Source organism: Hemitrygon akajei, chromosome 20 (genome assembly GCF_048418815.1).
Source record: "Hemitrygon akajei chromosome 20, sHemAka1.3, whole genome shotgun sequence".
Lineage (NCBI taxonomy): Eukaryota > Metazoa > Chordata > Chondrichthyes > Myliobatiformes > Dasyatidae > Hemitrygon > Hemitrygon akajei.
Genome location: NC_133143.1, coordinates 33,823,460 through 34,976,892, shown reverse-complemented (window position 1 = coordinate 34,976,892; position 1,153,433 = coordinate 33,823,460). Strand labels below are relative to the sequence as shown.

The following is a 1,153,433-nucleotide window of genomic DNA, read 5'->3' as shown; positions in this document are numbered from 1 at the left end:
GCAGCAGAAGCCAGGATTATGGCTGCATGCTTGGCTCTGGTGCTGCCCAGAGCTTTTGGAGTGGTAGGGGATTTGTTTCTGAGGGGAATGGGCAAATGCTTTGTTGTTAGGAATGAAATGCCAGAATGTTATGTTGCCTCCCTGACTGTCAAGGTTAAGTATGTCTCAAATCATGGATAGAACATTCTGAAGGGGTCAGCAGTTGTAGTACACACTGGTGCCATTGACACTGGTAGAAAGAGAAGATAAGTTCCTGCAAAGTGAGTCTATGGAATCAGGCAGAATGTTAAAAAGAAGAACCTTTAGAGTCATAATTGCAGGATTATTCCCTGTACTAGGTTCTAGAGAGGGAAGAAATAGGCAGATGATGCAGGAGAGGGGACCATTGGTATTTCAATCTTTGAGATCACTTCTTGGTTAGGTGACACCTGTACGAGAAGGATGGGTTGCTTCTAACTTGGGGGGGGGGGGGGCGTTTATCAATATCCTTGCATGGAGTTTTGCTCACCTGACTGAAGAAAGTCCAGTGGACAGAGCAGACAGGGGTAGGTTAGGGAGCATGGGAGGACTGGCAGACTCAACCGCTTTTACTTCCATACAAAGAACCTCACTGATACGATCTTAGGATATGTATCTGCACTTGGAATTAAGATGTGGTTGAGAGAGGGGCATGACTGGGCCATAGAGGTTTCAGACATGACAGAGGACAATTTTGAAGGAGGAAGGGGAGTTGCACAGCTGATTAGGGAGGACATAGTGACAATACTTGGAGAGTATATCCTAGAGGGACATCCAATAAGACAACATTGGTAGCACCTAGGAATAAGATCACTTTGGCAGGGCTATACTATCAGTCTCTCAGTAGTTGCAGGAATCAGAGAAATAGAAATGTAAACAAGTGGCAGAAAGGTATAAAAGCAATACGAGAGTGATGCATTTTTCCCTGCATTTTATTGGGATTGTCTTGGTACAAAGGGCTTAGACTTTCAAAAAAGAAATGATGTGCTTGAAGGGAAAAGGATTGTAAAATGAAGGGTCCAGGTCAAGGCCTTTCAAAGAGCTGATACAGATCCAATAAGCCAGCGCTCTCACTGTACTGCACGATTCTGCATTATGGCAAACCCTGACTTTCTGGTGCATTCGTGTATGTCAAAGTGATGGCCAAAATAGTGGAAATTACTCAGTGGTACATAATCCCATTGGTGTCTCTGGGGGAAAATTTGCAGTTAATAAATCAATAGGATGTGCTAGAGAATGCTTCATGTCTTGTAATAATCACAGAAGTACAACTGCTTACACAATACCACGTGAACTCATTGTCACCATCTTGCACAGAGACATACTGGTTTCACAGAAATCAACAAGCCACTCAGAGAAAACTAATATTATTGTTTGAGCCAGTGACTCTCAGCTGAAATTTGAATTTCTCAGCATTTACCTTTGACTCATACTAAAATAAAATCAGTTAATTCAAATTCTGCTGTAGAGGATAATGGAAAAAAAACATAATTTAAATCGTAGAGCAGAAAGGATACTCATTAAAGCTAAACAGGATGGCTATGTTTAGAGAAAATAATTTTGCATCTACAGTATATTATTGGGATTGAACCTTCTGGTTTTGCTAATATGTATCCATGTCACAAGAAGACTGTAACCTTGCTAAAATTTGCCATCACTTACCTTAGGGCAGGGGTGTCAAACTCATTTTAGGTCACGGGCCGGATTGAGCAAAATGCAGCTTCATGCGGGCCGGATCAGTCGGACGCATGCGAACGCAGCTTTCGTTGCCTCCATTTTTTCAGCCTGCTCTCATGTGTCTCAGTCTCTGCTATAACTACAAAGTGTTTCACTTTACAAATTCCGTTTCTTATGAAGAAGACTGCTGAGCAAGACTGCCGAATAAACACTAAAAACCCTGAAAACCTGGTACCTGAATAAACTCAGCATTAGCCATATCATACGCCATAGGCGCTTCAATTACTGGGGCTAGCTTTAATAGTAATTAGATATTATCTCGCGGGCCAAAGATAATTCCACCGCGGGCCGAAATTGGCCCGCGGGCCTTGAGTTTGACATATATGCCTTAGGGAATCTGTCTTCAGAACTCCATCTATGGTTAAAGTAAATGTGCTCAGGGATTTTTAAAGCATTTCATAATTGTGAAAATAGCTTAATCATTTCATTGTTAGTGCCCTTTGAATGTTTCTGAGCACGAAGTACACTGCAGATGTTGAGGTCAAAACAACACTTGCGACATACTGGAGGAACTCAGCAGGTCGGGCAGCATCCGTGGAAACGAGCAGTCAACGTTACTGTTCGTTTCCACGTATGCTGCCTGACCTGCTGAGTTCCTCCAGCGTGTTGTACGTGAATGTTTCTGAGACCTGGGTTACCTACGGCAGCAACTTCACGTCACTGGAAAAACATCATCAGTGCAAAATCATCCCAGTTCACTGGCGGGATTGGGGAACCAAATCCGAAGCACTAAGACAGCTCATGGGTTTGCATTCCCGACACTGGACTCGCTAAGTAAATACACTATTCCAAACTCCGTTGTGGGAAGTAATTGCTGAGTGGACCTGGGGGGAAAATGTACTCATACCTTCCTTGAAGAAATGCAATAACTCCAACAACATCTGAGAACCTTTGGCCTACAACTATTCAAAGACAGAGTAGCATTTGGGATGAATCGGTGGCACACAGAAACCCTGACTATCTTCAAGTGACTTGGTCATCTTATGACCTACCTACATGACATTTAATACAGTTACTAAAACTAGAGTGTATCGTCCTTGTGCAGAAATAGAAGAACAACTATGCTGTTAAGTAAGAATTAATGTAAGACTCATTTGAAACATTCATATTCCTAAAATATTTGGTTTTTCCAAAGAATCTATGTAAAATGATTTTGTGTAGGTAACACTATTAGGCAGAGGAAATTAACTAGAAAGTCATAGAGTGCAGAAGAGTATCGAAAATAAATGATCTCTGCATTCTGTTATAAAATTTAAAATGTTGAGTTTTTAGAAAAATTTTTTTTATTCATCAATGTGTTAGTAGGAATCTTTTATGGGCCCCAGTGGATGGTCCATTTTAAAGATCTGGCAATACAACGAGCTTTCATCTAACTTTGCTCAGACTCTCTGCCTTTAATAGAGTTATGTTTTAATGTGGCCAGCCTGGTTTTAATTTGTACATTCAGAAGTAACTCCAAAGTGGCTTTCTACCAGGCAAAGGTGAGGTGTTTGAACCGGTGAACTGGATATCTGATTGCCAGTACTGTGGAATTATTGGCTTCGAGATCAGAGAGGTTTGCTTTCAGGTCTGATTGAACTGATGATATCAAATCATTTATGTGGGAGTCTTGAGCGGTTTCAAAAATCTCTGAAGTCACTGCTCAATGGAACTTCTTCAAATTAAAGTTGTAAGAACTAAACAACACTGGGTGATATTTAAAACTGCTTTCACAGAAATAAAGGCATTGAGGAAAGATTTTAACCTCCCTTGCCTGGCAGAACGGAGGAAGAGTTAAAGTGGAGGTCCTGCACTTGCCTCCATTGTGACTCTACTGCTGTTTTTTAACCAAAGCCTAGTCCTGTGCCTGTGTTCAACTCAATAGGTGGGCTTCTCATTAACTCATGCAACTCTGACCCCGTACCCCTGGCACAGCTGACAGGAGTTATTTTTGCCGGCTTTTGATGTGGAACCCACTGCCTGAAAAGGTGGTGGAAAGGGCGCGGAGAGTGGGACTAATCTTAAAATACTTTCAGCGCTGTGATTGTGCAATGAGTTCTTTCCTTGTGGTAGGATTCTATCACATAGATAAGACTGCAGATTAATTTAACTGCCTTGTGGGAACTTGTGTGTTCAGGCAGAACAGGACTAGATAGGCAGCAGCAATTAAACACTCCAGTCTCATTCATTTAGCAGGCATTACACAGTTTGCAATATTTTTAACTGAGACACAAAAAAAAATCACACATTAGTCGAAAAATCATTATCATTCAAAACTAAAATTCTCTGTCAATGGTCTTGATGTGCTGGATAGTTTGTTGTAAGCATTTTAACACAAAAATTGCATACCATTTTGATTCAGTTTCTCCTCAGTGTTGGTAATTGTTAACCATTTCTAATTGCCATGATTTGAAGAGGAACTTAAGAGTCAACCACATTTCCTGGAATCGCATTTAGAAAAGATCAGGAAAGTATTTCTTCCCTGAAGGATATTAATGGACCAAATAGTTCTTTTTCCTTCCCAACAATCCAGTAATTTCATGATTACTGTTACTGAGATTAGCTTTTCTTCTTTTTGTAACTTCAGATTTAATTATTTGAATTCAAATTTTGCAGTTGCCATCTTGGTGTTCAGAATCATTGGCTCAGAAGCCTGGCAAATGGTTTGGCAAATTAACTCCAGTGCAATCATGGCTCAATGAATATTTTTGGTGGTGCCCCTGCAAGTTATTGTTGTTTATATTCAGCACAGATTTAACCAGTGGTTGTGGTTTAAATCCATGGAGAACAAATTAACTTGCATTTACAGAGTAGCTTCAGGTTTATAAATGGCGTTTCATAGGAGTGTCAAAATAAAAATTTACCTGAAAACATATTTTGAAAAGGATCTGATGGTTTTTGTCGATATTCTATCAAAAATTACCCCTCAAATCAAGAAATAAAACAGATTCTTATCATTTACCTCATAATCCTATCTAAAGTATTCTTAAGTAAATCACCACATTTCTTATATTAAAATAGAAATAGCTAACTGTATACAGTAAATGTTCTTCAACTATGGTGTACCATAATACCCAGGAGTGTATAATCATAAATAAGAGCTTGGCCAGCCAAAAGTGAAGTCAAGATATTTGAGATGGAAGAGTGATTCAGTATTGGGAACACAGGAGACACTCTGATTTGCAGACGCTGGGATCTGGAGCAGTAAAACAACCTGTGGAGGAACTTGGGTCAAGCAACATCTGTGGGGACAAAAGATTTGGTGATGTGTTGGGTCAATATCAGGACCTACATTTAACATGGGGATCATTGATAAAGCACACGTGATCGTAGAATTTAGGAAAAGGGCATGTGAACTTTAAAAATCGAAGCCAGTCAGGAGCATCTTTTCGCACAATGAAGGGTGGATCTCTTAAAAAAGACTGAGTACTAAGACTGGGACTGGTAGAATTTTGTTAGATTATGTGATCACAGAATATGATATAATGATAAGTAGTCAGTTGTAATATAAATTATGGAACTAGATCAAATAATTCAAATATTTTTTATTATACATTTCTGTAGAAATGTGTAGACTGAAGAAAGGTGGTAGCTGGGTGAGATTTAAGTTAGCCTGTGTTAAAATATCAATATTGACATCATGTAGAAATTTAATTGGCAGCAATGGAAATTGCTCGAGTTAGATCTATCCCGTTGCACTTCAGGTATTGTTTTCTTTTCCCAGATCTATTCCAGGCTTTACAGCAGAAGAAATTTTGTTTGTGTGCTCTTCTGAATTTTAACTATAAGTAAACTTCATCCATTTGGATTAGGCTACATCTTTGGATATGGTTTTCCAACCTCAGTTTAAAACAGTAGGAAATCTATTTAAAACATGCTCCCAAGGTTCTCATGTGTGCTTTCAGAGGATAAGGATCTTTTGCTGAAATTAAATTATAAACTTTTTTTATATAATAGGCAAATTATGCACCAAATCTGTAATATCAATTTAAAGGGAATCAACCTCAACCTTATACAGTTTACATTTAAAAAACTGGGAGTTTAATTCCTCAACATCACCTTTTGTAAAGAAATATCTTCATGTTCAGTTTTGTAAGGGGATGTTAACACTTTAACATTTATTGTCTAAAGTAAAGGGATAAACATTTACATTTCCTGACATATGTTCAAACAAAATCAAAGGGAAAATATACTTTGTTCTTTATCCAAAACAGGAAGTGAGCAGAAGTTCTTTTGAATGAAAAAGAATGGCACAAACAAGTTTTCAACAAGCACACAATAGAGACTTGAGGAAGCAGAAGGTATATGGGAATTCCGGACACAATATTCTCAAAGGAAGTCCAGCAGAACTGAACATTTGTGTCCCAAGCTCACCTTCATGTAAATGGACAGCATGGGCGAATAGGGAAGGTACAAAATACACGTTTGGAGAAACCTGTGCAAAATACAACAATAAATGTGGATGTATAAATACTATTGACACTGTTACATTGAATGACTTCACACTTTATCTCCATCTCCTACTTTTACTCATGGTTGCACGATATATCCATTATCACGACTCTCTAAGCAAACAGATGCTTCCTTGCCTCTTTGCATGATTCTTGATTGCCACTGAAAGTGATATTTTCTCATAGTTGTACAACATTTCTTCAAGGTTGCTGCAGTTGTGTCTGAGAGAATATTCATTAATTCCTGAAGCGCCAGGAATCTTTTGGGAAGATTGTCGACATAACATGAATATAACTTAAATTAAGAGGCATAAGAGTAAAATTTCATTGAGTTGTACAGCATGGAATCAGGCGTCTTGGAACACCATTTCTATCCCAACCAACATGCCTATCTGTACTCTGCAATTGTCCCGCATTAGTTCCATATTCCTCTATGCCCTGCTCATACAAGATTCCGTCCAGATGTAGCTTAAATGTTGCTACTGCTCCTGCCTCCACCAGCACCACGTCTGGCATTTTATTCCTGATGCCAGCTACTCTGCCTGAAATATTTACCTGCATTCTCTAATCTCAAACCTTCGCCCTTAGTTTTAGACACCCCTATCATTCTCTGGTTATTTACCTCATCTGTACCTCACATAACTTTATATACTTGCATCATGTCACCCCTCAGCTTCCTCATCTCCAGAGAAAACAGGTACATTCTCTCCTGGTAATTCAAGCCCTCCAATCCTGGCAGCACCCTTGTGAATCCTTTATGCACCCTCTTTAGCTCCATCACAAATGTTCCTGTAGCTATACACAATTCTCCAAGAGTAGCCTAACCAAAATTTAGTTCAACTGTCTAAGCACTTGTACTTAATGCCAAAAAAGCCAAACACACCATATGCCTTCTTAACCACCCTGTCTACCAGTGTTCCCATTTTCATAAAAGCATGCTATGTACCTCTGGTCATTGTGTAACAACACAGCCCTGTCCCAGCTATTCATGATGTAGCTTCATAAAATTCATCACTTTGCACCTATACGGGTTAAAATCAATCACCCATACCTTTGCCCAATTACCCAGTTGATTAATATCCTGATGTAAATTTTGACAACCTTCTTAACTGTACACAATGCCATCAATTTGGATATTGTCTACAAAATAATTACACTATCAACTGAATCATTAATGTATATGACAAAAACAAAGGACTCAGAAGTGATCCATTAAGTATATCACTGGTCACAATCTACAGTCTGAAACTCAACCCTCCCTTTTCACCAATCTAATTACATATCCAGTTTGTTAGTTCACCCTGATCCCATCTGCTCTGCTCAGCCTCTCAGGTAGAACCTTGTTAAGAGCTTTGCTGAAGTCTACATAGGCAATGTTTATCACCCTGTCCTTGACAATCCTTTCGGTCACCTCTTCAAGAGACTTGGTCAAATTTATGAGACATGATTTCTCACACACAAAGCCCTGTTGGTTATCCCTAGTCAGTCCTTGACTTTCCTAATGCAGGTAAATCCTGTCTCTCAGAATCACTTCCAACAATTTTCCCTGCACTGGTATATGGCCCACTGCCTTTTAGTTCCCTGGTTTAGTAAATTAGTAGAACTATTCACCCTCTAAGAGGACCACAACCTGGTTGTGCTTTTAATGTTTCCATACCTCAATGACCTTAGGACCTATGTTGGCTGGAATCAGAGCTTTATGCTTTGGCTCTTGGTAGGGTCACCCATGCCAAACAGATCAAAGGGTAGAGGCCAGACTACGAGTGATCTACTGGTCCTACAGGTTCAGGGTTTCAGCCTCAGGGCTAACAACACTGACTGGTAAAACAGAATTGTTTAGGAAACGGCAATGAAGAATCCTTCTACATCTGATTGGCCAAGGACAGACAGATGATGGAGGACCTTCATTGCTGCTCTAAATGCCAGAAGGCATAACAGGCAGAGAGTAAACTGTTCACATAAGTATGAGAACCAAGATGACTTAAATAGATCAGGGAACCAGATCATTAATATCATTAATATTCGAGGTGTGATTGATAAGTTTGTGGCCTGAGATAGAAAGAGTCAATTTTGGAAAACCTAGCACATTTATTTTTCAGCATAGTCCCCTCTTACATTTACACACTTAGTCCAGCGGGCATGGATCACATGGATCTTGGACCTCTAGAAAGGGTCCACAGATGGGTGGTTGATAAGTTCATGGCCTAAGGTAGAAGGAGATGAGTTATACAGCTCTTGTTACATGCACATGCAGGTCAACTCTTTGAGTGATTATGCAGAAAGTTTGAAGTTAATAACATCAGTTAATAACTCATCAGGGTGATTGATAAGTTTGTGGCCTAAGGTAGAATGAGATGTTATTAACTTCAAACTTTCTGCATAATCACTCAAAGAGTTGACCTGCATGTGCATGTGACAAGAGCTGTATAACTCATTTCCTTCTACCTTAGGCCACAAACTTATCAATCACCCATGTTGTGGACACTTTCTGGAGGTCCAAGATCCGTATGCTCCATGACCGCTGGACTAAGTGTGTAAATGTAGGAGGGGACTATGTTGAAAAATAAGTGTGTTCAGTTTTCTGAAATTGACTCCTTCTACCTTAGGCCATGAACTTATCAATCACCCCTCATAGGTTTGTCCTTTTTATTGAAAAATATCAAACATGTTTAGAAATATTTTATACTTATCAACAAATGTATATTTCATTGAAATATTTAACTCCATGAGAAAGATGATTCATCCATGGTTTGCTACAAAATAATGGAGTTGTACTAGATTAGGGGCAACACAGTGGTACAGCCAGTAGATTTATTGTATCACAGCTCTAACCACCTGAGATCACGCTGGATCTCCAATGCTACCTGTGTGGAGATCTTCCTGTAAATCTGTTGGTCTCTTCTGGGCACTCCAATTTCCCCCCACAGTCCAAAGATGTGCAGATGGTAGGTTAATTGGTCATTGCACTGGACAACAAATTTTTTCCAAAGTGTTGCTTCCTCGAATTTTCTTTTCGTTCATGATAGACCTCTTGAAGCTGAATACAAATATAATTTCAGACTGCTTGTATCGCTTAGGAATGTGGCTGAACAAGAAATTAACTTTTATTGAATATAATGCATTTACTTGCATAATTATTATAGTTCAACTAAGCTAAAAATGTTTTGTTGATGATTTTCATTTGTACTCAGTGTCTGAAGCTTTTTGTTAAATGTCCAACGATAATCAGCCAGCATTGATGGATTCCAACTGCCCTGATACCGTTTCTCCATGACCACAATGTCCTGGTGAAACCTTCCACCATGCTGTTCACTGACAGCACCAAGATTTGTAGGGAGTACGTCTAAATGGGAATGCAGAGAACGAATATTTAATGACGTGTTGCACTTCATAGTTTTGTATGCCTGAAGCATGTTGTCAACCAGCTGCACGTAGTTTGGTGCTCGGTAATTCAACAACATCCTTGAATGCCTTCCATGCGATTTTCTCTGGTCCCACTAGAAGTTCTTCAAATTGCCTATCATTGATGACCTGTTCGATTTGTGGACCAACAAAAAATGCCTTCCTTAATATTGGCATCAGTTATTCTCGACACCGAGGGGAAAATATCACTGCTGTATGTCTCAATGCCATCAATTAAGAAAGGAGGCTCATAATGTTAGAATAAAAAAAGCTGAGATTAGAAATCAGTAGTGAATGATAAGAAAACAATTAATATGGAGAAGGAAAAGAGAGTGCAAGACAAAGCAGGAAATGTGAAAAACGTTTATAAGAACTTCCAATATATATAAAGAAAGGAAGAAAGCAGTGAAAGGAGATATGGATTCCTTACAAGTTGAACAAAGGTACAAAAACCTAATCGGAACATGACTGAGAGTAGAAGCAATTAGTATTCATGGTAAAGGATGCAAATGACCTTCAACAAATTAGTCAGAATCAAAGAAATTAATATTTTTGTAGTTTACTAGATTACCTTGAAAATTAATGTAATTAAAACATAATGATTTATATTTTAGGATTCAATAAGAGGTGGCTGCAAATCAAGTGTATGGGATCGAGAGTGACTTTTCACAAAGCTCTAAATTCTCAGCAGTCTGAAAGATGTCAATGTCAAAACATAAAGAGCCAGCTAGCCCGTTTGGTTAATAGCAGAGTTTTCTAATGTGGCCTGAAACAATGGCAAACTTCAATGATTAGAACATTTTTAAAAAGCAACGGAACATTAACAAAAGAGAGGGAGAGATGACTAGAGTACCAAAGTAAATAGGCAATTTGGGAATGAAGTGGGATCTTCCATTAATTTCAATATGTTCTACATTACAAAAGTGGGCCTATCTTCAGTTGTAAAGTCATTTGAAGCAACAGAATCAGAAAATACACTGCATGCATCTATATTTTCTTTACAACTTGATCTAAAAAGGAAGGCTCTCATGAAATTGATTATAGTAAGAAATCAGCGCTGAAAGACCAGCAAAGTACAAAAACATTTTGACTCCTAACGGACTGGATAGTTGCTGATGTTGAGCAAAAAGTCAGCTTACTATTGTATTTCCTCTTTTATATTGTGAAAAGCTCTTCCAACTCGTTTGAAATATATTGACTTTTTGGGCCAAAAGCAACATTCCATTCCTTCTTCTTTAATGGCACTTCAAAGACTATTGTGAAACAAGACCACCTCCTTCTCCCACTGTTTGTTCTGTCAGCTGCCAGAAAGCTTGCATGGCAGGCTGAAGAGTGGGTGTACAAGTTGGATTGACAATATCCTCCCCAGAGAGATGCCTGATATAAGGACCATGGAATGACAAAAACAGGCTGACACATGAATCACTAGAAGTAGCAATACAAGAGAAAAGACCATACAGAAAGGAAACAAAACACTCAGCGCATTTCAAGTGGAATTGAAAGCAGGAGCAAGGAGGCAGTACTCCTTTTGTTGGGAACTTTAGATGGACCACACTTGCAGCCAGTGTACAGTTCCAGACATCATTCCACTTTATAGAAGGGCTGTTGAAAAAGTGGGGAAGTGTACAAAATAAACAATGTTCCTAGAATCAAAAGGATGTTATTGTCAGGAAAGATTTTACAGTTTAGGTCTGCTTTTTCTGGAAAAGAGACAAATAATGGGCTTTAAAATTATGATGGAATTCAATGGCGAGGATGTGGAATATGAGCTTCCACTTGTGATAGAATCCAGAACAAGGTGTTATCGAAATTAAAATAGGTGTGAGGTAAATTTATGACGAAGTTCTTTTTACAGAGTGTATTAAGTATGTGAAAAGTATTACCACACAGAGTGGTTAAAGCAAATGGCAAATACGCATTTAAAAGGAGTTGCTGCAGAAAAGACACAAAGTGGAGTATGAGGGAAGGTGTGTAAAGAAGTAATCACAGCGGGAAATGGTCGATTATGAGGACTGCACCAACATTCACCAGTTGTACTGTATATTTTATATAATCAGAGAAGATGGGAACAAGCAATGTTAAATAGCTAGCTGTGGGGATAAACATTCACTGATTGCCTGTCAAAGGACCCTGAGTTAACTGTGCAGCCTTAATCCTCTTCTAACATTAATGAAGCTTATCCCAAAAGTTTCTCTCATTTGTTTACTAATTGATGGATGTATTCGTTAGGGATTGAAGAACAACTGCAGTAATTAATAGGAACATTCATGGTCACGCAGGTGACGTTGTTTATCAGAGACGCAGATATTTTTCCAGGATGGAGTCAACACATTTTTGCTTTGCTTCTAATCAGTCTGGTGATGGATCTGTCTGATGTGGGTGCTGCACTGGAAAAGGAGAGCTAGCTGCCACTGAGGCAATGCTGTTTTATATAGCGGACAGCCAGAGACATCCCCCCCACAATGACGATGGCTAATGAGAAAAGGCATAATTTTAAGGTGATTGGAGGCAAGTACAGTGGGGCTGCGGGATGTCAGAGGCAGGGTTTTACTCAGAGAGTGAGTGGTAAGTGTGTGGAATGCAATGCCTGGAGTAGGGTAGAGGCAGATACATTGGGGACACTTAACAAACTCTTAGGTACAAGAATGAAAGAAAAGTGGAGGGCTATGTGGAGGGTTAGGTTGATCTTGGAGTAGTTTAAAAGCCTGGCATAATATCATGGACAATGTTCTCCAGTATAAAATGTCCCATCTACATCAAAGTAGCTCCAAGACGTGAAGAGCCTGCAAGCTGCACTCTTTGCCTCTGAATCCTCCATGATCATCCAGCAGTACAAAACCCACTTTGTGGAGCAGAATGGGCTGTGCTCATTTTTCTTCTTCTAAAAGGCTCAGTACAGGAGCTCTGTGATTCCCCAGACTTAAGAAAGATGATGGCTCAATAACACCCTCACAGGCAGACACACTAAGGATCGGCAGATCCTTCCCCCAAGAGATTTTGCAGATGCTGGAAATCCATAGTAACACATACATACAAAAAGCAGGAGGAACTGAGCAGGTCAGAAAGCATCTATGGAAAAGAAGAAACAGTCAATGTTTTGGGCTGGGATCCTTCATCAGGACTCATTTAGTCTCTGCTTGAAGTATTGGCTGTTTATTCTTTTCCATAGATGTTGCCTGACTCTTGGAGTTCCTCCAGCATTTTGTTTGTGTTATTCTACACATTCTTCTATGGTTATCTGAATACACAAAGGCTATAGACAACACAGCCTCCCAGAACTTCCTATACTCTATCTTAGAGGTGCTAGATGTGGATGTGGTGAGGACCTACAAGTACCTGGGGTGCACCTGAATGACAGATTTGAGTGGAGCACCAACACAGAGGCTGTGTACAAGAAAGGCCAGAGTCACCTCTACTTCCTGAGAAGACTGAGGTTATTTGGAGTATGCAGGCCTCTCCTTCACATATTCTACCGGTCTGTTGTCGCCAATACAATCTTCTATATGGTGGTGTGCTGGGGCAATGGCATCAATACGGGTGATGCCAACAGACTCAGTGAACTGATTAGAAAGGCTGGCTCCGTTATAGGAGTCAAACTGGACACGCTGGAGGCAGTGGTAGAACAAATGACCCTATGACAATTCTGGACAATGTTTCTCACCCTCTGCACGCCACCTTGGCTGAACAGAGGAGCACTTTCAGTAATAGACTAAGACAACTGTGTTGCTCTAAAGAGTGCTGTATGAGGTCATTCTTACCCTTGGTCACCTCTATAATGAATCAACCTATAGCCAGGAGTGATGACCCCCTCCTGTAAGACTGTCTAAGATAACTTATTTTTATTTTTTCTTCTTACTTCTTTTCTAATATTGCATATTTGAGAACTTGTAATGCTACTGTGGCACTGTAATTTCCTCTGGGATCAATATATTATCTATCTATCTAGACAATGCAAGTATGAGAGTCTGGATCTGCCACTGATGCTGGAGGTGCTGACTGGCTGCATCCATTCCCATGGTACAAATAAATCTCCTGGTAATGAAGGCTCACCAGCAGAGTTGTACCCAGCTCTTTAGAAATGGATAGGCCCCAACCTGCTGGAAGTGTATAATGATATGCTTCTGGCTGACTGCATCAAACTCCATGAGGAAATACATAACTACCTTCAATAACAAGCAGAAGGGGAAGAGCAGGGGCATCAGGAATCAGACATCCATTTCACTGTTGATCCTGTCTAAGGCTATTGCACTCTGGGTCAAGCCTGCTGTGGGACAGATGATCCACCCAAATCAGATCTGCAGTGTTGCAAGCAGGAAAATGTCTGACAGCTTTGCACTATCATCGTCCATGTGCGGGAGGTGTGGAGACCTGCTTGGTTAGCTTGGACTCGGAAAAAGCCTTCAAAGGGCCTATCACTCAGATACATGATGGACACACTTTCCAAAGTGGGTTTTGGAGAGGGAATGAGAAGTTAGTTCCAACTGCTCTACACGGATATCTGTAGTGCAGTCTGAATTAATGGGGGGGAAGAAAGACCATTTCCCCACCAAGTCTGGAGAAAAAATTAATTCAAGATACAAGAATTATTATTGTTTAGTGACATTTCCAGTACACAAGTTCAAAGGAGGACAAAATAATTGTTACTCCGAATCCTATACAGCACAAAAAAAGATAAAGAACACAATAATTTAAAAAACACAACAAATACAAATACATATGATTTTATATATGTGTATAATTAAAGAAATAATAAAGGCCAGGAATGTAATTTTTTTCATATTTAATAAATACTGTTTGCTTTTGCCTCCAAATTCAGATGTTTGGAATCCCTGGTGAAATAATAAGACCTTCAATCCGTCGATGGGTCTACCTGAAGTTTCTGAGTGCAACTGCAAACTCTAATCAGGAAAGCTGGATAGAGGGAGTGAGAGAGATTGATAGTGCAGTTTACACTACTGAATACTGGTACAAGATTTTCTGCACTGCTTCTTCCTTTCTATATAATTCTTATGAGTAAAGTCTATTTTTGAAAGTTAAAGGTCAAACTATCTTTAACAGACAAAGCATGTTACCAAACCATAGAAGAGGCTTATGGACGTGAGATAAAACTTTATCCAGGAGCCTGCACTATCAGAATCAACTTAAAGAGGAGAGACAGCTGGAGCTCATGCAGCCAGGAGAATGCCCAGCAGAAGAAATGGTGGTAACACAAAAATGAATGGATTGGAGGAACCAGTGATATTGGAAGGTTAGTGTAGAACCTAGTTGTAATGACAGGGAGAAACACATAGCTTCCTATCATCAACTATTGGCATCTATATCCGAACAGATCTATTGCTTTCAAATGGAAATCAAATTCTTTGAATTTTGATTAGTTGGTTTTCTTACTTACATGACTGTTATGCACATTTTTGGTGATCTATTCACATTAACTGAATATTGGAATAGTGCCTGCAGAATCTAAATACTAAATGGCTAAAGATGATCCAAGTACACAAGGCTTTACTCAACATACGTAAACTGAAGAGAACTTGACATCTTATTATGCACCATACTAATGTCAAGAGTTTAAAAATGGTCACTGCGATTTCGTCAACAGGTTGACCACAAGACCTCTGGTCTCCAAATCACCAGTCAATTTATCTAGACACATCCTCAAGAAAATGTCTTCCTTTATATCTACACTGTCAAATCATGTTGAGTTGAGGGCTGCCTGACATACTGAGTTTATTCTCTTGTCAGGTGACTACAATTAAACCTTTACCGTTGATTGTCCACTTGATTAACTCACATGGTCTGAATTGAAAGGGAATTTTAACATTTCCCTGTTCACTCCATGATGAGCATATGAGGAACAGTGTTGACAAGCGAGGATCTGTCAGACATGTGAGCATCGAACAGGTGCAGTGGGGGACTGCCAGGCGGTGTTTCATGCATTTTATTGGTGTGTATTTCAGTAAAATGCTAACAATGGCAATTGAGGACAATACTGAGAATTGTTTAGTTGTCTGAAGCATAATCAGATTACATAAAGACTGGGTGAGTGGGGTGGTGGAAGTACATGAAAGTGGATATATGGGTGGTGCTGAAACTTAATTCACTGCGAGGACTCAACTGCAGTCACCTTTCCTGGTCATTGAACTGTTTCTTGTTTTATGTTCATATTCAGTGCACTACTGCCCACTACCGACCCCCTGCTCCATCTATTCCCTCAAGCTATAAACACAAGCGTTTCTGCAGATGCTGGGAATCTAGGAGTTTCACCTATTACTTACCTTCCAACTACCCCACTGACCTATCTTCCCCCTCGCCTGGTCTCACCTATCACCTTCCAGTATTCCTTCCCCTTGCCCACACCAACATCCTTATTTTGGCTTCTTCTCCCTTCCTTTCCAGTTCAGACGAAGGGTCTCAGCCTGAAATTTCTGCTTCTTTATTCTTCTCCATAGATGCTGCTTGAACTGTCAAGTTCCTTCAGCATTTTGTGTGTGCTACCTTGTTACCAACAACTGCAGATTTTCTCTTGATCATTATCAAACTTAACTGGATATCAAAGGATACCTTATGAAACTGTGATGAAACCATTGCCTTTTTGGTTCCATTATTAAATTTTCCTTCTCTTATGCTACGTATCCAGTCCCTGCAAATTCTCTCTTTGCATTAGTCTGTTAAATGCCACATAGCTCTTAATGTTCCTTCAAAATTGACTCTGAGGGTTTTTTGGTGAAACAGTGAAGGACATGGGAAATATGAACTGCTTTACTTCGCTGTAGGCAGTTGACTCTTGTTTAAACTCAAGACTTTTGGTGTATCCAGGCCTTGGGCATGCAGTGAGGAAGACGCTAGCCAGGGTCCATCCACATAAAGCTGCGGAGTGCAATAACATACCTGGTCGAATGCTGAGAGACTGTGCAGTCCAGTTAACCGAGGCTCCAAAAGGCATTTTCAACATCTCTTTGGAACAGTCCACTTTCTCTCCAGGCTTCAAGGTGGGCGCTATCATCCCAGTGCCCAAGATGCCGACAGTAACCTGCCTGAATGACTGCTGTCCAGTGGCACTGACCTCAAAAATAATGAAGTACTTTGAGAGGCTAGTTATGGATTGCATTAAATCCCATCTTCCTGTTACATTGTACCCTTTCCAGTTTTTTTATCACTCAAATCAGCCCTCTGGTGATGCCATAGCCTCTGCACACCACTCTATCCTATCCCACCTCATATGGTAGGATGCTCTTTTATTGACTTCAGCTCAGCGTTCACTATTATTGTACCTCAGAAACTGGTAGGTAAGCTGGCCTTGTTGGGTCTCAACACCTCTAACTGGATCCTGGACTTCTAGACAAAAAGGCCACAAGACAGGTTGACTCTGTGGTTAAGGAGGCATATGGTGCGTTGGCCTTCATCAATCGTGGGATTGAGTTTAAGAGCTGAAAGGTAATGTTGCAGCTATAAAAGACCCTGGTCAGACCCCACTTGGAGTACTGTGCTCAGTTCTGGTCACCTCACTACAGGAAGGATGTGGAAACCATAGAAAGGGTGCAGAGGAGATTTACAAGGATGTTGCCTGGATTGGGGAGCATGCCCTATGAGAATAGGTTGACTGAACTCGGCCCTTTTTCATTGGAGAGATGGAGGATGAGAGGTGACCTGATAGAGGTGTATAAGATGATGAGAGGTATTGATAGTGTGGATAATCAGAGGCTTTTTCCCCGGGGCTGAAATGGCTAGCACGAGAGAGCACAGTTTTAAGGTGCTCAGAAGTAGGTACAGAGGAGATGTCAGTGGTAAGTTTTTTTAATGCAGAGGGCGGTGAGTGTGTGGAATGGGCTGCTGGCAACAGTGGTGGAGGCGGATACGTTGGGGTCTTTTAAGAGACTCCTGGACAGGTACATGGAGCTCAGATAAATAGAGGGCTATGGGTAACCCTAGGTAATTTCTAAGGTAAGGACATGTTCTGCACAGCTTTCTGGGCCAAGGGGCCTGTATTGTGCTGTAGGTTTTCTATGCTTCTCATCGGTCACCGTTGGCAGAAAGATCTCTAGCTCCATCACGCTGAACACCGGCGCTTCGAGGGCTGTGCGCTCAGCCCACTGCTATTCATGCTGCTGGAGCATGGCTGCATTACTAGATCCCATTCAAAATGAATCAGCAAGTTTGCTGATGGTTGTCCTCATGGAGACCACGTACAGGCACGAGGTAGAATGACTTGAGTCTCAACGTGGACAAGACCAAAGGGATGTTTGTGGACTTTAGGACGGTGCAGGCTGACCACTCCTCACTGCACACATGGCTCCTCCGTAGAGAGAGTTAGGAGCACCAGGTTTCTGGGAGTGTGAATAACTGATGATCTCACCTCCCCCACCACCATTTTAGCCAATTTTTAGAGGAACACCATTGAGTATGCTGCTTGAAACCTATAGAATATTAAAAGAGTGGATATGGAGAGGATGTCTCCTATTGTGGATGAGTCTAGACCAGAGGGCATAACCTCAGAGTAGAGGTACTTCCATTTAGAACAGAGATGAGAAGGAATTTCTTTAGCAAGAGGGTAGTAAATCTGTGAAATTCATTGGCATAGATGGCCGTGGAGGCCAAATTACTGACTATATTTAAAGCATTTAGGTTCTTGGTTAGTCGGGGTGTCAAAGATTATGGGGAGAAGCGAGGAGAATGGGGTTGAGAGAGATGATAAATATGCCATGGAATGGTAGAGTAGAGTCGATAGGCCGAGCAGCCTAACTCTGCACATATGGACTTGTGGACGTATGGAGTGTCCTGACCAGCTCCATCATGATCTGGTACGAGAATTGCAAGGCATCTGACCGCGAGTCCCTACAAAGGATTGGGAGGACTGCTGAGAGGATCATCGGGGTTTCCCTTCCACCCATTAGAGATATTTATCAGGAGCTCTGCTTGTGCAGGGCCCTTAGCAATGTCAATGATCCCTCCCATCCATCCACCAATCTATTTGACCTCTCCACTGTCAGGCTGGAATTACTGTAGTGTTAAGACAAGAACTGTTAGGATGAGAAACAGCTTCGTCCCCCCGGCTATGAGACTACTGAACTCCCTGTCACTACCCAGGTCTTATCATGTATGAAGTGCTAGTAGCGTTATACAGCTTACTTTTTAATTTTTATTGTATATGCAACTTATTAGTTGTTAATTTATTTGTGATAATGATACTTCATGTGTTATGAGTATGAGTTATATGTACTGCATTGTGCCCTTGGTCTGGAGGAATGCAGCCTCGGTTGGTGGAACATGTGTAAGGTTGAATGACAATAAATTTTAACTTGAAGTTGAAATCCTGCAAGGGAATGATTCTAAATCCATAGTGTATTAGTGAAATAAAGCTAAAACTTCAGCAAAAGTTACGTCTGAAGTCTAGATAGCTCTAAAACAATTAATACAAATAATTCTTTCCTCCTTTTCCAAGACTTACTGCGACCCTGTTGATCATGGTGATTAACTCATAGGGTCACTTTTATCTCCGCTCTGGAAGGATGCGCTGGTGACGCAGAGATCAGTTCTCAAATGGGGTTATTGTTTGAGGGACTGAACAGCAGTCTTTGTGTAGTAATTCGCCGGTTTATATGAAAGGCATTGGAGTTTGGCTGAGGTCAACAGAAATCACCTGCACTTGGTTTAAAATAATGATGGTCTTTGTTGCAGGGATAATTGGCAAAGTATGGAAGGGACCTGACTGGACAGGAAGAAACTTCAAGCTGATATATCTCTTCAGGTCAACGTTTAGCTGGAAAATGACATGCACATCTGAGTGAAAGGAATAGAAAAGACAATCGGAGTACAACAGCAAAAGAACTCTTGATTGTTTAAATACAGATGGTAGGTATCGTTACAGCTGTGTTACTCATCAGTGGGAATAAAATGAATCTATCAGTATGAGAAAACATGGGAACAAGTGTGGTCATTCAACCTCATTTGAGCATGTTCTGCCAATCAGTCATATCACGATAGATTCATTTTGCAACTCTAATATTATTATGATATAAAATGAGCAGAAGAATATCAATATGGTGTATACTATAAAAGACAATATTTACTGTAATACTGTAGGTACTGTAGTCATCGGGATCACACTTCAATACTGCCACTAAATTAAATTTAACTACATTCCCCTGAAGAATCTCCACCATTTTTGATTTCACCTCTATTAAAACTCAGCTGTCTATATTCAAATAAGCACTAGGTCTCGTACATTCATCTAACCTCCCTTATAGAACTGTTTCTCCTTAAATTCCTGCACTCCTTTTAATTGTAATCTCCTCCAGCCTTCCCTACCTCACTAGTAACCTGCACAGTTCTCCATTAACCCTGAACTTTGCCTTCTGCGTATCCCTCATGCCCCACAACTGCAGGCAGATTCCTTCATCTTACCTCTAGTAGATGTGCTTTCCTAAATTCTGGAGTCTTCTTTCTTCTTTATTCTTCTTTGGGATATGTGTGTTTTTGGTGTCCATGGTTAACTACCTTGTTGAACCACTGCTCTTTTGATGAAGGCGGACCTTCAGTGCTATTGGTGAAGGAGTTCCAGGCTTCTGACCCACTAACAATGAAGGAATGGTGATACAGTATATTTCCAAGTCAGAATATCTGCAGGAGGTAGTATCCCCACATAGCTGCTACCCTTGTTTTTCATGATGACAGAAATCACAAAATTGGAGGCTGGGGGGTCGTGCTCAGGGACCCATTACAATCTAAGGCGATCAACAGTCACAGATGACCCAGTAAACTACAGGAAATATAGATTGATCTGACATTATTGAGACAAACATCCTAGAAGCAACTTTTAAAAAAATGTTTCACTCCTCCCTTTTGTTTTTATTTAAGCATTGATAATAGGGAGTGAAGACTATTTGACAAGAAGCAGTTATACTTTGTGAGGTAAAAACAAAAAATGATAGAACTACTCAGTAGGTCAGGCAGCATCTGTGGAAATACAAAGTTAATGTTTCAGGCCAAGGACTTTTCATCAGAAATTTGTTTCTCTCTCCATAGACATTGCCTGGACCCCTATGTGTTTCCAGGTTTTTGTTCTTCAGATTTCCATATTTTTTGTTTTATTTCAATATATTTTATGAGTCATGCCATGTGGCTATGTTTCAGACACTTAAATATTCACATGATCCTGATTATCCTTATTAGCTTTTAAGGTTTCAAAGGTACATTTAATGTCAGAGAAATTTATACAATATACGAGGGGTGATTGATAAGTTCGTGGCTTAAGGTAGAAGGAGTCAATTTTAGAAAACCTAGCTCACTTATTTTTCACCCTCCCCTAGTGTTGCCACCATGCCCTCATGGACCTCCTTGGGTGATAAGCCCTTGAGACGAAGGTAGCGGACTACTGCATGAAGGCCGATGTTGTCCATTTTCTCAGACAGTGTTTACTTGCAATTTTCAATTATCTGAAACAGAAATACCACAAAAATTATTAACTTCAAACTTTCTGCATAATGACTCAAAGAGCTGAACTGTACGTGCATGTAACTTACCAATCACCACTGCTGTGGACCACTTTCTGGAGGTCCAGGACACCGACTTCTACAAAGAAGGGATCCGTGTGCTCCACGACCGCTGGACTAAGTGTGTAAATGTAGGAGGGGACTATGTTGAAAAATAAATGCGCTAGGTTTTCTAAAATTGACTCCTTCTACCTTAGGCCATGAACTTATCAATCACCCCTCGTACATCCTGAAATGCTTTTTCTTCGCAACCATCCATGAAAGCCGAGGAGTACCCCCGAAGAATGATTAACAGTTAAATGTTAGAACCACAAAATCCCCCTCCTAGCTCCCCAATTAGGACCCTAATTTGCCATTGCTCATGTGATCTACATTTGACTAACATCAGGCAGTAGTTACTGCTGGAGAAAAACTGAAAGGCATATTTTATGTGACCAAGGTAAATGCCCCCCTTCCCAGTTTTTGCCTCTATTGCTCCCGTAATTCCCATAAGGCCATAAGATATAGGAGCAGAATTAGGCCATTCTGCCGATCGACTGCCACTCTACAATTAAATTAAATTAAATTCAGTTTTGTTAATCGTCGGGAAAAGGAAATGGGCATCAGTAAAAGTGTCCAGGAATTAATTAAAGAATTTTATTTTATTTCGAGATATGTTGTGGAATAGGCCTTTCTAGCCTAATGAGCACAGCACCCAGCAACGGCACCTACTTTATATCTAACACTAACCTAATCACAGGACAATTTACCATGACCAATTACCCTGCTAACTGGTACGTCTGTGGACTGTGGGGAAAAACCGGAGCACCCGGAGGAAACCTATACTGTTCACAGGCAGAACATACAAGCTCCCTAATGACAGTGCAGGAATTGAAAATAAGGCTCGAAGGTTCAAAGGCTCATTTATTATCGAAGTATACAACTCTGAAATTCTTCTTCTCCAGATAATAAAACCAAGAAAGAAAAGAACAGCAGCACGATCATCAACCCCCAAGTCCCTCCTCCCCACACAAAAAAATGAACAAAAAAGGAACAGGCACATTGACCCCAAAATCCCCCTCCCCCCATAAAAAACAAGAAAGATGGGGTGAAAAACGCAGAATATAAAAAACCTATAAGGCTGAAAAAAAGTCTATAGAACAAGTCCATATCCAAAACGTAGAAAAGTTGGGTAACATTCTCCGGGCATAGCGGCAGGCCTTTCCTTCTCAGGCAGCAATTGATCCCACCAGCGACAAAAAGGCAGTTTCCCCTCTCCATAGCAGAGCATCTCACCAGCGATGAAAAGGCAGTTTCCCCTCTCTGCTTACTGAGTGATTTTACCAGCGAAAAAAAGACAGGCAGCCAGCACTGACCTTTTGCATTTGCCTAAATGTTTCAATCTCCCTCGTTGCTTTAACTGGCAAACAATGGAAGCTTTAATTGGAGAAATGGAGTCGAACATCGGCTTGCAGCCTTCTTGCCACAAGGTTTCCACACGCTGCCTCTGCTTCCCAGAATCCTCTCGGAGCCTGTAGAGCTCTGAAATACCTAAACAATCCCCAAACTGCAAATCACTGGCTCCAGCAGTTCAGAATCACATTCAAAATGAAAACTAAACATAAAAGACATAAAAGAAGTGGAATATATGATTTCATGGTCTATCCAGAAGATGTCAACTGAAGGCACCATCTTGACCAAATTGAACTCTGAACTCTGGCATGCTCATAGCTGTAATAGTGTTGCACTAACCATTTTGTTACCGATTCTATGGAGCAGCACAAACACTGACCACTTGGCTCAACACATCTAGATCAGTGCTAATGCCTCCCACAGAATTCCTTCCACCTTTGTTTCATCCAACCCTTACTGCAGTTATTTCCATTCTTTTCTCCCAAGCAATTCTAAAGGAAGGGAGGAATTTTGTGAGAGGCATTAGCACTGATCGAGGATGTGTTGAGCCAAGTAGCTTTTCCTGACTATTTACAAAACTATATTAGTTAACTGCACAGCTATAATATCTGGAGCAATGGAGGCAAAAATCAGAGGGGGGCACTCCACCTGGGCAATGAGGTAACAAAAATCTCAACAAAATATGTCTTTCAGTTTTTGTTCAGCAGAAACTACTGCCTGATGTTTGTTGAATGTAGATCACATGAGCAATGGCAAGTTGAGGTCCTAAAAGCTAATAAAGCTAATCAGGATCCTATGAATCTTTTAGAATCCGAAACAAGGTTACGTCACATGACTGATAAAATATATTGAAATAAGACGAAAAATGGAAAGGAGAAAAACAGAAATAAGCTGAATTGTCATTGAAAACATAACTGCTTCATCAATGTGCCTTACAGAAGGAACTTCAGTAGTTTATAATGAAAGCCCATCAGTATCTCTTCAGGATGACTAAGGTTGGGCAATAAGTTCACAATGATGTCCACCTCCAGAAAAAGGCTCAAACTGAGGAACAGTTTCATGGGCAAAGAACCAAACACTGAGAGTTCCTTGCACAAATCACTCCACAGAGGGCAAAATAGGAAGATAAGAGAAAAAGGTTGAAGTCAAATTTAGTCCCTCATGAAAGTAAGTTTAAACATTTGACTGAAAAAGCTGATGAGCTGGTTTATGACTTTGCCTCGGGGATGATATTTGGCAAAAGATATAAAGATCTCTTGGTGCCACAATGAATGAGTAGTTAATAATTCAATCGCATAGCTGCAGTAAATATGAAAGAGATTCAAAATGACTGGCTCTGGTATGTTAGGAAACAAAAGCCTGTCTTTAGGATATTTGGCTCAGTATTTGTAAGAATAGCACAATACATTAGTATAGGACAATTATAATTAGGAAAGCGGGGGCACTTTTCTGCAGCACATGTTATGGAAAATTAAGTGAAAACCAGTAACAGCCTCAGGACATTTCCATTGCTTTAAAATCTAATTGCCAGTGTAGCCCATTCCAACTCTTTAACAATGAACAGCACATAAAACTTCCAGTGCTCAGAGCACAACAGCACCTTTTGTATCTCCACTCCGAACATAAATCCTAACTATTCAAAACCCTCAACGTCTTAATACTAGACATTTTAAGAAGTTCCAAAAGATACCGACTTCTTTGATTGCTGTCTTACTGATGCCTCTTCCAAAAGCCAAGAGATTTGTAAAGCTGATTCTTTGAAGATCTTTAACATTTGGAAAGCAATGCAGTATTCATAAAAGAATTTTGAAGTTCTTTATTAATGGAGTTTGAATGGGGAGTTTTTGTTCTGAAGGATCTGAAGTCCAGAAAGGCAGAAAGCTGTAAACATTAAAGAGGCAATAGTTTTCCAACAGCAGTGTAGTTCATCTGTGGAACACAGGGACGAGTATAGACCACTCAGCCCTTTGAATATTTTATTATTCAAGCTGATTATGGCTAATATGCATCTTCTCTCCGTTGTTAGCTTTTGCTTCACACCTCATAATAATGTCCAAAAATAAAATTTTATCAAATTCTATTCTGCAAAGAAGATCCCAATTTTCATTACCACTTGTGAAATTATTTTATTACTAATCCAGGAAGAACGACTGACCGATGAACAGAAGATGTAAAACGGACTTCTAATAAAATACGCTGACCTAAAAATTCAGAATCCGAATCAGAATCAGATGTAATCAGATACAATGTAATCAGATGTATTAACACCAACACATGACGTGAAGTTTGTTGCTTTACAAGCACAGTACAGTGCAAAGATTCTCTCAGAAAATGGCTGTCATGGACTTTATAAAAACAGCTATGGATGAATGTGTCCTCACAAAATTATTCAGAGTCTTCCCCAGCCAGAAGCCCTGGATGAACCAGGGGATCCACAATTTGTTGAGGGCCAGATCAGAGGTATTTAGGTCTGGCGAACAAGAAAGTTACAAGAGGTCCAGGTACGACCTCTGGAAAGCTGTCTGGTGGGCAAAGTAGCAATTCTGGACCAATCAAAGGATACTCGACAGTTGTGATAGGGCTTGAATGCTATCTCCTCTTAAAAAGTAAGATCAGATGATATAAGTGACAACAGGGCTTCATTTCCAGATGAGCTCAATGCCTTCTATGTTCACTTTGACCATCAGAATATGGAGGAACCATTGTGAACTCCCGCTGCCCCTGATGACCCTGTGATTTCAGTCTCTGAGACCAACATGTGGGCATCCATCGGGAGGGTGAGCCCACAGAAAGTATCCGGCCCAGATGGGGTACCTGGCCAAAAACTAAAGACCTGAGCTGATTATTATTATGATTATCTGTTCTTTCCTTTTGTATTTGCACACTTTGTTGCCTTTTGCACACAGGTTCCATGCCCGGCTGGTGCGGTCTTTGATGGATTCTATTATGGTTATTGGATTTATTGAATACGCCTGTAAGAAAGTGAATCTCATGCTTGTATATGATGATGTATGTGCACTTTGATAATAAATTACACTGAATTTTACTGTGAACTTTGAACATCAACATCAAAATTTATAAATTAGAAAAATAAATAAATAGCGCAAAAAAGGGATAACGAGGTAGTGTTCATGGGCTTATAGAGAGTTCAGAGATCTGATGGTGAGGGGAAAAAATATTCCTAAATCATTGAGTGAGGGTTTTCAGACAGCTGTACCTTCTCCCAGATGGTGATAGTCCATAATGATGTGTGCTATCTTTTTGAGGCACTGCTTCCTGAATATGTGCTCGAGGGTGGGGATGGCTGTGCTCATGATGGAACTGACTAAGTCTAAAACCTCTGCAGCCTCCAGCGATCATCTTCATTGGAGTCTTCATATCAGGTGTGATGTAACCAGTCAGAATGCTCTTCCTTTTACATCCATAGAAATGTGCATGTCAAAGAGATATACCGAATCTCCTCAATCTAACAAAGTAGACCTGCTGGTGTGTGTCCTTCATGATTGCATCAATGTGTTTGTTCCGGGATAGACTCTCTGAGATGCTGAAGCCCAGGAGCTTGAAGCTGCTAACCTTTTTCACCACTGACTCTGCAATGAGAAATGGTCTGGATTCTCCCAAGTTTCCCTTCCTGAAATCCAGAATCATTCCCTTGGTCTTGCTACGTTGAGTATGAGGTGGTTTTTGAGACACCACTCAACTTGTTGAGTAGTGTCAAAAGCAGGCCATGAGGTCATTGCAGGAAAGTCATTAACCATTCTGTCCATGAGATCATCAAGGGAAACTTATTGCAAGGCCTTGTGCACTTTGGAACATGTATGGAAAATGCACAATCTGGAACCAAGTTCTCTCTGAAGGATACTGAAGGGATAAGAGGATCAGTGGTCAGAGGGAGAGTTGAGTTAAGTATCTAATAATCAAGGTCTAGAGAACTGGGCAATGTTTGGTCACCTATTAGAGCACTGGAGTGGGGATGGGGGTGGCTGGGATGTGGAAACCAGGAGATCAGAACCTCCAAGTGATTGGTTGGTCAGATACATTAGGCCGTAAGTGAGCCTAGTCATCAGGAGTGCGTTGAACAATCAGGAAGTCGGGAGTGCATGGATTGGTAGTAGTAATGTGCATGTGGGGAGGAGAGTGGATTAAAATACTGAAGGTGGAACTATTAATTCTAGGTCTTAGTCCAGCAATATACCTTAAAAATAATTATCCTGTAAATAACAAAGAATGGTCATTCCAGGGATAAAGTGATCCAAATGCCACTAGCAACATTCTTAAAGGAGCAATGTGTGACATCATTAAGTGCACATCCAATCCAAATGTTGTATCTGATGAATGTGCTTGACTTAAGCAGAGCAAATTTCCAGGGTAATGGGAAAGGAAATGGTCTTTATTGTATTTAATTTCATTCAAAATGCTCTTCCAGTCACAATGTTGAAAGAGAAATCATTTTCCAGTTTTATTTCTGGGTGCACAGATTCAACTCAAAGTCAAGTTCATTGTCATATGCACAAGTACATTGAAAACTTACTTGCAATAGCATCTCAGGCATATGGCATCAGACATGCAATGTTCACAAGGAACATAAATTAAACATAAATAATTCATAATGTTTACAAAAAACATGATTAGAACAACAAAAGATAGTCCACTGTAGTGCAAAATAGTCAATACTCAAGAAAGAATACTCTATTAGAGAGGTGACAGAACGCAGAACATAAAAGCATACAGAGCAGTGTAGGCCATTCAGCCCACAATGTCATGCTGACCTGTGTAAATCTACTCCATGATCAATCTAAAAATTCCCTCCTACACAGTCCATAGCCCTCCAATTTTCTTAAATCCACGTGCCTATCTAAGAGTCTCTAAAATGTTCCTATTATATCAGCCGCCACCACCACCACCACCCCCGACAGTGCATGCAACACCTTCTGTGTGAAAAAACAGCCAAAATTTTCCTCCGCTCATATTAAATGAATGTCCTCTGTTGTTGGCCATTGCCACCCTGGAGAAAAAAAAGTGCTGGCTTTAAGTCAAAGTCAAGTTTATTGTCATATGCACTTTCTAATCTTTCATAATCTTGTACACCTCTATCAAGTTAATTCTCAGCTTCCTTCACTTCCTCCTTCCCTCTTCGAGTTGAAAAATCAGGAGAATTGCTGTGTGTTTTTATTGGATATTTACACCAAAAGACTCCTCGTGACCCTTGAATAGGCTTGAATGATGACTGCCTTACATCATATATGGTTAATGCAATAAAATAAACATTAATAGTTCATATCTATATATAAAATTATTGTCATGTTTGTCAATGTATCAAAGCATCGCTTTCTCCCACTGGCTAAAATTACATTTGAGACCTGACCTACACATTTGAAAAGGGGATCTGCTACCCTCTGGCAGACATTGTCTGCTTAAGGGATGATTGGGAAATCATAAGGGTTAGTTGTTGCTGTTTTTAAGCTGTTTTATCTGCCCAGGTAGCCAGACACTTAAAATCACCCCAAGACTTGCCATTGTCTCTTGTTCACAGCTGGGAGTTTTGATCAACAAGACCCTGGGTCAGTAACTGACTGACTTAGAAAAAGTTACTTCCAAACAGAAACAACAGCTTGGAAGTTATTCCCAGGTCCTGTGCCCCATAACAAGAAAGCTCTCTTTTATGGTTTAATTCAAATCTGATTTCTGGTTTGGATGAATATTTTCTTCCATATTTCGAACTTGAACATCACAGATTGCTAAGTTATAAAACATGTTTATTTGGAGAAGAAGTATTTGAGCCACGTGTCGTCTTGGGGCAATGAATATCTTTTGTACTGTTTGTACTTTTCAGTTGCAATAAGATTTTGTTTTAAATAATTGACTGGGATTTTCCAGTGGGCATGGGATTCTTGTAGACACAAAACAGTCACGGTCTTCACCACAGCTATCACAGTCTGGCTGTGGTAAACCCATAACATCAAAGAGTGACTTTTTATTTTCTGAGAAGGAAATCTATGTCAAATGCTTAGAGGAAGAGATGATCAGCCTACTTATTCATGCAGTCTAGATATCCATCAAGAGCCTTACAGTCCACATTTAAAAATACCTTTAGAAAGGATAACTTCGATTCTGTAAAAGAGGAAAATAAACTAGTACGGTTCATAAGAACATGAGAATATCAGAAATTGCAGCAGGAGTAGGCTCCTTCATTCAGTTAGACTGATCTGGCCATGGACTCAGCTCCCCTTAACTGCCTTTCACCTATAACCCTTAATCCATTGCTTTGCAAACTCTGTCTAACTCTGTCTTAAGTGTATTTAATGAGCTAGTCTCTACTGCTTCCCTGGAGAGAAATCCACAGATTCACTCCTCTCTGAGAGCTGCAGTTTCTCCTCATCTCGGTCCTAAATCGATTTCCCTGAATCTTGAGGCGTTGTCCTCTAGTTCAAAGTGCTTCAGCAAATTTTTTTGAAATAAAGTTATTGTTGCGATACAGAAATCAATTTGAGCACAGCAAGTTCTTTAATGTGGCTAGCACGACACTGTTACAACGTTGGATTTAGGAGTTCATTTCCAATACTGTCTGTAAGAAGTTTGTACGTCCTTCCCGGGAGCAACTGGTTTTCCTCGGGGTGTTCTGGTTTCTTCCTGGTTAATTGGTAATTATAAATTGTCCTTTGATTAGGCTAGGATTAAGTAGCTGGGTTGCTAGATGATGTGGCTTGTTGGGTTGGAAGGGCCTGTTCCGTACTGTATCTCTAAATAAAAATTAACAGAATATATAATACTAAGCTCAGTCAGCCCGTCAAATTGATTACTTCAATCAATGGCTAATGTAAATCAACTCCATGAACCGATTTGTTAGAGTATCCCATGGATTTTCTCGCTTTCTACATATCTGTTCATCTTAGTCATGAAAATTTCAGTAACTGTTGGATGAGATTTTTGGAAAAGAAAATTCCAGGTTTTCTGATGTTACTCCTATTTTCTGATTTTCCAATGTCCTCTTGCCCTGTATTTCCCCAGAGAGGAAGATGAACTGTCTCTTTGATATTTGTTGAGGAATATACAGCATAATCCCCAAGACCTGTGGAAAACTTCCCTGCTCGTCTTTGAAACAATGCCATGCATCTTTTATTTGCACTTGAGAGGGCAAACAGGCTCTCGACGCAATACCTAATCCAAAATTATCACACAACACTTTCGAGAATGTAATTCTCTCCATGCTGGACCATCAGCTAGAATCTGTCCTTAAAGTCCTGGATTTTATCTAAAAGATTTAAGTGCCAAGCCTGAGCAGGACGCACACCATGAGGATGCAGAAACAAAACTGAAGGACATTGAACCATTTGTCCTTAACTGTGCTAATCCCCTGTAGATTCTGTTCTACGCAGGTATACCTGATGTCCTTGCTTTTCTACAGTGAGTTAAAAGCAGATGCCACATGTAAGCTGTGCTCCCCCTTTCTCCCTGGGCATCTCAGGAAATGGCTCACTAGCCGTCGCTGGCAGTCTCCCAACTCAGCACCAAGAAACCCACCATTCCCCGGCCTCATCTGTGTAGGGTTTGCACACCCGGATCCGCCACATCCGTGAGGCTGGGATGTCTCTCCCTGCCAAGCCATGGTTTGTGTGATTTGCTGCCCTGATACAACTCACCGGCAGGAAAGAGCAGACCTTACACTGCATACAATTAAAGGAAGTATATTTATGAGTATTAACTAAAGAGTTAGTAAAGAGAAAAAAATAAAAAGGAGCCATTATAATTAAACAGTTAAATGGGCACAGGTTGGGGCTCAGGTCTTCCAAAACTCACATTCACCAATTCTTAGTAGACTCCCACAAATCACAGTCCCCGCCAGATCGAATCCTACCACAGGTTCTCCCCAGCATCCTCTCTCTTCATCTCCTGCTGAACAAACACAAAGGCTCACACCCATGTCAGGCAGAAAACCCCTTCTTCCCCAGCCTCCTCTCCTGATTGGATGACCCACACTCCTAAGCACCCATTATCTCTAACAATAACCCATACACAGCTTCTACTGAAATACCCTACAACATTAGCAGTGAAACTTTTACCAGGGCGTTACAACTGCACAGAAAAATAAAGTTTAAATTTAATCAGCTTGTGATAGAGGAAAGAAGCCAACCTCTGCCAACCTGCCATTTATGGGTTGCAATGTCATAGTGCGCCTTGTTTGTAATAAGTCATAAATAAAACCTCATGGCATTCCTTTGTCAAGGTGCCACTTGGTCCTATGTGGCAGACTGATTTGGAAGATCTGGTCTCACGGGATTCAGGGAGAGCTAACGAGGTGGAGTCAGAATTGGAAGCTAAGAGTGATGGCTGAAGGTCACTTCTTCAACTGAAGACCTGTGAGTAGTGACTTCCATTCAATAAGCAAGCTGCTGATGGTACCACGTGAAGGGCTCTTGTCGATAGTGAAGTGAATCAAGATACAATGAACTGCAAAGAGATCTTGATCAGTTAGAGAGACGGGCTGAGAAATGGCAATGGATTTCAACTTAGATAAATGTCAGGTGGTGGATTTTGGACAAACAAACCAGGGTAGGACCTATACAGCAAATAAATGATAGGGCACTGATGAGTGCTTTGGAACAGAGAGACCTGGGAGTACAAAAGCACAGTTCACTTAAAGCGGTGATGAAGAAGGTATTTAATGTGCTCCCCTTAATCAATCGAAGTATCGTGTTTCAGAGTAGGGGCATTGTGGTGAACTACATATACCTGTCTGGACATGCCCCCCCGCTGACTGCTCCTGTGGCACCTCCCACTGACCATGGCTCCTCCCACAGACCCCGGTATAAAGGCGATTGGAGCCTGAGTGCTGGCCTCAGTCTCCAGGATGTAGTGTGGTGGTCAATTGCTGCTTGTTCTTTCTTCCAGCCAATAAAAGCCTATATCTCGCCTCACGTCTCCGAGAGTTATTGATGGTGCATTAGGCATGATGCTGCAGTTATGCAAATTATTGGTGAGGCCACACTTGGTCAACCTATTATAGGAAAGTCATTGTCAAGTCGGATAGGGTGCAGAAGAGGTTTACGAGGATACTGCCTTGACTAGAGGGCCTCAGTTCGAGGGAGAAGTTGGTCGTGCTGCACCTTCACTTCTTGAAGCGTAGGTGACCTCGGAGGTTTATAGAATTATGAGGGATAAGGTTAAGTTTGATGGTCAAAGTCTTTTCTCCAGGTTTGGGCAGTGCAAAACTAGAGGACACAGATACAAGATAAAACGGGATAAGTTTGAAAGAGATCTGAGAGGTAACTTATTTAGTCAAGGATAGATGCCATCTCGTGCCCCAGCCAGAAGCCCCAGCTGAGCGCAGACGTGCACTCCCTATTAAAAGCCCGGGCTGCTGCCTTCAAATCTGGGTTCAGAACGGATCTCAGAGAAGCTGGGAGAAGCCTTATTTTAGTCATCAGGAGGGCAAAGGCCACCTTTGGACAAAAATTCAGGAATGATTGCCTGATAATGATCCCCTGTATATGTGGCTGGGCACCAAGGATGTTACAGACCGCACAGGAAAAACAGCATTGACTGTGCCAGTGACGTCTCCTTCCTGATGCTCCAGACAACTTGTGTGCACGCTTTGCGCCGTGCAGCGCGCTGCCAGCCACGAAAGCTACCCTCTCCCAGGTGAGCAGTCAGCGTCTGCAGCAGCAGGTGTGAGAAGGACTCGGCAGAGAGTCAATCGCAGTTGGGCGGCTGACCCAGACAACATCCCAGGGGACGTGCTCAGGAGGTGTGCACAGCAGCTCGTTGACGTCAACACGGGCATCTTCAACACTTCACCCATCCAGGATGGTGTCCCCACATGCTTGAAATCAGACCCCATCATCCCTGTTCCGAAGAACTCTAGACTTTCAGAACTAAACAGCTATCACCCAGTGGCACTGATGCCAATGCTCATGAAGTGCTTTGAATGGCTGCCATTGGCCCATAGCAACAACTCCATTCCAGCCACACTGGACAGTCTTCAAAATGCTTACCGACAGAACCACTCCACTACAGAATAGAATGCCATTTTCTGACATTCTCCAGATATGGCTTGGAAGATGGCGCCTCTGCGGTGTGGTCCAGTGGACGACCGATTCCAGGTCAGTGTAGCCAACTGAAGCTTCGCGGGACATGAAATATCCTGGCGGATGGGCGGATGGAGTCTCTGTAGCCTCTCTTTCTCTCGATGGTGGGGGAGAGTTTGCTGCAGATTATCGAGTCGGACAATCTCGGAATAAAAAGTGATGTGGCAGACTGACGCTGTAACAGCAACTGTTAATCTCCTGTTTTGCTGTGAAATGGGTGACATCTCTGTCTCTTGAGAGAGAGAGAGAGAGATTTGCTGTTGCTTGGTGGGTGGTTGGTGATGATGCTTTTTTGCTGAAATACGTGAGGGGGAGGTGGGGGAGGTTGATGCATTGATGCTTGCTGCTGCTGGTGCAGGGGAGAGGGGAGAGAGGGCTTCGGGGTTCTAGCATTCTTCTGTCGTTCATCCTACTGGGGTTCTTCTGTTTTCATGAATGTCTGTGAAGTCTAAGTGTTTTAGGTTGTATACTGCACACATTCTCTGATAATAAACAGAACCATATGAAGATACAATACAGTCCGTTGCTGCAAAAAAAGACAAACAATTCAGAGAACGACTATTCCTATACCCAAGCGGTCGGATCAAAGATCTGCAGGCTTGTTACATCCCTCAGGAATGGTGGTGGCAAAGAATTAAAAACATCGGTGGGGTGGGGGCTTCAGGGTGTGGGGCAGAGGTCCATAAACATCTGTCAAAGCAGAGCTCCGTATATGAGTGGAAAAGGGAAAGGCTGAAAATGTCAGAACTATCTTCAGCCAGCTGTGCAGGAGAGGCAGAGTACCTCAACTTCCCTTGCTGGTACTGGGCATCATAGAAATCAGGCTGCAGATCTTTCCATTCACTACAAAAAGAAGAGGAAATTGCTGAGATCCCTGGATACAGCAAAAGGTATGGCACCAGGCAGTATCCTAGCTGCAGTACTGAAGATTTATTCTCCATAGTTAGCCATACTTCTCAGTGAACAACTGCAGTGGAGGACAAAGTAAATATCTTCTCGACAGTGTAGACAGTTGCTCAGCTATGTTCTGCGTACAGCAAAAGAATAGATCCAGTCAAAAGCAATTACCGCATTATGTACTTGTAATTGTCTGCAAAGTTTCAGCAGACAATGCTGCCTACCAGAACTGACCATTTCAGGATGAAGAGATCATTACTCCCCAATGCCATTCGGCTTTACAATTCAACCGCCAGGGGAAAGATATGTTAAAGTGCCGGGGTTATGACTGAGCTTAAGTGAGCTTAAGTCAATGTATTTTAGTAAACTATTTAGGAACTTTTTAAAAGCTATTTATTAATGCTTTTTTTGAGAGGGTGATTTTAGATGCATATCATATTTATACTGAGTTAAGTATTGTATGTAATTAGTTTTTGATACAATAAGTGTATGGGACATTGGAAAAATGTTGAATTTCCCCATGGGGATGAATAAAGTATCTATCTATCTATCTATCTACTTAAAAGACAAAGACAAAGTCAGGAATCAAAAGGCTGAAGATGGTGGGAGTAATGTTCTGAGTTGCATATATTTCAATGCAAAAAGTATTGTAGGAAAGGCATGGATCAACACATTAAATTATGATATTGTAGCCATTAGTGAGACTTGGTTGCAGGAGTGGCAGCTCAGTATTCTGGAGCTCTCGGTTTAGATGCCAAAGAGAGGGAGAGATTAAGGGGGTAGAGGTGGTGTAACTAGTCATGGAAAATGCCTGGCAGTGCTCAGTCAGGATAGACTGGAAAATTTGTCTAGTAAGGCTTTATATGTAGAACTGAGGAATAAGAAAGTCATGACCACATTAATGAGGCTATATTATAGACCAAACAACAGTCCAAAGGATTTAGAGGGACAGATTTGTAGAGAGATCACAGACTGTTACAAGGAACCTAATGTTGTGATTTTAACTTTCCACATATTGACTGGGATCCCATACTGTAAAAGGACTAGATGGGATAGAGTTTGTCAAATGTGTTCAGGAGAGTTTCCTTAATCAGTACATTGAACTCCCAATGAGAGAGTGTGCAATACCTGATCTCCTGTTAGGGATTGAGACAGGGCAGGTGTCAGAAGTTTGTGTAGGGGAAAACTACGCACCTAGAGATCATTTTGCCACTCGTTTCAAGGCAGTTATGAAAAAGAATATGTCTGGTCCTTGGGTTGAGATTCTAAACGGGAGAAAGGCCAGTTTTGATGATATCAGGAAGGACTTGGCAAGAGTGGATTAGGACAGGTTGTTTTCTGGCAAAGGTGGGAGGTCTTCAAAAATGAAATTTTGAGAGTTTAAAGCTTGCATGTGGCTGTCAGAATAAAAAACAAGATTTATGGAACTTGGTTTCAACAGGTATTGAGGCCATGGCTAAGAAAATAAAGGGAGATGCTTTGCAGGTATAGACAGGAGGAAACAAATGAGGTATTTGAGCAGTGTAAGAACTGCAAGGGAACATTTAAGAAAGAATCACGAAGGCAAAAAGAAGACATGTCTGCTATAGTAATCTCAAGCTGAAGGAGAATCCTAAGCAGTTCTACAGGTATGTTAACGGTAAAAGAATTGCAAGGGACAAAATTGGTCCTCGGGAAGATTAGAATGGTAATCTATGTGTGGAGCCAAAAGAGATGGGGAAGATATTAAATAGATTTTTTGCATCAATATTTGCTTGAGAGACAGATACAGTCTGTAGAAGTGAGGCAAAGCAATGGTGAGGTCATAGACCCTATACAGATTTCAGAGGTGGAGGAGTTTGCGGCAAACCTTGAGGCAAATCAGGTTGGACAAATGCCCAGGGCCTGACAAGGTGTTCCCTCAGACTCTATGGGAGACAAGTGCTGAAATTGCAGGGACCCTAGCAGAGATATTTAAATTATTCTTAGTGACAGGTGAGGTACCAGAGGATTGGAGGATAGCTAAAGTTGTTCCACTATTTAAAAAAGGCACTAAGAATAAATCAAGAAATTATAGGCTGGTGGGCCTGACATTAGTAGTAGGAAAGTGTTGGAAGATTCAAAGATTAAAATTACATTTAACATCAAAGGTATTCTAAGGGACCGGTTATATGAGTACTCGGATAGACGTGGACTGATAAGGGATAGTCAGCATGGCTTTGTGTGTGGTAGGTCATGTCCAAGAGCTTTTTGAGGAAGTTACCAGGAAGGTTGATGAAGCCCTTATCTCTACTAGTTGTTTCTCCACTATGCTCATGCTCTTGGGGTGGGGGTAGGGAGTTCACCTACATGCAGGGGTTCTAGAAGCATTGCTGATGAGGTTCCTGCAGCCTGAAATGGTTCTGGGAATGGAACTGGATTCCATTCTGGCTGATGATCTGAAGGGCCATTCCTTAAGACACTTGTCAATTCACAAGGACAGACTGATGAGGCTTTTGCAGTCCGAGGGCACCTCCTGGTTGGACAGCTCATCTTTCATGCACTCCGAGAGGCTATGACAGGCCAACAGCACTTCTGCACTCCAGCTGCACTTTGCTGCAAGGGTGCTGAATTCCACGGTGTAATCCAGCACCCAGTGTGAACCTTGACACAGACAAAGTATCTGATCCTCTGCCTTCTTTCCACTTCCTAGATGGTTGAAAGCCCGGTGCATCGCTGCAGGGAAGTCCTCACATTTGTTGCAAATGGTGGTTTTATTGTCCCAGTTCAAAACTTAACCAGTCAGGACATAGGTGACGAAGGGAATTTTGGCTCGGTCTATGGAGCACGGAGCGTAAGATGCCCTGGGACAGGAAGACGCAGCATCAAGTTGGGGATCCATCAAAGCATTTAGTCACCAGGATCCAGGGCTGTGGGGGAGGAGGTTGACTGGCATGGGGTTGCTGTATCAAGACGGAGAGTTGGTTCAGAGTGGCAGGCAGATGGTCAATGGTGTCTAGCTGTTTTGGGATTGTGTCGACAGACAACTTCAGTTAGGCGAGCATTCCCTGCTGGGTGAATTGTTAGTTCACCCATCATATCAGGAAATGTAGAGGAGGCTTGACCCAAAAGCCGATTGGCAGAGATGAATTAGTAGTAAACAATATTTTACAAACAAGCCATGGGGACCCACAAAACAAGAGAGAACAGATGCTCAACACGACAAGGCAACAAGGTAACTGAAAACTAGGATCATTTGGTTGAGGCTGGCTAGTTGAATGGGTGAATAAAGGATGAGGGCTGGGTTTAAATAGGCTGTAGGTGGTGAGTTAGAAGTGAGTGGCAGGTAACTCCTGTTAGCTGGGCGGAGTGTCCGGGATGTGCCTGCTTGTGAAGGCCTGGCATGTGCGGTTGGCTGTCAGTCATGAATAACATTTTGGCAATCAGTAAAAGGCTAATAATACTTACACAATAAGTCACAGGCAGATAAGAGGTTATTGAAGTGTGTTTAGGTGTGTGGGAAAGTTAAGCACCAATTGTGACTGAAGTGGACAGTATAAGGATTGAAAATTGGCAGTGTGCCAACAGAGAAAGAGAAGGACAACTTAATGCCAAGAAACATATTATGTTCATAAATAGAATCCTCCCAAAATGTAAGAGTCAGCTGATTTATATTAATGCTGCTGGAAGCTGAGGACAGTTTGTTCATTCGGATTCTTTTATCCCTTTCTTGGTGTTCCAGCATATAGTTCATTGTAAGGAAGAGAAATAATGGCCAATAACCAAGCCTAAAAGAGTCCAGCAATATTTCAAGTATCTATTTGCATTAAAGGATCCTTAATAGATAGCTTTAATTAAATGAATATAAAAGGTTCATTAGGAACGTTGAAATTATATCTCAGCCTTGGAAGGAATACAAAACTGATTTACCAGAATCATACCATGATTTGGAGTGTTAAATAATGAAGTCAAGTTGAATAACTTTGGCTTCTTTTACCCTGAATTTAAAAGACTAATGGGGGCAATCTATTTGTAGACTTCAAAATGTTAAAACATTTAACATACGCAGCAAACATTTCCTGCAGTGGGGACACTGAGAAGAAGAGGATACGATTTCATTATTAGAGTTTGTGGGTTTTCAGAGTCAAAGCAGGAAACACATGAATGAAATTCTGGAACTCTGTTCTATAAAGGGGTGTGGATGCAAAGACAATTGATATTTTCAAGAAGGAGTTCCTTAAATCTGACTATTCCAAAGTTCTCATCCCTTGTTTCTCGAAACTTCAGAACATCTCAAGTATTCTTGTGTATTCTTGTTCCAATTTGCAAATCTATCCATTCAACCCACCGAAGGGGGCAAGAATTTGCCCGAATAGACTTCCCAAACAGGCTCGAAAACTCATTATCTTTCCCCTTTTCCTCAAATTCTCTGAATTAATGTTCATTATATCTCCTTCTTGGATTCATTAAATCTGGCATAATTTTTCTAAATGGTGCATCTGTGAAATGCTTAGGGTTGCTTTTCCTATGTCAAATCACTGTCAAGTTTTAAGTTATAGGCTTAATCTGTAATGGTGACAGAATTAAAACCATGTAAAACTGGTGTCAAGTAGTAAAATAATTTAGGAACTCAGTCTCCTCTCTTCTTTGATCTTGTAATTGAGCTTGGCCTTCTGTTTTTTTAAAGAGCATTCCTAAAAAAATAAATCTCACAAGAGTAAATATTTAAACATAAATGAGAGGGAAAAAAATCTTCACAAGATCACAGTGCTAATTATTTATTCCTCTCCTTCTAATCTAAGATGTATTTAAATGATTAGTTCTTGCTGGACCAACTCCAACTGTAAGGCAAGAATGATGAAGTCAATCCCCAAGTGGGAGTGATTGAGTTTTAAAGAACATGTTTCCACAGGGTAATTTTCAGGCTGGAAGCAATTTGGATTTCAGTTCTGGAGCCAAGTGCTGAAGGAACTGTGAGGAAACAATCAAGCAGAAAAGTTTACTGATGCAACATAAAGCCACAAGAAGTAATGAATAAGTGCCTTTTGGTTACAAGCTGTTGCAGGTATTATTCTTCAATGGAAAAACTTTAAGGGAGAACAACTTTAAACTGCTACACTAAAAGATGTGCATAATTTAGGCAGGAAATGTGATGCAGTATTGAAAGCAGCACCCTTTTTTTTTGAGGAAGCTTAGGAATACATATACAAGAGTGATACATTTAGTCTCTTAAGGCTGTCCTACCATTCAGTTAGATCATGGATGGATCTGTGTCGTAACTCCAGCCACTCACCTTGGCTCTGGAATCCATCGTACGCTCACCCATTAATAAATGATCACAACTGCTGCTTTATCAATTCCCTCACCAATAATATCTTTAAACTAAGGCCACAGCTTTCCTGTCAGATGGATGCACTGTAACACTGTGGTTCCTATTTGTGGGCGGTCAGATGAATTCACCATGAATTAATGGCTATACGTTAACATACTGCATCAGGACTTTGATTCCATTGATTGGCAAGCTCTTTGTCCCGTGGTGGATGCTTTGAAAGGAAGGTAAACAGAAGGCTGTAGAGTCAATCATGGGCACAATTATCCCCACCACTGAGAGCTTCTTTAAGAGTTGATAGCTCAAGAAGTCGGCATCCATCATTAAAGATGCTCACCGTTCTGGGCATGTCCTCTTCATATTACTACCACTAGGGAGGAGGGACAGGAGCCTTAAGGCTCACATTCAGTACTTGAAGTATAGCTTCTTCCCCTCTGCCGTCAGACTTTGGAATGATTCATGAACCTCTGAACACTATCCCACTTTTTGTCTTTTGCACTTTTTTAAATTCTGTAGCTTATAGTAATTTTCATGCCTTGTACTGTAACACTGCTGCAAAACAACAAGTTTTATGACATACACCAGCGAGAATATATCTGATTCTGATCCAGCGATGACACTCTCCTGAAGTGGTTTCTCTGCAACCTTGCCGGAGATTAGATTGCCATACTGTTATGAGACCATGCACTTTGTAAGCTGCAACATGAAAGGAGCTCTCAGAGTTGGCAGCTTTACATCAATGTCCCTTTACAAGCCGTCTGGCTCATTAGGTGGTCCTGAGCAAGTCAGTGAGCCTTGTTGATGGAGAGGAGGTGAAGTTATAAACTCTAAAGTGAGTTCAGTGAGGTATCAGAATTGGGGGATGATGGGGGTCAGTCTCTGGAAGCAAACAGAAAAAGAAATACAGCGGACACATGGGAAAGAATGACTGAAGACAATAGTTTCCATTTATTGGATATTTAATTGGAAAAACACTGTATTTGCTCATCAAAACCTGCATGTTGGTTAGGCAACAGGATGAATCAGAAGGCGAAAAGTTGAGAACAATGATTGAGATGATTAGATTGTTGACTGTTTAATTTCGCTTTTTTTAATCTTTGAGCTCCTTTACTATCTGCAAAATATGTGCGATGTTTTTTCTCCCCCTTGCTTCCCCAAAGGAATGAATTAAACACTTAGAAACCAGAAGCCTCTTGAAATAAGAATCAAACAATCGTATCAAAAACATCTGAACATTTGTTCTTTAACCACCACATTTTTAGAAAACTAAGAAAAGTGCTTACAAATGGGTTTCACTTCTTAAAAATACTTGCACTAGCAAGTTGATGCAAAATCAAGTAATTGCCTTGCTCTGGCACACATTCCCTTAGCTTTAGACTTAAGATTTTGAGTGAAAGCCTTCTTTAGATGTACTATTTTGGCTTCTTTGACTGAAGGGGCGGGAGTGGACTTTATGCAAAAATAAACAAACATGTTTTAACTGATCACATTTACTTCACTTTATTTATAATTTGGGTGCTTTCTGTTGGTGGTCCTTAAAATAAAGAACACTTTTAATTGATGGACTACAGGAAATCCAGTGTGATCCAAATTGACAATTAAGAGTGAAATTTGAACTTCAAATATCTGCATGGACTTCGAGAAAATGAATAAAGGCATAAACTATTTTCTAAATGGGGAGTGAATTCAGAAATCAGAGGTACAAAGGGACATGGAAGTCCTCATGCAGGACTCCCAAAAGGTTAACATGTGGGATGAGGGAAGGCAAACTCAACGTTTGCATTCATTTTGAGAGGACTAGAATATAAAAGCAAGGATGTACAGCTGCGCTTTATAAAGTGTTGGTTAGACTACACTTGGAGTATTGTGAGCAGATTTGAGCCCCTTATCTAAGAAAGGATGTGCTGGTATTGGAGAGGGTCCAGAGGAGGTTCACAAGAATGATCCTGGGAGTGAAAGGGTTAATGTATGACGAGGCATTTGAAAGGTCTAGGCCTATACTCACTTGAGTTTAGAAGAATGAGGGGAGATCTTATTGAAAGCTATCATATATAGGTGGACTGGACTGTATTCAGGGATTCATCTTCGAACCTGGATGAGTATGCTGCAGTTGTTACCGACTTCATTAAAACCTGTGTGGATGAGTGTGTGTCCACAAAGACTTACTGTACATTCACAAACCAAAAGCTGTGGATGAACCAGGTCTGCTGAAGGCTAGATCTGTGGCATTCTAGTCTGGTGACCCAGGCCTATACCAGAAAACCAGGTATGATTTGAGGAAGGGCTATTTCAAGGGCGAAGAGCAATTTTGAACGAGGTTGGAGGCAACATCGGATGCACAATGACTCTAGTAGGGTCTGCAAGACATTACTTCATACAAAACAAAACCCAGTAGCGTGAATGGCAGCAATGCTTCACTACCAAATGAACTCAATGACTTCTATGCACGCTTTGAGAGGGAGAACACAACCACAGCTGTGAAGATCCCTGCTGCACTCGGTGACCCTGTGATCTCTGTCTCAGAGGCTGATGTTAGGCTGTCTTTAAAGAGAGTGAACCCTCGCAAAGCGGAAGGTCCTTATGGAGTACCTGGTAAGTCTCTGAAAACCTGTGCCAACCAACTAGTGGGAGTAGTCAGGGATATTTTCAACCTCTCACTGCTACGGGTGGAAGTTCCCACTTGCTTCAGAAAGGCAATGATTATACCAGTGCCTAAGAAGAATAATGTGGGCTGCCTTAATGACTATTGCCCGGTAGCACTCACATCAACAGTGATGAAATGCTTTGAGAGGTTGGTCATGATTAGACTGAACTCTTGCCTCAGCAAGGACCTGGATCCATTGAAATTTGCCTATCGCCACAGTAGGTCAATGGCAGATGCAATCTCAATGGCTCTTTACATGGCATTAGATCACCTAGACAACACAAACACCTACATCACGATGTTGTTCATTGACTATAGCTCAGCATTTAATACCATCATTCCCACAATCCTGATTGAGAAATTGCAGAACCTGGGCCTCTGTATCTCCCTCTGCAATTGGATCCTTGACTTCCTAACCGGAAGACCACAATCTGTGCGGATTGATGTAACATATCCTCCTCGCTGACGATCAACACTGGTGCACCTCAGAAGTGTGTGCTTAGCCCACTGCTCTACTCTCTATATTAACATGACTGTGTGGCTAGGCATAGCTCAAATGCCATCTATAAATTTACCGACGATACAACCATTGTTGGTAGAATCTCAGGTGATGACGAGAGGGTGTACAGGAGAGAGATATGCCAACTAGTGGAGTGGTGCCGCAGCAACAACCTGGCACTCAACGTCAGTAAGACGGAAGAGCTGACTCTGGACTTCAGGAAAGGTAAGACGAAGGAACACATACCAATCCTCATAGAGGGATCAGAAGAGGAGAGAGTGAGCAGTTTCAAGTTCCTAGGTGTCAAGATCTCTGAGGATCTAACCTGGTCCCATCATATCGATGCAGTTATAAAGAAGGCAAGACAGCAGCTATACTGTATTAGGAATTTGAAAAGATTTGGCATGTCAACAAATACACTCCAAAATTTCTATAATTGTACCATGGAGAGATTTCTGACAAGCTGCATCACTGTCTGGTATGGAGGGGCTACTGCACAGGACTGAAAAAAGCTGCAGAAGGTTGTAAATCTAGTCAGCTCCATCTTGGGTATTAGCCTACAAAGTACCCAGGACGTCTTTAGGGAGCGGTGTCTCAGAAAGGCAGCGTCCATTATTAAGGCCTCCAGCACCCAGGGCATGCCCTTTTCTCACTGTTACCATCAGGTAGGAGGTACAGGAGCCTGAAGACACACACTCAGCGATTCAGGAACAGCTTCTTCCCCTCTGCCATCCCATTCCTAAATGGACATTGAAGCTTTGGACACTACCTCACTTTTTTTAATATACAGCATTTCTGTTTTTGCACATTTAAAAAAATCTAATCAATATAATTAATTTATTATTATTATTATTATTTTTAAAAATTATTATTATTTTTCTCTCTGCTAGATTATGTGTTGCATTGAAATGCTGTTGCTAAGCTAACAAATTTCACATCACATGCCAGTGATAATAAACCTGATTCCGATTCTGATATATTGAAAGGCCAAGATAGAGTGGACAGGGAGAGAATGCTTGCTATAGTGGGGGAGTCTAGACTAGAGGGCTCAGACTCAGTATAGAAGATACCCTTTTGGAACAGAGATGAGGAGGAATTTTTTAGCCGGAGAGTGGTAAATTGGTGGAATTTATTGCCACAGATGTCCATCGAGGCCAAGTCATTGGGTTTATTTAAAGTGGAGGTTAATCAATACTTTATTCATAAGGACATCAAAGGTTATGGGGAGAAGGTCAGAGAATGGGGTTGAGAGGGCTAATAATTCTGCCTTGATGGAATGGCAGAGCAGACTCAATGAGCCATTCGCCCTAATTTTGCGCCTGTGTCTTATGGTCTTAAGACCTGTTCATTGTTCAGAACATAGATGCAAATCAATCTTACTTCTATCCTCGAATCATGAAGAAGGCTTGTCATGGACCTGCCAATTTTACACGCTTTATTCTTTTCACTTTACCATCAATCTTTTATGGATGCAAGTTCCTGTTTCTACTTGCCTCTCTCCCCACTTGCATTATTGTTGAATTAATGTAGCAGTAAGCTGCTTTGTCTGTGTCATGTGCTGTTGATGTTGCTCGGTCTACATGATGTTGTACTTGGCCTACTGGGATATGCCTAACTGAACAGATAAATAAAAAGGTGAAAAGGGATGGCTGGTAAAAATGTCCAATCATGATACCAACAAAAAGAAAGAGCGATTTACTGTATATTAAGGCAGAAAATTCAATTTGAGTCCTTCAGGTTGCAATATGCCCCCCCCAAAAAAAAAATTGTGGTTCCTGAAGGCTGCTTTGGGCCTCATTGCAACAGTGCAGGAGGTCACAGACCAACAGGTCAGAGTGGAAGTAGGATGGCGAATTACAGTAGCAGGTAACCAAAAGCTCTGGCTCACTCCTATGGATGATCACAGCTGTCTCCTCAGATTTCTTCTTTCCAGGATCATCTTCGGGGAGACCAGAATTTACTGTCCCTCCCTAATTGCCCTTGAGAAGCTCTTTTGAGGAGCTGTTTTCTTAAACCACTCGAGTATGTGTACAACAAAGTTGGTGTAAGGAATTGTACAGTGCTCTCAAAGGACAGGCAATAAGTTTCCAAGCTGATTCACGTTGGGACATCCTGGAATGAACCTACCAAGATAAGTAGCAAATCAGTAATAGACGGTAGGGGTATGGTGGGCTATGATCCCAGCGCAGGTCGATTGGAGTAGGCCGTTTAAATAGTTTGGCACATACTAGATGAGCCAAATGGCCTGTTTCTGTGTTGTGCTTTTCTATGACTCCGACTAATACTTCTGAACCCAATGTAGAGCATGTTTGTCCAGCTATTGTTTCACAAATGCTAAAATACATTACATCATTACATTTCACAGACTCTGGACGTCCTTGAAATGTGATCATCATTACTCATCAATGAAATTTGACTTTTCTGCCAATTGGAAATGGAAGCTACAGGCAGCAAAATCATTTATGCAAAGCTGGCAGGTTCCCTTTTTAAAAATAAGATCAGGAACGTGGGTCCTTGTGACACCATTGGGGTACAACAGCAATATTAACATCTGAGGCAGGCTGCTTCTCTGCCAGTGCAAGCCATACCAGAATAGCTGCTCAGACCAAGAAGAGTTGTCACAAAAGTTCAGTGACCATCCTCTGCTTTGGGCGTAATTCACATCTGGACATCGATTTCCCAATTCCCCTCTTACCCCATCGTGTTCTCTTACCTCCAGCAGACCTCCTATCTTTCATTCAGGGTGCAGGACCCTTGCTACATGTGGTTTACTTATCTGAAACTCAACTCCCAGATGCAGGCGAGTGTCTTTCCTGCAAGAACATAATAAGAAGTTTCACTCATTCAAAGATTCAAAGATTTAAAGTAAAATTATTATCAAATTATTTATACAGAGTATAACTCTGACATTTGTCCTCCCACAGGCAGCCATGGAACAAAGGAATGCCATGGAACCCGTTCAAGAAAACCTCAACACCCAACACATGAAAAAAGAGCACAAACTGAGCAATTGGCCAAAAGCAAGCGAATTACACAGTGAATATCAAAGATCAAACCAGATCCCAATAGTATTCAGTTGAGTTCAGTTCAGCGCCATGCCACTAGCCAATGCAGACCGCAGGGCTGTTCTTCATCAAAGTGCCCCAGTCCACATCAATTGCCCCGATCAAGCTGCTCACTAAAAGAAAGAGTAACCAAAATCCAGGAATAAATGCAATATGAACCCCAAAGTCCCCCGAAATGAATCCACAGCCTTGTTGATCAATCCTGGCAATGGGGATCCCAAGACTCCTGCACTTTCCTCTGACAGCAGCTCGCAAAAGAACGGTCAAATGCAGGTGGATGGCACTGAACACCCACTCATCCTCCACTCTTGTCCTCGTCAACTTCAACCTTGCTCGACGCCTCAATCGGAGAGAAGCAATGGGGTCAATCGTGAGCTCGTTCCCTCGACACCTTAATTGGAGAGAAGCAACAGAGTTGATCATGGGCTCACACCCTCAGTGCCTCAATTGGAGAGAAGCAATGGAGTTGATCATGGGCTCACACCCTCAGTGCCTCAATTGGAGAGAAGCAATGGAGTTGATCATGGGCTCACACCCTCAATGCCTCAATCGGAGAGAAGCAATGGAGTTGATCATGGGCTCACACCCTCAGTGTCTCAATCACAGAGAAGCAATGGAGTTGATCATGGGCTCACACCCTCAGTGCCTCAATCAGAGAGAAGCAATGGAGTTGATCATGGGCTCACACCCTCAATGCCTCAATTAGAGAGAAGCAATGGAGTTGATCATGGGCTCACACCCTCAATGCCTCAATCGGAGAGAAGCAATGGAGTTGATCATGGGCTCACACCCTCAATGCCTCAATCAGAGAGAAGCAATGGAGTTGATCATGGGCTCACACCCTCAATGCCTCAATTGGAGAGGAGCAATGGAGTTGATCATGGGCTCACACCCTCAATGCCTCAATTGGAGAGAAGCAATGGAGTTGATCATGGGCTCACACCATCAATGCCTCAATTAGAGACAAACAATGGAGTTGATCATGGGTTTCCAGGCCTCTAGTCCGTACTGCCAGCACCAAACCACACCAAAGTTCCTTGGAGAGAATAAAGTCCTGGATCATGCAGCGAGCCCCAAAACACACCAGCAAAATGTGAATCATAGTTTCCAACTGCATGCAGCTTAGGAGTAGAATCATATTTGAAGGCTGTCATTATTGGTCACTTTCTTCATTGGCACCATCATGATCTTTAAATCAAAATCAGTTTGGCCTCCAAGACATTATTCTGAATAGTTGATAGCTTGCTATCTCTTTTCTATCTTAAAGTACACGTCAGCCCAAACTGTAAGATCTTCATTTTTCATTTTGCCAACAAGCCAAGCTTCATTGCACAATTAGAAGACTTTTTCTAATCAGGCAGAGTAAATTCTGAAATTCTTCATACAGATTTATGTAGAAAATGTACAGTACTGTGCAAAAGTCTCAGGCACATATATATTGCTAGGATGCTAAAGAATTTTGCACAGCCCTGTAGTAATTTTATATATTACTCTGTACTGCTGCTGTGGAAAAAACAACATATTTCTTGACATATGAGAGTGATGACAAACCTGTTTCTGATACGTGCTTCTATTGTGGACTGAGAAGGGGAAGGGGGCAAGGAGAGGGGAATCATGATTGAGAAAAGAGGAAGGGAGAGGGGAGGAAACAGAAAGACCCAGACAGACATTTTGTAATGATCAATAAACCAATTGTTTGGAATCAAATGACCTTGCCTGGTGTCTCAATGCTGGGCATGCCAGAGCCTGCTCCACCCCCCACCCCTGGCCACCTGTCCCACATCCTTCCTGTCGCGCTCCACCCTCATTATTCCCAACATCCTTTGCTCCTGCCAGATTCACAAACTCGTTCTCTGCTCCATGTTGGCAAATACAGTATTGTGTACAAGTCTTAGGCACCCTAGCTATATATACAGTATGTGCCGAAAGCTTTTGCACAGTACTGTATATTACAAAAGCTCATTAAAGCACATTTGCAATTTAGGCAGACAATAAAATAGACAAGGCATAGAAGAATACAGAACTAGTGCAGGCAAATGGGATTAGTTTTGATGGGCTTATAGGCCAGTGTGATTATGGTGAGCTATAGGACACATTCCCATGATATGCAGCTCTATGATTCTATAATATTCTGTTCAAATATTTGTAAACATTTCTTATTTTGTCATAGAAAAATCAGTGGTGTTTGAAATATTGAACCATGCACGTGTTAAATGGTAACAGACTGCACTTGCCAAAGGATATTTAGTAATCATGAAATTGTTGCAAGCATTCAAATTAGTGGCAATCTTGGCTCCTGTTAGGTTTGTTCTTTGTCTGAATTTATACAGTAATTAGTAATAAGCCTAGCATTGCTGCTGGTATAGCTATGGCTTATAATTGAAAGATTTGATTTAAGTTTTAAATTGTTATTACAGTGTTTAAGCAGATAAATGCAAACAATCTCTGTGTGGTGGGCACTTTCCTTAGGAATTTCAACCTCACCAGAATGGTAGACTCAGAACTAATGCATGAAGATTCAAATCCCATGAAAGGCAAATATTGCCACTTAAAAAAAGATGTATTTACTGTCTTCAAGTATTTGGAAAAAATGCATGGAAAGGGCATTCCATCCAGAGCAATTATTTGATTCATTTTGAAAGCACTTAAGGTTATATTTAACCTCTCTTTGGAGTCTTTCATTATGATGAATGTGGACAATTGCAGAAAAAAACTAACATTAAAAAGCAGTCGTATTTCAGATTTAAACATTTTTAGGGTCGTATCTGGCAGGCCACATGCAGATGAGGAGTGGACAACACTGCTGTATTTTGAGAACTAATATAGAACTTAGGAAGAGGAAATGAGTGGGTTCTGAGTATCATAATGGGTTTAGCCTCCTTAACATTCAAGAAATAAGAGGCAAAAGTTGTTACGATTTATTTGTTTATGTGCTTAAAACCTCAGATCAGTAAGACTGCAAATGAACCATGTCAGTATAAAATATGATATGGGTAAGGCAGGAATCAAATGTGCTGTTTATTTTCTTTTAATTGTTTGTTGCTTTTGCAAAGCAGGATCTGAGCTAGGCCAAGTCAAATCAATATAGTACAAATTTCTCAGGCCCAGAAGAGGGACAGGCATTTTCAGTTTTTAGAAAGCGGAAACCACTACTCCAAAATCAAGACTAGGAAATCCCTCGCAGTTACTCCTGATGCATAAACGAGGCTTTTGGCTGCACTCCTGGTAAAGTAATGTTGGTGAGCTGGGAACAGCTGTGAGGAGTTTATTGGCCTGATATATATATATTCCCTAATATCATTCATAGGCTTGGTTCAGGTTGGCAAATTCATTTTGAATTTCCTGCAATCAGCAATCCCTGCCTCCAGCAACTTCACAACATGGACTTGCAGAAATTTAAGAAACGTGGCTCACCTGTAACTTATTCAATGGCAAATAAAGTTAGTCAAGAACTGACAGCTCTGACAGAAATGTCCACGTCCCAAGTTTTAACAAGGATCACAGCCTTGTACATTTTAATTTGCAAAGCACATGTGTTTCCTCGGATAACATATTAATTACACAAACTATATAGAGATTTTTTTTTTCCACTTTGGGCTATCCATTCCAGTAGAGGAGACAATAATTCATTACTTGTATCCAGTTGACAACTAGCTTCAAAGTATTTCCTTAATTATTCATCTGAAGAAGAACAATCTTACCTGAGTATTAAATGTCTATAGAACATCATTTTGACCCTGTATCATTCTGTGTTACAGCACAGTTTACTTTGAAGTACATTTTAGAAGTAGCACAAACAAGTTTTGCATTCATATTCTCTGCAATCTTTATTCCACAATTATATAGCTTAAAACAGATGTGCCTTGGAATTGGATTGTACCCATTTCTGTTGCTCTAAACATGGCTTGTTTTGTACTTGTGTGTACTCAATTAGGTTCCCTGCAACAACATCACTAAATTAGCCAAAATTCAATTTGAAATGGCACTATGATGGAATGCACCCTGTTGGGCTTGAAATTCTGCCCTGTATTCTTTTAGGAAGAGAGACAACCAACACCGGAATATAGCAACACGTGGCTTTATTGGCTGGAATCGTAACTGGTACAGCGAGTCAAGGAAATCGCTGGAGAAGGCGCGCTTTCTGGCCTCTCCTTACAATCTGCTCTTATTTATATCCCTTTTTCCCCCCACTACAATACCCCGTTACATATTAGGTAATATCAGGCACTCGTGTCCATCTATTGGCCCATAGCCAGATGCTCACGAGTTTCTTTTGTTTACTGTATCGCGTGACACTAATAGTATCGGTGTAGCGGGGTCCCCAGTTTCGCTCCCCCTCGCTCGCATTCCAGCTTCCTAACATGATGTGCGTTACGTGAGCCACTCCTGACCTGTAATGGCGGTCCCGAATTAACCCCAACACGAATTAACCCTGACACAAATTAACCCCACTACTAATTAACCCCAATACTAATTAACCCCAATACTAATTAACCCCAACAACCCTGAAACAAGTGTTAACATAGGACCTACAAGAGTTACAAAGGGGCCTTAGCCAATTTCATGTATCTCCCTGCATTCTGCTGTGTAATAACCAAAGCAGGACATTATCCTTCAAAGACAGCTACTCAGGAGCAACATGCACTTTGTCATGGAGGAGACAGGAGCTACAGGGGAAAGGGATATTGCTTCCACATACACTATAGGCTCTCTGGCTGATTGCTGGTACACTCTGCAGTTGTTAAGGAATGTCTCACTTGGTTTGCATTATGTGATCCATAATTTGCAGGATTCTTTAAAAATATGTAATTATTAGAGAATTTATATTCTGTGTTGCCAGGGTCTGCCTCTTCTTCTCAGTTGGGATGTGAGGTATTCCATAATGAAAAGGGTCACTCCCTTCTTCTGCCTCTTGCTTTGCATATTCCTATTAGTATAGGGATTCACTGGTAAGGGGAACAAAGAAGAGGTTCCATGGACAAGTCTGAGATTTCTAGATGCTATGTTACCTTCCAGGTGCCAGGGTCAGGGACATCCCAGATCGAGTCCACAGCATTCTTAAGCGAGATGGTGAGCAGCCAGAGGTCATGGTCCATGTTAGTACCAGTGGCACAGACAGGAACAGGTCATGCAAAGTGAGTTCAGCGAGTTAGGTGCTAAGTTAAAGGACAGGGCCATATATGTTTGGATTATTGGGCTCCCTTCCAGGGAAGGTGGACCTGTGCAAGCAGGCTGGTTTGCAGCTGAACTAGAGGGCAAATTATATCCTTGAATGCAAGTTGGCTAGTGTTGCTCTGGGAAGTTTAGACAGGAATTGCAGAGGGTTGAGAATCTGAGAACCACAGTGCTGGGCAGTGAGTAGAGTGGTTATGGAGAAAGAAGATCTTAAGCCTACATAAAAAGACAAAGGCAGGAACTGAAATGTTGAGCATGGTGGGATTAATGTTCTGGGTAGCATCTATTTCAATGAAAAGAGTATTGTAGGTGAGGCAGATAAACTTAGAGCATGGATCAACACAAGGAATTATGATATTGTAGCCATTAGTGAGACTCAGTGGCAGGAATGGTAGCTCAAATTTCTGGAGTTTGGTGGGTTTACACATGATAGAGGCTTTATTCATCAGGAAAAAAGTCACTACAGATCCTAAATAGGTCAGACTTGCCTATTGAGGCTATATGGATGGAATTGAGGAATAAGAAAAGCATGACCACACTAATGAGATTATATTATAGACCTCCCAATAGTCAGTGGGATTTAGAGGAGCAAATTTTTAGAGAGGTAGACTGTTACAAGACAAATAAGGTTGTGATTGGAGGAGATTTTGACTTTCCATATATTGACTGGGAATTCTATAGCGTAAAATGACTGGATGAGATGGAGTTAATCAAATGTGTTCAGGAAAGTTTCCTTAATCAATATACCGAGTTCCCAATTAGAGAGAATGTGATACTGGAAACCACTGTCAAGGAAGGAGACAGGGCAGGTGACAGAAGTGTGTCTAGGGGAACACTTTGGATCTAGTGATGATAATTTCATTATTTTCAAGATAATTATGGAGAAGGATAGGATTTGTCCTCAGGCTGAGCTTTTAAATTGAAGAAAGGCCAATTTTGATGCCATCAGAAAGGATCTGGCAGGTGGGGGATTGGATAGGTTGTTTTCTGGCAAAGGTGTACTTGGTAAGTGGGACCCTTCAAAAGTGAAATATTGAGAGCACAGACTGTAGACATTCCTGTTAGAATAAAATGCAAGGCTAATAGATTCAGGGATCCTTGATTTTTGAGGGATATTAAGACCGTAGTTAAGAAGAAGGAGGCGCAGGGAAAGTGTAGGCAGAAAGGAACAAATAAGGTGCTGGGGGAGTATAAGAAATGCAAGAAAACATTAAGAGGTATATCAGAGGCTGTAAGAATGTATGAGGTTGCTCTGGTAGACAAGATGAAGGAGAACCCCAAAGGCTTCTACAGATATATGTATTAAGAGGAAATGGATAGCAAGGGGTTAAATTGGTCCACTTGAAGATCAGTGATGTCATCTATGCATGGATCCGAAAGAGATAGGGGAGATCTTAAACTGATGTTTTACATCTATATTTACTTGGGGGTCAGACACAGAGTCTATAGAACTGGGGCAACCATTTCCAGGTTACAGAAAAGGAGGTGCTAGATGTCTTGAGGCAAATTAGGGTGGGTAAGTCCTCAGGACCTGACAAGGTGCTCCCTTGGACATTGTGGAAGGCTAGTGCAGCAATTGCAGGAGCCTTGGAAGGGCTATTAAAATATCCTTTGCCACAGGTGACGTACAATAGGACTGGGAGATAGCTGATGTCATTCTATTGTTCAAGAAAAGCTTTGAGATTAAATCAGGAACTTACAGGCAGGAGAGCCCAATGTAAGCAGTGATTTAATTTTTGGAAGATATTCAAAGGGATAGGATATATGAGTATTTGGATAGATAAGGCCAGAATAGGGATAGTCAACATGGCTTTGTGCTTGACAGATCATGTCTAACCAATCTCATAGTGCTGTTTGAAGTGGTTACCAGGGAAGTTGATGAAGGAAATGCAGTGGGCATGTCTACCTGGACTTTAGCAAGGTCTTTGACAAAGACTTACGTGGGAGCCAGTATTCAGGGTGAAGTAGTAAATTGGATTCAACATTGACTTATCAAGAGAAGCCAGAGAGTGTTAGTAGATTGGATCGGAGGCCTGTGACAAGTGATGTGCTGCAGGGATCATTGTTGGGTCCATTGTTGTTTGTCATCTATATTAATGATTGGATGATAATGTGGTAAACAGGATCAGGAAGTTTGTGGATGACACCGGGATTGGCGGTTGACAGTGAGGATGGCTATCAAAGCTTGGAGTGGGTTTTGGACCAGCTGGAAAAATCAACAGAGAAATGGTAGATGGAATTTAATGCAGCCAAGTACTTTAGAAGGACAAACCAGGGTAGGACTTACACAATTAATGGCAGGCCACTGGGGAGTGTGGAAGTACAAATACATCTGGAAACACAGATCCATAATTCCTCGTAAATGGCATCACATGTAGGGTCATAAAGGAAACTTTTGGCACATTAGCCTTAGTAAATCAAAGTATTGAGCGCAGGAGTAGGGAATGTTATGTTGAAGCTGTATAAGATGTCAGTGATTTGCTACATTGTGTTCAGTTTTGGTCACCTGCTTACAAGAAAGATTGAATGAGTACAGGGAAAACTTACAAGGATGTTACTGGGACTTGAGGACCAGAGTTATAGGGAAATGTTGAATAGGTTAGGACTTTACTTCTGGAGTGTAGGAGAATGAGGAGTGATTTCATAGAGGTATTCAGAATTATGAGGGACATGGTAAATGCATGCAGACACCTCCCTCTGAAGTTGAGTGAGACTAGAACCAGAGATCATGGGTTAGGGGGCAAAGGTGAAATATTTAAGGGGAACTTCTTCAGATCCAAGGGCGGTGAGTGTGTGGAACCACCGGCCAGCAGAATTGGTGGATGTGGGCTTGACTGCAATATTTAACAGAAGTTAGGATAAATACATCAATGGGTGTGGTCTGGAGGGCTATAGATGAGGTGCAGGTCAATGGGACTAGGTAGAATAACAGGTCTATACAGATAGATGGGCCAAAGGGCCTGTTTCTGTGCTGTAATGCACCGTAACTATTGCTGTTTTAGCTCAGTCTCACAGTCATCAGGTCTTGGACCCTTTACTCTTCAGTAATGGTTGGCAATGCTGGACAAGATGCAAAAAATAATTATTAAATCTTCATGTCTGCAGGTAAAGAAGTCTCACCTTCAATAGGCCTAAGTGTTTTCTTCTGCTCTGCTGTTACTTAGGTGACAGCATTCATCTGGAGTATGCGCAGGGCACATTGGCGTGAAGAGCCAGGAGAGAAGTCCAGTGGGCAGTACCAATCTCAAAACATGCCCAGGATGGGGAGGTTATGTGTGTGCTTCCTGGAACTGTGACATACATCTTGAGGAAATTCTTCTTGTGACCTCAGTGACTTGTATGTTGTGAGATTGCAAAACATTACTGGAAGTTGTGATGGGAACATGAGTGCAGAGAATGTCTATTTGCAATACTGAGCAGTCACAGTGCCAGCGAAACTCAGTTTCTGAGATGTCATCTGACCCTCATTGAAATAAAAGTCGATGAAATCATTTATCCGCGAATATATGACCTCAAATAGGGAGCAGAAAATTAGAAGACAAGACAAAGATCTCCTGCAGCTGCTTGAGATAATCATGTGGTGAGAAGGCTGAGAATCAACGCAAACTTGACCTCCAAAGAGAGAGCAGTGCTCTCACCACATGATTCTTCCCATAAATTGTCACATATCTTGGTGATGGCAGCTGTGAAAAATCTGAATCCAGCAAATAGTTGAATAGATCCAAATAGGATGCTTTGTCTCTGAAACGAGTCAATCCAGTTCTGTATACTCTGGGTGAAGTCAAAATTGTTTACCAATTGTTGTACAAATTGCCAAAATACAACTGTGATTTCTATACAGAGTCTTCTTTGATACCAAGCATTTTGAGTCATCATATGTAACTTACATAGTCTTTCTCACACAGTATCTGTTTCCCAAGTCATCCCTTCACTGGTCCAAGAGCATTTATTAATTTGACACATGAAATTACATTTTCATGACCATTTTCAAAGTGTTCATTGCATGTCTTTTTTCATTCAGCTCACAAGATAACAGCCTTCAGGATGTAATCAAATATGCAAAAATCAAACATGTTCTCTTAAGTTGTTCAGCATTTAGTTGTACTGAATACGACCTACAATAATGAACTTGATTTATTATGAAGAGGCTACTTAAATTGGAAATATATGTAATTCATTTTAAAACTCTACCACTGTTCTTCCTGTCTTGTTAAATGTCCATTTTTCTATTTAATTTTCAATGCAATGTATTTGATTGGTAGATACCTTTGGCTGATGTGTCAATCATAGAAAGCCTAGTGACATGTTGTCACGACGACAACCTTTTCCTCCATGTCAGCAAAACAAAAGAGATGATCATTGATTTCAAGAATAAGGCACTACACACGCTCTTGTTCATATATCAACGGTGCTGAGGTCAAGATGGTTGAAAGCTTCAAATTCCTGGGAGTGAACATTACCAATAGCCTGTCCTGGTCTAACCACATTAACATCACAGTCAAGAGAGCCCAACAGTGTCTCTACTTCCACAGAAGAATATAGAGATTTATCATGTCCCCTTTGACCCTTACAAATTTTTATCAATACATCATAGAAACCATCCTATCTAGATACCTCTCAGCTTTTGTGTGTTTACTGCTTTACTGGTGTCTGCAAGAAACCGAAGGGAGTTGTGGATACAGCTCAGCACATCACAGAAGCCGGCCTTCTCTCCATGGACTCTGCCTTCCCTCCATGACACTTCTTGCTGCCTCGGTCAAGATCCCATCCACCCCAGACATTCTCTCTTCTCTTCCCTGCCATTGGGCAGAAGATACAAAACCTTGAATGCATGTACTAATATGCTCAGACAATTTCTTCCCCTCTGTTATAAGAATACTGAATGGTTCCCTGCGATGATTGGATGGAATCTTGATCTCAAAATCTACCTCATTGTTTCCTTGCACCTTACCATCTACCAGCATGGTGTTTTCATCTTTATTTTGCATTCTGTTATTGCTTTACCTTGCTTCACCTCAATGTACTGTTTTCATTAATTGATCTACACAGTTTATTAGGTACACCAGTACACCTGCTCGCTGATGCTAATATCTAATCAGTCAATCACATGGAGGCAATTCAATGCATAAGAACACACAAACATTAAAGATCCTGATGGACATTAAGAACTTAAAGTACTGCAGGTCTACCCCATCAGTGAGTTGCTCATTGGCGGAGAGACTGAAGGAGCTGGACTTGGTGTGGGTTGTGCTGCTGTTTGCGACAGAGAGGCATCGGTGCTCGAAGGTGGTGTGCAGTCCAGTTTCAGTCACTTTTCTTGTGATTGCAAGGCTCTGTTGGATTCTCTGTTTTATTGGTGAGCAACGGGGATGGACAGTAGGGGAGCTGCGTGTTCTCAGTCGTGGCGAGGACTAGGCCTCAAACCACGGTGTTGCCTGTTTGCAGCTGCCCAGGAGAGAGGTATTGGAGTTAGTGTACTCCAACAGATTGCTGGAGGCAGTGTGGCACAGTGCCCATGCTGGAGTTGGTGCTGCCCTCCAGTGTTAGCTTGGCAGGAGATAAGATGTATCGTGTTCAACTGCAGACTGCTGCCACATTCAGGGACTCAGGGACTACATTTTTTGTGTGTCACTGTGTTTTATTGCTGTCTTATATGTGTGCCTTGTGCTGTAAATGACTGTTGGTACTGTGTTTTGGACCTTGGCCCCCGATTAATGCTGTTTTGTTCGGCTGTATTCAGATATTGGTTGAATGACAATTAAACTTGAACTTGAGGTCCAGTTGTTCTTCAGACCAATAAGACTGGGAAATAAATGTGATCTAAGTGACTATGACCATGGAATGATTGTTGGTGCCAGATGGGATGGTCTGAGTATCTCAGAAACCACTGATCTCCTGGGATTTTCACACACAACAGTCTCTAATATTTATAAAGGATACAGTGAAAAACAAAATAAAAATCCAGTGAGTGGCAGTTCCATGGGTGAAAGTGAGACAGATCTGAAGAAGATGGCCAGATTTGTTCAAGCAGGCAGGAAGGAAATAGTAACTGAAATAACCGCACCTTACAACAGTGTGCGCAGAAGTGCATCTCTGAATGCACAATACATCGAACCTTGAAGTGGATGGGCTACAGCAGCAGAAGTCCATGAACGTACACTCAGTGGCCAGTTTATTAGGTACAGGAATTACCTAATAAAGTGGTCACTGAGCATATAAGGACGGTATGCAAGAGAAGTTTTTTTTACAGTATCTTGGTATATGTGTCAATAATTAATTAATTTAATAGCAGTTTACCAACAATGATATAAACTGCATGGCGATAACAAGCCCATAGCATATGGTATACTCAATAAGCTTTTCTCATTGTCCCCTGAAAGTCATTGCGAACACAATGCAAAGATCACAGGATCGTGTCACTTCAGAGTCTTAGCAGCATGATCTTTTGAGCCCTGTATAAAAAAAGAAATGGAGAAATAAAGATCCTGCTGGCAGAGAGCCTTAAGAGAGAGAACAACGTTTGATCTCTGCTATTCAAAGGCCTGTTCCTGGAAGACGCTGCCACAAGTGATACAAAGCAGAACAGTTATGTACAGTGCCTCATTACAAAGTTGAATTTCAGTCTCTGCTCACGCCGACTTGCTGTGGATGCTTCTAATTGGAAAACATCTGAAGAATCTTTTTTAAGTCTTACTTTTAACTTGTTGGCTCTGCAGCTCACAGACTCCGTGTGCTTGATGCTCAAGTTCACAGAGTGTCAGAGAAAATTAATGCAATCATAAATAAATCATTGGACCATCGCTCCCTAAAGTTCAATATAATCCTATTTAGAATGATGAGCTTGCAATTATTCTGGGTAGATCCAACGGCTGTTGATAAAGTTTCCTTCATACACTGTCAACATATACATAACATTTATTTGTACTTCTTTCACAGGCCTAATGTAATGAACAGATCAGGGACCATTAGCTTAAATGATAGAACAGAGATGAGAAGCTGCATGGTCTTCTCATACAAATTTTCCCTGCTTGCCAACCCTCAAATTTCTAGATTTATGTAATAATACTTTACAGTTCACCATAGTGGCATTTGAACAGATGATTTTTAGTTTAACAATCCAGTTCCGCAACCCTGTGTCAAACTCCTCAACTGGTCTACATTGATGTATATCAAAAATGATTTTTAAAAAGATAATCAATAAGGCAACATCTCTGATATACTAACTTTTCATGGGGCTTAAAGTTCTGGCAAAATTAAGTTAGCTCTTGATACTATATGGATTTTATTTCAGTTCCCTGGAACTGTACCATGTGCAAAATAAATTTTTAAAAGAACGGCAGACACCAGCCACTGTCAAAAAAAGCACATTAATAGTGCCTCAAAGATAAGGTGATGGCATGATACAGTTCAGAGGAAAGCCCTGGCTCACAGCTCATCAAAGCGACTTCACATAGTTGTGGCCTAGACTTGTGCTATTATAAAAATACACTGAACCTTTTATCAACCGTGGAATTTGCAGTTTATCAGGTGAAGAAGTCAACTGAAAAGATTTAAATCACTGATCTTTCTGTGCACTCAATCCAAAACTAACTTTCAGCTTAAGAAATGTCACATGGATTTTTTTTTGTTTTTTTTTTTACGACTACTGCCATGGAAACAGGCATCAAGAAATAGCACGCAAAGAGAAAGCTGAGAAGTCCAAAAAGAAACAGAACGACTCGCCATCGTCCCTCCCTGACTTTCCCTTGCAAACAGCCCCTCCACTGAGTCAGTGACTTCCAGGACTATTTCCATAGGTTTTCAGATGCACCCTCTTCCTTAAATCCCATGAGCCAGCCCGAGCCATTGATACTGGGCTGAGACAGCAGTTGAGATGGATGTGAGGGCTTGGGGTTAAATAGACCAGGCCTCAGGCTGGCATGTTCAGTGCTCTCCTGCTAAACCCTGAGGTAAAATTGGGTGAGTTACATCACACAGCAAAGGAGCATAAGTGAATCTTATACTGAGAACTTAAACATGTACAAGGGTAGCTTGTACGTGGTACTATGGTAGTTCAATATCCCAATGGCCTCTGATGAGAGTTATGAGATAAAATTTAACTCAAAGGAAATATGGACTTTTAACAAAGTAAAATGCCATAGATTGATGAAACTTGGAATGAAACAGTAAACACCGTAGTATTTTGTGTATTTTGTCACCACACTATAGGAAAGATAATAGAATCATAGAAATATATGCCACAGAAATAAGCTCTTTCAGTGCACCTTACCTAGTCTAACTGTGATCCCTGCCTACACTAATCCCATTAGCTTGTATTAGGTCCGTAAGCCTCTGTGCCTTTCTTATCCAACTAAAGTGATCAATATGGAGACCATCCAGAGGAGTTTCACCAGGATATTGGGAGGATTGGAGCATTGCAACTATAAGGAGAGATTGGATAGACTATGTTTGTTTTCTCCGGAGCAGAGAATGGCCTGATTAAATATACTGTACCGCATTTAGAATTATGAGGGAGACAGAGTAGAGCATTAGCTCAAAGGAAGAAGTAGGATATGGGGGGAAATTTATTTCCCACACAGAGGGTGGTTGAAGAGTGGAATACACTGACTGAAGAGGTGATGGTGGGAGTTTGTTACTTGGACTGGAGGCCCATGACTAATGGTGTGCATTAGGGGCTGGTGTTTTTGATCTATGTCAACAACTTGAATACAAGGTAGGTTCAATCACAAACATGAGAAAATCTGCAGATGCTGGAAATCCGAGCCACACGCAAAATGCTGGAGGAACTCAGCAGGCCAGGCAGCATCTACGGAAAAGAGTACAGTCAACGTTTCAGGCCGAGACCCTTCGGCAGGACTTAGAAAAAAATAAGATTTTTTTTTCTCCAAGGTAGGTTAGTAAGTTTGCAGATGGCAGTATAGTGGACAAAGAAGAAGGTTAACAAATATTACAAGGGAATCTTAACCGAATGAGTAAATGGGCTGAGCAATGGCAAATGGAATTTTAATTTGCTTAAGTGTTATTTGTTGCATTTTGTAAAGTCAAATCCAGATAGGAGTTATAAAGAGTTCTGAAGAGTGTTGTAGAACAGAGGTTCTTTGGAGTACAAGTAGCATCTCCCTGAATGTGGAGTCAGAGATAGACTGGATGATGAAGAAGGCCTTTGAAATGCGCCCTGCATGAGTCAGAGTATAAATATTGGGAGATCATGGTGCAGTTGTACCACATCCTTGGACTATTGTGTCCAGTTTTGGTCTTCCCGCTATAGGAGAGATGCTATTAAACTGGAAAGAATGCAGAAAAGATTTACAAGTATCTTGCCAGGACTTGAGGTACTGAGTTACAGAGAGAGACTGGATAGATTAGGTCTCTATTCCATTGAGTGTAGGATACTGAGAGATGATCTTTAAGCGGTGCAGAGATAGATTGATGTACACAGACTTTAGCTGCACTCTCTCACTTATTTTTCTATTATCTACTCTCTCTCTCACTTGCTCTGCCACCCACAAACATCAGGGTCAATTTACAGTAAAAGCAATGAACCAACCAAACACTGAGAAATTAATCAACCATAAAGAAACCCTAAAGGTCAACTGGTAAATGTTCAAGCTCCATTTAGACAGGATAGGAGGTCAGGGTTAAACCTGGGTTGGAGGGGATAAAGCATTAAATGCTGCACCACTGTCCATCCTTATTTCATTGTAGCCTTGCAACTTCTTGTTTTCAAAAGCCCACCAACTCCCCTTTGAATCTTCCGAACACTAGGGGATAATTTACTGTAGCTAATCAACTGGACACCATGCCTTTGGAATTTGAGAGAACACCAGTCTTCCATGGGACGGGAGAACATGCAAAGTCTACAAGGACATCATCTAAAGTCGAGATCAACTGAGGGTTCCTAGAGCTGTGAGTTGCTTACATTAACTGCTGCACCACTGTTTCCATCCACCTGCCTAACAGATTGACTCAGTATAACTTTTGAAACATCCATGCTGAACACCTTTTTCCAATCCACCAGAATGATTCCAGGAATGAAAGGGTTACCGCATGAGGAACGTCTGGCAGCTCTTTGACTATATTCCCTGGAGATCAGGAGAATGAGGGGGGATCCCATAGATATATTCCAAATGTTAAAAGGCCTGAACAGATTAGATATGGCAAAGTTATTTCCCATGGTAGGGGATTCTAGGACAAGAGGGTACGACTTCAGGATTAAAGGACGTCCCTTTAGAACTGAGATGCAGAGAAATTACTTCAGTCAGAGGGTGATAAATCTGTGGAATTTGTTGCCATGAGTGGCTGTGGAGGCCAAGTCATTGGGTGTATTTAAGGCAGAGATAGATAGGTTTTCAATTTGCCAGGGCATCAAAGGGTATGGGGTGAATGCAGAGGATTGGGGATGACAGGAAGAATTGGATCAGTCCATGATTGATTGGCGGAGCAGACTCGATGGGCTGAATACTCTACTTTTGCTCCTATATCTTAACATCCTTTAACATCTGCCGGACGATGCTGAGGATGTTCTACGAGGCTGTGGTGGCCAGTGCTATCATGTTTGCTGTTGTGTGCTGGGGCGGTAGGCTGAGGGGAGCAGATAACAACAGAATCAACAAACTCATTCGTAAGGCCAGTGATGTTGTGTGGGTGGAACTGGACTCTCTGATGGTGGTGTCTGAAAAGAGGATGCTGTCCAAGTTGCATGCCATCTTGGACAATGACTCCCATCCTCTCCATAATGTATTGGTTGGGCACAGGAGTACATTCAGCCGGAGACTCATTCCACTGAGGTGTAACACTGAGCGTCATAGGAAGTCATTCCTGCCTGTGGCCATCAAACTTTACAACTCCTCCCTTGGAGGAGACACCCTGAGCCAATAGGCTGGTCCTGGACTTATTTCCACGTGGCATGATTAACATTATTATCTAATTATTTATGGTTTTATATTGCTATATTTCTTCACTGTTCTTGGTTGGTGCGGCAGTACGAAACCCAATTTCTCTCGGGATCAATAAAGTATGTCTGTCTGTCTGTCTGTTATGGTCTTATGGTCTATAGAAGGAGAAAGTATGGTGCAGAATCATTGCTATGCAGTTGTATTATGATGAACTCTTTTCATTAATTTAAACAAAAAATTAATATGTAATTCACCATTGAAATGCATTTCATTAGCTTGACATTTGGTGAGCCATTGAGTTTCTGAATAGTAACAATCTTCATGGGAGTTGCCCTGACACTTGCGATGAAGCAATTATTTTGCTTTTAATGTGCTAAGAAGAATGCTGAGCAAAGAATATTGGTAAAAAGCAACTTTACATCAGTCACAAAGCCCGCACTACAATCACTGTCGTGCTAAGGCAGGGTGAGAGTGACAGAAGAGCATGTAATTGATTTTCCTCTGAAAGAAATGCTGCTCCAGTGCCTTGGTTTATCTTGAAGGATGGCTTTGAAAGATCTGAGGTCTGTCGAGAGGCATTTGCCTCCTATAAGCTGCCACATTCAAAGTCATCTCACTGCATGAAATCGGAGTGGGCTGCTTGTGGGTGAGCGCTGAATTTGAATGATCCTTCTATGTTGGGGGGGGGGGGTCATCGATTATATCTCGTGGTCCTGGTTTAGTCTCCTCTACATCAATGAGATCCGATGAAGATTGAGAACCACTTTGTTGAGCAATTAGTTCCCCACGAAAGGCATGATCTCCTGGTGACTATTTCCTATTTCAATTCAACTTCTCAGGCACACTCTGATAGTTCTGTCCATGACCTCCTTTACTGCCATGATGAAAATGATCTCAGATTGGACAAGGACTACCTCCTACTCTGTCTGAGTAATCTCCAACCTGATGGCATGAGCATTGATTTCTCTAACCTCCGGATATATCTCCCCCCCCCCCCCCCCACCACCCCTTTTTCTCTCTTTTCCTATTTCCTATTCTGGTTACCATCTCACCTCTTCTCTTCTCACCTCCATCTGGTTCTCTCCTCCTTCCCATTATTCCATGATCCACTGCCTTCTCCTATTAGATTCCTTCTTCCTCAGCCCTATAACTCTTTCAGTTATCACCTCTGAGCATCTTATGTCATGTTCCCTTTCCTCCCATCATCCCCCACTCCTCACATGGTCCACCTATCACCTGCCAGCTTCTACTCCACCTGCCCTGGACATACCGCTGTCCTTTTCTATCAAGCAGAAGATACAAAATCCTCTAAGTATGTACCACCAGGTTCAAAGACAGCTTCTACCCCACTGTCATAAGACATTTGAGTATTTTTTTCTGGTATGATAAGATGGGCCCTTGACCTCATAATCTATCTCATTCTGCATTGTTACTGTTTTACATGGTTCTACCTCAATACGCTGTGTTATGATCCGATCTGTATGAACAGTATGCAAGACAACAATTTACTGTATCTTGATGCATGTAGCAATGATAGACTGATTCCTATCCCAATTCCATCTGCCTGTTAAAGATCCTACTCCATTCTTTGAATGAAGAGGAGGTGAGTTCTCTTGATGTCCAAACTAACAATTTTTGGAATCAGAATCAGATTTATTATCACTGGCATTTGACATGAAAGGTGTTGTTATACGGCAGCAGTACAGGGCAAAGAGATAAAATCAATAAATTACAAAACTGAATGACTAGTGCAAAAATCCACCTCCATCTCAATTACTGGCTAATGGGTATCACTGGCAAAATTAATAATGGATGAAGAAAACTTAACACATCATCTTCTCCGCTGAGCTCAGTGACAGCTAATTACATTTGTTCAACTACTCAGATGAATAAATGAATAAATTCTATAGCTGTCTTGGTGGGGTAGATCATGCTCAGATTTCCAAGGTGAAGTAGCAGCTATATCTTTGAAGTTCTATCTGCCAATTTCCTTTCTGTCCCCAAGGCAATAGTTCTGCACTAGTTAAAATATGTTTCAGAGTACTCTGCACATTAGTGTTCGAGTGCTTAGTGAGAGCCTTTAGACATGATTAGATCTTGTCTTCAGACGTGCCAATGGTTCAGTGACATACTTGCTTTGTGATATCCCTTTCTAATTTGGGAACAGAGATGAGAGAAACTGCATGTAAAGATAAATCTTTTTTCACACAGAGGACTCTTTCTAACGCCAGGTCAGAGTAACTTCAGAGAAGTTCTGGCATTCAGAACTGATGATGAATGAAACACAGGGACAATCAGCAGCTGCAGCTCATCATAACCTGCAATGTCATGGCTCTGCACACGCCCCACTGTATAATTTTAATCAAACCATGACATCAGTTCACGTTCAATGGAGAATGGAGCATTCTGGAAGTACACACGATTGCTTCTTCTTTCTTCTTTGGCAGCCCCTCCAAACTCGGTACTTCTTTCCACTCTAATTTTGTAAGTTCTGAGCTGGCTGGTGTCTTTAATGTAGGATCCACAGTCACTGCTGGAAGTGGGGCAGAAGATGCTTGGTGGTGTGAGCAGAGGGTAATTTTTGAACACTTGCTCTTCTTCCATTGTTTCTACTGGGCTCTCATGTGTTTTTGACAAGTAACGCAAGATTCTCAACAATATCCTAAATTCTCTGTCAGATTAGAGAGCAGAATTGTTATTTTTCTTGTAGTTAATTTTCCAATGTTTGTTTTTAATTTTTATATAACCACCTGCGTGTGTGTAAAAGTTCAGTGAATTTTCACTACTTGTACTATAGCTGATTTTGTTTTTTTTTAGAAGTTCCTTGGCAGGCTATGTGACACATTGAACAAGATTATTTAATAGATTAATCCTTATCAGTGAAATGTCTTGTTATCTCTCTTGTCTGAGCTAGTTTTTTGTATAAGATGACCATGACTTTGTTTTCTTCTTTCTTTTTTTGTTCTTCGCTTGTGCAACATTTCATAAACGGCCGTACCACCAAGTCATAGGCCTCATTCTTTACTTCTGACGAGCCCCTGGATCACAATATTACCAGATCCAACTTCTCCTTCTCCCATTTTGACCAGTCATGGGCAAGAGATTCTCATGAGATTGTAGTAATGTTACACCTTATTAACAATGTTTTGAGAACTTGGAATCTTTTCCTCTGTCCACTTGGCAATTTCTTGCTGTGACAGATTTCAGGATAGAGTATCTAATTTGGGAATATGGTACTACCCTTCGGACTTGTCTGGGATGTTGGCCTGTGATAGGACAGGGATTTGCTTACATTGTCATTGGTGTTGGAGAATTGTCTGAAGACAGCATGGGTGATACCTCTCCAGTCAATGACTGCCTTTGCTGAGACATGGCTCCATATATAAAGAAAGTGGTCCATATTTTCCAAGCCATCGTGGTGGAATTTTATTATTGGAATATGGAGTTGTGAAGAGGGTGCTACTAGATCGAGGCATTCAATTTGTGACTTAACAAAATAATGGTGTTTCTCCAGCATTTTGTGTATGTAGATGATGGTGTTACTAATGTTCTCTCTACCATTTATGCCAAAAGTTGCAGAAATTTCAGATGATAGGGAGATGAAAAAATGCTTAAACACAAATATCAAAGAGTCTGTCAAACTTATTCACCCCTTCTAGCCCAATTGAAATGCCAATTTGCCTCATCATTGGAATGCATTTATTGGCGAGAATCTGCTTTTGGTCAATGGTGGAAATGAGTTAAACTTGTTTCTGAAGGTCATGCTTTTCCCATTCCATAGTGAGTGTCTTTTAACGATGTGATCATAGTTAATTTTTCCTATCTATGTATTTTTAAACTTTCCTCACAACTTAGAAGGAGAGTAATAACAACCAGCCTTCCTGCTAGTAAAAATGTGCTACTAACAAATATGGAAATCTTGCATCAGATTTGAAATGATCTTCAGAAATTTTTGAATGTAATTTTTATCTTTTAAAAATATTTTTACATTTCCCTTTTGATTTTCCTTACTATTTTTATCCAAACATCTGTTCCTTCTCAATTTTTATTTTTCAGAACATAATTTAACATTAAATGCACCCATTCAGACTTGTAACTACCTCTCAGGTCTATGCTCCTAACGGTAAAATCTGATGAAGTAGTGAGAATAATGTCGTCATATTCCATATACCTGACATTCTATATCCTAAACGAGCTAGCTGCAGTGAAAGTGGACAGAATGATTTTGATCTTTCAGAATCCTCTTCATTGTAGATTGTGGAATGGAAGATAATAGAAACATACACCCACAATACTGTGCTGAGCATGTACAAACGTACTTACGGTACTTTAAAAATTACCTAGGGTTACCCATAGCCCTCAATTTTTCTAAACTCTATGTACCTATCCAGGAGTCTCTTAAAAGACCCTATCGTATCCGTCACCACCATTTTTGCTGGCAGCCCATTACACACACTCACCACTCTCTGCGTAAAAAACTTACCTCTGACATCTCCTCTGTACCTATTTCCAAGCACCTTAAAATGGTGCATCCATGTTAGTCATTTCAGCCCTGGGAAAAAACCTCTGACTATCCACACGATCAATGCCCCTCATCATCTTTTACACCTCTATCAGGTCACCTCTCATCCTCCGTCGCTTCAAGAAGAAAAGGCCAAGTTCACTCAACCTGTTTTCATAAGGCATGCTCCGCAATCCAGGCAACATCCTTGTAAATCTTCTCTGCACCCTTTCTATAGTTTCCACATCCTTCCTGTAGTTAGGCGACCAGAACTGAGCACAGTACTCCAACTGGGGTCTGACTAGGGTCCTATATTGCTGTAACATTACCTCTCAGCTCTTGAACTCAATCCCATGGTTGATGAAGGCCAATGCACCGTATGCCTTCTTAACGATAGAGTCAACCTGCGCAGCAGATTTGAGTGTCCTACGGACTTGGATCCCAAGATCCCTCTGATCCTCCACACTGTTAAGAGTCTTAACATTAATACTATATTCTACCATCATTTTTGACCTACCAAAATGAACCACTTCACACTTATCTGAGTTGAACTATATCTGCCACTTCTCAGCCTAGTTTTGCATCTGATCAACATCCCATTGTAACCTCTGACAGCCCTCCACACTATCCACAACACCCCCAACCTTTGTGTCATCAGCAAAATTACTAATCCATCCCTCCACTTCCTCATCCAGGTCATTTATAAAAATCATGAAGAGTAAGGGTCCCAGAACAGATCCCTGAGGCACACCACTGGTCAGCGGCCCCCATGCAGAATACAACCCATCTACAACCACTCTTTGCCTTCAGTGGGCAAGCCAGTTCTGGATCCACAAAGCAATGTCCCCTTGGATCCCATGCCTCCTCACTTTCTCAATAAGCCTGGCATGGGGTACCTTATCAAATGCCTTGCTGAAATCCATATACACTACATCTACTGCTCTTCCTTCATCAATGTGTTTACTCACATCCTCAAAAAATTCAATCAGGCTCGTAAGGCATGACTTGCCTTTGACAAAGCCATGCTGGTATTCCTAATCATATTATGCCTCTCCAAATGTTCATAAATCCTGCCTCTCAGGATCTTTTCCATCAACTTACCAACTACTAAAGTAAGACTCATTGGTCTATAATTTTCTGGGCTATCTCTACTCCCTTTCTTGAATAAGGGAACATCTGCAACCTTCCAATCCTCTGGAACCTCTCCTGTTCCCACTGATGATGCAAAGGTCATTGCCAGAGGCTCAGTGATCTCCTCCCTCACCTCCCACAGTAGCCAAGGGTACATCTCATTTGGTCCCGTAGACTTATCCAACTTGATGCTTTCCAAAAGCTCCAGCACATCCTCTTTTTTAATGTCTATATGCTCAAGCTTATCAATCCATTGTAAGTCATCCCTACAATCAACAAGATCCTTTCCCGTAGTGAATACTAAAGCAAAGTATTCAAAGTATCTCTGCTATTTCCTCCGGTTCCAAATGCACTTTTTCACTGTCACACTTGATTGGTCCTATTTTCTCACATCTTATCCTCTTGCTCTTCACATACTTGTAGAATGCCTTGGGGTTTTCCTTAATCCTGCTCTGCAAGGCCTTCTCATGGCCCCTTCTTGCTCCGCTAATTTCATTCTTAAGCTCCTTCCTGCTAGCCTTATAATCTTCTAGATCTCTATCATAACCTAGTTTTTTTGAACCTTTCATATGCTTTTCTTTTCTTCTTGACTAGATTTTCAACAGCCTTTGTACACCATGGTTTCTGTACACAACCATCCTTTTCCTGTCTCATTTGAACGTACCTATGCAGAACTCCACACAAATATCCCCTGAGCATTTGGCACATTTCTGCCGTACGTTTCCCTGAGAACATCTGATCCCAATTTTAGTGTTCCTTCTAAGTTCCTACCTGATAGCTTCATATTTCTCTTTACTCCAATTAAACACTTTCCTAACTTGTCTGTTCCTATCTCTCTCTAATGCGATGGTAAAGGAGATAGAATTGTGATCACTATCTCCAAAATGCTCTCCCACTGAGAGACCTGACACTTGACCATTTCCCAATACCAGATCAAGTACAGCCTCTCCTCTTGTAGGCTTATCTACATATTGTGTCAGGAAACCTTCCTGAACACACCTAACAAACTCCTCCCCATCTAAACCCCTCGCTCTAGGGAGATTCCAATCGATAGTTGGGAAATTAAAATCTCCCACCACAACAACCCTGTTATTATTGCATTTTTCCAGAATCTGTCTCCCTATCTGCTCCTCAATGTCCCTGTTACTATTGGGTAATCATATAAACCACCCAGTAGAGTTATTGACCCCTTTCTGTTTCCACCCACAGAGACTCCATAGACAATCCCTCCATGACTTCCTCCTTTTCTGCATCCTGGACACTATCTCTGATCAGCAGTGCCACGCCCCCACCTCTTTTGCCTCCCTCCCTGTCCTTTCTGAAACATTTAAAGCCTGGCACTCCAAGTAACCATTCCTGCCCCTGAGCCATCCAAATCTCTGTAATGACCTCAACATCATACCTCCTAGTACTGATCCACGCTCTAAGCTCATCCGTCTTGTTCAAGATGCTTTTTGCATTAAAATAGACACATTACAAACCATTGGTCTGAGCGCATCTCTTCTCTGTCACCTGCCTATCCTCCCTCTCGTACTGTCTCCAAGCTTTCTCTATTTGTGAGCCAACAGCCCCTTTCTCTGTCTCCTTAGTTTGGTTCCCACTCCCCAGCAATTCTAGTTTAAATTCTCTCCAATAGCCTTAGTAAACCTCCCTGCCAGGATATTGGTCCCCCTTGGATTCAAATGCAATCTTTCCTTTTTGAACAGGTCACACCTACCCCAAAAGAGGTCTCAATGATCCAGAAATCTGAATCCTTGTCCCCTGCTCCAATCCCTCAGCCACTCATTTATCCTCCACCTCATTCTATTCCTATACTCACTGTCGCGTGGCACAGGCAGTAATCCAGAGATTACTGCCTTTGAGGTCCTGCTTCTCAACTTCCTTCCCAACTCCTTGTAGTCTGTTTTCCGGACCGCCTCCCTTTTCCTTCCTATATCGTTGGTACCAATATGTACCACAACCTCTGGCTGTTCTCCTTCCCACTTCAAGATATCATGGACACGATCAGAAACGTCCCGGACCCTGGCACCTGGGAGGCAAACTACTATCCACATTTATTTTCTGCATCTACAGGATCGCCTGTCTGACCCCCTAACTATAGAGTCCCCTATCACTGCTGCCTTCTTCCTTTCCCTGCCCTTCTGAGCCACAGGGCCAGACTCTGTGCCAGAGGCGCAGCCACTGTTGCTTCCCCCAGTTAGGTTGTTTCCCCTCCAACAGTACTCAAGCAGGACTACTTATTGTTAAGGGGGACAGACACAGGGGTACTCTCTAGTATCTGACTCTTGTCCTTCCCTTTCCTGACCAATACCCACTTACCTGTCTCTCAAGGCCCCAGTGTGACTACTTGCCTATGGCTCCTCTCCATTACCTCCCCTCTTTCCCTAATAACAAGTACCTTGTTGTTTAAGAAAGGAGGAAAAGAAAAATCAGGAAATATTTGGCCAGTCATAAGTAATAGATGAAACACTAGAATCTATTATTAGGGACAGTAACATATATTTAGCACTCATAATTTAAAACTTGAGGTGCAGGGGGACGGGAGCCGGAGTGCCAGAACAGTTACTGGAGAGGTTCTGGAGGCAGATGTTGTTAAGACCTCAAACAAACTTAGGAATTGAAAGGCTGAGCATGGTGCAACTAGTGTTCTGAGCTGCATATAATTCAATGCAAGATGCATTGTAGAAAAGGTGGATAATAGCGCTAAAGATGGTTTACAAACAGAGGCAATGGGTAGTGAGCAGAGGCTGTTGATAGGGCAAAATTGCAGTCAACCGGATGAGTTGCAACGTAAGAGGCAGACAAAATTGAAAAGGGTGAATACAGGACTGAAGGTGTTATATTTGAATGCACACAGTATACGGAATAAGGTAAACTTGCAGCACAGTTGCATATTGGCAGGTATGATGTTGTAGGCACCACCGAATCATGGCTGAAACTTTATGGCTGGGAGCTTAATGTCTAAGGAAACACATTGTATCAAAAGGATAGGCAGGAAGGCAGAGGGGGTGGTGTGGCTCTGTTGGCAATGAACAAAATCAAATCATTAGAAAGAGGTGGCATAAGGTCGAAAGGTGTTGAATCATTGCAAAGGAGCTGCAAGGGTTTAAAAATCCTGATGGGAGTTGTACGCTGACCCCAGCAGTAGTAAGCACGTTACAAAGGTAGATAGAAAATGCATACCAAAAGGATGACATTACAATAATCATTGGGGACTTCAACATGCAGGTAGATTGGGAAAATCAGGTTGGTGCTGGATTCCCACAGGAGGGGGGTGGGTTTCGAGAGTGCCTATGAGATGGCTTTTTAGAGCAACTAATGGTGAGCCCACTAGGGGATCAGCTATTCTGGATTAGGTGTTGAGCAATGAAACAGAATAGATTAGTGAGCTTAAAGTAAAAGAACCCTAAGGGGTGAGTGATCATAATATGATCAAATTCACCCTGGGATTTGAGAAAGAGAAGCTAAAGTCAGATGTGTTGGTATTACAGTGGAGTAAATGGAATTACAGAGGCATGAGAGAGAGGAATTAGCCAGAATTGATTGGAAAAGAACACTGGCAGGGATGATGGCAGAGCAGCAATAGCTGGAATTCCTGGAAGCAATTTAAAAGGCACAGGCTATATACATCCCAAATAGGAAGAAGGATTCTAAAGGAAAGATGACACAACTGTGGCTAACAAGAGAAGTCAAAGCTAACATAAAAGCCAAAGAGAGGGCATATAATAGAGCAAAAATTAGTGGGAAGTAAGTTAGAACGATTGGGAATCTTTTAAAAACTAACAAAAGGCTGCTAAAAAGTCATTAAGAGGGTAAAGATGGAATGCAAAAGTAAGCTACTCTATAATATTAAAGAGAATACCAAAAGTTTCTTCAGATACATAAAGTGTAAAAGAGAGGTGACTGCTAGGAAACAATGCTGGAGAGGTAGTAATGGGGGACAATGTTATGGCAGATGAACTGAATAAGTATTTTGCGTAAGACTTCACTAGCAGTATGGTGGAAGTTCTAGGTGTCAGGGGTCATGAAGTGTGCGAAGTTACCATAACTAGAGAGAAGGTTCTTGGGAAACTGAAAGGTCTGAAGGTAGATTGAGTCACCTGGATGAGATGGTATACACCCTAGGTTTCTGAAAGAGGTGGCTGAAGAGATTGTGGAGGTATTAGGCATTAGTAATGAGCTTTCAAGAATCACTGGATTCTGGAATGGTTTCAGAAGACTGGAAAATTGCAAATGTCACTGCACTCTTCAAAAAGGGAGAGAGGAAGGAACTGGAAACTATAGGCCAGTTAGTCTGACCTCAGTGGTTGGGAAGATATTGGAGTCAGTTATTCAGGATAAAGTCCCAGTTTACTTGGAGGCACTACTTAGTCAGCAGGGTTTCCTCAAGGGAAAATCTTTCCTGACAAATCTGCTGGAATTCTTTGAAGAAATAACAAGCTGGATAGACAAAAGAGAATCAGTTGGTGTTGTGTACTTGGGTTTTCAGAAGGACTTTGACAAGGTGCCACACATGTGGCTGCTTAACAAGCTATGAGCCCATGGTATTACAGGAAAGATTCTAATGTGGATAAAGCTGATTGGAAAGAGGCAAAGAGTGGGAATAAAAGGAGCCTTTCTGATTGGTTGTCAGTGACTAGCAGTGTTCCACAGGGGCCTGTGGTGGGACTGATTCTTTTTACACTATATGTCAATGATCTGGATGATGGAATTGATGGCTTTGTTGCAAGGTTTGCAGACATTATGAAGATAAATGGAGGGACAGGTAGGATTGAGGAAATAGAGAGGCTCAGAAGAACTTGGGAGAATGGGCAAAGAAATGGCAGATGGAATACAACATTGGGAATTGTATGGTCATGCACTTTGGTAGAAGAAATAAAAGGGTTGACTATTCGTTAAGTGCAGAAAAAATACAAAAAATATTGAGGCGCAAGGGGACTTGGGAGTCCTTGTGCAGGATTTGCAGCTTGAGTTTGTGGTGAGGAAGGCAAATGCAATGTTAGCATTCATTTCAAGGGGACTGGAATATAAAAGCAAAGGTGTAATCTTGAAACTTTATAATGCACTAGTGAAGCCTCACTTGGAGTATTGTGAACAGTTTTGGGCGCCTTATCTTAGAAAGGATGTGCTGAAACTGGAGAGGGTTCAAAGGAGGTTTACAAAATTGATTCTAGGAATGAATGGCTTGTCATATGAAGAGGGTTTGATGGCTCTGGGCCGCTTATTCACTAGAATTCAGAAGAATGAGAGGATCTAATTGAAACCTATCGAAAGGCCTAGATAGAGTGGATGTAGAGAGGATGCTTCCTATGGTGGGAGAGGATACAGCCTTAGAATTGAGGGACATCCTTTTATAATGGAGCTAAGGAGGAAACTTTTTAGGCAGAGAGTGGTGAATTAGTGGAATTCTTTGCCACAGGCAGCTGTGGAGGCCAAGTCTTCATGTATGTTTATGGCAGAGGTTGATAGATTCTTGATTGGTCAGGGCATGAAGGGATACGGGGAGAAGGCAAGAGACTGGGGGTGAGAGGAAAATTGGATCAGTAACAATGAAATTGCAGAGTAGACTTGATGGGCCAAATAGCCTAATTCTACTCCTATATCTTATGGTCTTTTGGTCTATAATGCAAGAACAAAAAGTTGCAGAGGCTAGAAAGCAGAAATAAAAATAGGAACTGCTGGAAACATTCAATGGGTCAACCAGAAAAGTAACGCTAATGTTTCAGGTTGATAACAGTTCACTGGAACTGGGAAATTCTTGAGATCAAAGTTGTTTTATGCTTCAAGGAAAATGGGGATGAGCAATGAATAAAATAGGAAAGGTCTGTGATAAGATGGAGCTAACAGAGATATTGAAAGGTATACACAGTCATGGATACATACCTTTATCATCTAACCATCCTTCTCCACATTCAGTGGGTCATCCTATGGAATTTTCACACAGTTAATGTAATGCTACTGTTGTGTATTTAATATTTCAATAATCTTTCAGTAATCTTGTGTGTGTTTGTGTGTGTGTGTATAATAGTTTGATTGCATATTCATGTTTGTTTAAATAATTAATTACAGTTTATATATAACAATACATTAATTACATATGTCATCACATTACCACATGATATGTGCACGCCTTGCTTAAAGTAAATCTGAAGTTAGATTCACATTTTGGACTCCCATGTCATCCTTTGAATTAATTTGATGTTTTGAAGTTACAACACGTAACAGCTACCATCAGACTTCAACTTCCTTCCACCTCTGCTTCATTGCTCAATTTGCAAACAAACAAACTTTCCTCTTTTAACCACCTTACCATACCATAAAAAAACCCTAAGATTTCTACCACTTCTCTTCCTATTGCCCAGAGTGTGAGCCCTGGGACATCAAACATTATTTACCGTACTCCCCACAATTCAAATCCTTCTTCCAGTGCTTACAATGCAGTCTCCTTTCCATTGGAAAAACCAAATGGGAACTGGGTCACCACTTTGCAGAACATCTCCATTCGGCCCACGAGCATCTGATAGTCGTCTGTTACTTTAAATTCTCATCCTACTTTTGCTCTAGTTTCTTCTTTCATACTTCATTGAAGCTGAACATCTCAAGGTACAGCTCTTCAACTTTCAATTGCAGGTAATGCATCCTTCATGATCATTCATTCAGCAATAGCAGATAAGCAGCTATTCCAGGCTTTTGTGACATTTTTCCCCTCAACACTGCCAGTAATTTTAGAGCTCATTCAATTTATGACATCCTTTTAGTTATTTGGTTTACTTTTCATGCCGCTTCATTTATCAAGCAGTCTCTCCTGTCCACCCCCTTCACTCCCTCCAAAACCTAGTGAAGACTTTTCTTTGTCCCCCACCCTCGATCATCCCCTATTTCTGTGCAGCTTAGAACTAGTCTTAACTCTATATTTTTCCCAGCTCTGAAAGATTAACTCTGATGTTGCCTGACCTGCTAAGCATTCACTGTGATTATTTCAGCTCATAATGAGACGTTTGCATATACACAGCTACCAGTTAGTGAGGCAGAGCAGTTCTCTTTTTAAAAAGACGTGACATTTCATTGATCTGTAAAGTTCTTTAAAACTGGAGAAAAACACATCTTAATAAGTCATTTTAGATGTGTCCAAAATATGCCCCTTTTAATTTATTTCACTTCTGACAGTGATCATTGGCAGTACCTTCATCCCAACAGGGAAAAAATGACTTGGCAATAAAACAGAATAATTAAACGCTTAGAAAACTTTAATGCATTCAGCCCATGTAAGTGGCAAATGCTCATTAATTAAATATTTGACAGCCTATTATAATGAAAACTTCCCCATTTACTGATGAAGACCTTCTGTTGGGGATCAGAATGAGGAGTGGCCCATTCTAATCCTCGTATCTGCTCAAACATTCAATGAGAGAACCAGTGCCAATTTCCTGTAGGAACCACCCAATCCTTAAAGTCCAAGATATTTGGATCCTTGTGCCTATTCAGCTCCCGAACCTCTACATTTGCCTGGATTTATTATATTCCTTGTGAAGACCTTTCCTTTTAGCTCCGTGCCGATTGGTTGGCCCCATATTTTCAGACCATGACTACTGAACATCTCCCAGCTAGGAGTCATGTTTTCCTTACATTTAAGCTGTCAAACCTCATTAGAATTATGGATGTTTCAGTGTGATCTGCTCTGAGATGGTAAGATGGGAGGAAAGATTAAGCAGACCCTGCCTGCTTATTCATTCCTCCCATCCTCCCATCTTGGAGTCAATCTGATAAACCTACACTGCACTTCCTCCTTTGCAAATATATCCTTCCTTAGACGTAATGTATACTGTACCATTTATACTCTCACCATGATCTGATTGCAGTACAACTTCTTTACTCTTGCACTCAAATCTTTTGCAATTAAAACCAACGTATCATTCCTTTCCTAATTGCCCAGGAACTCCCAGCTCCTTCTTTGCATCATATTCTTCATTCTTTCACCACATATAAAAAAAATACTCTGCTGTTCTAATACTCCTGCCGAAGGAGATAATGTTACATTTTCCAAACTATAACCAATCTACCATTTCCTCAACCAATCACTTAACCTGCCCAAGTCCCTGAAACAGCCTCACAACGCACACTACTGCACAGTACTAGGTCCACATATCCATATAGATTGTGAATTGCTTGGGTCCTGTCACTGATCCCTGTAGCACCTCCCAGTCACAACCTCCCAACCAGAAACTGGGTTTTTATCTTCTTAATTCTAATTTCTAAAATGATAATTTTCATTAGGATTTCCATTTCATAAACCTACATTGACCTGGCTCATCCGAATTGTCCCATTACTGTGCCCTAACAGATTCTCACATTTTTCCAGCGAACACATTGATGTCCAGCTAATAGGTCTATAGTTCTTTACCCTTTCTTAAATAATGGAATTATATTTGCCAGTTCTTTCAGCTCCTCACTTATTCTAGGCTTCTGGCTTTCCATTGTTTCCTGAAAGCCCTTTATGCTTTCTTCTGGGAGGATTGACACAAAATATTTCTTTAAATTCACTACATATTCTATAGCTTTTGACTAAGTCTATAAAGGATCTGAGTTATAGAGAACAGGCCAGGGCTTTATTCCCAGGAGCATGGGAATATGAGCGGAGATTTGATAGAGGTATAGATAGGGCAAATGCAAGCAGGCCTTCCCACTGAGGTTCGGTGAGATGAGAACTAGAGATCATAGGTTGAGGGTGAAAGGTGAAATGTTTACGGGGAACCTGAGGGAGAATGTCTTCACTCAGAAGAAGGTGTGAGGGTGGAACAAGTGGCCAGTGGAAACGGAGGGTGCGGGTTCAATTGCACACCTAAGAGAAGTTTGGATAAGTACATGGATGGGAGGGGTACAGAAGGCTATGGTCCAGGTATGGGTTGAGGAGAATAGGTAGAATAACTGTTCAACACAGACTAGATGGGCCAATAGGCCTGTTTCTGTACTGTAGTGCTCTACGACTCTATGATCTACATCTTCATTAACTCTAAATTGTGGAATTGCACCACTGGAGTTCCAGCTTCCTAAAGAGTCGTTAGAGAAGGGCAGCAAGTGCTGGTCCAGCCTGTGATGTCCAGATGCTGAAAAGCAATAAATTGAAAAAAAACCCACCTTTTTCAAATAATGTGCAGAAGCTTTTAGAATCTATTTTTGATTCTTGCTTTCTTACTCTCCAATTCTACATTACATTTCCTTTACAGGTTTATTGTTCTTTTGCCGAATTCTGAAAAATTTCCAATCCTCTGGTTCACTGTTCTCTTTGGCAACATTGAAAGCCTTTCCTTTTGACCTACCACTGTTTTTTAACTTCACTTGTTAGCCATGGTTGGAATAGGTCTTTTGTTGTTTATTTTTTGCCTTAAGGGATATATATTTTCTGTAAACTATATATTAACTTGTTAAGCTATTGTATGCTCACTATCATATATTTTAATGAAATTTCCCAAAATATTGTGGCCAACAAATAGCCATATCTTCATATTTTATCTTGTTTGGGTTTAAGACCCTCGTTTCAGATTGAATGAAATTACTCTCAATTATTATGTAAATATTTTTACATTATCTTTCCTCTAAAGGCCCTTTATCTACAAGTTTTAATTAACCCCTTCTCATTAGATGTAAAGTAGCCTTACTCTCTAACTGGTCCTTCAACATACTGATTAAGGAAAACATCTATGGATTAATCTGCCATACTTTTACAGTTAATTAAGTTTGTCTAGTCCTTGTGTAGATCAGATCATTATATTATCATTGCTACAAGTGCCTCTAATTCTCTGACCTATGCATTAACACTACTGTCTGAGAGCTGTAGACAGCTCCACCCAAACTGATTTTCCGTTCTGATTATTTTAAATAAGCTCCTCGCTCTACTGACTTTATCCCATCCTTTATTTCAGAAAGGCGTCCCTGCTCCTCAGAGATACAAGAGTCTGCAGATGTTGGAATCTGCAGCAGAAATCAGTCCGCTGGAGGAACTCAGTGGGCCGGACACGATCTGTGGAGGCAAAGCGATAGTTAATGCATCAGAATTCAGAGTCTCGAGCCAAAGCCATGTCTATCCCTTTGCCTTTACAGATGCTGTCTGACCTGCTGAGTACCTCTAACAGTTTTTTTTAATGCTCCAGATCCCAGCATCTGTAGTCTCTTGTGCCACTAGTTTCTTCTCCAATGTGAAGTCCACTTTGAAGAGTTTTTCCTTCCCTCTTCAAGTCCTGAAGCAGGGTCTCAATCCAATGTATTGAATATCCTTTTCCCTCACAGAAGCTGCCTGACCTGTTGATTTCCTCCAGCAATTTGTTTTATTAGGCCTTTCTCTTTGCCAATTTGGCTCTTAGCTAAATGTTAAGTATCCTGGAATATTTAATCCCTAGCCCTGGTCGTTTTGCAGAAAAGTTTTAATAATGTCTCTTGTATCGTACCCTTTCATTTGAAGATATACTATTAATTTAATTTCTTGTCACAAATGGTGTATGTATTCAGATAAAGGAGCATTCTTTCTTTTCTTTTTACTATTTTTCACTCCTCTGATTCTATTTGGAAGTGTCCTTTTTTATATACTGACACACTCTGATTATCATTATCTATACCTCTGTTTTTTGATTTTTCTTCAACTTTCTAAACTTCTGCACAATAGAACCATCTTTCTCACTCACAACTCCAACGCCATTAAATTTAAAGCTTTGTACTGTATATAGACATTTGATTTACTAGGACACTATTTGATTCAAATACAGTAAAGCGCACCCCATTACAACAGCTCTCCTTTTCTCCAGTACTACTATTATTTGGTTGGATAAAAAGGAAAGAGAGGAGACTGTATAGTTATTGGAATGTATACTGAGCTCTACAGTCACCTGCCAGCCTGTTATCAGTATTAAGAACATTAATTCGGGCCCACTTAGGAACTTGGAACTGGATAGGAAAGATACCCATCTTCATGGTCTGTGTAGGAAGCAATGATAGGCATTGGACGAAGGATCTGCTGAACCGAAACCCATTTCTCTCACATGATCCCATGGTTCTTTGAGCTACAGAGTCAACTCCTGTGTCAGTTTGTGTTTGCCCAGATGGAAATAAAGGGATTTCTAGCTGTGTGGATAGGATATTCATTTTGAAACCCAGCTGCCCATTCTACTTCAGCAGGCTTATGGTCCTATCTCTGTCACTGGTTTCCACGTGAATTGTCCCCTCCTACTCTAGCTGCTCTCTAGACCTGAGCACGTCTACTCCTAGCGTTGGGCAGGCAACTCAGCCTTCAGCACTCATACTCTAGGTTACAGAGGTCTTTGTCCATCAACATAATTATACTGTCAGCTGACATTGCTCCATTTATTTCCACTTCATCAGCTTGAATGGTGGATCACCTGTACAGCAGTGAGTACTGATTTTGTTCATCCTTGCTGCAGGCTCTGCTCCCTTCAATGCAGACAGAACCTCCTCTAATGCTACCTCCTGGAAACACTTACCACTCTTATCTGTAGCCATGCCTTCTTGTAATTCTTGACCTGCCAATTAGCAGTAACATTGATAGTTGTATGGACATGATGGACATTAGGGATGTTTCTGTGATGTGTAACTGTGGCTCCAAGAGCGCGGCTGCCTCTTGGAATAAAATGATCAGATGATCTTTCCCCTCTCAGACTCCAGCACATCAGCTCTGAGCCAAAGCTCTTTGAGCTGTCACCAATTATTCTTGATGAGATCACTGACCCCATCACTTCCCTCACCTTCCACATATTATCACTGCAATGTATCAACTGTCTCTACCTGTTCTCATTTCATTAATTTACTTAGTTAATAAGCTTTCAGGTGACTATTTGCTATCTGTCTCCAGCGTTCTGATTTTAGCATTGTGGATTGAATAGCAGTTAACATGAAGAGCAGTGGAAGACCAGAAGTTTTTCATTCATTTAGTTAAAATGCATTAGCAAGCAGATAGTAGTTTCTAAATTATGCTCACTCTCCGCCCCTCAGTCTTCTACACAACAAACAACACAATAAATGCTCAGTAAGGTAGCAGAATATAGTGGGAGCTGAGGGACCACTTCAGTCCTGTGCCAAACAATATTGGCAATGATGCCCATGGATAAGGGTGCAGACATGCCCATGTCAATGTAACTAAACTTGAAGGAACCAATGGTAGGAAAGTTTTGAAGAGAAACAAATCCTCTATTTTGCATCTAGTGATACTGAAATGAAAGTATTTCCATCTATATCATATTTTTCACAACTTCAAGATGTCTCAAACCACCCCAGAATCAAAGTTCATTGGCTCAAGTGATGCAGTGCCTGCTTTTTAATGTAATTTTGCTGATGAAAACTCAAACTCAGAGCTGAGCACAACATGACTGTTAATTCCAGCGGGTTTGAAGATTCTTCTGATTGCCTCTATACATAACTGCTGTTACTCAGAGAGTCACCATTCTCTTAACAAGCCTCAATCTTCTTTTAACAGCTGATACAAAATACACTCAATTGTGGAAAAGATTAAAGACCTAAGGGAACATTTCCAAATCAGATCTCATCAGGATTATTTTTCTAATCAAATGGCCTACCATACTAATTTTCAGACTGGAGGGGGTGAACCCAATGTGGTCGGAGGAAGGGGGAGACAGGAGAGGAGGTCAGGGTATCACTTGATTCATAATAGTACGGGGGGGGGGGGGTGGAATGTAAAAACACGAAAAATATCTCTTGAAACTGGGGCTAACTGGAATAGACATGTAGACATGACGTTTGTAGTACAGCTTTGTGAATCATGATTTTCTTCAGCTGATCTTTTTCAAAAATCAGGAAGTCTACAACACAAATTCAGTAATCTCCAAATTGGAGGCATAATCATCCAATTCCAAAACTTTTGATAAGTGCTCATCCTCCATCCCTTTACCTCAGGTTTCCTTTTTTTTTGCTTCTACTTTAATTTTTTATTCCTCCAAATGACCACCATCACCTTCTTCCCTTTCCACTTCCCACCTCCTGCTTCTAATTCCAGGCTCTAATTCCTCTCCCATTGTATCCCGTTATCTTCAGCCTACCTATCACCTCCCAGCTTTTGGCATCATCCCAGCCCTCACTTCCTATCATTCACCTTCAACTTGGATCCACCTATCACCTCCCAGCTCTTGTTCCACCCCTTCTCTTCACCTTTTTATGCAGCCTATCTTCCACTTTTGTTCCAGTAAGATGAAGGGGCTCAAGCCAAAACATCAACTATTTATTTCCCTCCATTGAAGCTACCTGACTTGTTGAGTTCCTTCAATTTGTTTAGTGTTGCTCTTGATTCCAACATACATGGCCAAAATTACAATGTATTTTCATCTGTTGCTCAATCTTCCAACAAAGATGGTTGCTATCTGGCCCATCAAGTCATTGCCAGTTTTCTGAGGCATCCTGTTCTCTCACATAAGATCAGTGATATATCTCCTACCAGCCATCTACACTAGGGGTAATTTACATAGGACATTTAATCTACCAACTCACACAGCTTTTAGATGATGGAAGAAGCCAGGTCACGTGGGAAAAATACACTGAAATTCCACATTGGGACAAGATGGGAGCTGGATTGCTGGGACTGTGTAATAATGTATACAACATGCTGTTTGCTGTTGAATACCTCTAACAGCAATAACGACTAAATAGGAAGATGATGGACAGACAGAATCAGATTTGGGAAGGGTTCTGAGAGGGTGAAAGGATTGTAAGCTATATGAGCAACCAAATGGGGAGAAGATGATTGACATATGGAATCAGGTGGGAGAGGATGAGAGGGAAGAGGAAAAGGAAAACACAGTAGGTGGGGAGAAGGGGGAAGTGTGTCAGAGGAGGGCACTGGGGGTGGGGGTTACTTGAAACTGGAAAAGTCAATATTCATACCACTGGGTTGTAAGCTGCATACACACGATATGAGATGTTGTTCTTCAAATTTACTTTTGGCTTCTCTGTGACAATGGAGAATTCCAGTAACAGACAGGCTGGTAAGGACGTGGGAGGGAGTGTTAAAATGACACTTATTTCTTATTGTAATTGATAATATTTTTTATGTATTACACTGCACTGCTGCTACAAAACAACAAATTTCACACAAAGTCAGTGCTAACAAACCTGATTCTGACATGCAACAGGTAGCTTGAGAAGGGCGTTGTGGTCAGAGTGCAGGCATTCTGCAAAACCATATGCACTGGTTCATGAATTTTGAGTTAAAAAGGTCAAGCTTTCTCTCAAATGTGTTTTGATTAGGGTCACTGAAGTGCTTCTGAGTTAGAATGTTAAGGGTAGTTGTCAAGTGTGAAAACATGGATGAGTGGAGAGCAGTGAAATAGGTTGTTATCAGATTGTCAGCTGGTGCTGCCCTCAAACAAGAGCAATAATTCCAAGTCCTGTGTGCGATCAAAGGAGAGCTACAGTCAGCAATCAGAGATATCTTACCCTGCTGAACAAAATAATGGATTTCAAGTCGACCCAAAATAAACCTGAGAAGGACCCATCTTATGAATTCTGGAAAGCGGGAAACCGATGTTTTCTGCTAATTTCTTTTTTTCACTTTATGCAGTATACAAGAAGAACAACTTGTATCTACATAGTGTCTTTACAGTGGTTTCAGTGCATTTCATGTGAGTATGACCAATGAAAACTTGACACTGAACTATGTTTTTGAACAGCTAATGAAAAGACACTGAACCATGTTTTTGAAAAGCTAATGAAAAGTTTGATCAAAGAGTTAGGTTTCATGGAGAATTTTCAAAGGTAAGAAAGAAGATGGAGAGGTTTAGAAAGGGAATATCAGTGCTCAGAGCCATTTAAGATGAAGGAGTGGACACCAGTGGTGGAGTAATTAGCCTTGGCAGTGATTATAGGATCATAAGACCATAAGATATAGGAGCAGAATTAGGCCATTTGGCCCATCGAGTCTGCTCCGCCATTCAATCATGGGCTGATCCAATTCTTCCAGTCATCCCCACTCCCCTGCTTTCACCCCATACCCTTTGCTGCCCTGGCTAATCAAGAATCTATCTATCTCTGCCTTAAATACACCCGATGACTTGGCCTCCACAACTGCTTGTGGCAACAAATTCCACAGATTTACCACCCTCTGACTAAAGTAATTTCTTTAAGACATTAGAGCACAACTAGGCCATTAAGTCTGCTCCTCCATTTCATCATGGCTGATCAATTTCCCTCTCAACCCCATTCTCCTGCTTCCTCTCTGTAATCTTTCACTGCCTGACTAATCAGGAACCTATCAAACTCTGCCTTAAATAAACCCAATGACCTGGTTTCCACTGCTGCCTGTGGCAAAGAATTTCACAGATTCACCACTCTCTGGCTAAAGAAATTCTTCCTCACCTACATTCTAGAGCACACCCCTCTATTCTGAGATAGTGCCCTCTGGTCTGACCATAGGAGACATCCCCTCCACGTCCACGTTATCTAGGCATTTCACCACTTGATGGGCTTCAGTGAGATCCCCTTCATTCCTTTAAGTTCCAGCGAATAAAACCCCTGAGTGATCAATTGCTCCTCATATGAAAAGTCTTTCATTCTTGGAATCATTCTCAATAACCTCCTCTGAACCCTCTCCAACGTAAGCATATCCTTTCTTAAATAGGGGGCTCAAAACTGCCCACAATACTCTAAATGAGGCTTCACCAGTGCCTTATAAAACCTCAGCATTACAACCTGGCTTTTCTATTCCAGTCCTCACAAAATGAAAGTTAACATTGCATTTGCCTTCCTCACCCCCGACTCAACCTGCAAATTAACCTTTAGGGAATCCTGCATGAGGACTCCCTAGTCCCTTTGCACCTTCAATGTTCTCTCTGCTTAGAAAATAGTCTGCTTTTATTCCTTCTACCAAAGTACATGACCATACATTTCCCAACACTATATTCCATTTGCAAACTCTTTGCCTATTCTCTATCTACATCTTCCAATCCTATGTCATCTAAAAATTAGATTTCATTTTTTGCTACACCCTCTGCTTACCTGTCTGTCCTTCCAATACAATATGTATCCTTGGATACTAAACTCTAAACTATAAACTTCTTTCATCCATGATTCAGTGATGTCAACAACATTATACCTGCCAATCTCTAACTGTGCTACAAGATCATCCACCTTATTCCGTATACTGAGTGGTCTTCGAATATAACGCCTTCAGTCTTGTATCCATCACTCTTTTTAATTCTGTTCCCTTTGAACACTGCAACTCATCCCCCTGAATAGTCCAGGTAGCTGCGAGAGTCTGTAGGCTTATAGTAGATATCAGTAGATAAGCCGGCTCCAGAAATGGAGACAGAAAGGTCAAGAAAGGGGAGTGAGGTGTGGGAAATGGACCAGGTAAATTTGAGGGCAGGGTGAAAGTTGGAGGCAAAGTTAATGAAGTCAACGAGCTCAGCATGCGTGCAGGAGGCAGCGCCAATGCAGTCATCGATGTAGCGAAGGAAAAGAGGGGGACGGATACCCGTATACATGGACTGTTCCACAAAGCCAACAAAAAGGCAGGCATAACTGGAACCCATACGGGTGCCCATTGCTACACCCTTGGTTTGGAGGAAGTGGGAGGAGCCAAAGGAGAAATTATTGAGAGTAAGAACTAATTTCGCTAGATGGAGGAGAGTGGTGGTAGAGGGGAATTGGTTAGGTCTGGAATCCAAAAAGAAGCGAAGAGCTTTGAGACCGTCCGGGTGGGGGATGGAGGTATATAGGGACTGGACGTCCATGGTGAAAAAACGACGGTGGGGGCCAGGGAACTTAAAATCATTGAAAAAATTCAAAGCATGAGAAGTGTCACGAACATAGATGGGAAGAGATTGAACAAGGGGGATAAGACAGTGTCAAGGTATGCAGAAATGAGTTCGGTGGGGCAGAAGCAAGCTGAGACAATAGGTCTACCTGGACAGGCAGCTTTGTGGATCTTGGGTAGGAGGTAGAAATGGGAAGTGCGGGGTGTGGGAACTATGAGGTTGGTGGCAGTGGATGGGAGATCCCCAGAGCTGATAAGGTTGGCGATGGTATAGGAGACAGTGGCCTGGTGCTCCTTAGTGGGGTCATGATCAAGGGGTAAATAAGAGGAGGTATCAGAGAGTTGTCGCTGTGCCTCGGCCAGGTAGAGGTCAGTACGTCAGACAACAACAGCTCCCCCCTTATCAGCGGGTTTTATAGTGAGGTTGGGATTGGTGTGGAGGGAGCAGAGAGCAGAGCGTTCGGAAGGAGTGAGGTTGGAATTGGAACAGGGTGTGGTGAAGTCAAGATGGTTGATATCCCATTGGCAATTAGCAATAAAGAGATCCAGAGCAGGCAGAGTTCCAGAGCGGGGTGTCCATGAAGAGGAGGAGGGTTGAAGATGGGAGAAGGGGTCATCGGTGGGGGTAGGAGAGTCCTTGCCAAAGAACTACTACCTCCTCAGTTTCCCATATGGGCTGAAGATCATCAAGTTGCAGGTCCCGTTGCGGGGTGCGTTCTCTGTGGAGCTGCCGCTCCATGCACCTGATGCAAATCGTGGTATTCCAGGAGGCTGGAGGTCTTCCAGAACTCCCACATCTCACACAAAGAGCACAACGCAGCCCCGGCGCCATCCTTGCTGCTCTAACGAGGCACTAACAGATGAAGAATGAAGAAGAAGAAACTTACCAGATACATGCCTTCCCAGGCTTGTTCTCGCTGAGGCAAACCCTCTCCAATCTACACTGGTCCGCTCACACAATGGCCGCTCCAACAACGCCCACACTGCTTGTCCCTACCTTATTTTTATTTGCCCTTGCAAATGAATCATGACTGCGCCACTGAAAAAAAGACAAAACCCTGCAAAATGTCTTCTTTCAAATCTCTCACTCCTGGACCTGCGTGAGGCCTCCCTGCGCCAATTCAACTGTGGCTGTGCCGCTAGGAAAAAAAACCATGGGGCCGCAATCCAAGTTACATAGAAATCTCTCGAGGTTTGTAGGGATTGAAGAGATCAGAGAGATAAGGTGGGGTGAAGCCATAAATGCAAATTGTTGTTTTTGCTATTTTTGTCCTTTGTTCTTGTACATGTTGAGTCTATTTCATTGACCAGTGATAAAAGCAGCTAACTGTGCCAAATAAGGAATTAGTCACAATAATAAACAAGTACCCATCAGTTTGCGTTACAGTGCTGAAACATTGATTGTTTTTTAGAATAATTCATCCAAAATCAGCAAAACTGCTTAAAAAGATTGGATAACTTCAAGTAATCCAGCCTAAATTGAAGTACCCCTGCAATCATTTCCACTAGTTTATAAACCGCTAAATTGGAATCAGTCTCCACAACACCCAGCAAAACTGACTGCGCCCTTCCCTCGAGTGAATTAATCACTATCAGCTAATTGCAGCTGGACTTTTCTTCATTAGCCCAGTTTATTTTGTTGCAAAGTTGTTAAAAGGAATATTTAATTTTTTTTTAAAAGTGCTTGTAAGTACTTTTTGATATTTTCTAAACAATGTGTCGCGGAAGAGAGGCCTGGATGGCCTTTTGCTTTCGAGGTGACAGGTTCAATGATACCTCTGAGTGGCTACAGAAAATTCTCGAGGGGTGGGTGAGTAGCCAGAAAGGGCATTGTACACATTGGTACAAATTACCTAGGTAGAGCAAGAGATGAGGTCCTACAGAAATTTGAAAGTAGTTATCTTTGAATTACTTCCAGTGCCATGTGCCCACGAGCACAGGAGCAGAAAAACAGGCCTGTTGATTACATGGCTGAAGAGCCGGTGCAGGGCACAGGGATCCAGGTGCTTGGATCATTGGAATCTCTTAAGACCATAAGACATAGGAACAGAATTAGGCCACTCAGTCCTTTGAGTGATTTATTGCCCCTCTCAACTACATTCTTCTGCTTTCTCCCCATAACCTCTTACTAATCAGGAAGCTATCAACCTCTGCTTTGACTACACCCAACGATCTGGCCACCACAGCCATCTGCACCAATGCATTTCATCGATTCACCACCCTCTGGCTAAAGAAATACCTCCTCTTCTCTATCCTAAAGGGATGTTCTTCTATTCTGAGGCTGTGCCCTCTAGTTCATTCGGGCTCAAGTGGTGCCCATTAACTTCGGGCAGCATGATACAGGGTGGGGAAGGGAGGGTTGGGAGAGAGCAGTCATTGTCTAGGCAATGGTGGGTTCAGGAGCCCCAGGGTACTACATGTAGATGGATGGCTAGTGTTCACCCTTTTCTCTTCACATTCTTACACACGAAGACTTCACACCCCACTGCCCCCCCACATGCACACAAAGTACTGGCACTCAAGCTCAGTGATACACATTTACTTGAGCATCTAAGGCAGTGTTCTAAATTAGACAAATTAATAGACAGCTATTCCCATAATGTATTTAACTGTTCTTGAATGCCTGAGTACTTCACAGATGATAAGGTGCAGTTATTGTTGTGAAGATTATAGAAAATAGTTACGAATTGAGGTGAAACGCTTAACAAACTCCAGAGCAGCTCAGTCTACAGGAACTTCCAATTGCCTTCCCACTTTAATCAATCTGTGGCCACAGTCACATCATCTCATCTTCTTTCTGGTTGCATTACAGCCTTCCAAATTAAATACCAGTTTCTTCAACCTTTGAAAACCTGTTGTAATACTGGAGTGTCTCAATTTGGTGACTTCTGTAAGTTATCAAACTGTGATTCTTTTTTAAAACTCTTTTTTTCTGTCTCCACTAGCTGGCTCAGTCCTATGCAGGGCTTCGACCTGAAATATTGGCAGTTCCTTTACTCCTACAGCTGCTGCTGAACCCACTGATTCCCTCCAGTTTGTTGTTTGTTGTTCCAGTATCTGCAGACTGTTTTGATTTTCATTTTTTGATGACATATCGAATGACAAAGGGCATGCCTGCTTCTAATTTTTGGGTTAATGGGAAAATAAGCCTGTTTGTTTCTAAAATAGACTCTGAGTACTTGACCATATGTCCAGTCTTATGGAGAGATTCAATCTAAGGATTAAGTGTACAGTGTATTTTTTTCTAGAGCAAAGAGATTTAAAGAAATGATTGAAATCCACTTCTGCGTAGGGCAAAACTTAGCAATGTTGGTAAGAGATCTTAGTGGATAACACCATCATCCCATGATTCAGCAGGTTGTATGTGCAAGAGGTCCAAAAGACACTTATCAAGGGAGCGTTTCAGTGCCGCTCTGTGGCAGTTTTGCTGTCTTTTCTATGTGCTTAGAATCGTGTAACAGATGAATACCTAATAGAATGGCCATTTTGAAAATCACAATGTTGTCCATGGACAAACAATCACTAATTAACACACAATCCATTGAAGATTTGTCTGCTGGGTTCATGTAAAGCAGAACAAGTACTTTTGCTGCATAATATTTTGATCTACAGATAAATGCAAACATAAATAAAACTGAAAAGCGATTTTCCACATGTATTACAATTGATAATCTGGAATCCATTACTCCTTTGCAGCAAAGGGACCAAAGCTGAGAATTAAATTCTTCCAAAGAAGGGGAAAAATAGGAAATGTGGTGTGGTAATCCTGATTTTAAAGGAGGGGAGAAAGATGTAATGGAGGAAAAAATTTTGTTCAGAAAAATCAAGAAGCAGAACCAGTTTATGCGGAGCTAAGGAACAGCAAGTAATTGAAACTCCAATGGTTGTATAGGGCATTGTATCAACTGAAAATGGGCAACTAATGTGCAAAAGACAGACTGGAAGTTAATGGTGCATGTAGCAAGGGTAGTACAACAATTTTGGGGACTTTACTGTATATATACACTGAGCAGATGCTTAAGCAGGCCAAACTATACTAGTCCTGATTAACTGCTATCCACCATATTGTCTATTTTCTGATAAGCAGCATAGAATGAATAGCATGCCTTGGTGTTGGGATCTCAATAACCTGGATAAGGGAAGACATGTGTGCTAATTTTGCAGAGAACACAAAGCTAAGCAGAAAGTAAGAGGGATATAGAATATGGATATAGATGAGTCAAGGGAATGGACAAAGGCCTGGCACTTGGAGTATGATGTAAAACTGGCCAGTTCAGCAGTAAAAAAAATGTTCCTTTAGTGGTAAGAGGTTACTTTAGAACTCTGGGATAAGTGGGATGCAGGTATCCTAGGGAACTTGGAACGATTCCAAGTGGGATGCCTTGTTGTGTTTAGTATCTGTTCTCTCTTCTTTTGTGGCTTGTTATTTTATTAGAAAAAATGTAATTTGCCATTAAGTCATCTTTGCTACTCTGCTTTTGTGTCAAGCCTCCTCTACGTTTCCTGATATATGGCATTGGAGCTGTACTTAGACTCACTATCATAATATAAAGCAAGGAGAGCAGGGGGCTAAAACAAAGCCTTGTGGAGCATATGTGCTGATGGAGATTGTGGAGGAGATGCTATTACCAATCCAAACTGAGTGGAGTCTGCACGTAAGGAAATGGAGGATCTAGATGTGCAATCAGGTATTGAGTCCTAGGTCTTGGAGCTTATTGATTAGTTTTTTTTTCAAGGGGATGATAGTATTGAATACCAAGCTGTAGTTGATAAAGAGCATCCTGTTGTATGCATCTTCACTGTCCAGACGTTCCAGAGCTGAGTGGAGAGATAATGAAATGGCATCTGACTTGTTGTGAAGTTAGGAAAATTGGAGTGGATCCAAGTTGCTCCTCAGACAGGAGTTCCTATGCTTCATCACTGTGGATGTAAGTGCTGTTGGATGATAGTCACTGAGACATGCTACCTTGTTCTTCTTGGGCACTGGTATAATTGAAGCCTGCTTGAAGCAAGTGGGTTACCTCAGCTTGGAGAGGTGAGAGGTTAAAAGATATCAGTGAATACTCCAGCCAGTTGAATAGAATAGGTCTTCAGTATTTGGCCAGGTACCCTGTTTGGGCTGGATGTTTTCCATGGGTTCACCCTCCTGAAGAATGCTCTCACGTCAGCCACAGTCTGAAATCATAGAGTCATTGGGGGTGTGGGATTTTGTGAAGCTCCCTCCATGTCTGAACTAGAAGAGTACCAATATCTTAATGGGGAATCTTTGCTCTTGCCACCAGGGAAGATTTCAATTAGACTGGCAGGGGATGGTACTCGAGATAGAAAAGTCAGTGAAAAGACAGGGGTATGTGCTGCAACCAAGAGGGTAAACAATATAAACATGGCTCTCCTGATCACTGTGAAAGGGCTGATAGAACCACTGTTTTAAATTGCATCTACAGTATATCAATGCATGAAGCATATCAGGTAAGGAGATGAACTTAGTGTAGGAACTGGGATATTATGGCCATAACAGTAAAGTGTCTGAGAGTCTTACAGGACTGACAGCTCAAGGTTTTGGGATATTGATGCTTTAGGCATCACAGAAAAATAGTGAAGAGTAGAGCGGGTGTTGCCTTTTTGATAATAGAGGACATAGGGAGGATATTCTTGAGGGATTTTTCTAATGTGAGCATGAAGGTAGAAATGAAAACTAAGAAGGAAGAGGTCATTTTATTTGGTCTATATTATAGACTCCCCCCCCCCCTCCAATAATCAACAGGAACTTGAGAAGTAAGTGGGTCAAGAAACTGCACATAGCTTTGAGAATTGGAAGATTACAGTAGTAGGTGAATTCAATTTTCCCAGTTTCAGAGTACAAAGGGTTTAGATGGGGCAGAACTTGTGCCTTACGTCCAAGACAGTTTCCTCATGCAACATATACAGAAACCTACTCAAAAAGGGGAAGGGGGGCTTTGGAGGGTTATTGGCTGAACCAATGGGGATGAAGGGCCTAGTTGTGTGCTGCATTACCTTGTGATTCTACAACACTATTATACCCTGGTTTAGCAAAGAAATAATTCTGTACACATCTTAAATATCATTTACCATCAGTTGAAACATGGTTACATTGCAATACAACATGCTCATTTTTTTGTGCTAAACCAATTTCCAGCTATATTAATTACAATGCACCATTATTGACCTTCGAGGATATTTCATAATATAATGGATCATTTATATATATATAAGATATAGTTCAAACATTTTTAAAATGTAAGGCTTTTTAAAAGATTAATAAATTTTTGAGCAGGTTTTCCAAAATGCTTCATTTATTTCAACACACACAAAATGCTGGTGGAACGCAGCAGGTCAGGCAGCATCTATAGGGAGAAGCACTGTCGACGTTTTGGGCTGAGACCCTTCGTCAGGACCTAACCTGTGAGAAAATCCTTTAAAAAGTTATCACCAATTTGAGCACATGCTCTCTAAAAGATCACCACCCTGCTCTGGACTGAGCATCGATGAAGAATTCATTGATAAATTTCCAGGTTAAGGTGGTGAGCAAAATGGAGGGAAACCACGAGGTTTGGTTATTCCCATACACCTGCTGCCTTTACCCTTTTAGTCACGAATCAGAATTCTTATCACTGACTTATATGAAGAGAAATTTGTTGTTTTGTGCAGCTGTAAAATGCAAAGACATAAAATTATTATAAACTGCAAAAACAAATGAATGATGAACAAAATGAACAATGAGATGGTGCTCAAGGGCTATTCAGAGATTTGATGGCAAAGTGGAAGAAGTTGTTCCTAAATCATTAACTGTGGGTCTTCAGGCTCAGGGGTCTCCTCCCTATGGTAATGACCAGAAGTGAGCATGTCTCGGATATTCAGGGTTTTAAGTGATGGTTGTCGCTTTCTTGAGGTACCAGCACTTGAAAGTGTCTTTGATGGTGGTGAGTGATGGGGGCTACAGAGTCTATAACAATCTGTAGTCTTATGCAGTCCTATGCATTGGAGTTGCCGTACCAGGCCGTAGAGCAGCCATTCAGAATGCTCTCCGCAGTATACGTATAGAAATTTGTAAGAGCCTAGGTGACGTTCCAAATCTTCTAACGCTCCTAACAAAATAGTTCTGCTGGTGTGTCTTCTTTGTGATTGTTCTGAGATGTTGATGTCCGGGAACTTAAAGCTGGTCACTCTTTCCACCACTGACCCTTCTCCCAATCTGCCCTTCCTGAAGTGCACAATCAATTCCGTGAGTTTGGCAGTACTAACTGGGTGAGTAACTACTGTGCATTTTTTTGGATGGTACACATGGTACAATGGTGGAGAGAATCATGTGGAAGTTGGTTGATGGGTTGCCAGTCAAGTGGGCTGCTTTATTCTGAATGGTGTCAGCATTCCATTTTGTTCCTGATTTATGCCTCGTAGATGGTGGAAAGGCCTTGTGGCCACAGAGTGCCACAAATGAGGTCCTTCATTTCCCAGGAAGTAACAAAAGTAATTAAACATTGTACAATTATAGAAACATAAAACATAGATAATCCACAGCACAATACAGGCCCTTTGGCCCACAAAGCTGTGCCAAACATGTCCTTACCTTAGAAATTACCTAGGGTTACCCATAGCCCTCTATTTTTCTAAGCTCCATGTACCTGTCCAGGAGTCTCTTAAAGGACGCTACCATATCTGCCACCACCACTGTCGCCAGCAGCCCATTCCAAGCATTCACCGCTCTCTGTGTAAAGAAAACTTACCCCTGACATCTCCTCTGTACCTTCATCCAATCACCTTAAAACTGTGCCCTCTTGTGCAAGCCATTTCCACCCCTGGGAAAAAGCCTCTGATTATCCACATGGTCAATGCCTCTCATCATCTTATCAAGTCTATCAAGTCACCTCTCATCCTCCGTCACACCAAGGAGAAAAGGCCGAGTTCACTCAACCTATAAGACGTGCTCCCCAATCCTGGCAACATCCTTGTAAATCTGCTCTGCACCCTTTCTATGGTTTCCACATCCTCCCTATAGTGAGGCGACCAGAACTGAGCACAGTACTCCAAGTGGGGTCTGACCTGGGTCCTATACAGCTGCAACATCAGCTCTCATCTCCTAAACTCAATCCTAGAGTTGATGAAGGCCAATGCACCATACGCCTTTTTAACCACAGAGTCAACCTGCGCAGCAACTTTGAGTGTCCTATGAATTCAAACCCCAAGATCCCTCTGATCCTCCACACTGCCAAGAGTCTTCCCATTAATACTATATTTTGTCATCATTTTTGACCTACCAGTAATACTTATCAGCAAGGAAGGTCATTGATGAAGCAGCTGAAGACAGCTGGGCTGGAGGTATCTCCATGAGAAACTCCTGCAGTGATGTTCCAGACCTCCCACAAACATAACCATCTCCCTTAGTGCAGTGTATGACTCCAGCCACCATAGCATTTTCCACTTAATAGCCATTTGCATTACCTTGATGCCACACTCAATCAAATGCTGCCTTGATATCAAGGGCAATTACTTCCACGTTTCTCAAGAACTTAGCTTTTCATTCCATGTTTAGGACCAATGCTGTGATTATGTGATCCTGGTGAAAGTGAAACCAAGCAGCCTCAGTGAGTGAGTTTTAAGTGAGGAAGTGTCACTTGACAGCACTGTTGACACCATCTTCTATCAGTTTGCTAATAATTGACAAATGACTGATAGGGCAGTTATTAGCCTAATTAGTTCTGTCCTACTGTTGTGAATGAGACACACCTGGTCAATTTTCCGTATTGTTGCATAGATGCTTGTATGAAAGCTGTAGTGGAACAGCGTGATCAAGGAGGCAGCTGGTTCTTCTGCATAGGTCTTCAGTATTACTGTTGGGATGCATCTTGTCCTATCACTGTTACTGTATCTTGTGCTGTCAACCATTTTGTGACAGGGAAGTTAAGGGTGAAGGGGAAAAGGCACGTAGATGGAGATGAGTCCATGGTTAGATCAGCCATGATCTTATTGAATGGTGGAGCAGGCTCGATGGGCCAGATGGCCTACTCCTGCTCCTATTTCTTATGTTCTTATGATATCACATGGAGTGAATTGGCTTTGTTGGAGACTGGCTTCTGTAAAGATGGGAATAATTGAATCCTTTATTCAGTATCCTGGCTGAATGGGTTTGTGGTTCTTTCAGCCTTTTTCTTTTAGCAGTGAGGATGGGAACTTTCCTGGTGACCTCTCCTCCAGCAGGCTGTCTAATTGTCCACTTTGAAAAGCCTTTGCTGTCAAATCTGTACCCTATCGATTTGAACAACCACATTATTTCTGAAGTGTGGTCATTGCTGTAACACAAGATACAAAATAACCAACCTGCATACACAAGATGCTGAAGGAAATCAGCAGGCCAAGCAGCAGCTATGGAAAAGAGTAAACACTCAACATTTCAGACTGAGGCCCTTCTTCTCATGTTGGTGAACCAAACTGCACAAATAAGTTCTTGTAAGTAGCAATGTGGTAATTAATAACCCTGTTCAAGGTATTAGCTAAGGGAAAAATCCTTGAACAGTGCCATAGTACCTTTAATATTCATCTGGCACACATTTCAATTAAGGATCACATCTCATAAGTGTTAGCTCTGATAGTGCATCTCTCCCTCTTTAATGGCACTGGTGGGTAAATATTCATGTACTTTTCTCAAGATGTTGTTGAAAGAAGTGACATTCTCCTATCAGTTTCAACAATACACTCAGTGGCCACTTTATTAAGTACACCTGCACACCCGTTCATTATTGCCATCAATCATACGACAGCAACTCAATGCATAAAAGCATGCAGACATGGTCAAGAGGTTCTGTTGTTGTCAGAATTGGAAACATCAGAATGGGGAAGATATGTGACTTTTCTAAGTGACTTTGATCGTTAAATGATCGTTGTTGCCAGACGGGGTGGTTTGAGTATCTCGGAATCTGCTGACTTCCTGGGATTTTTATGCACAACAGTCTCTAGAGTTTACAGAGAATGGTGTGAGAAACAAAAACTTCCAGTGAGTGGCAGTTTTGTGAGGCAAAAATGCTGTGTTAATGAGAGAGGTCAGAGGAGAATGGTCAGACTGTTTTCAGTGTACAAGGAAGTGACAATAACACAAACAACCACATGTTACAGTGATGATGAGCAGAGGATCATCTCTGGACACATAACATGTCAAACCTTGAAATGCCTGGGCTACAGCAACAGAAGACCATGAGTATATTGTGCACTCAGAGGCCAGTTTATTAGGTACAGGAGGTAATTAATAAGGTGGCCATTGAGTGTATACTGGGACTTGTATATAGCTCTCCAACTGAGAAATCATTTGGTAGACTTTGACCTGGCAATGATTTGTACGTGGATATCAATGTAATAAAAATTTGCAGAATATTTGGTAGCCTTGAAATTCATTTGAGTACTTGTATGTTTTTATGCACTGTACTGTTCAATGCTAATACCTATGTCAGGATGCTGTTTTTTGATTATAGCTCAGCATTTAACACATCATTCCTACAGTCCTGATCGATAAGCTACAGAACCCGAGCCTCTGTATCTCCCTCTGCAACTGGATCTTCAACATCCTAACCGGAAGACAACAATCTTGTGATCATTGTGTAATACAAGGTACAGCAAAACTTTGGAAAGCGATATCCATCACTAAGGACCCCCACCATCCAGGATGAGCCTTCTTCACACTGTTACCATCGGGAAGGAGGTACAGAATCACTCAGTGATTCCAGAACAGCTTCTTCCCCTCAGCCATCCGACTTTTAAATGGACATTGAACCCGTAAACACTACCTCACTACTTTTTTATTTCTGTTTTCTTTCACGCTACTTATTTTAACTGTTTAATAGATATCTATATACTTAATATAACTCGGTTTTCTTCTCTATGTACATTTATCATGTATTTCATTGTACTGCTGCGGTAAAGTTAACAACTTTCATGACATACACCCATGATGTTAAACCTGATTCTGAATAGAAAATTGAGATGTAAAGTTGCTTGTAAAATGCAATTGTATGTACACAGAGTACATAGTATATATGGCAACGTTCAATCACACATTTATGTGTGGGAGGCACGTCCACCTTCTGTTCCATCTTGTCGTTTTCCAAAGAACTGTTTGTTAATTATATCTCTACACTCGTCTGTGGTTCATTCTGCATTGGTCCATTCTTCCAGATTCCATGCCACATGCTTCCCGAACATTGTAACATGTATTTGGTGAAGAATATATTTTAACAGTGAATGAGGCAGTACGGCGTCTACAAACCAATATACAGTACTTACACTTAACAATATAGTTTCTTCTCAATCTTGCAATAACACATATTATCTTAAATGTTACTTAACTGTTTTGTTCCCTGTAACTTTAAGCTGTATAATTTTGCTGATTAGTTGTAATCATTCCACCCTGCGATGAGCTAGTGTTATGCTTTGGAGATGGAATGCTAGTTCTTCCTGTTGCTATCACTTCTGCTGCTGAAGATGTAGTTACTGTTGGCTTTGCTGTAAATGTCTCCCGTTCTAGTGGTTTTCAGAAGGATTAAGTTCCTCTTCATGTGTTGGCCTGTCTCAGTCTCACTTATGTATGATGTTAGGGTATAAGCATTACTGATGATTTTAATTTGGTTCCAGGATTTACAAACTGGGTCTTCAGCCATAACTTTGCTACCATTATATCTGATTACCCCCTTCTATCCAGGCAAGCTTCCATATTTCTACCCTTGTAAAAGTCACTCTTTCAATGCTCAGCTCTGGATATCTCATTCATACTGAACTTGTTCACCTTGACTTCATGGATCTATATCTAGGAACATCAAGTCCTCAAACTTATATTGTACCCCACTGGGGAGAACTTTGAACCCAGTGACCACAATTCCATTAGTTTTTAAATTGTTATGGAAAAAGATAGAACAAAAATAAAAGGGATAGAAGATTAGCTATATGTACATTGAAACATACAATGACGTTTGTCATTGGCATCAAATCAAATCAGCGAGGCTTGTGCTTGGCAGCCCAAAAGTGTCACTATGCCCAAAACTCATTGACACTAACTATACATCTTTGGAATGTGGGAGAAAATGGGAGCACCTGGACGAAACCCATGTGGTCACAGGGAGAACATACAATCATCTTACAGATAGTGGTGGGAATTGAACCCTAATCTTACAGCTGGTGCTGTAATATCATTACAGTAACTGCTCTGCTATCATGCTGCAAGAAGTACAAAGTCCTAAACTGGAACAGGGTCAACTTTGATGCCACTAGACAAGATCTGTCTGCTGTTGACAGAGTGACTCATTTAAAGGCACAGGAATATTTGGCTCTTAAAAAGGTCAATTCATGAGTCCAGGGCTGCAATTCCTGTTAGTGCAAAGGGTAAACATAACAAATTCAAGGAACCCTGGCTGATAAGAGATATCTGAACTCTTTCAGGAAAAAAAAGGAAGCCTACATTTCATTTAGGTACCTGAATATATCAGAGTTCTTTGACAGACATAAAAAGTTTAAGACCAAGCTTAAGAGGAAAATCAGAAGGGCAAAATAGTATCTGAGATGGATTTAGCAGGCAGGGTTAAAGAAAACTCCAAGAAGTTCTTTAGATATATTAACAGTAAAAGAGTGACTAGGGAAAGACTAGATCCTCTTAAAAGATCATCAGAGCTGGCAATATATGGAACTGCAGGGAATGTCTGAGATTTTTAATGTCTATCTCGCTTAGACTTTCATGGTTAAATCATCTATCGTTTCAATCTTGCCAGTCTCCCTAATTTCTCCTGGCCTACAGTCAAATAACCTACAAATTTTAACACTGTGGTTGCAAGTATTTCATATGTGGTCACTTTTTTTTGAGAATCATACAGTCCCCCACATTCACATGGGCTGGTATTTACTATAACAGTTTTGCTGTGCGATGAGCAGCAATTGATTGTGCTCATTTAGAATGGTCACATTTTTCTCATCAGAGATGAAAAGTATTCGTTCTGTGAGCTTTGTGTGTGGTACACAGGATGTCCAAGGTAAATGGGGGCGGGGGGGGGGTCCACAAAGAGCTTTGAAAGATGCCCCAAGTTTATTCAAGACCACCTTGGACTGCCACATGTGCATATCTGAACAAATATGTTACAAGTTACATCACACATGTTTGTAGATAATATATTGCTACTCCTTTTCAAAGAATTCAATTGCATACTCAACCATTTCACTGGTCTTTCAACTGTTCAACCTTCCCACTCATACTGGTGTTGCTTATGTCAAACTTGGAGACTCAACAGATGTTGATAATGCAGCATGCGTCTCTGGACTAATTGAAGGTGCTTTTGACTCTCTTCAGTCATGTTCTGGATTGATCCCTGCCGTTATAGATCACTTCAGAACAGAGTCAAACTCACAATCTTCATAATATTCTCTGGGGCGTTTTGAGCTGATTACAGATGAAGCATATGTACCTTTCTAAAACTCTACAGGGTAATTGTGTCAGCAGCCTCACCTATCCATCTCTAACCTGCCTTACGGTTTCAGCACATAATGTAAACGTGCTCTCTTTACAGCATACGTCATGATGTTTGCTCTATTTCAACCTCCTTTCTTTCACATTCCCTTCCAAGTTTGCTTGCAACAGGCTGAATGCTGTCCTGAGACTGCTGTGCTTCAGTAATTCTACAGCAGTGTACCTTGTAGAGAAATTCTTCCGTTGATTTACAACTCTGAAGAAAATTCATAAGTGAATTCTTTATAGTGATTTCTAATCTGCCTCCAAGGAGTTACCTTTATCACTGCCCCCTTGGCAGTGTCTACAGACCACTCAACTTCCCTACTGAATGCTAGTAGGCAATCCTCTCACACTGAAACGATCAGGATTGCGAACCGTGATCCAACAAATCTCTTTGAATTTGTGAATTGAATGCACTGAATTTGTGGTAAACAATCAACTTGCTTTAATACTTTGAAGACCTTAATATTTTGAAGACTACCACTAAGCTTCTAGAACAATAATCAAAGGACACCAGAAATATTTAACAAATACTACAAGAAATGTACCCAATGTAGGTATTCGTTGGGCACGTTCATTGATCTAGCTGTTTATCTATCCAGAGAAACAGCATGGTAACAGGTTCTTCTAGTGCAACCTGCCTGCACCTCCCAATTACACCCATGTGGCTAATTAACCTACTAAAAATGTGGGAGGAAACTGGAGCAGCCGGAGGAGACCCACATGAGCATGGTGAGAATGAGCAAACTCCTTACAGACAGCAGTAAAATTGCACCCGTGTCACTGGCAACGTAATAGTGCTATACAAGTCACAATGCTGCCGTGCTGCCCCCACAGCAGCAGAGAGAGCAGTTTCTGTCATTTTAATGTATTGCCCGTCACTAAGAATGCTGATCATGAAGTATTCATAACGTGACTGCAGCACTTCCAATCACAGCAGGGATATGGGTCATTATTGGAGAATATTTAAAGGTCTGAAGCACTGAGATCAGTTTGAAATCAATGAACCTACAGGTACATAACATTGGTAATGAAAGGAAAGAGAACACGGCAAAACAAAATGAAACGTTGCTCCTTTTAAAGTGCGTAACTGCACTTACACTGTGATTTTAATCGAACATTGTGTCAAAAGTGCTGCAGCACCAGCAAAGGATTGCTTAATTTGCATTAGAATGCTGTTAGCTCTGTTCTTTCAGTACTGAAGAATTTATAGGGCAATGCTCAGAATTTATTTTCTAAATCTCTCAGCATTTCTGGTTCACTGTCACTATTTACAAATGCCTTATAAACTACTTTGTTCACTAAGGTGCCAGCCACCTCTCGCAAAATAGTCTTCAGTTTTGTCTGAATACTGAGAAGCAACTTGGGAGATTTTTCTTTGATAACTTTGCTGGAAAAATACATGATGTTTTGACCTTATACAATAACTGTCAGGAGAAGTGGAGGGGGCTTGCTCCACGTGCAGAGCAGTGAAGACAAATCAGTGGTGAAGGGTGATTTTAATAATAAACTGCTAATTCACAAGTCACAGGGGGCCAGATAACAAGCAAGAACAGATACTAAACTCACAGGCAACAAGGTAACTGAAGCCTAGGAGCAACGGGTTGAGGCTGGCTGGTTCAAAGAGTGAAGAAGGACTGTGATTGAGAGCTAGATTTAAATCGATGGTAGGTGATGAGTTGGAAACAAGTGGCGGGTGATTCCTGTTAGCTTGGTGGAGACCGGGGTTGCCTGCCTGTGCAGGACTGACAATAATCATTTTTCAGATTTCTTATATCAGAGACTACACTTCAAAAGTAACCTGTTGGCTGTAAATAGCTGTGCAGTAGACAGAAAGTGTGAAAGCGACCAATTAAATGCAAATTCTGTCTTGACTAATTTGCAATCTTCTTTTAGAAATGTCAATGTATTGTTTTTCACAAGAATAAATTGATTCCCATCAGCAGCAGAGAGCTGATCAACTTTATCCTCTGCATATATGCATTCCAGAACAGCAATGGCTGGTGGCATAGTGGCATTAGCACCAGACTTTGAGGTAAATGGTCCTGAGTTCAAATCCTGCCAGATCCTTGCATGCTTTCCATCCATGCTGGGTTCAGCATCAAGCTAGTAACTCGGCATCGTCAAAAAGAACAGTCAAATGCTACAGAAATGGCAAAAAATAATGTTGCCTAGTGCACACACAATGTGTGGAGATTAACAATGAGACAGAGCAATGACCTGAGCACAATCTACAGGAGATGCTTTGGATATATTAATAAATTAATTCTTCATCTGCTACCAGGTTTTGCATTAGAAAATGAAATAAAATTGTTTTTCTTAGCACTGAGCAAAGTCCATTCCATCTAGATTTTCTGCCTAGCAGAAGAGTACATGGGAAATGGCTACACAGCTCTGATTTACATTCCGATGGTATGTTTGATCGCAAATGTTGGAGCCCAGTTGAAAGCACACACCATAGTTTACTTCAGAAGTGGGTGGGGACAAGCTGGGAGTAATTAACGTTCTCATTTATACTTCAGGCTTGAATGACCATTTGTTTGTATGTCGTATTTTGCCATGTAAATTAGGTGAATAATGAACTACTTAGGGAGCACTTAAGGAAAATTATTTCAATTTTAAGAAAATCAGCAAAATAGTAGGTTTGCTTTGGGCAGAAAACAGAAGCAGAACAGCAGAACATATTTTAAATACATAGGTATTTAAAATGCCTTTGATGAAGATATACTAGGAGCCTAAGTGCCCATTCCAAAGGCAAAAGATGGCAGTATGTTATGGGACTGAAACTTGGGACATGAGATTGCCTTTGGTTCTAATATAGGACCACTACGTAATTGTGTTAAGAACCTAAATAAGTAATGCCCCATAATTAGTGGCATTCCATGCCAAACTACAGTAAATCCCCTCATAAATAAGTTCGACCAAGTTTGGGATCTCTTCATGAATGGCTATTCTTTGCTAGGAACTTTCTTACTCAGTTCCTTTTCTCCCAGCTGGATTGAAATTGGAATAGGTTTATTATTGTTGCATGTACTGAGATACAGTGAAAACTTGTCTTGTACTCTTTATACTGATCAAACCATTGAGGAAAAGTGAGGTATAAAAGTGAAATGAAGTGTAACCACTACAGAAAAAGTGCAGTGCAGATGAACAATGAGGCGCAAGATCATAATGAAGTGAGGTCAAGAGTCCATCTTATTGTGCCAGCTATTCAATAGTCTTATAACAGTGGGGTAGAAGCTGTCCAATTTTTAGTGTGCTAAATGTTGCTGCATGAAATACTAGTGCTATTCAGCTTCATTACATAAAAGTGTGAAATTGGCCAGAACGTTCTTTGAATAGCTTCAAGGTAGTTTACACCCTGAAATGTGCTACAACAGGATTTGTGTATTTCCTAATGAAACCACACTCATTTTGGCACAGCTTACAACTATTTGTTGCACAATGGTCTGAACAGAATATCACCTATAAAGGTGTACTCCCTATGACATAATCTCATGAATGACTTGATCATCGCCGAGTGATCAGCTATGATTGCCCATATATTTTTTTTTAAAGGATCATAATGAGCATCCATGGAGTAAGAACCCTCTATCAAACAGCCAAGTGATTGAAAGTGCCTTCCAACAGAAAAATCAATCCTGAGATCATGGCAGGTGTGGATCACATTCTGTATCTTAGAAACCACCTCAATGTGACAGCATCATCTTCAGCAAGTCTATACAGCTTTTGGTCAGCTGAGGAAAGGAGTCCTTGAATATCAGGATCTTCAACTCCTGGTTTTATCAGGTAGCAGTGATCACTGTCCTTGAACTCCACTCAGCTGGCACCTTGGAGTACCGGACAGCAAGCACAAATGCGCCTTCTTTAAAGCTCTCCAAGCCATTGGCAGGATATCAAAATCCTCTCCTAGCCTACCTCCCAAAATTGAGGCTCTAATAATACTCCATCAATTGATCATGCTTTTTGAATGTCCAATACTTGCCATCTGAAACAAATACTCTGTTCTGAGTTTTGTCACAGGAAGAGATTACCTGGAAGGCAGATGAAAAGGATCTCAAAACTCACATGGAAAAAGTGCAACATCTCGTAGATCCCTGCCCATGACTGTTCAAGATGGAGAAAGAAAATTGAGAACATGCATTGGGACATTTGGGGGTACCAAGGAGTGTACCATCCAATAAACTGCCCATACACCAGTCCCACCAAACACTTTCCAGCTGAACTGTTACACGATCTGTAAGTCCCACATTGATTTCAACAGTTAGCTCAGAATCCATTAGTACTGACATAGGTAAAAAGAGAGATAAGATCTTGCAACATGAATTTAGATCCCATGTTAAAGAGAGGATCTCTAAGTATGTAGTCCCTGGATTACTTCCAGAGGTGAGCATAGGAATAGGGAAAGAAATACTGTATAACCAAAGCAATAGTGAAGGCAGGAGGGCTTTATGTTTCTGGATCATTGAGACTGTTTCCAAGGGAGTGGACCTGTATACTTTCTTGAAAAGCCTTTATTTTATTTTTTATTTTTTTTATTTATTTACAGATACAGCACGGAACTGGCCCAATGAGCCACTCCACCAAGCAACACCCCTATTTAACACTCACCTAATCAGAGGACAACTTAAAATGACCAATTATCCTACTAACTAAATGTGGAATGTGTTCATGGGGAGGACATACAGTACAAGCTCCTTGCAGACGGCATCATAATTGAACTCCAAAGCCTGACACTCTGAGCTACAACAGTGTCACGCTAACTACTACACTACCATGGTGCCCCCCAAAGTCAGAGAGCACTATAATACAGAAATAGGCCCTTTGGCCCATCTAGTTCATGCAGAATTATGATGTCATCTCAAATGTCCTCTTTCTTTAAGAATCGTGGTTTCCCTTCTGCCGTCATCAATGATGCCCTCACCCGCATCTCCTCCATTTCCCGCACTTCGGCCCTCACCCCATCCTCCCGTCACCACAACAGGGACCGTGTTCCCCTTGTCCTCACCTATCACCCCACCAGCCTCCGGATCCAGCATATTATCCTCTGCAACTTCTGCCACCTTCAACAGGACCCCACCACTAAGGACATCTTTCCCTCTCTACCCTCTCTGCTTTTCGTATGGATTATTCCCTCCGCGACTGCCTGGTCCACACGTCCTTCCCCACAGATCACCCACCTGGTACTTCTCCCTGCAAAAGTAAGTGCTACACCTGTCCCTACACCTCATCTCTTACCACCATTCAAGGCCCCAAACAGTCCTTCCAGGTGAGGCAACACTTCACTTGTGAGTCTGTTGGGGTAATCTATTGCATCCGGTGCTCCCAGTGCGGCCTCCTCTACATCGGCGAAACCCGACGCAGATTGGGGGACCGCTTCGTCGAGCACCTACGCTCTGTCCGCCACAACAGACAGGATCTCCCGGTTGCAACCCACTTCAACTCTGTTTCACATTCCCATTTGGATATGTACGTACATGGCCTCCTCTACTGCTATGATGAGGCCAAACTCAGGTTGGAGGAGCAACACCTCATATACCGTCTGGGTAGTCTCCAGCCCCTTGGTATGAACATCGAATTCTCCAACTTCCAGTAATTCCCTCCCTCTCCCTTTCCCCCATCCCACTTTCACTCTGCCTCTTCTTCTAGCTGCCTATCACCTCTCTCATGATTCTGCCTTCTTCTACTACCCATAGTGATTTCCCCTTACATTCCTTCTTCACCTCTCCTGCCTATCCCCTCCCTGCTTCCCCTCCCCCACCCCTTGATCTGATTGGTTTTTCACCTGGCACCTTCCACCCTCCCCCACCTTCTTTATAGGACCCCTGCCCCCTCCTTCTTCAGCCCTGACGAAGGGTCTCAGCCCGAAACATTGACTGCTCGTTTCAACGGATGCTGCCTGACCTGCTGAGTTCCTCCAGCTTGTTTGTACGTGTTGATTTGACCACAGCATCTGCAGTGTACTTTGTGTTTACCAGTGACATTGTGGCCGGCTCTGAGGCTCAGCAGGGTAATATAAAGTCAGGTAGAATGGTAGACTCGAGAGTTAGGGAGACAGGCAGAAGATACGGTGGCCGTGAAAGAGAAGACAGGGTGACATGTTGCCTCCCAGGTGCAGGATCCAGGTCGTCGCAGAATGGCTGCAGAAGATTCTAAAGAGGGAGGATATGCAGCCAGAGGTCACGGTGCACACTGACACCAATGACTACCAGCACAACAGGTCCACAGCAAGTGCCATCTCATTTGCTCTTCACTCAACTCTGGAACATGCTGGACGGCAAAGGCGCGTACTTCAGGATGCTCTTTATCGACTACAGCTTGGCATTCAATACCACCATTCTCTCAGAACTAACTGATAAGCTTCAATACCTTGGCCTCAATACCTCCTTGTGCAATAGGATCCTTGATTTTCTCACTTGGAGCCCAGTCAGTTAGGTTTGGCAACAACATCTCCTCCACAATCTCCATCAGCACAGGGGCACCACAGGCTGTGTGCTTAGCCCCCTGCTCTACTCACTTTACACTTACACAGCCAGTGTTAAGCAAGTAGAGCAGAGGGTTAACCACACGGCCTTGTGACTAAGCACAACTCCAATACCATATAGAGGTTTGCTGATGACACCACTGTCATAGACTGAATCAAAGGCTGATGAATCAGTACTTAGGAGGGAGATTGAAAATCTTGCTGAGTGGTACCACAACAAGAGGCTCTAACTCAGTGTCAGCAAGACCAAGGAGCTGATTATTGATGTCAGGAGAAGGAAAACAGAAATCCATGAGCAGGTTCTCATCAGGGAATCAGGGGTAGAAAGAGTCAGCAACTTTACATTCCTTGGTATTGTCATTTCAGAGGACCTGTCCTGGGCCCAGCATGTAAGTTCAATTACAAAGAAAGAACGACAGCATCTCTACTTCCTTAGGAGTTTGCAAGGATTCGGCATGATGTCCAAAACTTTGACAGACTTCCACAGATGTGTAATGGAGAGTATATTGACTTGTATGGAAACACTAATACCTTTGAACAGAAAATCAAACAAAAAGAAAGGGATACGACCCAATCCATCATGGTAAAGCACTCCCCACCATTGAATGGTCGGATGATTAAAGGGAGGATGAGGCAACTGTGGGTGAGAAGTGAAGTCAAAGACAGCTCAAAAGCAAAAAAGGGGGCATATAATACAGCAAAACTTAGAGGAAGTGAGAGGATTGGGAAGCTTTTAAAAACCAATAGAAAGATACTAAAAAAATAAAAAGAGAAAAGATGAAATATGAAGATAAGCTAGCCAAACATAATGAAGAGGATACCAAAAGATTTTTCAGATATATAAAGAGTAGAAGAGAGGCAAGAGTGGATACTGGATCACTGGAAAATGATCCTGGAGAGGTAGTAATAGGTGGCAAAGAAATGGTAGGCAAACTTAATAAGTATTTTGCATCAGTGGGGAGAACACTAGCAATATGCCAGAAATTCAAGACTGTCAGGGGCAGAAGTGAATGTAGTTGCTGTTACTAAGGAGAAGGTGCCTGGGAAGCTGAAAAGTCTGAAGGTAAATAAGTTACCTGGGCCAGAGGGACTACTCCCCAGAATTCTGAAAGAGGTAGCTGAAGAGATTGAGAAGGCCTTAGTAATGATCTTTCAAGAATCATTAGAATCTGGAATTGTTCCAGAGGACTGGAAAATTGTAAATGTCATTCCATTCTTTAAGAAGGGAGGGAGGAAGAAGAAAGGAAATCATTGGCCAGTTACCCTGACTTTAGTAGTCGGAAAGAAGTTGGAGTCCATTATTAAGGATGAACTTTCAGGGCATTTGGAAGCACATGATAAAGAAGGTTTACTTGAGGGAAGAGCTTTTCCTGATAAATCTGTTGTAACTTTTTGAGGAAATAACAGACATAATAGACAAAGGAGAGTGAGTGGATGACATTTACTTGGATTGTCAGAAAGCTTTTGACAATGTGGCACACATGAAGCAGTTTAACAATATAAGAGCCCATGGTATTACAGGAAAGATACTGGCATGGACAGAAGATTGGCTGATTGGCAGGAAGCAACAAGTCAGAATAATGGGGGCCTATTCTGGTTGGCTGCCAGTGGCAAGTGATGTTCCACAGGGGTCGGTATTGTGACTGCTTCTTTTCCCGTTATATGTCAATGATTTGGATAACAGAATTGTGGACAATTTGCAGACGATGTAAAGATAGATGGAGGGGTGGATAGTGTTGAGGAAACAGGGTGTCTGCAGAAAGACTTGGACAGCTTGGAAGAATAGGCAAATAAGTGGAAGATAGAATATAGTGTAGGGAAGTGTATGACCATGTACTTTGGTAGAAGGAATAAAGGTGCTGACTATTTTCTAAATGGGGAGAAAATTAAAAATATCGCAGGTGCAAAAAGATTTGGGAGTCCTTCTCTAGGATTCCCTAATGATTAATTTGCAAGTTGAGTCAGTGTTAAGGATGGCAAATGCAGTGTTAGCATTCATTTCAAGAGGACTGGAACATAAGAGCAAAGATGTGATGCTGAGGCTTTTTAAGACGTTTCTCAGATTGCACTTGGGATAATGTGAGCAGTTGTTAACTCCTTATCTAAGAAAAGATGTGCTGGCATTGGAGAGGGTCTAGGAGATGTGCATAAGGATGATTTCAGGATTGTAAGAGTTAACACGTGAGGAGTGTTTGATGGATCTGGCCCTGTACTCAATGGTGTTTAGAAGAATGAAGGTGGATCTCATTGAAACCTATTGATTATTGAAAGGCCTAGAAATTGAGGATGTGGAGAAGATGTTTCCTATAATGGATGAGTCTAGGACCAGAGTGCATAGCCTTAGAATAGAAGACACTAAATACTCTGCAGTTGCTGGGGTCAAGGATGTCCATTTAGAACAGATATGGGATTGATTTTTTTTTTAGCCAGAGGATAGCTAATCTGTGGAATTCATTGATACAGATGGCTATGGAGGCCAAGTCACTGAGTATATATAAAACAGAGGTTGATACATTCTTGGTTAGTTAGGACGTCGAAGGTTATGGGGAGAATGCAAAAGATTGGGGCTGAAAGGGATAATAAATCAGCCACATTGGAAAATGGAGCAGACGATGGGCTGAGTGGCCTAATTCTGCTCCTATGTCTTATGGACTTATGGTATTATGTAGGTGAAGTCTTAAAAAATACCTCTCCCTGTATTCATTGAGAAGAAGGACGCTGTATTTGGAGAGTTTAGGGAAGACCATAAAACAAGAAGACCATATGACATAGGAGAAGAATTAGGCCATTCAGCCCATCAAGTCTGCTCCAACATTCCATCTTGGATGGTCCTGTATCCTGGTCCTGGATACACCTGCCTTCTTGCCACATCTTTTGATGCTCTGACCGATCAGGAAATGATCAACTTCCACCTTAAATATACCCAAGGACTTGGCCTCCACCACAGTCTGCGGCAAAGCATTCCACATATTCACTACTCTTTGGCTAAAAAAAAATTCCTTCTTACCTCTGTTCTGAAAGGTCACCCCTCAATTTTGAGGCTGTGCCCTCTATTTCTGGATACCCCCACCAGAGGAAACATCCTCTCCACATCCACCCTATCTAGTCCTTTCAATTTTAGATGTTTTTCAATGAGATCCCCCACATTCTTCTAAATTTCAGTGAGTACAATCACGAAGCTGCCTGTGTACATATATCTACTGATGCCTCCTGACACCTCTTCAGTGATGTTCCTGGAATCATCGGGTGTTTCGGGTCTTTCAGCATCATACACCCTCCTCCAGGTGACTCAGCCGGGGTTGACCAGACCCCAGCTTGTGTCAGTTGGCTCCCCTCTTTTGAGCCACAGCCATCTTGAGGCCCTCTCTGTCGCATTGGTAGTATTGTGGATGGCTCTCCTCTTCCTCTCTCCCTCGATGCCCAAATTGCTGAAGGCTCTGGCTAAGGAACGGGCTGTGAATCTCCTACAACCAAACTCCACTGGGAGACACCTCGCTCTCCATCCAGCCTGCTGGCAGTTGCTGACCAGTCCTGCGTACTTGGAGAGCTTCCTTTCAAAGGCCTCTTCCAAGCCATCTTCCCATGTGATGCTGAGGCTTTATGAGGCACTGGTGAGGCCTCACCTTGAGTATTGCAAATAGTTCTGGGCTCCGCCTCTAAGAAAAGATGTGCTGGCATTGGAGAGGGTTCGGAGGAGGTTCACAAGGATGATTCTGGGAAAGAAAGGGTTATCTCTCAAGGAATGTTTGATAGCTCTGGGTCTGTACTCACTGGTATTTAAAAGGATGGGGGGATGTCTTTGAAACCTTTCAGATGTTGAAAGGTCTAGACAGAATAGACGTGGAAAGGATGTTCCCACGGTTGGATAGTTTCGGACAACGGGGCACAGCCTCAGGATAGAGGAGCGTTCCTTTAAAACAGAGATGCAGAGAAATTTCTTAAGCCAGAGGGTTGTGGATTTGTGGAATTTATTACAATAGGCAGCTGTGGAGGCCAGGTTATTGGGTGTATTTAAGACAGAGCTTGATAGGTTCTTGATTGGACATCTTTCAAAGATTATGGGGAGAAGGCCGGGTAGTGGGGCTGAAGAGGGAGAAAAAAGGATCAGCCATGATTAAATGGTGGAGCAAAATTGATGGGCCAACTGGCCTAATTCTACTCCTATGTCTTATGATCTTATCAGAAATCATTCCACTTACTTCACTGGTATATTCCCTGACCTCAACTCAGGTAAGGACAGGCTTCTTAACACACCTTCCTGGTCACATGGTTTAGGATATATGTGCACCACTGACATTTTAAAGTAGTAACACTGAACAAACTTTTGAAGCTAAATATACGGTATATATGAATTTAGGTTTACAGCAGCCTCAATGTGCAAACAAGCAATAGATATGGAGCACTGTATCACAGAGTATCACTCAAAAATGCCAGTCACTGACAGCAATCAATTTTTCATCTCTAAAGTACCATGTTGTGAATAAAAATGTTGTACTACTGCATAGTATGTACGTATTTTGGATGAGACAGTAAACTGGGGACTTGCATTTCGAACATGGGTTGGGATGTTATGTTCATATTGGTGAGGCATAATATGGAGCATTGTGTTTAGTTCTAGTCACCAAACTACAGGAAGGATAAAAATAATTTTGAAAGAGTACTAAGAAAATTTACAAGGATGTTGTTTTAATTTGAGGCCCTGAGCTATAAGGAAATGTTGAATAGGTTGTGACTTTATTCCCTGGTGTGTAGGAAAATGAGAGGAGATTTGATAGAGGTATACAAAATTATGAGGTATATCGATAGAGTAAAAGCAAGCAAGATTTTTTCACCCAGTAACACATACATCAACCCCAGTTCTGATAAAGACTATCAGCTTGAAATGTCTACAGTTTATTCCTTTCCATAGATGCTGCCTGACCTGCTGAGTTCCTCCAGTATTTTTTATGTGCTACTCTGGATTTCTAACATCTGCAGAACCTCTTGTGTTTCTCCACTGAAGGTGAGACTAGAATTAGAGGTCATGAGTCAAAGTCGAAGGTGAAGTTAAGGGGAACATGAGGGGTAGTTTCTTCATTTAGAGGATAATGGGAGTGTGAGGTGAGCTGACAGTGGAAGTGGTGAATGCAGGTTCAGTTTCAACATTTAAGAGAAGTTTGGATAAGTTCACAGATATGACAGTTGTGGAGGGCTCTGGTCTGGTCTTGATAGGACTAGGTAGAATAATAGCTTGGCAGAGACTAGATGGGCCAAAGAGCCTCTTTCTGTGTTGTAGTATTGTGTGACCCTATGCTCAGAAAATCATTTCACTACTTCAAAAAAGAGCAAGGAAGATATCCTTGGATCCCTTGCCAATATTTGTCCCTCAATGCCTCTAGCAAAGATCATCTGGTTATCATTACACTGCCATTTGCGAGTCCTTACTGTATGCAAAGAAGTAGCTTCATTTACTTTGTTAGACAATGTCAGCATTTAAAGAGCATTTCAATGTTTGTAGAACACATTGAATTAGCACTTCCCTTATAATCCTCAGAAAAGAGAAAAATTGTATTAAAAAAGCAAGAGTTTGACCCTCAAATCATCAGCATTTTTCAACACTTTGTTGTATTTTCCAATCTTTTTTCTTTAATTATTTGCCCGTTCTAAAGTCTTGTAATACCTGCAAAACAAATCCAACTTTATGTAAGCCATGGAAAGGATACAGAAGCATAGGTAACGGGAATCCATGGGAAATCAATTTCATAGAAAAGAAAAATCCAAGATACATAAATTCATAGCTTAAAGTAATCCACAAGGTATGAACATCCATAGAATAGATATTAAAATCTGTAGGATATGGAGATGAATATGATACAGATACTTCTGGTAGAGTTCATTCCATAGGGTGCAGAATTCCATAAAAAAATGTGAACATGCATAGAAAACATGGAAGTTGATGACTGAGAGGACTAAAACAGCACTTTAAGGCTCTGGGCTCCTTGTCCATGAAGTGGAAGCAGATGTGTGGCCTCTGATCAGGCAAAACAAAGTCTGAGTGACTGCTGGATCTGAGCCTGGTAGTCCACCATGCAACTGAACCTAATCACCAGCCACCAAGATCAGGTGCCTCCAAATGCATATCATCTTAAGTTACCATGCATTATGTGTATTGTGCTTTACAGCCTGGTTTGGAGAAACGTCTCGTTTCTATATACATTATAAGGTTGTGCATGTTTTATATATATATATACATATGGTTATCTTGTTAAATGACAACAAACTTGACTTGACTTGAAATTCCTTTTGTGAAACAGTCTTCCATTAGATTGATCGATCCTTGGATATGCAAAGGAAGGAATGAGGCAAAGCCATTAAGCCAGTTGCAATGTAAGTGTGAGTAAAAGTGTTCAAAGATTCAACAGTCCTACTTAGATTGGCTAGTTTGAGTTTTAATGGAGTACAGATGATTGGAGGTGATCAATTTAGAGAAGTTGACAGGTAGAGAGATGAAGTTATGTCCAAGACAATGACACATCAGTTTATAATGAGAACTGCGTCTTTCATGGGTGAAGGTTGGAAATAGTTAAAGTGACATAACTGACACAATCTGGAACCTTCGCTACCAAAGCTGTTGAGACAGAGTGCCTGTTGGAAATATAAGAATTGGAATTGATAGATAAGCAAAGGGCATTAAAGGTTACAGAACCAAATGGAATCAACATATGGATCAGCCATAATATAATTGAATAGTGGACAGGCTGAAAAGCTGAGAGGCTTACAATGCTCTTACATTCCTCTCTAATATACTTGTGTGCCTTAAACTATGCTGTTCAGGGAGCTGATTTATTCCATCTCCACGTAAATTCACAAATTTATATGCAATTGTGTCTCCCATACTTGTGGAACGAAGTGTGTATCTATTGGCTCTCACTTTTTAGCCTTGCTATGTATTTCTTTGTCTTCAAAGCAAGGACATTCAGTACCCAAAGGGTTACTTAGTAACTGGTTCTAATTATATTCACAACTCATTCCAGTTTTATGAAAACATACTGGCTTTGACCATGAGTCAAGCTCATTCATAATCCTCATAAAAGTGGTCACCCCAGTGCCATTGACTCTAAAGATAAAATTTATAACACTGTCTCGGTGAAAAAGGACTACAGATATTTTGTGCTTAGATGATTAATCCCACTTTCACCACTCTCCACATTACCAACAAAGAAAAGAAAACAGAAGTTGAAATTCATTGAACTCTACATTACTTTCCCACTGTCATCGTAAGAGTCAGACTTTTTGATGCTTGTAGTTTGAAATTGTCCATTTTATCACACCCCGAGCTAAATGGATGCTTGAGTGCTAATTCAATCAGTCTAGTTGTAAAATTCAACTATTAAGAATCACATCAAAATAATTTCATAGTCATTAAAAGTTAATGTACCAGTGGCTGGGGTTCAATTCCCCACTGCTGCCTGTAAGGTTATACATTCTCCCTGTGACTGTGTGGATTTCCTCCAGGTGCTCCGGTTTCCTCACACAGTTCAAAGATGTACCAGTCGGTAGGATAACAGATCATTGTAAATTGTCCCATGATTAGACTAGGATTAAACTGGGGAATTGCTGGGCGGAATGTCTCGAAGGGCCAGAAGGGCCTATTCCACACTGAATCTCAATAAGTAAATAAACAAACAAAATATCACCCCTCACTTTAGAACATTTCAAAACTCCTTACCACTACTGAATTGCCATTAGTATTGTGTTGCAAGAAGTGCCAAAACTGATTTGCTCAGAATGAGGCCTTAGAAAATGGGTAATGCTGAAACAGCTATTTTGGTAATGCTGGTCAAGTGTTTCTAGAGCTTTCTAAATAATGGCCAAGACATTGGGAAGTGTTACAACCTCCCCACCTCTTCACTTTAAAGGGCGCTATTGAATCTTTAACTGCCTATATTGGAAGCCAGGCAAAGCCTTAGGTTAAAATTCCATTCTAAAGGTAACACCTTCAACAACGCAAGATGCACCCAAAAGTGCAAATGGCTTCTCAGTCTGGATTATAAACTTAACATAATAGGATGTGTGATAAATCAGTCGAATTTATCATACACCCTATTGGTTTTATGGCACTAATAATATGTTGACATATCAGGTTTTGCTGTGGCTGTTAGACCTGTATCTAAATGATAAGCTTTCGTAAATCTTAATTAATTTTTGAAAATAAAAGATCTTGTTTTTGTCTCAGACTCAGTCACCATGTTATTAAAAGCTGCTGGGGTGGAAGCAGTGTTCTTGGCCAGGGAATGAAGGGATATGTTGAGAAAGCAGGAGATTGGGCTGAGGTGAAAAATGAATCAGCCATGATAAACTGGCAGAGCAGTCTCAATGGGTCAGGCGGCCTAATTCTGTTCCTATATCAAGTCAAGTCAAGTGAAGTTTATTGTCATTTAACTACATACATGTATATAACTTATAACCATATAATGCATATAGAAACGAAACAACATTTCCTCATCTTATGGTCTGTTGAACTATATCTTGGCTTCTAGTGCTGTTGGTGACCAATTAGGCCTCTACTGATCTGGCAGCAGGAAAGATCCTGCCAGCACTGGTTTTATCAAGTGATTGATCCAGCAGGATGGTTACCCAATGGGATTTTTTCCCCATCGGATGCTTGCTTCTCTTGCACAGAATCAGAATCTGGTTTAATATAAAAATACAATTTGCAGTAAGAAAAATTTATACAAATAAGTAATGCAAAAAGAGAGCAAAAATAGTGAGGTAATGTACATGAGTTCATTATTCGTTCAGAAATCTGATGACAGTGGGGAAGAAACTTCCAGAAATGTTGAGGGTGTGTGTGTGTCTTCAGCTCCTGTACCTCTTCCTTGATGGTATCGATGAGAAGAGGGCACGTCCTGGGTGATGGGGGTTCTTAATGATGACTGCAGCCTTTCTGAAGCATCAAAAATTCAAGGACGTCACTCCTGCCATGCAAGAATCCAGCTCCAAATGCAACCACGATCATTAGAAAGCTACTGAATGAAATTCCTCTCAGAGTTCAGGGGAACAAGACAAATGCCAGGTAGTGTGGAAAGAGAACTGGACTTTCCAGGTCAGGACTACGGATAGGTTGCCCTCCCTAGCTCAAATCTCCAGAACAGGATTTGATCTTAATATTTCTTGACTCAGAATTTAAACTCGGGAGTGCTACCATTCCAGTTACATTTATATACAACATGCGCAGAAGCAAGGAACTAAACAAATATACTCTTAAAGTGTGACATAAACTGAAGCGTACTTTGTTGTGATATTCAGCTGGTGCTAAAGAATCACATTCTTAAAGGCCATTACATCTGCCAAATGTTTCAACTCTCCAAACACTTAAGGATGTAAGCCAAATTGAAAAAAACATGGTTGTTAAAATGGATGAAACAAAACCCTAACACATATGTGCTGTAACAACAAAGAACAGGCTGTTTCTCTAGTTTTACTTATCCTAGTCTAATTCCTCAGGAAACGAACACAGCAGGATTCCAGACTGTGTCTTAGGTGTCTTGCCAGCGTAAAACAGCATGAAACTAGATGGAGAATTTTCACCCTTTCAGAAGGCCCCCTATCATTAAAGGAGGGCTTGCTCATAGCTGAGAAAGCTGTTGGTAGTAAAGATAAAACTACCTGAGCCCTTCTTTCTCTTTCAGTGTTAGAAAAGTACTAAAACCAGAACAATGTTCATCTCTGGTTGATACCTTTATCTCTTTCTCTACTGAGCCACTACCTGTAGCAGTTAAAACTCAAAATGAAATTGTGTAACTTTAGGTGTCACTTTGTTGGCACACAGTTAAAACTAGAAATGTATGTCAGTTTGAAATAAAATCCGATGTGGAACGTATAAAAATCAGACTGACTAATTTTGGTATGAGGGTTAAATTAATGTGGATTTAACTTCCTTCAAAAGTAGTGATGAAGACAAAAGGTAACATGTCTGGCAAAATCCAGTTCTTAGATCATCAATGAATTGCAGAGAAGGTGAACTGTGAATAAAGAACATATTCTTAAACGAAAAGAATAAGGTATTTTTATTGTGCAGTGAGACTGCCTCAGTAACAAAATGGTACCAATACTATAACGCTTTGCAAGTAATTAACTCCAAAAGGAGGAGATTGGAACATGGGGTTTGCACCCCGATCGGTAAAAACACAGAGCTATGGAAACACCAACAGAAGTTCCAAAGGGAGAGGAAGGATCTTCACTTTGAAGACATAGAAGATGGGCTACTCCTGGGGACAACTTGAAAGAACGGCCCAGGATAGAGGGTTCTGGTGAGCCACTGCCGGAAGCCTATGCTGCACTAGGAGTGATGGCCTGAGAGAAGTAAGTAGGCTTGAGGTAATTGAAAGAACAATGGAAGTCAAGTTGCAGTCTGTGAGGAGGTCTGGTCTCCCCATTAAAAGAAAAATATCTAAAAAGTGGAGAAGGAGCAAAGGTGACTCGCAAGTGTAGTAGAGGAAATGATAAATCAAGTGCATTGAGGAAGGTGATACTCTTTTAGTTAGCAGCTGCTCTGCTAGAGGTGTTTAAAACAATGAAGAGTTTCATGATATCGACATGGAAAGGATGATTCCAATTGTGAGGAACAGCAGAACTAGAGGCCCTGCATTTCAAACCATTGCTAATAAACCTAATGAAGAATTCAGGAGAGGCCGATTAACCCACAGTAGGTGCGATGCATGCCACATACCACTTTAAGGGAAAGTTGGATACATACTTGCAGGGGAAAGATCTCTAGATGGGTGAACTGTAGATAGCTGTATGTCCTGCTTTAGTTCTGATAGTTCTAACCAAGCTGAACTGGACAGAGGTTAGCTGCAATGGTCGCTGGTAAGACAATAATACAAGACTGAAATTGAAAAACTTAAAATGGCTCATTTGAATTTCAGTTCTTTTTTTGAGCAATTATGTAGTATTGTATTATTATACAATTTTCTAATAATCATTACATCATTACTTGCTTTTTTTTTATCATTCTGGTGATGTGTGCATAGCCAGAAGGGCCTTCATTTATACATACCCCTAAATGCCCATGAGAATATGATGATGAGTCACCTATCACACATTTATCATTTCATGTGTCAGCTGGAGCAAGACATGTTTGTATGCTTTTGCAACAATGGTTACTATAATTCTCATCTTAATTGCTTGCCTTACTTGCATATTAACCTTAAGAGACAATGTCAAAGAAATTTTATGAAGTTGTGGAATGCCTTGGGAAACCATGCATACTGCAGGTTATTCAGCCTCTGATCTCTTCCAACCTTATTTATATGGCTATTCGTTAAGTTTATAATCAATGGTGTATGCTAGTATATTGATGATGAGTGGATCATCAATAGTAATGCTGCTGAATGTTAAGGATGGATGGTTGGTTCTTTCTTAGGGGAAGTAGTCATTATCATCCAGCACCTGTGTGCAATTTATGTCATATGGATTCACTGCTGAATGTTAACCTTTAATCAGTTGCACTTCTTGTGTTGCCACTGGAATGTGATATTCTATCTCAACCTGCCTGTAAGGAGTTGTATGTTCTCCCTGTGACTGCATGGGTTTCCTTTGGGTGCTCTGGTTTCCTCCCACAGTCCAAAGACGTACCAGTAGGTAGGCTAATTGGTGATTGTAAATTGTCCCTTGATTAGGCAAGGATTACATTGGGGATTGCTGGGCTATGCAGCGCAAAGGACTGGAAGGGCCTATTCTGCGTTGTATCTCAATATTTAACTAAATAAAACAATCATTAGCACACGCCTCACTATTGAATTTACCTTGGAATATGTCATGAGGAAGTTTTGCACTGAGGTTCCGCAGTTGAGCAGATTACTCCCAATTTTTATTGGTGCACCATAGAAAACATTCTATCTGGATGCACAACAGCTTGGTATGACAACTGCTCTGCACGTGAACTTAAGGAACTGCAGAGAGTTGTGGACACAGCACAGCACACTAAAGGAACCTGTCTCCTCTCTTTCACAGGACACAGAATGTACCAGCAGGCTCAAGGAGAGCTTTTATCCCAGTTATCAGACTTGTGTGGACAGACCTCCTGTACAACATGGTAGACTCTTGACCTCACTATCTACCTTGATATGATCTTATACCTTATTGTTTACCTGCACTGCATTTCCTCTGTAAGTGTTACGGTTTAGTCAGCATTGTTACTGTTTTCTTTTGTTCTACTTCAATGGACTGTGTGATAGTCTGATCTATAAACACACGCTTTGTGCCATACAGAATCTTGGTACATGTGACAATAATAAACCAATACCAATTACACCTTGCTTCACTGAGTTAAATGCTACCTTGATGACAAGGCAGCCGCTCATGCCTCACTCCATAAATTAACCCATGTTTGAACCAAAACAATAATCAGGGCTGGTTTTGGATGATCTGGGCATAGCACAGACTGAGCAGGTTGTTGCAGTAAGTGCAACACATTTAGGATTCTAATTTTTGTGTCATGCACTATTTCAGACCAACGGAGATAAGAGGAAATTAGAATGGCAATGGTTTGTAATGGTGAGATGGAGTATGTTTACATTCCAGTTCTGTGACAACCCTGAAGAGACACCCGCTCTCATGTCACCTACTCAGCTAAATTTTGGACATCTACTCAGACCTGGAAGGAATCAAGACCTGCCTAGGGGCTAGCGTGGGTATTCTCCCAGCAAGGGGCCAATGTCAGGAATCCAACATTATGTTGAAAACCATTAAGAACAGTTACTTGGAAGGAAAGATGCCTCGAGTAGATGTGGTGGAGGATTATGTGGTGTGAGGTATGAAAACCATCAGAGAAAGGGCTAATCGCCCCCCACACACATACAACTAGGGAAAAGTGGAGTTATTCCTGCCCAACAAGAATAATGTAATAGTGTCAGAAAGGTTAACAACATTATTACATTATTACTATCCCATTCATACAAGGGTTAATAATGTTGTTAGCCTATAATTAAATGGTCAGGATATGATATCCACAAAAGAAACCAACGCTCTCTTGATTTCTATGCTAGATGTATTAACGTATTGCCCTACAATATACATAATATAAAATGATTTATTACCTCATTTTAAACAGCTTTTTTGTATCCATCTTATTGAAGCCTTTAAAAATCTGATGAACCCAATCGCCTTTCTCTTTTCTAGAGAAAGGAAACTTAAATATTTCAGCCTTGATAATTAAAACCTCCTCTTTTCATTAAAATTAGCCTCCAGCACTTTGGAATTTACTTTAGAATGTGTTTTTATCAAACTTTCAGGCTGGATATACTTATCATTGTAACTGTGTTTTGTATTTAGCTAATTTGCCAGTTGTCTTGAATCTGTGCTCTTTTAATTGCTGCCAATAAGAATCTTATTTACTTTATTAAAATAACCTATTTTTGAATGAATCTTTTATGTATCTACTTCTGCTCCCCTCGATCACTGCTTTCCTAATCTCTCCATAGCTGTCACCAACTGCAGTTCTTCTCATTTCAGCTTCTCCAAAAGAAAATCACTTCAAAGACAAATCATTATTCCAATTGTCAGCTGGGAACCTTATGATCCTAATGATCCAACCAACTACTTTTCTTTAAAGTGTATGAAATCTAGCACATGAACTGTGTGATTGCAAGATCTAAGAAGGATTATTCAGCACAGGCTACCCGCAACCAGGACGGTACTAAACATTACCTTCACAAATTTATCTTAGTCTCCCTTCAAATTATTATTGGATGAAAGATGTTAAGAGCAGTTAGAAGGGAATGGTAAATTGCCTGATTCATGGCATACAATAAGGACAACCTGTGCAACATTTTGTAGCAAATAGCATAGCTAGCAGTCATAAATTTCCATTTTTCTGATACTTCTGAAGCATGGAATTTAAGCTTACGTGAGTCTAGTCGTCACAGTTTAATAATAGGTTGGGGCATGGGATGGGGATCGAGGGACCAGTAGTAGTGAGTAGAAAATAAAAAAATGTAATTTTTAAAATAGTCAATTTCACTCAAAAAGTGGTGTATGTCATTTCCTTTACATCAGAATTTTTATTCCTTGTTATCCAAGTCCACCTTTTCATTTGTTTGCAACCTCCCTAAGATCCACATGCTTAGCTAATTCTATCCTTTTGTGCATTCCCAATTTCCATCCCAAACTCACAGCCAGGCCTCCAACCCTCCAGACTGTGAGATTTTAAATTTCCTCCTCAAAACTCCCCTTTCTTTTCAACTTTAAGATAAAGTTCCTTGGCATACACGTCACTGAGGATCTCACGTGCTCTGTACATACCAGCTGTGTGATGAAAAAAGCACAACAGCGTCTTTTTCACCTCAGATAGTTGAAGAAGTTTGGTATGGGCTCCCAAATCCTAAGAACTTCCTAAAGGAGCATGATTGAGAGCGTCCTAACTGGCTGAATCACTGCCTGGTATGGGAACTGTACTTCCCTCAATCTTTTTCTTCTCTGGCTGTCCATCGATTTCAATGTTGACTGAGGCCTGGGCAAGGTTGTATGGAAGACCAGCAGTTGCCTGTGCTGCAAGGCTTTCCTTCTCCACGCCACCGATGTTGTCCAAGGGAAGGGCACTAGGCCGATACAGCTTGGCACCGGTGTCGTTGCAGAGCATGTGTGGTTAAGTGCCTTGCTCAAGGACACACACGCTGCCTCAGCTGATGCTCAAAGTAGCGACCTTCAGATCACTAGACCAATGCCTTAGCCTCTTGGCCATATGCCAACACTTCCCTCAGTCACAGGACTCTATAGAGAGTGGTGTGGACAGCCAGCTCATCTGTAGATGCGAACTTCCCACTATTCAGGACGTTTACAAAGACAGGTGTGTAAATGGGGCCTGAAGGATGACTGGGGACCAGAGTCACCCCAACCACAAACTGTCCCAGTTGTTATCATCCGGGAAACAGTACTGAAGCATAAAAGCCAGAACCAGCAAGCTCTGGGACAGCTTCTTCCACCAGGCCATCAGACTGATTAATTCATGTTGATACAATTGTATTTCTATGTTATATTGACCGTCCTATTGTACAAACTATTTATTATAAATTACTATAAATCGCACATTTAGGCGGAGACATAATGTAGAGATTTTTACTCCTCCTGTATGCAAAGCATGCAAATAATGAAGTCAATCCAATTCAATTCAATTCAAAATCTATCACCATATCCTGTGGTAATATTTCCTAATGCAGCACAAGATCAAGTTTAAAATCCATTTGTGAAGAGCCTTGCTATAATTTGTATTGTTGACACATCATTTAAATGCCAGCTGTTGTTATTGTAAACATTGGGTTGACTTGAAATAAAATTAGCTGAGCGGGTCATTAGCAACAATTAGCCTCCTCTCTTCTTTGTCTTTTCTCCAAGTCCTGATACTTCTCTTATCTGTGACTTGCTTCACAACTGTTCTATCTTAGATGGATAATTTCCAATCAGTGTTGAAAAGCAGTTGAACAGTAATTTGCTCCTCAGTGCATTTGGCGCGTAGCATTACTCCACAAATGAAAATGCTATTTATTCACTATTATTGGTTCAATTTTTAACCATAGGCTATCATAAAAATGAATGACATATAGCCTCAGAAAATTCAGATCTTGGCAAACACAACCAATTCTACAATTTTACTGAAACCTGGATTTTCCTTTCACTTATTCATTCCCAGAATGAGGATGTTCCTTGTAATGTTGGCATTTAATACCCATCCCTATTGCCCCGGCTGTCCAGATGCAACAACATTGGAAAGCATCAAGTCACACTCAAGCCAAACTAGCTAGATTTCCATCTTGAAGGAAGTTGGACAAATTGTGTAAGAAACCACGAAGTGAAGGTCTAATGTAGGGGTAAGTGTCACCAAACTACTCATCCTGCTCCTACCATATTAATAAATAAAAATAAAGGAAAGAAAGATGAAATGATCAATTCTGATGAAGGTCTTGGAGCAGAAATGTTAATTATTTCTCTCTCCATACTACCTGATCTCCTGAATGATTTAATTTTATATTGGGGAGGAGTAAAACAACTGATCTATCAAACCAGAGTAAGAAACCTGGAGTAATCAGCAAAGAAATTATTTACTCATTAGCTTCATGCTCACCTACACTTCAATGCAAAGCAAATGGAAGCAGATAAATAACACAAGAATATCCAAAGATGCCAAAGCCATCTTCATGTTCTTGTTCATGTTCTTCAGGCTTTTGCCTATTAGAACATAAGAAATATGAGCTGGAACTGTTAATTTGACCCATTGAGAGACCTCCACAATTCAAGAAGATAATGGCTGATCTAGTAACTCACCAACATTTTCCTGCCTGATCTCTCTCATATTATGGTACCCAGAAGAACAGAAATCTATTGATCTCTCAATTCAATCCAACTTCTGCAGGCCTCCAGGGTTCATAATTCCAAAGATTCACCAGCTTTCGAGTGAAGAAATTTTAGTCGTAAATGTACTACCCCTTATTTTGAAACTGTGGCTTCTAGTTCTAGACTCCTCAGCCAAGAGAAACATCCTCCTTGTATCCACCCTTTTGAGCCCTGAAAGAACTATGTATGGTTCAGTGAAGTCATCTCTCATTTCCTAAACTTCAAAAAATAGAGGCCTAACCTATTCAATCTCTTTTAGTATGACACATCAGCCATCCCGGGAACTAGTCTGGTGAATCTATATTGCATTCCCTCAGAATCAGAATCAGGCTTATAATTTCATGTAGGTCATGAAATGTGTTGTTCTGTGACAGCAGTACAATGTGAGACATTAAAAGGTTACCTTAAGTCACATACATAAATAAATACATAAATAAACAGGGTGAATGAAGTATAGTAAGTAATGTTCATGGACAGTTCAAAATCTGATGGCTGTTCCTAAAACATTGAGTATGCATCTTCAGGTTCCTACACCTCCTCCTTGATGGTATTAATGAGAACATGGACAATGAGAGTCCTAAATGATGTATGCCGCCTTCTCGAGGCACTATCTTTTGAAAATCTCCTCAAAGGTGGGGAGGCTTGTGCCTGTGAGTGCTGGCTGAGTCTGATCCTCTACACCCATCCACACAAACCAATTTATCAATTTGTCTTCACAGTCCAATCAAAATGCACCCGCCACAATAGCCAATTAAACCACAATCTTTGAGATATTGGAGTAGACCAAAGAACCCAGGGGAAACTCCCACAGTCACGGGGAGGATGTACAAACTACACACATACAGCATCAAAGGTCAAGATCAATTGGGGTCCTTTTAGCTGTGAGGCAGGAGCACTAACTGCTCTTACCAGTGCCCTGCCCACCTATCCAGCTAAAGGCTTTTGAAGCTCTGTAAGCCTCATATTGATTTAGCAATTTAGCAGAGAAGGAGGAACAGAGATTTTTTCTTATGGCTCCACACTTCACCACCACTCTCTTTTGCCATACTCTCCTCTCAGAACAGAAAAAAAACACCCAGATAATTTAGCTCTTGCTTCATGTTCTATTAAGTTCTTTTATTTTAGTGGCAAGAAATATTAATAGCACCTCTAGTTAAGTAGCAAATATTTATACATTTTGATACAAATAAATTCCAGTTCATTATAACCCTGAGTTCCTTCACATCTGCTCCATTAAGTGGACCATGAAGGTGCAATCACACAGGGCACCCATGTGATTCATTTGATTTTGGTGTAGAAACCCTATATAAAATATTCTCAAATAACATTTTCAGCCTGATCATTGCCGAAAAACTTTATCCAACAAACATTTTGGGAGACACAAGCAAGAGAAAATCTGCACATGCTGGAAATCAAAGTGACACACACAAAATGCTGGAAGAACTCGGCAGGCCAGGCAGTATCTGTGTAAAAGATTAAACAGTCGACGTTTCAGGCTGAGACGCTCCAGTCCTAATGAAAGGTCTCAGCCCGAAACGTTGACTGTTTAATCTTTTCCACAAATGCTGCCTGGCCCAATGAGATCCTCCAGTATTTTGTGTGTATTACAAACATTTTGGAAGCATCAATCAAGAGTGTGAAAAATTGTATATTATGCTTTGTTTAAAACCCTTGATGTGATAGACAGTAAACTCCGTGCTTTTGCAAATTCCAGAATCTTTTCCACATCTTTTTTTTTTTAAATATAACATGAATTCCATGTAGGGAATGAGATTCATTTTGATCTTTCTTATGTCATGAGGCCACCAAATGACAAGTGTAGTGCAGGTGAAAGTCAGTGGGGATAAATGAACATATGATAGATGTGGGAAAGCCCCAGTCTCCGCTTGGAAATTGTGCAAGGTATAAATCATGGGGTAGTTAATAGAATGTTGGTGAAGTCAGGTCTTGAAATAAATAATAAAAACCTTGCATTTTTTCGTACTCATTTCTGGTGATGTCTTGATCATGGACGTGCTTCTCACCTTTTATGTGGGAAATTATCATAGAAGTAACACCCAGCAAGGTTCCTGAAGCAGTGATGTAATAATTACCAGATAAGCAGTATTCCTTCATAAAGATAGATGAGGAAACAGATATTGTCAGGGGTATGAGGGAGAATTTTAAATTGCCGTTACATCTGTAGCAGTAAATTTACTCAAGAAGAAAAGAAGAGCTTATGAAAGGTTCAAAAAACTAGGTAATGTTAGAGATCCAGACGGTTATAAGGCTAGCAGGAAGGAGCTTAAGAAAAAAATTAGGAGAGCCAGAAGGGGCCATGAGAAGGCCTTTGCGGACAGGATTAAGAAAAACCCCAAGGCATTCTACAAGTATGTGAAGAGCAAGAGGATAAGATGTGAGAGAATAGGACCAATCTAGTGTGACAGTGGAAAGGTGTGCTTGGAAGCAGAGGAGAGAGCAGAAGTACTTATTGAGTACTTTGCTTCAGTATTCACTACGAAAAAGGATCTTGGCCATTGTAGAGATGAATTACAGTGGACTGAAAAGCTTGAGGCATATAGACATTAAGAAAGAGAATGTGCTGGAACTTTTGGAAAGCATCAAGTTGGATAAATCACCGGGACTGGACAAGATGTACCATGGGCTACTGTGGGAAGTGAGGGAGGAGATTGCTGAGCCTCTGGTGATGATCTTTGCAGCATCAATGGGGCCGGGAGAGGTTCTGAAGGATTGGAGGGTTGTGGATGTTGTTCCATTATTCAAGAAAGTGAGTAGACATAGCCCAGGAAATTACAGCTCGGTGAGTCTTACTTCAGTGGTTGGTAAGTTGATGGAGAAAATCCTGGGAGGCAGGATTTATGAACATTTGGAGAGGCATAATATGATTAGAAACAGTCAGCATGGCTTTGTGAAAGGCAGGTCATGCCTTACAAGCCTGATTGAATTTCTTGAGGATGTGACTAAACACATTGATGAGGGTACAGCAGTAGGTGTAGTGTATATGGATTTCAGCAAGGCATTTGATAAGGTACACATGCAAGGCTTATTGAAAAAGGAAGAAGGCATGGGATCCAAGGGGTCATTGCTTTGTGGATCCAGAACTGGCTTGCCCACAAAAGGCAGAGTGGTTGTAGACAGGTCATATTTTCCATGGAGGTCGGTGACCAGTGGTGTGTCTCAGGGATCTGTTCTGGGACCCCCTACGCTTTGTGATTTTCATAAATGACCTATATGAAGAAGTGGAGGGATGGGTTAGTAAATTTGCTGATGACATGAAGGTTGGAGGTGTTGTGGATAGTGTGGAGGGCTGTCAGAGGTTACAACGGGATGTTGATCAGATGCAAAACTAGGCTGAGAAGTGGCAGATGGAGTTCAACCCAGATAAGTGTGAGGTGGTTAATTTTGGTAGGTCAAATATGAGGGCAGAATATAGCATTAATGGTAAGACTCTTGGCAGTGTGGAGGATCAGCGGGATCTTGGGGTCCGAGTCCATAGGACACTCAAAGCTACTGCACAGGTTGACTGTGATTAAGAAAGCATATGATACATTGGACTTCTTCAATCATGGGATTGAGTTTAGGTGCTGAGAGGTAATGTTACAGCTATATAGGACCCTGGTCAGACCCCACTTGGAGTACTGTGCTCAGTTCTGGTCGCCTCACTATAGGAAAGATGTGGAAACCATAGAAAGGGTGCAGAGGAGATTTACAAGGATGTTGCCTGGATTGGGGAGCATGCCTTATGAGAATAGGTTCAGTGAACTTGGCCTTGGAGCAACGGAGGGTGAGAGGTGACCTGATAGAAGTGTATAAGATGATGAGAGGCACTGATTGTGTGGATAGTCAGAGGTTTTTACTCAGGGCTGAAATAGCTAGCACAAGAGGGCACAGTTTTAACGTGCTTGGAAGCAGAGGAGATATCAGGGATGTTTGTTACGCAGAGAGTGGTGAGTGCGTGGAATGGGCTGCTGGCGACAGTGGTGGAGGCGGATACAAAAGGGTCTTTTAAGAGACTCCTGGACAGGTACATGGAGCTCAGAAAAATAGAGGGCTATGGGTAACCCTAAGTAATTTCTAAGGTAAGGACATGTTCGGCACAGCTTTGTTGCCTGAAGGGCCTGTATTGTGTGGTAGGTTTTCTATTGTTCTATGTTTCTGTCTGAGGGGCAGTCAGGGCCACTGTTTGACATCTTTTCTGAAAGGCTACACTTCTGCAAGTGCAGCAGTCCTCCATGACTGCACTGGACCATCAACAGCGATCGTGCGATCCAGTCTGAGGAACGTAACTAATCTGTTGACTTAAGCTTGGAAGTGCCGCCAGCTGAAGCAGAGCTGACACCTCGTGTGAATAATGTGGAAGCGAGCCAACGACAGAGGAGGGCAAAGTTGCCAGAATGCATTCATTAAGAATGAAGCAGTCCGTGTCTGCATGTAACACAACCTGGACAACATTTTGGCATGAGCTGATAAATAACAAATAACATTCAAAGGAATGAAGTTTTTACATACCACTAATATTTTGAATGAGCCATTAATGTGATTGTCACTGTCCAGACAGAATTTCTTCATTCTGAATTTCTAAGTAAGATCGACTTACCCTTACTCTTTCTTTCACAGAGCTTCAATCCTTGATAAAAACACTTCTACTAATACAGTGAGTTTGTGCCTTTTATGTGGCACCTTATAACATATCTTCTGGAAATCCAAATAGACCACAACAAGAAGTTCCCTTCTATCAGTTTTGCTTATTATAATCTCAAAGGACTCTTCCCTTTTAGAAAACAATGTTGACTTAGCTTGATTACAATACAGTATGCTTTTCTAAAAGTCTAGTTATTTCCTTCTTGATTATAGATTCCAGCATCCTCCTAACAACAGATATTAAGCTAGCTAGTCTATAGTTTTTCAATTTCTGCCTCCCCCTTTTTTGAACAAGATCATGTATGTTTATACCTGCAACTCTGAGTTTTAAGAAACTTCCATCAATGGCTCTATCATTCATTCACTTCCGAGTGCTTTTTCTGCCTTTAACCTGTTTGTTTTTTCAGTATTTTTGTCTTTCTTGGTAATAATTTTTACACTTTCTTTCTCATATTTGGAAATAGCTTACCTGTTTTCCTTGGGATATTTGCAGTGCCCTGCACCATGAAGGACAGCTGTGGTTCAAGAAGACATAAGGGACATTTAAGAGATTCTTATATCGGCACACGGATGAGAGAAAAATGGAAGGCTATGAGGTTGTGAATGGTTAGATTGACCTTAGAGTAGGTTAAAAGGTCAGCACAACATTCTGGGTCCAAGGGCCTGTTCTGTACTGTTGTTGTGGTGAACTACATATACCTGTCTGGACACGCCCCCTGCTGACTGCTCCTGTGGCTCCTCCCACAGACCCCTGTATAAAGGCGATGGAGATCTGAGCCCGGCCTCTCTGTCTCCAGGATGTAGTATGGTGGTCAACCACTGCTTGTTCCTTCTTCCAGTCAATAAAAGCCGATATCTCGCCTTTACGTCTCAGAGAGAGTTATTGATGGTGCATCAGTTGTATATTCTTTAAGATGGTTCACCACCACCTTATCAAAGGCAATTAGAGATTGGCAATCACTTGTGAATTGGCAGCAATAAATAAATACAAGAAAAGGGTTTTTGCTTAAATTAGCTAGTATAAATTTCATCCAGCAATCAGTTTTCAAAGTCGTCCTGATTTCCTTACAATAAATCATTATATTGTTTGGTTTAGGAGTTGAATTTAAAGAAGGTTCAGTTTCTTTTTTCAGGCTTGCTTGGAGTTAATACTTCACTTCCTGAGCTCTGCACTGGACACAATTCAGACAATAATTCATGATTGAGTATTTCACCATCCAGACTTGTTTTATCTCTAGAGGCGATCATATGATTCTACATGTAGACTTTGGATCTTGCCATTAAATTCAACCAAATAACTTTTGGATTTGCAAGCTACTCCATTTCCCATTTCCTACTGTTATGTATTTGCCTAGCAGGGGGGCTTACAGCACAAATGAACATTTTGTTTGAAAATGCATTCTTACTGATTTATGTCACAATGACATTTTGGATTCAATTGCTTTTGTTCCATTCTTGAATGCAAGTTCAGTTGGAACAAGTCTCAAGCATGTTCTTACTCTCTTCACTAAGAATTCTACAGATGCATACCCATGGTAGCGTGTGGCGCTGCTTTTGTATTTCAGCAAGAAACTGGACAAGCAACGTTGCATGCTGAGATTTGATTATTTCTTCAGTACTCGTTTCTTGTGAGTTTCTTTAACAGTTCTGAATAATCTCCCTGCTACTCTATTTGAAGACAGATATGAAGGAAAAGTAGTTTGCTTGATTTCTTTCTATTACATGAATTTTGCAAACTGATTAGACCAAACGTGGAGGCCACTGTCAGAAAGAGCTTTTCAAGTGAATGATGATATAGGCATTCAGGCTTCGACTCATCTATAGTACGTTTAGTGGCATTACACAAAACCAAGTGTTCCACTTCAATTCACTTGATCAGTTCTGGGAAATTGTCAATCCTTATTTCACATTAGTTCAGATGATCTAGTTTGCCTTTCAGAGACTAAAGGTCCATGGCTCCATGGGGGTTTCGGACTGCTTGCTCCTACAATTTAGGCAAATAGTGCATGAACTTACCAATGATTCAAGGGATGGTAAACTAAGCTGCTTGTAATTGCTTGTGCACTAATTATTCTTTTATGTTCATTAAGAAATTTGATCCAAACTTTTCTATCAATGACCCCACTAGTTGTTCATATGACAACTCATAAGACCATAAGACCATAAAATATAGGAGCAGAATTAGGCTATTTGGCCCATTGAGTTTGCTCCACCATTTCATCATGGCTGATCAAATTTTCCTCTGAGTCCCAGTCTTCTGCTATCCTGCTGTATCCCCACACACACTGACCAATCAGGAATCCAACTCATTGTGTTGTTAGAATAGTTTCAGTTTCTTATCTGTACATTGGCAATTATCTGTCCACCCTTGTGTATCTATTCATAGACCCTTCTCAATACAGGCTCTTTCTTGTCTATGATTCTGGATACAACTTCCATAAAGTCCTCATTGACTGTACATTTTCATTTTTTATGTAAGAGTTCACAGAGATGACCTCAACAGATCACCTACAATGGTTTCTGCTTGGAACTTGTATAGTTGTAATGCTTATCTAGATAGATAGATAGATAGATAGATACTTTATTCATCCCCATGGGGAAATTCAACTTTTTTCCAATGTCCCATACACTTGGTGTAGCAAAACTAATTACATACAATACTTAACTCAGTAAAAAAAATATGATATGCATCTAAATCACCATCTCAAAAAGCATTAATAATAGCTTTAAAAAGTTCTGAACACCCTGACAAGTCTATTCATGGCCTTTCCTAATACCAGGTTGAGGCTAGGCACAGATTAGAGGAACAACACTGCATTTTCTGTGTTGGTAGTGTCCAACCTGATAGCATCAATGTCAATACCTCTACCTTCCGATTAATACGTCCCTCATGCCTCCCCTCTCTGTTGCTTTCCATTATTCCTCTGGCCTCTTCACCTCTTCTCTTTCCCCTCCACCGTCCTCATGACCTGCCCATCACCCACACCTTGGGTTTGGGTTTGGCTATTTGATCTTCCACAATATTCCGCATGGGAATTTAAAATGGAGGTGGCAGAGTTTATTTTTTTGCGAGTTCGAGTTGCGAGTTCGAGTTGCGAGTTCGACATCAACCTGGCACGGATGGAGAGTGTGCTCGGGAGTGGTCTGTCACTGGATCGAACTTGGGAACCTCCATTCTTGAGCCCGGCGCTGAACTCACTGAGCTACCTCCCTTCCTTTCTTCCATGGTCAACCGTCCTCTCCTATCAGATTTTATGTTGTGCATCCCTTTTCCTCTTCCACCTATCGCCATCCTGCTTTTTGCATCATGCCAATTACCCCCTCCCCCACCTGCCTATCAGGAGAGGAGATGTTGGAGGTGCAATGGTGCAGCATCCATGCTGGATGGGGAGCATGACCCTCTCATCGGTGCTGCGCCCCAGTGTTCGTTTGGTGTAAGATAAGGTGGAATGTGCACATGTATGTGTGCTTAATGTTGAGAGCTTGTTCTTTTCTACATTCATCCATGCACTGTCAATTTGCATGAGATGTCACTCAGGGACTTGGGTCATGGGACAGGGACTCATGTATTTTTTGTGTGATTGTATGTTTACTGCTATCTTATATGTCCCTTGTGCTGTGTATAATTGTTGATGCTGTGTTTTGCACCTTGGCCCTGGAGGAACACTGTTTCGTCTGGTTGAGATGAGTTATACAGCTCTCGTTGCATGCACATGCATTTCAACTCTTTGAGTGATTATGTAAAAAGTTTGAAGTTAATAACTCATCAGTTAATAACTCATCGGGGTGATTGATAAGTTCATGGCTTAAGGTAGAAGGAGATGAGTTATTAACTTCAAACTTTCTGCATAAGAGTTGACCTGCATGTGCATGTAATGAGAGCTGTATAACTCATCTCCTTCTACCTTAGGCCACGAACTTATCAATCACCCATGCTGTGGACACTTTCTGGAGGTCCAAGATCCGTATGCTCCATGACTGCTGGACTAAGTGTGTAAATGTAGGAGGGGACTTTGGTGACAAAATAAATGTGCTAGGTTTTCTAAAATTGACTCCTTCCACCTTAGGCCACAAACTTATCAATCACCCCTCGTAGGTATTTATGTGTGATTGAATGATAATTAAACTTGAATTTGAACTTGTCATGTACATTGCTCCAGATTTGCAGTATCTGCAATCTCTCTTGGGTGCCTCCATGATAGATGCCATTAATCAGAGAAGTAATATTGTGGGTAGTTAGTTGTGATCTGTTACCAGGGAGTGAAGTTTGATGGTGGTAAATGATGGGATCCCCTGACTCTGGATACTATTGCAAGTACTTCCTTCTTGATTTCTGATACGTATAAACCCCCAAAAAGATGAGTTTTATTTTGCCTGTCACTGCACCCATTACATAACTTGACTCATCACATGTCATCTTCAGCTTGTGGGGGTGGGGGGAGGCATAATGAATAAGGAGAGTTTCATTTGCCAACCTTTTGCTGCATTCATTAAATTCAACCGGTTCCTTCGCTGTCCATATTGATTTCCACACATTTTTTAACAAGTGACTGTCACCAGATCTGGAAGGAATCACACATAAGGCTCTAATACCCCTGGGAGTGATCGTAAGTCTGCTATATTTTCAGAAGATGTCGCACTGCGATGACCTCTACTTTTTCCTTTACTGACTGTCAGCCATTGGCATCAATCTTCAAACAAAGATGTAATCCTTGTTGCAAAAATATGCATTTGGTAGCTTCAACTTCACTTTGTACTCATGCAGTCTCCCGCATACTTCCTCTAATATCAGAATATGCCCTTCTATTGCCATGTTAATTGACAATCATCCCAGCTTTATGATCAGAGATCCACTCATTACAAGATTTTATCATATCAATCTATGGAAAATTTTGAATGAAGTTTTTGCTCCATAGGATAAAATTGCCTATGTGTGGAGACTCCTGAGTTGATTGGTGGTCAGGAATTGCATATTATCTCCCTTAAACTCAATTATGCAGATAATCTTGTGAAAACTTTGATACTGTTAACTATGCACACAAGCCAAGCAAATTAAATTGCAGCTTGATTTAGTCTGGCTCTCTACAGCACTATTTAATTTTGTCTGCCTAAGGCACAATCCATTGATGTGGCCCATCTACTCTACACATTTTATCATAACCACACCATTTTGATCTTTGAAGTAAACTGGACCAGTGTGGAGTTGCGAAAGAATGATTCTGTAAGTCTGATGTAAATATATAAAACTTTGAACATATCCTTAAAGCTTTCCAATCAAGCTTCAAGATAAGATTTTGAAGAGTCAGTGATGAAATCCTGCCTCCAGTCAAGCTTGAATTACCACTCATTTCCCATTAAATTTGGACTGCAATAATGATGGATAGCTGAAATCATTGTCTATTATAGTGCATCTAGAAATCCATTTGAGTAAAAATGTCTGTATAACCTTACCAGACTTGGGTTTCATTTTGGCAGTGCTTTACATCAATATATTAGAACATGGAACATAGAACATTACAGCAGAGTCCAGACCCTTTAGCCCCCAATGTAGTGCCAACATTTAAACCTACTCTAAGATCAGCCTAACCCTTCAGTCCCATGTAGCCCTCCATTTTCATATCATCCATGTGCCTAACTAAGAGTCTCTTTCACAGTATGTCCATCTCTGTGTAAAAAACCTACCTTACACATCCCCCTACATTTCCCTCCAATCACCTTACTTTCCATTTCCATTTTGCCATTGCCACCCTGCGGAAAAGTCTCTGGCTGTCCATTCGATCTATGCCTCTTATCACCTTATACACCTCCATCAAGCCACCTGTATTCCTCCTTTGCTCCAAGGAGGAAAGCCCTATCTCACTCAACCTATCCTCATAAGAAATGTTCTCCAGTCTAGGCAGCATCCTGGTCAATCTTCTCTGCATCCTGCCTAAAGCTTCCACATCCATCCAATAATGAGGCAACCAGAACTGAACGTTATATTCCAGTTATGTTTTTATAGAGCTGTAACATTACCTCATGGTTCTTGAACTCAATCCCCTGACTAATAAAGGCCAACACACCTTACACCTTCAAGTTCAAGTTCATATTTGTTATTCAACCATACACGTGTATACAGCTAAATGAAACAATGGTCCTCTGGGGCTGAGGTGCAAAACACTGTACACACAGCACATATAGTAATGATAGCATATAGTTACAAAAAAATTAGCTTAAGTCCCTGAGTGGTATGACCTGATGGAGCATGGATATTGACCTGGAGCCGTGTTTCTGCAAAAACAAGTACGCAGCAGTGCGTCATCTAACGCTGACCCAGCAGACAAAAGCAAATAATCCTGCCTCGTGTTGGGTCAGCTGCAGGTGATCCAGTTTATCTTCCAGGGAGTAAGCTCTGGACAGGAGCACCGACAGGAGTGGCCAGCCCCAATGCCAGCACACCTACCACTCCTTTGTACTCTCTCACTCCTGCCTGGAATGGTTGTAACAGGCGATGCTCTGGCAGGAAGGCCATGCAGCTCCCCTGCCATTGGTCTCGCCAATGAGCCAATGAACTGGACTTGCAATATTTTACATTACCTATGTCCAACAGGGTCTTGTGATCACAAGACACACATTTGCACCATTTGTTGGATCGTGAGAGGATGCTGCAACCAAGTCACCACCAACTTACCGGAAGCTGACAATTCTTAACAATTGACAACACCACTGGTCTCGGACCTCCAGGCAGAATATGCTCCATCTAATACCATCCTCTACTGCTATGGATAAACCAATTCTGAATCAACACAGTCAAGTTTCCCTGGATCCCATGCCTTCTGACTTTCTAAATGAGCCCATGATGGGAAACCTTATCAAACACCTTACTAATATCCATATACACTACATCCACTGCTCACACATTACTGCCCATTACATCACTGGTGTTTAGGGCAACAATGCAGGTACTCCATCTGTGGTGGTGTTCAGAGCTCCCTTCATTGTGTCAGTAGCTTCCTCTCGGTTTTCACTACTGTCAGTCATGCAAGTCCCGGGTGGAGAATCAGGAGTACCAGTGCACGTGTAGAAAGATACTTCATTGCTGTTCCCGTAACAGTTTTGTTTTAACAGTCAGGGTTGTTGGCACTGAGCTGAACCCACGAACCTGGAGGACCGCTGGACCACTCTTAATCTGGCCTCTACTCTTTGACCTGTTTGGCATGGGTGACCCTACCAACAGCCAAAGCATAATGCCTTGACTCCAGCCAATATAGCTCTCTGGGTCATTGAGGCACACAACCTGACATGGTTGTGGTCCTCCTGGAGGGTTTTGTCACATCCTCAAAGAAATCAATCTAAATTGGGAAGTATGACCTGCCCCTTACAAAGCCAAACTGACTATCCCTAATCAGACTATGCCTCTACAACTGCTTAAAACCTGTCTTTAAGAATCCTCTCCAATAATATGCACAACAGTGGTCTATAATTCCCAGAGTTACCTGAACTCCCTTTTGTAAACGAAGAAATAACATTTGCCACCTTCCAATCTTTTGGGACTTCTGTGGCCAGTTAGGATACAAAGATCATCAAAGAAGCCACAATCTTTTCCTTTGCTTCCTGTAATAATCTGAAATTTATTCTATCCTAACCCAGGAACTTATCTGTCCTAATGTTTTCAGAAGTTCCAACACATCCTCTTTCTTAATGTCAACATATTCTAATATAATAGCCTGCTTTGCACTGTTCTCACAAACGTTCTCTCTTACTGGAGAATTTTGAAGCAAAGTATTCATGAAGGACAACCCCTACCTCCTCCAAATCCAGGCACATGTTTCCTCTTCTATCCCTGATTAGTCCTATCCTCACTGTAGTCACCCTCCTGTCCTTCACATAGCTGTAGAATACCTTGGGATTTTCCTTAATCATACTCACCAAGGCTTTCTCATGTCCCTTCTTATTCTCCTAAATCCATTCTTATGCTCCGCCATGGCTACCTTGCAAATCTCTAGAGCCCTGATTACTCCTTGCTTCTTAACCCTTAAGTAAGCTGATTTCTTCTTCTTGAGTAGACATTCCACATCTCTTGTCAACCATGGGGCCTTCACCCTACCATTTTTTCCTGCCTCAATGGGACAAACATATCGAGAACTCCATACAAGTATTCCCTAAACAATCTCCACATTTCCCTTGTGCATTTTCATGACTATTTCTGTTCCCAATTTACACTCCCAAGTTCCAGCCTAAAAGCATCATAATTTCCACTCCCCCAATTAAATACTTCCCCATGCTGTCTGCTCCTATCCCTTCTTCAAAGCTTTGATAAAGGTCAGGGAGTGGTGGGCACTGTCTCTGAAATGCCCTTCCACTAAGTGGTTTAACACCTGACCTGTTTCATGGCCTCACACAAGATCCAGAATGTCCTCACTGTCTACGTATAGTGTCAGGAATCCTTCCTGGACACTCCTGACAAATTCCACCCCACCTTAACCTTTTGTGCTAAGAAAGTGTCAGTCAATATTAGGGAAGTTCAAATCACCCATGTCAACAACCCTATTATTTTTGCAACTTTCTAAAATCTGCATCCCAATATGTTCCTCTGTGATGCTCTTGCTATTCTGGCTCAACTTGCTTGATAAAGGGTCTTCACCCCTTATGACTGGACACTGTGATAATAACAGTGCACACACCAATGTGCTGGTTGTTGGTCAACATTGTTGTTCAAAAGTCTGTTTGTTTATTGTCATTGCTGCTTGCAGCATAAATCCTATATAATTGCATTTCCTCATTGCCTGAATAAACTTCAATCTATGAAGTCCATCTGTCATTTTGAATGGCACTAAAATTCCTTTCATTGTGTATCTTGGCCTTGAATCTGCAGGTTTTCAAAATGTGACCTTAATTTTGGCAACCGAGAAGCATTTGGCTGTGAGTGGTGCTTGTTACAATGGTAGTAACTGACTGAACTCATCTCACTAGATGCTTTGGGGTTTGGTTTCATAGCCTTGGACTTTGTTACATGTTCACACTGTGGACTACAGATATGGCTTGTGGTGAACAAAAATTTCTGACATTCTTAGATGTTCTTTTCATCAATACAGCAATTTCACAGATAAATACAAATGTCAGCTGTTGCATGCTCAGCAGCTTTGACCAAGTGTATTCATCTACAAGCTCAGGAAGAAGGTATCAAGAAATTGCAATGCAAGGACAAGTCCCATGATGAAGCAATGTAATCTGTTTCTTCTTCTCATCCCAGGCTTTCAGATTTCAGCTGTTTCTAATGGCTTCAGGCTGAGGTAATCTTCCAGCTTCTACATAGCATCATTAAGCAAGACATTGTTTGCCTTAGAGTGATGTGAACTTCAACAGCATGTTATATATTTCTGCAAATTGATTTGTTCTTGTCACATGTACTGAGGTAATGTGAAAAACTTTCTTACGTACCATTCAAATGGATCAATTCATTCCGATAGTGTATTGAAGTAATATGAGGTAAAACAATATCAATGCAGAATATGCCCATAAGACCATAAGACCATAAGTCATGGGAGCAGAATTAGGCCATCTGCAATTCAACCACATCTTCCAGGCATATTGATCTGACATGTGCACATGATGAGACATGTGAATATCACATTATCTTGGGCTCTCACAAAATCACTTATCATCCAACCTCCACAATATTGTACAGTTTTGCTCAGTCTCACATGCTATGGCTCCTGAAACAGCTAATTCGAACAGCCATGTTGTCCTATTCCTATCCAACATGTAATGCTGCCAGTCAATATACCCTCCAATACTTACAGTATATAGATGTCTGGTGGAGATTATATTGAATGGCTTTAATCACATCCTGGTCTGGACATTAACAAAGCCTCTGAATGGAAAATCTGACAAAATTAGTGGATACGGCCCAATCCGTCACAGATAAAGCCCTCCCCTCCACTGAGCAGATCTAGATGAAGCATTGTCAGAAGAAAGCAGCATCCATGACCAGGGACCCCCAGTGAAAAGGTCTTTCTTTCTTTTCGCTGCTGCCATCAGGAAGAAGGAGCCTCAAGCCTCACACCACCAGGTTCAGGAACAGTTGTTACTCCATAATCATCAGGCTCTTAAACCAAAGGAGATATCTTCACTTGCCCCATCATTGAAATGTTCCCACAACCTATAGACTCCCTTTCAAGGATACTTCACCTCATGTTCTCAAAATTTATTGCTTGCTTGCTTATTTATTTATTTATTTGTTTGTTTGTTTGTTTGTTTGTTTATGGATTTGCACAGTTTGTTGTCTTTTGCACACTGATTGAACACCCAGGTTGGTACAGTTTTTCATTGATTCCTTTATGGTTACGGTATTATTCTATTCTGGATTTATTGAGTATTCCAACAAAAAAAATTCTCAGGGTTGTATATGGTGACAAATTTCTACATTGAAAATAAGTTTAATTTGAACGTTGACCTTTGAGCCTGGTGCACGTAATAGTACAGTTACCATTTAACATCATGGAAGCATAAATTGGGAAGAGATGTTCTCAGGGAAATGTACGGCAGAAATGTAGCAGATGTTCAGGGGATACTTGTGTGGTGTTCTGCATAGGTACGTTCCAATGAGACAGGGAAAGGATGGTAAGGTGCAGGAACTGTGAGGTACAAATGCTGTTGAAAATCTAGTCAAGAAGAAAAGAAAAGCATACGAAAGGTTCAAAAAACTAGGTCATGATAGAGATCTAGAAGATTATAAGGCTAGCAGGAAGGAGTTTAGGAATGAAATTAGGAGAGTCAGAAGGGGCCATGAGAAGGCCTTGGTGAACAGGATTAAGGAAAACCCCAAGGCATTCTACAAGTATGTGAAGAGCAAGAGGATAAGATGTGAGAGAATAGGACCAATCAAGTGTGTCACTGTAAAAGTGTGTACGTATGGAACTGGAGGAGATATTAGAGGTACTTAATGAATACTTTGCTTCAGTAGTCACTGCAGAAAAGGATCTTGGTGATTGTAGGGATGACTTAGAGCAGAGTGAAAAGCTTGAGCATATAGACATTAAGAAAGGGGATGTGCTGGAGCTTTTGAAAAGCATCAAGTTGGATGAGTCTCCGTGACCGGATGTGATGTACCCCAGGCTACAGTGGGAGGCAAGGGAGGAGATTGCTGAGCCTCTGCAATTATCTTTGCATCATCAATGCGGACAGGAGAGGTTCCAGAGGATTGGTGGGTTGCAGATGTTGTTCCCTTATTCAAGAAAGGGAGTAGAAATAGTCCAGGAAATTATAGACCAGTAAGTCTTAGTTCAGTGGTTGGTAACTTGATGGAAAAGATCCTGAGAGGCAGGATTTATGAACATTGGGAGAGGCATGATATGATTAGGAATAGACAGCATGGCTTTGCAAGGGCAGGTCGTCCCTTACGAGCCTGATTGAATTTTTTGAGGATGTGATTAAAAACGTTGATGAAGGTAGAGCAGTAGATGTAGTGTATATGGATTTCAGTAAGGCACTTGATAAGATACCCCATGCAAGGCTTATTGAGAAAGAAGGGAGGCATGGGATCCAAGGGAACCTTGTTTTGTGGATAGTGTGGAGGGCTGTCAGAAGTTACAGCAGGACATCGATAGGATGCAAAACTGGGCTGAGAAGTGGCACATGGAGTTCAACCCAGATAAGTGTGAGGCGGTTCATTTTGGTAGGTCAAATATGATGGCAGAATATAGTATTAATGGTAAGATTCTTGACAGTGTGGAGGATCAGAGGGATCTTGGGGTCCAAGTCCAAAGGACTCTCAAAGCTGCTGGACAGGTTGACTGTGGTTAAGAAAGCATATGGTACATTGGCCTTCATCAACTGTGAGATTGAGTTTAAGACCCGAGAGGTAATGTTACAGCTATATAGAACCCTGGTCAGGCCCCACTAGGAGTACTGTGCTCAGTTCTAGTCACCTCACTACAGGAAGGACATGGAAACTATAGAAAGGGTGCAGAGATTTACAAGTATGTTGTCTGGATTGGGGAGCATGCCTTTTGAGAATAGGTTGAGTGAACTCGGCCTTTTTTCCTTGGAGTGACAGAGGCTGAGAGGTGACCTGACAGAGGTATATAAGATGATGAGAGGCATTGATCGTGTGGATAGTCAGAGGTTTTTTCCCCAGTGCTAAAATGGCTAACACGAGAGGGCACAGTTTTAAGGTGCTTGGAAGTAGGTACAGAGGGGATGTCAGGGATAATTTTTTTACGCAGAGAGTGGTGAGTGTGTGGAATGGGCTGCCAGCAATGGTGGTGGAGGCAGATACAATATGGTCTTTTAAGAGACTCCTGGAATATCTTCAAGAAATAGAGGGCTATGGGTAACCTTAGGTAATTTCTAAGTAAGTATATGTCCAGCACAGCATTGTGGGCCAAAGGGCCTCTATTGTGCTGTAGGTTTTCTATGTTTCTATGACTGTTCCTTTTGTACTGTGACATGCAGTGCAACATGTTTTTGTTGATAAAGGTATTGGCCTTAAACCGATATGATTGCATGTAAGAGATGGTCTTGTAACCACTGAAACATTTGACTGTTCTAAACTGACAGAACTGTGGAGATTGGTAACTATAGTAACGAGAGCAACTGACTGAATTGGTCTCAAAACTTACCAAGCAAGTGTCAGAATCAGAAGCAGGATTAATATCACTGGCTTATATTGTGAAACTTGTTGTTTTGCTGCAGCAGTACATTACTATACATACTAACAAAAACAATAACTTACAATAAGAAATAGATATAAAAATTAAATTAAATAATTAGTGCAAAGGGAAAAATACTGAGGGAATGTTCAAGGATTCATTGTCCAATCAGAAATCTGATCATGAAGGGGAAGAAGCTGCCCCTGAAATGGTGAGTATGTGTCTTTCGGCTCCTGTACTTCCTACTTGATGGTAGCAATGAGAAGAAGGCACGTCCTGGGCGAGGGGCGTCCTTAGTGATAGATGCCACCTTACAGAGGTATTATCTTTTGAAGGTGTCCTCGATGCTGGGCAGGCTAGTGCTCATGGTGAAGCTGCCTGAGTTTACAACTTTCTGCAGCATTTTCTGATCCTGTGTAGTGACTCCTCCATACCAAACCAGTTAGGATGGTCTCCATGGTACATATGTAGAAATTTGAGAGAGTCTTTGGTGACATAACAATCCTCTTTACACTCCTAATGAAATAGAGCCTCTGTTGTACTTTCTTTGTAACTGCATCTACATGTTGGACATAGAACAGATCCTCAGCGATGGTGACACCCAGGAATTTGAAGCTACTCACCCCTTCCTCTTCTGATCCCTTGATGAGGACTGGTGTGAGTTCACTTTCCTGAAGTCCACAAGCAATTCCTTGATCTTACTAACGTTGAGTGCAAGTTTGTTGCTGCAACACAACTCATCTATCTTGCTCCTACACGTCTCCTCATCACCATCTGAAATTCTGCCAACAACAGTTGTGTCTGCAAATTTATAGATGTTGTTTCAATTGTGCTTAGCCTCACGGTCATGGGTGTAGAGAGAGTAGAGCAGTGGACTAAGCACGCATCCTTGATTTGTGCTAGTGTTGACTGTCAGTGAGGAAGAATATTATTTCCAATCTGCACAAATTATAGTCTCCCGGTGAGGAAGTCAAAGATCCAATTGCAGAGGGAGGTACAGGGGCTCAGGATATGGAGAGTTTTGATTAGAACTGAGGGGATGATTGTGTTGAACACTGAGCTGTAGTCAAAAAGCAGCAGGCAGATTACATATTTCTACTGTCTAGATGACTCAAGGCTTAGTGGAGAGGCAGAGAGATTGCATCCACTGTGGATCTATTGTGGTGATGGGCAAATTGCAACGGGTCCAGGTCATTGCTTAGGAAGGAGTTGATTCTAGCCATGACCAAACTCTCAAAGTACTTCATCACTGTAGATGCGAGTGCCATTGAGGCAGTTCACCCTGTTCTTCTTGGGCACTGGTTTGGTTGTCGTCCCTCTGAAGCAGGTTGGAGCCTCCATCTGTAGCATTGGGTGATTGAAGCCCCCCTTGAACACTCTCGCTATTTGGTTGACACGGGTCTTCAGAGCCCGACCACATAACGCCTTGTGAGGGTTCACCCTCTTGAAAGATGTTCCGATGTCAGCCTCTGAGACAGAGATCACAGGGTCACCAGATGCTGCGGCGATTTGCACAGGTGTACTGTTATTCTCCTTTTCAAAGCGTGCATAAAAAGTTCTGAGCTCACCTGGGAGTGAAGCATTGCAGCCATTCGTGATGTTAGGTTTCACTTTGTGGAAAGTAATGACCTGCAAACCCTGCCACAGTTGATGTGCGTCTGATTCCGTCCCTGGCCTCAATTGGAGTCGTTTTTTTAACTCTTGAATGTCATGGATTTGGGGTAAGAGTGCAAGCATTTCAGATTCTATCCAACAACCCCGAAGTAAAACCGTCTGGTCATCCGCCTATCAAATGCAACTTCAAGAAAATATTTTCACCAGCGCATGATTTTTTTCCAAGTGAAAACACGACCTATGAACACATTGAACTTCCAGACTACAGACTGTACATTCCAGTCTGTCATTGGTTACGTTAGAAAGCAGACAACTCCCCTTTCCAACTGTGTATCCACGCACGTCCATGCATATGGATAAGAATTGAAAGGTGTAAAGTATACAAACTGTGGAGAATGGATAAGGAGCTGAGACTGACTGGATAGCCTTTTCAAAGCCTCCTCCAGCTATGATGTCTGAGCGTACTTCTTTAAGAAAACGCGAAGCGTGGCCTCTTGCACGGTATTTTGAACGTGCGCTGCATGTCTACTTTGAAGCAGTTGGTTCGGGCTCAGCATTCGATTGATCGCGTCTGCGAGAGCTGAAGTGGTTGGAGCTTTGGATTCAAAGGGGAGGCTCTTCTCCCACTTTAAAGTGCCGCTGAGTGTAAACTGCAGGTTTTTAATGTGGTATGAGTGAGAGGGGAGAGCAATGTATTCGAGCACGCCTTGCTTCTCTGTCCCAGTTGGTCTCTGACAGCTCTCCTGGAAACTCTTTGAAGAAGATATTCCTTTCGTTGGGGAGAGCTTTATTTGTACTTGTGGGATTATTGTTTGTTTTCCTTTTTGTTCTTCTCTCTTTTTCTCTTCGGCAAAGGAAGAATTACAATAAAACTCCAAATGCTTTTCTCGGCGAGGAAGCGAAGGAGAGACTGTTGAGCAGCTGCTGAAAATGGGCAAGCTTCAATCAAAACCTGGTAGGGAAATTAAAACTCATCCCACTGCCGCGCACACGTGGGGTCTGTTCGCATTTTCACGGGGTGCTTTTCTTTTAAGATTAGTTAATTTAAAAAGGAAACTGGCCAGCATTGCTAACTTTAATTTTTTTTTAAACATGGCTCGATTGAAACTGGCAGCATGCAAGCGAAGAGAAAATCCTGAAGGTGAGATACTTTCTTTAAATGGCTTTATCGACTAACAGGGATTAATCTAGATAGAAGTATACCTTTTTTGTATTAAATTGAATTTAATTTGATTTCCCCATCACTCTTCAACTTGTACTCTTATCCTTCGTATTTATTAGTTTCCGTGCAACAATTTCACCAGTTTTAACCCTGCTTTTGCCCCCTCTCTGTACGTTTGGGTTGTAGGAGACAGCTTCGTGGTGAATGCCTATCTGAATCGCCAGGGTCTGGAAGAGTATGAGCGGCAAAGGGCTTCGAACGTGGTCCCGGAGCCAGCGAAGCAGCGCGGATACCGACCTCTCTCTACGGTAATAGACATGGCCCTAGCTAGGGAGCTTTAAAACACATCTACTGTGTATACCCAAATATATCCGAGGGGTATACAGCACAAGAGGCAACAGCCTCGTATTTTTTTAAATCGCTTTCCATCTCAGCTTTTTTGACTGCAAATATTTAATTCTCAAGTCTCCTCTCTGCTCTTACGTTGTAATTGGGATTCAGTTCATCTCCATAAATTGCAAACTGCCCGTTTCTGCAGCGCAGCCGTCCGCCTCGGATTCCAGTTTGCCTCACTCGTTGCCTGTGATTTCGAGTGCTTGCCGGCTTTTCTCTCTCTCTCTCTTCAGTTCAATTCTTGGACTGGAATTGTGCGGGTGCAGAAGAGAGGAGCCCTGAGATGACATGTTCTACCACCATCTATTCTAGATCAAACTGATTTTCTTTTTTTTAATATTCTGCCTTCCAGGCAGGTTTTCAGATGCAAACATTCTTTGGAACATGGATCCTGTTCGAGGGAAAGAATTCTCCCAATGAGAATTATGATTTTGGTCGATTAACAACCAAATCTGAACGATTTAGACATTTACCCAAGCTGATGAACTATTAACTTGCTGTGATTCCAAAATCACCTGAATTGTAGGGGTTCATTTTAACCAAATATAGATTTTATTTAAGTAGTGTAGTGGTTACATTATTGGACTTGCAACCAGTGTTCTGGATTATTGATTCAAAGACACAGTTCAAACACTACCAGAATGGCTAGGGAACTTGTTCAAATAAAGTTTGTCTTACCTAGTGTAATGGTGAAACTTCCAGACTAGCTACATGATTCCACAAGGATGCAAGAAATTACAGATGCTGGAATCAGAGGCAACACACAAGATACTGGAGGAACTCAGTGGCTCAGGCAGCATCTGTGGATGAAAATGGACAGCTGATTTCTCCAGAATGAGACCAGTCATCTGGACTGATAAGAGTTCACCTGAAGGCTTTGACCCAAAATGTCAGCAGTCCATTTCCCTCCATATTTGTTGCCTACCTTGGCAAGTTTCTTCAGAGATCTGTCACTAATTGGTTCACTAATGTTCTCCAGGGAAGGAAACCTGCCATTCTTAATCTGGTCATGCAAAATGATCGATTCCTAATTGGCCCTTCAGTTCAACAGTAACATAGGCATAGATAATCAATGTTGGCATTGCCAGTGATGCCCGTATCCCATGGACACATAAAAACCTTGCTTGCAACAGATTTGACCTGTCCTGTTTCCATACCAAAGTAGCATTCCAGTTGTAAAGCTTGGTCTCTGAACATTAATTATTCTTTCAGAATACATTTTGCTCTTTTCATGTGTACAAACGGATTGAGCTGATATTTTCTTATGCTCTTTCAGAACTGAGGAATTTAGCAATGTTTTTGAGCTAATTATGACATTAATTTCATTGCTATGGGGAGCTGCAGAGAGACAAGGTGAATGGAGGCTTGGCTTCAAATGTGTGCCTAGCCACCCAAACAATTGTCTTCAATTTGTCTCTGTTTTCTTCTTTCCACCCACCCCTCTGAGCCATTGACCTGAGAAATACAAAAATGAAAAAGAAGCCTAAATATCCCCCCAAAAAAGTAAAACTTGAAAGTGCTGGAAATACACAGCAGGTCAGTCAGCATCTGTTGGAAGAGAAACAGAGTTAATGTTTCAGGTTGAATGTGCCCTGAATTTCAGAATTTATTTTGGATTTCCAACATCTGCAGATTTTTTAAAAATGTATTCTGATCCCCGAAGGAAGGCTGTGTGGAAGGGGAAGCACTCGAGGAAATGGGGGCTGGGGACAGGGTGAGCAGGCTTCAGCAGAGTAGTCACAATGCAATTGCTGCTCATGTAACTGGGTTGTTCCAGCAACAATCGAAGGTCCAAAACCTTGTGATAATAATGTTACCAAACATTCTTAAAGTGACTTAAAGGTCCTCTGCAGGTTACGGCAGGTTCTTTTCCCGTGAGCTTCTTGCAAACTGAACAGCTCCAAATCAGAAATGCAGTTGTGAATGAAGTTTCCCCCATGGCATGATATGCCTGCAGTCCCACAGAGAGCAATCTCCCAAATGCACATTTGTACATGTGGGCTGTACTGAATTATAGCTGGTATATGTTGTGAAATTTCTTGTTTTGTGTCAGCAGTACAGTCCGACACAAAGATTTACTATAAAAATAAGTCATTGTGCAAAAAGAGTAGAATGGTGAGGTATTGTTCATGGACTGTTCAGAAATCTGATGAAGGGCAAGAAGCTGTTCCTAAAACATTGAGTGTGTGTCTTCAGGCTTCTGTACCACTTTCCTGACGGCGGTATTGAGGAGGGAATATTCCGGATGGTGAGGGCCTCCAATGATGGATGCTGCCTTGAGGCTCTCGCTTTTGAAGATGTCCTCAGTCGTGGGGAGACTTGTGCCCATGATGGAGCCACAAACCTGTGCAGCTTTGCTTGATTCTGCATTGCAGTCTCCATACCAGGCACTGATGCAGCCACAGAATGCATCTGCAGAAATGTCCTGGAGTCTTAGTTGACATAATGTAGTGTAGCTGCTGGCGATCTTTCTGTGTGATTGCATCAATATGTTGGGCCTAGGATAGACCTTTGGAGATATTGGCACTCAGGAACTTGAAACTGCTAATCCCTGGAGGAGGGCTGGTGTGTGTGTGTGTGTGTGTGTGTGTTCTCCAACTTCTCCTTCCTGAAGTTAGCAATCTCTTCCTTGGTCTTATCGATGCTGAGTGAAAGATTGTTGTCCAACACCACTCTACCAGTTGATCTGTCTCACTCCTGCATGTATAAGATGATGAGAGGCATTGATCACGTGGATAGTCAGAGGCTTTTGCCCAGGGCTGAAGTGGATAACATGAGAGGGCACAGTTTTAAGGTGCTTGGAAGTAGGTACAGAGGCGATGTCAGGGGTAGGTTTTTTACGCAGAGAGTGGTGAGTGCATGGAATGGGCTGCTGGCGGTGGTGGTGGAGGTGGATATGATAGGGCTTTTTAAGAGACTCCTGGAAGTACATAGAACTTAGAAAAATAGAGGGCTGTGGGTAACCCTAGGTAATTACTAAAGTTCGGCACAGCATTGTGGGCCGAAGGGCCTGTAACTAAGGTGGGCCAAGAAGTAGCCATGTCCAGAGGTTTTCTGAAAAAGATGAGCAAGGATTTATTTAGCAGAAGAATTTGGTGATAATGTGTTGCTGCATCTGTGCTTTGAGGCTCCTCTCTGCATCGTATTTGCAATAGCTTGACATTTGTGAAGGAGAAGAGTGGTGATGGTGTTAAAGGAAGTGATCAGTGTAAGATGCACTTGACCATTCTATCTTCTACTTTTTGGATGCAAGCTGTCTGAAGGTTAGGAGACAGGAGTTGTCAAGAGAAAGTGAACGAGAGATGTGCAACCTGACACTCTGCATTGAATCAATAGCACGAAGGGTCTGAAATTCAGAGTTCAGAAATGAGCAGGCTAAGCACCATGGCAAGGTCATGTGGGAATACTTTGGAACTGTTGCACGTGGTTAACTAGGTAGAGTGGAAATGGATGAGCATCGTCTCTCTTTGCAAGATGATACTGAAGGAGAATGTGGCTGGTTGTCAATGGCCAGGAGGTCACAAATGAGAAACGACTTTAATTTACCTTTTGTTAAAGTCAGATTTGATGCTGTTCATGGTCTTGATGGGAGAAATTTCTGTATTGTTACATGCATGGAAACCTCATGAGTGGGATTAAAATGAGTTGTTGTTTCTGGAACAGTTGAGATGACCTTAAGAAGCAACTGTCTTGAGGTGTTGAGCACCAGTCCATCTTTTATCAGAGGCTGTTTTGTTAAACAGCTTTCAGCATTCAACACCTCGAATGAGAGATTGGTACTCAATGTGTCCATTTCACTATTTTCCTTACCCAGGCACTTTTGCATTGATAATGTAATAGACTGTATCTACTTGCACTCAGCGGAGTCTGCTTGTTGACCAATGATCTTGGAGGGTTGAGTGCAATTTGGCAGCATTCAGGCTATCTGTATGAGGGAGTGACATTTGTGGCTGTAATAGTTTCTGATGTAGCAGTATTATCTGAAATCGGGACACTGAATGCACCAAAACGCACATCATTGCACAAGTTTGAATGGCACTTTAAATGGGATGTATTGTCAGAAATTATATTTTTCTTGTGACTCATGAATTAAATTAGTACTAACTGCACCCTGCTATGTACTTTTGAGAGAACATTATCCCTATGAAAAGATTTCTAAATTGTCACCATTTTCATTTGAGTTATAGGATCTGTCTCCTTTTCCATCTTTCATACTATACTACATTGAAAATGTATGTGGTATGGAGTTTGTCGATGTAAAACTAAAGCGACTTGGATAGCTGATTGTAGTGATTTAATAATTTTGACTTTGAATTTTTCTGTTATCATTCTGGGTCTGGAGACGTGTCTCACTTTTTTTGTTTATGTACAAATTAATTACATTCAAAGTTCAAAGTACATCGTTTTCAAAGTATGTAACCAGTATGTTACCTGGAGGTTCATTGCAGTCATGTATAAGAAATAAGTAGAATAGAATTTTAGAGTACTGTACTGACAGACTAATAAAAACCAATATGCTGAGTGCAAACAAATTAATACTGAGAGCATGAGTTGTAAAGTCTTCAGGATGGGGTCAGTGAGCAATGCAACCGGCAATTAAGTCCTGCAGATAGTACACGAATCTACTTCTTTCAAATGTGATTCTACTACTGATCTGCAAGCGGTTGGAACCTGTGACTTAACACCTTGGTGTGTTTTTGAGTGATCTGGTGCTTTGCTGTCCCTGAGGGAGTTTGGTGAGGTTTGGAGTGGAGTGTGTGGCCTGGAGACGGGGTGTGAGCCCATGATCGATGCCATTGCTTCTCTCCAATTGGGGCGTTGAGTGAGGTTGAAGTCAACACGGACAACAGTGGGAGATGGGCCGGTGTTCAGTGCCGTCTGCTTGCAGTTGGCGGCTCTTCCTCTCCCCTTCGCCAGCTGCTGTCTGAGGAGAATGCAGGAGTCTTGGGATCCGCGTTACTGACCAGCGAGGCTGTGGTCTTGCTTTTGGGGGACTTTGAGGTTCATGTTGCACGTTTCTGGATTCTGGTTACTTTTGCCATTTTTGAGCAGTGCGATTGGGCCAATCGATGTGGATGGGATGCTTTGGTGAAGAATGGCTCTGCAGCCCGCTAACACGTGGTGCTGAACTGAACGAAGTGGAATACTACTAGACACCTGGTTTGATCTTCAATATTCTGTAGTGTTTGCTTACTTTTTGCCGGCTATGCAATTAGTGTTTTGTTTTGACACATTGGGTGATCGATGTTTTTGTTTTGTGGCTGCTTGTGGGAGGTAGAATCTCAGTTGTATACTGTATACGTACTTTGATAATAAAGGTATTTTGACTCATAAAGAGCCTTTAAAGTGTATCAGTTAATCTAGAATCATTATAGAATATTGGTGCATGCAGTTCAGGAGCTTGATTGGTTGTAGGGTGATAACTTTTCCTGAACTTGGTGGCGTGGGACGTAAAGCTTCCCATGCCTCCTGCCTGAAGGAAGTAGCAAAAAGGCTGTGGCCTGCATGGTAGGGTCTTTTATGGGTACTCGTTTCTTGTGACAGTACTCTGTGTAAATCTACTCTGTGGCAGGTTGGGCTTTGCCTGTGATGGCCCGGGCTGCATCCGCCAAGTTCTGTACCGTTTTCTATTCCTGGGCATTGGTGTTTCCATCTCAGTCATGATGCCAACAGTTAGGATGCTCTCCACTGTGTACCTGTAGAAGTTTGTCATGTCATGCTGAATCTACTCAAACATAAACGAACGTAGGGGACCAGTGGTGTACCCGTGCTGACGGTGAGTGTGGAGGAGCTGTCGTTGCTAATGTATATTAATCTGATCTGCAGTGAGGAAATCTGAGGATCCAGTTGCACAAGCAGGTACCAAGGCCCAGGTCTTGGAGCTCTGTGATGAGACTGAGCATTTTGTGAGTTTCAGGGTGGGGTGGGAAGTTTCATTTTCCACACACCTTTTCAGCTGATGAAAAGGAACATACTTAAATATGAAGATCAATACTTTTATGAGTTAAATAATCTGTCTTGAGCTTTTTTTTAAAAAAAAAAGGTCATTTCTGAAGGTCTGCTTAAGCGCTCTGTTGGTCTGAGGAAGCAGAGAAAACCAATGTAGGACCATCAGACTCTGCCACAAATGGAGGTGGGCAGAGGTCTATTACCATCCACCTTATCTATGTGTCTCATCATTTTAAACATTGCTTTAAGGTTGCCCCTCACTCTACCTAAGCTCTAATGATAAAAGAGTAGCCTGGTAAACCTCTCCCTACAAGTCGGGCCTTCTTCTGGCACAACCCTCAAATCTTCTCTGCACTCTTCCTGATTTTTTAACCATGTCTTTTCTATAACAAGGTGACCAAATCTGTACGTAGTACTCCAAGTGCAACCTCACCAGTCAATTGTACATTAGCAAATTTATGTCCCAACTCCTCAACTCAGTGCCTGAACTGGTAAGGCCAGCGTGCTGTATGCCTTTCACCACCCTCTCTCCCTGTGATGCTGATGTAGCGTTCAGAGGTTCACTTCAGTGCCCTGGCCAATTCTTGTATTTCAAAAATGCCAGTAAAGCTTGATTCTCCGGCCATTATCACACGATTATATGTGAGATCTCATTTTAGAGTTAGTAAAGCACTTGTAAAATGTAATCATAATGATGTGGTAAGCAATTTGCAGGTTTTTTTTCCCCACACAAAAAAAAAATGATGTGATAACATCAGATAATCTGCTTTGTGATGATTGGGAATTAAATAAGGACCAGGATATTGGAGGTTTATTCACTGTAATGTCAGTTCTATTAATTTCTAAATGATAAGGTGGCAGCTTGAGTCTGTAAAATGGGGGAGGAAGTAGATGCATAAATAAGAAATAAGAGAAAAGAAGGAAATGCCAACAAAATGATTGTTATCCTTGGAACAGGCAGATTTAAAGAGATTAAAAACAAATTTCATCATAAGAATTCTGCAAGCAATTGGAACACATCAAGTGAAACCTTGCTGAACATGAGCTGATATGGTATATGCAGGCCAATTAGTGTATACAAAGGCAAGATCTTATCTATTCCTCCTGACTAGGGTCCAGAAGCAAGATAACTTGCACATTCAGCTTCAGATTTGACTTTGAATTTGGATTATTTTCCAAGTCTCAAGCTGTTCCTCATTTAAAAGAAAATCTTGGTCTAAATGATATGACTTGACTGAACTATAATTTCATTTTGAAGATTAAGATTTCTCATGTTCTGATGGTCATTTTAAACAGGCTGAATGGAAAGTTTAATTTGTTTCCTGCCAGTAGGCAAACCACTTATGATTAAATCTATTATTCTTTGCCTTTTAATCAAGCTCTACTTTCTGGCTATCTTTACTTTCTTTGAGGCTACCATTACCATCTGTTCTCATTAACTAGATGATAAATGTAGAATAGTATATTGGTAGGAAGAAGCCATTCAGCCCATTGGGTTGTACACCAGTTTGTTCAAAGAGCACTCTAGTCGGTCCTAATCATCTGCCCTTTTCTCCAATGTTGTGAATAATTTTTTTTAATAATCCCTTCATGATACAGAATAACTCCTATCAGGTTCATACTTTAGCCTCCTTAGTTCTAAGGAGATAATCCTGGCTTCATCCTAATCGATTAATCATTTTTCGCCATCTAGTACATCACCTTCAAAACATTCACATCCTTTTTAAAATATGGTGCCCAGGCTTGGACACTAGAATGCAACTATCCTGGCCATTACTTGATATGAATATAGCATAACTTACTAGCTTTTGTACTTAATGTATCTGTTCATAAAGTCCAGGGACAATCTTACTTTACATTGAAAGATTTGCAACCCTCCCCTCTTTCTCATTTGGTACCACCTAATTTCTATGGTGAATTAGATTATGACCAGCACTAATGTAATTTCCCACACTGAATTGACCCAACAACCAAAGATAAATCCAGTGTACCAGTTGGCATGCACGTATGGGCGCTGCCTGCCTTTCTAATACTTCTTTGTATTTCCTCTAATTCCGGCAACCTGACGTGAATTAGTTTTTATTAGCTGTCCTCCAATAAATATTCTAATCTATTGAATGAGTATTAGAATTTTTATCTTCATCTCACTGTGGTTATTCTCCTGTCCCATTCAAGGGGCTCAAGAGTAATTCATTCTTTATTTGTAATTGCTATCTTTGAACAATTTTGATGAGGTATTCCTTTACTATAGAGATGGATATACTCACTGAATTAAATGTTCTTGGCATTTTCTCTGTAATACTCGATAAAGCCATGAACTCTGGGGTGGGGGGGGGGGGTGAGGAGGGTGGTGAGCAAAGCCTAGCGAATAAGAAATTGGAAGTTCTACAAGAATTGTTTGTCCTGTAAGCAATCTAGTAATCTGTTTTTTGAAGTTAAACATTATTAGCTAAACTTGCAAGGCTGACATTCAAATTTTCTGAAAAACCCAAATAGTTGACTAGGTGAACATTTTTTACTACTGCTAACTTCTGGCAATTCTGATGTATGACCCTACTCTTAACTGAAGAATCAAGGATTCACTTTGGATGAGAGTATCAGTAATCCTTGATCACCACAGAAATCTTACAGTACAGGAAGGGCTATTTGGTGCACTGTGTCCATGTTGTTGGAAAAGAAGCACCTAATCTCATCCCATCTTGGTCCATAGCTGTTCAGGTCGTAACAGTTCAAGTGCACCTCCAGCTATTTAAAATTATGTTTAGAGTTCATACTATACTACTCTTAAAGCAGCAAGTTCTAAACTCTGACCTTACAATGAATGAAAAAAGCCTTTTTTACTTACCCCCACCCCCCCCCCCCCATCTAATTCTGCCTGAATCTAGAGCCACCAACTTAGAATTTCATTGATAAGGGAAATGCTTTCCTTCTGTGTAGTGCATCTGGGTCTAGATTTGCCCTCCCCAAGAAAACAACTTTAGATTATCTAATCTTTCCTCATACCTATAACTTCCAATCTTTGTAGCATAATTGTAAATCTCCACTGCAGCCTTGGCAATACATTCACGTTTTCAAATGGAGTGCCCAGAACAGAAAGAACTGTTCAATCCATATCCTAACTAGCATAATCTCTCTGCTCTTTTTAAAAAAAAAAATCATTTGTAATGATAAAATATAACCAGGACAAAGATGAAATGCATAAATAGGTTTCTGAGAAAGGGAAAGAAGAGAATAATAAAAGGAATGATTTGAGAGGTGTTCAGGGACACAAATGATGGGATTCACTGTGAAAGAATAAAGGCTTAGTTGCAGCTGATACGGAGGTGTAAATAGGAGAAGAACAGAGAGAAGATAAAAATCAATGTGAGAGCTGAGACGCAAAGAAGCACAGTTGCTAGAACCTGAAATGAAAGAGAATGCTTTTCTTCCAGCTGGCTTGTTGCAGCTCTCAGCTCTGAATTCAACAGTGTCAGATAATTGGCCTTTCCAGTTCATAGTAGAAATGACCAATTTTGATGAAGGGTCATCAACCTATAATTTTGACTTTTTTTTTGTTTCCTTGTGGTGATGCTGTTAGACCTCCTGGGCTTTTCCCTACTTTTAATTTGGATTTCTGGTAACTGTAATGTTCTGGATTTCTCAACTCCAGTATTGTTTACTGGCGTCTGTCCTCATTCCTCCTGCACTCTTTACTCCTCTGATCAGGTCAGACACAATCCTCTCTTAGCAGTCACTACCATTTATCTGTCTTGATTTCTACCTCCCATACACATTCCCTCTCTTCATTCCATCCCTCCCTCTTCTCTAAAACTGTTTTCTACCTTCCCTTGGTTCTATGAAAGGTCATCAACGTGAGATGCTACCTCTGCTTCTCTATTCACAGGTGATGCCTCACTTGAGTATGATAACCAATGTAGAACATGCTACAATAGAAATGATTTGATTAAAAGGTGAATGTCTGAGGATTACAAGAAGCAATGCTCGTATGCACTTGAACTTGGACTCTGGGACTTTTGGCATCATCTGAGAAATAGGTGAAGCATCGGTTGTTCACTTAAGTGCAGCTTGCTGTATTGCCAATAAGATTTGGGACTCTCATGAATGGGCCTTGACCCAACGACCTTGTGATCTGGAAAATATTGTCAGCCATGTTTCAGTTGTGAATTATTGTTCATCTCCTTATAACCTGTAGAAAAGTCATGCAATGCAGGGTACATTTGCCTAATACCAACTTGTAAGACAATTGGCAAATAAAGATCATTGATTACATGGGAGATATCACAATCTGGTCAGGATTTGGGTTTTGTGGAGAATCTAGAGTTAGAGAGATGGAAAAGCTTAAGGGTGGTGTTCCAAACCTTAGGATATTAGTGTTTGAAAGCCCATCTGATAGTGTTGAAGATGCTTGTGTGCTTAGAATTGGTAGTTTATAAATTGCTATATGTTTTGGGTTGGAACAGACTAACTTAAACTGAAAATTCTGTTAATAAGTATTAAGGTTCTAGATGAATTGAACAATTTGGGTAAATGACGATGAAAACCTCATTGGTATTTTCTATGTACTGCTCTTGCATGTCAGTGCCAACGAAGAGTTTGTTCTCTCAGTATGTACTTGTCAATTCTTATTTAGAACTAAGGGCTTATTTATTTCTGTTCATCAGTAAGAAAGCCAGTCTCGTTAGGCAGAAAAAACTTTATCTGCAGTTTTTTTTTCAACCTTTCTCCGAATTGTTGATCTGCACAATCTTTGGCATTGTACTATGCAACTTGTATACATCGTAGTAAAAAAACTAATTTAATTACTATCTAATCAAATCTACCCATAGCTGAAAACCACTTCCATTGTATTTTCTTTTATCTCATGCAATTATGCATTCTGCTTGTACACCATCAACCACTTAAGTGCCACTGTCATCTATGTTTGTGTCTCATTACTTCATATTTATATCATTAAATAGCATGTACTGACCTCCAGGTGTAAAGGTATGTCAATAAATAAATGTGAAAACATAACTTTTCATATCTCCACCAGTTTGTCTCAGCTCCTTTTTAGCTTTTAGCTTTATGGAAAGGAAATGTGCTCTAACCCCCCCAAACGTTAATGTATAAGTGGTGTTAATACTACGAACGGATACTAGTACAGTGACTCCGTTAAGATACATTTGAGAAGGGGATGAGGACGTTTTTTTCGAGCAGCTTGGGTAATTGGATTCCACAGCTGCTCCACATAAACATCAAAGTGCCTTGAGAGGAGAATTATTCCGGGTTATTCCATCACTTGAATGGCAGTGTCCAGCCAGAACCATCTGCTCCACCTTCTCATCCAGAAAGTTTAAATAGAGGCTTCAACTTGAGTGGAGAAGAGACTTGTGTATATATCACTGTTAGGATTAGTTTTCTTCTGATAAGCTTTTATAGTTTAAGGGATTTCTGTATTTGGAGACTGCTTAACTCGGTTGTGATTGCATAAAATTTTCACTGACCTTGTATTTAGACCATAAGGCAAAGGAGCAGAAGTCGGCCATTTGGCCCATCGAGTCTGCTCTGCCATTTCATCATGAGCTGATCCATTCTCCCATTTAGTCCCACTCCCCCGCCTTCTCACCATAAACATTTGATGCCCTGGCTACTCAGATACCTACCAATCTGCCTTAAATACACCCAATGACTTGACCTCCACTGCCGCCCGTGGCAACAAATTCCACAGATTCCCCAACCTCTGGCTAAAAAAATTTCTTCGCATCTCTGTTCTGAATGGGCGCCCTTCAATCCTTAAGTCATGCGCTCTCGTACTAGACTCCCCCACCATGGGAAACAACTTTGCCACATCCACTCTGTCCATCCCTTTCAACATTCGAAATGTGTCTGAGGTACCCCCCCTCGTTTTTTTAAACTCCAAGGAGTACAGTCCAAGAGCGGTCAAACATTCCTCATATTAACCCCCTCATTCCCAGAATCATTCTAGTGAATCTTCTCTGAACCCTCTCCAACGTCAGCACATCCTTTCTTAAATAAGGAGCCCAAAACTGCATGCAGTATTCCAAGTGAGGTCTTACCAGTGCCTTATAGATCCTCAACATCACATCCCTGCTCCTATATTACTCTAGAAATGAATGCCAACATTGCATTTGCCACCTTCACCACTGACTCAAACTGGAGGTTAACCTTAACGATATCTTGCACGAGGACTCCCAAGTCCCATTGCATCTCAGATCTTTGAATTCTCTCCCCATTTAAATAGTAGTCTGCCCATTTATTTCTTCTACCAAAGTGCATGACTATACACTTTCTAACATTGTATTTCATTTGCCACTTCTTTGCTCATTCTCCTAATCTATCCAAGTCTTTCTGCATTACTGTTTCCTCAGCACTACTAGCCCCTCCACCTATATTTGTATCATGAGCAAACTTAGCCATAAAACCACCTATTCCATAATCCAAATCGTGGATATACAATGTAAAAAGAAGCGGCCCCAACTCGAACCCCTGTGGAACACCACTGGTAACCGGCAGCCAACCAGAATGGGATCCCTTTATTCCCATTCTCTGTTTCCTGCCAATCAGCCAATGCTCTATCCACGTATGTAACTTTCCGTAATTCCATGGGCTCTTATCTTGTTTAGCAGCCTCATGTGCGGCACCTTGTCAAAGGCCTTCTGAAAATCCAAATGCACAATATCCACTGCATCTCCCTTGTCTACCCTACTTGTAATTTCCTCAAAAAATTGCAATAGGTTTGTCAGACAGGATTTTCCTTTAAGGAAACCATGCTGAGTTCTGCCTATCTTGTCATATACCTCCAGGTATTCCGTAACCTCATCCTTGACAATCGACTCCAACTTCCCAACCACCGATGTCAAGCTAACAGGTCTATGATTTCCCTTTTGCTTCCTTGCCCCCTACTTAAATAGCGGAGTGACATTTGCAGTCTTCCAGTCCTCTGGAACCACGCCAGAATCTATTGACTTTTGAAAGATCATTGCTAATGCCTCCTCAATCTCCACAGCTACTTCCTTCAGAACATGAGGGTGCATTCCATCTGCTCCGGGAGATTTATCTGTCCTTAGACGATTCAGCTTCCTGAGTACTTTCTCTGTCGTAATTGTGACTGCCCACACTTTGCTTCCCTGACACCCTTGAGTGTCTGGTATACTGCTAAAGTCTTCCTCAGTGAAGACTGATGCAAAATACTTGTTCAGTTCCTCTGCCATCTCCTTTATCTTCCATTACAGTTTCTCTAGCATCATTTTCTATCGGTCCTATATCTACTCTCACCTGTCTTTTACTCTTTATATACTTGAAAAAGCTTTTGGTATCCTCTTTGATATTATTTGCTAGCTTCCTTTCATAGTTCATCTTTTCCCCCTTAAGGACCTTCATAGTTTCCTTTTGTAAGCTTTTTAAAAACTTCCCAATCCTCTGTCTTCCCACTAGTTTTTGCTTCCTTGTATGCCCTCGCCTTTGCTTTTATTTTGGCTTTGACTTCTCTTGTCAGCCACGGTTGCATCCTTTTTCCAAGAGCATTGCTTGGAAATGTAGCTTTATTTTCAAAGTATCAATTTGGAGTGTAAATTAGACTACGCATCCAAAAATTATGTCCCGTCCCCCCCCCCCCCCCCCCCGAAGTGTGTATCAAAACCTGCAGCTGTTGGGTCTTCCCATTGGTAAACACGTTTGCAAATACTGCATAATGGGTGTGTTACTCAGACTGGAGTCCAGAAATCTGGACTAGTAATCCAGAGAATGCTAGTTCAAATCCCACCATGCTGAATTGAGAATTTAAATATAGTTTACTTTCATTTGGTTCAGAGAATGCAGACATTATTGGAAAGGCTTGCATTTATTTTTTGTCCTAATAGTCCTTGAGCATTTCAGAGGGTTGTGAATATATTTGACCACTGTATTGTTACCATATACCCATTTTATTCAGTAGCACTTTTTCTCATCTTGTATGGCCTAAGCTGAAGTTTTGAACTGGGGTTACTGTTGTCATGTATGAAATGGTAGACGGTAATTGTTTTATTCAAAGTTTATTTAATGATATGAACATATCCACTATGGGATTTGATCAAGCTTTTCCTGGGTATTTTAGAAATTGGCTTTTCTCCTTTCTGAATTAATGGCAGATGTTACCCAATGCTCTTCTAAAGAATATTGGCACTTGAATATTCTGGTTATTCGGAATTCACTTGCTCCTCAATCTTTTTTCGAAACCAAGCTAGTTTCAAAAGAATTCAGGTGTGAATCAATCAGCAGTATTCAGATTAGAGATGATGGTGATCAATTAATGGGCTAGTCATGTAATTGCAAACCCTTTACATCAGCAAAGTGTTAAAGCTTAAATGGATGTCACTTTCAGTTTGGACATTGGCTTTGGAAGGAAAGGCAAAGTGTCTATCTTCAACTGTACAGGTTCTAACAAAGATGATTATGGTCCTCCAGTATTAAACATTTTAATAGCATGATATATTCTCATCATTTAAATGTGCTCTGAAATGCTACCTCAGTGTATTTTTTTGTTAAAACTCTTCTTCCCTAAGTGTTGGAATAATGTTATAATTGTATGAAACTTGTTAGTGAATTTGCATACATCCAGATCTCATATAACTGCAATGAGATGAATGAAGAAATAACCTTTTGGGAAGTTTAGAAGTTAAATATTATCAGATACTTGTCCTTTTAAGAAATGTTTCATTGATTTCATCTCAAAGACATTACCTCACTCAATGCTGCAAGAATGCTTTGACATGCATGTTACACTCAAATATTTTGAATGCACAACTTTCTGACTCCAACTGGAGCAATCCCTCTGCACTGAAGCTGGAACCAATGTTCATTAAAAGTATCACCAGAAGTAATCAGGTGTAATAATGAATTAGATTTGGCTTAATAACAAAAGAAACTACCCAAGAAAATCTTGGAAAGCATAAACCTTTATTGGGGACTATACCATGGAAACTAAGACTCTCAAAGATGAACTTTTCTCCAAATTGGAGACAAATTTCTCCAGGTTGTAGGCTTGCTGGTTTCAGGCACAAACATCTTCAATTTCAAAAAGTTATCAGATGAAGGATTGTTGGGAATTTGATTGCAATATAAATTCTGAGCAAGTTAGATATTCTGTGAATTGTAAAAAGATGCTGCTTGTTACAGAATTGTTACCATGTCGTACAGTCACGTACCAATGTGGTGTCACAAGAGAATGAGATATGATGTGGAAGAAAACCTTTAGCCTTTTATGCCATTCAATAAGATCTCAATTCATTGCTTCTTTCCTGCATCAATCCCTTGATTCCCTTAAAATCTAAAAATCTGACCTTCACATCTATCTTGTGAAGATCGTCCAAAGATTTAGAGTGAAAGGTAATTCACTATCCTCTGGTTGAAGAAATTTCTTTTTGCCTTGGTCCTGAACGCTTAACTACGTATACTGTAAAGCACCATATGAATCTTGTATGTTTTGATGAGATCACTTCTTATTCATCTAAGTTCAAGACAGTAAAGACTGAATCTCTCCTTGTATGACAAATCCAGTGTCCCAGAGATCAAGCTGCTGGAACCTTGCTGCACTTCTGTTGCAGCTCTATGCGGTTCTGTTGGTAGAGTGAGATCACACCTATACAGAATATTCCAAATGAAATCTTGCCAGGAGGTGTAATTAGAACAAGATGTACTGCGCTTGTATTTAAATCCTTTCAATAAAAACCACCGTACCATTTGCCTTCCTAATTGCTTGCTGTACTCTTATTGGTTGCTGTTATTCATTTGTTCTGCTCATGGACCGCCTTTGCTGAATTCTGGAATTTTCCCAACTTCCGATTTTTATGTTGCCACAATAATAAGACTTTTCCTTTGATCTAATGCTGCCTTAACTGGATGGCCAAAGCTGGACCACTTTTCCTGTTGGGTTATTTTGAACAATATATTAATTCTTTTAACAGACATGAACAATGTGTTATTTCCTATCCATATCTAAATTATGTGGTGTAATATTCTCAGGGCCTAAAGTTAAAATTGCCTTGCATGATGATAGAAATCTTGAACTATTCATTCCTGTTGCTAGTTATGTACTAGAACAGAACTAATGTTGGTTCTACTCCAAATAAAGTAGACCTGGTGGATTATTACTTGAAAATTTCCACTTCCATTGGGTTACCTTCCCTCTTGGGCCTTGTTTGTGTGTTGTAACTGGAAACTTTTTATAGTTGGATGTTGTATTTGTTTAGTACCTGAAATATGACATTTTGTGAGGCTGTTTGGGGCTTGGAGCAGTGGTGGTGATGAAGTGAGTCTTCCCTGCATGCAGCTTAGAACTTTTATTATAGAGTGGAACACCAAACAAAGTCAAAATCTCCACCATTACTCTCCCCCCCCCCCCCCCCACCACTTGCCAATTTCACTGCCGACTCCGTTGTTGGGTAACAATCCAGTTGATCGACATGTTGGTCTCCGCTTATCAGGACTGTCCAGAACGGATGGAGTCCAGCCCAACCTCTGTGTAGGAAAACTATTCCTGAAGTGGTAGTTGGTTTGTGTGGGCTTGAGGCTCCTGTTAGATGTCAGTCCAGTATTTGTAGACTATGTTTTGGTGTATCCTTCTTAGAACTTCCTGGAATAGAACTTGAATCCAGCTGTTTGTGACTCAAAGGCAAGAATTCAGTCCCTGACCCCAAAGATTAATGTGGTGAAATGTATACCACTTGAACTCTCTGCCCTACGCTGCTACAGATCTTCCTGTGTGGAATTATAAGCGTGTTTTAAGTCTTGAAGTTGTGCAGTAGGACATCACCTGGCATGGGACCATATCTCTGCGCAGATTTGACTTTGAAAATATTGGAAAATGTACCTTTGCCAAATTCTGAGCTGCAGCTTTTCCTTTCATGTGTTCCAGGGATTCCTTTTAACATTTTGCTTTTGAAAGCTATGCATTTCTAAGTTCTATCTTGTTCAAAGCAAGAACCGAATCAAAATTGAGGTCAGAAATCCAATCTGATTCGATTTAATTACGTTTAACAGAATTAAAGTGACCAGTCATGGCAATAAAATGGTGTGAAATGTGAGCTGCCCCAAGAAATAGAAGCAACTTCAGTTGGAACTTAGAATTGGGTAAATGTTTGAAGCACAAGTAATATCTGGGCCATAGGTAAGCACTGGGAAATAAGACTAATCAGATAACTTTCAAAGAGTTGGCACAAATGCAAAGGACTTGAAAGCCTGGATTATTCTACAACACTCTCCCATCAAAATACTAATATCTAACTCCCAGATGTTGCAATTACAACTCTGTGCATTCTTGTCCTGTTTAAGAGGCCCTGCATTATTTTGCTTTTTGTCTCCATTTTATTTTAAACCTTCAGTTGCCCCACCACTTTCATTTCCATTATGAATGACTGATTTGGAGGATGTAATTCAGATGTAAATGGAACCAAATTTCAAGCCAAGGCCATTCCTGAGACCAGTCTTTATGTGATGGTGCATGCACACGTGGATAATCAGGCAAAGTGCATTCATGTCTTGATATTGAACACTATCGGGTTTGAAGCATCATAGATTATAGGGCAGTACAGTGAATGAACTGGCCCTTCGGCCCACAGTGACTGCACTGAACTTGATGCCAAATTGAACTAAAATTTCTTCTGCCTGCACGTTATCTATATTCTGCCATTCCTCGTATTATTAATTATTGTGTCCATCTGGAAAGTCCATTAAACACCACTATTCTGTTTGTACAATCACCCCTGACAACCCATTTCAGTTGATTACTACTCTGTGCTTTCTAAAAATAAAACACGGCCCTCGCCTCTCCTTTAAACTTTCTCCTCTCGGCATAAGTGCATGTATAAGCTCTTCCATTTCTTCCAGACAGATGCACACAATCATTTGAGACAAAAAAAAACTGTTCCAAGAAAGACAGGATCATATTGCACCGAACTGCTTCCCAGACTTTTAAAAATAAATAAATAAATAAATAATTGCACCACCTCTCCCCGGATATATCCACCCCCTCATTGCCTTGCCCCCTCTCCAACCTCCTGGAGCATCCACTTGCTGGATGCAGTGACCCTTCACACTCGAGAATCATCTACCGAGATGGAACTAGCTCTGAGAGACGTGCCGTTTTCCAGTGTGGTATCCAGACACCAGTGGAGCAACTGGGCATAAACGTCACCTGGACTGCCAGACAGTGCTCCGGCACTGAGCTGAATGATGACACTGTTGAAGAAGAGGAGGTCAGATGAATCAACATCTGACCTCAGATTGTTTTGGAACCAGTGGTGGACTGTCATCTTGATTTCACCCAATATCTGAAAACTCCCACTGTCCTCTTTGCTCGAACAATCCAGAAGGCTGCTTATGCAAACTATAAATTTGTTTAACATCTCCCAGCTAAGCAGCTGTACATTTCTGTTTAAAAGGAGTGCAGAGTGGCATTATCGCACTATTCAGCAAACCATTTCAGAACTTTGCTGCTATGGGAAAACAATAGCTTAACATCTGCCTATTCGGTATGTCAGTAATGCTTAAATAAATGACCCAAATGGCAATCAGCATCAAATAAATGAACCCAATTGTAAACAACATTCTGTATGTTTAAACTGAAGCAAGATCTTTGACAGAGGGGAAATTAGAGGAAACTGTTGCCTCCTGATGATTAGATATAGCAAATCTGTTTTGAATGTTGTTTAGGACAGAGTTCTGCCTTACTTTTGATTGAAAGGTGTGCACCTTTTTTAATTTAAAGAAAATCCGGTGCGGGGTGGGGGTTGCGTGGTTGATATTCTAGGTTGCATGGATAACTCCGCCACAGTGTGTACCGGAAAATCGGCAGGATTTATTTCCAGGCATGTGGCTGGCTCTCTCGATTTGCTCGTTTTTTATTACACTTGGCTGATCGAGTGCAGCTGTGGCAGGCTTAAAGAATTTTTTTCATTCTCAACAGCATAAACTGTACGTTCTCCAAAATGCAAGTGCTTCCACACTTTTCAGGCAGTGCTTCAACCAGCAGTTGACATTTCATGATGCCTCCTTAGTCTTCAGAGGGAGTAGTAGTGAATGCCCTTTTGTGCATTTTTTTTTTGGTACAAGTATGAGGAGTTCTTGGGAAGAGTGAACACTTGACTGTTGTTACGGGGCAAATCTGAAAGATCAGTACATAAGAAGCATACCGAGTTGCATAAGTGCCAAGTGAGATCAAACCCAGCATGAAGAGGCTTTATTAGTTTTGATCATGCCATTCTTAGCTTGGTTGTCTTTTTAGAGTTGGACCTTGGTTCACACCACCCTAGGAGTAGTTAGAATTCTGTCCTTTTGAATAGACTGTGAGGGTAAAGTGAGTGCTGGGGAAAAGCTGAGTTTATTAAGTGGGGTTGGCTTTTGAAGTTATCAGCATCTCTCTGAGGATTTAGCAACTAATTGAATATGAAGGAAAGACATTTGTGTCCCAGCACTTAATATTTGTAGCCCTCCACGGCTCCATGCTTTAGTAGGGCTTTTTGAGCCTGTTGGGTTTGGTCCAAATCTAGCCCTATAAGTTCTGTCATTCAAGTAGGCAATCTCAAAAGTTCAAAGCAAGTTCATTATCAAAGAGCATTTACTGTGACATGCGTATACTATCTTGAGATTCTCTAGTAAATACAGAGACAGAGTTAATGAAAAACTGCATACAAACAGGCATTAGTTGCAGAGTTGTGAGTCAATAGGTTGTGGAATCAGTGCAGTGTTGGGGTGAGTGAAGTTATCCACTCTGGCTCAGGAACCTGGTGGTTGAAGGGCGATAACTGCTCCTGAACTTGGTGCTGTGGTACCTATGACTGCTGTGGCTTGTTCCTGATGGGAACAGCGAGAAGGGAGCGTGGCCTGGAAGGTGCTTCCCCTCTCTTCCCTCCCCGCCCACCCCTGGCCCCAAAAAGCTGCTTGCCATAAGTTGGCTGAGCACTCCAGGGTCTCCACTAAATCCATTCCTGAACTGCCATTGCCAAATGCAAAATGAATTTTTCTTCATTGCATTGAATTATCTAAACACTAACAACTTCCACCTCCCCCACCCCCCCCCCACCCCCAGCATGCATCTTTTGATCATTTAGACTTCCATGGAGATGCAAAACCAATCAATGAACCGCCAAAATATTTGGGTGTGCCAACCCTCTTAGCACTATCTATGTATTTCCACTTGCCAGGAACCTCTCCTTCTTCCTGCCTCTTGCTTACAGGTGATGCCTTTCTGATCAATAATTTAAAAAAAATCAGTGAAGACTTTTTTCTTCCCGCATTCTTTGTAATGCCGAGGGAATAAACCTATGCCACCTGCAGACTGAGTTTTGCAGCTGATCAAGATTACAGCATATCTTTCTGTAGCTGTGAAGGTCGCGACATTATTAAGCGTCTGTGGAACAAGATCTATCCAGACCACGCTGGAGATGTGCCAGATAAGCCTGTCTCCAATTCGTATTCTAAACAAAGCAACTGGCTGCTGCCACGTTTGCTGGGGAAATGCCTTTTAACGGTTTCCCAGTGGAAATGTAACACCAACCAATCTGGGTTCACAATTTATCCCACCTGGCAGGCTTCCCAAATATCCACGTCATTTTCAAAAGAATAACAAGCTTGCATTTATATATCATCTTTCATGCCCTCTGCATGTCCAACTTTGCAGCACTTCTGAAGAGTAGCCACCATTTTGCTCAGTAGGCATACACTGCATGGATTTGTATAAGTTTTGACAGCAGGAGGTAAATGAGCAGATTACCAGTTCTGATGAAATCCAGGGCGTGAAAGGATCCAACCTTCCACCCCCTATCCACTGTCAAGCTCTGAATAAGACCACTCAATATTTACTCTTTGCTCAAGCAAGCAGAGCAGCTGTTTTAAGTTCTCTGTGGAAGGTGATGCCCCTCTCGAGCACAATGCTAAAACATTGCTGGCCTAGCTTGTGGCGTACAATGATGCCGGTCTGCTCTGAATGATTTGGTCGACCTGCGTCAATGCCTGTTTGTTGACCTAAGAACAGGACCATTAACAGGTGCTCCTTATTCAAGATGGAGTTTTGTGACTTGTGCTATTGCATGCTTCACTGCAGACATATTGAGATCAGATTATGCGTGCACGTGGTCTAATTTCTTTTTTTTATGAATCAAGTAAAAATGGAGAGTAACAGACATAGTGAATTCCAGAGCTCAACCTTGTGCTCTCCTCAAGGAAATTATAAGCCTGTTTTATGAGCTTTCCTCTTCCTTTTTGGCTTGCTGTTCTTTCCTGCTTCTGAAAGTTAAAATCTAATTGCCCACCTTCTCTATTTTCATATTGAGGCCATAAAATTTCAATTCTAGTTGCTTATATTTTCACAAGAAACCCCCGCAACCGGGTGAGAGAATTGCCACTTGCCTCTGTTGCTGCTCGTCCAATACCTGCTCTTTCCTTTTCTGATAGATCTTTTCTCCCCCAAGTGTTGTTACTACAAGGGCTGTGACTCTGACTTTCTAGACAATGATTCATCAAAAGGCTGGTCAGTAATCCTTTCCTCTCTGTGTTTAGGTGTAGTTTCTTTTTTTTAAAAAAAAAACATCTGCTCTCAAGATGACTGGGGGCCATCCTGATTGATGGGCCAGGGATGATTCAAGTGACCCTGTCAGTTTCAGCTCCACAAGCTAGCCCGCCTGGCTTTAATAAACCTCCTCAGTAGGTTTGCAGCCCGCTGCCTTTTTAAAATATAAAACCTGTGTGAATTTGCCCATTGTTAGCACGCAGCACTTAAGCACACTCCCTCCCTAGATTCATTCTGCAAAGGCCAAGTAAAATGATAAAAAATCCTGAAATGTAACACCATGCAACAGCTGAAGCCACATCTGGTGGCACGGTCTTTGCTCCCTGGCACTACTTTATCCCTATGGAAGGTCCGATTAGTGTGGGAGGACACGGTGAAACTCTGAGAAGTGACTGCTTCTTTAAGCTGTTCTGGTATTGGACGTCCCACTTGGTGAAGCAAGATTCTGAATGAGAGCTGTCCATACGATATTGAGCCAAATGGTGCTTGATACATTCCCGGCACCCAGACATTCCACACAGAGCCCGCACATTTTACCTAGACTGAGTACAAAGTAGTGACAGATCTGATCCACCACTCCTGGGCAGTGTAAACTGAGGCTTTCCAACACCCTAGCAGATTGAATGCTGAAACCCTCTCCCCTACGAGCCTCTAACAATCTTTGAAAGGAGACAAAGCTTTATCTCCTGTTTAAAACCTATGAGCTATCTCATATGTATAATAAATTAAAAAATCAATGTAATTACTTGCTCTGTTAAAGTCACTAAATATTTAATGAACAAAAACAAAGTTTTGCCTTTCTCATTAAAGTGAAAGGGGCCTGTAATCCAATGCCAGCTATGGTGCAGTGTGAGTTGTGCCAGGTACTGCTAATTAACATGCCTTTAACTTGCATTGGGACATTGCTTGCCTGTTTTGGAGCAGATGAACAGTTGAAATCCTTTTGGAATTGTTGGACAGGCAGCCCAAATTACTTCATTTCCAAAATGGTTGAAACCCATTGTTGCCATATTTCCAACCCGGGTAGAACATCTCACAGCAGACTGAGAAGATTTTATGGTGCTTGCATCCTTATTGTTGTTGGGGTTTCTTACAGCTGATTGCAATATTTTTCATAAATTATTTGCCTAGCCTTCTGCGTCTTGTCCACCATTTGGAGTAAGCTTTTGGTGATTAATGTAAAACATACTACTGCATTAGTTCCTATTTGAAGGCAACATTCATACCAGTCAGTTGTCTACAGAGCAGGCATATGTTATAGTCAGGACTTTCAATGATGAGTTCAGAACATGTGAAATTTGTTAACTTGACAGCAGAAGTACAATACAATGGGTGATAAATGAAGAAAAAAGTAGATCAATAACTGTGTGTGTGTCACACAGCAGGAAGAACCTCTTCTTCTTCGACAGATGTCTTTGCTAGAGGGGGCAGAAGAGGTTCCTAAACACAAAGTCTGCAGATGCTGGAAGCCTAAAGCAACACACAATATGTTGGAGGAACTTTCAGAAGCAGGAAGGAACAGCTAAAGATAAAAAGGAAGAGGTGAGCTTATAAAACGGGCTTATAATTTCCTTGAGAGCACAAGTTTTGCACTACAAGTTCACTGCTTCACTGTCCATTTAGAAATTGGATGGCAGAGGGGAAGAAGCTGTTCCTGAGTTGCTGTGTGTGTGCGTGCCTTCAGGCTTCTGTACCTCCTTCTCACAGTAACAATGAGAAGAGGGCATGGCCTGGGTGGTGGGGGTCCTTAATGGACGCTGCCTTTCTGAGGCACTGCTCCTTGAAGATGTCTTGGATAATATGGAGGCTAGTAACCATGATGGAGCCAACTAATCTTACAACTTACTGTAGCTGTTTTCGACCGTGTGCATTTACCCCCCCCCCTTTCCACCCCCCCCCATAGCAGACAGTGATGCAGCCTGTAAGAATGCTTGCCATGGTACATCTGTAGACTTTTCGAGTGCTTTAGGTGACAAACCAATCTCCTTAAACTCTTAATGAAATATAGCTGCTGTCTCCTCACCTTTTATAGCTACATCGATATGTTGGGACCAGGTTATATCCTCAGAAACATGGACACTTACAAACTTGAAATTGCTCACTCTCTTTTAACAGCAGTTGAGTTTATGGTGTAGTATTGACGATGGAGCAGTTCTTTTTCACATGTAGTGTTAAATAGGAAACGTTGACTGTTTATTCGTTCCCATAGATGCTTCCTGACTTGTTGAGTTCCTCCAACATTTTGTGTATGTTGCTTTGGAATTCCAGCATCTGCAGAATTGTTTAATAACCTCTTTGCCCCCCCCCCCCCCCAACAAAGATGTCTTGTGTAAAGACTAATAGAAGTTCTTCTGCATTGGTGTGTGTTCCTTTCACAACTAACAGCATCAAAAATGTAATACTTGATCATTCTATGTCACCTTTAATGCTGTATTAAAACAGATGTCTGGAAGCGCTTATGAAGTCAGCCAGTGTTAGTGTCATATAAAGGAATATACGTATGCACAAGTACAATGGAAAAACTTAATTGCAGCAGTATTGCAGGGTGAAGGTATCACAGAAGCAGCATTCACAAGAAAAACCTACACTATACACACGTCTTACCACAACACAGTTTATACCAGAAAAAGGCCATTTTCATGCTAAGTGGTCATAGTGTTACCAGACTGTAGTGATCAGGGTTTTGTTGGTTGGTTCAAGAACTGAATGGTTGAAGGGTAGTAGCTGTTCTAGAACCTGGTAGTTGGGACTTGAGGCTTCTGTACCTCCTGTGCAATGTCAGCTGTAAGAACACAGCAGTAACTGAGCGGTGGGCTTCTTTGATGAAGTGCCTTCTTGAGGCAGTGCCTCCTGTGCACTGGCCAAATAAATTTGTTATTTACTTTGTTTATTATTGACAAAAAAAACTATTGAAAATGGTCCAGGCTACAGATTTATCCACAGCACAATGTCAGGAGTATTTCGGATATTCAGATAGTACATTTGAAACATTCCTCGAATGCAATCAAGCTCCCTTTTTCACAATAATAAGGTGGTGAAAGGAAAAATCCTGATTTTTATAAATCGTTTGAAAAGCATCTTTTAAAAAAAAATATATATATATATATATATATATATTTATATTTTACAGAAATGGGAGGAAAAGAGATTCTATAATCTATTATGGATATTAATAATAGGAAATATTTTGCCTGGCAAATATATTGAAATTTAAATGATTGCCAATTGCTTAAAATTGAAGGGGAATAAAGCCTTGTATCTTAAAAGTCATACACAAATGCACTTTGTTTGCCTCTGTGCTGATAGCGGTAGGATTTTGCATAAAGATAAGAAATTAATTTGTATATTACATGTGAATTCTGGAACTTCTGTTCAAGCAGTAAGTTGGTAGTCTAAAAGCATTAAAGAAGTTGCTTCAGTGCCTTTCCATTTATAAAGCAGATAAGGATTTGGAGATGGGTCTATATGGCCTCCAGGTGAATCTAAAGGCCCAGGTTTAATTGGCACGACTGTGCAGGCGCGTGGACGTCAGTGAGTTAGACCGGCGAGAGGAATTTAGGAGGAGGACAGAGCGGGTGTAGTGGTAGAGGGAGTCAGAGTAGGAGGGCTTTGGCGATAAAGGGTCGAGGCAAGCTAAGTTACTTGTGTAGAATGGAAATGGGAAGTACGGCTGTGAGGCCGGTGTTCTGTACTGGGTGTCAGATGTGGGATGTCGGGGAGACTCCCAGCCAGGTGCTTCAAGCGGCAGCTCCTTGGAGACAGAGTTAGGGAACTGGAGATGCAGCTCAATGACCACCTTCTGGTCAGGGGAAAGTGAGGAGGTGATAGATAGGAGCTATAGGCAAGTAGACACACTGGAGCCTCAGGAGACAGATCAGTGGATAATAGTCAGGATAGGGTAGGGCAAGAGGCAGATGCTAGAGAGTACTCCTGTGGCTGCCCCCCTTAACAGGTATTCCTGTTTGAGTACTGTTGTGGATGATGGCCTACCTGGGGGAAGCAACAGTGGTCGCACCTCTGGCACAGAGTCTGGCCCTGTGGCTCAGAAGGATAGGGAAAGGAAGAGGATGGCAGCAGTGATAGGGGACTCTATAGTTAGGGGGTCAGACAGGTGATTCTGTGGATGCAGGAAAGAAGCACGGATGGTAGTTTGTCTCCCAGGTGCCAGGGTCTGGGATATTTCTGATCACGTTCTCTATATCCTGAAGTGGGAAGGCAAACAGCCAGAGGTTGTGGTACATATTGGTACCAACAATTTAGGTAGGAAAAGGGAGGAGGTCCTGAAAACAGACTACAGGGAATAAGGAAGGAAGTTGAAATGCAGGACCACAAAGGCAGTAATCTCAGGATTATTGCCTGAACCATGTGTCAGTGAGTATAGGAATAAAGTGAGGTGGAGGATAAATGCGTGACTGAGGGATTAGAGCAGGGGACAGGGATTCAGATTTCTGGATCATTGGGACCCCTTTTGGGGGCAGGAGTGACCTGTACAAAAAGGAAGGATTGCACTTGAATCTGAGGGGAACCAATATCCTGGCAGGGAAGTTTGCTAAGGCTATTGGGGAGAGTTTAAACTAGAATCACTGGGGGGTGTGAACCGAACTGAAGAGACAGAGGAAGGGGCACTTGGCTCACAAATAGAGAAAGCTTGTAGACGGTGTGAGAGGGAGGATAGGCAGGTGATAGAGAAGGGATACGCTCAGACTGATGATTTGAAATGTATCTATATTAATGCAAGGAGTATCATGAATAAAGGGGATGAGCTTAGAGCGTGGATCAGTACTTGGTGCTATGGTGTTGTGGCCATTACAAAGACTTGGATGGCTCAGGGACAGGAATGGCTAATTAGAGTACCAGGCCTTGATGTTTCGGAAAGGACAGGGAGGGAGGCAAAGGAGTTGGGGGCATGGCACGGCTGATCAGAGATAGTTTCATGGCTGCAGAAAAGGAGGAAGTCATGGAGGGACTGAGTCTCTGGGTGGAAGATAGAAACAGGAAGGGGTCAGTAACTCTACTGGGTGCTTTTTATAAACCACCTAGTAGTAACAGAGACATTGAGGAGCAGATAGGGAGACAGATTCTGGAAAGATGCAATAATAACAGGGTTGTTGTGGTGGGAGATTTTAATTTCCCCAATATTGATTGCCATCTCCCTAGAGCGAGGGGTTTAGATGGGGTGGAGTTAGTTAGGTGTGTTCAGGAAGGCTTCCTGACACAGTATGTAGATAAGCCTACAAAAGGAGAGGCTGTATTGGGAAATGAACCTGGTCAGTTGTCAGGTCTCACAGTGGGAGAGCATTTTGGACATAGTGATCACAATTCTACCTCCTTTACCATAGCATTGGAGAGGGATTGGATCAGATAAGTTAGAAAGTGTTTAATTAGAGTAAGGGGAAATGTGAAGCTATCGGGCAGGAACTTGGAAGCATAAATTGGGAACAGGTGTTCTCAGGGAAATATATGGCAGAAATGTGCCAAATGTTCAGGGGATATTTGTGTGGAGTTCTGCGTAGGTACATTCCAATGAGACAGGGAAAGGATGGTAGGTACAGGAACCATGGTGTACAAAGGCTGTTGAAACTCTCGTTGAGAAGAAAAGCTTATGAAAACTTTCCAAAAAAAAAACACTAGGTAATGATAGAGATCTAGGTAAATTATAAGGCTAGCAGGAAGGAGCTTAAGAGTGAAATTAGGAGAGCCAGAAGGGGCTATGAGAAGGCCATGGCGAGCAGGATTAAGGAAACCCACAGGCATTCTACAAATATGTGAAGAGCAACAGGATAAGACGTGAGAGAATCAGACCAAGCAAGTGTGACAGTGGAAAAGTGAGCATGGAAGCAGAGGAGATAGCGGAGATACTCAATGTATATTTTGCTTCAGTATTCTCTACTGAAAAGGACCTTGGCGATTGTAAGGATGACCTACAGCGGACAGAAAAGATTGAGGCATATAGATATTAAGAAAGAGGATGTGCTGGAGCTTTTGGAAAGCATCAAGTTGGATAAGTCAACGGTACAAGATGTATCCCAAGCTACTATTGGAGGCGAGAGAGGAGATCGCTGATCCTTTGGCAATGACCTTTGCATCATCAATAGGGACGGGAGAGGTTCTGGAGGTTTGGAGGGTTGCGGATGTTGTTCCTTTATTCAAGAAAGGGAGTAGAGCTAGCCCAGGAAATAATGTCAGTTGGTAAGTTGATGGAGAACATTCTGAGAGGCATAATATGATTAGGAATAGTCAGCATGGCTTTGTCAAAGGCGGGTCATGTCTTTGGTAGGTCAAATATGATGGCAGAATATTTATCTTGACTGTGGAGGATCGGGGGATCTTGGTCTGAGACTGTAGGGCACTCAAAACTGCAACACAGGTTGACTGTGTGGTTAAGAAGGCATATGGTGTATTGGCCTTCAGTAACCATGGGTTTCAGTTCAAGAGCCGAGTGGGAATGTTACAGCTCTAAGACCCTGGTCAGACCCCATTTGGAGTACTGTGCTCACTTCTGGTCACCTCACTACAGGAAGGATGTAAAAGCCATAGAAAGGGTGCAGAGGAGATTTACAAGGATGTTGCCTGGATTGGGGAGCATGCCTTATGAGAATAGGTTGAGTGAACTTGGCCTTTTCTTCTCCTTGGAGCGACGGAGGATGAGAGGTGACCTGATCGAGGTGTATAAGATGATGAGAGGCATTGATCGTGTGGATAGCCAGAGGCTTTTTCCCTGGGCTGAAATGGCTAACACGAGAGGGCACAGTTTTAAGGTACTTGGGAGTAGGTACAGAGGAGATGTCAGGGGTAAGTTTTTTCCACGCAGAGAGTGGTGAGTGCATGGAAATGGGCTGCTGGCGACGGTGGTGGAGGCAGATACAATAGGGCCTTATAAAAGACTCCTGGATGGGCACATGGAGCTTTGAAAAATAGAGGGCTATGGGTAACCATACGTAATTTCTAAAGTAAGTACATGTTCAGAACAGATTTGTGGGCCGAAGGGCCTGTATTGCACTGTAGGTTTCTATGTTTCTAACTTTCTGTGGAAATTTGGGAGAGGGATGAGTGCAGAATTTAAACAGCTGATTCCTAAAGTTACCTTGCAGGTTTCTGTGTGGATCCAAAAAACAGATTTAAAAGTGATCAAAGATTTTTTTTTTAATGCATTTTGACAAGGCGAGAGGGGTACTGAGATGAGCATACTAAAATGGAAACCTGCACGAAGGGTGACTTGAATGAATATAACTGATTATATATTTCAGGACCACTGCTGCAAAGACAGCACTTGGGGAGAGAGAGTCTGGGAATTTGGACAGGATTTTCTAGACAATATTCTCATATAATGAAGGCTTCCTTTTGTACTTTTTTTAAAATGTGACTCTCAAAACTTTCCCAGATCAATAGTTTTTCGACGTAGTTGCTGATGCAGGAAGTAACTTTGGTCAAATAATGCACAGTAGGTTTGGGTATTTGACAGTGAAATACTGACTGGCAGGTGCTTAAAAGTGAAGGAAGAATGGCTTGACACATCCTGGGAGATCTCTTGAGGGATTTGAAATCTGTTTTTGTTAGTGTCACAGAACATAGCAAGTGTCATGGGTTTGCTTAGAATCTTGGATCTTACTTATTTCAACATCTCATTTGTTTCTGCTTCAAGAGAAAACCTTGCATTGTGATTACTTTTATAACTGGTGGTACTATTTCAATAAAGGTTTTCTGTATTCTCTCCATGTTGGTATCTCCCCAAAACGTGGTGTTTAAACTTGAATGCGATTCTCTAAAACTGAGGTTAAAAAATATCCTTTAATTACTGTTTAACATATCTTCCTTCCATTTAGATGCTTTTTATAAAGCCACGGGTTTTCATTTTTTTTCCCAAAACTGTTTTCTCAGCTTGTCCCTCTGCCTTCAAAGATTTACATCTCTCTACCCCAAGGATCTCTGCACCCTATTAAGCTGCAGTTCTTGTATCTCCTCCTCGTATATCGTATTTGAAATGTGTTCCTTTTTACTTGTGCAGCAATTTCATGTCTCTGTAATTTCATTAGATAGCAGAGAGATCTGAATGAATGATTCATCCATAAGTCAGCACTTCAAACATTTCAGCACTCCTTTCAATGAATTGAAGTGTCAGTCTGCAGCGCTGTGCCTCAGCAGACTCTGTTTATAAGACACCAGTGATACTGTTGAGACGTGGGTTATTTTATTCCAAAAAACATTTCTTCAATTTTACTTGAGGAATTCCTACTAAAGTTCTTGCCAGGCTAAGTGGCATAAAGCAAACAAGGCTTCTTGGATGGGCTGCCTGAGTCAAAAGATAATGGGTGAGGGGCACTGACTGCCAGTGGACACCAATGATACTTAAAGACTACATACTGTATAGGTGTGATAAATGAGGGACAAATGTGAAATGAACAAGAAGAAAGATAATGGTCTTAAAATTATCTCTAAACGGCATTGAAGTCTGTATAAAATGGCCTTAAATTGCAATACAGAGAAGCCAGAACCAACCTGACCAACCATCTAATGATTTTGAAGAAATGACCACTCAGATGGAGGTGGGGGTGGGGCGGGGACATTGAATCAGTGTACTGTGATTTCCAAAAGCTCTGTACAGAAGGTTAAGGTGCATATTCGGAACAAAAACTGGAATGAGCTGTAGGGTAGAAATATCAAATCCTACCAAGCCTATTTTTATGAGACAAGAGAATCATAATGCCTGGGATGGAGTGTCGTGTTTAAGTTGTGAGGAAAAGACTGTATTTCTTTTCCTTGGAGCAGGGTGGCCCTGATGGAGGAATTGAGGGGCATTGGGTAGGGTAGATGGTAGAAAATTTCTCCCATGGTAGATGTATCTAAATCGAGAGGGCATAAGCTTAGAGTAAGGCTTAAGAGGTTTTGAGCAGTTCTGAGGAAGATGCTTTTGATTGGTCAGACGATGGTTTAGAAGTGCACAGCCTGAATGAGTGGCAGGTGCTCTTGTAGCGTTGTAAACCTATCTGGATGAGTACTTGACTCATCAAGCAACAGAAGCCTACAGGCCAAATCATAGTAAATGAGGTGAAGTGGTAGATAACAGATGGGTAGCCAAAAGTTAATATGGACGACCTAGGCCAAAGGGCTTGCTTATGACTTTAATTGTGTCAAAGGCAAAAAGCAAAGAATTCAGTGGGGTGCAAGTAATGGGGGATCAAATTGCATAACTGAATTTGGATGTCTGCAGCAAATCCACATATTTGTCGATGAGACTGAACTGGAGAGCAATGGAACTTCGAATGCAAGTGAGAGGGGAACATATTCTCACATCTGCAGAGGGTGCAGTCACGATTAAATTGTGGAAATTACTTGAATGCTGAAACAAGTGGAATGTGTGTGTGCATGGGTGAATGCAGATGGGCTGAATGGCCTTTTGTAGTGATCCTGTGAGAGAGTAGTGGGGACGTTTGAGGCAGTTGAGAGGGCAATATAGTGTAGCTGAAGCGCTCCATTTGCGTCATCCTGAGTGATCAATTTTGCAGCATCAAATAACACCCACACTTTCAGGAAAGCAGTAATTCTTTGGATGTTGGCTTCCAATTAACTTCACACAAAAAGCCCAAACTGCAAGCTGCAAACCAGCAGGTAATAAGCAAGTGGCTGAGGCTGGTAACTTGAGGATCAGAAGCTGATGACCCTAACCTCAGCCAGTTGTAGTTCCTTGACTCCTGAGAGTAAAAAGAAATATCAGTTTAAAATTGGCTGCCTGAACGTGCAGCCGAGCAAACACACAAGAGGTAAGTTTTTGAACAATGCGTACTGGGGGAAGAATTATCTACACAGGATATCGTGTGTTGCCAAGTGCACAAGCTTTTCTTGTGTAGAGTGTTTCTGTTGCGGGGGGGGGGGGGGTTGGAATTTTTGTTGGCTTTTGAGACTGTACTGTGGCTGAGAGGCATGTGGAACCTTTCATCTCTGAATGAGGAACGTATGGCTAGCATCCAGAACAGCAGGGTCTTTCATCATTACAGCAGTAAACATCTGCTATGGGTTTGTGCTTTTTTTCTCTAACAAATCCCACCAGAGGGTGGGGGTGGGGCATGGGGAAAGGAAGGCAGGTTGTAGTGGATGAGGACGGACGGACGGGGGGGGGGGGAGAAAGTGGGCACGAGGAGGGAGGCTAGGCAGAAGCAGCAAATGACGAAAGCTGTAGAGAATAACTCTTTGTTTGCTTAAAAAATGAATCTATTGTACGGTGTGGAGCACTTAAAAAAGCATCAGGCGTTAGTTCAATTAATCATTTTAAAACTGAGATCATTGGAATTTTGCTATTTTAAAAGTATGGAGGAGTAAGGAGCCAGGGAGGGTAATTGGAGACCGGATGCAAATCAACCATGATGTCATTCACTGGTGAGCTAGGTTCCCAGGGCTGAATGGCCTTTCCTGTTTCCTACTCCTCTCCCTTTCCTCAAAGGTGCTGGACAGTAACTGTTGTGTGTTTTCACATACATTGCAACATAGAAGGTGGCTATTTGACTCACTCCATCTACGCCAGTGCACAGAAGCATCCTGCCTCCTCCCTCCCCAGCTTTAGTTTTATCAATAGCACATTTTCCCTGTATTCCCATAATTCCCCTTGGATTATACCACCTATCAACAATCAATCTAAACCTCGGGCTTTTTCAGGTGGGAAGATGCCACAGCACACAGAGGAAACCCATGCAGGTCTGGGGAACAGGACACAGACTCCACTCAAGCAGAACCGGAGGTCAGAATTGAACCCTGGGTACTGCAGCTGTGAGGTAGCAAATCTACACACTGGGCCACCCGCAGTGCCTCACTCAAATGTCAAATTAGACTATGAATGATCAGGCTATTTGATTTCAGTGGGCATAGCAGATAAACTCAGTCCTGTCTTTATGCAGCAGGAATGGGTTGATGTTGTCCATTTCCCATTCTTGAAACATTTGGGTTAGCTGCTGTCCCTACCCCTCTGACTGACTAGAAGAAACTTGGGTAACTGCCATTCATCAAATGAAGTCCTTGTTGGATGAATAATAAATTGGCAATTTTTAGACCTACTTACCAAGTCCTGAATTTGTTGACTTGCAATTACCTCAGTTATGAAGTTGTCATCTTTTTGTTCAGATCTCTCCATTGTTTCATCCCTACTGCTCATAATCTCCTCCAACACAGAATTGTCTCCTTTTATCCAAGCCTGACCTCTTGTCCTTCCAAGTTTTTAATATTTCACTGGAAACACCTTATATTTGATCCCTTGCTCTTTATATATGCTCCTTTTAAACCTACCTTCTAAAATCCCCTTAATGCATCAAATTCTATCATACTTTTATTTTACAAGCACCTTTAAGCATCTCATCATGCTAAAAAATCTTACTATAAGTGTAATTTGTAGTTGTTGGCTGGGAAGGAGCTTTTGTATAGAGCTTCATTTTACCGTAACTGTGTTAAAAGTCTAGGAACTAAAAATGAGGTGGAAGAGAAACACCATCTGTAAATAATGCTTAAAAGGAAGGGAGTCATTAAATTTTATTTACAATGGCATTTCACTGCCAGATTTATACAAGTTATTTTTTGTGTTGTATGGTTTCCTTTTCTTGGAATGTATGTTTTCTTGGCAGCAGTATCAAATATGTCTTTGTGGAAACTAAAAACATCCAAATATTGTCTATAACATCCTGGGGAAGCTTATTGTAATTATAATTTACAAAAACTTCAGAATGTGTTTTTAAAAGGGTTGATATCTGTGGCTCTTTGAGCAATCACTTGTAATTGTATTGAATCATTGCACATCTTTGACAATACATTATTAGAGTCATAGAACACTTCAACATAGAAACAGGTCCTTTGGGTTATCTAGTCCGTGCCAAACAGTTAATCTGCACCTGGATCATTGCCCTCCATACCCCTCCCATCCATGCACCTATCCAAATTTCTCTAAGCGTTGAATTAGAGGAAGAGATTCATTTTCCCCTTAACATTTCCCCTTTCACCCTTAACCCATGGCCTCTAATTCTAGTCTCACTCAACCTGTGTGAAAAAAGCCTGCTTGCATTTTTACATCTATACCATACATTATTTTGTGTGCCTCTATGAAATCTCCACTCAATCTTCTAAATTATAGGGAATAAAGTCCTAACCTATTCGACCTTTCCCTGTAACTCAAGTTAATAATGCCCTTCCCTTGGACAACATTGGTGGCATGGAGAGGGGAGACTTGCAGCTGGGGAAACTGCTGGTCTTCCATTTTTTAAAAAAAAAACCTTGCCCAGGCTTGCACCCTGGAAACTTTCCAAAGTGCAAATCCATGGTCTATCGAGACTAACGGAGGCGTACACACTACATAACTCAAGTCCTCTATTCCTGGCAACATCTCGGCCCGAAACGTGGATTATACTTCCTATAGATGCTGCCTGGCTGGCTGCATTCCACCAGCATTTTGTGTGTGTTGCTTGAATTTCCAGCATCTGCAGATTTCCTCATGCTAACATCTTTGTAATTTTTTTTTGCACACTTTCAATCTTATTTATATCTTTGCAATAGGCAGGTGGCCAAAACAGCGCACAATATTCCAAAGTAGGCTTCATTAATATCTTGTACAATTTCAACATAACATCCCAATTCTTGTATTCAGTACATCGATTTATGAAAGCCGATGTTCCAAAACCTTTTGCGACCCTATCTACCTGTGATGCCACTTTCAAATAATTATGGACCTATATTCCCAGATCCCTTTGCTCGACCACACTCCTCAGTGCCCCACTGTTCACTGTGTAACACTTGCCCTGGTTGGTCCTCCCAAAATGCAATACCTTGCACTTGCCTGCATTAAATTCCATCTGCCATTTTTTTTAAATTTAGCCCATTTTTCGAGTTGTTCCAGGTCCTACTGCAAACCAGGATAGCTTTCCTCACTGTCCATGGCACACCAGTCTTGGTGTCATCTGCAAATTTGCTGATCCGGTTAACCACCAGATCATTGATTATAGATGGCAGACAACAGCGGACCCAGCACCGATCCCTGCAGCACACCAGTTAGTCACAGGCCTCCAGTCAGAGAGGCAGCCGTCTGTTACCACTCTCTGGCTTCTCCCACAAAGCCAATGTCTTATCCAATTTACTATTTCATCTTGAATGCCGAGCGACTGAAACTTCTTGACCAGCCTCCCATGCACGACCTTGTCAAATGCCCATTATTTGAAGTGAGCAAAAAGGTAATGGTATCTTTTAAATCTGAATTGCAGAGGTTTGGGAAAACGAGCATAAGAGAAATAGGAGCTCAAAGGCCATTTGATGCTTCAGGCCTGCTTCATCATTCAATGTGATTATGACTGATCTGCCAAGCCTTATTTCTTCTCTTGTGCCAGTTCCCTTATGACCCTCATTTCTCTGCCATTTCCTAAATGTACCAACATCTGGACAGTGAAGATGCATACAACAGGATGCTCTTCATTGACTACTGCTCAGCATTCAGTGCTATCATCCCCTCAAAACTAATCAATAAGCTCCGAACGAGGCCTCAATACTTACTTGCGCAAATGGACTCTTATTTCTTCACTTGCAAACCCCAGTGAGTTTTGATTGGCAACACCATCTCCACAATCGCCAGCACAGGTGCCCCTCAAGGCTGTGTACTTCTCCCCTGCTCTACTTGCTCTACACTTATGACTGTAAGGCTAGGCACACCTTCAGTGCCATATTTTAATTTGCAGAAGAGACCACTGTCATTGACTGAATCAAGGGTGGCTAATAATCAGCATATAGGAGGGAGACTGAAAATGTAGATGAATGGTACCACCACAATCTCTCACTCAATGCCAGGAAGAACAAGGGGCTGATTATTTACTACAGGAGGAAACTGGACATCCATGACCAGTCTTCATTTGGGAATCGGAGGCAGAGGGGGTGAGCAACTTTAAATTCCTGGGCGTTACCATTCCAGGGGATCGGTCCTAGGTCCAGCACTTCAGTGCCATTGGAAAGAAAGCATGGCAAGTGCCTCTACTTAAGGTTTATGAAGGTTTGGCACGTCATCTTGAAACTTCGACAGTTTTGTAGGTGTTCGATGGAGAATACACTGGTTGCAACATGGACTGGTATGGAAAAAGAAAGCCTCCAAAAAGTAATGACTACAGTCCATCAGAGGTAAAGCCACCCCACCCCACTGTTGAGCATATCTACATGAAGCACTGTCACAGGAAAGCAGCATCCATCATCAGGGACCCCCACCATCCAGGCTGTGATGGAAGGGTGTAAAAGCCAGAATAAGAAGCTAGAAAGGGGGAAGTAGAGGCTGGCAGGTGATGGGTGAGAACATGAAGGAGAAAATAGGTGGGTGAGGAGGGAGGTAAGAAGCTGGGAGGGGATAGGTGGAAGAGGTTAAAAGGCTGGAGGAATATGTACTAAAGATTTTCTTGCAGGCATTTACATGAAATAAAAGAAATGGGGTAGAATTTTACAAACATTAAACAGACGAAGACTGACAATCAATGTGCAAGACAAACTGCAAATGAGAAATATACTGAGAATGAGTTGTAAAGAGTTTTTTGAAAGTGAGTCTTGTACATTAAAACTTGTTCAGTATAGTGGAGAATAGTTATCCGTGCCGGTTCGGAAGCCAGATGGTTATGGGGTAAAACCTGTTCCTGAACCTGGTGATGTGGGGCCTAATTATTTATATATACTGACTGATTGCAACATGACCTGGTACGGAATCACCAATGCATTTGAATGGGAAATAAAGCCTCCAAGAATAAATAAATTTATGTATTTGAAGATTTAAAGACTATTTAAAGTGCAGAATAGGCCCTTCTGCCCCTTCAAGCAGCACTGCCAAGCAGCCATTGACAACTTTGATTTAACCCAAACCTAATCACGGGACAATTTATAAAGACCAATTAACATACCCAGTACGTCTGAGGAACCTGGAGAAAACCCACTCATTCCGTAAGGAGGACGTACAGATACTCCTTACAAAGGATGCCAGAATTCAACTCCAAACTGCAACCCCCTGAGCTGTAATAGTGTTGCGTTAACTGCTACACTACCGTGGCACCCCAGGGAGCTTCTATGCCTCCTGCCCATTGGTGGCAATGAGAAGAGGGCATGGCTTGGATGCTGGGTGTCTTTAAGAAGTGTTGCTTTGTGACAGTGCTCCATGTAAATGGACCTAGTGGTGGGTGGGCGGGCCGGACTGTATGCATCACTTTCTGTAGTCTTTTCCATTCATGTGTATTGATGTTTCCATATCAGGCCTTAATGTTCTACAGAAGCTTGATAGAGAGCATCCTATGGAGAAAATCAAGTTGCTTTTGGTGACATGGTAAGTCTACGCAAACTTCTAAGAAAGTAGTGATGCTTTTGTGTCGCCTGTGATGACACTGAAGTGATGATCCCAGAACACATCCCTAGATGTTAATGCCAAAGAATTTAAAGCCACTGAATCTCTCTATGCTCTTGATCTCCTCAGCAACCTTCAATTCCGTGGCCCTGATCATCTCATTTTGCACTGTGAATATCTCTTCCTTCTACATTTCTATTACACCCATCAAGAAGGCCTTCAAGCTCTTTTCCTCTTTCTCAACAGACCTGACCAGTTTCCCTCCACCACCACCCTCCTCCGTCTGGTGGAACTGGTCCTCAAACTCTACCTTTTCTCTTCTGGCTCCTCCCACCTTCTCCAAACTCCAGGTGTAGCCATGGGCACCAGCTATGCCGGCTTTTTGTTGGCTCTGTGGAACAGTGAATGTTCCAAACATTCCCTGGTAATGCTCCCCAACTCCTTCTGTGCTACATTGACAACTGCATTGGTGCTGCTCCATGCACCAATGCTGAGCTTGTCATTTTTATCAACTTTGCCACCAGCTTCCACAGTGCCCTTGAGTTGACTTGGTCCATTTCTGATACCTCGCTCCCCTTTCACGAGTTTTCTCTCTCCATCTCTGGAGACCAAATCTCTACTGGTGTCTATTATAAACCTACTAACTCCTGTGGTCATCTTGACTATACCTCTTCCCACTCTGTTTCCTGTAAAACTGATGCTCCCTTTTCTCAGTTCATTATTCTCCACCACATGGTTTCCCAGGATGAGACTTGGCAGAATGTCAATGAATGGGGTTTCCCCTCCTCCACCATTCTTGCTGCCTTCACCTGCATCTCATCCATTTCCCAGACATCTGCTCTCGCCCCATCTTCACAATGCCTTAACAGTGAAAGAGTTCCTCTTGTCCTCACCCACCACTCCATGTGCCTCTGCATCCAGCACATCTTTCACCACAACTTCCGCCATCTTCAATGGGATCCTACCACCAAATACATCTTTACCTCCCCCGACCCCGGCTCCTTTTTCCATGGGATCACTCCCTCCATGGTTCCCTTGTCTATTGGTCCACCCCCCCCCCCACTAATCTCCCTCCTGGCATTTATCCCTGCAAGCAGAAAGAAATGCTGCACCTGCCCAATCACCTTCTCCCACACCTCCATTCAGGGTCCCAGACAGCCCTTCCAGGTGAGGCAACACCTCACCTGTGAATCTGTTGTGGTCATGAATTGATCTGATGCTCCTGCTGCGGCTTCCTCGACAATGGTGAGGTCCGATGTTGATTCTGGGACTGCTTTGTCAAGGACCTTCACTCGATCTGCAAAAAGGCTGAATTTCAATCCCCAATCCCATTCTGACTTGTTAATCCATGGCCATCTCTACTGCCACTCTCAGGTTGGAGGAGCAACACCTCCACGTTCTGTCTGAGAAGCCTCCAACTTAATGCACAAACATTGAATTCGCCAACTTCCTGTAATTTTTCCCTCTCCCTGCTCCACTGCTTCTTCTCCCCATCTGCCGATCACTCTCCTGGTGCCCCTCCTCCTTCCCATTCTCCCATGACCCACTCTCACCTCCTATCATATCCTCTCCAGCATTTTACCTTTTTCCATCTATCACCTCCTCCTAACTTCATTTTCTACTTCCCCCACGCACCTGGCTTCACCTATCACCTTCCATTTTGTACTCCTTCCACTCCCTACCCCCCCCCCCCCCCCAACCACCTTATTCTGGTTTTGTCCCCCTTTCCTTTTCAGTTTTGATGAAGGGTCCCAGTCTGAAATGCCAACTGTTTACTCAGTTCCATAGATGCTGCCTGACCTGCTCGAGTTCACCTAGCATTCTGTGTGTGTTATGAACCTGTCTACCTCTGCTCCCCTAATGAGGACCGGCCTATGAACCTCTGGGTTCTTATTATCTGTAGTCGATGATCAGCCCTTTGGTTGTGCTGATGTTGTGAGGTTGTTGTACAGCAGTGCTATGAAACTGCTTTGCAGACATTTTTAGTCTCCTTTCTATCTCCCAGTTCATCACCACTTATGAATTGGCCCACAACAAGGCTGTCTCGGCACCTTAACTAGGCCATTGGAGCTGTACTTAGTCAAACGATATTAAGTATGAAGTGAGCAGAGCTGAGGGATGAGCCTGCTGCCCGTTGGCGCACCTGTGCTGATGGCGAGCGTGGAAGAGATTTTGTTGCACACTTACTAGCTAAGGTCTACCAGTGAGGAATTAGAGGATCCAGCGTGTTTGAGGTCAACTAGCAAACACGCAATTAATTTGATGGTGAGTTTTTAAAATAACTGTGGGGTTGGAATCACATGACAGCCTTCATATTTTAATGTGGGAAATTCAACAGTCAATTTGCATACATAAGCTTCCTCAACAGTAAATTCAGTTAATTTTAAATATGCTGCGAGGAAATAGTCATTGTGGAAATTGATAATTAAAGGCATTACTGTATGTTCTCCATACTGCGAGTTAAAGACAAAGGATTATCTTTGAATCCAAACTCTGTCTTTATTTGATAATTGTATTTGCACAATCTGTACCTTTTTACTGAGTTAACCTCAAAATTAGCACATCAAAAAGATTGCCTGAAGATTGCCAACTGTCTATAGAGTCTTGGATATATCATTACTGCTTATTGGAGCCTGTGTGTTTTCCTTTGATCTTTTGATGATCAAAAACACAGTTGAGAGTTGAGCAGCGGTAGTAACTGATGCACAGTGCCGCCTGTGAATGTGCTGCAAATTGGCACCACACTGTATTCAAGGGCAGTTGGGAACACAAGGCCTCAGTTGGAGTAGCATGAGGATGTTTGTATAACAAGAGAACTGGCAAATAGCTACATATTTTGCAAAATGTATTTCCCATGTCTTGGAGCTACACATGTAGGGTTGTTCGCTGTGCTTGGATGTGTTCCTGGTGGTAGTGACATGACTTCCTGCCTCAAACTGCCCTTCACCCATTCTTGCAATCAATGGGGTAAGATGACTTAAATTTAAGTATTGACTTGATATTTACACAATTAGTAGGATAATTAATCAGTACTGATGAAGGGTCTCATCCCAAAACATTGACTGTTCACTCTTTTTCCATAGATGTTGCCAGACCTGCTGAGTTCCTCCAGCATTTTGTACGTGTTGCTGGTGGTGTATGTTCTTTGCCCCCCCCCCTTCCTATATCTTAATAATATCTCCCCATATATTATCTGTAGGTTAAAATATGTCAGGGCATATTCTATAGCCTATAATTCTCTTAAGAGCTTGATTTAATTTTTAAACCCAAATAAAATTCCATAAAACCTACTTGTCTCTATAGAAGGTGCATAGACTTGCACATTGCAAAACTAATGTATTGACTTTTATGCAGCCATGCTACAGAAATCTTTTAACAATCATGAAGACTTGTCCATTCTTTTGAGAACAATGAGATATTTGCTATGATTAAATTGAAAGGGCAAGTGGCATTGGTCTGATGCTTTTCTTTAAAGCTTATCTGCGCTCCCATTGGTCCGGAACTGAAGATTTTATGCTGAATTCCTGGTGAGAGCCTTGAACTCTGGTATTGCTGACTATGCTGGAGCTTTAGCACTGAACCCAGGCCGCTGTAGGGAAACCAATGTTGGCAGGATAGAGTTCTTTCTCAGCATTTCAGTATAATCTTTCCATTGTTTCTCTTTTCAATCACAGTGTGATCTTTCATCTTGATGCAATGCAAAAATTAGTATTTATGCATTTGTTTTTAAAGATAACATCTTTAATCTTTGTACCTCTTGCATGCACTTCCTGTGTAATCATTTCTTTGATCTAAACTCTGATTTCAGTGCACCATTGCTGACAAAAGCTACTTTATCATAAGCTGAGGAGGCAATTTTTTGTTATTTATTTCTTTAAAGTTATACCATTTATAATTTTAAGAACTTTTTAAGTTTATCTAGTATGGATCTTAAATTTGATTTTTAGAATAGTCGCAGTCAAATCGATTTGAATGTTACTATATTTGCATGTGTTTTCCATATGGGTAGCTAAGTATTTAAAATGTCATGCCTAAGAAACATGTAAAGGCAAGGATGGTTGAAAGGACTGGTGTTTACAGTACGATAAGGTGCTCCCTTGTATTCTAGCTGGTTGCTTGAAGAAATTTCAAGAATGCATCTGGTCTTTCACAGACCTCTCCAGGTTTTCTGGTTCATTGCCAGCATGCAAGAACTGGGCAGTCTTGCTTTCTGGACTGTGTTACAATATGCATTAGTGGCGTTGACTTGCCCAGTTTCTTGCACTTCTAATTGCTCAGGCACAATGTTAAAGTTTCGAGCCAAATTCCGGATGCAGTACTTGGATGTTGATGTCATCAAGTTGGAGAAAATATTCATTTCTTTAACTCCTGGTGGCCACTCTCCTCGGTTTCCCACCTGCCCCTTTGTTTTCCCACATTTTGTTGAACCTTTCATTCCTTCTCCTTCCCCAACCATCGCTATCTTCTGGTTCTGCCTTCAGCCTCGCACTTGGACTCACTTATCACCTGCCAGCTGTACAAAGTTCAACTTTATGATCAAAGTATGCAAACCAAATACAACCCTGAGATTCATTTTCTTGCAGGCATCTGCAGAGTAAAGAAATCGAATATAATCCACAAAAGCACACGCACAATAAGGCTGACAAATATCCAATGTGCAAAAGTGGACAAATCATGACATAGTTTATTTTTTAAGAAAAAGTGAACAAATAATACACAGAACATGATCTGCAGACTCTCCGAAAGTGAGTGCACAGCCATGGAGCCAGTTCAGCAGTGAGGTGCGTGAAGCTGGTCCAAGAACCCAGTGATTGCAAGGCAACAACTGCTCCCAAATCTGGCAGCACGGGACCCATAGCTCCTGCACCTTGAGCCAGATTGTAGAAGGAAGACTGGCCAAGGCAGGCAGATGGTGCTGAACACCACCCCCTACTCCCACATTTTTATTCTGGCTTTGACCCCCCCCCCCCCCCCCCACCTTGCCAGTCCTGATGAAGTATTTCGGACAAATGAGCCTCCCTGTAGATGCTGCCTTACCTTCTGAGTTCCTCCAGCATTTTGTGCATTGTAGCTGTATATTAAAAAAGAATTTGATTTTGCACTTCAGGTTGTTCTGCGTCACCAAATCCAGATGGTTTTCTGCCCTTAACAAAGGCCTGCCAGTAATATCTGTGTTTCTTTTTCCCACTTGGACCACTGTCAGTAACTTCATCCTATCGGAGTGCATATGAATGAATAATGCACAACATTTTGGAAACTTTGAGCTTTAATTAAGGTCTGACTCCTGCCTACTCTCCTCTGTCAGATTCCTTCCTCTTTAGCCTTTGACCTTTTCCCACCTCAGCTTCACCTATCACCTACCAGCTAGCTTCCTTCCCCTTCTCCCACCCACCCTTCTATTCTGGCATTTTCCCCTTTCCTCCTCAGTCCCGAAGAACGGTCGTGGCCTGAAATGTTGATCATATTCATTACCACAGATGCTGAGTTCCATTCAGCATTTTGTGTGTGTTGCTTTGGTTTTCCCGCATCTACAGACTTCCTCGTGTTTATGCCTAATTATTGTTTTTTTTAATGTTAAGTCAAGAATTATTTTCTTGATTTGGTTCTGAAGTTGCTGGTAATTACTAGAGAGTAGTTTTCAGATGCTTGGGTTCAGAGACCACTGAGATTACCAAATAGTAAGCTTATTTATGCAGTGCAAGGCAGAACAACATTTTGTAAAACTGGGGCAATTATTTGGGAGTTGCGGAGACAGCTGTGCATTTTTTTGACTGACAGCCTTTTTGAATGTTTTCCAAAACCACCTCTATCAGCACTTCACAGGGGATTTTTGTGTGGGTTGCTCTGTAGCTGAGGTTTGGACTTGGACCAGCTTTGATTAACTGAGCATGGATTTCAACGGCTGGGTTGTTTGTGTCCGCCCCCCCACCCCGATGAAGAGCCCACGTCTAAGCAAGGGAACGCTGCTCTGCTTGTTTAATGCCACTGAATTGAGTGTAGAGTAGTGGATTGGGCTCCCAGTCTGTTCAGACTTCAGCTGATTAGCTTTCTAGTAAACAGTTGAAAGTAGCAGTGCCTCATCTTTTGTCCAAAACCCTACTGCGGATAGAGGAAAGGACTGGTGCATTTGACTTCCAGGAGGGAGTTTCCTCGTGCTTTGATGTGACGGCTGTCGGTGCACAGCGATACAATGGATAATGTTTTACCTCAGGACTTTCCAATAATTAGATGGCTGTGAAAATTAGATAATGAAACTTTCGAACTCTAATTGTTTGCTTTATTCAGTGCTCTGCAGGATGCAAAGTCATGGCACACAGGATTATAAATAATTTCCACTCGAGCTAAGAAAATTCCTTTTCTTTGGGAGAAAATCTAAAGAGATTATTTGCACTTGCATAGGAAGCCAGTTTGGTAAAAGGTCAGATTTTATAGGTAATAGGGCAAAGATTAGTCAGAGAGCGGAAGGGAACTCAAATACTGCTCCTCCTGGGATCTTCTAAGAGTCAACCGTGGTAATTGCTTCACCTGAAAAAGTGACCTCTGATTTAAACAGTATGCCTGATACTGTACAATAAGGATTGTAGTGGATAATATGCTCAAAATTATCTGGATGTATTTGAAGCCTGTCATTTGCTATGCCTTTTTGAGGTGAATAGTGCTCCCTGCGAAGGCTCTAGTGCTCGAGTTGTACATTGGGTCAAACCGTAAGGTTTTTGCATTTCACCTTGGTCAAGAAGTAAATGGGATAGTAAATGAGAATGTTGAGGTATTTTCATCTGGTGGCCCTGCTGCTCCAATAGTTTTGCAATGCAATTGTCTTGTTAAAGATTTCATAATTAAATGGCTGTAAGGCAGAGAAGTCTTTGGTGTGTTTGATTGAAGAAATCTACTGTTGCTTTCTCTGTTTGAGTCTGTTGTAGATCCATTGCAGAAGATGGTGCTCTTTATCAGTGTTTAAATAACATTACTATTCCAAAGCTTATGTAAGGTCTATGGGAATCTGTAAGTGAATGGTTGGTGGATGTCATTCATTCACTTTTGACCAAAAATCCAGGTCATTTAAAAAAAAAAATAAATGGAACCCCCTAGTACAACATGATTTTTTAAATTACTAATTAAGAGGAGAAGGAAAACTCTGATCTCAAACCTTGCGGCTATAAATGCTCATGGGGAAGGCTTCAGGAGTAAGCCCTGAGGTGAAAACTCCGGAGCTGGAGTCCCTAAGACAGTCCTACGTTCAACGCAACGCTGCTGGTACCAAACTGTATCTGTCTCCGCTGTTCCTTTCTGTTCATCAGATGTGTGGATAGGGGGAGCTTGCTACATTGACTAAAGCATGCTCTCCATATTGTACTGCCCGGGCATGTGCATCTAGACCTCTAGTGTGCAATATTCATGGCCAACTCCGACCTATAGAGGCCTCACACTAATTAAGAAAAATAAGTCTTCTGCTCTTTACTCCAAACTTGCATCATGCAGTCCATTAAATATTAAAGCAGAGGCTTTAAAATGCACTTATTATTTTGGAGTTCCACTCACTGCTATTTCATTCATAGCAAATTATACTATTCGTCACTATCTGCCCAGCCATCTCGACCCCTTTCAGCTTGGAAAGATGGCGAAATTCTGATGCTAATCATGATATGGCAATGCCTGCATGTTGCAACCTGTTGCTGGAATATGTCTTCAGTACAGTAACAGGTGTTGCAATTCGGTGCTGAAAATGGTGGCAAGATTACCGGGTATACTTCCATCTGTTAAATCAAGATGTGATTCATGGTAATGACCATACAAACCTTCTCTCATCAGGTAAGAGACTAGGCAGCAATGAGCAAAATGATGCCAATGGAGAAACTGATCACTAATCATTTTAAAATACTTTTTTTTAATATAATATGTGAATTGGGATGTCAATTCAGCTTTTTCCTCCAAGGAGATGAGAATTAAAAAACAATCTCTTCCATAAGTATCTTGTTCAATAGCAACACTGTAACCAACCTCCAAATTTCCTGGCCAGGAATGCACTTGCTGGCCAAGGGGAGGTTCATTGGTACCGTTCCACAGGCTAATCTGGCTTTCTAAAACCCTTTCCTGCCCATTCAGCGTTGGGCTCAATTGTCATAATCCCAATGTTGGCAGGGCAAAAATCAGGCGATTCAGAAAAGCCACAGTGCAGGATTTGTTAAAACAAAAGCACTGTTATTTCACGTCAAGGATCTTGTAAGGCGTAGTAGCTGCAGGCAACCCGGTTTAGTAAAAAAAAAATGACACAGTTGTATTCTTTCAAAATGTGCATTGTTTTATTTGTTGGCTGCTTTTCTGAGAGTATTCAACTGTACCCCTGGATGTAGTAAGAAAAAAAAATGTATAAATTCATTAGAGGCACACTTCTTTGTTCAGCCACAGTAATATTTTATAGCTACCCCAAATTCTTTACATAAGACTGTCTTTTAGCTGTTTGAATGAGTGAATTGAATACCATGGCTTGGAGAAAAGCTTATTGCACACGTTTTTTGGCTTAATTCCCTTGATTTTTATTCCCTGTTTGATCTCCAGCTAAGTCTAGCCAGTAACAACAGACTTATTAAAAGTTGAACGTGCATAGGAAGTTTTTTAATGTGTTGGCACAGTTCAGCTGTTAAAGTGATGGTCGTTCTATAAAAGTACTTCAACCTATGACAGCACATGTGAATGCGTTCTGAACAACTGTGCTTTCAACCTTTCTCTTTCAGCCATCAAGTTGTTTGGATTGTGAAGATTTGTTTTGAAACATTCTGATTGTAACTCGGCAACTCACTCCTCTAACAAGATTTTTTTGTGTTTTGCTTTCAGTCTTGGGAAGGTTAAGCGTGTTAGTTGTGTTGGAATACACTACTGCCCCTGACGTGGTATGTTTTCACCTTGAGCTCCTGGAGTCTGAAATAATGAAGATGCTCCTGTAGTCCTGTTATGAAGGTTTTTGTCACCGTTGATGGTGGAAAGGCACCTTGTCAGGGTGTGTGACTTGATGGTGACGGACATTTTGTTTGTCTTAAGGATGCAAGTTGCTTTGCCTGCCTTCCATATAGTCGTGATTTGACAAGGAAAGTTTGTCTTGATTCCTTCCTCCATGCACACGCACTCACAGATACATGTCCGCTCACATTCACGCATGCATGCGAGGTGCGAATTTCACCGTCATTTTTGTCAGTTGTTGTCTTTCAAAAACTAGCCTCTGTGAAATCTTAGAATTTCCCTCCTGAACCCATCCTCCTCAAAATGTTTGATGTACTTAAAATTTTCTGAAACCCTGTGTAATGATGGTTCTTGTGCAAGTACAAAGGGGATGGTAGATAGTAAACTAGTGGTTGGGTTTAGGATGGGCTAAGATCTGCCAGCAGCTGGATGTTGGTTGTTTTCACCAGCTTCTCATTTTATCCTGAATGCCTGTGAATAACATAATCAGCCAATGATGACCAGGGAAGGGTGTAGACCTGTGCTTGCAGCGAGCAGTCAAATGTATAGCTGTTAATGCAGTTTTACTTGGAATTTCTAATGTATACTGTAATGATAGGATGCAACTCAGGAAAGAAGCAACAACTTCTTCCAATCGAACCATTTTTTTTTGCCAAATATTTATTTATTTAGAGATGCAGTACAGAACAGGCCCTTCCGGCCCAGCGAACCACATTGCCCAGTAACTCGCCTATTCAACACTAGTTTAATCGCAGGACAATTTACAATGACCAGTTAACCTACTAACTGTGTGTGACTTTGGACTGTGCCAGAGCACTGGAGCACCCTGAGGAAACGTGGTCGCGGGAAGAACATACAAACGCCTTACAGGTGGCGCCGGATCTGAACCTTGCCCTGAGCTGTAATAGTGTCATGCTAACCGTTATGCTACTGTGGCGCCCCATTCAAGGAATGGAGAATGGTTGCATGTGAATTTGTTTTGAATTCTGCCTCTGTAATTGCAGCAATGTAGTCACCAGTGTTGATTGACAGGGAAGTTACCCAATCACATCTACTGTCTTGAACTAGCACCATTACTAAATATAGTCTTCTCTAAGGTGGTCCATGAACTTTGGTCGCTTCGTAACTATGAAATGCACCAGCTTATTAGTGTAAAGAACATTGCAAAAACAAAATTTTGCAGGTGGACAGGCAATTCTTTTTTTTAAAAAAAAAAGGTATTGAGAGAGCAGTACTGGCCAAGACACCAGGTGAAGTTTCCTGTTTGTACTTTTCTACCTTTGGCTGTGAAGGGGGAGTATCCATGCACCTGCTGGGGTAAATGGTGCCTCATTTTGGACCTCTGAAGTCTGTAGGAAGTTAAATCACTTTCAAGGACTCTTTACAACTCGTGTTCTCAGTACTTTTATTTGCATAGTTTGTCATTTTTGTACATTGGCTGTTTATCCTTTGTGTTTTTCATAAAATTCTGTTGTGTTTTTTCTCTATAAATACGTATCTGCAGAAATAAGAACCTCAAGGTAGCATTTGGTAAAGTATCTACTTAGGTGATAAATGAACGAGTTTTGATGCTCTGTGAAAGCAGACAAGTTTGGATTACAATGAAACCCTGAACTGTGTGCTTTCTGGTAAAGACTGAATCCACAATTTCTGTCACTTTGCTATTTACTTTTCAGTGTCATTGTATTGTGTGGTGATTCAGTTTGTACAGTTTGATATAATGTCAACTTGCTAATTGTTTTCATGAAGTATCCTGCTGAGGAAGATTTCTCAGACCAGACACTACAGATTGGGATCTGCTTGTGGAACATGCTCTGGAGCAGCAGGAGTTTCGTGTGAAAACTGCCAGATTAACATTAAGTCAACAGTGAGCATCTCTCGATAACTCATAACTCAGCCAGTTCACTAGGCACAAGAGTTTCTGCTGGAATCTGTGTGTAAACCATTCAGAAGTAAAGCTTTGCCCTCTTTATATTTTTTTGGAAACCCATCATCGCTTTCAAAGAACAATAAAGCCTTTCTGTGTTCAGGATGAAGGAGAACATGAGCCAGTGCAGGCTGGCTCGTTGCGGTTTGTGTGAACCACAACCCAATCTGTGATGTTCAGACTTGAGTTTATTTTGAAATAGTGGCCTCGCTTTTTTTCTCCTCCTTTGCCTAATTTTGGGCTTGTTGGTGGCGGTGATTGGTGTTATCACTATATAAACTTCCCGCCACTGTCTGTGTAAAATAAAAGTTTGTACCTGCTCTCTCTGACTGTGTGGGTTTTCTCCAGGTGCTCAGGTTTCCTCCCACAGTCCAAAGATGTATCAGTTGGTAAGTTGTCCCGTGATTAGGCTAGGATTAAATCGGGGGTTGCTGGGTGGTGCAGCTTAAAGTGCTGGAACAGCCTTTTCTGTGATGCATCTCATAAATAAATACTTAAATAAATAAAATATTCTTCACTTTATTTAATGATCAGTGGATATGCCAACTTTCTAGTCTTTCACAGAATGTGAATAACTTGCGGATGACTGTGAGCTGATGAAATGTGAACTTAAGCTGCAATGTTGAGCAAAAATGCCCATTAATCTGGTGTCTAGCTGTCAGTGTTTATTCCTACTTAAAGATATGTTTGTTCATTCTGCTGGCAATAAAACAAAATTCAGTTTTGGCATCTATTAGTTCTGAATTGGGAAGAAGTGCTGAAATGTTCTGATTTGTTGCCTTCAGAGTTGACAGCGGTAGAATGCTTTGAAGATAGTTCAGAAGAGTTTTAAAGGGGCGGGGGGGGGGGGGGGGGAGGAACCTGAAAATTGCATGTCTAAATTCAGGCTCTTGGGATAGATTGAAGACTAATCTGGTAACGTGTTGCACGATCTGCTAGGATAGTTATGGAGCAATTTCCTCAATAACAAGTATTAAAATTTAAAATTGGGTCATTTTGGAATGCAATTGGAGACCTCTTATAGATTTCTTCTGCACTTACATGGAACATTATCAAAAAGCTGTGAATCCTGTGTTGACAATGCTTCCAAGATAAATTAATAGCTTGAGAGTATAGAAATTGGATGGGTTTATAGGGTTGTGAAATCAGCAACAGCATAATTGGATTAGAGTACATCCTGAGTGACTGGTGATCTACAATCCATACATTTATCCAAATTCAATTTCCAATTAGAGAACTCAGATTTAATATTTCCTTTTTGAGGCTTGAAATGATTTCCCACACATCCAGTAAACTATTGCAAAATCTCTGAAAGTTGCCTCATAATATTTTTGTTTACTGTAGGGCTATTACTGTTCTGCAAAAGTACAATCAAATCCTTAATTACCGATGTAGGAGCTGAGAGGTAGATTGAGTCAATTTCAGGTATTTAATTTCAGGTCTGTGCCAACATTCAAATTCAGCTGTCTGTATCACAAGTGTATTTCTCCCATAAGTTTTCATATGAGATAATGGCTTAATTTTTTTTTTGCCTGTCTATTAATTGTTCTTTATTTTATTGAGAGACGGCATGGGATAGGCTCCTCTGGCCTTTCGAACTATGCCACACAGCAACCCACCAATTTAACCTCAGCTTATTTACAGGACAATTTATAATGACCGATTAACCTACCAACTGATAAGTCTTTAGACTGTCACAGGAAGCCATATGCGGTCACAGGGAGAACATACAAATTCCTTACAGTGGGAATGGAACCCGGGTTACCTGTACCGTAGAGCACTACTAATTGCTATGAATCTGTGCTGTCCCGATTTTATTTTTTTCACCCCCCCCCCCCACCTCCAAGAATCAACAAACTCATTCGTAAGGCCAGTGATGTTGTGGGGGTGGAACTGGACTCTCTGACTGTGGTGTCTGAAAAGAGGATGCTGTCCAAGTTGCATGCCATCTTGGACAATGACTCCCATCCACTCCATAATGTACTGGTTAGGTCCCTTTTAAAGTAGTCCATAATCAATTTACTTATCTTGGAATTACAGTCACAAGGAAGTTTAAAGATCTCTTTCGTGAAAACTTTGCCGATCTTTCATATACTATAAAACAGTCTGGTACAATGGTCACCTCTATCTATGTCTTTGGTAGGTCGTATTAATGTTTTTAAAATGTATGTTCTCCCCAAATTTTTATACTTATTTCAATCTATCCCAATTTTTATTCCTAAATCTTTTTTTGATTCCTTAGACTCTATTATTCTGTCATATCTGTGGAAGAATAAGCGCTCTAGAATTAACAAAATCCATCTCCAAAAATCTAAAAAAGAGGGTGGCATGGCTTTACCTAACTTTCGTTTATATTATTGGGCAGCTAATATATGTTGTGCTACCTTTTGGTCTTTCTTCCACGGCCAACCCGAGTGCCCTAATTGGGTGGCAATGGAGTTGAGCTCCACTAAAGAATTATCTATCTCTGCACTTCTTGGCACTCCCTAGTAGTCTGTCCAGATTAATAGCTAATCCTCTTGTTAGACACACTTTGCGTATATGGGCTCAGTTTAGGAAATGCTATGGTTTCTATGGTTTTTCCGTTTCCAGCCCTGTCGCACATAATCACCTTTTTTTTACCTACTACGTACGATTCAGCATTCCATGTTTGGTATAGGAAGGGCATTAGACATTTTGAAGATCTTTTCATTGATAATCGCTTTGCTTCTTTTCAGCAGCTCTCTGTTAAGTTCAATCTGCCCAATGCTCATTTTTTTTAGATATCTCCAAATTAGACAATTTATTGCTCCTTTAATTCCTAACTTTCCTGAAATGCCTGTGAAAAATGCTATGGACTTATTTCTTTCCATTAATCCACTAGGTAAAGGTTTAATATCAATTATTTGAGATAAATTAGCAGCCTTACGACGGGCCCCTGTGGATAAAATTAAAATGGCCTGGGAGCAGGATTTAAATATCTCCTTATCCGAGGAGAGCTGGGACTCGATTCTCAAATCGGTTAACTCAACCTCTCTTTGTGCTCGCCATTGCCTTTTACAGTTTAAGATTGTTCATAGAGCCCATATGTCTAAATCTAAACTATCTCGATTCTACCCTGGCATTAGTCCGCTCTGCGATAAATGCAAGAGGGGCGTGGCCTCTCTCATCCATATGTACTGGCTCTGTCCTAGCTTGGAGAAATTTTGGAAAGATGTCTTCACTACGTTATTGTGTATTCTGAATCAGCACCTAGAACCAAATCCCTTAATTGCTTTGTTCGGTTTCTGGGGTGAGACAGATTTATGTCTGAGTCCGACCAAATGCCGAATATTATCCTTTGCCTCTCTCCTGGCTAGACGCTTGATCCTCTTTAGATGGAGAGATGTTGCCCCGCCCACTCATGCTCAATGGCTTAACGACATTATGGCCTGCTTGGACCTCGAAAAAATTCATTATTCAGTTCTCAATTCGGATCTAAAGTTCCATAAGGTCTGGGGACCATTTATCAAGTACTTTCATAACCTTCCTCTTGACTAGGGTTTTTTTTTCTTTTCAGTCCCTTGCTTTCAGCTCCCTTTTTTCTGGTGGTAGACATTATTATCCTCTGTTGCTAAGTGTATTCACAGTCTGGGAGTTTGATTGTCCTGATTTATACTCTCTATATTGTGTTGTGGTTGGTCTGGAGTTGTTTTTTTTTTTGTGTGTTGTGGGGCTTGGGGAGGATACTAAGTTTACTTGTCTTCAATTAAAAATTTAAAAAATTTTTTTTAAAAATGTGCTGGTTAGGCACAGGAGTACATTCAGCCAGAGACTCATTCCACCGAGATGTAACACTGAGTGGCATGGGAAGTCATTCCTACCTGTGGCCATCAAACTTTACACCTCCTCCCTTGGAGTGTCAGACACCCTGAGCCAATAGGCTGGTCCTGGACTTATTTCCACTTGGCATGATTAACATTATTATTATTTATGGTTTTATATTGCTATATTTCTTCACTGTTCTTGGTGCGGCTGTAACGAAGCCCAATTTCCCTCGGGATCAATAAAGTATGTCTGTCTGTCTACAGCCGTATCCTCTAGCTCTACATCTTGTATCTGTACAGATTCCTTTCCATGTATTCCTTTTCTCGAAATGCCCTCATGCTTTGGCTTTAGAGTCATAGAACTTGAGCAACACAAATGTTTTCTTGGGTCCACCACATCCATGCCGATCTTTTGCCCATTTACACTAATCCCATTTGCCCACATTAGATCATCTTCCTTCTCTGCCTTACCGACTTGCGTGCCTGTTTTTAAAAGTCCCTTAAAAGGTTTCAGATACCATCTACTCTCTGCATAGAAGTCCCATTTAAAACTCCTTCCTCTCACCATAAACCTGTGCCCTGTTATTTTCTGATCCTGACTATAGGAAAAACACTCTATCTACCCAGTCTATGCCTCTTTTTGGCTGCATACACCTCTATCAGATCACCCCTTGGCCTCCTTCACTCTAATGAAATCTCTATTTCTGATCTCTTCCCATAATTAAAATCCTCCTTCAGGCAATATTCCAGTTCAGCATTAGACCTGGTCTAATTTGTATAATTGTTGGCACCTGTATTAAGACTTGGGGATGATTTCTCGGTACTGTTTTATCCAGATAAGCAACTGTTGATGCTGAGATGCATCGTAGGATGCACTGGGACACATCATCAGTGATGTAACATGGGGTGTTTTGGGTCTTTCAACCTTCATCACTATTACCTAGGTGACCCAGCCGAGGATGATCCGGCTTCATCTTGTGCCCCAGCAGAACTGGTCCATGGGTCACACTTCTTGATCCATAGCCATCTGGAGGCTTGTTCAACAGCCTCTGTGATGGTCCTGATGGCTCTTTTCTTTGCAACCCTGTAATACCAAGGCGACAATAGGTTCTGCAGAGAAAGCAGCCAACACACCTCTACACCCCATCTCCATTGGTGCCCTCCACCCTTGCCTCTGGCACTGCTCTACCAGCTGTAGGTATTTGCTTAATTTGCATGCCACCTCAATCCGGTCTTCCTAAGGCGCACTGTAAGCGCTATCATGAACAATTGCTTCAAAGTTTCTGACCGGATGACAATGTCAGGCCTCGGTGATGAAGAAACGATCAAGTCGGGAGACTTTAATTGCACTTGTACTTCAGTAGGAACAGCCAGTCCCGCTCTCCTCTGACTATTGCTGGAGGAAGAAGTTGCAATTAATGAAGGTCATTATCATCTTCAGGTCATGTAAACAAAATGATTTTAAAGTTCATACTATCAGTTTGATATTATTTATGAACACTGAGATATCCTACAATTCTTCATCTATAAAACATGGAATAATCTTTGGATTAGGTTGCATTACTGAACCCATGTAACTTTGTAATTTTGGTGTCTTAGCCTCCAGTTTATCCAGTGTCTGGTAATGATGCCTGGAATTTTTTTACAATTTTAATTTGATGTACTAGTTCAATCTCATTTTAATCTTTTTCTAGTTATTTCTTCAGCATTTTCATCTGACAACCTATTCTTACATGAAACTTGCACAATGTATATTCAGATTCAGTTTATTGTCATTTAGAAACCACAAATGCAATGCAGTTAAGAAATGAGACAACGTTCCTCCAGAATGATATCACAAAAGCATACGACAAAACAGACTACATCAGAAAATCCACATAACATTTGGCAATCCCCAATCCAGAGTCCGGAGAGGCTGCTGAGTATTAATATCGCGCTACCGTCTTAGCGCGTTCCCCAGAAAGGAGCTCCAAATCCACCAGACAAACAAGACCAAAAAATAAAGCTACAAGACCTGCACAAAACCGCATAATTACAACGTATAGTTACAACAGTGCAAACAATAGCATAATTGATATAACAACTGACCATGGGCACAGTAAAAATAGTCGAAAGATGTTAAAGGACTATAAGTTCAAAAGAAGTTACCACACAGTCTCCACAAGTCCCCAGGGTCCCGACAGACTCGCCATCCCACGCCGGCGGCAGAAGGGAATACCCCTGCTATGGACTTCCACAGCGCCGCCCAACTCCACCTCGCAGATGCAGCACACAATGAAAGCTCTGTCGAACCTAGTCTCGCAGACGCAGCGCACACCGACAGCGACCTGACCGCAGCGGACTCCAAGTCCGTTGAACCTCCAAGCCGACGACCACCCCCTCCGGCACAGCTTCTCCGAGCACCATCCTCTGCCGAGTGTATTAAGACGGCCCCGCCAACGGCCATCGGCAACGTGACCCCAAGGACTGGGGGCCTGTTCTTCCCAGCAGAGTCCCGGACCTCGCAGCAGCAACGAAGAAGTCTTCCTGGAGATTCCCCGATGTTCCTCTGTGCTCCCATGTCTGTTTTCAATTGATTATGATTGCGCACGGCACCCCACTTCATAAATAACAGATAATCAGCTCCGGAGTGGCCGCTGCAAGCTGCGTGGTGCTGCCATCTTGGATATGCTTTTTTTTTTGCACCTTGAGTCTTGATCTTTTGTACATTAAATAAAGGAATTAAATACATTGGACAGAGTTACTGTTTCAGGTCAATTATTTTTTTTTCAGTAGACCTCCTGTTGAAAGGATATAGTAACTGAAGTATTAACCTCGTTTGTCTTTCCACAGATTTCACCTGATCTACTGAACATTCTAGCATATCCCAGTTTAATTTCAGATTAACACCATCTATGGTTGCTTTCCTTTTGCTTTTCCAATTAAAATACTTAGTTGTTCTGGTGAAAGGATGAATGTTCTCATTTTCAGAGAAGGTTCTTATCACTGAAGGAGGAGCCCTTAATGTGAAAAATATCTAGAGTTATTTGATTTGTTCTCGCATATCAGTGTTTGGCTGGGCAATGAATATTTTCATATTCTTTGTTTATGTGCCAAGCCAAAATCATTTAGAAACCCAGAATCAACCACTATGAAAATGATAATTTATTAGATTTCCTTTTGGAGACTGTAAATTGTGTTTAAGCTTGACTTATGAGCATGACTTAATGAAGCCAGGCTGCAGGCGGTTGGCAGAAGTAAAAGGTTATTGAATACTGAAGTTAACTGTCTAGCTCCAAGGAATTTTCAAGGCTTTTGGGTTTTTTAAGATGTTTTTTTTAAATAATAATTTATAATATCCTTTAGCAATCTTTGTGCTTTTGTGAATCTGCACAGTGAATGTTCAGAAAACCTTAATGTCCAAGACAGATTTAAAACTGGTTTCTTATTTTGTTGCAGCAAAGCAAAGTACAGACAACATAATAGGTTTTAAAACTAGAGTGATTGGGCAGGATACATAAAAGTAGGAAGTATCCAGCATTAAGGCAGAGTGGGCAGTGACAGTAGATTAATATGCAAATGACTTGGAAAGGAAATCGAGTGAACCCGTTTTATTTTTTTTACACAGGGAAGTAAAACCATAGAATTAATTCCAAGGTTGGGAGGTGGGGGGTGTTGAACAAGGTTACACTCAGATGCAACTGAGTGTTATATATGGTAAACCCCTGGGAAAAAGTTGGTCAGCTGTCCAGCTTTGTAATTGGGAATTGAACAATTATTAACTGCATGATTAATCAATAGAGAGAATGATAGAGAAAACAGTATGTGGATTTGAAATGATAATACTTGTTAGGAATTAGAAAAATATGTTGTTTAATTTCACTAGCATTAATTAATATAAAGATGCAACATTAATAGAACTGGAGACCAACATTAAAAGGATCCTAAATGCATTGAACAAAATCTGATGTAAAGGATTAGGACACTGCAGATTGATAACTATTTAAATAAAGCATGAGAGTTAAAATTCATGGAGTGCATTTGACAGGCAGACATACTTTATTGATCCCGAGGGGAATTGGGGAAATTGGGAAATTGTTGCACCTTTTGGATACATCAGGGGATTTCATATACCCACAATAATTAAAGCCGCAGGAAATACTATGGGCTTCTCAAGATTAGAGAGTCTGAAAGGCAATAAACTGTAGATGCAAATATGAAAATACTGGAGATATTCAGCATGCCAGGCAATATATGTACTGTCAGAGTAGGCATTTCAGTTTGATGGCCTTTCATCAGAACTGGGAAAAGTTAGCAAGGATGAAGATGATTAAGAAGGCCCAGTGTTGAGAGAGTTTGAGAGACTGCAAGGCCCATGTGCTGGTGGCATTTGCTGAGGTAGGTGAAGTCTTGTTAATTGCAGCTGATCAGTTTGAACAGGATGTGATGCACCATCAATAACTCACTCTGAGACGTAAAAGCGAGGTATCGGCTTTTATTGACTGGAAGAAGGAACAAGCAGTGAGTGACCACCATACTACATCCTGGAGACTGAGAGGCTGGGCTCAGACCTCCACCACCTTTATACAGGGGTCTGTGGGAGGAGCCACAGGAGCAGTCATCGGGGCGTGTCCAGACAGGTATATGTAGTTCACCACAGGATGTGAACAGGAAGTGATGAATGAAAACAAAGAAGGGGCAATGCTGGAAATGAGATACAAAATATTTGCAGATGCTAGAAATCTGAAATAAAAACTGAAACTGGTAGAAATGGTAGGGCACACAGCATCTACAAGGAGAGGGGGGTCAGAGTTCATCTACCCTTTTATTAGAGTGAGCCAGTTTTCAAACAATTGTTGAATTTTTAGATTTCCAGTAGCTGCGGATTTTTGTATTGCACTGTTCTGTCTCGTGTTTCTCCAGTTTGCACCTGATACATCAGTTGCAGTTGACAAGTCATCTCCACCCTCCCCACAACCAGCACCATTTGTCATTCATTGCCTCTCAACAATCTAAAATACCTGAAATCCAGTTCTAATGAAAGGTCATTGACCTGATGTTTACCCTCTCTCTGCCTCTGGAGGATGAGGGGTTCTGACCTTGCAAGTTGACTGCACCCACTGGGGAGTAGAAACACCTTGGATCTTAGCCACTATTGTTCAAGGGGCCATTGGGTTGGGGCGATCCAGACGTTCAGTGTTCTGGGTTCGATCCTGACTTCTGGTAGTGACTATGAGCAAATCCGCTGTACCATGCGTCAGATGGCTTCACCAGGTTAACACGTGCAGATCTACCATATTGCTAGAACTAAGTATTCACAGGTTATACAAGTTCTGCAGCAACACACACAAGATTTTGGTCTGGGCCTTCCATCAGGACTGACTGTCTCCAGTTCCATTAAGTTCAAAGTTCAGGAATAACCTAGCCAAAATGACCACTCCAGGCTGCAGCGATTTAAGAAGGATACATTTCACCGCTATGAAGTCAAGTAGGTAAAGCAGATGGTGCCCATATTCACAGCGTCACCATTTAAGAAAAGTATCAAAGCATTTGTATAGGGATTAGAAGAGATCAATAAACTCTATCAAGGCTACAGTACCAATGTTTTATGAACAAGCTAAGCTGGTGTCACATTTTAGAATGGGTAGGATTAAAATGTTGGCCATGAAGGAATTGGAGTAGGGAAGAGAACATGTGACCCAAAAGTGTAAAAGATGGTGCAAATGGTCAAACCAATTGTCTTTGTTCTTACCAAGTGCTTGGAGGAATGGATGCTGCCATTTTCTGAAGCTGCTCTGTAACCTCCATTTTGTGAACTGGTTTTGCTTGGAAATAACTGGAACAAAGTGCTTTAAAGTGGACACAGTGATGCTCCTGATAATATGTTGAACTAGAAAGGTTGGTCCTTGCTGAGAACTCCTGTCTCAGCCAGGACCTGGACCCATTACAATTTGCCTATCGCCACAATAGGCCAATGGCAGACACAATCTCAATGGCTCTCCACGCAGCTTTAGCCCACCTGGACAACACAAGCACCTACGTCAAGATGCTGTTCATCGACTATAGCTCAGGATTTAATACCATCATTCCTACAATCCTGATTGAGAAGTTGCAGAACCTGGGCCTCTGTACCTCCCTCTGCAAATGGATCCTCGACTTCCTAACTGGAAGACCACAATTTGTGTGAATTGGTGATAACATCTCCTCGCTGATGGCCAATACTGGTGCTCCTCAGGTGTGTGCTCAGCCCTACTCTCTCTATATACCCACGACTGTGTGGCTAGACGTAGCTCAAATACCATCTATGAATTTACTGACTATACAACCATTGTTGGTAGAATCTCAGGTGGTGATGAGAGGGCGTACAAGAGTGAGATATGCCAACTAGTGGAGTGGTGCCACAGCAACAACTTGGCAGTCAACGTCAGTAAGAGGAAAGAGCTGATTGTGGACTTCCAGAAGTGTAAGATGAAGAAATACATACCAATCCTCAGAGGGATTAGAAGTGGAGAGTGTGAGCAGTTTCAAGTTCTTAGCTGTCAAGATCTGAGGATCTAACCTGGTCCCAACATATTGATGTAGTTATAAAGAAGACAAGACAGCGGCTATACTTCACTGGGAGTTTGAAGGGAGTTGGTATGTCAACAAATATACTCAAAAACCTCTATAGATGTACCATGGAGAGCATTCTGACAAGCTGCATCACTGTCTGGTATGGGGGAAGCTACTGCACAGGACTGAAAGAAACTGCAGAGGTTTGTAAATGTAGTCAGCTCCATCTTGGGTACTAGCGTACAAAGTACTCAGGACATCTTCAAAGAGCAGTGTCTCAGAAAGGCAATGTACATTATTAAGGACCTCCAGCACCCAGGGCATGGCCTTTTCTCACTGTTACCATCAGGTAGGAAGTACAGAAGCCTAAAGTCTCTCACTCAGCGATTCAAGAACAGCTTCTTCCCCTCTGCCATCCAGTTCCTAAATGGACACTACCTCATTTTTATATATAATTTCTGTTTTTTTGCAAGATTTTTAATCTATTCTAATAATAAACCTGATTCTGATTTATGAATGGGGGAGTCTGTGACTGGCCTGAGTAACTAGAGCCTAGTAACTGGCTGGTTTGTTCAGCTACAGAGCAAAGAGACATTAATTACAAGTTCTCACTGTAAGAAGCGCAATAAAATGATGCTGGCTTGGATCAGAGTCAATAGGAAGCTGACATGCATTAGCTAGATAGGCCAGAGCCAACCAAAATTGAAACACGACATTTGAACTGATCAAGAAGGTTATAAGAATGAGAAGCTTTGAATGCAAAGCAGCGAGAACTCCAGAGACTGACTATTGTAAGGAAGACCCCCATGCCAGGGGTTGGGAGAAGGATCAATTGTTAGACCAACAGGAGATGCCCTTTTTCTCTTATAAATTGGAGAAGTAGTCTGAGTGACTGTTGGTACAGAGGGAACAGTAGAATTCATGTTCTAAGTTGTTCTGGGATCAAATTGTTCCATTGACACTTTACACACTAAAATGCAAACTTTGACTAAGAGTTGTGTAGTGAATTGCCTAACTTTGTTCAGTTGATGATAGTCAACAAAAACATTGAAGAGGTGTTCAAAACCAAGAAGGGATTTGGATGATAAACAAGATGAATTACTTTCCCTTTTCGAGAGTAGGGACAGATTAAAGAAATTGGAAAAATAAGACAAATGGAGAAATGTTAATTGCAATCAGTAATGATCTGGAATAGAATATCTGAAACTGATATGTGTTGAAAAGGCAATGGATAGATTATTTGAAAGGAAAATTTTGCAAAGTTACAGGGAAAGGGCAGGCACGTATTATTATGGAATAGTCTTCCACTTAAGATAGGCCAGATGGCCAACATACTGTTCTATCATTGAAAGCAACTCTGTGAGTTTCATGCTTAGGGTGTCAATGTAAATTTCTCCCCTTAGTGTGCATGAACTGGACCCTAATTCAATGTAGCATTTTTCTATGGCTTTTTTTAAAAGTTTACATAGAATTCTTAAACTGACAGGAAGAGATTTGAGTTCTGCTTCTGCAGATTATTAGTGCAGGCCTCTACATTATTAGCCCAATAACAGAACTGCTGTATGAACAGAGCTTATTAGTAGTTTATAAAACATTAAAGTTAGTGTCCTATCTTGGCAAGTTCTTGTAAAGCAGGAGCCAAGTCAATAAAACAGGTGCGCCCAGATAAGGGGAGGGAATATCTGTTTGTTCTTGTTCTCAGAGGGCTTGTTTCCATTATGTATGAAACAACATTGGGTATCTCTGGTCAATATTATATGCTGGGTTAAAGGCTAAAAGGCAGGATATCTTGTAATAAGAGAAACATTAGCTGATGGAACTTTATTTAGTGGTTCTTGAAGCCAAAATAAATGTTTTATTTTTCCTCTGGTTTTCTTTAACTTCCTCTAGTTTTCTAAACTCCATTTTTGTTTTGAAAAATAAGGGCAATACATATTAACACTTAGAGGGGCCCAGTGATCTGCAAACCATCTTGTACTATTGTTGTTATGTACCCCTTGTGGACCTCAGCCCAGAGTATATAGGTATTATTCAGGCTATAAAACCACATTGTCACATCTGAAACTGTTTTAGCTGTTGAAAAGGAGACTCGAGCTTCAAAGGCTTCAATAGTATTTCCAGACTCCCTCATAGCAGATCACCTTGATATTAAATTCCATTCAGATGGTGAGTGTGGAGCAGTTGTGCATTTATTGTGTTCGCAGAAGTCTTTTTAATACCAAGTTTTTTTTTGATAGGTTTTGTGCCAGATGTGCTTCACCGAGGTTGAATGTGGGCATATGTGAATAATTGCAGGAAATTTCAGTATTTCAAAATAGGAGATTTTAACCTTATGTTTGTGCACTAGTGTATGCATGAATGTTCATTATTTAAATATCTTTGTTTTTTGTTGGATACTTTATCATTTAACATTTCAGTAAGTGGAACCAGCTCCTGCTTTTTTTTTCTGCATTGAAGTTGTTGCACTATAACTTCCAAGTTGAGGAGAAATGAACTTTATCCCACTTAGGAAGGATAAGAATCTTTTGCTCTGTGTGAGGTACCAATGAATGTCTTAACTCTTTGAAAACCATCTCAGAAGGTCAGTTGAAAAGACCAAGCAGAAGGCTGGGTTAACCTGGTGCAGGTGCAAGATGGTGCTGATTTCAGCCCATTTTAGTTTATGAAGATAGCACTAGTCTGAATTGGGAAACTGTTTTAATACAGTACCCAGTCGCTCCCATAATTATCTGTTGTCTAACACATGAGGCATGTTCAGTGTGACAATTTGAATAGCTTTAGATTGACTCAAAATGTTTTGCATATAATGGATTTATGCAGTTTTGTAGCCATTGAAATTAATTTAAGTGGCCTTCTAGCTGGCTAATGCCTTGAACTGACACTTTTTCTATGCTAAATAATGGTACTTTCACCACTCATTTTTTTTCCGTGATGCTGTTCAGTCTTGAGAATTGCAGGTGCTTAGTTAGTGATGTTTGAAAATGATCTGCTTTTCTAATTGTTCTTTCCTAAAAATAAAATGGTCTGGGATTCCCTTCATTTATTTGGGACACTATGCTGCTTAAATGGGGCAGGAGTCTTTTGCCAAACAGTTTCTAACTAGCATCAGTTGCTTGCATTTGAGTGGCTGGTCGACACAACACTGTGCTTTGAGCAAACAGTTTTTAAATAGCATCAAGTCTATTTGTTTGTGTTTTTTTTTTAAAAAAAGTGATTTTTGTCACTGATAGTTGGCAGGAAGCAAGCAGTAGGACAGTTCAGAACTCTTGCTCACTACGGGTTCAAGCATTCTGGCTTGGAAAAGCCAGAAACGGCCAGGAAATGATTCAACTACTTCAAGTTAGAAACTATGAAGAATTTGAAAATATCAATGATAATCTTAAATGTTACAATGAAAATGAAGATTTGAAGGATGCAGTCGTTGACAGCATTGTATCAAGGAGTCAATCATCTGCACTAGGTGTCTGTGCCGATTCTGTTCATCTACGGTCAATAGAATGTGGATGAATTCCTCTGGCTAAGTATATTAGGAACTAATACACGGTTTAAAAGTACCATAGTAGCATTGGTAATGTTCCAATTTGTTCTGTATTTCATTTAAGTACATAATCTTTTATTTTGTACGTCTTCTCAATACTTTTTCTATTTATTTCCATGACACTTCAACTAATTGGAGCAGCTGTTTCATTTGGCCAAATATACTCATCCTGATTTGCCCAGTTAACTGGAATCCATTCACGGCAGCATCTTGTGTGTGCTGCCCAAAGCTCTGATCATACGCACCTTGTTCTTGAGATCCAACTTAACCATTTCGGCCACTCTCTAACATTTCAGTATTAGAGCTTGGGTACCTCCACCCTTGTGCAAAGCAGATCTCCTCTTTCATTATTTGCTCCTACCGGGAATCCCATCTCTCACTGAGAACATTGTGGCATGCTCCCCTGTGTCCATGAACACCTGTGTTGTCACTTGCTGTGGTATGTGTGATGTTGAAGTGGCAGGTGCTGTTTGGGTGTTGGGCAAACAACCTTCAAGCCTTGAAAACTGGAACACTGGCACTACTTTAGAGTGCATTTGCATTTTGAGCAATATATTAGAGCTTTCAATGACAAAATTAAAAGTTGCAATGGAAATATTAGCTCAAATAATGATGCTTATTATTTAAACAATTGGTTTTTTTTCATCTGAATCCTGTACAAGAGCCATTGTACCTATGCTGGTAGGGTAAATATGTTGTTCTCATCAGATTTGTTTGAATTCTTACTAAACCAAACTCCTTCCAAGGAACTCCTAGATTTGTATATATAGATATAGATATTTTAATGATTGCCTATAAAGTTTGGCAAAAGGGAAATTGGTATCCACAACGTTCCAGCAAAAATCTACCCAAGGCCATATCGAGTGGTTTGTACGTTTTCACAGAGAACATACTTGCCAAGTAGGGTGGTTCGACTTCGACACAAGGTCCAGTTCATACCTGAGCTCTGTTTTGTACTTGCATCTGGGGAGGCTAAGATGTGGGCAATAGTGTGTATAGATAGATAGATAGATAGATAGATAGATACTTTATTCATCCCCATGGGGAAATTCAATTTTTTTCCAATGTCCCATACACTTGTTGTAGCAAAACTAATTACATACAATACTTAACTCAGTAAAAAATCTGATATGCATCTAAATCACTATCTCAAAAAGCATTAATAATAGCTTTTAAAAAGTTCTTAAGTCCTGGCGGTAGAATTGTAAAGCCTATTGTCATCCTAACCCAGTGCTTCGGATACATGTTAATGACCCCTATGGTTTCAGGAACGATGTGTGTAAATTTTTCTACAAGCAGAGGCAGTTGTTAACGTGTCCAAAACCAGCATGTTTATGGACCGCTTTATTGAAGTGAAGTCACAAATATTCTCTTTGAATGTTCCTGTTTGGAATCATTCCATTGTAGTTAAAGCAAAAAAAGATTAGGGAGTGGACAACTGGGACACGGGTCTCTCAATAAATATTTAATATCTTAAAGATCATCATCCCTTTGTATACTTATGAGTAAATACGTTCCCAATTAATGTATCCTTCCAAATTTAAATTTCAGTGCCTCTCATTTAATTTGGTGGTTCAATTAAAAGCTAAGCTAAGTCAAGGAGGTAAGCATGCCTTTGCTACTTTGTAGGTTATGCCTCTTCAGGTAAAGGCTGCACCCAACGAGGTCGCCAGCAGCAGGGCATCTGATGGTGTCTGTGGCAGATGAGTCCAAAAGGGTCAATGGTACAGCCACCTTGGTGGTATGCAGAGCAACCAGAGTGCTGGTCAATGGATGGCATCACCAGACAAGTTAGTTGTCACTGCAGGGCAGCTTCCTTATCCACTAGGTCTGTTACACTCCTGTGTACCACTTAGCATCAGATTTGAAAGCCCAGAGAGACTTATGGTGGGGGCAGGACACCGTCTGTCTTATTACTGTATAAGGCGTGTTGGATTAGAGTTTCTGGATGGTGTGAACTTTCAGCACAGTCAACATCGAAATCGATGGACAGCCGAAGAAGAAGAAGCTGTTAAAAGGCCTGAACAGATTAGATATGGCATAGTTATTTCCCATGGTCGGAGAGTCCTAGGACAAGAGGGCAGGACTTCAGGATTGAAGGACGTCCATATAGAATAGAGATGCGGAGAAATTACTTTAGTCAGAGGGTGGTAAATCTGTGGAATTTGTTGCCATGAGTGGCTGTGGAGTCAGTGGGTGCATTTAAGGCAGAGATAGATAGGTTCTTGATTAGCCAGGGCATCAAAGGGCATGGGGAAAAGGCAGGGGAGTGGGGATGACTGGAAGAATTGGATCAGCCCATGATTGAATGGCAGAGCAGACTCGATGGGCTGAATGGCCTATTTCTGCACCATATCTTGTGGTCTGGTAGAGATGAGGCAAGTCTCAGTTTGCTTGATCTTGAATAAAACTGGGCTAAGGTTTCTACCAGCTGCTCGTTGATGGAACTGGAGCGTTAATGAGTTGCTGCTTCTGATTGGTGACCTTGTAATCTCCGAGGGAAATGTGGCTTGAGGATAAAGGATGCAGTTGAAGCCAGATTTGAGATGTTGTTTTGTGCCCTACTCTGGGATCTCTGACTGTTGGTGAATTGATACAGTCAGAAAGAAAGAAGTGGGGTCAAAGGAGAAAAATACACAAATGTTTGAACACTCAAGGATGTAGAATAATATATCCAACATTTTAAAATTAGATTTTTTTTGTATATTTAATATTTAAGAGATGTTCTCTTGCCTCCTGAAAGCTCACTGCAGAAGCTGATGCTTCAGTGCTGGGGAAGTGCCACATTGACAGTGCTGTGTTTTGATAAATTCGATTGGAAGAGGAACTGATCAACATGTACTGTCCTTTGGAGAAGACATTAACAACATTGCCACCTGCTTTTTACATTTGGAAACCCAATTTTGAAGTGATTTTTGAAGATCTTTCTAATAAATTTTTCAATATTATTCATTCATAAAAGCAAATGTTATATGCCCATTGCCATACTTTTTGGGACACGGCTAGTGGAACAGTGACATCAGCACTGGACCGGATCCGGAGCGAAGGTTCCTGAGTTTGAATCCAGTCGGGCTGCTCCCGGGCACGCTTTCCATCCGTGCCGGGTTGAGTGTTGAGCTCACAACTCAGTCTCGTTTTTTAAAAAAAACTGCGCTGTGAGAAGGACGTGGGGGACCACTCACCGAATCTTTCCTCCAAGACAGCTACATGGGGTGAAAAAAAGTGGTTGCCAAGGCTCTGGCAGAGTATGGCACACAAAAAAATATATTTTTTTAAAAAGCTGTCATTTTAAATTGCAGTCATAACTAAGCACTTTATTGGTTGTAAAACTCTGCCAGGTCCTCACCATGAAAGAAGCTCATTTTTACTTGGTTTATGTAGCTATCCATGTAACCTTTTTTTGAAAACTACTTAAGTGACAGGAAGAATGTGCATAGGTCTCTGTTAAAGGAGTGATCTAAGATTTGATGCTCATAATCCTGTTGAGGTTGATGACAGATGAGCCTTTCTGTGACCCCCTTGTGATGTGCTTATCAGACTGAAATCAAAAACTGGAAACAGTTGCTGCTAAGTGATGGGGTAAATACATTTCGGTTCATGCACCAGTTGATGCTCAAAAGTTCTCTTGATCTACCGGTATGGGAGTGGAACGTGAACATCATGTACTTTGGAAGATGTACTGTCACCATGGGAGTCTGGAATTTGTTGTGATTTTCCTTTTTTCTCTCTCTGAAGTATAACCTGTAGGAATGTTCAAATGCAAACAGCTGCCTGCCTGATTTTCTTGTTATTAGTGAGCCCGAGTTTTGGCAATTCACAGTTGAATTATGCATTACTCAAGCCTTGAATCCATTTTGCTCTGAGTACTTGGGAAGAGTTCAGAGCCTCTTTATCCAAACCGGACTATTTCTCACAAAGTCATAATCTGTCTCAGGCTGACACATTTTGTATCATGTGTCAATATTGCAGAAATAGCTCAGGCTCTTTTTGTCATGTTGAGATTTAAGTTTTGATTCTATTATTCACATCAACGCCTTATTCCCCTCAATTCTTTGCTCTAGCGGCTGACTTGTCTAAGGTTGGATATTACTGGATGGGAAGGTGATGGGAGTAGTGAATGGACGTGGGGGGTAGGAGAAGGGTCTTAATTTCCAAACTTGTGCGGGAGAACATATTATGAGTATGCTTTTCTCTGTATGAGCCTTTAATTCTCATTTGAAGGAAACACTCTGAAATCTAAAGCATATTTTAACGGGAGGGTTGGATGCCGATTTTTGGTCATTTGAAGTTTAAGAGGACTTAGCTTTAAAAGGATTATTTTCTGCTAAGTGGTTGTGAAATTGGTGGAGCCGTGACTAATAACTGCAGTTCCTGTTGGCAATAATAATTAGCATTGGAGGAGCATTCTGTTTATGGTGGGTTTTGAACTTTTTTTTTTAGAAATACAGCAGCCCAAGGACATGTGGAGATTTGAACACCAGAAAGGGTGACTGCGATAGCTTGGGGTGCCCTAAGCCCATGTGAGTTGTGTGCTGTTTGAGGAAAGCTTTTGGTATGTGGGTGTGTGACTGCAGGTTGTTAAGTCAGTAGTTGCTATTTGAAGTTTTTGAGTTCCATTTATTTATTTTGGAGATGTTGGGTCTTGAATATCTGAGTTGTCTGTGGATGACTGTCCAGTTAGATGCCGCTGCACGATGAAAAGTCTGCAGGATGCTACTTCCACCACCAACATGGTGGCTTGGGAATCTGGGATTTACAAGCTGCCATCAACCAAAGTGATCGTTGTAGTGTAGCCATTGTACTGATTCAATAACGCAGCCGCTTTTAGTGATATCCTTCAGAGAGTCACAGCAACATACCTGACCCCAAGGAGCCCCCCAAGGCATTCAGTAGCATCAAACCTCACAAGCTGCAGGAGATCGCAGCAACCTGCATCCCTTTTTCAAAGAGCAAAAGATTGCCAACAAACATCTCCTTCACCAGTGGTGTCTGTACCCATTACTCTGTTTACCCTTTACCCAACTTTTCGTCTGTATTTTCAGAATCAGGTCTCTTTATTATATCGCTAGGTTGTTTTGCTGTGTATTTACTTTGTTACAAAAATTTTCTGTAGCTCCCGTGCATAACATCATGCAACAAGCAGATAGAAGTTTGGGCTTCTATCTGGACTGCTTTTGCTGATCTAATAAATTGCAGGAGAACCTGTATTAAAGTGTACAATGCAAACATTGTGAAACACTGTAGCATGTTCATATATATCAGTTCCTACCCTTGCAGAACCCACACTGTGAAATATTTCAATCGCTGTTTACAAAGGAGTTCCCCAGGTCTGAAACTGAGAGGATTCTTTGAAGCATTAATTTTCCACTGACATTACTGTTCCATGATGTAAAGTGCCTACCACATCCATACAAATAGGCCTGTTTCTAACTCTTGTATTTTCAGCAGCAGTCTAGTTTGTTAAGAGCGGAGCTGCTGCTAAAGAGAATATGTTTTAGTTCAGCAGAGTTTTTTTATTGAACGAAAAACATCTGTCCACACTAGATTAGAACTAAATGAGGAAAGACATTAAACTAGTAGGTTTTTAATCTTAATCTTTAAACTTATTAAGTTGGGTTTGAAATAAAGTTTAAACAGTAGTTGCGGTTTTTGAAGGACACAATCCATTTACCTGCAGAGGCATTGTGCTGATGTCACTCTCTCACTTGCTGTTCTTGCACATTCTTGTTTCACCTTGTAACCGTCCTCCTTTTCCACACACCCTGCCGATTTGATGGCTGGTCCAAACCATTGTTACTTGAACAATTTGGAGATGATGGGTGATGGTGTTCCACGTATTGCTGTGTTTATTTTTAGCAGTAGGAGCTTTTGGCGATTGTCTGCTTTCCTGCGCCCCATGTCCTATAAAGATTGATTCCAGCTGCCCCACTTGCAATGTTGCCACAACTCATTCAGCTAGATTCCTGTCGAAAGATCATTACACCTGTCATGATTATTTCCCCACTTTATTTTCTTTAAGGTACATTTTTTTTTAAAAAAAACAATTTGCGCACTGCAAATTATGAATAAGCAGCAATGAGATTGCTGAGCAGATGCAGCACTGTCTCAGCTGTGCACCACTCTCAGCCCGGATTATTTGTTTGGCCCCTAAAGTGAGATATCGCTTACTGTAAAGCAAAAATAAAATGTGGTGGATACTGAAAATCTGAGATCAAGGCAGAAAATAACAATTATTAGCAGATCAGACAGTACACGTGGTGAGAGAAACTCAACATTGCCTGTTTGGGAAAACTTTCTGAAATTTACCACTAGTGAGATGTCACTGACCTGCAGTTTTGTTTCAGTCCTAAAGGCCCACTTATCCTCGTCCCTTTTTCCCTCTGCATTTTTGTTTTAAACTTCAGTGTGCTTTCTGCCCCCTCTCTGCACCATTAAGTTCTACATTTATGCCACTTTCTTGATAAAGTCTACTTCTTGCTCTGAATTTCCTGCTAGATTTTTGCTGACTATTTAAATACCCTAACTTTGTTTCCTCTGAGTACTGTCAGTTTCTGTGCCCACCCTGAGCAACTGTCAACATTTTTATAGGTGTTCATCTGGTCCTGCCACAGTATTTTCTTTTCCAGAGAAAGAAACTGGAGCTTGTCCAGTCTTTCCTTGATATTTCTAATCTCTGTTCTGTCATATTCCTGAAGAAAGGTGTCAGCCTGAAACGTCGACTGTTACTCTTTTCCATAGATGCTACCTGGCCTTGCTGAGTTCCTCCAGCATTTTGTGTCCATTATAATCCTACTTTTTTAAAAAAATTAAACACTTCTTTCTCTAATGCCTCTGTATCCTTTTTTATTACATAGCTTTTTGACTTTGTCCAAAAAAAATACCCTACACATTTTGTGACTGCAACAGAAAATATTTTCTGTTCGGCTGTTGGCCAAATTTAGTTTCCGAATACCTTTACCCACTAATGATTGAGCAATCGGAAATACCAATCCCTTAACATGTGACCACAGTTTTAGCCTATAGAGACTGAGATTTTTTTCATTAAGAGTCTGAAGTTTGTGTGTAGATAGTTAAGATTCAATACATATGTAACAACTGGAATTAGTTCAACTTGGAGACTCAAGCATAACCTTTGGTCTCAATTTACTTGTCAAATTTGTTTTTCCATGGTTGGATTGGTCATTTAATCAATGCACCATGTGCAGTCTTTACACCTCCTAATCAAGCTGCAATAATTATAGAAGCCTGATGGATTTAACAGATCTGGAATTGAACCTTTTCTTTTAGGAGTGTGAAGTAGTTAATTTCTGGATTTCTTCCATATCCACTCTTGGACTTGGTTTGAAATTGGTCTAAGGCTCTCCTCGTTTATTGTAGCAAAATTAGTGATACACATCACGACTACAGTCCATAACCATGAGATTCTGCAAATGCTGGAAATCCAGAGCAATGCTCAAAAAAGCTGGAGGAACTCGCCAAAGGCTTATGGCCCAAAATGTGGGTCAACATATCTACAATCTGCAGCCATTAGTATTTCAAAGGATGGGCAGAGATGATGGCAAAAAAATGATGACCTGTTGGAGTGACTTTCAGCCCTGATCCTTCACCGTAAGTTTCTTGATGAAACACAAGCATCAATCTACAGATGTTGGTGTAATTGGTTAAACCTGTCTAGTGATGGTATTTTTTCATGCTGGTAATGGTTAGTGACATTTCACTAAGACTGTTAATGCCTCAGCAGATAGTTTACACTTGCCCTGTTTGAACAGGGCTAAGCGGCACTGCAGGCAGACCGGTCACGGTCTGACTGGGATAACACTCAACTGGGTGATCCTGTTCACTTGTTGCACCCTTATCCATGTTCATTGTTTCAGAGCCCATAAATGAGCAATTCTGGGTGATGCTTTGCTCCCAGATATTTTGGGTTTAATTGGGTTTCTGCCGTTGATGGAAATTCTGTGTCCAAAATTTAAGAGGATACACCTACTGATGTTTAATTATACTGGTATTGTGTATTTTACCGCTTTTCTCTTGTCTTTAGATAGTTTAAGGACCCACTGATTTCTTTTATATCATTTGTAGTGCATTTGGGCTCTGCACAATCAGTCACAAAGATTTTTGCCTTTAAAATGTAGATGGGGGCTGATTGAATACGAGAAATGGAATGGCTGCTCAACACTTCGGACATGGCATCAAAGTTACGGGGAGAAGGCCAGGAACTGGGGTTGAGGAGGAGATTTTTTAAAAAAGTATCAGCCATGACTGAATGGCGGAGCAGACTCAATGGGCCAGATGGCCTAATTCTGTTCCTATGTCTTATGGTCTTATAAGGGGCAGATCTAGACCTATTTAATACATTCGCTTCTTCCCCAGAAATGTGTTGTCATGGGATGCTTATTTGGAATTTATTTTCGGAGAAAGCATTGAACTAATGGTTCATTTCTACCACACTCCATCAATAAACCCGAGAAATCCAACTTAACTCTGTGTTGAAGGGTTTCCCAATTTGTATAAATGACACAAAACTAAACTCCAGATGTTAAGCAATGCAAAATAGGCTAACAAAGTGAGAAATCAGGAAGAATTGGCAGTGAGATATCACTGCTGTCATTTTCTTTGTTCTTGTGTATTCATCTGGTGCCTCGTAGCTCTGGGGCTCTGCCCAGCTGGCGACCCATCCATGTCACAGCATGGGGTCAGAACTTTTCCGAAGGTCCTTGGAATGTCTAACAAATCCCTTAAGCTTTATCAGTTATTCTGTGTGTGCGCCATGAGCTCAGTGCTTGGGCCAAACGCTGAGAATATTGCTGCTGGAATGTGCTCAGTTGGCCAAAAGCAGAGCTAGCATCTTGTTAGAACTGTTAAATTGTTTCCCACACAACCTTTTTATGGGTTTGATGAGTTTATTCCCTGATGCTTTTCTTTCAAATTAACTTGTTTGCTTTTCTAAGACCTCGGCTTCCCTGGGAGACAGTAAAGGTAGTTAGCGTTGATTCGTTCCAACACATTTTGGATAGGCAAGTTTCAGAAAATAATTTCTTGGGTTAAAGTTTTGGAGTAATCTAGAATGCTGCTTCAGATCTATGATTCCCAGCACCCTTTGATTATTGTTTTCCTTTTATCATTAAGTTTGTGTCGGTCAAAAATTTTCATCATACATCTGATTTTTTTTAATTCTGGATTTACGTTGCCCCCCTTTCTCATTCATACTTCACTGATAAATCCTGTATTAGTAGAAAACTTGGCCAGCAGTGACTGTATTCCATTGATTGTGTAAACCATGCATCCCAAGTCATGCTCTTCCATAGGATTGTTTTTTAAATATAAAAAGGCAGGGTAGAAATGGGTCATTTGCTTCAACTGACCTGTGCAATTGCTGATGCTTCACATACAACATCCTCCATTTATAATTCCTTCAAATCCTTTCCACGTATCCCATCTTTCAGAATCGGGTTTAGTATCACTGTCCTATGTTGTGAAACTTGTTTCTGTGGGTGCAGTGTGATAACATTTTAAAAATCTAAGTTACTACTTAAAATTATATAATAATGAGAGGGCGCAAAATAGCGAGGTAATATCCGTGGGCTCACGGACCATTCTGAAATCTCTTAGTGAATCGATGCCCCTTGCTGCTACCACTTTACTCAGCATGTTCTGATTGTGATCTGCATCATATTTCTTAATTCTTTCTTTGATCAGTTAGCATTCATCTCAGAGTCAAACTGGCCTTTCTTTGCCCATCCACATTAATTCCATTTGCCTCCAATAGTTCTGCTATTTTTCAATTATTATCTAATTGTGTTTTGTTGGCCTGTGCTCATCCACAGTGGGATAAAGTTTCAGGTTCAAGAAGTCTGGAGACACCCCGAACAATTTTACTTTGTTATACATCAATGGCTTTGGGTCCGTTTTTTTTCTCTATGTTTAACTTGGTTTCTATCAAGTAGCTTTCTTGCTTAAATGGATAGATTTTTTAAAAATAAAGATACTGGAATTGCTGTATATTGGATGGGCACGTGTTGAGTTGGAACATATTTCCATGAAGAGGTTATTGTATGAGGAAGGTCTGGCAGCTCTTGGGCTGTATTCCCTGGAGTTCAGGAAAATGAGGGGCGATCTCGTAAAAGCATTCCGAATGTTAAAAGGCCTGAACAGATTAGATATGGCAAAGTTATTTCCTATGGTAGGGGAGTCTAGGACAAGAGGACACGACTTCAGGATTGAAGGACGTTTATTTAGAACAGAGTTGCGGAGAAATTACTTCAGTCAGAGGGTGGGAAATCTGTGGAATTTGTTGCCACGACCGCTGTGGAGGCCAAGTCATTGGGTGCATTTAAGGCAGAGATAGGTTCTTGATGAGCCAGGGCATCAAAGAGTATGGGGTGAAGGCAGGGGAGTGGAGATGACTGGAAGAATTGGATCAGCCCATGATTGAATAGCTGAGCATACTTGATGGGCTGATTGGCCTACTTCTGCTCCTATGTTTTACGGTCTTATTTGAAGGGGAATGGATAATGTTCGACGGACTACAGGTTTAAGACTTAGTTAATTATTCCCATTGTATTCAGATGACCTGCTGAACTATGGTCGAGCAAAATCTGTGGAAAGAGAAATACAGTTAACAATTCAGGTGGACAAACAACAAAGAAAAGATTGCAGATGCTGGAAATCTAAAATGAAAACAAAACGCTGGATATACTTAACAGATCAGGCAGCATCCATGGAGAGAGAAACAGCTAATATTTCACACCCATGATCCTTCATCAAGACTCCTGGGAATATATGGTTGGGACAAGACTGATGGCAAAGCATTTCAGTTTGCTGTCTTCCAACTCCCCGTGCAGCTCAAACAGCAATTGCTCATACATTTTCCATTATATTTTTGGAAATTTCATCACAACATTTCCAGACGGGGTGAGGTGCTGTGGCAAACTTACTGTAATACGATTCAAACAACAACCCTTGGCAAGTTCTGTAGGAATAGGTATTACGCAGTGCTATGGGTGAAAGATCACAAAACATAATTTATAGACTTGCCTTGCTTATTAAAATAAAATCATCAACCACTATAAGAAGTAAACCCATACTTGAGTTGCAGGCATAGATGGATGGATGTAACTGTATACTGTGTCTATCTGCCAAGTAGATTCTTCATTTGGTCACCTGATTGTAATTGGAGCATTTTGACCAAGTTGTAAAACTGTAGATTTTGCCACAACGGTATTCTCTTGCATGAAAATGGAAAGAAAATCACAGGTGCTGAAAGCTTAGAAATAAAAACAAAATGCTGGAAGCACTCAACAGGTCAGGCAGTGTTTGAGGAAAGAGAAACAGTTAACATTTTGTTCCGCAACCCTACATCAGATGAATTTTCTGTTTTTAATCAAATTTCCTTCAAATGCTCCATTTCAAGATCTGTGCCCACTATGATATACCGAGGTTTAAAAATTCCTCTGCAAGGCTAAGTCTGCTCATTGTGCATTTTACACGCTTGTGTTTTGTGAATTAATGAGTCTAGCTTTATGTCCAGGTTGGTGTCGATCCACTTCCAGGATAAAATAAAACTTGAGGAAAAGGTGTGAGCGGATAAACCCCTTTTTAAATGGAAATTAGACTCGGGCGGGGTGGGGGAGGTGTTATTCTCCTTGTTAATGTTAACTAAATGAATGTAGCTGCTCTTTGACCAGGAAGCAACCTCAAAAGTTCTGCCAAATGCTTTTGCATTCTACTTACTACAGAGGGTGACCTTGTTGCTTTCACTGATATTTGGTCCAGCTGTTACACTGATTAAAAGTGTTTGAAGGCTACCCAATGCCTTGACTCGTGTTGACGACATGTTTTTGTGTATATATAATACCATGCATGTTGTTGGAAGTGCACTAAGATCTCCTCTGTGGGAATGACATGACATGTTGGGTGAGCTGCTTCTTTGGGCAATATTCTGTGAATAATGTACACTTTGATCATTGGAAACTCTTTTCATTCCCAGAATAGTTTGTTTGATGCTAATGAATTCAAGCTTTCTCCATGACTGGTGTGTGAGAGGAGGGGAAGAGGAGGGAGAGGAAAGAAGGGAAGTCAGATTATGGGAAAAGGCAGCTTCTCCTCTGACGAGTGCAGAAATTCCTTGGAGACATGAAGGAATAGTTATTTCAGCAGAAATAACTATCGGATATTATAAGCTACTTCCATATTTGGTTTTGCATACAGGGATTCTTAAAGCAGGTAAGGGAAAAATACTTGAACTAGAATGCTTAAATCAAAAGTCCAGCCAAATTAATTTGGTAATTCAAGGAGAATGAAATGGAACTAGTTTTCTGTATTTAAATTTCAAAATTCTCTGTGGTCAACCACTGTTGTAGTCCATCTATGTGTTGAAATGTTTGTCAATTAGCCTTGAAGTTTAAGTTCAAAGTAAATTTTATCGAAGTATGTATATTACCATGTACTACCTTGAGATTCATTGTCTTGCAGGCATTTACAAAAAAAAATTCAACAGAATTTTGCACAAATTATCCATGAACGAAAACTATACAAAACATAACTATACGTGCGGTAGCACTGTAGCGGTTAGTGAAACTCTATTACAGTGCCAGCAATCCAGGTTAATTTCTGCCACAGTCTGTAAGGAGTTTGTCATAGGGAAAACGCACAATCCCCTTCTGTACCTTCTGTCCGATGGCAGCAGCTAGAAGAGGGTATGACCTAGACGGTGTGAGTCTTTGATGGATGCTTGAGGTAAGAGGCATGAGGTTATTTGTAGTGATAATGATTGGCCAGGACTCTGATTGCTCTGTTGGTATTCTTTGTAGGTGCTTGTGTCTTTGAGAGAGAAGAATGTTTTAGGGTTGAAGATTTCTTAGCCACTTGTGTGCCACTGAAATAGGAGAGAGCATGGGTTTTGTGTACATCCCTGGAGTGTTCTGAGTTCAGTAGTTTGCAAATTGATCCAAACAGTGGATGCTTGTTGAGGTGGGAGTGTATTTTTTAATTGTTTATTCATATTTTGTGATTTGGGCATCAGTGGTAGGTCAGGCATTTTGTGAACATCTCCTATTGCTCCCAAAAATATGATGTTAAATCTCAGACTTGAATCACGGCAATTTCTGGTGAAAGTACTTCCACGGGGATGCTGGATAGGTGAGATTTAGAATTGTCAACAGAAACAAAACAACAATATACTTCCAAGTCAGGACTTGGTGAATGTGTGTGGCAAATCTCTGAAGTCCTTACCTTCCATTATGGGAAGGGATCACAGGTTTGGCAGGTGCTGCCATGTTAGCCTGGCGATGGAAGGAATGACTGATTAAATAAGTGGATGGGTGCCCATTGAACTGGTTGCTTTGACCTGGGTAGGGTTATTGAAATGGCTCTCTTCTAGGCAAGTAGCATCTATGCTATCAAATTCCTTACCTATGCCCTGTAGATGATGGTAAAGCCAGGTTTTTCTTTAGCATTAATATTCACGTGGCTAGTCGACTTGAGTTTCCAGTTGATGGTAACCCCACAGGGTGTTGGTGGTGGAACTCAATAATATCATTACTTTTGAGTGTCATGACCAATGCTACTTGTCACGTCATGACTGCATGTTGTCTTAGTTTGGATACGTGCAATCAGTTTCTTTGCTGAAAACTTGCAAATAAAATTAGTCATTGTTAATACAGCTGTGAATATCCCCATTTCTGATCCTGCTAGAAAGAGAGTTACTGATAAAGCAGCCAAAGATCATCGATGTCCAACACTGCAAATAGGAACACTACCATGATGCCCTGGAGCCAGAAAGATTGACTTCCAACCACCACAATCATCTTCCTTTTTGGGAGGTATGACTCACTGGAGTGTTTCCTCTGACTGTTACTTCAGTTTTTGCCCAGATCCTCAGTGCCACACTCAGTCAGATGATACCTGATGTCAGGGGCAGTCGCTTTCACCTCATTTTGGATTTGTGCTTTTAAGTCTATTTTCGAACTGTCTGTGAAGATATTGGGAGCTGATTGGTCTTGGTGAAGACCAAGCTGGGAATTGCTTGTGGTTAGTTAAGATGGTGATCTTTCAGACTCATCCCTAACTGACTTGGCTTTAAATGGTCATTTTGTGTTCCAACACTGTTCTCCGATTCCACTACTTTGAAAGAGGCCCCCGGGTATTCCTGTTCCTTGTTTTATCCATATAGCTTGCAATTTTCCCCCTTTTTCTAGATGAATATAACCAGGTGACTGGGGGGGGGGGGGGATTTTTTTCTTTCATCTGCTCTCTACTCCATTCTGTTTCTGATACCAACTGCTGTCAGTTGGTAAGATCTCACTGGGCCTGGGCTTCTGGTAAAAGTAATGGACAGACTCCTTCAGGTATACAATACCATCACTTTCGACAAAGCAAAGCCAAGCAACATAAATGGCAACAAGACTTTTCTCCTAAATTAAATCAATGTCCTTTATGCTTGCTGTGACCAACAGTATGTGGAGGCATATTCACAAGCCCCCACAGCCCCCCTGTGATATGTCTCTTGAGGTCGACGTGAGAGCATCCTTCGGGTGGGTGAAAGCATCTAGCCCAGATATCTGGTCGAGTACTGAAAACCTCTGCTAATCAATTGGCTGGAACATCTACAGACATCGTCAGCTTCTTTCCTCGGCAGTCTGAGGTAGCCACCTGCTCGGCAGGCTTCAATCTTACCAGTGTCCAAGAAGTGCGTGGTGACCTGCCTCAATGACCGTCATTGTATTGCACTTGCATCCACCATGAGGAAGTGCTTAGAGAGGTTGGTCCTGAAGCATATTCACTTCTGCCTGAGGAGAGACCTGAATCTCTTCCATTTTCCCTACCGTCAAAACAGGTCAACAGCAGATGCCATTTCATTGGCTCTGGAACACCTAGATAATGAGGATTTCCTTGAAGTCCATCACTGAGCTCCCAAGACCTGGGCCTCAGTTCTTGGTTCAACTGGACCCTCTATTTCATCACTGGTGGACCACAGTATGGACAGACAACAGCATCTCCTCCACACTTGCCGTCAGCCAGGTGCACCACAGGGCTGTGGGCTTAGCGCCCTGCTCTACTCATTTTGTAGTCCAATGCTGTATTTAAATTTGTTGATACCACTGTTGGCTGAAACAGAGTTTGTTGTGTTAAATTGCCATATATTGAAAATCTGGTTGAGTGGTGCCTTAACCATCTTTCACTCAACGTCAGCAAAACCAAAGATCTGATTATTGACTACAGTAGGAGGAAACCAGAGGTCCATGAGCCAGGCCTCATTAAGGGAATAGAGTAGAGAGGGGTTTTAATTTCAACTTCCTTGGTATTAACATAATCAGAGGAGCTGTCCTGGGACCAGCAAATAAGTGACATGAAGAAGGCACAAAAGTGCCTCTGCTTTCTGAAAGCTGTGGTAGATTGTGCATGTCAATAAAAACTTGACAAGTTTCTATAGATGCAGAGTAGGGAGTATCCTAACTGGTTGCATCACTACCTGCATATGAAAACGCCAATGCCCAAGAATGGAAAGCACTGCTGAAAGTAATGGACTCAGCAGTCCATCACAGGCAAAACCCTCCCACCAGTGTGGTGCACAAAATCAGTGTGCATCATGAAAGGTTCCCACCGTGCCCTCTTCTTGCTACCACCATTGAGCAGGAGGTATAGAAGCCTTGGGTCGCACAGCACTGCCTTGCAACCATCAGGCTCCTGTCCAGCATGGATAACATTATTCACCACTACTCTGAACTGATTCTATGACCTGTAGACTCACTTTCAAGGAACCTACCACTCACGTTCTCAGTATTTTTTTTATTTGCACGGTTTGTCTTCTGCACATTGGTTGTTGGTCGGTCTTAGATTATGTATAGTATTTAGTAAAATTCCAATTTTTCCTGAAGTTGTATGCCAGAAAATTAATCTCAAAGTAGTATGTGGTAACATAAATGTACTTTGGTGATTTACTTTAATCAAGTAGCAAGTACTTTAATATTTAATTTGTGACTGTATAATGTAGCTAACTCTTATTTGTTGAAGTAGATTCAGATTATCATGTATACGTTTACTGTGCCCTGATTTAAAATGCAACTTTGATCTAATGTAATATGATCAATGAACAGTTTCATTTTGAAGAAACAGCATGAAGCTCTATCTTTGCCTAAAATGTTCCAGAAAAACCTGACCAGATTATAAATTGACTTCTGGATTTTTAAAGTATTAAATGGTTTTTAAATCTGGTTGTGACCTTATTTTTCATCTGAAGAGTTTGCTTGAAGCCAAGCAGTTTAATTTCCATTCACTATGGGGGCGGTGGGGGTATCAGCTGATCAAATGGTGTGCTTCCTGCTTTAAGACAACCTTCATCAAAATTTACTAAAACAGCTTTGTTTAGTCAATGGTTTTAACTAAGAGTGCTGTGTGCATGTGTGTGAATGAAGCATTGCACAAAGTTCCTCCTTTCTGTCCTGGTCTTCCACGCTAACTGATACCATAAGCCCTGGATGCTTGCCAGCTTTTGATTTTAAAGAATTGTTACCTACATTTCCATAGTGCCTTTAACCTCAGCACATTCTATAAGAACTTCAGAAGTACTATCAAATGAATATTGATAACAACTCATACAGAGCAACAGCATGGTCCAAGGGATAAATTTTAGGATAATTTTAAAGGGGAAATACGCATTTGGGGAAGGAATTGGAACCTAGGACAGTTTAGAGATGTGAAAACTGAGGAAGGTCACAATTGGAGTGACACTGATATCTTAGAATTTTCAAATATAGTAGATTCCAGTTATTTGGGACATGTCATGACCAGTACATTTTGGCCCAATTAAGCAGCTGCCGCAATTAGCTGAAGTTTGTCTTTTTAAACTATTTTCATGAAGCTACATGTTTAACAGAGTAACAAATTATGTATTTAAATGAAATACAGAACAAATTAGAATGCTGCCACTATTGGCACAGTACTATAAAACTATTTCCTAACAGTTATGACACAGGAATTCATAGTGTACGCTGCCATGTTCTTGTGACTATAAATAAACAATATCTGCATAGACACCAAGAGCAGATAATGGACTGGCTTTATTGCTATCATGCACGAAGTTGTGTCAAACTTCAATGTCTCAGCCCAGATGAATGATACAATCCAAGTATATGCAACTGATGCTATTTTAAAAACTGTTCACTCTAAGCATGTTGTAGTGTCTTAAGCAACTGACGCTAGTTAGAAACTTTTGCCCCCTTCAAATCTTCGTTTTCACTGTAACATTCAAGATAATTGTTGATAACCTTCAAATTATTCATAGTTCATAACTTGCTAAAGTAGTGAAATTGTTTCATTTTCAACACTGGCAGATTTTAGCATCTCCATGCCTGAATGCTTGAAACCACAGTGAACAAAACGGTTCTGAATTGTCTGCCGCTTGTTTCTCACCATCTATCAGTGGCAAAAATACTGCCTTTTGAATGCAAACGCATACAACTGACTCTGTTTATTGATTTGTGAGAGTTTACAGAGAATGGGAGGCCATCTGTGAGGTTTTGTTATAGTTCACCACCTATTCTAGAAATCTCCCATTTAATTACTGTTCACAAAAAAATTACCCTGGAACTGGAAGGATTAACATGAGCAGCTGATGGCTATGGGCCAGTACTTGCTAGAGTTTAGAAGAATGGGGGGAAGATCTTATTGAAACCTATCAAATAAAGAAAATGGATATGGAGAAGATGTTTCTTACAGTAGGGAAATCTAGGACCAGAGGACCTGTCCTTCTATCTCTTTAGAATTGTGATAATGAGGAAGTTCTTTAGCCAGAGCATGGTGAATCTGTGGAATTCTCTGCCACAGGTAGCGGTGGAAGCCAAATCATTGGGTCTATTTAAAGCGGCTATCAATAGGTTCTTGATTAGTAAGGCCATCAAAGGTTATGGGAGGAAGGAAGAAGAATAGGGTTGGGACAGAAAATAAATCGGCTGTGATGGATTAGTAGAACAGACTTGTTGGGTTGAATGGCATAATTCTGTGCCTATGTCTTGTGGTCTTCTGATCTTACAACCCAGAGCTGAAGTGAGAAAAGGGCTCCAGTTCGTAGCTGCAGGATCCAATTAGTAATTTGTCCAAAATAATTGATTTGTAAATGTGCAGATGAAGCTGTTGCCTTTTTAACGCTTTTCCATGTCACATAACAATAAGGTATTTGTGACTATTGCTTCTCCAAGTACCAATAGCAGACAGCAGCTCCACATGTGTCAGGAATTGCATTTTCTGCAGCTCCAGTGAACCAAGCCACCGTGCCTTCTTGACCTGAGCTGCTTGTTACCATGTGTGCTGCCGCTGTCTGCTCGACGGTGATGTTTGGAGACTGCTATAGAGGGCAAAGCCGAGTGCTACCTCAGCACAGCCTTGGGGCTGGTTGAAGATTCCAGTCTTGAAGTCGAAGTGGAAAGCTCGATGAGTGGTTTGCAGATGATGGATTGAAACTCATTGGGATCTATAGAATCAAAGTAGAACAACAAGTATTTAAATATACTCATACATCATGGCAACAGGCCCTTCAGCCCACTAAATTCATGCTAAGCATCAGCCACACAAATTTTACATTAATCTCACCTTGGTTTTGCACTGTGGGTGCACCATAGAGCAGGACATGGTACCTTGCAGATAAAACATTAAGCCCAAAGTGGTGTCCAGCCACAGCTTGATGTAAAAGTTCCTGCAGCATTATTTCAAAGAGATGGAGGTATTTTTCCCCCTAACCAAGGGTAAACCCACTGGGGATTTTTGAGGCTTGGAAGAGAACATCTTGCTTGAGGCACAGTCATTCCATTTGGATATATAGGAGAGGTTTCAAACAGACAGTCACAGAGTGAAACAAGAGATTCTATGTCAGTTTTTCATTATCCTTGAGTTAAATGTTTAAAAATGTACAGTTTATGGAAAAATATAAGGAAAGTAAGAAATAGGAGAAGAAGTGGGACATGTGGCCTCACAAGCTTGTTCTGCTTTCAATAAGATCGCGGTTTATCTCATCTTGGCCTTCGGACTATTTTCCTGCCTGTTCCCCATAATCATACTTATTTTTGGTCTATATCGGAGACTGTTTTGACTTTTTACATATTCAATGATTCAGACTCCAGCTCTTTGAAGCACAGAATTCCAAAGATTCATGAACCATGAATGAAGGAACTGTTCTTCAACCCCATCTTAAATAAGGGGAAACATACTTGTGTCCAACGTATCTGTCCCTCTATGAACCTTTCATTCAATAGGTCACCTCATGTTGTTCCGTTCTGCATAAGACTCCAGCCTTTCCTCTTTTTTTTAAAAAAAAAACCCCTTCATCACAGAATTCAACCTGGTGAACTTCTATGGAATTATATATTATCTTGAGTGAGGAGATTTGCAATACTTCAGGTATGGTCTCATCAAAGCTCTATAGTCAAAACAGGACTTGCCACTATTTATTCTCCTTCACTATTGCAACATGCCATTTGCCTACCTTATTGCTAGCATGCTTGAACCTTTATATTTACATCTCTTCATTTAAACAATATCCTGCTTTGCCATGCTTTTTTCACACTGATAAAAGCACTTAAATGATTGCTATTTAAAAAATAGAATGTATACACATATTGTACGCACTTTAAGGTGGTATACGTCTCACTCCCACTCTAATACAAAATTTTATTTTCCTCATCTTTTTATTTTTGAAAAGAAACATCTTCATCCGGAAACAAGTGTGGAGAAAGTACCATGTTATTGGAACTGAAACAGAAAGGGTTCATTTGTCATTTTGGTCAAGGTTTTAATCTTTAAGGTTCTGTTATTGGATCTATGATTTCCAGTCTGCTTATTCCCATACCCAGAAGGCTGAATGTACTTGGAGTTCTCTCTGTGAGTACAAGTGCAATGTCCTTGTTAATCTGTACATGTGCAGATCTTGAAGTTTGCCTTTAACGGGGAGTATTAATCAAAGCTCTGTTGGGCTTTTGGCTGCTTGGGAATGAAAGGGAGAAGCTTTGCTGCCAGTGGGAGTTGTTGGCAGTTCTTGGGCTCAAGTCACATGATCCATTATCTTCCCCTCTAAGTCATGACAGCATCTCCGTAACCTAACTCCACTTGAAAGGGTGGAACTGGTAGAGCTGAAAGGTGCTTGGTGGCAATTCTACAGATGCAGCTGTCAGCTGATTATTTCTGTGTGTGTGTACTAAATAAATCTGAGAGGTCATCTTCGAAGCTTCATTGCACAGAAGCTTTCTGAATGAAACTGAAGCTCTGGCTTTGGACAATTGATTTGTGATTATAATCTACTACCTTGAATGGTGCATGTTGGGGTTTCATCAAACAATACAAAGTTGAGGAAAGGTTTTTTAAAGAAGGGAATTTTAACTCAAACCTTAAAGCTCAAATGGTACAGTGTTTTTAAAAATCCACCAAGTTGAGGAAGGGGCTCATCTTGAGCATGCAGGTTAATGTTCAGGTGCAGAACGATCCATAGTAATTTTGCAACCATTGAGTGAATTGGCAAACTGTAATAGATTATCCTCTATTGCTTCTGACTGGAAAGGAAACTAAAGCTGTACAGAGGCTGCCTGTTTGTTTTCACCTGTCAGCTTAACTTGATGGGTAGCTCTCCATTTCTCAATCTTTGATATTGTCTATTCAAGTTCCACTCCAGGGATTTGAACACTTAATCCAGATTGGCACTCCAGTGAAGTACTGAAATCCTTGTGAAGGGACCATTCAATCAATACCATGTCCGCTGTCTTGGGTGGGTGTGGAAAAATACCTTGGCAGTTGTTTTTGCAGGATGTTGGGGAGATCCTTTGAACTACAATAAGTTTTCCTGCCAAAATGACAAACTACTTAGCTGAGCATGGACTTGCACGTTAGTCTATAGAGCAATGGCTATAATTCAAAGCACTTAAAGGACCATACAGTAGTACACCTTGTAGAGCCAGAGTTTCACAACTCCAGAAGCCTGGATTCAATATTGATCTCTGGTGTTTCCGTGTAGAATTTGCATATCCTCCATATGATCGTGTTTCTTAATGTTACATTTTCTTCCATGTATCCCAGGAGTGTATGGATTTCTTGGCTCATTGGCCACTAAATTCCCTGTGTTATGCTCTGTATGTGAATGGAAGAATCTGGGAATATGGTAATAAAATGAAGTTAATGCAGGATTAGTTTAAATAGGTGCTTGACGGATGGGCAAACAGCCTCTTTCTGTATCACATGATCATCTAAGGTGTGGCAAGTTAAATGATATGAATGATGCTACATATTTTTAAAAAATGTCATGATAGATATGCATCTTTAAGAAAGGATCTTGGAAGCAAATTCAGTAGAACTTACCAAAAGGGATTTTATAAATACATGAAGAGAAAAAGATACATTTGAACTGTAAGCAAAGAACAAGCATCTAGGTCTATGGAGAGGGTGCCAGCCATATGCCTTCCTTCTCTGTATGCTTCTGTAATAAATGCAAGTTAGCACGTCACTATTATTGACTTTTATGTAAATTAAATATGTACTGTGCACTTTTCACCAATTGCTTCTTTCAGTGCAAAGCCCATAATCTTGGCCCTTATTGCTATTGGACTACCCACAAAATTCCTGCCTTATTTTACTGTGGGCCACCCTGAGCCGGTGATCAGAATTAGGTGGATCATCATTATTTTGCACGATGTGATATTTGTTGCTTTGCCATATCAGTACAGAGCAAAGGCATAAAATTACTATAATGACAAAAATGAATAGTGCAAAATAAATGGCATGACATAGTGTTCCTGGGTTCATGAACTGTTCAGAAATCTGATGGCGGAGGGGACGAATCACTTGAGTGTAGATCTTCAGGCTCCTGTTTCCCACCTCCCTTGTGCTGGTGACAAGAAGAGAACTTGCCCGAGATGGTGACTGTCCTTGGTGATGGCTGCCAGCTTCTTAAGGCACCGTCTCTTGGAGATGACTTTGATAATGGAAAGGTTTGTGCCTGTGTAGGAGCTGGCTGAGTCCACCATCCTCTGCAGCTCTTGTGATTCTGTGCTTTGGAGCCTCCATTCAGACTTTGATGCAACCATTCAGAATGCTCCCCACTGTACATCTGCACAAATTTGTAAAAAAAAATCTCTCTTCAGACTCCTAATGAAGTAGAGCCACTGCATGCTGCCTTTGTGATCGCATCAATGTGTCAAGATGGATCCTCTTGAGATGTTGAGTTACCTTCACCCTTTCTACCACTGATCCCTCAGAGGACTAGTGCGAGTTCTCCTGACTTCTCCTTCCTGAAGTCCGCCGTCAATTCCTTGCTCTTGCTGATAGAGAGTGAGGTTGTCGTTGCAACACCACTCAACCAGTAGATCGATCTCACTCCTGTATTGCCTTTGGAGATGTTACCAGCTCAATGGTGTAATCTGTGAATTTAGGGATAGCACTTGTTCTGTGCTTTCCCACCCCGTCATGAGTTCAGAGAGTTGAGCATTGGGCTAAGCTCTCATCCTTGAGGAGTACCTATGTTGATATTCAGCAAGGAAGTGGTTTTTTAACAGATTCATACTGACTAATTTTCCAATGAGGAAGTTGAGGATCCATTATAGAGGGGGGTACAGAGGTCCAGGTTTCAATTCTTGGTAATTAATACTGAGGGGGATTTTGGTATAGAGTACCAAATGGTCATTGTTAAACTGTTCCCTGATGTGTGTTTTGCTCTTTTCTGGGTACTCCAGAACAGATTGGAGAGCTTAGTGAGGTTATATCTGCTGTAGAGCTGTTGAAGCAGTAGAATTTAAACAAACATTATTCTTGAAACTGCCCTTAATTCCGTGAAATCTGTTGCCCAGTTATCAGCATCAAATTACAAAGCTTGAAAAAGTTAATCATGACCCTTTCTTAATACACTCAGTACCCATTTTATTAGTACACTTGTACACCGACTTGCTAATGCAAGTATCTAATCAGGCAATCAGGTGGCAGCAACTCAGTGCTTAAAAGCATGTAGTCATAGTCAAGATGTTTAAGTATTGTTCAGACCAAACATCAAAAAGGGGAAGAAATGTAATCAAAGTGACTTTGACTGTGGAATGACAGCTGGTGCCAGATGGGGAGGCTTGAGTATCACAGAAACTGCTGATCTCCTGGGATTTTCATGGATAATTGTCTTTAGAGTTTACAGAGAATGGTGCAAAAGCAAAAAAAAAAAATAGTGTAGTTATGTAGGTGAAAGTGACTTGTAAATGAGAAGAGAATGGGCAGACTTGTTAAAGGTGACGGTAGCTCAGATAACCTTGTAGGTTTTTGTAAGTAAGATGGCAGAGGCGTTTTAAGTTTAAGGGAAACCACAACAATTCCTTTATTTTCAACCTATCACAGAACATAAAACAATTTTTTAAAAACCTTCATGTCATTACGTCAGACCTGCCTCTTTAAGTGAATCTCAGCACAATGTCGGTGGTTGTGAATTATGCGTGTTTCCACCCATTACCCTGCAAACTCGCATTACAACAGTGGTTTACAGAAGAGCATCTCTGAACGCACATGTCAAACCTTGATGTAGATGGGCTACAGTAGTAGCAGACCACAAACATACACTCTGGCTACTTTGTTAGGCACACAAGGTATTTATTAAAGTGGCCACTGACAGTAAGTTAGTGGAAATCGAACTCAACCCCGCCCCCCCCCCCCCCCCCATCAAGGTTGCCTAAAACAATAAGCAATCACTTGTAACCTGGAGCTGGCCTCTTAACTTTTTGTAATAGTTGGTACTAAATATTTGTGTTTCTGTAGTCGTGCTCTTAATTTGTTAGGAGCATTGGTGAGCTGATGGGTTTGAGAAAGGAAGGTAGTGTTAAAGATGTGGGGTACATTGTATTCTGTTTTCAACCCAACTTTAAAAATTATAGCAAGCCCTAACCTTCCCCCTTAAAGCAAATCTCTGTGAGTTGAGTGTTTTTTTAAAAAAATCTGGATCATCTGCTAGGATTTCTGATTAGTGACAGCTGTTTGCTGGTAGATTTGTAAACTTTCTATGCACTTTAGACTTTTCGGGCATGGCACAGATGATTCACGGGGATGAAAAGAGCTGAAGGAAGAGAAGGTGGCTGGGATGAGGACAAGGTAATGAGTTCTCAAGAAACTTCATTGCAAGAGGCTGGTTGAATTTAAACAATTCACTGTTGCTCATAAGAAACTATGAGCCCCATTAGAGGTCGAAAAGGGAGATTAAAGGGTTTCTCAGATTTCACCCGATAGCTTTTAGCTCTGCAGGCTAGAATAATCAATTGCATGAGTTGCAGGTGCAAGTTCCAATGCAAAAACAAGCTGCGGAACTCTGTGCGGTAGTTGTCTTACAAACAGAACTCGGTATAAAAATGGATTTTTGTTTTAATCCAAAAATGTGATGTTTAAGATTGAGAAGATAAATGGGGAAGCGAAAAATGGAAGGATGTGCTGAGAAGGTTGAAACAAATGCGAAAAGGATCAGCATTAATAAAACAGTTGACTGAATTGTTCCCAACCACTACCCCACAGTATCGTCTATTCTGTGCAATTTTCTCTGCAGGTTTTGTTATTTGTTTCATTATCAGTGAATGCTTTTATTTTCCTGATGTGCATTTGCATTGCTATTTCTGGCATTAATTCTATGCAACATGTATTTATTTTTATTGCCAAATCTCTTATCATCTAATTTCATAGGGCAAGTTCATCCAGGCAGTATTGGTTCATTCATACTGTCTGAGAATGACAGTGTAACTGGACAACTTGCACTTGTGCATCAAAACTCCTGTCAAGCACTTCACTGCCATTGGATAAAAATTATTGGTAGATTTCCACTAAGCCGCAGGAGGTGACATTGGGACAAGTGGCTGAAAGTTTATTTTAAAAGGAGTGCTTTAAGAAAGGAGGTGGGGAAGGTTCATGTGGTTGAAATGTTGGGCATCTTGGGCTAAAATTGGAAAAGGTTTATAACCACAAAGCTTAAAAGTGAGAAGATTATCTGTAATAAAAATGTGCTTTAACAAGAAATGTTTGTGGATAGAATCATAAAATATAAACTTCAATTATGAATGTTAAGCCAGTAAAAATCATTGTCAGGGCACCTTTGGAACATGATGTCTGTCTGCTTGACCTCAGGAAAGTTGTGCTAGTGATGAGAAAGTACAGATGAGATTTATTATGAGTGGGTTTTGTTTAAAAGAAAATCAACAAACTGGGTCCCTTTCATTAGATCAAAGTACTGTAAGTTAAAGGGGAGATCTGGAGGTGGTGTTTCTCAAAGTAAGAATGGAAAATGAATGTTGCTGCTCAGTGGATGGGCAATTTGGGGGGATTAAATTATTCACCAAAAGAATGAAGTATCAGGTGATAAATTCCTCATGTTGAAGGTTTGGACCATGAAGGGTAGTTATTGAGCAATGTGATGCCTAATCAGAACAAGCAGGGAAAGTGGATAAGCAGTTGAAAACTGAGTACAAAGAACATAGTGACTTAAATGAAGCTTATAACAATGAGAGCACAAGTGGGGAAAGTCAAATAGTTCCCACTTTTGTACAGTTCTACATGAAGAATATAAATAATGTCAGTAAAGTTGCCCAACTGTATACATAACTCTTCCTTTTCAAAATAATGAAAGGATACTTGAATCAGTTCAACAAACCGTTCATCACCACTGGTTTTGTTTTGGATTTGGGGCAGCAGATATGCAACTTGCTGCTGCTCTTTTTATCTGAGTTCCTCTCTGCAGGGAAGTGCATATCCTTTGTTAATGACTCATCGACTGAGATTCTTTCCTATTCCCCCACATCTGTTACTTGTCTATAAAATGTATTTTTTCTCTCTCTCTCTCTTTGCAGGAACTTTTGAATGGAGAACTGAAAGGTGGTCAGTTCCTTGATGATCAGTGCCCCCTAGAGGGTAAGTGAAAAATGCAGCATAGTCAGTAATTGTAGAGTTAAAATGAGTAGTAAGCACACAAATTGCAAGTCAGTTAACACTTAGAAGATTGATTTTGCTCTGTGCGCTCAATTCATCAGAAGCTGACTACTCGCTCAAAGTCATTAAGCTAGTGCTTTCAATTCATTACACATATAAATTAATTTAAAAGAGATTAAATTATGAAATTTGATAGAATCCAGCAATACATAACACTGTATTTTGGTGAGGGATGTCTTTTCTGTGCATTTGAGTTGGGGGTGTCACTGGCAAAGCCAGCCTTTAATACCTGACTGTAATTGCTCTTGGAAGGTGACAGTGAGTAGCCATCTTGAACCATTGGGTGTCATCTGGTGAAATTACCTCAAATGTATTCAGGGAGGAAGTTCCTAGTCCGGTAGCAATGAAGGAAAGGCCAAATATTTCTAAGACTTGGATGCTGTGTGGTGGAGGGGACCATGCAGTTACTGGTATTCCCATGCACCTGCTGCTTTTAATCTTCTTGCTATTTGAGATAGTGGGTTTGGAAGGTACCTTCAACATAGTATGGGCAAGTAAGTGCTGAGCCTTTTGTAGATGGGTTGCAATGCAGCTTCTGTGTACTGGTGGTAAAAGGATGAATGTCCTGGGTGGTGGACAAGGTTACAGTTAAGGAAACTGCTTTGCTTTTAGATGTTTGCTCTCATCTCTTGTGTGAGAATTGTGGATGAGGTGGAGGGTGATGCATTGTAAAGTATTAGAACATCCGGTCCTCATTTCTACAAGGTGTATGCTGGGAATTTAGAAAGTTCTGTCAGGCTAGAGGAGGTTACCAGTTGGAATCTAGAGTGAGGGAATGGTAGGATGCTTCTAATCAATTTCTGCCTTTTGACATTTTAAATATTCAAAGTTTTACAATAATTATCTGCCAACTTCTGATTTTTGAACCACATGAAGAGATTTTAGATCATTTAACCTAAGGATTGGCCACAAGTGGCTCTTAAGGAGCAACTTGGGGGTACAGAATGATGTGGAGGGAAATGAGAGGGAATAATATAGCTTTAGGAAATGGGCATTAGGAGGTGTAGCCACTAGGGCTGGAGAAATGAAAATCATGGATATCCCAAAAGGCTTGAATCAGAGGAACAGAAAGCAAAGGGCAATTTGACTGGTGGGAGGACTTCTGCGTATGGAGCAGAATTTCTGAACCAAGAGGCATCATTAGTCAAAAAGCAATGGAAATATTGCTTTCACATGTTTGAATCTGGCCAAGAGAATTTTGAGTTATTTCAACTTTTGTTGCCCTAGCCAGAAGCTTCAGACCGCTGGAAGGAACAGAGAGATGAATGATGGCTGCCCAGTTTTTACTGAGCGGTATTACGGGGGATAAAAGTAGAATTGGGATGAAGCACATATGGAACCAAGAAACTCTCTCTTGATGGTCAAATATGGCCAGGATTGCCAGCAAGCTCCTCGAGCTGTTGTGAGGAACAGGGATGGAGTCGGTAGCTGGGATTGCAGGCAGCAGCATTGACCTTCCCCACGCATGGCGAGGAGGCAGCGGATTGACAAGCGGTATGACAAACTGCAACGAGTGAAGTAACTGGGAGAGGCAGGGCAGGTAGAGCGGTGTGCCACCTGCATTCAATCGGAATCTGACAGGGTGAAACATAACATGCTTGTAAACAAGCCCAGATGGCAAAGAGGAAAGTAACCCTGTCTTTTAGTTTTCTATGTGTTTGCCTAATCCACCCAGACAGTATCATATAGCTATATACAGTCTCTGGATGTAGCTGCCAGTATTGGCTGCTCACAGTGGAGCCTTCAGTAAAGTAGCTATAATTGCTGGTGTTATTTTAAAATCTCCTGTTCCAGTGTTTTGTCTACTGTTGCCAATTGCTCTCCTTTGTTCTTGAGACTGCATTAAGTGGGGTCGCATGCAAACAAGACTTGAGCAGGATGCATTTTTCCTGTACCCCACGTGGAATGGGGGGGAAATGTAGGAAGAAAGGATTTTTTAAAAGCACCACCCCTCCCCTTCTCTCCAAAAGGCAGTTGTGTTGGCATTGTTTGTGATTTTTCAAGTGGGAGTTGAACCCACAACCTCTTGCAGGTGGCGCATGTCTTTGCTTCATCTTGTTTCAGGCACACTAAATAGTCTACTTTTATCTCACCTTGGGGGAGATTGTGGCTAGCCTGGAAATGAGATGATCTATTGGCTCAGAAACTATTCAGAGAACACATGAAGTAGTTTTTATTGGTGGGGCTGGGGTTGCCAACCTGCTTTTTCTCTGCTAAATGTATTTTCAGTGGTTTATGCAGAATCCACAGATAAGAGAAAAGCCATTCAGCTGTGATGGTCTCACTCTAAGATTATGTCTAGACATCACATGAGTTATAAAAGTTGTGGGTTATGAAAGCACACAATCTAAGGTACAGCAACAGAGCATTATGAGCATGCTACTTATCAAATACTATAAATATCAGATTTATAGAATATCCCATTGCTTTATTTGAAGAAGAGCAAGGAAGTTGTTCTTGAAGTTTTTGCTATTATGTAAAGCCTTCTGATGGTTTATTTGTCTTTATGAACACTTTTATTTCTGACTTTGCACTACTTTTTAAATTCAACTATTTAATATACATATACTTACTGTAATTCTTTTATTTTTTTATATTTATCATGTATTGCATTGTACTGCTACCGCAAAGATATTAAATATCACTACACGTGTTGGTGACATTAACTCTGGTTCTGTCCTCCACGAGGCCTTGCCGTACTGAAACTGGAATCTCGCATTTTTCCACGTTGCACAACTAAATCTTCACAGAAAATTGAACTTGTTGACAGAGTTTTGGGTTCTTTGGACCTGTATCCCAATGTACAAATTAAAATTTACCCCCTACTTCTCTCATCGTTCATTCCCTTCTGTGTCTCTCCTTTCTTCTGTCCTTCACTCCCTTCGCTGTTTTTATCTGATTGTGCCTCTCTTCTGTTTTCCCTTTTGAGTCCCGATCACTCGCTCTTGCTCTTGCTTTCTCTCCTCAACAGCACGCACCTCTCCCATTCTTTCTCTAGGAAGAGTGTGATGTGTACATGCGGTGGGGGGCTTAACTGCTACCTTACTAGAATTGTCCTGTGTGTGCATCCACAGTAAACGTTTTATTTTTACGAATGATACGACAGAACACCACGATTTTCACCTTCCTGAACCTTGTTGGCCACTTGCAGTTAAACAGGGAAAATCTGAGAGTGAGTTGCTCAGCTTGTACATCTCGGTAGTATTGGCAAGCCTTGGCTGAGCTAATTATGTACAGGTGTCCCGTTTCTCAAGCGTTCGCTTTACGACAGCTCACTGTTACAAAACACCTACATTAGTACCTGTTCTTGCTAACCAAAGAGGATTTTTGCTTTTACGAAAAAAAGTCGCCCGCTGTATACTGCCGTGACTGTGAAGCCTTGTGCAGGCAGTTGTGTGCGTATGTATGTACTGCATAGGTGTGTACATGCATATGCGTGTATGTGCCGTTTTCCTTCTCCAAATCGATTTTGGGTCGCTGTCTTCTGGATTTTGATAAGTGAAGCTACACCATACATACAATATTTCTACTTTATATAGGCTGAATATTTATCATATCATTCCTGCTTTTACAATATGTTTGTGTTATTTGCTTTGATTTAGTAGGTTATTTTTTGGGTCTGGGAACGCTCAAAAATTTTTCCCATATAAATATATGGTAATTGCTTCTTCGCTCTACGACATTCCGGCTTACGAAAGGTTTCATAGGAACACTCTACCTTCGGATGGTGGGAGAAACCTGTATCTCCTTGATTTGTCAATTGTACATAGGACTGAGAAAAGATGGTAGAATGCATAACAGATTTGTACGTGACTTAAGGAGAGGCCCTCTTAAAAATCAGCTGTACCAATTCAAAGATAAATTTACTTTAACATGAAAATACATTTTAGGAATATCAAATATATGCACGGCCACAAACTTGAAGCCTTGAAAACTCTAATTTTTTGCAGACAGAATTCCTTGGCCAACACAACTTCAAAGGCAACTGGGAAAGAATAACCTTAATGGTCTTTCTACCAGTTGACAGAAATGCTGTATCTGAGCTTATTTAGATGGTTATTATACAATATATTCCACTCATATTTAATGTTGGGCACTTGATCACTTAATAAGTTTGATCCTGCTTTTCTTTTCCCTTTTCCTTTCACTTGCTCAAAGGTGTTTGCGGGTTTGATTCCCAATACTAATCTGGCTCAGTTGAGCAGTTCTGTTTTGTTGATGTACTTCCACTGCGTTTCATGACAGAGCAGTCAACTGCACCCTGGGGTTTACTGCATTTCTTCACCCACACTAGTGAAGGAATTAAGTATTCTAAAGAATGGTTCTAATTAAATAAGTCAGTAGCTGTTTTAGGATTTCAAAAGGATGATAATGCGAGTTTAAATGTCACTTCCCAATGACGCTGCTTGCATGTCTAATTAGTTATGGGTGAATAAAATCGCTGTTGGTTATAAGTGCTTATTTACTAAAAACAGTCATTAAATCTTGTCTTCAAATGAAAGCCCTAGGGTCTGTGGCAGCTTTTTAGCTCTTTTTCAAAACCTGCATTTACTACCAACGGAGAGGGAGTGGGCCAGATAAGAATTCCAAACCCTGAAATTTACAAACTATTGAAGGAATGCTTAAAACCTTCATTGCATTGCTCTGTTTCCCCTGCCAAGTAGACATTGTTCAAATCGAATCAGGCTTTGCATGCTCTGGTTATATTTGCTGGTCAGTTTCATAATTTCTTACCTTTCCCACCACCCCCTCTCCCCCACCCCCCCCCCCCCCACACACACTTTTGCTAGAATGTAAATTTAATGATGAAGGCTGGCTTGGGGAATGATGGCTCGGTTGTCTGCAAAACTCTATTCACTGACGTTCAAGGAATCAGTTCTTTCATGCTTTCTGTCAAATCTGAGTGCAACTCCAGATCCCTTAGCAACGTGCGTGATTGGTCTCTTGATCTCTGAGATGCCTAGCAGTAACTCGGTTTAAAGGCAGTTAAGGATGGGCCTTGTCATTGACACCCACACTCAATGAATGAAAATTAAAAACTGTGCATTACTACTTCTGTGGGTGAAACATTTGCTTTGTACTGCAAAAATGAGAGCTTTTTTTTTTTACATCCTCCTTCGCATTTACAATCCAAACAAGTTTTGGATCGTCGACAAACTTAGAAAAGTGACATTTAAGTCCCTCGGCCAAATCATTGATGATTGTACCATGTCGCAAACCTGTATGCAGGTAGACTAAATGAAAACCTGCTATCTGACACTTGATCCCATTGGTGTTTCAGTGAATTTTGTAAAGTTTGCTTTGGATTTACTGCTTAACTTGTCTCTTACAATTCTGTTATTTGTTGAATAATTCTAGCAATCTCCTATCGATTTGAAGTGAATGTGATATCAGGAAATGCCTGGTACTGGAAAAATTTGGGAAGTAATAGTTCGGAGTCGCCCATTCCTTTTCCATTTACCATGCATCATGTCTCAAATCACTTATGTATGTGATCTAAAGTCTTGTTTTTTGAAAGTGAAATAGGTTGCAGGTGTTTGGACCAAAAAGGCAATCACTAATTGACATTTCATTTCAAAATCTTTGTATTGAAGTTATCTGTTGGAGCCACTCTAAATTAAAATGGTGGATCGTGTCTCTGTGACTTCTCGAGAGAATAGAAGTGGGCATTTTAATTATCTCTATGAATGAGTGTGCAAGCCTGATAGAAGAGATGAATAGATGACAGAAACCTTTATGTGACAAATCTGCAAGCCACCTGGTTCTGTTTAGCATTTGAGACTTGATGTTCAAGTTCCAAGGAAAAGCTTTTTTCTTTGCTAAATTGAGCCAAAGTTATCCCGATTGAATACCAGGAGTAAATTGTCCATGTATGCTTAGGAAAGAAAAAGGAGTAATTCGTATCTGGAAATGATTAATCGGCTCACATTTCATCTCCAAATTTCATGGTTCTCTCTCTTTTTTTAATATGTTGTTTGACCTTTCTCCAGTGAGATTATAACCTGATAATAACTTCCAGGTACCCTTTATTCTTGCTAATCTCTTGTAGAGTAAATTATTTCAATCTGTTGGTTTAAGATTTGCAGAATACTTTTCTTAGTTTCAGTCGCCCCTCCTTATCCGCGGGGGATTGGTTCCAGGACCCCCCGCGGATACCAAAAAACACGGATGCTCAAGTCCCTTATATAAAATGGCGTAGTATTTGCATATAACTTATGCACATCCTCCCGTATACTTTAAATCATTTCTAGCTTACTTATAATATCTAATACAATGTAAATGCTATGTTGTTATACTGTATTGTTTAGGGAATAATGACAAGAAAAGAAAGTCTGTACATGAGACGCGAGGTGAACAATGCTCAAACAATGAGCGCTGGAGAGAGAACTTCTGGGTTTTCCCGATTCGCGCATAAACCCACGGATAAGGAGGGCCGACTGTACTTCAGTCTATCAAAGGGCTGTATTTCTTTTCAAAATGGTTGATCTGGAGGATTCTAGATGGTGTGTAATTGCCAATCAGTTTGGTTTTGGGTTGGTTAGTATAAACTTTATATCTCAGTAAGGTGATCTCCTTGCTCCTGTTCTTCTTGAATTCATCCATTCACCGAGGTCGTGCATTTGTAAAACCTAGTTTTTTTTAAAAGAGCAAGGAGTAGGGAACTACCACTGTTTTATACTATACATCACTGATCCTGAAAAACAGCAACCTGCATTTTTAAATGCATTTATCATTTAAAAGGTCATAGAATAATCCACAATACTGTAATTGGGGAAAGTGGAAAGCTGGGCAATAGGGCATACTTGGACAGGCAAATTTTAAAGAGGAGTGGGTTAGTGCAGGAGTTTCATGACTTGAGGCTTGAGATAGCTGAAGACACAGCTATCTGTGCTTAGAGCAAAGACAATTTGTGTAGGCTGAAGGTCAAAAATGGAGGAGTGTGTATCTGTTCACAATTGTGGAGCTAGAGCAGCTATAGACTGCATCCAATATGCCCACTTTTCACATGGTCAAGCAGTCATCTGGATGACCATTGAAACCTATTAAATATTGCAAGGCCTAAAGAGAATGGACATGGAGAAGATGCTCCCTATAGTGGGGAAGCCTAGGACCAGAGTGCACAGCCTTAGAATATGAGGACATTCCTTTAGAACAGATATGGAGGAACTCTTTTCTTAGCCAGAGGGTGGTGACTGTGTATTTCATTGCCACAGATGGTGGGAGAGCCCAAGTCGTTGGGTATATTTAAAGCGGAAGTTGATAGGTTCTTGATTAGTAAGGGTGTCAAAGGTTAAGGGGAGAAGGCAGGAGAATGGGGTTGAAGGGGATAATAAGTCAGCCATGATAGAATGGAGGAGCAGACTTGATTGGTGGAATGACCTAATTCTGCTCCTATGTTCTATTGTCTTATAGTCTACCAACAATTGGCTGGTTTTGATCTGGATCTTATAATCTGGAGAATACCAAGTCCATTAAAGAGTGATGAGCAAAGATGGTTCACCCAAGATCCAGGACTATTTGTGTTAATCTTAGCATTTTAGTCTTGCTGGAAACAATACCCATGCCACCTTGCAGATGAATTCTGATTAGTGCCAATAATTTGTTGAAAGAAAATTAGGCAGCATGGTTTTTAATTCATCTTTAAATGTGAGATTTCAAACAATTATGAACATGAAATTAGTTACAGTAACCCAAATATCTTTTTTTCTTTAAAGGAAGGATATTGAATGCGAGTGAGGTTAATGGTAAGGTACTTGACAGGAGAAATGCTATTCACATTGAGGCTGTGGAATTCCCCTTTGCAGGAATGGTTCAGGCAAGAACTATTTGATAGGAGGAATGGGAAAAGGTATAAAATAAGCATAAAGCCTCCTGCAGCTTCGTGGGACTGTCCTGAATGCTTTACCGCCTGCTGTTTTTAATTTGCCATCTGCCACTTTTAAGATAAAACAAAGCAGCAAAGATGTTTGAATCAGCAGTTATGAATTAAATAGCAGTAAGTATTGATTATTGAAAATAAAGTGAAGACGGTTACTAAATAGTAGAAATCCTTTAACAATAGATCAAATGTTAGTAGTCCAATGCAAGCTACTTGTTTTTTTAACATACAATCCTTCATAGATACAAGCCCATTTATAAGTTTCTAAGTGGTATTTATAAATCAAAGCATTGAGTATAAGAGTTGGAATGTTATGGTGAGGTTATATAAGGCATTGGTGAGGCCGAATTTGGAGTATTGTGTGCAGTTTTGGTCACTGAATTACAGGAAGGATATTAATAAGGTTGAAAGAGTACAGAGAAGGTTTACAAGGATGTTGCCGGGACTTGAGAAACTGAGTTACAGAGAAAAGTTGAATAGGTTAGGACTTTATTCCCTGGAGCGTAGGAGAATGAGGGGAGACTTGATAGAGGTGTATAAAAATTATGATGGGTATAGATAGAGTGAATGCAAGCAGGCTATTTCCACTGAGGCTAAGAGAGGAAAAAACAAGAGGACATGGGTTTAAGGATGAAGGGGGAAATGTTTAAAGGGAACATTGGGGGGAGGCGCTTCTTCACACAGAGTGTTGGGAGTGTGGAATGAGCCGCCAGATGAAGTGGTAAATGCGGGCTCACTTTTAACATTTAAGAAAAACTTGGACAGGTACATGGATGAGAGGTGTATGGAGGGATATGGTCCAGGTGCAGGTCAGCAGGACTAGGCAGAAAAATAGTTTGGCACAGCCAAGAAGGGCCAAAAGGCCTGTTTCTGTGCTGTAATGTTCTGTGGTACTTTGGAGGTACCACTTCCTAAGTTTCTTTCCTCCCAACCTCTAATGGTTGGACTTTTAGAGACCACCAGTGCTATCTTAAAATAATTCTAGAGCTCTTACAGATGTCTGTCAATATTTAACCTTCTGGTAACTTGCTGATTAATATTTATGGGATATTGTTTTTCACAAATAGGCTACTGCATTTCCTTTTATTTCAGCGGTGACTAGCTGTGAAAACACAAAAGTGTATCTTCTTCCTTGTAAAGACCTAGCTCCTGTTGTAAGTTAAATTACTTCTGCTTGCATTAATGATATGTGATATCATTACACAATTATTTTGAGAAGAATTGCACATTTTGTGCATTTCAAATGGAAATGGCATCAATAAGCTTTTTTGGCTGTAGTTTCTGGCGTATAATGATAGGAACTGAAGCCAGAGCCTGAAGACATGCTATGGGTATGCAGGCTTTACGTTTCCTCCTGTTGCCCTTGGCTGCAAAAATCCAAATATCTCCATGGATCAAGTCAGGAATGTTTGCTTTTTATTGATCCCCAGATACAAGAGGACCCTGGAGTCTTTTGATTACTATTAGCAGATTAGGAAATATAATAGCTCCTTGCAATAGATTTCAACTTTTTTTTTTAAACTGCGTGTAGATCTGAAAGCAACTTTTAAAGAACATGGGTTCATGAGTAGCCTGTGAGATCAAGATTACTGCTTCTAAAGTGAATCCATGAAGTTCCAGGTTGGATGTCCATAGTTTGTACATGGTCACTATCTTGGGAGAACCAGTTTTGATCTGGCTGACTGGAAGTTTTAAAGCAATTTGCTTCACTTACACAGCAGTATTCCTTGGCTCAGTAAAAGACATCAAGTGACTTTTCTCATTAGAGGCAGACTGATGATGTGGCAGGACCAGGAGATGGAACAGTTTACCAGGACTGAGTTTGCAGGTAGAGTTGGAATTACAGTAATAGATGCAAATGGGAACCATTACAAAAACCATAGGGTCTTCCTGACACTTGGGGAGCAGTTGTGGATTTTTTTTTTGTTTTTGTTTTGTTAATTTGCCTTTAACAGGTTCAATTCTACTTGGTCTCCAAAGAGTGTCAGAGCACTTGTTCGAATCGTACTAATCCAGTCATCGAAAACTAACATGCCTTTCCTTCCCGTGTCATTAGTAAATTCAGCAATCATTTGCTAGGTCTGCCTTCTAAGTTATTTATGCAAAATGTGGAATGTTTAGACCCCAGCACTGATCTCTGCAGCACACCTATCATTACATCCCGCCAACCAGAAAAAAAGACCCATTTGCACATGATGTCTACACCCTGTTAGCCGGCCAATCTCCTGTCCACACTAGCATGTTGCCTCCTGCACCAAGAGCTTTTATTTTCAGCGATAACGTTCAATGTGGCAACTTGCCTTCTGGAAACCTTGAAAGCAATGGATATATTGCACTGCTTTATCTACAGCACATTACTGTACAGTGCTCAACATACTGTCAATATCAAACATTTACCACACAGTTTGGGCCCAAATTAGGCATGAGTGCTCTTTCACGTGTGTGTGTGTGTGTGTGTATACACACATATACGCTTGCACTCAACACTCACTCTCTCTCACTCGCTCATTGGTTTCCCATCTGGGTAATGTCTCCAAATGATTGTAGTTACACCCAAGCTTCAAGCACCAGTCTTTGATTAACCATATCTCTGAGAATCCAATCATAAAACACGAATGTGTGACACTTGTCTCATGACCAGATTCCAAGAAAAGTAGTTAATCAAAGACTCTTGCTTGAAGCTTGAGATAACTGTAGCCATATGGCGTCAAGGTAATGCGCATTGTCCAACTGTGCTCATTACCCAGTTGGAATGAGTCATATATACTTGTAAAATTATTTTAAACAAAATAGTTGCAATGAAGACAAATTAAAATGCTTCCAGCAATTCTAGGAATTTCCAGAATTTTGTTATATGAAATAAATTTCTGTGAATATTTCTGTCTTGGAATCTTTCCCCTGTAACCAAAGTTTCCTTTACTTTTGGCCTTCTCTACCACCTGGCTTGTTCCAAATCCCATCTGTGCTATCACTTAAAAGCCTTCCTGCACGGCACGTTCCTTTCCAGCAGAAGGAATTCCTGGCCAATATTTATCACTCAGCTGACATAATTTCAAAGCTGATGATCTGATCCCTTATCTCATTGCTGCTTTTTGCAATCTTGCTGTGTGTAAATTGACAGCTGCATTTCCTACATTAAACAGTACCTACTCTCGGACAGGTATCACGATACGTTTCTCATCATCTTCAGCTGCATGGCAGTTTTTGGAGCTTTGCACTTCAAATGTTAAAAGCATCCTGCCCTCAGGCTAGTCATTCCCCATGCTCCATATTTCCACTGAAGTAATTGCAGAGCAAGGTTGAATGTCTTTGATGGCAAACTAATTCCACCATCTCTCGCCAGATTTGGTTGGACAGTTCTAAGCTTCTTGCTCTCCAAAGTTTTTCTGAAATACAAAGATAACCCTGTTGTCTCTTCATTGTAAGTGATCTTGCCTTCAAGAGATACATAGTTTATCATAAAGGGAGAAGTCATTTTCCCCTGCTGCATGTGAACTTTTCCCTGAAGCAAAGTTCAAAGTAAATTTATTATCAAAGTGCATTTATGTCACCATATACAACCATGAGATTTGTTTTCCTGCAGGCATGCACAGTAAATCCAAGAGAAACAATAAAAGCAGTAAAGGACCACACCCAGCAGGAAAGACAAACAATCAATGGGTAAATAAATGTGTAGATACAAAAGAGAGAGAAAAATAAATAAGCAATGAATACCAAGAACCTGAGAGGAAGAGCCCTTGAAAGTGAGTCCATAGGTTGTGGGAATAGTTCAGTGACGGGATGAGTGAAATCTACCCCCTCTGGTTCGAGAGCCTGATGGTGGTTCCTGAACCTGGTGGTGTTTGCCCTGTGGCGCCTGTACCACTTTCCTGATGGCAACAGAGAGAAGAGAAGCAGGACCTGGATGGTGGGGGTCCTTGATGGTGGATGCCGTTTTCCTGCGACAGCGCTTTATGTAGATGTGCTGAATAGTGGGGGGAGCTTTACCTGTGATGGGCTAGGCTATGTCCAATACCAAAACTAGCTAATTTTTTCCCACTTCTCTGATTATTAAATAACATCTGTGGCCACGTTTTCACCCAGTCTGTCTTGCTCCCTCTGGTCTCAACTTTTCCATGAGACCTGCCTCTGGTTTCTACCCAACAAAATTCTTGACTTCCAATCTTTTTCTGAGCCCAGTGAGAGCTAATTTTGCTAACAGTTCTCTCTCCTGTATTGATTTCTATATCTTTCAAGACCAACCCTGTTGTTATTCTCTTAATTTATTTCTCATTCAGAGTACTGTGTCACATCCAACCTCCTTGTGTGCTTACATCTCCAAATCCAATCCCACCTTTTTCTCAATTCTGATTTTGAACTGTAGTCCTGAAATTATCTTGTTCTTTTAAAATTTGCCACTATCTTTCTCCGTGTCTCTCCTTTATCTTCCATCTGGTTGGTCCTACACAAACATGACCCCATGATTTTTCTGGTATCTCAGACTTAATGGTTGTCTGATTTTGAAATTGTCGTCAAGGCGTTTCACTCTTATTATTTGCAGGCCAAAGTATTCTCTGAGTCAACTTCTCCTCATGCTTCTGAACTTTAACTTTGGTAATAAGTCCTTACGTCAGCACATCTGTTGGTTTGATCGTCCCTGCATCCCAGTCCAATCCTCTATCTCTTGACTTTTTCTGTTGCTCTCCAGTTTCCATCATCTACCAAAGAAAACTGTCATCATCCACCCATTATACTTGAGCTTACTTATTTCACCTCCGCTAACCTTTGACATTGTGCAACATTTAAAATCCTCATTCATGGAAGCACTCAATTTCAGGCTCTCTTTTAAGCTGCTCCCTGAAATCTACCTCAATGGGCGGATCTTTATTATCTGTCCTGAAATCCTCTTCTCACTCTGAGTCAAATTTTTCTCGAGTGCAAGTTGTTGCAAATGTTTTGAGGATGATGAAAGCATAAAATGTACTATATAAGTACAAGTTCCAAACCTTTAGTAGGTGAAGGTATGAAGTATTTGCTCAGAAGCTGTAGGAATTTTACTTTGTTTTTGGTTACCGGCTTTGGTGAGCTGTCAGCTGGCCAAGAAAATTAACGTGAACGATACATTGAGGAAACAGAGTTGCCTTTGACCTAATTAATGTACTGCTTACATGACTTCACATTGGGACTGCAAGAACTTTAACAATCTGGAACAGGAAAAGGCCATTTGGCCCAGTGTGGTTGGCTGTCTTGATCCTGAGCCATGCATTCCATTGCTCTTTTAAAAGCAATGTCCATTGTTTACATGGGAAAATATTTCCATTTCTTTGGCAATTTTGTGAATTATATAAGGGGAGTCAAAAAGCCTGCAGACACCAAAAAAAAAATTAAATAATGAAACCCAGAAGGAAGGAAAGATTATTCAATATCAAAGCACCTACTGATGGACTTTTGTGAATGCTACCATTCTCAAGACCAACTCTTCTGCATTGCCTTAAAATTGATGTCATTCTGAACTTGGCATTTGTATCTCGTGCCCCATCAACCTCATCCTTGCTCACAAGCCTACATCAGCAATGCCAATGTTTTTGTTTCAGAGTTATCACCTGTGTGCTCAGATTCTTTCCTTCATCTCCCCCATCAGTCATATTCCTTCGAAAAGTCTTCAATTTGGGTCTCCGTCAATGATGGGGATTCTGGATTTCAGCCCACCATTGAAACTGGGCTATCAGCTCTGTTGGGACTTGGCCCAGGAATCCCCTTTTTAAATATCTAACCCTCTCCCAAATTTTTACACTGGCTGAAGGTAAGATGTTACTATTGATTGAGAAATGGGTGTAGCCAGAACACCGGGATGGTACAACCTTCCGACACAGGGCTTTGGTTGAACTAAATTACAGCCATCCTGTTAGTACAGCAATCCTTTGGTACAGTACTGAGAATGTCTTTTTTTTTTGTCCAAAGTACCTGGAATGGGACCTGAATCCACTCATAAGCTGAAAGTGGCGCATGGAATAACACAGAAACACTGAAGTACTAATATACCTACAGAGAAGAGCATTTATCATGTGCTCCTACAAAGGTTTGCTGCACAATTGTAGCAAGATTATGGGACTCTGGCCCTGTTGTGAGCCAGTAGCCGGTAGGGTTGAGTTTGGATAGCAAATGGCTTTTATTGGAACGCTGCTTGGGTTGATCATTCAGTAGTTGTTTTCTGGGATCGAATCTTTCAGCATTGTTATAATGTATGAAATGTTAACACTCAGTTGCTGTAGATGTGAATTAATTTGAAATGACTTCATTGCTGCTCCAAGAACATCAACTTGACTTGTATGCTTCAATTCCTTTGTTTGCAGTATGAGCCCAGAAGGAATTACACAATTGTGTTGACATATTATATCTTAGTGATATTTGTTGTTGGTATTCAGTCTATAAATAAGTATAACCAAGTATTATTAGCCAGTATATATTGGTCTGGAAGTCGTTAGTATCTTCCTTCTGGCATGGCAAAAGATTATGGTATCTTGCGCCTTCCAATCAGTAATTCAGGGCCAGTTTCAAAATTATGGATCCAAAATTATCACTTAATCCCTAACTTTAAAGAACAACTTCACCCTTATCTTTGGAGCAAAAAAGATTATGAATATAAAATAATGCACACGTAGCCAAACCTCCCTGGCTAAGTGGATTAGATATTGAGGAAAGCTTGTCATAAATATAAAGTAATCAAGCTCCCCGTCTAACATTTCCAAAGACAACTGATGAGGTGCTGCACTATTAACAATTCCAATTGTTTCTAAAGATAAACCAAGGGTCTGTTTACCTGTGGATGTGAAAGACACCCTGGCTGTATTCAAAGAATGATATTGGAGCCACTCACAAAATGGGATTAGTATTTATTCCTCAACCAGCCATTAAAATTAATAATTTGTTTTTAACTTTGAGAATTTGTTGGTTTCCCTATATCCTGCATTAAAATAATACCTACACTTCAAAACTACTTCATTGGTTATAGAGTGTGTTGTGTGTTCTGAGATTCAAAGCTCTCTATGTAAAAACAAGTTCTTCTTCCACAATACTGCATAAAATGCCTCTGCATCATCATCATCGTTCATGTCTTCTCCTTTCTCCAGTGGTGCTTCCCCCAGAGAAGGTGGAACCATGTGATGGAATCACGCCGACTTTCACTCAGGAAGATGGGGAAAAGTGTCCCAGTAAAGAAACCAGTAGAGGCACAAGCAAAAAAAGGCTGAACTTTGATGTGAGTTTTAAAACCAAGAAAATGGCAACTTTATTATCAAGCGGCTGCGGGGTATATTGTGCGGCATGAAAAATAGTGAGAACAAAGTCGGTTTGTGTCTTTCAACAAGCAAAACGGTCTTTTCAAATTTTGCTGTTGCGTTGAGAAGAGTTTGTTTATTTAGATGCCAAGTGTGAGATAATTCTGCAATCCCACTGGAATGATACCTTGAGTATGGATAGAATAATCAGGATTGTCTTGCTGGGGACTTTTGCCTTCTACACTATTCCCCACCACGTGTCCAGGGGCCAACGTTAGTGCAGGAGTGGACCTTTCAGCCCCTGTTACACTTTTCCCGCGATTAAAAGCAGTAATGATTGAAATGCTCAGCAGGATAACATCCATGGCAGGGAAAGAGTTAATTTGGGTTTGATGACCAGTTTCAGGGAAAGCCTATTGACTTTTAACTGCTTCTGAAATGCCACAAAAACACAAGAAATATAGAACCTGCTAATAAGGGTAATTGTTGTGGATGCGCAGGAGAGCAACTTGCATCAACTAGCTCTGAATCACTGGCCAGTAATTCATTAAAAAGTGAATGCATATTGTTCAATCTTATTTTAATGGAATTAAGAACAAGAAGGCAAAAGATTTTGTTGTTTCAGTTAGAAATGAGCTAAAACTGCCCCAAGTGTGAGGCCATGTTAAGCCTCCTCTATTTCCCCACTACAGCAGAATCTGCCATTCTGGCACGCTATAAATTGGTGTGGTAATTTACCTTGGGTTACACAATTTCAATCTGTTGAAAGAATCCCACAGTAGAGGAGAGATTTAGAACGGAGAAATGCACTTTCTTTTCAGGAGCTAGAATGTGACGTGTCTGTTGAAGAAGATAACCATCAGGAATGGATCTTCACTCTTTATGATTTTGACAACAGTGGCAAGGTTACTAAGGAGGTACATTTACATTTGTTTTGCTTCTTAGGATGTTGTGGTGTTTTAAGTTGCAAATTTTGCTGTTGAACCCTTAGTTAAGCAGTTCGTGGGTGGGCGAATTGCCTGCAAGTGTATAACCAACTTTTGACAAACTTTCTTCATCCTCATTTTTATTTTTCATCCTACCAAGCTTGCTCCTTAGTGTATGGTTACTGGATTGTTAGCATGGGCATTGTGGGCTGAGTGGCTGATTTTGTGCTCGGTGACTCTGGCAATGCTAAGGTTCTAAATTTTATTTTAGAAGATAAAGCCCACTGAAGCTTGCTGCCTCAGCTGAGATCTTTTCAATGTCTCAGAGTGCAGGTTCCAATGTTGCTGCTGTTAGAATAAGTTGAGGAAGCACTTCACTGCAGTTAGCCGAGCTTGTAAAAGGAGGCAGTAAACGTTGCCAGCAGAGCTGGGGGTTGGGGTCATTTAAGACAGATCTGCAGAATTTTTTTCCTCTCACAGAGGGTGATGAGTCTCTAAAGTTCTCTGCCCAGTGTGTGTAGAAGATGGATCATTAGAAATCGTTCTTGTGGAAGTGGATAAATATCTGATAGATTGAGGAATAGAGGAGTATAGAGAAATGGCACAGAAAACACGTTAAGGCCTGTTTAGAATCAGCCATGATGATATTGAATGGTGAAGCTTGCTTGGGTGGATGATTACTTTCTCCTGCTCCTTTATTCATCTGTTGTGTTTTTGTGCTTAGGAAGACAGTTGGTTTAGAAGTAGTATTGAAGCTGCTGAAGTAGAGGTGGGGTGGAGGGGCTTAAAATATGACAGGTGGGAAGTCAGGGAACTAAAGAGGCAGTTTGTTTAGCAATGGTACTGGAGCTGTGAAACAAACATTTCTCAAATCTTAGATGTGAAGATTAAAGCAGATTGAAATGTTTGAGAAATGCTTCAGTTAAAGACCAGAAGAGGCAACTTGGAAGTAATGTGTTCTACAAGTGGTTTTGCCCGCCTTAAGTCCATCAGCATTGTTGGCATGGGAGAAGCTGAGGCACCAGTATTATTTAAACACATACTTTGAAAATAGGAAATGAACAATCTCTTGTGGGGAATCTCGTGTGAGTTTAGTTTTTATTGCAAAGAAATTCCAGTAATTTTTAACTTGTTAGCTTTGGAACAGTCATTAATCTCTGTACAAGTTCTTTCATCCATTATATTACACATTTTTTAATTGATTTGTCGCAACATCTGTTCTTTGTCCTATGTGTTTTATATGGTTTGCCTTTTTGGAACAAAATGTTTATCATGCATTGTTCAATTGAACATTGAAGTTTAAACTGAGTTATCAATGTGAACTGTAACAGGGTTTTTTTTTGCCTTTGTTGATTTTGGCTAATTTTAGAACAAGCAGTGGCTGGGCAAAGGCAGTGAAGGGAATTGTAAAGGTCTGACTGGTATTGAGATTTGACTTGTCAATTAGGGGTTGTGGAGAATTGCTTTCTGCACAGGTTGGCTTGTAACAGTTTACTACGTTGCAAATTGATTTGGGCTTTAAGCATCAAAGTAGTACTCATCTTCAAGATACTAAAGGTAGTTGGCTTCTCACAAGCCCGTTGACTAATGTGTTTTACAGAAAATAGCCCTGCAGGTTAGGGGTCAATTCGATGCAGCATTGGTTACTTGCCAACTGATGGCAAAAAAGTCAGAGCCTTTCCTCTTTACACTGGGCCTCGCAGAGAAATGCTAGCCATATATTCGAGATAATAAGTATCACAGCCTTCTTGAGTAAAGAAGTTCAAAGATTTATTGTCGATAGTAAAGAAGTTGCTTCTCATCTGAGTCCTGAAAGGCTGACTCTTATTTTGAGGTGGTGACCCATCCTTGTATTTGCACTGTCAAACCTTATTCTTCTAAATACAGAAGAGTATTCTCTCAATATACTTCACTGAGCAGACAGCAGCCTGCCCACCCACCCCCCCACCCCCAAAATAACTTCCACAAATCAATCTGGAGAACCTTCTTATCAGAAATGTATCTTCTTTGGGTAAGAAGACCAGACCTGTACACAACGTTCCAAGTGTGATTGAAGCAAGATGTTTCTGTTCTTAAATTTGAATCCTTCTGCAACTTTCTTAATGGATGGCTTACCTTGCATGTTAATTTTTAACGATTAATGTTAAAATTAAAGAACACACAGGTCCCTCTGAACATCAATGACTTTCAATCTATCCTCATTAATTTTTAACGATTAATGTTAAAATTAAAGAACACACAGATCCCTCTGAACATCAATGACTTTCAATCTATCCTCATTTTTTAAAAAAATGCATTATTTTAATCAAATATGCTCTCTCGTTTTCTGCATTATAGTCCATCTAATACATTCAAGGCCTCTCGGTTGTCAGAATTTCCTGGAGGCCTTGCAGCATCTTTCTCATGACCCACAGTGCCATCCAGGATTGAATCATCAACAAACAAGGATGTGTTTCACCTATACTGCTCTAAATTGTGAACACTTACCCTGTCCTGCTTGCCATGGCTTCTTCACTGGAAGATGACCTGTTATTCCTGTTCCCATTCCTTAGTCCTGACTGCTATTTATCCTTGTTACCATGTGTTCCCATTTTACCCAATAATATCTTAGATGACAACTTCTCAAAGGTGTTATGAAAATCCAAATATTCTGTATTCCTCCTTGGCTGTTCTGCTGAATTCAATGTCTGTAAATTATTTCTAAATTGTGTTGTCTCCACTTAATCCTGTTAATGTTTTCCCCAGCCACCTTACCGCTTCCTTCAATAGTTTCTTACCTGGTGTCAGGTTCACTGTGGAAATTACCAGACTCTTCTCTAAATAGTTCAGTATTTTGGATTTTTCTTTCTAATACAATCTTTTTGAAGCGAGAGTTGGATTTAGGGCAAAGAACCTAGTGGACAGGTGAACGTTACATTGATCTCATACTTCTTTTCAATCCTTACCTTGAAGGTGTTTTGAATATGACAGGTTAGGAAAGTTGCTGCAGATGTATGAAACTGTCACTAGACCTTAATCAGTTGTCTTGGGTGCTTAATGGAGGAAATGTACACAAACGTAGTCTGAGATGATGCAGTGCTGATTAATCCAGAGAGAAGAGGTTCATTTTTAACCATATCAAGATACTTGAGATTTGATGTATGAAAAGGTAGGAACTATTTCCACGTGTGAAAGAATCCAGAGGAACAAGCAAAGGAACATGAAGTTTAAATGGAGTACTTCGTATGCTTTCAACTTTGATATAAAGGAATCAGAATTGGGCACATCTTCTAATATGAAAAGAAACTTCTCTGCACCAGAGGGCCTTTCAGTGTGAAAAATGAAGTTGGTCACCACCTGTATATCTATCTTCCTCATATAGGACATGTCCAGCCTGATGCACACCATCTACGAAGTTGTAGATGCTTCGGTGAACCAGTCGTCCTCCAGCAGCAAGACCTTGAGGGTAAAGCTAACAGTGACCCCTGAACCTCTTCAGAGGAAGAAAGATGGTCCTACCAGTGGTCAAGGTCAGCCACCTGATGTTTATCCATGTAGCATAAGCCAAACACTCAATAGTTCACCTTGTCTCTTTTTGTCTTTTATTGTCAGTGTTTGCTTTCATAACATGCTAGAGATTCCAATGTACCTCACTATTTTCACTACTAAAAGTAAAGGTGTTTTTCAAAAAGGAAATCGTGATTGAATTGATGTGCCCAGCATAGCATGATTAATCCCACTGTGAGTTAGTCAGCATGTACTTGATCATGTTATTAACAAAAGGAGAGTGGGGGCAGGGAGCATCCTTAATTTAGTCGTATTCTGGACAATGCAAGAGGGTGTGAGGCAAAAATGGATAGATTAAAAGGCGCAGTTTACCTTTTCCTCTGCAAGATGCCTGAATTCCAACCCCTATGGAAAACCAGATGTATGAATGTAATACACATCAGGGCCAGTATATTTTGGCCCAATTAAGTGGTTGTCCCAATTAGCTAAAGCTTCATGGACATGGTTAAAAAGTTGCATTTTTTTAAAAAGACAAGCTACTGTTTAACCCTGTAACAAATTATGCATTTAAATGAAACACAGAGCAAATTAGAATACTACCAGTGCTACTACAGTACAATAAAACTGTATTAGTTCCTAATAGCTGTCGATGGAGGAATTCATCCAGCATACACTGCCATGTTCTTTCGTTTGAATGTAAATGAATAAAATCAGTACAGACACCTAGTACAGATAATGGACTGCTTTCAGGTAATGCTTTCGATGATTGCATCCTCCAAGTCTTGATTTTAGTTGTAACATTCAAGATGAATGTTAACAGCTTGGAATTCTTTGTAGTTCCTAACTTACTGAAGTAGTGAAATTGTTTCATTTTCATTCTCTGCCATTTCTGGCTTCTCCAAATGCTTGAAAGCGCAGTGAGCAAAAATTTTGAGTTGTCTTGCTGCTTACTTCTCTCTCTGACAAAACTCACTGCTTTTTGAACATAAAGACAGAGAGAGAGAGAGAGAGAGAGAGACACACACACACTCACTCACTCTTTAAAAACTGTTTGCTTTAATGTGACCCAATGGCCACACAATTTCTTGTGGCTGACACTAGTTAGAAGCTGTTCCACAACCATTTCCTGCCCCAGTTAAGCAGCATAGTGTCCGAAAGAAACCAAGGGAGTCCCACCTATTTTCTCAATTAGTTGTTCTTTAAGAGTTGTCCCAAATTAACCGGTGGGCAATTAACCAGAATCCACTGTATTTCTGTTTTCCAATCCCTCCTAATAGTCTCCAAATATGAGTTACTTATAGCAGTTTATGATCACTTTGCGGAGTTGCTTCATGGTCACGAAGACCTTGATTGAAAACAGAAGAGGTTCGGTTTTGTGTATATAGCAGTTAACAGAAAGGAGAGGCTATTTTAATTTTCAGAATTCACTCCCAGTTACCTTGCTCTCCTCCGCACGATAAGCATGCAAGGTTTCACCTGGGGGGAGTTTGCTTCATAGAGCTGTGAGCTAGCAAGCAACAGCTGAACAGCACAGATTTATGGACCAATTTTTTGCACTTACATTTTGCAGATCGAGAAAGCAACCGGAGCAGAAATGAAGTTGAACATGTGGAGGAAACGAAGAGTCCAGACAAAAGGTTGTCTGCCCAGCTGAGGTACTGGAAGCTAATCCATTTCCTCAATGCTGGATCATTGGAAAGGGAGACGAAGTGGGGGGAAAACACATTCAGTTTGGGGAGTGTTGAGCATTTAAATATGTTTCTGATTTCCTGGCAGAATATGGCAAGGTGTGAGGGCTTTTGAGTGGTGTTTCTGAGAGACTCAACTCCTGATGTGATCACCCTCCCTGATTGCTTAAACAGTCCTGCATAATTGGAGCCATCTCCTCAATTTGTGTTACCAACACTAAGAGAGGAGCTCTGAAGAATTATCTTATTTTCTTTAACAAATAAACTTGTATCCCCTTTGCACATAAATTACTTCTTATTCAGCCTAATTCTTAATTCATTTTTTCCATTAAAGATGTTTTAAAATGTTTTTTTGTAAATTTCCTCCATAGTGTGTATATGTACGTATGGCTTTACAATCTTTTTGCTTTGTGTTATTAACTTTATTCCCCTTGATTTGAATATGCTTAATTTTTTTTCTGTATACAGAATCACACTTTCAGCCTTCCAAGTCCATACTATCAAAAACACTTGTTCCTTATGCTGTTTAGCTGTAGCCTGCCTACCCAGTTTGCCCAAGAATCTTCCAACACCACATCTTGCCATTTGGCTCATCTTTCCTTTGGTGCCTTGAACGAATTATCCAGTTGGATTGGTTTTTGTCCTTTCCCCACATCCACAATCTTTCTCTAAAAGCTCCAAGTTTCCTATTACTGAAGATCACTCACTTCAAATCTCTTCAAGTTGGATATCCAACAACTTTTCTTCTCATCGATCTTTTTAAATTGAGGATATTTTATTCATTTTTCTTTTGATCCTTAAGTTTAGCATAATTGGAAAGATATTTTGTGACAGCTCCATTAATTTTAGTTTGTAACCCTTTCACAATTCAACAGATAAAATCTAGGGTGGGTGGTTTACATTCAAACTGTAATTTGTAAAGACTCTGTTCCTTCAGCAATATTTACACTAGCTACTTGCCACGCTTTGATAGTCCCTAACAATCTGTTCCACTCAATTAACTCTTTCCTCTCTCTAACAGAAAGAACAATAGGAACTAACTGCTTGATGACTCTTCTTAAAACTGCTGGCTTCTGGATTCTTATTCGTTGGTTGCTTTCCATTTGTTGTATTTATCTTGAAGGGACTCTTAAAGTACTTGACTGTTCAGCCTTTTTATGCCATATTTCAGTGGATTGGACAACTGCCAGGTCAAAGTTCAAACAAAACAACAGAAGAATGTAAAGGGAGACTTAATTTGAAGCGTAACGATGCGTGTTCCAGACCTGGCTGAGGAAATCCAAAACACGGCCAGTGTTTGAATTGAGAACACTGGTTCAAGGTTGAATCTAAATGGAGCCCAGTTCCTATTATGTTGGGTGAATCAACCATAGAGTAATAAAAAGAAATGCCAATTTTGATTTTTTTTTTCCCTTACAGAAGATACAACAGTGACCAGCAGCAGTCAAATATTCGTGAACAATACTGTGTCGATGAAAACACAGAGAGAAGAAACCATTATTTAGACTTGGCTGGGATAGAAAATTATACATCCAAATTTGGACCAGGTATTGAATTAAATGGCGAGTTAGAGAGAGCAATTTCTCTAACTTCTGGTATTCACACCACTAACCCCTCTCTTTTTACCATTCTGGTTACCCTTTCATCTCTTTTTTCCTTCCCTGCCCATCATATCCCCTGGTTCCTCACCTCCTTCCCTTTAATTCATGGTTCACTGTCCTCTTCTATTAGATTCCCCCTCCTCCAGCCCTTTACCGACTCACCTCCTAGCTTCTTGCATCATCTTCCCTCCTCCCCTCCCACCTATCTTCCTCTTACCTGGTCCCGCTTACTACCTGCCAGTTTGTACCCCTTCGCCTCCCCCACCTTTCTCTGGTCCTTTCCAGTCCCGATGAAGGGACTCGGCCCAAAACGTCGACTGTTTATTTCCCACCATAGATGCTGCCTGACATGCTGGGGGGGGGGGGTGGTGTGTGAGAGAGAAAATCCATCAATTGCTTTGAACAAAGAGAAATGGAAGTCTTTGAGGATTTACAAGTGATTGTTTAAGTGAGTAGACAACTTCTGGATGGGGTAGAGATGATGACTCTTCCTCCATTATCTCCAGCTCACCCTGCACAACAGCCATGACTTCCCCTCCACATTGTTAAAAATTACCTTAATTCGTATGAAAGGACTGAAGAAGAATGTTATCTGGACATGATTGATGCTTCACTTTTAAAGATGAAGGAATAATTTTGCATTGCCAGTTGCATGTTTTTTTTAATGGTGTTATTGAAAAGCTATCAACAGGAAAAATGATGGAAATACTTGGCTTACTAGCTTAACATCTGCACATGGGTGCCCTTTTTTAAACTATGGAGAACCAGTAAAGATGTAGCCAAAGTGGAGTGGGAAAGAGAATATAGAAGATGAGGTTTGTAGTAGGATGGAAAGCAGATGAAAAGATGTTTCTAATCTTTTTTTAAGTTCTTTTGAAGGATTCTTGGAACAGATATGTTAATTCTGTTCCCCTTTATACATATGCTGCCTGATGTGCTGAGTGTTTCCAGCATTCCTGCTTCTATTTCAAATTACATCAGCTATTTTATATTTTTGTTTGTGTATTTCTGATGAAATAACTGCGGGCCAAGTCTTCCAGTATTAAATATTGCTGCTATTTGGTTACCTTGATAGTTCCCAGATAAGCCTTTTTCACTTGGAAATAATCTAAAAGTTTCCAAGTAGTGTAAAGTCATTAAAACGTCTGGCATATGAAAAATCTGGAAGATACTAATTTCATTTGATTAATAATAAAAATGGTCAATTATATCAGATCTCTTGAACTTGTCTAATCTTGCTGTTTTTACTTCGTCTCTTCCCACTCAGGGTCCCCGCCGCTACAGACCAGGCAAGAACACCACGGGAAAACCCCTCACTCCCAAAGCAGGTCACGATCCCAGGAATCGGAGACCCACGGCAGTCACCAGCACCGATCGCAGCTCCTCCTGGACCAGCCCTCTCCAACATGTGGGGGTGAGCTGCGGTCAGGCGAAGCCCACCAGCGGCTGAAGTGCCAGGAGAAGATGCTTGGGAAGTCTCCTAAAGGGGTGGGGAAAGTTTCTGCAGCGCCCGGCCAGAGCGGTGGAAACAAGGCGGGTAAAGGCCTGCACTACCACTCCCAGCCCAGCCACCCGGGTCACGACCATTATCACTTCCAGCAGCAGCAGCAGCAACAGCACAACCATAAAAAGTACAGGCAACGAATAAAAGACATCCACTCTCCACTGAAGTCGGCTCACGTTCAGCCCCTGGCACTGGAGCAAGAGTTCGTCCGCGACCTCCCGCCGGTCATGTCGAGTGACGGCTACATAATGCCGGTCGTTCAGCGACATGAGCATCATCACCACCACGAGCACCATCATCACCATCACTATCACCACTACCATCAGTCGTGAGGAGCCGGCGGCAACGGCAAGCAAGCAGGAAAACAAAAGCCCCCAGTTGTGGGCTGCCCTTTGCCTGTCCACATCACTACTGTACTTTGTACATGTCGTATGATGGCAGCAAACATTCTTGAGCTGATGCAATGAAGTGACAGTTGGGGACTTTGTTTGAACTGATACATGTGCAAATCTCTTTAGGGTTGATAATCACTTTTATTTAATCCTCATCCCCAATGCCTGCTTGACTGGGGTGAAACGTGCAGCTCCTAGCTACACAGGAGACTGCGCATCACAAAGCACAGGCCTACTTTATATTTCTTTTTATTCATAATGTTATTTGAAAAATAATCCAAGAAGATTTGAAACACCACTGCCATTACTCTGCTGCGTAAAAAAAAAATATAAACGTCAGAATTTATCATTTTATTATTAGCTGAATTGGACTTCCACTTCTCTTTATTGGACTGGAAACATTACAACTCGCTTGCTCTGTGGTGCTACAGATATGAGCTACCATGATGACCCATCACTATCGGAGCCATTAGCTCATTCCACGAGTCATTTAGTGAATTGCTTCCTCTGTCAAAGCAAGATTATCTTTACTGTGGGATACCAATCGGTGTTTAATGTTATGAACCGAAACATAGAATAGTCTATCAGCATGTATTAAAAAAACACCATAAGGATGAATGTAACACATAGTAACCATTGTTAAAAATATAATTTATTCATATATTGATAAATCTTTTATTTTTAGTTATATCTTGCTAACATTATCAATTGGGTCTTGTTTTCATTGGGAATTATTTGGCTTTTTTTTTGTTTCTTAAGAAACACTCTTAATTTTTGTTGTATTTCGTGTGTATGGCATTGTGATTGATTTCAATGCAATGTGCACAGTTTTGCTTTGTCTTTACCAGGCATTTTCAAGAAGCTGTACATCTGTGAGGACTGTACACCTTAAAGCAATTAGTGATGTTATGTTTGTGAGTAGGCTGCTAACACAGTAGCTCCACTTCAGTTCTGGTTCACCCTTGGCGAAGTTCCTTCCACAAACCTCATTGTATTTGACAAGGGGTGTTTTGAAAAATATCTTCACTTGTGTCACTGTCAAATCTTTTTTTTAATTAAAATGAAAGTCCTGGAGAAAGTTGCAATGACCGTTGATCAACCCAAGACCTAGAACAGACTATTTTAGAGACTGAAGCATGAGAAAATCTGCAGATGCTGGAAATCCAAAGCAACACACACACAATGCAGGAGGAACTCAGCAGGTCAGGTAGCATCTATGGGAAAGGTAAACGGTCGACACTTCAGTCCGAGACCTTTCATCAGGACTGGAAAGAAAGAGAATTCCTCTTTCTGTCCAGTCCTGATGGAGGGTCTCCGCTCAAAATGTCAAATGTTCACATTTATTCCATTTCAGAAACTGATTTTTTTTTTAAAAGAGCCCCCAATCTAGATAATGCTACTTTTTATAGAAACCTGTTGCAATCTGTTATTCATTGCAAAACATTACTGCCTCGTCAAGATGCCAGAAAGTTTCTGTACCACAGGTCATTGTTGAAATGTTTTGAAAACTTGGTCACAATCAATTTGGAGCTGACCCATTTGTTTATGAACAAAGGCAATATGTCACTGTAATACTTACATTCCAATTTTGTGTGGATTTCTCCCATATTATGTTGACAGTATTTTCCCAGATATGTTATTAAAAGTAGTCAATACCATATTGTAGTGATATTTTTGTAAAAGAAAAGACCTTTCATAATAGTTCTACTTTATTGGACATCACTGCGGTTTTTTTGTATAGTGTTGTATATGGACTTAATTAAATGCATTATTTATTTAACAGAAAGCACTGTGTTTTCATTTGGAATGTAAAGTGCTGTCAGAATCTTCTGTCTTATGGTCTTAACTTGCCAGGGATTTCATACTATCCATATCTGGCATTCTGAGCACAATTTTAAATCCTTTATTTAAGAACTGATGTATTGAAGGCAATCCCAAAGAGCATCTCAAACCTAATACCTACACAGAGAGGATGGTCCTGTCCACCAACTCAGATATACACACAGAAAGAGGCCGTTCAGCCTACCTTGTCTGTGCTGACCGTGTGTTACCCATTTACAGTCATTGTACAATAACCTCACTTTTTTGCTTCTCACATCCTTATCACTACTACAAATTAGATACTTGGAGTACAGAAACAAATGCACCATCTTACAGAGATGGATATGATCCATGGGGGTGGTGTTAAAAGGGTAAAGTTAAACTTTTTCCCCAGTAGAAAGAGGACCTTAAATAAGGGGTCATGTTTACAAGGTAAGGGGATTGTCTTTTAAAACTGAGACACGGAATAAAATAACTTCTCTCAGAGGGTGATGAATCTTTGGAATTCTCTACCTCAGTATAGTAGGAGCTGCATCAGTGAAGGTGTTTTGAGGAAGTAGGGGATACATAAATAAGCATGGAATTGAGGACAATGGGGGAAAACTAGCTCAGAAGAGGAGATGGAAGTCCCATTCCTCATAGCCAACTGCTCCTACTTTCTCATATCTTTCACTTTGATTCTGCTGTCACATTTGAGCCAGTGAAACTTTGAGAGTACCCTCAGATTTTTGGTTATAAAAGGTACTTGCACATCACAATCCACCAGGAGCTCACTTTAGCAAACGGGAGATTCTTGGAAATTAATGGATTTCTTTCAGCTTTCTGCAAACCATGATTTTAGTTGAGGAAGATTGTTAAACTAAAGCATTCTTTTAGTTTACTTTGTGTCATCATCGTATGTTGGAAATGCCAGAATCTAACTTCCATTCTTGGTCCATCATACCTTCACTTTGGTGCGTCAGCAGCTCCATTGAAGTCAACCCTCTCGGGTCAAATTATTTCCCTAAAAGATGCCAGTAAAGCAGTTCAGAATTCGTGCTACCCCAACAGTTTATCTCTTAATAATGCCAGGATTTTTATTTTCAGATTTCAAGAAAACTATTCAAATTCTCCTACTGCCTGCGGGATATGAGTGGCAGATTTTAGCCCAGCACCATAATGACATGTTTCTCACCCCATGTTAAATAAATAGATCTTAATCTGTGTTCAAGCAACTGAAATCTTGTTTTTAAAAAATAAATAAATTTAAAATTGAACACTACAAAGCCTGCAATATTGGAGGAAGATTAAGATAACTGGAGAATGTATTGACAAGTAAATCTAAGAAGATGGTTGGTCATTGCAAGAATAAAGATGCCAATGCAGGGCATATTAAGGTGAAAACTGGTGGATTACTTTAAACCCTGGCATTTCATCACATTAGTTTTCACATCTTCATTTTCATTGGGAGCAGTGAAAAATACGGCAGTTGATACTGAATCTGGGTCAAGCATTGGAAGAAGTCTAGATGCAGGACGTTCTGCATTAAGAGTCTGGGGGAATGAGCCAGGTAATTAGTGAATGAGATAAGTAGGACCAAAGAGGTAAAGAAGAATAACAGGTAAATAATGGAACTTGTATTAGAGCGTTCCAGCAAGGAATAAGTTATTAAAAGCTGTTTTGCCCTGGTAGGCCTCTAATGACAGATGCTTCCAGGACATAAATATTCTTAGCCCTGATCCTAGGAGTATTGGATGAAAATGTGGAAGTATAACTTTTCTTGAAAATGGTAATTATTAAGTTCCATTTTGGAGGTGAGGCAAAGACTCCACTTCTGTTCATACAGCACTGATGCAATGCAATTTCCAGTCAACTGTAATTTACTATTGAGGCACCAGGTTAGTCCTCAAGTATCTCTGACACTTTTTTTAAAAAAAAACATCAAAATGATGCAAAGGTTTAAATGACCTCTCCGAGGACCATCTCAGAGGTAGCTGGAAAGGATTTAAAGCCCGAAGGAGGTGGAAGGTTTGGATTAGAGAAGACAGCTGATGGATGAAAAATGAGCAGCTTTCCTAAACTAACTCCATATCCCTTGGGCAATCCTTCAGCTTCTCATTAGTCCAATCACAGTCAATGAAGTTGATAATGTAGCCAATAAAATAATAAAGAGTGAAAAGTTTGTTAATTTGTGCACAAAACATGAAATAAATGGCCAGGTAATTTCTATTTTTTTTTTTGTTAAGACCATTAAGATGTAAGAGCAGAGTTAGATCATATGCTCCATCGTGTCTGCTCCACTCCTCCAGCGAGGTTTTTTTATTATCCCTTTCAACCCAATTTTCTTGCCTTCTCCTCAGAATCATTGAGATCCTTACCAATCAGGGACAGTCAGCATGGCTTTGTGAAGGGCAAATTGTGTCTAACAAGCCTGTTTGAGTTCTTTGAGGAGGTGACCAGGCATATAGATGAAGGTAGTGCAGTGGATGTGATCTACATGGATTTTTGTAAGACATTTGATAAGATTCCATATGGTAGGCTTATTCAGAAAGTCAGAAGGCATGGGATCCAGGGAAGTTTGGCCAGGTGGATTCAGAATTGGCTTACCTGCAGAAGGCAGAGGGTCGTGGTGGAGGGAGTACATTTGGATTTGAAGGTTGTGACTAGTGGTGTCCCACAAGAATTGTTTCTGGGACCCATACTTTTTGTGATTTTTATTAACGACCTGGATGTGGGGTAGAAGGGTGGGTTGGGAAGTTTGCAGACGACACGAAGGTTGGTGGTGTTGTGGATAGTGTAGAGGATTGTTGAAGATTGCAGAGAGACATTGATAGGATACAGAAGTGGGCTGAGAAGTGGCAAATTGAATTCAACCCAGAGAAGTGTGAGGTGGTACACTTGGGAAGGACAAACTCCAAGGCAGAGTACAAAGTAAATGGCAGGATACTTGGTAGTGTGGAGGATCTGGGGGTACATGTCCACAGATCCCTGAAATTTGCCTCCAGGTAGATAGGGTAGTTAAGAAAGCTTATAGGGTGTTAGCTTTCATAAGTCTAGGGATAGAGTTTGAGTCGTGAGGTAATTTGCAGCAGGCAGTGAAGAAGGCTAATGGAATGTTGGCCTTTATTACAAAGGGAATTGAGTACAAGAGCAAAGAAATCCTCTTGCATTTGTACAGAGTCCTGGTGAGACCACACCTGGAGTATTGTGTACAGTTTTGGTTTCCAGGGTTAAGGAAGGACATCCTGGCTGTAGAGGAAGTGCAGCGTTGATTCACGAGGTTAATTCCTGGGATGTCTGGACTGTCTTACGCAGAGAGGTTAGAGAGACTGGGCATGTACACGCTGGAATTAAGGAGATTGAGAGGGGATCTGATTGAAACATATAAGATTATTAAGGGATTGGACAAGATAGAGGCAGGAAATATGTTCCAGATGCTGGGAGAGTCCAGTACCAGAGGGCATGGTTTGAGAATAAGGGGTAGGTCATTTAGGACAGAGTTAAGGAGAAACTTCTCCTAGAGAGTTGTGGGGGTCTGGAATGCACTGCCTCAGAAGGTAGTGGAGGCCAGTTCTCTGGATGCTTTCAAGAAGGAGCTAGATAGGTATCTTATGGATAGGGGAATCAAGGGATATGGGGACAAGGCAGGAACCGGGTATTGATAGTAATTGATCAGCCATGATCTCAAAATGGCGGTGCAGGCTCGAAGGGCCGAATGGTCTACTTCTGCACCTATTGTCTATTGTCTATTGTAATGATGCAGCTCTATAAAACTCTGGTTAGGCCACACTTAGAGTACTGTGTCCAGTTCTGGTCGCCTCACTAGAACTGGAAGGATGTGGAAGCATTGGAAAGGATACAGAGGAGATTTATCAGGATGCTGCCTGGTTTAAAGAGTATGCATTATGATCAGAGATTACGGGAGCTAGGGCTTTACTCTCTGGAGAGGAGGAGGATGAGAGGGGACATGATAGAGGCATACAAGATATTAAGAGGAATAGACAGAGTGGACAGCCAGCGCCTCTTCCCCAGGGCACCACTGCTCAATACAAGAGGACATAGCTTTAAGGTAAGGGGTGGAGAGTTCAAGGGGGATATTAGAGTAAGGTTTTTTACTCAGAGAGTGGTTGGTGCGTGGAATGCACTGCCTGAGTCAGTGGTGGAGGCAGAGACTATTTGACAGGTATATGGAGGTATTTAAGGTAGGGGGATATATGGGAGGCAGGGTTTAATGGTCGGCACAACATTGTGGGCTGAAGGGCCTGTGCTGTACTATTCTCTGTCTATGTTCTATAATCAAGAGCCTATCAACCTCTGCTTTAAATATACCCAATAGCTTTCATGGTGTTCTTTGCTTTGTGTGGGAAGATGAATCTCAGGGTTGTATACTGCAAACAGTACATACTTTGATAATAAAGGTACTTTGACTTGGCATCCAAGCTGTCTGTGGCAATGAATTCCATAGATTTACCACCCAAAGTTATTGATAATCATCCAATCACAAATAAGAGAAAATCTGCAGACACTGGAAATCCGAACAACACACATACACACACACAAGATGCTGGAGGAACTCAGCAAGCTAGGCAGCATCTAGGCCTCTTTTCCTGGATGCTGCCTGGCTTGCTGAGTTCCTCCAGCATTTTGTGTGCATTATTGATAATAAATGTACTTTGAACTTTGGGTGGTTAAATTGTGGAATTCATTGCCACAGCTTGGGGCCGAGTCACAGTTCAACGTACATTTATTACCAATATATACAGAACACAACCAATAGATTCATATTCTTGCAGGCAGCCACAAAAGAACCCATTTAACGAAAAGCCCTACACAAAAAGGACCATCAAGGACCCAAAGTGTGAAAAAGAACAAATCATGCAAAAAGTAAACAAATAGCGCTCAGAGCATTAACCGCAGAGTGCCTGAAAGTGAATCCACAGCCACAGAGCCGCTGAGGTGAGTGAAGCTGGACTGGGAGCCTGATGGTGCAGGCCATGGTCATGGAGTCATTTCAGTGCTGAAGCACTTCGGTCAAATTGTGCAGGTAGCTTAAAAAGTAAGGAAAAACACATAGAACGTGAGCTGCATGTTCCCCGAAAGTGAGTCCACAGCTGCGGCGTGCGCTTAGCGCTGAGGCAAGTAAAGCCTGCCCGAGACCCTGATGGCTACAAGGCAATAACTGCTTCCAAACCTGGCAGTGTGGTACGCAAGACAGCTGCACCTTCCGCCCGATGGTAGCGGTGAGAAGAGAGACCAGTCAAACGCTGGCAGGTGGCACCTGTTTGTTTTCCGCTATTGCTCTTGATTATTTCAATTTTGCCCCATGCTTTAATTGGCGCAGAGTAATGGAGCTGACCAGAGGTTCATCTGCCGCCATCAGAAATCAACGCAGCCACCCCAGTGATGGCAGCTACAGCTGCAGCTGCACCCTCTGCTATCGTCCACACAGAATTCACCAGCAGATTGCAAAAATGCCAGACCCTTTAGTCAGCTTAAAAATGCATCCTTAAAAGGGAAATTACATGCTGCAATCAATCACAGTTCAGAAGAAGTACATATTAGAAGAATCAGGTTTATTATCACTGGCATGTGACGTGAAATTTGTTAACAGCAGCAGCAATGCAATACATAATACAGCAAAAGAAAAAATGAATAATAATTAAGTAAAGCAATTACAGTATATGTATATTGAATAGATTAAAAATCATACATAAATAATATAGATTTTAAAAAGTGAGCTAGTGTCCAGGGGTTCAATGTCCAATTAGGGATTGGATATCAGAGGGGAAGAAGTGTTCCTAAATCACTGAGTGTGTGCCTTCAGGCTTCTGTACCTCCTACCTGATGCTGGAGGTCATTAATAATGGACGCCGCCTTTCTGAGACACTTCTCCTTGAAGATGTCCTGGGTACTTTGTGGGCTAGTACCCAAGATGGAGAAGAAGAGCGAGCTGTCTGCCAAAATGTCACTGTTGGTCACTGCCACCATCTTGCGAGCTGATGTCTACTCATTATACCAGTCCTTGTTATTTTCAGTTGATGCCATTTGTCCAGCTGAGAGCATATAATGCAACAGCTCAGCATAAAAGGTGACATCTTCAATATTGCAGCTCTCTGCCTGTACTGGACTGCAGATTCAACCTAGGATTTTGTGCTGGTCCCTTGATGTGGCCCATACCTTTGACATTGAAATAGGCTGAACAAAGGTTGCTGACTAAACCTAAATAGAGGAGTTATTGTTAACTTCGTTAGCTCATTGCCATTGGAATTTGAGGGCTTATTTACTCCAAGCCTTGAGATAAGAATTTATCTGGTGCTCCTGAGTTCGAGCCTGGCAACCTTTGCTCCAGTTGTTGAGAAACTGAATGAGGGTCAACAATCTAAAACTGTCATAGAGTAAGAGGAAAGAGTTTGGGCAAGTTTTTCTGTGCGGAGGTTGTTGGAATGAGGAATGTTTTGCCATTGGGAGTATCTGAGACAGGCACCGTTTGCATTTTTTGAGAAAGATTGGATAAATATTTGAAGCCGAGGATGTGGGTTTGTTTTAGATTGTTCTAACAGTCACAGTTACAATGGGCCGAGCAATCTCTTCCTGTGCTGCAAAAATAATTAGTTTCTTAAAAAGTTTGAAATTACAGACTTTCACAACCAGAAGTCTTCCCATTTCCCATTGTTTTCTCACAGTGGGTCGGTAACAGGATGTGTAGATTTAAATTACAACATGCAAAAGAAAACATCCCCTTTTATTTAGTGGGCCCACCCAGGGTGAAATTCAAAGATCTCCCCCAAAGCCTCTCTGGTTTTGGAAAATTTGGATTTTAGATGTTATAAATTAGAGATCAGACTGCTGGGAATCTACATCTTTGCCAAATTATGGTAACTATGCTCTTGATTCCATTAAACAGTTTTACCTTGCACCAGTTGGCAGCCCCTCATTTAAACTATAATTCTCAGCACTGAGTGCTGGGATATTGCCCATTAGTGTTCACTTAACCCTTCATTAACTTCAGTGCTCAATTTTCATATCCTGAGATGTTCCTAGAAGTAGATAAATGTAATAATCTGATCTTCTCAGCTTCTCTTTTGGGGAAAAGTCGATATGGATCAGCAAACTGTTAACCTCATAAACTCTGACATCTTTCTAAGATCATAATGATACATTTGGATGAGGGAGAAAACTGTGAAAGACAGGCTGAACAAAGATGTGGAAAAGCATCTTGATTTTATCACACGCTGCCCAGGATACACTGAAAGATCATTTAAATATCACACGCAAAGTGCTGGAGGAACTCAGTAGGCCGGGCAGCATCTATGGAAAAGAGTACTTTCGACATTTCGAGCTGAGATCCTTCATCACGACTGGACTGAAAGCAGAATTTTAAATCTTTTGTGTCGGTCTTTCACACTCTGTTCATGATCTCAAAGGAAAGGTTCAACCATCTGAGGTTTTACCATTCACTTCAGACATTAAATCAAAGAACCAAGTAACCAGTTCAATAGCACCATTCAAATAAGTGCAAAGAAATTTTCACAGTGCATTGGCCAATATTTATCTCTCATGATAATCCCTGAAACAGATCACATGCTAGCTTCGATAGCCCTTGGAGACGAACTCAGGATCTTACAGCTAGTGGCCGCTTTTTCATTCTCATGCAGCCCACGTACCAGATTTCCATGTCTGCCGTGTGCATCCAATGCTATCCATGTAGAAGTCTCAGTAGGAGCCAATTACATATCTGGGCTAAGCCTATTTAAAGCATGTCTATCTGAGTAAAGGCAACCTGCCCCTGAAGTGGAGGTGCATTATTTTTGACTTGGAAATTAATGGCAAAACTTGGGCTGAAAACCTTTGCAGAGAATGTGTGGAGGGAAAAAGAGATGTGGATTATTGAGGGGGTCAGAAAGCTCTCCAAAGTTCATGGAAACAGATAGCCATTGAAGGCAATTTGAAGGTAGATATGAAGCCTAAAATAGCTGGCTGGAGGTTAAAGTCTATGAAAATATCCGCACATTCCATTGCCATATTCACTCACCAGGTTGTGAATAAGTCAGGAATCATTCCCACATGACAAAGTTTTGCCCTCACCCCTATGGTCCTGCCACTGCCGCAAACCTCACACCCACGCCTCACAGGTGCCACATGCAGCCTGCTGTTCATCCAAGACGGGTGCATTCCCGAGACTGTAGCACGGTCCTCGATGCACTGCGCCCCATCTCCTGCAGACCTCTGTAAAGCACACCTAGAAATGACACCAATGATGCATTTGGGTCAAAGGTCTTCGTATGCCCGTACCCTCTTCCTGTGTCTTCTGTGCACTCTCTTCCCTTCGCCCTACCCACCCCACCCCCCACACTCACTACAATTGAAATGACTGGTGCTGATTTCCCAGCCAGTAGCAGAGTCACACCAGTCGATTTGTTCTCATACCAGGCCATCCTTACTATTCCGCTGGCCCCATGTCCCAGAACCTCGTCCAATTTACAAAGCCAGAATGGGATGCGGTCAGTGCAGCCTGCAGCATAGAGAAACCTGCATATTACATTACCACTTCAGTCAATGCTCCTGAATTAATGGTGGTCCCTGTACTAATGTTTCTGAGGCTTTAAGTTCAAACCCCACCACTGAAGGACTAACATCTAATCACTGTCGCACTCTCGCTAACACTGAAACATTTACTCCTTTGGGCAAATTAAATACACAGTTATCTCCTCATCAACATGGTATTGGATATAAACTGAGTCACAAATACTTAGACACTGCTTTGTAACCGTCAGAAAGCATGCTGTAAAATGAGTTTAGTGTCCACTGTCTGGTGATTACTTTATTGCTGTCTTAGGGGAAGGTAACTCTCAAATTTCCCTACAATGGTGATTTCACTTCACTAGTCACAAAGCCCTTCTGAATGGTCATAGGAGTTCAAGCTTCTTTAATTCATTTTGTGGCACCAAGTTTGAGCTTTAGATCTGATTTTGTTCCATTTGTTGCTTTTTCACCTGGAGTAAAATCCATTCTGTGGTTTAAGTCTAAATGGAACAGTGAACTCAAACTCAAAATTAGTACATCACCAGCTGAGCGGAAAACCAATAAAGTTGGTGCAGTTGGGAAAAGCCTGATTTCTGGCCCTTGCTCTACGATGTTTGCTGTGGTCCATTTTAACGAAATAACAGCCTTACTTTCAAACTACAAGATCTCCACTTCCAATAAATCTGTCAGCAGAGACACTGGCTAACATGATAATTAAGTGGGACACTCCCATAAAGGGTATATTTTTCCTTTGTTCTGCTTATTCCTGTGACTGGCGACTTTCATTGGTGTGTTTAACTGGAAAATGTCAATATATTCGGTGCCACAGTCTATTCCTGCTCCATAAATAACTGATTTTCCATAACTTACAGTAAATTGTCTGTGAGAACTCTTTGTTCAAAACTTTTATGCACAATTTCATTAGTTTTCTCAAAGGTGAATTGTCACCCCACTTAAGCTTAACCTTCATCATATTGTCTTTGTAACAGGGCGAGGAGCAGGTGGGACTGCCAATCCAGCAGATCTGATTCACACTCTCCAAGAAGGTTAATCTTTTGTCTGTATCCATGAGAAAAACTTATATGAGTTTTTAACTTTTAAAAGTGAGGGCTGATTGGAAAGAAGAGCTTGCTGGGTAACATAGGTGGGGGGGTGGGAGTAGGAAGGCTGGAGGCAGGAAGTTCAGTTGCTAAACTTCTACAAATACATTAAACTAGAGTTGGCAGACCTTCCTACGAAGAAGGGAACTATAAACTGATTCAAAATGTACTGCTTCACCAAAGGATTTTCTGAGCTACTCTTGCCAAAAGGCCTTCTTTTGTGCAGTAGTCTGTACTGAATTTGCTCAGCTCCTTTAGATTTATAGTGAGAGGTCATTCCATTAGTGTTGTGTCTGTGAGCTTCTTGTGTGCAAATTGGTTGTCATACTTCCTGCACTTAGCAAAAACAACTTTTCAAAGTACCCTGTATACTGCAAAAATTTCATTTTAAAAGATACCATATAAGTGCATGTTCTTCCTTGGCAGTAATTATTAGTATTTAGACATATTTTCATTCAGGAAATTGAATGGGTAGAGTTAACAATTGCAAAGTGGTTACTATATTGCCTAAGGAAGTCTTGAACCTGAAACCAGGAATGAAGTTCAAAGTGTATGTGGATTGCGAATTTTCAGACTTACCATGTCATGATGTCTAGAAGTCAGTGAAGAAGAGGATGAGCGAATCATCACTGAATCACAGCTGATTGCTCAAAAGTAAATCCTTTATTGCTTGTGTTATAGGAAGGTCAGCCCACAAGTGACAGGTTTGCATCTCGAAAGTAATTTGAAGGTCTGTCCCAATGTACCAAATGTCAATCATTGATAGTGAGCACAGGGAGAAGGGGATGGGAGAACTGGTATTGTTTTGCTGTGTCCGGCATGCACTGATTGTGATAAATGACCCCCATCTGTGTTGTGATAAGTAAGATAAGATAAAATAGAACTATTTATCCTGAAGGACATTATTGTTGCAAGGTTACTCAGTCAGAAATATATACTTTAAAATGCAAAATGTAAGCGTTGAGGTCCAAAAACGATACAAAATGTACATTAAAAAGTAACATGCAAAATACAGCTATGCAATGAAAGCAAGTAAGTACTAAAGGAGGAGGAGGTGTAGAGTCTTACAGCCACAGGGAGAAAGGATCTCCTGTGGTGTTCAGCCGTGCACCTTGGTGGAATCAGTCAGTTTCTAAAGGTGATCCTCTATTTGTCCAGTATGTCATGGAGGGAGTGAGAGGAATTGTCCATCATGCTCTGTAGCTTCTGCAACATTTTCCTCTCAGACACAACCACTAGGAAATCCAGAACAGCACAAGCCTTCCTGACAAGCTTATTGATCTTCTAGGCATCAGCTGCTCTCACCCCAGCAGACTACAGCGTAGGATGGAATGCAGGCCACCGCTGAGTCGTGGAACGTCCGCAGCATGGTACTGCAGACGTTGAATAACTGAGGCCTCCTCAGGATGTAAAGTCGGCTCTGTCCCTTCTTGTATGAGTGCATAATCTTTAAGGATGGCAAGGTGTCATAGTTCCTAAGGCATGTTGCTACTGACGGTTAGCATCACTGCCTGGTGCTGAGACCCCAAGCCACAGGATCAGAAGAGGGTGCAGAGTCAGCCAGCTGCATCACAGGCAAAGCCTCCCCACCACCGTGGATATATATCTTCAAAAGTGGTGCCCCAGGAAGGTGGCATCCAACGTGAAGGATCCTCACCACACGGGTGATGCCCTAATCTCAGTATCAACACCAGAGAGGAAGCACATGAGCCTGAAGACACACACTCGACTCTTCGTCTGCTCCACCATCGGACGTCTGACTACTCAATGGACACATCCTTTGCATTATTTTTATCTATCTGTCTATTTGTATATTATTTTTATTCTAACCTATAGTAATTTTGTGTGTCTTGCACTATGTGGTTGCCACAAAGCAACACATTTTACAACATACGTCAATGGTTATAAACCCTATTCTGCTACTGATTCTGATGTTTATACACTAAACATGATCCTTTACAGTTTTGTGGTTGTTTATACAGTATGACTAATAATATGTGATAAGGCTATCCGACCAAAATGTTTGGAATCAGGCAAAAATATTCTACCAAAGGGATTATAAGACCATAAGATATAGGAGCAAAGTTAGACCATTCAGCCCAGCGAGTTTTCTCTCCCATTCCAACATGGCTGATTATTATCCCTCTCAACCCCATTCTCCTGCCTTCTCCCCATAACCTTTGGCACCCTTACTAAGAACTATCAAGCTCCACTTTAAATTTACCCAATGGCTTGGCCTCCACAGCCGTTTTATGATAACAAATTGGCAGATTCACCAGCCTCTGGCTAAAGAAACTCCTTGTCATCTCTGCTCTAAATGGACATTCTTGCACTTTGAGGCAGTGCCCTTTGTTGCTGGACTTCCCAGCTATAGGAAACATCCTTTCCAGGTTCACTCTATCTAGGCCTTTCACTATTCAGTAGATTTCAGTGACATCCCCCTCATTCTTCTAAACTCCACAAGTACAGAGCCAATGCTTCTAATATATTAAACCTTTCATTCCTGGGATCGTTTGTGTGAGCCTCCGAGGGACACTCTCCAAAGCCAGCACATCCTTTCTTAGATTAGGGACCCAAAACTGCTCACAATACTCCTGCTCCATAAACTACACCAAGTATGGTCTGACCAATTGTTCCATGTTTAGAAAAGAATCTGAATTTGCTCCATATTTAGAAAATAGTCTATGCCTTTATCCCTTCTACCAAAGTGCATGTCTAGACATTTCTCTGCACTATATCTATCATCCACTTTTTTGCCCTAATCTGTCTGTCATTCTGCAGACTCCCTGCTTCCTCAGCAGTACTTGCCCCTCCACCTATCTTTATATCATCCGTAAACCTAGTCACAAAGCCATTAATCCATCATCCAAATCATTGACATCGCTTGTCAATGGCAGTTAACCAAAAAGATCTCCCCCATTTATTCCCACACTTTGCATCCTGCCAGTCAGCCAATCTTCTGTCCATGCCAGTATCTTTACTGTAATACCATGAGATCTACAAAGGTTCAAAGGTTCATTTTGTTATCAAAATATGTTCATAGAATACAACTCTGAGATTTGTCTTCTCCAGATAGCCATGAAATACTATTGAGGATGTAACTAAACACATTGAAGAAGGTAGAGCAGTAGACGTGGTGTATGTGGATTTCGGCAAGTCATTTGACAAGGTACCCCATGCAAGGCTTATTGAGAAAGTAAGGAGGCATGGGATCCAAGGGGGAATTGCTTTCTGAATCCAGAACTGGCTTGCCCACAGAAGGCAAAGAGTGGTTGTAGATGGGTCATATTTTGCATGGAGGTTGGCCTCAGGGATCTGTTCTGGGACCCTTACTCTACATGATTTTTATAAATGACCTGGATGAGGAAGTGGAGGGATGGGTTAATAAATTTGCTCATGACACAAAGGTTGGAGGTGTTGTGGATAGTGTGGAGGGCTGTCAGAGTTTACAGCAGGACATTGATAGGATACAAAAATTGGCTGTGAAGTGGCAGATGGAGTTCAACCCAGATAAGTGTGAGGTGTTCATTTGGTAGATCAAATATGATGACAGAATATAGTATTAATGGTAAGACTCTTGGCAGTATGGAGGATCAGAGGGATCTGAGGTCCGAGTCCATAGGACACTCAAAGCTGTTGCACAGGTTGGCTCTGTTGTTAAGAAAGCATACAGTGTATTGATCAATTCATCAATCGTGGGATTGAGTTTATGAGCCAAGAGGTAATGTTGCAGCTATATAGGACCCTGGTCAGGCCCCATTTGGAGTACTGAGCTCAATTCTGGTTGCCTCACTATAGGAAGGGTGTGGAAGCCATAGAAAGGGTGCAGAGGAGATTTACAAGGACGTTGCCTGGATTGGGGAGCATGCCTTATGAGAATAGGTTGAGTGAACTTGGCCTTTTTTTCTTGGAGCGATGGAGGATGAGAGGTGACCTGATAGAGGTGTATAGGATGATGAGTAGTCAGAGGCTTTTCCCCAGGGCTGAAGTGGCTAGCATGAAAGGGCACAGTTTTAAGGTGCTTGGAAGTAGGTACAGAGGAGATGTCAGGGGTAAGCTTTTTAAGCAGAGAGTAGTGAGTGCATGGAATGGGCTGCTGGTGACGGTGGTGGAGGCAGATAGGGTCTTTTAAGAGACTCCTGGACAGGTATATGGAGCTCAGAAAAATAGAGGGCTATGGGTAACCCCAGGTAATTTCTAAGGTAAGGACATGTTTGGCACAGCTTTGTGGGCCGAAGGGCTTGTATTGTGCTGTAGGTTTTCTATGTTTCAGTGTTTCTATACAGAAAAACGATGGTGGTCGTTGAAAGAAAAGACATCAACCCCCCTCCACACGAATAAGAAAAAGAAACAAAACTCACAAACTCCAAACCCCCCAACCCCTCCCTCACACAAAATCAAACAGATCACCCACCCAGAAAATGGCAGCTGGAACATCAAACCCTAACTCCCTCCAACACAAAATAACACAGCAAAAATAACATCAATTTCCCAACCCCTTCTCTCAGACACAAAAAACGAACAGATCGCCCACGCAGAAAAAATACCAACAAGAACTTCAGACCCCAAATCCCCAAACCCTCCCTTGCACAAAAACTAATATATTGCACACCTGGAAAATGGGACCTAGAACATCAAACCCCTAACCCCCAATCCCCTCCCATACAAAATAAAACAACAATAATAACATTAAACCACCAATCCCCTCTCTCACACACAAAAAACTAACACATCACCCACCTGGAAAATGACAATAAGAAAGAAGACACAGAAACTGAAAGAAAGTATATAAACTACAGTCCACACCAATAATCACATAAGCCTCGGAATTCTGAAAACATCCTCCATCAGCTTTGAGGAGAGTGACAGCTCAAACTCGGTCCTTCTGTGGGGAGTGACCCCCGACCCGCGACGTCCAATTGCTGGCCTGACGCAGGCTCCCAACCAATGAGGCCTTCGTGGAGAGTGACTGCCAACCCAGCCTCCTCCACATTCGCCTCAATGTTTCAGTCTTCCTCAAAGCTTCGATTGGCAGGAAGTGGAGATGATCATGGCCCCGTGCCCGTTCCTGGGCCTCTGCTGAAGGCAGCTCGTGCTTGCAGTCCTCTCCTGGTGTTTTCTTGGGAACAGCAGAACGCGAGATCACTCAATCGAACTCCAAACTGTAGGTCACAAGTTCCAACTGTTTCAGAAACATAAATAAGATAAAAAGAATAAGTAGAGGGCAAAAAAAAGTGAAATAATTGACTATCTAGAAGATGTTGCCCAAGGAGTCATTTGCTGGCACCATCTTGACTGGAATTCTTAAATTGTTTAGGAGCCTCACATGCAGCACCTTGTCAAACATCTTTTGAAAGTCCAAGTAAAACTTCCACTGACACTCCTTTGTCCATCCTGTCTGTTATTTCCTCAAAGAATTCCAACAGATTTTTCAGGCACGATTTCCTCTTAAGGAAACCATGCTGACCTCAGCCTATTTTATCATAAGATCCTAAGACACTGGAAGAGAATTAGGGCATTCAGCCCATGGAAAATCCACCATTTGATGATGGCTGATCCATTTCCCTCTCCATCCTATTCTCCTGTCTTCTCCCCATAACCTTTCATGCCCTCATTTATCAAGAATATCAGCCTCTGCTTTAAATACACCCAATGACCTGGCCTCCACAGATTCACCACCCTCTGGGTAAAAAAATTCCTCCTTATCGCTATACATGTACATCCCTTTATTTTGAGGCTGTGACATCTGGTGCTTGATGCATCCACCAAAGGAAACATCCCCTTCACATCCACTCTATCTAGACCTTCTAACATACAAGAAGTTTTAATGAAATTTCTCTCCCACCGCATTCTTCTAAATTTCAGCAGGTGCAGGCCCAGAACCTTCAGTCACTGCTCATATGATAACCCGTTCATTCCCGCAATCGTTCTCTGAATCCTCTCCAATGTCAGCACAGCCTTTCTTAAATAAGGGGCCCAAAACTGCTCACAATACTTCATTTTCCTTTGTGGGCTCAACCACAAGCTGCTCTAAAAAACCATCTCGTAGATATTCTACAAATTCCCTCGCTTGGGATTCAACACCAACCCAACTTTCCCAATCTACCTGCATATTGAAATCTCCCATGATCATAGTAACATTGCCCTTTTTGACAATTTGTTGTAATTTGAACCCCACATTCTGGCTACTGTTCAGAGGCCTGTATACACGAACCTGCAGAATCTGAAACATCACAAAGTTAGCTCCATTAAATCACTAAAAAGGTCAATTTAAAGAGCTCCATTTTTTTTAACCTTTTAACAATGGATAAAAGTGATCACAGGGCTTTTTGCACAGTTCTTCCCTACGGAATTTAATAAGATCCAACCTAGGGTAGGATATGGGTCAGCATTTACACTTCACATACATTGGTGTAAAGAAATGCATTTTGGAAGACCTACCTTTGGAGGTTAAGCCTTCTAAAGGACTGAGACACAGAATAAAGGTACAACCCTTAAGTAAATAAATTAAGGAACAGGAAGTAACAGAGACAATGGACTGGAGTAGCCATATACACAATGAGCATTAAGAGTAGATCAAAGATTAGGACTCCTGAGGAAAGTAACTCATCCTCTAACTCTCCAAGTTCTGTCCTCCATCTACAAAGTTCACGTTAGGAGCGCGACAGAATACTGGATGAGTGCAACTTCAGCAACAGTCAGGAAGCCCATCACCACACAGGATATAGCAGCCCACTTGAAAAGCACCCCAGCCACAACCACATATTCACTCCAGCAGCAGTTTGTACTGTTATGCCCTCGGCCCCCTCCTTTGTGAGAATCGCAAGAGCCCTAGTCAAGAGGGGGGTCAACTGACCCAAGAGGGGGAGAGACGTGTGGAAGGCCACGTTCTCCCGAGAAGCAGAATAAAGGCGATATTGACTATTGTCTCATGAAGACCACGTGAAAAGCCCTCGGGCAAAGTGGGCTGGTTGAGAGAGAGATCGCATCACCTGCAACCTGATTGACACCTGCGATCCCGTGAAGAAGTATAAAGGAGGGTCTGAGGGGGGGACAACCCTCAGACGCACCAAGGAGACACCAAGGAAGCACGATACCGATTCCCGTGGGAGCGGGAAGCCATTTTGAAGGAAGCCACGTGCGTTAGATTCCAAATTTTGAATCTGTGGCTAGAACCAACGGAAGACCGCTTTTAAATAACAACGGGGAAGCCTGCTCCCCTGATTCCAAGGATTTGCTCTGTAAAGACAACGGGCAAGTGTTTATCCTTTCTAAACCATCTCTCTCTCTCTACAACGTGAAACCCCAGCGGTTCCCAAAAGGGAAAAGCCTGCAGACTTCTGAGTGACTCTTTATATTTCAATTGGACTCAGTATTACCCCTAGACAACTATAGAGCTTATTTCTGATTGATTATTATTACACCGGTGTTTTAGATTGAGTTTTGACGATGTATATGATCTGAATGTTTTGTATTAACCATACATTTGTGCCCCTTTTTGAATAAAACGTTTGAAAATAGTAGCATCCGACTCAGCTGATCCCGCTATCTTTACTGGTAAGTTACCTGGTTACGAGGTTACATAACAAGTGGGGGCTCGTCCGGGATTTGAAACCAAAGTGGAGGGTCAGTGAATCGGGCTGTAAGTCCAAACTTAAATCTGGTTATGCAGGTAGCCAGACAGGAAACCAGCAAAGATGGATGTGGATGAATTTACGAGAAACCCGACGGTAGAGGCGCTAGGGAAGGCTACAAAATCATACTTGGTAAATTTGGCGCAGGCGTTAGACCACACAGCGGTGAAGCCAGCAATGAAAAAGCAGGAAGTGCGAAGGGTCATACAACAGTATTACGTTGGGAAGAAGGTGTTTGCAGCTGAGGATTTGGAAAATATCCCTGAAAAGAGATTAGCGAGTGGGACAGATCAGGCAGAGTTGGAGAAAGCAAGGTTGGACCATGAGCTTAAAGTAAAGCAGCTAGAAGCAGCTGAAAAGGCTGCGGAATGAGCTGAAAAGGCTGAGGAAAAAGAGCATGTGTTCAAACTAAAGGAATTAGAGATGAAACGGGGTCATGATCTCCAGCTAAAGCAGCTAGAAGCAGAAGCAGAAGAGAAAGAGAAACAAAGGAGCCATGAATTGGAGCTGGACGAGACGGCTGTCCTTTTGGAGCAGATAGACTTGGTTCGGAAAAAAAAGGGTTAACCTTGGGAAGTAAGAGTTCCCAGGTGTTTGTGCTCTAAAGTGGGTTACAAGTTGGTGAGGTGAATATTATTATTGAAGGAAAAGGGAAATGTGTAGTTCCCAAATTGAATGAAGAAAATTTAAAGGCTGGACTGATATCAGAAGCAGCAACCAGGCTACAGAGACAATGGCTTGGTACCACAAAGCCTGTGAATCAATTACAGGTTGAGTTGGAAGGTAAAGGGGCCCCACACGCTATTGTTATTCCAGAGTGTGGTGTGAAAAGGCAGAATTTGAAATGCTGTTTGAACAAAGAGTTTAAACTGAAAACTAACAGCCTGAAGGGTCCTGAAGAGGAAACTAACAACTTGCATAAAATTAAAGAATTGGGTGGAAATTCGGAAGATGGTCTAAGTTTGGAACACATTGTTGATAAAATAACTCCTATGAAAGGAGCGGGCGAAAGCCTATTTCGCCAGGGTGCCCAAGATCACCATGAGGGAATTAACCGGAAAAGAGGCGAGGGTTAATGGGGACGCCATTTTTAAATAGCAGAAGCCGGTTTTAAGGGATTTTGACAAAGTATGTGAATAATAAAGACAACACCCATGGAAGCTTGACTGTTAAGTTTGAAAGTAACATAAAAATTAGTATTTTGCATGAACTTTTGTAGTACACACGTAAGCTAAGATCACAACTCTTTAGTTATGTTGCTGAAGAAAATAAATAAATAAGGTGGTTATTAAGCTGAAGTTTGATGCTACCAGACTTTAGTATGGCACGTGAGGTTAAGGTATTAAAGAAAAGGGGCACTGTACTTGTTACCTGTTTAGATACTGACTTGAATGTATAACGGTAGTACTCTGTGATGAGAAAAGCTTGTGTAGTATGTAGATTCAAAAAAAAAGTCCTGTACCAACCTGTTTTTAACCGCTGGTAAAAAACCTGCTATGGGGGGAGGTGTTATGCCCTCGGCCCCCTCCTTTGTGAGAATCGCAAGAGCCCTAGTCAAGAGGGGGTTCAACTGACCCAAGAGGGGGAGAGACGTGCGGAAGGCCACGTTCTCCCGAGAAGCAGAATAAAGGCGATATTGACTATTGTCTCATGAAGACCACGTGAAAAGCCCTCGGGCAAAGTGGGCTGGTTGAGAGAGAGATCGCATCACCTGCAACCTGATTGACACCTGCGATCCCGTGAAGAAGTATAAAGGAGGGTCTGAGGGGGGGACAACCCTCAGACGCACCAAGGAGACACCAAGGAAGCACGATACCGATTCCCGTGGGAGCGGGAAGCCATTTTGAAGGAAGCCACGTGCGTTAGATTCCAAATTTTGAATCTGTGGCTAGAACCAACGGAAGACCGCTTTTAAATAACAACGGGGAAGCCTGCTCCTCTGATTCCAAGGATTTGCTCTGTAAAGACAACGGGCAAGTGTTTATCCTTTCTAAACCATCTCTCTCTCTCTACAACGTGAAAACCCCAGCGGTTCCCAAAAGGGAAAAGCCTGCAGACTTCTGAGTGACTCTTTATATTTCAATTGGACTCAGTATTACCCCTAGACAACTATAGAGCTTATTTCTGATTGATTATTATTACACCGGTGTTTTAGATTGAGTTTTGATGATGTATATGATCTGAATGTTTTGTATTAACCATACGTTTGTGCCCCTTTTTGAATAAAACGTTTGAAAATAGTAGCATCCGACTCAGCTGATCCCGCTATCTTTGCTGGTAAGTTACCTGGTTACGAGGTTACGTAACAGTACCATCTGCGAGACGCACTGCAGCAAATCACCAAGGTCCGTTAGACAGCGTCTTCCAAGTCCACAAGCTTGATCGGCGAAAAGGACAAGGGAAGCAATGGCATGGAAATGTCATCACCTAGAAGTTGCCCTCCAAGCCACATACCACCCTGACTTGGAAATACATTGCCAATCCTTCACCATCGCAGGGTCAAAATCCCAGAACTCCCTTCCTAATACCATTGTGGGGGTACTCGCATCTCAAGGACCGCAATTGTTCAAGAAGGCAGCTCGCCACCACCTTCTTGAAGGGGCAGGTTCAAGGGGGATGTGAGGGGTAAGCTCTTTACTCAGAGCGTGGCAGATGCCTGGAATGTGCTGCTTCGTATGGTGCTAGTGGCAAATATGTTTGAGGCTTTTAAGAAACAATTGGATGGCACATGGATGTAAGGACAATGAAGGGATATGGACATTGTGCAGGCAGGAGAGATTAGTGTTTGGGTGTTATTGATTTGCTTTTTAGCTGGTTCAACACAACATTATGGGACGAATGGTCTACTCCTGTGCTATACTGTTCTATGTTCTATGTTCTCAAGGGCAACTAAGGATGGACAATTAAATGCTGACTCAGCCTCTGAAACTCTTATCATTTCTATGAATAATAAAAAAGATAACAATATCAAAGACTTAACTCTTCAGAACTATTTTTTCTCAATGTTTTTCTAACTTCATCTGAACTGAAGCATCAGAAAGGGGCCTGGCTGATCCAATGCTACTCAAGCCAAGCTGATTATGGTTCAGAAATATGCTAAATCAGCATTAATATAGGACCAGCTGGCACACTGTCACTAATATCTGAAGGTAGCATAGAATATGTGGTAATAGTTACGGAAGATATATGCAGATGGTGGGTAACAAAAGGCGACACGAGAAGAATTGATTTATGTGGGGGATGGGGTAGGACAACTTGCTTTACAATTTGCTAAGTGAGAGGCGGAAACCATAGCCTTTAGCTTCCAAAAAGAAAATCGCAAGCTCAGCAGTAAATTTGACGGTGAGGGACTAACTGAAACATTCTCTTTTGTATGGCTGACACAGGCATAAAGGGCCAAGTGGCCTCCTTTGCAAGATTCAAGAATTTCATGCCCACCTTTCAGGATTATGATCCCTCTTCAGGAGGCCCTGTTGTAAATTTCCTATTGATGTGCATGTAGGTTACTGTGGCTTTGATGTGCTTTTGGAGTAAGTGGTGACACTGAGATTACATTTCAATGAGGAGGAGCACTTTTGGAGACCAAGCTTCTTCACGCAGCACAGATCAAAGAGGAGCCAGAGCCCTAAATGTCAAGTTTGGGTGTCTTGACATTCAGATGTGAGTAATAGGCACCAGAAGCATAACATTCTAGTTGTCCCAGATCATAAATAATCAAAGTCTTCTGCAACCAATCCAAAGAAAACACAGGCACTCACACAAAGCCAACACCATCAACCTTCATTTAGCAGGCAGCCCATGCACAGCCTCAGCACAAGAGATCTCTTTGATCTGCACAACAAGCTCTGTGTTGTTTTGGATTATTGCTTGCTTTTAAACCCCACTTGTTATTTACTTGTTAAAATGACTCGGACTGAGTTGGCATGGGGGAAGGGAAGGCAACTCCCCCCCCCCCCCAATGGAAAGAGGTTGACGTAGACATGACTGAAAGTTGCCGATGGAGAATTTTTCCAGTGTTTGGACAGGTTTGGTTATAATTGATTTGAATTCAGAGCCAACCGCTGTACATAATGTACGCGTTTGTGCAGAGAGTGTCTGGCCACTAAAGGACAAACATAGAGACCTTCCTTTAATTGCATTTATATATCATCCCCCTCCATTTCAACTGGAATGTGGGTTTATTTAACACTAATTGATATACATGATCTGGGCATTGTAGGAACCATCATTGTAATATCCGATATTTTCATCATTTTATTTTATTTTTGTGCAAATAAAATTAAACCTGTGCCACACTTAATGTTGTCGATTCCACAAGCATTTTTTTTTATTTTTCTTACCTTTTATAATCTACCATTAAGCATTTTTTCTTGTTGTGATAAGTTCTCAAGTATCAAGACCATTTCCTCATGACATCATAAAGTGGATCAAGCGCCTCAGTCAGTTTTACCTATTCCAGCAACTTTCAAAAGGCTCTCCATTTATTACCAGTGTATGTGAATATATTTTTACATGCAATATTAAAAAGGAATACTTCAGACAAAGTCATAAAATATTGTTTATATTCTAACTCCTAAGTGTGACCTTGGTTTGGCTTCACTTGTGAGTATGTAAATAGCTTTTCATCCTTCCCCGTGAAGCATCTTAGTTGTTCCAAGTTTACAACAGGATTTTGTCAAGGTAGGAAATACGGATAAGACTTGAATTCACATTTCAATTTTAGTAAATTAAAGACCCTTAGCTCTGCTTCCTGTTCCCTCTCTTCTCACCCCAACCATTAATTTTCTTTGATGTATCATGTTTTTGCCTTTGCGCTGTTGAAAGTACTGATTCACATAGAACTGGAGCTCCACAGTTCTTCCCCATTTCACTGGACTAATGGATGTCAGTTCCCAAGCGGGCCCTTACCTGATTCCTCAGTAACGGTGATGTAGAGTAGTAAAAAATATTGCATGGGCACTAATTCACAGGGGCTAACACATGGGTTAGATTAGACTATTAATGTTCCAGCAAAGAACATTCGGTAAGCGGGAGATATCAAGTTAATGTAATTTAAGTAGGATCAAAGGATTTTTGTAAGAACCGTAACTAGTTTGGAGCCAAACTGTCTACACTTCAGCTGACTTCATTCTGCTAAGGTGCAATATTTATAACCATGGAGAATTATCCTATCTTCTTCTTACATGAAACAATGGCCACATTAAAGGGGGAACGGAATGTGTGTGATCTGATATTGCCATCTGCTGGTGCGGTGGCATAGGGCACATAATGATCTCGCGGCGACAATTGATCTGGTGCTCCAGTCAAACTCCAATTGTTGGGAAATCGTGATAGCTCAACACTTGGCTCGTTCATTAGTCAATCCTGAGCCAAGGGGCCAGAGCACAGTCAGAGCCAGGGTTGGGTCAGCACACCGGGAGTGGGTGCAGACCCCAGGAGTCAGCAACATGGGTCGGTCTGTGGCTGGAGTCAAGGTCCAGAGGTTGTTCAAGTTCAATTTACTGTCATTCAACCATATACACGTATACCGCTAAACAAAACAACATTCCTCTGGACCAAGGTTCACAACACAGTACAATAACTCACACACACACAACACAGAAAATAATATTACACAAATAATAAGACCATAAGACCATAAGATATAGGAGCAGGAGTAGGCTATTCGGCCCATCGAGTCTGCTCTGCCATTCAATCATGGGCTGATCCAATTCTTCCAGTCATCCCCACTCCCCTGCCTTCTCCCCATACCCTTTGATGGCCTGACTAATTAAGAACCTATCTAGCTCTGCTTAAATACACTCAATGACTTGGCCTCCACAGCTGTTTGTGGCAACAAATTCCACAGATTTACCACCTTCTGACTGAAGTAATTTCTCCGCATCTCTGTTCTAAATGGATGTCCTTCAATCCTGAAGTCATGTCCCTTGTCTTAGACTCCCCTACCATGGGAAATAACTTTGCCATATCTAATCTGTTCAGGCCTTTTAACATTCAGAATGTTTCTATGAGATCCCTCCTGCCTGTTCTTTCTATAATCTCTGTTGCACACTATCTTTGATTTATTTCCATTTTCCCCTTCCGCAGCCCTATCACTCTGGTTCCCATCCTCCTTCCAAATCAGTTTAAACCCTCCCTAACAGCTCTATTAAATGTGCCCACTAGGATGTTGGACCCCTTTGGGTTCAGGTGTAACTCGTCCTTTTTGTATAGGTCGTACCTCCCCCAGAAGAGGCCCCAATGATCCAGGAATCTGAATCCCTGCCCCTTACACCAGTCTCTCAACCACACATTTATACGCCTGATCATGCCACTCTTGCACTCACTAGCAATCCTGAGATTACTGCCCTCCGCGGAGGTCCTGCCTTTCAGCTTCCTACCGAACTCCCTGAATTCTCTCTTCAGGACCTCTTCCCTTTTTCTACCTATGTCATTGGTACCAACGTGTCCCAAGACTTCTGGCTGTTCACCCTCTCCCTTCAGAATACTCAGCACTAGATCCGAGACATCCTGTACCCTGGCACCTGGGAGGCACCACACCATGTGGGTATCTCTGTCAAGCTGACAGAACCTCCTGTCTGCTCCCCTCACTATGGAATCCCCTATGACAACCACATTCCTCATCGTCCTCTTTCCCTTCTGCACCAGGGAAACAGGCTCAGTGCCAGAGACCCGATCGTCGTGGTCAGCCTCTCTCGGGTCATCGCCACTGGCCTACTCCTGACAATGGCTGCCTGCTTATCCCTTCTGTACTTTTATTTAGTTCACCGAGCTCAGTTGCCGCTGCTGATAGGCCCCGCACAATGGACTAATGCCTGCGAAGGTCTTGTTTTAAATCACCGACTTTGACCTGCGAGAAGATCTCCTTCGTTGAGCTCAGTTGCTGCCACTGATAGGCCCCACACAGTAAGATGTATTTATGACACACACTTAAAGAGTATAACACTACGGATGCTTCATACATGATGAGATCTAGGTGGTGACAGGGAGATTAGTGGTTTTACAACCTAGGGGAAGAAGCTGTTTCCAATCTGAACAGTTCCTATCCTTCTGTCTGATGGTAGGAGGTCGAAGGGATTGTTGGACAAATTGGAGGCATCATAGACAACGTCAAGTGCCCTGCCTTTGCAGTTGGATAACTGTGTCTGATGGGTGAAAGACAGACCCAATGATCCTCTCAGCAGTCCTCACAGTCCTTTGTAAGGACTTCCTGTTCCCCTGTCTCTCATCGGGTTCACTGGAGATTTATTGAACTACTGTGTAGCATGTAAAAAAAGTGAAGCATGTGAAGTGTTTCTGGGTATCAAACGTGCAATAGTCCATCAAATCCACTACCTTGTGACCTAATGACTAACTCAGCCCAAGAGTGGCACTTGATCAGAATTTAGCTGTATTTCTGGCTTTGTCCTTCCTAGTGTATAATTTGGCTCACTTTCAATAATTATTCAATTTTATGATAAAAGCTTGACTGGGTTGCTCGGTTAAAACACATTTGTTAACTATCTTACAGGTAAATATATGAACTTGATCTTTCTATTGGTTTTAATAGAAATACAGCAAACTGATGTTTTTACATCGGTTAATTATGGAGTGATCTGGTCAGTTTCAAAGTTCAAAGTTCAAATTAAATGTCATTATCAATGAATGTGTATGTCACCAAATACTTACCTGCAGGCATTCATTCACAGTAGAACAAAGAAGCAGAAAAGAATCAATGAGAAACGACTTACAATTGTGCAGATACAAAAACAAACATGTAATAACAACAACAATGATAAATAAATAGATAGATAAACAAATAAATAAACAGATCCTAGAACATGAGCTGTAGACTCCTTCAAAGTAAGTCCAAAGGTTGTGTTCAATGGTCAGTTCAGTGGTGCGGTGAGTAAAAATGTCCAATGCTGGTTTCAGAGTCTGATGGTTGAAGGGTAATAACTGCTCCTGAACCTGGTGATATGGGACCTAAGGCTCCTGTACTTCCTTCCTGATGGTAGAAGAGATCATTGCCCAGATGGTGGGGGTCCTTAATGATGAATGCTGCTTTCTTGTAGCAGCTCTCTTGTGCACAATGGTGAGAGAGGCTTTCTTTTCTTTCTGATGAACTGGGTTTTATCCACCACTTTCTGTAGGGTTTCCTGCTTTTGGGTACCGGTATTTCAATGATTAAGAGCCCAAACATTCTTTTTGTATTCCTGCTACTGAATGGATTGTCAATCTCAAGGCACCTCCAGCCATTGTGGTTCATTATTGGAATAGATATTGTGTTTACTTTACCAGAGAGATCCATTTAGTTTTCTGCCTCTTGTTCTAAAAGTTTTTTTGTGTGTGGGCTCAGTAAAAGCAAATTGCCAATACAAGTTCTGGCTTCATACTTCGGAAGAAACTTCATGGATCTTTAGGTATTTACAGGATAGGAATAAATCAACATGTGTTTATCCTTCACATGGCTCTAGAGACATTGGGGCTGTGTTCCTTGGTTATAAGAATGAAAGGTGACTTTATTCACACATGTTAGATGCTAAGGAGGTTCAACAGAGCAGATACACATGTGACTCTCTCACTGGTTTGCAGGCCATTACTTCCTACAAAGCGAAATCCAACATCGTGAATGATGGTGATGCTCCGTTCACAGATGAGATCAACGACTTTTATGCTCACTTTGAAAGGGAAAATGTAACTATAGCTTTGACGATCCCTGCACCACCTGGTGACCCTGTGATCTCTGTCCCGGAGGCCGACATCAGTCTTTCAAGAGGGTGAACCCTCGCAAGATGACAGGTCCCAATGGTATACCTAATAAGGCTCTGAAAACCTGTGCCAGCCAACTGGTGGGCGTGTTCAATCTCTCATTGCTGTGGCTGGAACTTCCCACCTGCTTCAAAAGGGCAACACTTATACCAGTGCCCAAGAAGAGCAGCGTGGTCAGCCCAACAACTGTCGCTCAATAGCACTGACATCTATGGTGATGGTTGGTCATGGCTAGAATCAACTCCTGCCTCAGCAAGGACCTGGACCCACTTCAGTTTGCCTATCATCACAATAGGTCTTCAGCAGATGTGATCTCACTGACTCTCCACACGGCCTTGGATCACCTGGACAATACAAATACCTATATCAGGATGCTATATATTGATTATCGCTCAGCATTTAACACCATCATTCCTACAGTTCTGAATGAAAAGCTATGGAACCTGGGCCTCTGTATCTCCCTCTGCAACTCGATCTGTGATTTCCTAACCAGAAGACCACAATCTGTACAGATTGGAAACAACACTTTCACCTTGCTGACAATCAACACTGGCACACCTCAGGGATGTGTGCTTAGCCCATTGCCCTACTCTCCCTACACTCGTGACTTTGTGGCTAAGCTCATCACAAATTCCATCCATAAATTTGCTGATGATACAACCAGTGTTGGCAGAATCTCAGATGGTGGTGAGAGGGCATACCGGAGCGAGATATGCCAGCTTGTAGAGCAGTGTCGCAGCAACAACTTTGCACTCAACATCTGTAAGACCAAAGAGCTGGTTGTGGACTTCAGAAAGGGTAGGATGAGGGAACATACCTCAGTCCGCATGCAGGGATCAGAAGTGGAGAGAACAAGCAATTTCAATTTCCTGGATATTAATGTCTCTGAGGACATAACCTGGTCCCAACGTATTGATGCAGCTATAAAAAAGGAAGGCCGCGGCTATATTTCATTTAGAGTTTGAGGAGATTTGGTATGTCACCAAAAACACTGGAAAATTTCTACAGATGTACCATGGAGAGCATTCTAACTGGCTGCATCACTGTCTGGTATGTGGGGGGCTACTGCACAGGATCAAAATAGGCAGCAGAGAATGGCAAAATTGGTCAGTTCCATCTTGGGCACTAGTCTCCATAGTATCCAAGGCATTTTCAAATTCTATGATGTATGCCGGTGATATTAAACCTGATTCTGATATCTCTAATAAATATCTGTTTAACATTTAGAATTATTATCAGCTCAATCCGGAATACTGGATAATCAATCTGTGTTTCATACTTCAGTCCTTCCTGTACTAGAGAAAGCAAAACCGTGTGCTGCATTCTAATGAGGCCAAAGTAAAATTCAAATGATGAATTTATATTCCAGTACTTGAGATATTTATCATGTCATCTCGTGTCCACTGAAAGCCTGCTGGACTTGTAGTTGCAACAGCCGATTTTCACCATGAACTGCGAGACAGCACACTCCAAAGCCTCAGAGTGCTCAACGTTCAAGGTAAATCAATTATCAAAGTATATATACGTCATCACATACAGTGACAATCCCGAGATTCATTTTCTTGCAGACATACTCGTAAATGAGATGAGTTTTCTGTAAAGATTAATTAGTTTCAATATATTTATGATTCTAGACAGTTTTTCCTTTAGTTTTCATTGATAGGTTGTAATTTCTGTTTTTTATCATATGCTTTTGCATATAAATGTAATATATTCTTATAAAGTACTTTGTAAGATAAACATACTGTTTTTGGCTTATCCTCTTTATTTCAAGTAGCTTTGCTGGACAGTCATTCAAATTTGATTATCAGCAATCTGTGGGCACAGTCTCCACCCAATAATTCTTGGGGCTTAAATATCTTGGCAGTGCTGTAAATTATTATTTCAATAATATATTGCGCTCACATGAGAGCGGTCTCTGAATTGGTATGTTAATACAGTAAAACTCCGATTATTCCGAAATCTTGATGGTTCAGCACTTGGCGCACACATTAGTCAGGAACGTGAGCCAGGGTCCAGAGTGCAGTCGAGGCGTTTGCTCGAGTTTGCCCTTTTGTTTTGGTTCCCAAGGGGGTGATCTGCAAACAAAAATTGTAAGATTTACAACGGAAAAGATAAAAAAAATCGTCAGCGTTTTTCTTCTTAAATTATTCTTGAAAACATGTTGCCTACCGGCATCTACCTGCAGAGCTCTCTGCAGTCGTGTCCTTGATACACATAAAGAGCACTTTCCATGCGGCCAGAGTTCACCAGCATACAAATCTGTAATTAAATACAAGATGGAGGGAAACCAATAATAAAAGTACAATTCAGACCAAGAACAAAAGTGAATTTAATTACCATCTCATTCCTGAATTTATGCTCATGATTTTTCTGTTGTTTTATAAGGAAGCTCCCACTTCTATCAGCAATGGAAGAATTGTTTGCTATGCAACCATTTCCCATCATTAAGTGTGCAATTGATGCCAGACAAACATTAACTGTGCTAGTGGGATCTCCATTTGGAAGTGCTTAAACCAATATCCCAATGATTAACCTGGAAATGATGGCCAGCATGATCTAATATGACCAAATCAATTTTATGCACAAATGATGCATGAAAAATGCATAAGTGGGTCCAACTTCTAGCCAATTGTGTGTAAACTGTGGTTCTACATTTTACTTGTGTGGTACAATATGATGAGGTGATGTGTGAATTGATGTTTAAATTGGCGTGCCATGTTGAAAAGTCTGACTGCTGTTATTTTCATACTCTTGAGTATTTTTAGATCTCCAATTCCATTAGATGATTTTTAACAGGCTAAAACAGGAAAGGAACTCAACCTGTTTAACTTTCAGCAAGAGACAGCCATTGTGAAACACTTCGCACCCTCTATGGGAAGAATGGAGTGGTGTGGTGGCTGAAATTCAAATCCTTTAGAGAATTAAGATTTGCAATACAGATTTACAGTACAGTATACACTATGTGCGATGGAGGAAGAAGTGAAATGGAATCATACATTCACAGTAGGAAATACTTATTAGATTATGCATAAACTACAATGTGTGGTAGGGTTTCATAGAGTCATAGAAAAGTACAGCACAGAAACTGGCCCTTTGGCCCATCTAGTCAGTGTCAAACCATTTAAACAGCCTATTCCCATTGACCTGCCCCAGGACCATAGCCCTCCATACGACTATGACTCATGTACCTATCCAAACTTCTCTTAAACATTGAAATCGAGTTTGCATGCCCCACTTGTGCTGGTAGTTTGTCCCACACTCTCACAATCCCCTGTATGAAGAAGTTTCCCCTCATGTTCCCTTCAAACTATTCACCATTCATCCTTAACTCATGACCTCTAGTTGCAGTCCCAACCTCAGTGGAAAAAGCCTGTTTGCATTTACCCTATCTATACCCTTCATAATTCCCTATACCTCTATCAAATCTCCCCTCAATCTTCTACAATCCAAGGAATAAAGTTGTAACCTATTCAATCTTCCCTTATAACTCAGGTCCTCCAGACCCCTCAGTGCCCTACCACTCACTGTGTTAGACCTACCATGGTTGATCCTATTGAAGTGCAATACCTTGCACTTGTCTTCATTAAATTCCATCTGCCATTTTTCAGCCCATTTTTCCAGCTGGTCCAGACCCCACTGCAAGCCACAATAGTCTTCCTTGCCATCCACTACACCCCCAATGTTGGTGTCACCTGCAAGTTTGCTGATCCAGTTAACCACTTTTTCATCTAGACTGTTGATGTGGATGACAACCAACAAAGGACCTAGCATCAATCCTTGCAGCACTCCACTAGACACAGGCCTCCAGTTAGAGAGGCAAGTGTCTACTACCACTCTCTGGCTTCTCCCACAATGCCAAAGGCTATGCTAATTTACTACCTCATCCTGAATACAAAATGACTTCTTGACCAACCTTCCATACAGGATTTTGTCAAATGTCTTGCTAAAGTCCATGTATACAACATCCACTTTCCTGGTAACGTCCTTGAGAAACTCTATAAGATTCATTAGACACCACCTACCACACACAAAGCCATGCTGACTATCCTTATTCAGTCCATGCCTATCCAAATACTCATATATCCAGTCCCTTACAATTCCTTCCACTAACTTTCCCACTACTGATATCAGGCTCAAGTCTATAATTTCCTGGTTTATTTTGTGGAGCCTTTCTTAAAGAGTGGAAAAACATTAGCTACCCTTCAATCCTCTGGCACCTCACCTGTTGCTAAAGGTGAAATAAATATCTCTGCTGGAGCCCCGGCAAATTCTGCTCTTGCCTCCTACAGGGTCCAAGGGAATGCCTTGTTAGGCCCTAGAGATTTATCCACCCTCATTTGCCTCAAGACAGCAAACACCTTCTCCTCTGTAATCTGTAGAGGGCCCATAATATCACTGCTGCTTTGCTTCACTTCTATAGAAACTGTGTCCTTCTGCTGAGTCAATACAGATGTAAAAAATGCATTTAAGATCTCCACCATCTCTTCTGGCTCCACACGTGGATTACCATTCTGATCTTCCAGAGGACCAATTTTGTCCCTTGCAATCCTTTTGCTTTCAACATATCTGTAGAATCTCTTAGGATTCGCCTTCACCTTGTCTGCCAGGGCAATCTCATGCCTTCTTTTAGAACCTCATTTTTTTTTCCAAACCAGGGCCTCAATATCTCTGGAAAAGCAAAGTTCCCTACACCTGTCATCTTTACCTTTATATTGACAAGCTTTGTACTCTCAAAATTTCACTTTTGAAGTTCTCCCGCATACCAAGTTCACCTTTACCAGAAAACTGCCCAAATCCACACCTGCCAGATCCTTTCTAATACCATTGAAACTGGCCTTTCTGAAATTAATGGCACTGTGATCACTGGATGCAAAGTGTTCACCAGCACAAATTTCTGTCTCATTCCCTAATAGCTGATCAAATATCGCACACGCTCTTGTTGGGACTTCTATGCACTGATTAAGAAACCTTTCCTGAACACATTTGACAAACTCTATCCCATCTAGTCCTTTTACAGTATGAGAGTCCCAGTCAATCTGTGGTAAGTTAAAATCACCTACTAAAAAAACCTTACGTTTCTTGCAATAGTCTGCGAACTCTCTACAAATTTGTTCCCCTAAATCCCCTGGACTGTTGGGTGGTCTGTAATATTGCCCATTAACATGGTCATACCTTTCTTATTACTCATTTCCACCCACAACATCTCACTAGACAAGCTCATGTGAAGACACCGTGTCACTTTTGGATTTATTGAGTATGCCCATAAGAAAAAGAATCTCAGGGTTGTGTATGGTGACATATATGTGTACTTTGATAATATATTTACTTTGCAACATCTCAACAGTTTCTGAACACCGTCAAGTGCAAAATTAGTAAATGTTCTGTTCTTTAATGGAATGATTGCACTTGAGCGGTGGATGACATGTGATTAACCCAATACAAATACAGAGAACTTTAATTTTAATATTCGTCACTTCAGAAATATGTTGCATTTTGACAATGGCTCTATACTCTTAATTTATCCACAGCTAATTTCTAAAATGTTTTGATCCTTGTAAGACTAAAGCATTCCTGCCAAAATGGCACTGTTTGTTGTACCCACCTCCGTGGCCACTTAAAGCCAAAGCAGAATATTTACAACTATGGAACCTATTTGAGCCTGAGCTGTTCTTCCAATTCCATATCCTTCCCATTTTCAAAACCACCAACTTATACCTAGACTGTCTCCAACATAGTCTGTCTCCATCCTACCTCAGCTATGCGGAAGTTGATGCGCATTGTAATTGACCCTGAGATGATCTTCCAATTCTAAATCCTTTCCATTATTAACACCACCTCCTATACCCCTATCTCAGCTATGTGCAGGGTGATGTTGTGGTGAACTACATATACCTGTCTGGACACGCCCCCCCCTTGCTGACTGCTCCTGTGGCTCCTCCCACGGACCCCGGTATAAAGGCGATTGGAGACACCGCCCTGGCCTCAGTCTCCAGGATGTCGTGTGGTGGTCAATTGCTGCTTCTTCTTTCTTCCAGCCAATAAAAGCCTGTATCTCGCCTCTTGTCTCCGAGAGTTATTGATGGTGCATCAGATGTGCATTGCATGACGATAATCTCTGACATCTTGTATGTTCCAGTTTCCTTTGGTGTATCTATGATCACTTGCCCATGTTAGAGTGCTAAACCAATGGTTACTTTTGTTTGTTGTGTTCACACGTTTCCTGGTCAGAAAGGGTCTGAGGGAACAGAAGATCCCAGTGAGACACAAAACACAGCAGATGCTGGAATTTGGAGCAACAAACTATCTGCTGGAAGAACTCAGTGGGTAAAGCAGGATTAGTGGGAGGAAAGGAATTGGTGACATTTTGGGCTGAAACCCCGTGTCAGGACTGAGAGTGGAGAGGTAAGATTTGTCTGTGTAGAGGGGAGAAATGGAATGACAAGAAAGCACTCCGAGCAATGAGTGGGCTAAAGAGGGGTGTGCGTTGCACGTGTGGAGTTGGAAGATTGTAACAGGTGAATGATAGATGGGGGCAGGTGGAGGTGAAAGCAAGACAAAAAACAACAGAAAGAGCAAGTTGGGGGAGAGGAGTGAGAAGATGGGAGCAACTGCTGGAGGTAGATAACCAGGTGCACCAGTGCTGTATTCTGATAAGTGGACGAGGTGAGAATGGGAACCATTAAAGGGGAAGGTGAACGACAGCTGGAACCAGATGGGAGGTGGGCGGGGAGGGGATGTTTATAGACAATAGACAATAGACAATAGGTGCAGAAGTAGACCATTCGGCCCTTCGAGCCTGCACTGCCATTTTGAGATCATGGCTGATCAATTCCTTATCAATACCCGGTTCCTGCCTTGTCCCCATATCCCTTGATTCCCCTATCCATAAGATACCTATCTAGCTCCTTCTTGAAAGCATCCAGAGAATTGGCCTCCACTACCTTCCGAGGCAGTGCATTCCAGACACCCACAACTCTCTGGGAGAAGAAGTTTTTCCTTAACTCTGTCCTAAATGACCTACCCCTTATTCTCAAACCATGCCCTCTGGTACTGGACTCTCCCAGCATCTGGAACATATTTCCTGCCTCTATCTTGTCCAATCCCTTAATAATCTTATATGTTTCAATCAGATCCCCTCTCAATCTCCTTAATTCCAGCATGTACAAGCCCAGTCTCTCTAACCTCTCTGCGTAAGACAGTCCAGACATCCCAGGAATTAACCTCGTGAATCTACGCTGCACTTCCTCTACAGCCAGGATGTCCTTCCTTAACCCTGGAGACCAAAACTGTACACAATACTCCAGGTGTGGTCTCACCAGGGCTCTGTACAAATGCAAGAGGATTTCCTTGCTCTTGTACTCAATTCCCTTTGTAATAAAGGCCAACATTCCATTAGCCTTCTTCACTGCCTGCTGCACTTGCTCATTCACCTTCAGTGACTGATGAACAAGGACTCCGAGATCTCTCTGTATTTCTCCCTTACCCAACTCTACACCGTTCAGATAATAATCTGCCTTCCTGTTCTTACTCCCAAAGTGGATAACCTCACACTTATTCACATTAAACGCCATCTGCCAAGTATCTGCCCACTCACCCAGCCTATCCAAGTCACCCTGAATTCTCCTAACATCCTCATCACATGTCACACTGCCACCCAGCTTAGTATCATCAGCAAATTTGCTGATCTTATTTTCTATGCCTTCTTCCAAATCGTTAACATAAATGGTAAACAGCTGTGGTCCCAATACCGAGCCCTGTGGCACCCCACTAGTCACCACTTGCCATTCCGAGAAACACCCATTCACCGCTACCCTTTGCTTTCTATCTGCCAACCAGTTTTCTATCCATGTCAATGCTTTCCCCCTGATGCCCTGAGCTTTGATTTTACCCACCAATCTTCTATGTGGGACCTTATCAAATGCCTTCTGAAAATCGAGGTACACTACATCCACTGGATCTCCCCCGTCTAACTTCCTGGTTACATCCTCGAAAAACTCCAACAGATTAGTCAAGCATGATTTGCCCTTGGTAAATCCATGCTGGCTCGGCCCAATCCTATCACTGCTATCTAAATATGCCACTATTTCATCCTTAATAATGGACTCTAGCATCTTTCCCACCACCGATGTCAGGCTGACAGGTCGATAGTTCTCTGTTTTCTCCCTCCCTCCTTTCTTAAAAAGTTTGGGGAAGAAGCTTCTGTGTGAAGTTGGTGGATGGCAGACAGGGAAAGGGATGAAGATGGATGAAAGAAAGTGGGCAGCAGGAAATCAACAAAAATGGAAGAACTGAGCCTGGCTGCACCAGGACCTCTTTGGGAGGCTTAGATGTAACATTAAACGGGGTAAAGAAGCTGTCCACAACAGAGTATTAAACAGTCTTACAAAAGGAGGCTTTCAGATAGATGGAATCTTCCTTTTGTATTGTTATTTAGGGCTAGATTTTCATTTTAGAGTTAAAGGGAACACTCCTGAGCTTCCTAATGACAGAAACAAAAGTTATTAAATTTTATTGCTGGGGTATCCAGAGATGTTGTCATGTTCCTCTGGACAGAATAAGCAGATAAAGTGACCTTAGCCAGTAGGACTAGCAACACTTATTAGCGTGTATTCATGAGGCATTCAAAACATGGGTGGTTTGGTTTTGCCAGGCCTGATTTATTGCTCATTGCTACTTGTAATTCACTTAGTGTGGTCTCGTGTAGGTCAGTTTTTAGAAGTTCTCCTTTCCTAAGTGAGAGCTCGGTTATCCTGTGATGAATGACTCATCTCCTCGATGTCCAAAGCCCTTCCACAACCTAACAGGCACATGTCTGAATGAATGCAGTTTCATCAACACTCAGGAAGCTCATTACCATTCTAGAGCAAACCACCTGTTTGACTGCTGCCCCATCCACCATTATAACTATTCACTCCTTCCCCGATAGCCACACCATGGCTGCAGTTTGAACTATCTGCAAGATGTCTTGAGGGATCCAGATTAGTGGAGCTTTACTCTACTGTCCCGGGTGGTAGTGTGGTGGTATCCACACTGGACTGCAGTGTCAGTGGTCCCAGCTCCTTGCACACTTCCCATCCATGCTGGGTTGAACATCGAGATAGCAACTCAGGCCTAGTGAAAAACAGTCACAATGCTAAAGAATAGGCAAGGTTGCCATCTGATGCGCCGCAAGGCATGGAAAGGAACAAAGTAATTATGGCTAGTCGGTTAATTTATCACATGAGTGCTATTGGGTAACACGAGCCATTGAGATGGAAGGGCCTTATCTCTAACTAAAAAAATAAAATAAGATTTGAGATATCAAGTGGCTTGAGTAAGTGCTATGTGCATAGCCAATGATGTCCTGTAGGGCACACTCTCCATGAGCAACTGTCCTTCATTTTAGATACTGTTGTAAACTTTGCGTCTGCAGGTACAATCAGAAGGGTGTAACTGTCCAAATAACTAATGGATGCGTGCTCTGTCACTGGAATTGCAAGCTGCATTATGCATAAGCAATCCATTATGGGATCACCAGTTATTTTTAAGTTCTAAGTAAATTTATTATCAGAGTACATATATGTCACCATCTACTAACCTGAGATTCATTTTCTTGTGGGCATTCACAGTAAAAAGAAAGAATCAATGAAAAAACACACGTGACAGAGATGGACAAACAACCAATGTGTAAGACAACAAATTGTGCAAATACAAAAAGAAAGGATAATAACAGTAATAATAATAATAACAACAATACAGGACCAGCTGGGTAACACAAAAAATGATCAAAAATACATAATAAAAGACCAACAAATTCAAGATGATAAATGCAGAAAATGGCCAGAAAGAAACAGAAATGATCCAACTCATTACTGGATCCTTGTAGCAGTTTAACACAATCTGATAACTTACACAGGCACAATCAAGTGCCAAACATCATTCACCAACATCTTGCTTTAAAGTAAAAACTCACAGAAGAAATCACACCTGCCTATAAATCCAAGCCTGATCCTGTTTTAGAGTCAGAGTACCCCAAATTATATTACAGCCGATCATTTATTACAGATATGACAATCCATAATAACTGTCTGGATAAAATAAAACAGCATAAACAAGCAAGAACAATTTATTTAACAGATAGAGCCATTCCAAGCACACATAACCTATGTGGAAAAACCTCCAGGAATTTGCTGTATTTTAAAAGAGGAAATTGAAAGACTATGGAATATGAACAGGGTTTGCATTGTCCCAATAATAATATCTACAACTGGTATCATCCCAAAGACACTACACAATGGCATTAACAATATTTATGTAAATTTCCAGAAGGTCACAATACTAAACACCACTAGAATATCTGAAATTTCCTAGCAATTGAGAAATGAGTGTGCTTGGCTATGCCATACCTCAGGTTGAACCAGCTTGAGCTGAGAAAAAAATGGCAATAATAATAATAAAATAAACAATACATATTGAGAATATGACTTTTAGATTCCTTAAAATTGAGGCAATAGATTCTAGGAACAGTTCAGTGTTGGGGCGAGTGAAGTTATCCCCTCTCGTTCAAGAGCCTGATGGTTGAGGGTAATAACTGTTCCTGAACCTGATGGTGTGGGTCGTGAGGCTCCTGTACCTTCTCCCTGATAGCAGCAGTGAGAAGAGAGCATGGCCTCGACGGTGGGGATCCATGATGATGGATGCTGCTTTCTTGCAACAGCACACTTTGCGCTCAATGATGGGAAAGGGCTTTACCTGTGATAGGCTGGAAAAGGTCCATCACAGAAGGCATAAACAGTTTTTTCCCATGCTTCAACTTGAGATGGTCAACTCTTCTTTGAATATTTCACGTCAGATTGTCAGGTACATTCATCTTCACCACTCTGTAACTCCATGCATCTCATCTGCCACAATCTACAATAATCTTCAAATAAGCTTATAATGAATTGTGCATGATAGGCACTGCAAATTTAATGTTTCCTTCAACAAGTTTAATCTGTAAAAGCTACTAAGTTATTCTGACTTTGCTTTGGACAGCAAAGCCTGAATTTTTGATTGCTTCACTATTCACCGCTAAAGCAAAGATTTGTTTTTTGGAAATATCCCAAGTACAGCCAAGTTAGCTCAACTGGAAGTGCAAAATGAGGCTAAAGCAACCCTGGCTAAAATTAAACAAGTCTTCTTCAGAATATCCACCAAGGTTGTCGCATAGTGCATTTCTATGGATACCTACCTGTGCGTGAAATATTAGTTTCAACTGCATTCCACAGATTAGTGGCCTGGCAAAATCTATTTTAGGTTCACACAGAAGAAATATCCATGTATTGCAGGCTATTCAACAAGATCAGCAAGTATCCAGAAGGGGTGTGAGTAACAGGACCATTCATGTTTTAGGTCATCTCTGCCACTCATCGAAGCTAAATATGGTCAATGTGTATGATATTTCTATCTTCCCTTCAATGTAAAAATCTATCCATCTTAACAGTTGAACATCTTCCACCCTGAGGCCTGGAATACACAAACTTTTGAGAATAAGAATTTCAAATTTCCATGCCCTAATCATTGAAACATCTCCTGAGACTTCTCTCCCATATGGCTTCTTTCTTATTTAATGATTCTGCCCTTCTTTTATGTATTGCCTTGACATAGAATATAGTTTCTCCATTCTACATTCTAGATTAAAATAGATTATCTGATCTTGATCTCACTTCTGTTTTAGGGACATTAATCCGTACAAATCGGCTACTGTGTTTTCAACATCGCAGTTCAATAAGATCTGATTGTCTAGAAATCTTGAGGTCATGAACAGTGCCAAATGAATATAAAAGGGGAAATTCCAAAAGCTGGAAAGCATCAGGGCTGAGGCAGCATCAATGGATAGAAAAAAGAATTAATGTTTCATGTCAGAAATCCATCATCAGATGCCCAACTGCAATGTGAACACTGTGTCTGTTCACAGGCTACCTAACTTGCTCCATGTTTCTAGCATGTGCAGATTTTTAAAAACATTTCAATTTCAAGTTCAAGTTTATAGCCATTCAACCATTCAACATGCGTACAGCTAAATGAAACATTGTTCCTCTGGGGCCAAGGCCCAAAGTGTAATACACATAGCACATATAGTTACGATCCAGCACATACAGGCACAAAATAACATTAGCACAGCCTCAGTTCATGCATAGGCTTCTACTAACATATCAAATCCTTTTACTTTTTTGATGATTTTATTATGATTACCACAGTCTCTTGAATGAGAAAGCCTGAAACATTTTTCTAAAGTTATTTTTCAGTTCTCTTTCTTCCCATGGGTTTTGACAATTAATGGAGACGCCCTGGTACAAGACAAGTGATGCCAATAACACTTCAGCACAGTTATGAAGGATCAGTGGGAGGATTTGATGCACTCCAGTTGGTGACTGACCACAGCCAGCTTTGGTTTTGGCCACTCTTGTACTGGAAACAGAATATCAGAGGCCTACATGAAGGAAACTAACATCTGGAATGCAACCAGTCTGTCATTTTTAAACTAGAAATGTTTTACTTTTTTTTAAAATTTTACTCATGGTGGGAAAATTTGATTAATGAATCATTCAACTTCTGCTTGCAATTATAAATAAATAATTCTTGTCATGTCTTTTTTCCCACTTCTAGCCTGACTTATCCTTTGGAAATTAAATCAACATTGATGTCATGTTAATGAGTTAGAAATCTCCATGGGTTACAGTTGCCATTCCTCCTGGAGTCTCCGGGAACTGAAGTTCAATCTCCAGGATTTTGTTCCAAGCAAAAAGGGAGAAGTGTGTTCTTTGAATACTTGGAAAAATATTGCGTCTGTAGGGGGAAAAAAAGCTGCTTCACTGCTGGTCATGAGAAATCCAATTGGATGATGAAGAACTTGTCTAGTTCTAATTGGTGTAGGAAGGCTGTATACCTGAAGGTAGAATGGCAGAAGGGGAAATAGTAGCTTGCTACAGGTGGTCATGTGTGGAAACCTTCACTCAACCACAGCTGGCTAACTATTGTGAGGACTGAATGGAGAACCAAATGGAGATAAGATCAAAAGTTAATTGTGGAAGGTTAAACATTGGTAGGTAATGGAACGAATGATTATAGAAAGGCTTTCTTATTTTGTGGAAAGTAATGGAAAATTGTCTGTATACTAATCTAGGTTTCATAAAGGGAGAATGACCATGGACTCAGTGCTAAGTTTGGAATCTGATATTCGTAAGGCCCATGTTAATAAAAAATCAATGCTAGCAGTTTTCTTTGATGTAGCGAAAGCTTATGATATGTTATGGACATGAGCGTTGCTGCTTAAACTTGAAAAGATGGGAATAGGTGGTAGAACGTTCAATGGGATTCAAGATGTTTTATGTTACAGGAAGACACAAGTTAAGTTGGGAACAACATTCTGTAAGGAGTATGAGATAGAGAGTGAGACTCCACAGGGATGTGTGTGTAGCCCAATCCTTTTTAATACTATGATTAATGACATATTCTTAAATGTTGGCTCAGCATTTCCAGATTGCTATATACTGATAAAGCAGTGAGGAGGAGAGGCAGGAACATAAATAATCTAGCTAGGAAAATGCAGGCAACTATTAGTGAAGTAGAGGAATGGGGATGTCGGTGGGGATTTAAATTTTCTGTTGCAATAACTCAAGTTATTTGTCTTTTTTTCTAAAAGGAACATTACCCCATATTGATCTCAAGGTATATGGTGAATCTCTTAAACAAGAATCAGTGGGAAAGTTTCTAGGTACGTGGGTGGACAAAAGTCTAACATGGAAGGTGCAAGTGAATAAAATTCTAGAGAAACATAAAAAGCCCTTAATGTGCTCAAGTGCTTTGTTGGGTGTGATTGGGATGTGAATAGGAGGTCACTTAAACAACTGTATATTGCTTTAATCAGATCTGTCTTTGATTATGGATGTGTTACTTATGGGTCAACCTCACCAGTCATCTTAAAGCCCCTAGATAAAGTTCAAGCTCAAGCATTGAGATTATGTTGCAGTGTTGTTAAATCACCCCCAATTTTGGCATTGCTGGTAGAAATGGGTGAAATACCTTTTCATCTACGTAGGCTACAGTTTGCAACATTTTATTGGGTTAATGTAAGAAGACATAAAGTTGGTTTTCCAATATTGGCAACATTACTAGAGTGTTGAGAGCACGACATTCAGAAGGTCGTCAGTCTTGGGTGGATGGAAAGTGAATGGGCCCAAATTTTTGGTTTGTTTAATATGGATTATGGTCTCAGTATGGTCCCCTTTTTGTCACTCCTCCATGTTTTTTCCCTTTTGGCTGTGGTTGATTTAAGCCCTTAAGAGAAGATCAAGATGAAGATTGACTGTTTATCAACGACACAGGTAGTTCTGCGATATATGCAAGGCAGATAACGTGGTTTCTTACATATCTATACAAATGCTTCAAAAGACCCAATGACCGGTTGTTCAAGAGCTTCTGTTTATGCTCCAGGGTTTCAGGTGACTATTAAGAAAAGATTATCAGACAAAGAATCAGTATTCATGTCTGAGACAGTTGCTATCATTTTAGCCTTGGATTGGGTTGAAGAAGTACACCTGATTATGTACTCCTGTGCTCTGATTTATTCTCGGTTTTGATATCTATTAAAGCAGGTATTTCAAATTGCAGCCATAATTAAAAAGTATTCAATCACCGTGGCTACAAAGTTGGGATAAGGAAAAGAAAGAATGGCATTTATATAAAATTCAGAAGATGGTGGGAACTCAAGTGGGAGATGGGTATAAAAGGAGGGAAGAAGTTATACGTACATGTTTACACATTGGACATACTTGGTTGAATAATTTCCTGTTCAGAATTAATATGCACGAGACAGTGCAGCTCATGTTGTTTGAATGCTGGTCCTATGAGGTGCTGAAGAAACATTTAGTTACTAAATTGAGATCTTTGGGACAGACACGGCTTAAAATGAAATGTTGTTAGGGTATCATTACTATTGGAATGTATATAAGTGCATATTTGACTTTCAGAAAACAATTAGACTTTTTGATATTATTTGAAGATTGGGGGTGGGGGTGGGATTTAGTGGGTTTACTTCCTGTACCTTTGCTCCACACTCTATCTCAGTATGTGGGGGCATTGCACCCTATGTTGGTCTGCCAACTACCATTAAACTTTACAAGAAGATGTAAACATTAGTAGAAGATCAAATGTGCATTGTTTGTTCATCTTTTAATGATACAGCAAAGCTGGTTTTTGAAATTCATTTTGCAAAACTTCAACATTTATCGATTCTGGAAGTCCATGTCAAGTGTATTGTTGCCACTTCTTGAAAAACATAGCTTGTTTGGAAATGTAGCTGTATTATTTCATTGTCTAAAAATGTGTTGTTAACACTTCTCGAAGTTATGTGCACAGCAATACAGCAAGGGCATTTAACTTTTGTCTCTGAGTCAGAAGGGAATGGAAGTTATCCCACTTTGTGAGCAGAATGGTAGTGTACCTTGCAGGGTAGCTGCATTGTTGGTTCAGTTCTGTGCTCTCCCTCTCTCTGTGTGCAGTGTGCATGGTTTACTTGTGACAGTGTGGGTTTCCTCCAGGCGATCCAGTTCCCAGAGATATATGTGTTAGTGGATAGCGCTTAGCATGTCACCGAATTATAGGAAAGATGTCAACAAAGTAGAGAGAGTACAGAGGAGATTTACTAGAATGTTACCTGGGTTTCAGCACCTAAGTTACAGGGAAAGGTTGAACAAGTTAGGTCTTTATTCTTTGGAGCGTAGAAGGTTGAGGGGGGACTTGATAGAGGTATTTAAAATAATGAGGGGGATAGATAGAGTTGACGTGGATAGGCTTTTTCCATTGAGAGTAGGGGAGATTCAAACAAGAGGACATGAGTTGTGAGTTAGGGGGCAAAAGTTTAAGGGTAACATGAGGGGGAATTTCTTTACTCAGAGAGTGGTAGCTGTGTGGAACAAGCTTCCAGTAGAAGTGGTAGAGGCAGGTTTGGTACTGTCATTTAAAGTAAAATTGGATAGGTATATGGACAGGAAAGGAATGGAGGGTTATGGGCTGAGTGTGGGCCAGTTGGACTAGGTGAGAGTAAGCGTTTGGCACGGACTACAAGGGCCGAGATGGTCTGTTTCCGTGCTGTAATTGTTATATGGTTATATGTCGAACGCATTTGAAATTGGTGGAGGGTAGGGTAGTCCATGGAGCAAACTGTTGTCAATGGGAGTGTGTAAAACGGGACTGGTGCTGTGGGGGATTAGTGGTCAACATGGACTTGGACTTGTTAACTAGAGAGGCTGTTACCATGCTGTGTGATTTGTTGACTTCAGACTCTAGAGTGCAAACTCCATGCTGAATTGCGACACCAGTGTTTGGGGAATACTGGAGGGAAACTGCAGCAGCAATCTACCACAGCGAAGTTTTCCATGAAGCAGTGAGGTAAGTGAGCATATATTTTTTATTTAGATTGAGAATGTTTTCCAGTGTCAAAAGTAACAGCAGTGGGAGACAGTAATAGAATACTAATGACATAGATTGACACCCCTCTCAATAAGAGGCCCAGATGGATCATCCCTTCTGGCTTGATATGGATAAGCTGATCTTGGGATGCTTGTGCTTAGCTTCATCTGAAAGTGGTGATGTGTCCTCTACCCGAAACACTAGAAGAGTTCATGCAGGTAAGTGACTTCCAGAGAGCAATAAAGAATCATCTCCAATGGAGTGACATAGCAGGAAGGCTGATCTCCTTCTTCTCCTGGTCAGGTACAAGATCTCTCAGTGGGAGAGCATCTTAGAGGTAGTGACCAAAACACTGTCTCCTTCACCATAATGCTGGAGAGGGATAGGAGCAGACAATTTGGGAATACATTCAATTGTGTTAGGGGGAAAATATGATGCTATTAGGCAGGAACTTGGGAGCATAAATGGGGAGCAGATGTTCTCAGGGAAATGCATGGCAGAAATGTGGCAAATGATCAAGGAACATTCGCATGGTGTTCTGCATAAGTATATTCTGTTGAGGCAGGGAAAGGATGGTAGAATTAAAGAACCATGGTGTACAAAGTATGTAGAAAATCTAGTTAAGAAGGTAAGCAAAGATTTCAAAAGGTTCAAGAAACTAGGTGCTGTTAGAGCTCTAGAAAAGTACAACGTTGCAGGGAAGGAGTTTAAGAATGGAATTAGGAGAGCCAGAAGGGGCCATGAGAAGGCTTTGGTAAGCAGGATTAAGGAAAACCCCAAGGCATTCTACAAGTATGTGAAGAGCAAGAGGACAAGCCGTGTGAGAATAGGACCAATCAAGTGCGACAGTGGAAACGTGTGCATGGAGTTGGAGGAGGTAGCGGAGGTACTTAATGAATACTTTGCTTCAGTATTCACCAGGGAAAAAGACCTTGGCAATTGTGGGGATGAAATGAACTGAATTGAATTAACTGAATTGAATTGAATTGACTTTATTTCTTACATCCTTCACGTACATGAGTAAAAATCTTTATGTTACGTCTCCATCTAAATGTGCAACGTACAATCATTGTAATTTATAATAATTTATAATAAATAGAACAGGCAATGTAATGTAGAGTACACTCAAATCAGTGTGAGTTCATCAGTCTGATGGCCTGGTGGAAGAAGCTGTCCCAGAGCCTGTTGGTCCTGGCTTTAATGCTGCAGTACTGTTTCCTGGATGGTAACAGCTGGAATAGATTGTGGTTAGGATGACTTGGGTCCCCAATGATCCTACTGGCCCTTTTTACACACCTGTCCTTGTAAATGTCCTGAATAGTGGGAAGTTCACATCTACAGATGCACTGGGCTGTCTGCACCACTCTCTGCAGAGTCCTGTGATTAAGGGAGGCACAGTTCCCATACCAGGCAGTGATGCAGCCAGTCAGGATGCTCTCAGTTGTTCCCCTGAAGAAATTTCTTAGGATTTGGGGGCCCACACCAAACTTTCTCAACTGTCTGAGGTGAAAGAGACGCTGTTGTGCCTTTTTCACCACTCAGCTGGTGTGTACAGACCACGTGAGGTCCTCGGTGATGTGGATGCCGAGGAACTTGAAGCTGTTTACCCTCTTAACCCCAGATCCATTGATGTCAATAGGGGTTAGCCCGTCTCCATTCCTCCTGTAGTCCACAACCAGCTCCTTTGTTTTTGTGACGTTGAAGGAGAGGTTGTTTTCTTGACACCACTGTGTCAGAGAGATGACTTCTTCCCTGAAAGCCACCTCGTTATTTTTTGAAATAAGGCCAATCAATGTAGTGTCACCAGCAAATTGATGACTTACAGTGGACTGAAATGTTTGAGCATATAAATGTTAAGAAAGAGGATGTGCTGGAGCTTTTGAAAAGCATTAAGTTAGCTAGGTCACCAGGACCGGATGATATACACCCCAGGCTACTGTGGGAAGCAAGGGAGGAGATTGCTGAGCCTCTTGCGATGATCTTTGCATCATCAATAGGGATGGGAGAAGTACCAGAGGACTGGAGGGTTGCAAATGTTGTTCCCTTGTTCAAGGGAGTAGAGTAACCCAGAAAATTATAGACCAGTGAGTGGGCAAGTTGTCAGAGAAGATCCTAAGATGTAGGATTTCTGAGCATTTGGAGAGACATAATCTGATTAGGGACAGTCAGCATGGCTTTGTCAAGGGCAGGTCATGCCTTATGAGTCTGATTGAATTCTTTGAGGAAGTAACAAAACATATTGATGAAGGTAGAGCAATAGATGTGGTGCACATGGATCTCAGTAAGGCATTTGATAAGGTTCCCCATGCAAGGCTTATTCAGAAAGTAAGGAGGCATGGGATCCAGGGAGACCTTGCTTTGTAGGTCCAGAATTGGCTTACCCACAGAAGGCAAAGGGTGGTTGTAGATGGTTCGTATTCTGCATGGAGGACAGTGACCAGTGGTGCTCTGCAAAGTTCTGTTCTGGGATCCCTCCTCTTTGTGATTTTTATAAGTGACCTGGATGAAGAAGTAGATGGGTGGGTTAGTAAGTTTGCTGATGACACAAAGGCTGGCGGGGTTGAGGGTAATCTGGACGGCTGTCAGAGGTCACAGCGGGACATCGATAGGATGCAGAACTGGGCTGAAAAGTGGCAGATGGACTTCAACCCAGATAAGTGTAAAGTGGTTCATTTTGGTAGGTCGAATTTGAAGACAGAATATAATATAAATGGTAAAACTCTTGGCAGTGTGGAGGATCTGAGAGTTTTTGGGGTCCATGTCCTCATTCCAAATTTTCTGAGATTCGACTAGTTCTGCCTTCAATATATCATCAGATAGTAGGAGTGAGGAACTATTATGTTGCTATTTTGAAAAATACAGGTCTGTAAAAATTCAATACACAAGCCAGCACAGCACTAATTACATATGCAAGCCAATGGAATGTTAGTTAAGTAAATGCAAGTGGTAAAGTATGGAAGTAATTAAATGTGCACAAGCCTGTGGAGTGTAAAAAAAAGTTTTAACTTTTTTGGAGAAGGAGGAATCAGATAGGAGATAAGAATGGACCATGGACCATGGGTGAAAGGGAAGAAGGAGGGGCACCAAGGGGAGGTGATAGGCAGGTGAGGAGAAGAGGTATGAGACCAGAGTGGGGAATAGAAGAAGAGGGAAGGGGGGAAGGAAATATTTACCAGAAGGAGAAATCAATGTTCATGCCATCAGGTTGGAGGCCACCCAGGCAGAATATGAGATATTGCTCCTCCACCCTAAGAGTGGCTTCATCGTGGCACAAGAGGGAGCCATGGACCGACATGTCAGAAGGGGAATAGGGATAGGAATTAAAATGGCTGGTCACCAGGAAGTTCTGTTTTTGGCAGATGGAGTGGAGGTGCCTGACAAAGCAGTCCCCCAATTTAGGACAGGTCTCACCAATGTAGAGGAGTCTGCATTAGGAGCACTGGATATAGTAGATGATCCCAAAAGATTCACAAGTGAAGCGTTGCCTCACCTGGAAGGACCGCTGGGGGCTCTGAATGGAGGTAAAGGAGGAGGTAAATGGGCAAGTGTAGCATTTTTGTCACTTGCAAGTATATATGCCAGGAGGGAGATTAATGTGGAGGGATGAATGGAGAAGTGAATCATGAAGAGAGAAATCCCTGTGGAAAAAGAAGAGTGGGAGAGTGGTAACAATAGATTGGTATTGGATCCCATTGAAGATGGTGGAAATTGTGGAGAATGACATGCTGAATGTAGAAGTTCATGGGGTGGTAGGTGAGGACAAGAGGAACTCTATACACAATTAAGGCAGTGGGAAGATGGGGTAAGTGTGGATGTCTGGGAAATGGAGGAGATGCAGGTCAAGGAAAGGAACCTATGCTTTTTGAAGAAAGAGGACTTTTGATGTGCTGGAAAGGAAAGCCTCATCCTGGGACAGACATGGTGGAAACAAAGGAACTGAAAAAAAAAGGAATAGCATTTTCCAGGAGACGGAGCAAGAAAAAATTTAGTCAAGGTAGTCATGGGAATCAGTAGGTTTATTAATGATGTCAGGTGATAGTTTGTCTCCAGAGATGGAAAAAGAGATCAAGAAAGAGGAGGGAGGTGTCAGAAATGGACCAAGTGAATTTAAGGGCAGGGTGGAAGTTGGAGACAAAGTTCATTAATTGATGTGCCCAACATGAGTGCATGAAGCAGAACCAATGCAATCATTAGTGTCAGGGTGCTGGAGCAGGGATCCAATCGCAGACCCAGCACTGTCCACACAACAGTAACAAATCCAGAGGTGCAAACAAAGTCAGCAAAGTTCAGGCAGAGATCAAAACAGCCAGAGAAATCCAAAAACCAGAATCAGGAAACAGGCAGCGTCGGTATACAGGCAGACAGGCTACAGGTACAAATGCTGTAAAGATTCAGGAAAATTCACTGGCATAATCTGGCAACAAACAGGTGAAAACACAGGACTGAAATATACTGAGCAATAAACAGAGAGGCAGATGATAGGTGGAGCACGATGAGACACGGGTGGCAGCAATACAGGTAATAATGAGGAACAGGTGAAAGACGGAGTACTCAGTGATACAGGGGCCGGAGTAGAGCAGGAGCAGGGACAGAAACACATGGCAATATAAAACCACTGACTGACACCTAGGGCGCACACACAAAAAGAGAGAGTTCAAGTGGAGGTACTGACAAGTAGCACTTTAAGAGTTGAAAAGCATTACTATAGAAGGCTCGGTGCAGGTATTGTTGGCAGAATTTCAGATGGTGACGAGGAGGCAAACAGGAGCAAGATAGATCAACTGTTTGAGAGGTGTCACAACAACAACTTTGCACTCAACATCAGTAAGACAGAGGAATTGATTGTGGACAGGAAGTCGAGGAGGGAAGTCGAGGAACAGACACCAGTCTTCATTGAGAAATCAGAAGTGGAAAGGGTGAGCAGTTTCAGATTCCTGGGTGTCAACATCTGTGAGGATCTATTCTCGGCACAACTTATCAATGAAATTACAAAGAAGGCAAGGCAGTGGCTATATTTCATTAGAAGTTTGAGGAGAATTGGTATGTCACCAAAGACTTGTAAATTTCTACTGGTGTACAATGGAGAGCAATCTAACTGGCTGCATCACTGTCTGGTATGGAGGGGCCTCTGCACAGGATCAGAAAAGGCTGTACGAAGTTGTAAACTTAGTCAACTCCATCATGGACACTAGCCTCCCCAGCAACCAGGCTACCTTCGAAAGGTGATGCCTCAAAAAAGCGGCATTCATCTGTAATGCCCTGGTTAAGATTTTTACTGCTATGCATTGAGGTAGTTTACATTAGCAATTTTCTGTAAAAGCAGTGTGCCATGCGGGGAAGTGTGTTTTGGCTTCAGTTAAGATAAGGAGCCATGTTGTCCAACTTAGGAATGTGTATCAGCCACTCAGGACTGTGGGATGTGAAAGAAGGTTCTAGAGAGCTGGGGGTGTGGAGGACAGGGAAGATTTTTCTGAAGGACAGTAGTCTGGTTTGGTGTCTTTTAGCGGAAGCTGCATAGCGGAGCGCAAGGGAAGATCCTGCAGAATGCTGTTTGAAGGAGAGTTCCCATTGGAAGAAGTGCTTTGTGCAGATGAATAGCTCCAGTGAGGAAGGGCCAATACTCCTGAGAGAGCCAGTTCATTCAAGAAGGTCTTAGAGGGGAGTTCAGAATGTGGCGGGTGCTTTCACGCAGACCTTGGGCCCAGCGCGTGAGTAAGGGATAACCCCCGACTACTCCAGCATGGCCTCCAACATATGTGCACATTGGACTGATTTAACTGTAATGGGCCCTTTTTATTTTTCTTCTCTTTTTCTGTAACTGTGTGTTAAAGTTGAAAATTTGGCTAATATACTTTCTTTATAATTTTATGCTGGTGTACGATCCGTCATTTCTGGGCAACTAATGACTGTGTGTGGGCAGTATTTGCACAGCATTCGCTCAAATCAAGATTCCTTTCATCAGAACATCACGACTTTCCTGTTTGGTTGAACCCCAAATCATACCGACCATAGACGTATATCGTTTATGAGAAGAGACCTTCTCACTGCGGAGTCACGTGGCTTTTAGCAGAGTTAGCTAATGAGCCAAATCGTATACGAGCCCCAGTGAGAGGGTTACACATCATTAAGGATCCCCATCACCCAGGACATGCTCTCTTCTTGTTGCTACCATCAAGAAGTTACAGGATTCTGAAGATACAAACTCAATGTTTCAGGAACAGCTTCTTTTCCTCTGCCATCAGATTTCTAAGTAGACAATGAAACCATGAACACTACCTCAATAATCTTCCCTCTCATTTTGCACTACTTATTTAAATTAATTTTATTTTTCTATATACTTGTTGTAATTTATGTACAGTTTTATTACTATGTATTGCAATGTATTGCCACCATAAAACAACAGATTACATGACGTATGCCAATGATATTGACCTGATTCTGATCGGTAAATTTGAAAGGAATGTTCCTTATCTATGGAGTATAAAAAGAGCTGGTTACATGACAGCATCTTCTTCTTTCTTTTTGTTTCTTCTCTCTCTTCCGCTTCAGAAGAAGGCCTTTGACAAGGTGCCGCACACGAGGCTGCTAAACAAGATAAGAGCCCATGGAATTACGGGAAAGTTACATACGTGGATAGAACGTTGGCTGATTGGCAGGGAACAATGGGAATAAAGGGATCCCATTCTGGTTGGCTGCCAGTTATCAGTGGTGTTGGGGCCGTTTCTTTTTACATTGTATATCAACGATTTGGATTATGGAATAGGTGGCTTTGTGGCTAAGTTTGCTGATGATACAAAGATAGGTGGAGGGGCCGGTAGTGCTGAGGAAACAGAGAGTCTGCAGAAAGACTTGGATAGATTGGGGGAATAGGCAAAGAAGTGGCAAATGAATTACAATGTTGGAAAGTGTACAGTCATTCACTTTAGAAGAAGAAATAAACGGGCAGACTATTATTCAAAGTTCTGAGATGCAACGAGATTTGGGAGAGTCGGTGGTGAAGAAGGCGAATGCAATGTTGGCATTCATTTCTAGAGGAATAGAGTATAGGAGCAGGGATGTGATGTTGAGGCTCTATAAGGCACTGGTAAGACCTCACTTGGAATACTGCGTGCAGTTTTGGGCTCCTTATTTAAGAAAGGATGTGCTGACATTGGAGAGGGTGCAGAGAAGATTCACTAGAATGATTCCGGGAATGAAAGGGTTAATGTTTGAGGAATGTTTGACCACTCTTGGACTGTACTCCTTGGAGTTTAGAAGAATGAGGGGGGGCCTCATAGAAACATTTCGAACATTGAAAGGCATGGACAGAGTGGATATGGCAAAGTTGTTTCCCATGGTGGGGGAGTCTAGTATGAGAGGACATGACTTGAGGATTGCAGAGCGCCCATTCAGAACAGAGATGCAAAAAAATTTTCTTAGCCAGAGGGTGGTGAATCTGTGGAATTTGTTGCCACAGGCAGCAGTGGAGGCCAAGTCATTGGGTGTATTTAAGGCAGAGATTGATAGGTATCTGAGTAGTCAGGGCATCAAAGGTTATGGTGAGAAGGCGGGGGAGTGGGACTAAAGGGGAGATTGGATCAGCTCATGATGAAATGGCGGAGCAGACTTGATGGGCCAAATGGCTGACTTCTGTTCCTTGTCTTATGGTCTTATGGTCTTCTAGCCTCTGCTCCTGTTACTGTTTTCAACATTTTTTTTATCAATAGCTTAATAAAACAATCATGTAGCAATGAGTTTTCTGCCTCTTTCCTGACTTCCGAAAGAACCTTGGATTAAAAACATCAGAACCCAACACCACCAAGTCATTTACCATTTTCAGGTACTGTACCTCCAAAGATCACTGTACATACAGCAAAGTTGGAACCATATCCTCACATTAGGTAAGCACTACTAGTGAGGGAATATGAGAACGTTACCAAGACTTTAAAGTAGCAGTGCTGAAAACCTCATGGTATGGTGAATTTTACCTACTAATTGCAAAGTTCTCACTTCTGAGTTAAAAGGTCCAACATCTAGAGGTCTTGAAAAGTGTTATGTAAATGTATGTTGTTACTATATTTAAAATATCTGCTTGTACGAGAACAACTTCGAGTATTTCAATTAAATTTTATCATTTGTGTTTGGTGCAGAGGAAAGAGCTTGACAATAAATCCGGCTGATTTAACTAATCTTCCGATTGCCATGCTTCCAATTATCGTCGAGATCTAAACTGAGTGTATGTGCAACAAGGAAAGGGAATGACATATGGTTCAACTCTGCTTTAGAATTACTGATGTTGGTAGAGGAAATTAAAGGATCTATTTAGCTTTTTGACAAAGGGATAAGCAAGGATGTTACTCCCCAGACAGCTAAAGAATCTGAATTGTACACTGTGTTGAAGGTTCTTCCTTCATTTTTCAAGAAAAATAATAAACTTTGAAGAATCCCTTCATGTTCCACTAGTTTAAAAAAAACAGCCAAGGAATTCAAGAGGACTTCTATGTATTGAGAGCCTGTTCTTTGATCTCTGACCCTCTCCTCTTTTTATTTTGCTGTCTGATCGGTCATATTCTACCCAGTTCCCGAGCCCTGCCCTTTCGTCGCAGCCTACACAGACACACTGCTCTTCACTTCAACATTCGGAATGAAAATTTCCTGGAGCACAGTCAGGGCATAAGCTCAGGGTCCAGGAAGTGCGGATGATTTGTGACCATCCTTGCTCCTTTTCTACTGATGACATTGAACTAGGAAAGAGTATCAATGAGTCAGAACTGCCAGCTCTCCAGTCTAAAGCCAGCACCTTGTTGCATTTTAAAATAATTTTTACTTCCCTCTTTTCTGTTGCACACAAGGTTGAGAACTATCAGGAGACTTATTACTCTTCCGTCTCTTAATACCCTAGCATCGATATTGAATGGGCAGAACTGAGCAGAAATTCATCTAGACTAGCCAGCCACATACAAGTGAGTTGCGTGGAGCAAATTGAAGACTGAGCAGCCTGCAGCAAGTGGCTCAATTCCAAATCCTACCAATACCTACAAAGCAACGTTTAGGAATACCTTCCTGGATGGGTGATACAATAAATCATTCACAACGCTTGCAACTAGCCAGGATAAAACTCCCCACATGCCACTTTCAACATCACTCTCCGCCATCAGCACAATGTGGCCGCGGCTCACAAAGGTCTCTGCAATACAGCCTCCCAGGTCTCTGGTTGTTGGCCTTGCCAGCCACGTCCATATCCCCAGATTCCCAGAATTATTTTTAACGAGTGTCATTATTTTCCAGCGGGCTGCAATTATTGTGAGAAGTTGTTCATTGTTGAGAGAGTGCAATGTTTTAAAAGAGCTTGGGGCCTTTCAGAACTTTCCAGCTGGCTACAATCATTGTGGGAAGCAGCACAAGGTAGCACCATGTGAGGTTTAAAAGGAGCTCGTGCCTTTTGGAACTTTTTGGCAGTTTGCAATCTTAACAAATTTGTAGGGACTTGGCAGGGGCCAAGAAGAAGAAGCAAGGTATAAGCAGAGGAGCCATTGTTGGAGTGAACAGTGTTAGAATGGCAAGGCTTTGGCTCAACAGGCTTAGGCAAGAACAGGCACAGGCTAGAACTTAAGCTTGAGAAGCTAGAGGTATAACAAGTGTAGACAGGATGATAGTTAAGGCAGTGAAATGCTCCATCACCTGTAAGGTATGGGACTGCAGGGTACCTAACGGTCTCCCTGATGACATCTCTGGGAAGATCATCCAACTGCAGCTCCTGACCGACAAGGTCAAGGAACTAGAGCTGGAGCTGGATGCACTCTGGACCATCCAGGAGGCCAAAAAACTCATCTACGATTTCCTGAGGTGGTCACACCCAGGATGCAGGTTTTCGTTAGTAGATGGGTGACCACCAGGAGATGTGGAGGGAGTAAACAGTCAGTGCAGGGTTCCCCTGTGACCACTCCCCTCAGCAACAAGTAGAACCCTTCAGATACAGTTGCATGGGTTCCCTATCAGGCTACATCAGTAGGAGCCGGGCCAGTGGCACTGTGGCTGAGCTCTGATGATCAGCAGGAAGGGTAAAGTCAGGCAGAGCGATAGTGATAGGAGACAATAGTTAGGGGGATGGACAGGAGATTCTATGGCCATGAAAGAGACACCAGGACGGTGTGTTGCCTCCCAGGTGCTAGGATGCAGGATATCTCAGAGCAGCTGTGGAAGATTCCCAAGAGGGAGGGTGAGCAGCCAGGGGTCGTGGTGTACTAACAAAGATCGAAAGGGGAAGAGATCCTGACACAGTGAGTATAGTGAGTTAGGGAAGAGGCTGAAAAGCAGAAGCTCCAAGGTAGTAATCTTTGGATTACTCCCGGTATCACATGCTAGTCAGGACAGTGCAGGGCACCCCAGGGTTTTGAAAGAGGTAGCTGAAAAGATTGTGGAGGCATTAGTAATTATCTTTCAAGGATTACTAGATTCTGGAATGGTAGTGGAGGGCTCGAAACTGCAAATGTTACTTCACTCATTAAGAAGGAGGGGAGGCAGAGAAAAGGAAATTATAGGCCAGTTAGCCTGACTTCAATAGTTGGGAGGATGTTGGAGTTCATTATTAAGGATGAGGCTTCAGGGTACTTGGAGGCAGATGAAAAAATAGATCACAGTCAGCATGGTTTCCTGAAAGGGAAATCTTCCCTGACAAAACTGTTTGAACTTTTTTATGGAAATAACAGGCAGAATAGAGAAGGGGGAGTCAGTTGAGGATGTTTACTTCCATTTTCAGAAGGCCTTTGATAAGGTGCCACACATGAGGCTGCTTAATAAGACAAGAGTCCATTGTGTTACTGGGAAGATACTAGCATGTTCAAAAGACTGGTTGGCAAGCAGGAGGCAAAGAGTGAAAATAAAGGGAGCCTATTCTGGTTGGCGGCCAGTGACTAATGGTGCTTTGGATTATATCTTAATGATTTGAATAACAGAATCGATGACTTTGTGGCCAAGTTTGCAGATGACACGGAGATAGGGAGAGGGGAAGGCAGTGTTGAAGAAGCAGGGAGACAGCAGGACTTAGACAGATTGGGAGAATAGGCAAAGAAGTGGTTGATGGAATATAGTGTAGGCAAGTGTATGGTTATGGACTTTGGTAGAAGAATTATAGGTGTAGATTATTTTCCAAATGGGGAGAAAATTCAAATCTAGAAGTACTAAGAGACTCAGGAGTCCTAATGCAGGACTCCCTAAAGGTTAACTGGCAAGGTGAGTTGGTGATAAGGAAGGCAAATGCAATTTTAACATTCGTTTTGAGAGGACTAGAGTATGAAAGGATGTAATACTGAGGCTTTATAAGGCATTGGTCAGACCGCACTTGGAGTATTGTGAGCAATTTTGAGCCGCTTATCTAAGAATGGATGAACTGGGATTGGGGAGGGTCCAGAGGAGATTCATGAGAATGATTCAGGAACTGAAAGGGTTAACATATAAGGAGCACTTGTTGACTCTGGGCTTGTACTTGCTGGAGTTTAGAAAGATGAGGGGAGATCTCATTGAACCTTATCAAATATTGAAAGCCCTAGATAGGGTTGATGTGGAGAGGATGTTTCCTTTATTGGGTGAGTCTTGGATCAGAGGTCACAGCCTTAAATTAGAAGGACATCCATTTAGAACAGAAATGAGAAGGAAACTCTCTAGCCAGAATGTGGTGAATCTGTGGAATTCATTGCCACAAATGGCTGTAGAGGCCAAGTCATTAAGTATATTCAGAATCAGAATCAGAATCAGGTTTATTATCACCGGCATGTGTCGTGAAATTTGTTAACTTAGCAGCAGCAGTTCAATGCAGTACATAATATAGACCATGAAGAAAAAAAAGTTAAATAATAAGTAAATCAATTTACAGTATACATATGTTGAATAGATTTAAATCATGCAAAAACAGAAATACCATATATTTAAAAAGTGAGGTAGTGTTCATGGGTTCAATATCCATTTAGGAATTGGATGGCAAAGGGGAAGAAGCTGTTCCTGAATCGCTGAGTGTGTGCCTTCAGGCTTCTGTATCTCCTGCCTGATGGAGCAGTGTGAAAAGGACATGCCCTGGTGCTGGAGGTCCTTAATAATGGACGCTGTCTTTCTGAGACACCGCTTCTTGAAGATTTCGTGGGTACTTTGTAGGCTAGTACCCAAAATAGAGCCAACTAAATTCAGAACCCTCTGCAGCTTCTTTCGGTCCTGTGCAGTAGCAACCCATTCCCCCCCATACCAGTGATGCAGCCTGTCAGAATGCTCTCCACAGTACATCGAAAGCAGTTTTTGAGTGTATTTGTTGACATACCAAATCTCTTCAAACTCCCAGTGAAGTATAGCCGCTGTCTTGCCTTCTTTATAACTGCATCGATATGTTGGGACCAGGTTAGGTCCTCAGAGATCTTGACACCCAGGAACTTGGAACTGCTCTCACTTGCCACTTCTGATCCCTCTAATATTTAAAGTGGAGGTTGATAGGCTCTTGATAAGTTACGGTGAAAAGGCAGGAGAATATGGTTGAGAGGGATAATAAATCAGCCATTATGGAGTGATGGAGCATACTCAATGGGCCAAATGGCTTAATTCTGCTCTTATGGTTTATGTTATTATTGTCTTATAGTCATTAACAAGCCTTTGAATGAACCCTTCTACATTTTCATCCTTTCTATATTTATTTAGCTTCCCTTTTATGTTGTTCACCCAACAGCTATTTTTAATGTCTGGAGTAAATGCCAGTTATTGATTTTAATTGATCTAATTATCCAGTGAGTGAAAGCTATCTTGTAACCTTGCTTTGGAGCCACCTGTCTTTTGATTTCAGTGAGAGCATGGAGGGAGGAGTGGGTGGAGAGACAAACGTTGGGAAGTGGGGGTAGGTACTTGGTCGAATAGTTGAATGGAGAAAATGAAAGGTAGTGTTTAGAGTTATAGGAAGTTAAAAATAGAAGGTATAAACCCCCCCCCCCACATATATCACAAATAAAGTTAAAAATAAACTTAAAAGTATGTTGGAGGTCAATTTTAATTATTGGTGGCAAACCAAATAAAAATTTGACAATGTATGAAACAATCGTCTTGGCCATGAGGCTACTTCTTGCTGGATGGAAACAAAACTTATGTGATTATATGTGAGAAATCATTAGTTTCCGATCTAATTAAGGAGCTCAGATGACATAATTAAGGATGAGAACAAAGCAGATTTATTAGTGAAAATTCTAGACCTCTTATTAGAAATCATTCTTTCCGACATCATTAGAGATTTTGCAGACTGACCTCTAATCCTCTGAAGCACAGCAAAATGTGCAGTTAATTTGTGAATTGCCAAAAAAGGGGATCCAGGCCTCCATTTTTAGTAGCTGTACATGGGGAAAATTGCACCATCTACGAATGAAAAGCAAGAAGAATGTGAGAGTCAGAATGTTGAAGAAAAACATTAGGTCAGAAAAAAAAAAATCATAGAAATGCACACACATGCATACACACAGATACAAAGAGAGTGAAGTTTCTCATTGTAAATTCTACACTTGGGAAAATGCTTTGATCTACTTGACACTCTCGTGAGTGTTGCTGGATAAAAGAGCAATTTCCTTGGATCAAAATGAACAGCCACTGATAGAAAAAGCAATGGAACAAAGAAGTAAATCTATCAGGAATGAGTGTGTGTGTGTGTGTGTGTGTGTGTGTGTGTGTGTGTGTGTGTGTGTGTGTGTGTGTGTGTGTGTGTGTGTGTGTGTGTGTGTGTGTGTGTGTGTGTGTGTGTGTGTGTGAGAGAGAGAGAGAGAGAGAGAGGGAGAGGGAGAGGAGGAGGAGAGAGAGAGAGAGAGGAGGAGAGAGAATGTGTGGCCTCCAAGGGTACAAATTAATCTGTCTATGTGAGACTATGTGTGAGAGCCTGTTTATGAATATGTGCAAATCTCTGTGAGGATTAAAGTTTTTTTTAAAAATCAGTATTTCAGGAATTTGCTCTCAAAGGATTTGGTACATTTATGCACTAAGCTAAATTGTTATAAAGCCAGGAGGCAAGTGGCTTACTGATTCCATTTACTAAGCTTTCATCTTATGCAAATATCAAGGGTAGAATACTTACAAGTGAGAAAGTGAAGTAAAATCAACTGAAAAATTAATGCATTGTTGGCTACAGAGGTAAGTGTTATCTTGCATAATGACCTACTCTATGATACTGAAGTTGGCATTTCCATCATTGATTGAGAAGAGTCAGAGTTCAACTCATCATTTTCTATCTAATCTGCCATCTTCAAAATGACATTCCAAAGGAATGTGCATTTCTATTAATTTAAATCTTTGAAGCTCTTCAAATCCACTCCCCTTTCAGAGAGCATGCACAGATGATACAATGGGTTATCATTCAGAGTCCTTAATGCTCCTTCCAGCAAATTATTTGTCCTTTGAATTAAGCAAGCAGCATTCACTATTAATGATGTGCATCCTTTGCAGTGGAGAGTTAGACTGGTTGACTTTACACAACATCCGGAGCTTCCAGTCATTTGAAATTTCAATCCTCTGTAGCTCTTGTTTCCAGCTCCAGGCTGTTGTCTGTGTGCAGATTCTTACTGTGACTACCTGAGTTTCCTCTTGGTGCTCTGGTTCCCTCCTACATCGTGAAGGTGTGTGGATTAACACTGACTGGCATGTGTGAATTGCCAATGTGGGAGAATCGGGAGGCGATGATGAGAATGTGAGAATAATTGAAACATTGAGATGAAAGTAGGATTAGCGTGAATTGATGGTTAATGATCAGCACTAAGTCAGTGGGCTGAAGGGCCTGTTTTCATGCAGACACAGAAGGCTGCAGATGCTAAAATATGGAGCCAGGAAACATCGCTGAGCTGAGTAGCATCAATGGGTAGGAGAGGGAGGAAATGTGGGCATTTCAACTCTAGCCCCTGTATCAGGAGTGAGAATGGAGAGGGGAGGTAGCTGCTGTAAAGAGGAAGGGGGGGGGGGGAGCGAGAGGTAGGGACTGGTAGGAGATAGCTGGACCAAGGAGGGGTGAAAGATGATGGGCAGTGGGGGGGTCAGCTGGGGGAAGGGGAGAGATAGAATCGGGTGACAAAAGCAGGTGGGTGATATGTGGAAGCAGACGAGGCTGAAAAGATTACTGCGGGGTGAAAGGCAGGAACACAAAGGATACCAGTGCTGTAATCTATTGAGTAGGGAAGGTGAGTGATAAAGGAAAGGTAGAACCAGCTGGGGAAAATGAGTGGGTAGTAAATGGATCGAGTCAGGAAGGGGGAGGGATTTGAAAATGGGTGTTAGTGGTTTCTCCGCTATTTGGAGCCAGTGGCAATAATAGAATGTTTCAAATCAGAATAGGATACAACATGAAGGGAAATGTGTGGACAGTGATCTTCCATACAATGCTGCCCTTGTCCTTCTAGGGGATAGAAACAACTATTTGTGAGGTTCTTCAATAATTCCAATAATAAGAATACTTGGAAGTACCTTGCCCATTGTAACACAATGTTTGGAAAGACATAAAAATGGAATGAACTGCCAGAAGAAGTGGTAGAAGTGGGAATAATCTAGACAAGTACATGGTTCTTCTGGAGCACCTAGGGGCAATTTGAGCAGTGGCAGTACTCTCAATGGATATGATTAAATATTCTCGTTTCAGCTTGATACGGCTAAAGAGCACAGCTGCTTCCAAGGTCAATACAGTCAACAAAGATGTCTTAATGTGTTTAGATGAATGATCACTGCTTAAAATTGAAGGAAATAACACTGATTGTGGATGGAAACATCCACGTAGGATTCCATGGAGGAAGCATGGCTACCAGTCAGGGATACAAGTGCGTTTAAAGAAACGAGGTTTTAAAACTCGCTGGCAAACGTGCAGTCTCTGGTGAATAAGATCGATGATTTCAGAGCTAGGGTGCTGAATTTGAGGGACATTAGGACTGTGTGTGTCCTTTGTTTCACGGAATCCTGATTAACCCCTTCCATACTGGATGTAGCGATTCATATTGACGGGTTTACTATACACCATCAGGATAGATCTATAGAGTCTCTCAAAAGTGGAGGTGGAGGAGTATGCCTCATGATCAACACCTCTTGGTGCACAAATATATCAGTGCTGTCCCAATTTTGCTCACCAGGCCTGGAATATCTAGCAGTTAAGTGCTGTTCTTTTTACCCACCATGGGAGTTCTCCAAGGTCATTTTGATAGCGGTGTACATTCCACCTCAGGCCAGTGTCAATCAGGCTTTAGATGATCTGAGCAATGGGATCAACAAGCACAAAACAATTCATCCTAATGCCTTCACCATCTCTTTGGGAGATTTTAACCAGGCCAGTCTGAAAAAAATCACTAAGCGATTACCGTAGATTCCGGATTTTAAGCCGCTACTTTTTTCCCACATTTTGAACAGCTTTGAACTTTGCGGCCAATAATCCGATGCGGCTAATGCAAAGTTTTTTTCATGCCGCCTCGTAAACATTTTGCCTCGTAACAGTAGACCAATAAAATTGATGAGTAGTTCACAGAGGTCCAATGAAATTGTACGATAAATCAAGCGCACTTTCACAATTAAATTATTGTAAATCAGTCATTTGTACTCACCCTCATCAACATGGAAAACACTCGAAGCATTGTGCTACCTACCCTCTTAGTTTAAACTATATTTGTTTTCTGTACTACATCGCGGGATGCTATGACGACACACCCGGTTTCGCGGCGTCTTGTGGGAAAATGCCGTTTGCGATGAAACGGGACGGAGGGGGTCGAGCGGCGGAGCGGCTTTGGATCTGAGCGAAATCTGCTTTTAAATGCCGTTTGCGATGAAACGGAAAGGAGGGGGGAGCGGATTCCGCGAGCGGCTTTGGATCCGAGCGAACTCTGCTTTTAAATGCCGTTTGCGATGAAACGGAAAGGAGGGGGGAGCGGATTCCGCGAGCGGCTTTGGATCCGAGCGAACTCTGCTTTTAAATGCCGTTTGCGATGAAACGGAAAGGAGGGGGGGGGAGCGGCATTACGCGAGCGGCTTTGGATCCGAGCGAACTCTGCTTTTAAGTTAAAGGTATCAATAACTTTTCCTGGTAGGCTGCAGTATATATATTTTTTACCAGTCGTTAGGAGATATTGGAATGTTGTTCAGTAAAGAAGTATACGCAACGTATATTTAAAAGTAGCCGCGTACGGGCACGGTTCGAAAAAAAGCATTTGCAATATGTATTTGTTTTTGTTACCATATGGATTTAATTAAAAGTTAAAAAAATCCTCACGTGTAATATCTTTCTGTGTAAATATCTCATATTACAACGTGGGACACCTGCGGCCTAAAATCCGGTGCGGCCTTTACATTTAAAAAAATGATTTTATTTCTAAAATTAGTGCCAGCGGCTAAAAATCAGGTGCGCTCTGTAGTCCGGAATCTACGGTACTATCAACAGAGGAAACAACACACTGGACCATTGCTACACCACCATCAAGAATGCCTACCGTGCTATTCCACGCCCTCACTTCAGGAAGTCTGATCACCTGGCTGTACTTCTACTCCCTGAGTACAGGCAGAGACTGAAGACTGCAGCACCATTAGTGAGGACCAAGAAGGTATGGACAAGGGAAGGACAGGAGCACCTACAGGACTGCTTTGAATCTGTGGACTGGACTGTATTCAGGGATTCATCTCTGAATCTGGATGAGTATGCTGCAGTTGCTACCGACTTCATTTAAACCTGTGTGGATGAGTGTGTGCCTACAAAGACCTGCTATACATTCCCAAACCAAAAGCCATGGATGAACCAGGAGGTACGTCGTCTGCTGAAGGCTAGATCTGTGGCATTCAAGTCTGGCGACCCAGGCCTGTACCAGAAAACAGGTATGATTTACAGAGGGCTATTTCAAGGGCAAAGAGACAATTTCAAATGAGATTGGAGATGACATCAGCTGTACAACAACTCTGGCAGGGTCTGCAAAAACATTACTTCCTACAAAACGAAACCCAATAGCATGAATGGCAGCGATGTTTCACTACCAGTGTGAACTTAACGCCTTCTATGCTCGCTTTGAAAGGGAGAATATAACTACAACTGTGAAGATCCCTGCTGCACCTGAGGAACCTGTGATCTCCATCTCAGAGGCCAATGATTATGAAGGACCCCACACACCCTTCATACAAACTCTTCTCCCTCCTGCCGTCTGGGAAAATGCACCGAAGCATTCAGGCTCTTACAACCAGACTACGTAACAGTTTTTTTCTCCAAGCCATCAGACTCCTCAATACCCAGAGCCTGGACTGACACCAACTTACTGCCCTCTACTGTGCCTATTGTCTTATTTATTATTTATTGTAATGCCTGCACTGTTTTGTGCACTTTATGCGGTCCTGGGTAGGTCTGTAGTCTAGTGTAGTTTTTTTCTGTGTTGTTTTTACATAGTTCAGTGTAGTTTTTGTACTGTTTCATGTAGCACCATGGTCCTGAAAAATGTCTCGTTTTTACTGTGTACTGTACCAGCAGTTATGGTCGAAATGACAATAAAAAGAGACTTGACTTGACTTGATGTTAGGCTTTCTTTAAAGAGAATGAACCCTTGCAAGGCGGAAGGTCCTGATGGAGTACCTGGTAAGGCTCTGAAAACCTGTGTTAACCATCTAGCGGGAGTATTCAAGGATATTTTCAACCTCTCACTGCTACGGGCGGAAATTCCTACTTGCTTCAAAAAGGCAACAATTATACCAGTGCCTAAGAAGAATGACATGAGATGCCTAAATGACTATTGCCCAGTAGCACTCACATCGACAGTGATGAAATGCTTTGAGAGGTTGGTCATGACTAGACCGAACTCCTGCCTCAGCAAGGACCTGGACCCATTGCAATTTGCCAGAAGCCACAATAGGACAACGGCAGATGCAATCTCAATGGCTCTTCACACGGCTTTAGACAACCTGGACAACACAAACACCTACATCAGGATGCTGTTCATCGACTATAGCTCAGCATTTAACACCATCATTCTACAATACTGATTGAGAAGTTACAGAACCTGGGCCTCTGTATCTCCCTCTGCAATTGGATCCTTGACTTCCTAACCAGAAAACCACAGTCTGTGTGGCTTGGTGATAATATCTCCTTCTCGCTGACAATCAACACTGGTGCACCTCAGGGGAGTGTGCTTAGCCCACTGTTCTACTCTCTCTATACCCATGATTGTGTGATTGGGCATAGCTCAAATACCATCTATAAATCTGCTGATGATACAATCATTGTTGGTAGAATGTCAGGTGGTGACGAGATTCATTTAGCAGCAGCAGTTCAATGTAATATGTAATATAGAAGAAAAAGCAAAATAAAATTTAAAATAAATAAATAAATTACTGTATATGTATATTGAATAGATTAAAAATCATGAAAAAAACATAAATAATGTTTTTTAAATAGTGAGGTGGTGTCCAAGGGTTCAATGTCCATTTAGGAATCGGATGGCAGAGGGGAAGAAGCTGTTCCTGAATCACTGAGTGTGTGCCTTCAGGCTTCTGTACCTCCTACCTGATGGTAACAGTGAGAAAAAGGCATGCCCTGGGTGCTGGAGATCCTTAATAATGGACGCTGTCTTTCTGAAACACCACTGCTTGAAGATGTTCTGGGTACTTTGTAGGCTAGTACTCAAGATGGAGCCGACTGAATTTACACCCTCTGCAGCTTCTTTCGGCCCTGTGAAGTAGCCCCTCCATACGAGACAGTGATGCAGCCTGTCAGAATGCTCTCCACGGTACGTCTATAGAAGTTTTCGAGTGTATTTGTTGACATACCAAATCTCTTCAAACTCCTAATGAAGTATAGCTGTTGTCTTGCCTTCTTTATACCTGCATCGATATGTTGGGACCAGGTTAGATCCTCAGAGATCTTGACATCCAGGAATTGAATCTGCTCACTCTCTCCACTTCTGATTCCCCTGTGCGGATTGGTATGTGTTCCCTTCCAGAAGTCCACAATCAGCTCTTTCATCTGACTGACGTTGAGTGCCAGGTTGTTGCTTCACATCTCAGAGAGAGTAGGAATCATGACGAATGTTAGCCTTTAGTTGGGAAGACCTTTGTTTATTTTTGCCTTAGTCATCCTTTCTGTAATTGAAAGAAATGGTGGCATTTGGAAAATAACATCTCGCATTGATAAACTTCATCTGAAAAGGCAGAAAAGAACCTGAGTTATTTTTTCCTTTCAAGAACAGCACCTCTTTGAACGCAGCAATCTGTCAACCATCTCAATTAGGTGCCAATGCCATTAGTTGAACAACACTAACATCATTAATCTTCTTGTTTGGCAACTAATTCATTCTGTACAGGGAGGAACAATTAAGTACAACCTTGCAACTTATAAAATATCAAGGATTTATCCAATACTGTCTCTCAAAAACTGCAGAGAAAACTGGTGCAAGTATCTTTTGCACTAAAAGGACTGGAATTTGTAGAAATTGTTTACTCTTTTCAAACATTGCCAATTAATATCAATCCAATCAACCAAGCAGACATGAATGACTTATACACCTCAACCAAATGCTTTGGAGATATCCCTCCCCCCAAAAAAAACAATCAAGTCTACACCACAGCAGGAATTGGCTTTGTTTATCATTCCAGTCACTGTTCACACGACTGAGGCCTCCGTAAAAACAAGTTGGAGAAAGGAGTTGCAGTTTTTGTGAAAGAATAAATTAGTAAATTGGTTTATTATTGTCACAAGTACCCAGATACAATGAAAAACTTGCCTTACATACCAGATCATTTCATTCTGACAGTGCCTTCTGCCTGGACCCAAGATCTGGAATTTCTTCCCTAAACCACAACCCCTCTCCATCCTTTTTTAAAGACTCTTGTCCTAATGCTGCTATTTATCTAAGCACTTTGTCATCTCAGTTAGCAGATTTAAATTTAGGAAGATGACACTTCTATGAGGTGTTTTGGGATGACTAGAATATAAACATTAGAGCATAGAAGACACAAAAATCAGAAGCAAACATAGTTTAATAGGTTCCTTGGACTTCCTCCAGCATTCATTAAGTTCATGACTGATCTTTTACCTCCTCACTACTTGTCTACAGTAACCTTATAATCTCTTGATCTCCCCTTGATATCTTATTGATTTTTTGTTTTAAATCTATTTAGAGACTGAGCACCCATAACACTTATGGGTAATAAATCTTTGGAGCTCTCTGCCCTGGATATGAAAATTTATTTTCTTAACTTCTTCCTGAAATGCCAACTCTCTTACTTTAAGACAGTTACTCCTGGTTCTGGATACCCCAGCTAATGGAAAACATCAACTTGAAGATACCCTGTTGAACATTATACAGTTTAGTGAGATCATCTAAACTCTAGAGTTAAAGCATCAAGAAAGCAGCCAGGTAGAGCACAGAGACAGTGGGCAGCAGGGAGAAACGTGGAGGCAGCAAGTTTCTGGGTTTGCCAGATCCAGTCCAACGTGGTCTGGACTGGATCTGGCAAACCCAGTGTGAATTGGGCAGGGTGGAGCACTAGCACACCCGAAAGGGATGGGGCAGATTGGAGCTCATGTCAACCTGAGAGGGCGAGGACAGTGAGGAGCTCAAACAGACTTGAAAGGGCAATAGCCCAGTGGGCTGTGTAGAGTGAACCAGGAGCCAGAGTAGAGAGAGTTTTAAGGGGCAACTAGCCCCAGAATGAGCAGCTCATCACTGCAGGGTGGAGCAGGAGAGCAGAGTGACTTGAAGTGGTCTCTGAAAATATGAAGAGATTCAAGGGGGAAAGGATGAAGAGGCTGAGTAAGTGGAGGGAAGAGAGAGCCAGTCTCATGGGGCACAGAGGTAGTGGGCAGCAGGGAGAAGAGCAGAGGTAATGTGATGATCCAAAATATAGATAGATAGATAGATAGATACTTTATTGATCCCAAAGAAAATTATAGTGTCACAGTACCACTACAAGGGCACAGATATACAAATATTAGAAGAGAAGAAAGAAAGAATAAAAAAAATAAGTTATTACAAGCAGTCTAACAGGAAGGGGTCATTACTTCCTCTGCTATACATTGACTCATTATAGAACCTAATGGCTGAGGGTAAGAATAACCTCATATATCACTCTTTGGAGTAACACAGTTGTCTTAGTCTATTACTAAAAGTGCTCCTCTGTTCAGCCAAGGTGGCGTGCAGAGGGTGAGAAACATTGTCCAGAATTGCCAGGATTTTCCATAGGGTCGTTTGTTTTACCACAGCCTTCATGTGGTCCAGTTTGACTCCTATAACAGTTTATTGAGCCTGTGTTGATGCCATTTCCCCAGCACACCACCGCATAGAAGATTCTACTGGCGGTAACAGACTGGTAGAACATGTGAAGGAGAGGCCTGCACACTCCAAAGGACCTCAGTCTCCTCAGGAAGTAGAGGCAACTGACCCAAATGTAGATGTTTAATTTTAAGTATATACTGTAGATTCCGGACTACAGAGCGCACCTGATTAAAAGCCGCTGGCTCTAATTTTAGAAATAAAATCAATTTTTTACTTGTAAAGGCCGCACCGGATTGTAGGCCGCACCGGATTTTCGGCCGCAGGTGTCCCACGTTGTAATATGAGATATTTACACAGAAAGATATTACACGTGAGGATTTTTTAACTTTTAATTAAATGCATATGGTAACAAAAACAAATACATATTGCAAATGCTTTTTTTCGAACCGTGCCCATAACGCGGCTACTTTTAAATATACGTTGCGTATACTTCTTTACTGAACAACATTCCAATATCTCCTAACGACTGGTAAAAAATATATATACTGCAGCCTACCAGGAAAAGTTATTGATCGCCTTTAACTTAAAAGCAGCGTTTTCGCTCCGCCGCTCCCCCCCTCCTTCCCGTTTATCGCAAACCGGTATCCCACAAGACGCGGCGAAACCGGGTGTGACGTCATAGCATCCCGCGATGTAGTACAGAAAACAAATATAGTTAAAACTCTTCTAACTTTAACTAGAAAATGAATTACTAAGTGAAAATATTATAAACTAAATAACTGCCATAAAGGCAGCACAATGCTTTTCTTCGAGTGTTTTCCATGTTGATGAGGGTGAGTACAAATGACTGATTTACAATAATTTAATTGTGAAAGTGCGCTTGATTTATCGTACAATTTCATTGGACCTCTGTGAACTACTCATCAATTTTATTGGTCTACTGTTACGAGGCAAAATGTTTACGAGGCGGCATGAAAAAAAATCATGCATTAGCCGCTCTGGATTAAAGGCCGCAGAGTTCAAAGCTGTTCAAAATGTGGGAAAAAAGTAGCGGCTTAAAATCCGGAATCTATGGTAGTTGGTTTTAAGACAGGTAGATCAGCTGTAGACTGTGAATTCTCCACACCACGTTGGCTTTATTTTATTGACCTAAGAAAACATTGAACTCATGGGAAGGCCTCTTTGTGATTAATTTAAAAAAGAAAATCCATTGCCCTCTCAGTACTGAAAATGATCATCTTCTATTGCAAAATGCAGGAACAGAGCAGCAAAATGGATTGTTCTATGTAGTTTGATTAAACTTCCTATTTGCTTCAGCTCTGTTTTCCCAGTAATACAGCCAAAGGCATAATTTCCACACATGGTCAAAAGGAATTGTTTTATAATCTAAAATGTCTCAAGGCCTTTTCATCATAGCCCTGTAAGTACTTTCCTTTCAGATATTGTTATTGTCGCCGTTTTTTCCCTGAAAGTGAGGGGTCAGGGATTGTCTTTGTCTCTTTTTTTTCTGTGGGGGAGGGGTGGGGTTTTGATGCTATTGTTACTTTTTTTCTGTGGGTGGGGGATTTGGGGGTCTGTGTGTTTATTTTTCTTTTCCTTTTTGTGCTGGGGTTGGGGGAACTGATGTCCTTTCGTTCAAGTCCCATAGTCTTTCTGTATTTCATGACTTTCTGGAGAAGGCAAATATCAGATTTGTATTGTATATGCATACTTTGACAATAAAATGAACCTTTGTTCTTTGACTTTTTTTTCCTGTGGTTCCCCTTTAAAGGCAACAGCAGTACTGGCTCTATTACTATCTCGGCTCTGCATTTTGCACCCCAAAACAATTGCGGCATAAGAGCATTTCATCCTCTCCATAATGGTTCTATTGCGACTCCCTTTCATTCCCTGCCCACTGGATCTTTGCCTTCCACCAATAAAATTAGCTTCTTCTCTAGTTATTTTGTACACATTCTTATTAATTTTAAATTTGTGGATCAGATTCTCTTGTGTTCCAATGATATTTCCAGCTTTTTCAGTCTATTGCCAAACTAAAATTCCTCACCTTTGTAGTTTACCTTCATCCTCTATAAATACCTTTGCTTTTTTCCTAAACTGTGTCTCCCCAGAACTCCAACTGTACTGAAATTGACACATATTTGCTGTATCTCTATATATAAAGCCCAGTATTTTCCACACAGATTTTCAAACCATCTTGCTAACTTCTCCTGCCAATTTCAACAAACAATGCTATTCAACCTACAGGTCCATGTTTTTGTATCCCTTTTAAGATTCTGCCCTCTACACTGCTCCCTCTTGTACTACTAACCAAAATGTTACATTTTATACCATTAACTTTCAACAGCCACCAATTTGCCCATTCTACCAGCTTCTTTATGTCTCCTCAAAGTCAATTGCCAAAGGACGCTTTTAGCAGACATTGTTATGTACTTGGTAGTTCAATAATAGTTGAGTAATATATATATACGCACACACACTCCAGGCAGTCCCCAGGTTACAAACGAGATTCATTCCTAAGTCTGTCTTTAAGACGGAATTGTACTTAAGTCGGAACAGGTCAGCCCATCCTTCAATGCCTTATGCCCTGGTGCACTTTTTTCCTCTCTCGAAATGTAAGTCCTTTCAGGCATAAGCCAGTCTCATCTACATTAAATTTCTGGTCTGGCAAATAACCTCCCTCCTGTGGTGAACTACATATACCTGTCTGGACTGCTCCTGTGGCTCCTCCCACAGACCCCTGTATAAAGGCGATTGAGGCCTGAGCCCGGCCTCATTCCCCAGGATGTAGTGTTGTTCATTCTTCCAGTCAATAAAAGCCGATATCTCGCTTCTTACGTCTCAGAGTGAGTTATTGATGGTGCATCACCTCCTCAATAATTTTTTTCAACATTTCAGGAAAGTCACCTGCAGCACTTCCATCGGCACTCACTGCTTCACCTTGCTCTTTAATATTATGTAAATTTGCCCTCACTTTGAAACGATTGAACCAACCCCTACTCACAACAAGTCCTTCATCACAATCACCTTCACTTGCTGCACGTGCAGCTTTTAAATCATTGAAAAGGCTTCCAGCCTCTTCTTGCACTAAAGTAAGGCTAATAGGCAAATTACACTGATTTTGATCATCTATCCAAATTGTCAATAGCCTTTCCATTTCAATAGTTAAACCCCTGCATTGCTTAGTAATAATTATAGCTTTCATTGGGGCAGGGCTGTAGCCTAATGCTTTTCCAATGACCGATGGTGTTTCACCTCTTTCCGATCGCTTTATTATTTCCACTTTATTTTCAATCATGATCATTTTCCTTCTTTTTCATGCATCACCAGCACTTGCATCGGATTTACGCTTTGGGGACATGGTTACACACACATAGTAAAGACCCGGTAAATGTAATTGTGCGGAGAGTGAAATAAACACTCGCTGGGAATTATCGATCCATGATTTTAACTCGTTTACTGCGTCCGTCAATGGAACAGAAACACTGCAGATTCAGAAGCGGCCGTGGGCGGCGGGTCCTAAAGTCCACCCACACTGAGACAGGTTAAATGGGACAAGTGGGGCCGGTGCTGACTGGATAAGGGGGGTCAGGGTGAATCTTGCTAAGAACAATATAATCCAAATACAAAGTTACACACTTAACACAGTGTTAATGGCAACGTGATCCGATTTAAAATGGCGTACGGCGTTCTCCTTCCTGGAGCCGTCGAATTTTTAATATAATAGGCTTTATGGCAGTCCGTTCGTAAATACGAGTTGTCCGTAAGTTGGACGTTCGTAACCCGGCTACTGCCTGTATATTGTTTGATTAAGCATTCGTGTTTCTTTAAATAATTAATTATGAGTTAGTGTAAAAATGAGTTAATTATATACGTCATCACACTACCACAAGATGCATGCTCACCTCGTTTAAAGTAATCTTGAAGTTAGACTGCATTTTGGACTTGCACCTCTTCCCTTGAATTAGTTTAATGTTTTGAAGTTACAAAACATAACAGCAATAGTTATAATTCTTCCACAACTCTTCTTTAACAGGTTTCCAAGCTACAGCTATGGCCTTGCAACAATGGTGAAATAAACACACAGTCATCTTTACACAACATGGACGCATGCCCTTTGACCCAGCTCATCAACGCTGACTGCCTGAGCTCATGCCATTTGCCTGCATTTATCTCATATCCCACTAAGCCTTTCATATCCATTCCCTGTCTAAATATTGTCATGGTGACAGCCTCTACAGCTCCTTCTGTCAGCCTATTCAAAATATCCAACCTGCTCTGTGTGGAAAAGCCTACCCCTTGGATAACTATTAAATCTTTTTCCTCACATGTTGAACCTACACTCTCTAGCTTTATATAACCTTCCCCTGGGAAAAAGACTGATGTCAATTTACCTTATCTATACTCTTTCATGATTTTATTACCTCTGTAAGGACACCCATAGCCCCTTGCACTCCATGGAAGAAAGCCCCAGCCTCTCCTTACAACTCAAGCTCTGCAGTCCCTGCAAGATCCTTGTGAATCTTTTCTGCACCCTCCCCCTTCCTTCTCTCAGTCCACAATATAATCCACATATCAGAGTCAGGCGTATTATCACTCATATATGTCATGAAATTTGTTTTTCACAGTGGCATTACAGTGCAATATATAAAATTACTACAAAAGTCTTAGGCACCCTAGCTATACCTATGTGCCTAAGACTTTTGCACAGTACTGTACTTCCTACATCTGGGCAACCAAACCTGCACACAATACACCAGTTGTGGCCTTACCAACAACTTCTCCAGTTTTAACCGCTCTTCATAAAATTCAAATTAGTGAGATATGATTTCCCACGCATAAAGGCTGGTCAGTCCTTGCCTTTCCCAACACTGGTATATTTTGACTCTCAGAATCCTCTCATATAACCTTCCCAACTCCACCAAAGATGTTATTCTCACTGGCTAGCTGTTCCCTGGCTTGTCCTTGCAGCCCTTTTTGAATAAAGGAACAAAATTTGTCCCCCTCCAGCAATTTGGTATCTCACTAGCGGCTAAAGATGATGCAAGTATCTTTGCCATGACTCTTGCATTTTCCTCCCTAGCTTTCCACAATGAACTAGGACATACTTGGTCAGAATCCAGGGATTTACCCTCCCTAATATACTTCCATACTGTGAGCATCTCCTCTTTTATAATGTGCAGATGTTCCAAAACATCACTATTCATTTCCTTTAATTCCTTAGACATAGAATGCAGAATTAGGCTACTTGGCCCATCAAGTCATTTGATCTTGGTTGATCTTTTTTGTCACCCCACTCTCCAACCTTCTCCCTGTAACTCTTTGTTGTTTTGTGAATGAAATCACTGGAGAGGGTTACTGGTAGATAGAAAGCAGCTTCTTTATTCGACTTAACCAGGTTCAGCAGGCATCATACCGAGACACTTTCGGTGGAAAGGTCTGCTGGCCCAACGTGGGGCTCGATATTTATTTGCTAAACACAAAGGACAATTCCACATTTACAAAGTATAGACAATGCTTTTCTTTGAAGCTGCATGCAAACTTCACACCTTCTGGCTCACATCCAGAAGGTGGACTGGATTCACAGCTTTTAGGAAATGCATCGTTCCAAATTAAATCCACAATACATTGTCAAGGAACAGAAGACTGGTAGCCAAAGCCATTTGCTAAATGTAAATGACCTAAACCCAAAAATCACACTAACACTCTTAACCCTTGTACCAATCAAGAACCTCTATGTCTTTGCCTTAAATGTACCCAATGACTTGGCCTCCACAGCCCGCTAAGGCAATGGATCTCTCAGATTTTCCACCTTCTGGATGAAGAAATTCCTCCTCATCTCAGTTGTAATGGGATGTCTTTTTATCCTGAGGTTGTGCCCTCTAGACTCTTCCACTAATAGAAACATCACCTCCACATTCGTCTATCCAGGCATTCGAATATCACATAGGTTTCAATAAGACTTACCCCCCCCCCCCCCTTCGATCTGAACTCGTCAGTCTAGGCCCAGACACATCAAGTGCTTCTTATTAGTTAAACCTTTCATTCCGGCATCATTTTTGTGAAGTTCCTCTGGACCATTTCCAGAGCCAGCATATCCTTCCACAGATACGGAACCTGAAATTGCTCACAATATTCTAAATGCAATGTAACCAGCATGTTACAAAACCTCAGCACTACGTTTTTGCTTTTATATTCTAGTCCTCTCGAAATTAATGTCAACGTTGCATTTTCCTTCCTTACTTCTGTCTCAATCTGCAAGATAACTTTGAGGGACCCTGAATCAGGACTTCCGAGTCCCTTTGCATGTCTGATTTCTGAATTTTCTCCCCATTTCACAAAGAGTGTACGCCTTTGTTCTTCCTCCCAAAGTACTTTGCCCCAAACTTCCCTACATTGTGTTGCATCTGCCACTTTTTTGCCCACTATCCCAACCTGTCCAAGTTCTTCTCTGCTTCTGTGACACAGCCTGTTCCTCCTCCTACCTTGCTATCACCTGCAAATTTGGCCACAATACCATCAGTTCCTCCATCCAGATCAGTAATGCATAAAGCAACAAATTGTGGTCGCAACAACGAACACTGCAGAATTCCAACAGTCATCAGCAGCCATCCTTTACCCCAATCTTCTGACTTCTGACCGTCAGCCAATCTTACGTCCATGCTAGTATCTTGTTTCTAACACATGGGCTTTTATCATGTTTAGTAACTTTTGTGTGACACGTTGTCAAAGGCTTTCTGGAAAAAGTAAATAAATAACATTCATCAACTCTCTTTTGTCTAACTCGTTTATTATCTCCTCAAAGATTTTGATGATTTGCAAGGAAAGACCTCACCCTAAGTTTCTCTGAAGCTTCTTTCCTGCTGTTATCCAGCTTCCCTCAGGTCTAATAGCCTAACTCCCCCTGCACAACATCTGTTAAACATTTTTTTTCTGCTCTCCTTGTTCTGTGAAAAACTATTTAATTTGTTCAAATGCTCACATTTATTTAAGTTTGAATTTTGGCATCTGCACATGTGACCATTCTGCTAATTGTTGACTGTTCATGGCTGTTTGCACTGTTGTCTTCTAAGTTGTTGGTTGCTATTGGTGTTGGTTGTTATGGTGTAGTCTTGTGTTTTATGCTTGGCACCGACACAATCAGTTCTGGTCTGCTTCACATACTGGCAATAAATTGATTCTGATTCTGATTCTAATGAAACTGTGTTGACTTCATCCTATTTTATCAATACCTCCAAGTACTCTGAAACTTCTTCCTTAATAATGGACTCTACCAACCACCGAGGTCAGGCAAAATGGCCTCTCTACAGCACCTCCTGAATTACTCCCTAGGAGTGGTGCTTAGTAGACAAAGGCACCTAACAGCAACTCCTTTGTTTGCATCTTCGGAAACAGCTCTATTTCTATCTTTAATATTTCTATTTCTCTCTTTCAGGGTTCCTTTGAAACCCTGACTTGGAGTTACATGCTGACTTCGGTTCTTTGCGGGAATGGGTCTCGCTCTCAGGGTCTGACGTCAGGCCGTTATTTGATATACCAAGCCTGGAAAATCAGCGCGCCTTTGAAGTTTTGGGATTTCGTGGCTCTGGAGGTGGGCGGGCTCGAGGTCGGTGCCTCGGCAGGAAACCGCTGTGTCCAGGGAGACGGAAGATCGAAAGCAGTGAGCTGGCTGTAAGACCAGTGACCCGAGTTCTTTGGGCACAGAGCTAGGAAAATCGATGCAACAGACTTTTAACATCGTAAATCAGCGAGTTGTTATGTCTCCCCTCTCAGTGTGAAACGGAGACATCACTTTTTCCCTTATTAGGGAGTGAGAGATCCTGTGGTATGTTGAATTACCGGATGAACGAGTAGTCTTTGGGGGTACTGCAAGTCTGTGTCTTTATTGATGCTTTACTGCACGCTGGAGTGCTTTTTCTGCCGGTGGGCGGAGGGGGATCGTTGCTTTGCTGCTGCTTATGTGTGGGAGGGGGGAACTGGGGGGCACTTTGGGGTTCTAACTGTCATTCATTCTTTGGGGCACCTCTGTTTTCATGGATGGTTGTGAAGAAAAAGAATTTCAGGATGTATATTGTATACATTTCTCTGACATTAAATGTACCTTTGAAACTCACACCATGCTGCTCCACTGTCTTCCCTGCTAGGATTTCTTTACTCAACTGTAATACCATTACATCAGATTTCAGCTTCTCTCTCTCTAACTGCAGTGTGAATGCCACCATATTATGGTGATTGATAGGAGATTAAGGAAAATCTGGAGACCTCACAAGTATATTAAGGGGAAAAGAGTAACTCGGGAGAGACTAGGGCCTCTCAAAGATTAAAGAAGACCTTTTGTGATAGAGCTGTAGGAGATGTCCTTAATTAATATTTCTCCTCTGCTTACCATGGAAAAACTAGAAAAGGTAAATGGGGAAATCTTGGGGATAGTACACTCTGCCGTGTTTGTTAATACATTACAACAGAGGGGTTGCCGGATATCTTAAAAAGGCATACAAATCATCGTTGTTTGTCATCTATCACAGCAATTTGGATAAACCTCCAAGACATGATTAAGAATATTGTGGGAAGGTAGAGATGGGTGAGTGTACTCAGTCTTTTTCCCCAGATATGGGGAATGGAGAACTAGAAGACATAGGTTCAGGGCGAGTTGGGAAAGATATAATAAGAACTTTTATCATATATATAAAGGGTAGTATCCATGTGGAATGAGTGGTTGAGGAAGACATACTAACAACTTTTCTAAAACATTTGGAAGGTTTAGAGTGTTATGTGCCAAACATTGGTAAATGGGAGTAGTGGGGATGGAGCATCTTGATTGTCATGGACTAGTTCCACGGGAGGGCTGTTTCAATGTTGTATAAGTCTATGCCACTGCCTTCTTCAGTGTGAATGCAGATTAAAAATATCCCATTAACAAACACAGCGGAGTCATCTCCCAAAGTTAACAATGATGCCTAAAATTCATCTGCTTTGGCTCAACCTTCACAGAGATTTTTCCCCTGAACCATTAGGAGCACTGGCAAGACGTCAATCCCAAAAATCTGATATCAAGCTTAACAATACATATGAAAACCTCACATGCTTAGAATCAGGTGTAAGGAATTCAAGGGCAATTTTAAAACATGAGAAAGAAACATCAGCTGCACCCTGAATCATACCCCGAGTATGACTAGATACCAAATATAGATGTTTTGTAATGAATTTGTCTCCCAGCACCTCGCCCATATTAGCCAAAGATGCTCATGATGTCGAGACCGTGTCAATGACATGGGTCATGGCTGATTATTCACAGAAATCTTACATGAGGAACTATTAATAGGACAGAGTCAAGATTTAAAGATACTTACAGTGGAAATGTGAAAGCACTCAGCATTGACCACAGCACCTGGGAAGAAACAGCTGATGGAAAAGCAAACGTGGTGAGAGTCAGTCTTTGAGAGCTATAGATTTAAAGGATCTTATTTAACAAGCAGAATGAAGAACTACTCCCCAAAAAGCAAGAATCAGATAAATTTATCTGTAACAATTGTAAAAAAGATTAGCTGTCCCACACTGGATACTCTATTAATTTGCTCGCAAGACCAATGAAAAGCACATTTCCATCATTTACTTGGGTGCTTACTGAGTGTTTTTGCAGAATTTTGCATCAAAGCAGTGACACTAGTCATATACAAGCCTGGGAACCAATCTCCGCTTCCCCCTGTGTCCTTATTGTGCATTTGAAGCTTTTTAACCTATGACCTATGAAGCTTGTTTAAATTTCACCAAAGGTATTTATGCAGAGGCTATCAAAGTTGAGGATCTTTGGACTGGAACTCTCATTTCCTTTCCGTTTGTAGAGAAAAGTCAGGTTCTTTTTATTTCTTAAGCCAAACATAAAGGCTGTAGGAAATGAGGCTTAGCTCAAATCCATGGGTAATCATTCCGATATGCTGTTGGTCAGTTGTTGCTATCAGCTCTTTTCACCATGCTGAGGAGCTTTATGGATGCAAATGAAATTCAACAAAAAAAAAGGAAATGAGCAAAAGAGCTCACAGTCAGGTGACAGGATAGCCAAGTAATCGGAAATCTTCAAACTTCAATTTCCCTTTATCAGAGCCAGCTTCTGCAGCAGCGAGTGACAGGTTGAATAAATCTTGGCTTTATTTTGTGCTATTTTTCTATTTTTCAGTAGCCAGGCACTTAATAAAATGCTTTCGTCAGAAATGACATCAATCCACACAAAGAATTAGTTTATTATGAGCTTATGTGCCTAATTGCCCTGGCTTGCATATATCAGACAGCTGGGAATCAACATCCATGGTCGACCCTAACCAATGAGAGGTCTCATCTGCCTAACATTCCTTTTGTTTTGTCTGCAATAATTTTCAAATGTTGCCAAAACATACTTCTTTATACAAGTCTGTTTATTGTTAAAGTCTGTATTGTTGTGCCAAGGTAGCAGCCAGAGAAACATAGAAGAAGTTGGGTTGGTCACGGGGCTCTGAAGCCTATTCTAACATTGCACGAGATAACTGAATTTCTGTACCTCACGAATGTCCCTACCTGCTCCATGTAATTTTTTATAAGGGAAGTAGAGAAGCTGTGGTTAAGGAAGATGGTAACAGTCCTACCCATAGCCAAATTTATGCCCCATACAATCCAGCAAATAAAAAAGTGCTGTAACTAATGAACATACTATTTAGATCTAGTCCTGTGCAACAGGTAAAATTAACAATCTTGCAATTAAATTCAAGTTTAATTATCATTCAACCATACATAAATATAGCCAAATGAAACAATGCTCCCCTGAGGCCATGGTGCTAAACATATTACCATCTGCAAACAGCACACTACACATGGCACAAATATCACATATGGTTATGATTTCAGAAAAACCTACAGTCACAAAGAAAAAATATATATAGCCCAAGTCCCTGAGTGGCATGACTATAGATTGTCCTAATTCAGCTTGTTATTCCAGTGAGCAAACACTAGAGAGCAGCACTGAGTGAACACTGGAGGGCAGCACCGAGCAAACACAAGAGAGATCACAATATGATTGAATTTCTCATACAAACGTAGGTGCAATAGTGTGATCTAAAACCAGCGTACCACTCCTAAACAAGGGGAATTACAAGGGGATGAGGGAGGAGCTGGCTCATGTAGACTGTGACTACATGCCTGGGCAGTTGAAGAAGTGGAAAGCTTTCAAAGTGATTTTTCATGGTGCTCAACTAAAGAATATTCGAAGTTCCAAGTTCAATAGTTTGAAGTAAATTTATTATCAGAGTACATACTGTATATGTCACCATATACAACCCTGAGATTCATTTTCCTGCAGGCATACTCAGTAAATCTAAGAACCATAATAGAATCAATGAAAGACTGCACCCAAAGGGATGGACAAACAAACAATGTGCAAAAGACAACAGACTATGCAAATACAAAAGAAAAGGAATATATAATAATAATAAATAAGCAATAAATATTGAGGAGATCAGATGAAGAGTCCTTGAAAGTGAGTCCAGTTGTCGTGGGACTACTTCAGTGATGGGGCAAGTGAAGTTGAATGGTAATCCCCCTCCCGGTTCAAGAGTCTGGTGGTCGAGGGGTAATCACTGACAGCAGTGAGAAGAGAGCATGAGTGGACTAAGAAGGTGCTTGATGATAGATGTTGCTTTCCTGTGACGGTGCTCTGTGTAGGTGTGCTCAATGGTGGGGAGGACTTTACCTGTGATGAACTGGGCTGAATCCACTACTTTTTGTAGGATTTTCCATTCAAGGGCATTGGTGCTTCCACACCTGGCTGTGTTGCAGCCAGTCAATCAATATTCTCCTCCACATATCGATAGAAATTTATCAAAGTTTTAGATGTCATGCCATATCTTCGCAAACTTTTAAGGAAATAGAAGCACTGTCACTTTCTTCATAACTGCACTTATTTTCTGGTCGCAGGACAGGTCCTCTGAAATAATAACACAGAGGAGTTTGAGGTTGCTGACCCTCTCCACCTCTGATTGCCCGATGAGGACTCTCCAGTTCCCCCCTCCTGAGGTCGATAATCAGCTCCTTGGTCTTACTGACATTGAGTGAGAGGTTGTTGTTGTGGCACCACTCAGCCAGATTTTCAATCTCACTTCTGTATGCTAATTTGTCACCACCTTTGATTGGGCAAATGGCAGTGGCGTCGTCAGAAAACTTAAATATGGCATTGAAACTGTGCTTAGCCTCAAACTGATAAGTGTTAAGCCAGCAGAGCCGGAGGCTGAGCATATAACCTTGTGAGGTACTTGTGCTGACAAAGATCAGTTAAAAGCAAGGACAGGAAAGGAGGGAAAAGCCAGCCGAGAAATAAAAGAAAGCACCAATCTATAAGCTCATGCATACAAAGTCACCAAGAGTAGTGGGAAACTGGAAAATTGGGAAAAGCTTAAAAAGCAACAGAGACTTGCTAAGCAAGTAAATAGGCAAGATACAGTTAGTGGTCATTTTATTAGGTACAGCTCTACATCTGCTCGTTATTGCAAATATCTAATCAGCCAAGCATGTTGTCACAACTCAATTTATAAAAGCCTGCAGACATGGTCTAGAGGTTCAGTTGTTGTTCAGATCAAATATCAGAATGAGTAAGAAATATGATTTTCATCGTGGAATGATTGTCAGTGCCAAGCAGCGTGGTTTGAGTATCTCAGAAACTGATCTCCTGGGATTTTCACAACTATCTAGAAGTTAGGGAATAGTGCGAAAAACAAAAGACATGCAGTGAGCAGCAGTTCTCTGGGAAAAAATGCCTCGTTAATGAGAGAGGTCAGAGGAGAACGGCCAGACTGGTTCAAGCTGACAGGAAGGAGACAGTAACTCAAATAAACACGCATTTCAACAGTGATGTGCAGAAGAACATCTCTGAATGCACAACACATTGAACCTTGAAGTAGCAGATAGTACCTAATAAAGTGACTACTGAGTGCAGATTATGAAAGTAAACTAATACAAAATATTTTTTAAAGTTTTTGTAATTATATCAAGTGGAAAAGAGTGGATAAAGTGAATGTAGGTACCTTGGAAGATGAGAAGGGTGGAATTAATATTGGTTAATGTGGAAATGGCTGCTGCCCTGAATGTCTATTTTGTGTTGGTCTTCACAATAGAAGACATATCTAACATGCCAAAGGGCGACGATAGAGATGTGATGGGATGTGAAGACTTGATACAGTCACTGTTCTTAAAGAGGTAGTGATGAGCAAACTGGTGGGTCTAAAGGTAGACAAGTCCCCTGGTCCTGATGGAAAGCATCCCAGGGTACTGAAGGAAATGGCAGAAGTCATAGAAGATGCGTTTTTGACAGTTTACCAGAATTCTCTAGACTCTGGGAGACAGAGAATGTTTTTCAAAAAAAAGGATATAGGCAAATGGTGGGTCAGTTGATTTAACATCTGTATCTGGAAAAATAGTTGAAGTTATCATTAAGGAAGAAATAATGCGACAACAGGATAGGAATGGCTCCATCAGCAGGCACAGTATAGATTCATGAAGGGCAGATTCTGTTTGACATACTTACTGGAGTTTTTTGAGGTATTCCAAGGAATCGGATATATAAATATTGGGATAGACAAGGATGTGATGTGATTAGAGATGGTCAGCATTGCTTTGTGCATAGTAGGCTATGTCTAACCAACCTTATAAAGTTTTTGAGTAAGTTACCAGGAAAGTTGATGAAGGAAATGTAATGGGTGTTGTCTACATAGACCTCAGCAAGGCATTTGACAAAGTAACACACACAAAATGCTGGAGGAGCTCCACAGGCCAGGCAGCATCTATGGAAAAAAGTACGGTTGACGTTTCGGGCCAGAACCCTTTGGCAGAACTATTTTCCATAGATGCTGCGTGGTCTGCTGAGTTCCACCAGCATCTTGTGTGTGTTACTCAGATTTCCAGCATCTGCAGACCTTCTCTCGTCTGTGATTTGATTACTACTCAAGCGAAGTCTTTCCTAGGGATGCCCACCCTGAAGAAGTTTAACTCCCTGCAACGGGAGTTCAGTGAGCCTTGCTGAAGGGTTCCGGCCTGAAATGCTGACTCTGTAACTCAGACTTCCGGCATCTGCAGGTTTTCTCGTTTGCCTTTGAGTATTTTGGAGTTATGCGAACACAGCAGATATTAATTCAAGCAACAACCAGTCTTTAGTTCTTAAAGTAAATTGTAAATTGCAAGCAGCAAGTTATAGTTAAAAGCACATCTTTACAAATAAACAATACTGTCTGTACAGCACAGATTAAGAGATATGGTTTGCAAAATGGTGACCATGAGATATTTGCATAAACTTCAGCCAAATGTTAAGACAATGGAGTTGTGTTAATTAGCCTGCATCAATGTAGGGTTTGAGTAATGGGTTTAAGTAGTTTGAACTTTCAGAAGTGTCTCCCACTGTAGATATGCAAATCTTCCAAAGTACTGAAGTAAACTATGTCATTGTTGCTATTAAAATATGTTGAATCACCTACTGTTATCTTTGACCTTAATGGTATAAGAATGTGATGTGATACTCCATGACAGTGTCTGTTTGTTGTGGTGAATAAAGTCTTTCACATCTACAACTTCTTCAGTTTCTCCAGTGAATTAGTTGCAATCTCAACATTTGGGGGCACCTGCGGGATACATTTGTGACCCAATTGCATGGCCAGCAATCTCTGCCGTCTGAGGAGGGTAAGATTTTCTGATCATGACGCCTGATGTTTAGATCTGCTTAGGCCACTCACCATGGGGTCACAAAGTATCAAAGAACATGGCAGGGAGCCGAAGAGGTAAATGTGAAAGTGTAATAGTGTGTTTGTTTGTTTTGTGTAAAGGACCAGGGACCAGTTACCAGACGACGCCGGGTAGTTTGTCGACTCAGGGCCACGAGTTGTGAAAGGTGGTCACTGACATTCGAGATGCCAGAGCAGTACATGCATACCCGGGCGGTGGGCTAAGTGTATCGTGGGTAGAGTGGAAAATACCATTCAGAACACCAGAGGGTGCATGTATACTCGGTTGGGAAATTGTTTGTGTGGGGAAACCTGAAGAACAAAGCCTATGACAGGCAATAGTGCAGAAATATTTAGCTTTCTACGTAAAAGGGAGACAGCAACGTTATGGGCTTAGTTATGAAGAGTGGAGAACTCATCGAGTATATACTCCTTAAACTTGAAAAAATTTAACAGGGAACGGACAAAGTCAGGTAGGTGAAGACATGGAGCACAAAAGAACATTGGCAGTGGTGGAAAAGCCAATTAAAGAAGAAGGGAATTTGTGTCAGTTTATCTCATGTCTATTTGAGAGAGGGAAAAAAATGTCAGGATCACATCATGTACAAATAGTGGACCTACAGAAGGGAAGGGATGAATACAGAGAACAGAGAAACAGTATACAAGTAGAGCTGGACAGATTGAAAGAACAGTTAGAACATTGATAGAGAGAGAAGCACATGGGTGAAGAACAGGTAGAGCAATTAAAACAAGACAGGGATCTGGGCAGACGGAAGGATTAATGTGATAAGGCCCAGCAGGTGGGTGCTCACTGGGCAGCAGCCATGGGAATAAGTGATGAGTTAAACGGGGAAGCTGGACCAGGGAGTTCACAAGTGGGGAAGTACCCAGTAGGCCCAGTCCTGCCTGTCTGAATGGTACCTACAGAGATCAGGCAAAGGCAGGCTCAGAACCCCAGTGATCCCAGCCAGCCAGTCACACTCATCATCACCATCCACAAACCCTTCACCCCAGGGGAAAAGCAGAGCATTCTATCGGAACTGCCCTCAGAGTTGCCTGTGGCAATGCAGAATTTTCCCGTGGGTTAGAAGAAATGATCAAAATCCACCAGATGCACCCCAAAGGCACAGGAATATTGGTTAAAACTAAATGCCCGAGAAATATGCGGGACAGTATGACTCCAGTTTTGCGGAGTTGATCACGGGCAGCTAATGGGAATGCCAGTAGCGAGGAGAGGTGACGGTGCTTTAAGGAAAAAGTGAAGCAGTGACTAGGAGGAGATGAGAGTAACTGGGGAATGACAATGTCAGTTGGTCAGAAGGCCGATGAACCCACCATGGACTATGCAGAGAGAAAATATTTGGCCTTTGAGGAATACTCAGGGCCAGGCAATGCAGGATGATCCAGTCTTCCTGAAAATGCTCAAGGAGGGGCTGAGCTCAGCCCCCCAGGAGGTTTTAGACTTGGGGATAACGGTGGGATTCACAGCTTGAGGAAATAAACCAAAAGAGGGGGAAAAGGGATCGTAATATGGCTGTGGTGGATATACTTGCTGCAGCTTGTTTGTGTGCTGGCAACCAGGTCACCTAGCGAAGGACTACCAGAACTGGCGAAGAAGGGTAAAGATGTGACCTCTCAACCTTGGTCCGAGGCAATGTCGCAAGAAGGAAAGAAGGTGTGACAGTCACCCACCAAGACAGGCTGAAACAACTGAAGAATCTTCTCTACCCACTTTGACCATCGACCAAATTGTAGAACTAGTAAAGACTGCATCCAAACCAGATAAGCCGCTATCGGAAGCCTCTTTGGCCAGGGCTGGTCACCCACATACGTGCACAGGGTATGCTAGTGGACACAGGAGCTTCAGTATCCACAACTGACCTGTTCTTGCCCACAACTGGACAGCTATTTATCTTACAGGTGTGGGAGGAAAGAGAAAAGGTAAGCCTCAAGCACTCCAGATAGTGTACTTTCCAGTGGATTTCTGGGCATGCCCGAACAATGAGGCCACTATCTTGAGGATAGATGCATTTAGTAAGATAATGCTGTCATAGTTTTAAAGACAGGACATGGACAAATCAGGGTATGCAACACTTAAGGTTCATAGAATTGACAATATGGCCACAGCAGCCCTGATCAGCATGGTCTGGATAATATGAAGAGATCCCAGGGGTACAGTTTGAACACAGACAAGATTATGAACCAGTCAGAATAGACCCAATTAGAATAAGGTCTATTCTAATAAACTCACTTATATATATCCCAGATATAAGAGGAAGCAAGGGACTGGACTAGAAGGATGAGTTGTTCTAAAGTAGGACACACCACCCATACAGTAAGATAAACAGGTCATATAATCAGAATTCTACAGATCTGAGATATGAATTTGAGAAAGCTCAGAAGATGTTGGATTTTTGATTGATCTGGGGATGGTTGACTACTTACTTGTCCGTGGCCAATAATTTCCAACATCCTTTGTTTCAAGGCCTTAAGGTCTAAAATTCTGGAAGGCGGTTATGAATGTGCACTTTAAGGTGTTTTGTTGAAAGTTTAGCCTTTGAGAGAAAGTAACAAAAGTATAAATGGTTTGAGTTTGAAGCATGTAGTGTGAAGCATGACCACATTTGAGTGAGAGGAAGCGTATGCATGAGTGAGTGAGTGAGTGCATAGTTTGTTATGTCTTTGTAAGATCTGTATTGGAAGGGTGTTTGAATTAATCCAAGAGGAATGTTTTGTTACTTAATGTGAAATTATTTTGTTGGATATCTTATCTTAAGAAGTCTCTAAGAAATTGTGTGAATGTGTGTGTGTGTGTGTGTGTGGAAGCCCCATTCTTCCATCTTTTTTTAAAACTTTGTTCTTTGGAAGATGTTTATCGTGTAGCAACTGTTTGTTCCAAATATTTTTCAATTTATTTGTGAAGCTTCAGAAGGAAGAAAAGTGCAAGCATTAGTTTTTGTTTTGTCTTATCTGTGTACTGGAAAGAGAAAGAGACTTGGATTCCACACTGTCCATGTGAAATCCAGGAGGGTGGACAAGAAGGTTCAGCTGCTTGGCATTCAGGATGAGGTAATATATTGGATTAGGCATTGGCTTCATGGGAGACGCCAGAGAATGGTAGTAGATGTTTGCTTCTCTGCTGCAGGGATCAGTGCTGGGTCAGTTGGCATTTTGTCATCTATCTCCATGATCTGGATGCTAATGTGGTAAACTGGATCAGCAAATTCGCAGGTGACACCAAGACTGGAGGCATAGTGGACAGAGAGTTAGGCTATCAAAGCTTGCAGCAGGATCGGGACCAGTGGGGAAAGTAGGCCAAGAAATGGAAAATGTAAGTTAATGCAGACAACTGTGAGGTTGCACTTTGCAAAAACAAACCAGGGTATGACTTACAGAGAGAGCGGTAGAGCACTGAGGGCTGTGACAGAATAGAGGGATCCATAATTCCTTGAAAGTGGAACCATAGGTAGATATGATCATAAAGAGAGCTTTTGGCATATTGCCTTCATAAATCAAAGTACTAAGTGCAGGAGTTGAAATGTTATATTGAAGTTGTATGAGATGTTGGTGAAGCCTGAATTTGAGCATTGTGTGCAGTCTCTACCGACAGAAAAGATATCATTAAGATTGTAAGAGCACAGAGAAAATGTACAAGGGTGTTGTCATTACTTGAGGACCTGAGTTATAGGGAAACGTTGAATAGGTTCCAACTCTATTATCTAGAATGCAGAAGAGTGAGGGAGATTTGATAGAAGTATACAAACTTATGAATGGTATAGATACTTATATGCAAACAAGAGAAAATCTGCAGATGCTGGAAATCCAAGCAACAGACACAAAATGCTGGAGGAAGTCAGCAGGCCAGGCAGCATCTATGGGAAAAAGTACAGTTGACGTTTCGGGTCAAAACCCTTCGGCAGGACAAGCAGGCTTTTCCCACTCAGGTTGGGTGAGACTAGAAGTACATTCCCAAACCAAAAGTCGTGGATGAACCAGGAGGTACGTCGCCTGCTGAAGGCTAGATCTGTGGCATTCAAGTCTGATGACCCAGGCCTGAACCAGAAAACAGGTATGATTTGCGGAGGGCTATTTTAAGGGTGAGGAGACAATTTTGAATGAGGTTGGAGGCAACATTGGATTGCACGGCAATTCTGGCAGAGTGTGCAAGACAGTACTTCATACAAAAGCGAAACCCAATAGCATGAATGGCAGCGATGCTTCACTACCAGATAAGCTCATCAACGCCTTCTATGCCCGCTTTGAAAGGGAGAACACGACTACAGCTGTGAAGATCCCTGTTGCACCTGATGACCCTGTGATCTCCGTCTCAAAAGCCGATGTTAGGCTGTCTTTAAAAGAGAGTGGACCCTCACAGAAGGTCCCAATGGAGTACCTGGTAAGGTTCTGAAAACCTGTGCCAACCAACTAACGAGAGCATTCAAGGGCATCTGCAACCTCTCGCTGTTACGGGCGGAAGTTCCCACTTGCTTCAAAAAGGCAACAATTATACCAGTGCCTAAGAAGAATAATATGAGCTGCCTTAATGACTATTGCCCAGTAGCACTCACATATACAGTGATGAAATGCTTTGAGAGGTTGGTCATGACTAGACTGAACTCCTGCCTCAGCAAGGACCTGGACCCATTGCAATTTCCCTATCACCACAATAGGTCAACAGCAGACACAATCTCCATGGCTCTCCACATGGCTTTAGACCACCTGGACAACACAAACACCTATGTCAGGATGCTGTTTATCAATTATAGCTCACCATTTAATACCATCATTCCCACAAACCTGATTGATATGAGTGAGATATGCCAACTAGTGGAGTGGTGCTGCAGCAACAACCTGGCACTCAACGTCAGTAAGACAAGACATCAGGAAGGATAAGATGAAAGAACACATACCAATCTTCATAGAGGGATCAGAATTGGAGAGAGTGAGCAGCTTTTTTTTTTAAAGGTTTTAGGTTTTAAGTTCCTGGGTGTCAAGATCTCTGAGGATCTAACTTGGTCCCTACATATTGACGTAGTTATAAAGAAGGCAAGACAGCAACTATACATTATTAGTAGAGTTTGAAGAGATTTGGTATGCCAACAAATACACTCAAATACCTCTATAGATGTACTGTGAAGAGCATTCTGACAGGCTGCATCACTGTCCGGTATGCAGGAGCTACTGCACAGGACCAAAAGAAGCTGCAGATGGTTGTAAATCTAGTCAGCTCCATCTTGGGTACTAGCCTACAAAGTACCCAGGACATCTTCGGGGAGTGGCGTCTCAGAAAGGCAGCGTCCATTATTAAGGCCTCCAGCACCCAGGGCATGCTCTTTCCTCACTGTTACCATCAGACAGGAGATACAGAAGCCTGAAGGCACACACTCAGCGATTCAGGAACAGCTTCTTCCTCTCTGCCATCCGATTCCTAAATGGATGTTGAATCTTTGGACGTTACCTCACTTTTTTTAAACATATAGTATTTCTGTTTTTGCAGGTTCTTAAAAATCTGTTCAATATATGCAACTGATTTACTTGTTTATTCATTATTATTTTATTTATTTTGTTTTCTCTCTGCTAGATTACGTATTGCATTGAACTGCTGCTGTTGACAAATTTCACGTCACATGCCGGTGATAATAAACCCAATTCTGAAGAAGAGATCAAGGATTAAGGGGAAAAGGTGAACTGTTTGAGGGGAAACTTCACTCAGAGGGTGGTGAGAGTGTGAGAGCCTGTTTCTGCACTGTAGTGTTCCACAACTCTACATGGCAGATGAAATACAGTGTTGGGAAGTGTATGGTCATGCACTTAGGTAGAGGAAATGAAAGGGTTGACTATTTTCTAAACAGGGAGAAAATACAAAAAACTGAGACACAAAAGGACTTTGGAGTCTTTCTGCAGGATTCCAACAGTTTCATTTGCAGGTTGAGTCTGTGATAAGGAAGTCAAATGCAGTATTAGTATTCATTTCAAGAGGCCTTGAATATAAAAGCAAGAATGTAGTGTTGAAACTTTATAAAACACTGGTGAGACCTCAGTTGGAGCAGGTTTGAGCTGGATATGCTGAAACAGGAAAGGGTTCAAAGGAGATTCACAAAAATGATTTCAGGATTGAAGGCTTGTCATAAGAAGAGGGTCTGATGGCTCTGCACCTGTATTCATTATAATTCTGAAGAATGAGGGCTGACCTTATTGAAACCTAATGAATCGAATGGCCTTGATACAGCGGGGTGTCCTTTTAGAATGGAGATGAGGAGGAATTTCTTTAGCCAGAGAGTAGTTAATCTGTGGAATTCTTTGTTACAGGCAACTGTGGTGGCAAAGTCTTTATGTACATTTAAGGCAGAAGTTGATAGCTTCTTGGTCATGGCATGAAGGGATACAGGGAGAAGGCAGGAGATTAGGGCCAAGAGGAAAATTGGATCAGCATGACGAAATGGTGGAGCAGACTTGATGGACCAAATGGCCTAATTCTGCTCCTATATCTTATAGTGAGCACAGTGAACAGAGGGGAACAGATGGATGTTGTACACTTGGATTTCCAGAAGGTGTTTTTATCCATAAGGATGCATGGAGTATTAGCATGGAAAGGGGATTGGTAAACAATTAGAAAGCAGAGAGTTGGGATAATGGGTATTTCACTGGCTGGTAGACAGTTGTGAGCAGAGTACCACAGGAGTCAGTGCTGGGCCCACAACTGTTCACAATATACAGTACATTAATGATTTGGAATAGGAGATTGATTATTGTATAGAGCAAACATGAGGAAATCTGCAGATGCTGGAAATTCATACAACACACACAAAAAGCTGGTGGAACACAGCAGGCCAGGCAGCATCTATAAGCAGAAGCATTGTCGATGTTTCGGGCCGAGACCCTTCGTCAGGCCGAGTCCTGACGAAGGGTCTCGGCCCGAAATATCGACAGTGCTTCTCCTTATTGATTACTGTATTTCTGCGTTTGCTGATGAATTGAGTAGAAAAGTAAGTTGCGCAGAAGATGCAGAGAGTCTGCAGAAAGATATAGATTCAGTGAGTGGGCAAGGATCAAGCAGATGCTGCCCAACTTTAGGAAATGAAAAAGTCATCCACTTCGGAAGGGAAAATAGAAGGTTAACCATATAACCATATAAATTATAATTTAAAATAGTGGTTCCTACAACTTTTTGGGTTGTCCACAACTCCAGTGCCCCACTTTCCCTTTTTGGCCATTACATTAAAAGCTACAAATAATTTGATTTACATTGCACAGTGAAAGAAAATGGGAAATGCAAATTCAAAGCAGTGACAAATAATTGAAAAAATTATTCAAATCCTTTTAATGCTACAAATGAAAATGTCCTTATTTAAAGATAGTAAAAACAATTTTCATCATTTAGAGCATACAGTTAGGAGTCCAACTGTTCACTAATTCATTGCTTTTTCACCTTTCAATGAGATAGATGGGCTTGTTGCAGTGAAATCAGTTCTCCACATTAGGCTGAATGTTACTCAGGAGTCTCTGAGCCTCATATTCAGTAATTTACAGTCTGTTTCATTGCTTTGGAAGAAGTTAGGCGACTGCACTAAAAGCATGCTCCACCAAATATGATGATGGAAAGGCAATAAAGAACACCTTGACCATTTTCCATAGTGTAGGATAGCATTCTTCTGCAACCAAAAGTCTTGATGATTTTTTTGAACCCTGGCTTCAGCTCAGTCATTTTGTAGCATGATCAGTTCATTCTCCATCCTTCCTGTTAATTCCTCATTACAACCATTGAGGAACAGATTTATTATCCAATGTGGAATTTGGATTGAGAATCGATCCTGAAATCTCTCTGACACATCTTTATGCTGCTCACCCAGGTGGGCACAGAAGACTTGGAAGACTCACAGTACGCCTAGGGTTTGGGAAATTTGATAAGAGTCACATAATCTCCTTGCAATTGAAGATTGATTTCATCAAACTTTACAAATAATTCTGACAAATAAGCAATGCTATGCCTACTATTCTTGAGTCCATTATTGAAAGAAGCATGCAAGTCCTCAAATAATTTTATCATACTTTCAAAAGGCACATACAAGTGTCTTTGGCAGCTTCCCTTTGAGGGCCATCTGACTTGTGTGCAACAGCAAGCATTGAAAATGTTAATCATTCTCAATATAAAGCTTTTGAAATAGTAGAGCACGGGGCTTCATTTTAGTTTAATAACATCATTTAATCATTTGAGCAGCTGACCACTTATGTTTCTGTAACAAAATGTTATCTGTGAATTACACAGTGAATGGTAAAAATGTTAGCTCCAGCATTTTTCAAGAAATAATCCCATAGTAACATCCTGTAATTGATGGTATCCCATCTGTTACATATGCAAGAATGTTGGTGAGCAGAATGTCCTTCTCTTTGAAAAGTTGCTCAAAAATATTGACTCCGCTGTCATATCCGTTTCTGTTTCTCGTCATTTAAAAAGTAACATCTCTTGGGCGCACATAACCAAGAAGCAACGACTCGTTGCCTGGAAAAGTTACTGATCCAACTGCACAGCAAATTCTGCTGTCCCAAGTATGTTGCATAATGGGTCTTCCACATTCTTAAGACATCTCATTTATTCATCTTTGAATAGAGTTGTCATTGAGTGGTATCACTTTAATTATTTAATCTGGAGACTTGTAGAAAAGTGTACTCAGGAATTCTCTTCTGCTGGCAGAATCAGTTCTTTTCCAATTGTGTAGGACTTTCCAGATTTGGCAAAAACATTGAAATGTTAGATGAAACATGCAAAACTATCACAGTCTCTCGCTCCAGGGCACATAACTGTGCAAATCTCTCCACAATCCCCTGTCCCTCTCCCAATAAGTCCTTTAATGACAAAAAAAACTTTAGTATGTGACTACTGCCTCTATGTTCATTCTCTTACTGCGCCTCTCCTTCCTGTCCCTGCACCAATCCGCCAGTCCATAACCTCACCAACTTACTTAGTTAACACCAAATCCTGCTCTGCTGCCATGCACAACTTTGGCCAATAGATTTGTTGCTCACTACACGGCACTGCTTATGTCATCACATTGTTGCCATGCCTTGATTTAGCCCAATCTCTCCAAAGAAAATATTCCCAACGTGCCCCACTGTTGATTGGAAATATTGTGTGCATGTTAATCAGCTTAGTCATTCGTTTCTTAAATTAAGCCTGTAAATCCCCAGCTACCCCTGTTGCTATTGTGCAAACCCCACACTACCCCCTTTATTATCATTCTCTTAGAAATTCCCACTATTCCTGGGGGTGGGGGGGGGGGGGGGCAATATGCCCGCTTTGGAAACCACTGATTTAAATGGAGAAAGATTGCAGCATGCTGTAGTGCAGAACTTGGAAGTGCTTGTGCACGAATCACAAAAGGTTGGTTTGTAGGTGCAACAGGTTATCCAGAAGGCAAATGGAATGCTGGCCTTCATTCCTTGAGGGATTGAATTTAAGAGCAAGGAGGCAATGCTACAACTGTATAGGGTACTGGTGAGACTGTACTTGGGGTATTGAATGCAGTTATGATCTTTCTTGAGGAAAAACATACTGGTTTTGGAGGTGGTGCAGCAGAGGTTCATGAGATTGATTCTGAAGATGAGAGGGTTAAACTATGAGGAGAGATTGGGTCACCTGGGATGATACTTCTTGTATTTCAGAAGAATGAGAGGATCATAGGGTAACATATAAAATTATGAATGAGATGGAAAAGACAGAGGTAGATAGCTGTCTCCACTGATTAGTGAGAATAAAACTAAGGAACATTAGTCAAGATTTGGGAGAATAGGTTTGCGACAGAGATGAGGATAAACTGCTTTCCCCAGAGAGTAGTGAATCTGTGGAATTCTCTGTGCAGGGAAGCAGTAGAGTCTACCATGTTAAATATATTTAAGGTGGTGTTAGGTATTTTTTTTGCATAGCAGGGGAATTAAAGATTATGGGGAAAAAACAGGTAGGTGGAGCTGAGTCCATAACCAGATCAGCAATAATGTTATTGTATGTTGGGCCAGCTGACCAACTCCTACTCCCGTTCGTCCAGATGAGATCTTATGCAGTCAGTGCTTTTAGGTAATATACTTAATTTGTTTCTGACTATGTGCTCAAGGTGCTAGAGGTAGAAGGCAGAGGATTCTAACCCTTGAACAAGATATGAAATAATAGTAAATGAAAATATGGGACAATTTCAATCAGACAGGAAGTACCTACAAGAAGATAAATATACTTATTTTTTCAGGTCAAAGACCCTTTTATTAGAATTGGCAAAGTAAAATGCAAGTTAGTTTAAATTGCAGAGAAGTATAGAGATAACAAAGAAGACATTTGTGAAGAGTGTGACCAGAGTTTAATATAGGCAGTTACAAAGTCATAACATGAGTATAAAATTTTGTCAAATACAGGACTATGAAATATCACCAGTAGATCAGGCTGTGCTAATAGAAAGAGAATAACTGAGCCAATGTCACAGATGGATGACCTCTAACAGAAATGGCTATGGAGTGGATGCCCTGTGGACTGAACTCTAATCCTTCACAAAGTAATTACCCAATCTGGGTTCTGTCCTGTACACAACCCCTCAACACACACACACACAAACGCAGTGAACAGCAAATGCAGTAAACTAAACCAAGGCGGAGTGCAAGGTGAAGCAGCAATTTCACTGCTGGACTGTTAGGATCCTTATATGGCAGGAAAGGAAAATGTCAAAAATAAGTGTTTCAATATCTTCTTGAATCAGTCTGTTTCTCAGACTCCATCATAGTTGTTACAGCACTTCCCTAACGCAACTACAGGAGATGCAAAAACTAATGTTATTTTCTTTCCCAGTGCTGCATATGACAGATTTCTCCTTCTACAGTTAAATGTTTCCAGCATATTCTATCTTGAAACAGGATGAAAAATTGTAGGTGAATTTACTAGACTAGCAAATTATAATAAGAATACTTAGCAAAAGAGTTTTGTTTTCCTTTGCTTTCTTCTTTATCTAAAGATAGTAACATTTGCTGTGGTATAACCGTATGCACTGGGTGCTCTTTGGTACTGTACTTGATTAACTTTTATTCAAATGAACTCAAATTTTATTTTAGATCTTTAAGTTACAGCATGATTAAATATAAAGAACAATGTCTAAGTTGCGACCAAAAAAATAGATAAGCTCCAGTGAGGGTCTTGTGTGTAGGAAATCCATATTCATCAAATAAATCCCCACCTTCCCAGAAGTACAATCAGATCAAAAATGAATGCAAATAATAACTGGTAAAAAAACATGAGGCTATGGATAACTTAGGAAGTGTGATGTGGCATTTACATGTGTGTGCGAAGGCTATGCCTCAATTCTGGATGAGGCAGTAACCTTCACATCATTTTTAAACAGGTTTATATTAATATCTACACAGTAAAAAATAAACTTTTTGAGACAATGCTTCAGACTGAATCTATTTGGCTTGTGTGCATTTAGTTTGTAATCATTCATTACCAATGTCAATTCAGACTGAAAATATTAAGGGATACAACATTTGTACACAGTATTCCACTTGTAGGAAACTATACTCCTAGTACAGTAATAAAAATACAACAGTGCAATAGTTTCAACTGGATATATTACATATTGTCTTTTACCATCATTCATGAATGGTAGTGATTGAAAAGGCCAGCAATTTCATATTTACAAATGTCAAGTTGTTAAATACACATTTTGTAATTTGTATAAAAAAGGGAACAAATTTTAAGTTTTAGTTTCATCTATTCCAGTTTTTAAGAAATCTTGTTCCTCTCACATCACCTCCCTCCAAGAACATAGTGGGGCAAAACCTCCTGAAAGCAAATTACTCTTTTTATTGAAGTTTTTTTCCAGTGTAAATCCCAGTTTTCAAAAAAAAACTTATTCACAAGTAAAAAGAAATGTGAAAAGCAAAAGATAACCCACGATAGTTATCCACCATAACCAGTACAAAAACAAAAGATAACTACAATATAATAATCAAATGGTGCAGCTACTGCTTGTGATTTTCAAATTTGAGAAAAAGAGCAATTTCACAGCATTTGTGCAGTTTGGTTTTAACCTGGAATTCTACAGTACTGGTTCCAAGTGTGCAGAGCTAAACCAAAAGGTATTTCAGATATGCAATCTCACCCCAAGGATACTTATAACATCATGCTTGGGTCAGGGCAAATCGACTTCTGTTCAATGTTTTTGCTGCTCCTCAGGACCCAAATCCCCATATTCCAAATTTATTCAGGCACAGATAATACCTTCTGAATCACACATGAATGACAGACTCTCTGCAACTTTGAGGAAGACTGCTATTTGGAGGCTAATACGAAGGCCCACACTTTCATCCCTCCTACTGAAAGGACAGTGACAAGAGGTCCTCCTTATCTTAATGAGGAAAAACTGCTGTATTGGGGGAACTAGGACTTTGCTTGAAAAAAAGAACAAAGGTATCAAGAGTTTCAGAGAAGGAAGTTGCTTCCAAACCCGCAGCAGATCAGAGTGCATAGCTGAGCAGTGATCTTAATAAACAGTGCACAGAGTTATATCCACTATAAGAAATATATTCAAATGAGCATGACAAATGTGTATGTTGACTAATTCTACCTTGGGTTCATTCCTTATGGTAACTGCTGGAAATTGAGAGTTAAAATTATTGGAACCACCTTGCTGATCTCTTTAGAAGGTGGAGCACTGCTTGGAAAATTCAGTTGAAAAAGCTCACAACCAGGAGCAAGAAGCATTGAGAATACAAATTTTACACATTTTGAACAAAAGTTCATAGTACAGAATTTAAACTCATGAAACACACAACTACAAAAGGCAAGATGCTACACAATGCAACAACAGATACATTTCAGTCTCTGACTTGTGCAATTTCCCATGAGGAGGATGCCGGTTCAGCAGGTATGGTGGGCAAGTTGGAGACTGAGTCTTCAGAAGTTTTAGCAAAGGCCAATTTTGAAATGTCAGCTTTCGTGTCTAATCCATGTTTGTGATGGCTTATGTAACTGTTATCATAATTAAATCAGTGACCAGGTAATCCTGCAGCTCTCTTACACTGAAATGAATTGATGTAGAAAACCTACAAAAAAAGGCCAGAAATGTCTACAGTAAAACCCACTGCTTCCAGTTGATAACTTATGCAAGTCAATATGGTCACTGGGGGAGTGTGTCAGAATTGGTATGGCTGTGTACAAAAATTACACAATGAATGTGTGGGCTTAAAATTGGGAAACAGAAGGCAGTACATTTATTGGTCATTTGTTAATGAAAATTTAGCAGGGAATTTTGAAGATTAGGTTAACTTAATACTCAGTTGTTCATAAAACATTAGTTGTAAAATGAGGAAAAGCCTTGGAAGTATGAATGGACACACTAAATGAGAGCTGTTTAAATAAGAGACATTTGCCTACATTCATTCTAAGGTGGGTAAATACCCAAGGCATTGCTCCCTATGGCCAGAAAGTATTAAGTTAAAATCTTGATTAAGAAGCAGAAGCAGCGCTCCTAACTGTATTGTTATATACACAAATTCTTTATTTTAATGCTGTTTTTTTATTTGTAGAAAATGTATCTGACAAAATATATAGCACATTCCTAAAATTAAAACTCAGTTAATCTGCAACAGATTAAGCCTATCCTACTGCAACTAATTAGACAAACTTTAAAAGAAATAAGAGTGATGTGTCACAAAATCTTAGGGAGTGCCCACAATCAGCATGGTAGACCTGCTTAAGATCAGATAGACCTTTCATTTCTCCCCATTTTTTACTGAACCACTTCTGAATGGAGGTGATACATCCAAAGTCACCTGGAATAAAAAGAGCAGGAGGGCCTCCTGGTGGTCAATATTAGCAAGTGCCTGGATAGAGGCTGCCTGCACATCAAGTCTGCTTCTTCAGCCAAACTACGGATGACTTGAGAATACACAAAATAAGGATTGCACACTTGTTTAATATAACAAAACCAAAACACAGGCAGAATGAATAATTCTTCCCTCAAAATAGTCCATCCTTCTCATTCCATTCCGTTTTGACCAGTCTATTTCTGCAGAAAGCAGAGGCATAACCATTCTCTACTTGCACCATTTAACACACCAGCACTATTGACAGTGGTACACATTTCGATTACAGAATTTATAAAGAACTGTTCAGAGAGTGAAATGAAAACATAAAACAAGCTTTGAGTGCAAGTTTTTTGCTTTCATTAAGGAAAGTGCAGCAATGATTCCAGTCATCTGGAGTCATGGGAAAGAACACCCATGGAGTCTCTTAACTGTCAGGATGCTCTTGTCTTCTGTCATTACCAAAAATACCAGCAGCAGATGAAATACAAAAGCTCCCTGTTCCCATGTCACTGATGAAATTTGTTGGCACCATTTGGTAAATATGCTTCAAGCCAAGCTATTGGGTTGTAGGTCTAGGAGTAAATGGTGATCACTTCACTGCCACCACCTCGCACCATCAGCACTCGGTTCAAGCCCTCAGTCAGCACCTCCAGGAACTCCATATCTGTCAAGCTCCAAGTCAAGGACTGAATCTATTTTCCACTGGAGAGCCAGTCCCCACTTTAGAAGGTAATGGATCAGAAGGAATGTGATTAAAGTGAAGATCAAAATATTCAATGTCAAAACTCAGGACAGTGTTTAGAGACAAGAAATGGATAAAAACTATTAGGCCTCAGCAGTGTCTTATAGACACTTTTAAGTTAAGAAATCAGGTGTGCAGTTCTCCCAGCTTTGATAAAACTTTCCAACATAAACCTGATAGCTTTGGGAAGCACCGCAAAATCCATTTTGCTGGTACCATCCTTTGCTTATCTTTTATTTGTTCTGATGAGTTTGGCTAGCACTGTTAGACAAGCTATCCCCACTGATTAGAGTGTTTAATTATACAAGTCATTTGCAGACATGTATAGCAGCAGACATTTAATTATACAAGTCTATGATACGATCCAGAAACAAAGTGTTTCTATTCTCTTACAACAAAGGAAGCGTCTATTCAGTGCTTTGAATCCATGGTGTTTGTTAAACGCAACTGCAGCCGTCCTACTTATTTCCCTGTTATCTATTCTTTGACACATACCCATTAACTCTTACAATAGGGGCAATTTAAAAGGGCTTATTTATGACAACTGATTAAGCTTTTAGGATGTGGGAGGAATGTGGAGCACCCAGGGGAAACCAATGCTATTACAGGGAGAATGTACAATCTCCAACAGACAACACCCAAACCTAGCTCACTGGAGCTAAGAGACAGTTGTACTGCCTGCAGTGTCACTGTGCTAACCTTCATACCAAGCGCTACAATCTTAAACAGTTGAAACCACTGAGGAGATCACAGGTCCGACTCCAACCAAAGTAGACTTTAAACTTTATAAATGAAGTTGTTTGCTATAAATGTGCTTTAAATCCTCTGAAGGAGAGTCTAGATATGGACACTAACTACAGAGAAATGTTAGAGCATGACTGAAGATTGCAGCTGGCTAGGTTTACAAAAATCACACAATACTTCCTTTAGAAAAGACGCAGGAAGAATTTTTAAAAGAAATACACACAGACAGGCGTCTGCACTTCACTTCCCTAAAGGCTCGAGTCAGCTCCTTCAAACAGACAGAGTTTCTTGGTTCTGAGCTATTGAATCATAAATGCTCACAAGATTGAGGAAATGATGAAGCTATTTCTCTCTTTTATAACGTTTTGAAATTCAGTGGTTTAAAAAATGAACTGAGATACATTATGATTTTAGAAACAGTTTGTAAGGTGGGTGAAAATATTATCTTGCCTTTCAAGAGGGAATTTGAGGGGAATTGGATAAGGAAAGCAGTGTGGTGGCCTTTAGGAATAGATTAGTGGAAAAGAACTATATGAACTGCTTAACTAGACAACTCTATACATTAAATAGGTGAAACCGCTTACCATAACTAATGTTCTTTAGTGGTTTCAGAACCAACATGCTTATATACTGGTTATCTTCAACTACTGTTTGAAGATGGTGTGACAAAAATAAAAAAAATTTCAACAGTATTTTACCACAGTAAAAAATGACCACACTTTTATTATGAAGGGAATAGTGGTTGAGAGGAAGCTGCCTACAATGTACAAGGGCTGGAAGGTTCAATTACAACTGTTAAGTGGGATTATGCCTTAGTGATATTCATAGAAAGTTTAGAGAAAATGCAGAATATTGATGTACAGACCGAGTGAAGTGGAAGAGACTGGGGTCCAGTGTCAGTGGAGGGGGTGCCTGGATGTCTGGCTCAAGGCTATGGGAAAAATGAAAGAGTCAGGGAGGCAGTAGAATAAACAATTTCCATTTTTATCTCACAGTCACTGTAAGTGAGGGACTTAGTAAGATGTTTAAAATAGAAAAGGGCTGAGGGTATGTTTTATTATAGTGGTAAAAATGGGGCTTTTAAAAAGGAGAATAAAATGTTCTGGACAGTAAATGTGCAGAATAGAGCCCTTTGTGAATACAGGTCATTCAAAACAAAACACATCAATACTTGCCCATGCCTCATTTTTTCACCATCAAACAGCACAATTTGTAGTTGCAGAGATAAAAGGATACAGTTTTCATCCCCTTGTCTGTTTCTAGGAGGACCAGGCATGTTCAGTAACACAAGTCTGGCATCCTGGGATTTGTTTACAACAACTTCATTGAGTCTCACTGCAGTATGCATCCGCCTAACATTGGACTGATTCCTGAAAGAAAGGAGGATGATCAATTATTGATGGATGCTGTTTGAGTCAAATAATCAAAATATAAGCTATCATTTACATAACAGGCAAGTCAGGCAGAAGAAAAATAAACTTGGTTATTAATACTGTTGACATTTACAGAACTTGGAATAAAATAATTTAACATAATACTGAATTATTTCAAAAAAATTTGGAATAGCAACAACCTGTTCCAAAATAGACAACTCTTTTCACTTACTTCCTTTATTCACATTCAATTGAAAAATAGTCTGACTATAATATTTTGTTAAAATTGTGAGGTAATAGTTCCATTACATGTTGGTAACTGGGGACTATCCAATGTCTCTCAATAGTTCCTATTTTGTTACGAATTTAGATTGATGGCTCCTTGACTAGGCTCAGTTGCGTCAGATACTCCCAGTGCAGTCTGAGGAACATGCTCACTGGAATATTTGCTTCTGCATATTGAAAGGTGAAACAAAACTACTTGTGATGGAGACTGGATATTTTTCTTACTTCAAACTTTGCTAGAAGGTTGGATGATGATATGCTGGTGGTGTACACTGATAAACTGCTTTATTTCACAGTAAGACTCCGGAACACATTTCTGGCCATAATGACTGCAGAACCATCATGCTGTGAAACTGACAGCAAATGTGAAATTTCCACAGTGTGGCTAATGTAAAAATCCATATGTTACTTTGAGCAGCTCAAAACTGCTCCACAGGGTGCATAGTTCTATAACTACTGGTTGCAGGAGTGTCACTGACTTCTATTGATAGTGTTGAACATGTTAATTACTGCTGAGCAAACTTTCAATCCTTAAAAGATTTCTTGGAATGTTTTCTGCACAGTGACAGGCTGAGAAATTACTTACAGTTGATCTTTGAGGAATGTTTGCAATACTGTTTTTTTGAAAATTATGCATTTTCAGTCCATTTTGCAAGAAATTATTAAAAACAGTAATATAACATCCCTTCACAGTCTGAAGGGTGTTCTTTAATCTGTTGACTGGATCTTACATGGACTAATGCCACAGTAGCATATTCTCTTTCAAAAGGGTACACTGTTGTACAGATCATAAGATTTTGCAGACTGTTGCTACGATGTACATGGGTTACTTTGGAAGCTGGTGTGTGATCAGAAATATGTTATGTAGATAAATTCCAAGACTGCAATAGAATGGAAGAGTTCCAAACTTACTTTGTAATATAATTTGAATAATTACGTTAGTGTTTCTAAAGGAAGAATTCATCCCATTTCATTCTTAAGCAAATTTTTTCCTCTTGCAGAAAGAGAAAAGTCGCTGTTTTGCCCACCTAGTCTATAGTGATGCCTAGTTAAGCAGTTATAATCATGCAAAATATTAAAAATAATCTATGTACTCCTAACTTTTTGGACATCAAAACCAATTCTTCTAACTTAACGTAAAAGATTAAGTATGGATTCAACACTTCAAATAACAGCCATTTCCCTCATATAATGTTGTCAATGTGAAGAATGCTCTGGCTATTCCACTCTCGTGGTGCAAGGAAATCAGATGACGGAAAGGAAAATGTTTATACAGGAAACAGGTGGGGAGTGAATTCCAAAGCATGGGATCCAGTCAGCTGACTGCTCTGCTACATTCATGAGGAGGAAGAGAAGAGATTCAGATGAAGTGTAAGCTAGCTAAAATCCAGGGGAAAATGCTGTTTAAAAGACATTTGGCAGGTACATGAATAGTGGGACACGGACAACCACAAACAAACGGAAGCAGATCAGGAAGGCACCTTGGTCAGTGTGGCTGAGTGTGCTGTATAACACTGACTCTGTAGCTGAAAGAGATAATGAACTCATGTGTAGCAAAGCAACAGAGGGAATTGAAATAAATAGATAGAATTTCAATTCTGATATATTGAAAGACCATTATGAGGGTAAGTCATAATGCACGTAAATGCAATTATGAAGAAACTCTCTACTTCCTTAGAAGTTTGCAAAGACTCGGCATAACTTCTAAAACTTGGAGGGTATATTGACTGGTTGCATCACTGCCTGGTGTGAAGACACCAATGCCTTTGAATGGAAAATCCTACAAAAAGTAGTGGATACAGCACAGTCCATCATGGGTAAAGCCCTCCCTACCACTGAGCACATCTACATAGATCGTTGTCACAGGAAACCCGCATCCATCATCAGGGACTCCCACCACCCAGGTCATGCTCTTTTCTCATTTTTGCCATCAGGAAGGAGGTACAAGAGCCTCAGGACTCACACCACCAGATTCAGGAACAGATATTACTCAACTGTTAGGCCCTTGAATCAGTGGGGATAACTTGACTGAACTTCACTTGCCCTCTTACTAAACTATTCCCACAAAGTGTGGACTTACTTTTAAGGACTCTATCACATGTTCTCAATATTTATTGCTTGCTTGCTTATCTATCTATTTATTTCTGTCTGTCTGTCTGTTTTTGCATAGCTTGTTGACTTTTGCATACTGGTTGTCTACCCTGTTGGTGTGGTCTTTCATTGATTGTCTTTTCTCCTTGGAGTGATGGAGGATGAGAGGTGACCTGATAGAAGTGTGTAAGATGATGAGAGGCATTGATCATGTGGATAGTTAGAGGTTTTTTCCCCAGAGCTGAAATGGCTAACACAAGAGGGCACAATTTTAAGATGCTTGGAAGTAGGTACAGAGGAGATGTCAGGGATAAGTTTTTTACGCAGAGAGTGGTGAGTGCGTGGAATGGGCTGCTGGCGACAGTGGTGGAGGCGGATACAAAAGCGTCTTTTAAGAGACTCCTGGATAGGTACATGGAGCTTAGAAAAATAGAGGGCTCTGGGTAACCCTAGTAATTTTTAAAGTATGTACCTGTTCGGCACAGCATTGTGGGCTGAAGGGCCTGTATTGTGCTGTAGGTTTTCTGTTTCTATGGTTCTATTATGGTTATTGATTTATTCAAAATTCAAAGTAACTTTTATTATCAAAGTACATATGTCACCACATACAACCCCGATTCATTTTCCTGCGGGTGTACTCAGCAAATCTATAGAATAGTGACTATAATAGGATCAATGGAAGTTCAACTAGAGTGCAGAGACAACAAATTGTGCATGTGCAAATATAAGTAGATACTGATAAATAAAGAGAATATGAAATAACAAAACAAAGAGTCCTTAAAATGAGATCACTGGTTGTGGGGAAACCTCAATGGATGGGCAAGTGAGTGTATTTATCCCTTTTTTGTTCAGGAACCTGATGGTTGTGGGGTGGTAACTGTTCCTGAACATACAAGTTCACATCCTGAGGCTCTTGTACGTTCTAGCTGGTGGCTAACAGCAAGAAAAGATCATGGCCTGGGTGGTGAGGATCTCTGATGGAGGATGATGCTTTCCTATGATGGTGTTTCATGTAAATGTGTTTAATGGCTGTGAGGGCTTTACTCATGATGTACTGGGTCAAATCCACTGCCTTTTGTAGGATTTTCCCTTCACAGGCATTGGCGTTTTGATACTAGATGCAGCTAGTCAATACACTCGCCACTACACAACTATAGACGTTTGTCAAAATTTTAGCTGTCATGCCGAAACTCCACAGACTCAGGAAGCAGAGGTGCTGCCATGCTTTCTTCACAATTGCACTTATGTGCTGGGTCCAGGACAGGTCCTCTGAAATAATAATATCCAAGAATTTAAAGCTGTTAATCCTTTCCACCTCTGATGAGGACTGGCTCATGGACCTCTGGTTTCCTTCTTATGAAGTCTACAATCAGTTCTTTGTCTAGCTGATACGAGTTAGATGTTGTTATTATGACACCACTCAACCAAATGTTCAATCTCCCTCCTGTATGCTGATTCATCACCAACTTTGATTTAGCCCACTACAGTGGTGTCATCAGCAAACTTGAATATGGTATTGGAGCTATGCTTAGTGACATAGACATAGGTATAAACTGAGTAGAAGAGGGGGCTAAGCACCTGTCCTGATGGAAATTATGGAGGAGATGCTGTTGCACAAGGAGGCAATGAAGCCAGAGAGTTTATTAATTAGTTTTGAGGGGAAGATGGTATTACATAAAAACTGAGCTGTAGTTGATAAAGCGCAACCTGATGTATGCACCTTTGCTGTCCAGATGTTCCAGGGTTGTGTGAAGAACCAGTGAGATGCCACCCACTGTGGACCTGCTGCTCCGGTAGGCAAATTGGAGCAGATCCAAGTTGCCTCTCGGGCAGGAGCTGATATGCTTCATCATTAGCCTCTCAAAACCTTTCATCACTGTCGATGTAAGTGCAACTGGATGATAGTCACTAAGGCAGGTCACCACACTCTTCTTGGGCACCGTTATACTGTAATTAAATACTTGAAGCGGGTGGGTGCCACACACTACTAGAGTGAGAGGTTAAAGGTATCAGTGGACACACCAGCCAGTTGATCAGCACAGATCTTTAGCACATGGCCAGGTACCCTGTCCAATCCTGATGCTTTCCTTGGATTTACTCTTCTGAAGGCAGCTCGCACATCAGCTTTAGATATTGAGATCAAAGGATCATTGGGAGATGTGGGGGCTTCACGTTGGTTTGTTAATATTCTGATGGTCAAAGTAAGCACAGAAGGCACTGGGCTCATATGGAAGCAAAGCCCTGCTGTCCCCATGTCATTAACTTTGTAGGAGGTTATAGTATTCAAACCCTGCTACAGCTGTCAATCATCTTTTGTTGCTTCCAATTTGGTCCAGAATCTCCAGTTCGCCCATGGATAGCTTTCTGAAGATCATACCTGCACCTCTTGTAGCATTCTTGGTCTCCAGACTTAAATGCCTCTGATCTAGCCCTCAGCAAATTTTGGATCTCATAGTTCACCTAGGGCTTCTGATTGGGGAAGACTCTGAATGATTTAGTGGGACAATGGTGTATTCATTCAAATCTTTAGATTACTGCCTGAACACTTACTTAAAGCAATCCTGTAATTGTTCCTCTGCCTCCCACGATCACCTCATAGCTGTCTTAATCTCTGGAGCCTTGCCTTTTAGACTCTGCCCACAAGTACAAATATGAGTACGCCAAGAAAATGAATCTCAGGATTGTATATACTGACATGTATATACTTCAATAGTAAATTTACTTTGAACTTTGAAGTCATAAATAAATATTGGTCAAGATATAAATTCGGTCAAAGTGAAATTTATAGATTATAGTTCATGAGGGAAGATTTATACAAGAATTGAATGTATAATGATTTCACAGAGGAGATAGTTGAGAGGTGATAGAAAGCAACAGGCAGTAAGGAAAATAAGTGAGGAAGGTTGCTGCGATAGACAAGGCTGTTGCTAGCTTCCTGCTGCGGGTTTTAAAAGCAGTTGTTAACCTTTCATCTCTGTACAGCCTAGAGAATTTCAGTTTTACTGATGGAACTCTGGAGAACATTGTGTGGGTTTAAACAGCAATGGATAGAGATGTACGGCAGATGAACGTTGGCTGATATTCGTGTTTATACTCTCAGGGCTCCTTCCATTCCATCATTTTATGTCCTGCAATGTACTCCTTTCCTCTTTGTCCATCTGTATATTCCACTTCCTCTTAAACACATTTATACCTCCTATCTCAACAGTTCCTTTTGGCAATAGCTCCACATTCTAACCACACAATGAGGAAAGAAGTTTCTCCCGAATTTGCCAATGCCGTCAATAACATGCATCCTAAATTCAAGATCCTAATTTTGGGGTCACCATTATGTAATAACTCTTCTCTGTGTACCTTAGCAGACACTTTTGCAGTCTTAAAGGCTTCAAACCGCTCAGCTCCCCTGGTCACTTATTCTTACAGTTCTGCTAATTTCCTTGCTAACTGTTCATGCACCTTTATATTTTTATCTCTATATATATAAAAATATATCTCTATATTTTTACAATTTAGCAAGAATCACCATTTGGGAATACTGTAAATGTGGCTGAACCAAATTTCAAGACATATGCAATGTACTCACTTCAATAATCAATTTTATTCCTCTACAAATGGATCCCAGTTCCAAATTTGTTTTTTTTTGAACAGCTGTATTAACTAATGATGCTTTGTTAGTGATCATTGTGTCAATACCCTGAAATCATCCTGTTTCTTCATTCAATTTGTACACACATTTTGAGCAGTATGGAGCTCACTTATTTTCCCTAGACAGACTTCAAACTTCCAATAAGCAAGGGGACTAATTTGCATATGGGCTTGAGTACAGAAGCACAGTGTTTGCTCCAACGTGAATCCTGGAAGTTTCAAAACTCTTCAAATTAGGAAATCACAATGCATCAACCTTGATAACAGATGATAATGAAAGGATGTTGCAGAATTTTCAACAGCCTGAATAGAAATTTCATATAAAACATAGAAAATGACTGCTGATCCTAAGAGCACCTTAATGGTCAGTCGAATACATGGATAAGAATTAAAGCCATACACAGGTCAGAGTTAATAAGGGTAGGGTCATTCCTTTTCCTGAGTAACCTCCATGGGCCTGCAACTGCTTAGGTTACCAGCTCTTTTTAATTAGTGAGACCGAAACCTGTTACGTTTTGTTTGCAGTTAAGTTGTCATAAAAGAACACAAATGCTGGCTGTGAAATATCTGGTAAAATACTCAAATATGGATGAACCATAATCCCAACATCTATTGACACTGGGATGATAGCATAGCAAGCTTGCCATCTTGTGTTTTAAAAGCCCAAGATGTTAAATTGCTTTCAAATAGTATTAGGAAAGTTCTATCGGAAAGGCAGCCTTTTTCTACGCCAGCTTCCCATCGGTGTAACAGATTTTGAAACTGGTATGTAGCAACTTTCATTTCTCTGATGTTTCAGGAAGCAAAGCAGTACTAACACCATGCCTTCACATGAAGCATTTGAAGCAACATTATTTGTCTAACCTTCCCACTGTAACATCAAACTGGCATACTTAGAATGGGAAAAATCTTCCCAAATCAGCAAAATGCTTACCAACAGACAAATTGCATCCAAAAGACAAAAACATTTAGACCTTTCCAGCACACAAAATCCAAAAGCTTCATCATTTGCTTAAATTAAGAAGCACAATATTAAGACTTTATGAAGATCTGTTAATTAGCCAATAAACCACTCTGTAAGGGCTCTGAAAGATTAGTGTTTAGCATTATTCCCCACAACAATAAAATAAGGGCAGAGGCGGTGTTAAATGACTGAAAGGATGTTAAAAATAACAGCTCTATATGTTGCCTCCAGCAAATGGAAACATACATCCTTTCTACAGATAGGAACAGATAATGCTGGAAATAAGATTAAAGTTTCAGTTTGATTACTTTTCATCAGAACTAGGAAATGTTAGAAACCAGACATGTTTTAAGTTGCTGAGAATGGAAGCGGGGAGAAACTGTGGAGGTCAAGAAACAATGAATGGTGTCAGCTGTATGACGGAGTCAAAGGCTTGCTAATTGCAGTTGATTTGATGAGCAAATAGAAGAACAAGGACACTAATAAGAAGCAATGCTAGAACTATGATGCATAGATCAACACTTACCATTAAAATGACATTTGAATATGCAAATTGTTTATTAATCAATAATGAAAATTGCAATCTTACCATTGCAACTGTTCAAACTGTACCAGTGCTAACAAGAGAAGCCCTGAGTTTTTATAATAAAATATATGTAGATTAACTCTCCGTGAGACTGCAGTTACTGAAGCTTTTGGAGAAATATCATCTGCTGTTAAGGACTATTTACAAATGGAAACACACACAAAAGATACAGATAAAATGAAGATCAAATGAAACTTACAGACTTCCCCATTCGCTGAAAATTAAAAAAAGACAAAAGTTACTGCAAAGTTGAAACATTGAAATCACACGTTTCTAATTTCAGAAAGAGCTAAGGGTAATTAATATAATAAAAAGATGACATCATAAACATACTAACATTCCTCTTATTTGGGTGCAGATTCCCTTGTAAGCTGAGGTGCATTAAATTGGAATTGTTCTGCTAGGTTCAATCATGATCAACCCTTCACCCTGCCCATGTTTACCACCTGCACTTTTCCTGTCACTAGAAGAAGCCGTACCTCCGGGATTGAGCTGAACTGCAAATGGATGAGGCCATGAGTGGCAGCTAGAACCTGTACCAGTTTCTGATGCCTCTCTTCCCCAGCTCACCATTGGCAATTCAGGGACGTTTAAAATTGGTTCAAACAGATTTAAATAATGTTAAAAATAATTGTTAAAAATAAAAAAGCAGATAAACTTTAAAAAACCATAACATATTCAAAATTAATTGAAAATTACCTTCTCAGCAAACCACAAAGTTTGCAGTTCTAAAGAATTGCTGGACAAGGGAAAAACCTATCCTCTCCTAGTACAGTTGTTATCTTGCCTTATTGCCCTGCTCTTTCCCTGCTGCCCTATAAATTATTTTCTCAGAACCATGGAATTCCCATTTGGAAGGACCGACTGATATACCATTCCACATGCCATGAATTTTGGATCTGAACTACCATCTATGTAAGCTAGAATGTCTTCACAAGCCCTTAGTAACTTTTGTTCCAAACCTTAAATTGGTGTCCCCTTAAGTTCTTGGATCATCACAGTTGACCATATCTCACCTTCTCCTCTTTGCTCTGAAGGAAACAACCCCACTTTTCTAAATTCAAAACTTTTACCCCAAATGAATGGGGATTATACTACATATATTAGCCAACCTAAGCACAGGACTGAGTGGCTCAGTGCAAAGTGCAAGACCCTTATTCAGGAGATAAGACATTTTTTTTCCCTAAACAAAATGCTTGAGTCCAGCAATGGAGTAGAGTTGAGATACCTGTTGACTCATCTCCAACTTGCCTCTGGTTTGCTATCATAGAACAGCATAAAATTTACAACATGGTATGCAATTTAACCCATCATATCTATACAATTAAAAAAAAGTCATCTTGCATAAAACCCATCTTCTAATACTTGGTCAGGTTTCTTCAAATATACACTTAAGTACAGTTTAAATTTCATGAGGGTTTCTGCTTCTATCGCCTTTTCAGGCATTGAGGTCCTAAGCAATTTCAACCTCTGGATGAAACTGTTTTTCTGATCTCCTCTATAATCTTTCCACTAATAACTTTAAATTATGTCCTGTAGTTTTGACAAATTAACAAGGGAACTAGGTCCTTCTTGTCCATACCCAAGGAGGGATGTAGTAGCCCTGAAGAAGGTCCAGAGGAGGTTCTCAAGAAAGATACCAGGAATGAAAGGAAATGAATGGCTCTAATCCTGTACTCGATTGGAGTTCAGAAGGATAGGTGGAGGGGGTGGGAGAGCAGAGGGATTTCATGGAAACCCACTGAATACTGGAAGACCTGGATAGCTGAAATAGAGAGGATAGTTCCATTAGCAGGAGAGTTTAGGATTCAACGCAACACCCTCAGAATAAAAGGTCATGTCTTTAGAACTGAGATTGGAAGGAATTTCTTCAGCCAGAGGGTTGTGAATCTATGAAACCTGTAACAATGGAGAGCTGTGGAGACTAAATAAGTGGGTTTATTGATATCAGATTGATAGGTTCTTGATTGGTAAAGAGGGTTGAGGCTTAAGGGTTATGGGGAGGAGAGGGAATTGGGATTGAAGTAAAAGTTGAAAAAATTTGTCATGACTGAATGGTAGGGTAGGCTTGATATGTCGACTGGCCTAATTTTGCTCCTACATCTTATGGTCTACCTGCAGGAAAAAGTAAATACAGATTTTAACTCAATCTGGAAATTGTAGGAAACCCATTGATTGTGATTTCAACAATTGGGCTAGCATTCCATTCCACTCCTGGGTAAAAGAGGGCAGTCAGTTGTTCTAGACCAAGCAGCCAAAGACCATCCGTTGGGTTACAGTTAGGTGGCAATGCCCTGTAGGAAATAGTGGGATTTGGGGGGGTGGGGGGGTGATTTTGTAAATTCAATACCAGGGATGCCAAGACTTTTCATGTACAACTTTAATGGAGAACAACATAGCCCCAGGCAAGCAAGTTTTATATCTTTAACTTCAGGTAAGCTGGTGACTTGCGTGTTTATTAAAATTTGCATCAGATTCATATTCATTATACAACCTCCACCAGCAGATTGGTCTCATTTACAATTATGTAAAATATACATTATTGTTATATATACCCTAGCCCATTAATATTCTGTTTGGTAACTGTTTACCACCAACTCTTTTGTACCCTCACTGGAGACAGATCTCATCACATTATTAAAGCTTCTCTTGCACAAAAGGATCTAGTTGAGACTTCCTGTTCACTCTAGGGACAATAATGAATGTCTCCAACCGGCCAATGTAAATCCTTCCATTCTTTCATCCCAGTCATTAATATTCTACTCAGTCTCATTAATCAATTAGTTCAGGTACAAAATAGCCTATTGTTTCCTCCACTAATCTCCCACAGTTAACTTAAGTGATTAACTACAAGTTGTTACATGCCATCAAATATTTTCTATGTTTAATAATATTAACCCAAATGCTTAGAAACAGCTTTTCCTGGATTTGCTCTAAAAAATAAGAATTGAAAGGGATGCTTGGTTTAGTTTAGACCCCAAATGGAGTCATAAAGCACTTCACAGATCATTACAAAGTTGGTCTTAAATACAGCTGAGTTTACAAGTGATGAGTTTATTTAAAATACTGTGCTTCCTGCTGTGAACCCCCAATTGAAATGGGTTAACTAGGAATTGTACAAATCAGGGACTTTCAGGTCAATGCCGATAAATGAAAACATATATAAAATCTCTCTGGGACCATTTCTAAAAATAGCTAATTCGGGTGAATTTTTATAAAAAGTTACAAGTTACACTGGGTTACTATCCAAGTATTCACGGCATATAATTATATGAACAATTATTGAACAAAATGGCTGGAAACAATTTTATACAGTCACATGGAGGCATTTTAAATGAAACCGATTAAGACTAAGCCTAATTCACAATTTCACTTTCTCATTTGCCCTAATTGCCCATTTCTGGGTGAAAAAGCAATACAAGCCAGCTGGTGATTGGTGAGACCAGGTGAGGGAAACATAGGTTGGAGGGTGGGGAAGGGAGGCAATGAATTAAGAAGCTGGGAGGTGATATTAAAGGGCTGGAGAAGAAGGGAACAGGAGGGAAATGCTGAGCATATGAGAAGGGGTGAGAGGGTAACCAGAATAGGGAATAGAAAAAAGGGCATAGGTGGGTGAAGGAGTTAATTAGCAGAAATTAGAGATTGTTGTTTATACCATCAGATTGGATGCTACCCAGAAAGAATATGAGGTAATACTCCTCCGACCTGAGTTTAGCCTCATTGTCTCAATAGAAGAAGCAATAGACAGATATGTCAGAATGGGGGAATGGGAAGTCAAATTGAAATGAGTAGCCATCAGGAGATCCTGTTTTTTGCAGTGGACAGAGTGAAGGTGATCAACAAAATGCCCCCCCCCCCCCCCTCCCAGTCTGCATCAGGTCTCACTGACATAAAGGAGATTGCATCGGGAACACCAGATGCCACAGACGACCCCAACAAACTCACATGTAAAGTGTCACCTCACCTGGAAGCTTAAATGGTGGTGAGAGAGGAGGTGTAGAAGCAGGTGTAGCTGCTTGCAAGGACAAGTGCCAGGAGGGATAAGCGGCTAAGGGAGTCATATAGAGAGCACTCTCTATGACAGCAAGGGGAGGGGGTAGATGTGCTTAGTGGTATGATCCTGTTGGAGATGGCAGAAGTTACATAGAATGACGTGCTGGATGTGGAGGCTCGTGGTGTGGTAGGTAAGGACAGAGGAAACTCTATGACAATGGGAAGATGGGGTGAGGGCAAATAAGTGAGAAATGGAGATGATGCATTTAAGCACAACATTGATCGTAGCAGTGAAAGGGAAAGAAATAAAACTAAAGGCAACTTACGGTTTCATGTTAAAGACATCCCTCAAACCTTCTGATGATACCATTTCTTTATTTTTGTTCTTTTCTGCTGTGATTTTCTCTTTAGTCCAGGTCATGTGCACTCTTTCTGAAGGAACTGTAAGCCTGTCAGTCCCAGAGCAGTGAGCAGTTGTGTTCCTGTCATGCATCAGTTGGGCCTAAGAGATGCCAAATAGAGTAAGGGTCAATGAATTGGCACCGCCTCAGAATCGGAGAGTTGCAGGATTAGCCAAAATTGTCAGCAGTTTCTTAGTTATGTGCAACAATACTTCTTCCCTGGATATGCCAAAGACATCAGAAACTAACCAAATTGTGTGGAATTGATGTCACATTTACATCCTGACCCGATTGTGCAGTATGTTCTCTTCTTTGAAGGTTTTTCTGAAACAGTCAGTTTATTCTTTACAAAGAAATCCAATAAGTTTATGGGCCCGTTACCTGGAGCTTGCCCACAAACCATCAGAGATAATATAATCAATATCAAAAACTGCACAATAGGACTTAATCATTAGACAACCAATGTGGCACCATATTTCCAGCATTTTCTGTTATCTCATTTCAATTTCCCCACCAATGCAGTATCTTGTCTTTATGCAAATGGGAAAAAAATTGCTTTCCTGCAAGTGGAGCTCACTGCTACAGGGGAGGAAGATAAAACAGAACAGGTTCAGAAAACGTTCAGCAAATGCCTGCTGCTCACCTGCACAGCTGACTGAACAACATGAAGATCCATTGCTGCTCACAGTTCACTCAACACAGGACATTTAATTCATTGTATCAATATCCAAAGGAGCTATTCAATCACACTCCACTGCACTTTTTACAAAGCTCTACTAAGTTTTCATTCTAAAAATTTAACTAAATGTATTTTGAAAGTTATCACTAAATTATTTTTCACCATAATTTCAGACAGTACACTCCAAATCGCTTAAAATTCTCTCTCATTATCAAGGCTATTGGCTACTGAAAAAAAATCTAATTCTTTCCCACTCAAAGTCTTGAACATACTTAGAATCAATCAAATACCATATATATGAATTCCCAAAGTATGCCTTTACTCAGTGGTACTATACTATACCAAAGTTTTCAATTTCCTCACCCATAAGTCCTTATCTAATATTCTCAATTTGATATCATTAGTAACCAGACAACTGTCCTGAACCTTAAGAAACTTCCCTAACCACTTCCTACTCATGACACTGAGTTCTTAAGACTCAGTGTGTACAAGTGTGAGTAGCAGAAAGAGAGAGGGAAAAAAACAAGCAAGAGAAAGTAAGAAAGAAGAGGAAATAGGCAGTCAGAGGAGATGTAGACTACCTCTTCTTTAGGAACATCATCAAGGTCCATGGGCGGGAAATCCACAGATGGATGAGCAGAATTCTTCCTTAACGTAGCACCACGAGACTCATCAGTAATGCTCTGAATCTGTGATGTGAGTCATTAGTAGAAGCAAACACTCACAGTTAGTCAGCAGTATTAATAACAATTAGGAATATCCATTTCTCTTATCGACGAAGGACTACCCATTTACTTTAGATTCTGAGGGATGTATGTAGGTGCATGGGTTATTGCACGCTACCTTCCTCCATCTCCTAGAGAATTATTGACCTCACCTGTACCATCATGACAAGGATATTTCATATTTAATAATTTTTGGTTGCCATTTCATAAGGCCCAGGAGTAGCTTGTGCATGAGCAGCCAACACCAGGCAAAGGAAGCAACTTCAAAATATATTGTGGCTTAAGTTGAGGCTTTGCAGAGGATGCAGAAGAGGTTTACCAGGATGTTGTCTGGATTAGAGGGCATGTGCTATGACAAGAGCCAACTTGGGTTGTTTTCTCTGGAGAGGTGGAGGCTGAGGGGAGATCTGATAGAGGTTTATAAGATTATGAAAGGCATAGATAGAGTAGACAGACAATATCTTTTTCCAAGGATTGCAATGTCTAATGCCAGAGGTCATACAGTTAAGGTAAGAGGGGGTTAAATTCAAAGGAATGTGAAGGGCAAGTTTAAAGAAAAGAGTGTGGGTGCCTGGAATGTGCTGCCGAGGGTGGTAGTAGAGGTAGGCTCATGAATATGAGGAATATGGTAGGAGATGGACATGGTATAGACACAAGAGATTAGTTTAGTGAGCCATTTGATTACCAATTTAATTGGTTCGGCATAACATCATGGGCTAAAGGGTCTGTTCCTGTTCCTATGTGATAATGGTCTATATTCTACATGACCGTCTACGGAATAAGTGTAAGATGAGTGTGTGAGAAGGAATAAGCAGTTTTAAATATTACTTCAGTTCTGCTTTGCTTTGAGCAGGTTCAACATTATTCTCAGTAAAATTAAAATACAGCAGATTCCAGATAATTGGGCCATTAGCTAATTGGGGCAGCCACTTACTTGGGATAATTCTTAAACAACAAAAACAAATTGAGAAAATAGCTGGGATTCCCTTTGTATATCTGGGACAGTATACTGCTTAATTGGGGCAAGAGACTGTTACTGAACATTTTCTAACTAGCTTCGTGTGGTCATTAAATGTTGCACTGCGCTTAGAGTGAACAGTATTTAAATAGCACCAGTTACATGCATTTGTGTTCAAAAAGCAATGACTTTTGTTACTGAGAAATAAGTAGTAGGACAATTTTGAAATAGTTTGCTCACTGGAGGTTCAAGAATTCAGACTTGGAAATGCCAGAAATGGCTGGGAATGAAAATGAAACAATTTCACTACTTCAACGATGAAGAATTTGAAGATGTTGACAATTGTCTTGAATGTCACCTTTGGTCCCCACTGGATACTCAGGTCTCAGCTGTGGCTCTAAGTAGCTGGTTGCATGTGACAAAGACCACACCCCAGTACACCGCTTTGACAGGCCATCTAAACCATGTGAGGGTACCTGGCAGGCCTCGTACCCTTGTGAGATAAGGATATGCCTGTCCTAGCATGCAAACTCAGTTCAGGTGGACTGGGGGGGCGGGGGGTGGAATAAGATCTATAGTGAGATTCACGGCCAGGAAGGCAGTTCTGTAATGCTGTATGAGGAATGAAGGGCATGACAAGAGACAGAAGTAGTCATGGTCATCCACAGCAATCAGGGACATCTACTCATCCCACTAGACCCAGACTTCCAATGTCGAGAGTATGGAATTGTCCGGGTGCAAATGCTTTTCCACTTTAAAATACTCTGCTGCACAGGTTTCCTTTCATCATTGGATATGACAGACAACCACCAGTAGTATTGGTAGTGTTCTAATTTGTTCTGCATTTCATATAAATGCATAATTTGGTTGCTCAATTAAATGGTAGCTTGTCTTTTTTATACCTTTTTAACTATTTACATGAAACTTTGGCTAAATGGGGCAGCTGCTTAATTGGGCCAAAATGTATTGGTCCCAATGTGTCCCGATTAATATGAATCCACAGTATTAGCTTTTTACACCACAAGGAACAAAGTGGGAAGAAATTAAAGCAATCTTTTGGTGTCAAGTCCATACTATGGAAAAACCAAAAGTTGTCAAATAGTAGAAAGTTTACTGTTAATATTAACAGAAGAGGAGCTCATTATTCCTTGTATTATGTGGTGATCAAATTGATAACCCATACATATTAAATAATATAGTATAATGTTTCAATTTATATAATTAATTCAATTGGTAAATTCAGTAACCATTATTTCAAAATGCAACAAATCACACATCACATATACAACAGTAATATAATGTGAATAAGGCTTTTTTGTTCCAAAATCACTTTTGCTTCACTAAGTATGAAATCTACAAGCCAAACCATGAACAGATCCCAGCCCATATCTAGGTTATTGAACAGTGTGCTCAACATTTTTCAGAAGCCTGCAGAAACTGCAGATAAGAAGAATCAGATCATGGTGCCTGTGGCAGAAACTTCCAGTTCATGTCTCATTCAAGGCAGCATTGATGTAGAAGGGCGCAGAGTGGATAGGCAGAAAATCCAGAGCAGACAGAATAGAGGATAGTGGTGGGTGACATTTTGGATACAATAAATCAACAATCAGCAACTAGATCATAAATCAAATTCAGAATTTAAGAATTATACAGATTTTACACAGGTTAAGCGTTTTGATTTTTCATTTTGCCATCTAGAAATTCTAGTATTTGTTTCGTGCCTTTCACAGCCTTGGGATATCCTAAATCTGTACGCAGCCAATAAAATTCTTAAGTGTAATCACTGTTGTATCAATGCAATTTAAACTTGGGCTCCAAAATTACCATAATTCTGGATTCTTACAGACTTCCCTTTGCCACATGGCCAACTGGGAACCTGATAAGCAAGCAGAAAATTAATCATTGACACTGCTCTTGGAGATGTGATATCCATTGTGAGATTTGCAAAGATCATACATGTGAATTTAAACATCTCTGTATTTGTAGAATGATAAGGCAGAAAGCAGGCATGAATGCTTTTTTTGTTGTTATGGTTAATTTCCTTGATTGCCAAACACCAGTCGTTGTCCATTAAGTAAAGCAAGTGAATTCCAAAAAAATTGTATTCCAAACAATCAACACAATGAACTAATGTGAATTTTGGCTGTATAACCATTTATTTATAGCTTGCTAGATTGTGAAACCCTTTATAATACTATATATGTATATATGCCAATTAGAGACTATGTAAGTAAGTGGTTGAAAATGAGGAAGTTAATGATGTTTAGGATGTGGTTTAGAGATCCTATATTTGCAGCAGATATTGGAGGGATGTCACAAAGTCTCCAACTAACACTGGTGACAAAAAGTCAAGGTCATAATCCTTTAGTAAAACAGTGATTCACATATCCGGAAGGAATAAATCCACTTCAATTCAGAATTGATCTGTACCCTTAAATTTAGACTGATAAAGATCAAAAATCTTTTCCAAATTGTAAGCATATTTTTCATTCTTGATGCACATCAAACAAAATATTACATTTCTAAAATATCCAGGATGGCAAATTTCTCCAGGTAACCAATTATAGCTGTGATAAAAATCACAAATCATACAATTGATTGGCTAAATTCCTTCAGAAGCCTTAAAGGTGCTTTGTCCTGTGGTTCTTCAGAGGAAATGCAAACACTGATTGTATTTATTTGGGTACTCAATCATTCATACCATCAAGCCCATTCATAAAACAAAAACAAACGATCATTATTATAGGTCTATCACATTTAAGGCTTTAGGCTGGATCAGAAATCATAATTATTCAATTTTAGAATGACTCAGAGTTGTAGTTCTTGAGTACTAGGCAAGCCTATGCCAATGGATAATAATAAATATCCACATTCCCTATTGAAGACTCAATTTCATCACGTTCCAATAATTAGAATCACAGGGTTTCATTCTTAGTTACCTTGTTGAACTTCAGACTAATATCCGGTCAAATAATCTGCTACTTGTTCCAGTTTACCAATCAGCTGGAGTTTAATATTACAGAGACAATTCATTATTGTTTAGCAATTATGGAGCACTTTTTTCAAGCTGGCCAGAAAGTCCACACATTTCTTTTTAAGGTTGAGGTCATTCAGAGTTTAATTGTTAACTAGTCACGGGAACCTAGCAATTTGTTAATTGCTCACCTCTTTTGGCTCCAACATGGAAACTTCACTATGGCAACAAACTAGAAATTACTTCCTTCATTTTAAAAATGAACAGGTGGTAATATTTAGCATCCGCAAACATAACAGGTTGATAGACTAATGGCATTTTCCATTTGAAGCCAATGGTCACATTTATATTGACTAAGAGCATTGTAAAACATGGAGAAAGTGCTTTTGGTGGTGGCTGATAATTTTCATTTTCCCATTAGCCTGGTAGTTCTGATTCAATGCTGAAGCTCAAGATATAAGAAAAAAAAACTTCAGTAAGTGCCATTTTCCTTAAGCTGAAGTGCAAAGCTTAGCCACAAGCTTAGTCTGACTTTGGGGACACAACACAAAAAGATACTGGAATCCAGAGAAACAAACAATCTGCTGGAGGAAAGCTAGTTATCAGTTAATTCTTCCTCCAGAAGACTACTTCCAGTTCAACAATTTCAATCTATTGATGATCTGCATTAGCTCTTAAATAGTAAATCACACAGAACTGATTTGTTAGTGTTGGTTCAATTGGTGGTACTAATTTTCTTATGACAACAAACATTAAAGAAAAATTCATTTGACCACTACTCCCAACAATGACTAACCATATTTATCAATTATTATGTCTGTTCTAATCAGTATGGCAGAGCAAAAATACAAACAGCTAGAGGGGTAAGATAGCATCTGTGGAGGTGGAAGGATAGTCAATGTTTTGGGACTTGAATTGGTGTCCTGATGCTTGACGTAGGGTCAGATTCTGAAAACATCTGCTATCCTTCTGAATCCATAGATGCTGCCTGCCTACTGAGTTTCCCCACCTGTTTATTTTTTGCTTCAGATTTCAACATCTATAGATTCTTTATCTTTTATTACCTGTACTTCCCAGAAGTATATAGTGATGTGGGAAACATCACTACCTGCAAATTATCCTTCAACCACACAGAGTTTTGCCTTTAGAAATGTGTTTCTTTTCTGTTACCGTTGCTGAAAGTCCTGGCTCAGAATACTGTAGGCATATTCCCGCTCTGAGCACCGCAGTGGTTCAAGGTGAGATTGCGTTAGGTATAGTAGCAAAGGTCACATGACTGGACTCCGCCAACATACCTAACAGAGTTCAGAAAACAGTGTTCTGGATGCTTGATGCAAAGACAGAAATTTGAACTTGAATTTATGTCAATGAATAAATCTGGATTTAAAGCCAGTCTTGGTAATCGGAACTAGGGAAGTACCTAATTATTTGAAAACATCAAAGTCCACTGGATAAGGAAATCTCTGCTTGAGTCTCTATGTGATTCCAGACCCATTCACAAAATTATCCATTAACTTAATAGAGTGGCAATTAATGATGGGAAATAAATTCTGGCCTTGTCAGCAATGCCCACATCAAGTCAAAATAAATTTTAAAAACGTCTGTCTTAGTTTTTAAAAAAAACTTTATCTTCTTATCAGAGTAAAGCTTGTAGTACCACAGTAGTTCTATCTTTTTACTGTAGATGAAAATTACATTTCTTTGTAATGATATTCTTGCAAAGTCGAAATGTTTCTGTGGTTCAAAACTACACTTTGAGGCATCCTGAACAGCATGGTATAACTGCAAAATCTTCCTGCTAGTAGAAACAAAGTGAAATACTTCCAAATTAACATATCAAAATACTAATAACTCTGAATTCTCCTGCATAGAGTGAACCTAGAAACAAATTCTATTTAATTCGCATATTATCTTATTAAGAATACAAACTGGGCTGAAAACAAACTGAAGGAACTTAGGTCAGGCAGCAGTGTGAAGGCAGGGGGTTGGTTGAATTTTCAAGAGACCTTGCATCAGGACTGGTAATACAATATCCTTTCCACTTGACATTATGTACACTTCTTTGCAAAGGAACAGGGTCAATGATAAAATAAGCTTACCTCTCGTTCTCTCTCATTCCGAGAGAGATGCATTTGTTTCAGCATCTGGGATCTCTGCTCCATTACGAGGGTCCGCTCATAGGTGAAGGCTGAAATATCATTGTCGAGCTGAAAATTAAAAATAAATGTAAATCAACTCAAAGTTGCCATTGTCGTGGTTTCTCGTGCCCCACAAACGACCAGGAGACGCATAAGATTCTTCAAGAAGTATTAAACTTTAATTTGCAAATCAAAGCTGAGACAGTCATTGAGCTAGTCGCTGATTGCCCACCGATCCTCGTACATAGCATTTTTTATAGCAATCTCCTGGTTTAGTTGCATTAGCATATCCAATTGGTCTAGTTGCGTATCACAAGTACATCCGCCACAATTGTTTCTACCCATTGACTTAATCCTGTTCTAATCTACATCTCTTAGCTACCTCTCATTAACACACCATTGTCTTCTACATTCTTAAGATTTCATTCTCCTACTAAATTGGATACATGCATAGCAAATAGCAAGTTCAAAGCTGACTACATAGTTTTGGTTACACAGCAAACAATGCATCTTTTATACTCCAATACCATTAAGTAATAAACCTCATGGTATTACTTTCAACTCAAGACTTATAAGATGGTGAGTACACACCGTTCTGACTAGTATTTTCTTTGTATTGGCATGATTAACAGGAAAGATAGAGAGAAAGGAGTCAAAAACTGAAAGTGCATGACCTTAAAATAGGAGCGAGGCTATTCCAGTACAAAGCACACTTCGCACTAAGGGTAATGGAATAAGACAATAAGACTTAAGAGCATAATTCAGTCATTTGGCCCAGAGTTTGCTCCGCCATTCAATCATGGCTGATCCTGTTTTCCTCTCCTCAGCCCCACTCCCCAGCCTTCTCCCCATAACCTCTGATGCCGTGTCCAATCAAGAACCTATCAACCTCTGCCTTAAATACACCCAACGACTTGGCCTCCACAGCTGCCCGAGGAAAACAAATTCCACAAATTCACCATCCTCTGGCTAAATTACTCTGCATCTCTGTTTTAAATGTACGCCCCTTCTATCCTGAGGCTGTGCCCTCTTGTCCTAGACTCTCCTACCAAGGGAAACATCCTTTCCACATCTACTATGTCTATGTCTTTCAACATTTGAAATGTTTCAATGAGGTCCCCCTCATCCTTCTAAATTCCAGCGACTACAGATGCAGAGCTATCAAACGTTCCTCGTATAAGTCTTTCATTCCCAGAATCATCCTTGTGAACCTCCACTGAAACCTCTCCAGTGCCAGCACATCTTTTCTTCAAATAGAAGCCCCAAAAATGTTCAACAGTGCCTTATAAAGCCTCAGCATCACATCCCTGCTCTTATATTCTAGTCCTCTTGAACTGAATGTTAACATTGCATTTGCCTTCCTCACTGACTCAACCTGCAAGTTAACCTTTAGGTTGGTCTGCACAAGGACTCCCAAGGCCCTTTGCATCTCAGATTTTTGGATTTCCTCCCCATTAAGAAAATAGTCTGCACATTTATTTCTACTGCGGAAGTGCATGACCATGCATTTTCCATCATTGTATTTCATTTGCCACTTTCTTGCCCATTCTCTGAATCCATCTGTCCTTCTGCAGCGTAACTGTTTCCTCAACACTACCTGCCCCTCCACCAATCTTCATATCATCTGCAAACTTGACAACAAAGCCATCCATTCCATCATCTAAATCAGTGACGTACAGCATAAAAAGTGGTCCCAACACCGACCCCTGCAGAACATCACTAGTCACTGGCAGCCAACCAGAGAAGGATCCTTTTATTCCCACTCTCTGCCTCCTACCAATCAGCCAATGCTTTAACCATGACAGTAACTTTCCTGTAATACCATGGGTTCTTTCTTAACTTGATAAGCAGCCTCATGTGTGGCACTTTGTCAAAGGCCTTCTGAGAGTCCAAGTATACAACATCTACAGCATCCCCTTTATCTATCCTACTTGGAATCTCCTCAAAGAATTTCAACAGATTCATCAGGCAAGATTGTCCCTAAGAAAATCATGCTGACTTTGTCCTATCTTGTCCTGTATCACCAAGTACTCCATAATCTCATCCTTAACAACTGACTCCAACATCTTCCCAACCACTGAGGTCAGGTTAACGGGTCTATACTTTCCTTTCTGGTGTCTTCATCCTTTCTTAAAGAGTAGAGTGACATTTGTAATTTTCCAGTCCTCTGGCACTATGCCAGACTCCAATGACTTTTTAAAGATCATTACTAATGCCTCCATAAACTCTACTGCTACCTCTTTCAGAACCTGAGGACACAGTTCATCTGGACTGTGTGACCAAAGTACCCTTAGGCCTTTTCAGCTTTTTGAGCACCTTCTCCCTTGTAATAGTAACTGCACTCACTTCTCTTCCCTCCCATCCTCCAACATCTGGCACATTGCTAGTGTCTTCCACAGTGAAGACTGGTGCAAAATACTCATTTAGTTCATCTGCCATCTCCTTGTCCCGTTATAATTTCTCCAGCCTCATTTTCTAGCGTTCTATATCCACTCCCATCTCTTTTATTTTTTTACATACTTGAAAAAAGCTTTTACTATCCACTTTGATATTGTTTGCTAGCTTGCTTTCATATTTTATCTTTTCCCTCCTAATGATAATTATAGTTGTTCTCTGTAGGTTTTTAAAAAGCTTCCCAATCCTCTATCTTCCCACTAACTTTTGTTTTGTTGAATGCTCTCTGTTTTGCTTTTACATTAGCTTTGACTTTCCTTGTCAGCCTCTGTTGGATTATTTTGCCATTTGAGTATTTCTTCATTTTTGGAATATATCTATCCTGTACCTTCCTCATTTTCCCCAGAAACTCATGCTATTGTTGCTCTGTTTCATCCCTACCAGCATCTCCTTCCTTCTACTTTGGCCAACTCCTCTCTCATACCATTGTAATTTCCTTTACTGCACTGAAATACTGCAATGTCAGACTTTACTTTCTCCCTGGTTTCCTCAGGTAGGTGAGTCTAGAACTACGGGACATAGCCTCAAGATTTAAGACGATGAGGAGGAGCTGCAAAGCTAAGTGTGAGATCTTTTCACATGAGATCATGCCACAAATTCAGATAGAGTCTTCAAGATACTCTTTCTCCTAACACAGTTATACAATTTTAGTTGCATATGTGACACTGGTCAGAACTGTTTTAATGCTTCTTGAATGCCGCCAAAACAAATAGTTTTGCATCACAGCACAATGGAAACATTAAGTTTTGTAATCATGAATAGTTTATTCAGCATTTTGGAGCCAGTTCTGCCATTTGACTGAATCGAATTACTGATCTGGTATATTTTATTTGAACACCTCAATTATCAGTTAGTTCTTACCAGTTCCACTACCTCTACCTCAGCATCAAGACGGAGCTGATAGAGGAATAACTGCAGGTCCTTTTTCATCTGGATGCTATTGTCGTCAATCTGGGCAACGGTGAAAATGCGCATCTTGCACTTCCTCCACACCTGTAGTAGATCCAGCACAAGCCATCATTGAGATAAGCAGCACTACTCAATGACACAGACCCTTTCATACAGAAAAATGCATTCCATGAAACACCAATGCACTTTAGCAAATATAAGGCGGGTACACAAAATCAAGTTTGGAAGCTTACAGATGGCTTTAAATGATGTAGAACTGGGAAAATTTAGTGATGCAATTCAAGATTTTAGGGTCTAACAGCAGCTGACCAGCTGTGAAGGATCAAAGGAAAAAAGCGATACAAAGGCACAAAAATCAGAGACGCATAGAGATCTGGGAGTGGTGTCTAATATTGGCAGGGCTACAGAAGGTTTTATTAACAGCAAGGAATAAATAGAACTTATTATTGCAAATTAAGATAGGCAGCAGAACTTTGGGGGGGTAGTGTTGCTTGACAGGAACCAAATGAAAAAAGTGACTAAACTTTGGATCACATGAATTATCTCTCTAAACATCTGAAAGGTTTACCTTGTGTTGGCTGAGGAGAAATGGCAGCAACATAAGCAATCCCCCATCATGTACAATCCACCAGACGTCGATGGTACCTCCTGCAAAACGCTCCTGATTTACTGGAAACTTATCTATGTTCTTCGTCACCAGCAGCGCTTGGTGAGCAGCTGTTGTTTCACGCACCAAGTCTACAAGATAGAATTCTCACATTAAGTACTACAAGAGTTCTCAAATTAAATATTCTATAATCTTTTTTCCCTGAAAGAAAAAGTCATCATCTTTCAAAACATGTCTTTCAATCCTAATGGGTAACTTGAACTGACCAATTGAGTATGGTACTAAGTTCCAACATTTTCACTAAGTCCCACACCCTTACAATGTGGAAAGTGTACTAAAGGGTTACTGAAATGGATTGGTTGAGATCCCTTAAAAAATGACAGCCTTTACTCCTTCACACATGAACACTGGTCATTGGGAAGAGTTCTGGATTGTGAACACGAGTAAGTGCCATATCGAAGCATGGCAGCAAATTTACTTTCTTAGCAGTTGGCACAGATTTGGCATGTCAGGTAAAATTTTGACAAACTTCTATAGATGCACAGTGGACAGTATCTTGACATCACAAGAAAAGCCTTCTCCATCACTGAGCACATCTACAAAGAGTGCTGCCACAAGAAAGCACCATCCATCATCAAGGACCCCCACCATCCAGGCCATGCTCTCCACCCGTTGCAACCATCATGAATGAGGTACAGGAGCCTTATGTCCCATAACAGCAAGTTCAGAAACAGTTATTACCCTTCAACCATAAGGCTCCTGAGCCAATGTGAACAACTTCACTCAACACATTAAACACAAACTTCACTTTCAAGGACTCTACAACTTATGTTCTCAGTTTAATTAATTAATTAATTATTGTTATTTTTTAGATTTGCAGAGTTTGTCTTTTGTACGTTGGCTGCTTGTCAGTCTTTGTGTGTAGTTTTACACTTATTCTATTGCATTTATCTGTCCTACTGTGAATGCCTGCAAGAAAATCTCAGGATAGTATATGGTGACATAACACATACTTTGATAATAAATTTACTTTGAAAACCATTCACATCACATTATTTATCCAAACATCTCCCAAAGCTATCACAAATGTCAAAAAATTCTTCTATTAGTAATTCTACATTCGGTATTAAATTGGATAGTATGCTGTGTTGTTCCTTTCAACCACAAAACACTTAAAATTCAGTTCCATTGAAACAAGAGTATAATTCACTACTGCTACCATTTGCTACGTTTCCTGACCAGGGATAATTTGTCAAGCTAACAGATGCTTATTACTGGAGAAAAAGTCATGATGTGTCTGAAAAATCACACTCCTGCAATATAATGCAACCATGACTGTACTGAAATCAAATTGCTCCACTCTGGATGTTCAACTGGGCACTTCCTGTTGTCGTTCAATCTTGCAGTCCAATATCCACATCAGTTACTCTCAGATTGACACTGTTCCCTGTGCACTGATCCTTTGGCATATTGCCTGGAAAATTAGGTCACGTTGTTCTGAAGTGCATCTGTTGTTGGGCACGCCCAGAATAAGCACGTTTCACAGCACTGCTCCCTCTGCAGCCTGACTTAAAGTAAATCTCTCTGAGCAGGTACCAGCCCAACACCAAGGGCCCAAACAGGAAGATTTCTTTTAGTTTTTCTAATTTAACCACTTTTGGCTGCAGCCTGTATTGTTCCCTTAATTCCTTCACCTCTACTAATGACCTCGTATTCAAAGTCCCTTCATCCCTTTCACACCTTTACTTTCAGGCACTTTTACCCTCCAATTTCCAGATCTCCCCTTCCTCACACCTTGAATAGTGAACACCTCTACCGCAAGTTCCGCTCTCCAACCCTGGGCTTCACGATATTACCCTTTGGAAGTTGCACAGTATGCAATGGGAATCAATGAAAAGCTCAACAGAAGGTCCATAACAAAACTGGCTTGCTGTGCTATGATCTTTTGTCTACTTTAAATTGTGTAGATTCACTTGTACCCGCCTGTTTCTTCTCCAATGTAAAAGTGAGCTGTTAACAGGAGTGGAGAGATTTAGAAACAATGGTCTCGAAATTCTGAAACATCAAAATAAAACTGAGATGATGGACATCAGAAACAACAGGTCAGGGCAACATCATTTGGGGAAACAGAATCACGTTAACATTTCAGGCTACAGACCTTTCATTACAACTACAAAAGAGCAAATAATTTATTTTAACTTCCAGGAAGAGTGGGAGAGGAATGAAAAGGATGAAGACAATATTTTTGTTCAGGCAAGCCCAGGGTTTTGGGGGCTTAACTGTTAATGAATCAGCCTGTTTGATGATTAATGAAGACAATTAGCAAGAAATAACACAAATCATGAAACAAAATTTGTATGACAGCAATTAGAATGCAAATTTCTACATAAAGAGTGAAAGTGCAAAACATACAGTTGTGGGGTCTACTAATTAGGTCATACATGCTAAAAGAGGATGAATTCCGAGTCAATAATACAGATGGATGACCAATGGTAGAAATGGCCTGTTTGACACACAAAGAAAGTGAATCACCAGAAGAGTTAAGGTTAGTAAATTGCGGGCATGCAGTGTTGGCACTGGAAGCATGGCTCCCAGCACATATTGGATTTTCTTCATTGTTGATGCAAACAAAGTATTTCACTGTATGTTTTGATATACATGTGACAGAAAAACCAATTTGGAATTAAAGGTCTTAAATTTATATTGAGTCCAGAAAGCTGCAATATGCCCGATGGAAGAGACACAATTTCTCAAGCTTTTAACATTGCAGGAAAACACAGATGGGTATGACTGAATGGAGCGGGATAGAGATCTAAAGTGGTGGACAACACAAAACTCAGACTCAATACAGGTGCTCTGCAAAGCACCCAACCTGTATTTGGTTTCTTCTGAGTAAAGAATACATCATGTGCATCGAATAGGGAACACTGAATTGAAAAAGGATCAAGTGATTCACTGCTTCAAAGGATTCCTTTTCATCCTGGATCTGAAAATTGGTAAAAGGATAGTAAAATGCCTTTAAATGAGAAGGCAGTAAAAGGCAACAGTGCCTTTATTTTCTGCAGAGCATCAAGAAAGCTCACCTCTGTCCCAGGATACTGACAGACTTTTACCGCTGTACCACTGAGAGCATACTCACCAACTGCATCTCAGTGTGGTATGTCAATTATCCCTATCGGACCGCAAAGCACTCCAGCGTGTGGTGAAAACTGCCCAGCGGATTATTGGCACTCAATTGCCCACCATTGAGAACATCTACCATAAATGCTGCCTGGGCAGGGCGAAAAGCATTATCAAGGATGCATCTCACCATAATCAAGGATGCATCTCACCATAATCATGGACTTTTTACTCTCCTCCTATCCAGTAGGCGCTACAGGAGCCTCCGCTCCCGCACCAGCAAGCACAGGAAGAGATTCGTCCCTGAGGCTGTGGCCCTGCTGAACCTCACATCACAGCGCTAAGCAGCATTGCACCCATATTGTACTGTCTCAGTACTTTTATATTTGTGTGCTGTAGCACTTACTTTTTATTCACAGTTCTGGTTAGATGCTAACTGCATTTCATTTGGCTTTGTATCTGCACTCGGCACAACGACAATAAAGTTGAATCTAATCTAATCTTAAGAAGGGAGATAGCTGGTGGATGCAGCAGAATTGTGCAGAAATCATTTCAGCCATGGTGTCCCTTTCTGAACACCGGTAATGCTCAAGACAGAAGTGGAGGAAAGAGAAGGCAGGGGTCTTGGACCAAATTGTGACCAGTGGCTGGCTCAGATTACTAACCTCAGTATGCTTGACAGAATGGAGATTGCTGCTTCCATCGGATCAAGAAAGGTGACTAGGCAGATTGAGTGGGAATTCATGCGATTTCAATTTAATCATGGGTTTGGTTCAGGCTTCATGAGAAAGAGTGAGGAGAGGATCAAGGGCAAGTACACTTGGCTAGCAAAACAAGATTAGGAACTGGGGGCAAGCTGGGGGCTAGGGGTAGAAGAGGTGCAAGGACTGAGTGGGAGGACTCAAGAGGAGAATAAGAGATGCAGTCCGTGTAGTGAAGTCAAAGTTGTCCTTGCAGCATCCAGCAATGATCACTCGCAGGACAACTGTTCTACCTGTCCCTGCATTGTAGAGCAATACATAGATTGAAGCAACTAGATGCACTTTCTGCAGGGTTGTCCCCAGATGTCAACCTGTACTGCTCACGTGCCTCTACAAGGTTAGAAGCATGTAAAACACAGCCAATGAAAACAACATGGATTGCATACGTATCATCTAACTGCAAAGAAGAAAATAATTTCACACATGTCATTATTGAAACTCGGATTTCAGTTTAAGCTGATATCCTCAGGATGAAGGGAGCAGAATTTAACTTCACATTTTCAAGTAAAATCATATTGATATTCTATTTGATTTGCCCATTCCTGTGAATGTTTTTTTTAACAAATGCAGACCAAAAAGTAGGCAACAGAGATCTATGGAGTGCATGTAAGCCACACAACTTAAATTTGTTCTAGTGAATTACATTCTACATATGGTATTGAATAGGAGTAAATTATTTAGAGACTCAATCTCATTGCATCTTTAATCAAGTCATAAGCTGCCCTTTATTATTTACGCACTTTACACTACATGATACCCTTGCTCAATAAAAACCTGCTTTAGTATGGAAAACCTTGATTATTCCCCAGTATTCAACAATTTCCAGATTTCTACTATTTTGTACATGAAGAATCCCTTCCTATGTTCCTTATTTCCAGTTATAAGACACACCCTCTTGAGCTGGAGCAAATAGCTTTACAGTATCATTGCTCAGGTCATCCCCAAATTTGTGCATTACAGTAAGGTAATTAAATCATCACTGAGGCTCTGTGGCACAGTACAAATATTAAGTTAATAAATACCAACCAACAAAGCCTTTCCAGCCTCCTGGGCCATCTGTTTGTCTCCATAATTCTGGCCACGCAACCAGCACAGTGTTGTGTTTCATTCCTCCCAATCCAGAGGACTGGATCAAGTGGGATACTCCATCTCGCCGGTTGGATGATACCACCACTTGGCAGAAGCCTTTGGTCTTCTCCACTCCCATCAAAGCCTTAATATTCTGTAAATCAAATAAACCAGGGCCAGTTAAGGGGTATAAAAACAATCATTTCACCTTTTCTTGGTGTTGAGATTGCAGGCAAATTTTATTCAAATGAATCCATATAAGTTACTAACATAGCAGCAAAGAATTCTTCAATTCCAATCCCTAACTCTATAAATTGGATTCTTCTGGGCTTGTTTTCTCCATCTTCAGGAACTCAGCCCTGCTAAGGCAAAGAGCTTCCCAATTTGGAAGTGGAAGGAAAGTGGGGAAAATAGAAATCAGATGACAGATGGAATACAGTGCAGGAAAGTGTTTGGTTGTGCACTGGATTTAAGGAATAAAAGTTTAGACCATTTTTAAAATGGAAAGCAAATTCAGACATTAGAGATGCAAACAAGCTTTGGAGTCCTTGTGTAGGATTCCTTCCCTAAAGGTTAACTTGCAGGTTGCGTTGGTGAAAAGGAAAACAAATGCGATGTTAGCATTGATTTTCAGAGGACTAGAATATAAAAACAAGGATATAATGTTGAGGCTTTATAAGGCATTGGTCAGACAGCACGGAGGATTTTTGAGCACCTTATCCAAAAAGGACGTGGAGAATGTCCAGTGGAGGTTCATGAGGTCATGGCACTGAAAGGGTTAATATATAAGGAGCATTTGATGGCTCTGGGCTTGTACACACTGGAGTTTAGAAGAATGAGGGGAGATCTCATTGAAACCTATTGACTACTGAAAGGCCCAGATAGAATGAATGCGGAGAGGATGTTTCCTAGAATGGGTAGTCTAGGACCAGAGGGCACAGCTTCAAAATAGAAGGACATCCCTTTAGAACAAAAATGAGGAGGAATTTCTTTAGCCAGAGAGTGGTGATTTGTGGAATTTGTTCCACAGATGCTGTGAGGCTATGACATTGGGTATATTTAAAGCGGAGGTTGATAGGTTCGAATTAGTAAAGGTGTCAAAGGTTATGGGGACAAGACAAGAGAATGGGGTAAAGAGGAATAACAAATCAGCCATGATGGAATGTTGGCATAGATACGATAGGCCATATGGCCTAATTCTGCTCCTATGTCTTATGGGTTTTTTTTCCCCTTATCACCAAAATCTCTTGAGGAAAACATGGCTGAAAGGCTAGGAGCAGGAAAACTACAAAAACAGGCAAGGAGGAAACAAAGCAGAACCAGGAGTGATTTACACCTTTTCTTAGTCAGACTGAGAATGCAATAACGCCCTCCAAAAACCTATATCTGAAAACCTGATTTCATAAAATGGCATGTCAGTCATTTCAATCTCCCCGTCTGCCCTAGAAAGAAATCAATAACTGTGGGTCATTTACTTAAAGGTAATTGATGGAACAATCAGGGAAAGTTTCAGAAAAATGTTTTCACTCAAGAAGTGCTGTGCATTTGCATGTTGTTATCTGACAGAATGGTGGTACAAGACAAGCTCATCACATTTAAAAAGTACCTGGGTGAGCACTTTTGAAGATTCATTATACATACAACACAGAGTTGGAATGTGGGATTAGTTTTTTTGGCTGACTTCAACATGGTTCATACAGCTTCTTCTCTATAATGAATTTCTATAATTTTATTGCAGGCTGCAACTGAAGTTGACCAAATATCAATGGGAAGATTAGCAGTCCAATGTAAAAGTCTTTCCATTGGAAATTTGAAATAACATAGAAAAGTTGGAAATATTCAGCAGGTCAAGGAGCATCTGATGAAAAATCACCGAACTTAAATGCTGACTCTGTGTCTTTTTCCACAGGTGCTGCCTGACCAGGAACATTAAGACCAGTTTAATGCAGATAAATGCACCAAAGGCCTGAATTGGAGGGAATCTTGATTGATTGCAAAAAGAAAGGAAGATTACCAAGCTGGGGCAAGGTGATCCTACCAAGGGTACTGACAATGAATAGTAGACAAAACTAAAAAGTATTACTGGAGCAGGAACCAACGTAGGGCTGCTGGTGAGGCACTGAGTGAATGGCACATGATAAAAAGCAAGTAATAAAGGTAAAGTTGGATAAAAATAGAACTCAAAGCATTGTTCACAAGGTGAGTACAATGCTTAAAAGACTTTTAGACAGGAACATGGATACAAATGGTTTAGAGGGTTATGGGTCAAAATCAGTGCAAATGGAGCCATTTTGGTTGGCATAGATAAGCTGGGCCAAAGAGCTTGCATTCTGTGCTGTATAACTATTTTTAAGATTCTCTATTATTATTTTATGTTTGCTTGCTAGACGTTTCTGACTTTGGTTTCTGGCTAAAAGCCGTACCATCATTATGAAACATTTTGGTATGAAATAACATATCAATGATTCAAACTGCCTCAGAACGCTACCATTACAAATAAAATACGATGGTACAAAAGTGAAATCTTTCCTTCCCAAAAATATACATCAGAGTAATGGAGTACAGGAAATCATTTGATCGATCATGTGCATCGCAGTTCTCCGAAAGCAATGCCAATACTGTCACTCCCGTTATTTGCAAAGTTCCTTCTTTTCCTTTTCCCCTTTCACATATATTCAACTCCTTTTCGGAAATTGCAATCAAATTGGATTCAGCACATTAAACAAATCTCGGAATGTTTGTTGGTGAAGATAGTATGCCTGTAATTCAGCTTCAACTAATGTTACTTCAAATATGACTGCTGAACATGGGCAGTCACAAAATTACCTGTTCGGCATTCTGCACATCTGAGTGTCTCTCCAGGAATGTACCTTCCAGCACTGAGCCAACTATGGTCAATCCCTTGCCAGCTTTGAGCTGTGTGGTAAATGACAGCAGTCGAGGATGCTTTACATTCTGTTCTTGGTCAAGGTTGAGCAAAATCAACAGTTGGGGTCTGTGGGGAAATAAAAGAAAGCCCAGTATTTTTATAACAATCCACTTAATATTTTTATTAAAAATAACCAATAGCTCAAGGAAACAAAGACCAATGGCTGCCAGGGACTCTCCTCTCTGTTTTTAATCCTAGTTATGACCTGGACAAACTGGCAGGCTCCTTTTAACAACAAGCTGGCACTCTCATTTTAACAACAATTTTGTCTCATTTGTGACATGTTGCTAGGTCAATATCAGGTTAAATCAGGCATGATCATTGTTATGAAAAGCCTTGGTATGAGACTACCTTTGAAAGAAGTCCCCTCTCCAGGGATAGCTTTCCCAAATTGTTCAAGTACCACCCTAAGTGGTTCAATACTGTTTCCAGATAGTTCATGATGTTAACTGAAATAACAAGAAATCCACTTTGCTACTAATCACAATTCCATATTGTCATGGCTTCCATTAACACGAGATTTATTGTGACTAATCTCACAATTTAGTTAAAGGCTCAGTTTACAACAAGGCATAGGAGTAACTTACACTTGGATCTCCACAAAAAAATCCATGAGAACAAGTTTGCAACATTATTCCCACTGACTAGGTTATCAGATTGTGGTTCATTAAAATTAATTGCCAATTAATCAGATAAACTTTGCTGATTAATGTAAACAAGGTTCTCCAGATCTTTTCATATAAAGATATGTAAAACATGTAAAAAGTATGTAAAATTTGGAACAAGATTAAGGATGAGCTGAATGTAACTTCAACTCTTGTGAATTTAAGGTCACCTTTCACTGCTATGACCACCCTTCTCCCACTGAATCCAACTTCCCTTTACTTATGAATAATCTATGTACACATCTACCTACGTACATGCCTTAAAATATCCAAAGACTCTTGCCGGCACCATTTGAGGAAGAGGGATTGCCACAGAATAAAATTAACCTTATCTGTATTGTGCATGTCTCCTTATTTGTAAACAGTAATTCCTTGCTCTTGATCAGGGGTTCCCAACCTGGGGGTCTACGGACCCCTTGCTTAATGACATTAGTCCATAGCATAAGTAAGCTTAGGAACCCCTGCTCTAGATGCTCCCACAATTAGAAACATCCTCGCTGCATCCAATCTGTCAAAATTTACAATTTTATATATTTCTCTCAAGTCCTCTCTCATTTTTCTGATAATTGTTGTCTCCAAGCCCAGCTTGTTTAATGTTCCCTCAAATGACAACCTGCTGTTTTGAGATACCAGTTTGGAAGGCTTTCTCTGAACTGATTTCAGTACATTAACATCTGCTTTAAATGAGGAAACCATTGCTTTAGATTAGTGGTCGCCAACCCGTCAATCACGATCAACTGGTCGATCTTTGAGACTTTCCCAGTAGATCCCAAAAAAAAAAGAAAAATAAATACACAAATACTGTTGAGAGATTGTTTCCGGGTTGCAGGGTTTTAGTTTTGTTCTTTCTGCCCAGTGCGCATGCGTGTAGCTCCCCCGCACTACACAGTGTAATTCAATGGTCCCCAACCCCTGAGCCATGAGGAAACAATATGAGTCAGCTGCACCTTTCCTCATTCCCTGTTACGCCCACTGCTGAACTTGAACCCACGTGAGTTCATCAGTCGCCTAAACGCAGTGATACCCTCGCGGCAGGGATCACTGGTTGGCCTCAGGCGGCCGGTGGGAAGTGCCGTTGATACTGGCCTGAAGCATGGCCGGCGGGAAATGCTGTTGGTACTGGCCTGAAGCGCGGACGGATGGGTGCCGCCTCTAAACCTGTTTCGCACACCGAATGTTCGTGGGGAACCCGGTGCTAAAATATTCAGATGTCCTAATTCGTGCTCAAGGTTTCGTAAGTATCAGAGCAGCTACCGTGCTGCGATCTACTAAAACAAACTTTTGTCGGCCGATAGATCCGACAAGGGGGGCGGTCAGGCGCCCTGTCGCACTCCTCGCTCAGTCGGCCGCTCTCTCCGGACTGCGACCGACGCGGCCCCGGCATGGGGACCTGATGCACCATCAATAACTCACGCTGAGACTTAGGAAGTGAGATATCGGCTTTTATTGACTGGAAGAATAAACAGCACTACATCCTGGGGAAAATGAGGGAGAGCAGCAGCCCACAGTCGCCTTTATACAGGGGTCTGTGGGAGGAGCCACAGGAGCAGTCAGCAGGGTCTGTGGGAGGAGCCACAGGAGCAGTCAGACAGGTATATCTAGTTCACCACAGGACCTCCGGCCCTTACCTTGTCCTCTCACCCCACCCACGACCAGCCGCACCTGGCCAAGGCGTCTGGCAGTGGACGGGCGGAGGCTGCAGTTCGGGCCGGGAGGCTGTCCGAGGCAATGAAGCCCTCAAAATGGCTTCGGCACCTTTGAGTCCAAGCATCCCGCACTTAAAGACAAACGCGTTGAGATTTTTCAGCGGAAAAAACGTGAGCAAGCGGGACAGAAGCTAAGTGCCGAGAGTCGTGAAATTGTGGAATAGACTGGACGTAAGGAAACTGTATCGGTGTATTCTGGTTGTGTTTAACACCAACCCCACACCCCACCCCCATCGGCTGGTCTGCAAGCATATTGTCAATAATAAACAGGTCCGCGGTGCAAAATAGGGTGGGTACCCCTGGTGTTTATAAATTATTTCTACTTCCGGTATTTTCCGCCCCGGTGCGCACGCGTGTAACTAGTCGATCTTGCTTTTCACTGAGGCTGAGGTGGGGGAACTTGGGCTTAAAAATGTTGGTGACCAATAATTTAGACAATGATTCCATGCCCTATGTAAATGAAGCGTAATCTTCCCCCTATTGTATACCATTTGCATAACAGCACCGTTAACTTTCCCAATTACTGGCTGTACCCACATAATAGCTTTTTTGCAAATCGTACTCCAGAATCCTTCTGCAACTTAGAGCTATGTAACATTTCACCAGTTAGATAATTAACTTTGTATTTACAGGCAATTTCATACTTTCAATATTATACTTCATTCACCAGACCTTTGCCCATTCACTTAATCTGCCTAAATCACTTTTTGAACCACCTTATACCTTTACACAAGTTACTTTCTCATTTGTCTTTGTGAGATCAGCAAACTTAGCAACCACACTTTCAAGGATCTTTATCCAAGTCAGAACACTGGGTTATGCATTTTATTTTGTATTAAACTCTGATTAATCAACATTGTTTGCATTGACATTGTTCAAATTCTCAATATTAATATAATACCCTTCAATTGGAACAATTTACCGAAAAATATTATTAATTTGTTAAAAATAAATCAGTTATACAATGTTATATGCAGCAAAGAAGCAGGGCATCAAAGTTTGTACTTCTGATCAGAAAGTACTGCCATGAAGATAACTTTGAATACTATAAAATCTGAACCAAGAACTGCAATACCTACCGTAGATGTCGGATTATAAGCCGCTACTTTTTTCCCACGCTTTGAACAGCTTTGAACACTGCAGCCTTTACTACGGTGCGGCTAATGCATGGTTTTTTTTCATGCCGCCAAAAACATTTTGCCTCGTAACAGTAGACCAATAAAATTGATGAGTAGTTCACAGAGGTCCAATGAAATTGTACGATAAATCAAGCGCACTTTCACAATTAAATTATTGTAAATCAGTCATTTGTACTCACCCTCATCAACATGGAAAACACTCGAAGAAAAGCATTGTGCTGCCTTTATGGCAGTTATTTAGTTTATAATATTTTCGCTTAGTAATTCATTTGTTAGTATTTTCTAGTTAAAGTTAGAAGTGTTTTAAGTACCCGGTATATTTGTTTTCTGTACTACATCCCGGGATGCTATGACGTCACATCCGGTTTCGCCGCGTCTTGTGGGAAATACTGGTTTGAGATAAACGGGAAGGTGGGGGGCGAGCGGCATTAGACCCGAGCGAAAACGCTGCTTTTAAGTTAAAGGCGATCAGTAACTTTTCCTGGTAGGCTGCAGTATATATATTTTTTACCAGTCGTTAGGAGATATTGGAATGTTGTTTGTGCACTGTTCAGTAAAAAAGTATACGCAACGTAATTTGTGTGTTACCGATACGTATGTATATTTAAAAGTAGCCGCCTTACAGGCACGGTTCGAAAAAAAGCATTTGCAATATGTATTTGTTTATGTTACCATATGGATTTAATTAAAAGTTAAAAAATCCTCATGTGTAATATCTTTCTGTGTAAATATCTCATATTACAACGTGGGACACCTGCGGCCTAAAATCCGGTGCGGCTTGTACAAGTACAAAATTGATTTTCTTTCTAAAATTAGAGCCAGCGGCTTTTAATCAGGTGCGCTCTGTAGTGCGAAATCTACGGTAGTTCTGATTTTACCTCCAGTTCTTAGTGTGAGTTGGACCATCTTCCAATCGGAGCAAAGCATATCGAGCTGCATTTAGAGACAGTCCCCTGATTCCATCACCCCATTCTTTCTCAGCTCTGAAAAGTAATTAGGTTATATTTAAGAAAAACGCAGAACAAATCACGTGATAGTCATTTAGTTTGCCACAGATTTTTATCCAAAAAGTACATTTAATTGTGGAAGGTAGTAACCATCTCACCCTCGATATTCAATGTACTTGTAGATGCACCCCGCTATCAACATGGCAACCAATGCATAATACCAGGAAGAGATGAACATCAAGGCAAGGCTCAAGCTCATACCCAGGAAAGACAAAGTCCTATAAGTACAATAACAGAATGTCAGATATGTAACAGCCTTGATCAGGTAAATATAAAAGATTTGAGATTGTATGCAATCTCATGTTGTACTTTGAGGCTACTGTATCAATGAAAGTATTCCTTCAATTCCAGTATCAGTTAAAACCAAATTACACCTACTGTAATTTAAAAATATTCTACTAATAAGATAGTAGAGTGAATAGGATCTGAGGCTTGCTGTACTCAGAAATAACTGAGAAGAATTTTCTTTTGTTTATGCTCTGCCATACCAGTGATAATACTTGAACCGTGGTCTCCAATTGGGTGTCCTCAAGAGTGTTTGTAAAGCACATGCCAGGTTCACAAACAAGTAGCACATCAAGAAGAACCTGAGAGAAGAAAGAAAAAGTATGCATATTAAAATGATTCAATCCATGCTACCTACCTGCTCTTTCAGTTTCACTATATCTAACTTCGTCCACTTTCCACTACTTAAATTCTAGGTGTTACTGTTCCCATGTTCATCCTTCTGTCACTGGATCAAATACTTTTTCTCCAAATGGAATTGGCTCCCACAGTAACCCTCCAAGTACATTGAGTGAAAATTGAATGGACACCTTGTAGTAATGTATTGTTTTAGTCCAAACTAGACTATTGGGCAATGTCACATTGAGGATCAACAAGGCTTGAGCTTTGTTTGATCTTCACTCTGCAAGCACAGTGTTAACTTATTAGCATACACAGTTGTACAACACAATGGTAGAGCTACTGTCTCAATTCTAGTGAGCCAGTTCAATCTGAATACTAATGCACATTGTCCCTGTAATTTGGTGAGTTTGTTCTAGGAGCTCTGGTTTCCCTTTTCATCTCAAATGCATGCAGGTTGAGAAGTTAACTGGCTACTGTAAACTACCCTTGCCATGCAGGCAAGTGGTAAAACATGGACAGATTTGGCGGGAGTGAGTAGGAAATGACACAGGATCCATGTGAACAGTGTTCTTGATGGTTGGTACAGATTTAGTAGTTGAAGTGCCTGTTTCTGTGCTGTATGACTCTATGAAGTATCCATTTCTTGCAATGTTTCAACTTTTAATGCTACTTGCATATACATAATGCATTAATATTCCACACAGTATGAAAACTTTTCCCATAATTCCCGACTTGGTAATTCTGGATGATCTGAGACAGTAAAGGATTAAAGTTACACTGCAGTTCTGAGCTATGCAAGATCATTTGTGCATATCTTCAGCCTAAACCCTGTACCACTTATGCTAGTCCTTTGTGCAACAAGACACATCTTCCAAACCCACCTCCTTCAGACCTTTCAGGCAGCAGAAACTTCACCCCTAGATCACTCTATTTTAACCCTCTCCTCTTTAAAAGCTGCTTTTCTATATCTAATGCTCATTGCATGCTTAGCATGTCCTTCTCAAAAATGTTCTTTTGTAGTCCATCACCGTTTATGGGGAACAATTTCTACACACACTAGACATTCTTCACATTGAGTGCATTGTCTACATTAGTAAGTTACTGTCAAACATATTTGAAACTCTATAGGAGTCAAAAGGCAGTAAATTATGAGGAGAAAAACCACGTGTCTACAAACCACATACACCAAGATGACCTCAGAAGGATCAAGTATCATTGGCTCTGGGCATGTGAATGGTGAACAACCACTGAATTACAAGTTCGAAACAAAAGACTTATTGATATTAAAGCTAGAAACAAAAATACAATACTTACATGGAAAGAATGGGAGCCACACTATCAAGGGATGCAATCAAAATCCCAATTTCACAAATACCAGCAGTGAGAAGGAGGGCCCACGTTGGTTCACCGTTAGCTTTTCCATGGCCAAAGACCTGTTTTTAAAATGTGGTGAAATCAAACATAAAAATACCTAAATGTAAATATAAAATAAAATATATAATTGAATGAATCTCAGGATAGTATATGGTGACATATACGTACTTTTAAAATAAATTTACTTAAAACTTTGAATTACAGATCTGGCATGCAGCACAAACATTTGAAGCTTACTCTGCATACTCTGGTTGTGTTTTGTAAAGTGCCAGCAAAAAATGGGGAGATATAGATAAATAGTCAATGCTCTATTTGTGATGGCTCCACCTAAAAGCACAAGAAATGAACTTGCAACAAAAAAAAGACCACAAGAAGAACTCAGCAAGTCAAACACCATCTGTACAGGATACCACTTCAGAAACCACTGGGTTCTTCCAGGAGCTTTTATTTTTTTGTTGTAAACACTCCACTTTGAGGATTCTTCATAGATTTTACGCCTTTCTTAATTCTTTTACCAAATATCAGATACTATCCCTGCCTATAGGGAGAAGTTAAAATCGGACGTATCGATATATAACTACAGAGGCATGAGAGAGGAACTACCCAAAGTTGATTGTAGGGGGACAATAGTAGGGATGACAGTAGAGCAGCAATGGCTGGCGTTTCTAGGTGTAGTACACAAGGCTGTTAAACAAGATAAAAGCCCATGGAAAGACACCAGCATGGACAAAAGATTGCTGACTAACAGAAGGCCAAGAATGGAAATAAAGGAGGCCTTTTCTGGTTGGCTGCCAATGACTAGTGGATGCTAGTGTTGGGTTTGCTACTTTTCACATCATAATTTAACAATCTGGATGGCAGAATTGATGGGTTTGTGGCCAGGGGTTGTGGATAATACAAAGATAGGTGGAGGGGCAAGTGGTATTGAGGAAGAAGGGAATCTGCAGAAATATGGACAGATTAGGTGAATGGGCAAAGAAGTGGCAGATGGAATACAGTGTAGGGAAGTGTATGGTAATTCACTTTTACAAAAATGAATAAAGGTGCAGACTATTTTCTAAATGGGGAGTGAATTTAGAAATTGAAGGTGCATAGAGAATTGGGAGTTCTAGTGCACGATTCTAACAGTGAACTTGCAGATTGTAAAGAAGGCAAATGCATTGTTGGCATTCATTTTGGAAGGACTACAATATAACAACAAAGATGTAACTGAGATTTTATAAGGGATTGATCTGACCATGTTTGGAGAATAGTCAGCAGTTTTGGGACACATATATAAGAAAGGATATACTGGCATTCGAGAGGGTCCAAAGGAGTTTTATGAGAATGGAAGTGTTGTATGAGGAGCATTTGATGTCTTTGGGCCAGTACTCACTGGAATTTAGAAGAATGAAGAAGACCTCATTGAAATGTACTGAATATTGAAAGGCCTATAGAGTGAACATAGAGGGATGTTTCCCATAGTGAGGGAGTCTAGTGCCAGAGGGACATTTCTTTAAATGAGGAGTTTCTTTAGCCAGAGGGTGATGAATCTGTGTGATATATTGCCACTGATAACTGTGCAGGCAAGTCATTATTTATACTTAAAGTGAAGGTTGCTAAGTTTCTGATTAGTAAGAGTGTCAAAGGTTACAGAAAGAAGGTAGGAGAATGGAATTGAGAGGGAATATAAAGCAGCCACTATTAAGTGGCAGAGCAGACTTACTGGCTGGAATAGCCTAATTCTACCCCTATGTCTTTGATTTTCCAGTCTTATAATGAAATGCTTTTAGTATTTCCAAAACATTCTGTAAAGTTCTGTTGTTAAAATCTTCAGCTCAGCTTTAATATAACTTTCATATAATTATTTACACTTACCCGTAGGAAAGGAACTATCCCATCACGGGCAATAGCCTGCATTAAACGAGGGGCCCCAGTGAGACTCTGGAGACCAGCACCACATGTTGAGAAGAAAGAACCAATCACTATAACCCAGGGAGAAGGCCAAGCCAGAATCCCAATGACAAGATTGCCATTTACAGACTCGCCAAACCTGAGAACAAAAGTGGACTCTTTTAAAAGCAAATCTTTAAAAACATGGGAAGTAAAGCAGTAAATTGATCAAATAGTTGTACAGGAAAGCAGAACAATAAGGTCATGGGTAATTGTTGCATTCACATCAACACGAGCCTCAGTAAATGAAGGTGAGTTCAAAAGCATTTAAGTTGCTTATGAACATAGCACTAAAATACATCTGGTGGCAACAACAATGAAATTCTCACCAAATAACTTCTAGTGAGCCTGTATTGAGCAATTTACTGTGGGGATTTTCAGATTTCCACCCCGAATTTCCAGGGGAAAAAGTCACTAAGGAATTTGGATAGAGGGGAGAAAGGGAGCCCACAGTTAAAAAGCACTGTTCACTCACATCATTTCAGCTTGACTCAGATCTTGGCAGCTACCTATTCCACCTCACTAGGATGGAGTTGTAAAGCTAATTTGCCTATATTAGATCCATATTGTTACATATTTAATTTGTTTTATATATTTGAAAAGCAACTATGGTGCACAAGATTGTTTTGTCCTAGCATTATCCCCAGTTGCATTAAACCTTGAGGAGTGGCTGAAAACCTATCATGCTGACAGGTTTCAGATATTCTAAGCCATCAGAATGACAAGGGTTCCTGTTAAGAATGCAATAATAACCATTACAAACATGGTTCTCTATTTAGAATCTCAGCTGTTAGCTATTCGGCTGGAACTTCACAGAATAAAGTAGATTAGGGCATAATATTTCAACCTATTTTCCTTCAGCAGAGCATTAGCAAAAATAGAAATTATGTTATTGCAATCAATCTATCATTATGACATTGGTATATATTAAATGCTGAACTAAACAACAAAAAATAAAAAAGCTATTAGTCTTAGGGATCTCCATAATTTTCCATAGAACACTTAATGCCTGTGATGGTTTCGAACCTACATCAAAGATTTTAAATTATGTTTGTTGATCAGCTTATCATTATCTAAAAATTACACCCAGCCATTCACTTAAAAGTAAAAATTTTGTGGTACTTCTGGTAGTTCACAAAATTTCTCAGAAGTCCTTGTATGATCAAGTGACTCAGAGCCATGAAGACCTAGGGATTCAATGACAGTTAGACAGGCATTTAAAAAAACACAAAAACACATTCAGAGAATTATAAAGAGATAAAGTAATTTTCACCATGTCAGTACTAAGCGGCTGCAACACCTGCCTCAACCTGACTGACAGCTTCTTGACACTAAACTGTGAAAGTTCCTTCCTAAGAGAACAGCAGAAGGGTTTGATTTGCACCTGGTATTGAAACAGTAGCAAGAAGCCTGAGCAGATGTTTTTAGAGGGGGCTATTTATTGCTGAGTGTTCAGATTGAAGGACTAAAATTAAGACAGCCCCAAGGACTCAATGCTCTGTGTAGGCTAAGACACTTAATAATCCAATAAAAATTGGCACACTGATTTTAAAATATCACTTTACTAGATATTGGCATAAATTTGTACGTATCACTTACTTGTCCCTCAAAAGGACACCTTCAATGCAAGCACCAAACAAGATAATGCATGACAAGTCTTTTGTTGATTATTAAGGAAATAAAGTCATGTAACTTAGGTTAGTTATACTTCTAATTAGAATCTCTGAAGGAAAAACAATCACAATCAAAATTCTCTACAGCAACTAAAACGATTTTCATATTAGTATTCCTAGAGCTTGGATGTTTCTCTTTCAGTTGTTATTAATAGTGTTAACCAAAGTTATTATTATAGTTTGTTAAAATTTATAACCTTCACCTCTATGAATCAAAGTGAATTGGAAATAGGCAAGGACGAAAGCTCAAAATCTCATTACATTACTGAATGTTATCATTAGCCAGCTGTTTACTATTGTCACACTGTTAACGAATGCAGCTCACAAACAAATGGGTTTGATTAACACTCCATAGGCACATGGATAGCAACATGCAGCAAGCTTTAAGCAAAATGTGTGTTCTGGTTAGTTGACATTTATTGCTGGGAGTTACATCAATGAAATAAAAATTGGTTTTGTTCTCCAAATCTGTAAAAACTGAAAAAAATCAAGTCCTTATTATTTTCTTCTTGCTACTGAAAAATATTCATAAGTCACAGATGATAATGGATTGTCAGTAAGAGATTGCTATTCATCAATGCAAAACAGCTCTGAGACCATCACAACTGGTGGTGGGGGAACCTCCTGGTGCTGAACAAATTTTACATTCATCCCTGACTAAAGAACAGAGACTATGCTGTTCCACCAGATGAGCAAGGAATTAGATCATAAGACATAGGAACAGAAATAGGCCATTTGGCCCACTGAGTCTGCTCCGTCATTTCATCATGGCTGATCCATTTCCCTCTCAACCCTATTCTCCTCCCTCCTCCCCATAATAATTCACGCCCTGACTAATCAAGACCCTATAAAACTCTGCCTTCAATACACCCAGTGACCTGGCCTCTACAGCTGCCTGTGGCAACACATTCCACAGATTCACTACCCTCTGGTGAAGTAATTTCTTCTCATCTCTGTTCTAAACGAAGTCCCTCTATTTTGAGGCCGTGCCCTCTGGTCCTAGACTTCCTCACCAAAGAAAACATCCTTTTCACATTCACTCTATTGAGGCCTTTCAACATTCAATAGGTTTCAATGAGATCCCTACCCCTCATTCTTCTAAATTCCAATGAGTACAGGCTTCAATTACTGCTCATATGATAACTCTTTCATTTCCAGTATCATTCTCGTGAACCTCCTCTGAATCCTCTCCAATGTCAGCACATCCATTCGTAAATAAGGGCCCCAGAACTGTTCACAATATTCGAAGTGAGGTCTCACCAGTGCCTTATACAGCCTTGCTTTTCCAGACCTACCAGAACAACAGCAACCCATTCATTTAAATAGGGGTTTATGACATGGAGAAGAAAATGTGTTGTTTTATTTTAATGACTTTAATAATTTGCTAGCTCAGTGATGTCTATTTTTTTTTTATAACTCAGTGTCTCTAAACATCAAAAATAAAATGGTAAAAATGCTAAATGGTGAAGATACCTCCCTATTTGACAGGAGGTGAAGCTTTCTAGGTCGGGGGCACAGTCATCATTGCCTTGAAACCTAATTCCCAAGGGAGAGCTGAAAACTACCGTAATCTGGCCCTCCATACCTGGCACATCTATGTGTGCAGACACAGTCAATGAGCCAAATCTAGCACATGTCAACATATTACATCATAGATATAAAATAATTAAGTGTATTCCTAGTGCATATATTATACTGCCATTATAAAAATTATACTTCAAAGATGGCTAGAAAGTAGTTATGTTGACTTCAAATTTGGGTTGAAGTATCAAGTTCCCTTCTTTCAATGACATTAGTCAAATGGTTAGGTTCCTACCACAGGGTTTCATTGACGTGTCAGGTATCTGTCCACAAGTTACTAGATCTACTGAACTGAATTTTACAACTTTATAATCTTCAACCCAATATGACGGCTAACTAGATTTCTTCAAAATTTCTACAGCATATTTCAGCTTTGGAAGATCATTTCCCAGAATAAGGATACAAATGAAAGAGGTTGTAATAATTGCTAGTAGTGTTCCAGTAGGGATGGATTTCTGTGCATCTTTGAGGTCTCCAGACCTATTTGAACCTGCCATGATACCTGTTGAGGGAAGAAAAGAATCTTGGTCAAAATCAAGTGTGATATAAATTAAAATTATGTACACCCCAATCTTTATACAATTTAACTAGTGGATTAAGGAAAAGAGGACAAATGGGAGTGTTAAAGGAAATAATCAGGATTACACATTAAATATGGGACTGTGTGGTATTTGTACGTTCTCCGGCAACTTCCCAGCCATAGACCCTCACCTGTCACAGAGGGGAAATAGATGCCAACAAGCATGGTGAAGTAGGTCGCTATGTCACTGAACACATATGGCAGCCCTGTATTTGCTTCAGCTTCTGCGGCAGGTATAGATGGCAGTCCTGGTTTTTCCAGCATTTCTCCTTGGGGTCCATAATGACTCCAAATATTGTCTAAGTGAAAACAAGGGGTGGGGGTGAAATACCATGAAAGTTTTGGTTAAGGAACTGCTTGTTTATAATAGACAGAAACAACATTTGTACAAAATGACTTCTCATTCTCTGAGGTTTCTGCAACCAAACTTGACTGCCTGGATTGAATCCATTATTCATTTTACAGAGAAACCAATGTTACTTCCAAATTACTCCACTGGAAATTTCAAAATAAAACATCAGGGAAATAGATGCCAGGTGAGTTAAAAGTAATCCCTTTGAGTTCATTGCTATTGTGACAGAATATATCAAAAGGCAACATTTTAAACAGAATGCTGTATTCAAACATGAATTGCAAAGGATCTATTAGTCTTATAAGCCTCCAAGCTCTTTATGCTCTGCCAGTTCTAGCCAGTGGACCATGTCCTATTCCACCATTACCGGTGAGGTGATGGAAGAAGATATAATAGCAATGTTCAGAGGTACTTAGAGACAAATGAACAAGCAGGGACTAGAGAGATATGAACCATCGACAGGCATTGGATTTAGTCAGATTGGCATCATAGTCCATATCCCTCTATTCAATATACACAGTGATCAAACGCCTTGTTCCGGTGCTGTTCTATGTTCAAGTTCCCTAAACCAAGAGATTCACAACTTAGCGACTCACTTGATTTAACATATCTTTGATTTCCATATGTAGTGGAACATATTTAAATACACTCAACTTTTACTACATTAAAGGTGTTAGTAAACATATTCGACGGTTTTGACAGAATTACAAGAGCATTTGACATTCTAGGTGCTCATTTGCCAAGCCTAATTAAAGCTCAGAGGTAAACCATCCAGACCGGTGAATTAATCCTTCAGTATCACCGAAGGTTACAAATTTTCTCCTGCTACTTTTGAGAAAAGACCTTGAAACACATTATTTTTTTATATTATTAAAAACAAATGCAGCATGCCTCCTACCCTATCTCATTACTAATTGAGTGAAGAGCAGATCAAAATTCAGAACTAGTGACACTTAAAAGCTTACCTACTGTCAAAATTATGATTTCCATGATCTACTTCATTAATTATTTCATTCAAACCCAGGAGAGTTTCAGACTAAAGCACTATCAATTGTCTCCCAAGAAATCTCAAAAACAGTTTATTGTCTTCTCATGACACTGCATACAAAACAGGAATGGGATGTTATGTTGTAATTGTAGAAGAAGTTGGTGAGGCAGTATTTGGAAATCAGTTTTGGTCATCCTGCAATAGGAAACATAAAAACATAGAAAACCTACAGCACAATACAGGCCCTTCAGCCCACAATGCTGTGCCGAATATGTATTTACTTTAGAAATTACCTAGGGTTACCCATAGCCCTCTATTTTTCTAAGCTCCATGTACCTATCCAGGAGTCTCTTGAAAGACCCTATCCTATTTGCCTCCACCACCATTGCGGGAAGCCCATTGCACACACTCACCACTCTGTGTTAAAAAACTTAGCCCTAACATTTCCTCTGTACCTACTTCCAAGCACCTTAAAACTGTGCCCTCTCGTGTTAGTCATTTCAGCCCTGGGAAAAAGCCTCTGACTATCCACACAATCAATGCCTCTCATTATCTTATACACCCCTATCAGGTCACTTTTCATCTTCTGCCGCTCCAAGGAGAAAAGGCCAAGTTCACTCAACCTATTCTCATAAGGCATGCTCCCCAAGCCAGGAAACATCCTTGTAAATCTTCTCTGCACCCTTTCTACAGTTTCCACATCCTTCCTGTAGTGAGGTGACCAGAACTGAGCACAGTACTTCAAGTGGGGTCTGATCAGGGTCTTATATAGCTGTAACATTACCTCTCCCATGGTTGATGAAGGCCAATGCATCATATGCCTTCTTAACCACAGAGTCAACTTGCACAGCAGCTTTGAATGTCCTATGGACTCAGACCCCAAGATCCATCTGATTCTCCACACTGCCAAAAGTCTTACCATTAGCACTATATTCTGCCATCATACTTGACCTACCAAAATGAACCACCTCACACTTATCTGGGTTGAATTCCATCTGCCACTTCACAGCCCAGTTTTGCATCTTATCGATGTCCCACTGTAACCTTTGACAGCCCTCCACACTATCCACAACATCCTCAACTTTTGTGTCATCAGCAAATTTACTAACCCATCCCTCCACTTCTTCCAGGTCATTTGTAAAAATCACAAAGAGTAGGGGGTCCCAGACCTCTGAGGCACATCACTGGTGACTGACCTTACCACTCTTTGCCTTCTGTGTGCAAGCCAATTCTGGATCCAATGTCTCATTACTTTCTCAATAAGCCTTGCATGGGGTAGCTTATCAAATGCCTTGCTGAAATCCATTTACACTACATCTACTGCTCTACCTGCATCAATGTGTTCATCAAAAAATTCAATCAAGCTCATAAGGCACGACCTGTCTTTGACAAAGCAATGCTGACTATTCCTAACTATATTACACATCCAAATGTTCAAATATCCTGCCTGTCCGGATTTTTTCCATCAACTTACCAACCTCTGAAATAAGACTCGCAGGTCTATAATTTCGTGGGCTATCTCTACTCCCTTTCTTGAATAAGGGAACAACATCTGCAACCCTCCAATCCTCCAGAACTTCTCCGGTCCCCATTGATGATGCAAAGATCTTTGCCAGAGGCTTAGCAATCACCTCCCTTGCCTCCCACAGTAGCCTGGGGTACATCTCATCTGGTCCTGGAGACTTATCCAATTTGATGCTTTCCAAAAGTTCCAGCACATTCTCTTTCTTAATGTCGATATCAGCAAGCTTTTCAATTCACTGTAAATCATCCCTACAATCGCTAAGATCCTTTTCCATAGTGAATACTGAAGCAAATGTTCATTAAGTACCTCTGCTATCTCCTCCGGTTTCATACATACTTTTCCACTGTCACACTAGATTGGTCCTATTCTCTCACGGCTCATCCTCTTGCTCTTCACATACTTGTACAATGCCTTCGGGTTTTCTTTAATTCTGTTCACCAAGACCTTCTCATGGCCCCTTCTGGCTCTCCTAATTTCATTATTAAGCTCCTTCTGCTAGCCTTATAATCTTCTAGATCTCTATCATTACTAGTTTTTTTTTAACCTTTCGTAAGCTTTTCTTTTCTTCTTGACTAGATTTACAACAGCTTTTGTACACAATGGTTCCTGTACCCTACAATCCTTCCCGTCTCATCGGAACGTACCTATGCAGAATGCCATGCAAAGTTCCTGCCTGATAGCTTCATATTTCCCCTTACTCCAATTAAATGCTTTCCTAACTTGTCTGTTCCTATCCATCTCCAATGCTATGCTAAAGGAGATAGACTGGTTATCACTATCTCCAAAATGCTCTCCCACTGACAGACATGACACCTGACCAGGTTCATTTCCTAATACCAGATCAAGTACAGCCTCTCCTCTTGTAGGCTTATCTACATATTGTGTCAAGAAACCTTCCTGAACACACCTAACAAACTCCACCTCATCTAAACCCCTTGCTCTAGGGAGATGCAAATCAATATTTGTGAAATTAAAATCTCCCACCACAACAACCCTGTTATTATTACACCTTTCCAGAAATTGTCTCCCTATCTGCTCCTCGATGTCTCTGTTACTATTGGGTGGTCTATAAAAAATACCCAGTAGAGTTATTGACCCTTCCTGTTTCCAACTTCCACCCACAGAGACTCAGTAGACAATCCCTCCATGGAAACATGCCATTCAGCTACAAACAGAGCAAAGGAGAATAACAAAGATATTTTCAAGGACCTTATGGAGGGAAACTGAACAGATTGGGACATTTTGTTGGAGCTCAGGAGAATAATGGGTAGTCTAACACAGGTGTTTGATATTATAGGGAGCATAGATAGCATGAATGCACATAATCCCCCCCTCCGTCCCCCCGAGTTAAGGAATCAATAACTAAAGGGCAAAGGTTTAAGGTAGAGGAAAGAAATTTGATAGGAAGCCTGAGGGACAGAGAGTGATCAGTATATAGAATGAACGACGTGGTTGAGGCAGGAAAGTTAACATTTGAAAGATACTTGACAGGTACATGTATAGGAAAGGTTTGGAAGGATATGGACCAAATGGGAACCAGCTTAGATGGGAATCTTGGCCAGCATGGACCAGCTGGGCCAAAGAGTCTGTTTACTGCGACTATGACTCTATAACACAGTGAAGTGTAATTGAAATCAGGTTAATTTGCACTATTGTGAAATTGTACCCGTTTCTGATCGTCTTTGTGCCCGGTGGAACACTTAACCTACCTTTCCAGCAGAAATTACTAGTACCAGATATTGTTGGGCTTAATACTTTCTCAGTTAGTCAATATATTTTAATTCCCAAAACAAAACATTATAATTGCAGGTTATTCACTCCCCCTCCCAAGGAAATCTTAATTCTGATTATCTCTCCAAATATATTCTCCAATTAGTTAATGTTTTCCGATAGTTTCATTCCCTGTTTGCAAGATCTATTACTTTGCTTTTATTTTAGCAATATTTGTATCATGATTATGATTGTTTATTTTATAAGAGCCATGTCAAAAACTGCTCTGTGTGTTGATGTCCATTGAAATTTCTTCCACATGCATCATATTCTAATACTCACCATATATTACTTTGCTAGCAATCCCAGGTATCCCTTGAATCTTTGTGACATTGTTGAGTTTGAAGTATTCTCTGCAAGTAGCATTGAGAGAAGGCCCGTCACAGAAAAGCTGCCAGAGCTTGGATGTCACTGTCTGATTTCCTTCAGTTATAATCTTTGCACACTTGTCAAAGCTTTTCAAAGCTAATGTCCTGTTTCCAAGCAGACAGAGGCTGTATAGGACATGAAACAGGATGCGTAAGATGAAAATATATAGCATTTTGCATTCTGTTACTGTTGTTCCCTTGTATTATTTCAAAGTACCTAATGTTTTAGAAGTGAAATGTCTGGATTGCATACAAAACTAAGTTTTTCTCTGCATCTAAGTACGTTACAATTATAAGCCAATATCGAATATGAAAAACATAACAAAATCAAGGACACGGGAGAACTGATAAGTTGAGGAATTAGGACTTTGGCAAAGCCTTTTTATTTCTATGTTAAAACGTTACAATGTAACAATCCTATAAAGATTTATATCTAGTTTTCCAGGTTGTACTATTTTGATCCAGGAGTTCTTCGTTCATGAGTTTATTACTGCTTTTAAAATAACAAATTAAGTAAGTCAATATATCAGATTTGGAACTGTACTGCAATGTTAGAAAATCAGCAAATCATATAATACAAATTTTTGATCTAAAGGAGGAGATTCAGCTCACTATGCCATTATTGGAAAGTAATGGACTTAAAAGTTACTTCCATAGAGATGCACATCACAGACAAGGACTCTTAGATCCACTGACTCCACCACAATCACCATTTAGACTAATCCCAATTTTTAAAAATCTCCACATTCTCGTCAACTCCCCATACTCACTCATACACAAGGGACAATTTACAATGATTTATTTTGAATCCACACAATTTGGGATGTGCGAAGAAACCAGGGCACTTGAAGAAAATTATGGTCCCAGTGAGAATGTACAAATTCCACATAGTTCCCGAGGTCAGGATTGAATCTCTTCTCTCTGGCACTGATTTATTAGCTGCATCATAGTGCTACCAGCTTTTGGCCCAAGGCCTTGTGGTATTAGAAACAGGTAAAAGGAAAAATAAAAATTTCATCCAAACCTCATATTTTCCATTATTGAATAAAGAATTCGAGTAAAATTAAAAATAGTGGAAAATAACACTGGCAACAGCTGCCAGTTGGAGAGGGGAGAAGAGAGAAGGAATTACATTATGAGAACAGGTTCCAGGGACTAGTGGAACTACTTAAATTGATTCAGGGATAAGATGATGGTGAAAAGATTTCAAACAAGGGCATAATGTTTAAAATTACAGCCAGAACCATCAGGGTGATATCGCAAAACATTATTTCAGAAATAGAGGGGGAAAATGTAAAACTGTTGTTGCTTAAAAGCTGTTCAAGACTGATGCACTTTTAGTGATGGTTGGGAAACTCAGCAGATAAATGGAATGGAGGTTCCAATGTAGGAGAAAATACTTATTTATCAGCTGTATTATTTTAAAAAAATTTTATTTATCATTCAAAACAAAAACAATTAAACTCATGAAGAATCCTTGAAATTGTCCCCTTTAAATGACAAATGTATTTACTTACGAAAAGTCTGGCGGACTGAAGCCACTTTTGATGACCCCTGCATAGATAGAGAAGATGGAAAGGATGACGCAGGCCAGGAAAACAAGAGCCAGTTTGTTGACGTACTTGACTCCTACAAATACCACTGTGGCCATCAGAGCGATTGTACACGTGCCATAAACTCTCATGTTATTCAGCATGGCCTGGGTTTCTTGACTGGGATCTTCTGCTTTGAATATAGCTGCACTTGGAACAATGTAGGTCTAGAAGGAAAGTTTGTGCATTTAGACCTAGAAAACCTAATGAATCACTATTCAATAATGTACAAAAATTTGGCAACATCCAGAGGATTTCAGGTTGTAATTTACAATTTTTACAAATCTATCTGCACTAAACTATCCCTTGTGAACACAAATTCATATTGAGTACAGTTCCACATGCACTAAATTTCTTTTTCTTTAAATGTTGGCACTAAACTCAGGAGTCATCAGATTAATCAGACATACTGATGTTCACACTATTCCAGCAGGACAATAGTAGAGAAGTGGATAAGGTCGCTGGAAATAACCAAAGGGATAAATGGATAGCACAACCTCAGTGATGGAACATTGTTTCCTGTACTTCACTGCACCTCCAACCCGTTCAACAATTATGAAGGGAGATTAACGAGTGTGAAAACCCCCCATTGCTTCAACTGACTAGTGAGAAACAGAGACTTGTGGAAACTATAGTATATTGATTTTGTTGAAGAGAGGCATTGCCAGTGTGGTGTAGATAGCACAGAACCGTGCAGTGTATGGGCACTGAAAGGTGTTGACTAGGGGATTAAAAACACAAAATGCTGGCAGAACTCAGCAGGCCAGACAGCATCTATGGGAGGATGTAGTGACGACGTTTCGGGCCGAAACCCTTCATCAGGAGTGAAGTAACATGGGATGGTCGAGGGGGGATAAGAAGTGGGGGAGGGATGAAGTAGAGAGCTGGGAAGTGATAGGCTGGAGGGAAATGGGCTAGGGGGAAGGTGGAGAATTATGGGAAATAAAAGAGAAAGAAAGTTAGGGCTGGGGGGAGATTATAGTGAGGGGGGGGAAAGAGAGAAAGAGAACCAGACTAAAATAATAGATAGGGATGGGGGTAAGGGGGGGCAGGGGTATCAACGGAGGTCTGTGAGTTGGATGTTCATGCCGGCAGGTAGGAGGCTACCTAGACGGGAGATAAGATATTGCTCCATCGACCTGCGTGTGGCCTCATCTTAACGGTAGAGGAAGCCATGGACAGACATGTCGGAGTGGTCTCTGGAATTGAAGTGTGTGGCCACAGGGAGATCCCGCCACTGCTGGAGGACTGAACGCCGGTGTTCGGCGAAACGGTCTCCCCTATGTATAAATGGCCACATCGGGAGCACCGGATACAGTATATCACCCCAGCTGACTCGCAGATGAAGTGGTGCCTCACCTGAAAGGACTGTCTGGGGCCTGGGATGGTGGTGAGGGAAGAAGTGTGGGGGCAGGTGTAGCACTTCTTCCGTTTGCAGGGATGAGTGCCCGGAGGGAGGTCGGTGGGGAAGGATGGGGGGGATGAATGGACAAGGGAGTCGCGTAGGGAGTGATCCCTGCGGAAAGCTGAGAGTGGGGGGGAGGGGAAGATGTGGCTGTTGGTGAGATCACATAGGAGGTGGCGGGAAGTTACGGAGGATTATACGTTGGATCTGTAGGCTGGTAGGGTGATTGGTGAGGACCAGGGAGACTCTATCCCTGGTGGGCTGGCGGGGGGATGGGGTGAGGGCAGAGGTGCGTGAAATACGGGAGACGCGATGGAGGGCAGAGTTGATAGTGGACGAAGGGAAGCCCCCTTCTTTAAAAAAGGAAGACACCTCCTTTGTCCTAGAATGAAAGGCCTCATCCTGAGAACAGATGTGGCGGAGGCGGAGGAATTGAGAGAAAGGGATAGCATTTTTGCAGAAGACAGGGGATTATTAGTATATAATGAAACAAATAGGAAGAACAATGAGAGAATTTTGCTGTTTCTTGATAAAGAACAGCCTCCCAATGAATAAAATGAATGCATGACATTGAAATATGTAATTACTGGGAAAGCAATTTTGTTAAGACTATCATTAGTTACGGAAGAATATATCTTGCCTTCAAATAGCAAACTCATGCTTCGATGTCAACTCGGATAGAATACACTGAAGTTTTGAAAATTGGGCTCAGAAAGATGTATGCTTTTAAATGTAAAAATGAGAAAAATACAAGGCACTGAGGGTTTCAGCTAACAGCCTTTAGAGGGGAAACATTGGTACAGTCCTTGTTTCGCATTCCTTTCACGGGGTTCTCAGGACACCTTGCAAGTCAACTACTTGGACACACCATATCTGGTAGATTGTATCCCACTGCAATTCATTGCCTTCAGGAGCGGAACAAATGGATTATACTCCTACATCAGTGGTAACATACTCCTTTTCAACTAAAAGTTTGACACTTGCCCAGAGTTATCATACTAATTGACCATAGTCTAATCAAATAGTGGACCTAGCAGGAAAAGCTAAATAGTCTATTCTTCCTCCAGTGTAATACTGTGCAATACAGATACATACAAACAGTGTTCATAAAAAAATGCTTTGAAAGAATTCAGATTTCAAAAAAAATGTTTTGAGCGAGACTCCATTCCAGTTGAAAGTTCAGCAACTCACCAGCAGGATCTCAATCGTTCCCAGGATGTACATGGCCCCAGCAAATGTTGTTCCCAGATAAAAGCACAGGCCCACAGCCCCTCCAAACTCTGGACCCAGGGACCTTGAAATCATATAGTAGGACCCTCCAGCTGCGAACAAAGGAAACAGAGATAATTTATTTATTTATTGAGATATAGCATGGAATAGGCCCTTCCGGTCCTTAAGCCATGCTGCCCCAATTTAATCCTAGCCTAATCATGGGACAATTTACAATGACCAATTAACTTACCAATTGGTATGTCTTTGGACTGTGGGAGGAAACTGGAGCACCCAGAGGAAATCCACACAGTCACGGGGAGAACATAGAAATGGGAATTGAACCCCTGTCACCTGAATTATAAAGCATTGCACTAACTACTGTGTCTCCCTTTCAGAGACCTAAACAGCTTATGCAGAAACTCATGTAAACCTCCAAACTGGTTTATTGCATTTGAACAACATTCAAATGATACTCGGGCAGCTACATGGACAGGAAAGGTCCCATGGGGTGAACACTGACAAGTAGCTCAAAATGGGAATCTTGGTAAAAATGAACGAGTTGGGCTGAAGGATCTGTTACCATGCTGTATGACTCTATGCTCACTCATTTGTTACTTCTTGGCCTTGTGATGTGCGTAGCAACTGAAGGGAAAGATCCTGGTGAAGGTCCAGAGGGTAAATTAACTAGAGGATGAAACTGATGAAAATAAAGAGGACCTGAATGAACATGAGGTTGAAGTGGCTAACACGAGGCAGCATAGCTTTAAGGTGCTTGGAACTGGGTACCGGGGGAATATCAGAAGTAGGTTTTTCCACAAAGAGTGGTGGGGATGTGGAATGCACTGTCAGGGATGGTGGTGTAAGCGGATACAAGAGGATCTTTTGACAGCCTTTTAGATAAGTACATGGAGCTCAGGAAAACAGAGGGCAATGTGCTAGGGAAATTCTAGGCAGTCTCTGGAGTAGGTTACATGGTTGGTACAACATTGTGGGCCGAAGGGCCTCTAATGTGCAGAAAATTTCTATGTTCCTACTTCTCTTCTAATATTTGTATATCTGTGCACTTGTAATACTACTGTGCACCATAATTTCCTTTGGGATCAGTAAAGTATCTATCTAATTCAATTCTGATTTTAAATTCCAATTAAAATTCTGCACTGAGAATTAGATTCTTGATGGCTAATTGGTGGTCACTCCCCAGGTTCTCAATCATGCAACTAATTGATTGGAGTTTATAGTAACAATGAAGGCACACAAGAGTAAACTGACAAACTGCCATATTTATAACAAAAAAATTACTTTTGAAATTACCACATGGTTGTAATGTTGGAAATCTGGTATCCAAGTTGCATTGTTATAGTGAGTCAATTTACTTTGGTAGTGTTCTTTGAGGGATAAATATTCCTTTATGGGGACCTCTACAATTCAGTTTCAAAATATCACCATTTTGATCTTTTAGGTTCACAATTTGTTTTCTTTTGATAACTTCAAATTTGGTTCATCTCCTCCTATTTAGACTTTGCACAGACATTCCTTCTGTAATTTACGACCACCTTTGACTCCATCCCTGTTATTAACATTCAATCTCCACTATCTCCCAAAGTTGTCTTTAAGTGTGTCTGCACCTCCTCTCTTCCCCTCTTATAAACACCGCTCCCCAACTACTCCTATAACTTCCTCTACAGCTTAAAATGATTTTAAAAAATCTCAAATGTATCTTGTGTTTCTCACCAAAGGTTATTAACCTTAAACACAAACCATCCACTGGGTCTATGGCAAATTGGCTGTTTGGATTCTGAACTGGCTTGCACATAGAAGACAGAGGATAGTGAATGGAGGGACTTATTTGAGCTGGACGTCTGTAGTTGGTGGTGATTCGCAGAGATCCGTGCTGGGACCTCTGCTGTTTGTGATGTACATAAATGACCAAGATGAAAATGTAGATGGGTGGCTTAGCAAGTTTGCAGATGATTCCAAGACTGGTGTTGTTGTGGGCAATGTAGATGACTGGCAAAGAAAACAACGCATTATAGATCAGTTGCAGATATGGGCAGAGAAATAGCAATTGGAGTTTAACCCAGATAAACTGGAGGTGTTGCACCTTGGTAGGGCAATTACAAGGAGTCAGAACACTTAAGGGCAAGACCTTGTTAAGGGTTTTGCCCTTAACAGTGTTGCTGAGCAGAGAGATCTTGGGGGTCCAAGTTCATAGCTCCATGAACGTGGCTACACAGGTTGATAGGGTGGTTAAGACTTATGGAATGTTTACATTTATTAGTCGAGAGCAGAAGTGAAGAGGCTATGTTACAACTTTATAAAACTCTGGTTAGGCCACATCTGGAGAATTGTATACAGTTCTGCGCCCTCCCCCCCACCACTGTAGGAAATTATGTTGAGGGTTTGGAGAGGGTGCAGAAGAGGCTTACCAGGATGTTGCCTGGTTTTGAGAGCATGAGCTATCATGAAAGGCTGGACAAACCGGGGTTGTTTTCTTTGGAGGGACAGAGGCTGAGGGGAGATCTGATATAAGATAATGAGAGGAGTAGACAGGAAGTTTCTTTTTCTGAGGATAGACATGTCTGATACCAGAGGGCATGTATTGAAAGTGGGAGCGGGTGGGCTCAAAGGGGATATGATGGGCAAGTTCTTTGTACTCAGAGAGTGGTGGACGACTGGAAATAGGCTGCACACACAAAATGCTGGTGGAACACAGCAGGCCAGGCAGCATCTATAGGAAGAAGCACTGCTGACGTTTCGGGCCGAGACCCTTCATCAGGACTCTCGGCCCGAAACGTTGACAGCACTTCCCCCTATAGATGCTGCCTGGCCTGCTGTGTCCCACCAGCATTTTGTGTGTGTTGCTTGAATTTCCAACATCTGCAGATTTCCTCATGTTTGCCTTTGGAAATAGGCTGCCTGGTTTGGTGACAGAAGCCAATAGAGTAGTGGCTTTTGAAAGACATTTAGACAGGCATATCAATGTGACGAAGATAGGGGGATTAGTTTTTGGTGGGGCTTTGATTTACTTTTTAGGTGGTCTGGCACAACACTGTGGGCTGAAGAGCCTGTCCCTGTGTTGTACAATTCTAACTTCTATATTTATCCACCCTCAAATGCTATCAATTAATTTTGCATACAATTAATTTTGATTACCAGTTAATCTATTTTTGATAACATTATTTGAGGGATAAATATTGGCAAGGACATTAGAAAGAATCCCCCTTCAAGGTGCAAAAGTGCAGTATTTCTATACTCGGTTTCTAAAAATACAAGTAGCAGTCTCCCTTCTCCTGCATCCCAGAACATTAGTGCATCAATTTTCCTCTTTGGAAAAATACTGTTATGCACATTTAAGCAAGGTTATTTGTCCTTTCTTTAATAACATCTAAAATGAAGGTTTGAGTAAACTAAAGGGCCTGTAAATTTAGAAAATCTAATTGCTACTATGGTTTTACCCAAATTGAGGGAACTGTGCCTGACCATTGAACTGTTTGAACAATGCTAATGGCCATTTATACACAGGCTCAAAAGCTGATAACATTTGAGACATATTTCCAAAATAAACACTCAATAAAAATCACTTAGCCAACAGGTGATACCACAGCAGAAATAAGGTATTTATATTGTGTAAAATCCTTTTCAGGGAAATGTCACATTATAAATAGGGTTTATTTACCTGGCACCACACCATTTGTTGCTATGGCACTCATCGATATTGCGGTTAGCAAGGTCTGTGGAGAAAAACCAGGTGAAAACTAACTTGACAGTAAGGAAAGATATACAGAAATCCTCAAGATTACCAGTCTTTGTTAATGTTGTCTCTAATGCATTGCTCTCTTTATAAAATAAAAGTAATATTGATTCTTATGGTACAAAGATAAACAGTGAAACCAACTTTAATGAGTTTTAACTTAATTATTTTTGAGATATTTTGTGTCTGTGAACCAATCCCCAATACTGTTTGTTCACCTTTTGCATGGCACCTTAATGAAGATTTTCTAGAAGTCCAAATACACCACATTCCCCCTTACTAATTTTTATACTTACAACTTTGAAAAATTATACTTGTCAAACACAATTTCCCTTTCCTAAATCTATATCGACTTTGCCTACCCCTTTCTTATTTTTTAAATGCTATTATCAATTCATTGATATTAGTGTCCAATATTTTTCCTACTTATGGCAGGATAACTCGTAGTTCCCCACTTGATTTCATTCCATTCTGAAATATTAGAGCTCTATTAGCAATCTACCAAATTATGAAAAACATTCTAGAAGCTATGGAATTTTGTAAGGCGGTAACCACTACATTCTCCATCTCCATTACCACTTCTTTTAAACACAAGGAAGAAAGGGATTCACTGGCTTTCTTTATTAATTACTTGTATACTTTTTAAATTATTAATTTCCTTCAGCTTTTCACTCTAGACTTCTTGTTCTTCATTGTTTATGAGGTTATCTGTATTTCACAAGTTGCTTGTTTTATTTCTCTGCCAATTTTCATTCCCCAACATAAGTTTAACTGTTTCTTTCTGCAAAGGATCTACATTAAATTTTCTTAGTATTTCCTTTATAACAATCTACTTAAAGGGTTTTAAAATATTTTTATCTTACTTGGCAGTTTACTCTCATATTCAATTTTCCCTATCCTTATTTTTTTTTTGATTCTCCTTTGTGAAGTTCTGAAAAGTTTCCAATCCTCAGGCCTACTCTTTTTGGAAACATTAGAGTTTTTGTTTATTCCAATGCTAAAACTATGTTTTAATTTGTTATATGCTACCTCTTTCTTGTTGCTGTCATTCTGTTTTATGCAGTTTCTCCATCTACCACAGCTAATTCATGCCTCAACTTTATTGTTTTATTAATTTTGTGACCGTGATGAACTGAACCAATTCAATTGCAGTCTTCATGTAAAACTCAACCACATTACACTCTTTCTGAAAGGCCCCTTAACTATCAGTATTCATTAACCTTTCTCATTGTGTAATATTTAATCTAAAATAGTCCACACTCTGACCTCTTACATTACTACAGTGATGTCCAGCATAAGCTCAAGAAAAAGCATTTCATTTTCCAATGAGGCATGTGACAACCCTCAGGAAATTATATTGAATTTAACTATTTCAGGTAAACCCCTTTCTCCCCATTTCCAACATCTGCTTTTTCTTTGCTTTAAACAGCCCAAGCCCTCACCAGCTCCTCAACTTACTGATCTGGACAGAAATCTCACATATACATTCCAGGAATTCAGCCTCCACACTATTACTTCAAACTTGGTTTGCTCATCTCTGTATAAATAGATTAAAATCCACAATGAGTAGTGTATTACTGTTATCATATGCACCTCTCAGTGTTTGATTTACACTATGCTCTACATTACTACTGTTGTTTGGTTGCTACAGGCAACTCCTATCAGATGGGCTGAATGGCCTGTTTCTGTGCTGTAGTGCTCCATGACTCTATTTAAGGAAAATATTCTTTAATGCTGTGCCTAATTTAAGGGGGGAGGGGGGGGTGCCAATGCTTTGTTGGATTATTACCTGCAGGAAGTAAGGGAAAACATTTTAAAAAGGCTTTGAAGTCAACAGCACAGTTGAATTAATGGAATGCAATTGATTTATGATGCTACGTACTCTGACAGCTACCAGGATTTGTTAACATATTGTGTGTAACACTGATGAAAATGTGTTAAATATGTAACAGAACTTACATACTACTGTAGCATATACAACAAAAACAGCTTTCTGATCTGAATTTGTGGTGTGAGGCTTCCTAAAAATGGCAAGTACTATTTGTTAGCAATTTAAAATATAATGGTTCCTATTTTCAGGGAACTCAATTATAAACCAGTTTTGCAAATCAATTTCAAATTTTTGGCTGATTGCAGTCCCAAATCACAGCACAGCAATACCAAACCTTTATACTATACTTAAATTTTACACTACAGTTATCATATCCTTATGGTTTATACCAAGCCCTGATCAACAGGACTCAAATTTGATCACCAGGATCTGCATCCAGTATAAACAAATATTAAAATCCTTACTGGTTTTACTACACAATTGACGGTTGTTCCCAGGACATTAACTGGGAATTATACATAAATATTTACAGCGCCTATATAAACCATCCATCCACCCACCCTTGGAAGTTTTCATGTTTTATTGTTTTACAACATTGAATCACATTGGATTTAATTTGGCTTTTTTTGACACTGATCAACAGAAAAAGACTCTTTTGTGTAAAGTGAAAACAATTCTCTACAAAGTGATCTAAATTAATTAAAATATAAAAACACAAAGTAATTGATTGCATAATTACTCACTCCCTTCAAGTTAGTATTTAGCAGATGCACCTTTGGCAGTAATTACAGCCTCGAGACTGTGTGGATGGGACTCTATCAGCTTTACACATCTGGACACTGAAACTTTTCCCCACTCTTCTTTACAAAACTGCTCATACTCTGTAAGATTGCATGGGGATCGTGACTAAACAGTCCTTTTCAAGTCCAGCCTCAAATTCTCAATTGGCTGGAGGTCTGGATTCTGACTTGGCCACTCCAGGACATTAACTTTGCAGTTTTTAAGCCATTCCTATGTAGCTTTGGCTTTATGCTTGGGGTCATTGCCTTGCTGGAAAACAAATCTTCTCCCAAGTCGCAGTCTGCATCAGGTTTTCCTCCAGGATTTCCCTGTAGTTTGCTGCATTCACTTTACTCTCTACCTTCTCAAGCCTTCCAGGGCCTGCAGCCACCACCATGCTTCACGGAAGGGACAGTGTGTTTTTGATGATGTGCAGTATTTGGCTTACGCCAAACATAGCATTTAGTCTGATGGCTAAAAAGCTCAATTTTGGTTTCATCAGACTATTGGTTTCAGCTGACTTCAGAATCTCCTACTTGCCTTCTGGCCAGGATTTCATGTTAATTTTTTTTTTTACCAACAGTGGTTTTCTCTTTGCCACTAATTCATAAAGCTTCGACTGGTGAGTTACCCACGCAACAGTTGGTGTATGCACAGTCTCTCCCATCTCAGCCACTGAAGCTTGTAACTCCTCCAGAGTTGTCATAGGTATCTTGGTGGCCTCCCTCACTTAGCCCCTCCTTGCACAGTCACTCAGTTTTTGAGGACAGCCTGCTCTAGGCAGATTCACATCTGTGCCATATTCCTTCCATTTTTTGATGATTGACTTAAGTGTACTCCAAGGGATATTCAGTGATTTGGAAATTTTCTTGTATCCATCTCCTGCCTTGCGCTTTTCAAAATCCTTTTCGCAGAGTTGCTTGGAATGTTCTTTTGTCTTCGTGGTCTAGTATTTGTCAAGAAACTCAACAGCAGTTTTTCTTGGCAAGTGTATTGTTACTACAATCAATCGAAACACCTTGTCTACACACAGGTCTCCAAAAACAGATCTCCATTTAACTAATTATGTGACTTCTAAAAACCAATTGGCTGCACCAGTTATTAAAGGGGGACAGGGGTGAATACTTATGCAATCAATTATTTTGTGTTTTATACTTGTAATTAATTTAGACCACTTTGCAGAGATCTGTTTTCACTTTGACATGAAAGAGTCTTTTTCTGTTGGTGTCAGAAAAGCCAAATTAACCTACTGTATTCAGTATTGTAAAACAATAAACCACAAAGACTTCCGGGGGTGGGGGGAATACTTTTATAGGCACAAGATAATCTTCCATGCAGGGTGCATTCAGCCAAAAAATTAATCTTAATCACAGATATTCTCCAACTTTTTTCACTTTTTGTACTTAATAGTGAAATTTATTTATAATTTAAGACTGCACTTCCATTTATCAGAGTAACTATTCCCTTCAAAACTAATTACCTAATGCTCAAGGTGATTTAGAAAATGAATTTTCTAAAATTTCAGTAGCTTTTGACTTACACAAGCACAGCACATGAAGACAATCCAGAAAGATCCAAAGATTCCTGCAGCACCCACAATCCACGTCAAGCGCAGAAACAAGATAACTCCCAGAATATTCTGTAGACATGGCAGATAGACACCTATAAAAGTACCCATTCGAGGAGCCTGCAAGAGAGTAATAATTGCATTAGGCCTTTTGCTGAAAGGAAAATATAAAGCAACAAACAGCATCAACATCACAGCAGTTTTGGAGAAGACACAGGACTCAGTTTCCTGCGCTGAACAAAGCCACGGTTGTCCCAACTAACATGAACGTCAAATAAAAATTCCTGTATTGAAGCAAAATAACTTGCCATAGAGGCAATTGAGGGTGATGTATGAAGTTTACTTGCCTTAAGGTGCTCAGGGTGCTGCTGAGATTACTCAAAGGAACATAAGATACACAATGAAATGTACATTTATATCCTATCTTTCAGGTCAGCAGATGCTAGTCTTTACAGCAACAAAGATCTTTTGAAACAATCACAAATCATATTGTAAACACAGAAGTCAATGAACATTCAGCAACATCACACAAATAACAGTGAAATGATGACTAGATTAACTCTCCTCCCCACCCCAACTCCAAATCTTGACTCAATTTAAATTTATTTATTGTGATACAGAGCAGAATAGACCCTTCTGGCCCCTTCAGTCACACCGCCTAGCAATCCCCTGATTTAATCTGAGCCTAAACACTGGACAATTTACAATGACCGATTAACCTACCGACTTGTACGTCTTCGGACTGTGGAAGGAAAAACCTCACGTGGTCATGGGGAGAACATCCTTACAGACAGCAGTAGGAACGGAACCTGGGTTGCTTCTACTGTAAAGTGTTGGGCTAACCACCATAATATCATGGTGCACTAATTAATAGAATTAAAATCAGATGGACTATACAATGGACATGCAAGAAGGTTGTCCCAAACTCCCACCATGGACATTTGCTTAAAGTCTAAAGTTGTTAATCCTCTGATTTGCTCTTCTGCACCCTCTTTCATCTGCCTTTGGTAATGCAACATCTTAGCCTCTGCATTTTTCCCAGAGCTTGGGAGGAAGCATTTCTTCTTTCAGTTAAAAAAATTTTTTTTTCCAAACATTGCATGAAAAAAGTAGCAGACACTACAATTTAACTCTCTAATGTCTCAGTGTCCACTACTTCAAACCTTTGTGAATCACAAGAGGGCATTTTAAAAGCTGTTCCGTGCATGCTAAGTATTGCAGCAATGAAAATGGGACAAATCACAAATCTTATTTTAAACACTATGATAGAAGAAATAAAAAGTGTGACTTGAAAAATATAAATGTAAAGAAAACTTCTTCTAGATGATCTGCAAAAATTCTGCCTATTAAATTACAAGTTGTACAATGTTTAAACATCTTTTAAAGCGGAAAGTTTCCCATTCTGCTTGTGTAAATAACCTTTCATTTCTATAGTATTATTCAGTGGCCACTGAGTGTACATTTGTGGTCTTCTGTTACTGTAGTCTATCCATTTCAAGTTTCGACATGTTCAGCATTCTGCTTATTGATGCTCTTCTGCACACCACAGTTGTAACATGTAGTTATTTGACTTACTGCTGCCTTCGGGTTTGCTTGAACCAGCCTGGCCATTCTCCTGTGACTTCTTTCATTAATAATGATTTTCAATCACAGAACTGCTGCTGTGGACTTTTTAAAAAATTCTCAGTTGTGTGTGAAAATCCCAGGAGGACAATATTTGAGGAAATTGTTACAATTTTACAAAAGGAACCAGTCAAAAGATGAAGGCTTTTCTGAATACAGTGCAGAACAGTGCAAACTTTCCCAGTACTGTGACTTCAGAGATGGACTTTCTAATGCATAAAGGGACAGGCTTGTATGTGGTATGCAGTCAAAGCACTCAAAGGAAACTACTGTCTGAAAGAGATCTAACAATAGAATGGGCATTGACCATTGCAATATCATTAGAGATTGCAGCAAAAGATGCAGAACTACAGAAAAGGAGGTTAGAACGTGAAATGCACAAAACGTCCCTGAATGGTGCAAAATGTCAAAATGTTATTGATTTGGCAAATCCTTCCATGATGCAAATGACTGTTGGTTCAAAAAAAGTCGGCAGAAAATGTCACAGACAAGGTCACGTAGAGAGAATGTGCAAGGCAGACAGAAAGCACCAATGAACAAGTGGTAAGTCTCAAACACAGAACTAAGCAAATGCATAAAGTTACTGAATGTAAAACAAAATCAGATAACATTGAGTATGACAAAGGTGAATAGTCATGCCTAGAACTGCATAGTATTACTGAAGCAGATCACAAAATCATACGGATTAAAACTAAAAATGGTGCTGGATACAGGGTCAGCTTTGACCACAATTCCAGAGGCTGACTACAGCAGACTGTTTTCTAAGATACCATTAGAGAAGATCTCAGTGATGCTAAAGGTTTACACAGGTGAAAAAGTGCCTCCCAAAGGCAAACTTAAAGTAGATGTGACGTATGGATGCCAAACACAACAGTTGGAGCATTACGTATTGAAAAGTGGAGGGCCGGCACTTTTCAGCCGTGAATGGTTGAGAAAAATCCAACTAGACCGACACATCAACAGGCAACAGCAGCCCAAACGGCTGCACTAACCAGATACTGGCACAGCTGCTTAATGCTAATCAGATGGTGTTTGAGAAGGGGATTGGTAAATTCAAATGCATGAAGGCCAAAATTGAACTGGATGAAACAGCAATACCAAGATTCCATAAAGCATATCCAGTGGCTTATGCACTACGTCCTAAAGTGGATGCTGAACTGCAGAGCTTGGAGGCATCCGGAATTCTCTCCAAGGTTCAGTGGAGTGATTGGGCAAAGTCCATTGTCCTGGTGATCAAGAAAGGGACTACCAGAGCCATTCGTATACGTGGGGATTTCAGGATGATCATCAATGAGGTGCTGTGTACTGTGCAGTATTCCCTGCCACGAATAGAAGACACTTTTGCATCTTTGGCAGGCGGGCAGAGGTTTTCAAAGATTGACTTGTCATAAGCCCATCTGTAAATGGAGATTAAGGAGTCAAGCAGAAGGTCCTCACAATCAACACTCACAATGGATTGTTCCAGTATAAATGTCTCGCCTTTGGCATCACATCACTTCCAGCAATTTGGCAAACAGCAATGGACCAAGTACTCCAAGATATCCCAGGCAAAAAATGATGAAGAGCACCTCCAGAACCTTGGTAAAGTGCTTACTAGGCTGAGCGAGTATGGTCTGTGCACAAAGAGAAAGAAATGTGAGCTTTTCAAGAATGAAATCTCATACTGTGGACATGTCATTGACAAGCATGGCTTACATAAGTACGAGAGAAGATTGAAACAGTGCTACAGATGCCCAGACCGAAAAATGTGTCACAACTCAGGTTATACTTGGGCCTTGTAAACTACTACAGGTCCACAATCCCTTATCCGAAATTCTGAAATGCAAAAAAGCTCCGAAAACCTAAGTTTTTTCCGCCAACAGCTGACGTCACTCAGGTGTGACATGGCGGCACTAGCACAGGCCGTCAGACATCAGTTGTGGCTCAGCGCTTGTACTGGTTACACGTGCATTTGCTGTTCTTTTGTGTTCACTGTTGACTTTGTGCTTAATTACATTGTGAAAATGTCAAAAAGAGCTGCAAATACCCCTATGGGTAACAATGAGAGAAAGAGAAAGAAGCATCTATCGTTATCAATAACGCAAAAAGTGGAGTTATTGCAGAAGCTTGATCGTGGTGTCTGTGCAGTGTCTTACTGAAGAATATGGTGTTGGACCTACCACTGTATATGATTTAAAGAAACAGAAAGACAAGTTACTGAAGTTTTATAGTGACAGTGACATTCTATATTTATTCCAATAAGTCATTTACCATGAGTTTAATTCGGTTCATTTGAAGCTGTATATTTTTATGTTTTATTGAATGTTTTTGTTGGAAATAAAATATTTTTCTTGTCATTATTCCCTAAACAATACAGTATAACAACTATTTACATAGCATTTACATTGTATTAGGTATTATAAGTAATCTAGAGATGATTTAAAGTATACGGGAGGACGTGTGTAGGTCTGGAGCTCCGCCGGGTCCTGAAGTCCACCCGCACCCGCACTGAGACAGGTTAAATAAGGGTCTTGCGCATACGTATTTTCTGGTATCCGTGGGGGGTGTTCCCGGAACCAATAAGGAGGGATTCTGAAATCCGAAAAATTCTGAATTCCGAAATGCAACTGGCCCCAAGGATTTCCGATAAGGGATTGTGGACCTGTATCACAATTTTCTCCCAAATCTTGCTACACTGCTGCATCCATTGAATGCAGTGTTCCAGGCAGGAGCAAAGTGGAAATGGTCAGAAAGATAGGGAAGAGCATTCAAGTAAACAAAGAGAAGAAATAACATCCGATGAACTGCTCACTCATTGTGACCCATCACTGCCCATCAGACTGGCGTGCAAAAACATCCCCTTACGGCATTGGAGCTGTTTTGTCACACATTATGAAAAGATGGATCTCAACGCCTGATTGTGTTTGCTTCAAGACAAACGCAGAGCGCAACTGCACATGGTTTGACCGAGAGACCCTTCGTCTAGTATGGGGAATAAAGAAGTTCCACCACTACCTTAATGGGCAAAAGTCTGCACTGGTGACAGATCACCAGCCCCTTGTATCCATTTTTAATCTCAAGAAGGGAATTCCAGTGATAACTGCTACCCGGTTACAACATTGGACTCTACTTCTAGGAGCCCACACTTATGACACGGAGTTCAAGGGTACCAAACAACACAGCAATGCTGATGGCTTGTCATGACTTCCACTATTGGCAACTGAAGAAAAGTCTTCATACTGTGATCCACCAGAAGTGTTCCACACCACACTGGTGGACCAGCTGCCGGAAACAAATTCTTAAATATAATGGGAAACAAGGAATTATCACAAGTCTATGAAATCGCCATGCAAGGGTGGTCAGCTCATGGTAACCCCACGTTCCCAGAGTTCTCAGTGAGACAAGATCAACTATTGGTATGTCAAAGAATGTTGATGTGTGGATCTTGTGTTGCGGTTCCCTCTAAATTGCACGCCATAGTGCTAGAAAATCTGCATGAAGGGCACCTAAGTAGTCAAGATGAAGAGTCTCACCCGGAACTACATGTGGTGCCTGGGAATCGATAAACAGATTGAAGATTTGGCCAAGAGCTGTTCAGGATGCCAAAAAGTTCAAAATACATCACCACAGGCACCATTACAGCCATGGGAGCTGCCGTCGTCACCATGGCAAAGAGTACATAATCGATTTTGCTGGGCCATTAATGGACTCCATGTTTCTGTTTGCTGTGGATGCTCATTCGAAGTGGCTGGAGGCTATACGAATGAATTCAACCATGTCAGTGAAGATTGTTTCTGCTCTGAGCACTATTTTTGTCAGAAGTGGCTTACCAGAACAAATTGAGAGTGACAACAGACCACAATACACGTCAGAGAATTGTGACTGTTCATGAGGAAAAATGGCATCAGACATTTCAAGTCAGCTCCTCACCACCCAGCAACAAATGGGTTAGTTGAAAGATTTATCCAAACTTCAAGTCGTCCATTAAAGCGAAGGACAAGGAGGACATTTCACTACAGCACAAGGCATACAACTTCCTTTTTGTGTATCGGAACTCTGTTCATGCGACAACAAATCAAACACCTGCAATGCTATTCGTGAGCAAGAATCTGAGATCTTACACAGACCTCCTGAAACCAGACCTTCAGAGGGGAGTACAGAATAAACAGTTCAGCCAGTTGCTAAGTGAAGCAGCAAGCAGCTTTGAGATTGAATAGGAAGTCCACACACATGATTACCAAGAAGATAAGTGGATGCCTGGTAGGATAGCTACAAGAACTGGACCACTGATGTAGACAGTGGATGTTGGAGATCCGACATGGAGACATCATATGGACCAGATATGGGATGCTCAACCAAAGTACACACCTGAGTTGACTTCATCCAACAAGACGGACACATTATAATCACCACACTTAACTCTCAGTGATGATGTCAGTTGTGACAGCAGTGTGATACCAGAAACTGAGAATATTGTATTAGACAAGATACCTACTAACCGTGATAACTCTACAGGTCCAGAGGTGCTTTGAGAATGTTATTGTTGTCAAGACACCTGCCAAACCTGATGTCACCTCATAGGTCCAGAGGTACGATCCTGAAAAAAAGAGCGCCACCCAAAGGACTGAACCTTTAGAAATGTGAAGTTAGTTATGAACTGTTAATTGTGAAAGCATGCTTACTTGGAATATGGTTTGTGAAAGGGAAATTGATTATTTTGTACATATACTGTTCTCTTTAATCTAAAGGGGGAGAAAGTGTAATGCATAAAGCCAATTTCTTTTACAGCAATGACCCCCCCCCCCCAGCACTATGTATTGATCTGTTGTCTGAGCATGTGCATTGACTTGTTGTCTACGCATGCACATTGTTCTCTCGCTGCATTGTGAACACACCAGTTAAAGCCATCTTCCAGGTGGGTGCTTTTATTTAATTGATGAGTAGTTGTGCACAGACACAATAGGCTGGTTGAATGGTGTTGCACTCAACGTCAGCAAAACCAAGGAATTGATTGTGAACTTCAGAAAGGGGAAGCTGGGAGAACACACATCAATCCTGATTGAGGGGTGAGCAGCTCCATCTTCCTGGGCATCAACATCTCAGAGGATCTATCCTGGGCACAAGTGCAATTATGAAGGTACACCAGCAGCTATACTTCATTAAGAGTTTGAGGCAATTAGGTATATCACCTGTTACGAATGCAGCAGCAATAAATATGAAACTGAGCCAGGGTTTAAAACCAATCCCGAGATTTATTGCCCTCTGCTCAAAACTTAGAAAAGTAAACAAACGACTAACTTAACCAGAAGTAATGATGAATCTGCTGATCCCACAGCCGAGAGATGCCTTATTCGAAGAAATCATGATGAAATAAAAGGAACTGACCTTTTGACTGGAGGGTGGTCACTGCACAAACCTTCCCCACCTTGCAGGGGTTTAACATGTAGATGTGCTCAGTGGTAGGAAGGGCTTTACCCATGATGGACTGGGCTGTGTCCACTATTATCCCTAATGAGGACTCTCTCACGGATCTCCAGATTCCTCCTCATCATGTCAATAATCAGTTCTTTGATCTTGCTGATATTTGAGTAAAAGGTTGTTGTTACGGCACCACTCGGCCAGATTTCCAATCTCCCTCCTATATGCTGATTCTTCACCATCTTTGATTCAGCCTACAACAGTGGTGTCATTAGCAAACTTGAATACGGCATCGGAGCTGTGTTTCGTCACATAGTCATAAGTGTAAAGCAAGTAGAACAGGGGGCTGATGGAGTGGTTGATAAACAGCATCCTAATGTATGCTCCCTTGCTGTCCCAATGTTTGAGGAATTGAGTGAAGAGCCAATAAGATGGCATGTGTAGTGGACCTGTTGCTTTGGTAGGCAAACTGGAGTGGATCCAAGTCACTTCTCAGGCAGAAGTTGATATGTTTCATCTCTAACCTCTCAAAACACTACACTGAATGCAGTAAGTGGTACTGGATGATAGTCATTGAGGCAGGTTACCACATTCCTGTTAGGCACAGGTATAATTGATGCCTGTTTGAAGCAGGTGGGCACCACAGACTGCCAAAATGAGAGGTTAAAGATCTCAGTGAACACTCCACTGAACAGATTCCACTGTATATTTAGAACAATTTATTTTTGATAGTTCTTTATCACTTACTATACATAGCTTGGTTTCTTGGTAGCGGGTGAAACAGACATGTTTTGTTATGGAGAAGTCAAATGTAGATAATTTTTCTCCACTGAGCCAAGACTGTACATCATGGTCATAACAATGTTGGTACACAAGATACCAGAAGTGAAAACACAACTGCTGTTGTACTTGTGCGATTCATCAGGCTGCGCAGAAACCAAAAGGAAGGATGTCAGACAGGTCAACAATGGACACTCTGAAGGGAATAAACAGATTAATCAATCTAATATTTCACAAAAACAATTCTGTATTTACATGGCAATAAGAGATCTCTGAAAGAGGAATACTGAGTGAGAGCAGGTACAATCACATCTCTAAGTGGCCACTGTAGAAAATATGTATTTACCATAAATATTATAATAGGAGGCAGCAGTTCTAGTTTGTTCTGAACACAGATTTTAAACTTAAACTTAAGTTGGCTAATAGCCACACAAAAAAGCCCTATGAAATTCTAATTTTAAGATGCTGGTAATACTCAGCAAATGCTGAACAGAAATGTTACCTATTTCTGTCTCTAAAGATACCGATAAACCTGCTGAATATTTATAGTATTTTCTGTTTTTTAATTTCAGATTTCCAGCATTTTTTGACTTTTTAAATATTCTAAGTTCAGTGCCAACCTCTGTCCATCAGAGGAGGCAGCTGCAACAAACAAAAGCTTTGAAATTCATTATGTAGAATTTTAAATATTTTAATTTGATGCTATCACTGCTTCACCAATAAACCAGATTCTGCATGCCTCACTTCATCTGCTGATGAAACCATTAGGCTTGGCACAGACCTTTATATTCTTTCTACCTCGCCTGACATTTTGAGCATCTTTAAAACTTGCTTTACTCTTTTCCTTGATCTGACACATCACATTTTTTTTAAAATTTTCCTATCTATAGATGCTGTCAAACTTACTCAGCATTTCCAGTGATTTATGTTTATTTTCATTGATCCATTTGCTGTTGTTGTTCAGTCGTTCAGTTGAGTTTGACTTTTTGTGACCTCATGGACCATAAGGTCAGGGTTTTCATGGCAAGATATGGAAGTAGATTGCCAGGCCTTTCTTCTGTGCAGATACTGCTGCTGTCCAGGTTGGGACCCGGCTGGGTTTCAACTCAAGACCATCTGCTTTGAAGTCCACTGCACCACCAGCTGGGAGTTACCATTACTTCCACGCTAATTGACTTCTATCAGTTCCTAGTTAAGTTATGTCTCAAAATGTTGTTGTTCATCTCCCCAAGACCTGAAATTTTCCTATATAATCAGAATCACATTTAATATCACTGGCATACGTCATGAAATTTGTAAACTCTGCAGCAGTGGTACAATGCAACATACAATAATACAGAGAAAATGTAAATTAAAGTATATGTATATTAAATAGTTAAGTTAAAAATAGTGCAAAAATAGAAATAATATTTCTGAGGTAGAATGAGGTAGTATTCATGGGCTCAATGTCTATTTAGCAATCGGATGGCAGAGGAGAAGAAGCTTTTCCTGAATCATTGACTGTGTACCTTCAGGCTTCTGTACTTCCTTCCTGACGGTAACAATGAGAAGAATGCATGTCCTGGGTGATGGGAGTCTTTAATAATAGACGCCGCCTCTCTGAGGCACAGCTCCTTGAAGATGTCTTAGATACTACTTTCTGTAGCTTCTTTTGATCCTGTGCAGTAGACCCTCCCCCACCACCCTACCAGATGGTGATGCAGCCCGTCGGAATGCTCCCCATAGTACATCTATAGACGTTCTCGAGTGTTTTAGGTGACAAACAAATCTCCTCAAACTCCTAATGAAACATAGTCACTATCTTGTCTTGTTTATTGCTGCATCGATATGTTGGGACCAAATTAGGTCCTCAGAGATCTTGACACCCAGGAATTTGAAATTCCTCACTCTCTCCACTTCATGATCCCTCTATGAGAATTAGTTTGTGTTCCCTCATCTTACCTTTCCTGAAGGCCACAATCATCTCTTCGGCCTTACTGAAGTTGAGTACAAGGCTGTTGCTGCGACACCACTCAACTAGCCGGTATATCTCAATCCTAAACACCCTCTCATCTCCATCGGAGATTCTACCAACAATGGTAAACACAAGACTCATATATGAGAAAAGCAAGGTCACATAATAGGTAAATATAAATGTTTTACTAAATCTTTTTAAGATCCTGCTTAGACCCAATTGGAATACTGGGTTCAATCTTGGGCACATATCAGATGAGGCTCTGGAGAGGATGTAGAAGGGATGGATACGAATTCTAACAGGGTTCAGAGTGTTCAAGGGAAGAATAGAGAAATATCTGGTCAGGTGCTGAGGGAATGTGCAACCAATGTAACAGAGATTCTAACATATCTTCAGCATCTCTCTGGAACGGTCCACTGTCCGCACAAGCTTCAAGGCAGCCACCATCGTCCTGGTGTCCAAAGAGTGACAGTAAACTGCCTTGCTGCCTTAACGATTATCGTCCAGTGGCACTGTCCTCAACAATAATGAAGTGCTTTGAACTGCTGGTTATGGATTGCATTAAATTCTATTTTCCTGCTGCACTGGCCGCTTTCAAGTTCACCTATTGCTCAAATTAGTCCACTATTCTCCAGTCCGTCCTGTACCACCTGGGAAATGCCAAGATGCTGTTTATCAGCTTGGTATTTAATATGATCATCCCTCAGAAGCTGGTTAAACTGTCCTTGTTGGGTCTCAATACCTCTCTCTGTAATTGGATCTTAGACTTCTTATAGGACAGACCACAGATCAGCATCCCTCAGGGCTGCGTGCTCAGCCTGCTGATGACGCATGACTGCGCTGCAAGTTTCCATCCAAACCAAATCATTAAGTTCGCTGATGACACAACACTGGTTGGCCTCATCAACAACGATATTGAGACAATATGCAGAAAGGAGACAGAGTGGCTGGCAGATTGCTGTAAGCACAACAACATGAGTAGACAAGATTAAAGAGGTGATTGTGGAGTTTAGGAATGTGCAGGCTGAGCATTCTTTACTGTACCTAAACTGCTCCTCTGTGGAAAGCATTAGGAGCACCAAGTCTCTCGGAGTGCATATAATGGATGATCTCACCTGGTCCCTCAACACAAACTCTTTGGCCAAGAAAGCACAGTAATGTCTCCACTTCCTTAGGAGATTGAGGTGAGACTTCCACCCACACCCACCCATTCTGACCAATTTTTACAGGGGCGCCACTGATAGTGGCCTGACAAACTGCATCACCACCTGGAATTGGAATTGCCAGGCATCTGACTGCAAGTCCCTACAAAGGATTGTGAGGACTTCTGAGAGGATCATCAGAGTCTCTCTTCCACTCTTAAGAGATATTTAACAAAAGCACTGCATATGCAGGGCCTTTTGCATTGATCCCTCTCATCAGTCTGGCAATCTTTTTGATCCCCTACCATTAGGTAGGAGATACTGTAGCATGAGGACAGGAACTGTTCGGATGAGAAGCAGCTTCTTCCCCCAGGCTGTGAAAGTACTGAATTCCCTGCCACCACCCAGGCCTTATCATGTATGATGCGCCAGTACTCTATACTGTTTACTTCTTAAACTTGTGTTGTAAATGCACCTTATTATTTGTTAATTACCGTAGATGTCGGATTATAAGCCGCTACTTTTTTCCCACATTTTGAACAGCTTTGAACACTGCGGCCTTTACTACGGTGCGGCTAATACATGATTTTTTTTCATGCCGCCAAAAACATTTTGCCTCGTAACAGTAGACCAATAAAATTGATGAGTAGTTCACAGAGGTCCAATGAAATTGTACAATAAATCAAGCGCACTTTCACAATTAAATTATTGTAAATCAGTCATTTGTACTCACCCTCATCAACATGGAAAACACTCGAAGAAAAGCATTGTGCTGCCTTTATGGCAGTTATTTAGTTTATAATATTCTCGCTTAGTAATTCATTTGTTAGTATTTTCTAGTTGAATAAAGTATCTATCTATCTGTTTTCTGTACATCCCGGGATACTATGACATCACATCCGGTTTCGCCGCGTCTTGTGGGAAATACCGGTTTGCGATAAACAGGAAGGTGGGGGGGAGCACATTAGCCGAGCACATTACCCGAGCGAAAACGCTGCTTTTAAGTTAAAGGCGATCAATAACTTTTCCTGGTAGGCTGCAGTATATATATTTTTTACCAGTCGTTAGGAGATATTGGACTGTTGTTCAGTAAAAAAGTATACGCAACGTAATTTGTGTGTTACCGATACACAAATATGTATATTTAAAAGTAGCCGCGTTACAGGCACGGTTCGAAAAAAAGCATTTGCAATATGTATTTGTTTATGTTACCATATGGATTTAATTAAAAGTTAAAAAATCCTCACGTGTAATATCTTTCTGTGTAAATATCTCATATTACAACGTGGGACACCTGCGGCCGAAAATCCGGTGCGGCCTAAAATCCGGTGCGGCTTGTACAAGTACAAAATTGATTTTCTTTCTAAAATTAGAGCCAGCGGCTTTTAATCAGGTGCGCTCTGTAGTGCGAAATCTACGGTAATTTGTGGTATTATGTGGTAATTTATTTGTGGTGTCAGTTATATGCGTTGTGTTACATATATTGAGGAACAATATATATACAATATACAGGTGTCCTGTTTTTCGAACTTTCGCTTTATGTCAACTCGCTGTTACGAAAGACCTCCATTAGTTACCTGTTTTCGCTAACAGAAGTTGTTTTCACTGTTACGAAAAAAGGCAGCGTGCGTGCCGAGCAGCCAAGCTCCTCCCCCGGAACTGCATTCTAGCCGGCATTGCTTAAAAACGTGCCTGTGGGCACCTGTGCTTTATGTCGATTTATTTTGTGCATCTGTTAGCAAGATAAGTTCTAAGGTATCAGAAAAGCGTAAAAGAGCGCGTAAGGGTGTTACACTTAGTGTAAAGCTAGACATAATTAAGCGTTTCGATTGTGGTGAACAAAGTAAGGACATAGTGAGTTTGGCTAAGGGTTTGTGGAAGTTGACGAAGATGATGTTGAAGACGTTTTGGCATCCCATGACCACGAACTGAGAGATGAAGAGCTGATGAAGATAACAATTGAAGCCAAATGCAGTAGTGAACATCCCAAAAGTGAAGTTGTCCTGGAACTGAACGTGAAGCAATTGCGTGAGATTTTCGTGCAATTGACAACGTTCCAATGATTGCAGAAAAGTATGACTTGAATTTTGAAAGGGTACATAGGTTTAGAGTGGGTTTGCAGGATGGTTTGAGTGCTTACAAAGAACTGTATGATAGAAAAATGTGCGAGGCTAAGCAGTCAAGCATACTGTCGTTTTTCAAGCCTTCCACATCAGCCACAGCAGACGACGAAACTCGACCTTCGACATCGAGGCAGGCAGACATAGAAGAAGGTGATCTGCATGCCCTGATGGAAACAGACAATGATAACACCCCAACCTCCTCTACCTCCCACCACCCCAACTTCCGACGACTCAGCCTAACACACCATCATCAGTGTACTCACGCTCTTCTTGATTCTGGTAAGTGAAACTACACTGCATACATTATTTCTAGTTTATATAGGCTGTGTATTTTTATGTGTTATTTGGTAGCTTCATAGCTTAAAGGTTACTGAAAAGAGTGCTTCTGCCAGGAGCACTTGTGCCATGTGTTTCTGCTGGGTGCGCTTGCACCGTGAGCTTCTGCTGGGAGTGCTTGCAACTCGAGTTTCTGCCAGGAGCACTTGCGCCGTGAGTTTTAGCCGCGAGTGCTGCTGAGAGCTCTAGCGTGAGATTTTCGCTGCGGTGGACAGTGCTGCACTAATTGTAGAAAAGTATTCCTACATTATATAGGCTGTGTATTTATCAGATCATTCCTGCTTTTACTATATGTTACTGTTATTTTAGGTTTTATGTATTATTTGGCATGATTTAGTAGGTTATTTTTTTGGGTCTGCAAACGCTCACAAATTTTTCCCATATAAATAAATGGTAATTGCTTCTTCACTTTACGACATTCCGGCTTACGAACCATTTCATAGGAATGCTCTACTTTCAAATACCTGGGGAAACCTGTATATACAAATGCTTCATTTCTGGTATACATGTGTACGGTTGAATAACAATAAACTTGAAGCTGAAAATGAGAATGAGTGAGTTCCAGTAAAGAAATATAAAGAGAAACGATAGTATTCAAAGCTATAAATGTGTTTAATAAGAAAGGAAAAATGGTTTTATGTGATAGTTAACAGGCAGTAATGAAGCTTTACAAGATTAGAATGAAAATAACAAGACAAAGAACATTTTCGTAAAAAGTTAAATGCCAAGTGGTTGTGATGTGAAAGGTTCTGGAAGCAAATTGAAATGTAACTTCCAGATGAGAATTGTAAAAATACTTGAAGAGAAATACTTCAAGGCAATGGAACAGAGCAGAGGAATTTGATATCTTCACTTAAGTATTGGCACACAAGTAAATGGCTTCTTTGATCCTAAGGAAAGTCAAATAATAATATGATTTAAGATCTAGGCGCAGAATTAGACCATTTGGCCCATTGAGCCTGCCGCTATTTCATCATGGCTGATCCAATTTTCCTCTCAGCCCCAATCTCCTGCCTTCTCCCCATATCCCTTCATGTCCTGACCAATCAAAAATCTATCATTCTCTGACACAGGAAACATCCTCAGCAGAGCCATCAAATGCTCTTCACATGAGAAGCCACTGAATCCTGGAATCACTTTCGTAAACCTCTTTTGAACCCTTTCCAGTTTCAGCACATTATTTCTAAGGGGCCCAAACTGCTCACAATACTCCAAGTGAGGCCTCACCAGTACCTCGTAAAGTCTCAACCTTACATCTTTACTTTTATATTCTAGTCCTCTTGAAATGGAATGCTAACATTGCATTTGCCTTCCTCACTGCAGACTCAACTTGCAAATTTACCTTTAGGGAACCCTGCACAAGGACTCCCAAGTCTCCTTATACCTCAGTTTATTGTATTTTCGCTCCACTTAGAAAATAGCCTACCCTTTCATTTCTTCTACCAAAGTGCATGACCATACACTTCACAACTCTGTATTTCATCTGCCTCTTCTATGCACATTGTTCAAATCTGTCTAAGTCCTTCTGTAGCCTTGCTGCTTCTTGAAAACTACCTGCCCCTCCACCTATCTTCATATCATCTGCTATCTTTGCAACAAAAAGACCCTGATGGGAGTTGTGTACAAACTCCCAAACAGAAGAATGGACGTGGTCTACAAATATCAACAAGGGATGGAAAACGCATGCCAAACGGGCAATGTTACAATAGTCATGGGATTTCAATATGCAGGTAGATTGGGAAAATCAATTTGGTGCAGGATTCCATGATGGGGAGTTTCTGAAATGCCTACACAATGATTTTTTAGAGCAGCTTGTGGTTGAGCCCACTAGGGGATCAGCTACTCTGGATTGGATGTTGTACAATGAACACAAATTGAGTAGAGTGCTTAAGGTTATAGAAACCCTGAGGGAAAGCAAACATAATGTGATTGAATTCACCCTGGAATTTGAGAAGCAGAAACTAAGTATTGTGCATCAGTCTTCACAGAGAAGGCACTAGCGGGATGGTGGAATTTCCAGGTGTCAGTGGTCATGAAGTATGTGAAATTACTATTACTAGAGAGAAGGTTCTTGGGTAAACTGAAAAGTCTGAAGCTATCTGGACCAGGTGTACACCTCAGTGTTCTGAAAGAGGTGACTGAAGAGATTGAGGAGGCATTCATTATGATCTTACAAGAATCACTGGATTCTGAAATGGTTCTGTTAGATTGGAAAATTGCAAATCTCATTCCACTCTTCAAGAAGGGAGAGAGGCAGAAGGAAGAAAACTATAGGCCAGTTAGTCTGACCTCAGTGGCTGGGAAGATGTTGGAGTAGATTATTAAGGCTGAGATCTCTGGGTACTTAGAGGCACACAGTATAATAGGCCATAGTCAGCATGTTTTCCTCAAGGGAAAATCTTGCCTGACAAAGCTGTTGGAATTCATTGAAGAAATAATAAGCAAGTTAGACAAAGGCAAATTGGTTGATGTTATGCACTTAGATGTTCAGAAGGAGAAAATAAAACTTAACCATGAGCTTTTCTTTGCTTTATCTGACTGAACCCTCTAAGAGCTAAAACTTCAAGATCACCATTCTGATTCTGTCCACTCAGACAACAGCCGCTGCACATGCTCCTGCCTTCCTCTAATTTGCTCTTGCTAATCAATCTCCAAAGCTGATTGGTCGCTGTTCAAAGCTGTCTTACGCTGCCACAACACACTGCTCCTTTTTTTCTACTCGGGCAGAGTCTCCTCCTCTGAAACTTCTGATGTTCAAGTTGGTTGCTGGTCAAAGCTGTCTGTAACCCACTGCTCTGTTTTTCTACTTTGCCAGTAGACCCGAGTAAAATCCCCTCCTGTGAAAATTCCAATTTTCAATTGATCACTGGTCAAAGCTCTCATTAATGGGATTAATTTCCATATTATCTTATGACACAGGAGGCTGTTTAGCCTATTTCCATGTGGCAGCTCTCAAAGCAACTCCACAAATCCCATTGGCCCCTTATTTCCATGCAATCTATTCACTAACTCATGTCCATTAACTGTACTCTGTTCTCCTACAACCAGCTACATTAGGGGCAATTTACAATTTAATATCCTTTGGATTTTATGAGAGAGAGCATATTGGTGGTCTAGTAGTTGGGATAGTGAAATACCAATCCAGAGATATTTAATTCAAATTTCTCTTTGATAAAGCAAAATACAATTATATTAAATGTAGTAACTCTGTGGTTAGCTCCAGGTAATCATTAAAACTGCCAGCTTATTGTAAAAAAATAAACTGGGGAATGGCAACAGCATTCCCAGATATTGTGGCTAAACATTATGTGCAGCAACCTCCCTACCATCAAGGACATCTTCAAAGAGTGATGCTTTAAGAAGGGGGCATCCATCATTAAGGACCCTCACCATCCAGGACATGCTCTCTTCTCATTACTACCATCAATGAGGAGGTATAGGAGCCTGAAAATGCATATTCAATGTTTTAGCAACAACTACTACCGCTCAGCTATCAGATTTTTGACAGAACTAACTCTGACCTTATTTTGTTTGAGCTGGCCTTCCAAGGGATTACTACAGATCGAGATAACCTATTAAAATACATGATGGGAGTGACGATGGCCCAAGTTGAATAAGGTTCCTGTTCTGAAACTCTATAGTAAAATGCAGAAATTACAAGCACAAATAGTAATAAAGATTTGCAAGACTAAGAGTGCTATATACAGAAAATGGGCAAAATTCAAAGGATGGCAAAGTAAAAGTCAAATCACTTTATGTTGCTCCTTGAGGAATCACTTGCCACATGCAATCAACTTAGAACAAAATAGAACAATTGAGAATGACGGCCAGTATGTAGAATGAAAATTTGCCAGTAGTACTCTGATCAAATCAACAATTTATCCAGTGCTATTCTTCAGATTAAATTTGGTGATTCTTGGCCTTTATAGTAAGGTCACCCTGAGTTATTCTTAGAAACTAAACAAATCAAATGGGAAAGTGTTTGTGTGCTTTATGGGAAAAGGTACAACTACATAACTAAATTAAGATCCTGTTTCAGCACATGCTGAATGAAAGTTTTTTCTCCACTGTCAACAGAAAAAGTCTTTTTCTGTTGATCAGTGTCAAAATAAGCCAAATTAAATTCACTGTGATTCAATGTAAAACAATAAAACATGAATATTTCCGGGGGGGGGGGGGGAGAATACTTTTTAGTTTTATAGGCACTGTACAATGAACCCCCAGAAATAGTGGTTGAAGCAGGCTGAACATTAGCAAGCTGTTTATATAAATACATGATGAATGGTCTCAGCTCCAAACATTAACCGTTCATTTCCCTCCATAGATACTGCCTGGTCTGCTGAGATTGCATTTTGTGTGTGTTGATCCAGCATCTGCAGTTTCTCATGTCTCTATACAAGTACATGGATAAGAGAGATTTAGAGGGATATGAGGCTAGTTCTTTGGTAATGTGGTTGGTACTGATGAGTTGGACCAAAGTGCCTATTTCCATGTAGAAAACACTGTCAAATGCCCCAAAATAATCCTAGTTACAGTTCACGTTATGCAGGGAAGTCAAGGAAATTTAGAAAGCTAAACAGTCTGACAGACCAACTGCTCCTTCTTGTGGCCAGTGTCAGTCCTTAAACCATTTGTGCCTTTTGCTGGAAAGCAGGGAAATTTCAGGATTAGATGCCGAGTTGAGTGCAGCCTTCCATGGTTAAATGCCAACCATCAGACTAGATTTTCTGGTTCCATCAACAAATACATCAGTTGTTGTTCACTGCTTGAACTGTTCCCAAAATCATAGTTTAATAAAACCTAACAAGGTGGGTCCATACTCATCAGGTGATTTTTATTTGATTTCTGTTAAATTTCCCCTTCCCCCCAAAAAACATCCTGCCCAGTCTTTAAATCTTAGATATTCAACGCATTCAGCTGAGTAATCTCTTAATTATGAATTTTTAATATTACTTGCAACAAATGCAAAATACTTTTGAACCTTTATTTTATTCAGTGCTTTTACATGTAAAATGCTCTTGAACCAAGTCATCAAATCCTATTTCTGTTCATAAATAGGTTGGTACATTATCTGTTACTGTATTATTCATGAGTCACCTCTCCCCTCCTCCCAGCACTCCCACATCACCTTTTTTGATTTCTCCTTCCTTCTTCCCCAACATGTGCAACCTTGTCTGCCCCTCTATACATGACTCCCACTCTTTACCATACTCTTTATCCCACGCTGCCTCCTTTAAAGACTTTTCGATTCTCCAGGTGGCTGTGTCTCCATTGCATTGGCTCTGATTACTTTCCATACAGGTGCCTCTGAAATGCTATCTTTCTCTACTGTAATGTTGGTTGATCATTGTTAACAATTCTTGACCATGTTTGTGCACAAAATGCAGGAGGAACACAGTAGGTCAAGCAGCATCAATGGTGGGAAAATAAACAGTTGATGTTGACTGTTCATTTCTATCCATTGGTGCTACCTGATCTGCTGAGTACCTCCAGCATTTTGTATGTGTTACTCAGTATCTCTAGCCCCTGCAGAATATCTTGTCTCCTTTATCACATTTCATCTGTTTCCAGCACCTCTGCTCCCATCACCCATGCTCCAGGATAGAACGAGGATAAACTTCCCCATCGCCAGACATACTGTATCTTCCCCGCTCATTTTGCCAATCAGCATTCCTTTTATGACTCCCTGCTCCACTATGCAGCTTCCACTGAAACCCTCCTTCTGAGGGCACTTCTCTTTACACCCACAGATGCAATACTTTTCCCTTCCCACTATGCAGGGATCCAAACAAGTCTTTTTTGGTGAAACAGTAATGCAATTTAAATGTTTCCAACCCAGTGTCAGAATCAGAATCAGGTTTAATATCTCTGGCATAGGTCATGAAAGATGTTGTTTTGTGGCAACAGCATATCATACATAATAAAAAAACAATAAATTACAAAAAACACTCTGCACATTTGTGTGTTTATATAAATAGATCTTAAATGTTGCTATTGTACCTGCTACTTCCCCTATGCTGCAGGTACCTACCATTCTGTAGAAACAAAAACTTCCCCCTGCTTATCTTAAAGCTATGTCCTGTGATATTCCACATTTCCAACCTGGGAAAAAAAGACTACCTACCTTTTTTATGCCTCTCATTATTTTGCATGCGGCCTCCAATACTTCAGAGTAAACAATCCAAGTTTGTGCAGTTTCTGCTTATTGTTAACACTATATATTTATTTAATGAGATACTGTGTGGAACAGGCCCTTCTGTCCCTTTGCGCTGTGCTGTCCAGCAATCCCTTGATCTAATCCTACCTAATCATGGGACAATTTACAATGAAGAATTAACTTATCAACTGGTACATCCTTAGACTGCGGGAGGGAACTGCATCAAACCCACGTGATCACAGGGAGAACATACAAACTCCTTATAAGCTGTGGCAGGAATTGAATCTCTATCGCTGGTACTGTGAAGCTTTGTGCAAACCACTATGCTACTGAGCCGTCCTAGTCCCCGTCTTCTTATATAGTGCAACAATTGTTGTTTGGAAATTTACTAATCAGTCCACTTTCATTTTCATCCAAACCAATTACAGTGCTTCCGGTTAATAGGACAGCAACCTATCTGGGACACTATGTTGCTTAATTGGGGCAGGAGGCTGCTGCTGAACAGGTTCTAACTGGGGTCAGATACATGCACCCATGTGGCCATTAAACACTGTATCGCACTTAGAGAGAACAGTTTTTCCAACAGTGTCGGTTGCATTGTCATTTCCTCAGAAACTCAATGAAGTTTATAAATCATGACCTCCCACACACAAATAGTTATGCTGATTATTCCTAATAAGTCTATACCTTGGATTGTGGAGTTCAAACTACATTTATTATCAAAGTATGTAGACTGTGTACAACCTTGAGGTTTGTCTCTTTACAGCAGCCACAAAGCAAGGAAACTCAATATAACCCATTAAAAAATAACCGTCATACACACAATTTGCAGGAATAAAAGACAAGTCGTGCAAACAATAAAAGTAAGCAAGTAGCATTGAGAACTGAAGTTCACAAAAGTGAGTCTACAGCCACTAAGTCAGTCATAGCCAATCCAAGAGCCCGTTAGTTGCAGACTACAGCCTCAGTTCAGTGCAGAGGCAAGTAAATGAGCTGAACACCAGCCCATCCCTCACCTCCGGCCCTCACACCTTGACCTTTTCAATCCAACGATAGCCAAATATTGGCTTGTTCCTCACATTCAGGTCTGGCCCCACCACATCAATTTGGCTCGTATATGCCATGCAGCAACCTTCCTGCACCGAGTCTTCAATTCACACTGCAAAAATGCTAGGCCGTACAGGTGGTTCAAAAGCTCAACTCCGAAAGTTACATTACAGGCTATTGATTACAGTAATCGTTTTTGAGAAAAAGTATGATTAATAAAGTAATTAGTAGTTTTATTTGCTACCAGCAAGTTATCTCTGTGCTTCACCAGCACCATCTTAATACGGAATCTTAGTCCTATCCTTCACAGTCTTCTCCATCAATTTCCCTATCACTGATGCAAGGTTCAGCAATCTATAATTTTATGGTTTTTCCCCTTCTTAAATAAAGAAAAATAACATTGAATGTTCTCTAATCCTCTGGGACCTCATTTGTGAGGTAAAGAGGATACAAAGATCTCTGTCAATGCCCAAGCAATCTCCTTTCTTAATAACTTGGGATAGATCTCATTTTGCCCAGGGAATTTATTCATCTTAATGACCAGTAACACCTCTTTCTTGAAAGTTATATGTCCCAGAATATCAGCATATCATTTCCTGAACTTGCTGTTTTTTTTAATGTACTTCACGTAGGTAAATAGATGTGAAATATTTAATACCTCACCCACTTCCACTGCCTTTGCATAACTTCCTCCTTTGCCCTTGAGTGATTCTAGCCTCTCCCTTATTAACATTTTGTTCTTAATGCTTGGATAAAATGCCTTGAGATTCTTTTTAATCCTACTCAGCAAAGTCATTTCATGGCCCCGTTTAGTTCTCTTGATAATCTGTTTGTTGTCTGTTTCCTTCATATTTAAAAGCTACTGTCCAATTTCATTTCCTCAAACTTTTGCATGCTTCCTCTTTCTTTCTGACTAAATTTAAATCATCTTTCATCACATAGGGTTCTTGAACCGTGCGTTCCTCGTCTTTCTTCATCATGGGAACTCGGTGATTCTGGTCTTTAACTGACTCCTGCATGTCAGGTGTGGACTTACTTGATGACAGCTGATCCCAATCTACTTTTCCCAGCTCATTCAGGTAGCCTTTCCTCAATTTAGCTTCTCCTCTCCCCCACCCCAAGGTCCGATCCTTATCCACAACTATCTAAAATTTTGCATAGTAATGATTACTGTTCCCAAGATGCTTTCCCCATTTCCCTTTAATATTAGTTCAGCTTTTCATTTCCTCTCTGTGAGTGGAACACATGCCAAAACTGACCTGGTCGCCATTTCACAGCTCCTTTGTTATTTTATCCATGGAATTAGTCTATATTCTCGTTTTCTGACCACTCCCATTCATTCATTCCCCTCCACTCTCCCTACAGTTTAATAAACTTATTTCATATCCTTTTCAGTTCTAATAAAGCACATTTGATCTGAAACATTAACTCTTCCCAAAGACGCAGCCCGACTTGCTAAGTATTTCCAGTATTTTCTACTTATTGTTGTTTCTCCCATTCACACTGCCTTCCCTTCTCGACAAGGTCCCCCTCATTTCCCGCTTCACACTCAATGTGTATCTTTCCTTTCAATCTGCCTTCCACTCACTGCGTACCTCTCCCTTTCACTCTGCCTCCTCCTTTCCATCTCTGCTTCTTTCTACTTTCCCCTCTACAATGACTTTCCCTTTAACACACTTTCTTCATATGCATCTGTTTTTGCTTCCTCTTCTTTACACCTCTCATTCCAGAATGTCACGTGTCAGTGGATTTCTTGCCGATATTCTCAATTTCACTAATTCACATAATGTCAAATATTTAGTTCAGTTGGTATCCATTTCTCTTTCAAAATTTGCTTCAGTGGCTTTGATTTATTCTAAACCTTTGACAGGAAATTGCAACCTTACAAGTCACTCCCATTTTGTTTAAAATCAGCTTCCTAATCACTGCATCAATGCTTTGCATTTTAAACATTTTCTTTGTGCCAGATAAAGCACAATGGTTACCTGGATTATTTTCATTTTATCGAGTTTGTTCTTCCCTGTACTTTGATTGACTCACTTCTGGGCAGTGTGCCACACTGCAGTAGTTCTCTAACCAAAGTAGTTCTCACACGCACCATGCACATTTACCTTAATTTCCTTCTTTTTCTGCTCTTCATTGTTTTCTGCTTCCTCGTGTTCTCGGACTCCCTGAGTGAGATTGGTATAGTTTGCCAGTCTGTTAAGCAGGGAGGAGACCATTGGATTCCTATCCATTTCCTCCTGTTAAGCAAAATCAGGGACATCATGTTATATTGTACCATTAACAAAGAGTACATCAAATTTGGATTCAAATGTATCTCACACTTACATTGAAATATACAGTGAGATGCGTCATTTGAGTAAACTAACAGTACCTTGGGATGTTCTAGGAGCAGCCAACAAGTGTCATACATTCCAGCAATAAATTTTTCCCCAGAAGACAATACAGGCAGCACTGTACATTTATATAGTGACTCTTAACTGCCAAATCATTTGTTTGTTTTAAAGATATCAGGAAATTAAAGACCATCATTGCATTACCTTATAATCTGAAAATTAGTAATAAAAGGCTAGAGAAAAGGTAAAAAAAGGTATATCACTATTCTGATTGCCCACTACGGAAATGAAAAAGATCAGGCACTTCTGGGCCTCTGCAGGAGTTCAATTTCTATGACAAATTCATCATTTAAACAAAAAACAAAGGACATATCAATGGCTTTCTGATCTACATTGATTTCTAGCCAAGTAACTTTTAGGCTTTTAAAGTTCTTATCCTTACTTTCAAATCTATTCATGGTCTTGCCACTCCCCATCTCTATCAACTTTATAATACACTCATAAATGATCAGTGTGCTCATTCAATTTTGGCCTATTGCATACCACCGATTAATATCACTCCAAAATTGGTAACTCCTAAGCCCCCATCTTTGGGATTTTCTTTCTTCATCTTTCTGCTGCTCTTCCCTCCTCTCTCTGCTCCGTAAGCTTGCATCTTTCGGTCTTAATCTTTTCTGGCATAGACTGTTGTCACAAACTTATTTAAATATGGTTGGGTAAAGTACTTAAAATGTTTTACTGTGTTAACTATGCAAATTCCAGTTCTTGTACATTAGAAGAGTCATGCAACAACTTACCTCGAAAAGTGCCAAGTTCTTCCCTTCATATAGGGTTCCTTTGTCAATATCTGTGCTGTTGATAAAAGGGCTGCTTTCTTTGGGAACGCCATCTCCTAGTTTAAACAACAGCATTCCATCAGTGTTTGGAATCAACACTTTACTGATTATTTAATAGAATATCAAATCAGATGAACAGAATTTTGTCAATTTTACTGTGAACCTTTACTTAGAAAATATCTTTTCTTGATTGGCTATGTGTGGTTAAAAGAGGTTGTCTCACTATGTGGGTAAAGTAGGGGAGGTGAAAGACAGACATCCCACCCTACAAAAACTCATTTTAGTGAGGTAGCACCACCATCCCCACCTCCCGTAACCCCATATCCCACCCCACCCTGGTCGAATTCCAAGGATGTATGTATAAAGGACGTTTGATTATGAAAGAACACAACAATTTATTTGATCACATACTGGAACTATTTACACACACATATTCCCTGTTGAGTATTTTGTTGGCAGTCTCAATACTAATAACTAAATGCTAATGCAAATAACTTTTCTATTTCTTTTGCAAAATTTCCTTCTACATGTCTTTTACAGTCATTTAGCCCACCATGGGCAATAGACTGTTGCAAACAGTGCAGCGAGCAACACTGTCATTATTTTTCACCACTATTAGGCAAGGGTACACTTTAGTGTAGTCTGGGGTGAAGTACATTTTATTATCTTTTTTTTGGAACACTCTGCCATTGCACTGAAGGAAACTAAACTGAACTGATGGACAATGAAAGAGAGAGAGAGAGGTCGACTGTAAAGCTGATAGGTCTACTTAGCACAAAGAGAGACCAATCAGGATGCTCTCTCTGTCACTCTCTCACTACGTCTGTCACTCACTCTCTCTGCCTTTCTCTCTCTCTCTCTCTCACTTGCTCTCAAAGAATCAATTTCTGGGATATTGTATATAATTTGCGGGTGTCAGGGAGCTGCTATCAATATGCGGGAGACTTCTGGAACTTCCAAAGAGGTGGGATGTCTGGAAAGAGGCATTAACTAAGCAGGACAGGGTGACAGGTGGAATGATGGGTGAAAAGTGGGTAGTGGTGGTGGTATCAAGATTTCCTTTGACCATTTTGAAATCTGAAGATCAGAGCAGTTCTGCCTATATTTATCGCTCACACAACCAGTGTATTCCATATTTATTTCATTGTGCCTCATTAGATCCTTTGAGAAATATGTTTAATTTCTCTACTTTAAAAAACAACTGTAATTCAACAATTCCCTGGTGGTTCTGAGGTACTTGGAAATATCCAGAAGAACATGAAAGTTGTATGTAAATAGAAGCACATTCCTGTTTCAAGATCCTTTTATGTGCTAAATAGATGCAATATTTATTGTTACAAGTGACTGCAATTCAAACACTGCAATTTAAATGCTTACGGACCCAAAAGATACCATTAGTGTAACTTATTTTTCTGAACCATGGTACCTGCATCATTATCTTATTTGAATAACTTCCTTCCCAACTAATTAGATAGCTCCTTAAATGAATATATATTATAACAGAGAACAATCCACACAGAAACAAGCCCTTTGGCCCACCACATCTGCACTAAAAAAAACCCCAATCTAAACAAATCCCATCTGTTTGCATATGGTTATTCCCTAGCTGTGTACGCCTGTCAAAATCTCTCTTAAAATTTTCTGTTACCTTCTATTACCTTCCCTAGCAGCACATTCCAGGAACCTATCAGTGTGTAAAAACATTTTGCTTCATAAATCTTTAAAACTTTCCCCCTCTTCACCTTAAAGCTATGCCTTCTGTTATTTGACATTCCCACCTTGGAAAAAATATACCTTATCTACGCCTCTCTTAATGTTTAATACTTCCATCAGCCTCTGACGCTCCAGAGAAAACAGTCCCCGTTTGTCTAATCTTCCCTTATCATTCTCACACAGACAACATATTGTTAAATGCTCAAATTTATTCTATCAGTCTACAACCAATGAATGTACTTTATCAATTAAGGAAAATGTGATCCTGAGAAAGAAAAGTCAATTGTTTCTAAAACAAACAATGACTGCATAGCACTAATTAAAATATAATACATATCATTTGAGCAAGCTTAATCTAAAGCCAAGCAGCAGGTAAGCAGTGAAAATAAGTAAGCTATAAACAAAAAATGAAGTGAAAATAATTCAATGAAATGCAATGTGTAGGTGCAGTGTATGTTTGCCTTAAATTCTTAGTTTGAATACAGACTAAATTGATAGAATACAGAAGTCCTTGGGTAATTTTGATCCAGCTTCTAATGGTCAGGTCAACTGTAAAGTTGTTGCTTAAAGTCACAACTACCACTTTCTGGAACTTGCACTCCAAGGCAAAATCTTATCTCTAAGGGAAGTCACAAAATATAATTAAAACAGAGTTGGGTGCTGCTGCTTGGAATCTTTTAAAGTTTGAACTCTTGTTGAGAAAGCAATGAAAGAACTTACATTTATAATGTTAACTAGAAACTCTTCTGAGCTAAAAAAAGGAATAATAAAGATTCATGTTCACCTGACCTGCCAGTGGGTCAATTCAAAAATTGACAATTGGCTTACTATTGTCATAGCTATTAAGATGCAGTGAAAACCATTGTTTTGCATGCCCTCCTTACAGATCATTTCAAGACACAAGTACATCGAGGTAGTACAAAGGGAAATGCAATTAACAGACTGTAGAATATAGAGTTACATTTACAGAGTAAGTCTTCTTTGGCTGTCCATTGATTTTCGATGATGATTGAGGCCTGGGCAAGGTTGTATGGAAGACTTGCAGTTGTCTATGCTACAAGTCTCCCCTCTCCACACCACCGATGTTGTCCAAGGGAAGGGCATCAGGACCCAAACAGCTTGGCACTGTTGTCGTCACAGAGCAATGCGTGGTTAAATGCCTTGCTCAAGGGCACAACACACTGCCTCAGCTGAGGCTCGAACTAGCGACCTTCGAATCACTAGGCTGACACCTTAACCACTTGGTCACACATCACTACAGAGTAAGTGCAGGTAAGGTATAGGACAAAAAAAAAATAAGGATCAAGAGCCATAACGAGGTAGATTGTGAAATTAAGAGTTGAATTTTATAGTCTAAGGGGTCCATCCAAGTGGGATAGAAGTTTTCTTTGAGCCAAATGGTGCATATTTTCAAACTTTTCTGGCTTCTACTCAATGTGAAGGGAGAGAATGACTAGGGTGGGAGAAGTTTTTTATTCTATTGGTTGCATTTGTGATCTAAGGTGACATTAACCTTGCATGTGTTATGTATCCACCACTCACTCTGCCAATAAAGGGCATGCAAACAGAAATAAGAACAACTTAGGTGTCATGGGGAATGGGGATTGTTGGCAGCAAAGAGGACCTGCACCCATAGGTGTACATCACTGCAGGTATGCATTCCATTGCTACAGTCCTGCCCAGTCAGTTCCAATGTGAAGTCCCTTTATAGAAAAACCAAGTTGGTGCTTTGGAGATAAATTAATTCGATGTTTGGAATAAATACTTGTCCATATTAAAGTCCTCTTTAAGAGGACTTTAATATGGACAAGTATTTATTCCAAACATCGAATTAATTTATCTCCAAAGCACAGTAACTCTTTTTGTAGCTATGAACAACATGAAAGTAGCATCACCTCCAAAGTTCTTACATTATCCACACACCATCATAACATTGATGCATAAACACCATTCCTCTTTTACCATTCCCTTTTTCCATCCTGGCACTTCTGAGTGCCTTTCCATGAGCTTTACCCAAATTCCACGAACAAATATTTAACACAACTGTTTCATGGTCGATACTTGAAGGCTTTAAAAAAAGATAAATATAATGGATCTTTTAAAATGGCAACAATGGTAGCAGCAACCAGGAAACCAATGAGTTCTTGTAAAAGCACATCTGGTTTCCTGATATCCTTTTAGAGATAGATTACAGACTGTGTGGCTACCCCCAGCTCAAACACCATCTATAAATTTGACAATGACACACCTATTGTTGTCAAAATATCAGATGGTGATGAGGAGGTATACAGGAAAGAGATGATCAGCTGGTTAAGTGCTGTCACAGTAACAACCTTGCAATCAATATCAGTTAGACTAAGGAATTGATTGTGGACTTCATGAAGGGGAATTTAAGGGAACACATACCAGTCCTCATCAAGGGATCAGCAGTGGAAAGGGTGAGCAGTTTCAAGTTCCTGAGTATCAACATCTCTTAAAATCCATCCTGGGCCAACGTATTGATGCAATTACAAAGAAGGCATGGCAGCAGCTATATTTCATTAGGATTTTTGGGAAGCTTGGTTATGTCACCAAAGACTCTTGCAAATTTCTACAGATGTGTAGTGGAGAGCATTCTAACTGGCTGTATCACCGTCTGGTTTGGAGGGGCCAATGCACAGTATCAGAAAAAGCTGCAATAAGTTGTAAACTCAGCCAGTTACATCAAAGGCACTAGTTTCCCCAGGATCAGGAACATCTTCAAAAGGCGATGTCTTAAAAAGGTGGAATCCATCATTAATGACAACCATCACTCATGTCAAGCTCTTTTCTTGTTGCTACCATCAAGGAGGAGATGAAAATATAGATAGATTGGTTACCAAGTTTGTAGTTAATATGAGGATTGGTGGTGTTGTGGATAGCATGGAATCCTGACAAAGGAAAGGATGCAATGGAATATAGATAAACTGAAGATATGGACTGAGCCTACGTAACAGCCTTTCAAATATCCCTAATGTGTTTGCCTCCACCATCACCCCACCAATGCATTGCAGGTACCTACTACTTTGTTTTAGAAAACTTGCCCCACACATCATCTTTGAACTTTCCCCCTTTCACCTTATTTCAATCCTGGGAAAAACATGCTGGCTGTCTACTCTGTCTATACCTCTCATAATCTTATAAGCCTCTATCAAATCTCCCCTCAGTCTCTTCCATTCATAGAGAAAACAACCCAAGTTTGTCCAACCTCTCCTTAGAGCAAATACCCTCTAATCCAGGCAACATCCTGGCAAATCTCTTCTGTACTCCCTTCAATGCCTCCAAATCCCTCCTATAATGGGGCCACCAGAACTGAATGCAATACTCTACATACAACCTTTTTAGAGTTTTATAAAGCTGAAACATAACTTCCTGACTCTTGAACTCAGTTCCTCAACTAATAAAGCAAGCATTCTGTTTGCCTTTTTTCACCACTCTATCAACTAGTGTAGCTTCAGTGGCTATAGTCTTGGATCTCATGATCCTTCTGTTCACCAGCTCTGTTAAAGATTTTGCCATTAACAGTGTACTATCTCTTTACATTTGTTCTCCTGAAGTGCAAGGCTTCACATTTGAGTTAAACTCCATCTAATATTTCTCAGCCCTATCTGCAATTGATCTGTATTCCACTGGACCCTTCCTTTGCCAGAATTCCATGCTATCTACATCACCACCAATCTTTATATCAACTAGAAACTTAAGAACTCATCCATCCACATTTTCATCCAGATCATATTATATTAAGCTATACAAAACAAACAGCAGGAGTCCTAGAACTGACCCCTATGGAACACTGCAAATCACGATGTCCAGTCAGAATAAGTACCATTGATCACTATCCTCTGTCTTCTATGGGCAGACCAACTCTGAATCCAAACAGTCAATTCACTGTACATCCCATGCATCTTAATCTTCAGGATAAGCCTCCCATGAGGGACCTTGTCAAGCACCTTACTAAAATCCATGTATATAACATCCACAGCTCTACCTTCAACACTTCCTATAAGTAATCAAGTTAATGAGTCACAACATTTCCTGTACAAAGCCACGCTGACTGCCCCAACTGCTCATAAATCCAACCCCTTGGAAACCTCTATGGTAACTTCCCTTCTACTGACCTGATACTCACTGGTCTATAGTTTTCACGCTTATCCTTTCATAAATAATGGAACAAAATTAGCAACTCACCAGCTATCTGGGATCTCTCCTTTGGCTAGAGGACACAAAGATATTGGTTAATGCCTCAGTAATCTCATCTCTTACCAGCCAGTATTTGTTCTTCATGAGTATCCTCCCATTGTATTTATTTAACCGAATCAATGTATTCAGTGGCCACTTTATTAGGTATAAGATGTAGCTAATGAAATGGTCACTGAGTGTATTTCTGTATGTTCATGTTCTTCTGTTGCTGTAGTCCATCCACCATGATTTCACATGTAGTGTGTTCAGAGGTGCTCTTCTGCACACCACTGCTGTAAGGTGTGGTTAATCGAGTTACTGTCACCTTCCTGTCAGCTTGAACTAGTCTGGCCATTCTCATTAACAAGCTGTTTTTGCTGCTCACTGGATTTTTTTGTTTGTTTTTCCACACAATTTTCTGTAAACTCTAGAGCAGGGTTTCTCAATTGGGGTTTTGTGAGAGATCATCAGTAAAAAAAAAGTTTTTTTTTTAATGCATGACACAAGAAGCTAGTGCTCGCAGTGGCGAGCAGTGACCACGCAGTGTCCAGCCCTTTTAGAATATGGGAGTCCCAGTTAGTAAGTAGAAAGTTAAAATGACCTACCATCACAACCTTATGTTTCTTGCAACAGTCTGCGATCTCAACAAATTTGCTTCTTTAAATCCTGCAGACTGTTCGGTGGCCTATAATATACCTTTCTTATTCCTCAGTTCTACCCATAAAGCTTCACTAGACAAGCTCTCAAGGTTTGTCCTAGCTGCACAGTGCCATGACAGTTTCCCTAACCTATAATCCTACTCTTTCACCTTTAATCCCTGCTACTCTATCATGTCTAAAACAATGGAAGCTCAGAACACTGAGCTCTTAGTCCTGCCCTTCCTGCAACCAAGTTTTACTCAAGGCTACAATGTCATAATTCCATGTGCTGATCCACACTCTTCGGCCTTTCCTACAATACATCTTGCATGGGAATATACCCAGCTCAGAACATTGGTCCCACCCTGCTTGACCTTTTCATTCTCGACTTTGTATATAGGTTGTGGAGAAAGATGTATATATAACATCTTTCTCCACAATCACTCCACTATCTATTCTGGTGCTCCAGTTCCCATCCCCCTGCAACTCTAGCTTAACACCCACCCCCGTCCCCATGCAGCATTAGTTAATCTTCCCATTAGGATATCAGTTCCCAAAAGTTGGGACAGAGTTAAAATAAGATTGAAAAGTGCACAGAGTATTCAAGTAGCACCGGTTTGGAAGACTCCACATTAAGCAGGCTAATTGGTAGCAGGTGAGGTATCATGACTGAGTATAAAAGTAGCGTCCATCAAAGGCTCAGTCTTTGCAAGCAAGGATGGGTCATGGCTCACCCCTTTGTGCTAAAATTCGTGAGAGAATTGTTAGTCAGTTCAAAAGGAACATTTCACAATGCAAGATTGCAGAGAATTTAGGTCTTTCAACATCTACAGTACATAATATTGTGAAAAGATTCAGAGAATTCAGAGACATCTCAGTGCGTAAAGGGCAAGGTCGGAAACCACTGTTGAATGCGCGTGATCTTCGAGCCCTCAGGCGGCACTGCCTAAGAAACCGTCATGCTACTGTGACAATTATAGCCACCTGGGCTCGGGAGTACTTCGGATAACCATTGTCACTTAACACAGTCCGTCGCTGCATTCAGAAATGCAACTTGAAACTGTGTTATGCAAGGAGGAAGCCATACATCAACTCTATGCAGAAACGCCGGCGAGTTCTCTGGGCCTAAGCTCATCTCAGATGGACCGAAAGACGGTGGAACCATGTGCTGTGGTCAGATGAGTCCACACTTCAGCTAGTTTTCGGAAAAAACAGGTGTCGAGTTCTCCATGCCAAAGATGAAAACCACCATCCTGATTGTTATCAGTGAAAGGTGCAAAAGCCAGCATCTGTGATGGTATGGGGGTGCATCAGTGCCCACGGCATGGGTGAGTTGCATGTATGTGAAGGTACCATTGACACTGAGGCATAGATTAGGATTTTAGAGAAACATATGTTGCCATCAAGGCGACGTCTCTTCCTGGGACGTCCATGCTTATTTCAGCAGGACAATGCCAGACCACATTCTGCACGGGCTACAACAGCGTGGCTTTGTAGACACAGAGTGCGTGTGCTTGACTGGCCTGCTGCCAGTCTAGATTTATCTCCTATTGAAAATAGATGGCGCATCATGAAGAGGAGAATCAGACAACGGAGACCACGGACTGTTGAGCAGCTGAAGTCTTATATCAAGCAAGAATGGACAAAGTTTCCAATTGCAAATCTACTACAATTAGTATCCTCAGTTCCAAAACGATTAAAAAGTGTTATTAAAAGGAAAGGTGATGTAACACAATGGTAAACATGCCTCTGTCCCAACTTTTGTTGAGTGTGTTGCAGCCATCAAATTCTAAATTTGTGTATATTTACAAAATACAATTAAGTTGGTCAGCAAAACTATTGAAAGTCTTTTCTTTGTACTTTTGTCAGTTAAATAAAGGTTCGCGTGAATTAACATATCACAGATTTTTGTTTTTATTGCATTTTGGAAAATATCCCAACTTTTCTGGAAATTGGGTTTGTAGAAATAATGTATGTACAGTGTAGTTTCATTTACCAGAATCGGGAAGACAGCATGCACACTGATGATGGAGTGTTAGGCTGAGTCGTCGGAGGTTGGGGTGGTGGAAGACTGGGGTGTCATCTCATCATAGTCTGTACCCATCAGGGCAGGCAGGTCACCTTCTTCTATGCCTGCCTGCCTTGATGTCGAAGATTGATGTTCGTTCTCTGCTGTGGCTGATGTGGAAGGCTTAAATGTTTGGCCTCGCGCATTTTTCTATCATACAGTTCTTTGTAAGCACTCAAACCATCCTGCAAATATGCCCTAAACCTACGTACCCTTTCAAAATTCAAGTCATACTTTTCCTCAATCATTGCAGTGTTGTCAATTGCAGCGAAAATCTCACGCAATTGTTTCACATTCAGTTCCTGGACAACTTCACTTTTGGGCCATTCGCTACTGCGTTTGGTTTCAATTGTTATCCTTTCCTCTTGCAATTGCATCAGCTCTTCATCTGTCAGTTCTTGGACATGGGATGCCAAAATCTCTTCAACATCATCATCCTCAACTTCCACAAACCCAGCCACCTTAGCCAAACTCACTTTGTCCTTACTTCGTTCACCATGATCAAAACGCTTAATTATGTCTAGTTTTACGCTAAGTGTAACACCCTTATGCGCTCTTTTAGGCTTTTCTGATACCTTAGAACTCATCTTGCTAACAGATGCACAAAATAAATTGACATAAAGCACAGATGCTCACAGGCACGTGTTTAAGCAACGCTTTCTGTTAGCGAAAGCAGGTAACTAATGTCGATCTTTCGTAAATTAAGGTGTTGTAAAGCGAACGTTCGAAAAACGGGGGACACCTGTATTTCTATTCAAGTTCCAACCAACTTATTACCATGATAATAAATGTAAAATATAAAGTCACTACAAAATAAAACAATTAATTACAAAAGAAATGAATGTAAAAGGGAAACCGACAAATTTATGCACCATCTCACAATGCCACAAAACAATTCACAGTCATTCAAAAAGCAGCTTTGAAATGTTGTCACTGTTGTAATGCAGAAAGTGCAGTTGGTATTTTGATCAGAGTAAATTCCCCACAATGTGATAACAAATGGGTATTCTATTTTTAAAGTATTGCAGGGATAAGTGTTAGCAAGGTCACAAAGGTCGACTCCCATGTTCTCTCCGAAGGACAGTAGAGATAATTACTGTTTAAAGACTCATCAGAAAAACAGCACTCCTCTGGGAGTGCACTGACGTGTCAGCCTACTCCTGTTAAAAGAAACCTATCCTTGTATTGCTGGATTAATTAAAATTGGCTAATCATCAAAAATAATTGGTAGTCCACCACCTGTGAGAAAAGTTAGATGTATTCTAGTATATTATTAAAGCAATATTCATTAATTCTTAGTACACATTGTGGAAAACTTTTCTAAGTAATATTTAACAAATTAAAACACTTGCTATTGGTATTCTTTCTGCCAATGAAATATAAATCATTTGAACATCTGACTTAAACAGTTTTACATTCAGAACTGGCAAAACTTCTAAGCTGGTACCCTTGTATTCACCGAATGAAAAGGCCGCTTTTCATAATAAATGGAAACAACTTTGTATTAAAACTGATATAGTTAGCTTATTCAAAGAAGGCACGGTAGCACCTCTACTTAGAAGTTGGCTTAGATTCAGCATGTCATCTAAAACTTTGAAAAACCTATAGGTGCACAGTAAACAATATCCTGACCGGTTGCATCACATGCTGGTATGGAAGCACCAATGCTCAAACACAGAACGCCTACAAAAAGTGATGGATCAGCCCAGCTCATCACAGGAAAAGCCATTCCCACCATTGAATACAGCTACAAGGTGCCCTACTATAAGAAAGTAGCATCAATAATCAAGGACACCTCCCCCCAACTCCCCATCCAGTCTATGCTCTTTTCTTGCTGCTGCTGGTGGGAAGGGGGTACAGGAGCCTTAGGTCCTACACCACCAGGTTCAGAACAGTTATTGCACTTCAACCATCAGGTTCCTGAGCCAACAGTAATAACTTCACTCTCCTCAACAGTGAACTGAATCACTGAACACAGTCTACGGATTCATTGTAAAGATTCTACATTTCATATTCTCAGTGTTGATAATTTAGTTATTATTTGTTTGTTTTTGTATTTGCACAGTTGTCTTCTTTTGCACACTGGTGCTTTGTGTGTAATTTTTCATTGATTCTATTGTACTTTTTTTGGTTCTGATGCGAATACCTGCAAGACAATGAATCTCAGGGTAGAAGATGGTGATGTATACGTATTTTGATAATCAATTTACTTTGAATTTTGAACTTATTATACCAAAGGGAACAATGCTGCCAAAGTCTGATAAATAACATGACAACTGAGCGCTTGTGAGTAAGTGACTCATGACAAATGGGAGTGGTGAAGCAAGTTTTCAGGGACTGTTAAGCAAGAAGCATGGAATGCTTCCGAGAACTTCATTCAGAGTCATATTTACCACTGACGTATGATGTGAAATGTGCTGTTTTGTAGCAACACTACAGTGCAAAGACAAAAATTATAACTTACAAAAACAAAGAGCAAAAAAGGAATAATATTATGTTTGAGAAGTATTATCCATCACATATCATGTGGTTTTACTGGCTGACTGCTGATAACAGCCTTGCAAAATAGTGGAGACTCTTGGCAGGAATCCATTTATTTAGAAAGCTCCTCCCTTATAAAGTCACTAATGGAGTTAAACAGTCTCAGGGACTTCCAGGTTCTTTCCATATTGGCTGGATGATATACTGACCCTTAGAATGTCCCAAACCTACTATTTCAACAGTTTATAGACGTAGGTTTGGTCAGTTTTCTGTGGGGGGGGAAGATAAATGAGAATGTGGGGAGAATAAAAAATAGGATTAATGTAGGATTACTGTTTAATAGTCAATGTGTAAATGATGGAATGAAAGGTCTCTTTCCATGTTGTATAACTCATTGACTCCAACATATCAAAGAAAGTTACATATTAAAGGAGTAATGAGAGTGTGATTTTAGGAGTTGATCTTAAACGGAAGACAAAAATATATTGCAGTACTTTCAGGGGAAGGAATGTGACAGTTCTCCCAGTGTTTTGACTAAATGTAATATCCCTCAATCAGCACTATAATATATAGAGCTCAGTGCTTTTATACAAATTGGCTTTCTTTCTCAACTATGACCCTAACTCTTTGCTTTAAACAAAAACAAGTAATTTGTGGTAGAGAACTTTGTCATGATGCAAGAGTATGACAGAAACTTCAGAAGGAAAATCAGCAAGTCTATGTAGAGTAATAAACAGCTGATATTTCGGGCTGTGGTCCTTCATCAGATTCATCAGATTATTCATGCTGCCTGACCTTCTTCCTCCAGCACTTTGTGTTGCTCAAGAGTTCCAGTATTTGCAGAATCTCGTGCTCAAAAGGAAATTTGTAGGTTTTTAAAATGTAAAAATAAGGAACAATTTTCAACAACCATATTTAAAGGTTTTCTCACTGTGCATTTTCACAGCAAAAATGATCATTTTAAGTTCAGTTTACTAAGAAGTCATGTTTCTTAATCTGCAGCTGGATTTTGTTGCATATATTCAGAAAACCTGGAATGGCTTTACACGAACAAGTTACATTCTCATCCCCAAAATAGACAAAAGACAACACATGAAGGGATGTGATTCAGTCACATGTCTAGATATTACTGTTCAATTGATTTCATCTTGGGAATTTTTGAAGAAATTGCAGTAGGAAACCAAAATGCTATTAAAGGAAAAAGAAAAATGAGAAGAGGACCTGTAGCAGTAGACCATCATAACAAAAGTAACACAAGATTCAGGATTCAAGTTTATATACCATACATACATTACTAAACATAAAATGTGTCATTTGCATTAACAATTAACACACTCGAGTGTGCCCTGGGGCAGCCTGCAAGGGTTGCCATACATTCTGGCACCAACACAACACGCCCACGATGCTTGGCAGAACAATACAGAACACAACAAGCAACAAAACAACAGCAAAACAAGCCCCATTTCTCCCTCCCACCCACATAAACAATTCTCTAACTCCAAGACAGGCCGTCTTCTCTAGCCTTCAATGGAACTGCATTCAGACTCGCAGGCATCAGTTAGGCTTTTGACTACCCTGACTGACTCACATACCACAAAACCAAAGAGCTAATTATTGTCTGCAGGGGGAAGAAGCTGAATATACATGAGCCAGATCTCATTAGGGGGATCAGTGGTGGAGAGGATCAGTAACTTGGTGTCATCACATCAGAGGATCGGTCTTGGGACCAGCATGCAAGTGCCATTATGAAGAAGGCATGGCAGTGCCACTACTTTCTTAGAAGTTTGTGTAGATTTGGCATGTCACCTAAAATATTGATGCAAATCAGACAGCAAACTAACTGGTTGCATCACAGCCTGGTATGTGAAACACCAAAACCCAGAAATGGAAAAGTCCACCCAAAGTGCTGGATACAGCCCAGTCCATTGCAAGCAAAGCTCTCCCCATCATTGAACACGTGTACAAGGAGTGCTGCCACAAGAAAGCAGCACCCATCAAGGAGCCCTACTGTACAGGTCAAGTTCTTATTTTTTCTACAACTCATGTGTATCCCTTTCCCATTGATCTCCCTCCTGGCACTTATCCTTGTAAGTGGAATAAGTGCTACACCTGCCCTTACACTTCCTCACTCACCACCATTCAGGACCCCAGACAGTCCTTCCAGGTGAGGCGACACTTCACCTGTGAGTCGGCTGGTGTGGTATACCGCATCCGGTGCTCCCGGTGCGGCCTTTTATATATTGGTGAGACCCGACGCAGACTGGGAGACCATTTTGCTGAAAGCCTACGCTCGGTCTGCCAGAGAAAGCAGGATCTCCCAGTGGCCACACATTTTAATTCCACGTCCCATTCCCATTCTGATATGTCTATCCATGGCCTCCTCTATTGTCAAAATGAATCCAAACTCAGGTTGGAGGAACAACACCTTACATACTGGCTGGGTAGCCTCCAACCTGATGGCATGAACATTGACTTCTCTAACTTCCGTTAATGCCCCTCCTCCCCTTCTTACCCCATCCCTGACATATTTAGTTGTTTGCCTGTTCTCCATCTCCCTCTGGTGCTCCCCCCCCTTTCTTTCTCCCGAGGCCTCCCGTCCCATGATCCTTTCCCTTCTCCAGCTCTGTATCACTTTCGCCAATCACCTTTTCAGATCTTAGCTTCATCCCACCCCCTCCGGTCTTCTCCTATCATTTTGCATTTCCCCCTCCCCCCACTATTTTCAAATCTCTTACTATCTTTCCCTTCAGTTAGTCCTGACGAAGGGTCTCGGCCCGAAACGTCGACAGTGCTTCTCCTTATAGATGCTGCCTGGCTTGCTGTGTTCCACAAGCATTTTGTGTGTGTTGTTTATATATATTTTATTTGTCTTTCTTTGCCCATTGCTTGTCAGTCTTTACTTATATATAGCTGTTCACAAATTCTGTTGTATTTGTTTATTAGAAGAAATCAGTAGAAAGATGTGAGTGTGACATGGGATCAGAAGATGTTGAGTTAAGAAAGTTCCAGGGTAATAGGACCCTGATAGCAGTTACATACAGGCCTTCCAGCAGTAGCTGGGAGGTGGACCACAGAATACAGTGGGAAATTGAAAGGACGTGTCAAAAGGGCAATGTTATGATAGTCATGGAAAAGTTTAACATGCAGGTTAATTGGGGAAATCATGACTGGTTATGGGTCTCAACAGAGATTTAATTAGGCCTTTTTGATACATCAACAGAAAAAAAAACTAGTATTAAAAGCAAAAACATCTCTACAAAATGATCTAAATTAATTACAAATATAAAACACAAAATAATTGATTGTATAATTATTCACCCCTTTCAAGTCAGTATTTAGTAGATGCCCCTTTGCTGCAATTAGAGTCTGTGTGGATATGTCTCTAAGAACTTTGCATATCAGGACACCACCTTATTGAAAGTAATAAGGATGAACAGTGGCGATGAGTCTGCTTACCAGAATGAGATGATGTATCTTGGGTGGGGGACAGTGGTTGAGTGGTATTGCAACAACAATATCTCACTCAGAACCTCAACCTCAGTAAAATTAAAGAGCTAGTTGTTGACCTCAGAAAGGGAAAGGACAAATTTCGAGACTGGTGGTAGAGAGAGTCAGCAGCTTTAAGTTCCTGGGTGTTAACATATCAGGTAATCAGTCCTGGGTCACAAACCTAGATGTAAGCGCAAAGGAAACCACCAGTGTCTACTTTCTTCAGAGATTTGGCTTGTCACTGAACATTTTAACGAACTTCTATAGAAAATATCCTGACTAGCTGTATCATGTTCTGATACTGCAATTCAATTGCATAGAAACTCACGCTGCTGCAGAGTAGTAGAATCTGTCTACATCATGGGCACCTCTTTCCATCATCGGCAGCATATACAGATGATTAGAACGCTGACTATATGACAGCATTGCCTATCCCACTAGCACTTTGTGAACAAATCATTTCTACTAAAGAGACAAATGAGTCGGGATTGAGTAATATACACAAGGGGCTATGTTGAACTATAAACAAAACAACGCAGAATTTATAAAATACTTTAATTTGGGGAATTTGTCCATCTCCCTGGTTGCAAATGACATGTGGCCTGGGGTAGTTACAGTTCGTAAAGAAAATTGAAGCTGAAGCCTTCACAAAAACAAGATAAAATATTTAAAACAAAATAATCACATGTTCACCAGCATGAAATTCATTCACAAGAACAAGTTTAAAATAAGCTCCAGGGAAAAGGATGGAAAACAAAGTGAAAAATAAGATCCATAGTTGTTTGAAGCACAACCTTCCAAAAACTGCACAAATCATTATCAAACTTCCTCAATCTTAACAGTCAAATAAATATTTAAGTATAATTCATAGCAATAAGACTGTAGTAATTCCAACAATCATGGATTGTATTTATGTCTGTTCATTATGTGCTGGGCCATATGACGTGGGTGATCATGATCATGACCATGATTGTTCTTGGCAAATTTTTCTACAGAAGTGGTTTGCCATTGCTTTCTTCTGGGCAGTGCCTTTACAAAATGGTGACCCCAGCCATTATCAGTACTTTTCAGAGATCACCTGCCTGGTGTCAGTCGTCACATAACCAGGACTTGTAACATGGACCAGTTGTTCATACAACCACACACCTTGCTCAGGAGTGACCTAGCAGAGGGAAGGGATACTTTACACCTCCTTTGGCAGAGACTTATCTCCACCCACCATCCATTGTATTTATATAACACTTCTAATATAACATATTTGAAAATGCATCACAAGTGTGCAATTTAATGAAATGTTTAAATGTACAGCAAATTGAGACAAAACCATAAAACTATAGATGATGAAATCTGAAGCAACACAAAAAAAAATCACTGGAGGAACTCTGCAGCCAAGGCTGCAGCTACGGAGAGAAATGAACATTCTACATTTGGCATTATGACCATTCACGTGGACTCAGTTGATCAACAGCTTAGTGGAAGAGAAGTGTTAAAGAGTGTCATAAAGGGGAACACAATAGAGGCAGAGACGCTAAGAAAAAATTCTTGAGCTTGTGGCCATTGTAACTATGAACAGCCAATGATATGTGATTATGGAGATAGACAAAGATTCAGGTATGGAGAAAGGGAGGTATGAAAATAAAACAGAATTGTGAAATTGAAATGTTGCTCAATTCAAAGTGGAGATAAGGTATAAACCAGTTGCTAGCATACTCAGCCAAATAATAAAGAGAAAGCACTCTAATTCTCATTTTTGTAGCAGCATCAGCAGTTTAGGCTTTCCACTCCATATTATGAAAATACCCCAAAGGGTATCTAGTGATGAAAAAACTGCTCAGTGACAAAATAATTTCTGTTACTAACATACAAAGCTGGATTGATGTGAAATGGCTTTAAGCATCCCCATAGTAAAAATGTTTCTTATGATCCTAATTTTTATACATCTTTAACAGTACTGGAAACAGATCTTCAGAAGCCTTCCCCCAGTACACTTCATTTCACTATTTCCAGTTCAATGAAGCTTCTACACAGAAGTAGCGGTATGCACACAATGCATATCAATATTTACAGTTCTTCTGATCACACTTACAAATGATATTAGATTTATGCCTCCAATTACTCCATTACTTCAGCAAGTGTGTCATTGCCCTGAAAGTCAAATGACATTATGACAAAGATTTAAATAACTTGTACAATGGAGCAGCCCAATTTGTACCCAATCTATGCAGCCTTTCAGAAGACTTAAAATTGATCCACTCCAAGCAATATTGTGCTGCTTGACAACACAACTACTATTTTATAGCTTTTAATGACTGTTCTCAGTAAACATTAAATGAACATTTCTTACTCAAGACCTCCTCATGGAAGATAACAGCAGTTTTGAATATATTTTTGATATTTGTGGAGCTCTAGCCAAAAACTCATGCTTTTAAAGCTCAGAGCACAGGATTAATATTTTGTCATTGTTAACTTTTCATTAAGTCCTATCTTTTATTCTACACCACATTCTGTAAACAATTTCCCATAATAAGGCTGTGGCAGCATTAGTAGCGGAAGAGAGAAACATACAAACAAAGCATGAGATAACAAAAGAGGAAGTGCCTAATCACTGGGTGTTTAACAATGGTGCATCTGTTTATCCGAATGGGAATTTATAAAAAGATTGCAAGAGTGTGTAGCCACAGACATTACACAAAAGGATGGACCCTGCATTCAGCATGCACAAAAAAAACCTTCTACTGACTTCCCCTATAGTACAACAATGCTCAGTGACAATTAATGTCCACAAAATCAAGGAAAACATAACCACTTCCTTTCACTGAAGGCAGAATTTCAGTGTCTTCAGTGCACCAAGGTAGCCTTTGGCTATCTGAGGAAGATAGTATTCGAAGATTATCAAACTCATGGTCAATTACGCCATAGCATTCGGGACTCTCCTGCAAGCTTCTGACACTTGGATAATCTTTGTCAAGTCAAGTCACTTTTTTGTCATTTCGACCATAACTGCTGGTACAGTACATAGTAAAAATGAGGATGTTTTTCAGGACCATGGTGTTACATGACACAGTACAAAAACTAGAAAATCAGAAACTAGAAAAACTAGGAAATCAAAGCACTGGATGGAAACTACCAACACTGTCTCTGCAAAACTCTCCATATCCACTGCAAGCGTAAATTAACCAACATCAGTACCCTCTCCTAGGACAATATTTACAACAATAAGTCTCTAATTACACTTACTAACACCATAGGAAAGACAATATCATTTGCATAAGTGTTCCAAAATAGACACCCTATACTGAGTTCTGCCATGAAATACGATATAAGGCATATGGAGCAAAAGATTAAATGATGCTCTCAAAAACTCCTTGAAAAAGATGCTGCATCTGCAATGATTACTGGGAATCCTGACTGTGACCAAGGTGGAAAAGCAGCATTTAGAATGGCACTTGGAACTTTCATTCTGTGCATCAGTGGCATTCAAAAGCCTAGTGCAAATGGTAGAAGAAATACCTTACCCAATACCCATCCACTGGCCCTCCCAATCCTCCCCACCTTGTCTACGGCTAAATCCGCAGGCGTACGTATCAGAACTGAGTGGAATTCAATCCTGAGGGACTGGCCGAGAAAGGAGAGAAACATTATGCAATCTTCTGATCATCACATGTTAAAGAAAACATTTTGAGCTGCTCTGCAGTAAAGGTACTATATTACATTAGCCCAATAAAAAGAAAGCTTACTTTGTTCTAATGTATCACATGTGCATATTACCAATATTCAAGTTACTGAACAACTAATCCTCCGACTGAAAAGTCAAATCCCACCAGTTTAAAAAAAAACACATGGAAGTAGAGCATTTCAGCAAGAGATTTGGCATATCAACAAATACACTCAAAAGCTTCTATAGTTGTACTGTGCAGAGCATTCTGACAGGCTGCATCACTGACTGGTATGGAGGGGCTACTGCACAGAATCGAAAGAAGCTGCAGAAGGTTGTAAATTTAGTCAGCTCCAACCTGGTCACTAGCCAACAAAATACCCAGGACACCTTCAGGGAGCGGTGTCTCAAAAAGGCAGCGTCCATTATTAAGGACCTCTAGCACCCAGGGCATGCCCTTTTCTCACCGTTACCATCAGGTAGAAGATACAGAAGCCTGAAGGCACACACTCAGCGATTCAGGAACAGCTTCTTCCCCTCTGCCAACCGATTCCTAAATGGACATTGAAGCTTTGGACACCAAATCATTTTTTAAAAAATATACAGTATTTCTGTTTTTGCACATTATTTAAAATCCATTCAATACACATAATTGATTTACTTGTTTATTATGTTTTATTTTATTGCATTGAACTGCTGCTGCTAAGTTAACAAATTTCACGTCACATGGCGGTGAAAATAAACCTGATTCTGATGAGTGGGTATTGAGTCATTAAACTATAAGATAACCCCAACTATATCAGTAGTGCCTTATAGGTATGAAGATTTGCTGCTTCACTCTGGTTTAGTCTCCATGTAATTCCAGCATAACACTGAATGAGCTGGAGTTAAATTCAGTCCAGCAATTTGGCTAGCAGGGAAGCAATGCGACATCAGTTACAACTCTTGAAACACAAATATTTCATCAACAGGCTGCTCAGCTCTAGGATATGTGAGGAAGTGCGCATGGAATAAATATAGGAACATAAGTAGGACATTCAGTCCCTCGAGGCCCAGTTCGACCATTAATCAGATAGAAGCTAATCTGTACTCATTCTTTTTCATGTCTTTGATTTGTATTTCTCCATAGTCCAATCTAATAAAACCACAAAATACTGGTCTAACACATAGCATCATCATGGCAGTCTGTATTTTTACTGCCCTTGCTTGCAAAAGCTTACTGATCAATTTCTGAATAAGCTGGTTCTGATATTATATTCTATAGAATCCTTTTAAAATCACTTCTCGATCTTCAAAATTTAAGGAGACACCAGCAAATTACATAGAACCCATTGCCAATATTTAACTCTTCAGTATTGAAAAAAACTATTTCAAAATTTTACAAACAGAACATTGAAAAACAACTGATACATATTTAGATTAACGTATTTTCCTTGTATTTCCACCAAGCAACAATAAAATGCTGAAAGGTGGCTTTACAAGGAAATTGATGATTGGGATAAAAGAGGGAAAGGATTATGACATCAGACTACAACAACACAGTAAATTCAGCAGCACCCTTTGCATCACGAGTCAATGTTTTTAAGGCAGCGGTGAACAGACAAGGAGTGAAATTTATAGAAGGTAGACAGAAGAATGGAACTGACGTTACAGTAGAATCAGCTGTGATCTTATTAATTGAAAGGGTAAGCTTGAAGGGCTTGGGTGGCTGACTCCTGCTCACGAAAAGAACACAGTATATCAATTGACAAACTCATCTTTCAGATGTAATGCTAAACCGCTGAAGTGAACTAGGAGGCATCAATGCCAATCTAACTGCTCCAATTTCTGCTCCTAGTGTAATGCTACTCATTCATCGAGGCAATGCCCATTTGATACCTACTGAGCTGCAAGATCAAACAGTCAACACACTCTCAGCATTAGACAAGATCTTCAGCCTAAATGCTCAAGCATATGAAATGGGGTTTCAACCATTGGCCTTCAAATCCAAAAGAAATCTGATTAATAATATTTGCTTAATCTCAAAGTTCACCACACTGGAAGATCTGCTGACTTGTACCTACATTAAAACACTTAGAAATCAAGAATCAACAGGTGCAGTTGATGTGTCTGTCAAAGAGGCATCAGGAAACAAATGACTCTGAACAAACAGTTCTATATTCTACCTTATACACATTTTTCAAATAAATTGTAGTAAATGTTCAGAATGACTTTCAAATGCCAGTTATATTTGCCCAGGGCCTTACTCTAGTCTGCATTGATTTCCACGACAATACTGAACATTTATACATAGAATATCCTTTAGTAAAATTAACATTTAATATTTTAAACATTGCTTCTTCTACAAATATCCACTTTTCTCCAGTCATGGTTATTTGATATTTTTAATTTGTATCCCTGCAGTGATTTTTTTTAAACAACTTCTTAGAATCTAAGTATCTGCCCACATCTGACCACATTAAAAGAAATAAATAGAATAAATTGTAACATCTTCATATATTGTAAAAAACATTCAAATTCATCTCCAGTAAACTTTGCAAAAATAGCAATAGGTATAAGTTTACATGAGATTTTCTGATATCTTATTCCTCAACACCAGGTTTTAAAAATTCAACCTCTGGATCAAATGTAGACAAAGATCTTTTACCATCAGCTATCAATGCACACTACTATATCATTTTAATTTGAAGAGATCAGTGGAATTTGAGGTCAAGATTTTTGTTTTTTGACAACTATTTTGCTGGTTCAAGAATTAATGACTTTGCACTTTTAACTTACTGAGCTGCAGTAAGTAATATAACAAAGGAATTTGCATTTATCTGCTGTATTTGTGAATCTTATGAGACAGTGTTCCAGACTGATTGTGGATAGAAATATTTTTAAGGGGCACAATTCAAATCCATACGTCATGATGGACGCAAAAGGAGCTAACTATAAATAAAAGTTCCTCATCCAACGTCAGACTGAATACCTTCAACTTTGAAAGCATTTTGTCACATGTGACACTTTCTCCTCTACATGTCCTTCACTGGTTCATTGTAACAGTAGCTTGCCAGCACTTCCTATACAGAACCTCGTGAAATGTCGATATCCTTCCAAAACTCTTATCCTGGCCCTCAATTCCAATTAGATCAAAAGGAAATATGTACATTAAAATTGGAAGCAATTTTATTTGTGCAGAGCAACAGAACCTACAGGAAAACTAGCGCAGTGGTTAAAATATTTGACTGGCATGGGGAAACAAGAGGCCTGGACAAACTACCCTTCTTTGAATACCAAGGAATTCAAATTCAGTTAATTAAATAAACTAGTTTTTGAAAATACAGTATACATACAAATCAGTGAAAAGGACCAAACTGCTGGATGGGCGTAAAAGAACCGATGTGTTCATGAACACTTTCCCTGAGAAAGAAATCATCCACCTCCACTCATCAGAGATATACAGCGCTCAGGACCCAAGCATAATACAACCTTCTGATTAGCTCATAAACCAATCAGGTCATGCCCACTTTTCAGTAATTTCTGTTCAAATCTTCCATCAAAATGATGGACAGAAATTTACAAAGTCTACTTATCTCCCAAGGCCCACTCACTGAGTTTTCATGTGCCAAGGACCATGGTCTGAGACACCATGCCAAACAATATCAGCAATGAGTCAGTTTTGCACATTTGACACTAATACGCAGAAACTACTAATTCTATGAGGTGTGTAAGTAAGTATTCAATAAATAAAATCCCAATAAGAATACTTGAGAAAAATTTCCAAATTAAATACCATCAGCTCAAAAATCAAACAATGAGCTGGTGACTCTGGATCTGGTACCGTCAGAGATTAAATTTATAGTGATCAAGCCAGATGTTCATTTTTAAACACCAATCTGGTATCATAATCTACACATTACTTCCTCTGAATTTATTCCATCAATTGCCTCTTAACAACCCAGCAAATTTTAAATGAAACATTGGATTAATGTGGCTGCTTATTTTTAAAGAAAGCAGTGCATTAAAAATGATTAGATGATAAACTATTTGCTACAGAAGAAAACCGATGATCTATATCCGCATTCAATCAACAGAAATGGAAAATTCCATTTTGCATTCTCTCAAAATAGGAAATTTTTCAAACTCAAGTTGTTTCATGGGAGTTGATCCCAGATGTTTACAACATCTCTGTGGAAAATTTCCACAATCCTGTCTCATTAATTAAGGCTTATTAATCTTATGCTTCTGTTAGATCAGTTATTACTAGAAGCAAAAAGCACAAATACTTTAGGGAGAAGGCAGATAAAATTCAATATCATCTGCAATATTTCATCCCAGTCTGAAAAACTGCGCACTAGGTTGATGAAATGATGAACAAATCCTTAATCAGATCTCACCTGAACACAGCAGAAATAATGAAAAAAAAAAATCAAGATAGAAAGATTTGAGCATCTGGAAAGGAAGAATAGAGAGCAGAAATTGCAGCAATTAGATTGGCAATGGTGCCTCGAAGTTTACTTCAGGAGTTTAATTAAACAAATTAATTAAATAAAATTAATATTATTGGATTGTTAAGACAAGTTTGTCTTCATCGATTAATATTAACTTTACTAAATGACCATCATGAAAGTTATTTGATGAATTAACAAGACCATCTCTAACCTACCCTAATAGTTCTTTTATACAAACTAACTTGCTGCATTTAAAAGTTTAGCCTAAATAAATGACTGGATTCCCAAAGTGCTCCACATAACTGCCATCTAAAATGTTCCTCAGTGCCAATCAGGGCTACTAAGGCAAAAAAATATCAGCCTTCACAACAATGCCCGAATCCTTTGAATGAATTTAAATTAATTAGTAAAGTAACTCAGTGGTTGTCAAAACTTTGAACTACATCTGTTCAAGAGTGAAAAAATACATTATAAGTGACAACAACTGCATACTATTTTACTTAAAAGTAAAATCGACTTCCAGGCAATATTAACTTCTTGAAGCAGGAAGTCCAATAACAATAAAATTGCAATAAACCGGAATCCAGTTGTTTTGAAGTACCAATGTCTTTGCATCTGGCTCACTGAGTTCAGTTGCCCATGCCTCCACTAAACTTGAAGTTTTCCTTTCCTGCACTCCTTTTAAATTCAGACACGAGAGACTAAAGACGCTGGAAATCTGGAGCAACAAACAAAATGCTGGAGAAACTCAGCAGCTCTAGCATCATCAGTGGGGGGAAGTGGACATTTAACATTTCAGCTCTAATCTGTTGAGCTCCTCCAGCATTTTGTGTAAGTTCTGTTTCCAACTTTTTCCATGAGGTTCATTGAAAAATGTATTATACTCATGTGTAACAAGTAGTGGTGAAATAAAAGTGTGCTGGTATATCAATAGGCGTAATGTCAATTAGTCTGGAAAAATCTGTTAGACTAACAGAGTTCTGATGGTGCTGGATTATTGGAGTTAAATTGCTAGAATAACTTAAAGTAGCATTAACTATGCTCATTCCTGTGCTGTGATGCAATTGTTCTCTCATGGCCCTATTCCAGTTTGAAACAGCAAGATCAATACCAGATTATTCCAGGACAAAACAAGTGAAATGCTTTAATGCTTTTATTAATTCCAGGCAGCAGTACAAGTGAGGTTACTTAATAATAACAAACCAGAACTACATCCATTCTGAAAATGATAGCATCAACGGGTCTCTTTACCATAATGGGGTAGGACACAAGTCTAGTAGAATCGAGTCCTAATCAATATCAGCACAGGTACATTCTGTCAGAGTTCACTGATTACCAGCACATCAGCCAGCATAAGGTGCGGCTCAGACTACCCTACCCCTTAATTTCTCAGCATAATGGGTCCAAAGCAAAATCTCACTTGATATCATGACCTTGATCAGCTAATTCAGCACAGGAAATGTTTGAACTTACATTTGTTCCTGTAGGTGCAGCTCAAACTACACAAGGGCTGCAATTTATCAGATTTGAAATTGGGGTGGGTTAGAGGCAGAGGGCAAAGGGTGAATGGTTAAGGGCAAAAGGCATATTGGAAATTCTGGAACCCAACACTTATACACTTGGCTAATTACCAACAAACTTTATTTCCCCACACCCTCAAATGTATTGAAAATAGAAGGGTGCAAGGCTCACTGAACATGGAGAAGGTGACAAAATACAAACCCCATTTCCAGAAAAGTTGGGATATTTTCCAAAATGCAATAAAAACAAAAATCTGTGATATGTTAATTCACGTGAACCTTTATTTAACTGACAAAAGTACAAAGAAAAGATTTTAAATAGTTTTATGGACTAACTTAATTGTATTTTGTCAATATACACAAATTTAGAATTTGATGGCTGCAACACACTCAACAAAAGTTGGGACAGAGTTAAAATAAGATTGAGAAGTGCACAGAATATTCAAGTAACACCGGGTTGGAAGACTCCACATTAAGCAGGCTAATTGGTAGCAGGTGAGGTATCATGACTGGGTATAAAAGTAGTGTCCATCAAAGGCTCAGTCTTTGCAAGCAAGGATGGGTCATGGCTCACCCCTTTGTGCCAAAATTCGTGAGAGAATTGTTAGTCAGTTCAAAAGGAACATTTCACAACGCAAGATTGCAGAGAATTTAGGTCTTTCAACATCTACAGTACATAATATTGTGAAAAGATTCAGAGAATTCAGAGACATCTCAGTGCGTAAAGGGCAAGGTCGGAAACCACTGTTGAATGCGCGTGATCTTCGAGCTCTCAGGCGGCACTACCTAAGAGACCGTCATGCTACTGTGACAATTATAGCCACCTGGGCTCGGGAGTACTTCGGAACACCACTGTCACTTAACACAGTCAGTCGCTGCATCCAGAAATGCAACTTGAAACTGTATTACGCAAGGAGGAAGCCATACATCAACTCTATGCAGAAACGCCGGCGAATTCACTGGGCCCGAGCTCATCTCAGATGGACCGAAAGACTGTGGAACCGTGTGCTGTGGTCAGATGAGTCCACATTTCAGCTAGTTTTCGGAAAAAACGGGTGTCGAGTTCTCCATGCCAAAGATGAAAACCACCATCCTGATTGTTATCAGTGAAAGGTGCAAAAGCCAGCATCTGTGATGGTATGGGGGTGCATCAGTGCCCACGGCATGGGTGAGTTGCATGTATGTGAAGGTACCACTGACTCGGAGGCGTATATTAGGATTTTAGAGAGACATATGTTGTCATCAAGGTGACGTCTCTTCCCGGGACGTCCATGCTTATTTCAGCAGGACAATGCCAGACCACATTCTGCACAGGCTACAACAGCTTGGCTTTGTAGACACAGAGTGTGTGTGCTTGACTGGCCTGCTGCCAGTCCAGATCTATCTCCTATTGAAAATGTATGGCGCATCATGGAGGAGAATCAGACAACGGAGACCACGGACTGTTGAGCAGCTGAAGTCTTATACCAAGCAAGAATGGACAAAATTTCCAATTGCAAATCAGTTCTAAAATGATTAAAAAGTGTTATTAAAGGGAAAGGTGATGTAACAATGGTAAACATGCCTCTGTCCCAAATTTTGTTGAGTGTGTTGCAGCCATCAAATTCTAAATTTGTGTATATTTACAAAATACAATTAAGTTGGTCAGTAAAACTATTGAAAGTCTTTTCTTTGTACTTTTGTCAGTTAAATAAAGGTTCACGTGAATTAACATATCACAGATTTTTGTTTTTATTGCATTTTGGAAAATATCCCAACTTTTCTGGAAATGGGGTTTGTATTAATTTTATAAAGTCTTCAGCCAGTTATGGGTGCAAATGCCATTAAAAATCATAGCACAACAAAAAAAGCCTTCAAATGGCAGCTAGGTAAGTAAATGCTTTTTATACCTTGCTACCTGTTATTGGAATAAGCCAGAAAACAGGTTAAGCCTCATTAGCAATAACCTAATGCAAATCTCTTTAGAAACAATACATTAACATTTATTAGCTGTTGCAAGAGCTTGTCTTTTGAATACACTTGCATCAAACAGAAAGCGTGTTAACCTTTGTTTCCAATAATTATTTGCCAATTTATTTTATAGGGAGAAAACGTTCAATCAGCCTGTCACACACATGACATCTCTTTGATAGAGCTATCTAGTTGGTCCGCAATAAAGTATGGCATGAAATAGCAGTTCAAAAAGTATGTTGTTATAATTAGAGAATGCCACAATTATAAAAGCTGTCCTGGTGTAAGGTTTCAACTCAAAATGTTGACAAAACTTTTGCCTCTTCTGATGCTGCTCAACCTGCTTTCCTCCAAAAGATTGTCTGCTGCTTGAAAATAAGATATATATGCATGAATCAAAATTATTTCCATATGTTTTAACTCACATTCACCTCCAATATTATTAAACTGAAAGCCCATTACTTCAAATGACAGGGCATGATGAGGCCCCTCTTCCTGGGTGAATTTTTAAAAAGGTCTTTAACAGCCTATTCTACTCCTCAAGGAACCTCATCCAAAATTGACCCTGCCCTCAATAAATACACATATACTTTTTAACAGTAGCAACTGAACAGAGTACAGATCCTGGCTGATCTTTACAATGACGCCTCCTTTAATTAAAGACTACTTTCTGTTAAATAAAGCTACTGCATCAGCAGAATGCTCTGGAATACGAGGTCCTGCACATGATTCCAACATTCTGGGCAACATCAAATTTTACTTTTTTGATTCTCCTCAACTTCTGCTTGTTGAAGACATAATTAAATACAAAATGTTAGCTCTTAATGAGTGATAATTTAGGGCAAATGTTTATACTTCAAAACAAAAGCTGAGATTCATATTACAATTCCAACATCTTCTAAAAAGAATCATTTACAAATGATCACATGTGCCATCCGGCTTCTTCTCCTCTAAAGGGAAATAACAAAAATAAATGTGCTGCTATTAAGAAATAATAACCTTCTGATCCAGAAGGCAGTGGATTCACATTGCTTCCATAATGGTTCACCATTACAGAAATGAGGTACTGAGAGAGGACTGCACTTTCAGAGATGTCATCTATCAAATGGAACCTTCTTTACCGATGAAAGCTAAGATATTCCCTATGAACTTTTTAGGGGAAAAAAAGAATTTTTCCTTGTGTGGAGGTCAACATTTATTCTTTAAATGACCCAATAGTAAAGTTCATCTCATTGCTGCATGTATGAGTTTTCCATATGCAAATTGGCTGCCACGATTCCCAAGTTATGTCAGTGATTATGGAAGGAAAGAAACAGCTTATTTCTCTCCATCTTCAGATTGCTGAACGGTCCATGAATCCATGAAAACCACCTCATTATTCCCTTTTTTGCACCATTTATCCATTTTTGTAACTTATACATTTTTATCTTTGCACTCCACTGCTGTTGCAAAGCAACTAATTTCATGTCATAAGTCAATGATAATAAATTTGATTCTGATTTATTGAGATACAGTATGGAACAGGCCCTTCTGGCCCAACGAGCCACACTGCTCACAACTCACCTACTTAACCCTAGCCTAATCACAGGACAATTTACTTGAGATAGGGTAAATTTGTTAGGCAAGTCCAGAAAGGATTCCTGATGCAGTATATAGACAGGCTGAATAAAGGAGAAGCCCTCCTTGATTTAGTACTCAACAATAAACCTGGTCAGGTGGCAGATTTCATCATGGGTGAGTACTTTAGAGACAATAACCACTAAGGTAGCATGTCCTCTGAGGATAGGCTGAGCAAGCTAGAGCTTTTCTCTTTGGACTGACGGAAGATGAGAGGTCCCTTGATAGAGGTGTAGAAGATGATAAAAGGCCGAGATAGAGTGGACAGCCAGATACTTTCCCAGGCCATAAATGGCTAATATGAGGGTTCATAACTTTACAGTGTTTGGAAGAAAGTACTGGGGTTTGTCAGTGAATGATGTTTTTGCAAGTAGTAAAGGCAGATACATTAGGGGCATTTAAGAAATTCTTAGACAGGTACATTGATGAAATAAAAAAAAGAGGGCAATATCTGAGAGAAAAGTTAGGTTGATCTTAGGAGTAGGTTAAAAGGTGAGCAAAATATCATGGGCCAAAGGGCCTGTAATATGCCATAATGTTCTATGTTAACGGAGCACATTCTTCTCAATAGGCCGTTACTTCATACCTCTTTAAAATGTTACTTGAAAAACAAATTGTAAATGATGTTTTAATACATCTAGCAGTGCAATTTTTATGAACATTAAAATTCAGAACTGTTCTTGCTATATGCCTTATTGTATCCAAGAAGGAAACTCAAGAAAACACAAAGTGTGGGTTTTTCAGGGTTGGGGTATCAACACAATAGCAACATTGCACCTTTATCTTCCCTGATTTTCTTGTTGAGTAACTTGCTTTCCAGAATCTTCAGAAATCATTTCCAATGTCTCTTAAAAGGCAAACAAATAGGTGCCACCTCCAAGCTTTATTAGCATCATCCTTAATCCAGCTTAAACTGTGTCCAATTCGAGAACTCCATCATCCCTGCAGCTTGAATGAAATCCTCAATCCACCCCTTCCTCTGTTTAAGCCTTCTCCAAGAGTTTTAATTTCCTATCAATTGCCCTTAAATGCTTCCAGTAAAACTGAACTCTACCAAGGCTTTGAATGCTGATACCACATATGTGAAGTATTTATTAATCAACTCCCTGAAGAGAAGACAAGAAAAAGCAAGTCACCTAGCGGTTTCTAAATTTTACTGATCTGATTTGAATTTAATAAAAATATGGACACCTGCTATGCACTGGAAAATGATTTCCACACCGCAAAGAGGTGGTTACTCAGAGTTACAGATTTTCATATTCAGCAAAAAAAAAAGAATCCATTTAGGATCTAAAATGTCTTTTATGCAATGAGCTGTATAGATCTAAAATGCTCTGCCCGAAAAGGTGATGCAAGCAAACATATGTAACTTTCAAGTGGGAAAAAAATTAATATTGGGAGAGAGCAATCTGCAGAATTATTAGGAAATGGGATTGTGCAGATGGCCCTTTTCCAAGACCTGTCACAGACACCATGAGCCAAACTACCTTTCACAGTGTGTGATACTTTGGGTCAAACACAGTATTGGTCTAGTTGATGATAGAATGTTGACACTTGAAGAATTATACAACAGAGAGGGTTCCATACATCAAACTGTCCACCACATTCTCAAATTTTCCATTGACTTAACATCAAACGCAACATCCAATTTGATACTTCCAGTTCACTAATGAAATCCTTCAACTCTTTAATAATCCTTATGTCTTGACTACATTCTGTAACTTTATGACCTTGCACTTCTTGATAAAAGGATATCATCCAAATACAACAATCATTAAATATTATAATTAAATTTATTCCAACCATTGTAATCTGGAGTAAATTTTATGATAAACCATAAGGACTTCATTCTGCTAAATTACAGCAGGTGAAAGAGAACCACAGAAATTTAATAATTTTGTAGAACTGATCTGCAAATTATGCCCACTGTTCTACTTCTCAATATGATTAAAAAGGAATGCAGAGAACAGTTCAATATTTTGAGACAGAGTGTACAGACAGAGAGAGTGAGGGGAAGAGAGAGAGACGGGAGAGAGAGGAGACAAGGGGGAGGGGAGAGGGGGAGGAAGGGAGAGGGCAAGAGGGGGCAGAGGGAGAGAAAGAGGGAGAGAGAGAGAGAGAGAGAGACAGAGACAGAGAGAGAGAGAGACAGAGAGAGAGAGAGAGAGACAGAGAGAGAGAGAGAGAGAGAGACAGAGAGAGAGAGAGAGAGAGACACAGAGAGAGAGAGAGAGAGAGACAGAGAGAGAGAGACAGAGAGAGAGAGAGACAGAGAGAGAGAGACAGAGAGAGAGAGACAGAGACAGAGAGAGAGAGAGACAGAGAGAGACAGAGAGAGACAGAGAGAGACAGAGAGAGACAGAGAGAGACAGAGACAGAGACAGAGACAGAGACAGAGACAGAGACAGAGACAGAGACAGAGAGAGAGAGAGAGAGACAGAGAGAGAGAGAGGAAGAATAGCGACAGATACTTACTTGCCTCACTGGTACTGAAAAGCTCACAAAGGCTTTAATCTGAAATTGATTTTTTACTACAGCAAGTTGATTTCACCCTTGTGACTCAAGAAAATATAACATTGAATTTTCAGAAGAAAACAAGAAGCTCATGAGTATTAAACGAAAATGCAGTCATATTCTGACTCATTCTGTGGTCTCAGACTCACCCAGGCTGGCACAACCTTCCTCATCATTCTGTTCATTCATGTCGGGCGTCTATTGTTCCTCAACATGCCGTGGAAAACCAGCGAGAGGTGACAAGTGCCTGCCTGTCTCCTGGGGGGTGGGGGGGGAAGCAGAACCTCGTGTCTAATCCACTATCGCTGCATGAGAAACCAGTGAGGCTAGTCATCCAGGGAGTACGCAATTAAACCCACAGCATGGGGCAGAGCTGCAGTGCAGCAATGGTTACATTCTCTGATAGAATGAAGGTTCAAAATCTCCGAGTGAAATAATAACTGACAAACCAAAGTAACTTGGGACATGCGGTGGACAGAGAATGATTAAGGGGAGAAGGAAGTATTTTAAAGCAAGAGAATTCTATTGTACCTTGACATACATTTACACTGCTGGTCTATAATTACATTTTTAAATCCCTTTGGCCTTACATAACTGACATACAGTATTATAAAACTGTAATACGAGGTTATAAGATTATGCTCCATTTGGAGATTATGGGATGAAGTGATTTGATTGACTGTCTGGTTATATTTTTAAGAGAACAAATGTGATTCCTCTCACCCTTCCCCCACAGACAAAATGAGAAAGATTAACTCCCATTTATTTTTTTAGAAACAATTGAGGAAAGAACATTGAAATCATGAGCTTTTCTAACCATGAATTATAATGAAGTATTTTAAAATACACTTAGCCATTTTTGACTACCAAGTTTATATAAGCCAAACCATTGTCCTCAAAGAGAAGCTGGTAAAAATGGATTGCCTTGCTAAACAAGGATGACCTTGTCCATCAGTTCTAGTTTATGCAGCTTTTCACCATGTGTAACTGTTATAAAGTCACAGTCCCTTAGTAGGACTGTGATGCACGATTAAGTGGGTCTAAAATAAGAACGTATTTCAAACCTCAACGCTAACTTCAGGTTTAGTGAGTTACAACTGTACGGTTCAACAGGTCCTCCTGAAATGTTGTCAGGTGCTCATAGTTAACCAGAAATGAATTATTATTTGCACTGCTTGTCCTATTTTGCACATTGGTGTTCATCAGTTTTTGTATACTTATGTATATATTTTCTTAAAATTCTATTGTATTTCTCTTTTTCCTGCAAATACCTACAAGAACATGAATATCAAGGTAGCTCACCGTACTATATATGTACTTTGATAAACATTTACTTTGAACAATTATATTTGGATATTCTGAGCTAAACTGTATCAGAGAAATGTGGAAAATGGTCTACGACTGGAACTGGGGCACTTTTATTATTATTTAAAGATACTGCATGGTAACAGCCCTTTCCATCCCAACGAAGCCCACCCAATTACACTTATGTAACCAATTAAGCTACAAACCTGTATATCTTTGGGATGTGGAAGAACTGGAGAACCCAGAGAAAACCCAAGCAGTCACGGGGAGAACATACAAGCTCCTTACAGACAATGGCAGAACTGAACATGAGTCACGAGTGCTGTAAAAACATCCTGACCGCTTGAGCAAAGGGTGGGATTGTTCTTTCTGCTCTTCTGGCCAGAATTCTCTCTTCTGGAGCAAGTGTGCCTTGGCCTGGCAAGGCTTCACAAGAAGTAGGGATTACACAGGATCTCAACTTCACAGTTCAAAAATCACTAGGTACTTGCACTCAATGATAGTGTACTGAAAACCAAATCCCATCCTCACCCAATATTTATGCATGCACACTTCCAGTAGCAATCCATATATTGATCAGAAAGTCAAGTGCTGTAAGCCTGAGGCCTAGAAAGCAAACACTGCCCCAGCTGGATCAAGAGGTATCAGTGAACTTTCATGGCATAATAATGCCATAGAAATCTATTCGGCCTAAGAAGTGTGCAACTATTTCAAAATAAGGAATTTTAATTATTTTGTTAAGGTACTTATAGTTGAATTCCTGCTTTTAAAAAATAATAAAAAAATGCTTCCAGCTTGGCATTAATGAAATATATTTAATATGATTAGCTAGCTGCTCAGCCAAACTCTTGGCAGTATAAATATACTGGATATGAGGGACCCTTTAAAATGATGCCTTACAGCAGAAGGTATTGGAAAAATGCAGCTCTCATCAGAAATTACTAGATCTTTGACAGATATTTTCCTTAACATACAAACCCCAAGAAAAGAAAATAGTGCTAGACTCAAGGCTGTTCTCTCATTCACCAAGAATCACAGTTGTACTGTTATTTTAGTGGCACTTTCCTGCACCAACTCCTTATTTAAAAGTCTATCCACCTTTGTCTTAAGTATACTGAGCAGCAAAGCGGCCATAAATTTCCTCGGAAGAGAATTCCAAAGATTCACCATCTGGATAAAAACAAAATCATCTCATCTTTCTGAATAATCTGTCCCTTATTTTGAAACTGTTTCCCTGGTTCTAGACACCATAGCCAGAGGAGATGTCAATCTAACATCTACCCTGTCAAAGCCCCATATTAATTTTAACAGTTTGAATGACATCACTTCTCATTTCATTAAACTCCATTTAGTATTGGCTCAGAACACCTAATCTTTCCTAATATGACAAATCCACCATCCCTGGAATCAATCTGGGTGCACCTTCACTACATTACCTTCACCTTAAATATTTTCTTCAATAGTGACAAGACTAGATTTGCACTGAGTATTTCAGGCATGATCTGTAAGGCCTCTTCTTGTATTCAGGTTCTCTTCCAATGTAGGACACTATACTGTTTATCTACCAAAGAGCTTCCAATACCTCAATGGTAACTTACAGTCATTTGGGAACCAAATCGTCTAGACCCGCTGAACACTAAAATATTTCAGTTAATGAAAAGGACCCTTTCATTAACACTGATCGCTAATTCTGGACAACTGATTTAGACACACAAGCTTCTAATTCCCCACACACCAGCCAGTCTCTTCTCCAGTAGCTTAGAATCCCAAAGACAGTTTAACAAATAATTTAGCTCAATTGGAGTGCTCGTCTGAATACTATTAGGTTCTGAGTTCCATGTTGTATTACAGATCTAACAACAGGGATTGGGAACGGCACAGTAGCATAGTAGTTAGCACAATGCCTTAACAGTTTTAGCTATTCTTCAGGTTTCTGAGGACACAAACTTCTGAACCAACACTTCAAAAAAAGTAACTGATCATTGTTGGTTTGTACATTGGATAACTGTAACCAACAGTGGCCTTGCAAATTTTTCTCCACTGTTTATTTAATGAATTGTCTCTTAAGGTACACATTAAGAACATGTCTCGTGGCCTAGTGGGCAAGGCATCAGACTAGTAACCTGAAGGTCACTGGTTTGAGCCTCAGCCAAGGCAGCATGTTTGTGTCCTTGAGCAAAGCACTTAACAACACATTGCTCTGCGATGTCACTGGTGCCAAGCTGCATGGGTCCTAGTGCCCTTCCCTTGGACAACATCAATGGCGTGGAGAGGGGAAGGCCTGCAGCTTGGGCCGGTCTCCCATACAACCCTGCCCAGGCCTGCGCCCTGGAAACTCCAGGTGCAGATCCATGGTCTCTCGAGACCGACGGATGCCACCACCAACCAACAAAGAGATCAACTCAATAAGCAATTGATTGAATTTTAAAAATTTGACTTGGCAGCACAAGAAACTACATAAATCTCCAAGTTTCAAAACATTAGATCCATGCAAAATATAGGATACTGTTCCAATGGGCTGAACTAGCAAAGGGATCTTGGGGTGTATGTGTATTAAGAAACCATCTCCTCTCTACCTGCAATTCAAGATGCAGAGAAAGGTTTAAAAAGTAGGTTTAATAAGGCATATACTGTTTTGGATTTTATTATTAAAAGCATAGAGTTTAAAACATCTGTTGATTATTTATACAAGACTGGCCTGGCCTCAACTGGAGTATTTTGTTCAACATCATAAGGAGGATGAGAGAGGTTTCAGGGGAAAAAGTTCTTGGGATGGGAAATGGCTGTAAGGATACATTTGAAAGGGTGGGACTGGTTTTCTTTGGAGAAGGCCCAGATTTGATAAATGCAAAATAAAGGACAGAGTGAAAATGGAAGTCTGATCCCTTGGAGGAGTCAAGACTAGAGGTCACGGGTACTAAAGAAAGATAATTCAGAGTGACATTAGAAAATATACATATATGTTATAAACAAGAGTATGTAATTGGAACTTTTAATTGTAGATATAGACAATAGACAATAGGTGCAGAAGTAGACCATTCAGCCCTTCGAGCCTGCACCGCCATTTTGAGATCATGGCTGATCAATTACTATCAATACCCGGTTCCTGCCTTGTCCCCATATCCCTTGATTCCCCTATCCATAAGATACCTATCTAGCTCCTTCTTGAAAGCATCCAGAGAATTGGCCTCCACTACCTTCCGAGGCAGTGCATTCCAGACACCCACAACTCTCTGGGAGAAGAAGTTTTTCCTTAACTCTGTCCTAAATGACCTACCCCTTATTCTCAAACCATGCCCTCTGGTACTGGACTCTCCCAGCATCTGGAACATATTTCCTGCCTCTATCTTGTCCAATCCCTTAATAATCTTATATGTTTCAATCAGATCCCCTCTCAATCTCCTTAATTCCAGCGTGTACAAGCCCAGTCTCTCTAACCTCTCTGCGTAAGACAGTCCGGACATCCCAGAAATTAACCTCGTGAATCTACGCTGCACTTCCTCTACAGCCAGGATGTCCTTCCTTAACCCTGGAGACCAAAACTGTACACAATACTCCAGGTGTGGTCTCACCAGGACTCTGTACAAATGCAAGAGGATTTCCTTGCTCTTGTACTCAATTCCCTTTGTAATAAAGGCCAACATTCCATTAGCCTTCTTCACTGCCTGCTGCACTTGCTCATTCACCTTCAGTGACTGATGAACAAGGACTCTGAGATCTCTTTGTATTTCTCCCTTACCCAACTCTACACCATTCAGATAATAATCTGCCTTCCTGTTCTTACTACCAAAGTGGATAACCTCACACTTATTCACATTAAACGCCATCTGCCAAGTATCTGCCCACCCAAGTCACCCTGAATTCTCCTAACATCCTCATCACGTCACACTGCCACCCAGCTTAGTATCATCAGCAAACTTGCTGATGTTATTTTCTATGCCTTCATCCAAATCGTTAATATAAATGGTAAACAACTGTGGTCCCAATACCGAGCCCTGTGGCACCCCACTAGTCACCACCTGCCATTCCGAGAAACACCCATTCACTGCTACCCTTTGCTTTCTATCTGCTAACCAGTTTTCTATCCATGTCAATGCCTTCCCCCCGATGTCGAGCTTTGATTTTACCCACCAATCTTCTATGTGGGACCTTATCAGATATTGAAGAGACATGTTCTTAATGTGTACCTTAAGAGACAATTCATTAAATAAACAGTGGAGAAAAATTTGCAAGGCAATGGTGAAAGGCTTGTGAGTGGAACCAGGGAGTTGGTGTAATACAGTGCTGGCATGAACACACCGATCACATTCTCTTGCGACACAGCTTTTCTATGATTTTTCACCCTAGCCTAGCTGAATTTGAGAAGACAGTGAGTCAATTTGAATCAATGTGGTCTCGGCCATGTACAAATGCTTTTTCAGGCAGTACCAGCATTTTAGCTGAGTGACCTGGAAGTAATGATGATACATGTTCCAGGTCTAGCTCTTACACCTCCTTCCAAATGGTAGAGGTTGCAGATTTACGAGGCATTATAGAAATTTCTACACATTCATTTTTTTATTTGTAAAAGGGTCACATTTCTGGACCAGATTTTGTTAAACAAAATTTCAGAAATCAAAATGGCTGGGCAAAAAGTACTATGGGAACTTTGGTACTGTATGAAGGAGAGAGGCCTATAATTCATTATAACTTTAAAATAGCTTTGTAACATGAAGACATATCCTGAAGAGTCAACTGTGTTATAAAGATACCATTTATACAATGAATGCTTTCTTTAAAATGCTGTTGAATCTTCGGGGTATCTGACTGAGGGATACAAATTTTTTTGCCATTGTATTCCCATAGCATTACTGAAATAAAGCCAGAACTGAATGTACTTCATATAGGGTGAACTAAGAAAATTCTCCAATAGATGCATTTGTTGAAAGAATAAATTCCAAATGCATTTCAGTACATCCAATTTTCATAAAAGCAATAGTCCCACATGAAAAGGCAACTAAAAAGCCAGGTCCTACCACTAGATACATAGTGTATGTATAAATTTTCTCTCACAGAATTCATTCATAAATCAACCCCTCAGTGTCAAATGTGAATTGAAGATTTTTTTTGAAAACTGATAAAAGGAAAAATAATTGACAAGAAAATCATAGATGACTGGGTGTACAATAAAACAAACAGGAAGGAAAGCATTAAAGGAAAATAACACAAAGTTAGCCATGCCCTTGGAATGACCAAATAAGAAAAATAAAAATAAAGAAACCAAATTTGACAGGTAAACTTGACAGTTTTACTTTCAAGTCTAATATGCACTGAGATAAAAAATGTGCCATTTTTTTACAATGAAATGTTAAACTAAGGCTTTGTTTAATGGATTGAAGTGGGTCCAAAGTCATCTAAGTCCATGAGTATATAGTTATTCCTCTCCTCACTTTGTGGCACAATGAGCGGCAACCTTGTCGTTTACGAGGCTGAGTTACTAGCTCAACGCTCAACACAGCACTGATGGAAAGTGTACAAGGAGCCAGCCAGATTCTAACCAGAGACCACTTGCCTTGAAGTCTGGTGTTGATGCCACTACATTACCGGCCAGCAAATTCATGAGACAAAAGAAAGAAATTCCAGTGGCCTGTTCAAGATTTATTTTTCACTTTACATCGCAGAAACAAAAAGGCTGATATAACTACTTCTTGGTGTTTGTAGAATCCTGCTGTGTCCAAACTAACTGCCACTTTTACCACATAATAAACAATGCAGTAAACAAGAAAGGTTGTGTTAATGAGACATTGTAATGAACGTGGAGGCATTATATAAATGTCAATTCTTTCTTGTACCTTGATGAAACCAAAAGGAGCAATTTCTTAAATACTCAACATTTGTGCAGTTCCAGAGCAATCTGATTTTTTTCAAGAATAATCCACATCTTTTAGCAATGATGGAAAATTTAATGAATTTGTTCTTTTAGCTGAAATAAAAAGAATCAAGTTGGACTTACCCGGCATTGTCTCAATATCAGGAAAATACTACAAAAGCCACAGGAATTATACCAACAGCACTATATCACTCCTGGATTTGAAAGTAGGGTAACAAATGCATTACAAAGAATATCAAGTATCAAAACACAATTTAACTCATTGTGTATTTAAGCAGCTTAGTCATTACAGTTTAAACTTTAACCGTAGGATTAACTGCTACAACAGAAATGGCATCAGTTTCAGAAGCAAATGAAGAAACAGACAAAAGAAATTACCAAATACACAATACAGTAATGACATCCAAATTGCATAATTTACATGCAATAATGTTAACAAGAAGTTATTTCCCCATTCTAGGTAAACAAAATTTACTGAACATTCTGGAATCCAGAGATGAATTGAAGTATCACTCCAGAAAGTTGAACACTAAATAAAACTAATGGACAATCCCAGTGCAATTCTGGGTAAGTCCTCACAGCAGAGGTCTTCCAATTTGAATTCAATTTCACTCTTGAGATTAAACGGTTATATAATATTCCAATTCATTTTTCACAGAAAAGTGGCAAGTTGTCCCCAGTATCCATTATTCCTCAAACCACATCAATGAAACAGATAAAGTTGACAAATATCAGAGTTGTATTGTACATACATAAACTTATACAATAAAATGAACCTTTGAAAGAATTCTAAATTCTTGCAGATATGTATATTTCCCACATTACAAATATATGTAATTGACCATAAATCAATTTGCTATCCATAGGTGTTCCAAAGGAACCATAAGTGAGTTCACGTATACTACTTTAAACTCAAAAAGGGACAGTTAGCTGGTGATATAGCAGAGTAAAGAGCAAACTGTTGACGAAGCTCAGCATATTATGCAGCATCTGTGCAGACAGAGGCATGGTTGACAGGATGCATGGCCTTGATCAAAACCATCAACCATCCTTCTACCTCCATAAATGCTGCCTGATCCTCTGAGTTTTTCCAGCAATTAATTGGTTTTTCATTCCAGATTACAGCACCTGCAGTTTTGTGTATCTGCAATGTACCAGAATTATAACTGCCCAAAGATTTTTCATACATAACATATTGATGTTGATTCTCATAAGTGATATTTAACTTTTTTTTTAGCCAGCAGGAACATAGAGTGGATAGAATTAGTAATGTAGCACAATATTGAATGCAGATGTAAAGTCCTCTATGAAACAGTGGTGGAAGCCATCTGCACCCAAGCAAGGTGTTGCTCCCCTACACAATGGGCTGGAGTCTTAGTTATATTATGTTGAAACACAACTGAAAGCTTCAATCAGCTCTGGATGCTCATAACAGTTAAGGTACAATTGATTCCTCAGGTATTTAACCACAGCCTCCATGCTTATGTTGGAAGGTACACAAGATGTCACTGAAATGACATGAATAAATATCTAGCTTTCTGCAAACATTTAAAGCCTATTTAAACAGATGACACTAGAAAAAGTTTGTAAGTGGTGTCCTGCAGTTTTACCCGCTGATGCAAGACTAGCATCAGAGCAAGGACAATATTAAAGTATAGGCATCATTGATTCAATGTTGAAATCCTACCCTTGCTGTTAAAATAATATTGTGTAGCAACGTGCTACACACAGAGCTGAAATAACGACACGCAGTCGGTAAGTCATTTCGAGACTAGTTTATTCAAACTTTGCGGCGCTGGCATTTAATCCCTAGCGTCCGCCCTCTCCGGGCGGAAATAACATCAGAGGTGCATTACCAAAGTCTCCCCTGGCTATTTGTGAGCCGGTTCGCCTGTGCAGCAAGTGGGTCGCCACATAACCCCCCCATGTCCACAGTCTGGATCAGCCTCTGTTTGGGAGGTCTGCCTCTGCGCCGTGGTGACTGAACCTCGACCGGCTGCGCCAAGTCCACATGGGCTGGTTTGAGTCGGTCCACCTTGTAAACCTCCTCGCTCCCCCCAATGTCCAGAACGTACGTGGACCCGTTGTTGTTGATCACCCTGAACGGCAACTCGTACCACCGCCGTAGCGGTGCTCGGTGTCCGCCCCTTCGTACAAACACAAGCTTACAGTTCTGCAGGTCTTTGGGTACATGGGTCGGGGTCCGTCCGTGCTGTGAAGTTGGTACGGGGGCCAGGTTGCTGAGCCTTTCGCGTAGCCTGTCCAGGACTGCTGCGGGTTCTTCCTCTTGCCCCCTTGGGGCATGTATGAACACTCCCGGGACTGCCAGGGGCGCGCCGTACACCAACTCGGCCGATGAGGCATGCAGATCCTCTTTGGACGCTGTACGAATTCCAAGCAGGACCCAGGGAAGCTCGTCCACCCAGTTAGGTCCTCTCAGGCGGGCCATGAGAGCCGACTTCAAGTGACGGTGGAAGCGTTCCACCAGTCCGTTCGACTGTGGGTGGTAGGTAGTTGTGTGGTGCAGCTGCGTTCCCAACAGGCTGGAGGTGAACTGGGCGCCTCTGTCGGAGGTAATGTGGGCCGGTACCCCGAAGCGTGCTACCCAGGTTGCAATCAGTGCTCGGGCGCAGGAATCGGCAGATGTGTCAGTGAGCGGGACCACCTCTGGCCACCTCGTGAACCGGTCTACCATAGTTAGGAGGTACCACGCTCCTCGGGACACTGGTAGGGGGCCCACGATATCCACATGAATGTGGTCGAACCTCCGGTGGGTGGGTTTGAACTGCTGCGGCGGGGCTTTAGTGTGCCGCTGCACCTTGGCTGTTTGGCACTGCGCGCACGTTCTGGCCCATTCACTGACCTGCTTGTGAAGTCCGTGCTACGCGAACTTGCTGGAGACCAGCCGGACGGTTGTCCTGATAGATGGGTGCGCCAAACTGTGTATAGAGTCGAAAACTTGCCGCCTCCAGGCTGCCGGGACGATGGGGCGAGGTTGGCCAGTAGCCACGTCGCACAGGAGGGTCCTATCACCTGGGCCTACGAGAAAGTCTTGCAGCTGCAAACCCGAGACTGCGGTCCTGTACCTGGGCATCTCGTCGTCTGCCTGCTGTGCCTCCGGCAGTGCTGCATAGTCCACCCCCAGGGACAGGGCCTGGACAGCTGGTCTGGAGAGTGCGTCCGCCACGACGTTGTCCTTTCCCGAGACATGCCGGATGTCCGTCGTGTACTCGGAGATGTAGGACAGATGTCGCTGCTGATGAGCTGACCAGGGATCGGACACCTTCGTGAACGCGAAGGTCAACGGTTTGTGGTCCATGAACGCGGTGAACGGCCTGCCTTCTAAGAAGTACCTGAAATGCTGGATTGCCAGATACAGTGCCAACTGCTCCCGGTCGAAAGCACTGTACTTGAGTTCGGGTGGTCGTAGGTGCTTGCTGAAGAACGGCAGGGGTTGCCAGCGCCCCTCGATGAGCTGCTCCAGCACACCACCAACTGCTGTGTCGGATGCGTTCACCGTGAGGGCGGTCGGAATGTCCGTTCTGGGGTGCACCAGCATCGCGGCATCTGCCAAGGCTTCCTTGGCTTTAACGAAAGCTGCCGCAGCCTCCTCGCCCCAAGTAATGATGTCCTTGCCTTTACCCGACATCAGGGTGTACAAAGGGCGCATGATACGGGCTGCTGAGGGGAGGAAACGGTGGTAGAAGTTCACCATACCAACGAACTCCTGCAGGCTTTTGACCATGTTGGGCCGGGCAAAGTGGTGGATCGCGTCTACCTTGGCGGGCAGAGGTGTTGCCCAGGAAGTCGATGGTATCGAGACTGAACTGGCATTTGGCCGGGTTGATCGTGAGGCCGAAATCACTCACTCAGGCGGGAGTAGAGCTGGCGGAGGTGGGACAGATGCTCCTGACGACTACTGCCGGCTATAAGGATGTCGTCCAAATAGATGACCGCAAAGTCCAGGTCGCGTCCCACCGCATCCATTAGCCGCTTGAACGTCTGTGCGGCATTCTTCAGGCCGAACGGCATTCGGAGGAACTCGAACAGGCCAAATGGGGTGATAAGTGCTGTTCTGGGCATGCCTTTAGGGTGCACCGGGATTTGATGGTATCCCCGGACGAGGTCTACTTTGGAAAAGATTCTTGCCCCGTGCAGGTTTGCTGCAAAGTCCTGTATGTGCAGCACGGGGTAGCGGTCTAGAGTGGTAGCCTCGTTCAGTCTGCGGTAGTCGTCGCATGGTCTCCAACCCCCGGCTGCTTTGGGCACCATGTGCAGGGGGGAGGCCCATAGGCTGTCGGACCGCCGTACAATCCCCAATTCCTCCATCCTCTTGAACTCCTCCTTCGCCAGGCGGAGATTTTCCGGGGGGAGCCTTCGTGCGCAGGCGTGAAGGGGTGGTCCCTGGGTCGGAATGTGGTGCTGTACCCCGTGTCTGGGCATGGCTGCCGTGAACTGCGGTGCCAGAATCGATGGAAATTCTGCCAGGATTCTGGTGAATTCGTTGTCCGACAGCGTGATGGAGTCCAGGTGTGGGGCCGGCAACTTGGCTTCACCCAGGGAGAACGCCTGGAAAGTCTCAACATGTACCAGTCTTTTCCCTTGCAAGTCGACCAGCAGGCTGTGAGCTCGCAAGAAGTCCGCCCCCAGGAGTGGTTGGGCCACCGCGGCCAGTGTGAAGTCCCACGTGAACCGGCTGGCACCATACTACAGCTGCACTGTGCGGGTGCCGTAAATCCATATCGTACTGCCGTTTGTGGCCCTCAGGGTGGGTTCTGGCTTCCTGTTGCGGGTGTCATACCCCGTCGGGGGCAAGACGCTGATCTCCGCTCCGGTGTCGACCAAGAAGCGGCGTCCCGACTGTTTGTCCCAGACGTACAAGAGGCTGTCCTGGTGGCCAGCCACCATAGTCATTAGCGGCAGCTGGCCCTGGCCTTGGCCCTTGCAAGGCGGGCAACAACAGCGGGCTTCTGTGCCCCACCGCTGGTGGTAGAAACACCACTGTTCACTGGTTTCCTCACTCCTGCCGCTGTGTTGTGTGCGCCCCCCTGCCGGGCCTGGTCTGGTCCGCTGTTGGGCGCGTGGCCTGGTAATCTGACCGACGGGTGCCACGCTCTCCATCTTGGCTTTCCACAGCACATCTGCCCGGGCCGCCACCTTCCGGGGGTCGCTGAAATCTGCATCGACCAGCAGCAGATGTATGTCCTTGGGCAGTTGCTCTAGGAAAGCTTGCTCGAACATGAGGCAGGGCTTGTGTCCGTCAGCCAGGGCCAGCATCTCGTTCATCAATGCTGACGGCAGTCTGTCTCCCAAACCGTCCAGGTGAAGCAGGCGGGCACCCCGCTCACGCCGTGAGAGGCCAAAGGTCCCAATGAGCAGGGCTTTGAATGCTTCATATTTGCCTTCTTCCGAGGGCGACTGTATGAAATCCGCAACCTGGGCAGTCGTCTCCTGGTCAAGGGCGCTCACCACGTGATAGTAACACGTGGAATCAGAGGATATCTGCCGAATCTGGAACTGGGCTTCTGCTTGGCTAAACCACATGCGTGGTTGCAGCGTCCAGAAAGTCGGCAGTTTGAGCGACACTGTGTGAACAAATGAAGAGTCGCTCATCTTTGGTCCAAATCCCGTTTGGACCGTCGGGGTCATCAATGTAGCGATGTGCTACACACAGCGCTGAAATAACGACACGCAGTCGGTAAGTCGTTTCGAGACTAGTTCATTCAAACTTCGCGGCGCTGGCATTTAATCCCTAGCGTCCGCCCTCTCCGGGCGGAAATGATGTCAGAGGTGCATTACCAAAGTCTCTCCCCGCTCGCTGGCTACTTGTGAGCCGGTTCGCCTGCGCAGAAAGTGGGTCGCCACAATTGCATAAATAATCAAAAGACAAAATATTCCCTGGGAACATTACCAGCAGGAAAAGTTCCAAAATTGCAGAAACTAGTTCCAGCAAGCCTTAAGACTGCAACAAGAAAATCACAGATATTATCTTCGCAATTACTTTTGTATTCAGTGCAAATGTTATGGAAGGCAACTCTTTTTGTGATGTTTACAAGTTTAACAAAAGCTACATACACAGAACATGTCTGCACTTGTCCCCTTCAACAGCTACAGGCTCAGGATATTCCACAAAGCATCAGTGGCAACCCTACAGACAAACTGCAGGGTTTGTCAACAAATAAACAAACTCTTTTATTTGCAGAACTCTTTGTGCCAGGGAACGAGTGAGATGAGAATGTATCCTAATGTCAGAATGAAAAAAAGAATCAATTCAGACTTTCCTCATTCAACTGTGCCTCAAATCCTTCCCTTTACCAGAGTGGCCACTAATTATCCTGCTCCACCTTCTTTCACTTCCATACAGCCAAAACATTAAACCAGAATAGCAACATGAACCACTTGTACAGAATACTTCCAGTGCACCACTAACATTTTGGTCCTCTACAATGCCCTGAATTATCCTTATTGATATTAACTACTGACATTCGTTATCAAATTTTTATCTGCAGGCAAACATATTTGGTAATGAAAGTTTCCCTGATTGGTAATGGATTGACCTCAAAGCCTGATGTTAGTTTATTGTTCGATTTATTGTTCAAATGTAATAGTAGATAAACAGGACTAAATCTAGACTGAAGTCAATAGGAGTTACACTGAAGATTCATTATTGTTACAATATTACAAACGCACTGTACAGCACCCTCATCCTGTGCTTTACTTAACCCTTCATTACCTATTCCACCTAATCGAACCATAAAATAGATCTGAACTAATATTGCTGAACTGCAATATTCTATTTTTTCTATTTCAAGCAAGAAATCATAATAGCTTCTGTCCATTTGTTTACAGTTCTGGGAAAAAACCTTCATTTGATTAAGAAACTCAATACTGTAATGGTTGTGAGAAGAAACTATCTTCTGATACCCAAACAAACAACATCTCAGCTCAAAAAGATAATTTCACTGATAGCGTGTGTACAATGCATTGCATCCACACCGAATGGCTATTATTGAAAAAGTAGAAACAAAAACAACTAAATTAAGCCTATAGGAGCTGCAGCTCTTTTTCATTCTGAAAATTAATGTTTTTTTTTCCTCTGTTAAGGATGATGCTTAATGCTGAAGAGCAAACACAGCTAAGTAAAGGGTGTGTACAAACTGCACAAAAATACCTACAGCAAGGCTGTAATTTAAGCTGCAGGGTCAGATTATTATGATGATGTGCCATTTTTGCCTAGAGTGTCATCAAAGGTAATTGGTCCATAATTACTCTCAGTTATCCATTATTATTCTCTAACTGGCAGAAAATAGCTATAAAAAAGTCTCTGATCACTAGAAACGAAGGCACAGATTCAGTTAACAGCATGATGAAATGGACTTTGTTTAAACAGTAAAAATCATGTAAAAGTTCAGTTCAAACAGAACTAACAGTGTACTTGTCCCACTATAAATGTTAAGTAAAAGGCTATTTGTGTGATGCAGCTTGAATGATGGATGTACAAATGGAATGGGAGCAGAATGGTATGACCAATCCCTGCTTTCCACCATAAAATGGGAGCAATAGGAGGAAGAGGATAAAAAATTTTGAAATCTAATTGCCAGCTTTCATCCTTTGACAAAAATCAGGAGAAATTATGCAATTTACGTGATCACTAATAAACCATGTCACAATGCACAAATGCATCGTGGCAGCAGTAGCTTACCACTATACAACAAAGAAAATGCTTTTCATCAAGCTACAAACTTATTTTAAGATGACTTATTTAGAAATACGTTTGCTTCTAGATCAAGAGAATAAGGAATAATTTAGATTAGTTATGGACCAATTGCCTCTGATGACATTGTTAAAAATCCACATCCTAATAATCTGACTGCAGAATAATTTGCAGCTTTTGCTTTATGTTTTTTTAGTTTGTGAATTTTTGGTACACATACAACAATTAGCCATGTTTGCTTCAGAATTAAGTATTGTCCTCATCAAAATAACTCTAAGGAGTTCGAGTAATTCAAGAATCAGTAGTCCCTTTAAATTAATTTAGTAATTTTGCACATTAGCCAGTATTTGCTCAACTGCATTTTTTTGGCTTTTGTACAATGAAGCAAAGCATGTGAGGGGAGCGGAGCATAAACCAGAGAGCAGTACAGAGGCAGAAGCAGGAAAGCTGCTGCCTCACTGTTGCAACAATCCACGTTCACTCCCATCCTCTGGTGCTGTCCAGGTGAACACTGCACATTCCTCCTGTATTCATGTTCTTTTCCATAAGACTACAAGATGTAGGAGCAGAAAAAGGCCATTTGGCCCATCAGTTCATCATGGCTGGTAGATTTTCCTCTCAGCCCCAATCTCCTGTCTTCTCCCAGTAACCCTTGGTGCTCAGAATAATCAGGAATTTATCAACCTCTGCCTTAAATGTACCCAATGGCTTTGTTACACAGCCACCTGTGGCAATGAATTCCACAGATTCACCACTCTGGCTGAAAAAATTCCTCTGTTCTCACTCTAAATTGGCATCCCTCTACTCTGAGGCTGTGCCCTCTTGACCTAGACTCCCACACCATATGAAACATCCTCTCTAGATCCATTTCAACATTCAATACCCAGAGCCATCAAAAACTCCTCATATAACAAGCCTTTCAATCCTAGAATCATTTTTGGGAACCTCCTTCAATATTCCATGTGAGGCCTCACAAGTGTTTTATAAAGCCTCGACAATACATCCTTGCTTTCATATTCTAGTCCTCTTGAAATGAATGCTAGCACTGCATTTGACTTCCTCACCACAGGCTCAACCTGCAAATTAACCTTTAGGGAATCCTGTACGAGGGCTCCCAAGTCACTCTGTACTTCAGATTTTTGAATTTTCTTTCCATTTAGAAAATAGTCTATGCTTTTATTTCTTCTAACAAATTGCATGACCATACAATTCCTGACACTGTATTCTATCTGCCAATCTTTGCCCATCTCCTAATTTGTCTAAATTCTCTGCAGCCTTTCTGCTTCCTCTACCCTACGTGCCCCTCCATCTACCTACGTATCGCCTGTAAAATTGGCCACTAACGATTAAATTCATCATCCAAATCACTGACATATTAGGTAAAGAGAACACAGACCCCTGTGAAACACCACTAGTCAACGGCAGCCAACCAGAAAAGGCTCCCTTTATTCCCGCTCCACTCTTTGCCTCCTGCCAATCAGTCAATGATCTATCCATGCCAGTCCTTCCTGTAATACCACGGGCTCTTGCAAGGCACCGTGTCAAAGGCCTTCTGAAAATCCAAGTCCACAACATCCACCAGTTCTCCTTTGACTATCCTGCTTGTTATTTCTTCAAAGAATTCCAACAGATTTGTCAGACAAGATTTTCCCTTTGGGAAACCATGCTGACTGCAGCGTATTTTGTCATGTCCCTCCAAATACCCCTAAACCCCATCCTTAACAATCGAAAGATCTTTACTAATGCCTCCATAATCTCCGAGTCATCTCTTTCAGAACCCTGGTGTGTAGATCATCTGGTCCAGGTGACTTAACTACCTTCAACTCTCTCAGTTTCCCAAACACCTTCTACCTAATAATGGTAACTTCACTCACTTCTGTCCCAACACTCTTGATGTTCTGGCATATTGCTAGTGTATTGCACAATTTCTTGGGCAAGTCCAGTATGTGCTCTCCATGAATAGAATCATGGTATCTTTTGAGCCTAACCAACCACATGCAATCCCCTTCTCATTTCTTCACACTCTGAAATGTGTGCCTTTTTTCTTTGGTTGTAACACTTAATGCTTGTAATAGGAAAATAAACTTGATAAACCTGTAACCCATATTCCAAAAGAAACACAAACTTCATCAAACTGTGTAGTCTAGTCTTACAAGGCTAATAAAATGATCTATACTATACATCAATTTTCAAGCTGCATGTGGTGACTCATACCAAAAAATTACAAATGGCACAGATATAATAAGGAAGCTTCCATCTTTAGATAGATACTTCATTGATCCCAAAGGAAAATACAGTGTCACAGTAGCATTACAAGTGCACAGATATACAAATATTAGAAGAGAAGTAAGAAAGAATATAAAAAAAAGTTACCTCAAACAATCTTACCCAATTTCCTACTGCTGTTGTGGTTTCAACTTATTTTCCAAAGACACCTGGGTTAAACAATCATTATAAATTGCGCCTTGTGACAAGGTAAGTGATAAAATCAGGGGAGAGTTGATGGAAATTTGGGGAGATCAAATAGGAGTAGCAGTAGGTGGTCAGTTTGTGTGATTATATGATTGGTAGTTAAAACTCAGGCAACTCAAGTCCTGTACAACTGCAAACTACATTACAAGCCTTTCAAATGATTTATTTCTTCAAAAGAAATCAGTATGTTTCAGTCTTGTCATCTGGAGGACCAAAATGACAAGAGTTGAAATTCAAATCTTACATTCCCCAAGTCACCCCCGCACCCCACTTTTCTGCCAGTGGTATTAACAAAGAGTGGTACCAAATACAGCAGATTCTGTTTAATTGGCCAAAACTTCACAGAAATAGTTAAAAGAAAAAGATAAACTACTGTTCAATTGCATAACAATTTTTAAAAAATACTGAACAAATTAGAACAGTACCTACACCTTTACAGTACAGTCGGCCCTCCTTATCCGCAGGGGATTGGTTCCAGGACACCACCCCACCCACCCCAACGGACACCAAAAAATACAGAGGCTCAAGTCGGTGGACTTTAGGACCCGGTGGAGCACAGGACCTTTTTTAACCTGTCTCAGTGCAATGGACTTTAAGACCCAGAAGAACTCAGGACCCTCCGCCTGCAGTGTTTCTGTTCCGGAAAAAAATAATAAAGCGATCAGAAAGAGGTGAAACACCATCAGTCATCGGAAAAGCGTTAGGCTACAATCGGTCAACGATCAGAACAATTTTAAAGGATAGAGTGAGAATAATGAAGCATGTGAAGGCCCTGCCCCAATGAAAGCTACAATTATTACTAAGCAATGCAGTAGTTTAATTATTGACATACACGTTTCCTAAGTGTTTTATATGCATAGAAAGGTAAAATATATGCTATATATAAGACAAACGTTTGACTAACTGACGCTAAGTAATACTGGATGTACCTGTTCTGACTTAGAGAACTTCCAGTTTTTTTTCAATTCCCGATCTGTGATAAACTATGCACATCCCCCCGTATACTTTAAATCATCTCTAGATTACTTATAATACCTAATACAATGTAAATGCTATGTAAATAGTTGTTATACTGCATTGTTTAGGGAATAATGACACGAAAAAAGTCTGCACATGCTCAAACAACAAGTACTGGAGAGAGAACTTACGGGTTTTCCCGATCTGCAGTTGGTTGAATCCGTGCATGCGGAATCCGCGGATAAGGAGGGCCGACTGTACAACAAAACTGTATTAGTTCCTAATAGTTATTGACGGAGGTAGTTGTCTGCCGTGTTTTTTTGATGTAGTTGAATAAGATCAGCAGAGCCACCTAGTGCTGATAACGGACTTTCATACCTTTTTTTAGACGATTGTTTTGTTTCCTGCAAAACTTCACTTTCATTGTAACATTCAAGATGATTGCTGATACCGTCATAACTAGTAACTTGTTTAAGTAGTAATTTACTTTCATTCCCAGCTGAAATAAACCCAGAGAAACAAAAACATCCACCTTCTGCACGTTTATCAAACAGAAATAATAATCCTCTTGAAAGATTAAGCTGCCTGCATCTTTCAGCTATTGTCAACTGAAAAGAAGATGGGACCTGCATTTATGTAGTGTGTTTTGATGAGCATTAACTTTGAATAAATAAGCAAATACATAATTTATCTGGACACAACAATCCCATAAACAGTTTCAGTTCTGTTATTAGCCAAGTTAAAGGATGAACATTTATCCAGTCACTTGGACAAGTTCAGTTTGTTCTCTTCACGAATATCCTTTAAGCCCATTTCATCCTCTTCTCATTTCTTCACACTCTGATGTGTCTTTCTTCTTTGTAACACTTAATGCCTGTAAGTATGTAAAGTGAACTTGATAAACCTGTAACCATATTCCAAAAGAAACACAACCTCCATCAAATTGTGTAGTCTTAGTCTTACAAGGCTAATAAGATAATCTATACTCTTCATCAATTTTCAAGCTACATGCAGTGATTCATGCCAAAAATTACAAATGACAGCTATTTTAATAAGGAAGCTTCCACCTTTAGATAGATAATTTATTGATCCCATAAGAAATTACAGTGTCACAGTAGCATTACAAGTGCACAGATATACAAATATTAGAAGTAAAGCAAGAAAGAATAAAAAATAAGTTACCTTAAACATTCTAACAGGAGGAGGTCATCACTTCCCCAGCTATAGCTTGACTCATTATAGAGCCTACTGGCTAAGGGTAAGAATCACCTCATATTGCTCTCTTTGCAGCAGCACAGTTGTCTTAGTCTATTACTAAAAGTACTCCTCTGTTCAGCCAAGGTGGCATGCAGAGGGCAAGAAACATCATCCAGAGATGCCAGGATTTTTCATAGGGTCTTCTGTTCTACCACAGCCTCCAATGCATCCAGTTTGACTCCTATAACAGAGCCAGCCTTTCTAATCAGTTTATTGAGCCTGCTGGTGTCACCCATGTTGATGCCAACACCCTAGCACACGTTGCAAAAAAGATTGTACTGGCAACAACATTCTGGTAGAACATATGAAGGAGAAGTCGGCATACTCCAAAGGACCTCAGCCTCCTTAAGAAGTAGAGGTGACTCTGGCCCTTCTTGTGCACAGGCTCCGTGTTGGTGCTCCACTCAAGTTTGTTATCCAAGTGCATCCCCAGGTACTTGTAGGCCCTCAGCACACCCACGTCCTCACCATCAACAATAACAGGGAGCACTGCAGGCTTAATCTTCCTAAAATTCCATCTCCTTTGTCTTACTGATGTTGAGTTGCAGATGATTCAGCTTGCACCATTTGACAAAGTCCTCCACCAGGGCCCTGTATTTATCCTCTTGTCCTCCCTTCGTACACCCAACTATTTCTGAGTCATTCCTACAGATGACAACTCAAGTATTGTATCTGAAGACCGATTCTGAAGTGCTGATTATTTAATACTGATTGAATTTATTACAAGTCACGATTTCAAATCATGTTTACACCTGAACCCAAGAGGGACCAGTATCCTTGTGGGCAGGTTTGCTGCTGATATTGCAGAGGGATTAAACCAAGTTGGCAGGGGTTTGGGAACTGGAGTGATAGGTCTGAAGATGAGGCAGTTGGTATACAAGTTGATGCAGTGTGCAGCGAGACTGTGAGGAAGGATGGCAGATGATAAGCTAAAATTGCAGTCAGTGGGATGAGCTTAGGTGTAACTTGGGGGCAAAATCAAAAAGAGTGATGAATACAGGACTGAAGATGTTATATTTGAAAGCATGCAGTATACAAAAATAAGGAAGATGATCTTGTAACACAGTTAGAGATTGGAAGGCATGCCTTAATGGGCATCACTGAGTTGTGGCTGAAACAAGATTATAGTTGGGAGCTTAACATCCAAGAATACGCCTTGTATAAAAACATCAGGCAGGTAGGCAGAGGGGATGGCATGGCTCTGTTGGCAGAAAATGAAAGCAAATCCATAGAAAAAGGTGACATACGATCGGAAGATGTGGAATCTACTTGTAGGTAGAATAGAGAAACTGCAAGGGTAAAAAGACTGATGGGAATTAAATACAGGTCCCCAAACAGTGGCCAAGATATGCGATATATTGTAAATTTCAATGGAAAATAGAAATGGCATGTAATAAAGTTGATGTTATGATAACCATAAGGGATTTCTACATGCAGGCAAAATTGGGAAATATCAAGTTGGTGCTGGATCCCAAGAGAGGGAACTTGTAGAAATCCTACAAGATGACTTTTTAGAGGAGCTTGTAGTTGACAGTTGACATTTCAGGCTGAGACCTTTCTTCAGATTGAGCACACTAAGGGGAAGGCAATTTTGAATTGGGTGTGGTGTAATGATCTAGGATTTGATTAAGGAGCTTAATGTAAAGGAACCCTTAGGGGACAGTGATCATAATGTGCTAGTTTGAAATGGAGAAGCTAAAGTTAGATATATCAGTACTACAGTGTACTAAAGGTAATTACAGGGGCATGAAAGAGGAGCAGGGCAAAGTTGATTGGAAAGAACACTAGCACGGATGACAGAACAGCAATGGCTAGAGTTTCTGGGAGCAGGATAGATACATCCCAAAGATGAAAAAGTATTCTAAAGGGAGAATGAGACAACCATGGCTGATGAGGGAAGTCAAAGGCAGCATAAAAGCAAAAGAGAGGGAATATAATGGAGCAAAAAATTAGTGTGAAGTTAGAGGATTGGGAACCTTTTGAAAACCATCAGAAGGCAACTAAAAAAACTGTAAGGAAAGAAAAGATGAAATACAAAGGTAAGACAGCTAATGATATCAGAGGATACCAATTTTATTTTCCAGATATATAAAGAGTAGAAAAGAAGTGAGAGTAGATAGTGGACTGCTGGAAAATGACACTGGAGAGGTAGTAATGGGGAACAAAGAAATGGCAGACGAACTTAAGAATTTTGTGTCACTCCTCACTGTAGAACTCACAATATGCCAGAAATTCAAGTGTTGAGGGCAGAATACAGTGTAGCTGCTAATACTAAGAAGGTGCCTGTGAAGCTGAAAGGTCTGAAGGTAGATAAGACGCCTGTAGATGGACTGCACCCAAAGATTCTGAACGGGGCAGCTGAAGAAATTATAGAAGCATTAGTAATGATCTTTCGCATATCACTAGATTCTGGAATAGTTCAGGTTAGAAAATCACAAATGTCACTTCACTTTAGTAAGGGAGGGAAGCAGAAGAAAGCAAATTATAGGCCAGTTAGCCTGACTTCAGTGGTTTGAAAGATGATGGAGTCCATTATTATGGATGAGGTTTCAGGGTACTTGGAGGTGCATGGTAAAGTAGGTCAAAGTCAATATGGTTTCCTCGAGGGAGAATCTTGTCTGACAAATCTGTTGGAAATAACAGGCAGGAAAAATAAAGGAGAGTCAGTGGATGTTGTTTTCTCGGAATTTCAGAAGGCCTTTGACAAGGTGCGGCACTTCTGGAGGCAGAGCAAAGTCAAGATGGTGCTAAACTGCTGATCCTTTGCTTGCATCTTTGGAAACAGCTCTGTTTCTATCTTTGATATCTCTTTTTCCCTTTTCAAGGTTCTTTTGAAGATCCTGATATGGAATTACACTCTGACTTGGGTTCTTTGTGGGATTGAGACCCGCTCTCAGGGCCCCAAGACTGGCTGCTTTTTGATATCCCAAGGACACAGCCTGAAAGGCAAGTGCGTCTTCAGGGTTCTGGATTTTCATGATTCTGGAGACATGCTGATTCTAGGTTGGTACCCTGACTGAAGTGTCGTGTGAGAACATGGAACATCGGGAGCAGTGGGCCAGCTGCCAGGGGTTGTGTGCCCGATGAGCTGCGCCTTTCTGGTGCTGACTCTCTGGGCGCAGAGCTTGGAAAAAGTGACACCACAGACTTCTAACATCATAAATCAGCGAGTTGTTTGTTATGTCTTCCCTCTTGCTGTGAAACAGGGACACCCCTTTTCCCTATTAGGGAGGGGGGAAGAGAGAGAGAGAGAGCCTGCAGTATGTCAAATTATCGGGTGAATGAGTAGTTTTTGGGGGTACTGCAAGTCTGTGTCTTTATTGATGCTTGCTGCACTCTTGAATGGTCGGTGGAGGGTGCTGATGCTTTTTTGCTGGTGGGGATGGAGTTGTTGCCTGCTGCTGCTTGTGCATGGGAGGGGAGAGCTGGGGGGGGGGGTCTTTGGGATTCTAATATTTTAACTGTCATTCATTCTTTGGGGCACTCCGCTGTTTTCGTGGATATGTGCGAAGAATAAGAATTTCAGGATGTATATTGTAAACATTTCTCTTGACATTAAATGTACCTATTGACGCTGATTAACAAGATAAGAGCCTGTGGTATTACAGGAGAAATACTAGGATGGACCAAAGATTAGCTGACTGGCAGGAGGCAAAGAGTCAGAATAAAGAGGGCCTAGACTGGTTACCCGCCGATGACTCAAGGGGTTTCACAGTGGTCAATGGGACCACTTCTTTTCACATTACATGCCAGAGATTTGGATGGCAGAATTGATGGGTTTGTGATCAAGTTTGCAGGTGATACATTAGATAAGTGGAGGGGCAGGTAGTGTTGAGGAAACAGGTAGTCTGCTGAAGGACTTAAACAGATTGGGAGGATGGGCAAAGAGGTGGCAGATGAAATTATAGCGTAAGCAAGTGTATGGTCATGCATTTTGGTAGAAGGAATAAAGGCACAGACTATTTTCTAAACAGGGAGAAAATTCAAAATTCAGAGGTGCGAAGGGACTTGGGAGTCCTTGTGCAGGATACCCTAAAGGTTAGGTTGAGTTGGTGGTAAGGGAGGCAAATACAATGTTAGTATTCACTTTGAGAGGACTAGAATACAAAAACAAGGAAAGAATGCTGAGGGTTTATAAGGTATTGGCCAGATGGCACTTTAGTATTGCGAGCAGTTTTGGGCCCCTTACCTAAGAAAAGATGTGCTGGCATTGGAGAGGGTCCAGTGGATATTCACAAGAATGATTCTGGGAATGAAAGGGTTAATGTATGAGGAACATTTGATGGATATGGGCCTGTACTTGAAGTTTAAAAGAATGAGGGGGCACCTCATTGAAATCTATCAAATATTGAAAGGGCTGAGATAGAGTGGATGTGGAGAGGATGTTTCCTATAGTGGGCAAGTCTAGGACCAGAGGGCAGAGCCTCAGAATAAAGAGATGTCCATTTAGAACAGAGATGAGAAGGAACTTCTATAGCCAGAGGGTGATGAATCCATGGAACTTAGTGTCACGGATGGCTGTGGAATCTAAATCATTGAGTATATTTAAAGTAGAGGTTGATAGGTTCTTGGTTAGTCAAGACTTCAAAGGTTATGGAAAGAAGGCAGGAAAATGAAGTTAAGAGGGATAATAAACCAGCCAAGATGGAATGGTGCAGCAGGTATGATGGGCTGAGTGGCATTGTTCTACTCCTAGGTCTTATGATTGAGATTGTAGCTTAAACCAGAGGGCAAAGTCCCCTGGCTTCCAGCTAATAACACATCTTCCCTCCGCTTTCTTCCTTTGCCTCCATTCTCAGAATCGTAAAGATTGTTTTACCTATAACTGACCCAAGTTCTGATAAATGTTAATTCTGTCACCAGGATCTTGTTTTATTTATGATTGCCTGCTGCTGTAGTTCTTTTAATGAGCAAATCAGAGAAATTACTTTAAGTACCAGCTTTTAGAACTCAATTGACTAATGATCTGTTAGCACAGATTTGGATTTTTATAGATAACTGAGTTTTGCAAATTCTCATCTTTCCCCCTCAAATGTGAATATATTGACTATTAGAAGCATTCCATTCAACATCTGGGTTAAAAATCTTTGTGGAGCCTTTTCTGGCAAATTTTTTTGTGAACTAGTTTCTGGAGTGAGGAGAAACAGTAACTTTAGCAATAATCCTTTCCATGGTCCTCATTCACCAGGAAACACTTACTTGACCCAATTTAGTATTCAGTTTATGGGTAGCAAATCCTACCAGACTATCCCAAACATATTGTGGTTAATCCCATCTAAAACCCTCACAAAGCAATATTTTGTCCTATTTAAATAGTGATGTGGAAAAAAGGTTATTGAGTTAATTTACAAATTTTTGAAGTCCTTTGCTCGTAGTAAAAGGGAAAACTTGATAGGAGCTTGAGGACAGTTGGGATCTCACAGAATCTTGATAAACTTCTATAAATGTATGATGGAGAGCATTCTGAACAGTTGCACCAGAGCCTGGTGTGGAGCCACTAATTCACAGGACTGCAAAAGGCTGCAGAGGGCTATAGACTTGGCCACCTCCATCAAAGGCACAAGCCCATCCACCAGTGTGATGGATATTCAAGATATTAGCTTCCTGGCTTATGTTTCCTACATTTGCTTTCTAAATAGTAGCTACCAGTTGTAAGATCAAAAACAGATACAAGTAAACTTCCAAATAGTGCTTATTGTCAAGTCAGTCTTCAGCTCTTAAAAGTGTAAATGGAAAGCAGTAATCAACTTGGTTAAAAACACAGCTTTGCTGGAGTCTGTCTGTAAAGCAGATGCCAGTCACTATAACTGCTTTATTATTGCTCAAGAGTAGAAAATAAGACAATGGGCTGTTTAATTTTGATCATTTCAAGCTGACTCTTAAGTTCATAGTTCAAGGAAACTTGCAGAATAGATGGACAATATCATTTAGCACATCAACAACTGATGTGTTTATAGTTTATGAAGGTTTATATACTCAATGAATTTAGCTTCACAGCTAAATTGTATAGAGTGAACATTAAGCTGAGGTCTATGTCTCCAAAAATGTTTTTAGGACATTAGTGTGAAAAGGATATTTGAGGAAATACCCTGTTTGTGAAGTCATCCAAGTGGGAGAGAAAGATAATTGTAGAGAGCAGTTCAGGATTATTACAAAAGGGGTAAGGAAAATCAAGAAGCCACGAAAGAAACACTGGGTGCATCCATTCCTCCAGCTTTTTGTTTTCCTAGATGTCTGATGAACACCTTGTTTGCCTATAACTTAGTGTATGTATTTTTAGTTTATAAGAATTGTGTCTGGAAACCCTTTGTCCTTGTTATGCTTATGAAATGTTTTAGGTTTAAGAAATGAGTCATACCAGTCACAGAAAAGTACAGTACCAAAATGGTCCCTTCAGCCCATCCAGTCCATGCCGAACCATTTCAAATGCTTACTGCCATCAACCTGTACCCAGACCATAGCCAACCATACCCCTATTATACATGTACCTATCCAAACTTCTCTTCAACATTGAAATCAAGCTTGCATGCACCACTTGCGTTTATAGCTAATTCCACTCTAACAACCGAGTAAAGAAGTTCCCCTTAAACTTTTCACCTTTCACCCTTAACCTCTAGTGTAGTCCCACCCTGCCTCAGTGGAAAAAGTCTGCTTGCATTTACCCCATCTATACCCCTCATAATTTTGTATACCTCTATCAAATCTCTCCTCAAGCTGCTGCGTTCCAAGGAATAAAGTATTCAATCTTTCCTTATAACTCAGGTCTGCCAGTCCCAGCAACATCCTTGTAAACTTTCTCTGAACTCTTTCAAATTTACATCTTTCCTATAGATTGGTGACCAAAACTGTACCCAATATTCCAAATTAGGCCTCACCAATGTTTTATACAACTTCAACATAATATCCCATCTCCTGTACTTTATACTTTATGAAGGCCAAAGTGGTAAAAGCTTTCTTTCAGTCCCTATCTACCTGTGCCACCACTTTCAATAAATTGTGGACCTGCATTTTCAGATCCTTTTGTTCTACCACACTCCTCAGTGCTTTACTGTTCACTGTGGAAGACCTACCCCTCATGCAACACCTTGTACTTGTCTGCATTAAATTCCACCTGTCACTTTTTCCAGTTGGTCTGATTTCTGCTGCAAGCTCTGAAGGCCTTCCTCACTGTCCCCTACAACCCCAATCCTGATGTCATCCACAAATTTCCTGATCCAGTTAACAACATTATCATCCAGATCATTGATATACATGATGAACAACGGACCCAGCACCAGTCCCTGTGGCACTCAACTAGTCACAGGCTTCCAGTCAGAGAGGCACCCGTCTAGTATCAGTCTCTGGCTTCTTATGCAAAGCCGATGTCTAATCCAATTTACTACCGCAACTTGAACGCCAAGCAACTGAACCCTCCTGACCAACCTCCCATGCGGAACCTCGTCAAATGCCTTGCTAAAGTCCACGTAGACAACATCCGCTGCTTTACCTTCAACTTCCCTGGTAACATCCTTGGAAAAACTCTATAAGATTGGTTAGACATGATCATAGCCATCGTTCCTGTCCATTCAAATAGTCATATATGCTTTGTGTGTTTAGGAAACAATTAGTGTTTTAGACATGGTTTATAATTTGTACAATGTTTCAAAATTAGATAATGATTAAAGAGACAAATACTCAGAATTTCCAAATGTTTAAGATAAAATTTCTTAGTTTTAAATGTGTTTTAATAATGTGTGGATTTAAATATGTATTACAGTAAAGAAATACTATTTGTTTTAAACTATTTTGTTAGTTGCAAGTATCTTCTCCTTCATAGGTAGAGGGGACCTACTGCTCCAATAATCAGTACTGGCAGCTGAACTTGCCATGGAGAATAATCAGTGAAGTAAACTAGTCTTAGAAGATTATGTAGTTATGGTATAATCTCCCTTTAGTAAGAGTATTCCTGGATATTTATATCTGATAGGGTTTAAATTTTTGTTTGTGTTTAGAACTTTGCGGTTAGCAAACCCGACCCAATACCATCACACCATTGAGAGCATCGAGGCACTGCCTCAAGTAGGTGGCATTCATCGTTCAGAATCTTCACTATCCAGGATGTGCCCTCTTTTACTGCTATCACAGAGGAAGTACAAGAGCCTGAAGACTCAACAATCAATTTCTTTCCCTCTGCCATCAAATTTCTGAACAGTCCACAAATGCATGAACACTAATTTATTATTTCTTTTTGCATTATATTTATTTTATAATTTATAGTAATGTTATGTCTTCACACTGTATTGCTACCACAAAACAATTCATTTCATGTTATATAAAACAGCGATAATGAACTTGATTCTGGTTAAGTTAATTATTTTACATTGCAAGACGCAGAGTCTACTTAATTTATACCTAATTGAATCAGTATGATTATGAGGGCAAATGCCTCACATGAAGCAAAGTTATGTCACGCACAAGCAGCCAGCAGCACCATAATTGATTCCACATTGTGTATATAACTTTTGAGTTCAAAGTCCTCAGGAAATGTGTTCTTGTTTCAAGTAAAAATCTTTGAATACAAAAGTGATATTCCAGCATTGGCAGAATTAATGGAATCCAGTACAAGTAAACATACATACTCATTCTGGCAAAACATTCTGAGATTCTATTTTTGAATATTATAGAAATACTTTGTTCAAAACAACTCAGCAATTCATTCAAGCAACTTGCCAATAGATCCAATGGGCAAACAAAAAATGAGGCACATGACTCAGTTGCAGATAATATTCAAATAATCTTCTCTGAAATAAACTCAATAGGCAGAATAATCATTTGTTGAAAGGTAATTTACAATGAATGAAGGATTATCCTGCATAAACGTCACTGAGTACAGGAAAGACAGGGCAATTAAATGGCTTTGTAAGAGAAAAGATTGAAAATTGGCATCTACAATGTTGCCTTGTCTGGGATTACAAATAAAAGGTCAAAATCAACCAGCACTCTAATAGATTACTTTGGCTCTGAAAAAGAAACAACTTCTTGGAAAACAGTATCCATACTTTGATCTGTGAACAGATTAGGGGTGTGTAATGGTGATAAAGGGCATACTTTGCTCAATGTTGCGCTATGTTTGGAAATGTTAACGTGAAACACAAAAATAAAAACACAAAGTACTCCAAGTACAATCACAAGTTAGGCCATGTTTGTGGAAAGAGAAACAGTCAATATTTCAGATCAAAAAACCCTTTAATCAGAACTGGGAATGGGTGAAACAATGTTAAACTGGTGGAGATGTCATTGATCAGATAAAACAAGGGTGACCATCATAATAAGATGTAACAATGTTATCAGGTCAAAAGGTAAGAGGGATTATTAAAGAGCGATATCACAGATAAAAGAATGCAGAAATTGTGAAATGTGGAGCAGGAAAGATAGAGTGGTTTTACTCTAGTTAGAGCCATCTTGCTTCTCCCACACTTACAGCTTAACAAGCTTCTGTCTCCTTTCCCGTTCTGACAATTGGTCTTTGACCTGAAATGCTGACTGTTTCTTTTCCCACAGATGCATTTCTAATTTTTTTTTAAATCTTATTTCTGAAGTTTTTAAAATTCACTACTGTAGTGTTCTCAATATTTCAGTAATATTTGAGTAATATTATAAATACTTTGTTTGATTAAGCATTCTCTGTTTGAAAAAGGATCTAGTGCTATCCTAGGGTTAATGATGAATAAACTCTTCTCGGCTTCCGGCCGGGTACAAGTTTCAATTTTAATCAATGTTTTGATGACAAACTCCATCTTCAGGATCAGAATCAGGTTTATTATTACCAGCATGTGTTGTGAAATTTGTTAAATTAGCGGCAGCAGTTCAATGCAATATATAGTATAGAAGAATAATAAATCAATTTACAGTATACATAAATTGAGTACATTAAAATCATGCAAAAACCAGAAATAATTGTATATTATAAAAAGTGAGGTAGTGTTCATGGGTTCAATGTCCATTTAGGAAATGGATGGCACGGGGAAGAAGCTGTTCCTGAATCGCTGAGTGTGTGTCTTCAGGCTTCTGTACCTCCTACCTGATGGTAACAGTGAGAAAAGGGCATGCCCTGGGTCCTGGAGGTCATTAATAATGGACACATCATGAACGATGCCTGGGCATGTCTAGTCCGGTGGTATTTATATCCCATAGTCCGTCCCTCCTGGCTGGTTAGTCCTTATCCAATCAGGTTTCTGCTCTCCCACCTTGCTTATAACTGAATTCTGGTTCTTACTTAGAGAAGATACCTTTGTCTTTATTAAAATTCTTTTCCTCAAGTTTCATTTCAATGGCTTCCTTTACCAGGCGGTCCCAAAAGGCATGGCACAGTAGTTTTGTGCCGTCAAAATCAATCCTATGGCCACTGCGATTGCAATGTTCTGCTACCACTGATTTCTCTGGGTAATCCAAACAGATACACCTCCTGCACTCCTTGATGCGGGTTTCCACCCTGCGTCCCAACTGGCCGATATACTCCGCTCCACATTCACAGGGAATCCTGTAAATGCCAACTGCCAGCTGTGATTTGAGCTTCCTTATAAGGTTTGTGGATGGTATTAATTTGGTATTCCTTCAGGATCCTGATGATCTTTTCAGAAACTGTCAAAACATAGGGAGGATAGTTGGGAGCAATGGGTTCCTTCTTGGTTTTAGATTTTCTGGCTTTTCTGTGAGCCCTTTTAAGGGCCTAATTGATATTTTTCACCTTGAAGCCATTCTGTAAGAACATTGTGCACAATGGTCTTTTTTCCCCTCAGGAAGACTCTGATTGTACATACAAAAATTATTTCAGACCCAAAGTAGAAAGAACCGCTCTACATTGGGAAGCATGATGGTGGCCGTTATTGTTGAGGTACAAGTCCATGCGAGCGGGTTTGCGATAGACACAATGTTCGAGGCTACCATCCAGTTGCCGTCATATTAGAATGTCCAATTCTTCATCTCCTCATGCACTGGTACCACCAAGTTTATTGGCTTCCTTAAATATACAAGGAGGGTTCTCCCCGGGGCCTATCGGCAGAGGGATAGATTCTCTGACTTACTTCCTCACTAAGGATTTAATGACCATGCTGTCTCTCTTTGTTGGGGGCTGTGAGCATCACATCACAAAATTGACCTACTTTGTTAAAACGATAATCAACATCCGGCTGAACATGGAGGACATATGATCAGTTTCCACGTGGTGCTCCTGTTCACAAGAGTTCCAATCAAAGAAAGCTTGGTCCTCCTGTGGTCAAGGTTTGATAAGGATACCACTGACCTTTTTGAACCATACCATTACATTGACGTACTTCCTCTAAGGGGAACTATTACAAACAAACAGACAGTGGCTATGGATTGCCCTTGTCACTGGCTATAGCTAATTTCTACATGGAGGACTTTGAGGAGAGGCCTCCGAGTTCAACACCCTTATGCCCCATATGTTTCTTCAGATATGCCGGTGACATTTTGCAGTGTGGCCTCATGGACTCCAGGCAACCCCAGCATTTCTGCGATTATCTTAGTAGTCAACATCTGCATAAATTGAACCCATTCAGTACCTGGGGATGGTCTGTAACTAACTATTTGATAGTTCCAGACCATAAGATATAGGAGCAGAATTAAGCTCCTTTGAGGTTCATTAAGTCTACTCCACCATTCCATCATAGTTGACTTATCTCTCTCAACTCCATTCTCCTCAATCTTTTGACACCCTTACTAATCAAGACATAGCAACCTCTGCTTTAAATATAGCCAATTACTTGATAGACAGCCATCTGCGGCAATGAATTCCACAGATTTACTACCCTCTGGCTAAAGGAATTCCTCCTCATCTCAGTTTTAAGTGGATATTCCTCCATTCTGAGGCTATGCCCTCTGGTCCTAGCCTCTCCAAAGGAATCATTCTCCCCACATCCACTTTATCTAGGCCTTTCAATATTTGTTAGGTTTCAATGATACCCCTCCTTATTCTTATAAACTCCAGTGCAGACAGACCCCAAACTATCAAACACTCCTCATACATTCACCCATTCATTTCCAGGACTATTTTAGTCCTTAAACCACATCCTTAATAATAGACTTCAACATCTCCCAACCACTGAAAATCTCAAATTTACAGTAATCTTGCATCAGGAATAATGTATCAACCAGAAAATCAAGTCCATAAATGCCATGGTGTCTCAATGTTGTGTAGCTCACTTACCCAAGATTCTATATGAAAAATATTTAGAAAGTAATGGGCTTGGGGCAATTTGACCTTCTCAAATGAGCCAGATGATTGTTACATTAAATTGGATTCAACTTGTATTAATTCATCTTTGAACAAGGCTAGGGCTGTCAATCCTCCATGGAGGGTGCAAACTAAGGGCAAACCATCTGCTATAATTGAATGAGTGGAGGGGGAGAATTTGGAGAATTGATTTTGTCTTTCAATGATACCACAAAGAAGAGCAGATATCAAAAAAGGGCTTCAAATGGCAAAAACTTTCTCCAATTATCTGGGGAAGAGTAGACAGCAAAGATAGACATGTCAGTAACGAGTGATAGAATGTAGAGTAGGCCACAAAGGATATCACCAGAAATGTGTCAGTAAATGCAAGGAATCCATGCTCAAACAAGCCATTGTCACCAAAAAACAATACAAGTCCAGTGACCAACAGCTCCAGCCTTCTTATTTTGGGATTAGGGACCAGTCTGCATTAACCCCTCTTTGCTTCCCCAATCTTTTTCAACCTCTTGTTGAAATGTCAGACCAGGAGCAAATGTTTATCAGCATTTCTAGGCTATTATAACAAATGGCAATTCTGATCATTGATAAGTAGCAAAAGCATTTTATTAAGAGCTATAGTATTGAAGGTATTTTAAATACAAACCAGTTTAAAAGCACAAAGTTAATACATCACATGTTAATCCAATTCAAGAGATCAGTGGTTTAAAGATAGTATGAATTATGTGGAAAGGTTGAATCATCTGTTCACATTAGATACAAGAGTGTATTACAGGGGAAATTGAGGCATATGTGACAGGTAATCAAATGTTACTTTATATAATTAATAGCTGTGTCAAACCCCCAGCCAATTTCTTGTTAACTCATTATATGGATTTGATTTACTGTAAATAGTTTCCCATCTCCAGTTTATTTCTCATTTTTACAAACAACTGATTTTCTAGGGTACAGTTCTATGTCCAGGATATACTGTAGTCCACATATGTCAAACTCAAGGCCCGCAGGCCAAATCCGGCCCGCGGTGGAAATATCTTTGCCCCGCGAGATAATATCTAATTACTATTAAAGCTGGCCCCAGCAATCGAAGCGCCCATGGCGTATGATATGGCTAATACTGAGTTTATTCAGGTACCAGGTTTTCAGGGTTTTTAGTGTTTATTCGGCAGTCTTGCTCGGCAGTCTTCTTAATAAGAAACGGAATTTGTAAAGTGAAACACTCTGTAGTTATAGCAGAGACTGAGACACATGAGAGCAGGCTGAAAAAACGGAGGCAACGAAAGCTGCGTTCGCACACATCCAACTGATCCGGCCCGCATGAAGCTGCATTTTGCTCAATCCGGCCCGTGACCTAAAATGAGTTTGACACCCCTGCTGTAGTCTAAAGTACCACAGAAGAAAATATTTATATACTTTAGTGGGGCAGTAAAGCAAACAGAATGTCCAATCCTGTACTCCTCGGTTTCCACAATCAGTTCAATGCCCAGCAGGAGTCACTGGTTTACTAGGAAAAGCAGGAACTTGATCTCCTCTGCCCATCCTTGCTACCAAATGGGCACAGTGAATTTTGCAGTAGAGCTGCAGTACCTAGACTAGATCCTCTATGCTGCTTAGCCAACCCTGCAAACTGACCTGCGTGCCCCCTCTCATCCTGGTCTGCTGATTGACTCCCAGAAAATTACTCACATTGCTGACTAACCCAGCAGTAACATTAAAATAAACAAACACTGCACAATTTGGCCCCTGAACCCAGGATGTAATTGCTTAAATAGACAACAAGTTCTGAAGTGATGGAACATTTGCATTTGGGAAAGGGAAAAAAAATCTAATTGACTATGGAGCATAATGCAAAAATTAGGCTCCTGGAAGAAAAGGGCATTTTATGTTTATTTCAAATTATAATAGTGTGACATGTGTCTTTGCATCAATGCAACTAATCCTCTCCAGGAAAGGTTCTCCTCTTATTCACAAGTTAGATATTAAACTACATTTTTTAGATCAAGGTTATTATTGTTTTCTTTTTCATTTTGTTGCTGATGTTCTATCACTGGCACTTCTTTTCCACAAAATCTATCAGTAATGTACCAATGTCCTTCTAAAATTCACAATTTTGCTTCCTTTTGTATTGGCAAATATTGCAAATGAATTGCCTTTCCTATACCGACCAGAGGTGAAAAATAAGCTAGCATACTTTTTTGACTTTACATTGGCTGACTGTGATTAAACAAGATCACCCAAACTCCCAAGCAGTTGTCAACAGGTTCCTACACACCTTGTAAAAACCTATCAAATGCAATAGTATTTCAGAACATTCAAGGTGAAATCAATTTCTGTTCATTTTGAATTCATTTCTATGCAGCCAAAGAAAACATAGTATAGTTTCATCACTGTTGATTTTACACAGTTTTGGAATGTAGGCATTGCTGGTAATACCACCAATTATTATCTATTTACAAATAATCTTGACAAGACTATAGTCAATAACAGCTTTCATGAACTACTGCAGTACAGCAAGTACAATATGCAAAGAACTATATCGTCACTGGTGCTATTACTGGATTTGTTAAACAAAAGTTGCCTCCCTGCCCTTCAGAACTAATGGCATTATTCCAAGAGAAGCAGGAAGCTCAAGGATCAACAACTGCCCCTTAGTCATTTCCCACAAAGATGCCTTGGACCTCTCCTTGCAATACCACTATTATATCTTTGACCGCAGGAACAGAAAGTATGACTCCATGATGATGGTGCAAGAGGTAATTTCCTAGTTCCTCCTGCCAGCAAGATAACAGAAAACAGTACAGCATGTGAACAGGCCCTTCAGCCCAAGTCATCTGTGCCAATTTAAACATGCAATCCAGAAGAGTATGGAAAATCTGACAAAAAACATCAAGGAAATAGATCTGAAGAGGGTTAGGTATCTGGTAAATAGATAGCATTTATCCACCATCTCCCAGTTTAGAATCATGGGTTTTTTTTGTGACTAATGGCAGTGGGGAGGGTGAGGGGGAGGGGTTGAAGCAGTAATATGTGAGAGGTCAAACATACATACCTCCAGCAATGCAGGTACATACAATGTGCACTCCAAACCCCAGAAACAAACCAAACATATCTCTACCCACTGGCTCAGGAGTTAACCAGAGATTCACAAAATTCTCTACTACCAATGTCAATCTCCTGGTAATCATAAACAAGACTCCTGTTTATTTGCATCCTTCAGCTGTTGTAATTCTGATCATCCATACAAAAGTAACCATAAGAGAGACACACAGAGAGGAAAGCGCCACAATACCTACACTAGTAAATATCAAGTTAAAACCTCTCAGAAAAGAATTCTGTTTCAATGGCTCAAACGGGGCAAGAAGTAGGATTGACACATACGAAAAATGAGCTATGGGTAAATACCTGTGGAATGTTTAACCTAAAGAAAAGCAGATAAGCATACATATCTGGTTTCTTAGTATTGGTTGAGAAATACTTCTCACTTTTCAGCTGAAATTTCATTCTTATTTTATGGTAAATATCCCCTGACACCAACAGTCACAGATTACAGAAACCCTGGAGTTTTGAAACCTCACCAGTCTGACAAAAAACCACAAATTTTACGAACTCCTTTTCCTCCAAACACCAGTTTCAATCTTTGTCCTCTGGCCTCCTACAACTTCAACTATAACTTCAGGAGCATCTCAACTGTGTTGCTTATGGAGTTCAAGATCACAGTCAATCACAGCTTTCTAACTCAGAAATAGTCCAGGCTTATAGTGTTGAGGCTGAGGTACTAAGGCAAGCTACGATGGCACTAAGGAGCAGCTTCTTCGAGCTCATCTGTGGAAACAGTTTAATTTCTGCCTTTAATGTTTCTTTTCTCCCTTTTCAAGATAGATGGGGCTCTGTCGAAGTTCCTGACCTACAGATACACTCAAACTTCGATTCTTTCCAGCAACGGTTCCCGCTCCCAGGGCCCCACCGACTAGCCATTTTTCAATATCCCAAAGACACAGCCTAGAAGATGAGGGCGGTCTCAGGGTGCTGAGGTTCTGCGACCCTGGGGAGAAGCCGATTCTATGCCAGTGTTGCTGAATGAAGCATTGCAGGAAAGAACAGAATATTGTGAACAATGGATCAGCTGTCAGAGGTCTCTATATTCTGATCCCCCTTCTCTCGCTTTCTTGTTGGTGGGTTAGTTTGCTGCTGATTCTCGAGTCGTACAACTCGGGGTGGGGGGAACAGCAGACGTCAACATTGTAATAAGCGAATGTTTTGTTTTGTCTTGTTAGTTTTCCCTCTCTGTGTGACACTTCTCTGCCTCTTTATTAGGGGGACAGAGAGTCAGTGGTAAGTCAAATTAATGAGTGAATCATTAGTTTTTGTTGTACTGCATATCATGGTTTTTCTTGGGGCTTTGCTATTGCTTGCTTGATGTGTGGTGGGTGCTGATGCTTTTTTACTGAAGTAAGTGGGGAGGTTTGATGCTTTGCTGTCACTTGTGTGTGAGGGGTGGGGAGTGGGGGGGGGGGGTCCGGGGTTCTAATGCTTTTTCTATCACTTGTTCTTTGAGGTACCATTCCGTTTTTGTGGATGTCTGTGAAGAACAAGCATTTTAAGTTGCATATTGTATGCTTTCTCTGATATTAAATGGAACTATTGATCTCTGCCACTTGAGTTGCTGCTCACCAATTAAGGAGATTACCCAAACTCCATACACCAACTGTCCCAAAGTGCAGGTATATGCAGATTGCATTTATAATTTACAGGGATTTCTCTGGGTAGTTGTGAGGCATTCCTTGGACTAGACAATCAGCAGGTCTGGCAACACAATGCATGTTGACCAATTAATATTTCAACTAAACTTAAGTGCAAGGTTGCTGGAACATTTTGGAATGTATGCAGATGATTTCCACCTCCCTCCAACAAAAGATATAACCGAAATTAATAACATGAGGGAATAATTGCAGGCCATGAAACAATTTATGCAATACAATCATATCTTGGGACATTACACATTCGCAAAATAGAAGATATTATATCTTGATCTTGTCTCTGCTCCAAGCTGTCCAGCATGCGAGTGCCAAAAATGAAACACTCACATTCCTGAAAACCATGAAATGACAAACTTGAGTCCAACATTTTAAAAGCTTACATGTTAAAAGTCACTTTCTGACATTGCTAGTGACACCTTTAACTGTGCTATTATTGTCAGCTACCTAATCTCCATTAATCACTTGTCCTATAATTTCTTAATATAGAAAGTGGTTGAGATCTTTCAGTCATTAATGAGTCCCTTTAAAACTAAACACAAGAGATTCAGTTTTGAACTGTTAGTAAATTGGTCACTAAGGGTCTTAACTCAACAAAAAAAAAATCACCTTAACAAGGGAAAATGACCAGATGGCAACAATAAATATGCCCAAATACTGCTAAGCTTGAATTAATTGTCCTCAGTTTCTCCAGTAACAGCACCTCCTTCCTATTCAACCAGCACACACAAAATCCAGGAGGAAGTCAACAGTCATGGCAGATCTATAGAAGAGACCATAAGATATAGGAGCAGAAGTAGGCCATTTGGTCCATTGAGTCTGCTCCACCATTCAATCATGAGCTGATCCAATTCTTCCAGTCATCCCCACTCCTCTGCTTTCTCCCCATACCCTTTGATGCCCTGGCTAATCAAGAACCTATCTATCTTTGCCTTAAATGCACCTAATGACTTGGCCTCCAGAGCCACTTGTGGCAACAAATTCCACAGATTTACCTCCTTTGACTAAAGTAATTTCTCCACATCTCAGTTCTAAAAGGACGTCCTTCAATCCGGAAGTCATGCCTTCTTGTCCTGGACTCCTCTACCTTGGGAAATAACTTTGCCATATTGATGCACCATCAATAACTCTCGGAGAAGGGAGGTGAACGATAGGCTTTTATTAGCAGCAAAAGGGAGCACGGCATCTCGGAGACTGAGGGAGGAGCAGCGCCTCCAATCGCCTTTATACAGGGGTCTGTGGGAGGAGCCACAGGAGCAGTCCGCAGAGGGCCGTGTCCAGACAGGGAAACATAGTTTACCACACATATGCAATCTGTTCAGGCCTTTTAGTATTTGGAACGTTTCTGTAAGATCCCCCCCTCATTCTCCTGAACTCCAGGGAATACAGCCCAAGAGCTGCCAGATGTTCCACATACAGTAACCCTTTCATTCCTGGAATCATTCTCGTGAATCTTCTCTGAACCCTTTCCAATGTCAGTATATCCTTTCTAAAATAAGAAGCCCAAAAATACTCTGAGTGGTCTCAAAATGCCTTAGAGCCTCAACATCACATCCCTGCTCTTATATTCTATACCTCTAGAAATGAATGCCAGCATTGCTTTCGCCTTTACCACTGACTCAACCTGGAGGTTAACCTTTAGGGTATCCTTCACAAGGACTTCCAAATCCCTTTGCATCTCTGCATCTTGAATTCTCTCCCCATTTAAATAATAGTCTGCCTGTTTACTTCTTCCACCGATTTAGTTCCACTTTCCCTTTATTGCTATATTTCTACACTATTCTTGGTTGGTATTGCTATATTTCTACACTATTCTTGGTTGGCACAGCTGTAACGAAACCTAATTTCCCTCAGGATCAATAAAGTATGTCTGTCTGTCAAAGTGCATGACCGTACACTTTCCAACATTGTATTTCATTTGCCACTTTTTCCCCCATTCCCCTAAGCTAAGTCTCTCCGCAAGCTTTCTATTTCCTCAACACTACCCGCTCCTCCACCAATCTTTGAATCATCGGCAAATTGAGCCAAAAATCCATTAATCCCATAGTCCAAATCATTGACATACATCATAAAACGCAGCGGTTCCAACACAAACCCCTGTGGAATTCCACTGGTAACTGGCAACCAGCCAGAATAGGATCCCGTGATTCCCAATGTTTTCTGCTGATAAGCCAATGCTCCACCCATGCTAGTGACTGCCCTGTAATTTCATGGGCTCTTATCGTGCTAAGCAGCCTCATGTGCAGCACCTTGTCAAAGGCCTTCTGAAAATCCAAATACACCATATCCACTGCATCTCCTTTGTCCATCCTGCTTGTAATTTCCTCAAAAAATTGCAGTAGGTTAGTCAGGCAGGATTTTCCTTTCAGGAAATCATGCTGGCTTTGGCCCATCTTGTCATGTGCCTCCAGGTATTCTGTAATCTCATTCCTAACAATCAATTCTAACAACTTCCCAACCACCGATGTCAGGCTAACAGGTCTATAGTTTCCTTTCTGCTGCCTCCCACCCTTCTTAAATAGCACAGTAACATTTGCAATTTTCTAGTCATCCGGTACAATGCCAGAATCTATCGATTCTTGAAAGATCATTGTTAATGCCTCCGCAATCTCTCCAGCTACTTCCTTCAGAACCCTAGGGTACATTTCATCAGGTCCAGGAGATTTATCCGCCCTTAGACCATTAAGCTTCCTGAGCACCTTCTCAGTCATAAATTTTCACTGCACATACTTCCCTGACACTCTTGAATGTCCGATATACTGCAGCTGTCTTCTACTGTGAAGACTGATGCAAAATACGCAGTTAATTCCTCTACCATTTCTGCATCTCTCATTACAATATCTCCAGCGTCATTTTCTCTTGGTCCTATATCTACGCTCAACTCTCTTTTATGCTTTATATACTTAAAAAAAGCTTTTAGTAGCTTCTTTGCTATTCATCAGCTTCTTTTCATAATTCAGCTTTTCCTTCCTAATGATCTTCTTCGTTTCCTTCTGCAAGTTTTTATAAGCTTCCCAATCGTCTAACTTCCCATTAGCTTTGGATTCCTTGTATCCCCTCTCTTTTGCTTTTACTTTGGCTCTGACTTCACTTGTCAGACACCGTAGTGTCCTTCTTCCCTTTGAAAATTTATTCTTATTTGGAATATATCTGTCTTGCACTTCCCTCATTTTTCACAGAAACTCCAGCCATTGCTTCGCTGCTGTCCTTCCTGCTAGTGTCCCTTGCCAGTCCACCTTGGCCAGTTCCCCTCTCATGTGACTGTTATTTCCTTTATTCCACTGAAATACCGACACATTGGAATTTAGTTTCTTCTTCTCAAATTTCAAAGTGAACTTGATCATATTGTGATCACTGTTCCCTAAGGGTTCCTTAACCTTAAGCTCTCTCATCTCCTCTGGATCATTGCACAACACCAAATCCAACACAACTAATCCCCCAGTGGGCTCAACAACAAGCTGTTCTAAAAACCCATCCTCTTTTCAGGTCCAGTACGGGCCTGGTTTTCTCAATCCACTTTCATGTTAAAATTCCCAACGGTTATCATGACATTGCCTTTCTGACACGCCTTTTCTATCTCCTGCAGTAATCTGTAATCCACATCCCGGCTGCAGTTTGGAGGTCTGTATACAAATGCCATTAGGGTCCTTTTACCCTTGCTATTTCTTCTCAACTCAACTCATAGAGACTTAACACCTTCTGATCCTAGGACATCTCTTTCTAATGATTTATTTTCACACACACACCCCCCCATCCCCTTTTGCCTACTAACCCATCTTTCCAATACACCATATGTCCTTCGACATTCAACTCCCAATGGCAGCCATCCTTAAGCCAAGTTTCAGAGATGGCCAAAACGTCATACTTGCCAATCTGTAGCTGAATTTCAAGATCGTCCATTTTATTCCTTATACTGTGTGCATTCAAATCCAACACTTTCAGTCCAGTACTTGTTGCTTTCTGTTTTACTGCACCACGCCTCTATTGCCCTGCAACTCATCCCTCTGGCTGTGATTATGCCTCATCTCCTATCTGTTTTCTCTATCATCTCTGTTGCACGTTATCTTTGATTTATTTCTGTTTTCCCCTTCCGCAGCCCTATCACTCTGGTTCCCATCCTCCTGCCAGATTAGTTTAAACCCTCCCTAACAGCTCTATTAAATGTGCCCACTAGGATATTGGACCCCTTTGTGTTCAGGTGTAACCCATCCTTTTTGTACAGGTTGTACCTCCCCAGAAAATCCCCCAATGATCCAGGAACCCGAAGCCCTGCCCCCTACACTAGTCTCTCAGCCATGCATTAATATGCCTGATCATGCTATTCTTGTGCTTGTTAGCACATGACACAGGTAGCAAACCCATGATTACTATCCTGGAGGTCCTGCTTTTCAGCTTCCTACCCATCTCCCCGAATTCTCTCTTCAGGACCTTCTTCCTTTTCTGCCTTTGTCATTGGTACCAACATGTACCAAGATATCTGGCTGTTCACCTTCTCCCTTCAGAATACTCCGCATCCGATCCAAGACATCCTGAACCTTGGCTCCTGGGAGGCAACACACCATGCAGGTATCTGTCAAGCTGACAGAACCTCCTGTCTACTCCCCTATGACTACCGCATGCCTCTTCTTCCTCTTTCCCCTCTGCACCATGAAACCAGGCTCAGTGCCAGAGACCTGATTGCCGTGTCATACGAGATAACGATTACTGAGGGGGATGGCCACAGAGGCGCGCTCTACTATCTGAGCTCTTCCCATCCCTTCCCTGACAGTCATCCACTTATCCAACTTCTGCAGCCTCGGGGTGAAAAGAGCAAACAATCAAAGTTTTGGGCCGAAGCACTTCAGGATGAAGGGTCCTGATGTGGGGTCTCAGTCAGAAATGTTGACTGTACTCTTTTCCATAGATGCTGCTTTCCTGCTGAGTTCCTCCAGCATTTTGTGCATGTTGTTCGGTTTTCCAGCATCAGCAGAGTTTCTCAACTTTATGTAATTTCCTTTCTATTGCCCCTCCCTCTGCTGGCACAGCCCAAAACTGAACTTAATTGCATGCAATCTTTGTGTGCTCACCTACCTAAAATCTCATGTGAGCCTCTTAAGATTTGTTTGATTACACCCTGGAAATTGCCTCAGGCATCCCAGTTTTTTTTAATATATAAAGGCCAACATGAGTGTCTAACACTAAATTACTGATGCCCTGTTGATTATGTTAACAGCCAGAACTGTTAATTTAATTGGTTAAAATGGAATTCAACCAATTAAATTTAATTTTGGCTGGAAACAAAACGATGTGGTTAAAAATTATACTGTGGAAGGCAATAGATTTTCACATAATTACAAAATGCAATGTGGTAAGGTACAAGTAGCATAGGTCCTAATAAGCATAGCCTCTTTTCTCTTCTAATTCTCTTAACATGTTCTAGTATTTTTCAGTCAATACCTTCTTAACAAGAGAAACTTGGTTTGTTTCAATTATAAAACATTATAAACAACCATTCTATCCCTTCAGAATTTTAACCCCAAAACAACCGTTTTCCCAAAAGCCAATCAGCTGCATTACAAATGAAACAACTTTCCTTTATCTATTGCAACACATTCATAAACCATCATGAAACATTAAAAATATTACTTTAATATTGTTTCTGTTATCTAAGAAATTATAGCAGGTAATTTGTGCTAAACAACTTTCCACAACCAATAAAGAGAAAAACAGGTAGTTTGTATTTAGAGTAGCTAGTTAATGGATTCACATTAAACTAATTAGGATATTAGAAGCAGTTTTCATCTTTGAATAAATCAACCAGACCAACAATAAACTGAGATACTGGAGGGACCTCCACTTAATGTCTCATTTGAAGGGCAGAAGCTATGTTAAAGATTAATGGAAGTAATTTTGATGGCAGATCTATTGTATCTCTAACTAGTCAAAGATATAGTGTGAATGGGAAGCATTCTTCATTTCTGTCTGAACCATATGCTTGCTCATTTGAAGAAAACCAGAATATGATTGTCCCTACAGGAAACATTAAAATACGTTTTTCTGCTTGATCAGAGTACTCTTCATGACCACCATCAAGTGTCCAAAACATACAGCTTTAATAGAAATTTTGAACCCCAGAGCTAATTTGGGAAGACAGTCTGTATACACAGGGTGTCAGTATCACTTATTTTTACCAGGGGTCATGCTAAAAAATGTGCACCGAATTCTAATGGAGTAACAGATACTCATTTGGTAAGGTCCATGCACATAACTTTGTTCCAACATGAGGTGCAAAAAGCAAAAACAAAAATAATCCCACTTCTGCCTCTTGGTAATTCTAGTAGCAAAATTGAAGTCGCTTATTAGGATAATACTTTGGATACCTTTCCGCAAAGTTCCATTAATTTTCATTTGCAAGCAGCCAGATGGAAGCTCAATAGTTTATTAAGCAATGCTACTTACTATAAGCCGATCACACTCATTAACTTTTCATTTTTGAGGGCATTAAGTCATTCAAATCTGAGTTTGTTCACTCAATCATATTATAGTTCATTTTTTCATGTTTTGCTTATCTGCCTTCTCTTGAAACTTTTCAACATGCCTCAATTTTGAAAATAAATTTTCAGTCTTGCACTACCTTGAGAATCTTCATATTTCTCAAACCTTAGTGTGAAAATTGCTTATTTAACAAAATGGTGCAGTGGCTTTATTTTTAAAATCGAGCCATGTTATAGATTTCCAGTAAGAGGAAATAACAGTGTGAATTTAAAATTTCCAATCAGATAATTCCTTAACATCCAATACTCAAGCACATCTCAACATCATACTTCAAGTTGTTGTCAAAATTTTCACCATTCATATTTCCAATACTCAAGGCACTACACTGAATGCTCAAGAGCTGCTCTGCCTTATGCACACAATTGCTTCTTTTCAACAGTACCAACTCTAAAGCCATGCCGTTTCGTGGGTATTTTGTCTTTTATTTCATCAGACACTTGAAAATATTTTTCTTTCATTGTCATAGGCCTTATCAACAAGCCTACAAATGCTAGCATTCCTTTGAATTCTCCTTTTTCTTTACTTTCCACTCACTCCACCCTTTCTTCAAATATGAAATGTTTTCCCCAGCTTTCTGACCTTCTCAGGAACCCTTAGGAAAAGCATGCACTGATAAAGACGCTGCTCAAGCTCTGAAGCCAGGCCCTCTGTCCATTCATTTGAATTAAGTCTGTAGCCTTATACACTTTCAGCTGCTCAGCCAACAAAAGACACAAGAGTGGTGTCTGTTTTTTGAAAACAGAACTGGAATCAAGAAAAATGCTGCAGTTAACACACAATTGTTATAATGTATAGCTATGTGGCTTCGAACATTAACTTGGAACTCCTTTTTACAAATTTGCTTCTATCATTCCGACACTATTTTCAAACTGTGGAATGCGATTCCGTCACTTTCCAGGTATTTGGATAAGATTAACTAGACTTTTGATTTTTAAGGGAACAAACTGCTTTCAAGAACAGAAAGATTTGTCGACAAGCATGGCATCAATAAGTATATTAATTACTTGAGTTACTCCTCACAGCTTGCCAAAGACAACAAACAGTAAATCTAGACAGTGTAGAGTTAACAGGTAATGTTATGGATTCTGTTTCCATAAAACCCCGTTCAAGATAGGATTGTAGTTTTACTGTTTAGTAACAGCAAATCAACATTATTACGATTAAAAACATTCTTGCCTAGCTCTCCGAGATAAAATTCCTGCTGCTCAAGTTAGCTAAGTGGGAGGATCTATCTACCTGCCTGTTGCAACCTGCTTCTCCATTGTTTACTGAGAGCATTTAGCCACATACTTTTCTCTACAACTTGTTCACACTCACCAGCAGACAATTCTCCTGGGTCGTTCTCCACAGCAACACTTGTTCCCTTTTCTGAGGCTCCTTCATCATCCACTGGTAAAACAGTGAAGTTAGTCGGCATTTTAGACCATGTGTGTACTGCTGTGACTCAGCTCAACTAACCAGCAGTTTTAGTTTTATTTCTTAGGTCCTAGCCACGTGACTTGATTCCTTATATGGTAACGTTGCACTCCACCCATCCCTGGCTCAACAACATGTTAATTCATGTCAGTATTTCAAATGCCTGGTCAAAATGTCTAAACTGAAGTAACAAAGAATTCGCTACAAACAGCACACCTCAGTGCAGATGTTGGAGCTGAGAATCCGACCCCCACCCCACCCCCAGCACATAATACAGGGTACGCTGAAGATTCTGCACACACAAAATGATGGAGGAAATCAGCTGGTCGGGCAACACCAATAGAAACGAATAAACAGTCGATGTTTTAGGCAGAAACCCTTCATCAGGACTGGAGAGGAGGGGTGAGATGCCAGAATGAAAAGATTGGTGGGGGTGGGGGTGGGGGTGGGGGTGGGGGTGGGGGGAGGAGGGAGAGGGCAAGCTAGAAGGTGATAGGTGAAGACAGATGGGAGAGGAAGGTAAAAGACTGGAGAAGGAGGAATCTCTTATGAGAGGAGAGTGGACCGGGGGAGGTGATAGGCAGTTGAAGAAAAGTGGTGAGAGGCCAGAGTGGGGAAAATAACACAGTTAGTACATTTTTTAAGCAAGAAGCAGTTAAAATGGAGGGGGAACACCCATGGAAGGAACATGAGCAGAGAGTCAAAATTGCTCACTTCTGCTTTGGTCCTTAGTCTACAGAGAATGCAAGGAGGAAATGAAAATTGTACTAATCCACAAAGTCAGAAATCATAAACTGTTAGAAATACTCAGCAGACCAATCAAATGTGAGTCACTTGAAGAATGTTCAAATAGTGAACCCCCTTGATTTTGCTCACTGTGCACCATTTGGGGATGCAAACCTACTCAATTAGAGCTGATGGATGCACAGTTATTGTGTTAATTAGCACTAGGTTGTAGAACTTATTTTAACCAATTAGAGTCTTCCTTGGACTAAACTACTATTTGTTTTTAGCCATTGTAGATTAGACTAAAATGAAAAAAGACGAGATAAATATGACAAAAAAAAATCAAAGGGAGTGGAATTGACAAACCTCCCCATACCCCACAACACTTTGGCATTTCAGCATTTTTTCTTTGGAAAATTAGTTTTTTTTTTACGATCCAAATATAATTCTATTCCAAGAAGGTTGATTACTGTAGAGCTACTCCATCAGTGAGCTGCTCGCTGATTGGAGTAGCTGGACTGGTGCCGCTGGTGGCATCAAAGTGGCCAGCTGTGGCCGGGATGGTGCAGAAGGAGTAGCCGAGCTGTCGACAGAGCTGGCAGTGATGGAGAGACTGCCAGCCGAGGTGTTGAAGGGGCCTGCTGAGGCCGGGATGGTGGAGAAGGAGCCGACCCTGGTGACAAAGGGGCTGGTTAAGGCCGGGATAGTGGAGAAGGAGCCAGCTAGGATATCAGCCCATGTGTCAGAGGAGCTGACCTGTCTGCAGACTGTATTGCTGCAAGCTACTAAGAAGCATTTGGTGTAGTATAACCGTGGGAAATTGTCTCAAGACACTTCACTTGCGATCGCAAGGCTCCATTGAACAGTGATAATGTAAGTTGCTGCAGACCTTTTACCCTTGTCTGGTGGAGGGACAGACAAAATGGTAGCTGTGTAGCCTCAGCCATAGCGAGAACTAGGCCTCAAGCCCCGGGTTTGCCTGCTGCTGCAGACCAGGTGAGATGTGCAGATGCGTTTACAGCATTGTCGAAACTTAGAAACATAGAAAACCTACAGCACAATACAGGCCCTTCGGCCCAGAAAGTTATGCCAAACATCCCCCTACCTTAGAACTTCCTAGGCTTTACCCATAGCCCTTTATTTTTCTAAGTTCCATGTACCCATCCAGGAGTCTCTTAAAAGACCCTATCGTTTCCGCCTCCACCACTGTCGCTGGCAGCCCATTCCATGCACTCACCACCCACTGAGTAAAAAAAAACTTACTCCTGACATCTCACTATGCCCTCTCGTGTTAGTCATTTCAGCCCTGAGGAAAAGCTTGACTATCCACACGATCAAAGCCTCTCATTATCTTGTACATCTCTATCAGGTCACCTCTTATCCTCCATCGCTCCAAGGAGAAAAGGCTGAGTTCACTCAACCTATCCTCAGAAGGCATGCTCCCCAATCCAGGAAACATCCTTTTAAATCTCCTCTGCACTCTGTCCATGGATTCCACATCCTTCCTGTAGTGAGGCCACCAGAATTGAGCACAGTACTCCAAGTGGGGTCTGACCAGGGTCATAAGAACATAAGAAATAGGAGCAGGAGTAGGCCATCCACAATAAGATCATGGCTGATCTGTCCGTAAACTCAGCTCCATCTACCTGCCTTTTCCCATAACCCTTAATTCCCTTACTATGTTAAAAACCTATCTGTTTCTAATATATATTTAGTGAAGAAGCCTCAACTGCTTCCCTGGACAGAGAATTCCACAGATTCACCATTCTCTGGGAAAAACAATTTCTCCTCATCTCCATCTTAAATCTTCTCCTGGATCTTGAGGCAATGTCCCCTAGTTCTAGTCTCACCTACCAATGGAAACAACTTTCCTACTTCTATCTTATCTATCCCTTTCAAAATTTTGTATGTTTCTATAAGATCCCCTTCTCATTCTTCTGAACTCCAGAGAGTATAGTCCCAGACTACTCAGTCTCTCTTCATAGGTTACCCCTTCATCCCTGGAATCAACCTGGTGAACCTCCTCTGTACTGCCTCCAAAGCCAGTATATCCTTCCTCAAGTATGGAGACCAGAAATGCACACAGTACCCCAGGTGTGGCCCTGTATAGTTGCAGTATGACCTCCCTGCTCTTGAATTCAATGCCTCTAGCAATGAAGGTCAACATGCCATTTGCCTTCTTAATAACCTGTTCTACCTGCAAGCCAACTTTTTGCAACTCATGAACAAGCACTCCCAAGTCCCTCTGCACAACAGCATGCTGCAATCTTTTACCATTTAAACAATAATCTGCTCTTTTTATTCCTTCCAAAGTGGATGATCTCACATTTACCAACGTTGTATTCCATCTGCCAGACCTTGGCCCACTCACTTAACCTATCTACATCCCTCTGCAGACTCTCCACATCCTCTGTACAATATGCTTTTCCACTCAGTTTAGAGTCATCATCAAATTTTGCTATGCTATACTCAGTCCCCTCTTCCAAATCATCAATGTAAATGGTAAATAACTGCGGGCCCAGCACCAACCCCTGCAGCACCCCATTCACCACAGGGTCCTATATAGCTGCAATGTTACCTCTCAGCTCTTAAACTCAATCCCACAATTGATGAAGGCCAATACACCGTATGCCTTCTTAACCAGAGTCAACCTATGCAACAGCCTTGAGTGTCCTATGGACTCGGCCCCCAAGATCCCTCGGATCCTCCACACTGCCAAGAGTCTTACCATTAATGCTATACTCTGCCATCATATTTGACCTACCAAAATGAACCACCTCACACTTGCCTGGGTTGAACTCCATCTGCCACTTCTCGGCCCAGTTTTGCATCCTATCAATGTCCCATTGTAATCTCTGTCAGCCCTCCACACTATCCACAACACCCCCAACCTTTGCGTCATCAGCAAATTTAGCAACCCATCCCTCCACTTCCTCATCCAGGTCATTTATAAAAATCACCAAGAGTAGGGGTCCCAGAACAGATCCAAGGCACACCACTGGCCACCAACCTCCATGCAGAATATGACCTGTCTACAACCACTCTTTGCCTTCTGTGGACAAGCCAATTCTGGATCCACAAAGCAACGTCCCCTTGGATCCCATGCCTCCTCATTGTCTCAATAAGCCTTGCATGGGGTACCTTATCAAATGCCTTGTTAAAATCTATATACATTACATCTACGGCTCTACCTTCATCAATGAGCTTAGTCACATCCTCAAAAAATTCTATCAGGCTCGTAAGGGACGACCTACCCTTGACAAAGCCATGCTAACTATTCCTAATCATATTATGCCTCTCCAAATGTTCAAAAATCCTGCCTCTCAGGATCTTTTCCATCAACTTACCAACCACTGAAGTAAGACTCACTGGCCTATAATTTCCTGAGCTATCCCTACTCCCTTTCTTGAATAAGGAAACAACATTCGCAACCCTCCAATCCTCTGGAACCTCTCCTGTCCTCATTGATGATGCAAAGATCATTGCCAGAGGCTCAGCAATCTCTTCCCTCACTTCCCACAGTAGCTTGGGGTACACCTCATCTGGTCCCAGTGACTTCATCAGCACAGGTGCACAACAAGTTTGTGTCAAAGCTCAGCTGGGGACTAGCCTCTCCCATCAGTGCTGCCCTCCTTTGTTCAAGTAGTGGAATGACAGGCTGGTTTGCGTGCGTCTACATACTACCAGGAGACTGTACCATCGATTTGTCAGGATCTTGGGCTATATTCAAAAATATATTGGTTTTTTTTGAGTGAATATATTTCTTTACTCGCTATTTTGAATTGTTTTACTTGCCTTTTTAAAAAAAAATGTTTGCTTGCTATTATGAATGTTTTCCACCTTGGCCCCAGAGGAACGCTGTCTCTAAATTTGATTTGATTTGAATGAAAGAATTTTAAAAATATAATTGTTGCTGCAACAAACCCAGGAGTAGTTTCATGGAGGCATTGGGTAAAAGATATCATGGAAAAACTACTGGGCAAAGTAAGATTGTTTACTCTCTAAATGGCACTGGAAAGAGATGTAGTGATAGTTTGGAGAGCTCAATGAAGTAATAGCAGGTGGGAGATCAGGAATGGAACTATCCCTGAATGAAAGAGGTTTAAAAAAAAGGGGGGGATGGGAAGAAGAAAATTGAAGGAGGAATCATCAAACCTGGAAAAAAGTTAAATTATCTGTATTTACAGATACATCCTTTAATACCAAGGGGCCTTAGGATCGAGATTACATCTGGGAGTTCTTCGGTGCATAAACATAGATGCTCATTTGTTCTTAAACAGTGGCCATAGACAATACAGAGATAAATTAAATTTCCTGGAAACATGACCACGGTGGGTCTCATCAGCAAGAATGACGAGTCAGCATACAGAGAGGAGGTACAGCGGCTAACGGACTGGTGTAGAGCCAACAACCTGTCTCTTAATGTGAACAAAAGAGATGGTTGTTGACTTCAGGAGGGCACGGAGCGACCACTCCCCACTGAACATCGATGGCTCCTCGGTAGAGATCGTTAAGAGCACCAAATTTCTTGGTGTTCACCTGGTGGAGACTCTCACCTGGTCCCTCAACACCAGCTCCATAGCCAAGTCCAGCAGCGTCTCTACTTTCTGCGAAGGCTGAGGAAAGTCCATCTCCCACCCCCCATCCTCATCACATTCTACAGGGGTTGTATTGAGAGCATCCTGAGCAGCTGCATCACTGCCTGGTTTGGAAATTGCACCATCTCAGATTGCAAGAGCCTGCAGCAGATAGTGAGGTCAGCTGAGATCATCATCGGGGTCTCTCTTCCCGCCATTACAGACATTTACACTGCAAAGCAAAGCAAATAGCATTATGAAGGACCCCACGCACCCCTCATACAAACTCTTCTCCCTCCTGCCATCTGGAAAAGGCACCAAAGCATTCAGGCTCTTACAACCAGACCATGTAACAGTTTCTTCCCCCAAGCCATCAGACTCCTCAATGCCCAGAGCCTGGACTGACACCAACTTATTGCCCTCTACTGTGCCTATTGTCTTGCTTGTTATTTATTGTAATGCCTGCACTGTTTTGTGCACTTTATGCAGTCCTGGGTAGGTCTGTAGTCTGGCGCAGTTTTTTTTTCCTGTGTTGTTTTTACATAGTTCAGGGTAGTTTTTGTACTGTTTCATGTAGCACCATGGTCCTGAAAAACATTGTCTCATTTTTACTGTGTACTGTACCAACAGTAATGGTCGAAATGACAATAAAAAGTGACCTGACTTGACAGGCTGTTCCACAGACTTGAGAGGTTGCCTATGTAAGAGCCAATTTGTGCAAGACAGTTGATGAAATTAATCATACTGAATATATTTACCATCAAGCCACACCTCTACTGAAAACTATGCAAAAAAAAAAGCCAAGTGTATCAAGGGAGGGTCATTTAAGTATTCTGTTATCTGATACAATGTAAATTCTACCAATACTTCATATATTAAGACATCATGCTGGCTAAAAACACATGCACACCATCCCTGAACAGCACGCAAACACTGAATTTTTTGAAAACTGCCTCAATGACTTATCTAATGGACTATGATGAACTGCTTTGAAAGTTGTGATGAAACATATAAACTCCTGCCAGAGAAGTGACTTAGATCCAATTCAATTTGGTCCACAGTAGATGCCAGTTCATTGGTTCTTCACTCAACCCTGGAACATCTGGACAGCAAAGATACATCAGGATGCTCTTTATTGACTATGGCTCATCATTCAATACTATCATCCCCTCAAAACTTATCAATGCTTCAAGAATTCAGCCTTAACACCTCTTTGAGCAACTGAGACCTTGATTTCCTCACTTTCAGACCCCAGTCAATTTGGACTGGCAACAAAATCTTCACCACAATCTTCATCAGCACAGGTGCACAACAAGTTTGTGTGTTAGCCCTCTGCTCTTCTCGCTTTATACTTGGAGCTGTGAAGCTGAGCACAGTTCCGATGCTGTACCATATTTCAGTTGATGACAGCACTGTCATTGGCCGAACCAAAGGTGATGACAAATCAGCATTTAGGAGGGAGATTATAAATCTGGCTGAGCAATGCCACAACAACTACCTTTCAATGTCAGCAAGACCAAGAAGCTGATTACTGAATACAGGAAGTGGTAACTGGCAGTCCATGAGCCAGTCCTCATTGGGGATCAGAGTTGAAGAGGGTCAGCAACTTCAAACTCCTCATTGTTATTGTTTTGGAGGACCTGTTCTGGGCCCAACATGCAAGTACAATTACGAACAAAGCACAGCAGCACCTCTACATCCGCAGAGTTTACAAACATTTGGCATGGCATCTAAAACTTTGACAAACTTCTATAGATGTGTGGTGGAGAATACATTGACTGGTTGCATCACAGCCTGGTATGGAAACCAAAGCCCCTGAACAGAAAATCCTACAAAAAAGTGGATATGGCCTAGTCCATCATGGGTAAAGACCTCCCCACTATTGAGAACATCTATATAGAGCACTGGCAGAGGAAAGCAGCAGTCATCATCAAGGACTCCGACCACCCAAACCATGACCTCTTCTCACTGCTGCCATCAGGAATAAGGTACAGGAGCCTCTAGACCCATACCGAGTTCAGAAACAATTACTACCCCTCAATGATCTGGCTGTTGAACCAGTGGGGATAACCTCACTCACCCATCACTGAACTATTGTGACAAACTATACACTCAATTTCAAGGACTCTTCATCTCATGTTCTTGACATTTTTTTTAAAAATATTTGCACAGTATGCTGTCTTTTGCACACTGGTTGTATCTGTCTGGTCCTGTTGGGTATGGTCCTTCATTGATTCTATTGTGTTTCTTGGATTTATTATGTATGCCCCTAAAAACAACATATCTCAGAGTTGGATGTGGCGGATGGGTTTCAGAGTGAGGTTAAACGAAAGAAGTCATTGCTGAATCTGGACTCTAGTTAGAAGTCAACATTACCATCAAGGCCACTTTATTTTTTTTTAAATCACTCATCTGTGAGTCCACATTTAAAGTGATAGAGGACTGTATGAACTCATGCAGGAATACTTTTACAGCATTGTTAAATGAGTGATGAGATTTTGGCCCACTGAAGAGGAAGTAACAATGATATACACAAAACCAGTTTGGCAAGTGGTTGTGTTTCCAGTCTTCTTTCCCTTGTCCTTGTTGACCCTGGGTTTAGGAACAACCACCAAAGTAATCCACTGAGCTCCCTCCCTGCCTGGCTGTGCTCCTTCTTCATGCATACAAACAGAAGCTGAAACACTAGGTTCTAGTACAGAAAGTTGTACACTGATGGCCTGAGGAAACAGATGACTTTCTACATGATTGCTTTGAAGCAATGTAGACTAGTCCACATTCAGACAACTCAGCCTGGATGAGTATGTCACCACTTATCAATAAGTGTGTTGAGGATTGTGTGCCAGAGGACAATCTAGGTGTTCTAAACTGGAAACCATTGATGAACTAAGAGATGCACTCCCTAATGAAGTTTAGGACTGTGATGTTCAATTCAGCTCACCCTGACCTTCACAAGAAATCAAGATACAAGCTCCATAAAGATATCAGGGATGCCAAGAGACAGTAGCAGCTGTCAGTTGTGGCAGGGCTTAAACACAATAACGGACTACAAGACAAAGTCAGACAGCATTGTTGACAACAGCACATCCCTTTCTGGGCTTAACATATTCTATGCATGCTTTGAGCGGAAGGAGAGTGGTATGTTACCACTTACCTCGACAGCTACAATTGACCTGAATCCACCATCACCATTGCAAACACAAGATCAGTTTTTTGAAGAGCAACCTGCAGAAAATGACTGACTCAGATGTTGCCCCTGGCCATGTCCTTAGATCCTGCACTGATCAGCTGGGAAAAGTATCTGCAGACATGTTTAACCCCTCCTTGCCTCAAGGTGAGGTTCCCACCTAATTCAAGACCATTATCTTTCTTTTGATTCTGTACATGCAGAGTGTTGTAGACTCAGTCAGCTCCATCCTCAGCACAACCCTTCCCACCTTTTAAAATATCTTCAAAGACATTGCCTCAAGAAGGCAGCATCCATCATTAAGGATGGATCATGCCACATTACTACCATCAGGCGGGGGTAGAAGGAGGAGCCTGAAGACTGAAATTCAATGTTTTAGGAACAGCTTCTTCCTCCCACTATCAGATTTCTTAAATGTCCCTGAATACTACCCCACTATTCCTCTTTTGCTCTATTTATTTTTGTAAGTTATCATAACTTTTGTCTTGCACTGTATTGCTGTCGCAAAACAAACCAGGAGAAATGTTAGTGATAATAAACCTGATTTATCCCTTACCCAGAATAATTGAAGTCAAACCATCCCTCTCCCAAGAGTTTAATGAATCAAGTAACATTGAGTGCATCAGTTACTCAAATTGTGAAGTATCTGAGTTGGGTTTTTTTGAAAACCATGAAATCCTAAGGAGAAAGCTGATCCAGACTAGCTAAACCCATTCATCCATCTGGAGAAATATACTATAGCATCTGCCATGAACTAGTACTATTCAAGGTGTACTGGCCATATTCAAGGTATACAATTTACTATTTATTAAAGGCCAAAAATCATTTTTCACTCTACAAAGTGACCATTGATTTTAAACACTGCATAATGGAAAAGCCCTACAGTTAAAATACTCTCACATTAATCAAACAATAATTCATCAGTTCAACATTTCAACAGAAATCATTGGAAACTAACATGTGGCAAAGAAAAGTACCTCAAATGGAACTGAGCATGGGGAGTTGCACAAAGAAATCAGAGATCTAGTTTAGAAACTGGTGATACATGTTAGAAGGGAAAAAGTGTTGAATTTTGTATAGGGGCTTTCAAGATATTCCAAGGCACTGTTACAATGAGGTTCAAGTTTGATTGAAAAGCTAAATCTTAACTGTATTTCATTCCTCAGATGATGCTTGACCCACATTGTTTTACCAGCATTTTCTATACCAATTGCTAGCATATGTAATGTTTTGTTTTTGCATTATTCTTTGTGGTCCAATCAATGCTTTATTGCAGGAACCTTGACAGCAGATTTACAAGTAGCAGGATTCCATTAAAAGATGGTAATGACCGGAAAATTTAGTTAAAATTGGCAATACTGATTGTTACGAATATTAACAAAGACACTGAAGCTGGTGATACAGAAGTCTTTACTCAGTTCACCAAGCAGGCATCATACTGGAGACACTCTTGGTAAAGGCTCACAAACCCAAAGGTACATCACATTTTATACTCTTAAGATCAAAGGCGCTTTCTATACAATTTCAGTAGTTACAATGACTGTTTAATTTAAGACTTCAGGTTGGCAAATGGTTCCTTTGAGATACATAGTGGAAGCACATTGTAGTTGATAAGATACATTTGAAAGTCCAAACACTTTTGGGAGAAACTAATTAACAGAAAAATTCTAAAGCCTTTTGACAACAGAGAGCAGACACCCAACTTTAAGGTTGTCAGGGCTGTCACTGACAACACAAACTATGACGAGTAAAGAAAAACTACTGATTACCATGTTTGATATGCTAAGTGACAACATTCATCTGGTCTGCCAGCTTGCACTCAAGTCACAATGGTGCAGCAAATAACTTAGCCATATTGCCTGGTTTGTAGCCAGTCCATTTACACAACCCCATTATCTTAACAGTTGGCTCCTACATAGGCAACCTCTCAAGTCTGTGGAACAGCCTGTGCTTTTCACTTCAATTTGCTGCTGTCAATTTACAAAAAAAAACTGAAGACCAATTGCAAGATACCTGAACTCTTACATTTATACTAAAAGCTGAAGCCTGGTTCTTGTTTGAATTGCAGGTGAAGGAATCTGGAGCAATCCACTATGTGGAGGATGCTGATCAAGCAGCATCTATGGTGGGTAATGGACAGTCAACATTTTGGATCAAGATCCTTCATTTCTCTGTTAATCGTGAGCTTCTCCAGCAGTGTTGTTTCTAAGGTTTCTCTTATGTTCATCTGTAAATGCATTGATTTTATATCTCATCTGAAAGATGATCCCTTTAACAGTGCTGCACCCTGTCAGAACCCTACAGGGTCTACTTTAACTTTATGCTCAACTTCCATAAACTCCTCAAACTCAAAAGATAGATCTTTTTCCATTTAATTGGTATTTCTGAAAAGCAACAGGTGAGCAAGGTGCAAGTATTATAAAGCTCTCCTGATTATCCAATGCTATTAAGTGGCTGCAAACTAGTTTTTCCCTTTGCATCTATACATACATGTTTGTGTGTGGTTTAGCTCTCAGTTGTGACAATAAAGTAGCCTTTTTAAAAAAAAAATATTTTTGTGCTTCCTTACTTTTCCTTCATTTTATTTCAAATGTTTATTCCTGGAAAAAAATGAGAAAAAAATAATTCTTACATAGCTTTTTATGAAAACCATTAAGCAGATCCCCTGTGGCAGACATAACATGAATCAAAAATAATGTCACACAGGGGCAAAGTGTTGTAATATTCAAACATTACTAATCAATTCCATGAACAAGATTGCATCATTCCCTGAGGAAGTGTATTTAACAACAAGTGGCTAGATTAATCCCATTAATAGTTGCAGAGGCACAAGAAACTGCAGATGTTCAAATCTGCGTCAACCAGCAAATTCTGAGTCAAGCAGCATCTGTACGGGCCAAAAGGAGTTGACATTTTGGGTTGAAATCCTCATCAGGAATCCCTGCAATGATCATGGAGCAATACCAGGCTAGCCAGTGTAGAAAATGAGATTACCAAATCAAAAGAGTTACAGAAAATCCATTGGCCCATACTCTCCACTGACAAACAATTTCAAAACTGCTCTAGAAAGACCATAAGACATAGGAGCAGAATTAGGCCATTGGCCCATCAAGTCTGTTCTGCCATTCAATCATTGACTGTAAATGAACAGTAAATGAAATTCTTCTCTCCTCAGCTGCACTCCGTGGCCTTCTCCCTGTGACCTCTGGCGCCATGTCCAATCAAGAACTTATCAATTTCTACCTTAAATACATCCAATGACCTGGCTTCCACAGCTGCCTGTGGTAACAAATTCATCACCTCTGGTTTAAGAAATTTCTCCACATCTGTTTTAAATGGACACTCTATATGCTGAGGCTGTGCCCTCTTGTCAGACTCCCCCAACATGGGAAACATCCTTTCCACATTTACTCTGTCGAGGCCTTTCAACATTCGAAGGGATTCAATGAGATCCCTCTGCATCCTTCTAAATTCCAGCAAGTACAGACCCAGAGCCATCAAATGTTCCTCATATGATTGCCCTTTCATTCTTGAAATTATCCTTATGAACCTCCGGTGAATCCTGTCCAATGCCAGCACATCTTTTCTTGGATGAGGAGCCCAAAACTGTTCACAATATTCAAGGTGAGGCCTCACCAGTAACTTAAAAAACCTGAGTATCACATCCCTGCTCTTGTATTCTAGACCTCTTGAAATGAATGCCAACATTGCATTTGCCTTTCTCATCACCACCTCAACCTACAAATTAACTTTTAGGGTGTTCTGCACAAGGACTCCCAAGTCACTTTGCATTTCAGATTTTGGGATTTTCTCCCCATTTAGAAAATAGTCTGCACATTTATTTTTTCTACTAAAAGTGCATGACTATGCATTTCCCAGCAGAGTATTTCATTTGCCACTTTCTCGCCCATTCTCTTAATCGGTGCAAGTCCTTCTGCACCCTACCCATTTCCTCAACACTACCTGCCCCTCCACCAACTTTTGTATCATCTGCAAACTTGATAGTTGGCAAGAAATAAGCTGCTAGACAATTCAGAACTCTTTTGCTCAGTGTGGTTTCAAGCATTCAGGCTTGGAAATGCCAGAGTGTGGGAGTAAAAATAAAACAATTTTACTAGGAAGAATTTGAAGTTATCAACAATCTTGAATGTTACAATAAAAATTAAGATTTGGAGGATGCAGTCGGTGAAGGCATTGTATGAAGGGAGCCCTTTATTTGCTCTAGGAGTCCGCACTGATTTTGTTCATTTACAGTCAATCAGAAGAACCTGGCAGCGTACACTAGCTGAATTCCTCTGTCGATTAACTTAACTAATACAGTTTTACAGTAATGTGGTATTTGTAGCGTTCTAATTTGTTCTACAGTTCTACATATGTAGTTTATTACTCAATTAAACAGTAGTTCATTTTTTTTTTTAAAAAAACACCTCATTAACTATGTCCATTGGGCAGTTGCTTAAAAGGGCCAAAATACACTGGTCAAAGTTCAAAGTAAATTCATTATTAGCATCCATATATGTCACCATATACAAGCCCGAGATGCATTTTCTTGCAAGCATGCTCAGTAATCCAAAAACCATAACAATCAATTAAAGACAGCACCAACAAGGCAGCCAAACTGTGTGCAAAAGACAACTGTGCAAATACAAAAAGAAAACAATAATAATTAATAAGCAACAGAGGATACAAGACAAAGTCTTTCAAAGAGTTCATAGGTTGTGGAAACAGTTCAGAGATTTAATCAGGGTAGTAATCTCTGGATTGTTGCCAGTGCCACATGCCAGCAAGGGCAAGAATAAGATGTTTTGGCAGATGAATACGTGGCTGAGGAAATGGTGCAGGGGGCTGAGGTTCAGATTATGGATCACTGGGATCTCTTCTGGGGAAATTACAGCCTGTACAAAAGGGACAGGTTACACCTGGACCCGAGGGGGACTACTGTAATATCCTTGCAGGCAGGTTTGCTAGAGCTATTCGGAAGAATTTAAACTAGAGGGGATGGGAACCAGAGTAATAGTGCTAAAGATGAGGTAGCTTACAAACAGAGGCATTGTTTAGTGAGACTACTAGCAAGGAGAGGTTGATGATAGGGCAAAATTGAAGTCAACAAGTTGCAATGCCAAAAGGTGGACAAAAATCAGAAAAGGTGAAGACAGATCTTAAGGTGTAATATATGAATGTGCGCAGTATACAAAATAAGGTAGATGAACTTACAGCACAGTTACAGATTGGCATGTATGAAGTTGTAGGCATCACTGAATCTTGGCTGAAAGAAGATTATAGCTGGGAGCTTAATATCTAAGGATACACATTGTATAGAAAGAACAGGCAGGTAGACAGAGGTGGTGGCATAGCTCTGTTGGTAAAAAAATGAAATCAAATCATTAGACGTGACATAGGGTCAGAAGGTGTTACATGTAGGGCTAAGGTGCTGCAAGTGCAAAAAGACCCTGGAGTTATTAACTACTATATGGGGGTCTGTAAGGATGGGGTCTACAAATTTACAACAGGAGACAGAAAATGCATGCCAAAAGGGCAATGTTATGATTGTCAAGAAGGATTTCAATAAACTGGTAGATTGAAAAAAAAACCAGGTTGGTGCTGGATGCCAAGTGGGTCAATTTCTAGAATGTCTACGAGATGGCTTTTTAGAGTAACTCGTAGGAGAGCTATTCTGTATCGAGTGTTATGCAGTAAAGAAGAATTGAAAGACTTGTCATACGAGGAGTGTTTGATGGCTCAGGATCCTTACTCACTGGAATGAGGAGTGACCTCATTGAGACCTATCAAATGTTGAAAGGTCAAGATTTTGTGAATGTGGAGAGGATGTTTCCTATGGTGAGAAAGTCTAAGATCAGAGGACACAACTTCAGAATACCGGGACATCTTTTTAGAACAGAGACAAAGAGGAATTTCTTTAGCCAGAGAGTGGCAAATCTGTGGAATTCATTGCCACAGGTGGCTGTGAAGGCCAGGTTATTAGGTACAAGGCAGCTGATTGGGGCTGAGTGGAAAAGTGGATCAATCATGATGAAATACTGGAGCAGACTCAAATGGGCCAAATGGCCTAATTCTGCTCCTACATCTTATGGGGCAAGTGAAGTTATCCCCTCTGGTTCAGGGGCCTGATGGCTGAAGGGTAATAACTGTTACTGAACCTGGTGGTGAGTCCCAAGGCACCTATACCTTCTTGATGGCAGTAGTGATAAGAAAGCATGTCCTGGTTGCTTGGGGTCTCGGATGATGGATGCTGCTTTCCTGCAATACTGCTCCATATAGATACGCTTACTGGTGGGAAGGGCTTTACCCATGATGGACTGGGCCATATCCACTAATTTTCGTAGGATTTTTCATTGAAGAGCATTAGTGTTTCCATACTAGGCTGTAATGCACCCAGCCAATATACTCTCCACCACACATCTGTAGAAGTTTTTCCAATGTTTCAGATGTCAATGCAGAATCTTCACTAACTCCTAAGGAAGTAGAAGTGCTGCTATGCTTTCTTTATAATCACACTTATGTGCTGGACCCACGACAGGACCTCTGAAATGAGGACTCCGAGGAATACAAAGTTACCCACCTCTCCATCTCCGATTCCTTAATCAGAACTGGCTCATGTAATGCCGGTTTCCTCCTCCTGAAGTCAATAATCAGTTCTTTGGTCTTGCAGACATTGAGTGTGAGATGTTGTGGCACCACTCAGCCAGATTTTCAATCTTCGTCCTATATGTTGATTTGTAACTACCTTTGATTCAGCCAATGACATCAGTGTCAGCAGCAAACTTGAATATGGTATTGGAGCTGTGCTTAGGCACACAGCCATAAGTGTAAAAAGTGAGTAGGAGCAGGGGCCAAGTACACAGCCTAGTGGTGCACCAGTGCTGATTCAGATTGTGGAGGAGATACTGCAAAGGAAATATTGAGTCTAAAGTATTGATTGCTTTGAGGATATGACGGTATTGAATGCAGAGCTGTAGTAGATAAAGAGCATCTGATATATCGTCTTTGCTGTCCAGGTATTCCGAGGTTGAGTGAAAAGCCAACGAAATGGCATCTGCAGTGAACCTGTGGTGCCTGGGCAAACTTGAGTGGAACTAACTCGCTTCTCAGGCAGGAGTTGATGTGTTTCATTACCAATTTGTCAAATCACTTTGTCACCATGGATGCAAGTGCTACTTACTGGATGATAGTCATTGAGGCAGGTTGCCACATTCTTCTTCAGCACAAATATAATTGAAGCCTGCTTAAAGCAGGTCCCAATTTCCCAACAGGTCCCAATTAATGAGAACCCACTGTACTTCTATTAGGTTTGTCCTTTTGCTCTAATGGTCCTTAGAACATAATCCCAATTTCATCCAGCCTCTTCCTAAAGCTAATATTCTGCAACCTAGGCAACAGCCTGGTGAATGTCTGTACCCTCCCAAACATACTTCCTCGTTTCGTAACCATGTTAAAAAAAAGTCAATACATTAAGATCCTGTAGATAACCTTTTAATGCAGATTGTAGATCCATTCAAGACTAACTATAAAATGGTTATTTTGGCTAGGGTTGCAGAGCAAAATATTTTGAGCCAGAATGGGGGGGGGGGGGGGGGAATCCATACAAGACAGTTGTTAAGAAAACAAAACCAGTTTGATTACTGACTTTTATTTCCAACACCAATACGTTTCATTTTATTTCTATGGCTGTTCATAATGATGCAAAAATCAATGCAGGATGTAGTTTAACATTTGTTTATTTGCCTTCTGAAATGTGACAGCAGTTTCGAAAGCATAAAGCAACTTGGGTACAAAACATGAGCTTAATTAATAGCAAATAGATTGTTCTCAAACATGGTCCATTATAAGTGACATCTTTGAAACTTACTGTACATTTGAGAATTAGTCTGGTCCTGCAGCTTAAAAATAAAGTTTTCTCATTCTTCCTAATTTTGATTAAGGATCTTCTTATTTAAAGTATTCACTCAATTTCTCTCCAAGATGCTACCTGACTGGCAGAGCCTTTCCAGCACCTTTGAACCATAGAACATTACAGCACAGAAACAGGCCTTTTGGTCCTTCTTGGCTGTGCCAAACCATTTTTCTGTCTAGTCCCACTGACCTGCACCTGGACCATATCCCTCCAAACCCCTCTCATCCATATAACTGTCCAAGTTTTTCTTAAATATCAAAAGTGAGCCCGTATTCACCACTTCATCTGGCAGTTCATTCCACACTCCCACCACTCTCTGCGTGAAGAAGCCCCCTCTAATGTTCCCTTTAAACTTTTCCCCCTTCACCCTTAACCCGTCACCTCTGGTCTTTCCCTCCCCTGGCCTCAGTGGAAAAAGCCTGCTGGCATTCACTCTATCTATACCCATCATAATTTTATACACTTCTATCAAATCACCCCTCATTCTCCTACGCTCCAGGGAATAAAGTCCTAACCTATTCAACCTTTTTCTGTAACTCAGTTTCTCAAGTCCCAGCAACATCCTGGTAAACCTTCTCTGCACTCTTTCAACCTAATTAATATCCTTCCTGTAATTAGGTGACCAAAATTGCACACAATACTCCAAATTCGGTCTCACTATTGTCTTATACAACCTCACCATTACATTCCAACTCCTAGACTGAATATTTTGATTTATAAAGGCCAATGTACCAAAAGCTCTCTTTACAGCCCTATCTACTTGTGATGCCACTTTTAGGGAATTATATATCTGTACTCCCAGATTCCTCTGTTCTACTGCACTCCTCAGTGTTCTACCATTTACCTTGTATGTTCTACCTTGGTTTGACCTTCCGAAGTGCAATACCTCACACTTGTCTGCATTAAACTCCATCTGCCATTTTGCTGCCCATTCCTCCAACTGGTCTAAGTCCCTCTGCAAGCTTTGAAAACCTTTTTCACTGTCCACTACACCTCTAATCTTTGTATCATCAGCAAATTTGCTGATCCAATTTGCCACATTATCATCCAGATCATTGATATAGATGACAAATAACAATGGACCCAGCACCTTCAGGTTTTATTCATGAATATCCCAGAGGCTGCTTAACTACAATGGACATCTATTAATAATTTACATCACAAGTTCCTACCTTTCTATATCATGAAATGGAGTCATAGTTTTATTCATTGCCCAAAGCAAATTAAGAGATTAATCAACCATGTATGCTTTTAGAATTTTGCTGCTGACAACATAGCTGCCAAATTTCCTACATTACAATACTGAACATAGAACAGTACAGCAGTACATGCCCTTCAGCCCACAATGCTGTGCAGGCCTTATAACCTACCCCCCCCCCCCAAAAGCTACTTCTGATGACAACCCCATACCTTCCCCTAATCACCTTAAAATTATGCCCTCATATTAGCCATTTCCACACAGTTTCTGAATAAGCCTACCATTGGGAACTTTGAACATCTAATTAAAAATCTATATACAACACACCCAGTGCTCTATCATTTTGTTTTGGCAATTCCTTGAAGTCAGACACGTGAAAATGATCTGCCCTCACAGAGCCATCCTGACTATTCTTATTCAGACTGTGTTTCTCCAATTGCTTGCAAATCCTGTCTCTAAGAAACCTCTCCAATAGTTTGCTCATCACTGAGGCAAGACTCACTGGTCTATATTTCCAGGATTATCCCCATAACTATTCCTATTTTTAAAGAAAAGCATTTACCACATCCAATCTTCTGGTATTAGCCAGTGAGGATGCAGAGATCATTGACAAAGGCACAGCAATCTCTTCCCTCAATTCTTGTAGTAACCTAGAGCAGAGTTTGGAGTTCACTCCTGGCATCCTCTGCAAGGACTCTCTGTATGCCCTTCCCGTGAAAAGCATGGGTTTTGTCTGGGTCCTCTGGATTCCTCCCATAGTCCAAAGCCATATCAGGTAGGTTAACTGGTCATTGTAAATTGTCCTGTGATTAGGGTTGTTGTGGTTGCTGGGTGGTGTAGCTTGATGGGCAGAAGGGCCAATTCCACGCTGAGAGAGAGTGTGAAAACGTATTCTGTCTGGCCCTGGGGACTTAATATTGCTAATGTTTTTCCAAATGTTCCAGCACATCCTCCCTCTTAACCCCAGCATGTTCCAGCATCTTAGCCTGATCTATACAGTTGTTACATGTCGGCAAATAAGGAAGAAATGTAGTCATTAACTACCTCCTCGACCTCTTCCAACTCCATGCATGTTTATTCTTTTATCCCTGATTGTTTCTACTCTCACTCTAGTCATCCTCCTGCCTTTACATACGTGTGGAATGCCTTGAGGTTTTCCTTAATCCTGCTTGCCAAGGTATTCTCATATGCCCCTCTAGCTCTCCTGAGTGATTAAGAAAACCCCTCATACTTCAAGGGGGCACTGCTTACTGTTGACAAAAGTCATTTCCCTCTGAAGAAAGACTTTAAGATAGTGAAACTGATGCACCATCAATAACTCACTCTGAGACGTAAAAGCGAGATATCGGCTTTTATTGACTGGAAGAAGGAACAAGCAGTGAGTGACCACCATACTACATCCTGGAGACAGAGAGGCCGGGCTCAGACCTCCATCACCTTTATACAGGGGTCTGTGGGAGGAGCCACAGGAGCAGTCATCAGGGGGCGTGTCCAGACAGGTATATGTAGTTCACCACAGAAACCTTCCTCCTGTATAGCACTGGGACATTTGCTTAGAGTTTTAAGATCAAGTCTTGAAGCAGAACATGAAATCACATCCCATGAGGATGCCCAGCAGTTTTGACACTAGCTGAACCATCAACTTAAACACACAACAAAAGCAAATAAGAATAAATACATTTGAAAAATCCATCAACAGGCATCAAGAAAGTGACCCATTAAAATCGGTAGAGAAAAGACACAAAAACCATCTGGTTTAACTGCTTTCTTTAAAAGGAAGGAACATTGCTAACTTGACCAAGTCTAACATCCATGTGGCAGAGGCTAACTTTCACTGTTCCCTGGTGCACTCTGCCACCACCATCAGGCTCAAATGATAGCTGGAGATTTACAATAAATGTGGCCAGAAATTTAAGAACTCCTATAGTGGTTCACACTTCCATGGCGATGATGTTGTTCCAGTTAACCTAATTAAATCTGAAGCTGCTATTATAGCACTGCCATCATACAAAACATGGCATTGGTTAGAATTTGGTTCAATTCTCAAGAACAAAATTGTTTTAAAAGATCAACTACTCTGTATTAGAACTGTTAAAAGGGATTACAATAAAATTGAAATCAGACATATGATAAATCTGCAAAGCACTCATTTTTAAACTTGCATCTAATTAAACACTTGCAAACATTGAGGCATCTTATACAAAATGTTTTAAAAGTCACTTTTAAAAATGCACATTGTATTTCAGACACTAATTCAATAATTTAAATGAATAACTTGGTATAAACAGTTCAGACTATCAAAGCTTTCACATTTCGTAATCCACAAATCAGATTCATTTATTTCTCTTGTGTATATTGAAACATACTGTGAAATGCATCGTTTGCATTAACAACCAACAAGGTCCAGTGATGTGCTCAGAAAGACGTCACACATTCAGGCACCAACTTAGCATAATAATAATAATAAAAAATACTACTACAACTAAGCAAGCCCATACATCCTGGGTTCAGTAACCTAAATTGGCTCTTAGTCCATCCATGTGTCAGGTTAAACATCACCAACCTTATTGTTAACTTCCATCTGTGTACTTAACCTTCTACACCTTCATAACTAGCTAAACATCCTGGAATGCCAGGAAACTTGTATACTTGAATTTCTGCCACCGACACGTGTGATTTTCTACACTACTGCTCTGGCAGTGATGCTTTCCGTAGATTAGACTCCGGACTCTAGAGTGTCTTCCCTCGCCATTTCTTTCCTCCTCATGGTCCATCTGTTTGATCAAGCTTTCCAAAGCCTAGTTCAGGGGTGGTGAAGTTCTTTGAAACCATAATCCCATATTGGCACTAATCTATAAAAAATTCTGCCATGATAATTTTGACTATAGTTTATCATTAATTATTGTTACAAATTCATTAATCATGGAATTTTGAAAGGAAAAAAGCATCAGTCCTGTTGCTTATTTAAGTGTATTCATTGTTTTACACTGAATAAATATAACAGAGACTGATTGAATAAATGAAGCATTTTAGATGACGCCTGTTCGAAATATTAATATCTTGTGTAAAGAATTGAAAAATATCATTCTAAAATTGAAAAGAAATCAATCTAAAATCCACAGAACAGCATACAATTCTTGACATGGAAATTTTTCCATTCAAAACCAAATTTCCCCCACTCAAGTCATTCAAGGACTGAACTTTTACTAAGTCAACAAACATTGTTGTACATCAGTTCTATGCACTCTGAATTTACCACTATCAGTAATATTCTTACAGCATCTTTTATCCCAAAACATTGATCAATTTTAACTCAATAAATTGAGTTGTATATAGATCACTGTGACAGCTACAAGTTAGCACCCACTAGTAATATTTATCATACCAAATTTGAGCAGATAAACATAATTCAAGTTAAAGATTCCATATGGACTTTAATATCGGTACTTCCCTGGATAATAAACAGAAAATGCTGCAAATACTTGGCAAGTCTGGCAGCATCTCTGAAGAGCGTTAATCTTTTCAAGATGATCATGTATCAATAGTGAAAGATTATTGACACTCAACGCTATTAAATATAGCATTACTATTGATATGTCAAAATTTGAATTGGTTTATTATTTTTACATATACCAAGGTACAGCAAAACCTTACTTTTCATACTGTGAATACAATAACAGTGGGCTTCAAACTGTCAATTCATAACAGTGTATTGAGGTACAATAATAACAGAATGGGTTACATCCACTACAAAAAGTGGTGATATGGCCCAGTACGTCACAGGTAAAGTCCTCCCTGCTATTGAACTGTTCATCATCAGGGACACCATGCCCTTTCTTAAATTCTTGCAACCAGCTTGCTGAATATTCTCAAATTGTCTTCAATTTTCAGTTTGTCGTGACAGATCTATGCTGGTTTCATGATCAGCTTACTGTTAAGTGCCATATGTTCGCTTCGACGCTGACAAAGCCATTCTTCCAAAACACACTCAAGATCTTTGTTTTTCATTAAATTGATTATTACATGTGAGGTTTCTTCACAGAACTGTCTGTGATGTGCAGAGACCTGTAAATTGCCTGGGAATCTTTCCAGTGCCTTATGGAACTTACCATTTGTGACATCATATCAGCACTCAAAAATTTCCAAATTCAGAGGTTTCCAGATTTTAGAATTTCAGATAAGAGGTACTTAACCTGCATTGAAATTTTGATGGCAGCTTCAATAATGTCAATAATTAAATTTGCTTTGCAATAAAAACTCATACTCCACCTGAAGCTATCCTTCTATTCTCCACAAATGAAAATTAATTTTGCATCAAATCTCTCCACAGAACCACCAGGTTAAGAAAATAAATAAATCTTTGCTGGTTTCAGATCCTAACAGAGACAAGTAAGTTGATTAAGCCAATGTAGATAGTAGTGGGCCCTTTGCTGTTAAAAGACTTGCATAGCATCATTCACATCACTAGAATGCCCAAAAACCTTTACAGTAACAGTTCATTTTTGAAATTTGATTAATGTTGCCCTTCAGGAAAACATTAGTGAATTTATACAAAGCAATGATGAAATCTATTTCAGTAATCTTGGTCAAAGACTATTCAGAATGTTAGGGAGCATGTCTTCATATTATACATGTAAAACAAACTTATACATGGCACAAGATCTATACTTATACAGAATATATCGCAACAGAGGTGCCAAGTATCTTATCGTATATACAGCATCACAAAGAGGGCAGTGTTTTCAACCGACCTCCAACTTGCAGCAGCCTGTTTCATATTCAAGTTTCTGGAGTGGAACGCAATGCATGACCTTCTAATTCAGACAAGGATATCTTCACTGAGCCATGGCTAACACAACATAACAACTCTAAATGAGGCGCATTCACCAAAGACAGCTAAAAACTAAAACTAAAAAGCATTAGTTTTGACTATAAAGCACAATTCCTACAAATATTAGGGACTATGACTGCTCTCTACACAGAAAAGTTAGACTATTAAATTCACTCTTGTTACACTTGAATACCTTTAAGCAACTTTCAAATTATATACAGTGACTCCATTAGAATAAAAATAATTTAGAATGGATAATTGGAGGCAAAACTTACAAGCAGACAGTGAGAAAGGGAAAGAAATTAAAGCAGGACAGAGATTTATAACCAAGTAGAACAAATCATTTTTAAAACAATGATTTTTCATGTATCCCATTTAGAGGATAGACAGAAATCTACTTCCTCCCACATTCACACCAGTCAATTTACAGGAATGTCAAAGTAGAAAGCTATTTTTATTATCAAAGTACATATAGGTCACCAAATACAATCCTGAGATTCATGTTTTGTGGGCATACTCAACAAATCAATAGAATAGTAACCATGACCAGATCAATGAAAGATCAAAGTGCAAAAAACCTGCACAAATGCAATTATAAATAAATAGCAATAAATAATGAAGATATGAGATGAGTCTTTGAAAGTGAGTTTTCGAAAGTGAGTTTTCATACAACAGCATGAATTATGACTCGTACACCTTTTATCTACTGCCCTGTATTTGGCCTCTTTCTTTTTCCTGAACACTTCTTTACATAGTAGAATGTATCAAAGCCATTTAATGGCTAGTTAATCTATCAAACAGGTCAAATAAAGCCACCACTACTTCTGCCCAATGTACAGTTTGCGCTGTAGTATTAAGGGCAATTTTTTGTAAAGACGAGTTCCCTTCCATGTACTCTATCTGCTATCTCCCCACTCCCCCACCCAACACTTCTCATGTCATTTCTGTGCTATGCAGCATCAAAAATCAACTCTTTGCAAGTAGATAAACTTTTGTGCCTGCTTGAGCAGTTCTGGGCTTCAAACTGGAAAAAAAAAAGAGAAACATAACATGGCTCATTTAAAAAAGGATGACAGGATTATACCAGAATTGGGAAGGTTATGCATATCAGGAAGGATTGCAGAGACTCCTTTTCTCCTGAAAAGAGCAGAAGAGCATAGTAGTAACTCTACATAGTACTGATGTTGCTGTGCTGACTCTTAGATGGCCGCGTGGATGAAAGAAAAATGGAGGACTATGTAGAAGCTTAATGGAGTGATTGAACCTGATGGTTAGACGCAGATTTAGGCATGGCCCAGATTGAAAAAGTCACAGCATCAGGGTCTGAGGTGAAGAATGCCAAGAAGCTTTCAGCTCGCTGCTCCACAATGTTTACTCAGCTTTGTGTTGAACTATGGGTCTCGGACTCTTTTCGTGGACTTCATTTCAGAATGCTATTTGCTTGTGGTTATTTTTTGTGTGATTTGTTTTGATTTCAGATTGGGTGTTTTTTAAAAAAAAAAGGGTTCTTTGCTTCATTACTACTTGTCAGGAGATGAATCTTCAAGTTTTATAATCTATACATACTTTGATAATAAATGTACTTTGAATAGATAGATCTTGGAACATGTTAGAGGTCTGCACAACATTATGGGCCATAGGGCCTATGCTTTCTTCCCTCTTTTGACTAAAAAGTGTTCCACTTCTCTTGTAAACCATTGTTTCTTCACTCTTCCCTGGCTGTGAGAAACCTATCCAGAACTCCATGCAAGTGGTCCCTAAACAAACCTCCAACATGTCGACTGCACATTTCCCTGTGAATATCTCTTCCCAACTTAGGATCCTAAGTTCCTGCTTAATACCATCATAATTAGCTACCAATTAAATCCAATATTGTTTGTGCCAATCCTCATCCATGGATATACTAAAGGTCAGGGAGTTGTGATAATCTCCAAAATACCCATCACCAAGATGTCTGTCACCTGTCCAGAGTCAGTGCCTAGAACTAAATCCAGTATGGCCTCTCCTGTAGTCTGCTTGCCCAGATACAGTAATCCTTCCTAAACGCATCGAACAAATTTTGTTTTATCTGAACCTTTTGCACCAAGGCAGTAGACTATTTTACAAATTTTGAAGTTACACATGACAACAATTCTAAAATTATGCCCTTTTCACTTCCTATACTTCCTCGGTCTCCATTACATCAAATACTGCTACAGTTCAAACCAGTGCACTGATGATGCCATAGCCTCAGCCCTCCACTCTGTCCTGTCCTAGCGAGGAAACAATACCTCATATGCCAGGAGACTGTTCAACTTCAGTTTGGCATTTCACAATGTCATCTCTCAGAGGCTGGTGACTCAACACCGTAACTGGATTTTGATCTTTTTCGCAGACCGACCCACGTCCAAATTGGTAGCAACATCTCAAGCTCCATCAGGCTGAGCATTGGTGCCCCCCCCACTGCGTGCTCAGCCCACTTGTGCATGCAGCTGACTTACAACTGCATTGCCAGACTCAACTCCAATCACATCAAGTTTACTGATACTACAGTGGTTGACCTCATCAGCAACAAGGATGAGTTGACATAGAGGGGAGATTAAGAGGCTTGCCAAATGATGCAAGAGCAACAACCCAAGTCTCAATGTGGACAAGACAAAAGAAATAATTGGTGACTTCAGGAAAGCACAGATTGATCAGTGTCCATTGCACATCAATGGTGCTGCTGTGGAGAGTGAAGAGCACAAAGTTCCTTGGTGTGTACATAATGAACGATCTAACCTGGATCCAAAACATCCCCATGCTAGTCAAGGCGTCACAGCAGCATCTACATTTTGAGGTGATTGAGGAGTGTAAGGCTCCCTGCCTGCCTTCATTTCTAATGCCTTTCTATGAGAGCACCTTTGAGAGTGTCCTGTCTGGCTGCATTGTGTGGTATGGCATCAGACCGCAAGACCCTACAGAGGATAGTTCAAACCACTGAGAGGATCACCAGGGTTCCTTTCTCCCCACCATTTGTGATATTTACTGGAAGCATTGCAGACAAAGGGCCCAAAGCATTGTTGAGAATACCTACCACCCATTCCACAATCTTTTTGACTCACTAACATCAGGAAGGAGGTACAGAAGCACCAGGATTAGAACTGCCAAACTGTGTAACAGCTTCTACTCTTAGGCTGTGAGACTAATGAATACCCTGCCACTGCTGATGTCTTATCACTAGGTCAGCATGCTGTTTACTGTTCTGTTTACCTTTGCTGAATTCATTGAATTATTAACATATTTATGGTAATATTTTGGTAAGTGAAGTCATTCATTGGGTATAATTAAAGCAGAGGTTAATAGGTTCTTGATTGGTAAAAAGTTACTGGGAGAAGGTAAGAGAATGGGGCAAGAGGGATAATAAGTCAGCCATAATCGAATAGTGGAGCAGACTTAATGGGCCTAATTCTGCTGCTATGTGTTATGGTCTTTGTTAGACAGACCATATTACAGCAATTATAAAAATCAAAGTCATTAATTCATAGGGGAATTCATGAGAAATGTATTAACCTAGAATATAGTCAGAATGTGAAACAAACTACCACAGACACATTTCAGAATAACCCTGATTAGCAAAGGAAAAGTATAAGTTTAAGATTAGCAAAAGGAAAAGTTTGACATATCAAAGTCAAAGGCAACATGAGTGTTTAGAGAAGGAACCTTCTTCCTATTAGTTAGGCCGAATGGTCCTTTACCTTGCAATGCATTGTGCTAAATTAAACTAGGATAGGAGTACTTAAATGCAGACAGGATAAAGATAGGTTTTATCAAGTTTCTAAAATTTGAGATGACAATTTTAAAGCTAATATGCAAGAAATTTGTGGGAAGTACACAAGTGGATGCTGTAGGATAGGCTTCCAGTAAGAGTGGAAATGTAGTGGGCTGAAACAGCTGGCAGAGCTGAACAACTGAAATATATTTACACAATGATGTAGCAACCAGGTGGACATTGGTGGTTGGTTAATACAATGTATTATTAAGTTGCAGCATATTCCCAGTGGTAGTTGAATGACTAATTCCAAAAATCAATGTTAGCTTTGTATGCTCCTTGTCTAACCTTAAATGAAAATCAGATTGTTAGATATTCATGTACATCTTGATCCTTATGGGTTGCTATGACACTTCCCTGTGTGTTGCATTCCGGTTAGTAAAATAAACAGCTGCATGTTTGTTCCCCACTTCAATCTCTCTTGTATATTATTCACAGCCACCTGGCTTCCCAGTACACAAACATAACAGACCAGTTAGGACTAGTTTATGCTCATCAGCTAGACAAGAGAATGCACATCCAGTTCCTGAGTTGACAGAAGTACGCATAAACAAAGGGCAAATAAGAGCCAAAATTAATTGATAAAAATGCATCATGAAGATTGTGCAAATATGGAGTTCATAGTACATACATGTCACCATACAAAACCCTGAGATTCATCTTCTTTCGCGCATACACTGTAAATCCAAGAACCATAACAGAAATCAATGAAAGAGCACACCCAACAGGGTGGACAAACAACCAATATGCAAAAATAGAACTGTAAATACAAAAGAGAAAAAATAATAAGCAAAAAATATTCAGAACACAAGGCAAAGAAGAGTCCTTGAAAGGGAGTCCATCGTTTGTGGGAACAGTTCAGTGATGGGGCAAAGTGACGTTGAATGAAGTTATCCCCTCTGGCTCAAGAGTCTGATGGGTGAGGGGTAATAACTGTTCCTGTATCTGGTGATATGAGTCCTGAGGCTCTTGTACCTTCTTCCTGATGGCAGCAGCGAGAAGAGAGCATGATCTGGTGGGGGGGGGGGGGGGGGGGGCGGCGGTCCTGATGATGTATTTTGCTTTTCTACGACAGCCCTCCATGTAGATTTCCTCAATGGAGAGGAGAGCATTACCTGTGATGGACTGGGCCTAATTCACTACTTTTTGTAGGGTTTTTCATTTTATTGATGTTTCTATACCATGCCTTGATGCAACCAGTCAATATACTCTCCACCACACACATAGAAGTTTGTCAAAATATTAGATGACATGCCAAATCTTTGCAAACTTCTAAGGAAGTAGTAGTGCTGCCATGCTTTCTTCATAATTGCACTTGTCATGTGTGCTGGGCCTATGACAGGTCCTCTAAAATAACATTGAGGAATTTAAAGTTGCTGACCCTCTTCACCTTTGATTTCTTCCGCAGCCCCCCCCCCCCCCCCACCCGAGTACTGGCTCATCGACTTCTGGTTTCCTCCACCTGAAGTCAGTAATCAGCAACTTCATCTTCCCAACACTGAGTTAGAGGTTGTTGTGGCACCACTCAGCCCTGTTTTCAATCTTCCTCCTATATTCCGATTCATCGCTACCTTTGTTTTGACCAACAGCAAGTTTGCTGGTATTGTCGGCAAACTTAAATATGGCATTAGTTGTAAGTGTAAAGCAAGTAGAGGAGGGGAGTAAGCACACAACCTTGTGCAAATGAAGACTGGAGGTGATGTTGCCAATCTGAACTGACTGGGGTCTGCAAGTGAGGAAATTGAAGATCCAATTGCACAAGGAGGTCTTGAGGCCAAGACCTTGAAGTTCATTGATTACCTTGGGGACGATAGTATTGAATGCTGAGCTGTAGTCAATAAAGAGCATCCTGATATATGCATTTTTGCTGCCAGATGTTCCAGGATTGAGTGAAGAGCCAATGAAATGACATCTGCTTTGGACCTATTGAATTGGTAGGCAAATTGGAGCAGATCCAAGTCACTTCTCAAGCAGGTGTTAGCATTTCAATCACCAGCCTCTCAACACTTAATCACAGTGGACGTAAATGCTACTGGATGAGAGTCTTTAAGGGAGATTAACGCATTCTAATTAGGCAATAGTATAATTCAGGCCTGCCTAAAGCAGGTGGGTACATCAGACTGCCAAAGAAAGAGATTAAAAGACTGCGAAGCTAGAGGTTAAAGAACACTCCAGCCAGCTGATCAGCACAGGTCTTTAGTACTCAGCTAGGTACCCCATTTGAACCGGATGCTTTCCATGGGTTTACCCTCTTGAATGATGATGCTCCCACATCGGCCTCAGACTAAAATCACAGAGTCACCACACATCTATACAAGTAATATGGGTGACTTAACTGTTTCTTCATTATTTCAGGGTCAATTAGAGAAATATAATGAATGCCAGCATTACCAGCAATGTCCACATCCCAGAGTGAAAAAAGAGAAAATGCCCCCATTTACTATTCCCTTCAATGAAGCAATTAATATTGGCTCGTCATTTCCTTTCAACCAGAAATCAAACATTTCTTGCACTGTCAGAAATATCAATCTGCTCCTCAATGCGTTACTACAAGCAAAACACTTCCAACAATAGGCTCCAAGACAGCCGAGTATGCATAACCTTGAGCTAGAACTTTTGAGCAGCAAAGCACAAAGCAGAAGCTCTGGTCTCTCAAGGAGTGGCAGCCCTGGCTACCATTAGCATCACCATCAGCTGATGAAAGATAATATTAGCTGATACCAAGAGAATTTTGTTCTGCTGGTATTTCATCTGCAAAGGAGATTAGAATTAGATGAAAAAGCAGATACTAAATAACAGCACAACATGAACATTTGCAGAGAGGTGGTTGATTTAGTACAGACTCCAGCAAATAACACATTTGAGTATTATTGCCAGTGCCATAAATTCAGTACAAGTCTAAAGTTTTTTTTGTTTTTAATGAATTGATTGTAATCTTAAGTCAAAGGAAAAAATGCTACAAGTTGATATTTGTTTTAGAAATCTAAAACAAAAAATTTCGATTCATAAAATATATTCACAAAAGAGCAAAACTTATATTTATGGGCTTACTTTAGGTAGTGTCAACTTAAAAAAAATACATAGTACCATTGCCACTTATGTGGCTCTCTGACAATCACACCATTTCATTGTTGAAAGGGCTTCCCCACCCAATTCAACCTTTGCATGTGTAGTAGCTGTAAGAGCCCAGATGATCTTCCTTCCCATGTGAAGCCTTTGCAATGTATGCACCGTTACAATGCACCCCTCAGCACGTACTTCTGCAGTCTGTAATGTGCTAGTCAGCAGCATTCCCTTAGACTTCTCATTGTGCTACAAGAACAACAAGTTTCAGCCAAACCAAAGGGCATCTTTCACTGAGATAATGACCTTCCATCAGCACTTGATATGTATCTCAGTGTGCGACCTTGGGAACAGCCCATAAATCAGAGGACCTTCTGGTACACATATTGGGGATGAACTGAGACAAGGACCATTGCATCCCTCTCAAAATCCACATTCTGCAAAGATGTGGGTAACTGTTTGATCCCAGTGCAACTGCTGAGAGAACCATGCACTGGGGATGATTTGTCACTTGTACAGGAACCATCTGGATGAGAGGCCACCCTCACCAATAGCCAAGTGAGATCTTGATGCCTGTTGACAAGTTCTGGCAATAAAGGCTTCCTGCCAGATGATCTGCATAATTTACTTAGAAAACTACTCAGTGTCCATTGGCTGTTCCATACTAACCACCGCTTGGTGGATGTGGTCAAAAAAGGTATTTACTTGAAAGAACTCTACCAGAAAGGATATTTGTGTACAAGTAGATTCATCCCAGACTGGTCTTTAGTCTTACAGATTACAGCACTAAAATCTGTCTTTTAGATGTTTTGCCAGTTTCTGTCTCCATCACAGTTTTGTACAGTACACTAATCCTTCAAATGCATTTTCCTAATTATTGAGCTTTCTGCCAAGAAAAATGAATATTTAATCTATATTTCTTATATTGTCTCAAGTAGACCATCCCTTTGTCTTCTTTTCTCACAAACAAAACCAATCCGAGTCAAACTCTTAGGAGTACAACTAAGAACACCAATCATTTCCAAAAACTCCTACCAATCTACCAAATTACTAATCACAGGAGCAATATACTCATCTTGATTCTCAGCCAATCACCTGAGTAAAACAAAACTCAATGGGTCAAGCAGCATCTGCTGAAGGGGATGGTCAACAGTTTGGGTCAGTGCCACCCAACTTGTTGAGTTTTATTTTGCAGATTGGATTCTAGCATTTGCAACGTTGTGTTTTTAATCATCTAATGAACTCACTCCCTCTTATCACAAGTGCTCTCACAGTTTCTGTGCAATCTGTACCACGCCAAGTTATTTGACAGTCTCTGCCAAGCACACAACATACACCAAAAGGATGCCAATATCAGCCAACATACAGTATATTAACATTACTTTTAAACTCTTCAAGGTACAATTTAAATCAATTTTGGCACATACCAGTTCTTTCATTGATACTTATCCAAGTCATACCGTGAGAGTGTTACCACAAAGAGAACAGTGTTTTGTGAAAATGACTCACCACCCAGCACAGCAAAGAATGAGCAATAATTCTTAGTCATGCTGCTATTAATGAATGATCAAACAAAACCCCATTGCTATAGAGAACACATCACCAGAGTCTGCAATATTTCAAGGAGAATATCCTCCACTTCTCTCCTAGGGAAACAAGTTTTGCCAGCATCACACCCATATCTAAAGAGCAAATACATTGTCACACAAAGCCTTCATTTATGTGAACACAGCAATGATAACATCTATTGCTTAACAGGTAGTATTGAGGAAGTGGTTTCGCTCTATGCAGGAGTGGGGAGGCTCGGATAGAAGGTCGGGCGGGTGTTCTACAAAGGTAGCAGGGTTAAGTGTGGTGCAATAGGCGAATGTCAGCAACGGATTATGGAGAAGAGCAATCTTGTAGCGGCTGAGTCGCGCCTGAGTGAGATGCTGAGTTTGGTGCGTGGTTAGAAGGACAGTTACCGCATGGGAAGAGTAAACCGTCACTGGTTGATGCCAGGAAACTAAAAAGATCCCTTGGGGTTGCCCTGTAGATCTTAATAGTACTCAGCAAATATTCAATAAATTCCTCTGGCTAGTGCTTTCTGTCCGGGGCGCCCTGCATCACCACCAGCATTTCATTGGGCTTCCAGGGGGGTATACACAGAAACCATCAAGGGATTTTGCACAGCATCCTCAGCCTGGGATTGATTGTGACGAGGGTTAGGGACCTCTCGCATTGGCATCTGTCAGGGGGTGGGGGGGGCTTGGATCTACCTGGATCTTGGGTGGGGTAGGGCCAATCAGGGTACGTTCGAGCAAGGGCCGCATCAGGATTATCCTCAGGGTTAGTATCATCACTGGAGGTGGTAAAGTCTGAGTCAGGGTCAAACTCATCCCCTGGGGGGTGGTTTATCAAAGGGCCGTCACCCATATAGAGGTTCCGTCTTGTACTCCATTTACGAACCATGCGATCCTTAGGGGTCGCAGGTTTAGTACCTTGTGTGTCCCGTTTCCTGGTTTTAGCTCAGGTACGGGCCGCAATGGGATCAGTGAATCGTGGGCTTGGGGTTGGGAGTGCATGGGTGGGGCACAATCATGGGTCAAGGGCACAATCATGGGTCAAGGGCACAGGGGGAGCGGAAGGTTCTGAAGGTACAGGCGAGACAGCATTTGCAGCCCCCACAAGCAAAGGGACCTGCGGCTCCTCCTCCTCCTCAGTGTCCTCATTAGGGTCAAACAGGGTCTGCAGCCCAGTCATATCTGGTGCCGGCCTTTTATCACCAAGTTTTACATTATGATCATCAATCCTATGCTGCTCGTCATAGATTTCACACAAGGCCTTCAGTACCGGCCAGCTCCTGGGTTTTCCATTACTATCATTGATGGGTATCTTTCTATTTTTTGCATTCACCTCCCAGGAGGTCAGGTGGGAGCGCTCATTAAGTCTGCTGGCCACGGTATGCCAACGCGTAATTAGGTCTTTCCATTTCTGTGAGACATTCTGTCGCCATACCTGTCCCTCTGTTCACTTACACTTCTCAAGATCCCAGGTTCCCCCAATGGCCAAAATTCATTCCCCAACTTCTTATTCATCCGCGCGCTCAGTCTCCGTAAATCTGTCTTGTTTTCAGGGAATTCTTTACACATTTTCCATAATGGTGTATTTGGTCCTGATTTATCCAGAGTCTGGCCCATTTTGGTAACTTACTCTCGCATCCACTTCAGTTTCCTGACCTTCGCGTGGCAGATTTCTGCTCTTAACAACCAGTCTAAGGCAGGATGCCGTTTCAGTTAGATGTTGGAACCAGACCTTAATCAAATTGAGGATGTATTGCTCCAGAGCTTCCAACCCCAAACCCCATGCAGGGACTCTAACCCCGCTTCCCAAACGAGGGGACTCGAACCCCAAACTCTATGCAGGGACTCTAACCCTGCTTTCAAACCAGGGGACTCAAACCCCAAACTCCATGCCTCACTTACCTATTATCCGTGTCTCCCAACTGAGGTTCTCCGTTTTGTCCGTGGAGGCCGTAGGATGGTCAGCCAGAGCCGAAAGGGTCGGAACGGGGAGTCAGAGAGAGACCGAGAAAAATCTCTCAGAGGGCCCTTCCATCTCAACCCGCTCGTACCTGCCTGCCGATTTCTTACGCCGGACCCTGAACTGCCAACCGTTTGGCTCCTGGCTCGGCTCGCCAAATTGCAAAAGGAGTGTCACCCCACCAAGGACCCCTTAGGGATATCTTGCTCTTGCCATGAGACAAAGTGCCAGTCCCTGAACCAGGGAGTGCAACTGGTTTGTGGGGAGGGGTACCGCACCCACCTGCGAGTCAATGATCATGTATTCCCACTACCTATCGCAGAGGTACCAAACGAGTGTACACCTCTGCCGGTGTGGGAGAGTGGAGTGATGACACACACCTAAAGGGCAAGGGTTGCACTGAGACCATGTATACCCTCCCGGGGTATTTTTTCCTTCTATAACAGCACTGCCACCAACTTCCTGGAGTACCCTTACCCTTCCTCGGTGGCCTATGGCAACTTCCTCCCCATCGCGGTCCCTTGCCCTGGGACTTGTGGTCCCCTGTCCCGCCCATCTGGAAGGTACAAGAAAGAGGTCTCCCAAGAATTTTGTGCAGATTACCAAGTCCTGACTACCCTCACCGCACGTCAGGTGGCCGGATACAGGGCAGCTGGATTTTTCTCTTTGGGAGCATCAGGAGCCACTATGGCAGCCCATAATCAAAACTATCTAGCCTGTGGTCTCATGAGCCTTGGGAACGCCACCAGGGGAGCATTAAGATTCATAACTGACAGCCTTAACCAACTGCTGCTCTTCTCCATGCAAAACTGCTATGCACTTGATTACCTCCTCGCCAGGAAGGTACATAGCACAGAGCCCTCCAAGGACAAATGCATAATGGGGCTAGACGATGCTACCGCCAACATAACACGGTATATGAACAAAATAGATGAACAGTTAGGATCCATTAAGGAAGGAACAGGTTGGGCGGGATGAGGGGATTGGGGACTAAGTGCGTGGAAGGACTGGTTGATCAATGGGGCTATTTACGTGCTGACAGCTATTATAGGGATTTTTGTCTGTATCACCATTGTCAAATGTGTCCTGAACCGCATGATGGCCTCGTTAGGGGACCTGCTGCCGGCTAAGTCACTGATGGTAGTACGGGCAACCGTCGAGGCCACCGAACTCCTCGAACCTGCACCAGAGGATTTTCACGATATTGATGAGTGATCATTGAAATGATCAGAGGAGGGAAATGAGAATGTGGAAAGGGTAAGGGGTATGTGTAGAAAGGGGGGACAAGAGGTAAGTGTAGCAAAGTATGCGTACAGGACTGGAGACAGAGTATGTAATTGGGGAAGCGTAGGAGGGCAGGGAACAGGTAACTAAAATAGAATACCAGATGGACATGGCAACCACAAAGAAAGAGAAACCTTGCCACTGCAAGATAATGTGTCTGGCAAAGTATCTGAGCTATATACCTATTGAGTGTTTTGCTTGCGTCCATACTTATTCCGAGTATTTCGCGTGCTTAACCTAGCAATAGCCAATCAATCGATGAATTTGAATCGGTAACCATATTTGCGAATGTAGTGCCCCGTTTTTGGGTATAAGTATGACCTCTGTGAACCGACAAATTGGGAGTTGGCTACCTTACGCCCGAAGTGTGTGTGGCTGCAAACTCCTCTCTGAATAAAAACCGCTTCAGAAGTAATTTTGTGTCTCTGGTGTTTTTCCTCAACTGAGCAGATCAATACTTTCAGGTTAACAGTATTCCATAAAAACCATCAACATAAGAGAAATACATGCTAATTTATATAAAACACATTAATAACTAATACATAACCAAAACAAAATGAAAACCAAAAGGACCCTTTTGCCTACTTTTTATTATTACATTTTGACATTGTTGTTGGGAAGTAGCACACAGCACAATCTCATTACAGAAACCCAAGCTACAAGCCAACAGGTGAAAAATGGTAAAAGAACAGGTGTTTGGAAACCAAAAAAAAACCCACAATGACATCTGTTATGATCCCAGCCCCCTCCTTCTTGAGAATCGCAAGATCGCTATAAATTCGGGTCTTGGACCCAGGAAATGAGAGAGAATCCTCAGCCAGACAAAGCAACGGATTTGGCCATTGTTTCTTGGAGATACCTTTGTGGATTGCGATCCTATACTACATGCCAGCTCTCAGGGCAACGTGGACTGGGCTACGTGCACACCCTAGGGCAATGTGGGCTGGGGATTGCATCACCCCACCCTGATTGACAACTACAACCCTACAAGTCAAGATAAAAGAGGGGCTGCAGGGGGCAGTCCCCTAGCAACGCACCAGAAGGAGACACCATCGCTCCCGTGATAACGGGAAGCTATTCAGAAGCCACGTGTGGTCCGTTTCCCCTGGCCTGGGGAACGGGTGGCTGATAACACCGAAAAGGACTTCGAACTAACAACAGGGAACCCACATTCCCGATTCAAAGGTTTGCGTCCTAAAAGACTGGGCAAGTTTCTTTTCTCACCAAAATCTCTCTCTCTCTCCAATAAGTGAAACCCAGCGGTCCCCAAAAGGCTAAAGCCTGCATGAACTTGAGAGACTTTTATATTTCCATCGGACAATATTTTTACCACTAGACAAAACGATAGAGCTACTTCTTATTGATGATTATTACTATACCCGCGCTTTAGATTGAGTATTGACGACGTATGTTATCTGAATGTTTGTATTAACCTTACTTTTGTGCCCCTTTATAAATAAAAACGTTTAAAAATAGTACCATCAGACTTCAACGGACCTCTCTATCTTTGCTGGTAAGTGACCCAGTTACGGGGTTCGTAACACATCCAATTACAACTATTTGCTATTGGCATCAAAAATTTGCTTCCTAATCCTTGTGGAAGTCCTATCAATTTTCAAAAAAAATTAAAAAAAAAAAAAAAATAGCCAACTAAAAGCAAAGTGCTAAGAAAACTATTTTTACAGCTGATAGCAATACTATTGTACCCTAAAATACTAGGTGCACATCCTCAGACTAAATAATCCAAGGTCAGCTAAGATTTGACTAACGTTATGATGTTTTAGCCTGGTCTTTCCAATAAAGATACATTTATGTGCATAAATGTAAATCGTATGCAAGAATTAAAATTATATTTTATTAAGCTTTAATCTGGAGAGTTACTGAGAACAAATCTTAAAAGAAAATTTTCCCAAGCAACAGTGTGAAGATGCTGTTAAAAGTCTACATATGCAGAATCTGCAACTAATATAGTCAAATGAGTACGTCACTCAATAAACATCCTGTAGTGTGGTTCCTAAATTAGATGGAAGTTGAAAAGCTTCTGATACATTGGGTTAGAAATTTGTTCACCAAATTAAAAACTACTGAGCTGTTGTCACTTCAGTTGACTCAGTAGAGCAATACATGCAGACTTTTAAGTGTCTTTGCACCCATATGAAGAGCATTTTCACTTCTGGCAAATGTTTGTTATCACCACTACTACTTTTCTGGCATTAAAAATCTTTCTTGAAATGCAACAAGAAACATTTTGGCAGTACTGTAGGCCTAACACAAACTCTCCATTTTCACTTCCTTTGTTGAAAGAATTAATTAATTATTGTACTGCCCTGCACTGTTTTGTGCACTTTATGTAGTCCTGTGCAGATCTGTAGTCTAGTGCAGTTTTTATGTTGCTTTTACGTAGTCTAGTGTAGCCTTGTGCTATCTCACATAGTCTTGTGTAGTTTTGTGTTGTTTCATGTAGCACCAGGGTCCTGGAGGAACATTGTTTCATTTTTACTGTGTGCTGTACTAGCAGTTTATGGTTGAAATGACAATAAACTTGACTTGATCATAGACATTTCCAAACATTCTTCTCTACAGCTGTTTTGTCACTTTTCCGGTTTTGATGAAGGGTCTATGGTCCAGAACATGACTGTTACACTCTCCACTGATGCTACCTGACCTGACCTGCTGAGTGTGTCTGACATTCTTGGTTTATTAACTGTTGCATTGACAAAGTATGCAAATTATATACTTGAAATAATGAACATTTATACAGCTCCTCCAATTGGGGAAAATTCTGCAATGTTTCAAAGTAATGGAAAAATGGATGATCTTCAATTCAGTACAAGACAAATTACCACCCTATCCTTGTTATATGCGGGGGATATGTTCCTCGCAGTCGACGCATAATGCGAATAATTATTTAAATGGAGAAAATAGGGATGCATTCTGGAGGGCCTCCCAAATATGTTTTATCTGTAATTTATTCACTTTTTAAAAAAATTTTTTATTAGTTTTTCAAGACATTTTACAAATTAAAAACCCCAAATCCCAATGAGGAGCATTAATACAATGCAAAATTAAGCATACAATAACAATATGCTACAAAGGAAGAGAATTTAACAAAAAAGCACCTAAATTAAAGACAAGTAAGCTTAGTGTCCTCCCCAAGCCCCACAACACAAGAAAAAAAACAACTCCAGACCGACCACAACACAATATAGAGAGTATAAGTCAGGACAGTCAAGCTCCCAGACTGTGAATACACTTAGCAACAGAGGATAATAATGCCTACTACCAGAAAAAAAAGGGAGCTGAGAAGAAGAAGAAAAAAAGAAAAAACCCTAGTCAAGAGGAAGGTTATGAAAGTACTCGATAAAAGGTCCCCAGACCTTATGGAACTTTAGATCCGAATTAAGAACTGAATAATGAATTTTTTCGAGGTCCAAGCAGGCCATAATGTCGTTAAGCCATTGCGCATGAGTGGGCAGGGCAACATCTCTCCATCTAAGGAGGATCAAGCGTCTAGCCAGGAGAGAGGCAAAGGATAGTATTCGGCATTTGGTCGGACCCAGACATAAATCTGTCTCGCCCCAAAAACCGAACAGAGCAATTAAGGGGTTTGGTTCTAGGTGCTGATTCAGAATACCCGATAATGTAGTGAAGACATCTTTCCAGAATATCTCCAAGCTAGGACAGAACCAGTACATATGGATGAGAGAGGCCATGCCCCTCTTGCATTTATCACAGAGCGGACTAATGCCAGGGTAGAATCGAGATAGTTTAGATTTAGACATAAGGGCTCTATGAACAATCTTAAACTGTAAAAGGCAATGGCGAGCACAAAGAGAGGTTGAGTTAACCGATTTGAGAACTGAGTCCCAGCTCTCCTCGGATAAGGAGATATTTAAATCCTGCTCCCAGGCCATTTTAATTTTATCCACAGGGGCCCATCGTAAGGCTGCTAGTTTATCTCAGATAATTGATATTAAACCTTTACCTAGTGGATTAATGGAAAGAAATATGTCCATAGCATTTTTCGCAGGCATTTCAGGAAAGTTAGGAATTAAAGGAGCAATAAAGTGCCGGATTTGGAGATATCTGAAAAAATGAGCATTAGGCAGGTTGAACTTAACAGAGAGCTGCTGAAAAGAAGCAAAGCGATTATCAATGAAAAGATCTTCAAAATGTCTAATGCCCTTCCTATACCAAACATGGAATGCTGAATCGTACGTAGTAGGTAAAAAAAAGCTGATTATGTGCGACAGGGCTAGAAACGGAAAACCCCTGGAAACCATAGCGTTTCCTGAACTGAGCCCATATACGCAAAGTGTGTCTAACAAGAGGATTAGCTATTGATCTGGGCAGACTACTAGGGAGTGCAGAGCCAAGAAGTGCAGAGATAGATAATTCTTTAGTGGAGCTCAACTCCATTGCCACCCAGTTAGGGCACTCGGGTTGGCCGTGGAAGAAAGACCAGAAGGTAGCACAATGTATATTAGCTGCCCAATAATATAAGCGAAAGTTAGGTAACGCCATGCCACCCTCTTTTTTAGATTTTTGGAGGTGGATTTTATTAATTCTAGAGCGCTTATTCTGCCACAGATATGACAAAATAATAGAGTCTAAGGAATCAAAAAAAGATTTAGGAATAAAAATTGGGATAGACTGAAATACTGTAGATGTCGGATTATAAGCCGCTACTTTTTTCCCACATTTTGAACAGCTTTGAACTCTGCGGCCTTTAATACAGTGCAGCTAATGCATGATTTTTTTCATGCCGCCAAAAACATTTTGCCTCGTAACAGTAGACCAATAAAATTGATGAGTAGTTCACAGAGGTCCAATGAAATTGTACGATAAATCAAGCGCACTTTCACAATTAAATTATTGTAAATCAGTCATTTGTACTCACCCTCATCAACATGGAAAACACTCGAAGAAAAGCATTGTGCTGCCTTTATGGCAGTTATTTAGTTTATAATATTTTCGCTTAGTAATTCATTTTCTAGTTAAAGTTAGAAGTGTTTTAACTATATTTGTTTTCTGTACTACATCGCGGGATGCTATGACGTCACACCCGGTTTCATCGCGTCTTGTGGGAAAAATGCCGTTTGCGATAAACGGGAAGGCGGGGGGGAGCACATTACGCGAGCGGCATTGGATCTGAGCGAACGCTGCTTTTAAGTTAAAGGCGATCAATAACTTTTCCTGGTAGGCTGCAGTATATATATTTTTTACCAGTCGTTAGGAGATATTGGAATGTTGTTCAGTAAAAAAGTATACGCAACGTATATTTAAAAGTAGCCGCGTTACAGGCACGGTTCGAAAAAAAGCATTTGCAATATGTATTTGTTTATGTTACCATATGGATTTAATTAAAAGTTAAAAAATCCTCACGTGTAATATCTTTCTGTGTAAATATCTCATATTACAACGTGGGACACCTGCGGCCGAAAATCCGGTGTGGCCTGTACAAGTAAAAAATTGATTTTCTTTCTAAAATTAGAGCCAGCGGCTTTTAATCAGGTGCGCTCTGTAGTCCGGAATCTACGGTAAGTATAAAAATTTGGGGAGAACATACATTAACAACATTAATACGACCTACCAAAGACATAGATAGAGGTGACCATTGTACCAGACTGTTTTATAGCATATGAAAGATTGACAAAGTTTTCACGAAAGAGATCTTTAAACTTCCTTGTGACTGTAATTCCAAGATAAGTAAATTGATTATGGACTACTTTAAAAGGGAGATCACGAAATATTAGTTCTTGTGCTTCTTTATTAATTGGGAAAAGTTCACTCTTATGTAAATTAAGTTTATAGCCAGAGAATTTATTCACATTTTCACACCAATATGACACAAAAGCAGTACCACAAGGCAACATTTGTATTATTTCATCAACTTAAGGTACTATTCAACGTAATAAATCATAGAAAGTTAACATATTAGGGTGTATAGTACTCAAACCCTTAAGAGCATGGGGGTTTAGTGAATGGTAAACTAAGAGAGGCTTCATCTTACAGTCTCCTTCAGCATTGGAACACATAGGCAAAGGCAATCTGTCCTTTATTGCCTTGAAACCAGACGCAGATTTTTCATCCTTACTTATGTAAGTGTGCTTCAGCATACACTTCCAAAAAATCCCAGTCTCGTCTGCATTAAACACCTGCTTTGGTGTGATGCCAGCACAACTATCATAGCCCGCAACTGCGCAGGGTAGCGTTTGTCAGCCTCATGGTCAGCACTAGCTTGCTCACCATGCACAGCTATGTTGTGAAGCCTGTGACGATTAACAAAGTTAGAAAACCATCCCCTACTTGCATTAAAGCTAACAATATCATTTGACACTTCCTCACTATCCTTTAAATAAAGGCGACCATAAATTTCCAAAGCTTTCACACGAAGATGATCGGAACTAAGTGCTGTTGTTTTCTTTGTTTCATGCTCAATGTACAAACGCAACATTTTCTCCATTTTTGTCATAATCGGGCTACGCACTTTGGTAACAATCTTTGAAGACACTTATGGTGAATCAATCACTGCCCTTTTTATTTTCCTCAGCATTTTCCTGTTTGTTTCTGATTGTGGACTCACCCAGGCCAAAGTAGCATCCCAGAGCTGTGTTTCCTTCACCTGACGCCGCCCTGTTTATAATTTCCAACTCGCCCCAAGTGTTAAAGCGGTTCTCTACCGCTTGGCTGATGGCCCAGGACTTGACATAGGACGCTTAGGAGGCATAGTTAAATATTTCAAGCACAAAATCACTACACCGTAGGTAAAAAACAACAGAAGTTTAAGAGCGCAAGATCCCACATCCACACTTTGCCAAAACCAATGCGAGACTGGCGTGAGTGAAACTGTGAGGCATGCGCACGTGACTTGTGTTGGCGGGAAAGCAGTGTTCCTTGCATAACTGAGTTTTGGACGCATATAAAGGAGAAATTGGTAGAAATAGGTTCCTTGCACAACTGTAAATCCACATATATCGAGGATAGGGTACAGTCATGGTCCTGTAATGAACACAAAGTTTTAGTTTTCACAGAAACAAAAGTCCCAAGAATTGGACTCCAGACTGAAGTCATAAAAGGTACAGAGCTTAAGTTCACAAAGAAAGGTTATTTCTCTTGAACATGGTCATAGTGATACCAAATGGAAGTAATTAAGATTTAATCTACAATGCTTGAAAATGCTCTTGTGGGCATCAGATCAGATCAAAGTGCACAACAATGAACAACCATTAGTTTGCTGGTGCATCTGGAGTAACCTAGTCAGAGAGGCAGATTCTCCAAAGTCGTGCAACAAATCCCACCCACAAGCCATTTGACAGTTCCAATCAATATCTGGAAGCATTGCTGATGCATCTGATTTAGAAGGCAATTTGCCTTTTGAAAAAGTGAACTCAGTGCCAACTGAAATGCAAAAGGCCCCTCATTTACTCTCTCAAAAACATGCACGAGATGACATTTCACATTTGTTTTCAAGTGAGCATTTAAGCCAATGTTTCTCTCTTTAACAATGAGCACAGTAAGATTACCCCTTTTTTGTATCATGCCTCTCTATCATCTTCCAGTAAATTACACAGTGTGTGGCCTGTCCTTTCAGTGACAGACAGCAGGACTCATTGAATAAATACTCAGAATTCAGGTGCAGCCCTAAAGGGAGGAATAAATTCTCTTTCTCACACTACTAAATCTAAAATTGTAATTCCAACTCAGCCAAACAGGTTTCAGATAAACACTAATACCACAACAATTCAATACTATTTTAGATTAGATTTTAAGCAATTCTGATTTTCACAATGAAAAGGAATTAGGATCTAGTTCGATCAAGATCTACTTGAGTCAGGGTAATAAGTCTTTGACACTCAGATCCTTAAAGGTTACGGAGTAAAAGGTTCAGTTTAAAAGTGGTTCTTTACATACAGTACTGATTATACTCCTTAGAAAATATATTTTAGTTTGATCTTAATTTGTATTGCTTTATAATGTTTATGTAACTCTCAAAATAAGTTTGATCTACCCTTAATTATCTGTTGTGAGAGTCCTCCCCACTTGTTTCCACCAAAATGCTGGGATTGGCAAGAATTGGCAAGTGGAGACTTGCATTCAATTTAGAATTACCGTTTATACTGAGTAGCTTCCCTATTTTAATCCCTTAAATTGTAATTTTTGAATTATGAAAATCAAAAGGTCCAATTTACAAATACAGATTGGGTTATAAAGTACATTTGGATGGCATTTTGGTCGAATGAGATAGTTGCCATTTCAATATTATTTCTGCAAACTATTCAATATGTAAACCCTTAGTGTTATCATTGCTAGTTTTCAAAAAAAAACACAAGTACCAACACCACCTAGTGGGCAAGTATTGTTACTTTACATAGAGAAATGGCTTACAAATTATAAATTCCCCACAGATTCAACTACTCTCCTACACAGCAGGGAAAATTAACATAGACCAATTAACTTATCAATGCTCACATTTTTTGGGGAGGAAAGTCATACACTCAGTGAAAAGCAGTGTAGAGAACCAGACATCACGAACCCAGGTTGCCAGCAAAGTGAGGCTGCACCCCTACTACCTGTGCTACCCCCAAACTTTTAGTCATAAAATAACTTTAAAAAACATAAAATTTATAGTTTTGGTAAAGATTTTTAATGTCAAAACAAAATACAATTTGCAATTTCCATATGATCAATACCATTTCGAACACAACTCTCCTAGAACTATCATACCATATTATTTTAACCTAAAAGTTCTATCACCTGTTTCACCTCCAATGAAAGAGGCAACTTAGAAACTATTATTAATAACCTGAGCATTCCCAGTATGTGCAGAATCTTATTTATTAATAATATCAGCATTAGCAGGTCCTCTAGATAAAGCAAGATATTTTTATAATTAAATATAGTATTACAAAATATAAAAAGGGAAAGGCACAGGGTTAGAGTTACAATAATGCAAATTTAACATTGAGAATAATCATTGAAATAAATTAGCCTTTCCAGAAAGGATTTAAAATATGCAAAATACAAAGTTTCTCCATTTCATACCACGGATTTAGTGAAAAAAATTGACTAAAAGCCAGTTTTAGGCCAATTCCATAATTCATAACTCATGCTACAGAATATACAGTTGGCCATCCTTTTCCACGGGTTCTGCATGTGCGAATTCAACCAACCGCGGATCGGGAAAACCCAGAAGTTCTCTCTCCAGCACTCGTTGTTTGAGCATGTACAGACTTTTTTTTCGTGTCATTATTCCCTAAACAATACAGTATAACAACTATTGACATAGCATTTACATTGTATTAGGTATTATAAGTAATCCAGAGTTGAGTTAAAGTACAGGCAGTCTTTAAGTCGGATTTGTGCACAAGTCAGAACAGGTACATCCAGTATTATTTAGTGTCAGTTAGTCAAACGTTTGTCTTAGTATATAGTATATATTTTACCTTTCGATAAAGCATTGAACATATGTATTTCAATAATTAAACCACTGCATTGCTTAATAATAATTATAGCTTTCATCAGGGAAGGGCCTTTCACATGCTCCATTATTCTCACTTTATCCTTTAAAATTGTTCCGATCATTGACTGACTGTAGCCTAATGCTTTTCCAATGACCAATGACATCTCATCTCTTTCCAATTGCTTTATTATTTCCACTTTATTTTCGATCATGATCGTCTTCCATCAACAGAACAGAAACACTGCAGATTCAGCAGCGGCTGTGGACAGCAGGTCCTGAGCTCCGCCAGGTCTTAAAGTCCACCACACTGAGACAGGTTAAATAACGTCCTGAGCTCTGCCGGGTCCTAAAGTCCACTGCACTGAGACATGTTAAATAAGGGACTTGAACATCTGCATTTTTGGTATCTGCAGGGGGTCCCAGAACAAATTCCCCGTGGATAAGGAGTGCCAACTGTACAGGAATTATTTCCTCAGTAGATCAATGAACAAGAGAAGCACAGATATGTAAAAGATGATACGAAGGAACAACTTGGATGTAAATTCACCATTGATGAATACTGAAACTTGTGGATGCATTAAGAGAAACCTTGCTCTGAGTAAAAGCTCATCCTAAACTGAGTCTCAAGAACTATCAATTGATAGCACATCTACTGTAATGAAGTGCTTCAAGAGGTTGCTTATGACTAGAATTAACCCTGCTGAGCAAGGACCTGGACCCACTGCAATTTTCCTACCATGCAACAGGTCTACAGCGGATATAATCCCACTGGCTTTCCACTTTGCTTTGGAGCAAAATATACATTAAGTTGCTATTTAGCAATTACAACTCAGCCTTCAATATCATCCCCTCAGCACTAATCACCTAGCATCTAAAACTGTACCTGCACAGCCCCCTTTGCAACTGGGTCCACAACTTCCTCATCAGCAGAACTAAGTACGGATCACATCCTTCTCACTAAATCAATACTGCACACCTCAAGGAATGCATGCTTAGTTCATTGCTCTACTCTTGCTACAATTCAGACTGTAGGGGTGAGCTCAGCTCAAATGCAATTGTTAAATTTGCACATGACATCACTGCTGTCATCTACAAATTCATAGATGGCGATGAGGAGGCATACAAGAGTGAACTGATTGGCTAGTTGAGTGGCGTCATCAGAACAACCTTACACAAAGTCAGCAAGACCAAGGAATTAATTGTGGACTTAATTGGAAGGGGGATGACACTGACACACACACTAACACGCAGACACAGTCCTCAATGAGAGGTCAACAGTGGGATGGGTGAGCAGCTTCAAGTTTCTCTGGCTTTCAGCATCTCCAAGGGATCTGCCCTTGGCCCAATACATTGATGCAAACATGAAGGCACACCAGTAGCTTTACTTCATTAGGAATTTGAGATTTGTTAATGCTTTACTGAGTTTAAACTTGCAAAAAAAAACCCACAGTACAAGATGGGACGCATCAAAGGCAAGGCAAGGGAAGGGACTCCTAGGATTCTGGATGAGATTTTAAAATACTTTCTGCACAAGTACTAGCTTTATTTCAAAACCACAAACACAAGGAAGTCTGCAATGCTGGAAATCTAAAGCAACTTTTACAAAATGCTGGAGGACTTCAGTAGGTCAGGCAGCATCCACGGAAATAAATAAACATTTAACATTTTGGACTAAGATTCTGTACAGAGAAAGCTCTTGAGTCCAACATCACTGGTGGGGAAGATATTAGAAAAAGTTCTGAGAGAGATTAGTAATAACTTGGAAAGGCAGGGACAAATCAGAGATGATGAACATTTGTTTTGTTAAGGGTAGATCCTCTGATCAATCAGACTGTGGGAGACTGGTTCAAAAGGTTAGGGCTCTAAGAACCAAAGACCAGTTGAGAAACTGGATACAAGACTGGCTCAGCATAGGAGCAAAAGGTGATGGTAAAGAGTTATTTCTGCCATTGAATTATTGTCACGAATGGCATCCTACAACAATCAGTGCTGGGACCCTTGCTCTGATGTTTATTCAACATTGGGATATGCTCCCTTCTCACTTCAACCATCAGGATGGAAGGAGAGTAGCCTGAAGACCACACATGATGATTCAGGAAGTTCTTTTTTCAAAAAAACCTCTGCCAACAAATATCTGAATGATTCATGAACACTGCCCTGTTACTTTTTTTTGTAGTTCACAGTAATTTTGTCTTTGCACTATACTGCTGCAGCAAGTCAACAATTTCACATAAGTCAGTGATAACAAATCCTATTCTATACATGAATGACTTGGATGTGGAAGGTATGATCTGTAAATTTCCAGATGACACAAAGATTGTTGAAGTAGCAAGGAAAATAAGCTTAAGACTACAGATATCAATGTTGAGAAATGAGTGGAAATTGGTGAAAAGAATACAATCTAGACAAATTGACCTGATGCATTTTGAGAGCACCTGGTGCAAATAGCATGAATGGTAGGGCCTTATGGAGTACTGAGGAAGAGGGACTTTGGGTACAAGTCTAAAGACCTTTCAAAGTGGCAACAGAGGTAGTTAAATGGTTAGGAAGACATGGGATACTGACCTTTAATTAGTTGGGACACCAAATCAAGACAGATTATGCTTTAACTTTATAAAACCTTGGTCAGAGTTACTGGGTGCATTTCTAATCACCACGATATACAAAAGATGTGACACAGCTTTGACTCAGTGTGACTCAGTGCAGAGGAGTTTTGCCAGATAACTGTGTTGGAAGTCATAATGAGAAACCAGCAAAAGTGAGCTCTGTTGACTCTGGAGAGGAGGAGATTAAGATGTATCATCTCTGGATGGTATCAGGCTCGATCTCCACTGTGTAAGAGAAGGATCCAGTTCTGTCCTTCATATTTCCAAATACCTACTTTTGATCACCTGTGTAATCTCTCACTAGAACTGCTTGTCCAGGAATGAAACATCGAACCTCCTTGGAGGAGCCTTCAATTTGTCTCACTTTGTCCTGCATCATCCTCCTGAGATTGTGTTTGATGAGATCCAACCATGAAAGCAAGGGATAACCAGGAACTAGATAGCTGGTGAGTTGTAGGTTGTGGAATGTGTTGCATTAAGATATGCATGGGAATTGGCAAGCTTCTGGCTAGTGTATTCTGCTGACATTGCTGCAGTGCATTCCTCAGACTCTGGACAAATCTTTCCACAAAGCCATTTGTAGCTGGTTGGTACGGTGAAGGTATAATACATCTTATTACATTCATTTTTAGGAATTATCAAACTGTTCCCCACAAACTATGGTCCATTGTCACTAACAAAGTTCTGAAACACCAGTCCTTGTGAAGGGGCTTCTCAGTACATCAACTATGTACGAGGCAAACATGAGGAAATCTGCAGATGCTGGAAATTCAAGCAACACACATAAAATACTGGTGGAACGCAGCAGGTCAGGCAGCATCTATAGGGAGAAGCGCTGTCAACATTTCAGGCCAAGACCCTTCGTCTGTACTGTGGGGTCTTTCATAGTTTCCCTTTGGATTAGCTCTGCCACAGTAGGGCGACGTTTGATTTGCTTTAGGGAGAATACATCGAGTGTCTTTTTTTATATATAAACGTTAATTTTTCCAGTACTTTCTTTTCTAAGAGTAACAGGACAATCCAGAAGCATTTCCATGATTAGGTGTCTTCTTGAATTCAATTTTGTTAATTGTTTCCTCTTAGAAAGAGCCCATCTCTGCATTCATGCTGCTGCTGTTAATGGAACACCCTTCTGTGGATTGAAAGTAGATACCCATGGTTGATGATCTGTAATGAGGGTAAATTCTCTCCCACACAAGTACTGGCTTACATGTTTTACACTCCAAACCAGATATACATAATTTTTTTCTGCAGTGGTAAGGGGAGTGATGCAAAGGCTATGGGGTGTTCACTTCCATCACTTGTAACATGTGACATGATGCCACCTGTAACACAAGGAAAGGCATCACAAGCAAACTACACTGGATGATGTGGATCATTATGTGTCAGTACAGTGTCTGAAATCACCATTTCCTTTATTTTTTTGAAAGCCATTTCACACTGTTTTGTCCATTCCCAATCTGCAGTAATGAGTTTAAGGGGTGAGGCACAGTAGCCAGGTTTGGCGGGAACCTGTGAAAGTAGTTGACAAATCCTAAAAAGGACCAAAGCAGTGACACATCTTTTGGCCTTGGGGCATCTACCACTGCTTGAATTTTCTCTGCACACTTGTATAATTTTTGTGCATCAATGGAGTGCTCACGGTAAGTGATGCTTGGTTTAAAGAATTCACACTTGTCGCATCATGCGCGGAGCCCATAATCTTCTCACCTTTTTAACAATGTCGAGGTTTTGGAGATGCTCCTGGTCATCCTTACCAGAGGTAATGATGTCATCCAGGTAACACTAAGTGCCTGGACAGCCTTGTAGCACCTGGTCCGTAGCCTTCTGCTAGAGTGCAGGTGCAGATGCTACTCAAAAAAAAAAGCCCATTATACTGATAAAGTCCTTTGGGAGTGTTTATGCAGTGAATCACTTGGACTCTTCTTCCATCCCAATCTGCAAGTAGGCCTCAGCCAAGTCCACTTTGCTGAAGTGTTTCCCTCCAGAAAGGTTTGTAAAGGTATACTCTATCCTGGGCAGAGGGCATTAATCTACTTTCAGTATTGGGTTAAGGGTAACCTTAAAATCACCACAGATCTTGACAGCCATACTTCTTGGCTACTGGGATGATTGGTTGTCCATGGGCCCCACCCAACCTTAGAAAAATTCCTTCAGCCTCCATGTGATCTAACTTACAAGGAAATGGATGGACTTTGCAAAACTTGGGTGTTGTATTTTCATTCAACGTTATTTTACCTTTGATATGTTAGAGCTTTCTAATGCCATTCCTGAACACTATTGTGGCATTTTCCAGGACATTTCTTAATTTGCTTTCATATGGCATCATTGCAGGGGATGTGGCATGTATAGGATGGATGGCTTGCCAATCAAATTGTAGTTGTCTCAGCCAATCACACCCCCACAATGCTGGTCCTTCTGTGTTTTAAAAAAAAACATATACAAACACAATGTGGTTTGTTTGTTCTTATATTTCACTGTTACGAATGTCATTCCCACAGGAGTTACCTTTTCTCCAGTAGAAGTTCATAGTTGGATATCTGCAAGCTTCAGTTAATATCTTTGAAATGCCGAAAAAACTCATTTTATGGAATGACTGAAACAGTTGAACCAGTGTCTAATTACATTTTAATTAATTTGCTGTTCACTCTGGCATAAGCCATATTGCTTGTCTATTGTTAATTTTCACACTGTAAATTTCGAGGCCACATAATCCTGTGTCATTCTCAGATTCTCCATCAGCACACAGATTAATGCTCTTTTTGAAACTGCAACTTTACTTTTTTAGCTTTTTCTCTTCCCTGTGCAGTCTATTAATTTTTGTCTGCCCAACATGATCTTTGTACATGTCCCACTTTGTTAGATTTTCTGCAAGTTTCACCTTTTAATCTGCATTAGTCTACTGTACGTGAACCCCTGCCACAATGGTAACAGAATTTGTTCAGCCAAGCTCACATCTGCTGGTTTGGTTGGCGTCAAACTCTGAAGCAATACCCTGTTCCACATGTTGTGATGTAGGACAAATCACCCTGCTCAACTGGTATCCCATTACCTATCCTAAACATTTGCACTCCTCAATTCTGTCTCATTGTGCGCCATCTACAAAGTATACTATAGGTACTCAACAAGGAACTCTGAAAACAACTCATAATCCACTAAAAAGAGCAAATGGAAATACTGCCACCTGCACATTACCCTCAAAAATCACACTCTATTATGACTCAAAAATCTTTCTTTTTAAACTATAAACAGCATTAGATCCAGAGAAACAATTATTTCATTCTTGTTTAAACTTGTGTACAGGAAATGACATTAAACAACCTTGAATCTGTGGAAATTTGCTATTCTTTGGTATCAAGTCTCCTCAAACTAATGAAATATACTGTAGCTGGTGTGTGCCTTCTTTGTAGTTATTTCAACATATGGGCCCAGGATAGATCTTTAAAGATGTTGACACCCAGGAACTTGAAATTGTGCACCCTTTCCACTTCTGGTCCCTCAATGAAGACTGGTGGGTATTCTCAACCTTCCCTTCCTTAAGTCTGCAATCAATTTCTTGTTCTTACTGAGACTGAGTGAGGTTGTTGTTGTGACATTACTCAACTAGCTGATCTATCTCATTCCTGAAATTCTGCCAACAATAGTTGTGTCATTAGCAAATTTATAGATGGCATTTGAACTAAGCATACCCACACAGCTGGGAATGTAGCGAGTAGAGCAGTAGGCCAAGCACTCATCCTAGAGGTGCGCCAACGTTGACCATCAGTGAGTCGTCAGTTTTGATTCTCATTGACTCTGGGTCTCCCAATGATGAAGTCAAGGATTCAGTTGCAGAACGAGTTAGAGGGGCCCAGGGTTTGGAGCTTGTTGATTGTACTGAGGGTATGATTGTGTTGAGCACTGAACTGTAATCAATTCAAAGATTCAAAGTACATTTATCAACTATAATCACGAAACAAAGAAGGATGATGGAACCAGTCTGTTCGAAGAAAAACATCAAACCTCCTCCCCAGCACACAAATGGCAACAAAAAAAGCAAAACACACAGAATACTAAACATTTTTAAAAAAAAATCAAAGGGCATATTTTAATGCTGTTCAGCTCAATGTTCATCACCTGCATGCAGCCCCGACTTAAAAAGCTCAAAAGTAGTAATTTTTAAAAAGGGACAACTAGAACCAGATCTAGAAATTAGAACACATAAAAAGTGAATTAGAGACCAAATCTATAATGTGTCCATTAAACCTTGCTCTGGTACCATCTGCCAACAGTATCAACCACAAGGACCCACACTTGGGAGCCGTGAGTGAGAGACCACCATGCACAAACAATCTTCTCCGGCAGCAGCAAGAGGCCAAACACTCGTTTCTAAGTAAACACCAGCCTGACACAGGTATTGCTATTGCCCAGGTGATTCTTGGCAAAGTGCAGAGTCAGTGAGATTGTATCCACTGTAAACCTATTGTGGTGATAGGCTCATTGCAGTGGGTCCAGATCCTTACTCTGACCCACCTCTCACAGCACTTTATTACAGTAGATGTGAGTGCATCTGGATGATAGTCAGTGAGGATGCTCACCCTGCTCTTCTTGGGCACTGGTATGATTGTCACCTTTTTGTAGCAGGTGTGCAGTAGTGAGAGACTGAAGATGTCCTTGAGCATTTCCCACTATTTGGTTGGCACAGGTTTTCAGTGCTCCATCAGGGCCTGACACCTTGCGAGGGTTCATCCTCCTGAAAAATGTTTTGATGTTCACCTCAGACAGAGATCACAAGGTCACCAGTAGCTGCAGGAATTTGCGTAGTTGTAGCTTTATTCTCCCTTCTAAAATGTGTACTAAAAGACATTGAGCTGATCTGGGAGGTTTCGCTTTATAGGAAGTTCTGGCTTGTAAACCCTGCAAGAACTGATGTACATTCAATTCCTTCTCCAATTTCAATTGGAATTCTATTTTGCTCTTAAAATAGCCTTCTGTAGGTCATAGCCACAGAAGTAATTTCCGTAGTGAGTACAAATAGTTAGTACATAAATCTACCCAACCAAGGAGCAAGCATCAAACTCTATTAATAAAGTAATGAGCCAATTAAAAATCTTTCATGCAATTAATATCTAAATTAATAGAAACATGTAACCACCTGAACTAATATTCTAATCAGAAAAAAACAGATATTTGCATTTATTTTGGACCTTTCAAATCCATCATAAAGCACTTCATAATCAGAGTTTTGTTTTGATACCAAGTAGAAACCACTGTAGCCAATTTCCACATACAAAGATCCCACAAACAGCAATATGGCATTGATCAAATAATCTGAATTTGCTGATGTTGGTTGCAAGATAAATATTGGCAGCTATGCAGATAACCACCCTGCAATTCGTTTTAAAAAAATGCTATGGAACTTTGCTTTACGGAGAACTGAGGTGGAAGGGGCCTTTGCTGAATATCTCATCTGAAAGATAACACATGTACACAAAAAAATCTTTACTTTGCCAATTTTGGGATTGGTAATTTTTTTTTTAAAAAAAAAGTAAAAACAATCAGTTTTTTTACTAATGTATATGCAAACCACAGTGCACCTTGACACTGAAGCCCAATATGTTCCATGGTTATTTACTGTATTGATTGGGAACGCAACCAGAGGTCTTTCTCCTTCGTCATACTGCACAACTATATTCATGACAGCTGCATTTTCTATTTTTGTTTCAAAAATTAAATAAGTGAAGCCACATTATCATGTCAGGTTTCATTAAAATTAGAGATCAAGGTGCAGGTGTTGTTGGGGGATGTAGTAGGGCTCAACTATGATAAAGCACAAAAAAAAAGCCAGACTAGAATTTTATCCATAATTATCGACGAGTTGTGAAGCACTGATAAATACACAACTCAACATTTATTTAGAGCAGTGACATAGGCTGCTTTTATGTCAGGAACCAGGGAGGAAATACAATTTTGTTAACAAACTTAACTTCTTTTTGTTCCTTTTAAAAAAAATTAAGCTATCCAAATGTGTGATAGTTAACAAATACAGTAAAGCACATGGAGAATAAACATTGAATTGAATTTACATCATACCATAATATGGCTATTGCACTGATAGAAGTCACACCCAACTAATTACAAAAATTTCACAAAAGATTACAAAAGTTGTGCCACAACTTTAATCTCAGTGAATTATTAATTTTAAAAAGGTTTAAAATATGTAGTTGTTATTTGCAATATGGCTGTTTTCTTTTACTTTTCATTTATTACTTATTACACATTTTAATGTTTGGATGGTAACTATATTATGTAGCAGCTTTACCATAACAGAACTCCCCAGAGAATAGGGAATTCACTCCTTTTCAACCAAGATCATTTAACTGTTTGAGACAATCTCAAAGTATTGCAACGAAGACAATTTAACAAGTTATCATACCTGGACAGTCCTAAAAATATTACCTTTAATGAGTTTTTAAAGAACTTGAAAAACTATTGGTGATAATTTATATCAGCTTGAATAAAATGGATTTTGCAAATTAATTAACACCTATAGTAATTCATAAATGTAGGAGATTTTGCAGATGTTGAAAATCCAGAATAGCACACTCATGATGTTCTAAGAGTGTCAGCTGAAAACATCGACTGTTTATTCCTTTCTATTGATACTACCTGACCAGAGTTACTCCAGCATTTTGTGTGTTACCCAAAGTAATTCAAAATGGTGCTCTTTGCCAGCCCAATATCACAACAAACTCTGGATACAACTAGAGCATCAATGAAAACACAAGCAATACAAGATCAGGACCAACCAATCAAAACAAAATAAAGCAGTCAGCTAAGGAAGTGAGGAAGTATTAGGTCAGGATGACAAAGGAGTTACCATCTATTGAATAATAATCTCTAGTGACCCAAGTACGGATGCTACTAAATAGAACAAACTGGGAAAGCGGAATGAACAATGGATTGTAAACAAACAGAAAGAATAAAATCACAGCGCCGACCACTCCATAGAATTGCCCATCAACCACACAGGGTACAATTAACAATTTAAAAATATTCCAAGTATTGCAACATTAACTAATATTTTATTGGCGTATTGATCTCCAGTATTTGTTTACAAGTGCGATCTAGTCAAACTAAAACTACTTTCTGTCACAAGCATAACATTGTTCTCTAACCCTAGCGGCATTTAGAAATTTACCAATTTGCTTTCATACAAGATTCTAGAAGAAAACGCTCTAGAGCCGGAGCACGCCTCGTTGCTAGCACAATGGAAAGTGCAGCAGGTTTTCCTTTCCCTTCAGCATTTCGTGTATTGTCTTCTTACCGTATCTATTAGGTTCCCGGAGGTACTCCAGTATGGGCACGGAGCTTTCCTCCTGCGTAGCACTGGTGCAGTTACGGTCCTTGTTCCTCATCTCGTCAGTTTCATGCTCGTCTACCCGGCTCTGAACAGCGGTGACCAAAAACCGCTGCGATTGGGACATGACGGGCCCTCGTTCCTCCTCGTCCACAGCTCCGTGTGCTTGTGTGTGTTCAAAAGAGAGCGCTTCCGTTTACCAGTGGATTTCGATCTTTTGGACGAGAACAAAACCAGTAACCGACCGCTAACTCACTCGGTACATTTCTGACTTCCAGCGCCAACTTTAAACCCGGGCTCGCCAATAAAAACACGTGCTTTTCATTGCTCGTCTTCTTCCACTTTGAAATGCATACGCTCGTTGCTTATGTGCAACCCCATGAGACTCCTTTTGTTATTTGTTAGGAGGATCAAAACGAAAGCCAGCGAGTGTCACTTGTAGTCACTGACACACAGCGACTCTGTTCGCCAGAGATAAAAGCGACCTTTAGGCAGGGGCTCACGTTGCTGATTCTGAAGCCAGCGGGTAGTGAAGTAGGAGAACAGATAGACTCGTTGTAAACTGTCTAATTGGGTGCTGTCGTCAAAATGACTGGCTGAAGCTAGGAGAAAACTCAGTTCTTTTTAATGAGTGTTTTCATTTTATGCTGATTGGTTACGCAAATACCGGAGACGAGGAAAAACGATTTCATCGATGGTTCACTAAATTGGACGGTGAAGGCTCTTAAATTTCCGTTTAGCATGAAGAAAATATTTTAGTGAATGATCACTAGTAGGAGAGTTGTGACAAGACATTTCAAGGCAGGTAAAATTTTTAACCACCTTTAACTAACTCTCCAGTTCGTTTATAGTTTGTCCTTTATAATATATGTAATTTGTATCTGTATGCATTTTATGTATTTTTCCATAATAGGTAATTTTAATTTTAACCCCCAACCAGATTGGGAGTATGAATCACAATCTCAGAGTTGCTGTAGCGTTACCATGAGCATAAAGATATGATTACAGTGTAAAAAAAACGAATGGAACAGAACAGGTTAAAGTTCTGCCCACCCACCCCCAACCCAAAACTGAGATTCCACCCAATTAAGATGGTCAAAGGCTCAAACAAAGACTTGGCTAACACTGAGTTGTTCAGCTATGACAAAATTTGGGAAATCTACAATGTATGTAATACATTTATTTGGAGGCTCTACCCATCACAATATATATTATTTGTACATATTTTTCTGTCCACCTGTTCCCAAAATAGATCGCTTTAGCCTAACCAAGTGGGGACATGAGATTCTGCAGATGCTAGAAATACAGAGTAACACATTAAATGCTGGAGGAACTCAGCAGGTCAGGCAGCACCTATGGAGAGGAATGAATAGTTGGTATTTTGGGTCAAGACCCTCATTAGGACTAAAGGAAGGGGCAAGAAGCCAGAATAAGAAGGTGGGGAGAGTGGAAGGGGTACGAGCTGAACAGGTGATAGATGAAACCAGGTGAGGAAGGAAAACTGAAGTAAGAAGCTTGGAGGTTAGAGGTGGAAAAGGGCTGAAGAAGAAGATAGGAGGGTTGAGTGGACCATAGGTGGAAGGGAAGGAAGAGCACCAGAGGGAGGTGATGGGTAGGTGAGATCAGGAGAAAAGAAGGGGTAAGAGGTAAGCCAGAATGGGTAATGAAAAAGAGAGAAGGAGAAATCAATGATCATGCTATCACGTTAGAAACACAGGAAACCTACAGCACAATACAGTCCCTTCGGCGCACAAAGTTGTGCCTAACATGTCCCTACCTTAGAAATTACTAGGCTTACCCATAGCCCTCTATTTTTCTAAGCTATCTAAACAGATTGAGGTGTTGCTCATCCAACTTGAGTGTGGCCTTGTTGTGGCAGTAGAGGAGGCCATGGACCAACATGCAGTAAGTTGAAATGATTTGAGTGGTGATTGGGAAATCCTGCTGGACAGAGTGAAAGTGTAAGTGTTTTTTCAATCTTAAACCATCTTTAAGGTTAAAAAAAATTGGAATTTCTGATTGGTCTCTTTGTAATTCTTATAATTCGATTCAATTATCTTGCATTCATGTTCTTATGGATTGCCTCTAATTACACTCTCATCCACATGTTCCTTCTGCATACAAGCCATCAAAGTTGGCTTGTATTGTGCAAAGCAAGATTTGTTAGGGTAGCAAATATTAAAGTCCAAATTGTCACACCACAAGCACCTAGATGGTAGCCAAAATGACTAACACAAGCACTTGGATAGTAAGTAAGAGAGTGCATAGCAGGAAGTTCCATGAAATAAAAACAACTTCATGTCAGGACAGAAATTAATTGAAAGATGTCCAAAGAATTTGATATTGACAATTGTTCTCTGAACATTAGTTGAGTGATACTTTAATGTTATAATAGTATAATGACCACAAGAACTTAGATCAATAACAGTGACAAAGCAACTCATGCACTTGGAGGTAAGTAGCATATTGTTGCACCAATGTTGACAGTATCACCACAGAACTGTTTCACTAGTTGGTAGTTGCTTATTCACAAGAAAGTGACATGGAACTGGCTACCAATATGTGGATATAGACATGAAAAAAACAAAGAGCTACAATAGATCTACAGCAAAAGAGGTATGCTGGAATTGATGCTGTGTAATGCTTATGAAAATGGATCGATCAATTTTAAAAGGAAAAAAAGGGGAATGCCTGAATTTAAAGCCCCTTTCATTATGTCAGGGTGCACCATAGTCAATAATGTACATTTAAGATGTAAATTTATTGTAATGCAGGAAATGCAGCAACATCTCACGAACAGTAATATCATAATGATTTGATAACTTCAGTTCTGTTGTTATACTGCTTAAGGTTTGAAAATTGGCCAGGGCTTGCAGAGAATTCTCCTGCTATTCCGCTAAGGATGAATTGGTATTCTCATCCAGTAATCCACTTTCAATTGTGCAAGATTCCTCTAGTATCACAGTCCAGATTTAACATTTGATTTCCTGAAATGAGACATGAACTCACAGCTACTAATTAATAATATTTAAAAGTGGAAGTGCTTTCTATTTTAGCCATGGGTGCCCGCACAACTTGCAAATAGCAGCATTATGTTTTTGTTAATAAATCAGACATTTTGCAGCTTTTATTCACAACATGACCTTATGTTTCACAGGAGCCTACTTGAAGTGTGCAAATGACCCAAGAATGTTATTGGGAAGATAAAAAGACTGCAGTACAACAAAGTACTTTTTTTGAATGTAAAGTATTTTGCATGCAGTTATGAAAGGGCTTCCTATTATTAAAAGGAATTGAAGTTCTTCATGTGAACTCAAGAAGAAATAAAATGGCAGTAAATCCATCTCTGGGTGATAATATAACATTGCAGTACCACTTGAGAAGAGAGGAGAGCTTGTTGATGCTCATGAATATAATGTGTATGCAGCAATAACTTTTTTAATACTGATATTTCTGTTCACTTATTGTAATGCAGGCAAAAGTTAATGTTAGCCATAGATCAGGTGATAGCATTCTTGTCAGCTTGTCAGAGATTGAGGGTACAAGAGTGACTTCAGAGATTTGAGTACAAAATCTATGCGGATGCCCCGATACAGTATTGAGAGAGTAAAGTAAGGTTCATTCTGCTACCTCAAGTTGATGTAAAAGATGCCCATGTGATTATTTATCTATGATATTCTGGCCTATGTTTACCATTCAAACAGATCATCTGATCATGATCATTTTGCTCTTTGTGAAGCCTACTTGCTGGGTGCAAACGGAAACAAATCTCCTACAATACAACAGATTCATTAAGGTTGTCATAGTCAGGGGAGGTGGTGGGGACAAGTTCCCACCACCTATTAAATGCTCCCAATAGTGTGCATCTCAAATACCCTCTGCAAACCAAGTCCAGCTCCTGGCCTTCACGTGTGGCTTAGCTACTAAGCCCGGTGCAACTATTGCTACTGACAGGAGAAAGGGCAAAGGCAGGTTACTGGTGTCTTAAAACCAGTCACTTTAGGCAGATGGGGCTCATTAGGCATGGTTGGCAGCTCATCTAGGAGGAGAACTCTGATCTCAAATCTCTACTGTCTTGCGGCGATACCTACTCATGGGTAAGGCTTTGTGAGTAAACCCCGAATGAAAAATCTAGAGCTGGAGTCCCTAAGATAGTGCAATGTTGAGTTCAATACTGACTGGTAACTCCTGCAGTGCCGCTGGTGCCAAACTGTATCGGTCTCTGCCATTCCTTTGTATTTATCAGCTGCCTGGAAAGGGGGAGCTTGCTCTCAATATCGTACTGCCCTGGCTTGCATACCAGCTTGCGTATCACATAGACAGTTAGGACTCAATGTCCATGGCTGAACCTGAACAACAGATACTTTACATGTAGTTCTTTGAGATATCAAAGATTATATAAACACAAGTTTTTCTTTTCTGTCACTGCACAGACTTTATAAGGCAGCAAAACATCCAGGTTTCAGAAAGTTTCTTTAAAGGTACATACCAGCCTATTCCTTTTGTAATTTTGAATTGAGGGCACCTAATGATTACCTCTAACAAAGGAGAACAAATTGCCTTAAGCCCAGATACCTACAGGCTCTTTAACTGGAAAAGGGGAAACTATTCAAATTTGTGGATCTCAGTGAGTCTCCATAAATGTTGGTAAAGTAAATTCTGGAGGTAGACAAGGAAAAAGTTGTAAGGGGTAGGGCAAGGAGTATAATTGCGGGTGCATAAAGTGAGAATGTAGCTTTAGATCCTGAACTATATTTGGACAGGTACAAGAGAAATTAAGCTGGGGCATACCGCTGGATCATGATGCAGGAGAGAAGCATTAGAGAACAATTATAGCTCCAGTCATGGAAGTGGAAATACTTAGCACAAGAAGTTTGCTATTAATTCTTCTAAATTCGTCTGCAACTTAAAGCCTTAATCTAATGTGGCACCTCTGGATATTTAACAATATTCAATATTTTCTTGTCTCAGATTTCACATTTTGAATACTACATTCTAAAGCTCTCAATTTGGAATGCCCAATAGGTTGCTGCATGTAATCCTAGTTAAAAACCATCATGGATTGTTGTAACAGTCCATTTGGTCTATTATCTTGTGCTGGTTTCTGCCGGAACATGCTAGATTAATTTGTCCTATGCCTTTCTGCATAGCCCTGCAACTTTTGTAACCAAGTACTCATCCAGTTTCCTTTTGCACCCTCAGGTAGTCCATTCCAGTTAATGGCATCTTACAATGTAATTTTTAAAATTTTAACTTGACTTCTTTCTCCTCATACACCTTTGCTCTAAGGATAAACTCAAGAATGCTATGCAATTTTAAAATATAAAAATGAACACTTGTATTTAGATAGTGCCTTTGCAAGCTCATATCATTTGAAGCATTTCACAGACAATTTTTTAAGAGTAGTCTTTATTTAAACATAGGAGCATTAGTACTCAAATTGTGTTATAGAATGAACAGCCTTTGGAATTTGCTGTCACTTTCTAAGTTTCTTTTAATTGCAGTTGAGAATCTCCCTTTCCTTGCACCACCTGTAACTTTGAGTAGAAAGAATAATATCACTTCAAACCTGTCAGCTGTAGATTTTATTTGCTTTGTGACTGTTTCATTGATCTCAAGCTTATCTTGTTAATTAGGTACTGTACATGAATGGGTAAATAATTTAACTTTTTTTTGCCGGAAAGGTTGCATAAAATAGTTGAGAGGTGGATCACATAGATCATAATCATTGATTTGGTTGTATTGGACTGCACCGTTTGATTCAAAGTAATGAATTCTAAATAAGAAATCTTGTCAAATCCGCAAAACAAAATTTAATACATCTGTTGTCATGACGACAGAGACCATTTAATTGGTTCCTTCAAGTCTCCTATTCATCTTTAGTGGCAGTTTAGTTGCTAGGTGATGTGGGATTTTCTCTAGGGTATGCTATAATTGGAAGCAGATGTTTTCCCACTTTATATTTTACATAAATTAAATTTTATTTGTTAAAATTGTAATTAATGGTATTAAGTATATTGAAACTGTTCTGGAACTAACTGAATATCTCAAGTTCTTTGAATTATGACATCACAAATTTTAAAATACTATCAATAGAGAGAGTGCAGAAAAGATCAACTAGGACATTGCTTGGATTGCAGGACTAATTATAAAGATAATTTAGATAGGCTGAGTTTATTTTCATATGTATGTAGGAGACCGAGGTGTGACCTCGTTGAGGTTTATAAAATTATGAGGAGCAAAATTGTAAGTCAGAAATTATAAGATGGTCAGAACTTTTTTCCCCAAGACGGGAATTTAGAATTGGAATGCACAGGTTCAAGGTGCAAGGGAATACACTTAAAATATGAAATTATTTAAATTTATAAATTAAATATAAATCAATTTAATTTTTACAGATGGTGGTGAATATTTGATTGCACACTGATTAGTGAGATCAAGAAAGGTAAAAGCACCCAATCCATAATGTTATGAGTCCCCTTTAAAACCCAGGCCTCACACAAATCCAAACCATTCTCCACTATTGTTAATTAGGAATTGTGCAGCTAATTTGTGCATTTCAAATTTCTACAAGCAGTAACAAGGTAAAAGAACAGACTATCTGTATCACCTGGCAAATAATGATGGCTATCTCATGCAAGTCCAGAAACCTTCAGCAGATCACAAATCATCATATTTTAACTTTCATTACAAGACAAAGTGGAACATAACTAAAGTAACCTGACAATCCAAAAGAGGACAATCAACTTTCCAAGTCATCATGAAGACAAAATGTATAGAAAGGACAAGAAGTATGCATATGATGAGTTTGAGAAAAATATCTTGAAAGCTGTTTGACTACAAGTTTTTCCTTTGGGACCTAATTCTTACATAAAGCTCTAATGGCATGAGACAATCATCCATCTGTGGTTGTTTTCTAATGCTATAGCTATTAACATTTATTATTCTTCTCTCTTCACAATACCACTGCATTTCTCATGTCCAGCAAGAGATGAAAAAGAGGGTCAAATCTACTGCAGAGGATGTTAATAAAAATTTTCATAGCCTGCTATACTAAAGAAATACAGGTGTGTACTACAATTGCTCAATCCATGTCACTGAATGATAAAGACCTCCTAATTAAACAGAATAAAGGTTTTCACCTTTATCATGTGTGGAGTCATCATATTTAACATTGAAGCAAGGCAATAAACTGTGAGGTGTGTGGTTAACTCTAAACTGGCTCCAGCAAACTAGTTTCTCAAATACGTTACAAAGAACAAAATAAATATTGGAATAAAGCAGAATAAAATAATTTTAAACTAAAAGTTATTTCAAAAGTTATGGAATTTTTAATTATCTAAGAGAATGACATTGGCAAAATTAATCTTTTCATTGCCACAGAACAATCAACCAGTAGTTGTAGCTAAGCTCAGTCTAGCCCTCTAAACCTATTATGTTTTATAGCAAGCCACAACAATAACAAGGACTTTTTCAACAAGATTTTTTTCTTGTAAAATTGTCCACCTAATAATTGGATTTCATCCTTATTTGCTGTGCTGAATCAGTGCATTAACACCTGCTGGATTGTTCCCTCAGAAAGTTGAAATTTATCATTTTGAAAATGGTCAGGATGTCATTCTCCATTTGTTGGGTCAAAAGATAGCTTGCGCCAACCCTGGTGGCCGCTACTGCAGAAATTATAGCTACATTGTCATTCCCTCTGGAAGATGTGGCAGAGTCCAGGGCAGCAGTAGTAAAACACTGCCATATAACCATATAACAATTACAGCACAGAAACAGGCCAATAGAAATGAGGAAAATTATAGATAGGGGAACATGTATCATGAAAAAGAGAGTGGTCACACCATATCCTCTTTCTTTATTGTTTCCACTGAACTAATTCCATGAAATGAGTGATGCAGTACCCCTGCGAGGCATTTGCTCTTCAGTCTAAACAGATTATATACATATAAGTAGTGTGAACATTGTGAATATTTTGAATATACACTATGTATATAAAAGGGTGCGAGTGCTCTAATTCAATGTTCTTGCCTATTCGCACATTGAGAAACAGCACAAAATTACCAACAATAGCTTCTGGACTTTTATAATTAACTGTATATGTTCAAAAATGTCTATTCCTTTTATTAGGGTACTTACTGATTGCCTCATTGTTATAAAATCAAATTCTGGGTCAGAAGTGATTAAACCATTCTTCAACACATACTTGGTTGGGGAAAATGATGACAGTATTTCAGGAACAGCTTCTTCCCAGCTTACATTTTGGATATTATTAAGCCTGATTGTTCAGATGAAGAGCTGTAACTAATTCCTGATCAATTAGCCTTTCAACTTCATTTTATTGCTGAATAAGTGATAAATCAAGGGATCAAGACTTCATGCATACAGGCTGCTGTCGCAGATACATCAAATCAGCTACCATGATCACTATACCAAATAATACTAGATCTTCAGAACTAAACAGCCATTGCCAATAACCATGAAGTGGCTGGTATTGACACACATCAAAAACTCCATTCCTGCCCCACTGGACACTCACCAATTTGCTTACTGACAGAACCAAATTGACACATACCACAGCATTGGTCATGCACTTGGCTAACACAGAGAAAACAAGGACACATGTCAGAACGCTGTTTCTGGGTTTCAGTTCAGCATTCAAAACAATTCTCCCACAGACCTTGATGAACAAACACCTACTCCTTGGTCACCACTGTGCAACTGGGTGTTGAACATCCAAAACAACAATCCTTAGTCAGTTTGCACCATCCCTATCATCCTCCGCACGGATGCCCCCCCAGGGCTGTGTGCTGAGTCCATTGCTGTACATTCTGCTCACACATGACTAAATACCCGAGTAATCACATTGTCAAGTTTGTTAATGACATGACAGTGGTGGGGCTCATTACCAACAACAATAAAATGGCCTACAGAGAGGAGGTGGAAGAGCTCAATGCTTGGTGCCAGGCAAATAACCTCTTTCTCAATGTCAACAAGACAAAATAGATGGTTATTGATTTCAGGGCAATTCGCACCTCTCTCAACCCTCTTTTCATTGGCGGCACAGCAGTGGAAAGTGTGAGCAGTTTCAAACTCCTGAGAGTGCACATCTCGCAAGACCTCTCATGGTCCCAGAACACACACTATACAATCAAAAATGCTCACTAATGCCTCTACTCTTTGAGGAGACTGAAAATAGCAGGACTATGCATGTTTATACTCCCACTCTTCTACAGATGCACAATAGAGAGCATCCTAGTACACTGCATCACTGTGTAGTACGGAAACTGCATTGTAGTAGACACAAAGGTTCTACAACGGGTAGTCAAAACTTCCCATCGCATCACTGCTACCCACCATCAAGGACATACTGTACATACAGAAAGCTGCTAGAGAAAGACTAGAAATATCATGAAGGATCCCACCCACCCTGCTCGTGGATTGTTTGTCCCAGTCACATCATGGAGGAATCTGCATAGCATCCATGCCAGGGCAACCTGACTCAAAAGCAGTAACTTTCCCCAAGCAGTAAGGCTGATCAACACCTCCACTCACTAACCCACTTCCCCACCTCAAACCACCAGCAATACATTATCATTTCCTGTCAGTCACCTTACGTACAGATGCTCCTGTACCTAGCGTCAATTTATGTACATACAATCAACCCATGTTAATAAGCTATCTTATGTACTTATTTTTATTGTCTTCTTAATGTTATTGCATTTTTTTGTGCTGCGTTGGATCCAGAGTAACAATTATTTTGTATTTCTTTACACTTGTATGCTGGAAATGACATTAAACAATCTTTATTTCAGCACAACTGATAGCAGAACTATGCAACCTAAAAGCATCTGGCTCTGAATTTTGACCTCTATGGTCAAAATAAAGATACTTAAAGTATGTAAAGACTATCTTTTCCTGTCAATCCTGCCAATCATTATTTTCCAAATGACTGAGCTGATAGAATATTAAGAAACAACCAAGCTGTTTATGGACTCCATTCTTCACAATGCATATACATTATGTATATCTACATACAATTATGTGAAATAACATTGTATCAATATGTATCTACTTACATTAATGTATCTATATAGGTAGCCAATCAGAAAGCAGCACAGGTATCCAAATAAAAACTACTAAAAACACTCAGCAAGTCAGGACCATCTGTGGAAAGAGATAAAAGGAAAACGTCAGGTCAGGAAATCTTTACAACAGAAAAAGAGAAAAATGAGTTAATACTCAGGAGTAGATAAGATGTGGGAAGGACAGATAGAACAAAGAGAATATATTTGTTAAGGTGAGAACAATTGAGTTAATGACGGGCAGTTACAAGTACATTCTGCTTCTCAAACCATTATTATTGCCATACAAGATATTCACTTTGTTCCACCCCTCCCTCCTTTTCCTCTTTCAATAAAGGCTCCAGATCTAAGGCATTATGTTTCTCTTTCCATAATTGTTTGCAGCAGTTTTTAATTAATTCCCAGCCTTTGCAGCTTTTTCAATTTTTAGAATATTTTGCAGTCTTCTATAAATGGGTTTGAATTTTTAGATGGCTAGATTACTATCACTGAAACTTTAGAAACCTTCCTTGTTGGAAAGCAATCTCAGCTAACTAACCAGCCTTGTTACTGATCTATGTTCTGAGAAAGATCATGCACCTGAAATATTCACTATCGCCACAATAGGTCTTCAGCAGATGTTATTTCAGTAGCTCTCCGCACGGCCTTGGATCACCTGGACAATGCAAATACCTATGTCAGGATGCTGTTTATTGACTATAGCTCAACACTTAATACCATCAGTCCTACAGTCCTGATTGAAAAGCTACAGAACCTGGGTCTGCAACTGAATCCTCGACTTCCTAACCAGAAGACCACAGTCTGTGTGGATTGGAAATAACATCTCCATCTCACTGACAATCAACACTGGCTTGGCTTAGCTTAGCTTAGCTTAGCTCACCTCTCTGCTCTTTCAACACCCATAACTGTATGGCTAGGCAAAGCTCAAAGGCCATCTGTAAACTTGCTGGTGATGCAAGCATTGTTGGCAGAATTTCAGATGGTGACGAAAGGGCATGCAGGTGCGAGATATGCCAATTAGTTGAGCGCTGTCGCGGCAACAACTTTGCACTTAACGTCAGCAAGACCAAAGAGCTGATTGTGGATTTCAGGAAGGGTAAGACGAGGAAAGACAAACCAATCCTCATAGAGAGTTCAGAAGTGGAGAGTGTGAGCAATTTCAAGTTCCTGGGTGTTAATATCTCTGAGGACCAAAGGCTTCATGCAAAATATTGATGCAGTTATGAAGAAGGCAAGACAATGGCTATATTTTATTAGGAGTTTGAGGTGATTTGGTTTGTCAATTAAAACACTAAAACTTCTACAAATATACCATGAAGAGCATTCAGACTGGCTGTATCACTGTGTGGTATGGGGGAGGGGGGGGGGGCTACTGTACAAGATTGAAATAAGTTGCAGAAACTTGTAAAATTAATCAGCTCCATCATGGGTAATCAGCCTCTGTAGTATCCAAGACTTCTTCAAAGAGTGGTGCCTTAGAAAGGCTGTGTCCATCATGAGGAACCTTCACACCTGGGACATTCCCTCTTCTCATTGCTACCATCTGGAAGGAGGTACAGAAGCCTAAAGGCGATTCAGCAAGTTTCTTACCCTCTGCCATCCGATTTCTAAATGGACATTGAACCCATGAACACTACCTCACTACTTTTTTATTTTTGTTTATATTACTTATTTTAACTTAATTATTTAATAGATGTATGATATATACTTATTGTAATTCAGTTTTTTCTCTATATTATCATATTCTTTGTTGGTAAAGTTAACAAATTTCATGACATATGCTGGTGATATTAAACCTGATTCTAATGTTTTCCGCAATACAGATGCTGACTGACATTTTTAGTTTTTACTTCAGATTTCCAGCATCTGTAACTTATTTTTGATTTTTGCTTTTTCACTTATATTTAATATAGTTTGAGAAATTAAAATATCATCATTATTTTGGAGAATGGATTTTCAAGTGACCAGTCAATCCATTATGGCATTGACACTATATAGCTTCTAACTACTTTAAAGTCTGTCCCGAGCCATATAGGCTCATCAGGCCGGTGCTTATTTCCAGTTTCCGTGGCGTGAAGCGACTGAGAGTACGAGACTCTCCCCCGGATAGGACGCCAGTCTATCGCGAGGTTAACCCCCAGCATTTTTGCCGGTACCCATTTTCAGCTGGGTGGACTGGAGCAGTGTGTGGTTAAGTGCCTTGCTCAAGGACACACACGCTACCCTGGCTGGGGCTCGAACTCACAACCTTCAGATTGTTAGTCCAACACCTTAACCACTTGGCCACGTGCCACACTTCTAACTACTTAGAAGGGTGATTTTCTTTTCTTCAAGGTTGTTTTATGTATTTTAACAGTATGCTAATCAAAAGTTGTAAGAGCTGATTTTAACAGAAGGAAGTGCAGTTACCCATGTGAAATAAATTGATAAGGGACTTCACTTATGGTCCTACAACCTTCTAATAGCAAGTCATATGCAGCAATTCTTCAATTATATAAATATTTATTAATTCCCATTACTATCGCCATTACTCTTTGGGTGATTCACAAAGTAATTTTTCATTATAAGATGACATACCAAAATGCCAATAACATATTTCACCCATATTTCTGATTAATGAAATTTCACTGAACAGAACATTAGCATTGATTAGTGATACATCAACAAATTATTCAATTGATAATAACTGTAAATAAAGTTATATATAGGAATGAAATTCCAATGCCAAGTATATTCTGGTTAAACATGAATAAATTACATAAAGTTCTTAAAAAGGAAAACTGAAAAAATACGCTGAATCTCTCAAATTGTATGAACAAACTAAATGAGTTCTTGTTGGCTGTAATGAAGAACTCAATGGGCATCCTTTTTTTCTTTTTATTGTAGATCTTTCTGCTTAATTACATTGAATGCTACGTAAAGAACTACCACAGGCTGAATTGCATGTTTTAACCTAAGGACTGACATAGAACAGATTAATGATTTCAGAACGTCATGATAATTCAAAGCAATTCAAAAGAAATGAAACACCAAATAGTGTACAAGATGAGAATGTGGTTGTCAATTGAACAATAGGTCCTACTAATATAAGTAAATGGCCAAGTCATGTTTCAGATATAACAAAGCTGTAAAGATGCTTTGTGGAAAAAAACCCTATAATTTTAGCCTGAAATATCCTATCTTGCTGGTTTCCTGCTTTATAAAGATAGTTCAAAAATAATCTGTTCAATTTCTAGTTCAAATAACAAAGTATAAACGTATCAAATAGAATCATTAATTTTCTTTTGCAATTTCTATTCAACGTGCACAGGAAGGTTGAATCTTAAATGAAGAAAGAATATTCATGGAGTAGCACATTAACAGCAATTAGAAGTGCTTCAATTGATCATTTATAGAGAAACATCACACATAGGAATGCAACTCCAGCATTAAGTAAACTAAGGTAAACCTTGGTTCAAATCAGTTTAGTTTAAAATCAGAATTGTAATAGTTCTTAATTTAGAAAGTGACCACCACATTGTTTTCCATGATCCTGTCTTGGCACAGAAAGAATCCAAGTGACCTGGCATGCCTGGAGCATTTGCCACGGTATTTTCCATACTGAAATCAAAATAACTAACATACTGTTCTTTTGATAATGGTTCCTTGAACCGAGGTTATGAAGTTAACAACAGAATTATTTGTGTGTAATGAGATACACACAGCTTGTGAATATACTGATTATTCCTGGGAAATTATCTGCATCACTGTTGTGTGAGAATACAAAAATTTAGATTGTGGAAGGTCAATTTAGTGATACTATTGCGGAGGCCTAAATAGAAATTCTTGAGGAATCTCAGAGCTGACATTAATTGTAGCCTGTATACCAGGTTTACTACATGTAACTGTGAAAGTATGGTAAAACAGATCGCCATCAGTGGAAAATTCCTCTTGGATGACTGAAACTCAAGTGATAAAGCTGAATGCAAAATTGTGCGATTTGAGCAGGAACAACTTACAGTTCCAAAGATGTATTGGGGCGGGGTGTTCAACATCACAAGGCCATCATGTAATTGGCAAGAAATAATTTAATGATATTAAAAGCCAGCTAAATCACATGACCTTGTTCAGCTGGCTCTTTAAACACCAACTGTTTTCAAAATCTATTGATATTTTAAATAAATAATTATTAAAAATATAATAATATTGCAACTCTTATTTTTAAAATAATTAACTTACTAATTTATTGGTCTTTTTTAAAGGATTGACATTGAGAAGGACAACCTTTATTGCCCATCCCAGACTGCATTTGAACCGAGTAGCTTGATAAACCATTTCAGACAGCATGTGTGAATTAACTGCATTGGTTTATTTGAAAATCACATATAGGCAAGACTGCAAGTACGTGGAATTTCTTGCTCCTAAAGACATTTGAGGTGATTTCCTACAGCTACTACCCATGATTCTTTTTTTAAATTCCATATTATTAACTGAATTTTTATTTCCCAGCAATCGGGTGAGATTTTAACCTAGGTTTCCAAATTATTAATCCAGGCCTCCAGATACTAATTTCATAACACAACCACTGCCCCTTTGTACTAAAAACTGATGAAGACTGTCTCTGTGCTAAGTATTCAGACAGTTAGCCCAGTAAAATATCTGAGGAACTGCTTCAACTTTGTGTTCATTTGATTTCACCACTAAAATGCAGTCAGGGAGAAGTATTGAGAATAGTTTCAGGTCTTCAACATTCAGATGCTCCAAATTACTATCTGTTTGTTATTTGAGAACATTTCGGCAGGGATTTCCACAAAATTAGTCTGACGTATATGAATATGGCTCTTTACAAAGACATCTGTCTCCAACATCAGATGCAGGAGCTTGTTTGAAGTTATTGGTGAAAAAAACTAAGATGTACTTGCATCCATTTCTAACAGCGGCCTAATCTAAACTCAGTCCAAGAGATTTTCTTTTATTGATGAGGCAATAAATGAGGCAATCACTAAAATAATATGACAACTATTCATATGACACACGTTCATTTTTAGCTTTATTAAGCCATTAAAACCGCATCTCATCATTGTAGAAAGCAATCTGTTAGGTTTCAGTGAGTATTTGATAATTTTGCAGATAAGGCTTCAATTTGAAAATAGTTCAAGACTCTTCATGTTTACAGGAATTATTTCTTTGTATTTTACCACAAGGGAAATATACAAACCCCATTTCCAGAAAAGTTGGGATATTTTCCAAAATGCAATAAAAACAAAAGTCTGTGATATGTTAATTTACGTGAACCTTTATTTAACTGACAAAAGTACAAAGAAAAGATTTTCAATAGTTTTACGGACCAACTTAATTGTATTTTGTAAATATACACAAATTTAGAATTTGATGGCTGCAACACACTCAACAAAAGTTGGGACAGAGTTAAAATAAGATTGAAAAGTGCACAGAATATTCAAGTAACACCGGGTTGGAAGACTCCACATTAAGCAGGCTAATTGGTAGCAGGTGAGGTATCATGACTGGGTATAAAAGTAGCGTCCATCAAGGCTCAGTCTTTGCAAGCAAGGATGGGTCGTGGCTCACCCCTTTGTGCCAAAATTCGTGAGAGAATTGTTAGTCAGTTCAAAAGGAACATTTCCCAACGCAAGATTGCAGAGAATTTAGGTCTTTCAACATCTACAGTACATAATATTGTGAAAAGATTCAGAGAATTCAGAAACATCTCAGTGCGTAAAGGGCAAGGTTGGAAACCACTGTTGAATTCGCGTGATCTTCGAGCTCTCAGGCGGCACTGCCTAAGAAACCGTCATGCTACTGTGACAATTATAGCCACCTGGGCTAGGGAGTACTTCGGAAAACCATTGTCACTTAACACAGTCCGTCGCTGCATCCAGAAATGCAACTTGAAACTGTATTACGCAAAGAGGAAGCCATAAATCAACTCAATGCAGAAACGCTGGTGAGTTATCTGGGCCCGAGCTCATCTCAGATGGACCGAAAGACTGTGGAACCGTATGCTGTGGTCAGATGAGTCCACATTTCAGCTAGTTTTCGGAAAAAAACGAGTGTCGAGTTCTCCGTGCCAAAGATGAAAACGACCATCCTGATTGTTATCAGCGAAAGGTGCAAAAGCCAGCATCTGTGATGTTATGGGGGTGCATCAGTGCCCACGGCATGGGTGAGTTGCATGTATGTGAAGGTACCATTGACTCTGAGGCGTATATTAGGATTTTAGTGAGACATATGTTGCCATCAAGGCGACGTCTCTTCCCGGGACGTCCATGCTTATTTCAGCAGGACAATGCCGGACCACATTCTGCACGGGCTACAACAGCGTGGCTTTGTAGACACAGAGTGCGTGTGCTTGACTGGCCTGCTGCCAGTCCAGATCTATCTCCTATTGAAAATGTATGGCGCATCATGAAGAGGAGAATCAGACAACGGAGACCACAGACTGTTCAGCAGCTGAAGTCTTATATCAAGCAAGAATGGACAAAATTTCCAATTGCAAATCTACTACAATTAGTATCCTCAGTTCCAAAACGATTAAAAAGTGTTATTAAAAGGAAAGGTGATGAAACACAATGGTAAACATGCCTCTATCCCAACTTTTGTTGAGTGTGTTGCAGCCATCAAATTCTAAATTTGTGTATATTTACAAAATACAATTACGGTAAGTTGGTCAGCAAAACTATTGAAAGTCTTTTCTTTGTACTTTTGTCAGTTAAATAAAGGTTCACGTGAATTAACATATCACAGATTTTTGTTTTGATTGCATTTTGGAAAATATCCCAACTTTTCTGGAAATGGGGTTTGTATATTTTTCTAATACAATCACCAAGAATTTTCTATATATCCCTATATGTCAAAAAAAGGAGTCAACAGAACCAATAAACAAAAACTTGGTCAGAGTTGGCTGGCTTCTTTCTTATCCCTTCTTAGTCTGCCTCCCCTCTTAACCCTTCTTTTCTCCTCACCTATCACCTCCTCCTCCCCCTTCACCCATGGTCTACTCTCCTTTCGAAATGATTCCTCCTTCTTAAGCCATTTATTTTTTCCACCTATCCCCTCCCTCCCCCCACCCACCTACCTGCATCTCGCCCATCATTTTCCCACTTGTACTTCTTCCCCACCTAATGGCCTGAAAATGTTAACTGATATTAATTTCCATAGAGGTTGTCTGACCAGTTGAGAATCTCCAGCATTTTGTGCATGTTACTCTGGATTTTCAGCATCTAGATTCTCGTGTTTGTTATTCCATGTGGACTTGGTGACTGGAGCTTTGAGTGATACCAGGTCAACTTCAATAGTACAGTGCCTCACAGCTCCGTTGACCTGACTTCAATCCAGACCAGAGGGGATGACTTCACTCACCCAACACTGATCTATTTGCACAACTATGGACTCACTTTCAAAGGCTCTTCATCTCATGTTCTCTATTTATTTATTATTTTATTTTTGTATTTGCAGTTTGTTATCTTTTGCAGATCGGTTATTTGCTCATACTGTGTGCACTCTTTCACTGACTGTATTTTTTTATTTATTGAGATACAATGCAGAATAGGCACTATCTGCCCTTCGAGCCGTGCTGCCCAGCAACCCCCTATTTAACCCTAGCCCAACAATTTACAATGACCAATTAACCTACCAACCAGTACGCCTTTGGACTGTGAGAGGAAACTGGAGCACCCAGAGGAAACCCATGCAGACATGCTCCTTACAAGCAGTGGTGGGAATTCAACCTGGCTCACCGGTACTATTTTAAAGCATCTGTAATAGGCTGCCCTATTATGTTTTGATGTACCGACTGTGATTGGCAATGAATCTCTGGGTAGTATATGGTGATATATGTACCTGGATAATAAATTTACTTTGGCCCTGATTACTGTCTGCATAGAGTTTGCATATTTTCCAGTGACTGGATTCCTTCTGTGTACTATGATTTCCTCCCACATCTCAATTACTCGCAGGTTGTAATAGACGTCTCTAAATTTACTCGAGCATGTAGGTGATTATTAAAGTTTGGTGGTAGTTGATCAGATTGAGGAGAAAGAAATTTGATTAGTACAGGATTAATGTAAATGGCCGCTCGATGGTTGGCACTAACAGTAGGCCAAACAACCGGTTTCTATGTTATATGATTCTAAGCTAAGTATTACCATATCTTCTATTCCCTTTTATCCAACATCTAAAATCTAGGCATCTAAATTAAAAGACCCATTTCATAGCTCAATTATGGTTCTGCCTTTTTAAGATTGGTTTTAACCTGTAATTCTATCTATCTTTTGGCTAGCCTTGAATTTGTGAGATTCTTGTCTCTCTTTACACAAAACTTCCCTTGCACATCAACTACATAATACAATCAAACACAATGTACTTAGCTTCAACTTCCTATATTTTAAACAATGTCTTTGTCATCTAAAAAGCATGATTCCTTGTTGGGAAAACTGCTTTCTTTATATATCCGAATTTTAGGCTTACCTTGTGCTACTGCACACTACTTAAACGTTCTATGCACATACAAATAATTCCAGTGCGTATGGTAGTTTCATGACCGTTTAGTGTTGAACTGGCAAGACGAACTTTTCCCAATTCTGACCAAACGTTACAACCCTGACAGGTTAACACTTATTTTTCTCTCTACACAAATACTGTCTGATCTGCAGAGAACTTCTAGTATTTGCTTTATTTTTATCTACAGTATTCTGTACTGTTGAGTTGAGCTTAAAACTATTCTGAACGGTTGTGCTTATCCTAACCTTTGGAAGGCCGAGTCTACTCGGACTGACATCTGTAGAAAAGACCCGCTGTGCTGAACATTTGGTCTAAGGCTGTGATTGACAGGAAAATTACGCATTGTCTCCGAAATCCCATGATGACGCATGATCCACCGTCAATAAACCAGCTGCGGCTCTGATGAATGTCTGTTCTGAATCACATAGGAACCCGCCCCGTCTCTGCGCTGATTGGCTGGTCTTCGAGACCCAGACTCTGTTTGTAAATAGTTGCCGGGTACCAAAGCCCCGCCTCCTTTCAGGCCGAAGGAGTGAGGGAGAGGCGGTAGGGAGTGGATTGGTCATGTGCCCTGCCAATCATAAGAATTCCGTGAATTTTTTTGTAAACCTCCCCCCTCCCCACTATTGTCCGTGACGCGCGATGGTCCAGCCCGGGACCGAGCAAATTCAAAGTCATGCGGTCAGTGTAGAACCAAAGGAAGATTTGGCTGTGGGTACTGGTTTCCTGCACACTCTCCAAAAAGATACACCATCAGCCAAGCGATGTCATTGCTGCTCAGCTCGGCGCTGAGGAGCGGCCGGCCTGCAGCTGCGAGGAGTTGGCTCCTGTTGCCGTCTCGCCGTTAGGAATGGAGAGCGGGATTCCGCCGACCTTCCAGCTGCTGTTCCGCGCGTGCGAAGAAGGAAACTTCGAGAACGCCCGGCGGTTGCTCGAGCCAGCCGAGGAGGAGAGAGCGGAGGCGGGCGAGGAGCCGGATCTCAGGGCTCCGCAGGTGCCGGTGGACTGCACAGATGACGACGGCAACTCGGCCCTACAGTTCGCGGCCGGCAACGGCCACGAGCATCTGGTGCGGTTCCTGCTCATGAAGGGGGCCTCGGTGGACAGCCGCAACCGCTACGGCTGGACGCCTCTCATGCAGGCGGCCCGCTTCGGCCACCTGAACGTGGCCAATGTGCTGCTGGAGAACGGCGCGGACGCCAATGCGGCCAATAAGCTGGGCGCCAGCGTGCTAACGGCCGCGGCGCGGGGAGGCCACGTCGGACTGGCGCGCGCCCTGCTCGAAAGCGGCGCCCGCGTGGACGTCGGCGGTGACGTCAGCGTCGGGCCTCCGAGCTGGGTGGAGGAACGGACGGTCGGCCGGACGACAGAGGACCTGACCGCCCTGATGGTGGCGGCGCAGCACGGCCACGACGCCGCGGTCCGCGTACTACTGGAGTGGGGCTCCGTGGCGGGGCAAACGGGCCACACCAGCGGCTGGAGTGCTCTCATGCTGGCGGCGCTCAATGGTCAGCTGGGCGTGGCCCAGCAGCTGATCGAGAGGGGGGCGGACCCCAATCAAACCAACGCGGGAGGCGTAACTGCGTTTGAAATCGCCTGCGCTGCTAAACAGAGGGAGATGAGGAATTACCTCGATTCTAAGACCAGTAACAGACCCAAGTCAGGTGGGCCCTCACGTTTATACTTATTGTCACCGAACAATTGATACTAGAGCGCACAGTGATATTTGTTTCTGCGCTTCGCGCTCCCTGAAGTACAAATCGAAGTATAATAAAAATTTAAATTATAAATCATAATTAGAAAAGGGAAAGTAAGATAGTGCAAGTCAGGTCCAGATATTTGGAAGGTACGGCCCAGATCCGGGTCAGGATCCGTTCAGCAGTCTTTTTTTTAAATTAGTTTTTCAAAACATTTTACAAAATTAAAAACCCCAAATCCCAATGAGGAGCATTAATACAGAGCAAGGTTAAGCATACAATAACAATATGCTACAGAGGAAAAGAATTTAACAAAAAAGCACCTAAATTAAAGACAAGTGAGCTTAGTGTCCTCCCCAAACCCCACAACACAAGAAAAAACAACAATTCCAGACCAACCACCACACAATATAGAGAGTATAAGTCCGGACAGTCAAACTCCCAGACTGTGAATACACTTAGCAACAGAGGATAATAATGCCTACTACCAGAAAAAAAAGGGAGCTGAAAGCAAGGGACCGAAAAGAAAAAAAAACCCTAGTCAAGAGGAAGGTTATGAAAGTACTCGATAAAAGGCCCCCAGATCTTATGGAACTTTAAATCCGAATTGAGAACTGAATAATGAATTTTTTCGAGGTCCAAGCAGGCCATAATGTCGTTAAGCCATTGCGCATGAGTGGGCGGGGCAACATCTCTCCATCTAAGGAGGATCAAGCGTCTCGCTAGGAGAGAGGCAAAGGATAGTATTCGGCATTTGGTCAGACCCAGACATAAATCTGTCTCGCCCCAAAAACCGAACAGAGCAATTAAGGGGTTAGGTTCTAGGTGCTGATTCAGAATACCCGATAGTGTAGTGAAGACATCTTTCCAGAATTTCTCCAAGCTAGGACAGAACCAGTACATATGGATGAGAGAGGCCACGCCCCTCTTGCATTTATCGCAGAGCGGACTAATGCCAGGGTAGAATCGAGATAGTTTAGATTTAGACATATGGGCTCTATGAACAATCTTAAACTGTAAGAGACAATGGCGAGCACAAAGAGAGGTTGAGTTAACCGATTTGAGAACTGAGTCCCAGCTCTCCTCGGATAAGGAGATATTTAGATCCTGCTCCCAGGCCATTTTAATTTTATCCACAGGGGCCCGTCGTAAGGCTGCTAGTTTATCTTGGATAATTGAAATTAAACCTTTACCTAGTGGATTAATGGAGAGAAATAGGTCCATAGCATTTTTCGCAGGCATTTCAGGAAAGTTAGGAATTAAAGGAGCAGTAAAGTGCCGGATTTGGAGATATCTGAAAAAGTGAGCGTTAGGCAGGTTGAACTTAACAGAGAGCTGTTGAAAAGAAGCGAAGCGGTTATCAATGAAGAGATCTTCAAAATGTCTAATGCCCTTCCTGTACCAAACATGGAATGCTGAATCGAACGTGGTAGGTAAAAAAAGGTGATTATGTGCGACAGGGCTACAGCAGTCTTATCACAGTTGGAAAGAAGCTGTTCCCAGATCTGGCCGTACGAATCTTCAAGCTCCTGAACCTTCTCCCGGAGGGAAGAGGGACAAAAAGTGTGTTGGCTGGGTGGGTCGTGTCCTTGATTGTCCCAGCAGCACTGCTCCGACAGCGTGCGGTGTAAAGTGAGTCCAAGGATGGAAGATTGGTTTGTGTGATGTGTTGGGCTATGTTCACGATCTGCTGCAGCTTCTACCGATCTTGGACAGAACAATTCCCATACCAGGTTGTGATGCACCCTAGAAGAATGCTTTCTACGGTGCACCTATAAAAATTAGTGAGGGTTTTAGGGGACAGGCCAAATTTCTTCAGCTTTCTCAAGAAGTAAAGGCGCTGGTGGGCCTTCTTGGCAGTGGACTCTGCTTGGTTAGACCAAGTCAGGTTATTTGTGATATTCACCCCGAGGAACTTAAAGCTTTTGACCTGTTCCACCTGCGCACCACCGATGTAGATGGGGTTGTGCGGTCCGTTACTCCTTCTGAAGTCAATAGCCAATGCTGGGATGATGCATTGCGTTAATCGTAACAGTTCAATGGTATATCTTCTCTGCTGGCCCACGTTTTTAGACCCTACCCCATGCGCTGTATTGTCATTGTAAGTCAAACACAAAGCATCACTGACCCGTGAATTCGCACACCCACATTGTAAAATATCCCATGCTACCAATTTGAAGATTGAGTCACTGCCTCATTGTTGATTCCAAATTGCTTAAAACACATAACCTCTGTGAGTGGAATTATTTTTTGTGCAATCATATTGTAATTTGACTTGTATTTTCTGTGCAGAATAGGATTACATAAAAACTTGATATTTGGGTCTAAGGGTAGTCTATTGGTTCTCCAATAGCAACATTAGGTGGTGAAACTATCCGGTCGAACACATTCTATGAATAGGGTTGGGTGGGTGGTGGTGGGGAGGAACTGTTGACATTATGGGTCGAAAACCTGCATCAGAACCGAAAAACTCAACAACTTCTTACCCCCTCGGATGCTGCCTGACCTATTGAGTTCCTCCAGCAGATTGTTCATTGCCCCAGATTTCAGCATCTGCAGTGTGTTGTGTGTCCATTCATTCTTCAAGCCTGTTCTGCTAGTTGATGAAAATTGTGGCCCATCTCCTAGCTCCTAGTTCCTGCAGTGTCCCATATTCCATTATTCTGTTTAATATGTTGATGGTAATTATCTCCCTGTTTTGAATGCATCCCAACAGCTCTCTGGGAAGAGAATCATAATTTCTCTGAGTGAAGACATTTCTCTGCTATACTTGACTAGACAGCGTTTTTTCCCCCCGCATGGTCAAAATATCTGACACTAGAATACATATATATAAGGTGAGGGGATGTTTAAAGTTGGCGTATCACTGGCATATGTGAAATATTTTAACTTTCTAACAAGGTAAGTATAGCAAAAAATACTGAATTACAGGAAGTACACAACAGTATGTTTATTAAATAGTTAAATCAAGATAAGTAGTGTAATATCGAAATTAAGCTGAGTGTGTGCCTTCAGTTTTCTGTACCTCCTTCTTGATGGTAACATTGAGAAGAGGGCATGTCCTGGGTGGTGGGGATTCTTGATGATGGAAGCAGCTTTTCTGAGGCACCGCTCCTTGAAGATGTCCTGGATACTCTTGATGAAATATAGTCGCTGTCCTGACTTCCTTATAGCTGCATCAATATGTTGGAACCATTTTAGATCCTCAGAGATATTGATAGCCTGGAAATTGAAATTGCTCATTCTCTCCTCTTCTGGTCCCTCTATGAGGATTAATTTGTGTTTCCTTGTCTTGTGCTTTCTGAAGTCCACAATCAGCTCTTTGTACTTACTGATGTTGAGTGCAAGGTTGTTGCTGCAACACCACTCAATCAGCTGTATATCTCACTCCTGGATGCCCTCTTGTCACCATCTGAGATTCTGCCAACAATCATCAACAAATTTATAGAAGCATTTGAGCTGTGTCTAGCCACACAGTCATGGGTATAGAGACAGTAGAGCAGTGGACTAAGCATACATCCCTGAGGTGCACCATTGTTGATTGTCAGTGAAGTGGTGATGTTATTATCAATCCACACAGACTGTGGCCTTCCGGTTAGGAAGTCGAGGATCCATTTGCAGAGGGATGTATAGAGATCCAGGTTCTGGAGCTTTTCCATCAGGACTGTAGGAACGATGATGTAAAATGCTGAGCTGGTCAGTGAACAGCACCCTCACATAGGTATTTGTATTGTCCAGATGATCCAAGTACACATGGAGAGCCATTGAGATAATTGTCCTTTTGAAGCTGGTGGGTACTTCTGGCCATAGCAGTGAGATGTTGAAAATGTCTTTGAATACCCCCACCAGTTGGTTGGCACAAATTTTCCTAGCCTTGTCAGGTACTCCATTGAGGGCTGCTGCCTTGCAAGTGTTCACCCTCCTGAAAGACAGCCTGAGGTTGGCCTCTGAGGCAGGGATCACAGGGTCACCAGGTGCAGTAGGGATCCTTACAGCAGTAGTTTTAATCTCCCTTTTGAAGTGAGCATAAAAGGGTGTTGAACTCATCTGGTAGTGAAGCATCAATGCCATTCATGATGTTGTGTTTTGCTTTGTAGGAAGTAATGGCCTGCAAACCCTGCCAGAGTTGCCATGCATCCGATGTCTCCTTCCGCCTCGCTCAGAATTGTTTCTTAGCTCTTGAAATAGCCCTCTGCAGACTGTTCTTTTTAGACGAACCTGGTTGCCGGACTTAAATGGCACAGATCTAGCCCTCAGCAGACTATGAACCACCTGGTTTACCACAGCTGTTGCTTTGGGAATGTACATTAAGTTTTCGAAGGCACACACTCATCTACACAGGTTTTAATAAAGTCAGTGACAATTGCAGTATATTCGTCCAGACTTGAGGATGGATTCCTGAATACAGTACAGTCCGCTGATTCAAAGCAGTCTTGTAAGCACCTCTGCGCCTTCCTTTTTCATACCTTCTTGGTCCTCAGTACTGGTGCTTTAGTCTTCAGTCTCTGCGAGTAGAAGTACAGCCAAGTGACTAGACTTTACAAAGTGGTGTGGAACAGTAGTGCAAGTGTTCTTGATGGTGGTGTAATAGTGGTCCAGTGTGTTGTTTCCTTTGGTATTACAAGTGATTTGTTGATATTAATTATTTAGTGACTTTTTCAAGTAGGCCTTGTTAAAATCTCCCAAAATAATGGAGAAGGCATCAGTATGTGCTGTCTCATGCCTGTTTATTACATTGCTCAGGTCTTCTGGAGCCTGCTTGACATTGGCCTGAGATGGCATATACACCACTACCAAAATGATATTGGAATCTCCCGTGGCAGGTAAAATGGCCACAGAGAGCGAGTGCCAAATCTTCCCTCATGAAGATTTGTTCACCAATCTTAATTCTGATTTTAAGATAATGGATATTAATAATATTTCTGTTTTATTTTTCAGATGAACAGAAAAGGAGACCTGATATATTCCATGCACTGAAAATGGGTGAGAGTTGCATTGCAATTTATTTTGCATTGCTTAGAAAGAAACAATGACTATTTAAGTTAACAATATTGTTAATGGAAGAAAACTATTACCATTAGTTTTGAATATCCTTTCCAGGCTCAACTATTCCAAGTGGGAAGACAATAGCCATAACTTTTTGAACCTTGCCATTAACTTCTGCATATTTGAAGCTGTGCCCATCATTTCGTGGACACCCAAGTTTCATTTCCCCATTAGCGCTATGGTTATTAAAGTACCTCTGTTTCACTTATGATTCAGTTTTATAGTTCTTTGCATTTTCAAATCTCTCCGTGACCTTACAGATTTCCCCTCTAATTTTTGCAAATCTCTTCTGACTTTTTCAGCAACCTCCTGCTTCAGCTTATTCTTACTATTGGCTTGTCTACCTTTGCAAGTCTGACTGAAGTATGGTATTTCAAAAAGAGGGGGAGAAATAGTACAGTGAATAATTAGGTGGAATGCATTTTGTGAAGTTGGTGAAGCAATTTTATGTAATATATTGTTGATTTACTTTAAAGCTATTTGGAACAAACAGAGTTCCAAGTTTGAAATTAGCTATTCATTATGTTATTTCCTTATCAGATAAAAATTCAAACTGTTCGTTTTTTTGTGAATCCCTTGAAACTTACTTACCCATCATCCATCTATAATAGCCTAGATTAAGGATCAGGTAACCCATGCACTAAACATTCTATTCATTTAAGAAAAATTCCACAAAATCACACCACTATACAGTAGATCCCAATTAATCGGGTCACATTGGGACCAGTACATTTTGGCCCAATTAAGCAGCTGCCTCAATTAGTTGAAGTTCTTGGAAATAGTTTAGGTGTTTTTTAAAAAAAGGCAGACAACTATTTAGCTGAGTAACAAATTATGTATTCAAATGAAGTATAGATTAAATTAGAACACTACAAATGCTAGAGTACTATAAAACTATATTAGTTAATAGTTATCAATGGAGGAGTTCATCCATTGTATGCTGCAGCGTTCTTTTGGTTGACTGTAAATGAACAAAATCAGTGCAGCTACCTTGTACAGATAATGGACTACCTTCATTGCCTTCCTGCATGAAGTTGTGTCATAATAAAACAGTAACTTCCCCGGCATCCTGTGTAATCACTAGCTCAAGTTCAGATGTGTCATTTTCATTACTTTCATACAATGCTTTTGACAATTTCTTCTTCCAAATATCCATTTTCATTGTGACATTCCAGATGATGGTTGGTGCCTTCAAAGGAACTCGTAGTTCCTAACCTGTTGAAGTAGTGAAATCTTACATTTCACTTCCAGTCGTCGTTGGTATCTCTAAACCTGAATGTTTGAAACTGCAGTGAACAAAACAGTTCTGAGTTGTCTTTCTGTTTATTTCTCTCTAATTATCAGTAATGAACTGTATTGCATGTTTTTTTAAAAGTTAACCCTTGCAGTCAAGCTAATGAGTGGTGTTGGGTGGATGGGTTTTAATTTGGTCCATCCAGCAATTTTTTTTTTTAAAGTGTCATCTTTTTGTGGCAAGTGTCTGAAAATTTTTGAAGTCAAAATTTTAAAAAATGGTCAGCTATCACTGCATTTTGAATTGGTGTCCATCAGCCCAAATAGATAACCTAACACAAGTACACACAACTGGTGTTATTTAAGAACTTCACTTTAAGCATGGTGTGTTGATGGCCCCAAGTGTACACAACTGATGCTATTTAGAAACTGTTTGGCAATGGTCTCCTGTCCCAATTAAGCAGCACAATGTCCCAAATAAACAAAAGGAATTCCTGTGATTTTTTAAAATTAGTTTTTGTTCTTTAAGAGATGTCCCAATAAACAACTGCTCCAATGGCCTAATTAACCAAAATCCTCTGTATTACTTCAACCTGCTCCAGCCTTATAGGTCTTAACCTGCTCCACACATTCTCCATTAATGATCACTGGCTCCATATGAGGCCTAGATCTCCTAAAGTCCACCACCATCTCCTTGGTCTTGGTGATATTGAGATATCATATTTTTTACTGAGTTAAGTATTGTATGTAATTAGTTTTGCTACAACAAGTGTATGGGACATTGGAAAAAAGTTGAATTTCCCCATGGGGATGAATAAAGTATCTATCTATCTATCTATCTGTTTTATTGTCCCACTAACCTTTTCGTTTTTATCACAGCAGTTAAAAATGATGTTATGTGTTCTGTAAATCTTAATTCTTTTAATACTTGACACTTGTCTTTTTTCAACCAAACTGATCACTTCCATCTATCAAGCACTGTCTCTAATTTGCCATTCTTAAATGTTCCTTCTTACAGTCCGGTCCCTCTTTGTAACCATCCCACATGCTGGTGCATGCATGAACACACATACACCCCATTGTAATGTGATTTGGGATAATGTTTTTATTGTCACGGTTCTGTATAAATTCACATTTTTATCATGCATGTTCAATAAGATGTCTGTTTTGAATAATATTGTAAAATTTCAAAATACAATGTAACTGCTCTGTAATTTATGTTCTATCTGCATTTGCTTTGTTTGTAAATAGGGAGCTATCAGTTGGTGAAGGAGATTCTTGATGAAGATGCATGTCAAGCCAATGTTGTTAATGCAGATGGTGCCTCTCCATTAATGATTGCTGCCATGACAGGTCAGCTGGAACTTGTACAACTTCTTAGTGAAAGGAACTCTGATATTGACAAGCAAGATGGTGTACATGGCTGGACAGCCTTAATGCAAGCTACTTATCATGGGTACATAAAAAAACTTACTCAATTTAATCTGTCATATTCATGTTTGTATTAATATTTTTGACAAAGTTGTTGGGAAATCTTACTTTGATTTTCATGATAATGAAGCATCAACACAAAATGGGAAAAAGTTTTGACAGCGCAGCAAGTATATCGCACTAATTTGTTGAATTAGCATTGCCAATTTTTAAAGGAAAATGGATTTTCCATTTCTACATCTTTATAGTACTTCGAGCCATCGCATCATGTATTTAAGCATTAGTAAATTAGATACAGAGAATCTGAGCTTGGAAATTCTATTAATAATGTATTCGCTTGTAATGCTATATCACAAAGTAATCTATTTGAGTACTGAGAAAGGAAAGCATTTTATTTCAGAATTATTTGTGATTTTGCTTTATGACACCTATTAACTGTTGGTTTTGGCATAACTTTTCTTAAGGAGCAAGGATGTTGTGAAGTATTTATTGAATCAAGGAGCAGATGTCAATCTCTGTGCCAAGAATGGTGTAACTGCCTTCGATCTTGTAATGCTGCTAAATGATCCAGGTAAATTCAAGAAATAACTACGTAGTTGTTTCTGATAAATATTGTGGTAAATGTTAGAAATAAGAAATGTACTTCTCTGTATTGCTAGTTTGAAAATGATTCACATTATTTCTATTTAAAAGTGTTAGTCTTTTTGTTGGAAATTGTTGTCATGTAAGTCTTTCTGATTCAAGTATCAAATAACAAAACAAAGTTTGAATTTGAAGTAAATGCCAGATCTACCAACTTGACATTTAAAATAAAAACTCCCAATAAGTTCTTTGTCCAAGGGAGACAGACAGTTTTATGCTTAAAGACCAGCTGTATATGTGCTGATCTTTTTATTCACCAAGACCTGGAGTATCTGGGTTAGATAACCTTACAGATGTGATTTATTTTATTTTTATCTTCTTAACCCCTTAAACACTTCCAGACAGGGTTTGTAGCTCCCCATGCAAGTTTTCAGATCCAATTATGCACCTATGAAAGGGAATGTTGAATGGTTTTCAGAAATGCATGGAATTGATGGTCCTGTTGCAATACTGTTTAAGTTGGTAATTCATTAATACCGGTATATATTTGACATTAGAAAGGATTGATTCAGTCTGTTAACTTACTTCCCTCCGCGACTCCCTGGTCCACACGTCCCTCCCCAAGGATCTCCCACCTGGCACTTATCCCTGCAAGCCCAAGTGCTACGCCTGTCCCTACGCCTCCTCTCTTACCACCATTCAGGGCCCCAAACAGTCCTTCCAGGTGAGGACTTCACTTGTGAGTCTGTTGGGGTCATCTATTGCATCTGGTTAATAGTTCTATTTTTGTTGCTGTAAGTGATCAGAAACTCTTCTATTCATTAGATACAGAACTTGTGCGGCTTCTGGCATCTGTCTGCATGCAAGTAGATAAAGAGAGAAATAAGACAAAATCTAAGACGGTACCTCGCTCAAAAAGTAAACTGTCCTTAAACTTTCCTGTACCTCCAGAAGACAAGGGGGGATTAAAGGTATAAAAATAGTTTGATCAATGCAATTTTTCTTGTGCATTTGGTAACATTTGTAAGATTTTCTGAAGAAACTTTCTTTAATCATCTTCTCTGACCTGGAATTTATTTAATATTATATCTACCAAATTTTATAATATAAACTGACTTATTCATTATGCATTATACTTTTTTCACACTGGCTTCCGAAGATGGCATTCTGTTTTCCATAAAGTTCATAGATCATTAGGTTCAGTCTTATTATGATGAGTAATCATTTCAGACATTAATAATTAATTTCTATTTCTAGTTTATAGGGTGGTGTCTGTGTGAAATTCATTTAGACTTCCATCTGGAGTAAGGTCAGATTAATAAACTTCAAGGAAGCAAACAAAAAATAATTAACTTTCAAGGTTAAGATGAATAGTTTCCTTGTCTGTCCACTTAAACTTTTACTAAAGATGGCACACAAAAATACTACCGTGAACATTTGAATGATGTCTGAAGCAAATTTAACCAAGAATCATTGTAAAGACTGGTTTCCATAATCTGTTTAATAAAAAATAATTTTGTTTGGGATTAACTCCTCTTACTTAGTCACTTTAAACACTCTCCAGATGCTCCTGATTTTTTTACATTAAATATATAGCTGTTGTTATTAAAAATGCCTACTATTATTGTGGGAATTGCACTAGAACCCCTGCAAATATTTATCCAGAATGTTGATACAGCCAATTTTGTGAAAGGAGGTTGCACTGAAATTATAAAGAAACTTAACCATATATGCAATCTACAATTAGCATAACTAATTCATTTAATCAATTAATTCCATCCTTCAGCATCTTTAAAAAGTGATATTTCCAGACTGAAGTCATTTAAAAAATTTTTCTTCACCTTCTGCAGAAGTGTGGATCAGTTGACATTTATTGATTTTTGTTTTAAAAAAAATACTGATTTTTTTTTTTCAGTCCTCATTGACTGCTGACTACTTGAAATGTTCTCTCTCTTTATTGTGTCTAGTCTTGGTGGAATAGAATGTCCAACAGATTCCGTAAATTGAAACTGACTAGGACACTTAGACAAGGCTTTTCCTCAAATCGGCTTGCCCCTTTCTTAGATGAACCTGAAATTGGACTGGATTCTACAATGAAAGCCAACCCAAAGGATGATTCAAACAATTCAGCCTTGACATCTGTGGGTAATATAGATTTCTCTATGGCTTGGACATCAAAAAGCAAGAACAGTGGTGAGCTAATCTACTTTGGAAGCATTTTCAAACTACTAAATAAATGACAATAAAGCCTGAAATTTGTAATTAAATTTATTTTGATTACACTCTGAATAGCCTATTTGCTGCTGTTAATTTAAGGTCAATGCTATTACACTGCAAATCTGTTAGGCAAAATAAATAGGCTTTTAGTATTAGCTCTGCACTGTATTTCTAAATAAGTATAAATAAAATTAGTGAGAAAATGAGTAGTTGGAATTAGTTAGAATCTGTAAATAAAGTTACCTTTTTTTTGTGAAAGGTTTCAAGTTAAATCTTTCCCATTCATCCTGAAATTTCTTTACAAACTTTAACCTACATGTCTAAAATTAATGACTGAAAACTGGATGATATAGTGAGAACTTACACATTCACCTTTGTGACTTGGGTTTGAATCTTGCCCATCTAGTGGAATGCATGTAGGGAAAGACATGCATACACACAAACATACATGTGAGCATGAATGTACATCTATATCCAAATATGCAAGCATAATTATATGTTTATACATGTTAGATTTAATACAATTGTGTTTGGCTATGTTGAGAACTATGATGACTTGTGAAAAATCCTAAAAATTGATGTAATTTCCAGCTAAACAAAACCCAGCCTGTATCTGAAACAAAGCAAAATATAGGTTAAGTTACTTGAATTGTTTTCTATTTCTGGAGTGCTTATTGCTATTGTTTTTCCAGTCTTCTGGCTGGTATTGCCCCTTTACTATTATCATCATCAACAAATCCTCGTACTAACCTTGAAGAAGCTGTGTACAAATTGGATGTTGCATTTCTCTAATTCTATGACCTTCTAAAATATTTAAGGTTTTTTAAAGAAACCTGGCCTGACTGACCTGAGGTTGAAAAAACATACAAAATATTCATTTCTTATCCTTAAAATCTAGTGGCTTATTGAAACATTGTTCTGCAACTTCTTCCTGTATGTTTGAAGTAGTTGTTTGTCAGTGTATGTAAATCAAACCTATAAAATTGCATACAAAAGTAAGCCAAAACATAATGCAATGAAAGTTTTGGCAGTTCTTAATCAAACTTTGTAGTTTGCATCCACTTGATTACTTTTCGTGAACCTCAGTACTATTAATCTGAGGAGGGATGAACATCACTGAAAGGTCTTTATTTTCGAATCTTAGTTACTTAAATGAGACACCAAAGTGAAGGACTAGGTAATGTAGTTACACATAACTGCCTTTGTTCGCTTACTAAGTAAAAATGTACTGCATATCGTCAGTGGGTAAAATTAACAGCTTGGTTTGCATTGAATACCTATTATACTATTACCATCTAGAAAAATGCAGCACTTAATTTTGGTAATTAATTGATCAGACTAAGTGGTATTTACAAATATATTCTTACTGCTGACTGTACTTAATATGTTTGATTTGGTGTCAAATGTAACACTGTTCATCACGAGTTTTTGTTCATTTAAATCTAATTTCAAGGACATGACCATATTTGTACAGAGAAAGATGACATGCTTCTTACAACTATGGTAGGTTATAAATTTATTTTGGGACTTTTTTCATGTGTTGGCAAATTCAAATTAGATTTTTTTTAAATGGTAAATTTGTTGGCAATTATGTTCCCCATTGTGAAATTATAGAATCTGATATAACCATAATAAAAATCACTGAATCAGCTTGAAAATAAATGATAAACTTATTGGTGATCTTCCTATTATTGGTGAGGTATATTAGTGTAGTGAATAAAATAAAAGAACTATACTTCAACTGATTTAATTCAGTGCTGACTCTCGATACTGATACTCCTCATACTTGTTGCCTGCTGAAGTGCATTAAGGGAAATGGAGAAAATTCCAAAATGGGAAAGAACATTTTTCTAAATTACTACCATGTTCAAAATAAATGATGGAGAGCATTCTTGTTATATACTGTTCTGCATACAATTTGATTTTAAAGATGGTTAAATTAATTTTAAAAAGCCATAGCTGGGTTTTTATAATTTCTGTTTGGTGATTGCACTTTTCATCTCGGGTATTGTACAAATAATTGTAAACCAAGTATGTTATGTATTTTGAATCTCTGTAAATGTTTTCAGTGCATTTTACAGGATATTTCTAAAGCCACAAAAGTATCAGCTCTGCTTGTCGTTATGACATCCCTCTGTTTCAGTTAAGAAATGGTGCACCTTTTACTCGTCTTCCCAGCGACAAGCTAAAAGCAGTTATTCCTCCATTTTTGCCGCCATCAAACTTTGAAGTATGGAGCTCGGATAGGATACGAATGAACAAAGATGGCAAAATGGAGCATACAACGTATTCTATGCCTCACAGGTTTGCAAAGCCCAACTTCAACAGCAGTGGAAATTCTGACATAGTAAGTTTTCTGCAATGTTTTACACATTTGCCTGTGGGAAAGAATTTTGCTGTAAATTTGAATAGACTTCAACATCAACAGTATGACAACCATTAAATGTTTTCTTGACATAAAGAAGTAAGCAGGAGAAAATGGCGCTATGTTAGTGTGGCGGTTAAAGCGGCATTATTACAGCCTGTGGTATTCCGGAGTTCATTGTTTGTGCATTTTCTCTGGGTTCACCCATTCTCGTGGGTTTCCTCTGGGTGCTCTAGTTTTCTTCCACAGTCCAAAGACATTCTGGTTAATAGGTTAATTGGTCATTGTAAATTATCCTGTGGTTAGGCTAAGGTTGTTTGGTGGTGCGGCTCATTGGACTGGAAGGGCGTGGTTTGCACTGTATCGCTAAGTAAATTTTTAAAAACCTCTGTATATTTTAAACCATACAAGTAATTTGCTGAATCAAACAGTTAAAATTAACTGAATATTTGACTAAAACTGTCCAAAGTGACTCTACCACATGAGTCTTTCTCTGAAAATGCAAGTAAATAAGCTGTAAGTGAAGTCTAGTCACTAACTGAAATCTTCAGGCAAACATTCAAAATGCTTCTTTTTTAATATTATACTCCTGCAAGCTTCACAGTAAGCTATTTCATTTCTCAGTCTGTTAATAAAATTTTAAATGTTAATTATTGTATTTGACCCATTTTTACCTAAATGAGTAATGTGCTAATAATGTTATTTAGTCTTTAAAAGATATGTATGTGCATGTTTGATTAAACTTGCAAATTAATTATTTTCTCAAGTTAAGGTGCCAATAAATAACTGAATCTGAATTACTCTAAACCAGTCAAAAAAAAATGTGATCCTTGTTAATATAGTTAATTGTAGGCTAAAAATTCTGGCTGCATACCAGATAAATGCTAAATTTATTTCTGTGGCATTTTGTGGTAATATAATTTTAACCTATATAGATTAACAACGAAGTTCAAAGTATGTATACTATATACAACATTGACATTCATCTCCTTGCAGACAGCCACAAAACAACGAAACCCAATAAAACCCATTAAAAAAGAAGACCCAATGTGCAAAAAAAGAACAAATCACGCAAACGATAAAAAGTAAGCAAATAAATTTCAGAACTAGAGTTTACAGCCAAGAAGCCAGTCAGCACTGCAGCCAGTCTAGGGGCCAGTTAATTGCAGGCCACAGCTTCAGTTCAGTGCAGAGATGAGTTGACCTCACCGAGGACCGTCCTGCTCCTCCAGCTCTAACACCCTGGCCTTTTCAGTCTGTCCTGGTGCTTAAATTGGCCAAACTTTGACTCGTTCCTTGCTCTTGGACCCGGCCCACTGCCTCGATTTAGCCTGTTCCCGACCTTTCCAGTTCAGTCTGGTGCTTAAATCGATCAAACATTGTGTCTTTTCTTGTGCCTGGGCCCGGGTCCTGCTGCTTTGACTTTGCCTCACCTCAGTTCTGCTGCGTCGAATCACCTCTTAAGTCTGCTCCAATACTGGACAAACATTGGCTCATTCCTCACTCTCGGGCCCAGGCCCCATCCCCTTGATTTGGCCTGTCCACGCCACGCCAGAACCATTCTGTACCTTTGAGACTTCAGTTTAGATAACAAAAATGCCAAGTTATACAAGTGGTTCAAAAGCTCAACTCCAAAAGAGAAGTTACAGCCTAACGGTCATTTACCAGAAACAAGTGATTAATAAAGTAGTTTTGTTTGTTTTGTTTGCTACCGAGAAGTAGTTGCTGTGCGTCACCAGTGCCATCTTAAAACTGGAACCTGTAACACTGTGAAACATCTAGAAAATGTGCAGAGCTCAAATACCTCAAAATTATTTGTCTACTAATAGCATTGGCAGTAATTTCTAGGCTCATAGAATTGTAGTCATGCAGCATAGAACATCTCTCCGACCACATTTCTTTTGACTACCAAATACCTAACTAGTACCTAACTAACTAATTCATTTTACCATCACTTCATCTGTAGTCTACTATGCCCTGGTGATACTACTGGTCATCGTGGTATTGCTTAATTGTGAGAGATTGTGACTGCGCCACCATTTCAGACTGTATATTCTGGACTCCTATCTGTTAGTCTAACTACTGATTATCTGCACTATATTTTCATGGTCCGTCCAATACATCGTAAGCACATCCCTCCTCACCATTGATAATAGTATCTACAGGAGCCATTACCTCAAGAAGGCAAATTTTCACCACCCAGGCCATGCCATCTTTACATATCTACCATTGAGCAGGAGGTACAGAAACCTGAAGACCCACATCACCAGGTTCAAGAGCGGCTACTTCCAGTCATCTGTTGGTTTTTTGAACTACCCAGCATAACCCGAATCGGTTTAGCAACTCAATGCCTACTTTGCACTAAAATGGACTTTTGCTTAATCACGTTCTATTATAAAAAGAGATGAACACAAAATCCAGGCTGGTAGCAATGAACTGTTGCACATCCAGGGTTGTGAGAAAAGAAAAATAATGTCAATTACCCATTTTAAATTTTCGTAAATTGGTCATTATAAATTGCCCTGTAATTGGGCTTGTGTTAATAGGTGAGTTGTGGGTTGGTCTGGTTCACTGGGTGTGCTGTATCTCAAAATAAAATAAATAGTATATAATTCATGTTCCATTTATGTTTTTCTTGTGAATGCTGCTTAAGTGATGTAATGTGCTGCTACAGGTAAATTCTTCATTACACCTGCAGATACATAATTAGACTTCCATTTATTTCTCTAAAAATGCACAAATATCCTCATTTTTAACCACCCTGAAGAAGGTTGTCATTTTGATTTTTAAGAACTCTATTCAATAATGATTCCCCCTCTTTCCCTCTCTCCTCAAATGTTTTCAATAATTATAAGAAAACCTATTTTGGGCAATGGTGGAATCTGGATCACACTGGTGTCATGGACACACTAACTATGAACACCATAATGACTCCCAGTTTCGTTTTAAGAGTTTATTAACATGATCATGGACAGTCTACGGCAGTCTCCTCCGCTACCAAAGCTCTGATTTTTTTTTTTTAGGTAATACAGAGCTCATATTTATGCAGCAAGACAAACAACTTCACATAACTTTGTTTAGCATCCCACAGTCAGTACTGTACATGAATAATCGTTTAAGTGACATGTCAATTATCTCCCAGTGCAAGTCTAATAGTCCTCTTTGTTCCCTGTTATCAGGACTCATGATTTACCCCCAGCCACATCCACTCTCCTGGTTCTAGGAGCCTGGTATCTTGTTTTTTGGAGTTCCTAGTACTGCACTTATCCAAGGTTATTCTCAACTCACATCAGCAGTCTTAAGTCCAGCTGCTCCAGAATGGTCAAGTATCCCATCATACACTAGTTTTAACCATTTCCACTACAACTGGCAAGACCAATATTTATTGTCTGCCACCAATTGTCTGGAAAAAAAATGAGGTGTTAATGTGCGCAGTAAATGTTATAGTAAGATTTAGTTTGTTTCCTTGTTTATTTGCAGACTTCTGTCAGCAGGATGGGAAAATCTGTTAAACTTCCTCCTATTCCAAATCTTCCCAGGAGCCCGACATCTCAGAACTCGGGACATTTCAATTATTCTCCACATTCTTCTGGTGGATCCAATGGAGTAGCTGGCATCAGTCGACATTGTATCAGTGAATCTCATAACCGCTCAGGTCAGAAGCTGATCTTGTCAACTGCATTAAGAGCTATTTTGTGATGACATTGAGTACCTTCTTGTAGTCAGTGCATAAAATCTAATGTTATGAGCTCTGTGCTTTTTTAAAATTTGTAGATCATTTCAGATTTGATTCGGTCGTACTTGATATAAATCTAAGTATAAATTTCCATTTAAAAAAAAATCCTTGATTACTATTCAGTGATTTTTAGCACGAATAAGAAGTATCAGAAGTTTAAATTAGTTCAGTTATTTTATAGAGTATTTTCCTTATGCAAGTTTAACGAGTTACAGTAATGCATTTTGAGTGCACTACTCTAATCTGGCTTATTGCATTTGGTCTTCAGGATGTGGCCTCTACATCATCTAGGCCATATATGTCAAACTCAAGGCCCGGGGGCCAAATCCGGCCCGCGGTGGAATTATCTTTGGCCCGCGAGATAATATCTAATTACTATTAAAGCTGGCCCCAGTAATCGAAGCGTATGATATGGCTAATGCTGAGTTTATTCGGGTACCAGGTTTTCAGGGTTTTTAGTGTTTATTCGGCAGTCTTCTTCATAAGAAACGGAATTTGTAAAGTGAAACACTTTGTAGTTATAGCAGAGACTGAGACACATGAGAGCAGGCTGAAAAAACGGAGGCAACGAAAGCTGCGTTCGCACGCGTCCGACTGATCCAGCCCACATGAAGCTGCATTTTGCTCAATCCGGCCCATGACCTAAAATGAGTTTGACACCCCTGATTCTAGGCCATGTGTACACTAGGCAACCAATTTGCAGAGTACATTTATATAGGGTGGCACAAGATTGTGGTCTGAAAGGGCCCATACTGTTCTACATTCTACTTTAGAACAATGCAGAGTGGAATGCAATTATTTAAAATTATTAAAGGATTGGACAGAACAAAGAACCAGATGTTCCTTGATTTAATTTCACATATTAATTGTACTTAATCTGACCCAAGCCTCTCATTCACTCCTCTGAGCTGGTCTAAATTTTTTGTGTCTTTGCAGTCCAGTTGGGCTGGAGGCTTTGCTGCTTTGATAGAATGCAGTAATCTGAATGATGCTGTCTTCTCATTACCACCATCAGGGAGGAGGTACCAGCATGAAAACCCACACTTAACGATTCACAAGTAACAACTTCTCTTCTGTCATCAGATTTCTGAATGATCCACGAGCACTACCTCAATCCTTTCTGCAGAATTTATTTTGTCATTTATAGTATTTTTAATGTTGTCACACTATAACTGCTGCTGCAAAACAACAAATGTTATGTCATAACAGTTAACTTCCCTCCATGTTCCTGATTCCTACGCTGCAGTATACAGGTATGGAAGTTGGGGAAAGCATTGACATACAAGAAGGGCCTCATTAGTGATTAGAGATGTTTTGATGTAAATAATTAAATATGGGAAACTCTGAAAGGAACAAAAAAAATTATATACTTTGTTTTGAAGGCCAGCACACATGTTCTTAACACAAGTGATTTTATTTAAGAATTTCCGGAGATCTGCAGGTCTAAAATCCTGCAAATGAAAAGGCTCCTTAAATGAGTGGTTAGTAGAATTAATTGAAGGTTTTGAGCAGAATCTGTGGAGCATTGTGACACTTCTAAGAATAGAATACAAGGGCAGGGCTAGTTTTTATGGGATTTGGGTGCCTAATTGATTAACAAGGCAAATTAGCATCTTGGCATCTCTGTCAAGAGCCAAGCTGTAAGCTTGGGTTTCCAACCTGGGGTCCATGGATGCTTTGCTTAATGGTATTGGTCCATGACATATAAAAGGTTGGGAACCCCCTGCTCTAGTCCTACACTTGTTTTTGGGGTACAGTACTTTGAATATGTTCTGGATTTGGTGTTTAGTCGCACTAGAGATTGCCTAATTGGAATATCAGATGTTATCTTTAGCAATTTTCCAAAGAATTTTTTTTTTAAAACTTCAGGTGCTTCTAATGAGCCATGTTTATTGTTGATATTGTTAGCCTGCATGTTTTGTTATGTTAGAGGATTGTGCTGAAAAATGAGGAAGTGAATTTCATTTGGATTAGTAAAGTGAAATATCTAGTAAAATTGTTAGAAAAATAGAACCAACATTGCTGCAGAGTTCATGGGCAAGTACTTTAATAGCTATAATGTAGTATCTGGGTTGGCAGATTTCATTCTGTAGCACCAAAGCGTCAATTAGTTAGAAATTTCTTGGATGGATTGAAAGCAGAATGGCCAATAAAGGACTTTTGTTTTAAAAGTAAATCTATAACGGTTAAGAGAAACGTAGACCAACAAATCTATCAATGCTTGGAAAATCTTCAGAATTAATTTACATACATGTAAATTGTAACTAATATCATACAAGGTAATTGGTTAAAAATCATTTATTATGTTAATACAGGTTTCCCCAGGTATCTGAAGGTAGAGTGTTCCTGTGAAACCATTAGTAATCCGAGATGTTGTAAAGCGAAGAAGCAATTACCATTAATTTATATGGGAAAAATTTTTGAGCGTTCCCAGACCCAAAAAATAACCTACCAAATCATACCAAATAGCACATAAAACCTAAAATAACTCAAACATATAGTAAAAGCAAGAATGATATGATAAATATGCACCCTATATAAAGTAGAAATATTGTATGCATGGTGTAGTTTCACTTATCAGAGCAGGAAGACAGCGAGCCAAAATCGATTTGGAGAAAAAAAAAATCAGCACATACACGCATGCACAAACAACTGCCCGCAGAAGGCTTCATCGTCATTATAGTCTTTCTCGGGGTAAACACACGTATAAAGCTGGCGTCTTTTTTTTGTAAAGCGAAAATCCTCTTTGGTTAGGGAAAACAGGTACTAATGTTGGTCTTTCGTAACTCCGAGCTGTCGTAAAGCAAATGTTCAAAAAACGGGGGACACCTATAGAGGAAAATGCAAATATAGTTCATCAGTAAGTGTGAAGATGATGTTGATACCTCAAGAACAGTCATCTCACGTCCCAACCAGAAACCTTGGCTGAACGCAAGGGTGTACTCCCTATTATAAGCCTGGGACATTGCCTTCTAGTCTGGTGACAGAACAGCTCTTAGAGCAGCCAGGAGAAATCTCATCTTGGACATAAAAAGGGAAAAGATCGCCTGTATGCACAAAAAATTCAGGAACACCTGTCCAGTGATGATCCCCACCATATATGGCTGTGCATCAAGGGAATTATTGCCTACGGAAGGAAAAAGAACATCGACTGTACCAGTGACACCTTCCTCTATAACACTCTAAACAGCTTTTATGCACACTTCGAGGCATGCAACGTACTAGGAACCTAAGTTACCCCTCTCCCAGGTGAGCAGTCACTGTCTGACAGAAGCAGAAGTGAGGACCATGTATAGAGTCAACCCTTGTAAGGCACATGGGCCAGACAACGTACTCAGGAAGTGTGCACACCAGCTCACTGATGTCTTCACAGGCAACTTCAACACTTCACTCATCCAGGCTGTTGTCCCTACATGTTTCAAATCAGTTCACCATCATCCCTGTACCAAGAACTCTACACCATCAGAACTAAATGACTACTGCCTGATGGCACTGATGCCAATCATCATGAAGTGTTTTGCATGGCTGGTAATGGCACATAGCAAGAACTCCATCCCTACCACATTAGGCACTCACCAATATGATTACCAACATAACTGCTCTATGGCACATGCCATTGCATCGATCACCTGGCCCTGACACATCCATAATACAAGGATGCTTATTTCAGAATGCTGTTTCTGGATTTCAGTTATGCATTCAACACTTTGTCCTACAGACCTTGGTGAACAAACTCCTCCTCGGTCTAAACATACCACTGTGCAACTGGGTGTTGGACTTCCTAACCAACAGACCTCAGATAGTCAGGATGCACAAGCACTTCACCCTCCAATCATCCTCGCCATGGATGCACTCCCAGGGCTGTGTGCTAATCCCACTGCTGTACACTCTGCTTACACATGACTGCATGGCCAAATGCCTGAGTATTCACATCATCAGGTTTGTTTGTTCATTCATTCATTCATTCATGTCTGTCTGTCCACCCACCCATCCAGCCAATCCCCAGCAATCTTCTTATTTAATCCTGGCCTAATCATGGGATAATTTACAATGACTAAGTTAGCAACCAGTACATCTTTGGTCGATGGGAGGAAACCGGAGCACTTTTGTGAAATGCATGGGATTTCATTGTTGGAATTATGATCGCAGTCAATGACACAACAGTGTTGGGGCACATCAACAACAATAAGATGGCCTACAGAGAGAAGATGGAAGAACTTGAGGCCTGGTGCTCGGCAAATAATCTCTTCCTCAATGTCACTAAGACTAGGGAGATGGTTATCGACTTCAGGAGAACTTGCATCACTAATGTCCCTCTTTTCATTGGCAGCACAGCAGTGAAAACTGCAAGCAGTTTCAAACTCCTGGGAGTGCACATCTTACACAGCCTCTCATGGTCCCAGAGCTCATTCCACACAATCACGAAAGCTCACCAACGGCTCTGCTTTCTGAGGAGGCTGAAGAGAGCTGGACTGCGTTATTCTACAGATGCATAGTAAGGAGAATCTTCACAAGCTGCATCACTGAATAGTACAGAAACCGCACTGTGGCGGACAGGAAGGCTGAACATCAGGTAGTCAAAACTGCCCAGTGCATCAGCAGCACTAGATTACCTGCCTTCTAGTGCATATATACAGAATTGTGTTGGAAAAAGACCAGTGACATAATTAACAATCCCACCCACTCTGCTCACAGACTGATTGTTCCACTCACATCAGGGAGTGTGATAATACAGTATCCATGACAGAACCATCCGACTGAAAAACTTATCCCTAAATAGTAAGGCTGATCAACACCTCCATATCCACAATCGCCACTACTTTATAATTTCTTGTTTGTCACCTGATTCACAGGCACTCCTGTGCCTAGCATCACTTTATGGACATAGAATCAATCTATATGCAGTAAGCAATGTTATGTATTTGTATTGCTTTTTTAATTGTGTTCTTTATCTTGTGTTTTTTTTTGTGCTGCATCAGATCTGGGGTAACAATTATTTTGTTCTCCTTACACTTGTCTACTGGAAATAATAATAAATGATCTTGAATCTTTTAGATGTTTGCTGAAATCCTTGAAGATCCTAGTGAATGTTACCTGGCAGCCACAGGTAGTAGAACAAAGAGGAGCCTAATGATCAGAAAAAAAATAGGGGATGAATGAAGTTTAAAATGGCATGCATGTTTTGAATGTTGTTAACTTTGGGGGGGGGGGGGGGAAGGAGCTTCATCATAAGGAGGATGGTTGAAGCAGATTGAAGATACTCAAGTAGAAGGTTATGGAAGATGTAGTGCTGAGAAGTGACAGTGTTTTAAAACTGGAAGGGACTCATTTTAACAAACGTAGAAACTATTAACAAAAAAAGAATTTTGTTTTCATTTAGTGTTTAAACAGAAGTGTTCAAAGGGGAATAGATTGTTTGGTCAGAAGGAAAAGATTTATTTAAGTTACTCAAGTGAACCAAGTTTGTTTTAGAAGATCAAGTGTACCAGATTTGAGACAGGATATCAGCAAGGATTCATTATAAGCTTAAAAGGTATAAACATCCTAAAATGGCATATCAACAGAGTTTCGAAGGGCAAGTTGCTTTGATTTCCATGTGGAATAAAGAAATCAGTGATAGTATTTAATTGGAGGAAAAAGTCTTAATTATGCCAAGAAAACTGATAAGATTGAGGATTGTAAGATGTTTGGAGGATTGCAAAGTTATGTGGAGGGAAGAAGTAACACCTGAGAATGAACAGCAGGACAACGCTTGATTTATTTGGAGGGGGAGGGGTGGTTGGCACTCCTAGAAAACAGTATGTATAGCAAATTCCCATAAAGCTAACTTACACGTGTGCATGCATCAATAAATATGAAGTAAAGACAAATGTTAATTTACATTCTTTGACATAAATTTTGGTAGTGCAGCTTTTGATTCTAGACTTTTTATAGTGATTTGTGAATTCCATGAGGGTGAATTTGCATGACCTCAACTGCCATTTTGCAGGAGCTACTTATATAAAGGCAGATAGCAAGAGCTTCTATAAAATAGAAAGGTCCCACAGAAGCTTAGAAAGATGAAATGGCAGCGATCTTAATTTAATGTTTTATGTCTTTACAGCAAGGACAAACAAAATGCCTACTCTTTTAAAGAAAAGGAAATCCTGTTACAAAAAGGGAAAAAGAAATTAGGAACTCAAAATGATTATGATTATTAGGGAAAATAATATTAGGCAGGCTGATGGGACTAATGGCTGACTAGTACTTTGGACATGATGGCCAATGTTGTAAGATTCTAAAAGAGGAAGAAGCATCCATTATGATTTTCTTCCCCAAAATTCCCAAGCAGATAAGGTGAAGGAGAATCCTAAGGGATTTTACAGATGTGTTAAGAGCAAAAGGATTGCAAGGGACAAAATTGGTCTTGAGGATCATAATGGTAACCCATGTGTGGAGCCAAAATAGATGAGGGAGATCTTAAAAGGATTTTTTATATCTGTATTTACTCGGGAGATGGACGGTGTATAGAAACGAGGCAAAACAGCATCGACTCTATATAGCCTATACAGATTACAGAGGAGGAGGTGTTTGCTGCCTTGAAGTAAATTAGTTGGAGAAAACCCCAGGGTTTGACTAGGTATTCCTTTGAAACCTGTGGGAGGCAAGTCCAGAAATTGGATCTGAGCAGAGATGTTTAAATCATCCTTAGCAACAGGTGAGGTACTGGAGGATTGGAGGGATAGCTAATGTTGTTCCACTATTTAAGAAAGGCTCTGAACATAAACTAGGAAATCATAGACCAGCGAGCCTGACAATAGCAGTGGGAACATTATTGGAAGGTATTCTGAGGGACTGGATATACGGTATTAGGATAGACATGGACTGATTAAGGATCCGTGGCATGGCTTCGTGCTTGGTATGTCATGTCTAACCAGTCTTAGAGGGTTTTTTGAGGAAGTTACCAGGAAAATTGATGAAGACAAGGCAGTGGACCTTAGCAGGGCCTTTGACAAGATCTTGCATGGGAGGTTGGTCAAGAAAGTTCAATTGTTCAGCATTCAAGATGAGGTAGTAAATTGGATTAGACATTGGCTTTGTGGGAGAAGCCAGAGAGTGGTAGTAGATGGTTGCCTCTCTGACTGGAGGCCTGTGACTAGTAAGGTGCCTCAGAGATCAGTGCTGGATCTGTTGTTGTAAATATCATCTGTATCAGTGATCTGGATGATAATGTAATTAATTGGATCAGCAAATTTGTGGATGACACCAAGATTGGGGGATGTAGTGAACAGCAAGGGAGAACTATTAGAGCTTGCTGGATCAGCTAGAAAAACGGGCTGAAAATGGAAGATGGAATTTAATGCAGGCGAGTGCGAGGTGCTGTACACGGAGGAGTGCTGTAGAACATATGGATCTGGGAATACAGGTCCATGAATCATTGAAAGTGGTGTTCACAAGTAGATAGGGTCATAAGGAAAGCTTTTGGCACATTGACTTTCAGAAATCAAAGTAATGAGTACAGGAGACTGGTAGGATGTTATGTTGAAGTTGTATAAGATGTTAGTGAGGTTAATTTGGAGTATTTTCTGCAATTTTGGTGACCTGCTATAGGAAAAATTAAAGTTTGAAAGAGTACAGAAAATTTAAAAGATGTTGCTGGGACTGGAAAGCCCTCATTATAAGGAAAAATTGAATAATTTTAAGACTTTATTGCTTTGAACGTAAAAGATGGAGGAGAGATTTGATAGAGGTTTACAAAATTATGAGGGGTATAGATAGGGTAAATGCAAACAGGCTTTTTCCACTGAGGTTGATTGGGGCTACAACCAGAGGTCATGTGGTGCATGCCAGCTCGATTTCAACATTTAAGAGAAATTTGAATAGATGAATTGGAGGGTTATGATCCCAGTGCAGGTCAGTGGGAGTAGGCAGTTTAAATGGTTCAGCATGGACTGGATGGGCTGAAGGGCCAATTTCTGTGGTGTTATTTTCTATAACTCTATAATTGGAAACCACCAAGGAAAGTAGGAAATCAAAAATGTAATACCACATAAGGAGGAGCAAAGGATCAATTAGTCAAACATTTATCACTGATGGAAAAAGCTGCAATCTATCAATGATGATAAGATGTCAGAATGTTCTTCAAGATAGTGAATACTTGCAAGGCATCATGTCCTGACTGTGTACTCGGCTAGATAAAACCTGTGCTGACCAAAATTGCTGGAGTGTTCGAGGTAATCTTCAACATCTCAGCTGTAATCTAAGGTTCTCACCTGCTTCAAAAGAACAGCAATGATACTGGTGCTCAGGAAGAGTAGGGTGATCTGCCTCCGACTATTGCCTGGTAGCACTCACGTTTACCATAATGAAATACTTCGAGAGGTTGGGTCTTGGACCCACTGCCAATTTGCCAACTAGTACAACAGGTCTACAGCAAATACAATTGCACTGGCTCTACACTCTGGTTTGGAATACTAGGTGATGAAAAATGTATGTTCAAACTATTTATCAGTTACAGCTCAGCATTCAATACCATCATTACAAGCTTGAAAACCTGGATTCTGGGCTTCCTTTTTAGGAGAGCACAATCAGTTTCCGATAAGATGATAATATTACTTCCTTACTGACAATCCACACAGTTACATGTCACCAATGTCCACTGCTCTACTTTCTGTATGCAGTTAGTCTTCTATGAACATCACTTCCCATTCATAAGCTTTTTTTTCATCATTTCCTGTGCAGGTTAATTTGGATTTTGATTTGAAGCACACAGTAGAAAGACATAGATCATCATCTATTTAGCAAACACGAGGAAATCTGCAGATGCTGGAAATTCAATAAACACACACAAAATGCTGAGTCCTGACGAAGGGTCTCGGCCCGAAACGTCGACAGTGCTTCTTCCTATAGATGCTGCCTGACCTGCTGTGTTCCACCAGCATTTTGTGTGTGTTTTTTATCATCATCTATTTATTTGTCCTTGAAACAGCAATATCTGTGTGTCTTGAGCTTTCTTAATATTGGTAAACATTTACTAGATGTACTTTGAAGGAAGTATTATACATATCATTTACCACCCATTAGACTATCATTGTGTCATGAGTTCATTCTGGTCTACATGGCCATGTTGTGGAGTGTTGCATGTGTATTACAAGGGAGCGATTGATAAGTTTGTGGCCTAAGGTAAGAGGAGTCAATTTTAGAAAACCTAGCACATTCATTTTTCTACATTTACACACTCAGTCCAGCAGTTGTGGAGCATACGGATCCCTTCTTTGTAGAAGTCTGCGTCTTGGACCTCCAGAAGTGGTCCACAGCATGGAGCGATTAATAAGTTCGTGGCCTGAAGGAGATGAGTTAACTTCAAACTTTCTGCATTTTCAGTCGAAGAGTTGAACTGCACGTGCATGTAACAAGAGCTGTGTAACTCATCATATTCTACCGTAGGCCATGAACTTAACAATCACCCCTGCTGTGGACCACCTGGAGGTCCAGGATGCTCTCATTACGTGCACGTGTAGTTCAACTCTTTGATAATGCAGAAAGTTTGAAGTTAATAACTCATCTCCTTCTACTCTAGGCCACGAACTTATCAATCACCCCTGCTATGGACCACTTCTACAAAGAAAAGATCTGTATGCTCCATGACCGCTGGACTGAGCGTATACATGTAGGAAGGGGACAATGTTGAAAAATAAATGTGCTAGGTTTTCTAAAGTTGACTCCTTCTATCTTAGGCCACGAACTTATCAATCATCCCTCGTACGTTGGGGTAATGCTGATCGTAAGAATAACCATTAATATTATTATATTCAGGCATGCGACAATTCTGTATTTGAATTTAATATGTGTTTTACTTAAGTTTCTGCAAAATCTCAAGCTTTTCTCTTTAAAACCTTGAAGAAAGCTTCTGGCTTAGGTGATTTTAGAGAAGGAGTTTAACTCCCTGCCGAGCTTTTTTACGCATGCAATGTGAGGGCGGTAGAGTGAAAAGATAACTTGTCTTCAAAGGCATCTCCCACAGATTGGGGAATGCGTTTGAAGACTGTATGCTACATTGCTTCTGACCCCCAGCAGTGTTGATACCTGATCCCTGGAAATCAGGTCAGAATGTAGTGCATCGATCACATCTTCGCAGCGTTTAAGCGGAAACACAATTAGCATACCTGCAGCACTACCCTAAGCTAAAGTGGCAAAAATTAGAGCAGAGTTTGCTAAGCATGAAGTTGAAATGCTAATGGAAAAAGCTTGTATAGATGTGGAGAAAGCTCATACAGACAGAAAGTTTGTGTAGAAGTTGCACTGAGTGCGCACAAGGAAGAGTGTGAAACAGGCTGCTTCAGCCGAATCAAAGGATATGAAACAGCAACTGATTTTGACAGTGGTGGTTGTCTCTTTGGGAAGGTGACTGAAGAACCGACTGTTGGTGCAAGCCATCTAATACAATATGGTTGCTCAACAGAGTATCAAATCAAAGCAGCAAGGATAGGAACCAGCTTCTTGTCATGCTTCACCAAATTTTATACCCAGTTCTCCTGAACTTGCATCATTTGCTTCAATTTGCTAAGCATCAATCAGATGTACGTGGCTGCTTCCCTGGACACTCTAAAGACATGTTCTGGAATATCAGAAGTTACCAAAAGAAGAGCAGGTGGATTTGTCGCAGAGTCAATAGGAGGGGAGGTTTGTTTACTCCTGCCAGTTCTCATTGACTGCGATCATATTCCCAACAACTATGAAATCCCAACTCCTGAAGCTGCACAAGATGGTTCACGTCTAAACGACATAGCTGACATTCTCCTGTTTGGCAGAAACACCATCTGTGCACATAAGGTACGAGCAGTGCAGTGGTCGTACAATGCACCTCATGCCCAATGACAGGACCTAGATTGGATCATAGTGGGTGAAGTCTGCCTCAGTGGTTCTCATCAGCCCACTGTCAGTGGATTTAAGACTAATATCCTGGAGAATGGGCACCCAACTCATTTCAGACCCCGTGAGAGTAATATCAATACAAAAGAGAAGATCATAGGAGTAGTCAAATTCCACTTTTAAAGTGGTTGGCACATTTGTAAGCAACTTCTCAGTACAGTGTAATTGAATTGGGCAAAGGTTAAAATCATGCTTGTTCAAAGGCAGCCGTGTAGAGAGAAAGTGCAGTGCATCACAAAGCAGGAACTTCTCCCAATCCAAAGTTACCCTAGTAAACTCCATCCCTTTCTTGACTCTGAGGAGCTACTGTGAGTTGGAGGACGTGTTAAGGGAGCACATCTCTCTTGAGAGGTAAGTCACCCGTTCATTTTGAGTCAGTATGGTGGTGTTGCTGTGCTCATCAGATGAGCTGGTATGTCATCATGGCTGACATTTTTGAAGTGAGAATGGTTAAAGAATGTGCAGTAAGATAGTTTCAAGACTCGTCTCTGAGACCACTCTTTTGCTAAAGACATAACTAATGAAACTAAAGGTCAAATGATCATTTTGTTAAGTTTGACATCTTATGGATATCAAGCGGGGAGTGTTCTGGCCTCTGGAGGCACTGTTCATTTTGTATGAACATCACTTCCTGTGTATAAGCTGTTTTTTATGTTATTTCCTTTGCAAATTAATTTGGATTTCAATTTGAGGTGCACACTGTAGAACTACATCCATCCCCATCTACTCTATTTGCTCTTGAAACAGCAATATCTGTGAACCTTAAGCTTTCTTAATATTGGAGACATTTAGTAGATGTACTTTGAAGTAAGTGTTATGTTTATCGTTAATCACTATTAAGCGAACATTTTGCCTTGAGTTCACTCTGGTCTACATTGGATAGTTATGGAATGTGGCAAGTGTTAACACATCATAAGAGTAACCGATAATGTTAGTATTTTCAGACATGCGATAATTCTGCATTAAATTTATTTCATGTTTTTCTGCAGTCACAAGTTTTTCTCATTAATACCCTGAAGAAAGCTTCCAGCTTGGGTAAATTTTGAGAAGGTGTTTAATACCCAGCCTAGTTTTCTGTACAAGCATTGTGAGGGCAGTAAAATAACTGTGGTTAAACATAGTTCAAATGCCATCTATATATACAGTGGCATGCAAAAGTTTGGGCACCCCGGTCAAAATTTCTGTTACTGTGAAGAGCTAAGCGAGTACAAGTAGGTTTTGCATTGTATCAATTTAGGATCTGGTTGAACAATGAATATCTTGGTAAGTTTAACCTTTTCAATAACTTTGCACTTAATGTTTAAAGATATGTGTAAATGTTCTCTCTTTCAGGGGGTAGTTCGGATAGTGTCTTGTCACAAATTGCTGCCCAGAGACGGAAAGCAGCAGGTTTGCCAGAATTGAAAATGACCAGGCCTGAGACTTTGCCTCAACTAAGCCTTGTTGAAACCAGCCATCCTGAGCTGCCAGTCTCGCCAACTGTGAACAATTGCATTGTACAGGTAGTGTTCTCTAGGTTTTGCTAGATGTCATTGAATTAATGTAGATTGAACAGATGCAGCTAACTTAGTGACATGGTGAATAACCTATTTAATTGTTTGCACAATATACAGTCTTATCATCTTCATTTTGTAGGCCATACCTAAAAAAATTATACTCCCAGTTCTATTTTCCTCAGCATATGGGCAATTATGTATTTTTTTTAGTTATTAAGATATGTATTGGAAACTGTTCAACACTGGAGCCATCATGTTGGAGTAATATATATTTATTTTGACACAAAAGAAATGTATTTCAAATTGCAAAGTTATTTATATTACAGTAGATTGTGTAGTTGTAGTATTTTTGTGCCTACAAAGTAGCAAGAAACATACAAGTACAAACAAGCTGGATGAACTCAGCAGGTCGGGAAGCATCCGTTGAAAGGAGCAGTCAATGTTTCGGGCCGAGACCCTTCGTCAGGACTAAAGAAGGAGGGGGCAGGGGCCCTATAAAGAAGGTGGGGGGAGGGTGGAATGTGCCAGGTGAAAAACCAATCAGGAAAGATCAAGGGGTGGGGGAGGGGAAGCAGGGAGGGGATAGGCAGGAGAGGTGAAGAAGGAATGTAAGGGGAAATCACTATGGGTAGTAGAAGAAGGCAGAATCATGAGAGAAGTGATAGGCAGCTAGAAGAGGAGGCAGAGTGAAAATGGGATGGGGGAAGGGAGAGGGAGGGAATTACTGGATGTTGGAGAATTTGATGTTCATACCAAGGGGTTGGAGACTACCCAGACGGTATATGAGGTGTTGCTCCTCCAACCTGAGTTTGGCCTCATCATGGCAGTAGAGGAGGCCATATATGGACATATCCGAATAGGAATGTGAAGCAGAGTTGAAGTGAGTAGCAACCAGGAGATCCTGTCTGTTGTGGCGGATGGAGCGGAGGTGCTGGACGAAACAGTCCCCCGGTCTGTGTCGGGTCTGACCGATGTAGAGGAGGCTGCACTGGATGCAATAGATTACCCCAACAGACTCACAAGTGAAGTGTTGTCTCACCTGGAAGAACTGTTTGGGGCCCTGAATGGTGGTAAGAGAGGAGCTGTAGGGACAAGTGTAGTACTTACGCTTGCAGGGATAAGTACCAGGTGGGAGATCCATGGGAACGGACGTGTGGACCAGGCAGTCACGGAGGGAATGATCTCTGTGAAAAGCAGAGAGGGGTAGAGAGGAAAGATGTCCTTAGTGGTGGGGTCCTGTTGAAGGTGGCGGAAGTTGCGGAGGATAATATGCTGGATCCGGAGGCTGGTGGGGTGATAGGTGAGGACAAGGGGAACACGGTCCCTGTTGTGGTGACGGGAGGATGGGGTGAGGGCGGAAGTGCGGGTGAGGGCATCATTGATGACGGCAGAAGGGAAACGATGATTCTTAAAGAAAGAGGACATTTGGGATGTCCTGGAACGGAAAGCCTCATCCTTGGAGCAGATGCGGCGGAGACGGAGGAACTGGGAATAGGGAATAACATTTTAACATTTGGCGGGGAGGGGAGGAGGTATAATCAAGGTAGTTATGGGAGTCAGTGGGTTTATAGAAGATGTCAGTGGACAGTCTATCTCCAGAGATGGAGATCAAGAGATCGAGAAAGGGGAGAGAAGTGTCCGAGATAGACCAAGTGAATTTGAGGGCTGGGTGAAAGTTAGAAGCAAAGTCAATGAAATTGACGAGCTCAGCATGGGTGCAGGAAGCAGCACCAATGTAGTCGTCAATGTATCGAAGGAAAGTTGGGGAGCAGTACCAGTATAGATTTGGAGCATAGACTGTTCTACATAACCCACGAAGAGGCAGGCATAGCTAGGGCCCATGTGAGTGCCCATAGCTACACCCTTGATCTGGAGAAAGTGGGAAGAGCCGAAAGAGAAGTTATTAAGTGTGAGTACCAGTTCCGCCAACCTGAGGAGTGTGGTGGAGTTGGGGAACTAGTGAGGTCTATTGTCCAGAAAGTAGCGGAGGGCTTTGAGGCCTTCTTGATGGGGAATTGAAGTGTATAAGGATTGGACATCCATGGTGAAAATGACGCGGTCGGGATTGGGGAACTGGAAGTTATTGAAGAAGTGGAGGGCATGGGATGTATCCCAGATGTAGGTAGGGAGGGACTGAACTATGGGTGACAAAATGGAGTCGAGGTAGGCAGATACAAGTTCGGTGGGGCAGGAACAGGCCAAAACTATAGGCCTACCAGGACAGTCAGGCTTATGGATCTTGGGGAGGAGGTAAAACCAAGCAGTGCGGGGTGTGGGAATTATGAGTTTTTTGGCTGAGGATGGAAGGTCTCCGGAGTTGATGAGGGCAGTGATGGTATGGGAGACAATGGTTTGATGTCTTTTGGTGTGGTCCTGTTCCGGGGTAAGTAAGAGGAGGTGTCAAACATAAGAAACATACAAGTATATTTTCTCCTCTAGCTTTCCAGATTATTTTCCAGGGCCTTTTTTTTGATCCCTTAATTTTTTTTAAACTTCTCTTCAGGACTTTGCACTGCATAAAGATTTGTTAACTCACGATGTAGTGACCTTGCTCAGCTATTTTTATTGTATTTGTTTTCTTGCGTTTGTATAGGACTGTGTTCACAGGAAGAAGCATAGGACACTTGACCTTGAGAACAGCACTAAGATGCCTATGTACCAGTTGGTTCAAAAATAATAAACTGTTGCTAATGTTTAATCTTCTAATACAGAAATGTAGCCAACAACGTCCATCTTCTGGTACTTCATCTAATTCCAAGAGCACCTCTCCTACTCTGACTCCTTCACCATCTCCCACACCTAAAAGTCCGCAAGGAGAATCTTCATTGTCCTCATCTTCACATCAGCAAACTAAGAGCAGTGGCGGATCCAGTAGTGGAACCCTCACAGATGAAGGTAATGTAATGTCTGTTCGGTTTACCATATGGCTGCTCCTGAGGAATTCGGTAGAAATGTAGTATTTTGGGGTCAAAATTTCAACTGGAGTACAGTATGCCCATACAATTCTGTGGTGTGCCACTTAAGTTTAATGTCTTTTCTTCACACGCTGAAAGGCACTAATGTTTTATAGTACATTTAAACTATTAGAGCAATTTTAAGATGGTAGTCGTGAATCAGATCTACAACATAGTAACAATCATTTCAAATGATTGGACCAACTTTTCTGCAGTGCATTTGCATTTTAATTCTAAAATCATAACTTGCAAATATAGATTAATTTGGAGCAGAACTAATTTAAAAAGAATGACATTGGAAAAAAATGCGGTGCAGCATAAACAGCATTTCTGTAAGGACTGATCTCTATAAGCACATTAGCCTTAATTCTTTAGTCTCATTTGCCACAGAAATTATTGTTGTCTTGCCTCAGGTATTCCTCTTGGTTTGTTTCCCCATCCTCACTTCATCAATGGGCTTGTATTTGAACATTTGATATTATGGAGAGTTCTGTTAGCTATCTGTTGTTTGAATTCCTGGATCACATAACATGCTGTTTCTAATGTCCTCAGTGTTCTTTCACTACAGACTGTCTTAAACATTTCCTCCTCTTCCATATGCAAGGAATTCATGGATGTCTTTCTCTTAAGTAGGATTTATTTATTTATCTGTTCAGATGACTCTTCTATCTTCAGAACATCTTGTGTGATTGGCTGTTTGTCCTCATCCATCTTGACTTGCTGGTCGGTTTATAATATTGTCTTTCTCGCCATGGTAGTTCTATTTTCCATGTTTACCAGCCTTGGGTAAACCTGGGGAGGTTATATTCAGGTAATATCTTTTGTGTCTATACTACAGTATTTCTAATGCAGTTTTATTGTATTTTACTATATAATGACTAAATGCTGTCATAATTAAAGCGAATATGATCAAAGTAAGCTCATTAGAACCCCAATAATATTCATATGAGGGTTGAAGTAATAATGCTTAACTCATGCCTATACCATTTATTTTTCTCCCTAGATGAATTAACCAGTATTTTAAAAAAGCTGTCACTTGAAAAATATCAACCCATATTTGAGGAACAAGAGGTAATAGCAGTGTTGCATATCATTCAAACTTGTGTCTAATATTTTTGTTGCTGTAAATAATTTTAGATTATAGCTGATCGCCATGTCATGGGGGTGTTATGTTCTGAAAAAATAGACCATATCAAGATCTTCCATGATGTGAAGCCACACCATCTCTGCATTCATCATGAACCAGAAGTTGAAAAAATAAATTTTGTACTGTATTGAATATTTATGTTGATTTTCTGTCCAAATTCTGTAAGTGAAAATCTCAAATCTATCAAGTTGTGATTTTTGAATTTTATAAAGGCCACTTTTATTATGGTTTCTATGAATCCATAACCCAAAAGGCCGAGATGTTGGGATTGCCTGTACAACCAAAAAAGGGGGGGAGAAAAAGAGCAACTTACATATATGCTGCTCCATAGGACAAATTGCACATAGATTGCATTCCATTCAAAACTGCAATGCAGGCACTTTTCAAAAAGACATTCTATCTATAATTATTAAAACTTTCCTTACCAAACTTAGAAACACAAGAGACTACTGCTGCTGGAATTTGGGGCAACTAACTAGATGTTGGAGGAGCAAAGTGTATTGAGACCCAATTCATTGATATTGCCTGACTAACTCAGTTCTTCTAGCATCGTGTTTGTTGATAAATAACTTGCTTTTCCAGAGTGGGGCACAACATTAACTGAGTTTCCAAAACATAAATGTACTGAATTAATTGAATTGCTGAGGCCACCATTTTAGTAAGGATGATTTAATTTACCATTTTCTTTATTCTATTTCAACCTTTTTCTTTATTCTTATCAACTTCATTACAAATTCTTTTCTTTGATAAATCTTCCAGCTTGGTGGTGATCAAAGCAAATGTGGCCTACTTGCTAATACATTTGTATCTCCTTTTAGATTATTTCAAAAACCTTTTTGTTTCCTTAATTTTTGATGGATTTTTTATGATACAGAAGCAAATGGCTAAAGGTTGGCCACAGTTTGAATTTCAGTTATTATACAGTATGCTGTGCTTAGTTGGTTTAAAATTTCATCTTCCTAATGCAGTCTTTTTTAGAAATTATTCTAGTGTTTGTGTGTTTGGCTGACTCATTCTTACAGCAGTTTATTTTGTCCATTTCAATGCAAAATACAATAGATTTTATTATCTATTTCTATATTTTCTTTGTCTTCTCTTTCTACAGTCTCCACTTTAATTCTCTCTAGCTGTGAAAGTTACCAGATGGTATATACACATCTAATACAGAATATCTACCCTGTCTGATTTTGTGATGGTTCTGATGGTATGTATTTACAGAACTGGTTCTTATCTTAAAACAAAGAATCTGCATTCTAAAACTAAGAGCAACTTTGTAGTTATCAGGTTTGAAATAAGGACTAGATATAAAGCAATAAGTAAGTTTTGAAAGGACATGTCCCACAACAAAAATCTTTAATTTGATTTTAAGACATTAGTGATGTCTCACTGCTGTTGAAAACAGTATACTGCTCTAGTGTGAATGTGGCTATGATTTCTTCAACCTCCTGAATAAGCAGACCAAAAAAAAACTTAGTGCTTGAAATAAATGTTTGGTTTCTCTGTAATACATTAGATATTGTTGTTTCAATACTATAGTTTAAACAAGGGCACATAATTTGTGAGCCTATTAGGTCCTTGTTGCCTTCAAGGGGTACACAGGCTTCTTGTGGATGGCAAGGCAGAAACCTTTAAAGCCACAAACAATGACACCAAGGCTATAAATGTTTGTTAACCCCTCCATGTATATAATAACTTCTAGCCAAATTTGAGTTTGCAGTTTTTGCAGTTCAAAACAAGTGTGGTTTCCTATTGATTTACTGCTGTCATCATGAAACATGGGTTTTGTTTTGGACTCTTCTCATATCCACTGCAACTGTCGTGGCTTCCACTGAGCAGCAGAGTTGTCAGCACAATTACCCTGACTCCTGTCATAAATCATTTTTGCACATGAGATCCCAGCTCTAGCTACGTTACCAAGTCAATATTTCTTGGCTTTCTCCTTAAAACACAAATAATTACAGACTTAGGAAGTCATATATGTGGAAATAACTAAGTAACTGTAATTTTACAATTGAGCATAAGTGACTAACATTTTTTTAAAAACTCCCCCACCTCAGCTTTGGCTGCACACTAACTACCTGCCAGTATAATACATCAAATGCAGTCTCTCATGGCAAATAAGATACACCAAATGCTACAGGAGAAGCCTGTGGAAGAATGCATGATGATTACCAACAGTACAAGTAATATATGGCTGACCTAATAAAAATGTGTGTAATAACGTAGTAGATAACGAGAACTTTTAGTTTTGTCAGCTATTTGCTTCCTCTAAGTTTATTTGATAAGCTGTTGGTAATATGTAGAATTCCTAAAATCATACTGGGTTTTTTTATGATTGGTTTTGTTGCAATCATAATATATTCTATATTCTGCAAGTGTATGAATGTGGGAAAATATGTATATTAAATCTAGCACATGTACCACAATTATTAATGATCTGTTGAGAAACATTACCGATGATGAATATTCTTTACAATTGTTTGTCCACATGTCCTCCAAGTGACCATCTCCCTGAAGTAATCTCAAGACCTTTACCACTTGAATCATTAGTTCATTCATTTCAGTTGGTTTAAGTACTTGATTAATATTGCCAAGTTAAACATTCATAGAAAAGCAGGTATTGTGCCTTTTCTCCCTGCAGCATTTTACTGCCTTTCTTTAAGACTGTTCTTCTAGTTTTTCAGTTCTTTAATGCCATCAAGTGCACCAGCTTTGGCATGATGCACTGTATGTTGTTTGCATAAGTTTACTTATAACTACTACCTCCTGAAGTAAGTCTGCTAATCCACGGAGTTGGGTTCAATTTTGTTCTGCTTGATCTCACTCTAAGTTTCCCCTGACCAATGATGGATTGCCATTGGACCAACGTTGTCACCCACCTGCCGTGCATACATCAGCTTTACAAAATTTGACTGTCCTCCTGATGTGGTTTTGTCAAACCCGTTCTCCTTGAACATCTAAGTCAAATTTTTTTAGGGGAATTAAACATTATGGGGAAAAAGGCAGGTAGGTAGAGATGAGTCCATGGCCAGATCAGCCATGGTCTTATTGAATGGCGGAGCAGGCTTGACGGGCCAGATGGCCATCCTCTGCTCCTATTTCTTATGTTCAAATGCCATCCGTTCTATTTACCTTGGGGTTTTTCCATAATTCTAACCACAGTTTGTATATCACCAGCAGCTGGCTATAATCAAGCGCTCAAGATATTGTATGATGCTGCCTCCAAACAAGATCTGGTTCATCTCAGTACTTTTCAAATTGGGGACTTCAACCAGGCTTGTTTAAAGCAAACCTTGCCCAATTACCATCAGCATATAAGCTGTGGTACCAGAGTTCCCAGCACACTAGACCACTGTTACAGTAAGATGAGGAATGCCAATTGGTCCATGTCCAGACCACATTTCTTTAAATCGGATCATTTAGCTGTCTTCTCCTACCTGCATACAAGCAAAGGCTAAAGAGAGAAGCTCCAGAGATTATGGTTGCGGGAGGCAGAGGAATGGGTATGGGATTGCTTTGAGTTGGTGGACTAGGCCATATTCAAGAACTCGTCTGGATTTGAATCAATACAACATGCTTGTCATAGACTTTATTAAACTAGTTGTAGTTGAGTTGTCCCCACAAAATCATTCAGTCTTCCCCAACTATAAGTCCTGGATGAACCATGAGATCTGCAGTCTGCTGAGGGCCAGGTCAGAGGCATTCAAGTTTGGTGACCGAGAAAGTTACAAAGAGTTATAAGGTATGATCTCTGGAAAGGCATCTCAAGTTGAAGTGGCAATTACGACAAAATTTGAACCAACCAAGGATGCTGGACAGTTATGGCAAGGCTCGAATACTATCACTTCTTATAAAGTTAAATCGAGTAATATATGCAACAACAAGGTTCCGCTTCCAGACAGGCTTCTTCTATGCTTTGACCATCAAAATATGGAGAAACCACCATGAACTCCTACAGCCTCCACTGATCCTGTGATTAGTCTTTGAGGCCGATGTGTGATCAGCCTTCAGGAGGTGAAATCATACCTTGAAGGCAGTGTAACAAAGATTCATTATACTGTAAATTGAATAATTGGGCCTAAACTCTTTTGGAAGAAGCTGTTGATCTCATTGAATTGTGCAAAAATTTAGGGAGAAATTGATATTAAATAATGAGCTCCTTCAGTAAGGGGGTTGTAGAATAAGGAGTGGCTGGAGGAGCAAGTGTTGAATGAGGAGTGAGTTGTGGAGAAGTTTATTAATTCAAAGTTTTATGAATCTTTGGCATTATCGTGACAGGCTGTAAATGATAAATAAGTATATTAAGGGCTGATAAAGGAATGAAGTGGATTTTGGAGTTGGAAATGGACATAGGCAGAAATATGAACATGAAATTGAGGTTTCTCCGTGATCTTACTAACAGAGTTAAGGAGTTGCATGAATATCAACAATTCTTTTGTTATGGCATCTCAGCCTTTCGTAATCCTCTTGATGTTTATTGGGAAGTTTTAGTTTTCTGGTCAAAACTGGGTCTTTATGGGATGGATTTTCACAGTATCCCTACTGTAGTTAGCCTCCTAATTTACTGTGATACCTGATTTTGCATGTTTTTATATTGATAGCATGGTGCTGTATGGTTGGGCTATCTCCTGGATGATGTCAATTTGAGATTCCATTTTTTTTTCTCAGGTGAATGTAAATGATCAGGGAAATTCAGGGTGACATTAATCCTTCAACATGCATCCTTGCGTGATGCGTACCTTCTTACATGGCTGTTTGTGGGATTTTAATGTGTCAAAACAGGCTACAACATTTTGCCTCTAAACATGTGACTATTGTAAAATTATATCAGTGGCTGTGTAGATTTTTAGGATGTTCTGAAGAGGTTAGTAGAAGAACCAGCTACCTAAATACATAGAGAACAGATACTTTAGCCCACCATTAATACGGTGCAAATATGTCTAACCTAGCATCTAGTTTTTTTTTTGTTTCTTTGACGGCACACCAATTCCTGGACATACTGCTTGATTTCACACTTGGGATGAGATGTAGATGAAATAAACTTTACCTCCGTTCTTCCAATAATTTGTAACAACACTGTAACTATTCCTTCCTTATCTCTATTCCTCTCTCTCCACCATTCACAGTTTTTGCCTAAAACCTTGTTGTGAACTGTAAACACACACAAAATGCTGGTGGAACGCAGCAGACCAGGCAGCATCTACAGGAAGAAGCACTGTTGATGTTTCGAGCTTCTTATAGGTGCTGCCTGGCCTGCTGCGTTCCACCAGCATTTTGTGTGTTTTGCTTGAATTTCCAGCATCTGCAGATTTCCTCGTGTTTGTGTGAACTGTAAATGTATTTTCCATTAATTCCTGGTTTGGTTTCAAATAATAAACTTGCTATCCAAGGCTCAGAATGTTTTCATAATACTGCTTAATAGCAGGGTACTTAAAGTGAACTATGAATCAAATTGTCCAAAAGGAAAGGGTGCCCATTTTCCAACAGAACTATCTCTGGGAAAAGCTCATTAGGAAAATAAAGATTATTATGCAGTGAAGGCATGACTTCTGTTTTGTTTCTCTAGGTGGATATGGAAGCATTCCTTACGCTGACTGATGGTGATTTGAAAGAGCTGGGTGTGAAGACAGATGGTTCAAGGCAACAGATCTTAGCAGCAATCTCAGAGTTAAATGCTGGAAAGGTATCCTTATTACAGCATGTGCGGGAAATAAGAAAATTCTCTTTCCTAATATTTCTTTACTCAAGGATATATGAACATTTTTTTGCAGACATAAATTGGAGCTATTCACATTGCATTGGTATTATTTAAAATTGAAGAAAGAACACGTTTAAATTAACATCACATTATTATAAATCAAGACGCTTTGATTCTCACACTGCTATCTAACTGGGAGAAATTTTTGCCCTTACCCTTGCTGGAAGTTGACCACGTTTGCCTGATTTTGGAATGGCTACACTAAGCAGCAGCTTTGGACTTAGATTGCCATCCAAAAATTGCAGTTGCAATGGTAATGTAAAGAACACATCTCTTCATAAACAAGCTGTTACCTACACCATCATGGAGGAGCTTGCATTTCCCATATTGGCTTCATTAGCTATCTCAGAACCCACAAAACCAGAGTGGAAGCAAGTCCTCCATAATCCTGAGAGACTATCTGAGAAAGGGAGAGGCTTGCAGCCATATAAATACAACAGCTTAATTTATTTCTGTTTAAAATGTCTTGTTTCAAAATTCAAAGTAAATTTATTATTCAAGTATGTACATTTACCATGTAATACCTTGACATTCATTTTCTTGTAGGCATTTACGGGGGGGGGCGAAGTAATGCAATAGAATTTTATGAAAAACTATACATAAATAGACAAAAAAAACAGTAATGTGCAAAAAGACAAACCATGCAAATAAAAGTAATAAAAGAACACTTGTAAAGTGTACGGAGTCTGTAGAATCAGATGACCTACTCTAGACACTTTGTAATATAGAACAAAATAACAATTGATAACATTAAGACCTGCAAAACAACTATTTATTCCCTTAGCTTCCTGCTGTTGTCTGCAAACAGTGCTATAAGGACATATTGTTTTAGAAATGATATAAATATTATGATTTCTTTCAAATATAGGGACGTGAAAGGCAGATTCTGCAGGAGACAATCCACAACTTTCATTCTTCTTTTGGGAGCAGTGCAAGCAATTCTCGTCAACTTCATTTTCAACAATGTAAGTTTTGTTTTTCCTGAATTGTCCTGAAAAATCCATGTGGTACCCCTAAATAATAGAAGTATCAGCCAAAAAAATCACCTAACTGTATTTTCAGGATTTTTGTGTAAAGCTGTTTTTAAAATACTTGCTCACTTTCAGTGAAAATCCTGTTCAGTTTCCAGATAACTTGCTTATTTTCAATTAACTTGGAAACTTGCATCCTTTGAATAGGATAATCTTGACTTCTATGTGCTGTTCATCAATTATAAAGAGGGGTAAAATCTATTCCTCTTTTAATTCGACTTTTGATCCTATAGGAGGGCTGACATGAGAGCCGAGTTGTTAATGGTTTATAAAGAGATGAAAATTGATTGCCTCTATTTTTATAACTGTAGTCAAGTGGCTATTTGCAATTGCAGAGCAAGTAATTGTACAAAATTATGATTCTGATGCAATTAAATCTGAAGGCATTGCATTCAAGATTTTTTAAATGTCCAAGGCTTTTGGAGCAAGTTGTATTCCACAAATATGAGTGAAATAACCATTGTTTTATTTTATAGATGGACTGAGCCCTTTATGAGTTTCACAATTTCAAAAAGTATTATCACTAAATGATATTTTTAAAGTTAGTTTACTGACATGGTGTGAGCAAAAGCATTTCATTGTTCATACCATACTTTGTAAGTCCAAAATGTGAGCTTAGTTATGCAAAACAGAGACTTGAATGTATTACTAAACTATAAAGAGAAAATACAATAGTTCTGTATGTCATCCCTTTTAAATGAAAGCCAAAGATGTGGGATGAAAAATGCTGAAATTTTGCTTTAGTTCAAGGCAAGCTATCCTTTGTATAAAAGGTTGACTCCCTTGATTTGCCATTATTGGATTACTGGAGAAAATAGGGGTATGTTTGTTTGGGCTGTAACAGCCTGCTGGTAGATCCAAAAACAACTACAAAATTAAATTTGGGTTAATTGTTAAATCTTGAATTTGAACAATAAAATTATTATTTACTTTGTTTGGTACCAAAGAATTTAAAATGGGAGGTCAGCATGTTTAGCAGTTATATCATCAGGTCTATGGAGTGGAGTAATGGACTACAAGGAAATGGCGGCGAACTGAATTAGTATTATGCGTCAGTCTTCATGGTGGAAGACACTAGCAGTATGGGGAAGTTCCAGGTGTCAGGTGTCATAAAGAATGTGAAATTACCATAACTTATAGAGAAGGTTCTTGGGAAACAGAAAAGTCCGAAGAAAGATGAAGTCAGCTGGACCAGATGGTATACATCCCAGAGTTCTGAAAGAAGGGGCTAAAAAGATTGTGGAGACATTGGTAGTGATTGTTCAAGAATCACTAGATTCTGGAATGGTTCCGTAAGACTGGAAAATTGCAAATGTCACTGCACTCTTCAAGAAGGGAGAGAGGCAGAAGAAAGAAAACTTATAGGCCAGTTAGTCTGACCTCAGTGGTTGGTAAGTTGTTGGAATCAATTATTAAGGATGAGGTCTCAGGGTACTTAACATGATAAAATAGACAGTAGTCAGTATGGTTTCCTCAAGGAAAATTCTTGGCTGATAAATCTGTTGGAATTCTTTGACAGAATATCAAGCAGGATAGACAAAGGAGAATCGGTTGATGTGTATTTTCAGAAGGCATTTGACAAGGTGCTACACATGAGGCTGCTTAACAAGCTATAAGCCCATGGTATTACAGGAAAGATTTTAGAATGGATAAAGCAGTGGCTTATTAGCAGGAGGCAAGAGTGGGCAGGGGGTGGAGGAAGGAGCCTTTTCTGGCTGGCTGCTGGTGACTAGTGGTTTTCCACAGGGGTCTGTGTTAGGACAGATTTTTATTGCATTATATGTCAATAATTTAGATGATGGAATCGATGGCTTTGTTGCAAAGTTTGCAGACAATATGAAGATAGGTGGAGGGGCAAGGTAGTTTTGAGGAAGTAGGCTACAAAAGGACTTGAGCAGAGTAGGAGAATGGGCAAAGAAATGACAGGTGAAATACTATTGGGAGGTGAATAGCCATGTACTTTGGTAGAAGAAATTAAAGGGTTGACTATTTTCTAAACGGAGTTAAAATACAAATAACTGAGGCGCAAAGGGACTTGAGAGTCCTTGTACAGGATTCTCTAAAGTAGTGGTCACCAACCTTTTTAAGCCTAAGATCCCCTACCTCGGCCTTGGTAAAAGGCAAGATCAACCCCACATCAATTAGTTACACGCATGCGCACCAGGGCAGAAAAGAACGGAAGTAAAACCCCGCAACCCGGAAGTAGAAATAATATATAAATAATATATAAACACTGGGGGTACCCACCCTTTTTTTTTTGTACCACGGACCAGTTTAATATTGATAATATTCTTGCGGGCGGGGGGGGGGGGGGTGTTAAACACGACCAGAATATAGCGATACTCGAAGCAGGTTCCTTATGTCCAGTCAACCTAGTTTTCGCGGCTCTCGGCTTCTGTCCCGCTTACTCACGTTTTTTCCGCTGAGAAAACTCAGTGGGTTCGTCTTTAAGTGCTGGGTGCTTGGACTCGGGGTACTGGAGCAGTTTTGAGACATTGGCTCATTAGACAGCCTCAGGGCCAGAACTCCGCCTCCCGCCTGTCTGCTGCCAGACGCCTTGGCCAAGTGCGGCTGGTCGTGGGTGGGGTCAGAGGACAAGGTCAGGGCCGGAGGTCCCCGTACCGGGGCCACGGCGGTCACAGTCTGGAGAGCACGGCCAACCGAGCGGGGAGTGCGACAGAGCGCCCGCCCGCCCCCCTTGTAGGATCTATGAGCTGACAAATGTTTGTTTCAGTAGATCGCAGCGCGGTAGCTGCTCTGATACTTAAGAAACACTGAGTCCGAATTAGGTCGTGTGCGAATATTTTAGCACCGGGTTTCCCACAAACATTCGGTGTGCTAAACAGGTTCAGAGGCAGCACTCCAGGCCAGTAGCGATGGAACTCCCCGCCGGCCGTCCGAGGGCAACCGGTGATCCCTGGCACGAGGATATCTCTGCGTTTAGTCGCCTGGTGACTTTGCGTGGGTTCAAGTTCAACAGTGGGCTGACAGGGAATGAGGAAAACTGCAGCTGACTCACAGCGTTTCCTCGCAGCCCGGTGCTTGGGGACCAATGAATTACACTGTGTAGTGCGGGAGAGCTATACGCATGCGCACTGGACAGAAAGAACAGAACTAAAACCTCGCAACCCAGAAACAATCTCTCAACAGTATTTGTGTATTTATTTTTCTTTATTTTTTTCGGGATCAACTGGGGAAAGTCTCAAAGATCGACTGGTTGGTGACCACTACTCAAAAGGTTAATTTGCAGGTTGAGTCTTTGGTGAGGAAGGCAAATGTAATGTTAGCATTTCAAGAGGACTAGGATATAAAAGCAAGGATATAATGTTGAGACTTTATAAAGCACTGGTGAAGCCTCATTTGGCAGCAGTTTTAGTCCCCTTATCTTAGAAAGGATGTGCTGAAACTAGAGAAGGTTCAAAAGAGGTTCATGAAGATGATTCCAGGATTGAATGACATATGAAGAGTGATGGCTTTGCACCTTTATTCACTGGAATTCAGAAGTAAGAGGGGTCCTCATTGAAACCTAACAAATGGTGAAAGGCCTGTATAGAGTAGATGTGAAAAGGATGTTTCCTATGGTGGGAGAGTCTAAGACCAGATGGCAGTCTCAGAATAGACAGGTGTCCTTTTAGAACAGAGATGAGGAGAAATTTCTTTAACCAGAGAGCGATAAATCTGGAATTCTTTGCCACAGGCATTTGTGGAGGCAAAGTCTTTATGTTATTTAAGGCAGGATTGGTCAGGAAATTAAGTTATACGTGGAGAAGGCAGGAGATTGGGGCTGAGAGGAAAATTGGATCTGCCATGATGAAATGGTGAAGCAGACTCAGTGGACCAATGGCTTAATTCTGTTTCTCCATCTTGTGGTCTTACATGGGTTTATATGGTTGTGGGGCCCTATCCATTGTTACAGCAATCTATTCAAAATTTCAGAGTGTGAATTTAAAAAAAAAAACAATTGGTTAAGCATTAAGTTAGTATTTCCACTTAAATTCAATTAAAAATCAATTGCAAAGTCAGTTCAGTTTGAATTGCTGGTTAAGATTACGTACTCCAATATCTCTAGCATGCTGGGCTCTCACTTTTGAGTTTTACACTTGGAGCAATGTCTTGTGTGTTCCTGCCAATAAGTCATGTGCTGTGTTAACTGAAGCTAAACTTGTTATTCCTGTAAAAAGAAATTTAAAAACAGAAAATGCTGGAACTCAGGAGGTTAGGCAACATAATGAAAGAAACAATTAATGTTTCAGATCTGACAAAGATTGCCAGACCTGAATTGTTAAGTTCACTTTCGCTAGATGCTACTTGATTTGCTCAGTGGTTTCCAAAATTAATTTTAGTTCATATGGTTCTATAGTTGTACTATAGAAATTTTAAGAAATTTAAAAGTGGATAAATCTCCGGGTCCTGACCGGATATTCCCCAGGACCTTGAGGGAAGTTTGTGTAGAGATAGCAGGAGCTCTGACGGAGATCTTTCAGATGTCATTAGAAACAGGGATTGTGCCGGAGGATTGGCGTATTGCTCATGTGGTTCCATTGTTTAAAAAGGGTTCTAGAAGTAAGCCTGGCAATTATAGACCTGTCAGTTTGACATCAGTGGTGGGTAAATTAATGGAAAGTATTCTTAGAGATAGTATTTATAATTATCTGGATAGACAGGATCTGATTAGGAGTAGCCAGCATGGATTTGTGCGTGGAAGGTCATGTTTGACAAACCTTATTGAATTTTTTGAAGTAGTTACGAGGAATGTTGACGAGGGTAAGGCAGTGGATGTAGTCTATATGGACTTCAGCAAGGCCTTTGACAAAGTTCCACATGGAAGGTTAGTTAAGAAGGTTCAGTCGTTAGGTATTAATGCTGGAGTAATAAAATGGATTCAACAGTGGCTAGATGGGAGATGCCAGAGAGTAGTGGTGGATAATTGTTTATCGGGATGGAGGCCGGTGACTAGCGGGGTGCCTCAGGGATCTGTTTTGGGCCCAATGTTGTTTGTAATATACATAAATGATCTGGATGATGGGGTGGTAAATTGGATTAGTAAGTATGCTGATGATACTAAGGTAGGAGGTGTTGTGGATAATGAGGTGGGTTTTCAAAGCTTGCAGGGAGATTTATGCCGGTTAGAAGAATGGGCTGAACGTTGGCAGATGGAGTTTAATGCTGAGAAGTGTGAGGTTCTACATTTTGGCAGGAATAATCCAAATAGAACATACAGGGTAAATGGTAGGGCATTGAGGAATGCAGTGGAACAGAGAGATCTAGGAATAACAGTGCATAGTTCCCTGAAGGTGGAGTCTCATGTAGATAGGGTGGTGAAGAAGGCTTTTGGAACGCTGGCCTTTATAAATCAGAGCATTGAGTACAGAAGTTGGGATGTAATGTTAAAATTGTACAAGGCATTGGTAAGGCCAAATTTGGAATATTGTGTACAGTTCTGGTCACCGAATTATAGGAAAGATATCAATAAATTAGAGAGAGTGCAGAGACGATTTACTAGGATGTTACCAGGGTTTCAGCACTTAAGTTACAGAGAAAGGTTGAACAAGTTAGGTCTCTATTCATTGGAGCGTAGAAGGTTGAGGGGGGATTTGATCAAGGTATTTAAAATGTTGAGAGGGATAGATAGAGTTGACGTGAATAGGCTGTTTCCATTGAGGATAGGGGAGATTCAAACGAGAGGACATGATTTGAGAGTTAGGGGGCAAAAGTTTAAGGGAAACACGAGGGGGTATTTCTTTACTCAGAGAGTGATAGCTGTGTGGAATGAGCTTCCTGTAGAAGTAGTAGAGGCCAGTTCAGTTGTGTCATTTAAGGTAAAATTGGATAGGTATATGGATAGGAAAGGAGTGGAGGGTTATGGGCTGAGTGCGGGTAGGTGGGACTAGGTGAGATTAAGAGTTCGGCACGGACTAGGAGGGCCGGAATGGCCTGTTTCCGTGCTGTGATTGTTATATGGTTATATGGTTATAATGGGCTAATTTCCTAATTACATGTGTTCATTGAGAAAAGGTACTGCCAGCCTTGTTGCAAGATCTCTAGATGGTGTTAATACATAATGCAGACTTGTTTTTCAATAGCCAAACCTGTTTTTTTGGAAAACCAAAATGTCCCTCATAAATTGTGATGTTCCATTACTGATACAAAATGTATCTGTTTAATTCTAACAGCTCCCATTGCTTGGATTAGTAGACCAATGGCATCATCAGATAAAAGATTAACTTGAATTGCCACACGATTAAGGGTTGAATTTGAACAAGTCCTGCAAAAGCTGACTAAAACCTGGTGCTTTCTGCACGCATCCTCTATGGTATCTGAAGTTGTACGTGACTTTCAGGTCTCAAACAGTTGTCAGTACAACAAGGAATCACTGAATGATGAATTCTTGCCATACCCTCTGAAAAGGTGGAGATAAGTCATCTGTGCAATCCTGCCTCATTTTAGTGTTGCATTTTAATACATCTAATTATGGAAGTTGTCTTTCAAAATTTGCATACTATAATTTTGCATTGCAGTAGTGATTTGCAGTGACTGTATCAAGTTGCATAACAATGTATTACATGAATTACTGCAAATAACTTGAGTGATCATGTCTTAGATGAAGTTGTTTATTTATGCTTGTGATTTTTCTGAAATCGCTTCAAGGTGTTTATTAACACAATAGAAAAATGTATGTTATCATGATGTTCACAAAGTTTTGAACACAACTTGGTGACCAGGTATACTCTAAGAGACTATCTTCAGCTTCAGTCTGCATGTCAGCATTCTTTTACAGTTAGGGTAATTGAAGTATTTCTATTTGAGCTGGAATTATTGGTATTAATGCATCTTTTAACCAAATAGAAACTGATAATCTGCTGTGATTAAACATGGAACAGTATAGGCCTTCAGCCTACGATATTGTGCCAACCTTTTAACCTATAGCATAAAACAGAAGCTGAATTAGGTCACTTGGCCCATTCCATCTGCTCCACCCCTCCATCATGGCTGATTCGTTATCTTTCTTAACCCTATTCTTTTGCCTTCTCCCTGTAACCTTTGGCACCCTGGCTATTCAAGAACCTATCAGACTCCACTTTAAAAATACCAATAATTTGGCCTCCATGGCAATGAATGCAACAGATTCACCACCCGATGGCTAAAGAAATTCCTCATCTGTTGTAAATGGTCTTACTATTGAGGCTGTGCCCTCTGGTCCTGGACACACCCACTAAGGGAAACATCCTCCATATCCACTCTATCTGGGCCTTTCAGGTTTCCATTAGATTCCTCAGATTCTTTTAAACTCCAGTGAATATAGGTTCAGAGCCATCAAATGCTCTGCCCTTTCAATCCTGGAATCATTATCTGGACCCTTTCCAATGCTAGCACATCCTTTCTTAAATGAGGGCCCAAAACTGCTCACAGCATCACATCCGTGCTCTTATATTCACGTCCCTTCAAAATGAATGGCAATTATCATTTACTTTCCTTACTAGCAACTCGAGCTGCAAGTTAATGTTTAGGAAATCCTGCACCACTGACACATTTACTGGTTTTTAATAGTGGTGATTATCTCTCACCTTTCTTCAACAAAGGAATAACATTTGCCACCCTTCGATCTTCTGGTATTAATCAGAAATCCTGACTATTTGGCTGATGAACCATATCTTGTGGTTTCACAATTGCTCGGGTCCTGTTTTTAGTGTTTCCTGAAAATACTAGTTTCCTGAAGGATATCAGTCTGAAACAGCAAATGTTTATTTATTTGCATAGATACTGCCTGACCTGTGTATTCCTCCAGAATTGTGTTGTTCTTGTATTCATTTTAAATTGACAAAGTTCAGTGTAACTTAGGAAGTCTACTTAATGTCCTGATTATGTCCGCCATACTATTTGAAATTTGTGCACAGAAATTATTGTTAATTAGGGCTGCACTTTTAAACTTTAACTAGGAACTGCATTTTATTAAAGGGTGTATGTTCCTGCGTTAAAACAATTTGATCAGAAAATGTTTTAAACATCATCTTGGATACAGTTGAGTACGATGAACTTAGTAGGAGTAGTCTTTGAAATAGGGTTTGAGAGGGGGAAAACGAGCAGTTTTCCTAGAGCTGCTGTCTACACTTTGTCTCTGGTAGCAATTATGCAGCCATGTTCATGAGTTTCTCCTTTGGAGGTAGAGAATGAACACTAAAGTAGCTGGTTTGATCTGCTAATGAAATGCTCATTTAGTTGATTTATATAAGTTCATCCATGACCAGCCAACTGCACAAATCAATGTCAAAAATCACTTTTTCATTTGTAAAATTCAAATAAACTTATGAAAATTAATTGTCTTGTTTTTGATGTCATTAACAACTACCTGTACGTACATATACACTGGTAACAATACCCTTTATTTCCTATTGGGTAACTAGCTAAAAACATAGCTGAGCACAAAAACTAAATGAACAGTAGTGGCAAATTCTTGCTATATAACTCATTCTCCAATGGAATAATAGTCACATTAGGAAGATGTGCACAACCTTGCTATGCATATCTAAATGTGAAGGAATCTGAACAAATACATTCAAGATGTATTCAAAAGTTAAATTTATTTCCAAGTTTGAATTACCATATGTTTACATTGTTACAGTAAATGAATGTCTGGCACATACTAGTTTATACATAGCACATAAGAGAAAATCCCATTAAAATAGTTTATTGGCTTGCATCTTTGTAAGATTGTATTTATTCTCATTAATATTAAACTATGCAACAAGTTCTAGAAACAATAAAAAGTCAAAGTATATTAAGCATTTAGCATGAAATTTATGAAGACAAACTTGCCAAAGTTAGTCTGTCTCACATTCGATTACTTGATTACTCTGAATAACAAAAATTAGATTGCTGTCATGTATCTGACAAATAAGGCACCATGCATGTTTTATAAAGCTATTCTTTGCCATAGGTAGCCTCTGCTGCTGCATATCTTATCAAAACTGATTGCTCTGTTGCAATAAAAGACAGTATGGCACAGTTGCATGCTAATAACATTAAGATTGTGTACAGTAGTCTATTTTACAAAATAAGTGCAATTTGTCTTAAAGATAAGCATTTGCTTCAAATTTTACACAAGCATTTCTGTTCTAAGCTACTTTTAAATTGTCTTGATAATTCAGTCAAAGAGACCTTGACTGAGCATTACAAAGGGAAAGGATTATAAAGTAGCAAAAATTACACTACACTTAAGACCATTGTGAGGTACTGCTCATATGAAACCTGTATCCAGCCATCCTGGTCAGTATCAAATCGTCTGAATACATCAGTCAGCCTCTGGGGAAAAAAAAAATCTTTTGTTAAGATTTAATGTTCAAGTGCTTTGGTGAATCTCCTCTAAGGTGTTTATTCACTCTGGGTATTAATCGCTCTCTAACTTATCACCAATCCATTTTTACAAGTCCAAATCCCATTTTATGTGACCACCTCCACATCAGTGACCATCTTGCCAAACAGCTGTGCTCTCTCTCAAGCCATTTTTATTCCTACACTTGCCTATCTGTTGTCCAGCTCCTCCACTGCTAGGGTTAGGCAGACAAGAGGTACAACACCTCACCCCCTAGGTAGTCTATAACTTAAGGCATAAACATTGAATTCTCCAAATTCAGGTAAACTGCTCCACCTATTCTCTCCTGAGCTACCTAGTTCCTTGTACATCCATACTCACCACTCCCAACAGTCATCGCCCATTTTTATTTTCTGTCATCTCCCCAATCCATTTCCTACACACTCCTCCCATTGGTACCTCTCTAATTACTGTTACCATCTGACCACCACACTTCCTTTATTTAATCCCACGTTCCTTTCCTATCAGAGTCCATCTTCTCTGGCCTTTTGCTTTCATGTCATTGTCCAGCCTGTCATATTTTTCCCCACTCATCCGTACTCCTCACCTGGATCCACCTATCACTTGCCAGATTTTGCTCTACCCCTTCCTTTCACCTCTTTATATTGGTCATTACCTCTCTCGTATTTAAGATGTCTCAACTTGAAAATTTTATTTAGATATACAGTGCAAAACAGGCCCCTCTGGCCCAAAAAGCCACACCATCCAGCAACCACCTATTTAACTCCAGCCTAATTACAGGACAACTTACACTGACCAATTAAACCTACTAACCAGTATGTCTTTGGACTATGGGAGGAAACTAGAGCACCTGGAGGAAATCCACATGCTCACAGGATGGGTGTACAAACTTTCTTACAGAAGATGCTGGAAATCAATTCCATGCTCAGAGCTGTAATAACATATCACTAACCACTACACTACCATGACACACTAATATCAACTATTTTCCTCTACACAGTTGCTGTCTGACTCGCTGAATTTTTCTGGACTTGTTTGTTTCTTCATTTTACTATCCTTGCATTTTCATCAATTCCCTATCCAACACTAAATTCTACCACACCTACATTTTTAAGCCAAGAAAGGAAAAATTGGGATTAGCTGATACGATTAGAAATGCTAGTGTTAGCCTCCTAATTCTGTGCTGTTGGTTTACAGTTATGATTCAATATAGATAGTGTTGCAGTGAGAAATGATCATTTGTACACTGTACAAATCAGGTAGGGGCAACACTATGTAATTTACTCAATTGTTACTACCAAAGACTATTTTCTATCAACACTTCCCCATTTTTTCCCCAGGAGATAATTGTCTGTTTAATTCATAAGTGTTATCTTCAAACCAAAAGTTTAATACATTGATTAGCCTCCAAACTTTGGCTTGTAATGGCAGGGTTTTTGCAAATTCTCTAGAACATACCTGAAGGACAATGCAGCACTGAACAAAATCATCAAAGGCTACCTGCCCTCTTCCTTGCCGGTCAAATTTGCTAAGAAGAACATTGTAGAATTGATCTGACAGGCGGTACCCTGAAACAAAATGTTTACAAGTATGTTAGTTAGTCCTGACGAAGGGTCTCGGCCCGAAACGTCGACTGTACTTCTTCCTATAGATGCTGCCCAGCCTGCTGGATTCCACCAGCATTTTGTGTGTGTTGCTTGAATTTCCAGCATCTGCAGATTTCCTCGTGTTTACAAGTATGAACAGTTTTTTTTCCATATCAATCTTTAAATTTTTCAACATCTAATTTCATATACACAAATGCAAATTAATCTAAATTGAAATATTTTAAAACCATGAATCACATAGCATGGAGAGACTGAAGAGAGTTTATACACAAGAGTCCAATACAACCCACCATTCTGTTTCGGAGTACTGGTGGAAGAATCTGTAACATTAAAGGGGGACAAAAATTAATTAAAATCCTCAGTCTTGTGCTGAATGCTCAACTGCTATTGGGTTTGAATATTTGAAATTTGATTACAGTTCTATCCCAAAGTAATTTTAAAAGTACATGCATTGTTGGACAGTGAAAATTCTAGAATAAACTTCCAAACTCACTATATAGCTTCAAACACATTGGATGGAACTTTAACTTGAAATAGTGCACTATTGTAACAGACTAAGAACTCAACAAGAACATACTCTGCTCAGATTTCATAGCCATTAGACAGTCCCATTTAAATCAGTGGGAAGAAATGGCTAATTTCATAACATTAAGCTACAAACTTTAATTCAGTTTAAATAAAGACATATTTTAGTTTTAAAATCTATAAAATTCAAAGATTAAAAGTACATTATCAATATATGCAGTATACAACCCTAAAATTCATCATCTTGCAGACAGCTATGAAACACATTTACAAGGACGTTGCCTGGATTGGGAAGCATGCCTTATGAGAATAGGTTGAGTGAACTCGGCCGTATCTCCTTGGAGCGACGGAGGATAAAAGGTGACCTGATAGAGGTGTACAAGATAATGAGAGGCATTGATCATGTGGATAGTCAGAGGCTTTTCCCCAGGGCTGAAATGGCTAGCACAAGAGGACAGTTTTAAGGTGCTTGGAAGTAGGTACTGGGGAGATGTCAGGGGTAGCTTTTTTAAAAAAAAGTGGTGGGTGCATGGAATGGGCTGCCGGTGACGGTGGTGGATAGGTACATGGAGCTTAGAAATTACCACGGTTAACCATAGCCCTCTATTTTTCTAAGGTGAGGACATGTTCGGCATAGCTTTGTGGGCCGCAGAGCCTGTATTGTGCTGTAGATTTTCTATGTTTCCAAAGAAAAATAAAACAATGCGCAAAAAAAAAGAAATCATGCAAATTGCAACGAGCGAATTATACAGAATATTAAACATCACACTGCAGAGTCCTCGAAACAGTCTAGGAATATTCAGTTTAGTTCTGTCCAATTTAGCACTGTGGTGTTCATTGTCTGTAGGCCGCTCCAATCAAAATCATGCAAGATAGCAATTAAAAAAATAGACTAACAAGAAATCTGAAACACATAACATAAACTGCAGAGTCCTCTAAAAACAAGCCCAGTCCACAAATCGTACCAATCAAACATTGCCCAGTCCTGACACCTTCCTCTGACAGCAGTGAGTGAGAGGAAGAGGAAAAGGAAGACTGGTCAAACACAGGTAGACAGCGCTGCACACCCACTTGTCTTCTGCTCTCCTCTTGCCAATTTCAATCTTGCTTAAAGCTTTAATTGACAAGTTGGTCGAGAATTGGAGCCAATGATGGATTCACACTCCGCCACTAGGCCGCACACTTAGTTTCCAACTTTGCTCTCAAGCATGCCGAATTCACTCAATGATAGTAAGAGTGCTAGATTGCTCAGTTGGCCCAAAAACACGTTATCAAGATGTGAATTACAGGCTCCAATCACACACAAATTATTAACAAGTGTATTTAACATAAGTAGTTTTGTGAACTATCTGCAGGATGTTGTCATTAGTCGCATTGGTTGCTGGCACCATCTTGCCCTGCTTCTACTTATCAAATTGCAAACCTCATTTTATGAAACTTGTGCACATTAAAGATATCAACAAATGCTCAATCTCAGTGACTGTGGTACACCAGAGCAAAGTTTCCACTAGATATCACACCCCTCCCAGAAGAGCAGCCAGATATTTTCATCAGACAGATATGCAATCAGCATGTGCTAGCAATATGGTCACCAGAAAATTCAGCTCCTACCTTAGATCTAGACCATATATGTCAAACTCAAGGCCCGTGGTGGAATTATCTTTGGCCCGCGAGATAATATCTAATTACTATTAAAGCTGGCCCCAGTAATCGAAGCGCCTATGGCGTATGATATGGCTAATGCTGAGTTTATTCAGGTACCAGGTTTTCAGGGTTTTTAGTGTTTATTCAGCAGTCTTGCTCGGCAGTCTTCTTCATAAGAAACGGAATTTGTAAAGTGGAACACTTTGTAGTTATAGCAGAGACTGAGACACATGAGAGCAGGCTGAAAAAAACGGAGGCAACGAAAGCTGCGTTCGCACGCGTCCGACTGATCCAGCCCACATGAAGCTGCATTTTGCTCAATCCAGCCCGTGACCTAAAATGAGTTTGACACCCCTGATCTAGACAAAGCCAAAACCAAGCTAATTACGACATTTCTTAAGTTAGAACTTTTCATTTTCAAGATTGTGACCAATAAAATTTGTAACATAGGATAACAAAAAGGCAACAGTTCTGGCTCCAGTTAACTACAGTAGTTATCTGCAAGTCCTGTAAAATAAATTTGCAAAAACATGCATTATGAGACAGTTGCCTTAGTTGGATTAAGGAAGAAACATTTATCAGGCTCAAATTGCATGCAACTGTATAGCTATTAAAACTATACTATTAAAGCTATATAAAAGTATAGCTATTCAACTACAGCATACCTGGAGAAAAACCATCAACATGCATCATAAAAAAAACTCAAATTCAATAAAGGCTTTTGAATAAAAATATGCAGGGATTTCATTCTCTCAATTTTGCTCAATTTAAAATTTCACTGACTGACAGCTTAGCATTCCAGGATCCCTTGGTTTCGGAATACTAAGCTAGACAAGGTTTTAATAAGCTTACATTTGATGATCTTCCATATCAAGTCAGTCATTCATTGTTGCTCTAGTTATAATACAGTAGATTACTTACCAAAACTTGACAAAGCCTGTTTCAATTCGTTCTTGTCAATGAAATTGGAATTATCTCTGTCATAAGTTCGGAAAATGTTCTGCCAGTCATTTATATACTTCCAAAGACCCACAAATTCATTGAAATCCACTCCTCCTCTATTATTCCGGTCAAACATTCCTGTATTTACAATGAAAGTAAAATAGGCAATTTTGTAATGACATTTATAAGAACTGAAAAAAAAAGGGAGTTGGCCACTCATCTGCTTGAGCCCCTCCATTATTTAATAGGATCATGGCCAATCTCATCTAGGTTTCTATATTGCTATCCTGCTCCCTTCACATACAAGTTTTCCCCAGATCATTAATGTTCTCTTCCTTGTAAATCATTAGTCCAGCCGTGAACTGAATTTTCATGTGGCAAAAGCCCACAGCTCCACAGCAGCTAACAAATCCTGAATCAAAATCAGCTTTAATATATCTGGCATAAAATGAAATCTATTGTTTGCGGCAGCAGTACATTGCAATGCATAACAAACTATACACTACAATAAAAAATTATACATATATAACAAAATCATGCAAAAAGAGGAAAAGATAGAAAAAGTACGGAGGTACTGTACATGGGTTCATTGTTCATTCAGAAATCTGATGGCAGAGGGGAAGAGGCTATTCTAAAATGTTGCATACGATTATTCAGGCTCCAGTACCATTTCCTTCATGGGTGCAATTTGAGAATGTTATGTCCTGGGTGATGGGGGCCACCTTTTTGAGGTACTGCTTTTTGGGGAAGCTAGTGCCAATGATGGAGCTGGCTGAGTTTACAGCCTTCTGCAACTTTTTTCAATCCTGTGCAGTGGCCCCTCCATATAAGATGGTAACACAACCAGTTAGAATGCTCTCCATGGTACACCTATGGAAATTTGAGTGAGTCTTTGGTGACATACCAAGTTTCAACATCCTGTTGAAATATAGCCACTTCTTTGTAATTTTATCAACATGTTGGCCCAGGCTAGATCTTCAGAGACATTGACACCCAAGAACTTGAAACTGCTCACCCTTTCCACTGCTGATCCGTTGATGAAGAATGGTGTGTGTTTATTTCTCGACCTCTCCTTCTGGAAGTCCACAATCAATTCCTTGATCTTATTAACGTTGAGTGCAATGTTGTTGCAGCAACATCACTCAACCAGCTGATCTAGCTCACTCCTCCTCTAGTTCATCTTATGCCCTTATATACAGCCAAAGCACAGCAACAGCTAGCTACCACTTAGACAGTAAAGAAATGGTCTTCCGAGCCCATCGAGGCCTTGAAGGGCGGCTTTGAGGTTACTGACTGGAATGTGCTTTGTGAACCATATGAGAAGGACATTAACAGACTTACTGATTGCATCACAGGTTACATTGGCTTCTGTGTGGACACTGTAATACCATAAAGGACTGTTCGTTGCTTCCCAACAACAAACCATGGGTCACCAGTGATCTAAAGGCTCTTTTCAACCATAAAAGGAGAGCCTCTCTCAGGAGACAGGAAGGTATTGAAACGTGCAGAGGGAGCTAAAAGAGATCATGGAAGCTAAAGAGGAATACAGGAGAGAGATGGAGAACAAGCTTGGGCAGTGTGGAGAGGCATGAATATCACTAGCTTCAATCAGCCTAGCCTTGGATTGCAGCTGTAAATGGGCTAATGAGTTAAACCAATTCTTCAATAGGTTTGACATTTGGTTTCCTGTTCTCACCCCTTTCAGCACGCCAGTCCAGATGCTGAAGCACCCAATGCTCCCTCAGCACCAATGCCTCTGCTCCTCACCCTTCCTTTCCAACACATGGATGAAAAACACTATTTCAACCTTTAGGCAGCTACCACTGTCTTCATCCCTTCCTTGCTCTGCACCTACCATCCACACTTCCACATACCAACTGCTATCATCCCAATCTTCACCTTTCCCAGCCCCTACCTTCCACCAATTCCCCAGTCTTCAGGGACTCATCTTCACTGCTGAGCAGGTCTCTGGGGAAACTCAGACACAGTAAAGCATTGGGACCGGAGTGTGAACCCCAAAGTTCTGAAGGAGTGTGCTGAGTAGTACTGTGGAATTCTCCGGTGCATTTTCAGTCTGAGTCTCAGCCTGGAAAGGGTCCTGACTGCGTGCAAAACGTTGGCCCCGGTACCCAAGAAGGGCCAATTGGAAGTCTTGAATGGCTACCATCCAGTAGCCTTCCTCACACATCAAGAAGACCCTAGAGGAGGCTGGTCCTGGCTCACCTCCAACCCTGGTCAGATCAGCTCTCGATCCCCTAGTTTACCTACCAGGAGCACACTGGAGTCAACATTGCTGTCATCTACCTGCTGAAAAGACCTGACACCCATTTGGATAAGCAGGGCAGCACTGTGAGGATCATGTTTTTTGATTTCTCAAGTGCCTTAAATATCATACAGCCCTCACTACTGGGGTAAAACCTCCGTTAAATGCATTGGCACTTCCATTGTATCATGGATAATGGACTACCTGACTTGCAGATCAGTTTGTATAGATTCAGAGCTGTGTGTAAGACATGGCTACAAGCCGTATTGGCTCCCTTCCTGTTTATCCTGTATACGTTGGACTTTAGATACAACAGAGTCACATCATATGCAAAAATTCTCTGATGACTCTGCAAAAGTTAGGCGTATAAAGAGAGGATGGGAGGATGAATACAGGACTCTGGTGGAGGACTTTGTCAAATGGTGCAAGCTGAATCATCTGCAGCTCAACATTAGTAAGACAAAGGAGATGGTGATGGACTTTAGGAAGACTAATCCTACAGTGCTCCCTGTTACTATTAATGGTGAGGACATGGATGTGGTGAGGACCTACAAGTACCTGGGGGTGAACCTGGTTGACAGACGAGTGAAACACCAATACAGAGGCTGTGTACAAGGACCAGAATCGCCTCTACTTCCTGAGGAGACCGAGGTCTTTTGGAGTATGCAGGCTACTCCTTCACATGTTCTACCAGTCTGTTGTCACCAGTAGAATCTTCTATGTGGTGGTGTGCTGGGGCAACAGCATCAACGCCTCCGCTCCTCCCCCCTCCAATCCAATACATGGATGAACCACAGTATCTCAACCACAATAGAGAGAACACTGTTGGTGGTTTAACAGTGGTCAAGTGTGGTGGCTCCTCTGGCTTCACAGTTGATATGTTGGTGGTAGTTGGTCAGTGACGCCTTCAAGCTGTTCTGGTTGAAATATCGCGCAATGATCGGGAAGACATCAGGGTACACTGTTCCGTTACTGCTAATCACAGTGCTCAGCTCTGCCAGTGCCTGCCTGATGTTGATCAGAGGTGGAATGTACAAAGCTACCTGGTTGACTCAACAGATAACTCCCTCAGCAGATAAAATGGATGACACTTGAATACTACGTGTTCCAGGTTGGGTGAGCAGAATTGAGACACAACCCTCACATCTGTACATTAAAATGAGTCAACTATGAAGTACATTTCCCTCCTCTACTGAGTCACTCCCCTGAAAACAGCAGATGGTCAAACACTTCTGAAGAATCAGAATACCATTCTGCTGAGGTGGGCTGAGCATTTTAACACCCTGCTTAATCAGATTCTGACGCAGACCCCACCATCCTGGATGAACTGCCTGAACTTCCTCCTATCCACGACCTCAGTCAACCACCAAACTTCCAGGAGGTTCTATCAGCTGTCCATTCCCTTAAGAACAATAAGTTCCCTGGCACTGACAACACCCCTGCTGAGTTACTGAAGAATGGAGGGTACATGTGTAGTATGCGCACCCTTTACCAGTACATCACCAAGGCTTGGACTGATGAGTACATCCCACAGCAATGGAGAAATGCAAACATCATTGTCATTTATAAGAACAAGGGTGACAAGGCCATCTGCGGCAATAGTAGGGGCATATCACTCCTTTCTGTTGCCGGAAAGGTCCTGGCTAAGGTGATGCTTCAGAGGTTCATCAGCAACATCACCGAGTCAATGCTGCCTGAATCGTAGTGCGGACTTGGGAAGAACAGGAGCATGATTGACATGATCTTCACAGCCCGGCAGCTTCAGGAAAAGTGCCAGGAGCAACATCAAGACCTGTTTATGGCCCTTGTCGACCTCGCCAAAGCATTCAACACTGTGCAGAGAGCTCTTATGGGATGTCCTCCTCAGGTTTGGCTGTCCCAATAAATCTGTTAACATCTCTGCCAGTTCCATGATCGGATGACTGCTCGGGTGACCATAGGAGCACGAAAGTCCGAGCCCTTCCTTGTATGCACAGGGGTGAGGCAGGGGTGTGTGCTAGCGCCAATGCTCTTTAACATCTTCCTCTTGTGTGTTACCAAGCTCCTCCACAATGAGATTGAGGATAGCAGCGGTGTGGCAGTGGACGCCAGATTAGATGGCAACCTCTTTAACATCAGGAGGCTCCAAGCAATCACCAAACTCCATAGGGAATGGGTCCAGGAGCTGCAGCATGCAGATAACTGTGCTCTTGTGGCCCATACTCCGGAGGATCTTCAGACTGTCCTTGCTGTGGCAGTGAGAGCATACAGCAGAATGGAGCTGACTGTCAATACCACCAAGACAGAAGTGGTTTGCCAGTGGAGTACCAGTGTCCCACCCACCCTACCTGCCTTCACTGTTGGTGATGAAAAGCTGTCAGTAGTGCCATCTTTCAAATATCTGGGGAGTATTCTCTCTGAGAATAGCAGCAATGACAACGACATCCAGAGCTGCATTAAACAGGCATCAGCTGCCTTTGGGAGACTTCGGCATACAGTCTTTCAGAACAGGAGCCTTCATCTCTCCACAAAGGTTGCCATATACCTAGCGGTCTGTGTCACCACCCTCCTTTATAGCTGTGAAGCTTGGGTAACCTACAGCCGTCGCATCAAGTCCTTGGAGCGCTTCCACATACGCTGCCTTCAGCGCATCCTGGGAATTACTTGGCATGAGTGGGTGCCTCACACTGAAATACTTGTAAAGACCAACTGCAGAAGTATTGAGGCCATGATCACCCAGCATCAGTTGCAGTGGCTGGGGCACATGATAAGGATGCCCCCCATGTTGACTACCCCGCAGAGTGTTATATGGCCAGCTACCTCATGATCGATGCTCAGCTGGAGGGCCGAAGAAGTGCTATAAGAATCAGATGAAGAATGCTTTAAGGAAGTCCAAGATCAGACCTGAGGACCTGAAGGATGTTGCTGCTTACCGTAACACTTGGCGACAGCTGTGTAGGGATGGGGTTCATATTCTGGAGATGGAAAGAACAACCAGAAGACAGCAGAAGAGAGCCAGGAGAAATGCAGCCATGGTTGCCATCACTACCACCACTACTACCACATATACATGTCCCACCTGCAATAGAACTTGTGGGTCCAGGATAAGACTGTATAGTCAAAGATCTCACTGTTAAAGGAGTGGATGTCATTATCGGATTCTGATGGACAACTGAAGACTTTAAAAGACTCAGTTGTTCTGCCTTTGCAGTGGATGGTGAAGCCCTTGGGCTGCAGTGCTGCATCAGTTATGGTGAGGGAGCCACGTTTCCATGAAACAAAGTAGACAGCAATCCCTGATGTCCCTCTGATACTATAATCTTGCTCTGAAGTCTTCAATTTTATTTTCCAGAGACATTCACCGGCAGGATAGTAGGGAATGGGGGTCTAAAGGCTCTGTGCTTCAATCATACCTGCAGCCCAGCACACCTTCTACGCTTCCTTTATCTTAAAGGGGAACTGCACTCATGACCTGAGTCTGCCAATTTTGAGGAAAGATAGATTGATTTTTTTTTAAAAAACACCTTAAATGATTTTACTTCCTGAAGTAACCCTGGTTGTGACCGTGGATTTCAACTGTAGTAGCCCTAAATGGAAATATTTGTTGATTCCCATCATAGCTGCACACACAGTTGTCACTTAGCAGTGCCATCTTCATTTATAATGAACAGTACACAAGTCACACACTCGTATAGTGGGGAGGAACTGTACTCATCAACTCGCCTGCAGCTCAAATGCATTTTATTCTCTAGATTGACTAAATTGGATGATTCCAACTCCATAACACTCAGGCTGAATGACAACTGAAAGAATTTCCTCCACACCTGCTCTCGTCATTTACCTGTCAATCCCCATAGATTATATTAATTAATATCACCCTTCATCCTTTTAGATCCTAATGAGTATAGGCTCAACCAATCAAACCTCCCCGCACTTCAAAACCGCCATCCTAGGAATGAACTTACTACACATTGTCAAAAATATAAGCATGCCTTTTCTTAAATAGAGATCAAATGTGTACCTGATACTCCAGATAACACCACATCAACACTGTAGTATCACAAAACTTAAAACACTTTATTCCAAGGATAGGGAGATTACTTGCTCTACCTGCATTCCACCTCTTTGTGTTTCATGTATTAGATCTCCTGGATCCCTTTGCACTTCAACATTTTGTATCTCACACTAAATAATAAATTGTTTTCTTAATTGCCATTGGTGGATAATCTCATATTTTCCAAAATTATATTTAATTTGACAAAGTTATTGCCCACACATTTAATCTATCTACATCCTTTAGCAGGCTATGTCCTCAACTTGCTAATCTTTGTTTTGGGTTTTGTTACAGCCCAGATATAAATCAATTGTGATGAGGCATCCCACTACTATACGCTCTTTTAGAAAGTGGACCCCTGAAGCTGAACAGGCCCTGAGAGACTGCTTCTGTACTACTAACTGGGATGAACTGCAAGGGGGGCTTTGTAGGGGCGTTGGGGAAGTCACTGAATGCACAACGGACTATATTAACTTTTGTGTGGATGTCGTTGTTCCTGTTAGAACTGTTCGCTGCTATCCCAATAATAAGCCCTGGATCACTAGTCACATCAAAGGCCTCCTAAATCAGAAGAAGAGGGCCTTTAAAGATGGTGATTGGTTGGAGCTTAAAAGAGTTCAGAAGGAACTCAGAGTACAGATAAGGGGGGCAAAGGAGCAGTATAGGAGGAAGCTAGAACAAAAGCTGCGGAAAAAAAGCATGAAGGAGGTGTGGGATGGGATGAAGATCATCACCGGATGCGGTGCAAAGCGGGGGGCAAACATAAGTGGAGATGTGGAGAAAGCGAACCAGCTGAACAACTTCTTCAATAGGTTCGACAGCACAATCTCATCCTCACCGCAGAACTCCACACCAGGCTTGTCTTTCTACTCGTCCTCCCTCTTACTTCCCTCACAGGAAAATAGCCACTCACAGGAGACCTTGCCCACGCCCAGGATTACGGCTGCACAGGTGGAAGGTCAACTGAGGAAGATCTGTACCAGCAAGGCGGCTGGACCGGATGGAGTATCCCCACGATTACTGAGGGCCTGTGCGACTGAGCTGGGAGAACCACTACAGCGCATCTTCAACATGAGCCTGGAGCAGAGAAGAGTACCCAGACAGTGGAAAACATCCTGTATTGTCCCGGTACCGAAGAAACCACAACCAAAGGAGTTGAATGACTTCAGACCTGTTGCCTTGACGTCGCACGTGATGAAGACCATGGAGCGGCTGATAATACAGAATCTGAGGCCACAAACCAGGCACGCCCGGGATCCTCTTCAGTTTGCGTATAAGGAGAAGGTGGGAGTGGAGGATGCTATCACGTATTTGCTGCACAAATCCCTCTCTCACCTGGATGGGGTCAGTGGTGCTGTGAGGATTACATTCCTGGACTTCTCTAGTGCCTTTAACACCATCCAGCCCAAGATCTTAAGGCACAAACTAACGGAGATGGGAGTAGACTCTCACATGGTGGATTGGATAGTGGACTACTTGACAGATAGACCTCAGTATGTGCGGTTGGGAGACTGTAGGTCTGACACGGTGGTCAGCAGCACAGGAGCGCCGCAGGGTACCGTGCTCTCTCCGGTCCTGTTCACCCTGTACACATCAGACTTCCAATATAACTCGGAGTCCTGCCATGTGCAGAAGTTCGCTGACGACACGGCCATAGTGGGGTGTGTCAGGAATGGACAGGAGGAAGAGTATAGGAAACTGATACAGGACTTTGTGATATGGTGCAACTCAAACTACCTGCATCTCAATATCACCAAGACCAAGGAGATGGTGGTGGACTTTAGGAGATCTAGGCCTCATATGGAGCCAGTGATCATTAATGGAGAATGTGTGGAGCAGGTTAAGACCTACAAGTATCGGAGTACAGTTAGATGAGAAGCTAGACTGGACTGCCAACACAGATGCCTTGTGCAGGAAGGCACAGAGTCGACTGTACTTCCTTAGAAGGTTGGCGTCATTCAATGTTTGTAGTGAGATGCTGAAGATGTTCTATAGGTCAGTTGTGGAGAGCGCCCTCTTCTTTGTGGTGGCGTGTTGGGGAGGCAGCATTAAGAAGAGGGACGCCTCACGTCTTAATAAGCTGGTAAGGAAGGCGGGCTCTGTCGTGGGCAAAGTACTGGAGAGTATAACATCGGTAGCAGAGCGAAGGGCGCTGAGTAGGCTACGGTCAATTATGGAAAACCCTGAACATCCTCTACATAGCACCATCCAGAGACAGAGAAGCAGTTTCAGCGACAGGTTGCTATCGATGCAATGCTCCTCAGACAGGATGAAGAGATCAATACTCCCCAATGCCATTCGGCTTTACAATTCAACCGCCAGGAGTAAGATATGTTAAAGTGCCGGGGTTAGGACTCAATGTATTTAAGTAAACTACTTAAGAACTTTTTAAAAGCTATTATTAATGCTTTTTGAGAGGGTGATTTTAGATGCATATCATATTTTTACTGAGTTAAGTATTGTATGTAATTAGTTTTGCTACAATAAGTGTATGGGACATTGGAAAGAATGTTGAATTTCCCCATGGGGATGAATAAAGAATCTATCTATCTATCTTTCTTATCAGCAAATTTGGCTACCATACTCAGTGCCTCCATCCAAATAATTACAACGGACTGTAAAAAGTTGTGGCCCCACTACTTGGTGATTACTAATTTAAAAATAATCCATTTATCCCAATATCAGCATAATGATAAAGATTCAGTCTCACATCTCCAGAAACCCAGGTTCAATCCTCATCTCTAGTGCTGTGTGTAGAGTTTGCATGTTCGCCCTGTGGCCACGTGGATTTCCTCTGTACATCTCCACCAATATCCCAAAGACATTCAGACTTTAGGTTAATTGGCCTGCATGAAAATTTGTAGACAAGTGGTGGGATCTGGAAGAACAGGCAGCTGATGGGAACATGTGAGGATCAACAACAGGATAGAGTTGGTGTAAAAACAGGGGTTTAAATGGTTGGGATGGATTTACCCGTTGGTTGGCTAAAGGGCCTGTTTCCTTTATTACTCTATGACAATGTTCTGTTAGTTAGGCAATTCCCATCCATGCCAATATGTTCTCCTATCTTATGCGCTCTCATTATGCAGTAATCACTTGTGATATCATATGCCTTCTATAAATTGGTTTTCTTTGATCTGCCCTATTTATAATATCCATAAAGAATGCTAGCAAATTTGACAAGTACTCTAACATCATCCTTGTTGATTCTGCTTGGCCACATTATGATTTTCTCAATGTCCTACCATTTCCTCCTCAATAATGGACTCCTAATTCAGATTCAGATAAGAACCCATTTTCCTGCTTTCTAACTCTCACTTACTTTGAACAGAGGCTAATTTTCTAATTTTTCTTACACTTTGTTAAGTTGCAACAGACATAGCCACTAAATTTTGTCAGCGACTTCCTTTAAGATGCAATGATCAGAGGACTTGTTGGCATTGAGAAATTATGATAAATTTACAGCAGTACCAAAATCACAAATCAAATTCAGTAAATTGCAAAAACAAACATCTCTTATGCTCCTTCTCTATAAAGGCAACATCTGGTCAGTTTGTTAATTGTTTAGCTTGATATTGCTCTTTAGGAATTATTCATCAACACTATGGAACAAAATATTATTTGATCTTCCAATAATGAAGTTTCTGTCACAGTAATCTTTTCCACCTATTTTCCTATCCCAACAATTAGTTCTACAGAGGACTTTCAAGTTAGAACTTTAATTATTGATGAACTATCAGCCTTCACAACCACTGATTTCTTGGGTTTAATGCACCTCTTTCCTTTATGTAAGCCATGTATTTTCCTTTGTGAATTTAAAGCAAATCTTTCCCTGCAACTTTTAAAACAAGCTGAAATACAACTCAAGTATTTTTATTTAAGAATGACTCCCATTTATAGCCAGTAAATCACATGGAATGAATAGATGCTTACCAATGATGGATCGAACAGTCTTCGGATTGAAAGGTGTCCATGTCCCTGAATAAATAAAAATACTGCATCATTTTAGGACAGATATAATTGCCTATTTTTTTCCTTAGTTCCATATCAATTGCAAGTACAGCAAAGAAAACAGACAACATATGACCAGGGTGGACTAGGAAGAAGCCCTTGAAGTAACAGCATGTCTCTTTTCACTCCATTTAGCATTCTTGCCAATATTCCAATTGTGCATGCCAATGCTACAGACAGTGCATGTTATACCCTGCTAGCTTAGACTCACAAAAACTTTCAAAGAAGTTCCGAAGTTATAATTTTTATTTATATTTTCACTTTCATGGGTTGAAATGATTAGTTCTTCATTTTCTTAAATCTCCATCTAGCTTTACCTATCATGTAGGTCAAAGATGAAAGCATCAGTGTGAGAATGAAACCAAATTTCTGAATTTTAAATTGAACGGCTGCAACTTCTCTGCATGTCTTGCAAGTTTTAGTCAAATTTGCAAATGAATGAAGCTATATCTAGTTCAATTTAAGCTGTGGAATCTTGTCATACCAAATTAATTGTTGGTTGCCTACATGAAGCATCTCCACTTCTAACACATTAGCTGCAAAGTACCAAGATTGCAAATGCAAGTTTTTCCAATTATTTCATTCCCTCAATTTTCAATTTTAACATAATTTCTTTAGAAAAATTCTAGTAATTTAAAGCTACACAAGAAACCCTAGTTAAAATTAGACTCACTGTAAATAACACAATTATAAATACTCATGTCTCCAAGTTTATACACTGGAGAAAAATTAACTTACTAAAATTGTTGGAATATCAATTTCAGTTCTATATATATTGTTTTGTCAATTCACTTATCTCACATGCCTGTATTGAATTACACTGTTTAAGTACCATATAATCACATTTAAAAAAAATACTTTCCCAGCAAAGAACTGCAAACTTCTGTGTTTTTGTGTGCTGACTTACCATTGGATAAAGCTTGCTGGAGCTCACTTTCAGATATTACCCCACTTCGGTCCCTATCAACCCTGAAAGAAGCACAATGTAAGATATTAATAAAGCTTAGAATTGCTTTCCATAAGAAATCGTGCATCATCTCATAATTACTATTTATTTTTAAGAATGGCACACTCTTTCTTCAGCCAGACAACATTGGTCAGGGAATGTGACCATAGAGCTTTCCAAGATCAATGGTCAAATGATAGGATGTGCAGAACATCCAATGTAACCTAAGATATATTTTGTGAGCAAATTAACCTTTGCATTTCCAACAGTATGGCCAGCTCCCATGATTGGCACTAACTGGCAGAAAAATCACTTAATCAACTCTCCTGGCAATTATTCTGAATAATCTATTTTTGCCTTTAACCCTAAGGTCCTCAGACATCTACAGTATGTACAAACATTCCAAATGGAAATACCACATTAATAGACTTCAATTAAGAATCTGCACCTATTAGTTAATTTCTTGTTTCAGTTGAACTCATTCAAAATTATTTGATGGTCAACATGATATCTGGATCAAGTGCCCGAGTACTGGTGGTCTGAAGTAATGTTATTCACCACTCAATGGCTCACCACCATGATGACCCTAGATCCCATCTTTCTCAACATCTGATAAGAGATTGAACCCTCACACAGAAAAAAATCCCAGTTCCCAGGGTTGTTCCTCCCACACTTTAAACTTTAGCAACTAATGAAGTTACAGCACTGCCCTAGCATCTCTTCCCCATTCCTGATGCACAGCTCCTCCATTAATCCAGGTGTGTCAATTCAGATTGGCATTACCCAGATGCCTGGTAAAAGATGCTATCCACCGAGGTGCAAGCAGGGTTGTAACACCAGGATTTTAAGCTCTCTGGAAATAGCTGCAAAACAGAAACCATTGCTGTGAATCAATAAGAGATGGATTTGAAGATAGGCCTTGCTCTGATAAGATATTTATGTAGAAAGTTAAGACAGTTGCAGAAAAGAAAAATATGCCCAACTGAGTGACATTGCACAAGGCAACAACATGACCAAAGTATAGTTCCCATAAATGTGGTGATTCTTACAATAAATGCAGTGAAATAGATATGGTGATCTCTAAAATGCTGCAGAACTAGTTTGGCATTCACAACATTTTTAAATTATAATTTTATTGAAAGCTGTCAGATTTTAAATAATTTTCAGCCTCAGCAGGTTTCAATAATTTAATACTTGAGAGCAAAAGACAAACTGCTGGAAGGAATCAGCGGGTCAGGCAGCATCTATAGAGGCAAATGGGCAATCCACATTTCAAGTAGACACCTTACATCGGGATTGACGTCCAGATTCCAGCATCTGCAGTGTCTCCATTTAAAATTCTAGAGTTGGGTACTGAGAAATTGCTCTTGGGTGTTCAATGTCTGATTAAATAATTTCACTTTTACTGGTTAGCTAGAATGTGCATGCTCTCTTCAGAAGTGAAGTACACTCAGTCCTCATTTTTTTATTGGGAATGTCAGAAACAATCACCTAGTCCTTCAGAGCCCTCTCCTGTGATATCTGTGTGTGTTAGGGGAATTTAAGGATTTCTACCAAAACTTCCCAGGAAACAGAATTATGTTTCCAGTGTCTTCCCAGTTAAGACTAAATTACATGGTATGGATGCAGAGTTGAAAAATGCAAGCCTGGAAATCCACCCAGTTCCATCAGCTTGAGACAAAGCAATGGCATACTGCAAAAACAAAACAACAGCACTAGTTGGGCCAGTGAAATACAAAAATCATTAGAATGAAGAAGAATATCAGCAATACATCTCCTTCCCACTTCAAAAGTATGTGATTTAACAACAGGAGGAAGTACTTGGTCTTTTAAAACCCTTGGAAAGTCTGTGCTGAGATGGTGGGTGAATGTGGGTGATGGTGGGTGAATACAGGAGCACATGAATGAGAATTCATGCAGTTGTGCTGGTTTGAATTAGATCAGTGCAACATTGCTGGTAAATGAAACAAAATTCACCAGAATGTCAGTCTTAATAATTAGCTGTCTGCAGTACAGTAAAGAAAAAACACCTATTTACACAACACAAGTTATGCTGCATCGCAGATGATAATGACGACTACTTTGAAATTATGGTTCCATAGCGGCATAATGGAAATTTATTCCCATATAATATCCTTCTAGTTAGCAAAGAATTCCTCATCCATGCCTTTGTTACTTCAATTGGCTATTTCAATATGCTCCTAACTGGTTTTCCTCATTTAATTATCTATACATGGAAACAAAAAATCTCGTGCCCACACTAACACATAACACCCCATCTGATATCTTCTCTGTTAAACTTCTCACCATTACTTTCAAAATCCTCCAGGGCCTTGCATCTCCCCAAAAAAAAGTAATCCACGTGCATCCTTTAAGCCTCAGATAGGTAGGTTCATCTGATTCAGGCGTCATAATGACCTTAGTCTATGCATGCCACCATTATAGTATGCATTCAAATGCTATAACCCAATCTGGAATTCTCATCCCAAATGTCTCAATATCTTTAAGATTTCCTTAACATCTATGGCAGAAAAAATGCTAGAACCTAGTAAGAAATTTGCAGCAGGGCATTTACAACATAAAAGAACTGGGTAGAGTCAGCATAGATAAATGAACAAAAATTCTCAATCATCATCTTTAGGGTGTAACTAGTAGAGATGATTGGGAGACCAGAGGAAGTAGCATATTCAAACTCTCAGGCCTCAAAATACCACAAGAAGCAACACACACAAGATGCTGGAGGAACTCAGCAGTGTAGACAGAATCTATGTATGGAAATAGTCAATGTTTCAGAACGAGACCCTTCTTCAGGACTGCGAAGCAAGGGGGAAGATGCCAGAATAAAAAGGTAGGGGAGTGGAATGAGGCTAGCTAGCGGTGAAAGGTGAAGCCAGATAGGTGGGAAAGGTCAAGGGCTGAAGAAGGAATCTGATAGGAGAGTAGACCACAGGCGAAAGGGAAAGAATGGGGTGGACCCAAGGGAAAGTGCCACATGAGGTTACCAAACAAAATTAGAGCACATGGAGTGGGAGTAATATCGATTGAATGGATACAAATCAGTATTTTCAGATTAATATAGCAAGGTGCTGCAGACATTAATTAGGGTTGGGGCTACAATTGTTCAAAGTCTACATGATTTGCATGAAAGAGTCATGTGAAGTACATTAATATTTGCTAAAGAGCTCAAGCTGGGTGATTGCACGAGATGTGAAGAGGCTTCAAGAAGATAAAGGCAGGTTAAATGAATGGGCAAGAACATGGCAGCTGGGAGTATATGCACAAAAAATGTAAGGTTACACACCTTAATGGGAAAAATGAGAACAATCTAATCTGTCAGAAGACAATACAATAACATCACCTCAATGTTTTCCTGACAGCTCTTGAAGAGGAAGTCTAGTGAAAATGTTTATTTATCAATGCTTTTGTACCTGCTATTCTATCAGCTTCCAGGAAAAGTAAACCTCCACTTGCTGGAGTAAAAGTAAGGATTTCATAATTAAACGAATAAATATGACACTCATTCCAGTTTACTCAAAGTGAAACTATTTTCAACAACTACTCATTTAACTACCCACAATTTTGCATCAAAGGTAACTCCTAATACACCAGTGACGAACTGAAAATATGCAACCTAAAGGTTAATCCTAACATGTAACGTTGCTTGGTAACTCCAAACAACACTACCCAAGCACTGAACAAAAATCATATACACTGAAATCGTACAACTGCTAATTAAGGCAAAAGAAGCTGAAAATCTACAGCAATTAATATCAAATATACTGCATGAAGAAATCCTATTGTAGTCAAAAAAAACAATGCAAAAATTTTGGGATCCAAACTAGAGGCAAAATGATCAAATATACACAAAATTACTTAAAATGTACAAATGGCAAACAAAAGCCTTCAAAGTCTGAAAAACACTACACTATAGTGAGCAAAGTCTAAAAATATTTTTCCAAAGTAAGCACTCTCAAACTTTTCCATCCCACTCAAGCTCATATTTTCCATATTCGTAAATTTAAATATGCCTTCTTGCAGCCAGTACTGTAGTCCACCCAACTCTTTACACCTTTATCAAGTTCAGAACCACATATAATGAAACCATTGATACTACTTTCCATTTCTAATTTTAGCTATTAGCATAGATCCTGAGAAGTTTTAATCCCAAGTCTAAGGCTATAATCAACCAACCTTCTCTTGGGTTACTTGAAACTTTTATCAATTTTCGCTCCACCATAGGAGGAACCATGTTTTCCCTTACAATGTAGGATGCCATTTCTACTCCTACTAATCTTCCCTGTAATCATACCACCAGTAGGTTTCTTCACATGTTGTCTGAAGTTGATGAAGTACAGAAATACTAATCTATCAGAAGACAATGCAATAACAACACTTAAAATGCTTTAATAATTTCTTGTCAGCTCCTGAAGAGATATACCGATGCTTGCTGCCCTTCAATTTCTCAGTTAAAATACTTGCCCCTCACTTGGTAAAGTAGAAAATAAGCTTTGATATAGAATTGTACTTTGAAGGCAGAATTAACTCCTGCAAGCTGTTACCCAATGAACATAGAACAGTGGGAAGAATGAATTTTCTTTGTACTCTAATGACAACTGCAAGTTTCCCATCCACCTATCTTGGTTTAGATCCACTTTCAAATTACACCATCACATAACATTATACTTTTATACAAAATGTATTCAATGCAATTACATCAAAGTTAACTCCCTCACTTTTCCTCAGAATTGAAGATTTGCTATGAATTGCCAATGCATCATCTCCATTTAGAATTCACTGCACATTAAGTATCAAAATCATGTCTTAGTTAAGGAAAGCTAATTTTTCATGATCATTATGTTACATTTCTACTAAGCTTCAAAAGCAGAAAACATATTGTAGTACTGAGTGAATTGTACCATAGAACAGTATGGGCCCATAGGCCCACGATATTGTGCCAATCTATATAAACCAGCTCCATGATCAATCTAACCCACCTCCTCGAACTCTCCATTTTCTGACATCCCTGTCTCTGTCTAATGAACCTTTTAAATGTCCCTATTGCATCAGCCTTAACCATGACTCTCGGCAATGCATTCCAAGCACGTACCACCGTAGAAAAAACCTACCCATGACATCTCTCCTAATCTTTCCTCCACTACAGGAATGTTCTCTGGTAGTGGCCATTGCCAACCTTGGGAAAAGGCATCACCAATCCACTCTGTCCATGTCTCTCATAATCTTATACACATCTATCTATCATCCTTCATCCCCAAGAGAAAAGATCTAGCTCACTTAATCTTCCTCATAAAACATATTCTCTAATTCAGGCAGCATCCTGGTAGATCTTCCCTGTGTTTTCTCAAAATCTTCCACATCCTTCCCATAATGAGGAACCAGCATTATGGGAAGCTGGTTCTACAGCATCAGCAAGCTATGTCATCCGCAAATTCACTAACCCACCCGTCCACTTCCTCATCAAGTCACAAGGAGTAGAAGTCCCAGACTGGATCCTTGTGGGTAATCAATGTAATTCTATATAAACAGTAAGCAAAAGTGATTTGTAACTGATTAGAACAAGTGAAAGATCACCTTCCTGAAACATTTCCCAATTCTCTCTCCATATATACTGACTTACAATGAGTATTTATCTTTATTTTAAATTTACAGCTTACTTGCCCTCCAAACCTGGGACGGACTGAATGGTCTCTAGTTTGTAATTTTTAACAGTTGACTGGGGAGTAGTTACACTGACATACAACAACTTCTTAGCTACCAGGACACATTAAAATCAAACCTAATTCAAGCAGAAATCTGATATCATTTCAACAAATTCTAAACATATACTGTGACTCGTGGCACTCGTTATTACTATTTTCACTTCCATCGTTTTCTATTTCATTCACCCACCTACATTCTCTAGGTTTATAACACAGTAAAGTGTTGTCATATAAAATAATTCAAACTCAAATACACACAAGTAAACAGCTGTATTTGTGTGTAAGACCTCATCATGCATGATTCATCTTCAGATCCAGCGTGCCCACCCTTCTGCCCAATGCTTCAGCATTTTGTGTTTCCCCCAGCAAATGCCGCTCCTACTTTATCCCCTGCAACCTCTGCTCCCCCTCCATCCTGTGGTCCCACTTACTCCCTAACATACCCACCTCCTCTCACCGCTCCACCACTCCTACTACCCCATTCATTCCTGCCACCCCTGCTGCCCCCCTCCCCCCCAGTCCTCCATCTCTTTCCCCCCGATGCCCCGTCGCCGCCTCCCCGGGGAGTGGGCTGGTTGCCGTACCTCTGGAAGACGTTCCACAGGAAGGCCTGGTCGCAGACGCCGTTGTTCTGGTGCGGCGGCCGGTACTGATAGGCCATCGCGCGCTGCCACGAACTCGATCCCGAACGACAGGCTCCGCTCGCGCCGCTTCCAGCACAGGCACTTCCGCCAACCGACCGACCGGCCCAACCCACGCGCCGTCACGTGCTGCGCCGGCCCTCGTGCGCCTGCGCATCGGAGCGTGTGGGCGGAGCGAGGGGAGTTCGGGCCCGGGCTGAGGCACAGCCGGGGAGTTTTCGGAACCACCTCTGACTGTCTGGTAAATGGCCACCGTCACTCGTGTTGATGCCAGAACATGATTGTCATTGGCGTGGGGAGTTTGCCAGGCCAACTGGCTGCCTGCGCTCGCAGAGACTCCCTCCTACCCTCGGGCAAGCCTGATCGTTCTGCTTTTTTCGCAGTGCAATAGTGCCGGTTATTAATTGCATGCAAGCAGACTCTCAATGATGGATATTAAACCCTACTGGCAAGAGACAGTACGCCTTGGAATTAAAGCCTCTTTGCTTTAAGCGTTACAAGGGCAACTGTCTCCTCTACCCACGAATAGAGAGGTGCGAAATGGGCACGGACGGATCTCGTGGGTTTGCTGCTCTGTTCGTATCTGCTCTGTGCATTCGCATCGCTCTGGTCTTTTATGGCCTATACCAGGACCGCTCCATGCAGGTTAAGTACACCGATGTGGATTACCAAGTCTTCACTGACGCCGCCAGATTTGTCACTCAGGTAATTCAATGTGGTTCATGGTATTTGTTAACTGAAGTGCACCTTATTGAATATTGAGGTCCATCCAACTATCTTTAGAATTTCCTTCCATCAAGGTATTGACGAATTTAATGTGCATTGTCAGCGAAATGTAGTGCCTCCATCGGGGTCCTGTCTAAGTCTTGGAAAGTTTTACAGCAGATAAACACGAGATTCTGCTGATACTGAAGGGTCTCGGCCCGAAACATTGACTGTTTATTCCTTTTCAATTTTGCTGCCTGACCTGCCGAGTTCCTCCAGCATTTTGTGTGTTTGTGTGTTGATCTTGTTTTAGTACCTTTCATCTGAATGACTAGGGCGAACATTTCCTTTAAGACAATGGAGGATGGGAAATAAATGCAGACCTTGACAATTGTAGTCATATGTGCAATTGAATAAGAACAGCAGGGATGTGATCTTATTATTTTTCATTTGATTGGATGAGTTTAACTCCAACAATACTGAAGAAACTCGTCATCCAGGAAAAGCAGCTTGCTTGATTGTCATCTTGATTGGCTGTCTATGACTGTCTCAGCAACTTCCATAAATATTACCCCCACGACAAACGCAATATTCATCATCCTGAAGGTGTGCATTGCATGCATTAAGGGTCAGAAAGCACTTCCCATGCCTTCACTCTCTAACGCTGGGATAAAAGACAGGTGGGGACAGACAGCATTGCTTCCAGGGGTTTCTCTTTAAGTCACAAGTCCCCTAACCTGAAAGCATTTATCCTTCATGCATGCAAAATAAAAATGTAGCAGCATATTGCCTAAGAACACCACACGTAGCATTTCAATTAAACAACCCAGACCTTAAATTCAGCTTAGAAGAGAAATAAAGGCAGCTATTGTCAAAAATGGCACCATACTGATTTTTTTTTACAGTATTGATGGTCGATATGCAGAAAATCTGATTAGAAAGCAGTAAGAAGTGTTCCAAAGAATAAACATAATACAAGCATATAATGTCTTATTATCTTTCCTTTCGGTTAGTCCTGACGAAGGGTCTCGGCCCGAAACATCGACAGCGCTTCTCCCTATAGATGCTGCCTGGCCTGCTGTGTTCCACCAGCATTTTGTGTGTGTTGTTTGAATTTCCAGCATCTGCAGATTTCCTCATGTTTGCACAAGCATATAATAGCTCTTTTTTGTTTCCCAACTGATGATAATACAGAGATTATCATTAGTGATCTATTTTTTTCAAGTACCTTGCTCAGACTACAGCCACATGCATCACTCACATCAACAAAAAAAAGTTTTTCGTTACTGTTCCAAACTACAGTAACAATTAATTTCTGCGCCTTCTAGTTCAATACCCGTTAATCACTGTCTACCGGCAGTGACAACAGTACTTTACTGGGCCACCTCAGAGAACAATGAGTCAAGTGTTTTGGTGTGAAAGTAAAGGTACACCTGGATCAATGAAGACATTTTTTTTCTTGAAAGGCCATTTGTGCTTCAGTTTGGTTGTTTTGTGACTTTTTTTTGCAAGATGTGGGAATCTCTGGGAACTTAAGGATGCACGTAAAGTGCATTCTTAAGTTTCAGTGGTGGACTTCCTTTCGAATTGCTGAAACCCCTGTGAACTTGTTTGGAAGATAGAGAATTTAAACCCTTTCCTAATCAGGATAATGTGTGATGTGAAGAGAAATCAGTAGGTGATGTTCCATGTACTTCCTGCCCTTGTGCTTCTGTATGGAGGTAGAAATTAGAAGTTTTCCAGATCCTATTGTGGAAGTTGCAGTAAGACAATGATGGCTTGAGGAAGTCGTAGTCAAGTAAGATCGTCAGAGACGCCTCTGCTTACTAAAGACAAAATAGACTACAGCAGTGTGTTCTCAAGCCACGCAAGTGAGGAATCTGTATTGAAACTTTTACAGAAAGGTCTTCCTAGAACATAGTGTCTCTGTACACAATAAGGGGTGCTGGGGACAGACGATATAACTGAAGGATATGAAACATACCCAACTACTTTTGTCTTTGCTACTTCAAAATACCATCAGTTATCTGCTTGAAGGTTTGATAGACTTAACAATTCTATTTTGAATGGCAATTGAATTTACAGTGATCAATATCTGTAACTGATTAGCCAATTCTGTATAAAAGTATCAGTTTTCTGTTTATTGTTCAGAAAAGTTTGAGTAACTGGGGCCTATGCTGTTCTCCTTGTGTACAAGGTAAATTAAAAGGAATGTTTGAGTTGTAAGAAATTGCGTGTTCTGGGCCCAGTTTTTTTAGTTTATTTTATTATCAGCCGCGACAGTTACTTGGAGGTTCTGCAGAGACAGCTAACCCTTAGCTTCGTTATATGGCAGAAAGGAATTCAGCCCACGGTAGCGCAACAGTCCTAAATCCTAGGCTGCTCATATTCCTCCTGTATGGAGAAATCAAGGTAAACTACCTTCGTCGCCAACATAGGAAAACTGCAGCATTAAAAAAAAGAGACAAGGTTGTGTTTGTCCAGATTGAAGTCCTGCACGAGGACTTCGTTAGCATGCACATTTGTACATTATGAACCAGAAAGCATTAAGTATGCTGAGAAGTATGGAGAAGTGTGTTGAAGTGTGTGGAATGGACTAAATGAGTTTCTGCAAGTGTGTTGTTAGAGAAAGGAAAAGTTAGAAAACTGTAGGGTGGTCTGTGTATGTTTAATGTAAATTTGAAATGCAAAAACAATTAGATGAATCCTCTAAGAATCAGAGAAAGTGAGCAAAGACTAAAGGAAAATATATAAACAATAGGCAAAGGATGACAGTGTCTACCTCAGTGTTTGAAACAAACAAATTAGTACCAGAGTCTCAGGATGAACTAGATGTCGTATCTCTGCCTTACTCAGGCATGGTTTCAACAAGGCCAACACCAAGTGACCCCTCTGGAGTACTCGGTAAAGCCAGCGTCAACCAGTGCCCTGCCTCGGATGGTGGCTCCCAATAGCATTATGGGAGGTGGAGAGATGCAGAGGGGACGAGCGATTGAAATGTACCTTGAATGTTTCCCTCACACTGTAGATTGGCATAAAAAAAACAAGGCCAGGCTGAAGACAATGATGTTAGTGAATATGTGGAACCCATGCATAAATGTTTTCAGAAGTATCCAGATTAACTCTAGAAGCAGTGACTTGTGACTTAAAGAATGTTAGTGTAAATAAATTACAACCTGGTTAAAGCAAAATACTGTTACTTATGTGAGATGAGAGAGTTAAGTAAAATTGCAAGTGTTTTGCTATATTGGCAAAAGCAATTTCAACATCAAAGGATAAAAGCTGTTAAGGGAATGGGGACAATATTTGTGTGAAATTTCTTGGCTGCTCCACTATAGCCTCTGGGCAATATCGTATGTTGCTTGCAATAGCTGTCCTATACAATTTGAATATTGTTTTTTGGAACAAGAAGGCAGTGGGAGAGTACCTAAGGATTTCCAGCGGGAAGACATTTTGAGTTCTTGGGAGAAGAGAGAGGCCAGACTGTGCGGGCACGTGACGTCAGCCAGTTGAGCGCGAACAGTTTAAAAAGAAGGCAGCCATATCCAGCGGGCAGCATTGGGAGCAGGCAGCGGAGTGAGAGGCATCAGAGTGAAGGGGCTTTTGCTCAACGGGCTTTGGCGGTAACGGGAAGAGGTGAGGCAGTTGTTGATTGCAAAAGGAGTTAGTACGTGTGTGAGGCAAGTTTTCTGTGGTCGGTGTCGGATGTGGGAGGTCCTGGAGTCTCCCAGCGTCCCGGACGGCCACGTCTGCACCCGGTGCATCGAGATGCAACTCCTAAGGGACCGTATTAGGGAACTGGAGATGCAGCTCAATGGCCTTCATCTGGTCAGGGAGAGTGAGGAGGTGATAGAGAGGAGTTACAGACAGGTGGTCACTTCGGGGCCACGGGGGACAAAGAAATGGGTCACAGTCAGGAGAGGGAAGGGGGAGAGTCAGGTACTAGAGAGTACCCCTGTGACTGTATCCCTTGACAATAAGTACTCCTGTTTGAGTACCTGGGGCAAGCGACAGTGGCTGTGCCTCTGGCACAGAGTCTGGCCCTGTGGCTCAGAAGGGTAGGGAAAGGAAGAGGAAGGCAGTAGTGATAGGGGACTCTATAGTCAGGGGTTCAGACAGGTGATTCTGCGGATGCAGGAAAGAAACTCGGATGGTAGTTTGCCTCCCAGGTGCCAGGGTCCGGGATGTTTCTGATCGCGTCCAAGATATCCTGCAATGGGAGGAAGAACAGCCAGAGGTCGTGGTACATATTGGTACCAATGACATAGGTAGGAAAAGGGAAGAGGTCCTGAAAGAAGACTACAGGGAGTTAGGGAGGAAGTTGAAAAGCAGGACCTCAAAGGTAGTAATCTCGGGATTACTGCTTGTGCCATGCGACAGTGAGAATAGGAATAGAATGAGGTGGAGGATAAATGCGTGGCTGAGGGATTGGAGCAGGGGGCAGGGATTCCGATTGCTGGGTCATTGGGACCTCTTTTGGGGGCGGGTGTGACCTGTACAAAAAGGACGGGTTGCACTTGAATCCCAGGGGGACCAATATCCTGGTGGGCAGGTTTGATAGAGCTGTTGGGGAGGGTTTAAACTAGTTTGGCAGGGGGGTGGGAATCAGAATGTGAGTGCAGGGATTATGGTAGAAGGACAAGGGCATGATGCTAAGAGTTCTGAGTTGATGAGGAAGGACAGGCAGGGGACAGTACATAATTGTAGGCAGTTAAAGGGGTTGAAATGTGTCTATTTCAATGCCAGGAGTATTAGGAACAAGGAGGATGAACTTAGAGCATGGATTAGTACGTGGAACTACGATGTTGTGGCAGTTACTGAAACTTGGTTGGAGGAAGGGCAGGATTGGATGATGTAGGTCCTGGGGTTCAGGTGTTTTAAAAGGAATAGGATGGGAGGTAGAAAAGGGGGGAGAGTGGCATTGTTGGTCAGGGATAGTATCACGGCTATAGAAAGGGAGGACACTGCAGAAGGAGTGTCCACGGAGTCAGTCTGGGTGGAAGTCAGAAATAGGAAGGGATCAATCACAGTGCTGGGAGTAGTTTACAAGCCCCCAAATAGTCCTCGGGACACTGAGGAGCAGATAAGCAGGCAGACTTTAGAATGGAGCATGAAATACAGGGTAGTTGTTATGGGTGATTTCAACTTCCCTCATATTGACTGGCACCTCCTGAGTGCAAGGGGGATAGATGGGGCTGAATTTGTCAGGTGTGTTCAAGAAGGATTCCTGACACAGTATGTGGACCAGCCGATGAGAGGAGAGGCTATACTGGATCTAGTTCTGGGTAATAAACCTGGCCAGGTGACAGACCTCTTGGTGGGGGAGCATTTTGGTGAGAGTGACCACAACTCCCTTAGCTTCAGCATAGCTATGGAAAGGGATAAAATCAGACAAAATGGTAAAGTGCTTAACTGGGGAAGGGCTAACTTTGAAGGGATGAGGCAAGAACTAGCAAGAGTAAATTGAAAACAGATGTTCAAAGGGGAAAGCACAGAAGTAATGTGGGAGAAGTTTAGGGACCACTTGAGCTGGGTTCAGGGTAGGTTTGTCCCACTGAGGCAAGGAAAAAATGGTAGGAAAAGGGAACCATGGCTGACGAAACATGTGAGGCAATTCATCGAGGAAAAAGAAAGCATATGTTAGCTATAAGAAGCAGAAAGTAGGAGGGGCTTATGATAAATATAGGGTAGCCAGGAAGGAGCTAAAGAAAGGACTTAGGAGAGCTTGAAGGGGGCATGAGAAGGCCTTGGCATATAGGATTAAGGTGAACCCCAAGGTGTTCTATGTGTATATGAAGAATAGGAGGATGACGAGAACGAAGGTGGGACCGTTAAAGGATAAAGAAGGCAACATGTGCCTAGAGGTGGAGGAGGTTAGGGAGGTCCTAAATGAATACTTTGCTTCAGTATTCACAAGTGAAAAGGATCTTGATCAGGATGAGGTCGAAGTAGAGCAGGCCTGTGTGCTGGACAGTGTGGAGATTAAGGAGGAAGAAGTGCTGGATCTTCTTAAAAACATTAAGACTGATAAATCCCCAGGGCCGGATATGATACACCCTAGTTGTTGTGGGAATTGAAAGAAGAGATCGCAGGAGCATTAGCCATGACTTTTGAATCCTCTTTGGCCGCAAGGGAAGTGCCAGAGGACTGGAGAATGGCAAATGTAGTTCCCTTGTTTAAAAAAGGTAATAGGGAGAAACCTGGGAACTATAGACCGGTGAGTCTTACGTCAGTGGTATGTAAACTACTGGAAAGGATTCTTAAGGATAGGATCTATGAGCATTTAGAGAAGTACAGTCTACTCATGGATCGTCAACATGGCTTTGTGAAGGGAAGATTGTGCCTCACGAGCCTGATTGAGTTTTTTGAAGAGGTAACAAAAGAAATTGATGAGGGTAGGGTAGTGGATGTAGTCTACATGGACTTTAGCAAAGCATTTGACAAGGTCCCTCATGAGAGTCTCATCCAGAAAGTCATGAGGCATAGGATAAGTGGAACCTTGGCTGTTCGGATAAAACATTGGCTTAAAGGAAGAAAGCAGAGGGTAGTTGTGGAAGGAAAGTATTCTGCCTGGAGGTCGGTGACTAGTGGAGTGCCGCAGGGATCTGTCCTGGGACTCCTGCTATTTGTGATTTTTATAAATGACCTGGATGTAGAGGCGGAAGGATGAGTGAGTAAGTTTGCGGAAGACACAAAGATTGGAGGAGTTGTGGATGGAGTTGTAGGTGGTTGAAGGTTACAAGAGGATATAGACAGGCTGCAGAGTTGGGCAGAAAAATGGCAGATGGAGTTCAATCTGGACAAGTGTGAGGTGATGCATTTTGGAAGGACAAACCAAAAGACTGAGTACAGGATTAATGGTCAATTACTTAAGAGTGTGGATGAACAAAGGGACCTTGGGGTTCAAATCCATACATCCCTCAAGGTTGCTGCACAGGTTGATAGGGTAGTTAAGAAGGCCTATGAGATGCTAGGCTTCATTAACAGGGGGATTGAGTTCAAGAGTAGAGAGGTCATGTTGCAACTCTACAAATCTCTGGTGAGACCGCACTTAGAGTATTGTGTTCAGTTCTGGTCACCTCATTATAGGAAGGATGTGGAAGCTATGGAGAGCGTGCAGAGGAATTTTACCAGGATGTTGTCTGAATTGGAGAACAAGTCATATGAAGCAAGGTTAGCAGAGCTGGGACTTTTCTCTTTGGAGCGTAGAAGAATGAGAGGGGACTTGATAGAGGTCTACAAGATTATGAGAGGCATAGATAGGGTGGATAGTCAGTACCTGTTTCCCAGGGCACCAATAGCAAACACCAGAGGGCATATGTACAAAATTAAGGGAGGGAAGTTTAGGGGAGACATCAGGGGTAAGTTTTTTACGCAGAGGGTTGTGAGTGCCTGGAATGACTTGCCAGGGATGGTGGTGGAGGCTAAAACATCAGGGGTATTTAAGAGCCTCTTGGACAGGCACATGGATGAAAGAAAAATGGAAGGTTATGGGGTAGTGTGGGTTGAGTACTTTTTTTTAAGGATTATATGGGTCAGCACCACATGGAGGGCTGAAGGGCCTGTACTGTGCTGTAGTGTTCTATGGTTTTAACTTATAGCTTTGTTTTATATTTAACAAAATTTAACTAATTCATGTGATCCACCTGTGACTGGTAATTTTATTTTAAACAGCGTGGTTGTTTAGTTGTCTAAATGTGAAATAAGTCCTAAATGGGTTTTACAATTCTTTGATTCAACAAATGTGGAAGTGGAGCAGTGGACCCGGTAGGGGTAAGCATGGGGATGTCTGCAAGGGGTGTGCTTTTGTTTGTGGACAGCCTGGCCACTGCGATTGAAGATGCCTTCGGGCCAAGGCAACTTAGATAGCAGTTTCTGCCTCCATAGGCTACACAGTTTACTTTCCTGAACTATACTCAAAAACTTATACAATTTTAATTCTGCTTGTTGTAAAATGCCACCTGATATAACAGCAGCTTGCCCCTCACGCTGCTGGCATTTAGGGTGGCAATAAATGTCCTCCATCTCTGTCTATCCATACTGTCGCTCACAGATATAGAATCTGTAACAATTGTTTTGACCAATCAGTGTTGTTAGCCCTGAGCTAAACCCCTGTACCTGGAAGACCAGTGGACCACACTTAGTCTGGCCTCTACCCTTTGACCTGTTTGACGTGGGTGACCCTACCATGAGTCCAAGCACAAGGCCCTGACTAGCCAACATAGCTCTCCAGGTCATTGAGGCATGCAAGCTTCTAAACCCGACAACAAGATTGTGTTCCTCTTGGAGGACCTGATGTAAGCTTGCATGTATTTTTTTTGACAGCTTTTCCTCCCGATCTGGTACTGAAACAAAACTTAGTGGAATATTTTACCTTCCCTGTGACTCTACTCAAGCAGCTGAACCTTTTTGCCTTGACAAAAACCTGCAACCATACAGTTGGTGCACTGAATCTTGTTATGCTGTACATATAGCACATGACAATGAATAATTATGGAAACTATGTGGTTTTCTCATCTTTTCGAAACTCTGATAAAACACAGTGAATCAACTATGAACCTTTTACTTACTGCCTGTTACGCTGCTGGTGTGGGCAGTGTTCAACCCTTTCTTCATCATGTCAAAAGCTTCCTCGTGGTTTTCACTGCTTTCAGTCATGCAAGTCCCTGGTGGAGACTCAGGAATACTGTTTTTTTTTATCTAGCCTATGTAGTACTACACTCTATCTATCGCACTGTGCAGAGCGGAGCCACTATGAAGTAACATTACAGAAACTAAGTGTTTCTGAACAATAGCAACCCCGTTTGCGGAACCTGCCAGGCTGGCTTGTGAAAGCATTAACGTGGCCTTGGCACTGCTGGGAGAAACTGGCTACTAACATAGCCTTAGTGCTCATGAGCCAGGTCATCAATGATATTACTGCTAATGTGATGGTAATTTGCATTATGGCCCCCAGAAATTGACTAGACTTTCTTTTGAGGTGGTACTCGTGTATTATCAGCCAGGGGTGTTGCATGTACGATTACAACAGCCAGTCACCCTTGACAAAGCTGTCAAAGAGTTTCAGCGACTATGCTATTGAAAATCAATGAAATATATGTTACTCCCTACAGAACAAAGAAGAGGGAGTGTGGAAGATGCAGTAAGACAATGATAGCGTGGGACACTTATAGTCAAGCAAGACCTTTGAAGTGGAGACCACCGGAGACTCCTCTGGTTACTATAGGCAAAATAGACCACAGCAGTCTGTACTCAAACCAGACGAGTGAGGCCTTTTTAGTGAGATTTTTCCAGAAAGGTCTTCCTAAAACATATGGGGTGCCAAAGATAGAGGAGGTAGCAGAAGGATGTGAAACATAACCCATAACTAAGGCTCTATTGTCTTTAATAACTTCAAAATATCGTCAGCTGTCTGCCTGCTGATGTAGCAAGGTGGTGTTGGTGAACCACGGTGATGGGTTGCAGGCAGCTTACAAAACTTATAAATATACTTCTTTTGAACTGCTCTCCCTGCAATTGGCAGCGTGTAATTACCCTTTCAGTAACATACCTTTGAACTACTTTAACAAACGAGCGATTTCACGAACTTCCGAAGGACTCTACGGATTAAACTATCAGGCATGCTCGAAGCAGATAAAGGTAGATAAAGCAGATATCGCCACAGTCGAAAGAGATGGAGGACTACAAGCCCAGCTAAAACAAAAGGGAATAAAATGTACTCTACCCAGCGTCTTATTAAATATACAGTCACTGAAGAACAAGATTGAGGAATTAAAGGCAAGTTTGCTTTATCAAAGGGAAATGAGGAATTTCTTTCTTCCGTGACCTTCTGTCCTCTCCTATTAGATTCTCCTTCTCCAGCCCTGTATCTCTTTCACCAATCAACTTCCCAGCTCTTTATTTCACCACTCCTCCTCCCAGTTTCACCTACCACCTTGTGTTTTTTCCTCCCCTCCCCCACCTTTTAATTCTACTCCTCATCTTTTTATCTCTAGTCCTGCTGAACAGTCTCAGCCCAAAACGTCGACTGTACTTTTTTCAACAGATGTTGCCTGGCTTGCTGAGCTCTGACGGCATTTTGTGTGTGTTACTTGGATTTCCAGCATCTGCAAATTTTCTCTTGTTTGTGAGGAATTGCTACATTCTCCCTGTTCACGGAGATATGGCTCACTTCAGACAAGCTGGATACATCAGCAAGACCTGAGGGCTTCTTGATACACAGGATGAACCAGACTGCTGATTTGGAGAAAGCAAAAGGTAGGGTCTTTATTTCATGATAAACACTTCGGAACTCAGAATTTGTGCTGCTCTCGTTCCCCTGATCTGCAACATCTAGTGATTAAGTTTCGACCATTCCACTTATCAAGAGTTCTCCATAATTCTGATCGCCATTTACATACCGTCAAAGGCCAACGTTAAACAAGCACTCCATGTCCTGATGAAGGGTCTCGGCCGGAAACATCGACAGTGCTTCTCCTTATAGATGCTGCCTGGCCTGCTGTGTTCCACCAGCATTTTGTGTGTGTTACTCGATGTATTGAGTGCTGCCATCAGTAGACAAGAAACAGCCTACCTTGAAGCTTTTGAAATCCTTGTCTGGGACTTCAATCAGACTTGTCTGAAAAAAATCTCTGCCCAATTATCGTCAACATTTCACTTGCAGCACCAGGGATCCCAATACACTCAACCACTGCTAAACTACGATTAGGAGTCCTCGCTATTCCATGCCAAGACCACATTTTGGGTAATCTGATCACTTGGCTGTTCTCCACCTGCATACAGGAAAAGGCTAAAGAGCAAGGTTCCAGAGATAAGGACATCAAAGAGGTGCAGCTATGGGATTGCTTCAAGTCAGTGGACTGGACTGTGTTCAAGAACTCATCCGAACCAATATACCATGTTACAGACTTTATAAAAACAGTCATAGATAAGTGTGTCCCCACAATATCAATCAGTCTTCCCCAACCAGAAGCCCTGAATGAACCATGAGATCTACAATCTGCTGAGGGCCAGATCGGTAGCATTCAGATCTGGCGACGAAGTAAGATACAAGAGGTCCAGGTATGATCTCTGGAAAGCCACCTCACCTATGAAGTAGCAATTCCAGACCAAATTTGAATCACTGAAGGATGCCCGACAGATGTAGTAGGGCTTGAATGGTATCACCTCCTACAAAGTGAAACCAAGCAATATAAGTGACAACAAAGCTTCACTCCCAGATGATCTCAATACCTTTTATGTTCGCTTTGACCAGTAAAACAGGGAGGCACCTTCTTGAACTCCAGCAGCCCAGGTGACCCTGTGATTTCAGTCTCTGAGGCCGACGTAAGAACATCCTTCATGACGGTGAACCCACTGAAAGCATCCAGCCCACGTGGGGTACCTGGCTGAGTACTAAAGACCTGTGCTGATGAACTGGCTGGAATCTTTAAATGCTTACTTCAGCAGTCTGAGGTATCCACCTGCTTCAAGCAGGCTTCAATTCTACTGGTGCCTAAGATGAACCAGGCTCGAAGAAATCTGCAGATGCTGGAAATTCAAACAACACACACAAGATACTGGTGGAACACAGAAGGCCAGGCAGCATCTATAAGGAGAAGCACTGTCGACGTTTCAGGCCGAGACCCTTCGTCAGGACTAACTGAAAGGAAAGATACTAAGAGATTTGAAAGTAGTGGGGGGAGGGGGAAATGCGAAATGATAGGAGAAGACCGGAGGGGGTGGGATGAAGCTAAGAGCTGGAAAGGTGATTGGCGAAAGTGATACAGAGCTGGAGAAGGGAAAGGATCATGGGACAGGAGGCCTTGGGAGAAAAAAGTGGGGAGGGGGGAGCACCAGCGGGAGATGGAGAACAGGCAGAGTGATGGGGAGAGAGAGGGAGAAAAACAAACAACTAAATATTGTCAGGGATGGGTTAAGAAGGGGAGGAAGGCCATTAACGGAAGTTAGAGAAGTCAATGTTCATGCCATCAGGTTGGAGGCTACCCAGCTGGTATATAAGGTGTTGTTCCTCCAACCTGAGTGTGGCTTCATCTTGACAGTAGAAGAGGCCATGGATAGACATATCAGAATGGGAATGGGATGTGGAATTAAAATGTGTGGCCACTGGGAGATACTGCTTTCTCTGGCGGACAGAGCGTAGGTGTTCAGCAAAACGGTCTTCCAGTCTGCATCGGGTCTCACCAATATATAAAAGGCCACACTGGGAGCACCGGACACAGAATACCACACCAGCCGACTCACAGGTGAAGTGTCGCCTCACCTGGAAGGACTGTCTGAGGCCCTGAATGGTGGTGAGGGAGGAAGTGTAAGGGCAGGTGTAGCACTTGTTCGGCTTACAAGGATAAGTGCCGGGATGTATTTCCAGCATCTGCTGATTTCCTCGTGTTTGCTCTTTAAATTCACTTTTGCGCAGTCTCTGCCAGCGATGCCTACACTGAAGAAGTTTAAATCTTCTCTTCTCTTCGGAGTTCAGTGAAACCCTCTCTCGCTGCTCCCCATCTATAATTCCTTTGACCCTTCAACTTTTCAATCATATTTTGACCCAGACCCGCTATTACAGCCATATATCCTTCCTTGGACATCTTTCCCTCCCCCCACCCTTTCTGCTTTCCGCAGGAATCGCTCCCTATGCGACTCCCTTGTCCACTCGTCCTCACCAATCTCCCTCCTGGCACTTATCCTTGTAAGCAGAACAAGTGCTACACCTGCCCTTACACTTCCTCCCTCACCACCATTCAGGGCCCCAGACAGTCCTTCCAGGTGAGGCGACACTTCACCTGTGAGTCGGCTGGTGTTGTATACTGCGTCCGGTGCTCCCGGTGTGGCCTTTTATATATTGGTGAGACCCGACGCAGACTGAGAGACTGTTTTGCTGAACACCTACGCTTGGTCCGCCAAAGAAAGCAGGATCTCCCAGTGGCCACACATTTTAATTTACAAGTCCCATTCCCATTCTGATATGTCTATCCATGGCCTCCTCTATAGGTCAAGATGAAGCCACACTCAGGTTGGAGGAACAACACCTTCTATACCAGCTGGGTAGCCTCCAACCTGATGGCATGAACACTGACTTCTCTAACTTCCGTTAATGCCCCTCCTCCCCTTCTTACCCCATCCCTGACAATATTTAGTTGTTTTTTTCTCTCTCTCTCTACCCATCCCTCTGCCTGTTCTCCATCTCCCTCTGGTGCTCCCCCCTCCCCCCTTTTTTTTCTCCCGAGGCCTCCCGTCCCATGATCCTTTCTCTTCTCCAGCTCTGTATCACTTTTGCCAATCACCTTGCCAGCTCTTAGCTTCATCCCACCCCCTCCGGTCTTCTCCTATCATTTCTCATTTCCCCCTCCCCCACTACTTTCAAATCTCTTAGTTTCACTTTCAGTTAGTCCTGACAAAGGGTCTCGGCCCGAAATGTCGACAGTGCTTCTCCTTATAGATGCTGCCTGGCCTGCTATGTTCCACCAGCATTTTGTGTGTGTTGTATGAACCAGGCTCAATGACTATTGTCCAGTAAACACTTACATCCACTGTGATGAAATACTTTGGGAGACTGGTAATGAAATATATTAACTGTTGCTTGAGAAGCAATTTGGATCTGCTTAATTTGCCTCCTGTCACAACAGGGCCACAACAGATGCCATTTCACTCAACCCAGGAATATCTGGACAGTGAAGATGCATACATCGGGTTTCTTGCTCTTCATTGACTACAGCTTGGCATTCGATACTATCATTTCCTCAAAACTAATCAATAAGCTTCAAAACCTTGGCCTCGTTACCTCCTTGATCCTCATTCAATTTCCTCACTTGCAGACACCAGTCAGTACAGATTGGCAACAGCACCTCCTCCACATCCTCCATCAGCACAGTTGCAGTGCAAGGCTATGTGCTTGGCCCTCTGCTCTACTCGCTTTATACTTATGACCATGAGGCTAAGCACAGTGCCAATGTTATATTTAAATTTGCTGACAACACCACTGTCATTGGCCAAATTAAAGGTGGTGACGAATCAGCATGTAGGAGGGAGATTGAAAATCTGGCTGAGAGATGCCAAAACAACAACCTCTCACTCGGTGTCAGCAAGACCAAGGAACTGATTATTGACTTCAGAAGGAGGAAACCAGAAGTCCATGAGCCAGTTCTCATCAGGAGATCAGAGGTGGAGAAGGTCAACAACTTTAAATTCCTCTGGGCTATCATTTCAGAGGAGTCGTCCTGGGTCTAGCACGTTAGTGCCATTGCTAAGAAAGCACGATAGCACCTCTACTTTCTTAAAAATTTGTGAAGATTCAGCATGTCATGTAAAACTCTGAGGAACTTCTATATATGTGTGGTGGAGAGTATATTGACTGGTTGCATTACAGCCTGGTGTGGAAACTCCAATGTCTTTGAACAGAAAAGTCTACAAGCAGTAGTGGATATGGCATACTCCACCATGGGTAAAGCCCTCCCCACCGCTGTGGATATCTATATGAAGAGCTGTCACGGGAAAGCAACCTCCATCATCGAGTTCCCCAACCATCCAGGTCATGCTCTCTTCTCATTCCTGCTATCTTAAAGAAAGTACAAGCGCCTCAGGACCCACACCACCAGGTTCAGGAAATGGCTCTTGAACAGTGGGAATAATTTCATTTTTAGAATCTTTTTATTGGTACATAATCTTCTACAGCTATAAAATGATACAAAACTTCAACAAATTAATATGTATACAATTAATAAAGCTGAAAAAAAACTGATCGTAATATATAAAAATGGAAAAAAATGTTTATGTATAAGGAAAAGAAGGGAAAAAAAAGAACTCCGTCTAACTAAGAAAAAAAACCCCACTGACTACAAACAAAAGGGGGGAAAGCCCATTAGGAGTCAACCCCCCGGAGCAATAAGTCTTACCATCATCTATATATATAAAGAAAAAGAGTCATCAACCGCCAATTCATATTTATAAAAAAAAAATTGGAAGTAAACCATATAAAATAATTCAAATTAAATGATAGTATTTGGCAAAAGACCCCCATCTTCTCTCAAAATCTAATTGGGGATCAGAAGTTCTGCTTCTAATTTTTTCCAAACTGAGACATAACATTACTTGAGAGAACCATTCAATTAATGTAGGGGCAGAAGTATCTTTCCATTTTAATGAAATAGCCCTTCTTGCCAATAATGTAACAAATGCAATTACATGTTGATCTAAAGTTGAAATACCCTGAATATGATGGGGAACTATTCCAAATAGAACAGTCAATCTATTAGGTTGTAAATTAATTTTCAGAGCTTTAGAAATTGTAGAAAATAAAGATTTCCAAAACGATTTTAATGAAGAACATGACCAGAAGATATGTGACAAAGTAGCTACTTCAGTTTTACATCTATCGCAGTAGTCGTCTATACTAGGAAATATTTTAGATAGTCTCTCCTTTGTTAAATAATAACGGTGAACAATTTTAAATTGAATTAAACAGTGATTGGCACAAATAGAAGAAGAATTTACGTTTTTCAAAATTCGAACCCAATCTTCATTAACAAAGGTCATATTAAGTTCTCTCTCCCAATCTTGTTTAATCTTTAGTGATAGGTTCTCTTTTTGTAACAAAAATAAATTATAAATTCTGCTAATGGAACCTCTCACTAAAGGATTCAACTTCAAAATGGTATCCAACAAATCAGATTCTTGTAAATATGGACACTTAGGTAAATATTGTTGTAAAAAATGTCTAACCTGAAAATATTGCAGAAAATGTGTATGAGCGAGAGAATATTTGTTAATTAACTCTTCAAAAGTCATCAATCACAAAATAAATCTGTAAAAGAACGGATCCCTTTATTTCTCCATAGGAGAAAAATGGGATCGGTTATTGAAGGTTTAAATGAAAAGTTTCAATATAAAAAACTAGATTGTTTAAAATTTTAAAATTTGCGAAACTGAACCCAAATCCGTAGGGATTGTTTAATAACCGGGTAAAGATTTAAATTTGGAATTTTAGAGAGCTGTAAAGGTAACGGAGCTCCTAATATTGAAGTTAAATGAAATTGTTTAACAGCTTTTAATTCTAAATCAACCCATAGTGGTTTTTGGCTCTTGTCAAGCCAGTATAACCAAAAACATAATTGTCTGATATTCACAGCCCAATAATACAATCTTAAATTAGGAAGTGCAAGTCCACCATCTTTTTTAGATTTTTGTAAATGATACTTATTAATTCTTGGTCTCTTATTGAGCCAAATAAAGGAAGAAATAAGAGAGTCAGTTTGATCAAAAAAATTTTTAGTTAAAAAGATAGGTATATTTTGGAAAATATATAAAAATCTAGGTAGAATCATCATTTTCACAGCATGGATGCGACCTATTAAAGAGAGAGTAAGTGGATTCCATCTAGAAAATAGTTGTTTCATGGAGTCCATTAAAGGAACTATATTAGCTTTATAAAGATCTTTATATTTTTTAGTAATTATAATACCTAAATATTTAAAAGAATTAACAATTCTAAAAGGAATATCATTATATATACCAACAGGGGAATTTAGTAGAAACAATTCACTTTTATTCAAGTTTATATCCTGAAAATTTGCTAAAATCTTTAAGTGTTTCCAAAAGATTAGGAATTGATTCCTCAAGATTTGAAATAAAAACCGAAAGATCATCTACATAGAGAGAAACCTTATGTATGGTTCCATTCATAAAGATACCATGAATATTTTTAGCTTCACATAATGTTATGGCCAAAAGCTCCAATACAAGATTAAATAATAAAGGGCTTAATGGAGATCCCTGTCTAGTACCACGAGAAAGTGAAAAAAAGACCTGCAATTATTAGTAATGACTGTGGCAATAGGATTCTTATAAATTATTTGAATCCACCTATTGAAATTATTACCAAAACCAAATTTTTCTGATACTTTAGACAAATATGGCCACTCAACTCTATCAAATGTCTTTTGTGCGCCGAGAGAGATAACACATTGAGGTTGCTTAGATAATGGTGAATATATAATGTTCATCAATCTCTGAACATTAGAGAAAGAATAACGGCCTTTAATAAAGCCCGTTTGATCCTTGGAGATGATTTTAGTTAAAATATTTTCAGGCGCTTAGCCATTATCTTAGAGAGAATTTTTGCATCCACATTTAATAGCGAAATATGATGAAATATCATTTAATATGATGAACATTCAACAGGATCTTTATCTTTTTTAAGAATTAAGGAAATAGATGCTTCATAAAAAGAAGGTAAATTACCTTTCTCAAGGGATTCATGAAATATTTCCAAAGGATATGGAGAAAGTAATCTTTAAAATTTTTGTAAAATCCCACCGAATAACCATCAAGTCCAGGAACTTTACCTGATTGCATTAATAAAATAGCTTTCTGAATTTCATGCTCGGTAATTGGAGCATCAAGCATCTGTTGATCTTCAACAGAAATTTGTGGAAATTTAATCTTATGTAAAAAAGCCTTCATTTTGGAGGAATCTGCAGGAAATTGAGATCTCTAAAGATCAGAATAAAAATCTTTTCAAGAATAATTTCACTCACCTCATCATTGAGTTGTTCCTACAACCTGCAAACTCACTTTTAAGGGACTCTTCACCTCAACTTCTTGATATTTATTGCTCATTATTTATTATTATTATTTTCTTCTTATTGTATTTGCAGTTTGTTGTCCCTTGCATATTGTTTGTTTGTCCATCCTGTTCAGGGTAGTCTTTCATTGATTCTAGTGTGTGTGATATTTACTGTGAAGGCCAGCAAGAAAATTAATCTCAGGGTTGTGTACGGTAACATATATGTAATTCGATAATAAATTTACTTTGAACTTTAAAATTTTGATTGACTTTAACACTTCTATTGTGAATGGCAATTGATCTTGCAAGCAAAGAATTTAAACATATACAGTTTACAGTGATCAATATTTGTAACTGATAAACCAGTTCTGTATAAAAACACTTTTCTGTTCAGGCTTCAGAACATTGTGGGTGACAGTGGCCCATGCTGTTCTCCTATGTACATAAAAGGGATATTTGAGTCATAAGAGTGCGTGTGTTATGGGCCGAGTTATTTTAGTTATTTATTTTATTATCGGCAAAGTGATCAGAATGGATAAAATGTTGCTAAACTTTAATGGTGATTAGGGTTTTTCCAGTTGGTTCAAGAATTGAGTAGTTAAATGGAAGTACAGTAGCTGTCTTGAACCTGGTTGTGTAGAATTTCAGGAGCTATGCAGAGATTTGAAGGTTCATAATAACTATTTTTCAGTTTAAGCCGTTGCTTTACATAAAGAGAGGGTAATGTATCTCTGTACAGAAGAATGAACATTTATTTGCCTTAAAATAAACTTCAGAAAGGGTTAATGATAAATGTTGAGAATGTTTCCCCTTGGCTAGGGAACTTGGAGCAAGTAATATAGTGTAGCGAAAGGTGAAAGCCATCAGGAATAAAATTGAGAAAAAATTCATCACTCAGTTGTAGATTTTTGCTATTTTATATCCTAGAGTAAGAAAGATTAGCCAGGGGAAAACAGAATTTAGGGATATAGTTGGAAAGTAGATGTAATTGAAGTAAATGTTCAACAGCAATGCTAACACCAGAACAGACTTGTCTGTCCTGTCAAATTTGTACTTTTTATACTTTTTTTTTAACAATTAAAACTCTCAATTGATGGGAATTGATTATATGTTCTTCAGGTTATTAGCCCAGTTAATATAAGTTTAGCATTACTGCCTTGTCAATTGACCATGTCCAAACTGGCAAACAGATAGCATTAGACTTCAAAATACATAACAGAAGTGTGAGTCATGTTTACTGTAGGCAGCTACACCCTGACACATTCCTGACACTTTTATTTGGTTCTTATCATAATTTCTTCTTTCAAAACTTACAGAAATATTTTTGAAACACACTAAGCAAGTCTTTCTGGCTGAGCTTCTAGAAGTGATAAAATTGCATTTAGTGGCCAGAGAGTATAAAATACCTCTGTGTGATTGTAGTGGTAATTCCAGTATAATTTATCTCTAGTACTGGATGCTACAGGGTTTCCATAATTTGAGTTTGGCGTGGGTGGAAAAGGCAAAGGACTGGAGAAGAAATCTAATAGGAGAGTGGGGCATGAGGGAAAGGGAAGGAGGAGAGAGGCACCAAGGGGAGATGACTAGCAGATGGGAAAAGGTAAGAGGCCAGAACTCTGAGAATAGGTACTGTGAGCACATAGAAGTCCTGTGTAAGTGCCAGAAGGAATGAACTACCCCAGAAACAACCGCTGCCCCCCCACCACACACACACTTGCCACCTCCTGTCCCGTGGAATAATCTGTCATTTGCACTTTGGCCTCATCTGCCAGAAAACAGAGTGGAAACAAGTCATCCTCAACCCTAAAGAACTGTCTAATAAGGCAGGAATTGAGTGCAATAGAATGAGATGCAAAATTACTTGTCCAGTTTACCTGATTTGTTCTATTCATAATGCATTTCCATTATTTGAACAATTTTTTGATTTCATTGCTGTGATTGGTTGTTCCATGTTCACACTACAAATCTACCTCCCGTGTCTTAATGAACTGCAGATAAATTCATTATCTTGTGCTGAGGTGCTTGCTACTCATCTTCTGGGAATGTGGAAGATTTTTTGTCTTCCCCTTGGTTAATGTATACTATCCATTCAAATTATTATTGCAACAATACAATGATTGGAAAGGGTTAGAAACATTTGTGAACTGAATGGAGAAGATTACATGAATAATATAGTTATCATAGTAAATGTATTAGGCTTTGATACAATGTGGATGTTGTGGAGTGCTGATGGTCCAATTCCAGTAAAATGCTGATATTTTAGCACAGTCAGGACTTTGGAAGTGCCAGATTGATAGATTTTCCAGACATTACTCCTATTAATACACCAACATATAATTTGAATTTAATGCTTCTAGATGTTTGCAATAGTACGAGTCATTTTCCAGTAAACTGACAAATTTAAAAGGAAGGTAGGAAACAGAACCTTGCAGTTTAAAAAGAAATTGGTAAAATGTGATTCTGTTATGTTGAAAGGGAGCAAGAAAACAGGTCCCACTGTATTTAGAGCAACACACACACATTATGCTGGAGGAACTTAGTATGTTAGTCAGTATCTGTGGAAAGGAATAAACATTTTGGGCCGAAACCCTTCTTCAGAAGTGAAGAGGAAGGGGGGAAGCAGCCAGAATAAGGAGGTTGGCTTTTTCTAACTTGGCACAGATATCACAGGCCAAAGGGCCTGCTCCTGTGCCGGACTGCTCCATGTCCAAACTCACAGAGGATTTGGTACCTATTGGATACTGTATTAATTATGTTTAAAAAAACTGGTAAAACTTGTCTGGACAAAAATATTTTTAGCTAGCCCTGTGTTGTGACTAAAACTTGTGTTGCAATAATTTTGAAGAAATGTGATACTTGGGACTGGCTGACTGAATGTCACTGTTAGCCTTTTAATAAAATTTTTGGTGGAGAAATACAAGTCAGTTTAATTAGTGGCATTTAGGAAACCCATTTTAATTGCATATATAAATAAGGTAAAATATTGGTAACCATGAACCCATTGCTTATTGTGGGTGAAGTGCAGATGAATTGAGAATTTTATAGATAATAGCTATTACGTAGATTATATTGGTGCATTTTTTGAAAATAACACTGTTAGGCTAAATACATCTACTGACAAAGGTGATCATAAAATGATAATATGTTTTCCTGTTTTAATTTGCTTTTAGGGGGCCTCTCCGTACAGAAGAGCAACCTATCGTTACACACCACTGCTAGCATGGATGCTGCTGCCCAATATTTACCTCATGGAAGAGTATGGGAAATTTGTTTTCATTATATGTGATGTCCTTGCAGCTCAGCTGATGCACAAGATCCTATGCCTCCAAGGACTAGACAGCCAGAGTGCATGCTGGTACTGTAGCCTATGGCTCTTCAACCCACTGCCAATGACTGTGTCAAGTAGAGGGAATGCAGAAGCTGTTCTAGCAGTATTGGTCTTAAGTACTTTGCTGTACCTAAAGCGCAAGCAGCTTGTGAAGGCTGCACTATTCTATGGACTTTCTGTACATTTGAAGATTTATCCGGTGACCTATATATTTCCCATAATCCTATCACTTCAGACTAATCAACAAGCTACAGAGAATGATACCTCAACTATCAGAAATAAACAGCATCTTATAAAAGGCATAGGTCTTCTCAGTCATATGAAACATTGGCCAGTGTTTATTGTCAGATTGTTTAACAAGGAGGTGCTACTGTTCATTGTTGTTGCTGGCTTAGAATTTCTTATCCTGGGAGTACTCTTCTATCACAGGTGAAGTAACTTGAGCTACTTGTTTCCTGATACCTTTGTGGGCAAACGCACTGAGATATACTGACAAGGAAGATCCTAGGTTTGACTGCCTCTCGTTGAATAAACTCATTAGAGGAGTAAAGAATCCAGTGGAATTCCCAATCTTGATTACTCTCTAATGACACCTACAAGAAGTGAACATCTGTGATGAACTGTCAAGGGAAAGGTTGGGCTATTGGTGCTGACGTGCCCAGTTAAATAAATAAATAAATACATACATACATACCTCCCAAGATTTACTCAACGTAGCCATAAAGAACTAATTTTGCAGTAGGCTCCATGATGTAAAGGATTTTACACTGGTGCTATGATCTTTGGATTGCACCATGACATGGTTGGTAATGTTCACACAAGAGTTCAAAGGCTTTAATCAGGTATGAGAGTGCAAGAATCCAGGTGGATTCTTCAGTGTAGTACTTAGGGAATGCTGCACTAACACATAAACAGTTGTGGCAGTGCTGGAGAAGGAGACTGTCTTGGAATGATTATGGACAAATTCCATGTATTTAGGGTTGCAAAACTGTCAAGGTGCTGTTCGACCTGATACCGTGAGCCTTCATGGAGTCTGAAGCCAATGCCATGAATCCCAGTATTGCTCCATTCCAAATCTGGAGATCTCCCATCCTCTGCCACCAACCTCATAATTCCCTTAACCGCACTGCTCATTTCTACCTTCTACCCAAGATCCACAAACCTGACTGTCCAGTTTGGCTCTTTGTCTCTGCCTGCTCCTGCCTCACTGACCTCCTGTCCATATACCTTGACTCCATTCTATCCCCCTTGGTTCAGCCCCTTCCCATCTACATCCACAACTTTTGATCTGCTCAGTAACTTTCAATTCCCTGACTGCCTCATTTTCACCGTAGGTGTCTAGTCCCTATACGCTTCTACACCCCTCTCCCCCATCAAGAAACCCTTAAAGGTCTCTATTCTTTGGCCAAAGACCTAATTACTCTCCTCTATCAGGACCTCGCCCTCAACAATTTCTTTCAGCACCTCCCACTTTCTCCAAACTCAAAGGGTAGCTATGGGTGCCAGCATATGCCCTAGCTATGCCTGCCATTTCATTGGCTACATGGAACAGTCCATGCTCGAAGCCTTCCCTGGTAATGCTCTTCAACTCTTTCTATGCTACATGGATGACAGTATTAGTGCTTCTTTATGCACCCATGATGAGCTCATCAATTTCATCAACTCTGCCTCTAACTACCTTTAAATTCACTTGGTCCATTTCTGACATCCCTCTTCCCTCTCTCGATTTCTCTCTCATCTCTGCCCTCAATCCATATCTCCTCCATTTCCTGGACATTCAAGCTCACCCCATCTTCCCACCGCTTTAACAGGTTAGAGTTCCTCTTGCCTACCACTTCGTGACCCTCCATATCCAACACATCATTCTCTGCAACTTCTGCCATCTTCAACAGGACCCTACCACCAAACACAACTTTCCCTCTCCCTCACTCTCCACTTTCCCTCGGTAATTCCTTGGTCCTTTCATCCCTCCCAACTTATTTTCCTCCTGGCACATATCCCTGGAAGTAACAAAAATGCTACACCTGCCCATTCACCTCTATTCAAGGAACCAAACAGTCCTTCCAGATGAGGCAACAATTCACCTGCGAATCTGTTGGGGTTGTCTACTGTATCTGGTGCACCAGATGTGGCCTCCACTAAACTGTGGAACCACCTTGACGAGCACCTCCATTCTATCTGCAAAACAGTGGAATTTCTTGTTGGCCAACCATTTTAATTCCAACCCCATTCTCATTCCAACATGTCGGACCATGGCCTCCTCTTCTGCCACGATAAGGCCACTCTCAGGGTGGAGGAGCAACACTTCATATTCTATCTAGATAGCCTCCAACCTGATGGCATGAACGTTGATTTCTCCTGCTAATTTTTTTTTCTTCCTCCTCCCTCTTCTTCTATTCTGACCTCTTATCTCTTCCCATCTGCTAGTCATCTCCCCTTGGTGCCTCTCCTCCTTCCCTTTCCCCCATGCCCCACTCTCCTATTAGATTTCTTCTCCAGTCCTTTGCCTTTTCCACCCATCACCTCTGAGCTTCTTACTTCAACCCCTCCCCCACCCACCTAGCTTCACATCTCTTTCTAGCTTGTCTTCCTTCCCCTCCCTCAGCTTTTTGTTCAGGCATCTTCCCTCTTCCTTTCCAGTCCTGAAGAAGGGTCTCAGCCAGAAACGTCATTATTTCCATATACTGCCTGACCAGCTGAGTTCCTTCAGCATTTTGTGTGTATCCCTCCCACCTGTATGTCACTTTGCTACCCACTTCTAGTGGGTCTGGCCTGTCATTGGGACAGGACATAGCCAGGATGTGAGAGGGGAGTCTGGCACTTTGCTTGAAAGGTATAATTCTGTGAATACAGCTGTCAGGCAGTGTTTGACCACCCTGTGGGACAAAACTCTCAATATAGGAGACAGACCCCAGTGGTTCACGAGGAGGACTTTGTAAGGTTAATTGTGCTGTAAGTAACTTTGCTGTTTCCAGATTGGGTGCCCAAATTGAAGCCTAATCATCAACAATATTTTATTCTTCCCCTGCTTTAGTTAAAATATAGTAAATGGGCAGTTAAATAGCAAATGAAATACATTAATAGATATCTGAAATAACCCACTTTAAAGAAAAAGTGAGTTACAGACTAAGTGATATAATTTAAAAGAGATTGTAAAGATTTCAAAGCAGGAATGTGCACTTAAATGTTCTTCAACCACAAACCCTTGAGTGTGCACTCTGGATTCTGGAACTGTAGGAGAGCAGATGGCAGGACAAATTGATGAGGCTGTTAGGGAAAGCACATGAAAGTCTTGATTTTATAAGGTATAAAAGCAGGAATTTTGTGTTGTTTGTTGCTACGGATCTTTTTCAGTCATGAAGGAAGGCTGGATCTTTCTGTGCCCATTACTTACGAGTAATGAGTAAAATATAACATGCAAACAGGCCCTTTGGCTCAACGAATCCATGCCAACCAAGATACTCATTTAAGCTAGCTCCATTTCCCTACATTTGGCCCATATCCCTCTGAATATTTCTTATCCACGTACCTGTCCAGAGTGTTTTGCAAATATTATATATGCCTGAACCACTTCCTCTGGCAGCTTGTTCCATATATGTACCAGCCTCTGTACATAGAAGCTAACCCTCAGCGTCCTTTTAAATCTTTTCCCTCTCAATTTATAATCTAGTCAAGATTTTTATAGGAAAAGATTGTATACATTCACACTATATGCCTCACTAAGATCACCCCTTAGTCTTTGTTTCAAGAGGACTCCATTCAACAGGATGCATGCAGAGCTGTGAGAATCTTCAATATTTGTACCACTATCTGAATGCGTAAAGCCATTGGACATCAATTAAAGTCACTGACGGGTCTCAGAATTTATATTAAAAGTTACTCTAGACAATTGCAGTTGTGAATTAAAATACAGATGTTGCAGTCCTCAGAAAACAAACACACCATTGCAGACTGAAATCATATTTAAATGTTTGGGTTAAATGCAGTATTTGCTTTTATTTTTATAAATGTTTATTGGTACCTTATGTGCAGTAAAGTTACTATTCATGAAAAGTATTTTATTATAAACTAGACATTTACAATGTTTATTTGAACTTGAGCTTTTTTGTTTTCCAGCTACGGTTGGGAATTTCTGGAACACACATATCTTTACCATTTAACACGAAGAGACATTCGCCACAACTTCTCCCCATACTTTTACATGTTGTATTTGACTGCAGAGAGCGAGTGGAGCTCAGTTCTGGGACTGGTTGCCTTCTTGCCACAATTCCTGCTGCTTATCATCACATCCTTTGCTTATTATAAGGATCTTACATTTTGCTGCTTCCTTCACACTGCCATTTTTGTCACTTTCAATAAAGTGTGTACTTCACAGGTGAGTATAGGAAGATTTCCTTTTAGACTTACTGCTGCATCTGTAACTTTGCTTCCTGGGAAAAGTAGTTAACTGTATTTTTGGAATATTGAAAGGACTGGGTAAATAATTTAATACAAATTCTTGAATTGATAGATCATGTCAAGTAGCAATGGGCTAAGGATTCTTGTGGCCGTTCTCAGGAAATTTTTGTACACTCCACCTCAGATTTGTTTTCCTGCATGACAGAGCTTGGAATAGCAAGAAAATGATAACAAGTGACAGGCAGGACTTTTAAATTTAACAATGGTTTAAATTTAACAACAACAGTGAACAAGGTCAAGATGATGTTGAAAAGTTATAATCATGTGGCATAAGTGACATGTCCACTCACATCCCACCTGCTTCAATGGAATGGTATAGAAGTATTAAATATATTCCACATTTGACTGAAATGCATTGTAAATTTCCATTTATATGTGAGAGGAAAAAGACTTAAAATATTGTAAAGGCTAAAAGAACTTGTGCTCATTCTTTATGATTTTAGTACTTCCTGTGGTACTTGTGTCTTTTACCAATGGTTCTTCCACATCTTACACTCACCTGGAGAAAAGGCATTATGCTCCTGGCATTGTGGTTCACTGGACAGGTTGGTACCTTTACTGCACTGTAAAACTCTTTAGTGATGCAATACTAAAGACTGAATAGAATAATAGGAAGATTGTTCCTGGGCAGTTTCTAGTGGTTGTCCATAGTATAAAATGGCAGATGTTGGTTGCCTTCTCTAATCTCTCAAAAGCAGCCTTTATCAATCAGCCGCACTAAAGACTCAAACAATTTAAATTTAGCTATTCACATCTTCTTGTATTCACTAATCTCTCCAAGCTCCATTGGTGCCTGTGCACCAGCGTATAGAGTTCAAAATTCTTAAATCCTCCTTTAAATTGTTCTAAATTTCCCTTAAACTTTGTCTGTGAATATACCTGTAGTATTTAATCTATTTCAGCAGTGAAAACAGTCTAGCTCACTTACTGTAGAATTCTGAGGCCATTTTTCTTCATGTCTGCTTTCACAAACTCTCTCCTTCCATTATATCTTTGTTGCCTATTATATCTATAAGCTTTTGTTGAAACTTATGTTCAGGACACCAGAGTTCTTCTGCACAGTCATCTGCATAAAAGGCTTTATAAATTGGCAGAGGAAGATGGGAGAACAAATCAATGATCAACTACCAAAAGGTTGATCTAAAATGATAAAGAGTTCGATAAGTTTGTTAACTAGGGAGGGGGAGTCAGTTATAAAACTTGTGGCTAGCTGTTTCCATAATATACTAAAGTAGGTAAGACTGGATTTCCAATGACTGTTGGTATGTTATGATTCTTCTATTGCATGTACCTATTTAAAGTTATTGAGGAAGGGCCAAAAAGGCCAACCACTTTCCACGTATTAAATATAGTAGCTGGCATAAGGTTAATCTTTGGAATGCTTGTATTCAGAATGGAAAAGGTTTTGAGTCATCAGTGTGCCAAAACCCTCAAACATATTTAGGATGGGAGTGTGGTAAAAAAAAAGTTTGAGGAAAAAAAGTGTTAACTTTTATTACGTGCTAAATTTCATTGTATGCAATTATTTGGTTCTACAGACTGGTTTTCCTGATTACTGTTCTGATTCAATCTAGGCATTATGGCTCATCCCTGCATATTACCTGGAATTTGAAGGACAGAACACATATTTACTTATCTGGGTAGCTGGTCTGCTATTCCTTTACATCAATTGCTTCATTCTCATGGTATTAATCTCAAACTACAAGAAAAGGGATTTGCAATCAAAAACAAGAACAGATTAACAACAGGAAATAAATTTTAAAATCTATCTTGGGACTAGATTTCCTATGCTAATCATGCTATAGTTTCACTCCAGACCTCAAAGATAATAGAAATCTGATTTATTTTTCTATTATCACAGCCTTGTAATATGTTGCAAGAAATCAAGGTAGTTAGCAGAAAAAGCAAGCATTGATAAACAGGAGCCATTTATTTGTAATCTAGGATGCAAAAAATACAACACAGTACCTTATTACATATAAATTTGTTATTCTAACTGCAACTTAATATGTAATGTCTTCATTATCTGTTATGAGATGTAAAAATTAGAGTATTAATCTTTTTCTTTAAGTTCCTGCTATCCTCCCTTGTTGAGTCAAATGTAGAATATAGCAGAGAAAGTCTGTTTGGCTCCTCTTAATATCCCTACCTGAAACGTTCTTCCTTACATTTCAGATATCAAGGCATTCCTATAATTTCATCGATGCTGTTATAAGTTTAACTTATTAAAATTGTTGTTTTATGTTGTGTGGAAATGACTATTGCATTGCTTCATCAAAATCAAAACTACATATGGAAGTGTGGTTTATGTGTTTCCATTTGTAATAAAATTCTATTTGTATTGTTGAGATTCAAAATGAGCTTCATTTAAAATTTGATTGTATGAATGACGGGCTTTAACCAATTAATCATAAATGCGATCACTTGGAAGAGATTTTAAGAAGGTGCTCTTAAAGACAATGCTGTCACACAGTGAACCATCATATTCAATTCGAAAATGTCACTTAGCATAGGATAGGATTCTTAATGTTTGTGGTTATATATTCACAAGAGGCAGACAAGATGTTCAGCAAAACCAGATGCCACAGAAGGCACATGTGAAGGAATTGGCTGTTGTAGGCTGAAGTCTAGGAGCAAGATCTGTTCATCTGATATTTTGGAAATACAGTGTCAGCTTAGATAAGTTGCTGCATCATAGACAACCAAGACTTGATATATGATCAATGATAATGCACATAATCAGGAGAAGTAATTGTATATTACAAATGGAATCTAGGCTACACATATCAGTATGCAGCAAGCCAAAGTTAGACACTTATCCTTCAGGGGTATAACACGGCAGACAGGAAGAGAAATGGCTAAGCAGTTCTGAATGGGGTATCTTCTCATTAACTTATATCTGAAAGGCAAATTACTGAACATCACAGCAAACCTGAATACATAGTATGTAAGTAAATTAGGAACTTTGAATAGCTGATGGTAGTGTTTCCAACCTGTTTTAGGCAAAGAACAGATGACTCCTTTCCCCAGCCCAATGTGAGGAGAGTGTAACCAAACCTTTAATGCTAGATTTCAAGCTAGAATAATACAAATATTGGAATTTTTTAAGTTTTGCTTTTCAATTAGGTCCAAATAGCAAATCAAGATACAGTTTCTTTAAGAAAATGGATAAAGATGATAGCGAAGTTATCCGCCCGAATACACAAATGGCCACCACTCAAATGTTTCACAAAACAAGACCTGTCTGGCATTTACCCATAAATTTAATCATTTATCAGGGTAATACATTTGCTTCATTAAAATAACAATTTCTTAAAACTTAGATGCACAAAAGCAAAATAGCTTATGGCACATTATGGCAGAGCCATTAACAGTACCCCTTACACTCGTGCTTTGTCTTATACATGTTTAGATTTGATCTTTTAAAGAGCAAGCACCACAAATGCTGTTGGAAATGTCTGTCAAACTATTGTTGAGTTTTCATATTGGGACATTTGCAAACTTATTTTACAGAACACAATTACAATCAATTAAAAACCCTCTGCAAAACAGTCTGTTTTGCTTATGGATATGCACCTCAAACCCTATACAAACGTGCATACATAAAAATACATTCCTCATTCTGTCTTTCAAAATTGGCATTATTTGTTCTCAAAAATGCTGACAAAAGGCAAAAATACATACAAAGTTGCTTGTCAACAGAGCTGTTATTTTACTGCATCATTAACAAGCTCACTAATAGCAATGAACCCCTGCCTGTTGAGCCCAAATACTTTTAGTTGCTAAAGTAGTGAAGCAAAGTCTACACTCTTGGATCCTGAAGACTACCAGACAGTCACCTGGCAGATCCTGGAATTCCGTGAGTGAGTGTCTCTGCCAAACACACACCTTTTTAAGCTAGTAGAGTCTACTCATTTTATAATTCACTGTCAGAGAAACTTGCACTGATAATTTAAAATAAAAATTATTTCATGTATACTCAAGCTTAAAGTACAACCTCCCAAGTTACTTTCTAGATGCTTCCAAAACGATGTGAAAGCAAGGTCTATTGTATATGTTAACTTCCAAATAGGAACATTTCATTTTACTAATTTTGCCAATGTTAAATTTTGTGCTGAAATATCTTTGAAGATTGGCTTAAAATTAGGACCAGGATGAGTTTGGTTTTGGCACAAAGTTTCGATGACCGTTTGTTTCATTTCCCTGCTGGCATCTCCTCTCATTGCTAGGAGGGCAGTGATATGTTCTTCCCTGTGAAGTAACAGTAAATTTTACAAATTAAAGTTTACTGGAAAATAAGGTTGATTTATATTATTACCTCATGCCCTACTCAAAATTAGCAGGAAAGCTTTACAGTTATTTAACTGTTTTATATAAAACAAGTACATTGCATAATCTCCCTGGAAACTGAGAACCCAGGTAGAGGATGGTCCTCAGGTGAACTGCAATGTGAAGGCTAGAAATAAATCAACTAAGGTTCATAGCCAAAACCCAGTCTTCTTTATAATTCTATGGACAATAATAATTCACAATGTTTAATGGAAACTTCTTGGCTACAATTTAAAGTTTTTGCCAAAATAGCATTTTTACAGTCTACAGAATCTAATTACAGTATGAAACACAAGACAGTTTCCTCACTAAATCATTCATTGAAACTTGGATTAGAAAATATTGGCTGTACGCCAATGTACATAAGAAATACAAGCAGAAAAGTCTAGAAATTTGAACAGGTAAGGTGCTGTAAAATAAACTGGATATATAATCACTTTTATAATATTTCATCTATCTCCTGCACTCAACATGAAAAAAAGCTGTCTGACTCAAATATTTAACTCTCACTATATTATGTAAATAGGTAGTTAACAGGAATACATATAAATTCTAGTTAATAGCACATTTAATAAAAAGGACTAACCTGAAGTCAGGAAATTTATTAACTAATGTAGAGACCTCAAGGCATAATAAAGATGGATCAGTGAGCTTTAAGACTTCAGCTAATGCTGGGATAGCATCACACAGCAGATCAGTGTCTTCATCAAAATCCTGCATGTAAAGTTAAAGAAACTGTTGAATATTTACAATAAACCTTAATATAGTTATTTAAAATATTGGACTCGTAATTTACAATTTTCACAGGCACAAGTGAAGGCCGAGACATTTTTTCCATGCATATGCACATCCACCATTACCACTGACAGACCATTCCAGATGCCTATCACTATGCTTAAAAAAAACATGTCCTGCATATTTCCATTTCCATTAAACTCACCCTCTTCTCACTTTAAATGCATTTCCTCTACTACTTTTAGAGTAACACCCTGGTTAAGATTTTTTTTACTGTTATGCTGTAGGTATTACACTTTAGCAGTTCTGTAAGACCAGTCTGTTCTGCTTTCTGCCCGTTTGGGTTCATGCTGAGATAAGGTACTTTGTTGTTCAACTTAGGAATGTGTTGTCAGCCAATAAGGATGGTGGAATTGGGAGAAGGTTCTAGAGAACATTTGGCCAAGATGTTTTTGTGACGGACACTAGTGTGCGTCAAGGTCTTTTCGGCAGGAGCTGGGAGAAGACAGGAGGGAAGATGACTGAGGATGTCGTCCTAGTTGCACAAGGTACTTTGTGCAGATGAATGGCTTTAAGGAGAAAGGACTAAGACTCCCCATGGGAGAGCCCATTTGTTTGAGGTAGTTTTCAAGCAACATTTGGAAGGTGGTGTGTACTTCCACACAGACCGAGGGTCCAACACACGAGTTACTGCAAGATGAGCTCCAACTTATGTGCACATTTAGCTGTTCAATTATAATGGACCCTTTTTGTTATTTTCTTTTGTTTCTTTAATAACAGTTTGGTTAACATTCATAAATATATCTTCTTTATAATTGTATGCAGTGTATGATCTGTTACTTCTTGCCGATGTGTGATTGCAGGGGGGTTGCAAATCACACAGCATTTACACAAAGTTGGGTTTGAGTGGGCGAGACATCCCAACCTCACGGGTTTGGTTGGGGACCAAAGTAATATACACCCGAGCTGTATGGAGCCTGAGAAACGTGGGTTTCTCACCACAGAGTCTGGTGGCTGTTAGCGAGGGGCTAACGAGCCACATTTCCAGAGACGCCCAGTAGAAAGGGGTTTAATTTGTTTTTTGTTTTACTGATTTCTAAAAAAACATGATGGCACAGCACTCCCTAAGGAGAAGTTAGGAATTTCTGAACTTCTACACCTAATTGTGTGTGCAGACTCCCGAAGTTGCTTTCAGATTTTCTTTTTTATGATGATGAATCCTGATAACTGACTCTAAAGAAGTTTGTTTCGTAAACATAATGTACTGTGAATTGAATCAATAGAATTCATCTGGACATACCCTGAATTCTCAATATGTAGCCCAACAGGTTTGTGAAATGCTGCTTTATTTTAACTGTACAGTTAAATAAATAATTCCCAATTTTTCTTATAAACTTAAAAGATAAAATGGGAGTAATAAAAAATCTTAAATTTTTACCATCTGCACAACTATCTCATGGAGCTTAAAACAGAAATATTGTTAAAATTAAGGGGAAAACAAATCACTTACAGCTGAAAGTTTCTTAAACAAGAACCAAAATTGTTCTGCATCTTTTATAACTCTCTCGGCCCCTTCTCTACGTTCATCCACACTTTTGAATGTGATTCTTCTTTGCATCATAGTTCTGATATACTCCACCACAACCCTTCTATGAGCCTCTATTGTTATGTCCTGTAGAAGAAAAAAAGTTTTTGATGTTCTGAATACCTCAACAGGGAATTACTGTTAGAAATTAAACATTAGTGTTTCAATCTACATGTGAAAGTCAAGTGTAGAAGTTTTTTTGCTGCAGTTTACCAACTGCATAGAGGTAAGGTTTAGAGACATTCCCCTATCTGATTCTTTGTCAGTAATTTGATTGATCATCTTCTAAAACATTGGGTTCTTCCATGAAAATACTACTTTTCCTGTTCTCTGAAGATGCATTCTTTCCAAATAGGGATCTTCAGGTAACCAAAAAAAAAAAAATCGCATCTTTGCTAAAACTAGTTTTAAAATGATTATTATAGAATTCCACTAGAAAAAATGCAACTATAAATTATTACCTTTTGTAGTTTACAAATACTCCAATACAGTGCCTATAAAAAGTATTCACAATATTTACCCCCCCCCCCCAGAAGTTTTCATATTTTGTTTCACAGTGGATTTAATTTGCCTTTTTTGAAACTGATCAACAGAAAAAGACTTTCACGTCAAAGTGAAAACAGATCTCTACAAAGTGATCTAAATTAATTACAAATAAAAAACACAAAATAATTGATTGCATAAGTATTCACCCCCTTCAAGTCAACTGTGATTCAATGTTGTTGAACAATAAAACACGAAAACTTCCGGGGGGGGGGGGGGGTGGTGAATACTTTTTATAGGCACTGTATGTTAACCAATATTCTAAGAATTTAAATTTAACAATGAATGAAGAAGAAGAACATAGCTTTCCAGAGTTAACATTTCAGCACAGGTAGAAAAAGAGAAAGTATTTTAATTTATACATAAACTTTTTACCTTGCTGTATGGTCTTTTAATTTTAGCAAAGTCGTTGAAATAATCCTCTACGGTAACACAAATGGTATCTACAGCATTAGACCCAGCAAGCCATTTTCTGGTCATCAACCCTTGAAGATGAGGCTGAAATTTTAAAATATATACATCTTAGAACTGCACAGCTATTTTAATTAAGTCAATTCCATCTTATACTTAGCAGGCTCCTGCAGTCAAAGAAACATTCAAGAAATATTTCTGGAAGTATTAAACTCCAGTGGCTTTCAGCACTGTAGCATATATGACATAGAAAGTACATTACAGGGCCTTTAGTCCATGATGTTGTGCTGGTCTTTTAAGCTACTCCATAACCCTTACCTCCCACATAGCCCTCCATTTTGCTTTCATCCATTTGTCTAAGAGTCTCTTACATGCCCCTAATGTATCTACCTCTACCACCACGTTGTCTGCATTAAAGTCCATTTGCTATTGCTCTGCCCAACTTTCCAATGAATCTACATCATGCTGCAGCTTTAAACAGCCTTTCCTGTTATCTGCAACACCAGTTCAAGTAGTCACACTTGAACTTTACTTGCAAGAAAACATGCCTATCCCTAGTCAGACATTCCCTAATTGCTGGAACTGTTCTTAAAAATTCTGCATGAAAATGTCAAGCAGTCCGAGATTCCTGTGCAAGCATGCATAAAAACCAGAAGTCCGCAAATTCTTAAGAGGTTCTTTCAATGTTTAATATTACTGTGAAGTCCAATAGTCAGGTGCCAACTTGTGTACTTTCAGAACCATTACCTAGAGAATCTATCTGATGCATATCTGGCAACTAGGGCTGTCAGAAATTTACCAAAAAGGACCTGATTAAACACACTTCTAATTTTCTTAAGTGCTTAAACTATTTAATTTAAAAATAGTATGAATAATTTCTAAAGACATACATAAAAAGTAGTCCCTTATGTAAAAAAACATGAGTGCTCAAAAACATGCAGCAAAATGAGTACTGATGTTTATATCAATTACAGTACAAAATGAATATTGGCTAAATTTGTGGAAAGCTTCTCTGCTCTCAGCCCACTGTATCACACAAATGGGACCATTGCTCAACTTTTCATCTGAAAGATGATAATTCTCACACGACAGCATTCCCTTTGTATTATACATTTGGCAAATGGAGTTTGAAGTATGGATCTTAGAAATAGAATATCACTCAGTACGTAAGCCCTTTCTAAATTTCATTCTACATTTTGTTTCCAATTAAAGAGATAGTTTGTGTACACCAACCTCCAAATCAAGGAACACTTCATCTAGCAGATAGGCACACCCATCTTTGGCAATATTATCCAGAGTCCCCTCTATTGTTGGCTGATTAGGATAATGGTCTTCCAACTCTACCTCAAACTTTGTGTATTTCCTCTTTAAACTGTTGAGTGATTCTCTGCAATATACAAAATGAATAAGCAATTACATTAACTCATGAGGCCCTCCATTGGTCAGGGTCACCCATGGATAACGTGACCTAGTTGTTGACATGATCCGCACTATGATAGGGAGGCAAGCTGTTGCCCATGCAGCAGGCTCCCCCTCCGTGCAACTGACAAATACAAAGGAACAGCAGAGACCACTACTGTTTGGCCCCAGTGGCTTGCACGAGTTGTCAGTCAGCCTTTAACTCAATGTAGGACTGCCTTAGGGACTTCAGTGACAGAATTTTCCCTTGGGGTTTACTCATGAAGCCTTCCCCATGAGTGGATGTTGTCGCAAGGCAGTGGACTACACTACTTGTTGAGATCAGTTTCCTTTTAGATCAGCTGCCAACTACATTTGATAAGCCCGATCTGCCTAAGCAATTGGTTTTAAGGCATTAGTAACTCACTTTTGCCTCTCTCCTGTCAGTAGAAATGGTTCCACCAGGCTTAGTAGCTGGGCCATATGTGAAGGCCAGGAGTTGGATTTGGTTGTCAGAGGCTATTTAAGACGCACACCATTGGAGATTCTCCCCACTACCTCCTCTGGCTATGACAACCTTAAGGAACCTTACATTAACTATGTTGTTTTATAAACACATTTTTATTCAGTTCCTCTCACCTCTTCTACCATGTTCCCCACTGCCATTGAGCATAAATACTGCTACATAATCATCCAATTCAATAGTAGGTCTTGTTCATTTCATTATTATTAAGATCTATTTAACTGTTAAAATTTAAATAAATTCTTTAAAGATCAACAAACCTATTAAAGACCCAAAAGTGCTTATACACCTGCATTAGACTCCCAAAAGTGTACCATTCTGCAGAAAGGCAGTATTTTTAAACTTCTGTGTTCCTCCTTAGTATAGATTAAACATAAACATTACAGCACCACTATGTTAGTCACCATGTAATAAGTAAATAAACTGTCATACAGCAGCTGTGCAATTAAAAGAAACTATTCATTACCATACTGTTTTGCAAAGAAATAAAACTGCATTTACTTGAAAGTTTGGCAGTTGTTAACAACTGCAACCATATACTGAATGTAGAACTGAGGGTGCTGACGATCCTTCAGATGGTCATCTTTATATAACGTCACCTCTTCCTTGTACCTGACAAAAAGTAAAGTCCATTATTTTAGCATTCAGGATCTATGACTTTATGTAATATAGACATATCCCAACAGTATCTTCTTTAAGAAATAATAATTTTCCAGTTCCATCTCATTGACTCCAAAGGCATTTGCTTGTCTCTTTCTAAGGAAAAGTCTCTTGAAAAGTCTTTACCAGTAATCTTGATACAATTAAAATATTATTCCCCTTCCATTTCTCCAGACAACATAAACAAAATATAGTTATGTATTCTAAAATATTATTCCCTATGCTCAATGTATAGTTTAGCCATTAGGTGTAGCTATAAACAAAATATAAAAAATACTTTATGCTACAAAATTTCAACATCAAAAGCATCTACAAAATATCTTTGCATAGTTTATAATTGGCTATCAGTGCATTAAACTGTAGGGAAGAGGTTTTTCATTTACTGATGACACTCTACTTTTAAAGTAAAATGTTTGGATAAAAGTGAAGGAGTATAGGAAAATGGATCCAGGCTGAATAATGATTTCCAAAATCTCTCCATCACTTCTAGCAGTGTTTGGAAGCACAAGCCTGCCAATTCAACACAGATAAGAATGCAGGAATTTACCAAAAACTTCACTCTGCTCTACACCATTCACAGATATATTCTAACTGAGACCAGTAATTAATTATTGCATTATCTGGTAACCTTCAGTGTACTGAGATAGTAAAAAATGGCTACATACATTCATGCACTCTACTAAAATGAAAGCAGGTGTGATTAAAATGCTTTAAAAATCTTCAGAAGAATGCAGACTTGAGTGACTGAGAACTAAGGTATTCAATCTTTTAAAAATGCAATATCTTAGTAAAATTTAGCAAATCTGATTCATATCAGACATTATAAAAAGGTTACTTGTAACTAGATACTTCCATGAATTCAAGATATGTTGGAATCAGCCTAAATCTGTAAGACATTAATAGCATTCTCACAAAAACACTGTTTGCCATTTTCAGTCATATTTGAGAACTAACAGTGGCACAGACACAGCAGAAAATTGAGAATCACTTTTGCAGGTATCAGCTGAATACCAGAAACAAAACTATGTTCATCTCTATCATTCTTAAATGATCTCTCTTTATTCCATTTGTATTCACCTGCTCAAGAAAGAATTCATTTGCTGAAGGCACAACGCTAGCACCTTAAGTTTCAGATCATCACTGATTTGAGCAGCTACCTGTAGATTTTGTTCAAACATCTGAAACACAACAAAAGTGCACATTAATCAAACACTCTACGTATTTCTAAACATTTACACTCCTACGTTGCAAAACTGTTTAGCAATATGAAGAAATTGCTGGCCAGTGTAAGAGGGGTCTGACTAGCAGGACCATACACAGTACACTTGCTCACTTATGCTTACTGCAGGACAGAAAAGTATATCAGATTGCACTGGACAAAGTATAAAATATAAGATTCCCCACAATGATGCCTAGGATAGCCCTCACAATATTGCTGAGGATAGAGCACTTTGGAGATGAGGAAAGACTAATTAATGTTGGTTGGTTGATTTCCTTGGAGCAGAACAGGCTGTAAGAGGTGTACAAAGTTCTGAGGGCCATGGATAAGGGAGATAAAAGAAAACTCTTCCCCATGGCAGAGTTTTCTATAACTAGGGAGTGTAGATTTAGGGCAAGGAGTAAAAGGTTTAGAGAAGATCTCTGAAGAACTTCTTCACCCAGAGGGTACCTGAAATCTGGACCACACTGAAAACTAATTCCTTAGCATTACAAACTGAATTAGTGACCAGAATATTACATGCCAAAGCAAAGGCAGATGTTATTGAGAATTCCACAAGGATTCTTCAACAATTGTGAAGTGTACAACAGAGAAATGACAATAATGAACAAAGTTCAGGCTTATTGTGTAAAATGAAATGCAACTGGAAATAAGCCACTGTTTTAAAATGAGCATTACAGGCTTTGAAACAAACTTCAATCAATTAGAGCCAGTCTAATTCAAGTGAAAAATATCACTAAAGACCCAGCGTTAGGCCAAAAATGCGAGGAATAGAAATGGAGTGGACCACAATTCCTCTTCTGTCCCAGCCACCATTCAACAAAATCAGGCTAATAGCTTTAACTCATCCTTTCTGCACAACCTTATTTCTTGCTTCCCAAGAATTTCAAAATTCACTGATAACAGACATAAATATACAAGGATCCAAAGCCCTTAGGGGTGAATACACAAGTTTCCAAGCTAATAAACTCTTCCTGTGCAATCCCTTGTTTTTCAGCTCTTGCTCTAGGTTCTGACCATGGGAATGCACTGCTTAAACAGGATTCAGAGGCCCCTCCATCATTGAGGGTCAACCATGGATGCTGCATCCTAACTGTCTATGTGATATGCAAGCCAGAGCAGTACGATACGGAGAGCAAGCTGTTACCAATGTAATAGGCTCCCCCTCTCCACGCAACTGATGAATCCACGGGAATGGCAGAGACCAACAGTCTGGTGCCAGTGGCATCGCAGGAGTTGCCAGTCAGCATTGAACTCCTTGCTGCATCTTATGTTTCTAATTCTTACAAAATCCAAATCTCACCTTGTTTATTATTGGTAGCAGATCAAAATAAGGAACATTTGAGTATTTGCGACAAATATAAATAAAGTGCAATATACCTGAAATACAATAGCTGGCAAAGTAGTTTGATAGTAACCATCCTGATCTGCTTCTGGCTCTTGATCCTTTCTCCAATCCTTCTTGTCAGTTTCAAGTGCTTTCCGTAGCCATCCAATAATATTGGACTGTAAAATGGAATTCTTATTACTTTGCCATCCTCGTGGACTAGCTAATGCATGAATAATTGATCAGAGACAAGCCATTAACCAATGCTGCAAAAACTTAAAAGCCAAGCAGAGATGTGGAGCAAGAGACGATCCTGATCAATAAACCTGCTGAGCAGCTTACAAAGCTTTCAAGTTAAAACTTACTAACTGGGATTACAAAACTCTCAAACGGAATTACACACTAACTATTTTTAATTGCGCTGAAGGGTGATCAATGTAAGAAAACCTCCTAAGTGCCAGTGTGATCCTTAGTTTCTAATCCACTTAAACAGCTGTCATTGTAAGTAAATTCCATATTCTCAAAATTAGCAGAAGCTAGAAAGGTAAACAATAAAAATGAGAAAAGATTCAGCTGGAGGGTTTCAGAAAGTATGATAATGCAAATGCACATGCAGTTGACAAATAAACCTGTATAAAGGCAACGTGGTCATAAAAGTACAACTGAATGCAACCAACTTTTAACAAAAATTTCAAAACGACAAGGAATTGAATACCATGATAGGGATTTTCTCTAAAATGTTAAGAGTGATACACGATTAATAATCACTTTCCAATTGTTTCACGTTACTGCAGAAATTCCTTCAGAATCATCTCATTATGAATCACCCTTGCACCCCTAATATGATTACAAGATGCAAGGGTGTGATGTCATCCCTAATTCAGTGCTCCTTTTGGAGCTAGGATTGATGGTCCTGATGACACTAGTGGACATCCTCACTCTAACACAGGATTGGGATTCCCTATCAAATTAAATTTCTTGCCTAGCTTTCATGCCTCTGACAGCACCAGCCACTGTCACCCATAATTCCATCCCACCTTGAGACCCAGCTTCCAAACTATTGTAGATCTAAACACCCTTTCCCTATCTTCAGTCACAATGGTCTCAACCCATCTCCCAACTTTTCTTTTATAGTCAATCTTGCTATGACTTTCTTAGAAAGTCTCAGCATGACTTTCTAAGCGCATTATTGATTTTCATCCAAATTTATTTGAGAATTCCCTTGACTACCTTTACATCAAAGGTTTATTCATTAAAGGATGAAAGAGTATTTAATGAAGATCCAATCTGCTTGAAAATGTTCTCAGGTCAAAATTGATATTCAATGAAAACCAAAACCTACCCTCAACTACAGATTTTGGACATTCATCTTCTAGATGCCCAGACCCCACTTGTCAGTGTACACAACAAAATTTGTCTCCCAATTAAAGATATTTCATAACCAGTAACAAAACAGCATTTTTCCAAGTTAAGACCTCTTAAAATTAAAGGTGTTGTGTCACTTTACATGAGGTTGGCTACCAGTTAAAATGGTCCAAACATCCATTCACTCCATTGCTCTTCTCTTTTTATTAGCTGTGTACTTACAGTGAGGGTTGTCATGTATTTGCTGAGAAGTACATTGGCCACATCATTTGAAAGTAAGGGTTCCAGGGACTTCACATCTACTTCTGGTGCAAGATCTGGGTGCCCCATCATATCCTCACTAGACAGAAAATACACCAAAATATAATACACAATTCAAATCAGCAACCCAAACCTAGGATAAAGTTCAACAAACTATTGCCAAAAAATTTAGCAGCTTTCTACGACAATTGTACAAACCTCAGTTGAATCTGTAGTACTCCAGTTTTGAGTATCCCACTTCAGGAAGGATAACCTCATCTTTGAAAGAGTGTATTGTAGGTTTTCCGGTTAAATAGGAACACAGTTCTAACTTACACCTTTCCCGTCCATCTATTAGCTACTTATTTTTGCAACTTGCTGACTCCCCAATAGAGTGGGCCAAAACGCAAGCTTGCCATACTAGCAAACTTAAGAAAAATGCTATGATTTTATACAATACACAAGTAGAGATTGAATTAAGACATATAATATTGCAAGGTTTACACAGAAAGAACCCACTTTCCTTAGTAGAAAACAGGAGACAGAAATTTAAGTTAACTGGTAGAAGCAGAGGGGAACTGAGGGAAGACATTGTGTTTTAAATGCAGAGACTAGTTAGGGGATGGGGTCTGGAATTAATTACCTGAAGAATGGTGCAGCAGAAAACTACAAAACATTTGAGTGATACCTAAATGTGGTCCTAAGGTGTGTGTAACCTACAAGACCATGGACAGAGGTGGTAGTGAAAGTCATCCAAATGGATGTCGTCTTTTGGCCAGCACGAACAAGAACGTATGACATAGGAGCAGAATTAGGCCATTAGGCCCATCAATGACTGATTTACAGTGCCTTAAAAAAAGTATTCAGCCACCACAAATATTTTCACATTGCAAGTCTCTGTAAGTCTCATTTTCTAAATTTAAAAGATATTGAAGCAGGTTTTTGAGCTAATCTACAAAATATTATGTGTCAAGTCAAATCAAAAGAAAAATTCCCAAACCTATCAACAATTTACTAAAACTTAAAGACCAAAATTGTGAGGCTGATAAAGTATTCATCCCCATTGCAATTACTACGCTAACTTTCCTCAGGTGCTATACTGTAAATAACAATTTTTTAATGTAAAAAATTGGTGAATCACTTGAATAAATACTCCTTCTCTCTGTATGGTCCAACAGTATGGTAGATGTTCAACAGACCAAACCAAAATGTACCCAACAGAGCATTAAAGCCAAGTTAGGGAAATGATATTAGGGAAGCACAAATCTGGGGAAGTTACAAGACCATCTCAAAGACACTAAACATACTTCAGAGTTCAGTGCAATCCAGCAAGAAAACATGGAAAAAAATATGAAATCACAGCCACGATGCCTGTCATGCCGCTACTCTACTAGGCTACATCCACACTAGACCAGATAAATTTGAAAACGCCGGTTTCGCGTAAAAACGATAAGCATCTACACTATGCATTTTTAAAAATATCTCCGTCCACTTTGAAATGGAGATTTCAGTGAATCTCCTCCTACTGCACATGCGCAGGACACATCTACCGAAAACAAGCAACATGTTTGGTGTCGAATCTCGCCGTGAAAGTGCGCATTTGTGTAGTTACAGACTAGAAAAACTTAAAACGATGGGACAGCTGTTGGCTCTTGCGCAGAAGAACTTAAAAGTAAAAAAAAAACAAATACTGAAGCGTATGGAGGCAACCGACAGGGAGTTCACGGACAGATTGACCCGGCTGACGACGAACATTGAAAAACTGACTAACTCTGTTGCATTAATAAAGCACCTTGTTAAATGTATAAAACATGTCTTCATCAGTTTTAACTTGTATTTCCATACAATGTTACATTAGGCTGTTACACATCTATTGTCAGAGAAGTACTTGCATAAATAGGTAAACCACCTTCATACGAGCAAGGACAGAAATCAGGGCAAAGTGAGTATACTTATTTATTCAGTAAGTTATGGGTCAAAGTATTTGGTGAATACATTTCTAACTCTTCTGGCATCAGTCTCGTTGCCATCTCTTCTGAAATTGTTAGGTTGCGTTCAAAAAAACAATGAAATGGCGTGCTGCCGTCTGACAGCGTTTTCAGATTTCTCCGGTTACCCCGTCCACATTGCTCCGGCCAATCTGCCGTTTTCAAAAATACACTCTTTGGAGAGCGTTTCTGAAAAGCTCTGGTTTCGTGGGACGAAAATGCCGATTTAGCGTGGATGGAGGGTAAAAACGAAGAGAAAAAGCTTCAGTTACGGATTTATCCGGTGTAGTGTGGACGTAGCCTCAGTCACCGGAGAAGAACGGCACTTGTAAGAGAGACTACTGTGATGCCAACAGTCACTCTGTGTGAGATGCAGAAATCAGTGGCTGCAACTGGAGATGAAGGTCATGGCTGTACAATCTTCAAGACCTTACATAAAAAAGGTGTTTATGTAAGAGAGGTAAGGTAGAAGCCCTGGCTTTAAAAAAAAAAGCATATCCTTGCCCTTAAAGACTTTGAAAAGCATCACTTAGAAAATACTGTAAGAATATGGAAGGTCTTTGCCTCAACACTATGTGGTATGTGTGTTGTAAATCTAATACTGTATCAGCCAGGTAACACCATCCTTACTGTAAAGTATGATGGAAGTAACATCATGCTATAGAGATGCTTTTCAGCAGTAAGGACTGGAAATCTGGTCAGGACTGATGGGATGATGAATGCTGCTAAGTACAGAGATTGTGGATAGCCTCTGCCAGAAAATATTAACTGGGGAGGAAGTTTGTCTTTCAGCAGGACAACAACCCAAAGCACACTGCCAGAACAACCGGGGAGTGACTTCAAATGAAAAAAAATTGATGTCCCTGAGTGGCCTGGTCAGAGTCCTGACGTTAATCCAATTGAACATCTCTGGCAAGACCTCAAGATTGCTGTCCACTGCTGCTCCCCAACTAACCTGATAGAGCTTGAGCAATTTTGCAAGGAGGAATAGGAAAATTTTGCTCCACCACATTGTCCAAAGCTACCAGAGACTTATTCAAAAAAACACTACTGGCTATAATAGCTGTGAGAGGTGATTCACCCAAGTGCTGAGCAAAGATGGATTAATACTTTTGGATTGCTGACACATCCGTTTTTGAATTTTGAATTTTTCCATGCTTTACTATTTTCCCTGTTTTTTGGTCTTTACCGTGAAAAAAGAACCATGTGATTCACAAATAAAAAAATCTCAGTTCAATTGATAAAAATTCTTGGTTGTTATACTGATTCACATGAACAAAGGATTGGAGGCAGAATACCTTTACAAGGCACTATATTATCCTTCTCAACTCCATTCTCCTGACTTCTCCCTGTAACCTTTGACTCCCTTACCAATCAAGAACCTATCAACCTCCGCTTTAAATGAATGGTGTTCTTCTGTATTGCAAAAGAACGATGTCAAGCAGTGCAAAAAACAAATTCTCACCTCTTGTATGTATTTAGAACCCAAGTCAGAAGAGAAACAATTTCATTTGCCTCTAGATCCTCAGAAGCAAGTTCTTCCACACGTGCCACCAGTGCCTCATGGTACAAACTCTGAAGCTTTTTGAAGATGTTGTAGTGAGGGGGAAAACACTGCGCCATCAAGTTCTTCATAACTAGCAAGTCATCAAGAACATATTTGCGTGTGAGCTCCAAGTGACGCACAAGCCACATTTTATCTAACTCTCGTGTATCAGACTGACTGGCTTCAATCCGATTTGCAACAGTATGTTCTAAAACTGCAAACAATTTGTTTTTCCACTTTTTTGGTCTGCCAGGAGGAATGAACCCAGTCTGCTTCTGCCGGTCAAGCATTCTCTTATCAATTTTTTCTTCTCGCTCAATGATTCGAACCATTGAGACAAGCTGGGCAGGATCACTGCGGACTGTTACTGAGGACCTTTGCACCAGCATCCAAATTTGCTTCCCCATTTGCTCAGAGAGGTTCTGCACCTCAGTGAAATAGGCCTGAATTAGTTTCATATCATGCGTATTCTTGCTATCCATACGATATTGCTCATACATGAGATCATCACGGGAGCACTCCAGGTCCATCAGCTTTCGGTGAGCTAAAAGCAATTCTCCACGTTCAATTAGTTCATAGGCCTCTTGCACAATCTCTGGAACTGAAAACAGATAAGTAATAATAGTTGGCACGTTGTTGTAGGATTAGCAATAATAGCGCTGGGAAATATGGTTAATGTTCAAAAGTACCTTCTATTAATGATCATAATTTCAAAGTAGTTTATAACATTTGTAAACTACTATGGTTACAAGAGCTCACAATATATTTTCTCAAGCAGAGGACTGAAGTTGGGACATTTTAAATTCAAAACCCTGAAACTAATGGATCAAATAAACTGTTACTGCCGTGCTAGCCTATATGATGTTATATTTAAATAAGTAATAACAAGCAATATAAAATAAAGAAGCATCTCCTATTCCCAAGTAACTTATGGCAGTGACCAGAGCTCACCGTTTTATCCCTTGCTGATCAGTGGTGTTTCTAGGATGTGGAAGAATGTAACAGTAAAAACACAATTTACACAATTTGCATGTGGAGACTATCAAATCTTGCTCTTATTTTAAGAATTTTTCCCACAAATTCTTTGTGAGTTAAGAATAATGGTTCATATGCTTACCACATAAAACTTGGCAAATTTTTAAGTAAATTGCAAATAAATACATTTATAAATTACTATTTAGTTTTAGATGGAATACCATTTCCAATTTAAACTCTGGGAAGTGTGCAGAGATTAATTTGAATGATGGATTTTGCTTCCAAGGAGAAATTAAAGTAGGAATTAATCTACTAAGAATAAGGTTACAGGAAGATTTAAGGTGACCAAAGCTAGGAGCTGAAGAGCCAGAATATTCAATATTTGGAGTGCACAGGCAAAGAGGCAAATGAGGTGGGGTGGCATTGTTAGTAGAGGATGAGAAAACAAAAGCATAAAGAGAAAGGTTAGAGAAAATAAAATGGAATAATTAAACAAATACTTTATGACTTTACAGAAGAGGACACAAATTTGAAACATCAAGACAAATGTGGGGGGAGTGACCAGTTCCCAGGGAGGGGACAGGAGTGGCTGCCCTCGGGGGGGGGGGGGGCAGGGGCTGCTGGTTCGATCTGTGCTTAAGCTTCAGCTATTTAAAATTTATATGACTCTATATGGTATGTCTAACATTGCTGACAAGATAAACGTGAAGTGGGAAATACAGAGTAAATAAAGCACAACAAAAAAAAAAGCAAAACTAAGAAAAATGTGAAGACAGTAAGACCATAAGACATAGGAGCAGAACTAGGCCATTTGGCCCATCAAGTCTGCTCCACCATTCAATCAAGGCTGATCCTTTTTTTCTCCTCCTCAGCCCCATTTCCCAGCATTCTCCCCATAACCTTTGATGCCATGTCCAATTTCTGCCTTAAATACGCCCAACAACCAGGACTCCATAGATGCACGTGGCAACAAATTCCACAAATTTACCACCCTCTGGCTAAAGAAATTTCTCCACATCTCTGTTTTGAATGGATGCCCCTCTATCCTGAGGCTGTGCCCTCTTTTCCTAGACTCTCCAACCATGGGAGACATGCTTTCCACATCTACTCTGTCTAGTCCTTTCAATATTTGAAAGGCTTCAATGAGATCCCCCCCATCCTTCTAAATTCCAACGAGTATAGACCTAGAAACATCAAATGTTTCTCATATGATAACCCTTTCATTCCTGGAATCATCCCTGTGAACCTCCTCTGGACCCTCTCCAATACCAGCACATCTCTTCTAAGATGAAGAGCCCAAAACTGTACACAATGCTCAAGGTGAAGCCTCATCAGTGCTTTATAAAGCCACAGCATTACATCCCTGCTCCTGTATTCTAGACCTCTTGAAATGAATGCTCCATTGCATTTGTCTTCCTCACCACCGACTCAACCTGCAAGTTAACTGTGAGTGTGCTCTGCACAAGGACTCCCAAGTCCCTTTGCAACCCAGAATTTTGGATTTTCTCCTCATTTAGAAAATAGTCTGCACCTTTATTTCTACTACCAAAGAGCATGACTATGCATTTTCCAACATTATATTTCATTTGCCACTTTCTTGCCTATTGTCCTAATCTGTCCAAGTCCTCCTGCAGCCTACCCATTTCCTCAACACTACCTGCCCCTCCACCAATCTTCATATCATCTGCAAACTTGGCAACAACTTTCATCATCTAAATCATTTATAGACAGCATAAAAAGAAGTGGACCCAACACTGACAATGTTATTTAAATAGTGATAGATTGAATAAATACTGTTACACAAAGGAATCCAGGTATTTTAGTGCACTAATCAATGAAAACTTTCAATCTACATTAGTGAGATGGCCAGCAATAACTTTCAAGTACAGGAGGAACAAGGATGTCCTGCTATAATCAAACAGCATCTTGGTGAAGTCATATCTTGTGCCATGTCTGCAGTTATGGTCTTCTTACCAAAGGAAAGAAACATCATCTACAAAGGGATTGCAACAAAGGTTCATTACAAAGAGTTTTAGGGTGGCAGCTCTGTTATATGAGGAAAGAATGGGTTAACTAGACCTATATTTACTAGAGTTTAGAAAAGTGAGAGCAGATTTCATAAGCATTCAATATTCTGAGAGGCTAGACAGAGTGGAGGCAAATTTCACGTTTTCCTTGGTTGAGTATTCTAGAGCAAGAGGACAAAGTCAGAGTAACAGAGAAGGCATTTAATGCGGAAGAAAGAAATCTATTCCCTCATCAGAAGGTGAACCTGTGGGATTCTGCAGAGTGGAGCCTAAGCCTCCGAAAAGATAAAATAACTAGAAAGATTAATAGATGCAAAAGGCATCAACGTGCAGAGGAATATCATATTAAAACAGAAGTGATTGTGCTGAATGGTTTCTCAAAGGACCAAACAGACCACTAATGCTTCCATTTATTATGTTCCCAAAACATAACCAAAGCTCCCACATTTAAGGTAGCAGGATCAGAATGGAAAACGGAACTCTACACAAAAAAAGCACAATAATCTGGAATTACTTGATTGAAGGAAGGCTAATGAAAACAAATTCAATAGTAATTGATTAAATGGATTTGAATATTTGCCTGGGGAAAAGGATTGTGGGTAAGTGGGATTATTTGAATAGCTCTTTCAGAAAGGCATACTATTCAATATGCTATGGCCCCTTATTTTGTAAATTTTATGATGTAGTGCTACAAACAGAACAAAATCTATGTGCATTATCTTCAACACAAGAGATTATGCAGATGCTGGAAATCTAGAGCAACACACAAAAATGCTGGAGGAACTCAGCCATCAGGCAGCGGCAATGGAGAGAAATAAACAATCAACACTTCAAGCTCAGGCCTCTCACCAGGACTGGAAAGGAAAGAAGACGCCAGAATAAGGTAGGAGAAGGAAAGCAGTACAAACTAGCAGCTGATAGGTAAAAACAGGCAAAGAAGGTGGTGGGTGACTGGGGGAAGGGGGGATGAAGTGAGAAGCAGGTGGAAGAGGGAAAGGGCTGAAATAGTAATCTGATAGGAAAGGACAGACGACCATGGAGAAAAAGAGGGGGGGGGACCAGGGAGGAGGTGACGGGCAGGTGAGGATGGCAGAGACAATACTTCAAAATAATTTCATTTGCCATAAGGTATTTAAAACATATTGATATCACGAATGTCATTTAGAGAAAAAAACAATTCAGTTAGAAGAAAAATTGCACTAATCCACAAGGTGCTCTCACCCCAAACTACCTCACTACCCACCACCACACCCCAAACAATCTCATTTGCAATTTTACATGAATGGGCATTCAAGGATGTCTAAATGATAGAAATTACCCGAAAAAATGTTCTTCAGGTTTTCAACAGCAGCTGCCAGCTGGCTATGTTGAACCACAGCATCTTTCACATCCTTCAGGTTCTCTATTGTGTTAATGCTTTGTCTCCAGTCCTTACTGACATCTGCCAAGGAATGCTGGATGTCCTTAACATCATTCAGAGCACTGTGAAGCTGACTGAGCCCAGTCCGTACTCCATCCAGCTGAGACTGAATAGCTGCCTGAAAGATAATTAAGAAATGTATGCAAGGACAGAGACAAAACTAATTCCAGAGCTCGTGGAGAAAAAAATTCAAAGCTTAAAGGTACCACAAATTAGCCTAATTTCTGACCAGTTTGATGTTCACATACATACAATTCTGAGTATTACACACAAAATGATGCATTTTTCCATTCATCTGCACAAAGCTATATATACACACACATATTAGCAGAAACACCCTTTTCACATGATATAACTTCTGCATGATTTAAGGCTAAGCAACTTCTTGATCATTTGTGCATTAAGCATTAACAATGAAGCACGGAAAAAAATACAAACCACAAAATAAAAATCATCCAGGTGCATTTAAAATTTAGATTATCTTAAACATAATTAGCCTGCAATTGTAATTAGAGGCATAAAAATGGCAACTTTCATTAAAAATATTCTTATTAAATAAGAACAAATACTGAACAAGTTAAATTGTACTGTACAGCAATTAAGCAACTTAAGTATTTAAACTATACTTTATCCACCTAAAGCAGCTTTTAAGTGGATTTTATTAAAATCAGAAAATATTTATTATTTAAACAAAATATCAAAAGCAAGACAATCTGTTAAGATAGTGAAATAGCATTAAGAAATACCTGGACTAAAGTCCTGAATTTGTTGCTTTTTGTCAATGTTGCCCCATTGGTGGAAAATATCAGACCTTCAGTCACATTTGACACAGAAAATTGACTAGTTACTGGTAAAGTTACTGTTTATATAGCAATGCAATAGTCACATTTGAGACTTTTGTTTCTGTTATATGCAGATGCAAAATGAATGGTTCCTCTTCACACAGTGTACATACCTTTAGTCTGGCTTCCACAGAGGCCTTCTTCCGAGCTTCTCGTCTGCGATACTGCTCGACTTTGTCCAGCTGATCAGGTCGCTGAAGCATTCCAGCCACTCGCTGCGCAGCTGTCGACACAGCCTCCCTATCAGTCTCCTCCATGTTCACAAAGTCTACTGCAAGAGCATTTACATCTTTAGGGGTATTTAAGTCAAAGTATATTTTATATATTCTAATACTTTTTTACTACATGCCATTTCATTTAACCTTTCGTTTTCTGCATGTCTCCCACTGGGAAAAAAAAGCTCTTTATGATTGCGCATTGGGTTAGGCACCAACAGGCAGACCTGTCCTTTGCATCCGATATCCAACAAGCCAAACTTGAAAAGCACAGTAAACTGCTTACAATAGTGCCGCGGGAGCGGATTCTAGTTTATACTCACAAAGGCCAAAAACTTTCCTGAAGCTCCTTGAACATTTTTCCAGCTTAAAACCAAGCCACATTTAGCAAGTAAATGCCTAATTAACATATCAGAAGCTTTCTCAGATATGTTGTTGTTGACTCATGGCAACCTTATGGATGGGAAGTTGTCCACAGTGTTTTTGTGGCAAGACAAGGCAGTAGTTTGCCAGGCCTTTCTTCCATGCAGATAGTGCTTCTGCCCGGGTTGGGACCCGGCTGGATTCAAACTCAGGAGCATCCGCCTCGAAGTCCAGTGCTGATGCCACTACACCACTGGCCAGCCCTCCTTAGATATGTCACTTACAAAAACTGTTGTAGTCAGACCATTGCTTTCATCACTTTCACTCTTCCTCTGAGCAGCATGGTTCTCCTTTGATCCAACCAGAGGCACAGAGGCTGACACCAACACCCGTTTGCCCTCTATTCTGTACCGCACAGACAGTTCTGGCGTCACCCAGTACCTTTCTTAATTTGCTTTCAGTTGACTCTGGTGGATGAATCTCCAATATAGTCGTAGCTGTCTCAGCCACTCACATCCCCACAATGCTGCCCCTTCTGTTTTTAACCACGTGGCTTGTTGGTTGTTGTATATTATGAATGCCATTCCCACAGGAACTACCTTCTCACCAGTACAAGTTCTCAGTTGGATATCTGCAGGCTTCAGTTCAATATCTTTGAAATGCTGTCAAATCTGCATTGGTTTGGTGCACGTGAGTTCATGCCAAATGATAACACGATTTGTTCGGCCAGGACCATTTCTGTTTAGACGTTGCAATTTTATTCACTTTCATTCCAGATTGCAATACAATTGTATCTCTGCATTTCCATTGATACAGCTATTTCAACTGCCATTTTAAACATAAATTGGGCTTTAGTTAGGAGCTGTTTTTGAATGCTTTGTTAGATTCCACAAATTAAATGCTCTGTCAGTGCATCATTAAGCCCATTACCAAATGATGATGCTCAATCTCTTCAGTTCCGCCACATACACGGAAATGGACTCCTCTTCCTTTTGATTCTGCTTATGAAATCTAAAGCGGCCTGCAATCAATGATGTTTCTGGTTTTAAATGTTCCTGCATTATTTTTACGATACTGTATCAGCAAAGCTCAGTTAAACATTGAAGCAAACAGTATGCCTTTAGATCCAATATGCTCAGCAAAATTGGTACGTTTTCATTTGCTATTCCATTTGCTTTAAAATACTGCTCAATTCACTCCATATACAATATCCAGATACTTGTTGTGTAATGGAACATGTCAATCTTTCCGATTTAGACAGTCATTTCTACTCTTTTTTAAAAAATGATTATCATCCCGTTCTCACTGTTTATGAACTCATGAATTCTTCCGTTTTCTACCTTTTAAAATAAAACTCGATGGCATCTTCCCTTCTGAAGAATGCGTGCTGTGCTGCTTTTTGTTTAACCTTGAACATCACACTGCACTTCCACAGACAGGTACACGTCTCGGGTTCATTTTAAAAATACCTTGTTGCTACTTTTGGGTTTTGTACAATTGAAAACATTAAACTAATTAAAAGAAAGACACAGGAGCCAAGAAATGCGAGTCTTAGTTCATGTTTACTTTAAGCAAGGCACAAACAAATCACATGGTTGAGTATTGATGCATGCAATTCACTTATTTTTACATATAACCCGTAATGAATTACTTAAACAACCAAGAAGCTTAATCAAGTAAAATATTTACTATATTACTCAAATACTGAGATAAAAAACATATGTTCTTCTAATTCAACACTATCCTTAACTCCTTTAGTTAATCATCAATGGTGCATAAGACATTGGATAAAATAAGACAAAAATAAGACAATATAGAAAGGAAAGTAATTTTGTTTTCAAAACCAGCAATTTGCATTGTATAAAACAAAAGTACTTGTGAACCGTTCTTAAAAATTAGTGCATGATACACAGTTGCACTCACCCTCACTCAATCTACATTTTGTGGATAAATTGTTTTTAATTTTTTTCTCTGCTTGTAACCCAGTGTAAAAATAAATGCCTGCATTCATCAGCAAGATAATTGTACGTAACTTTATAATTCAGCTGGAGGAAAGTTCCTTTTTTCTTCCCATGCACTTCTGTTACAAACATTAAATTCCACACGTTGCTTCCAGTTAGTGTACCATATTCACATTAACAAGGTCAGAAGGCCCGCTGCAAATGACACCTTTGTTTGTACAATGGCTTCACACTGAAAAAATAGTCCACTAAGAATCACTGATTATAACTATTGTTTAAAAAAGATAACATTTTAAGATGCTCTGTGCTTTAGTAATTCCAAGTAACTCCAAAGATAATCGAGAATTACTTTTGTTTTAAATATAAAAATGTTGCACTGGTTTAGATCAAATAAGGTGTAAGATTTGCAATACATTACACTCACTTCAGTTTCCTGCTAATTTCTGGCGACTTCTGACGCTGCAGTTTCAACCTGTATTAGAAAAAACAGATGTCAATTATTTAATGCACATATAAAGCATTATTGCAATTTGAAATGCATGTTATCCTCTTTTTTTTGCTTCCAAATCTTGACTGTGCCATGATGTACAGGCTTCCTTTAAGCACTCACACTGTATTTAAAGTAGGAGCTTCATTCCACCTGTCTTGTAGTCTTTATTTTTTTTACAATAATCTGGCTTTCAAAGCTCAAGCCCAAATCAATGAACATTGTACTGTACCCAATTTTGCCCACTTTTTGTCAAGAGATGTGACAGAGCACTTAATAGATTAAAGAAAACCTCGCATGCCTGTTGTTGGAACGTCTTGGTTATTGTTTGATAGCAGCAGGGTGTGTGCTGCTGTGCTTCTCTCTTCCCAGTTAACTCAGAGTTGTAGACACATATTACAAAGTTTTACAAGCAGCTCACGTGTTCCATGGGGAAGGGTTGGAGGATAGGGGTGGGGTTACCCTTCTAGAAAATGAATGGCATCACAATTTTCATAAAGAGAAGTTGCATCATCTGCACATAAATCAAGAAACCCGAGTTGATAAAAATTAATTTAAAGCAGATTAAGTTTCCTTCCATCCTCACCACACACACATCCAAATTCCATGAGAACAAATTTTAAATTGCATCTTAAATTTTTGAGTAGTGATTAGTGAACTCTACTAAGGGAAACTTCCACAGTCCAAATGGCTGTAACACAGGGATTACCTGCAATATCATTCCTGAACATGCAAAAAAGCTTGTTAACGAAATACAAAAATGCATATAGACAAACACAAAGCACATCTGTGCACATTTTAGATAATAAAAATGATATTCTAGAAAAATGAATTTCTTCCTGCAATTATATTTCTTGTACACTCATTTTAAGTTGCCTTAATTGCAATAAATTTGTAATATGTCAGTTGGTAAAATTAAAAATCAAAATATGTTTGTAATAATCAGAATACAAAAAACATTAGGACAGTTCAGGCCCAGGGCCAGACAGGACAGACCTCAGATTCACTATGCTAAGACAAAAAAAATTCTATGCACATCAGTTTTAAATCTCTTGCCCCTTATTATGTAGTTAAATTCCAATGCTTGTGACTCTCCCACAAAAATGCTCATTCAATGCACAGGAAATAAAAGAGTTCTGAATGCAATCCAACCCATCATGCATATCAGTCGTCACTCCATTCACTGTGTTCACACTTCCCACAGCTAACATAATTAAGGACTTTTCTCACTCCAGTCATTCTCTCTGTCCCCCTCACCTGCTGGCAGAGATACAAAAGATTAAAAGCACATACAGTACCATCTGTATCAAGAGTGACTTCTATCAGGCACTTGAATGCACCTCTCATGTGAGAGATGAATTCCTGATCTCCCAATCCACATTGCCACAGTCCTTGCACGACATGTTTATCTGCACTGTACTTTCTCTGAAGCCGCAACACTACATTCTGCTTTCTGTTTGCTATTTACTATCACAATGTGCTTGTGTGTAGCATGTTCTGTCCCATGAGTAGCAAAAGTTTTCACTGTATCTCGGCCCATGTGACAAAATAGTAGACCAATGTTTACTACAATTATATCATAACCTCACTATGTTCATGTGTATTTTTAATAAAAAGTATCCATTCTTGCCCCCTTACCTGCTTATCCTTCTGCTCTCAGTAAACAGTGAGCATGCATGTTTCCCTACGTTTTTTGAGGTCTCACCATTGTCACACAATTAGAATAAACTGTAAATTGAATACTGCAAGGAAAGCCAAGGGCAACATAGTTCAGGATATTATAACCACAAATTAGCTTGGCTTGGTGGTATAATATTTTCAGTTTCGAAGGTAAGTAGGTTCAATAGCTGACAGAGCTTGAACGAATAAATTTGCTTGACATTTGAATTCGCCCTCTGGGGAGTGCATTCCTGGAAGTGAGAGGTTCCCAAGGAGAAAATAAACCAAGGGCATGTCCATCTGTTTATATGACATTAAGTCTCCTCAGTACCCTTTAAGAATGTCTTCTCCACTTTGCTGGTAACGAATAACTCATGAAAGAGCAATAAACTCAGTCCTTACTATTTACTAATCCACAGACTCACACACTTATGCACCTCGAGCCTTCCCCTGTCGTATCTACATATTGGGGGAGTTCTGCCTGCTACTTCCTAATAAAAGGACTGTGTAGCCAACCTTTCATTGATTCCTGACCAATAGACCATAATCAGTAAGGATAGGCAGCAACTCTCATGACCATGACCAGATTCTGCTCTAACTCCATCAATGTGTTTGCAAACGATGCCAAAGTTGACCGTACCTCAAGCAACAATGCAAGGTAGTACAGGAAGGAGATAAGAGAGTTTAGTAACATGGTGTCATGAAAACAACCTTCCCCTCAATGTCAACAAAAACACAAGAGCTGGTCACTGACTTCAGAAAGGGAATGTCAATGTCTAACAGCTGTGCTGAGGGTGAAAGGGTTAAGAGTCTCAAGTACCTAGGAGACCAGCAACAGCCTGTCCTGGTCCAACCATGTGGATGCCATGGCCAAGAAAACTCAGCAGCCTTAAGAAATCTGGCTTCTCCACATCAACCCTTACCAAGTGTTACCAATACACCATCGAACACATCCTATCTGGCCGGATACATTACAGCCTGGTACTGCAACCACTCTGCCAGTGACCTCATAAACAGCAGAGTTGTGGGCACACCATACAGAAACCATCAGCCCCTCCATAGACTCTATCTATACTTCTCGCTGTCTCAGAACAGCAGCCAGCATAATGAAAGACTCACCACCCCAGGCATTCTCTGGTCTCCCCTCTCCCATTAGGCAGAAGATACAAAAGCATGAAAGCACCTACCACCAGGCTTAAGGTCAGCTTCTACCCTATTGTTATAATGATCCCTAGGAAAATAAGGTGGACTTCACATTCTACATCATTTGAAGGTTGCTGTGGAAACAAAGGAGATGCTCAGCAAGACCCCTCCCTCCCATCGCCATCGCAGTAATCTTAAAGTCTGCAGAACTATATTAATCATTTGAATACACTTATACACAAGATGTCCTAAGTGGTATCTTCATATTTTATTATCTGCTGGAAATGTGCGTTTCTATCACCTGCGAACAACGACTGTGCGTACAAAAACAATACACGGCAACGGAAAGCATAACATCCCAGGACCAAAACAACATGTAGTGCTGGACTCGGAAATTTTAACATAACGTTGGTTACTAACAAATTGCACGACGAGTCCCGCACAACAGAATTTGACAAGATGCGCAGAAATCTGAGAACGAGGAACAGCAATAAAATAACATCAGAAACTAAAACTCGAATGGACTGCAGCGATTATCAATGGAATTATAATCCACCCTAGTGCCAAAGGATGTAGTGGTACACACTGCGTTATGAGACCGTGACAATGTACTGTACAGTTATAACGCTGAAATGGCAACAACAGACTGCATTAGCAGATTTAGCCAGAGACGACACCGAAACGACTGCAGCTCCGCACGGCTCTACTGTCACACCAGAGGGCTCCCCTTCCACCAAACGCCAGAGACTGAGGCTGTCCTGTCCCTGTGGGGAATCTCCTTGGTCCCGCTTCTTTAACGAGGTCTCTCCCCGAAGCAGCAGGCCGCAGGTTCCCACCCAAACTCCGCCCCTCCCCACCCCTCCATTGCGAAGCCGCTCACCTGGCCGGCGCTGCAGACACCAGGCGCTGTGCATACGAGCTCAGTGGGAGATACAATAACGGGACGGAACGAAAGTCGGACTGACCAGGGCAGCGCTCAAAGCCCTGCCACACCAGCCGACACCTGTCCTTCCGGAAACCGCAGGGCCTGATGGGGGGCGTAGTTCGCACTGAACTGCAAGTCCCAGAATGCCCAGCGATAACATCCACTCGTTGCGGTCCGGTGGAACCAAGGCGTGTGTGTGTATTAATGTGTCAGGACATGAGGTTAGGCAACATGTTGGGAGCACTGCAATCGTAAGGTCTTCAGATTTGGTAGATGGAAAATGAATGGGCACATATCTTGCGTTGTTTAATGTGGAATATAATCCCGTGTACCCCTTTAAATCCATGACATCTCCAAGGAGAGGTAGTTCTGAAAGGAGGCGTCCATTATTAAGAACCTCATCATCCAGGACTTGCCTCTTCTCACTGTTACCGTCTGGAAGGAGGTACAGAAGCCTTAAGGCGCACACTCAGCCATTCAGGAACAGCTTCTTCCCGTCTGTCATCGGATTTCTAAACGGACATTAAACCCATGAACACTACCTCGCTTTTATTATTTCTGTTTTTAGCACTATTTTTGTTTAACTATTTGTTATACATATATACGTTAATTAATTTATTATTTCTATATTTATCATGTATTGCATTATACTGCTGCCGCTGTTAATAAATTTCTCGACATATGCCGGTGATACTAAACCTGATTCTGATTCCTCCATGGTTTCTGTGCCGGTGGTGTATTTAAGCCTTAAAAAAGATCAGGATGAAGAATGATTGAAGATCAGTTGCACGGGAAGTTCAAAAGATCCAGTGACAGGTCGTACAAGTGTTTCTATTTATGCTCCAAAGTTCCAGATGACTATATTTTAAGGAAAGATTATCAAAGAAAGTATCAGTATTCACGTCTGAGATGGTTGCTGTTATTTTAGCCTTGGAATGGGTCGAAGCAATCGCCCTGATAATGTATTTCTGTGCTATGAGTCATTCTCAGTCTTGACATCTATTAGAACAGGCATTTCAAATTGTAGGCCAGACATTTGTCTTGAGATTGGACAAATCTGTTGAGGCTGTAGGGTCTGGGCTTGTGTATGTGATGCACCATCAATAACTCTCAGAGACGGGAGACAAACGATAGGCTTTTATTAGCCGCAAACGTGACCACAACATCTTGGAGACTGAGGGAGGAGCAGTGCCTCCAATCGCCTTTATAAAGGGGTCTGTGTGAGGAGCCACAGGAGCAGTCCACAGAGGGGTGTGTCCAGACAGGTATACACATAGTTTACCACAGTATGTATTTCTTATGGGTGGTTAATGGATACAGGGTGGCTGTCATTCTTGCCAAGCAATCATTTTAAATTAAGGATATAAATGTAGTGGTGCTGTTCCACAAAGGAGAGATGAAAATCATAATTTAAAGGTTTATTCAATCACCGGCCACAAAGTTGAGATAAGGAAAAGAAAGGATGACATTTATATAAAATTTAGAGGATGGTGGGAACTTAACTCGGAGAAGGGTATAAAAAAGAGAGAAGTTACACTTAAAACATTTGCGTATTGGACATACTAGATTGAACAATTCCTTATTCAGAATTAATATGCATGATGCGGGCATTTGTAGGGAATGCAACATATATCGTTTGAATGCAGTTCCTATGCGGTGCAAAAGAAACATCTAATTGCTAAATTGATATCTTTGGGACAGGGACAGGTTAACATGGAAAATTCGTTAGCATGTACTGCCACTGTAATGTATGTAAGTGCGTATTTAACTTTCTGTAAACCGTTAGACTTTTTGATAATATTTGAGCTTTCAGAGGGGGCAGGGAGTTCAGCAGGTATACTTCCTGTCTCTTTGTTCCACACTCCAATCAGTAGGTGGCGGTAATGCACCTTATGTTGATCTGCCAACCACCAGTAAACTTTACAGGAAGGACTGTGTCTGTGCCAAGCTTTTACACCAACAATTCACCTTAGATGTATGAGAGTTACTCAGCTTCAAGCTGCTCCTCATGCAGTCTCTGTAAGGTCCTCCAGTATAAGACAAGCAAATTCAGATGAAAAGGCAGGATTCAGAACTTTAAATGTCCTTTTCCTACCAACCAATGTTGCTTGACCCAGTTGAGTTCCTCCAGCATACCCAATCTCTTGAACTTACAAATCAATGAGCCCCTCTTCCACATCAACGCACCCTTCACTGAAGCTTAGCGCAATGCACACACACACACGAAATGCTGGAGGAACTCATGCAGGTCATGGAAATGAATAACTAGTCAATGTTTTGGGTGATGCCCTTCATCAGGATTGGAAAGGAAGAGGGAAGAAGCCAGAATAAGAGGGTGATTTGATAGGAAGCTCAGGACAAAAAAGGAAGCAGGAAGAAGCCTTTCCGCTCCCCCTCCCTTTTTAATCCTGATGCAAGGTGACAGCCCAAACAAAAACGGCTGTTTATTCATTTCCATAGATGCTGCCTGACTTGATAAGTTCGTCCAGCAATTTGTGTGTGTTGTTCTGGATTTTCAGCACCTGCGGAATCTCTTGTGTTAGTGAGGCTTGGTGGGTTCCTGGCCTGAGTAGGCCATGGCATTTGCATGCTTAATAATGTATTCTAAAAGTGACCCCTACCCCCATTTCAAGCTCTTACCTCAGAGGAGTTCACCTGTTGGTCAAATGAAAAGATTCGTCTTCCTAGAAAAAGTTCAACCTCCCCACTGACTCTTGGTATACATGGGAGATAATAATTCGACGTAGAGAAAGGAGCATCTGGGATACCACTGAGCACCCACCCCTCGTGAAAGGAAACCTCTCTTCCTCAGTCTTCAAGTACACACCATCTCGAACCCACAGAATTGAAGTGGAACTCATCAAGTCAAGCCAACTCTTGATTTCAAGGGACTGCCTAAGAATATATAATATAAAAATTTGTAGAGGAAAATCTGAACATCAAAGGGATTAACACAGTTGGTGCATTTTCAGGGAAATGTGAAGCTGTTGCCTGGGAAATAAGTACCTTTGCATTAACATTTTTGTATTTAATTTATTTTAAGCTATGTTTAGATAGAATTTAAAGCCCCGAATCAAACCAGTGGTTAGATTGGACCAGGCATATGTTTATGGTTTAAGTAGACCTCAGCTCACTTTATCAGCAAATCTGTCTATTCTTTCACTCTTTAAATTTTTATCCAACCTCCTTTCAAAGCCATCCAAATGTGCGATTCACTTGGAATACACGTTGTTGTGGGTTATTCATTCTAAATACTGAGTTAATAGATTTTTATCAAGAAGCCCATGGTAACAATATATGGTCAATGTCTCAGATATAAGAGCAGAATTAGGCCATTTGTACAATTGAGTCTGCTCCACAATTTCATCATGGTTGATCCAATTTTCCTCTCAGCTCCAGTCTCCTGCCTTCTCCCCGTATCCCTTTGTGCCCTGACCAGTAGAATAATCTGTCACCCTCTGCCTTAAATGTACACAAAGACTTGGCCTCCACAGATACCCGTGTCAAAGAATTCCACAGTTTCACCACTCTCTAGCTAAAGAAATTCCTCCTCATCTCTGTTCTCAGAGGTCTCCCCTCTATTCTGAGGCTGGGTCCTTTGGTCTTAGACTGTCCCACCAAAGGAAACATCCTCTCCACATCCACTCTATCAAGGCCCTTCACTATTCGATAGGTTTCAACGAGGTTACCCCTCATTCTTCTGAATTCTACTGAATACAGGCCCAGAGCCAGAAAATGCTCTTCATAGGACAAGCCATTCAATCCTGGAATCATTTTTGTGAACCTCCTTTGAACCCTCTCCAGTTCCTGCACGTACTTTCTAAGATAAGGGGTCCAAAACTGCTTACAATACTCACAAGTGAGGCATCACCAGTGCTTTATAAAGTTTCAACATTGCATCCTTGCTTTTGTATTCAAGTCCTCTTGAAAGGAGTGCTAACATTGTATTTGTCTTCCTCACCACAGACTCAACCTGCAAGTAACCTTTAGGGATTTCTGCACAAGTACTCCCAAGTTCCTTTGAACCTCAGTTTTCTTGTATTTTATCTCCATTTAGAAAATAATCAACCCTTTCATTTCTTCTACCAAAGTGCATGACCATACACTTCCTGACACTATTCCATCTGTCGTTTCTTTGCCTGTTGTCTTAATCTGTAGCCTGTAGGGGAACTTTCTGTAGCCTGTCTACTTCCTCAAAGCTACCTGCTCCTTGACCTATCTTCATATTGTCTGCAAACTTTGCAACAAAGCCATCAATTCCATCATCCAAATCATTGACATATAACGTAAAAGGAATCAGTCCCAACGCAGACCCCTGTGGAACCCCACTAGTCACCAGCAGTCAACTAGAAAAGTCTCCCTTTATTCCCACTCTATGCCTGCTGTCAATCAGCCACTGCTTTATCTATGCTAGAATCTTTCCTATAATAACATGGATTTGTAGCTTGTTAAGCAACCTCATGTATTTTACAAAGATTCAAACCTTTATCCAACATCCCACTGATAAGTACGTAGAGTTTTGACTGAAGTGACTGATTTCAGGTACTGATTGTACTGGGAAATAAGAAGAGAAATAACTGGGAAATAACAATGAGTTCAACACTCCTTCATGGCCCTTTTCTGATTTGAGCTACTGTTGGAATGGGGCTTTACCCCAAAATATTTACTTACTTACTTTATTGTCACCAAACAATTGATACTAGAGCGTACAATCATCACAGTGATATTTGTTTCTGTGCTTTGCGCTCCCTGAAGTACAAATCAAAGTAAATATAATAAAAATTTAAATTATAAATCATGATTAGAAAATGGACAAGGGAAAGTAAGGTAGTGCAAGTCAGGTCCAGATATTTGGAAGGTACAGCCCAGATCCAGGTCAGGATCTGTTCAGCAGTCTTATCACAGTTGGAAAGAAGCTGTTCCCAAATCTAGCCGTACGAATCATGACTTTCAAATAAATATACAAAATAGGAGATGTGGGAAATGCAGCCTCAATCCTCTCCACCACTCTATAAGATCATAGCCAGATTTTTTTATGCCCAATAAAATGCTTAATTCACTGTAATCCAAGAATTTATCTGTCTTGACCAAGAATATCCTTAATGATTTACCATTGACACTCTCTTTGGTGCAGCATTCTAAAGATTAAGGAAGTCTTCCTCATCCTAAGAATTCCAATTTTTAGAGTCTTCCATCAGGGGGAGACATCTTCACACAATCTCTACTGCTTTAATGAAATCACCTTTCATTTAGCTAAGCAGAGAGCACAAAAGCTGCTCTGCCGATTCATAGGACAACCCCTTTACCTCAACAAAGATTAATTGAATCTTCACGGTGCTGCCTTATTGAAGTATCTTCTCTGCGAAATGACGAGACAGAAGCTGCAGGGGAACCTGGGTATGGATTCACACTTCCTGTTACTACAAGACAATCCTACACAAATACTCCATCCCCCATTCAGTGAAGACCAAAATTGCATTTGCCTTCCAATTATTTACTGCATCAGGGAGCTAACTTTAGATTTATTTTAATGAGGATCTGAGGTCTTTCTGAACTCAGCCATGGATAAACCCAAGCCCAACTGCGAAAGGAGCAGGTTTGGACATAGGGCTAGCAACTCAATCCTGTTAAAACACAGAGCTACAGACGCTCCAACATGAGCTCCAAAGCCTTCTGTCCTGGGAGAGGAAGGATCTCAGAAGATGACTTACACCTAGGGACAACTTGACCAGGACAGAGGACTCGGGCGCGCTGCTGTTGGGGGGCCTATGCCCCAGAAGGGATGATGGGCTTAGCTAAGTAAGTAAATAGGTCTTATTGAGCAACGGCAGCTAATAGTTTCACATCAATTAAATTATACTCTCCCATTCTTGGAGATACCTCATGGCAGATTTGAAATATGGAAAAAAATGTTGAACTCGAATGGGTCAAGGACAACGGAAGCAGACAGATCATTTTGTCTTTGTTCCTGTCACATGCTTGTAGATGGAGGCTGCCATTTTGTGGAGCTGTTTTACATCTTCCATTTTGTGTATTAATTATTTGGCTTGATCAGTGTTTTGGAGAAGACAAAAAGATGCTTCAGGTAATCTGGTGGACTAGAGATCATTTCCAAATAAGTTATTTGTGAGATGTTCTTTGGTTGAGTATAACATACATGTTTTTGACTGTTGGAGTCAGTATCTGTTGTGCATGAATCAAGCTCTTTGCTGATTGGAACAAAGAGCAATGAATTACCGATTGTCACTTGCTGGGAAAAGGCATTAATGGTTGCTGGCCTGGAGCAGAGCCAATAGAAGGCTGTTAAAGGTCAGCCAATGACACTGGAATGCTACATTTCAATTGTTAAGAAATGAATATAAAAGTGGACACTTAGATTGTGCTAGGAGCAATAACTCTGGAGAATCATCAACTCTGGGAACCCCCCCCCCCCCCCCATGCCATGAGATAGGAGAAGAAAGGATCAAAAGGATCCTCTCTGGTTTATAAATTGGAAAAATGGTCTGAGTGAGTATAGGTACAGAGGGAACTGTAGAATTCATGTTCTAAGTTGTTGACCTAGGGTCAACATAGTTACAGAACATTGTTATTTGTGCAGACAATAAAGTGCGAGCTTCAATTAATTATGAGTTGTGTAGTGCGTTTCCAAACCTAGTTCTGTTGACGAACGGTCAATATTGCCCATGCACAATACTACCTATGATCGTGGCTCAGTCTACAAGCAATGTCAAGGCATTGCTGATGGGGCTTAGGGAGTGGAACATGGAGCAATTTGCAAAATTTCTTCCTCAGCCTTTCCTGATGGGAGGTGGCAATTTTTCCACATCCTTGCTGAACTAGCAGAGGTGAATTTGGAAACTTGGGAGAATTTATGGGTATCAGTCCCTTTCCTCAATTACCTGCTATCTACCCTCTGGAGCAAACTAGCAAACCATTCATTTGCAGCAACATCTTTTCAGTGAACTGTCAATAGGCTGCATGTGCCATCAGTTCCAGGAATGTCTGCAACCCAAGAGGTTGTAAGGAATTTACAGCTAAGTTTGTGGTTTATTCTGAGCATTCCATACATGGTGATGTTTTGATCTCAGTCACATTGTTGAGTTCTTGTGCTTGATGGAACCCAGGCTTCCTCTTCATTGCTTTGGAAAATGAATGACCAATATCCAGTTTCTGACAGATGACAGCAATCAAATCAAGAACAACATTCACTGAAGCCTGTCAACAGTTAGTCAACACTTAATAATAGTCGTGGACCATGTAAGCAAGGAGCACGTAAGGAGAAAATAGAAATTAAAATCCATGCTACAGAAATAACCTTGAAAATAGAGAGAATAAAGGCAATTGGAAAAGGGGCATGGTGACTGGAACCTAAGAGTCAGATAGTGAACAGATCCAGCTGACAACTGGAAATTTGGAATGGAATGCTACCTGCACAATTTTAAATTGAATTTAAATATTAAAGTTTAATATTGAAGCTTAAAATCAAGATTAAATGTATTAATAAAGTTTAATGGTAAAGTTCCCCCATGTTAAATTTAGGATGAGGGAAAAACACCATCCAGCTCACGGGGAGAGGTAAATCCCAAGCCATCCTGCCAAGTGTCTTCTTACAGTGTCTTCATGGAAGCGATGACAGGTGATTGCCTGAAGTGATGAAAGTTTCTAAACAAATCAAACTCTTTAACAATTTGGCATCAAGCCTGAAATTTTCTCTTTATTTGGCCCCTTTTGCTTCTCTCACAGTTGTGTATAATGATATTGACACACTTTCACAGCTGCCACTTATCCCCAAGTACCAACTGTTCATGTCAGCGTTGACAAATGAATACCCAGAGCTCATGTGGCTTCATGATTTTTAAAGATACCTAATTAAGATAATGATTATTTTACAATTACCTCAGTAAAATAACAACTTGTTTGCCATGACAAGTCTTAGTTTTTTTTACCTTTAAACTGGATGACTCCAATGATGTAACCAAAACTACACCAAAGTAAACAATATGATCCAATGCTGCTGTTTGGTGGTACAGAAATTAGAGCAGCATTATTTTGTAAGTTTATTGTGAACATTGTAAACACTTTTGAGACTTTTCATGAGTTGCAATAATGCAAAAGAATGTTTATTGAACTATTGGATCATACGTTACCCTAGGAACGTTGATTTGAACTGACAGTGTAGCAGTTCAAACTGATTCATTGGCCAGAGGGCATATCAATACAAAAGAGGCTAAACAGGTCAAGTAAAGTCTAGTTAATTGTACAAATTAGAATAAAGAGTTGACAGCTAATAAATCAAGCAGCTTACTGAGTTGGTTATTTCTCTGTAATAGGCGAGTCTGTAATTACAAAAAGAAATGCAATTGTAGAATCGCTGTGGGTGGAGCTAAGGAACTGCAAGGGTAAAAAATACCCTCATGGGAGTTATATACAGACCCCCAAACAAAAGTAAAGATGTGGACTTCAAATTACAAATGGAGATAGAAAATGTATATTAAAAGGGCAGTGTTACAATAGTCACAGGGGATTTCAATGTGCAGGTAAATTGGGAAAAACAGGTTGGTTCTGGATCCCAAGTGGGGGAATTTCTAGGATGTCATTCAAGATGGCTTTTTAGAGCAGCTCATGGTTGAGTCCACTAGGGAATCGGCTATTCTGGATTGGGTGTTGTACAATGAACCGTAATTGATTAAAGAGCTTAAGGTAAAGGAACTCTTAGGGGAAGTGATCATAATATGATATAATTCACGCTGCAGTTTGAGAGGGAGAAGCTAAAGTCAGATGTATCATCATTACAGTAAAAGGAATCATAAAGGCATGGGAGAGGAACTGGCCAAAATTGATTGGAAGGGAACATTAGCCAGGATAATGGCAGAGCAACAAAGGCTGGAATTTCTGGGAACAATTCAGAAGTTGCAGGATATACACATCCCAAAGAAGAAGAAGTATTCTAAAGGCAGGATGACACAACTGTGGCTGACAAGAGAAATCAAAGCCAGCATAAAAAGCAAAAATACAGTATATAACAGAGCAAAAATTATTGGAAAGCTAGCAAATTGGGAAGCTTTTAAAAACCAAACGGAAGGCAACTAAAAAAGCCATAAAGAAGCAAAAGATGAAATATGAAAGTAAGCTAGCTAGTAATATTGAAAAGGATACAAAAAGTTTCTTCAGATATATAAAGTGTAAGTAAGAGGTGAGAGTAGACATCAGACCACTGGAAAATGATGCTGGAGAGGTAATAATGGGGGACAAAGAAATGGCAGAAGAACTGAATAAGTATTTTGCATCACTCTTCACTGTAGAAAACATTAGCAGTATGCTGGAAGTTTGAGAGTGTCAGGGACTAGGGAGAAGATTCTTGGGAACTTGAAAAGTCTTAAGCTAGAAAAGTCACCTGGACCAGATGGTCTATGCCACAGGGTTCTGCAAGAAGTGGCTGAAGAGATTGTGGAGGCATTAGTAATTATCTTTCAAGAATCAATTGATTCTGGCAAGGTTCTGGAGGAATGGAAAACTGCAAATGTCATTCCACTCTTCAAGAAGGGAGAGAGGCAGAACAAAGGAAATTATAGGCCAGTTCGTCTGACCTCAGTTGTTGGGAAAATATTGGAGTTGATTCTTAAGGATGTGGTTTTGGGATACTTGAAGGCACATGATAACATAGTCAGCATGGTTTCCTTAAGGGAAAATCTTGCATGGCAAATCTTTGGGAATTCTTTGAATAAATAACAAGCAGGATAGACAAAAGGATGCTGTGTGCTTGGATTTTCAGAAGAGCTTTGACAAGGTGCCACACATGAAGCTGCTTAACAAGTTAAGAGCCCTTGGTATTACAGGGAAGATACCAACATGGATAGAACATTGGCTGATTGGCAGGAGACAAAGAGTGGGAATAATTTTTGATTGGTTGCCAGTGACTAGTGGGATTCCACAGGGGTCTGTGTTGGTACTGTTTCTTTTTATGTTGCATGTCAATGATTTGAATGATGGAATTAATTGCCTTTTGCCCAAGTATGTGGGTGAAACGAAGATAGGTGAAGGGGCAGGTAGTTTTGATGAAGCGGAGAGGCTACAGAAGGACTTAGATAGATCTGGAGAATGAGCAAAGAAGTGGCAGATGGAATACAGTGTTGGGAAGTGAATAGTCATGCACTTTGGTAGAAGAAATAAATGCATAGATTATTTTCTAAGTGGAGAGAAAATTCAAAACTCTGAGTTGCAAAGAGAGTTGGGAGTCCTCATGCAGGTTTCCCTAAAGGTTAATTTGCAGGTTGAGTTGGTGGTGAGGAAGGCAATTGCAATGTTAGCATTTATTTTGAAAGGACTAAAATATAAAAGCAAGTATGTAATGTTGAGGCTTTATAAAGCACTGGTGAGGCCTCATTTAGAGTATTGTGAGCAGTTTCAGGCCCCCTATCTAAGAAAGGATGTGCTGACATTGGAGAGGGTTCAAAGAAGGTCCATGAATATGTTTCTAGGATTGAAAGTCTTGTCATGTGAGGAGTTTTCAATAGCTCTGGCCTCTACTCACTGGAATTCAGAAGAATGAGGGGGATCTTATCGAAACCTATTGAATGTTGAAAGGCCTTGATAGAGTGGATGTGGAGAGGATGCTTCCTATGGTGGAGGAGTCTAAGACTAGAGGACATAGCCTCAGAATAGAGGGATGTCCATTTAGGACAGAGCTGAGGAGGAATTTCTTTAGCCAGAGAGTGGAGAATCTGTGGAATTTGTTGTCGCAGGCAGCTGTGGAAGCCCAGTGATTGGTTTTCCTTAAGGCAGAAAACCTTAAGAGGTTGGTAGATTATTGAATAATTGGAGCATGAAAGGATACAGAGAGAAAGCAGGAAATTGGACCTGAGAGGGACAATGGATCAGCCATGATGAAATAGTGGAGCAGATTCAATTGACCTAATGGTCTTATTCTGCTGCTATATCTTATGGTCTTAAATCTCTTGAGTAGGCTACAGAATAAAGGAAATACTTAAATAGATGCTGAGTTGCAGAAAGCACTTTGCTATGACCATGTGAATCTGACCAGGGTTTTACTCTGTCCCTCCCCACTTCCTGGAGAGTGGGCAAAGTGGGCACACTGCCAACTTAATGTTATGAACAGTCTCACAGGCATTCTAAAAACACTAGTACCAAATGCCCGCTGTGTTCCACCAGCATTTTGTGTGTGCTGCTTGAATTTCCAGCATCTACAGATTTCCTCGTGTTTGCACTATTACCAAATGTTTGTATTGCAGGAACAGATTATGATATGGGATTCTTCCCATCCTAAACAGTAAGTTTGGATTTTCTCTTAATAGATGCTGTATTCAGATCTCTGAATGGGATCTTAACTAATTCTCTTTTGACAGAGCTATACAGTAATTTGAGCTCCAGATAATCTGGGAAAATCACTTCAGCTGCCATTCAATTACATCATTGCTGATCCACAATTATTTCCATTTATCTGCCTTTGTTTCAGATCCTTTGACATCCTTTTCTAAACAGAATATATTGACTTTTCTTAAATGCTCCCTGTATCCTCCTCTCTTTTGGGTGAACATAGTATGCATATTAGATTTTGTAAAGCATTGAATGAGTGTCTGTCAGGTCAATGACAACTGAACTCTTTCTGAAACTCGCAGCATGTGAAGCCTATTAATGTCTGTAGAATGTTTGTTGACAGCTAGATTCTTTCTTAACTTGTGGTTATTGTTTATCTGTAAAATTTAATGAACTTTGAAAGCCCAGGGAATATAGTGTGTTGGGACATGAGGGAACGAAATGAAAACAAGTGAGCATTAAAATGCAAGTGTCTGTCTGGATTCAGGTTTATTATTAAATGTAAACATTAAGCCCAAACAATGTTGAGTCCAGATGTAAAGGAATAAGAACAATAGACCAAAGAGTTTGTTTGTCCCTTGATGACTGTGCTTGTGAACCTTGTGTATACATTGACCTGCTTTTCGAGATTTATTTTTTACTTCATTCGGGGCCAGAAATTGTGGTCGATGCCTAGAACCCAGGGGTAGTTTCCCAAACAAGTCAGAAATCAGAGTTCCCTGCCAGCAGCAACAATCAAGTGGTGACTAAGAATCATGAGGCCAGCATTCTTAGTGACTTGCTAGGTAGTATGTAGTGTGGTCTATTGGTGTTGCTTGTTTTATGATAGTTAATTCAGCTTAAGTTATTTTGTTCTGCTAGTATGCTTATTACCAAATCTCCTGGACACTCGAATTATTGGGTCTGATTAATGGAGTGAATTAATATAGTGAAGAAAATTGCACATTTCCATTACTTGTTTCTCATTTAAAATATACAAATTGCATTCTTTTCGAGTACATCTTTGCCATGACTGCAACATTCAATACTGCAGGATGGTTTAGAAGAGTGTGGACACATATCATTCTCATTTTTTGTGTACTTTCACTATTTTATTGCTATTTGCCGGCATGTGTTAATTGCATTGATAGAAGCAATTGCAAAGGTTTTGATAAAATATGTACATTTTTTATTCCAGGTATTTTTATAATACAATTTTCAATGTTTTGTAGCTATAAAGTAATAATTAATTACTCCAATATGGCAAAAACATAACCATCCTTCACTCTAGAGGATATTTGATTATTAAAAAACTGAAATGTTCCATATGTTTTTCTTGGTAAATCCACATTATCAGTAAAAAAAAATTAAGGCAAATATTCTTTTCTTAATTCCAAGTAACGAGATAATGAGATTAATATTGTAAACTCTTTTACACAGATGCTCCAAAATATTTTCAGTGGACAATAATTTCCATGAGCATCTGTAAAATAACGGTTGCATATATCTTTAAAACTCAAAATTAAAAGTATTTTATTTGCATGGGTTATCTTATACTTTCAATAAATTCTATAAATCCACATTTATAAGTGGAATTGAAGAGTCACAAAGATTGGGACAATATAGAACACAATAAGCTTACATTGATAAAAGCTGAAACAAACTTTCAGTTCTTTTTCATTGTCTTAGGAAGTTTGAAGATTTATTTATGACCTGTTGTCACTGTTCTACCATAAGATGTGTAGTAATCTCAGCATGGCAAGCTTTCGCAGCCTACAATGTGAAAATAATGAGATCAGCTGTTCCTTCAATGAGCTTAAGGGACAAAGTTCTCTGATATTCTGTGCAACTATTTAACAGTCTTCATCTAAGTGCACAGAGAAGGCCTTGATTTAACACAATTTCCACTAAATGATATAGATATAAAAATCCATAATCAAAATATCATAACAGCAGAAGGCATGCATGATATAACTTCCTTTTATTGTCCCTGATAAACCTGGAAACTAACCTTCATCTCAGCTTAGTATATAGAACTCTACTTCAAACAGTAGCTGAGCGTAAAACATGATTGAAAATTTGCAAAGGATCTGATACATCCACTGCAATAATCTCTAAAGTAATAGCAACTGGTACATTTTAGTGCAAAAATACTGCACTCTATAAAAGAGAAGAGGGGAACTGGCATGGAATAGAAGTTCAATCATAGCCGATGAACTGCCAAACATCGCTATCCCGCAGCAGTAAGTATTTTTATGAAGTTTCCCTTCAGGCGCATAATTGAAGCAGCCTGTACTTGCTCATTTCAATCAAATCAACCCAACATCATTTTTTGTTTCTATAGAAAGCAAACAAAAACATAGTATTAAGGATAATACATATCTGTAGAACCTAAATGATGTTGTAAATAAATAAGTGCTTTCTATACATTTTTGCTGTGTTTGCACTTAGTTATGAGAAATGAGCAGCAACATTGATAGCAAACTTCAGCAGTGAGTAAACATTGAATCAAAGATTATTCTCAACATTTTATTTTAATACTAGATGTAGTTGATGTTAGAAAAGTGAATTCGTTTTGCATTGTGATGGAAAATTTATGCAAAAATCAATGTCCAGGAAACAATGGGAAGGTACTGAAAATAAATGAGGAAAATTATGGCCCAAATTCCGCAGTTAGCAAAGAAGTAATGTAATGACCTCTGTATATATTTAATGATCTCAAAGGCATGGAAGTACTCTCAACAAACTTCTGTTCCTATCAGACACAAAGTCAAACTGAATTCTCAGGAACACCTAACTAGGTAGAAAAGAACCTATTTTAAGCTAATATTTTAAACATTCAGCAGTGTGCAAAATAAAGATTAAAATATACACTTATGTTAAAGTAAAAGCTAAAATATAATAAATTAAATAGTCAAAACTAATTTAACCAAATGTCACCATATTTTGATATTTTTTTTCCCTGAGGAAATTACAATCCACATCCATAAAATGTGTTTTGTGTTTTGGCCAAAAAACTCAGTGAGTAGTAAATATTGTTTAGAATGCTATTAAACACTCATTTAGGTATCATGCAAAAAAGTGTAATATTTAATAATATAAGAATGTTAGCGATAGAAGCTGGAGTCAGATATTAAACCTGTATCTTCATTCTATAAAAGCATGGCTGATTGTCGACCTCTTTCCTGTTACATAAGCCTTAGTATTCTTACTGAAACTAGTTTATAAGAATCTGAATTTCTTACCAATTCAATCTATTTCCTTTGGATTCCATTCCAAAGCTGCTCAGAGCTCCAGCCAGTGAAGAAAGGCTGAATTATGGATGTCTGCTTCAGGATTCCCACGTTAAGTTACACATGTGTGGAAACCTGTCATATTAATTTCAAGGTATAACTGAAACAAGCACCAATAAGTTTTACAATCATTATGCAAAACCAGGGCCTAGATTAATCTTTGTGAGGAAGTTGGATTGAAATACCATGGTGAGATCTCCATAATGAATAAAAAGTGTACCCTTTTACTTTTTATGAAATGTAATCAATCTTGCTGCATTTCAATGGACAAAATATTACTTTAAAACAAAACCCTAACTTCATTATTGCCTCAATATTTATTGTTAAAAATAATACTGACATTTGTATCTGTGTGGTATATATATATATGAAAATTGCATTAAGATATTAATCAATTGATAGAATATGGTCCTTCTATTTTATGCTGAAGTCAATTAATTGGAAAGGATTACTTTCTCATGATAAATTTTACTTGCCTTACCGGGGAATTTAAAGTGCTATTTAAATGCAAATTATTGCTGAAATCCTACATAGAAAAAGAGTGATGTTGCAGGAACACATGGCATTTGGATGGCATTGGATGCCAATTTTGGATCATCCTGTGTGCTAAACAAAGCCACTCTCAGAGCAGGATTAAGAGTAACACATGGACCAGAACAGGGAAGTTCAGTAGAAGTTTGCCCTTAAGTTCGTTAGAGAACCAGATGAGATTTTATGATAACTTGATCATTTCATGATCACTATTTCTGGTAATTTGAACTTGTGCATTTGAATTACCACTCGAGTAATAACATTAATGTATAGATGGACACTGTGATCCTGCACACCAGCTTGATGTAATCCATAAGGCCGTAAGATACAGGAGCAGAAATAGGCCATTTGGCCCATCAAGTCTTCCTTGCCATTTCATTATGGCTGATCCATTTTCCCTCTCAGCCCCAATCTCTTGCCTTCAGAAATCCAATAGATTGCTGCAACTCACCCCCAAACTCTGTCGTCCAATGCACTGATTTTAGCAAGAACTTGTATATGGTTAGTACCTTTTAATGGAGGAAATTATCCCAAGGCAAGATAACTAATCTCTTTTGTTCAATTTGATAGAATGGAAAGCTTTCTGCAGGTCGTGTACACTGGGCCATTTTTACATTGTAACAACTAAACGTTAAATAGAGACAAGTAGGCTTACAGTGCAATTCCTGATTGGTGCTGGATTTGTGGAGCAATACCGAGATAATTACAGTTTTGTCATTCTGAAGTGGTCCAGCTATTCCATTCTGACTGCAATTTTGTTATCATATGCTGGAAATCCATGCTCATAATTAAACCAGATCAGTTAAGACTGTAAAAATCTAACACTGATGGACATAAACCTTGATGTATGGATTTTGGGACAAAATATTATCAGTAGAGCACTGATTTTCTGTCTCAAGGATAAGAGCTGGAACTGAAGTATTTTTTAACCTGACTGGATTCCATTGTATTTTCACTAGTGGCTGTACCTTCAGAAGTTTGGTCCAAACCTCTTGAATTACCTATTTTTTTCTGCCCCACTCTCCTTTTTTAAGACACTTTTCAAGCATTGGTCATGCTGCTGTAATATGTGGCTCAACGTCAAATTCTGTCTGATAATATTTCTGTGATTGCTTTCAATTTAAGGCAAGTTCTCGTTATTTTGACTGCATCTTCCTTAAACAAAACCAAGCTTAAAAAAGCTGAACTTTACAATGATTCCTGTGTTCTAAGACTGAACTTCCACATGCAATATTATCTTAAGCAATATTTATAATAAAATTCTTTGACAAATTTGAAAAATAAACAGTGGAATGACATATCTGACTTTTAGGACCACAATCTTTAAACCAAGCACTTTTAAAATATGCGCAATGATTTCTTCTGTTTAAAAAATTACAAGTATGCATTTTGTGTAATCTTATGACTCAACGAATTGATCAAACAACTGGGCATATTTTTCTGCAAGCCTGCCTGTATGTTATGCAGATTATCACAAGACCAAGGAGGAGAAGGTGAGGGTTCTTGTTTGATGACTGTGTGAATTTGATCATGACGTTTGAACTGCAGTGGCACTTTATATTCATCCTGTCCTGGGCCCTTATCCTGGATAGTATGGCGAGGATAGTTGTGTGCTTGCAAACAGTCTGTGGGTTGATCACTGTGAGAGCAACAGGGATGCGTTGCTCTTTGTGGATTGAAGTGAACCATGTCCATTCCTTGCTTTGAAGGCCTACTGTGGTTGCAAGCACTGCCCACCATCCACACGCAACTGCCTTTAGCTGTGCTGGGTCCACACAATGGACTTGGCAGGAGAGTCTTCAGTTTCTCACAGGGTGACAACTGCTCTAGTGTGTTGGGGTCGCTCTTTAACTGCTGCTGTCCTGGAAGGTTCGCCACCATCTTCTTTCCCATTTCGCTGTCGACCCAGAGATGACTTGGAGAGTCGATAGCCCCCCCTAGCCCATTGTGCAGTTCCACATTGTACTCACTTTTGACCTGCACCCCATGGAACAAATCTGCACTATTACAGTACTCCATGGGAAAATCCCTTGACTTTTGACTAATGGGACTGCACATTGGTGTAACATCTTCCGATTTGCAGCTTTCAGCTTGGTAGCTCTCCATGTTAGCAGAGTGCAGGTCGAACAGCTGCCGCTGCTGCACCTTCTCTCCAACAGCCCGGAAGTTCTGGACTATGTTTTGGAAGCCTGAGGTCTGTGTTTTATCCCTGAGCTGAGGCTCAGAAAGCAGTCTGCTTCTGCCACAGAAGCTTTTAGCCAGTCGACCAGGATCATTGTTTGTTCTCCCCATGGGTTTCAGAGGCTGCAGATTTGACAGGCCTCTGCTGTATTCCGATACCCATAAGTCATCTGCAATAGAAACCTTTGCAGATCTGGGAAATGATGTGCAAAAGTTAAGGGGTTCGTTCTGGCTGACACCACCATCACTTCTAACGGGCTCATATTTCTCTTCTCTCCCTTCTTTCATTGGAGCCTGGTCATATAGTGGCTTTAATTGCAAAGGTATATCATTGCAGTTGCTGTACACAAACCCATTTGTGCTGCCTGATTGGTCAATGCTTGATTGGTTCCTTAGATGCTCTTCCTTGGATCTATCTGTGTCCCTGCGGGAAATCAGAATCATAAATATAGTATGCACGCAACATGTTGCTGTGCTATAAACAAGTTTTCAAGTACAGTTCCCAAATGTTTTAAATATTTGATATTAAAACCAGCATTCACTAACATTGGCCAAGGTAGCCACAACTATTAACCACTTTCATTAATGTCAGCTTTAGAGTTGCTTGTTCTAGAGTGTCTTAAAAGTGATACATTTCTGGGCTAGAAGTTGTTGGGCTTACTGTTTAACACCTTGTCAATGCATGAACACACAAGTAAATAAATAAGTCAGTAGCACCTCATTAATGTTGAATTACATGAATATTTAAACCAGCTAAATCCCTCTAGGTAGTGTAGTGTTACAAAACTGATGACAACATCTTTAGTAGAATAAATATGTCCCAGGGTGATCACAGAGGCATTATGAAAACAAAAACTGCTGCTGATCCACACAAGGAAAGCACATGACTAGAAGATTGACCATAAAGTTAGGTTTTAGGAAGCATGAAGCCTTCAGGGATACAGCAGAGAAATCGCCTCTTTGGCCCACCTGTATGCTGTCTGAGGAGAAGGCATTGGTGATTCAGTGACTTTGACTAGATAGGTTAGAAGGTAGTCCCATCAGGGCGTAAACTGGTGCTGACATAGCAAATGGTGTGGTCAATCACGTCAAAGGACTCAGACTGATTGACAATCACAATTACAATCAATATTTTCCTTGAGTAGAACTGTTTCTCTAGTGTTGGGATGACATACATTTAATTAGAGGGATTAAAAAGTGGAGATCAAGGTGAAATACAGACAGATTTGAGAAGTTACATGTACAACTAATTGCAGATTAGATTACATCCAGAAACAATAGGGCAAGTCCAAGAATTAAAAATAAATCCTTAGACCACGTGATCAAGGGAATAAATAATCAGATATGAAGAACATCTGTGCCCTTTTTAACTTTTTTTGATGTTTTTCTTGCTTGTTCAAACACTGAATAGAGTTAAAGAGGTATTATGACTTGGGAACAATTCCAAAAGAAACACTATTATTAAGTTGCTAGCTTACTTGAATTCCTCTTGAGGCACTGTGGCGTATTCTGCAGACTTGTTCCTATAGGGCAGATGGCCATTAGCTTGGAACCAGACCCACTGACCTTCTTTAGTGAGCACTCTGAAGACCGTGAGGCCATTTTCTCCAGTGTTCATCACTGTGGGAACATGAACATTTTGAAACAAACATGATCTCTGTCATTCTGTTCCACATTCTTGTACATAACAACTTGGAAAATGTTTGTTTGGTAGAGGGTGAAGCAGAAATTTACCTTGACAATGACAGCTGATACAGCGTTTTTAAAGTAGTACATTATTCAAGGTGATTTGCTGAAGGGATCATCATAGAAATATTTCAGAAGTGCTCGAGGAGCTAATGTCCAAGAGCTTGGTCAAAGAGGCAGGTTCTAGGGCATGCCTTTTAGAGGAAGGGACTCATGGAGGTTTAGGGGCAAACTTACTTCGGATTTGATTCTCTGCACGGCACAGGACATCCGTAAAGTGGAAATAATGGCAGCCAGATCTTGTTCGGTGCTCTGCGTCTGACCATCCTGCAATTGCTTTGCCCCTGGGCACATCACAAAGGGATACAAGTTACTTTGGAGTTATGCATTTCTCTGCTTAGACTGCATTTGACTGCGTGTTCATTTCTGAGCACTGCTCTTCAATAGCTGAAGCGGTGCTTGAAATATTTCCTTTTTATTTTTCACAGATTATAGCCAAATGAAAATGTCATTGAAAATAGTCTGTATTTCAAAAATCAGTTTTATTTTCATGGGTGAAGTAGGTGAGTTGGGGTCCTGAATCTCTCTAATCATGGATACAGATCTTCCAAGATGGGCACTAACCCTTTCAACTAAAAGCACTGTCTCCAAGAGACATGAAGTTCAAGATCTTTAGTTCGTGACTATGAGGAATCAATTCCCTTGACACTCCATGAGATTCAGGCATCCCAATTTCATATCAGGCATTTCATATTCCCTTGTGTACAGGTTCTGTAGACCCCTAGCTTTTGTAGAAGGTACTCTGTAAAGTCAGGCTCACAAATGAACAATGAACATCTGCTAAAAGTTCACTGGATGTAGTGTGAATGCTGCAAAACATTAAACTCTTTCAGACTTAAACAACCTGCATTTACACAGCACACTTAAGTCAATTAAAAAAACATCAGTCATAAACATAAAGTAGATGTCATTGTGATATGCTCGGAAAGACATCTGCGAGTCTATCAGGATCATTTAATATATCCGGTGCTCCCAGTGAGGACTCCTCTACATCGTTAAGATGCACCGTAGATTGGGGGACCACTTCATCATGCACTTTCGCTCTGTCTGCCTCAACAAACAGGACTTCCTGGTGACCACCCATTTTAATTCTACTTCCCATTCCCATTCCAACATGTCGGTCCATGGCCTCCTCTACTGCCACAATAAAGTCACTCTCAACTTGGTGAAGCAACACCTCATATTCAGTTTGGACACTGATTTCTCTAACCCACCAATTTATCCACCCTTCCCCCTTACCTCTTTTTCAATGTATCATTCACTTATCCCTTCTTGCTCCTCTTCTGCACATCACCTCCCTCTGGTGCCCCTCCTCCTTCCCTTTCTCAATGGCCCACACTCCTCTCCTATCAGATTCTCACTTATTCAGCCCTTTACCTCTTTCACATCTTCTCCCAGCTTCTCACTTTATCCCCCTCACCCACTCACCCACTTTTCCCCTCACCCGGATTCGCCTATCACCCGTCAGTTTGTACACTTCCCCCTACCCCCACCTCAGTACTCTAACTTCATCCCTCTTCCCTTCCAGTCCTGAAGAAGAGTCTTGGTCCAAAACATCAACTCTTTATTCCTCTCCATTGATGCTGCCTGACCTGCTGAGATTCTCCAGCATTTTCTGTGTGGCTGTAAAATAAAAGTGCTTACTCTACGGGTGAAAGAAGAATTCTGGTGAAAGCCAGATGAAAGAAGAATAATCAACAAACAAATTTTGACACTAGTCAGAAGAATGAGACATTATGGGAGATGAGCATAAATTTTGTGAAAGACGTTTTCAGAGAGCACCTTAAACAGCAAAGAGTTGTGTCTGAAACTAGTGTTTAGGACCCCTAGCAACTGCAGTGCAATGAAAATCACTGATGTGTTAGAAGCAAGGACCTTTCATTGTCCTCCCTTTACAGATGTTGCTGGCCTGCTCAGTATTTCCTCTTTTCATTTTAGATTCCCAACTGCTTTGGTTTGGCATGAGTAAGGTATAGCAGGAAATGACAAGAAACGAGGGCAAAATCCAGGTGGCACCGCTTTACTTAAGCTTATGTTGCCCATAAGGAAAGTGTACAAAATATCTCTGAGCAGAGTAATTGTTGGCTTGTGTAGTATTTCATTTTTGCTGTAACGTAAGTTTTTTATTTGTAGAGTTCCGGTTGTCAACAGCAGATGGTGATGTTGATCTTTGTACATTTGCTTGTGAAAAATGTTCCTTTGAAATAGTTTGACATGGCAAGGAAGTAGGGAACTTGGAATCAGAAACAAGGGGCTGAAGAATAGCAGATTAGGCTTGAAACATTGACCTTGGCATCATCTGTGAAGAGACAAGGTCATGTTATGTGTTTGGACCCTCTGCCAAAAGAAAATGCTGACTATGCTTTTGCCTGTCACGATTTTAACAAGAAGAATTTCTTCTGTGATTCTTTCGCCCACAGGACCATAAATCATATTTGAGCAGGAAAAGCCAGGAAGATGCAGGGATTCTTTAGAAAGCAGCCACTAAGTTGTTCATCAGGCAGCAAATACTGAGATACCCTTATTCAGTATTGTATTGTCTGCCCTTCCCACTCCCCACAACCTAGGCACACAGCTTGCCATAACCTGTGAGATAAGCCTGAACAGGCCATGAATCAGTCCCCAATAATTCTCATGGTGATAAGTGAGAGTGAGGAAGAAATGTGAAGATAGTTCATGGGTAGGGATTCAAGAAAAAAATGAGGTGGAAGTGGTATCTTAATTGGTCAGGGAGCCGGCCGACCTTTACCAAATCCTTGAAAAACAACTTTCAGTATTAACTACCATGTTTGCTAGTATCTGAGGTGGGTGATGGTAGGGGAGAGGGTTGGAGTGGGATGTTAGGAGGAGAAGGAGTGGGGAAAACGTTATTCCAGTAGCAGCAACTCTTCACAGACTAGAAATTGGACCAATTTGTCTATGTTTTTATCTGTAAGTTGTGTGCATAAGTGCCCTTTTGTTCTCATTAGTTCCCACCAGCAATCACTTCCAGGTCAATTAGCTCTCATTGGGAAATCGGCCCGGGTGCTGCCTTGCACGATTCCCTCTCAGGAGCAAATCTTGTTCTGTGGCTGTCGTGAAGCTTCGGGGCATAGTATTGTACAGCAGCCATGCTGAGCTTCATAAGCTGAATTAGTGCAGAAGAATACTACCTACAGCTTTTTAAAGAAAATTAATTACACTAAAGGGAACAAAATGATGGAGACATGCAAAGAGACTAGAGTGGAAGGATTCCTAGTTAATTCACAGACTCCCTTTTCAGTGCTCACATGTAGCAGCATCACTGTGTCCATGTGATAATCGCAGCAGTTCCATACATCTCTAGTGCAGACTGGCCAGTAACCCCACAGAGATGTGGGGCCACTCTTTGCACAGGACTGAACCAGTGGACTGGACTGCATGCTTTCTGTTTCCCCTCACCTCTCTGGCAGCATTTTTCTTCACGGTTCTGAGGCTGCCATGGAGAGAGGCTCTTTAAAGTCTGACCACCTCCTTGGAGTTTACTGCAGCAGTAATATGATGGTTGTGAGCCTATAAATTAGTTTGCAAATTTTAATGCAATATTGCCCAATCCTTTCAAGACATTCAAGTGGGTGATCGTACTATACACACTGAGAGTGATCTCCAGTCTCTCAGCATACATACTTTCAAGTATTCTGATGCAAGAATTATTATAACTATTGTGTTCATTCTATTTCTGATTGCTATATCCAAAAAATTTTGTTACAAATATGTTGCCTTCATTCTACTGAGCATGAGGTTCTGAGGCTTGGGTCAATAATCCAGACAGCCGTCATTTAAATTCAAACACACTATTCTGAGAATTCAAATTTACTTTTTAAAAAAATCAGAAAATAAAAAAAAAATGCTGAAATCAGCAAAGGTGTCACTGGGCTTCTGGCTCCATCTAAAAAGGGCCTCCAAATCCCAACACCTGGGCATCCTGATAAAGAGCACCTTAGAACCTTTTGTAGAATGCCCGTGCTCGAACAGATTTTGAGACAAAACTTTTTATTGCCTTCAGCTCTTAGCTTCAGATTTTTATCAAACTAAACTCAAATGGTTCTCATGCAATGTGAATTAATGTCCTCCAGATCAACACACACAAAATGCTGGAGGAACTCAACAGGTCAGATGGCATCTATGGCGGGAAATGAAGAGTTGACATTTTAGGACAGGAACCTTCAGGACTGGAAAGAAAGGGGGCAGAAGACAGAATAATAGGATTGGGGGAGGGGAGGAGCACAAACTGGTTGGAGATAGGTGTATCCAGGTGAAGGGGGAAAGTAGGTAGGTGGGAGCAATTGGCAATGATGTCAGGAGCTAGGAGGTGATAGGTAGAAGATGGAAAGGGCTGAACAACATGGAATCTGATAGGAGATGACAGTAGACTGTGGAATAAAGGGAAAGAGGTAGAAAACAAAAAGGAAGAAAGTGTGGGTGATGGGCAGATTGTAAGAGCAGGGGAGAGGAAAGAGAAGGGGTAAAGGGGCCAGATGAATAATGAAAAATAAAAGGGGGGGTGTTAGAAGGGAGAGGTTACTGGAAATTAGAGAAATCGGTGTTGACGTTGTCAGGTTGGAAACCACCATGACAGAATATGAGGTGCTGTTCCTCCCTCAACCATACTAAGTATTACAACTGTGTAAAATTAAGTACTACAACTAAGTGTTACGCTTGCCTCCACTTCTTCTCCCTCACCACTAATCAGGGGCCTAAACAATCCTTCCATGAGGGACAGCACTTCCCATATGAATCCAACTGTTGTGTCTGCATATTCTCAGATTACTAGTTTAGTTATGTAATCACTACGTAACTGTACCCTAGTTAACTCTGCTAATTGCTCACCAGATTCATGTGAACCTAAGCCTTTTTGTGGATCTTCTTGTAAAATAAAACTACAGCGTTTTTCAGATTAGAATTATTACTTAGTGATACAGCACAGAGTAGACTCTTCTGACCTTTCGAGACCTGAAACCCCAGAGACCCGCGATAACCCTGATTAACCCTAACCCAATCACAATGACCAATTGACCTACCCGGTCCGTCTTGGGGCTGTGGGAGAAAACCCATGTTCTCCACAGCGTGGACATACAATATTGGAATTGAACTCTGAACTCTGACGCCTCAAGCTGTAATAGCGTTGCACTAACAACTATGCTACGGTGGTGCCCACGGTGCTGTTTTATTTCTTTATTAAATGAGTAGTGGCAGATATCAAGTATATTTACACATGCAGCCGAGTTACCTGCATTGTGTGCGTGCCTATTTCTATGAGACCCGTCTAAATGATCACAAACACTGAAAACAATTTCTGATCTGAGATGCTTACTTTATTATCTAAAATCTGTTTCATAGAATTATTGATTTATTATGTACAGAAGCAGGCCATTTGGTTAACCAGGTTTGTACTAGTTCTTTGAAATAGCTATTCAATGAGCCCCACTTCTGTGGATTTCTTGCAAAAGCCTGAAACCTTTTCCTTTTCTTATGTGTGTCGAACGGCCTTTTGAAAATGACCTGTGAATCTGGTTCCACCACCATTTCCAGATGGCTGGGGCTTTGCTACTTACTTTGCACCGAGTGTCATGGGGCTGAGGTCAAGCCTGTGTTTGGTCTTCAGGAGCAAGCTTTTCAGCTTCATTTCACCAATGGATGGGAGCAGCAGAGGCATGGCAATACAAAACAAGCCCAACTGTGGTGGAAGGGCAGCGCCAGACTTATCTTTCTTCCTCTGTCCCTGCAGGTACTTCAGTCTGCCTTGGAACTGCATCGTCTGTTGTGAGGAGGGGTGATGGGCAGATGGAGTGGTGAAGGAAGGAAAAATCAAAAAATGTTAATGAACCATGATGAAATGCTGGAACAAACACAATGGACCAAATGGCCTAATTTTCCTGCTATAGCGTATGGTCTTATACAAAACGTGAAATCTAATAACAAATAAAATTAAGAGGAAACTAGGCATGTAGTCCCTTGAAAGAAGAAAATTAAGGATGATTGAAAAGAAATGTTTGAAAAAAAACTTGATCAGTCGATAGAAAAAAGAATCAGAATCAGATTTACTATCACCGTCATATGATGTGAACCATTTATTTTGTGGCAGCAGAACAGTGCAAAGACACAAAATCACTGTAAGTTACAAAAAAAAGGAACGATGTGGTAGTGTTCATCAGTTATTGGACCATTCAGAAACCTGACGGCAGAGAGGAAAAAATTGTTCCTAATTCATCGAGTTTGTGTCTTCAGGGGTCTGTACCTTCACCTTGATAGCAGTATTTGGAAGACAGCACTTTGCAAATTGTGAACATTCAATCTGATGGATGCTACCTTCTTGAAGAACCACTTCTTGGAGATGTCTGTGATGGTGGAGAGCATTGTGCCCGTGAATTGTCAGAGAATGAAGGAACTATCTCTGATAATGAAAACCAAAGGGTGAGGGCAAATTTGAAAATTATAGTTGGGTTGGTGAGTAATGATGTAAAGAAGGGTTTCTTCATGCAAAAGTTAGTGGCCCTCTTGAACTCCATAAAGGTGTGTCTTTCAAAATAGAGATCAACAGATTTTATTGAATGAAAACATCATGGATTGCGGAAGTACAGCAGGAAGGGAAAAATAATATACAGACCATCTATGATATAATCAAACAATAGGTGACCTACAAGGAGCATACTGGAGAGAGAAAAGAAAGAAGTGAAGTTGAGGCTGGAGGAAGAACCAGACAGAGTGAAGATGGCAAAATCCAAGTGTAAGAGGTGCATAGGAGAGAGAATTATGTTGAAGAAAAACTGGAAAAATTTGCTAGCAAGTATCAAAAGTCCTAAAGTGATTAGATAGAAAATCACTGCTCTATTAAACTAGGACATTTAACTAAACTGGATAGAGGAAGTGTTATATGTTTAATACTATCTCCACAAGAGTTTTCCACCACCTGGTTATAATGTGGAGCCTCTCCATAAGTTAATTAATGAACCTTGCCTCAAGTAATCCATGTGGTTACCTGAGGCAAAGATCATTACTGTACTTACAGAGAAGGTAATTGCTGGATAGGAATGGAACATCATCATGATGGTAAGATTAAGAAGGCCTAACATGAGGCCCATGCGGAGCATATACGTGTGTGTATGAGCTGAACTGATCAGCTTATGTCTGTGCAGTACAGTTTGCTTTAACGTCTAACCAATATCCTTCACCAACGTTTCATTGCCACTGCTGGGCTTGTGAGCTAGCAATAACGATTTCAAAGATCAGAAGAATTAGCATTATTTGTCACACACATGCCAAGGCATACAATGAAATGCATAGTTTGCATCAAATCAAATCAGTGAGGACTATGCTGGGCTGTCCAAAATTGTCAGCACGCTTCTGACATAGCATGCCCTCAACTCTCTGCGCGAACTCGTGTGTCTTTGGAATAAAGGAGGAATGTGGAGCACACGGTGCAAACCCACATAGTCACGGGGAGAAGGTACAAACTCCTTACAAATCCCAATTGTCAGCTGGCTGCTGTAAGGCATTGCGCTAACTGCTACACTGCCGTGTCACCTCAGTGGTCATTACTTGTTGATATAAGTTGGAGGTACTCTGCAAAATGTATTCAGCAGCATGCATATTGTATGATGCACGTCCTCCCCAACCATTAATCAGCTAACCTTAAGCAACATCACTATCACAGACAGACCAGCCTGCAGTGCTAGTGAAAATGCTGCACTCCCAATACTAACTCTGTGGGAGCTGTGGTGGCAGTGGGAAGGAACTGTTTTATAAAACCTACAAAATCTAATTGTTATTAAATAAATACAAGATGATCTGTTGGTTTGAAGAATTGCAATTTTGGATTTATTATATTTTTTCAAGCGATAATTTAATGTAGGGAAAAGGGCTCCTTTGTGCAATTATATTTGGTTTGTGAGACTTCAGTTGGATCTGACACATGCAACTGAAAACTCTCCATCACAGTATCTATTGCAGGCTCTCAATATTAATTTCACCATTTCTATCTGAAATCATTTGTTGGTGGACTTTCCTTCTCTTGCAATTCGTCCTCAGCCGTTTACCTACCAGGAATCCTGAAGTGCTGTCCAGTAAGCAACGGACTCGGATGACAAAATAACGGTTTAGGAATGGAGAAAATTCCGGTGGCAGAAGTTTTGGGTCGTAAACTTTGAAAGAACTCAGATTCTCTTCACCTAAAATTGGACGAAAGCACTATTACACAACTCGCACCAAAAGCACAGAATCAGGCTCTTTGGCCCATCACATTAATTTTGGCCTTTTTACCTCTTTATCCGCTTCCTTATTGAGATTGTGTCCTTCTGTGCCTCGTCTAAATCTGTCTAAATGCCTTCTCAATGTAGTAATTGTATTTGATTCCACCACCTCCTCTGCCAGCATTCAATCATTATCTCAGTATTCCTTCAGGTGCGCTTTAAAATGCCTTGGTCTTTCTTACCTTAAACCCATTCTTTTTGTGTTTTTAATGCTTCTGATATTTCAAGCAATAAAACAATAAGCTCAACAATAGGAACTATCAGCTCATTTCCCTATTTTAATGTTATGTAGTGCATTGTCAGTCTTTCAGAACACCCCAAAATGCCTTATGTCAAATGAGTCACAATCACTTTCGACTAGTGACTGAACAGCAACTATTTTGCATGCAGGAAATGCGATTAATTTTAGTTGTGTAGCTTGAGGGAAGAAAGTTGGAGTAACAATTCCCTCCAGCCCATTTCAATTAGACCTGCAGGATCTTTACCATCAAGCTCTATCCTCAGGTAAATTCCAATTTAATAACCCATCAGAAGCCTAGGGTCTCCACTAAGCAGTATTCATAAAATGCTATAATGAGGTGTCTGTTAGATTTAGGTCACATGTCCTGAAGTGGCGTTTGATCTCAAGATCTCCTGACCTAGATATAAAATCAATTGAGCCAAAATGACCCTCAATATTGTTGAGACTATGATCAAATTCACTAAAGAAACACTGAAGCTGGTGATATAGAAGTCTTTAGTCATTATATCAAGCATGCATCATTCTGGAGACAGTCTTGGTAAAGGCTCACAAACCCAAAGGTATATCACAATTTTATACTCTTAAGATCAAAGATAAAGTTGGTGATGCAACACAATTTCAATAGTTATAATGACATCATTTCCTTCAATATTTTGGGTTGAGAATGCTTCCTTTGCATTATGTATCTACAGTAACAGATGCCTCTGAATGTTCAATCACCTTTGTCACAAAAGAGTTCACACAAATAGTCTAAAAGCTTCTGGGAACAGAAGTCCCAGACACCCGAAATTAAAGTTGTCAGGGCTGTCTCATAAGTACACAAAAACTATTGATTGCCTACACCATGTCTGATATGTTAAGTGACAACGTCCATCTGGTTTGCCAGCTCCAACTGTCACAATGGTGCAAATAACTTAGCAATGTTGCCTGGTTTGAAGCCAGCCAATTAACATAACCCCATTGTCTGAACACTTGGCTATTGCATATGGAATCTCTTAGTCTGTGGAGGAGCTTGTGCTTTTAACTTCAATTTACTGCTTGGAATTTACTAAAAACTGAAGGCTAATTGCAAGCTTCCTGAACTTATTTACATTTACAATATGAAATGAAACATGGTTCTTGTTTGAATTAATACCTGAATACTCTAGAATATCCAAAATGCTCTGTAACAAATATATTTTAAGTCCCAAAGAAGTTGTAGGTTTTTACCTTCATCATCTACCACATCTCATCTCCTCCCATCCCCAAACACTAATCATAGTAATCAATACTGCATTTAACCTGTCTGTAGTTTGTAGGCAAAATCTTTGTACCAGCCTTCAAAATAAACAAATTAAAACATAACCCTACCACTGCATGCTAATTTGACTGAGTGAGGTAGCAAATGAGCAATAGGGAATCAACCGACCATTGGACATCCTCTTTCCATGCAAAACCAATGCAAGTGAGTATCAGGAAGAAAATATATGTCACAGTAACTCATCACATCCAGTGGGCCTCCTATTGAAGAACTTCAAGCCTGAGATAACATTGAACTACACTTGGTTCCATTCCATTCTTTCTGTGGACTCTTAACGTCAGCTGAAATAATCTATATGCTTGTCAAAATGTGCTATGAAGAACAAATGCATCATGCAGTCACGCAATTACAAACTACTATTTTAGTGTGACTGTAAATTTCAAGGGATGCCCATTGTACTTGACTGTACACTACGAGAAGGAAATAGTTTGAATATACTCACTATTAGTTCCCTGGCCTGAAGGATCGTGCCCAGATATCTGCTGTGGTGGATTCATAGCCCAGTGTAGCTGCCTCTGGAACTCCTGTCGATCATCAACATGGATGAAGTCGTACATGCTCTGGTGCATCATATCAGTCTACAGAAATAAAGATAGGAAAGGTACAAGGAGCTAGCATTAATTAACAGAAAGCGGGTTTTGGGTTAATGGTGGTGTATAGTAGATGAAATTCCTCTTGTGACGGTAAAGATATGACAGGGTGGAGAAGATATACCAGGTACTGTAGTCAAAGTAAAGCTGAACAATATCAGACAACACACACAAAATGCTGGTGGAACACAACAGGCCAGGCAGCATCTATAGGGAGAAGCACTGTCGACGTTTCGGGCCGAGAGTCTTCTCCTTATAGATGCTGCCTGGCCTGCTGTGTTCCACCAACATTTTGTGTGTGTTGTTTGAATTTCCAGCATCTGCAGATTTCCTCGTGTTTGAACAATATCAGCATTGTTCCTGGTTTTCTGCAAGAGAGCCTTCACTGTTCATTTAGCCAATGAGAAATAAACGTTTTCTCTCAGCAGAAGAGTCAACAGCTAGGGGCAGACTTAAAGTGGTGGAAGGATTAAATGAGAGATGAAGGAAAAATGGTGATTGGGTGGGAGTCTGGAACTCACTACAGGAAAACATTGTAGAAAGAACACAGGCAGCCAAAGCAGAGTCTTTGAATATTTTTTAAGGCAGAGGTGGATAGATTCCTGAGTTAAACAGAAGAGTAAAATTGAAGTTGCTGTTCTGTTTTGTAAATCTAGAAACTAATTGAAAGAAAAACATAGAACCTAGGATAAATGTGTCTTCTTCATTTTACTTTAGTGAGGCACGCATATATGACATGGTGATGAGATGACGTATGCCACTCATGTACGTTGTACATATAACCTATAAAGAATTATGTAAACAATCAAAGAATGCTTAATCAGACAATTTTACTCAAATATTACTGAAATATTGAATATACTATAGTTACAGTCAGATCAGCCCTGGGCTTATTGAATATTGCAGTGGGTTTGGATGTTGTTGGTCTATTTCTGCTCCTAATACATACGTACAAATGTAAATTGGTGATGGCAGTATTCCTGCGTACCTGTTTCCCATTTTGTTCTTGAACATGGACACTGTAAATTAGGGAAGTGCTGCCAAAAAAGTGTTGGCAATGTGCTGCAGCACTTCCTGAAGATAATACACACGTGGTTAGCATGCAGTGATGGTAGAGGGAGTGCATATGCAGGTCTGGTTTGGCTTGTTTCAAGGATAATATAACAACAGCACAATGCTTTCCTTACTTAGTGCATGCTGTAAGCGTATGTTAGGATGCACTGTGTGGTTTTTAATGCAAGTGTGGTGAGAGTAAGACAGTCTCAGTGTTGGATATGACCCTGACAGTACACCACAGCTCATGCTATGAACAAGATGAACAAACACATCCCTTTGTAGGAATGCCACTAGCCTACTCGTGTCCCTCTTTGCCACACTTTGTGTGCTAACGTTACATGGTCCGAATGGTGTGGACTGAATGTTGGAGAATTATATTCTGGTGTGCAATGTTCACTTCTGAACATTGGCTAATGGTGATATATTGATGCCCGTTATATTGTGTACTTTAGGGGTTGGTGATTCATATTCTGGTGTGTACTTCCTGGTTTACTCTGGGTGCTGGTGATTATATATTGGTACACACCATATGGTGTACACTGGATGATGACCAGTTATGGAGACGCAAGAGACTGTTGATGCTGGAATATGACAAAACAAACAAAATGCTTGAGGAACTCAGATGGTCAGGCAGCATGTGTGGAGGGAAATGAACAGATGACATTTTGGGTTGGAGCTCTTCATCTGGATCAATGAACCCAAAACACCCCTCCATTTCCTTCCATATATGTTGCCTGACCCATTGAGTCCTGTTGTGTACTTAATACTTCAGCAATATTTGAGTGATTTGTAAATATATTTTTTGATTAAGCATTCTTGTTCATTTAAATAATTCATTATGGGTTATACGTGAAAATAAGTGAACTGCACACGCCATTCCACCACACGTCTTATCTGTGCACCCGGCTTAATGTAAATATGAAGTTAGACTCGCATTCCTGGCTCTCTTGTTTTCCTTTCGATTAGTTTTTGTGTTTTGGAGTTACAAAACTTAAGTTCCTCTGGTGTCTTGTTTGTTGCTTGTGATTCATATCTAGCGTTCTTCATAGTGTGTTTAATAGTGTTCTTCATAGTGTGTTCAATAGTGTTCTTCATAGTGTGTTCAATAGTGTTCTTCATAGTGCGTTTAATAGTGTTCTTCATAGTGTTTTCAATAGTGTTCTTCAATAGTGAGTTATGCTTAATAGTGGTGACTTACATACTGATGTGTGCTAATTGCTAGGAATGCAGCTACTAGTGAATACTAGATGACAGTGTGTTGACTGGAAGGGGAATAGTGATCAAATTATATGATGTGGTTTGTATACTTGTGTATCTGGTATTCACAAAGTGACAGTGATTTACTACTGGAATCCAATGTAAAGTTTCACACCTGGCTCATACTCATCTTCAGTTTGCAGCCGGTGTTGGGTCACTAGGATGAGCATTATATCTTCAGCAGGAGATATAAAGACTGTAAGATCAATCTGCCAGGCCAGTAACTGATTACTGAGCCTAGTAGCAGAGGGTTGAGTTTAGATTGCCTTACTTATGATCTGATTGAATAAAGGACTGGAATGTAGGAAAACAAGAAAAGATTAAAAATTAGCATTACTGTATTAACAAATTCCATTCTGGTTAAAGAACGATGTATTTGAGGAAGCAAAACTATGAGTAATTGTTGCCCTTATTGTAAGATCCTCTCTGTTTATTATGTTCATTAAACATATCTCATCTGTTGGGTGAAATAAAAAGCTTGCATTTGTATGGCAGATTTTACAACTTCAATCCATTTCAAAATGATGCAAATTGCATTACATGTCATTGGGAAGATTGTCACATTGTAAGGTGGGAAGCACTGCACTCAACTTGTTCAGAAAAATAATGAAGAGATGACAAGAAATTTGCAATAAATATTTGACAGAGAAATTCGTTGACGAACACTAGATTATCATTTACATCCACCTAAGGCACCTAGACTTATGGGTTCCTCTTCCAAGAAAAAGATGAAATCAATAATCACCTAGGTCATCAAAAATAGTGGTGAAATATACCAGACTATCACATGTAAAAAAAAAGCAGCATGAGCTGTCTCCAGGCTTTGTGTAAGCAGCAGCTGCGGCTTCCTCTTCTGATTAACTATACTTTGCAATAGACTAAAACTTAATAAAACTTGGATTTCCACACCCCCCTCCTCACTGACAGGAATGCTTTGGGTGACATGGCTGTCTGAAATAGTTATCATTTCCATATTTTCCAGAGCAGAGGCACGCTATGGGCTGAATAACAGAAAACAACGACTGAACATTTGTACATGAATGCCACAAGTAGCCAACACTTGATATACATCACAGAGCATTGCAGCTGGCATATCAAATGTCCATTGCATGAGACCAGCCTGTTGAAAAGGAGTCTGCACTGTTTCTCCTGGCACAAGCAATTTTTTAAGCAAAGGGTGTAATTATAAGTAACCTCCTGCAATTCCCTAATATAACCTTGCCTTCATCTTATATGTATTTCGTTGAGGTGAACCAAAAATTAGCCCTTTTACGCTAGATTAATAGTTACTGCACTGCGGTCACAGCCAGTGCTGAACCATTCAAATTCCAGCCTTTATCCAAAAGAACTGAATGTATCTTTCCTGCTTCAGCTCTGAGACGTCTTGTGCTTTACTATCCCAAGATAAATCCAGTAGCAAAAGTGCATCTTTGTCATTGAATATATCCACACCTGTCTTCTCCAATGCACACTGATCAGTCTGTATTTATCTTCCTTCTGCAAACAGGAAATCATCCAGTGTTCTGCTGACTAAACCCAAACCCCTTGCCAAATCCTGTTCACCCATTATCCTGGTATTGACTCCATGGTTTAAGAGGATTCTCATCGTTATTTTCAAATCCCTCCATGACCTCAACACTGCTAGTTCCTTTAGACCTCCATCCCTCGGAGCTTCCAGATTCCCAAACTCAGGAAGCTGGTCTCTTACACTCTGTAGCTTGCTGTCTCCCTTTCCTCCTTTAACATGCTTCTTAAACCCTAACTTTTACAAGATTTTGACCCTCTACAATCCTATTCTCTTTGGTGGTTTAGTGACAAATTTTAAATAACACTCAATAGGTAGGTCAGCCTCTGTAGAATATGAAACAGAGGTAACATTTCAGTTCTGACATCGGGTCTTTGCCCTGAAACACTAACTTTATTACCATTTCTATGAATGCCGCTTGACTTTCTGAGTATTTCTAGCATTTTCTGTTTTTATTTCATCTTTTTTATTTTATTTTGCCGCTGTCAAATTCTTTTCGATAAACCTCTTGTGAGGCCCTTGGGTTTTTTCCAATACTAAATACACGATAGAAAGAAACATTTAATTTTCAGAAGGACACCAGATTCCTGTAAATGCTACATTCCACTTGTACTTAACTGGCCCCAGGATTACCAGCAATCCTTCAAGAGGGAAGTTCATACCATATACTGACATTACTTTGTTTAACTCCAACATTAACAATGGAAGTGTTGGAATCCATCTGGCTTTCTACCCATTTCCTCTCCTATTAATCTCACCCTGGAAAATGTAAAATACATCATCACTATGGTTTGGTCAATTTTAAAAATCTCTTACCTATTTCTCACAGAGGCACAGATGGCTATGGATTATGCCCTCAGTGCATCTGGGTGATTTTGGATATCTTCTCTTAGTAGGGCCAGGTGATGTAAAAATACCTCATCTGTGGGGTCGATTTAATTTTAAATCACTAACCTTATGATGTCCAGATGAGTTTAAATACATCCTCTTACTGGATGTAGGTGTTGTAAAATATGCCTGCATTAACATGTGATGTATTTAATCACTTGGGCATCCTTGTATACCTCTGCCATCAAATAAACCTGATGCAGTTTTAGATCTCTCTATTTTTCTGTGCCTCACCCAGAAAGTTACCACATTAGGAACTCACCATTGCATATAACTTACACTAGTAACGAGGAATGGGCTAATAAGTTGCCTGAGGTTGTGTAATTGCCAAGGCAGTTGATCAACTCAGTACTTGGGAATGTAAAATGCACTACAGCAACGTCAAGGTGCAGATCAAAAACAATGGAATACAAGGTTGAACTTGAGCATTTGACGATTATATGCCAGTGCATGGAATCATTGGGTTAACACTTGCAATTTGAAGAAAGGAACAATGGAAACTGCAGGCACAACTCCAGTCCAGTTACATCAGGACTCTTAGAGTCAAAGTTCAAAGTGCATTTTATTATCAAAGTATGTATACTCTATACAACTTAGAGATTCACCTCCTTACAGGCAGCCATGAAACAAAGGACCCCAGTAGAACCCATTAAAAATGAAAGAAGACAGTCAAATACTCAACGTGCAGAAAGAAAAAAAACTGTGGAAACAATAAAACAGCATTAAGAAATGGAGTTCACAATACTAGGCATCACTGCAGCTGATTCAGAAGACCACTAGTTGCAGGGCACACCCTCAATCCAGCTTAGAATCGAGCAATCTCACAGAGCAGAGAGCCAAGCAGGCCCATCTCTCGCCTCCGACCATTTCAATCTGGCTCAGTGCGGAAATCGTCCAGACCTCCGGTCGTTCCTTGCCCACTGGCTCAGGCTCTGATACAGTCAGTAGCCAGCCTTTTCAATTTGCTCGGCTCTTAAATTGTTCAAATCTTGGGTCCTTCCTAGCTTCACATCTTTTTTGCAGCATCTATGATAAAGTGCAGGGCTCTTTCCATTCACCCATAGAACTAATGGAAGTGTTCCTCAGGGGAAACAGTACAGTGAAAGTTGAACGCATGGGCCCAATTCTGTCTACCCAAATGAAGTCAAAGAGAGAACCTCACTGATAGAAATTGTCACAGATGGTGAGCGACATAGATCCTATGCAGACAACCAAAAAATATTTAACTTGGTGAGTTAATGGAGACGGCTGAATCACTTTAACCCAGCACTAATTTGCAATGAGAAAACCAAGGCCAAGCAAGATCTATACAAGTGGTTAAACAGTGGCCTTGATGAACCTGTCACAAGATTGTAACTCTGGCACTGTTCTGAATGAGTGCAGTGAGGCAAAGCCATGTGTAGCTGAAGAGATAAACAGATTTGAAAGTGTGTATAAAATAGCATATCAATGGAGATGGCTTCTGAAAATGCCAGGATGTTTGGCTAGTAGATAACAGATGGGCAAATGGCAGTAGCAAGTGTAGGAGCTTTGTTGTTGCGCCTGACTTGCTTAAATAAAAGTAGTATAAAAGTCATGGTGGGCAGCAAATGCCGCTGCTGGTATATCGGAGATCACCTCACAGACACACTAACAACATGAACTAACTAACAATTGTAGAAGGAAGGGTACAGAGCGTCAATGTCCAAATAAAGGACACAGGTTGCAAGGAAGAATCATATCAGCCAAGTGGGTTCCCCAAGAAAGGATAATACTGACAAGATCAAACTTCAGAGAAGAACTCTCTATGGTACTGAGGCTAGTAAACCACAGGAAGAGCAAATCTGAAGCAGTAGCAATTCCACTGTGGAATCAATAGGAAAGGTAGCATTTTTAAAGTGAAATTAAAAATGTAATGTCCACTCTATCAGTGTAAACTTTTACACAGCTGATGACTGCTCTATCATGAGTAGAAGTATGTTTATCATTATACAGAGGTCATCCCTATTCTTTCTTTATTTCCATTCCCCACTGTTACAGTCCATCCTTTATCAATAGCTGATAGAATGGAGTTAGTACATGTTATGGCCCACTAGAGATCTGTCCTGATATTGGACCATGCAAATAAGTGTTGAGCAAAATACAAAATACCGAGAGAATTTGAAGAATGATTTGAAGAACATCTTCAGAATGGGCACTATGTAACCATGTCTAAACAAGCTTCTGGAACAATATGAAGAGGCACTGACAGACCCCCCTATTGGTATTAAGGGGCACAAGGACTAAATACCGATTCAGGTGCACCACTCCATGTGTAGAAATGTCCACAAGGCCATCGCAGTAAGCCCACATGGACTCCTGGAGAGACAATGATGATGGTGGACACTCATTCAAAGTAAATTGTGATAAAGCATGTAGGACATCAAATGTACAAGAGAATAATTTAGATCCATGCTTGCAATGCATGGTCTTCACAAGGATGGGTAATGGATAAAGGTCCACAGTTTAAGTTTGTTTTAGTTTGAGGAAACTGTAACACAAAATAGACTGAAATATTGTCTCACAAATTAACATGAAATAGGGAAGCAGGTAGGTCAGTATAGAAAGTGGAGGAGTTACTGATATAGCAAATCTAGGGAAGAGAAGTAAATATTACGATGAAATGTTAACTCACAACTTTTCTTCTGAGCAATAGCTTGAAGCCACACTCGACTACAAGGCACACACCTGGAGAAGTGCTGATGCACAGAAGACTCAGCACGCACCTGAGTAAAAACTCATTTCAATCTGGAAGGAAAGGCAGCTAAAATATCACACCACATGCAGTGAAGGAAGGGATTGGCATTATGTGATGAGATTTGGCTGCTGACACTTCCAGCAGGTCAGAAGTAGGAAAATGAGATATCGCAGCAGTTATCTTGTAAGAGTTAGTGAGAGGGTCAGCAAAGATCTTGAGGAGCACAGCAGAAATATTCAAGAGAATAATGATAAAGGTTGTGTGCCAACGTCGCAAGAATACTGAACAAGGTTAAAAAATAGGAAAACTACAGTTGTCGAAGAGTCAATGCAAAACACAGCTAAAAGTCGGGAAGTGACTCCCTCAATGAATCCAGAGACAGAAGCCACATCACGAAAATCTGTAGATACTCTGTGTCCCCGATCAAAACAACTAACACCTTTGAACTTTAAAAGATCAAAGAGAATTTCAAGGAACTGAAATAATTAAATTTATAAAATTGGTAAAGTTGTTAAATTAGTTAAATCTCTTTTTGCTAAAAGAAGAACAGTATACATACATGGTGTGTAAATGTGTGTGATACCAAATGCACAACTGATCATGTGTGTCACTATACATACACGCATAATCCAAATCTAAACAGAACCTCACATAAACCTGGCACACATTCTAGAGGTCTTCATGTTTCCAACATATTATCCTGCACACACTGCAAGTAACTATATTAAGAACTCAAATATCCTACAACTTCCTGTGACTGGCTATTGGTGATTGTAAATGACTCCTCTGTCTGCTGTTGGAGACTTTAACCTGCCATCTCACTGGTGCCTGAATGAATTTCACACCTTCTTGGTACATCACTAATGGCTTTAGATATTCCCACTGTGATAGGCATCCAAATACAATGAGTGCTCATCCCATTTTCCCGCTGCCGTAATAGTGATAGTCCCTCCTGTAATTACCTACCATCTCATCAGTTTCCACATCCAATACATTATCATCTGCAGCTTCCGCCATCTCTAAGGGGATCCAACCACTAAACATATTTTTATCTCTCCCACCTCCGCTTTCTGTAGGAATTGCTCTCTCTGAGATTCCCTTGTCCATTTGTCCCTCCTCATTAATCTTTCTCCAAGTGCCCCAAATAGTCCTTCCAAGTGTGGCAGCACTTCACCTGCGCATCTGCTGGGGTCATCTACTGTGTCCAGTGCTCCCAATCCTCCTCTGCAATGGTGAGACCTGTCATAACTTGGGGGACTGCTTTGTCGAGTATCTCCGCTCCATCCGCCACAGGTGGGACTTCCTGAATCTTTCTGATTCCCGTTCCTGCTCCGACGTGTCGATCCATGGCCTCCTCTTGTGCCAAGATGACACCACCTTCAAGATGGGGGAGCAATGCCTTATATTCCATCAGGGTACCCTCCAACCTTATGGCATGAATACCATTTTCTTCTTCTGGTGAACAGATTTCCTCCCTTCACCTTCCTCTATTCCCCACTTTGACCTTTCACTTCTTCTCACTTCCCTATTACTTCCCCCGGGTGCCCACTTCCTTCCCTTTCCCCTATGGTCCACTCTCCTCTCCTATCAGATTCTTTCTTCTCCAGCCTTTGATCTTTCCTACCACCTGGCTTCACCTATCACCTTCCAGCTAGTCTCCTTTCCCTCCCCCCACCTTATTCAGGCATTTACCCCCTTCCTTCTCAGTCCTGGAGAAGGATCTTGGCCTGAAGTGTTGACTGTTTACCCTTTTCCATAGATGCTGCCTGTCCTGCTGAGTTCCTCCAGCATTTTGTGTACATAGCTTTGAATTTCCACAATCTGCAGATTTTCTTGTGTTTGTAAGTACAATGAGTATAGCATTGACAATGGTGGATAACCATGGGGGCCTCAGAGATTCAAGCATCACCATGTATCAGGACATAAATTAGGAAGGAGAAGGTTGTGTGAACTGTAGGTTGAACAGTAACGTTAGAATTAAGCTAGGGTCCTAACTTTTTCATTGAACTGCAACATTCCGATATATCAGTTCTCTTCCTGCTATGAAATTGGTGATTGCCCTTCCAGAAACCTAGAGAGTGAAAATCACAAGGGAAGAACAAGAGGACAGCAATGGGATCAGTACAGCTTCCAAATGAAACCCCAGTGTTCCTACAGGCTGTGTAGGCAGGGTTTAACCAGGGCTTTTATAGAGTCACGGAGCAACACAGCATGATACAGGCCCTTCAGGCCAATCAGTCCATGCCAACCATGTTGCTCACATAACTGGCCCAAATTCCCACGTTTGGCCTATCTCCCTCTAAGCTCTGTCCTTCCATATACCCGTCCAAAAGCTCCTTAAATGATAATATTGTACCCGACTCAACCACTTCCTCTGGAAGCTCATTCCAATTTCTCACCACTGCATGAAAAATGTTGTCTCTCAGGTCCCTGTTAAGTATTTTCCCAACTCACCATAAACCTACACCCATTAGTTTTGGACTCCCCTACCCTGAGAAAAGATAGTTACCATCAACATTTTTGATGTCTCTCATCATTTTAAACATCTCTATAAGGTCAACTCCTCATTCTCAAATGTTCAAAAGAATAAAGACGTAGCTTGGCCAGTCCCTCCCTGTAACTCTGGCCCTTAGTTCTGTGCAACATCTTTGTAAATTTTTATTGCACTCTTTCCACTAATTGTAACTTGTTTTAATGATGTTGCAATGCTAATTAATTCTGTTGAATCACATAGTTTTCTAAAATTGCTTTGAGGTCCCAGAGTCTACAAAATTTACATACAGCCCCTCACAACTTTGGGATGTCCCAAGTATATTACACCCATGGAAATAATTTCTAAGGTGTATTTATCATGTTAATGCATGGTAGTCGATTTTCAATAGAAAACTTCCTCAAAAACAACAATATACCATTAGAGAAATTGAAGGACAAATATTGAGATGGCATCTTGAAGAAGTTCCCCACATTTCTTCATATAATACTGTACACTCAATATAAGGTCTTCTAAAGTCTGCAGCTGTGTGAAACATCCGTGTTGTTCCAGATCTTTGATTAATGCCAATAGAAAGGGCAATCAGTAGACTGGCTCAGCCAGTTTGTGATTGCATATTTAAACCTCCCTTTAAAATATCTACTGCACATTAGCTTTTATTGACAAATAGGTAAATACAATGGCCATTTACTGGCATTATTTCACATTTATGTGAATAACTTCCAATTATTGGATGGCTCTTATTACTGAATAAGTAATAAGTGGGATTTGGTGCATATGCAACCTGCCAGACATATTTCTTTCAGTTGACATTGGACCAAGTAAACTTTAGATCTGTCTTATTTGAAGTATAATTTTTGTTACAAATGCTCAAGAACATTTTGGCATTGGAGGGAATTGGTAGTTGGATAGGTGGTGGCGGGGAAAAATTGAAGGAAAGCATTTTTTGGGGGAGCATACTCTCTGACAAGATAGGTTCTGGGATCTTCTTTGTCAAGAAGCATCTTTTATTGATGAGGATGATTTGATCTGAGAAGGCCATAGTGGAATGAAGAAATAAATTGAATTTATAAAGAATCTTTCATAGCTCTACAAAGTACTAAAGCCAATTATGCACATTTGAATGCATTCTCTGCAGCTAAATACAGCTTTTACATTTTATAGTGACTAACTCAGTGGTTATAATAGCAGAACAATATCAGAGGTGGTAAATCATAAACCTCTGATGGTCATTTCTGAAAATTAGATGACAAATTCTGGTAATTTGAGAGAAACTGTCTCAATGAGTGCCAGAAAATTGCATGTGTTTCCCCCTTACCCTTCAACAAGTCACCATCTCTTCCTCCCTCAGCTTATATCTCACGGCATTTCTACAGTACCTGGCTGGTCCTCATGCCCTCAGGATACCAAAGATCAATATTGCTCACATTCCAGCAACAATCAAAAATATTAAATTCCTAAAATGCAACTTAGAAATACTATTGAAAAATATCACTCATATCTAATTTCAACCAAATTCCTTGAGACATTTGTTAGCTACCTTGAGGTAGCTGGGAAGACATTGGGAGAATCAGGTAGTGAATTGAAACCAGAAATCAACAGCAACCTGACGTATGTATGTCTGCCATTGTGTATTAGAGCCAGGGTACTTCATAAGCTCAGTGCAACTGAGAGCCTGATTTTATATTTACCTGCTGGTTTTCCAGGCCTCAGGAAAAAGAACACCAAAGCTGCCAGCCTAGAGACTTTTTTTTAGATTCAGCAGTGCTTCAGGTCAGAAGGCATATGAGGACTTTCATAACCTGTGCCTGTCTCAGTGACCCTCTGAAGAATCCTTCAGCCTCCCTTCCAGTGATTGTGGGCCTTTTAGCAGTTTCAGACCTTCCCACAGAGCAGCAGCTTGCTCCATGTTCATTATTTATACCTTCCCATCCATCCACCACCACAATCATCCAGTCTGCAGGTCATCATTCCCTCCTCCCACCTTTCACAGATGATCCTCCAGGTGCATCTGCAGGGTCCTGCCACTAGCTTCCAGCATGCAGCCTGTTACATTGTCAATCCAGCTGCTGGCTGAATTGGGAAATGAAAGGAAAATAAAAATAAACTACTCTTGTTACATTTGGTAGAACCCCAAGCTTAAAGCCATCTTTCAGTCCACTTTTCTACATCTCCTACATATCTCTGCCATCTTAAGCATCAAGTATGTAACAGACAAAATCACGTCATTTGGCTCATTGTGACAGCAGCTCTATGTTCTTCTAGAAGGCAAACTTCTCACTCTTAACCAGTTTTGTACAATTACAACCATTCTGCAATGTCACAGGGTCAAATTTACTAATGTCTGCTTTATGAGGTAGTTCCCAAATTTGAGCAACTTTTAAAAGAAAACATGTCTATTTTGGTTTCTTAGTTCCAAGCTCTGCAGATATCTCATTCTAAGTATTCATCTTAAAGCCTATTGTAATGGAAAATTACTTCAATTCCCTGGAGCAAAACATGATAACTTTCATTTCTAGATTGTGCGGTGTCCCTCTGGAAGTTTGACCAGTTACTGGGCTCATGGGATGCCGTTATTCCTTTGGCAGTGCCTCTTCTGGAGTATTGTGGAACTTGGACCACATTGCCTGGAATAATATGGTCTTCTGCCCCAGCCTCCAAATGGCATACCTGCCATCTAAGTCAATTACCCCATGATTAGCTAAATCCAGTTCCGTCCCACATTCCCAAACACATTCTCTCTCATCATCGTCTGTTCCTCACAGTGAGACTCTCTCTGATTGCCACAACACCCCAACCCACCCCAAACATCCTCTAGTACCAGGCTCACCGCACCCTCAACCACATTCTGGTCATATTCAATTCAGGGCAGAGACTATGTTTATTCCCCCAGCAGGCACAGCATAGTTTTGTGGTCACCTGCAATCACATCTCCTAAATCTGCTCTTAAACATAGTACTAGTTGGCCCATTATTTGAAGTGGTGCCATGTACGGTGAGTTGAACAAAGAATTTTCAGTAGATGGACCAGCTCTTTCAGTCATTGGCATCTTACCATTTTCAGTTAAAAGAAACATCAGTTACATCTAATTTTGAATGATTTCCCAGTATTATTTAACCCTGACATTACCTATTCATCTAGACCATGGACAGGTCTAGATGATCCCTAGCATGTAACAATAGTGCAGGTTTCAGATCTCTTGTGAAGGGTTGTTAACATCTGAATAGCCCATGAAATTCACCCTCACGCATTCGCAAATGAACTTTGTATAACAGACATAGGACCAATTCAGAAGGAACGGCTAAGGATTATTCTCTCTAAAACTTCCTCAGTGTTCCTTTCAGAGATTGCTTGTCGCAACTGATGAACCTTGTATTCAAGGAATGGAAGATTAGAAACTCAAAGCAAGAAGTATGGTGACAGCTGCATTAAAGTTACACGCTGAGATATTCTTTAACTTGGTGCAATATCTTGTCTGAAAAATACAGTTTACGTTGAGAACCAAATTTTCTGTGGGCCTTCTTTGTGTAAAGCATACATAGAGTTATCCAAACATAGACAGTCCTGTCAAAGTGTGTGCAACACACCACTCAATGTCACAGGATAGTCGAGCCATTTATTGTGACTTGTAAAGAATCACCTTATTTGATCCACAGCCAAGTGTTCAACTGCATAGCTCATCCTACTCCTTTAAGATTACTCCACATCGCTCTCCTGTTCTTCACCACATTCTGTTCCATCGCACAAGGTTATCTTGCTGATCCTCCACCACTAGAATGCAGCCTGATCCATAATCTGGCCCAATGTTCCAACTTGATTTTTGTGGCCCACTAATGAAGCCCTGAACCTTCTTATACCACCCAGCTCCCCACCAATCACTTTCAAAAACCACTTTGCCCAACATACCTGACTTCTCCAAAGTTGGTGGCAACAGTAGAGGTGAGGCCTTTATGAAATTGTGGAATTCCTGTGCTAAAGTGCATTGGTGGACTTTTGGACAATGGACTGTTGTTGCAGGCTGCACATATGCAAAGAGAAAACATGGGTGCCTCAGGTGACACTGATGTTCTGTTTAAGGTGCAGAATAATATCTGGGCTCCTTACCTGATGAAATCCCAGGTAGTTGATAACTGTGGGAGACACGTAAAAGACCATTCCGTCGGCACTCGCCACCAGCACAAATCCATCCAGAGCCTGAGGAACAGGAAGATGAAGCTAGTTCAATAGAATGTTGAAATAGTTGTGCCTTCAGCTGCAGGAAAACTAAACTCAGTAAAAGGATGCACCAATACCTTTAAAAAATTGGAAATAGAATCTGAAGGGGGATCGTTTAACAGCTGGAGATGATAGAAGTCAATGAGATCAGCTCATAGACCTCAGCTGGAGAAGAAGACAACTGATTGACAATGGAAGGCAGCACAAAACATAATTTGTTGAGGCACTAAATCTTTACTTGGCCATTGGGCCCCCAGTTTCGATCCTGATTTCTCCTCTGTTTTTTTGTAGTCTGCATGTTCTTCCTGCAGCTGCATGGGTTTCCTCAGGATGCTCTGGTTTTCTTCCAAAGATGAGCTGGCTGGGAGGTTATTTGGTTACTGTAAATTACCCGAGTGTCAGTGGCTAGGCAGAGAATCAGAGTGGAGTTGATAGGCATGTGAGAGAGGTGGCTCACAGGAACATAAGTTGGGGAATGCATTTGATGGGATTGTTCTGAGAGCCAGGAAAGACGAAATGGTGAAAACAGGAAAACTATAACACTGAAGTATTTCCCTTTTAAGACCACTGAAATTCAAGAATAAACTATTTATGATTTATACAAATGGTCTACCATTGTATCCATCCAGTGATCTAAGGAGTGAGTATTGTTTTGTTTCACCCACTGGAGCCTTCTCATTTCTCAACTAGGGAACCCTGCAGTGCGCTCCTGGAGGAACTCTGCACTTTGAGAGGAGATGCTCCTCAACTCTGGGTTGCAGTAAGCAATACTGCAAGGCCGTTTGGTGAAGAGAAGGGGAGCATTTTCCAGCATACGAATAAAAATATTTAACTCACATTGCTACTTATGAGAGCTTGGCCTCACCAGAATCAGGTTTATTATCATCGCACGTGACATGAAATTTGTTAATTAGCAGCAGCAGTTCAACGCAATACATAATATTGAAGAAAAAAAAAACCAAAATTAAATAATAATTACAAATAAATAAGTAAATCAATTACAGTATACATATATTGAATAGATTAAAAATCGCACAAAAAACAGAAATAATATACAGTATATAAAAAAACTGAGGTAGTGTCCAAAGGCTCAATGTCCATCGCTAAGTGTGTGCCTTCAGGCTTCTGTACCTCCTACCTGATGGTAACAGTGAGAAAGGGGCATGCCCTGGGTGTGGGGTCCTTAATAATGGACGCTGCCTTTCTGAGATACCACTCCTTGAAGATGTCCTGGGTACTTGTAGGCTAGTACCCAAGATGGAGCCAACTAAATTTACAACCCTCTGCAGCTTCTTTCGGTCCTGTGCAGTAGCTCCCCAATACCAGACAATGATGCAGCCTGTCAGAATGCTCTCATGGTACATCTAAAGAAGTTTTTGAGTGTATTTGTTGAAACTTCAAACTCCTATTAAAGTATAGCCACTGTCTTGCCTTCTTTATAACTACAATGATATGTTGGGACCAGGTTAGAGCCTCGGAGATCTTGACACCCAGGAAACTGCTCTCTCTCTCCACTTCTGATCCTTCTATGAGGATTTATTTGAAATAGTGGCTGTATTTGTAATATCAGTCATTGACTGTAAAGCACTTTTCTGAACTGACATCAAATGCAAAGCTCAGAATGTTGTGTAAGTGAAATGGACAGTGGCTAATTGGACATAATGCTGTAATATGTGGATAGCTATGAAAACAATAGAAGAAATAATTAACTATTTTCCTTTTCCCCCCTTTTCCTCCAATATGCACTGGAATTAGATACTAATTAACATTTTCATTTTTGATTTGATGTTAGTAACCAAACAGGAATTCTATAGACTTGGAAGTTGGATCCCATCCCAATGTTTCTATCAGCAGAGTGTGATCTGTAACTCACAATGTCTGTGACATTATTTGGTATGTTTAATACTACACTGGAAATTCATCCATATACTTCTAGCCATGCATCACCCTTGCTTTGATCATGTCATTTCATGTGCAATATTCATCTAGGAAATTTGTGCAGAAAATATATATTCAAAAGCAAATGTTAATGGATAATCGATGATCATTCCTGGAGCAGCCATGTTTTATAAGTGTCATGCTGGAAAGGTTTCTGTACTGGTAAAGTCCTTTGACTTATCTTTGTATCCAGGCCCAACCTTGCACACAACTTCCAATGACCACAACTGATCAACATCCTAATCCAATTCTTAACACCACCTGACTTTCATTCATTCCCCCAAATTTTTTGATCACTACCTCAAACTCTTGAACACAAACCTTGGATCACAAGCACCTGCCCCACTCTCACAGATTCTCAAAATATATCTCCAGTCTTGATTACGAATGCTGGGTTCCACTCATGAACATGCAGCTATCAGAGATCCTGAGGTCTGATCCCTACACTGTCAACCAAGATGTTGATTGCACTACCAACCCTAATCCTAACTTCATACAAACTAGTAGCTCCATTCGCCTCAATTCTAGTCGTCACCACACTTAAAACTACCTTTATTGGATATAAATCATTTTGGGAAGTCAAGGAAGGCGGTATATAAAAACATTCTTTCTTGTCAGGACAAAGGGTCTCGGCCCGAAACGTCAACAGTGCTTCTTCCTATAGATGCTGCCTGGCCTGCTGCGTTCCACCAGCATTTTGTGTGTGTTGCTTGAATTTCCAGCATATGCAGATTTCCTCGTGTTAACATCTATCCTGAGTCGGTTTTGTCATATTTCCAGCAACCAGATTATGGAAATCTTAGAATTTAACTTACTATGGATCATTCATCACATCCAATAATGCTAATATAATTCCTTTCCAATAAAGTCTATATTCTATGTATAAAATATGTCAAACATGATTTAACACACACATATAAAATATCATTCATAGAAGCCATGATATTTCCATCAAAAGCACAGTTAAAATTATTTTGGAACTGCAGAAATTTTTAAATTTTTCCCCCTTAATTCTGACAACTTTTTAAATTCAGTTAGAACTGTTGCATTAGGTCAACATAAAAACAGTTGAGTAGCAATGTGATACATCCTTAATACCGGGAGGAGCTATTTATTAACCCAACTGTGAAACTAACCTCCCACTCCCACACAAGTAATACATGTTTGATGTAATTCAATAATAAAGTAAATCATCTGTAAGCCATATTTTTAACAACAGGACATCCAAATATAGATATAAAAAATGCTGGAGGAACTCTGCAAGCCAGGCAACATCTATGGAAAAGAGTAAACAGTCGACGTTTTGGGCCGAGACCCTTCTCAGCCCGGAACGTTGACTGTTTGCTCTTTTCCATAGATGCTGCCCAGGCTGCTGAGTTCCTCCAGCATTCTGTATGCGTCGCTTGGATTTCCAGCGTCTGCAGATTTTCTCTTTATTGATATCTAAATATAGAGCTTGTTTTGCACACATTTAAGTGCAAATTCAAACCCGTTCCCCGAAGACACATTTTTAAAAGACAAATGAACAGGGATTATTATTAACAAGGTAAGGAATAACATTCTATTTCATTAAAATGCGTAGTTGGAAATTTAGTAAGGGACTTGGCTAAACATTGTGTGCATGTTTGTAAAATGATACACTGGTTTTAATTAAATAGAATTACATGGAATGCACAGCTCAAAAACAGGGAATATAAGTTTCCTCCAGCATTACCTGTATTCCTTCTATATATTTATCCCTTATGCAATGTCAGCTGACAAATGGGAGGATTCATGCAAAAAAATGTTTAATCCACTCCTCTCATTGAAAAGAGCATGCAGAAGAACGATAGGTATGGAAATCATGCTGAAAGTTGTAAAACAGACCGGATTTGGCACTGATGTTCCTGGGCAGATGTTACCTTTACAGAACTTTCTGTGGAGGCCCCATGAGTTGTAAAGGTAAAGTTATAAAGCATAACACAAAGAAATGCACATCAGGGTAAGAACTCCTGAAGTGACGAACAATTTTGATCAACAGTTTGATTCTGGAGTGTGGTGGAAGCTGCAGTCTTGTTTTATTTTGAACAATCTGCATATTCATAGTCCTTTGTGTAACACCGTGGTTAAGATTTCCACTGCTATGCTGTAGATATTTCATTTTAGCAGTTCTGTAAGACTGGTCTGTTCTGCTTTCAACCTGTTTGGGTTTGAGCAGAGATAAAGGGTTTTGTTGTTCAACTTAGGAATGTGGTGTCAGCCAATCAGGGTGGTGGAATTGGGAGAAGATTCTAGAGAATGTTGGGCAGAGAGGTTTTGTGAGGGACATTGGTGTGGGTCAAGGTCTTTTTTGGTGGGAGCTGGGAGAAGACAGGAGGGAAGATGACTGAGGATGTTGTCCCTGTTGCACAAGGTGCTTTGTGCAGATGAATGGCTTCAAGGAGGAAGGACTCATACTCCTGTGGGAGAGCCTGATTGTTCAAGATGGATTTTGAGTGACATTTGGAAGGTGGTGTGTACTTTTACGCAGACCAAGGGTCCAGCACGTGAGTTACAGACAACTTCAAGATGAGATCCAACTTATGTGTACATTTGACTGCTTAATTATAACGGGCCCCTTTTGTTTTTTTCTTTCCTTTTGGTTAAGTTAACGTTCATAAATATACTTTCTTTATAATTGCTTGCAGTGTATGATCAGTTATCTCTTGCTGATGGGCAATTACAGGGGGCTGTAAATCACACAACCCGGGGTTTGAATGAGCGCGACACCCCAGCCTCTCGGGTTTGGCAGGACCAAAGTCATACACATCCCAGAGGTATGGAGCCTGAGAAAGGAGTGTTTCTTGCTGCGGAGTCCAGCGGCTGTTAGCAAGGGGCTAACGAGCCACATTTCCAGAGATGTCCAGTAAAAGGGGGTTTATTCGCTACAAGCAGTTCTGGAGTCTATGATCTATTTGAGCAACATGAGACAGCCATTTCATCAGATTGTTAGGATGATGGATGCACCATTGGAAGGGTCCACTAAAAAGGTAGAAGGTGAAATACTCATGTGGAGTAGTGTAATTAAACCATTTCTATCAGGTTCAATGATGCTGCTCAGATCTTGGTAAAGAATGTGATGTCTACCTGACTTCCAACGATCAAGGCACTGAACCAAGCTTAGACATTTCAAAAAAGTAAAGGTTGCAATGTGGAAATGATTCCCAGGTTCTAATGATCCCATGGGTGATGCTACTCCAGATTTCAGATAGCAGTAAAGGCAAAGACTGCCAAAATTGTCTGAGAAAAGTAATGGTCAAAGAGCATGCGCTGATAATAAACTAGGAAGGGAAGGGACTTGCTACTTGTAAAAAAGGAGAGCAGAGAAGAGAAAAGGCCTGTTTTTCAAGGGAAGATAAACTGGAGGTCAAAGTGCAGGATAGAGTGCAAAATAAGGTCATCAAGATGGAGAAGCTTAAAAGGATTCAGATTAGGACATGTCGCTATTCAATCTCATCATGGTGCTATGGAAATAATGGGCAGATTTTTGTTAAAAGTCTAGGTTCCTACTGGTGATAAAAAAGATTTTATTAGGTTTCAGCCATGTACCCATACTATATGTATGTAGGAGATTAAAGCAAATTCTCCACATATATATGTATACGTGGATGGATTCTTGTAACAACTTCACCAATCGATTTAACTAGTCGTGTGGGAAACTCATGTCCTTAGTAAAACAGGAGCTGGGGTGGTGGGTCAATACTTTGTAACCATTCGAATAGACCCTGGGGTACTTTCTTATTGATGAAGTCTGCCTGTGGACTCTGCTATTTCTTTATATAAAAGCCGCACACTTATCTCCTGTTGAGCTGTGGTCACTGCACGCTCCAGTAACAGAGAATTTGCTCCTCAAAGTTCTTTTCTTCTCCATGCCAAAAAGGCCAATGCAGATAAAGTGATTACCTTGCCAAATGCTAGAGTTCTGGCCACAAATGCTAATCCTAAATTCGTCTTGGCCTCACTGTCCTATTTCCTACCTCAAGGCTATTTTAGTTGAGCAAATTTAAAAGTTATGGGTTTTTTTTATACTTAATTCACAGAAAGTTGGTGTTTTTGACAATCCTGTTGTTTTTATGTCTTCAAATTAAGTAGTATTCAAGCTCAATTCAAACTGGTTAAAATTCAGAGTCCAGCGCCACAAATGGGTTAAAGAGGCATTCCACTAGATAACATTCTGTCTCCTAACTTTACATTTGAAACAAACATTCATTTTGAATATTTTTATAACTATTAATTGAAAATGTCCAAATAAAATTATCCATTCTAATACCCCTAGGATTTCACCCTGAAGCTGTTCGAAGTATTGTTTATGGAATCAGTCTCAGGAATAATCAAGGAGATTGGTGACAGTGCTTGCGCTGTAGATTAGATTGTTGGTGGCTGAGAAAACCAAGACAACATGTAGTTATTAGAAAACTTAATAGAAGCTGAAAATAGTCAACATATCAGGTGGCACGCACGAAGAAACAGAGGTAATATTTCCGATCAACTACGTTTTTTGATTAAGCATTAACTTTCTCACTCTGCAAATGCAGTTTACCTGCTGAGTACTTCCAGCATTTTCAGAATTCACAGAGCCTCTTGGGCGATAGTGGAGGAAACATTTACACAATGAAAGGTAGGGCTCTAGTAGGTAATGAGGAACAGACAGACCTTGGTATACAAGCCCAAGAGAATTGAATTGAATTGGCTTTATATCTTACATCCTTCACATACATGAGGAGTAAAAATCTTTATGTTATGTCTCTGTCTAAATGTGCAATGTGCATTCATAGTAATTTATAATAAATAGAACAGTCAATGTAACATAGACGTACACTCAAATCAGCGTGAGTTCAGCAGTCTGATGGCCTGGTGGAAGAAGCTGTCCTGGAGCCTGTTGGTCCTGGCTTTTATGCTGAAGTACCATTTCCCGGATGGTAGCAGCTGGAATAGATTGTGGTTGGGGTGACTTGGGTCTCCATGATCCTTCATGATAAATATCCTGAATAATGGGAAGTTTACAACTACAGATGTGCTGGGTTGCCCGCACCACTCTCTGCAGAAGATGCAGAGGAGATTGATCAAGATGCTGCCTGGAATGGAGTACTTCACTTAATATTAGATTCCGGATACACAGTGGATTCCGGTTAATTGGATCATCAATTAATCGGGGCAGTCATTTGTTTGGGATAACTCTTAAAGAACAAAAACTAACTGAGAAAATTCCCTCGCTTATTTTGGACACCATTCCACTTAATGGGCAGGAGACAGTTGCTGAACAGTTTTTAATAGTGTCCGTTGCATGTGCTTGAGTGGCCATTAGATACTACACTATGCTTAAAGCAAACAGTTTTTAAATAGCTTCACTTGTGCATATTTGTGTTCATAAAACAGTGATTTCTGTCACTGATATTTGGCAAGACATAAGCAGTAAGATAATTCAGAACAGTTTTATACCAGCGATTTCAAGCATTCAGGCTTAGAAATGCCAGAAATGGCTGGGAGCAAAAATAAAATGCTTTCACTACTTCAACTAGTTAGAGAACTGTGAAGAATTTGAAAGTATCGACAATCATCTTGAATGTTAAAATGAAAATAAAGATTTGGAGGATACAATCATCAAAAGCATTGTATGAAGGCAGTCCATTATCTATATTTAGTGTCAGTACTGATTTTGTTCATTTACAGCACACACTGGATTAATTCTTCTGTCGATAATTATTAGGAATTAATATACACTTTTATAGTATTGTAGTAGTACTTATAGTGTTCTAATTTGTTCTGTATTTCATTAAATACTGTACATAATTTGTTGCTCGGTTGAACAGTAGCTTATCTTTTTCATATTTTTATAACTATCTGCATGAAATTTTGGCTAATTGGGGAAGCTGTTTAATTGGGCCAAAATGTACTGGTCCCGATGTATCCCAATTAATCAGAATTGACTGTATTTACGTAGGATTTTTTCAGAGTACAGCAAGCTGAGGGAGTTCCTGAATGAAACTTTGATAGCATAGGTAGGGTAGATAGCAGGATTTATTTTCTCCCTATGACAGTGGTGTCGAAACCAAAAAGACATAGGCTTAGGTTAAAGGGATAGGGTTAAGATAAGACCTGTGGAAGAATTTTTTCATCTAGAAAGTGGCTTGGAAGCTGGAACCTAAATGTGTGGTGGAGGCAGGTACACTCACAACATTTAAGAAGTAAGTGAATTGCCAAGGTATATAAAGCTTTGGGCCAAGTACTGATATATGGGATTATTGTGGAATGGTGATTGATAGTTGGCATGAACATGTTGGGCTGAATGGCCTGTTGCTATGCTGTATGATTCTATTATGCCCGAATTCAGTACTTCTTCCAATCCCACTTACCTTTAATCTATTTACTGACCTGTTTCCCAGTTCTCTAACTTGGCATTTTGCCAGCATCTTCCACCTTAATTTCAACCAGACTTTATATTTTCTGTCTCACTCTTTCACATGTTCTTTCTTAAGAGTTAGTTGTGGGTCAGAGCTGACAGTTTCATCACAAAGATAACGTTCAACTGTAGAAATTTCTGAGACTTCAATGTCAATTCAGAGAAGATTCTGCACTGTTGGAGATGCCAGCTGTCAAATGAGATGTTGAACTGAGATCCCACCTACCTTTCAGGCCCATTAAAAAATGTTAAATGTTCTAGGGTGCATCTTCTTCATGATACAGGCCTGAAATGTTCTTGTCTTATACCACTGAAGAAATTGACGTTGCTTTTTTCTCACTGTGTAAACTGGGATCCTGCTGCATATAATGATTACATTGCAACAGTGATTATATTTCAAAAATGTCTCATTGGCTGAAGATCAATTTTGATCTTCCTGAAATGGCATAAGGTGTGACAGAAATGTGCATTTTCTTTATTGAGGTGTTCTCCAGGAAAATAATGGTGGGCAATGTGAAATTTCTTAATCAATATACCTTTAAGATTAAAAGAGCTGGTATCTGCAGGATTTCTGATGTGTCAAGAAATACTAGAAGCATCTGATTAAAACAAAGTAAAAAAAAATCCATTTGACAGGGATGTAGATGGGATTTCCTGAAATGGCTTGCTCATAATATTTTTTTCTCTCTGCTTTAGCAGGAGTTGAGCCAGCTAGTCGGGACTTCAAAGCTATTCTGCTAGGAGGTCAGGACATATTAAAGAAGAACTGTTCCAAAGAACATTTCTCATATTAGGCTTTCCTTTGAATAAAAATAGAGGAAAAATATCACTGGCTTGGTGGCCTCTGGAGTATTGATTTCCATGGTAACTCCAGCCCAATTATCAAAGCCTCCAGTCATTCCCTGCTGTGAACTGCTTTTAAGTCACGCAAGTTGGGCATCACATTCCCAGGGTCAATTGACTTCTGATTTGCTTGGAACTGTTTCACTTAAGATACTGGACTGTTGTTCCAGCTTACTCATTGATTGAATAACTTGAAAAGTGGAGCTGCAAATAAAGACTTACTGATAGGCTTTGGACAACTAACACCCAGAGAACATGGAATCAGTTATATGATTATCCATGAAGTGACTCATTCAATAACTTAACTAATAGTGAAGCATGAAGGAGCAGGAAAAACTGGAAATCAATGTTCTCTCAGCAGTCAGGTATTAGCTGACAGTATTCAGGCTTTTATTGCTGTTTCCACCAACATCCCTAATTTCCTCTCTCTTTCTCCCCAATGGGCGATAGTTTATTCATACACACAGACTTTCTAGCAAACCAGATCAATAAATGAAGATCGAACTAACTGCAGATACTGGAAATGAAAAAAAAAACCCAGAAAATGTCAGTGAAAATCTAGTTCTGATAAAGGGTCTGTTTCTCTTTCCGCAGATGCTGTCCAACCTGTTGAGTTCATCCAGCACCTTCTAAGTCTATACCACCAGATCAATGGTGTTGTGAGTTCTCCTGAAATATCCAGTGGAAAGCAAATAGTTATTTCAAGCTGTATTTACACAGAAAATTATCCACTAACCATCATTGTATATGTCATAATTGCCAATTTTTGCACTGCTCCTATTTGCCAACAGTCCTTGGGTTATTACAGCAGACCCAGAGTCAATGCAGTGGAGTAGGATGATAGAGGTTGATGAGTAGAGATGGCCTGTAATCAGCAGGCAGTAGCACATGACAAGGCTTCAAGTTTGTAGGATGTGTGGAAACAAATAATTTCTATATAGACAACACAATCCCAATTACTACCAACTTCTTGATTGTACCAGTGTTCAAAGAAGGCAGATCTTGACAGGAACATGTGTGAAAACCTGCTTTGATACCAGTACTGCCATCCTTCAGCTCATTGCTCAAGTTGATGTTATCTCATAACTTGCCGGTTAGCTACTGTATGCCTAAAGTGGGGCAATGCCAAGCAATATTTCCACTGAGCCATATAATGAAATATTTGGACATATAATGAAATATAAGGTTATAAAAGGGACGCACACAAAATACTGGAGGAGCATCAGCACTGTCCTGATGAAGGGTCTCATCCTGAAACATCAACTGTTTAGTCTTTCCATAGATGTTGCCTGGCCTGGGAAATTCCTCCAGCATTTTGCATGTGTTGCTTTGAATTCCTAGCACCTGCAGACTTCCTTGTTTAGGTCAGAAAAGGGTTAAGGTAAAGCTGAAGAGAGGATAGGGAGTTGGAGAAGTAGAAGCTTAAGATGAGAATTCCAGAGCCAAGCTGTTTAAGAGCTGGCTTTAAATGGTGCAGCAGTTCTGAATGAATCTCAGGATAGAATGTATATGGTGGCTTATACGTGCTTCGATTATAAATTTACTTTGAACTTTTGAACTTTAAGTTAAAATCAGAATTTGGGATGGCAAAATTGAAAGAGAACAACTACTATGGTGAATGTTAGTGTGGGAGAGGATTATAAGAAAGTGGGCAAAATCCATAATTGGAAGCTTAAAAACTGAGACTTTATTCAGCTGAAATGCAATGTAAATCTGCAGACACAGAGTTGATGTAGAACTGGACTTTCGGTTCTTTACGACTGGCCGACAGTTTTCAATGGCCTTAAGAGTATGGAATGTTAATATAACAAATACTTCTATTTAGTCAAATCCAGAGGTTAGAAAGCATAGATCAGGCTTTCAGCAGCAGATCTGAATTAGATGGAGTAAGTAGTGTTGGTGATGTTGCAAATAAGAATTTAAAACCTCAACCTGAGGCCAACTATGACACAAAGGCAATGCAGTTGTCTTAAGTTTATATGATTGCAAGACAGACATGGCCAGGAAGGGAAGGTTATTCAGAGATTTGAAGGCAATGTATTTGTTCTTCTTGTTATCTAATGAAGGAGATTTTTTCCTTCTCCGCTTTATATGTTTGTCATAAAGCAAAATTGAGTGGCATTTATTTTTAGATTACATTGCCATACTTTCCCTCTGTTGAATCGGACTATTTAATTCTTATATTCGACTGTCTGTTATTTTCTTTGCAGTTTAACAATTAATTATCTGCTTGTATTTTAAGTAGTTCTTATATGCATGTAATAGTTTAATATGCACCCGGGTGATTGTATTGGTATAATTCTGGAAAGCATAGGAAATTTCTTTGTTCTGCATTATTTGAATACGTGCTATCTCATTGGTTAACTCTTATCTACAAATTTGAATGGAACGTCCCTTATCGACATAGTTCAAAAATAGCTGACCACAAGGCAGCAGCATCTTAGTCCTTTTGTCTCTCACTTTGCTTAGTAGACTTCTGTCACTGTTTGTTTCTATTTTCCTTTGGTCTATCAACGCTTAATAAAATGATTGTGAAGCGCCAAGTTTTGAGCCTTTTTCATGATTTCTGAAAGAACCTAGGATAAAACATTAGAATTCAACTCCTCTTAAAGATAAGGTGCATCGTTTTCACTTCCCTCCAGGGTCTCACACCTTCAAACACTGTAACATCCTCCACCCTTACGAGGGGTGATTGATAAGTTCGTGGCCCAAGGTAGAAAGAGATGAGTTATTAACTTCAAACTTCCTGCATAATCACTCAAAGAGTTGACCTGAATGTGCCTGTTACAAGAGCTGTATAACTCATCTCCTCCTACCTTAGGCCACAAACTAATCAATCACCCAATGGTGGACACTTTCTGGAGGTCCAAGATCCATATGCTCCATGACCGCTGGACTAAGTGCGTAAATGTAGGAGGGGACTATGTCGAAAAATAAATGTGCTAGGTTTTCTAAAATTGACTCCTTCTACATTAGGCCATGAACTTATCAATCACCCCTCGTATCATCTTTTGAGATATCTGTTTTCCTCTGTTTCTGGCCTCTTGAGTACTCTGCAACATCATTGTGTCAGCAATGACTCAGTGGCTGTAGATTATAACAGTATGATTTGAGAGTTAGGGGGCAAAAGTTTAAGGGTAACACAAGTGGGAATTTCTTTACTCAGAGAGTGGTAGCTGTGTGGAACGAGCTTCCAGTAGAAGTGGTAGAGGCAGGTTCGGTATTGTCATTTAAAGTAAAATTGGATAGGTATATGAACAGGAAAGGAACGGAGGGTTATGAGCTGAGTGCGGGTCAGTGGGACTAGGTGAGAGTAAGCGTTCGGCACGGACTAGAAGGGCCAAGATGGCCTGTTTCTGTGCTGTAATTGTTATATGGTTATATATGGTTAACGTGGAACACAACCAATGCTTAGTGTTCAGGTGTTCTGTATAAGGTACTGTTTTAATCTGTGTGCTAAACTTTTGTTTATTTATTTGACTTAAGTATTGATTAAAAACTAGCTGTTTTCTTTTGCAAATGTTAATATTAATTGTTTTTGAAAATTTCCCAGCTGAGCAATAACCAAGGTCAGTTCCAATTTTAATGAACTTAACTACATCCACAATATCAGACTTTCATCTCTGACATGTCACTTCTCAGTCCATAACTTTAGCTGACACCTTTTGTATAACCTGTTAAACTTTAGGTGAACTATTTTAAACAGCATGGTTGCTTGTTATGTATTTTAGTCAATAACTAACCCTCACTAAGCATTTCTTAAAAAAAGCTGAACTGTGCAATTCTCACTGTCATTGAATAGATAAAAGAATTTACTTCTAGTAAAGTAATGACAACATTGCAAAAGCCTGGCTGGAAAATACTTTGGCATGTTCTGAAGTCATGCAACATGTTATATAAATACAAGTCTTTATTACATTCCTATTTCCTTTCGCACGACTATTTTTTTCAGAAATGCCATTGATCCGCAATGACTCACTTACGAAGAAGAACGGGAAACATTGGGTTTAATACATTCCACCAACCTCAAGCCTCTATTTAGGACAGTAGGAGATAAATTAAAGAAAATTCCCATTTAAATTGAGCAAAGAATTCGCTATTTGTAAAATGTTTTGAACTACCTATCTCTTTGAAATGGCTTGTGGATGTAAATAAAGGATGAGATCTTCAGCTTTTACTGTTCTTAGCGATGTGGAGTCCACACCAGCCAGATGCTTCCTCATTTTGTTAGTGACACTTTGGTATCTGCCATTGGTGGCTGACAGGAAGAGATTCAACACAGCAAATTTTGTTACTGCCTTGCTTATCCCTCTGAGTTCTGATTGGGTGCACAAAGATCTTCAAGAAAGAACATTACTCCTTGCAGGTTTAGAATAAAGATTAATCAAATTTCTTTCATGGTCCAGCGAGGCCAGCCTCATTTAGAAACATTTAGATTTTGGGTGAATAGGCTAATTCTAAGTTAGTCAACAGATACAGGGAAAATTACAGTTAAAACAGATTTGATAGGGAAGATACCCAGAAATCATTTGATATGATGGAAGAATTCATGGACATAAAAAAAGAGCAGGGGCCATTCATCCCGTCAAGTCTACATTACCGTTCATATGAGTAGGCTGGCCCCCCAGTTCTGCACCATATTCCTGCTCTACCTCCCCATACTTCTTGATGCTTTTTGCATTTAAATATATTCAGTGACTTGGCAGTGATTTCTGTGCTAGAGAACTCCACAGGATGATCAACCCTTAGTGAAAAAAACCTCATTAAGTGTCACTCACTCCCAAATGTCTTACTCCATATCCTAAGACTGTGCCCTCTTGTTCTAGAACAAACATACCAACCCCAGCCAATGAAAATACTGTGCAATAAACAATCTGTTGGAGGAACTTGGCTGGTCAAGCAGCATTTGTGGGAAATTGTTGCTGATTCTGGTTGAAACCCAAAGCATGGGAAGACCAGAGGAGAATCAAAAGGAGGGAGAGAAGTGGGGGGGGGGAATAGGGGGAAAGAAATGACCACAGAGTTAACACCACTGTCCTGAAACTCCTCCAGTCCTGCTATTTTTGTCCCAATTACCCTAGCACACCCCCAAACCCCTATCACCTATTTTCACCCCCTCTTCCTCCTGGTTCCATCATCTAACTATACACACAGTTCACCTGCAGGCTTTGCCCTCTCACCAAAAACCCATTGCTTTCAATTTGATTATGCTAGTCACCTCCCTCCTAGTGATTCCCATTCTCAACTTCTTTATTTATCAGATCCCAGCACTTTGTGTTCCTGCTTATCTCTCTCTTGGCAGCTGTCTCTAACTTTGGCACTCTCTTTCATTCGTCACCCACCTTACTCCATCACTGCACATTGTCAAAAACACACCATCCCTTCTGTGAAGCATGGTGGTGGCTGCATCATGCTGTGGGGATGCTTCACTGCAGCAGGCCCTGGAAGATTTGTTAAGCTGGAGGGTGAATTGTATGCAGCAAAGTACAGGGAAATCCTGGAGGAAAACCTGATGTAGTTTGCAAGGGTATTGCGACTTGGGAGAAGGTTTTTTTCCAGCAAGACAATGAACCCAAGGATAAAATCAAAGCTACACAGGAATAGCTTAAAAACAACAAAATTAATGTCCCGGAGTGGCCGTCAGAGTCTAGACCTCAATTCAATTGAGAATTTGTGGCTGGACTTGAAAAGGTCTGTTTACTCATGATCCCTCTGCAATCTGACAGAGCTTGAGCAGTTTTGTGAAAAGGAATGGGGAAAAATTGCAGAGTCCAGATGTGCAAAGCTGATAGAGACCTATCCACACAGACTCAAGGCTGTAATTGCTGCCAAAGGTGCATCTACTAAATGCTGACTAAAAGAGGTGAGAAATAATGAAACCAATTATTTTGTGTTTAATAATTATAATAAATTTAGACCTATTTGTAGAAATCTGTTTTCACTTTGACATGAAAGAGTCTGTAATGTTAAACAGTGTCAAAAAGCCAAATTAAATCTACTGTGATTCAATGTTGTAAAACAATAAAACATGAAAACTTCCCAGGAGGGTGAATACATTTTATAGGCACTGTATACTCTATAGACGATAAGCAAAGCTAGTGTTCAGAGAGTCTTCCATGACATCAGAATATCCTGAATGTAGGAGACACAGTAGCTCAATACTTCAGCAGTAGATCAATATTATAATGGACAATAGGCAATAGGTGCAGGAGTAGGCTATTCAGCCCTTCGAGCCAGCACCACCATTCACTGTGATCATGACTGATCATCCACAATCAGTACCCCGTTCCTGCCTTCTCCCCATATCCCTTGACTCCGCTATCTTTAAGAGCTCTATCTAACTATTTCTTGAAAGCATCCAGAGAATTGGCCTCCTTTTGAGGCAGAGCATTCCACAGATCCTCTGGGTGAAAAAGTTTTCCTCAACTCTGTTCTAAATGGCCTACCCCTTATTCTTAAACTGTGGCCTCTGGTCCTGGACTCCCCCAACATCGAGAACATGTTTCCTGCCTCTAGCATGTCCAATCCCTTAATAACCTTATATGTTTCAACCAGATCCCCTCTCATCCTTCTAAATTTCAGTGTATACAAGCCCAGTCGTTCCAATCTTTCAACATATGACAGTCCCACCATCCCAGGAATTAAACTCATGAACCTACGCTGCACTCCCTCAATAGCAAGAATGTCCTTCTTCAAATTTGGAGACCAAAACTGAACATGAAAAACATATTAGTATGATAATGTCTGTTAATAATGTTAAATTGTGCGTTTTCTGCAATCTTCAATCATGGTTAAAGCTAAGACTGGGTGAAGGTATAGATGATGATTGACGTATAGGTGATTGTTGACGTATAGGTGATGATTGATGTATAGGTAGAGTGGCAAAGGCTGGGTGGGTTCGGGCTGTAATTGTGCTGAAGGATGGTTGGGGGCTCTGCATGAGAAGAGTGTTGATAAGGATACTGGCAATTGTGGTGAGTGGAATTAAGATACCTTCTGAAAGATGGATGGTATGGGCTGTGGTATGGTGGAGTGTAGGGTACCTGCACTGTTTTGGATGTTTGGAGTGGAGTGGGAAGGAAAAAATAATGTTGTTGGATGTTTGTTCGGGAAGGAGCAAGACTGGAAACGACTGATTTCTAATGGGAGCTAAAGAGGAAGGGGGCCAGAGACATGGACGATGCTGAATCCCAGAGTCAATAGACAGCAGAACTGAGATAATGAGTGGGCCCAGGTCAGTGGAGTTCGAACAATGATTGCAATTTGCCGATTTACCAGCCTGCCCTTGTAGTGAAATAATTAGTTTATTCCTGGATGTACGTAATAATAACCATCCCAGTACAATTTGGTCCAAGTTTTCCAGCAATACCTGATGTAAAAGGAGTATTACATAGGGAATAGGATTATTCCATGTGCCCCTGACAATGGAAATCAAGTTCGGTTTGCAAGGATTAATCACAACCAGAAGTATCCTGTCAAATCTCTGGAGTGATGTGCAATGGCCCAGAAATAACTCGTATCACCTTTTATTCTGGATATAAAAGCACTTTTCAATTGTTTAGTACTAAGAAAGAAACAATGCTTTCTAATACATTTGTGGGAAAATATTTTTAAACAATGCAAAACTAATAAATTTTGGTGCACAGGAGAGATTTTGGTGTGCTTATGCACAAGAGTCAGCAAATAAACATGGAGGTACAGTTTGCAGTTTGGAAAACAAATGGAATTTTGGCTTTTATTGCAAAAGGGCTGGAGCAGTAGAGGAAGGAGGTCTTGCTGAGATTGTTCAGGGGCTTTGGAGAAACCAGGAGCACTGTGTGCAGTTTTGTAGTTCAGGAACTATGTATTTGTCTTGGAGCTGAGACTGCATAGATTCTCCAGCTTGATTCCTGGAAGAAAGAGTTTGAACTATGCAGAGAGATCGAGGAAGATTGGCGTGAACTCGCTGGAGTTTAGGTGAATAAGAGGTGACAGCAAAACATTCAAGATTCTGAGAGGGACTGACAAGGAAAATGGAAAGAGATTGCATCTTCAGCATGGGAAGCTGAAAATTAAGACATTGATGTAGGGTAAGGTGTCAGACATTAGAGTCTATAATGAGCAGAAATTTCATCTCACAGAGAGTTGTGAGCTTTTCAATTCCACTAGTCAAAGGCTGTAACTAATCGGCTAGAAAGCTTTCTGAACACCGAGGGATATGGGAATAAGTAGGAATGTGAGTAAGCCTTAAAATCAGCCGTGAACATTTAATGATGCACATGACCTACCCTTTCTGCTTTTTATGCTCCAATTTTCCTACTTCCAGTAAATATACGTTCAGCGGCCACTTTATTAGGTACAGGAATGGAGCTTGGTGTGGTCTTCTGCTGCTGTAGCCTATCCACTTCAAGGTTCAACATGACGTGCCTTTAGAGTTGTTCTTCAGCACACCACTTTTGTACTGTGTGCTCTATTTCAGATACTGTTGCCTTCCTGTCAGCTGAAACAGTCTGCCTATTCTCCTCTGACCTCTGTCAATTACAAAGCACTTCTGCCCATAGAACTGCTGCTAGTTGATGCTTTATTGCAACATTCTCTGTAAGCTCTAGAGATTGTTGTGCATGAACATTGCAAGAGATTAGCAGCTTCTGAGATACTCAAACCACCCAATCTGGGACCAACAAGCATTTCACAGCCAAATTCACTTAGATCGCATTTCTTCTCCATTCTGATACTTGGTCTGAACAACAACTGGACCTCTTGACCATGTCTGCATGCTTTAGTGCACTGAGTTGCTGCCACATGATTGGCTGATCAAATATTTGCATGAATGAGCATGTGTACCTAATAAAGAGACTGCTGAGTGTATGACCTTTCTGTTTTTTCCTGCTACTGGTAGAATTTCAGTTAAATGTGCTGATGGATGAAGATAATCCCAGTAGCTCTGCATGCGGTCATGACTCCCTTCCCGTTAGCACTACATATTGATCTGATATCTGCGCATGCACTGTTGCCTACGTATGTGCATCGTTCTCTCTCTCTGTCTCTCACAGCGACGTGAATACACCAGCTAAAGCCATCTCCCACGTGTGTGCTTTTATCGGTGACAAGTACAAACTTGAATGTCAGAAGATATCACGAGCTGCACCAATAGTTACGGGACAGAACAGCAAAATTTAAACAGCACGAGAAAGCCAAAGGACACATGAGTAACAGTGAAAGACGCGTTGAATTTAAAGTGAAAATAACATGCTGATGGCTGCAGTCGGGAAAGAAGACAAATTTGAGAGCAGTAATGAAGGCTGGGAGTCGTATATTCAGAAGGTGGAACTGTTTTTTAACGTGAACAATGTGGAGAAACAGAAGAAAGCCCCTATGCTTCTTAGCTGAATGGCCCAAGAACATAGCCTCTTTTGCAACTTAGTAACCCCTGAAAAGCCCACAAGCAAGACATTCGACAAAATTGTTACAATTTTACAAAATTACTTGAGCCCTAAACCATTGGTAATAGCTGAGAGTTTCAGATTTTACAAAAGGAACCAGTCAAAGGATGTATATATTACAGAACTGCGCAAACTTTCCCTGTACTGTGACTTTAGAGCAGACTTTCTGATGCATTAAGGGACATGCTCGTATGTGGTTGCATAGTCAAAGCACTCAAAAGAGGTTACTCTCCAAAAGAGACCTGAACTTAGAATGGGCATTGACCATTGCAATGTTGTTACAGACTGCAGCAAAGGATGCAGCAGAACTACAGAAAAGGAGGTTGGAATGTGAAATGCACAAAAAGTCCGTGAATAGTGCAAAAAGCCAAAATTGGTATTGATGTGGCAAATCCTCCCATGATGCAAATGACTGCAGAAAGTATCACAGATAAGGTCACATAGAGAGAGTGAGCAAGGCAGTCATAAAGCACAACCGAGTGAAAAGCCTCAAACACAAAACTAAGCAAATGCATAAAGGTACTGAATGAAGAACAGAATCAGACAACACAGAGCCTGACAACGGTAAATTGTCATGTCTAGAATTGCATCATGTAACTGAAGCAGATCACAAAATCAGCTGGATCACAATAGATGCATTTGGCATAAAACCAAAAATGGAGCTGGATACAGGGTCAGCTTTGTCCATAGTTCCAGAGGCTGACCACAACAGACTGTTTTCTAAGGTACCATTAGAGAAGACCTCATTGCTACCCAGGACTTACACAGGTGAAAAAGTGTCTCCCCAAGGCAAACTGAAAGTAAATGTGATATATGGAGGCCAAACACAACAGTTAGAGCTTTATGTATGGAAAAGTAAAGGGCCTGTACTTTCCAGACATGAATGATTGAGGAAAATCCAACTAGGCTGGCACCCAATCAAGGCTCTCAGTGTGGCATCAACTGGCAACAGCAGCCCAAATGGTAGCACCAACCAGAGGCTGTCACGGCTGCTTAATGTTAATCAGAAGGTGTTTGATAAGGGAACAGATAAACAGATCGAAGACTTGGCCAAAAACTGTTTGGGATGCCTAAAAGTTCAAAATGCATCCCCACGGGCACCATTACACCCATAGAAGTGGCCATCACCACCATGGCAAAGAGTACATATTGACTTTGCTGGGCCATTCATAGACTCCATGTTCATGATTGCTCATTCGAAGTGGCCGGAGGTTATACAAATGAAGTCAGCCACCTCAGCAAAGACTGTCTCTACTCTGAGAACTATCTTCACCAGAAACGGCTTACCAGAACAAATTGTGAGTGACAATGGACCACAATACATGTCAGAAGAATTCCGACTGTTCCTGAAAAATAATGGCATCAGGTATTTCAAGTCAGCTCACCACCCAGCAATGAATGAGTTAGCTGAACCTTCATGAACTCCATTGAAGTAATGGACAAGGAGGACATCTCTCTACAGCACAAGGTGGACAACTTCCTTTTTGTGTTTGAGAACTCTGTTCATGCAATGACAAATCAAGCCCCTGCATGCTGTTCATGAGCAGGAATCTGAGATCTCACACAGATCTCCTGAAACCAGATCTACAGAGGAACGTGCAGAATAAATGTTTCACCAAGTGAAGCAGCAAGGAGCTTGCCCTACTGTCCTGTTTATTATTTATTGTAATCCCTGCACTGTTTTTGCACACTTTATGCAGTCCAGTGTAGGTCTGTAGTCTAGTGTAGCTTTCTCTTTGTTTTTTTTATTATGTAGTTCAGTCTAGTTTTTTGTACTGTGTCATGTAACACCATGGTCCTGAAAAACGATGTCTCAAAATGACAATAAAAGTTGACTTGACTTGACTTGATAAATCGTCATCTGGTAGGATAGCTACAAGAACTGGACCACTGATATACACAGTGGATGTTGGATATCGACTCAAAGACGCCATGTGGACCAGATACTGGATGCTCAACCGAAGAACACACCTGAGTCGATTGCATCCAATAAGACGGACACACTACAGCCACCAGACTTGCCTCTCAGTGATGATTGTGTCGCTGACAGCAACTCAACACCAGAAGCTGAGAACATTTTCTTAGACAAGACACCTACCAAACCTGATGCCACTCCACAGGTCCAGAGGCGCTGTCTTGAAAGAAACAGAGCGCCACCCAAAAACCTGAACCTTTAGAACAATGAAGTTAGTTATGGGCTGTTATTGTGAAAGCATGTTTATTTGGAATATGGGTTTATGAAAGGGAAATTGAATGCTTTGTACTTATACCGTTTCCTGTTGCATTAATCTAGAGGGGGAGGAAGTGTAACGTATGGATCTATTTCTTTTAGAGCAATGACACCCCCCAGCACTACATATTGATCAGTTATCTGCGCATGTGCTGTTGTCTACACATGCGCATTGTTCTCTCTCTCTCTTTCGCTGTAATGTGAATACACCAGTTAAAGCCATCTCCCGCATGCGTGCTTTTAGTTAATTGATAGGTAGTTGTACACAAACACAGCAGGTCATGTTTTGGATACTGAGTAATGCTTTGTGCGTGGTGAAGCAAACCAAACATTTGCCCTTTTCCCATTATTTACAGTGTCCAATAAAACATTGTGAAGTGTAGCACTTCTTGGCAGTGGATTAATATAAATCTGAGTTTTGTGAGTTGTACGTGCTGAAAAGGAATCTGGCTGCAGAGGCTATCAAGCCCAAATTTGTTACCTCATCTCAGAGTTTCATTTGGATTTGAATCAAACTTTGATAATAAAACAACCTGAGTTTATATGATACACTTAGCATTCAAAATTTCTTAAAGACTGCTGTCAATCAAAATTGACTAAGGTTCAGTGAAGTGCCTTGCAATATTTAATTATACAAAAGTTGTTGCCTCGGGGGTGGGGTGTATTCTAGTTAGTAATGTGACAAAAGAAAACAGGTAAGTCATAAAGTCAGTCATGCAGCACACACTTCGTCTGTCAGATCACCACGTTCAATCTTCCTGTGGTAATCTCATTTCTCTGCAGTAGACCTAGGTGATTCAGATCCAGATTAGATGTTTTGACAATATATGCCTTCAGCACCATCTCAGGAAACACAATCTAAACTCCAACCACCCTATGCGTGGGCAAACAAACTCCCCCTCAGATCCCTTCCTACCTCTCATCTTAGAGCTATGCCATCTTGTCTTAAACATAGTGGATGATTGACTCTGAAAGACTATTCTACAAGGGAAATGTTGAAAATTACTATCGAAAGTGTTGTGCATTTAATATTTCAGTTATATTTGAGTGATCGCATGTGTGTTTATATATATAGGTTGATTAGGCATTTTTGTTCATTTAAAATAATTCATTGCAGATTATATGGATAAATACATGAACTGCATATGTCATCGTGCTACCATGAGATATGTGTGCACCTTGTTTGAAGTAAACTCGAAATTAGACCCAAGTTTTGCACTCCTGTGTCTTCCTTTGAATTAGTTTAATATTTTGAAGCTACAACATATAACACAAAGGAATAGTTTATTGTCAGCAGTGCTGAAATTTCTTCATAGATGTTTTGCATTACAACCTATCACACATCAGCGAACTAAATCCAAGAAGCTAGTATACAAAGAACTCAGATGTTAAAAGATCTGCCTACATTTCAAACTTATTTGGTAACAAAGCAGCCTTTGTATGAAATACCTTACTTTACACAAGTTTTCAAGACCAGTGTTTTCTGTCAAATGCCATTGTATTAGATGACAATAAACCATACAGGAATCTTATGAATGCCTTCCAAGTAGAGAACATTGAACTAGCATAGGCATTCTAAATACAGTAGATGCAACAGAATGGCACAATATTTCTGCTATTGATAACATAGTGAATATATATTCTCAATGTTCCATCAAGTTCACAATGTATTAGGTGTGGCTCAGATGTTTCTTTAAAGGGATGGAGAGGAAATCATGGTAAAACACCCTGGTTACTTTTCTAGCCTCCAGTTGAACTGCGAGATTGACAGAGTCTGAGTTTGGCTTTCTATGCTTTCATAATCTCAGAGAACTAAATTGTCAGAAGAAAGTTTTTTTTAAAAAAACAAAGAATTATGGGATGAATATAATCCCTAGGCTACCTAGCTGGTGAACAAGGTTGGCATTTGTTGCTTTGCATTAACCTTGAACTTGGCAAGGTGCAATGAAAAAGATGGCACTGTAATGTTCGCTATGCTGTTGGCAGGAGTTATTGAAGGCTTTACCAACATTAACACCGAACACCTCACATTACAAGATGCAGAAGCAAAGCTGATGTTGACCTTTTATAAAGCAAACGTTTAGATACCAGTTCACAGTATAGAGCTTGATAAATCTGTAACTTAAGGGTCAGAGACTGCCAGAGAAATCAATGAATGCAAATTTTTTAAGGGCTGATTAAAAAAGTTGAATACACAAGCTAAGAGAAGTTATTTCCTCTGAAATAAGAGGCTTTGAGGCAGGCAAGTGTTTGGTAAAATGCAGTGACTGAGTCATTGCAGAAAGATCAGAGATAGATTATAGTTATTTGAGGGGAGCCAACTTTGCAACCTGAGGCATTACCACCACAAAACAAGACCTAATTAGTACCAATATTATGCAACGCTGAAGCAAGGACTAGTACTCCCCACTGGATCCTCTTTTAACAGACCCCTGTTTCCTTCTGTTTCAAACACTAATCCAGGCTTGCTTAAATTAAGCAATGATCACTAGCCCAACCCACTTTGTAGGAAAACATTCCACACCATAACTCAACACAGAAGTTTCTACAAGTTTTTCTCCCCACGTTTTTGGTTAACCCTTGACACTGGTTCTCCCCCACAGGAAACAGATTTTCCCCAACTACATGGCAAATCTCTTCCTAACTTCAAAGAGCTTTATAAAACAGAGATTTATTGAAAAGCCTTAGAATCCATTGTAGTTTCCATCCAGGAGTCAACAGCACTGAACACATTGAACAGTCTCTGTTTCTTTTGTCTATTTAAGTATCTGGTACTTTCTGATTCATATCACTTCAAATTGGCCTGTTTGACCTGGTTTCAAGATTTCATTCAAAATTCTTTGCGGTTTTGATTCATTTGTCAAAAGGACTGTGTCAAGTGGATCCTGAATAATTAAATGCTTCTCTTCGTCAGATGTATTGCTTTTAGTTTCATTATGACAAGAAAGTATCTTTGCGCTTTATGAAGTATCATGGAAAAGTTTGATTATCAGACATTTAATCTTTCTACAACCGCAAAAGAAACTGCAAATGTTGGAAACCATTGTGTTGAAATGTTAACTCTGGTTTCTTCTCTCTACAGCTGCCTGATATTTCTATAGTTATATCATAACTTGTTTTTATTTCCTGTGTCCAAGAGTCATTAAAGAAAAATTGACAGCAAATTGTAATGTAATTTTGAAGGGCTTTATGCTGATGACTGCTGGTTTTGGACTGCTTCCTATACGTCTCGATTCAAGTGTTTCACACCATGAAGAGTTTAATAAATCCATCACATTTATTAGACATAATTCTTTTATTCAAGCTCTCCTGATACTTTTAGCCTCCTTTCACAAGTTCCATGTTTACTTCTTTTCTCCCAAACTTGCCTCCCCCTTTTCTGTTCTCGCTGGAAATGTAGGCTAGTCAAATGAAGTTGTCGAAAACCTATCCTGATTCCCCCTTAAGTTTCTTCAGCTCCTTTACCACCGACAGTGTCTACAATTGGCTCTTAGATGATTCCATACCAATAATGACAAACTGTATTCAATCGTAAAACTGCTGGATGTGGCTCTATGCTTAAACCCTGGATTACAAACGAACTGCTGGATCTGATTAGAGTTAGGGACTTCTCTTTCAAAAAGAGAAACAAATCAAAGAGCTCCTTAGATCTGGCTAAATATACAATGATTAATCAAAAGGTCATTAATCTTCATAAACTTATCAGAAGAAAATTTTACAAGAAAATATTCACTGAAAACATATGTTCCAGAAAAAGAAATATGTAATACATTCCACATTCAAAATTCTTTTATCCCAGACTAAAAATGCAGCCTGAAATTTGCAAGTGAGTGTGGGACTATTAGGGGTGATGCTTTTGCGTGAGGTATTAAACCAAGGTCCCACATTTTCTCTCTGGTGAGGTTAAAGATTCTGTGGCATGATTTTACAATTGCTCCATTCTGGTTTTATTTGGTGTTAAATCAGTTTTGTGGGTTACCTTGTTTGTGAAAATTGCACAAAGTGTGAGAACCTTGGCTGAAGATTCACAGAATAGTATGCTGGGGTTCCCTTTGCAAAGCCAAATCAAAACTTACACTGTTGGTTTCAGTGTGGTATTCCCCATTGATGTAACACAAGTTCTTGCAAATACCAGCAATGTCTTAAAGGGACATGCAAAGAGCAATCTTCTAGTTACAAGTAGGTGTTGCCATTAGTTAAATGGATACAATAATAATGGAAGGAATTGGTGTACATTTTTTAAATACACGAGCATTCGGAAGAGGGGTAGTGCCTAAGGAAATGGTTTTCATGCAAGTGGATCATTGAGTCCCTCCAGGGTTACAAGCAGGCACTCCACACAGGAGAAGCTCTCTGTAAGGAAGGAAGGCAACCAATAAATGCCTACATTTTTGGAAATCCTGCAATGCAGACAAGTGGCCATGCTCACTTTGCCTGCTCATATAGGCCGTAGAAAAAGTAAGTCCTCTCAGCTTGAAATTTAGGCGATCTCTTTAATATGGCAGCGAGCAGCAAGCTGAGATGTTACAGAGATCAAAGGCAGCATTCTGGAATGAACCTGAGGCAAGGATGCTGACACTGACCTGGACTTTGACTTTGTAATCAATAGCACTAATACACATGCAAAGTAGCTTGTAGGTTTGTAGGAGACCACAGTTCTCAATGAATGCAGTTTGAGCGTTGCTCCTTCAAATAGTATGGTTTCAGGGTAAATATATTACTTAATACTCATTGTTCCATGAGTAAATAAGAACTATCATTTTTAGACCAGTAAATTTGCAAAGTTCATCAGACATTATTGCGGAAGAGAATAAAAATCCCATCATTAGTGAGGAGACAAATTTCCCACTGACAAGTGGCTAAGATATCAGAACAAAGTTTCTTGGCTGCAGTTCATCCTAATTTTCAACAACACACCATATATTTTGGCTTTGGAGTTGTGTGCAGTTTTCCATGGTTGTTCTGACTAATCTTTAATCGTTGGAATGTGGGAGAAGCCAGAGTACCTGGGGAATGTCACACTGCCATGGAGAGAACATACAAACTCTTTACAGACAGCAGCAGGAATAGAACCGGGGTTGCTGGTATTGTAAAGCGATGCACTACTTTAATGCTACTGTGCCATATTTTCTGAATATCTTGCGTGAATATGGTCTCCTGTGGGGAGAACTTTGCCCCCTGTCCTCCCTCTTCAATTACCTATCCTGCTTTTGTACATTACCTGGCCTTTTCTCCTGGAGCGATGGAGGATGAGAGGTAACCTGATAGAGGTGTATAAGATGATGAGAGGCATTGATCGTGTGGATAGTCAGAGACTTTTTCCCCCAGGGCTGAAATGGCTATCACGAGAGGGCACAGTTTTAAGGTGCTGAGGAGTAGGTACAAAGTAGATGTCAGCGGTAAGTTTTTACACAGAGTGTGGTGAGTGCGTGGAATGGGCTGCCAGCGACGGTGGTGGAGGCGGATCCAATAGGGTCTTTTAAGAGACTCCTGGATAGGTACATGGAGCTCAGAAAAATAGAGGGCTATGGGTAACCCTAGGTAATTTCTAAAGTATGTACATGCTCAGCACAGCATTGTGGGCCAAAAGGCCTGTATTGTGCTGTAGGTTTTCTATGTTTCTGTGTTTCTACATACTGTACCCTCTGATCATTCTCCCAGTTTGCCCTACATTCCAAGGGAAGTACCTGCCAATGTTTGTCATGTGTAAGTCTGTACCCATTTGGGCACGAGAGAGAGAGAGAGAGAGAGAGGAGAGAGAGAGAGAGAGAGAGAGAGGAGAGAGAGAGAGAGGAGAGAGAGAGAGAGAGAGAGAGAGAAGAGAGAGAGAGAGAGAGAGAGAGAGAGAGAGAGAGAGAGGAGAGAGAGAGAAAGAGAGAGAGAGAGAGAGGGAGAGAGATGAGAGAGAGAGAGGAGGAGAGAGAGAGAGAGAGAGAGAGAGAGAGAGAGCGCGTCGCGCGCACACGCTTCTGCTTGTTAAATACAAGCTTGTGCATTTGTGTCTATATATACACACATACATAAGTACACATGTATACACATGCATGTATACAGCCTGGTATGGAAACTTCAGTGCACAGGATCGCAAGCTGTTGCAGAGGGTTGTTAGATCTAGCCAGTTCTGTCATAGGCACATGTCCCCACCATTGAGGACTTATTCACTAAGTGGAACCTCAAGAAGGCAGCATCCATTATTAAAGTCCTGACGATGGGTCTCGGCCCGAAACGTCGACAGCACTCCTCCCTATAGATGCTGCCTGACCTGCTGCGTTCCACCAGCATTTAGTGTGTGATCCATTATTAAAGACCCTCACCATCCAGAACTTGCTCGTTTGGTGTTACTACTATTGGGGAGGAGGTACAGCAGCTTGAGGACACACACTCAATGTCTTAAACTCAGCTTTTCCCTTCTGAAATCAGAATTCTGAAAAATCCATAAACCACTACCTTGCTATTTGTCTTTTGTGCTACTCGTTTTGTGAGTTCATGCAATTTTTATTTTTTGCTCTGCAGCACTGCCACAAAAACAACAATTTTCATGACATGTTATGATAATAAACCTGATTCTGTCATGTTGGGAGAACGGCAGATGAAATTTAATGCAGACAAGTGTTATGTGTTCAGTTTGGGAGGACAAACCAGAGTGAATGGTAGGGCACTGAGGGGTGCGATAGAACAAAAGGATCTAGGAATCCAGATCCATAATTCTGTGAAAGTGGCATCACAGAGAACTTTTGGTTCACTGGCCTTCATAGATTAGGCCAATAGCGTAGGATGTCAGAGAGGTTGAATTTGGAATTCTGTGCGTAGTTCTGGTCACCTACCTACAGTAAAGATATCAATAAGCTTGAAAGAGTGCAGAGTGCAGGATGTGAAGGAACAAGGACCTGAATTATAGGGAAAAGTTGAATAGATTAGGACTTTATTCACTAGAGCACAGAAGAATGAGAGGAGATCTCATAGAGATGTACAAAATTATGAAGGGCATGGATAGAGTGAATGCATGCAAGCTTTTTCCCCCTCAGATTGGGTGAAACTTAAAAAAGGAGACTAAATATTTAAGGGTAATCTGAGGGGGATCTTCTTCATTCATAGAGCGGTGCAAGTATTGAACAAACTGCCAGTGGGAGTGGGGGATGGGAGTTCAACTGTAACATTTAAGAGAAGTTTTGGATAGGTACATGGATGGGAGAGGTATAGAGGGCGATGGTCCAGGTGCAGGCAGATGGGACTAGGAAGAAAAACGGGCTGGATTGGACTAGATGGGCATAGGTGCCTCTTCCTGTGCTGCAGTGCTCTATGACTGTCTATTTGTGCGAGCCTGTCTACTATTCTGTGTGCTTGTGTCAGGGTGGCATGTCTATCTATGTGTGATGTATGCTTACTTCAAAGGTTCAAAAAATGGTTCAAAAGTCCATTTATTATGGAAGCATGTATCCATATACAACTCTGAAATCTGTCTTCTCCAGATAGCCACAAGAACATGAACATGAAAGTCGCCCAGAGAGAAACATCAAAACTCACCCTCCCTACACAAAAAAAGAACGGCATCCTGATCATCAACCCCCAAAACCCCTCCTTCACCTACTCAAAACAGAATAGAAACATCGATTGCTAAAAAAAAAACCCTCCCCCACACAAAAAACTAACAGAACACAACAGAACATCAATCCCCCCAAAAACTCTCCTGTCGCACAACAAATTGGAAAACGAGTGAGTGATGAAAAGCACAGAATATAAAAGCCACAGGTCTGAAAGCTTGTGCGTGTGTGTCAGTGTTTGTAAACGGTATGTGCACTAGTATCTTTCTGTGCAACTGTTTGTTCCTGTGTTTCTACATATACGTGCACGCATCTATCCATCATTGTTTCAACAGATGAATAACTTGCCAAAAGTTACAATTCAAATAACTGTTTGGATGAGTTCAGTGAGCAGTTGGACCTCAGGGTAGAAAACTAAACAGCGGTAAGCTGAGAGAAGGCTGAAAGATTACGCTTATGTTCTGTATCTGCTTTTACTCTGTTCCAACTCAATAGTTTGGTCAAAGAGTTTGCAGACCATCTGTGTTCAGAGCTTAAAGGCTACTGCACTTAACACGTAGTTTTTCAAACCTTTTCAGGTTTTAGGCAAAAGTTCTAAGGTAAGCCAAAAAAGTGTTGTTGGAACACACGAAGCATTCATAAGTTATTTCCATTACTTTTCTCAGTAATGCAGAGAACCTGCTTAGTATTGGCTTTTTATTGCCATGTTTTACTCATTGCCAACGCACTCTACATCATATTTTATGAATTTCAAATCATCAGTCTTTCCTTAGCTTGCTTCTACACAAATTGTTCATCAGCAAGAACGTTCTAGAATGTCAACATTGTTCTTTGACAAGGTATATTGTATGACTTCTCAAATTCAAAAATTCATCAGGTTCAGCTTGTTACTGATAGGTTCTGTGGAGCAGCAGAGCGCAGAGCGAGTTGGACACTGCTCCTTGTGGACTTTATGTGCAGTTTTAAAAAGTGAGCAGGGCCTGTTGGGATTTGTTTGCTGAGGGGGAGATTGCTTAGGTTAATAGTTAGGACCAATAAAAGGAAGTGGGGTTTGAGCAGAGCAAAACATTGTGTGAGTGAACAGTGTTAGAGTGGTCAGGCTTTGGCTCAACAGGCTTGGATGAGAACAGAAGCAGGCTTGAACTTAAGTTTGAGAAGTTAGGAGAATTGTAGGCAGGATGGTAGTCCGGGCAGTGGAATGCTCCTCCTGTGAGATGTGAGATTTCAGGGTAGCTAATGGTCTTTCTGATGACTACACCTACAAAAAGTGCACTCAACTTCAGCTCCTGACTGACAAGGTAAAGGAAATGAAGCTGCAGCTGGATGTACTCAGGGCAATCCAGGAGGCTGACATCTTCATAGGTGGGTCTTTTATTGAGGTGATCACACCAGAGTGCAGGGTTTCAGATGGTAGATCGGCGATCAGCAAAAGAAGTAAGGGGAGTAAGCAGTCAGTACCGATTCTCCTGTGGCAATTCCCCTCAGCAACAAGTATACCCCTTTGGATATTGCTGGAGAAATGACAGGAGGCAAACAGTGGTAATAAAGGAAGCCTTTTCTGGTTGGCTGCAGGGGACTGTTGGAGTTCTACGGGGGTCAGTGTTGAGACTGCTTCTTTTTATGTTATATGTCTATGATTTGGATGATGGAATTGATGGCTTTGTGGCCACATTTGTGGATGTTATGAAGATAGGTGGAAGGGCAGGTACGTTGAGGAAGCAGGAAATCTGCAGAAGGACTTAGGCAGATTGAGAGAATGGGTAAAGAAGTGGCAGATGGAATATAGTGTAGGGAAATGTATGGTAATGCACTTTGCAGAAGGAATAAACACAAAGACTATCTTCTAAATGTGGAGAAAAATCAAAAATCAGAGGTCAAAGGGACTTGGGAGTCCTTGTACAGGATTCTCTAAAGCAGGCGTTCCCATTGTGGGGGTCCATGGACCCCTCCGTTAATGGTAGTGCCCCATGGCACAAAAAAAAAGTTGGTAATCTCTGCTCTAAATGTTAATACAGGTTGAGTCAGTGGTAAGGAAGGCAAATGCAATGCTAGCATTCATTTTGAGAGGACTAGAATATAAGAGCAAGGATGCGATGCTGAGGTTTTATAAGGCATTGGTCAGACTACACTTGGAGAATTGTGAGTAGTTTTGGGCCCTTATTTAAGAAAGAGTGTGCTGGCATTGGAAATGGCCCAGAGGAGATTCATGAGAATGATTACAGGAATAAAAGGTATAGTGTATGAGGAGCGTTTGATGGCTCTAGGCCTGTACTAGCTGGAGTTTAGAAGAATGAGGGGGGCATCTTATTGAAACTTATTGAATATTTAAAGAGTGGATGTGGAGAGGATGTTTCCTATAGTGAGTGAATCTAGGATCAGAGGACACAGCCTCAAAATAGAGGGATGTCCCTTTAGAACAAAAATGAGAAGGAATTTCTTTAACCAGTCAGGACGAATCTGTGGAATTCATTGCCACAGAAGGTTAGGAAGTCCAAGTCATTAAGTATATTTAAAGCGGAGGTTAATAGGCTCTTGGTTAGCCAGGGCATTGAAATTTACAGGGGAGAAAAGCAGATGAAAGGAGTTGAGAGGGATAATAAATCAGCCATGTTGGAATGGCAGAACAGACTCAATGGGCCAAATGGCCTAATTCTGCTCCTATGTCTTATGGTCTACAAATGACTGCTGTAATAAAAGCAAGCATTGAGAGAGATGCCCATTATTTGCTTTGGTTCAAAAATGGCTTTGAGCAATTTATAACAAGTATACACAAAAGACCCAAGGACCACACACATGTACAAAGAAGCAAGAGAAGATAAGGTTTCAGTTTCTCCAGGAATTACATCATCCCAAATATACTTAATAACTTCACTGCCAATAAATCTATACTGTAATGGAAATATTGTCCCAATATACATGCATTAAAGAAGTCAACTAAAGTATAACATCTTTGCCATTTTTATTGCTATAAGTTCTGCACACTATTTAAATTTGTAAATTCCTGATGTTGGTTTAGGAATATTTGTAATGGAAGGAAACTTGTAATCTATCTGGGCAGGTCAAATACAGGTTTAAATAAAGCTGAGTCCAATATCAACTTCTAATATTCCTTAAGATTTAGTACTAGTCTGTAGTTGACCATCTGTTTAATGAATTAATTTTATTGATACTATCTGTATACGCTCATGCCATTGCTATGCCTCCCTTCACTAAAGCATCATTGTCTGTGAAGCTATGGCTGCGAAATACAATGTATTCTTAGGAAGAATTATTGACTTCAAATGTTGACTACTTTTTCTTTCCATAGATGCCTCCTGACTGGCTGGACTCTTCCAACGTTTCTGTTTGTGTTTCTGATTCTTGCAGCTGCAGTTTTATTTGTTTTCAATGTGAAAATAACTTGTTCTCTGTATACCTCAGTGTTAATTGTCTGACCATTTTTTCATTTAATAGCAGCTGTTGATATTTATATCACAAGTACAGTAAGGGATTGAGGTCAATATCTTTTGGCCGTGTAAACTGGAAACTGCGGAACGATTCCAGACCATAAGACATGAGACATGGGAGCAGAATTTGGCCGTTCAGCTTACTGCTTCTGCTCTGCCATTCCACATGGCTGATTTTTTTTTAGCCTCTCAAGCCCATTCTTCTGCCTTCTCCCTGTAATCTTTGACACTCTGACTAATCAAGAATCGATCAACCTCTGCTTTAAATATACTCAATAACTTGGCCTCCACAACAATCCATGGCAATGAATTCCACAGAGTCACTGCCCTCTGGCTAACCCACATGTGGAGAGAGAAACCACCTCTCACATCTACTCTATCTGGGCCTTTCAACATTCAATAGGTTTCAATGAGATCCTCCCCCCCCCCCCCCCCCCCCCATTCTTCTAAACTCCAGCGAGTACAGACCCAGAGCTATCAACCATTCTTCAAACATTAACGCTTTCATTCCTGGAATTATTCTTGTAAACCTCCTCGGGAACCTCTCCAATGCCAGCTCATCTTTTCTTAGATATGATAAGGGGCCCAAAGCTTCCCAGAAAATTCCAAATGCAGTCTGACCAAAGTGTCAGCATCACAGCCATACTCTTTTATTCTAGTCCTTTTGAAATGAATGCTAACATTATATTTGCCTTCCTTACCACCAACTCAACCTGCAAGTTACCCTTTAGGGAATCCTGCACAAGGACTCCCAAGACCCTTTGCACCTCTGATTTTTGAAGTTTCTCCCTATTTAGAAAATACTCTATGCTTTTATCCCTTCTACCAAAGTGCATGATAATACAATTCCCCGTGGGCTCATCCACAGCTGTTCTAAAAAGCCATCTTGTAGGCATTCTACAAATCCCCTCTCTTGAAACCTGGAACCAACCTGATCTTCCCAATCTATCTGCATATTGAAATTCCCCATGACAATCATAACATTGTCCTTTTCACATGGTTTTTCTATCTCTCATTGTAAGTTGCCTGCATATAGCTCCTATCAGGTCTTTGAACACTTGCACTTTTTTAACTTTACCCACAGGATCCTACATAATTCAATCCCATGTCACCTCTTCCTAAGAATTTGATTTCACTTTCTACCAACAAAGCTACCCACCGCCTCCACCTACCTGTCTGTTTTTTCAATACAATGTATATCCTTTCTAAGCTCCCAACTATGATCTTCATTCAGCAACATCTCAGTGATGCCCATGACGTTGTGCCTGCCAGTCTCTAACTACGCATCCTCGCCAATCTCACTACAAACTTGCATACCAGCTGCCCCACCCTCAATCCTGTCACCCCCCCGGTTCTCATCCCCCTGCCAGCACCCTCCCCAAAAGCTCTAGCAAACCTGCCCACATGGATGTTGGTCCCCCCTCAAGTTCAGGTATCCTATTTGTACACGTCATATCTTCTCCAGATAAGATTCCAATGATCTGCAAATTTGAAAACATGTCCCCTGCACCACTTCCTCAGCAACTCATTCATCTGTACCATCATCCTATTCCTTCTCTGACTTGCACTTGGCACTGGGAGTAATCTAAAGATGACTAATTTGGAGCTCTTGTTCTTCAGCCTTTTCCCTAACTCCCAATACTCACTGCACATGACCTCTTCCCTAATTTTACCTATGTCATTGGACCTCTATCCACTCACCTTCCCTCTTGAGAATATTCTGCAGCCCTTCTGAGGCACCCTTAACCTAGCACCTGTGAGGCAACACACCATCCCTGGCATCCTCCTGTTCTGTCCTCTTGACTTTACCCTTTGCTGCTGGTCCTTAGAGCTGGCCACAATGATACTGGCCTTGCTGCTGCTGTTGTAACCTGATGGATCACTCCCCCGATAAGTCATCCCCTGAAAGATTCTTGTGGATTATAGGGCACCTTCAGAATATGAGATCAGCTTTTTAAGATCTGCATATAAAGCCTTAAAATAATCAGCACATAAAGAAAGGGATCATGAATTTTTTCTTGACCCGTGGTGAAGGAAATATGACATCCTTAGCCAGGCTGGCCGACATCTAACTCCACTCCTGTCTGCCTTCTGTAGTGGTGTAGCAAACAATCGAAATTGTATCCAAAAGAAACAACTCTCCAGCTCTGGGCATCTAGAGATAGGCAAACCTAAGAAGGAATTTTAGGTTTAATTCCAGCTCTTATTTGACACAGATGCTACTCACATCCAGCAGAAGCTCTCCTTCTGGTGATAAATTCTGAATCAGAGCCGTGGTCTGATTGTCCCTCGTGTTGTGGGGTGAGAAGATGGTGAGACTCCTTTTTCAGCTCTGTGTCTTCCAAGGCTGCATCACAAACAAATATCAAATGATTAAAGTTAGCTTAATGCAACACAATGTGTGCTCTAAGATAGCAATCATATAAAGAAAATCGTACTATAAATCATACTGTTCCTCCCACCTCCCTTATTGGATGGCCCAGCAGAGGAGAAGATAGGAAATTTCATAAGAGAGGAGATGGTGCTGGAGACGCCAGATAACCCACTGCATAGCGGTCAGTTAGAAAAAAACGCAGTGAGAAAAGATACTCTGTCCTATTTTCGGCTCCTATAGCGTGAAATTTTCAGGGATTCTGATTAAAATGTCGATACAAAAATATGAGAAGAGGAGAGAGGGATGGAATGAGAGTCACAGGCTTGATGTTTTGGTCCTGGCATGGGTTTGCTGACTGGAAATCTTTGCTGTGAGACTGTATATTTTTACAAGGTCATAAGCGTGTGGCAGAGAAGGTGAAGGATTAGTAGGTATCTATGGCAAAGGTCAAATGCCACTGAGGCTCCCTTGAGGGCACTTTACACCAAGGTCATTTGGAAAGTAATTATACTTATGGAGAGAGGGAAACTGCGGTACAGAGAAGCTGCAAACACCACACAGACAGCACCTGAGGACAGGACTTAACCCAAGGCTTTGGCACAGTGAGGCAGTGGCTCTACTAGTAGAGACAAACTCCAGGAAAAGTTTTAATTGTGTGAGATTCTTCATAGGTTCTGTAAGTAAACATGACATGCACAGTTGAAATGAGATGATCTCCAAAGTACTTTTGAATCATATGAAACAGGAAGAGGCCATTTAGCCCCTTGAGGCAGTTTTATCATTCAAGTCGGGTCATAGCTGAGCTTCTACCTCAAACAACATTTTCTGCCCTTTTCTTGTGTGTCTTCATTCCTTTAAAATCCAAAAATTCATCAACCTACCATCAATGACTGACCTCCACAGAGAATTCCAAGCATTTACCATGTTACAAATTTTAAATTTTACCTCATGTTATTCCTGAATGGTCTACCCCATATTTTAAGACTTAGATCCCTGGTTTCAGACACCTATGCCTGGATAAACATCCTCCCTCTAACAGTGAGGATCTTGCCAGACTTCAGTGATTCTTTTTGATACCACTATCATGGGATAAAGGATTTTGACTATCTGCTTGATCTATGCCTCGCACGAATATTGAGTAATGTTAAGAGAGGCATTAATAAGGTAGATGGTCAAAATCTTATTCCAGTGGTAGGGTATCAAAAACACATAGATCAAAAGCAAAATGAAGGCTCGGTCCGCCAGAGAAAGCAGGATCTCCCAGTGGCCACACATTTTAATTCCACGTCCCATTCCATTCTGATATGTCTATCCATGGCCTCCTCTACTGTCAAAATGAATCCAAACTCAGGTTGGAGGAAACAACATCTTATATACCGGCTGGGTAGCCTCCAACCTGATGGCATGAAACATTGACTTCTCTAACTTCCGTTAATGCCCCTCCTCCCCTTCTTACCCCATCCCTGACATATTTAGTTGTTTGCCTGTTCTCCATCTCCCTCTGGTGCTTCCCCCCTCCCCCTTTCTTTCTCCTGAGGCCTCCCATCCCCATGATCCTTTCCCTTTTCCAACTCTGTATCACTTTCACCAATCACCTTTCCAGCTCTTAGCTTCATCCCACCCCCCCTCCGGTCTTCTCCTATCATTTCGCATTTCCCCCTCCCCCCACTACTTTCAAATCTCTTACTATCTTTCCTTTCAGTTAGTCCTGACGAAGGGTCTTGGCCCGAAACGTCAACAGTGCTTCTCCTTATAGATGCTGCCTGGCCTGCTGTGTTCCACCAGCATTTTGTGTGTGTTGAAGGAGTTTTAAAATGGGATTTGAGGGGAAAGATTCCTACGCAGAGATTGGCTGATATTTGGAACAAACTCTCAGAGGAGCTGCCAGAATCAGACACAATTACTGTGTTTAAGAACTCTTGAGACAGTCACAAATAGCAACAAACAGTTTGTTGGAGGAACTCAGCAGATTGAGCAGCATCTGTGGGGGAAAGGGAAACGCTGGTGTTTCGGGTCGAAACACTTCATCAGGAATGCATTTCCAGCCTCTTGTGTCTCCAGGCAGTTAAGTAAGCATAGAAGAATACAGTCCTAATGCAGGCAAATTGGATAAGGATGATGGGAAAACAGTTGGTACGGACACAGTGAGCCAAAGGACCCATTTTTGTACTGTTCAACTCTGATTCCATGATCATGTATGTCACCATCACACTGGAACTTTATCAGCAAGTGTGATGAAGACTCTGTAACAAAGAGGAAAATCCAGTGTTTCCAACCCAAAACCATTGATGAACTGGGAGATTATTCCCTACTGAAATCTAGGATTGCAGCATTCAAATCATGTGACCCTGTCTTTTTATAAGAAATCGAGATATGACCTCCATAAAGCTATCAGGGATGCCAAGTGACAGTACTAGTTCAAAATTGAGTCTCAGACCAGCTGGCATTTGTGACCAGGGCTTACATACTATAATGGGCTACAAGACAAATTTGGGCAGCATCTTCGATGATAACACATCCCTTCTCAATGAGCTTACTGCACTTTATGGATGTTTTGAACAAAAGGGAATGAATATGTTACACCTAACCCTGACAGTCTTTAGTACACCTGAACTCTCAGTCACCATTGTGGACCTAAGATTTGTCTTCCAGAGAGTGAACCTGCTGAAGGCATTGGACCCGGATAGTCTCCTTGCCCATGTCCTTCGATATTGTGCAGATCAGCAGGTGGGGGTATTTACAGAAAATTTTAATGTCTCCCTGCTTCAATCTGTTGTTCCTACCTGCTTTAAGACTGTTATCAACCCATTACCTAAGAAAAACAAGTTGATGCGCCTTAACAACTACTGGTCAGTGGTTCTGACATCTACTATCACGAAAAGCGTTGAGAGGCTGGTCATGGCACACATTAACTCCAGGCAACCTTGACCCTTTGCAATTTGCCTATCGCTGAAACAGGTTATAGTAGACATCATCTCCCTGACCCTACAATCATCTCTGGTTTATATGGACAATAAAGACATCTATGTCAGACTATTATTTGTTGACAACAGCTATGCCTTCAATACGATAATTCAAAGAAAACTCATTATTAGACTCAAAAACCTGGGAGTCAACACCTCCCTCTGCAAGTGGATCCTTGACTTCCTGACTAACAGGCTTCAAAGTTGCATGGTCTCCTATTCTAATTCCTGCACATTCATGACCTTGTGGACAGATTCTGCTCTAACTAAGTTTGTGGATGATACAACCATAGTGGGCTGTATATCAAATCATTCTGAGCTGGAGTACGGGACAGAGATAGAGGGCTTAGCAACACGGTGTCATGCTAGCAAAACTAAAGAGTTGGTCATTGATATCAGTAGTAGAGCAATGCTGATGTCGATCTACATCAGTGGTGCTAAGTTTGACGAGTTTCAGAGCTTCAAGTTCCTAGGTGAACATCACTAACAGCCTTGATAATAGCCACAGAGCCGCCTGTGACAGTAAAAAAAACTGCAGAGAACTGTAGACACAGCTCAGCACATCATGGTAACCAGCTTCCCCGTCATGTCTTCTGTCTATACATCTTGCTGCCTCAGTAAAGCTGCTAGCATAATCAAAGACTGTACCCACACCAGACGTTCTCTCATCTCCCTTCTCCCAATAGGCAGAAGATACAAAAGCCTGAAAGCAAGTATTGCCAATTTCAAGGACAGATTCTACCCCACTGTTATAGGACTACTAAATGGTTCCTTCATACGAAAAGATTGATTCTTGACCTTACAACCTACCTTGATATCTGGCACCTTATTGTCAGCCTGTACTGCACTTTCTCTGTAGTTGTTGCACTTTATTCTGCATTCTGTTATTGTTTCACATTGTACTACCTCAATGCACTGTGATGAATTGATGTGTATGAACAACATGCAAGACAAGCTTAGCACTGTACTTCAGAACATATGACAATAATAAACCAATCCAATAGTAGTTCCAAATTCCGTGCTGCATTAGCGTCTACAGCTGTTAAAACATATCTCTGTAGCTGGTACAACAAGCAACTCACTTCAAAATGGCTTTTTAAAAAAAACATGAATTTAGATTTATTTTTATTTTAGGGACAATGAAGTTCGGCAACATGGGGAGGCCAGAGAAGCTGGGATTGTTCTCCTTAGAGAAAGGGAAGTTTAAGGGCAGATTCAATTGATCTGTTTTTCATTCCAAAGGGCTTGATAGGATAGGAAGAAATGGTTTCACTGGCAAAATAGTTAGCCAAAGAACCAAGATTTGAGAACCAACCAAGTTGGAAACAGACTGAAGAATAAATTTGAAAAGGGAATTGCTGAAGTACATCAGAAGCAAAGAATTTATAGGCTGTGGGAATGAATGGGGAAGTGGGAGTACTTTTATAGCTCTTACATTGAAATGAAACAAGCTGGATAGACGAGTTGGTCTCCTCTGCCGTGAGATTATATGATTTCAAACCTTTCCTCCATCTGGTATTTATTTTCCAAGAGAATTTTTCCCTGGATTTTGTTAAATTCCATTCAGCGTGAACAGCATTAGCAGTGTGAAAGAAGCTCCAGCTAGCTGGATTTGCAGTTTGACTGAGATTTGAAGCATGTTTGGTATGAACAGCATGAGGGAGTTTGACAACGTAACCAGAACCAGCAAAGTAAGCCAGTTTAGCAAAGTGACCACTTCTAGTGATGTGAATGGATTTATCAGTGTGACTGGGACTCGTGATGTGGATGGGTTTATCAGTAAAACTAAAACTCTCAGCTTCCATGAGTTTATAAGTGTGCTTAGAGCTAGCAGTGTAGATGTGTTTGATAAGGTGACTCCAACAAATAGGATGAATAGATTTACCAGTGTGGTCAGGACTAATTGAGATCAGGTTTAATAATGTTACCATAATTAACAGATTGAATCAATATTACCAGTGTGTATTTGAATCAATATTTGCACACAGAGTAGGAAACACTAGTGATGCTCAACAAATCAGTCAGCATCTGTAGAGACAGAAACAGAGTTAATATTCCAGGTTCATGATCATTCATCAGAATTTTAATGACTTGAAACAGTAACTCCATTTCTCTCTCCATAGATGCTGTCTGTCCTGTTGAGTACTTCTAGCATTTGCTGTTTATTTTTTTCCTTACTCCTGAATAGATGTTACACATTTCATTTGTGTTCAATAAATTTTATAAACCTAAATTTAACTGACAGTTTACTGTTCTGAATAATCATTTTCCTTGTTGAAATATTACTGGGATAAGATGTAAAAATGAAGGGTTGGGTTATGGAAAGGGCGCACTACACCTAGAGATTTATTTTCTGATTCAGCTCCACAAATGAAAATTGACAGCCTATTTAACATCATATTAATGTTGACTATGGCTCTTAGCCTGAAAGGATTTATTAGAAATTGGGAATTCATTGAGCATTGTTCCTCCCTTTTCCTAACCCTGATGGAACTGAGGCTAAATCACAACAACTAGATATCCACAGCATAGCCTGCAGACGCATCTGTTCTTCATTCTCATCCATGCCAAACACTGACACCTAGTGATGGATACGTGAGCACTACAGGTCTCAGCCCAAGTGGCAATGCATAATTGTAATGGAAGACCAACTCCTTTACTGGCTAAGCAATGCATTGTCTACAAAATCTGTCATATTTTCTTCCCCAAGAGTTTCAGGAATTTTAATGGCTTTGAAGGGGAATTATCTTGCCTGAGCAGCTGAGAAAAAGATTAAGAATAGGTCCTCTTCTGTGTGACATTAGAATTTCCCTAAGGGGATATATGCAGAGAGATGGATGAGAAATTATAGACTGCCTCAGCAGCTTGGTTTCTAAAATAATTAAATGGATTTCAAAATCATTTGAAGGTTTTGATGAGGTAGAATCCCAGCACTAAATTTGGGCTGAATATGTGGATCCAAACAAGGATGACATATATACCTGCATTCCTTTTATGCAGAAAATCAATTCAAGGCACACAGCACATCAGTGTTAGCAGGGAGAATCTGACAATGAAATAAAAAGAAGTGTTGGTACCGATGACCAAATGCTTGGCCACTAAGTTGGACTTTCAGACCATCTTTAGGGAAAGAAGAAGTAGGAAAACAATAAGTTTGTAAAATGGAGGGAACTCAAAAATTTAGGACATGGGTGTTTCATGCAAGTCAGATTAGCAGTTGAGCTGAATTGTCTGTAGGACCTGACATTTTTGCAGTGTGGCCTGGGGTCTCGGAGGGGAAGGATGGTTGTGCCACGTCCAGGCCGGAGTTGTTGGAGTGGACTTGGAAGCAATTCGATGCAGCGGAGCTGAGGCGAGGTGAAGACGAGGAAAGATGCAAAGTTTGATCGATTTAAGAGCCAAGCTGAATTGGAAAGGTCGGGTCGAAGCAGCAGAGCCTGAGTCTGAGGGCATAACGAAGTGGCAAACTCAAGTCCAAAAGTGAACAACCCAAGGTTTGGACGAATTAAGTGCCAGGCCAGATTGAAATGGTCAGTGTATCAGGGTCAGAAGCGAGGGACGGTCCAGTTTGACTCGTTGCTCTGTGGGGTTTGCTCATTTCTGTGCTGGACTGATGCAACTGGTGGACCTCTGGAACATCTGCAGTGTTGCCTGGCTTTGTGAACTTCATTTCTGAATGCTGTTTGCTTGCTTTCATTGTTTGCACAGTTTCCCCTCTCTCAGCACACTGGATGTCGGACAGTCTTTTGTTTTTAATGGGTTCTATTGGATTTCTTTGTTTTGTGGCTGCCTGTAAGCAGACAAATCTCAAGGTCGTATATAGTATACATACTTTGATAATAAATAACTTTGAACTTTAAAAGGATGTGGGAAGGGGGATGGCGGAGGAAGCACAGAGCCCAGAAATTGAGGATTACAGAGATCTTGTAAGGTTGTCTGCAGAGATAATGAGATCTCATGGACATTTGAAATAATGACTATTTTAAAATCACTGAATGAGCGTCAATGTGAGCTTCAGGGGATGGTGGGTGGTGATAATTTAATAGTGCAAGCCGAGACTTTGGAGTTTTGGAAGATTGGTTTTTCATAGAGGGCAGGGTGGATTATCTTCCCAGAAAACATTTGACTTCTCGTCTTCGGTAGAGAAATGGGCAAGGGTCTCATTAGCAGAGGAAGCTGGGACAGAGCTGGTAATATTACAAGTGAGGAGGTGAAGATGCGTAAGCAATTATTCAATAGCAAGGAGGATAGGATGAATCTTTAGCAGCACTACCTCCAAGCCCATTGACATCTGCTGTCTAAGCTTCACACATGTTCATTGGATAAGAGTTTTCTCCAGAAAAGTGTTCATGAACTTTCCCACATTTGTATTAAAACACATTTAAGTAACATTTCAACATATTGGTGAAAGCTGATTGTCCTTTTACACCTGCTACCCAGTCAACAACTCTCTGGTTCTCTTTCTGTCTCTTTTTCCTCCTCACTATAATCTCTCCCTCCAGCCCTACCTTTCTTTCTCTTTTATTTCCCATAATTCTCCACCTTCCCCCTAGCCCATTTCCCTCCAGCCTATCACTTCCCAGCTCACTACTTCATCCCTCCCCCCACTTCTTGTCCCCCCTTGACCATCCCATGTTACTTCACTCCTGATGAAGGGTTTCGGCCCGAAACGTCGTCACTACCTCCTCCCATAGATGCTGTCTGGCCTGCTGAGTTCTGCCAGCATTTTGTGTTTTTTATCAACAGCTCTCTCACTTGCTTTGAGCGAAGGATCAGTTGCCCCATGATTAACAGTCTGGGGATGATAGGGGACAAAGTCCGCAAAAGGGTACTGCAATTCATTAAGCATAGAGTTAGTGATTTCCTGAAATGTTATTCTTTTTTTCAATTCAATTCCACTTTTTCAATTGTATCATGTCACCTCAGCAATCTTTTAGCTGCTATTTCTGAGGACAACTTCCCCCTGCATCCAAATATGCAGTTAAAAATGGTGTTATTTTGATCCGTATTGTTGCGTTAGATGCCAAAGCAGCAGATTATATTTGTTCCTCTCTGTCTGTAATCTGGATCACTGTTGCCAAGTCTCAGGTTTAGTAACCGCTCAGGCGTGTCTGAATACATTCATCCCTGACAGCTTTGCGTGCAGTCGACAGAAGAAGCTATCCACACTGGAGACATATGGGCGGGGGTTGGGCACGGAGCCATCTCATCAGTATAGCTCCACCCTCCCCTCCTCTCGTCTCAGCCGCCACCCCTCCCCCCCCTTCCCCCCTCGCCAACCACCCCCAACCCATCCTTTAGAAAAACAGCGGAATTCCATCCAACTGAAACACAGAACACACACTGCCAACTGAGCACAGCCCTGCTGTCACGCAACACAGCCGAGTGTCAATCTTCCCTCTGTGTCTGACAAGCCTTTGGCTCGCGTTCAAAGCCATTGCGTGCAAACGGGCAAGCCACATAACTCTATAAAGAATTTCATAATAACAACAGCTGTTAAATATTGATGACTGCTGCCAAGCATTCAGTGCTGTTCTTAAAGGTTAAACCGGAATGTAATGGAACCTAATTCATTGCTGTTTGCTCTATCAGATACCCAGAATTTTCTCTTTATTTACGGCAACCATGACTCTTAGCCACGGTAGAGAAACAAAGTATGCTAATTAATTACAAAAGCACACGCACGCACATAACATTTATAGTGGGGAGAAAGAACAATAAGCACAGATAAAACGTGTTAAAAAGGGCACAGACGTGTAGGAAAATAGAATTAAAAGATAAAGATAAAGAGAAAATGCAAAGGAAAGGAGTAGAAATGAAAAGAAGATGATCGAGGCGGGAAAAAAGGGAAATGACAGGAAAAAAAGATGATAGAATCAAAAAGCTAGAAAGAGAGAGAGAGAAAAAGAGTGAAAGAGGAATTAAGAGTAGAAAGACAAGGAGCGGATAATTTCAGGTTTACTTCTGTCTAGGATTTTGTTGGTCCAGATTCCTATTTGGAATTCTCAGCATTCACGTCAGCTGACATGACATTTCTGAGGTGCAGATTTAGCAAGGAATTAGAACTAGTCTTGAAAGTTATTTGTTGAGAGTGAAAAGAGAATAGGAAGGGACTCACTGTCTGATCATTTTAAAGCATATGATTCTTTTGCTGAAGATTTTTTTAACAAGACTGTTTTCCAGATGATATTCATTTACTTATAGGTTATTTCCGTGATAAATGTTAAACTTTTTAAAATTGAGAGTGAGTAATTAATTCTGTCCTCTTAAGTCCCCCTTCTTCTCTATCCCTCTGGAATTGTCCATGGTAAAAAATGCACTGCACACATCTGTCCTTAGATGTAATGTTATTCACCAATTTTCCATTTTCTGGGATCTTTACCTTGACACCACTTCCTTCCATTTGAATAGGAAGTCTTTTATCCCTCTTAGAATAGATACAGTATTCATGTACCAAAATAAAATGCGTTTGATAGTACAAAGTGTTACCCTTAGAAACTGATACAACTCATTCAGTCCCTTGAGCCTATTCCGTATATTTACGGCTGATTTGTAATTCTATTTCATTTAGGTGTTTTTGCTACCTACGGCTTGACACTTTTACTCATTATAGATGTATAGATCTGAGACTTTAAATATCCAATTATTCCAGCATTCAGAGACTCTTTAGGCTTGGAACTCCAGATTTCCATAACACATGTATTATAAAATGCCATCTCATTTCACCCTTGAGTGAGCCAGCTCCAGATTTAAGAACTATTTCTAACCTTTTGAATCTCTACTATTTTAAATACCTCTTCAGATTACCATTCATTCTCTATTCACAAGTGAATGCATGGCCTGTTTGTGCAAACTATGTGCAAATATGCATAATGTGTTTAACAAACATGTAATTTAAATTACTCTGTATACTCCTATTTGATCCAAGCAGGTCAACATGCACAGAGTTCCAGATTAAAATAGGAAGGGCAAAAGAACTGTAGGGGCCATTCTCTCCTCAGTATGTGCCACATTCATTGAATTTCTTCCTGGCATCGGCCAATGTTGCCTACTCACTGCTAGACTGCCTGTTCAAGCACTCAAATAGAAAAACATGGGGCAGTTGCAGGAATCATCTGGCATTTCACGTATTGCAAATTTTTCCTGCGTTGTATGTGGGTGATGAAACATTTCAACTCAACACCGTTTTTTCCCTCCTGGCTCCCATTAAGGTCATTGTGTCAGAATGCATTTCCAGCTTGTTGCCATGGGTCCTAGCAAGGACAGAAAAGGCACAGCGAGATAATGATGCAAATTTAACAATATTCTCACAAAGTCAATGAGAGATGTTGCTGAAGAATTTGAATCCTCTTCAGAAATTTCATCCTCCAATGTTTCGGTTCCTTAATCTTTTCCTACTGTCTTGTAATCTGGACATTAAATTCTCAAAGCTCCTGCTGTCTGATTTAAAAGAAAGGCTATGTATTTTTCTCAGTTAAGTGAAGACATTGAAAAAGGAATACTATCATTGGTTTGTATGAAGCTTCTAAAATTAATTTCTCAAATAACTGGTGACTGCAGGTCAATGTATTGTTAACAATTGACTTGGTGCTGTCAGTACCTTGATTTAAGGAATAATATTGAGGGAATCTTACAAAACCAGAATATTACATGACCAAAAGATGCATGCCATTAAATCATTTGGCAAGAGTGAATCAGTCGCATTCGGGATTCTGGAATCATGGAAGAGAATACCGGGGGGGGGGGGGAGGGGGGGAGTTTAACATTGGGTTGTTTTAATATGCAAATATTTCCAAAGATGAAATTATTCTATTACAAATTTAGATCAAACCTTTGACAGGAGCGAAAAGAGATATGAAAACTGCTTCCTCATTTCAAGAACTAGGTTAAAACAGCTTTCAATAGTTGAATGTTTTGAAGGTAAAAAGTCAAACCACAGGAAAGGTCTGAGACATTGCGTAGGTTTTGAGCGTAGTTTGGATGAGTATTTTGTGAAGATTTGTATGTTATAACTGTCCTTTTGTGACTAAGCAATACACACATTCTGAGAGAAAAATTATTAAGAAGCTGAGATGAACTAGATTCAAATGGTAAGCAATCAAATCAAATTTTCACTTGCTAAATATCAGAATTTTTCAATCTTGTATAATTTTTTAAATAATGAGGGGAATACTCTCCTCTTTTTGGACAAATAGAACAGAGAGCAGACTAACCTAATCACTGAAACACTGAAAGTCACAGATAATAGCAATAAAGGAAGTTAATAATTTAACTCCAGCTGTGAACACTATCCCACATCAGATTAGCTTGAAGTTTACAAACCTAATTCAGGCCTGGAAATCAGAACTATAACACACACAAAATGCTGGAGGAACTCAGCAGGTCAGGGAGCGTCATGGAAATGAATAAACAATCGAAGTTTCAGGCCAAGATGTCTGTCCTCTGTAATTTTCCTCCTGTACTCAAATTCTTATGTAATTCAGGACAATACAACAGTTACCTTCCTGATTGCCTCCTGCACCTTTGGAGGAGCATTGAACTACAGCAGTGGGTATAATGCTTTATAGCACCAGCTGTAAGATCAGGGTTCAATTCCTACCACTGCCTGTAAGGAGATTCCACATTCTTCCCGTGACCGCATGGGTTTCCTCCAGGTGCTCCAGTTTCCTCCCACAAGTTAGGATAAATAAATTGTTGGCAAGGTACGTTAGCCTCGGAAGATGTCGACATTGCAAGCTGCCTTCAGCGCATTCCCGACGCCAGCGAAGCATTTCACTGTATGTTTTAATGTTTTTCCATCAAAGCAAAGCTAACCTTTTACCTTTCAGTAACTTCTGTACAAACACACCAACAAGCTTTTGAAATTTGACTGTACCCAGACTCTCATCTTTAAAAAATGATCCCCAAGAGTAGAAAAATCCATAGTAGCCAGCAGAACACAAGCCTGGTTTTTTGCATCTTATGTTTGAGTTTACCCTACCGCCATTCGTCCTCAAGATCACATATACTTGTTTGTTTCTTTTTATGGACAAATTAAATAGCGGTATCTGGTTTTGACATTTTTTTAATCTGGTGATTTTATTTTAGGACAGAATTAGGCTGAAGTTCTTTCTCAGCTGGATTATCCAGGCAAATCCACATTACACAGTTGCGATGTATTTCAAAAAATCCACTTTAATTTTTATATCTTTCAGCAAGACAAGATAAAGGCTTTTTTAATAAAAACGGATCTAGTGAGCTTTGTAAGCCTGCTGCTAACTAGAAAAGTAGAACTACCAACAAACTTGCTAATGTTGTAGGATGCTACATTGCTGTGAAGGCAAGTGAAATGAATTCACAGAGATAGAAGTATCACTGGGAAAATGTCATAATTTCCTGTTGTAGGATTGCAGATACATAATTCAGTTCACTATAGTTAACACCTGCAGATTCTAAATCCAATCATCGCATAGTTGCATTCTCTTGTGGTTTACGTGGTGATAGACATTTCGCATAAAGTAACCATGGCATTACTCAAATCAGATGCCTCTTTGCTGACATTGGGTTTTCTGCAATTCTGCAAAATACGGTGGATTAGGACACATTGGGTCCAATATGTTTTGACCCAATTAAGTGGCTGACACAAGTTTCATGGAAGGATTTAAAAGGTATAAAAAGGTCAAACCAAATAACAAACTATGTATTTAAAGGAAATATAGAACATATTAGAACACTATCAATACTACTACAGTACTATAAAACTGTGTATTAGCTCCTAATACTTTCGATGGAGGAATTCATCCATGTTATGTTCTTTTGACTGGAGATGAACAGAATCAGCAAGGACATCTAGTGCAGATAATAGACTGCCCTCATACAATTCTGTTGATGATTGTATCCTCTAAATGCAAACACGAGGAAATCTGCAGATGCTGGAAAGTCAAGCAACACACACAAAGTGCTGGTGGAACACAGCAGGCCAGACAGCATCTATAGGAAGAAGTACAGTCGACATTTCGGGCTGAGACCCTTCATCAGGACTAACTTTGTGTGAATCCTCTAAATCTTCATTTTCATTGTAACATTCAAGATCATTATTGGTACCTTCAAATTCTTCATAGTTCCTAATTTGTTGAGGTAGTGTAATTATTTCATTTCACTCCTGGCTGTTCCAGGCATCTCCAAGCTGAAAGCTTGAAAACGCAGTTTTGAATTGTCTTACTGCTGATTTCTCACCAATTATCAGTGACAAAAATCGCCGCTTTTTGACACACAGCTGACACTATTTAAAAACTGTTTGCTTGAAGCACATTGTAGTCTCCAATGGCCCGGCACGTGCGCACAAATGACACTAGTTATAAACTTCAGCAACAGCCTTCTGTTCCAATTAAGCAGCACAGTGGCCCAAATAAACAAAGCGAATCCCAGCTATCTTCTCAATTAGCTTTTCTTCTGTAAGCAGCAGCCACGATTAACAAATAGCCGAATTAACCCAAATCCACTGTATATCTAAGTGATCAAATTAGTAGTTTGGAGGATATAGCTGCTCTGACACTGGTAGTAGTTGCATGCAGTAATTTTACATGATTGAAAGTTTTCCTTCCTTTATTCAAGAGATTAAATTATTAGCAATGGAAAATTAACCAAGAAAATCAGCTTGCTTTGGGCTTCAAAATATAATATGGAAAATGGTCTTACTTTGTGATTACAATTAAATAGATGTTGACTGAGCTTGTAAATAATGTTTTCTGGAAATTTACAAAATGAGTTTGAGAATAGATTTAAAAATAGCCAAAATTTGCATTTACAGAGCACTTTCCATTTCATAGGAAGTCCAAAAAAATTTTCTAGCCACAAAAGCATTTTGGAAGTGTAGTCCATGACAGGTTAGCAAATTCTTGTAAGCATCAATGCAATAGTGAACTGTAACATGCTAGTGATGACAATTTTATGATCTCTTTGAACTTTGTAGTCTTTAATATCCAAAAACCTATCACTTGTAAAGATTTGTTTACAGATTTTAGAACTGGCTTACATGTTATTTTTATTGAAGAAATAATTTATTCATTATGTTGAATTCCAAAGTAGCAAATGGCATGAAGCACAAAAGAACTGGTAGTGCATTTAAGGTGGAATGGCTTAATGAAACAGAACACAGAGTAATTGAGTACCAAAAGCCTTGGGATACACAAAACTCAAAGATGTACAATCTTACTACAGAAGAAATTTAGTCTTATTGTTGTCCCAAATGGCTGAGCTCTTATTCTAAGTTTCAGAATCAAAACCAGGTTTAATATCACTGGCATATTTGGTGAACCAATATTCTCTCTAATTTGTAATGACCAGTGTCTGCAAAAATCTTACGCCGTACAATTTTTTCCCCCAGTGACAACAACATGGGTGCATTGAATTTTATATATAGAGGTATTCATTATACCAACTAGCAAAACACAGTCAATAATAACTTTGTTCTCCTCCGGGTTTGATCGTTTTCGTTTTTGTTCATTTGCCCTCACAGAAAACATATGAAACAAGGCTGTAGCGGGTAATGAAGGATTTTCTAGCTGGAGCTTTTGCATACCATCCATAAGTGATTTACTTGCTAAATAATGCTTTAAAAAGTCATGTTTTCAATTATCACTCTGCTTCTTCCTGCTTGCAAATTCTCCAGCAACTTCTGCATTGTGACAATACACGCAGGTAACACCAGTTTCTGTACTGTACATAAATATTTCTTGTCACTGCACGTTCCTGACCTCATAAGCTTTTGGTGTAGCAGTTTCTACTCTCTCATTAAGTCATTCTGCTTTAAATGAACTAGCAGTTCTTTTGCACACTGTGCCCTTTGCTTCTATGGAATTCGACATAGTGAATCAATAATTTCTTCAATAAAACCAATATAAATAAGACAGTTCTAAAATCTGCAGGCAAATCATCACAAACTCCATGTTTTCAACACTACATGCACCAGAAACCGGAAAAGGAATTGAGATTGTGTACGATCATGAAATATACTTAACATGCCAACGAGGCAGAGACAGACAATCTTTCGTGCGCAGTTTAAATTCCTTTGTGTGCTAGCAGCAAAAGATGTGTGTGCATGTGCACCTTAAAGGGAACATTGGCCATGAAATTTGTTGCTTCGTAGTAGTTGTGCATTGCAATACATATAAATAAATTCTGTAAATTACAATTACAGTAATTATAGTAAATTGCAAACTAGTATCTACCATCAACACAGAGAGCAAAAGACTTGGCCTAACCTTAAACAAAAAGAAAGCTGAAGTAATGGTATTATCAAAGAAACCTGATATCCCAAACTGTAGGATCGTATTGGGAAATGAAATCCTGAAACAAGCTCACAACTTCAAGTACCTTGGATCATGGGTAACATCTGATGGCAAATGCGAAATAGACATAAAAGCAAGAATAGCAATGGCAAGAACAGCATTTACAGAAATGAGAAACATCCTAACAAACAAGAAAATAGCAATTGACATCCGCCTTAGAACTCTCAGCTGCTACATTCTTCCTATATTGATGTATGGCTGCGAGTCATGGACCATCACAAATGCAATGGAAAAAATAAATAAATGCAGCAGAGATGTTGTTCCTCAGAAGAATGTTATGCATATCATATATGGACAGGATAACCAATGAAGAAGTTCTACAGAGAACGAAAACAAAACATACATTACTTAAACAAATCAGAAAACAGCAATCAAAATTCGTTGGACTCATCGTGCGAAGAGAGACATTACAACATTTAGTTACAACTGGAAAGCTGAAAGGAAAAAGAAGCAGAGGCAGACAGGGAATGAAAATGATAGAAATGGATAGATGAAACTGATAGATGGGAAAAAAAATTACTGAGGTTGTGTCCATGGTTTCATTGTCTGTTCAGAAATCTGACAGCAGAAGGGAAGAAGCTATTCCTGAAATGTTGAGTGTGTGTTTTCAGGCTCCAGTACCTCCTCCTCGATGGTACCAATGAGAAGAGGGTATGCCCTGGGTGAAGGGTATCCTTGATAACAGATGCCACCTTTTTGAGGCATTGCCTTTTGAAGGTGTCCTGAATGCTGGGAAGACTAGTGCCCATGATGGAACTGGCTGAGTTTACAATTTTCTGCAGATTTTTCCAATCCCGAGTAGTGCCCCCCCCCCCCGATACCAGATGATACAACAAACTGTGCAAATACAAAAATAAAGAAATGCTAATAATAAATAAAAAAAAGAATAAATAGAGAACCTGAGATGAAGGGTCCTTGAAAGAGAGTCAGTCCGTAGGTTGTAGGAACATTTCAGTGATGGGGCAAGGGAAGTTGAGTGAACTGATGGTTGAAGCACAATAACAATTCCTGAACCAGGTGGTGTGAATCCTGTGGCTCCTGTACCTTCTTCCTGATGGCAGCAGTGAGACGAGAGCATGATCTGACAAGCAGGGGTCTCTGATGATGGATGCTGCTTTTTGCTTCAGTACTTTGTGTAGATGTGCCCAATGGTGGGGAGGGCTTTACCCATGATGGTCTGGGCCATATCTACTACTTTTCGTAGGATTTGCCATTCAAGGGCGTTGGTGTTTCCATGCCAGGATGTGATGCAGCCAGTCAATATACTCTTCTTTGAACCATCCGTTACTGGGAATGGTTCCCTTCTATTTATTTGTCCTGAAGCTGCACACATTCATCTGGTCTCCTTCTGCCTACTTTGCTTTGGTGAGCTAATGCTATGAGCTAATATACTTATTTTTGGTTTCAACTTATTTTCACTTATGTTTATCAAACTGCAGCAAGTTATTACTCCTAAATATATCAAGTAGTTTCTAAGCATCTTAAAAAATACCTGCTTAAATACTACTTTGCTCTGTTCCATTGTGACAGATTTTTGTTTGGTAATATGCAAATCAGTTTAATTGGAAATATAAGCAAGAGAATTTCAGAAGCAAAGCATGCCAAACTTTCACAGAAGTATATAGTGTGTTTAGCACTAGTAACTGGATATGTATTTCAAGGTAAGATACTTGAACTGATAAAATAATCTCTTTAATATGCAACAGTGGTTAAAATAATCTCTCAAATATGAACAGACTAAGTGACACATGACAGACTATCATATGATTGCTTATCAGTCTTTGCGTGTAGTTTTTCCAATGACTATTGTATTTAGCTGTTATATTGTGAATGTCTGTAAGTAAATGAATCTCAGGATAGTACTGTACTGTATATGGTGACATATAGATACTTTGAAAATAAATTTACTCTGAATATAATGAGTCATTATCCAATCCATAAACATGAAGGAAACATCTGAGTGATACAATCAGCTGACCCTGATGATCAGGTTCATTTATTGAAATGTTTCATTCGAATTGTTGTTTGTCAAGTACACAAGCTGCACAAAATCAGAATAGTAACATGAAGCAACGTGGTCATCACATCAATGTCACTCTGCCTCCACATTCACAGGCAACCAACTTGACATTGACTTGACATTAATGCATTGTTTCAGAACTCCTTTCCCCATTTTCATCCATGAAAGGTTGAGAAGATAATATGGACTGAGTAATACACATAAATGTTAAAGGAACTCAGGTCAGGTCCCGTTGAAGGGTCTTGGCCTGAAACATCAACTGTTTATTCCTCTCCATAGATGCTGCCTGACCCGCTCAGTTCCTGTATCATTGTGTGTGTGTTGCTCTGGATTTCTAGCGTCTGAAGAATCTCCTGTGTTTACTATGGACTGAGCTTTCCCATTGCGGGGTTGCTGGACCGTCAGAGGAGCTGTCTTGTGAACAAGATGCTAAATAGAAGTCCCATCTGCTCTTCCCGGCAGAAGTAGAACATTCTGTGGCACATTTTGAAATAGCTAGTAATGCTGTCTCACTCTTCCTAGTACCCATGTTCCATCCTGACCCTTACTGTTACCCATGTGGAGTTTTCTCTTTCTCCTGGTGACTTTGTGGGTTCTCTTCTGGAGTTCAAATTCTCTCCTACATACTATTAGGCCCACTGCAAATTACCCTTAGTGCAGGGCAAGATTCAAAAGAGCATTTGATCGGCATTCAGGAGAGAGTAAAATTACTGGGAAATAAGAAGAGGAATGGGACCAGTGGGATTGCTCTGCAATGTGCCGGGACAACTCATTAGGTGGAATGACATTCTTGGCTCTCTCAATAAGTAAGCAGAAAGCAGATAAATATTAACTAGAATACTAAATATGAACTTATCTTTCAACCCTCATCACCTTTGGTCATTATGATGGCCTGTGGGACATTATTAGGTACAAACTGACTACTGCATTTTCTGCCGCCTAACTTGAGAATGTTTTATTGGCTGTAGAATACTTTGCAACATTTTGAAGTTGTGAATAGTTCTAAATAAATGTGTGTGTTCCTTTCTGCTTTTGTTATGATCCATCAATATAGCCAAGAAGCAAACGTTTCAGATATGACTCAGAAGCATATTATTATTCATATCCAGAACAGAGAAAACATCCGCTTATCCCCTATGCTCATCCCACAATAACTCTATCTACTCACTTTCATTCAGTGTAATTTATTGAATATCCTATGAAAAATGTCGATGGTGTTCCTGGATTCCACACACCTGAGGTTTCCTCAAAAGTCTGAATAAATTAGTCGACGCATCTTTTCGCAGTTAAAAATCTGCCTTCAATTTCATTAGCTGACATGGTTTATGTGTTATGTGGTTTATTTGCCATAGATTAAGAATTTTAAAAGCTATTCAATGAGGCAAGTCTATTGACTTCCAATTTATTGGCTTGGCTCTTTTTGCTTAAGCAGATTTCAAAATGTACCAACATGCAAACAATCAATTTTTTTCCAGCAAATCCTCCAGTTGCTCCTCTCAGACTCTGTTAGTACTCTGGAATACATCACAAGCGCCCACAGATGTTTCTATTTTTAGTCCTTATTCTTTATATACAACCTCTGTTCATACTTGTAATATGCTGTAATCCCACTCCACTTTTAGGATCATAGGATCACAGAAATGAACTCTCTGACCCACCATATTTATGCCGACCTTTATGCCCGCTACGCTATTCCATTTGCCTGCATTTGTTCAGAATCCCTCTACGCCTTGTGTATTCAGGTACCTGTCTAAATGCTCTTTATCTGATCCCACCAGCATTGTCAGCATATGCCAGATAAGGCAAGAACCACTACAACTCAGCAATTCATATGCTTGGTATTGGCCTTGAGTTCTTGAATTCAGACATTTTTTAATTCAGGAGGCTGCAGGCTGTGCTGGTGCACTGGACTTCTTCATTCATACCTGTCCATGATATGAGAAGTGGTCCAGGTTGACCAGAGTCTCACCACGGATCATGATTGTCACGGGACAGACCTGTGCGGCAGGGCAGAATGGAGAAGCACCTTTCAGATGTTCAGTGCAAGATCAATTCTTGTGTGTTCCTTGATAACAAAATCAATGATGGTTAGGAGTTCCACATCTGAGTTTATGGCAAATATTGGCTGCATATTCAGTAACTCACTTTCCACTTCAACAGAAAATTGATCGGAAGTGAAATGAAGTACTGGAGCAGAGAGGGTTGGTAGGGTAATACTAGATTCATTAGCCTGGTTGATGGGAAGGTGGGTTGACCATTTGAGGAGAGATTAGAGGGCTTAGCCTACCCATTCTATAGAGCAGGGGTTCTTAACCTTTTTTTTAATGCCTTGGACCAATACCATTAAGCAAGGGGTCCATGGATCCCAGGTTGGGAACTCCTGCTCTAGAGTTTAGGAGAAAGTCTGATCCCATTGATATGTACCAAATCCTTATAAGATACTTCTCCTAGCTCAGCAACAAGCGATCATTTGATTTCTCTGAAAAATTACAAAGGCTCAGGACTGAGTTCATTCAAAAAGGAGAAAGAGGGATATGGGGATACTGCAAGAAAAGAATGTTTTAGAAAGGTCACCCATAATTTGGTTGAATGGCGGGAGTGGGTAGGACAGCCAAATAGCTTCACCCACTCACTGCTTCTTGTTCTCCGTTCACTACTTTTTAGTATATTGGCATTGAATAACTTGTAATCATATTTTAACGTTGTTGGCCATCATCTATTAACAGACAAAACAACGTGGGTTCTGTCTTGCAAAAAGGCAAGGTTTTGCCAACAGTATCGTGTCTAGATATAAAAAAATAATTAGTTTTCCAAGAACCGTTCTGGTTTGGATCATGTTTTCTATAAATGAAGACACTAAAATCCAATTGGCTTAAGTTCACTGCTTTGGACAAATTAATTATTTCTTGTGATAAACCATGCATAAAGTTCAGGATCTTGAAAAAAGCAGGCTTTTCAGTGCAACTCAGGTACTAAGTTGGTGGAATTTCAATGACAGGGCTTGATTTGGCTCAGGATCATGATGTTAACACCCCATACCTTATCCATCCTCAGTCATATTTCTACAGTGCAAGCGTAGGGCACAACCAGTGCTCATCCCAACTGTTAACAAGCTGTATGGCTGGAATCCCTTTTGAGAATGGAATGGCAGATCCTTTCTTGAATTAAAGTTCTTTGTGTATTAGGTATGATGTCCCAGCATTTTGAGTAAGCGAAACTCAACTATATATGCTCAAATGACATTGGAGAATGATGTGAAAAGCATTTCTGGCTTGGGGTTTATGATGAAAAGTTTTTAAAGCAAATTAAAAGTTTATTTTAAATTTGCTAAAAATCTCAGGTCTGCTACATAACAAAATTCCAAAAAAAAAAATCACTCCCCTTTGTTGATGAAATGAATGGAAATAATCGGGCTGAGATTTTCTTAATTCTTTTCAGATGCCCCTAACATTAGAAGAGAAATTATTTGGTGACTCTTGCCAGTTCCCATTTGTATTTATTTGTGTCAGGGATACTTGGCGATAATAATGCCATGAAGCTGTGGGAAAAGAAAAACTGCATTAAGTGCATGCTACCAAAGATGAAGCAACTCAATAAATCAAATTAAATTCTCGAGTTTCAAGTTATACAAAGACTAACCTAGGAGCTTAATAACTCAACATAAGTTTGCTGGTTATGCCCTTTTCTGTTTCATTCCATTAAACAGGAAGACGATGAACTTAAGCATTTACAGTGATAAATAAACATGAAACAGAATCCTGACAATTTAAATTTGTGTTCTAAAAGAAAAAAGACGACATGTTTCATCAACTGCAATGTCAGTTCTGTGATGCTAGGAGTAGTTTTTTGCAATTTTAGAGCAATTGATCTTCCGAGGTTGCATATGTTAAGTATTGTCAGATTCAAGGAAAATATTTCTTTTGCCATTTTCCAATTGCTTCTACCTTCTCCCTTTACAATACCCCTCCTCCTCCCCTCCCCCCACATAGGTGATACTTTGGTCACTACTGGTTCCTTGGTGTTTGACCATTGTAACAGATTTTGGAGTAGACAGCTGAAGAGGGGGAAAAGGTTGGGGTGGTCCCCTATGACCTTTACCCCTCGTACAACACCAACAAAAAGCAGATGGTCTGGTCATTTTTATCCTGATGATGATGAGTCCTGAGCAGACTCCTGTTGTGTTAATGACAACAATTACATTCCAGAAATAATTTGCTCCCTGTAAAACTCTTTAAAATATCCCAAGGATGTAGATGGTGCTCTATATAAAGGAAAATTCCTTCTCTCTTGCTCATTTTAATTTATGAATATTTTAATATTTTTCAGATCTAATTTTATAGTTTGCACCCATGAAGAATATTTCAAGATAAGGTGGCAGATCCGCTTTAGAAATTTGAGGTCTAAGCCATAACACACAGTCACGTGAATCAGGCCATTCATTTTCCTGTGAATTCAACCCACTCACCAGCAGAAACACCAGCCCACCTCTCATCGCTAGAAATTTGAAACTAAAGAAGTCCTTCCCCATCACGTAGAATAGGCAAGGCAGATAGCATTGCTACATTTTTTGCTGAAGATACACGAGAGAGCAAAGAGTCAGACATACAGAAAGGATGAGGTGAGGTAGCACAGAAGTTTCAAATAGAGCATAAAAATAGGAAAGCAGCACATGAGTTTAACAACCTACTGTATTCTGTGCTAGAATAGTTCTCAATACCTGCCTGTTGGCTCATGCACAGAGCAAGTGCTGGAAGTTTTTAGGTGCTGTAACAAACCTAAAGTAACCTGTGGGTTAAATAACTTCACAGGAATCCTATCACCAATATCTGTCATCTTGATTTCATAGCATCCTGGAATAGACAAGTCAAATTCAAATTAAGTTTTTTATCAAAGTACGTACACGTCACCATATACAACCCTGAGGTTCATTTGTTTGTAGGCATTTACATGAAAATAAATACAATAGAACTCATGAAAATCTACACATAGACAAAGACTGATAAATAACCAACGTGCAAAAGATATGTTGCTCCTATCCAGTCATTTTTGTTTGCTTTTGCTACAAAGCGAGCTTTTTTATGATGAAGCCACAGGAATTTCCATCCTAAATGATTTCAGTGTGTGAGCTAAAGGACCCCCTTATCCCTGATTAATGCAATCACAGCTGTTTGATGAGGGAAATGGCAAAGCCAGTGTGGTTACTACAAACAGATCCCCACCTCACCCGGCCAAGGTCTAGTGAACAAATACTTATCTTACAGTATGGGTCCAGTGAACAGACCCTTGATACCACACAGCTTGGGTCCAGTGGATGGACCCTTACCACACTGAGTGTGGGGCCAGGAGACAGATGCCCCCCTTCACCCAGTATTGGTCCGACAAACAGATTTCTCCACCCCACCAGTATTCCCCCAGTGTACCTATCCCCACCCCACCCAGTGTGGGTCTAGTGAACAGATCTGTGGCTCAGGCTGTGTCGGTTTGGTGAATCATCTCGCCTATCTGATTCTGCCCTCAGTATAATCATGAGCCTGGGACCCATCTCTATTTTGACTTCCATGTGCACAGGAGTTAATGTCTGTTAAATTCTCATTGCCAAGGTCAGTCACCTGAACTGAACACCATCACTTGCATGGCCACTAATATCATCGAAACAATCCCACTTTCTAATAAGGCCATCAGATATAGGAGTAGAATTAGGCCATTTGGCCCATCATGTTTGTTCTGCCATTTTTTCATGGCTGATCCATGTCCCCCAGTGAGTTCACGCTAATTGAGACCACTGGGATCAGGACATTTTAGGCAATTGAAGCTGCCGCCTCAATTAGCCAAAGCCTCATGAAAATAGTTAAAAAGGTATAAAAAAAGACACTACCAGTTAACTGAGTAAAAAGTTATATAATTAAGTGAAATACAGAATAAATTAGGACTGTACCAATAACACTACAGTATTATAAAACTGTATTAGTTCTCAATAACAGAGGAATTGATCCAGTGTATGCAATGAACACGATCAGCACATACACCTAATACAGATAGTGGAATGCCTCCATACAATGCTATCAACGATTGCATCTTCCTCATCTCCATTTTCATTGTCACATTCAACATTCAAGATTGATATTTTCAAGTTCTTTGGAGTTTCTAACTTGTTGGTACACTAAAATAGTTTCATTTTCACTCCTGGTCATTTCTGGCATCTTCTAGCCTGAACGCCTGAAACAACAGTGAGCAAAGTAGCTCCGAATTATCTTATTGCTTATTTCTCATCAACTATCAGTGACAAAAATCACACACAAGTGATGCTATTCAAAAACTTTGCTTGAAGCAGGTTGTAGCATCTAATGACCACTCTAGAGCACGTGACGGACTCTAGTTGGAACCTGTTCGGCAACAGTCTCCTGCCCAATTAAATGGGATAGTGTTCCAATAGTTTTTGTTTTTTGAGAGTTGTCTCAAATAAGCGGCTGCCCCGATTAAATGATGGTCCAATTAACTTGAATCCACTGTATGTATATTCATAACCACCGTATTTTCATGGTATTGTAAGGTTTTATCTTAGATTGATCTTCACTACCACTATTCTGTCCATTTCAGATGAAAATCTTGAATTTAAGAAATACTGCTGGTCGATCTTCATCAATGGTAGTTGGTTGTTTGGTGGTGTGGAAAAGCCAATTACTGAACTGCAAAATTTGACATTTAAGTATTGAAGACATAGCAGCCAATGGTGGCTTAAAGGAACTGGGTAAGAGTGAAGCAATGAATGACAAAACTTCAGATGAATTTAAACTTATACCAAAGTAGAAGCCAATTCAGAATGCAAATGATTTTCACAAGTCCTGCTCTGAAATTGATCCTTAACAATTCTGCTAGCAGCTGGAAGAAAGCTAATATGAACATGGGTAAAACAGGGCTCGCTGGGAAACAAGATTCTTTCATATGATCAGAAGGGCACTAGAGGAAAACGATGAGCTGATGGGAATTTTTCTGGAATGATTTCAAAAATCTACAAAGGTATCTAATATAGTAAAAGTACATAAATTTTGCTTCAAATTTAGCGATCATACCTCAGGAAATTAGCTCTGCAAGTGTAGTGAAAAAGATATTGGACTATGTTCAAAAGATGGTAAGGGGGTGAAGCAAGTGAATCTACAGCCAAGATGGCCCTGGTAAAGAGAGTTCGTGCCAAAGAAATGGTTCAGTTATGCTTTGGACACACCCCATTTGATGTGTGATAGCTATATGATTTTGTTTCTTTTCTTATGGATTTAGATATGCTAGCGAGGACAATATTTATTACCCATCCATAATCCCTTTTGATATATTGTCATTTGGTGAATTTAGAAAGTATCTGATTGTTGTTCACATCTACTGTGGCTCGAATTAGAATTTCAGATTTATAGAAAACTTGTGTGGCCATTCAATTTGACTCTAATAGAAAAATAGCACAATCAAGGAAGTAGGGCTGATTGGGCTACCATGGCAAGATGCATCAATGAGATATCAAAATTTATAAGGACTCACTTTGTGGAATCATCACAGTATGATGAGGATTGATAACTCTCAGGAATCCAGGATGCTTGGAAGAAAATGATATTGGTTATAAAACATTACTATTAGCTCATGGGTGAATGGGATTACAAAGTAGAAGGCTGGATCTGGAGATCTCATTGCTCAGTCTCTTACTGCACCATAGAACTCAGCTGAGCAGCGGAATTGAATATACAGTATTTCAGATCTGTGCTTCATCTCTACATTGTCCACAATTGAATCTTCTAGTAGAACCCAGTTCATTTAATTGAGGTTACTGGCCGTCACCAGGAAGTTGAATGTGGTTAAGTAGTTTGTTTCATCTTTATTTATTTTAGTTAATATTAGTGTTTTAATAATTTACAGAAGTTGGACACTATTTTAATGTTAACATTAAGAAATTTTATTAATAATTGATATTTTAAATGTTTTAATTATTTTTCAACCATTGCCAAGTGCCCATTTGGAAGCAGTGTCCTTCTGAGAGCAAACATTGTTGGAAAAACATCAGGGCCATGGTTGCAACAGAGCCACTGCTTGTGGCCCACTCTGCCTCACAGGTAGGCCAGCAGGAGGCTGGGAGTTGTAAGGCTACAAAAGATAAGCACGTTCGGGGACATCCCATGTGAGGAGAATGCAAGGTGTGTACCAAGATGACTACAAAACAGCCATTGGGTAGGGCATATCAATTCTATGTATAAGCTAGAAAGAATTAATTGAAAAGGACTAATGAGAACAAAAAGGCTTGTCCTTCTCCTTACTTTTGAAGGCACTTCCAGCTCAATAAATGTAACTTCTTCTGGCTCTCTATCTTCTTTAAAAAATAATAAAAACCTACCTCTTTGACTGGGCTTATAGCCACTATCCTGATACATTCTTAAGGAGATCAATGAAAAATGTTTATCTCATTACATTCCTGTGTAACGGTTTTGAGGCAGTTTACAACATTAAAGGTTATATAAAAAAAGGGAGTTCAATAGGCATTTTATCAGTAATTTTTTTGTAGTGGCACATGTACCATTGAGTAGGGGTCAGACCTGAAATTATAGGACAAGGGAAGATAAAACTGAGAAATTATTGAGGATTGACAAAGGATATGAACTCCTCTGAAGCTGAAGTTGCTGGGGCACTACATTACACACCAATACAGTGGATTTCACAGTGAGGCACAAAGAAACCAATCAGCAAGTGAATCACCCTGTCTGGATGAAATTCATTGCAAATGGCAGTGAAAAGCAAGGATAAAATCACTGCTGTACTGACCGCAAACTTCTCATGCTGCTGAAAGGCAGGCAGACCGAAAGAAACGAAAGCTTGCAAATGATACGTCATTATTAAAAAGATACACCCGAGAAATGAAATCAGTCACTTCTATCATCACGGCACAAAATCTATCATAGAATCCATAATCAGAAAGAAAATTAATGGATAGCTGAACAATCAGAAGAGCCAAGTTATAGCATGTTTGACTAACTTGATTGCATTTTTTTGACAGGATAATGTAAAGGATTAATGAGGATCAGCATGATTGCTGGTGCTTAATCGGACAGTTAAGAGGCGTTTAATGACAGCACATCATATTTATGGCCAAAACTAGATGATGGAATAAATCCATGCTGGCAACATGGATACAAAATTCAATACATAATAAAAGCAGTGCTCTGGAGAATGGCTGCAAATTACATCGGTAGAAGGTATGTGATGGTGCTCCCTTCGCTCATTACTAAAAGCACAGTGTTTTTGATAGAAATGAATGACAGTGTGAGTATCCAAGGCAGGATTAAAGATGTAAAGGCTTTTTTAGGAACATGTATTGAAAATTGGTTATCACATCAAAGCCAGAATGTTAGAATAAATGGGTCTTTTTCAGATTGGAATGATATTATTTGTGGAGTATCCAAAGGACCTTTATTTTGTTAAAGAGCTGGAGTAGGGGGCAGAATGTAAAATAACCACATTTGCCAATTGCACAAAAATAGGTGGGAGGGCATGCTGCGACAGGGATATTGTGACAATGCACTGGGATACAGACTGAGTGAGTGGGCAAACATTTGGCAAAGGAAGGATAATGTGGGAGGGTGTGAGGTCATACAGCTTGCTGAAAAGAATCCAAAGTCAAAATGGAAAGAGGCAGCAAATGAATTAATTTCAAAGTGATCTAGGAGTTATTGAGCATCAATCACAAACAATTAGCAGTCAGGTTCATCAAGAGGACAAATGGCATATTAACATTGATTGCAAAAGGATTGAGGTTTAGACACAGGCAAGTTTTGTTACAGTGATACCCATACCCAGAGGAAACACTTTCTGTCCAAGTCAAGCTGCACAGAAATGTACTCATACAGTAGAGTGGTCATGTGATCCCAGTGCAAACAAAGTTCCACAACAAGTAATATGACAATAATAGTTTTTAATTTTACTTTTAAACAGGCTGCCGGCTAAAGAAAGTGAACTAATGCTTTCTCTGTATGCTGGTTGTCCACCACACTTACAAACCCCACAGACAGGCAGCAAAAAGCTCCATCGTCGCTCAGGCAATTGGAGATGTTAATTCTCACATCACCGCTGGAATGAAATTCACTTGTCAGCTTCTCAAAATACTGATAAACCTCCTTGGCATGATAATGGTCAAAATATAACCTTTTTTTTCTCAAGGATAATAGATTAATTTACTGATAAGGAAGTAAGAATATTATTATCCATTACTAGTTAGGCGTCCCACACCCCTCTATACCTCAGTTACTGCACTGTATGTTAAAGACTTAAACCACTGTTTATAATGCTGTTTACATTGTAAATACATCCTGGTATTTATGCATGTTATTCCATAACCAGACTTTAACCTCTGACATTATTTTCATTGAATTCTTTATCCTTTATCATTGTTGAATGTTATTGTTTTTGTTACATGTCAAGTCACCACATCACAGCAATTTTTTAATATATGGAAAATTGATTAAAATTGATTCATGATATTTAGAGGAGGCACCATATCACATAAGTTACAGGAAATAGACACAAATGAGTTAAAGGTAGCAAAATCAGTCATGCTCTCTGGTGTTTGTTTTGTATTAAGAAATAAGAAGTGCTTAGGGCAAATTTCAGCAACTTGCAAATAAGCTGCCTGTATACTTTTTTTTATTTATTCATTTATGGGATGTGGACGTCACCGGTTAAGCCAGCATTTATTGCCTGTCCCTTGTTGCCCTTGAGAAGGTGGTGATGAACTGCCTTCTTGAACCGCTGCAGTCCCTGAGGTGCAGGTACACCCACAGTGCTGTTAGGCAGGGAATTCCATGAGTTTGACCCAGTGACAATGAAGGAACAGTGACATGTTTCCAAGTCAGGATGGTCAGTGACTTGGAGGGGGACTTCCAAGTGGTGGTAAATACTTGGCAAAAACTCACCTGAGTGATCACTAGGCTGGTTTATTAGGTCAAAAAAACTAATTTTTCCTCTACAGTTTTATAGTTCTTCTTCCTGGATGGCCCACCTTTGCTTCCTCTCCCATATCCACAAGCCTAGGACAGTACTGGTGGACCTGCTGGTTTGACCTTTCTTTATCCCACAGAGCTCTATTTATTCCTGTCTTAAATCAGTTCCATCACCTTTTGACCAATCTTGTGAGCTACATCCATAATACCTCTGACATTTTGACAGTTTCCATTTCCATGATCCTAAATGGCTCACTATGATTGTTAAATCCCTTACACCTCTATACCACAACAGGATTGTCTAAGATCATTTATTTCTTCCTTGAACAGAGGCCCAAAATCATTACTGCTCCACCACCATCACACTTTCACATGGCTGAACTTGTTCTCACATTGAAAATCTTCCCCTTTAATTCCAAGGTGCTGCCAAGAAAACTTGCATGGCTTGGGGGGTGGGGGGGGGGGGGAGTATGTCTCTTTGCAGGTTAAAGGGAATGACCTTAGCTTCAGTTCTACTCTGATCCCCACCCTTCTCTTTTTCAAGCACACTGATGACTGTATTGGCGCCTCTTCGGGATCTCAAACTTAATAGCTTCATCATCACCAATTTCCACACTGCTCTCATTTTCACATGGGTGATCTCTGATGTATCTTTCCTTTTCTCCACCTCTATCCACATTTCAAGATCAGCAATCAATATTTTTTTTTAAGTTTATAAAGTCTCACAGGTGTTCTAGCTACACTTTCTTTCACCCTTTTCCCTAAAAGAAATCCCTTCCTTTCTTCCAGTTTCTCGAGTTCCAACCTATTAGTTTGATGGCAACACTCTCCACAAGAGCACTTCAGAGTTGTCATTTTCCCCCGAGCCGTGAGTGTGATTCCAGCATAGTTGTCAGGGTTCTCAGCCACATCTGTTTCCTTCTCTGCTCTTCCGTTCTCAGCCCTTCTCATATACAGAAAGAGGGTTCCACTTGTCCCCATCTTCCACTCCACCAGACTCCAGGTGGAATAGATCATCACCTTTACAGAGGCACGTGCACCCGATGCATCTTAGCTCGCCTCTCAGCACACTGCACCGACTGTTCCCCACCCACTGACTGATTCTTCTATATCTACCAACACTCACTTCCTTTGTCATTGTATTTTCCAATGCGACCACAAGAGAGGTGACTCATGGCCAGTTGACTAACCCCTCACCCTCACTTTTTCAACCTGCACCATCACCAAGCCCCTCCGATACCACCCAGGAAACAAAAGTGGAGCAGGAAAAACAACTCACTTGCATTTTTTCTAATCTGTTATATCACATTTAGTGACCATGACATAATTTCTCTACACAGAGAAACAAAGATTTTATGGTTGCCTTGGTCCAGAAAGATAACCCTAAGCTTCTAGTTCCTATCACTTTAATACTCTTTCACGTTCCAGCTCTGATCACCTTGTCTCTTCCATCTTGCACTATCCCAGTGATGCCCAATACATGGAGTAGGATTAACATTTCATTTTCTGACCAGGCACATTACACAATTTCAGACAGCCAGCTTTTTCAGTTTGTGCCCATTTCTGATGAAAGGTTGGCAGGCCTCAGTTTCTCTCTCCAAGGTTGCCCTCTGTTTCCAACATTCAATTTTGTTTCTATCAGATGCCCAATCATGCATGCATGTATTAATGTCATCAACCAGTTGACAGTAGTCAGTGGGGACATAATATCAAATGGAGGTTAATGTCACACTTAGGATAGCACTGTTGTGTCTAGTGCTAATGTTCAATCACAAGGATGGGATAATGCCTTTGTGCCCAACTCTGAAACAACCTGGTCAGTCCCAGCTTTCATCTATAGGTCTGCCAAATATATTCAAAACGAAGTAGAATTCAGATGAAAAACTTTTGAGTAAAACAATAGACATTCAAAGTGTTCATTTTCTCAAACCATTTAGCAACCCCACTTTACAGTAACTCCTCAATTGATAACTTTACTGCGCACCATCTCACTGAATCAACTTGAACTACTTGCAAAATACATTTTTATTGCTGATCTTGAATTAAAACAACAGCTGCAGTTCAGCTGGGAACTAAGGAAGGCATACAATTTCAACAATTGTCTAAAACGGGATTGATTTCCCTAATTGTTGAGTTGCATTCCAATCCATTGAAAGGTAATCCCAATTCCTTTTTTAAAGACTCATGAAAGATGTAATTATACCACTGCGTTAATGAGGGTTTAACATGTAAATTCAATGAGGTCTGACACCAGTATTATAACCATCTTGATTAATAAGACTAAACATTGCCCATCCTTTCAAATCCTTTGACCAGCATCCGACTTTGTCCAGTAGTGCCTTGGTAAAGATTGTAAGGATGTCTTGCTATGTTGGAAGTATGGTATCATTTTAGGATGTAGCTGATATAGCTTTTACAAACGAATTACAATCACAACAATGTGATCAGTTAAGATAACTCATCAGGGTTTTCAGAAAATTATGGCTAAGGGAATGTTTAATGGGTGATAATTTCATTCCATGATTTCTCAGGGCTGGTCCATTGGATAAACAGAGAACAGAAATAATTTCCTAACAATTTGAGAATAACTCACTCATGTTCTAATGCCTCGAGGTGAATCATTCTCAGACTCATTCCTTATTCTCAAGTGGAAGAGTGTCTAAGCTTATGAGTAACAAGTTATAATTCAGTGTTTCCACTGTCTGCACATATCCCAGGTTGCACAGAGCAAAATAGAGCATGATATTCTACTTCAGAAGTCAATAACAAGTGCAGCTGGAGATAAGAATAAAAGAAAGATTTATTTTTATATGGTACCCTTCACAATCACAAAATGTCTCAGAATTTTTGAACTACAGTCAGTTATTTATTTTACAGTATTTAGAGATACTGTACCTTATGGTAACAGCCCTTCCAGCCCAACAAACCTATGCTGCCCAATTATGCCCATGTGACCAATTAACCAACTAACCTGTACAACTTTGGATTGTGGGAAGAAACTGGAGCACACAGAGGAAGCCCACACAGTCGTGGGAAGAACATACAAACGCCTTACAGGCAGTGGCGGGAATTGAACCCAGGTTCGCTGGGACTGCAGTAGCTTTCCACTAACTGCTACGCTATCATGCCACCTGTAAGTTGTCAGGGAAGAAGAGCAAAAGGAAATTAGAGATATCAAGATCCCATAAACAGCAATGAGGTAAATGAGAATTAAGAAATAAATTTAGATCAAAGCCAATACCCTTTTATTATTATTATAGGATCTTTATATTCTTTGAGAGAGCAAATGGGCGAAAGGTCTCTTCATAAAACTGGAATCTCTAATAATGCACTATTTTCTTAGCATTACACTGAGGTCCCAGTCAGGAATATCTGTTTAAATTACTTGTGAGACTTGAATTTATAGCTATCTGCCTTAGAGGAAAGTGAGCTATGCTTTGAATTGCTTTTGATAATAACATATCTCTTCATGCTGATAAATCTCAAACTGTTACACTACAGATGGTGTACTGTGTCCTGTTTTGGTCACCACACTAGAGGAAAGATGAGTTTGTGCTGCAGAGGAGATTCATCAGGATGTTACTGGATTGGAATATTACTCTTATGAAGTGAGCGCGGGGTGAGGTGGGAGACTGAATAGGCTAGATGGTTTTCCTTGGAGAAGACGGGACTGAGAGGGTAACTGAGGGGTGCATAAAATTAAAAGGAACATAAATAAGGAAAATATATTTTTTTTCTGTGGTGTTGGTGAAAGAAACAAGAGCGGTTTTAAGGTGCGAGGTCTAGAGGGGCACTGAGGGGGAATTTTTTCATAGTGAGTTGTTAGAGTCTATGGTGCACTAGCTGAAGAATAGAGAAGGCAGATGCTCTCACAACATCCAGGAAGCTTCTGGACAAGCAGCTGAATCGTCAAGGCATAGGAGGTAGCAGACCCAATGCAGATAAATGGGGTTGGAATAGATAGGTACAACAGACAGCATGGACATGATGGGTCAAAGGGCCTGTTCCTGTGTTCTTTACCTCTGACAAAAATAACAAGGAAATAGAGACAAAACTGGAATGAACTGAATGTGACTTATATTATAAAGATGTCAAGGCATGCATACATTGTAGGATCAGCTTTGGAGTCTGACCCAAAGCCCCCAGACTTAGAATGCAAGGCAAGCAGAAGGTAACAAAAAGAAGAAAAATGATCAGTATATTAAAAGAAGGTAGAAATTATGATTGGAAAGTTTTACATGAACAATCTATACACAGAGGCATTGACTGAGGATGGAATTAAATTTGGCTACTGGATTTAAAAAAAACCTATCAAAGCAGATCAGTTTCAAAAGAAGTTTTGTATTCATATGACAATTAAATGAAAATGTTATATGTAAATCAATCACCACATCATAACCTCAATAATGAAAACTTGACATCTTATTAAAGATTTATGCACACCTGAATGAAGCAAGCATAACCTTTAGCACAACCTTACCAAGGCTCCAGCCCTCAGCTTGTTGGTGAGATACCAGCACCATGTTAGGGTTTGGTGAGGTGCAGTGTATCAGGCAGGAAATTGAGGTTTTATATTCAACTACAGTATGCAGGGTCTAAAATCTGTGCAGTTCAATGCATAATAAAAATAGGGTTGCTTATATTCTTTCCTTTTCATTTTACACACTTAATACATTGGTGTCAATGGGAGTTAAACTCATGATGACTCCAAAATATTACAAGAAAATGAAATGCCTAAATCATTGATGTGACCTAAACAGAGCAGTCACTGCTGTCTCCATCAGGAAGATTCCACATCCAGAGACCCTTGAACTGGGTACAAAAATTTAAGGCATTAAACTGGCCGCAACACAATTGAAAACTGAGCCAAAGGTCGAAACAGGAGATGAAAGAATCACAAAATCTACAGACTGCTGAATGGCAGTGTTTCCCTGAATAGTGGAGATGAGGCTCACTTCTGCATTGCCGGTCACTTCTGCAGCGCAGCCCTGTTCCTCTGATCGACATATCTTTTTCATAACCACTTTTCTGAGGTCACAGCTGAGCCTGCTCCAGTCACGCAATCCCCAGCCTATTGGGGTTTACTATTACATTACAGAGGATGTTGTTGCAGTGACTCGCCGGTGCTCCCATTCAAAAAGTGCTCGTTTTCTGTGCAGCGCTGTTAACCCTTTCTTCTCAGCATAAACTTCCTTTCTCTTTAGAGAGGTTTTATTTATATATTATGGAAGTTACTTGACAAAATAGAAGTTTTCATTCTATTTTCCAGCCTGTGGGTTCATGCTTGCTAATCTCCTTTCACGGGGAAAAGGAAGTAATATTGCTTGTGCAAAGTTTAAAAAAGGTTAGCAAGAAATAATATTTCATGAGTAAAATTTCTTGCAATTATGATATGCCTTTTACAAAGTGTCCCAATGCACTTCACAGCCAATTGACCATCATTGAAGTATTATAATGGAGGAAATGCATAGCCAATTTGCTCACACCAAAATCCCACAAGGAGTGTGAACCAGCTTCACTCACGTTAGTTGGAGGACAAATGTTGGTTCAATACATTGGTAAGTATACATCAACCTTTTCTTCTCTTATATCCCTTAATCCTCCCTTTTCACCCTCTCTATGTCCACCTGTTCTTTCTCAAGGATTACCTTTGCAGATGAATTTTACAGACATGCAACCCTTTGTGTGAGGAAGTTTCTCCCCTCAGCTACTCTAAATATTCTGGTTCTATCTTCTTCCTATGTGATGCACCATCAATAACTCTCGGAGACGGGAGGCAAACGATAGACTTTTATTAGCTGCAAGAGACCACGATTAGTAGCAAGAGACCACCACACAACATCCTGGAGCCTGAGGGAGGAGCAGTGCCTCCAATCGCCTTTATACCGGGGTCTGTGGGAGGAGCCACAGGAGCAGTCTGCAGAGGGGCGTGTCCAGACAGGTATATGTAGTTCACCACACTATGGTTCCTGATTCTTTTGTCCTCTTCCACTGGAATCAGTCTGCTTCCTTCTACCCTTTTATGATTTTAATCTATCAGATTATTCCCCAAGCTCCATTGATCTACAAACATAAATGTTATTATTCTTCGTACACGCGTTTCCACACAGCAGGCAGGAACCCAGCAGGGTGCAATGTTATATGTTGCTAGACATTGAACTACTGATGTTGACTTGCTGAGAGCAACATCACATTTTAGACTTCCACGAGAAAACAAAAGATCTGCATTTACAGACCATGTTCTATGTTTTTTTCTTAACATTGCCTCAATATTTTACCCTATTTGGAGTCCAAAAACAGAGCCTAATCTGTGGAATTTACTCTGGAGAATGTACCCATTGAATCTATGGCAGGTCAGACTATAATTAGCGAGCCTGCTCTTTTAAGTGAAGAATGGTTGCAAACAAGATGGGTAATTTACATCTTAAATTATTTGTGCTTTGGGTTTTAAATGTTTTAATTACCATTTTTAAGAGTTAATAACTTTTTCTTATTAGCTTTTGTCATGGTTATTCAAGTAGCATTCAACTTCTTGACGGCTAGCAAAGCACAGGACATAGCTGTCAAAGGTTTCTTTAGACATTCTGCAGGCAGGTGATGTGATGGGGTTGTGCTGTGGAAAGTCCTGCTGCTGCTTAGGGCTAGGTGAAGGTGATCACTATCATGGGTCCAATACATTCTCCATTTCAAGTTGACTTTGGGGCATCTGCAAAGAACAAATATGAATATATTTTCATTTGTCTAGGTTGAGAAGGGTGGCTTGCTGCCATCAGCATGTTCTGATAATATGAATCTGCATTGTGCCCTCTTCTACGCGAGTCTCCTACTGACCCTGCCAGCAGGGTGAACCTGTTTGCATTAGTGTCTTTACAGGCCAGGCAGCATCTATGGAAAATAGTACCGTCAACGTTTTGGGGTGAAACCCTTCAGTGGGACTGGAGAAAAAAGCCCATTTAAAAGGTGGGGGAGGGGAGCGGGAAACACCAGGTGATAGGTGAAACTTGGAGGGGGAGGGATGAAGCAAAGAGCTAGGAAGTTGATTGGTGAAAGAGACAGAAGGCCATGGAAGAAAGAAAAATGGGGGGTGGGAGCACCAGAAGGAGGTGATGACTGGGTAAGAAGATAAGATGAGAGAGGATGGAAAATAGTGAAGGTAGTGTGGGGGGCATTACCAGAAATTTGAGAAATTGATGTTCATGCCATCAGATTAGAGGCTACCCAAATGGAATATGAGGTGTTGCTCCTCCAACCTAAGTGTGGCCTCATCATGACAGCGGAGGAAGCCATGGGTGGACACATCGGAATGGGAAGTGGAATTAAAAGTCGCTAAGCAGTCCTCCCAGGTGAGGCGACACTTCACCTAAGTCTGTTTGGGTCATTTACCGTGTTCAGTGCTCCCGGTTTGGCCTCCTGTATATTGGTGAGATCCGACGTTTATCGGGAGACCGCTTCACCGAGCATCCTTGCTCCGACCACCAGAAAAAACGGGATCACCCAGGGCTGTCCAATTTAATTCCACTTCCCATTCCCGTTCCGTATGTCCATCCATGGCCTCCACCACTGTTATGATGAAGCCACATTTAGATTGTAGGAACAACACCTTATATTCTGTTTGGGTACCTTCCAGCCTGATGGCATGAACGTCAATTTCTCAAACTTCCAGTAATGCCTCTCACCCCCTCCCTCTTTCACCATTTCCCATCTCCTCTTCCCTCTCTCACCTTATCCACTTGCCCGCCCATTGCCTCCCTATGGTGCCTCTCCCCCTTTTTTCTTTCTTCCATGGCCTTCTGTCTCTTTCACCAATCAACTTCCCAGCTCTTTACTTCATCCCTCTTCCTCCAAGTTTCACCTATCACCTGGTGTTTCCCTCTGCCCTCCTCCCACCTTTTAAATTGACTCCTCAGCTTTTTTTCTCCAGTCCTGCCAAAGGGTCTCGGCCCAAAACGTCAACTGTACTTTTTTCCATAGATGCTGCCTGGCCTGCTGAGCTCCTCCAGCATTTTGTGTGTGTTGCTTGGATTTCCAGCATCTGCAGATTTTCTCTTGTTTGCGCTAGTGTCTTGTATTGTAAAGGCTTTACTTAATGGAAACACCTCCCAATGCTCCCATTACGTATTCCTAATGACTGACTTATCCCACCAATTTCCAGAATCGTTCTTCCTCATGACATCAGCAAAAAATGAAAAGATGAAATTCAGGGGAGGGGAATAGATGTCCAGTTTGATGATAAAAACACATTATCATTATTCATCAAGTGCAACTCTAGACCTGATCAGTAATGTTAATCCTTCTTAAATTCATGATCAGGATAACCAGCAAATCATGAGCATGACTTGATCGTTTTCATTTCATTTTTTTCTCCAATAACATCAAATGACTCCCATAACAATTTCTCGGTAAACCTAGTAGCCTGCTAGCTGTTGTGAATGAGAAATTAGTGTGAGGATGAGTCAGGTGGGGGTGTTGAGAGGGGGGAGATTTTGTGATTGACTAATGGGAAGTAAAGCCTTGCAGTACCTCATCAGGACAACAAGGGTGTGCATTAAGTGTTGGCCTTGCATGTTGAGAGCTTGTCTCCACCACATCAGTTGCAGAAGCCTCCATTAGAAGAAGGAATGCAGAAAGAAACTGTCCAGATGGCTGAAAAAATCCAACAGTTCCCTCTTCTGCCTAACAAGGGGTATGTGAAACATTCTAAGATGTGATGAGTCATCGAGTTGAATGAGCATTTCCTCATAACAAATTATTTGCATTTATTTTCTATGTGAAGCTGACCACTTTATTTTCTATGTGCAGCTGACCACAAACACAGGGAGTACCAAAGCATTCTTCAACCAACAAGGTAACTTTAAAGTGGAGCTTCTTACAACATTCAGAATTGTGCACACCATTCTTCCACAATGAACAACGTGATTGAATGTGAGTCATCTATTCCTTATCCCTTGATGAATAAATATTGATACACAGAATTTGTCCCTTACTTTTCTTTAAAATAAAAGCCATGGAATCGTTTGCATTCATCAGGGAAGGTTGACAAAATCTTGTTCTGAAATGGAACATGCAGCACTCAAGTTAGACTAAAAGGAAGCTGAAGCTTCGCGTAGGGGATCAGATATTTGGAGTGGAATTTGAAACATCCAAGCACACCACAGCTGAAGGATCAACAAAAAACGGGCAGTAACCTTTAGCACATATGGAGAGCAGTAGCGAAGCAATAGCAGGCATATCTTTGTCATGTTGCAGAGAGGCAAAGACGATATAAGAGCCATCCTGAGCCATTCACACAAAAAGAGTGCACAGAAGTCCATTCAGCCCATCTTGTCTTTATTTTTCCTTGACAAACAGGAGCAGTTAGTTCTATTTCACTGCTCTTTCTCTACAGCAAACTTAAGTGGCTAGCTACACATATTTTTCCAGTATCAAAGAACCCTTGGCGTAGTCCCAGAGATAGTTACAGTTATAGAAAAGTGCAGCACAGAAACAGGCCCTTCAGCCCATCCAGTCCATGCTGAACCATTTAAACTGCCCACTTCCATCGCACTGCACTTCATACCCCTACCATCCATGTACCTATCCAAATCTGAAATCGAGCTCACATGCACCACTTGCACTGGTAGCTCATTCCACACTCTCAGAACCTTGAGTGAACAAATATCCCCCCCCCCCCCCATGTTCCCCTCAAAATTTTCACCTTTCACCCTTAACACATGACCTCTGGTTGTTGCCATGACCTTAGTGGGAAAAGCCTGCTTACACTTACCCTATCTATACTCCTCATAAAACCTCCTATCAAATTATCTCACAATCAGGTCCTCCAGACCCAGCAACATCTGTGTAAATTTTTTCTGTACTCTTTCAACCTTCTTTACATCTTTCCTTTAGGTAGGTGACCAAAACTGCACACAATACTCCAAATTAGGCCTCACCAACATCTTATACAACTTTGACATAACATTCCATCTCCTGTACTTAGTACTTTGATTTATGAAGCCCAATCTGCCTAAAGCTTTCTTTACGACCCCATCTACCTGTGACATCGCTTTCAATGAATTATGGACCTGTATTCCCAGATCTTGTTGTTCTCCCACACTCTTCAATACCCTACCAGTCACTGTGAAAGACCTATCAAAGTGCAACACCTTGCACTTGTCTGCATTCAATCCTATCTGCCATTTTTCAGCCCATTTTTTGTGCAGGTCCAGGTCCTGCTGCAAGCCATGATAGCCTTCCTTGCTGTCCATTACACTCTCGGTCTTGGTGTAATCTGCAGATTTGCTGATCCAGTTAAGCACATTATCATCCAGATTGTTGATATAGATGACAGGCATCAATGGACACAGTAATGATCCCGACGGCACTCCTCTGGTCACAGGCCTCCAGTCAGAGAGGCAACCATCTACTACCGCGCACTGGCTTCTCCCACAAAGCCAATGTCTAATCCGATTTACAACCTCATCTTGAATGCTGAGTGACTGAAACTTCTTGGCCAACCTCCCATGCAGAATTTCGACAAATGCCTTGCTAAAGTCCATTAGACAACATCTACTGCCTTGCCGTTATCCACTTTCCTGGTATCTTCCTCAAAGAAACTCTAGTGCTCGCCATTGCCTTTTACAGTTTAAGATTGTTCATAGAGCCCATTTGTCTAAATCTAAACTATCTCGATTCTACCCTAACATTAGTCCGCTCTGTGATAAATGCAAGAGGGGCGTGGTCTCTCTCATCCATATGTACTGGTTCTGTCCTAGCTTGGAGAAATTTTGGAAAGATGTCTTCACTACGTTATCATGTATTCTGAATCAGCACCTAGAACCAAACCCCTTAATTGCTTTGTTCGGTTTTTGGGGCGAGACAGATCTACGTCTGAGTCCGACCAAATGCCGAATATTATCCTTTGCCTCTCTCCTGGCTAGACGCTTGATCCTCCTTAGATGGAGAGATGTTGCCCCGCCCACTCATGCTCAATGGCTTAACGACATTATGGCCTGCTTGGACCTCGAAAAAATTCATTATTCAGTTCTCAATTCGGATCTAAAGTTCCATAAGGTCTGGGGACCTTTTATCGAGTACTTTCATAACCTTCCTCTTAACTAGGGTTTTTTTTTCTTTTCAGTCCCTTGCTTTCAGCTCCCTTTTTTTTCTGGTAGTAGGCATTATTATCCTCTGTTGCTAAGTGTATTCACAGTCTGGGAGTTTGATTGTCCTGAATTACACTCTCTATATTGTGTTGTGGTTGGTCTGGAGTTTTTTTTTGTGTTGTGGGGCTTGGGGAGGATACTAAGTTTACTTGTCTTCAACTTAGGTGCTTTTTTGTCAAATTCTCTTCCTTTGTAGCATATTGACATTGTATGCTTAATTTTGCACTGTATTAATGTTCCTCATTGGGATTTGGGGTTTTTAATTTGTAAAATGTATAGAAAAACTAATAAAAATAATTTTAAAAAAAGAAACTCTATAAGACTGGTTAAATAGGATCTACCACACACAAAGCCATACTGACCATCCTTAATCAGTCCATGTCTATCCAGCTGGTCCCTTAGAATAACTTCCAAAATTTTCCCACTACTGACGTTAGACTCACCGGCTTATAATTTCCTGGTCTATTTTTAGATCCTTTCTTGAACAGTGGAACAACATTACCTATCCTCCAGTCCTCTGGTACCTCACCTGTCGCTAAGGATGTTTTAAGTATCTCTGCTAGTGCCCTAGCATTTTCTGCTCTTGTCTCCTGCAAGGTCTGAGGGAACACCTTGTCAGGCCCTGGGGAATTACCCAGTCTAATTTGCCTCAAGAGAGTAAACATGTCCACCTCTGTAATCTGTATATGGGGTCTATGAAGATGATGCTGCTTTCTTCTCAAGTCTCACTTCTATGGACTCTATGTCCGTCTCTTGAGTAAATACAGATGCAAAAAAATCATTCAAGATTTCCCCCATCTCTTTTACCTCCACACTTGGATTATCACTCTGATCTACCAGAGGACCAATTTTGTCCCTTGCAATCCTTTTTGCTCTTATCATATCTGTAAAAACCCTTGGGATCTTCTTCACTCCGTCTGCTAGGGAACTTCATGCCTTCTTTTAGCTCTCCGATTTCTTTCTTAAGTATTGTCTTGCATTTCTTATACTCCATAAGCACCTCATTTGTTCCTACCCACCTATACCTGCTGTGCACCTCCCTTTTTCCTTCACCAGTGCATCAGTATCTCTTGGAAACCAATGTTCCCTACACCTGTTACCTTCATTTTTTGTTCCGACAGGCACATACAAGTTTTGTACTTTCAAAAGGCCCCCCACTTACAAATTACACCTTTGCCAGAAAACAGCCTGTCCCAGTCTACACTTGCCACATCCTTTCTGATGCCATCAAATTTGGCCCTTCTCCAATTTAGAATCTCAACCCTTGGACCAGTCCTATCTTTTTGCATATTTACTTTGAAGCCAATGGCATTGTGAAGCCTAGATGCAAAATGTTTCCCAACACATAATACTGTCACCTGCCCTTTTTCAGTCCCTAATAACAAATCAAGTATCGCACACTCTCTCATTGGGACTTCTGTGTACTGATTAAGGAAACTTTCCTGAACACATTTGACAAACTCTATCACATCTACGGTAGTTCTTTTGCAATATGGAAGTTCCAGTCAATATGTGGAAAGTTAAAATCACCTACTGTAACAACCTTATATTTCTTGCAACAGTCTGCAATGCCCCTTCAAGTTTATTCCTCTAAATCCCTCGGACAGTTAGGTGGTCTGTAATATTTCCCATTAATGTGGTCATACCTTTTTTTAATTTCTCAGTTGCTCCCATATTGCCTCACTAGACAAGTTCTCCAGTCTGTCATGATTGAGCACTTTCCATGACATTTTCCCTGACTAGTATCACCACCCCTTCTCCTTTAAACCCTCCTGCTCTGTCGCATCTAAAACAACCGAACCCTAGAATATTGAGCTGCCGGTCCCGCCCCTCCTGCACGCAAGTCTCACCAATGATGACAATATCAGAATTCCATGTATTGATCCATGCCCTGAGCTCATCTACCTTTCCTACAATACTTCTTGCATTGAAATATATGCAACTCAGGACACTAGTCACACCATGCTTAACCTTTTGATTCCTGACTTTGACTGAGGTCTTATCAACATCTGTCTCCACAATCTCTCCACTAACTTTCTGGGCACTCTGGTTCCCATCCCCTGCAACTCTAGTTTAAACCCCACCATGCAACACGAGCAAACCTTCCTGCTAGGATATTAGTTCACTTCCAGTTGAGATACAAACCATCTCTTCACTACAGGTCCCATCTTCCCAGGAAAAAGGCCCAATGATCCAAAAATCTGAAGCCCTCCCTTCTGCACCAGCCCCTGAGCCACTTGTTAAACTGTATAAACTTCCTATTTCTGGCCTCCCTAGCACATGGCATGGCCAGCAATCCTGACAGCACCATCCTGGAGGTCTTGCCCTTTAACTTACCACCCAACTTCCTGAACTCCCTTTGTGGAACCTTATCACTCTTCCTACCTATGTTAGTGGCACCTACATGAATTATGACTTCCGGTTATTCATCCTCCCACGTAAGAATGCTAAGGACCCAATCTGAGATTTCCTGGACCCTGGTACCCAGGAGGCTACATACCATCCAGGAATCTCTCTCTTGTCCACAGAACCTCCTTTCTGTTCCCTTAACTAACAAATCCCCTATCACCACAGCTTCTCCCCATCCCCTTGTTTAACCGTTTGTTTGTCAAAGATAATTTAATTCAATCAAGAAATCAGACACTCTACAAAAAAAAAATGTAAGGCTACTGAAGAAAAAGAAATAGGAGATTCCTAGAGGTGAGAAAAAATATAATTCTGAATTGGAGTCTTTCCAGAGAAAGATAAGAACAATCTCAATGGCATTTTCATATTTATTAAAGTGAATTTACCATCCATCATTTTAAAGAAAAAGACAGATGGCCACTTCAATGCCTTGCTTCATAAATTATTTTATTACATTACCAAAATGCCAGATTAGTAAATCTTCAAGGCTGTGCAGATTCGTAAAGTTTCAGTCAAGATCTGAGTGTTACTGGATTTGGAAACTTAATGTGGTTAGTTCTAGATGGGAGCCAGATTCTCTACATGTACAGTTTTCTACATGCCCAAGACTAACTTCACTTCCTTTCTCTCACTGAATAAGCTCACTCAATGTTCCTTTCGTACCATGTGTAAAACTTACTTAATAAAAACTTGTAATAAACGAGATTCTGCAAATGCTGGAAATCCAGGGTAACACATTCAGAATGCTGGAGGAATTAATCAGGTCAGGCAGCGTCTATGGAAAGGAATAAAGGGTGGGTGTTTCAGACCAAGAGCCTTCATCAGGACTCGTTTTTAAAATTACTGGTATGATAATTAGACAGGATGGTTTCAGAAGGTGAAAACTGAATATTAGTGTTTGATTTCATCTCGTTCTTCAGCTCCAGTTCTATTGGATAAGGAACTCTGCAATGAAGTTGCCTCTTGCAATCCTCTGTTCCTCCCACATGCCCAGTACCCCATCAAGGGGTATGATTCACAGTTCTTGTCTCATTGGAATTCAATCTTCCATGGCCTTAGTGAAGTCCAGGGAAAGTAAAATGGACGATCAGCTCATGTATCTCTCTTCTTATGTCACTCAGCTGTTAAGTCTATTTTTAAACTTAATAGTGGATTTTTTCCCATGTTTGACTCCAAGATTGGGCTATTGTGAAACTAAATTTAAGATCAACCAGATTTAGAACATCTCCTATTTCGCACTCCCTTCCTCTCTCCTCGCTCCATCTCTTTTTGTTTGTCATGTACTGTATCTCTCTCTCTCTGTCTACATCCAACCATTATTCACCTGCCATGGTCTTCCAACTGAAATCCCACTCACCTCCGCTACCAGGCATCACCTGCCTGCCATCCTACACTCCTCCTCAGCCCACCAGTCACCTCAGAATCCTTTCTCGCCACTCACCTTCTCATCTTTATCTTGGCCGACTCACCTCTCTATTCTCAGACCTGATGCAGGATTTCAACTTGCAATGTTGACAATTTCTTTCCTCTCACAGATCCTACATAATACGCTGAGTTCCTCCAGAATATTGTTTATGTGCCGAAGTATGAACAATGAGTGCAATAAACTTCTAAATAAAGCAGAAAAGATAAAAGCCATGAGATCTTTAGGGAGAAGATGGGAGACTTGCTGTCTGTTCTGGGATTGTGAGATAAGATTGATTGAGTAGTCTTTCTTACCCATAACTTCACTTATCAGCCTTCTTTGTGCAAAGTCAATCCTGCTTATAGAGATTTGAAAATGTACTCAAAGTAATTTTTAAGAGGGTACATCTAATTTAGGGCAATCTATAAATACTTGGCACAATTTTTTCCATAAATGCCAAGAACTACATATGTTTTTGATGCTGTAAGGGCTTTGATGGCTTGAACTTTTGCACATGGGGTCTGCCATGCAAGATTAATAAATTAACAAACATTTCTATCAGTTCCACGTAAACACACATTCAATCGAAAGATAACTTTATGCAGTAGAAAATTTCAAAGCACCAAAACTCATCTCAGATTTTGATCCATTCCCAATAGATCAAATTCTAAATCCAACACACAAATATATAACTTGGATTTTAAACAGGATCTTTTACATTTTTAACCTATTCACTGCCTAACTTAATCCGAAACTATAGCACACTTTAGAAGCTTCATGAATGAATGAATGCATAATATAAACATTTCTTTCTGGCATCCAGTGAAGTTTAACCCATGACATAGTAGTTGCTATGGTAACATTATATGACAGTTTATTCTTAGATTGTATTTCTCATATACATGGTATTTCAGTGACTCTTTGTTATTTTTTACACAGTAAAAATAATACACAGTATGGTTCTCTGAATAACAGTGATAATTTCCCTTTTGAACCCAAGCATTAAACCAATGTTAATCTGTAAACATTGGAGATCCCCTGCAAGATCCCTTGAATCATGCCCTTAAATGTTTTTTTTATATATCCATCTGAACTTGCGGATGGAGCTCTGTCTAAAACATGCTGATGCTTTTTCTAAGCATTGAGTTGACACATTAGCTTAGACAATTTGGTGAAATCCTGAAGCGCTGGTTTAAATAAATAAACAACATATTAGAAACCTGAGAGTAAATGAAGCATTTAAGCAGGGGAATGAAAGTCAGGAAGACGTAGAGAGTGCAGTATCTCAGGAATCTGATGGAAGATGAAACAAGTCAACTTGGAACACTTTAGGACCCTGTCCTGGGGTCTCTCCCCTATTCCTAGAAATACTGGTATGATACTGGATCTTTTGGTTTTGAAAATAGGCACTGCACAGAGTGATAAATCAAGAATGATTTGACCTGACATGAGTTTTGCAGCATTTTCTATTTTGCTTTCATTTCAAGTTATTTACAACATTTCACTTTCAATTGTTGTTTATGGGGCCACTCAAACAATTTGTCAAATCCATTTTCTACATTTTGAATGTGACTACACTTCAAATAGAAACCATAAAATTGCAGATGCTGGCAATCTGAAACAAATAAAGTAACACTGGACACACTCAGCAGGCCAGGCAGCATCTGTGGAAAGTGGACAAGGGTTAATTTTAGTTTGAAGAAGGGTCTTTTGTGATGAAACCTTAACTCTGTCTCACTTTCTAAAGACCTGCTGGGTGTATCTATTATGTTATCTATTTTACTTCAAACATTTTCCATTGCTATAAATACCTTCAAACACCTGGAGATGAGAAGATTCTGTATAAATACAAATTCTTATTTTTACTAGACAGCCTTGATCTGATAAAGGTGCTTGTAAGTTATTGTCCTTATCAGCATTGTAACTCTTCACAAGTTATTTGGGTTGGGTAGTGTATATGTCCAGTACCTTTAAAGAAAGGTTCGTATCAGGCACACAGTAACTCTTGATATTTTTGGCACTGTGGTTCAGTTGAGAGTTAAGACCTTCATTAAAGGATATCCTGTTATAATTCTAACATTGTTTATTTTCTTTGCAAGTGACAACACAAAGACATCAACTGATACCTCACTAGCACCTTGATGGGATGTTATTGCTTGAGGGACTAGTTGTGATTTAAGCTGTGAAAGAGTAAATGTGATTCTCTCAGTAGAGCAGTGGCAACGTAACAAATATGTTGGTGGATTTGAGTGAAAGGCATTCCTCAGCTATTTGCTCCTGTATTTGGAATGAAAGCAAATGTTCCCCAGTTCGACACAATATCCTTTTGGTCCCGACAAAGGACACAGTATGGGGAAATGTGGTAATATGGGGAAGCAAAAGATAATGCTGCTGTTGGTGGGAGGGATGGAGAGATGTGCAATGCAGTGAGCTTCCTACCTCCATGAACAATAAATGAGATACATACTGAGGCTATGGAAAGACCAAAGGAAATGGTTGGTGTATGCACAGTCAGATATAGAACAAAGTACTGTGGTATTGCTTTGTGTGCTGACTAGAGGAAGAGAGATTTCAGGCAAAGCTATGTAAATAGCAGAGCAAGGAAGTGTGTAGAATCACCACCAGTATGTCGGTAGCATTCAAAAAGAGATGCGTGATTCTGAGGTGCAAGCAGATAACAAGGCCACAATGATGGCAATGGTACCATTGAATTAGCTGGATGTCTGATTGCCAATGACTCCCCAGTCAGAAAATACTGTCAGACCAGGATGACAGAATGTAGTTCAACTCAGAAAACTAAAGTGAACGTTGGACATGATACAATTCCTAGGGCAGCGGTAAAATGCTTAACCTGGGATAGAGGAGCAGAAAGTACAGGCTGTCTTCTCCACAAGGCTAGTGTGGTGATTGAGGTGAAAGCTGGAAGGCACCAGAATCAGTGTGCAGAATATGATGAGTCAATTCAATAGGGATGTTGACATTTGGGTTCAAGAAAGTGAGAAAACAACAGGATTTTGAGATCTTTCTAAGAGGAGATAATCCATTATTTTGGCAGAGATTAGTGTGTATTATACACCGAAGACCCATTTTACTGCAGTAAATGGAAATATGATATCTCCCGACATGAATGCACATAGAGACAGACAACATTAACATATGGTCTTCCTTCAGAGACAAAGAGCATGGGAAGATTGAGTTATGGATCTGCTGTACTGACTGCTTGGATGACAGCCAGTAAACACTGGGTATGCTTATTTTACACACAAGTAATACATAAAGCAGATATTACCTCAACATGGCGGGTCTGTGAAGGCAGCCACAAGGTTAAAAAAAAAAATCTGGAGACCAAAGAAATAAGTTTGTCAGAGAACTGAGGCAGGATGAAGTGTCCAAGAGAAAAGCTTCTTTTGAGTATGAGGCCATTACAAGTCAAAAGCGTAAAGTCAACAGTGGTCTGACATTTTAATAAGTAACTATCTACAAGCCATGCAGTTCTGAAGGGAAGTTTAATATGCTGGAAAAGCACAAGGGACACAATTAATAGGAGTTTTAGGAAAAATAAATGCATTCATTCAATTTCCACAAACAAGGAGAGAATCAATAAACTTCATTAGATGATGCATTGAGGTAATATCATCTGGGCTTAGCAAGGTCATCACAGACTGAGACCCTGAAGCAGCACAGGTCCTGATGAAGGGTCTCAGCCTGAAACGTCGACTGTTTACATCTTGCCATAGATGCTGTCTGACCTGCTTGTTTCCTCCAGCATTTGTTGTGTGTTATTCTGAGGAACATCTACGTCCACAAGACATCATGCTGTTACAGAGTTACTGAATAGACACACATTAGGTGCAGATTGAGCTGGTTGCTTTGAGGAAGGAGGGCATTACAATGTGGATGTCGTTCCAAAGGACTCAAGATTCTCTGAAGAATGCTACAGTAGGCATTGTCTTAACGTCAGCCCAACACAACATATCCAAAGTGTTATGAAGCAGATTTGAAAACAGTCAGGCACAGATGAAACTATTGTTGACAGTCAAGAAAGGAAAGTCAGGTAAATGGCTTTTGTCACTCAAAAAATATGAAACGTTGTGCATGTCTGTGGTAAACCATGTATATCTGTCTGGACACACCCCTCTGCTGACTGCTCCTGTGGCTCCTGCCATAGACCCCTGGATAAAGGTGATTGTGTCTGTTCCTCCCACGGTCATCCAGCATGGACGTGCACCATTTTACTGCTAATAAAAGCCTTTCAGTATTTACTCTACTTCCAGTCTTTTGGAGTTATTGATAGTGCATCGATGTCAAAGCACAAATCAAGTGGTAAGACAGAGTGAATATAAAGATGGAGAGAATTAAAAAGAAATACACAGATTGTTGCATGTGCAAAGTACAGATTTGCTGTATTTTTGGTTTACAATGCTAACTATATACCTCAATACCAAAGCCTGCAACAACATAAAGAAACCCAAAGACCTTACAGTTGGTGATCAAGAATTCCAATTGTTCCTATCTAAAAATTGGTCACACAGGCTTAAACTAACTCTGAAGGCTGGAGTGAGGGAAATGAGAAGTACAAAATGAGAGTGGCAACAGAATTCTCTGTTGCAAGTAGGCAATTAATCTCACACAATATATCTATGGACACCATTGGCAAATTTCCCACAGATAGCGGCCATTACTATCAGAGGCACTGGAGTGTTACACATTGGGAGAAACACTTTACAATCATCAGCCATTCGTAACACGTTGCATTCGTGCGAAAGATGGGAAATAGAAGATTTTAAATGGACTATAAAACTATTTGTTTTATTTGCAGGCTTTGCAAAACTACTGTGCAATTACCAGCCTTGAGTTTGCAGTTGGAGTTGGAGTAGGGGAGCAGGATTCACAGAGCAGTAAAGTAAGCCCCAGCAGAAGATTCATTTCCAAATTTTGATATTAATACCATGAGTTAGTGATAACTGTGATATCTTAAAACAAAGTGAGTCATAGCGGTGTGAAAACTCTGTTGTTTGTTTTCTCACTGGCTTGAAAGACTTTGCTGCAGAAGTTAGTTGAATGTTACTCTCATTTTCTGTAGATACTACTTCTTTCTTCTAACATCTCCAAATCTGATGTTCATCTGCAAAGGGCACCTGGTGAGCTTTGCAATTCAACAGCTAATCCCATAAAGGATTAATGCAGTGTTGTAGAGTAGCTGCAGCCTGCTCCTGGTATACAATTTAAAAAATTACTTGTGTGAACCTCCTCCATTACCACAGTACTGAAGAACTAACTCTTTTTGGACATCTTTTGATAGGTGTAGGATTTGAGAAGAGGACGACTTTGCACGTGAGTAAACAGAAACTACACTTTAAAGCACTCCGAAGCCAACCAAGCCAACAAAGGTTGAGTGGGATCCATAATCAGCCATGACAGAATGGCAGAATAGACTTGATGGGCTGAATGGCCTAATTCTGCTCCTACGTCTTATGGTCATGCCATAGTGACTATTAGAATGCAGCAGCAAATTTGTGCACAAAGTTCCAGAAAGTGATGTGGTTGACTGATGATAACCAGAATTTAGGAATAAACTCCCCAGCTTTTTTCCCAAATAATCTTGTGATTTCCTAATGAATCTAAAATACATGGATGGTCTCAGTTTAATGCTTACTCATTAAGCTGCCACTCCTGACAGTGAGGGTAATGAGCAGCCCCAGTTATATGCACCAATGCCCTCGGACAGAGAATCCTACAAAGAGTAGTGGTTACAGCTCAGTCCATCACGGGTAAAGCCCTCCCTCCCCCCACCACTGACTACCTCTACACGAACGTTAGGGCAGGATAGCAGCATTCATCAGCAGGTACCTCTACCACCCAGGCCATGCCCTCTTCTCACTGCTGCCCTCAGGTAGGTAGTACAGGAGCTTCAGGACTCGTACAACCATTAGGCTCTTGAACCAAAGGGGGGAACTTTATTCAACTTCACTTGCCTCATCATTGAAATGTTCCCACAATCCATGGAGTCACCTTGAAGGACTCTTCAGCTCAGGTTCTTGATATTTACTTCTTATTATTTCTTTCTTTTTGTATTTGAACAATTTGTTGTCTTTTGCACACTGGTTGAATGTTCAAGTTGGTGTGGTCTTTCTTTGATTCTGTAATGGTTAATATTCTTTTATGGATTTACCTAGTGAGCCCACAAGAAAATGAATCTCAGGGCTGAATATGGGGATATAATGTACTTTGATAATAAATTGACTTTGAAGTCTTTGGAATGGTGCTTGAATTCACAACCTTCTGACTGTGGTTGTGAATCATTGATGGAATTAATTATTGTTCTATTTCGATTCCTTCTACTATCATTTTAACCCACTGCTTTTTGGTACTGATACATCAGTTTGCAGACAGGAACATAGAAACATAGAAAACCTACAGCACAATACAATGCTGTGCCAAACATGTACTTACTTAGAAGTGATCTAGGGTTACCCATAGCCCTCTATTTTTCTAAGCTCCATGTATCTATCCAGGAGTCTCTTAAAAGACCCTATTGTATCCACCTCCACAATCATTGCCGGCGGCCCATTCCACGCACTCAACACTCTACGTAAAAAACTTACTCCTGACATCTCTTTTGTACCTACTTCCAAGCACCTTAAAACTGTGCCCTCTCGTGTTAGCCATTTCTGCCCTGGGGAAAAGCCTCTGACTATCCACACGATGGACAAATCCACATGATGGAACCTATGATCCTATCAGAGAATGAGGAGTGTATAAAATCATGAGGGACGTAAATAGGGTGAATGCACACAGTCTTTTTTCCAGGGTGAGGGAATCAATAACTAGAGGTCTTAGTTTAAAATAAGAGGGGTGAGATTTAACAGTAACCCCTGAGAAGCAGCTGTTTCCATCCAGAGGGTGGTCATATATGAAATGAGCTACATGAGAACGTATTTGAGACAGGAACATTAACAAAGTTTAAAAGGTACTTGGACAGGCACACGGATAAGAAAGATAGAGAGATATGGGCCAAATGTACCAAATGAGATTAGTTTAGATGGGCATCTAGGTTGGCATGGATCAATTGAGCTGAAGGCCCTGATTCCATGTTATATGACTCTATGGAATTTTAACAGTGAAGAAGGTCCTCCCTGACAAGTCAATATCTTTATACAGTGGCAGCACGGAGTATCTGGAACATGCTGCTCCAAGCTCCCTACCTTCCCACATTCCTTCTGCCCTGCATTCCACCCCTTTGCCATTCCTCCTCATGGGTCACTACAACGCAGGTGAACTGGAGCCAGGTGTTTTGACTGCAACCCGAATCAGTTACCTGCTTACATAAACAAAGCATTTGTAATTAAGGAGCAGAAATGATAAACAACCAGGCCCACAAGCCATGGACCATCTTGGGGTCCCGTGAGATTCCAAAGAATTTCAGTCTTTGGTAATTGAATTTGAAGCAGATACACCAAGGCTTCTGGTGGAGCCAAGTCTTCATTAGCTTCCCCAATACGTAAGGGGCAATAACAACCATATAATGCCTGTAATTGTCCACATAATTCTTTATATACATCATTACTGGTCCAAATTATCCACCTGACATTGCCCCCAAATAAACTTACTCTCGACTTCTTTTCAATCTGTGCAGCACCATCATTATCATAGTGAAGGCATTTGATCAGTGATTAAACTAATAGTTATACAACATAGAACAATAAGCACAGGGAGAGGCCCTTCAGCCCGCAATGCTATGCCAAATTGATTGCTGTTTCATATGGCAGGTGCTTTTATCTTCACATTTCTAATTGGTTGACTTGATTCATGATGAAGTGTGGCCCGAGAGGGGAAGACTCTCTGGTCAGGAGCTGGGGTTGGATCAATCTTCACCCGGCATCTCGTCCACAGCCGTTTCATCATGTGTGGCCCTGAGCTGCCGTCGCCTGATGGGGTCCTTGAAGCAGGCAAGCCTCTACACGGCATCAATATGTTGATCTAGGTCGTGGCCAAACTGATTAAACCAGTAATAAAACAGTTAACTAAACAAATCCCTTCTGTCTACACAATGTCCATATTTATTCATCCTTTGCACATTCACTTGCCTCTCCAAGGACTTGTGCATTTAAGTTGCTTCAGCATAATGATCAGAACTGCCTACATTTAACAATATTGAGCATTCTTATAAATTGCCGGGTTACAGTTACTAGCCTTATAATGATTCATACATATTATTCCCAAGTCTCCTGTCATTAAACCACATTGGCAGCAGCTCTCATTTGATATGCAAGTATGAACTGCAAACAGGCAGCTGGAGAACGCACCAAAACCTCCTCACTCCAGGAAGGCCTCGAATTAACCTCCCTTGATCTTACAGCTAACATTACTCATTTTGTTAACCAATGTTCTCATTTGTAAGAATTGAAAAGATTTAGGTGTCCCCTGCCCCTGCAACAAAATCAACGGCTGAAAATTAACGTTAAAGTTAATTGAAAATTATTTGATTAAATTGCAAATTAGATACATTTGACGTGCAGTTCATTGTCTTCTGGATGAATCTCTAGGTGAACTGTCCAGATCACTTGCAGGTTGCCAGTATTTTATTTCTGCCAAAGAATATGTCAGTATGGGAATTCCCTGTAAAAACGACAGAATGTTATCCAGAACACCTTGAGGGTACAAATATCAGCTGCTTTGAATACAAAAGAGCTGCTTGATTTTCCAATTTCTGCCTCACCCAGGTGACCCAATGCAGCCGGACATTCAGCAAGGGAGATCTTTCATATGCATTTGCTTTATGCTTTCTAGGATTCGATTTTGCAAAATGACATTTAGAAAACTTATATTTCTGTAACAAAGACTTTTATTTTCTTCAAACAGGACTGTGTTAATAAATGATGTGAGGCTTCCTTGGAAAGTATCCAGTCTTGTTTCAGCCTCCATCCATCCATTCCCTTCAAGAAATCTGCACATCCAGACCTGTGTTGCATATAGCTTATCTCAAACCAAGTTCCCTTCTTCCTTCACAGTGCCTTAACTTGACCTTTGGAACAGCATAGCGTAGTCTCCCATGGTCCACTCTCCTCTCTGATCAGATTCCTTCTTCTCCAGCCCGCTACCTTTTCTACCTATCACCTTCCACCTTCTTATTTCATTCACACCTCCCCCCCCACCTACCTGACTTCACCTAAAACTTTCAGCTTGTACTCCTTCCCCTCCAACCACCTTCCTATTCTGGCTTCTCTTTCCTTCCTTTCCTGCCCTGATGAAAGGACTTGGCATGAAATGTCGACTATTTATTCATACCCATAGATGCTGCCTGATCTAAGTTCCTCCAGCATTTTGTGTATGTTGCTCTGGATTCCCAAAGTCTCCTGTTTAGTCAAAATGGCCATTAGATTTCACTAAAAACAAATGAATATGTTGGTGATTTTAGGCCATGAATTTACAATATTTTGATTCAGTGAAGTAGGATGGAAGAGGCAGTGTAGCAAAAATCCACAAATATGTGAACAACTTGACAAAATGGATGGAAAAATTAGGCAGCAGCATCTTCTCTTTCTATCTAGCAGCAAGTACAAAGTAGTAAATTAAAATTTTGTTGCAGGAAAATGTGGATCTCAGCATTGCAACCAGAAAAAGCATGGCCTGGTAATCAATTGACACGAGAATGCTATTACCCACCTCCCCCCACCAAACTTCCCCATTAAGATATTTGTACAACATTAAGATGTGAAACCACTGAGGTAGTTCTGCTGATTACTGTTGCAATATAGATGGAACCAATGCCATTTTGCATTAAGCTTCTTCCTACAGATAGCAATGAGATAACTGAACAAAGCTTCTTCAGCAGGTTTGTGGGTGGGCCTTGTTCTGGCTCACCCAGGTGACTGGTTTCTGTCTCTCAAGACTTCTTAAGGGAAAGCCACAACTGGAAGAAGAATGTCTCTCAACAAATTTTCATTGAAATTAACTAACAATATGCCATTTGCAAAATAAAAATCCTAATTATTCCTATTCACTATTTTCTACCCATCAGTCCAGTCCAGTATATTACCCCAGTTTTATGCACTTTTGCACATTAACTTCCTATATGGGGTAACACAATCAAAATGTTGGAGGAAATCAGGAGGTCAGGCAGCATCTATGGAGAGGAATAAAGAGTCAATATTTTGGGCCGAGACCCTTCATCAGGACTGGAAAAGAAGGTGGAAGAAGCTAGAATAAGGTGGTGGTGGAGCTGATGGTGCACAAGCTTAAAGATGATGTGAAGTGAGAATCCTCCTATGTGTGGCTTCTGAAGATCTAAATAAGTGGCACCTTTTTCTGTCCTACCACTTATATTCTTAAAAAAATTCAGTAGACTTGTTAAATGTGGTTCACTTTTTATAAATCAACATTGACTTGGTCTAATCCCATGATATTTTCTAAGCATCTTTTGTAATAGGATCTAACAAGACTGTTGTTCCCTGTTTTCTCCCCCCCCCCCCCTTCTTTTTATTAAATAGTGGATTTACATTTACTTCTCTTTGATCTGGTAAACTTAATCCATGGAATTTTTGGACTACAAACCATGCATTCGCTATTTCCACAAAACTATTATTTTGGGGTACAAATTACCAAGACCTGTGGACTTTTTTTACTTTCAGCCCCAATAACTGCTGTAGACATTTTTATTTAACCAATAGCAAGCTCCTTCATTTCCTCCTCTTTATTAGCCTTTTTCTTTCCTAGCATCTCTGGGAAGTCATTTGTGTTCCTTTTTCTGAAAACAGAGCTAAATTATTTACTTGCCACACACAAAAGGAGCTGGAGATCCTCAGTGGGTCAGATGGCATCTATAGAGGGAAATGGACAGTTGACATTTCAGGTTGAGGTTCTTCATTACCTCTGGATTTCCAGCATCTGCAATCTCTCATGCCTACTTTTATTTTATTGTTCTCCCATATCTTTATTCCTCTTCCCGTATCCTGTTTCTGGCCATAGGAGACCTACATATGCCTTCACTAAATCTTTTCTGCATTCAGAAACTTTTATGGCCTACTTTTTCAATTCCTTGTGAGCTTACTGTGCTTTGTCTTTATCAAACTCTTGGCCCTCTTTTGTTGGAATCTGAACTGTTACTAATCTTCAGAGCTGTCACTTTTTATAGCAACTTTATATTACTGCATCTAATACCAGCCTTGATTTATTTTGCTAGCCATGCTTGGGTCCCTTTTTTTATTGCGGCTGCTACATTTATTGTCTAAAGGTTAGCCATTGCCTTCCCATTATCATATCTTTCAAATGAAACTCACCAGTCTACCATAGCCAACTCTCCATACATTCATAGCTTTTTTTTGTTTAGATGTGAAACTCTACATGCTGAGCTGTTTTACTTTACATCTTTATGAGGAATTAATGTTTTATTCAGAAAAAGGTGCACCTTCTTCAGCTCTGCACTGTTTGTCACTTGGTTATCTGCTCACGTCTCTTGAAGGGAATTGAATCCATAAACTACTGACTCAGAAACAAATGTGTTACCAGATAGACCACAGCTGACAGAGAAACAAAGCCAGTGATTGGCTACAACACCGCAAAATCATTATTTTTAAAAAATTACTGATTAAAAATAAGGGACGTAATTGAGACAGACAAGGTTAACACATGCAAGGTGAAAAGAAGGAAACATTAAAATAATAGGTCATGAATATTAAGAAGTAATTAATGACGGGAAATACACATGATGAATCATTTGAAAACAACTATTTGGGTCAAAGGGTTTTCTCTGTTATGGAAATTCTATGTTATTAATAATTGCTATTGTTACCAAGATGTTATATTGCTAATGATTTTTATTTAGGGTTAGAGGATAGCCAATGTTGCTCCACTGTTTAAAACAGGGTCCAAGAATAAACCAAGCTATTATAGTCCAATGAGTCTGACATTAGTAGTAGGAAAGTTATTGGAAGGTATTCTAAGGGACCAGATTTGGATGGACATGGACTGATTAAGGATAGTCAGCATGGCTTCATATGTGGTAGATCATGTCTAACCAACCTTGTAGAGCTTTTCGAGGAAATTACCAGGAAAGTGGATGAAGGCAAGGCAGTGGTGGTTGTCCACATGGATGTTAGTAAGGCACTTGACTAGGTCCCGCATGGGAGGCTGGTCAAGAAGGTCCAGTTGCTTGGCATTCAGAATGAGATAGTAAATTGGATTAGTCATTGGCAGAGAGTGGTAGAAGGTGGTTGCCTCTCTGACTGGAGGCCTGTGACTAGTGGAGTGCTGCAGGGACTGGTGCTGGGTCTGTTGTTGGTTGTCATCTATATCAATGATCTGGATTGTTAACCGGATCAGCAGATTTGGGGATGACGGTATAGTGGAAAGTGAGGAAGGCTATCATGGCTTGCGGAGGGAATTGCGTCAGCTGGAAAAATGGGCTCAAAAATGGCAGATGGAATTTAATGCTGACAAGTGCAAGGTTTTGCACTTCGGTAGGACCAGCCCAGGGTAGGCCTTACACAATGAACGGTAGGCCACTGAGGAGTGTGGTAGAACAAAGGGATCATTGAAAGTTGTGTCACAGGTAGATAGGGTCATAAGGAAATCATTTGGCACATTGGCCTTCATAAAACAATTTATTGAGTACAGAAGATGGGATATTATTTTGAAGTTGTATAGGACATTGGAGAGACCTAATTCGGAGTATTGCGTGCAGTATTAGTCACCTGCCTACAGGACAAATGTAAACTAGTTTGAAAGAATACAGAGAAAATTTACAAGAATGTTACCAGGTCTGGAGGACTTGAGTTATAAGGAAAGATTGAACAGGTTTAGAACACAGAAAATTGAGAAGAGATTTGATAGAGATATACAAAATGATAAGGGGTAAAGTCAGGGTAAATGCAAGCAGAATTTTTCCACTGAAGTTGGGTGGGACTACAATCAGAGATCATGGCTTGATGGTGAGAAAGGTAAGAAGCTTAAGGGGAACACGAGGGGAAACTTCTTCACTCAGAGGGTCATGAAAATGCGCAATGAGCTGCCAGCACAAGTGGTCCATGTGATCTCGATTTCAACGTTTGAGTGAAGTTTGGATAGGTACATGGATAGTAGGAATATGATGGCTATGGTCCGGATGCAGGTCATTGGGAGTAGGCAGTTTCAATGATTTTGGCATGAACTAGAAGGGCTGAAGGTCCTGTTCCTGTGCTGTACTTCTCTATTACTTTATGACTAAGAAAGCTAATTCTGCAGCTTAGATAACTTTTCTGCTTATGGAAAATTTAGAACGAATGGACTGAGCAGGTTGACCACAACCTGAACTCACATTTACTCAGAATTGCATTATTTTATAGAATTCTTCTGCAAATTTTAAATTTGCATTGGAGGAGCATATAACCAGTTAATCAGACCGTCCAGAAGCTCATTGGTAATACGAAGGCATTGATTTCTCTTCATATTGCTGTACTATATATTTTAAGTCCGTGAATGTTCCACTGTGATCTCTCAGACAGTTAAGATGCAGTGTTAATTTAACTATAATACACTCTAAGGTTTCACTGCTAATGTAATGTTTCACAGCTAAGGTAATGGTTTCTCTGTAACAGCAGTGTTTGAGCTATGACTAAAGATAACGGGGGCTTTGGAATGTGCGCTATCCAATTACAGGCATGTTGTTCTTTCTTGTGGGTCTGGAAGCAGGGACTTTGCCATCTTTTGTCGGGGAGAGATGAAGAGAGAAGACGTGAATGGAGAGAGTTGGTAGACCGCTGGACGGAGTGGACTTGGAGTGAGGGTCCAAGGGCCGGCTATGCTCATAGGAGGTCAACAGGGAACAAACAGACAGAACCGTGAGCTCCAGTGTTGTGCATTAGACTGTTTCATGAGAACAGGCCCTTTTCCTTTTTTGTTTCTTTACTAATCATACAGTCAAATTAAGAATTATAAAGCTCAATCGTTTAATCACATATTGTGTACTGTTTGATATTTCATGGTACTGATTTGTAACAGGGGAACACATCCAGCAGCATCCGCCCAACAAGATTTCTTAAATTTGTCTGGGCTGGGGGCTGTCTTCCCCTCGATTAAGCTGCTAGCCGAACCGAGGGCTACATAACTATTGAACAATAGAAATTAAACCAATGGTCAACCTAATTACTTCAAAACATCCTGTTAAAGACACTCTATTGCAATCTTGTTCATAAGTTTCAAGCGCATTAATCAGTTCACAACGCAGGAGAAACTGCTAATTAGGTGAAGAAAAGCATCTGGGTATGTATCATGTTTTTTAATTGGGACTGAGTAGAAACTCGAGAATGGCTGGCATGGAAGGATTCTGACCCAAAAAACATTAATAAGTTAAAACTTTGCTTATTAGAGTAGCAAAAGTACAAAGCTTGAATGAAGCTCTTTCAAAATACCAATGGAAGAAGTCTTGTTTACAATGGGAGAATAACATGTAAAGACAATTGAAGAATGAAGTTCCTTAAAGTTCATTTGAGTTTCAAGTATATGTTAATTATTGAATAATTATACAATAATGTATGCATGTAGATGGTCAAATGCAGGAAGTAAAACATGTCAGAGCTGAGTGTCTCTATACTGTAATTCCAATTAAATCTGATCAACCTGCACATTCACAATCACCCAATCGTTACCCTCAGTTAGAAATCACTATCAAAAGAAGGCTTTTCTACCTTTAACAAGTACTCAGACAAGGAAACAAAAAAAACAGTAGAGTGGCAGAGGGTCATCAGTTGCGTTTGTGATGTAAACAATATTCAAGCTTCAAGAGAGATAGATGCTCATAACCTTAAAAAATCTACACGCTCAACTGAGGAAGAAACTTCATTGTTCCGCCTGCCATTATAAATGTAATACTTCTTTGTTGCATTATTTGATTGAAAATTTACATATATGATTTTGGAACCTGATTGTGGTCACTGCAGGTACCTGATCACAGGTCACTGAGCTCACTAAAACTACATGTCGGAACATCGATTTTGCTGGCTATTTAAGTCCAAAGCCAGTATTTAATAAGTAGTTTAATACCTTTAAAAATAATCAAAAAAAAGCTTTGACTGACGTGACTCCCTAACACTTCTGAGAAAGTGGTGAAGAGCCACTTCCTTGAAGGTCTGCAGTCCCTCTGATGAAGGTAGGATCACAATGCTGTTGTGAAGGGCGTTTCACAACAATGAAAGGCTAGTGGCGTATTTCCAAGTTGAGATACTGTGTGTGTCTTTATGAAGAACCTGCCTGTGGTTGAAGAAAGAATGCTAATCAAAGTCACTCATGGCAGAGTACCAATCCTCTGACATGGTCATAGTGTTTCTGTGACCGGTGCAGTTGGGTTCTAGACAGTGGTGAGCTACAAGATATCAAGTGGTGCTGATAAATGGTGAATCTTTGCATGCAGCTCTGTTGGGAATCATCAAATATTCCCATTTAGGACTGCTACAGCAGAAATCCACAGTCACAGTCATCAGTAATTCAGTAAGCAATGTTGTTTTAAGCAGTTTAAGAAAATCTATTGATCCTCAGAATTAATGTACCCTGTACGGCAAACTCAGATCATGAGTGCAGTTCCCCTTTGAAAAAACAGAAGCAGGGAAGATATGCTGGGCTACAGATATGAATGAAACGCAGAGGCCTTAGAACACCCCCCCCCCCCACACACACACAATTCCTGACTATTTTGCTGACGAACGTACAGTCTCTGGAAAATGGAATTGAAGACCTCAGAGCAAGATTACAGTAGCAGAGGGACATCAGGGACTGCTGTGTACTTTGTTTCTCAGAAACATGGCTAACTCCTGCCATTTTGGATACAGTGATGCAGTCCAATGGCTTCAGCATTCACCTTAAAGACAGATCAATTGACTCTTTAAAAGATAGAGGAGGGGGAGTATGATCATGATTAACTCATTGAGGGGCACAGATGTGATAGTTCTGTTTCAGTCCTGTTTACCTGACCTAGAACATCTAGTGATCAAATATCATCCATTTTATCTTCCGAGGGCGTTTTCTGCCGTCATCCTGGTAGCTGTGTACATTTCACCTCAGGCCAACATTTGGCAGGCACTGGAGGAGCTGAGCATCATGATCAGTAGTCATGAAGCAGCACACCCTGATGTCTTCACTATCGTTGCAGGGGATTTCAACTAGGCCAGCTTGAAGAACTACCGCTAACATATCACCTGTGGAACTCGAGGAGCCAACATACTTAACTGCTGTTGCACCACCATCAAGAAAGCTTACTGTGCCATCCCACTCCTGCACTTTGGAAAGTCTGATCAGCTGGTTTTACTTCTACTCCTGGCAGCAAGGCAGACAATAAAGATGGCAACCCCAGTGATGAGGGCCAAGAAGGTGTGATCAAAGAAGGCGGAGGAGCTCTGCAGGGGTGCTTTGAGTCGGTGGACTGGAGAATATTCAGGGATTCATTTTTGAACTTCACCAACTTCATCAAGACGTGTGGATGAACGAATGCTTTTGAGAACATACCAGACATACCCAAGCCAAATGCCGTGGATGAATCAGCAGATTCATAGTCTGCTGAGGGCTACATCTGTGGTAATCAAAACCAGTGATCCAGACCTGTACAAGAAATCCACGTACGGCTTGCAGAATGTTCTCGAAAGTATTGCTATTTTAAGAGCAAAATAACAACACTGATTGATGTTAAAGACGGAAGTGGATGCATGTCAGCTCTGGCAGAGTTTTCAGGCCATTATTTCCTACAAGGCAATACCTAACATCATGAATGGCTGTGATTCCTCACTCCCGGATTAGCTAAATGTCTATTATGCATGTTTGAAAGGGAGAATAAACCTACATCTGTGCAAATCAATGCAGCAGCTGGTGACCCTGTGATCTTGTCTCAGAGATCAAGGTCAGAATACCTTTTATGAGGGTAAAGGCTCACAAGGCTTCAGGCCCTGGTAGAGCTCTAAAAACCTGTACCAACCAAGTGACAGGAATGTTCAAGGACATCTTCAGTCTCTCACTGTTGCAGTCGCGGATTCCACCTGCTTCAAATGGATGAAAATCATTTCAGTACCCAAGAAGAGCAGGCCAAGCTGCCTCAACAACAATCATCCAGTTGCACTCACATCTACTACAATGAGGTGCTTTGAGAGATTGGTCACGGCCAGAATAAACTTCTGTCTAAGCAAGGTCCTGGGCCAATCAGAATTTGCCTATTGCAGATCTCAGTGGTCTTACTGGCTCTTCATTCATTCATTTGGACAATAGCAATACCTATGTCAGGCTACCATTTATTGATAGAAGTTTAGCATTCAACACCATCATACGCTCAGTACTAACTGACAAGTTCCAAACCTTGGCTCTCTGTATCTCCCTCTGCAAATGGATCCTTGACTTTCTCATAAAGAGACCCCAGTCAGTGTAGATTGGAAATAACATCTCCTTATTGCTGACAATCCACACTGGTGCACCTCAAGGATGTGGGCTTAGCCCACTGCTCTACTCTCTCTACACCCATGACCATGTAGCTAGGCACAGTTCAAATGCCATCTATGTATTTGCCAATAGCACAACTATTGTTAGCAGGATTTCAGTTGGTGATGAGGCATACAAAATTGAGATAAATAGATCAGCTATGTGGATGCTGTCGCAACAACAACCTTGCACTCAACATCAGTAAGACCAAGGAAATGATTGTGGACTTCAGGAAGGAGAAGTCAAGGGAACACACACCAGTCTTCATTGAGGGATCAGCAGTGGAAAGAGTGAGCAGTTTCAAATTTGTGGGAATCAACATCTCTGCAGATCGAGCTTAAGCCCAACATATTGATGCAATTACAATAAAGGCTCAATAATAGCTATATTTCATTAGGAGTGTTGGGAGACTTGGTATGTCACCGTAGACTCTTGCAAGTTTCTGCGGTACCAGGGAGAGCATTCTAACTGGTTGATTCACCATCTTGTAAGGAGGGACCACTATGGAGGAACAGAAAATGCTGCAGAAAGTTGCAGACTCATCAAGCTCCATCATGGGCGCTATCCTCTCGCGCATCAAGGACACCTTCAAAACATCCATCAATCAGGACCCACATCACACAGGACATGCCCCCGGTACTACCATCAAGGAAGACACACTCAACATTTTAGGAACAGCTTCTTCCCCACCACCATCGAATTTCAGAATGTATAGTACCTTGCTATTTTCTTTTTTGCATTACTTGTTTAACTTAATCTGTCTATTAATATATATTTCTTATTGTATTTTTATGTTTTTTATTATGTATTGCAAAGTACTGCTGCTGCAAAACAACTTATTTCATGATATGCTCTATGCCGCTGATACTGTGCCTGACTCAGCATTGGTAATGCCTCTGAATGTCTAGCATGGGTGTTTGAAGGAAGGCTCTCCCAGGATCCTGGGCAACTAACCAATATCACAAACTGAACATCTAGCAGCCACTGTGATACAATGATACATGAACATTTACTGCTGTACGTCCTACACTTTAAAAGCTTGTTATTGACTGTGAAGTATCTGGAATGACTCAAGGCACCGTAAATATTTAAGTTCTGTTGTACAAACTGGTTTACTATTGCCTTTAACTATTGCCAGTAGCAGGATATTCCTTGCATCCTGCAGTTACTCATGGTTTATCTTCAATATACACATTACCAGTCGCGTTTTAAAAACCTATCACACACTGTGTTTCTAATTATAATTACACTAGATCTTTCTTATTTTACTGTTTTGCAGCAATCTTTTGGCATTCAAAAGAGAAAGGAAAAGCAGGAGTTTGCTGTTTTCAGGTAAACAAATGTCAACTCCTGACAAACACCAAGACTTACAAACAAACACCAATGTGTTCCCTCTGGCAAGATAACTTGGCAGAACTTGAAAATATCGTGGCTATAAATACCAGTCACGCAACAGGCACAGGTACTACTGTACAAAAAAGAACCACGGCCCATCTATGTTGCCTTTCACTCCCCGGCAGCCCTAGAAATAATGAATTGCTGACATCGTATCAAACAATCTCTGCATATCTCTTCAACAGACCTAAGAATGACTCAAGGAAAATCCAGAAATGGAGAACTTTGGGAACTGTAAGCCAGCTTCATCTATTCATCTCGAGTTAATGCATGTGAGATCTTCAATTATCCATGCACAGTAGAATTTTCCTTCTGAAGGGAATCTACTTTTTCTTGCCCCCAGGGAGCATATTTTATAATAGGACATTCACTGGAATCCCAAGACACTTTTTCTCTCTAGAGCTAATATCATAAGCTGTAGTGGTTTTCTGTGATTCAGATGTTGACAAAGCTGTACTAATTATCCTTCCCAAGCAGTACTGAGACAACGCAGGTAGTATTTTACATGAACCATTGCAGGCATTTGGTGACAATCTCATTGCTGAATTTGATATCAAATTAGGACTGTTTGCTTTTTCCTGTGAAAATCCCCTATGACTTATCATATCATATATCCAAATAGTCAGTGGTTTATTTTGCAAGGCAGCAGGCTACAAATTTTTATATGTTGACACTTTAATATGACAGACTGTGTGAGACTCTTCTAATCACATACACATGGATATAGGCGGAATATATCCATATTAAAGATACCCTACTCAACTTTTTTAAATCAAGAGATATAGGAAAGATATTGTTTATAGACTTAGTGGCCAACAGCTATACATCTGGTCTCTCAGAGTCACCTTTTCAAGCCAACTAATATGAAGGAAAGTGATTCTGTTTGCCACAGTCTCATTTCATGAAGTTTGCTGACAGTAGGTTGTACCAGTGGGTTCAGGTCAGAAATCAGCTCTGTAAGTAAAGCAGAGATGTTCAGCTTTAAGGCTTAACTCACCTACAATACATTCAGAAGTTAGAAACAACACACAAAACAGGAGGAATTCAAGGAGTCAGGCAGCATCTATGAAGGACAGCGCACAGGGGTGGAGTGAGAGCTGATGGGTTCTAGGTGGATCCAGGTGAAATGGGGGGGGGGTTGATAGGCAGACGGGGGGGGGAGAAAGTGTAGGAATGACAAGAAGCTTGAAGGTAATACGTTGAAGAGACAAAAGGCTGAAGAAGATGGAATCCGATAGGAGAATTATAGTGGACCCATGGTGTATTGGAGGGATTGTGACTGTCACGTGACAGCACTGCCCACCACCTGGTCGCAAGGCATGCCACCTGCAATCAAGGTTTGACCCCTCCTCACCCATCAATGCACACCTAACCATTGGCCCTGTGGTGAACTACATATACCTGTCTGGACACGCCCCTCTGCTGACTGCTCCTGTGGCTCCTACCACAGACCCCTGTATAAAGGCGGTTGGAGGCACTGCTCCTCCCCTCAGTCTCCAGGATGTTGTGTGGTCATTTCTTGCAGCTAATCAAAGCCTATCTTTTTGCCTCCCGTCTCCGAGAGTTATTGATGGTGCATCAGGCCCCTTTAATTAGCCTTGTACTTGGCCTCGGGCAATTGGCCATTGTAATCAGCTTAACTCTGCTGGCACCGAGCCATTGGCCCCCTGTGAATTACCTGGGCTGGACCCTCCAGCCCTCCTGCGCTAAAAAGGGTGCCACGTGTGCTGGGCACTCTCTCTTTGTTGAATAGGGTTGGGAGTGTTGATTATTGTCCCTAATAGTATAGGGCCAGGCCTGCACAGAGTCAAGGGGTAGCTGGTATTGTATTGTGTGTGTGTGTGTGTGTGTGTGTGTGTGTGTGTGTGTGTGTGTGTGTGTGTGTGTGTGTGTGTGTGTGTGTGTGTGTGTGTGTGTGTGTGTGTGTGTTGTTTTATTGCCGATCCGACTTTCCCACGACCGCTCTAAATTGTGCGTGAGTGCGTGTTGCTTCTGTTGCCATTTTCCCACGTTTGCCTTCTGTAAATAAAATCCTTTACTACCACGACTGAGTATCCAGAGTCCTTGCCTCTGAGACCTACTGAATCTGTTTCCTTACTTACAACACATGGCTTAGCAAGATACTATCCTCTTCAGCCCTTTGCACCTCAGCCAATCATCTCCTAGCTTCTTACGTTATTCCTAACCTCCCCACATCCACCAATCACTTCCCTCACCTGGATCCACCTATCACCCACCAGCTATTGCTCTGCTCCTTTCAACCCCTACCTTTCTTACTGGCTATCGCCCTCTTTCCTTCCAGTCCTGACGAAGGGTCTCGCCTGCCAGACCCTGCCTGACCTGCTGAGTTCCTTCAGTGCTTTGTGCGTCACTCCAGACTCCCAGCATTTGCAGTCCCGTGTCTCTGCATTCAGAACTCCACCCATTTCGAATGATGATTGCTCAGTAGCAGGAAACACTCTTCACAGAAGTCTACATGCGCTCCCTGAAATGTTCAAGGAGGTCATGCCCATGACTGCAAAATTATTTTTGGTGGCTTGTTCCTATAACTTTGACTAATTCTGTGCTTGCTTACAAATGATCTGAGACCTTCGCCCAAATGGAGCAATCAACAAAACTATGGCAGTTTTTTCATACAGTATATGTTCAATAAAGATATGAAATTCAATGCAATTCCCCCCCTCAAAGTAACAAGGTAACATCCCACTTGATGAACCACTGTTCACTGCACTGATTGTGGAAAGGTGAAATCAGTTCCTAGATTTGACCTTCTTCAAAATCAGGTTATCCTTTTGGAAAATAGAGCAACACACACACAAAGTGCAGGAGGGACTCAGCAAGTCGGGTAGTATCTACGTAGGGAAACAAACAGTTGATAGTTCAGGCTGAGACTCTTTAACAGGACTGGAAAGGAAGGAAAGAGGAGCCAGAATAAGGTGGGAGGACAGGAAGGATTACAAGCTGGCAGGTGATAGGTGGAACAAGATGAGGAGGAAGGTGGGTAGGTGGAGGAGGGTGATGAAGGAGAAGGAGAAATCTGATAGTGGACCAGGGAAGGAAGGGAAAGAAGAAGAGAAACAAAGGGAGGTGTCGAGCAGTTGAGGATGAGAAGGGGACCAGAATGGGGAATGGAATAAAAGAGAAGAGGGAGCAGGGAGAAATTACAGAAAGTTAGAGAAATCGATGTTCATGCCATCAGTTTGGAGGCTGCCTAGACAGAGCACTCCCAAGCTGAGTATGGCCCCATCATGCCAGTTGTGGAGGCCGTGGACCAACATGTCGGAATGAGACTGGGAAGATATATTGAAATGGGTGGCTACCAGGAAATCTTCCCTTCTATGCTGGACAAAGTGGTCCCTCAATCTAAGTCAGGTCTCACTGACGTAGGTGGCTGCACTGGGAGCACCAGGTACAGTAGATGAACCCAAGGGAGTTTCTGATGAAGAGCTTCCTCACTTGGAAGTACTTTTTGGGACTCTGAATGGCGTTGAACGAGGTGGTGTAGGGGCAGATGTGGCATTTGTCCCAACTGTACGGATAAGTGCCAGGAGCGAGATCAGTGGGTAGGGATCAAAGGACAAGAGAGCTACATAGAAAATGATCCCTATGGAAAGTGGAGAGCAATGGGGGGGTAGAGGGAAAGATGTGTCTAGTGGTAGGGTCTTGTTATAGATGGCTGAAGTTACAGAGAACCTTTTGTAGATGCCAGATGTTACCAGCACTTTGTGTGCATTGCTCAAGATTTCCAGATCTGCAGAATTTCTTGTGTCTATACCTTTCAGTAATTACTCATAGATCCTCTTCAACATTATTGCTTATCTGTGTCCTGTTTGCGGTTTTGGTTCCAGTTACCGGAAAATCCTCATCAACCTTATTTAAGGTATGATTCCCATTTTCACTTCCCATAGCAGAGTTCTCGTGTGGTGACTGCAACAGAGTGTTCTCAATAGTGTTCTGTCTGGAACTTTTATACTCAATTACACAAACATACTAAAACAGGAGGATTACTCATTTTTGCATCACTGAGGCTGCTGCCTTTGAGATCTAGAGTAACAAAATGGACAATGATCTGTCACTAGGGCAAACAATCTGCCAAGGATTTCCCGGTTCCAAGCACAATCCCAAGTGCTTCTTTCTTGAACTATATATAATTATACTAACAACTTCTAATAATGAGAAGTCCAAGTGATTATTTAATGAATTACTATGATGAACAAAGATACCATTCAGTTCTTCCGATCCCAGCTGTAAGGCCATCAATCCCAGATGACCATCTGTTCCACTTTGGTTGTTTCTGCTATTTGCCTATACTTAAGGTGAGATAACCGACCAACTTATCTCTGAGATGTTGGAGGAAAACTGATAATCCATACAGTAATGGGGAGAACGTGCAAATTCCACACAGGCAGCTTCTGACTTCAGGATTGTGCATGGTTCCTGGAGCCTTGAGACAGTGTTGCTAACCTGTCTGCCACTGTTCTATCCAGGATAAATATCTCTTTTTCCTACCATCCATCAGGTGGCATAACTGCACCTATTCATAACTTAAGTATCACATGCCAACCTCAACTCACACCTGGTGTCACAATGAGCAAAGGGAGTTTCACTTGCCAGTCTTGTATATTCCCTCTGCACCAAGTTGTTCCTCTTTCCACATCTACTTCATATCCTTTTAATAAAAATGATGCAGTACTGTTGCAAAGGTTGGAGAAGCAGCTCACATACAAGTGAAACATTCCTAGCAATGCTATTTTATCAAGCTCAGGTACAGAGTTCCTACCCTCTACTTTCTTTGTCACTGGCTAGGTATTTGGTTCATCTTCAAACCAAGGCATGCTTTGCTTTGTTTCTTTCTTGCATTGTGCTCCTTAACTTCTGAACCATTCCACAAAATCAGAAGATGTTTCTCTTCTGTGCTCTTAATAAACAGGTCATCTTCATGCACAAGCAATGATTTACTCCTTGCAGTGTTCAATCCATCAAAGCCTGGGAAGCATATTATAGAACAAACTAGACTCCTTAGGATAACCATTGCATGTGAGCAGAGCATTTTATGCTCTTTGATGGTCAGGTGCTCCTGACCTATTATGTGTAGATCCAATTTTGTGAATACCTTTGATCCTGCTAACTTTGAGATCTTGTAAAGGAAGTAGCAGATATTATCCACTGTCTACAGCTGGAGTTGGTGTATCTCTGTAGTTTCCACATAGACTCACTATTCTTTTCCAGATTTGGGCAAAAGCTTTACTGGTCCATTATCCTCTTTGGTGACAACAACTGGACTAATTTACTCTACACTATCTAGCTCCTTTTCAATTAGATTCTCTATTGCTTATAGTTCTGCTTTGGACCAGCAAAAGACAAGCTTTGTATCTACAAAAAAGCTGGATGAACTCAGCAGGTTGGGCAGCATCCGTTGAAAGGAGCAGTCAGAAGATGTTTCTCTTCTGTGCTCTTAATAAACAGGTCATCTTCATGCACAAGCAATGATTTACTCCTTGCAGTGTACTTGATTTGACCACAGTGTCTGCAGTGTACTTTGTGTAAGCTTTGTATCTAATCTGATTCCACTGATAAACAATTGTACCTCAAACACGGAATACTGGTTTTAGTATGCTCAACAGTTTCAAATGAATTCATTCATCCATTGATGTGAATGAAAATCTTTAATGTATAGTTCAATCTATAAAAGCAAACAATGCATACACCTCGTGGTCTCTCCCTACTACTTCTATTGTCTGAAGTACCAGGAAACTATTAATTCCAAAATGTGCTAACAATTGCATTCCAAGAGCTGCAAAGAAAAAATGATATAAAAATATATATCATTTAAATAAATTATTTTCCCAACCTGGAGAGTTAAGTAGCAGCCCAAATATCCCCATAAAATTGAAAATCCATGAATACATGGTGCATTAACATTGGATTTGCACATCTAACTCAAATCACCACCTCTTCAGCCAATTGTGTCAACAGAATACTGAGTTCCAAACCTCCATATGGTCTCCTACAGCAAGACCAACATTAATAATCAAGTATTTAAAAAGTGACCTTTCATACACTGTACTACTCTGCTATTGGCATCATTTTTGCCCATGCATAATATTTACTAAATGTTATAACATGTAAGCAAAGCCGAGCAAACAAGAAAACAGAGACGCAAGAGGTTCTGCAGATGCTGGAAATCTTGAGCAACACCCACAAAATGCTGGGGGACTCAACAGGTCAGGTCATGGAGGGAAATAAACAGCTGATATTTTGGTTCTGACCTGCTGAGTTACTCCAGTACTTTATGTGTGTTAAACAAGAAAATACTCTGCTGGAAATCTGAAACTGTTACAAAGGTTTACACAGTCATGGCAGATGGAATTTAATGCAGATAGTTGTGAGATGTTGCACTTTGATAGGAACAACCAGGGTAAGTTTTACACCATCAACGGTAGGGTACTTGAAGTGCGGAAGAATAAAGAGCGCTGGCAATACAGCTCCATCATTCATTGAAAGTGGCATCACTGGTAAATAGGGTTGCAAAGAGAACTTTTAGCACATTGGCCTTCAAAAATCAGAATACTGAGTACAGGAGACGGGAAGATATGTTGAAGTTGTACAAGACATTGGTGAGGCCCAATTTGGAGTATTGTGCAGTTTTGGCCACCTACCTACAGGAAAAGTGTAAACAAAGATGAAAGAGTATAGAGAAAATTTACAAGGATGTTGGCAGGTCTGGAGGATCTGAGTTATAAGATAAGATCGAATAAGTTAGGACTTTACTCCCTGGAAGTTAGAAGATTGATGGGAGATTTTGATAGAGGTATACAAAAATATAAGGGGTATAGATAGGGTAAATACAAGCAGGCTTTTTCCATTGGGGTTGGGTGGGACTACAACCAGAGGTCATGAGTTAAGGGTGAAAGGTGAAAAGTTTAAGGGGAGCATGAGGGAAAACTTCTTCACTCAGAGGATCGTAAGAGTGTGGAACAGGCTGCCAGCACTAGTGGTGCATGCAAAGTCTATTTCAACATTTAAGAGAAGTTTGGATAAATACTTGGGTGGTAGAGGTAAGGAAGGCTGTTATCCAGATGCAGGTCGATGGGAGAAGACAGTTTAAAAGATTCAGTATAGACTAGATGGGCCAAAGGGCCTGTTTCAGAGCTGTACTTTTCAGTGACTCTACATTATTTCCTCTGTGTTTCTAGTGCATGATCTATTGCATTCTCAAACAACCAATCCATCAATTCTTCCTTTCTGCACTTGACTATATGTGGTTCTTCTCCTTCCTTTCCTCTTTCTCAAATCCTGCTAATCAGTCTTTTAACTTGCCCTCCATTTGAAAGTCTAGACCACAGGTTCCCACCATGGGGGCCACAGACCCCTTTCTTATTGGCATTGGTCCATGACATAAAAAAGGTTTGGGAGCCCCTGGTCTAGACTGAAGTTGCACCATCTACCGGCTGTAGAAAAATACACTGGCATGCTGGGTGTTCCCAGTCTGTACCTTGTTTCCCTTAAACTGGAAAATCTAACAGATTTGTGCAAAGTCCAAGCTTGATGTAGAAACCACAAGAAAGAATTATGCTGGCGGTAGCCAGAGTTCCCGATACCGACAATCCCCAGACTTAATGTGGAAACGATTTGGGTCTGGGACATACTGAATGACAAATGCTGTTGACCTTTGCTCTGTCTGCTACAAACAGTGGGCTTTCCCAGTGGCCACCGTATAACTTCAACTTCCCATTCCAATTTCGACATGTCTGTCCATGGCTGTCACAAGGGGGTCACACACACAAAATGCTGGAGAAGCTCAGCAGGCCAGGCAACATCGATGGAAAAGAGTAAACAGTCGATGTTTCGGGCCGAGACCCTTCATCGGGACTGAAAAAAAAGAGATTAGAAGTCAGAGTTAGAAGGTGGGGGAAGGAGGGAAAGAAGTACAATCAAGTAGGTGATAGATGAAACCGGGAGAGGGGGAGGTGTGAAGTAAAGAGCTGGGAGGTCAATTGGTGAAAGAGATAAATGGCTGGAGAAGGGAGAATCTAATAGGAGAGGACAGAAAGCCATGGAAGAAAGGAAAGGGGAAGGAGCACCAGAGGGAGGTGTGGGCAGGTAAGGAGATAAGGTAAGAGAGGGAAATGGGAATGGGGAATGATGAAAGAGAAGGAGGGGCAGTTACAGAAGATTGAGAAATCGATGTTCATGCCATCAGGTTGGAGGCTACCCAGGCGGAATACAAGGTGTTGTTCCTCCAACCTGAGTGTGGCTTCATCGTGGCAGTAGAGGACGCCATGAACTGACACATCGGAATGGAAATGGGGAGTGGAATTATAATGGGTGGCCACTGGGAGATCCCATTTTTTCTGGCAGACGGAGTGTAGGTGCTCAGCAAAGTAGTCTCCCAATCTACATCACCTCTCACCGATATACAGGAGGTCACACCAGAAACACCAGATTCAGTTGATGATCCCAACAAACTCACAGGTGTAGTGTCGCCTTACCTGAAAGGACTGTTTGGGGCCCTGGATGTTAGTGAGGGAGGAGGTGATCCATTTGATCCACTTGCAAGGATAAGTGCCGGGAGGAAGATCACTAGGAAGGGATGAATGGGCAACGACCATTGTAGGAAGCGATCCCTATAGAATGTCAGGGGAGGGGAGGGAAGGGAGAGATATGACTGGTGGTGGGATCCTGTTGGAGATGGCAGAAGTTATGGAGAATTACATGCTGGATGTGGAGGCTGGTGGGGTGGTAGGTGAGCACAAAAAGAACCTTGTCCCTGGTGGGGTGGTGGGAAGATGTGGTGAGGGCAGATGTACATGAGATGTAAGAGATGCAGGTGAGGGCAGCATTAATGGTGGAGGAAGGAAGGCCCCTTTCTATGAAGAAGGAGGACATCTCATTATTGCTGAAATGAAAAGCCTCATCCTGAGAGAAACTGTGGTGGAGATGGAGGAATTGAGAGAAGGGCGTGATGTTTTTACAAGTGACTGGGTGGGAAGAGGTATAGTCGAGGTAGCTGTGAGAATCAGTGGGGTTATAAAGGAGGTCAGTGGATAAACTGTTCTGGACTGAAAAGCCTCATCCTGAGAAATGAGGACATAGTCAGGTTGGAAAAGCAACTCCTTATATTCCGCCTGAGTAACCTCCAACCTGATGGCATGAACATTGGTTTCTCTAGCTTCCAGTACTTTCTACTGTCCTCTCCTATCAGCTTCTTCTTCTTTAGCCCTTCACCCCTTCCACCCATCACCTACCAGCTTCTTACTTCATTCCACATCACCCACCTTCACCCTCACTTGGTCTCACCTATCACCTACCAGTTTGAATTCTGCCAACTTCCCCATTCCTTTGCAGTCCTGATGAAGGGTCTTGGCCCAAAGCATCAATTGTTTGTTCCTCTCCTGACCTGCTCAGTTCCTCCATGTATTATTTCTAAGTTTAGTTTAATTGTTTCATAAAATACTTTAATATTTTAGGATTTTAAAAAATATTTGCAAACATTTTCATATTTTAAATGTCTGCAAATATCAAAGATTTTACCTAAACAGCAAAAAAAGACTCTCAGGACATTCTAGGGTGGAGGTTGAGTAGTATGACATCTGAAGCTCTCTCTCTGCCGAGCCTCACTCCCCCTCCTGGGGGTGGAAAGACAGCTCACTCCTGGAATCCAGTTTGAATCTGGGCAATGCGCCAGATCTAAATTGAATTGACTCATGAAGTTTCCACTCACCAAGGCACCTCTAGTAATTGTGAACAGTTGCACCTGCATCACCATCAATTTTAGGTCATCAGCCAGATAATTAGATGATTACTAAGACAATTACAGGCATTCCATCAGGTGCATGAAACTGCCTGATTTTTAGGCTTTACCAGAGCCAGCAAAGTACCTAAAAACAAAAAGCAGTAAATCTGGAGATTGACAAAGAGTTTGCAGAACTGCTTTAATTAGTGCAGCATTCTCAGTATTAATTCCCGCAAAGCCACCATTTGTCCAAAATTAGGTACTACTTGTGATAAGTGTAGATAGAATAAATAGGGAACTGCATTGACAAAGTAAAATAAAAATTGTAAGTTTGGATGAGGCAGTATGAGAGAAGCTCTGTGTGGAAAATAAGCTTGTTAGCCCAATTGGCTACTCTGTGTCATAGATGTTTTGTCATTCAGTGCCGTAGTGGGGGTCATTGTGTCGGAGAGGATGAATTACCTCGTGGCGTCGCTCAATCGCTCCTCTGAGGCTCTGATTCCAACGAGTAACCTCTTGCTTCCATTTCTTCCTGGGGATCCCGCCATTCCTCCGCACCTTGGTGCAGTTCTTGGTGAGCAGATCGTGACAGAATGACCCCTCCCCAGTACTGAATGAGTCCTCCCCAAATAATCATAGAGTGCTCAAAACATGTACCAGCCACAATTAACTTGACCAGATTAAACTGAAGACACAAGGGCTTAAGATATTGATTACTAAATACAGAAACTCAAAAACCCTAGAAACTCAATGCTCAATGGCAAACTGTATGGCACATGACAGGGGAATTCTTTGAATTTTCCTTCAGGAGCGCACTTGGTGGTCAGAGGGATATGCCAGTAATATGGAATTTCCCAAAGTTCAGCTCATGATAGACTGCTTTCTTCAGATGACTTGAGATCCCTTTCAGAACTTTGAGCTTCCCATAAAAGGCAAGTGCTACTCACTCAATTCTCAAGATGTAATGGAATCTGAGAAGAATTTTCTCCACCGTTATTTCCAAGTACCCAGGATGCTCACACAATGGAGGGCAGTACAATACTGCAGTACAGGTCCAAGGACATCAGCTGCTCTCTGTGTGAACTTTGCACGTGATCTCCCTTTGACCAAATCGACGTCCAGTTTCCTCATGCATCCCAAAGATGTCCAGGTAGGTTAGTTGGCTACTGTTAAGTCATTTCCTTCTGCGGTAGAAGATGTACTTATTCTTGGGAATCCACCCTGCCAATCTCTTTCAGCCTTGGCCTGAGAGATGAACCTTGGATTGTAAGAAGGATTCTGTGGTTTCTGATTTCAGCGCGTGTAGCTGAATGACACTTAGACTGAGTGGGAAATGTTATTGGCCTCAATAATATTAGAGCATCCTTCACATGCTCTGAACTTTGCCTAACTTTTAATCTCTGAACGAGGGATCAGAATCAGGTTTAACATCACTGGCATATGTCATGAAATTTGTTGTTTTACGGCTGCGATGCATTACAATACATAATAATGAAAAACTTATAAGTTACAATAGGAATATATATATATAAATTAAATTAAATACAGAGTGCAAAAAGAGAGTAAGGAAAGGTGAGGAACATGGGTTCATTTTCATTTAGAAATCTGATGGCCTTCTGTAGGTTGTACCTGGTATTCTTGTATAATTCTGGTCTTTGAGTGCCACAGATCTAGCCCTCAGCAGACTATGAACCTCCTAGTTCATCTATGGCTTGTGAATTTGTGTATGTCCAGTATGTTCTTGAGGGCACACACTCATCTACACAGGTCTCGATGCAGTTGGTGACAACTGTGGCATATGTATTCAGATTTGAAGATGAATCCCTGGGTACCTAATAGAGAAACCCAATAGCATGAATGGCAGCGATGCTTCACTACCAGATGAACTCAATGCCTTCTATGTCCACTTTTAAAGGGAGAATATAACTGCAGCTGTGAAGATCCCTGCAGCGCCTGGTGACCCTGTGACCTCTGTCTCAGAGGCCGATGTTAGGCTGTCTTTAAAGAGAGTGAACCCTCACAGGGTGGAAGATCCCAATGGAGTACTTAGTAAGACTCTGAAAACTTGTGCCAACCAAATGGCAGGAGTATTCAAGGACACATTCAACCTTTCACTGCTGCAGGCAGAAGTTCCCATTTGCTTCAAAAAGAATAATGCGAGCTGCTTTAATGACTATCGCCCAGTAGCACTCACATCAACAGTGATGAAATGTTTTGAGAGGTTGGTCATGACTAGACTGAACTCCTGCCTGCACAGGACCAGAAGAAGCTGCAAAGGGTCATAAATTTAGTTGGTTTCATCTTGGGGACTAGCCTACAAAGTACCTTCAAGGAGTGGTGTCTCAGAAAGGCAGCATCCATTATTAAGGAATCCCAGCACCCAGGGCATGGCCTTTTCTCACTGTTACCATCAGGTAGGAGGTACACACTCAGTGATTCTGGAACAGCTTCTTCCCCTCTGCCATCTAATTCCTAATTGAACCTGTGAACACTACTTCACTTTTTAAATATATATCATTTCTGCTTTTGCACGATTTTTAATCTATTCAATATACATACACTGTAATTGATTAATTTATTTATTTTTCCTCCTATATTATGTATTGCATTGAACTGCTGTTGCTAAGTTAACAAATTTCATGACACATGCCGGTGATAATTATCCTGATTCTGATTCTGAAACCCAACACGCCTTCCCCACTTCCTTTTCTTAAAGTGGAACTGTACTCACGTCCTGAGTCTTGCATCCGGGGCTGATGATTTTGAACATCAGTAGGTTTCTAAATGATCTTTAAATGATGTTGCTTACTGAAGTACCCATGGCTGTGACTGTGGTTCTCAGCTTTAGCAGTCCAAAATGGGAATATTTGATCATTTCCATTTGAGCTGCACACAAGGAGTCACCACTTATTGGAGCCATCTTGGTGCCCAGCCATCTTGGATTAAGTGATAATGAGAGGGACAGTCGTATAAATCCTCATTAGTTCATTGAGCAGGAGAACCTACAGATCTAGAAACCTGTTGGCTTAGATGAAGTAACTCTTTGTTGTCCCACTAGAAACAGGATGTTCCGGAAGAATCATTGGATGATACAGCACATATTCTGTTGGTTGTTGGTACATAGTAATGATCCAACTTAACTCTTCAATGATATTTTCCACACACAGAGGTACATTCCTGACTTCAAATAACCTCTTGTGTCATTCTTTCCTGACCTATGGGGAGTGATCAAGTTAGCTATTTCTATGTCCATAATGGTGTATTAGGTGGTATAACTGCTTCTTTGGCAAATAACCATGTGGGTACAAGTTTCCCCAGATCTTTAACCCTGTTTTCCAGAGGCCTTCACATGTATGATTCTAGTGAATTCCATTTGTAGCACTTCTACAATGCTTTTTCTGAGAACATTCAATATTTCTATGTTAGACATCCTTGTGATTATTGAGTATTTTATTGCCTAAGATCATATAGCTAAATTATCAACTGAGGCGTGTCCAGGCTAGTCCATCCTCTCAAAGTGTATTCATGGACTGTATAAATAACATATCTTGTTGAGTCCTGAGTGACCTCAATGATTATTGTCAAAAAATCTATGTCCATAAATTGGAGGGCAAAAAACAAATATGCTACTGATATCAGATGATTCATGCAATATTCTGAACTAAAGATCATCTTCAGCAGCAAATAATATGCCTGGTCAGATTCTGGACCTATTACCCAATCTTTTCCTAACATTGTTGATCACCAAGTTAATTTGAGATCCTGACCGTATTTGGATATTGCACAAAGCATCTAACTCAAGGCTTCTACATCTTTCCCTGAATTGACCTTTTGCTTTCCTCAGATAATGGGCCATATGTCGAATGTATTCTTCCCTTAATGGGACAGTCTACAGTACTGTTGATGTGTCACTAATGACTTTGCGCTAATCAGTAACTTCATCTTTAGAGTCCCAGTGACTCATCACATAGCTGCAAGTCGCAAAATTGCTTTCAGAAGTAAAATCCGTATCAAGTGCAGCAATTGTCATTATGTGCATATTTCCTTTTAGTGACTCATAGTAACTGTGCTGGTGTTGTGTTCAAATGGTTCCCTTTATTGTTAGAGAATGTATACAGTATACAACCTGAAATACTGGTCTTCACAGGCATCCACGATAAACAGAACTCCAAAAGAATGAATGACAGAAAATTGTTAGAGCCCCAAAGCCCCCTCCCCAATGCAAATAGCAATATCAACCTCCCCCTCCCCCCAAGCAATAGCAAAGCGCCCAAAGAAAAACCATGATCTGCAGTCAGCAAAAACTATTGTTCACCCGACACTTCAACATGCCGCAGGCTCTCTCTCTCACTCACAAGGGACAGGGAGGTATCACCTATTTCACAGCGAAAGGGAAGACTGACTGACGCTGTTACGGTATTACCGTCTTTTTATTCTGAGATTCTCCAACTTGAGAATTGGCAGCAAACTCTCCCCCAGTCAAGAGAAACAGCGCGAGATTGCGACTGCTTGACTACTTAGATCTGTGTCCAAACATCTGCTGGAGCGAAATCCTGATGTTCCTTCTCCTATGATGCTTCAGTCAGCACCACTGGTCTGGGATCATTCATCCACATGGCCACACCTCAGAGGAGTCATCTTCCAAGCCATGCCATGAATATTAGGGACTGCACTCCTACCAGTTGACTTTCATTGTATTTAATAAAATTCTGTGTCATGCGTTTCTCTTGCAAACTGCACTGACTTTTAAAAAGAACAGTTGTTCTTTTCTGGATCCAGAAAAGCAAATCTCACCATTTTGTAGTCAAGTTTGACTTTTGTCTTTTGATGGTTGCATTTGTGGCTCGCACAGGGCGAAATCCTTGACTGGCTTCTCCATAGAAATCCATAAGATATTTAAGCAGAATTCGGCTGTTCAGCCCAAAATATCTGCTCCCCCATCCAAACACGACTGATTTATTTTTGAAACCCTATTGTGTTTTTAATATTTCAGTAATAGCTTGAGTAATATTATAAACGTATGTTTGGTTAAGCATTTGTTGTTGTTTAATAAAGCATTGTGGGTTAAATGTAGAAGTACTTAAATGGCATATGTCATTACACCAACACATGAAGCATGTGCACCTTGCTTACAGAAAAAACGAACTAAGATTCACCTCTCTTGGCTCCCTTGTTTTCTTTTTCATAAGTTTTATGTTTTGGAGTTAAAAAACTTAACAAACCCCATTCCCCCACCTTCTGTCCATAACCTTAACCCACTTACAAATCAATAACTTATCAACATCTGCCTTAAATATGCCTAATGACTTTGCTTGCATGAGAATGAATTCCATAGATTCACCATCCTCTGGCTCAAGAAATACCTCCTCATCTCAGTTCTAAAGGGACGTCCTTTCACTCACAATCTTCTACATCATCAGTCACAAGGCTTATTGTGCTTTGATTAAATAATTCTGAACCTTTAACCAAACATTAACCAGTTGACAGGTTTTCGAATGCTGGGATCCCATGCATCAAATGTATATTTTTCTGCTGTCTGAAACTGCTGTGATGTGAAATATTCTTTCAAGTTCTGAACTACCATCACAAATGAGTTATTGATGAGCTATAAAGTTACTGAGTGCAGGACATTTTTTGGAATCCCCTCTGTTATCATTATTGGATTCACATGTTGTATTAATTGTGAGGTTTCATGCAGTCTTCAAGTTCAAGAATATTACTAGGCATGATTAGCATCTCCATTCTTTCCTTGTGGCACATGAGTAAGTCACAAATTAGGAGCATTTAACCCCTCATGACTCTTCTGCCATTAAATAAGATCATGACAGATCTGCCTGCAAGATCAACTCTGCACTCCCACCCACCTGTCGTGATCATTCACCATCACTTTCACAAACTCCCTACCTCCTGTTTATTACATACCCACCCCCTTCAAAAAAAATCCTGAAACTCTTGCTTTCAACACATTTTGAGGAAGAGTTCCTGACAGAAAAAGAGTTGCTTCACCTCCATCCTCCCATGTCCACCATGTCCATACCCCTATTGATATTTTATCTTTCAATCTACTTGCCTCTGTTATGAATGTACCACAGCTCTGAGGGGCCGAAGGGTGCGGGGGTAGCCCCCTCCTTTGTGAGAATCGCAAGATCACTATTGAGTCCATTCGGGAGACACAGGAAATGAGAGAAAGACATGCAGAATCCACAAGGCGTTGGAATGTGCCTTGGCCTCCGAGAGGCGGACCCATTGATGCCGGCTATTGTCTCTTGGAGACGGACTTGTGTATTGCATCCTGGACGATGCATCGACGCCCCAGGCAATGAACCAAGGAGGAAGTTGGTGGAGGGATTGCATCATCCCCAACCTGATTGACACCTGAGCCCCTGTGAGTCAGGATAAAAAGAGGGTCTTTGGGAACAGCCCCTCAGATGCACCAGAAGAAACGCTAGCGATCCCGTGATAGCGAAAGCCGGTGGAAGGCCACTTGTGTCCACTTCCATTTGCCCGGAATCAGTGACCTTTGCCACAGAAAAACGGTTTTTAGCTAACAATGGGGAACTCAACTCTCAACGACTCTCGAAGGATTGACATCATAAACAGAATGGGCAAGTTTTAACCCGTCTCTCTCTCTCCAACAATTGCCACACAGGGTCCCCAACGGCGGCAGCCTGTATGAACTGAACGAACTATATATTTCCATCGGACAATTCATTATCCCCTAGACAATGATACAGATTATTTCTTATTGATTATTATCATACCCGCGCTTTTAGATTTAGTATTGACGACGTATATTATCTGTGTGTTTGCATTGATATTATTTTTGTGTATTTCTATCAATAAATACTGTTAAAAATAGTACCATCAGACTTCAACAGACCTCTCTATCTTTGCTGGTAAGTGACCCAGTTACGGGGTACGTAACACATCTCATTCTTTAAAACCCCAGCAGATAAGGCCTAATTTGTCCCACAGTTCTTCATCTGACAGCTCATCCATTGATGCAGAAAACGGTCTCTGAAATGTTTCCAATGCACTAAAGTTCTTCTCGGAGTAAGGGGTTCAATACTGTGTATGCTACTCTGCATGTGGTCTCACAAAAGCCCTGAACTACTGAAACATAAACTCTCTACGTTGCTGTTCAGTTCCCACTGCTGTAAGTGATAACATTCTGTTAACTTTCATAATTACTTTCAGCACCTGCATACTAGTTTTTTGCAAATTATCCCATAGGACACCCAAATGCTTCTACACTTCAGGACCGCTATACAATCACAGGCTACCCATGTGCTGGAGATGTTATTTTCTTATTCCATAGATGAACTTTAAGTAATAATACCTAAAGTTTTGTATGTTCATATTTCACTCACAATCTTTTTCTTTGCATTTTTTCTATCTTTCTTGCTCTAATTTTGCCTTAAATGATGGCAACTTTAAGATTGTTTGCTGTTGTCTTACAGTGAAAAGAATCTTGTCTTGAGCTCGCCTGCCCTGCCTTGATCTGAGTAGTATGAACTACTCAAAATCGTCCTACTCAGCCAACAATTGGGAGATTGAACCTCCATGGCTTATACTGTGCTGTTTGTCTTTATGACCATGGAACTTTTGCACAATGCTATCAAATGCAAAATTGCTGTTTTATTCTTTTTTAGCTCATCGTATTTTATGTTGTATCTTCAAATGAGCCTTGGATGTTGCTGGAGTACTGTTAAGTTCTAATTACAATAATATTTAAGGGAGTTAGGATGTCTAAACACATGTTCATTCTAACAGCCACTTTCTGCATAAGCTATGTGCATCATAGGTATACACTGATTTCAATATACCCTGCAGCCTCATGACTTATTTACATAACTAGATTCAAATATACTGCACACAGTTTATGCATCTTTCCAGATAAAGTAAATGTTATTTTTCATTCAATCCTGGGAAGTGTCTGCTGCTGTCAAGTTACCATTTATTGTCTAACTCTAATTGGTTACTGGGTAGACTGGTTTGTGAGGCCATTTTAGACAGTGGTTAAGAAACAAACCTATTGATGTATACAGAGTCACAAAGAGGCCAAATAGGGGAAACCCTATTACCAAACCAGATGAGGTTATTATTACTGTAATAGCGTAGTTAATCTTTGGCAGTATTCAAATAAGCAGACATTAGTATCAGAAAATTTGTTCTTTTAATCCAAGGAGAAGCCATTTTATTTTTCTTCTTTAAAGGAAGTCCATTTACATGTTCCTTTCAGCACTACAAATGCTATGATTAAGCATTTCTTTCTTCTTCCAGTTTCTGAAAAAACCTGATTTATTCATCTGTAGACATTTCTCTACAGCAACGATACAATTTTAGAAATCAGTAATTAAAAACAAATTCAGAAAAAATGTTGGCTGGTATTCCTAAAATAATAAACAAAACCTTGGATCTCTTTCCAAGAAACAAAGCAAGTGAAATATAGTGAGTGATTCCCTAATTTTTCACTTACTATTTTTATAGGATTGGCCTCACTCTTGCCTGTTAATTAATCGTCCATATGGAAATCTTCCTGTTTCTCAGTGAAATGGCTGTTCATTTAAGTTGAACAGCATGTTTCTATTCTTGGAGCTGTTAATCTTGCACAATTTCCCATAAAAGTCTATACAGCTTAGAATCCAGTTTGTGTATTACATTATCCAGGTCGCTACAGAAACTGTAACCAGCCATCAGCAAATATATATCCTTGCATGTACATTTATAAATGCCTTTGCGGTCATATGCAGGTACAGAGGGGCTATAAATGAATACTGGTACATGCAAGACATATATCACAGATTGCTTGGCCTGTTGACTGAAGGAAGAGAATGTGAATGAGGAATGTAAGGGAGGTGGCATGATGCCAAGGTTGGGCATTGGAAGGGGTCTTTTAGGGATAATAGGAAAATAAAGGAAATTTCAAGTGAAAATACATATGCAAGTGGAGTAAAGTTTAGGATGTATTGGGGCTCTGTAAAGACAATATAAGCATTGTATATTTTAATACTATTTAATTGAGGTAACTTTGAATTTGAGGAACATTGCAATTCTAGCAGCATTGGATTGAGATCCCATTATATACCCTGCCTAGTACCCTGTTAGGCAAGTTGGACAGGACATGCAACAGGGAGCTGATCTTACTCAATCAGTCTCATAGCTTGCTTAAAGTGAAAGTTTGCCCCAGCACACCCATTGTCAACAACAGTAGCATCCATTTACATAGAACCTCCTGAGACACTTCATAAGGGTGTTTCAAACAAAACCTTAAAATCAAACTACGTGAAGGTTTGACTGTTGACCAAAGTTTAAACTGTGCCTGAAAGCTGGCAAGAAAGGTAGAGATGATTCAGTTCTTAATAGCAGGGTGACTAAGTTCAAGGATGTTCAAGCGGCCATAATTGGAGGAGTGTTAACATCTCATAGCGATCCATTCAAAGATACTGAGAGGGTAGACCATTGAACGATTTGTGGATATTAAAATAGAAGACTTCTTCAGTAGGGTAGAATATGTTATTAACACAAAGGTGATGGGTGAATGGAACTGTGTGAGTTTGCACACTCAGCAGGGTCGACCTAGAATCAGACATGCTTGGTAGGAATGCACTGGATTAATTAAGGCTAGAGATAACAAGGCATGATTGAGGATTTCAGGAGCTCTGTTGTTGGGCAATGATACAAAGGTGAAAAATGATGATCTTGGTGTTGGAAATGATAAAAATTTAAATTGTTTTATTATTGTCACATGTATCAAGATGCAATGAAAAGTTCATCTTGCATACTGTTCATATAGATAAAATCAGAAAATTCTAGGGAACCTTTCAATAGTCTTATAACAGTGAGGTAGAAGCTGTCCTTGAACCTGGTGGAACATGCTTTTGTCCCTTCTGCCTGATGGGAGAGAGCAGAAGAGAGAACGTCCAGGGTAAGGAGACAGAATCTATGGAGGGGGTGCTGTTTCTACGATGAGCCAAGCTGTGTTCATAACTCCCTGTAATATCTTGCAGTCACATGCAGAACAGTTGCCAGATTGGATGCTTTCTGTGGTGCGTCAGTGGAAATAGTTTGAGGTGTGTTCTGCTGCCTGAGGAAGAAGAGGCACAGCTGAGCTTTCATGATCATGGTGACTGCAGCTGGACGAGGACAAGCTATTGACGCTGCTCACTTCTAAGAACAGAAAGTTCTCAAACCTCTCAACACTGTTGATGTAGACAGAAGTTATACTGAAACTTTATCTAGTTTAATTCAATTTCAGCCAGGAAATTTAGGGATTTGGTAGATATGGAATGGAATTTATGACAGTGAACAGTTTGAGTCCTGAATATTTTGCAGTGGAATTCCAATAATCCAGTACTTTTGGGATTTTAGTGGTGTTGGACTGGCAGATCTCCTGGACTACAGGGTGTAATTTTATTAATGCTGCAAAACACATTTAATTCAACTTTTTTACATGTTTCACAGAATTAAAAAGAATCTTCAATTTATCTTGGTAAGTTAAACAGGGACGCAAGGTTTGGAATCTAAGATGTTTTTCAAGAGAGGATAGAAACAGAATCCTTGTGGGTTGAAAAGGATAGTGGTAAACAGGGTCGTGGAAAGTTAGAGGGGAGCAGTGACAGCCTATTCATGATGAATAGAGCAGGAGTCCAGTGAACTGGAAGAAAATGCAAGAGCCAGGGTCCAGAGAACATGGTAAATATCTCTTGGCAACACACACAAAATGCTGGAGTAACTCAGTAGGCCAAGCAGCATCTAAGAAAAGAATACAGTCAACATTTCAGGCCGAAGCCTTTTGGCAGCACTCTTGGTAACTACCTCTTGGTGAGCCAGATGCTGAGTCACCAGAAGTTCTGAATAATCAGATAGCAGATTATTGAAGTTTAAACCTCTGCTCATCCTAATACTGGATATTGAACAAATTATAAACAGAGGGTCAAGGAGATAGTGCTGAGATAATGGTGCTGGGAATCATCAATGGAAATATGGTATGTAACATTCTCCTTGAACATGCTACACGGGAGCACCATGCAGAGGCGAAAGTGGTTGCTGGAAGCAAGGTTAGATCCTTGGTGAAATCTTAGAATTTGTGCAAATGTTAGTGTGGGCTACCTGATGATCTGTGGGGAGGATAAAACATCAGCACACACTTTAGACTTGAATTTTTACTGCCTGCTCTAATCTCTAGCCTCAGCTTCCCTGATTATTTTTTTCTATTGACATGGATGTTAATTTTCCTTCTATTTGTGACATTATAAGATTACATTTCACTATCACAGCAGTTCAAGAAGTTTTCAATGTAACTGAGACATTTTAACAAGAATCAAGAAAACTAATAGTGACTGCAATCAGCAACCCAGGTAATGAAACTACCAATAAAAGAAATTCTCCTGCCCTCAGCCAGTCTTTCCTAATGATCTTTATCCGACGGCGACATGCGGATGACTGGAATATGCAACCAGTCAGAATGTTACAGTAAATGAAATTAAATAAAACAACCGCTGATACTGGAAACCTAAAATAAACACAATGTGATACTCTTGAAATAGTTCTCTGCTTTAAAACTGAAATCAAAATGGACTAAATGTGAATTAAAAAAAAGGCTAGCTAAATTCAGCTGATGAGGACTTCAATTGTAAGCATCACAACGTACTTGTAATATTTCATTCCATTCTTTGTGCAACTGCAAAAATCATGTTTTTTTTCTATAAAATTATGCATTGAACATCAACTCAGAGTAATGATACAAGAGTGACATATCTTATTGAATCTGGAATGTGATTTAAATGATGTTTAATCACATGTGACATTTAATGACTCCTCAGTTTTGAAAGGCAATTATGCTGCTGCCTTTCTGATGGTGACATTGAGGCAGCCCAATTTCAATCCTGTTAGCATTAACAAAAATTCCACAATTATTATTGTGTCCACTACTTCATCCTGTTCTTAACCTTCTCACCACATGCAATGGATTTATTAATGCTATTTTACTCAATTAAGTTTCTCTGAATGAAAATTCACTCCAGCATTCACTCTGCTAAATGGATAAGTGCTATCTTAAAGATTCTGTTTTATCTACATACCTGAGGAACTGTTTTAATTTAGTTTCAATCATTGAACTAAAATGGCCTGAGAAGATAATTTAATTTTCTGCCCTGGAATAGATTTCCAGGACAGAATGGAAGGCTCTTACCTCGCCAAAACAATGTGCTTCCTCAAGAAATAATGTCCTTTACGCATGTTCAATATCATATGTACTTTCACTTTGCAGAATGATTCAACAAATACTGCTACACACACAAAATGCTGGTGGAACGCTGCTTTCTCTGACGAACACCGTTTCGCTGAACACCTACGCTCGGTCCGCCAGAGAAAGCAGGATCTCCCAGTGGCCACACATCTTAATTCCACGTCCCATTCCCATTCTGATATGTCTATCCATGGTCTCTACTGTCAAGATGAATCCAAACTCAGGTTGGAGGAACAGCACCTTATATTCCGGCTGGGTAGCCTCCAACCTGATGGCATGAACATTGACTTCTCTAACTTCCATTAAGGCCCCTCCCCTTCTTACCCTATCCCTTATTTATTTATTTATCCCCCCCCCCCCCCCTTCCTCTCTCTGGCCCTCTCACAATCACTCCTTGCCTGCTCTCCATCTCCCTCTGGTGCTCCCCTCTCCCTTTCTTTCTCCCTAGGCCTCCCATCCCATGATCCTCCCCCTTCTCCAGCTCTGTATCCCTTTTGCCAATCAACTTTCCAGCTCTTAGCTTTATCCCTACCCCTTCTGCCTTCTCTTATCATTTTGGATCTCCCCCCCCCCCCACTTTCAAATCTCTTACTATCTCTTCTTTCAGTTAGTCCTGACGAAGGGTCTCCACCTCAAACATCAGCTGTACTTCTCCCTATAGATGCTGCCTGGCCTGCTGTATTCCACCAGCATTTTGTGTGTTTTGCTTGAATTTCCAGCATCTGCAGATTTTCTCGTGTTTGCTTCAAGAAGTACTGCTACTGTTTTATTTTAAAAAGATTGGGTCTGTGATTTGAATCTGTTTTTACCAATCTCCATAATGAAGCATTGATTCTATAGCATTAAGAATAGAGCGATAAGTTTAACGATTGTGGTTGTCAGTTCAGGAAAACCAGTAACTTACTCTGTATGGTCTGCATATGACTAATGTTCTCCATTGCATTGAAGGCTCTTAGATGGCATTACTTGAAGAAAAAATAAAGAGGACAGACCACAACCAGCTTCTTAAACTACTTCAGGATGTGGGTATTCGATAAAAGAAAAGTTGAGTAGTTGTTATTCCTTGGAGCATGAAAATCTTTAATTAGTTCCAAATCTCATCTGTTACCCCTTGCTTGTGCAAATATTTCCTTTTGAATGACACATCTCTTGCCACTTTCAGGTACAACATTCTAGATCATTAAGGTTTGTAATGCAAGAAAATATTCTCCTTCTCTTCACCCTGGTTCCTTTGACAATTATATTAAATCTTTAATCTTCGTTAAGTGGTTTCTCTACCCATTTCCAATCAACTACCCCTTGTCTGATGAGAACAAGCCATTTTCTTTAGCCTGACTGTATAGTTGAATCTGGAAATCCCAATTATCTTTTTGGAGATCATCTCCTACACCCACTGAAGGTATTGGATTCTATCCTATATATGCCGTGATTTCACTGATAAAGCAGGAAATTCAGCTAAGAATAGCTGAAGCAAATTATTTACGTTAACACTTGACTGAGAAACCACAGAGGATCAGGGGATAACCATTTGTAAAGGTCATTTACATTTTTAAAAGGTACAAAATAGAATATATTAATTTGGGATTGACTGAAAGTGAAAATTATATAATTTTAGAGTAGATTAATAAAAGAAAAAAAAACTTATTTTTATTATTTTCCCAGGGTTGTGACCTCCAACCTTCCTCTGGAGTTACGAGTCTATTACTCAAGCTGAAACTCCATTGCAGAAGACAGGAAGCACCCTGCCATTGGGGCTACTGTCTTTCAGATAGACGTGGAACCAAGGCCACATCTGCCCTTCCAAGTGGATGTAATGGACCGTAACTTGAAGAACATTTGATGGGTTCTACCCACGTCCTGGCCAAGAATTAACTCTTAACGAACATCTGAAATGGCTGATCCAGTCATTCCTTCTATCACTGTTCCTATGAGGCTACTCTTAACAACCCATTTTCCACATTAAAAAAAACTAAATTTCAGAAAATACTTCTTTATTGTAGAGTACTTCAGCATTTATGGACTTTGTAAAATAAATCATTAATTTCAACTTTTTTATTGTCATAGTATTTATTTTAGCGTTATGCCACTGTTAGGATCATCTAATATTGAAAGCAGTTAAAAGTGGAACTCACCAGCATAAACAAATCAAGACAAGGCAGCTGGTTAATCCGAGAAATAAAGGAGAAGGATATGCTATTGGAGTTTGATGAAAAGCATTGGAAAGAATTTCAAGAGGAATATTAGCAGCATCATCCTACCGACCTGCTGGGACAAATGACCGCTTTCCATGTTAATTCAGAATTTGAATCTCAAAGATAACCTTGAGCTCTGAATGGTTTCTTTCTCTAACCACAAAAAAAAATTCAATTCAAGGGGTTGAAATTGTTTGTGAAAGTGTAGATCAGAGATAGGCAACAGGTGAACATATTCTTTCTTTCTACATTTCAATCAACAGAAGCAAAGGGCAGCTGAACACCACCAAATCTGACCAGCCGGTTCCCATTTTGTGTCTCCAGCAAAGACCAATTTCAAATCCCATCTTGGCCATTGGTACTCTTGGTTTCCAAATCAAATTATTGGTTAGAAAGGTTAATGGGGGTGAAATTAATTCCAATGATAAGTTTATACTTTTTTTGGATTATGCCAGCAGAAGAAAGAGCTTCTGCCAAGTTTTCTTTATCTACATCATTATATAATAACCTTGAAAAAATATGAAGAATAAATCATTCCCTAGATCATCTTATAAATCTTTTATGGTGCCTCTGTTACAATTCAGCCAACAAGTGAATAATATTAACTTCCCTTTTGGAAGAATAACCTGGCAAGTACATTGTTGTGTGTAATTGAGTTCAGAACCATGATTATCTTGTTTCAGATTTATTAACATTGACTTAACAAACACTCAAATCTGACCCTGATTGGACTAAGGTTCCTGAATAAGGCAAGCAGTGTCCCCATGCACCAAATTTCTTCTCCGGCATTGGTATCAAAGCAACTAATTATTTGTGGTTTTGTTTTATACTTAAAACTTCTTCAGTTTCTTTACTTCATTCCCAATGGATTAAGTGAGAAGTGAAATCTCCCAAAATGATCAGTGGTTTCTATTCCTTATCCAAAACATGTTTATATGCAACTCATAATCATGAACTACTATTTAAAAAATGCAATGTTGGATTGTGAAAAGTTGGAGGAATTTTGATGATGAAATTTGTTAAAGATTAAAAACAGCAACAGACACAAAAGGAGGCTGAGATCATTGCTATTTTTTGGCTGAGTCTTCTTGTAATCATTAAGTTAGAGGATACTGGTACTGATTGAATGTAAGCATTTTGGGTATAGTGTCAAAAAATCATGGTAAGTCAATACAGGTTAAAATCACTCTGATGAACTTTCAAAAGGCTATCCTGGTGTATTCATATCCCATTCCAAAAATATGCTTTATGTTACTTCAGAATAAACAGCCGTCATTGCACGCTAAATGCATAAAACATCCTGAGGTTACAAGGAGCTACTAGAACAAGTAAACAAATTGTTAGCAAAAGAAGTAGCTTTTAAAACATATTTAAAAGGAGCAGAGATGATAAGAAAGAGAATATAGAAGGAATTCCAGCAAGAGTACAATCAAATGGTTAGTCATTTGTGGAATTAATGTAAATTGGGAATGTATAAGAGGCCAGAACTGCAGGGATCTTGGAAACTTTTAGGACAGAATGGGGTGTCAGAGTTGAGAACTGGGCTATGGTGTAATTGATAAACAGTGATGGGAAATTTAAATCTGAGATGTTACTGTACTGGGAGACAAAGTATATAGTGGGTGTTAAATGAACGGGACCTGATGGATAGTATTTGGAATACACCCACAAATACTTGTGTTGTATAAGTGTACTCTAATCACAACATCCAGCTGGTCCAGACTCTTAATAAGTCAAACAGAAACCCCTGGTCTGCCAGAAAACTTTCTAGTGATATATATTAATAGATATATGCTAGGTATTATATCAGTTGTATACCCAGTTCCTGACTAACAAGGACCCCCAAGAATTACTGTCACTTAGGAATGGTGAACACCATTCCAATGACAGTTTGGAAACTAGGTCATGAACAGGTAGAAGATTGGAGACAGATTGAAAAGTGAACAAAATTGAGTTGTTCGATTTACTGAATGATTTAGAGAAGTTTTAAAGTATTTAACTGAAATAACATGCCAAGGTGTAGTTTATTATTTACACAAAATAAATGAACTTTTGAAAAACATCAATGCCCCATGATTTAATGAACACTTTTTAATGATTACTTCTGTCATGATATTCAGTGTAATTGTAATAAATGAATGCCCAACTCATCAAAGAAACACCAATGCAGCTAAATTTTCAGTTTATTAAAATCGAAAACATTCAATCAATTGGCCTTTGAATGACTGTTAGTGCGCGCGCGCGCGCACACACACACACACACACACACACACACACACACACACACACACACACACACACACACACACACACACACACACACACACACACACACACACACACACACCCCCCCCCCCCCCCCCCCCCCCCCACCCCGCGATAAACTAAAACAAAATGTCCTGAAGAACTACAACAGGAACGATGGTAAAATGTTTATTTCTAAGAATACAGTCACATATATTCAAGAGTAATATAGAGTGGTGTTGAAGAGATGCAACACACACAAAATGCTGGTGGAACGCAGCAGGCCAGGCAGCATTTTGTCTGTGTTGCTTGAATTTCCAGCATCTGCAGATTTCCTTGTGTTTGCATTGAAGAGATGCAATTTGGTCTGCTGGAATTCTAAGCTAAGTGTAAAGTTCTGGTAGGATTAAGTTTGTAATTATTTAGAGCCCACATACCCCACACTAAAAAAACAGACTATTGACAGGGTGTCTATGAACTGGCTTGTCATTTCTTGTGTTTACCTCTCAGCTTAAATGCACATGTTCATTGCTGATGACCAAGTATTTTCTTAACACTGCTTTAAGTTTGGTGCATTGTCATAGGACTATCTCGGTTAAGTGACGTTAAGAATACCATTGAACAGATGCCCATCTGTCTCCCTTTTAACTGAACATGAGGAGACAGGGAACTCATTGACAGCATTTCCAAGGAATAGAACAAAGAGAAAATTGAGTATAGTGATTTATATCCATGCTTTGTTTATTTTATTTTATTGTTTATTATTTATTGTAATGCCTGCACTGTTTTTGTGCACTTTATACAGTCCAGTGTAGGTCTGTAGTCTAGTGTAGCTTTCTCTGTGTTTTTTTTTATTACGTAGTTCAATCTAGTTGCTTGTACTGTGTCATGTAAACCATGGTCCTGAAAAACGTTGTCTCATTTTTACTATGCACTGTACCAGCAGTTATGGTCGAAATGACAATAAATTTGACTTGACTTGACTTGATTTTCTAAGGTCTTCATGCGTGGAGGAAGATTTGCTGGAGATGCAAAGAAGCACTTCACCAGCATCTAATTCTTTCAGCGGATGAACCATCATAGGCTGTGCAACTATGCAGCAACACAAGTGCTCATATTTCAGCAAAACCGATAAACAGCTGAGTTTTCACTCGATCATTCACAAATCACCGCCCTGAGGCAGGTGACAAAGTTAACTGTGGAGTACATGCATGTTGGGCACAATCTTCTCTGAGCCACACTCATCTTGCAAATATGGACTCCGAGCCCCAGGGGAACATTACCAGAGCAGCAAATGCAGAGGCTTATCAGCAACTTGCTGAAGTATTGTAGGACTTGCATGAACAACCAAAACCTCCATTAAGGCAGAGTTCATGGAGCAGCCTGACTCCAAACATGTGAATAGATGGGAGGGAATGTGAAAGACCTGTTCTTTGGAGCTTTATCAACGCTTGTCATATGGGTTATAGTCCATGCTCACAACGGTGCAAACTCTGATATTATTGTGTCTGTCTCTTTAAATATGCTACTTGTTAGTTTTTCCATGGTCTCGTGACTGTAAGCAGGCTGGCAGGACTGAGGAAAAGATTAAAGCTAAAAGAAGTCATCCCCAGTGTTAATACCACCTTCTATATAATACTCTGTATTCTCCTTCATCTTCCTATAGCTCAGACACCAGTGTAGGTGCTACAGACTTTGTCTGGACCCTTGGCTTCTAAAACTCTGAGATGATGGACCTTGCACATCTCAGCAGTCAAGGCACAGGACTAAACAATCTGTCTCTGCCTTCCAATAATTGTAAAAGAAAGCAGCAAAGAATCCAGTTTAAGGCAAATGGTGATTCATCATAGGAAGGTAAGTAGTTAATTCTGTTATTTATCTATGATTCAGAATACTTATTTATCTGCTCCCACATTCTGAGCTTAGTTTCATTCTGCCTGCTAACCTGTTTCACGGTAAATATCAAAGCATAATCATACCTACTGGGTGAATACGCAGGGGCTGGATGTGCAGTTTAGTGAACTCTTTATGCAAAGTGTAGGACAGCAATTAGTGATACTGGGAGCATTCACCCATCATTTGTTCAAACCAGAATAACCAGTTGAATCATTTGGTGATATCTGAAGATACCCAACAGGCAATGTAGTTTTCTCTCACCTGCAAGTCTTTCAACTGTCCATTACATGCTCAGTGAAACCAGGCTTTACAATTCTGCACACTGATGTTAGCAAGTATGAGAGAGTGCACCTGGACCCATTCAGCACCTGAAGTGCTCTTTCTCTTCCATTTGAATCTGTGATACTCTCTGCATCATGCTAAACTAGACTGCTGCTGTAAACATTGAACCTTTATTGAGATTAGGCAATTTGAATTAAAAAGACAATATCAAGTGCTCCTTAATCTTACTATCTTCGCAACCTCAGGTATGGGGTTGTCAAATTCGACATAATCTACAAATCAAATGAAAATCTCTTCATTCCCATGTAACTGCGATGCTAAACAATAAATTGATCGGCAGTTTAGCTGCCTTAATAATAATTCCATTCAATACCACAGTGACACCCAGTCTATCACAGCTCATTAAACCTGGAGATGGATATGACAGAGAGACATCTCTTCTGTTTCAAACATGACAAAATCTGCAGATGCTGGAAATCCGAAGCAACACACACAAAATGCTGGAGGAACTCAGCAGGCCAGGCAGCATCTGTGGAAAAGAGGGAACAGTCGACGTTTCGGGCCGAGACCCTTCTTCAGGACTGATGAAAGGTTTCGATTACTCTCTTCCAGAGGTGCATCTCTGTTGCATCTCTTCTGTTGTTGCATCCTAACCTGCTTCAGTTCTTGTGTGTTGCTCTTACATCCCAAACAACCAGATAAAAAAGGTTTGCTACACGCCAGACAGCTACTAGCTTTGGCATTTCGACTGGTATCCACTAATCTAGACTTTGATTCTCTCAGCCCTCACAACATCATTTACTCAATAATCAAATCCAGACAATTCATTGAGATTCAAGTTCACACAGTACCAAAAGAGCAACTGACCAACAAGGAGATGACAGGACCGCATTATAGGGCTATAGACAGAAACACCCAGAAAACCAGAATGACTGTTAGAATAAGAAATTGTTTCAAACGTTTGGTTTAAAAAAAAACTTGCATTTACAGAGTTCCATTAATGTAAAACAACCCAGGTTGCTTAACAGGAACACAATCAACACAACTTAATACTAATTCATATAAGGAGACATGAGGATATGTGATTTGAGTTAAAAAGAGAGAGGCGATTTATTGTGTAGACAGAGTACAAGAGTCAGTTTACATTGGGAAACTAAAGGCAACATTCATAAAAATTTGAAACACAAGAGGCCACATTTGCAGGAACGCAGAGAGCTGTAGGAATTGAGGAGGCTGTGCTGATAAGGTGCAGCAGGAATATGGAAAGAATCAAAAGTAAAGCTGAGAATTTTGACATTGAAGCTCAAGCCAAATTCTAAAGGAAAATCAAGTGCAAAGGAAAGAACTGAAACCTCTGCCTCAAAGATGATAGGAAAAATATGTATTCAATGAAACAAAAAGATGCATTTTACTAGATAAATATTGCAAAGCAACAACTTCAAAGATCAAAATCAGATGAAAACCTAAATTGAAATTGAAATATGAGAACCCACCAGCAGAAACAAGGCAAGCTGGATCTGGAACAACTCTGTATTAAGTGAGTATTATACTCATAGTTTGTTAAATGCACCTACCTTGGAAAAAGCTCTTTACTCGAAGGTAGCTGACACTCAGGCGAAGAACTGAAAGTTTATCCAATTTGGAAATAATATCAGGTGAAAATGGCAGGAGACTGGCCAGGTGGTCTAACTCAGCGTTCAGACGATCTCGATGTCTCTTGGATGGATTAGACTTCACACTGGTCGGTGTTGACTTGCTGTTTAAAACATGACGGAAAGAGCAATGGTTACTTGGAGAATGCAACTGCCTTATAAAGTGATTGAAGGCTAAAACATAAATCTAGGTGCTAAAAAGCTTGTTGATTGTCATAAGCAAGGTGCTTGCTTGCTGAAAATAGTGTCATCAGTGTTTCTACATTATGACTACATTGAAGGTACTGGGATTAGGGAAAATGAAGGTTAAATTTTAGAGGGGTTACTAAGTAAAAAACAATTGGTAGAGGTTCATAGATGACATAAATTTGCATCACATTTCCAAATTCTCCTGTTAGTTTGCTAAGACAAAAACACCTCATCTTGTCAGATAATTCATTTCTACTCTTGTTCAGTTCTAAACCCCTTTTAGCCTTTAACTTTATCTCTCACTTAATTTCTCCTTTCCTTTAAACAATCCCAGACTTTCTGCTCAACCCTTGCTGATCTCCAGCTCTGCATTTATTTAAGAAAATGGTTAGCCTCAGCAGAGTTCCACTATAGAGTCACTAACAGCAAGGCAGCAGGCATTTTGACTGCTAGACTGTTGCTGTGAAATTTAGTAGCATTCCAGGTGTAAGGTAGTATATACTACTAAACTGGCTTTTTTCACTTAAAGCCTTTCCTTCACTTTCAAAGGAATCAGCTAGGTTTGTGTCTGAGTTGTGCTCAGAAGAAGAGTCATACTGAGTACACAGAGCATTGAGGATTAGAAAGAGAACTTGGTCCAATTGTTTGGTAGAAATGAAAACTGACTGAAAGATGGATAGGCTGTGAAGGGAAGGGGACTAGGGTCAATAGTCAAGGGCTAAAACTGGTAGACAGGCAGTTAGGTTGGCTTTGTATGGAATAGCCGTCAATGGCTGCAACCCTGTAATCTTGGGAGTGCAGAACAAGTGGCTGGGATGGGAATCGTATTATGTCAGCAGACTGTTAGGCAAGGGTATAGGATTGGTCAAGAGTGGGAGTGAGTGGAGTCTTCCCAGCACCTTCGTTAATGGAGATCCAACTGAGTAGGTTCTTTGGAGGCATTCTATATCAGATGAGGAAGGTCCACGTAAATCCAAACTGAATTGAGATTGTATCCAGGCAAATAGACATATCTAACTATAGAACCAGCTATATATAGATTTATAGAAGAACTTTGATAAGGCGTCTTAAGGCTTTCAATCTTATTACTTGAATAACCAAAACCAAAGCACATGGACAGTATTGTACAGGCGTGTACTGAGAATTGGTTATTGGGCGGTAAATGACTCATTTAACTTGAGTACATTCAAAGCTCAAAGTTCAAAGTAAATTCATTAGCTAAGTACAGTGCCTATAAAAAGTATTCCCCCCCCCCCCCCCTCGGAAGTTTTCAGGTTTTATTGTTTTACAACATTGAATCACAGTAGATTTAATTTGGCTTTTTTGACATTGACCAACAGAAAAAGACTCTTGTGTTAAAGTGAAAACAGATTTCTACAAAGTGATCCAAATTAATTACAAATATAAAACCCAAAATAATTGATTGCATAAGTATTCACCCCCTTCAAGTCAGTATTTAGTAGATGCACCTTTGGCAGCAATTCCAGCCTGAAGTCTGTGTGGGTAGATCTCCATCAGCTTTGCACATCTGGACACTGCAATGTTGCCTGCATTCCTCTTTACAAAATGGCTCAATCTGTCAGATTGCATGGGGATCGTGACTGAACAGTCCTTTTCAAGTCCAGCCTCAAATTCTCAATTGGATTGAGATCTGGACACTGACTTGGCCACTTCAGGACATTAACTTTGTTGTTAAGCCATTCCTATGTAGCTTTGGCTTTATGCTTGGGGTCATTGACTTGCTGGAAAACAGATCTTCTCCCAAGTCGCAGTTCTCTTGCAGACTGCAAGCGATTTTCCTCCAGGATTTCTCTGTATTTTGCTGCATTCATTTTACCTTCTACCTTCACAAGCCTTCCAGGACCTGCTGCAGTGAAGCATCTCCAGTGCATGATGCGGCCACCACCATGCTTCACGGAAGGGATGGTGTGTTTTTGATGATGTGAGGTGTTTGGCTTACATCAAATGTAGCCTTTAGTCTGATGGCCAAATGTTGTTTCATCAGACCATACATGGAACCTTTTTCCAGCTGACTTCAGAGTCTCCCACAAGCCTTCTGGTAAACTCCAGCTGAGATTTCATGTGAATTTTTCCAGCAATGGTTTTCTCTTTGCCACTCTCCCATAAAGCTGCGACTGGTGAAGCACCCGGGCAACAGTTGTTGTATGCACAGTCTCTCCCATCTCAGCACTGAAGCTTATAACTCCTCCAGAGTTGTCATAGATTTCTTGCTGGCCTCCCTCACTAGGTCCTTCTTGCACAGTCACTCAGTTTTTGAGGATGGCCTGCTCTAGACAGATTTAGAGCTGTGCCACACTCTCTCCAGTTTTGATGACTGACTTAATTGAACTCCAAGGGATATTCAGTGACTTGGAAATTTTCTTGTATTCATCTCCTGACTTGTGCTTTTCAATAACCTTTTTGCAGAGTTGCTTGGAGTGCACTTTTGTCTTCATGGCATAGTTTTTGTCAAGATACTGATTCACCAGCAGTTGGACCTTCCAGATAGAGGTGTATTTTTACTACAATCTATTGAAACACTTTGACTGCACACGATGATCTCCATTTAACTAATTGTGTGACTTCTAAAACCAATTAGCTGCACCAGTGATGATTTGGTGTCATACTAAAGGGGGTGGATGCCTATGCAATCAATTATGTTGTGTTTTATATTTGTAATTAATTTAGGTCACCTTATAGAGATCTGCTTTCACTTTTACGCGAAGAGTCTTTTTCTGTTGATCTGCATCAAAAAAGCCAAATTAAATCCATTGTGATTCAATGTTGTAAGACAATAGAACATGTAAACTTCTGGGGGTGGGGGGAGAATACTTTTTATAGGCACTGTACATATATGTCACCATATACAACCCTGAGATTCAATTTCTTGTCGGCATACTCAATAAATCCAATAACCATAATAGAATCAATGAAAGACCACACCAACATGGTGGCCAACCGGTGTGCAAAGGTCAACAAATAGAAAATACAAAAAGAAACTAATAATAATAAGTAAATATGCAACAAATATTGAGAACATGAGCTGAAGAGTCCTCGAAAGTGAGTTGTGAGATGTTGCAGAAATTTATGCTGCGGCCCAGCCTATTCAAAATTCCTTTATTTTTGATAAGATATGGTATGCTGAAGATAAAATGTTAGATTGCTTTGTGACTGTGAACAGGAATAGAGAGCTTTCAAGGGGATATAGGGAGGTTAAAAGAATAACTGAAAAAATAGCATTTAGAATGTAATGTAGAAAATGTGAGGCCATCAATTTCCATAGAAAAGGATTAAATTTTGGAATATTTTATAAATGGTGAGGGATTGAAAAACTTCAGTTTTCACAGGACTTGAGCTGCCTTTATGCATGAGCTATTGAAAGTCAACATACAAAATTTCTACAGGATTTGACATAGTAGCTGAGATTACTGCTGGGCAGAGCAGGGTACAGCTTTCAAGTTCAGGATGGTGTGAAATGTCTTCTCTAGAGAAAAGCAATTCTTTGGAACTTGAAAGAGGGTTGTGGGGGGCTCAGTTCCAGAATATATTCAAGACAAGGGATAGAAGGCTTTTTGCATATTAAAGGAATCAATGAGTTAGTGGTATTGAGGTAAAAGATCTGCCATAATTTTACAGAATGGTGGAATAAATCTGAAGAGCCAAATGACCCACTGTTGCTTGTACTTAGATCATTCTTATGAAGCTTTACAAACATTGTGAAAGTTTAATTTTGCACATGTTTTGAAGATATACAGAATTAAATTTTAAACAAGTAGATTCCGACTGTTTGATGCATGACTTTAAATGCCTCTGCATATGTCCAGGTTCTTCTCTATATTAGTGTATCAAATACAGGGGAATGAGAAAGGTTGGTGGGGGGGGGGGGGGTAGTTGCAGAGTAATTACCAGCCTCCTCTACTGCCACATTGAAGCTAAACTTAGATTGGAGGTACAACAACTCCAATTCCAACTGGGTAACCTCCATCCTGATGGCATGAATGACAATTTTTCTAACTTCTGGCATTTACTGCTCCCTCCCCACACCCCTCTTTATTCCCTTCCCCATCCTCTCTTTTTCTATTTCCCATCTGGTTGTCCCCTCACCCTTTTTTTACTCTGCCCCTGCCCTCATGACCTGCCCCATCACCTCTTCATTCTCTTTTTTTCCATGATCCACTGTCCTCTGCTGTTAGATTCCCACTTCTTCAGCCCTTTACTTCTTCCACCCATCACCTTCCAGCTTGTTACATCATCCTTTCCCCCATCTACCACCTTCACCCTCAACTGGTCTCACCTCTCACCTACCAGTTTATACACCTCACCTTCTCAGCTGGATTCTGTTCCCTTTCTTTCCAGTCCTGATGAAGGGTCTGAGCCCAAAACATCGACGATTCCTCTCAATAGATGCTACCTGACCTGATTTCTTGCAGCATTTTGTGTGTATTGCATAGAGCCATAGATCTGTCCAGCACAGACAAAGACCTTCAACCTACTATGTACATGCTGAACATTTTGGCTATCTTCATTAATCTTATTTGCTCACATTAGATCTGTCTCCTATGGTGCCTTGCCTATTCAAGAGACTATCTAAATATCTCTACGAAGGAAAATGTCATTTGTCTGTATCTCATTAACCTCAACAAGATAGTGAAGATCAAAATCAACTTCAATAGCTGTGTCACAAAAAAACTTGACATGTATCTCAAAAATAGGATAGTGAGAGCACTCAAAAAACTATTGCCTCAGATTGCAGGGAATGAACAAGAGAACAGGTTCTTCACTACATAGCCTAGTATTTAAAAGGTACTTAAGCAGGTCTTCATAATCTGTAGATTCCATCTCTGGATGATACCACACAAAAGAGCAAGGTAAGTGTTAACAGACAAAGTAGACTTCAACAGCACTATACCTGTTGATAGTAGACTCCACCAGCTGCAACCTTTGGAGTGCTACACAATGTACCCAAGTCACTCTGTGGGCTGAACCAGTCTACATGCATAAAGTTAAACAGCCGAGTTGGCATCATATAGTAGATGGTTATCTTTCTATCATGGGATGAAAGAACCAACTTCAGATGAAAAGGACTTTATTCTGGTTCCCCTCTTACTCCTCTTCTCCTCTCCGGCATATCATCTCCCTCTGGTGACCCTCCTCCTTCCCTTTCTCCCAAGGTCTACTCTCCTCTCCTATCAGATTCCTTTTTCTTCAGCTCTTCACTTTTTCCACCTATCAGCTCTCAGCTTCTTACTTCACCCCCCCCCCCCCCATGCCCCACCAACCCACCTTCCAGGCTTCACCTATCACCAGCGAGCTTATACTGCTATTCGTCTTCCCACCTTCTTACTCTGGATTCTTCCCCCTTCCTTTCCCATCCTGATGAAGGGCATTGGCTTAAAACATCAACTGCGTATTCCTTTCCATTGACGCTGCCTGACTCGTGGAGTTCTACCAGCATTTTGTGTTACTCCAGATTTCCAATATCTGCAGCATCTCTTGTGTTTGTAACTTGTATTAACATACAGTAGAATCTCACACGAGTGCAGGGGCTGTCAAAGGATGCTACAGACCAAAAAGTACTTTTCAAACGTCACCATGTTGACAGTACTGGTTTAAGATTTAGCTGTCTAGCTCTATCACTACCCTGATAGTTGCTCTGTGGCAGACTGAAGGCTAGCATCCAGCTTTCCTGACATTGCTGCCCAGGATCATTCTTTTCTGGGTCGTGTTTGTAAGACATAAACCCGTAAATGAGATCGGCAGGAGTATTATATTTTCTATACGTGCACTGTTACAAGAATAAATGAACAAGTTAGCAATAGTTCACTCTGGTAGCTCATCTTAACACAGTATAAAAAAACACTAATTCACTTTGCTGTTCCTGCAATACAGGAAAGTTGTAAACCCCTGGACTGCTTTGTTTCTTCTTGGTTTCTGTGATCAGACTTTAGAGAGCTACTTTATATCAGTAAACCACATAGATCAAAAGAAATTTTCAAATCTTTTCCAGAAAATATGAAGTATCATTATAATCAGCATGCACTGTAACAGTCTGCCTACCGACTATATGGATGATAAAGGAAAACAGCTAGGCATCGTGCATTGAGCTGTTTGATATGGTGAGGTGGGAGCACACTTCAGATGTGTCTAAAGGTGTAGAGTTTGATCCTAATTCCAGAGACCTGAGCATATAGTCCTGCTGACACTCAGTGCAGTATGAAGGTGTTGACTATTTCAGCAATATACGCCCTTCAACCAGCACCAGTCTATTAGGTTTAAGTGTTGCAATTCAATCTGAATGGAAAACAAAAAATTACAATTCAGGACTTTCTACAAGTTGCACAAGACCTGTGATTTTCCTCTTAACTCTGTCATCACACAGGAGCAGTGGAATGCAGGCTGAGTTCTGACTCTGGGATTTTTCTTCCTGTGGATACGTACCTGATACTTGCTAAAGCAGACCCTCATGATGCTAGTGAAGCCTCGGCCACTGGGAGCGAGCCGATCTCAAGCTGTGGTGTCATCTTCAGAAAAACCCAGCTCAATTAAATCTTCTTCAAGCACAGCCCAGCCCACACCACAAAGCCCTAGAAGATGACCCTCCCCCACCCTAAGAGCACCCTCCTCCTCTGGCCCTCCCAGCCCAGCCATCCCAGGTGGGTCAGCCAGCTAAAAATCTGCTGATCCAATTAACTTCAGCCACCCCACTTCCAATTCTACATGTGTAATGCTGTGGACTTTGGAGATGTTGCAAATTAGTGTGTGATTTTCCTCTTGGTTCCTCATTGCCTTAAATGCTGGAAGAAACTGAAAACGTGGGCAATATCCAACATATTTGTCACGTGCCTTAAGCTTTTGTGTGCACTGGTGGGCTGTGTGGACCACTCGTGTGGAAGCAGGTCAACACACCTTGCCCATAAGAGCACAAGTAGCAGAAGTCACCTCGAGTCTGTCTCACAGTTCAGTATGATCATGTGTCATTTTCTTCTCCCCTTATTGCTTCTTTTTACCTTCTTTAGTTTTTTTAAGTTTCCCAATACTCCATCTTCCATGTAGGTTTTGCAGTACTGAATGCCATTCTTTTGCTTCTATACTGTCGTTGACTTCTCTTGTCAGCTTCAGTTTCCTTATCCTCCCTTTAGAACGCTTCTTCTGCTTTGGGATGAATTGATCCAGTGTTTTCCAAATTACTCAAAGTTCAAAGTAAATTGTTTTATCAAAGTATGTATATGTCGCCATATACAACTTGAGATTCATTTTCTTGTGGGCATACTCAATAAATCTATAGAATAATAACCATCAGTGAAAGACTGCCCAATTTGGGCATTAAACCAAAGTGCAGAAGACAACAAACTGTGCAAATACAAAAAGAAAGAAATGATTATAATAAATAAATAAGCAATAAATATTGAGACATGAGAAGACGATGAAAGCGAGTCCATTGATTGTGGGAATATTTCAATGATGGGGCAAGTGAAGTGGAGTGAAATTTTCCCCTTTAGTTCAAGAGCCTGATGCCCGAGGGGTAGTATTAGTTCCTGAACCTGGTGGTGCAAGCCCTGAGGCTCTTGTACCTTCTTCCTGATGGCAGCAGCGAGAAGAGAGCATGTTCTGGGTGGTAAGGTCCCTGATGATGCATGCTACTCACCTGCGACAGCATTTCATGTTGATGTGCTCAATGGTTACCCCCAGAAAATCCTGCCATTGCCACTCTATCATCAGCCCTGCTTGAGTCTGCTTCTAATCAACTTTGGCCAGCTTCTCTCTCATGCTTCTGGAGTTATCTTTATTCAATTATAGTATCAATTCATCTAATGTTACCTTCTCCCTCTTAAACCACACGGTGAATTCTATCATCTTGAGGTCTCTGCCTCCTCTGTGTTTCTTTACCGTAAGCTCTCTAATCAAATATGGTTTGTTAAAGAACACCCAATCCAGAATTGCCTTATGCCTGGTAGGCTTAATTATACTTCTCTAAAAAACCATCACAAATACCTTCTCTTCTGATCTAGTGCCATCCTGATTTTCTCGGTCTATCTGTATATTTAAGTCTCCCCGACCATTGTATCATTTCCTTTTTTATGTGCCTTTTTTTTAAAATCTCCTGTTGTAATTTGTATACCACATCCTGGCTACTGTTCAGAGGCTTGTATATAATCTCCCATCAGGGTCCTTTTACCCTCTTAACTCTACCCACAAGGACTCTACATCTTCTGATCCTATTCATATCTTGCTAAGGATATGATTTAATTTTTCACCACCAGAGCCATCCCACCCCCTCTACGCACCCGCCTGTCTTCTCAATAGGATATATGTCCTTGGATGTTTAGCTCTGTTGGATCCTGACATTGTTGTGATCCAGAGGTTGGGAAATCAAGAATGAGGAATAAAACTTGTTGCTTACAGCCATTATATTATGTGTTACAAAAGGAATGAATAAAAAGAAAAGGAGAGAACAAACAAGTAGCGGTCATCATATGCACAAATACCTAGCTCCGACTGAAAAGGCAACAGTGTTTCACTGATGGAATTAACCTACAAAAAGCCAGATTCAACTTGTGAGACACCTACTGCAGAAACTTAAGGAACTTCTTGAAAATGTCAGAAGCAGCTATACTACAATTACTGAAAAATTCAATGAACATCTACACAAGTATAGGTGAAGCAAATATATGAGTTAAACTACAAGAAAAATACAGTAAAAGTACCATTCTACGCCCTAATTTAACAGCTCCCTAGCTCGGATCTTCTTTCAGCCACAGCTCTGTGCTGCGAATAATGTCGCAACTCTGATTGTTAAATGTACTATAAGCTCCTGTACCTTGTTTCATGTGCTGTGTGCATTCACATATAACATGTTTAGTCCTGTATTTACCACCCCCCTTATCAAATTTGTCTCTGTGTTCTCTGAAGTTAAATTCTTATCCTTTTCCAGAGGAGACTTCAGTGACCTCACCTGCAATCTCTTTCCCTTTATCTGTTTATTTCCCAATCTGTCGAACCCAGCCTCTTTCTGTTTAGTTTAAACTCATATCCACAGCTCTGCTTAGGCGATTCACTAAGACCCTGGTGTGATTGTATTGGGTTCCTTGTCCACAAAGCCCTAAACCCAAAAGAAGATTTAACACCCTATCTGATATAGATGTCTACAGGTACCATTACTATAGAGGGTACCTGTAGGCATATACTTTTCAGGACTCACTTCCCTGTCTAGTCTCTGTGGCGAGGCATACCTGCCAATACCCAATGCCAATGCCCCTTCCTTACCAAGGAGGAGGTACTTCCAGCTAAAGAACTAGTGTAAATACGAATTATTATATTTTTAATGATACATATTTAAATTTAGACAAATATAGTAGCTCTTAACACACATTCAACACTCACAGAGGATTCATAATTTATAATAGATTTTTAAGTTACAAAAAAGTTATAAGCTACGAAGTGTTTCCAAACACAGGAAGAGTTTCCAAACTCATATGAACTAAAAGAACGAGTTGCAGATGGAGTCATCCATCTCACAAACCAAGACTGAGGAATGAATTCTAATTCTTCTTTCTGTCACCTCATTTTTCTGTCATTCTTGTCATTCCCAACAATCCCCAGTGCTTCCCAATATCTGTATTGCTTTCTGCTGGATGACATCATCTGCATATCATGTTTTCCAGATACCTTTTACTGGGACAAAGTAATTTCCTCAGATAGTCTAAAATAGGGGTTCCCAACCCGGTGTCCAGGGACTCCTCGCTTAATGGTAGGGCTCCATGGCATAAAAAAGGTTGGAACTCCTGGTCTAAAAGTTTCTGAAGACAATGGTGCAAATAACAGCTGTAGTTGCCTGTTTTACTATAACCCCATTGTGTTGTGTTTGGCTAATGCAGACAGGAACCCTCATGGTCACTTCACTTTGCAAACCACATTTCTTAGCAGCCAGCCCAGGTACCCTTGTCACTTCAAACCTATTACTTCTGCAATTTATATTAAGGACTGAAGACTGGTTCTTGTTTACAACCAGAAGCTGAGCAAGGAATATTTTTTAGAAGTTTAATTTTGTAACACGCAGCTCCAACCCTTTGTAAAGTTCATGCTGCTGTAGTAGGCACTGGAAAGCAAATATCCAATGCGTCGGTCCCAGCTTTGCTCAGGTCAAGATCATCCCATCAGACAACTCCCTGCTTCCCCAATATTGGTCCCAATGTCCCAAGAATCTAAACAGACTTCTCCCACATCAATCTTTGAGCTATACATTTTGCTTTCGGAGCCTATTGCTGCTGTGCCAATTTGCACAATCCAGAAATTACTATTTATTTGGTTCTGTTTTTTTAATTTTGTCGCTAGCTGCTTAATTCCCTTAGCAGAATCCTTTTCATTTTCCTATCTATTGGTACTCACATGGACCACAACAAATGGATCTTTCCCCTCATCCTTCAAATTCCTCTGTAGGTCAGAGAAGATGTTCCAAACCTGAGCATCGGACAGGCAACACAACCTTCAGGGCTGTTGATCCTTGAGACAGAGAATTGAGTCTACTCCCTGACTTCCCTCCAGCATCTCGAATGGCTCCTGAACCATGGTGCCATCAAAAGAGATAGTGGAATGAATTGGAAAGTTTTTGAAGTACTTTACACAGGATTAATAGAATAAGAAAAAAAGGAGCAGGAAAAATGCACTCAGCTTGTTGATCCTGAACCCACATTCTGTTAGATCCTACCTGATCTGCCTCTCGGACTAACTTACCCATCCTGGTTCAGTTATTCTCAATATCCACATCTAACATAAATCTGTTAATCCTACATTACTTGCTAGGAAAGAAAATGCCTCACAGATACCAGTTTGAGAACACATTGGGAGGGAACAGTTCAGAAAAGGCTTTAAGGAAGAGACTTTCATTTTAATTGCTATTGTTTTACATGATTGTTTCAGTAAAGTTAGCCTGAACAGTTTTAACTGTACTGTAAGGGTTCAAATCAGAGATATCCAAAGAAAGTTTTCTTACTCTCCCGATTTCAAAATCCCAAGTCCCAAAATAACATGTTTCAAAGGTAAGATAACGCTCTAAGTAAGAAGTCATTACATTTTACTTGGGGTATAGAGTGGGAGATGTAAGAAAGGAAGCTGCTAGACATATGAAAACTTAAATGGCGAATTATTATCACTTGGGGAAACAACCCACTCTATAGTCAATGTATACTCAAGTCCAAACCATCGTCAGTGTTGAGGAGGGCGAAAAGTATTATGAATATATATATTTTATGAACCTTTATATAAACATTTGGAAGTAATTCAAGCTGATATTTGAAAATAAGGAAACAAAGATTAGATGACAAATGCTTTTGTCTATCATGTTTAATTATTTAAAAACACGGTACTTGTTTTATAATCTCTTAACGATGTGGGATTGGCTCAGAGCTTATGAGTCAACTAAGTTCAACTAAGGAATGTTACCTGGAACCAAGAAAATTGTCCTGCCAATGAAATCTCCGTATCTGTTACCATGGGGTGTGGGAATATAATATTAAAAGTGGTATTAGGAATTGATCCAAAGTATCAGGTATCCATCCCATTCCTCCAAGTGGATGAACTCCACAATCACTGCTGAACCTGCAGTGGAGATTTGTCCTTTGAACGTCGGTTGAGTTTCGAAGTAGAAGATTGCAGCCATGCACTGACTTTGTATATTGACACTATTTACAAAGGTATCAGATTATCTATGAATTACTCAACACAAGGTGATAACAATCTTTATAAATTAGATACTTTTCAATAACCTAGAATTTGCAAAGGATTTTTTAAAAAACACTGTTAAATCTAGGCCAAGGTATCAAATCTGCACCAAGACATTCTGAAGTTAAGACTACAACATGTAAAGAAATAATTTGCGTACAAGGGAAACATTCACTGTGTTGGAGCTTGGTAGACATAAATATGAAAAGAATTTTTACTTCTTGTTCCTGGAATATGAAGTACAGCAATGAGTTCTATAATGACCATCTACTGCTAAACGGTGGTAAAAAATAGGAAGAATATATTCTCACTTTCTATTATCCGCAGATGCATAAAGCTGGACTGACTCTAATTTGCCACTATCCATAATTCAGCAATAAAATGCAAGTTCCCTCAAGCACTGGAATAAACATTTTCCTGTAATTTCTTGGAATCTGGTGGGTGAGTTTCTAGATGTCATGATTTTGTGAACATACTAGGAATAGGTGTATGCCTTATTAGAGCCAACATGATATGAGATTTGGCAAAAAAGGAAACACGAGGAAATCTGCAGATGCTGGAAATTCAAACAACAACACACACAAAATGCTGGTGGAACACAGCGGGCCAGGCAGCATTGATAGGGAGAAGCGCTGTCGACGTTTCGGGCCGAGACCCTTCGTCAGGACTAACCGAAAGGAAAGATAGTAAGAGATTTGAAAGTAGTGGGGAGAGGGGGAAATGCGAAATGATAGGAGAAGACCGGAGGGGGTGGGATGAAGCTAAGAGCTGGAAAGGTGATTGGCGAAAGTGATACAGAGCTGGAGAAGGGAAAGGATCATGGGATGGGAGGTCTCAGGAGAAAGAAAGGAGGGGGGGAAGCACCAGAGGGAGATGGTGAACAGGCAAACAACTAAATATGTTAGGGATGGAGTAAGAAAGGGAGGAGGGGCATTAACGGAAGTTAGAGAAGTCAATGTTCATGCCATCAGGTTGGAGGCTACCCAGCCGGTATATAAGATGTTGTTCCTCCAACCTGAGTTTGGATTCATTTTGACAATAGAGGAGGCCATGGATAGACATATCAGAATGGGAATGGGACGTGGAATTAAAATGTGCGGCCACTGGGAGATCCTGCTTTTTCTGGCGGACCAAGCATAGGTATTCAGCCAAACAGTCTCCCAGTCTGCGTCGGGTCTCACCAATACATAAAAGGCCACACCGGGAGCACTGGACGCAGTACACCACACAAGCCAACTCACAGGTGAAGTGTCGCCTCACCTGGAGGGACTGACTGGGGCCCTGAATGGTGGTGAGGGAGGAAGTGTAAGGGCAGGTGTAGCACTTGTTCCGCTTACAAGGATAAGTGCCAGGAGGGAGATCGGTGGGAAGGGATCGGGGGGACGAGTGGACAAGGGAGTCGCGTAGGGAGTGATCCCTGCGGAAAGCAGAAAGGGGGGGGGAGGGAAAAATGTGTTTGGTAGTGGGATCCCGTTGGAGGTGGCGGAAGTTACGGAGAATTATACGTTGGACCTGGTGGCTGGTGGAGTGGTAGGTAAGGACAAGGGGAACCCTATCCCGAGTGGGGTGGCGGGTGGATGGGGTGAGGGCAGATGTGCAGGAAATGGGAGAGATGCGTTTGAGAGCAAAGTTGATGGTGGACGAAGCCCCTTTGTTTAAAAAAGGAAGACATCTCCTTCGTCCTGGAATGAAAAGCCTCATCCTGAGAGTAGATGCGGCGGAGATGGAGGAATTGTGAGAAGGGGATAGCATTTTTGCAAGAGACAGGGTGGGAAGAGGAATCATCCAGGTAGCTGTGAGAGTCTGTAGGCTTATAGTAGATATCAGTAGATAGGCCGTCTCCAGAGATGGAGACAGAAAGATCAAGAAAGGGAAGGGAGGTGTCGGAAATGGACCAGGTAAATTCGAGGGCAGGGTGAAAGTTGGAGGCAAAGTTAATGAAGTTGACGAGCTCAGCATGCGTGCAGGAGGCAGCGCCAATGCAGTCGTCGATGTAGCGAAGGAAAAGAGGGGGATGGATACCCGTATAGACTTGGAACATGGACTGTTCCACAAAGCCAACAAAAAGACAGGCATAACTGGGGCCCATGTGGGTGCCCATGGCTACACCCTTGGTTTGGAGGAAGTGGGAGGAGCCAAAGGAGAAATTATTGAGAGTAAGAACTAATTCCGATAGACGGAGGAGAGTGGTGGTAGAGGGGAATTGGTTAGGTCTGAAATCCAAAAAAAAGCGAAGAGCTTCGAGACCATCTCGGTGGGGGATGGAGGTATATAGGGACTGGATGTCCATGGTGAAAAAACGATGGTGGGGACCAGGGAGCTAAAAATCATTGAAAAAATTCAAAGCATGATAAGTGTCATGAACATTGGTGGGAAGAGATTGAACAAGGGGGGATAAGATAGTGTCAAGGTATGCAGAAATGAGTTCAGTGGGGCAGGAGCAAGCTGAGACAATAGGTCTACCTGGACAGGCAGGTTTGTGGATCTTGGGTAGGAGGTAGAAACGGGAAGTGTGGGGTGAGGGAACTATGAGGTTGGTGGCAGTGGATGGGAGATCCCCAGAGATGATAAGGTTGGTGATGGTATAGGAGACAACGGCCTGGTGCTCCTTAGTGAGGTCATGATCAAGGGGTAAATAGGAGGAGGTATCAGAAAGTTGTTGCTGTGCCTCGGCCAGGTAGAGGTCAGTACGCCAGATAACAACAGCTCCCCCCTTATCAGCAGGTTTTATAGTGAGTTTGGGATTGGTGCGGAGGGAATGGAGAGCAGAGCGTTCGGAAGGAGTTAGGCTGGAATTGGAACAGGGTGTGGTGAAGTCAAGACGGTTGATGTCCCGTCGGCAATTAGCAATAAAGAGATCTACAGCAAGCAGAAGACCAGTATGGGGTGTCCATGAAGAGGAGGAGGGTTGAAGACGGGAGAAGGGGTCATCGGTGGGGGTAGGAGAGTCCTTGTCAAAGAAGTAAGCTCGGAGACGGAGCCGGCGGAAGAAGAGTTCAGCGTCATGGCGTACGCGGAACTCGCTGAGGTGTGGGCGAAGGGGGACAAAGGTGAGGACAGAGCGCTCTGCCTCAGAAAGTTGGAGGTCGGAGGGAATGGTAAAGACCTGGCACGGATAAGAGATGGGATCAGAGGGGGGAGGGAGGCTGGTAGTGTCAGTGGAGAGGGAAGGGTTGGGGTGAGAGGAAGATGGAGCCTCTGAGGGCCCAGGAGCTGACGATGGGATCTGAGGGAGAGGAGACTGCAGAGTGGTGGTGGGGGAAGGGGAGACGGGAGTCACAATCGCAGCATGTGAAGACCCGGCCCGGAGTTCAAGGATGGAGTCGCAGTCGGTGGTTGCGCAATCGCTTTGAAGCTGTCCATGGTCGTTGGAACCCACGTTGATGGTGCTGGAGTCCGGATTTTCAAAATGCCCTGGGTCGCTGGGCAGCCGAGATCGACAGCCGGGGCGAATCCATGGTCGTTGGAACCCGTGTTGATGGTGCTGGAGTGATGGCTTTGTGGAACAGTCCATGTTCCAAGTCTATACGGGTATCCATCCCCCTCTTTTCCTTCACTACATCGACGACTGCATTGGCGCTGCCTCCTGCACGCATGCTGAGCTCGTCGACTTCATTAACTTTGCCTCCAACTTTCACCCTGCCCTCAAATTGACCTGGTCCATTTCCGACACCTCCCTCCCCTTTCTTGATCTTTCTGTCTCCATCTCTGGAGACGGCCTATCTACTGATATCTACTATAAGCCTACAGACTCTCACGGCTACCTGGACTATTCCTCTTCCCACCCTGTCTCTTGCAAAAATGCTATCCCCTTCTCACAATTCCTCCGTCTCTGCCGCATCTGCTCTCAGGATGAGGCTTTTCATTCCAGGATGAAGGAGATGTCTTCCTTTTTTAAACAAAGGGGCTTCCCTTCGTCCACCATCAACTCTGCTCTCAAACGCATCTCTCCTATTTCCCACACATCTGCCCTCACTCCATCCACCTGCCACCTCACTTGGGATAGGGTTCCCCTTGTCCTCACCTACCACCCCACCAGCCTCCAGGTCCAACGTATAATTCTCTGTAACTTCCGCCACCTCCAACGGGATCCCACTACCAAACATATTTTTCCCTTCCCCCCTCCTTCTGCTTTTCGCAGGGATCGCTCCCTACGCGACTCCCTTGTCCACTCATCCCCCCCATCCCTTCCCACCGATCTCCCTCCTGGCACTTATCCTTGTAAACGGAACAAGTGCTACACCTGCCCTTACACTTCCTCCCTCACCACCATTCAGGGCCTCAGACAGTCCTTCCAGGTGAGGCGACACTTCACCTGTGAGTTGGCTGGTGTGGTATACTGCGTCCGGTGCTCCCGGTGTGGCCTTTTATATATTGGTGAGACCCGACGCAGACTGGGAGATCATTTCGCTGAACACCTACACTCCGTCCGCCAGAAAAAGCAGGATCTCCCAGTGGCCACACATTTTAATTCCATGTCCCATTCCCATTCTGATATGTCTATCCATGGCCTCCTCTATTGTCAAAATGAATCCAAACTCAGGTTGGAGGAACAACACCTTATATACCGGCTGGGTAGCCTCCAACCTGATGGCATGAACATTGACTTCTCTAACTTCCGTTAATGGCCCTCCTCCCCTTCTTACCCCATCCCTGACATATTTAGTTGTTTGCCTGTTCACCATCTCCCTCTGGTGCTTCCCCCTCCCTTTCTTTCTCCTGAGGCCTCCCGTCCCATGATCCTTTCCCTTCTCCAGCTCTGTATCACTTTCGCCAATCACCTTTCCAGCTCTTAGCTTCATCCCACCCCCTCCGGTCTTCTCCTATCATTTCGCATTTCCCCCTCCCCTCTCTACTTTCAAATCTCTTACTATCTTTCCTTTCAGTTAGTCCTGACGAAGGGTCTCAGCCCGAAACGTCGACAGCGCTTCTCCCTATCGATGCCGCCTGGCCTGCTGTGTTCCACCAGCATTTTGTGTGTGTCGTTGGCAAAAAAGGAAGTTGTCTTCTTCATCTGGGGTCCAGGCTACTTCGAAGCATAAAACTGGCTAAAGTTTTCTCACCTTGTCTGAGAAATGCAAATATATTTACCTTCATAAGAGTCCAGGAGCTGAGATCTTACAATACAAAATTGACACCGAATTGTCTTCTATGCTGGGGTGTATGCAAGAACAGAAATAATTGACGATGAGATTGTAATTGCTGAACATACAAACTCAGAAAATAAGAAATTATGGAGAAGTTTCTTTCAACAAAGAAACAGTTAGAATGTGAAACTTGTTTCCATGTGGAGTGATTGAGGTGAATAGCATTTACTCACTTAAAGGGAAACTGCTTGAGGAAGAAAACAACAGAAATATTTTGTGATGTAAAGATTTGGAGGAGAAACATGTGGAAAATATAACGCTGGCATACACCGGTTGGGCTGAAAGACTTGCTTGTGTGTAAGTTCTATGTAATGAGGTTGTGAATTCTGGTTTACACTCTTTAAATTAGTTCCATTAAATGTAATGGAACAGAATGCAATGCTGGCATGCATGCATATATAATCACCCTATTTCTGGTAATTTATCTGAAAATTTATTCAAAATTTCTCAAACATACAAGTAGTGTTACTGGTGTATAGTGTTACAGTGTTCATTTGAATGCTACTGCCCATTTCGATCTCTTGTTTGCAGTACTCTTTATCAAGAATGGTTTGATTTTTAAAGCAATATGTGTAATGGGCAAGGAGAAAATAACACACATGGACATCTTACAAATTCAAAGTAAATGGGCTTGTGGTCACTATATTAGGGATGAGTATACTGCAATTTTATGAATATTTAGACCAGAAAGAACCTGTCTTAGAAGTTAATTCAGATGAAATAGACAGTTTTTACAGACCAGGGAAACCTAATTAGGCAAAATTACAGTCAACAGGGTAAGCTGCAGTGTAAAAGGGGGACAAGATCGAAAAAGGTAATGAGTACAAGACTGAAGGTGTTAGATTTGAATGCATGCAGAATACAAAATGAGGTAGATAAACCTGTAGCACAGTTACAGATTGGCATGTGTGATGTGGGCATCACTGAGCCATGGCTGAAAGAAGATTATAGCTGGGAGCTTAACGTACAAGGATACACATTATATCAAAGGGACAGGCGGGTAGGCAGAGGGGGGCGCTGCTTTGTTGGTAAAAAATAGAAAGAGATGACATAGGATTGGAAGGTGTAGATTAGTTGTGGGCAGAGCTAAGAAACTGCAAGGGTGAAAGGACCCTGATGGGAGGACCTCTGAACAGTAGCAAAGATGTGGTCTACAAATTACAACAGGAGATAAAAAATGCATGTCAAAAGGCAATGTTACAATGGTCATGGGGGATTTAATAGTCATGGGCAATTTTACACTGTCTCTTTCTCAGATTTGACAAATGTTAAATTAACTCTTTCTGCTGATGTGTATTTCAGGGATACGTTGTAAAAGTGTAATTCTTGTTGGTAGGTTAGTTGGTACCTAAATTAGTTCATTGGTCATAGTGAAAAGAAAGTTGTTGGACATGTGGGAGATAATAGATTTCTGGGAGAATAGGATTAATGGGGTTGCCCTGAGACCCAGCATTGGCTCAATGGGCCGAATGGCTTCCCTCTGAGTTGTAAAGAACAATGAGAACACATAAAACTTCAAGCCAAACCTTAAAAAGATATTTTGCAAAGGTAATGAGAAGCTTCTGAGGATTGTTTTGAAAACTAAAGAAGTTCCAGAGAAGTAGAGGAATTTAGAATAAAGTTCTGGATCTGGGACAACCAAAGTCACAGGGTGTAATGCTGGGGCAAAGGAAGTCAGATTTGTCGAATAGGCAGGGGTCTGTAAGTGCCTGTAAATTTTAAGTGTTCACAATTATCAGAAGGGAACAAAATATACTGGATCACTGTAGTTCACCATCAGCACCCAAATTCAAAACAAAATGGCAATAATTACACTCATACGCCAACACGTAATTTCCTCATACCCCACAAAAACACATTTTGTACATTTGACCAACCCCTACCATCTAATCCCATCATTACCTTACGTTCAACGTCCTCTGAGTAAATGTTATACAAAGGACTTTCAACTGAGTCCCGCAGAGCGTGTGAATGTTTCTGTGAGTTACTGGAGTTCTGTTTGTCCGAGAGATCTAAAATCTTGCCCACTCTGGCCAAACCAACTTTCCTCCATTTTCTTTGAGCCTTTACAGTGCTCTATACATTCTCCAAGACCCAAGAGATTCCCACTGCAGGGTTGTGACTGCACCTAGAGCTGAACTCCGAAAAGAATATTACATTTTATTGCGTTGTTCAAAATATTGATACTGAAAACATGTTTGGGGTTCTGTTGGATATTGTATGCTAAATATCATATTGACACATTGCCTATTGTCTGATTTTCTTTAATTACGCCCATTTGTCATTTTGGCAACTGCAGTGTGCAAGATCAAATATCAAGTCTTTTCTTATCAATGCTCACATTTCTGAGTAGTTAGGATCATATTCAACCAAAATGACAATAAAAGTGAACACTAGAACTGGTGTGTGTTAATCAGTGCTCAGAGCCTGTTCCAGCATTATATCAGGTTGTACCTCTGTACCTCAATCCTGTTCAGATGTTTTTCTCTATTATCCCAGTTATCATTTCTCTTCAGTCATGAAGCACCCTTTTTGAGGAATCCAATGTCAGATTTTCACCTTTTTTTTTTGCACAGAAGTGCCTCACTCTTCAGGATTCTCTTACAGAGGAATTTGTTTCCCTAGCCTTGGGAAATTGGATTCAAGGCTCAAAGAGACATGTATCCACAATATTTTTTTGGGTTGTGGGCATGCCTCAGCAAAGTCGTACCTAAAGTTCTTACAATTTTTCTTTGTGTGTTTCACCATTGTGGAGCATACAGTGGAGGGTACCGGGTAACTCCAGTCCTGGGATAAGAGTGAGGGAGGTCAATTCCTGGCTTCAGCTGCAGGTTGGGAGGCACAACTGGAAGCTTGGTTAGGAGACAGCCAGTCTTGGGTCAGAATGAAGAATTGACATCATTGTCAAGGAGCAACAGGAGAGACTGGGTCTGAAGTTCTATCAAAGATTTAGAGGAAATGAGGAAAGATTCAGAAGCATCTGAGAGATCAGGGTCAGAGTAAGATATCAGTTAGAGAGACATGGATCACACTCAGAGGGGTTGATGAGAATGTTTCATCAGTGAAGGTGGGAAGACCTTTGGGCACTGGAATGACGGAGAAAAGGTAGGTAAGAGAAATTCTGTGAGTTTTATCCCTGGCTCAAGGACAAAATGTGGTTATTCTAAGAGTGCCCCAAAAACAGACTTTGACATAATTTCACAGCTCATGCTCTAAAATCCTGCCTGAAAATTGTGTCGTTTGCATGTGTGCAAAAGGCATCCAGCGGAGACTTCTTTAAACTTAAGTTATGATGTAATTTGACCGAGAAACCAGCACAATTGCATTGCACTCCAAAAGTGACCAATTTTCACAGGAATTATACTGAAAAAAATCGACTGTTTGTGCAAATTTCCTCCCTATCAAAGCCTTAATTTATCTTTAAACATCTTAATTTGATCAATCTCAGTTTTCAAAGTGCAAAGGAATATCAGTCAAATAAATGCAATCCTTATAGGTTGCTCACAAAAGGTAATGAAAATCACGACTCTCTGTGCTCGAGAGCAGGAAGCTTCTTGAAACTAAGAGTTCAAGTCATTTTGTTCTTTCTGTATAACTGAGAAAAAGTTCAGAGGGGAGAATCCAGATCCTAACAATGCCATTTTCCCAGTGGCATAATCATGTAAGCAGCTAATTCCCCATTAAATGTAAGTGCATCATCCAATTCCCCCAAAGATCTGAGACACTATTTGCTTTTCAACTGAGGGCTTTTTCAAAGTTTGTGAAATGGTGCAAAATATAGGCTTCACAGTATAGATGCTCTCTCCTGACTTTCACTGTTCAGATAATCAGAGCTAGAAAAGAAAAGAGGTACTAGATTTAATGAGAAGCATTTTCATTTTAGTTGAGATGGGAAACTGCTCACAATGTGGCCCGATATTTACCATTCAAAGTCACATTACAGAGTCTCCTACAAATTGCATCGGATGTTACTATGAAATTAGTGGAAATGCAGAACAATATTGAACAACACAGGACCTGGTGACTCTGCCATATTCAACTGCTTCACCACTGACCTTCCTTCCTTCAGAAAATTAGAAGTGAGAATGTTCACCAATGAACGCACCATATTGAATTTCATTCACAGCTTCTCAGCTAATGAAGCGTGTCCATTAGTGAATGCAGTAAGGCCTAGACAACATTCAGGCAAGGGCTAAGACTTGCCCAGTGACTTCAGTGTGTGCTGGCTGCAAAATGCATTGCAGTTATTTATTTCAGCTACTCTGATGGCTCTTCCCAAACTTGTAATATCTGCCACAAATTGAGTCAAGGGCATTGGGAGCACAGGAATTCCAACACCTATGTGTTCCCTTTCATGTCGCATATCATCCTGATTTAGTAACATATCACCAGTTCGTTATTGCCACGTAATTATGGAAGTGTCTTCATTTAAAGGACCGTGGTGATGAGGAATATTTTCTGCAAGTTTTTCACTGTCTCACAACTAATATTGCTTATGCAGTATTCACGGCTCTACGCTGAGGCTTGGTCAACTGTAAGAACAGCACTTTTCCAGAGGGAGAATACCTGCTCTCCTTCAAAACCAAAGAATGACTGATGAAACTGGGGAAAGTGTGACGTTGATTTCAAAAATTTTGTTGGCTGGTTAACTATAAAGTGAAATTGGCCCCCAACACGTCAGAAAATAGACTTTCTCTCATGGAGCACCTTTCAAAGGTCCGGATTGCCAAAACACTTCACTACCAATGCAAAATTTTTGATGGGTAGCCACTGCAGTAAAATAGGACAATACAGTACATAAAGTGGATTCACGGAGATAATGCAAACACGAGGAAATCTGCAGATGCTGGAAATTCAAGCAACACACACAAAATGCTGGTGGAACGCAGCAGGCCAGGCAGCATCTATAGGAAGAAGCACGGTCAATGTTTCGGGCCGAGACCCTTCGTCAGGACTAACTGCAAGAACAGATAGTAAGAGATTTGAAAGTGGGAGGGGGAGGGGGAAATCCAAAATGATAGAAGACAGGAGGGCGAAGGGTGAAGCTAAGAGCTGGAAAGGTCATGCTCTGTATCCCTTTTGCCAATCACCTTTCCAACTCTTAGCTTCACCCCTCCCCCTCCTGTCTTCTATCATTTTGGATTTCCCCCTCCCACTTTCAAATCTCTTACTATCTTTTCTTTCAGTTAGTCCTGACAAAGGGTCTCGGCCCGAAACGTCAACAGTGCTTCTCCCTATAGATGCTGCCTGGCCTGCTGCGTTCCACCAGCATTTTGTGTGTGTCACGGAGATAATGGTCAGATCATCAACTTAATGGCGATGCTTAGGATTTGAAATCCTCTGTTTCAATAAAGAGGCACAACATCTTTACCCTCCACCTGGATGAGAAGATAAAACCTCACATTAAATATACTCAGTACCCCATACAACAACTTAGGAGGAATCAGGAAGTAAAGGTGATGTGGAGGATTAGGAGAAAATCACTAGTTCTTTATCTCTGCTTGTGAGGTCAGTTTCAAGTGCATTAAACAGTTCTTGCTGCATGTTCCCTTGCCAGGTTTACAGTACTCCAAAACAAATCAATGTATCAAAGTATCATGTTCCTCAGCATCAAGGTCTTTTTGGAGAAGTAAATTCCTGATTTCCACTTCCCTTGTGATTTGAATTCTTTCTTCCCATTTCTCAGAGTGCACTCCTATAATAAATTAGAAATGGATTATTCGAAACTGCTGGCTAGTGGAGGATGTGATAAAGTGAAAGAAAGATATAGCACAGAGAAAGGTCCACAGGCTCCACACTGATCATCAGACATCAATTTGTGCTCGTCCTACATTAATCTCATTTATTATTATTATTATTATTCTCCCCAAAATATGGTGAACCAGAGCACATGGAGGAAACTTTACACGGTCACGGGGAGTGTATGCAAACTTTACACAGACAGCACCCCTGGTCAGGGGTGAACCGAGTTTCTGGCGCTGTGAAGCAGCGGCATTGCCCCATCCATGTCCTGCTACAATAATACATGATCTCTCCTATTTACTCACATTGTGTTTTAAATGATGTTGGATCTCTACCATTTACCAATAAGTCATTTAGTGTTTGTCAATAGTGCGTTCCAAGGCATAGACTTCAGCAGACCAAATGCTGGCAGAAGGGCTTTGTATAGATGTGTCAGTACTTGATAGCTGGTATGTCCAAGGCGGGACAAAGAATCTGTTTCATGCCCATGACTAGAACAGTGTCCCTGACATTGAAACATGGGAAGCAGGAATATTGTCCTGTACAGCCCTATTATTGGAATCCTACATTGAAAATTTCTTTATTATCCTTATCAAGAGATCTCCTTGGATATAGAGAGGAATGCACCCAAGCAAATCCATAGAGGAAAAGCTAGTTCATATCACTCATGAAATTCCTGGGGAAAAAACTAATGCCCATGATTTATTACTAGGTGCTAAATAAAAAAAAACTTATTCTTTTAGACAGCAGCTCTTCATTTTACTTTTAACTATCAAACCTCTTCCATTAAACTGTAAAAGCTAAAATCTGAAATAAATGTCAAAATGTTGGATATGCTCAGCAGGTCAGGCAGAATCTGTAGAGAGAGGAAGAGAATTAATGCTTCTGATCAATGATGTTTCATCAGGGTGGTGATGAACGAATGCCAGTCTAAACATTAACCCTGGTTCTTGTTCTATGGATGGTTCTTGACCCGCTGCTTTCCAACATTTTCTGTTTTTAATTCAAACTATGTTGGTTGGTGAATAAATTGGCTAGTGATTATCTTCAAAAATACTAAATGAATCTGTTACACTTCCTGGTGACTCTAAAACTGGTGTCATCCTCTTGCCTGAATTGCTGGGGTAGATCTTGAATCCATTTACTCATTCACAGGATATTATGGTTGATGGTAAGGATGTCATTTATTGCCCTTCTCTAACTAGCTATTTCACAAAGCACCCTGGGTCATTCACAGTCATGTGAGTCTGGAGACACATGTGGAGCAGAACAGGCAGGAATGGCAGACTTACATCTCTAGAAAATTCTTGTGAACAATTCCATTCTTTTCTGATAATCTGCTGATTTCATGAACAACGTTACTGATTTTTTTTTCTTCCAGATCATTTCAATTAACTGAGTTTAAATTACATGGCTACTGAAGTGAGATTTGAACTCTTAATCATTAGTCCAGGCTCCTAAATTAACTACTAAGCTACTATACCAAACCCCGGACCTACTCACTTAGAAGTTAGAACACTGTCCACTTAGCAAAGTTTGGCACCTTTCACTCTGGGCAGGTAATAAAAGTTTTCAAACAATTGTGAAGGCGTAAAGCACAACCAATATAATGCCAACCATATTTTGCAAGTTTGTGCATAGGATATATAACTGACTATGAAACTGGTTTCTCTATGGTGTGCCTCCAGCACAACGGCCTTCACTTGAGAAACAGATACTCAGATACTCGTGCAAACATTCATAGATGAATATTTTCTGTTCATATAAGCTTTCTCCTGGTGACAGAAAGTCTATATGCTGCAGGTCCATTGGGAAAATCTATGAATCAAAAGTAATTTTTTAATAGGGAGAAGCGCTGTTGACGTTTCGGGCCGAGACCCTTCATCAGGATGGGTAGTCCTGACGAAGGGTCTCAGCCCGAAACGTCGACAGCGCTTCTTCCTATAGATGCTGCCCGGCCTGCTGTGTTCCACCAGCATTTTGTGTGTGTGTTGTTTGAATTTCCAGCATCTGCAGATTTCCTGGTGTTTAATTTTTTAATAAATTGCTGGGTTGGCAGAAGAAATATTATAATCTGGTTACTTACACTCAGTGGCCACTTTATTAGATACACCTGTATATCTGTTCATTAATGTAAATATTTAATCTGCCAATCATGTGGCAGCAACTCAATGAAGAAAAGCATGCAGACATAGTCAAGAGGTTCAGTTGTTGTTTTCACAAACATCAGAATGGGGAAGAAAAATCAACAAATTTCATGACATATCCCAGTGATATTAAACCTAATTCTTCTGAATTCTGATCTAAGTGACATTAACTGTGGAATGATTGTTGCTGCCAGATGGGGTGGCTTGAATATCTCATAAACTGCTGATCTCCTGGGATTTTCACAGATAGTACTCTCTAGAGTTTACAGAGAATGGTGCGATAAACAAAAATAATATCCAGTGAACATCTCTTCTGTGGGCAAAAATGCTTTGTTAATGGGAGAGGTCAGACTGGTTCAAGCCGACAGGAAGGCAACAGTACCTCAGATAACCACACATTGCAAAGGTGGTGTGCGGAAGAGCTCCCCTGCATGTACAAGCAGTGAAACTTGAAGTGGATGGGCTACAGCAACAGAGGACCTCGCTGTGTTCCACATCTGTGCTTCATAATGTGGCCACTGAGTGTAAATGGGTTTCAGAAAATATAAGGAGAAAGGAAACAGACCCAGGTGAGGGCCATATGGCCTTTTGAATATGCTGCACCGTTCAGTGAAGTCATAATTGATCTGATTCTTACTCATCAGTGAGTGTGAGTTTCATTTGGTTTCAACAAAACAAATGCTGCCCTCTAGACCTACAGAAAAATTTGATTTGTATTTTGTGCATAGAAATAAAATGAAATGTTATATGCTAGAATTTACATATCAACTATACGTTTTTTCTCTAAGGATGTGCTCGCAAAGACTAATATCCACATGCGTTTGTAAGTGGATACATAATAGAATATACTATTCAGTGACATGACTTAGCAACTCATGAGGGAAAATCTCCAGAACAGTAAAAATGCAAGTGGAGCAATGGGGGTGACTTTGAGTGTACGTGTAAAGTCATTGTCATTACTAATTTAACTGCAATTGATTACAGAAACAACATGTTGATGTATTTGCCAATATTTCTTAGTAATCAAGAGTAATCAACTTTGTCGAACTGTGGCGACCCACTTTCTGCGCAGGCGAACCGGCTCACAAATAACCCGCGCACGGGGAGAGACTTTGGTAATGCACCTCTGACGTCATTTCCGCCCGGAGAGGGCGGGAACTTGGGATTAAAAGCCAGCGCCGCGAAGTTTGAATAAACTAGTCTGGAAATGACTTACCGACTGCGTGTCGTTGTTTCTAGCTCTGTATTTGGTACATCGCTACATAACAATAATAACTAAAAACACTGGCAAGATGAATCAAAAATAATAACAATAAATTTCAGTCTCTAAATACACTGACCATCAACAACCTTTGAGGAAATGATATTTTTCTGAAGATTTGCAATTCCATTTGCAAAGAAGTTCATCCTGAACTCAAAGATACCCAAATAACCACTTGTCCTGAGATTCTGCCTCCTTGCTCAAGTCAATCCAGATTAACAACACAGCCTCTTGATGTTCATCCTGTTCGTTTTTCAGAATTTTGTATATCTCAACTAGTTCATTTCAATTTCTTCTAAACTTCACTGAGCATTGGCATTGGTCTCTGTCACACAGTAAACTCTTCACCTGAAGAATCAACCTCATGAATTTCAGTTCAGCTTTGTAATTCTCCTTGGTTTTTGCAGGAGATAGTTTGACTATGCACATTGCAAAATGCATAGTAACATCTCTTTTGACAGGAATAATAAAATGAAAGTGAATAATACTCTAAATTACACTAGGATCAAGGATAAACTTCATTCTCAATGTGCATTTACACGTATTAGCAATTTGCTCTGGAGTGTTGGCAAGTGCGCGACATGCAACAAAAAGGAATTACAGTCAACAATTATAAAGAGTAAATAATTACATAAAAATAAATAATTATAAATTAAAAAGCTAATATAGTTAGATGTGAAAGGCTGGATATGGAATAAAACGTGAATAAAAAATAAATAGCAGCATGTATTTACAATGTAGCAACATTGTAAAAACTGGTTTAAGTGTCTACAGTACAGTGAAGTCATGGGGGTAATAAATAGAGGAGGGCGGGAACTAACTAAAGTGATTGATCAGATTAACTGCCGGGAGGAAGAAACTTTTATAATGGCATGAAGTTTTTGTTTTAATAGCCCGGTACTGTAGTGCTTTCCAGAAGGGAATTTTTGGAAAAGGCTGTTAGCAGGATGGGTAGTATCTGCATTGGATCTTCCTTCCCTTGACACATACAAGTCCTGAAGCGCTGGTAGACTGCAGTCAATGACCTCTTCTGCTGACCTCACAGTTCACTGTATGTTGTGAGAGGGTGGTGCAACAAACCACACAGTAATGGCTGATTTGAATGTGCTCTCTCTACGATGACAACGTAGAACTGCACTGGTGTGTTCTGGGGAAGATGGAATTTACCAACAGCCACAAAAAGTACATCTTCTGCCAAGATTTTTTGTGAATGAAGGAGATCTGGTTCTCTCACATGAGGTCCTGTGAAATAATGGTGCTAAAGAACCTGAATGGTGCTAACTTTAGAAGTTGGCTGTCTGACAGACCTAGACAGATAGAAAAATGGAAGGGATTAAAAGTCTCCCCTCTCCTCCACCTTAGAGCCTATGTATAAAATTAGGCCTTTTCAACATTTTAAACATTTATATTAAATGGATGCAATTACAAGATTACCCAAAATGACATGTTTAAGATAGGCTTCATTGTCTCATAAAACTCTTGTCATCAATAATAACTTGCACTCAGTGGACACTTTATTAGATACACCTATACACCTGCTCATTAATACAAATATCTAATCAGCCAATCACGTGGTAGCAACTCAATGCACAAAAGCATGCAGACATGGTCAGAGGTTCAGATGTTATTTACACCTAATATCAGATTAGGGAAGTGACCTTGGCCTTAGAATGATTGTTGGTGCCAGGAAGGGTGGTTCGAGTATCTCGGACACTGCTGACTTTCTGGGATTTTCATGCACAACAGTATCTAGAGTTCACCGAGAATGATGTGAAAAACAAAAAAAAAATCCAGTGAGTGGCAGTTCTGTGGGTAAAAACATCTTGTTAATGAGAAAGGTCTGAGGAGAATGGCCAGACTGGTTCAAGCTGACAGGAAGGCGACAGTAACTCAAATAAACCCAAACAATCACAACTGCGTTGGCAGAAGAGCATCTCCAAATGCACAAGATGACAAACTTTGAAGTGACACAAACAAAATGCTGGAGGAACTCAGCAGGGGAGGGAGCATCTGGGAAAAGTGTACAATCAACGTTTCGGGCCAAAACCCTTCAGCAGGACAGATTTTCTCTTGTTTGTAAACCTTGCAGAATGCGGGCTACAACATACACCCAGTGGCCACTTTATTAGGTATACAATGTACCTAACAATGCGTCCACTGAGCATAAATTTGTACAATGTTTTTAAGGTGGCATAAAGGCCTCAAGGATCTTTTCACAGCATTCTCAAATAAAGTTTAGTTCCAATCTCACAATGAGACATCCTGACTAGTGACTAATATTAGAGCTCTGAGAATTGGAGAAGTATTGAAACCTCAGAAGGTTATAGACTTAGAGGAGGCTCCAGAGTTCTAGACCAAGCAGACTTCCAGAAGCAAGAACGAGAACTTGAAAAATGGACAGGGAGCTAGCGAAGGGAAGGTCAGTGAGCAGGTGACGGGTAAGGTTTGGCAGGGGAAGGTAATAGCACGTTCCTGCGGAGATTGAGCACAACACAAGCTCTTGACTACAACGGGAATCTCCACGCGGGAAATTTGCTCATTACGTAACCACCTCCTGGCACAGAGGTGTTGTGTGGAAACATCACCGACTCCCTTTCAAATTATCCCCCACTTCTGGCAATGTTGCAACAGGGTGGTGCTGGGCAGTAGGGGCATCCTCCTGGTGTGTGGGTGTTAACGAGCGAGGCGATGTTGTTGACATTTCACCCCTGCCTGACTGGTTGGAGTAAGATCAGGCAGCGTGTGAAAAGGACATCGGAAATGGACTAACTGTGCTCTGGGTTTGGTTTGAATGAAGCCTCATTAATCAATAAAATGGACTTCCCTTGCAGCACTGGGGTTTGTGCCTGGCCTTACTCTTATATCTGAATTGCAGCTGGATCAGTTTGTCTTTTGGAATCTTTGCTTCTTGACTCAAATTCAAATCATGGGATCTTCGCAGAAGTCTTTGAAAAGACACTCATGTGGCAAAAGAAAACAGTTGATCAATCCAAATTTAACTCATAGTTTTCATCATCCTTGCCTTTAGAATTTAAATGGTGATTTACACTCAGAAAAGGTATCAAACATTGAACAAAGTAACATCAGCTAATAAATAAATGCATCAGCTTGGGGGAGAAGCAAGCCTGAAGTTAAAAAACACATTCCAGAGGAGTTTCTAAACCATTTGTAAGATTTACAGATGAAAATGCATTTTATGATTCAACAGTGTGATATTAATTATTGCAAAGTGGGTGGGGGATGATAATGTGTCCTCCTATCAAATAATCTGAAATGTGAACATTACTTGCCATTTCACTAACTCTTTATGGATAACTAAAAACACTTATGTGACAAGTTAACTCATCTAAACTTCACAATTGTCCGTTTAATGAATTAGCAATCAATTTTAATATATGCATTAATAAAATTATAATACCTCCTTATAGTGTAATTATTAATGGACTGTGCATCCGCACGTTCAGTACTGAAGCAATCTATTTTAGAATTTGATATATTTACACACTTAGAGTTCGATAGGTGGATATTTTTCAAAAATAGATTATAAACTCCCAGCACTGGTGCTGTTTATCCATATATGAAATCATCTGACAATTTAAAATCTCTTTAAGTTTTATCTGTCTTTATTAATGATGTCAAGGCTAACTACTTAAAGAAAGTCTCATATCTTTTTGCAGTAAACGTTTTATTCCACACGGTTCCAAGATTTAGGACTAGTTTTTCGGTGAGTGTTTTACAACGAATTCCGTTGCAAAATGAAGGCGGATTTGATCGATCCCCGCGCAAGTGACTGGCACCAATTATTTGTTAAGGCAAAATAAAAGTACGGACTCTGCGCTGTTGCAGTACTCACTGTTTCTGAATGGGCTTCCTCCGTTTCCTCCCCGCGTACATGCACTCTCCGAGTGGGATCATGGTGCTCGCTCCTGCCAACAGTTACAGGTGCTACTTTAGTCGCCTGAGCTCGCTCCGCTCCATTCATTGCCCGTTCCCTCCCTTGACTCCTGTATTTTCGGTGACTCCGCACAGTCACATCCCATCGGCTCTCTCGCTATTGATCATCCGAAACAGATTTACTACCACGTCAAGAGTAACAGCTACCTCTTCAAACTTTCAAAGTTACGTCAACTTCTAACCAGGTCTCTGAGCTTACGTAGGGATGCGACCAGTCTCCGTTAAATCCGCCGCATATCAGGGGTTACGTCTGTGGCAATGGATTGGGCATAAAGCGTATACAAATTCTGCAAAGATAACGCTCCTGTTACATTAACACTTGAACTCCCCGAGCCTACCCGTGGGTTCACTGCTTGATCTGTTGTCCTCGCCTCTGTAATTAGCCATCTCCAGAGGGTAGCAGACTTACCTGGTCCCGGGCAAGCTTCGAGATGCGGAAATACAACAGAGTTCCAGTTGGTATCAGTGTGCACCTCTCGCCTCTAGATTACACTAGACACGCGCGCGCGCATCTACTCAATATAACCCGACAACATGGGTCTAGAAATTGGTGCTGGCCGTCATTAGGTCTGAACGTGTAGCCCCAAGTAGTGGTTTTGCCGCGGTAAATAACCCAGCTAAGCAAGGGCTCACTTCCTTATATTTCAGGTACCGGATCCTATTCAATGTCATCAGAGTCTTTGCACGCAATGTCATCCACAACAGTAGCAAAGGGTGGTGAGCGGAGAGACACGGCCCTCAAAACTCTGAACTCGCTCATCAGCGCATACACATGGCATTAAACTGGACTCACCAAGCACTGAGAGAAACGGGCTGCAGCAGCAGCCGGCTTATCTCTAACTTCCCTGAACTGCAAATTTAAAAAAATATATACACATAATTGTATTTTAATTTTACTGGAGGACTCCGAGCTTGGATCGGTGCCAGCTTCCCAGATATCTGCCCAATGAAAGAGAAAAATACAAGTCTAATTCGTGACAATGCATCGGGAGTGGGTAAAAAACAGCATTTTCAAACGTTTTATCCGATGTGTATTCTCCAGCAAGTAAGTGTTGGACATGCAGAATAAGACAGGGTGTTTATCATTCCGTGTGTAAAGGTCGACCTACTTACGATATGTCGAGCAAAATACCAACCCCCGCACCCCCAACATATAGATCCTCAATTTTATTTCCAACCTCCAATCAACACAAAAGATTACTATTACTGAGACACAAGAAAGACTGCAGATGCTGGAAATCTGGAGTAACACCACGGAATAAAAACCGGAGGAACTCGGCAGGTCGGGCAGCATCGCGGAGAGAAATGAAGGATTGACAGAGACCCTTCATGAGAACTGGAGTGAACGAGGTGAGAAGAGGGAAAATATAGAGACCCGTAAGTCATCCGCCAGCTTGTTGTCCCTCCCCTCCCCTTATTTTATTCTGGCTTTCTGCACTCTTTTTCCCCAGTTCTGATGAAGGGCCTTGGTCTGAAACATCGACCGTTCATTACCCTCCGTAGACGCTGCCTATCCCTCTGTATGCGGGTTACTATTCCTGAATCATACACTGATATGAGTATGGAAGTTGAATTAGTAGTTTTCAATTATTTTAGCAATGTGATTTTAGATGTTCCCAGGATGTTTTTTGTCAAATCCTACCTCTTGACCTTTCCATTTGATTTAATCACAATTTGACTCCAGTAATGAAATATACGACGTTTTTCATTTAAATACTGGGAAGAACAAATGTCTTTCAATCATGTTGCAAGCTTCCTTCTGGCTAAATGCTGGATACAGACTGCATCCACCGTCTCTGTCACTGTCTGAGGCCAATCAGGCCGCTCCCCTTTAATATGAGCCAGTTTTCCTACTCCATATCTTCAGTGTTACCAAATCTAGTTTTGAACAGATTTCAATTTTGAAAATGTTAATTTTTATTCAATTATCCCACCACCTTGTCTTATGATCTCCTTCAGTTCTACAATCCAGTTATGGTGAAGGATCATTTAGTCTAAAACATTAACTTTTTTTTCTGATCCCTTCAGATGCTGCCTGATCTGTGGAGTATTTCTAGCATTTTGACTTATATTTTAGATTTTCATCATACATAGGGTTTTTTTTGTTTTCAATTGTCCACAATCGTCCAATTCTGACCTTGAGCATGTTGTGGGGTTGTAACTTTGTCCCTTCAGCTGCCTTGTCCCCGAGCTTGGACATCCTCTCCCTGCAAGATGCAGTTATCTAGCTTTAAGGCTTTATACAATGCTTGGTATCAGGTGTTGTCCAATCATTCTCCCTCTCCCATGAAGTACCTTGGGACTTCTTCATAATGTTCAGGGCGCTACAATAAGTACGCTATTTTTGCAAGTCAGTCCTGAGGAAGTGTCTCGACCCAAAGCATCGACTGTTTATTCGTTTCCATAGATGCTGTCTCTCCTGCTGACTTCCTCCAACAATTTGTGTACGTTGCTTTAGTTATTTCTGAAGTCTCATTAGAAGGAGTCATCAATCATCTCAACCCTGAAGAATGGCAAACAATTTGAAGGACACTTTATATTAAAGAACAATTTCTGACAAGTTAAAACCACTGATGATATACAAAAGCAATAGCAAAATGCCTTTTACTTTTAACCAACATTTACAGACATACAGTTAGCTTCTTGATGCATTTAATTTGGAAGCCTCATTTTTATCCAAGGTTCTGGAGAACAGCACCCTCTGCTGGATAATTGTCTTAGTGCAACCGGTTTAATTCAAATTTCAGTTAGTAATTAATAATTATTGCAATTTTCTTTGATTGCAATGCCTTGCAGAATATGTGTTTCCTCTTCTGTTGCATCTGCTCACTGAGGTTAGTTGCATCATCATCCATCTAATTTGTGGTTATCACTGTGTTCTACCTCAGTGAGGGCTTGTCTTTCAGCATCTCTTTTCCATTCATTCAGAAAGAAAATACCTCAACATTTATAGAGCAGTAGACTTGTTCTCAGTTACTCCAGAGCTTTTGTTTCTTCCTCTCTATCTGAAGGTTACTTCAGGTGTTTAATCCTTGCGTAAAGCTAAATTTTCTTTATCTTCAGATGAGAAGCCAGTAACTGCCGAGAGGATCCTTGGGTCTTCCTCCTCCTTATTTGTGACTTTATCGGGAGTGTTGCAGACGGAAGGTCCAAAGCATTGTGGAGCATCTCCACCACCCATCCCACAATTTTTTTGACTCATTACCATCAGGAAGGAGGTACTGATGTATCAGGACTAGGACTGCCAGACTGCATTTACAGCTTCTTCCCTCAGGTTATTGGACTAATGAATACCGTGCCACCAGCATGGTCTCGTCACTGTACTGTTTACACTTCCCTGCTTACGTGTGTTGTGCACTACATTCATGCTGACTTATATTCAAGTAACCACTTTCTGGTAATATTTTGGTTTATGTAATGTGCTGTGTGTGATACATGTTTCGTGGGAACACCGTGGTCCAAAGGAATGCTGCTTTGTGTGGTTTCTATACTGTATCTACTGCCAGATGACAGGAAACTTGATCTACAAGTTTGTGACCAGGTCACGTTGTTTTACAATTGTAGTTTAACCTACATTAACATGGCAAGAAAACAGATACTTGGAGTTAAGATGCAGATCAGTTGTGATATTTTGATTCACACGACAGGTTTGAGAAACAGGTTAATGAGTGAGCTTTATTTTATGGTAAGGAACTGGTTAGTACTACTCTGCTGCATTGCCATCTGGCAGCTGGCTTTTAAAATATTCTGTTATTAAACCATTTTGTTTTAAATTATTTAATGACCCTGCATCTTGGGGTTAAACAATTAAATAACAATGGGAAAAGACAAGTGATTAGCTTGATGACCAACCTTTAGATTCTAGTGAAGATTCCTTAGTTTTATGCATATTCTATAAACACAAAACTCGCTCACATGATTAAAGCCATGGATTTCTCTTCATTCAATTAAACATTTAAAATGTGTTAATTTCCAAGATGCTTTAGGTTTAATCTAATTTAGCTGAGATTACGACTTTGCTGCTTTATATTTTAAAATGGCAAGTGAAACAGTACAAGGCAGGATGAAAACAATTGGCATTTATTGCTCTGAAGGAAATACTTACACGTTTTGACTAGGACTCTCAAACCGTAAAAGGCGTTGATGAGATAAAGTTTGCCAAATGTGGTCAGGGAAGTTTCCTTAATCAACACATAGAAGTCCCAATGAGACTTAGGGAATGAGTTAGGGCAGGTTACAAAAGTTTGTGGAGGGGAACACTTTGCATCTAGTGATCACAATGCCATTAGTTTTGAGGTACTTAAGGAAAAAGTCCTTCATTGCCTTTAACTGTAAAGGTAATTGTAATTTATTTGTAATTGTCTAGTCCTCAGCTAGAAAATCTAAAGTGAAGAAAAGGAAAGTTTGATAAAGTGAATTAAAGGGAAGGCATTTCTTTTCTAGTCACCCTCTAGTTAAAAAGGTCTCAGACTGTTACTCATTAAGTCATAGAGATATGGTGAAATTAACAAGACTTAGGTTGGGGCATTGTGGGCTAAACTATTACTTAAAGATAATAGAAAAACATCCAACTGGATTACGTGACTGTGGTAGTCCAGAGACAGTTCAGCATGTTTTGCTGAGTTGTGATCGATATAAAATTGAAAGAAGAATATTGTTCAAGAAGCTGTCTGACTTATATGTATTTCGTTTTTCTATTAAATCTTTGTTCGGCCACCAAGAGAACCACCATCTGATTGAAAAGTTTATTATTCTGTTTCTACATGTGACTAGTTTATATTTGAGAATTTGAGTTTCTCGAAATTCTGTAATTAATTGTACATCCTGCAGAGGGCAGTAATACACCTAGATGCGTCTAAACTGCCAGAAATAGAAGGAGGAGGAAAGTTTGATGGTATCAGAAAGGATCTGACAAGTGTGGATTGGGACAGGCTATTTCTTGGTAAAGTGGAAGGCCTTGCAACAGTAAAATTTTGAGAGTATAAAGTTTGTATGGCCCTGTAAGAATAAAAGGTAAAGATAACAGGTTAAGGAAACCTTGTTTTTTAAAAGATATTGAGGCCCTGGTTTAAAAAAAAAGGAGGTGCATAGCAGGTATTGGCAGATAGGAACAAGTGAGGTACTTCACGAGTATAAGAAATGCAAGAGAACATTTAAGAAAAATCAGGAGGGCTAAAAGAAGGCATGAGGTTGCTCTAGCAGACAAGATGCAGGAGAATTCTAAGGGCTTTTACAGTTATACTAAAAGCAAAAGGATAGCAAGGGACAAAATTGGTCCTTGAAAGATCAGAATGGTAATATATTCATGGAACCAAAAGAGAAGAGGGAGATTTTAAATGGATTTTTTGCATGTATCTTTATGCAGGATATGGACACAGTGTCATAAGGGGACAGGAGGCTGGAGCCAAATGCAGGACACAGGCACTGAAGTACTAGGGGCAGGACAGGAACAACTAAAGGATAGACAAGATGTGGTGACTGTGGTGTGTGTGAGGGATGTGACGTTCAAGGTGATTCTGGGGTTCCGGGAGAGACTTAAAGTTCAGGCAAGACAGGATCCCGGAGTTCACTGGGCTGGCTGCATAACTCCTGGACAGGGCCCAGACCTCCCAGGCAGGAACACAGGGGCCTGGGCAGGTCACGGGACTCCTGGGTAGGTTGCAGGGCACAACTGGTTGGCAGCAATGGATGGAAAGGGGCAGAGTCCCCCACCAGGCAACAGCAGTTCAACCAGGCTTGCCCAATGGAGGCAAGGGATAGGAAGGGAACTAGGTCCAGGGTGACTGCCAGACTTACTCAAAGAACTCATCTTTAATGAGGGGAACTCCAAGCCAGGGCAACCAGAGGAACAGGATAGGCAGGACAACCCCCCAACTCCACTCAGTCCCAGAGCCCCCTATATACACCGCCAGCCGATGGGCATCAGGTGCACCTCCTTGAGCCCCAACAAGCCACGATGATCCACAGGTGTGACTAATTGGATTATATTGGAGAATAAAGTTGCATTGTTTGCTGTGTAACCAAAACTATGTAACCAGCTTTGTGTTTGCTATGTATCCAATTTATTAGCCAGAATGAAATCTCTGTATTGTCTCTGTACTATTGAACACATCAATGCCTTGAGAATGTAGCTAACAGTGAAAGTAAGTATGTAGAGATAACGGTGGTAGACGGGATTGTGGAGTGGTGTGATGGTATGGGGACCAGTCATGGCCGAGAAGGGGAACACGTGTTCCAGGGAGTAGACTAGAGCAAGTATGGGCTATAGAGTGGTGTGATGGTATGAAAACCAGTCAAAGCCAGGAAGGGGGACACGTGTTCCAAGGAGTAGACTAGACAGGATCGTGCGATGGTATGAGAACCAGTCAAGGCACTAGAACAAGTATATGCCAATGAAACTAAGATAAGAAATTACTATAAAGAATACTGTGAACTAGGGCTTGGAAGGCAATTAGTGACACGCTCATTAATTGTCTCAGCTTTTGTTTGCAAATAAAGGCTTAAATTTCTCGAAGAATCTTCTGCATCTCCTGGTTGTTTCAAGAAACACGACAGCTCAAGGGTGAAAGGAGGGACGGCAACAAGACCCAGAGTCCACGGACTGGAGACCGGACCATAACAGTAACCTCCCACCCCCCCGTCAAAGGGAGCCTCCAGGCGACTGAGGAGGGTCTCTAGAGCTAGAGAAGATATGGGTGGGTGGGGGGATTGTTCAGACAATAGGGGACCCCTGGGTGACAGGACGTGACTACAGTGCCTGTGTTGCTGGCTCCATGCTGGGGGGGGGGGGAGAGAGTCATTCTGTCATAAGGGGACAGGAGGCTGGACCCAAGTGCAGGACACAGGCACTGAAGAACTAGGGACAGGACAGGTACAACTAAACGATAAACAAGATGTGGTGAACATGGTGTGCGTGAGGGACGTGACGTTCAAGGTGATTCTGGGGTTCCAGGAGAGTCTTAGAGTTCAGGCAAGGCAGGATCTCAGAGTTCACTGGGCAGGCCTCATAACTCCTGGGCAGGGCCCAGACCTCCCAGGTAGGAGCACAGGGGCCTGGGCAGGTTGCAGGGCACAACCCATTGACAACGAGGGATAGGTAGGGGCAGAGTCCTCTGGACAGGCCGCATAACTCCTAGGCAGGGCCCAGACATCCCAGGCAGGAACACGGGGGCCTGAGCAGGTCACAGGGCACTTGGGTAGGTTGTGGGGCACAACCCATCAGCAGCAAGGGATGGAAAGGGGCAGAGTCCCCCACCAGGCAACAGCAGTCCAGCCAGGCTTGCCCAATGGAGGCAAGTGATAGGAAGAGAACTAGGTCCAGGGTGACTGCCAAACTTACTCAAAGAACTCATCTTTAACAAGGGGAACTCCAAGCCAGGCAACCAGAGGAACAGGATAAGCAGGACAACCCCCCCAACTCCACTCAGTCCCAGAGCCCCCGATATACACTGCCAGCCGATGGGCATCAGGTGCACCTCCTTGAGTCCAAACAAGCCACAATGATCCACAGGTGTGACTAATTGGGCCCAAGGGCGAAAGGAGGGACGGCTACAAGACCTGGAGTCCGCGGACCGGATCAAGACCCGGAGTCCGCGGACCGGATCAAGACCCGGAATGCGGGCTCCAGACTGGACCATAACACACAGAGTCTATAGAAGTGAGGCAAAGCAGCAGTGAGATCATGGACCGTGTACAGATTCCAGAGGAGGAGGTGTTTGCTGTCTTGAGGCAAATTAGGGTGGCCAAATCCCCAGGGTCTGTAAGCTGTTCCCTCAAGACCTCTGGTCGGCAAGTGAAGAAATTGCAGATGCCCTAGCAGAGATACTTAAATCATCTTTAGTGACAGATGAGTTACCAGAGGATTAGAGGATATCTAATGGTGATCTGCCGTTAAAGAAAACCTTTAAGAGTACACCAGGAAATTATAGGCAGGTGAGCCTGACATCAGTAGTGGAAAAATTATTGGAAGATATTCTAAGGGACCAGATATATGAATATTTGCACAGACAAGAACTGATTAGAGTGAGTCAGCATGGCTTTGTGCAGGTTAGGTGATGACTAACCGATCTTACAGAGTTTTTCCAAGGAATTTACCAGGAAAGCTGATGAAGGCAAAGCAGTGAATGTTGTCTATATGGACTTTAGCAAGGCATTTGACAACTTCCCAAGGTTGGTCAAGAAAGTTCAGTCGCTCAGCATTCAAGATGAGGTTGTAAATTGGATTGGACATTGGCTTTGTGGGAGAAGCCGGAGAGTGGTAGTGGTAGGCTGCCTCTCTGGCTGGAGGCCTGTGACTAGTGGAGTGCCACAGGGATCAGTGCTGGGTCCGTTGTTGTTTGTCATCTATATCCATAATCTGGATGATAATTTGGTTAACTGGATCAGCAAATTTGCAGATGACACCAAGATTTGGGGTGTAGTGTCTATCAAAGTTGGCAGCAGGATCTGGAAAGCTGAAAAATGGTAGATGGAAATTAATACAGGCAAGTGTGAGGTTTTTCACTTTGGGAGGACCAACTAGAGAATGTCTTATACAGTGAAGAGTAGGGCGCAGAGGAGCACGGTAGAACAAAAGGATCTGGGCATACAGGTCCACAATTCATTGAAAGTGGCAGCACAAGTAGATATGGTCATAAAGAAAACTTTTGCACTGGGCTTTATAGATCAAAGTATTGAGTACAGGATTTGGGATGTTATGTTGAAGTTGTGTAAGATTTAGAATGTTATTCCCCAGAAAGTAGAAGATTAAGGGGAGATTTGATAGAGGCATACAAAATGATGAGGGGTATAGAGGGGGTAAATGCAAGCATTTTCCACTGAGGTTGGCTGAGACTACAACTAGAGGTCATGGTTTAAGGGTGATAGGTGAAATTTCTTCACTCAGAGGGTTGTGAGAGTGTGGAACAAGCTGCTAGCGATGTGATTTCAATTTTGTTTTCAACGTTTAAGAGAAGGAAGGGAGGGGTATGTGGGCTACGGTCCAGATTCAGGTTGATGGGACTAGGCAGTTTAAGTGGTTTGGCATGCACTAGATGGGCCAAAGGGTCTGTTTATGTGCCTAATTGGCATCAAGACAGCAAACACTTCCTACTCTGTAATCTGTACAGAGTCCATGACATTACTACTGCTTTGCCTTTCTTAGATCCTGTCTGTAATAACATGTTCCATGTCATAACTGAAGAAACACTTCAGATGGTGCTCTGAAGATGAAACAATTGGTTACTTGGGGAAAGAAATAAATATATATACTAAAGTTATTAAGAACTTCATGGAGCATGTGGAGATCTTCCAACAACCAGGCACTCTTTCTTTTTTTTTCTTTCTTACTTTCTCTTTTTTTTATATAGGGAAGTTAGGGGGGAGGGGTTAAGGGGAGGGGGGAAGGGATATATACATTTTTTTCCCACTCTTGTAATTACTTAAAAACGCAATTAAATAAAAAAATTTAAAAAAAGAAAGAAAGAATTTATGTGATGCACTGTCCTGGAGTCCAAATCAAACTCCATGGCCTAATTACAGTAACATTTGCCTTCTCCCATTCTTGTCTAATCTGGATGTAGAGATCCTACTTTGCTGGCCCAAAGCACTCCACAGTGTTGGAAAAATGCCCTGAATGACATCAAGGCATGGAAGGATATTTCGGAAAGCCTTTATCCTAGAAACTCCCCAGATAGTTTTAACTTCTGGCAACACTTCATCCCCAGATTTGCTGGGGGTAAAATTGTTGTGTACAGTAACATTTATGAAATATTGATTGCATTGTTTTGAGATTTGAAAATAATTTAACAAATTTTAAAATTACAATCTTAAAGAACTTACAAAATTAAACTGTAAAATGAACCACAAATGGTTAAAAGGTAAGTAACTTACTTTCCCCATTGCGTCCGGTGCTCTGATACAACCTCCTCTACCTTGTTGAGACCTGTTGTAAATTGGGACCGCTTCGTCGAGCACTTCTGTCCAAAGCAGAACCTCCCAGTGGCCAAGCATTTTAATTCAGATTCCCATTCCTGTTCCAACATGTCAGGCCATGGCCTCCTCTTGTGCCAAGATGAGGCCACCCTCAGAGTGGAGGAGCAACACCTCATATTCTGTCTTATTCTGTCTTATTCTGTCTATATTCTGTCTCATATTTCTCCTTTCAGTAAAAAAAATCCCTCAGCCACCCCACTTCCTCTATTCCCCATTAGAAACATAGAATCATAGAAAACCTACAGCACAATACAGGACCTTTGGCCCACAAGGTTGTGCCGAACATGTCCCTACCCTAGAAATTACTAGGGTTACCTATAGTCCTCTATTTTTCTAAGCTCCATGTACCTATCCAAAAGTCTCTTTCTAATAATTTTATTAGTTTCTACATAGAAGAATACAGAGTACAAGAAAGTGTATATCAAAGGTCAAAAAAGATTTTTTAAAACTACCAATTAGATTATTTCTGTTCATAATAACAATCTCATTACCCCGTATTCATACAAGTTAATCAATAGTTATATTGAACTATACTAATTGATTACAAAATAAAAGAATCTAACCCCTACCAAGACTGAAGCTGTTCATTAAGAGAAAAGAAGGTAAATACCTTCTCATACAACAAAAATTAATAATAGCCAACATCTGAGTTTAAACAACATATTGAAGGTTTTGAAAATAATTCAGAAAAGGTCCTTACAATGTTTGAAACTCTTGACAAGATTCAGAAATTGAACAACGAATCTTCTCTAAATCTAAACATGACATAATGTCGCATAACCATTCAGCATGAGTAGGAGGAAAAACATCTTTCCATTTAAACAAAAGCTTCCTCCTAGCTGTAAGAGAGCTAAAGGCCAAAATATGTAAATCAGATGCCTTCAGCTTAATATCTTGTCCTGCAACAATACCGAATAGGGCCATCAAAGGGTTAGGCTTAAAATTGACTTTAAAAAGTAAGGGAAAAGTTTGAAAAACTTCCTTCCAATATTTCTCAAGATTCAGGCAAGTCCAAAACATATGAATTAATGAAGCTTCTCCAGTATTACATCTGTCACAGTAGGGTGATATATCCGAATAAAAATGAGATAGCTTATCCTTAGTCATATGAGCTCTATGTACCACCTTAAATTGTATGAGGGAATGACGAGCACATAGCGATGAAGTATTAACCAGTGTACAAATTTCATTCCAAGTTTCCTCATATATTGATGTCTGTAAATCTGGTTCCCAGAGATTCTTAATTTTGTCTAAAGGAACATTCCTCTTCTCCAGTAACATACCATAAATATTAGATATTGAACCATTATGAAAAGCTGTCAAACTAAAAATTACATCTAGTAAGTTCTTATCTGAGCTTATAGGAAATGTACATAATTGAGATCTTAAAAAGTCCCTGATTTGTAAATATCTAAAAAAGTGAGTTTTGGGTAAGCTGTATTTAGCTGACAATTGCTCAAATGAAAAAGGGTTTCCTCCAACAAACAGATCCCCAAAACATTTAATACCCAACCTGTCCCATCTTTAAAAACTAAATCAGTCATTGAGGGTTTTAAAAAATTAGAATAAATGGGACTTGAAAGGGAAAATCCTCAATAAACCAAAGTGTTTTCTAAATTGTATCCAGATCCTCAGAGTATGTTTAACTATTAAATTATCAGTTAGTTTACTTACAGATAAAGGAAGTGAGGATCCAAGAAGAGAAATAATAGAAAATTTATTAACAGAGTTAGCTTCTAAAGAAGCCCATACCAGACAGTCTACACGATTAATATAATATAACCAAAACGTATGATATCGTATATTAACTGCCCAGTAATAAAACCTAAATTAGGTAAGGCTAAACCTCCAGACTTTTTAGATTTTTGAAGGTGAACTTTATTTAAATAAGAACATTTATTTTTCCATATATAAGAGGATAAAATAGAATCAAGAGAGTCAAAAAAAGGATTTAGGAATAAAAATGGGTAAAGCCTTAAAAAGATATATAAATTTAGGTAGAATATGCATGTTAATAGAATTAATTCGTCCAATCAACGATACTGGAAGAGCTGACCAATTTAATGATATCCTTTTTACATGATTCAATAAAGTAAGAAAGTTTTCTTTAAACAGGTGTTTGTAATTCTTAGTGACCGTTACACCCGAATAAGTAAATTGATTCCTTACAACTTTAAGAGGGGGATTAGTTTTAATTGATACCAAATTACTTAAAAAAAATTCACTCTTATGTAGGTTCAATTTATATCCTGAAAAGTGGCTAAAATGGGAAAGTAAAGAAAGTACACAAGGTAATGAGGTCTCAACATCAGAGATAAACAGCAATATATCATCAGCGTAAAGTGAAATTTTGTGAGTAATACCTCTCCTTAAAATACCACGGATATCATTAGATTCTCGAAAAGCAATGGCAAGAGGTTCTAAAGCTAGATCAAAGAGCTAAGGGCTCAACGGACAGCCTTGTCTAGTTCCGCAATGAAGTTTAAATGGTTTGGAATTTTGAAAATTATTAACAACCCGAGCAGAAGGAGATAGATAAAGTAATTTAATCCATTGAATAAAATCTGGTCCAAAATTAGATTTTTCTAAGGTTTTAAATAAATAATTCCATTCAACCCTATCAAAGGCCTTCTCAGCATCTAAGGATATCACACATTCCAATATCTCCTGGGAGGGAGAGTAAATAACATTTAATACACGGCGTATATTAAAATGGGAATATTGGTTTTTAACAAATCCAGTCTGATCATGAGAAATAATAGAAGATAGAATATTCTCAATCCTACGAGCCAGAACTTAAGAAAGGATTTTAGTATCAACATTGAGTAATGAGATTGGCCATGTCATCTTGTGCCAAGATGAGGCCACCCTCAGAGTGGAGGAGCAACACCTCATATTCTGTCTTGGTATCGTCCAACCTGATGGCACAAATATCGATTTCTCCTTTCAGTAAAAAAAAATCACTCCCCCACCCCTCTTCCTCTATTCCCCATTAGAAACATAGAAAACCTACAGCACAATACAGGCCCTTTGACCCACAAGGGTGTGCTGAACATGTCCCTACCCTAGAAATTACTAGGCTTACCTATAGCCCTCTATTTTTCTAAGCTTCATATACCTATCCAAACGTCTCTTAAAAGACCTTACCGTATCCGCCTCCACCACTGGAGGCTGCAGCCAGCAGCCCATTCCACGCACTCACCACTCTCTGAGTAAAAAACTTACCCCTGACATCTCCTCTGTACCTACTCCCCAGCAACTTAAACCTGTGTCCTCTTGTGGCAACCATTTCATCCCTGGGAAAAAGCTTTTGACTATCCACACAATCAACGCCTCTCAACATCTTATACGCCTCTGTTAGGTCACCTCTCATCCTCCATTGCTCCAAGGGAGAAAAGGTCGAGTTCACTCAACCTGTTCTTATAAGACATGCTCCTCAATCCAGGCAACATCCTTGTAAATCTCCTCTGCACCCTTTCTATGGTCTCCACGTCCTTCCTGTAGTGAGGCGACCAGAAGTGAGCACAGTACCCCAAGTGGGGTCTGACCAGGGTCCTATGGAGCTTCATCATTACCTCTCGGCTCTTAAACTAAATCCCTTGATTGATGAAGGCCAATACACCGTATGCCTTCTTAACCAGAGAGTCAACCTGCGCAGCAGCCTTGAGTGTCCTATGGACTCAGACCCCAAGATCTCTCTGATCCTCCACACTGCCAAGAGTCTTACCATTAATACTATATTCTGCCATTATATTTGACCTACCAAAATGAACCACTTCACACTTATCTGGGTTGAACTCCATCTGCCGCTTCTCAGCCCAGTTTTGCAACCTATCAATGTCCCGCTGTAACCTCTGACTGCCCTCCACACTATCCATAACACCTTCAACCTTAGTGTCATCAGCAAACTTACAAACTCATCCCTCCACTTCCTCATCCAGGTCATTTATAAAAATCACGAAGAGTAAGGGTCCCAGAACAGATCCCTGAGGCACACCACTGGTCAGCGGCCCCCATGCAGAATACAACCCATCTACAACCACTCTTTGCCTTCAGTGGGCAAGCCAGTTCTGGATCCACAAAGCAATGTCCCCTTGGATCCCATGCCTCCTTACTTTCTCAATAAGCCTTGCATGGGATACCTTATCAAATGCCTTGCTGAAATCCATATACACTACATCTACTGCTCTACCTTCAACAATGTGTTTAGTCACATCCTCAAAAAATTCAATCAGGCTTGTAAGGCATGACCTGACCTTAACAAAGCCATGCTGGTATTCCTAATCATATTATACCTCTCCAAATGTTCATAAATCCTGCCTCTCAGGATCTTCTCCATCAACTTACCAACCATTGAGGTAAGACTCACTGGTCTATAATTCCCTGGTCTATCTCTACTCCCTTTCTTAAATAAAGGAACAATATCTGCAACCCTCCAATCCTCTGGAACCTGTCCCGTCCCTATTGATGATGCAAAGATCATTGCCAGAGGCTCAGCAATCTCCTCCCTAGCCTCCCATAGTAGCCTGGGGTACATCTCATCCAGGCCTGGCAACTTATCCAATTTGATGCTTTCCAAAAGCTCCAACACATCCTCTTTCTCAATATCTACATGCTCAAGCTTTTCAAGCTGCTGCCAGTCGTCACTATTATCACCAAGATCCTTTTCCGTAGTGAATACTGAAGTATTCATTAAGTACCTCTGCTATTTCCTCCGGTTCCATACACACTTTCTCACTGTCACATTTGATAGGTCCTCTTCTTTCACGTCTTATCCTCCTGCTCTTCACATACTTGTAGAATGCCTTGGGGTTTTCCTTAATCCTGCCTGCCATGGCCAAGAGGTAAAATTCTATCACTTCTCTCTGGGTCTCCACCTTCTTCCCTTTCTCCTATGGTCCACTCTCCTCTCCTATCAGAATCCTTCCTCTCCAGAATCTTTGCCACCCACCTGCCTTTACCTACCACCTTCCAGCCAGTCTCTTTCCCCTGGCCAACCTTTTTATTCTAGCATCTTCCCCCTTCCTTCTCAGTCCTGAAGACGGGTCTCAGCCCAAAATATTGGATGTTGCCTGATCTGCTGAGTTCCTTCAACATTGTGTGTGTGTTACGTTTACTTTCCCTGTGTTTTTCTTCGCCACAGCTAGAAAACTTCCATTGAAAACAATGGGTTTATGAATCCTGTGTCAAGTCTAATGTGAAACACAGTTCAAGAATGGATTCCTCAGCAGAAATAATGAGGATTTCAACAAGATCCTGCTCTGTCGTCAGATCTCACAAGGACTGTTCCCAGGAGGAAAGATATCAAAATCAGACTCTGGTTTATTATCACTATGTCATGAAGTTGGTTAACTTAGCAGCAGCAGTTCAATGCAATACATAATGTAGAAGAAAAAAATTAATAATAACTCTATCAATCAATTATAGTATACATATATTGAATAGATTAAAAATAGTGCAAAAACTGAAATAATATATATTTAAAAAGTGAGGTAGCATTCACGGGTTCGATGTCCATTTTGGAATTGAATGGCAGAGGGGAAGAAGCTGTTCTTGAATCACTGAGTGTGTGCCTTCAGGCTTCTATACTTCCTGCCTGATGGTAACAGTGAGAAAAGGGCATGCCCTGGGTGCCGGGGGTCCTTAATAATGGACGCTGCCTTTCTGAGACACCGCTCCTTGAAGATGTCCTGAGTACTTTGTAGGCTAGTACCCAAGATGGAGCCAACTAAGTTTACAACCCTCTGCAGCTTCTTTCAGATATGGTGCTGACTTTGGATGAGTAAGTTCAGGACTTTTTGTTTGGCTATGTTTAAGCAGAGATTCCAAGTCTGATAACAAGGGAATTATTTAATATTTGTGGCTGAGTAAATACTAAATAATTTGAATAATTGAGAGTTCATCTGTTATTTTTTGGATACTCTGTGAAAGGTGTTTTCTAACCCTACTTGAATTGCTTCACCCTGTATATAACACCCTAAATTCCATCAGCATTCCTCAGAAGCACCATTAAGATAAACCTTTGCCCCTTTACTGTTGAATTTCTGTTTACTTTCTGATTCTTTTGGTTCTTCCAGGAGTCAGGAATGATGAGCAGTCTTAATTCTAACATTTCAGTTCATTCTAAAGTACAAACAACATACAAATACTAAGCAAACTAAATAAAGAAACAATGCAAAAAACGCGAAGACAACAAAAAAAAACAAAGATTGCACCTCTGAAAAATCCATCACTTTTATAGAGAAGCTAAGAAATTCCTTGGATAGGAATAAACAAGTTAATAGGCTACATAATTAAAACAATTACATCACGTGGGTAATGTGCTAATACTTGGACAAAGAAAAAGAGCAAGGTGATAAACCGTTAATTTAGCTGCTATACCACTTTCTGCCAGTGAGTGGGGATGGACTACCACATACTGTGTTTGTTTAAAAAGTATAAATCTTACAAAAAGTATTATTTAAGAACAATGGTTTCCAACAATACTTCAGAGTATATGAATTTGTTTTACATAATCTTAGCACCTAATCTAATCCATGAAGTTTTGACAGTAATCTAGTGGTTCTGTGTAGCACTTTAAAGACATTGTAAAGATGAGCTGTCTTTGTCCATTTGCATGAGAACACCCCTGTGGCCATCCCCCTCAGTAATTGTTATCTCGTTTTGGATGCTGTTGAAGGGGGTGACCTGACAGAGGACGACACGGTGAGCGGGTCTCTGGCACTGAGCCTGGTTCACTGGTGTAGAAGGGAAAGAGGACGATGAGGAATGCGGTAGTCATAGGGGATTCCACAATGAGGGGAGCAGACAGGAGGTTCTGTCAGCCTGACAGAGATACCCGCAAGGTGTGTTGCCTCACAGGTGCCAGGGTACGGGATGTCTCGGATTAAGTGCAGAGTTTTGTGAAGGGAGGGGGTGAACAGCCAGAAGTCTTGGTACGTGTTGGTACCAATGACATAGGTAGAAAAAGGGAGGAGGTCCTGAAGAGAGAATTCAGGGAGTTAGGTAGGAAGTTGAAAAGCAGGACCTCCGCAGTAATCTCAGGATTGCTGCCTGTGCCACATGCTAACGACTGCAAGAATAGCATGATCAGGCATATTAATGCATGGCCGAGAGACTGGTGTAGGGGGCGGGGTTCATATCCCTGGATCACTGGGGCCTCTTCTGGGGGAGGTACAACCTGTACAAAAAGGATGGGTTACACCTGAACCCAAAGGGGTCCAACATCCTAACAGGCAGGTTTAATAGAGCTGTTAGGGAGGGTTTAAACTATTTTGGCAGGGGGATGGGAACCGCAGTGATAGGGCTGAGGAAGGGGAAAACAGAAATAAATCAAAGATAGCATGCAACAGAGATAATACAAAGGACAGTCAGGAGATGAGCCATAATCACAGCCAGTGGGATGAGTTACAGGGTAATAGAGACATGGTGCAGTTAAAACAGAAATCACCAAATACTGGACTGAAAGTGTTGGATTTGAATGCACACAGCATAAGGAATAAAATGGACGATCTTGAAATTCAGCTACAGATTGGCAAGTATGAAGTTGTGGCCATTTCTGAAACTTGGCTAAAGGATGGCTGCCATTGGGAGCTGAATGTCCAAGGATATACAGTGTATCGGAAAGATAGGTTAGGAAGCAGAGTGGGTGTGTGGCCCTGTGTATAAGAAATAATATTAAATCATTAGAAAGGGATGACATAGGATTGGAAGGTGTAGAATCTCTATGGGTTGAGTTAATAAATGGCAAGTGTAAAAGGACCCTAATGGCAGTTGTATACAGGCCTCCAAACAGCAGCCAGGATGTGGATTACAAATTACAGCAGGAGATAGAAAAGGCTTGTCAGAAAGGCAATGTCATGATAACCGTTGGAGATTTTAACATGAAAGTGGATTGAGAAAACCAGGGCAGTACTGGACCTCAGGAGAGAGAATTTGTAGAATGTCTAAGGGATGGCTTTTTAGAACAGCTTGTTGTTGAGCCCACTAGGGGATCGGTTGTGCTGGATTGGGTGTTGTGCAATGATCCAGAGGTGATAAGAGAGCTTAAGGTTAAGGAACCCTTAGGAAACAGTGATCACAATATGATTGAGTTCACCTTGAAATTTGAGAAGAAGAAACTAAATTCCAATGTGTTGGTATTTTAGTGGAATAAAGGAAATTACAATGGCATGAGAGGAAAAGCAGCCAAAGTTGACTGGAAAGGACACTAGCAGGAAGGACAGCAGAGCAGCAACGGCTGGAGTTTCTGTGAAAAATGAGGGAGGTGCAAGACAGATATATTCCAAATAAAAAGAAATTTTCAAATGGAAGAATGACACTACCATGGCTGGCAAGTGAAGTCAGAGCCAAAGTCAAAGCAAAAGAGAGGGCATACAAGGAAGCCAAAGCTAGTGGAAGATAGAAGATTGGGAAGCTTTTAAAATCTTGCAGAAGAAAACTGAGAAGGTCATTAGGAAGGAAAGATGAATTATGAGAGGAAGATGGTGACTAATATCAAAGAAGATACTAAAAGCTTTTTTAAGTATATAAAGGGTAAAAGAGAGTCAAGAATAGGTATACTGTATGACCAATAGAAAATGATGCTGGAGATATTCTAATGAGAGACCACAGAGATGGCAGAGGAACTGAATGGATATTTTGCATCAGTCCACAGTGGAAGACATCTGCAGTGCACCGGACATTCAAGAGTATCAGGGAAGTGAAGTATGTGCAGTGAAAATTACGAATGAGAAGGTGCTCAGGAAACTTAATGATCTGAGGGTGGATAGATCTCCTGGACCTGATGAAATGCACCCTTGGGTTCTGAAGGAAGTAGCTGGAGAAGTTGCAGAGGCATTAACGATGATCTTTCAAGTATCGATAGATTCTGGCATTGTACCAGATACCAGAAAATTGCAAATGTTACTCCGCTATTTAAGAAGGGTGGGAGGCAGCAGAAAGGAAACTATAGACCTGTTAGCCTGACATCAGTGATTGGGAAGTTGTTGGAATCAATTGTTAGGGATGAGATTACAGAGTACCTGGAGGCACATGACAAGATAGGCCAAAGTCAGCATGGTTTCCTGAAAGGAAAATCCTGCCTGACAAACCTAGTGCAATTTTTTGAGGAAATTACAAGCAGGGTAAACAAAAGAGATGCAGTGGATGTGGTGTACTTGGAATTTCAGAAGGTCTTTGACAAGGTGCCGCACATGAGGCTGCTTAGTAAGAGCCCATGGAATTACAGGGGAATTACTGGCATGGGTGAAGCATTGGCTGATCAGCAGAAAACAGTGGGAATAAAGGGATCCTATTCTGGCTGGCTGCCGGTTACCAGTGGAGTTCCACAGGGGTTGATGTTGGAACACTGCTTTTTACAATGTAAGCCAATAATTTGGACTATGAGATTAATGGATTTGTGGCTAAATTTGCCGATGATACAAAGATAGGAGGAGCGGGTAGTTTTGAGGAAACAGGGAGTCTGCAGAGAGACTTAGATAGTTTAGGGGAATGGGCAAAGAAGTGGCAAATGATATACAATGTTGTAAAGTGTATGGTCATGCACTTTGGTGGAAGAAATAAATGGGGAGACTATTATTTAGATAGGGAGAGAATTCAAAATGCAGAGATGCAAAGGGACATGGGAGACCTTGTGCACGATACCCTAAAAGTTATCCTCCAGGTTGAGTCAGTTGTGAATAGAATATAAGAGCAGGGATGTGATGCTGAGGCTCTATAAGGCACTCGTAAGACCACACTTGAAGTATTGTGCACAGTTTTGGGCTCCTTATTTTAGAAAGGATATACTGACATTGGAAAGGGTTCAGAGAAGATTCACGAGAATGATTGCAGGAATGAAAGGGTTGCAGTATGAGGAACGTCTAGCAGCTCTTGGGCTGTATTCCCTGGAGTTCAGGAGAATGAAGGGGGATCTCATAAAAACATTCTGAATGTTAAAAGCCCTGAACAGATTAGATATGGCAAAGTTATTTTCGATGGTAGGGGATTCTAGGACAAGAGGACATGAGTTCAGGATTGAAGGATGTCCATTTAGACCAGAGATGCGGAGAAATTACTTCAGTCAGAGGGTGATAAATCTGTGGAATTTGTTGCCACGAGTGGCTGTGGAGGCCAAGTCATTGGGTGTATTTAAGGCAGAGATAGATAGGTTATGATTAGCCAGGGCATCAAAGGGTATAGGGAGAAGGCAGGGGAGTGTGGATGACTGGAAGAATTGAATCAGCCCATGAGTGAATAAGAGAGCAGTCTCAATGGGCCAAATGACCTACTTCTGCTCCTATACCTTATGGTTTTACATTGAAACATACAATGAAATCCATCATTCTGTGTCAAATCAAATCAGCGAGAATTATGGGGAATGTGTTGCTATGCTTCTTGTGCCGGCATCCCCACAACTCACGAACCCTAACCATATGCCTCCGGAATACGGAAGGAAATCGGAGCACCTGGAGGAATTCTACATGATTACAGGGAGAACGTACAAACACCTTACAGGCAGCAGTGGGAATTGAACTCCAATTTGGTAATCACTGGCACTGTAAAGTCTTGCACTAACTGATACACTTTCCAGTTCCAATACAACATACCCAAGATGCGTGCTATGTTCTCTCTTCTCTCCCCTTCCATCAAGCAGAAGACACAAGAGTTCAGAAACGCATACCCTCAAGCTAAAGAGCAACTTCTATCCCACTGTTGCAAGACTCTTGAAAGGAGCTGGTCTATGATAAAGGTGAACTCCTCGGCTCACAATCTACATGGCCCTTGCACCTTACTTTCTACCTGCAAAGCATTTTCTCTGAAATGTAACATCATATTCTGCATTCTATTTTTTGTTTTTCCCTTGTCTTCTTCTTCAGATGTCCATTGGAATCCGATGACAACTTCCACTCCTTTAATGGTGAGATCTTTGATGACTATACAGTCCTATCCTGGACCCACAAGCTCTATTGCAGGTGGGACATGTATATGTGGTAGTGATGGTAGTGATGGCAACCATGGCTGCATTTCTCCTGGCTCTCTTCTGCTGTCTTCTGGTTGTTCTTTCCATCTCCAGAATACGAACCCCGTCCCTACACAGCTGTCGCCAAGTGTTATGGTAAGTAGCAACATCCTCCAGGTCCTCAGGTCTGATCTTGCACTTCCTCAAAGCATTCTTCATCTGATCCTTATAGCGCTTCTTCGGCCCTCCAGCTGAGCATCGATCATGAGGTAGCTGGCCATATAACACTCTGCGGGGTAGTCAACATGGGGGGGGGGCATCCTTATCATGTGCCCCAGCCACTGCAACTGACGCTGGGTGATCATGGCCTCAATACTTCTGCAGTTGGTCTTTACAAGTATTTCAGTGTGAGGCACCCACTCACACCAGGTAATTCCCAGGATGCGCTGAAGGCAGCTTATGTGGAAGCGCTCCAAGGACTTGATGTGACGGCTGTAGGTTATCCAAGCTTCACAGCTATAAAGGAGGGTGGTGACACAGACCACTTGGTATATGGCAACCTTTGTGGAGGGATGAAGGCTCCTGTTCTGAAAGACTCTATGCCTAAGTCTCCCAAAGGCAGCTGATGCCTGTTTAATGCGGTTCTGGATGTCATTGTCAATGCTGCTATTCTCAGAGAGAATACTCCCCAGATATTTGAACGATGGCGCTACTGACAGCTTTTCATCACCAACAGTGAAGGCAGGTAGGGTGGGTGGGACACTGGTACTCCACTGGCAAACCACTTCTGTCTTGGTGGTATTGACAGTCAGCTCCATTCTGCTGTATGCTCTCACTGCCACAGCAAGGACAGTCTGAAGATCCTCCGGAGAATGGGCCACAGGAGCACAGTTATCTGCATGCTGCAGCTCCTGGACCCGCTCTCTATGGAGTTTGGTGATTGCGTGGAGCCTCCTGATGTTAAAGAGGTTGCCATCTAATCTGGCGTCCACTGCCACACCGCTGCTATCCTCAATCTCATTGTGGAGGAGCTTGGTAACACACAAGAGGAAGATGTTAAAGAGCATTGGTGCTAGCACACACCCCTGCCTCACCCCTGTGCATACAAGGACGGGCTCGGACTCTTGTGCTCCTATGGTCACCTGAGCAGACATCCGACCATGGAACTGGCAGAGATGTTAACAGATTTATTGGGACAGCCAAACCTGAGGAGGACATCCCATAAGAGCTCTCTTTGCACAGTGTCGAATGCTTTGGAGAGGTCGACAAAGGCCATAAACAGGTCTTGATGTTGCTCCCGGCACTTTTCCTGAAGCTGCTGGGCTGTGAAGATCATGTCAATCATGCTCCTGTTCTTCCCAAGTCCACACTACGATTCAGGCAGCATTGACTCGGTGATGTTGCTGATGAACCTCTGAAGCATCACCTTAGCCAGGACCTTTCCAGCAACAGAAAGGAGTGATATGCCCCTACTATTGCCGCAGATGGCCTTGTCACCCTTGTTCTTATAAATTACAAGATTCCCTTGTATACCCACAATGTAATGATGTTTTGAAATTATCTGTACAGAAAGCACGCAAAACAATGTTTTTTCACTGTATCTCAGAACATCTGACAATAATAAACTAATTACCAATTAACTGTAGACTGTGCTTCATGTGTAGTCTACCCAGGATTTCCCACAGCTGTCTGAAAAAAAATTAGCATTCAAGTTACAAATGAAATCATTCTTTCAGTATTTGGATTGATTTTGTATCCTGGAGCACTTTGAACTGATGTCCATCTGTTTACTCACCATCTGTTTTATACTTGCATCTGACTTCTTTATTTGCTAAGATTGATTACCTCACATTTTGAATGTTGAGAAGTTTCTGCCTCAGTTTTGCCCATTCATGTAATCAATTTGTCTCAAATACACTGAATATTTTGATAGCTAATATACACTCAGGGTCCATTTTACTTGGTACAGGAGTGGAACCCAGTGTGGTCATCCACTGCTGTAGCCCATCCACTTCAAGGTCCAACGTGTAGTGCATTCAGAAATGCACATCACTGTTGAAACTGTGACCGTCCTGTCAGCTTGAACTAGTCTGACCTCTTTCATTAACAAAGCATTTTCACCCTCAATACTGCTGCTCACTGGATGTTTTTTTTTGTTTTTCCTACCATTCTCTGTAAACCCTAGAGACTCGTGTGTGTGAAAATCCCAGGAGATCAGCAGTTTCACAGATATTCAAATTACCCCATCTGGCACCAACAATCATACCACAGCTAAAGTCACTTAACTCATATTTCTTCCCCCATTCTGATGTTTAGTCTGAACAATAACTGAATATCTTGACCATGTCAGCTTGCTTTTCTGCACTGAATCACTGCCACATGATAGACTGATTAGATATTTGCATTAATGAGCAGGTGTACCTAATAAAGTGGCCACAGGGTGTATTATTTAAGTAATTACTCAATATAGTGAATAAATGAGGCCTCCTCCCAAAGCAGATTGCGATCACTTCCTATTAACTAGAGCACATAACCATTCTCCACAGCCTCAGTTCTAGTATCTAACTAATCTTCTAAACCAGATCCACAACTTACAGCGAGATACAGTGACAGCAGTCTTTTCAGAACACAATCTATAACAAGACAATGCGGTAATTGAGAAAGGTGGTTCCACACCATTACCCAGATAACGAAGGCTAACCCTGCTGATGACTTGCCAATGGAAACAATTAACTTCAGTAAAAAAAAATAGATTGGGAGGAGTGAAGGGAGTAAATCCTCAGGACAATCTACATGCCCAGGTTTTGAAAGAGGTGGCTATGGAGTTAGCTGATATACTATATGTCAATTCCCAAAATTCCATTGGTTCTAGTTTGGTTCCCACGGACTGGAAGCTAGATGTTATCCTGTAGGTTTTTGTAAATAAAATAGCGGAGGCATTTTACGATTAGGCAAAACCATAACAACTCCTTTATTGTCGACCAAACACTGAACACAAAGCATAACGCACAGTAAAAACTTCATGTAATTACATTACCCTCATAAAGTGAATCCCAATTTAATGTTGATGATGGGTGTGCCCATGTTTCCACACATTTCATCACCCTACGATCTCATGATACAAAAAAAAGCACTAGAGTAGTTAGCCTGACATCAGTGCTATGGAAAATACCAAATGATATTAAAGAAATATTAAATATTAAAGAAACAGCAACCTCACCCTGGGAAAGGAAGAAGGGTTGATAAGATTGATTAGAGTCAACATGGATTTATGGAAGAAAAAAGCATGATTGATAAATTTGTTTTTTCTGAGTCGGGAACTAGCAGAATGGACAAGGGAAAACAGAATGGACTTCCTGAAGGCCTTCAATAGGATGCAATATAAGAGGTTATTAAACAAAATTGCAGCACGTTAGACTGAGGGTAAAGAACTGGTGTGATTTGGATTGATTATTGGGCAGAAAATAGAAAAGGAATAAACGGGTCATGTTTGAGTTGTGAGATTGTGCCAAATGCAATGCCACAGGGATTACTTCTGGATCCCTGCTGTTCACGATCTATGCTAATGGAAGAGGGACCATGTGCCATCTATTCAACGTTACTACTGATGTAAAGCTGCTACATTTATGGCAAGGATATGGGCAGGCTTCAAGGAGTTATTGGCAAATTAGTTTGAATGGGGGAAAAAGCATGGTAGATGGAATATAATATGAAAAACTGCTGTGTCACGTGCTTGAGCAAAAAAAAACTTGACAAATAGAGGTTCTTTTATTAAATGGTGAAGATTAAAAGATGCCAGTGTTAGGAAGGAGCTGGGTATCATTCATGAATCTTTGCAAGCTACTGTGAAATACAGCAAGTGATTAGGAGTATTTCAGTCTTTATCTGAGTTCAAAAGACAATTGTAAAAGGCCAACTGATAATGAATTTAAAATTGCGTATAATTCCAATCAGGGGAAGAATATACTCATGAAAGAGAGCAGCCAAAGTTCGACAGGTTGACTCTTGGCTTGGTGAGTCGTTATGCTAGGAGGAGGGAGTAAGTAAATTGGGTACATAACCACCAGGAGTTTAGAAGAATTAGAATCATCTTACTAAAGCACACTCGATGTGATGAGGAGACATAGAGGAGTGAGACAGATTGGCTGGTTGAGTGGTGTCGCAATAACAACTTTGTGCTCAATGTTGGCATCACCAAGGAGTTGATTGTGGACTTCAGGAGAACACACTCCAGGCCATGAGAAGGCATGCAGCAGCTCTACTTCATTAGGAGTTTGAGGGGATTTGTTATGTCACCAAAGATTCTTCCAAATTTCTACAAATGTGCTGTGGAGAGCATTCTGATGGGTTACATTACCATCTTCTATGGGCACTCCAATGTGCAGGATTGAATGAGGCTGCAGAGGGTTCTAGACTCAGGCAGCTCCATCACTCATGCTATCATCAAGGGCATCTTCAAGTGGTGGTGCAAATGCAGCATCCATCATTAAATACCCTCACCATCTGGGTCATACTCTCTTCTCATTGCTACCATCAGGAAGGAAATATAGAAGCATGAAGACCTGCACTCCATGTTTTTAGGAGTAGCTGCTTCCCCTCCGCCATCCGTTTTAATCGTCAGAGACCTCCAGAGTCCCTGACAACTGCACCTGCAGGAAGCAGATCCAGCTGCAGGTTCTAAGACTCCATGTTAAGGAGTTGGATTTGGAACTGGATGAATCCGGATCATTTGGAAGCCTGAGGGGGTGATAGACAGGACTAATAGAGAGGTAGTTACACCAAGTTGCGGGACACAGGAAACTGGGTGACAGTCAAGAAGCGGAAAAGGGGTTAAAGAGCCTGTGCAGAGTACCTCTGTGGCCATCCCCCTCACCAATGGGTATACCACTCTGTTTATTGTTGGGGAAGGGGGCATGACCTAGCAGAGGAAAGTGACAGCGGTCGGGTCTCTGGAACTGAGTCTGGTTCTGTGACTCAGGAGGAAAGGGAAAAGAAGAGGCGAGCTGAGGTGATAGAGGATTTATTGGTTAGCGGAACAGAAAGGAGGTTCTGTGGACAAGAACAAGATTCCCAGATGGTATGTTGCTTCCCAGGTGCCAGGGTCTGGGACATCTTGGTTCAAGTCCTCAGCATTCTTAAGTGGGAGATTAAACAGCCAGAAGTCATGGTTCATGTAGGTACCAATGACATGGATAGGATGTGTGACGAGGTTCTGCATTGGGAGTTCAGGAAATTAGGTGCTAATTTAAAGAGCTGGACCTCCAAGGCTGTGATCTCAGGATTGCTACGTGCCACATGCTAGTGAGGCCAAAAATAGGAAGATTATACAGTTTAACATGTGGCTAAGGAGCAGGTGTAGGAGGGAGGGCGTCAGATTACTGGATCATTGGGCACTTCCAGGGAAGCTGGGACCTGTACAGATGAGACAGTTTGCACCTGAATTGGAGGGGGACTAATATCATAGCGGGAAGGTTTGCTAGTGCTGCACATTGGGGCTTAAACTAGAGTTGTAGGGGATGGGAACCAGAGTGCCAGAATAGATAGTTGAGAGGTTGTGGAGACATGTTGTTAAGACATCAGATAAAGTCAGGAATTAAATTGTTGAGCATGGTGTGAATAATGTCCTGAGCTGCATATATTTCAATGCAAGAAGTATCGTAGGAAAGCCAGATGAGCTCAGGGCATGGGTCAACACCTGGAATTATGATTTTGTAGCTATTGGTGAGACTTAGCAGCTCAATATTCTGTGGTTTCATTGTTTTAGACGCAACAGGGTGGGAGGGATTAAAGGAAGCAGGACGTCAGGGAAAATGTCACGGCACTATCAGTCAGGACAGACTGGAGAACTCTTCTAGTGAGGCATAATGGGAGGAATTGATGAGTAATAAAGGAATAACCACATTAATGGGGCTATATTAGAGACTATCCAACAGTCCGAGGGATTTACAGGAACAAATTTGTAGAGAGATTGCAGACTGTTGCAAGAAACTTAAGGTTGGTATCATAGGTGATTTTAACTTTCCCAACTTAAACTGGGACACCCAAACTATAAAAGGACCAGGTGAGATATAGTTTGTCAAATATGTTCAGGAAACTTTCCTTAATCAGTCGCATCAAAAGAGTGTGCGATACTTGATCTGCTATTAGAGATTGAGGCAGAGTAGGGGACATATCGTATCTAGTGATCATAATGCTATTAGTTTCAAAGTAAATACAGAGGGGAAAAAAGGTCTGGTCCTCAGAATGAGATTCTAAAATTTGATGAAAAGCCAACTTTGATGGTATCAGAAAAGATCTGGCAAGAGTGGATTGGGACAGGCTGTTTCCTGGCAAAGGTGTACTTGATAAGTGGGAGGCCTTCAAAGTGAAATTTTGAGAGTACAAAGGTTGTATGTGTCTGTCAGAATAAAAGATAAACGTAAAAGGTTTAGGGAACCTAAAGGGGGATGGGACCCGGAGCGATAGAGCAGTGAAAGAAGTGCACAGAGTAAAGCCAGATCTAACATGTAGAGAGGCTTTGAGGAAAGAGCAGCAGAATAAAGGGTATAAAGGTAGTAAGGTAGAAGGGCTAAAGTGTGTGTACTTCAATGCAAGAAGCATCAGGAACAAAGGTGATGAACTGAGAGCTTGGATACATACATGGAATTATGATGTGTGGCCATTACAGAGACTTGGCTGGCACCAGGACAGGAATGGATTCTCAATATTCCTGGATTTCAGTGCTTTAAAAGGGGTAGAGATGGGGGGGAAAGGGGAGGAGGGGTGGCGTTACTGGTCAGAGATACTATTACAGCTGCAGAAAGGGTGGGTAATGTAGCAGGATCCTCTTTTGAGTCAGTATGGGTGGAAGTCAGGAACAGGAAGGGTGCAGTTACTCTACTGGGGGTATTCTATAGGCCCCCCGGTAGCAGCAGAGATACTGAGGAGCAGATTGGGAGGCAGATTTTGGAAAGGTGCAAAAATAACAGGGTTGTTATCATGGGTGACTTTAACTTCCCTAATATTGTTTGACACTCGATTACTTCCAAGGGTTTAGATGGGGCAGAGTTTGTTAAGTGTGTCCAGGACGGATTCCTGTCACAGTATGTTGGCAGGCCAACTAGGGGAATGCCATACTAGATCTAGTATTAGGTAACGAACTGGGTCAGGTCACAGATCTGTCAGTGGGTGAGCATCTGGGGGACAGTGATCACCGCTCCCTGGCCTTTAGCATTATCATGGAAAAGGATAGAATCAGAGAGGACAGGAAAATTTTTAATTGGGGAAGGACAAATTATGAGGCTATAAGGCTAGAACTTGCAGGTGTGAACTGGGGTGATGTTTTTGCAGGGAAATGTACTATGGACATGTGGTCGATGTTTGAGGATCTCTTGCAGGATGTTAGGGATAAATTATATTCCGGTGAGGAAGATAAAGAATGGTAGGGTGAAGGAACCATGGGTGACAAGTGAAGTGGAAAATCTAGTCAGGTGGAAGAAGGCAGCATACATGAGGTTTAGGAAGCAAGGATCAGATGGGTCTATTGAGGAATATATTGAGGTAGCACGAAAGGAGCTTAAGAAGGGGCTGAGAAGAGCAAGAAGGGGGCATGAGAAGGCCTTGGCGAGCAGGGTAAAGGAAAACCCCAAGGCATTCTTCAATTATGTGAAGAACAAAGGGATGACAGGAGTGAAAGTAGGACCAATTAGAGATAAAAGTGGGAAGATGTGCCTGGAGGCTGTGGAAGTGAACAAGGTCCTCAATGAATACTTCTCTTCAGTATTCACCACTGAGAGGGAACTTGATGACGGTGAGGACAATATGAGTGAGGTTGATGTTCTGGAGCATGTTGATATTAAGGGAGAGGAGGTGTTGGAATTGTTAAAATACATTAGGACGGATAAGTCCCCGGGACCTGACGGAATATTCCCCAGGCTGCTCCATGAGGTGAGGGAAGAGATTGCTGAACTTCTGGCTAGGATGTTTATGTCCTCGTTGTCCACGGGAATGGTACCGGAGGATTGGAGGGAGGTGAATGTTGTCCCCTTGTTCAAAAAAGGTAGTAGGGATAGTCCAGGTAATTAAAGACCAGTGAGCCTTATGTCTGTGGTGGGAAAGCTGTTGGAAAATATTCTTAGAGATAGGATCTGTGGGCATTTAGAGAATCATGGTCTGATCAGAGACAGTCAGCATGGCTTTGTGAAGGGCAGATCGTGCCTAACAATCCTGATAGAGTTCTTTGAGGAGCTGACCAGGGATATAGATGAGGGTAGTGCAATGGATGTGATCTACATGGATTTTAGTAAGGCTTTTGACAAGGTTCCACACGGTAGGCTTATTCAGAAAGTCAGAAGGCATGGGATCCAGGGAAGTTTGGCCAGGTGGATTCAGAGTTGGCTTGCCTGCAGAAGGCAGAGGGTTGTAGTGGAGGGAGTACATTCAGATTGGAGGGTTGTGGCTAATGGTGTCCCACAAGGATCTGTTCTGGGACCTCTACTTTTTGTGATTTTTATTAACGACCTGGATGTGGGAGTAGAAGGGTGGGTTGGCAAGTTTGCAGATGACACAAAGGTTGGTGGTGTTGTAGATAGTGTAGAGGATTGTCGAAGATTGCAGAGAGACATTGATAGGATGCAGAAGTGGGCTGAGAAGTGGCAGATGGAGTTCAACCCGGAGAAGTGTGAGGTGGTACACTTTGGAAGGACAAACTCCAAGGCAAAGTACAAAGTAAATGGCAGGATACTTGGTAGTGTGGAGGAGCAGAGGGATCAGGGTGTACATGTCCACAGATCCCTGAAAGTTGCCCCACAGGTAGATAGGGTAGTTAAGAAAGCTTATGGGGTGTTAGCTTTCATAAGTCGAGGGATAGAGTTTAAGAGACATGATGTAATGATGCAGCTCTATAAAACTCTAGTTAGGCCACACTTGGAGTACTGTGTCCAGTTCTGGTCACCTCACTATAGGAAGGATGTGGAAGCATTGGAAAGGGTACAGAGGAGATTTACCAGGATGCTGCCTGGTTTAGAGAGTATGGATTATGATCAGAGATTAAGGGAGCTAGGGCTTTACTCTTTGGAGAGAAGGAGGATGACAGGAGACATGATAGAGGTGTACAAGATATTAAAAGGAATAGACAGCGTGGACAGCCAGCGCCTCTTCCCCAGGGCACCACTGCTCAGTACAAGAGGACATGGCTTTAAGGTAAGGGGAGGGAAGTTCAAGGGGGATATTAGAGGAAGGTTTTTCACTGAGAGAGTGGTTGGTGCGTGGAATGCACTGCCTGAGTCAGTGGTGGAGGTAGATACACTAGTGAAGTTTAAGAGACTACTAGACAGGTATATGGAAGAATTTAAGGTGGGGGGTTATATGGGAGACAGGGTTTGAGGGTCGCCACAACATTGTGGGCCAAAGGGCCTGTAATGTGCTGTACTATTCTATGTTCTATGTTCTATAACCTAGGTTTTCAAGAGATATTGAGGTCCTGGTTAAGGAAAAAAAGGAGGTGCATAGCAGGTATAGGCAGGTAGGAACAAATAAGGTGCATATGAATATCAGGAGAACACTTAAGAAAGAAATCAGGAAGGCTAAAAGAAGGCATGAGGTTGCCCTAGCAGACAAGATGAAGGAGAATCCTAAGAGATTCTACAGATATGTTAAGAGCAAAAAGGATTACAAGGGACAGAATTGGTCTTCTGGAAGATTAGAATGGTAATCCATGTCGGGAGTCAGAAGAGATGGGGGTGATCTTAAATTAATTTTTTTGTATCTGTTTTTACTGAGAAGGTGGATACAGAGCCTATGGATGTTAGGCAAAGTGGCTTTGATTTCAGGGACCATATACAGATTACAGAGGAGGAGGTGTTTGCTGACTTGAGGCAAATTAGGGTGGATATTTCCCCAGGGCCTGACAAGGTGTTCCTTCAGACCCTGTGGGAGGCAAGTGCAGAAATTGCTGGGGCCCTAGCAGAGATATTTAAATCAGCCTTAGCGTCAAGTGAGGTGCCAGAGGACATGGAGGATAGCTAATGACATCCTGCTGTTAAAGAAAGGCTCTAAAAATAAACCAGGAAATGATGGACTGCTGAGCCTGACATCAGCAGTGGGAAAGTTATTGCATGGTATTCTAGGGGACCAGCTAAACGTGTACTTGGGTAGACATGGGCTGATTAGGAATAGTCAGCATCGCTCCATGCATGATAGATTGTATCTCATCAATCCTATCAAGTTTTTTGAGGAGGTTACCAGGAAAGGGGATGAAGGCAAGGCATTGGATGTTGTCTACATGGACTTCAACAAGGCACTTGACCAGATGTCACATTCGGGGTTGGTCAAGAAAGTTCAGCTGCTCGGCATTCAAAGGAGGTAATAAATTGGATTGGACATTGGCTTTGTGGGAGAGTCAGAGAGTGTTTGTAGATGGTTGCCTCTCTGACTTGAGGCTTGTGAGTAGTGGAATGCCACAGGGATCAGTGCTGGGTCCGTTGTTGTTTGTCATATATATCAATGATATTGGATGATAATATGGTTACCAGGATCAGCAAATTTGCAGATAACACAAAGATTGGGGGTGTAGTGGACAGTCAGGAAGACTATCAGAGCTTCTAGCACCTCACTTGAGGCTAGGCCAGCTGGAAAATTAGGCTGAACAATGGCAGATGGAAGTTAATGCAGAGAAGTGAGAGGTGTTGCAACCAGGGTAGGTCTCTTACAGTGAAAAGCAGGGCACTGAGGAGTGCAGTAGAACAAATGAATCTAGGAATACAGGTCCATAATTCGTTTAAGGAGTCATCACAGGTATCTAGAATCTTAAGAAAAACATTTGGCTCATTGGCCTTCATAAATCAAAGTAATGAGTACAGGAAATGTTATGTTGAAGTCGTATAAGACATGGTGAGGCCTAAATTGCAGTATTATGTGCAGTTTGGTCACCATCCTATAAGAAAGATGTAAGTAAGTTTGAAAGAGTGCAAAGAAAATTTACAAGGATGTAGCCAGGACTGGAGGACCGGAGTTATAAGGAAAGATTGAATAGATTAGGACCTTATCCCTCGGGTTGTAGAAGATTGAGGGGAGATTTGATAGAGGTATACAAAATTATGAGGGGTATAGATAGGGTAAATGCAAGCAGGCTTTTTCTATTGAGGTTGGGTGGGACCTCAACTACAGGTCATGTGTTAAGGGTGAAAAGGGAAACGTTGAAGGGGTACATGAGGGGAAATTTCTTCATTCAAAGGGTTGTGAGAATGTGAAATGAGCTACCAGTGCAAATGGTGCATACAAGCTGGATTTCAATGTTTAAGTATATGGATGGTAAGGGTCTGGAGGGCTATGGTCCCGGTACAGGTCGATGGGAGTAGGCAGTTTAAGTGGTTTGGCAAGGACTAGATGGGCCAAAGGGTCTGCTTTTGTGCAGTAATTTTCTATTACTTTATTTCTGAATGGTCCATGAACCGAGTCACTGGAGAGACACTGAAGTTGGCGATACAGAAATCTTTATTCAGCACTTCAAGCAGGCATCATTCCGGTGACACTCTTGGTAAAGGCTCACAAACCCAAAGGTACATCACATTTTAATACCCTTAAGATCAAAGGTGACAGCAGGTGATTCAATACATTTTCAATAGTTCCAATGACATTGTTTACTTCAATACTTTTGCTGACAAGTGGTTCCTTTGAGTGGAAGCACATTGTAATCAATAAGACATCTCTGAGATCCAAATGCCTTTGGGACAAACTAATTAAACCAAATATTCTAAAACCTTTTAATAGAAAGCCAGACACATGAAATGAATGCCGTTAGGGCTATCCTTGAGTATACAAAAACTATTGATTTCCTATACCTGTGATTATGTTTGAAATGCTAAGTGACAACATCCGTCTGGTCTCCCATCTTGCACTCAAGTCACAATGGTGCAAATAACTTATCCATGTTACCTTGTTTGACGTAAACAAATTAACACAATCCTATTATTTTAATGATTGGCTATTGCATTTGCAATCTCTTAGTCTGTGGAGCAGCCCAAGTTTTTAACTTCAATTTACTGCTTGCAATTTACAAAGAATTGAAGGTTAATTGCAAGCCTCCTGAACTTATTTACCATTACAATAGGAACTGAAGCCTGGTTCTTATTTGAATTAATATCTGCGTTATTCACAGAATACTCCTTGACATACCTTCCTCTTGGCCCTTGGACAGAAATCTGTCCCAGGAAGGCCAAACTTTTAGGAGGGACTGATTAAGTAAACAATGCCCCTCACTTTGGATTCCTTCTCCAATTACTAACCTCGGTCTACCTACGTCTACACTGTCTAACATCCATAATTGGCTATCATCAAGACTGTGCAGAGATGGCACTAAAACATTTGAGCACATCCTTTACACCTGACATCAAAAATGACACAAACATTGGCTGAGCTGTGGACATTGAGGAAGGTTGTCAAAGGTTTCAGCAGGGTATACTATAGATGAGTTGAGAATGTGGGTAGAGAAAAGGTAGATGGAATTTAAAGTTTGAAGTGTTGGACCTTGGAGGATCAAAGGCAAGAATATACAATAAATGGCAGGACCCTTTGGACTGTTGCACTGAGGGATCTTCAGATGAATCAGAATCAGAATCAGGTTTATTATCTCTGATATATGTTATGCAATTTGTTGCTTTGCAGCAGCAGTACAGTACGATACATGAAAATGACTTTAAGTTACATTAAATATATATAGTGTAGAAAGTGAGTGAAATAGTGAGGTAGTGTTCATGGACCATTCAGAAATCTGAGGGTGGAGGGAAAGAGGCTATTTCTGAAAGGATGAGCCTGCATCTTCAGGCTCCTGTACCTCCTCCCTGATGGTAGTAATGAGAAGCACGTCCCTGAATGGTGAAAGCCCTTCATGACAGGGGCTGTCTTGTTGAGGCATCACTTGGTAAAGATATCCTTGAAACAAATACTGATGCAATTACAAACAAGGCATGCCAGCGGCTGAATTTCCTTTGGAGCTTGAGGTGATTTGGTACTGTATGTTGAACAAATTTCTACAGATACACCGTGGAGATTATTCTAACTGGTTGAATCATGTCTGGCATGGAGGGGCCACTGCACCGGATCAGAAAAAGCTGCGGAGGGTTGCAAGCTCAGCCACTTCATCATGGGCACTAGCCTTCCCAGCACAGAGGACATCTTCAGAAGGCAATGCCTCAAAAGGTCGGCATCCATCATTAAGGGGCCCCATTAGCTAGGACATGCTGTCATCTTATTACCCCCATCGGAGAGGAGAAGACCCACCGGAACCTGTGGACACACACTCAATGACTTAGGAACAGCTTCTTCCCCTTCACCAACAGATTTCTGAGTGGACAATGAACCAACCCAGAAACTAACCTCACTATTTTTGCTCTCTTATTGCACTACTTATATTTCTTATTGTAACATGGCATTTTTATGTATCACAATTCTCTCGTGTCACAATACCACGAATTTCATGATACATGTCAAAGATATTAAACCTGATTCTGATTCTAATGGTGGGGAGGCTTGTACCCATGATGGGACTGGCTGGGATGTGCACCCAGGCGAAGTGGTGGAGACAGTGTTTAAAAATCATTTAGACAGACACATGAACTGGGATAGAATAAGTTTCAGCTGACATCATAACTGGGATGGACGTCATGGGCTGACATGCCTGTTCCTGCTCTGGTACTGGTAAACATATCTTATTAGAGGCCATAGAAAGAACAAACACATTCAGACAGGAGACATACCAGAATGATGATGCCTATCAGAACTGTGAAGGCCTCAGACTGAGTTACTGCTTGAGGCATACAGATGCAGCAATTATTCCCGTTTATGCTCATCTTTAATCAATTTGGCACAAGTGTCTTGAAATAAAAAACAATACAATAGAAAACATTATGACTGACAAAATTTGGCAGTTGATGGTTACATTTAAAAATCATAATGGCTGGATTGGAGGGGCAGCCCTGATCACAGCCGAGTAGTGTTGGGTTGTCAGTTTCTGTGATAAGCACTTGCCAAACCCAATGGCCACTACCTGCTTATTGCTTTCTGGTCGGCCGTGCACAGGGCAGGGGAGTTGCTTTGGCTCTTTATTACCTTCATCCGGTTCGCCATGTTGAGAGGTTCCCTTCAAGCATTCATTCAGATGCATTCATGGAAGATGAAAGACACCTGCTTGATTGGTTGTGGTTGGTGTATCTGAGGCAGGAAGTTCAAGTTGGATCTCTGAATATCGCTGAGTGAAAGCTATGTTCAGTTAATTCTCAGAGACTGCAGTGGGACAGCGGAGAAACTGAACTGGACTAGAGCCAGGACACCATGCAGGAACTGCATTCCTTTTGTGCAGCAAAGACTTTGTCTATGATGGCTGTAACTGATAGGTCAACATCTTCATTGTGTTTCCAAGTTATTTATATACGTATAAAGAGAGACAGAGAGAGATAGACAGAGAGCAAGAGAGTGAAAGAATTTAACATTTTCGATTCTTAATTGTAAAGAGTGCAGGAAGGGGGGCCCTCTTTGAAATGCAATGAAGACTTGACTAACTTCTGTACTTTCTGATCTGCAAGTTGCATGGACTGATTGTTTCCAATCAATTGTATCGATGCAATGCTCCTCAGACAGGATGAAGAGGTCAATACTCCCCAATGCCATTAGGCTTTACAATTCAACCGCCAGGTCTTAAGAACTTTTTAAAGCTATTATTAATGCTTTTTGAGATAGTGATTTAGATGCATATCATATTTTTTACTGAGTTAAGTATTGTATGTAATTAGTTTTGCTACAACAAGTGTATGGGACATTGGAAAAAAGTTGAATTTCCACATGGGGATGAATAAAGTATCTATCTATCTATCTAAATGGTGTAGGGGAATCATTTTATTGAATTGAAACATCCAGTGCAGAGGTAGCAGACCTTGCATTGATTACTTCTGGAGTTGAAAGCCAATATAAATAAATAAGCACACAGTGACCCCGCCAGCAATAACCCGTGGCACAAAGAGAGGTACAGTAAACAAAGGGAAAATGCTGAAATGCATGGCAATGCATTAACTTTGCTCTTTTACAAAATTTGTGTCAGTTCCTTTTCATTCAATACCTTAGGGCTAATAACTACTTTATTAGTTCAGGATGAAGTAGACAAATAAATAATGCCTTGCGAGTTGGGTGCACTTAATAGCCGAGTGAGAAAAGTACAGAAGGAGCTGAAGAGAGCACGACAAATGTCTCCTATTTTAACAGAGAAAGCCAGTCAAGTTGTAAAAGGCAATATCCACATCCAGCACACACAACATGCTGGAGGAACTCAGCAGGACAGGCAGCATCTATAGAAAAGAGTAAATAGTCAATGTATTGGGCTGAGACCCACCGATACGTCAATTGTTTACTCTTTTCCACGGATACTGCCCGGCCTGCTGACTTCCTCCAGCCTGCTGTGTGTGGTACTTGGATTTCCAGCATCTGCAGACTTTCTCGTTTGTGAATATCCACATCCAGCCTATCTCGTAAATTTCACTTCTGCTGATTATGATGTTGAGTGATATGCGGAGGACAACAAATACTAACAGGTATTAATGAGGGACTACTAGTAGATAATACGCTAAATGTATTGACAGTGAATGCTGGAGGACATCACTGCTGGCTCTAATTAGTATCTTTTATCAATTGCAATCATTGTGGTATACAGCACAAAAAGACATGTCTCAGTTCTATTGTGTCTTTAACAGGTCCCACTTGCCAGAATTATAGTGTCTTTGAGGAATATGAGTCATTCCTAAAGGACTTGGACTTAATTTATACTTAATATATTGTTTCCTTTTTTTTCCAACCTATTGGAAGTACTACCAAAATGGTGCGATGTGTGGATTACAGGATACAGCATGTTCTTCAGGACACCTGTGTCTTCATTGGAAATTTAAAAGCCTTTGATTGACATATGAACTTAATTCTTTGTGACTGTGACAAATTCTGTAGATTGAAGTGTGTTTACTCGTAATTGTGCCGTTCCGCTATTTAAAAAAAAAGTAGGACATGTTATGATCTGAGTTCCCGCAGTTTGTATCCTGACTTGCATCATCTCATTTACATATGCACGGCGCACGGTAGCATAATGGTTAGCACAACGCTTTACAATACAGATAGCCTGGGTTCAATCCCCGCCACTGCCTGTAAGGAATTTGTACGTTCTCCCCGTGACCTTGTGGGTTTCCTCTGGGTGCTCTGGTTTCCTCCCACAGTCCCAAGACATACCAGTCGGTAGGATAATTGGCTGTTGTAAATTATCCTGTGATTCGGCTAGGATTAAATCAGAGTATTGCTGGGAGGTGTGGCTTGAGGGCCAATCGAGCCTGTTCTGTGCCATATCTCAATAAACAGATACCCCCATGCAAGCTGAAAACCAACTGGCTAAAATGAAATGATGCACAGAAACAGGGAAGTGGGGAGATCACTGGATGTTATGTTACAGGGATAGATGGAGTTAAAAATAAGGAAAGGTGAAATTTTAAGTGTTGTTTAGTTCTTCTTTAGGCACCAAGATTCTAAGTTTTTATATTTTGTGTGCTCCGATAACAGAATTTAAAAGTTGCTAATTAAATGCAGGTTATGAGGGGTGATTGATAAGTTTGTGGCCTAAGGTAGAAGGAGATGAGTTACACAGCTCTCGTTACATGCACATGCAGGTCAACTCTTCGAGTGATTATGCAGAAAGTTTGAAGTTAATAACTCATCAGTTAATAGCTCATCGGGGTGGTTGATAAGTTTGAGGCCTAAGGTAGAAGGAGATGAGTTATTAACTTCAAACTTTCTGCATAATCACTCAAAGAGTTGACCTGCATGTGCATGTAACGAGAGCTGTATAACTCATCTCCCTCTACCTTAGGCCATGAACTTATCAATCACCCCTCGTATTTTATTTTTCTTTCTACCTGTTGACTGAATTGGTGTAGATCAAGGAACTCCAAGCACAGTGAAAGGGAAGAAAAGAAAGTACTTGTACTGCTTCGAGGGGAAACGCTTGTAACAATGACTGTAGAAGGTCCTCTTGTTGTGATGGTATTGGGTTTCCTGACTGCTAAGTTTTAAACTCGAACAAAGATTTTAAGCCCTATCAATATAAATAGCCACAAGTGCTCTTTCTAAAGGAAGATTATACTGTAACTACCAATCTTCAAAGACTAGTTTACTTCCATGTTTATTCTCCATAGTGAGTTTAGCTGCCAATACCCACTATTTATGTGATACATCCCCAAGGAGAAGATACTACCAGCTATCAAAGTAGTTTAAACCATAGTTCATTTAATTACAGTGATACATGTTTAATTCTGCACTGCACTCTTAAAACATATTTAAACCTCACAGAGGATTTCTATCTTAAATGAACGAAGTCACTGGAGGGAAGTACTGGTAGATATGAACAAGAGAAATTTTGCAGGTGTTGGAAATCCAAGCAACACACACAAAATGCTAGAGAAACTCAGCAGGCTGGGCAGCATCTATGACAAAGAGTACTGTCGACGTTTTGGACCGAGAGCCATCAGCAGGACTGTACGGGTCTCAGCCTGAAAAGTTGACTGTTTACTCTTTTCCATAGATGCTGCCTGACCTACTGAGTTCCTCCAGCATTTTATCTGGTAGATATGAAGTAGTCTCTTTATTCAACAAAATGAAATACAGCAGCATCACACTGAGACCCCTTCAGAGCAAAAGGCCTGCTTGACCCATCACTATGCGACATTTTATATGCTAAAGATCAAAGAAAAATTCAGGACAATTCCATATGTACAATCCACCACGTTCACACCTCCCTCTTTGCACCCATACTACAGACACCAAAATGCACACAAATAAGGAATTTATATCAGCGTTTTCTGATCTTCCAATTAACTGTGACATCTTCCGATTAACTTGGTTCATGGCAGTTTAGATTTAATCCACGATTCATATTCAAATCTGAAGACTGGTGACTGAAGTCAGTTGCTAAACTTATTCACTCTATGTGCTAACCCCAACAAATGTTCTAACTATCTAAATTTGTACCAGAAAAGACCAACCTTAAGGAGAACCTACTCAAATAAGGCAGGAAAAATGCCCTGCCTTGGAATTCCCCCACTTACTCTATGTGCGTCTACATCTACCCTATCACCCCTAATGGCTACCTACAGTACACTAGCAGAGAGGTTGTTCTAGAAATTTGAACAACAATCTGCATTTGTATGCATGGTGCGTCCTTTGCTGCTGGCCGATTGCAATTTTGATCATATTCTCCATCTTCACCCTTTCGTCCTCTGATAGCTAAAAGCCTCTCTTTCCAGGGGCACTAGCAAGGTAAATGTACAGGCACACAACAATGCACAGGAGGGGTTGGGCTTGGTCTCCATTTCAATGACCGCAAGGACTTCTCCCTGTAGGCATTCCCTTCTGAACTGTCAAATCGATCGCTGCTAGCCCAACCACTGAAAGGGCCCAGCTCAATTGTATTTACTCCCCATTCAGGCTTGGTGGGGGGGACTGCTTTCAGATGCTGTGTGCAATTTCTTCTCTTTCTCAGTCTGCTATACTAGTGAAGTTCTGGAACCTGATGTCTCTGCTCTAACTTAAATCCCTCCCCATCTATTTTCCCCATTATCTTTTCTATTCTATGCTATAGAACTAATCATGTACCTTCGGGAACCAGAGTAGCATCACCATTACACTTACACATGCTATTCTCAGTTTTCTGTCATGCTCTCTTGGTATTCTCTGCCTTTGTATTGGCCGTGGGTCTGCTTCCATCAGCTGTGGCCGGGTCTGGTGTTCATCTCTTGGGTTCTCTGTAACTACATGGTAACTGGGTACACTTGACCTCCCGCTCTGCCTGTGGGGGGCAACAAGCAGAAAAGGAGAAATAACATGGACCTCAAACATGCAAAGCAGCTAACATGGCCCACAGAGAGACATCAGTTCTTGTTCTTCTGCTCCCCTCCTCACACTGACGTCTGCCCACTTGTTCCCGTTCCGCTAATAACATTCCAATATTGATTATAGAAAATAATATGATTGTTACTGAAACAGAAAAGGTTGCATTACTGGTTCGGTCATTTGCTGCAATTCGTAATCAAGATAATTTAAGTGAAAAGGCTAAACGATGTAGGGACAAGGCTCTAAGGCTCTGATGTATTGGAAGCTAGCTGTAGCACTGATAGTATTAGTGATGTACAGTTTTTTTTGTGTGAAGTTGTGAAAGCTATTAATAGTACCAGTCAGACAGCTCCCAGAAAGGATAATTAATGTTATTGTACGTTTAATCATATGGCCAACAGCTCTCTTAAGATAATACTAAAATTTTTGAATACTTGGTATTTAGGCCATCTTCCTTCCTCATGGAAAATGGCAATAGTAGTGCATATTGTAAAACTTGGAAAACCCCCATCGAATCCTTTTAGTTATAGATCAATATCATTAATGTCCTGTTTGTGTAAATTTATGGACTGTATGGTAATAGAGTGGTTGAATTATACTTTGGAAAAAAAAGGTGATATAGCATTTTATCAGTGCCAATTTTGGAAGTGTAGAATGACATTGCATTCAGTTTTATGCTTAGAACAGGATATTAAGAAAGCACAGGCAAATAAAGAAGTTGCAATAGCAGTATTTTTTGATATTGAAAAAACATATGATCTGTTATCGAGGGATTAAGTTATGGAAATTAGGAGTGGGAGGAAAGCTATATAATTTTTTTCTGAGCGTCTTATCTGGATGGTCTATGCAAGTATGGGTAGGAAAGATATATTTGGGTTTCTAGGAGATAGTGACTGGGACTCCACAAGGCAGTATTTGCAGCCCTTTATTGTTTAATATTATGATATTTTCTCTGAGATAGGTACCGGGGTGGGTAATTCCCTTTTTGCAGATGATGGAGCTTTAGGGATCAGAGGAAAAAAATTTCAATTTAACTATATATAGGATGCAATTAGCAATTAACAAGGTCGAACAGTGGGCAAATAGATGGGGTTTTAAGCTTTCACTAGCTAAAACACAAGTTACATGTTTTACAAAGAGGATCGATAGATCTGCACTTCATTTGAAATTACATAGTCAAACACTTGAAGAAGTGTCAGTGGTAAGATTTCTTAGCATGGGGATGGATAGTAAGCTGACTGGAAACACCATATCAGTAAGATAATTGACAAACGCAAAGGGGCATTAAATATCCTTAGGTGTCTATGTGAGCATTCTTGGGGTGCTACATGAAAATCTCTGTTGACTATATATATATTTGTTTAATTAGATTGGTACTTGATTATGGCTGTGTCATTTATGGATCAGCTTCATCTTCAAATTTAAAATGCTTGGATATGATACAAGCACAGTCTTTAAGACTGTGTTGTGGTGCAGTAATGTCATCTCCTGTTTCAGCTTTACTGGTTGAGGTTACCCTTACAGTTATGGAGGAATGAACACCTTGTTAAAAATGTGTTGGAAGACTGTTAGGAACATCACAAGAAAATTGTCTTTACTTATGGATGGCTGGGTTCTCATCACACTAGGGAAATGGATTTGCTGGATGATGCAATTTGTCCCACTGTAGCTTTTTCGGTAACCCCACCCACCATGGTTTTTTCCAATGGCTTTAGCTGATATTAGTTTGCATGATTTAATGAAATCCAAGGATCCTGATATGCCTGAGAGTCTACTGGTTCATCAGTATGTTAAGGAAAATTACTGTGATATGTTAACTGTTTTTACTGATCGATCAAAAGATAATTTAATGGGGAATGTCGGAGTGGCTGTTTTTGTGCCTGAATTCCAGGTAACAATAAAGAAACTTCTTACCAACTATTTATCAGTGTATATGCAGAACTGGTTGCCTGTATTTTGGGCTTACAGTGGGTGAAGGAAATCTGTCCTTGCAAAGTTATAATTTGTTCAGATTCTTTTTCGGCTTTGACCAGTCTTAAAACAGGTCATTCTCGCAGTAGGTCTAATTTACTGGAATCTTTTCAAACTTTATTTCATATTCAAAGTATTGGTCTACTTGTCTTCTTCTTATGGGTTCTTGCACATAGAGGTATTGAGGGGAATGAGCAGGTTGATTATTGGCTAAAAAAGCTGTTAAAACTTCACTGAGCAAATCAGAAGCTAAAGGATTGGTGGGGCTAAGAATTAAGGGATTATGGAAGGACTTGTGGGATAATGGGCAAAAGGGGAGAACCTTTCCAGAATACATAAAACTGTTGGGTTGATGGGGAAGTGGGTAAGACTAGAAGGGAAGGAATTATATTGACTTGACTTAGAATTGGGCATACTATGCTTAACTAATCCTTATATCTTGTTGGAAAACATAACTCTGCGGAGTGTAGCTGTTGTCATCTTTATGAAACAGTTGGACAGAAGGCTGAAAGAAAGCAAATGCAGGCTGCACTACTAGCTTTGGGGGGGTTGACATTTTTCATTTTAAAACTTTACTAAGTTATGGAAGTGACTTTAGTTTAATTCACAATATTGTCTTTTAATATTTAAAATCTATAGGGCTTTTTGGGGTAATTTAGGTTCCAGTTGATAAAGAACTAGTAGGCGTTTTACTTCCCAACTCTCTACACCACACTCCAGTACCGTTGGTGGTGGTAATGCACTTTAAAATGGACTGCCAACCGCCGGGGGAGGGGAGGAGGGAGGAGGAGAGGGGATGGGGGTGTGGGGGAGGAAAAATTGCCTCTCCAGTCATGGGCAAGGGTAGATCCATTATTGATACTGACAACCCTGTGTCCACTAACATTTTGTATTGCTGGCCCCCTAATAAGCCTCTTGTGTACATCTGTGGATCACCACCACTGGCTATAGAGGCTCCTGTCAGCAGTTTGTCTGACCTTATCGGCTCTATAATCAGGTCAGCAGCCATATCAGAAAGAGAGGGCGATGCTGTGGACTCTGCCTGCTTTTGCGAGTGATTATTACCCTTTCCTTATTTTTCTGCTTCCATTTACGGCCAGAGAAGCCACAGCAGTAACAAATCATTTCCTTTACCCTCCCACCTCCATTCCAGCTGTTTCTTGCTACGTTCCTCCAGCTGTTGGTACACAAGGCAAGTTCTCTGTGATGGCGCAGCAGCTACACCCACTACAGCAACTTCACAACTTCTCTAGCCTTCCTCTGGTCTATGTCACTGGCCCATGAAACTACAGCAGAGAAGACTGATCCCACTGCTTTCCCCAAATCTAGAACTTCCTGGTGGGCTGAGCTCAGGCCTTCCTTCAGCACTTTTAGGAAGACTGAGACATCCCTCCCTGGATTATCCAACCTGGAATACTCCTCATACACTTGATATTTATGTTCTGCATAGTCCATGTTTGTCTCATCAGCTCTTTGAATCACTGCCGTTATCATTCCCCTGTTAATCTTACTGCCCCCCAGTAGCTGCTTGACTTCCCCTCTAAAAAAGAAAAATCTTTATTCATTGCTGGTGTTCCCTGTACCAACCTGCACTCCCTGGACCATACTATCCCACATATCCCTCAGGCACTTTGCTTTTACCAACACATGTATATCCTTGGGGTGCATCTGGTGAATTTCAACCATTTTCTCAAGCCTGCGTCACAATCTTTCATTCCTGCAGGAGACCTTAAGTGAGACCTTAAGCTCTGCGGAACCCTCTGCTTTTCCCTGGAGGTGAAAGGGTATGGGTGGTCGTATTCAAAGTCAAGGGCTCGCTTGGGTCATCAGGGTTCTTGACCTGACGTTGCTTGACCTCAATCAGTGCCATCCTGACAGATACTGTCTATATGGATCAAACCTCTCCCTGAAATATCTCCACACTAATTCCCACACTACACAAAATATAAATGAGAAATAAAAGTTAAAACCACAGAGTATGCACTCCGGAATTTGCCACTTATGTGCATCTAAACACATGGAGCAGGCTGTATTACTTTGAGCCTAACTGTTACACCAAGACACACACACATGCTCACAAATGTGTAAGCTAAAATACTCTCCTCGGAATGAGTATACATGCCCCCACTGGCATCCTGAACCTTCAATAACTACCCTTCACAACTGGTGGCTCCATCTCACCAAATTAACACACAAATTATAGTCTCTTACATAAACACACACACACTATATCTACCAGTTCAGCTCTCCACTGTGTTCGTGATACCTAACGATCCTGTAGCCACCGATCCAAACAAGTCCAAATGTGAGAGCTAATTTTTAAAATACTCACTCTCTTACACTGCTGAAATCACTGACAACACAATGGGTTGCAAAGGCATCCCAGGTGAACCCCCAAATGTAGTCGTGCGAATAAAAACACCAGAGACATGAAGTAATCTCTTTATTGGACGAAAGGAGATACTACAGGTATCATACCGAGACCCTTTCGGAGCAAAAGGTCTGCTTGATCCAACACTACATGACATTTTATATGCTAAAGATCAAAGGAAAGTTCAAGACAATTCTTCCTTTGAACTGCACACCGCCTTTACACCTCCCTCTTCTCATCCATACTACAGATACCCAAATACACACAAATAACAAATTTAAATCAGTGGTGTTTTCCAATTAACTTGTTTCACGGTCCTGAGGACCTCATTGTTCAGAGGTGTACTTTAATCCATAGTTCCAATTCCCATCTGAAAACTGGCAGCTGAAGTAATTTACTATATGTGCTAACCCCCAAAAACACTCTAATATTAAACATTTCCCATTTACAAACCATTTCCAAAACACATAACATTTTCAAAGCACAGAGTACAAAGTTTTTCTCAGGCAAAAAGGATTAAGGATTTCCAAAACACAGATAAATTCCTATAAACTAAAAAAAGATATACCAATGATGCAGACAGACATTTCATCCATCACTGAAATCAAAGCTGGAGGAACGAGTTCTAATTCTTCCAGTTTTCTTGATGTTCCTTACCCCATTCCCAATAAGTCTGAACTGCTCTCTATATTTATATCCCTTTTGTCCCACTTGATTGACTTCACAAGCATGTGATACTTCCTCAGATCTCATTTTAATACAAACGGTCTAAAAGCATTTTCGGAACCATGAATCTTAGGTAGCTACTGTTAATTCTGCGAAGTGAACTTATGAGCACATAAAACTCATCCAACTACAAACTCATCTGTTTTTGATATGCTAAATAATATTATCCACCTGGTTCTGCAAGGTACTTTGAACCAAGCAACTTGAGTCAACTTGTCTGTTTGTAACAATCCAATGTCTTATATTCTATTCTGAAGCAACAATAAAGCAGGTGTAGTGACTCTTTACAGACAGAGCTTCTTCAAAATACAGCACCTATTTGCAAAGATGTTCTGTAGCTTTGAAGTCAAAGCTAATGTAAAAACAAAAGAGAGGGTATGCAACAAAGCAAGAATTAGTGGGAAGATAAAGGATTAGAAAGCTTTTAAAAACCTACAGAAAGCAACTAAAAGAATCATTAGAAGGGAAAAGATTAAATATGAAAGCAAACTACCAAAGTGGATAGTAAAAGTTTTTTCAAGGATGTAAAAAAACAAAAGATAGTTGAGACTGCTAGAAAATGTGGGCAGAGAAATAATAACGGGGGACAAGGAGGTGGCAGATGAACTAAATGACTATTTTGCATCAGTCTTCACTGTGGAAGACAATAGCAGTGTGCCAGATGTGCTGTGTGAAGGAAGATAAGTGAGTTGAAAGACAAGGGCACATTGGTCACCAGGACCAGATGAACAGAACCCTATGGTTCTGAAAGAGGTAGAGTTGGAGATTGTGGAGGCATTAGCAATGATCTTCCAAAAAAATCATTGGACTCTGGCATGGCCAGAGGACTGGAAAATTGCAAATGTCTCTCCACACTTTAAGAAGGGAGGAAGGCAGCAGAAAGGAAATTATAGACCAGTTAGTCTGACCTCAGTGGTTGGGAAGATGTGGGTCAATTGTTAAGGATGAGGTTATGGAGTACTTGGTGCCACAGGACAAGACAGGGCAAAGTCAATACGGTTTCATTAAGGAAAAAGCATGTCTGATGAACCTGTTGGAATTCTTTGAGGAGATTACAAGTAGGATAGATAAAGGGGATGCAGTGGATGTTGTATATTTGGACTTTCAGAAGGCTTTTGTCAAGGTGCCACACATGAGGCTGCTTACCAACTTAAGAGCCCATGGTATTACATGAAATTTACTGGCATAGTTAGAGCATTGGCTGATGGTAGGAGGCAGAGAGTGAGAATAAAAGGATCCTTTTCTGGTTGGCAGCCAGTGACTAGTGGTGTTCTGCAGGGGTCCGTGTTGGGACCACTTCTTTTTATGCTGTATATCAATGATTTAGGTGATGGAATAGATGGCTTTGTTGGCAAGTTTGCAGACAATACGAAAATTGATGGAGGGCAGGTTGTGTTGAGGAAACAGGTAGGCTACAGAAGGACTTAGACAGATTAGGAGAATGGACAAGAAAATGGCCAATGAAATACAATATTGGAAAATACATGGTCATGCATTTTGGTAGTAGAAATAAAGGTGCAGACTATTTTCTAAAAAGGGAGAAAAATCCAAAAATCTGAGATGCAAAGGGACTTAGGAGTCCTTGTGCAGAATATCCTCAAGATTAACTTGTAGGTAGAGTCAGTGGTGAGGAAGGCAAATGCAATGTTAGCATTCATTTCAAGAGGTCTTGAATAGAAGAGCAGGTATGTGATGCTGAGGCTTTATAAGGCACTGATGATGCCTCACCTTGAGTATTGTGAACAATTTTGGGCTCCTCATCTAAGAAAAGATGTGCTGGCATTGGGGAGGGTCCAGAGGTGATTCACAAGGATGATTCTGGGAATGAAAGGGTTATCATATGAGGAACTTTTGATGGCTCTGGGTCTGTACTTGCTGGAATTTAGAAGGATGAAGGAGGATCTCATTGAAACCTTTCAAATGTTGAAAAGCCTAGACAGAGTAGATGTGGAAGGGATGTTTCCCACGTTGGGGGAGTCTAGGACATGAGGGCACAGCCTCAGGATAGAGTGGCATCCATTTAAAACAGAGATGTGAAGAAATTTCTTTAGCCAGAGAGTGGTGAATTTGTGGAACTTGTTACCACATGCAGCTGTGAAGGTTAGGTTACTTGGTGTATTTAAGGCAGAGATTGATAGGTTCTTGATTGGACACGGCATCAAAGGTTACAGGGAATTGGATTAAGGAAGGGAAAAAATGATCCACCATGATTGAATGGCAGAGCAGACTCAAAGGGCCAAATGGCATAATTCTGCTCCTCTGTTTTGTGGTCTATAAAGAGTGCTATCCATTTACATTTTAAGAACTGAAGACCAACTTCCATTATGACCAGAAGTTAAATAAAGCAATATAGTTGAAAGTTTACTTATAACTGTTTGTGACCTTTCAAATGGCTGCTGTTATTTAGAAAGCAAGCTTAGCAAACATGAGATAGAAGTGAATATCTATCACAGGGTGAGAGAGGTAAGAGGAGGTTTGTATTTTCCATTCCCTTCAATTTAATGCATGACAAGGATAAACCTAGCAGCTTCATGGAGTATTCTGAATGACAAAATGTATGAAGAAATTGGTGTCAGTCAGTTTCTGCTGTAAGTCAAATCTTGGTTGAGACCGTCAGCGCAGTTAATGTTTGGAAGACTCAAACCATCATCTTCAGCCTCCAACATGAAGTCTAGTTTTTGGCCACTTAGTTCATTCCAGTATTTTAACATTTATCTGAAGCCATACCAGTATGTTAATAACATTGGTTTCATATGATAACCAGAATACCTTCAATTTCTGTCTACATCGGAGGTTCCCAACCTTTTTTATACCATGCACCAATACCATTAAGGAAGGGGTTTGTGGACCCCAGGTTGGGAACTCCTGGTCCACATGATGGTGCCTTCCTTCTCCTCTGCCTCAAACTACAAACTGCTGAAACCTCATTACTTTTTTGTTATCCATTGAACTGATTACTTCCATGCAGTGTCAACAGGCCATCCTACTTTTGCAGTCCATGAAACAAGAGATATCCAAGACTCTGCTTTTGTGTTATGACGTTCATCCATCAATTATGTGCCTATTGATCTATTTTGTCTTCCCGCTTCAATAACACTGGAGAACAAATTTTTTTCAGAAGTGTTGCTTCCTCAGAATTCTTTTGTTTATGGTAGACTGCTTGAGCACAAATATAATTGCAGACTACTTGTATCATGTAGGAATTTAGAGAAACAAGAAGTTAAGTTTGATTGAATAAATTGCATTAAATAGCATAATGGTGCTGAAGCTTTGCTAAGCTAAAAATATTGTGTTGATGGCTTTCATTTGCACTCAGTGTCTGAGGCTTCTCGTTTGAGTATCCAACAATAATTAGCCAGCATTGATGGATTCCATTTGCCCTAATACCAGGTCTCCGTGACCGCAATGTCTTGGTGAAACGCTTCACCGTGCTCACCACTGACAGCACTGAGGTTTGCAGGGAAGAAGTCTAAATGGGAATGCAGAAAATGAATCTTTAGTGACATGTTGCACTTCATGGTTTCCTATGCTTGAAGCATGTTGTCAACCAGCTGCATGTGGTTTGGTGCTCTGTAGTTGCCAAGGAAAATTTCAACAACATCCTTGAATGCCTTCCATGTGATTTTCTCCGGTCCCACTAGGTTCTTTGAATTGCCTGCCATTGATGACCTGTTTGATTTGTGGACCAACAAGTATGCCTTCCTTTATCTTGGCATCAGTTATTCTGGGAAACAGCTGTCTCAAATACCAAAATACCTCATGGAAATTTATAGCCTTTCTAAAACCTGTCCTGCCATGCAGCATCTGCCCTGCCTAAGCATGCCCAGCCATACCTGGACAAGATAGGGAACTTTTCAGCTTGCATTATGAGCAACATTTTAATTGACTTTGAATTATGAATTGAAAAAACAAATATAGGCAATTTTTTTTAAATGGTGTGTGGTAGGGTAATTTCATGGTGATTTTCATGATCAGCAACCCAAAATCCATAAAATACACCCAAATTTATTCAGGAAGCAAAATCTTTGTTGTCCAGTGTAATACCTCACTTTTTTTCTGAAGTAACATTTTCACCTTTGTTTTCCTCTTTATTTTCATTTTCCTATTCCCTCTGTTTCCAATTAAACCCTCTCCCCATTTCCATAAACACAAAGTTGAGACAGAAAATTAAAATTTGGACTGCTGCAGCGAAAGGCTCTGGGTCTAGACCACACTGCCCAGCAACTCGCTCCAGACTCAACTAAAATGTTACTAGTAACACCTTTTCTGAAGTAAATTGTGGTAAATTATCCCTTTAAACAATGAAAAGGTGAGTGAAGGTGAAGTAAAGTCAAGACATGTGCTGGTACATTGCAGAATAGGTGCAGATGGAGTGAGCCATTCGGACAGGAGAAGTCGAGGCAGAGGAGTTTCAATGCCCATACTGCTGGCCTGGGTGCAAGGTTAGATTGTTCTGGGTGCCGAGCTGATTTCAAGAAATAAAGAGAATTTTCAGGCTGCAGTGAAATCTGAGTCTGGAGCGAGTTGCTGGGCAGTGTGGTCTAGACCCAGAGCCTTTCGCTGCAGCGGTGCCTGGGTCCTGGTGCGAGATACAATACACTTTTTGGCCAATTTAAACACTGGCTAGATAGATTGGAAAGACAGGGTGTTGGGATCAGTGGTGAAAGCCAATTTTGCTTGTTCTTCCATGATGTTCACTCTCCTCTCCATGGCTATGAAGGTTGCCCCGGCAGCTATGCATCATACCCGCCAATATGATGAACTGATGCTGTAGTAGGCTTTGGGCCTACTACAGCATGCTCCAAATTGAGATCTAAGGACTCGTTTTGGTTCAGAATGTTATTGCTCGCTTCTATTGTTTGCATGATTTATGTTTTTTTTCTCTTTTTTCTCTCCACAACAGGTGTTGGTCTTTATTTTATTTTAATTGGGTTCTTTCGGGTTTCTTGCTTTGTGGCTGCCTGTGCGCAGACAAATCTCAAGGTTGTATAATTTATACATTCTTTTATAATAAATGTACTTTGACACTATAGTGTCATTTTGCTATACTTGGAACTTGTCAGACGAGGAAGGTATTTCCAAAATAGCACGGAGTATGGGTGAAATTTAATCTTATCAGATCCCCAAAAGGAACAGTAATAATTAAGACGGTGCCGTTAAGTGGCGACTCTTTGTATCTAGTTCTGATAGGAATCATCAAATATTTCCTTTTAGGAGTACTACAGCTGAAATCCAGTCACAGCCATAGGTATTTAATATATTTCTATTGGAATTTATAGTTTTATTATCGTTATGTATTGCAACGTACTGCTGCAGCAAAACAACATATCTCACTAATATGTCAATGATATTAAATATGATTGAACCTGATTCAGATTCAGGTATCAATTATACACCTATTCTTTCTGCTTCTACTGGTGTCAAATTTTCTTGCACACATAGAAATTGAATTTCACCATATTATCTTCATTAGTTCAGTGCTCACTATCTAATTTACACCTTGGCAATTCTGTCCAATATCATTCATAACTATCCAGCACTGACACTACTCATTTACAAATTTATGGCTTGGAAAAGAGAGATTTTCAAAAAGATGCACTAACAGAATTGAATATCTATTTGTATATGTAGAGAATGAATTGGCAAGTAAGGCTTTGTAGCAACAGGGAAAACTTTCAATAATGAAGTGGGAATGGATAATACAACCATGACTTGCAAAACAAACTGCAAGGATTAATTATTCAATCCACTTAACACTAGGCCAAGCTTGTACTAGCTGTTTGAGCATTTAAGCACATAGCCTAAGATGATTTTATTTCCTGCAACTAATGTATCAGGGTGAGTAGTATCATTGTAAGGTTAGGGAACAGGCCTGCTTTGAAAATGTTGTTTGAGACATTATAACCATATAACAATTACAGCATGGAAACAGGCCATCTCGGCCCTTCTAGTCCATGCTGACGCTTACTCTCACCTAATCCCACTGGCCCGCACTCAGCCCATAACCCTCCATACCTTTCCTGTCCATATACCTATCCAATTTTACTTTAAATGACAATACCGAACCTGCCTCTACCACTTCTACTGGAAGTTCATTCCACACAGCTACCACTCTCTGAGTAAAGAAACTCCCCCTCGTGTTACCCTTAAACTTTTGCCCCTTAACTCTTAACTCATGTCCTCTTGTTTGAATCTCCCCTACTGTCAACGGAAAAAGCCTATCCATGTCAACTCGATCTATCCCCCTCATTATTTTAAATACCTCTATCAAGTCCCCCCTCAACCTTCTACGCTCCAAAGAATAAAGACCTAACTTGTTCAACCTTTCCCTGTAACTTAGGTGCTGAAACCCAGGTAACATTCTAGTAAATCTTCTCTGTACTCTCTCTATTTTGTTGATATCTTTCCTTTAATTCGGTGACCAGAACACAATACTCCAAATTCAGCCTTACCAATGCCTTGTACAATTTTAACATTACATCCCAACTCCTATACTCAGTGCTCTGATTTATAAAGGCCAGCATACCAAAAGCTTTCTTTACCACCCTATCCACATGAGATTCCACCTTCAGGGAACTATGCACCATTATTCCTAGATCACCCTGTTCTACTGCACTCCTCAATGCCCTACCATTTACCATGTATGTCCTATATATCACATTGGTGATCAAATGGTAAATGTATAGTCAGGGATTTCATCACAGGTGACCATTTTAGCCTGTAGTCTTTTCATCAGAGTCAGGTCTGTTAGAGCATGTTGTAGAAACCCAAGAGTGAATTTGGAGGTTTGTTGAGAATAAAATGTTTCCAGGTGATCTGTTAAATTGAAGCCTCCATTTGGCACCTCTGTAGCTTTTAAGGATTTGTTTTTATTTTGAAGAATGGGGTAATTCTCCCTGATATCCTGGCTGTTGTTCACCCCTCAGTGATGCTTGCACATTCTTGAGTGTGGATCGCAGAGTTGCAACAATGAAAGCAACCCATTGGCTGAACTCTTTGTCCATTTAAAACTGTGAATGATGCTGTATTGTCTCTGTCTATAAATCTGTCTCCTTCAATTAATTTAATATTTTCAAGTGTTGAATTGGCTCAACATTTTGTCAATAATTAGTTGTTCCTGAGACAGTATGTTCTTTGTTAGCTTGAGTTTATTGCTTTAGGTGATTATGCCTTGTGCTAGGGAATCTGGAGATGCACCTGCTCCCGGCTTTTCTAATGCCTCTCAACCATACTAATAAGGAGTGTTCTACCTCTTGTGAATCTTGGGAAAGCAAGGCCAGGTAGGTTCATGAGTGAGACTGAAGATACACGAGGCACTGAGATCAGTTTCAGTCCTGATTCTTCAGGCACAGCGTGATAAATATCTGTTTTGTTCCAACTCATTTTAATTGCCGATTCAAAAAGGTCACTTCACTATAGTGGAACATGTCACTTGCTTGCTCCAGAACCAACCATGTCTCTATTGAGCAGCAAAATTGTAATGAACTATCAGAGATTGCTATCTTCTACAAATGAATTAATTTGTTAGCAACTTTAAATTAATTTCTCAACCAGAATTTACAGTATTAGTAATATTTTTCCCCTACTGTTCTTGATGCCTACTGTTAATCATCAAAGTTATGGGAGATGTCAGTAACAAGTTCAGAACAGTGTTATCAAGTGGCACTTAGTCACAATAACTTGCCCAACATTGCCCAGTTTGGGTACCTCCAATACTAGTTGGCTTCAGAGCTTGTCACCAGCCTTATCCAGATAGGGTCCAAAGAGCATGAATTCCAGAAGTTGAAAAAACAAACAACTTACCGTCAAAGTCGTATATGATCCAATGTGGTATCAACGTGTCCTGATAGAAATGAAGTTGATGAGCACTGAGAGGAAGTCACTACTGTGGCTGGAAATGTACCTTTCATAAAGGTAGCAGTTGTTGATCATCAGTCATCCCATCATAGCAAGCTGGGTCCTAGTCCCAACTCCTCTTCAGTATTGAAATATAAGTAGTAAATGCTGGAAAGACTTGTCACTTCTGGCAGCATCTGTGGAGAGTAGAAGAGCTAGTATTCAGGTCAAAGAGAATTAATTAGAAATGAGAAAAAGAAAAAAACTGATGGCAGGGATGGTGGGGGGGGGGGGGTGAATACAGAAGAAAGGAAGATCTCTGATAGGATAAGGTCAGGGGAGCCTTGGGAGTAAGCTGTCAAAGAAGCTATCTGGTTGGCTGGTTAAAGAATGGTTAGAGATAGAAAATGCAAATAAAGGAATAAATAAGCTGTGGAATGAGGATGTTATAGAGAGATGAGAATCCATGTGAGATTAATTGGAACTAGAGATATTGGCTACAGAATGAGATGAGGCTTTAGAAGTTTAGTCAACACCTTATCAAAAACAAGAAAAGAAAGAAATCATTAAGGCTGAAATTAAACATTAAGTGGGCAGAAATCCCATGGTAATAGTAGCAGAAATTAATGGTCTGTGTTCTTAACATGGAAACATAGAAAACCTACAGCACAATACAGGCCCTTCGGCCCACAAATCTGTGCCGAACATGTCCTTACCTTAGAAATTACCTAGGATTACCCGTAGCCCTCTATTTTTCTGAGCTCCATGTACCTATCCAGGAGTCCCTTAAAAGACCCTATCGTATCCGCCTCCACCACTGTCGCCGACAGCTCATTCCATGTACTCACCACTCGCTGCGTAAAAAACTTAACCCTGGCATCTCCTCTGTGCTAATTCCAAGCACCTTAAAACTGTGTCCTCTCATGCTAGTCATTTCAGCCCTGGGAAAAAGCCTCTGACTATCCACATTATCAATGTCTCTCATCATCTTATCCACCTCTATCAGGTCACCTCTCATCCTCCGTCACTCCAAGAAGAAAAGGCCAAGTTCATTCAACCTATTCTCATAAGGCTTGCTCGCCAATCCAGGCAACATCCTTGTAAGTCTCCTCTGCACCCTTTCTGTGGTTTCCACATCCTTCCTGTAGTGAGGCAACCAGAACTGAGCACAGTACTCCAAGTGGGGTTTGACCAGGGTCCTATGGAGCTTCATCATTACCTCTCGGCTCTTAAACTCAATCCCTTGATTGATGAAGGCCAATACACCGTATGCCTTCTTAACCATAGACTCAACCTGTGTAGCAGCCTTGAGTGTCCTATGGACTCAGACCCCAAGATCCCTCTGATCCTCCACACTGCTAAGAGTCTTACCATTAATCCTATATTCTGCCATCATATTTGACCTACCAAAATAAACCACCTCACACTTATCTGGGTTGAACTCCAACGGCCACTTCTCAGCCCAGTTTTGCATCCTATCAATGTCCCGCTGTAACTTCTGCCAGCCCTCCACACTATCCACAACACCCCCAACCTTTGTGTCATCAGCAAATTTATTAACCCATCCCTCCACTTCCTCATCCAGGTCATTTATAAAAATCACTAAGAGTAGTGGGTCCCAGGGGTCCCTGTGGCACACCACTGGTCACCAACCTCCATGTAGAATATGACACGTCTACAACCACTCTTAGCCTTCTGTCGGCAAGCCAATTCTGGATCCACAAAGCAATGTCCCCTTGGATCCCATGCCTCCTTACTTTCTCAATAAGCCTTGCATGGGGTACCTTATCAAATGCCTTGCTGAAATCCATATACACTACATCTACTGCTCTACCTTCATCAATGTGTTTAGTCACGTCCTCAAAAAATTCAATCAGTCTCGTAAGGCACGATCTGCCTTTGACAAAGCCATGCTGACTATTCCTAATCATATTATGCCTCTCCAAATATTCATAAATCCTGCCTCTCAGGATCTTCTCCATCAGCTTACCAACCACTGAAGTAAGACTCACTGGTCTATAATTTGCTGGGCTATCTCTATTCTCATTCTTGAATAAGGGAACAACATCTGCAACCCTCATATCCTCTGGAACCTCTCCTGTCCCCATTGATGATGCAAAGATCATCGCCAGAGGCTCAGCAATCTTCTCCCTTGCCTCCCACTGTAGCCTGGGGTACATTTTGTCTGGTCCCGGTGACTTGAAAAAGAAATGGAAAATATCTTCAACCAAAAATGGAAATCAAAAACAAAACAGCAGATGTGGAAAGCTGAAATGAAATCAAAAGGTGCTTGAAATATCAGCACGTCAGGCAGCATCCACAGAAAGAGAAGTATTCAGATTTCAAGTCAAAGGGAATTTTTTGAGTCCAGGTGTTTCCATTTGTACCATTAAACATTTTTTCTCTAGCTATTTTTTGTTTCTGCACCCATCTTTGATAAGATATTCATCAGGACTCGTTTCCTCAGCATTGGCTGTTTGCCATCATCCTCTCTCACTCTCATTTTCTTTCATTAACCCAGCAACAGCTTATCCCACCTGCTCTGGAACTTTACACCAAGTTTATCACTTCCCCTGTTCTGATAAAGGGTCTTCAATGTGAAACTCTCATCGTTTCTCTTTCCACTGATGCTGTCTGACCTGTTGGGTGTTGACAGCATTTTCTGTTTTCATTGTAATTGTCAGCATCAGTTTGTTCTAATTTCAAATCATCCTCAGCTGCTTCATCAATGACTTTTGTTTCATTGAGAAATCACAAATGGATTGTCCACTGAGAGCACAGTGTTCAACTTCATTCACAACTTGGCAACAAAATAAACAGTCCATGTCGACATGCAGCGAGACTAAGGCAGCATTCAGGCATGCCTTGATAATTGCACCAGAAACATAAGAAAATAAAGGAAAGAAGCAGCAATAACTGGAGCCTCAAGCTTGCTTCCTCATTCCATAAAATCAGGCTGATTCAACCTTGGCCTCATCACAACAGAAGTCCCAGGCGATGGCCATCACACCAGCTTTTACTTCTGTATTGAAACAATTCAGCTGCTCTCTCCATAGTGGGCAGCTAAGCCGTGCTGAATTAAATGGGTTGTAAGCACCATTGTACATATTTGCTCTTGATAGCACACGTTTTGGTCATTTTGGGAATATTTTTATAGAATAAGAGTTATATCATGTAAAGGAAAAATAAAACAACCATCTTATTCATTACAAATCAATCTTCATGATGTAGGCTTTAAAGGATCACCACCTACTGGTATGAGACTTCTATTTGAATGCTCAATGGGGATGCCTTTGGCCGGAGGCATTCCCATGGGAATTTCACCAACCTTAACGAGGATGAGAGGCAAGTATAAAAATAGAACTGGATCTTGGAACATATGACTCTCTCCCTAATATGTTGTTTGTTCACTGTAGTATGAGGAATTGCTTTTTGATTTCTGTGGTATGGTGTACTGTCTGATTCATGCATCTTTTTCACTTAATTGTGCCTATATTTTCTACTTATTGTTACTTGACTTAGCCATTGTTGGCAGGCAAGTAAAAGCCCACTAAGTAAGTCATTACTTGTCCCTGCACGTGACCTTTTTCCTATCAAAGCTAACTTCCCTGAAGTAGGAAATGCATAAACCTCTGGCATTTACTGCTCCAGTTCTAACTCTTCCTTTGTTCAGTCTTTGAATGTGTTATCTTCCAAATTGACACACTCTTTCCTGCAGCTCTCCAAAACACTCCTTTCTAGACATTATTTTTGAAATAGTTTCAAAGTGTCAAACAACTTTCCATATAACTTTTTGGATATAGTTTGCTATTCCACTAGGCTTTCTGGTGTTCTCACTTCACATTATTCCTCCATTTTTTTTTGTTATGAATGCTTCAGACCAGCAATGGGCTTTTCGTTAAACTTGAAAAGAGCAAATTTCCCATCTCCAAGTTTCCTTTCTGGGTTTTGTCATTTCCAGTAGGAATTTACAGATGGACCCTGAGACAATCCACACTGTATGAAGTTGGCCACAACCTACATCAGTTAAACAGCTCCAATGCATTTTAGGGTTCATCAATTTTTATTGGTGTTTCATTTACAATTTCAGTACAATCACAGTTCCAGTTACTAACCTCACTAAAAAGGTCTACTGGGAATTTTTATTGGGCTCCAGAAGTGGAGGCCATTTCTGCAATCTTAAGAACAGACTTACCACGGCACTGGTACTTGTTTTCTCCTGAACCAGGACTACCTTTTGTAGTGGAGGTTGACCCCTCAAGTATCGGAGTTGGAGCTGTCCTATCTCAATGAACCATCTCAGACCAGAAGCTACACCTTTGTGCCTTCTTCTCCAGACATCTCTCTTCCACTGAGATGAGCAATGATATCATCAACAGGGAGTAGCTTGGCATTAATTTGGCACTTGAAGAATGGACGCATTGGCCAGATGGAGACAAACACCCCTTTTTGGTTTGGATTGATCTTAAGAATCTAGCTTATATCTAGGATGCCTAGAGAGTGAACTCTCAGCAGGCACACTGGTCATTGTCCTTCAATAGGTTCAATTTTATCATGACATACAGACCTGATTCCAAAAATCAGAAACCGGATACTCTTTCTAGGCAGTTTGAAACACCAGATAAAGATGAAGTCCCAGAGAATATTCTCCCCATTTCAAGGCTGGTGGCTCCCATTAGATGGGGGATCAATTCCATGGTGCATGGTCTAGGAGCAACATGAGGTCGATCCAAGCTATGGGCCATTTGGTCATAACTTCATCCCTGATGTGCTGCACTAAGGTACTGAATTGGGGACATGCCCCCAACATGGTTGGTCGCCAGGGAGTTTTACATATTTGGAGCTTATAAAGAGGTGGTTCTGGAGGACAGGCATGACCAAAGTGTGTGCCTGGAATAAAGAAACAGAGCACAGCCCCAGGGGCTTTTCCAGACTCTACATATTCCCACTCGTCCATGGTTACATATTTCAATGGATTTTATCACTGGCCTTCCTCCCTCCCAAGGGAATATTGTCATTATGGTTGTGGTGGACCGGTTCTCAAAGGTTTGTAACTTTTTTCTTCTTCCCCAAAGCAAGCTGGTGATGCAAAATATCATTTTTGGAGTGGGAGTCCAAGGTGGATGACCTTGCCACTGATAAATTGGTTAACAAATTCAAGCAGACATGATCAACTTTAATGCCCAACTCTCAAAAACAGCAGCAACTGGCTAACCATTGAAAATGACCATGTACTTCATCCTGACCGAGCCAGTGGGTTTGGTTATCCAGCCTGGACCTTTTCAAAGGGTGGGATCTGGAAATTGGCTCAAAGTTGGCCCTCTGAAGGTTCACTGAAAAATCAATCCAGTGACATATCACCTACAATTACCCAGAATCTTGTGCATCCACCCCACGTTTCATGTCTCTCACTTCAAGCCTGTACTTCCAAGACCCTTGGCCCCTGCTCTCAAGGCTCCTTCCCCTCTTTCTTCTTTGACAGAGTTAGGCAACTACTCGACTCTTGTGTTTGTGGCAAGATACAATACCTTGTAGACTGTGAAAGTTATGGCGCGACAGAAGGATACTAGGTTTCCTCTCAGGACTTCATGGACTTCCAATTAATCGTGGACTTTCTTAACAGGTATCCTGATCACCCTGAGTCGTCAGGTGCTAGCCATGAGGTGGGGACTCCTATCATGAACTCTTCGGACCAACAAAAGGTGACAGGTAGCAGCAGGTCTCGACATACCTGAACGCCATTTATTAGAGTTGTTTAACGACTGCTTTTATCATTAAGCTCTCACTGTTTTTATCATTATGATTGTTATGTGAATACAGTTTCCTTATGCTTCTCGTTGTTAAGTTTACTCCACACCTGGGTCAGCTTGTCTGAAGATCATTACACTTTTATCAGGTGAATGCATTGATTTTGCTTTGCTTCGACTTGTGCCTCGGTACCTCCACAGCAACTTCTCTTCCTACTGGTGACTCTGTTCAGAAATCCTCCAGATTTCAAGGTTTTTTTAATGGTGATTGATGGGCATGAAGCGTTTGTCACATGATGTTCTGTTTATCTAAGTGGTTCATTGAAAAGAAGCAGGCACGCTGTTATGGAATTACAACAGCTACACAACTGTTGTTGTAGGCTACACAACTCTAATCACATTGTTCTTTTGTTTCTCTCCCAAGGTTCTCCTAGATCTCAAACAAATCCCTCAAGGTCTTAGAAGAATCTTGACAGACTTTTTCTTTCGTAATTACAAATTCCTTTTGGAGCATTTAGTATGAACTGAAGAGTTAGTGAAAGAGAGTTTTGTTTTCATTTGGCCCTCGCCTAAGTGAGCTGGAGCTTTGGCAATGAGGGAGAATTGCCTTTGTACAAAAATGTGTTTTCCACTATAAGGAGTCTGATTAGCTTCCCTGTCTTGTCCTTCAGACCAATCACCACCTTCATTTTTAAATCACATTTTAGGTTTTCGTTGGTCAAAAGCAGGTTTCTGTCTTAATTTTGGGTAAAACTCCATTGGTGTACTTTATCAATCTCTGCATTCGGCAGATCTTTCATGAGTGATGTTTCACTCTAATATAAAAGAAGTTCAATTTTGATTTTTCTTATAATATGATGAAGGCTAATTGGGGGGTGGGGGAGCAATTCCTGCAGATGTTTGTCTTATTCCCAACAGACATAAGGACATTGTTTTTTGCTTAAACTTGGTAATTTATCATACATCTAAAATGGGTCAATTTAATCAGTGACTACTGGAGATTGTTAAAAAAAACATTGGGAATGATGTTCAATAGTCCAATTTCAATTTAAAACCTGTGAAGTACAAACCAGGAAGCTGAAATGTTTCAACTCCAAAATGGTTTAGCTTCTCTCAGGAATGGTAGGAGTTATTGAATTTATTCCAATATAACTTGGTCAATTGGTGTTCATATTGGTTTCCTAAACTATCTGCAGTGGCATTAATCTATAATCTATAGTCAATTTCTCTCTGCAATAGTTAAGTTTTCAATATTTACTCTCTATATCAGTATGGGCTAGGGAAATCTTATTTTATTGGAATCATACCAAAGCATTCAAAATAAAAACATAATTAGCCATAAGACATTATTAATGCTCGTTTTGAATTGGCACAGTTGGAGAATGGCTGATCTCACAGGGGGAAAAAGTCTGATACTGAAAGACTAGGGGACCAACACTAAGTTTTTTGTGAAATTACAAATATTTTGTTGAAAGATTAAATGACTAATAACTAATTAACATAAGAACATAAGAACATAAGAGATAGGAGCAGGAGTAGGCCAATCGGCCCCTCAAGCCTGCTCCGCCATTCAACAAGATCATGGCTGATCCAATCTTAACTCTAGTTTTCACCGAATCCCACAGTTCAATTGTTCAACAGTTCAAAACAGTTCAATTTTATGTGTGTCCATATATATATAGACACACACACTCACACACATACACACACATATCTGTGACAATATATATATACATACACATACAAACGTGTATATATATATATATATATACCTGTGACGAAGAACACAACAAAAAATAGTAGTACTTCTGTTGCCGAGAGTACACCTTGACATAAGCAGGAAGGTCATGGAATTCCCTACACAACACTGTCCCATAGATTGTGAAACATCATTCCTGGTAACACTGTACTATCCCATGCAAGGGCCCGGAACCCTCAACTTCCCTCCCTCCCACCACCAGCACACAGGACTTCCATCTTGGCCTCCAATTCCTCAAGCATCCATGTCCCTTTGAGTAAATATTTCTGCTTGTTCCCTCCCTCTCCTCCATGACAGCCATGCTATATTTCTGATGTCTGGCTTCCCTGAGGTGGCACCTTAAAGGTTAATACTCTTCAGTCACTAGTGCATGCAAATTGTCAAAAGACCCATTAAATTAAGCCTTGACCCTTTGGGAACTGCAAAGCTTCTGTCTCAGCACACACATCTGGGTCTAAACCAGTCTAATGATGCTTCAGACTGCTTCATGATTTTGTATCATGGAATTTCCTTCATTTGCTTGGATTATTTTGCCTGTCCTAGCCTAAATATTTAGCTTATGAAATGAAGATGTTGCTAAAACTGTAGGGTAGCATAGAAAAATAATGCCTCTGTTTTTGCCAATTGAGTGTAAACATGTTCAAACTACATTATCTTGAGTTCTACATTAGAACTTTAAACAAAAAAAATCCTAAATAAATCTCTTTGAATCCTTAAGGATCTGGAATATTCAACTAACCTTGCATCTTTACAATTTAACTTACTTCATAGACTGGTAAAAACATTTACAGTGGATTCTGGTAAATTGGGACACATCAGGACCAGTACATTTTGGTCCAATTAAGCAACTGACCCAATTAGTCAAAGTTTCATGGAAATAGTTAAAAAGCTATTAAAAGGATAAACTATGGTTTAACTGAGGAACAAACTGTGTATTTAAATGAAATACAGAACAAATTAGAACACTACCAATTATACGACAGTACTATAAAACTCTGTTTTAATTCCTAACTTGTTGAAGTAGTGAAATTGTTTAATTTTCACTGCCAGCTGTTTCTGACATCTCCAAGCTTGAATCTTTGAAAACACAGTGAGCAAAACTGTTTTGAATTGTCTTACTGCTTATTTGTCCCCAAGTATCAGTGACAAAAATCGCTGATTTTTTAACACAAATACATGTGCCTGATGCTATTTAAAGACTGTTCTTTCTAAGCACGGTGTAGTGTCCAATGTGCATGCAACTGACGCTAGTTAGAAATTGTTCGGCAACCGTCTCCTCTCCCAATTTAGTGGCAGGGTGTCCCAAATAAGTGAAGGGAATCCTGGATATTTTCTCAATTAGTCTTTGTTTTTTAAGGGTTTGCCCAATTAAGTAGCTGCCCTATTAACTGATGGTCCAATTAACTGGAATCCACTGTACTACATCATCAGGACAGGTATTCCAAATGATTTACATTGCAATGTAAAGAACAAGACTTTTGGTAAAGAGGAAGTCTCCAGAGATGAGGATAACAAAGAGATGGTCACAGGAGGCAGAGGAATAGTGATGGGATTGCTTCAGCTGGGTGGGCTGGGCCCTGTCTTTGGACTCATCAGAGGATCTGAACAAATACACCATGGTTGTCATGGACTTTATAAGAATAGCTGTAGATGAGTGTGTTCCCACAAAATCATTTCAGAGTCTTCTCCAATCAGAAGTTGTGGATGAACCATGAGATCTGCAATCTGCTGAGGGCCAGATCAGTGGCATTCAGGTAAAATATAACTGGTCCAAGTACGATCCCTGCAAGGCCTTCTCACATCCAAAGTGGCAATTCCAGACCAATCCTGAATTACTGAAGGATGCCCAACAGCTGTGGCAGGGCCTGAATGCTACCATCTCTTACAAAGTGAAACCAAGCGACATAGGTGACAACAAGGCTTCACTCCCAGATGAGCTCAATGCCTTTTATGCTTACTTTGACCATCAAAACATTGAGGGACTTTCATGAACTCCCACAGCCCCTGATGGCACTGTGATTTAAGTCTCTGAGGCCGACGTGAGAGAATCTTTCAGGAGGGTGAGCCCATTGCAAACATCTGTCCCAGATGGGGTACCTGGCCAAGTCCTAAAGACCTGTGATGATCTACTGGCTGGAGGGTTCACCGATATCTATAACATCTCACTTCGGCCATCTGAGGTACCCAGCTGCTTCAAGCAGGTTTCATTTATACCGGTGCCTAAGAAAAAGTGCCTCAATGACTTTCATCCAGAAGCACTTACAGTTACATTCACTGTGATGAAGTGCTTTGAGAGTTCAGTGATGAAACATACCAACTCCTGCTGGAGAAGCAAACTGGATCCAATCCAATTTGCCCACTGTTACAACAGATGCCATTTCACTAGCTCTTCACTCAACGCTAGAACACCGTGACAGTAAAGATGCATACATCAGGATGCTCTTCATTGGCTATGGCTCCTTGTGCAAATGGATCCTTGATTTCCTCACTTGCAGATCCCTCTCAGTTTGGGTTGGCAACAACATCTCCTCCACAACCTCCATCAGCAAGGTGCACCACAAGGCTAAGTACTTAACCCCCTTCCCTACTCATTTTGTACTTGTGACTGTGAGGCTAAGCACGTCTCCAATGCCATCTTCAAATTTGCTGACCACACCACAGTCATTGGTCAAATCAAAGGTGGTGGCAAATCAGTACATAGGAGGAAGGATGAAAATCTGGCCAAGTGGTGCCACAACAACAACCTCTCATTCAATGTCAGCAAGACCAAGGAGACAATTATTAGCTTTGGGAGGAGGAATCCCAAGGTCCATGAGCCAGTCTCGATCAGGTGATCAGAGGTGGAGAGGTTCAGCATCTTCAAATTCCTCAGTGTTACCATTTCAGAGGATCTGTCCTGGGTCTAGCACGTAAGTGCCATTGCAAAGAAAGCGCAACAGCACCTCTACTTCCTTAGAAGTTTGTGAAGATTTGACATGTCATCTAAAACTTTGACAAACTTCTATAGATGTGTCGTGTAGTTTATTAACTAGTTGCAACACAGCCTGGTATGGAAACACCAATGCTCTTGAACGGAAAAGCCTACAAACTTTAGTGGATATGACCCAGTCCATCACAGGTAAAGCTCTTCCCACCATTGAGCACATCTACATGGAATGCTGTCGCAGGAAAAGCAGCATCCCTCATTGAGGACCACCACCATCCAGGCCATACTCTCTTCTCACTGCTGCCATCAGGAAGAAGGTACAAGAGTCTCTGAACACATTGCACCAGGTCCAGGAACAGTTATTACCCCATAACCATCAAGCTCTTGAACTAGAGAGGATAACATCACTCACCCCATCACTGAACTGTTCCCTCAAACCATGGATTCACTTTCAAGGACTCCTCCTCTCATGTCTCATTGTTTATTGCTTAATTATTTATTATTGTTATTATTTTTTTTCTTTCCTTTTATATTTGTACATTTTGTTGTCTTTTGCACATTGGTTGTTTGCCTGTCCTGTTAGGTGTGATCTTTCACTGATTCTGTTGTGTTTCTTATATTTACTGTGAATGCCTACAAGAAAATGAACCTCAGGTTTATACATGGTGACATAGATGTATTTTGTACTTTTACCTTTGAATTTATCTTCTAAACAATAGTCCCAGTTACCTATCTCCCTATCCTTTTTTCCCTTACCATCTCATATATTGCTATAGTTTTTGTTTTAAGTACTGAAAGTAAATTCTATGGCATAAAATTCTGTTTCAGGGAAGAGGAAAAATTGGCCTCTTCAAACCTCTTGTCTATGTAGTCCTCTAGCTATGCTATCTTTAACTAGTAGAGTTGGTTTTCTTCTCCCAGCACAAGTTTAATAAACATTCACACTGACCTTTGCATACTACAATTCTCTCATCACCTGCGGGAACATGTCCCAGAAAAAGTGAAGAGTCTGATTAAAATTTGATGGGGGCCCTACCTAGTGGGAGAATAATGGGAGATGTCTTGATGTATTTGAGGTAATTCTGAATCACTCCAGTAATGATTCTTAAACATAACCCCCTTTCTTCATCAATACAGTCATTGAAATTGAGTGCCTGGGTGGGAGCTTGTAGATGATGCTCTATCATCCATGGATTCTCAAATGTGAACACTTTCAGTGTATCTTCTTTGGCAACAGGCAATGAAACTGTAGTGAGCCCCTTGAAGTCCCATTATCAAATTAGTGTATCTCGTGGTGGACCTTAAAGGCAAGGCTCAAAATCTTTGGTTATGTGATGGCTGAATGGAACTACACCCAATCTTAGCACCAGAGGCCGGTGTGCTCTGCTTTTTACTGAGATTTTAATTCAAAAACATGTGCTGTTGCGAACCTGTGCCTCTTTTCTCTGAAAGGTGCTTCCATGATTTAATGATCACAATGATGCTTTCTCTCTGACTTCTAAAACTGAGTTGGGGTCGGTTGCTAATTCAGTAGGATCCCTGAGCAGGAGCAAACTGTGATACCTTTCAGATGACTGGCCAGCTAATCTCAATGTAGAGTTCTCAGTAAACCCAGAATGGAGAAGGGCAATTTCCAGTTAACAGTTATTCACTTTGCAAATGAGAAAATATTGTGGCATATAGTCATGGTTTTATAAGCAGAAACCCAGCTTAGAAGCCACATTTTCAATCCTTTATTCAATGTACAGGTAGTCCCTGAGTTACGAACGTCCGACTTACGGACAACTCGTACTTACGAACCGAGGAAGGAGAACGCCATCCGCCATTTTAAGTGCCGTCCACCATTTTTAGTCGTTGCCGTTGACGCTGTGTTGAGTGTATAACTTTGTATTTGGCTTAAATTTTCCTTAGTAAGATTCACCCCTCCCCCGCCCCCCCCCCCCCCTCCCCCGTTCCGGTTGGCTGGTGGCGCAGTGAGATCAGCACCGGGCTGGAGAACGGAGGTTTCCGAGTTCGATCCAGTGACAGACTGCTCCCGTGCCGGGTTGATGTCGAGCTTGAAACTCGACCTCGTAAAAAAAAACTGCCACCTCCAGTTTAAATTCCCATGCAGAATATTGTGGAGGATCAAATACACAAACCCAGCGCTGCCCCCCACTTGTCCCATTTAGCCTGTCTCAATGCCGTGGTCCTTAGGACCCAGCGGACCTTGGGAGCCGGCGGAGCTCGGGACCCGCTGCCTGCAATGTTTCTGTTCCATTGTCGGGAAGCGATCGCGATTGAAAATAAAGTGGAAATAATAAAGCGTTCGGAAAGAGATGAAACGCCATCTGTCATTAGAAAAGCGTTAGGCTACAGTCGGTCAATGATCGGAACAATTTTAAAGGATAACGGATAAAATGAGAATAATGGAGCATGTGAAAGGCTCTGCCCCGATTAAAGCTACAATTATTACTAAGCAACGCAGTGGTTTAATTATTGGAATACATGCGTTTCTTAAGTGTTTTATATGCATAGAAAGGTAAAATATATACTATATATTAAGACAAACGTTTGACTAACTGACGCTAAATAATACCGGATATACTTGTTCCAACTTATGTACAAATCCGACTTAAAGACGGACTCAGGAACGGAACTTGTAGGTAACCTGGGGACTGCCTGTAGTTATAATCCTCGTGCATAATTTTTGTTTAGGACCAGAGTTTGTCAAGCAATAATTAGTATACCATATATAAAATAAAATCACATGCACTGCACAACGTATTATGGTTGGGTATTTGATAAGATTTTACTTGGTAGCTGTGGAGAAAGGTGCAGAAACCTGTAGAGGAGCACTTAATCAATGTCAATGTATTTTGACTTCTATATCAAACTTTGTAGAAATTCCAAAGTTGCAGTGGGATTCATAACTCAATAATATCAACTTGTCTTATTGCAACCTCAAAATTTAGGGTGCATCTGGATGACAGATTTGAGTGGAGCACCAACACAGAGGCTATGTACAAGAAGGGCCAGAGTTGCCCCTACTTTCCGAGGAGACTGAGATCCTTTGGAATATGTAGAAGAAAAAAATTAATAATAAATAAATAAATCAATTATAGTATACGTATATTAAAATTTTTGCAAAAACAGAAATAACATATATTTTAAAAGTGAAGTAGTGTTCACGGATTCAATGTCCATTTAAGAATCAGATGGCAGAGGGCAAGAAGCTGTTCCTGAGTCACTGAGTGTGCGCCTTCAGGCTTCTGTACTTCCCTACCCGATGGTAACAGTGAGAAAAGGGCATGCCCTGGGTGCTGGGGTCCTTAATAATGAATGCTACCTTTCTGAGACATTGCTCCTTGAATGTGTCCTGAGTACTCTTTTGGCTAATACACAAGATGGAGTTGACTAAATTTACAGCCCTCTGCAGCTTCTTTCGGTCCTGTGCAGTAGCCTCCACCCCCCCATACCAGACATTGATGCAGCCTGTCAGAATGCTCTCCACAGTACATCTGTAGACATTTTTGAGTACTTTTGTTGTCATATCAAATTTCTTCAAACTCATAATGAAGTATAGTTACTGTCTTGCCTTCTTTATAGCTGGATTGATTTGTTGGGACTAGTTTAGGTCCTCAGAGACCTTGACACCCAGAAACTTGAAACTGCTCACTCTCTGAACTTCTGATCCCTCTATGAGGATTGGCATGTCTTCCTTCATCTCACCCTTCCTGAAGTCCACAATCAGCTCTTTCATCTTACTGACGTTGAGTGCAAGGTTGTTGCTGTGACACCACCTCATTAGTTGGCATATCTCGCTCCTGTACGCCCTCTCGTCACTACTTGAGATTCTACCTACAATGGTTGTTTCATCAGCAAATTTAAAGGTGGTATTTGAGCTATACCTAGCCACACAGTCATGGGTATATAGAGAGTAGAGCATTGGGCTAAGCACACACCCCTGAGGTGCACCAGAGTTGATCATCAGCAAGAAGGAGATATTATCAGCAATCCGCACAGATTGTGGTCTTCCGGTTAGGAAGTCGGGGATCCAGTTGTGGAGGAAAGTACAGAGGCCCAGGTTCTGTAGCTTATCAATCAGGATTGTGGGTATGATGGTGTTAAATGCTGAGCTATAGTTGATGAACAGCATCCTGACATAGGTGTTTGCATTGTCCATTTGGACTAAGACCATGTGGAGACCCACTGAGATTGCATCTGCCATTGGCCTTATTGTGACAATAGGCAAATTGCAGTGGGCCCAGATCCTTGCTGAGGCAGGAGTTCAGTCTAGTCATGACCAACCTCTCAAAGCATTTCATCACTGTTGATGTGAGTGCTACTGGGCGATAGTCATGAAGGCAGATCACATATTTCTTCTTAGGCACAGGTATAATTGTTGCCTTTTTGAAGCCAGTAGGAGCTTCTGCCCGTAGCAGTGAGAGGTTGAAAATGCTCTTGAATACTCCCACCAGTTGATTGACACAAGTCTTCAGAACCTTTCCAGCTACTCCGTCAGGTCCTTCTGCCTTGTGAGGGTTCACATTCTTTAAAGACAGCCTAACATCAGCCTCTGAGACAGAGATCACAGGGTCACCAAGTGCAGCAGGGATCCTCGCAGCTGTAGTTATATTCTCCCTTTCAAAGTGGACATAGAAGGCATTGAGTTCGTCTGGTAGTACAGTTAGATGAGAAACTAGACTGGACTGCCAACACAGATGCCTTGTGCAGGAAGGCACAGAGTTGACTGTACTTCCTTAGAAGGTTGGCGTCATTCAATGTTTGTAGTGAGATGCTGAAGATGTTCTATAGGTCAGTTGTGGAGAGCGCCCTCTTCTTTGTGGTGGTGTGTTGGGGAGGCAGCATTAAGAAGAGGGACGCCTCACGTCTTAATAAGCTGGTAAGGAAGGCGGGCTCTGTCGTGGGCAAAGTACTGGAGAGTATAACATCGGTAGCAGAGCGAAGGGCGCTGAGTAGGCTACGGTCAATTATGGAAAACCCTGAACATCCTCTACATAGCACCATCCAGAGACAGAGAAGCAGTTTCAGCGACAGGTTGCTATCGATGCAATGCTCCTCAGACAGGATGAAGAGATCAATACTCCCCAATGCCATTCGGTTTTACAACTCAACCGCCAGGAGTAAGATATGTTAAAGTGCCGGGGTTAGGACTCAATGTATTTAAGTAAACTACTTAAGAACTTTTTAAAAGCTATTATTAATGCTTTTTGAGAGGGTGATTTTAGATGCATATCATATTTTTACTGAGTTAAGTATTGTATGTAATTAGTTTTGCTACAATAAGTGTATGGGACATTGGAAAAAATGTTGAATTTCCCCATGGGGATGAATAAAGTATCTATCTATCTATCTATCTATCTAGTGAAGCATCGCTGCCATTCATGCTATTGGGTTTCGCTTTGTAGGAAGTAATGTCTTGCAAACTCTGCCGGAGTTGTTGAATTCCAATGTTGCCTCTAACCTCATTCGAAATTGTCTCTTCACCCTTGAAATAGTCCTCTGCAGGTCATACCTGGTTTTCTGGTACAGGCCTGGGTCGCCAGCCTTGAATGCCACAGATCTAGCCTTCAGCAGATGACGGACCTCCTGGTTCATCCACGGCTTTTGGTTTAGTCTTTGTAGGCACACACTCATCCACACAGGTTTTAATGAAGTCGGTAACAGCTGCAGCATACTCATTCAGACTCGAAGATGAATCCCTGAAGAAAGTCCAGACCACCAATTCAAATCAGTTCTGTAAGCACTCCTGTGCTTCCCTTACTCATACCTTCTTGGTCCTCACTACTGGTGCTGCGGTCTTCAGTCTCTGCCTATGCTCAGGGAGTGGAAGTATAGGCAGGTGATCAGACTTCCTGAAGTAAGGGTGTAGAAAAGCACGGTAGGCATTCTTGCTGGTGAATGGCAAATAGCCACTGACCAATGCCTCATAAAGGCGGTGGAGGACACATCCAATATGCCAAAGAATGACGTTATGGACGAAATAGGAGGTTAGGACCTCGATAAAATCACTGTCACTAAAGAGACAGTGATGAACAAACTAGAGGGCCTGAAGGTGGATAAGTCCCCTGGTCCTGATGGGATGCATCCTAGGGTACTGAGGGAATTGGTGGAGGCTATAGTAGACACATTGGTAATTATTTACCAAAATTCTCTAGACTCTGGGCAGGTCCCGGCAGATTGGAAGACAGCAAATGTCACGCCATTTTTTTAAAAAGGATGTCGGCAAAAGACAGGCAACTATAGGCTAGTTAGCTTAACATCCGTAGTCAGGAAAATGCTTGAAGCTGTCATTAAGGAAGAAATAGCGAAACATTTAGAAAGGAGTGGTTCCATTAGACAGACGCAGCATGGATTCAGAAAGGGCAGGTCCTGTTTGACAAACATACTGGAGTTCTTTGAGGACATAATGAGTGCAGTGGATAGAGGCGAACAGGTGGATGTCGTATACTTGGATTTCCAGAAGGTGTTTGATAAGGTGCCGCACAAGAGACTTATAAATAAGATACAGATGCATAGAGTCAGAGGAAGTGTATTGGCATGGATAGTGGATTGGTTAACCAATAGAGGGCAGAGAGTTGGTATAAATGGGTGTTTCTTCAGTTAGCAGTCGATGCCGCAGGGGTTGGTGCTGGTCCCGCAGCTCTTTACCATTTATATTGATGATTTGGAAGAGAGAACTGAGTGTAGTGCAGCAAAATTTGCTGATGACACTAAACTGAGTGGAAAAGCAAATTGTACAGAGGATGTGGAGAGTCTGCAGAGGGATCTAGCTAGGTTAAATGAGTGAGCCCAGATCTGGCAGATGGAATACAATGTTGGTAAATGTGAGATCATCCACGTTGGAAGGAATAATAGAAGGGCAGATTATTATTTAAATTGTGAAAGATTGCAGCATGCTGTTGTGCAGAGGGACTTGGGAGTGCTTGTTCATGAATTGCAAAAAGTTGGCTTGCAGGTACAACAGATTATTAAGAAGGCAAATGGAATGTTGGCATTCATTGCTAGAGGGATTGAATTCAAGAGCAGGGATGTCATGCTGGAACTATACAGGGTCCTGGTGAGGCCGCACCTAGAGTACTGTGTGCAGTTCTGGTCTCCATATTTGAGGAAGGATATACTGGCTTTGGAGGCAGTGCAGAGGAGGTTCGCCAGGTTGATTCCAGAGATGAAGGGGTTAACCTACGAGGAGCGATTGAGTCACCTGGGACTATACTCTCTGGAATTCAGGAGAATGAGAGGGGATCTTATAGAAACATACGAAATTTTGAAAGGGATAGATAAGATAGAAGTAGGAAAGTTGTTTCCACTGGTAGGTGAGACGAGAACTAGGGGACATTACTTCAAGATCCAGGGGAGAAGATTTAGGATGGAGATGAAGAGAAACTGTTTTTCCCAGAGAGTGGTGAATCTGTGGAATTCTCTGCCCAGGGAAGCAGTTGAGGCTTCTTTACTTAATATATTTAAGATACAGTTAGATAGATATTTACATAGTAAGGGAATTAAGGGTTATGGGGAAAAGGCAGGTAGATGGAGCTGAGTTTATGGACAGATCAGCCATGATCTTATTGAATGGCAGAGCAGGCTTGATGAGCCGGATGGCCTACTCCTGCTCCTATTTCTTATGTTCTTATTACATCTTTGCTTTTATATTCTAGTCCTCTTAAAATGAATGCTAACATTGCGTTTGCCTTCCTTAGTACTGACAAGTTAACCTTTAGGGAATTCAGCACCAGGGTTCCCAAGTCCTTTTGCATCTCTGATTTCTGAGTTTTCCCCATCATTTAGAAAATAAGTTCTTTCTACCAAAATGCATGATCATACAGTTCCCTGCACTATTTCCCATCTACAACTTCTTTGTCCGTTTTCCTAATCTGTCCAGTTCCTTCTGCAGCATCCAAGCTTTCTTAATACTAACAGTCTCTCCATATATCTTTGTATTATCAGCAAACCTGGCCACAAAACCATCAATTCTGTCATAATGTGAAAAATAGCGGGCCCAGCACCAACTCCTGTGGAACAGCACTAGAGACTGGCAGCCAACCAGAAAAGGTCTCCTTTATTCCTACACTTCGCTTTCTGCCAGTCAGCCAATCTTCTATACATGCCACCATGGGCTTTTATGTTGTTTAGAGGCTTCAGGTGCAAGACTTTATCAAAAGCCTTTTAAAAATCTAAGTAAATAACATCCACTACTCTCCTTTGTCTATCCAGCCTGTTATTTCCTCAAAGAATTCCAACAGATTTGTCATTGAGGAAACCATGCTGATTTTTGGTCTTTTTTTATTGCTTGCTTCCAAGTACCCCAAAACCTCATCCTCAATAATCACGTTAATGTCTTGTCAACCACTGAAGTCAGACTAGCAGGCCTATAATTTCCTGCTTTTATCCCCCACCCTTCTGAAAGATTGGAGTTACATTTTTGATTTTCCAGTGCTGTGTAACCATTCCAAAATCTACTGATTCTTGGAAGATCACTACTAATTCCTCCTCAGTCTTTTCAGCTCCCTCTTTCAGAACCCTGGGTGTAGTCTATTTGGTCCAAGTGATTTATCTACTTTCAGTCCTTTCAGCTTCCCAAGCACTTTCTCCTTGGTAATAGGGACTACACTCATTCCGGACTCCCGACGCTCTTGAATTTCTGGCATGCTGCTGGTGATTTCGACCATGAAGGATGATGCAAAATGCTTATTCTATTCATCTGCTGTTTCTTTGTTTCCCATTACTACCTCTCCAATGGCCCATTGTCCACTCGTGCCTCTCTTATTATTTGTGTGTGTATCTGAAAAACTTTTGGTATCTCTCTTCTATATTACTGACTACTTTACTTTCATATTTCACCTTTTATCTCCTTTTTTTCAGTTGCGTTCTGTTGAGTTTTAAAAGCTTCCTACTCCTCTAGCTTCCCAGCAATTTTTGGTACATTGTACTTTTGCTTTTATGCTGTCTTAGACTTCCCTTGTGTGGTCAAAAACGTAGGTGGGCTGATTACAAAAATTCACAGTTGCACAGAGTGAGGAAGGTTATCAAACCATTCAGCAGGATATAGACTATTTGGAAATGTGGGCAGAGAAATTGCAGATGGAGATGAATCCAGACAAGTGTGAGCTGTTGCACTTCTGGTGGTCAAAAAGTCTACACGGGCGGCATAGTAGTGTAGTGGTTAACAAATTTGATGACACATGCTGATGATAATAAACCTGATTAGCACAACGCTTTACATTACAGGCGACACGGGTTCAATTCCTGCCACTGACTGTAAAAAGTACATATGTTCTTCCAGTGACCACGTGGGTTTCCTCCGAGTGTTCTCATTTCCTCCCACAGTCCAAAGACATACCAGTTGGTAGGTTAGTTGGTTATCGGATTTGGCTAGCATTAAATTGGGGGATTGGTGGGCTGTATGGTTCAAAGGCTCAATAAAAGTATAAATAATTTTAAAATGACAGGAAAATTGACTTACTCTTAGTCTGTCGCTCCCTGAAAGGGGCAAAATGAGTAGACTAGGATAGTAAAGAAGACATACTTAACTTCTTTGATGTAATTTTTAGTCCTTAAGTGTAGGACTCATGTTGCAGCTATATGAAATATTGCATTGGCCACATTTGGAGTATTGTGTGCAGTTCTGCTTGCAACATTACAGGAAGGAGATGGAGGCTTTGGAGAATGTGAAGAAAAAGTCCAGCAGGATGCTAGCTGGTTGGAGAATACTAACTATAGGGAAAGATTGGACTACTTGGCTTGCTTTTATTCCGGAGTGTTGGAGGCTGAGAGGTGAACTGAGAGAAGTACGTAAAAAGAAGAGAGGAATTAACATGGTAGAAAGTCAGAGTCTTCTCAGGGTGGAAATGTCAAATACTGGAGCTTCAAGGTGAGAGGGGGAAAGGAGATTTAGGAGGTGTCTTTTTACTTCACAGAGTAGTAGCTGACAAGCTGGGGATGTGGTGGAAGCAGATACAAATCAGTTCAGTTCCAGGTTATTGTCATTTAGAAAGCACAAATGCAATGCAGTTAATGCAATGCAATGTCTAAGAGGCATTTACACATGCAGGGAATGGAGACAAACTGCTGGAGATGGGATTAGTTTAAACTGGTGTCGGGGCTGACAAAAGACATCATGGGACAAGGGGTATGTTTCTGTGCTGTACTTTTCTATATTCTATTTCTCAGCGGAGAGAGAGAAAAACAGGAAGCATATATTTAAATAATTACTACGATGATGGGGGAGGGGAAGATAGATTTTTTTTCACCCAATGAGCAATACGGGTTTGGCGTACACCATCTGAAAGGATGCTAGTGGCATTATGTTTAAACTGTTTGGATGTGTACTTGAATAGCCCTGGCCTGGAGAAAGATTGAGTAGAATGAGTTGGATTAGGCTAAGTGCCACTTCTTCCAATCAATGGACAGGCGGCTCTGCATCATACATGCTCTACTGTTTAATATTTCCGAGGCCGAAGCATAGCCGAGGGCATCTGCGGTCATTAGTCAGAAAGAGGCAAAGTCTAGTTTAACCGCACCAGCTTTAGTTAAGACTGGAAAAGCATACGAAACCGGGGCAGCTGATGGGATTTATCTACAGTACAGTTCTTAAAGACTGCACACATTCTCGTTTTAGCATTTTCCTGATGTGCCTTCGATCTGACAGACTTCACACAGATTGCAATGTTTCCTGGAAATTCGACATCTAAATTTCGTTTCTTGTTTAGCCGTCAATATAGCCTTCTAAACCGGGCACTTTCATTGGTCGCTTTCTGACGAAGACGTCAGCATATTTTGCAGAGATTTGGAAGAATCGAAACTAAACTGCAGTAGATAAAGCAAGAGTTTCAATTGCTGAGTTCTTCGATGCTGCCGTCTGCAGAACAGCAACTGCGCGAACAGGTGAGAGTTAACTGTTGTCAGCTTCTGCTTGAGGACATTATTTTTCTCTGTTGTTTTATTCCCTCCCTGAACTGTAATGGTACCGGTGTGTTAGAAATTGCTTCTGCTAGTCTTTTAGTAGAATATTTCCCAGCCAAAATAAAAGCAAAATTAACACGACGGTGAAAATCATTAACTGAAATCAAAGGTTTATTTATTTTAACTGTTTATGTGCATTATACGCGATGGACGCATAGAACTGCTGGTTTGTAGTTGGTGGTGGGCAATGTAGGGACAGTAATTACCGATGACTTCCAAGAAAGTCGTTCAAAAATACAGGCGGTGGCTTTTAAAGTTTCTTGTTCCTGCTTTTGCCGGTTGTTGGAGACCTGTACGTCCGCAGTCCCGTGGTTTATTGACAGACCATAAAGCAGGAAATACAACGCGGCTTGTCTTTTTAACAACGTTACAGAAAGCGGAATACTTACATAATAAAAATGGGTTTTTATCTCTGAAAGTGGGGATGACATTATCAGGAATGATCAGCGGCAGTGCTGATTAATTACAAGTGCGCCTAACTCGGACCCCGATGGTTTGTTACCGGTAGCGGGAAGGGTGTGAGCTGATCTTCGAACTGCCAGGTGGCACCCTGCGTGTGGTGCACCGCATCGCCGACAGGGCTCGCCTGCGAACCGGTACCAGCCGACAGTGTCACGCGGAGCTGACAGGAACACTGACACTTCCACCCACAACCACACCCGACCCTCTCACAGGCTGACCCGCAAGAACGAGACATTTTTGTAGCGTTGTGATGAGTTTGAATAGTTATTTGCTTTATAGTGTTTACCTGTTCTCTGAAATGTGTAAACGTTCACTGCCCGGTGGAAATATGACTGATAAAGTAACATTACTCACACATGTAATAAAAATAGTAACAAACAATTGTCTATGACTTTGCAGAGTCATGCAGCTTGATCTCCATTTTGAAACATCTTAACAGAATGAAGCCCTTCAGCCGATTGAGAGTATCGCACTTTTGAATTAGATTGTGGCCCATCCTAATTTCAGTCCAACCTTGCTCCATAAGCAGTTAAAAACAGATTGACTATGATTTTTGCTTTAAAAAAAATAGACAGGTCAGCCCGACTGTGCTTCTGGATGAAGTAGTTTATCTGCACTGAATTTATCAAGCCTTTAACTTGTTTAATGGCACAGGTGACTTCCGGTAGCGTTCTCTCCCCCCTCCCCCCCCCCCCCCCAAGACTAGTATATCAATTCTGAAGTTCATAGTCAAAACTAAGCAGGCTCCATATTGGGACATTAAATCTTTAATCCATCTAGAACCTAACTCCCAACTTCTCCCTTCCAAACTCTTTGAAAAAAGAACAACTTCCATTATTTAAACATAGTATTTCAGACATTTCGCTGGTACTGAATGGTGGCTTTTTGACAAATATGAGATCTGCAGCGACCTATTTTTCAAATCATTGTGGCTAATTTGACAGATACTGATTATTTGACGATTGTTTTACCCGGGACACTGACCTAAGCAACTCTTGCAGTGACGTCCTAGGCTGGAATACTCTTAACACAGCCAACTTACTTTGAGTGAGAAATGAATCCAACTATTGAAGTATTCTCTCCTTGATGATCCTCTCTCAGAGTCACTAGGTCTCCATGATGCTGCATTTTGTCAAAGGCTGCCTTGAAGGAGCATCACTGTGACCTCATCTCTGGAATCCAGCTGTTTGTTCTGAAATTGGGCTAAGCCTGTGATCACCAGCTGTTGGCACACTTAAGGTGGACTTCTAGAAAGTTGGACTTTCAATTGAGTAATACTTGGATTCAAATGAATTTTGTGAATGGAGGTTCAGTAATATTACCTTGGTCTGATGTTTAAGGCAAATTAGTTATTGAAGCTAGTAATAAATGGACAATGTTTCTGTTGGCTACTTTTTAGTTTTAAGACTTTTTATCCAGGGATTCTAGGAGATTATGTGTGCTCAAATTTGCTTCATAATCCATAGTCTTGTGTGGTCCCTCTGAGAATGTGAAGAGGGTAAGGGGTACGTGTAGAGGGGGTGGGCGAGGGGTAAGTGTAGCAAAATATGTAGACAGGACCAGGGAGAGGTACGTCACTGGGGACGTATAAGGAGAGGTAGCTAAAATAAGGTGCCAGGCAAGACGTGGAAACCACAAGGAAAAGGGAACCTGCGACCACAAGACAATGTGTTTGGCAAAGTATTTTGAGCTATACCTATTTCCAGTGTTTTGAGTGCGTCTGTACTTAATTCCAAGTATTAACGTTGCGTCTTTGCTTATTCCGAGTATTTTGCGTGCTTAGCTATGCAATAGCCAATCGATTGATGAGTTTGAATTTGTAACCATATTTGCGAATGTAGTACCCTGCTTTTGGGTATAAGTATGACCTTTGTAAACCGACATATTGGGAGTTGGCTACCTTACGCCTGAAGTGCGTGTGGCTGCGAACTCCTCTCTGAATAAAAACCGTTTCAGAGGTAATTTCATGTCTCTGGTGTTTTTCCTCAACTGAGCAGGTTAACAGTTACAGGTTGACACCTCTTTCCCATCCTTCCTGAGATCCTGGTAATTCAGTGTATATAAGGTCCAAATGGATTTCAATATGACACTATTTTTCGTGTTTCCTTTGTTTTCACTGAACTGGTGACAATAAATCCTTGATTCTGTTGTTTGTTCATCACCTCAGACATCATTCTTCATCAAAGACATAGGTGAAGAATTGGACTTGCATATAAGGCAAACCAGGTTAGGACATCAGGAATGTGTAAACTGAAATTACTAGAGCAGTGTGACTCAGACTGAAGTGGTTACAGTTTCATTCCTCTTCAGAAATAGCGGCCTTGCAGTCATGTACCCCTGGGGGGGGGGGGGGGGGGAAGAAAATGTGTTATTTGACTGACTTTTCTAAATAATAAGCTCTTGCTAAGCATAAGGTAATGAAATCAGAACAAAACAAAATGAGAAATGCCATTTTTGACAGCAGTATCTATTGAGAGTGAAGCTGACTCAGCATTTCATTGCAGAGAGATGAGAATAAAAAGGTTTCAGTTGCAGAAAGCGGGTGTGGGTGCAGAGAGTGAAGAGAATGTATGACAGGGCAGGGAACTTGGTCTTAAGGTAAATAGATAGATAGATAGATACTTTATTCATCCCCATGGGGAAATTCAACTTTTTAGTTACAAACACTGGAAAAAACTGAGGAACAAAATGAAACTGAAATATTCAGCAGTATCTGTGATGAGAAGCAAAACAAAGGAGCTGGTTACTTGAAGAATTAATGTCTCCAGAGAAAATACTTTGATTTGAGCTGAAAGTAGTTGGAAAATGCAACTATATGTAACCAATAAAGCACTTCAGTGAGGGGCCTTTGAGCATTTTTCCCTGTTAAAGGCATTAAATAAAAGTGTCTTTAAATTTGTTGAAAAGTTATCTTCATCTCTTACAGAGGAAGCTCAATAGAAGCAGGTGAGAAACTCCTGTCCATGATGTCCAAGCAGACACGGGAACTGCTAGAGGCCAGCAAAGACACCAGAATAACAGGTGAGAAGTTCTGCAAGAGTATTCATTTAACTTAAGACCATGCTTTGGAATAAAGGCACAGGTATTTGCATTACTGATTGAAATCAGACCCTGAAACAGTTTAGGGAAAATTAAAATACCTCCAAATGCATTTTAATAATGGTTTTCAAATGCATCCAAACAGTGTAAACCTCTTGTTGCAGTGGGCAAGAAGGCATTGAACAGGGCTGCAAGAAGGTGGCCAGTAATGTACAGCTGGAGTGTATCTAGAAATTTTTATTTGTGTGTTATGTCTTGCAAGTTTTCTGTGTCGTTGGATCAAGGTTAAGTTAAGCAAAGCACTTCATTGTTTCTTTAGCCGCAGGGTGGGGGATCTGGAATTCATTGCCACAGGTGGCTCTGGAGGGCAAGTCATTGGGTATATTTAAGGCAGAAGTTGATTAGTCAGGGCTTGAAGGATTATGGGGTGAGGGCACGAGACTGGAGCTGAGCAGGAAGTGGATCAGCCGTGATGAAATGGTGGAGAAAACTCAATGAGTTCTAATTCTGCTCCTATATCTTACGTCCTTATACTGCATGTGAGTCTGCGTCTGTGGGTAATCACATATAGATATGTATAAATATCCATGCAGTGGATCAATGGATATGGAGACACAAGGAACTACATATGGTGAAATCTGGAGTAATAAAACAAGTTGCTGGAGGAACTCATGGGGTCATGGTGAGGGAGGCCAACTGAAGAACAGTTAGGTTCAAGATCCTACAGCGATATTGAGTGGGTGAATGGGAGATAAGACCATAAAACCATAAGACAAAGGAGCAGAATTAGGCCATTTGGCCCATCGAGTCTTCTCCATCATTTCATCATGGCTGATCCATTTCCCTCTCAACCCTATTCTCCTCCATAACCTTCCACACCTGATTAATCGGGAACCTATCAACCTCTGCCTCAAAGTACCAATGACCAATAAACTACCAAAGTACCAATGACCTGGCCTCCACAGCCACATGTGACAACAAATTCCACTGATTCACTACTCTCTGGCTGAAGAAATTCCTCCTCATCTCCATTGTAAATGGACGTCCCTCCATCCTGAGGCTGCTCCCCCTTATCTTAGTCTATCCCACTATAGGACATATCCTCTTCACACCCACTGTATGATCTTTGAATATTCAATTGGTTTCAATGAGATTACGTGTCCCCCCGCCCCATTCTTCTAAATTTGGGCAAGGACAGGCCCAAAGGCATCAATCAATCCTCTTATACTAACCCTTTCATTCCTAGAATCAGTATCGTGACCCTCCTCTGGACTCTTTCCAATGTCAGCACATTTATTCTTCAATAAGCAGCACAATACTGCTCACAATACTAATGGTTGGTGTACAGAGGAGAGGGGAAGGGGTGAGGCAGCAGTGGGAGAAACCAGGTGAGCAGGGGTCGAGGAGTTGCTGGGGCCAGTAGTGGGAGGGAGGTTGGAGATGGTGATCATTGCATAGGATAAAGGGCTACAGATTATGCAGCTTTTTAAGGCAGGAGAGTGATTAGTGGAACCAGATAAAGGTGGGATGGTGAGCAGAGGGAACAGCTGGGGGAAGCGATGGTGTCCTGGGTGATAGGCGGTTGGACTGGGTGGGGAGGGTAAAGGAACTGGATAACAGGGAGCTGGGAGTGGAGGTTGGGAAGGAAAGTGTGCAAGTGAGACCCTGAGTGGATCAGTAGGGGAAAGGAGGAAGAGAAGGAGTGGCTGTTACCTGAAATAGAGAATTAAGCATTCAAACCATTACCTGGTGAAAAATGAGTGATGTTTTCGAGATAGTTTTCTGATGGAAGAACCTGAGGACTGACGGGTTGGTGTGGGAACAGGGAAGGGAGTCAGAATGGCATTGCCACCAGGAGCTCAGGATGGCCACCGTGGATCAAGCGCAGGTGCCTGGCTAAAGCAGAGTAGACTTGAGCACTGAGACATCACACCTCAGTGGTACACCAACCACCTCTGCACTGGGCTGTGGTCAGTTCTTTGCTGGTGCAGTGTCAGGGAGGCATGGATTTGTGCCAGGTTCCTGATATAGCAGCATGCCATTTGCAGCCAGAGCTTGTGTCTTTTTAAAGGTATATGGCTTTCATCATCATCATCATCATCATCTTCATGTGCCAGACTCTGCCTGAGCCTTGGCGACCACTTTCTTCCACTGTGATCTGCCGGCAGTCAAACCTCTTGCGTCTCTGGCGGTGAGGCTGGTCCACATCTTGATGTTGCCGATCCAGGTTGTCCTCTGTCTGCCTCGGGAGCGGCTTCCTTCTACTCTGCCTTCAAGCACAGCGTGTTCCAGTGTGTCATCAGTCCAAAATAACGAAGTTTCCTTTGGACAACAGTTTCCAGAAGTATTGGTTTCATGCCAATCTTTTCTAGGATGAAATTATCGGATCTCCTTTCAATGTATAATACCCTGAGAACCCGTCTGTATGTCCACATCTCAAATGCTGTCAACTTCTTTTCATCAGCTGCTGTTAGGGTCCATGTTTCACAGCCATATAGGGCTACTGGCCAGACGAGACTCTTGAGGAGGTGTATCTTGGTGTCAGTGCTCACAGATCTATCTCTCCAGGTGTTCCAGAGTTTGGTAGTGCTTGTGCATGCCATTGCTAGCCTTCGCCTTATTTCCTTGCTGCATTCGTTTGTGTCACTTAGTTCTGCACCAAGGTATATAAAGGAGGACACTTTGTTCGATCTTGTCGTTTCTGATGTAGATGTCAGCTTGAATTGCAGTTTTGCTTAATATCATAACTTTGGTCTTTTTGCCATCTATCAGCAATCCAAATTCAGCAGAGACTTTTGCAACATTATTGAGTAGTGCTTGTAGGTCTTCTTCTGTTGTGGCTAGCAGGGCTGTGTCATCTGCGTATCTCAAGTTACTGATGGTTCTCCCTCCTATTTTAATGCCAATGTTGTCTGGAAATTGTCTGGTTTACACACCTGTAAATATTCAGACTGAAGGACCAAAGAGATGTGCCAAACTTGATCTGCAGGATAGAACTAAGCCAGGCTCCAGTGTACTGAATGAATTAGCTTAGTTGTTCCCTAAAAAGCAGACAACTGCTTAATTCCTTTTTAGTTGTGGTTAAAGTTATTTTTATGTAGTTCCCAAACAGTAAGGTGTTGATTAATGTTTATATTAATTGCCTTTGGTGTTCTAAATATCATGAGATATGTGTTATTTTGGTTACTAAGTCAGATCCTATTTTTTCTTCATTGTGTCCATTGAAGATTCATGCATTTTGCAGTACAGTAAAGTCTTATTAAATGAATTTACTGAATATACTAAAAATTTAAAAAGAAACTTAAAATATTGAAACCTACAGCAAGTTAGTTAGCATCTGTGGAGAGAGAAATAGAGTTTGCATTTCAGATTGAAGACCCTTTATCAGAATTCAGGAAGTGTGAAAATAAATTACTTCAATTTGTAGGGCGTGTAGGAAGAGGGATGGATAAGGCAATGAGTATATCTGAAGCCAGGACTGCCATGGGTAAATGTTGTTGTAAATTAGATGGCTCCAAAAACAGCAATCCTGGCCTTATCTTTCCAGACATATTCTGATTGTCTTATTTATCCCTGTCCCACACCCACCTTGACTTGTTTTTGTTTACATTTTTCATTTCTGGTAAACAGACTTGGACTGAAATATCAACTCAGTTTTGCTTTCCTCAGATGCTGCCTCATCTTTTGAGTGTTTCTGGCATTTTCTGTTTAAAGTTTAATATTCCATTAATAATTTGTTGATTGTAAAAGCTTACCTGTCAGGGCTTAATTGTGTGCAAGTATTACTTTCATCATGGTAGACCTCATCTTTTGTTTACTTGTGAACTAATAAAAATATTTCAGAGTTTCTTTATCTGTCTTTAAGCTCTGTTTATTTTCACTGATGTTTAGAGTGTGGGACCGTCTAGAACTAGAGGGCATGGTTTTAAGGTGGGGGAGGAGAAATGTAAAGGAGATGCAAGCTCACCACAGGGAGAGTGATGAATGCCTGGAATGGACTGCCAGAGGGGATGCATGTACTTTGGGTAGGCCCTTGGATTTGAATGGTTTAGTGGGCTACAGGCCTCTTGCAGGCAATCATCACAGACTGGCATCACAGTTTATGTGGTTGAGGTGGTCCAAAGGGTCCCTTTCTGTCCTGGACCATTCTATGCCCCACCTAGTAGATAAAGGAAGAAAACCCTCATCATATCATCAGATAGATTGCTTATGTTTAAAAAATCAAGGATTGTGCCTAATATAAATTATCTAGAGAAGTACAACCATGTCCTCAATAAAATCTACTTCCATTCCGAGCAATATTTTTTTGCTTCTTATCAGAATTTTAATTGTTTGTTTATATATTCATTCATTCAGAGAATAAGCATGGTAACAGCCTATTGGCTCAAGGAACCCACGCTGCCCAATTAAACCCCATGTGACCAATTAACCTACTGGGAGGAAACCAGAGCAACTGGAGGAAATCTGCTGAGTGACGGGCAGAATGTACAAATTCCTTGCAGACAGTAGTGGAAATTGAATCCCGGTCACTGGTGCTATAAGGCATGCTAACCTCTAAAGTACTGTTTGATTTTTAATAAGCTAACAACTGATAAAACTGAACATTTGGTGAATGCAAAGAAGCTTTTGCTTGCAACTTTGAATGCACTATCATACAAAAATAAGATTTACGCTGGTAAGTTTCTTATTCCCGGCTTCAAACGTGGGGCAGTCAAGTGAGGAAAGGAAATGGGCCATGCCACTGTCAGAAATAACAAATGAAAACCTGTTTTGTTTTAGGCTTCCAAGCCCAAGTGGTGCAGCCACGTGAAAGTCATTTCAGAAGAGGTTATGCTTTGGGCAATGGACAGGGAATTCAGTACCAGAGGAATGACCAAAGGCATGGGAATAGCCAGCGTCCTTCAGCCTTTAAGCCAAAGGAAATGTACTGCAGTCCTGCAAGCAGGCCTAATGATCATCATGCAGCAAAGATTGGGCCTCATCCACAAAAATGGGTGCATCCAATTAGTGGTCAGAAAGCAATAAAAGAAGCAAGTAGTCAAGCAAGAACAACAGGTGAGAATGTAATATTTTGTTGACTGCAATGATTCAGTGTGACAGATAAGATAATTCACATTAAAGCTGAATTCGCAGTTTCCTTCATGCTGCTAGTACAGTGGTCTACAACGGAAAGATCGCAATCTCAATATTGGGCAGAAGGGTTTATCGATTCATAAACACATGATGTTACAGATGCTAGAAATCCGGAGCAACACACGCAAAATGCTGGAGGAACTCAGCAGGTCAGGCAGCATGTATGGAAGTGAATAAATGATTGGTGTGTCAGGCCGAGACAGTTCATCAAGACGAGAAAGGAAGGGTGAAGATGCTAAAAAGTGGTTGAAGAGGTGGGGTAGGAAGGTGAATAAGCTAGAAGGAGCTAGGTGAAGCCAGGCTGGGGATGGGGGTGTGAAGCAAGAAACTGTGAGGTGATAGGTGAAAAAGCTAAAGGGCTGGAGAAGGAGAAATCTGATAGAGGGGGTAGGACCGTGAGAGGAGGAGGAGGGGGACCAGGGGGAATTGATGGGCAGGTAAGAAGAGGTAAGAGGTCAGATTGTGGAATTGAGGAAGAGGGAAGGAGGAAGGACAAAAATAACCAGAAGTTGGAGAAATCAATGTTCATGCCATTAGGTTAGAGGCAACCTAGACAGAATATGAGCTGTAGCTCCTTCCTACCTGAAAGTGGTGTTGTCATATCAGAAGAGGAGTGATGTGTCAGACCAGGAATTAAAATGGTTGGCAAGCAGGAAATCCCGCTTTTTTGCAGATGGAATGGGGGTGCTCAACAAAGCAGTCCCCAGGTTTATGTCTGGTCTCACCAGTGCAGAGGTGGCCACATTGGGAGCACCAGATACTGTTGGCAATCCCAACAGATTCACAGCTGAAATGTTGTCTCACCTAGAAGGACTGTTTGGAGCCCTGAATGGAGGAGAGGTAGGAGTTAATGGGCACATGTGGCACTTCCGCTGCTTGCAGGGGTAAGTGCCAGGAAGGAGACTACTGGGAAGGGAGAAATGTATAAGGGAATCACAGAGGGAGTGATGCCTGAGAAGAGCAGATGGTGGGGGGGGGGGGGGCACCATAAAGATGTTTCTGGTGGGAGGGTCCTATTGAAAATAGCAGAAGTTGCAGAGAACTAAGTGTTGGATATGAAGGCCCTTGAAGTGGTAGGAGAGGACAAGAAGAATTCTATCCCTGTTAATGTGGTGAGAAGATGGGGAGATGTACATGAAATGGACGAGAAGTGGATGAGGGCAGCATCAATGGTGGAGGAAGGGAAACCCTGTTCCCTGAGGAATGAGGGCATCTCTGTTGTCCTCGAAAGGAAAGCCTCATCCTGGGAACTGATGTAGTGGAGATGAAGGAGCTAAGGAAAGGGAATAACATTTTTACTGGAGACAGGTTAGGAACGGGTATAGTCAAGATAACCATGGGAATCAGTAGGTTTATAAAAGTTGTCAGTTGACAGGTTGTCTCCAGAGACAGGTTAAGAAAGGAGAGAGCGGTATTAGAAATGGAACGAGTGAATTTTAGTGCAGGGTAGAAGTTAGAGGCAAAATTGATGAAATTGACAAGCTCAGCATGAGCATATGAAGAAGCACCAATGCAGTCATCAATGCAGTGCACCGACAGCTGTGCAATACCAGGGAAGGCTTGGAACATGGACTGTTCCTCATAGCCAGCGAAAAGGCAGGCTTCGCTGGGGCCCATGGCTACCCGTTGAGTTTGGAGAACATGTGAAGAGCTGAAGGAAAAATTGTTTAGGGGGAGGACCAATTCCGTCAGATGGCGGAGAGTGGTGGTAGAGGGAACTGGTCCTGTTTTGTCAGGAAAGAAGCGTAGAGCTTTTGAAGTTTTCTTGATGAGGGATAGAAGAGTAGGGACTGGACATCCGTGGTGAAAATGTGGTGATCAGGGTAAGGGAATTGAAAGGTGTTGAGATCAAGAGCATGTGAAGTGTCATGGATGTAGGTTAGAAGGGACAGAACCAAGAGGGTAGAATAAAGTTGAGATATGTTGGCATGAGTACGGTGGGGCAGGAGCAGGCAGAAACTTCAGGCTTATTCAAATAGGTTTGTGGTTCTTGGGTAGGAGGTAGAAAAGAGCAGTGCAGAATAAGGGAACTATGAAGATGATGGGAGATATCCAGAGTTGAAGGGGTTGGTAATGGTGCAGAGTCAATGGCTTAATGGCTCCAAGTGGGGTCCTTTTCAAGGTGTAAGTTAAAGGAGGTGTCCTTAAGAGTCGCCACTTGTCCTCGGTATGGTAGAATTCAGTCTACCACGTTACAACAGCACCCCATTTGTCTGTGAGTTTGATGGTGAGGTTGGGATTGTTGTAGAGGCTCAGCATTATTTTGAGATTTTGTGTACCTCTGCAATTCTACCTCTCTCAAATCACCTACAGTTCTACTCCATTTTATTCTTGGATACAGTTTGTTGTTTACATGAATGCTTTGCTTTTTTTGCAAATTCAGGAACATTCCACATCTTTTATTTTGTTACTATTTCTGAGTTTCCCATTTCTACTGCTGATGAATTGCTTTATTATGATCTAGTTATCCGGCACATTTCTCTCTTTTCTGTGGCAATTTGAGATATGGCTGGGCTCCACAAACTTTCAAGGATATGGGTGAGGAACAGATGTCAATCTGGTGGGATCAGTTATTCCATCTTATAGAAGATGAGGTTGGCTTTATTGGTGGGATGTATGTCAAATGATTGAAACTTACATTGAAATGCGTCATTTGCATCAACAGTCTGAAGATACTGCTGAGTGCCACCATGCTTTCGGTGCCAACACAGCATGTCCACAACTTACTAACCCTAACCCATACAACAAGTCTTTACAATGTTGGAGCAAACTGGACCATACAGGGAAAAAAAATCCCAGGCACTCACAGAGGCAACATATAAACTCCTTACAGACTACAGTGGGATTTGAACCCTGATCGCCAATTGATAGCATAGTATTGTGTTAACCACTACTGTATCTGTAGTTTCATTAGACCATAAGACATAAGAGCATAATTAGGCCATTTGGTCCATTGAATCTGCTCTATTTCATCATGAATGATTTACCATCCCACTCAACCCCATTTTTCAGCCTTCTCCCTGTAACCTTTCATTCCCTAACTAGTCAAGAACCAATCAACCTCCACTTTAAGTGTACCCAATGACTTGTCCTCCATAACCACTTGTGGCAATGAATTCCACAGATTCTCTACCCTCTGGTTAAAGAAATTCCTCCTCATCACTGTTCTGAATGGATGCCCCTCTACTCTGAAGCTGTGCTCTCTGATCCTAGATTCACCCATGATAGGAAACATTCTCACCACATCAACTCTATCTCGGCCTTTAAGTATTTGATCGATATGAGCATAGGATTGACTTTGACTGCACAATACTACTGTGCTACGCCAGTAGGTTTTGGAACTGCCTGGTGAAGGAAGCCATTGAAGTTAAACTAGAGAAAGCTAATTTTAACGAAGATGAAGGTGTCATGCTAAGTAAGAACTGGAATTCGGTTGTAAACAAGGTGGACAAACAGAAACCTGATTGGATGAGGACTAACCAATCAGGAGGGATAGATGATGGGGGTATCCCTGATGAAGATGGCAGAGTTTGTCATCGAAACGTTGGTTAAAATCGATAACTGTACCTGGGTGGAAGCCCGAGAAGAGTTTATTCATCATATATGCTAGGAAAGCATTAGATCCTTGTTCTTTTCTTGCGAATTTGCCATTGACACATATTTACTCTTAAGTCTGATGAGTGTACTTACATGTTTGGATTAAGTATTCCATTAATTAAAGTGAATACAAAAGACAGAAAAGATTAAATGAAAATTTGAAGTATCATTTCACTGAGACAACGTGTCCAACTACCAACATCAGTTGTTCACTGAACATTTCCTGTAATCTGTTGTTTACTTGCATGGTTTAGCAGGAGAAATCAAAGTTTAAAATTCTCTTTAGATTGGTTTTTGAAATACATGTTAAAATAGTTCAATGTCAAACACATGATTGCTTCTAGTGCCTTGAGCAAAAATTGTTTCAGATAATTTTATCTGGTGTTATATTGCTTATATAAGGGTACAGAGAATATAAAGAGTACTAATACGGCTTTAAACCAGGAAGTCATTTCTGTTTTGCAGGTGAACTCCCCTACAGATAGCCATTGGCTGCAGTGAATCATACTTCTCGCTATATAGTTGCCAATGTCTTCATGAAGGAAACACTATAGATATTTTCATTGTGATATGTGGAGCTTTACTTGCCTGATTTTGTTCAGGCCAATGTGGGAGAATGAATAAAACATTTAAAGCCTCATTCAGAATATGGCTGAAATGCAACTTAACCCTGTTTACCTCCCATTTCCCACATACCAACTCATGCCCTCATCCAACAACAAAAGGAATCTTAACAATCTTGGACTTGAACATTTCAATGAATTGCCAAGTTCATAGATTTAGTGAGAGAGATCTCCAGCCCGCAATCCCTTTTGGACACCACCATGTCTTCCCTTTCTGGTAGTGTTTCTACAGGGAGGAGAAAAGAAAAGAAAGAATATTCCTAAAGGCCACCCCCCTCCCCAGCTATTAGACTGACAAGACTTAAGTTGCATCTGTAGTTTTTCAATTCCTCCTCTTTTGAAATTTCAGGATCAAGAGGTGGACGGCAACAAAGACAGCCCCAGCAAGCACAGAAGAGGTCCGAGAGTGTATCTGCAAAGGAGAGAAGTAGACACGATCAATCCGAACCTCACAGAAGAAATCCCAAGTTCTATGGAAGCCAGCCCAACCTGCTGGACATTTTCAGAAAAATCAATGAAGGAGATCAGATACAAAGTCACCAACGACCACCAGGTTAGCAGAGGAGTATGCATGGATAGGCATGGTCTGTGGAGATTTTTGAAATGTTAAATCCTGTTGCTTAACTGTATGTATTGAGTATTAGTTTGATCATGGATGATGATGTCTTAGGGAATGCACTCTGGATCCTTATCTAGTCAGTTAAAAATGACAAATTTACAGATCAAAATCTCCTGACCTATATAAAAACATTTCGGTGTGCTGTTTGATGGTCATCAGACCATCCATGAAAATGCCCTTCCTTTCTTTCCCCAAAAGATAGCACAGTCATGAATTAAATTTACCTGTGAGAACAGACAAACTTTACTTTGATGTCTCATTGGAAATGCTTGTACGTCCAATAGTGCCATTCTCCCTCAGCACTGGAACACTGGCTCAGTTGCAAAAGTGGGGCTTGCACCCATAAACCTCTGACTTTGGTGAAATTACTACTAATCGTGGAAGGCTTCTTGAACCGCCTAAATCATTATTGTGATGGTGTTCTCACAATACTGACAAGCAAGGATACATGGGATCATGAGCAACACACACAAAGTGCTGGAGGAACTCAGCAGGTCAGGTAGAGGGAAAATAAACAGTCGATATTTTGGGCTGAGACTGATAAGGAAGGGGGCGGAAGCTAGCATAAAGTGGAGGGGATGAATACAAGCTAGTTGGTGAGAGGTGAGATCAGGTGAGTGGGAGTGTGTGAAGAGGGTGATTGGAGTACTTTGGCGTGATGGTAATCTTATGCACCCATTTCCTTGATTTTTTTTTAATAAGTGATTGAATTCATAGGATATACCTAATAATCCTTGATTAGTTGTGACATTGTTAGACGTAGATTATACACACTTTGGCGTTGGCTCACCATAGGAGAGGGAGTGAATTGCTCAGGCTGGTGGACGTGCTGTCAGTTCAATCGATTGGTTAGATCCAGATGGGCATGTTGAATATTGTGGCTTACTTGCCTCCTAAAGGCTACATACCTTAGTAACGCAAAATATTTTGGTTTTCTTTTTAATGTTGCAATTATAGGGAGACAGCATTTCTCACGAGGAATGGAGAGAGATACCATTCAAACTAGCCATGAAAATACTTCGCAGCATCAATACAAGGGGGCTCGGACTAAAAACAAATGTGGAATCACTCATCTGCGTCACAATTTTAAACCTTCAAAGGAATCCAGTGAAACTGATGCTCAAAAGCAGGGGACCCTGGATGGTCAAGAGCTAACGCAGCTGGCTGCAATGTATCCAGTAGACATTGTAATGAAGTTGACCTCTCCCGGAAGTGGTGTCAAAGAATTTTTAAATCAGGCAAATATTGAAAAAGACTTGATTGCATCCTTTCTGAAAATTCTTGGCATGACATTCAATTGCAAATCCAACCGACGGAGTTTGCATTATCTGCTGGAGCTGATCAAGAACTCCATGTTTCTGAAGAATGTCCTTCCTACATTCATCATCAATGCTCAGAATGAAGTGTCGCAAGAGGCACATTTGGAAAGTGCTACACATCTTGGTTACATACTAAATTTGCTCTGTCAGCTGATTACTGTCTATCCTGCCAGTGCTTTCTTGGATGTGTGTCTCCTAACTACAATGGTGCAATCGACATCAAACTACCTGCAATCTGTTGGCTTCCCCATCTCAGAGGAGATGGAGAAGAACTTGAGTAACCTGCACCAGATGATTGCCTATTTGCAGGAGAAAAAGAGAGAAGGATCATTGCTTTCTGATACCTATACCTATTTTGTGGCACCTAAAAAGAATGATTTCAGGCATATTTCAATATATCCGACTTATGAAGACATCCATTTAATCAACAAACCTTTTGTGAGACCAAATATAATTAATGAGAAATATCCAGACACTGCTACATACTTAGACATCCATTTTCGCCTGCTCCGTGAAGACTTTGTCCGGCCATTAAGGGAGGGAATTTCCAAGTTGCTGAACTGTAGCCAGAAGGATCTGCGTAGACAACCAATAAATGACATTAGAATTTATTTTAATTCCCATGTCCTGGATCCACTATGCACACATAGCGGTGTCTTTTATCGGGTTCAGTTTGATAATGAAACGTTAAAGAACGTTCGGTGGGAGAGCTCCAAGCGACTGCTGTATGGGTCTTTTCTTTGCCTCTCCAAAGATAACTTTGAAACAATGTTGTTTGCAACAGTGGCTCACAGAAACCTTGCAGAACTGACCAAAGGTATCATCACACTCAGCTTTATTGAAAGCAGTCGGTTGGATTTGGTGGATGTAAAGTCAACAGATTCTTTTCTAATGGTTGAAACAACTGCGTACTTTGAAGCCTATCGTCATGTTCTAGAAGGTTTCAAAGAGATTGCAGATAATGAAATACCCTTTCAGAAGTACATAGTTCAATGTCAGACTTGCGTTGCAGAGCCGAAGTATCTAAGACAGAGTTATCAAAGCTATAATATGGGGCCTTTGTTGGAGGGTGAACTAAGTAAACCCCCAAAGAAGTTCAGCAACGTCAATTACAGGAACAGATTTCTTCAATCCAGCACGAGCTTTTCCCATGGTAGTAACTTCAATGTGCTTGACTACGGAGCATGGCCTTCTGAAGAGAGATTAAAGTGCGACAAGTCCCAAATCCTAGCCCTGCAAACAGCTTTAACTAAAGAGCTTGCAATCATCCAAGGCCCACCAGGAACAGGTAAGGTGAACTTACAGAGTTTATGTTCTCAAAAGAAGTTTAATTTAAAAGGAGACCACCTCAATCCCCCTATTTTCTCTGGAGGGCCTCTGGTGTTTAACTGAAGCGTGATTATTGCTGTGTGAGCATCAGCTAGTGCATACTCAGGTCTCGTAACTATGAAATAACCTTGCTAATCTGCACGAAGAGGTGCTCATTGAGTGTTAAATTTTGGTTAAGGCATCAACAAACTGAGCATTCTGTTCAGAAGAATATGATCTCAAGACCACTACATCAAGTAGTTTAGTGCTGTATCAAAAATATTCCAGAGATTTCCACAGTATATCATTTCTGTAACATGCAGCACACACGTAGCTTACTCTGTCTCGCATTCTTCCTTGTGTATTATGAGTTAACTTGAGTTGCTAGAATTCACCTGCAGTGCTTCTGATGACATTGATAAATTAAGCATTGAGAAAGGTGGTTCTTGTTTTAAAATATAAAGAACATGCGTTAATGCAGCTCCTTTCTGGTGTGGTTTCACTTCAGAGGAGCCTGAAAGAAGCATGGCTACAAATTTTTTAATAGTTGATTCGCTAATTAGCTCATTGAGAGCCAATATAAAAATAGCTGAGGCCAAGCTGAGTGTCCATTTTGGAATGGGCCATTGCGGGAGTGGAGGAGCTTTGGCTTTTTGTATGAAGGGATGGAGTAAGTGCCACCGGTGTTTGGGAGTAAGAGTAGCCTCTCGGAAGGGCACAAGTACACTTTTACTACTTTGACCCTTATTCCTTGGTTACGTGTAGACAAGGTGGTAATCAGGGCCGTGGAATGCTCCTCCTGCAAGATGTATGAAGTCAGGGAACCTCACGGTCTCCCTAGCAATTACATCTGTGGGGGGTGCATTCAGCTGCAGCTCCTGGCAGACCAGGTCAATGGATTGGTGATGCAATTAGATGTACTCGGGATCATCTTGGAGGCTGAGTGGTTCACAAATGAGAGCTTTTGTGATGCGGTGGCACCCAATATACAGATTTTAGATAAATGGGTCACCACCAGGACAAGTAAGTGCAGTAGACATTCAGTGCTAGATTCCTCTGTGACTGTTTGCCTCACAAATATTATCTATGGATGCTATTGAGGATGTTGTTCAGGGTCTGGCAGTAGTAATCAAGTCTCTGGCACTGTGACTCAGCTGAAAGGGTACCATCAGACAACGATAAGAGGAGATTTGATAATTCGGGGGGGGGGGGGCCATGATTCTGAGATTGCAGAAGATATGCCAGGATGATGTTGTCCTTTAGTGTGCCAGAGTTAAGGATGTCTCTGAGCAGCTGCAAAAAAATTCTTGAGGGGGAGGGCAAACAACCAGAGGCCTTTGTTTGTGTACAGATGACATAGGCAGACCGTAGGATGAGGTCCTGCAAGGTGACTTGAGATGCAAAAGAAACTAGGTTAATAAACACATACAAACAAGCTAGAGGAACTCAGCAGGTTGGCCATCAGTCCTGACGAAGGGTCTTGGCCCGAAATGTTGACTGATCGTTTCCACAGATGCTGCCCGACCTGCTGAGTTCCTCTGGCCTGTTTGTACGTGTTGATTTCACCACAGCATCTGCAGTGTACTTTGTGTTTACTAGGTTAATAAGTAGTGAGGTCTTGATCATATGTTTATTCCAAGGAAAGGGGTATTTGTAGCTTTGAAGCACATTAAGTGGGCAAACTTCCAGGGACTGACAAAGTGCAAGTTCCAATGAATTACAAAGAAATCTTTCTTAAGTTATTGAGATGAACTGAGGAATGGTAAATGGATTTCATTTAAAGTCAGTGGGAAGTGATGCATTTTGGACACTTAAACCAGGTTAGGATTAATACAGTGAGTGGCAGGGCAATGACGAGTGTTGTGAAACCGGGTCCTGGGATTACAAGTGCGCAGTTCACTGAATGATACCACGCAAGTGGACAGCATGGTGAAGAAGGTATTCAGCACAATGGCCTTCATCAGTCAGGGCACTGAGTTCAGGAGCAGAGACGTTATCTTGCAGTTAAAGTCATTGGTGAGGCTGCACTTAGAGTATTGTGCACAATTTTAGTCACCCTGTTTATAACAAAGACATAGTCAAGTTTAAGAGGGTGCAAAAGAAATTTATGAAGATGCTGCCTGTTCTGGAGAGAATGAGTTACAGGGAGAAGTTGGCCACAGTGGACCTTTATTCCTTGGTGCATAGAAGAACAAGGGGTGACCTCAAAGGAGTTCATAAAATCGTGAGAGAGATGGATTAAGTAGATGATCATTGTTTTTTCCGTAGGTTTGGGGAAATGAAAACCAGAGGGCAGAGTGAATTTGCAGTCCTTTGCAGTGAATAAAATGCATACGTGTACCCATTGTTGTGGCACAGGAAGAACAGCTAACTTGCACAGTTAGAGGCAGAAAGAAAATTAAATAAACTTACAGTGATGTCAGTAGAAGGATAAATCTTGTGCAGATGAATGCGGAGAACTTTCTTAATGTTGCTGAAATATCCTTCTGTTTTAATTTTATGGGCATTTTAATCCTCCCTGAGAAAGAGATCGGTAGGGAAGGATTGTGATTTAAATACTCAGAGTGAATATAGTTCTTCCTAGAATATTTAACCATGTTTATTTTTTTAAAAAGCACCGTTCCTTAAGTAATGCTTTAGATCATTACAAAATAGAGACTATAGGTCAAGGATGGACATCTAGAGCAGGGGTTCCCAACATGGGGTCCCTAGACCCTTGCTTAATGGTATTGGTCCATGGCAGAAACCCCTGATCTAGAAGGATCCTTTGCTGTCAACAGTTCAAAAAACAGGGACTAGACCTATCACTTTTTACACATTCAGCCTTTTTTAAAAGCTTGGAGATCCAACAGTTTCTATTCATAGCTACACAACCTTATTTCTTCCTTTCTGCTAGCTCTGATGTATCTCATTGTGAGAATATGTTAGCAAACAGCAAGGCCAACAACTGTTCCCATCAGAGTCATAGAGCCGACAGAACCAGGGCTCTTCGGCTCACCTGCTTCATGGTGAACTGTTATTCTGCCTAGTCACCTGGGACAGAGCCCTCCACGCCTCTCCCATCCACATACCGATCCAAACTTCTTAATATTGCAATCAAACCTGCACCTACCACTTCTGTTGCCAGCTCATTCCACACTTCCCTCCCCGATTGAAGAAGTTTCCCCTCAGCTTCCCATTAAGTAGTTCATCTTCCACTCTTGAACTATGACCTCAAGTTTTAGTCTCGCCCAACCTCTGTGGAAAATCCTGTTTGCATTTGCCCTATCTATATCCCTCAATTTTGTATACCGCTATCCAATCTTCCCCTCATTCTCCCACACTTCTGGGAATACAGTTCTAACCTATTCAATGTTTCCCTATAACTCAGATACTCAAGCCCCTGGTAACATCCTTGTAATTTTTCTCTATGTTCTTTAAATCTTATTGCTATCTCTCCTGTAGGAAGATGACCAGAACTAGGTACAATTCACCAATGTCTTGTACAATTTCAACATAACATCCCAATTCCTGTACTCAACGCTTTGATTTATGAAGATAAATGAGCCAAAGCTCCCTTTATGACACTAGCTACCTGTGATGCCACTTTCAAAGAATTATGGATCTTTCTTTCTAGATCCTTCTGTTCTACTGAACTCCTCAGTGCCTTACCGTTCAGTGTGTACGTCCTGCACTGGTTTGTCCTCCGACAGTACAACACATCACATTTGCCTGAATTAAATTACATCTGCCATTTCTCAGCCTGTCTTCAAGCTGGTCCAGAACCCACTGCAAGCTTTGATAGGTTTCTTTGCTGTCTACAGTGCTCCTAATATCAGTGTAATCTGCAAATGTTTTGATCTAGTTTACCATGTTATAAGACCGTAAGTCGTAGGAGTAGAATTAGGCCACTGAGCCTAAATATATCAATTTTTGAGACTGCTCTGACATTCAATCATGGCTGATATATTTTCCCCCTCTCATCCATTTGATACCCTAACTAACCAAAAGCCTATCCACCTTGGCCTTCACAGCAATAAATTCTACAGATTCACTACATGCTGACTAAAGAAATTCCTTCTCATCTCTGTTGTAAATGGACATCCACTATATAAAACATCCTCTCCACATCTACTCTGCCGATGCCTTTCAATATTTCACTGGTTTCAAAGAGGTCCCCCTTCATTCATCTAAATTCCAGTGAGTACGGGTCCAGAGCCATCAAATGCTCCTCATATGTTTTTCCTTTCATTCTGGGAATCATTCTTGTGAACCTCCTCTGGACTCTCTCCAATGCCAGCACATTAGTTCCTAGATAAGGGGTCCAAGACTGTTCGCAATACTCCAAAATGCAGTCTGACCAATGCCTTATAAATTCTCAGCATTACATCCTTGCTCTTATGAAATAAACCTCTTGAAATGAATGCTAACATTGCATTTGCCTACCTTAACGCTGATGCAAACTGCAAGTTAACCTTTAGGGAATCCTGCACAAGGACTCTTCAGGTCCCTTTGCCCTCTGATTTTTGAATGTTGTCCCCACTTAGGAAAGTCTGTGCCTTTATTCCTTTTACCAAAGAATATGACCATACACCTCCCTACACTATATTCTATCTGCCACTTCTTTGCCCATTCTCCCAATGTGTCCAAGTCCTCCTGCAGACTCCCTGCTAGTGTTGAGGAATCTTTGCATGGACTGCAAATTTCACCACAAATCCACCAATTTCATCATCTGAATCGTTGACATATGACAAGAAAGTAAGTGGTCCCAATACCAACCCCTGCAGAACAACGCTTGTCACTGGCGCCCAACCAGAATAGGCCCTCTGTATTCCAACTATTTGTCTCCTGACACTTAGCTAATCTTCTGTCCTTGCTAGTATCATTCCATAATACCATGGGCTCTTGTTAAGCAGCTTCAAGTGCGGCACCTGGTTAGGTGCATTCTGAAAATCCAAGTAAACAGTATCCACTGACTGTCCGTTGACTATCTTGCATTTTATTTCCTCAAAGAATTCCAACAGATTGGTCATGCAAGATTTCCTGGTGAGGAAACCATTCTGACTTAGGCCTTCTTGATAGTATACCTCCAAGTACCCTGAAACGTCATCCTTGATAATGAACTCCAACATCTTCCCAAACACTGAAGTTGGTATCATCCAGATCATTGATACAGATGACAAACTTTTTTAGATTTGTTTTTACAAGACTGTTTAATGTCTTTTTCACAGTTAATGGATAAATATGATATATCTAATACACATTTTTTCAGATATTTACAGGTTAGGAATTTTTTACGTGATTTTCTACCAAATTACCCCTTGGCTTGCTCTTTAAATTTGGCTTATTTTTCCGTTTAAACCTTTTCAAAAACGATTAATAGCTATCACTTATAAACAGTTAATGAATGCTCGCATGTCGCCTAATGATAGGGTTCAATGCACCTGGGAAGCAGAACTTCAACATTCACTTTCAGATAATCAATGGAGTAAAATTTATTATTTAGTCATAATTCATCCGTCTGCACACGCCATATCTTAATTCAGTTTAAGATAGTACACAGGACAGGGACCATATGTCCAAAGATAAATTGGTGCATATTTTTCCTAATATAAGCCCTATTTGTGACAGATGTAACGTAGAAGTGGCTACTCTAACTCGTATGTTTTGGTCATGTGCAAGTTTAAATAATTTTTGGAGGGATGTGTTTGGACTATCATCTAAAGTTATAGATATGGATGTTCAACCTAATCCGCTTACAGCAATTTTTGGGATTATTCCAGAGGAAGCAAGCAAAGTGTCTGCTTCCGCCCAACATGTGATAGCTTTTTCAACTTTACTGGCTAGGAGAGCTATTTTGCCACACTGGAAAGAATCTAACCCACCTACTGTTTTCTATTGGCTCTCCTCCATTATGTCATGTCTAAGTTTGGAGAAAATTAGAAGCCGGACATTTGATACATCCTTTAATTTTTAAAATTTATTTATTTATTTATTGAATTTTAGAAATTACAAAGAATAAATGTAATAATAAAATAGTAAGAAAAATGATATTAACCCTCCCCCTCCCCTTAACCCTTATCTAAAGAAAGCGGAAAAAAAAAGAAAAGAGAAGAAAGATTGCCTGGATATCGGAGGATCCCCACATGCTCCATGGAGTTCAAAATAATTTTGATATTTATTTTCACTTTCCCCAATTACTATAATTTTATCTTCAAAGGACCTATGTATCTAATCCTATCTTTTGTAAGTATGGTGACCAAATTTTCAAAAATATCTCATATTCATTTCTTAAATTATACGTAATTTTTTCAAGTGGAATACAACTATGTATTTCATTATTCCAACGATCCATAGTTAAATTTAAATCAGATTTCCAAGTAACTGCGATAACTTTTTTGGCTACTGCCAAAGCAATTTTTATAAATTTTTTCTGATAATTATTCAATTTAAATTTCGTTATTGTCCCTTCAATGTCTCCTAATAAAAATAATAATGGACTATGTGGAAGTTGTACTCCAATAATTTGTTCCAATAAAAGTCTTAAATTAATCCAAAATGGTTGAATTTTAGAACAAGACCAAGTAGAATGTAAAAAAGTACCAATTTCTTGTTTACATCGAAAACATTGGTCAGACATATTTGAATTTAATCTATTTATTTTCTGTGGTGTTATATATAATTGATGTAAAAAATTATATTGTATTAATCTAAGTCAAACATTTATTGTATTTCTCATACTATCAGAACATAATCTTGACCAATTTTTTTTATCAATTTTAACATTCAGATCAGATTCCCATTTTTGTCTTGATTTATGAATTCCTAATTTAATTGTCTGCTTTTGAATCAAATTATACATACAAGATGTAAGTTTTTTAATTTTTCCTTTCTGAATTAATATTTCTATTTCACTAGGTTTTGGCATCAACATTGTTTGTCCCAGCTTTTCTCGTAAATAAGCTTTTAATTGAAAATAACAAAAAAGAGTGTTATTTGATATTTTATATTTATTTTTTAATTGATCAAACGACATCAATATACCTCCTTCAAAGCAGTCACCTATATATTTAATCCCCTTTTGAAACCAATTATGTAAAAGTTTATTATCCATTGTAAAAGGAATAAGCCTATTTTGAATTAAAGTCCTTTTTGCTAATAAAGATTTCTTTATCTCATCGTCCATATTTACCTTATTCCATAAATCAATCAAATGTCTTAATATAGGAGATACTTTTTTTTCCCGTATCCATTTGGATTCCCATTTATATATAAAATCTTCTGGTATATCATCTTATCTAATTCTATTCTAATCCATGCCGGTTTTTCTTCATCAAAAAAAGACGCAATAAATCTAAGTTGATTTGCTTTATAATAATTCTTAAAGTTTGGAAGTTTTAACCCTCCTAAATCAAATTTACATGTCAATTTTTCCAATGATATTCTTGACATCTTTCCTTTCCAAAGAAATTTCCTTACATATTTATTCAGTTCTTGAAAAAACTTCTGAGGTAATTGTATTGGTAAAGTTTGAAACAAATATTGCAATCTAGGAAATATATTTTACCTATTAATGTTATTGGTAACATCATCCATTTATCAAGATCCTCTTTTATTTTTTTTAATAATGGCAAATAATTTTGTTTATATAAATTTTTTACATCATTATTAACTCTAATACCTAAATATTTTATCCCATTTATTGACCATGGAAATTGAGTTGCTAATCAACATTGATTATAATTTCCATTGGTAAGGGGTAAAATTTCACTTTTATCCCAATTTACTTTATAACCCGATACTTCCCCATATTCTTCCAATCTAAAAGATAATCTTTGCAAAGATTGCAATGGGTTTGTTAAGTAAATCAAAACATCATCAGCAAATAAGTTAATCTTATATTCTTCTTGATTAACTCTAAAGCCCCCAATATCTGAATCTGTTCTAATTAATTCAGCTAATGGTTCTATTGCCAATACAAATAAAGCAGGTGATAATGGGCAGCCTTGTCTAGTTGACCTCGTTAAACAAAATGGTGTTGAAATCTGACCATTTGTAACTACTTTAGCTTGAGGATTAGTATTTAAAATTTTAATCCATTGTATAAAAGATTTTCCTAATTCATATTTTTCCAATACCTTAAATAAGAAATCCCATTCCAATCTATCAAATGCTTTTTCTGCATCCAAAGCAACTGCCACATTCATTTCCTCTCTTTTTTGTGCCAAATGAATTATACTAATTAACCGGGTTATATTATCCATTGATTGTCTATTTTTAATAAAACCTGTTTGGTCCATATGTATTAATTTTGGTAAATATTTAGATATTCTATTAGATAAAATTTTTGCTATTATTTTATAATCTATATTCAACAAAGAAATAGGCCTATATGATGCTGGTTTTAAAGGATCTCTCTTTTTTTGGCAGTACAGTTATGATCGCTGTTAAAAAAGATTGTGGGAGTTTATGCATTCTTTCCACTTGATATATTAATTCCATAAAAGGAGGAATTAATAAATCTTTAAATTTTTTATAAAACTCTGGAGGAAAACCATCTTCTCCTGGAGATTTATTACTCTGAAGTGATCCTAAAGCTTCTTCAACCTCTTTTAATGTAAAGGGCATATCTAATCCTTTCTGTTCTGCGAAATTTAATTTTGGAAGGGTTATTTGTGATAAAAATTTATCTATCTCAGCAATCTTATTTTTTGATTCTGATTGATATAGTTCAGTGTAAAAAAATTTTTAAGTTTCATTAATTTCTAAAGGCTTATAAGTAACCTTATTTACACTTGTTCTAATTGCATTTATTGTTTTAGAAACCTGTTCTGTTTTCAACTGCCAAGCAAGAATTTTATGTGATCTTTCACCTAATTCATAATATTTCTGTTTAGTTCTCATAATTACTTTTTCTGTACGATATGTCTGGAGTGTATTATATTGTAGTTTTTTGTTAACAAGTTGTCTTCGTTTTTCTTCTGTCATGTGTCTTTGAGATTCTTTTTCTAACTTTATAATATCTTTTTCCAACTGATCTATTTCTGCTGCGTATTCCTTCTTGATTTTAGATGTATAACTTATAATCTGACCCCTTAAATATGCTTTCATCGCTTCCCATAATACAATTTTATCCTCTACTGAATGTAAATTTGTATCCAAAAAAATTGAAATTGTTTTTTCATAAAATCTCAAAAATCTTGACGTTTTAATAGAATTGAATTAAATCTCCATCTATAAATCGATTCCTCCTTATCCATCATTATCATTGTCATTATCAAGGGAGAATGATCTGACAGTATTCTTGCTTTATATTCCACACTTTTCACTCTATCTTGAATATTTTTTGATAGTAAAAAAAAATCAATCCCTGAGTAAGTTTTATGTCTATTTGAATAAAATGAATAATCTCTCTCTTGGATTCATTTTTCTCCATATATCAATCAAATTTAAATCTTTCATTAATGATAAAGTTAATTTTGTTACTTTTGATTTTGTAGCAACTTTAGTTGACCTATCCAAAACTGGATCCAAACAAAAATTAAAATCTCCACCTATTAATATTTTATCATGTGCATCAGCCAATTTCAAAAAAACTTCTTGTATAAATTTGGTATCATTTTCATTTGGTGCATAAATATTCATAAAAGTCCATAATTCTGAAAAAATTTGACAATGTATAATTACATATCTCCCCCCAGAATCAATTATTACATTTTGTATTTTAATTGGTAAAGATTTATTAACCAAAATTGCAACTCCTCTCGATTTTGAATTAAGTGAAGCTGCAATAACATTTCCAACCCAATCTCTCTTTAATTTCTTATGTTCTGTTTCTGTTAAATGCATTTCTTGTAAAAAAAAAGCTGTATCTCCTTTCATTTTCTTAATATATGTTAAAACTCTTTTTCTTTTCACAGGCCCATTAATTCCATTAACATTAAAACTTAATAAATTAAGCAAATTAGTCATTCATAATACCTTGGGAACTCTTTAAAATTCTCCATGTTGCTATGAGTCTCTCCCCAACCATCCAGGCAAAAAAGAAGAAAAATATAAAAAAGATAACTAATATATAAGAAAAAAAACCAAAATACCCCCCCCCACTAATGTTGCGAATAAAAAGAACACAACATTACCCCCCCCCATTTTACGGGTCATGGCAGTCGCCATGATTGTACACGTGAAACTCGCAGCCGTCGATCAGGAGCTCCTCCAGCTCCCCCGCAAAAAGAAAGAAAAAAATATATATATATATATTAATGAAGAAAAAAAAAGAGAATAATTAATATCTCTACTCCCAATTAATTCTCCTCGACTATTTTTTCTTTATAAATGTCCATCAAGTCCAACCTTATTTCAATCTTCATCATTAGTCCATTTCATTTCTCTAATTCTTTAGTCCTCTTCATGAACATCGGGTAGTTCTTGTACAAATTTCTCCGCTTTCCGGTAGTCAACAAAAAAACTTCTTTCTCCATTTTCCAGAAAAATTATCAATTTTGCTGGGTAGCTCAATAAAAATTTATAACTCTTTTCCCATAAAGATTTTTTCACCAGATTAAATTCTTTCCGCCTCTTCAGAAGATCGTAACTTATGTCTGGATAAAAAAAAACTCTTTTCCCTTCTATTATCAATGGTCCTTTTCTCTCTTTAGCACCCTGAGTAGCTGCCTTCAAGATCATTTCTTTATCTTGATACCTTAAGCATTTTATCAAAATTGATCTTGGATTTTGATCTTGTTGAGATCTTGTTCTTAAAGTTCTGTGTGTTCTTTCAATTTCAATTACTTGACTTCCTTCTTTCATTTCCGAAATTTTCAGAATCCAATCTTGAAAGAATTTTATTGGATTTTCTCCCGCTGTACCTTCCATAAGACCAACAATTTTAATATTATTTCGTCTACTAGAGTTCTCAAGCGCATCCATTTTTTCAAACATCCGTTTTCTTTCTGCTATCCAGACAAGATTATCATTTTCTATTTTTTCAGTATTTTCTTCCACTTTTACTTCCATCTCTTTAACTTCCTTCTCCATCTTCCTTTGTTTTTCCACCACATTATCAAGTGTATTCTGTATCCTTTTTATATCTGTTCTTATAGCTTTTAATTCATTCGTCATATCTGTTCTTGTAACTTTTTATTCTTTCATCATATCTGTTCTTATAGTTTTTAATTCATTCGTCATATATATCAGGATATCTTTTATGTCTCCTTTAATCTCTTTCTTCTTTTCCTCTTCTTCCTCCTCCGAATTTCCCAAAGAGTCTGTTTCTACTTCCGATCCAGATCCAATTTCACTTCCAGCTGTAGTTGGGATTTGTAGTTTTGTTGATATCTTTCCATACATACTTTTGCGCATGCGTTCCTTCCGTTTCTTCTTAGAGACCGCCGACATTGCTGCAACTTCCTTCCCCGCATCATCAGAAGTGCCATGCACTTCGCCGGGAGGAGATCTAACTTGAGTCCGATGCTTTACCGAAGCGGTTAGGCCTTTTTCCCCACCGATTTGCGCAGTCTTCGAAGTAGTAGCTTTCTTCTGTTTCAATTTAGGAGCCATATCAAAAGATATTCCGGAGTTGCTTATAAATAGTTTCTAATAGATATTTGTTAACTCTTCTTCATTTAAACCCAATTTCATTACTTTTTACGAGGGAGCTGGATTTCCAACGTCTTGACCCTACGTCATCACGTGACGCCCCCATACATCCTTTAATTTTGAACAAGTCTGGCGACCCTTTATTCAATATTTCACATGATTTAATTTATTTTTATTTATTTATTTATTCTTTATTCTCTTTGGGGAAAATCCTTATCCATGAAGGTTTGGAGATGACTGGAAGGATGTGTTTTTTTTCTCTCTCTCATTTTCTAATTTTATCCTCAATTGGACTACCCAATCTTTTTTTTTTCTTTTTTTTTTGTTCCAGTTTAGTTAGTGGGGTTTTTTTTTCCCTTTATCAATAAAATTTCCAGTCTTTTTCTTTATGATTGCTATGAGGAGTTGTGGTCTTTTTTGACCATTGTCTATATAACAGCATAATATTTTACCTATTTGATTTTGACATAATATACTTTCTGTTTTTTAATTATTGCTGTTTATATGTCTTTTATATAATCTATTTGCTAAACTCCTCCTGTTTTGTATATTCTTTATTTGAAAATCAATAAAAAGATTGAATAATGAATGAGATGACAAACACTAAACAGAACTGTTAGTTAGCCCCCTTTCCCAATTCTTATGTCTGACTCCCTATATTTGAACCAGCTGCTGATATTAGGTTTGAGACAGGAAAACGACATTGCATGTTCTAATCATTTATTTCATCAATTTAATCTATTAATATTTGATTTTTCTTTTACAGGAAAAACATATTTGGGACTGAAGGCCGTCAGCGTCCTCCTGGCTAATATGAATCTTTGGCAATCTGACTCTGGATCTCCTATTCTGGTGGTGTGCTACACAAATCATGCATTGGACCAGTTTTTAGAAGGTCAGTGACTTCAATATATCAGGTAATTTATCATCACCTCTTAATGTTGCTCCAATCCAACGGATCAATTGTGGTGTCATCATTGTTACAAAGCCACAAAATGTGCAGGTTGTGATTCCACAACCTTGCTGGCTTTTGGATGGGGAAAATTAATATCAATCAATAAATTTTAAGGTTATGATAACCCATGTGGAATTAATTTGTTTATATCTGCTGCACAATTCTGAACAATCTTAAGAATGGATGAAATACATCAGGAACAAGCCATAAACCTTCTCGACCCAGTTCTAGAATTCAGTAAGGACAAATTTTCCACTTCAAGTATAATTTTCTACTTTCCATCTCCATACCTTTTAATTCTGTGTGCTTCCAAAAATATCACTGTCAACTCTGTATATACTCAATGACTGAGAACTGCCTGAGGTAGTGTTGACACCGACATTCACTTAAAATCAATAAAACCAATTATGAATAGCTGTGTTCCCAGCTTTAGTGCCTTGTGACATTGCAGTAGTAACGGCTCACTAATCTGAAAATGGCCTATTCCTGTTTGTTATTTTCTCTCTGTTAACCGATCCTCTTTACTTATAAATAGGAAATGCAAGAAAAAAATGCAGACACTGCAAATCTTGAAATTTAATCTGGAGAGGCAGTAATGGGGGACGAGGAAACAGCAGACTAACTTTGTATCAGTATTTTGCGTGAGGTTTCACTATAGAAGACACTAGCTATATGCCAGAAATTTGGAAGTGTCGGGGCAGAAATGAGTGTACCGGTAGTTACTGTTACCAAGGAGAAGGTATTTGGGCAGACTTGAAGGTCTGAAGATAGATATGTTAATTGGACCAGATAGAGTACGCCCCAGGGTTCTGAAAGAGGTAGCTGAAGAAATTGTGGAGGCACTAATAGTGATCTTCCAAGAATCACTACATTCTGGAATGGTTCTGGAGGAATGGAAAATTGCAAATGTCACTCCACTCTTTAAAAAGGGAGGGAGGTAGAAGAAAGGAAATTACAGGTTGACTTTAGTGGTTGGGAAGATTTTGGAGTCCATTATTAAGGATGAAGTTTCGGGGTACATGGAGGAACAAGATAAAATAAGCTGAAGTCAGTATGGTTTCCTTGTGGGGAAATCTTGCCTGATAAATCTGTTGGAATTCTTTGAAGAAATAAAATGCAGGATAGACAAAGGAGAATCAGTTGATACTGTTTTCTTGGATTTTTAGAAGGCCTTTGACAAGTTGTCACACACAAGATTGCTTAACAAGGTAAGATCCCATGGTATTACAGGAAAGATGCTAGCATGGATAGAAGATTAGCTGATTGCCAGGAGGAAAAGAGTCATTATAAAAAGGGCCTCTTCTGGCTGGATGACCAAAGTGATTCCTTCATGGCCAAGTTTGTGGACAAAATGAAGGAAGGTGTAGGGTCAGAACACAAAAATACAACTGCAGATGCTGTGGATCAAAGGATACGTACACAACGCTGGAAGAACTCAGCAGGTCAGGCAGCATCCATGAGAAAAGAGTAGCCAACGTTTCGGGCCGAGACCCTTCATCAGGAATCCCCCCCCCCCCCCCATTCCTGATGAAGGGTCTCGGCCCGAAACGTTGGCTACTCTTTTCTCATGGATGCTGCCTGACCTGCTGAATTCTTCCAGCGTTGTGTAGGGTCAGATACTGTTGAAGCAGGGAGTCTGCAGAAGGACCTGGGCAGTTTGGGAGAATGATAGATGGATTCTTGTGTAGGGAAATGCATGGTCATATACTTTAGTAGAAGGAATAAAAGAGCAAAGTATTTTCTAAATGGGCAGAAAATTCAAAAGTCACAGGTGCAAAGCAAGTTGGGGGTCCTTGTGCAGGATTCCTAAAAGTTATCCTGCAGGTTGAGTTGGTGGTAAGGAAGGCAAATGCAATGTTAGCATTCATTTTGAGATGCTTATAGTAGAAGAGCAAGGATGTTTTGCTAAGACTTTATAAGGCATTGGTCAGACTGCACTTGGAGTATTGGCGGCATTCTTGGGCTCCTTACCTGAGAAAAGACGGGCTGCCATTGAAGAGGGTCCAGAGGAGGTTCATGAGAACTATTGTGGGAATTTAAGGGATTGCTCTGGGCCTGTACTTGCTGGAATGAGATTAAATTCTGCTAAATCTGCTCCCAGCCAATTTATATTCTTCAGTTAATGTTATCAACATTAGAAAGGAATAAAAACAAGTTAGTTTCAAACCGCATGAGGTGTCAGGAGGAGAGGTGGAGGCAGCCACAATATGTATTTTGGGCACATATTTAATTTTATTTTTATCTTAGATTTCTAGCCTCTGAAATGTTTTTTTGATTTTCGTTCCTGAATGCATCTCTCCTGAGTGGACTAGGGTCAACAGCAACAGAAATGTAAAGTATAGAATTGGTAGGACAGATTTGCATCTGAGATGGAGGAATTTGTCCCTTCTAAACATAAGGCCAAAGATGTATCTGAATAGCTCCATCGGAAGAGTGGGGAGGATGTCAGGTAGGAGTAGGTTACATTCATTGTTGGTTCTCAAATGCTTCAACTGAGTTACTTTAAGATGTTTACGGGTATCAGTTAAGAGTTAAGTTGTTTGTAAGCATCCCCCTTTACTTTTCAATATTGCTTAAAATGGACAATCCTAAAACACCTCCAACCTGTGTCTGAAAGAAAGTGCTAATCCAATGATGTTGTTATTTTAGGAATTCACACCTTTATGAAAACTGGGCTGGTCAGAGTTGGAGGAAGGAGCAGCAGTACCATTCTCGCCAAGTTTTCTATGGCAGAGCTAAGAAAGCATAACAACTTTAGGAAAAAGCTGCCATCGTATCTGAAAAGCATGTATTCTGACGTAAGTTTGAAAAAGGATTCATTATATGTGTTTATTTTGCTGAGAAATTTAATAAACAAGATAAAACTGAATTTTGGAAGAGGAGAAACTTAAACCATGTAGTATCTTGGATACCATCTTTCTTATTGTGTCTGTTTTTGCTCATTGAAAGACATTCAATTTGTCCTAATCCCTTTCACTTCTCTGACAACTGCAAGTTTGTTTAATTCTAGGGAATTTATCCAGTTTTCTTTTAACTATTCAGTCCAGATCTGTTCTGGGGTCTTTTTCAGATCCCAACAACTCACCAATGATTCCTATTCCATTTATCATGAATTGTTATTTGCTGGTTTCAGACTTCATTACTCGCCCTTTAAATGGACAATACAACTTTAAACACCACCTCAATGGTGGACAAAGTATTGGGCTGAATGACATTTCATTTAGAAAGGTAGAGATTAATCAGGGTTAGACTGAATGTGTTTGTTAAGAGAACTCGTTGCTTTACTAACTTCACTGTCACTATTTTTGAGGCACTTACAAGGAAGAAGGAGAGGGTAGTATATGAAGTGTAGTTCACATAGAATTTTGTATTGATTTCAATATTCCCACATAGTAGGCAGCTTGAGAAATAAAAACTCATGGAAGTTAGGGAAGAATGACAAACTGATCCAGAATCAACACGTACAAACACATTGGAGGAACTCAGCAGGTCAGGCAGCATCCGTGGAAATGAGCAGTCAACGTTTTGGACCGAGACTTTTCGTCAGGACTGCAAAATTGATTCTTTGGCAGAACACATTTATTGATTAGTTATTTTTGATTGATCTTTATTTATTGTGATTGTAAAGATGTTAATAGTAGGGCACTCTCTAAGGTAATGGAAGATGCTGGAAAAGTTAAACTGATAATGTGCTTCATTAAATGAAAAGAACTTTGAGAGAGTGCTCTTCAGAAAGGACATGCCCAATATTACATAAGCCACATATGTTACCACAGAGCTTTAGAGAACTCAACACTGAATCCCTTTCCTTTCTATGCTATATTTTAGCAATTTATACCTAAATATAGGGAACATGATAAAAAGTCTGTAGAATTAAATAAATTATCTACGGATATTTGTGAGGAAGAAAGTTTAGACTGCATGGAAATGTATATGGTCTGATCAGAAGGGAGCAAAGTGACAAATAGAATTAAATCCAAGAAAATGTACAGTGATCACAACATAAGATAGGAGAGACAGAGAGGCCCCATTTGCACTTTCAGACACAATCCACCATTCATTAAGATCACAGGTGATCTGTTGCCTGTACATTTTCCAGTACTATCCACAAATACTTTTATCTATCAATATCTGTTTTGAATGAATACAATAACAGAGCCTTGAAAGTTCAAAGCACATATATTTTATAATATACCGCCTTGAGATTTGTCTACTTACAGGAAGCCACAAAACAAAGAAACCCAAAAAAAAAAACCCATCATAATAAAAAGATTGTCAAACCCCCCAATGTGCAGGAAAAACGCAAGCAAACAGGGTTTTGAACTGCAGTCCACAAAGAGAGTCTGTCCGCAGACCGTTAGTTCAGCGCAGAGCGGAGCAGCAAGCTAAACTGGTTCTCCATTCACCTTGGGCCCTGACTCCCTGGACCTTCAGTCAGGCCCAGTGCCTAAATCATCATCATCCAAACACTGTGTTCAGTTACTTCAATACGCTCTAGGCTCTGGACCCTGGACCCCACTACCTTGATTCAGTCTGTACCCAAACTTTTCTGATTTGGCCTGGTGCTTAAATTGTCATCCAAACATTGGGTCATGAAACAATGAAGAAAGACAAAAATGAACTTTTACAATATATTGTCTTGTAGTTTAAATTACTAAAAAGACTAACCTACTAGGCTGATAAGGAACTTTGCACAATCACGCTATCCACCGCCGATAACTTACGCGTGAAAATCTTTCCTCACCAAGCTGGGAAAAACACTCGAACCATCGTTTTAGAACATTGTAGCTCTTCTTCCTACTCCACACATGCAAAGTGATGTCACTGTTTTCGGTTAAAGGCACGGGCAGCTACTTAGCATTGCCAGTGGGAAAACATGAGTGCACTATAACAATCAAAAAATGATACTCAATGGTCACCTGCTTACATAGAATACAAGAGCGGGAAATTTTGCTAGAACTGCATATGTTGCCAATTTGTCCTCAGTTCGAGTGTTGTGTATAATTCTAGTCACACCCTCACAATGAAGATGAAATTACATTGAAGGAGTTTTGCCAACACTGGAACATCTCGGTTAAGAGTCAAGATTATATATGATTGCTTTCTTTGGCGTAGAGTAGGCTAAGGAGTGATTTAACTGAGATGCATAAAACTGAGCAGCTGAGACAGAATAAATGGGAAGAATCTATCCCTCTCAGCAGAGAGATCAAAAACCAAAAAACACTCATTTGAATTATTAGTAGTATTAGAAGTAAAAAATAACTTAGATGGTGATGGTCAAGAATTGACTGCTTGTGAGAGTAGTAGAGCTAGAAATCTTCCCTTTATTTAAAATGTACTCAATGTACTAAACTTTGAAGATGAAGGCTGAGTAATTTTTTGTTTTAATTTGGCAAAGACTAAATGGCTTCATAATTTTTCTATGAGCCTATCTGTATGTTCCTTCTTTCCTGATGGCTGGATGATGGAGTGGGGTGGGTTTTAAATGCCATGGAGATTGTGGAAGCCATGGAGAAACCATATTGCCCATTATGATTGAAATATCATATTATAAATCTTTTTTTGCAGTTAATTGGAGAAAGAAAAGAGTTGCAGAAGAAAATTGAAATGTTGATTGTGGCTTTGGAAGCAAGTCGGAAGGGAGTTCTTCAATTACATTCTCTTTCCGAATACATTCAGACAAAACACTTACAGGATCTAAAGGTGGGAATATTTTGTTTATATACTTGGTTAATATATAAGTAAGAATCTCATATATGTTAATAAGAGTGAAATATTACTGGCTGTCCCCATTTCCCCCCCCCCCCACTGGCTCAAAGTTACTGGCTCTCCCCCAACCAGATCAAGGTACCAATGAACCCAATCCCATTCCATGACTGTTCTCCTTTCTTCAGAATTCACTCCATCCTTCTTTCCCTTGGTTTTCCAGTCATGTCAAACTTTGCTGCACCCTTCTTGTTAACCCATACCACAATCCATTTTTGCTGCACCAATTTCACTATTATCTGTCTTCAACAAACCAGCCAAGGGTGGTGTGGCTGGTCTACACGTCCCTATACATCTCAAATCTAATTGCCTAGCCTTTCACAGATGAAGTTATTGGTTTTTTGTCAACACAGTTATAAATTCATATCTCCCAAGAATGGGAGAAAGAACCTGACTGGGGTTGTGTAACTTCCAAACTGGGAGGCTGCTGGACACCTACAGTGATGCCAAAAATATGATACCGCTTGAGTAAAATTCTTTTGCATCCAACATCTCCAAAAGTAACGGCATTTAATGGCTGTAAACTTTAACTCAAAAATTTAGGTCTATTGCGTAACTTAAAGGAGACACGTTTGCCTGTTGCATCTCTGAAAATTCCTTAAATTTTCTTGCTTGGTGTTTGTATACACATCTCCTGCTAAGAATATTCTTCAGCTGTCGAATGAACTTGTAACTCCCAGTGTCCAGATCTATATCCAAGCCCATAGCTCTACCACTACATGAATATATGCTATAATCATGTCTCTTCTCCCTACAGTGTCTATTTCTTTGATCTCCACTTCTAATTCACTATAGCCACTTGCTGCCCTAACATCTCTCAGTCCTACACTGAGCTTTTGCTTGCCTTGCATTGGTAAGGAAAGACTTCTCTGCACACTTTATCATACGATATAGGAGCAGAATTAGGCCTCTTGGCCCATCAAATCTGCTATGGACAATGCCAATCTGTTGCATATAATGCCATGATAGAATATTGTGATCAGAAAACCTCACAAAATATGACAAGTGTAGGACTCCTTCACAGGACTGTGCAATGCCTTGTTTAGATGCTGAGGAAGACACGCTTGTGTCACTGCCTTTGGAAGTTGGGTTTAATTTTCATTGTATCATACTGCAAGTATACATCTATATGCACATTTTTTGTGTTCAAATTCCTGACCATTCCCATTTCTGAGCCATTACTAAGCACCATCTCTCTGTGCTTAAGCAGCTAACTGCAGTGAGATCCAGGAGGTGGGTATTAAACTGTCCTTGCACTCTGATCCATTAGCATCTGACACATCATTTCACCCAAATGAGCTGGTGCTTTTAAAAGGTAAACTTTCATGGAACTGCAGCGCAAGCTATAATCTGTGGACAAATTAGCTGGACTTTAACAACCTGTAGTTATATATTGCTTTTAAATATTTGGTGTTAAGCCTTACAGTGGGAAAAATCTGACACTGATCTGGTGGAATAGAAATTAGGACCAGTGACTAAAAACTTGTCAAATAGGTGGATGAATAAAGGATTTTGGTGATGTAAGGAAGAGAGTTCAAGGCCAGAACAACCACTGGTCACCTAATGATGGCGTGAATTGAATGGGGACGGAGGGTTGAAGAGTTTGGGTAAGTGGTCAAGGCTACAGAGAGATCCGAACACAAAAATGGAAAGTTAAAATTGAAGATATGTGGAGCAAAGCCAATGCAGGGCATTAAGCATAGGAGTTTTGGATGAGTGATACTTAGTTTGACTTGAGAGCCTCTTAGATAGCTATTTTTCATTCAAAACATACTTTACTAATTTCAGTGGTTAACAGCTCCAGCCCTTTATTTTTTCCTCCCATCATTTCCCAGCTTCTTACCTCATCCCCCTTCTCACCTATCACTTTCTAGCTTGTCCTCCTTCCACCGCCCTGCCGCCTTGATTCTGGCATCTTCCCTCATCCTTTCCAGTCTGTGCCTGAAATGTCAACCTGCTGAGTTCCTCCAGCATTTTGCGTGTGTTTTGTTGGGTCCTCTCTGGAGTTCTGTTGCTGACTGCATATGCATCTAAGGCTATCTGATTACATACTGACTGTGCACCAGCATTCTTTGTAGAAAGAAACGAATTTCAAAAAAATATACTTTTAGTTAATGCCTTCGATTTTGGTGAAAACTTGTGCAAATGGTGGCCCAGTGCTCAGTAGGTGGTGATGCTGATTAACAGCTCCAGCAACTGAGGCTACATCCTGATCTCTGGTGCTGTCTGTATGGAGTTCGCATGCTTTCCCTGTGACCACATAGTTTTCTTCTGTAATATGGTGATTGGTAGTGAACTGACTGCTGTGAATTACCCCTAGTGTATGAGGGTGGTAGGAAAATCAGTTTGGAGTTGTTGAGCGTGGGCCAAGTTACCTCCATCTGAAAATGAAGTAAAATCAAGTGCAGACTGGGCTAAGTTTTAGAACATCTCACTTAAGAATATCCATAATACATGGAAAATCTCTGATAATATTAATTCGTGCAAAAATCCGACTTCTCTACATACCTTTATTCTTTTGAATGGCAGAACTGGTTTCCTCTTTCTATTTTGATTATTAGTTCTTTGTTATCAGCTTTGTGATGCTTTTGATGCCATTCCTTACGATACTGTGGAGGTATGATTACTACAGTGAGTGATTCTTGAATATTTTTTGACTTGTGGATAAACTTGCCTTATGAACATCTGTAAGAACTCTTTGTTATCCAGGGATTAACAAATGGAAATTATTCATGTTTCAAGGTGGGATCTGTATATAATCCGTCAGACCAGTTTGATATACTGGAATGGTTACAACTGACAACAGTGCCTGAATGTTATATCAGGTCGAACACAACAGTAGAACAAGCCAAAGAAGATGACGTGGAGACAATTGCCTCAAGTGCAACAGAGGGAGACATAGGTAAATAGAAAATCGAACCTTTTCTAAACCATTATTTAGCTTGAAATGCAAATAAAAGCAAATAGTTTCCAGTTGTTTAAATAGAAAATCATTAATTACAGTTGGCTCAATAAAGAACAGAAATAATTTAAAATCTGTAAATCGTTTTTTAATATTGAGAGCTTTACTTTTTGATTAAGTAAATTCCATTTGTCTTGAGGTTTTATCAAGTAATTTGTTTCCTCCTTGATTTCTTTAAGGAAATCTCAGTGATTTCATTGAAGAGGAAGATGGTGATGATGAGCTGATTCAGGTAACAGAGGAGGCTGATCTGATGCAAGCAGAGAGGATGATGGATGATGACAATCTTCAGAAACAACTTCAGAAAGCACATGCACGGCTGGCTAAACTGGAGAAGCAATTTCTGGCATTTAATCCCAAAGAGACCGCACCCCCAAAATCTGAGGCTGGGGACAAAGATGATGGTAAATGGGAGGTACGTTTGTAGGATTCACTTGCGGGTCATGGGCACTGCCAGAAAGACTGGCATTTATTGGCTTTTCATGATCACGTGAAGGAAAGATTTATATTTATATGGCCCCTCTCACAGTGTCCTTTTGGTTAGCAATTATTTATTGTGTTACAGAAAATTCTTCGGCAAATTCAGCAAAGTTCAAACATATGTCACTGTGGCAATAACTTGAAAGTCAGTTTTCGTACTTCAGAGAGGCAAATAAATATTGCTCAGGATGACATTGAAATCTCCCTTGCTCTTTCATGTTGTGGTACCTATGGAAAAAATGAGAAATGAGACGAGAGTTTTTTGTCTCATATGATAACCTGCACTCATATTAACAGTACAGGACCCTGTCAATACTGCAGAGGGGTTTCAACTTGGATCCAACGTGAGACTTGAAACCACAACCTTTGTATTCAGAAGGATAATCGCTTAACTGTGGCTGAGAACTCAGTAGTAAAGGGTCTCTTTGCAAAACCACTATTTCCTTTTTGGCAAAGGTTTTCAAAGAATAGCACCAGAGTTGGGGTGGTCCAAAGAAGAGCAAGTATGTTAATAGATTTGGACCTGGAATTTCTAACTAACTGACACAAGTCCTTTTTTACTGTTTTGTAAAGGTCACCACAGAAGAAAGGAAACGAATAAAAAATATGGTTAAGCAGCAGCTGCAAAACACTGATGTCATGACAGAATTGGAAGCCAGAATGATAGACAATATCTGGAATCTTAACCTGTCTGATCGCTGGCGACTGTACAGGTTTGGTTATGTTTATACTAAAAGCAATCTGTAATTATGAATTTGAAGGCAACATTTTCATTTCATTTAAAAATCTTTTTTTATTAATTATTATTGAAGATTAACAAAAAAGATACATTAAGTCAATATGTCATTATGTACAATAAGGAATTAGCAAATAACTGATTAACAAAGCTAAGCAAGATATTAATAATAATAAGAAGAAGAAATAAAGTGTTAAGAATTTTTTTGAAAGGAGAAAAAATAACCCCCTACTAACTGGGGAAAAAAACCAAAAAAAAAGCCATTGGGAGCACAACCTCGGAGCTATACATCATACAAGCTTCCATTTTAAAAAAAACATTAATCAACTCAAATCCATTTAAAGAAAAATCGGAAGGAAACCATATTAATTAACTCAAATCAGGTGATAGTAGCGGGTGAATGAACCCTACCTTTTCTCAAAATCAAATCGAGGATCAAAAGTTCGACTTCTGATTTTCTCCAAACTAAGACATAGCATCACCTGAGAAAACCATTGTATCAAAGTAGGAGCAGAAGTATCTTTCCATTTCAACAGAGCAGCCCTTCTGGCCAATAATGTAACAAATATGTTGGTCTGATAGGGAAATACCATGAATATATTGAGGGATTATACCAAATAAAACTGTCAATTTATTAGGTTGTAAATTCATTTTTAAAACTTTAGAAATAGTAGAGAAAATAGACTTCCAAAAATGTTTCAGTACAGAACATGACCAAAACATATATGTCAATGTGGCTGTCTCGGTTTTACATCTGTCACACTGACTATCAACATTAGGAAACATTTTAGACAGTCTCTGGCTTTGTTAAATAGTAACGATGTACAATTTTAAATTGAATTAGAGAGCGATTGGCACAAATCAAAGAAGAGTTAACCAACCTCAAAATCTGCAACCAATCTTCTGTTATCAAGGTCATGTTAAGCTCTCTCTTCCAATCTTGCTTCATCTTAAGTGAAGAGTAATTGTGCTGTTGTAACAATAAATTATAAATTTTCCCATTAAAACCCTTCACTAAAGGATTCATTTTTAAAATAATATCTAACAGGGCAGAATCTTGTATATATGTAAAATCAATTAAGTATTTTTGTAAGAAGTGTCTGTCCTGAAGATACTGCAGGAAATGTAAATACGAGAGAGAATATTTAGGGACTAATTTCTCAAAAGACATCAATCAGCCATCTTGGAACAGATCTGTGAAGGAATAAACTCCTTTATTCCTCCAAAGAAGAAAGGTAGGATCACTTAATGAATGTTTAAATAAATAATTTCGATAAATTAAACTAAAAAGTTTAAATTTTTTGAGACTAAAAAAATTACAAAACTGGAACCAAATTCATAATGACTGCTTAATCACAGGATATAAATTTAAATTAGTAATTTTGGCCAGTTGTACAGGTAGAGAAGCTCCTAATAATGGATAAAAGGAATGGATTCTTCAGAATTCGAAATATAAACTAAGAGATCATCGGCATAAAGGGATATCTTATGAATAGTCCCATTTATGAAAATTGCATGGATATCTTTAGCTTCACAAAGTGCAAGCCAAGGGTTCCAGCACCAAATTAAATAACAAGGGACTTAATTGACATCCTTGTCTCGTACCCCACGCAAGCCAAAAAAAAATGCAATTGTTAGCAATAACAGTAGCAAAAGAGCTTTTATATATCATTCTGATCCACTTATTAAAATTAATACCAAAGCCAAATTTCTCAAGACATTAAATAAGTATTTCCATTCAACTCTGTCAAATGCCTTTTCAGCATCGAGAGAGAGAACACATTGGGGAGACTTAGAAAAGGATGAATATATAACATTTAACAGTCTCTGAACATTTCAGAAGGAATAGCGGCCCTTTACAAAACCTGTTTGGCCTTGAGAAATGATTTTAGCTAGAATATTCTCCAGCCAATTAGCCATTTTCATTATTTTTGAAAGAATTTTAGCATCCACATTTAATAATGAACTAGGTCTATATGAAGCACAGTCAGTAGGGTCTTTATCTTTCTTAAGAATTAAAGAAATAGAAGCTTAATAAAATGTGGGAGGTAACTCTCCTATCAAAAAAATAATCTTTAAGCATTTCCAACATCTAAGGAGAAAGCAATTTTTCAAATTTTTTATAAAAATCCTACAGAATAATCATCCAGTCCAGGAGCTTTACCAGATTGCATTGAAAAAAATAGCTTACTGAATTTTGCTTTCAGTAATAGGAACATCAAGAGTTTGTTGATCTTCAACTGAAATTCGAGGAGAATCGATCTTTTGTAAAAAGGCATTAATTTTAGAAGAATCAACTGGAAACAGGTTTATAAAGTTCAGTGTAAAAGTCTTGAAAATTTTTATTAATGTCTTCATAATTACATGCTAAACTACTGTCTCCCTTAAGAATTTTTAAAATTTGTCTTTTAGCTCTAGCTGCTTTTAATTGAGATGCTAATAGCTTACACGAGGAAATCTGCAGATGCTGGAAATTCAAACAACAACACACACAAAATGCTGGTGGAACACAGCAGGCCAGGCAGCATCTATAGGGAGAAGCGCTGTCGACGTTTCAGGCTGAAACACTTCGTCAGGACTAACCAAAAGGAAAGATAATAAGAGATTTCAAATCTCTTATTTGAGAAGGGTCTCGGCCCAAAACGTCAACAGCGCTTCTCCCTATAGATGCTGCCTGGCCTGCTGTGTTCCACCAGCATTTTGTGTGTGTTGTTGCTAATAGCTTGTAATTTTTATCTCCAAACACATAAAATTGACTTTTCAATTTAAGCAAATTTCTTTCAATAGGATAAGTTAATAATAAATTATATTGTGATTGGAGTTCAACTCTTTGTTTGAATAAATCAATGTTAGGAGAGATTGCATAAATATTATTCAAGTCTTTAATTTGTTTTGAAAGCTTATCTTACTCTGTTTTTGTCTGTTTCTTAAGCTGAGCTAAATAGGAGATTATTTGACCATGCAAGTATGCTTTAAGTGTATCCCATATAATCAATTTTGAGACATCTCCCGTATTATTAAAAAGAAAAAACTCTCTGCCTTTTCTGGCTCCTGTTGTAACTTATACTTCACATCCTGGCTATTATTCGGAGACCTGTATGTAACTCCCATCAGGGTATTTTTATTCTTGCAGTTTCTTCACTCTACCACAAGGATTCTACGTCTTCTGATCCTATGTCACTTCTTTCTTAGGATTTAATTTTTACCATCATAGCCACCCTAGCCCTCTGTCCACCTGCTTGTCCTTTTGATACAATATATATCCTTGGATGTTAAGCTCCCTGCTGTGATCTTCTTTCAACCAATTCTTTCAATGCCAAATTCTAACTCTGCTACAAAATCATCTAACTTACTTAATATATTGCATTCATTCATATATAGTAGTACATTCAGTCCTGTATCCATCCCCAATATAGTTGTCAGTGTCCCACCAATTCAAAACCAGTTCTCCCATACGAATCTTTGAGCCACACGTTTAACACTCTGATCTTAGTAATCCTGTGCCAGTTTGCATGCGGCTCAGGTAACAATCCAGAGATGATTAACTTTTGGGGTCTGCATTCTAATTTAGTTCCTAGCTGCTCAAATTCCCTCAGCAGAAACTCTCCCCTCATTTTGTTTATGTTGTTGATATCCAGATGGACCACAACAACTTGATCTTTTCCTTCCCACTCCAAATTCCTCTGTAGATCAGTGAGATATCTCAAACCTGTTTTGATGCTCACAAAGCTATAAGGGCTTACACTGAAATGTTAAGTTTTTTTTATTCACTCATGGAATGCAAATGCAGTTTGTAAAGTCAGCGTTTATTAAGAATCCCTGAGAAGGTGTTTGTGATGGTACCAATGGCTACCCATTAGGCCTGAAATTATGTATTAGTCAGACTGCAGAACAACAAATTTCTTTCAAAAAAAAGGACACTGGACCAGTGAAAACTATAGTGTCAATTTTTCTTCTAAGTCCTGTGCCGAATTCTGATTGCAGTTGTACACATAATAGTAATTTTAATTCCAGTTATTTGGAGGATAAAAATGACACTTAAATACCTCAGTGATATACCCCACTTAACTGAACTCCTTATCAAAGATGTTACACAAATGACTAATTAAATCTGACAGTGTGATACAGTTTAGAAAGATGGTATTCTTATATGCTACCATGTCAAGTCAGTGACAGTTAGAAATCTGGAAATTTTATTCCTCAACCTCCCCCCACCCCCATCTCCAGATATTAGTTCTGAATGCTGCTTAAATCAAAAAGATCTACATTAGCAGCTTAAGTCAAATGCTGAGAGATGCCACAGATTCTAAATTTGTGTGAACAATCTGGGCAATGCCTGCCAGTTCTGTCTATCTGGATGTTAGCTTAATGAGGTGATCTTGCTGTAGATGGTGGTTGTCGATGTACCAAGCTGAAACGAAACGTGAAATATTGAATTACGAATGGAGCTACCGAAGAATCGTCGACCGCTTGGCTGAGCTGCGAAATCAAGAAGAGATAACACTCCTCAGAATGTCAAAAGTAGTCGGAATGACCACAACAGGTACTTAAAGCTGGCTGGAAGCTGTTTTTCTTTTTATTTCAAATATGGCAATTGAAATTTGCAAAATGTATTTCAGAAAAATTATTTCCATCAGTTTTAGATTTTTTGTACAAGATTGTTTTTCTCCTCTCACCCCCACCCACCTTTTCAAGAGATGTCACTGGCAGTCACACCTTTTAATATCTTTCACTTACCGTTATTGAGTTGGTGCTAAGCAGTGGTAACTCTCATAGATTTAAAGAGTACTTTTGGAGTAGTTTATGCAAGTAATTACAATGACTTGTAGATGGTGCACACAGCAGCCGTGATATGCTGTTAGCAGAGTGCTATAGTTGATCAGGATGCAAGTCCAATCATGAAAGATACTTTGGCTTGGACTTGGTAGCTCTTGAGCTTCTTGGGTGCTTTTGGAATTGCATTCGACCAAACAAGTGGAGAGAATTCTGCCAGACTTTCAACCCATGGCTTTTCCATATGGATGGAGAAAAAAAGCCTTGGGATCTCAGGAAGCGATAAGCTTGACCAGCTCCAACCAGGCCAGGTAGCTGTAGTACATACTTGTCTAGCCCTTATTCTGGTAGGATAACAACTCTAAATGTAATGAGGAGATGGTTTTTGCTTTATATTGAGATGATCATTAGCTGGCACTGTGTGGTGGAAATATGTCTGGTGGTTTATCTCTGGTGGACATTTACTCCTTTATCTGAAGAACTGCAAATAGAAATGAGCACAACTATGAAAGACTGCAAAGTCGTCACTTCTTACCAGTTTAGTCAATGACCAAAGGGTTTTGAGGGAGCAGTTAAAAATGATTGGATCCATGATACAGTTAAAATATCTAAACAAGTCACTTACTGAAGCAATCATTTTGATCATTATACTTTATTGTAACTCTGTAGGTAATTTGCTCTTACACCTATCCTCTTGAGAGTGACCTGAACCCATCGAATGGGGTAAAATCTAGATGACGCTCACAAAGTAGAACATCCTAGAACTTGTTTAAAGGTGTTATAAAACTAAACAAACACCACAAATAATGTGATACAAAATATCGTATGATATTACCAAAGATAGGAGGTAAAATATCAGAGTATCGCACAATAATGTGACCACTCTATTCTAAATATATCGTGTGCTTTTGCAGACACCTTTCTGTAGCTCAACCAGTGATCAATTTTGACAGTTGTTATGTTGAAAGTTTTCATTTAAGGATCTTTGACTCTGTATGATTTTGGACAGAACTGCCCTGCCGATGATCTTTGTGATGCTTTATCTTCTGATAATTGAAAATTATATCAGTGATAATTTGACATAATTACTGTGTATTCCTCTTCAGGTTCATATTACTTCCTGTTCTGAAAGAACAGTCTCATACCAGATATGTTTGATGCCTACCGAAGTATACTAAAAATGCTTTGGGGAAGTTTGAGTTTAATAACATTTTTTTAAATTGCAGTAATGTTATTCATAATATTTAATACAACTGGGAGGACTTTCTTTACATGCATCAGTTCCATTGCTTCCCTTACAATGAATCAGCATCATTTATGTTTTATTCCTTGAACAGTACACCATGAAATATTTGAGAGGATGCTGCGCAAGCCTTCAGTTCCAGTGGAAGCGGAACCCTGGGCTGGTCTAGCCCCACAAAGGCTTTGCAGTGGCGACACTGAGCTTCGTGTCCTTTGGACATTTGGAGTATGCTTATTGGCAGCACTCAGTCTACAATGATGGTCTAGGAACTCCTTAGTTTCATTAGGCAGAATTCACCCAGACTGTTAAGGGTTAAGTTCGCCATGTATGTTACGTTGTACGTTTTTACATTTTGGGGGTGGGGTTTTTTCTGGTCTCTGTATACAACGTCGCCATTTGTTTGCAGCGTAAATAAAGTGCACATTAGAAGTAATTCCACCTGTGTCAGTTTTTGTCACCACTCCTACAATGGTGACTTTTTAAACATTAATTCAGAACAGATACAGCCAAGCTGGACCCATCTTAAATTTATGTGCTGACTAGTAATTTCTAGTTAAATTATCAAAGCAGGGAGCCAGAAATATGGGCTGTGTTTGAATAAAATAAGGTGCAGTAGTTCTGTAGTTTAGCTTTTTTAGCATTCAGCGTCCAATTGGGTCTCCCAGGGTATCTTGGGACATAAATTTTGGAAAGTTTTAGCCAGTTCAGTTCACCATGAGTTTTGCATTCATGCCGGAGATGTTTGATTACATCCACATGTTTGTTAAAAACTGAAATCCACCACTCCCATTGCAGCTTCCTAATACGTGACTGGCCAAAGATTAAAGAGGTGTTTACATCTATTTTTGAAGGTGCTGCAAAATACAGAAACCTGGTGCAAGATATCAGACCAAGGATTGTTATTGTAGAGGAAGCAGCTGAAGTCCTTGAAGCTCACATCATCACCACTCTTACCTCTGACTGCCAGCACCTCATTTTAATTGGTGATCATCAGCAGGTAGGAATTACTGCAATCAAATTTCTCTAAATGATTTAGTATGATATAAATAGAGGAACAATGAGTGAACAGACTCTATTACATCTTTATTAATGTTAGTTTAGATACCTTGATTAAACTCTTTAAAATTAAAATGTTTACAAACCACAAAACCACTAAGGCTCAACATTCCATCCTTTTAAGATAACAAGCAGAAATTGTATTTTAAGGGTGTGTGTTTTTCCCTCTTCAGACCATAAGAAATAGAAGCAGAATTAGGCCATTTGGCCCATTGAGTCTGCTCTGCCATTTCATCATGGCTGATCCAATTCTCCTCTCAGCCCCAATCTCCTACCTTCTCCCCATATCCCTTCATGCTCTGACCAATCAAGAATCTATCAACCTTTTCCTTGAATATACATAAAGATTTGGCCCCCACAGCTGCCTGTGGCAAAGAATTCCATTGTTTCTCCACTCTCTAGCTAAAGAAATTCTTCTTTCTCTCCATTCTAGAAGAGTGCCCCTGTGTTCTGAGACTGTGTCCTCTCACCTTAGCCTCTCCCATCAAAGGAAACATCAACTCCACATCCACTCTATCAAGGCTTTTCACCATTTGATAGGCTTCAATGAGGTCACCCATCATTCTTCTGAATTCCCGTGAGTACAGGCTCTGATCCTTCAAACGCTCTTCATGTGACAATCTATTCAATCCTGGAATCATTTTTGTGAGCCTCCTTTGAACCCTCTCCAGTTTCAGCACAACTTTTCTGAGATAAGGAGCCCAAATCTACTCATAATACTTAAAGGGAGGCTGCACCAGTGCTTTATAAAGTTTCAACATTACATCCTTGCTTTTATATTCTAGTTCTCTTGAAATGAATGCTAACATTGCATTTGCCTTCCTCACCACAGACAACCTGCAAATTAACTTTTAGGAATCCTGCACAAGGACTCCTAAGTCCCTTTACACCTCAGTTTTTTTGTATTTTCTCTACATTTAGAAAATAGTCAACTCTCTCTTCTGCCAAAGTGCATGGCCATACACTTCCTGACACTATTCCATCTGTCATTTCTTTGCTCACTCTCCTAATCTGTCTAAATTCTTCTGTAGCCTCTCTACATCATCAAAACTGACTGCCCCTCCACCTATCTTCATATTGTCTGCAAACTTTGCAACAAAGCCATCATCCAACTCATTGATCTATAACGTAAAAATAATTTGTCCCATCACAGACCCCTGTTGAACACTACTAGTCACCAGCAGCCAGTTAGAAAAGACTTCCTTTATTACCACTTTTTGCTTCCAGCCAATCAGCCACTGCTTTATCCATGCCAGAATTGTTCCTATCATACCATAGTCTTGTAGCTTGTTGTATGGCACTTAATCCAAGGCCTCATGTATGGCATTTTATCAAAGGCCTTCTGAAAATCCAAGTACACATCAACTGATTCTCCCTTATCTATCCTGCTTGTTACTTCTTCAATGAATTCCAACAGATTTGTCAGGCAAGATTTTCCCTTGAGATAACCATGCTGACTACTGCTTATTTTATCATGTATTTCCAAGTACTCTAAGACCTCATCCTTAATAATCGACTCCCAACATCTTCACAACCACTGAGGTCCAACTAACTGGCTTATAGTTTCCTTTCTTCTGCCTCTCTCCCTCTTGAAGAGTGGAGTGTCATTTGCAGTTTCAGAATCTAGTGATTCTTGAAAGATCATTACTAATGCCTTATGCCTTCACAATCTCTTCATCCTCCTGTTCAGAACTCTGGGGTGCACACCATCTGGTCCAGGTAACTTACCTACTTTCAGACTTTTCAGTTACCCAAGAACCTTCTCTCTAATTATGGTAACTTCACACACTTCTTGACCCTTGACACCTGGAACTTCCACCATACTACCAGTGTCTTCCACAGTGAAGAGTGATGTAAAATACTTATTCACTTAATCTCCTATTTCATTGCCCCCCCCCCTTTACTACCTCTCCAGCATTGTTTTCCAGTGGTCCAATATTCACGCTTGCCTCCTTTTTACATGTTATGTATCTGAAGAAACTTTTGGTATCCTCTTCAATATTACTGGCTAGCTTACTTCCATATTCCATTTTTACCTTCTTAATTACTTTTCTTGTTTCTCTTCTGTTGATTTTAAAAGCTTTCCAATACTCTTAACATCCCATTAATTTTTGCTCTATTTGCTTTCTCTTTGTGTTTTATCTTGGCTTTGACTTCTGTCCTTCATCATAGTTGTGTCATCTTTCCTTTAGAATACTTCTTCCTCTTTGGGATGTATATATCCTGTGCCTTCCTCGTTAATTTCAGAAACTCCAGCCATTGCTGCCTGCCATCATCCCTCCTAGTGTTCTTTTCCAATCAATTCTGGCCAACTCCTCTCTCATGCCTCAGTAATTCCCTTTACTCCACTGTATAGTGATATATCTGACTTTAGCTTCTCCTCCTCAAATTCCAGAGGTGAATTCGATCATATTATAATCACTTTCCCCAAGGGTTCTTTTACACTTCAAGTATCTAACCAATTCTCATTCATTGCACAACACCCAACAGCTGATCCTCGAGTGGGCTCAATCTCAAGCCACTCTAAAAAGCTATCTCATAGACACACTAGAAATTTCCCCTCCTGTAATCCAGCACCAACCTGATTTTCCCAATCTACCTGCATGTTGAAATCCTCCATGACTATTATAACCTGCCCTTTTGGCATGCATTCTCTATGTCCCATTGTAATTTGTAGACCAGATCCGTACTATTTGGGGGCCTGTATACAACTCCCATTAGGGTATTTTTACCCTTGCAGTTCCTTAGCTTTATCAACAGTGATTCAACACCTTCCAATCCTATGCCACCTCATTCTTTTTTTTGTAATTTATTTTTTTATTGAAGTTCATCATCAAACATCTCCATAAGATGTATTTCTGATACTGAATGTCACCTGATTCTAATGATTTGATTTCATTTTTTACCAAGAGCAACTAGCCCCCTCTGTCTCCCTGCCTATACTTTCAACACAATGTGTATCGGTGGACATTAAGCTCCCAGCTATAATCTTTCAGCCATGATTAGGTGATGCCAACAACATCATACCTGCCAATCTGCAACTGTACTGTAAGTTCACCTGTGTTCTGCACTCAATCAGATAAACGGCTTCAGTCCTTATTCACCCTTTTTGATTTTTGTCTGCCTTTTGCATTGCAACTCATCCTATTGACTGCAATTTTGCCCTATCGCCAGCCTCTCCTCACTACACACTACCTCTGTTTGTAAACCAGCGACCTCATTTTCAGCACTGTTACCCATCTTTCCTACGATACTCCTTGCATTGAAATACAGACAGCTCAGGACACTGTCGCACTATGCTGAACCTTTCTGATTGCTTACTTTGTCTGAAGTCTTACCAACATCTGCCTTCACAAGCTCTCCACTAACTGTTCTGGCACTCTGGTTCCCATCCCCCTGCAACTCTACCTTAAACCCCACCATGCAGCATTAACAACCTTTCCCACTAGGATATTAGTCCACCTTCTGTTTGAGTGCAAACTGTCCCTTCTGTACAGGTCCCTGGAAGTGAGCCCGATGATCCAGAAATCTTATCCCTTCCCTCCTACACCAGCTCCTTAGCCATATATTAAAATCTGCATAATCTTCCCAGTTCTGGCCTCACTAGCACGTGGTACAGGGAGTAATCCTGAGATAACAACACTGGAGGTCCTGCCCTTTAACTTAGCACCTAACTCCCTGAACTCCCTATGCATAACCTTGTGACTCATCCTACCGATGTCGTTGGTACCTGCATGAACCAAGACTTCTGGCTGTCCATCCTCCCACTTTAAGAATGCTAAGGACTGATCTGAAATATCTGGGCCCCTGGCATCCGTGAGGCAACATACCATCCAGGAAGCTCATTTTCTCCCACAGAACCTCCTGTCTGTTCCCCTAACTAATGAATCCCCGATCATCACAGCATGCCTCTTTTCCCCACTTACTTTCTGAGTCTGAGAGGCAGACTGGACCACTGTGACTTGCCTCTGTTAGGTCACACCCCTGACAACATCCAAAGTGTTGTTGAGGAGGATGACCACAGGGGTACTCTTTGCTGGCTCCTTAACCCCCCTTTCCCTTCCTGACTGTCACCCAGTTTTCCGTGTCCTGCACCTTGGGAGTAACTACCTCTCTCTATGTCCTATCTGTCACTCCCTCAGCCTCGCGAATGATCCAGAGTTCATCCAGTTCCAGCTGCAACTCATAATGCCGTTTGTTTGAAGCTGCAGCTGGATGCACTTCTTACAGTTGCAGTCATCAGGGACACTGGAGGTCTCCCTGCCTTCCCACATTCTGCAAGAGGAGCATTTCGCTATCTTGCCTCTTTCCTTTGCTTTCTCTGAGTGAAGCAGCTGAAGCCTCGAAGAGCTAAAGCCTTAAGGTCTCCTCTGTGATTGTGTCCATTCAAACTACAGCTGCTTGCCCCTCCTTTAATTTGCTCTTCCTAATCAATCCTTAACGCCGAGTGGCCGCTGGTCAAAGCTGCCGTGACCTGTTCCTGCCTTTGATCCTCGGACAGCGGACCTGATTGAAGACCCCTCCTCTCCACACATCCGATGTCCAGATTGGCCACTGGTCAAAATTCTTCTCCAAGGCGATCTACAAAGGTCAAATAGGCAGCTAGGATTATTTTCTTTGCCTCAAAAAGTCCTGAGGACTTTCTTTTTGGTGTGTTCATTGTTAAGTCATACAGTCATGAGTGTCTGCACTACCCCGGACACCTGAGTACCTTATTAGGCTTAGTAGAGATCTGGTGGTTGAATGCTGGAGCTCTGTAAACTAAGAACATGACAATTGTATTTGACTACTTAGTATTCTGATGCACCATCAATAACTCACTCTGAGACGTAAAAGCAAGGTATCGGCTTTTTTTGACTGGAAGAAGGAACAAGCAGTGAGTGACCACCATACCACATCCTGGAGACTGAGAGGCTGGGCTCAGACCTCCATCACCTTTATACAGGGGTCTGTGGGAGGAGCCACAGGAGCAGTCATCAGGGGCGTGTCCAGACAGGTATATGTAGTTCACCACATATTCCATGGTCCCAAAACTATCTCTCTAGCTACATTTATCCTGGTTTGATGAGGAATATACTAAAGAGCAAGTTAGTAGCAGCCTCAGGCACACCTGGTGAATCTATGCAGGGCTACATTGATATTGGTCATCAGCAGCCACATGCTGAGAGTAGACCTCAAGATTACCATAAAGAGTTAAAGCTCTGCAGTCTTGCAGTAGTCAGTTCTGTATGATTGTGGGCAACCAAGCAGCTAACCTGGCATTCTTGCAGTTGAGTTGGAAAGCCGTGGGTTCAAATCTGACTTCGGACATCTGAGCGTAAGAAATCTAGACAGATCCTTAAACAAGTCATTTGAAATGTAGTCAGTGTTGTAATGGAGGAATTTGTGACAGGTTAAATAAAATAAGCTCCCACAAACAGTAACATGGCAGTGAGCAAGTAACCTATTTTGAAGATTATGGTTGAGGAATTAATATTAAGACAGGAATCAGCATTATTTATTCAAGAGAGTTTTTTGATTGAGAATCATTGGAGAGAGAGAGAGAGCATAGAAACAGTTGTTGAGTCCATACTGATTATCTACATTCATTTACACACTAAATTTACGCAAACCCATTTTATTCTTCCCAAATTTATACTGGCCCACACACCAGGGGCAATCTTCAGTGACTAAATTAACCAGCTGGCTTGCATTCTTGTGAGGTGTGGGGAAACAGGAGCAGCCTATGGAAAGCCACATTGTCAATGTGAGAACGTGCAAACAACATGGACAGCACACGAGGTCAGGATTGAACTTGGCTTGCTGGAGTTGTGAAGCACTGACTCCAATAGCTACACCATTGTGCCAACCATTTATTGTCTCATTGGGAAGAAGTACTTTTGACAATGTGTCAGTCAGTTTGGAATGGAATTGAAAATTAGCCCCCAGCGACTTCCTGGAGCGAAATCAGGACTTACTGACTCAGTGCTACCAACTGCTGGCACTTAAACTCCTGGTGTTCCCTTTCCTTCCCATTCTTGCCACATCCTCATTCCCAAAGCATCATTCATTTCTGCCCTGCCCTGAGAATTAAAACCATACTATATATCTGTGTGACTCACTGCTTTGTCATCTTGTGATTTTAGCTTCGCCCAAGTGCAACAGTGTATGAACTAGCAAGACGTTTCAACTTGGAAGTCTCCTTGTTTGAGCGGCTAATAATGATGGATGTGCCTTTTGTTCGACTCGATTACCAAGTGAGTTTCTCAGTCTACTGACTGGCAATTAAGAAAGCATGTTACAATTCAACTTGTGCTTAGCATTTGTTTCCTTCAGTATTAAACTGTTCTTTGATACATCTTTCTTCCTTGCTCTTCCTTGTCTTTCTATGCTCCGTAGCATGTTTTCTACTTGGGGGACATGAGAGGAGTGAAGGTCATTTGTGGGAAATGGAGAAAACAAATGGGATACAAGTCAGAAGATCTGATAGAGCATCATATGCCAAAGTCAAGTCAAGATTGGCAGCCTGAGCTTAAGCAGGATGTTGAACTCTTATTCAAGATAAAGGATACTATTGGTTTATAATTAAAACAGGAAATGGAGGTCAGGGAATATCTGTGCAGAGATTTCATATTTTATGTCAATGGTGTTTTGTCAGAACTAGAGAAGAAAGAAAATTCTTTGTAAGTTGCAGATGGAGTGGGAGAGATGAATACAGTTGAGGAAATATTCCTGATAGGAGAAGGCTAAGGTTGGTGTGATAAGATGGAGCTCACAAAGTTGCCTAATACTCACTTATTGATCGTGTTCATTTCTTTAAATGCTAAAAGATTTGTTTATAAGTTGCCTTTAATCCTTTCTAGATGTGTGCGTGCCAGTATGTTTAAAAACGCCTGCTAAAGATTCAGTGTTGTTGATTTGCCTCCCTTTTTAGCATCGAATGCGCCCTGAAATTGCAAAACTGATAACACCACACATCTATGAGAAGTTGGAAAACACAGAATCTGTGAAACTATATGAAAACATCAAGGTATCTTTTTTATTCTAAAACACTGAAGTAGTTATGACTGAGCTTTCTACGGCCACTGTGCACTGTTAAAGTCTTGAGCACTTTTTTTTTTAAATGGTTCCTGCTTTTGTGCCGTATTAAAAGTCCTGATTAAATAGGTTGCACTCTGATTCTGAGAGGTTGGATCCTCAGCTAAGACTGTAGAGCAGCATCAGAAAGGGTTGTATGTTCTCAGATGACATTTTTTGGATGCGACATTAAAATCTCATTGTGGTAGGTGTAATACTAGCGTTCTCTCCCATTTATATTTTTTTTAATTTAGAGATACAGCCCAGAACTGGCTCTTCCAACCCAACAAACTGCAGCACTCAGCAACCCACCTATTTAATGTTAGCCCAATCGCAGGACAATTTACACTGACCAATCAACTTAATAACTGCTCTTTGGATTGTGGGAGGAAAACAGTCACAGGGGGAGCGTGCAAACTCCTTACAGATGGCAGGACTCTTCAAGCTGAAATAACTTTGTGCTAACCCCCTGCATTGCCTTGGAATTAGGTTTTTTTCCTTGAGAAATAAGTGAAAATTGGCAATGCCTATTTGTTAATAAATAGGTACAGAATTAGTAATATGATTTTCCAGCACTGATTTTAATTCTGTAAATAATGAACTTGATAACTGAGGGAAGCAAACCTCCACTTGGAATGGTATCATTAAACTGAACAGAAATTCAAAGGGGTACTGAGGTGACTTGCATCAGGACCTAAGGCATACTGTTTCATAATATTGTGTTCGAGGCCAACATTGAAGTTTTCAGCAAATTTAGATCATTTGGCTTATTTTAGCCACATCTTTTGAAAAGAGCAATCCCCAAGTTCTCACTACTTTGCAATTTTGCCAGAACCCTGAGTGTTTTCCTTTTAAGAATGCATTCAATTCTTTAGCAAATCCTGTTATTACACCCACTTCATTTTGGTATTTCCACATTCCAAGTCATAACATCAGTCAGCATAAAAATATAAAGAAACTTTACCTTGTTTTTATTTCAAAATATATTAAATTCACGTCTTCTGGCTCCCACTTCCAGTGAAAACAGTTTCTATATGCCTGCTGTATCAGAACTGGTCAAATTTTGACCAGTTTGAATTTGAATTAAAATTTCCTTCATCTTATTTCAAGGAACAATCTCTGCTTTATCAATATCCCTTCCTGTAAAGTCACAGACCATTTTGACCTGGACTTACTGTACATTATTGTTCCTTCACTGTGGGCCAAAATCCAGAACCTCCCTGACTAACAGCACCTTTGGATTATCTTCACTGCATGGGCTGCAACTGTTCAAGATGGAACATCTCTCCACTGGGGCTATACTTTAATTTTGTCATTGAGCACCTGACACCCCTGACCCCTGGTACCATTTTAGTGAATCCTTTTGCAAATTCTCCAAGGTCACCTTGCCATAATGGCTTCCAGCTGTGATTGTAGACTGATAAATCTATTCACCTAACTAAAAAAAAATGGTAATGACTTATTAACATAAAGATTCCTTCTATGTTTTGTTTTAAAATTAGGGAATTTCCACAAACCTCTACTTCATTGACCATCAAGAGCCAGAGGATCAGTTCAAGGAAGGGAAAAGCTATCAAAATCCACATGAAGCACACTTTGTCACGGCCCTTTGCAAGTACCTCATCCAGCAGGAATATAAGCCATCGCAGATAACCATTCTAACCACTTACTCGGGACAGTTGTTCTGCTTGAAGAACATAATGCCCAAGGTGATATTTGATGGCGTACATGTTTGCGTGGTGGACAAGTATCAAGGGGAAGAGAACGACATTGTGATTCTGTCGCTTGTTCGAAGCAACAAGCAGGGCGTGGTGGGGTTCCTGCGAATACAAAACCGTGTCTGTGTTGCTCTTTCTCGGGCGAAAAAGGCCTTCTACTGCATAGGCAACATGAGTCTGCTGGCGAAGCAGGTCCCTCTGTGGGCAGCCATTGTTGGGTCGCTGCGTGAAACTGGTAACATCGGTCCCTCCCTGCGGCTTGCCTGCCAGAACCACCCACAGACGGACACGCTGGTGTTGTCTGCGGGGGACTTTGCCAAGGTCCCTGAGGGCGGGTGCCTGATGCCCTGTAATTTCCCCCTCCAGTGCAGACACGCGTGCACTTTGCACTGCCACCCTTATGACCCCCAGCACAAGGAGTACCGGTGCCCCTTGCCGTGCCCGAAGGCCTGCACGGTAGGCCACCCTTGTCCCAAGCCTTGCTGGCAGCCCTGCGGTGATTGCAAGGTGAAGGTAAGCAAAGTCATCCCGGCATGCGGTCACGAGCAGCAGGTCGCTTGCTCCATGCCCCCAGAGCGGTTCAGCTGCCAGGGGACGTGCAGAAAGACCCTGGACTGTGGCCATAGGTGCCTCCGCCCCTGCGGGGAGGAATGCACGCGGAAATGCCCCAGCAGGATCCAGCTCACGCAGCTCTGCGGTCACCAGCAGTGGGCGCAGTGCTACCAGCGCCAGGAGGCCGAGACCTGGCCCTGCCAGGCGACCTGCGGGGCCCCGCTAGCCTGCGGCCACCCCTGCACCGGCAGCTGTTTGGCGTGTGGCAGCGGGAGGCTGCACGCCCCCTGCAAGGCTCCGTGTGCGCGGGTGCTGCCCTGCTCGCACCCATGCACGTTCAGCTGCTGCGGCCCGCTGTGCCCGCCCTGCCCCCGGCCCTGCAGAAACCGCTGCCCGCACGGCAAGTGCCCCAGGGCCTGCGGCGAGCCCTGCCTTCCCTGCCGGGAGCCCTGCAGCTGGAGCTGCCCGCACGCCCGGTGCACCCGGCTGTGCCACGAGCCCTGCGATCGGCTGCCCTGCGACCAGCCCTGCTCCCAGGTGCTGGACTGCAGCCACCCATGCATCGGCCTGTGCGGGGAGCCCTGCCCCGACAAGTGCCGGACCTGCCACGAGGAGGAGGTGACTGAGATATTCTTCGGTGGAGAAGACCAGCCGGATACCAGATTCCTGCAGCTGCAGGAGTGCCGGCACATTTTCGCGGTGAAGGAGTTTGACAAGTGGATGCAACAGGCGGACGGTAACAGTTCCCCTGAGCCGAAGCTGCCGCTCTGCCCTAAGTGCTCGACCCCGATCCGGAACAGCCTACGCTATGGGGCCGTCATTAAGAGTGGTCTCGCTGAGATCGAGAGGATCAAAGTCAAGGCCTTCGGAGATGAAGAAGAACTCAGAAATCACAAGACGCGCCTTTTACAGTTTTTGGAAGAAAACAAAGAATTAACTAAGTATTTTCTCATGGAAGCCTTTGATTTACAGATGCAACTGGAAGAATCCAGTACAAGTCTGCACAAGTTGGCCACTCTCGGTCACAAGATTACCCTCTTATCCAAAATTGTCGACTTGAAGTCCAGCGAAAATAAACTGCAGGTTTACCAGAGAGTTACGATTCAACAAGAAAGTGAACGGCTAGTAAAGTGGATTACAGAAAACAGAGGTCATTTCACCAGTCAGGAGCTATCAGACATCAAAAGAGAGATCTCTAGGCTGAAGTATCTGAATGAACTATACTTAATTCAAACTACTATGCAAGGGAAAATAGTAGAATCAGAAATAATTGAGCTGCAGCAGGTGCTAGAAGGGAAGGAAAAGTACAATGAAACATGGGTACAAGAAAACATCGATATATTGAAGAAGAAATGTCCCGTAAGAAAAATAAACTTAATTTTTTGATTAAAAATACAAAATGCTGGCTGAACTCAGCAGGCCAGACAGCATCTATGGGAGGAGGTAGTATTCATCTAGAGCCCTACTGAATCACTTGGACCAATTAAAGAGCTTATGGAGGCTGCTGTTCAGCTGCAGTTCTGGGATTTATGGTGAGGGAAGAAAGTAGCTGTTTATAAAGCCAACGAAGTATATGTAAGAATATATTTACAATTGAACAGGAACTGAACTAGATCTAAAGTGACTTCTAGTAAAGTTCATGCTGTGAACCTCAGCTGGGTCAAGAATTGGTGTTGGCGGATTTATCTTCCGGGTGTGTTTAGGGTAGTTCCATCATCTGTACATCTGCCTTTGAGAAGACGTGAGGCAACATGTGGAGGGAGGGAACAGAAGGATCAGTTGGGGTTAAGCTGGTGTTTTGGCTTCCTGATCTCATTCACCTTTCATCAATCCCTTTGGCTTCAGGAAAGGGATTTAAAAATGCTTTTCAATTTACAGTAAGAAAATCTGTGTTTTCTGTGTGCAAATGTAAGAAGACTTAGTACAATATTTAATTGTATTGTTCCAGTTTTGTTTCCCATTGCTATTGTTTGAAAGGACCTGTGTCCTTTTCCTTAGTTTGAAGTAAAATCATAAATGTATAATTCAGATCAGGCTTGTATTGTAATAATCAAAATGTTAATAAAAAATGGAGTGAAAGCTTGCTTGCATCTGTGTTTTACTGTCAAACTGGAATGCAGAATATCCTGCTTATCTTGTTTTAGCGGAGACCATCATATCGGAAAGTTTTATTTAATCCAAAGTGACCATAATTCTGTTTGGAAGTTAAAGTAATATAAATGCACGTCCAAAATAAGTCGTGGATGTATCTAATCACAAACGAGAAAATCTGCAGATGCTGGGGGTTCAAGCAACACACATACAAAATACTGGTATGGAAAAGAGTAAATAATTGGCATGTCAGGCAGAAGGTGGGGGGAGGGGAGGATGAAATACAGGGTAGGTGATAGGTAAAGTGGGGGGGGAGTGAAGTAAAGAGCTGGGAAGTGGAAGAGATAAAAGGACTGGAGAAGGGGAGGAATCTGGTAGAAGAGGACAGAAGGCCATGGAAGAAAGGAAAGAGGGAGGTGATGGGCATAGGGCATAGGAGCAGAATTGAGCCATTCAGCCCATTGAGTCTGCGCCGCCATTCCATCATGGCTGATCTTGAATCCTACTCAACCCCATACACCTGTAAGACCATAAGACATAGGAGTAGAATTAGGCCATTCAGCCTATCCATTCTGTAAGGAGATGAAGTGAGAGAGGCAAATGGAAATAGGGAATGGTGAGGTGGGCAACTATGGAAGTTGGAGAAATCATTCATGCCTTCAGGTTGGAGGCTATCCAGATGGAATATAAGGTGTTGCTCCTCCAGCCTGAGCATGTTGCTATGACTGAGGCCACACTGCTCCTCTGCCAATAAATCAGTGAATTGAACTTTGTGTTCAAAGGTACATTTATTATCAAAACAGACAACTCCAAATTGATTATTCTCCAGATAGCCATGAAACCCAAAAAAGAACGGCACCACAAACCTCGATCCCCAAATCCGTAATCCCCACAAAAACAGAACAAAAAAGGAACAGCTTCATTGACCCCCAAATCCTCCTCCCCATACACAAAATTATGAGAAAAATACGGTGGAGAAAAACAGAATATAAATAAAGCTTTAAGACTGAAAAACTCTATAGACCAAGTCCAGATCCAAAATGCAGAAAACTTGGCCAACACTCTCTGGGCCCAGTGTCAGGCCTTTCCCTCTCAGGCAGTGAGTGATCCCAACAGCAATCAAAATGCAGTTCCCCCCCCCCCCCTCTCGAGCAGAGTGATCCCACCAGCGATCAAAAGGCAGTCTCCCCTCTGTGAAGCTGAGCAATATTTCAGTGATTTAAAAAGGCAGACAGCTGGGCTTACCTTCCACATTCACCTTGATGTTCCAGTCTCCCCGTTTAATCGGCAAACAATGGAAGCTTCAATATGGGAAATGGAGTCGAACCTCGGCTCACACACCCTCCCACTATCTCGCCACAAGGTTTCCGCATGCTGCCTCTTTCTCCTGGAATCCCCTCGGAGACTGCAGAATGCTGAAACACTCAATAATCTCCAAACAGCAAATCGCAGGCTCCAACAATTCCGGAATCATCTTCAAGATGAAAAAGAAATGTGAAAGACACAAAATTAGTGAAATACGTGATTTCATGATCGATCCAGAAGATGTTGACTGAAGGAATGTTGTATGCAGGCACCATCTTAACCAGAAGACATATTAACATAAGAAACACAAAGTACACTGCAGATGCTGTGGTCAAATCAAGACGTACAAAAAAGCTGGATGAACTCAGCAGGTCGGGCAGCATCCGTTGAAAGAAGCAGTCAACGTTTCCGGTCAAGACCCCTCGTCAGGACTAAAGGGGGGGGCAGGGGCCCTATAAAGAAGGTGGGGGGAGGGTGGAAAACCAATCAGAGGAAAGATCTAGGGGTGGGGGAGGGGAAGCAGGGAGGGAATAGGCAGGAGAGGTGAAGAAGGAATCTAAGGGAAAAGCACTATGGGTAGTAGAAGAAGGCAGAGTCATGAGAGGTGATAGGCAGCTAGAAGAGACAGAGTGAAGGGGGGAAGGGAGAGGGAGGGAATTACCGGAAGTTGGAGAACTCGAGGTTCATACCAAGGGGCTGGAGACTACCCAGACGGTATATGAGATATTGTTCCTCCAACCGAAGTTTGGCCTCATCATGGCAGTAGAGGAGGCCATGTATGGACATATCCGAATGGGAATGTGAAGGAGAGTTGAAGTGGGTGGCAACCGGGAGATCCTGTCTGTTGTGGCGGACGGAGCGTAGGTGCTCGACGAAGCGGTCCCCCAATCTGCGTCGGGTCTCGCCGATGTAGAGGAGGCCGCACCGGGAGCACCGGATGCAATAGATTACCCCAACAGACTCACAAGTGAAGTGTTGCCTCACCTGGAAAGACTGTTTGGGGCCCTGAACGGTGGTAAGAGAGGAGCTGTAGGGACAGGCGTAACATAAGATATAGGAGCAGAATTAGGCCATTTGGCCCATCCAGTCTGCTCTGCCATTTCATCATGGCTGATCCAAGTTTCCCGTCAGCCCCAGTCTTCTGCCTTCTCCCTGTATATCCTCACCCTCTGACCAATAAAGAATCTATGAATCTCTGCCCTAAATATACATAAAGACTTGGCCTCCACTGCTGCCTGTGTAAAGAGTTCCACAGATTCACCTTCTTCTGGCTTAAGATATTCCTCCTCATCTCTGTTCTAAAAAGACACCTCTTTATTCTGGGCTGTGTCCTCTGGTCTTCAATACTCCCACCATAGGAAAATCCTCTCCACATCCACTCTATCAAGGCCTTTCACCATTCAATAGGTTTCAATGAGGTCACTCCTCATTCTTCTGAATTCCAGTGAATACAGGCCTAGAGCCATCAAATGTTCTAACTTCCCACTAATTTTTGCTCTATTATATACCCTCACTTTGGCTTTTATGTTAGCTTTGACTTCTCTTGTTAGCCACAGTTGTGTCATCTTTCCTTTAGAATATTCCTCTTTGGGATATATATAGTGGCATGCAAAAGTTTGGGCACCCCTGGTCAAAATTTCTGTTACTGTGAATAGTTAAGTGTGTAGAAGATGAACTGATCTCCAAAAGTCATAAGGTTAAAGATGGAACATTCTTCTCAACATCTTAAGCAAGATTAGTGTATTATTTTTGTTTTGTACAATTTTTAGAGTGAATAAAGGAAAGGAGCCCCATGCAAAAGTTTGGGCACCCCAAGAGATTTGAGCTCTCTGATAACTTTTACCAAGGTCTCAGACCTTAATTAGCTTGTTAGGGCTATGGCTTGTTCACAGTCATCATTAGGAAAGGCCAGATGATGCAAATTTCAAAGCTTATAAATACCCTGACTCCTCAAACCTTGTCCCAACAATCAGCAGCCATGAGCTCCTCTAAGCAGCTGCCTAGCACTCTGAAAATTAAAATAAATGGTGCCCACAAAGCAGGAGAAGGCTATAAGAAGATAGCAAAGCATTTTCAGGTAGCCGTTTCCTCAGTTCATAATGTAATTAAGAAATAGCAGTTAACAGGAATGGGACAGGTCAAGTTGAGGTCTGGAAGACAAAGAAAACTTCCCGAGAGAACTGCTTGTAGGATTGCTAGAAAGGCAAATCAAAGCCTCCGTTTGACTGCAAAAGACCTTCAGGAAGATTTAGCAGACTCTGGAGTGGTGGTGCACTGTTCTACCGTGCAGTGACACCTGCACAAATATGACCTTCATGGAAGAGTTATCAGAAGAAAACCTTTCCTGCATCCTCACCACAAAATTTAGCATCAGGAGTTTGCAAAGGAACATCTAAACAAGCCTGATGCATTTTGGAAACAACACCTGTGGACTGATGAAGTTAAAATGAGCAAAGGTATGTTTGGATAAAAAGGGGGCAGAATTTCATGAAAAGAACACCTCTCCAACTGTTAAGCATGGGGATGGGTCGATCATGCTTTGGGCTTGTGTTGCAGCCAGTGGCATGGGGAACATTTCACTGGTAGAGGGAAGAATGAATTCAATTAAATACCAGCAAATTCTGGAAGCAAACATCACACTATCTATAAAAAAACTGAAGATGAAAAGAGGATGGCTTCTCCAACAGGATAATGATCCTAAACACACCTCAAAATCCACAATGGACTACCTCAAGGGGTGCAAGCTGAAGGTTTTGCCATGGCCCTCACAGTCCCCCGACCTAAACATCATCAAAAATCTGTGGATAGACCTCAAAAGAGCAGTGCATGCAAGATAGCCCAACGACCTCACAGAACTAGAAGACTTTTGCAAGGAAGAATGGCTGAAAATCCTCCAAACAAAAATTGAAGGACCCTTAGCTAGCTGCTGAAAGCGTTTACAAGTTGTGATACTTGCCAAAGGGGGTGTTACTAAGTACTGACCATGCAGGGTGCCCAAACTTTTGCTTTGGGCCCTTTTCATTTTTTTGTTATTTTGAAACTGTAAAAGATAGAAATTTAAAAAAACCTTGCTTAAAATATCAAAGAAATGTGTCATCTTTAACTTTATGCATTTGGAAATCAGGTCATCTTTTACTCACTTAGCTATTCACAGTAACAGAAATTTTGACGTGTGTGTGTGTGTGTGTGTGTGTGTGTGTGTGTGTGTGTGTGTGTGTGTGTGTGTGTGTGTGTGTGTGTGTGTGTGTGTGTGTGTGTGTGTGTGTGTGTGTGTGTGTGTGTGTGTGTGTGTGTGTGTGTGTGGTGTGTGTGTTTGTGTGTGTGTGTGTGAGACATAATGGGTGCTGGGAATCCTTAATAACGGACGCCACCTTCCTAAGGCACTGCTCCTTGAAGGTGTCTTTAATACCACAGAGGCCAGCACCCATGGTGGAGCTGACTAATTTCACAAGTTTCTGCAACCTATTTCAATCTTGTGCAGTAGCACTCCCCTCCCCATACCAGACAGTGATGCAGCCTGACAGAATGCTCACCATGGTACATTTGTAGAAGGTTTTAAGTGTTTTAGTTGACAAACCAAATCTCCTCAAACTCCCAACGAAATACAGCCACTGTTATGCTTTCTCTATAGCTGCATCAATATGTTGCTCACAGGTTAGGTCCTCAGAGATACTGACACCCAGGAACGTAAACTGCTCACTCTCTCCACTTCCGATCCCTCTATGAAGATTGGTTTGTGTTCCCTCGTCTTACCCTTCCTGGTCCACATTTAGCTCTCTGGTCTTACTGATGTTGAGTGCAGGTTGTTGCTGCGACACTGCTCACCTAACTGGTATATCTCGCTCCGGTATGCCCTCTTGTCACCACCAGAAATTCTGCCAGCAATGGTTGTATCATCAGCTAATTTACAAATGCTGTCTGAACTACACCTAGCCACACAGTCATGGGTGAAGTGAGAGCAGAGCAGTGGGCTAAACACACATCCCTGTGGTGCTCCGATGTTGACTGTCAGCAAGGTGGAGATGTTATGTCCAATCCGCATAGATTGTGGTCTTCCAGTTAGGAAGCCGAGGATCCGGTTGCAGAGGCCGGCACAGAGACCCAGGTTCTGATGCTTTTACATCAGGACTGTGGGAATGATGGCATTAAATGCTGAGCAATAGTCAATAAACAGCATCCTGACATGGGTATTTGCTTTGTCCAGGTGATCCAGTGAGATCATGTCTACTGTAGACCTATTGTGGCGATAGGCAAATTGCAGTGGATACACCTGAGACAGGTGTAGATTCTAGCCAAGACCAATCTCTCACAGTATTTCATCACCACAGACGTGAGTGCCACTGGGTGATAGTCGTTGAGTCAGCTCACTCTGCTCTTCTTGGGCACTGGTGTAATTGTTGTCCTTTTGAAGCAGGTGGGAATTTCCGATTGTAACAGCAATAGATTCAAAATGTCTTTGAATATGCCTGCCAGTCGGTTAGCACAGGTTTTCAGAATCCTACCAAGTACTCCATTTAGGGCCCTGCTATCTTGTGATGCTTCATTCTCTTGGAAGACAGCCTAATGTCGGCCTCTGAGACAGAGATCACAGGGTCATCGGATGCTGCAGGGATCCTCACAACTGTGGTTTTATATTCTCCCTTTCAAAGCTCGTCTAGCAGTGAAACATTACTGCCATTCATGATCTTGGGTTTTGCTTTGTAGCAAATAACGGCCTGCATACCGTGCCAGAGTTGACGTGCATCCGCTGTTGCCTCCAACCTCTCCTGGAATTGTTTCTTGGCTCTTGAAATGATACCTGGTTTTCTTATACACACCCGGATCCCCAAGCTTAAATGCCACAGATCTAGCCCTCAGCAGATTAAGAAACCTCCTGGTTCATCCACAACTTTTGGTTTGGGAATATACAGTAAGCTTTCATAGGCACACATACATCCACACAGGTTTTAATGAAGTCGGTGACAACTGTGACATACTCATCCAGGCTCAAAGATGACACCCTGAACACAGTCCAGTCCAGTGATTCGAAGCGGTCCTGTAAGTGCTCCTGTGCCTCCCTGGTCCACATCTTTATGGTCCTCGCTCCTGGTGCTGCAGTCTTCAGTCTCGGCCTATACTCAGGGAGTACAAGTACAGCCAGGTGATCAGACTTTCCAAAGTGTAGGCGAGGGGTAGCACAGCAGGCACTCTCAAACTTGGTGTAACAGTGGTCCAGTGCGTTATTTCCTCTGGCGCTACGGGTGATTTGTTGATAATAATTATTTAGTGACTTTATCAAGCTGGCCTGGTTAAAATCCCCCAAAATGAAGCTGAAGGCATCAGGATGTGCTGGCTCACGCCTGTTGATTACGCTGCTCAGTTAGGTTCATTTAGTATAATTGCCAAATGGACAAGAATAAAATAGGAATAAAAGCTCGAAAGAAGAGATTAATTAATTTAAAAGTCTGGGTACCCAAACACACTTAGAACATTATATTCAGTTCTGGTTGCCTCATTATGGGAAGCAGGGGTGTCAAACTCATTTTAGGTCACGGGCCGGATTGAGCAAAATGCAGCTTCATGCAGGCCGGATCAGTCGGACGCGTGCAAACGCAGCTTTCGTTGCCTCTGTTTTTTCAGCCTGCTCTCATGTGTCTCAGTCTCTGCTATAACTACAAAGTGTTTCACTTTACAAATTCTGTTTCTTATGAAGAAGACTGCCGAGCAAGACTGCTGAATAAACACTAAAAACCCTGAAAACCTGGTACCTGAATAAACTCAGCATTAGCCCTATCATACGCCATAGGCGCTTCGATTACTGGGGCCAGCTTTAATAGTAATTAGATATTATCTCGCGGGCCAAAGATAATTCCACCGTGGGCCGGATTTGGCCCGCGGGCCTTGAGTTTGACATATGTGATGGGAAGGATGTGGAAGCTTTCGAGAGGGTATAGAGATTTACCAGGATGCTGCTTGGATTATAGACAATATTTTATGAGGATAGCCTGAGCAAGCTATCTCTCTGAACCAGAAGAGGATGAGAGATGACTTGTTAGAAGATCAGTTGGCAATCCAGAGACATTTCCCCGGTGTGGAACTAGCTAATACGAGGGTGTATTATTTTAATGTGATTGGAGGAGAGTATAGGGAGGATATCAGAGGCAAGTTTTTTTTTTACACACAGAGAATGGTATGTGTGCAGTGGCAGTCAGATACACTAGAAACATTTAAGACACAGGCACACAGGATAATACAAAATGGAGGGCTACGTAGGAGGGAAGAGTTGGATTGATCTCAGAGGTCAGCACAACATTGTGGGCTGAAGGGCCTGTACTGTGCCGCAGTGTTCGATGTTCTATGTTTTAATTTTACTAACTGGTTCAGCAAAGCAAAAGTGGACCAGGAATAGCTTTTGAAATGTAGATCTCTTTCAAAACAAACGGAAGCATTCAAGGTAAATTTATTTCTGCAAAGATAATTAGGAAGTCGAAGGTGGTAGAAAAACACTGGGTTTTGTTCTATTATTAGAGATAAACTGCAGAACTGGCCTCTTAGGGATCTGCCCAGCAACCCAGCTATTTAACACTAGCCTAATCACAAGTTAACTTACAATGACCAATTAACCTACTAACCAGTACGTCTTTGGACTGTGGGAGGAAGCCATTGCACCTGGATGACACCCACGGGGAGAACGTACAAACTCCTTGCAGACGGTGCCGGAATTGAACTCTGAATTCCAGTAATGCCCCAAGCTGTAATAGCGTCACACTAACCACTCTGCCGCGTTTGATCTGACTTTCCAAAGTTCTGTAAGGACATAAAGTTTAAGTGGATAATTAAGTAGAGAGTAGACCCTATTAGTAACTATATGTGGAGGCAACTCTAAACGTATAACTTGCAGCCAACTTCACAAGGACGATATGTGAAATAACAGGGCAAACAAGGAAACTGGCACTTGGAAAGCAGAATAACCACCAGGTTCAGATGGAATATATCACTAGTCTTTAAAGCATTGCAAAAAATCACCAAGTCAGAGGGCTGTACAACACAGTAAAAGGTATTTTGTCCACCGTATCCATGCCAACCATTGTGCTTATTTATACAAGATGCTTTTAACCACATTTGGTTCTACGGCCTTTATTGTGATTTTGGAAAATAGAAGCGTGATCCACCAGGGTCCCGTTGTTCATCCACACACCAGTGTCTCCCAAGCTCCTTTACGTGTTTTTCCCATTTCTTGTTCCCTTTTCATAAGTGCCTTTGCCCAACAGACACCATAGGCTAAACACTTTCTCTGTTAAATATCTTTACAAGTAGACATTTACTTGAGCATCACACACAAAATGCTGGAGGAACTCAGCAAGTTAAGCAGCATCTACAAATGGGAATAAACAATTGACATTTTGGGTCGATGCCTTTTATCAGGAATTCATAGATGCTGTCTGACCTGCTGAGTTCCTCCAGCATTTTGTGTGTTGCTCTAGATTTCAAGTATCTGCAGAATCTCTTCTGTTTGTGTGGCTGTTTACTTCCACCACTCCAATCACTCACCTGTCACACAAGCAAATCAGCTGCCTACTTGAAATGTAATTGGGAATTATGTTCTCCACTCTTGCTGTAAATGTTAGCTCTTGCCATGATTCACACTTCCTCCAGGTTAACTTCCTACAATTTAACAATTTGTGTGCAGAAACACGTGGAAAGTCTGCTATATACAATTTAAATAAGCTTGATGCTTTGGAATTCTTTTGTGGCAACACACGAATCCGGCAGGGAGCACATTCATTTAGTGTGCATGAAGTTCAAAACCATTGTAACGATTTAAAAAAATAGCACCAGATAACATCTTTATATATTTCTCCGTTGTGTAAGACAGGAACCTTTAATTATGGTAAATTCCAACAGATTCTCTGATCTCAAATCTCAAGTTCAACTTCATAAAGTTAATATAGAACAATACAGCACAGTACAGGCCCTTCGGCCCACAATGTTGTGCTGACCCTTAAACCCTGCCTCCCATGTAACCCCCCACCTTAAATTCCTCCATATACCTATCTAGTAGTCTCTTAAATTTCACTAGTGTATCTGCTTCCACCACTGACTCAGGCAGTGCATTCCACACACAAACCACTCTCTGAGTGAAAAATCTTCCTCTAATATCCCCCTTGAACTTCCCTCCCCTTACCTTAAAGCCATGTCCTCTTGTATTAAGCAGTGGTGCCCTGGGGAAGAGGCGCTGGCTGTCCACTCAATCTATTCCTCTTAATATCTTATATACCTCTATCGTGTCTCCTCTCATCCTCCTCCTCTCCAGAGAGTAAAGCCCTAGCTCCCTTAATCTCTGATCATAATGCATACTCTCTAAAGCAGGCAGCATCCTGGTAAATCTCCTCTGTACCCTTTCCAATGCTTCCACATCCTTCCTATAGTGAGGCGACCTATATTTTGTATAGGATAATACAAAATGGAGGGCTACGTAGGAGGGAAGGGTTGGATTGATCTCAGAGGTCAGCACAACATTGTGGGCTGAAAGGCCTGCACACACACACACACACACACACACACACACACACACACACACACACACACACACACACACACACACACACACACACACACACACACACACACACACACACACACACACACACACACACACACACACACACACAGTGCCTTCCTAAGTTTCCAAAAATTCCAGCCATTCCTGCTCTGCCGTCACCCTGCCAGCGGATTTTCCAAACAATTTTGGCCAGCTCTTCACTTATGCCTCTGTAATTCCCTTTACTCCACTGTAATACAGATACATCTGACTTTAGCTTCTCCTTCTTAAGTTTCAGGGTGAATTTGATCATATTATGATCACTTTCCCCTACAGGTTCTTTTGCCCTAAATTCTCTTCAATCTTGGTTCATTGCACAACACCCAATCCAGAACAGCTGATCCTCTAGTGGGCTGAACCACAAGCTGCTCTAGAAAGCCATCTCGCAGGCACTCCAGAAATTCTCACTCTTGTAACCCAGCACCAAACTGCTTTTCCCAATCTTCCAGCTTATTGAAGTCCTCCATGACTATTGTAACATTGCCCTTTCAGCATGCATTTTCTATCCCCTGTTGTAATTTGTAGGCCACATCCTCCCTACTGTTTGGGGGTCTGTATACAAGGTCTTTTTCCCCTTGCAGTTCCTTAACTCTATCCACAATGATTCAACACCTTCTGACCCAATGTCACCTCTTTCTAATGATTTGACTTCATTTTTCACTAACAGAGCAATGCTGCTCCCTCTGCCTTCCTACCTGCTCATTCGATACAAAGTGTAACCTTGGACGTTACGCTCCCAGCAATAATCTTCTTTCAGCCATGATTCAGTGATGCCTACAACATCATGCCTGCCAATCTGTAACATGGCTGCAAGCTCATCTACCTTGTTCAATATGTGCATTTAATGTCAGAGAAATGTATACAATACACATCCTGAAATTCTTTTTCTTCGCAAACATCGACGAAAACAAGAGGAGTGCCCCAAAGAATGAATGACAGTTAAACGTTAGAACCCCAAAGATCCCCCAACCCCTCCCATGCATAAGGAGCAGCAAGGGAACAGCTACCCCTTCCCCACCAAAAAAAAGCATTTTCTCTCTCTCTTCCCCCCCAATAAGAGAAAAAGAGGTGTCCCTGTTTCAAGCCACGTTCAGTATACTGCACTCATTCAAATACAACACCTGCTGTATTCACCATTTTTGATTTTGTCCACTTTTTACATTGCAACTCATCCTGTTGATTGCAATTTTGCCCTATCAACAGCCTCTCCTCACTACCCATTGCCTCTGTTTGTAAACCAGCTACCTCATCTTCAGCACTATCATCCGCCCTTCCTCCGATACTTCCTGCATTGCAGCTATGCGATACTGCATATATAACTACATGCAGCTCAGGGCACTAGTCGCACCATGCTCAACCTTTTGATTCCAAACTTTGTCGGAAGTCTTACCAACATCTGCCTCCACAACCATTCCACTAACTGTTCTGGCACTCTGGTTCCCATCCCCCTGCAACTCTACCTTAAACCCCACCATGCAGCATTAAAGAACTTTTCCCCTAGGATATTAGTCCACATCCTGTTCAGGTGCAAACCGTCCCTTCTGTACAGTTCCCACTTTCCCTGGAATAGAGCCCATGATCCAAAAATCTTATGCCCCCCACTCCTACACCAACTCCTCAGCCACGTATTAAACTATATAATCTTCCTAGTTATGGTCTCATTAGCATGTAGCATGGGTAGCAATCCTGAGATCACAAGCCCTTTAACTTAGCACCTGAATCCCTCATCCTACCCGTCATTGGTACCTATATGGACCTCAACTTCTGGCTGTTCACCCTCTTCCTTAAGAATGCTGAGGAGTTGATCTGAGATATCTGGGACCCTGACAACCCGGGAGCCAACATACCATCCAGGAATGAAACACCATACAATTGCCCTCTGACAGTATCCAAAGTGATATACCTGTCGTTGAGGGGGACAACCACAGGGGTGCTCCGCACTTTCCCCTTCCTGACTGTCTCCTAGTTACCTATGTAACTACCTCTCCATACATCCTATCACCCCCTCAGCCTCCCGAGATTCATCCAGTTCCAGCTCCAGCTCTTTAAAGTGGTTTGTTAGAAGCTGCAGCTGGATGCACTTCTCACAGTTGTAGTCCTCAAGGACACTGGAGGTTTCCCTGCCTTGCCACATCCTGCAAGAAGAGAATCGTCTATCCTGCCTCACATCTCTACTGTCCCAGCTGTTGCAAGGACGAGGTTGAGGACAAACCCAAGGGCAGGACACAGGCGCGGAGGCAGAGTCGAGAAGCATTAGCACCGTCGCGAATGGGGAACCGGTATCCAGGAGAGTCTTTACATGGAGACAAGGTTTACGTAGAGTATCCAGGAAATGATACGGAGCTTAGAACTGACAGTCCTAAGGAATCAGGAAATGAGATTTACTCACACTAGAGTCAACCAATGAACTGGCAAAGCATGGCTGTGACGCCCGCGTTTTATCCTATGTTCGCTACTGGGAACCAGTTGTGCTGTAATTAGTGGAACTGGGAATGATTGGAAATCAGACGAGGGGATGAAGGCCCTGTTAAGGAGGTAATAGCAAGATGGGGAATTGTCAGACAGGACCATGACACTAGCTGAGCAGATATAGAGAAGAGAATGGAAAAACTTGAGATTTCCTTTGCTCTCTCTGACTGAAGCCTCTCTTTGAGGCCTCTGAGAGATAAAGCCTGAAGACCACCACTCTGACTGTGTCCATGCAGATGATGGCCGCTGTGCCAATGGCCGATGCACTTGTTTTACCGTTTAAGTGCTTAAAGGTCTGTATTCAAACTGAAGACTCTTTATTAATTCTGCTGGGTGTCTCAATCAACAATAATACCAGAACAGTAGAGTAGTGGTTAATAATACCAGTGGTCTGAGTTCATTTCCCACTGCTGCCTATAAGGAGCTTGTACTTCTCCCCGTGACCACATGGGATTCCTCTGGGTGCTCTGGATTCCTCCCACAGTCAGCAGGTTAATTGGTCATTGTAAATTGTCCTGTGATGAGGGTTAGATTAAATCGGGGCTGCTGGGCGGCACAGCTCAAAGGGCCAATTCTGCACTGTTTCTCAATAAATAAATAATGAAACTTCCTAAGCATCGGTTCCTCTATGTTCATGTTAAAACATTCATATAACCTCTTGTACAAATTCAAAGAAAATCTGTACTAGCGTTGAAAGATCTATGAAGCTGAGCAAAAGATTGTAGTAGCAAACTGCACCATAAGGTGGCAGCATTCTCCATGACTGACCTCTATTAGCAATTAACAATTTCCAAATGCGGCTGGAATTGGGTAGACTGCAAGAAGACAAAGGGAAAATCTGACTTGCAACAGCAAGCATCCTTCGGATCGCTTTGAACAGTATCACACACATAAGAAGGCAGAATAGAGGACAGAATTGTTACAGCAACTGATTCTGATTAAGAGCCCTTTTACCATAGTTTTCAGTTTTGTTTCTAGCTTTGACTCAGCAATGATTTAAAGAACATTAAATGGTGACCGTAAGTTATTTTCAAAAGACCGAGCAGGAAAAAACTGTAAAAATAGCGTAGTGTACAAACAGAAGCATGTTTGAATACTTGGATTTCCAAATGCATTCGATCACAGCGACTTCTACGAGGTTGACCAAAGGTGTTATTGTCTTTTTAAATGAATTTATTTTTACGATCACAAGATCCTGCTGGACACTAAGAACTTAAAGTACTGCAGGTCCACCCCATCAGAGAATTGCTCGTTGGCGGAGAAACTGAAGGGGCTGAACTTGGAGCGGGTCGTGCTGCTGCTTCCGTCACAGAGGCGTCGGAGGAGTTGGTGCACGGAGGCGATGTGCCGTCTAACGGCGAGTGGTCATCTTGGGCTCGTTTCTTGTGATCGCAGGACGTTGTTAAATCGGAGCGATGCAAGTCTGATTCACTGGTTTAACGGCAGGGAAGCTGAGTGACCTTGGTCGTGACGAAGACTAGGCCTCAAGCTGTGGTGTCACCTGTTTACAGTCACCCGCAGAGAGGCCTCGGAGTCGGTGTGGCAAGGTGTCCAAGCTGGAGCTGTTCCCGACTGTTTGCTCGGCAGAAGGCAAGCCGCATTGTGTTCGATGTTCATGGACTCAGGGACTATATTCATGTGTGACTGTATTTTACTGAGATCTTATATGTACTTGCTAACTCATATGTGTGGGTACTGTGTTTTGCATCTTACACTGTTTTGTTTGGTTGTGTTCATGTATGGTTGAATGATAATTAAATGAACTGGAACTGTGTTTCCAAATTATGCAAATTATCTTAGCAAGCAGGTATACGTCTGGCAGGCTATCTCCTATCCTGCTGAATGATGACATCTTGGGGGCCAATAACATGTCGTTCCTGACCCCTCATTAATTATCTTCTGTAATTAATTTAACAGGTTGAGGGTGAATTTTAAATCTAGTATTTATTTCCATCTGGTATTAGATCCTGCGTGAAGAACAGTGGTTACTTGTGTGTGTGCAAAGTTCCACTCGAGAGGAAAACTAAATCTTGACGGTTACTCCACAGAAGGTGTCACTAGGCAGATTATTTACTGCATTAACTTTCTCCATATAAATAACTGATTTTTAAATGCAATAATACATTAAGGGATTCCTCGTCCAGAGTACAGATGCTATCAATGAGCTCTGCAGCACATATCATCTGCAGACTCGAGGGTCACATGCCCCAAACGGTACACTGTAGGCAATTCATAAGCCTTTCTCTTCCTTGCGACACGATTCCTTCCAATACCTCCTTAACTTCTTGATGTGTATAGTCACTCAAGAGGTATACTGATTGCGCCTATTTTTTTTATCGTCAGCATATGGAAATAGTACTGCTGCTGACACTGTCATAGGAATAGCAATAACAATCCTGATGGTTTGTGAAATAACTCATTAGTCCACTTCTTCACCTTGCACCGAACTACATTCCCACTTCACTTCCAGGTATTGATTCGTCTTTTCGATCAGTATGAAATCCTTTTTTTAAAAAATAAAATGGGTATTTTCTATACTTAATTAACTACTACATCAGTTCTTCAATTTCACAAACACAAAATGGTGGAGGAACTCAGCGGGTCAGGCAGTATCTATTTTCCATAGGTGTTCCCTAACCTGCTGAGTTCCTGCAGAATCTTGTACGTGTTGCTTTGGTTTTCCAGCGTTTGCATACTTTCTCGAGTTTAGTTTTTGAATTTGTTGTCTAAGTGATTTCCATTATCTATGATCTGTCCTGCTCTTTCTAATTATTAATTATGAAACCAGAGTTACAACATCCCCATTTCTTTGAGTAAACATGTACAACCGAGTTTGCATTTTATCATGTAAGTTCAGCTAAATATTTTAACAGACTCGTAAAGGTGCATAATCTCTTTAAACAGAGTGTGATAGCACTTCATATGTTTGTAAGTACATATGCAAAAACAAAAGATGTAGAAAAATTAATTTAGCATCAAATTAAAAACTCACTTGCAAAAAGATCATAGAATCATACAGCAAGTGAACAGGCCATTCATTTCCAGTTGTCCATGCTTTCATATTAATCCCATCACCTAGTTCATGGTCCATAGCCCTCTTTGCCCATCACTTTAATGGACTTCTTGAAGGTTTGGATAAACCTTTCAGCTAACCCATTCGTTGCTGGGTGGTGAGGAGCTGGCTTGAAATGTTGATGCTGTTTTCCTTCATGAACAGTCGGAATTCTTCTAACATGTATTGTGGTCTGTTGTCACTCACAATTTGTTCGGGTAAGCCATTTCTGGTGAAGATAGTCCTCAGAGCAGAGACAGTCTTTGCTGAGGTGGTTGACTTCATTGGTATAACCTCCGGCCACTTTGAATGAGCATCCACAGCAATCAGGAACATGGAGTCCTTGAATGGCCCAGCAAAGTGAATTTGTACTCTTTGCCATGGTGACGGTGGCCACACCCATGGTGTAACAGTGTCTGTGAGGGTGCATTTGAATTTTTGGCATCCCAAACAGCTTTAGGCTGTTTATCTATTCCCGGTCACCACACATAGCTTCAGGCGAAACTCTTCATCTTGACTGTCTCCAGGTGTCCCTCATACAGATTCTCTAACACTCTGGTGCGCAGTTTAGAGGGAATCACAACACATGATCCACACATCAGGGTTCTTTGACATACAGACGGTTGGTCTTATCTTGCTGAGAGCTCTGGAAACATAGGGTTACCAAGAGCTCGCCATCCTTGCCTGTTGATTTCATAGACTTTTGACAATGTCGGGTCATTCCTTCTTTCCCTTTGTATTTCAGAATTTGTTACTGGCAACTGGTCCACCAGTGCGGTGTGGACCACTTCTGCTGGTTCACAGTATGAAAACTTTTCTTCTTCAGCTGCCAATAGTGGAAGATGTGACAAGTCATTGGTGTTGCTGTGTTGTTTGGTACCCTTGAACTCTATGTCATAAGAGTGGACTCCTAGGAACAGTGCCCAATGTTGTAACCAGGTAGCAGTCATCACTGGAATTCCCTTCCTCGGATTGAGAATGGACACAAGGGGCTCTTGATCTGTCACTAGTGTAAACTTTTGTAGAAATAGAACTTCTTTATTCCCCACATGAGACTAACTGTCTCTCAGTCAATCTGTGCGTAGTTGCATTCAGCGCTTGATAGTGATCTTGAAGCAAACACAATCGGGCGTTCAGATCCATCTTTCATAAAGTGTGACAAAACGGCTCCAATGCCATAAGGGGATGCATGACACACCAGTCTGATGGGCAGGGATGGGTCCATAATGGATGAGCAGTTTATCGGATTTTAATCGTCTCTGTTTCCTTGAATGCTTTTTCACATCTTTCTGACCATTCCCACTTTGCTCATGTCTGTAACAGTGCCTTCAATAGATGCAGCACTGTAGCAATGGTTGGGAGAAACCAATCGCATTAATTTACAAGGCCCAAGTATGACCTGAGTTGTGACACATTTTCCGGTTTGGGTGCTTGTATCTCTGCTTCAGTCTTCTCTTGTGACTGATGTAAGCCATACTTGTCAATGACATGTCCACAATATGAGATTTCATTCTTGAAAACCTCACACTTCTCTCTCTTTACTCACTTTACCAAGGTTCTGGGGGGTGCTCACCATCATTTTTGCCAGTCACAATGATGTCATCAAGGTTACATTGTGTTCTTGGGATATCTTGGAGCACTTGGTCCATTAATCCTTGTCAAATTGCTGGATGCAACGCCAACGATGAGACGATTATACTGAAACAGTCCTTTCTGAGTGTTGATTGTGAGGAACTTCCTGCTTGACTCCTCAACCTCCATTTGCAGATAGGCTTGTGACAAGTCAATCTTTGAAAACCTCTCCCCATCTGCCAAAGATACAAAAACATCTTCTATTCGTGACAAGGGATACTGCACAGTGCGCAATGCTGGGATGATGCTCACTTTGAAACCCCCACAGAAGTGAACGGCTCTGGCCCTCCCTACCTTGATCACTGGGACAATGGGCGTGGCCACTCAACCTTGGGAAGAATTCCAGCCATCTCCAAGCTCTGAAGTTCAGCATCCACTTTAGGACATAGTGCGTAAGGCACTGGACATGCTTTATTGAATCCTGCTGTTGCTGCTTCACCCAGTTCATGACTTTGGGTTTACCAATCCCCTTCTCAAACACCTTCCCATTAGCAATAAGCAGCTGTGACAGTCTCTGGTTAGTTGCTGTTGCCTGTGGTTGTCACACTGAGAGCTTTGATTGAGTGCCAGTCTAGGTGGATTGTTCTCAACCATTCACGTCCAAAAAGTGCTTGTCCTCCACTTTTCAATACGTAAAGCTCTAACTGTTGTGTTTGGCCTCCATATGTCACATCTACTTTCAGTTTGCCTTTGGGAGACACATTTTCTCCCTTGTAAGTCTTCAGCATCACAGGTTTTCTCAAATGGTATTTTAGAAAACAGTGTGTTGTAGTCAGCCTCTGGAACTATAGTCAAAGTTGACCCTGTATCCAGTTCCATTTTTGGTTTTCCGCTGGATACGTGTATTGTGATCCAGATGATTTTGTGATCTGCTGCAGATACACGATGCAGTTCTAGGCATGACAGTTCACCTTTGCCAGATTCTGTTTTTCATTCAGTAACTTTCTGTATTTGCTTAGAGACTTTTTTTTGAGTGCTTGAGACTCTTCACTCCGTTGGGGTTTTTGTCTGCCTTGCACACTCTTTCTACGTGTCCTAGTCTGTGACATTTTCTGCAGACACTTTCTCTGAAACAACTGTCATTTGCAACAATGGGAGGATCTGCCACATCGATAACATTTTTGGCTTTTTGCACTATTCAGGGACATTTTGTGCATTTCACACCCGAACCTCCTTTTCTGTAGTTCAGTTGCATCCTTTGCTGCAGTCTCTAATGACATTTCAATGGTCAATGCCCATTCTAAGTTTAGGTCTCTTTCAGATAATAACCACTTTTGAGTGCTTTGACTATGCATGCCACATACAAACCTACCCCTTAATCTCCATCTCTAAAGTCACAGTACCGGGAAAGTTTGTGCACTTCTGCAAAACATTCAGAAATGCTTTAATTTTTTGACTGGTTCCTTTTGTAAAATCTAAGCGTCTCAGCCATTACCCAGTGGTTTTGTGGTTAAGTTGTGAAAGAGACTGTGCATTCTTGCACCCATTAAGCTAAGAAGCATTGGGTTTTTTTTTTGCTCCTCCACGTTGTTCACCTTACAATACTGTTCAACCCTCTTGATTTACGACTCCCAGCCTTCATTAGCATGATCAAATTCGTCAATTTTCCCGACTGAGGCTATCGCCACGTTATTTTCACTTTAAATTCAGTGCCTCTTTCACTGTTAATCACGGGTCCTTCGGCTTTCTCGTGCTGTTTAACTCTTGCTGTTTTGTCCCGTAACTGCTGGTACAGTTTGTGATATTTTCTGACTTTCAGGCTCGTCAGCAATTTGTTGTGTCTGTGCACAACTACATATCAATTAAATAAAGACATGCACACAGGAGATGACTTTAACTGGTGTGTGTTTGTGTGTGTGTGTGTGAGAGAGAGAGAGATTCTGTGAAGGCAGAAACAGTTTAGTTTTCTTTGGCATCATGTTCGGCACAGGCATTAGGGTGGAGGGTCTGTTCCCCTGTGTACTGGTCTATGTGTACAGTGGTGCTAGAATGTACGTGAACCTTGTAGAATTTTCTGTATTTCTGCATATATATAGCCTAAATGTAATCAGATCTTCACATAAGTCCTTAATCTAGATAAGGAGAACACAAATAAATATATTACAAAAAAAGGAATTATACTTGTTAATTTATTTATTGAGAAAAATTATCTAATATTACATGTATTTGTTGGAAAAGTTAAGTGAAACTTTGCTTTCAGTAACTGGTGTGACCCCCTTATACAGCAATAGCTTCAACCAAATGTTTCTGGTAACTGTTGATCAGTCCTGTACATCGGCTTGGAGGAATTTTAGGCCATTCCTCCTTACAAAACTGCTTCAACTCTGGGATGGTGGTGGACTTCCTTGCATGAACTACTTGCTTCAGGTCCTTCCACAACATTTCTATAGGATTAAGGTCAGGACTTTGACTCGGCCATTCCAAAAGATAAATTTACTTCTTTTTAAACCATTCTGTTGTTGATTTACTCTTGTCTTTCAGATCATTCCTTGTTGCAATATTCAACTTCTATTAAGCTTCAGGTGACGGACTGCTACGCCGACATTCTCCTGTAAAATGTCTTGATACAATTTTAAATTCATTGTTCCCTCAAAAATTCCAAGCTGTCCAGGCCCTGAGGCAGCAAAGCAGTCCCAAACCATGATGCTCCTTCCACCATGCTTCACAGTTGGGAAGAAGTTTTGGTTTTGGTGTGCAGTGCCCCTTTCCCTCCAAACATAGCAATGTGCATTTCTGCCAAGAAGTTCAACTTCTGTCTCATCTGTCCACAGAACATTGTCCCAGAAGCGTTGTAGAACATTTAGGTGGTCTTTTGCAAACCTGAGATGTGCAGCAGTGTTTTTTTATTGGAGAGCAGTGGTTTCCTCCATGGTGTCTTTCCATGAGCACCATTCTTGTTCAGTGTTTTTCTTAGTGGATACCTGAATAGAGACTTCAGCACCTTCTAGAGATTTCTGCAGGCCTTTTGTAATTTTCCTCTGGTTCTTTTTCACCTCCTTCAGCATTGCACGATGTGATCTTGATGTGATCTTTGCAGGATGACCACTCCCTGCATCAGGGAGTGTAGCAACAGTACTGAATTTCCTCCATTTGTAGACAGTTTCTCTTACTGTGGACTGAAGAACACTCAGGTCTTTAGAAATGTTTTTGTTGCCTTTTCCAGCTTGATACATCTCCGCAAATCTTCTTCTAAGATCTCCTGAAAGTTGTTTTGATGGAGGCACGGTGCACATAAACAGTTCTTTCTTGAGAAGTGCTCTGTCAGTAACCTGACTTTGTGTGTCTTTTTTATAGGGCAGGGCACCTCTACAACGCACACCTCCAATCTCATCTCATTGATTGGAATACCTGACTCCGAATAGCATTACCCCAAAGGTTCACATACGTTTTTCTAACAAATACATGTAATATTGGATCATTTTTCTCAGTAAATAAATAAACAGGTATAATGTTTTTGTGTTATTTATTTAATTGGGTTCTCTTTATCTAGTTTTAGAACTTATATGAATATCTGATCACATTTTAGGTCATATTCATGCAAAAACAGGGAAAATTCTACAGGGTTCACAAACTTTCTCGCACCACTCTCTCTCTCTCTCTCTCTCTCTCTCTCTCTCTCTCTATATATATATATATATATATATATATAGAGGGAGGGAGGGAGAGAGAGAGAGAGAGAGAGAGAGAGAGAGAGAGAGAGAGAGAGAGAGAGAGAGACAGAGAGAGTTGTGTGTGTATATATCTATCTATATATACACATTGTGTGTGTGTGTATATCTATAAACTAGGTGGACAACACACACAAAATGCTGGGGGAACTCAGCAGGTCATGATCCATGAAAAGGAATAAACAGTCAACATTTTGGGCTGAGACCCTTCTTCAGGACTGGAAGAGGAAAGATGCCAAAATAAAAAGGTGGGGGAAGGAGAAGAAGGCTAGCTAGAAGGTGATAGGTGAGGCTAGGTGGGTGGAATGGTAAAGGCCTGGGAGGAAAGAATCTGCTAGGAAGGGAGAGTGGACCAGAGGAGAAAGGGAAGGAGGCGACCCCAGAAGGGGTGATAGGCAGGTGAGAAGAGGTAAGAGATAGAGTGAGAGTAGGAGGGGAGTGGGACTGAATTTTTTTTAAACTGGAAGGCGTCATGAATATTCATGCTATTAGTTTGGAGGATACCCTAATGGAATATAAGGTGTTGCTCCTCCACGCTGAAGGTGCCCTTATCATAGCAGAAGCGGAAGCCATGGCCTGACACAACAGAATGGAAATGGGAATTGGAATTAAAATGTTTGGCCACTGGGAAGTTTTGCTTTTGGCGGATGGAGCAGTGATGCTCGACGAATCGGTTCTGCGCTAATAACAGTGATATTCAGTTGAGTTTAATCACGGGGGAATGACTTTTCTGAAGTTGTAAAATTTAATACTAATTGCAGGAAACTGCCAAACGCCCAGATGGAAGATGATGGCCTGTTCCTCAAGATCATAAGGATTTAATTGGAACATTGAAGGAGGCTACAGATGCTTGGGATGGGGAAGGAAAGCAGTAGGTATCTTGAAACTGAGAGTCAGTCCAGCGTGGGTGCTCTGTAAATAAATCACCCAACCTGCATTTGCTTTCTCCAGTGTAGTGGAGAATTCATTGTGAATACTTTTTTTACACAATGGCTCCTCTGCCATGCATCCTATTGTCTAGCAAACTGATTAGGAAGCCAGGTACATTTGCAGCTTCCAGTTTACCAATATGACTTGCCTGAGCCTCCTGAATGTCCAGATGCTCTTCATGATAATCTATTCCTAGCTCTTCATGATAATCTATTCCTAGCTCTTCCTGGCCCATTGGATAGATGTCAAGAAACATCAAATAACCCAACGATAACCTTAACTGGTGAGTCCTGTCTGTGTTCCGGTCTGCATATATTCATATTGGATCCAAACGATTGATTCTTGGCATCCTGGTTAACCTTTGCTCAGTTCACATCTCTGAAAGACTTTTATCTAGCTATCACCTTTGGGATTTTGGGGCTACCAAACGGTAGCCTCACTTCCAACAACCTGTACTTCCAGAAGTGCCTCGCTGACTGCGGCGTCCTGAGAGCGGGAAAGGTAATCTACGTATTTAATTCTAACGCTGTTCAAGCTCAACATAATTTAGTTGTAGCAAGAATGAGTAATCTTATTTGTTTCGTTCTAGTCATCCTGAGTGCTGTGATATCAGTATTTGATTTTAGAGTGGAGATGCGCGAGCAGAAGGATAAGCAATACCCAGCAAGAGTGAAAAAGAAGGCGGGAAATAGTCAGAGAGAGAAAAAAACAACTGCAAATATGAAGTGAGTTTGAGGTGGGGCGCTGTTGTGTTTTCTTCTGGGTGAAGGGGCAGAGTGGATGCGCTGTCTCCCTGGGTTCGCCACTTGGGACGAGGCTCCGTGCGTGCCCGAGCCCGATGGTTGTTCGGCGGAATTCCCAGACACTGGACCGGCCACAAACCGCTCAGGGCTTTCGCCTCGCCCGCTGAAGACATCACTGAGGTGCGAGGGGTGCCTGGCGTGCGTGTGCCCGAGGAAGTTGGGGGAAACTGTGGGACGCGCAAAATGCTGGAGGAACTCGGCAAGTCAGGCCATGAACAGTCGACGTTTCGGGACGAGAGTCTTCATCCAGACTGTCTAACCTGCTGAGCTCCTACAGCAGTTTGTGCGTGTTGATTAATTTTTCCAGCTGCAGAATCTCTGACAAGTGTGGGAGACGCGGAGACGGCGCCCTCCTGGGAGAGATGGATGTACATTCCAGGGGTTGGAGGCGTGGAAGCGGGTGAAATGTCCGAGCCCGAACCAGGGGGAAAGGGAGGGGGCATAGGGCTCGACCCCGGGAGAGGATTGGGAGGGAAATGATGGACGTACGTGCTCGGAGGTAGTGGTACGAATACCTGCGAGAGGGGGGAATGAGGGTCTGTGACCGGGAGTGGGGCGTTGGTGCTCAGGCGTCCGCTTTACCCGGGTCCCGGTGGCGTGCAGCCGCGGAGTGACTGAGGATTGCCTGCAAACTGGCAGCTCAGTTGAAAGGGAAAATGTATCTGCATGGAGCGAGAAGGCGCCGCAAAGGAGGCGGGTTAAGAGGAGAGAAGGGATGTGGGGCTGTAAACCCCTGAGGGAGAGGGGAGGTCATCAGTAAACCTTCGCGGGTAGGATGGATAGGTGGGAGCGCCATGTGGTGAGGAGGAAGTTGGGATCCAGTGATGATTTGGTAGAGCAGACGAGCAGTAGATGACAAAATGTGGGCGGGGAAACAAGGTTTACAATGATTAATAAATCGGTAATTATTTTTAAAAAGGTAAGTGGGTTTATTATTGCCATACATGACTGAGTTACAGTGGAGAAAATTGTCTCGTATTCTGCCCGTACAGTTCGATTCATTACAATAGTGCATTAGTAAAGTTCAAACAGCAACAGAGTGCAGAGAAAAAGGTGTTGCTAAGGAAGTGCAGGTAGACAGTAAGGTGTGCAAGGTCATAACAAGGTAGATCGTGAGGTCACGAGTTCATCTTAATGGGTTAGGGAAACATTTAACAGTCTTATGATTTGTAGATGGAGTTGTTAGCCTCACAATATATACATATTCTTTAACTTATTAGTTACAAAGTTATAATGTGATTGCGTTTCTGAATGGGTAATACATGAGTGTAAATGCCACAGGGCAGGTCAAAACAAGTATTGATAGGTGGAGAGGGGTTAGTATCTCTGAGGAGGAAGGGGAAAGATAGCTAGAGTGGCAGAAAGGGACAGTGTGGGGTGACAAATGCAGTTTAGCTGTGGGAATGGGTATTGTATTGATTGGAGGGGCATGATGTATTAGAGATAGATGGTTCACTTTATTGTGCCAAATATAATTTATTCTATTTGACAAAAAATGCCTCGTGTTGCTTTAACTGCTTAAGAATGTTGCTAATACAGAATCAGCCAACTGCACTATGTTGACACAGATGGATCACCAAGATAGCTTTGGAGAAATATGTTGACTAAGATATCTGGGGGGAGTGTAGAGAAAGCTGCTGTCACCTGACCAGGGAGATGAAAAGAAAGCCATGGTGTAACTTGATGAGATGCCTATTTTTAAGTATTAATCAGTGCCTAGGCATCTTTTTCTCCAGTGCACTTGGACTGGAATCAAGTAATGGCAGCTGTGCCCCCTCCCGCAAATGAGGACTTTCTTTGTAATTTTCTGTTGTTGATAGTATGGCATTTTATTTCACCCCCAGGAGATTCTAAAGCAGCATGAGATTGCAGTTTTGTAATCCCTTGTAAGTGAAATTTTAAAAAGCCACAGGAATTGATTTATTCATGGTGCTCTTGAATGAGGAATGTGGGGCAGATTTGTTGGGCTGTTTGTTTACTTTCCTACATATCTCTTTAATAGATTACAAAATGATTTGGTAAGTTCCTGAAGACAGAGTAACCTTGACGCTATAAATCCTTTCTTAACATTGTCCTTATTGCTTTAGAGACTAAATATTAAACATTTTTACTCAGCTGAATGATATGCTTTATTGCAAGTGGATTCACAATCTCCCCCCCCCCCCCCCCACACACACCCTGGGCATTGAGAAATCATAAAAGTATCTAAAACTTGGTCATATTCAAAACCATCATGTCCCTGTTCTTTGATTCTGTTTGATAACTTCCATTTCCCTTTTTAGATTGGTAATGGGCAAAGGCAGGAATTAAAAGATGGAAATCCATTCACTTCTAAATATTATGACGACCTAACCGGACAGGATTGTGAGGGACACAATTGTGCAATCACAGTCCGGTTAGGAACACACAAAATTGAGAATATTCTCTCATTTGAACCTGCTCAAAGCATGAAAGCTCACAGATTCAAGAGGTGAGGGGCCAATCTTGAGAACTTCATGGGCCACTCGCATTGAACGAACTTTGGTGGGCGTACTTTGTATGTGTTTCATGGATGGTGATGCAAGTATGAGAAATGGTTCTGTGGGTATGGCGGTGTGGGCTGCTTCACTGGAGCTCGTTTGTTTGTTTTCGGTTTCTTTGTGATGTGTTAATCATGGCTAATTGGTGCCAGTCATACCATGGGTTCCATTTCCCTTCCAGCATTTTGTCCAAAAGCGTCCTCTGACTGCCCAGTGCAATCCTGTAGTGGTGCTGGACTGATAGCACTGCTGTCCTTTGGATAAGACATTAAATCAATACCACACTGGCCTGCTGAAATAGAGATAAAAGATCCTTATGTTTTTGAGGAAAGGGAATTGTCAGATGTATTTGGTCTAATACGTATCTCAGCATTGCAAAGACCAATTACCTGATTCTCATCACATTATTATTGTAGGCTCTTGCCATAACTAGTCTGGCTGTTGTGTATGCCGGTGACTGGACATCTCTGGCTATAAAATGCTTTGGAATATATTTTGAGTTTAAGAGAGAGTTTGATCAATGCTGGCTTGTTTAAAACCTTACAGTTTCTGAAGCTGCTGTAACTTACTGCTGTTTCTGTAGATAATAAGAGTTGAGTATGAGGTAGAATCCTGTGGTCAGATGAGAGAGCTGGTCTTTATAACTAATTTGGATTTTTACGACAATCTAAAATCCCTTAAGTTTCAACCATAATTCAGAAAGTTTGTTTAATTTCTTCATTTTGTATATTCAAACTTCTTCATTTTCTTGCTCATAGATTGAAAGACTTGCACATGGCCTTTTGTATTGTATAACTGACAAATAACAAATCTAGAAACAGCCATGATTGAAAGTCAGTGGCCTTATTAATGGAATGAGTCAGTGTGTTATGTTAATCTACAGCTGTAATTAAAATAAAGCTTGTCAAGATTTCAAATAGCTGCTGCTTGGGGAAAGGCCAGAGGAAATGCTTAAGCCATAAAGGAAGTATTTCATTGTCCTAGTCAAATGAGAGGAATGTGCTTTGCCATATACCTCCCCAATAGATTCAACGAGAACTACCGCATGGAAATGCTACACTAATTCTCCTTACCTCTTTTACATTCTCTGAATGGGTATTGAACTCATGAATGCTCCCTCAATACTTGTTTTGTTTCTAATTTTTTTGCACTAATGTAATTTAACTATTACACATTATAATTCACTTTTCTTTTCCTCTCTTATTATCATGTATTACATTGCACTGCTACTGCAAAGTTAATAAATTTCATGACATATGCTGGTGATATTAAACCTGGCTTTGGGTGACCAGCCAACCCCTTCCCCTCCCCACACACACTTACCCACAGGCAAGGGCAGGGGTTCCCAACCTTTTTTCTGCCATAGGTCAATACCATTAAGCAAGTAGTCTGTGGATCCCAGATTGGAAACCCCTGCACTAGAGGCAATTTACAATGGCCAGTCAGCCCATTAATACAGGACGTGGCCACAGGTAATTTGTGGAAAGTTTGATTTGTATATTTCAATGGACCAAAGACTGATAATGAGGCACTATGATTGTCTACAATATATTGTTACGTACCCCGTAACTGGGTCACTTACCAGCAAAGATAGAGAGGTCCGTTGAAGTCTGATGGTACTATTTTTTTAACAGTATTTATTGATAAAAAGACACAAAATAATATCAATGCGAACATACAGATAATATACTTCATCAATACTAACTCTAAAAGCGCGGGTATAATAATAATCAATAAGAAATAGCTCTATCGTTGTCTAGGGGATAATGTATTGTCCAATGGAAATATAAAAGTCACTGTTAGTTCATTCAAGCTGCAGCTCTTTGGGTTTAAGAGAGACGGTTTTAAACTTGCCCAGGTCTTTTATGATGCCAGTCCTTTGAGTCGGGGGAGTTGATTTCCCCGTTGCTAGCTAAAAGCCGTTTTCCATGGTTCCAGCCACCAGTCCCAAGCAACGGAACTGAACGCAAGTGGCCTCCTTCAAATGGCTTCCCGCTATTACGGGATCGCTAGCGTTTCTTCTGGTGCGTCTGAGGAGCTGTTCCTACAGACCCTCTTTTATCCTGACTGGCAGGGTTGTAGATGTCAATCGGGTTGGGGTGATGCAATCTCTTTCTCACCCAGCCCACTTTTGCCTGAGGGCGTTCACGTAACATAGCATCTCAATCCACAAATGTGTCTCCAAGAGACAATGGCCATGTCCCGTAGCTTTACATCGCCGGGGAACGAGGCATTCTGCACGTCTCTCTCTCATTTCCTGGGTCCCCTGACCCAACCCAATAGTGATCTTGCGATTCTCACAAAGGAGGGCGCTGCAGGCATAACACCCCCCTTCTTCAATGCGTTTTTACCAGCGGTTAAAACAAAGTAGTACAGAGTCTTACAGGATTGTGGAATCTAACACAATACAAAAGCTTTTCTTTTCACTACAGAGTAATACAGTTATACAGTCGATTCAGCATCTAAACAGTTAATGATTACAGTGTCACTTCCTTTAATATCTTAACGTCTTGTACCTTACTAAAGTCTCGTAGCATCAGACTTCAATTTAATAACCACCTATTTTTTTTAATTTCCTCCCCTCAGCGACAAAACTAAGGAGTTGTGATCTTAGCTTACGTGCATCTACAAAAGTTTATGTAAATACTAATCTTTATGTCGTTTTCAAACTTAACAGGCAGGCTTCCAGGGGGTTGTCTTTATTATTCACATGCTTTGTCGAAATCCCGTACAACCGGCTTTGCTATTTAAAAATGGCGTCCCCATTAACCGTCGCCTCTTTTCCGGTGAGTTCCCACGTGGGGAACTTGGGTAATTTGGCGAGGTAAACTCCCGCCCGCCTCTTTCATAGGGGTTATTTTATCAACACCGTGTCCCAAACTTAGACCATCTTCTGAATTTCCACCCAATTCTTTTATTTTACACAGGTGGCTAGCCCTCTCGTCAGGACCCTTCAGGCTATTGGTTTTTAATTCGAACTCTTTGTTCAAGCAGCATTTCAATTCTGCCTCTTCACACCACATTCTGGAATAACAATAGGGTTTAAAATTTCTTCATTCGATTTGGGAACTACAGATTTCCCGTTTCCTTCAATAATAATATTTATCTCCCCATTTTTGAGCTCCGCATTAACTTTCAACACACCTTCGAGCACAAACACCTGGGAACTCTCACTTCCCACTATTACCAAGGTTAACCCTTTCTTCACTGAACCAAGTCTATCTGACCCAAAAGGACGGCCGTCTCGTTCAACTGAATCAAATACCTCAGACTTTTTCTGAGCTCCGTTACTAGGTTCAGTACCACGTGCATCCCCATCTTGGACACACTCAAACGGGACATTGGTCTCTTCCAGGCTTTCAATACCCATACCCTTTTCAAATTCTAAGCTCCCCTGATCCTCCCAGTTACTCTCTGGGCAACTCCCTTCCGGAGTAAACTCAACCCCGCGGGCTGAAACAACCTCATCTGCCAACCCAGCAGACTTCTTCAAGGCAAGGGCACCCTTTTCATCTAGGACTGCCCTCATTTCATTATCGGGAACACCTTTAGAATTTTCAACTTCTTCAAACAGTTCTGCCAAACCAGACAGATCATCCCTGTCCAACTCTGGACCTCTTAACCGCTCTAATGGTTACTCATCTTTATTTTCTGCCTCTAGAACCTTTCTCCTCACTAAGGGAAGATCTACCTCCTCTCCCTTACCCTCTTTCACTTTACTACTCTTCGTTTTACCACCCTCTAAACCCTCATGGTACATGGTCAGTAACAACGTCTCGGCCAAATCGAAACTGGCCAGATTTAAACTGCTCTCGTTCTCAGCTGCCTCTCTCGACAGGCTGCGAGTGACCGCGCATGCGGGATAGCTCTTGGAATCTAGGGGTGGAGCCTCAACACTCACAGGCTGTTTTGTCAGCGTCATGGCTGCCCAAACCTTACCACCTGCTAAATCGTTACCAAGAAGGACGTCCGCGTCAGTTCTCGGGAATTCTGATCACACCCCTATTTCAACTGGTCCAGACACCAGCTCACAATCCATAATGACCTTATGTAAGGGCACCATTTCTGTCCCTTTACTTATTCTTTTCACAGCTACCATTCTCGTCTTGCGACCAAACTCTAGTACCTTACTGCTGATCAACGACAGCTCAGCCCCCGTGTCTCTCCAGATCCGTATGGGAACTGGTGTGTCTCCCTCCCTCACAGACACGGTTCCGTGTGACAGACAAATCTCAGACCTTTCTCGTACTCTGTCTACCCGGGGCTCTCTTGTCGACTTACTGATTACCACGGCACATCCGATAGGGACTGCTGCTTTCCCTTTTCCTGTCTCTTTCCTCGGAGCAAAGCACCGAGATGCAATATGCCCCCCCTTTCCACAATTAAAACAGGTCAAGCCTGGAAATCTCTGGCCGTCTGGCCTTTCCCCCTCAACCTTACCACTAGCTCCCGGCGGGACCTCTGCCTCAGCCGGCGGGCTTTCTCGATCATTCCCACGGTCTCTCTGGGAACTTTTATTCGAGGAAAACTTTGTCTTGTGGGTTAGGGCATATTCATCTGCGAACCTAGCAAATTCTGAGATGGACTTATTCGGCTTCTCATTTAAATACATCTGGACATCCTCCGAAACACAACCTTTAAATTCCTCAATCAGAATTAACTCCCTGAGACGCCAATAATCCTCGTCCACTATTTCTGCGGTGCACCAACGGTCCAAGAGCTCACCCTTCTCATAGGCAAACTCGGTATACGTCTGATTCCACCCTTGCTTTAAATTTCTAAACTTCTGTCTATACGCCTCAGGTACTAGCTCATAACTCCGGAGAATGGCCGCCTTTACTTGGTCATAACTCTCCTCCTCTTCCTCCTCCATGGACAACGCCGTATATGCCCGCTGTGCCTTCCCTTTTAACACACTTTGTAACAACGCCACCCACTGTTCTCTGGGCCACTTCTGATTCACTGCCACCTTTTCAAAAAGCAAGAAATAACTATCAACATCCGTCTCCTCGAACGGAGGTACTAACCTCAACTCCTGACTAACATTAAACCGCTCCTCTCGGGCTGACCCCTGAACTCGTTGCTCTTGCCTTAACTTCTCCATCTCCAAGTCATGTTTCCTCTGTTTCTCTGCCTCCCTCGCCTTCTCGGCCCTTTCCTTCTCCTTCTCAGCTGCTTCCAGCTGTTTTAACTGAAGGTCATGCTCACCTTGCTTCTCAGCTCTGTCCTGCTCCCATTTCACCTCTAACTCTTTTAGCTGGAGCGCATGCTCCCTTTCTTTCTCCTTCTCGGCCCGCTCTAACTCCTCTCTCTCTCGGCTTGGCTGCTTCCAGCTGTTTTACCCTAATTTCATGTTCCAACCTTAATTTCTCCAACTCTAACTGAGCCGTCCCACTAGCTGGTACCTTTTCAGGGATATTTTCCAATACCTCAGCTGTAAACACCTTCTTCCCAATATAATACTGAGTTACTGCCCTTCGCACCTCCCTCTTTTTCATTGACAACCTCACCTCTGCGAGGTTTAACCCCTTCGCCAAATTTATCAAGTCTGATTTGGTGGCCGCCTCCAGAGTCGGGTTTTCTATAAATTCCCCCACGTCCATCTTTGCTGGTTTCCCGTCTGGCTACCCGCGTACCAGATCCAAGTTTGGACTTACAAGCCCGATTCACTGGCTCCCCAATTTGGTATCAAATCCTGGGACGAGAACCCCAATTGTAACGAACCCCGTAACTGGGTCACTTACCAGCAAAGATAGAGAGGTCCATTGAAGTCTGATGGTACTATTTTTTTAACAGTATTTATTGATAAAAAGACACAAAATAATATCAATGCGAACATACAGATAATATACTTCGTCAATACTAACTCTAAAAGCGCGGGTATAATAATAATCAATAAGAAATAGCTCTATCGTTGTCTAGGGGATAATGTATTGTCCGATGGAAATATAAAAGTCACTGTTAGTTCGTTCAAGCTGCAGCTCTTTGGGTTTAAGAGAGACGGTTTTAAACTTGCCCAGGTCTTTTATGATGCCAGTCCTTTGAGTCGGGGGAGTTGATTTCCCCGTTGCTAGCTAAAAGCCGTTTTCCATGGTTCCAGCCACCAGTCCCAAGCAACGGAACTGAACGCAAGTGGCCTCCTTCAAATGGCTTCCCGCTATTACGGGATCGCTAGCGTTTCTTCTGGTGCGTCTGAGGAGCTGTTCCTACAGACCCTCTTTTATCCTGACTGGCAGGGTTGTAGATGTCAATCGGGTTGGGGTGATGCAATCTCTTTCTCACCCAGCCCACTTTTGCCTGAGGGCGTTCACGTAACATAGCATCTCAATCCACAAATGTGTCTCCAAGAGACAATGGCTATGTCCCGTGGCTTTACATCGCCAGGGAACGAGGCAGTCTGCACATCTCTCTCTCATTTCCTGGGTCCCCTGACCCAACCCAATAGTGATCTTGCGATTCTCACAAAGGAGGGGGCTGCAGGCATAACAATATGTCTAGTATTATTGATTTTTAGCATTCCAATTCCCATTCCTATTCTGATGTGTTAGTCCATGGCTGCCTCTCGTGCCAAGGTGAGGCCACCCTCAGGGTGGAGGAGCAACACCTTATATTCTGTCTGGGTAGCCTCCAACCTGATGGCACGAATAACGATTTCTCCTTCTGGTAAACAAATCCCCCCCCTCCCCTCTATTCCCCACTCTGACCTTTTACTTCTCACCTGCCTGCTAATTTCCCCCCGGCTCCCCTCCTCCTTCCCTTTCTCAAATGGTCCACTCTCCTCTCCTATCAGCTTCTTTCTTCTTCAGCCCTTGACCTTTCCCACCCACCTTGCTTCACCTGTCACCTTCCAGCTAGCTTTCCCCCCCCTCCCCTGCTTATTATTCTGACATCTTCCCCCTTCCCAGTCCTGAAGAAGCGCCTCAGCCCAAAACGGCAACTGCTTGGCTGACCTGCTGAGCTCCTCCAGCATTTTGTGTGTGTGTTGATTTGGATTTCCAGCATCTGCAGATTTTCTTGAGTTTAGTATTTCAATTTTTGTTTGGATGTTCATTTTAGAATTACAGCCTGAGAAGCAAGATTGATAATGTGACTGTTAAATGTATACATTTTGAAGATCTCATTATCACCTTTATTTAGCCAATCTGGGCAGTAGTTTATCAGAACTCTGCAAGCAAAGGGGGCCTTTGCTTTTTCTGGTTAGTGCATTGGAATTCTTATCCACTCACAAAGTGGATGATGGCGATCTGGCTGCAGACATTTCTTTTGAGTGACGTTTTCTGTAGGGGAGAAGCATTAAAACTTGGTGCAGAATTCCACATTTGGTATCAAAGAGTACTATTTCTATAAAGTTTGATGCTATGCATTTAAGTTGTAAAGATAATGGATTCAGCTGCAGGATTAGTTTGTGACTGGGTCAACGGCAGAGAAAACTACGGTAAACGCTGGCTTGCTGTCAGATAGGCAGATATATTTAGGGTTGGCAACTACGTCATCACTGTTGCAGAATAATGTACAGTAAGATTTGCCAACAGTTTGTTGGAAGGCGTTCAGATTATTGGGCACTGCTACAAGTCATTTCCTGTAAATGGCTGCAGCAGAATCGTAGTGTCGTCAATAAGGAAGAGAACAAGGTAAGCAAGTGTCGGCAGCTGAGAAGCATGTAGCTGATAGTCTGTTGAAAATGCAGAGCAAGAACCAGTTTATTAATTTAGTATCTTCCAGTCAGAGATTCATATGTTGTCGGTAAGTAGGTGGAGCTGACTCAGGGAGCAAGTTTTGTACAAGAAACTTTGAAATATTTACTTGCCAGCCAGATGTCCTCAGGGTGATAGTTTCACAATGCATTGAGATGCAATATCAGTTGTGTAATTGAGAGCAAGGTAGTAAGGGCTGGCGATGTGAGCTAATGAACAAGTGGGTCAGGAACAAGAGTGATAATGAACCTATATCAGCCCATAAGGCTCTGTACATTGTGAATTTTCCTGATTGTTCATGTAACTAGTCGTTTAGTGACCCCTTTAAATTCTCTGCAGATTTAGGCAGTTTATAGGGAGAATTTCTTTTAAAAGTTAATCCTTCAATGTGCATGTAGTAGTAAGGATAGTATTCATTTTCGGTTGGCGGGAGAAGATTGTGGCAAATGAGCTGCAGTCCAGCTGGTTGCTTTGCCTCCAACTTTCACCCTGCCCTCAAATTTACCTGTTCCATTTCCGACACCTCCCTCCCCTTTCTTGATCTTTCTGTCTCCATCTCTGGAGACGGCGTATCTACTGATATCTACTATAAGCCTACAGACGCTCACGGCTACCTGGACTATTCCTCGTCCCACCCTGTCTCTTGCAAAAATGCTATCCCCTTCTCACAATTCCTCCATCTCCACCGCATCTGCTCTCAGGATGAGGCTTTTCATTCCAGGACGAAGGAGATGTCTTCCTTTTTTTAAACAAAGGGGCTTCCCTTCTTCCTCCATCAACTCTGCTCTCAAACGCATTTCTCCCATTTCCTGCACATCTGCCCTCACCCCATCTGCCCCCCCCCCCCCATTCGGGATAGGGTTCCCCTTGTCCTCACTTACCACCCCACCAGACTCTGGGTCCAACATATAATTCTCCGTAACTTCTGCCACCTCCAACGGGATCCCACTGCCAAGCACATCTTTCCCTCCCCACCCCACTTTCTGCTTTTCGCAGGGATCACTCCCTACGCGACTCACTTGTCCATTCGTACCCCCCATCCCTTCCCACCAATCTCCTTCCTGGCACTTATCCTTGTAAGCGGAACAAGTGCTACACCTGCCCTTACACTTCCTCCCTCACCACCATTCAGGACCCCAGACAGTCCTTCCAGGTGAGGTGACACTTCACCTGTGAGTCGGCTGGTGTGGTTTACTGTGTCCGGTGCTCCCGGTGTGGCCTTTTATATATTGGTGAGACCCGACGCAGACTGGGAGACCATTTCGCTGAACACCTAGGCTCTGTCCGCCAGAGATCTCCCAGTGGCTACACATTTTAATTCCACGACCCATTCCCATTCTGATATGTCTATCCATGGCCTCCTCTACTGTCAAGATGAAGCCACGCTCAGGTTGGAGGAACAACACCTTATATACCGGCTGGGTAGCCTCCAACCTGATGGCATGAACACTGACTTCTCTAACTTCCGTTAATGCCCCTCCTCCCCTTCTCACCCCATCCCTGATATATTTAGTTTTTTTCCCCCTCTTTTTTCTTCTCTCTCTGCCCATCACTCTGCCTGTTCTCCATCTCCCTCTGGTGCTCCCCTCCCCCTTTCTTTCTCCCTAGGCCTCCCGTCTCATAATCCTTTCCCTTCTCCAGCTCTATCCCTTTTGCCAATCACCTTTCCAGCTCTCAGCTTCACCCCACCCCCTCCAGTCTTCTCCTATCATTACGCATTTTCCCCTCCCCCTCCTACTTTCAAATCTCTTACTATCTTTCCTTTCAGTTAGTCCTGACGAAGGGTCTCGGCCTGAAACATCGACAGTGCTTCTCCCTATAGATGCTGCCTGGCCTGCTATGTTCCACCAGCATTTTGTGTGTGTTGTTGCTGGAGTATTTCTGTCAGTTTTTGCTACCATTCACAGCAAGTGATATTGTGGCCTTGAAACAATTGCAAAGAGGACCATGAGAAAATTCTCTGTATAAACCATTTTGGCTTAATTGAGTACGGCACTAGGATTCAGAGGAGCACAGAGCTGGAGATGATCAGATTGTTGTATTAAATAATTAAGAGAATAGATTGTCTTCCGGGTGACAGGTTGTTCTAATTACATTGGTTGAGGAGGACTAGATGTATGATACTACTTCTAAATTAATTATCAAGAACACAAAGTCTGCAGATGCCAGAAATCCAAAGCAATACACACAAAATCCTGGAGGAACTTGGCAGGTCAGGCAGCATCTATGGAAGTGAATAGGTAGTCAACATTTCAGGCTGAGACCCTTCTTCAGGACTTCGTAGTTGTTAAGTGGTGTTTACAAAGAATAATGTGGCTTTGAAGATGAGTTTTCTGTATATTAAGTGCATGAGATAGCGATTTACTGAATTCTTTTACAGTGTTGTTTCTGATTGGAGGGATGTAATTGCACACCAGACTGTAAACTTGATGAGTCACCAGGGGAACAAGTTCATAAGATTTGTTCAACACACTTAATGAATTAGTACATTGACATTCAATGAGAAACAATGCATGCATGACATGAAGCTGGCAAATTCCTGGGTGAGATGAAGACTCTTGATAGTTACGTTCAGCACCAAATAAAGGTTAAAATAACCAATAAAACATGAAAATATAAACAACACACACAAAATGCTGGTGGAACACAGCAGGCCAGGCAGCATCTATAAGGAGAAGCACTGTCAGTGTTTTGGGAGGAGACCCTTCGTTAGGACTAACTGAAAGGAAAGATAGTAAGAGATTTGAAAGTGGCCACACATTTTAAATCCACGTCCCATTCCCATTCTGATATGTCTATCCATGGCCTCCTGTACTGTCAAGATGAAGCCACACTCAGGTTGGAGGAACAACACCTTGTATACTGGCTAGGTAGCCTCCAACCTGATGGCATGAACGTTGACTTCTGTAACTTCTGTTAATGCCCCTCCTCCCTTTCTTACCCCATCCCTGACATTTTTTTCCCCACTTTTTTTTCTCCTCTCTCTGCCACTCTGCCTGTTCTCCATCTCCCTCTGGTGTTCACCTCTCCCTTTCTTTCTCCCTAGGCCTCCCGTCCCATGATCCTTTCCCTTCTCCAGCTCTGTATCCCTTTTGTCAATCACCTTTCCAGCTCTCAGCTTCACCCCACCCCCTCCGGTCTTCTATCATTTTGCATTTCCCCCTCCCCCTCCTACTTTCAAATCTCTTTACTGTCTTTCCTTTCAGTTAGTCCTGACAAAGGGTCTCGGCCTGAAACGTCGACAGTGCTTCTTCCTATAGATGCTGCCTGGCCTGCTGCGTTCCACCAGCACTTTGTGTGTGTTGCTTGAATTTCCGGCATCTGCAGATTTCCTCGTGTTTGCTTGTTAAAATATAAAGGTGTTTTTAAAACGTATTTGAAAAGCATAAAATGAGATCCAACCCAAATAATATGACAGGGTAGTTGGGATAAGTACCCCCAAGTATTTGTTTAATAGAATTAGGCAGGGACTGAAGGCTGCAGTTCTGTGGAGAGGTCCGTGAAAATGTGATCAAGGGAGGCAGAGGAGTGTTACAAGATTGCTTTAACTTGGTGGACTGGACCACATTCAGCGATCCATTTTCAGATTTGAATAAATACGCCAACAAGGCATCAAAACTTGTGTAGATGAATGTGTGCCTTCAAGAACTTAACCGAACGCCCCCAAACCAGAAGCTTCAGATGAATCAGGAGATTCACGGTCTGTTGAGTGTGAGATCGGTGGCACTTAAAGCTGGTGATCCAGAGCTCGACAAGGTATCCAGGTTCGACTTACAAGATGATCATCGTGAGAGCTTACATCTACTGTGATGAAGTGCTTTGAGAGGTTGCTGATGGCTAGGATTAATTCCTGTCTGAGCACCTGCACTGGACCTAATGCCTCAACAGGTCTACAGCGACCACAGTCTCTGGCTCTCCCACTGGGCTTTGGCCCATCCAGACAAAAGAAATACTTTTGTCAGGCTGCTGTTTATCAATTATAGTTTGATATTCAACACCATCATTCCTTCAACAAGCTTCAAATCCCAGGCCTATGTACCGTCCTCTGGAACTGGATTCATTGGGAGACCTCAGTCATGACATCTCCTCGCTGCCAGTCAACGCAGGTGCACCTCAAGGATACTTGCTTAGCCCACTGCTCTACTCTCTTTATTCATGACTGTGTAGCTAGGCACAGTTCAGACATCATCTATAAATTTGCTAATGTCACCACCACTGTTGGCAGAGTCTCAGATGGTGATGGGGAGGTATACAGAAGCAAAATGGATTAGCCAGTTGAGTTGTGTCAGTGAATTATGTACATAGATGCCAAGAGCCCTTTAATCATAAAAAATCTCAATTCTCTGATTTACATAAACTGCTCAGCTATTTTTCTCTCCCCAGAACATCGTGTTACTTCACATCCTCCACATTGTAATCTGACTCAGCTTGTCTACATCCCCTTGAAGCCTCTTTGCATCACGTTCCCATTTATTTGGTGGGAAGCCTGGTGTTATTACTGATACTTTGAAGAGTTACTTCGGAGCATCATCAAAGAACTGTTGATGTCAATGCATTCTGTTGTGAGAATCTATTAGACAGAATTGCCTTGACACTACAAACCAAGAGAGAGCGTCATCTATAAATTCAGAGCATGACAGAAAATATTTCAGTGAAAAAGATCTTCTCTGTCTGAAGGTCAGAACAACTGTTCTCTACAGTCACAATCTGTCCATTCTCATTGGAGAAAGTTGCCGTCTGTTCCTGTCTGTCAAAGTAATGGCTGCTTTGACCCGTCTGTGTGTGCATTCGTTTTCTGTGAAGACAAAAATCCTTAAAGCACCACCAGAAGCTAAGGTCAGTGCATTTCCAATGGTATGTGAAGTTTCACCACAGGAGCAGTAAACAGACTCTTTTCTGGAATTCATAACTGAAATAACTGCTTACAATATTCTGAATGTTCTCCGGTGTCATGGGGGTAATAGAATACCCTTAACATTTATTCAGTGACTAAATTTGGCTTAGTGTGAGCTCTAAATGCCGGGAGAGAGGAGCACAAGCCGGTTTTTATACGATAAACTCCACCCTTTAAATATCAATCAAAAGAATGCATAAACCTTGATGTCTTATTGAAGAGGCAGCACTATAGTTTATCTACTACGTTCTCGATTGAGATCTTAATATTGATTATTAGCTCGTTTTGGATACATGATAAGTGATATACTTGGAGCATGTGCCAAGGTCATTAGGGTCTGAGGTCCTCATTAAATAGATGAGATGAGCTGCTGCATAATACGCATCTTGACTGGCTATTCATTCTATTTTTTTGCTGTTGAGTTTTGCACAAGGCCTCAGTTGACTCCCACAGTCATTATTATATTTTTATGGTGGTGGCTTCCTTTGCTATATTTTAGAAAGTTTCTAAAATTCATTCTACTAGATAACTTTTTTTTTGTCGGCAAAACCAAAGAGCTGGTCATTGACTTAAGGAAGTTGGGTTGTACGCTTGCTCTTGTCTAAATCAACAGTGTTGAGGTTGAGAACTTCAGGTTCCCGGGGAGAACATCACCCGATTCCTGTTCTGGTCCTACCATGTAGATGCCACGGGCAAGGTCACCAGCATCACTACTTCCTCAGAGACTAAAAGATTTGGCATATCCCCATCAACCTTCACCAATTTTTGTGGATACATCATGGAAACTCACCACAGTGAGTTGTGGACACAGCTCAGCACATCGCAGAAACCAGTCTCCACTCCGTGGACTCTGTTTATACTTCTCACCGCTTCACTAAAGCAGTCAGCGTAACCAAAAACCCTACCTACCCTGAACATTCTCTCTTCTTAAGTCTTCCAGGATGAAACAGAAAATAAAAAAGCATGAAAAAACATACCATCAGCCTCCAGAACAGCTTCTATTTAGCTGTTAAGACTATTGAAAAGTTCCCTAGATGATAAAATGGGCTCTTAGCCTCGAGTCATTTTGAACCTTATTGTAGCTGTAATTCATTATTCTACATCCTGTTATTATATAACCTTGTTCTACTTCAATGTACTGTGCAATGATTTAATCTGTTATGAACATTATGAGCAAGTTTTTCACTGTATCTTGGCACGTGTGCCAGTAATAAATGTATTCCAATTCCAAAATTAGTTCAGTTGTTTTCCAGCAACTTGAGCTTCGAGGTATAAGGAAATATCAGTCCAGCACAAGGGTGCATGTCCTCCTCATCTTCATCTGGTAACTGTAAGAAATTTTTGCCATTCAGAGGAGGGAGTGGATCTCTTTTGTGTGTCGTCTTATTTTTTTAAAAATTGAACCGCTGATCGCGGTGAGGTCTGCATCTTATTGGGAGCAGCCATCGTGTGAGTGGGGTGCTTGAGGCTATGTCTCAGGAAGCTTTGGTGAGAGGAGGCAGGGTTTAAGGTAGATTTCTGTAAGTTTCTCCCATCCCCCTCGCCCCTCCCGTCTCCCTCAACCCTCCCTCTTTCCCCCTCCCTCAGGCCAGGTCAGGACAATGGAATGCTCCTATTGTACGGTGTTGGAAAACAGGGAGACCTCCAGTGTGACATGCAAACTACACCTGCAAACTTCTTACAAACTTCAGTAGGGAACTAGAGAAACTCAGCAAGTCAGGCAGCATCTATGGAAATGAATAAACAAAAACACAAAATGCTGGCAGAACTCAGCAGGCCAGACAGCATCTATGGGAGGAGGTAATGACAACATTTCGGCCCGAAACGTCGTCACTACCTCCTCCCATAGATGCTGTCTGGCCTGCTGAGTTCTGCCAGCATTTTGAGTTTTTATTTATTTCCAGCATCTGCAGATTCACTCATGTTGAAATGAATAAACAGTCGACATTTCAGGGTGAGACCCTTCTGCAGGACTGGAAAGGAAGGGGGAAGTTGCCCAAATAAAAAGGTGGTGGTGGGGGGGAGGGAGGGGAAGAAGGATTAGTTAGAAAGAGATTGGTGAAGCCAGGTGGGTGGGAAAGGTAAAGGGCTGGAGAAGAAGGAATCTGATAGGAGAGGAGAGTGAACCATGGGAGAAATGGGAAGAAGGAAGGGTACCGGGGGGTGGTGATAGGCAGTGAGGAGAAGAGGTAAGAGGCCAGAGTGGAGAATAGCTGAAGAGGAAGTGGGAAGGGAAAAAAATTACCTGAAGTAGAAATTGATGTTCATGCCATCAGGTTTCTAAAAAGGTCCTGCAAAGTTAGTGTAGGGAGTTAGGTGCTAAGTTAAAAGACAGGACCGCTGGGGTTTTGATCTTACCAGTACCATGTGTGAATGAGGTCAGAAACAGGAAGATAATACAGTTTAACATGTAGCTAAGGAAATGGTACAGGAAGGAGGGCTTCATATTTTTGAATCATTGTGCTCTTGTAAGACCAATATTCTTGCAGGAAGGTTTGCTAGTGCTGCTCTGGGTGGGGGTTTGGGGAGTTAAATTAGAGTTGCAGGGAGATGGGAACCTGAGTGCCAGGGTAGATAATGGAGTGGTGGTGGCGAAAGATGATGTTAAACTTTTATACTTCAAGGTTTGATGTACTGTGCATTCAGAGATGCTCTTCTGCACACTACTGTTGTAACATGTAATTTGAATTATGTGTTACAACAGTTACAATCCTGTCAGTTGACCAATCTGGCCTTTCTCTTCTGATCGCTCTCATCTAACAAGGCATTTTCAGCTGCAAAACTGCCACTCACTGGATGTTTTTTGCTTTTCGCACCATTCTCTATCAGCTCTACGAACCGTTGTATGTGAAAATCCAAGGATATCGGTAACTTCTGAAGTACTAAAATCACCCTGCCTGGTAACAATAATTGTTCCATGGTCAAAGTCACATAGATCACATTTCTTCCCCATTCTGATGTTTGGTCTGAACAACAGCTGAACCTCTTGAACCACATCTGCATGCTTTTTCAGCGCTGATTTGCTGCCAAATGATTGGCTGATTAAATATTTGCATTAACGAGCAAGTGTACAGCTGTACCTAGAAAGATGTGGGCATTAAGTGTAGAGGCCCCAATTAGAGGGGGTGTGATATGTAGTGAGTAGTAGGTCGTGTCTGATCAATCTAATAGCTTTTTTTTCCTAAGGAGGTTTCCAGAAAAAATTATGAAGGATATAGAGTGAATATTGCCTTCATGGACTTTAACAAGGTGGTTGACAAAGTCCTGTATGGGAGGCTGGTCAAGAAGGCATTTAAGATGAGACAGTGGCTTAGTGGGAGAAACAAAAGAGTGGTAGGAGATGGTTGCGTCTCTGTCTGGAGGCCTGTGTCTCGTGTGCATCAGAGATTAGTGCTGGGTCCATTGTTTGTCATCTATAGCAACGATCTAGATGACATTCTGGTAAACTGGATCAGCAGATTCGTGGATGAAGCCAAGATTGAGGGCTTAGTGGACAGCAAGGAAGGCAGTCAAAGCTCGCAGTGTGATGTGGACCATCTGGAAGATCGAGCAGAAAAATGACAGATGGAATTTAATGTAGACAAGTATGAGGTTTTGCACTTTGGGAGGACGTACCAGAGTAGGACTTGCACAGTGAATGGTAGGGTACTGAGGAGTTGGGTAGAACACAAGGATCTGGGAATATAGATCCATAATTCCTAAAAAGTTGTGTCAAAGTTAGATATGGTCATAAGAGAGCTTTTAGTACATTGATCTTCATAGATCAAAATATTGGGTATAGGAGTTGAGATGTTATATTGGAGTTGTAAAAGATATTGGTGAGACCAAATTTGGAATATTGTGTGCACTTCTGGTGACCTAACTACAGGAAAGATATCAATAAGATTGAAAAAGTACAGAGAACATTTACAAGGATGTTGCCAGGACTTGAGAACCTGAGTTATAGGGAAAAATTGACCTTTTTCCCTGGAGCGTAAGAGAGTGAGGGGAGATTTGATAGAGATATACAAAATTATGCGGGCTATAGATATTAATACAATCAGGCTTTTTCCTCTGGGGTTGGATGAAACTAGAAATAGAGGTCATAGGTTAAGGATGAAACGTGAAATATTCAAGGGGAGCCTGAGAGAAAGCATCTTCATTCAGAGGAAGGTGAGAGTGGAACAAGCTGTCAGAGGAAGTGGTGGTTGTGGGTGTGATTTCAACTTTCGAGAGAAGCTTGGATAAGTACATGGACGGGAGGGGTATGCAGGGCAGTGGTCCAGGTGTGGGTTGATGGACTAGGCAGAATAATAATTTGGCATGGAAAAGATGGGCTGAAGGGCCTTTTTTTTGCTGTTGTGCTCTATGACTAGAACTCTTATTGGGAATGCCACCTTGGATCATGTGCTTAAGTCTCTAGAGAGATTCTTTAACCCATGATTTACAGACTCAAAAGTAGTAATGCTGAGCACAATTGCTGGTGCAGGCAAATCAATTTAAGGAGAATCTATAAAGGAATTTGACTAGTTATGAGGGGAAATAGCAGGGTAGGGATGTACAGATAAAGATCATAAAAAGTAACCATGGGGTGGGGGTGGAGAATTTCAATAAGGTTATAAAATAACCTTAGTGGGTAGATGAGGGAAATATGTTTCATCTAGGGGGTGGAAGTGATCTGGAACTTTGAAAGGGCAAAGACCTCAACCATACTTCAGCTGCTCATGGATAGGTACTTGAAGAACTGTAACGTGCAAGACTACTGATCTGGTGCTGGAAGGTGGGGTTTGTCTACAGGGCGGTTTTTCTACTAACATGGACATAGTGTGCTGAATGGCCTCCTCTATCGTTTTTTTATGCTTCAGCCTAATGTATCTAATAGTGTACGTTTATCATAGAAACTGGAAGCGTGACAAATGCTGAATGGAAACATTGAAAAGAGCAAATGTTGTTTTGGGACTCTAGCCAGGCTAGTGACTGACTATGGGGAATTGTCCTGCTTTGAATTATGAAAGGTTTACAGTAGGATATTGGACAAAGCAGTTGTTCAGTTGTTTATGGGAATTGCAATCTGTGTATTTTTCCTGGGAGTTAGTTGAAATGCCTTCTAGTATGATGTTTAAATACAATAATGCATTTTCTGATTGGCTTGCTAGAGGCAGCGCCTAAAGGAATTTGTTTTCTCAATTTAATAATTCTTTAGCTGCACTCTGCATCACGTGGAGCAAAATTCTGCCAGCCTTTGCTTCCTGTGCAGTCAATCTCTCTTCCATCGTTTTTAAAGATGCCACATGTTAATTGAAACATACAGTGAAATGTGTCATTTGTGTCAATGACCAACATTGCGTGTAGCTGTGCTGGGGGCAGTCCAAAGTGTCACAACCTGGCGTGCCCACAACTTACTGTCCCTTACTATAGCTTTGAAATGTGGGAGGAAGCTGGAGAGACCAGAGGAGACCCATGTGGTCATGGGACGTACGTAAAACTCCTTACAGACAGTGGTGGGAATCAAATTTCAATCGCTGGCACAGTAAAGTGTTTTGCTACTCTACTGTGCTGCCCACTTCAGCTATTTTACTTGGCTGTCGTAGGAGGGGAGTAGTGGCTGATGGTTTGTGACCTGCAGTTGAAGGCAAGTGGTGGGAGAGACTGAGTTATCCTTGAAGTTCCCTCTAATGCGCTCATGTTGGTACCCTGTTTGCGAAGGAAAAGAAGTGTATATTTCGTGATTCTTATTAGCGACCTGGATGTGGGGGTTGAAGGGTTTGCAGACGACACAAAGGTTGGTGGTGTTGTGGATAGTGTAGAGGATTGTCGAAGATTGCAGAGACACATTGATAGGATGCAGAAGTGGGCTAAGAAGTGGCAGATGGAGTTCAACCTGGAGAAGTGTGAGGTGGTACACTTTGGAAGGACAAACTCCAAGGCACAGTACAAAGTAAATGGCAGGATACTTGGAAGTGTGGAGGAGCAGATGTGGGGGTACATGTCCTCAGATCCCTGAAAGTTTCCTCGCAGGTAGAAAGGGTAGTTAAGAAAGCTTATGGATTGTTAGCTTTCATAAGTCGAGGGATAGAGTTTAAGAGTCATGGGGTAATGATGCAGCTTTATAAAACTCTGGTTAGGCCACACTTGGAGTACTGTGTCCAGTTCTGGTCACCTCACTATAGGAAGGATGTGGAAGCATTGGAAAGGGTACAGAGGAGATTTACCAGAATGCTGCCTGGTTTAGAGAGTATGCATTATGATCAGAGATTAAGGGAGCTAGGGCTTTACTCTCTGGAGAGGAGGAGGATGAGAGGAGACACGATAGAGGTATATAAGATATTAAGAGGAATAGATAGAGTGGACAGCCAGCACCTCTTCCCCAGGGCACCACTGCTTAATACAAGAGGACATGGCTTTAAGGTAAGGGGTGGAAAGTTCAAGGGGGATACTAGAGGAAGGTTTTTCACTCAGAGTGGTTGGTGCGTGGAATGCATTGCCTGAGTCAGTGGTGGAGGCAGATACACTAGTGAAATTTAAGAGACTACTAGATAGGTATATGGAGGAATTTAAGGTGGGGGGTTACATGGGAGGCAGGGTTTAAGGGTCAGCACAACATTGTGGGCCGAAGGGCCTGTACTCTGCTGTATTGTTCTATATTAACTTTATGAAGTTGAACTTGAGATTTGAGATTAGAGAATCTGTTGGAATTTACCATAATTAAAGGTTCCTGTCTTACACAACGGAGAAATATAGAAAGATGTTATCTGATGCTATTTTTTTAAATCGTTACAATGGTTTTGAACTTCATGCACATTAAATGAATGTGCTCCCTGCCGGATTCGTGTGTTGCCACAAAAGAATTCCAAAGCATCAAGCTTATTTAAATTGTATATAGCAGACTTTCCATGTGTTTCTGCACATAAATTGTTAAATTGTAGGAAGTTAACCTGGAAGAAGTGTGAATCATGGCAAGAGCTAACATTTACAGCAAGAGTGGAGAACATAATTCCCAATTACATTTCAAGTAGGCAGCTGATTTGCTTGTGTGACAGGTGAGTGATTGGAGTGGTGGAAGTAAACAGCCACACAAACAGAAGAGATTCTGCAGATACTTGAAATCTAGAGCAACACACAAAATGCTGGAGGAACTCAGCAGGTCAGACAGCATCTATGAATTCCTGATAAAAGGCATCGACCCAAAATGTCAATTGTTTATTCCCATTTGTAGATGCTGCTTAACTTGCTGAGTTCCTCCAGCATTTTGTGTGTGATGCTCAAGTAAATGTCTACTTGTAAAGATATTTAACAGAGAAAGTGTTTAGCCTATTGTGTCTGTTGGGCAAAGGCACTTATGAAAAGGGAACAAGAAATGGGAAAAACACGTAAAGGAGCTTGGGAGACACTGGTGTGTGGATGAACAATGGGACCCTGGTGGATCACGCTTCTATTTTCCAAAATCACAATAAAGGCCGTAGAACCAAATGTGGTTAAAAGCATCTTGTATAAATAAGCACAATGGTTGGCATGGATACGGTGGACAAAATACCTTTTACTGTGTTGTACAGCCCTCTGACTTGGTGATTTTTTGCAATGCTTTAAAGACTAGTGATATATTCCATCTGAACCTGGTGGTTATTCTGCTTTCCAAGTGCCAGTTTCCTTGTTTGCCCTGTTATTTCACATATCGTCCTTGTGAAGTTGGCTGCAAGTTATACGTTTAGAATTGCCTCCACATATAGTTACTAATAGGGTCTACTCTCTACTTAATTATCCACTTAAACTTTATGTCCTTACAGAACTTTGGAAAGTCAGATCAAACGCGGCAGAGTGGTTAGTGTGACGCTATTACAGCTTGGGGCATTACTGGAATTCAGAGTTCAATTCCGGCACCGTCTGCAAGGAGTTTGTACGTTCTCCCCGTGGGTGTCATCCAGGTGCAATGGCTTCCACCCACACTCCAAAGATGTACTGGTTAGTAGGTTAATTGGTCATTGTAAGTTAACTTGTGATTAGGCTAGTGTTAAATAGCTGGGTTGCTGGGCAGATCCCTAAGAGGCCAGTTCTGCAGTTTATCTCTAATAATAGAACAAAACCCAGTGTTTTTCTACCACCTTCGACTTCCTAATTATCTTTGCAGAAATAAATTTACCCTGAATGCTTCCGTTTGTTTTGAAAGAGATCTACATTTCAAAAGCTATTCCTGGTCCACTTTTGCTTTGCTGAACCAGTTAGTAAAATTAAAACATAGAACATCGAACACTGCGGCACAGTACAGGCCCTTCAGCCCACAATGTTGTGCTGACCTCTGAGATCAATCCAACCCTTCCCTCCTACGTAGCCCTCCATTTTGTATTATCCTGTGTGCCTGTCTCTTAAATGTTTCTAGTGTATCTGACTGCCACTGCACACATACCCTTCTCTGTGTGTAAAAAAAAACTTGCCTCTGATATCCTCCCTATACTCTCCTCCAATCACCTTAAAATAATACACCCTCGTATTAGCTAGTTCCACACTGGGGAAATGTCTCTGGATTGCCACTTGATCTTCTAACAAGTCATCTCTCATCCTCTTCTGGTTCAGAGAGATAGCTTGCTCAGGCTATCCTCATAAAATATTGTCTATAATCCAAGCAGCATCCTGGTAAATCTCTATACCTTCTCGAAAGCTTCCACATCCTTCCCATAATGAGGCAACCAGAACTGAATATAATGTTCTAAGTGTGTTTGGGTACCCAGACTTTTAAATTAATTAATCTCTTCTTTCGAGCTTTTATTCCTATTTTATTCTTGTCCTTTTTGCAATTATACTAAATGAACCTAACTGAGCAGCGTAATCAACAGGCGTGAGCCAGCACATCCTGATGCCTTCAGCTTCATTTTGGGGGATTTTAACCAGGCCAGCTTGATAAAGTCACTAAATAATTATTATCAACAAATCACCCGTAGCGCCAGAGGAAATAACGCACTGGACCACTGTTACACCAAGTTTGAGAGTGCCTGCTGTGCTATCCCTCGCCTACACTTTGGAAAGTCTGATCACCTGGCTGTACTTGTACTCCCTGAGTATAGGCCGAGACTGAAGACTGCAGCACCAGGAGCGAGGACCATAAAGATTTGGACCAGGGAGGCACAGGAGCACTTATAGGACCGCTTCGAATCACTGGAATGGACTGTGTTCAGGGTGTCATCTTTGAGCCTGGATGAGTATGTCACAGTTGTCACCGACTTCATTAAAACCTGTGTGGATGTATGTGTGCCTATGAAAGCTTACTGTATATTCCCAAACCAAAAGTTGTGGATGAACCAGGAGGTTTCTTAATCTGCTGAGGGCTAGATCTGTGGCATTTAAGCTTGGGGATCTGGGTGTGTATAAGAAAACCAGGTATCATTTCAAGAGCCAAGAAACAATTCCAGGAGAGGTTGGAGGCAACAGCGTATGCATGTCAACTCTGGCAAGGTATGCAGGCCGTTATTTGCTACAAAGCAAAACCCAAGATCATGAATGGCAGTAATGTTTCACTGCTAGACGAGCTTTGAAAGGGAGAATATAAAACCACAGTTGTGAGGATCCCTGCAGCATCCGATGACCCTGTGATCTCTGTCTCAGAGTCTGACATTAGGCCGTCTTCCAAGAGAATGAAGCATCACAAGACAGCAGGGCCCTATGGAGTACTTGGTAGGATTCTGAAAACCTGTGCTAACCGACTGGCGGGCGTATTCAAAGACATTTTGAATCTATTGCTGTTACAATGGGAAATTCTCACCTGCTTCAAAAGGACAACAATTACACCAGTGCCCAAGAAGAGCAGAGTGAGCTGCCTCAACGACTATCACCCAGTGGCACTCACGTCTGTGGTGATGAAATACTGTGAGAGATTGGTCTTGGCTAGAATCTACACCTGTCTCAGGTGTATCCACTGCAATTTGCCTATCGCCACAATAGGTCTACAGTAGACATGATCTCACTGGATCACCTGGACAATGCAAATACCCATGTCAGGATGCTGTTTATTGACTATTGCTCAGCATTTAATGCCATCATTCCCACAGTCCTGATGTAAAAGCATCAGAACCTGGGTCTCTGTGCCGGCCTCTGCAACCGGATCCTTGGCTTCCTAACTGGAAGACCACAATCTATGCGGATTGGACATAACATCTCCACCTTGCTGACAGTCAACATCGGCGCACCACAGGGATGTGTGTTTAGCCCACTGCTCTGCTCTCACTACACCCATGACTGTGTGGCTAGGTGTAGTTCAGACAGCATTTGTAAATTAGCTGATGATACAACCATTGCTGGCAGAATTTCTGGTGGTGACAAGAGGGCATACCGGAGCGAGATATACCAGTTAGGTGAGCAGTGTCGCAGCAACAACCTGCACTCAACATCAGCAAGACCAGAGAGCTAAATGTGGACCAGGAAGGGTAAGACGAGGGAACACAAACCAATCTTCATAGAGGGATCGGAAGTGGAGAGAGTGAGCAGTTTACGTTCCTGGGTGTCAGTATCTCTGAGGACCTAACCTGTGAGCAACATATTGATGCAGCTATAGAGAAAGCATAACAGTGGCTGTATTTCGTTGGGAGTTTGAGGAGATTTGGTTTGTCAACTAAAACACTTAAAACCTTCTACAAATGTACCATGGTGAGCATTCTGTCAGGCTGCATCACTGTCTGGTATGGGGAGGGGAGTGCTACTGCACAAGATTGAAATAGGTTGCAGAAACTTGTGAAATTAGTCAGCTCCACCATGGGTGCTGGCCTCTGTGGTATTAAAGACACCTTCAAGGAGCAGTGCCTTAGGAAGGTGGCGTCCGTTATTAAGGATTCCCAGCACCCATGATAGAGCTGACTAATTTTACAAGTTTCTACATTGTTATTTTCGGGAAGGAGGTACAGAAGCCTGAAGGCACACACTCAGCGATTCAGGAACAGCTTCTTCCTCTCTCAATTGCTAAAAGGACATTGAACCCATGAACACTACCTCACTACTTTTTTTATTCCTGTTATTTTGCTCTACTTTTGTAACTTAACTATTCAATAGACAAATATATATTTAATGTAACTCAGTTGTTTTCCCTCTATATTTATTTATCATGTATTGCGTTGTACTGCTGCTGTAAAGTTAACAAATTTCACCAAATATGTTGGTAATATTAAACCTGATTCTGATTCATGATCACCGTCTCTAAAGCTGCTCTCACACAGCTACCTTCCTTAAAACTAAATCCAGAATTTTACTCTCTCTCTCTCTCTCTCTCACACACACACACACACACACACACACACACACACACACACACACACACACACACACACACACACACACACACACACACACACACACACACACACACACACACACACACACACACCCCCCCCCCCCCCCCCCCCCCCCCCGCCCCTTACTGATCTTTCTCTAAATGGTTCAAATAAAGTTTTCCTGTAAGCAATTTTGGAATTCTGTATACTCGGTGATTTTTTTTTTAACTATGACTGTATTCATCTCAATGTTAACGTAGTTAAAATCTCCCACTATAACAGCACAAGCGTTTTTGCACTTCTCAGAAATTTGTTCTTCCATCTTCTTCAAACAGTTGGGAAGTCCATAGTCCCAATGTCGTGGCTACCTTTTATCTCTGTTGTTTAGCTTAGGTATACGTACAGTGTTACTGGATAATCTTTAGCAAATCTGAACATTCTCAACTTTTTATTTCTTTATTGCACCGTGCTTTCTTCATCTGTACAACTGAGCCATCTGTGGTTCAATCATCTTGGCTAAACTGCACTCCCCAGGGTAACGCTCTCTCCTATCAGTAATTAGAACTAAATTTTAACCCTCTCAAGGATTCTCTCTCTATTTTTGTCTGTCTGTTAGGCACCTGCTCCCTTTCTGTCTGCACTCTTTTCATTAATCGCCTGAAACATGATTTCCAAGGTAAGCCCTTGGCCTCATGAATGAACTACTGTGACCTCAGCTGTCAGTAAAGCACCGAAACCTCAGATCGCAGGTTGGTGTTGTATCCTGAACCTGTGGTTATCATTATAACCAAATGGCACAGGTCTAAGATGTCCTCTAATGCCTCTGTATAAAATCTTACTACTTGTTTATTATCAGTAGAAAAAAAATTCCAGCAAAGCCCCCCTCTCTTTGCTTCACTTATCACCCTGCTCACCAAATTCCCAGGATCCAAACATAATTTCATTAGCTAAATCCTGTTGGTGCTTCCAAAGGTATGTGTCAGGTCAGCGCTGCTAACAGTAATTACTACATAAAACATTCTAGCTGGGTTCATAATTACTGTGGTTTGCGTAACTGTGTTTTATTCCTATGTGACTGTTTGGTGTTGTCATTATATTATTGGTAATTGTAAGCCGTATTAGTGGCTTGAGATTAACTTTTTGAAATGTGATTTGTGTAGATGCATGATTTGGAATCTGATAATAAACTCTTGTATTTCAGTGAAGAGCATGGCAGAGGAAGCTGGTAGACACACATGACTCCAGTGCCTAGGATGTTTGTACAAGAATGGATGGAGTGCAGCAGCATGGGGCTCAAGGGCAGGTGCCTTCTACTTTGGATCGCTCATTCACTAAGCTGTTGAAGGTTCACCGAGAAGTCTTGGTGGGTCGTATGACAAATACTGAGTGTGTGCTGCGCAACCTACAGAGGAAAGGTTATATTTCCAATGAGGAAGCCGAACTGTCACAGCAGCAGCCAACGCAAGCAGCTAAGGTAAAATGATTCCGTCACCTCTTGGCTCTGGGAAAGCAGGCGGCCGCTTACGGTGAATAGATTTATTTTAGTCACTGGTGTCTTTCGAAGAGTTCTGTCAAGGCGGATTGCCAGGGAGTAGTGTTTTTCTGCTTCAGGATTCTCCTGAGATCTGCAAGCCTCTAGAAAAGATCCTGGGTTTGGCAGAACGGAGTTGTGTCAAAGCTTTTTCAGTGATTTGAAAGGCTTGGAGCTTGGATGAGTCCTTTGCCCATGCTGGAGATCCTGAAGCAGTTGCTCGGAGAAAGAAACAATGTTTGAACACCGAATACAATGCTCGGGATAGAGACATTTGTTAGAGTTGGACATACTGTTGAATACTTGAACGTATTGTGCTGAGATCGTTGTTGGACCATGAATTCAGGAGCAATGAGGGACTTGGGAATCATAGTATTTAACAGAAACAGAAGAGACTGCAAATACTAGAATCTGAAGCAACATATTCTGTTCAGGAAACTGCACATCGAGCAGCGTCCGTGGTGAAAGAAATTGTTGAATCTATGGCGTGATACTCTGTATCAGGACTAAGTGGAGAGAGAAGATGGTTAGTATAGAGGGGTGGGCAGGGGTGAGACAGGAGTCCAAGTGATCCTACTCAATTTTTGACTTCCTCCAGCACCTAGTGTGTTACTGAAACAGACAACACTCTTAACACCTCTCCATGTCTGCTGGGTAGGATGATGCCACTCATAAACCAGAAATTAAAGTTTAAAGTTTCGGTCTGCAGAATTCCTGTAAGTCAAGTAACTACGTAGTTGCACAATGATCAAGGCAAATCTGCATGCTTGGAAACTCTCCAAAATGTGGATGCATAATAAGATCACAAGTCTTTTAAAATTGCCAAGCCTCCTGAAGTATTCTTCTTGATGAAATTAAAATATAGAAAAGATAAGTATGTATGTAAAAAGTCTGACATGAGGTAAGTAAATTCCTTTTCAATAATTTGTTGAAGATTCAATTTTATGTTGAAATTTTAGTTTTTGGTTTAGGAAGTTCAAATTGTTTTAATTATCTTAAATTAATGTAAAATTTGTTTTCAGTCTTGGATATCTTGGTTTCTATAGCTGTGGTTTCCAACCTTCTCAACCTGTTTGAATGAACACCTTCAGACACAGTAAGTGTCCTTCCATTGAAACCCTGATGACATCTTAGGATCTTCCTTTTAAAGAGCTGGGAATGTCTCGAGTCTTCCCAGAGACTGCCAGCAGTCTGGTAGCTGCTTCACTGAGCAATGCTGAGTTTTACTTATTAATTGTGGGTCTTTGTAGCTAAATCACCTCTGCATTATTAAAACCTGACAGACCCTTTGTGCTTTCTTCACGCTGCATCTCTAAATAAATAAAATCTTGTCAAACACCCCTCACACAGACCAGACTACACCCATCCTTCTTGGAGCTGAACTCCCCAAGTTTAAAGCTGTGGTTCTGGAAACTGCTGTTCTACTGTTGCGTGATTGTAAATATTCACTTGGCAAATGATAAGACAATTTATGGACACTTATGGAAGTGGGTGTGAAGCAAATCAGTAATACATCCCTGATGTAAGTGAGCAGTGCAGAGACCAGAAGCTGATAATCCTGGCAGCAAGCATACTGTGAGGTTTTGCTGCAGCAATGCACTGTGACACCCTTTTGATTCTGCTCAGCCATTAAAACTAAGACTATTATAAGCATATCTGGTTTGACCAAGGTGTCAAGTATCGGATAGATCAATAATCAGTCTCTTTGCAGCTTTAAAACATTTAATGATTCAGCCTCTACTGCTCTGCGTTAGGCAAATCCTAAAATTCACAACTTTCAGAGAAGAAATCCTCCTCAGCTCCAGCTTGATCAACTAACTTTTCGTTCATTTTTCTGAGTTTGTTCTACCATCAAACATGACACCAAACAGTATTTCAGGTTGGGTTGAATCAGTTGATCCCACTTCCAGCTGTGATTCTAATCCCTGAACTTTCGAAGAATATACTTCCTGTGATTTAGTGTTGGCATTCTCTATTTTCCCCCATATCAACCAAATTGCCTAATTTGGGATGTTTTACACTTTAACTGCCTATTTAAGATCTGCTTGGACCTTGTCTAACCTAACGACACAGGAGTGAGATAGACTTGGTGAAGGTGTGGATCATCCACTAGACTCTAAACTGCATTTTCTTTATATACGTAGGTTCGACAAATATTGGATCTAATTCAGAGTAAGGGAGAAGAAACAGCAGACTATTTCTTAAACATTTTGTACCAAGCCAATGACATTTACACAGACCTAAGCCAATGGCTGAAAGAAATACAGTATGAGCCATCAGAACGCGTACGGGCTAAATCCGTAGTTAATACTGACACTGGTAAGTTTTGTTTTACAATGTGTGTATTACAGTAATCCTTTTCCATTCCCTGAGGTAAAATTGGTTAAATGTTTTACTGGTATCCTGTGTAGAAAAAGTGTATTTTGCATGCCACTGATCCAGATTATTTCATCACATCAGTACCTTGAAATAATATCAGTGAAAAGCAATAATAGAATGGAAAGTATAGTCAGGAGTTTCTGCAGAGGCTGGAAATACAGAGCCTCGCACACAAAATAGTGCAGCAAGTCAGGTAGTGTTTATGGAGAGGAATAAACAGTTTTGGGCCAAGGTCCCTCATCAGTGCTGGAAAAGAAGGGGTAATAAGAAGGTGGGGCAGGGGAAGAGGGGAAGGAGTACAAGCTGGCAGGTGATAGGTGAAGAGGAAGGCGGGTGAATGGAAAAATGTTCCTCCGGACCACGGTGCACCCACAAAACATATATCACACACAGCACATAAACCAAAATATTACCAAAAAAAAGTGAATAAAATATCATTCAAAACACGTGGCACAAGTAAAGAGATTGCTGCCCTAATGACAGGACTTCATTGGTGGCAGGATAGTCAGTTGCCTCACTCCTGAGGGAAGAAGCTCTTATCCAGTCTGACATTCCTAGTCCTAGTCCTGAAGCTTCTGCTCCTTTCTGAGGGTAGAGGGCCAAAGGGATTGTGGGATGGGTGGTAGGGATCCTCCACAGTGCTTTTGCTCCTTCGCCTGCAATGGAGGCGGGAGACCCCAGTGATCCTTTTGGTGTTTTTTTTACCGTCCTCTATAGAGTCTTGTGCTCCCATTCCTTGCTGCTTCTGTACCACACAGTGATGCAGCCAGCCAGGGCACTCGTAATGATGAGAGGTCTTGGCCGAAAATGTCAATTGTTTATTTCTCTCTATAGATGCTCCCTGACCTGCTGAGTTCCTCCAGCATTTTGTTTGTCTAGCAGAATATGGTGTTACATGGAAAGTACAGTGCAGGCAGACAGTGAAGTGCAAGGCCATGACGAGGTTGATTTTGAGGTCAGTGTTTCAACTCGTACAAAGGAACCATTCCATAGTCTTATAGGTGGGGATAGAAGCTGCCCTTGAGCCTGGTGTATGTACTTTTAGGCTTTTGTGTCTTCTGTTCAACAGCAGGGGAAGAAAAGTGAATGTGTGGGGTTGTAGGGGTCTTTAATTATGTTGCCTGCTTTACCAAGGCAGTGGCAAGCTTAGCTCTTTAATCAGATGGCAGCACTGTAAAAATAAAAGACATACAAATTAGGGGCAAGAGTAGGTCACTCGACTCCTCAGAACCATCCACAATTTAGTTAGTAAATGGCTGATTTGATTGTTTCCCAATCTACACATGGTATCGTTCACTCCCTTGCTTAACAAGTATCTGTCTACCTCTGTCTTAACAATATTTGTTGTTTGCTTCTGTCTCCTTCTGAGGAAGAGCATTCCAAAGACCGTGACCCTCTGAGAGAAATTAAATCCACTGGATCTCAGGCATAAGTGGCTGACTCTTTAATTTTCAATAGTATAGTGACCTCCAGGTGTAGATTCTTCTGCGAGATGAAACATCCTTTCCAAGTTTATTTGGTCTAGACCCTTTAGGATCATTTGTGACTCTTCTAACTCCTAACTTCAGTGGATCAATATCTAGCCTGTCGGATCTTTCCTCTTATGAGAACTCAGTAAGCAAGTAATAGGTCCAGTAACCCATTACGCCTCTGGCGCTTACGGTAGCGATGAAGGTCCTTCGCCTGTGCTGGTGTTCAGAGCTTCCTTCATCATGTCAGTAGCTTGGTTTTCACTACTGTCAGTCATCCGAGTTCCAGGCAGAGGCTCAGGAAACTGTCACACGCAGATGTAGAAGGATTCTTTATTGCTGTTTGTCCTGTGGGGGCGTGCCTTATTCTGATTGTTGAGAGTCACTTCCGTTGCGATTGGTTAGTTTAGAAACTGCAGCTGCTTTTCCCATTGGATGGCTGCCTGGTGTCTAGTTTGAAAAATCCTGGGTATGTAAGATAGCGCTTGGGAGGGGCTTGCTCCCTGCTCCCTTTGTTTAAGGCAAGACCATTGGGAAGGTGTGCTCTCTGTGCACTTTTAACTAAGTACGTTTGTGGAATGTTCAGCTCTGTGGGGTTTGTAACTTGGGGAGCATAAATGTTTAGTCAAATTTTTACTGTATGTAAATAAATGATTAATGTACCTATTTACAGAGAGTGCTTTCTGTATCACCGGCCAGGCCCACGAACCTGATTGAACGTCACATTTGGCACTGCAAGCAGGGTCTGGCTTTTCCAGCAGAAATGCATTTCTTGAAGAGGTTATTTAAAAGAGGGGAGCATCAGTATGAGAGATGCAGAATCCCAGAGTGGACAGATAATAGTACAGTCTAGCTAACTCACTGATGGGTTATGGGATGCCGGTAGATTGGTCAGACCCCGTTAGATTTCGCCGGGGTTTAAATGCGACATCGCATTGTTTCTATACTTAAAACATCAGATTTTCCCAGAAGAAAAGATAGCCGGCAGATGCTTCCTGACATTTTGCAGCAATTGTATGACATCAGTACAAAATGATAGCAAGTCTTAAGAATAAATTGGAAGATCTCAGTGTTGTTTATTCTGAGCGAATCACTGTTGATGGCTCAGAGCAGGGCTACGAAGTTAAAAGATATGAATATACAGATAGCCTATCGGTTAATGAAAGTACAGACCTTAGAGGCAGCTCGAAGGGCTTTTTGGGAGCCTGATCCCATTAAGGTTTGAGCCATGCTGAGACAGGACGACGATCCTACTGTGGGGCTGGGAGACAGGGATAACTGGCTGGATGATGAAAATGATGGAGCAAGAGCAGGGAGGACACCTTGGCTTAATCCTCAAAATGATCATCTTCTCCCTTGTGTGTCCGAAAAGGTACGAGTCAGGTCAGCCGCTGTGGGGACAACAATCCACAGCCCCTTCCTTTCAGGAGGGGGAGGGACAGGAGGCTCGGGAGTGTGTGGAGCGTGGTGTAATGGACCCCTTCGAGACAACAGAGCTCAGAGAATTCTCTGCTAAAGAGTTTAGCGAGTTTAGGGGATTGGTAGACAAAAGGCTGGGGAGTCTCTGGCCACATAGTTGTTGAGGTTATGGGATGAGGGTGATACCAGAGTGATCATATCTTAACAGAGAGGTGGATGCCTTAGGGAGCCTATTGTCCCAACATGCGATCGATGACGCCTGGAGAACACTGCTTGCTTCCCAAGCATAATGCATCATTGTGGATTCGGGGAGCAGCAGCAGTTAAACGTGAGTATCCCAGTCTTGTTGAATGGAATTTAAAATGCCAAATGGAGGGGACTTCTGAAGTTCTACGTCAGTGGGCTCTTATCACAGGAATATGCAGTATCCCACCAAAAAATGTTGAAATAACTTCTGGATTGGTGGGATACATGGTCACGGAGGCAGTTTTCTCAATAAAATGGATAGTGTTGTCTTGAGGAACAGCCCCCATCCACTATGCAATGTGGAAATACTGCCAGGAGGAGCAAAAGAGGGAGACTGTCGAGGGGGAAGGGTCGTTTTTCAAGTCCCCTGCAGAAAAGGGTTCCTTTTGTCCCCTGCCAGACTCCTCACATTCAATTCCGGGTTCCCTGCAAAGGATATTGGTTCACCAGCAGTGGGAATTATTAGTTTGGGGGGGGGGGGTGGTTAGCTTATTCGAGTGTCATTGTTGCAGGGAGGGAGTCATTTGACCTGCAGCCCTCGTCACTGTAAATAGAGCGTGAATGATCTGAATGCGGAGAAATGTGAGGTGTGGCCACAGACGTCAGTTTGCCTTTGTGTTTGCGTGTATGGACTTTGCCTTTAAGAGACTGTCAGTACGTTGGGCTCCACCCAGTTGCTTTTTCCTTATCAGCTGTTCTGTGATAAGTGTGCTGTTTCTCTGTGAGAAATTAGCAGTCTTTTTAAAAGTTTTTTTTCAGTTCAATAGGAAGCTTTAAAGAAGTGGAGTGGCTTTGTGATTTATGTTTTGTGTTTAATCTGTTCCTTTGTTTCTTGTTTTCCATGGTTTTTGTAATTGGTTTTAGGAATGACTCATTTTTCATAGTGGCCAAATGAAATTTGAGCAGAAATTTAGGCAACTTTATTCTGGATATGAGATGCCCACATTTTAGAGGGAACTGAGCATTTGGGGAGCAATTCTGGTAGTTCTATTCTTTCTGCCTTTTCTAAATATCCAGTGACTAATCAGGAATCGGAAACGACAAGATCGAACAAAGTGTCCTCCTTTATATACCTTGGTGCAGAACTAAGTGACACAAAGGAATGTAGCAAGGAAATAAGGCGAAGGCTAGCAATGGCATGCACAAGCACTATCAAACTTTGGAACACCTGGAAAGATAGATCTGTGAACACTGACACCAAGATACACCTCCTCAAGAGTCTCGTCTGGCCAGTAACCCTATATGGCTGTGAAATGTGGACCCTAAAAGCAGCTGATGAAAAGAAGTTAACAGCATTTGAGATGTGGACATACAGACGAGTCCTCGGGGTATCATACATTGCAAGGAGATCCAATAGTTTCATCCTAGAAAAGACTGGCACGAAACCAATACTTCTGGAAACCATTGTCCAAAGGAAACTTCGTTATTTTGGACACATCTCAAGAACTGATGACACACTGGAACACGCTGTGATTGAAGGCAGAGTAGAAGGAAGCCGCTCCCGAGGCAGACAGAGGACAACCTGGATCGACAACATCAAGAAGTGGACCAGCCTCACCACCAGAGATGCAAGAGGTTTGACTGCCGGCAGATCACAGTGGAAGGGAGTGGTCACCAAGTCTCTGGCAGAGTCTGGCACATGACGATGATGATGATGAATCAGGAGTGAGTGCATTTGTATCTCCCTGCATTACAGAATGCAAAGTGGTGGGTGCTAATTTGTGGTGGGAGATCCTGCTATACATTCCTTGGGAGGTCTCTTGAATTTGCACTCTGGACCAATGGGTCAGATTGCTGAATTTGTTTGAAGACTCCTTACTACATCACAGAAGGGATGCCACTGATAGTGATCCCCTTGACGACAAAGGAAAGACTGTTAGGGGAAATTATCTGGCTTCTTGGGTTTTGGCTTTCTGTTTTGAGGGAGCAGTCTATTCCAGCCAACCTTGACCAGAGTATGGTAACAGTTTATGGGACTGGTGGAGTGAGTGCTTTAAGGGCTGGTATTTCCCTATGTACCATCTGTTTAATTGGTATGTCCTGACTCTTAAAGTGATTTCCCCAGCAGGTTGAGTGCAGGTAAAAAGTGCAAGATGAATGGTAAGTGTGAGCAGGAACAGTATCCTGGGATGCCTGTGCCTATGGCAAATTGTGTTGTGAAGTTGGACACTTGTTGGAAGCTGAATGGCACCTTCTGGTGGAGCAGTGGCGTCAGCGCTGGACTTCGGAAGCGAAGGTCCCAAGTTCGAACCCAGTCCGCCCCCACCCCCCACAGACACGCTTTCCATCTTTGCCGGGTTAAGCATCGAGTCAGGCACTCGGCCTTGTAAAAAAACAAGGGTCGAGTCAGGAACGCTCATATCCTGACCCGGTTAATCCAAAAGGAGACCAATCCTGACACTAAGTGCCAGACAAGAATGGCCTACTGTCTGGTGTGACAAGCTATGAAATGACCTTCTGGATATGCAATTCCTAGGCCTACCCATGGTTCCCACAGGGTGGTGCGGGTTAATGTGTGGTGCCATATGTATGCCACCCCCATGCCCTGAATGAGCACCTTGCCCATGCTGGTTGGTAAGAGGACTATTTCAAAAGAAGGATATTTTGAATGATATCTACTCTCAGCATGGTGTGGCCAGACTGTCCTGGGAACAGATTTCAATGGCCTTGGATTACCCGCTCACAATGGGAGAATGCACTTGTACTGTTATTGGTCAAGGATGCTGCACCTATACTGTTATTGGTCAAGGATGCTGCACCTATAATGTTATTGGTCAAGGATGCTGCACCTACATTCCTGAGGGGTCAGGTAACATCTCTCATGTGGTTGATCATATCTCAGAGTCAGTATCTAAGATTAAGTGGGGGAACCAGCTCATTAGCTATTACACTCCAGGGTGCTGTTACTTTGGGGCACAGGTAGGCTGGCGGACTACTGTAGTATACTGGAGAGGAGACTATTGGATTTACAGTATTGGGCATTGTACTCTTGTGTTTTATATATAACTTAGGAGTTCACGAGAGTCATACTAGTTATAGGGTTGGATTATCAAATTTGCAGCTTTTGAGGGATGGATGTTCTGTGGGAGCATGTCTTATTCGATTATTGAAAGTAGCTTCCATTGTGATTGGTTAGTTTAGAAACTGCAGCTGCTTTTCCCGTTGGATAGCTGACTGGTGTCCAGCTTCAAATATCCTGGGTATATAAAATAGTACATGGAAGGGGCTTGCTCTCCTCTTCATTTGTTTAAGGCGAGACCATTGGGAAGATATGTTCTGAGTGCGCTTTTAACTAAGTATGTTTGTTGAATGTATGTGTGTCCGTTGAGTATTCGGCTTTGTAGGGTCTGTAACTTGGGGAGCATGAATGTTAGGTTGAATTTTTACTTTTTGCAAAGAAATGATTAATATAACTATTCGCAGAGAATGCTTTCTGTATCACTTGCCAGACCCACGAACCTGATTGAACATTGCACTGTTTCCCTAACAGTTTTGTTCTACAGGTCAGGGTTGTTAGCCCTGAGCTGAACACCTAAACTTGGTGGACCACTGTTAGTCTGGCCTCCACCCATTGACCCGTTTGGCATGGGTGACCCTGCCAAAAGCCAAAGCATAAAGCCCTGACCCCAGCCAGCATAGCTCTCCAGATTATTGAGGGATGCAAGCTTCCAAACCTTAGACCAAGGTTGAGGTCTTCTTGGAGGAAGTTGGGTAAAGCTGCATCAAACTTCTTCCAATGCATTGCACTCTTTCGTTAAATATTGGCAGGAAGAGGTAATTAAAGCTGAAAAGTTTAAATGAGAAGTTTGCTATATATGTAAAATTTCATATGCTGTAAATTTGAAATAACTCAAAACAGGAAAGGCTGGGAACATACAATAGGTTGGCCAACATCAGTAGAAAGAAGAATGCTTAACTACTCAGGTGGAAGGTATCCGCTGAAGGGTTTTGATCTGAAATGTTAACTCTGTTTTACTTTCAACAGATGTTGCCACAATCGCGATGTGTTTTCTGAGTCTTTTATTTATGTTGGCATAGATATGAACGTAGTTTGACAATTAGAATTTAAAATGAAATCTGAAACAGAAATATGGTCAGATTTAGTCATTTTGAGTGGGAAGCATTTCAAGCAAATGGCTTTATTCAGTTATGTTATGCCAAGCCTGAAGTTTACTTTTGAGTTTGACCTTTAGTCCTCCAACTTTCTAGTTTGTATGTGTATTTCTTAGTCTCCACCATTTAGTAATTATCTGTGTGAAAAGCGGGGGCAAGGAATTCAGTTTGTGTTTTACTGTCCTTTTACTCTAACTTTCTCATGCTACACTATCACCAGTCCATTCAATCCCAACCATGACACTGATGCGTGGCATACTCTTGATCACAACTGATTGAGAAAGGCTAAGAGAGAGTTATGAAAATAGGTTCTATACATGATTGATACAGCTACTAATCAGTAGGGTGACTTTTAAGAGACATTGTCCTGGTATGTATCGAAGTATATGAAATTACTATTTAGAAACACGCATTCAACATGTGTTGTATTGTGGCATGGATGTAATTAAATGTCTCACATCAGTTAACAGTATTAATAAAGGAAATTAACAATTTGATTCCAAAACAGAGGTATCATAATAAAAGACAAAAGTTTATTCAAAGAACAGGTTTAAAGAACATTCGAAGGATGGGGAAGCAGAGAAGTGGATAGATTTAGGACGAGAACTCCAGAGCTGATGAGGAAGTATTGGAGTGATGGTAATTGAAAATGCACAACGGTCAGGACCAGGTGAACATGGATCTTTAGAAAGACTTTGGGTGGAAAAGGTTGCAGAGATTAGTTTGGAGTTTGAGGTGGGTGTGAACTCATGGAGTTAATTTAAAGTACACTATTCACCCCTCTATATCGCACTGCCATTAATTTCCACAAGTCGCCTCAATCCCTTCTTTGTATTTCCATTGGTGTATCCTTGTACTTGTTTCCCTCTTTATCTAGTCTTCAGTTAAGTACAAGAGTGTTAGATGCAGTACATCTCCTTAATCACTGCTGTCAGTAACTTTCTAGTAACAATGACCTCTGGCTCTGACCTTCCCATAGGTAGAAATAGTTCCTGTGTTTAACCATTATTGTCATTTAAAGCAACACACACAAATTGCTGGAGGAACTCAGCAGGTCAGGCAGCATCCATGGAAAAGAGTAAGCAGTCGATGTTTTCGGCTGGGATCCTTCCTCAGGACTGGAAAGGAAGCGGGCTGATGCTAGAATAAAAAGGTGGAGAGGGGAAGAAAGTCATGGGTGAAGCGAGGAGGATGGGAAAGATAATGGGCTTAGAGAAGAAGGGATCTGATAGCAGAGGAGAGAGGATGATGGGAGAAAGGGAAGAAGGAGGGTCACGAGGAGGGGGTTGATAGGCAACTGAGAGGAGTTAAGAGGACAGAGAGGGAACAGAAGAAAAGGGGAGGTGGGGAGGAAGGATTTTTTTGTACCAGAATGAGAAATCAGTATTCATTTAATTCCAATATTGCAATGATGGATTTAAAATCAGCTGCAATAACTTTGCATTTTTCTTTCTAGTCTGCCAGTATATTCAAAAGATCAAACAGGATCTACGGCAGGACACAAGATTTGTCACTTCCTATGTCAGGAAAGAAGACATTTTATTGGAGGATACGTACACTGACACTCTAATGGAACTAATCAATGCGGTCAATGAAACCGTAGGAACCGTCTCGCACCTGGAGGATTTGTTCAGTGACACTGGAACCATTAACAAAGATGCAGAAACTGTGTTCGTAACAGGTGATGCTGGTGTTGGAAAGACCATACTCCTCCAGCAACTTCAGAACTTGTGGTCAAAGAGTGAGCTCTGTGCTGACGTTAAGTTCTTCTTCAAGTTTAGATGCAGACTGTTCAACAGCTTTAAGGAGGAAGACAAGATCTGCCTGCGAGATCTTCTGTTCAAGTACAACTGTTACCCTGATAAGGACGCTGATGAGATATTCAGTTACATCCGACAGCATCCAGCCACTGTCCTCTTCACACTGGATGGATACGATGAAATTAATTTGGATTCTGACCTTAACGATATCCCTGATGTCTCGTCACCCTTTGAGCCCACACACCCAATAACTCTGTTGTTGAACCTTCTCCGAGGAAAGTTATTAAAAGGTTCCAAAAAATTGTTGACAGCGAGGACAGGCACAAACCTACCTCTGAGGATGGTGAGAAAAAGAGTAACTCTGAAGGGCTTTTCCAAGGAACATCTGATGGGTTATTTGAAGAAGTTTTTCAAAACCAAGGCTGATCGAAATTTGGTTCTAACCCAGCTGGAGGCAAACCCTCACTTGTGCAGTCTGTGCACAGTGCCATTGTTTTGTTGGATTATATTTAAATGCTATGAGCACTTTCAGTCCTCGAGCAGCCCTCAGCAGTTGTTAGATTATGTTACACTAACAGACATTTACCTGTTGATGCTGGAGGTATTCCTGAATCGCTCTACCAAGGTGGCAATGAACAAGCAAAGCAAAAGCCAAAATGAGACCTTTAAAGCAAAGAAGTGTGCGTTGATGCGTTTAGGAAAACTGGCAAGGAGAGGAATTGAAAACAATAACTTCATCTTCAGTCAGGAGGAAATCACAGCTGCTAACATCTCTGAAGAAGATTTACAATTGGGTTTCATTAAAACTGCAGGCCACTATGATGGTTGTGGGAACCAATCAACATATGAGTTTCTTCATCTAACCCTCCAGTCCTTTTTCACTGCTTTTGCCTTGGTTGTGGATGAGGAAATCAGTGCCAGGGAAACCATTAAGTTTTTTGCCAAATGTGATAACCACATGATTGGAGCCCGGGTCAATAGTCTTCTGCTGCATTGCTTGGGCTATAACTCTTACCAAGGGAAGGAGCCATTGGACATGAATGAGCACTTGCAGTTCACCATTCTTTTTCTTTGTGGCCTCCTGTCTAAAGCTAAAAGGGACTTCTTCAAACACTTGTCTTCTTCGAGGAGCGTCCAAAGGAAGCGCGCGGCACTCAAGTCCTACCTCGCCGAGCGCGTAGAAGCACATTTGAAAACTCTGCCTAAGGCGCCATACCAAGGCTTTTCCAGAGTACAAGCCTTGCCCCGCTTTATCTGGCTGCTGCGCTACATTTTTGAAACTCAGAGTGAAGCGGTAGCCAGTCTTGCAGCTCGGGGGATTTATGCCGATTATATCAAACTCACCTTCTGCAATGCCTTCTCTGCTGATTGCAGTGCAATTGCAAATGTTCTGCGCCATCGTAAAAAGATGATTGGACTTGAATTGGACAACAACAATATCAATGACTACGGGGTGAAGGAACTAATTCCTTGTTTCAGTAAACTCGCAGTGGTTAGGTATGTTTTCGATTACTGCATATAGTTTTCATGAATAGGTTGCATTTCCTTCTACTGCAGTAATTGTGCCATTTATGACTTTGGGATGTTATAAGCACTTTAAAAGCAATGAAGTGATTCATGTAACTGCCAGATATGTGCGAATAAAAAAACTGTAAGCTGGTTTGGTTGAGGGATAAAGATTGACCAGGATTCGGTGCTGTGTGCCTCCTTTTCTTGCAGGTTGTCTCAGGATGGGCCATTTCTTCTGTTGACCGGTAGGCTGCACAAGTGCAACAATAGCTTGCTTTTGTATGGAAGGGGTCCCTGGACGTTAGTTTTCCAACAGAGAATCGGTGAAGCTCTTTGCTGTAATAGGCAGACTATGCTGCTGGTTTGACTGAAAACCAGTGAGTTTCCCAGGTCCAAGCTAACCTGCAGTCAAAGCTGTGACTTAGTCTGTCCCAAGCCTTCTTATAGGCTTATCAGGCTGGTGCTTAAGCCGGTTTCCGTGGCTACTGAGACTGAGAGTACTAAGACTACCTCCTCTTCCCCCGGATAGGACACCAGTCTATCGCGAGGTTAACCCCCAGCATTTTGCCGGTACCCATTTTCAGCTGGGTGGACTGGAGCAATGTGTGGTTAAGTGCCTTGCTCAAGGACACAACACGCAGCCTCGGCTGGGGCTCAAACTCACGACCTTCAGATCACTAGTCCAGCGCCTTAACCACTTGGCCATGTGCCACAAAGCTGTGACTGAGATTAAGTATTTATTCCAAAGTTCTCAACTTTAAAAAAATATATATATTTTTATCATTTAAAGATACGGCATGTAACAGGTCCTTTCGGCTCAGGAAGTTCGTGTCGTCCAATTACCCCTATGTGACCTATTAACCCTCTAACCTGTACATCTTTGTAATGTGGGAGGAAACCAGAGCACCTGGAGGAAACCCACTCAGTCATGAGGAGAGCATGCAAACTCCTTTCAGACAGTGTGGGAAACGAACGTGGGTCACTGTAGCTGTCGAGCATGACTTTAAACGCTATGCCACCATGCTGCCCTACTATTTTAGAAAAGAATGATTAAAATATCAATCATTGGAATGTAATTTAAACATTTCAGTCAGCTCTGTTAGTTAAATTTCAATCAGGTTGAAAGGAAGTTATGGGTAGATGGGCCTTTCTGTTTGAAATTGTTTATTTTTATTCCCATTGTAATCAATGGACCTGCTGGCACAAGTTCAATAGGTTAATTGCTCAGCCTCCGGGGAAAGTCTGCACTGTCCTGATCACGATGACAAAAGAATGTTGGTCATTTGAACAATCAAATGGGGCCTTGCTTTAAGCATTTCACTCGAGGGGTTATGATGTAAGGAAGCAGTTTGGGTGCCTTGGGATTAAGTGGCTAGTGAATAGAATTTGAAAACTTACCCACTGGTTTAGGAATCCCAAATTCCTGTTAAATTGGAAATGACTATTAGTTATGTGTATAGCTGTAAGCAGTCTGCTGAAATATCCTCTTCATTAATGTGAGAGATGAGAGATTGCTTTTAGTTAGTGCCTCCAGTACAACACCCTCAAAAAGAACTTTTATTTAAAGAACTCTTTTGCATCCTGCAGCAGGGATTTTTCTGCTGATTATTTAGCTGTTGTCACAGATGTGAGGTGGTAAACACATGGGCCAGTTTCATGTAGCAATGTACTCTGAGGGTCTGACCACTAGTGCTGTCTCTGTGACATTTCAAAGATACGCAGGCCGGTAGGTTAATTGCCCGCTGTAAATTGTCCCTGTGATAGTGGGGTCTGGGTGAAACTACTGGACTTGTAATTAGTATGGGATTCGTGTAAATCGGTGTCTGATGGTGGAATGAGGAGTCTGTTTTTATTTATTTAATTGATGTATACTGTGGAATAGGCCCTTCCAGCACCCAGTAACCCCTGACTTAACCCTAATCTAATCATGAGACAATTTACAACAACCAATTAACCTACCAACTGGTACATCTTTGGACTGTGGGAGGAAACCAGAGCACCCGGAGGAAACACATGTGGTCGCAGGGAGAACGTACAAACTTTATACAGGCAGGTGCAGGGATTGAACTCGGGTTACTGAAACTGTAAAGCGTTGTGCTAACCACTGCACTACCTTGCCATTTTCATTCTATACTAATGCATAACACTGCTGTAGGTTATAGTGGGAAATTTTACTGTATTGATGATGCTGTAGAATCAAATCTGTTACTTTGTTGCTTCTTGGTCTTCTGAGTCCACTAACCCTTCAAGAGCTTTGCTCCTTCCAAAACTGAGTTGCTATGCAACTGCATTTCTTCCTGCCTTTGCCAGATGCGCCTTCAGCCCTCTGGGCTTTAAACATGCTGGCATTCCCTGCTAAAACTTCTCTGCTGACTTTTAACACACTCTTTACAAATCCTCCTTTAATCAAGCTTTTTGTCATCCAACATGCTAGCATACTTGTTAGTGTTTGTGTGTGTTCCTGTGAGGTACCTTAAGGTGTTTTATTCCTCTCAAAGTACAACATGTTATCAGAATGAACTGGCAAGGAAGTGGAGAAACACAAGTTTTCCTTGATTCATTTCACTTTCTATCATTTGCACTATTATTGTGTATATTGATGCGTACAAGAAAGTATTCTGGGAACTATAATTTGAAAAGAAAGTGGTTGGAAAGACATGATTTATAAAAGGACATGTAAATTCACGAAAATATTTTCAAAACAATGCTAAATCAAAGTGAATTTTACTGAATTGCCAATTATCTAGTGCATATTCAGTGAAAAAAGATGACTGTTATTTAGTAAAATTTCCAGCAGTCTCCACAGCAATTGTTTTCTGATGCCTGTATGAAAGCATTTAATACTTTTCCGGCCCTTCAAGCTGCACTGCCCAACAATCCCCTGACTTAATTCTGCAACCATGGGTTTCCAACCATAGAGAGCAGTTGAGGATAAATCTTTGAGGAAAGTTAAAATAAAGGAAGCATTGAAAACTCTTTCTTGACATGACAAATGCAAAATGCTGATCTCTTTTGTGCACGAGCTGCTTAAAGGATAGACTCACAGGCATCATTCATTCAAATTTTATTGTCAATATTAAGTATCTCCCTTTCTCCCTGCATAATTTGAGAAATACAATGGTTAGAACTTAAGTATTTCTTTGTAGCACTGATTGAAGAACTAGGAGACAGAAAACTAGTGGTCTTCAGCAGTATTGTTACAGTAAGTTTATGGAGATTTACCATTACAAATTTGGACATAATACTTTAAACAAAAAGAAAAGTTTTACTAATAATGTTATCCATGCCAGAATGGTACATTTTGGAGCTTGATGTATACAAGTCAGAAGCTGCAATACAACTGTGATTACATTTAAAAGTTATTTTATTAGCTCTAGAGTACCTTTGGATATTTTGATATATAAGATGTTAATTAAAAGATTGTTTACATTCATATCTATTTGCCAACCCATTTTCTTTGTAACATGGTGTAACTGTCCACTGTACAGCTACTACAAAGTTTAAAATTGACTCTTAAGTGTTGCAGTATGTGTAATTAATTGAAGAAGCAAAGCAATTATATCAAGCTGAAATGGACAGCTGTTAATATTAACCACAATATATGTTAAATCAAGATCTGCTTTTGCTTTGATTCGGTTATCCCCTTGTCCTCCTGACCTCACTTCAATAGCTGGTATGAGGACTCAGGAGAATAGCTGGGTTTTGATAAATCACAGCAGCTTATATTTTGGATGTTGTACACACATGCATTTAAACTTCCTAATGTGTCCTTCGTTGTTAAACTCAGGTTGAGTGTAAACATGGTCACAGACGACGGAGCTAAGGTGCTGGCTGAAGAACTCATAAAATATAAAATTATTAAATATCTTGGGTAAGTTGCTAGTAACTATATTGTATGCAATATTATACATGATTATGTGAACTACAAGTATATCAAATTCTGATTGAACACAAGACTGAAAGTAAGTTGCTGTAAATTGCCTGAGTATTGGTTTTGAAGCAGGCGTTGTGGCTGTTTATGTAGCTACTGCATACCCTGTACCTCCTGCCTGCCCCTTAGCAAACAGTGACAAATAGTTTAAGATTCTTTGTCTCATCCGAACTGTTCATCCCAACTGCAGTGTGTAATGATTTGTAATTTTCCATGCTCCACGATATGCCAGAACCTGAAACCATTTAATTTCCTGGTCGATAGAGCAAGACAATCAATTGAAAAGTTCAGTTTAATTTTAAGGTGCTGAGAGAAAGGGAAAATTCTTCTCTGAGTTGCCATTTCCCCATTAGCTTATTGAAATTCACCCTAATTATTATCTCGGGATATACACCACAGTACAAAGTGAACTCTGTTCCAGGCATAAACAAGTCCAATTTTCACATGAAGGAATTTAGTCAGTCAGCATGCACCATTATCAGCATTATTGCATACACCAGCAGAGATCCCATCCAGTCAGTTTTATACATGCCCCTGCATCATTCATTCCCTTTAGGTGCTGCACCTGGAATGTGTCTGATTGTTCACATCTTGTAGTTTGTGTTCTGACCATGCAGTTCTTTGCAGGCACACACAGTCGAAATTTATGATTAGTCTTCATTTGATATTATTGATGCTTTGGCTATAAACATGGTTTGGGATGTCCTGAAAAGCAGCATATAATTTTTTTTTTTAAACTTTCTATTTTAGGCCATGATTAGGGAAGTCTTGAGATCATCTACATTGGATCCAGGAAATAAAATGAGATTATTTTCTAAAGATTTTTTATTTATTGGGCTACAGCACAAAATAGGCCCTTCCATCCCATCAAGCTACACTGCCAAGCAATCCCCCAATTTAATCCTTGCCTAATCACGGGACAATTTACAATTAACCCTACCAACTGATACATTTTTGGACTGGAGAGGAAACTGGAGCACCTGGAGGAAACCCACATGGTCACGGGGAGAACGTACAAACTCCTTACAGGCAGTGGTGGAAAATGAACCCGGGTCGCTGGTACTGTAAAGTGTTGTGCTAACCACTACGCCACCATGTAACTGGACAAGAACTGTGGAGGAATAGAAATAATTGGGAACTAATTTAATTGAATCATTGAAATCTAATTGCTAAGGAGCTCAGTGGATCAGGCAACATCTCTAGAGGGAAATGGGCTGTCGACAGTTTGGATTGAGAGGATGAGATATCCCGATGAAGAGTTACTGATACACCATTGAATGGCAGGAGCCTCAGGCTGAGTGTAACACAAGGAAGACTGGGATTTTGGTTTGTTCAGATATTTGGAAGGTTGTTGTTGGGTGGAGGGGAGCTACACTATACAAGGAAAGGTACACCAGCTCAGGCTTGATCTGTGTACATAAGAAACCACAGGACTTGAAATCATAGTCCATGACCCCTTTGATTGCTCTTTGAAATTTGTCTGTGAGTAGTCTAAGCAATTAGATGTTATTCTCATGAATACATCAAGACATTTTTATGGTCTTTGACTACATTTTAAAAAAAATTGCTTTAAAATGAAAATTCTCAGTGAAGCCAGCAATTTTAAAGATAAACCGAACTTTGGTCAGTTTTAAAGAGAGCATGAGAAATGGCCCCAGTGAGTTGGAAGGGAGTGGGAGAACTGGAGAGCTGGTGAACTGAAGGACAACACAGAATACCGAGCGAGTAACTATTGGAACTTACAACTAGTTGTCAGAGCTTTACTCTTCTTGCATTTGAGCTAGGCCAAAAGACACTCACAAAACTAATTCCTAGGATGTCAAAATTGTCCTAGCATGAGCAACTACAGGAAAAAGACCCATGAACCCAAGGAAGTCTAGTACACAGACAGGGACAGATGTGCACACCCCAAAACTCTTACACTCTCCACTGTAAGTGTTGATCATCCTGTATTCTTTTTATCACCAACTGAATGAATTTGTAGCAATTTTATATCTTTGCACTGTTCTGCTGGCACAAGACAACAAATTCCACATCATCTAAGTTAATGTCAATAAATTTGATTCTCCTTCTAGTGCCATTACTGGCCTGAGCTCACCAGCAGTGTTGTGCACAGCCTTGCTTCACTACCTGGTGTGGATAAATTAAGACCGACAAGTGTAGAATCTGAAACTAGCATAGAATGATCTCAGGAATAGAGTTCTGTTCCCCTGATGCATGTTTTCCCCATAACTGTGTGGGCTTCTTCTGGGTTCCCAGTTGCCTCCCACAACACAAAGAGGTGTGAATTACTAGGTTAGTTGGCAGTTATAAACTTCTCCCAGAGCAGGGATTCAGAACCTTTTTTTTATGCCATGGACCCCTGCCAAGGCATGCAAGGACACCCAAGGTGCAGGACATGGCTAATTTGGTGACTATCAGGAGGGGGGAAAGGGATATGCAGTCAGCATGGAGTACCCCTGTGGCCATTCCCCTCAACAGCAGATATATCACTCTGGATACTGTTGGGGGTTGGAGGAAATAATCTAGCAAAGGAAAGCCACGGCAGTCGGGTCTCTGACAATGAGTCTGGCTCTGTGGCTCAGAAGGGAAGGGGGAAGAGGTGGCAAGCTGTAGTGATAGGGGATTTGTTGGTTATGGGAACAGAAAGGAGGTTCTGTGGACAAGAACAAGATTCCCGGATGGCATGTTGCCTCCCAGGTGCCAGTGTCAGGGACATCTCGGGTCATGTTCACAGCTTTCTTAAGTGGGAGGGTGATCAGCCAGAGGTCATGGTTCATGTCAGTACATGTGACATGAGTAGGCGATGAGGTCTTGCAAAATGAGTTCAGGGAGTTAGGTGCTCAGTTAAAGGACAGGACCTCCAGGGTTGTGATCTCAGATTTACTACCCGTACCACGTGCGAGTGAGGCTAGAAATAGGAAGATTGTACAGTTTAACATGTGGCTAAGATGGTGGTGCAGGAGGGAGGGCTTCAGACTCTTTGGATCATTGGGCTGTGTTCAAGGGAAGGAAAAACCTGTGCAGAAGGGATGGTTTGCACCTGAACTGGAGAGGGACTAATATCTTAGCGGGTATGTTCTAAAGCTGCATAGGGGGTTTAAACTAGAGTTGCAGAGGGATGGAGCACAAGAACAGGTTGTGGAGAAAGATGCTGTTAAGCCTACATTCAAAGTCTACAATCAAAAGGTCGAGCATGGTGAGACTAATGTTCTGAGCTCCATATGTTTCACTGCAAGGAGTATTGAAGGAAAGGTAGATGAAATTAGGGCATGGAGCAGCACGTGGAATTATGACATTGTAGCATTAATGGAATTTGGTTCAGGAGGGGCAGGACTGGCAGCTCAAAGTTTCCGTTGGTTTAAATGTGATAGAGTGGAAGGGATTAAAAGATGTGGGCTGGCATTATTAGTCTGGGAAAATACCATGGCAATGTTACTATGGCAGCCAAGGAAAAAGATAATTTCAAGTAATTAAAGAACTTTTAGAAATATGAGTTAGAGTCATTTACAGTGATAATGAAATGAGCAGATTGTATACAAACTCATATGGTTCACATTGTCTTTCAGGGGAAGAAGTCTTTGCTTTCTTTTCTAATCTAAATAATACATAAATTATTTTAATACCCTCGGTAATTATGGATGAGTCATAAATAGTGATGTTGTTCTATGAATAAATTGAAAACATATGTCATGGACAGTATTTGGAAAAACCTACATAAATCAGTATTTAAGGAACCATTGGATAGTCATGGACATGCAATGTGAATTTATTGAAAGAAAGTTCTGTTATATCAACAACTGAACTTTTGTTGACGAGAATAGTGTTTTGGATGAAGTCTACATAGATTTTAGGAAGAAGTCTCCTGACAGGTTGATCAGGAAAATGAAAACTCAGGGAGCTCAAGGGGAATGTGGCAAGTTTGGGCGTTAGTTTCTTTTAATCTATGTTAATTGAAGCCAATGTAGAAGCTTTAATGGATTCAAATGTGATTTATTTAATCTTATTGCAGGGTTTATCCTATTCACCAAATTATCAAGACAATCAATATTGCCGGAACAGAAACATTATAGTTAGAAGTTTGCTGTTAATATGGTGAAAATGTTTGCCCCACTGCCATGTCATTGTCCATGAATGTGTTTCTTAATCTTCCAGCCTATACAGGAATCAGATCACTGATGTTGGTGCTCAGTACATTGCCAAAATCATTGAGGAATGTTCAAGTCTTCATACGTTAAAGTAAGAAATGTACCAACAATTTGTATAAATTACTTCTATTGTACGTGATGTTCATAGTAACAGTTATATCTATAGTAATTAAAGGCCAAAGAGTGGGTATTTTTCCCCTCTGTGACAACAAAAGCAAGTAGAGGAAAATCCAGATGCCAGTTTTCAATGTTCTCTGGGAAGCTGAGTGGCAATAAATTCACAATTTCAATATAGGTCTAGAGAGCACTGAGAATTTAAGTGGCAGAACTTGAAAGGGGAACAACTTTTCTGAACAAAGTATCAGTTAAACTGGTCAAAGTCCATTAACTTGAGTGTCCAAAAGAGAAGAAAAAAATCACACAGTAGGATTGGGCAAATGTAAACAGAGTTAGAGCTCAGGTCATTATGTACTTTCTGACCTGTTGAATGCTTATAGCCTGTTCTCTCTTTTATTTTAGATTTCTAGTGTGTTTAATATTTTGCTTTTATATTATTCGTGCTGTGAATCATGAACACATAAGAAAATGTGGCATATTTAACTCTTAAGGATTGCTCTGCTATTTAATGACAGTATGTCTGCCTTTGCCTTTTACTTTTGATAAACAAGTTTATTATTTTCATTTCTAATTCATCTATCATTTATAAAGTGACTTCCAAATTTCCATTACCCAGGTCATCTTGTAAGTCACTTGCGGGATCCTGATTGAGCAATGTTGGAAAAAAAGGGAGGGAAATACAAAAGTCTGATGTTTGTTCCTGAATTAGATCATTTTATTAATGTATAACATGAGCATTTCTATCGATGATCTTTGCAGAATTGGCCTCAATAAGCTTACAAGTGTTGGAGGGAAATTATTAGCACAAGCAATTCAGAAAAACAAGGCATTCAGAGACTTGGGGTGAGTATAGAATTTTGCTTCTTATGTTTAGAACCTATTTATAAGGAGAACCACTAGGCTTGTTTCCATAAAGAACAATCAAAAATTTTCTTAATTGTGGCATCAGTGTTTTTCACTCTCCTGCCTCTCTGGTTTTGTCTGATGCCTATGTGATTCACTGTATGTGTAAAGAAGATATTATTAAAGTAGAACCACAGTGTAATTTTTTGCACTAACTTTGCATGCTAATTGAAAATAAATTTCAAGATCTGTATTTTTAAGACCTTAATGAGTTACTTCTCTTTCATCTTCGGAAATTAGAATAGCATATTTTTGCAACCTTTTTTAGCCATATTTCATATTCCTGTCTTTATAAATGAGCCTTCTGTCACTTTGACTACCTTCACCATTTTAAAGCTTTCTTCAGAACAGGAAAGCATACTTAAGATTTGCTGGACCAGAACTTTAGATTGTTTGACTGTATTTGCCCATTGTGTATTTGCTTTCTACATGCAAATTGCACATAAAAGTCACTTTGCACACATTAGATCATTCCTGTCATCTTTTTCAAGTCAAGTAGTGGTCATAAGAAAATTTAGCCAACCACACATAAGATCGGTCTCCTCTGCCAATTGTAGTTACTCTTGAAATTTCCAATTTGATGTAACTCGAGGGGTTTGTTTGTGACTATAACAAGCCATGGAATACATGTATTTTGGTTACAAGCACAACAGATGTGTTAAGTAATTTAACTCAGAACGAAGAAGTAATAATTATCAAAGATATTCATCACAGTCTGTTTCTTGGAACCCCTAAGACACCTTTTCCCTTGTTTGAATGACATTTTTTTAATGGTTAGGTTGATTTGTTCTCCAATCTTGGCAATTTAGTTGCAAAAATTTTGTCACCACGTGAGGCGACATTGTCAGTGAGCTGTTGATTGTGGTGTCTCCTCACATGGCAACGTTCGCAAGTAAATTGCCAAGATCGGAAATATCAATCCAATCATCAACTGCTAGAGCTACGCATTTTTTGAATTACTTCCAGAATTTTTAATGTTTTGTAATTAGTCCTGTTATCTCATTTGTATATTGAGCTACTTATTCCTGTTGGTTCTTTTTCAGACTTGACTAGTTATCAAGGATTCTGTTGGGAACATATGGTTTGCTTCACTGACATGGTATTTGCTCCTTTGGCAACACAAATGCTGGAGGAACTCAGCAGGCCAGGCAGCGTCTATGGAAGGGAATAAACAGTCGACATTTTGGGCCAAACCCTCCGTTGGAACTTCTTAGCCCGAGGCATCAACTGTTTATTCCTTTCCATAGAAGCTGGTTGACTTGCTGAGTTCCTCCAGCATTTTGTGTGTGTTGCCAGCATCAGCAGCTTTTCTCATGTTTGTGTTTTCCCCTCTCTCGTTCTCTTTGTCTGTTAATCAATGTTCTTCACCTGCTTTATTTGTTAGAAGCATTAGGACATTAGCACTATTTAACATGTACAGTTCCTCCGCAGCTTAAGAATGAGAACTTGGGAGACCAGTGGGAGGGATTTGCCAACTACTTAGCACTGTAGGCATCTTCTGCCATTTGGGATTACGGTTTGTGGGTGCGATTCTGACATGTGAACTATTCAGGATATGTACAGTTCACAGGGATGGAACTCTGCTATAACCTGGAGAGGATCTTTATCTTCTTTGACATGTTCCTGGTACTTCTATGCAAGGCCATCTGTTTCCAACGTGATTAAATAGTTTAAATTATTGCACTACCCTTCACTGTCTGTAAATATTCAGCATATTTCCATTTCAACACATTTTTTGTAATTAGTATTGTGTTATTAACCATTAGGTATTTTTTCTCGACCTCATACCATGTATTTAATTAAACTATCATGATAACACTGTTAAGCAGTGAAACACTTAAATATTTAAAAGATATCATCTTTGTTACCATATGCATTTGCGCATAGTTTCCTTAGCCTCCCTGACCCTGTGCACTGTTATGTCAGTGTCCTGCCATCAATGATGGTCTTTCCATCAAAGTTATGGAAGATTAAGTAGTGATCTCTGCGTTGATCACACCTTTCCTTTGCAGAATGAACTGTATAAGATGAATGCAGCAATTGCAGAGCTTTTGTGGTGAGTTCATCAGACCGGTTCACTCTGTAGGATGGGGAAGACCTAGGAGTGTACTGTAAGAGTGGGCATTTCTCCCTCTCCATCGGAACCTTCCCTGTGGCTGCAGAGGGGCTGCCCTGATGGAAGGCCCTTGCTGTGCACTTTACTTCCCGGCATCAGTGGAACAATGACTGTGAACTCTGCATCAGGTTCCTGACTGAATCCACATGTGTCGTGTTTTAGTGCATGAATCTACATGGTAAACAGAGTTGTTCTATTTGGTTTGATGTGCTGCACATGTTTAGAGGCGAATATCCTTTAACATCAGTTTTTAATTATTTTGGCAAGAGGTTTATTGGAAAGTCAATTGGGACCAATCTTTCTTACTTTGTGTCCCTTTATTATGTGGATTTTCCCTGTTTAGCTGTGAGTGCTTGAGTGGAAAGTAGGTAACTTGTCTGGCTTTCATTTAAGTTTGCTCCCCTGATCAGGCAGACCCTGGGAATTACTCGATTCCACCTTCGCTGCATATTTGCCCAACAAAGAACTCAGCTGTATCTTCGTTGCCCCGTTTAAAGATAAAGACAGACACCCACACACCCACAATCAGCTCCCTCCCAGTTTACTGAAGAGTAAGAAGAGATGGCATCACTGGTTGCCGTAGTTACGGAGCACCAGCTCAGATATGAGCTCTGCCCTTAATGAGGCCAGTTAGTAATGCTGACCTGGAGGGTTTGGTTGACGACACAAGAGGGGGGCATTTAGGAAGACTCATGGAAAGGCATCCTAAGATGCTTGATGTAGTGTCTAACCTCTCAGATCAAATAAATAATGAGGAGCATGCACCTCATCCACATTTTCTTGGGAGCTGATGTAGAGAAGGTGAAGCTCCTTCTACTTTGGAAGTGAATGGCTGTGCCAAGGAGGGTGTAGGTTTTTGCCTGTCATGTGACAATCCTCCAGCTCTTTCCCTGATCCAGCAGCCTGTTGCTCAGCGGGAGGCTGGTGCTGTTATCAGAGAGAAGGCAGTCATCCTCCATGCTTTGTGTGTGGTACTGTGCAGAGCTCTGGAAGCCAATGGTGAAGTTGTGCCATCTGAGACATGAAAGATGTGTACATCATTGTCTGCCAGGAGCCACGTGAGCGCTGTCAGCAGGCTGGCAATCAGGCTCCTCTCTGAGGACATTATAATCTCTCCTGCAGTCGCCAACTTCAAGCCACTGAATTTGCCACTACGTCAGGCCTGCTTTGTCAGTGCACAGGCTCACCAACGGGCACCTCTCAAACCGGAGGTGACCCTTATGAGTGCGAGAGCACATACATCCTGAGGCAACGCCCACATCTCAAAGATGGCCAGGAAACCACAGGGGAGACATTTTAAGCCTGGTTTCCAAGCCCACGTAAAAACACAAGATGTTTAAGAGATCCAAGTGGTGAGGAGATTAAGATTTTATTTTTGAGGATAGAAGTGCTGTTCCATTAAAGTTGTACAATAACTCTTATTTGTGCAATTCATGTTGATCGAAGCCAAGTAACTGAGCTGAATACCGGTTCTGTTCATGTTTTCCATCCTTTAGTTCCTTCTCCTTCTTGGGCAGTTTATGAAGTTGTCAATGTAAAGCACTAGATAAATGCTTCTGCAATTTCACCCTGTCATTCTGTATTTACAAGAGTACCAAATTCTAATGCTTGTGTGAGGCTGGTCCATCCCTCAAGTTAGGATTCAAAGGAGAGGAGACAGAGTGCACTCTGTACAGGAACTGTAGAGCACCATGTCAAGAGGCCATGGGAAGTCACACGGGCTTATAAAGGAGGCTGGTCTTGGACAGCAATTACTGCACTCTGCAGATTTTTCTGAAAAGAACAGGATTTCTGCATGAAAAGGAATAACATTTGCATTACTTTTGCAAGGACCATGATGAAGACTGCAAGGACATGTGGACTTGTGCAATCTTGCTGCAATAGCTGGCAGAGACTGAACTGAGCTGGTTGTTTTAGTCATCTGTTTACGAGGGAAATGCCTGCATTCATTTTAAGCTATGTCATTTATCATGGTAGTATGTCTGCAGGGTACATGACTAGTAATCATATCTATCAAACTGTGTGTGATTTGAGGATGAGTGTTAGGGAGAATGAATGTTAGGGAGCTTCTGAGAACCTTTCCAGAATCAAACACTCAGGGTACATACATATATACTAATCTGGTATTAATCATTATTTTTATTATTGTCACCAACTTCTCAGATTCCAGCACTCACCTACATGTGGTTGACCTGTGAATGGAGGTCTAACGACCACACAAGGTCTGACTGTCATAGCCAGCACCTTGGGGAAGCCTATTAACAGTGAATGCTCCTCCTCCAGTATGTCTCGTCCCTGCTCGGTTGACAGAAGTAGGTGGAGCGGAGAGCATCACTGACTAGCCTAATGCATTGGTGAGCACTGAACTGATGTTAAAATACCATCAGCTGGGGTGATCCTGAAGCTAGGAAGTTGGGAGACTTAGCGACCTTGACTTTGACTGTTGGAACATTGCAGGCATACCTGATTTGTGAAAGTGTAGCTCGCGTAACCAGTATTCCCCTGAGAAATTTAATTAAGGTCATGGGTCCTAGTACATCCTGGGAAGAAACTGACTCCTGTGTTGTATCGATAGTGTGTGGAAGGCTCTTGTTGCAGTTTTGTGGCACCCATCGATGGGAGGGCTAAGTCTAGATAAATAAGCATCGTAAAGTGGGTTTGCTCGCAGCAAGTTGTTCAAAATACAAGGAGGGGCTCAGTGTTCAGTGTGAGCTCAGTGCAGAATAAGCTGTCAGCCTGAAGGCTGCTGTATAACAGTCTGTTGGGTGCTCATTTTTAACATTTGTTTCTGAAAATCAGGTGAAAGTGAAGTTTTCCAGATCATTGTGATTAAGAAACCTCACTGCTGATGCATTTTGAGCATTGCAGTACTGTTGATAATCCTTGGGAGAGTTTGTTGCACGATAAACAGTACTCACAAATTTTTAAACCTTCCTCAAAAATAACTCTTCAACATTCACGACTGATGACATCCGGAAACGTAACTTTCAATGCCATTTGTATTGGGTTGAACAGACAAACTGGTAGGCCAGAGTCTCACTTACACAAATGTAGCACACTTAAACAGCTTGTTACCATCCACTTTGAAAAGGAAATTGGGAAATATTTTCTTTTGCATATTTCCTCTGTTCATTGTGGTTTACCAGTTTGCAACTTGTGACTGAGCTTGTCCTTTCTCGGATCTTTCACCAATAAATCACCACCACTCTGTCATGTAATTTATCCTGAACTTTTGATCTCACTACGTTATTAAATTCAGAGTAGGCTTAACATACTTTCTCTCAATAATGGGAATAATAAGAACCCTCTACTTGACGAGTGTCAGAAATTCCTGGAAAAGATATAGAAAAATATAGTGTAAAATAAATTGCTATCTGTCCTGAACCCAGTGTTACTCATAGAAACAAAGAACAAATTAGCATTTATTTAATGCCTCCCAAGGATTTCCACCATGCTCTGCAATGTGAAAGAAATGTATTCAAGATATAGCTGCAAAGAAAACACAGCAACCAATGTTCTATTATAAGATCTTATAAATGCAAATAAGATAAATCTATTTTTGCTGCTTTTGACTGTTATGTTGGCCATTGCAGTGAAACAGTGCTGTGGGCTTCTTACTTCCACCTGGTTTAATAATTGAACTGAAAGAGGGCACTTCCAGCTCCCCCATTATTTGGAGTACTTCCTCGTCATTGTATGATCAAATTTATTGGATTTACACCTTAAACCCACCCCACCTGAAGGGGAGAGTGCAACCAGTTGAGCCATCGTAACCCGCACCTCTGCGCTTTTTCCTGTTGACTAAAGAAAAATACACTGAATCCCCTCTGTGTGAACTTGCTAGCATTTCAAAACAAAATTATGTATTTGATTCAGTTATACTTTTCAGGGCCCCAAACTCTCCTTCCAGGTGAGATGACACTTCACCTGTGGGTCTGCTGGGGTCATCCATTGTATCCAGTGCTTCTGGTGTAGCCACCCTTCTCTTCTCCTCACCTGCCCTTCACCTCCATCTAATTCTCCCAACCCTCCTTCCCTTTCTTCCATAGTCTGCTCTCGTCTCCAATCAGATTCCTTCTTCAGTCCTTTTCTTCGTCCACCTATCACCTCCCTGCTTCTAACTTTATCCCCTTTCCCCCCACCCACCCACTTCGCCCCTCACCAAGTCTAACCTATCATCTGTCAGCTTGCACTCCTTCCCCTTTACTTACCTTCTCATTATCCCTTCTGCCCCCTTCCTTTCCAAACCTGATGAATGATCTTGGCTTGAAATGACAGCTGCTTATTCCCTTCCATAGAAGCTGCCTGACTTGCTGAATTCCTCCAACATTTTGTGTGCATTGCTCAACATTTCTAGCTTGTTCAAAATACCTTGTTTGTTATAACTTTTGCCTTGTTACAATAGCAGATGGAACCCACCGCCCAAAAACAAACATGATTGAATTACTGTAGAATCTTATAGTTCATTAAAATCTAATTCAGCCCACTTTGATTGCACTGACTCTTTGAAAGAACGATCCTTGCTTTTACCCACAAAGTATTCAGTTCAGTTTCACCTGATTTCCCTTTGCAACTTACTGATCTCTACAGCATCCTTCAGGCAGTCATTTAATATGATATACTGATTGATGGTTGGAATTTTTTAAATCCTCTCTCCTGATAGAGAGAGCCATTAAAATTAATCTTCCTTTACTGAATTTCTTATTACTGGAAGCATTTTCCTTGCTTATTCCAGTAGAACATTTCATAACTTTGTATGTCAACTTACTTAACCTACGGAAAACAACCCCAGCTTTCCTACGTTCTCCACATGACTCCTGCACCCAATCCGTACCATCACTGCAGCACACCTCTTGTGTTTCATCTCATGATGCTTGCCATCCTTGCTTAAGATGGGTAACTGGGATATAATATTCCATCTGAGGCCCAACCAGGGTGTCAGTTGATAAGAAATCCAATCCAAAAGGCTAAGTTGAGAATTTGTAAGTAATTAAGCACCATTACGAGCTTCTCGAAGTGAGTTGTACTCGCAACAATTTTCTGATTTCAGTGTTGCTGCTAGAGCAAAGCCTAAAACAGAAGGCAGATACTTGTGAGGAAGAGAGTGAAGCTGTCTCATCGGCCACAGACCATCATAAATTTAGCAGATATCCACTGAAAGCATAAAAAATATCGGAGCGTAGCAAAAGGAAAAAAATGGGTAGAGGGTAGAGTAATACTATCATAGCACCAGTGACCCAGGTTCAATTCCACCTCTGTCTGGAAGTTTTTACATTCTCCCCTTGACCATGTGGATTTCCTTGGGTGCTCCAGTTTCCTCCTACTTTCTAAAGGCATATGGGTTAGTCAATTAATTGTCACATTGATGTAACTGGGCAACACAGGCTTGTTGGGCCAGAAGGTCCTGTTACCGTCCGTGCTTTATCTCTAAATAAAATAAAAATAAACCTAAGACCTTCACTTGTGTTTGTGGTTGTGGATTCACTAACTGCTGCTTAGCATCCAATTTTTTGCTGGAAGAGATGACTGCTTCCATTTTCTGTTTACCCAGAAAGAGGTATTACTCTATAGCAAGTAGATATGTCAGAAAATATATGAAACCTGATTGAAAGTTAATTATAGAGTAACCTGAATGCATCCTATAGTTTAATGATTAAATGATTACTTAGTTCATACACATTGCTTAAGTGCGTTGGTTTGCACCCGTAGTGATGATCAGTCACAAATTCAATTACAGAATGTGGGGGAACCGGATTGGAGATTTGGGTGCTGTTGCCTTTGCTGAAACTTTAAGGAATCACCCTTCAATACAAGAACTCAGGTAATTAATTGCTCTTGGCTTTATGGCTTGACCTGGATAATATCTTGCAGGGCAATAACATTTTTGTAAAGATGATTGAAAGTTGCCCAGTGCATCCAGATTTATTGCTTAAGAATGAGTGCTGAAGCTGAAAACCACTTTGCAGGTTCAATGAGAGCCTTTGTGATGAAACGGCACACTTACTATTAAAAGCTAGTGCAGTCATGCATAACCCGGTGGCAGTGCATGCTGGGACTCAGAAGTTACGGATGCAAGCACTACTCTGGGGATTTAAAGCAGTGTGTGGTGACCTCTCCGTTGTATGTGTCGATCAGCTGTCTAGTCAAGTGAGTGTTAAACATCCCTGAGTGCTATTCAAGGAAGTGCAGGGGACTTCCCCTGGTGCTTTGTCCAATGTTTTTCACTACCAACACCTCAGAACACCCATCATCCCATTTCTGTTAATGGGCATTGCGAGAGAGAACATGGATAGGTGAGATCATTAATGTAAAAGAGAAGTGTCTGGTGGGAGGTGTATTCAAATATTTCCAGAGTTTGCTGAAAACATGGCCATATTGTGGATGTCAGGCGAGTACGAGATTCTTTGGTATTTATTGCAGTGATAGTGAAGAGTAAGGGCTGAAATATAAAATGGAGACATTTGAGAACCAATAGCCAATGTAGTTCAGCAAATAAGAGCTTTGGGTGAAACTTTTTCAAGATGTAGCCTTTTAAGGTGGAGAGGATAAAAGAAACAGTTGGATAATTGTAGAGCTTCTGGGCTAAGGAACTGAAAGCAAGGTTTGAAGGTCTGTGATGTGGTAAACTGGACTGTTTCTTTATTACTGTATGTAAATCACTATATTCAAGCTGTCATTGCGACTCTTTGATTTGCTCAATGTTTACGTTCTTTATCTAGTCTGGCAGCCAATGGCATTTCCACAGAAGGCGGTAAAAGCTTGGCAGCAGCACTGCGAGACAACTGTTCCCTGGAGACATTTTGGTAATAATTGTCTTGATATCAGAACATTTAGTTTCATCTGGTTGAACAGCAACAATTCAGTAATATTTCACTGCAGCACCTCAATACCTCTGTAGGCTTGTAGTCATCTCATAAAAATAGACTTGTGATTATATAACACCATATTAACTTGCAAGAGGAGGTTCATGAAGATTATTCCAGGAATGAAGGGGTTATCATATCAGGAGTGTTTGGCAGTATTGGGCCTGTATTCACTGGAATTTGGAAGAATGTGGAGAGGGGGATCTCATTGAAACCTACCAAATGCTGAAAGGACTAGATGAGATGGATGTGGAGAGGATGTTTCCTATGGTGGGGGCATCTGGAACTAGAGGGCACAGCCTCTAAATTGAGGGGTGACCTCAATTTAACAGAGGTAAGGAGGAATTTTTTTAGCCAGAGAGTAGTGAATCTGTGGAATGCTCTCCCACAGACTATGATGGAGACCAGGTCCTTGGGTATATTTAAAATGGAAGTTGATAGTTTCCTGATTGGACAGGGCATCAAAGGATATGGTGAGAAAGCAGGTCTATGCGGTTGAGTGGGATCTGGGATCAGCAATGATGGAATGGCAGAGCAGACTCGATGGGCTGAATGGCCTAATTCTACTCCTATGCCTCATGGTCTTATTGACACCCCAAAGCACTTCAAATATAGGAAGTACTTGTTTGAAGTGTAGCCTCTGACCAGTGAGATATTACATTGTGTAAGCTAAGATCCTCAAGCTGTTATGTAATTCTTTGATGTGTCAAACATGCAAGCTGTGCACAGACAGCACTGGAGAAAGAGTCGAACTTGAGTCACTGAGCTGTAAGACAGAAGGGAATATGCCACCTACGTTATTTGTGTTTGTAGTCTTTTGGACACCAGTAAATATAAACAATGTAGAAAGAGTAAAATTTAGGACAAATTACAGTGAGTTCAAACAGATCAATGTTTACTAGGAATGATTATACTGGAGAAGGGATGGCACACTGAGGATAATTAGCAGTATACATAGGAGCTTATATAGTGGACTTGTAGATCCCCCTACTGGCTTTGACTAATCAGTGCATATTTTGAGTTTTTCTTAATTCCTTTACTGTAAGTGGGCGATGATCAACTTCAGAAGTTTTTGACTTTCTTTTGGAAATTAGGTTGACAGAAAATCAGTTGAACGATGATGCGGCGTTAATTTTTGCAGAATCACTCATGGTAAACAGAAACCTGCTTCACTTATGGTAAGTGGGGACATAGATTCTGTGTGATATGGCTTTGTTTCGGAGTTCAGGGGTCGTGGTTAGATTTTGTACCTCAGGTTGACCTTTCCCTGCAGATTTTTATTACAAGAGCTCCGGATGTTCGATTCAGTCTCTTTGAAGCTTCCAAAGTTTTAATAATAAAACAAGCAATTAAAGAACTTTTTAAAGTTACCAGTTCTTCCATATTTCTCATAACCTGAGTCTGGAAGATTAATTTTTAATTCTCGAGTCTCTGGGACATAAGAGTTCAGGCCGCCATTGGTGGAGAAGGTAGAGTTAGAGGAATAATGAGGTCTCAAGAGTTATAGGGCTGCATTTGTTTACAGAAATAGAGGGGAGTGAATGCATGGGCATAAGTTAGCCAAACCTTTAGAGGGTGATGAGAGAAGGAATTGGATTAGGCAGTTTTGGGAAACCTGTCATGGATGTCAGTTTCACTGGCTAAATTTCTAGTATTCCTTTTCTTTCTTTTTGAATCTTTTTATTAAATTTTCAAAGACAAATACATACCGGTCATAATAGTACAAGGGGAGTGGGAGTACATTGTTGGCAATTAACACACGTGAATAAAAACTATAAGTAGCACCAGTATAATTGACCTCCCAAGCTCTTAATATAGACAAGATACAAGGAAATAAAAAGATGAAAAAAAAACCCCAAGTTGAAAAATCAAAAACAAAGTAAACAAGACTAAAACTAAACTAAACTAAGTTGGGCTATTCTATTATATCAAATAAAATCATTAATGTTGTCAACTCCGCTCCTCTATTCAAATTAATAAATAATATAAAGGAATCGGAAAAGGTCAAATTACATTCCATGAAAGTATTGAATAAATGGCCTCCAAGTTTCTTCAAATTTAACCGAGGGATCAAAGGTACCACATCTAAATTTTTCTAAGTTTAAACAGGATATTGTTTGGGAAAACCATTGAGATGTAGTTGGGGGATTCATCTCTTTCCAATTCAATGAAAGAGATCTTCTAGCCATTAAAGTAGCAAATGCAATCATCCGCCGAGCTGAGGAGAGCAGATCAATCATTGGTAAACCGAAAATTGCAGTGATAGGGTGAGGTTGTAAATCAATGTGCAAAACTGTAGAGAATGTATCAAAAATACCTTTCCAAAATTTTTCCAAAAGAGGGCAAGACCAAAACATATGAGTCAGAGAGGCTACCTCAGAATGACATCTATCGCAGATCGGATTTATATGAGAGTAAAAACGAGCTAATTTATCTTAAGACATATGAGCCCTATGCACCATTTTAAATTGAATCAACGTATGTTTAGCACAAATAGAAGAGAAGTTAACATTGAAAACTTTTTTCCGTTTTTCTATAGGTAAAGAAAGTTGAAGTTCCTTCTCCCATTCATTTTTAATTTTATCGGATATGCCTGACTGTATTTTCATAATCATATCATAAATGGTTTCTATTAAACTGTTTTGATAAGCGTTTTTTTCTGTGATATCGGTTGGATATGAAATCGGGAAAGTAGGTAGCATCATTTTTTTTAAAAAATCTCTGATCTGTAAGTATCTAGAAAAATGAGATCTGGGCAAATTATATTTACTAGACAACTGTTCAAAAGACATGAAACAGTTATTCAAAAATAAATCACAAAAACATATCCTTCATTTTCCATACAAAAAAGGCTTGATCCATAACAGAGGGTTGAAAGAAAAAGTTAGATATAATAGGATTATATATAATAGATATATATAATATATAATATATAATATATAATAGATATAATAAATTTATTCAAGCCAAAAAAATTTATGAAACTGAAGCCATACTTGTAATGTATGTTTAATTATTGGATTAATCATTTGTTTATTCAATTTAGAAAGAACAAAGGGAAGCAAAGTCCCTAAGACCGAAACCAATGAAAATCCTTGTGTAGAATTACATTTAAGGTTAACCCATTGCGGACTGACATTAATATCCACACCTTGTGTCCAAAATATTAAATATCGAATATTAATTGCCCAATAATAATATCTTAAATTCGGCAGTGCCAAGCCACGGTTCTTTTTAGATTTCTGCAAGTATTTTTTCCTTAACCTAGGATTTTTATTCTGCCATATATAAGACGGAATTTTAGAGTCAATAATATCAAAAAAGGATTTAGGAAGAAAGATTGGTATCGCTTGGAAAAGATATAAAAATTTAGGTAAAATAATCATCTTAACAGAATTAGTTCGACCAATCAGTGATATAGACAGTGAAGACCATTTAGTAAGCGGTTGTTTGACCTGGTCTATTAAAGGTAAAAAATTAATGTCAAATAAATCCTTATGTTTTTTAGTGATTTTTAACACATAGATAAGTAAGAACATCTGTAACCAATCTAAATAGTAAACGTCTATAAATTGCAAATTGCATATTTAAAGGGAGAAGTTCACTCTTATTGGGATTCAGTTTGTAACTAGGAAAGTTACTTAACTGAGTGAGAAATGATATAACAGCAGGAATGGATTTCTCAGGATTCGAAATATATTGTAACAAATCATCTGCATATAATGATAGCTTATGTATCACATTCCCACGGGAAATGCCAAGTATTGTAGGTGAGTCACGAATAGCAATAGCTAGAGGTTCCAGGGCAATATCAAATAACAATGGGCTAAGAGGACAGCCTTGCCTAGTGCCACGAAACAACTGAAAAAAAATCTTATATTATTGGAAAGTACCAAAGCCATAGGGGTATAATATATCAATTTAATCCAAGATATAAATTGTGGAATAAAATTAAATTTCTCAAACGTACTAAATAAGTATGGCCATTCAACTCTATCGAATGCTTTCTCGGCATCCAATGAGATGACACATTCTGGAGTTCTAGATGAGGGAGTATAAACAATATTCATTAATCTCCTAATGTTAAAGGACGAATGCGCTTTTTGATAAATCCGGTCTGATCAACCGAAATAATTTGAGGCAATACATTCTTCAGTCTAGTTGCCAATATTTTAGAGAAAGTCTTAGAATCCACGTTCAATAAGGATGTAGGCCTATATGATGCACATTCAGTGGGATCTTTATCTTTTTTAAGAATTAAGGAAATAGAGGCACCATAAAAAGATTGTGGTAATTTACCTATAAATAATGCATCCTTAAAGATTCTACATAACTAGGGAGAAAGTATAGTAGAGAAAGATTTTTAAAAATTCTACTGTATAACCACCTGGGCCAGGTGCTTTACCTGAATTCATTGAAGAAATAGCATCTTTTATTTCCTATTCCATAATAGGAGCATCTAATACTAAACATTCATTAGGTGATAATTTTGGAACATTCAATTTCCTTAAGAATTCATGCATTATAGTGGGGTCATCAGGAAATTCTGATTGATATTAGGAGGTGTAAAATTCTTGAAAAGATCAACCATCATATTTCCATCTCGTTTACAAATTTTAATAATCTGGTGTTTAACCGAAGCAGATTTCAATTGACTAACCAATAGTTTACCAAATTTATCACCATATATACAAATGACTCATAGATTTAATTAATTGATTTTCAATCGAGGATGTTAAAAGTAAACTATGCTCCTTTTAAAGTTGGACCCTCTTTTTATAAAGCTCCTGACTAGGAGTGATAGAATATTTCTTATCAACCAACATACAAATCTCTTTATTAATTCGTTTTTTCAGTCCAGCAGAATATGAGATAATCTGTCCACGGATGTATGCTTTAAAAGTATCCCATAGGACCCTGCTGGAAATTTCTTCCGTAGAGTTTGTTGAAAAGAAGAAAGCAATCTGTTCCTTAATGAAATTCACGAAGTCCAAGTCGTATGCCCTGGAGCCACATTTCTGTAAGAACAAGCACGCAGCAGTTCATCGTCTGACACTGGGTCAGCCAATTTGAAAGCAATTCAGCTTGTCTCACATTGGGTCTGCCACAGATTTAACCTGTGTCACTAGAGCCAATGCTCTGCACTACTCTGGTTCCTTAGGGGCCGCTTTTTTGATGTGACTGGAAGGAAGGGCAGCCCGATTGCCCCTTACACTGCCTGTCACTCCTAGCAGTGCATCGTATATTGACATAATCAAATATATTATTTTATTTACAGGTTGATAAACAACAAAATTACTGGTGCGGGTGTAAAGCCTTTCCTAGAAGTACTAACTAAAAATTCAACAATTAAAGAGATATGGTAAGAAAAATCTCATTGTCTGGAAGAAGGTAATACAGTCCATTATACCCCTGGCAGATCTTGGCGAGAATTGTACAATTAGTCCCATGCCTACTGCCTTTCTCCTTAACCCTATGAAATATATCCATTTCAATCATGCATCCAATTCCCAGATTATCCAAATTGTTATCACTTTGAAGCCATGATATCAGAGTGGGCAAAGTTCTGTTCACAGTTTCCAGTGAAGAAAAAGTGATATCAGGAACATTTTTTAATTAAAAACTAGGACATTGAATGTCAGAAATGTTCCAATGTCCTAGTTTTCAATAAAAAATGAAACATATGGTTGGGTCCAGGGATATTCATGCTTTGCTCTTGCGTTGAGCTGTGGCAGTCTGCCTTGCAACATTAAAATTATCCCCAGAACCAATAAATTTGACAATTTTCAGTTGACTCGGTTATAATATTTAGTGTGGAACATTCTCTCCTCTCGAGTCAAATGGTGCAAGCTTCAAAACCTTGTTTCAGAATGTCCTTGCAATTGGAAATGAGAGCTCTGGCTTTGAATTTTACATTGCCATCCAATGTTGCCTGTCTCCTTTACCTGATCTCGCTTTATGAAACCCCAAATTCTTCCCCTTTTTGAAGGAACAACCAGCCTCTCAGATGTGATAAAGATGGATATTTCTGGTAGATTGGTAGTAAAGTCGCTTTCCTTTCATTCTTTCTCTTTGTTCCCAAAGGAAAGGCCTTGACATTTGATGTAGGTATTCAGTTTGTGAATTCCCTCCTCCATGCCATTTCCAATATTTTAGGCATATAAGCAGGGTAGATGTTTGTTCTTTTATAAAGGATCCACAAAGAAATGGTAATTCATCTATGTCTGGGGTAGATGTTAACTGGTCTTTGTTCTTTCCCAAACAGCTTGAATGGCAATAGCATATCTGCTGAAGAAGCCAAAACATTTGAAAATGAAAAGCGGTTGGTTCTGTGAATGCCATTTCTCATGAAAAATGTACTGGAGGGTTTCAAGTAAAATGCTCACCAAGTAATGGAAGCTTGTGGGTGTGTTGATAACCCCAAAGGGACTGAAACAGCCAGAAAATCATGGTGTTTTCTTCTAGCTCTGAAAGACTACAGCTCCTTGACCATGAGCAACCTGTAACTATTGTCTACAGTCCCAAGCTTCAATGCAAAGGTATAAACAGAGCTAAGGCAGATATTAATGATGGGTGTCCTTCCATCGCCGATTCAAATGATGATGTAATCTGAAGTCGCATGGATGAGAATTTCCATTAATCAGATGTGAGCAGGCAATCAAACATTTGTAGTTATTTATCTTTATTTATGCCACTACGTTCTGATGGTTTATAAAATAAATTTCAGGGATTGAATTTAAGTTTGTAGTTCTTTATTCGTCATCTCCCTTATTAATGCAGGAGTGGAAGCATTGAGCATTAAATTACAAGAGAAGTGTACACAACGCTATATTACTGAGGTTTGCATTAACGTTACCTATTTTGAATTGCAAAGCTTGATCGGATTATATGCTTGGTTCATTTGACCATCAGTAGTCAGTTGATTCTATTTTCCAAATCATCATCCTTTTTCAGTTGGATATTTTGATATTGGAAACAATCTTTTGGGCAATAATTCTGTCAAGAATTTTGGGATAATGCCCACCCATGGCATCACTAAGTGAGCATTTCATCTTCCATAGTAGACTGGGAAATGGAGCCTCTGTCTAGACTGAGAAGAGGAAGTACCACTACATTTTTTTTCAACACCATCGCCCATGCCCAATATTTTAGAAAGGTTTAAATGCATTCAGATGAAAAAAAAGTTGTGAAGTGTATTATTTTAAGCTTAAACACTATCCAGCATGATTTCAAATGATCTTTGTCTATATGCCATGTAATCCAGCTGACTTCTGCATGGAAGAGATTCGTATGCCTCTCTTGTCTCTCTAGTTTTGATTTTACAGGTAGACTTGGCCTTAAGGTGCTGAAGGACAAGTTAAGGAATTAATTCCCCCATCGGCCCTCAGTGCCTCCCTGTCAGTTGATTTGACTGGAATCACCAGGATTTCCTTTCCACAAGCAACCATCAGTTGATTCCATTTTCCAAAGAGCCAAGGAATGTTTGGCCTAACAAAGGGGACATGATGTGAAGCGCAAAGATTTTCATTTATTGAAGTAAAACTTCTTCAATATTGTCAGATTGGAAGTTCAAATTTCCAGTTCAAAGTAAATTAATTGTCAAAGTACATATAGTTCATGTTACCATATACAGTAGATTCTGCTTAATTGGGATACATTTGAACCTGTATATTTTGGCTCAGTTAAGCGGCTCCCCCAATTAGCTGAAGCTTCATGGTGTTATGAATGTGAAGCAACTCTGAGGGGCCGAAGGGTACAAAGTCGCCCCCTCCTTTTTGAGAATCACAATATCGCTATTAATTCGGGTCTGGGACACAGGAAATGAGAGAGAGACACGCAGAATACACAAGGTTTGGAATGTGTCCTGGCCTCAGCGGAACGGAACCACTGATAATGGCCATTGTCTCTTGGAGACAGAATTGTGTATTGAGTACTGTACTATTCATTGAAACCCCTCAGGGGACAACCAGAGTAGTCTGGTTGAGGGATTGCATCATCCCAACCTGATTGACATCTGAGACCCCGTGAGTAAGGATAAAAGAGGGATCTGGGGAACAACCCCTTCAGACGCACCAGGAGAAACGCTAGAAATCCAGTGACAGCGTTTTATAGCGAAAGCCGGTGGGGGCTCATGTGCGTCCTCCCTTGCCTGGGGTGGCGGGCTCACCACGGAAGAACGGTTTAGCTAAAGGAGAGGTCACAATTGAACGGCCAAAACAACGAGACACCTGACGGATTGAAATCATAAAAGGAAAGCTGGCAAGTTTTTCTCCTAATCTCTCTCTCTCTCTCCAACAATTGCAACACAGCGGTCCCCAACGGCTGCAGCCTGCATGAACTGAGTGAACTTTATATTTCCATCGGACAATACATTATCCCCTAGACAACGATAGAGCTTATTTCTTATTGATTATTATTATACCCGCACTTTTAGATTTAGTATTGACGACGTATATTGTCTGTATATTTGCATTGATATTATTTTTGTGTATTTTTACTAATAAATACTGTTAAAAATAGTATCATCAGACTTCAACGGACGTCTCTATCTTTGCTGGTATTGACCCAGTTACGGGGTTCGTAACAACGGAAATAGTTTAAAAGGCATAAAAAGGACAATACACCATTTAACTGAGTAACAAATTACATAGTTAAGTGAAATACAGAACAAATTAGAACATTACCAATACTACCACAGTATTATAAATGAGCAAAATAGTTCTGAATTGTCTTGCTATTTATTGTTTGTCAACTATCATTGTCAAGTCACTTCACTGCTTTTTAAACACAAATGAACACAACTGGTGCTATTTAAGAACAGTTTGCTCTAAGCATGGCGTAGTGTTTAATGGCCACACAAGTGTACACAACTACATAAAGTACTACATAAATAATAAAGACTGACAAACAATCAATGTGCAAAGAAGAGAAACTTTTTTAGCTGCTGCTTCCTTTAAATGGTTGATGTCCATTTTTCTAAAGCGATCACATGTTGCATTAACACACACAAAACGCTGGAGGAAATCAACAGGCCAGAACAGCATCTATGGAAAAGAGTACAGTCAACATTTCTGGGTGAAACCTGCAGGTGGAGGGATGAAGCAAAGAGCTAGGAAGTTAGTTGGTGAAAGAGACAGAAGGCCATGGAAGAAAGAAAAAGGGGTCGGGGAGCACCAGAGGGAGGCGATGGGGTGGGTAAGGAGACAACATGAGAGAGGAACAAGGGGATGGGAAATGGTGAAGGGATGGGGGAGACATTACTGGAAGTTTGAGAAATTGATGTTCATGCCATCAGGTTGGAGGCTACCCAAGCAAAATACAAGGTGTTGTTACTACAATAAAAGTGTGGCCTCATCACGACAGTGGAGGAGGCCACGAATGGACATACTGGAATGGAAATGGGAAGTGGAATTAAATGGGTGGCCACTGGGAGATCCGGCAGGCTCCCACCCCCCCCCCCCCTTCTTCCACAGCCTTCTGTCTCTTTCACCAGTCAGTTTCCCAGCTCTTCATCCCTCCCCTCCTCCAAGTTTCACCTATCACCTGGTGATTCTCTCTCCCCTCCTCCCACCTTCCAAATCTACTCAGATTTTTTTTGAACAGTCTGCCAAAGGATTTCGGCCCGAAACGTCGACTACTTTTTCTTTGTGTGTGTTGCTCAGAGTCAACGGTGGAACAGGCAGACAAAGTTACTTGGAACCCACTAATACATCACCTGAAGTGCCATCCCAGATTGTCTGGGATGCCATGAAAGCATATCTGAGGGGACAAATAATCTCTTACACAGCAAATCTCAACAGAAGATCCCGTGCAGATCGATCAGACCTCATTAACCAGATTAAAGATTTGGATCAAATATATGCCCAAACTAAGAACCCTGAATTATACAAGAAGCGCGTTGAACTCCAAACTAAATTTAACCTTCTGTCCACTCAACCTGTCGAACGCCAACTTCTCGAAAGCAAGAGTCGCTTTTACTTTCATGGGGATAAGTCTGGTAAATTCCTAGCCAATCAGCTAAGGCGTTCCAAAGCCAAACAACATATTACAAAGATCCGGAAGGAGAACGGAGACTTTACATCGGATCATTTAGAAATTAATGACACATTTAAAAATGTTTATTCTCGGCTTTATTCCTCTGAATCTCTGAATGACAATATCTCTGTTGATCAATTTTTACAGAATCTGAATATCCCCTCACTTTCATCTGATTTCAAAGCCAAACTCAATGCGCCTATATCATCAGAAGAAATATCTTTTGCAATTTCTGCACTGTCCTCAGGGAAATCTCCTGGACCTGATGGGTTCCCTGTAGAATTTTATAAATCATTCTCTTCACTTCTTTCTCCTCAGTTACTTTCAGTATTATCTGACTCATTTAATTACGGCAAATTGCCACCCTCTTTCAATGAGGCATCTATTATTCTTCTTTTAAAAAAGGGCAAAGACCCAACAGAGTGTTCCTCGTACAGGCCGATCTCTCTGCTCAATGTTGATGTAAAGATCTTAGCTAAAGTGTTGGATCATAGATTAGAAACCGTTATTCCCTCCATTATCTCTGATGACCAAACAGGCTTTATTAAAAACCGTCTCCCTTTTTTTAACATTCGGCGTCTATTTAATATCTTATACTCAGCTCCAACTGGGACTCCTGAATGTGTTATTTCCCTCGATGCGGAGAAAGCATTTGATCGTATAGAGTGGAACTACCTTTTTGCAGTCTTAGATAAATTTGACCTCGGCCAAAGTTTCATCTCTTGGATCCAATTGCTGTACCTGTGTCCTACTGCTTCTGTTTTAACTAATTTTCAGAAATCCCAAGTATTTAATCTCAAACGTGGCACCCGTCAGGGATGCCCCTTAAGTCCCTTTCTCTTTGATTTGGCTATAGAACCTCTGGCGATAGCATTTCGAAACTGTCCTGAATTGACCGGGATTTGGAGAGGGGGTGTTGAGCATAAAGTTTCTCTTTATGCTCATGACTTATTACTCTTTCTCTCAAATCCGTCTACATCCTTACCTCTAATGTTTTCACTTCTTGACCAGTTTAGCCAGATCTCTGGCTATAAACTTAATTTACATAAGAGTGAACTTTTCCCAATTAATAAAGAAGCACAAGAACTAATATTTTGTGATCTCCCTTTTAAAGTAGTCCATAATCAATTTACTTATCTTGGAATTACAGTCACAAGGAAGTTTAAAGATTTCTTTCATGAAAACTTTGTCAATCTTTCATATGCTATAAAACAGAGTCTGGTACAATGGTCACCTCTATCTATGTCTTTGGTAGGTCGTATTAATGTTGTTAAAATGTATGTTCTCCCCAAATTTTTATACTTATTTCAATCTATCCCAATTTTTATTCCTAAATCTTTTTTTGATTCCTTAGATTCTATTATTTTGTCATATCTGTGGCAGAATAAGCGCTCTAGAATTAATAAAATCCACCTCCAAAAATCTAAAAAAGAGGGTGGCATGGCTTTACCTAACTTTTATATTATTGGGCAGCTAATATACATTGTGCTACCTTCTGGTCTTTCTTCCACGGCCAACCCGAGTGCCCTAACTGGGTGGCAATGGAGTTGAGCTCCACTAAAGAATTATCTATCTCTGCACTTCTTGGCTCTGCACTCCCTAGCAGTCTGCCCAGATCAATAGCTAATCCTCTGGTTAGACACACTTTGCATATATGGGCTCAGTTCAGGAAATGCTATGGTTTCCAGGGGTTTTTCATTTCTAGCCCTGTCGCACATAATCACCTTTTTTTACCTACTACGTACGATTCAGCATTCCATGTTTGGTATAGGAAGGGCATTAGACATTTTGAAGATCTTTTCATTGATAATCGCTTCGCTTCTTTTCAGCAGCTCTCTGTTAAGTTCAACCTGCCTAACGCTCATTTTTTCAGATATCTCCAAATCCGACACTTCATTGCTCCTTTAATTCCTAACTTTCCTGAAATGCCTGAGAAAAATGCTATGGACCTATTTCTTTCCATTAATCCACTAGGTAAAGGTTTAATATCAATTATCCGAGATAAACTAGCAGCCTTACGACGGGCCCCTGTGGATAAAATTAAAATGGCCTGGGAGCAGGATTTAAATATCTCCTTATCCGAGGAGAGCTGGGACTCAGTTCTCAAATCGGTTAACTCAACCTCTCTTTGTGCTCGCCATTGCCTTTTACAGTTTAAGATTGTTCATAGAGCCCATATGTCTAAATCTAAACTATCTCGATTCTGCCCTGGCATTAGTCCGCTCTGCGATAAATGCAAGAGGGGCGTGGCCTCTCTCATCCATATGTACTGGTTCTGTCCTAGCTTGGAGAAATTCTGGAAAGATGCCTTCACTACATTATCGGGTATTCTGAATCAGCACCTAGAACCAAACCCCTTAATTGCTCTGTTCGGTTTTTGGGGCGAGACAGATTTATGTCTGGGTCCGACCAAATGCCGAATACTATCCTTTGCCTCTCTCCTGGCTAGACGCTTGATCCTCCTTAGATGGAGAGATGGTGCCCCGCCCACTCATGCGCAATGGCTTAACGACATTATGGCCTGCTTGGACCTCGAAAAAATTCATTATTCAGTTCTTAATTCGGATCTAAAGTTCCATAAGGTCTGGGGACCTTTTATTGAGTACCGACCGGTACTTTCATAACCTTCCTCTTGACTAGGGTTTTTTTTTCTTTTTTTTTCTTCTTTTCAGTCCCTTGCTTTCAGCTCCCTTTTTTTTCTGGTAGTAGGCATTATTATCCTCTGTTGCTAAGTGTATTCACAGTCTGGGAGTTTGACTGTCCTGACTTATACTCTTTATATTGTGTTGTGGTCGGTCTGGAGTTGTTGTTGTTTTTTTTCTTGTGTTGTGGGGCTTGGGGAGGACACTAAGCTTACTTGTCTTTAATTTAGGTGCTTTTTTGTTAAATTCTCTTCCTTTGTAGCATATTGTTATTGTATGCTTAATTTTGCACTGTATTAATGCTCCTCATTGGGATTTGGGGTTTTTAATTTGTAAAATGTTTTGAAAAACTAATAAAAAAAAATTTTTTTAAAGTTACTTGGAACTCAACGGCTATGACGGCTACAATAAATCCATCAGCTCCAATCGTTGTGATTTCCATGCCATTGGAATCTGTTGGTTGTTTTGTGAAGTATCGGGTGCTTCTTGGAGTGCAACATCAAGTACACGTTAAGCAAATACATGCACAGGCGTCTTCTCTCTGTGAGCCACATCTGATCAACAGAACAAAAACATCATCCTCGACCTCGAGGGATAGCCAATGAGGACATATCAGGGGTAAGTTTATTAAAGCAGAGAGTGGTGAGTGCGTGGAATGGGCTGCCGGTGACAGTAGTGGAGGCGAATGCAATAGGGTCTTTTAAGAGACTCCTGGACAGGTATATGGAGCTCAGAAAAATAGAGGACTATGGGTAACCTGGGGTAATTTCTCAGGTAAGGACATGTTCAGCACAGCTTTGTGGGCCGAAGGGCCTCTATTGTGCTGTAGGTTTTCTATGTTTCTATGACTGTCTTCCTCCTTTGCCCTAAAAAGCAAAGCCCCAGTTGCTCAACCTGTCTTCATAAAGCAAGTCCTCTTATCCATGCAGCTTCCTGGTAAATCTGTTCTGCACCCTCTCTCTAGCTTCCGCATCCTTCCTATAATGAAGCAACCAGAACTGAACACAATAGTTCAAGTGTGATCGAACCCAGTTTTATTGAGCTGCAACATTCGATTGTGGCTCTTGAACTCAATCCCTGACTAATGAAGACCAACACTCCACCCGCCTTCTTAACCATCAACTTTGAAGGTCTATGGGTGTGAACCCCTAGATTCTATATTCCTCCACACAGCTAAGAATCCTGCCATCAACCTTGTACTCTGCCTATATGTTTGACCTTCTATATTACTTCATACTTTTTTTTGGATGAACTCCATTTGCCACATCTCTGCCCAGCTCTGCATCCTGTCAATGTCCCTACTACAACTTTCTATACTATCCACAACGCCACCCTTTGTGTCATCTGTAAACCTACTACCCCACCCTTCCACTTCCTCATCTAAATCATTTATAAAAATCACGAAGTGCAGGGGTCTCAGAACAGATCCCTGCAGAACATCACTGGTCATGGACATCGAAGCAGGATATGCTCTATTGACCACTGCCCTTTGCCTTGGCATCCTTGTAGCCAAGTTTCACTGAATCTCATGTCTTTCCGAATGAACCTACCATCAGGAACCACGTCATATGCCTTGGTAAAATCTTCTTTGAAAATGTCATTCAGATTTGTGAGGTACAGACACCCATCAGAAAGCAATGCTGATTATCCCTAATCAAATTGCACTTCTCCAAATGCTCATAATTTCTGCCTCTGAGAATATGCTTTAAGTCAGTGTAAAAATTATGTCCCATCTTCAAACCCATGACACTTGAATGAATGAATGAATGAATGATCTTTATTGTCATTATCTATAGATACAATGAAACTCTGTTTGGCTTCCTCCCAAGCAATTAAATAAAGCGGTAGGTAAAAACAAGACAGTAATAGAAACACAGTATTAAATCAGTAGGTAGCAGAAAATAAGTTGCAGCAGCACCAGAGTATCACAGTAATGCACAAAGTGCCGTTAGTGCAAGTATTTAAGTCCTTGTGTGTGCTCACAGTTTCAGTCATTGTTCTGTGGGAGTGGTGTGATGGAGGCCACAGCTCTGGGGTAGAAGCTGTTCCTCAGTCTATTTGTTCTGGCTTTTAGTGTCCTGAACCTTTTGCTGGATGGCAGCGGGTCAAACAGGGAGTGACCGGGGTGTGTGGTGTCTCTGTTTATGCTGATTGTCTTCCTCCTGAGTCTGCTGGAGTAGATGGTGTCCAGTCCTGGGAGCTCCATCCTGACAATTCGCTGGGTTGCCTTCACCACGTGATGCAGGTCTTGTCGCTCGATGGCTGTACAGCTGGAATACCACACTGTGGCACTGTTAGTCAGGATGGTTTCAGTTGTGCTTCTGTAGAAGTTAAGCAACAGCTTTTGTGGGAGTTTGGCCTGTTTCAGCTTTCTGAGGAAGAAGAGTCTTTGTTGTGCCTTTTTTTACCATCCTACTATGTAATGCTTCCAGAATGCTTTATGAAATGGGCTCAAAACTAGCATCCCATTAGTTATCACAGGCCATTGGCAACAGTAGACCTACATTCCAATGCAACCTGTAATTGGCACATCCCTCTCTATTTCCATCAAGCCAGAGAACCGACCCTGCTTCATTGAAGGATTTAATAAGGAAAGTGTTAATTGTGATTTCCCCCTTGATATATGCCAAAATTAAATCAAACTTTGAAGACAAGCTGGCATCAGTTTGGAATGTGATAGTATGAAGATGTGCACAAGTTCACATCCCCAAAATTATCTAATGAATGATGCCTTGCACCTTGCAGACCTTGTTGGCTTGGTTTTCCTAAATACGTGTCTGGCCTAAAGGTCAGATGTGATAAGAAGGTTCAGCTGGCATATCCAAAGGATGAAATAGCACTGGGGTGATAATTCTACTAAGTTTTGAATGCATCTGAGAAGGTATTAAAAAGGGGCACTTTATTTGTGCAGGGCAGAGTTTGGGTCTTAAACTAGGTCACAACTGGTGCCAGTGCTAAGATAGGGGCAAGCGCATTGAGAAAGAGAAAGTATGTGAAGTTAGAGAGGGAGGCAGAGAGAAAAGGCTGCCTGAAGCTTGTCAGCTCCCCTCCAACATTGCAGAGATTGGCTTGTTTAGTGAATGATGAGCATCATTTTGATTTTGGTGCCGCTACTACAGTAGATTTTTGTTTTTCTGTCTGTATTGCATTGTGCTACTTCTAATAAAGTGCTTTCTTGCAGCCTTGAATACATATGCAGTGTCTCCTTTGTGAATACAATGAGCAGAATCATGTAAGAACTCATAATAAATTTTAAGACAAATTTCTTTACACCACACCGGAAGAATAGGTATATCTAAAAATGATATTTTTCTAAGTTGCAAGCCAAAAATATATATGAGCTGAACAGAAGATGTATGCTGTAGATGGAGCCAGGATACGTTGATGATGAACAGTCAGTAATCCAGTCAGGTCCTGTTGTTGATGCTTGTGGACAATTTGAGTAGCTTCGTAGCTTAATGATGCATGCTTCCTGTGAAATGTAGAGTCATATATGTTTCACCCAAGTTTTTTTCAAAACATGCCTTGACGTGAATGAAATAAACTCACCTTTAAAGTATTTGCATCGTCAGGAAGTGTCTAGTTTCTGCAGAACTCAGCCCTCCAATAAAGATCTGGTGATTTCACAGACCTAAAAAGAAGACAGATGAGCAGTAGAGGAAGAAGGACTGTGATGTGTAGGAAAAATTCATTTGGATTGTAGACGTTCTTCTTTTCACCGTTGATAACCATTACTTGGTGAAACCTCACCAATCATGAAATTATGGAATTTCTGTTTGCGATCCGTGCTTCAAAGTAGTGCAATTTGTAATAGGTGATTGAAGTAATATGGATGGAACTGCTTATGGAAACATATGATATGAATCCTCCAAGTCCAAGGCAGTGGATGTGATAGAAAGGTGGGAGCTGTGAGCACATTGGGACTGAAATGAAGAGCTGAGGTTGAGAGATCGACTTTTGTTTGGGATCCATGAAAATCAAGAGTCATAATCCATTGCTCTGCATTTAGACTTATTTAAAGTGCCACTAGACTCAAATGAAACACTTCACAAAGGGCTCCAGACACACTGGGCACTTCACAAACACAAGTCGGCAGATGCTGGAAGTCCAAAGCAGTACACACAAAATGCGGGAGGAACTCTGCAGGCCAGTCAGTATCTATGGAAAAGAATAAACAGGCAAGATGCTTCTTCAGCTCAGAGAAGGAAGGGGGAAGATGCCAGAATAAAAAGGTGAGGGGAGAAGAAAGATGCTAGCTAGAAGGTGATTGGTGAAGCCAGGTAGGTGGGAAAGGTCAAAGGCTGAAGAAGAAAGAATCTGTTAGGATAGGAGAGTGGGAAAGATTAAAAAGGGAAGGAGGAGGAAGTAATCAGCAAGTGAGAAGTTAAAGGTCAGAGTGGGGAATGGTGGAGGAGGGATGGGTTGGAATTTATTTACCAGAAGGAAAAATCGATATTCATGCCATCAGGTTGGAGGGTACCCAAAAAGAAGTTAAGGTGTTGCTCCTCCTCCCTGAGGGTGGCCTCATTCACACTGGAGACTACTGATTAATTATCAGCAAACATGAGGAAATCTGCAGATGCTGGAAATTCAAGCAACACACACAAAATGCTAGTGGAACGCAGCAGGCCAGGCAGCATCTTATAAGAAGAAGCACTGTCGATGTTTTGGGCTGAGACCCTTCGTCAGGACTAACTGAAAGGAAAGATAGTAAGAGATTTGAAAGTAGGAGGGGGAGGGGGAAATGCAAAATGATAGGAGAAGACCGGAGGGGGTGGGGTGCTGACAGCTCGAAAGGTGATTAATTTACATTGGACCCGGAGGCTGGTGGGTGGTAGGTGAGGACAAGGAGAACCCTTACCTCCAATGGGATCCCACTACCAAGCACATCTTTCCCTCCCCCCACCTTTCTGCTTTCCACAGGATTGTTCCCTATGCGACTCCCTTGTCCATTCGTCCCCCCTATCCCTTCCCACCGATCTCCCTCCTGGCAATTATCCTTGTAAGCAGAACAAGTGCTGCACCTGCCCTTACACTTCCTCCCTCACCACCATTCAGGGCCCCAGACAGTCCTTCCAGGTGAGGCGACACTTCACCTGTGAGTCAGCTGGTGTGGTATACTGCGTCCGGTGCTCCCGGTGTGGCCTTTTATATATTGGTGAGACCTGACGCAGACTGGGAGACCGTTTCGCTGAACACCTACGCTTGGTCTGCCAGAGAAAGCAGGATCTCCCAGTGGCCACACATTTTAATTCCACGTCCCATTCCCAGTCTGATATGTCTATCCATGGCCTCCTCTACTGTCAAGATGAAGCCACACTCAGGCTGGAGGAACAACACCTTATATACCGGCTGGGTAGCCTCCAACCTGATGGCATGAACATTGATTTCTCTAACTTCTGTTAATGCCCCTCCTCCCCTTCTTACCCCATCACTGATATATTTACTTTTTCTTCCCCCTCCCCTTTTTTCTCTCTCTCTGCTCATCACTCTGCCTGCTCTCCATCTCCCTCTGGTGCTCCCCTCCCCCTTTCTTTCTCCCTAGGCCTCCCGTCCCATGATCCTTTCCCTTCTCCAGCTCTGTATCACTTTCGCCAATCACCTTTCCAGCTCTCAGCTTCATCCCACCCCCTCCGGTCCTACTTTCAAATCTCTTATTGTCTTTCCTTTCAGTTAGTCCAGATGAAGAGTCTCAGCCCGAAACGTCAACAGTGCTTCTCCTTATAGATGCTGCCTGGCCTGCTGCATTCCACCAGCATTTTGTGTGTGTTGTTTGGTTAATTATCAGTGTGTTTTTGGTTGAAACCACATGAACATTGCAGTCAGTGTTGGAGAGTTGACGAAGTAGGGTGGGAGGGAGGATAGTCTTGAAGTTGTGCTTGTCTGAAATCCAGTTTGTAGGTGGTATATCAACACATGGGGCATCACATTCATCAAACACTTCAGAAATAAGACAGTAGATCAAGAGATAAGCCAGAAAACACTCAATATGGCAGGCTTGCCAAGGTGAATACGTTGACCTACTGTAATTACTACCTTCAACTTTGTCTTTCAACTTTCACATTGTCTCTTTTTGTTGTTACAAGTTGGTCCCTTGGTACATTTCAAAGGTGCATTTGAAAGAATGATCCATGAACAGCTGAGAAATATCTTGCTCATGTTTCATTTGACACACACCCAGAGCCCAGGTTATTGTACAGGAAAGGTACATGCTTTAGCCCAGTGAAATGTTATGACAACTTAGAGTTCTTGTTTATTTCATCTGTAAAGATAGAGGGGAAACTTATGTGGTCCAATCCAAATCATTGGTACAAATGATGCCATTTTGAAATGTACTTTACAACATTCACATAACATATACTATAGATAAAATACTTTTTCCTTAAGCCATTTTCAACTGTTTCCCTTATCCTCTTGGGGAAAAATATCTATTTTTCAATTTATGAAAGGGACTTGGCAGCTTTTCATACATTAAAAAGGCTAGACAAAATACCTTGGTTACTTTGATACTGTATTTCAATAGGTGTTGAGTAGTGTATTGTTTATAATAAAAGATACAATCTTAAATGGAAGATGTGCACACCCAAAGAGTTAATTCCATAGGAACAAAGGTTAATAAAATGAAAATTGCCTGGACTGAGTGGTTACCTATTAAAACTGATACTGAGTATTAGAGTAAACTTCAAAAGGTTGTTTCTGTAGATAACAGCTTATTGCCCCAGTCTGCACAATGTGTGTGCTTGAATTGTAATGCACAATTAACTTGACTCAGTGTGGGTTACACTGTATCTTCATTGTTATCATTTGTGGCATCAACAAGCACCAACTGTGCTTTGTATATATCCAAGCAATGCCCCTACTGGTGGTAGTCCTCAGCTTTGAATAGTTGGAAACCTGACATCATATCCTTATTGAACTCATTGTGACCCATGACATTCATGTTAGTTGTGCATTAACAATAGCAAATACAGAGAAAGTAAAAGGTGAGGCTTAAAACTATTGTGCTGATTTGTTCTATTTAGAAATCTTTTTCAAAATCTTTGTATCTCTGGTGAACTAGTTCTTTAAAAGTTTGAGTTGGAGTGCCTTTATTTCTATCATGGTTGGTGATCAGCAAGTGAGTTGACAATAATATTTGTTCCAACAAGTGATTTTCCACAATATTTTTGGTAATTTCATCTTGCAGCTTTTTTAAAATTTTGTACTATTCTGCCCTAAATGTCATGCTCACACCTTCTTTCTAACTTCCATACTTAACCACTTTTTACAACCATCTTCTTCTGTAAGCAACTATGTGCTACTTTAACTTTTAAACTTCCAAACCTACAATCAAACCCTGAATCAGTTCAGCAACGTATCTTCTTGTACAGGCACTCACCCCCCACCATTGTTCCTTTGTTAGTATTTCCCTCCCACATCTAACATTTTCAGTTTCTTCACCAATGATCTTCCCTCAGTTAGCAGATCAGAACCTATGATTGGTTCCATTCGCAATTCCTCTATGCATGTGCACAACCAACAAGATCTGGACAATGTGCATGATTGGATTGATAGTTGACAATTAACTTTAATGCTTTGTAATTGTAAGTATTTGCTACTTCTTCTAAGAGACCACTGCTCCAGAATGGGTGCATTTAATAGTCATCACAACAATACATGAATGATTGATTAGGTCCTACACTCAGCATTGCAAATTTTGTAAGTGTCTGAGGACCAAGGTTTCTATTGAAAAAGAGTGATAATATTCTTTATTTTAAAATTTGTTGCATGGGCTGAGGCTGGATTCAGGGAATTGGAAGATATGGAGGCCTAATAGCCATAAGATTGCAGTCCTGAGCAAGGTTAGGGAGAAACAGGGAAAATGAGCAGCAAGTGTGTAGAAGGATCTGATGGAAAGGGTTCTGAGAGGCATGAAGGCAAAAAGTCACTTGCTGAAAAACAGAGTCCAAGAAAGAGATCATATGTAGACGGTTCAGGTAATTAGCCAAGGGTCAGGTCTTATGGCATAAGATGAGAATAGTTTAGTGATGTATAATCAAGGCCTGTGTCAGGGTAGGAGAAGGATAACCATGGAAATTGAGGAGTGGGGCTGGCCATATGGACCAGAGAAGGATATCACCTGTGGAGATGTGGGATGGAGATTGGTCTGCAGGTCAGCAGGAAACAGTACCCTGAAGCCGAGGAAACATGAGAGCAAGGAAGCGACTACTCTGGTGCAGACCCTTCAGAGACTGATTGCATCATGCTTTTGCAATGACAAGACCTATCCTCTCTGTCACCAATTGAAGAACTAATGTAAAGGGTTACAAAGATTTCACAAATTGTCTTTTCATGGTACTTTTCTTGTGGTTATCGCAGATTTGGTTGAGAGCTTCAAAATATTATTGGAGAAGCACAGGTTTAATGCTGAGTTTTATACAGGTTTAATACAGGTATGTAGCACTGATAAATCTCATTAAAAGAAGCCTCTTCTGCCCTTGTATGTTGTGATAAAATGTGTAATAACTACTCAAAATGATCAGTAGGAAAGCTTTATAAGCTTGTAATGAATATGATGTAAGCAAAGCTAGTAAACACAATGAATAATCTACTCAAAATAATAGATTAATGTGATATCATAAAGATCTTACATCCTGCTTATAGAACCTTACTGTTCAATGTTGCTGTGCTGTACTTTTGTTGTTACTCTTTCTACTGTAAATGCTATTGTAAATTCCTGTGCCCATACTGAGTGGAAATTTCCAGTATAAACCCGTCACTCAGTATAGCACAGCTTTACCAGCAGGAGTCACTGCTGCTTCATCCCACAAACGCTCTTGTGCGATGGAGAAAGGAATTTTAAATCAGAATCTTAACCTAAGCAGAAGAGTTGATGGGATTGTTTTAAATGTTACCTGTTCTTGGTGAGGGTAGCACGTGCACAACCAACAGCACAGGCCAGCAGCTCTTATTTTCTATAATGTCACACTTCGCCCATCAATAATTTCCTTGTTTCCATCATGCAAGTGTGACTTAATGTTTGGCTTTACTATTGCCTTCTAAGGTGCTTTATTATTCCATTTCTATCACACACCTATGGAAACTTTGTGGGTGTAACTTTGGCACAATTGTGTTTATTCATTGTGATAAATCATAAAGCAGAGAGACAGGCCCTTCGGCCCACTGTATCCAAAACCCAATCTAGACTAATCCTATTATGGTAGCTTAGTGGTAGCACAAGGGTGACCAGGGTTCAATTCCCACTGTTGCCTGTAAGGAATTTGTATATTCTTCCCGTAACTATGTGGGTTTCCTCCAGGTGCTCCAGTTTCCTCCCACAGTCCAGCGATGTACTGGTTGGTAGGTGAATTGGTCATTGTAAATTGTTCCGTGATCAGGCGAGAATGAAATGGGGGATTGCTGGACACGGCTCAAAGGGCTGGAAGCACCTATTCTGCACTGTATCTCAATAAATAAACTTACCAACACTTGGTTGGTAAACTTGTATAGCTTTGTGATTTCAGTGCTTATCTAGATACTTTTCTAAATGAGGCAAGACTTTTTAATCCACCATCTCTCAGGTAGATTTCAGTCATCCTTTGCATGAAAAAGTTCATCCTTGGATTCGCTCAATAATTTTTATATTCCTTACCCTAAATCTGTGTATTCTACTTAAAGCATCATGATCAAAGCAGATGAACTTAGAACGTGGATCAGTAGTTGCAGCTAAGATGTTGTAGCCGGTACAGAGACTTGGATGGTTCAGGGGCGGGAATGGTTACTTAGAGTGCCGGGCTTTAGATGTTTCAGAAAGGACAGGGAGGGAGGCAAAAGTGTTGGGATTGTGGCAGTGTTGATCAGAGATAGTGTCACAGCTGCAGGAAAAGAAGAAGTCATGTGAAGAGCAAGAGGATAAGACGTGAGAGAATAGGACCAATCAAGTGTGACAGTGGGAAAGTGTGTATGGAACCAGACAGAGTAGGTTGCAGAGGTGGTTAATGAATACTTGGCTTCAGTATTCACTATGGAAAAGGATCTTGGTGATTGTAGGAATGATTTGCAGTGGATTGAAAAGCTTGAGCATATAGACATTAAGAAAGAGGATGTACTGGAGCTTTTGGAAAGCATCGAGTTGGATAAGACTCAGGGACTGGATGAGATGTACTCCAGGTTACTGTGGGAGGCGAGGGAGGAGATTGCTGAGCCTCTGGCAATGATCTTTGCATCATCAATGGCGATAGGAGAGGTTCTGGAGGATTGGAGGGTTGCAGATGTTGTTCCCTTATTCAAGAAAGGGAGTAGAGATAGCCCAGGAAATTATAGATCAGTGAGTCTTACTTCAGTGGTTGGTAAGTTGATGGAAAAGATCCTGAGAGGCAGGATTTATGAACATTTGGAGAGGTATAATATGATTAGGAATAGTCAGCATGGCTTTGTCAAAGGCAGGTCGTGCCTTATGAGCCTGATTGAATTTTTTGAGGATTGATTAAACACATTGATGAAGGAAGAACAGTAGATGTAGTGCATATGGATTTCAGCAAGGCATTTGATAAGGTACCCCATGCAAGGCTTATTGAGAAAGTAAGGAGGCATGGGATCCAAGGGGACATTGCTTTGTTGGTCCAGAACTGGCTTGCCCACAGAAGGCAAAAAGTGGTTGTAGATGGGTCATATTCTGCATGGAGGTCGGTGACTGGTGTGCTTCTGGGGCCCCTACTCTTCGTGATTTTTATAAATGACCTGCATGAGGAAGTAGAAAGACGGGTTAGTAAATTTGCTGATGACACAAAGGTTGGGGGTGTGGATAAGTGTGGAGGGCAGTCAGACGTTACAGTGGGACATTGATAGGATGCAAAACTGGGCTGAGAAGTGGCAGATGGAGTTCAACCCAGATAAGTGTAAGGTGGTTCATTTGGTTAGGTCAAATATGATGGCAGAATATAGTATTAATGGTAAGATTCTTGGCAGTATGGAGGATCAGAGGGATCTTGGGGTCTAAGTCCATAGGATACTCAAAGCTGCTGTGCAGGTTGACTCTGTGGAGAAGGCATACGATGTGTTGGCCTTCAAAAACTGTGGGTTTGGGTTTATGAGCCAAGAGGTAATGTTACAGCTACGTAGGACCCTGGTCAGACCCCACTTGGAGTACTGTGCTCAGTTCTGGTCACCTCACTACAGCAAGGATATTGAAATCATTGAAAAGGTGCAGAGGAGATTTACAAGGATGTTGTCTGGATTGGGGAGTATGCCTTACGAGAACAGGTTGAGTGAACTTGGTCTTTTCTCCTTGGTTTGGCAGAGGATGAGAGGTGACCTGATAGAGGTGTATCAGATGATGAGGGGCATTGATCGTGTGGATAGTGTTACGTTCCCCAGTAACCGGGTGACTTACCAGCAAAGATAGAGAGGTCCGCTGAAGCCTGATGATACTATTTTCAAACGTTTTATTTATAAAGGGGCACAAACGTATGGTTAATACAAAACATTCAGATCATATACATCGTCAAAGCTCAATCTAAAGCACAGGTATAGTAATAATCAATCAAAAATAAGCTCTATCGTTGTCTAGGGGATACTGAGTCCAATGGAATATAAGAGTCACTCAAAGTCTGCAGGCTTCCCCGTTTCGGGAACCGCTGGCATTTCACGTGTTGGAGAGAGAGAGAGAAGGAACACTTGCCCGTCGTCCTTGCAAAGCAAATCCCTGTTGTTAGTTAAAGCGGTTTTTCCTTTTGGTTCCAGCCACAGACTCCCAATCCGGAATCTAACGCACGTGGCTTCCTTCAGAATGGCTTCCCGCTCCAACGGGAAGCATTATCGTGTCTTCTTCATGTGTCTCCTTGGTGCGTCTCAGGCCCCGCCTCGGCAGCCCACCTTTTATCTGGACTGGCAGGGTTGTAGATGTCAATCAGGGTGGGGGTGAGGCAATCCTTCCCCCATCACCCATCTCACATTGCCCTGAGGGTTTGCACGTAGTCCAGTTCCTTATTCCACAAAGGTGTCTCCCAAGACAATGGCTATGTCCAAGGCTTTTGTCTGGCTGAGCGGCCAGCCCACATTCCAAACCGTAAGGCTCTCTCTCTCTCTCTTGCGATTCTCACAAAGGAGGGGGCTGGGGTCATGACACCTCCCCTCTTAGAAGTTTTTTACCAGCGGTTAAAAACAAGTTGGTACAGGATTTTTGGACCCTAACATACTACACAAGCTTTTCTCTTCACAGAGTACTACCGTTATACATTCCAGTCAGTATCTAAACAGGTAACAATTACAGTGCCCCTTTCTTTAATATCTTAACATCACGTACCGTACTAAAGTCTGGTAGCATCAAACTTCAGCTCAATAACCACCTATTTTTATTTATTTTCTTCAGCAACACAACTAAGGAGGTGTGATCTTAGCTTAGGTGCATCTACAAAAGTTTAAACAAATACTAATCGTTTCGGTCGTGTTATTTCACCGGCAGGTCTCCAAAGGGGTTGGCTTTATTAGTCACAGGCTTTGGCACAAACCCATACAACCGGCGTCGCTGTTTAAAAATGACAATTTCTATTAACCATCGCCTCTTTCCCGGAGAGTCTCCCCGTGGGGAACTTGAGTAATTTGGCAAGGTACTCTCCCGCCTTTCCTTTCCACAAGGGTTATTCTCTTAACTCCGTGTCCCCAACCTAGTCCATCATGGGAATTTCCACCCAATTCTTTAATGCTACACAGGGAGTTAACCCTTTTGTCAAGACCATACAGGCTGATGTGTTTCAGTTCGAACCTTTTTCTCCGGCCGCATTTAAATTTCGGCTTCCTCGCAGCACTTTCTTGAATAACAATAGCATGTGAGGCCCCTTTACATTCCAAATCAACCTGTAATCGATGCGCAGGCATCAATCTAGACGTTAACTTTTTTCCATTCGATTTGGGAACTACAGATTTATCGTTCTCCTCCACAACAACAGTTATCTCCCCATTCGTAAACTCCATCTTAACTCTGAACACCCCCTTCAGCACAGACACCTTCTTCCCCCGAACCAAGTCTATCTGATCCAAAAGGACGGCCGTTTCGTCCAGCTGAGTCAAATACCTCAGACTTTTTCTGAGCTCCGTGACTAGGTTTAGGACCACGGGCATCCCCATCTTGGACACACTCAAACGGGGCAATGGCCTCTTCCAGGCTTTCAATCCCCATACCCTTTTCAAATTCTAAATTCCCCTGATCCTCCCAGTTACTCTCTGGGCAACTCACTTCCGGAGTAAACTCAACCCCTTGGGCTGAAACAACCTCATCGGCCAACCCAGCAGACTTCTTCAAGGTAATGGCATCCTTTTCATCGAGGACTGCCCTCATTTCATTATCGGGAACACCTTTAGACTCATCCATGTCCAACCCTGGACCTTTTAACAGCTTTATCTGTTTCTCATCTTTATTTCCTACATCTAGGACCTTTTTCTTCGCTAAAGGAGAATCTACCTTCTCTCCCTTACCCCCTTTTACGTTACTATTCCTCGTTTTACCACCCTCGAAACCCTCGTGGCACAAGGTCGGTAAAGACGTCTGGGCCAATTTTAAACTGCTCCCGTTCTCAGCTGCCGCTCTCGACAGGCTGCGAGTGTCCGCGCATGCGGGATAGCTCAGGGACTATGGGCGGGGCCTCAACTCTCACGAGCTGGGTTGTCAGCTTCACGGCTGCTCCCATCTTCCCACCTGCTAGGTCGTTACCCAGAAGGACGTCCACGCCTTTCCCCGGCAACTCCGGCAGGACCCCCAGTTCCACTGGTCCCGACGCCAACTCACAATCTAGAAGGATCCTATGCAAAGGCACTATCTCGGTCCAGTTTCCTATGCCTCTCAGGGCTACCTCGCCCGTCGGAGGTCCGAATGGTAATACGTTATGGCTAATTAATGATAGCTCCGCCCCCGTGTCTCTCCAAATCCATACGGGGATTGGCGGGTCCCCCTTCCTCACAGACACGGTTCCGGGTGACAGATAAATCTCCGACCCCTCGCGCTCTCTGCTCCCCCTGGGACCCTCTTGCCGATTTTCTGATTACCACTGCACACCCGATAGGGATCGCTGCTCTCTCTCTCTCTGGCTCCTTTCTCAGAGCAAAGCATTTAGATGCAATATGACCCACCTTTCCACAATTAAAACAGGTCAAGCCAGGACCTCTCCTGCCGTCTTGCCTCTCCTCAATTTTACCACTAGCTCCCAGCGGGATCTCCGCCTCAGCCAGCGGGCTTTCCCTACCATTCCGACGGTCTCTCGGGTAACTTTTTGGCGAGGAAAACTTTGTCTTGTGGGTTAGGGCATATTCATCTGTGAACCTAGCAATTTCTGAGATGGACTGATTCGTCCTCTCATTTAAATACATCTGGATCTCTTCCGGAACACAACCTTTAAATTCCTCAATCAAAAATAACTCCCTGAGACGCCCATAGTTCTCGGCCACCTTTTCCGCGGTGCACCAACGGTCCAAGAGCACACCCTTCTCATGGGCTAGCTCGGTATACGTTTGATTCCACCCTTTCCTTAAATTTCGGAACCTTTGCCTATACGCCTCAGGTACTAACTCGTAACCTCGGAGAATGGCCTCCTTTACTTGGTCATAATTCCCTTCCCCTTCTGGGGGCAACGCTGCATATGCCCGCTGTGCTTTCCCTCGTAACACACTTTGTAACAACGCCACCCACTGCTCTCTGGGCCACTTCTGATTCACTGCCACCTTTTCAAAAAGCAAGAAATAAATAGTCAACATCCGTCTCCTCGAACGGGGGGACCAACCTCAATGCCCGACTAACATCAAACCCCTCCTCTCTCTCTACCCCTTGAGCTCTTCGCTCTTGCCTTCACCTGTCCATCTCCAATTCATGGCTCCTTTGTTTCTCTTTCTCTTCATACTCTCTTTGCTTCTCAGCTGCTTCCAGCTGCTTTAACTGGAGCTCATGACCCCGTTTCACCTCTAATTCCTTTAGTTTGAACGCCTGCTCTCTTTCCTTTTCCTTTTCAGCCCGTTCCTTGTCCTTCGCAGCTGCTTCTAGCTGCTTTACTTTAAGATCATGTTCCAACCTTGCTTTCTCCAACTCTAACTGATCTGTCCCACTCGCTAATCTCTTTTCGGGGATATTTTCCAAATCCTCAGCTGCAAACACCTTCTTCCCAATGTAATACTGATTTATGACCCTTCGCACTTCCTGCTTTTTCATTGATGACCTCACCTCTGCGAGGTTTAATCCCTTTGCCATACCAAGTCTAATTTGGTAGCCGCCCCTAGCGCCTCTACAGTCAGGTTTCTCATAAATTCATCCACATCCATCTTTGCTGGTTTCCTGTCTGGCTACCTGCGTAACCAGATTTAAGTTTGGACTTACAGCCCGATTCACTGACCCTCCCCTTTGGTTTCAAATCCCGGGACGAGGCCCCACTTGTTACGTTCCCAGTAACCGGATGACTTACCAGCAAAGATAGAGAGGTCCGCTGAAGCCTGATGATACTATTTTCAAATGTTTTATTTATAAAGGGGCACAAACGTATGGTTAATATAAAACATTCAGATCATATACATCGTCAAAGCTCAATCTAAAGCACAGGTATAGTAATAATCAATCAAAAATAAGCTCTATCGTTGTCTAGGGGATACTGAGTCCAATGGAATATAAGAGTCACTCAAAGTCTGCAGGCTTCCCCGTTTCGGGAACCGCTGGCATTTCACGTGTTGGAGAGAGAGAGAAAGAACACTTGCCCGTCGTCCTTGCAAAGCAAATCCCTGTTGTTAGTTAAAGCGGTTTTTCCTTTTGGTTCCAGCCACAGACTCCCGATCTAACACACATGGCTTCCTTCAGAATGGCTTCCCGCTCCGACGGGAAGCACTATCGTGTCTTCTTCGTGTGTCTCCTTGGTGCGTCTGAGGCCCCGCCTCGGCAGCCCACCTTTTATCTGGACTGACAGGGTTGTAGATGTCAATCAGGGTGGGGGTGAGGCAATCTTTCCCCCATCACCCATCTCACATTGCCCTGAGGGTTTGCACGTAGTCCAGTTCCTTATTCCACAAAGGTGTCTCCCAAGACAATGGCTATGTCCAAGGCTTTTGTCTGGCTGAGCGGCCAGCCCACATTCCAAACCGTAAGGCTCTCTCTCTCTCTCTTGTGATTCTCACAAAGGAGGGTGCTGGGGTCATGACAATAGTCAGAGGCTTTTTCCCAGGGCTGAAATGGCTAGCACAAGAGGGCACAGTTGTAAGGTGCTGGGGAGTAGGTACAGAAGAGATGTCAGGCGTAAGTTTTTTTACGCAGAGAGTGTTGAGTGCATGGAATGGGCTGCCGGTGATGATAGTGGAGATGGATACAATAGGTTCTTTTAATAGACTCCTGGATAGGTACATGGAGCTCAGAAAAATAGTGGGCTATGTGTAACCCTAGGTATAAGTACATGTTCGGCACAGCATTGTGGACTGAGGGGCCTGTATTGTGCTGTAGGCTTTCTATGTTTCTGTTTCTAGATACCTCTGCCATAGGGACAAGCTTCATCCTGGTTACCCTGTGTATGTTCCTCACAATTTTGCATGCCTTAATTGAGTTCCCTCAGCCCCCTCTGCTCCAAGGACAGCAAACCCAGGTTATCTAGTTATTTCTCAAAGCTGAAATGGATCCTGGGCAGCATTTTGTTAAACCTCCATTGCACTTTCTCGTGTGTGGCTTTCTTTTATGCCATCCACAAGAAGTTTCATTACTCTCTCCCTGGATGTGTGAGGGCTGGGGATGTGACGAGTATCACCTGTGATAACACATGCCCTATTTGGACCCACATCAGTCAGATTGGGGAATGAAGATGGAAGCCACTTTCATTTCAGCGGAGACTCATCACTGGGAGAACAGGCGAAAAAAGATAAACTTACGTTAATATTTCAAAATTAATTTTTTCATGTACTTTATTTTTAGTTTAAAAAAGAATTCTTACAGCAACCCTAGTTTGAGAATGTCCCTTAAATAGGGACATTCCCTCATTAGGTAATATGGAATGTCCCTCAGTAACAACATTTGGAAAGCTTCTCACCTTCGACAAAAGGCAAGGTTGTGCCTCCAGTCCTTGCACTAGTTTGAGAAATGCTAACAGGCTCTGAGTGCACTGTAATGTGATGGTCGAGGGAAGACAGTAGGATATAGCCAGTGGGTATGTATGAGGAAGGAGGCTGTAAATGTGGACAAAGCAATGAGTTTGCCTTAAGACTGAG

General features: G+C 40.8%; 9 protein-coding genes and 1 long non-coding RNA gene across 29 annotated transcripts; 6 read left to right on the top strand and 4 right to left on the bottom strand.

The window, feature by feature from the left end:
• Window positions 1–139,037: 139,037 nt before the first annotated feature.
• On the top strand, window positions 139,038–254,238 carry nkd2b (NKD inhibitor of WNT signaling pathway 2b). Of its 3 annotated transcripts, XM_073024147.1 has the most exons (10): window positions 139,038–139,604; window positions 139,764–139,790; window positions 139,998–140,119; window positions 227,582–227,642; window positions 242,709–242,836; window positions 243,677–243,772; window positions 247,143–247,290; window positions 248,838–248,922; window positions 250,375–250,502; window positions 251,824–254,238. In XM_073024147.1, exons 1-10 carry the CDS (start codon window positions 139,580–139,582, stop codon window positions 252,390–252,392), a joined length of 1,389 nt encoding a protein of 462 aa, XP_072880248.1. In that variant the 5' UTR covers window positions 139,038–139,579; the 3' UTR covers window positions 252,393–254,238. The 3 variants fall into 3 exon arrangements, with proteins under 3 accessions (XP_072880248.1, XP_072880249.1, XP_072880250.1); XM_073024148.1 differs by lacking the exon at window positions 243,677–243,772 and having other exon boundaries at window positions 139,042–139,604; XM_073024149.1 differs by lacking the exons at window positions 139,038–139,604; window positions 139,764–139,790; window positions 139,998–140,119 and adding an exon at window positions 213,620–213,668.
• Window positions 254,239–343,939: 89,701 nt separating this feature from the next.
• LOC140713718 (solute carrier family 12 member 7-like) lies at window positions 343,940–563,308 on the bottom strand. 5 transcript variants are annotated; one of them, XM_073024142.1, is made up of 26 exons: window positions 563,008–563,308; window positions 434,725–434,819; window positions 433,700–433,831; window positions 411,003–411,149; window positions 406,777–406,831; window positions 403,080–403,210; window positions 400,409–400,650; window positions 398,806–399,017; window positions 394,020–394,187; window positions 393,712–393,810; window positions 391,654–391,711; window positions 389,980–390,154; window positions 388,063–388,181; window positions 386,610–386,708; window positions 386,220–386,339; window positions 385,993–386,097; window positions 381,502–381,670; window positions 378,634–378,829; window positions 373,688–373,857; window positions 373,072–373,203; window positions 369,718–369,825; window positions 363,543–363,650; window positions 362,208–362,383; window positions 358,088–358,102; window positions 350,181–350,314; window positions 343,940–348,122 (listed from the first exon to the last, which is right to left on the bottom strand). In XM_073024142.1, the coding sequence occupies exons 1-26, from the start codon at window positions 563,165–563,167 to the stop codon at window positions 348,031–348,033; spliced, it is 3,417 nt and encodes a 1,138-aa protein (XP_072880243.1). In that variant the 5' UTR covers window positions 563,168–563,308; the 3' UTR covers window positions 343,940–348,030. The 5 variants fall into 5 exon arrangements, with proteins under 5 accessions (XP_072880243.1, XP_072880244.1, XP_072880247.1 ...); XM_073024143.1 differs by lacking the exon at window positions 563,008–563,308 and adding an exon at window positions 509,444–509,628; XM_073024146.1 differs by lacking the exon at window positions 563,008–563,308 and adding an exon at window positions 472,336–472,526.
• Window positions 563,309–563,636: 328 nt separating this feature from the next.
• On the top strand, window positions 563,637–566,383 carry LOC140713719 (uncharacterized). Its single transcript, XR_012095717.1, has 2 exons — window positions 563,637–563,841; window positions 566,198–566,383. It is a non-coding gene; the product is annotated as an uncharacterized lncRNA (long non-coding RNA).
• A 15,826-nt stretch (window positions 566,384–582,209) lies between these two features.
• On the top strand, window positions 582,210–631,543 carry LOC140713714 (ankyrin repeat and SAM domain-containing protein 6-like). Of its 5 annotated transcripts, XM_073024129.1 has the most exons (16): window positions 582,231–583,291; window positions 588,263–588,307; window positions 590,855–591,059; window positions 591,499–591,605; window positions 592,442–592,587; window positions 593,584–593,809; window positions 595,287–595,336; window positions 595,977–596,180; window positions 597,195–597,283; window positions 599,738–599,853; window positions 612,178–612,347; window positions 615,053–615,236; window positions 616,299–616,366; window positions 622,009–622,125; window positions 623,069–623,165; window positions 629,405–631,543. In XM_073024129.1, the coding sequence occupies exons 1-16, from the start codon at window positions 582,478–582,480 to the stop codon at window positions 629,458–629,460; spliced, it is 2,694 nt and encodes an 897-aa protein (XP_072880230.1). In that variant the 5' UTR covers window positions 582,231–582,477; the 3' UTR covers window positions 629,461–631,543. The 5 variants fall into 5 exon arrangements, 3 of the variants coding, with proteins under 3 accessions (XP_072880233.1, XP_072880230.1, XP_072880231.1); XR_012095715.1 differs by lacking the exons at window positions 623,069–623,165; window positions 629,405–631,543 and adding an exon at window positions 617,548–617,646 and having other exon boundaries at window positions 582,212–583,291; window positions 622,009–622,126; XM_073024132.1 differs by lacking the exon at window positions 592,442–592,587 and having other exon boundaries at window positions 582,230–583,291; window positions 593,681–593,809.
• Window positions 631,544–631,791: 248 nt separating this feature from the next.
• On the bottom strand, window positions 631,792–655,026 carry pdcd6 (programmed cell death 6). Of its 2 annotated transcripts, XM_073024139.1 has the most exons (7): window positions 654,835–655,026; window positions 648,495–648,556; window positions 647,510–647,554; window positions 637,260–637,418; window positions 634,460–634,489; window positions 634,021–634,130; window positions 631,792–632,531 (listed from the first exon to the last, which is right to left on the bottom strand). In XM_073024139.1, exons 1-7 carry the CDS (start codon window positions 654,909–654,911, stop codon window positions 632,433–632,435), a joined length of 582 nt encoding a protein of 193 aa, XP_072880240.1. In that variant the 5' UTR covers window positions 654,912–655,026; the 3' UTR covers window positions 631,792–632,432. The 2 variants fall into 2 exon arrangements, with proteins under 2 accessions (XP_072880240.1, XP_072880241.1); XM_073024140.1 differs by lacking the exon at window positions 634,460–634,489 and having other exon boundaries at window positions 654,835–655,020.
• A 42-nt stretch (window positions 655,027–655,068) lies between these two features.
• Window positions 655,069–683,296, top strand: pigm (phosphatidylinositol glycan anchor biosynthesis, class M). Of its 2 annotated transcripts, XM_073024138.1 has the most exons (6): window positions 655,473–655,596; window positions 665,700–665,853; window positions 676,324–676,910; window positions 680,598–680,856; window positions 681,383–681,484; window positions 682,514–683,296. In XM_073024138.1, the coding sequence occupies exons 3-6, from the start codon at window positions 676,378–676,380 to the stop codon at window positions 682,679–682,681; spliced, it is 1,062 nt and encodes a 353-aa protein (XP_072880239.1). In that variant the 5' UTR covers window positions 655,473–655,596; window positions 665,700–665,853; window positions 676,324–676,377; the 3' UTR covers window positions 682,682–683,296. The 2 variants fall into 2 exon arrangements, with proteins under 2 accessions (XP_072880238.1, XP_072880239.1); XM_073024137.1 differs by lacking the exon at window positions 665,700–665,853 and having other exon boundaries at window positions 655,069–655,596.
• Window positions 682,851–710,922, bottom strand: exoc3 (exocyst complex component 3). 3 transcript variants are annotated; one of them, XM_073024133.1, is made up of 14 exons: window positions 710,781–710,922; window positions 707,036–707,083; window positions 704,186–704,343; window positions 703,129–703,348; window positions 698,728–699,409; window positions 695,257–695,374; window positions 693,723–693,848; window positions 692,201–692,301; window positions 690,965–691,075; window positions 689,776–689,929; window positions 688,507–688,629; window positions 687,514–687,675; window positions 685,855–685,982; window positions 682,851–685,190 (listed from the first exon to the last, which is right to left on the bottom strand). In XM_073024133.1, the coding sequence occupies exons 3-14, from the start codon at window positions 704,327–704,329 to the stop codon at window positions 685,019–685,021; spliced, it is 2,241 nt and encodes a 746-aa protein (XP_072880234.1). In that variant the 5' UTR covers window positions 704,330–704,343; window positions 707,036–707,083; window positions 710,781–710,922; the 3' UTR covers window positions 682,851–685,018. The 3 variants fall into 3 exon arrangements, with proteins under 3 accessions (XP_072880234.1, XP_072880235.1, XP_072880236.1); XM_073024134.1 differs by having other exon boundaries at window positions 704,186–704,340; XM_073024135.1 differs by lacking the exon at window positions 710,781–710,922 and adding an exon at window positions 709,945–709,967.
• Window positions 710,923–723,329: 12,407 nt separating this feature from the next.
• LOC140713713 (aryl hydrocarbon receptor repressor-like) lies at window positions 723,330–911,410 on the bottom strand. The gene is given in 11 exon segments (XM_073024128.1): window positions 723,330–728,567; window positions 729,622–729,763; window positions 730,067–730,173; window positions 735,463–735,665; window positions 737,948–738,075; window positions 740,140–740,275; window positions 754,325–754,414; window positions 788,501–788,572; window positions 788,574–788,620; window positions 880,878–881,059; window positions 911,013–911,410. Coding segments are annotated over 11 exon segments (2,400 nt in total). The 5' UTR covers window positions 911,075–911,410; the 3' UTR covers window positions 723,330–727,336.
• A 73,173-nt stretch (window positions 911,411–984,583) lies between these two features.
• LOC140713712 (NFX1-type zinc finger-containing protein 1-like) lies at window positions 984,584–1,042,269 on the top strand. The gene is made up of 16 exons (XM_073024127.1): window positions 984,584–985,138; window positions 988,605–988,699; window positions 993,497–993,772; window positions 998,420–998,623; window positions 999,647–1,001,296; window positions 1,013,660–1,013,788; window positions 1,016,498–1,016,646; window positions 1,019,417–1,019,551; window positions 1,022,357–1,022,516; window positions 1,022,756–1,022,991; window positions 1,023,630–1,023,769; window positions 1,028,181–1,028,335; window positions 1,030,660–1,030,805; window positions 1,036,990–1,037,100; window positions 1,037,778–1,037,873; window positions 1,039,423–1,042,269. Exons 2-16 carry the CDS (start codon window positions 988,642–988,644, stop codon window positions 1,041,574–1,041,576), a joined length of 5,799 nt encoding a protein of 1,932 aa, XP_072880228.1. The 5' UTR covers window positions 984,584–985,138; window positions 988,605–988,641; the 3' UTR covers window positions 1,041,577–1,042,269.
• A 21,985-nt stretch (window positions 1,042,270–1,064,254) lies between these two features.
• nod1 (nucleotide-binding oligomerization domain containing 1) lies at window positions 1,064,255–1,132,082 on the top strand. 6 transcript variants are annotated; one of them, XM_073024121.1, is made up of 14 exons: window positions 1,064,663–1,064,841; window positions 1,087,592–1,087,766; window positions 1,092,258–1,092,530; window positions 1,093,938–1,094,024; window positions 1,094,732–1,094,906; window positions 1,103,670–1,105,470; window positions 1,109,270–1,109,353; window positions 1,113,569–1,113,652; window positions 1,114,438–1,114,521; window positions 1,122,435–1,122,518; window positions 1,123,417–1,123,500; window positions 1,124,655–1,124,738; window positions 1,128,839–1,128,922; window positions 1,129,826–1,132,082. In XM_073024121.1, exons 3-14 carry the CDS (start codon window positions 1,092,324–1,092,326, stop codon window positions 1,129,893–1,129,895), a joined length of 2,928 nt encoding a protein of 975 aa, XP_072880222.1. In that variant the 5' UTR covers window positions 1,064,663–1,064,841; window positions 1,087,592–1,087,766; window positions 1,092,258–1,092,323; the 3' UTR covers window positions 1,129,896–1,132,082. The 6 variants fall into 6 exon arrangements, with proteins under 6 accessions (XP_072880225.1, XP_072880222.1, XP_072880221.1 ...); XM_073024124.1 differs by lacking the exons at window positions 1,064,663–1,064,841; window positions 1,087,592–1,087,766 and adding an exon at window positions 1,064,255–1,064,419; XM_073024120.1 differs by lacking the exon at window positions 1,087,592–1,087,766.
• The last annotated feature ends 21,351 nt before the right edge of the window (window positions 1,132,083–1,153,433 follow it).

Coding starts and splice junctions, on each gene's coding strand:
- nkd2b (XM_073024147.1), top strand. CDS start 139,580: ATGGGCAAGCTTCAATCAAAACCTG. Junction 227,643..242,708: donor TGATCAGTGCCCCCTAGAGG/GTAAGTGAAAAA, acceptor TCCTTTCTCCAG/TGGTGCTTCCCCCAGAGAAG. Junction 242,837..243,676: donor AAAAAAGGCTGAACTTTGAT/GTGAGTTTTAAA, acceptor CTTTCTTTTCAG/GAGCTAGAATGTGACGTGTC.
- LOC140713718 (XM_073024142.1), bottom strand. CDS start 563,167: ATGTCCCAATCGCAGCGGTTTTTGGTCACCGCTGTTCAGAGCCGGGTA. Junction 434,820..563,007: donor CCGGGAACCTAATAGATACG/GTAAGAAGACAA, acceptor TGTTTAAACTAG/GAGATGGCGTTCCCAAAGAA. Junction 433,832..434,724: donor AGAACTTGGCACTTTTCGAG/GTAAGTTGTTGC, acceptor TTTGCTTAACAG/GAGGAAATGGATAGGAATCC.
- LOC140713714 (XM_073024129.1), top strand. CDS start 582,478: ATGGAGAGCGGGATTCCGCCGACCTTCCAGCTGCTGTTCCGCGCGTGC. Junction 588,308..590,854: donor ATTCCATGCACTGAAAATGG/GTGAGAGTTGCA, acceptor GTTTGTAAATAG/GGAGCTATCAGTTGGTGAAG. Junction 623,166..629,404: donor TCAACTTCATTTTCAACAAT/GTAAGTTTTGTT, acceptor TAATTCTAACAG/CTCCCATTGCTTGGATTAGT.
- pdcd6 (XM_073024139.1), bottom strand. CDS start 654,911: ATGGCCTATCAGTACCGGCCGCCGCACCAGAACAACGGCGTCTGCGAC. Junction 647,555..648,494: donor CCAGCAAGCTTTATCCAATG/GTAAGTCAGCAC, acceptor TTATTTATTCAG/GGACATGGACACCTTTCAAT. Junction 634,490..637,259: donor ACAGGCTTTGTCAAGTTTTG/GTAAGTAATCTA, acceptor TTAATGTTACAG/ATTCTTCCACCAGTACTCCG.
- pigm (XM_073024137.1), top strand. CDS start 655,432: ATGGGCACGGACGGATCTCGTGGGTTTGCTGCTCTGTTCGTATCTGCT. Junction 676,911..680,597: donor GGAGTACTCTTCTATCACAG/GTGAAGTAACTT, acceptor TTTGTTTTCCAG/CTACGGTTGGGAATTTCTGG. Junction 680,857..681,382: donor ATAAAGTGTGTACTTCACAG/GTGAGTATAGGA, acceptor TTATGATTTTAG/TACTTCCTGTGGTACTTGTG.
- exoc3 (XM_073024133.1), bottom strand. CDS start 704,329: ATGGAGGAGACTGATAGGGAGGCTGTGTCGACAGCTGCGCAGCGAGTG. Junction 687,676..688,506: donor TTAAAAGACCATACAGCAAG/GTAAAAAGTTTA, acceptor TTTCTTCTACAG/GACATAACAATAGAGGCTCA. Junction 685,191..685,854: donor AATAAATTTCCTGACTTCAG/GTTAGTCCTTTT, acceptor GTTACTTCACAG/GGAAGAACATATCACTGCCC.
- LOC140713712 (XM_073024127.1), top strand. CDS start 988,642: ATGATGTCCAAGCAGACACGGGAACTGCTAGAGGCCAGCAAAGACACC. Junction 998,624..999,646: donor AAGTCACCAACGACCACCAG/GTTAGCAGAGGA, acceptor TTGCAATTATAG/GGAGACAGCATTTCTCACGA. Junction 1,030,806..1,036,989: donor TAATTGGTGATCATCAGCAG/GTAGGAATTACT, acceptor TTGTGATTTTAG/CTTCGCCCAAGTGCAACAGT.
- nod1 (XM_073024124.1), top strand. CDS start 1,092,324: ATGGATGGAGTGCAGCAGCATGGGGCTCAAGGGCAGGTGCCTTCTACT. Junction 1,094,025..1,094,731: donor TGTTCTACTGTTGCGTGATT/GTAAATATTCAC, acceptor TTATATACGTAG/GTTCGACAAATATTGGATCT. Junction 1,114,522..1,122,434: donor AAGGCATTCAGAGACTTGGG/GTGAGTATAGAA, acceptor ATTCAATTACAG/AATGTGGGGGAACCGGATTG.